Source organism: Phascolarctos cinereus, unplaced genomic scaffold (assembly GCF_003287225.1).
Source record: "Phascolarctos cinereus isolate Bilbo 61053 unplaced genomic scaffold, phaCin_HiC Scaffold_9;HRSCAF=440, whole genome shotgun sequence".
In the NCBI taxonomy this organism is placed as follows: domain Eukaryota; kingdom Metazoa; phylum Chordata; class Mammalia; order Diprotodontia; family Phascolarctidae; genus Phascolarctos; species Phascolarctos cinereus.
The window spans coordinates 76,284,540-77,437,972 of record NW_027556402.1 but is presented as its reverse complement, the minus strand read 5'-3'; the positions used below and the strand labels follow the sequence as shown (position 1 = coordinate 77,437,972).

The following is a 1,153,433-nucleotide window of genomic DNA, read 5'->3' as shown; positions in this document are numbered from 1 at the left end:
AACACAGGGTCTACAATTCTTCACTAAAATGCATCTGGTAGACTCTCATTCAATAAGAAGTCCCTCTTTTAATTGGCTTCTCTGCTGGACATCCTCCATGGTCATAGCAAAACTTTTGGCACCTTAATTCACCTGTATTCAGTCCTTACTGTCATCAGTCTTCAAACAAACTTGTCTTTCTTATTTCATCTTTCAAAGAGTCTTCGATGATTTTTATATGAATTATTGATATCATATTGGAAGACATTCCTCATGGAAGCAATTTGCTCAATGAATTAAATGACCTTTTTTGTATCCAGCATAGAATAAGCACGGAGATTTTGAATTCTTGACAGCTTTCAGAACACAATGTGACTACAGATATGCTCTGCTATGGAGTATTATTTCATTTGTGAAAGTCTTTTCACAATTTCTCCAAGAATACTCTTTTTATCAAGCTATTGTCCTATACCTCTCTTCCATTTCTCAGCTAAACTTCTAACAAAAGCTATTTACACTCACTGTCTCTACTTCTCTCATTCATTTGTCAACCTTTTGCAATCCAGCTTCTGATGTTATCACTTGACTGAAGCTACTGTCTCTGAAGTTAGCAATGATTTCCTAACGATCAAACCTGATAGCCTTTGTTCAATCCTTCTTGACCTTTCTACAGCCTTTCACACTGTTGACCACCCTCCTCATGGACATGCTTTACTTTCTGGGTGTTCCTAGCACTACTTTCCTCTTTCTTTGTTCTTCTCATCCTCTCTTACCACTCCTGGTAAGTCAGCCTTTGCTGACTCTTCACCTGTAGAGTACTCTCTACCTTAAGCATACCCTGGACCATCATCTCTATTCCCTCTCATTTGGTGATCTCATTAGCTCCCATAGGTTTAATATCATTACTATGAAGATGACTCTCCAAATTATATCTCTAGCCCTGCTCTCTCTTCTGAGTGCCAATCTCACATCAACAAGCATTTACTAGACATTTTTTTAATAGATGTCCGATAGATTTCACAAACTCAACATACTCAAAACAGAAATCATTATCTTTCCCCACAAACCCAATCCTCTTCCATACTTAGTCTGTTTCTGTTAAATACATTGCCCAGTCATTCATATTTGTAACCTTAGGATCATCCACGACTCTTTACTGTTTCTCACCCCATATATCTAATCAGTTGCCAGAATTTATGGTTTCTATTTCTGCAGCATCTTTCTCGTCCAGCCCCTTATATTTAACTATATGCCTCAACTCCAGTTCAGGCACTTGTCATCTTTCACTTGGACCATTGAAATGGTTTCCTCATGGCCTTACTGATTCAAGTCTCTCCCAAATTCCATCCATTCTTCATGCAGAGCCAAAGTTATTTTCCCAAAAGGCAAGTCTGACTATTTTACTCCCCTATTCAGTTAACTCTACTGGTTCCCTACTACCTATAGTTAATATAAGCCCCTCTGAACAGCATTTAAAGTCCTTAACAACTCAATCTCAGCCTGTCTTTTCAACATTTCAAACATTGCTTTCTTTCTTGCACTCTATGGCCCAGCCAATCTGGCTTTCTTACAATCCCAAATAAATGACACTTCACTTCCCACTTTCATGTTTTTGTAAAGGCTGCTGCCATTCCTGGAATGCACTTCCTTTTCACCTGTACCTTTTAGAACCTCTAATTTTCTTCAAGACTCAGCTCAAGTATCACCTTCTACATCGAGACTTTTCTGACTGCCTCAGCTTTGCATATATTCTATATATGTGTACCTTCTGATAGGATGTAAGTCCCTTAAAGGGAGAGAATGATTTGATCTCCTTCCTGTTCTGGGGAATCTCAAAAGTTTTCTCCAGCTCTACAATTTGAAAGTATTGATTCTGTTGCTTTCAGCTTTCCTTACAATCCAACTCTCACAACCACATGTTGCTATTGGAAAAACATAGCTTTGACTCTAGCGACATTTATTGGCAAGATGATGTCTCTGCTTTTTAGTGTACTGTTCAGATTTGCTACAACTTTCCTTCCAAGGAGCAAGAAACTTGTACTTTCAAGAGTGCAGTTGCTAATTGCAGTAATCTTTGAGCCCAAGAATATAAAATCTGACAGTGCTTCAGTTCTTCTACCTCTGTTTGCCAGAAGTGATTGGACCACTTACCAAGATCTTTTTTTTTTTGATGTTAAGTTTCAAGACAGCTTTGACACTCTCCTCTTTCATCCTCATCAAGAGGCTTCTTAATCTTTCACTTTCTGCCATGAGAATGATATCATCTACATATCTGAGATTGTTGATATTTCTCCCAGCAACCTTAATTCTGGCTTTTGATTCATCCAGCCCAGCATTTCATAAGATGTACTGTGCACATATGTTAAATAAATAAGCTCACAATATGCAACTGTGTCAAATTCCTTTTCCAATATTAAACCAATCAGTTGTTCCATGTTTGGTTCTAACTATTGCTTCTTGGCCCACACACAGGCTCCTTAGGAAACAAATAACATTGTCTCATACTACCATCTTTTTCAAGACCTGACACCTTCCATTGTATTCTGCACAATGAAAGGCTTTTGTGTAGTCAATGAAGCAGAAGCAGATGTTTTATTTTTTCCTGAGACTCCTTTATTTCTCTATAAGCCAGCTAATGTTGCCAATATGGTCTCTAGTTCCTCTGCCTCTGACCAGCTTGCTCTTCTGGTAATTTTTGGTTCACTTATTGCTGTAGCCTAGCTTGCAGAATCTTAAGCATAACCTTTCTGGAACATGAAATGAGTACAACTGTTTAGTAACTTGAACATTCCTGGCATTGCCCTTCTTTAGGGTTGGGACACAAACTAATCTTTTCTAATATTGTAGTCACTGTTGAGTTTTCTTAATTTGCAGCATTTTAACAACATCATCTTTTAAGATTTTAAATAACTCAGCCAGGATTCCATCACCTCCACTAACCATCTTGTTAGCAATGGTTCCTAAGGCCCACTTGACTTCACTCTCCAGGATATCTGGTTCTAAATCAGCAACTACACCATCGTAATTATTAATGATGTTAAGACCTTTCTTACATACTCCTTTTTGTGTTCTTACACCTCTTTTTAATCTTTTCTGCTTCTGTTAAATCCCTACCACTTTTGTCTTTTATCATGTACATTTTTCTGTGAAATGTTTCCTTGAAATCTCTAATTTTCTTGAAGAGATCTCTTGTCTTTCCTATTCTATTGTTTTCTTCTATTTCTTTGCATTGATCATTTAAGAAAACCTTCTTCTCTCTCCTTGCTGTTCTCTGGAATTCTGAATTCAATTGGATATGTTTCCATTTCTCCTTTACCATTCACTTTTCTTCTTTCTTCAACTATTGTAAAGCCTGATCAGATAGCCATTTTGCTTTCTTGCTCCTCTTTTTCAATGGTACTTGCCACAGTGGGAAAAAATTGTGAAGAGAAAAATCATACTAACAGGAAGCAACTTTCCTAGAAACAGCCTTTAAAGAGGTCTGGTCAGTCAGACTGAAGAGAAATCCAAAAATTAATTTAATGTTACATACATAGCCAAAATGGACCTTCCCTGGAAATTTTCAAATTTCTTAACATTTTATGTTTTTCCTATACCAGGTTTAACTACACTGACATATCCCCTCAAACTCTTTCTAAGACCCTGGGAACCTAGAACCAAATTTTAAACAAGCTTACCCCAGAAAACAAACTTCAATTTTAGTCATTCTGGTCCAGTTCTTCTGAGTGGGATTTGGAGAATTCAGAATTTCCTTACACAGGTAAACTCTTTACTTAAAAATACTTTTATACCTTTTATATCCAGATATTAATAGATATGAGGGGCAAAAATAAAAATTTAGAGCCACTCTGTCAAAATGACATACTTGAAACAGTCACAATTAACTTTCAAGCAACCTTCTTCCTTCTGAGGGATTTAAATAGCCCCTTCAGCCAAAAACAGCTCTGGGTATAGATGGTCCAGGCTCTTCATCATTTAGAGCCCCCACTTTTTGGTCCAGTTTTTGTTTGAGCAGCAAGTCTCTAATTAGGTGTTTACCCTAACACCTTAGCTAATACCCTTATCTGGAACTGCCTTCTGCTAGTTCCCACAAAACCCAGGGAGAAATGCCTCTATGTCTGGTTCTTTCCTTCTTGTACCAATAAAAAGTTTGGTAGAGGAAGGAAAAAGGAGGAAGCCAGGGGAGGAGAGAAGGGAAGACTTATGAAAATGAGGCAGGGTTTCCTTTTACTCTGAGTTTTGATATAAACCCTGTACATTTTCCCCCATCTAGTATCAATATTTGGTGCCACCAGCATGGCAAATAGCACCTGCATTTATCCTCAAATCCCTCCCCTATTTCAACAAATAGTCTTCATTCTCTAACTTCCCCACCCCATGCCTTGAAGGCTTAAAATAATCTCCATCTAGATTGTCTTATTTATTGAACCTGTATTTAAAAAAAATAATTAAAGAAACAAAACACTTTTTTAACCATTTAAAGTTTAACCTTTACATAAAGTAGCATAGTAAAGTTTGACTTTAGCCCCTAAAGATCAAAAAGAGCAGCCCCTTTGTAACATAAGTTTGTAAATAAACTTACTAATTTTATAGATGATAATTTTATAGACCTAGAGAGAATAAATGGCTTGTCTGAAGTCAAGGGCAAGATTCAAGTCAATGACAGATAATTAAAACAATAAAGGATAAGGGAAAATAACTTTGAAGTACTCCACTGGAGACCTTTGGGCTACAATCAAGACAACCTATGATCTTAGATCTTTCTCACCACCACCACCCCATCCCTCCATCAAAATGAACTTGTTTTTGTGATTTAGTTCCTTGGTATTTTTTAAATGATTCCAACCCTTGTAGAGATACAGCCTGGCAAATGCCCCCAGAGCCAAAGCTACTGAAAACCCAGGAAAGAACACTACCCACCAAATTCCTTGTTGCTGTCCAATGGTTCAACATCAGAAACTGAAATAATTTTATCAGTGAAAATTCCATTAAACAAAAGGTATTACCATCTGCTTTGCTGCTGTATCCTAAGGAATATGAAATCTTTCCATCTCATGTTTTTTTTTTTCCATTAGAATGTAAGTTCCTTCACAGCATGGATTTCCTTACTTTTCTATTTGTATCCCTAGCACTTAGCCCAGGACCTAACACATAGTGAGCACTTAATAAATTTTAATTGATTCATTATTTAATTCAAATTTCAATTAATGATAATAATTTCATGTGTTAACCACCTCTACCTAATTCATGCTTATTAAAGAATTTTAACAAACTCTGTCCTCTCCAATTCTTGAATTACAAAGTTTTCCTGAAAAAATCTGTGAGTGTGGGGGAATTCTTAGTATTCCTGCTGTATTCATTCTCTTTAGAAAGAAGGAGAATATGGATGAGAGGCATTTGAAGGATATATAAATGTAGCCAATATAAGCATGAAGGATTGATGAAAATTGTTGTGTACTCTCTCACTGAACAATGAAAGCTTCAAGGTTACATTAATCATAATTTTATATTTCTTCTTATGTAGCTATATTTTAAAATAACCAAATAAAGCCAAAACCAATGGCTTTTCTGAATCCTGATGCCCCACAAAATTTCACAGCCATTGCGAATGTTAACCACTCCTTCCTTGAGAATATACTATTTCTCCCATGGCCTCAAATACACTACATTTTTCTGATTCTCCTCCTACCTCAGTAGTCCTTCCTTTCCTGTATCTATTTTCTATCCCCTTAATTTTGATGTTTCCTAAAGTACTGTCTTCCAAACTGTTCCTTATAGTTATCTATCCCTTGGCATTTCATTTCATTTTGCTACTTCAACAATTATCTCAACAGAGATAGCTACCCAAACTATATTCTATCTCCAACCACGACCTTTCCCTCAAGCTTTTAAACTCCTATTTCCAACTGTTTGCAGAACATTATAATCCCTATGTCTCACCCACACCTTGAACTCAATATGTCCAAAGTTGAAATTGTGATCCTTTACCAAACCTGCTCCTCTCCTTTTTGACCATTTTTTTTTTCTGTTAATGACCTGTATCACTATTTGTCCAGATCCTACTAGGAATTTTAGAGTGGCAGACATCCTCTGGTAATTTATAGAACAGAGATGTTTTCTTTTTTTCTTCATACCTTTTGTTATTCAGTGTCATTCTCTACTGTTCATTCTAATCTCCCAAATCTGATCTGTTGCCAAGTTCTATCAATTTTATTTTGTGACATCTTTTCTATAAGTTCCTTTCTCTCCTCTTTCGTTGCCACAGGCCCTCATCACTTCATCCAAGGAGTATTTGCAACACCCTGACAGTTAATCTTCCCATCACAAGTCTCTTCCCATTCAATCCATCCTCAACTCAGCTGTTAAAATGATCTTCCTAAAATTCAGGACTACCATGTCAACCCTCCCCCACACCCACCAAAAAAAACCCAAAACTCCATTACCTCCATATGACTTCCCAGATTAAATATAAAATATTTTTTTTATTTTCAAAGTTCTTTATAACCTGCCTCCCAACCTTCCCAGTCTTCCTTCGCCTTACTCTCCAGTCCCACCTCTCAACTCTCTACCTATTCTGCAATTCAGTGACACTGGATTTCTTACTATTCCCAACACAAGACTTCATCTCTCCACTTCAAGCATTTTAACTAACTATTTTACATACCTGGAATATTCAGCCTCCTCATCTCTGCCTCCTGGCTTCCATAGCTTCCTTCAAGCCTCACCTATTGTGCCAAAAGAAATAAGGGAAAAGTTGTTTTCAAAGAGACACAGAAAGACTTGTTCAAAATAGTACAAAATAAATTGAGCAAAATTCAAAAAACAATTTATACTATAACATCAAGTATTACAAAAACAAACAGTTTTGAAGACCTGCTTTAAATGATGAAGAATACAGTAAATAAAATCAGGAGAATGATTTATACAATAACAAATAACACCAAAAGACTTAAAACCTTTTTATCAAACCAGTGGCCTAATGATGAAGCATCTTTTCTACTTCCTAACAAAGAGCTGGTGATCTCAGAGCACAAAATTATATATACACACACACACACACACATACATATACATACACATATATATGTGTATGTATATGTATGTATGTTTATATACATATATATGTATATCTATATGTATATATATATTTTTTCCAACACAGACAGTGAGGGTATTTGTTTTGCTTGACAATACACATTCATTATAAGGATTATTTTCTTTTTTTCCCCTTTTTATCCCAAGGAGATGGAAAGTAGAGGGAGAAAACTGGATCTCTGCAAATTAAATTTAAAAAAAGGAAAATCCCTTTGAGAAAATGCCCCTCCCTGATGCAGATCCACACCCACAACTTGCAATCTGAAAGAATTTCCTGAGAACTGAGAAGTTATACTTTGGCCAAGGTCACACAGTCAATGTGTGTTAGAAATAGTACTTAACCCTAGATCTTCCTGCCATCTAGTCTGATTCCCTATTCCCTATATTATATTGCTTCTGAATAGAATATAAACTTAATACTTTTAAAATGGTTGAGCTCAACTAAGCACACTTTTTTGCATCTAAGTTTTGAGATTCTGAGTTTAAAACTTTACAAAGTAAAATAGAAAATATAAAATAACAAAAGATACAATTTTCACTGTTAACAGGAATTTGGGGTGGTACTGCATGTTTAGCTACAGAATGTCTCGAAGAACCAAGTAGACTACATGTTTTGTTTTTTTTTTGGGGGGTTTGTGTTTTGTTTTGCTTTTGTCAATGTAATCTGTAAGATCTACCCACCACTCAGTAAAATGATCAATAGAGGCTTCAAAGTACTATTCACCCTGCTGTGTAGAAAGATTTCATTGATCTTCAGACACTACATACTGAGCAAAAGTATCAATGAAATTCACATCCAATTCATGCAACTAACTTTCCAACATTGCATGTTGCTTAAGGGCAAAAACCCAGCATTGTCCCATTCTTACTTAAAAATGCCTCCACATACAAGCTAAAAGAATTAATTACACATATGTTTTGATAAAGGAAAAACAACAGCAAATTTCCCTAGTTCAAATCCTCCAATAATAAGAAAAAATTCTAAAGAAATGTCCAAAATTTACTTTTTTTCTTTTCTTTCAATTATATTAATTTATTGATTTATCAACAATCACTTCCATATGCTTTTGAGTTGAAAATTTTTCTCCCACTTCCTCCCCCCCCACCCTCCCCAAGGTGGCACACAATCTGATATAGGCTTTACATTTACATACCCATTAAACATATTTTCACATTAGTGAAGTTTTAAGTAAAAATTAAAACCAATAGGAGGAACCATCAGAAACATGAAACAAAACTCAACAGAAGGTAAAAATAAGTGAAAGTGATTCGACTTCCATAGTTCTTTCTTTCGATGTGGACAGCATTTTCCATCCTGAGGCCTCTGGAGATGTCTTAGATCCTTGTAATGCTGAGAATGGCTCAGTTTAACAATCTTAGTCATTGTATAACATGGCTGTTATTGTGTACAAAGTCCTCTTGGTTCTGCTCACTTCACTCAGCATCAGACCATATAAGTCTTCCCAGGTTTTTCTGAAGTCAGCCTGTTCATCGTTTCTTATAGCGCCATGGTATTCCATTACATTCATATACCACAACTTGCTCAGCCATTCCCCAATTGATGGGCATCCTCTCAATTTCCAATTCTTTGCCATCACAAAAAGAGCTGCTATGAATATTTTCGTACATGTGGGTCCTTTTCCCATTTGTTTGATCTCTTTGGGATATAGCCCTAGAAGTACTATTGCTGGATCAATGGGTAGGCACATTTTTGTAGCCCTTAGGTATAGTTCCAAATTGTTCTCCAAAATGGTTGGATCATTTCACAACTCCACCAACAATGTATTAGTGTTCCAATTTTCCCACATCCTCTCCAACATTTATCATTTTCCTGTTTTGTCATGTTGGCCAATCTGATAGGTGTGATGTGGTACCTCAGAGTTGTTTTGATTTGCATTTCTCTAATCAATAACAATTTAGAGCATTTTTTCATATGACTATCATTTGGGGAATGGCTTATGTTCTTACAAATTTGTCTTAATTCTCTATACATTTTAGAAATGAAGCCTTTATCAGAGAGACTGGTTGTAAAAATTCTTTCCCAATTTTCTACCTTCCTTCTAATCTTAGTTGCATTGGCTTTGTTTGTGCAAAAACTTTTCAATTTAATGTAATCAAAATGATCCATTTTGCTTTTCATAATGTTCTCTATCTCCTGTTTGGTCATGAATTCTTCTGTTCTCCATAGATCTGATAAGTAAACTCTTCCTTGTTCTCCCAGTTTACTTATGGTATCAGCCTTTATATCTAAGTCATGAACCCATTTTGACTTTATTTTGGTATATGGTGTGAGATTTGGGTCTATGCCTAGTTTCTGCCATACTCTTTTCCAGTTTTCCCAGCAGTTTTTTCAAAGATGGGTTCTTATCCCAGAAGCTGGGTCTTTGGGTTTATCAAATAAATAGATTACTATACATTGACTACTGTGTCTTGCATATTTAACCTATTCCACTGATCCACCTCCCTATTTCTTAGCCAGTACCAAGCAGTTTTGATGATTGCTGCTTTATAATACAATTTAAGATCTGGAATTGCTAGGCCACCTTCCCCTGCATTTCTTTTCATTAGTTCCTTTGATATTCTGGACCTTTTGTTTTTCCAAATGAATCTTGTTATTATTTTTTCTAACTCTATAAAATAATTTCTTGGTAGTTTGATTGGTATGGCACTGAATAAGTAAATTAGCTTAGGTAGGAATGTCATTTTTATTATATTAGCTGGCCTACCCATGAGCAACTGATGTTTTTCCAATTATTTAGATCTGATTTATTTGTGTGAAAAGTGTTTTGTAATTGTGTTCATAGAGTTCCTGAGTTTGTCTCGGGAGGTAAACTCCTAAATGTTTTATAACATCTAAAGGAATTTTAAATGGATTTCTCTTCCTATCTCTTGCTGTTTGTTTTATAGCCTGCAACTTTGCTGAAGTTGTTGATTATTTCAAGTAGTTTTTTACTTGATTCTCTAGGATTCTCTAAGTATATCAACATGTCATCTGCAAAGAGTGATAGCTTTGTTTCTTCTTTGCCTATTCTAATGCCTTCAATTTCTTTTTCTTCTCTTATTGCTAAAGCTAAGTTTCCAGTACAATATTGAATAACAGTGGTGATAATGGACATCCTTGTTTCACCCCGATCTTATTGGAAATGCTTCTAGCCTGTCCCCATTACATATCATGCTTGCTGAAGGTTTCAGATAAATGCTATGTATTATTTTAAGGAAGACTCCATTTATACCTATACTTTCTAGTGTTTTTAATAGGAATGGGTGTTGTATTTTATCAAAAGCTTTTTCTGCATCTATTGAGATGATCATGTTTTCTGTTGGTTTTGTGTTGATATGCTCAATATGCTGATAGTTTTCCTAATATTAAACCAACCCTGCATTCCTGGTATAAATCCTACCTGGTCATAGTGTATTATTCTTGTGATAAGTTGCTGCAATCTATTTGCTAGTATTTTGTTTAAAATTTTTGCATCTATATTCATTAGAGAAATTGGTCTATAATTTTCTTTCTCTATTTTGACTCTTCCTGGTTTAGGTATCAACACCATATTTGTATCATAAAAAGAATTTGGTAAGACTCCTTCTTCACCTATTTTCCCAAATAGTCTATATGGTATTGGAATTAATTGTTCTTTAAATGTTTGATAGAATTCGCATGTAAATCCATCTGGCCCTGGAGATTTTTTCCTAGGGAGTTCATCAATGGCTTGTTCAATTTCTTTTTCTGAGATGGGGTTATTTAAGTATTTTACTTCCTCTTCAGTTAATCTGGGCAATTTATATTTTTGTAAATATGTATCCATTTCACTAAGATTGTCAAATTTGTTGGCATATAGTTGGGCAAAATAATTCCTAATTATTGTTTTAATTTCCTCTTCCTTGGTGGTAGCTTCACCCTTTTCATTCTTGATACTAGTAATTTGGTTTTCTTCTTTCTTTTTTTAATTAAATTAACCAAAGGTTTATCTATTTTATTGTTTTTTCATAAAACCAGCTCTTAGTTTTATTTATTAGTTCAATAGTTTTCTTAATTTCAATTTTATTAATTTTTCCTTTGGTTTTCAATATTTCTAATTTAGTGTTTAGTTTATGATTTTTTTGTTCTTTTTCTAGTTTTTTTAGTTGTATGCCCAATTCATTAATCTCCTCTTTTTCTATTTTATTTATGTAAGCATTTAGAGATATAAAACTTCCCCTAAGAACTGCTTTCGCTGCATCCCATAGGTTTTGGTATGTTGTCTCATTATTGTCATTCTCTTGAATGAAATTATTGATTGTTTCTATGATTTGTTGTTTGACCCAATCATTTTTTAGGATTAGATTATTTAGTTTCCAATTATTTTTTAGTCTATCTTTCCATGGCCCTTTATTACATATAATTTTTATTGCATCATGATCTGAAAAGGATGCATTTAATATTTCTGCCTTTCTGCATTGGATTGTGAGGTTTTTATGCCCTAGTACATGGTCAATTTTTGTGTATGTGCCATGTACTGATGAGAAAAAAGTATATTCCTTTCTATCCCCATTCAGTTTTCTCCAGAGGTCTATCATACCTAACTTTTCTAATGTTCTATTCACCTCCTTAACTTCTTTCTTGTTTATTTTGTGGTTAGAGTTATCTAGTGCCAAGAGGGGGAGGTTCAGGTCCCCCACTAGTATATTTTGCTGTCTATTTCTTCCTGTAACTCCCTGAACTTCTCCTGTAAGAATTTGGATGCTATACCATTTGGTGCATATATGTTTAGTGATGATATTATTTCATTGTTTATGGTGCCTTTTAGCAGGATGTAGTTTCCTTCCTTATCTCTTTTGATTAGGTCTATTTTTGCTTTTGCTTTGTCTGAGGTCAGGATTGCTACCCCTGCTTTTTTCACTTCAGCTGGTGCCTAGTAAATTCTGCTCCAGCCTTTTACCTTTATCCTGTATGTGTCACTCTTTTTCAAATGTGTTTCCTGTAAACAACATATTGTAGGATTATGGTTTTTAATCCATTCTGCAATCTGTTTCCTTTTTATGGGAGAGTTCATCCCATTCACATTCATGGTTATGATTACTATCTGTGTCTTTTTCTCCATCCTTTCCCCCCATTTATGCTTTTCTTCCTCCTTTTTCCTTTCCCCCCTGACTTTAGCCACTTTTGAAATCAGGACAACATGTATTTTCTGAAAATGCAAGTTCCTAGAAGAGAGGAGACCACATATGAAATCCAGTCCTTTTTCAAATTCTTCCTACATATAAATTATGACTAGGTGACTAGGTGTATAATCCAAAGAAAATTAGCAAACAAAATGATTATAATATGAAAGTTATTCAAAATAAGGTGGGAAGTTATCATAACTTCAGAATACATTAAAAGAGATTTCAAATTAAGCAACACATCTTTTAATTTAATAACTTGAGACATCTCTTCCATTTCCTAACACAATTCTAAAGTGTTGAAAAACTGTCAAGAAAAACTTCTGTCATCATAATATGTAAGTATCCAAAGCCAAAAGTAGATTTGCTTATATGAGCTACTTTAGAATGCTCACAGGCACCATGACACTATATATCAATGAAAAGAGGGAAGGAAAACCAAACATATCTTAGAATTGAGAATAAAAAGGAATCTCAAAGATCACCTAGTCCAAGCCTGTCATTTTGCTGTACAAAAGAAGAAAAGAAAATCCAAAAAGTTGAACTGACTTGCCCAAGAGAACAAAGATGGTAAAGAATATTTTCAGGCATATGCTCCTGCAAATTCAACTAAAAAAAAACATTTATTAAGCACCTACTATGTGTATAATATTGTGTTTATAATTGAGATGGATGATGATGATGATGATGGTGATGATGATGATGGTAACTCACATTGATATACCACTTTCAGATTTACAAAGTACTTTCCACATGAGACTCTAAGAGGCAGCTTGTTAAAAGTTCTATTCTGGTAGTCAGACAGACTAGAATTCAAATCCCATCTCTGACACCTACTAACTGGGTGACCATAGAACAGTTATTTGTCCTCTCTCAACCCCCATCTCCATATCTGTAAAGTAAAAGATAAAAATATCTGCATTATCTATATAAATTGTGAGGTTCAAATGAGATAATATATGTAAAGTACTTGGTAAACTTAAAACTTCTTTACCTGTCATCATGAGCATTATTCAGTAAGTTGACTGAGGTCATAGTGACATCAGTAACATCTTCTTTTGTCCCTGTCACATAGGCTGGCTACTTGTTTTTTTCATCTCCTCCCCATCCTGCCTCAAAAAAAAGTCATGGAACTATCTTGGAGACTTACATAGTTTTGGGTCACCTAAGTACAAAAGCCAAATCCACAAGGAGTCAGGAATTCCTCAAGCTTCTAATTGGCAAACTTCCATGGCAAATTTAGAGGAAGGGAAACTGCAGGCAGGTTAATCATTGTTACAATTTTGCAGTGTCTCCTTTCCCTGATATTGTCATGGGAACCTCATTTTCTTAAATAAATCTTTTTTTGTTAAATGTTAGATCATCTGACCTCACTTTGTTCCATTCCCAAACCTAAACCACTAGATAAGCCTGAATCAGATTTGAACGTATGACTTCTGATTACAAGTCTCTTATTCTTTCCACTACACCATGCTGCAAAGAAAGCACTATAGAAATGTGAGAAAAGTGAACTGTTATTATTTGTAGCTTTATTGCATTTCTCACTCCTAGAGGGAAGAGGGAATTATTCCCAGCCATGTTTCTGCTACTGAAGCAGCAGCCCTAGAGGGTCCTTGGGGAAGTGGTTTGTGAGGGACAGGAACAAATAATGCTTCAGGAAATGTACATGTCTATATTCACTCCCTCTGGCAACACTACTTGGGATACATACAAATATAGGTATATTTCAGGACTTCCTATAAACGCTGAACTAGATTAGTATCCTTCTAGAGCTTGTTAAATCTCTCCAAGGAAGAAAATTCAAGTATTCTTTGCTGGGCACTTAGGACAAGATCTTGGCTTTAAGGTAATTTGTCCCTAGTTGTATTTCAGTTATAATTCTAACTAGCATCAATTGTTTTTTTTGTTTCTCCAGCTTTTCTATGCTATTACCATTGAATAGATTTTTCTTTTATCTGTGGGGAGAAAAAGCTGGTGCTCCCCTTCTTATAATTTCAGTCAAATACACAAGGGTTTAAATTAAAGAAAAGACTTATGCAAAATATAAACTTTTTCTTAAAGCTCTAAGAAATCTGAAAGTTAAACCCAAATGGTTTCAAAACAAAAGTGATTTTTTTTTCTTTTCAAAAGTTAAAGAGAAAGTAGTTGAATTTCAGACATCTGGATAAGCCATACTGATGAGGTCTAGAGGTTTAGGTGTGCTGGAACCCCAAGATCGTGACACAGGCCCTGCTTGAATGAATTCAACCCAAATCTTCTAGCCAGAGTAAAAGTTTATTAAAGATAAACCATACAGGCCAGACTCTTAAGGATTCTAAACATTAGTAACGCCTGTAGGGACAAGTGGGCATGAGAGAGTCTCAGCCTTTTGGGCATAAGAGAGCCTCAGTCTTTGAATGGGGGCCAAGGTGGATGTTATATACACTAAAGTAACTTTGGGTGGCCAGAGGGGGGGCTGGGGAAAGGGTTAGGTGAGAATTCTGATTGGAAGGTCTGAGAGATTGAATAGATAATGGGAATAGATAATGAAAGGAACTGGAAGGAAGAAGTTTGAAAAGACCGAAAGGTGGGGCTAGGGCTTTCAAAGGGATATAAGGAGAGTCAATAAAGAACCTAAAAGTTTTAGGTTTTCTGTGGCTTGTAGACAAATGGGAGCCAAATTCTTTTTGTCAAAAGGGGCAAAGGTCTCAGCTTCTGAAACTGAATAATGGGCCCATACCCCATCACTAATTAGTAGGTTGTTGAGTTGTGTCTGACTGTGTGACCCCATTTGGAGTTTTCTTGGCAAAGATACTAGAATGGTTTGCCTTTTCCTTTTCCAGCTCATTTTACAGTTGAAGAAATTGAGGCAAACAGGGGTAAGTGATTTTCCCAGAGTCACACAGCTGCTAAGTGTCTAAGGTCAGATTTGAACTCAGGAAGACAAATCTTCCTGACTTCACTCTCAGCACTCTATCCACTGTGCCACCTACATACTCTGTAATATGAGTTTAAATGCTAGTACCAATGCCAGGTTTCAAACTGACCCCTTCTTCCACTTTTCTAGACTGGGACACCCAGGCCCAATACTCAGAGCTAAAGGATAAGTGGAGTTGACATACTCTGATGTGGCTTGGAGACCTAAAGAATTCTTAAATGTGCCACTAAAATGAAAGTAATCAAACTTAGAATATATTTGGGGGAGATAAGAAGGTTAAGTATTATATGGGTATGGCCCTAACCTCAGCATCTTCTTAGTTCAGGTTGAAGTTGTGACAAAATAAGTCACTTCAAGTCACTGAACATTTAACAAAAAAGGAGGTTTTCTTTGCCCTAACATTATGTATATATCACTCATGTCGATCTGGAAACTTATCTGATGAGCACATCATCACAGTAGGGCAACTCATGTGGCCTCAGGAACTCCAAAGTCTGAGAAGCCCTGAGTACACTTGTCTGGGTTCCTTTATGCCCCTAGACCAGGAAACTGTCAGGTTTCTTGGAGAGAGGAAGTTGTGCGAGGGAAGACCAGGAAGTTGGTACTATCCCAAGGAGTCAAGGAAATAAGTTTTAAGCATTCTCACCATGTATATTCAATTAGGTGCCAAGTATTATACATCCTACCTCAACCACACCTGTTGTCAAAGTGTTGTTCAGGGACCCCTGAGACTTGAGAACCCCTAAGACCCTTTCAAATGAATCTGCAAATTCAAAGCTATTTTCACAATAACACTAAGATGTTTTTATTTCTAAGACATTGCATTTCAGTAACTATAGCCCACAGAAACAAAGGCTCATAACAGGGTTCCTCAATAATTTTTAAGAGTATAAAAAGATCCCAAACCAAAAAGGTTGACAACTCCTGTTCTGTAACATCTGTCACATATGTCTCCTTTCTATTCTCTGAACCACCACCCTAGTTGAGGCATTTATCACCTTTCTTCTGGGCTATCATAATAGCCTCTTAAATTGTTTCTGACCTCAAATTTCTTTCTTTTCCAATCCATATTCTATGAAGCAACTAAAGTGATTTTTTTAAAAGCACAGATCTTAACTTGTCACTCTCTACCCAATAAAAATGGGTAGATCTCTATTACCTTTAGAAGTCAATTTAAAATCCTTCACTGGCATATAAATTTTTCTACAAACTCATTCTAACCTACCTTTCCAGGCTTATTACACACTTCTCCATTCCTATAATCTGTGATCCAACAAGAACTTGGCCAAAGTCGGTCATGATTCATTTAGTTTTATGTTTTTGTTGTTATTGTTTTCTTTCCATTTGCATTGTTTTGAGGGGGGTTTGTTTCATTTTATTTGTTTTGTTGAAACTGAGTTTCCCTGTCTCTCAGGCATTGAATGCAGCTGCCAATGATAGGACCAGCCTTATTATTGACTGGCTTATGAAAGCTTTAACCTGCTCCATTTCCAGTATTGGCCACTTCATTCTTCCATTGGGCAGTCTGGTGACCCTCCTCCCCATTGCTGCAAGATCACCATATTGGTGACAGATTTACTACAGAAACCTTAGACTTAGCCCACTGCAGCTCAAAATTTTGAAATTCAAGGGATCTACCAGCTTCTACCTTCCCAGTAACAAAAATTACAGATGTATGTCACCATGCCCATCCCATTTACATTGCTATAGTCATTTTATACATTGTGTTCCAAGTTCCTCATATCATTTTGCATCACTTTGTGATTCCCATGCTTCATTGCATTCTTCATAGGTATTATGTCTTATGGCATAGCACTGTGTCATAACATTCATGTACTAAAATTTGTTCAGCCAAAATTGATGGGCTGATTTTCTTAAAAGAAAAAGAGTTTGCTCCACTGATTTTGGGTTTGCCTAGGCTTCTAATCATTTGTATAGAGGACTACTAGTGAGGAAATTCCCTTAACTAATGCAGGTCAACACCTGTTATGCAACGTACAGTCTAGCAGAGTTGCCTAGGGGCATAGGAAGTTAAATGACTTGGTCATGGTGACAAAACTAGTAAGACTTGAACTCAAATCTTCTTAATTTCTATACCAGTTCTCTCTCCACCATTCCACATTTCCTTTCCATTCCACACTAAATCAGGCAGTGCTATAGACACTATGTGTTTGAATATCCAGTCTCAGACACTCACTAGCTTTGTGACCCTGGGTAAGTCACTTACCCTCTCTGCCTCAGTTTCCTCATTTGTAAAATAAGAATAATGATAAGATCTACTCTACAGGGTTGCTGTGAAGATTAAATGAGATAATATTTATAAAGTGATTTGCAAATACTAAAGCACTTTATAAATGCTGGCTATTATTATTATTACCATTATTAGTTCAACACCAAATTTGACAAAGTCTGAAAAATGCTCACTTCTGTTTGATTAATAATATTCAATTTATGTACTCAATATAGTCTTTGAAGGAAATATAGGCAGGATGCTGATACTGGAGTCAGTAGTGAGCTGGGTTAAAATTCTGCCCCTAATCCTTATTTGTTCTATTACTGTGGCCAAATTATTTCACCACTCAGTCTTAAAATTTGGCCAGGGTGACAAAGCTATGAATCCAAATCTTCTAAACCAACTCTCTCTCCACCATTCCATATTTTCTTACATTTTACACTAGATCATAGAAATTCTGTAGACATATGTTTGGATTTATCCAGCCTGTTTTCTCATCTGTAAAATGGGAGTAATAATACTTGCAGTATTTATCTCATACAGTTGTTGTGAATATCAAATTAGATAATACATAAGGAGCTGGAAACCTTAAAATACTGTGTAAATGTTAATTATAATTATTGTTATTATTATTATTATTTTGTGAAGCTGTTCTATTACCTTTCATGCATTTCCATCAGAACTAGACCTTTGTAACAGTCACAGTTATTGGCAACAGGGTTCAAGCCATGATGCTGTGTTAGGCTAAATGTAACTATATTTCCCTAAGCAATTAAGTTATTGACTACTAACCAGTCTGATAAACCAGGGTTAAACTATAGAAATAGTGTAGCTTAATTCCATTAAGGTATTTTTAAAAGCTTCTCATGGTAGAATACTGTGTTAAGCATTTAAACCATTGCAATCTCCCATCAGTTGCTGGAATTTATTTCCCCATTATTCCCTACATGTACTCAAAGATCCAGGCAAACTGACTTCCTGGATGTTCCAGGAACAAAACAATCCATCTCCTATCTTTGCCCATGGAAATGCTTTGATTCATCCTAGCATGCTCTCTTTTTTCTTTACTTTTTTTTCTTTTTTCTTTTTTCTTTCTTTTTTTTTTTTTTTTGGCAGTTGGGGTTAAGTGACTTGCCCAGGGTCACACAGCTAGTAAGTGGCAAATGTTTGGTCTGAGGCCAGATTTGAATTCAGGTCCTTCTGACTTCAGAGCTGTTGCTTTATTCCACTGCACCACCTAGCCGCCTCCATGCTTTCTTTTTTCAACACCACTTCTTGGTACCCCCTCTGGCAATTAAAACGTTGTCCTCCTTTCCCCAGTTTCTAATTTCATACTCCTCAAAAAGTTTCTTTTTTACATATATTTTATGTACTTATTTGTGTATGAGTTGTTTTGCTCAAGTAGAATTTTTAGCAGGGGCTTTTTGTTTGGATTTTGTATACCCAACACCTATCACAGTATCTGACACGTTGTGTGTAGACATCTCATGAACTGCTTGTTGTTGAATGAACTGAATATCTTTTGTGCATATGACATCCTTGAAATCCTAACTAACCCTCAAAACTGAGCTCAGATGCCACCTCCTCCATGAAGCCTTCCATGATTCCCCATCAGAAATTTTCTCTTTGTCTTCACATAGCACTTTGTCTATACCTCTCATATATTCACTATGTCTTATTTTGCATTATACTGTTCTGTATGTGATTCATCTCTACTAATAGATTATTAGTAGCCTTGACAATCACGATGTTTTCCTAGTGCTTAATACTGTGTCTTGTATATAGTAATTATTTAACACATTTGTTGAGAAATTTGGACTGAATGATAGTTCAATTAGGTGGGCTTGGAACTTGGCTGAAGCCAAACTACAGGAATGTACCTAGTGGCATGTGACAGGGCCCCATCTTCAGTTCTGTTCATTTCACAATTTTACCAATGATTTGCATGAAGATAGGGAAGAAATGAGATTTTCAGATGACACAGACTGCATGGGTAATATGTTGAGATATTGTTAAAAATTTTGACATACTACAATGATGTACTGAATTAAGCAAGATGAAATCTAAGAGGATAAATGTAAAGTCCTGTATTTTGGATTTAAAAATAAATTTAACTTCACAAGTACAAAATTGGGGAACCTGGCCTAATCAAAAATATACTTGCCATTTACAGTATAATGGAAGAATGAAAAAATTGATGTGATCTTAGCCTATATTAGTAGAAACAGCATCCATAACAGCAGAGGTAAGTCAACTATAATTGTCAGACAAAACTAGCTAAAGTATTATGTTCAGTTCTGTGCACACATTACAGGAAAGACATTGACAATTTAGAATGCATCCAGAAATTGATGGCCAGCATGCTGAGGGCACTTCAAATTATATCACATAAGAATCAGTTGAAAGAATTGTAGAACCTGGTCGATAGAAATCTGAGATGGGGAATGACCACAGTCTTTCAAATCTTTAAAGGCTGTCACCTGGAAGAAACATAAGACGTTCTATCTGGTGCAGAGGGCAGAACTCATATTGACAGACAGAAGTTATAGGGGAAAAGATTTTGACTCAATGTAAGAATGAATTTCTTAATAATTACAGCTATCCAAAGCAAAAAAAAAAAAAAGAAAAGACACTTGCTGGAGATAGTGATTTCTTTGTACAGAGGGTTTTCTGTTCTGGTATGGAATTGGAAAAGATGACCTCAGAACAAGATGTCATTTTCAGCTCTAAGATTCTGGATTCCAATGTTGGAAATAAGTACAAAGATAAATTGTACTAATGTTTGCTCTGATAAGGCTAATTGTTGAACATTTTCTTTTTGGCAGCACTAAGAGCTCCTATTAAAAACATTTTTTTTAAACAGTACTGAAAGTAAAAGTGACAACAGGCTAATCATTGCTAGATGCTCCCGGTTGATCTGCATTTTTACTCTTTAAAAGTTTTATTAAAGATTTTTCTTCTCATATTAAATTATTTTCCCAACACTCAACACCCCAATGGAACCCTCCCTTGTAATATTTTTTTAAAAAAGCAGCAAAATCAATTGAGTAACCATATCTGATAGCTCATACCAATTTCTGTCTCTATTCTGTCTCTAAATACAGCATTGCAGTATTTTTCTACCTAGTCTGAGGTAGGATGGAAAATCTCCTCATCTTGGAATGTTGAAGTAGGTACATTGATTATCACCACACATTTCTGGTGGTATATGTACAGGAACCACTAAGTCCCCGGTAATCACAAATCAGAATCCTGGGTAAAGAAATATCTGTTGGAGTCACCAGTTTAAGATCCACAAGGATTTTATTCACTAGTCAAGACATCTCAAACTCTGCCTTCTCCAGGAGGCCTTTTCCTAGTGCCTTCCCATCTGAGATTACCTTCCATTTACTCTGTATATATGTAGTTATTTATATGTTTTCTGCCCCCACACCTCATTAAAATATAAGCTTTTTGAAAACATTGACTAGTTGGCAACTTTTTGGTATTCCCAGCCCATAGCACAGTGACACATAGTAAGGGTTTAATAAATGCTTGTTGACTATGTAACATTGTATTTGAACCTAAGCACTACATCTAGCTAGTACAGCCTCTGTAGAAGACACAAATTCTTTGGATGTTTTTTTCCAAATAATTTCACTCTGCCAATATAGAAAAAGCAATGTTCTTTAGGCAACTGGGCAGCACAGTGGTTAGAACACTGGGCCAGGAGTCAGGAAAGACTGATTTCAAATATGGATTCAGACCTCTACTAACCATGTGAACCTGGGCAAGTCACTTAACTGCTGTCTGCCTCAGTTTCTTCAATTGTAAAATGGAATAAAAACAGTACCTACCTTTTAAGTTTTTGGAAAGATCATATGAGAAAATATCTGTATAGGGCTTGAAGCATAGTCGGCACTAGAGAAACATACATCCCAGAGTCAAACATAACTGTTCAAGGCAACATCTGATTGGAAGAAAGGAAATTTTCTACATTTCCAAAAGAGCCAATAATGATAGGATCTCTGGCTTGGAAGGCATCTCAGACATTATCTAATCCAATCTTCACCTTCACCTATTTCAACACCCTCAAAAAATGACCATCCAGGGGCAGCTAGGTGGTGCAGTTGAAAGAGCACCAGCCCTGAAGTCAGAAGGACCTGAGTTCAAATCGGGCCTCAGACCAAACACTTGACACTTACTAGCTGTGTGACTCTGGGCAAGTTGCTTAACCCCAATTGCCTAAAAAGTAAAATAAAATAATAATAAAAAAAATAAAAAATAAAAAATAAAAAATAAATGACCATCCAGCCTCTGCTTGAAGACCTCCAGTAATGGAGAATTCACTCCCTCATGAGATGGCCTTTGGAAAGTTCTAAATTTTAGGAAGGTTTTTCTGTTTTCAAGTCACTGGTACTAAGCAAGAACACTGATTATGTGCAGCAAATACTACACTCGTAGATCAAGTGGAATTACCTCTTTAACTCGAATTACTGTAGCTCACTTCTCAAAAGAGAAACTTCAAAGGATTTTGCCCTTAAAACTCTAAACAAAGTGAAGTATTGTGGCATGGGTCTGAAATCTATTCTACCAGAGAGGTTGAGGCTGATGAGTCTCTTGTACTCTGGAGTTCTAAGCTGCAGTAGGACAAGCTGATTGACTGTGTGCTCTAAATCCAGCAACAATATGGTGAATCTCTGAGAGGAGGAGGGCACCAGGCTGCCCAAAGATAGGGGAATCAGGCCAGACTAGAAACTGAGTAGGCCAAAACTCCTGCACTGGTCAGTAGTGGAACCAGGCCAATGAGTAGCTGCTTCACTTTCAAATCTGGGAGAAATAGGGAAACCTGGTCTCAAAAACAACAACACCCTTAGATAGGCCTAGTCTGTTTCCCTCCCTCTCTCTGTATATGTATGAAAGGCACTCATGTATGTCAAGGGGAGAAGGGATGTGGAGAAAGGAGGCAGAAGGGAAGCACCTGTTGATAAAAGCATAAGATCACAGACTTAAACCTGGATGGGAACTTTGAGGTTGCCTAGCCCATTTTCCTCACTATATAGCTGTTGGGTTAATATATTTTAAAAAATAACAAAACACAGTTGAGACAATTCATTCTTCCTTCTCATTAGTTCTACATTTCAGAAGGTCATTAGTGGTTTCTTACCTGCCCCTCCCAAAGAGTTTCCCAGTGCTCAAATTATTCAAGTCACCCTCATTTACTCAGGACATTGAAGACTATACCTCTATCTCAGTCCTAATATCTTGTAGTCATTATGAGCTCTCCTTTTGGTGTCAGGGTAAGAATTTTTGAAAGAGAGGAAGCATCCAGCTCCCAATTACTTGCTGCCCTTTTTTGTCTAAATAAATGGCTGTCAGTAGGATTTTCTTTTCTAGTGACAAGTTAAAGCTTTCTGAGATAGACTGTCTCATTAGGCTGAGATATTTGAAGAAATTTATCTTTCCTTAATAACTAATTGGCAGCTCATCAGTTTGAAATATTATTATAGATATAGCAAAGAGAAGTTGACAATGGAAATTTTCTGTCTAGCTAATGATAATCAGTTTTCCTACATCAATAAGGACAATTCTGATTCTCTTGGGTTATGATACATTTTAGCAGTGGACAGAACAGATATCCTTTCATGCTCAGAAGCCTCATTTGAACATTTTGACTCCTTGTGATTTATCTTCTATTTAGCTAGGAACTATTTCAAGTAAATCTTACTTGAGGAAGCATCATCTATTCTAATGGAAGTAATTAGGACAATATCTCCAAATGAACAGAAAAATATTTGCCCCATTTCGGGGGCTTGGAAGAACCTCCTGATTGCTTGTTTAGAGAGAACACCAGAACACTGCTTAGTTGGTCATACCCCCCATTCAAAAAACAAACTGAACAGACTCTGAAGTAGATCAGTTATGAGCAGAGTCCCCATCAATCAACAGGCAATTTTAAAAAAAATTTTTTAGTTAATAAATATTTATTTTCTTCCCTTCCAACCCCCTTCTCAATTTAAAAGGAAGACAAAACCCTTATAACAAAAATACATCATCAAGCAAAATAAATTCTCACATTGTTCATGTCAAAAATGTATGTCTTATTTTGCATTGAATTCATCACCTCCTTGTTGGGAGGTGAGTAGTAACATTCTTCTTCATCATCAGTACTCTAGAATTATGGTTGCTAATTACTTAACAGCATTTATTAAACCTACTATGTACAAGTACTGTTATAGGCCTTGGGAATACAAAGACAAATGTGAAACAGTCTCTGCCCTCAGAGAGCTTACATTCTACTGGACAACCACATATATGAGTATTTATAGAATAATTATAAAGAGAATTAATACAAATAAATACAAAATAGTTAGGGAGGGAGGTTGGTGATTTGTCATTGAGGGAGTAGGAAAGATCCATGTAGAAGGCAGTGTTTGAACTCAAGGATTTTATGAGGTTGGGTTGAGTAAGAATGCATTCCAGGCATGGGGGATGGTTGGTGTCAAGGCTTTTAGTTCAAAGATAGGACATGGATAAGCTGGATTGCAGAGTATAGGAAGGGGTGTAATTTCTAATGAAGTTGGAAAGATAGTTTGGCAACAAATTGTGAAGAGGATTAAATGGCAAACAAAGAATTTATATTTGATCTTAGGGACAATGGGGAGCCATTGACTAGAATATAGTGAGAGACATGGTCCAATCTCTAGTTAAGGAAGATTACTGTCAATTGTATGATGGATAGATTAGAGTAGGTGAATTATGAAATGGGAGCAGACATGCCCAGTTCTTTGAGTACTCACCAGAAAAGACCACAATCGCAGTGAGAAACGGAGTTGCAATCACACTTTAATAATCACAGAGGGTGTGGGGACAAACCGCACAGGAAATACAAAGACAATCAGTGAAAGGGGCATAGAATCAGATGACAATGGGACAGGGGATATGATGGTGAAGGAAGGAAGGCAGCATGAAGAAAAGGATGGGGAGGGGAAGGCAGAGAGTATCTCTCATGCAAAATGAATTAAAATTAAGAGGGCCAGGCAGCATGGACCCAGTGGAGACAGAAGAGGGCTGGGGTTGAGAGCAGGAGTTTGAGGTCTCATTTTATAGGCTTTTGTGGGGGAGGGAAAGAGACTAACTCTTATCTGCTCCAGCTTGGGGTTGGTTCATTAATATATCAAAATCATCTTGAAGCTGCCAGTAGAACTTTAAAGTTAACTTTTCCATAATTTCAAAATTATCATCACAATTTGGTGATCTCATGGTCTTACTGCTGATGTTCATAACTTGTCTAAGATTCATATATAATTGGACCAAGAGGCCCTGACAGCAGGGTCTAAATGGCTTCCCTTGATTCGGTACCTATTACCAGGATGTGATTTTTGGTTAATGTGTGATGTACTTTGTATATTAGGCCTCTTTGGGACAGTTTATACATGACTTCCAGGTTCCCCTTTGCTGTCTTGTTTCATGATACTGCCACTTTATACTGGCTGCTTATAAACTTACTAACAAGAAGTGGAGGTGGGGGGCCATCAAGAGGACCAGAACAAGATACAATTTTAACATAAGAGGGAAAGGCAAGAGGCAGGGACCCCACTTAGGAGGTTATTGTAATAATATAGGTGAGAGGTAAAAGTGGGTATGGACTTAAGTGGTAGCTGTGTAAGTAGGGAGAAGGAGTTGAATTTGACAGATGTGAAGGTAGAAATGTGATTTGGCAATTAATCGGATAGGTGAGGCATGAGAGATTGAGGAGTTAAGGATAACACCAAAGCTACAAAATTACAAAAAAAGTTACAAAGTTATAAAATACTAGAAAGATGATGGTACGTCTGACAGAAATAGGACAGTTTGGAAGAGGTATGGGCTTTGGGGGATATATAATGAGGACAATTCTGAACATGCTGAGTTTGAGATGTCTTCAAGATATTCAGGTCTGAAATGCAATTGGCAGGTAGTGATGTGGGACTGGAGAGCAGAAGAAAAGCTAGAGTGCATTATGAGTATACTGGTAGCAATTTTACCACTCAGTTCAGAAATTTCTACCATACTGAAGGTACCTGGGGTTCCTTCCTCCATGGTGGTAGAGAATCTGCTTCTTCCTAACTGAAGGGATTTCCCTTTGAGACAGACAAAGCCTAGAAAATCACAAAAAGGAATGATATAGTTTATTCTAATAGCCAATACAAACAGGAGAAATATGATAAAGTATATGATAAGTTTTGGAAAATATCAATTAAAATCATTCTAAATGATTAATGGTTTTTTTACTATCAAATCTTTAGCATATTGATGTTATAGCCAGTCCAAGTTTTCACCATACAAACTAATTGAACATTTCACTTGGTTCAGTTAAATCTATTGCTTTCATGGAATTTCCCAATTTATAATCAGGCCTAGACTTAGCTATGTTCTTTTAAAATCACATCTACAATAAAAGAATTAACACAAACATTCAGTCAAAAGATTTCAACTTTGCACCTAATGCCTGCTTTGAAGAAATGTAGGACAGTACTCAGACTGAAAAATTACCATATTGCACATTGCAGTAAATATAGAACAGGTTTAATTACAAATTAAAGAACATAGAAGGGCCTCACATCTGAGCCTAGAGTCAAGAAACCTTTCCCCTTCAATCCAATTCCACCAACATTTATTAAGGACCTCTAAGCTATAGTCTGCTTACCACAGCCAAAACTATTCTTTGAAAAGTAACACTCAGTTGATCAGCTCACTGTTTTGTCCAAAGTGCCTGAGTTGACTGTGTTTTGGAATTATGTAGATATAACCTTAATCATACCTTTGGGCAGCCCTATATAGGTATAAAATATAGAGATAAAATCTTTAAGAACAGACTATGCATGCTTCAAGCATATCCTAGATGAGAAGGGAATAGATAGGCTTTTACAAATGATTTTTACAAACAAACATCTTAATGGTCACAATGGACCAGAAGTTGTTGAGAATATAAGAGCCTATGCCAATGAGTCTTCTAAAAAATTATTTGATTTATAAGGTCATAGAATCAGATCTTCCAAAATCCCTAAAAGTCAACTAGACCAAGTCCCTTATTTTGTAAACAAGGAAACTGAGTCCCAGAGAAAATAACTTAACTTAACACACATAGGGTACAATTCCTAACACAGAGTAAGTAGGTGCATAACAAATGTTTATTGACTGATTAAGTGACCTAAGTGTTCTGACCCTAAATCTCCACCCTTTCTACTATACTGTCCTGCCTCCCTATTTGAAGGGCTGTTATGTGGAAGAGAGATTAGGCTTGCTTTGCCCAGAGCACAGAAAGAATATCCATAGATATAATCCACAGAGAAATAGGTTTAGACTTAATGTAATGTAAAGAACAATTTCCTAACTTTGCATGAGGGGGCACCCTGATGAAATTAAGGGTCTGTCTTATGCCATTCAATTCAGTAAATATTTATTTAATGCCACCTAAATAAAAAGTGTTTTTCCAGGAGTCAGGAAGATTAAAATAATAGTCCCTGTCCTCAAGGAACTTAGATTCATTGACAACATATATAAATAAAGGACCTGGAAACAAGACCACTATCTCCCTTTGCACTACACAATTTATTCTATTACCTTTACACAAATGAACTCTGTTGGATTCTTCCCCCTCCCACCAGATCTACCCCTACCCTTTCAATTGACTACTCTCCCCATTCCAACTTTCATCTGTAAGTTCTGAAGATAACTGAAACTTTATTTTACTTTGTTCATGGTTAGCTAGTTGATATGTTGGCATGGATATCTTAGTTCTAGTACTTTAGGTAAATTGTATTTAGAGTCTTTTTGTGTAAGTGCACATAATCTTTGGAACATTCCTAATCATATCATATAATAACTAGACACATATTTAAGTGGGTAAGCATTTAAGTTATCTGTCTGAGGAGCAGGTAAGTTTCTCAAACACTCAGAGGAAATATGAAGGACATAAAAAGTAAAAGGTAGATACCAGAATGGGAAAGAATTGGATTCTCACCTAGGAACTATTCAAAAGCAATGAACTGCAGTGAGAAAAAAGCAGCTAGATTAAATTGACTGTCTTAACAAGAGCTAATCAATTGATTTGCTTGAACAGCATGGTACTGATAACAAGGTGAAACTCCAGAGGAAGTTTAACTAATAACACTGCTGACTTTTCTCAACTGGTTTAATGTTTCATTTCCTGTAATCATGTGTAATGTGAACCTTTGCAACACTGTCTATGTAAATAAGTATTATGTTATCTTGAAAATTATGAAAGGATATATCCACAAAATCAATGCAGTCATACGGAACTACTGATACATTAATAAAATTTTCTAAAAAGCTGAAATATATCCAAGATTGTTTGATGGATAGAGAACTGGACTTGGAGACAGGAAAACAGATTCAAATCCTGCTTCAGCCATTTATTAGTTTTATGATACTAGACTAGTAACCTAATTGCTCTGGATCTCAGTTTTCATGTCTATAAAATGAGATTGGACTCGATTACATTTGTGATTCTTTCCATTGCTAAACTTAGTATCCTATGCTTTCACTGAGGTTGGAGAATGAAAAATAATGAAGTCTCACTGGGGATTATTTTTGCAAATGGAAAATCTAATTTTTTTAATGTTTTATGAATACCACTTTATTTTTTCTTACTTAATATTTTTCCCAATTACACACAAAAAATATTTTAACACTTTTTCTCAAATGTTTAGTTCCAAATTCTCCCCATTCCTTCTTCTATTCCCTCCATTGAGAAGGCAAACAATTTGACATAGGTTATACATGTGTAGTCATGCAAAACACATTTCCATATAAGTCATTCTGTGAAAGTAAACTAAAAAAAAAAAGAAAACAAGAAAAAATTTTTAAGAAGTAAAGAAAAAGTATTTTTGATCTGCCTTCAGGTTCCATCAGTTCTTTCTCTGGAGATAGACAGCACCTTTCATCATAATTTGTACAGGATTGTCTTAGATCACTATGTTACTGAGAATAGTTAAGTTATTCACAGTTAATCATCATACAATATTGCTGTTACTTTGCACAATATTCTCCTGGGTCTGCTCATTTCACTTTGCATTAGTTCATGTAAGTTTCAATGTTTTTTTTTTTTTTCTGAGAGCATCCTGCTCATCATTTCTTAAAGCACAAAAGTATTCCATCACAATCCAACACAACAATGTGTTCAGCCATTCCCCAATTGATGGGCATCCCCTCAATTTCCAATCCTTTGCACCATTAAAAGAGTTACTATAAATATTTTTGTACAAATATGTCCTTTACCAATTTTTTTAGTCTCTTTGGAATACAGACCTAGCATAGTTCCAAATTACTCTCCAGAATGGTTGAATCGGTATACAACTTCACCAATAGTACATTAGTGTTTTAATTTTCCGACATCCCCTCCAACATTTGTCATTTTCTTTGTCTGTCATGCTAGCCAATCTGACAGGTGTGAGGCAGTAGTAGCTCAGAGTTGTTTTAATTTACATTTCTCGCTTCACTAGTGATTTAGAGCATTTTTTTTTCATATGACTATAGATAGCTTCGCTTACTTCGAAAATTGCCTGTTCATATCTTTTGGCCATTTGTCAGTTGAGGGATGGCTGTTGTTTCTATAAATTTGACTCCATTTTCTATACATTTGAGAAATGAAATCTTTATCAGAGAAACTCACTGCAAAAAATATTCTTTACAATAATGATTACCAACTATATTTCCTATTTCCCCCCTATTTATCCTACTCTCTCCATCCTTTTACACTGTCCATTCTCAAGTGTTTCACTTCTGATGTTTACCTCCTACAAATTGCCCTCACTTCTATCAGCTCCTCCTCCTTTTCCTATCACCTTCCCTTTCTACTTTCCTTTGTGGTAAGGTAGATTCCTACACCCAGCTGAATGTGGCTATTATTCTCTCTTTGAGCCAGTTCTGATCAGAGTAAGGTTTGAGTGCTCCTCTCCCTATTTCCTCCATTTTTCCATCCACTGTGAAGTCTTTTTTATGTCAGATGATTTATCCCATTCTACCTCTCCCTTTCCTCTTCCCTCAGTACATTCTTCTTTCTCATCCCTTAATTTTATTTTTTTTTAGATAATCATACCATTATATTTAACTCACACCTCTGCTTTCTGTCTATGTATATTCTTTCTAACAGCCTTAATAATAAGAAAGTTTTTAGGAGCTGTAAATATAATTTTCCTATGGAGGAATATAAATAGTTTAACCTTATTGAATCCCTTATGATTTCTCTTTCCTATTTACATTTTGATACTTCTCTTGCATCTTGTATTTGAAAATCAAAATTTTTATTCAGTTCTGGTCTTTTTATCAGGAATGCTTGAAAGTCCTCTATTTCATTGACTGTTCATTTTTCCCATGAAATTTCATACTCAGTTTTACTGGGTAAATTATTCTTGGCTGTAATCCTAGCTCTTCTGCTTTCTGGAATATCATATTACAAACCCTCTTATCCTTTAATGTAGAAGCTGCCAAGTCCCATGTAATCCTAACTGTGGCTCCACCATACTTGAATTGTTTCTTTCTGGCTGCTTGCAGTAATTTTTCCTTGATCTGGGATGTCTGGAATTTGGCTATAATATTCTTGAGAGTTTTCATTTGGGATCTCTTTCAGGAGGTGATCAGTGGATTCTTTCAGTTTCTATTTGATCCTCTGGTTGTAGAATATTAGGATAGTTTTTCTTGATAATTTCTTGATAGATGATGTCTAGGCTTCTTTTTTTGATCATGATATCAAATAGTCCAATGATTCTTAAATTATCTCTCCTAAATCTATTTTCCAGGTCAGTTGTTTTCCCAATGAGAAAGTTTACACTTCCTTCTATTTTTTTTATTCTTTAGATTTTGGTTGATTGTTTCTTGATAACTCATGAAGTCATTAGCTTCCACTTGTCCCATTCTAACTTTTAAGGAAATATTTTCTTCAGTGGACTTTTGTGTGTGTGTGTGTGTGTGTGTGTATTTTTCCATTTGGCCAAGTCTGCTTTTCAAGGTATTCTTCTCTTCAATGGATTTCTGCACCTCTTTACCATTTGGTCTAGTCCATTCCTTAAGGTGTTATTTTCTTTAGCATTTTTTGTGTCTGCTTTATGAAGTTATTGATTCTTTTTTCATTATTTTCTTGTACCACTCTCATTTCTCTTCCCAATTTTCCTTCTACTTCTCTTACATGATATTTAAAATCCTTTCTGAGCACTTCCATGGCCTGAGACCAATTTGTATTTTTCTTTGAGTCTTTGGATGCAGGACTTTTGACTTTGTTTTCTTCTGAGTGTGTTTTGATTGTCCTTGTCACCATAGTAACTTTCTATGCTCAGAAATTTTTCTGTTTTTTGCTCATTTTTCAGCCTATTTCTTGACTTTTAACTCTATGCTAAAGTGGGGCTTTGCTTCACAAGTGGAGGGGGCATTGTCCTAGGCTTTAGGTTTTTTTGTTTTTTGTTTCTTTGGTTGGTTGTTTTTTTGTTTGTTTATTTGTTGTGCAGCTATTTTAAGAGTCAATTCTGGGGATTGGTAAGTTTTTGGCTCTTCCAAGGCAATATGATCTAGGAGAAGTGTGTTTCCAACTCTCCTGTATTATGTACTGGTTTGTGAGTGACCACAGGCACTCTTTTCAACCTTGGAACTGTGACCACAGTCCCTGCTCCCCTGTGGACCACAAGCTCTGCTGGGCTACTGCTCCTCCTACACTGGGGCTAAGATGCAGGACTGCTACCCTGATCTAAGTTAGGCAATACAACAGAGGCCTGCCTCTGGTACCAGCAAAGAGACCCTTTTAATTCTCCTTCTAATCTGTTGCCTGATGTCCTTACTGTCTGTGGACTGAGAGGTCTGGAAACTGCCACTGCTGCCACTGATTCAGTTACCCTAAGGCCTGCTTCTTGTTTGCTGGGGCTTCATCTGTGCTGGCAAGGCCTTTGCTGTATTACCCTCCTTTCTTTCCCTGGTACAACAAACCTTTCCTGCAAAACTTCTAAGTGGTCTTGGTCTGGAAATTTTTTCACTCTTTCTTTTTGTGGGTTATGCTGCTATAGTATTTGTTTAGAGTCATTATTTAGAGGTATTTGGAAGAGTTTGAGAAAGAAAGATGAGTCCTTGCCTTTACACCACCATCTTGGCTCCTCTTCTTACAAATCTAAAAATTTGAATAACTGATATGGTCCTCACATTTTCTAACACATCAGATAAAACTTTGAAAGCTCCCATTGATGTGAGGCAGAGAAGAGAATACGTCTAACAGCAGTGTATTTATTTACTTTCACATGCTACTTCCCACTGGCTAGTCTTTCATTTTGTGACAATCTCTAAGTCTTCATTTCTACATTTCTTTTAGTCCCAAAGGCCAATATATATATACACTAAGTCATCTGGAGTGTGTTTTGCTCCAATTACATACCTCTCTACAGTTTCACTATGTTTCAAAGGCAAAATACACGTAGAAAATTAGAGTATACCTGGTAGTTTCCTTTCATTTTTCACCATAACAACTCAGTAAGGTCTGAAGTTATATGACTCTCTGACCACTTAAAAAATGAAAAGCTTTTTAGATATATTGCTTGGTATTTTGCAGATAGAAAATATAAGGTGTTCTCTATGAATTCAAGCTAATATTTTCTTCCTTTGACTTGAGTGGAAACAGGAAATGGTTTTTTTTTCTATACAGAGCAAAAAAATATATTTTTTGGTGGGGAGAAGGGAGGAGAATAAACTGTTAATGTACCTGTTTAAATTCTGTGTTTTGTTATATATAGGCTATATCATGATGTTTAAATGAAAAAAAGGTGATCCCTTCCTTTAATAATATTCCCTTAGCCAGGAAAACAATATTCATGATGGCTACAGCTATGTGAATGGAAAGAATGAAAACAACAAAAACAAACAAATAACCCACCACCAAAAAAAAAAAAACTTGAACAGTATTTAATTATAAAGACCAAATTTGGACTTGAGGAAGAGTTATGAAAAAGAATCTCCCTCTGTTCTTTTCAAAGGCTGAGGACAGTGAGTATGGTACACTGAATATAATATTGTACTTGTCTGATATGTTGATTAGCTTTACTTCAATGTCTGACCAAGCTCTAAGTGCTCCACATTGCCTGCTTCAGCTGTCTTCATATCTTCATGTCTGTTAGAACAAATTGTTCTTATCACCCCATTCTACCACAGTAAATCTTCACATGCTTGGAGTAGATACCTCTTACCTTACTGATGGGTTTGATATCTGTGGTGAGATAAATGAAAAGTCTAGGAGATAGTTTCTTGGTAATTAATAATCAATTTGTTAGTTATGACTAACAAATAATCAATAAATTGATATCAGTGGTTTCTCTTGTTACCGAAGTCCCCTCATATAGGCCACTTGAAGGTTTAAATACCTTTGGAAAAGGAGTTGTCCCTAATGGGTGGAAATCACTTCTGATTGGTTAATAATTAATGAAATAATGAATATTATAATGAGAGGTTGGCTTATTTGAAAAAAGGGCTGGGGAATATGACTCTGATCATGTAACTCTGGGACAAAGAGACTTCTTAATCCAGACCATTCCTGCCTTGGGCAACCTATTCAACTATTTATTCTCTACCCCAGTCCTACCTGAGTAAAACAAAATGGGGTGGAATTCACCTAAATTAGATGAACTGGATGGGATGAAGTCTTTGGGCAAGGTCAGAAATATTCTTGAGAGACTGGTATTTCAATGAGGGGAAGTGGGTCCCATATATAATACTGGCTATTAATATAATATGAAAAAAAATCATTTTTTCAGTGGATTACTCTCAACCTGGTTTAGCCAGTGTGCTGAGATAGCTTTACTGGGATGTGGCGCTGCTTATTCCCAGTTGTCTGGACTTATGTCTTGCCTTTTGCCTTCAACAACTCTGGAAAAATAAGTGAGTCTAACTTTGCACAATGCTGCCTCACTGAAATCCAATTCATGGCAAGTCAAAATGTCACCTGTTTTGGTCCTCTTCTAACAGTAAGAACAAACAACAACAACAACAACAGTTTTGCCAAACAGTTACTTTTTTTCCTCTTTCTTTTTTATACTTTATTATCTGAATAGGGAGTGGAGAAGGAGATATTAGGAAAAGTAGGTGATGGAGGGGGGAAAAAAACAAGATATCAATAACAGAAAAGAAAAAACATAATGAAATCTACCTTCAATATTAAATCAAGGGAGGTTTCTGTGCTCCATATTTTCTGAATGTTAAAATGGACAGCAATTTCTTGATAAACTGCAATTATGGTTTCATAGCTCCATAGAAAATGTTACTCCTTTGATTCTCTCCTGACTGTGGAATGAGTTTCCATGAAGAATGGCAGAAGGATTCATTATGCACTTCTACTACAGAAAAGGAATGGCTAACCTGTTGGGAGTTCGTTTTTCTTTTTCCTATTTAAATGTGCTTGCGTAAGGTTATTTTTTTTTCAAGAAGCAACTACAGGGCATTGAAATAAAAGTAATAACTGGGACTTATTCTTTAAAATCCCTGAGTTTTTAATTATTTGTCCTAAAAGTAACATGAAAAGATTAATAATTATTGGGTATGGGGGAAGGAAGGAACCAGCTAAGTTATCATCAATGTAGATTAATTGCTGTGGAATCTATTAGCTTCTCTCTTGTACAGTTTTTATACTTAGGTAGGGGTCAGAATGATGTTTATATTGTGGCTGTTTTTTTATTTGGATTTTAAAATATGAAAAACTTTGAAAGTCACTTAGAATTTTTTTATATTGAAATGTCAAGTAAATCTTACCAAAATCTCTGCAAATGGAATATGTTCATTTAGTTCTTTTATGTTAAAAAGCAGAAATTTGCAGCCATTAGATACTAATGCATCATAAAATAATGCATAAGAAAATTGAGATATCTGCTGAGTTTCAGACAATTTTTCAGAAACAAAACAGGAATTCCATATGGGAAAGTTAATTCTTGCACTTTTTTTCGGTCATAGATAGGTCCGTCATTCTTTAATACCAGACTTCACATTAATTACTATCCCTTTATTTAAAGGAGCTAAAATAGCATTCAAGTTTTTTTTTTCATGACATGCACTGAAACCACAATTTATTGAAAATATATGCCCGTGCTTCCTAAGTTTTAATAGTCTGTCAAAATGTACTGCTTGATAATTACTAGTTGAAATTATTTACAAATAGAGATATATGGTTGGACTTTTTTTTTGTATACAGATTACTAAATCCTATTTTCAGTATGATTGCAAGTTAGGTACTTTGTAGCAATGCAAAACATTAAAGTTTCTGGTTCATTGCTTTAAAGAATTAATGTTATGATTCACTTTATATGATATTTATATGCTCTAAAATATGTTGTACCTTTAAATGAACAAAGAATCAATTCAAACAAAACAAAACAAAAAAAGAATTTACTATATGTGTGAGAAAAAAGAGGGAATATAAATGTGAAAAGAGCATTATCATTGGATTCAGGATTTTATAATTGAGAAGGTGGAATAAGACAAATATAACTATAATGAAATAATAAATGTTATCATTGATGGGACAGAGCCAAGATGGTGGAGATAAGCTAGAAAATTACCAGATAACTCTCCCAAGTTTCAAATCAAGCCCCTAAATGGATTCTAGAGTCACCGAATCCACAAAAAGATGGAGTAAAACAATGTTCCAGCTTGAGATAACTTAGAAGGACTTCAGGAAAGGTATTTTTGGAGGGGGTTTTGGTGAGGCAATTGGGGTTAATTGACTTGCCCAGGGTCACACAGCTAATAAGTGTCAAGTGTCTGAGGCCAGATTTGAACTCAAGTCCTCCTGACTACAAGGCTGGAACTCTATCCACTGTGCTACCTAGGTGCCCCAAGAAAAGGTTTTTTTCACATGAGTAAAAGAAGAACACAGCCCAGAGTAGGTGCTATCCAGGCAAGTCAGCAGGAAGCTCTTAGCCACAGCACAAATCAGCAATCAAAGCCCTTAGTCCTGGCTCAACAGGCCAACAGTGAGGCCTCCAGCCTCAGCACAGAAGGCAAATTGTGAGCCCAGGAACCCCAGCAAAACAGGCACAACAAGGCAAGGCCACCCCCAGCACACTGGGCAAGTTGCAAGTACCTGAGTACCTGGCATGCAAAACCAGTGACCAAGACCTTAGCCCCCAGCATAAGAAGTTTGGGATAGTGTCTTCTGTGTCTCAGGAGCACAGTTCAACTTTAAAAGTCATGAAATAAGATGAAAAATGAATAATAAATGGAAGAGATCCTTGATGATAGAAAGCTACTATGGTGATTGGGAAAATCAAAATACAAACTCAGAAGACAACAATGTCAAAATGCCCACATGTGAAGCCTTGAGGAGGAATATGAATTGGTCAAAAACCCAAAAAGACCTCTTTATAAGAGCTCAAAAAGGGGGGCAGCTAGATGGCACAGTGGATGCAGCACTGGCCCTGGATTCAGGAGGACCTGAGTTCAAATCTGGCCTTAGACACTTACTAGCTGTGTGACCCTGGGCAAGCCACTTAACCCCATTTCCTACCCAAAAAAAAGAAGATATGTAAGAGCTCAAAAAGGATCTTAAAAATGAAGTAACAGAGGTAGAAGAAGAATTGGGAAAAGAAATGAGAGTTATGAAGGAGAATTATGCAAAACATAGTCAACAACTTGGAAAAGAAAGCAAAAAAAATTGAATAAAGAAAAAAACGCTTTAAAAATAGAATTCGCACAGTGGGGAAAAAATCCACTGAAGAAAACAACTCCTTTAAAAGCAGAATTGGTTAAATGAAAAAGGAGGTACAAAAGCTAACTGAAGAAAATAATTCCTTAAAAATTAGAATTGGACAAGTGGAAGTTAATGACTGTATCAGACATTAAGAATCAGTCAAGGGGCAGCTAGGTACAGTGGGTATAGCACTGGCCCTAGAGAAGAATCAGTTAACCAAAAAGAATAAAAAAATAGAAAAAAATGCAAAATTCCTCATTGGAATAACAACTGGCCTGGAAAATAGATGAATAAGAGATAATTTAAAAATTATTCATTTACCTGAAAAACATGATAAATAAAGAGCTGGACAGCACCTTTCAGGAAATTATTGAGGAAAACTGCCCCACGGTAATAGAATCAAAGGGTAAAATCATCATTGAAAGAATCTACTGAGCACTGTTGAGAGAGATCCCAAAATGAAAACTTCAAGGAATACTGCAGCAAAATTCCAGAATTATCAGGTCAAGGAAAAAATACTACAAGCAGGCAGAAAGAAAAAATTTAAATATCATGTAGCAAAAATTAGGATTACTCAGGACTTTTTCTATGTTAAAGGATTTGAGAGGGACAGAGCCAAGATGGCGGAATAAAAGCAGTGACTTGCTTGAGCTCTCCCCTAAACCCTTCCAAATACCTGTAAAAAATGGCTCTAAACAAATTCTAAAGCAGAAGAACCCACAAAAAGACAGAGTGAAACAATTTTCCATCCCAAGACAACCTGGATGGTTGATCAGAAAGGTATATCACGACAGGCTGGGAGAGGAACACAGTTCAGCATGGGAGCGCAGGCCTCAGCGAACCTGGAGCAGGCCTCAGATAACTGAATCATGGACAGCTGTGGTGGTTTCCTGACTTATTAATCCATGATGGCCTAGAAGGTCAGTAGGAAAAGTCTGAGTCTATAGAGAGAGAGGAGCTTGGGGTCCCAAACCCAGTCCCCAAGGGTGGCCCATGAGTGGTGACTGACTCCAGAGCTTTGGACCCACAGAGTGAGAGGGAATTGGGAAACAGGATCAAATGGCTGATGAGAGGGGGATTGCAGAGATCTCTCTGCTGGTGCAGGATTCTCTTGCTTTGCCTGTGCTTGTATCTCGGTAACAGTTCTGGGTGGCAGTCCTGGGGCAAGGAGGAGGGCTGGTGTGGTGGAGCTTGTAGTGGCTATGGAGAAAGAATACTCCTCACAGTTCCAAAACAGAAAAGAGTATTTTTGGTCACTCATAGACCAGAGCACAGGCCAGGAAAGGAGCAAACACCTCAACCTTGATCATAGCAACTTGGAAGAACTGAAAATTTACAGGTCCCTAGAAGTATCTCTGAAAACAGCTGCACAAAATCCTCAAAGCTTGGGACAGTACATTCTCCACACTGGAAGCAGACCCCTACCTTAACACAGAGATTATAACTCAAGTAATTGGCTGAGACCATGAGCAAGCAGTACAAAAAGAGTCAGACTATAGAATCTTACTTTGGTGACAAAGGAGATCAAAACATACAACCAGAAGAAGACAACAAAGTCAAAGCTCCTACATCCAAAGCCTCAAAGAAAAATATGAATTGGTCACAGGCCAGGGAAGAGCTCAAAAAGGATTTTGAGAGGCAAGTAAGAGAAGTAGAGGAAAAACTGAGAGTGATGTAAGAAAATCATGAAAAATAAGTCAACAGCTTGCTAAAGGAGACCCAAAAAAATAGTGAAGAAAATAGCACCTTAAAAAATAGCCTAGGGGCAGCTAGGGGGTGAAGTGGATAGAGCACTGGCCCTGAAGTCAGCAGTACCTGAGTTCAAATCCAGCCTCAGACCAGACACTTAACACTTACTAGCTGTGTGACGCTGGGTAAGTCATTTCACCCCAATTGCCAAAAAAAAAATAGCCTAACCCAAATGGCAAAAGAGGTCCAAAAAGGCAATGGGGAGAAGAATGCCCTAAAAAAACAAAATTGGCCAAGTGGAAAAGGAAGTCCAAAAGATTGCTGAAGAAAATACTTCCTTAAAAATTAGAATAGAGCAATTGGAAGCTAGTGGCTTTATGAGAAATCAAGATACTGTAAAACAAATCCAAAAGAATGAAAAATTAGAAAACAACATGAAATATCTCATTGGAAAAACAACTGACTTGGAAAATAGATCCAGGGGAGAGAATTTAAAAATTATTGGACTTTCTGAAAGCCATGATCAAAAAAAGAATCTAGACATCATTTTTCAAGAAATTATCAAGGAAAACTGCCCTGATATTTTAGAGCCAGAGGGCAAAATAGGAAAGGAAAGAAACTACTCATCACCTCCTGAAAGAGATCCCCAAAGGAAAATCCCTAGGAGTATTGTAGCCAAACTCTAGAGTTCCTAGGTCAAGGAGAAAATATTGCAAAGAGTCAGAAAGAAACAATTCAAGTATTGTGGAAACACAATCAAAGATAACAAGATTTAGCAGCTTCTACATTAAGGGACCACAGGGAATGGAATATAATATTCCAAAGAGCAAAGGATAGGATTACAACGAAGAATCACCTACCCAGCAAAACTGAGCATAATCCTTCAGAGGAAAAAATGGTCATTCAGTGAAATAGAGGATTTTCAAGCATTCTTGATGAAAAGACCAGAGCTGAATAGAAAATTTGACTTTCAGATGCAAGACTCAAGAGAAACATGAAGAGGTAAACAGGAAAGGGAACTCATAAAAGACATATTAAGGTTGAACTGTTTATATTCCTGCATGGAAAGATGATATTTGTAACTCATGAGACCTTTGTCAGTATTAGGGTAGTTGGAGGGGAAAAAAATTACATGTATGTATGGATAGATAGATAGATAGATAGATAGATAGATAGATAGATAGAGGTCACAGGGTGAGTTGAAGATGAAGAGATGGCATCTGGAGAATAAAATTAAGGGGTGAGAGAGGATTATACAGGTAGAAAAAGAAAGGGAGAGGTAGAATGGGGTAAATTATCTCACATAAAACAGACAAGAAAAAGCTTTTACACTGGAGAGGAAATGGGGGAAGGTGAGAGGGAATGAGTGAATCTTATTCTCATCAGATTTAAAAGAGAGAATAATATACACACTCAATTGGGTATGGAAATCTATCTTACCCTAGGGGCAAGAGGACAAGAGAGCAGGAAGATGATAGTGGGGAAAGCAGATTTGGGGAGGGGGTAATCAGATGCAAATACTTTGTGAGGAGGGATGGGGTCAAAAGAGAGACAGAATAAATGGGGGCAGGATAGGATGAAGGGAAATATACTTAGTTTTTCACAACATGACTACCATGGAAGTGTTTTCCATAACTACACATGTATAACCTGTATTGAGTTGCTTGCCTTCTCAATGAGAGTGGGTGGGGAGGGAGGAAGGGAGAAAATTTGGAACTCAAAATTTTAAAAACAAAAGTTAAAAAAAATTGTTTTCACATGCAACTGGGAAATAATAAATACAGGAAATGGGGTATAGAAATCTGTCCTGCCCTACAGGAAAATTGAAGGGGAATGGGGGGAGAGATAGAAGGGAGGGCAGATTAGGAGAAGGGGTACTCAGAATGAATGCCATCTTGGGGTGGGGGGAGGGACAAGATGGGGAGAAAATTTGGAACTCAAAATCTTGAAAACTAAAAATAAATAATTTTTTTTAAAAAAGAAGGATCTGAGGGCTTAGAATGTGATCTTATGGAAGGCAAAGGAGCTTTCAATTACAACCTAAAATCAACTGTCCAGCAACATTGAGCAAAAACTTTCAAGGGGAAATATTGGACATTCAATGAAATAGTGAACTTTCAAATGTTCCTGATGAAAAGACCAGAGCTAAACAGAAAATTGCATCTTCAAATAGAAGGTTGAGAAGCATAAAAAGGTAAACAGAAAATAAAAGGAAAAAAATCATTTTATCCAATAAGATTTAAACTGCTTTTCCTACATGGGAAGATGATACTTGTAAATCTGTATCTCTATTAGGGTAGTTAAAAGGACTATGCATAGAAAGACAGTATGGGTATAAATTGAATTTGATATGATGATACAAAAAACTAAGGGGTTAAAAGGATTGTTTAAGAGAAGAGGAAAGGGAGAGGCAGAGTAGGGTAAATTACATAATATGAAGAGGCACAAAAGACTAATTACAGGAGAGGGAAAGAATGGAGGGAGTGAACATTGTCTGAACCTTACTTTCATCAGATTTGGCTCAAAGAGGAACCAGCATGTACACTCAGTTGGATATAGAAATTTGTCTTGCCTTATAGGGAAGTAGAAGGGGAAAGGGGAAAGAAAAGGAAGGGCTGATAGGTGGGGAGAGTGGATTAAAAATCAGAATCCTACAATATGGTGCTTACAAGAAACATATTGGATTCAGAGAGATACAAAACATAAAGATAAAAGCTGGAGCAGAATATATTATGCTTCAGTTAAAGTAAAAAAAAATCAGAGGTACCAATACTGATCTCAGACAAATCAAAGGCAAAACCAGATCTAATTAAAAGAGATAAGGAAGGAAACCACATCTTGCTTAAAGGTACCATAGACAATGAAGTCATATGAATGCTAAACACATATGAACCAAATGGTATAGCATCCAAATTCTTATAAAAGAAGTTAACTGAGTTACAGGAAGAAATATATAGCAAAACTACACTACTGGGGGACCTCAACTTCCCCCTTTAAGAACTAGATAAATCTAACCACAAACAAGAAAGAAATTAAGGAGGTGAATAGAATTTTAGAAAAGTAAAACCTTGACAGACTGCTGGAGAAAACAATGGGAACAGAAAGGAATATACCTTTTTTCTCAGTGGTACATGGCACCAACACAAAAATTGGCCATGTTTAAACCCTCATGCTTAAAACCCTATTAATCAGATATAGAAAGGCAGAAGTACTAAACCCAACCTTTTCAAATCATGATGCAATAAAAATTATATGTAATAAAGAGGCATGAAAAGATAGACTAGGCTCAGATTTTTATAATCTAACCAAATGCTCAGATTCCTAAAATCTATCCACTGCTCAGATTCTTATAATCTAGCCGCTGCTTAGATTCTTATAATCTAGACAATAACTCACCAATGTTCAGACTCCTTAAGAGTCTCCCCAATACAATGGATGTTCTAATAAACCTTGTCTTTGGCTGAAAGAAGGATTTCAGCCCAATTGTCTCAGCAAAAAAAAAAAAAGGGCCCAATTAAATATAAATTAGAAGTTCTGAAAATCAAAGGAGAGATTAATAAAATTGAAAGTAAGAAAACTATTGAACTAATAAACAAAAATAAGAGCTGGTTTTAGGGGGGGAAAGAGTAACAGATAAACCCCTGGTTAATTTGATTAAAAAGGAGAAAAAAGAAAACCAAATTACTAGTATCAAAAATGAAAAGAGTGAATTCACCACCAATGAAGAGGAAATTAAAGCAATAATTATGAGCTATTTTGACTAGCTGTATGCCAATAAATCTGACAATCTAAGTGAAAAGGATGAATATTTACAAAAACACAAATTGCCCAGATTAACAGAGGAGGAAATAAAAATAGTTAAGAAACCCAATTTTAGAAAGAGAAATCGAACAAGTCTTCAATGAACTCCCTAAGAAAAAATCTCCAGAGCCAAGTGAATTCTACTAAATGCTATATACTATATAAACTATTTGAAAAACAGGTGAAGAAGGATTCCTACCAAATTCCTTTGATGACACAAATGCATTTAATATACTTAATACTGATACTCAAACCAGAAAGAGCCAAAACAGAAAAAGAAAATTATAAGCTAAGTTCCCTCATAAATATTGATGCCAAAACAAATTAAATAAAATATTAGCAAAGAGATTTCAGCAATTTATCACTAGCATAATGTACATAATGACCAGGTGGGATTTATTCCAGGAATGCAGGGCTGGTTCAATATAAGGAAAACTGTCAGTGTATTATATCAATATGTCAATGTATATCAATATCAATATATCAATAACAAAACTAACAGAAATCATATATTAACTCAACAGGTGCAGAATTTTTTTTTGACAAATTATAGCACCCATTCCTATTAAAAATACTAGAAAATATAGAAATAAATGGAGTTTTCCATAAAATGAAGGATCTGGATCCAAGAAAGGAAAAACTCGACTTTCCTACATGGCCAAATCTTTGGCCTAAGGCAATAATCCCAGTAACTGGCCTTATATTGTGGCTACACCTAAACTCCCAATTCTCTGTTACCCTTAACCTAGCCTAGCCTACCATTGTCTTACCTCTGTATGGCTCCTAGCTACTTCCCACCCTTAATCCTAGCTGGGCTCCATTCTCCTTTGGCCACATGGGTCCCTGGCATTCTATAACTTCACTGTCTCCACAAACTACTTGGCCAGTCCTAGATCCTTCCCATAATCTTCTGTATGTAAGGTCCATCTTGTCTCCATTAAGGTGCTCAGATTCTTATAATCTAGCCAATAGCTCAAAGATGCTCAGATTCCTTAAGAGTCTGGCTAATATGATGGATGTTTTAATAAATCTTGTCTTTGGCTGAAAGAAGGTTTGAGTCAAATTCTTTTAGGTAGCACCCATATGTTCTGATTTTGGGGTCCCAACACCCCTAAACCCCTAAATCTCAACAGTACTATATACTATATAAACTATTTGAAAACCAGATGAAGAAGAATTCCCGCCAAATTGCTTTTATGACACAAAAATGGTGCTGATACCTAAACCAGGAAAACTATCAGCATAATTGATTATATCAATAACAAAACTAACAGAAATCATATTATTATCTCGACAGATGCTGAAAATTTTTTGACAAATTACAGCTTCCATTTCCTATTAAAAATACTAGAAAGAATAGAAATAAATGTTTTCCATAAAATGATAAGCAGTTATCTATCTAAAAGCATCAGCAAGCATTTTATATAATTTTATTAGATAAGCTGGAAACACTCCCAATAAGATCATGGGTGAAACAAGAATACCCATTATCACCAATCTTATTCAAAATTGTACTAGAAATGTTAGCTTTAGCAATAAGAGAAGAATAAGCAATTAAAGAATTACAATAGGCAATGAGGAAACAAAACTACCACTCTTTGCAGATGATATGAATGTATGCTTAGAGATTTGTAGTCAATCAATTAAAAAATTGCATGAAACAATTAATAACTTTAGTAAAGCTGCAGGATATAAAATGAACCCAAGTAAATTATCAGCATTTCTATATGTAACTAACAAAACCTAGCATCAAGAGATAGAGAAATTCTACTTAAATAACTGTAGGCAATATAAAATATTTGGGAATCTACCTGCCAAGAAAAGCCCAAGAACCATGTGAACACAATTACAAAATACTTTTTGCATAAATGAAGTCATATATAAATTGGAAAAATGTCAGTTGCTTATGGTTAGACCAAGCTGATACAATAAAAATGACAATTCTACCTAAATTACTTTACTTTACTTATTCAATGCTATATCAATCAAACTACCAAAAGAGTATGTTATAGAGGTAGAAAAATAACGACAAAATTCATCTGGAAGAACAAAAGGTCAAGAATATAAGGGGAATTGGGGCAGGTAGGTGGTACAGTGAATAAAGCACCGGCCCTGAAGTCAGGAGGACCTTAGACACATAACACTTACTAGCTGTGTGACCCTGGGCAAGTCACTTAAACCCAATTGCCTCACCAAAAACAAACAAACAAATAAACAAAAAAGAGAGTAGAGAAGTTTGTTGAAAGAAAAAACAAAACAAAACAAAATGAAAAAGAATATAAAGGGAATTAATGAAAAAATGCAAAGAAAGATGGTCTAGTCAGGTATTATAAAGTGGCAATCATCAAACTATTTGGTACTGCCTAAAAAACAGAATGGTGAATCAGTGGAATAGACTATGTATGCAAGACACAGTAGTCAATGACTATAGTAATCTACTGTTTGAGAAACCTGAAGCTTCTGGGATAATAACTCACTATTTCACAAAAAATGCCAGGAAAACTGGAAAATAAGTTTCCAGTTTTAGAAACTGATTTAGACATAAGAGGTGATACCCTAAGCAAATTAGGAGAGCAAGGAATAGTATACCTGTCAGAAGTATGGAGAAGATAAGAATTTATGATCAAACAAGAGATAGAGAACATTTCAAAATACAAAATGGATAATTTTGATTACATAAATTAAAACTTTTTGCAGAAACAAAACAATTCTAACCAAGATTAGAAGGAATGCAGAAAGCTGGGAAACAATATTTATAGCCAGTATTTCTGATAAAGGTCTCATTTCTAAAATATGTATAGAATTGAGTCAAATTTGTAATAATACAAACTATTCCCCAGCTGATAAATGGTCAAAGGATATGAATAGGCAGTTTTCAGAGGAACAAATTAAAGCTATGCATAATCAGATGAAAAAAATGCTCTATTGATTAGAGATATGCAAACTAAAGCAACTCTGAGGTACTACATCACACCTATCAAATTGGCTAATATGACAGAAAGGGAAAATGATAAATGTTGAAGAAGATGTGGGAAAATTGGAACGCTAATGCATTATTGGTGGAGTTGTGAACTGATTCAACCATTCTGGAGAGCAATTTGGACTATGCCCAAAGGACTATAAAACTGTGCATACCTTTTGACCCAGCAATGGCACTTCTAGGGCAGTATTCCAAAGAGATCATAAAAACAGGAATAGGACCCACATGTAGAAAAGTATTTATAGCAGCTCCTTTTTGTGGTGGCAAAGAATTGGCAATTGAGAGGGCACCTATCAATTGGGGAATGGCTGAACAACTTGTGGTATATAAATGTAATGGAATACTATAGTACTATAAGAAATGATGAGTAGATGTATTTCAGAAAAACCAGGAAAGACTTACATGAGTTGGTGCTGAGTGAAGTAACTGGAACAGGACAACATTGTACAAAGCAACAGCAACATTGTGTGATGATTAAGTATGATAGACTTAGATCTTCTCAGCAATACAATGGTCAAAGACAGTTCTGAAAGACTTTTGATGGAAAATGCTAACCATATCCAGACAAAGAACTATGGAGTCTGAATGCAGATCGAAGAACATTATTTTCATCTTTTTGTTGTTGTTTTTTGTTTGTTTTCTTTCAATTTAAAACGGAAAACATGGCTAAGGGGGTTGGTGAAGGAGAGGTGGTAGTCAAAGAAGACTTGTAGGAGTAATTAGCATCTGAACTAGACCTTATAGGAAGGTTAAGATTTAAGCTGGAGTTGGGGGTGGAGTTAGAGCTGTAGGAGAGAGGTCTTTCCAGGTGTAAGACACTTCTTAAGAATGTAAGGAGAGGGGCAGCTAGGTGGGGCAGTGGATAGAGCATTGGCCCTCAAGTCCGGAGAACCTGAGTTCAAATGCAACCTCAGACCAAACATGTGACACTTACTAGCTGTGTGATCCTGGGCAAGTCACTTAACCCCCATTGCCTTTAAAAAAAAGTGTGAGAATAGGATAAGACTTGGGAATAATAAGTAGTTCTATTTGGCTCAAAAAATAGAACAGATGAAGAGAAATAATAAGACTTTAGACTTCAGTAAATTTGCAGGTTTTTAGAGGCAAGTAAGGAAACAATAAAATGTGTGGTATGACCTTATCAGATGTGATTGGTTCATTCCAAACCTGTAAAGTATCTAAGGCTTTGAGTAACTAACTTGCATATGAAAAGGTCAGCAGGGAAAATGAGCTGGTTCCCAGGGCGTAAACTGCAGGGTTACTTTTTTCCCTAGCCAGTCATTTACATAGATTTAGGGAAAGGAATAAGATGAGAATGAGCCTTTATAAAGCTCCTACTATGTGCCAAGCATTGTGCCAAACACTTTATGAGTATCTTATCTGAAAATAAAGAATATTACAACTTTTAAAAAGTGGGCAGCCATGAACCCCAGAACTATTTGACTATTACTGAACAAATAGCCATTGCCTAGTATGGAATTATGGTTTTCATATTAATCAATATGATATGTGCAATGAATATTAATAGATTAGACTTTTCTGAATTGCCTTGTCTAGCTTGTGAGTCAGAAGGTCACAATGCAGCTCAAAACGATTAATCAGATTTTGACAAGGCTCATCATCACTGCCCGGGTACCTGAAGTGAAGCAAATCAAAGATTGTAAAACCTGTTCCCATCACAGATCTCTGGTCCTGTGACCCACCAAATAACAACCCCCAAAGACGTGAATAGTGTTGTTCCCACTGATTAAGGACACCTGTACTTTAGCATTGTAGGATTTGTGGGCTGGTGGTGGGAAACCACTCTGGCTTTGGGTATGATTGTTTGTAATCCACTTTTCCCCCTCCTTTCCCATTGTGATTTATGTATATAAGCTCTGTCTTCACCTCAACAACATGGAATTCTGACCAGGAGAATTCTCAAACTGCAAATTTGTCCCTCATAATGAAACTAATTAATTGGACATCTATCTGTTACTGACACTTTGTCTCTGGCCTGCTGTTTTGTCATTCTCTGGTTAGAGACCGGTTCAGTAAAATTGACACTAACTATGGTCCAGCTTGCAGAGAGGAAGACGTTGGAAATGTATTGGATGGTATCCATAGCTTAGTCTGAAGTTTCTCATTAAGGAGTCTAGTACTGAACAAGAAACGTTTGTCAAAAGAAAGGAGAGGTTATCCCTCTCTTCTCCCACCTCCTGCTTGAGAAGTGACAAAATATAGAGGTAAGGCTGTGAGTGAATAGAACTAGAGAAGCTTCTACCAATTCTAGCCCTTCTACTTGAATGGGATGTCCCAGTGAAGACTTCTCAGTGTAATTAAGGTAATGAGTTCAGAAGGTAGTGTGAGAAATGAACTCTCAGAAGCTAAGGTTCCTCAAAGTGTCAAATAATTCTTGATTGCTACTTTCAAAATCCTCCCCTGCTCAGACCCTGTTTTTAAGCACTTAACAGAAAGAATAAGCCCTGCCCCACCCCCAACTTGAGCTGTTTGTCCTTGGCTTCTGGCCTCTTTCCTCCTCTTTGAATTTCAAGCCTGGAATATAAGCCCCACCTCCCAGTTAGAATGTAAGCCCACCCCCAGTTAAGGGGGTAAGGGATAGTGGTGGGTGGAGACTTGTTTGCATGGTGGGCGGAGATTTGCTTTTATAAGGTGGCCCCTGTTAGGCAGTCTCTCTCTCTCTCTCCAAGTGTCGAAGGAGCAGACAGCCATCTCTTGAGATTGTAATAAAGGTAACCTTTGCTTTCCACCTTGAGAAATCTCTGAGTTTAATTTGGATTGGGGTTGCTGTCCCACACATACTCTTTCTGAAAAAGCACAATAGTCCTTCAGCCAAGTGTTTCAGCTAAGCCAGAAGCACACCTAGGAGCAAATCCCTTGCATGAGCTGTGCCTTGTGAGGAAAAAACCCAGTCTGGCAACAGACCAACCTATCCAGCAGAATGCCCAGCAATGAACTTCATAAGAACTCTACAAAGAGAGAAAGGACATCAATGCACTACACTTCAAAAGCTGTGAGTTGCCTTGGCCATACGTATTCCTTACATATGTGCTTCACTACAATTATGCATGGTTTGTGCCCACTCTCCCCCTCAAAATGCCAGTGTGTGTTTGTGGGAGACTGTATTCCAGGTTTTGAGGGGGTATGTTTTACCACAACTATGGAACTTGAGTAAATTTCTTTGATAAGAGTTAACTGAGACTATTGATTTATTCTCAATGTAAAGCACATTGGAGGGGGTCTCAGGATCTTTCATGGAGTTACCCTTAGACCTCAAGGTAGCAGTCACCTCTGGGACTCAACCTTAGAGTTCAGGTACAAGTTTGATCAAGTAGTTCCACAGGACATATCCCATTAGGAAACAGTCTAGAGACAGTGGATAAGTTGAAGAGCTTATGTTTGGCCCTGTTGGACCAATGGAGCTACTTTAAAGTTCTTGAACAAAGGAGTAACATGGTCAGGACTATATATTAGGAATATTACTCTGACAATCATGAAAAAATGAATTAGAGAGGGGAAAAACTCAAAGAAAGGGGAACCAATTAGAAATTTCTCATAATTGAAAAGTGAAAGATATGTGTGTGTATGTGTGTGTATATATATGTGTGTATGTGTATATATATATATATATATATATATATTCAAATTTAACATAAATTAACCTGAAATTCACACTCAGGAAAAGTAAAGGTTAGAAACATGATATGATAGAAACCCATATTCCAACTACACATTAAGATCTCATCAGAGCAGCTTAGTGGCACAGCAAATAGAGGGCTGGCCCTGAAGTCAGGAGGAACTGAACTCAAATACACCTTTAGACATTTGACACATCTCTTATACCCTATCTGTGTGACCTATGTTATTGTTGCCTAGCCAGAGTGGAGAGAGAGAGAGAGAGAGAGAGAGAGATCTCATCATCCAGTTCTCCAAATATCATGAATTTTTCATGCATAGCACCTCTAAAAGATCATGTACTCAGCTGTAAAAAAAAAATTGTAGTGTGAATCAATGGAAACAATCTACAGAAATGGAATTGTATTGAAGTTGTTTAAAGAACATTAATCTAAATCGTCACAGATATTTAGGGAAGTTCCAGGTTTAGAGAGAATCAGCTGGTGATTGGATAAATAAAAAAAATTATTCTATCAGGTGATGAGAACATCTACACAGTGAGGGGTCACTTAAATATATTACCCTAACTAATTACCCTAAGTAGTAGCAAGAAGCCAGGCTTCTCAGCATCAAAACAAATACAGAATTGTTGGTTATAGTAGATGCTAAGGGCAGGTTTCTAATGAGAACGAGAAGTTCTGGTGAAGGATGGACCAAACTTTTTAATATCAGGTGATTTTTTTTTATTGTAGAAAATCATGTAACAGAATCCTCAATGAATGAAGATGATTTGGTTTCTTTAAAGCTTGCTACAAATTGTCATTCCCATTTTCTCTGTAGCCAGAGAAACTTCTACTGCCCAGCTGCCTAACCAGGCAATACCAAGATCTTGAATTGTTGTTGATATGTGTTAGAGGTAACTATAAAACCCTCTAGAAATGATACTCTGAGGAAAGAAATAGCAAACCACTGTCTTTGCCAAAAAAACTCCAAATAGGGTCACAAAGATTCAGAAACAACTGAAATGACTAAATGACAACAACAAAGAAATGCTATTCACAGGTTTAACTTCAGGTGCAACTATGATGTCTCATGTTAAATACTTCAGAGAGAAAGAGGAGCAAAAGAAGAAATTCCATTTCATTTGTCTATCAAAACATTTATGGCAAAATGACATTGGATGAAGAGAAGATTCTGACAAGATGGCACAGTAGGTCAAAAAATTCCAAGTTCTCCAGATTTCCCTCACAAACAAGACAAAATAGTGCCTCAGGGCAAACATAGAGTTGTTTAAAAAAAAACACCAAGAGTTGGGACAGAATAGTGGTAATTCTGGGACAATTAGAGACAATTGGAAGAAAATCCCCATGACCAAGGTTTGGTCCTTGTGAAGTGTAAACACTTTCAGGTTAGTTCCCCTGAAAGAGCAAGTGGTGAGCCCTGGAGATAGATGGGTTGGAAGGTAGCCTTGGCCCTAGCCACAGGAATTTTCATCTCACAGACAGTGTGGGGGGAGTCAAGCATCTAAGGAAGGGAAGATTGAGGGAACCTCTGCTGATAAGAGATGCCAAGCCCAGCTGTGCTGCTGAGAATCAGCCCTGAGCTACGAAAGAACCAGTCCATACCTGGTGTGTGCAGAAACAGTGAGGTAGGGGTACTGCTGGCTGTGGGCACTAATAGGAGGCTGGAGGCCTTGGTTTCAGTTCCAGGCCAGAGAGCAGGACTGAAGGAGGATCTGAGGCCAGAGGCACCATCCCCCATACTCGAGGACTAGAAGTGATTGCAATAATAAGCTGCTACAAATAAAAAAAAAAATGAGCAGTCACAAGTGAAAGAACCCAAGCATAGAAAGTTACCATTGGAATAGAGAAGATGGCAATTCATCTTCAAAAGAAGACACTGAAGCAAAGAAATCCTATTCTACCTCAAAGAGTAATGTCAAATGACTACCTGCCCAAAAAGAATTCATAGAAAAATTATAAAGAGATTTTAAAAATCAAATTTAAATAAAAGCAATCCAAGAAAAACAAGATTATGAAAGGAAAGTCAACCAAATGGAAAAGGAAATCCAGAATTGTAAGGAAGAAAATGATCCTTGAAAATTAGAATTGAGCAAAGGAAATTCAGTGAAGTTATAAGAAATCAATACCTTTTAAAAGTAAGAAAAAAATAGAAGAGAATGTGAAACAACTCATAAGAAAAACAACTGATCTGGAAAACAGATCAAGAAGAGAAAACATAAGATAATCAGACTACCTGAAAGCTATGATCAAAAAAAGAGTTTGTATACAATAAAACAAGAAATATTTTTTCAATTGTCCTGAAGTGTTAGAATAAGAGCAGAAAGTAGAAATAAAAAAAAAAACAATCACCACCTGGATGAGATCCTATGAGGAAAACCCACAGTAATAACATAGCAAAATTCTGAAACCCCCAGCTCAAAGATAAAATATTGTGAGCAGCAACCAAAAAAAAAATTCAAATACAATAGAGCCACAATTAGAATCACAGAATACCTAAGAGTGGTGACATTAAAAGACCACAGGTCTTGTAACACTATATTGTCAAAGAGCAAAAGAACTGAGATTTTGACCAAAAATATCATACCCAGCAAAATTAAACATAATCTTGTGGGGGGGGAGGGGAGGAATGGACATTCAATGAATTGCCAGACTTTCAGGATTTTCTTTCAAAAAAACCTGAACTTAATAGAAAATTTGACAGACAACATCCAAGAGGAATATAAAGTACACATCAAACACCAATTACAATGAACTAAATAAGGACAGACTGTTTACTTTTTATATGAGGAAATATAAAACCTATGTCTAATATTGCTATTAGTAAGTGAGTAGTTTGAAAGAAAGATTAGGGTAGACCTGAGTTTGATATGATTCCAAAAAGTAAAACAATTTAGGGAAAGGTTTTTTCCTAAAATGATAAATAGCTTCTACAAATCAGGTGAGAGAGGAAGAACTGACACAGAAGAATTAGATGGGGGAGGAAGGCTGGTAGTTCTGGAACTCTACTCTTATCGAAATGAATTAAAGAGGGGAGAGTACACACACACACACACACACACACACACACATGTGCGCACACACACATACACACATATGTCTGTGTGTGTGTATGTGTGTGTGTGTATAGGTATAAAAGTCTTCTAAACTCAGAAAGAAATAAAAAAGTTAAGGAGATGAAGAACAAGAGAATAAGGAGGGATTTTTAAAGGGAATCCTATTCACGTCAGATCTGGTTTAAAGAAAGAACAATACATACATTTAGAAGGGAATAAAAGTCTTCTACATTTATAAAGAAATAAGAGTGTGAGGGAATCAGATAAGGAGGAGAGGGTGTAGAAGGGTGTCTAGATTAATGGGAATGGGAAAAAGAAGAAATAACATTTGGAAGGGTATAAAAGTCTTCTAAATTCAGATAGAAACAAGAGAGTAAGGGGAAAGGGTGGGGTTGGAGGCTAAAGGAGGAAATATTTGGGGGTCGGTGGTAGGTTAAGTAATAAGAGGGCAAGGCAGTGGGTAAAAGTAAAGTAGAAGGGTCAGGCGGGGTAGAATATAAGACAGTCACACAAACATAAAATACAGATGAGAAGTAGAATTTATTAGAGACAAAAAAGCAGCAGTAGTAATCATGATCTCAGGCGAAGTTAAAGCTAAAATAGATTCAATCAAAAGGAAAAAATAGAGAAACTACGCTACATGTCAGCCGTATTAATAATATTTTAGACTAAAATAACTAGAGAGTATAAGGTTGTAATATTGCTGTGGTGTAGACAATGATGAGTTAATGCAATATGGAAAGACTTGGACTTATGAAGGAAGATGTTATTTATCCTCAGAAAAACAGAGGACAGACAAGTATAGTATAGTCTTACATAGATGCATATTAATATATATGATTATAGTTATCTAAGTATAAGTATGTGTATGTAAGTGTATGTATGTATGTATGTGTATATGTATGATACACACATACCTATGTGTGTATATGTATATATACATATGTGTGTGGGTACATATATACCCATGCTGCCCATACCTTCTTGGGGTAGTTGGAAGAGGAAGGGGAAAAAAAAGAACAAAGTAAAAAATGAACATCAGAGAACAAAATAAAACTCACAAGGAAGAAAAGAAAATATAATAAAAGATAGACAGCTCTCAATGCAATGTATAGTATTTATTATATAGACTTTCTTTTTTCTTTCAGCCAAAAACAAGGTTTATTAAAGATCCACCGTACTGGCCAGACTCTTAGGAGCCTGAACATTAGTGAGCTATTGGCTAGATTATAAGAAATCTGAGCACCTTAATGGAGACAAGATGGACCTTATATACAGAAAAACTGTGGGAGGGATCTAGGAGTGGCCAAGTAGTTTGCAGGGACTGTGAGGTAATAGAATGCCAGGGACCTGGACCACTGGCCAAGGGAGAATGGAGCCAAGCTAGGATTAAGAGTGGGAAATGCTCAGGGGCCATTGGGAGGTAAGACAATGGAGGGGTAAGCTAGGTTAAGGGTAACAGAGAATTGGGAGATTGATTGGGTATAGGCACATTAAAAGTCTAGTTGATGGGATTATGGTCTCAGGCAAAAGCCAGAGATTTGGTAATGTGGGAAAGTACAGGATTTTTCTTTTTGTGGGTCTAGATCCTAACCCCATCTTACAACCTTCAAAGAAATGGTACCCAAATTCTTTTGGAGTAAGGGGCAAAGGTCTTGGCTCTGAAATTGCTTCCTGCTGGCAAGGGGAATAGAGCTGCCCCTGCCTTGAGGGGGTCCTATATAGGCTTTCTTGAAATGGAAATTTATTGTTGTATATTTTGAATCCTCTCTTAATTCTGCTGTGCATATGCAATGTTATTTTTTCTTTTCTTATTTTTTATTTAGGTTTATAATGTTTCTTTTACTTATGTATTAAAATCTAAAATAAATCAATAAAAAAGACATTGGATGACAAATTTTACTGGCTTTTGAAATAGTCAAAATTATTTGCCTATTATTTGTCTAACTGGTAGCATCAAAAGAAAAAGTATTATTTCTTTTTTTTACTAATTTAATTGCAAGACATCAGAAAGATAAAGGATCTCCATAGTTGCAAAGGTACATAGTCACTGTTATATAAGCATTACCTGTTCAGCTAGCAAATTAAAGGATGTTTGGATGAGTACAAGGTCATAGGTACAATGTCTGATTGGCCCATTAGCTCTTCTGTGGTTCATGGCTACACCTCTAATCCTCTCAAAGTCATACCCCAGGACAGGATGGAAAATGATAATAGACTGTTGCTGAATCATGGAAAAAGCACAATTTTTTTTGCATGAGTTAGTGAATTGAGACAGAAAGCCAAAAATATATTCTTCAACTCAAAATTAATTTGAGGCTTAAAATATATGTTGTCTGTGTCTACAATGATTATGAATGTTATAAAATTAACCAATGAAACATTTTCTCACCATATATTAAGTATTCCCTAAGAGGAAGTGAAATATTTTTAGATGTTTCATTAATTCTTTCAAGCAATTGAGGAAGAGCCCATTGAGTTTAGAGATATAATAATGTAATATATTTTACCTTAATACTCAAAATAAAATATAGCTTCCCATCAAAATTGTTTCTACATGGAATGATTTAATGAGAAACCAAATAACCAAACTAATATTTTTGGATAAACACTGTTCATTAATCAATCAAATTATCTGTATACTGACCCATCTATCATTGGGAAAGTCACAGGATTTATTGTATTTAGAGCTGGGAGGAAATATAGAGCTTACCTTATCCATTCTCCTTCTTTTATGTCTTAGAAAACAAGTAGTAACTCCATACCCAGTGTTCTTTCCACTATATGAGAACATACTACCTTGTTAGTTATTCCTGTAGCATACTATTTCAAGGTTGGAAGGGACAACTTTGACCATCAAGTTCAACCCACAACTAAAGAAGAATTCGTCCTACAACATGGCTGAAAAGTGAACACTCAGTTTTGGCTTAAAGATCTTCAAATAATGGAAAATCAATTTTCTCTTAATGTTCTACTTGCCTTTAATAGCTCTAATTGTTTGGATGGTTTTCTTTACATCTAGCCTAAACTTCCCTCTTTTCAACCTTACCACTTCTTCCTGGTTCTGTCCCTGGTACCATGCAGAACAATTCTAATCTCTTCCTCATGGCAGCCCTTCAAACACTAGAATACTGTTATTTGCCCCCACCTCCAAACCATCTATTCTTCAAGGCACCCCCAATTCCTTAGTCTGAATGGCAAAACCCAAGCCTTTCCCTAACTCTGGACACTCTTCAGCTTTTCAATATCTTGAAAGCAATGGTCCAGATGTTATCTAGCTAGAGCAGAGAAGAGTAGGACTATAATCTTCTTATTCCCATTAGCTGTTCTTCCCTTAATGCATCCCAGTACCCCCTTAGTTTTTTTCACTAAATTTAGATTGCATTGCACTAAAACTATATCTTTTTTGGAAAGCCATGCCTTTTTCCTAGCTTATAGTTGTGAAGAAGATTTTGATAACACAAGAACAAGACTTTATTTATCCTTATTAAGTTATATCTGTGTTTCTATATGTGTAAACCTGTCTGCTCCTAGGCAGGCATTTCATCTTGGCATTGTGTAGGCAAAACATCTGTTTGATTAACTTTTTTTTCCCACTTCTTAGTGGGCGATTTGACATGATAAGCATACAATAGCAGAGCCTATATTGAACAACTAGCTTTGTTGATTTGGCTAGAAGAGAGATAGAGACAGAACTATTAAACATTTAATCCAGCTATATGTATAAGTAAAACAAGCCTGACGTGTGTGTATTTCAATTTTCTTCCAAATTCTATCATTTATGATGAATCTAATGTCTTCAAATCAATCAGTAAAACATTTTGAAGCCCATGCTTTATGGCAGGCACAGTGCTAGATGTTAGAGATACAAGAAAAAATAGAAACAATCCCTGCCCTCAAACTCATATTCTGTCACAGTAAAGATCAATCCTTGTCTTCTAATGGTCATTTGAGGTAGTATAAGGAAGTAGAATTTTAGACAGAGACTAGACTTGGAAATTAGACATTTGGAATTCTTGTAATGCATAGGGAGAGGATAAGTGATAATTTTATATAGCTTCTGATCAAATTGTCTATGACTTTGACTTAAATTCTCAAACTTCACTCTAGAGGAAGAAAGATTTTAGTGATAGCTGACAAGGCCAGACTCATTTTTTGTTAATTTTCTTTCATATTAATTAGGAAATATTCCTTGGTTCCTCATCAACGTTTTGTGTTGTGCTGGGTTTTTTTTCAGAGCATCACTCAAACAGCTTCTGGGCAGGTAATACACCAAGGATTATTATACATGTTATAGACAAGACCACAAAGGTCTCTCTAGGAGAATAAAAACACACAGAGAAATGAGCCAATGGACTAATTCTTCAGACATTTAAGAAAAATGGAAGCAAAGGATCATTGGTGCTGGTGTTTGGTGGATGTGTCATTGATACTGTTCATCAATGAAAGACCTAAATGAATTCATGATGAATTAGTAAATAATAATAGATCATGTTAATATACTACAAATAGGTAAATAATAATAATAATAACTAGCATTCACATAGTGCTTTATAGTTTGCAGAGAGCTTTACAAATATTATCTCATTTGATCCTCACAACAACCCTAGAAGATAGGTGCTGTTATTATCCTCATTTTATAGATGAAGAAATTGAGGCAAATAGAGGGTCACACAGCTAGTAAGTGGCTAAGGTCATATTTGAAATCAGGGCTTTTGACTACAAGTCCAACATTTGGCTTTGTCAAGACTTTGGGGAAATAAGCATCCTGATATGTCCTTGGTGGAACTTTTGGGAGAGTTACCATCATAACAACAATAATCGTTCTCATTTATATAACTCTTTAAGGATTGCAAAACACTTTAAATGTTATTTCATTTAATTCTCACAAGTAAGCCTCTGTGATAGATGTTGTTATCCACATTTTATAGATAAACTTAAGCTAAAATCAACCAATAAATATTTAAACTCCTGCTATGTTCCAGGTACTTCACTAAATCCTGGGGATACAAAAAGAGACAAAATATGGTAACTGCCCTCAAGAAATTTGCAATCTAATAGAGGAAATAACAAGCAAATACATATGTATAAGCAAGTTATGTACAGGATAAAAAGGAAATAATTAACAGAGAGAAGGCACTGGTATTGAGGAGTTGGAGGAGACTTCCTTTAGAAAGTGGAAGAGATTAGGTGACTTGGTCAAGATCATACAGCAAAGAAGTGTTTGAGACAGATTTGGAATTGAGCTTTTCCTGACTCCAATGCCAGTGATCTATTTTACATGCCACGTCATGTACCTTAAGGGGGTTGTTATATCATTGTGTGGGTACTCCTTCTGCAAAAATATTAACTTGTCTCATTTTTAATAGAGAAAAAACTGGAAACATCCAATGATTAGTGTTGGCTGAAAAAAAAATAAAGATAGAGACTGGGATTTCATTTCTGAAGAAAACTCTTGGATGGAGAAACTCCCTCTTATCAATACAGGTCACAGTTTATCTGCAGCTTATAGGCTTTGAGATTTGAGGAGAGTACTGATAGGTAAAGTAATTTGCTCATCATCTGTCAAAAGCAGGACTTGGACCCAGATATTTCTGCCTTCAAGAGTGGCTCTCTAACCACTACACTGTGTTAATTTCATTGACCACTATTGCTCTGTAAAAATGACAAATATGAGGAATACAAAGAGATAGAATAACATATGGCATAGGAAAATTAGAAGTGGAATTGTACATTAATTACCCCCAAATGAATGTCACAAAGGCAACAAAACTTAAGAGTAGATCAGTGAATTTGAAAGAGGATACAAAGCAAATAAATTGTCATGATCCTAAATTTTTATATTACAGTTTTACCCTAAACAAAATATAAATAGGGCTGTAATATAAGGAAAAATGAATTTAGATTCAAATGAGACAGTTTCGAATACTAATGGTATAATAGAATGAGCAACCTGGGTTAGAGTAAGATCTAAGTTTGAATCCGACTCTGTAACTTACTAAGGTATATAGTCTCAGATAAGTCCTTAATCTCTTTGAGCCTCAGTCTCCTAATCTATAGTGAGGAAGTTGGAATAGAAAATTTCTAAGATACCTCAATCCTATCATTAAAAGTAGCTCATGTTTTGAGGTTTTTTAGCTCAGATCTGATTTTGTCTCTTTTTTACTAGATAAATTCCAATGGCCCCCTACTACCTTTAGGATCAAATCTAAATTGCATTTGGCTTTAACCCTTCAGAGCCAGGCACTAATCTACCTTTCCAAACTTTTTTTTTATTTTAATTTTTGTTTTAATTAAATTTTTTCATCAATCAGCAAAAATACACTCCTTTTTCTTCCTATCCCTTTAGCAAAATTAAGAAAAACAAATGCCATGTTAGAAACCTATGTAGTCAAGAAAAACAACCCCTGCCCTACCCCCAAATATGTGTGGCTCTTTTGTGCTTAAATTCTTTCTGTCTAGCTGCCTAGTAATTTTTTTTCTTTGACCTGGAAACTCTGGATTCAGGCTATATTCCTGAGCATTTCATTTTGGGGTTTCTTTCAGGAGGTAACTGGTGAATATTTTATATTTCCACTTTTGTCTCTGGTTCTAAGAAATCTAGGAAATTTTATGATTTCTTGAAATATGACATCTCAGCTCTTTTTGGTCATAGCTTTCAGATAATCTAATGATCCTTAAATTTCCTCTCCTCAATCTATTTTCCAGGTTAGTTTTTTCTAATATGTGATACCTTAAGTTTTCTTCTTTTCTTTTGTCTTTTGACTTTGTTTTAATATTCCTTTAATATCAACTCATAAAGTCATTAGTTTCTATTTGGTCCACTCTAATTTGCAAGGGGTTTGTTGTTGTGCCTGTTATTCCAAGCTGTTAATTACTTTTCCAGTCCAGGTCTCATTTTTTTCCTCTAGAAATCTCTTTTAATTTGCTTTTAAAAAGTAATTTTTTGCTTTTCATCTCTTCCAGAATTTCCAATTGAATTTGGGCTCAAGCTATCTTTTTCTTTGAAGCTATGCTTGTGGATGTTTTTGAGTCATCCTCCCCTTCCAAGCTTGTGTCTCAAGGATCGCTGCCAGTGTAATAGCTTTTTTATGGTGGGCTTCTTTTTGTTTGCTCATTCTTTCAGCCAACTTCCTGACTCTGGACTTTATACTACAGCCAGGTTCTGAAACTTTAAGGAGTTAATGTCTGAGTTGGTCCTACTATTTTCTTGGAGTCTTAAGTATTCTGTTTTACTAAGATCTCTGGGATGACTCAGGGTGGGGACCTGCAAGTTTCCAGAGCTCCCAAAGTGGTCTAATGAAGAACAAAAAATGATTAATGCCCATAATCTCAACTCTTCAGTTTCCTCACCTGGGTTTGAGTCTGAGCAACAAACCTGTGGGGTTACCTCATGTTTAGTAGAATGTTGTTGAACTCATCCACTATCAACCAGTTGGAAAGCTTTGCTGCTTCAGAGTGATAGAAGTGCCTTCTCTTTGGCCAGGGATTCCTGCCTTGCTTATTCCTCTACAGATTTCAGAATGGACTAGAAGACAGAACTGAACCCTTGCTCTCTTCCTGGGGTCAGAACCACACAGCAGCTACTTGCTTTCTGAACCTTGCTGAGGACATTGCAAGGGTCATAGAGCCCACAACCTCCTCTCAGCCTAGAATGCCACTCCTAGACACAGGTCTTCTCCTCTGCTTGATCGCAGATCTATGACTTGGAACTGGGTGGTAAGCAACGAAGCTGCTAGGTTGGCACATGTTCCTTCAGTCTGCCTAAGTTTAGGCCTCTTTGCTAGGTCAGGGATCTCTTCTTGCCTTGGTGCACTGACTGAAACACTCCATGTGTGGCTACTCCTAATAAGACCCCATCTCTATTGTCTATAAAACTTTGTCTCCCTATGCTTCCCTGAGATGGAAAAGTAATTCACTGTGAGAGGAAACTTGTATTTCTTCTTGCTACTCTGACGTCTTGGTTCCACTTCCAACCTTATTATATATTAAGGCCCTTTCTGAACTCTGTGGCATATACAAATATGTCATCTTACTGTTCCTCACTCTCAACAATCCATCTCCTATCACATGCCTTTGCACTAGCTGACCCTCATTACTGGAAGTTACTCCCTTTCACTTCCTCCTTGTTTCTATCAAAACTCAGGTCAAGTGCTACTTTACACATGTGACCTTTAGAGATCCCTGCTACCTAGTGCCCACCTCACAAAAATTACCTGGATTTATTTTGTATATGCAGGTAGGTGATGGAGTAGATAAAGTGCCAGCCCTGGAGTAAGGAGAACCTGAGTTCAAATCCAGCATCAGACACTTACTAACTGTGTGACCCTGGGCAAGTCAACTCTGTGTGCCTCAGTTTCCTTATCTGTAAAATCAGTTAGAGAAGAGAATGGCAAACCACTTCAAAATCTTTGACAAGAAAACCCCAAAAAGGTTCATGATGAGTTGGATATGACTGAAAATGACTAAACAACAAATTTTAGATATACTTAGCATATATGTATATACCTGTTGACTTCCTGAGTAAAGTTAAAGCTCCTACAGAACACATCTTTGTATTCCTTGGGCTTAGCACAGTGCACTAGTTGACATATTGGACAAAGTCCTGGGAGTCAGGAAGTCCTGCAGCCAGGAAGAACTGAGTTCACATTTTACCTCAGACACTTATAGTTTTATGACCCTGGGCAAGTTGCTTAACCTCTATTTGCCTCAGTGTCCTTATCTGTAAAATTATAATGACAGCACCTATCTCCTAGAGTTATTGTGAGAATCAAATAATATAATTGTAAAGCTCTTAGAACAATGCCTTGGACACAGTAGGCATTATATTATATTATGTTATATATTATATTAATATATAATATATTAATACATAATATACATTATATATTATAATATTATGTAATATATTATATTATAATTATTATAATATTATAATAATTATAATGATTATTATTTTTATGTGTATAATAAATAGAGATTGACAGATTGGGTGATAATTACTCCTCTTTGAATTTTTTAAAAAATTTCATTCGTTGTTCAGTTGTTTAAGTTATTCTAACTCTTCTTGACCTCATTTGGGGTTTAATCAGCAAAGATACTAGAGTGGTGTGCCTTTTCCTTCTCTAGCTAATTTTATAGATCAGGAAAGTGAAGAAAACAGGGTCAAGTGACTTGCCCAAGATCACACAGCTAGGAAGTATCTGAGGCCAGATTTGAATTTAGGAAGATGAGTCTTCCTGACTCCAGAGTTAACACCCTATCCACTACGCCACCTAGCAGGGGTTATTAAATTTATACAAAATATAATCGTATTGAATATCTATTTCCAAGACTTAAAGAAGGCTGAAATTCAACTTGTCAATTATAAACACACTTTAGAAATGAATACTTGAACACCACCCTTAGGCTAAGATCAAGATTTTGCTCACTACACAGCTTGCCAACTCATTTCGTTTCTCTGGGCAACTTCTCATTATGCTTTGATTCTTCCTGAACAAATGGAATGCAAAACCCAGTGTACTGATTGTATCAACCTGAAAATGTTGTGAAAACATATTTCCCTGCAAATGAATGGAAGCCTTTTCCTATTAAAATCTGTGCAAATTTGCAACATTATTAAATACCTTTCCAGAGGTATATGGAAAATTCCCCTAAGAAATATTACTAAATCTTACATGATAAAATATTGTTTCTCAAGCATATATATATATACACACATATGTATGCTATGATTATACATACATATATATATATATGATCATAAAATATTACCATATCTAATCAAAATCTGAATACTTGGTCTAATCTAATTTAGATATGTAGGGTGTTTGGGGTGTGTTTTTTTTTCTTTTTACAAAAAACATAAAGCTTTCATTTTATCTGCTTTTGAAAATGAGAACAGGAAACAGAAATGTATTCATACCAAATGTATGCATGCTGAAAATATATAATTCAATTCATCTTATGGCTCAGGGAAGAAAGAAGTAAAGGGTTATAAAGACAGAAGATGGGAGACTTAGAGGAATCCTAAGAAAAACAAAAAGAGAACTAGATATATGCAGAGGGGGAAAGAGATGGAAGTATATCAAGGGTATATATATATATATATATATATATATATATATATATATGTATGTATGTATATATATATGTATGTATGTATATATATGTGTGTATATATATGTATGTATGTGTGTGTATATATGTATATGTATATAAACATATATATATGTATACATATGAAAAGCAATAAGCAGAGGAAGAGAGAAAAAGAGAGGCAGATTCACTAAATCCTACTTAATGTAATAATATATCCTATCCTTCTATTTCCTTGGACATTCTCCAAAAATGAATTAATCCCTATTTGTAATTCTCATTTATAAAGTGCTTTAGACTTTACAGCCACGGGCTCTAACTTAGAGTCCACAGAAACCTTGATTTAAGGTATCTATGAACTTAGGTGGAAAAAATATGCATTTACTTTTAGTAAATGAATTTAGTATTTCCTTTATTTATATATAAACAGTATTCTGAAGAGGGATTCCTAGGTTTGATTGGACTTAAGAAGAGGTCTGTGTACAAAAAAAAAATTAAGAATTCCTGCTTCCCAGGATGACCCAAGTGTTATTATGCTTATTTATTGATGAAGAAAAAAGAGGCTTAGAAAATCTGACTTAATTGTGATAAATATCATACAGGGAAGTTGTATAGTAATGATGCTACCCACCTATGAATGGACTTGATGTTTCTATGTAAAAAAGAGCTCATGGGGATTAAATTTGTCATTTATAATCAGCATCCAAACACTGTGGAGCATGAAGATTTTTAATCTTAACAATGAAAATACATTCAAATCTCTAATGTCAATGCAAACTGGATAGAAAACAAGTCAATTTAACAAACATTTAAGTACTTACTCTAGGTTCAAAGAAAATCACCTATGTTTGCCTTCAAGAATCTTACACCCTAATGGGAAGAGTGAGGAGAGTTATAGCATATATACAAAGAAGTATAGTACAAGAAAATTAAGGAGGGAACAACACTAAAACAAAACAAAACAAAACAAAAAACAACAACAACTTCATAGAGGAAGTGGCACCTAATCTGAATCCTGAAGAATGAAATGGACTCTGAGAGGCAGAGGTGAGGAGGAAGTGCATTCCAGGCATGGGGGTGGGGGAGGTAGAGGAGGATGGCTTCTACTAATGAACGGAGGTGTAGATAGTCATCTGATTTGGATATAAAGGAAGAGTTTCTGAATATATAGTAGAGCCAGTAGTAGAAGGCCTTATATCAGGCTAAGAAGTTTGTGTTTTATCTTATAGGCCATCAAAAGTCACTAGAGATTTTTGTTTAGTAAAATGATCACATTGGACTTTAGGAAAATTATTTTGAGGAAAGTGGATTGGAGAAGGGAGCCTGAAAGCAGAGAGACCAGGCCTGTGCAACATATGACTTGCCAAAGGATTTTGGCAGGTCTCCCTACTGCTCACTTTCTCCTGTTTATCACGTGACCCGAAGCAACCAACCATTCTGCTAGAAATGCTAACTGTGAATAAAGAAATGATAATTAAAGGAATAAAAACAAGCAGAGAGGTAATGAAACTATCACCTTTTGTAGTTTTATGATAGTATACTTAGAGAACCCTAGACAATCAACTAAAAAAAAACAGTTGAAACAAGCAACTTTAGCGAAGTTACAGGATATAAAAGAAATTCACATAAACCATCAGCATTTCTTTATACTACCAGCAAAACCCAACAAGAGATAGAAGGAGAAATTCCATTTAAAATAACTGCAGAAAATATAAAATACTTGGGAGTCTACCTGCCAAAACAAACTCAGGAATTATATGAACACAGTTACAAAATACTTTTCACAAAAATAAAGACAGATCAAAACCATTTGAGAAATATTAATTGCTGGTGGGTAGGCTGAGCCAATATAATAAAAATGGCAATTCTGCTTAAGTTAATGTACTTATCCTGTTCCATACCAATCACACTACCAATAAATTATTTTATGAAACTAAAAACAATTGTAACAAAATTTATCTGGAAGAACAAAAGATTTAGAATATCAAGAAATTAATGAAAAGAAATGCAAAAGAATGTGGCTTAGGTGCAGCAGATCTTAAATTGTGTTACAAAGCAGTGATCATCAAAACTACTTGGTAGTGGGTAAGAAATAGAGTTGCGGATCAGTGGAATAGGTTGCATATGTAAGACGCAGTAGGCAATGACTATAGTAATCTACTATTTGATAAATCCAAAAACCCCAGCTTCTGGAATAAGAACTCACTATTTCACAAAATCTGCTGGGAAAACTGGAAAATAGTATGACAGAAACTAGGCGTAGAACAACATCTTACACCCTATACCAAGATAAAGTCAAAATGGGTACATGATTCAGATATAAAGACTGATACTATAAGCAAATTAGGAGAACAAGGAATAGTTTACCTATCAGATCTATGGGGAATAGAAGCATTTACAACCAAAGAAGAGCTAGAGTACATTATGAAACGTAAAATGGATGACTGTGATTACATTAAATTTAAAAAGTTTTGCAGAAAGAAAACCAATGAACTAAGCTTGAAGGGAAGCAGAAAGCTGGGAAATAATTTTTACAGCCAGTGTCTCTGATAAAAGCCTCATTTCTGAAATCGACAAAGTGAAAATTTATGCGTGTAAGAAACTTATAAATTAATGTTGGTTCTACAAATTATTGTATGTATATTACTTTCTAGAACTACACATTGATCTTTCTTAGGTGTTCCCTTTCTCTCAGTTCTTTCTTGTAGATCTAAAATATAATCCATACTGTACCCTGTCTACCTGGGCTTCGCTGACCAGAACTTTGTTCACTGTGAAGTTGAGAAGATGGAACCAGATGTGCCCTCTTCTGGGAACTAATTTTTTTCATCTCTTGCTGGAGTGGAAGTGAATCCAAGGACAAAAATGTAGTTACAGTTATAGGTGGGGTTATTGAGCAGCCTCTAGGATAGTGCTTGGCATTGGGTTTCTGGGGATTATTTTTGGAAGTCAAAGAGAATGAGGAACAGTGGTTGTGATGAAAATCTATATAAAGCATGAATTTTGCTGATCTTAGGGAATGGTTAAGAAAGCTGTTACAATGAATAGGTGCTCAAGAGTGACCTAATGAGGGAGGGGAAGAGAGAGTCAGTGTAGACAAGCGAGCCTTTACCTCAGAACATTAAATAATGTCCTAAAATAGAGAAAAGTGGTATGAGAAAGGAAATGCTTCCCTTAACAGTAGTGTTGTTCATAGTTCCACCCATTCCCATCACCAAACCATAGAAGTGCTTATATCTGAGTAGAAAGAAGGAAATCTGGTAGTCAGAACCTTTAAATCCAAGCTTCTGTTGTATCTGGGCAGACTTCAGAAAAGAATGGAAAATAGATGGAATGATCAAGTTAGTCCCAAGAACTATATAAGTCTCTGAGAAAAAGGCAGATGGTGGTGCCACCTCCCTTAAAAAGAAACAGAAAGATATTGAACAAAGGAAACACAACAAGTCAGTGGAGGGGCTCTTAACCTTATTTATCCTAAAAAAGAATACAGATGGAGAACAGAATTGTATGCCATTAGCTATGCACATTTATTTAAAATAAAACATCAGGGTATTATGTACAGAAACTTAGCCTTGTGGCTTGGAAGACTTTGGTTCAAGTCCACCCTCTGACAGACAATGGCAAGTCACTTATCCCTCAATGTTTTGTGAACACCTTCCTCTTTATGCCTAATTAACATGTAGCACAGTAAAGATTGGGCATAAAATTAAAAGTGTCAGATTGATTGTGTTTCATTTAATTATGACACTAAGCTGCTTTCCCATGCCTTCTTTACATGATTTGCTGCTGATGGTCATCCACTCACAACTTACAGCAAAGGGAACATGGATTCACTTCCTTATCACTTAATTCCTGGATGGCTGAAGTAATTTCCACATGGACTAATTTTGTTGAATAATGAATACATACCATTACATTACACATATGTGTGTATGTGTATTTTATTTGTAGAATTAACAAATTTGAGAGTCAGAAGGGACCTCCATTGCCATCAAGTCCAACCCAAAGAGCAAAAGAATCCCTATTAAAACATATCTGAGAAAGATCATCCAGCCTCTGTTTGAGAAGCTACCAACCACCTCCTAGAACAGCATTTTATATTTTAAATTGCTCTAACCATTAGGAAACTTTTCCCCCTTTGCAACTTCCATCCATTGTTTCTGATATTGTCCTCTAGGATAACATAAGTCTCATCCCTACTCCACATGATCGTCATTTAGATATTTTATGACAGCTATTGACACCTTTTCTTCCTCTTTGAGGTAGGAATGATTGATATTATTGCAACAGAACACTGGTGGAGTTCTATGTCCTACACAATTGCTAGATTATTATCCCTATTTTACTGATGAAGAGACTGAAGATCAGAAAGGTTAAATGAGTTTTCCAAGTTCACAAAGCTACTATTCTAGGCAATATTTGAATCCAGGTCTTTCTGATGTCAAATCCAACAATTTGACCACTATGACATCTTGAGAGTGGGAAGTTGAGAAACAGCATCAGATTAAATGGACAGAGATGTCAGAAGAAAGTTGAGTTTGCCTCTTTTCCCAGAAGTTCTTACTCTGTCCTTGGTTGGTAATGGTTGGTACTGTGAGAAATCCCTATGCCCAGGAGTAGGCATCTTCTCTTTTCCAGGCTGAATATGCCCAGTTGCTTTAACTGATCCTTATATGACATGGACTCAAGGCTCTTTACCATCTGGTTGCCTTCCTCTGCATATTCTCCAGCTTATCAAAGTTAGTAGAAGGAGAGTTGAAGTTATGTGATCACAAACCTGAAAGAAATGTATTTGTCCTTTTCTTTTTTAATTAACTTTTTTTGATGGTCAATTATTCTATAGATGAGCATCTTTATTTATGTAATGCAATGCAATTTCTATTTGACATTTATTTACCTGGCATATTCATGCAGAAGCTCTCAAGCACATAATCTAACAAATATCTAACAAATGGCATTGCCTGATTAAAGCAAGAAGATTGAATCTGAATTATAGTTGAAGGAAATCTGTGTGTACATAAATAAATTATTATTTCAATACCTCGTGATCCATGATTTCATCAAGATGGAGGCTCCTTTGGTGCAAATCACAACCCATCAATGCCTTATAATCCTGTGAGAGATTCTTGTCCTTATTGTTCCACAAATATTCTATGGCAAATCCATCTGATCACTGAAGGCTAAATTTCTTCTAAATCTTTTTCACGTTTTTAACTACCAATGGAGGACTGTAGCTGTCCATCTGTGAACTGTTCCATGCCCTTCAGTTTTGTCTACCATGAAACAAATGGAAATATCACCTTACTTTCATATCTACAAAGTAAAATATGAGAAATGACTGGTTAATTAAACCTATTTATTTTTTCACTCTGCAATGCCAATAACTAATACAGGCATTTTCTTTCAACTCTGGGGAAAGGGGAGAGAAGAGAACATGGTAATATGATTGGTTGGCAAATTCTTAAATGTAACTTGTATCAGATAGATTGCATATGGGTCTCTGTTTACTTATGGAAGGTAACATGAAGTGATTATAGTGCTAGACTTGGAATAAGAAAAAAAAACATATTTCAGTACTAACTCTGACATGCACCAGCAGTGTGACCCTGTTCAAGTTACTTAGCATCCTCTGACTTCAATTCCCTTATCTGTTCAATGAAAGAACTGGACTAAAGGTAAGGTCCCTGACAATTCTAAATCTGAGATCCAATGGGCCTCAGTTTCCTTATCTGTAAAATGGAAGGATTAGACTTGATCCCTAAGTCTCCTTTGAAGTCTAAATCTATTATCCTATGATAATATATAATTATGATAACAATACATATAGCTATGATAACTATGATAGTACCTATTTATATAATACTTTATAATTTCCAATGTGCTTCACATATTTTTTTCATTTGATGATCAAAAAATCCTGTGAACTGGGTTAGTACATCTTTTTGTTTTTGTTTTTTTGGCTAGGCAATGGGGTTAAGTGACTTGCCCAGAGTCACACAGCTAGTAACTGTTATGTATCTGAGGCTGGATTTGAACTCAGGTCCTCCTGAATCCAGGGCCAGTGCTCTAACCACTGTGCCACCTAGCTGCCCCAAAGAATGTTTGGGTTTTTTTTTTTGCTTTTTGGTGAGGCAATTGGGGTTAAGTGACTTGCCCAGGGTCACACAGCTAGTAAGTGTTAAGTGTCTGAGGCTGGATTTGAACTCAGGTACTTCTGACTCCAAGGCCAGAGCTCTATTCACCGAGCCACCTTGCTGCCCCTGGGTTAGTACATCTTTATCCACATTTTATAGAGGAAACTTCAGCTCAGAAAGAATTGTTAATTAATATTTTATTTTTTCCAATTATATGTAAAGACAATTTTTAAAATTTGAGGATTTTATTTGTATTTATTTTATTTTTAATTTATGGGATAAAATTAAAATTAAAAAAAATAATAATAATTAACAAGTAAATAATTTAAAAAGGTGATTGCACGTGAAACTAAAAATCTATTCTGTACAACTTGCTATTCCTTTAAATATATAATAAAGTTATGTCAATTCCTTTTTTCTTTTTTTCTTTTCTCCTCCACTCCTCCCCCAGAAATTAGACCATTAGACACAAATGTGTGTGTATGTAAAATCATTCTATAAACATGTCTATTTATCAGTTCTTTCTCTGAAACCAGATAACATCTTTCTTCATATATCCTTTTTAGTTAATTTGGGTATTTATAATAGTTCAAAGTTATTCTTAAAACAATATTGCTGTTACCATATACCATGTTCTCTTGGTGCTGCTCATTTTGCTCTTCATTATTTTGTGCAAGTTAATCCATGTTTTTCTAAGATCACTGAGTTCATTATTTCTTATGTTACAATAGCATTCATCTTGATTATGTAACAACTTGTTCAGTCATTTCCCAATTGATAGGCATCCCTTCAGTTTTTTGTTCTTTGCCACCACCTGGACAGCTGTTACAAATAATTCAGAAGATATAAGTTCTTTTCCTTTGTCCATAATAACTTTGAAAATAGACCTAATAGTGATATTTGTTTTAACATTTAAGCATTTTAATATTTAACATTTCTTTTTAAAATTTTTAGTGCCAAATTCTTTACCTCTCTCTTTCCCCTTTCCCCCCTTCCTAAGAAAGCAAGCAAATGATACAGATTATGCACATGTAGTCATGCAAAAAAATAGTACTCATAGTCCACCATGTTGCAAAAGAAAACACAGCCCAAAAACAAAACAAGAAAAACAGAGTAAAAAAAAAAAAAGGAGTATACTTCAATCTGCATTCATACTCCATTAGTTCTTTCTTTGGAGATGCATAGCATTTTTCATCATATTCCTTCAGAATTGGCTTGGATCATTGTATTTCTGAGAATAGCTAAGTTACTCATAGTTCATCATACAGTATTGCTGTTATTGTGTATACTCTCCTGGTTTCACTAGTTCCATTTTGCATCGGTTCATTTAATTCTTTTCAGTTTTTTCTGAAAACCTTATGTTTATCGTTTCTTATAACACAACAGCATTCTATCACAATCATATACCACAGCTTGTTCAGCCATTCCCCAATTGATGGGCATCCCCTCAATTTCCCATTCTTTGCCACCACAAAAAGAGTTGCTCTAAAATGCTCAGAAAGTTTAAGTGACTTGCCTAAGGTCTCACAATAAGTGGCAGAACCAGGACTTCAACATAGATTCTCTGACTCCTAATGTAATGTTCTTTCTACTCTATTGTATACCTCCCTGATTGCATTTAAGATGAGAAATTACACAAAAATAATTGCGCAATTAAAATTCTCTAATTTTATTCTCTAAGTTATTTTATTCTTTGAGCAAATTTAATATGAAAACAAAATATCTATGCAAGAAGGAAATTATCATGTCAAACTCAACATACCACACTTAAATTATGGTTTCTCCCTTAAACATGTTCTTCCTTGAAATTTCATTATTTCCGTCAATGAGACAATCATCATTCACCCAGTCCCCCATGTTGGAAAGCTTCCCTCTTCCGACCTCTTAAGCATGAGTTACTGAGTCCAATTCATTCTCTCTCCATGACTCTCACACCTATCCCCATCTCTCAGTTCTCAGTATCATCTGCCAAGCACCTGACCTAATCACCAGCTAACAAGACTATTATTATAACTTCCTAACAGTCTGACTTGCTTCTTCTCTCCCTCTCTTCCTTCTTTTGATCAATCCTTCTTGTGACTGCCACGTATGATCTTTACCTGTTCAAATATTACCTCCAGAGTGAAGTTCAGATTCTTTGGCCTGGAATTCATGGCCCTCTAAAATCTGACCCCTAAAATCACCTACTTATCTTTTCAGTCTTATCTCTCGTTGTTCCTCTACATATACCCTAAGCCTCAACTAAACTAGACTACCATAGCTAGGGAGCTGGATGACACAATATAGAGAACACTGGTCCTAGAGTTAGGAAGACCTAAGTTCAAATCAGTCCTCAGACACTTACTAGCTGTGTGACTCCTGGGAAAGTCATTTAACCTCTATCTGCCTTAGTTTCCTCAGTTGTAAAATGGCAGTGATAACAATAGTACCTACCTCCCAGGGTTGTTCTGAGGATCATGAGATAATATTTGTAGAGTACTTAGTATAACATCTGTTTAATAAATGTTTGTTCTCACCTTTCTCCTCCCTCCTTAGGTCTAATTTCTAAACCTTTACTCACATGAGATAGCCCTAACATGACCTATGAATCTGAATCAGTCATTCCTATTTATCTTACAAAGAACAATTACTAAGAGGCCCCTTTATCGTAAGTATGACAACCCACCTTGATAGAAATGGTCCCTAAAGTGATTCTTCAACTGACTTAGTTTCATATTCCTCTGGGTTTGAGATAAATTTATTCATAATTACAATTCAAGTTTAGAAATATTCCTAGGTAATATCTAAGTAATGAACCGTGAAGCAGTATATGGATGCTAGTTATTGATATTAAAGCAAAATTGCTTCTATCTCCTCCAGACTGACAAGGTCCTATGCAGTAGAGCTTTTGATGAGGCTTTTTTTCTCCCTTCTTACATAGATTCAGTGTTTGTGTGAGTTTCTTGCTCCAGGGAGAATTAGCCATCTTGACCATTACTGGTAGCAATGGAAAAGAGTGATTCTAGCACCATGTGTGTCGTGTGAAATATTAGGACTCTTCATCATTTTCAATAGGATCATAAAGAGCTTTCCATGTAAGTGGGCAATAATAAAGATGGGAATAAAAAAGAAAAAGAAAGAAGGTGAGCAAAAACCATCAGTGAAACCTTTTAAACACTGAAGAAAACAAAAAGATGTTTAGAAGGGGACATAAAACAGGGCTATTTTGTTACTGTCACATTAAATCTAATGTACACTTTAAAAATACATAAATAAGTTATCTGATCAATAGACAATCCTCTTTTTTTTTGTTTTTTGTATGTTGAAATGTGTTTATTGATGATTAAGTTCAATTTTGTTTAAAAACTGAAAACAAAGAAAAGCCACTCATGAGTACTGAGCTCCTGCAGCTGTGCAATATTTGCTGCACGCTCAATCAGTAAGTGGTGATTACATGCCAAGAACTCTGCTGTACTAAATACTGTACAAAATTGTATTAAATATGTGATACTTACTTCTTAGGACTTTATGATGTCATTGTAGGGACTAAAGTTGAGATGAATGAGGTGTGGAGAGAGGCAGACAGACAACATAACCTAATCAAAACAACTTATGGAATTGCCTACTGCTTTTATTTTTTTCCTTTTGCTGGGTATACTTATGAGAGGACTAAGGGCAACAAATTTAGGGTTAAGTGCTTGAGTGGTGATAAAGAGGAAGTATGGAAGGAGAGAGAATAGGAAAATGCAAGAGATGGGAGAAGAGTCACTGCAAAAACAATCGGACAGCTTTGCTGGCACTATGTAGCTCAGCTGAGATCTTCTCCCCTTTATTCTAATTAATAAGAAACAAATCAAGTGGGAGAGTTAGAAGGATTGATTGGGATAATGTTGGGGGCTATATCTGCCCTCCCTGTGTCACCTCAGAATCAGGAGAGAAAAAATTTTAAAAAACTGTCATCAGAATCTTCAACAGCATTTATTAATTAGGAAAGCAGTCTGGACCTATTATTTTGATTCTGTAGAAATCTTTCTACCAATGCAGATCAGCAACTCATTTGTACAGTAACAGTAATTTTAGAGCATTTCCTGGGGCACTGTGAAACAAATTGACTTGCATATGGCCTCTTAGTCAATATGTGTCAGAGATAGGTCTTGGATCCAGGTCTTCCCGATTCTAAAGCAGGATCCCTCCGTGCTCAATGCCACAGTGATTTTTACTTATGTTTTATTTCACTTCTCATGCAGTCCTGCAGACTTTCACAAACAATATGAAAATAATACCTGCAACGGTATGCAATGGATAGAGCATTGGTCCTAGAGTCAGAAAGACCTAACTTGACCCTGAGCAAGTCACTTAACTGCTACCTAACTCAATTTTCACACCTGTAAAATAGAGATAATAGTAGCATTTACCTCCTACAATTGTGATGAAGACACAATGTGATAATATTGCAAATCTTAAACCACTATATAAATGCTAGTTATTATTACTTTAAATATTCAAATGGATCTTTGATCTCACTAATTAAGTAGGTTTCCCTTCTAAAAATGCAGATTGCAACCCATTCTTGCCTGCTAATCTTGTGTAATTGTTGTCCTTTTTATGCCTTCTCATGAATTGGGGAGAGGCAACACACATATAGCCTATTGATCATATCTCTCTCTTCCTCTCTCCCTGCGTTTGTTCCCCTTTCCCCAAGCAAAACTGATCCACTGTGCCCTGTCATTGAGTTATTCAAAAGCAGAAAAATATTGAGCAATTTTCCTCAACTAGTATGTATGACTACTAACACAATATTAATGACAGACACTGCTACCTGTTCAGCTTTTGTTTATTTGATTTCATATGTGCCTTGGGAAATTCACTTTTCTGACTACTGTAAGACAAGGCGTTAACTGAGCTTAGAAATCTAAAGTCAATTGGGATTCACTTCAGATAGTTGTATTAGGTGTAAAGCACATTGAAGCCATAAAATACAAAGAGAACTTGGACTAAGTAATCCCTGAGCCCTGGGCAAGCCCTTAAAATGGATTTCTTTCTGGGCCAGACACAAATGAACAGACTTTCTGCCAGCCACTCTGACTAAAAAATAAAATCACACACACACACACACACACACACACACACACACACACACACACACACACTTCCCCAAAGATTGTCCCACTTCTATGAAAAGCATGTCACCAACAACTAATATTGTAGTTCATGGCTTCAACTAGCTTTGTGAGTGTGAGGAATTTTATACACTAAGAATGCAGAGGAGGGTTATGCAGGGTATATTCATGACCTCTTCCTAATGCTCTGAAATGAAATATCAGGAGAGTTTAAATGTCTTTGCTGAAGTACAATAATTTAAATGATTGGCATTTCCATGAAGCTTCCAAAGAGTAAAACTACATGTATTTGAATGATATCTTAATCTCTTTTGATTACTAAAATAGTGTTGGGGATAATAAATATATACAACATAATCCTGTTCTCTAATATGATTTCTAGTGTAGTTGGCAACCCCCCACCTCCTTTTTTTTCCTTTAGAAAAGAAATCTGATGATGCAAACTGCAGAATTTGATATAACTTTAGGAGAAGGCAGACTCTGACTGAAAGGATACAGAATAAGATGGCAGAGATGATTTGGGGCTTATAAAACTCTGGGGCAGGAGGTAGAAATGGAGATGAGCTACATGTGAAAGGGATCTAAGAACAGCAAAAAAAGAAATCCAGGTGAAAAGCATAAGGGTTAATCACACAGTTTGACTTGACGGGTAGAAGGACTGCTTTGTTAATCCAGAAAACTGGGGTTCACCCTACACTTCTGACATGGCTGTCAGTGTGACATTGGGTAAGTCACTTAACCTCTCTTGTCCCAAATAATTCCCTAAGATTTCAAATTACTGAGAAATTTCATTGTTGGAGAGATCGGTGATGCAAGTTCATATGACTAGTTCCCTATGCAAATGAAATGACAAGTCCAGACTACCTTCCCCCTCTCAACCCAAAAGAAAAATCAAAGCAAGAACTGGGAAAGCAACTTACAGAACTGCAAATAGAAACTAGTTCACAGATTTCTGAGCATGGTCTGTCAATGAAAGTAGTTTGTGCCAGAATTCTGGGGTGGTTCCTAGAGAATAAATCAAAATTGACCTATTTTTCCTGCATTAAAAGCCAGGACTTTGGCAGCCTGGAAAGTGAAGCATAGGAGCTATACTTTTGCATTTAAGTATATAAGAAGTGTGTAACTGTGCTGTCCGTATGATTGCAAATTGCCTTTCTACATAGAGTTTATATGCCAATCAATTGCTCTGCGTGTGTGTTTGTGTGTGTGTGTAAAATGTTGCATCATCTAGTAAAATGTAAATTCCTGAAGGGCAGGGGCTATTTCCTTCACTTACAGTACCTGACAGATTATAAGTCCTTCATAAATATTCTCTCTGATTTCTGAACCCATGGAAAGGTAGATCTCTCATTCTAAATAGCAAGCTGGATGTGTGATTATTTGAATGGTCCACTACAGATGAGCAGCACTGAAGAGGAGTAAAAGGGTAAACCACAATACTAAAACCATAATAAGAGAAAAATACCCCTTTGTTGCACTGGAGACAGCTTGGTCCTGAAAGAACATCAGATTTAGAATCATAGGATCAAGAATCAAATTCTTATTCTTACACTAGCTCTGTGATTTTGGGCAAGTCTTTCAAATATCCATGCCTTAGGTTACTCACTTGTATAAAATAAGAGGACTGGGCTAGATGATGTTTGAGGTCCCTTCCCCAAAGGTATAAGTTCTGATACCACTTGGTTGTGTAGAAACATCCATCAGTCAAGATGCAGAATTACCAAAGAGAACCTGCTAATTATCTATCTTCATGTGTCCTTGGCAGGTGCTACATAATAAGTTGATCAGCTTAGGGCCAACAACAAATACATTTGCTTTTTTTCCCTCAATTTGGATATGTTATAATGAGAATATGGATATAGCTAACCATAATCTGGAACTTTGTAAAACTTTTCATTCTCAAGATCTACTGGGGCAACCAAGTGCTGCAGTACATAGAGCACTGCCTTGGAATCAGGAGGACCTGAGTTCAAATTTGGCCTCAGACACTTATCAGCTGTATGACCCTAGGCACATATGCCTTGAGGAAAATCTCTTTGGCAACATGTTGTAGCATGGATTGTTGATGTGGTTAGCCAACTAGGAGTCTATTTGAATAAACTGGAGAAGTGGTGATGAAGGCCCAAACTAAATTGGTTACTGTTGGGGTAATGCAAAGGGGCTGGATGCAAGAGATGTGAAAGTAGAAATGGCAATATTTGGCAACTGATTGGGCATGTGGGGTAAAAGAGAGTGAGGATTCAAGGTTAATGCCAAGGTTATAAACCTGAAAGATTGGAAGGATGATGACACCTTAGAAAGAATTAGGAAATTTTAGAAGAGAGATGGTTTGGGCAGAAAATATTAATATGTTCAGTTTGGGCCATGTTGAATTTGAGACATGTTTAACATTTAATTTAAAGTGTCAAGTAGGTAACAGAATATAGAACTGAAGCTCAGGGGAAAGATTGGGGCTGAATATGTGCATATACATACACATGCACAGATGTGTGTGTGTGTATGTCATATATATTTGTGTGTGTAATCTGAATAGAGATGATAGTTGTAATTATAGGGGTTGATGAAGTTTCTGAGAGAGATTGCATAGAGGAAGAATAGAAGAAGGCCTGGTACAGAGATACCCTCATGGGGCACAATTTGAATGAAAAATCAACATAACAGACAGAAAAGAAATGATCAGACAAGTAGGAGAAGAGTCAAGCAAGAGTAGTGTAATGAAAAATGTAAGAGGAAAGAGTATAAATGGGAAGGTAGCCACCAGTATTAAATACAGAAGATAGGTTAAGACATATGAGGACTGAAAAAAACACCATCAGATGTGTGGTGAGGGCTGGGTTGTGAAGGGCCTTGATTGCCAAACAGAGCACTTTGTTTCAATTTTGGAGTCAATAGGAAGACCTTGGAATTTACTGAGCTTGGAGGGAGAGTGACATGATCAGGACTGCATTTTAGGAAAATCACTTTACTAGCCACAAAGAAAATGACTATCATAGTAACCCAGTTGTGAGGTAATAAAGGCCTGCACTAGAGTGGTGGCAGTATCAGAAGAGAAAAGGGGGCATATCTGAGAAATGTTGCAAAGGTGAAACTGATGGATTCTTGTCAACAGCTTAGATATGGAAGGCGAGAGATAGTGAGTATTCCAGGATGACTCCTAAGTTTTGAGACTGAGGGACTTGGTGTTACCTTTTACAGTAATAGGGAAGTAAGAGATGGTAAGGGTTTTGGGGAATAGAATGAGTTCTCTTTTGACATATTGAGTTTAATATGCATACCGAACCAATTCAAGATGTCTGAAAGGCAATTGGAGATGTGAGAAAGGAAATCAGTAAAGAGATTGGGGCAGGAAAGGTAGACTTGAAAATCATCAGCATGAAGATAGTAATTAAATTCATGGGAGATGATATCACCAAGTGAAGTAGTATAGAGGGAGAAGAAAAGAAAGTCCAAGGCAGAACCCTGATGGACGCCTAAAATTAAAAGTCATGATTTGGAGGATGATCCAGCAAAGGAAAAAGAGAAGATGCTGTCAGATTGTTAGAAGGACAACCAGCAGGATGGTATCTTGGAAACCTAGAGAGAAAAGAGTATCAAGGAGGAGAGAGTATCCTCTAATAAGGCATGTCTCTCTAATATGACACATCTCTATCTAGAAAAAGCTAGATATCTGAAAACAACTGGAGGAAATACTATTTGTAGAGGCTGTAGTACCTGTAAATTATTTTTATACTTAGAGAAAGATCTGTATGGATTCTGCAGATTATAATCTTTCCATGTGCAGTCACCAGGTGGCACTGTCTGGTAGAATTTGGCTGAAAAACAAACATCAAAAGTAAGACGAAACTACTTGTACTTTGGGTCTTACCCAGCCCTAGCCATGTCTATTTTACCAATGTGTATTTCCTACTTCACAGTCACCACTCTAAAGCCAGAGAAGATAAAGTAGTGAGGGAGGGAGAGGAAAGTGTAAAGGGGAGAGGAGGAGAAGGAATGATACACAAGTGACCTGAAAACCCCAGCCTTAGCTCAGACAGCAAAAATAGCACTCTAACTCCATTTATTTAGCCTGGGACAATAAGAAATAATCCCATAGCCAATTGAGTTTGGGTTCTGTTTTTTTCAACGAGTTTATAAAAACAATCATAAACTAAAATTATTCAGATTCTCTCTACTTTGCTCATATCCCTCAGGAAAAACACTAATGTGTTGGACTGAGACTCAGTCTCTATCCTTTATATATATTTAGATAGATAGACAGATTTGCAACTATTCACTGGCTTCTTCCATTCCAATTCCTGCATATACAATTAAAGATTTTTTGGGTTAAAAGCATTTAAAATAAATCAGATTCTATTAAAAGTGAATACCTTTTTAAAGGTACCGTTTAAAGAATTAAACAACTTTAAGGAACAGAAAATGCTGGATTATACATCTATCATCTTGGGCATAAAAGGCATGGAGAAAAAAAAATCTTTTCACTTAGATTCCTAGTCAAGGGTATTTCCAGACACCCCCTACATAGTTCTTAGTTGTCTTATTTAATATTTTGGACAAAGGTGTCAAATGCTCCAAGGCTTCTTTCTGCCACAGCTCTTCTCTCCACATCACTACTACCACTTGTTTCTGCCACTGAATGCTGTTTCCACTCTAGTTCAAAACAATTGCTCCCTCAATCCTTCCCTTCCAAAGCAGAGGAATGATAGTGTCTTCTACAACTACATTTTGCACAAGTTTACACAACCATGCTGTGGAGCCTGAGCCTGGTTATACTTATCTTTTTATCCATTGTTCTCATAAATTCTTCACAGAAAACATGCCCAACTTGCTTAATTCCTTCCCTTTACTATTTCCTTATCTTGGAATATCAATGTAAAGATCAAATTATAGAACAATTTTTTGTCATTCTTTTTTTAAGGCTAGCCAGTTGGCTTCCCCATTTGATCATTATCTTCAATAACGTATTTTTTCAATGTCTTTTCATTAGTAAACTGGTGCTTCCTGTTTATATTCCTCATGCATCTTTCCTTCACCCTTTGGGCTATTTGTAACTGAAATACTCCTGATTCCATTCCATAGTTTATAGCTACATATCATCAGGAAAATGGTTGGTTTTAAAGTGATGCAGCAATGAGCAGTTGAGAATTTATTACTGGGATATCTGGAATTCTTAATAAAAATGCCAGGGAGCCTAGTAAATTCTAGGCAGCATATAAAATAGAAAATTCCCCTAATCCTCAAATGTCTTTAGAATGTATTCATTGATGAGGTACTCAGAGGCCCTCTTCTTGCTTTCTTTATCCCTTTCCAGAAGCAAAATTGATTATTAGGTAATGAAGATACCTAGCTTTTGAATAGAATTGTGACTTCAGTTCAGTCTTTGTTGGCCTATCAGTCATTTCCTGTGTACAGTCCATGGTAGGGTCTCTAAGGGAATAACAAGCAGCATATAAACACTTTCTTTCCCCCACCACATCACCTAATTCCTTATACCTCTCTCACTCTTCCCTTTCTCATCTTCTTGACGTCAAATAGGTGACCCAAAAATCTATGCACTCTTATTTCTTTATAAAAGTAGTCCTTCAACCAACAAATATAAGGAACTCTTAAATGAGGAGATCCCCTCCTACTAATGCATGTTGGCACCTTCTCTGTAATTTATAGTCACAGAGAACTGCCTAAACAACAGAGATTGAGTGACTTGCCCAGGGTCACACAATCAGTATATGTCAGAGGCAGGAATTAGACAAGTTTTTCTAGCTGGCCCTTTATCTACTTACTATACTACATCTTTAACAAATAAATAACGGTATTTTGGGGGAGAGATCCCTACAAACAAGGGAAATTGGGAAAGACTTCATGTAGAAGACACCACTTAAGCCAAGTTTTGAAGCCAACAAAGGATTCATTTTTCAGAGGTAAGCAGCAAGGAGAGAGTCCATTCTAGGCATGATGTCATTGTCTGTAAAAATATACAAGGGGAAAGAAGGAACATAGAAAACAAACTTGTAGAACCTTGGTTTTCAAATTCCAGACATAAACTCTTGCTTCGCAGGACCAGAACTCATGCAGACATTCTTGAGTATACTAAAAAGTCCTGATACTTTTGGGGAGGACAAACATTAAGGATTAGGGTGGGATAAGATCTGACCAATACAACTGTTACTCTCCAAGATATTTTCAGATAGTCTTCATGAAAAGCAGAAGATTAGGGGCAATTTAGAATTGAATTCAGTGTCAACACACACTGAAAGATATTTGTTAATGACATAAATTTAAAATAATGTATACTTGTAATAATAAGAATATAGCCCCTACTTATTGCTTTATTGTCCAGTTGTTTCTTCAAAGTTATCAATTATCTTAGTTGCTAAATCTCATGGCCTTTTATAAATATTCTTCATTCTTGACCTTTCTGCAGCTTTTGATATTGTTGATCATTCTCTTCTCCTTGATAATATCTTCTCTCTACATGTTTAAGATACTATTCTCCTGGTTGTACTCTTACCTATCTTACCATTCTTACTCAGTCTCCTTTGCTGAATATTCATTTACCATCACAACTGCTAACCATGGATGTCCTGTAGGACTCCGTCATGGGCCTCTTCTCTTCTCTCTTCACATTATTTCGCTTGGATTCAATTATCATCTCTGTGCTGATGATTCTAAAATCTACTTATGTAGCCCTAACCTCTCTACTGACCTCTAGTCACACATCTCCACTTGTCTATTGGATATCTCAAACTGGGTATCCCATAGACATTTTAAACTCATGTCCAAAATTGAAATTATTATCTCTATCCCTCAATCTCAAATTATAATTACATAAATAGGAGGAAAACCAAGACAGTTTTAGGACACAGAGTACAAGAGAGGAAAGAATATAAAAGAAATGGTAATCAATAGAGATACATGCTATGGAGCAACCAAGTAAGATAAGGACTAAAAAGGTAGTTGGATTTTTAATTTAGTGTAGATTACTATTTGTAGAAGCTTTTCAATGAAAGGAGTAAAGCATGTAAATGCTCAAGTGGGCATCAAAATTGAGAATTTTTAAAGCAGAAAGACTGGAGAACATTCGTGGGTTTAGTAGGGAAAGGCACTGGAGAGGGAACAAGTAAAAGTATGAGACAAAGGAAAAGGTAGCTATGGTATCAGATTGGTGGGATGTAGCTGATGATTGAAATATGGATATGTAATTATGAGTCATTCAAAAGAAATAGAATGAACACATTTTAGAAAAAAGTATGTAATATATTTATTAATCAACAAAATATATGTATTAAGCAGAATATATGCATATATAATATTTCATATTAATAATTTATTACTTATGTGAGAAAATATAAGAACCAATATGGGAAGACATGGTGACCATTTGTGTGATGATGAATGGAAAGAGAAACAGAAATGATATCCATGTGGGAGTATACTACACACTGAATCTAAGAGGAAATAGATGAGAATTTCAGGAAACAGATGGCATAGAGGCATAGTATAGTATTTAGGGGGACTTCAATTATCCAGACATATGCTAGAGCTCTTTCTCTGCCAAAAACATTTATAGTAGTGATTAAATTTCTTGGCTTGACTTAATGATTTCATCCTTCAAGAAGTGTTGGAAGAAATTAGGAAGATAGCTATTATGAATGTAATTCTCACTAACTTGGAGAAAGTAATTGCTAAAATAGAAATAATAAGAACCTTGGGGAAAACTCATCACTCTATCTTAGAATTAAGGGAAAGGAAAAGAGGGCTTGATATCATGTTATGTACCACACATTCTAGAGTAGAATAGATTTCAAAGAATTTCTGGAACATTGGTAGAATCCACCCAAATAAGCTATCTACAGTAAGACAGTACATTTCCTAGAGGAAAGATGCAAATCAGTGTGAAACTAAAAAGACAAAAATAAGAAAACAAAATAGAATGTAATTAAAACAACTCCATCCTGATCTATTTAAATAAGCTGCTAATGGGAGGAAATTGGAAATGCATGAAAAAAGTAACATCGACATAAAATATAACAATATGCTATGGAAATTTAATCAGTATACATTGATTGCAGTAATGAGACCCAGAGATTACAGACAGTGTGTCATCTAACATATACTAAATCTTATGCAGACACACAGGAGTCACAGCAGATAGAACACTAACAGACTTAGAGTCACAAAGACTTGAACTCAAATTAGGTCTCAGACACTTACTAGCTATGTGACCCTGGGAAAATCATTTAATCTCTCTCTGCTTTAGTTTCCTCATCTCTAAAATTAGGATAATAATAGGTCATACCTACCAGGGTTATTGTGAGGAAAAAATAAGATAATTTTTAGAGCACATTACAAACCTTCAAATGCTATATTCTTTTTTGTTCATTAACTTATTTTGATTTATCAACAATCACTTCCATAGGCTTTTGAGTTTAAAATTTTTCTCCCCCTTTATCAACACCAACCTCCCCAAGATGGCACAAGTGTGATATGTGCTATACATATAAATTCCTATTAAACATATTTTCACATTAGTAATGTTGTAAGTAAGAATTAGAACCAATAGGAGGAACTACCAGAAAGAGGAAATAAAACTCAACAGAAGAAAAAAAATAACAAATAGTATGCTTCGATTTGCATTCAAACTCCCTAGTTCTTTCTTTAGATGTGGATAGCATTTTCCATCACGAGGCCTTTGGAGATGTCTTAAATCCTTGTATTGCTGGGAAGGGTTAAGTTTATCAATATTAGTCATCACATAATGTAGCTGTTATAGTGTGCAATGTTCTTTTGGTTCTGCTCACTTCACTCAGCATCAGACCATACAAGTCTTTCCAAGTTTTTCTGAAGTCAGTTTGTTCATAATTTCTTACTGCACAATAGTATTCCATTACATTCATATACTACAACTGGTTCAGCCATTCACCAATTAATGGATATCCCCTCAATTTCCAATTCTTTGAACGCCACAAAAAGAGGTGCTATAAATATTTTTGTACATGTGGGTCTTTGTCCCCTTTTTGTGATCTCTTTGGGATATGGCCCTAGAAGTGCATATTGCTGGGTCAAAGGGTATGCATATTTTTATAGCCCTTTGGGCATAGTTCCAAATTGCTCTCCAAAATGGTTGGATCATTTCACAACTCCACCAACAATGCATTAGTGTTCCAATTTTCTCACATCTTCTCCAACATTTATCATTTTCTTGTTTTGTCATGTTGGCCAATCTGATAGGTGTGATGTGGTAGCTCAGAGTTGTTTTGATTTGTATTTCTCTAATCAATAGTGTGATTTAGAGCATTTTTTTCATATGACTATAGATGGCTTTAATTTCTTCATCTGAGAATTTTGACCATTTATCAATTAGGGACTGACTTTTTTCTTACAAATTTGACTTAATTCTCTATATATTTTAGAAATGAGGCCTTATCAGAGAGACTGGTTGTAAAATTCTTTCCCAATTTTTTACCTTCCTTCTAATCTTAGTTGCATTGGCTTTCTTTGTGCAAAAACTTTTCAATTTAATGTAATCAAAGTTATTGATTTTGCTTTTCATAATGTTCTCTATCTCCTCTTTGGTCATGAATTCTTCTGTTCTCCATAAATCTGATAGGTAAACTATTCCTTGCTCTCCCAGTTTGCTTACGATATCAGCCTTTATATCTAAATCATGAACCCATTTTGACTTTATTTTGGTGTATGGTGTGGGATTTTGATCTATGCCTAGTTTCTGCCATATTCTTTTCCAGTTTTCCCAGCAGTTTTTCTTTCAAAGAATGGGTTGTTATCCCAGAAGCTGGGGTCTTTGGGTTTATTAAATAAGAGATTACTATAGTCATTGACTACTGTGTCTTGCATATTTAACCTATTCCACTGATCCACCACTCTATTTCTTAGCAAGTACCAAGCAGTTTTGATGACTGCTGCTTTATAATACAATTTAAGATCTGGAATTGCTAGGCTACCTTTCCCTACATTTCTTTTAATTATTTCCCTTGATATTCTTGACCTTTTGTTCTTCCAAATGAATCTTGTTATTATTTTTTTCAAACTCTATAAAATTATTTTTTGGTAGTTCTATTGGTATGGCACTGAATAAGTAAATTAGCTTAGGTAGAACTGTCATTTTCATTATATTAGCTCGGCCTACCCATGAGCAACTGATGTTTTTCCAGTTATTTAGATCTGACTTTATTTGTATGAAAAGTTTCCAATTGTGTTCATATAGTACCTGGGTTTGTTTCAGGAGATAGACTTCTAAATATTTTATAATGTGTACAGTAACTTTAAATGGAATTTCTCTTGCTGTTGGGCTTTGTTGGTAATATATAGAAATACCAATCATTTGTGTGGGTTTATTTTATAGCCTGCAACTTTGCCAAAGTTGTTTATTATTTCAAATAGTTTTTTACTTGATTCTCTAGGATTCTGTAAGTATATCATCATGTCATGTACAAAGAGTGATAGCTTTGTTTCTTCTTGGCCTATTCTAATACCTTCAATTTCTTTTTCTTCTCTTATTGCTAAAGCTAACATTTCCAGTATGATATTGAACAACAGTGGACATCCTTGTTTCACCTCCAATCTTATTGGAAATGCTTCAGGGCAGCTAGGTGGTGCAGTGGATAGAACACCGGCTCTGGCATCAGGAGTATCTGAGTTCTAATCCAGCCTCAGACACATAGCACTTACTAGCTGTGTGACCCTGGGCAAGTCACTTAACCCCATTTCCTAGCCCAAAAAAGAAAAAAAAAAGTAGAAATGCTTCTAGCTTGTCCCTATTACATATGATGCTTGCTGAAGGTTTTAGGTAGATATTATTTATTATTTTGAGGAAGACTCCATTTATTCCTATGCTCTCTAGTGTTTAATAGGAATGGGTGTTGTATTTTGTCACAAAGCTTTTTCTGCATCTATTGAGATGATCATGTGGTTTCTGTTAGTTTTGTTGTTGATGTGATCAATTATGCTTATAATTTTTCTAATATTGAACCAGCCCTGCATTCCTGGTATAAATCCTACCTGGTCATAGTGTATTATCCTCATGATAAGTTGCTGTAATCTATTTGCTAATATTTTATTTAAAACTTTTTGCATCTATATTCATTAGAAAAATTTGTCTATAATTTCCTTTCTCTGTTTTGACTCTTCCTGGTTTAGGTATCAGCACCATATTTGTATCATAAAAAGAATTTGGGAAGACTCCTTCTTCACCTATTTTCCCAAATAGTCTATATAGTATTGGAATTAATTGTTCTTTAAGTGTTTGATAGAATTGGCATGTAAATCCATCTTGCCCTGGATGTTTTCCTAGGGAGTTCAATAATGGCTTGTTCAATGTCTTTTTCTGAGATGGGGTTATTTAAGTATTTTATTTTCTCTTCTGTAAATCTGGGCAATTTATAGTTTTGTAAATATGTATCCATTTCATTAAGATTGTCAAATTTATTGGCATACAGTTGGGCAAAACAGTTCCTAATTATTATTTTAATTTCCTCTTCCTTGGTGTTCCCCATTCACCTCCTTAAACTCTTTCTTGTTTATTTTGTGGTTAGATTTATCTAGTTCAGAGAGGGGGAGGTTGAGGTCCCCCACTAATATAGTTTTGCTGTCTATTTCTTCCTATAACTCCCTGAACTTCTCCTCTAAGAATGTGGATGCTTTACCATTTGGTGCATATATGTTTAGTAATGATATTACTTCATTGTCTATGGTGCCTTTTAGCAGGATGTAGTTTCCTTCCTTATCTCTTTTGATAAGATCTATTTTTGCTTTTACTTTGTCAGATCAGGATTGCTACCCCTGCTTTTCTTTTTACTTCAGCTGAAGCATAATATATTCTGCTCTAGCCTTTTACCTTTACCCTGTGTGTGTCACTCTTTTTCAGATGTGTTTCCTGTGAACAACACATTGTAGGATTATGGTTTTTAATCCATTCTGCTATCTGCTTCTGTTTTATGGGAGAGTTCTCCCATTCACATTCACAGTTAAGATTACTATCTGTGTCTTTCTCTCCATCCTTCCCCTCCCCTGTTTATGCTTTTCTTTCTCCTTTTCTCTCCTCACTAGTGTTTTGCTTTTGACCACCACCTCCCTCAGTCCCTCCTCCATTCTATTAACCCCTTCCCTTTTCTTCCCCTTTACCATTACTGCTTCTTCCCTACCTTCTATCTCCCCTCCCTTTTCTTTCCCCTTTTCCCTCCTACTGCCTATAGGGCAAGTTAGATTTCTATACCTAACTGATTATGTTATTCCCTTCTTGAGCCAAATCTGATGACAGTAAGGTTGAAACAATGCTCATCTCCCTTCCTTCTTTCCCTCTGCTGTAATTGGTTTTTGTGTCTTTTCCTGGAATGTAACTTACCCTTATCTGCCTCCTCCTTTCTTGGAACATTTTCTTAGATCTGATTAATCCACTTACTTGGATCCATTTATCCCACTTGATTAGATTTTTTTTTATCATTAGACCAAAGTCAACTTATATCCACCCCCTTTATGTATACTTCTTTAACATGGTGTAATAACAGTATAGTTCTCAAGAGAGGCACGTGTCATCTTCCCTTGTAGGGATGTAAACAGTTTGCCCTTATTAACAACATATTGCATCTTTCTAACCCTTTTACCTTTTTATGTCTCTCTTGAGTCTTGTACTTGAAGGTCAAATTTTCTGTTGAGCTCTGTTCTTTTTATCAGAAAGGTTTGAAAGTTCCCTTTTTCGTTGAATATCCATCTCCTCCCCTGAAAGACTGTGCTCATTTTTGTTGGGTAGTTGATTCTTGGTTGTAATCCAAGCTCATTTGCCTTATGGGATATCATGTTCAATGCCCTAAGGTCTCTTAATGTAGAAGCTACAAGGTCCTGTGTAATCCTGACTGTAGTTCCATGATATTTAAATTGTTCCTTTCTGGCTGCTTGCAGTATTTTCTCTTTGACCTGACAATTTTGGAATTTGGCTACTATGTTCCTTGGCGTTTTCAATTTGGGATCTGTATCAGGAAGTGTTTGTTGGATTCTTTCTATGGCTATTTTACCCTCTTCTTCTAGGAACTCAGGACAGTTTTCCTTTATGATTTCCTGAAAGATACTGTCTAGGCTTTTTTTTTCATCGTGATTTTCAGGTAGACCAATAATTTTTAAATTGTCTCTCCTGGATTGATTTTCCAGGTCAGTTATTTTGCCAATGAGGTATTTTACATTTTCATTTATGTTTTCATTTTTTTGTTTCTGTTTGACTGATTCTTGCTCTCTCATAGAGTCATTAGCTTCCATTTGCCTGAGTCTAATTTTTAACAAATTGTTTTCTTTAAAGTTTTTTTTAATATCCTTTTTTTGCAGTCTTCACTTGTGCCAAAAATTCCTTCAAAAATTTTATTCTTCTCTTCAGTCACGAAAGATCTCAATTACTGAGTTTCCCAGTCTCAGAACGAAGATGACCTTGGTTCCAATTCTGCTTCCCATAAATAAGGGTTTGTTGTCTGGGGCGACTTAACTTCTCCATGCACAGAGGTAGCTTTCTGAGACTAGTAACTGCAGAGAAGTTGTAGGTCTGCATTAATAAAGGGAGTTCCCTCTCCAAGTTCCCCCCACCCAGTCAATTACATATTTGTAAACAACAATAAGACCACAAGAAAAACCCAGTATATACATTTTACCACAAGAATATGCTGAGTAACTTCTAATAACAGCTCCAAATACAGTTTGCATGGGAGAGAGGAGGCATTGGTGGTTTGTTTGTTTTTTGTTTGTTTTTTTTTAATATAGTATGTGGTTGCTATGAGACTGCTTGCTGGAGATAAAGCAGATTACAGATTCTGTTCATAGCAGCAGAAAATCACATCTTTGTTATTTATATGACTGTTCTTAAGGAGGCTAAAGATGGAAAACACGTTTTAAAATACAGTAGAAGGTGTTTTATGTTTATCTCATTCTAAAGGGATCATTCTAAAGAAAACTATTGAAATATATTCTAAAAAGAAATGCAGTATGAAAGGATAAAGCCAATAAAATGATATTAGTTTAGAATATCTTTAGTTTAATGAGCTTTTTTTTAAAAAACCTGTGGTGAAATTGTGTATTGAGAACAATCTCCCTGAGGATTTTCTCAGGCCTTTAAGATTAAAAAGAGGTAGATAATTGTAATAGAGTTTGTTGTTTCTTACTTTTTACTCCTGACTTTACCAAAAACATTTATTGGGGGGGTTGACTTTTTTTAAATAATTATTGAATGCAGCATGCTCATCATGCTATTTCTTATATAAATAAATAAACTGGTGTCCTTGAATCTCCTTTGCATTTCCAATGCTTATATGAGAATATCTCATAATGACTCGAGCGTCCTATTCAGCATGTTTTCCATTACATCAAGGGAATAACAGTGACTTGTTCTCACAGTAAACTCCTAGAGAAATCACAAAGGGAGGAGAGCCAGCAAAATTTAGAATGTTGCTGCTATACTTCCAGATGACTTTCAATTTACCATTTTTGTCCAATCATCAAACTGAAGAGCTGTGCATTTTAGGTGGAGGGATGGCCAACAACACAACAATGGAGGAATGGCTGAATAAGTTGTGGTAAATGAATGTGATGGAATACTATTATGCTGTAAGAAATGAGGAAATGGATGATTTCAAAGATACATGGAAAGACTGATGTGAACTGATACAGAGTGAAACAAGCAGAATCGGAAGAATAATTTATAATATAAAATCAATATTATAAAAACAAATAATTTTGAAGACTGTTATAAACTGACAAAGAAGGCAATGAGTGGATTAAGAACAATAAAATGTTATACAATAACAACAACACTGTTAGAACAAAGAATTTTGAAAGCTATAAGAATTACGAGCAATACAATAACCATTCATTATTCTAGAGGATTGGCAGTGAAATATATTATTTCCTTCCTAAGAGGAAGGTGATGGGTTTGGGATATGGAATCACACACACACACACACACACACACACACACATCTGTAATTTCTGTAATTTGAGAATTTTTTTTTTCTTGAATACACATATTTGTTACAAGTAACTTGTCTTTTCCTCTTGTTTTTCTGTATGGTGAAGAGTAAAAAGGAAAGAAAATAGATCCTGTAGATTAATTTTTTTAGAGGTTGGGTATGCTCCAGATGCAGGACAGCTAGGTTGCACAGTGGATAGAGCACTAGACCCAGAATTAAAAAGACCAGAAGGACCAGAATTCAAATATAACCTCAGGCATTTACTAGCTTTGTGATCCTGGACAAGTCACCTAACCCCAGCCTAAAACTGAATAAGGTAATGGCAAACCACTCTAGCATCTTTACAAAGAAAAACCATGGATATTCGGTCCACAGAGTCACAGAGTCAGACAGGACTGAATAATAGCAACAGTGCTACAGATGCAATATGTTGCATGCACTTCAGATAAGATCCTTGTACTGTTAGTTTTGGTTGTTTTATTGTGTTACAGGAGATCTCTTAGATTGGGGTTATCTGTAAATGTTTGTAACATAAAAATCAAATACACAAGAAAAAAAAAGTTGAAGAGTAGATTTAGGAGTCATGAGTTCAAATTCTACCACAATGAGAAAGTCACTGAGCCTTCCTGACTGTACTTTCTCATCTGTTGAAGGACTAATACTAACTTAGCTCAGGTTAGATATCCAGGCAACTCACAAGTCAACAACTTAACAAAACAGGCTTATTTGCTCTTATACAATAGAAATATCCAACAAGGATACAGTGGTTCTTAGCTTTTCTGGATTCATACCCTCCCCACCTTTCCCAGTTTCTATATGGAAATGTTCTGGTCATTAGAGCAGGTTATGGTGAAAGACATGATGACTCACACTCTTGCTCTTGAGAAATCCACTAAGTCTAAAAGGCCTTGACTCCATGTAGCTGGGTCATTTTACTCTCTTAGATGAACATTTCATCAAAGAAGGCAGGGCCAATCAGTTCCTAGAGGTAACTTCCTCTTTTTTTTCAGGTTAAGCCTACATAAGAGTTATAGGTAGGAAGAAAGGAGCTACCTTCTTTCAGGGAAACACTGCTCCTATCATATCTATAAAACAGGAACATGCTACCTACTTTATAAGGTTGTGAGGAAATAATTTTGTAAGCCAGAAACTTCCATGTAAATGTATTACTGTTATACCTGAAAAAAAAAGACAACGACTCAGGAAATTGGCATCAAACATTTATTAAGCACTTCTCATCAAAGCAAAGGCCCATTTTTCAATACTAACATTTTATCAACATTTAACCAACAAAGAACTATAAAGAATAGGAGTAAAGAATTTAATCAAGGAATTGTATGATAGTAAGGGAAAATAGACTGGCAAGAGGGAAGGGAGGTAGATAGTTTGTGCTCCAAGATGTTAGGAAAGAATGAGGAAGCCCCCAGTCACCCTCCCCCCAGCATATTTGGAGGATATCCAGTGATGAAATTTTGATAGGGTCATGGATAAGCATCTCATATCATGGTCAGGCATTGATAGGTTATGTGTGATATGTATTGTGAGAGGGAACTCCTGAATCAGTGAGATTCCATTTGGGTACATAAGAGCAATGTCTAAGACACTGTGCTAGGCATTAAGGTTAAGAAAGACAAAATGTAAACAATCCCTGGTCAAAGCAGCTTACATTTTACCAGGGCAAGGATTCTTAACCTGAGATCTGGGAACATGTTCATTGGTTTGTTTAATATGTTGATAACAGTCTTTCAATATAATTAGTTTTCTTTGTGATCCTATGTATTGCGTGCATTTAAAAATATCCCTCTAAGAGAGGCTTAAAGACTTCACCAGACTTCCCAAGGGCTCAGTCTCTCTCTCTCTCTCTCTCTCTCTCTCTCTCTCTCTCTCTCTCTCTCTCTCTCTCTCTCACACACACACACACACACACACACACACACACACACAAGATTTAAGAACCACTGTACTAGAGTGTTACAATGTGTACACCAATGAATAAAAATAAAATAATTTGAGAAAGGATACAGTAGCAATGACTGGGAGGATCATCAGGGAAGGCTTCTCAGAGGAGGTGGAATTGTGGCAGAGAACCCTAAAAGAAACTATGGAATCTGACTGGTGGAACAGAATGAGCAAGCAAATCATAGGCTGTGAATATTCCTGAAGGTGGAAGATGAAATGTTGAATTTGGAGAACTACTAGTGGTCCAGTTTGGCAGGAAATAAATGAAAGATTATAAATTTATATGATTGCCTGATTTACAAATAAAATTTATGAAAATCTCAGGGGATAAAGAAGGAAGACACATGTGAATGCAAGAAGTCTGGAGATGAACTATTAAGTTGAGGAAACAAGTTATGGTCCAGTTTCACTGGAAGATAGTACTTGAAGAGGAATTATATAAAACAAGGAAGGGTGGGTTGGACTGAGGTTGTAAACGGCTTTAAATGTCACGCTCGAGGGCTTATATCTTTTTTGCCTGTGAAGGAGTCCAGGGATGGCAGTTGAGAAGAGTTATTCCAGATACTAATTTAAACTGGACACAGTTGTAGGGAGCTATTCATTCCTTTTCTGATGAAGTAAAACTGCAAACCTGTATTTACCTTCCTTGCCTGATGTGAAAATAGCATTTCTCCCTCATTTAATAGATTTTTCTTGACAAGAAAGGAAAAGTCGGTAGGGTCAAGATTGTGAAGGTCCTTAAATGCCAGGCTTAATAATTTGGATATTCTTCTCTTCATGTGAAGGGGTCCAGGGATGGAGGTCACAAGGAGTTATTCCAGATGTCAAGTCAAGCTGGATACAATTACGGATATCTATTTATCCCTTTATAGATGAAATAAATGGAAAATCTTTATTTACCTTCCTTTCCTACGTGAAAACATTTTCCCCCATTCAATAGCTTTTTCTTGACTTTCTGAACATCTCATCTTGGGGGTAGGGAATGTCATAAAAAAAATTTATGAAATAACCTCTAAATAAAGCATTTCAAAAATGCATGCAATGGGATTGTTAAGTAAATGTCTGTTTGGAATTTCACAAGATAAGCAGTATAGGAATATTGTCCTTACTGCTGTTACTCACTTGCAGACAATGGAAGAAACATTCACAAAGATGAAGTGAGTCTTAGGTGAGTCATAATGCAGAAATAGCGAAGCTGAAAGAATAGCCAAGGCCATACTGTGTTGTCATATAACTTAAGCCAATGCAAAGCCAACATAACACAAAGCCCTTTTGACTCCTCTGCCAACCAGAAGACTCTTCATCAACCCATAGTACCACTCTCTCTGCAACACACATGCAGAAGTAGTATCAACAAGTTCTGGTATGTTGGTTTAGAATCAGGTAGTGAATATTACATATGTTCTGTATAACACACAAAAGCACTCAAGAATGCTTTAAAGTCTGGGCATTCATTACTAGTCCCCAAGTACACATCAAAAAGTTGGAGCCCATCTTCACAGCATTGTGAGGCTCAAATGTGTTAATGTACATGTTACAAAGGGTTGGATTAGAGTACTTCTCATGGAGCTGGACACATATGCTTTGGTCTAGAGAAGGCTTTGTATGCTCTAGCTCCTTGCTAAAGGGCATGTTCAGTTGAATGCTCCTGACTGATCTTGTAGTGCCTGTGATGGGACAGCTTTTCCTGACTCAGTCACTAATCACCTTTGGAACAACATTCCTATAACAGGAACCAAGGGACCAACCAGGAGCCTATTTACCTGTGTCCTTTAGGAAAGAGTCAGAACACATCTCCTCATGGCTCTAAATTCCATGGGAATTTCTCTAATGCAACATTCCCTCACCTGCTATACTGTGCTATAACTATAGCACCTTGCAAATTTTAAAGCATTATATAAATTCATTGTTATTATTACTATTACATAATTTTGGACCTCCTTGTTTCCCATGTTTTAGTTTTATCTCACAAAATTATAAGTTCCTAGAGGACAAGAAACATTTTTAAGCAATTCATGTTACTCAATCACTTAAAGGTATACAAAATATTTTCTTCACAATAATCCAATGAGGTAAGTAGTTTGAGTATTAATATCACCATTTTGTAGATGAGGAAACAAAGGCATAGTCCCTTGCCCAGGGTTTCATAATAGTAAGTGTCAAAGTGGGGTCTTTTTTTTGTGTAGATGGGTGTCTTTGGCCTTAAACCTTGGTATCTCTCTACCCCTCAGAAAGTCCCACTCATCGTAGATTTGAAAAAAAAAACACAGTACTTTCTGGTTAGCTGATTTCTAGCTAAAAACTTTTCAAATTATTTTTTAAGTCAGCTTACTTTTAATTCAGTCCAAAAGGTCCTCTCCAGATTGTTTCTTCCTATTAATGGAGAAAAGCAGATGTAAGTTGAAACAGTAGGAGACTTTTCTAGAACTAAAACAAAGATTGTAACTTAGAATTCTGACCCTTGTACAATTATCTGTTGCACATAAGGATAAAAACACACTCTTTCAATACATCTGCAATACCTTTTTATCACATTTAACACACTGCAGGAAGCACAAATAATTAGTTTTAAGAATGCCTGCATTCCACTATATGCAAATAGGAAACAGACTTCTTTTTTGTTAGTTGGCAAAAAAGGGCTTTATCTTCTCCAACAGACACATTTTATACCCATGTAAACCACTCAAAATCATACATTTTGCCTATTTTGGATTGTTTTTAAATGTTGGATGAAGAAATAGATCACTGGATGTAATAAAAGATAAGGGATTTTCAAGATATCAACATTCCTCACTGCCTATAGGATTTTTATTTCTCAGAACCTGCAGAGAGGAAAACAGAAGCTATAGAGATGAGAACTTGGTAAGGAAGGCAGTTCAGACTTTGGACTGCTGAGAACAAAGCTACCAGATGAAAAAAGAAGAAAGGCTATCATCTTCAAAGGATTTTTGAAAGCAAAAGTTCTTTCTCAGTCTCAATATTTGCTCATTTGGTCATTGCTAAAACAATATGGCCACTGTCATTACATTAATTATACTATTTCATGTTCTCAGAGTCACTATTGCTGCTGACATTCATTATTACAATTATAAGCTAATTAGCCTGATTCCCTCCATTAAAGAGAGAGAAAATTCAGTGGACAGATAGAGTGCATGAATGGAGTCAAGCTGGGGTGGAAATAGTATCTAGGTCTCCTGTGTGAGGGCAGGAGCACAGCATGGCTACCAAAGGCTTTCTTCATACATCCCACAAGCTATGCGATTGGTGCATGTACAAATATTTCCTAAAGTCTTATATGTGCTAGACCCTCTGCACAGCACTGGAGAAAGGGAGATGAAAAATGATAGTCCATGCCCCAAAGGAGCTTATATAAGAAATGCACAAAAAAATATGGTGCAAAGTGATGACGGCAAAAAACAGTTTTGGGGAAAGTATTATAACACAGACAAGGAGAACAGGTTGGGACACATGATTTCATATTTTTTATTCTTTACTTTTAGCTTTAAAGCACTTTTAAATTTTATAGTTTATTCTGAACTCAACAAAGAAAACAACCATTTCTATTCATAAAGTAGAAGAGAAAGAAGAGATATGCATATGAAACTGTGAAACTCTATTATGTATAACTTGCTTTCTTTTTAAAGTATGTAATAAATTCTACATACAACTTTCAAAACCTTCCCACTTCTGTTTCCATCTGGTCTTCCCTCAATTCTTTTTGTTACATATTTTTAAAAATGGTTCAAAGACCCTCTTTTTTTTTTTTTAACTTTTTTTGGCAACACTGTTTCTAGTCCCCCTAATCTAACCAACCTCCCCTCTTCCAAATTGAGGAAGGAAGGAAGGAAGGAAGGAAGGAAGGAAGGAAGGAAGGAAGGAAGGAAGGAAGGAAGGAAGGAAGGGACGGAGGGAGGGAGGGAAAGGAAGAAGAAGGAAGGAAGGAAGGAAGGAAGGAAGGAAGGAAGGAAGGAAGGAAGGAAGGAAGGAAGGAAGGAAGGAAGGAAGGAAGAAAGAAAGAAAGAGAAAGGGAAAGAAACTCTTTCTTTTGGTTACACTACCCTAGCCCATTCTTTGTCTTGCACCACCAACTGGAAGGGGAGAAAAGCCCTTGTGACAAATTTATATAGTTAAGCAAAACAAATTCCCATATTTGTAATGTCAGAAAATATATGTCTCATACTGTAACTGGAGTCCATCATCACTCTCTCAAGAAGTGGGTAGCATGCTTCATCACTGATTCTTTGGAATTGTAGTTGGTCATTACATTGATAAGACTTCTTAAGTCTTGTTGTCTATAAAATATTCTTGCTGTACAAATTGTTCTCCTAATTTCATACTACATCAGTTCAAACAAATCTCCAGAGGTTTCTCTGAAACTGCCCTTTTCATCATTTCTTATAGTACAAAAAATTTTCAATACAATTGAATAGCATAATTCTTCCAGTGTTTTCCCAGTTGATAGACACCCTCCTAACCAGTTCTTTGCTTACAACAAAAAGAATAAACATGAATATTTTTGCACACATGGATCTTTGTTTTCTTTCTTTGATCTCATTGTGACATAAATTTACATTTCTTCATCAAAGTGAATGCAAAATTTAGTGACTTTTTGAACATAGATCAAAATTGCTTTCCAGTACGGCTAGACAAAGCCATAGATCCATCAAGAGTAATGTTAGTGTATTTTCCTCCCTTCTTTTCTAACAATTGTTATTTTCCTTTCTTGTTGTATTTTCCTATCTAATGGCATTTTCATAGAGTACTCAAAGTGGATATGTAAGAAGATGAAAAGCAGGTTTGACTGATATAACTCCAGTCCCCAGGATACAAGGCTCAACCAACCCAGAAACCAGCCATTGCCCCCCACACTTCCTAACCACTTGTTCACTGGCATGGTTAAGCTCTAGTTAAATCTCCATCTCTTACTTAGCCTTTATTAAGCAGTTCAGAAAATACTCTGATTTCTCTGGCTTAGATAACCTCTCCCCCGCCATTGCCTTGCCCCATAGGTGATAGGCAGTCTTCTATTAATGTCATATCAACTCTTTGCTTAAAATTCCATGTAACTACAGGGCTATGCTGGAACCAGCTCAAACTGGGTCATGAGAGCTACTTAACAGGCATCTATGCCTCAGAAATCAACAAATATATATATAGATATATATAATTCAGAACTTTCATTTTATTGATTAACTACACTTAAGAAAGTGAGGGAAATTTTTTTAATGATACAGAATAAACTTAAAAGGGAGTGTGTATATATATATATATGTATGTATATATATATATATGTATATATATATATATATATATATATATATATATGTCCACACATATACATGTATATATATGTATGTATGTGCATATCTATCTGTGTGTGTGTGTGTGTGTGTGTGTGTATATATATATATATAGATAGATAGATAGATATAGATATAGATATAGATATATATATATATAGATGCATGTATGCATATATTTGAGAGCTAGTTGTTAAACATTTACCAGTGCACTGCTGTATTTAAATTTGAGGCTGAGTGACTTGGACCTTTGGATAAATGGATGCTATTTGTGGCATGTCCTTGTTATTAATCTGCTTGTGGAGCTAGGGTAGATACGTAGAGGGAGAGGGGTTCCCTTGCAATGCTGTTTTCCATTGTCATATATGTCCCTCTCACTGGGCACCATACCTGTGTGGCAGTATTACTCTTTGGGAACAGTTCTCTCCCCTTTTTTTTCTGTAGGAAACAATGAGCCAAAGATAGAAACTCAGGATTATATTATCAGGGCTCAATTCTCAAAAGCCAGGAGTCTTGGGTGCATCTAGGCCATGGTTAGGAATGTATCTAGTAGTAAATTAGAAAAAAAGTATTTCACCTTGACCATTTCTATATGAAATCTCCACAGTCTGGTGCCATCCTCCATTTCTGGCCTCATCTCATGTTACTCCTCTATATGCACTAACCAAAGTGGACCCTTTGTCCTGCAATACACTCTGTACCTTACTGACTCTCTGCCTTTCCTCACACCATTCCCTGCATGGAATGGCATTTCTCCCATTAATTCCAACTCATCCCTTAAAGCCCAATTCAAATACCACCCTAACTTCTAGGCTTTGTCTGATCTCTACCCCATCCCCTGCATAAAAACTTTACCCTTTAAAACTCATCTATGATTTTATTTGGAAGCATTTTGATATACTTATATTTTGTATCATAGTTATTTATGTTTATCTTTTCCTACTAGAACATAAGTGATATAGGGACTAATAGTAAACCATGAAAAACCATGAAAACATCTTGACCATGTGTATATGAAACTTTCACAGTCTGGAGCCTAGTATATCTATACTGTGCCTCACAGTGTATTAGGCAAATGAATGAATAAACAAATACTTCAGTGATTTCTTCATCCATTTGAAAAATCACTTTGTTACCAAATTACCTTGAATTATTGGTAGAGATAATTCACTCTTTTTGATGGTAATGTTGTTCTGGATCTGTGATTTCATGGATTTGGTGAACTCCTGGTAAAGAAAATAATGTCATTGATCCAAATCCAGACCCTGGATTGTAAATTAGTTTTAGAGCTCTGTCTGAGGCAATGAAGGGTTAAGTGACTCAGCCAAGAACAATCAGAGGTAGGACTTAAATCCAGTGCATCTTGCTTCCAAGCCTCACTTCATTTACCAAGACCCACTTACTCTCTATTCATCTATGTTGATTAGAAATCCATATTTTTTTTGTCTCCATAATTATCCCCAAGTAGCAATTTGTCTTCAGATTATATTAATGGCACACTTGAATACATATCTATAACCAAGGTGGATTGCCAGGGGACTTTCACTAAGATATTGACAATTACAGTTTGATGATATGCCCTAGCAGTGACTAAGCTTAACACAATATATCATTAGCAAAAAATTATTTGTTTAGAAAGGAAGCAGTGAAATAGAACATTATTCCTCCTCCTTTGCTGGTGGCAGCACCCAATGTGACCTCCTCCCCAGCCTAACTCACCCTCTTCTGTGTCCCATGCCTTCCCTGGAAACAGTTTTGTGAAGTCCTGACATCTCTTCTTTCCTACTCTAAGTGGATTTGTCTTTAAAAGTTAATTTGTAGGTACCTTTTCTTTCATTTATCTCAGGAACAAATATTGATTATTAAGAATCTGTTTATCTTATATTATATTTCTAAAGGAACTCAGAGAAAGGTGTGATATAAATATGAAATTAAAGATTAAATAAATTTTTTAGAAAAAATGCAATGGGTACCTTTTTAAAGCATGCATAGTTATAATAATAATATAACGATAACATGTATATAACACTTATTATATGCCAAGCACTGTGCTAAGTGCTTTAAAATTATCTTTCCCTTTAATAGTATTTTCCCAATTATATGTCAAGACAATTTTTATCATTCATTTTTACAAGATTTTGATTCCAAATTTTTCTCTCTCCCTTCCTCCTCTCTCCTCTTCCAAAAATGATGCTCAATTTGATATAGGTTAAATATGTGCTATCATGTAAAACATAGTTCCATATTAGTCACAGTTGGGAAAGAAGAAACAGATCAAAAGGGAAAAAACCATGAAAAAGAAAAAAGTCTGTTTCAATCTGCATTCAGGGTCCATCAGCTCTTTATCTGGATGTGGCTAGCATTTTCCTTTGTGAGTCCTTTGTACTTGTCTTGGATCATTGTGCTGCTGGGAAGAGCTGCATCATTCATAGTTGATCATCATGCAGTGTTGCAGATAGTATGTACAATGTTTTCTTGGTCCTACTTATTTCACTTCACATCAGTTTGTACAAGTTTTCCTACCTTTTACTGAAATCTGCCTGTTCATCATTTCTTGTTGCACAATAATATTCCATTACATTCATATACCATAGCTTGTTCAGCCATTCCCCAATTGATATTTTACCACCATGAAAAGGGATGCTATAAATATTTTTGCACATGTAGGTCCTTTTCCCTTTTTATGATCTCTTTGGGTTATAGACCTAGTAGTGGTATTGCTGGATCAAAGGATATGCACAATTTGGTTGTCCTCTTGGGCGTAGTTGCAAATTGCTCTCCAGAATGGTCAGATCAGTTCACAACTCCACCAACAATGCATTATTAACCCCATTTTCTCACAACTCTCCAATATTTATCATTTTCCTTTTTTGTCATATTAGTTAACCTGATAGATGTGGGGTGGTACCTCAGAGTTATTTTAATTTGCATTTCTCTACTCAAAAGTAACCTAGAGTACTTCTTTATATGTCTATAGATAGCTTTGATTTCTTCACCTGAAGACTGCCTGTTCATATCCTTTGATCATTTATCAATTGAGGAATAGTTGTGCTTTGTAATTATCATTTCATTTGATCCTCACAAAAACCCTGGGATTGTTATTATCTTATGCTACTGTTAGAGATGAGGAAACTGAGTTAAAAGAGTTCAAATGACTTGCCAGGGTCACACAGCTAATATGGTCTGAGACCTAATTTGAACTCAGAACTTTCTAACTTCAGGCCCAGAGCTCTATCCATTGAACCACCTACCTGCCTTTAAAACTATTTTATCAGCTACGAGAGTATTCAGTTAGGCTAGTAGAGCGTTAACAATATTTTATTGTCTGCTATTCACTTACTTGATCCTCCTCTGATAATTGGTTAAATCAAAGCCCTAATTATCAAAATGGCTACAACAAATAGATCTAGAGTAGAAGGGGCCTCAGAGACCATTAAGTCTAAACTCTTCATTTATAGAGTAAGAAACTGAGGCTCACAGGGGTGCGGTGGTTTTCCAAGGTCATAAAGTTTCAAAGGCAGGATTTGAAGCCTGACCTGTCACCAGCATTTCTTCCATTGTACTGTGATACATGTGGTATGTGAGGTGTTCAGAGAAGACTAGTACCTCTGGTATGTGGGCCTAAGTATACCTAACTGGTCCTGAGACCATGCTTCACATTCCATCCAGTTGTCTAGTAAACCACCGAGAGTTGTTAGTATTTAGCGATGACTTGCAGAGCCCTTTTTAGGGCTACTCATTAACCTTTGGTGTCCACCTTCCCCCAACTCTCACTTGTGGATCCAAGAAGTTGCAACATGCCCAGGGGACACAACCTGGTAAAAGTCTTCTTAGCAGATGGATTAAAATAGTTTGAGAGTGGAGCTTGGTCAGACATTGAAGAGATCATCCACTACACGTGGGGCCATTACCAGTTGTCTTCACTTTTGTCTTGGTACAAGACTTCAATGACTCTGGAAGCGAAAGTGAGCCTGACACTTTGACATTTCTGTCTCACTTTAATCCAACTTATGTGCAAGTCAGGACTTCAACCTGTGATGTCATTGGTCCTCTTTGAAAATTAAGGATGGCAACAACATCAACAACAGCCATAATAAGTAACAAACACCAAGTATAGGATTACTTATGTTGATTATCATCACAGGAGTCCTATGACAAATGTCTGTCTCTTTCTCTACCACAGAAATGTCAATGGAGATCAGAAGTATTACTGGGCGGGGGGGGGGGCAACTAGGTGCGCAGTGGATAGAGCACCCACCCTGGATTCAGGAGAACCTGACTTCAAATCTGCCCTCAGACACATAACACTTACTAGCTGTGTGACCCTGGGCAAGTCACTTAACCCCATTGCCTAACCAAAAACAAAAAACAAAAAAATTTTAAAATTTAAAATTACTGAGGGAGTACTCCTACTATCTGCATATGTGAAAGAAAGGTATGAGATTAGTTCTAAGTGAACATTTGTGTCTCCAGTAACTCCTCCCTTCTGACTGCTCAATTTCCCATGAGTCATATCTTTGTAATCTATCTTGTTTAAAGTCTTCAGCAACAACTTCAGAAATTTCTAGAATAATCTTTCAAATATAGGCTATGTCTTCATATATAAACTAATGTCAAAACACCTATCAAATCAAACTGTCCAGCCAGTTTCTAGCAAGTTACAAAGGGGTAACTAGCTGGCTGTTTTCAAAAGGAACAAGTGGTCTGACTATATTCAGCTAACTTGAATTTCTATAAACCTATTTATGTTTGTGTGTGTACATGTGTGTGTGTGTGTGTGCGCGCGCACGCCCATATTCAGATCTACAAGTAAATAAGAAAGGGGACGCTATAAAAAATGAGAAGATGTGCCCTAGCATTCTTGCTGAAGACTCTAAGGGAGAATGATAATCAGAGAGGAAAATGATATTTGTGCTATTTTGCAGTAGCTGCTGTTGAAATTTAGGCAAAAATGTCATTCTCTGTCTCTTTTCATTATGCCTTGGGAGAAAAATTTATCTATAATGGAGATTCTCTTTTTCTCCCCTCATTAGACTAGCAACAGATTTCATTTTCTCCATGGTGACCACGAGAGTGTGACCATGCTGTTAGTCACTGCTGCTCATTATACTTAGATCTGATAGGAATATGGGTAATTTCAGCCTTGCTGCTGGCCGATTGTAAATGTTCTTGTTATATCACTGTGTCTACTCTGAGTTTGCAGGAGTCAAGATGTACTGTACCTGTTTTGGCTTTTGGTAGGAAGCAGACTTTTTATATCTACTGAAATGAGAATACAGCTCATTAATAAATAGGTTTGGATACACAATGGGTCAAGTAATACTCTCCCTAACATCTTCCCCACTCCAAGACACATGCAAACCAAAGAAATCCACCCATGCATAAACACATCAGTACATACATAAGAACCAATACAGCAACTATACTCTCACTTAGTCATTAGCTCTTTCCCCAGCACCAGTTCTGTTTTCATAAAGGGTTACATGTCTGGATGGTAGTAAATATTTCATTTGGGTGATGACTTGTCTGTACAATAACCATTTGTTTCCTCATGTTTCCAAGTTCTTTTTATTTTGCTTCTGCAAAATGGCCTGGAAAAAAAGGAAGCTTTGAAGACCTTGAGAGTTCATAGCATCTCTTAGCATTATGCGTCAGATTCTCCCAGGGTACTTGCCGTACTGAGAAAGCTAATGTGCCTCCCCAAACACCTGAGTTTCTCCCAAGGTCACTCAGGGGAAATTCGGGCCTCCCAAAATCAGAGTCCTTAGGTTGGTATTAAATCCTCTAATGAAATGCTAGGACGTTTTGAACACTGGCAGTGCCCTTGCCTGAATAAGTTGCCCGTGAGTGAATTTCTGATGATATTCAGCTTCAAGATATGACTTCATGCATTCCCTCCTCTGAACTTAATGTCCCTTATCCAACTGGGGCACAAACAGCATAAAGCACCAGGGATATATCAGCAGGAAGAATGGTCTGAAGAGCCCATTATGTTACAGGGGTAGGAAGAACAGAAGAAGTGAGGCAAGGCAAAGAAAGAAGTTGAGTACCTGTTATAGTCAGAGGAGGGAAAAGCTTTGGAAACTCACATGGCCAGAATGAATTTGGTCACTCTCTTCTTTAATAACTTCATTTCTTCAAGTAAGCCTTCCTAAAGAAAGCCATGTTACCAAGCATTTTCCACAAACAATTTTTTTTATATCCTTTGAAGCCCCAAGTTTGGGTTTTTTAATAGTGACCTACCTGTAAGATTGCCTTCAGTCAGGAAAGAGTGCTATTCCTGGGCTTTGCTGGGAAGATGAATGATGTTTTGGCATTTCTTTTCTGTTCAGAGATAATGCAATGAGCTGTTGGGGCTGGAGGCTCATGAAAATCAATGCAAGGATGTAAACTACTTCATGTAGAAATATGTGAGTGCATCTGCTTTCTCCAAAAATCTAGTTCAGTCTATTGGCTTCTCCATCACTCATATGTTGCTTAAACTAATTTTTGCCTAATTAATTCATGCCTCAACTCATTTGTCAGCCCTAGTACCTTGTGCTATGTCTCAAAGGCAGACTCACTTCATTTATGTGAATGATTAAGGTTACCAACCCACAGAGCTGAATTCTCTCTGACAGCATTTGGCTGATCTCATGGTCCTTGGCCATAGGACCAATGTTGTTTCAAAAGCTGGTTCATCCATTGCAAAGGACAGGGAGCAGAAGCAGTTGCCCCATTAGGTTTTTTTCCTCTTTCTAGGTTTAATGCCCAGCAGCAGCCCATCTACAGCACCAGGTTGCCTTTCCTAAGGATCCATTCTTGCTAAATCTTATTTAGGATTTTAAGTTTGTAAAATTATTTCATAGTGAAATACTTCATTAAAAATTTCCTTCTGTCTTCCCCTCCTCTACTGACCTTTATAATATTCAGAATTCAAGCTAGTACTTCTACTTCATTTGTTTTCATGGGTACCAATAAAAGAGGCTGACTTGGCTGTCCCATAACATTTGAGGTTGGGGCAATATATTACTTTATAATCAAAGCATTGTTCTTTTTAATTAATTAATTAATTTTTAGTTTTCAACATTCACTTCCATAAGGTTTTGAGTTTCAAATTTTCTCCTCCTCTCTCCTCTCCTCCCTCCCCAAGATGGCATGCAATCTGATATAGACTCTACACATACATTTCTATCTATAGCCTTAAACATATTTCCATATTAATAATGTTGTAAAGAAGAATTAGAATCAATAGGAGGAACCATGAGAAAGAAGAAACAAAACAAAACAGAAGAAAAAAAACAGCAAATAGTACCCTTTGATCTGCATTCAGACTCCATAATTCTTTCTCTGGATGTGAATAGTATTTTCCATCACACGAGTTTTTGGAGATGTCTTAGATTCTTGCATTGCTGAGAAGAGCTAAGTCTATCAAAGTTAGTCATCACACAATGTGGCTGTTATTGTGTATAATGTTCTCCTGGTTCTGCTCACTTCACCCAGTACCAGTCCATACAAGTCTTCCAGGTTTTTCTGAGTCACTTCTTATATTATCACTTCTTATAGCACAATAGTATTCCATTACATTCATATAGCACAACTTGTTCAGCCATTCCCCAGTTGATGGGCATCCTCTCAATATCCAATTCTTTGCCACCACAGAAAGAGCTGTTACAAATATTTTTCTACATGTGGGTCCTTTACCCATTTGTAAGATCTCTTTGGGATACAGCTCTAGAAGTGGTATTGCTGGGTCAAAGGGTATGTACATTTTTATAGCCCTTTGGGCTTAGTTCCAAATTGTTCTTCAAATGGTTAGATCCATTCACAACCCCACCAACAATGCATTAGTGTTCCAATTTTCCCACATCTTCTCCAACATTTATCATTTTCCTGTTTTGTCATGTCAGCCAATCTGATAGGTGTGATGTGGTATCTCAAAGTTGTTTTGATTTGCATTTCTCTAATCAATAGTGATTTTTTTATATAATGATAGACAGCTTTAATTTCTTCATCTGAAAACTGCCTGTTCATATCCTTTGTCCATTTATCAATTGAGGAATGATTTATGTTCTTATAAAGGTGACTTAGTTCTCTATACAGTTTAGAAATGAGGCCTTTATCAGAGACACTGGTTGTAAAAATTCTTTCCCAGCTTTCTGATTCCTTCCTAATCTCAGTTGCATTGTCAAAGTCATATTCTTGAGAGACACTATTGCTTCGCATGTTGAGAAGATTCTTACAATTAGGCATATCTGAATTGAAGTGCTGGTATTTTCTACCTATTTAACCCTGGGTAAATCATTCAACCTCTCAATACCTTGTATCCTCCTTTGTAAAATGGATATATTTATACTACTTCTTATTTTATTTACAGAAGGGTTGTAAAGAAAGTACTTTGTAACCCTTAGAATACAGTATAAATATGATCTAACACAATCAGGGAGACCTGGGACCATTCAGTGAGATAAGAGGAGGGAGAGAGGAACTCCCAAAACAGAAGAAATATAATGTTGAATATATAGCTTTATGGAAAAGATATTAGAAAAAGTAGTAATAATAGTAATAATAATAATAATAATAATATTTGTATAGTGCTTTAAGGTTTGCAGAGTGCTTTACAAATACTATCTATAGTGTAAAGACTCCTTTATTTCTGTAGAGTTAGAAATAATGGGCTTCAAAGTCAATCAAATGACATAAATCAGAATGATTCGGTGACATGAGGAGCAGAGACGCTGGAGCACTCATGACTAAATTGCACCTCGGGGATATAGCACAGCTCACATACCAAAGTGGAAAACTCCCCAAAGATTCCTGTGTAATAAGGCAGGTTCAGTGAACTGGAGAATGTCACCAGGGATTGCAGGAGACTTAGAGCAAAGAGATTTTTTTCCAGTTGAAATCTCTTAATTAAAGGGGGGGAAAAGAACATGGAAGAAAAAGCTTTTTTTTATTTTAAGGATGAGTGAAGAATATAAGTACAGTACTGAAGGGCAAAGTTCTGTCTTGAACTCTCACTAAATCAAAATCAGTTTTGTATTTGGCTTATCAAACTTATTTACTTTTGTGTCTCACAATTTGAGCAAAAACACAAACGACAAAGTAGAACAAGGAAACGTATTTCACTGGGTTAGCCATAAAAAATATTTTGTTATCATGTCCAAGCTCACAGGACCCAAAAAAACCCGAATGGATCTAGATTTCCTAGGTGACATATTAGGCTTATAGTCACCCACACAACATAGCAATCATGGCCTCTGGTATAAGAGGAACCAGTTTTTGAGAAGCCCAATCTTGTTATCTACTCTACAAAGAAGTATATGTTTCCTCCTTCTGGTCAAGGATTCATTAAGTGGTGCTTGGGGCCAAGCACCACTTAACGGTTATTTTGGGGGCCCTGTTGGCTGTCTGACCTGCACAACTTACCAGGAGGTAGGGGCCAAAACTAAAATAGGCTGAACTTCTTTGGGCTGCTCATAGGTTAGAATAGAGACAGACTGAGAATGGTTGGTTACTGTGGGTCATGTGACAGCCACTCAAAATCCTTTGGCGACTGCAAATCACGGAGGGCATATGTTGTGCAGGGCTGGTTCAGAGTGAATGTAAATAGTAATTGTTTCTCTTTTGGTCAGAAACCCTGAGGGTGTTCCCCTCGCAGTTTGATTTTTTTTTTCCTTTTGGGTAAAGGGGGCTATCCCTTGACTCACTCCTTAAACTGCCCTAATCACTGAATGAGTGTTGCCTCAGTCAGAATGAGAACTCTGAAAGACTTCAGCTCAAAAAGGCCAAGGTCTCCCACTACATCTGTGCCATCTCCAGTTGTCCTGATCTATATCTGGATGGCTCTGGAGGAGAAAGTGAGGGTGGTGACTTTGCATAGCCTTCCCTTACTTAAATCTGATTCACTTGCAAGTCATGACATCATCTTCCTGATGCCATGATCATCTTCGAGAATGAAAGACAAACCACATACATACATACACACACACACAACACACACACACACACACACACACACACACAGACACACACAAGGATTCATGCATAGCGCAGGAAAAGAGACCATCATTAACCTGATCACCATGGTAACTTCCCTCCTATAGATGGTCCTAAGAAGGTGTCATCCTTACTTGCCTAGCAAGTTCAGACCTATTATTAACAAACAGCTCAAGGAACACACAAAAAATGAGCAATCTCCCCAAATTAACAATTTTCTTCCACTTTCAATTTGTGTTCTTGTTCCTTTGTAATTATATACATGAGCTAAGCAATCATACTAATTATAGTCATCATCATGTGTTAAATTAAAAAAAAAGATGCAGATGCCATTTCTTCAAAAACACATGATTTTTGAAACATAAGGAAGGGAGTATTTTGTTTGAACTCAGTTACTTCTGGAATGGCTGTGATCAGTCATCATAAAACTATTTCAAAGAATAATAATAATAATAGAGAGCATTTATATATAATTTTAAGATCCACAAAATATTTCACATGTTATCTCATTTGATTTCACAACAATCCTTTGAGGTAGTGCTATTATTAACTCCATTTTACAAATGAAAGTGCCCTCTTCCAAGCAAAAACATATACATACATACACATACATACATATATACATATACATACATATATATGCATACATATATGTATATATACATACATATACTCATATGTACACACATATATGTATTGTGTATATATGTATATGTGTGTAGAATATATGCATGTCTACATAGATATATACACAGAAAGACATACATATGCACAAACATGAAGATAGGTAGATGAGAGAGAGAGAGAGAGAGAGAGAGAGAGAGAGAGAGCCTTCATTTTTCTTTCCTAGTTTTGGGACTTTCCTTTTCCCCTAATTCAGTGAATCTATGAGCAAACCAAAATGGAGGCCTCAGAAAAAGAAAATGGCCTACAGACTCCTCTCATTCTGCTCTACCTATATTATGTTTTGGAAGGAGGCAGTTATTCTAAATGAATAAAGGATCCCAAACTGTCTACCTACCAGCCTATCTTGGTAGAGGGTTCTTCTTTACATTAATGAAATCATAGGTCCAGTTCCTATACTTATGTTCCTTTTCTTACCTAGCATTTTAAAAGTAATAGGTAACTGTTTTAGATGAATGTTCATCAATTAACATCTGTGGTTTATAGCTAGTATTTACATATGGCTCTAAGTTTTGTCAGGTTCTTTACAAATATAATCTCATTTTAATCTCATAACAGCACTGAGAGGTATGTGCTATTTTTATCCTCATTTTACAGATGAAATAACCAAGGCACGAAGAGGTTAAGTGACTTGCCCAGGGTCACATAGTTAATAAGCTTTTGAGGCTGGATTTGAAGATTTGAACTCAGGTCTTGACTCCAACTCCATTACATCACCAGGCTGCCTGTTACCTTATCACTTAGTAATACAAATCCTAAAACTAAAGTGCGTTGATCTTAACCTAATGTATCTAGCTTTTGATTTCAGCTGCCAAAGAAATCACTGCAGTCGTTGTCAGAAATGCTAAATACAGACTCCTTCAGTGATAGACTCCATTGTCCTTCAGAAAAATGGGATTTCCTAACTGTGTCTGTTTAATAGGAGAGACTACTGCTCAGGCTGTTGTAGCTGTCTCTGAAGGAAAGGTAATCATCTTCAGCATAGCAGAACTCAGAGGTTTCAAAAGCTTGCTCACTACTTGCTTCACTTCCGTGTCAGCCACAATATTCACCTTTTCTATTCTGGGTTGTCTTGGCAGGAGCTATGTTTCACAAATATATTCAATTAGCTTTCTTTTTTGAAAAATAAATTTTAATGCTATGTTTTTTCATTTTTTCCATTACCAATATTTCCCCTAGTATGCCCCTATTCCCTTCCCAGAGAGTCATCTCATTTAGCAGATTATATATTTAAAGAAAAAGAAGAGAAAAAAATTAGGAAAAATTGGTCAATACATTAAAAAGTCTAAAAATGTGTGTAATGGACCACATTGGTAGACATCTCGCTCCTATGGAGTGGAGTGTCTTCTCGCATTTATTCTCTGGAGTCATGCTTCTTCTTTGAAATTTTGCAACATTCACTTTATATTGTTCTGTAGTGGTTCTTCCTGTTTACATTGTTGTAGTCATTGTGTATATTGATTTCTTGTATCTGTTTGTATCACTTTGCATCAGATCTTTCCATTTTTCTCTATATTCATCACAATTAATTTTCATTGTTTTTAATAATGATGCCAGATCAAAGTTCTCAGTTAAATGTCTTTGAGCAAAGAATTTGAGGTTTGAAGTGAATATATAATATCATGAGATCTTTACTAGAATGATCCACTAATAAAACACAGAAATATCATAGACATACTGTAATCAGATTTCAACAAGGCCAAGCCTCTCATGACATCCTGGTAGAAGAAATGAAGAGACAGTGGCTGATGTGGTTGGATACAGAACTGGCTGAACAAATGTACTTAAACCAACAGATCCATTTCAACCTAGAATAACGTTTCTAATATCATGCCAAATTTTACTCTTCATCACTGTTCTGTTCAACATTTTTACCAGTTATTTGAACAAAAATCTAAATGACATTTTAATTCAAATAAAAACTGGGAAAGATAGTATGTTAGGTGACTGGATCAACATTCAGAAATATTTGAGCAGTCTGGAACAATTAGTTAAGAGAATGAAACATATGATTAGTAGCTCAAAGCCTGAGGGGTTTGCAGCCAACCACTGTGAGCCAAGTGAGGGGACAACAATTTCCTTGCCTCCCTGTCTGCTTAGCTTTTGTTCTAGCTCAAATTGGCATGCTAACGGGGCAGCTAGGTGGCGCAATGGATAGAGCGCTGGCCTTGAAATCAGGAGGACCTGCGTTCAAATCCGGCCTCAGACCAAACACTTGACACTCACTAGCTGTGTGACCCTGGGCAAGTCACTTAACCCCAACTGCCTGAAAACAAAAGCAAAAAAAAAAAATTGGCATGCTAAGCCAGAAAGGGTCTTGGAAGTTTCTAACCCTAAGTTAGATTGCTGAGCGGACAAAAAATTTCAATTCAGCCCCAGAAATACAGAGTTCAGAAGACAGACAGTCTTAGCCTAGAGACACTCTACTTTGCAGTTGGCTTTTAGCTAGGTATGACAATTTGGAGTCTTAGATGTCAGTCAATATACATTTATTAAGTGTCTAGTACGTCCCAACCACTGTGCTAAGTGCTGAGAATACAAAGAAACACAAATGTAGTCCCTGATCTCAAAAAGCTCACAGTCTAATGGAGGAAATAACATGTAAACAACTCTGCACAAGCTCTACATAGCATAATTTGGAAATAATCAACAGAAAAAAGGCACGTAAATTAAGAACTGGAAAAAAAAGTTTCCTGTAGAAGGTGGGATTTTATTTGAGACTCAAAGGAATCCAGGGAAGCGAAAAGGTGGAGATGAGGAAGAAAATTCCATCCATGGTGAATGAAGTTATTAATGATTATGTGTTCCTACATACCTATTCTCTAAGCTTATTTATTCTTCTCACTGATGAAGTCTATATTTATGAGGAAGTGTGCCCCAAGTTTACAGGAAAGTGTTCTAGTGCTACTTTTCTTACTATGCCACTTTGGTGAATGTTTTTTGTTTTGTACAAAATACTCTGAATGACAAATAACTACATGTTACTAACATGTAGTAAGTAACCATGCAGGGGCTTGTAAGTTATGGGTTTGACTAGATGTGTATCACAAAGTACTGAACCTGGGATATCTTTTCTCAAGGCTCCATATGCGAGGTTGGCTGCCCCATGTGTGCTACATGAGATAAGTATAATGTCAGTAATGCACTTGAGTTCAAAGTACTGATATAGAACTCAGGCCAAAAAGCTAGCCACGAGAAAAACTTTGAATATTTTTTAGTTAACAACAAATTAAATATAAATCAATAGCTTGACATGACTGAAAATTTTTGTTAGTATTGGTAATATAAAGAATGCTTTAGTATTACCAAAAATAAATTAATATTTTAAACCATAAAATATTATACTACTAACAATAATGTGTCTACAAAAGAGGAGATGATAATCTTGTGCCCACTGGACATTGAGATGGTGTGACCACATCTAAAATATGTTTTCATTCTGAGACCCATGTTTAGGAGAGACATTGACAAACTGGAATATGTACAGAAGTCATAACCAAGAAAATGAGGGGACGTGAAATAATATGATACATGATGATCTGTTAAAGAAACAGAAGATATTTATCCTGGAGAAGAGACTTGGAGTTATATGATAGATGTTTTCAATTAATTCAACAGTTGTGTGGAGGAGATAGTTTAGACATTTTTTTCTGAGTGGCTCCAGAGATCATAAAGGCCAATAAATAGAATTTACAAATATTTTTAGCTTAATATAGGATAGTAAAGTTATGATTTAGAGCTGAAAGCAGTCTTAAGAGGTCAACTCCTTCACTTCACAAATGTGGAAACAAAAGCTCAGAGTGATTGAATAATGGCTTGTCTTATGTCATACCAAAGAAGTTCTAACAAACAGAGTTACCTCAAAATGGAATGGGCTCTTTGGTAAGATAGGGAGATCCTTGTTACTAGCATTGTTCAAGCAATGCCTAACCAGACAATAATCACTTGACAATGTCATAGAGAGATTCATATCAGGCATGGTATAAGCTAAATACCCTTTCAATTCTGGAAGAGTGTGATTCTATAATTCACATTAGCTATTCTTCATAAAGAAATTCTCTTATTCTAGTCAAGCCCTATTTTAGACTTTTTCTAACATCTTCAAGTTTCTAGTCTTTGCTCATCTCTCCCTGAATCTCTCCAAAAAAAAGACAACATAGGTCTGTGGCTACTTCTTACATGGATTAATCATTTACTGTCCCTGAATCTTGGTTTTCTCATCTGTAAAATGAAAGAGTTAAATTGCATGACCTCTGAGGTCCCTCCCAGCTTTTGGTCTATGGTCCTATGACTACCTACATAGCTAGGAGTGATATCCAAGGCACTATTGAATTGAGAAGAGGATTATTTTCATTAGAGAAAAAGCAACTGTTTCTCACTGAAAAATATAACTTTGCTTTTAGATTTATTGCCTAGAACCAACATATCACATTCAGAACACATCCTCACCTTAGATCAGAATAAAAGAAATGAAAGAATTGTAGTAAATAAAAGTGCAAATGGATCTTCAGCTCTTTAGCAGTCAGATGTTTGTTGATAGGATGATGTTCAGTGATCCAAAAAGCACTTTGCTAGAAGCTAATCCCCAGTGTCACACTAGTCAGTCCTCATCCTACTAAGCGGCAGTTCTTTGGGGAAATTATGTCAGGAGGGAGGACAGAAAGAGAGTTGTGTATGAAGCTGTGAGCCAGAATCCTCTTTTTTAAGGTGAGGCTGATGAGGATTCTCACCCTGTACCTCTTCTTTGGGGATTGGGGTAGGGTGAGAGAAGTGAAAGAAGAGAATATTTCTATGGCTGTTACAGACACCAGGCAGCTGTCAGCTGGTTATTGAGTAATTCAGGAAGACAGACACAGCTAAAAGTGCTGACAACAATAATCTTTCCTTCACTTCCTCACTACCATCATGCACTGTCACTGAGTCAAAGGGATGGAATTATCCCTCTCCATTTCCACATTTTTCTCAAACTGCCCTTTTGATTTATTTTCAAATCAATTCAACAGGCATTTATCAAGCACACTTCATTTAAGTTACTGAATGAGGAATTCATTTACCCTTTTGGTAATGGATTCCCCTCCTCTTGCCATTCAAGTTTACCTTTTTTGTTCATTTTGACACAATTTTACCTGGATAAAAATGTTGGCACAAGTATAGCTTTTCCTTGACCCTGGCATGGGGAATGTGGATTAGACTTGTTCTCTTTGGCTGCAGAGAGCAGAACCAGAATTGGGTGGAAGCTACCAAGAAGCAAATTTAGACTTGATATAAAGAAAAGCATTCTAACAACTAGCACCATCCAAAAGTAGAATGGGATTCCTGGAGAGGTAGTGAGTTCCGCCTCACTGGAGGTCTCCAAGCAAAGGATGATTCAACCCCTTGTTGGATTTATTTTTAATTTGTTGTTAACTAAAAAACATTCAAAGTTTTTCATGTGGCTAGCTTTTTTGCCTGAGTTTTATGTCAGTACTTTCAACTCAAGTGTAATACTGACATTATACTTATCTCAAGTAGCACACATGGGGCAGCCACCCTGGAATATGGAGCCTTGAGAAAAGGTTTGATCATTTTCAAGCATGGCTTGGATAAGATGATCTATGTGGTCTCTTCCAACTACGATATTATGTGATTCTGATTCAATATAGGGGGTAAGGGTGGAGAAAGAATCAAGAATATCTTCAAGGTTGCAATCCTGGGTGACTGAAGGATGGTGGCACCCTCAAAAACAAAGGAATGTTTGTAGGAAGTTGGATTTCGAGGGAAGATAATAAGTTCAGTTTTGGATGTTTGAGCTTGAAATGTCTGTGGGACATCCAGTTAAAGATGTTCAACACTTTGGTAATTCTAGAGCTACTTTGGGATAAAGGCTGAAGCTACATAGGGGCTCCCTGTCAGGGACTATCCCTCAAATCACTTTCTCTGTTATTTGTATTGCTATGACACAGAACTATCTCTGTGAAACCCCATTCTAAAGCTTAAATATAACTCCTGCATAGGTGTTCACTAGTCTGAGTTCTGCTGGCTATTCCCACATCCTTTTTACCTTCCTATATCTGAAATGAGTTGCTGTTAACATGACCCTGACTTTTCAGAGTTGTGCTCTACAGAAGCAGATATATGGGCTGGAATTCCATGTCCCTAACGTTTTTATCATCATAGGATCAATAAGTCAATAAGTAATACTTAATAACAAAAAGACAAATGCATAATAATAAATAGCATTTCCTGAGTGGTTGCAATCCCCCTGGTCTTCTTGACCTGAAGGTGCCCTAGGCATAGGATTAGTAGGATAGTAGTAGCCAAATTAGTGATTGTCTATAAAGATAATCTCTATTCTACTCTACAAAAAAATTCAGAAAACATGAATTACTCAAAATAGCCCATAAAAATCAGTACAGTTCTCCCTCTTCGAATGAATCCCAACTTTCTCCAGTGTCCTAAAATATTCCCTAACACCTTCCTTTAATTTAGACTACCATTGTAGAAAAAAAAATTTAACTTGACACTGCTAAAGAAACCTCAGACATTCCCATGAGCCTGTCTTTTACCCCAAATAGTGATATAAGCATCCTTTCATGTGGTAAATAAAATGAAATTATTTCTGTAGAGTGCTTTGTAAATATTAAAATGCTGCATAAGTGCTATCTATTATCATTGCTACACTGAGCTTTGGGCTTCCCTGAACAAAGAAACACCCTTGGAGAAGGCAGTCATACACCACCACCTCCCTCACACTCCCAGGAATCTGTGCAATCATATAGCCTTCAGGTACTTCCTTAAGGGTTTGGACTCCCTGGATTCTCAAGACTTTTACATCTGCCCTGTGTTGGCACCACCACTCCGACCTCTTTTTTTTTCCCTTCCCTTCCCCATCCCTAAGCTCTTTAGCTCCCTTTTATGTGTTATTTTTTTCCATTGGAATCTGAGCATCCTGACAGTAGGGACTGCCTATCCTTTCATTTGTCTTTGTAGTCCCAGTCACTTCCTCCCCATCCTTTCACTCTCTGCAGTTTGGGGAAGAGTGTTCCTTACGGTCATAACTAAGTTGAAACAGAAACAGATCAATATAACCTCTTCAACAATTTGTTTTAAAAAAAAACTTAATCTAGAAACCTTAATCTACACTTATCTGTAAAAGTATTCACTTTGATAATTTAGATATATGCTCAGTTGTGCATTGCAACTTTTCATTGCAACTGCTTGCAACTTTTATACATGTAAAGACAGAAATTACTAGATCAAAATAATGTTCCTAAGTATATCAATGGTATTCCAAAAACCTAGAATCAGTAAAGCAAAACACCAAAGCTTAAATTTTTGCCAGTGTATTCAATCTAGACACAAAACTTAGCTTATCGGTTATAGGAGAAAGAAACAGAAAGGAAATAGAATACTTAATTTCAGTTAAAAGAATGAAAAGGTTACTAGTGACAGTTGGGACAAGGAAGAAAAAATGTCTCTGGGTAATCCAACAATAAGCCACACCTGAGGAGCTGTCCAACAGGAGAACCCACAAAAGACTCCAGCCAATTGGATCAGGGGGAATGGAAATGAAGTCTTGAAGTCAGAAATAATTAAGTGTGCAAGAGCATGAAGAAACTGAGGCAAGAACAGACAGAGTAACCAGAAGCGAATTTGAACAAAGTGGCTGCCGAATGTCTAAGTGGGAAGGATGCAATGAAGCATGTATTTGCTTAGAGCTTTCCCCTGAGACAGATGAAGAGAAAAATGCCTCCAGCAACACATGCCTGAGGGGACAAAGGAGAGCAGTTACAGGAAGTCCCTGAAATATGTGGGTCAGATAAACTCATCCTCACCAATTTGATTTAAAGTTTTAAAATGAGTCATCAGCAACGCTGAAAAGAATCTATTCCCACAACTTGGGATTTTGGCAAAAAAGCAAGTACATTATTCTTAGTAATATAGCAATGCCTAAGAAAAATGAAATATGATTGGATCAACCAATTCAGAAAAACATCAACTGTCAGATCCAAATGCTGTTGAGTTATAGTTAGCATCTTACGTTCCCATCAAACAATGTCACACACTCCATGGGGATACAGTCATGGTTTCAATGAGGATTTTTGGCATGGAAGAAGCTATTTGATAATCATTTATTAGCTACCATTATTTTACTTGTCCGGGATTTGCATGTTATTCTTTAAAAGTCAAAGAGGAGGAAATAGAATACAGAAGCAAAAAAAAATCTTCAAAAAATCTGCTTAGAAAATATTGTCAACCACATAGAACACAAATCTCTTGTCTCAGCCAAAGTTATACAGCAAATTAGTATGCCTGACAACAATCATCAGCCTTAACTTTAAGAAAAATAGGCAGGTCCCAAGGGACACAAAGAGTCTTTCTAGATCAAAAGTAACCCACCCTGAACTAGGCTTGCCTGAGTGCAGGAAATTCCCTCACACAACTTTTTGGATTATGGCTCCTGTTAAATTGTAAGTATATGTGTTCCTCCAGGAGATGATAAACTCCTCAAGGGCAAGGACTGTTTCAGATTTTCTTTTGTCCATTTTTCTTCACTCACAGTGCCACCACCCTAGTTCAGGTCCCTATAACCTTCCACTTGGACTACTGCAATAACCTCCCATCAATGAGATCAGTGGATACATTGAAGTATGTGTAGTTCATGAATAGCTTCAATGATTAAGTTGGATGTTCACTCAATTCAGTTGAACATGACTCAATTACCTGATAAGTTCCAAGCCCCACCAGTTTGCTTGAAACCTTCCTCTAAGTTTTTTAACATCCTTCGGTAGTGGGACATTAATCTTCTTCCTTTTCCTCTAACCCTCTTCCATGCAAGTTAGGTTAGTTTTTCTTTTTCTTCTTTTTTTCTTTTAATAATATTTACTTTATTTTTTTTCTCATCATATTTTGAGGTCTCGACTGTCTTTCTCCCTTGCTCACAACCCCATACTAGAGAAGGTCAACATTGGGCACAGATATTATGTAAAACCATACAATACATACTTCTTTCTCTGGAGGTGGATAGCATCTTCCTTCATAAGTGCTTTGTAGTTGATGTGAAAATTCATATTAGTCAGAATTCCTTAGTTATGGTTTTTCTTTAAAAGGTATGGAAACCATCCTTCAGACTTGATTAGCTCATCAGACTAATGGCTCAAGCTACTGACATCACTTCCTGGTGTCTGGAATACAGAACAACCATGAAGAACTTCAGGTGGGCTCTGATATTTAGCTAACAGTCTATGATGGGCAACTCAGGCAGTGAAGCTTTGCTTAGCCAACTCAACTAGGGGAATCCTCCATATCCTTGATGAATACCCTTTTTTGTGGCTAAATAAATGACCTTTTGTTAAATGTTGGTTGACCTATGAGTGCCTCATTTCACTCCAAGATCAATCATAAACTACCAGTCAGTCAAATAGCACTTGCTAAGCACCACTATGTACAAAGCACTGTGATAAGCCCTTGAGGATACTAAGGCAAAAACAAAACATGGAAACATTTCCTGCTCTCAAGGAGCTCACACTGTAATGGGGGAGAGAATTCACAAACAGCAGTGTACAAAAAGAAAAAAAGACAAATAAAGGATAAAATGAGAGTAGTCTCAGAGGAAAAACACTAAGATTAAGGAGGACTGGGAAGGGCTTCTTGCGGAAGATGGAACTGTACCTGGGCATTAAAAGAAGTCAAGGAATCCAGAAGGAAGAGATGAAGAGGGAAAGTATTGTAGACCAGGGCAGCTCTGATGTGAGAGATGAAGTGTTGTGTCTAATTGCAAGGAGGCAAGTGTTACTAGATTGAAGAGTCTGTGGAAAAGAGTAAGGTGTGAAGGCTAAGTTATGGAAGACATTGAAAACTAAACAAAGGATGTTATATTTGATGCTGGAAGTGATAAGGAGTCACTGAAGTTTATTGAACTGGTGAGGAGTGCTGGTGTAACATGGTCAGACCTATGCTTTAGGAAGATCACTTTGGCAGCTGAGTGAAGGATGGATTGGAGTGGGGGAAGATTTGAAACACAAAGATCAATTAATAGGCTCTTGTAATAGTCCAGACATGAGGCAATAAGGGCCTATATTTATGTCTTCCTAATGTTTTTTTTTCATCTCCAAGTCAAATATACCTAGCTCCTTAAAGTCATCTTTGTATGGAATTGATTTTTTATTCCATCTTCATCCTGATCCTATAAATGAGCTCCTCTAATTGTAAACAAGATGACTAGGTTCACACTTTATTTCAATAATTGGGTTCTGCTGTTATTCATCAAAAGAAAACTTAAATGATAACCAACCATATGAACTTTCAGGTATTTTTAAAAAATCAAAGCAGATTGGTGTCATAAAAATAAAGTTCACTAATAGTTGCAATTAAGCTGTCAAATTTTGAATTTAAAGGAATCTGATCTTGCATAGCAACCAACTGTATATATTGTGGATTATTTTAAAACACGTACCTGTTCACCCCCTACCCTGCTCCTTCCTTGACAAGATTATAAGGGCTCAGGGAGTTCTTAGGAAGAAGAAATTGAAAGCAGCAAACTGAAACCACTGGGTAGCAACTTAATCTCTAACAGAAAAATGGCCAAAAATATAAGAAACTAGGTTGTGTCTCTAATGTTGCATATATATATGTGTGTGTGTGTGTGTGTGTGTGTGTGTGTGTGTGTATACTCACACATAGATGTGCATATATGTGTATTATCACCATCACCATTATTATTATAAAAGGGAATGTTGCTCTGTTCTGTAATTTTTTTTTTTGGCTAGGCAATGGGGTTAAGTGACTTGCCCAGGGTCACACAGCTAGTAAGTGTTATGTGCCTGAGGCCAGTTTGAACCAAGGTCCTCCTGAATGCAGGGCGGGTACTCTATCTACTGCACCACCTAGCTGACCCTGTAATTTTTCTTTAATGAATATATTCTTCATAGGGCACAAATGTAGAAGGTGTGACCAAGAGCCTGGTCAAGGTTAACAAGCTTAAAGAACTTTCTGGCACTAAGGACCCCACTGACAAGCCTTTTGAAGTTTCATTCTGGCATTGATAACATCTCCTTGGTGGGGTGTGACCCCACACTAATGATAACTAATTAAGTCTTTGACTGATAGAGTCACTGCTCTGAGCCACATCCTTGGAGTTGGCATTTAAAGAGGAACTCAAGCACAGGAGAGGAAGGGGGAGACACAGTCTGTGACTGTACAGAGAAGCTAAAACGGCCCTATGGTCCCAGCAAGAGACCATATGGCTCCAGCAGAGGAGGAGCCATGGAGAAGTGGGTAGAAGCAGCAGTAGTACTATTGAGGAGTTACTGAACAAGCAGAATTCTAAGAAAAAGATCCCTGGGGGAAAAAAGGGGGAGAAATCCTGGAAAATTCCTTTATGAAGCCATAGGGGAACAAAGAAAGAGTCCCTACATGACACCAAGTTCTTGCAAGAAGCCATGGACTCCTAGGAACAAGCAAGAACTTGGAGTACATGGTTTTCTGGAGATGCCATGTGAGGTCAAAAGAGCACCCTTCTAATGAGCAACCAGAGTCTACATGCCTCTGTCTCCTTGTTTCCTCCCTGTGTCATTAATTCACATTCTCTCTCATGTCTTTCTCTCACCATCTCTTCTCTACATCTTTTCATTCTTTCATTCTATCTGTGAAAGATGATCTCTCAGAAGTGAAGCCTTCTCAAAGAGTCAATAGTTCTTGTATTGTTTTCAAAACCTTCCCCGCTCAGACCCTGTTTTTGAACAAGTGGCAGAAAGAATAGCCCTACCCCCAACCTGAACTTCTTGCCCTTGCAAACTTCCCACCTTTTCTGTCACTGGGCAAACTTGTTTAACTACCTTTGTTCTAGATTTCCATGAATAGATATTGTGCCCCTTGAAAGCCCAGCCAATGGGATAAGAGGAAGGGGATTAGGGAGGAGGACCTCGAGTTAGGGTATAAATAAAGCTTGCTTTCTGTAACTAATTCATGCTCTTTTGGCCTTCTCACAAGGTGAGGAGGGGCTGTGGTACCCTTTCTCATGAGAAAGCAATAAACTCCTTTCTGCTTTCAAGGTATCTAAGTCTTTGTTTTTATTTTGAATAAGTGGCCTTTGTCCCATACACTTCCATACTCCAGAGCTGCATTTATTCCTCTTTTCATAGGCCATCTCCAGGAAGTGGCGCAGGTAAGTGACTAGCCATGACTTATTCATACTCAATATGTTATCCATAAGCCAAAGAAAACTACCAGGTATTCATTGCCAAAGAGTTTATCAATGCCAGATCAAAATCTCAACTGTACTTTCAACTGTAAAGCTCATACTACCGCTATTTTTAATGTCGGAACAGAGGTCTGCTAATTTAACCCCCATGATGTCAGGCTCTTCCTGCTCAACCCTTTACACAATTATATAAAATAATACATTATTTTGTAATGATAATTTGACCTTTCATAAATTTGACTTTTTTTTTTCCTTCCTGAGAGACAGCTGGAACATAAAGAACCAGCCTCAGAGTTAAGAAGACAGAGGCTGGATTCTTACCCTGCTTGACCCTGGAGAAGTCATTTAACCTTTCAGTGCCCTCAGGCAACTCTGCAGTAGTAGTCATTGCTGGTGGTGTTGTTTATCCTTAGACCTCTAAAGGGTGAGGTCTTGATTGGCAAATGAATTGGATTTAAGAGAGGCAGGGCTATGCAGATGTCAGCCTCACTCTCTCCTCCACAGTCATCAGAGTCCAGTGGCCAGACTTAGGGCAGTACTACTGGTCATGGCCCAAGATGGAGGGGGAGACCTTGGCCTTCTTAAGCTAAGGTCTTTCCTAGGTCTCAGTTTGTCTGAGGCTACACTCATTCAGTGATTAAAGGTTGGATAAGAATGGAGGCAAAAGATGGTCTAGCATACCTTCTGAAATGAATCAGTCTAGGAGGGTAAAACCCTCAGTTTCTGGCCAGAACAGACACAATTTCTATTTACATTCATTCTGAGCCATCAAAACTCAAACAATGAACAGGTAAGTCTTAGGCTGGGACCTATTATTGCCTGTTCTCTTAGGCTAAGGAGAAGGTGCTTCTCAGTACTAAAGAGGTCTCCTGACACCCTCTGAAATTCTTTTCTCACTAGGTCTAAATTTCCTGTATTCTCTTTCTACTGCTTCTAAATACTTCTTCCTAATTATGTCAACAAGAGGCAGTCTGGGATAAAGAATTGAGTATTGGTCTGAGAGTCAAAAAGACAGAATAACCTCTGATACACACTAGCTATATAACCATGGGCAAATGTATTACCCTTTCTGTGCCATAATGAATTCTAAATCACAGACAAGCTGTCATTCTGCACTAGTGGATTGAGTTTCCATACCAGGAGTTCCTTAAGCTGATGAAAATCATAGATCTAGAGCAGATCTTTTGCTCTGCAAACACTATGAACAACAGAATTACAAGAAAAATTTTTTAAAAAAAGCACAGCAACCAAGTTATAGGCAACAAAATAAATTATTCTGGAGGGAGGAGGAGAAAAAAAAGTAAAAGGTATCTATGGGGTGATAATTATTTAATATCAATTGAGCCCCAATGAGGGCCAAAAACTTGAATTAATCTTTTCTTCTCAGTGTACGAGAATGCCCCTTCCTGTGTCAACAGCTAAAGCTGATCAAGATCGTTCTTATGCTTATGACCACTAAGGCACCTTTAACCCAGACTCTACCTGGATGATGGTAAAGGAAACACAGATATCTTGGATCTGACATTTGCGTATCTTATTTAAATTTCCTTTCTCATGCTCTGGTTAAACATAATGGAGACCATAAAACTGAGTAACACAGACATCCTGAGTCAGGGTTTAAATGTCCTCCAAAAATTGCTTGATTCAGTCAGAGTTAAAGCTCTGCCTACGTGTAACATGTTACATGCTACCACCTTAAGGGAGTAAAACCATATGAATTTACTTATCACCTATCTTGTTGTCTCTTTAACCAACTTTCAGGTCGACAGGAGTTAACAACAACAACAGCAACAAAATAGGAATTGAAGGATCATTAAGAAATTTCTTTCTTAAAGTACACAGGAGATAAGGGTGGAAAAAAATCAGAAGCGATCATGGAGGCACTATGGATTAAACCTCCCAACACTCCACTTGCAGGCAAGTTGATATTTGTTGTGAGACTACATTGCAGCATGGGAGAGTGAATAAAAAGAGGAGGAGGGAGGAAGAAGACAAAGGGGAATGTATGATATATCCTAATCAAGAAAATAATAATCACCCCCCCAAAAAAATGCTATCACTATTTTCCACTGTCTAATATATTTTACTTTATCCCTGATATGTTTATCCTATTTCAAACACCTGTAGGGGTTTTGTGAGTTTTCCCTCTTTGAGAAATAGGTGAAAGAATGAGGAATTTTTAACCTGAAAAGGAAGATAATTAAAAGGCACAAGATAGCTGCCTTCAAACATGAGAGGAGATGTCTGCCTTCAGAGGGTTTAGACATTTGTCCTGTTTGACCACACGGGCCAGCAGCAAGCCCAATGAGTAGAAGCTGCAAAAAGACCAATTTAGGCTCAATGTCAGGAAAAGCTTCCTAACATTTAGAGCAATCTAAAAGTTGAAAAGGCTATCTCAGGAAGTAATGATTTCTCCTTCAATGTTGGGGTGGGAGGTGAAAGCAAGAGACTTTGGGGAGAATATGAATGGCCATTTGTTAATGATGTTAGATAGGGGGTTCTTTTTCAGATATGGCTGGGCTAGATGGTTTGAAGCTAGTTTCCTTACAACCCTGAGATTCTGGAAGCATCTGACTATAAGAATGTTTCCCCCCCAAAGATAAGCCTATACATCACCTCCATTTTTAGCAGAACACTAAAAATTATGTCCTTGTAACACATTTTTCTAACAATAACTGATCTGAATTAAATGGTTGCCTTCCCTGATATGTGCTGTATCACTCACCTTCATGAATTGTGTTATTACTACCTAAAAGTATTTCTGTTGTTTATTTGACATCATTCCATTGCCTTCAGATTGCCGAGGACCCATTGTCCTTCATTTAATAGATATAGTTTGTTTGAATGGAGGAAACCATTTATTTTACTTTCTCTCCCCAGTGGAAATGAAGTTTAGTTTAAAATTTAAAAACAAATGACAAAGAAGATGTATTTAAATAAATTACTAGCTTTCCATTCCAATTTAATGTCTTTTTTTCTCAACAACAGATTTTTAAAAAATCTACTTCATCAACTTCACCACCATACATATAATAACGCAACATCTATGCACACTAAAATAATTGAATTAATTGCTGACCGATAGGATGTTAAATTTCTTAGCCTACCATGTATTTGAGTATTTCAATATGTATTTACCATTATTGTTGCACATTTGCCACCATTATTACAAATATAATTGCTCTGGTCTTGAAGTAATACACTGTTATCATATTAGTGGGGTTCCATTCTAAACACAATCTTTGGGAAATGTTTAATTCGCTGTGCAGGTTCTCTAAATGCCCTTTGTAGCTCCATAATTTTATCATTATTTTTAGTCCAATAGGGGATAAGATAGAACTCTAAATAAATTTCATCATGATATTATCTAACAGGGCATTATGTTTCCTATGCAACGTCTAATGTACTTATTATGTACCCTCATACTCAGTGACATAGTTATGTGATAAAAACAAAGCACTAATAATTTTTTTCACTTAAGTTGAAGTCTTATAGCTCGATTTGGAGTCAGAAGACCTTAGTTAAAATTCTGGTTCTCTCACTTACTACATGTTTAACTTTAGGCAAGTTTCTTATGCTCTCTAGGCCTGAGTTTCCTTCTCTAAAATGAGGGAGTAGGACTTGATGATCTATAATTTTTACCTAACTTTAAGGTTACACGTATTTGATTCTGTAAGATACATGGATAGAAAGACTCATGAATGCACTTGTTCATATAAATATGCATAGAAAAAGAGTTGATAGGCAGATATATCAAATGGAGACAACAGTTAAAAAAATCTTTGCTGGAGAATATTGAAGATGCACAGAATCAGAAAATCCCAGCATCTGAGATGGAAGGAACCCTCATTCTGAATCTGAAAAGGAATCTTTTCTATAATTGTCAAGTGATTGATTGCATGTCTTAAACTTACAATTTTCTATAACAGGAAACTCACTATATCCTAAGACAACCCTTTCTCCTTTGGGACAGCTCTAACTATTAGGATATTTTTATCACCCTTCATTGCACCTACTTCTGACTTTTGTGCACCATAAAGAGCAAATTTAATCCCTCTTCCATATGACAATCCTTCAAATACCTGATAACATCTGTCAGGATCCCATACCCCTGAGAGTTCTCTTATTTAGAGGAAATAGCCCCAATTTCTACTACTAGTCCTTTTAAGGCCTGTTGTCCAGTCTTTACACTGTCCTGATCACTGTCCTCTGCACTTCAATTTGTCACTTTCCTTAATAAAATATGGTACCTCAAAATTAGAATCTAAAAGGCTGTCCTCCTTTGAGGAATAGAGAAGCAAACTATGTCATGTGACTGTAATGGAATATTAAGTGCCATAAGAAATTATGAAATGAACAGTTTCAGAGGCAATGGGGAAGACTTTTATGAAATGATGTAAAATGAAATGAGCAGAAAGCTAGGGGAACAATTTATATGACAACAACTTTATATAAAAAAAATAGCTCTCAAAGATTTTAGACATCAAGGGTAAACTGTGACTCCAGAAGATGGACAATAGAACTTGACATTTACTTCCTACCAGAGAGATTAAGAACTTGAAATGCAGAGAGAGAGAGAGAGAGAGAGAGAGAGAGAGAGAGAGAGATTTTCAGGCATGCTCAGTGTGGAAATTTGTTTTGCTACACTATTCATGTTTATGATGATGGTTTAATTTTTTTTGGGGGGGCTCAGTGTGTGGGGGAGGTAATAGGAGGAAAGTCCATTAATGCATGTAAAATAAATGAATGCATTTGTTCAAAAAAAAAACACCCAAAATGTGGCACCTACAAGTGAGCACTAGGGGCAGCTAGGTGGCACAGTGGATTCAGGAGGACCTGAGTTCAAATCTGGTCTCAGACACATAACACTTACTAGCTGTGTGACCCTGGGCAAGTCAGTTAACCCCCCCTGCCCAAAAAGAAAAAGAAGAAGAAGAAGAAGAAGAAGTGAGCACTGTACTTCAAAAGTGATCTGACCAGGGCAAAATATAGATCACCACCATTGTTTAGACTTTATTCAACCACGTATCACTCTGCCTTTTTGGCTGTCAGGTCACACTGTTTGCTTATATTGAGTTTGCAGACCACTGAAAACCACAAACTTTTATTGTTTTTAAAAAAAGAAAAATTATTGATATATTTTATTTTGACATTACAGATATGTATCAATAAGCACCAGAACTAATTCCTTGATATACTCCTGAGAAAGTAGTTTCAGCAGAGACTATTAACAGAAAAGAAGGTTTTGTCCTTTAACTTTGACAGTATGGTACTAGCATTGGCCGTTGTATCTGACTTGTTTTGTTATCTCTTCATGCTGGGTGTTCATCTGCATTATTTTTGCCACTATGTACGCTGTCTACCCATGTTTCTCTTAATTTTTCACAATATGTCATCAGTTTGGGAAGTACTCTTGAATGGGAATCCCTCTAGCATTATAGAGGAGCGAGGTGTCACAACAGACTTTGCCTGTAGTCTCACAAGGGCAATTTTGAAGGCTCAAGATTATAGTAATTCTGACTTTGGAAGTGTAGTTACAAAACACGAATGACTCATGATCATGTCTCTAATCAAAGAAAACTCTCCAACAATGGGAATGATCACTCCATGTTGTATGGCTCCCAGAGTGCCTCAAGCCATTAAACAACAACAACAACAAAAAAAGTCACAAGTAATCAGAACACAGAAACCTTCAGATGTTTGTTAAGGGAAAAAAAAAACAATGATTAGATCAGTCAGATTCAGTCTTTAACAGAGTAAAAGACCATGCACAGAAATGGATTCCAGATATATGTATCAAAAGTAAGATAGGACAAGGAAAGAAAGACTGCCAGTTCCTACATATTCCCTACAATGTATCTCTCATAGTAGTCAGCATCACAGATGCTTTCTCTTCCTTATTGGAAAACCTTGAGTAAATCATGAAACAATTCACTTTCATATTCTTACTCAATTATGTCCCCACCATGCTTCCACCTGTAAGCAGCAGTAACAGATAACATCTTGCTCTCCACCAATTCAAGAATCCCTGGAAAATGAGCATCTCTAACATACATCACAGATGGAATTTCTGTATTAAAAAAGGAAGTCTTGGAAGCTATCTTTGGAGCTGTTTTGCCATGATTCTAATCTGAACTCAGATTTGGAGGACAGAAATATCCTACTCCCATCTCCATCCCTGCTGAGATGTCACATGACCACTGAGGATATCATTTTGTTGGGCATATAAGGCTTGTGTGTGAGCCCTTCTTGGTTTGAGATACTGAGTTGCCCAAAAATTATTTATTTAGATGTAATCTTTGATGCCAAGTAGAGATATACACACAGATTTCTAAGCCGCCGAGACTAATTTCTAATTTGGTTAGGGGAACAATTGCTGTCCTGTGGAACAAAAGTGTCAAACATAAGGCCTGCAGGCCACATGTGACCTGAAAAATTCCCAAGTGTGTCCCAAAATCAGATTAAATGAAATTGGGAAATATTTAACAAAGTAAATAAAATCACAATAAAACATAGATGGCATTACCATGTAAAAGTAAGTCAGTATTCAGCTTGCAGGGATTTCCATCTAGGGATTAGTAGCACGTATTTCTGTTTACTTTTGCTCCACTGTTATGGCAGTAATGTAAAATAGTCAAACTATTCTACATTAATGGCCCTGTATCACCTCATTTAAAGAAAAAAGCCCCTTTCCTGTTGTGCTGGTGAGAAACAGAACTATTAATTAGACCTCAGGGCCTGTTCTTTCATAATTTGTTGGCTACCTTTGATGCTCCTGGGTGGGAAAAATATGTTCATTCATCGCCTTCTCTCCAACATTTGTTGCACAGGTATCTTAAATGAAGTTAGCAGCAATTCCTTCAATGGACTGGGCTGAAGATTTCCTTGTTTAATTCTTGGTAAAATTCAAACTCCTCTGCTTTAGCATTCAGAACTCTTTGGAACATAAAGACAAGCTACCTCTTCAACTATCTCCCATGCCATCCTAGACAGCCCTTTGGGCTTAAGGGCCCCTGGGGCCACAAGCAATATTCTAGTTCATATTATTTATCTGTGCAGTCTGCTGACAAAACCACAAAGCCCTTCAGAGGCCTATATGTTGTTATTTCTGAGATTCTACATTTACAAGGTATGTCTGGCCTACCAGACAGTCCATTTCCAATCCATGCCTTTGCCCAGGCTGTCCGCCATATTCAGAATGTGCTTCCTTCTCACCTTCACCTGTTGGAATCCTTATCTTCCTTCAAGCCATATGTGGTCCAGGTGGCACTTTTTACACAAAGTCATTCTTCATATTCTAGTTGTTAGTGCTTTCTGCCTTATGAAATTATTTTATATTATTTTGCATCTACTTTGTTTTTATTTATTTTTGTAATTTTATGCTCACCAAATAGAAGTTTCTTGAATGTAGGGACTATCTTGTTTTGTCATTGTATTGCTAGAACCTACCACAAAGTAAATGATAATAAATATTTGTTAAATTGAACTGAACTTTTTATCTCCTCTCTAGCTTAGTACTCTGCCTACATTCTAGGCTTAATTGGATTGAGCTGAAAATAGTTACAGATGCAAAACCTTATAAATTCACTGTACATTAGCAGGTTTGAATAAAATTAAGATGGAGTTGTTATAATTCATCTTAACTCTATAACATACATTAAACTGATACCACTTGGAGGGAGTTAAATGCCTCATTTTAGTTGAATTTTGCATTGGCAATCTGGGAGAATCAGAGAGAGAAAAGGCCAATTCTAAGTGAATATTAAAGACATAATAAAGCTATAGATTGAGAACAAGATACCAGATGATACTTTTTTGATAAGCAGAAGTAAGCAGAATCTTGCTATCCTGATGTGGGCATATGGTGGAGAATCAGACATTACAGCTGGAGGTTCACTGAAGCAGGTCTATTTTCTTTTTTCTTTTTTCTTTTGCATGGAATAATTTCTAGCATCTTAGAGTTTCATTTGTGATTTGATCAGCATAAATAAGTACAGCTCTCCTTTCTAAAAGTTCATAATTGATGCTGAATAAACAAGTGATTGAAGGATTTTTATTTTTTATCAGGTAGAAGATCAGAAAATAACACTATACAGTTGATAGATTTAAGGTATATGAGAGTCATAGACAATGCTGACCAACTCTTCTCCATCTCTTTTGAGGATAGAATAAGAGACCATGCACTTCTGAAGAGGCCATGCTGTCTGAAAAGTGTTTCTGACAATAGTAACACTAGAATATATTAAGAAGCAAAACACTGATATTTTACTAACCAATGTATCAGCAAGCATTTAAGTGCTTTCTATATAGTTAGCAGAGGCCAAGCACTCAAGGAGCTCACATTCTAATTGGGAGAGACAGCACACAAACAACTATGCCTGTACAAATATAGACAGACAGACAGACAGACAGATAGATAGATAGATAGATCTATATAGAGAGATCTCTCTCTTTCTGTCTGTATCTTTCTGTGTCTCTGTGTCTGTCTCTCTCTGTCTGTCTCTCTCGTAAATAGGAAGTAGCACCAGCACTGGGCCAGGGGAGTGGGGAGAGCAGCAAAGAGGAGGTAAATAGAGAAGGCTTCTTGTAGAAAGTGATATTTAATCTGACACTTGAAGGAAGTCATGGAAGCCAGGGGGTGGAGGTGAGGAAGGAAGCATTCCAGGCATGGGGAAGGGGGAGCTCCAAGGACCAGCCAATGAAAAGAAAAGGAGTCAGAAGATGGACTCTCGCCTATGAGGAAAAGCCCAAGAAGGCTGGTGTTAAGGAATCATAGAGAAGACAGAGGGAAGTAAAAGTGTAGGAATCCTGGAAAGGTAGGAAGGAGTCAGGTGGTGAAGGACTTTAAAAGCCAAATAGAAGATTTTATATCCTGGATGTAATAGGGAACCACATGAGTTTTCAAGTAAACTATCTCTTCAGGCTAGAATGATGGAGATGTAATTCATTTGACAGGAGGGAATAAATTGTTCTATGCATAGGATTTACCATGGCATAGCGTAGTTGAAGAACATTGGATTTGCAGCCAAGAGACCTGAATTTGAATCCCAACCTCCAACATTTATTGCATGAACTTAAGGAAGTTGTTTAGCCTATGTCACAGGGAAGATATTGTACATAATTTAAAGTTGTATAAATATAGTTATTTTAAAACCTTAACATATTGAATTTTTTTTAGAATATGATAATTTATGTCTTTGGATTAAAAAGAATCAATGAAACAAAACCAACTACACATTGACCTGGTTGGATATCATATGCAGCTTTTCATATCTGGAGTCTTTTACATCTCCAGCATAAGGACAGAAGTAAATTTCCTCATCTCTCCTGCGGGTCAAAGACTAGTTTTTCTACTCAAATAGCATGTAGTTTTCAATTTATTGTGTTTATCATTTATATTGTTGTAATCTGTGCATATTATTTTCTTGGTTCTGCATAATTCACTCTGTATCAGTTCATACAAGTCTTCCCATATTTCTCTGAATTCTTCATATGTGTTATAGCTTGGACAATAATATTGCATTACACAGTTTGTTTAGCCAATGGACACCCAATTTGTTTTCAGTTTTTGGCTACCATAAAAGGAAAACACTGATATGAATACTATGGCATATATGTAATCGGATAGAAAGGCTCAGCTCTTTAGCTATGCCTAGAAGCAGCAGAACTCTACTGGCTACTTTGACTCCTGTATGCCTGAAGGAAATGTGAGGAGGAAAGGAGAGAGGACAGAAACTAGCCCAGTTGGAATAGACAGCATGGGAGTAGAGAGGGTCACAGAACAGAACAAAGAGAACAGAGAGGAAGGATTGTAGCTGCTAGAATTCCTTCCATGCACAAATTCCAGGGAATCTTCTTTTTTTAACCAGGAGCTTGAGAGAGTAAAAGCATCCCTTATCCCAACCTCCATTATGATCCCCAGACATTCTTGGTTTGGGAGCACTTTGCAAGTAAGCACTATATTCTTTTTTTGTATGTGTGGCCACAGTATCCAGCAGAGTGCCTCAGCACAGTAGGTATTTAATAAATGCTTATTGATTTATTGTTTGGTCTGGGTGCTTTTCTTATCTAAGTAGAAAATCCAGGACAGGGCAGGAGCAATTTATATATTTCTTTGCACTTAATTTCATCAATCAATCATGTAATATTTATTAAGCTCCTACTAGGTACCAAGCACTAGATTAAACATTTAGGATACAAAAAGAGGTTTAAAAAAAACAGTCTTTGCTGTGTTAAAACTACTCAATGCTTAAGTGAGTGAACTTGTGAAAACATGAGGAAGTATCTTGAAAATGAAATATTTCGCGGAGTGAAACCTGTATGTCAAAAATAGAGATATCAGATTTAAAAATAAAAAATAGTTCATGAATGAGATTAGAACCTACCCAGAAACAGATTAACAAAAACTTCCTAAGAACCAAATACTATTCGTATCATTCATGTTGTGGAGAAGCTGTCTAGCCAGGTTCAGGCCTGTGCACCCTCTATGACCAGAGGAGATGCTGTAGCCACTAAGGTGTCTATCCTCCACGTCTAGTCCATGGCCAAAGGAGTAACTAAGCAGGTCTGGGTTGATAGCTTATGTAGAGAATCTAATTAACATTTTGTTTGATGATTAACACAGCAACATATAGTGTCCTTGTATGTTTAAGGAAAGTAACATTGAGACCCAACAGGTCAAAGATTTTTTTTCTCAGTTAATAGTTTCTTATACTATCCATAGAGGCTTTGTTCATGCAAAAAGTATTTTAATTTCACATAATTAGAATTACCTATTTTCTCTTTTGTGATCTCCTCTATTCTGGCTTGATGAAGAACTCCCCCATTTGTTTTTCATCTGTTTTTGAAGAGGACCAATGACATCACGGGGTAAATTGGATTTAAGTGAGGCAGAGTTGGGCAAAGTAATCAGTCTTGGTCTTTCTTCCAGAGCCATCAAAGTCCAGCGTCAAGACAAAGTCAAGATGACTTGTGATGGCCGAGGATGTTGTGGATGACCTTAGCATCTTTGGTGTATGACCAAGCTCTAAGCATTCCACAGTGCCTGCTTCAGCTACTTTCATGGCCTTTGGAACAAAATGTTCTCATCCAATTATTCCACCGTAGGGAAGTCTTTGTGTGCTTGGGGTAGACGTTCCCCTAACTCATCAATATATTTGAGGTCTGATGGTTGCCCTCAACCTAGTTTAACCCATCTGCTCAGATAGTTTTACTGGCCACTGCTCATGCTGCAGCTTCTTGGAGTCATACCTGGTGACTGGTTGGACAATAAAGTGGATGATTAGGTGTGAAAAGGTTTTGGCAAGCCTTCGCAGCAGAGGTGCTAGTTAAGATAGCCTTAAAACCCCATACACCCCAATGTCCCCAGTTATGGTTCTGAAAGGTGCTTCAATTGAATTTTTCTCCAAATTTTTAAAATTCTTCATTTTAAAAATTCACATGACTTTTTTTTACAAGATAACTTTATTATATATTTAAAAGGAACAGCAAGTTGTACAGTTTCATGTTGCAGTTTCATGTGCATCATCTTTTTCATAATACTGTGCTATGAAAACACTTGTGGAGCTATCTAGGGGGTGGAGCCAAGATGGCAGAGTGAAAGCAGCAACTTGCTTGAGCTCTCCCCCAAACCCTCCAAATACCTATAAAAATGGCTCTAAGCAAATTCTAAGGCAGCAGAACCCACAAAAGACAGAGTGAAACAAATTTCCAGCCCAAGACAACCTGGATGATTGATCAGAAAAGTATATCGCACCGGGCTGAGACCGCAGCGTGGGCTCGCAGGCCGCAGCAAACCTGGAGCAGGCCTCAGAGGACTGAATCGCAGCCAGCTGTGGCTGTTTCCAGACTCCTAAATCCATGAATGCCAAAGACAATTTAGAAGGTCAGTGGGAAAAGTCTCTTTCTGCAGTGCCGAGAGAGGAAGGCAGGGTCTCAGCTCCAGTTCCCCCAGAACACAGCCCTGGGGTGGGCAGCTGCTTCCCGAGCTTCTGGCCCACAGACTGAGGGGGAATCCAGTGGCTGATCAGAGGGGGATTGCAGGGACCTCTCTGCTGGTGCTGAGGCAGGAATCTCTTGCTTTTCCCATGCTTAGATCTAGGGCACAGTTCAGACAGGGGTCCTGGAGTGAGGAGGAATGCTGGTATGGTGGAGCTTGTAGTACCTGTGGACAGGAAACCTTCTTCACAGTTCCAGGACAGAAAGCAGTGCTTATGGTCACTAATAGACCACAGCACAGGCCCAGAAAGGAGTAAACACCTCGCCCCTCATCATACTACCTTGCAAGAACTGAAAATTTACAGGTTCCTACAAGTATCTCCAAAAACAGCTATATAAACCCCCAAAGCTTGGGACAGTACCTTCTCCACATTGGAAGCAGACTCTTACCTTAACAAAGAGTTTAAAACTCAAGTAATTGGCCAGGACCATGAGCAAGCAGCGCAAAAGAAATCAGATTATATTATCTTACTTTGGTGAAAAAGATCAAAATATACAACCAGAAGAAGACAACAAAGTCAGACCTCCTACATCCAAATCCTCCAAGAAAAATATGAATCAGTCCAGGCCTTGGAAGAGCTCAAAAGGGATTTTGAGAAGCAAGTAAGGAAGTAGAGGAAAAACTGGGAAGAGAAATGAAAGTGATGCAAGAAAATCATGAAAAACAAGTCAACAGCTTGCTAAAAGACACCCAAAAAAAAATACTGAAGAAAATAACACCTTAAAATATGGCATAACCCAAATGGCAAAAGAAGTCCAAAAAGCCAATGAGGAGAAAATGCCCTAAAAGGAAAAATTGGCCAAATGGAAAAGGAAGTCCAAAAGATTACTGAAGAAAATACTTCCTTAAAAATTAGAATAGAGCAATTGGAGCTAGTGACTTTATGAGAAATCAAGACGCTGTAAAACAAATCCAAAAGAATGAAAAAATAGAAAAGAATGTGAAATATCTCACTGGAAAAAAAACTGACCTGGAAAATAGATCCAGGAGAGAGAATTTAAAAATTATTGGACTGCCCGAAAGCCATAATCAAAAAAAGAGCCTAGACATCATCTTTCAAGAAATTGTCAAGGAAAACTGCCCTGATATTTTGAACCAGATATTTGAACCAGAGGTCAAAATAGAAATTGAAAGAATCTGCTGATCTCCTCCTGAAAGAGATCCCCAAAGGAAAACTCCTAAAAGTATTGTAGCCAAATTCCAGAGTTCCCAGGTCAAGGAGAAAATATTACAAGCTGCCAGAAAGAAACAATTCAAGTATTGTGGAAACACAATCAGGATAACACAAGATTTAGCAGCTTCTACATTAAAGGACCGCAGGGCATGGAATATAATATTCTGGAGGGCAAAGGAGATAGGATTACAACCAAGAATCACCTACCCAGCAAAACTGAGTATAATCCTTCAGGGGAAAAAATGGTCATTCAGTGAAATAGAGGACTTTCAAGCATTCTTGATGAAAAGACCAGAGCTGAATACAAAATTTGACTTTCAAATACAAGACTCAAGTGGAACATGAAGAGGTAAACAGGAAAGAGAAATCATAAGAGACTTATTAAGGTTGAACTGTTTACATTCCTGCATGGAAAGATGATATTTATAACTCATGAGACCTTTGTCAGTATTAGGGTAGTTGGAGGAAAAAAATTATATGTATGTATAGGTAGATAGATAGATACATAGGTAGATAGATAGAGGGCACAGGGTAAGTTGAAGATGAAGGGGTGATATCTGGAGAATAAAATTAAGGGATGAGAGAGGATTATACTCAGAGAAGAAGAAAGGGAGAGGTAGAATGGGGTAAATTATCTCACAAAAAAAACAGAAAAGAAAATTCTCTTACAGTAGAGGGGAAATAGGGAAGGTGAGAGGGAATGAGTGAATCTTATTCTCATAGGATTTGGCTTAAGGAGGGAATAACATACACATTCAATTGGGTAAGGAAATCTGTCTTACCCTGCAGGAAAATAGGGGGAGAAGGGGACAAGAGAGCAGGGGGATGATAGAGAGGAGGGCAGATTGGGAAAGGGGGTAATCAGAAGCAAATACTTCTGAGGAGGGACAGGGTCAAAAGAAAGAATAGAATAAATGGGAGGGCAGGGTAGGATTAAGGGAAATAGAGTTAGTTTTTCACAACATGTCTACTATGGAAGTGTTTTGCTTAACTGTACATGTATAACCTATATTGAGTTGCTTGCCTTTTCAATGAGGGTGGTTGGGGAGGGAGGAACGGAGAAGAACTGAAACCTAAAGTTTTAAAAATATGTGTTTAAAAAAATGTTTTCACATGCTACTGGGAAATAAGAAATACAGGAAATGGGGTACTGAAGTCTGTCCTGCCCTACAGGAAAATAGAAGGGGAAGGGGATAAGAGAAGGGGGGAAGAGATAGAAGAGAGGCCAGACTAGGGGAAGGGATATTCAGAATGCACATCATCTTGGGGTGGGGGGAGGGGTGAGATAGGGTGAAGATTTGGAACTCAAAATTTTGTGGAAGTAAATATTGAAAACTGAAAATAAATAAATCTACATTAAAAGAGAAAGAAAAAAATAAATTTATATTAAAAAAAAGAAATCAGATCATCCCAAAAAAGAAAAAAAGAAAACATTTGTTTTATTTCACAAATTGAAAATAAAATAAATTTTAAAAATACTTTCCCTCTCTTAATTATTTCCAATTTGTCCCATATATAGCTTGCTTTATGTGTTTGTTTGCATATTGTCTTCCCCATTAGATTATAAACTCCCTCAGAGCAAGCACTGTCTTTTGCTTCATTGTATCTCCAAGTCTTAGCAGAGCACCTGTCACATGCTAGGCACTTAATAAATATTTCTTGAATTAAATTGAAGGTGAAATGTACTAGACTAGGGGTTGACAAACTACAGTACAAGGGCAAAATGTGGAAGGTTTGCTTTTGTACAATCCTTGAGCCAAGATTTTTTTTCACATTTTAAAATAAACTTTTATTGTATTTAAAAAAGAAGAAAAAAAACAGCATTCTTAGCCAGTAGGTAGTACAAAAACCCACTTTCCTTACTTATGTCCTTCAGGCTTTTTTTTTTTATTTTAAAAAGTTTAACTGGAATCCAGACCTGAGTTTGCTAGCAGCTGAGTCATATGCAGAGCTGGGAATTACACAAGCCGCCAGAAGCAAAGAAATGACTCATCCAGAAGAAGAGCCACTGTCTTTGGTGAGCAGGATGGGGTTGAAAGTGTCACAATAACTGCTTTATTTTGAGCCTCCTTCCCTAGAGACTGAGGCAGTGGAGGAGGGGAAGTGCCCATGATTTGGGAGGATTGTTATTGTTCTTGTTGGACTTCTATTCTTACTTGAGCTAGCTTCTCAGTAAATATTCTTAATTTTTTGGGTGGCAAGGTAATAGGGTTAAATGACTTTCTTAGGGTCACACGGGTATTAAGTGTCAAGTGTCTGAGGCTAGATTTGAACTCAGGTCTTCTTGAATCCAGGGCTGGTGCTGTGTGTACTGCACCATCTAGCTGCCCCCATAGCCTTTTTGTTTGTTTGTTCTGTTTTACTTTTTGTTTTTTGGCAAGGCAGTTGGGATTAAGTGACTAAGTGACTTTCCCAAGGTCACACAGCCAGTAAGTATCAAGTGCCTGAGGCCGAATTTGGACTCAGGTCCTCCTGACTCCAAAGCCTGTGTTCTATCCACTGGGTCACCTAGCTGCCCCTCCTCAGTAAATATTCTTAACTAATGTTAACTGCTTATTGGCCCATAGGTTCCCAAAGTGGGAACTACCTGCCACTTGGGGGGGGGCACTGGAATGATCCAGGGAGGGCAGTAGTAGCTTCAGGTGCAATTGGGGTGCATTAAATAAAAATAAGGGGGCAGTGGAAGCATGAGGAAAGAAGAGAAGAAAATTTTTAAAAACTATTCCTACATGTTTCATTTGTTGTGTTACAGTTAAAGTCATAATGATTACATTATTTTGTGTGTGTGTGTGCTTGAGAAGTACATCTTTCATTATTATCATTATTTATTATTTATTTTTTAGTTTTCAAAATTCACTCCCACAAGATTTTGAGTTCCAGATTTTCTTCCATCTCACCCCTCCCCCCACCCTAAAATGATGTGTATTCTGAATGCCCCTTCCCCTAATCTGTCTACCCTTCTGTCACCTCCCCCTTCTCTTATCCCCTTCCCTTCTATTTTCCTATAGGGCAGGATAGATTTCTATACCCCGTTGCCTGTATTTATTATTTCCAATTGCATGTGAAAACAATTTTTAATATTTGTTTTTAAAACTTTGGATTCCAAATTTTCTCCCTTTCTCCCTCTCCACCCACCCTCATTGAGAAGGCAAGCAACTTGATATAGGTTACATATTTGTAGTCATGCAAAACACTTCCATAGTGATCATGTTGTGAAAAACTAACTGTATTTCCCTTCATCCTATCTGGCCCTGAGTTTATCCTATTCTTTCTTTTGACCCTGTCACTCCTCAGAAGTGTTTGCTTCTGATTACCCCCTCCCCTAATTCTGTCCTCCCCTCTATCATCCCCCCTTATCTTCTTCTTCCCTATTTTCCTGTAGGGTAAGGTAGATTTCCATAACCAATTGTGTATGTTGTTCCCTCCTTAAGCTAAATCAGATGAGAATAAGATTCACTCATTCCTTCTCACCTTCCCCTGTTTCCCCTCCACTATAAAAGCTTTTTCTTGTTTTTATGTGAGTTAATTTACCTATTCTCTCTCCCTTTCTCCTTCTCCCAGTATAATCCTCTCTCACTCTTTAATTTTATTCTCCAGATATCACCCCTCCATCTTCAACTCACCCTGTGCCCTTGATCTATCTATCTATCTATCCATACATATAATTTTTTTTCCCCTCCAACTACCCTAATCCTGACAAAGGTCTCATGAGTTACAAATATCATTTTTCCATGCAGGAATGTAAACATTTCAACTTTAATAAGTACCTTATGATTACTCTTTCCTGTTTACCTTGTCATCCTTCTCTTGAGTCTTGTATTTGAAAGTCAAGTTTTCTATTCAGCTCTGGTCTTTTCCTCAAGAATGCTTGAAAGTCATCTATTTCACTGAATAACCACTTTCCCCCCTGAAGATTATACTCAGTTTTGCCAGGGAGGTGATTCTTGGCTGTAATCCTATCTCCTTTGCCCCCCCAGAATATCATATTCCAAGCCCTCTGGTCCCTTAATGCAGAAGCTGCTAAATCTTGTGTTATCCTGATTATGTTTCTACAATACTTGAATTGTTTCCTTCTGGCTGCTTGTAATATTTTCTCCTTGACCTGGGAACTCTGGAATTTGGCTATAAAATTCTTAGGGGTTTTCTCATGGAGATCTCTTTCAGGAGGAGATTGGTGGATTCTTTCAATTTATATTTTTCCCTATGGTTCTAGAATATCAGGGCAGTTTTCCTTGATAATTTCTTAAAAAGATGATGTCCAGGCTCTTTTTTTTTTCTTTATTGTGGCTTTCAGACAGCCCAATAATTTTTAAATTCTCTCTCTTGGATCTATTTTCCAGGTCAGTTATTTTTCCAATAAGATATTTTACATGTCTTCAATTTTTTCATTCTTTTCATTTTGTTTTATAATATCTTGATTTCTCATGAAGTCACTAGCTTCCATTTGCATTATTCTAATTTTTAAGGAAGTCTTTTCTTCAGTGAACTTTTGTACTTCCTTTTCCATTTCACCAATCCTGCTTTTGAAGGCATTCTTTTTCTCATTGGCTTTTGGACCTCTTTTGTTATTTGGGTTAGGCTATTTTTTAAGGTGTTATTTTCTTCAGCATTTTTGGGGTCTCCTTTAGCAAGCTATTGTCTTCCCAGTTTTTCCTCTGCTTCTCTTACTTGCTTCTCAAAATCCCTTTGGAGCTCTTCCATGGCCTAGGACCGATTCATATTTTTCTTGGAGGGTTTGGATGTAGGCACTTTGACTTTGTTGTCTTCTTTTTGTATGTTTTGATCTTTGTCACCAAAAAAAAGATTATATGGTCTTACATATTTGTGCTGTTTGCTCGTGTTGCCAGCCAGTTACTTGAGTTTTAAACTCTTTGTTAAGGTAAAGGTCTGCTTCCAGTATGGAGAATGTATTGTCCCAAGTGTTGGAGGTTTTGTGTAGCTGTTTTCAGAGATACTTCTAGGGACCTGTAAGTTTTCAGTTCTCTCAAGGTGCTACAATCAAGGGTGAGGTGTATACTCCTTTTCTGCTAAACTCTGGTCTATGAGTGACTACAAGCCTATTTTCTGCCTTGGAACTGTGAGGAGGATTCCCTTTTCACCACCTAGAAGCTCCACCATGCCAGCACTCCTCCCTGCCCAGTTATCACCACCCAGAACTGTGACGCAGATCCAAGCACAGGAAAAGCAAGAGATTCCTGCTGCAGCACCAGCAAAGAGATCCCTGAAATCCCCTTCTGATCAGCTGATCCATTCCCCTCAGTCTGTGGACTGAGAGCTCTAGAAGCAGCTGCCATCCCAGGGCTGTGCCAAGACTAGGGCGGGGCCGGAGCTTCTCTTTCACCCGGATCACAGACCTTTCTTACTGACCTACTAAGTTGTTTTTGGCATTTCTGGGTTGAGAAGTCAGGAAACTGCCCCAGTTCCCCTTGACTTAGTCTCTGAGGCCTGCTCCAGCTTCACTGAGGCCCCATCTTTGCCTGCCTGACCCATGCTGAACTGTGCTTCTCTTCCAGCCCAGCACAATAGACCTTTCTAATCAACCATCCAGATTGTCTTCGGCTGGAAATGTGGGTTCTGCTGCTCTAGAATTTGTTTAAAGCCATTTTTTTACAGGTATTTCGAGGTGTTTGGGGGAGAGCTCAAGCAAGTCACTGCTTTTACTCCACCATCTTGGCTCTGCCCCCTCATATGACTTTTGTTTTTATGTCATGCATCCATTTGAAACATTGCTGTGCATGGTGTAAAATGATAATCAAATCCTACTTTCTGACAAATTGCTTTCTACTTTTGCCAGCAGACCTTGCTGAAAAGAGAGTCCTTCTTCAAAAAGTATGTATTTTCTTGGGTTTCTCAAACACTGGACTACTGAGTCTGATTATTTCTTATTCTTACTTCTCTAGTCTATTTAGCTAATCAATTTTTAAAATGTTTTCATCAGTGCCAAATAGATTTTATAAATACTTTCAAAAAATTGATATGATGCTTTCTGTGTATTGGATAGATCTATCATGGAGGATTCATACAAAGAAAGGATCAAAGGTTACCTGGGATGAGAAGGCATAGATATATTGTAGTTTGCATTACTGGACAATTAGGTAATGTGGAGGATGTAGTACCAGGCATGAAGTAGGAAGACTTATCTTCCTGGGTTCAAATCTGGTCTCAGACACTTGCCAGTTGTATGACCCTGGGTAAGTTACTTAACTCTGTTTGCCTCGATTTCCTTATCTGTGAATTGAGCTAAAGAAGGAAATTGCAAGCTACTCTAATATCTTTGCCAAGAAAACTCTAAATGGGGTCAACAAGAGTTTGACAGGACTGGAAAAAGATTGAAATTTTAAAAATTAGTGGAGGAAATAGCCATGACAGTGAAATCATGGCTTCATCACTGCAAATATGAATAGAAATATGACTATTGCTGCAATTGTACAGGAAAACTTGTAGGTTTTTAAGCCTAACTTTTTGATAGTAGGTTTCTATTCTCTAGGGAAGGCTTCTCTTGCTTGGTATCCTGTCTTGTCCCTGTCTGAAGTCTTCCTTACTGGAAAGTTCCATTAGAGTGGTAACAATATGCCCAGGAAAAAACGATGCATCTGAAAGCAGAAGGTCTGAATGTGAATCCCAATTCTGTTGTTTTGCTGCCTGAATAACCTCAGACCAGTCCTTTAACTTTTCTAGGTCTCAGTTTCCTCAGCTATAAAATGAGGGTTTTGGACTAGCTCACTTTTAAGACCCCTTCTGTGTTTAAGGCTATATCCTATAATCTCCCATGTAAACTCAGTAATTGGAACTCCTCTACCTGACAGTGGTACAAAGACAACTGGATAAGCCTAAACTTGGCCCCCAAGATTCTCTATAAAATACACGGCTCCCTTAAAAATTGTTGAGTCACAGCTCAGGTGTCTTGCACTAAAGAACTAGCAGAGTAACAAAGGTCTTGGCATGACCTGGATGTCTGGACAAGGGGTCTCTTACCTGCCCTTTCTTCTTTTGGGGGGTGGGGGGTGATGAGTAGGCAATCAGGATTAGGTGACTTGTCTGGGGTCACATAGCTAGGAAATATCTGAGGTCAGATTTGAACTCAGGTCCTCCTGATTCCAGGGCTGCACCACCTAGTCACTCTATTGACTATCCTTTCTTCCTCCCCTCAAGCCTGAATTTTATAATACCCAAGGCCTGGAATCTGTATATCATGATAGATATGTCTGCAGATGTGGTTGTATCCTATTTCTCCTATTGACTGTGACCCTAAATATAGCCTTAGACTATTTTTTTTTACCACTAGTCACCAAGCTTCATCTACCCATTTATTTAAAGTTACATTCATTTCCTTTGGTGAGGTAAAATGTACCTATGTTTAAAAAAAATGTCTATTACCTTTATCATTTTTGTTTGGATTATGGCTCATGAAGAAGCATGAATAGAGAGATCTAGTATCTTGTCCATCTCTCTCCAAGTAGGTCTTAGATTTCTACTTGGAGGGGAACAAGAGAAGGGCCCATGAATCTGTTTTCTTGTGAGAAATTGGGGTCCTAGACTAAAATTGTCTCTGTCTCTCTAAATAATGCGACTCTAGGAGAATGATTTTCTTCTTAGGTTTAAGCTATTTCCTTGGTCTTTATCCCTCAAAAGAGGAAAGGATTTGCCAAGTTTACATACACCAGCTTGGTTCCATCCCAACAAATTCTAGTTAAAGAAATGACTATCACAGATAGCTAGTCAGTTGACCATTTATCAAAACAGATAGCAAACAGAAATCAGAAAAGTTACACAGATTAAGTAAATAAGGTCTCCTACTGGGAGCAAGCTATCTCTGCTCAACCAAGAGAAAGAAACCTTGATGTCATCTGAGAAGAAATTAACCAATGTCTCTAGGGAGGTAATCTGAAAATTGAGGATGATGGTGAGCGATTGTCTTTCCTATACATGTATGCCTTCAAATGTTTTCTCTCTTAATTCTCAGTCATTCCAGAAGAGAGTCTTGAACTGTGTTTCCTCAGTTCTCTCACTCAAGAAGCTCTCTCCTCTTCAAAGTTCTCACACCAACTCCACTCTTCACATAGGCATGTGACAGTGAGTCCACCACATTCCACCAATGAGAAAAGTCTTATTCAAATGCTCCAGGTTTGCTTGAAACCAGGATTACATTAATCTTTTACATTTCCTTTTCTTTCTTTCTTTCTTTCTTTCTTTCTTTCTTTCTTTCTTTCTTTCTTTCTTTCTTTCTTTCTTTCTTTTCTTTCTTTTTTTGGCTACGCTCTATGAAAATTCATCTCTTATGCCTCATTATAGAATGGAGATGACACCCCGGGTTCTCAAAGCCAATACCAGTAGATCATGATAAATGACTATTAGCTGCAACCAGGAAGACTTTGATTAAGAACCCAGAACTGAATTTTGTGTCTTCCAAGGATGAGCCTAGTTTGGGTCACAGAGACTTAGCAAAATATGACCCATTGGTGATGAATATTTTTGAACACATCACATAAGGAAGGACTTAAGATGTATGAGCATTTAAGAGGTAATCTGGTGGGGTTAATATTGGCAGTAATTTTAGCTCTATGAAATATTGAAATAATAATGTATCATGCCATAGTCTCTAAAGTTTATTACTTTTCTAGGCACTTTCCTATATGTAAGATACCCCGTCTCTCAGGTCCTGGAATTTTCTCTGGCTGTCCCTCATGCGAGAATGCTTTCCCTCCTGTACTCCAGCTACTCACCTTTCTGGTTTCCTTTAAGTCCAACTAAATCCCACCTTTTACAGGAAGCTTTCCTCAAAACCTCTGAATTCTAGTGCCTTCCCTCTGTTAATTATCTCCTGTTTATCCTATTTATAGCTTGCTTTCTATGTATTTGTTTCCATGCTATCCTTAAGCTCTTTAAGGACAAGGACTATTTTTGCCCCTTTTTATCCCCAGGGCTTAACACAGTGCCTAGTACATAATAGGTGCTTAATAAATGTTCATTATTGATTGGTTGAAAATAGGACAGGTACAACAAGACAGATTTTTTTTCTTGTTCTCTTCATTACTCTGTGGACCATATATCTAAAAGAAAGGATGAGATCATTTAGTTAGTTTGAAGCTCTATGGGCAAAATATGGTTTCCTAGCAACTGGAACTGCCTGAAAGCTTTCTTCCTTTGTTTCAAGATTCTTCCCTGTCTGCTAATATTTTAACTCCTCATGTAGGCTCTTCTGCATCTGTCTTCCCAGCAGAAATCTGTTTAGAAAAATCAGGTACAAGTCAGGATGGCTGAAATTTTTATGACCTAGTTATTATATCTACATAGTGCACTAAGATAAGAAGGGTAAAAGTAAATGAAGAATTCACACTGAAAAAGAAAATCATAAGCAATTAAATGATAATTTTTTTTCCTTGTTAAGCTCCAAAGTATGAAGTATATTGGAATAGTCCAAATGGCTACTCTTTGGATGCAGAGGCTGTTTTTATACATAGATATGTCTTAGGGAATTGTCCTTTTAGTGCCACTAATGGAAAGAAATAGAGTCAATTAAGCAGTCAGGCACCACAAATGTAATAGAAATAGGTAATCTTGAAATCTAGGAGAAGCATAGGGATGAGATGCTATTAAATAAATTATTAAAAGACAGTAGTAGAAAGAAGTGGTAATTAACTCCTGATATATGTGTAACACACACATTCCCACCTAGTTAAAGTGGATAGTTTTTCTTAAGAGAAAGCCCTGTACTATATGTTATGTGGCAAGGCAGAAGATGACTCCTGATTGGCTGAGAGAATGCTGAGTACTTCTTTGGAAGAGGGTTTGGAGGAGCACAGTTTTGAGAGGCAAGATGTAGCCTTTTGAACAGCAGACTGGAGAGATCCCCTTGGAGAAGCAGACATGCAGAGGAGACAATGACCCTCCAGCATTTCACTTAACTTCCAGTGCCTACAACTCTAAAGACAGTTGACAATAGACTTCCCTTTTTAAAATCTTTATCTCTCTACTTGATTAAGCTGGAGTGTTTTATCCAATCACTAGCCAAAGAGCTCCTTTACTATTGTGTTCTTTGGATAATTCTAACTTGTATAACTTTACCAACTCCTGTTTGTTATTTTGCTTGGATAAATTAGTTTATATGATACTATTTATGATAATTTCTTGTGTATCCTGCATTTCATGGGAGGGAACTCATCTGGTGATATTAAGCTATTACCCTATCTTTGACAGTGACCTGGGAATGGGACATTGATACTGTGGGGAAAAAATATTTCATTATTGATCATTTATTAATATTGTTTGAACCTAGCTTTATGTGGCTAGAAATTGTCTAACCCAAAACTGTAGAAGTCAGGTTGACCTCAGAGGCACTCCTGTGAAGCAGGGCATGCTTGAATCCCACTCAGGTCTTGAATTCACCCAGTACTTATGTTTTGGATCACTAAATTTGAATGTTTATGCTTACTGATAAAATCTCAATGGCCCTTATCTGGAAACTGTCCCCTCTACAATCTTGCTTAACTGCTTAAACTTGTAGTTCCTTCAGGTATTATTGTCTGAACCCTATATAATGTAAACCTTTCAGAGACTGTAGAGGAAACCACACCTCCTTTCTCACTCTCTCCTTACCAAACAACCTTAAAAACATTTTTTTTCTGAAGTTATTCAGGGATTTGTTCTCACAACCAACAATTCTAGGGCCCAAAGCACATTCTTTAGACTATAAGTTTTGTGGGTAAGGTGGAGAGATATAACTCTAACCCCAAACTCTTCTTGGATATAGGCAAGCACCCAACCAAGCTCCTCCCCCTAATTTATCACATAAAATGGTTTCCTTTGGAGATGGGTGGGCCAGACTCCAGATCAGAAATTGATTGATAGATACTACATATGAGCCAAGTCATATCTTTATATTTGGACATCACCAATCTTACACATTCCTTATAGAGGGTGCAAGATGTTTATATCTTCAGGCTTCTCCAAGGGTGGGATGCAAGGGATGTAATACCTGCCTATTGCTCATAGACCACATTGTACCATGGAAGCCCAGAGTACTTAGCCCAAACAGAAATAATTCAGCAGACGCATATAGAAGGAAGATAGCAGAAATCAGCAGACAGCCAGTTAAGAGAACCAGAGGATAAATGAAGGCCCTGATTACTAATCTGCTATCTTTGACTACCTTGGGAAGCTTCCTTAGGTAAAAGTAACTGTACAGGAATCTGGAGTACCAACTCATTGACATTGGGAATACAAAATCTGACAGAAGCCTCTCTGAAGAGCCATCATTGAACCTCCTCTTCCCCCTCCCATCCTGCTTTTCCAGCCTTGGCCTGAAGATCAGCTTGCCCAAGGTTCTAGCAGTTGACCTAGTAATACACTATCTTTCCCAACACACGCACGCACATGCGCACGCACACACACACACACACACACACATACACACACACACCTCAATCTGTACTGAGTTTATCAGCTTTCTTTCTGAAGGTGGGTAGCATGTTTCATCATGAGACTTCTGGAATTGTGGTTGGTCATTGTGTTAATCAGAGTACCTAAGTCTTTCAAAGTTGTTTATTGTTCTTGTACAAATTTTTCTCCTGGTTCTGCTCACTTCACTCAGCATCAGTTCATACAAGTCTTCCTAGGTTTATCTGAAAACATCCCCTTCAACATTTCATACACCTAGCAGTGAATATGTAATTATTCTAAAGTAAAATAGTCATTTCAGTTCTCAAAATAGGATAAATGGATTGAACTAGAGAAAAGGCATCGAAGTGTGAGTGCAGAAAGGACTTAGAGTAGGGATATGCTAAGAACATGCAAGTCCACAGTTATACATCCAGGAAATGTTGCCCTGGTTTATTGTGATCGGCTTGCTGAAAAGAACAGAAGTTCTGCCCACTCAAATCTCCTTAGCCTTGTGGCTTTCCCAGGTAACCCCAGACACAGGTTTGCTGCCTACTCTGTCTTCACTTTCTGTGACCATTCTCTCCTCTTTCAGTGTTTTCTCCTCTTTTCTTATCAGTTACCGAGAGTTTCTTAGGTGTTGCTCCTTTCCTAGAGAAAAAGATATGATGAATTAATTTACACTAAGATAACTTACATTGGCTCTTTGGTTTCCTTCTCTTTCCCCTTCGAAGAGTCTGTAGGGACAATAATGTTTATGGAAAAGGTAAGAATGATGAAATTTGAAGTACTGGGGCATTTGGGTATGGGAGATAGTTTGGGTCAGGGGCGCCTCCCTAGAAAACCCTTGCATCACACTTTGCTAACAACTTTAACTATCCATAATTCTAGCCTGGAATTATGAAAAGTTTCCGGCTTACTCCAAGAAGTACTTTCCAATCATTAAGATATTTTCAGACTAATATTGGTTGAAGGCCTGTTGAAGAAGCATGAAATTCTTGATTTAAGAATAACTCAAGTAAAGTCCAATACTTAATGAAACTGTGTACTCCAAGGAGCACAGGTGGCAGTTTATTTTATGAGACAACATTGAAATGCAGGAAAATATGATAGTTATTAAGCAAGTTTTTTTTTTCACTTCTCCAACAATCCTAAGTAATTTCACATCATAGGCATGTTTTTGACTTAGACAAAACTAATACCTTATATAACCACTAAACCAATCTTTGACAAAAGCTTTCAAGCTGGTAACTTCTCCAAATATGTGTATTAGTCAGAATATAGGTTAAACTGCTAAACAAAGAAAAATGAAGTAAAGCCAAGTTATTAACTCTTCCCATGCATGTTTCACTGTGCCATACTTCCACAATAAAATTTAAACCATCTCTTCTAAGGAAACTATCCATCTTATGGCTGTAACCAAATATATTATATTGATTTAAATATAGACCATACATTTCCCACTCCCCCCAAAAAACTGAACTTACATAAAACCTGAGTGCAGCTGATAATCAATGTTTTTTGTTTCTTTGTTTGACCAACATGCTAATTACCAAAACAATTTTTAAATGCCTTTATGAGAGTCTCCATGTCATGGGGAGTATTTTCCAATGCTACATTTAATCTGTCTAAAACTTGGATTTCCCCTATGTCAACTAGTTATTATTAGCTAGGAAAACTTAATGGGCAGCCTAGCTTCCCAGACCAGCAGCCCTCTGAGTCTATTAGCTGGCCTTAATTAGCCCTTAGGCTCTGGAATCTGTCATGGCCCCATGCAGGAAACATAATAAGAGCCATCTGCCGGTTTCCTGGTCAGCATCCTATCAGTTTGACTAATGGGTAGCCTTATCTGAGTATCTCCATTTCTTGACTTGGGTGCCTCTCTGTCTCTTTGTCTCTGTCTCTGTGTCTCTCTATCTCTCTCTGTCCCTTCCTCCATTCTTCCTTTCCTTCCTCCCTTTTTTCTCTCCTTGCCCCCCTCTTGTTTCTTCCTTTCCCTCCCTTCCCCCCACCCCATCTTTTTTCTCCCTCTCTTCTTCCCCCCCATTTCAAATTATGTCATGCTTACTTATCTTTGTCAATATTTTAAAATACAAATTTTTTGAATGCGAGGACTTTGTCTTTGTCTCCTTCAGTGCCTGATGCAGGTGCCACATCCATAGTATCTATGGCAATGCATGCATACTGTTAAACTGAATTGAATCTCCTAGCTTTCTCTCTAATTCACTTTATCCAGCATTCAGAATATGCTACTCCATCTGCCTCCAGGAACATGCTGGGTTCTGTTCTGCAGCCAATTTAATTCAACAAGCATTTATGAGGTGAACAGGGCAATAATCTTCTCTTTCTAATCTCTTAGATAATTTAGATTTTTTTTTCTCTCTTCTTACTTCTCTCCTCTTTCCACCCCCACAACACATCCTCTTGTGCTGTTCCCTCTGCAATTTCCTTCGTAGGAATTAGGACTGTGATGGGCTATAGAATAGAAGGCAGAAAACTCCTGGGAAAACAGAAATATTTTGGAATTATTCAGGAACTTGGGAAAACGAGGAACTTCTGGGCATGGCCTCTGCCTTCTGCTCCTCAGATAACTTTTAAATTAGAGTTTGTTTCTCTTAAATAAAAACAGAAACTATTGCCCCAGGCAAGTAGGCTAGAGCTCTGGTGAGAACTGAAACTTATGTTTAAAGATTTTTTAAAAAGAAGCTCTTTTTTTAGTGCTGCTTTAGGCCTCTATGTCTAAGGCAACCAATTACCTCAGTTCCCTACTACTGGCCCTATTCTCTGTCTACATGTGCTTTAGGGAGGAAGTAGACTCCAGACACTTCTGGCCTCACCTGTCTTGTATTCTATTTCTTCAGGAACAACAAATGAAAAATACAAGAGCCAAGAACCATGTATACCTTATTTAGTACCTTCCCCCCCCCGCAATAGAATACTCATTACTCTTTCCTTTTCCTTTCTCCAATTCTACATTACATTTGTACTGTACCTGGCATATTTTAGGAAGAAATTTGGTTCCAGAACTATAAACATTTGGAATCTACTTCTGTTTATCTCATCTCCAATCTCTTATTCTATTCCAAATTCATCTTTTCCTTCTGAAATATCAACTGATCAGCCTCCTGTCCACAGTTGATAGCCAATTTTTAAAGCCCCATGTGTCTCTCATAAAATTTCTGTTACACCAATGCATGAGTAATTAGGTTCATCTTCATTTCATACTTAAGTACCAGAGAAGGCTGCTAGCCAAGTACTTGATCCATTGATAAGGTCCAAATGTTAGCAGTCCTACATTTAACAGGCACTACACATCCTATTCAACAACAGAAGACTCTCTGAGGAGACAAGTCCTCTATGGCTCTGCTTACCTCTGTTCCCTTACTTGGATTCTTTTGTGTATAGTAGTACTTGCCTATTTAGTCTAGAGGTGTGGTGTGTATGGATTTGAGTCAATAGTGTGCTATAGTGGAAAGGACTCTGGCTTGAGTATCAAAGGACCTGAGTTTAAATCTCACCTCTGACACCATATTGTGATCTTGAGCAAGACATCTAAACTTCCTCAAGTGAGTTTTTCAGGTAGCAGGGTGAAAAATGAATTAGGGAGAATTCTTTCTTTGTAGTGTCTGCATTACTTGGAAACTCATGATGTGATAGCACCAAGCACTGGTTACTGTCTTGAATGAGAAAAGATGTGGTTGGATCCTCTGATCTTTTGGCACTTAACCACCATTTTTGCTCTCATCCCTTCAAACTTCTTGCCCCCTTGTAATGAGAAATAAACTTCATCTGGTTGAGTGAGGAAGCTAAAATTGCCACCCTGAAGGGAGTTTTTTCTTTATTGCATAAAATATAATTTATTAAAATCATACCAAAGCATTGACTAATTCATGGTTTCTATCTTTGTAAAATAGTACTGAATTGAAGTTTTAAAGAAATAGAAATGTCTAAGCATAATTTAAGTAGCTTTTTCTATTAACTTTCATCTGTCAACTCTGTTGTGCTTGGATCAAGTGCTTGGAAATAAGATTGTGGGTAATATCACTGGAATAGGATTAAAGGATCATAGATATAGAGTTACAAGGGATCTTGGAAACTGGTTGGCTGACCCTTTCCCCATTTTGCAAAAGAAGGAAAACTGAGGCCCAGAGAGGTTAAATGACTTGCTTAATATCATACAGTAAATATCACATGGTTGTTGTCCTTTGTTCTGAAAAGGCACAAAATGATATCATTATGCTAGTCAAGTTTCAATGTTTCCGACTGTGGTTCATCAGACCAATATGAGCTCAGAATGTTCTACCACAGGTAGGGCACAAATAGTCCTTATTAACATTTGAAGTGGATTCTCTAAATTTGTGCTTCTTGCACTTCTTCTGAGCTGTTTCAATTCTGCTTTGCTCATAGAGCACAGTACCTTCTCTGATGTGGGCACATCAGCTGAGCAGTCCTGTGCCAGCATCTCTCATGTCACACAATCAGTTCCAAAGTTCTTAAGAGAGACCTTGAGAGTGTTCTTATATCGCCTTTTCTGACCACCATGTGAGGACTTGCCCTGTGTGAGTCCTCCATAAAAGTTTTTTTTTTGGGGGGGCAAGCATATGTTTTGCATTTGAACAACATGACCAACCATTGGAATTGAGCTCTCTGAAGCAGAGTTTGAATGCTTGGTAGTTTAGTTCAAGAAAGAATCTTAGTGTCTGGTACCTTATCCTGCCAGGTGATCTTCAGAATCTTCCTAAGACAATTCAAATGGAAGTGATTCAGTTTCCTGGTATGATGCTGGTATACTGTCCAGGTTTCACAGGCATACAGCTATGAGGTCAGCACAACAGTTCTGTAGACCTTCAGTTTGGTAGTCAGCCTAATATCTCTTCTCTCCTATACTTTTCTTCAGAGCCTCCCAAACACTGAGCTAGCTCTGATAATGCATGCATCAATATCATTATTAATATACATCCCTGGAAAGTATACTAACCATGTAAGTGAACTTATCCACAGCATTCAAAACTCTCCATTTGCTGTAACCAATGGTTCCATGTATGGATGGTGTGGTTATGGCTGATGGAGTACCTGTGTTTTCTTAGTGTTAATTGTTACTCCAAAATTAGCACAAACAGCAGAGAATCAATCCATATTTTGTTGTGTCTCACCTTCAGAGGCTGCATTGATTGCACAAACAGAAAAACATGCATTAACACTCCCTCCACTTTGTTCTTTACTTGTAGCCTTTTCAAGTTGAAGAATTTACCATCAGGGAGGTAGCTGATCTTGATGCTGTATTCATCCTCATCGAAAGCATTTGATAACATGGCTAAAAACATCATGCTAAAAGGCATGTGAGCAAGCACACAACCTTGTTCCACTCCATTGGTAACTGGGAAAGCACAAGAGTAATTGTCCATTACTGAGAATCCGGGAAAGCATGCCATCAGGAAATTTATTACAACACTTATGAAATTCTCTGGGCAACCAAATTTTGGCATAATTTTCCATAAGCCTTCACAATTGAAAATATCACAGGCCTTGGTCAGATCTACAACTCTTGTGTACAGACTGCTGTTCTGCTTCTGGCATTTCTTCTGGAATTGTCAAGCTACAAACACCGTATCGACCATTCCTCAGTCCTTTCTGAAGACACATTGGCTCTCAGGTAGATGACTATCTTCCAGGTAAAGGATCAGCCCATTAAAGAGGACTCTGGCAAGAATCTTGCCGGCAATGACTAAGACAGCAAACCCCTGAGATAGTCACAGGACAATCTATTTCCTTTACCTTTAAAGAGATGGATAATAGGGGCATCCTTGAACTCCTAGGGGATAACTTTCTCTTGCCATATAATCTAGAAAATTTCAGTCAGCTTTTGTACGAGCAATGGACCCCCTAGTTTCAGTCTCAGCTGGAATAGCATCAGCACTATGTGCTTTGCCACATGAAAAGAACCTGATGGCATTCAAGACCTCTTCATCAGTTGGAACTTCTGCTAGGGAGGGATTGACTTCAACCTGAGGTAAAAGGTCAAAGACCTCAGCATTGATTGATGATGGTCTGTTGAGAACATTATGGAAGTGTTCAGCCCATCTCTCTAGGATCATTTCCTTATCAATAATCAATGTGGTTCCATCATCACTGAGTAATTGAGAAGCACCTTTGGTCTTTGGCCCATAAATAGCCTTTGGGGCATGATAAAAGTGCTTTTGATTTTTACTATCAGCATAAAACTGAATTTCACCTGCATTATTACTGAGCCAAGAATCCTGCATCTCTCTGAGTTTTGCATGTATTTTACTTTTGATGGAGTGAAACGCTGCCTCCTTAGAGATGGATGAACTATCCTGCTGGTAAACCCTGTGCAGTTCTTGTTTTTCATTTAGCAGCTTCTGAATTTCCCCATCATTTTCATCAAACCAGTTTTGATATTTGTAAGTGTTCTGACCCAGATGAGCAAATGCATTGCTATACATCAATTCTCTGAAAGCTACTCACTCCTTTTCTGCTTCACTGCTGCCAACTGTGTGTTGGCTCAATTTTCCCTCCAAGTTAGCAAAAACCTGTTCCCACTCAGAGAAGAAGTCTAATCAGCTGACATTAATTCATCTGGTACTCATTTTCCCTTGGGAATGCTGTTTTTGTTGAATGCAAATATTGAGCTTAGAGAGGATAAGTCTATGATCAGTCCAGCACTCTGTGCTACATGTTGCCTTTGTCACTCTCACATCCTGTGTGTCTCTTCTCCTTATAATCACATAGTCTATTAAATGCCAGTGTTTGCTGTGAGGGTGCATATTGTGTTTAGGTAAATGGAAGGCAGTATTGGTGATGAGAAGGTCATGAAAAGCACAAGTTTTCAGTAGTGAGTGACCACTGCTATTGCTGTTTCCAACTCCATTCTTCCTAGAACTCCCTTCCAAGTCTGGTAGTCTGAGCCTCCTCTAGCATTAAAGTCACCCAGAATTCAAAGCTTGTCCTCTTTTGGCACATTGATGATGAGGGTCTCATCAGGGTTCATCATGGTGGGAGCATAGGCACTGATGATGGTCTTGTGACCTTTTCCTGCAAGTGGCAATTGCCTTGTTGCGAGCCTGTCATTCACTCCTCTTGTTAGGTGTACAAGTTTGTTAACTAGATTAGTTTTGATTGTAAAACCTACACCAGCTTCACAATGCTCCCACTCACTGGGGCCACTCCAGAAAAACATGTATCCAGCTCCAACTTCAGTAAGCTGGCCTTCATTTGCTAGCCTTATTTGATTCAGGGCTGCTATTTGGATGTGATACCTACTGAGTTCTCTTCCAAAAAGAGCTGTTCATCTTTCAGGTCTACTGGATTTTGTGTTGTGTATAAGTGTGCTCACATTCCATATGCTGACGGTGAGTGGAATCATCTTCATAGATGTTTTTGTACATTTTTTTGTGTTTCAACCACAGAGTGGGATTCCCCACCTAATGCAGTAATCAGGCCAGGGTTGGGTAAGCAGACAATTTTTAGGGCACCTTTTCCAGCCCCTTCCTCACACCAGGAAATGAGCAGAACGATCCTTAAATGGCTGCTCAGATACCCAGGGGGCTGCTGAATTCCATTGCTGCTTCCAGTGAGAAAAATGACCCTATGGCCTGGGACACCTGTGTGCAGGATTGTGACTATAGCTCCCATTGTGTCAGCACCTGCTGCTTACTCACTTGCCTGTCTCCACAGGACTTTGAGATAGGTAAGATGTTAAAATGCTATGGGTGATGTCTTTTCATTCATGTGGAAATTGAATTAGAGTAAGGCAGAGTTGCATAGTGTGGTTGGCCTCACTTTTTCCTCTACAATCCTCACAGTCTGGTGCTAAGACAACTAGTGATGGCTCAAGATACAGTGGATGACCTTGGCATCTTCAAAATCTCCTAAGCTCTAAATGTTCTAGGATGCCTCATTCATGGCCATTGGAACAAATTGTTCTCATTGGCCCATTCTGCCAGCGGAAGTCTTCACATGCTTGGGGTAGACAACCTCTTAACTCACCAATGGGTTTGAGACACCTCATTTACCCTCCACCTGGTTTAGCCCGTCTGCCAAAATGGTTTACCAGGGTGTGATCACTGGACATGCTACAGTTTCTTGGAGCCACAGGTGCAAGTTAGGTGGAACAGGTGGACACCAAAGGTGGAAAGCAGCCCTGAAAAGGGCTTGACAGCCCTCATACCAGAGGTCTTCCCTGAGTATACCCTACACTCCAAATATCACATAGTAAATATCAGATATTCTGAACTCAGATCTTCTGACTCCAGAACCAGCATTCTTCTACCTGTACTTCCCCAGGAGAAAGAAATATTCACGTTACCAGATGTCAGGATTGGATTGAAGAACTATGAATCCAAGTAGTCAGGGCAGGGTTTAGAGAAGCTAAAATAAGGAATTAATTAAGAATTAATCAAGAGGGCATTTATTTCATAATAGTCCATGGAGATCTAAAAGAATAAATAAATCTCAGAAGGCAAGCACAAACAAAAAGTCAGAAACAAAAGTAGTCAGGTAAAACACTAAAGAAGATGCGGGTCTAAGAGACCAGGAATCAATAAGAAGTCAAGCATTAAGCACAATTAACCATCAGCTGAGGGTGCACTGCTGATATTGAGGTAAAGGCTGGCAGACCTAGGAGCTCCTTGTCTGATTGCAGGAAGAGTCTGACACTGGCTGAGGGAAGACTGAGAGGGATGTAGATCAAGTAAGTTCTAAAAAAAATCACTGCTTTCCCAGTAAGATTCCCTTACTGAGTCTAAATAAAAACTCACCTGTTAAGTCCTGGATGTCAGTGTAGTGTGATTAAAAAAGCACCATGTAGAGTGTCAGGAGGCCTAGGTACATGTCCCAGAGGTGGCATTCACTTAGTATGACACAATTCAACTGCTTCAACTTCATTTTACTTATATTATACACACACATAGACAGGCATACACATACCTATATACACATAACACATTTACTTGTAGTACATATATAAGCTCAAGGGTTGACTCTCCCAACCCTGATAACACCTGCCTTAGTTCCTTGAGTTTGGCTACAACCCCACCAACCTTACAGTTTTGGATGGTAGACAGGAAGGGATGAATTATTTTTCTAATATGAGGGTCAAGCCCCATTCTAGCATGTTCCCTTCACTATCAATAGCCAGTGATTATTGCCTCAATATAATTTGGCAATGCTAGTTAGTATCACTCAATTATCATTAAACTAATTGATAACTCCTTGATATCATTGATTAGCAATTAACATCAGTTTTTACAAAGACAACTTTATTGAAAAGATATATCAACAACAAAAGTACAAACACAATCCCACCTCAATTTAAGAAAAAGGGTAGGGGAACATGCTACCTCATGTGAGTTGGCAGCAGGCAGAGCACACCATGCATGTTCAAAGGACTGGGACACTATTGGCCAGTTCTCTGTTAGATGTAAAGCAAAGAGAGTTTCACTAGATGGCCACAAAAACCCCTTCCAGTTCTAAAGGTGTAATTCTATGGTCAGAAATCTGATTACATTTGTTTAGGTCCTTCTTTAGTGCTCAAGAGAAGATCTATTTTAAAAAAATCCCTAAAGACAGTTCAAGTCAAATTGTTTAGGAGTCAGTATACAGAGTACTTAAAAGCAGAGATCTGATTGTCCCACAAACTAAGTCCAGGGACCATGAATCTAATCTCTGTCATGGGTATTGGCAGATAAGCAGTTCTGAAGCTGAAATGGTAGGACATATAACTGCACAGACGCCTTCTTGGATACACCCGTGGTCTAGCTCTTAAGCAGTGCAGGATCTACAACCCCTGCGAAACAGAAACATCACACAGGCTTATGAAAGACTGTTCTCCCTTGAAGGAGAGCACATGTACAACACCCAGGGAAAACACGACGAGAGAACCCCATAGCTAGGATACCCTAAGGTTTAGGTGTAATTGGCAAGGTAGTCCCCTATTCTCTCAGGCCACACTTCAGTTCATCTAAGAGTTATGTTGGGGGGAAGCTAGGTGGCGCAGTGGATGCAGCACCAGCCCTGAGGTCAGGAGGACTTGGGTTCAAATCTGGCCTCAGACACATAACACTCCCTAGTTGTGTGGCTCTGGACAGGTTACTTAACCCCAATTGCCTCACCAAAAAAAAAGAGTCATGTTGTTCCATTCATGATAAATCAACATTATAGAGAGTGCTGGGGGGCCAGAAAGACCAAATAGAAGCTAGGTGGCAACATGGTTAAAGCATTGGACCTGGAATATCAAAATTCAAATCTAGCCTCAGACACATCTAGCTGTGTGACCCCTGGGCAAGTCACTATTTACCTCAGTTTCTTCAACTATAAAATTGGGATAATAATAACATCTACCTTATAGGGTTGTTGTAAGGATCAGATGAGATATTTGTGAAGTGCTTAGCCCAATGCCTGGCACCCTTCTCCCTTTCCCTTTTGCTCTCCTACTGTATGTACAGAGGCCCTGATATTACCTTCCTATGCACACATATAAGTGAGCTCCTCCACTCCCATGCTCATTGCTAACTAACGTAGCTTTTATTTGCTGTGGAATAGCAGAAGAATGACTTCTTTGATCCTCAGTTTTATCATCTATAAAATGGAGAAAAGACTTATTTGGAGGCAGTGTGACATAGTGGATACAGTTTACTTGGAGCCTAAAAGACCTGGGTTCAAATCCTGCCTCTGATAAGCACTAGGACTATGACACCGGACGAGTGACAACATCTCAGTAATACATACAGGCAGCTCTCAGTTACAGCAAGTAGTGATTCCATACTGAGAGGACCAGACACTTAGAAAATCACAAGTCTGGGACAAAACCTACCTCCACCTGAAACCTAGCTGCATCATGAGATTGCCAGGAGGAAAGCACCTTGTAAAATATAATGGAAAGGGGAGCTTATTTTCAAAAGCGGGAAATGGCTTTCTGCTGCCATTGATTCATTCTGTTACACACTGAAGTGGGGCAATTATGAAGACAAAGTGAGTGAGTCTGCAACAGTGTGAGTTCCCTATGCCCATCTTTTTTTCTTCAATCAGCAAAAGGTTATTCTGGCAAACATTTCTAGTAAGTTATTCCTCTCTGAGGGGAGTTTTTCACTGTAAATGCAGGCAGGTGAGGTGGGTTATAGGAAAGATTTTTTTGCTTTGGACAAGCCATATCAAGACTAAAATTTCTGAAGATTATTGTTACAGATTGCACTCCCTCTTGGAATTGCTAAGACTTTTAAAGACCCATAGGCACATGGGTCTAATGACTCTTTCTTTCGTCTTTAAAAGCTGCCAAGTGGCATCTCCACAATTGGAGAGTTATAGAATCACAGAATCTCAGTGCTAGAGAGGATTTCAAGGACTCCATATCGAACAACCTTAAAATAAACAATAATCCCCTTTATAGCACACCTAGCAAATGGTCATCCATTCTTTGTCTGAAGCCTTCTACTAAGGGTGAACCCACTATTTCCCACAGCAGCTCATTCTACTTTTGGTGAGGCATCTAGGTGGCAAAGTGGATAGAGTCCTAGCCATGAAGTCAGGATGGTTTGAACTCAAATCCTGCTTGTCTCTTACTTATCTGTGTGATCCTAAGCCAGTTATTTAAACTAACTCAGCCACAGTTTCCTTTTCTGTAAAATAGGGACAATAATAATAATACCTCCCTTATAGAGTTGTTATGAGATGCAAATAAGATATATATGCATATGTGCAAGGGCTTTGCTAACTTTAATGTACCACATAAATGTTAGCTATTCTACTTGTTAGGGAGTTTTCCTTATATAAAATCTCAATATGCTCCTTTGCAACTTCCAACCAGTTCTCCCAGGTTTGTCCACTGGTGGTAAATCAAATGTTTCTTCCACGTAACAGCCTTTATCGTATTTTAAAATAGCCGTCTTATTCCATTAAGTCTTTTTTCTCTCCAGGATAAGCATCATTTCCACTTTCTTCAACTGTTCTTCATATGACAACTCAACTATCATGGTTGCCCTTCTTGGGATATTCTCAAGCTTATATACTAAACACACTACTAAATAGTGAGGATATAAATACAAAACCAAAATGATCGTTGTCCTCAAGATGGTACATCCTAATAGAAGAAGAGAAATGAATAATTGGGAGTTAATAAAACTTAAACATTTTCACATGAATAAAATCAATTCAGTCAAAAGAAGATGAAAAGAAACAGATTAGGAGAAAATCTTTGCATTAAACATTTCTCATAAAAGCTGGAGATCAAAAAAATACAGGAAGTTGATACATAGCAATGTAACTAACAAACATTTCCGAAGAGATTTATTTCTTTCCTAATATATGTTGCCCAGAATTCACCAACATTTTATATGCGATCTGACCTGAGAATTCTAGAATGGGATGTTCACCTCCCTGATCCTGGACACTGAGTTTCTCCTCAAGTAGTATAAAATAGCAACAAAAAGTAGCATTAAATTGTACTTTTTTGGCTATTATATCATGTGATTGCTTCATTTAAGCTTTTTCAGTTCACTAAAACTCCAAAGTATTTTTTTCAAACTGCTCTTCTTCCCAATATTGTACTTGTAAAGCCGCTTATTTTTTCAACCCTAGATCAAGAATGCTTATGCTCTGAAATTTATACTTACCTGATTTGGTCCAATATTCTAGCCTGTCATGATCTTGGGATATCCTGACTCTGCAATCCAATATGTTGGTGATCCTTCTCAGCTTCCTGTCATCAGCACACAAGTCATCAGTGGCAGCTGTGTGCAAGGATGTAGATGTTAGCTGGCTGCTTGTGATGGATGATGTGATGTCAAAACCTTTTCTCCTATCCTAGGGAATCATGTGATTTCAGAACCTTTTAGAAAGAAAAACACATTTGGCGATGAAAAGTGTGGCAATTTTAACCTTAAAATGCTTGTTTTGACCAAAACAACATCCCCTTGGACCATTGCACATGTATGAAAGAAGTGGTTATACCTTTTCCCCTTCAATTCTACACAATAACTTGTGTTCTTCAAAGCATCAGTGTTAAGCCATCTCAATTTGATTGCTTTTTCATACCATAGAATTATATAGGACTGAAAAATCCATTATTTTTCATAATACTGTTAGCAAGGAGTTCATTTTAGAGTTTCTTTCTCCAGCATAGGAAATAAAAATGAGTGTCTGCTGAAGATTGACATCCCCAGTGGCTTCCATTGTGGAATGAAAATGCAATGTCGATATCTTGGCTTATTAAATTGTTTTAACAAGTACTGCATGTCATTGTGTTTTGCCTTTAGATCCTCACTAGCAATTCCCATTAAAATCCCAAGAACATTCTGGGAGTTTGAGGTAAATTTCTGAGGGCAAAATTTAACCTATTTTACTAAAAATGAAAATGTTATTACGCTTTTTGAACTAAAGTTCTTTGACTTTTTTCTTAATATATACCTTGTCTCTTTTGATAGAACTTTTCTAAAGAAGGTATTTTTTTTTTAAATCACAGTTATGCAACACAGCCATAAATTAAAGAAGTGATTGATGGTGATTGCTGGGCTGAATTGGTTGGCATTTCTACTCAATTGATATTCTATTTCTGGAATATTTGATTCAAAAAACTTCACAGTGATAGGGAAATAATGATCCTAAAATGTAAACTCAGATGATTAGAAAACAAAAACCAACTATTGTCATTTGTCATTTTGTAGCATATCAAGGAAACATCCTAGAGCAATGAACTGATCTTTTTCAAAGCAAACCGTGTTTGTTTAGTGGCAAATAACATGTTTGATTGCTAGATGCCACTGTCCAAACTCCAGCAGTTAGAAGAAACTAATGATTCTTTCAACCTCTGATTGTACAATACTTAATATAGGCAGTCCATGTGATGGCCCATAGTAAAAGAAAGTATTTCAATTACTTTCAGTTAGGAACCCAAAGCTTACATCCATAAAAAAATTTTTTTTTTCCGGACAGCATGAAGTAGTACAATAAAAATTTAAACCAAGAATGAAGATAATCAGTTGTTAATATGTACAAGAATAAAAAAAAATTCAAACTAGGACAAATGAATAAAGACTGCCAAGGTCTAGTCTCAGTGTTTTAATTATTTTCTCGCCTTTTTATTCCATTTTGTTTTGTTTTTTATGGTGGGAAATGTATAAACTATAGTCAGATACATATTTTCTGAGCTTGTCTCTAATAGTGAGGAAAAGAGTAAAAAGTGTAGGTGACTAAGGTAGATAAAGTCACTCCAAATTTTGAAGACCAAATATCATCACCAGTCTATAATTTTTTTGGTAATACTTGCTAGACTGTTTCTAACACATATTTTAAAATGTGGAGATGATGATACAATCCGGCCTTATTCTTGGTTAAATGTCAGTTCTGTTTTCCCTTCTGAAGGGATGTGATCATTTGTGATCATTTGTGATTTCAAGACTTACTGAGAAACAAAAGAAATATGCCATGTGCCCCGTTCACTCCTGACATTTGATGTCTCCCTAAATATTGCAAATGTAATTTATACAAAGATTTCCTCTAAGTTGGTGAGTATGAATATTACATTACCTAGAGATGTTCATTTTTCTTAAAAATGGAATAATGACAGAACAAAAGAAACCACCAAATAAAAATGTCATTGGTAATCAATAATAGTTTATAAAAGATTGAATATGAGATGAAATCATTCACTAAATAGACAATGACCTAGCAGATGCATTGAAAAGAATTTTAACTCACCAGAAATTTTACCAGCCCACAGAGTTCCTAACTCCCCTCCCACATTTACCAGTGTCATAAAAGGTGGCATATAATGGAAACAAGCTTGGAGGAAGGAAAGTACTAATGATGTTGAAATTGTCTTCATTTTGCATTTGCTCAGCTTTAAGGTTATTCTAAATGAACCCAAGCAATGGATCTTTGAACTTTGGTCTGCAAAATAACTATTCCTTGGATCATTGTTAATTTCCATAGCTAAGAAAACTTTGGCTGTGTAGGAACCTATTCAAATAACTTAATATAAATAAAATAATATTTCTGTGGATTTTCCACACACAAAAAATCAGATATAGAAAATGCAAAAATTCAGATATATAAAATGCAAATTTTCCACAAAAGATAAATTTCTTCCTCCAATCAGTTTTTAAGGAATCATGAAATGATTATTGATTGTGAACTAGTCTTCAAAAAATAAGAAAGTAGAGATACTTCAGGGAAAAAAAAGATAAAAGTAGTGTCAGAGAATAAAGTACAGTGATCTCTGAGGTTTAGGAATAAATACAAATGTAATAAGATAATACAGAACTTAAAAACAGGTAAGACAATCGGTATAAGGCCTGGGTAACATAATGGAAAGTGTGTTAAACTTTGAATCAGAATGACCTGATCAAATATGACCTTAGACACTTATTAAGTTGTGTAACCCTGGGCAAGTCCCTTAACCTCTGTTTACCTTAGTTTCGATAAATGGAAATGGTGTGCAATAAATGGGAGTAATAGCACCTATCTCCCAGGGCTGTTGTGAGAGCCAAATATGACATGCATACTACTTTATGTACAGTTATGTAAGTATTAGCCATCTTTACTAAGTATTTACCTCCATATTACATTTCCTATTTATTGCAGAAGTATATGTCCTCTCAGCCTCTCTTCCTAATTCTGCCTTTGTCTCCTTTGATTCTCTCTACCCCAGAACTATCAAACCAGTGTAGCTAAGGAAATTCTGGGGCCTCATCTTGGATGACTCTACGAAGGTGCATGGAGGTTTGTGCCTGAATGAAATTTAGAGAATATCAAGCCAACCCTCTCAATTTCTAGAGGGAGATAGTGGGACCCAAAGTAGTCAGGAACCATACCCAAGGAGATAGCTAGAAAGTACGTGAGCCTAGATTTGACTTCCAGGTTTTCAGACTCAAAATCTGATGCTTTTTCTTCTACATGCTATATAGTGGTTTGTGCAAGTCAGGGTGCCTGACCTAGACTGAACTAAAATTATCAGTGGGGTAGCTTTGATTTCAGTGGAGTTGGTTTTAAGCTAAACCAGATAATGTTAGTCAAATATCCTGACATCATCATTGACTTACTAGGACAGTTTAAGAGCTTGAGAGTACAACCTAAACAATCTGTAATTGGTAACCACCAGGCACATTCAAACTACTTTTCTAGTTGTTTACACATTTCATATACATATATACATGTATGTGTCTGTATGTGTGTATATTTATACATATATATACATACACACACACACACACGTTATTATACATAGGCACAGCCAGAGTATACCAAACTGACCTTCTTTCATTTCTCTTTCACAAAACTCTGCACAGCCAGAGTATACCAAACTGACCTTCTTTCATTTCTCTTTCACAAAACTCTATCTGCTGCCTCCATACCTTGATATAGGCTGGTCTACATTCCTGGAATGCACTCCCTCCTTGTTTCCTCTTCTTAGAATCCCTAGTTTCCATCAAAGTTCAACTCTAGCTCCAGCTCCTACCTGAGTCCTTTCCTGATGACCCTATCATCTCATGCCTCCCACTCCATTACCTTGTATGTATTTAAATGTGTGTATGCCCCCCTCAATTAAAAAAGTCCTTGAAAGCAAGGCCTCTTTTTGTCTTTGTATTCCTACTGCACATATTGCTACACATGTGTGCGTGCGTACACTTCCGTATTCTTTTGCATATATGTATATCTGTACATGCATATGTGTATGTTTTATTTTTTAAACTTTATTTTATTTTATAATTAGTGTGTGTTTAGTAGGAAGTTAGACCCTTAGAGAAGCTGAATTTTTAATAACACAAGAAGACAAAATAATAAATCTTACATTTTGCTACTGTTGGGTAATTACTCACTGTCTTCTTTCACCTCTCTCCAACAACTCTTAGAGACGTAAATACTTTACTTTGTACTCAATTAACCAAACAGACATGAGTAATTACAGCAAAACATCTCTCTGGCCTTATTTCAATGTTTTCAGGAAGTACATTTTAATAACCCACTACACAGAAAAGTCAACCAAGCATGAATTAAAGAATGAAAGTTGAAAAGAGGAGAAGCAAGAAACTAAACTGTTTGACAGAACTGGATGAATGACCTTACAAAAATTACCACAAAAACTGGGAAAAAATAGAAACAGAAGAGCATTGATTTCAGAAACTACGTCTGGTTGCACTTCATTACCGTCATAGTTGTTTCATTCTACTAACCCTACCCCAGTGACCTAGGCTATCAATTCTCAAACCATTCTCTAACCTTTAGTAACAAATCTCTTGCTCTGTCATGAACCTATTTCTCATATCACAGACTTGCCTTGGAATTCAACTATATAATTTTAAAGGAACAGTAGCACCACAACCATTTAATGAACTTTCCAGCATTCTCCCAGGTTGTCTGCCCGAGGTTAGGAGCAGTCAGAAAAGCTCAGGGGTTGACTCTCTAACCTAACCCTGTTGCCTAGTACAGCTCAAGCAGGGAGACAAGCACAGATTGGCCAGGCTGACACAGTAGGCAAGGGGGTGGTGGGATATTACCTGTCTCCAAACTGACTATTTCTCATACTCTATCCCATAGCCCATACAATTATAATCCCTAAGGTCAAACTACCAAGTCCATATGGATATTTAGCACTGAGAAGACAGAGGTGAGGTACAATAGCTGAGGTATTTAAAGAACTCTTATATGGAAGATGGCAAAATTTCAGAACTAAATGGCATTTTAGAGATCTAATTCATGAAACATACCCAAGGAGTAATCATACTTTTGTTATTGTTGTTGGCTTGAATGCCATTTCATTCTCCAGCTCATTTTACAGATGAGGAAACTGAGGCAAAAAAAGGTTAAGTGGTGCCCAGAATTACGCAGCTAGTAAATGTCTAAGGTCAGATTTGAACTCAGGTCTTCCTGATTCCAGGCCTGGTGCTGTATCCGCAGTACCACCTAGCTGTCTTCAAGAAGACAGCCAGTAAATTGAAAAAGAAGACCAATATACAAGAAAATGCGTGCAAACATAAACAAATCTAATATTAGGTAAGTGTAAATGACAAAAATGCCTAGGCTAGCCATCCTCATCTTCATTTCTCTCCAGGTTGCATTCCTGACTCTTTAGACTTTTTCTAACTATCCTCTAGAAACCTTCTCACTCTAAAAGTTTACTCCAACTGAAAGTACCCTCTGCTTCTGTAACTCCTTCTTCTGATTTGTCTGTTTCTTCCAAAACCTCCATTTTAAGGAATACTGAGGCTGAACTCCTGCCTCTCTGGACTTTCTCTACCACCGTACCCCAGATGGGTATCTCCCTCCTACTTGCAGTTTCCCTGTAGATATTTTCTTCCTCCATTAAAATGTAAGTTCCTTGAAGGCAGGGGCAATCTTTTCTGTCAAAAGTCAATAATAGCCAATAAACATTTATTAAGCACCTAATACATGCCAGGAATTATGCTAAGCATTGGAGACACAAATAAGAAAAAAGGCAGTCTCTGCCCTTATGGAGCTTACAATCTAATGGAGGAAGACACACAGAAGGAAACTGTAAAGTGGGTGTGATAGTCAATGAGTCAAAATCAAGAAGAGTAGCTAATGGCAAATGAAGAGTTAGTTGTGAAATTCTGAGCCTTCTATAAAGGGAACCTTTGGGAAGAGTTTATTGTTCCACCCTGCAGCCTTGTAATCAAAAGGCAGAGGCAAGTGAGAGTGCCCAGAGGAGGTATTGAGTATCAAAGATGAACTAATCTCCGTGATGTTGAGATTTCAGGTGATGAGCTTATCTTGGGGATATCAAGCAGAGCAGCTGATGGTGGAAATGGGGATATGAGAAATGGACATTTCTATTAGTATTCCCAACACTTGGCATAGTGTCTGATACAGTAAGAGCTTAATAAATGCTTCTTGAATTAACTCGCTTACTATTGATGCTGCTTGCTGCAGAGTTTGTTGTCTCCTCCATTAGAATGTAAGTTCATTGCTAGTAGGGAATTTTTCATTCTCTATACTTGTGCTTAATAAATACTTGATGCAGTTTTCAAAGGGAAAATCCAAAACATTAACAACCGTATGAAAAAATGCTCCAAATAACTAATTAATAGAGAAATACAATTGAAGTATCTCTGAGGTTGACCTCATACCCATCAGATTAGCAAAGATGCCAACAAAGAAAAACGAAATTGTTGTATGAGTCACAGGAAAACAGGCATAATGATACATTGTTGGTGAAGCTGTGAATTTTTCCACCTATTCTGGAAAGAATTATGCCCCTCAAAAGTCACTTAATTAAGCATACACTTAGATGCAGTGATGACACTTCTGGGCTTCTGCCCCTAAGGAAGAAAAATGATTTATATGTACAAAATTGTTTCTAGAAGCTCTTTTTGTAGTAGCAAAAAAAAAACAACAACTAGAAACTTACTGTGGACATTTATTTACTGTGGAATTTGAATACATATGTGCATATGTATATATTATGATACTCACCCATAGACATCATAAACTCAACATGTCATTATCTTATCACCCAAACCCTGCTCTGTTTCAAACTTCTCTAGTAGTGCTGCAGGTACCAACATCCTCCTAGTCACTTAAGCTGATAATCTATCTATCTATCTATCTATCTATCTATCTATCTATCTATCTATCTATATGTCATCCTTTACTCACAACTCTGATACCCCATATCCAAAGTCTTATTGTTTCTATCTTTGTAATATCTCTTGTGTATACCCCTTCTCTCCTCTGACATTGCTACCATCATGGTGCAGGTCCTCATCACCTCATGCCTGGAATATTACATGATTAGTTTCCCTGCTTTAAGTCTTTCCTCACTTCAATCCATCTTCCCCTAAACTGTCAGACTGATCTTCCTAAAGTACAGGAAACACATGTCAACTCCCTTTTCCAAAGCTATTTACAGATAAATAGAGGGGGGAAATCTTAATTTGAAAAAAAAACCACAATATTAGAGATAAGGGAGGAAAATATAAAGCAAACTCTCATATTTTTAAATGTGAATGGATTAAACCATGCAGTAAAACAAAAAAGTGACAGGTTGGATAAGAAAATAAAACCATACAATATGTTACTTACAAGAATCACACTGAAAAATAAATATACACACAGAATAAAAAGTGAGAAGGAAATATCTCAAGTGAATCCAAAAAAGCAGAATTTATACTCACATTATCAGACAATGCAAAAATAGTGCTTCAAAACAAAAAAGGAGGAGGGAGACAAAGAAACTACATTATGCTGAAAAGAACTGGAAACAACAAGCCAATATTAATATTAATGTTATATACTGCAAATGTCTTGGCATCTAAATTCGAAAAGGAAAAATTAACTACAAGAAGACATAAACAATCAGATAATAGTGACAGGAGATTTCTATGTCCCACTCTCAGCTTTGGTTAAATCTAACAGAAAAATAAACAAAAGAAAAAAAAGGAGAGAACTGAACAAATTGCTGCAAAAATAGAGCTAAAGGACTGATGGCATCTTCTATGAGACTGCAAAAGAATATTTGTATTCCTCAGCACCACATAGAACTTTTACAAAAATTAAACATATAATTAGTGCTCAGAAATATTACAAACAAATGTAAAAAGGCAGAAAGAGTGAACACATACTTCATGTACCAAAACACGATAAAAATAGTATTAAGTTAAAGAACCACAAACAAAAGACACAGACCCAAATAGACACTTAATGAAATATTATAGAATGAGTAGGTCAAAGAGCAAATCATAGAAATAATTTAAAATTTTATTTGCGAGAACTAAAATGGTGAAACAACCTAACAGAATTTCTCGGATACAGCTAAAGTAGAACTCTCGTGAAAAATCATATTACCACAAACATCAACAAAATAGAAAATTGACAAACTGAATATCCATTTTAAAAATTAGAAATATGACAAATATACAAACCTAAAATAAGAGCAAAAGAGGAAATATTGAAAATTACAGTAGAAATAAATTGAAAACCAAAACAAACTGTGGAAATGATCATCAAAACTAAAAACCAGTTCTTTGAGAAGACTAGAATTAAGAGGAATTGAAAAAGATGTCCTGTAAAAGATGGGATTTTAGTTGGAACTTAAAGCAAACTAGGGAAGCCAGTAGGTAGAGATAAGGAGGGATAATATTCTAAGGAATAGGCGAAAACCAGAAAATTTCCAGGAGCCAAGAGATATGTAGTGTCTTATTAGTATTGGAACAGCCATGAGGCTAGTGTTATTGGCTAGAAGAGCACATGACATGGAGTAAGATATAAGAAGACTGGAAATGTAGGTGGGGTATTGGTTATGAAGGGCTTTGAATGCCAAACAATATTTTGTATTTGATCCTAGAGGCAACAGACAGCAAGTAGATTTTATTGGGTGGGGAGAGGTGACATGATAGGACCTGAAGGAAAGGAAGGAAAATTACTTCAGTGGTTGAATAGAAGATATATTGGGGTAAGAAGAGATTTGAGGCAGACAGACCTACCAGCAGGCTATTGCAATAGTCCAGGTATGAAGTGATGAAGGCCTACACCAAGGTGGTGGCAAGGTCAGAGGAAAGAAGGAGGAATTTGAGAGATGTTGCAAAGTTGAAATTGACAAACCTTGGCAGCAAACTGGATATGGGGAGAGGGAGGCAGAGACAGAGAGGAGTCAATGATAACACCTAGGTTCCATCCTAGGAGACTGGGAGAATGATGTTTTCCTTTACAGTAATAGGGAAATTAGGATGCAAGGAGGTTAAGTTTAAGGGGAAAGATGAGTTCCATTTTGGACATGTTGAGTTTAAGACGTCAATGGACATCTAGTTTGAGATTTCTGAAAGGCTGTTGAAAATATGAGATTGGTGGTCAGCAAAGAGGTTGGGACTGTAGATAGATAGATTTGAGAATGATCAGCATAGAAATAGTAATTAAATCAATGCTGGCTGGTGATATCACCAAGTGAAGTAGTATAGAGGGAAAAGAGAAGAGGGCTGAGTACAGAGCCCTTTGGGATACGTATGATTCTAGGGTAAGATCTAGATGAGGATTCAACAAAGGAGACTAAGAAGAAGTGGTATAATAATAAGAATTGGGAGAGTATGTCCTGAAAATGTAGAGAGAAGAGAGTGTCAAAGAGGGTGATCAATAGTGTCAAAGGCCTGAGGTGAAAGAGAATGAAGATTGAGCAAAGGCCATTGGATTTGACAATTAAGAAATAATCTATAACTTTGGAGAGAGCAGTTTCAATGAAATGATGATGTAGGAAGCCACATTATAAAGGTTTAAGAAGAGAATGAGAGTAGATGAAGTAGAGGGTCCTACTGTAGATGACCTTTTCAAGTTAAGCCACACAGGGCAGAAGAGATACGGAATCATAGTGAGGATGGGAGAGTCAAGGGAGGGTTTTTAAGACAGGGGAGACATTGACATATTTGTGGGCAGGCAGTAAGCAGACAATAAACAGAGAAAGATTGAAGGTAAATAAGAGAGTGGAAATGCAGAGGGTGTGGTCTGTTGGAGGAAACAGGAAGCAATGGGATCACTTGCACAGGTAGAGGGGTAAGCCTTGGTAAAACATAATGTCACCTCTTCACATGAGACAGGAGTGAAGGGAGAAGTAATGTCAGATGGCATGTGAGTAATATGAAATGAGGTAGAGGGGAGAAGAGGAAGCTTATGGTGAATGGCCTTAGGATTTTTTGTATAAAAAATATGAAGCAAGCTCATTGGATAAATGGGTAGGGGAGCCATTGGAGGTTTGAGAAGGGATGAAAAGTTTGGAAAAGCCTCTGGAGACTGGGGTAGTGATCAATCAAATTAGCCATCTTTGTGTATGGCTGAGGTGAGGTGGAAGAATAGTCTTGGGAAATGAGTAGGTTGAGAAACTGAGTAGTTACGGTGTTTGAGGGAGAGTTAATATGTATGTTGGCATCCTCAAGTGTGAGGGCATGATCTGGGAAGGAGAGAAAAATTGCAAGCCATGTGTTAAACTCATTGAAGAAGGAAAGAAAGTGATCTGGAGGTCTGTAGGCAACAACTACCAGGATTTTGATTGGGTGGTAGATATGAATTGTATGAACCTCAAAGAAGGAAAGGTTACTGAGTGATGGAGGTAAGGGAAGAATCTGGAAGTGACAATAAGGAGCAAGGAATGTTTTGACTCCCTCATCTCCACCAATTTGTTGAGGAGAGTACAGGTACAGCTGGTACTGGAAAGGGTGGCAAGGTAAGCTGTGTCATCAACAGGGAGCAATTTTCAAGCATAATTTTAGATTGTTATAAAAACTAGCAACTAGTAATAATATCCTATACAGGAAAAAGTCAATATTATATAGGTTCTTCTTAACATTCTACCAGCCAAATCATGTCCTCCAGATACATAAACAAAAAAGAACTTAATTACATCATTATATTTTCCCCTGAAGCCACTCCTTTTTTCATACTTCTTCATTTCTGTTGAAATCACCATGATTTTTCCAATATCCCAAGTTCATAACTTCGATGTTATCCTTAACCCTCATACTCTAGGCCACCACATACCCATTTGGGGGCCAAATCTTGCCATTTCTACCTCAATGACATTTCTCCTATCCAACTTCTTCTCTTTATTTATACAGCCACCACTTTAGTTCAGGTCTTCATCACCTCTCAGACTATCATAATGGCTCCCTATTTTGCTTTCCAGACTCATCTCTTCCCATCTCAAACCACATAGCTACCAAAATTATTTTCCTTAACCACAGATTTGACTGCATCACTCCTCTGTTTGGTTTTTAAAGGCCTTCATAACCTGTCCCCAACCAGTCTTTTAAGACCATTATATATTTTTTCTAATCCTAACTTAACAGACACCAAGAAAGGGACCTTTCCAACTACATAGTAGAGTATAAAAAGAGGATTCTACCCAGAAATATTAAACTCCATAATGTACACAATCCACATTCTACCTTACTGCCCCTCCAGCACTCTGTTGTCCAACCAAGCAGGCATTCTCCCCGTTCCTCATAAATGGTCCTCCTTTTCTTATCTCCATACTTTTGCACTGGTTGTACTTCATGCCTGAAGATGCTCCTTCTTCACCACCATTTCACAGAATCACTTTCTTCAAGATGAAGCTCAAGGAATGTCTTTAGTATAAAGCTTTCTCTGATCTCACAATTTATCCTGGGCATATTTATTCAGTATACATTTACATACACACATATTGTTTTCCCCAAGAAAACATAAGTTCCTTTGGAGTAGGTATTATTTCATATTTTATTTCCCCAGTGCCAGGCTATTAATTTTTTTTTATTAATAGATTGACACTAGTACTTCTTCTAATATCTACACACCCACAAAAAGTACATTATAAAAGGGTTCCACTAAGCTTGTTCTGAAGAAAAACTTTATTTTTATATATTAGAGCTGGAGTGGGGAACCTGTGGCCCCAGGCCACATGTGGCCCTCTAGGTCCTCAAGTGCAGCCCTTTCACTGAATATAAACTTCACAGAACAAATCCCCTTAATAAAAGGATTTGTTTTGTAAACTTTGGACTCAGTCAAAAGGTTGCACCCAAAGACCTATAAGGCCACATGTGGCCTTGAGGCCACAGGTTCCCCACCCCCATGACAGTAAAATAAGTTCTGTTGACACATGAAGAGGTACGTTAGAAGTCAGAAGGAAGTCAATATTGAATCCATAGGGTTGCTAATTCTATGAACAGAATGAAGGATCCAACAGATATCACAGGTTTTAACATGAGGATGAATTTTAGTATTTATTCTTACCTCAAATTATAGCTATTACAAAGAGTAAGCTCTACGAAATCAGCTTTCTTGCAACTCATTTCAATCCTCCATTCACACATAGAATAACCTGTAAATTCAATAGCAGTGATACCCATGGAAAGAAGAGAAGTAAGATAATAATATTGAAGTTACTTTTGTCTAATTCCTTAGAAAAAGAGAATTTAAATGCCTGAGCATCTATAAAGCTGATAATGTTGGTGCAAGAAAGACAGAAAAGAAAGATCCATTATAATTTCACACATCCACTTAGTAAAGACATTATAAATGTTCAGCAATTGATTCACGTGATCATTGTTGCCCAGAATCCTGAAGTTGTCCAATGAGACCAGGAATATATAAGATGCTGAAAATAAAAACTGAACTTAACCAATGCCACACCACGGAAGCCATATATTGATCTAACATTCAATGTATGTAGGCTAAATATAGTGCATAATCTATTAATTCTATTTGCACATGGGCCCCAAATTATGCCATTCATTTATTTTCCTAGCTTGCAGAGGGTTAAGAAAAATTGCCTTTGGTCTTGTATGGCCAGTAAATTCTCATTGACTTGTAAAGCAACTTAGTACTGCTTGGTTCCATAACTTGTGTGTATTGTTAATAATTGTTGTTTGGATAGACCAATGCTATGACAGTAGATAAACTAGCCCCAAATTAAGACAAACTAATTTTTCTCCACCACAACTCCTTCTCAAAGTGAAATAAATTCACAAACACCTCTCTCCACCAATTCAGATTATTACCTCTTCAATTTATAGTCTTAGAGAGTTGCCTAGGACACTGAGGGATTAAGGGACATGCTTAGAGTCATATAACTCTCCAAAAGTGTCTTCCTGATTCTGAAACCAACTTTCTATCTATTCTCAAAGTCTACAAAACCATGACAACCTCTTGCCTCATACATCATAGATGGTAATGTTTGCGGCAGGAAAAAGTTTAAATAATCACCCACATCACATGATTTAGCATTAAAATATAAAAATAGCCACTCTCAGTTTAATAGATTTTCCATTTAGAGTAATCTTTAGTCTGAGAGTGGCTCCAAGGGACATCCTAGGGAAGAGTTGCTTGACTTCTATATTTTCACTTATAAATATCAAGCAGTATTAGTGACTTAATTAAACATGTATTGCCCCAGACTAATTTTCTTTTATGCATAGATATGTTCGCTTCACTCCTCTTCCCACTTAATACTTCTGTCTCCTACCTCTCACATGTTTGTACTATGAATTCGTGTTACACTTGTTTGTATTTGTGTCTTATTCCCCTATTAAACTGTAAGTTCTGTGAGAACAAAAAATATGTCTTATCTAAATTATCCTGATGCCTAGAACATTGCTATGTACACAAAAGGAACTTAATGAGTATTTATTTAACCTATTTATATATGTAGCCTATGTCACATATTGGTATAAGTAATTCATAGGTTTGTTACCTACTATGTAGACCAATACAGCATTTTCATTTATCTCCTTGCATGTTTCAAGAGAAATAGAATAATTTTTGTATTCTGGGATTTGGCAAAGATGTCCATTTTCATTTTAACTATTATATTTTAATGATTTTATAGAGTATGATCATATTTCTTCTCAGCATTGCTATTTCCAGAGATCTTTTTCTGAACTTTTTTCATTCTATTCTTTATTTCTTGACATACAAATGCTGCACATATAGCATTCCAGGCACATTAATTTTTTTTTTTTATTTTTTGGCTAGTCAATGAGGTTAAGTGACTTGCCCAGGGTCACACAGCTAGTAAGTGTTATGTGTCTGAGGCCGGATTTGAACTCAGGTCCTCCTGAATCCAGGGCTGGTGCTCTATTCACTGCACCACCTAGCTGCCTCCAGGCACATTAAAATTAAGGTAATATAGCAGTTCAGACCATCTCTATTTCATGCCTCAGGATACCCTCACTCCTGGGCATTTATCCTAACAATTCCTGGAGCTGCTTCTTTCTTGTGCTTATATCCCATGTTCAATCCAGAGAAAATCTCCACCCATAGGGAGATGGTGTGTTACATAATGTCTATACACTCTTCTCATTAATGCTTTATGCCCTGACTTTTTTGTGATATGAATACAAAAGCATGCCTTCAATTCAGAGACCATGTTGAAAAATTCTGTAATATTGTTTTATTATTCAAACATTCTACAATGCTTTACCTGGACCTGGATTACTTTATAAAGTTGAATGATTAAAGTATTGTTACTTCTGTGGACTCATACTGCTGGAAACTATATAAAACATGTATATTCATCCTACTCATAGATCACCATGACTTGAAGAGCAGAACTCGGGCTGTGTCTGGGTCAGAGAAGACTCGCCGATTGCAAAGGACTCCAGATTGAGTAATAACAGTTCATATGCTATAAACAAGGTCACTGTGATAGGTGTTAGGAGAAAAATACAAAATTAAAAACTGTTCCTACCCTCAAAGAGTTTATATTTAACTGGGTGACATAAACTTTACACAGAAAAGTGAATGCAAGAAAATTTGAGGAAGAAAGACCACTCATAATTAGATCAATGTTTAATGGATTCCTTTTACAGTCTGGTAAAGCCTATGGACCCCTCCCAGAATCATGTTTTTAAATGCATAAAATAAAAATAAAATGTATAGGACTGCAAAAACTCCAATTATATTAAATAGAGTTATCAAAAATTTTTAAGAAACAAGTTCGTGAACCTCATTTTAAGAACTTCTGCTGCTAGAGTCATCAGGAAACTGACATCAGGCTCTTCATATTCTCCCTCACTGTAGTCATGGCAGATCAGTCTAAGGATTGAGTAGATTCAACTAATGAGGTAAGAAAGATGTACAAATCAGAGGCCAAGCTATCCATTACATTTTTCTATTGTTTTTCTATTGTTAAAGGAATGGGAAGGTAATAAGCATTTATTGAGAACCTATGCGCCAGGCACAGTACTAAGCACTTTGCAAATATTATCTCATTTGATCCTTACAACAGCCCTAAGAGATAGGTGCTAATTGTTAGTTGATAAACAGGAAGTATATCAGCTTTTAACTTCAACTGGTTACAGTTGTTTCCCCACCCCAGGCTCATTCAGGAATGAGACTAAGATCATGACACTGAGTGAAATCTCCCAGTGGTAAGAAACAGCTCTCAACTATGTTGTTCTTCTATGGGTCATAGAAGTGAGGATATAAGAAGAAAGATGACGTGAGATTTTGGTACCTTAAGGACTATTCGGTAGAGCCTGATGAAATGGAAAACAAGGATTGTTCATTGTGGAGCTAAAACAGTTCAAGGCAGCAATCATGTCCAAAGGAGAGGCCAGGTCAAAACCAAGAAGAAACTAACTCTTAGGCCTAAGGGAGTCAGTGGGAACTGAATCCTGAGGTTCAGTCGTAAAGGGCTGGGTACCAAGTGAGCAGCAATCACTCAGGCAACAAGTATTTATTTAGTGTCCACTATGTGACAGGCACCGTGCTGAGCTCTGGGGGAAACAAAGAAAGGGGGGAGGTGGAAACTGTCCCTGTTCTCTTAGAAGTCACAGTCTAAAGGACTGCTTATCTGATTTAAAAAAAAAAAAAAAGAAAAGAATTCCAGGGTTTGGTAGTCATCCTACAACTGAAGCAGACTAGTTTACAAAAATGAGTGCACGATCAAGCCTTGTCCTCCAGCTTCCCTGCATTTACTTTCCACTGGAGAAATGCTACCACACTCCTTAGCTTCCATAGCAGTCCTATGCAGTGCCAGAAAATGTAATAGCTCTGAGGCCACCATCCTCTCAGCTTTGCTTATTTCCCCAAACAATGCATTACATCACACTTTTCCTCACTGAAGCTAATCACCTTTTTTTGACTAAGAATATAGCTTTGCAAGATCTTCCTGGAGTTCATTTCCATCAATGTGGCATTTCACTGTCAGAAAAAAGCTTAGCTCATCTGCAACCTGGGGGAGTTTACTTCTCTGATGTCTCTTTCAGATCATTAATAAAAATGTTAAATAAATCCCAGTGTTGATCCCTGGGGGACCTCACAGTAATACTTCCTCAGTCAGAAAAAAATATTTGTTGATCCAAATCCTTCATTTCTTTTAATTCAATGCCCAATTTGTGATTTAAAAAAAAACTCTCTAATGATTTTTTTCTACCACTTTGGTGCAGAATACTATCAAAGACTTTTTGGAAAACTGAATGAATTCTGTCTTTTAGACTGTGCCTATTCACCCTCATAAAATTCTTACATACACTAGTAATATGCTTCCTCTGTTGGCTAACAGTCCTACTTTTGAGCTGACCTGATTTTTTGTGGGTGTAGAGGTGACTCCTGGATTCTCAAAGATTATGCTAGTAGCTCTAACATATCCAACTAATTCAATTCAAATAAATTCATTACTTCTTTTAGGCCTCTATTATGTTCAAGGAGGCACTGTGCTAGGCTCCTACAGATAAAGAAAAAATTGAAATAACCTCTGCCTTTAAGAGGCGTGCATTCTTTCTTATGATTCACCTTAATGCTTGGGCCTTCCTTTATGTTAATTAAATCCAACTTTTCCTGTCTTTCTTTTGTGTGTACATAGTTGTTTTCATGTTGTCTTCCCCATTAGACTGTGAATTCCTTGCCAATAGGAACTGTCATTTGCCTTTCTTTGTATACTCATCACTTAGCAAAGATAGGTCACAAATCCATTAATGAGATATTGGAGTGTCTACATCAACCAAGTGAAGACTGCCCCCTCTGTAATGATTGAAAGAGAACAATTTACTTCAATGGCCACGAAGGTGGCTAAAGCAGGTGCCATGGAGCTCTTAACGCTTGGTCAGATATTGAAACTGCCCAAGCTCATCCGCTGCATCCCAGGCCATCACTAGTGATCCTGACTTTCGTCTCACCACTGGGCTTTCATGATTCTGGAAGAGAAAGTGAGGCTGACAACTTTGGGCAAGTCTGGCTCACTTAAATTCAATTCACACACTGTGGTGTCATTGGTACTCTTTGAAAATGAAGAATAAACAATGACTTAGCAAAGTGCCTGACACATGAGAAACACTTAATAAGTTCTTGTTGATTGACCGGATGGATATGGCATTGACACAAATGAGTATAATTCTAAGTAAACTGAAAAGAGGGATAAAAATAACCACTAAGAGAGGGAGGGGTCGACAAATATTTATCAATAATTTAGCACTTAAAGGAATATTAAAGGAGTATTGAGATTCTGAAATATGTGGATAAAAGAAAGAACATTGTCACCAATGGGGCCAGTTTGTGTAAAAGTGGGGTGGGGTCACATTGTTGTCGTCTGGCTCGAACATAAATTGTGTGAAAGAGAATAATTTGAATGAAGGATAGGAAAGGAGAGAATAACCACTTATAACAGTCATTAAATGTCAGGGCAAAATAACATATTTTATCTTATAGGCAGCAGGAAGCCTGTGGAGTTTTTTGAGCAAGGAAATTACATAAACAAATGCTATATAGAAAGATTATTTTTGGCAATCATGTAGTGGCAGGTGGCACAATGAATAGAGTACCAGGCCTGGAGCCAGGAAAACTCTTCTGAAGTTAAATCTGGCCTCAGACACATGCTAGCTGTATGACCCTGGTCAAGTTACTTACTCCTGTTTGCCTCAGTTTCTTTATCTGTAAAATGAGCTAGAGAAGGAAATGGCAAACCACTCCAGGATCTTTGTCAAGAAAAGCCCAAATATTACACCCAGTGCTTTAATAAGGGCCTCATTTATAAAATATATAGAGAATTAGGTCAAATTTATAAGAATACAAATCATTCCCCAATTGATAAATGATCAAAGGATATGAACAAGCAGTTCTCAGATGAAGAAATTGAAGCTATCTATAGTCATGTGGAAAAATGCTCTAAATCACTACTGATTAGAGAAATGCAAATCAAAACAACTCTGAGGTACCACATCACACCTATTAGATTGGCTAACATGACAAAACAGGAAAATGATAAATGTTGGAGAAGATATGGGAAAATTGGAACATAAATGCATTGTTGGTGGAGTTGTGAAATGATCCAACCATTTTGAAGAGCAATTTGGAACCATACCCTAAGGGCTATAAAAATATGCATATCCTTTGACTCATCAATAGCACTTCTAGGGCTGTGTCCCAAAGAGATCAAACAAGTGGGAAAAGGACCCACATGTACAAAAATATACATTGCAGCTCTTTTTGTGGTGGCAAAGAATTGGACATTGAAAGGATGCCCATCAATTAGACAATGGCTGAACAAGGTGTGATATATGAATGTAATGGAATACTATTGTGGTATAAGAAATGATGAGCAGGCAGACTTCACAAAAACCTGGAAAGACTTGTATGGACTGATGCTGAGTGAAGTGAGCAGAACCTGAATATTGTGAACAGTAACATCCACATTGTGCGATGACTAATATTGATAGACTTAACTCTTCTCAGGTATGGAAGGATCTAAGACATCTCCAAAGGCCTCATAATGGAAAATGCTTTCCACATCCAAAGAAAGAACTTTGGAGTTTGAATGCACATTGAAGCATATTATTTGCTATTTTTTTTCTGTTGTGTTTTGTTTCCTCTTTCTGGTGGTTCCTCCTATTGGTTCTACTTCATCTTTAAAACATGACTAATGTGAAAATATGTTTAATAGGAATGTGTATGTATAGCCTACATCAGACTGTGCACAGTCTTGGGGAGAGGGGTGTGGAGGGAGGGGGAGAAAAATTTAAAACTCAAAAGCCTATGGAAGTGATTGTTGACAAATCAAAATGAATTAAAAAGTTTAAAAAAGGAAAGAAAAGCCCAAATGGAGTCACAAAGAATCAGATGTGATTGACATGACTGAACAACAATAAGAGAAAGACGAAAGTCATAATCTGTTACAACAATTCAAGTGAAGAGAGACTGAAATAACGTAATGAAGTGTGAGTAAACAGAAAGGGACAAATGAAAGAAATATAGTGATGGCAAACTCAACAAAAATCAACTGACTGGAGATATAATAGGGTGAGCAAAGAATCAAGAATGACTCCTTATTACAAATCTGGGTGGCCACAGGGCTACAGTACCTCCTATAGAACTTCAGAAATTTAGGGGAAGATAAGGATTTCCATTTTGGATATCATAACTCACCTTTCTACACTGATGAAAAGTGGTCAAAGTACTTTCTTTACAACTCTGAGAGAAAGGCAGTGAAATAGTATTATCCTCATTTTACAGATGAGGAAAATGAGGATCTGAGTGGTTAAATTGCTACCTCTAGGATACAGTACAAACTTTTTTGTTTGACATTTAAAACACGTCATAATTTAGCTCTATTTTTTTCTTTCCAAGCTTACCAACTTATGCTAGAGACACTGAAGGAATATAGACAAATAGTCACACTGTATTCATTTAACTATAAGATTTGCAGAATGATATACAAACCATGTAGACACACTCATATAGGGAGGAATATAAGCAAATATGCTTATCTACTACTAGACTTCCATAGTTGTCTTGCCCAGAAAAATGAAGATGTATAAATAATTGCTCCCAGAAAATGAGAGCTGTCAAAAGATATCCCTGCTGGACCACAGATTCTAGTCACTGAGCAGTTTTGTGCTGAGCTGGACAAAGAGGTCCAAGAGCCTCTAACAAATTCAACAATCTTGGGTAGGTTAGATAAGTTTAAACAAAGGAGCCTGTAGAATTTCTTTGAGGTCAGTCATTATATTCATGTACATTCATCAGTTATTCCTGCTGCATCTACCCACATTTCCCCCATTCCCACCAAAAAAAGAAAGCCTTATGTAACTGACCTGCATAAGAGATTAAGTGACGTTTTTCATAGCTAATAAGTGGCTAGCCCAGAGAGTCCTGATTCCAAGATCAGTGCTAATATACATATATCCTTTAGAGCAAGTTCCTCAAAAATCTCTACACAGTACATGAAATTCTAGCTACTCAACCATGTAGATAGCTTTGTAAATTCTCACACCATTCAAAACTTTTCTATCTTATTGGGCCCAGTCAGTTTCAATTTGCTATTATTGGCTATTATGGTCTGCTATAAGATATATGCATGAGATTCATACTGAATTACTTTCATTGCAGTCAGGAGGATGTGCATGGGCAATTATGTTACTAAAAAAGTTTCAGTTGCCTTCCAGGTGAAAGAATATCTTCATATTGAAAGAGCCAAAGGCAAGTCAATTCTCCCTAATTTCTCTCCAGCAACATAACCTAGCTTTGCCTAGAATACATAATATCCTTGTCAAATGCAATATATAAAACCCAAGCACTCTTTTCAAAGGCTTTCTGACATTGAAAATTTACAACTAAGGATGGAAGGAGAGGAAAGAGGGGCTGGAAGGGAAACTGAAAAAGTCAATAGTCTGTGTCAGTCATACTACCCCATGCTTGTTCAAAGAGTGGTACACTGAAACCATCTCTATTAGCTTATTATCATGACAACTTGTCTCTCCATTTTCATGTCATAACTGGAAAGGAGAGAAGAGTATTCCCTTTCATGTTTCTTCTAAGTTATAAGTTGGATTTCTATGGGATCAATGGTTAGGACATTTTATTTGGTTAATTCTAAAAGGCATATACAGTGTGGAGAAAAAGCAGGCCAAAACCTTAAATTAAAATTAGAATTGTGAATTACTATGATTTGGGGCAGAACTAATCTAATAGATACCGACTGAAACTCCAATCCTGTTTTTGGTTGCTTCATAATAGATGAATAAATTATTATAGTTTTCAATTCATTCACTAATCAAACTATTATTCTGGGAGTGGGGATAGGGAGTCATATTACATACACACACACACATACACACACATATATACATATATATTTATATTCACCAAGTATATATATGTATATTCTTATATTCAACAAGTATATATTTTTTCTTATATTCACCAAGGAGAAGATGAGAAGATATCCTCAAGGTGTGATTCTACTTTAAATCCAGAATATTTACTCTCCAGTTCTATCAAATGCTGCTCTAAATCTATCTCCATGTACTATGCATTAATTCTGCCTGATTTGTTCTTATATTGATGAAAGAAATGCATGGTTTCTTTTGTAAGCATTGAAGAAAGATGAAGGATTTTTGTGTGGATCATTTTTTAAGCAAGTCTCTTTGCTGCTTTTGCCTGAATTTTCAGTTTCACAATCATCGTGAAGTTTCCAAATACATACTGTCTACAGCAGATCTAAGGATCCATTTCTTAAGCCACCTTATTTTTTGTATTAACTTCACATTAATTTGTTCTGTTAATTTGTTAATTAATTTGTATTAATGAATACTAAAGTGGGTTTAATACACTGAGTTATGCAGAACTATGTAGGAAGTTATATTAATTTTGGCCACTATAAATTATATACCATGAAGTAGTATATGGAGATAAGTAATAATAAGGATGCTTTGATGGATACGTGATTTATTAATGTGGTTACTCCTTCCATCAATGCAGATAGCAACACACTCATTCTCCCATCTTCTTATTATAAATGACAATAAATTATCCAAAGAGGGGAGCCACTGAGCACTTTGGAGACCTTCCTTTCATTCTTCTAATATCTTAGTTATACAAGTAAATATCCCTTCAATCATTATCTCTCATTCTTACTACATAGGCAATTTCAAATCCTTGTCGGGTCTTACATGGCCTCAATAAAGATTTTATTGCACTGATGAGTCTTATATCTACCTATCCCACCCCAAACTATCTGCTGATCTCCAATCTCACATGTCCAACTGCCTTTCAGTCATCTCAAACTGGATGTCCAATAGAAATCTTAAATTCAACATGTCCAAAATGGACTCATTATCTTTTCCCCCCAAACTCTCTTCCCCCAGCCTCAGCTTCCCTTTTACTATAGAGGGCAACACCATCCAACACCATCCTCCCAGGCTCTCAGACTCACAACTTAAAGGTTATTCTGGATTCTTTACTATCTCTTACCAACTATATCCAATCTGTTGCCATGACCTGTCAATCTCACCTTTACAACATCTCTCTACTATACCTCCTACTCTCCTCTGACACTGCCAGCAGACTAAATACAAGCCCTCATCACCTTGCCTGGATAATTATAATAGCTTGCTGATGGGTCTACCTGCCTCAAGTCTCTTCTTAACTCCAATCCATCATCCATTCAGACACTGAAGCCATTTTCCAAATGTACAGATCGATTCATGTCACTCCCTACTCAATAAATCCCACTGACAGAAATTGAAACTATCTATAGTCACATGAAAAAATGTTCTAAATCACTATTGATTAGAGAAATATAAATTAAAACAACTCTGAGGTACCACATCACACCCATCAGATTGGCTAACATGACAAAACAGGAAAATGATAAATGTTGGAGAACATGTGAGAAAATTGGAACACTAACGTATTGTTGGTGGAGTTATGAAATGATCCAACCATTTTGGAGAGCAATTTGGAACTATGCCCATTGAGCTATAAAAATGTGCATACCCTTTGACTCAGCAATAGCACTTCTAGGGCTACATTCCAAAGAGATCATAAAAATGGAAAATGCATACAAAAATATTTGTAACGGCTCTTTCTGTGGTGGCAAACAATTGGACATTGAAGGGATGCCCATCAATTGGGGAATGGCTGAACAAGTCTGAGATATGAATGTAAAGGAATACTATTGTGGTATAAGAAATGATGAGAAAGCGGACTTCACAAAAACCTGGAAGACTTGTATGGACTGATGCTGAGTGAAGTGAGTGGAACCAGGAGAACAGTGTACACAGTAATAGCCACATTGTTCAATGACTGACTTTGATAGACTTAGCTCTTAGCAATGTAACGATCTAAGATGTTTGCAAAAATCTCATGATGGAAAATCCTATCCACATTCAAAGAAAGAACTGTGGAGTCTGAATGCAGATTGAAACACACTATTTGCTCTTTTTTTCTTCTTTTTTGTTTTGTTTCTTCTTTCTTATGGTTCTTCCTATTGGTTTAAATATTCTATATTTAATATAACATCCTATTATTGATTATTAATATATTAATTAAATATACTATTCTTTAAAACATGACGAATGTGAAAATATGTTTAATAAGAATGTATATGGGAGGCAGCTAAATGACACAGTGGATAAAGCTCCAGCCTTGGGGTTAGGAGGACCTGAACTTAAATCTGACCTCAGACACCTGACACTTACTCGCTTGTGTGACCCTTGGCAAGTCACTTAATGCCAATTGCCTCACAAAAAAAAAAAAGAATGTATATGTAAAGCCTATATCAGATTACACATATTGTCTTAGGGAGGAAGGTGGGGAGAGAGAGGAGAAAAATCTAAAACTCAAAATTTTATGGAAGTGAATGTCAAAAACTAAAATTAATTTTTAAAAATGCATAACAATAAAAAATAAACCCCACTGGCTCCTGTTGCCTCCAGGATCAAATACAAAATCATCTGCCTTTGAAAATCCTTCATAACCTAAGCCCTCTCCTACCTTTCCAGTTTTCTTATTTTATTCCCTAACACATACTCTTTGATCTAGTGACACTGGCCTCCTAGCTATTTGATGAACAAGACACTATATCTCTAAGTTCAGGGCATTGTTTCTGCATTACCCATGCCTGGAATGCTCTCCCTTCTCCACTCCATTTATTGACCTGGCTTCCTTTAAGTCCTAAATAAAATCTCATCTTTTACCGGAAGCCTTCTCCAACCCTTCTTAATTTTAGAGCCTCTCCTGTTAATTATTTCCTTTTCATCCTGTATATAGTCTATTTTGTATATATTTGTTGTATGTTTTCTCCCCCATTAGAGTGTAAGCTACTTGGGAGCAGACTGTCTTCTGCCTCTTATTATATTCCTAGTATTTAATACAGAGCCTGGAATATAGTAGGTGACTAATAAATATTAATTGATTGATTCTCAAAAACAAGCCAAGAATCTCACTATTTCCTTTTGGAATATTTATTATTTTCATTTTTCTGAGAAAATTGTATTCCATAGCAAAACATTGATGAAATGAATTTTTGCAGCATTAGTTGAAAATTAGTAGCATTTCATTTAGCTTTATTTACTCTTTATATTTAATTATAGGCACAGAATATTGTCTAGTGGTTGTCTTGTCTAAGATACACATATCGATGGGACTGCTTTAATAGTCTAACTGCAGGACCTCTGGGCAATATGCCTTTTCATCATTTTATTTTACCAATATGGATGGTTAAACTCATCTCTTATTGTTGTGAATATGTTGGAGGAGACTTTGTAATCATCACAGATTCAATCAAAATAATATAGTATTTTCTCTGGAAAAACAGTATTTGAAGAACATCACCATTAACAGGAAACTATTTTGTTTGAATCTTATGCAGGAATCTTCTATGACACAGTGACACATACCTATAGTAAACATATTTCCCCATGATTGAGGCCTTACTTGACAATAATGCTCAGTAGATTGTTGAACAAATTCATCAGTGTATTTGAGTCTGTCATGGATTTGAGTATGTGATTCTGAAGTACATGAGAGATATCTTATTTGTAGTGACTTTAAATTTTCAGGACTATGTGTTGCTCTATTATGTCAAATATTTCTGGAATTTAATGAACACTAAAATATTTGATCCCAAAGATATACTGTGTCCAAAAGCCAACTTATTCCATTCTAAGGCATATGCATGTCATATAATTCAAGGCAAATATACATAATAATAACATGTATAATAATAATAATAGTTAGCATCTGGATAGAACTTTAAGATTCGAAAAGCATCTTACATATATACACTTTATCCTAATGAGAACCCTAAGGGGTTATAATCTCCACTTTACACATAAGAAAACTGAGGCAAACAGAGGTTAAATGACTTGGTTCAGTGTCACATAACTGATAAATGTCTGAGGCAGGATTTTAACCCATATCTTCCTGACTTCAGGATCAGTGGTTTTGTGTATATAGCATTTCACTTTATTCTCACAACATCTTATGGAGGTATTTAAAATAAGTTGTTCCTATTTAAGAAATAATAAAACTAAGTCCAAGAAAAGTAAATGTCTTGCCAAGGCTATACAGATATACATAAGAAGGAGGTAAACCTTGGTCTTCTAACCTCTAATTTGTGTTTTTTACCTTCTATCATGTTATGTCTTCCAAAAAAAGTTACAAAATTACTCACGAAACTTCTAAAATGCTTAATTTACTTATAAGGAATAACTTTAACCACTGAAGAATACAGGTTCATTATTATTTTTTTAATTTTCCTTAGTTCCCCAATGCCCAATACTAAGCTCAAAGTCTTTTACCTGGCGTCTAAGGCCATCCACAATCTTGTGCTGCTCTACCTACTTTTCTGGATTCTTTTCATATTAATTCCTTCATTAATCCCTTATGCCCTACAATCCTAATTAAACCAGGCTACTCTCTGCTTCTTTGCAACAAATACATCCTATGTTTTCCCACATCATTTGTTGTTCAGGCATTCAGTCGTGTTACACACTTTGTGAACAAGTGGTCCCTGAAGTTTTCTTGACAAAGATGCTGGAGTGATTTGCCATTTCCTTCCCCAGTTTTAGGCAGGGGTTACAAAGGACAAAATCCTTATCCAGGATTACAAAGTTAGTAAGAGCCTGAGATTGGATTTGAACTCTGGTCTTTCGGACTTCAGGTCCAGTGCTCTATCCAGTGTATCACCTAACTACCCCTAAAAGTCCTTTTCACCTTTTCCTCAGTTTCCTAAACTCTTGCCTAACCATTATGTACGTTCTAGGTCTACTGTTTATTTTAATTCAACATAATAAAGACTTAATAAGTGCCTGCCCTACCAGGCACTGTGCTAGGTGCTGAGTTCCCAAAGGCAAAAATGAAAACATCCATGCCCTCAAGGAGCTCACGTTCTATGTTGGCACCTTACTATTTCAAGGTAGTTCTATTGTTACATAGCTATTTTATTATTTACTTAGAAGAAACTCAATGTAGCCAAACCCAAATAATCTAAAGCCAGTTAACCTACCTAGACCAATTTTTCCTTTACACCAAAACTTTTCCTTTGAAGGAAATAATATTCATATCTAATCATAAATTAACAAATTAATCCTTAATAATATGTATTGCAAACTCTTTAATTCTCATTTATTTAGAATTATTATACTCAAGAATTAACCCTCCCAAATTCCTATTGAACATTAATTTAAAGCCTTTCCAAATTATCATTTTAAAAACAATATTGAAATATTTGTCATTGTCTTCACATTGTCCTCGCCTTTTAAAATAGTTCTGTAGTATTTCATTATGTTGCCATGCCTATCAATTTTACTTGTATCTGCACTTCTCCAGTATTAGGAGAAAAGCTATAAATCACATTATATTCTATCACTTTTTTTTTACTTCAGTGTCATTTCTTGTCTCTCTCCTTACCCTTTAGGAAAAGATGAAAAAATGAGCTCTTAGAATTTTAGGTAAAATTTCTAAGGGGAAAAATAAGATGTTAGATAATTACTATAATACTTGTTCTTGGGTCTCCCTAAATTCTCATTCTCCCAATCATTGTCAAGATGGTAAAGCAGCAGCAGTGGGACATTTAAGATAGCCAGTGTGCCAAGTTCTTCTAATAGTCACAGGATCCTAGGATCTACTGGGGAAAGAATGGACCCTCAACTTTATCTACTACACTGACCTCATTTTTATAGATAGCTTGCTGAAGAATTGAACTAAGGCCTACTGCTAATTAATTAATCTACAAGGTCAATTTAGTTGTAGTAGTTTGTGCACATTTTTCATAAATGTGGACAGCCTTAGAACAAGAACAATAGAAAGACTGTGTTGTATATTGTATCTATCTAGTACAATGTAAGCCCCTTGAGGGCAGACACTGGTTTTCATTTTGTTTCTATGTACCCAGAGCCTACCACATGACAGTTGCTGAATATATGCTTGTTAAATCAGAATGGATCATGATTAAGCATATTGTTCTTCTACCTGTGCAAGCATTAATAGCTTTCCTGTTTATTAATTAGATAGTTTTAATGAAGAGATATTATATTATTGGACTCAGTGTCCACTAGTATATTTTTTTATGAATCCAGATTTCTTCCATGCCAAGATCAGGTTTCAACCTAGGACTTCTGTGGAAGAACAAAGGGTTATTTCCTACAAAGTGATACTGTCTGAAATTTGTTCTACTCACAAAGACAGCTGAAATCAAGTTTTTACAAAAATCATAATGCTCTTGCTGATGACAGAGAGAAAGATGTCAAAGGAATATGATCTTCTGAGAAGTACCATGGGAAAATCACCCTTATAACTGGAGCTTTTTCTTTATTGGATGAACAACCAGACAAAATCAGCTACCTTGTCATTTGTTTTCCATATTGTTGTCCACATAATTTACTATTTAAGGCAAACCTCTAAGATTATCCAATTCATTCAAAATATCAAAGACTGAATTTATGATTGCTTTTTAGACTATTTTCCTTCATTTATGCCCACTTCATCAGTAGGGTAATGCTACAGGGAAACATAACTTTTCCATAACTTTTGAGAGACAACTTGGTCTTGTCCAAGATACACATATTTTAGAAAGTGAACTGGTCTTGAAGATGTAGGTTCAAAATAGGACCACAACACTCCTCAAGAATCTTCAGTGATTTCCTATTGCCTTGGAACTCAGCCTGGTATTTATAATCCTTAAAAATCTAGCACTAGTCTACTTTTGTGGATTGATTTCAAGTTATCTCTTTCCACACATTGTTCCAGGCAAAGAAGTTTACTTGTTCTATCCCAAATGCCTGAGATTTTTTCCTTCCTTTTCTTTACCTTATAGAATCCTAAACTTCCTTCAAGGCTCAACTTAAGTGCTTCCTCCAACATGAAGCCTTTTGTGATCCCCTAAATATGCTGTCCTACAATGCATCATCATTATCATCATTATCATCATCATCACCTAAAAGAAATGGATAAGACTAAAAGCCTTTTTCCAATAAATAAATAGTCAAAGGATGTGAATAAACAATTCTCAAGGGAAGAATTACAAATTATTCCTAAACACATGAAACATAACTTTAAATTACTAATGCCAAAGAAATGTAAATTAAAACAACTCTGATGTTTCCCTTTACACTAACCAAAATTACAAAAGATGGCAGTATTGGAGGAGTGAAAAAAAGGACAGGCACAGTAATACACTGTTGATAGAGTTGTAAATTGGTCCATTCTGTAAAGTGTATTCGGAATTATTCTAAAGAAGTAACTAAAATAATTCATACCCTTTGATCTGGAGATTTTATTGGTAGGAAAACACCGTAAAAAAATTACTGTGATTCATATTGACTAATTTGAATATAATTTGTTCAGTGAGGAGTGCACTGAGACAAATAAATCATGCTTTTCTTTGGGGGTGGGGCTAGGCAATGGGATTAAGTGACTTGCCCAGGGTCACATAGTTTGTGTCAAGTGTCTGAGGCCAAATTTGAACACATGTCCTCCTGATTCCAGGGCTGGTGCTCTATCCACTGTGCCACCTCGCTGTCCCATTCTGATGGTTGTAATTGGCACGGAATATATTTCAGAGGATAAACTATTAAGATCTTTAAATGACATTAATGGAATTGCTAAATTACTTGTAAATTTTTGCTTTTATATCCAAATACCATTTCATCAACTTCACAGATGTAAATTTTTTTGGGGGGGTTAGTAATATATTTTCTTACTGTCTTATTCCTATGTCTCTTTTCATTCCCAGAAGTGACAAACTATCACAGGGACATTTTCCTTTATATCCAGAAATCTTATTTAATCATCTAGCTTTGTAAAAAAATAAACACAAAACAATTAGTTATTATAAATGTCCTTTCTGCCAAGAAATGTAACATCAGCCAGCAAAAAAATGTGTATACATACATACATACATACATACATACATACATGTGTATATATTTGGAAAAAGAAGTCACAGGTTAGAATGGATTTCTTCTATAATTAACAATATTTTTAGTCCTAAGGAATTTTTAGGTTTATGGTGGTAAAAGACAACTGTCTTAAATATTTAGTAATTACATATGTATTTGCTAATTTGCTTGTAATCAGTACATATATAGTTTAGCTGTCGGATACATTAGGGGAACAATTAAGAGTAGGATTAGCATCTCTTAGCATCACAAATAAAAATTCTGGATTGGTACACACAATATATATTGTTCAAGAACTTCTGCAAAGTACAGTATGTAATCTTGATGGAGAAGTTTGAATGGTGTTTTGATGTACAAATAAAATCATAAGAGGGAATGACCCTAGTTAATGTCCTTGATGACTGTAAAACCCATGAGGGTGGTGATTTTATCTTGTCTAAACTTTGCATCTCCACCAGCATCTAATAGAGTGTTCTGAACAAAGTTAAATGATTAAGAAATGTTTGTTGAACGAATAGCATCCAGACATGTTTTCTTTGAAATCAAGTAAAAAACCATTCAAACCATCTCTAGAGTATATAAAAAGAAGTTAGCACAATGCAGATGTTTCTCATTAGTGTAAACAATCTATTTTTACAAAATACCCAAAGGAATAATCTGACATTACTAATTTTATATACCTAAAATGGGCTGGCAGGCCCATTTAGAAGATATAAAAATAAAAACAAGAGCTCACTTGATTACATTGAAAGGTTGGACTTATTCTTTTAATGACTAATCTCCAGTAATGGAAAAAACACATTTTCTTCCTACATAGCTTAATATTACCTAACTGCATTAGTGGTAAATCATTTATATGCTGCTTTATGATTTGCGTTCTGTCTCAGTCAAAATTGCCTATTTCCATTTCTACTTCTTCTAACCTCATTGTTTGGAAGTTGTAGAGTTATAGAAGTATATGCCAGTTATGCACTTGGAAATGTAGTTCCTTTTCACTCCTTTTAATGAATTGGGGGACTGAATAATATTAACAATTTCAAGATATCCTATTGCATTTTCAATGTGCAATTGAAGCATGACATTGGATGTTTTATTCCTTTTGTTATGGAACACATAAAGGGGGAAAATGTTGTCCTGACATAACTACCTCTCTTTCATATTTTATCATGACCATAAATTCAAAGTGTTTAGTCTCTTAAAATAATATGCAACATTCTCCTGGTGAGTAATGTACAGAGTAATTTCAAAAATCTTTATGTTCTGTATGTGAGGCCAGAAATTCCAAATAAAGTTTCAGTACTAGAAGGTTTACATCAACCCATAAACTATTTAGAATACATCAATTTTTTAATTTCCCTAAATTTCAAGCTCTGAAACATGTGGGAAGAAATAATTGGATGAAAGGTTTTTAATCTCCATTTCCTTAGGCTGAAGTAATTTATCTTCATCTTCAAGTTTAGAAATTGGCCAATAAGCCTTCAAAATGAGACAGTTGCTCAGTATTCATATTTCATGCAAAAGATTTTATATTTAAATAATGACTTTCATGTACATAGAATGCCACTGAAAGATTAGAATAATATTTCTATTAGTAAAGCCAACTTATCGTGCTGAATTATGCAGCATAGAATGGTATAGGATGTGACTGTCAAATGACAAAATGAGTTTTGACATAGCTCCAGCAAGGAGATGGATAGGTCTCATTGATGCTTATTTATACTTAATTACTACTTTAACATAAAAATCTCCACTGTGGCATATTTTACATTTATTTGATGAAAGGCTTTAAATAAAAAGAGAAAAGACCTAACTACCTTGGAGCATTTGCAGGTAATAACTTTTGGAGATACTGTGCTCTTATCTGAAAGTCCCTCTATATCCAGTTGCTTGTATTTAAATGCCCTGCAATTATTTTTGCATGCTACATTATCACAAATTTTTTCCATACCGGCATTTTTGTAAGAGAATGAATGTTAAAATTTTTCACTTACATAGACAAATTTATTTTGCTGAGGGTTCTTTTTTTTTTTTAGCAACTTTGTGTGACTGGACAATTTATTTAATTCCATGCACCTATAATACTCAGTCAAATAAATATAATATTTAGCATAGAAGACTAACGTGAGACATAGTATGGTCATTATATTATCATGTTAATGGCTTTCAAGAATTAGTTATTTCATAATTACATGTAACTCGTAACATCTTTTGCTAGAGTTATTCCAACATGAATATCTTACAAGGTAAACAATAAATAACATGAATCTTTGGACAACATTCTTAAGAGAAAGTTTTACTTTCCAAAAGTGGACTTTCTTTCTCTGTAATGATTCTGGGAATTCACTTTGGAAAAGAATGCTCATGGAAAGATGAACAGGAAAAATAGATAAGAATGCTACTTTTTCTGTAAATAAATTGCACACAAGCCATTATATACTCCGTCTATTGTTCCATATGCTAGGAAGCTTCTGCCTATTAAATGTCCTTAGTAAATGTTGTTTTCTATAATTTTATCTCATTTTTTGCTAAAAGTAAGTAATTGAAAGGTTTGTGAACAGCTCTTTCTGTGCTTCTTTTTCCATTGTGACATCCTCTTAAGTAGTCATGAACTACTGGGCATAAGAAATGACTAATCAAAAACCTGGGAGATAGAAGGGTAAAGGAGGAGAGAATGTGCTCATTCTCAGCCACATAATAAACCTGACTATACAGGGTGTCCCAAAAGTCTTAGTTCAGTTTTAAGCTCATTAAAGGTTAAAACTGAACTAAGACTTTTGGAAAACCATGTAAATCCACATTCCATCTATAAAGCAGTCTGTTCTTTGTGGGGTAAAAAGAGATCATCTCAGTACAGCAGTAAATTGTAATGAATCTTATGTCTTAGAAATGTACTTTCTGACTTGCGGGAAAAAAAACTGTTCTCTGAAGCAATGTCTACATAAGGAGAGTATGGAGTCTAAATAACACTAGCTAAAAACTATGCGGAAATGGGATTATTGCACTTGCAGAGCCATTGTACAGCTTTCCTGCTTGATACAGGAGACCTCATATTCAACAAGCCACATACCCATGACACATGCACAGTTATTGCTCCTTCCTATCAAACTTCAGAAGCCCCAGATGTCTAAGCTCTTGCCATTTACCTTCCCTTATGATAGCATTGGAACGCATTAGCATAGTCCTACACACGTTTAGGCCAAATTCTAGGAGGATAGTTCCTCTGTTGTCCTGGTAACCAAGGCCAGGCAGGATGAATATAGTAGAGAATCATGAAAAAAATAAAAGTTGTCACTGCTGTAGAATAAGCTGTTCTGGATCAGAAAGCAAAAAGAGTTACTGCCGTTTCTGACTTTGGGGACTTCAAACCTTCTCAGGACAGGTACTTTTACATACACCCCTACCCTTAGTTCCTATATCTCCTCCTCCTTGCTTTTCAGCTCCCTTCCCAATGTAGTCTCCTAAACCCCAGCCACATTAGAATGTAAGCCCCTTGAGGGCAGGGACTGTCTTTTTTTTGTATTCAATCCCCAGAGTTTAGCTCAGCATCGGCCTTGGGGTAAGTGCTCAATACATGCTTCCTTCCTTGCTTTACATTGACTCTTGGAATCTCTTGCTGAATTTAAGGCTATTCTCAAGTGTTACCTTGTTTTCTATGTGCATGAATTTGTGTGTGTGTGTGTGTGTGTGTGTATTGTCTTCATTCTTTGTAACTTCTTTCTTTCAACACAGGTCTGCTTTCATTTTTTGTCTTTGTGCAGCACTTAGCACAAGCCCTAGCGTACAGTAGGCACTTAAATTCTTGTACAACTGAAGAAAACGAAGAAAGGTTCTAATAAATCAAACTGCAAGCATTACCTAAATACCTGTTATGTTCCAGGCACTGTGCTAAGCACTGGAAATACAAAGACACACATGAAACAGTCCTTTCTTCAAGGAGGTTGCATTCTATCAGGGGAGATACATGAACTCATGTGCACACACGTTTGTATGTGCATGCTTGTGTATAAAACATATAAATTAAATACTAGAGCTTTTAGCAGAGAGAGGCACTAAAACTAGGAGGCTAAGAAAAGTGAAGTTGGAAGAGAAGCAGATTTGGAGAGAATGGTAATGAGTTCTATCTGAGGCACAATGAAATTGAGAAGCCTTTGGGATATCCATCTTGAAGTACACAATAGGCAGTACAAAATCACGTACAAAGAGTGGTATTATAGCGCTGTGTCAGTCAACTGGACTAAAATTGGGCCCCGCAAGGCAAGCAAGCTAGCATAACAGCTTCTCAATGGACAAAGTAGATACTCAAATGGTGTTTCTGAATGAGGGAACTGTTGTTCCCCCTTCATTTTGAAGAGGATTAATGACATCACAAGATGATAGCTTGACTTAATGTATGGACTAGATTTAAGTGAGGCAGACTTACACAGAGTTGTCAGCTTCAGTCTCTCTGTCTTTTTTTATGAATTAATTTATTTTTAGTTTTCAACATTCACTTTTATAAGATTTTGAGTTCCAAATTTTTCCCCTCTCTTCCCTCCCCCCCTCGCTAATATGGCACACAGTCTAATATAGGCTATACGTACATGTACAACGATATTAAGCATATTTCCACATTAGTGGAAGAAGAATCAAAACAAAAGGGAAGAACCACAAGAAAAAAAAGAGAGAGAGAGAAAATAGTATGCTTGCATCTGCATTTAGACTCCATGGTTCTTTTTCTGGATGTGAATAGCATTTTCCATTGTGATTCTTTTGGAATTGTCTTAGATCATTGCATTGCTGAGAAGAGCAAAGTCCAGAAAAGCTGGTCATCCCACAATGTTGCTGTTACTTTGTACAATATTTTTGTGGTTCTGCTCACTTCATTCAGCATCAGTTCATATAAGTCTTTCCAGGTTTTTCTGAAATCTGCCTGCTCATCATTTCTTTATGAAACGATATATTCTATTACATTCATATAACACAACCATTACCCAATTGATGGGCATGCCCTCAATTTCTAATTCTTGACCACCACAAAAAGAGTGGTTATTTGTACATGTGGGTCCTCTTCCCTTTTTGAAGATCTCTTTGGGATACAGACCTAGTAGTGGTATTGCTGGATCAAAGGGTATACACAGTTTTATAGCCCTTTGGGCATAGTCCCAAATTGCACTCCAAAATGGTTGGATCATGTCACAACTCTGCCAACAATGCATTAGTATTCAGTTGTCCCACATCTTCTTCAACATCTATCATTTTCCTGTTTTTTTCATGTTAGCCAATCTGATAGGTGTAATGTGGTACCTCAGAGCTGTTTCCATTTGCATTTCTCTAATCAAAAGTGATTTAGAACATTTTTCATGACTGTAGATAGTTTTAATTTCTTCATCTGAAAACTGCCTGTTCATATCCTTCAATTATTCATCAACTGGGGAATGACTTGTACTCTTATAAATTTGACTCAGTTCTCTATATATTTTAGAAATGAGTCCTTTTTCAGAGATATTGGCTATAAAAATTGTTTCCTATCTTTCTGCTTCCCTTCTAATCTTGGTTGCATTGGCTTTATTTGTGAAAAAATTTTTTAATTTAACATAATCAAAATTATCCATTTTGTATTTCATAATGTTCTCTGTCTCTTGTTTGGTCATAAAATCTTCTATTCTCCATAGATCTGACAGGTAAACTATTCTTTGCTCTCCTAATTTGCTTATAGTATCACTCTTTTTGTCTAAATTGTGTGCTCATTTTCCCTTATCTTGATATACAGTATAAGATGTTGGCCTATGCTTATTTTCTGCCACACTATTTTCCAGTTTTCCCAGTGGTTTTTGTCAGTCTCTCTTTCAAAGTCATCAAAGTCCAGTGGCAAGACAAAAGTGGAAAGGATTTGCAATAATCTGGGATGCAATAGATGACTTTGGCATCTTCCATGTCTGACCAAGCTCTATGAATGCCTGATGGCTGTTGGAACAAATTGTTCTAATCCACCCATTCCATCAGGGGAAGTCTTCACATGCTTGGGATAAATATCACCAATGGCTTTGTGGCCCACTGGTTACACTCAACCTGGTTTAACCTGCTACAGCTTCTTACAGCCATAGATGAAAGTTCAGTGAAAGGTAGACACCAAAGGTGAATGAGCAGCCCTGAAAAGGGCTCAACAAAGCCCTCACACCAGAGGTGCCAGTCCACGCTGAATATCCCATGTTACAGTGGTCCTAAAGGTAATCAACTTTCTCTGGAGTCTCAAAGTCAAATGGGAGGAAGTATTGCCCCCCTCACTCTCCGTGTCCTAGGGCAGAGATTAGAGAAGTCTTCAGGGCACCCAACAAGTTACCTGTGCCCCTCAGGTGTGATTTCTTCTGAATTTTCTGGCCCTTCTCTTACTCTTCACCTAATGAATCCCATGAGTAAGGGCAGGGGTATCACAAGGAAGGTCGGGCCCAATGACAGTACTGATCCCAGCAGTATAATTAACCAAGTTTGTATGAACTTGACCAGAAATATTAGATGCTGATACCACTGAAGAAATCAGAACCACAAAATTATAGAGCAAGAGAGTTGGAAACTAGAAGAGTGGAGATGAAGTACACAGTAGTGAACTACGAGTCAGGCAGGACTTATTTGGGCAGGTCAGATATTTGGGTAATCATAGCTAGCATTTATATGGCACTTAAAATTTTGCAAAATACTACATAAATATCTCATTTTATCCTCAAAACAACCCTGAGAGTTGGATGATATTATTGCACCCATTTTACAAATGAAGAAAACTGAGGCAAGCAGAGGTTAATTGATTTACCGAAGGTCACATAGTAAGTGTCTGAGATTCCTTGTCCAGTGCTCCATGAGCTAATACAGGAAGGTTTAACCAACCCAAGTCTAGATTTCACCATGGTAAAAACAAAAAGGGATTTTGGCATGTAGACATTATTAGATGACAAATTTCTTTCAATTCAGTATATATCTGTTTATTTTGACTGCAGAAAATGGAGGAATTAGAAAACATATAATATGTTCTAACGTGTAATATTATCTTTTCATTGACAGAGAGATATAATTTTCCATTTTGTGCACATATGTAAGTTAATTCAGATTTTGGCATGCATTTTTAACAAGAGTTGGCTAAATTTAGGTCGAGAGTAAATAAACCTCAGCTGATTTGGAGAGAGGAAGAAAGCAGAGATCTGGCATATATAGCTGAAGCAGAATCTTCCCAATGTAATGTGCTGACTGAAGGGCATGAAAGAACCTTAACTGAAAACCAAATTAGTTCCAGAAATAATGAATGAAATCAAGAGATTTTCAGAGTATGGTTATATGAGCACTAAAACAAAAGTCACACGCATTTCTGCCTTCTCTGCTATGAGAAGTAATGCTCCAAAATTTCATAGCACATGACAAGTCAAAGTGTTCCAGAAAATCTAGACTTAATTAAGTAGAATTTGACAGATAAATAAACTGTGAAGTAGAAAGCGTCATTAGTGTCTCACACAGCCTAAAAAGTTATAGTGTGGCTCCACATGAATTCTCTGCCAAAAACACTTTGCTGCTTAGCCCTTTGGTGAAATACTTTAGATATTACCATGTATGCTAGCATTACAAAAATGTAGACCAAACTCAGAGACCTCTGTATTACTTAAACAAAGAGGCCTTGTTCACAAATTTAGGTGGGGGAAGGGGGAGGAAAGCAAATTGGGAAAAGCAATAGGTTTCTTCTACTTCAAAATAACAAACAAATGAGTATCTAATTCTAAAATATGGTGCTTTAATCAAGTAATAACTATTTTGATTCAAATAATGAAAGGAACTAATAATACTCATATACCAGTAACACCCACTCCACAGGCTACAAAGTTATGGAACAAAAAATATAAATTTAACACAATATGGGCATTTTGTTATCAGAGCTATTTTGGTTAAAATAATTTTTAATCCAAAATGTGAATTTGGCTTGAGGATTTTAAAAAATACATTTATGAATTAAGAGCTTTAAAATAATCCTTTTTTTGGAGGTTATCCTATGCTTGAAAACTGACTGATGAAACCTCAACTCTGCAGGCCCCTGAATACTGGAATCTTGGGCTCTCAAGGGAATTATGATTATATTCAGACATTTGTGAGAGATAGAAACATACATAGACCACTAAAAGTGGTATTATCTAGGCCTCAAGTAGGGAATCTTGAATAAAGAATATCAAAGACTTTAATTCATATGTAGATGGGATGGATTAATTTCTGACATCTCTTCCAACTTTGATATTCTATGATATTTTTACATGGATGAAACAATATGCCAACCTTCAAAAACATGAAAATTAGAACAAATTTTAATATAAAGGGACAACAGAAGGGAACAGATTTATTCTATTTCTGATAATGTCATAATGGTAGGAGAGTACATTTAAATATTAAATCATTCAGAAGGAAAGGACTAGATCCAAATTTCATTATTTTTGTAAATGAAATACTTTCTGTACAAGAATTAAAAGACTGAGCTCAAACAACATGTATCACCCTTATTTAATGGTTGCCCTGAAAGGGTGCTACTAATTATGTTAAATATGTTAAATATACTAATATACTAAATAATATAATATAAGCTATTTATTAGGCACAACAAATTCTATTGTTAGTGAAAGAAGCTCCAGGATCCCTTTGAACTTCTATAGGCTCAGGGATTGACTGCTTTCTTTGCAAAAAGAAAAGGGAAACATCTCAGTAATAGTTCTCATGCATATACTATATGCTACAGCTTGGGAAAAATCAGTCAGTCAGGCAGCAAACATTTATGAAGTGCCTACCATGTTCCAGGCACAGTGCTAAGCACTGGAGATATAAAGAAGGGCAAAAGATAGTTCTGCTTTTACAGAGCTCACAGTCTAATGGGAGACACAACATGCAAACACCTTCATATGAACAAACTATGTATTAGATAAATTAGAAATAATCTCAGAAGGAAAACACTAGAATTAAGAGGAACGAAACCAAGGAAGTGTTCCCGTAGAAGGTGAGATTTTAGCTGGGATTTAAAGGATGTCAGGGAAGCCACAATACAGAGACAGTGAGGGAGATCATTGCAGGTATGGAGGGACAGCCAATTGAAATGCCTAGAGACAGGAGATGGAGGTTCTTATTAGGTGAACAGCAAAGAGGCCAGTGTCACTGGATATCAGAGTAGGGGCTACAGGAAAAGTTTAATAAAACTGAGAAGTTAGGGCAGCAGGTAATCAAGTGTGATAAGAGCTAAACAGAAGATTTTTATATTTGATTCTAAGCTTATAGGGAGCCACTAAAGTTTACTAGGTAGGAGAGTAACTTGGTCAGATTTGTGCTTTAGCAAGATCATTTTGTCAGCTGAGTAGAGGATAGACTGGAATGGCAAGAGAATTGAGGCAAGGAGAACAACCAATAGGCTATTGAGGCAATGAGGTCCTGCACCAAGATGGTGGTAGTGTCAGTATAAAGGGGATATATTTGAGAAATGCTATGAAGGTGACATCAGTAGGACTTGGCAACAGATTGGCTATGGAAGGTGATGGAGAGAGAGAGAGAAAGAGACAATAATGACCCTTACATTTTGAATCTGGGTGAATGGGAGGATGGTGGTATCCTCAGTAGCAACAGGAAATTTAGAAAGAGAGCAGGATTTGGAGGAACAGATAATGAGTTCAATTCTGAATTTAAAAGTTGAGATTAAGATGCCTACAGGACATCCAGTTTAAGATAGACATCTTGGAGATGCGACTGAAGGTGAGCACCCAGGTTAGGTCTAGAGTAGATTTGAGGATCATCAGCATAAACATGATAATTAATACCATGGGAGCTGATAAGAACTCTGAGTGAATAGTATAGAAGGAGAACAGAAGAGTCCTGAGGTACACCCATAATTAATGGACATGACCTGGATGAAGATCCAGCAAAGAAGACTTAGAAGGAGTGCTCAGATAGGTAGGAGAAGAACCAGGAGAAAGCACTGCCATAAAAATGGATAGAGAAGGGAGTATCAAGAGAAGAGGATGATCAACAGTCTTCAAAGAACTGAGAAAAGGCCCCTTGATTTGGCAATTAAGAGATTGTCGGTAACGTTGGAGAGAAGTTTCAATTGAACGATACAGTCAGAAGCCAGAATGCAGAGATTTAAGGAGAGAGTAAGAGGAAAGGAAGGAAAATGGCTTTGATAACTTTGTGGAGGATAAAGTGGAAAGGGGAGAGAGACTTGAAACAAGGAGACAAAATAGGAATCTATGCAACCATCCAAGAGGCCTCTGGGACAAGGTATCTGCTGTACTCACAAGCTGATGGGGGAGGGAGAGAGCAAGGTGGGGAAGAGGTGTTTATGAAGGAAATGGGTGAAATTTTCCCAATGAAATCTGTTTAGTTTCTACTATAGGTTCCCAGGTAGTAGTTTGGTTTTAGCCAGCCTGAGGAGCCAACTCCCACCACTGTTCAGAAAGGTAAGGTTGAAAGTTTATACAGAGAGAGAGGAGGCAGAGCAAAAGATTGTAAGGGGAGAGATACCTGGGAGGATGGGAAAAGGATATGTGTGGTTGTGTTGGAGGTAAACTACACTACCAGATACTGAAAAGAAGGTGAGATATGACCTATCTTCCCACCTTCTGATTGGCTGATCACACTTCCCTTGGGATTAGGCTACAGCCCTCACTGTGGGGAAAGGGGAAGAGGAGGTGGAGATGTGGGGACATGGTGCAAGACTTCAGCCTTACGGAAGAATGCTACTGCTCAGTTCATTTTCCCGTGGGAATTTAATAACTTAGCTTTCCAACTTATACATCAAGAGCAGTGAGATGGCACAGTAGATAGAGCATCGGCCCTGAAGTCAGGAGAACCTGAGTTCAAAACCAGCCTTAGACCAAATACCTGACACTTACTAGCTGTGTGACCCTGGGCAAGTCACTTAACCCCAATTGCCTAACACACACACACACACACACACACACACACACACACACACACAACACACACAGTTTATACATCAGCCTCTCATTGGTTGGGATTCCTTCAAGGCCTGATCAGCTCTGCATGAACTGACGAATTCAGTTTGTGAACATTTACAACTGAGAACCAGACGCAGTACTCATAGTGATCCCACCAAGATATAGAATCTTGTAGGACCCTGCCTGAGCAGTTAGTAGGCATACCTCTCTGTCTCTTTCACTTTGTCTCTCTGTCTCTGTCCATCTCTCTTAACTGCAACATTAACAAAGTACAAAATGATAAAGTCAAGGAAAAGGTTCTCCCCCTGCATCCCACCCCACCCTGCCCACCCTACATCTTTAGTAATATTCATTGTTAAAGTTTAATCAAGTCAAAAGCAGTGTGGTACAGAGGAAAGCTTGAAGTCAGTGGACCTAGGTTCATGTTCTGACCATACCATACACTTCCTGTATGAGTTTTGGTAAGTAAATCATTTAATACATTTGTACTTTTGGTCCGTAAATCATTTAATTTCTTTTTTAAAAAATTTCCTCTCCTCTCCTCTCCTTTCCTTTCTTTTCTTTTCTTTTCCTTTTCTTTTAAGACAGGATCTGCCTGTGTCCCTTAGACTGAACATGCGTGGTCTACCCCTGGAACCTAACTCACTACTAAGGAGCTTTATTTATTTCTGAATTAGACCAATTTACTGTTCTCCAGCTAGGATCCAGTGCTGGGGAGGCACTCACTACATTGCTACCATACTTGATGAAGACACATGATTCATTGGCTTAGCCCAGTACAGCTAAGTACTACTGAACTCAAGAAGTCTGCTGGCCTTAGCCTTACTGGCAGCTAGGACCACAAGCATGCACATGTCCCCTCCACCCAAGAAAAAGGACTAGTTCTCAAAGATTGTGAATACAGCAAAATGCTTTTAAAAATCTAAATTACATGGAACATGAAGGTTTTTCATGACTCAAAAGGCTCTTCAGGATATTGAAGGTTCACTTCAAGGACATCAATATCAGTGTACTGAAGATGTGTATAAAATACCAGTTAATGGTTTACATTATTTGTTTCATGATTATTGTTATGCTATTAGAGGCTCTACTTGGATATCAAAAATGCTTCAAGACCTTCTTACAAATAGATAAATTCAACTAACAAACGTTTGTACTAATAAGAAAGTTAAGACTTCATGAGGATTATGAAAGCTGAATAATGATAATTCACAGCATCCAAAAACTTATCTTTTCTAATGACATACAATGAGCAACAAGGTAAGATGGGGAGCCAGATTTAGATGATAATAAATACTAATCATATAATTGATGGTTCAGAGACTCTGAGAATTATTTCCTCCCCCAAAATAAAGAGCCTTTATACGTCTTTATTTGCTCTCTGTAGCCTTAGAGAATTATAAAATTCATGTTTTATCCAAAGTCTTTTGGATTCATCATTATTTAAAAGATGTCTGTGCTTGTACTCATTTGTATACCTATTTCAGAACAGGCTTTACTTAACTTGCAGTGTAAAATACGTGCTTCAGTCAACAAACTAATTCTGTAATTGTTTAGCGTCTGGATTTAATTTGCTTCTATCCTGGCCAGAGATGGTAGGACTTCTAAAAGGGAACTGGGTCAGCACTATAGAAAAAGTTAGCACAGAGCCCCTAGAAGCTGAGCTCTGTTGTTTTTGCCAATTTGGATATGGGGGATGGTGCCCAGTGAGGGGGGAAAAAGGATCTTGATCATCAATACTCACAATTCTGCATTTATTGTAGAATTCTTTGGAATTCTATTGCTTTCTGGAAGTTACTCAGAGATAGGTGAGTCTTGGATGCACTTAGGAAGTGGTACATTGTTGGCTCCCTCAAGATTTCTCTGATGTGAGTGTTTCTCCTGGCCTGCCCACCAGTTTCAGGTTCATAGTATTTAGAAGTGGGATCTCAGTGGCCATCATTGTGACCAATACTGAAAAAGAATCTCAACTCTCTCTCTCTCTCTCTCTCTCTCTCTCTCTCTCTCTCTCTCTCTCTCTCTCTCTCTCTCTCTCTCTCTCTCTCTCTCTCTCTCTCTCTTCATATATATATATATAATATATATATGCATATATGTGTGTGTATATATACACACATATATGTATATTTATACACACATATATATGCATATGTACACATACACACAGATATACAAGTATGTATTATCTATATAATATATATTATATACAAGTATATTATGTATACAAGTTCACTACATATATACTTGTGTATGTATATATATATATGTATTATACACACACACACACATGATCATCTAGTCTCTACTTACCTAAATGTCGTAAGAAGAGCAAATCTACCACCTTTCTAGGCAGCTACTTTCACCTTTAGACAGCTGTAACTGTTAGTACAGTTTTCCCCCTTGGCATCAGGATGAAATTGGCATCTTTGTAACCTCTACTTATTTTTCCTGGTTTAACATCCTGGGGTAAAACAGAATAAATCTAATCTTCCTCTGTATGACAGTCCTTTAAGTATTTGTACACTGTTATTACATATGTCCCCCTCAAGTCTTCTCTACTCCAGACTAAACAAAACTAATTCCTTTAACCTATCTCTCATGGACTCATGGTTCTTCACCATTCCGATTGTTTGCTTTTGGATGGTTTCCTGCTTATCAGCGTTGTTAAACTTCAGTGCCCAGAACTGAACACAATGCTCCAGATGAGTGCACAGATATTGTTATCATGTTCTTATTCTTGGAAGTTGTGTCTTAGCTAATATAGCCCCAAATGGCATTAGCTTTGCTAATGACCATAACACAATGTACTCCCCTAAAACATCTAGATCTATTTTCAAACTACTTTCTGATCATGCCTCTACCATTTTGTAACTGTGAGTATGTTTTATACTCAAATGTATGTAATTTGCATTTATCCCTTTTGAATTTCATCCTGCTGGATGTAGTTAAATGCTTTAGCTTGTCAGCGATCATAAACTGCATAGGCTATCCCTCTTAATTCAATGTCAACCACAAATGTGATGAGCATGCCCTCAACGCCTGTATTCAAGACATTGATAAAAATGTCAAACAAAACACGGCCAAGTTTAGTTGCCTGGGATACTGTACTAGAGACTTGCCACATTGAAATTGAACCATTAATAACTAGACATCTGACCAGTTCTAAATCCAACTAATTATATTATTGTCTAGCAGAGAAATAATAAACATGCAGCCTGTGGACTACATGCAACTTGCCACACTCTGGAGAGTGGTCTGACCTTGATTAAAATGTTATTGGGAAATATTTTAAAAAATAATTTTACAATAAACAAGGAAGTAAACAATTTATTTAACAACTAAACATAGATAATGTTACTTTGAAAACTAAGTCAATATGTGGCTCACAGGGAAACACGTAGATTAGTGGCTCTCTTTTCTTTTTTAATTTGATATCACAGGTCTAGCCTAAATCTCTGTATTTTCTCTATAAAAATAATTTAAAATTCTTTATCAAGGCAGGTAAACTGTACCTACTTCATTACCCTCAACCAGTACCTTATTAACCCCTTCAAAAATCCAAAGAAAACCAGGGAGCCAAGTATGTGTATGTATTTCTGCTTCTCCTGGATATGTGCATGTTATAGCTATATTTGGTACTTATTCATTGGCTTCCGGTTAGTTTTGTTATGAAGCGAATCTGTGATAAATCCTTCTCGAAACAGGTGGGGGTACATCTATGACAGGACACCTTTCTGAACCCAATGATGCTAAGTCTGGAGAAGTTAGTTTTAGAGCTTTCTAAGCAAATTTTTCATTTTAATTCAACAGAACTATAGTGAAAATCTTTTTTTTTAAGTAGAGTTTCCTTTTCTCTAGTTCAGAGTGAAATTGAGTGGAATTTGAGGTGTCTACCTATGCCTAAATGTTCAGTAATATAACACCCTGGCCTATTCATGCCAACAGACCCAGGTGGATGAATGGATAGAGCAGGCAAAGACTTAAGTATTTTCCCTCTATATGCTTCCTCTTTTAAAAATCCTAACCAGAAGGAACTCCTGTAGGTTAAAATATATAAAGACCCCTATTAAAATGAAAGATTCATCTGGGAGAGATAACAATAATAAGGCATTAATTAGGCAAAAATCTTTGTTTGAATTAGTTTATTAGTAAGCTAGATCACCACCTATCAAGGCCCCTAGGGAAATGGTGAGCAGGACAGGAAATGTTCAAATGTTAAGCAATTATTTCCAAAGGGCTGACTGAGGGATTGTACAGTGGCATGTCCTGGGTAGACAGAGCATCATGAAGGCACCCAAGTGACAAAATGGATGGATATTGGAAACAAATTTCATCTACAATAATTTTTCCTTAGGACCAGTCTTATATGATAGTAGAATCAAGTATGAAGGATATCTGCTGTAGTAGCTGCTAAGTTTGGCTCCTGGCACTGTTATCCCAGTGAGGTTGCTCCTTTGATGGCTAATAGATCTTCAGAAATATCTGTAGGGAATAGTTTTAATGGGGCTGGCAATTGCGATCTTGGGACACATTATGCATGTCGTTAATATTAATATACAGTTCTATGTAGCCCCAAAGCCCCATGCTAAGAATAACAAGAGTTTAAAAAGTCAAAAGGACCCTAAGCCATAGTTCTACACAACACAATCATTTGTATATTAATAATGATAAAATCACTTATATAATAATTTCATACAGTGCTTAAAGGTTAGCACAATGTTTTACATACATTATCCCAACTGGTACCAACAATTACCTAATGAAGTATCATAGGTATCATTATCTCCATTTTACCGATGAGAAAATTGAAATTGAAAAAGATTAAAGGACTTTCCAATCATTTAAGTTAAATTATAGTTGCCACATTCTAACCCAGGTTTCTCTTGATTTCAAGACTCTTTCCACTATACTCAGCTCTGTCCCAGGTTCTAAGTGTATTTGCTGTACAAAAATATGCCTTCTAAAATGCTTATCTTGAAACAGAAGGGAGAGCATGAACTCTCCATGCTGAGCTGGGCCACTGGGAAGAGAGCCAAGATTCTATAAAGGTGAGGATAATTGCTTCCTTAGGATAATTTAAAGGACACCAAAAATTGTTTCTCTCAGAAAATATCTTCTCCTTTCAGTTTAAAATTCTTTACATTGTCAAACTACCTGTAATTCAATCCATTAGAAATTCATTTAGATTAATGTACAATCCTTTTTTAATGCAAAATTTCCTAGTAGGGTTAAAGGAAGTGATCAATCATTCATATTTTATTATGAATTAAATTAATATCCTTCTTCCAGTTTCCTTGAGTAAATGATGGTTTTATGAAGGGATTGCAGGATACCTGATGCAATACAGTGACCTAGCTAGGGTGTTCTTGTGGGGGGCTGAGTATTCAGAAGGCATCATAAAGGGTGAGATTCCTTGAGAGTTGAGATTTAAGGAGCTCCAAACAGAATAAGGGCAGAAAGGCAAATGAGAATGTAAAACAACAACAACAACTTTACCTGCTTCCTGATTTTGTCTAAGGACAGCCTTGGAATGTAGTGGATTCCACTATAGCGTAGGTCTTAAAAGATAAATTGGATGAACACTCATCAGCAGGGTTATAAAGGGGGTTCTTGGTCATTCATGAATTGTCCTAGTTGACATGTGAGATTTCTTCAAGCCCTGTGATCACATGTTTCTGTTTGGGCATCATGATTGAGAGTGATGTCATGACTGATATGAGAGCAGCATAATGAGAGAAAAATTCCGTGAGAGATGTAGCAGGGTAGGAAGGGGGAAAAGGAATTTTTTTTTTATGAATGCTCTTAGAAAGCAAACATGTACAGTCAGGGGTGGGGAACCTGCAGCCTTGGGGCCTAAAGTGGCCTTCTAGGTTTTTGGGTGTGGCTTTTTGACTGAGTCCAAGTTTTACAGAATAAGTCTTTTGATTAATGGGATTTGTTCCATGAGTTTAGATAGATAGCCAGGGCCTGGAGTCAGGGAGACCTGAGTTTCCAGCCTCAGACACTTACTAGGTGCATAACCTGTTTACCTCAGTTTCTTCATCTATAAAATGAGCTAAAGAAGGGAAATGGCAAACCAGTCCAGTATCTTTGCCAAGAAAACTCCAAACGGGGTCACAAAGAGTCAGACAAAGCTGAAACGATTGAACAACAACAAATAAATTATGTACTCAGTCAAGAAATAGGATTCCAGAAAATAGCAAACTTCTTGTGCAGACTGAGACATTTGAAGCCCAATGCTGAAAGACATTAGAGTCAGGAAATCCATGCTTAAGCCTCTCCTCCAGCACTTCAGTATGATTCATCAAGTACTGATTTATAAAGCTCCTACTAAGCACTTTCTTAAGTCCAGAATATACAAAGCCGAAAATTAAAGACTTCTACTCATGAAAGAGTTAACATTCTCTTGAGAATTTGGGGGCCCAGGGTCACATAGCATAAATGTCTGAATTCAGATTTTCTTCACTCCATCCAGGTCCACTGCAGAATTCACTGCAGCACTCAGCTGACTCCCAGTTCTTCACCTAGTCATTTATGTTCTTGGGTTTGATCCAATACCATACTGCTGTTTGCTCATTATGTCTGTTTCTTACTTTCTCGGTTTGCTCCCCTGATCAATTTTCCTCATTGTTTGTTTGTTTGTTTAACCTAATACAAAATAATTTTGGTGACTATTTTAAACAGGTTACCCTCCAAGTTTCCCATATTACTTTAAGATTAAGTTGTAGAATAATTGCCAAACTACATTTGTATAGGCATTTTTCTTATGAGATGTTCCGCATAAGAAAAGTATAGAGGTAGACCAAAAAAAAAAAAAAAGAGTGGGGACTGGTGTGGAGAACCAGTTTGCAATGATTCTCATTTCATTTCTGTTTATTAACGTATTTCTTCATTTTTTACTGATCTGGTTAGATAATAGTTTATCTCTATTATTAATCTTTTAACAATTATGTTTTTGTTTTATTACCTCTAGTTATTTTACTTTCAATGTTCTCTATTTCTTTAATTTTTGTTGTCCTATGGTAATTGTTTTAATTTTTAAAGTATTTTAAATTGAATGCTCAGTTAATTGACTTTTCCATTTTATATTTTGTTTATATATTTTCAAATATATAAATTTTCCTGGGGACTCTTTTAGTCATATCCCATGTATTTTGGTATATTGTCTCATTTTTACTATCCTTATCTTTAACATAATTATTTCTATGACTCATTCTTTAACAAACTCATTGTTAAAGATATATTGTCTATATAGGTGGATTATTTTCTTTACTAATTATTATTTTTACACCTATAAAACATGCATTTATTATTTCTATCTTTTCACTTTTATTTATGATTCCTTCATAACCTAGAATACTCATTATATTCCCCTCAAAAACTCAACCCTCTTCTCTATTTCTGTCAAAGGTATTATTTTACCATCCTTCTGTCACTCGGGCTTACAGCTTAGGGTTATCTTCAATTCCTCTCTCTCCCTCATCCCGCATATCCAATCAACTGAAAAATCTTGTCAAGAACAAATCTACTTCAGCAACATGTCTCATATCCATGCCCTTCTCTTTAATTATGTGTTCATTCCACAACCTGGTTAGGACCTCATCACCTGTCCCCAAGGCCATTGCAATAGTCTCCTAATCAGTCTTCTTACTGTAAGTCTCTTCTCAGTCCAAGATATCCACAACATAACTGCTAAAGTAATTGTCCTAAAGCATGAGTCTGACCATATCCTTTTCCTACTGAGTAAACTCCAGAACATCCTTATGACCTTTAACATCAATTATAAACTCCTCTTTTAAAGCCCTTTCCCACCTTGTGCATAGCTACCATTTCAATTTTGTTACATATGATTCCCTTTCTTTCACTTGATAGTCTAGCTGCCCTTCTTACTGTTTCTCAGCAACACTCTTTTATTTTTGTTTTTGGAACCTAAGAGTCTAACCTAACCTAAGATGAACGCGTACTTCACAAATGCTTATTTGTTAACCAATTAGAATATGATAATTTATAAAGGAAACATGAGTTATAGAGAGATAAATGTATTCTTTATAATTCTAATTTTACCATGGGTCAATCAAATCTTGTTTTTTCCAACAAATGGCTCTTTGCTTTACAGTTCTATATTTTTCTTCTCGTTTGTCCTTCTTCTCTGAGAGAAGAATATTAAACATTCTTACTATCATTGTATTACTGTCAAAGTAATTTTGAAAATTCTACCTATAAGGTAGTTTCCCCATTTGTCTCTCTTACCATCCAATTTTCATTTTTCCCTTATCTGAAATCACAATTACAACCTCAGTTTTTTAAAGACAGCTGATGCATAATAAACTTAGTTCCATCCCCCCCCATTTTTCACTCTGTATGAAAGAATGTATGTATGTGTATTAAACATATTGTAATGTTCTGAGTAAGTATTTGCAAAGACTATTACAAATAACTATTTACTCTCAATATCTTTCTCAGAAGATAAAGGGAGAAAGAAATTCATTAAACTCAATAAGATCATTCAAATTAAATCAACATATACTTTGATGCTCATATTCTGCAAAGAAGAACGCGATATGAAACAAGCCTCATACCTAGATAGCTTAAGTTCTTTCTTTGAGAAAAGACTCTCTGGGCTCTGGAAATTGCAAGTACCAAATATATCAAAAAAGTGAAGCTGATTATATTTGAATGGGTAAGAAATAGCATTACTGATGATGCCGTCGTGATCAGAATTAATGCGTAGCTAGGAAAATCAAATTGAAAAAATATGGCATGCAATTAAAGTAATTTGATCCTAAAACATCCTTTAAAATTATTGATAATGAAAAATGGGGCATGGGTGGAAAGGTTACAATTATTTCATAAAGAATTTTAGCTGATATAAATCAATAATCATAATGAAACAAAAAAATGGACTTAAAATGTTCCTTATTCAGCCAACACTTATAACTTACTTGCCAAGAGGAGAGAGGTGATAGTCAAAGGCAACACTGTTTTAGAACATAAACCCATTTATAGAATTTTATGGCAAAGGATGACAGAAGGTTATAAGCAATGTAGCCTTTTAATACAAAGAAAAGCAGTGGAGAATAAAACCATTTTAATGAAAGCTTATTGAGACATCCAACTAAATAAAGTCAACTAGAGGACTTTTAATGATATAAATGGAAAGAGCATCAACAAAGAGAAGAAAAAATGGAAATGATATGATTCTTGATAACGTTAATGATACAGCCAAAGAGCCCCTTCTACATTAAACTTTTGTTGATCCTCCCAATTGCCAGTGCCTTCCTTCAGTAACTACATTGTAATTTTTGGTACAGATTCTATAGAATATGCATAGGTGTATGTGTGTGCTGCATGTATCTATGTATACATACATGTCAGGCTCATGACTACTCACACACATGTTACACATGCAATACATATACACATGCATAGACAGAAACACAGCCACACATGTTGGTTCCTCTCTGTTAAAACGTAAGCTCCTTGAGGGCATGGGCCATTTCACATTTGTCTTTGTATCCCCAGGACTTATCACATGCCTGGAACACATTAGGTACTTAGTAAATGTTTATTCATTGATTTCAATCTTTTCATCAAAGATAGCAGAGACATCATGCTCGCCCCTTTTTTTTTAACATTATAGTCCAAATTTCAGTAAAATAAAAATGGCACTAAAAATATAAAGACAGAAAAATTAGCTCAATTTGATCAAATACACAGAAAATCTATGCTGGAAGCAATGCCATTTTTAGGTAGCTGAGAGATTATTTCACGAGGAGTCTGGGGTAGGAACTTGATGAATACTGAAAAAGGTGACTAAGATAGCAAAAACTAGGAATCCATGAAACTATTTATCAGCTCTTTAAAGTTCTAGTAATAATAATAATAATATATTCATATATCAACATCCTATATGAGGATTTTAGCACGAAACATCTTACAGCAGACATTTTTAACATTTCCTCATTGACTGAAAGATAACAGAAAATACAGGATGTCACAGTGTTTACTGTTGGTTGACTACAAAATGATTTTTGATTCATAAGAATGAAATGTTCTTTAAAGGCTCTCTTCAAAAAAGTGACTCCCATGCAGGCATCATGATTATATAAAATGCCTTGAAAGATATAACAGAAAACCTTGTTAGATGACTCCTTTGATCATTAATGTCAGGTGGGTTATAAAGAAAGGGAGATGTATATTCACCACTGTCAGGGGACCTAGTGTTTATCAGGCACCTACTGTATGATAGGCACTGTGCTAAATGCTTTACTAATATTATCTCATTTGATCCAGCAATAGCCCTTGGAGACAGGTACTATTATTATCCCCATTTTACAGCTGAGGAAACTGAGGCAGACAAAGGTTTAAATGACTTATCCAAGGTGCTACAACTACTGTGTCTGAGGCTGGATTTGAACTCAGATCTTCTGGAATCTAGGCTCAGCACTCTATCCCCTGTTCCACCTGGCTGTCAGAGGAGATCCACTGCAGGTTCCAAGTAGAAGAGGGATTCCCCATCAATAGTAAAGTCCTAGATATACTTTTGTTTGTGGATGACATCAAGCTACTTGCATTAAGTTCTGAAAGCCTGCAGAGTCTCCTAGAAGAGATTAATAACCATTTAAATGATTTAGAGGTAATAACATTTATGTAGCACTTATATAACCAGCCACTGTGCTAAGGACTTCATAATTACTATCTCGTTCAGCCTTCACAATAGCCCTAGAAGGTAGGTTCTCTTAATATCTCTATTTTATGGATGAGGAAACTGAGGCAAACAGAAGTTAAGTGATGTATCTAGGGTCAATTATAATAGCAATTAGTGTCTGGGGCCAATTTTGAACTCACACCTTCCTGAATACTCCCTATAGTTTTTCCACAATATGTGGCACTTGAACTTTCTAGCTTCTATTCTGATCATGAAATTTGTGTAACAGTTATAAGTAACAATCCTAGAACCTGAAGCAAATACCACATTCAGTAAAGAAGATCTCAGACTTCAGACACAGGATCCCACAGGCCTTGGGATAAGGAAAGAAAGTGAAGTAACTGGCCAGGGCAGATATAGGAAGAAGTACATGGTAGTTTCTTATTGTAAGTAATTTTTCTGGCAAGTAGTTGTTCATACTTGCTGAAGGAGTACAAATGCTGTCAATACCCTCTATATTTCAGCACCCTAGGACAAAACTCTGGTAACTAGTTATATTCATCAAATTGTAACATGTATAGAATAGAGTAATTGTTCTAAATGCACGAGATCTTTTAAATTTCAAATGAGGTACAATCTGCTACAGAAAATATACTTGTGTTAAATTGTGTTTATGATAATCATTGAAAAATTGCAAAAATCAATGGGACAGATGTTTAAGGTATGAAAATGAAAGAAGGAAAGAACTCACAAGGGTAAAAGAACATTTACTTTTGTTATAACTGTATTCAGCAAAACAGTATTTATGATTTACATTTCACTGTGCCTGAGGTTGGTTCATGGACTTTGAAGATCCAACAACAGGGAAACAGTGACACCTTGTGGCTATAAACCTTTTAGATTTTGAAGTTTTCAATAATAGGTGGTGATGTTCTTAAAGTTGTTGATCCCATTAAAAATAGTATTAATAATCCTCATGTTCCATCACAGCATGAAGTGACCCTAAATTCTAGAAAGTTATGCGAGAAGGGTGGAAATATTCCAAAGTTTCAGTTTTAATAGAGGATGTTTTCAGGTCAAAATACACCCCAGAGCACTGGACCTCCGTTATTTGATTGCTTTGTATGCTGGCCACATAGTATTTGCTTTAAGACATAAAACATGTTAGAACACTAGAGAAACTCTCCTTTTACCCATCAAAAGGGCATTCTCTCTCTCTAATTCCATGGAGTGGCATATTGTCTCATTATCACTTGCCGCCCTCTTTCCCCTTCAAGTCCATACTTCCACTGTGTCTAGGGCATATAGGGGCTCCTCCTGAGTACCCCTATTCTCTTCTGGATCATGTGTTCATCCCCTTAACTTCTCATGGGCATCTGGGTGGAATTTAAATTCCCTAAGGTGTGGTCTCTGGAAATATTTAGAAAATGGAAAGGAAAGAACTGGAAACATCTGGAGAAATGATAAGAAATCAATCAATCAATAAATATTTATTACGTGCCTACTTTGTGCCAAGCATTGTGCTAAAAGCTGGGGATATAAAAAGAGGCAAAAGACAGTTCCTGTCCTCAAGGAAGATAGCAGCTATGGCTAGAAAGAGAAATAGCTCTAAAGCTATAACTGTGATCCATGGGACACATCTCACCTCCACCCCTTTTTGCATAGTGCACAGTTCAAGGACACATTTTAAAATATGAACAGAAAAAGTTAGAAACATGTATTTGATAATTTTAGTGTTCTAGAAAATAAACAGGCACCTAATAACTAGTCTGTGTAAGGGCTTTGTAGAAAAAAAAATGCAAATGTTCTATTCTGGTAAATCCTATGAAATACAAGAAAAATACCTTCGGTTGTCTTATGCTATCTCATATTCTCAAGATAAAAATTAACTTTATTTTAAGTCATTTTAACTCTAAACCAAAGATAATCCATTTAGGACCACGGTAGACTTATGTAATTAAACATAAAAAGGTGACATCAAGTCAAATAGTGAGTTTATCATAGAGCCAAAGGGCAGTTTTAGAAACAAATGCCAAACTACAGAGTCTAAAGGTTCAGCACTTTATTGCAAATCCTGGTATAACAGAATGCAGAGTTTAGGATTCTTAAGTAATTGGATTAAATGCCTTAAAGCAGCTTGAAAAAAAACAGTAAAGCTTTTTCAGAATTTCCACAGCAAAGGAGATCTTTGTAATGCTTGTATTGCTTTAGGACAGAAAATTTACATCAATTTCTTTGTAACCTCTTGAAACAGTGACAATAGATCTTCATGGTAATTGGGAACAAGAGAAACACTTCAGAAAGTCAGTAGAGATAAAGTTGCTAAAGAAACCACTAGGGTTTGAAAGACCTTGAGCTATTGAGAGGGGGAGGAAAATCTAGAGGAAGGGGGAGTCCTTTTTTTTTCTTTCAAATGCTAAGGCCTCCTTGTTTTGTTGTTCACTGGTATCCTGTTCTTCATGATTCTATTTGGGGTTTTCTTGGCAAAGATACTGGAGTGGTTTGACATTTCCTTCTCCAGCTTCTTTTACAGGTGAGGAACTGAGGCAAACAGTGTTAAGTGTCCAGGGTGGCATAGCTAGTAAGAGTCTGAGGTCAAATTTGAACTCAGGACTTCCTGACTCCAGGCTTGGATCTCTATCAATTGTGCCACCTGGCTTACCTTCTTACTAGGAAGCATCCAGTTAATTCATTGATTTCTAGTTTTCAATATTCACTTCCACAAGATTTTGAGTTCCAAATTTTTCCCCATTTCATCCCTCCCTCACCCCAAGATGGTGTGCATTCTGAATAATGCTTCCTCTAATCTGCTTCTCCTTCTATGTCCCCCTTCTTTCTCTTATCCCCTTCCCCTTCTAATTTATGAAGTGTTTTTTTTGTTTTGGTTTGGTTTTTTTGGGGGGGTGAGGCAATTGGGGTTAAGGGACTTACCCAGAGTCACACAGCTAGTGAGTATTATGTGTCTGAGGCTGGATTTGAACTCAGCTCCTCCTTACTCCAGGGCTAGTGCTCTAGCCACTGCTCCACCTAGCTGCCCCTACTAGGAGGTATCCTAGTAAGAGATAGTTAAGTCAATCTTCAGTTGTACTGCTTAGGCAAAATATTAGAGTCTTTTTTGTTGTTCTGTACTGAATATTTTTTGTTTTGGTTTTTTATTATTTTTCAAATAAAAGTTTTTATTCTTTTAATTAATCTGTTCCTCCTATTGGTCAAATAACCTAAACTCTGAGGGCCTCAGTTTGTTCATCTGTAAACTAAAGGCACTAGATCAGATAATGTCTAAGATCCACATGAATTCAATCAGGCTGTTTTAAGAGGAAATAGTGTCTGAGATGAGAGAAATGATCATCCCACTATCTTATTTTTTAATCAGACCACATTTGAGGCATTACATTTTGTTTGAGACACCATGATTAAAGAATGACATTAACAAGTTGTTAGCATCTAGAAGAGTGGTATCAAACTCAAATAGAAACAGTTCCCTGCAGTCTACATATTCACTTAGAAAACCACAAATTAACATTATCTATATCATACCATTTGTTTATTTAATTTGTTGAACTCCTCTGATGTAGAAGATAGTGTCTAGGAGCCTATGTGCAAACCATCTGAGGGAAGTGGGTAAATTCGGGGAAAAGGGAGATTTAAAGGGGAAATAATAATTGTCTTTAAATATCTGAAGGGTTTAGTGGGATTAGAATTATTCTGCTTGGTCCCAGAAAGCAGACTTAGAAACAGTCTATAGAAGTCATGGAAAAGTAGGTTTCAGTCTGATGGGGGGGGGGGGACAAAACAAAATAAACAAACAAAAAACCTTCATAATGATTAGGGTTGTCCAATGGAAAAATTAGCTATTCAGAAGATTCTGAGTTTGGCCAATATCTTCAGCTGTCTTCAAGCAAACAATGGTTGAACACTTGTCTAGGTATTATAGACAAAATCGCTGTTAAAACGTTTGCTGTAATAGATGATCAAGGTTCCTTCCAACACTGAAATCCTGTTTACTACTCTATTTCTCGTCTCTCCATTTCATGATTTATGTGACTTGCCCAAGGTCATGAAGGAAGTAAATGGCAAAACTGGAAGCAAACCCAAATCTCTTAAGGCAAGTCTAGTGGTCTGCCTATTATGCCTTTAATCAAGGACAAACTATACTACAAGTTAATGGAAAAAAATTCTGGCCTTTTAGTGATGATGTTCTGCTATTAATGGCTAATGGTATTAAAATAGAAGAAAATGTGATCTTTCACAGCTATAACTAGGGGAAGAATTTTTAACTCCCCAAATAAAGGGCATAGATGATCACAAAATAAAATGTAAAATTATGCTAAATGAAACTAAAAAGCTTTTGCATGAACAACATCAATGAAGCCAGGATAAGAAAGGGAACTATTACATGATGAGAAAACAATCCTTGCATTAAATATATGTAATAAGGCCTGCTATTCAAGCTATATAAGCAAGTAACAGAAATATACGACCAAGAGCCATTGTCCAATGGATAATCAGTCAAAGGACATGAACAAAAAGTTCTTAAAAGAAAAGCAAACTATTAACAACTGCGCGAAAGAATGTTCCAAGTCTAATAATAAGAGAAATGAAAATCAAAACAATCCTGAAGTTTCGCTTCATACCCTGAAAGTTGGCAAAGATGGGAATAGTCAGTGTTAGAAGAGTTGTGGAAAGATATGTATGCTGATGAATTATTGGTGAAACTGTGAATCAGTACAGGCATTTTGCAAAGTAATTTGAAATTAAGCAAATAAAGTTACTAACGTGTCCATTGGGGTAACTAGGTGGCTCGGTGGATAGAGTGTCAGGCCTGAATTCAGGAAGATTCATCTTCCTGAGCTCAAATCTGACCTCAGTCACTTTCTAGTTGTGTCACCCTAGGCAGGTAATTTAACCCTGTTTGCCTCAGTTCCACATCTGTAAAATTTGCAGGAAAAGAAAATGGCAAATCACTTGAGGATCTTTGCCAAGACAACACCAATGGGGTCATGAGAAGTTGGACATGACTGAAACAACTTAACAATGACAACAAAATGCCTATATCCTCTGACCTAGAGATTCCACTGCTAGCCACATGGCAATGAGGTCATTGATAAGAAGCCTCCATATACACCAAGGTATTTATAGCAATACTTTTGGTGGTAGCGAAAGAATTAGAAATAAGTACATGCTTATTGAAACAAAGAATATGAATGTTGATTGGGAAATAGGTTATTATTGCCCTGAAAGAAATGACAAATATGAAGAATTCAGAGATGTATGGAAAGACACATATGAACTGATGTATAATGAAGTAAGCAGGATCAGGCAACCAATGTGTATAATTATTAAAACAATGTAAATGAAAAGAACAAAAAAAGAAAAGCTAAAAGCTACATACTTAAAATGACCAAGCTCTTGATCCTAGAGAAAATTTGAGAAAATACACCTTCCTCCCTTTCAGAGGTGAGGAAATCTGAAATATTGCACATGACTGTATAGGCAATTAGTTGGCACAGTGGGTAGAGGATAACAGAAGGGGAAAAACATTTAGTAGGTTCCTAATATGTGGCAGACAAGCTTTATAAATATTTTTTTTCCTTTGATAGAGTGTTAGACTTGGAGTCAGGAAGAACTGAGTGCAAGTTCTGCCTCAGACCTTTGTAGCTATTTGACCTTAAGCAAATCACTTCACCTCTCTGAGACTCAGCTTCCTCATCTGTAAAATGAGGATAGTAATAACTCAGACCTCACAGGTTTGTTAGGATTAAATGTGATAATATATGTAAAGTACCTTACAAACTTTCAAGATAAATATGTGTGTGTGTATATGTGTGTGTGTGTGTGTGTGTCTGTGTGTGTGTGTGTGTGTGTGTGTAGTATACACACACATGCTAGCTGCTGCTGTAGCTGCTATGGCTACCGCTACTGACACAATCAATGTGTTGGTTACTTTTGCTGAACTGTTTTTTTTCTTTTTCAATCTTTATTACACATGATAGCTCACTAGGCAGGTAAGGGGAAAGGATTTATTTGGAAATGAATGTGGTATAAAACAAAACATCAATAAAATGAAATCTGAAAAATTATTAATGATCAAATTTAAGGAGCTGTCTTGGGGTACAATCTTTTCAGGTGCTCTAAGATCTACCATGAATGTAACTACAAGTACCCAATAGATGCTGCCTGGTATTATCAAGTAATAAAAAGATATTATTTAAAAATTATTTTATCAAAGGTAAACTTTAGAATACACAGTTTATGCAAATATACCACTACTGACTGACCTCTGAGATAAGGGACAGTGTCTTATCTAAGTTTTGAAACTCCTGGAACCTAGCCTAGTAATCAGCTTAAAAACAAACAAACAACAAGAAAAAAATCGTCTGATATAGTGGGAAAATCCCTAATGAAGGTCAAAAGATTTGGGTTTGACTTGTAACTGGAACTTACTGGATATGTTACTATGAACAAATTACTGAACTTTTTTGAGCCTCAGTTTCTACATCTGTGAGTGGAGATAATCATGCTATTTACCTCTCAGGGTTATAAAGTGGATCAAATAAATTATATGGCAGGGTATAAAACCTTATATACAAGCAAGCTGTTAGAGGTGATTAATTTACACCTCTCCCTGCACTTTTGACAAGTCTCAGATCATTAAAATGAGAACAGATCTTGAGGATTATCTACCTTTCATTTAATAAGTGGTGGAAGAAGAAGAAGAAGAAAATGCTGCTGCTGATGATGATGATAATGAAGGAAGGAGGAGGAAGAGGAAGAGAAAGAAGAGGAGGAGAAGAAGAAAATGAGGATGATGATGAGAATGATTATAATGATGAAGGAAGAAGAAGCCTAGAGAAGTATGGTTATTTGTTCTAAGACACAGAGTGGCAAAACTTGATCTCCTTCTCTGGTCTCCTCACCCCTACTCCAATTTTCTTTCCATTTGAACCAGCTACAGGCATTTGCAAGGAAGCTGGCCAAATTTAGGAGTATATCATTTTTGGTCAAACAAAAAGCAGCTAATTGGTTCAAGTAGCGATAAAACTTTCAACTTTTATCACCATAGAACAATGATTAAATAAAACAAATTGATCAACATTAGACAAAGCATATGAAACTATCAAACATCTCTCTCAAGTCTGAGTAAAGTTTAAGGCCAGAATTCAACATCAGTGAATATATTGTTGAATCATGGTCCTGTTTACGCCAAACCCAGGTTGGTTGCCTGGAACCCTGGTTTCCTAGAGCCTACTCCATAGTATTGTACTCTGTTCTTCTTTCCAAACACGTTAGATTTCAATCTCATTGTGTAGCAATATCCCATGAAGAAGTGTTTCTCTGAATATTATAGTTTTAAAGTATGTGTGCTAGTCCAATTCAGGTTCTCCAGGAACAAATCCCAATTGTTCATTCTCTTGCCAACTAACCATAAGGTTTCTGAATCTTATGTGTGTGTATGTATATATATATACACTATATGTGTATGTATGTGTATGCATGTATATATGTGTGTATACATGTATATGTGTATATATACATATGTGTGTGTGTGTGTGTGTGTGTGTATTATCACACATATGAACTATATTCTTCTGCCTCACCATCATCAGTTTGTCGTGAGATGTGACCTAGGAAAACAGTCATGCCCCACTTGCAGAGTAGTTTGTGACCCAGATGTTTTATGATTTATTCTCAAGAGGACAAAGGAAACTGGAACCCTTTATAATGTGGCTGACTTCTCCCCAGCAACAATGAGAGCCTTGCCTAAATTTAAATCTGCCCAGTAACTGGAGGCTCTACCTGTTGACAAGAAAACCTTGCTATTTTCTGTGTACATGACTAATTCCTATGGTTTGTGCCCATATCCCTGAATGTTGCAAGTTCCCTGTTTTAAAGTACCCAACACACCCGCTTCTCCTTTCTTGCCTCCCCTTATACACCTGCTTCCTTTTTCCTGATATCCTTCCATGCGGTTAACTGCCCATGGAGGAACAGACCCCCACTCCTAGCTGAATGCCCCAAACTGGTGTATAAAAGTAAGTTCCTGTCTTATCTCAAACTTCTAGGGCTCCTAAGGACTAGCCCGCCACTTTTGCATCAATAAAGCCCCTTCGACTAGGAGAACTTCTGCCTCCTGAATTCTTTCCAGACAACCTGACTCCAAATATCATCTACCGCCTCACTTTACAAACACACTAATTTAGGGTAAGTAAATTCTATTCACCTTTGAATATATGGAACATAAGTAAGCTGGATAAGAATGAATATGAAAGTTAGTAAAATGTCTTTGGTATTCAGGAGCTGCACTTAATTAACTCATGAGCTGAATTTGTCTTTATGTCTCCAATTATTCCTCTATGTTGAAGGGACCCTAGCCTGACCAGCCATCAGTATGCCATTCCACACTTAAAAATAATTTGAAATTGTGACTTTATTACTCCTGCATTTAGGTTAAACTTCCTAGCTCCAGGGATTTGATCTTGGTCTATCAGCCATCCATCCTTGGCCTAGTTTCCCATGCCTTCAGCTCCAGATGTACTCCTTTCCAACTGAACCAAGTTCTAACCCATCTTTTCAAAAACCCATCCAATTACAAGATATTCTTCATACTTTATCTCTGGTATTTTGAAGCCAATTCATTATGTGTCATGATTTTCTTTAATAATAGGGCTGCTTGGTTTAATTGTTCTGGAATTTATGTTATTGAAACAGTTACAAATTAAAGACAAGTGGATTTTGGTGCATTATCCTTCACCAAGTTCATCTGGAGCCTCATTTACAATGCTTCCCTTGGGTAATCACCAGCTGGCATCCTTCCACTGTCAAAAGTACAATATTGTCTATCCATCTATCTAAACCCTGTCAAAGAATAGTGGTTTGGCTTTACTCTTCCTTTGCTTATTTCAAGTAATCTCATTTTCACATTAGCTGTTTATTTACTCCTTTCCCTTGAATTATTTGTTAATATATACAGCAATGCCATTAGATCAGAACGAAATTAGCATGTCCTCTTCCATGACATTTTCATCTGGTTGTTAGCTTACATTTATTTATGGAAACCATGACTCATGCATAACTATATATATTTGACGGTTTTCATCTTATTAAGAAGGAGTAAGAAAAGTCCATTAGTTTCCAAAAAAACCCTGTAATTAGATTGTGTTACATCCCTGCTTATTACAAACTGACAAGCTTATATTCTCCTGGTATCAAAGGTGCTGGTAGAAATAATTAATGCCATATACACCAAAAAATAATGAGAAAGGTGAAGGGAGAATCCCAGACCAGATTCAAGACTGTAATTATAAAATTTTATTAAGACTGTGCCTTTTCACAGAGACCCTTAAGGTTGATTACTCTGATATTTATGTGCAGGTTCTTAATTAAGGTTTGTTTGTTTGTTTTTGCTCTGATGATGATGTTTAAGGCAAAATTCTACAAATAGATATCACACATAGACTATATGGAAGTTATTGTGGAAAGTACTACAAGGATAGAACAAAAATCAATTCCTGGTCTTTAGAAGCTTGCATTTGTTAGTAAAGAAAAGAGAAAACCGGCTCAAGGTCAAAGCCACGGCCAAGCCTAATGCAGAAGATGTAGCTCCTCGACAGGGGCAGGGGGGTAACCAAGATGGCAGAGTAAAAGCAGTGACTTTCTTGAGCTCTCCACCAAGCCCCTCCAAATACCTTAAAAAATGGCTCTAAACAAATTCTAGAGCAACAGAACTAACAAAAAGACAGTGAAACAAATTTCTAGCCCAAAACAACCTGCACGGGTGATTGGGAAAATCCAGGCTGGGAGAGGCAGGCAAAGAAGCAAACCAGGAGCAGGCCTCAGGGGACTGAATCAAGGGGAGCTGTGTTGGTTTCCAGACTTCTCAACCCACAAACACCAAAGACAACTTAGAAGGTCAGTAGGAAAGGTCTTTGATCCCAGTGAGAGAGAAGCTCAGTCCCAGCCCCAATCCTAGCGCAGCCCTGGGCGGCATCTGCTTCCAGAGCTGTTGGCCCACAGACTGTGGGAGAATCCAGTGGCTGATCAGAAGGGGATTGCATGAATCTCTTTGCTGGTGCTGAGGCAGGATTCTATTTCTTTGCCCGTGTTTGCATTTGAGTCACAGTCCTGGGTGGTGGTTCTGGGGTGAGGAGGAACACTGGCATGGTATAGCTTGTAGTGGCTATGAAAAGAGAATCCTTCTTACAGTTTCAAGGCAGAAAAGAGTGCTTGTGGTCACTCTTAGACCAGAACACAGGTCAGGAAATGAGTAAACACCTCACCTTTGATCATACCACGTTAGAAGAACTGAAAATTTATAAATCCCTAGAAATATCTCTGAAAACAGCTGCACAAAACCCGCACAGCTTGAAACAGTACATTCCCCACACTGGAAGCAGACCCCTACTTTAACAAAGAGTTTAATAGTCAAGTAATTGGCTGGGAATATAAGTAAATAGTGCAAAAAAAAGTCAGACCATAGAATCTTACTTTAGTAACACAAAAAATCAAAACATACAACCAAAAGAAGACAACAAAGCCAAAGCTGCTACATCCAAAGCATCCAAGAAAAATATGAATCAGTCCCAGGCCATGGAAGAGCTCAAAAAGAATTTTGAGAAGCACCTCCCAATTTGAGATTAAACTTAGCCCATTATTTCTATTTTAGTCAAGTTGTTACTTCAGCAAACACCTGTTGAATATATACATGTGCCAGGAACCGTGCTAGATGCTATTGATACAAAGATAAAAGTGAAATTGCCTCCTTTTTGCCAAGCTCTTTCTGCTTCCTTGAGGCTTGGGTGCAATATCCTACAGTCTTTATTACAAGTGTGTTACAAGGGTTATACATGGGGGAGGGGCAACGACACCAAGTCAGACTAAAGTCAAGGAGGTATACAGTTATTCATAAGAAGCTAAATGTGTCAGGAATATAGCAATTTGCTTCTCATTGCAAACAACAAAGGTGTCACTTAATAATTAGGATACCAAGGATGGCCAAGCAGGCCAGCTACTAACATTGGAGAGTTGTAAGGCACCAATTACAGTCTAAGAGGACTGCAGGAATTTAGTATACTTCTTAGATTCCCAGATCCTAAACAGTTGTCTTGTTTAATGGACGTTATTATTTTTATGTTTGTTTTTGAAAATGACTTCTGCTGAAAAAGGAAAAACCAAAACACCCTCCCATCCTACACACCCCCACACACCCACTCTCACTGATGCAATGTGACAGTAGCATTTACAACCTGAAATGGGAAAGAGGCAATGGAATATTTGGAATAGTGGTAAAGAAATTGAATAGTACTACTTTTCCTAGAACCTTAGAGTTCTCTTTATGTTTTTTTTTATGGTTAAGTTATTTTTTAAAATAAGTTTTTTATTGATAGCTTTTGTTTGTATACACCAACAGTGTTTCCCTCTGCCAAAGCTGTCCCATATAATAGTATTTTATAAGGACAAAAAAGAGAGGGAAAAAAAATAAGTATAATGTATCAATAAAACCAAAAAGTCTAAAAATATGTGCAATTTGCAACATTTGAGAACCTCCTGCCTTTTTTTAGTATTTTATAAGGACAAAAAAGAGAGGGAAAAAAATAAGTATAATATATCAATAAAACCAAAAAGTCTAAAAATATGTGCAATTTGCAACATTTGAGAATCTCCCACCTTTTCTTTACTGATGAGCGAGATGGGATTATTTTCCCATATCAGTTCTTTCAAGCCATGTTTGCTCTTTATACTTTTGCCACCTACATTCACTTTTGGTTGGATATGTTGTTATTTTCATTTGCATTGTTATAAACATTGTATTTATTATTTCTTAGCTCTGCTTACTTCACTTTCTATTAGTTCAGGGAGATCTGGTTTTGCTTTGATTTCACTTTGCTCACATTTGATATTTTGTGAGTTTGATTATCTACTCTCTGTTAAATCAGATTGGCTAAAGGTTTATCAATTTTGTTAATCTTTTAAAAGAATTACTTTTGTTATATTTATCATTTCTATATTTTTGTTTCTATTTTATTTTTTCCTCTGATTTTTAAAATCTGCTTCTGTGCTTCTGTATGTTTGTTTATTCATTGCTTTCTAAATTTTAGTGCATGTTCAGTTTATTAATCTACATTTTTCTATTTTGTGCATGCATAGTTGTAGGGATATGATTTATCCCTTGAACACTGCTTTAGTTACATCCTAGAAATTTTGTTTGCTTTTTTTTGGTGAGGAAATCTGGGTTAAATGACTGAGTCACAGCTAGTAAGTGTTTTCTGAAGCCAGATTTGAACTCAGGTCCTCCTGACTCCAAGGCTGGAGTTCTATCCACCATGCCACCTAGCTACCCCTTTATCCTAGAAATTTTGATAGGTTGTTCAGTGTATGTTTTATCATTATCATTTCTTTCACATAATTATTGACTCACATGATTTATGACATTATTGTTAAGTCTTCATTTGGTTCTGTGTCTTTTGCTTGCTGTCCCTGAACTGATGGTTATTGCTTTTAATTGCAATGTGGTCTATAAAATATGTATTTACTATTTCTGTCACTTTACACTTTATTTATTTATAATAACTCATGGCCTAATTCATGGTCAGTTTTTTGGAAAGTTTCAGATGTTGTTGAGAAATACATGTATTCTTTGGCAGCCTTGTTTAGAAGATGTCATAAATCTTTTAACTCTAGTTTCTCCAACATTTGGTTCAATTCTTCGGTTTCACTTGTATCTTTCTCTTGATATATCTCAAACTGAGAGGAGGAAATTGAAATCTCTTATCACTAATGTGTTATTTCCTGTGTCTTTTTTATAGCTCAGTTAGTTTCCTTTACAAATTTCTTTTTATTTTGTTGGATTACTTAACCCATTCACATTTAAAGTTATAGTTTAGTTTTCTCCATTTGTCTCTAATAGTAGTCCCTTGCCCTCTTTCTACTGTGAACTCAGTACTATGGCCTTCTTGTCATTTTAGCTTAATCTATTTTAAGATGGCCCTTTCCCAGCTCTTTTCCCCTCATCCTTAACTGCCTTAACTTAACATTCTTTTCCTGATTTTGGAGTTTGCTTATTAATTGATTTTTCTTACTTGCTTTCATCAAGTTATTGAATTCTTCCTGTTGTTTTTTTCTCTATCATTTAAGTAGTGATGTAAAACTCCCCTTCTCCTACACTTCAACTTGTTCACTACTTTAATTTTTTTGATTTTCTGCTTCTTTTTCTAAAAAAAGTTACTTTTTTCATTCCCTTCATTTTCTTCCTTTTCTGCCTATTCTTGAGTTTTATTGTTTGATTCATGACTTTCGTATTTGAAGATGGACTCAATATAATATTATATGTGTATATATACATGTATGTACATAAATATATATGTATATAATTTAGTCCTTTTAATTCTTTGTTTCTCATGAAACTAAAACTTTTGAGATATCTCAATTTCATTTATTTCCTTGTAGATATTGTCCTGTTCCCCCTTTTTTTCTGTTTTATCTTACTCTTAAAATGCCAGTCTGTACAGATTGTAGAGAAGATATTGCCTCATGATGAGAATCTTCCTATGTCTCTGATTGTGCCATTCATTATTGGTCTTTTTCCTCCTTTTGTCACTTTTTTTTCCCTTATTTGCTTCAAAGTTTCTTCCTTGGATCCATGCCCTCCCACTCTTCTGCGTGTTAATTGCTCCTCCAGAGCTCTGGTTAAACTTCCCTAGAAGAGGAGAAATTATCTCTTTTAGCACAAATTCCTGAAGATAATACTAAATACTAAGTCTAAATTCCCCATCTCCCCTTATAGAATATTTCTTCTCCCATTAGTGATACCCCTCTCACCATGGAAACAAGCTATCCCCTGTCCTGAGCTTTTTCAGTCTCTGTCTTTGCCTCTTTGTCCATTCTCATGTAGGCTCTCTTCTTCCTGAGAGACTCCAGGGGATATTTTCCATTCATTGTTAGCCTTTGCCTTGAGTAGGCTACATCACATATTCTCCTCTTTTCTTTTTCATCCCCTCCCTTTTATGTGCCATCCAATTCTGTAATTTAATCCTACAAAAAAGTCACCTGTAGGGGAAGTATTGTGAGGTTTTGTTCTTCATGTTTCAGTCCTATTTCTCCACTTTCCTCCTCTACTATAGAAGTTATTTCTTGAGTGTCTCTTTTATGTGAGAAGAATTCCCCCATTCTACCTTTCCCTTCCTCTTTCTCCCAGTGCATCTATCTTTCTCACCCATTCTTTTTTTTATCATCCCAACATAATCTACTCATACTGATGCCCTCTGTCTATGAAGATTCTTTCTAACTACCCTAATAATGATAAAGTTCTTAGAAGTCACATGTATCACATATAGGAATGTAAACAGTTTAACTTTAAGCCTATTATGACTTCTCTTTCATGATTATTTTATATGATTCTCATGATTCTTGTGTTTGAATGTCAGATTTTCTTTTCATCTTTGGTCTTTTCATCAAGAATGCTTGAAAGTCCCTTTTCATTAAATGTCTTTTCTTTGCCCTGGAGGATATAATACTTAAGGATATAGTAATTGCTCAGTTTTTAAGAGTAGATTTTTCTTGGATGTAATCCTAGTTCCTTTATCCTCCAGAATATTATTTTCCAAGCCTTCCCATCCTTTAACATGGAAGCTTCTAAATCTTGTTTAATACTGACTATGCTTCTACAATATTTGAATTGTTTTTTTTCTGGATACTTGCAATATTTTCTCCTTAACATTGGTAGCTCTGGAACTCAACTATAATATTCCTGGAGATTTTCTTTTTGAGATCTCTTTCAGGAGGTGATTGATGGATTCTTTCAATTTCTGTTTTATCCTCTGGATCTAAGATATTGGGGGAGTTTTCCTTGATAATTTCTTGAAATATGATTTCTAGGCTCTTTTTATGATCACATCTTTCAGGTAGTCCAACAATTTTTAAGTTCTCTCTTCTGGATCTATTTTCCAGGTCACTTGTTTTTCCAATGAGATATTTCCAATTTTCTTCTTTTTTTTTCATTCATTTGACTTTGTTGTATTGGTCTTCATATCTCATGGAGTCATTAGCTTTCAGTTGCCCAATTCTGACTTTTAAGGAATTATTTTTCCCATTGAGCTTTTATAACTCTTTTTCCATTTGGCCTAGTCTGCTTTTTAGGGAGTTCTTTTCTTCAGTGAATTTTTGTGCTTGTTTTACTATCAGACCAATTCAGTTTTTAAGATTTCATTTTCTTCATTGTTTTGTGTGTGTGTGTGTGTGTGTGTGTGTGTGTGTGTGCCTTTTTTACCAAGCACTTCATAATTTTCTTACATCATTCATTTCTTTTGCCATTTTTTGCTTTCCTCTCAACTCTTCTTTAAGTTTTTCAGGAATTCTCCTTAGTTTTGAGTGCAATTAGCATTTTTCTTTGAGGCATTGCTTGTAGATCTTTTCACATTGTTGTCTTCTTCTGAGTTAATGTCTTGGTCTTCCCTGCCACTGTCGTAGTGTTGTATGGTGAAAGTATTTTTTTTTATTCTTTGCTTATTTTTTAACCTATTTCTTGACTTTGAACTTAATGTTAAGTTAGATTTTGCTCACCTGGGTTTGGGGAGGTGCTGTCTCAAGCTTTAGGCTTTTTCATGCTGCTGCTTTCAGAACTAGTTTGGGGAGTCGGCAAGTTTTCTAGTGCTGACAAGACAGTGTGATCTGAAGAGAGGTATGGTCACTGCTATCCTAGCCTGTACTCTGGTTTTTACCCAGGAAGGTCCCTTGTTCCTGTGTAGCTGCAAGCGCTCATACTTCTCTCAGCCCTGGAACTCTGACCTGATCCCCTGCTTTCTTGCAGCAGCAAGTGATAGTGCTCCTTTCTGCCCTGAGTCTGCAAGCAGGGCTTTGCTGTCTTGTGACTGACCACAAGTACACCTCTCCATCCCAGAAGTGCCACCCAGAACTGCATATGGGTAATAGAGTTGCCAGTTAGGACTAGCTGCTCCCAGTGTTCCTAAAGGGTCCCGTATAATCTCTTTCTGAGCCCCTTACCCTCACTGGGCTGAGAACTCCTGAAACTGTTTCTGCCATTGCTTCTGCCTCCAAAACCTGCCACTGGTGCTGTGTGGCGCAGTGCTTCAGGCCATCCCCCAACCCAGTGTCACAGACCTCTGCTGTCAATCTCCTAAGTTGTCTTAGACTGAAAAAAATGTGTCATCTAAAGCTTTTTGTTGGCTACACCACTCCAAAAAGTGATTTGGGGCATTATTTTAAAGTTCTTTGGAGGGGAATGTTGAGAGAATTGAGCTGGAAAACTGCTTCTCCTTGCCATCTTGGCTCCACCCTTCCCTTTGATTCTTTATATTATATATCAGTGTAGCATTTGATCATTTTATTATTGATCACTTTTGCTGTGTGACTGGACCATTTCCTTTTCCACTCATACCTGGATTCAGGTATTGAGGATTCAGCCAATTAATTCAACAAAAATAAAAAATATAAATAACATATGTGAGACAACTGTGAACACGTAAGCACAATATCTCAGCGAATTGTCACTGTTGGTAGTCTGTGGCAGCCTACTCATAGCTACCTTCTACCTTTCTGATGCCTTTGGGATAATTTTAGATACTTCTAAAATTATGGTGTTCCATGAATCATTTTCATATATTATTACAAAACATTTTTAAAGAGATGAACTCTTTTAGAAGCAAATAGCAGAGAGAATAAGGATTGAAAAATAAACAACTTAGGTTAAAGTAGTGCTTGGAGGCTCTATCTACATAGTAGTAGTACCTCCAAAGCCCAGAAGGGAATAACTATCTCAAATAGCAGCCACAGCTACAAATGAATAGACATTCTTCATATGTATGGGAAGTGTGGCAATGACTGGAGACCATCCAGTTGTCTTTGAATTCACATTTTTTCCTTGTAGCAAAACAATAACAACATCTATAAAATGTAGACTATATTCAGTAGGACAAAGAGGTGCCACTGATAAGGAATGAGCTAAATGCTGCAGAATGAGTTGTTTTGAGTTTTGAATTCCACTAGATGTCAGCTTGTTACAATTTTTTGAAGTGGGTATATGATGTTCATGCTTCATTGTTTTGCTCTGCGGCAGACTTCTGTTCAGCCATTTTCTACACCACAGTAGATGCAGCAAGAAGCCTCATGATATTTGCTGAGATTTTTAGAAATGCAAGCATTTACATAGTCCATTGCTCATTGCTTTCCAACCACGTATTTTGTGATCTCTTTACTCTAGCCCATATCTTATTACACTGAGCTGCAGAGTAGATATAAAAGTAGTCATTTATATTTTAAAATGATTTTTACAAAATATATTGCCATAGTTTCTGAATTCTGTTATAGGAGGAATTGGAATGAAAAAGATGACAAAAATCAAAGTAAGTATTAAAGGCAGACACATATCTTGTAGAAACCAACCTAGGGGAAATGTAAAAACAAAACCAAACAAACAAAGAAACTTTCCAGAAAACCTTATGGGTCACTGAGGTCCCTTCCAAATTACTTAGATTCTGTTACTACAGAAGGAAGAACTCACTTTTTCTAACAGTGACAACAGCCAGAAACTCCTTCCTTTTACCACTTTGTCTACCTCTCTGTCATTGCCAAAGGCCTGTTGAAAGTCTTCATTCTATTGCCTTATAAAAAGAGCTAATATTCAGTCTCCAGATGAAAGGTAAGTGCCAAAGGAGAAAGGTACTTTGAAAGTAAAAGAACATTCATGATTAACCTGCCCAGTGATTGATTTCCTTCTATAAACTACATTTATACTTCATGTCATTAATGAGGTAGTGGTATTGCGCATTCATTTCAGTCATATCTGACTCTTTGTGACACCATTTTGGGTTTTCCTGACAAAGATAGCAGAGGGGTTTTCCATTTCTTCTCCAGCTCAATTTACAGGTGAAGAAACTGAGGTAAACAGGGTTAAGTGACATTCCCAGGGTCACACAGCTAGTAGTGTCTGAGGCTGGCTTTGAACTTAGGAACATGAGTCTTCCTGATTCTACGGCTAGCATTCTATCCTCTGTACCGCCTGGCTGCCCCATTAAGGTGGTACTTGCTCCTTTTCCCATTTTTTAAAGTTGTGTCCCTTCTTTCACTGGGAAAGTGGGGATACAGGCAGATAAGTTTAAAATAAAACTTTGAATTTTAAACTCTACTTAAAGTTCAAGATACTGTGCTCTCAGTACCTGAAATTTATATAGAAATTTTATTTTGAGTAAATGAAAACACTTTTAAAAACATTGCAATTCCTTTTCTTCCATCTTGATAGAATGAATTTTTATAGAGGAGGAAAAAAATGAAATCACTAAATTATTTATTTAAGGCAATAGAATAAAGCCAGTCTGTTTTAAGTCTTTCTTTTTAAATTTTATCAATTTATATTAAATAAATACTAAAACTTAATTACACAATGAGAAGAAAAAGAAACATAAATTTAAATCCTGAAATTTAAATACAAAATAAGAAAAGAAACAAAAGCATTACCATGTGTTAGCAGAATGTAATAGAGGATTCAAAATATACTGTAAGAAATTTCTATTTCAAGAAAGCTTATATAATAAATACTACACATTGTGTTCAGAGCTGTCCATCTTTTCTTTGTTTCCATGTTAAGTTTTCCTCTGTTCTCTGCTGTGCATTTTTTACTTTGTTCTTTCCCCCCCTTCCCCCCCCAGAAGGCTACAATTAAGCCTGGTACATATATACATACATATATATTTATATACATATACATACACACACATACATATATACACATATACATAATATATACTGCATACATATACATATATACATATATACACAAACATATACATACACATACACTTACATAAGCATACCTAGATATATATAATCATGCTCATATATAGACATATACATTCATATGCATCTATGTAAAACCATACTATACTTGCTTGTTCTGTTTCTATGAAGGTGTATAGCATCTTCATAAGTCCAAATCTTTCCATATTTTTCTTAGTCCGCCAATTCATCATTTCCTACACCACAGCAACATTCTGACCTTATACTGTCTAGTTATTTTAAATGGTCTAAAACAGTAGTGATTAATATGGCTGACATATGGTGTAGTCTCCCTATTTTTCTTTTTTGATTAAATCTATTTTAGCTTTAACTTTGTCTGGGATCATGATTACTACCCCCTGCTTTTTTTTCCCTAATAAATTCTACTCCTTACCTTTATTTTATGTTTCTGTGTGTCTCTTACTTCCTATCCCTCCTGACTCCTTCACTTCTACCCATTACCTTGCCCTTCTCTTACTTAACCTACCCCCCAAAGATCCCTCTATCCCTACCTTTTCCCCTTACCCTCTTGTTTTTATCTGAATTCAGAAGACTTGTATAGCCTTCTATATATATATATATATATATATATATATATATGTTATTCCCTCTTTATCCCATTCTGCTTAATCTAAACACCCTTCTTATCCTATTACCTCACCTTATCCTATTCCCTCCTCTCCCCACTCCCTATCCCCTTAGCTTTTTATTTCTTTTTTAACATAGAAGACTTTTATACCTTTCTAGACATAAATGTATTGTTCCCTCTTTAACCCATTCCTGATGAGAGTAGGGTTCCAGAACTACTAGCCCTCTTCTCCCATCTAATTCCTCTCTGTCAATTCTTCCTCTCTCATCTCATTTATATAAGATTATTACTCTTTTTACCTTTTCCTAAATGGTTTTACTTTTTAAAATCACATCATATTCAGGTCTACCTCAATCTTTCTTTCAAACAACACATTTAGTAAAAATAATCTTAGACATACATTTCACATTTCTCATATAAAAAATAAAGTTTGTCCTTATTGAGTCCCTTGTAATTAGTCTTTGATGTATACCTTATATTTCTATTGAATCTTGTGTGTTAAATTTTCTGTTAAGTTCATGTTTTTTAAAAAAAAAATCCTGAAGGTCTGACAATTCATTGAATATCCATCTTTTTTCTAATTCAGGATTATGCTTAACTTTGCTGGGTATGATATTTTTGGCCACGACCCCAATTCTTTTGCTCTTTGATGTATAGTCTTCCAAGACCTGTGGTCTTTCAGTGTCATCACTGCTAGATCTTGTGTGATTCATATTGTGGCTCTGCCATACTTAATTTTTTTTTTCCTTGTTACTTATAACATATTGTCCTTGAGCTGGGGGTTTCAGAATTTGACTATGATGTTCCTGTAGGTTTTCCTCATAGGATCTCTGTTTAGGTGGCTATCAGTAGATTTTTTTTCTGTTTCTACTTTCCCCTCTTGTTCTAATGCTTCAGGACAATTTTTCTTTAATTTTTTTTATATTATTATATCAGGATTCTTTTTTATCTTTAGTATTCAGGTAGTGTGATTATTCTTATGTTTTAACTTCTGGATCTATTCTCCAGATCAGTTGTTTTTCTTATAAGATGTTTCACATTCCCTTCTATTTTTTTGTTCTTCATATTCTATTTTATTATTTCTTGGTTTCTCATAATTTCACTGGTTTCCCCTTGCTTAGTTCTCATTTTCTTCTTTAAGATTCTATATCTCCTTTTCCCATTGTTTGACTTTCTTTTCCTAATCTTCTTGTTTTTCTTAGATTGTTCTTATTTTTTTTTTAATTCCTCAATCTCTTTCATTTAATTTTTGAAGTCCTTTTAAAGTTCTTCTGTGAATTCTTTTGTGACCATCTGGCATTACTTTTTGGGGGTAGGAGAGGCATTTTTTGCTTCAGTTTTTTCCTCTGAATACAAACCCCAGTCTTCTCTATTGTCATAGTAACTTTCAATGGTTTAGTTATTTCTTCTTTGTCTTCTCATTTTTTTTTTATTGATAGCAGCTTATTATTGTACTCATTTCTAGTTTTGGGGTATGAGGGATGGTGCCTCTGGCCTCAGATCTTCCTTCAGTTCCCCTTTCTGGCTTGGAACTGAAACCAAGAACTCCACCCTCCAATAAGTACTCACAGCCAGTGGTGTCCCTGCCCTACTGCTTCTGCACTCACCGAGCATGTGCTGGTTGCTTCCTTTTTGCCCAGGGAGGCATCTTACCAGCACAACTAGACCTGGCCACCCTTTATCAGCAGAGATTCTCTCAATCTTCCCCTGCTCAAATGCCTGACTCCCCACACTGTTAAGGAGATGAAAATTTCTGTGTCTGGAGCTGAGGCTACCTCCTAACACAGCTAGCTCCAGGGTTCCACTTGCTGTTTCAAGGGAACTAGTCTGGAAGTGTTTACACTTCACAGGGACCAAACCTCAGTCCTGGGATTTTTCTTTGGATCTCCTCCAATTGTCCTAGGAGGACCATTGTTCTGCCCCAATTCTTTTTAATTTTTACCACTTTATGTTCTCCCTGAGGCACTGTTTTGACTTGTTTGTGGGGAAAATCTGGAAAGCTTGGAATTTTCTGACCTACTTCACCATCTTCCCAGAATCCTCTACCTGTTTTAATTCTTGTGTAATCTATGTGTCTCCCCCAAAGATTATCATTGAATTCTGTTGAACAGAGCTGGAGAAAGTAATGAAACTGTTGTGTCTGTGTTCAGTACAAATTAATTTTATGTAATTTCAACTAGGCCTTCACTACAATAAGTCACTCCTTTTACACCACTGTGATTGATTCCCTTTTTCGCTATAACAGATATTCTAAACCTTTTCATCCCTCTTCAAGCCTCACACAAACCTTCCTCCATGCTGTTGGCTGAGAACCTTGCCTCATTGAGACTATTTACTTTCCTTTCTCTTCTCCTTTTCATCTCACATCAGAATTCTTCTCTACTATCACCTCCCTTGTCTTACATGAAGAGGTGGCCCTTTTTATTTTCTGTCTCTTATTTTGGACTATTCTCCATCAATACATCTGAAACCTATTTTCTTCCATGTTTCTCTAATTTCTCTCTTTGATACTCTTTCTCTAGGTTTTTGTGGAACTACTATCTCCTGGATCTCTTCCTACGTTTCTGACCACTCTTTGGTATCCTTTGCTGAATTTTCATCCAGGTTATGCCTACTAATGGTGTGTGTGTGTGTGTGTGTGTGTATGTGTGTGTGTGTGTCCTTGACCTTCTTCTCTTCTCCCTCTATGCTATTTCACTTAATGATCTCATTATCTACCATGTATTCAATCATCATCTCTATGCTTGATGATTTTCAGATCTATTTGCCATCCCTAACCTTTCTGTTGACCTGTAGGCTCACATCTGCAACTGTATATTGGAACGCTCACACTGGATGTCATGTAGACAATTTAATTTCAATGTGCTACTACTGAACTCACTATTTTTCCTCCCAAATCTTCCCCTCTTCCTCACTTATTACTGTTGAGGGTTCCATCATCTTTTCAGCCAACCAGGCTCATCCTAGATGTCACCCTTTACTCCTCACTTTCTCTCAGTTACCATATCACATCTGTTGCCAAGATCTATTGATGTTATTTATATAATATCTCTTTCTCTCTAGAAGCAGCTAAGTGGAACAGTGGATGGAATGCTAGACTGAGAGCCAGGAAGACCTGAATTCAAATCTAGCCTTAGACTACTGTGTGACCTTGGCAAGTCACATAACCTCTATCTGCCTCAATTTACTTAACTCTAAAATGAGGATAATAAAAGCACCTACCTGGTAGGGTTGTTATGAAGATCAAATGAGATAATATTTGTAAGGTGCTTAGCACAGTGTCTGGTACAAAGTAGGCTTTTAATAAATACTTGTTTCCTTCCTTCCTCAGACACAGCCACCACCCTGATAGAAGTCTTTAAGACTTCATGCCAGTACATTTTCAGTAACCTGCATGTTGATCTCCTTGCCCCAAGTCTCCTACAACTCCAGTCCATCCTTCACTTAACTGTCAAAATGATCTTCCTAAATTATAGGTCCGACCATGTCACTCACACCCTCACCCCCACTCCCGAAATTAGTAAATTTATCTGGCTCCCTATCACTTTTAGAACAAAATATAAAATCATGTTTGGCATTCAAAGTCCTTCAAAACCTTGATTTCTCCTTCTTTACCAGGATTATGCCTTATATGCTGTCATGTACTATACCTATACAATTCCTTAACACTAGTCTCCTTGCTGTTCTTTGAACAAGACTATGAGCATTTTCAATGGCTGACTTGGATGCCTGTTAGACATTTCCTCTCTCCTCATTTCTCCCTCTGGATTTTCTGACTTCTTTTAATCCCAGCTAAAATCCTACCTTCTGGAAGAAAATTCCTTGATCTCCCCTAATGCTGGTGCCTTCTGTCTGTTGATTATTTCAAATTTATCCAGTATATAGTTGTTTTATGCTGTATTTCCCCATTACACTCTGAATTTTTTAAGAGTAGGGACTCTTTCTTGCTTTTCTTCCTATTCCCAGTTCTTAGCATAGTATGTGGAGCTTAGTAGGCATTTAATAAATGCTTACCAACTAATTACCCCACTTGGGGATTTCATCAGCCTACAAATGTTGAGTTCTGTCTATCTGGATCAGTCAATCAGTAAACATTTATTAAGGGCAAGCCTACTGTTGCCAGGCTGTGTGCTAAGGAGTAAGGATACAAAAAAAGGCAAAAGATAGTCCATGCCCTAAAGAAGCTTAAGGGGGGACAACATGCAACAAATATATACAGAGCAATATGTATACAGGATAAATAATAAGTAAGTAAGAGATGAAAGGCACTAGAAATGATGGGTAGGGAAAGCTTTCTGTAGGAGGTATCTAAATATTTCCATTTTAACCTTATCTTGGTATACAATGTGAGATGTTGCCCTGTTTCTTCTAAAGTACTTTCCAATTTTCCCAGCAATTTTTGTCAGCTTTGAGTTCTTACCCTAAAAACGTGGCTCTTCGGGTTTATCTGACACTAGATTACTGTGGTCATTTACTGTGGTGTATTGTGTACCTAATGTATTCCACTGACACATCGCTCTATTTCTTAGCCAAGATCAGACTGTTTAGATGATTACCACTTTGTAATATGGTTGGAAATCTGGAACTGCTAGGCTTCCTTTCTTCCTTCACATTCCTCCCCCCCCCATATATTCCCTTAATATTCTTGACTTTTTATTCTTTCAGATGAATTTCGTTACTATTTTTTCTAGTCCTATAAAATAATTCTTTGGTAGTTTCATTGGTATGGCACTGATAAGTAAATAAGTAAATTAGCTTAAGGAGAATCATCATTTTTATTATATTAGTTTAGCCTACCTATGAACAATTAACATTTCTCCAATTGTTTAGATCTATATTTGTGTGAAAAGTGTTTTATAGTTGTGTTCATATAATCCTTTGGTTTGTCTTGGCAGATAGACTCTCAAGTATTTTATATTGTCTGCAGTTATTTTAAATGGAATTTCTCTTTCTATGTCTTCTTGCCGGGTTTTGTTGGTAGTATATAGAAATGCTGATGATTTATTTGAGTTAATTTTATACCTTGCAACTTTACTGAAGTTAATTGCTTCCACCAGTTTTGTTGTTGATTCCCTAGGGAATATATCACCTGCAAAGAGTTTTGTTTTGTTTCCTTATTGCCTATTTTTATTCCTTCAATTTATTTTTCTTGTCTTATTGCTATAACTAGCATTTTTAGCACAATATTGAAAAATAGTGGTGACAATGGACATCCTTGCTTCACTCCTGATCTTACTGGGAAGACTTCAAGTTTATCCGTACTACAGATAAAGCTTGTTCTTGGTTTTAGACATATACTACTTATCATTCTAAGAAAGGCTCCATTGGTTCTTATGCCTTCTGTAAGGTATTTTTTTTAATAGGATGGGTGTTGTATTTTGTCAAAGGCTTTTTCTGCATCTGTTAATATAATCATTTGTTGTTTTTGTTATTGATATAGTCAGTTATGCTGATAGCTCTCCTAATATTGAACCAGTTGTTCATTGCTAGCAGAAATCTCACCAACTCAGTATATTATCTTTGTGATATATTGCTGTAATATTTTTATTTTAAAATTTTGCATTAATATTCATTGAGGAAATTAGTCTATAGTTTTTTTCTCTGTTTTTACTCTCCCTGGTTCATATATCAAAACTATATTTGTGTTATAAAAAGAACTTGATAAGATTCCTTCTCTACCTATTTTTCAAATAGTTTATTTAGCATTGAGATTAATTGTTTCTTTAATGTTTAATAAAATTCACTTGTAAATCTATCTGATCGTGAGGATTTTTTTTTTAGGAAATTCATTGATGGCTTGCTTAATTTCTTTTTCTAAATACAGTTATTTAAGTTTCCTCTTCTGTTAACCTGGGCAGTTTATATTTTGTAAATATTCATCTGTTTCACTTAGATTGTCAGTTTTACTGGCATATAGTTGGACAAAATAACTCCTAAAATTGCTTTAATTTCCTCTTCATTAGTGGCATATTCAGTCTTTTCATTTTTGATACTGATAATTTGGTCACTGGAGTTTATTGAGTAGAAGAGTGACATGGTCAGAACTGTGCTTTAGGAAAAACACTTTGGTGTCTGGATAAAGGATGGATTGGAGTATGAAAATCATTGAGGCAGGCCAGCCCACCAGCAGGCCATTGCAATTTGTCATTATTGCTTTCAATTACTCAGTCATGTCTAACTCTTCATGATCCCATGGACGCCAGGTCTTCTCTGGTGTCTCACAAAGTCTGTCCAAGCTCATGCTTGTTGCTTCCATGACACTGTATAGCTACCTTATCTTCTCTTCCCCTCTTCTCCTTTTGTCTTTGATCCTTCCCAACTTCAGGGTCTTTTCCATCGAGTCTTCTCAATATGTGGCCAAACAAAGTATTTAAGCTTGAGCTTTATTATTTGATCTTCAAATGAATCCTGAATTAATTTCTTAAAGTATTGACTGATTTGATCTTCTTGCTGTCCAAAGGACTCTCAAAAGTCTTCTCCAGAACCACAATTTAAAAGAATTGATTTTGTGGTGCTTAGCTTTTCTTATAATCCAACTCTCCAATCCAGCTGTACATTGGTACTGGAAAAATCATATCTTTGACTATACAGATCTTTGTTGGCAAGGTGATGTCTCTGCTTTTTAATATGCTGTCCAAATTTGCCATAGCTTTCCTCCCAAGGAGCAAGCATCTTTCAATTTCATGGCTGCAGTCATGGTCTATAGTGATCTTTGATCCCCAAAATATAAAATCTGACTCTTCTTCCATTTCTTCTCCCTCTGTTTGCCAGGAAGTGATGGGACCAGTTGACATTGTGACAATTAAAAAGATTTGAGAGACATAGTTTCTAGGTAATTTTTTTATTTTATTTTATTTTTTTTACAATTCAAAAAGATTTATTGTAATATTCAGATAATGTAGAGTGAGGTATCCAGATGCTATCTCTTCATTTCTGCAGAAGTACCAATGTGGCATACATTATTAAGGAAATGGGGGTATTTATCAATTATCAACAAGAAGCAATCCTTTGCCCTAAAGAGTAGCACTTTACTATTTTTTTATTCTTTATATTTTTCTCATCAGTAAGGTCAAGGGACTTAAGTTCTTTTCCTTGGTCTGCAGCATATAGTTCTAGGAGATTATCAAAGTTTGTGGTTAATACCAAGTCTCCATTCTCCATCAGGTGGAGGACTGACTGAAGCAATTGTTTTCCTGAATCTTCCATCTTTGACTCCAAGTCATCAGATACTTTATATAAACAGTCCTTGAAAAATGTAGAATGGACATGGCTGGTACGAGGAGACAGTTTCTGGGTGAGATCATGGGCAATATGGATGAGGTTCTTGTCTTCATGGAGACACTTCTGAAACTTTTCACTCTCTTCATCTTCAAGGAGATCAAAATCAATGGTAGCATCTAGCAGGGTCTAAATTCATCCCTTCCATGATTTCAGAGCTGGAACTTGAGGTGCAACTGCAGCACTGACGCCTATTCCAATCACAAGCACAAGTTCCTGGGGTTTCTTGGACATTAAACTTGGGAGCAGCTGTCTGGGTTTTTTGGTGGGGGGCCCTCCATCACTGAAGAATCCAAAAATATTGTCTATATCAGGCTGGCTCCCTGTAGAAGCCATTCCGTTTCTTTTCTTGAATGGGTGTCTTTCTTTGCTCTCTTAGGTTTCCTCTTTCTTCACCGAGTTGCCTCAGTCTGCCCATCAGCCAGCTGCCACAGCTGTTCTCCAGCTGCTGCTACTGGCCCAAACAGCTGCACTGAGCGCTGGGCAGTCCCACCACTTGTTTATTTTATTGATAAAGCCAGCAAGTTATTTAAAAAAGGATGGTCAGTTAGCTGTTGCTCTTAGATCAAAGACCATCATGGCTGGGCTTAGTTTATATACTTGTGTTCTCAGACCACAGCCTTGGGTTCAGTGTCAACCCAAGCTTGAGTAAAACACAATTGGCTTCCCCATCCTAGATTAAAATTCCTTGCAAGGTTGGGTGGGGTCTGACCAAGATTAGGAGAAGCAGTGCAATCTCATTATAAGTAATGTCCTTCAAGAAAACTGAACTTTTAAAAATGAGCAATTCAGAAAAAAAGAGATCTCTGAATCTCCCCAAGATATTTGTTATTAATAATCATTTCTCTCACCATGATCTTAGTTCTTTTTGTTTGTTTATTTTTTTGTTTTTGATGGTAATCTTCAAAACAGCTCTGACTGTAGGCCAGACTTAAAGTGATGAAAGCCTGTACCAGAGTTGTAGCAGTGTCAGAGGACAGAAGGGGACATATGCAAGTGATGTTGCAGGAGTGAAATCAACAATCCTTGGCAAGAGTTTGGATATGGGGGATGAGAGAGAGTGAGGAATCCAGGATGACTCCTAGGTTGTGAGCCTGTAGGTCTAGGGGGAGAGTTTAGTGAGAAGGATAATGAATTTGGTTTTGGACATGTTTAGTTTAAGGTATCTGCTGGACCTCCAGATGCTTCTGACATCTATTCCTCTAACCCTACTGCCCCCTCAGCAGTTTCTCATCACTAACTACCTATTGGACATCTTGAACTTAGATATTGCATAAAGGTCTCAAAGTCAACATATCTAAAACCAAAATCACAATCTTTCCTCTCAACCCCTCCCATCTTCTCTATTTCTGTATTATTGTTGAGAGCATTAACATCTTCCTGATATTTCAGGCTTGTACTCTTGGTACCATCCTGAACTCCTCACTTGCCCTCATGTTACATATCCAGTATGTTGCCAAGTCTTGTTGTCTCTACCTTCACAACATGTCCTGTATACATTTCCTTTTACTTATTTACACAGAACCCCCCACCAACCTGCTGGCCCTTGTGCCTCATGTCTGGATTGTTACAATTTCCACTGAGTTGAAGCTTTCTAACTTAACTCTCTCATCCAGCTTCCATTCAGCTGTGAAAGTGATTGTCCTAAAGAATGATTCTGATCCCCTCTTCAGCAGATTCCACTGACTCCTATGGGAGAAGTGGACAAAATTACCTTCATGGATGAACCCCACAGACTGACTTCAGCAAGTTTCTTGATGTTGATAGCTTCCAGTGAGCCTCCTTGCTTCTATTGCCTTATCAAATTCCATGGTTTTGCACCATGGATTTCCCCAATGTATTAGTGTAATATATACACCTTTCCCTCCTTAGAAAGAGTCCTTCATCATATGGACTGTATCTTGTTCTGTATTATCCATTTTGCTATAAATGACCCCTCAGTGAACTACAAGATCAGCTACTGTAGCCAATGTACTTCATTATCTTTTTCTTTAACCTTTTATTGGTACAAATAGACTGACCTGATGAAAATGAAAGATGCTAGAGTCCTGGAAAAGTTCTCCTCCCTGTCTGGCCTGATGGACAGATTTCTTTGATTTAGTTAGATCAGCTATACTCAGATGATCTAACCCTTATCTGTCTTCTGTAACTAAAGATGCATGATTTTCTTTAACAATTATATTGCTGTCTAAAACACAGATGTGGAACTTCTTATGCCAGGCTCATTGTAGATGCTGCCCAGTTCAGGGTCCACCCTGGCTGGTCAGAATAACTGGCTTCTTGATTCCCCTTTAATTGATTCCTTGCTGCTTTATCTGAGTTCAATGTCAGGAACCCAATTTGGTTAGTACTGACCCCTTTGGGTCCCCCAAAATTCCACTCTACTCCCATGCAAAGGCATAGATGAGTTTTCATCTCCTTCCTTTTGAAGTGTGCCATAGAAACTCACTCATACTTATTCTTCCTGGGACAAAAAAATTATAAGAGAAACCCCTCAGTATTCACTTTATCAAATTTTACTTTTGATCAATTAATATTTTATGAATATATATGTGTGAGTGGTCATTAGTAAGGCATTATACAGTTTAGAAAGAGAAAAGAAATTGACCCAGCACATGTATACCTACACATCATCTTGCTATTGCTGTTGCTTGGGCTGCTGCCAGGGATTCATCTGTCATTCAGAGAAGGGAACAGATGGACTGAGAAAATTTCTATGTTCAGACAGCATTGAGGAAGTATGCAGAGAACAATCTCAGCTACCATTTAGTTCTCAAATATGCTTTCTGTTTATATTTGTGAATTTATTAAAATTTCTGGTTTCATTGTTGGAACCAAAAATGAACTATTCTAGATGAGGCCTTTATCATTTCTTCTCAGTGGTTATTCCATGGCAAACAATTCCTACAGGTTAACAAAATTTGCACAGCCATTTATAAATGGTTTCTATTTTCCATTCCTTACTTTAGTTAGACTGGTTTGTTTTTTTGTTTTGGTTTTTTTTTTGGGGGGTGGGGTTTTTTTTGCCTTCTTTTGGAGAGCTCAATTATTTTCAGCAAACACCTTTTTTTTTGAATTTTTAAACAACTGGGGTTAAGTGACTTGCCCAGGGTCATACAGCTAGTAAGTGTCAAGTGTTTGGTCTGATGCCAAATTTGAACTCAGGTCCTCCTGACTTCAGGGCCAGTGCTCTAGCCACAGCACCACCTAGCTGCCCCCTTCAGCAAATATCTTTGTGTGATGTTTGTGAAAGCCCATATTTTCATTGTTACAGAGAAGACAAGAAATAATTTGAATCAAATTCTCTTAGAATCAACCAAATTTGCTTTTACTAGGCTTCCTGATATCAGGAAAGCATTTTGTGTTCTCCTCTGGTTGTTCATTAAACAAATATTTATTGTGGTTCTTATGCTAAGTGTTAAATTATTTGCAAAACACACAATTGCTTGGTGGATGGTAACAAAGGAGATTAATGACTTCTGTAGTGTTGTGATATATAGCTTAGTGGTGTTGAAGTTGGACTCAATGGCCTCCTTCAGTCCCTTCTGAGACTCTATCACTCTCTAACTGAAGTGTGGGTTTCTATGTATATTTATATGAATAAAAGATATACAAAGAATAAGTGTTGGTAATAGAGATATAAAAGTAAAACAACCCCTAATCTCAAGGAGCTCACATTTTAATGGGGGATACAAACCATATAGAAAGTTTAATTTTAAGACCAATGGATCAGTCCTATGATCCTTAGGGATCAGCAGCAAAGCAGATGACAGTTCATCTTTAATATTTCTGTTGATAAAATCATATCAGTTGACTACACATGTATAACCTATATCAGATTGTTTGCCTTCTTAATAAGGTAGGGTGGGGAGGAAGGAAGGGAGAGAATTTGAAACTCAAAGTTTTAAAAACAAATGTTAAAAATTGTTTTTACATGTAATTAGGGAAAATTGAACTACTAAATCCATAAAAAATAAACAAAATCATATCAGTTTCTGATGTTGAGTCATTTTACAGGGCCAAGGACTTTGGTGGCAAGAAATTGTGTGTGTGTGTGTGTGTGTGTGTTTTCAGTATGCTTGTAGCATCTGTAGAAGCAGTCCCTAGGATACATCTCCATGTGGGTTGTTAACTAGAGTGATGACTAGAACATTTGGCTGGAAGCAAGACTGGTACTTGAAGGGATGTTCTGAAAATTCACTGACATGTTTCAAGTTTTTTGCATGCTGAAGTGGAATTGACAGAATAGTCAAGAGATGTATTATTTTGATTCATATATCATGGTATGATTTCTTCTAGTAGATCAACCTTAAAAATAAAACATTGTCAACATTCACACTCACATAGCCCAAAATGTCATATGTATAATGAATATAATTATGTGACAATCAAGTTGAATCAATAAACAAAGGATTATTGAAGAAATCCCCTGAGTGACTAAAATGAAACTGACAAACTTCAATGCAAAGGTTAAAAATAAACAAAAAAAGGAAGCCAGAAATCTGTGCACTAAAATGTATGAATACATGCACATATAAATATACACATACATCAGTGTGCAGAAAGAAAAAAAGCTTCTACTATTTTTAGTGTTGACTTTAAAAATATATGTTTTTTTTAAGAAAAATCCCCCTCAAGACAAAGGAATAATCTACTTCCCATCTACAAGAGGAGGGAACTCCTGGATTTAACTTAGTATTAAAGAAAAAGCTTCTCCTTTCTCTTCTCATCTAAACTAAAGAGCATCAGGTGTAAGGTGAGAGCAAGTGTGTAGGTGCACGAGCTTGAGTATCATGATTAATGTAAACAGCAAAGCAGCTCTATCCCATGGGAATGGGATATGACCCTGGGCCGTCTCTGGCACTGTACCTTTTTTATTCTGTTTCTATATGATATGTGGCCCGGCCTAAGGGTTCTGCAGAGATCCACTATTGTCCTGCAGCCATCCAGGATGGGCCTGATTAGTAAACTCCCTCCAATAATGGGCCACCCCTCTTTTTTTTATATCTCACTCAGTATTCTCTCAGATGTGGGATTATCCCTCCAGATAGTCTGCCACTTTCCATCAAGTAAGGCTGATATCAGAGTGAGTCTTCGGGAGTTGTGGTGAAAGAAGAGGCCTACAGAAAGAGAACCAAGGTAAGTATTTGATTTGAACCCCAGATTAGGATAGACCTAGAATAATTCCTATGCCTTCAGCAACAAAAATTAGCAAACAAAAAGTAAAGGACTTTGATGATACCAGAGATGATCAAAGCACAAATGTGGAAGAGAATAATTCAAATACACCTATAAGCAAAAACTTAAAGAAAAAAAAACCTGAACACAAGAACAAGAACAAGTAAAATTTTTCAAAGAAATGATTCATGAATTTTTTAAAAAATTGTTATAAAAAATGAGAGAAGTGGGGGAATGGGGAAAAGGATCAACAACTTAACAGAAGAAGCACAAAGCCTTACTCTAGCAACAAACTCTCTAATAATCAGATGAACCAAATGGAAATTAATGACTCCACAAGACAAAAATAATCCTTAAAATAAAGTCAAAAGAATGAAAAAATAAAGGAAAATATAAAATGTCACATCTCAGAAACTAATGACCTAGAAAAAAGATCTAGAAGAGAAAACTTGGCAATTATATTACTAAATCCATGACCATAATTTTAAAATTTGGATATTATATTTCTTTTATACATATTTAATATTTCATTTTTCCCAATTGCATGTAAAAACTATTTTATAATTTTCTTTTTAAAATTTTTGATTTCCAAATTCTCTCCCTACTTCCTTGCCCTCCCCACCTCATTGAGAAGACAAGCAGTTTTATACAGGTTATACAAGTGCAGTGATGCAAAACATACTCCCATATTAGTCATGTTGTAAAAGAAAACGGACCAAATAAAATGTTAAAAAAAAATGTTTCAATCTGCATTCAGACTCCATCCTTTCTCTGAAGACAGGTGGCATTTTTCATCATAAGTCCTTCAGAATTGTCTTGGATCATTGTATTGCTGAGAATAGCTAAGTCATTCATAGTTGGTCATCATACAATAGTGTTGTTACTATGTGCTCTGTGCTGGTTCTACTAATTTCATTTTGCATCAATTCATGTAAGTCTTTCCAAGTTTTTCTGAGAACATCCTCCTTGTCATTTCTTAGAGTACAATAATATTCCATCACATTCATATACAATAACTTGTTCAACCATTCCCCACTTGATGGACATCCCCTCAATTTCTAATTGCCATCACTAAAAGAGCTGCTATAAATCTTATTTTATATATATATATATATATATAGATATATATATATATATCTATATATATATATATATATATATCTCCTTTTCCTTTTTTTTTTAATCTCTTTAGGATACAGAGGTACTATTAGTATTGCTGGGTAAAAGGGGATTCATGGTTTTATAGCCCTTTGGGCATAGTCCAAATAGGTCTCCAGAATGGTTGAATTAGTTCACAACTCCACCAACAGCACATTAGTGTCCCAATTTTCCCACATCCCCTCAAACATTTGCCATTTTCATTTTCTGTCATATTGGTCAATCTCATAGGTGTGGGGTGGTGGTACCTCAGAATCGTTTTAATACTTTTTCTCTAATCAATAGTGATTTAGAGCATTTTTTCATATGACTCTAAATAGCTTTGATTACTTCATCTGAAAACTTCCTTTGACCATTCATCAATTGGGGTATGGCCCTTATTTTTATTAATTTGATTCAGTTCTCTATATATTTGAGAAATGAGACATTTATCAGAAAAATTGCTATGAAACTTTTTTTTTCACAATTAAGGTTACTAACTGTGTATTTAATTCCACATAATTTTCCCTCTGTTTATCCTACACCTTCTCTCCCACTCTCCTCTTTTTCTTTTTACCCTGTCTATCCTCAAAATGATTTGATTCTGACTACCACCTCCTTTCTTGGATATCATATGTCAAGATATCATTAAAAAATTACCTAGGCATATTAGAACATGAGGACAGTGTGTTATTAGAAAAAGTCTAACAAACACTTCCTGAAAGGAACCTCAAAGGAAAAATTCCCAGGAATGTTACTGTGAAGATCCAGAGCTTCTGGACAAAAGAGGTGTGTGTGTGTGTGCGTGTGTATGCACATGTGTGTATTCCAAGGACACAGAAAAAAAAAATTCAAATACCAAGGAACTGCAATTAGGATCACACAAGATTTAGTAACTATCACTTAAAAAAAAGGAAAGAATGTGGAATGAGATGTGCCAAAAAGCAAAAGTCTGAGATCTACAACCAGGAATAATTTGCCCATAAAAATTAGTATAATACTACAGGGGGAAAATGTATTTTAATGGAATAAAGTTTTTTTAGTTTCTGTTAGGGAAAAAAAACTGAGCTTAAAAAATTTGAACTATAAATATAGAATTCAAGAGAAAAATTAAAAGATAACTACAAGTGAACAGTTAAAGAGGATTACAAAAGGGTAAACTGTTTACACTTCATTAGAGCATATTAAAAAGTTACTTTTAGAATTCTACTCTCCAAAGTGGTCATAGTGGTAGTCACTGAGACAGAAGACTGACTGTTTTGGTATGTTTTGAAAAGCCTATTAAAAAAAAGAAATGAAAAGGAGGAGAAAATACTTTAAGTAAAAATGAGAGGGGGAAATGGGGAACTTTTTAAGACTCATAAGTTGTATCAGTAGAACTATATTCAGATATAGAAGAAGTGAAGGAACTGAGCATTACTTGAAATTGACTTTCGAATAAACTGGTCAAAAATGCTACATAAAGAGTTTGTGTAGAAATGCATTCAACTCATCAAGGAAACAGATAGTAACAGGAGAGGGTAAAGGATAATCTGACAGTTGATTCAGGAAGACAGTCTTAAGCAAAACAAACCTTAAGCATGCAGAGAGAATAGTGAAAATGTTAAATTTTTTAAAAAGGTAAAACAAAATAAACAAGGATAGAGGAGTATAAATAGGAAAAAGAAAATAGGAGTGAATAAGCATTTAACTATCATAACTGTCAATGTGAATAAGTTGAACTTACGCATAAAATGGAAGGTTAACAAAATAAATTAGAAAGCAAAATCCAACAATATATTGTTTACAACAAACATACTTGAAACATAAAGGACTCACATAGAATTAAAATGAAAAGTTGGATCAAAATCTATTATGCCTCAGCTAAATACAAAAAAGTAAAGGTAGTAATTAGTATTTCAGGCAAGGTGATACCCAAAAGCAGACTTAATTAAAATAGATAAATTGGGAAACTACATTTTGCTGAAATGTACTGATCCAATACTTTATATGTGTGTGTATAAATACACACAGACCCACACATATACACATACCCAGTGGCATAATTTGAAATACTTAAAAGAATAATAAAATTAATTACAAGGACAAATAGATAATACAATTTTAATAATGGAGGCCCCTTAGTGACCCCTATCTAAACCTAACCCAAACATAAACAAGAAAGAAGTTAAGAACGTAAATAGGATATTTTTTATTGAACAGATATTAAATAAGTATTTCTTCAGCTTTGCATGGCACCTTTACAAAAGTTGATTGTCTTTTAACACATAAAAACCTCACACAGATGCAGAAAAGTAGAATTGTTATACACATACTTTATTGATCAGAGTGCAATGAAATTATATTAAATAAAGGGCCTCTAGGGAGAAAAGTGCTAAAAATCAATTGGAAACTAAATAACTTAATCCTAAAGGATTGTTGGATCAAAAACAAATCATGGAAATGATAGTTTCATTAAAGATAATAAAAGAGTGAAATAATATACAAAAATTTGGGAATGTAGCCAAAGAAATCCTTAGAAAAATTTTTATATATGTAAACACTTTTTTTGACCAAGAAAGAAGGAAAGAAAGAAAGAAAGAAAGAAAGAAAGAAAGAAAGAAAGAAAGAAAGAACAGATCAGCGAATTTGGAACTTTAAGCAAATATGCTTTAAAAAAAAAAAAGATACCCCATTTAAAAACCAACATAGAAATCCCAGAAATTGAAGAAGAAATTGGCAAAATTTAAAAATGAATAAAAGTAGAAGCTTCTAACTAAAAATAAAACTAGAAATAACAACATACATAAGCCATTACTTAATTTGACTAAAAAGAAAAGGATACCAAATTACTAGTAACAAAAATGGAGAGAATTTCAACAAATGAAGAAGAAATAAAAATATTATTACAAGGAACTATTTTGTCCAACTATATTAACCGAACAATAATTTGAATGAAATAAAGGAGAACTTATAAAAATATAAATTCCCCAATTAGCAGAACAAGAAATAGAGAATTTAAGTGACCTGATTTCACAAGAAACAATTGAACAAACTATAAATGAACTTCCAAAGGGGGAAAAATCACAAGAGCAAATGGATTCACAAGTGAATTCTATTGGACCTTCAAAGAAAATTAATTCCAATATCGTAAATTATTTGCAAAAATAGTAAAAGATACAATCATACTAAATCCTTCTGTGACACAGATATTGTCTTGATACATAAGCAAGCCAAGGAAGACCAAAACAGAAATGAAACTATAGAGCAATACACTTAACCAACATAGATGCAAAAATTTTAAGAAAAATATAAGCAGAAAAGCTAAAACAGCACATCACAAATATTATACACTATGACCAGATCGGATTAATGCTAAGAATGTAAAGTTGCTTTAATCCTCATAAAAATATAAATTTAATCCTATTTATAACAAAATGAACAAGAATCATGATTATATAAATAGATGTAAAGAAGCTTTTGAAAAATATATGCATTTTTGTTTAAAACTCTAGAAAAATATGGGAATAAATGGACTTTTTCTCTTAAATGACAAGAAGTACACATTCAAAACCAGGAGCTACATTATTTTTTATAGAGATAAAGTAGAATACTTAAAAATAAATTCAGAGGTGAAACAAGGATTTCTCTTATCGATTGTGTTTGACATAGTACTAGAAATGTTGGCTACAAGAACAAGTCAAGAAAAGTAAATTGATGGAATAACCATAAGTAAAGAAGAAACAAAATTATTATTTTTTGCATATGAAATGATTGTATTCTTTAGAAACTTTAAAGAGTTATCTAAAAAATCACTAAAAATTTACTTAAGCAAGCTTTCACAAAATAAAATAAATCAACACAAATCATGTGTATTTCTATATAATACCAACAAAACCCAAAGGAAGAGATAAAATGAAAAATGTTATTTTAAATAACTATAGAATGTCTACAATTGTTGGGGTTCTAGATAGCAATATAGACCCAATATATAAATAAAACTATAAAAGTTGTTTACAGAAATAGACCTAAGTAATTTCAAAATATTAATTGCTTTTTGGTAGGACAAACCAATATAATAAAAATGATCCTGATACCTAAATAAATTTACTTAATGCCACACTAATTAAACTACCAAAGGATTATTTTATAGATTTAGAAAAAAATAAAATGCATCTGGCTGGAAAAAATGTCAAGAATCTCGAGGGAAATAACGAAAAGAAATGGGGAATGAAGAAGGCATAGCAGTGCCAGATCTTGAACTGTACTACAAAACAGTAATTATTAAAACAATTTGGTACTAGTTACAAAAATAAAATGATCAGGGAAATATGTTAGGTACATAACACACAGGTACAAATATATTTAATACTATAGTATTTGAGAAACACAAAGACCCCAGCTACTGGGATAAGAACCACTATTTGACAAAACCTGCTAGGAACATTGAGAACAGTATGGAAGCAATTAGATTTAGACCAGTGCCTCACACATTATACCAAGATAAGCTGCAAAGGGATACATGACTTAGATATAAAATGTCTTATCATAAATACATTAGAGGAACAAGGGAAAAAAATCTTCTTATCAAAGTACACATGAGAGTTCATTACTAAATGTGTGACAGATCCATACAGCATAAAAATAGACAATTCTATTTACATAAAATTAAGAAGTTTTTGCAATACAAATCCAATAAAGCTAAAATGAAGAGGGAAATACCTGGGAAGAAATCTTTGCAGCTTGTTTCTCTGATAAATTTCTCATTCCCGATATATAAGCAATTGATTTAAATACATGAGTATTAGAGCCCTTTCCCAGTTGATAAATTACCTTAGTTGATGAACAGGCAGTTCTCAAGGGAAGAAAACATAAGCTTATCTATAATCATTTTTTAAAAATGTTCGAAATCACTTCTAATTATATATGTAAATTAAAACAATTACGAAATTACAGCTCACTCCCCAAAATGATAGAAGGGTCCTGGAAAAACATAGGCAAGCACATTGATTGTGTTGTTGGCGGACCTCTGAATAATGGATACAACCATTCTGTACAGCAATTTGGAATTATACCCAAAACATTACTAAATAGCATATGTTCTTTGACCCAGATATACTACTGCTAGGTTTAACACAGAAATGATCAAAAACAGAGGAAAAGATTATATATGTTCAAATACTTATTTTAGTTTTTTCTGTGTGTGTGGTGGCAAAGAACTGTAAAATCAAGGGATGCTGTCAGTGGGGGAATGTCTAAATAAGTTGAGTTTTATGAGTTGATAGAGTACTATTGTGCTAAAAGAAAAAAGTATGTAGATGATTTCAAAAAGCCATGGAAATACTTATATGAACCATTAAAGAACAATGTAAGCAAAACCAGAAGTTTTGCTTCTGATATAGCAGTAGAAACCAGTGTTATAAAAATGAATAATTTTGAGGACTTTAATAAACTGATGATAAATGAAATATCAGAACCATTAGAATAATAATTGTTATTATGCTATTAGAACAATAACACTGTAAAAATACAACTGTGGAAGCTGTAAGACCTGCAATCAATGCAACAACCATGCATTATTCAAGAGGATGGATGATAAGGCATTTTATCTATGACAGAGAAGTGATGGATTTGGGGTGCAGAATGAGACATAAGTATTTTTTGTATATACTCAATGAGGGAATTTGTTTTGCTTGGACATGCATATTTGTTACAAGAAATTTGTTTTTCATCATTTTTTTCAATTTAAGACAAAGGGAAATGGAATTTCTGTTATTTTTTAAAAGAAATGTGGAAGGTGCTACAGATATGAGATGTGTGTACTTTCAGGTATAATTGTATTGTTAATTGGTTTACTTTGTTACAAGAGACTTCTCATGAAGTTGGAGTAGCCTATAAATTTTTGTAATGTAAGAAAAATCAATAGTTTCCTTATAAAGATTGTTGTGGGTGGACCTGAGAAACTAATTATTACCCAAAACAATGTTTTTAGGAGCAAAGCCTATCTGTATTCTAAACAAAAGAATGACAAATGGACATTAAGAATAAAATCCTTTTTAGGGGGGGGCAGGCAATCGAGTTCAGTGACTTGCCCAGGGTCACATAGCTAATGTCAAATGTCTAAGGGCAGATTTGAACTCAAGTCCTGCTGACTACAGGGCCAGTGCTAACAACCCATTTTGAATTTGGAGATATGATATATACAAAAGGAGACATGAGTGAAAGGCTGCTGATGCTACATTACAGATAAGGTCAGATACTATTGTAGACTGAAGCCTTAAGGGAAGTGTTCATGTATGGGGCAGGACTCATGCAGTGATTTGAAAAATGGATAGAATTCAGAAAAGTGCAGAAGAGGAAAGAAAGCATACCATGTTTTACATATTGCCGGAGAAAAGGGAAAGAGGAAGGAAAACACAGGTTATGTTAAGGAGCAATGAGTAGCTGACTGGAATGTCACTACTCATATACATTAGAGGTAATTTGCATAATACTTTGGAGGCCTTGAAGGCAAGTCTAAGGAATTTAGAATTCTTTTGTAAGAATTTGTAAGGATTAGAGAAGCCTTAGAGATTCTTGAAGGGAAAATCATGTTGGCAATGGTGTGCAAAATGGATTAGAAAAGTCAGAAATCAAAGGCAAGGATATCATGGTTTTCCAACAGTCTGACATTTGCACTAGGAGAATGCAAATGTTCATAACAACTTGATCACATGAGCACATATCTGATGAGGTAAGATTACAGGAGAACAGAGGAGCTATTCTCTGGTGTAATGCAGAGAATAAGAATATGCACGTAAATCTGGCCATCAGTTGGGAATCAGGTTTGTGCTCTCGAGCTCCTTGAAAAAGCTGTCTATACATTGCTTCTACTTCTCTTCTGTGTCTTCTGCAATTGGGCTTCCTACCTTATCACTTTAAAACTGACGTCTCCAGAGTTACCCAATGATTTCTTAATTTCCAAATACAACGACCTTTTCTCTATCCTCATCGTCTTAGCCAGTGGTTTCAAACTCAAATAGAAATGGGGATACTAATGTGTACATGAGAATCCCTGCAGGCCACATGTTGACTTAGTTTTAACATGTATTATTAATGTTTTGTTGAATTTACTTATTTTGTTAAATATTTCCCAATAATATTTTGTTTTCAGCCACATTTAGGAGTGTTTTGGGCCACATATTCAACAATCCTGCTTTTGACCACTTTTCAACATATATATAACTGTATTAACTGCCTTCTCCTCCTGGATACTTTCTCCTCTCTGGGTTTTCAAGACATTGCTCTGCCTGTCTGATTGATCTTCCATCAGCCTTTGATTATTATTACTGATATGGTCATTAATTGGTTGTAATACAAAGCTGTGTTCTGGGCCCTCTTCCATTTTCTCTCCACATTTCACCTCATTTAGTGACCTTATCGGATCCTCTATGTTTAAGTACACATCTCTATTCAGATGTCTTCTAGATTTTTGTAACCAGCCCGAATGTCTGAGCTCTAGTCTTGCATCACTGACTATTTGGCATTCCCATTTAAAGATTTCATAACATCTTAAATTCATCCTGTCTAAAACAGAACTCATCATCTCCCACTCCCCCAACTTATCCTGCTTCTCAACTTTCTTGTTTCTGTTTAGGGTATCACCATCCTTTAAGCTATCCAGGTTTGCAATGTCATTCTTATCTCCTCACTCTTACTCCATATAGTCAATTGTCTTGTTTCTAACTCCAAATCATTTCCTATATCTGTTCCCTCTCCTTGTCCACACAGCTACAGCCCTGGTTCAGACCTTCATTACTCCTTGCCTGGATTATTGAAGCAAACTTCTAATTAATTTCCCAGCCTTTAGTCACCTTACTTCAAACAATTCTCCCCACAGCTGCCAAACTGACTTTCCTAAAGTGCAATTCTAACCATATTCCTTTCTACTTAATCTACTTGATTCCCTGTTTCTTCTAAGATCAGCTACAAACTCTTCTGGCACTTAAAGCTTTTCACAGCCTGGCACCATTTAGCTTTCTAGTCTTCTGATGTTTATTATTCTGTTCCATATACTCTGGGGTACAACCATAATGATCTACTTGCGTTTCTTCCCATGTGACTCTCATACTGACTGTCCCACGGATCTGTAATACATTGCATCCCCATTTTAGAATCCTTGATTTCTTTTCAGACTTAACCCAAGGGCCACCTTTTCCACAAGACCTTTCCCTGCTGTGACAGTTGCTATTGTCTTTTCTCCAAGGTTGTTTCCTATGTGTTTTTATGTATTTGTGAAGGTACATTAAATTCCTTGAGGGTAGAGATCATTTCACTTTTGTTTTGTGTTACCATTGCCTAGCACAGTATGTGAAATGTAATATATGCTTAATAAATGCTTGCTTGATTATGAATTTTAAAATGTCTATAGAACATTTTGTGGACATGTCAGGTGACTGACTTAGGAATAAGAATAGTTCTGTGAAGTGTATAGTTGATTTTAAAGCACAAATGAAAAAGGGAAAATGGAATACAGGTATGAAAAAAGATGAGATTTCTTCTAGGCCATATGACAATGAATAAAGCTACTGGAAAAAAAAAACTGTAGTTAGAAGCTATTTTTTGAAATAGACTCACCTTAGTTGGGGGCTTAAGAGATGAAGTAGAAGAAATGCCTTAAGATAGGGATCACTAGCATTTTCAGGAAGTTCTTGCCAGGTTAGAATGTTGGGTAGAATCTTTAAAAATAAAGCTTAATAGAAAGCGTTTTAGTATATTACTCTTTAAAAGCTACTTCACAGGTACAAGATGTAGGAGGATTGAAAAGACAGAAGGTAATAAAGATCTCGAGATTTTAGTGGGCTGTAAATGCAACTAGTCAGCTGTATGATGTGGTAGCCAAAGAAGTTAATGTAATCTTAGCTACATTTAGAGAAGAATAATGTTTGAGAATGAAGGTGTAAGATATCTGTCCCAGTATATTTTGCCCTGGTTAACCAACATCTAGAGTATTGTGTTCAGTTTTGAGCATCACATTTTGGGAAAGCTACAAATAATAACATCTGAGGGAGAGCAACCAGGGTGGGGAATCTCCTCAACATCCTGTCCTTAGAGGATCAATTAAAGGATCTGGGGGATGTTTAGCCTGGAGGAAAGAAGACTGGGGGAATCACAACTGTTGTCTTCAAGTATTTTAAAATCTAGGAACCAATAAGTTCAGGTTGCAAAGTAGTATATTTGGGCTCAGCCTAAGGGAAAACATTACTAACAATTAGAGCTACCCCAAAATAGAATGAGGTGTCTGTCTTGAGAGAGTGTGTGTTCTTCATTTGGGAGTGGTGGGTGATAGATAAGCACTGGTTGGGGTGACTGCAGAAGAACTCTTGGTCAAGTATTAGGTGTGCTAAATGACTTCTGTAGTCCCTCCAAAACTGAGATTCTGTAGGTTGGAAAATATCAAGGGTTTAGAATATGTAATTACACTGTATAATGAAACCAAGTGATTATGGTGTACTTAATTGCTCAGTTTTATCTAGTCATAATTTTTTTCACATTAATGTTGTGGCTTTTAAGTTTGAATTGAATGCAAAATGTATTCCAGAATCTCTCCACTATGTGCAAGGCTAGTGATTAAGAAGGCAATCACACACTTGCACATTACAATTCCTTATGAGACACAAAAATAGCAACAACTCTTCAGGCCAATAGGTGAGTGGGGAAGTAAAGACCTATCACCACTTACACGGCTCTTTTCCTAGGGTGAGTCTTTTTTTCCCTTTCACCTTATGCTATTCCTGTGGCCAACTTCCTGCTGTTTCCCTTCTGCTGCAGCTACTCCCCAGTTGCAACACTGGCACTTAGTTTACTTCATGACTGATCATAAGATTATTCAGTAAGAAAAGACCAGTACTGATGGAATCCTAATAAAGCTACCCCCAGCCTCAATATTCTAGCTTCCTTATGAGCCCCATTGAACAGTAGGCATGTCCTGATGTAATCACACAGTCTGGTTTTAACCACACTCCAGGCCCCCAGACTCAATAGAGCCACTGCCCCTAGCTAGCCACTGCCTCCAGATCCAGTTCACATATTTGACCAGGTGTTTTCTTGTACTCAACCACACGCACATCACCCATATAGCCCAAGATAGGAGAACAATACCTAACTATCCATCTTGACCAGACAAGACCACAATAGTTAACCAATCAGAAGGTAGCACGACCAAGGGGTCTGACCATCAAACCACAGAAGGGACCCCTCCCCTATTCCTTAATCCTTTAACAAATCTCTCCTGCTTTTTAATGTTCATAATTTCTATTATGTAACTATATCTTTACTCTATAAAAATCTATCTTGCTTTCTCTGAAGTTGCTGGTTCCTCTTCGAATCTAACCTGCTTCTGAGGAGCATCAGTCTTCAATAAGTGTCTGTACTTAGATTAGAGGCTGTCTGACTCTGAATTCTTTGAGATGGTGCTGCCACAACACACCATGAAAACGCAACAGTTTTGGGGTCCCTGGGTGGGCCAAGTCTCTGACTCTGACCCCCACTCCACGTGGAGCAGAGTCTCTTTGAGACAGTGCCTCCACAACACACCATGAAACCACAACAGTACTGAATACGAATTTTTCATTCATGGCCCAGTGTTCTATGCAATACATTTACATTGCGTCATTAATTCTATGAACCATCCAGCCTTATACAACTTTTTAACACTGAACTTTTATAACGTAATATGATCTCTTCTGCCAAACATTATGTTACCCTGGGGCTTTTCCACCATTTAAAAAGCAATACAGACAGACATATATCAAGGTAAAGAGTAAAAATTCTATTCCCAAATAATCAGGCAGGCAATATGTTTCTGTTGGCTATTTCTTTTGGAGTCAAGTGACATTGTTGGCAGATGTTGCTAACTACAGAAAATTAGTATAGGTCCCTAAATGTGCTCAAAGGGACAATAATAGATGTGATAACACAACATGGTAAATAGGTTAACAAAGCCATTTCATCCAGCCAAATTTAATTAGCTCCACAGAATTACATAAACCAATCACCATCCTTATCCACATAGAACTATGAATCAGAAACTTTAGACATATACTTCAGTGCATACACATTCCTTGTAAATATGCACTCTTCATTTCCCATTCAATTCTGTGAGGATTCTCTTTCATGTTAAGTCCAAATGTACTCTTCCTTGCTTTTCCATTCAAGAATATTTCATATTATGCCCTTCTTTTCTGTTCTCTTTAGCTGCATTATCTTTCTTTATTTCTGCTACTTATATCATGTAGTTCTCTGGCCCCTGCTAATGTCCCTGCTGTGAAAGATAGAAGGGTGTGTGTGGATGTGAGATAGTATAGTCGTTGGGAACCCCCTGGATTGGAACTCTGGGGAAACACAAGATCACCTCTGGGGGTGGAATGGGAGTGAGAGTGTTTGGCCCGAACTTTTATCTTCTATGTCCTTTTGTTACTTTCACAGCTCAGTGGAGGCCTGTAAGTTTTCCATGTTTCTAATGTGATGTAATTCAGGGACAGGTCTACACTATGGTTATTCTGCATGCTGGTTTTCACTCAGGTAGGGCCCCTGCTCCCTAGTGTCTGTAGCTGCTCCTCTCTCCTCCTTGCAACTGTAACCAAGAACTAGATAATGGATGACATGTGTCAGATGGCAAGTGCTAATATTAGGGCCCCTTGAATCCTTTTCTGACCACAGTATCCTTACTGTCCCTAGATATTGAACTTTTCTCTGCTCCTAATGTTACCACTACCACTCATGTTGCCACTACTCCTGGTACCACTACTGTCCGTAATCCTGTTGAGTGTACTTCTGGCCAACTTTCACCCCAGTATTTGCAGACTGCTCTTTCTGTCTTCCTGAGGTTTTCTGACCTGGAAAAAAATGACTCACTGTGGCTTTTAGTTGGCTTTTTGGCTCAGAATTTGGTTTCGCCCACTTTTAGGGTTTGTTTTGTTTTGTTTTGTAGTGGGGGACATTGGGATAGCTTGGCAAAATAATGGTTTCCTTCCATCATCTAGACTCCATCCTGGCAGTGCCCTTCTTCTTGGACTCTGCTGGATCTCCACCATAGTGAGAAACATCTGGTTTTTATGATCAGAGGGTCTTTAAATACAGTTATCTATGTTTTTATGTCTTTTAAGGAATTTTAATGATTTGATATCGATATCTATATATTACACCTTCTTGTATGTAAGAGAACACTAACTTTATTCTATCAAATCAAATATTCTCAATCAATAATGAGCATAAAAGCATAATGGAATATATTCTCTTTCATCTTCATCTTTCATTCACTTGTGTGATGGTAAAGATGCATTACCCCCAAACCCACATTCCTCTACTGGCTCAAACTACCTGCTCTTTCTTCCTCATATTTGTATATCCCATCTCCTATCGCTGTGCTTAGAATGCATTCCCTCCTCACCTCAGCTTCAGGGAACCATTCAAGTCAGTTCAAGCATCACTTTGTACATGAAAGTTTTCCTGATTCCTTTTCCCCTAAATGTCCCCTTCTCTCCTAACCCCCTTCTATTTTTGGTACCTGTTCTGTCCATATTTATATATTTGTCTGCCCCTTCCTCATCCCTCTCCCCCACAGAATGTAACCTCTGTGACATTAAGGATTGTTGGATTCTTTCTATTTGCTTGTCTAGGACCTAGCACAGTGCCTGCTACTGAATAGATTTTTAATCAGTGTTTGTTGACTGCTAGATTCGTTTAATCATTCTGTAATTGCTGTGTAATAGTGAGACCCTCAGATGTAGCAGAATGGGCCAACTGCCATTCCAGGAACAGGCTATTTATCCTGGATATGAGATAAATACCATTGACTCTATTGCTATATGTGGTGAATGCAGTGAACACAGATATGTTTAGCACTATAAAGGACTTTGGGGCAATGGTGGGGAGAGATTAGATAAGGAAACTCCCTCTTCCAAGCCAGGTCTGGGTCTGCTCTGGAACTTTTAATGTTAGAGCAGGGAGAGGTTCTTTAACCCTGGGCAGTGTTTTGTCTCAGTGTAATTGGTTCTCTTGTGACGTTATGCATTTACTTTATGTAGGATTAACCAGACTACCAAAGACCAGACTTCCAAAAGAGTCAGTGTAACCACTACTTAGCACAGTGCCTGGCACATAGTAGGTGCTTAATAAATGCTAGTTGATTGAGTATCACAAAAAAGGTTAAGAATGCATGCCTTAGTTGCTTAGGGTATTAAGTGTTTGTGACTTGCCCACGGTAATATAGCTAGTATGTATTAGAGGCAGGACTTGAACCCAACTGTTTTTTTTTCTATGTGAAAATAGCTTTCACTTTGGAGATAATCTGATCTCATTCTTTCCTTTACAGAATGACATCAGGTCCTTGAAGAATACTCCTCTGAAGCACAAGCACTAGCTGATTCTTTTAACCTGGAAAGGTGTCCAATAGTCACTCAGTGACATACTGCGTCTGTTGTCCAAGGAAAAGCCTAGTTAAGTCCGTAGGCTGGCCAGTAGGTAAATACTTATTTTGGTCATGGTGATGCTTATGATTTTTACAATATTAGTTTTAAAATCTCGAAGCAGATTAGGACTCCTTCAGGGTTAGGAGGACTGAAGGGGAGAAGGAAGTGTCTCCACCCACTTTTCAGGAGGCAGTGAAGGCTAGCTTGGAGCAGGGACATATAGGGGAGAAAGAATGTGCCTGAGAGGAGAGTTTCTGGATCCCCAGTTCATATGTTCAGTCTTTAATAGGCAGTATTGTAACTTCTCAACTACATGGCATCTATGGAATGAGGATTCTTCATGTGTCTGAGTGATGGAAGTTAATGCCATTGTATATGACATTGCAATAAGATTTGATATGGTAAGATCACAAAAGTTAGCATTCCAAAAACCTTCATCAAATTCTTCTGGATCCTTTGGGATGTATCCAAGTCTAGGTTTAAATACATTCAGTTTCCTGGATGGAGGAGGGGGCATTTTCTGATTTGGAATCCAACTTTCTAGTGAGAAGAAAGGAGAATTTCTTGGGGACAGTGCCAGCTTAAGATGTTTCTTCTCTAACATGTGCGCATTTGAGAAAGACCCTTAGATCTGGCTTCTTTTGAATTATTCATTGGTCTTCTCTCCTGGTAATCTTATCCTTTTTTTTTGTAGCTACTACTCTCTATGGTATTTGATTTGGCAGATGTATACTCACTCTTCCTCTTTCTTCTATCTTTTCATTTCACAGTCCTCTTCATCTTAGCATGAGACCTCAGACATGTGTAACTTTACCAGTCTTCATTAGGTGGACTCTATTCCTGGCCATGAGCCCATTATTCCTATTTTAAGCTTTGGTCCAAAAATTCAAATCCAGTTCAAGGAATTCCCTTCTTTATAACCTGGTCACTTCCCAATTTAGTCTTTCTCTTTAAAGCTTTTCTATCTTCAAATAATCAATAGCAGTTATAAAAATACCACTGTGGACCCTCTTAAATTCTTTAATTTCTTTTCCAGTATTTCATAATCTTATACTAGTGCTACATATTTTTTGTCCCCACCTTAATTACTAGGAGTGAATAGTAGAAGTCAGGTTTAGGTTGTTTCTCCATAGAAATGCAGAATTATTTGGTCACCACTATAGGTGACATTTCAACAAGATTTTATGTCATGAAACATAAAAAAACAAAGAGTAGAATGTCCAAAGACAACAAGTTCTTCTGAAGATTTTGGGATGTATCTAAGCTTGGGATTAAATACAAAGGAATTTTATTATAGAGGAAAAAAATATTCATCCAGATACTTACAACCTCATAATTGTTCCCAAATTCCTTTACAGAAAGTTTAGTTCCAAAAGACATATCTGAAAGAAAAAAATCTTCCCAAACAGAACATTGCAAATTTCCTAAAAGGTAAAAATATTCTTACTTCTTTAAGAGAATTAACCTTGAATATCAATCATTAAACAATTTTTCAGCCAAACAGTGATTTTACAGAGAGGCTTAGAACAACTGTCTTTCTCTGTAATTTTTTTTGTAACATTTAGTGTCCATATTTTCTTTTCTTTTATGAACAAGCTGGTGAAATGGCACATTGCTTAAATTAGCATCTGCACAGATATCTACGAAAATTCTTACAATATAAAGCAGACTTTCATCACTTTAATGTGTTTTGTTTGGTAAATGTTTTGTGGGTCCTCTTTGTTAGATAGTCATGTTTCAGCATTAAGGCCAAAGTATCTAAAAGAAGTCATAGGTTGTAGGACTAGAAAGAACTTTGAGAGTCTATAGGATTTAGAACTGGAAGGGACTTTGACAGCATCTGGTGAAATCCCCTCACGGAGAATAAAGCCCATAAAAATTAAGGATTTGTAGAAGGTTATACAGGGATTAAATAACAGAAGGATTTTAATCCAGCTTCTCTGGTTGTAAATCCAGTGTTTGGCATCCTTAACCTCTTCACCTATCTTAACACAAGATTAGAAGTCATAAGACATGGGTCCTAGCTTTGGTTGTGGCAATAACTCATTCTGTGAACCTAAGTAAATTATCCGTCTTCTATGAGTTTCCCTTTCCTCATTTTATCAGTTGAGGAGTGCTTGGAGTAGATGATCCATGAGTCCCCTTTGAACTCTTTGATTCTCTGATGAATTCTACTTTTCTGTTATGTTTAACTCTCACAGGTGAGAATCTGTCCTGTTTTTAAAGGGCTTTAAGAAACAAGATTCCAATCTCCATTAAAAATACATTCAGTATGTGACAATATAACCAGCTCAACCCACCATTTGAGTTAAATACTTTTAAGTTACCATAGTTTATTAGGTTTCGGGGACACACTGGGAGAGAACACGTGTGATCTGTGTGCTTAGTTTTTAGATCATCTAGGCCACTCTTTTTTATACATCACATAAATCATTCCAAATAGACTCATTTTCAATAGCTTATTATACTTGACAGAAATTAAATTAATCAGTACAGCTGCTTAACCTCTGTTGTTCATAACATCAATAGTATCTGTCTGAAATTCAGTAACAACTCAAGTTCTTGGGTAAAATCTGATCATGCAAGGTCAAGTCAGAAAAAATATTCATTAATACATCAGAAGATCTGTGATCTCATTATTATAGTCACTCCTACTGATAGAGATCTTAGTATATATTTTTATAAGATGCTGTGAGAAAAAAATTATCACCTTATTGCTAACCATTTAGTGATGGATTATGAATTTTGGGTAGGGTGGTACTCAGATGACAGACTTAAAGTCAAGAAAGGCCTGTATCTGAGTCTCTTCAGTATGGTAGGACCTCAAGAATCTAACGTAATTTTATTTCACAGTGAGTCACATAAGTAAGGCTTGAGTGAAAGTCTTCATCAGTAACTCTGGAAATAGAAACTTTTCTAAAGGCATCCAGAAGAGCAAAACATAGTTGAATCCAGTATTTGCAAGTAGTATGTATACACACAACATATTGGTGTGCCTATCATTCCACCACCCCTCCAACACTGAGTATTGCCATTTTTGCCAGTTTCCCAATTTGTAGGGTATTAGATGAAACTTTTTCTTATTATTAGTGTTTTGAAGCATTCTTTCATGTGGTTGTGAATATTTTGAAATTCTTTTGATCTGGGTTTTTTTTTATTCCTTTGACCACTTACCTACTGGGGGTATGGCTACTACGCTAATAAAAACTGTTATCAAAGGAATTTGATACAAAGATTTTTTTCACACTCAACCATTTCACTTTTTGTTCATTAATTTTGTCTGTACAGAAGCCTTTCAGTTTTAAGTAAGCAAAATTATCTATTTTTTCTTTTGTAATTACCTCTACCTTTCATTTGGTTAAGAATACATTTCTCCATATTTGTGAGAGGTATATCATCTGCTTTTCTTCTGATTTTTTTATTGTGTGATCTTTAGTACTAAAGTAATAAATCCATTTAGAATGTAATGTGGAATATGGTGTAAGAAGTTGGTCTAAGCCTATTTTCTGCCAGATTGCTCTCTAGTTTCCCTAGCAGTTTTTATCAAATAGTGTTTCCCCCCTCAGTAGTTTGTTTTCCACTTTATCATAGACTGGATTGTTGAGTTTTACTGTTCTGAATTTTTCTTGTCTAGTCCTTTCCATTGATCTGTCTTTATTCTTTAACCAATACCAGATAGTTTTAATGACTGCTGGTTTACAAAATAGTTTGAGGTCTGTAAGTGTTCTTTCCTTTTCACCCCTACTTTTTTTCATCATTTTCTTTCTTATTCTAGATCTTCTGTTTTTTCAAATTTTGTTATCATTTTATCAAATTTTATAAAGTATCTCTTTGGTAATTTGATTAGCATAGCATTAAAAATGCACATTAGTTTTTGTAGTATTGTCATTTTTATTGCATTGGCTCAGTCTAGCCTTGAGCACTGAATATTTCTCCAGCTAGTTAAGTTGTACTTTTTTTTCCAACAAGGAGCGCTTTGTAACTGAGTCTGCAAAAGTCTTATGTGCTTTGCTAAGTCTATCCCCAGATATTTTATGTATCTTTTAGTTATTTGGAATGGAATTTCCCTTCCCATAATAGCTTCTTATGATTTGTTGTTATTAGATAGAAATACATTTTACTTTTGAGGATTTATTTGTAGCCTATTAACTATTAACTGTTTCAATTTCCATCTCTGCTAATTACCTTATATTTTCCAAGTAAACCATTAGATCAGCAAATAGGAACAGCTTTATCTCCACTTTATTGATCTTTATGCCTTTAATTTCATTCTCTTGTCTTACTGCTGTTGCCAGCATTTCTAGAACTATATCAAATAATACTGAGGAGATTGAGCATCCTTGCTTTACTGCAATTTTTATTGGAAAAGGTTGTAGTGTATCTCCATTGCATTTGATATTTTCCTTTGCTTTTAGATAAATGCTTTTTTTATGATATTATAAAAAGGTCTCTCTATGCCTATAATTGGAAGGGTTTTTAGCATAAAAGAGTATTGCATTTGGTCAAAGACTTTTTCTGCATCAATTGAGATGATCATGTAGTTCTGAATGTTCTGATTTTTAATATGATTAATTATGTTGATTGTTTTCCTAATGTTGAACCAACCTTGCATCCCTGGTATAAATCCCACTTGGTCATAATGAATGATTTCTTAGATAAATCACTGTAGTCCACTTGACAAGATTTTGTTTAAAACTTTTGAGTCAATGTTCATTAATAGTATTGGCCTGTAGTTTTCTTTCCCTGGTTTGTCTTTGCCTGGTTTAGGTTTTAGGACTAGACTATATTGTCTCATAAAGGATTCTGGTAGCATGCTTTCTTTTTCAGCTTTTGAAAATAATTTGTGAGTATGAGTGGTAACTGTTCTTTAAAAGTTTGATAGAATTCTCTGAATCCATCAGGACCATAGGGGTTTTTTGTTTAGTAGCTCCTTTATAGCCAGATCCATTTCCTTTTCTAAGATGTGGTCTTCTATCTCCTCTTTTACATTTATTTTAGGCTTGTTTAATGCATATCCAGTTCATTCATTTTCCTTTTTTTCATATTTTGTTAAATGGAAGGATATGTTGATATGTTTTCCCTTGAGGAATCGTCCCAGAAACTTGTATGTTATTTCATCATTAGCATTTTCTTTTATATAGTAATCAGTTGTTTCTATGATTTGTTCTTTGACCCACACATTATTTAGGATCTCATTTTTAAGTCTCTAACTCGGTCTGTATTTTTTGTTTGTGGTCCCTGAGCCAATGCTTATATTTATTGTACTATAGTCTTTGAAGGATTTTTACATTTGTTTGCTATATCTCTGTGCACATGTAAAAGTTCTGTGGGGTACAGAGAAACATATTGTTTTTTGCTTTCCCAATTAGAAGATGCCATAAGTCTTTTAACTCTAATTTCTCCAGAAATTTGTTCATTTCCATATTTTCCCTTTTGTTTGTCTTTTTGTTAGATTTATCCAAAACTGATAGAGAAATATTGAAATTTCCTGTCACTACTGTATTACTGTCTATGTCTTTTTGAAGCTTAGGTGTTTCCTTTATGGATTTGGATGCCAAGGTATTTGGAACATATAAATTTATTACTGGTATTGGGTTATTTTTTTGGTTCCTTTCAGCATAATATAGTTTCTTTGTTTATCCCTTTTTGTTTTTTGAATATTTGTTTTTGCATAGTCACGTGGCAAGATTGCAAGTCCTTATTTTTTGCATTCATTTGATATGTATGAGTTTTGTTTTTTCTTCTTCATACCAGTTTTATTTTGTGTGTCTTTGTTTTTTAAATGTGTTTCTTGTAAGCAATGAATTGTAGGGTTTTGTTTTCTTATCCAATCTGCTACTTTTTTTCAATTGTATCATTCAATCCATTCACATTTAAATTTATGAGAGTTAGGTTTATGTTTTCTTCTTTCTGTCTCTAATATTGGAGTTTTTTCATGTTATAATTTTTTCTACTGTAACACAGTACTGTGTTTCTTCATTTACTTTATTTTAATCTTTTTTTTAAAAGGTGGCTACTGTTTCCACAGGCTTTTTTTAGCCTCACTCCTGATTCCTTCTTTTCATCTGTTACCCCTTTCCCTTAGAGATGGCTTATTAGCTCCTTTTCCTCTCCTGATTTTATCTAGTTGTATAATTCTTTCCCCTCCTCTTTTCCCCCTTCTCAGTCACATTCCACCTTTTACTCCTCCCCTTCAACTAATCCTATTCATTAATTTAAAAAATTTCATTCTTGTGCCCCTTTCCAAAAAAGGATTTTTCTCATTCACTTCATTATATATCCTCCTTTTCTGTCTTCTCTACACTCTCAATCTCTGATTCGTGACCATATAATTATCTGGTTTCCCTTTTTTCTCTGTATTCTTGATGCAATCATATGCAAAAAATAAATAAATAAATAGAAATATTCCCAAGTAAATAGCCTCTTCCCTCTAGGTACTTTCTGACACTGCCTTGTATGTCTAGCACCAGGGATTCCCTTTTTCCATTGTATCTCACTCCTAGAACAATGTTAATTATTGCAGGGGTCAGAGAGGACACTGCTCCATGGTAGGACCACTCCTGGTTACATTCTTTCCCCATCTGTCTCAAAATTTTCTGCTTGGGTCCATCTCTTCCACTCGACAAGGTGCCAGGTTCCAATTCCTTTTCTCCTGATGTTGGATGAGTAGACCCCAAGGACTAAATTCCGCAGTCCACCACAGTTCAAGTTATCCATCTCCCTTCACAGACCATCTCTCTTTACCCATAAGAACATTCATTGATGGAACCCCATCCCATTACCAAAAAGAGTCCTTCTTTTGTCTCTACTTCCCTTTCAATCCTTGTTTCTCCTCCTCACCCAATCCTTTGTAGACTCTTCTCTTTGTGAGACAGCAGGGTTCACCATGATTTCATTGCTAGCCCTCAATTTGACCTGGGCACATCATCCCACATTCTTCTTTTTCTTGCTTCTGTCCTACCCACTTTTTCATGTATTCTCTAGTGTAATGTAGTCCCACTGATTTGCCTGTAGACAGGTGTCTCCAGGTTCTGTTCCTAATGCCCCCCACATACCTTTTGACTGTTACCTCTACTAGACTTCCATCTTAACCTGTTTCCTCATGTAAGTCAGTAAGAAGTTTCTTGCTTTCAACTGTCACCATCATTGTTGCTATTGCTGGACTTGCCTGCAGCTTTTATTCATTACTCTTGCACTTTTATTGTTTGGAGTGTTTGAAAAGCAGATGATCTCTTTGGTTCTGGTTTTCTTTCTTAAAATGTTTCAAATGCCTCATTGTTATTGAATATCTGTCTTTTTTCACATATGGTTAAGTGTAAATTTGCAAATTACCCTGGGCTACATCCTAAACCTCATTGCTCTCCAGAACACATTATTTCATTCCCTCCTATGTTTTCTGGTGGGTGCAGAATAGTCTTGCATTTTTCAAATTTTCTTTTCTTTGTATTTGAAGATCTTTCTCCTAATCACTTAAAAAAACCTGTTGTTTTTTAAATGGACTGTTACACTTTCTACTTCACATTACTCTGGAACTGCTTATTGTGGTTCTGTGTTCTCCTCAAGTATCACAGGCTTCTCTGTCTCATCCAGTGTTAGATAATTTTGCTTTGTTTTGTAGTATGCATAGATAATTGAATTTACTGTTTCTAGAGGTCATATCTCCTGTTAATGTTTTGTCTGCTTATGTTCCAGGTCTTTGAATTTTCTCTTTCCAGAGATCTTTTGTAATTTCATTCTTTTTTCTTCCCTGATTTTCCCGTTCACTCTCTGACTCTCTCCTCTCTGATAATGTTTCCTTGGGGGCTGGGTCCCAAAGCATCACAGCCTCCTCTCCATTATGGGACAGTTCATAATTCACTGGGCTAGTTCTCTGGCTCAAGTGACTTTTGGGTGGTCAGAACTGGCCTCATCTGGATTCTGTGCTCTTTCTATCAGGCTTACTAGAGTTTTCTTACCCCATTCTTACCTTCCCCTGCCAGTGTCCTGTCCCTTCTGTGTTGATGTCATGAAGTTGTTTTTCCTTGCACCTGTACTTTCAGTGCTATGGAATTGCAGCCCCAGCAACCTTTTGCTCTTAAAAGGCTACCAGACAGACTTCTACAGCCTGCAGTCTCCACAGGACTGAAAAGAGGGAGGAGAACTGCAGTGAGGGAGTGGGGAGCCTATGTCCTGTTCTTGGATCTCCCAGTGCAGTCTTGCTTTGGTAGCATGGAATGTAGGTGAAGGGTGCTCAGGGACCTCAGGGTCAGTGAATTTATGAGTTGTTAGAGAGTTTTTTGTCTTCTTTTGGATTCCAGGTGTCCTAGACCTTAGAGAACAGCTAACGTTGTTTTATCTTTGGCCTACAATTTTTTTCAGGGGGGCAGGGAGAGTTTAGAGGGAGAACTTTGAGAAGTGGTAAGAATCAGAGAAAATGTTTCAGTTCCTCATCTTGCTCACATGACCAGTGATATCTTAAAAGCCAAGTATGATAGCTTTTTTTCTTAGTTTTCATCCATCTTGACCTCTGTGCTACATTTTGGTAGTTGACCACCATCTTCTCCTGGACACTCTGTGGGTTTCTGTGACACTGTTCTCTCCTGATTCTCCTCCTGCCTGACTTTTTTCAGTTTCCTTTGCTGACTTCTTATCCATGTTACTGGAGGTATTCCTGACTGTGCCCTTCTCTCTTCTCACTCTCCACTGTTTCCCTTGATGTCCTCATCAGATCCAATGGGTTTAATTATTTCTGTGCAGATGACTCACTGATCTATATGCATTATCATCAAAGTCCTAGTTCAGTTTCAAACTTTTGTAGACTTTTCTGACACCCAATATATCCAGGCCCAGTGTCTCACTTCACATGCCATCCCACATCACCAACTACCTATCAAACTTCCAAACTTGATGGCCTGGCAACAGTTCAAACCTTGTCTAAAAAAGAACTTTTTATCTTTGTCCCCAAACCTACTTCTCTTCCAAACTTTTTTGTTGACAGCATCACCATATCTTCAGTGTCTTAAGATTCATAACCTCGACATCATCCTGGACTCCTCACTCTCCCTCAACATAGCTGCCAGTTCTTGCTGTTTCTATGTCTACAACACCTATCACATCCAATTTCTTTTCACAGAGCCACCACTTTAATTCAAGCCTTCATCTCCTCTTGCCAAGATTATTGCAATAGCCTCCTAATTGTTCTCCATACCTCAAGACTGTAGCCACGTCAAGTCTATCCATATAGCTGCTAAAGTGATTGTTCTTAAGTACAGCTCTGATTATGTCACCCCAGTGGCTTCTTATTTCCTTGGGGATCCAATATTGGTTTTCTGTTTAGCTTTTATAGCCTTTAGCTACTTATTACCAACTTAACTTTCTCGTTCATTATACATAGCTCTGTGAACAAAACAAGTCTTCTCATTTCTGTGCCTTTGCATGTGGCTGCCCCTCACACCTGGAAGGCCCTCCCTTTTGACCTCTCTTCTAAGACGTGGCTCAAATACCACCTTCAAGATGAAGATTTCCCTGATGCTAATGATTTTTATTGTCCTCCTCTCTCTATTTTGTATTTATTACCCTTATGGACATTTCATTTACACATGTATTTATACTTGTCTTTCCATTAGAATATAAGCCTCTTAAGAATGGAGTTTCATTTTTTGTATCCCCAGATAAATATGTGTTGATTGATTGTACAGAACGAATGAAAAATTTATGAAGCACTTTTTAAGTGCTTCACACTTGAAGCTTTACATACCTAAAAGCTGTTATTAATACAATTAATATTCATGAGTTTGAATTTAAATTAAATATATATTTCAATTTTGTTATATTTCACTACATATTTTTAACTTCTTGATTTTATTGCCATTTCCTTTCCTACTTTATCGAATGCCAATTATAAGCTTACCTTTCAGTGTCCCAGTAAAAGACTATAAGTTAGAGATGAGATGCCTGTCTGCATGAGAAGGGAAGTTTCCATAACAATCAAATCAGAAATCCAGACTGGTAAAAAAAAGAAAACTAAAAGCATTGTCATGTATAATCAGAGACTTCTTATATGAGAAAATTCTCCAAGTTTGAGTTAGGCATTTTGGAAATCCGAATGATTATTTTAAAAGAAGCTACATATTGTAAATAAGTGTCTTATTACATGATAGCATCCCTTATCATTATTAATATCCCTTTATCAAGAATATAAAACAGGGAATTGCTTTTACTCTAGAAGAATTGGACCCTTCATATTTGTGAATAGGAGACTGGAAAGGATTTACATTCAATAATCACATTTTAAAACAACAAACTAGAACCATCTTTAACATACAATAAATTAGAGAAATTTCCCCTGATCTGCCATAGACATCAAATGCTACAGGAGAAGGAATAAGAAGGTATTAGAATTTGAGGCCAAAGAAAACCAGTCCTTTCAAATATATATCATAATAACCAATAGGTAAGATGCCTCACCTCCCCATTATCAATTTCAGGCAGGGCTGCCTAGCATTTACATACCTTCTATCTACCAATCCTTTCCTCCTTGTTTCTTCTGCTATTCAAGGCTTTCCTAGTGATCATAAAAAGATTATCCTTATACTGTATAAAATTTCAAAAGAGAAATAGATCCATACAGTATTATTTATCCAATCATTCCAAAGCCTTATGGAAATAAGATAGTAGATATAACTGTGTTTCTTATAAGAACACAAAAGACCAAGGGCACTGACAAAAATCTGACAAAATATCTAACCCCCTCTCTCTTAAAGGATCTGTGGATCAGAATATTAGTTTCTTTGTTACAAAGGAGGGTTCAATGGGGGGGATGTTTCAGGGAATTACTGGACAGTGATATTAAGAAATGGCAAACATTTATAATTATTTTTTTTAAATTAGTTTCACCTAATAGCCCGTAGCTTCTCTTTGGTATACATTTCTGTGAGTATGTATTATGTATTATTCCATGACACATATCATATTACTTTCATTAATAATTCAATATTTTGATAATATTCAATATTATTCAATTTCAGTAATTTCAATAAACATAACTTTTAAAATATTACTCCAATAACACTATTCTTTTTCTCATTTTTCTGAATTTATTTGATTCATACTGCTTACTTGCACTTCTCATTTTTATTCTAATAGACCATATTTTTCTATTTCTTTTCCTTCCATTGGTTCCTTCCTATTTAGACTTTGGAAGCCAAAATGCAAAGAGGAGAAATAGATTATTATTCATAGGCAGCATCTGTTCAATTCAGTTTGTAAGCATAATGTATTTTTTTAAAATAGAACAAGCAGGACAGACCTCAAAAAGCTAAGTAAGCAACTTCTATTAGCAGAAAAAGAATGAAAACAATCTACATGGAGCTTATCAAAAACCATTGATAAACACATTTACATCTGGGCCAATAGCACCTCAGACAAACTCACTTCCTACTGCAGTTTGCAATTATCTAGAAATATTGCTAGACTATTAATTAGATTTCATATAAATTGTCCTATAAGCATATTTCAAAGAAATCAAGATAAGCAACATTATTGTTATCTTGAACTAATTACATCAATATAGTTTTAAAACATGCAGCTTGACATTGGTCTAAAAGGATATAAGCTTATAAGATTGCTGAGGCTCTTGTATTGAATAAAAATCTCTCCATTTACACATTTCATCTACGTGAAAATATGCACATTCTAACTGTACAAGAAGACTCACCAAGATATATACTTCAAAAATGTCTGGTGGGCTAGAAAATTCAACCAATACATTTGGGCAACAGTCACATTCCCCTTTTCTCTGTCCTAGGACCTTGTCCATAAAATGTTCTGTGATAATTGCTAAAGAAACAAACAGTGGAGCTACTTTTACTATAATCAGATATTAGAGAAGAGATATCCAGAGAATCAGATGTTGTTATATGACCATGAGGGTATAATATTGGAGGAATAGAGTCAATTATAACCTTAGGCTTAAACTTATAAAAAGTATTTGAATGATTTAGAGAAAATTTTTTATTTTGTTTTGAAGAGCTGATTGATGATATTATTTCAGAATTCATAAAAGCCCTCTAAAGTGATTAAAGCTACTTGTATAATTTGATGGATCCATGATGAGGGTGGGTGCTAAGTGCCATTTTTTCATGGCTTCTCATTCTATGTGATTTTTATCTGTGGTTGTCCCATTAATCTTCCCTCACTGATAGAAGTCTTGTGTTTGGAGTCTTCCTTTTATCCTTTAAATGTCCTGGATAAGTCACTGTACCATGCAGGCTGTCCATCATTTGTCTCAAACTCACTAGTTGATGCAGTAGTTACTATGGTCTTTTAAAAGAACTTGCCGCAAATACCTGCTCTTGATTTTCCTGAACATCTAGTTCTTTGGCATCTTTGTCTTAAATAGCAATTATGTTAAAATTCAACAGTGAGAAAATTGTAAAAAAAAATCATAATAAAAAAAAATTCAACCCTGTCTTCAAATTGTTGAATATTGTTGATTTTTTGCATAGTTAAGGCACATTGATAGAGACATGTATATGTGTGTCTATGGAATGCATACACATAGCCATATTTCTCTTCTACATATCTCTTCCTGGCATAGGGAGTTCATAGGGATGGAGTGGGAGCACGCTGGAATTGGAGTTATAAGCCCTGAGTTCTGATTCTATCTTGGCTACATAGTAACTGTGTGATGTGTGTCAAGTCACTTTACTTGTTTGCATTTTCTTCATCTGTGAAGAGTGAGTTGAACTAAAAGTTCCAAGGTTCTTTATAACAGTACATTTTATATTTTATTACTTCTGCCTTCAGTCATGTGAAACTCTCAGTATACTACTGAGTCACATAAAAGAAGCTGAGGAAAAACACGAATCCTTATTGCTTATAAAAATTGAGTTTTCCAGGAGACTGGCTGATTATTTTGAAAGTTCCAGATAATTTGTTATGCCTTCCCAAGAAAAGGTGAGCAGTATTTGAGGAAAAGGAAGAATTCCTTCTGAATTAAATTGTATGGTGCTAAATAAAAGCAGGAAGAATTAAACAAGAGGAAAATATAGCAAATAGAATAATTTTGCTTTTCTGATCCAAATGACCTAACATATTACATGATCCCTTCTATTTTTTGGCCTTGTTTGTGCTACAGATCCATTTACAGACTTAGCAGTGAGTTTCAGAGTATCAGGACAATCCTGCAGGGGTAAGGGCCAAGTGGAGATTGGGTTCAAAAATTACACACTTGGAAAAGAGCAAAAAAAAAAAAACCCAGCAAGGACTAACAAATAAATACACAAAGTACACAAGTGTGTTTATTACATTTCGCAAGCACTTTGTTCTACATTTCAAAAACGCCACCATCAAGCTGTTGGCACATTTATGTACAAAACAGATTAATTGTAATGCCTGCTACAAAGCATTCTTTGTGAAAATACAAACTAATACCAGAGAAAAGCCAAAAGCATCAACATCATTACATGAGTTTAAAAGACAGTTTTAAAAATTATCACAAACTGTTTAAGACACAGAACTGAAACACTACAACAGAGAATCAGAAGGAGGTTCATAATACTTCTTTTTGCTGTTGAAGAACTGTAATACTGCACATATCAGAAAACTGTTGATCCGGTAAGATAGCCTAAGTGTAAAAAAAAAAAATCACCCCAAACCCAAATCCAAAACCAACCCCAAATCAATCATCTAATACTACGAAATGCAGGACCATGCCACAGATAACTAGAGTAATACCCCCCACCCCCACCTACTACGAGATTTTAAAGTTCACTGGTGATACATGGTTAGTTATTGTACAAAGATGTTTAGTCATGAACCTTTATTAGAAATGCACTTATACTGAGAGAGAATTTCACAATGGTTCAAGAAGTGCACAAAACTATCTAGGATTTTTTGACACTGACAAAAATGTCTTGCCAGGCTACATCAATTTAAAAGACACTTTACAGCATTCTTGTAGCATTAGAAAGAGGCAAAATAAAAACGAAAACGAACACCAAATTTGGTCCAGTAATACTGAGTGCTTATTTTTCTTTTTTCCAATCTTGATGACAGGTACTTCTTTGAAATGAATATGACTGACCTTTCAGTTGAAATTGGTTTACTTGAACTAAAACTCCAATTCTAGTATATGTTTCCAAACAGTAAGTTCCATAGCGGCTTCTGACCTCACTTTAAGCATACTACAGGTAAATTGATAGATTTCAGAAAACTGCAAGCAAAGCTATTACGTTTATGGAAGCCTTTACAATATTTCATACACAGTTTTAAGTAACGTTCACGGAGGTGCAATCCATTAAAATTTTTAAAGCAGGTAAAAATACTTCTGAGGGGTAAAAGTGCTGTATATTTCTGATATATTATTTTTATAATTGTAGTTATGTAGTAATGTAGTAAATCCTAACATTAACACATTAATCACACTTCATTCAGCCTAGCCATCGGTCAGATCACAAAAATTATTTAATTTGGCAGCAAGCTATTTCCATTAACAATTGTCTATATACTCTATCTTTAAAAGGTAATCATGGTGTCACATCCTTGAAAAAGGCAAGTAGCCATGCATTAGCATCACTGTCTACATGCTCACAACAGAAACAAGAAAAATCACCAATAAAACTTTGAGAGAAATACCCTTTAAATACATCAAGAATAATACAATGTTAACAAAGATAAGAAGCACTTTTTTTACCTACTGTTATAAATTTAGAAATTGCACCTTTAGTTGTTGAAAACATTACCGAGGGCCTGCAGTCAAGATGGTGATTGGTCCATCTGGCAAGAGCTTCAGATTTCAAGGAAAGTCATCATTGTGTCATCTCTGTAATATTGTACGTATTGTACAACAATGGTCCCTTTGAAGTATACCTGTAGTTACTGAAATCAAAACTAAAAAGTATAAAAAAGCTATTTTTTTTTCTTTTCAAAAACATAGGAAACAATGCAAAAGGTGTTATGCATAACACATACAAAATGATTTAAAAAATCAAACAAATCTTCATATTTGACAATATTAGTATATTTGATCTGACAGAACTAATTAGTTGGAGAGGATTCAGGAAAGGCTAGATAGGAGCTTTGTAGGAGAGAATACAATCACACAAAATTAACTAATTAGGAAAAGAAGTGCTTAACAAGAAAGACTCGGATGATTCACCAGTCACCCCACCTATCTTATTTTTGAGAAGCACTTTTGTTTTGCTTAGAAATGGTTTGGATGGCCTTTAGTTAAACAAGAAAGCATTCAAACGTTAGAAAGGAGGGAGATGGTGGTTTTCTTATGTGTAGGCATTGAGTCGTTCTTTAGAACGGGTAGAGTGAATATCATGGAGCTCTTGCTCCTCCTTTGATTTGATGTCCTCATACTTTTGCATTCGGCAGGCATCTTTCACATAGGCCCAATTGGCAGACAGAACCATAAGGTAGTGAACCTATTAAGGAAAAAAGTTGTGTGTTACCAAAAAATGAAAAAAACAAAATGTCCAAAATATTGGCTAAAAGAAAATCCAGGCAGGTAATCATGACACAGTTTAAAGAGCCCTGATGCTGGATTCAGAGGACCTGACCAAATTCTAATTTTCAGGCCCATTGCCTTTATGAATTTAGACAATTCACTTAACTTCTATGGGCCTCAGTTTCCTCATCTACATAATGATGGAGCTATATCTCTTCTCTTTAATTCTGCCTCTGGAATTTACTGCCTATGTGTTACTTAGGACAGATCACAGAAATCAGTTTCCTTATCTCTGAAAAGCAGATTTCACTAGGAGTACCATTTGGAGCTGAAAAAACAACCCAAGTTTCTAGTATGAGCAATGCAATCGATGCCTACTTATTGTTACCCTAACTCTCACTAGGTAATATGTAAATTAGCATAGCTTCAAAGACACAGGGTCTGAAAGGCACGGCAACTCTGAAATGGAAAATATGATCCTAAAACCAGTAGTGCTTTTCAACAGATGACATGAGGATGTTCATTGCTACCAGATGTACTGCCATTGGGAAATGTGGTTAGAACTAATGAATATTTTTTTTGAACAGTTTGGTGTGCTTGTTGGTTTTAACTACTCTGAAGTATAAATGGGAAAGAGAAAAGTGATTTTAAATAAAAAAAATCTACACTACTTTCCATAAAGTGGAGATGACAATTTTTATCCTGGAAAAGGGAAAGAGTAAAAATTACTTTATGCTATTGAAAAGGTAAGCTAGCTAATATTTAAATAATACAAATTTTAATAGGATAAGATATTAAACCAAGGCAAAAGATGAAAACCACTCACTTCACTTTTTGTTTATTGATTTTTCTTACCCACACTTGTGACATTTGCATTGAAATTATTCAAGAAACTGACAGACTTTGAGTGGCACTGATCTGATGAAGGGTTATCTTATAGATTCTTAAGAATGCCAAGAGTCAGGAAGACTCATCTTCCTGAGTTCAAATCTGGCCTGCAGAGGATAGAGTGCGAGGCCTGGAGTCAGGAAGACCTGAGTTTAAATCTAGATTTAGATACTTACTGGTTGTGTGACCCTGGGCAAGTCACTTAGCCTTAGTTTCCTCACCTATAAAATGAACTGGAGAAGGAAATGATAAATCACTCCAGCATTTTTGCCAAGAAAAGCCCAAAAGGAGGTCACAAAGAGTCAGACACAACTGAAACTACCAAATAATATTGTATGATTTTTCTGAAGTGACTTAGTGTTAGAATTTTCTAATTTTAGCAGTGACTAGAAGTAGGTTATAAACCTTGTACGCATTTTTATGTTCTTCGTTGTGGAACATCCCTTTGTTTACTGGCATGATGCAGATACAATGCAAGTTCTTAAGTCTTACTAGGGTGCTTTCCTTCCATATTCTTTTCATTCTCTGCTTTCCCAACTTAATTAGGATGCAGTTTCTAAACATCTTAAATTATTTTAAAGTATTCACCTGGTTTCTCATTCCCATTTTTTTAGCTCTGCCTTCTCTTTAACAAATCTACTTAAGCCACTTTAAAAGAAGGCTTTCTCTTGCCGATTTGTGTGCATGCCCCTACTACACAGAATACTGAACAGAAGAACATGCACACGCATGTGACCTTGCATGCTCTGCAGTCATTGTTATATGTATTTTCTAAAGTAGCAGAAAGCTACCACATTGCTATAAATTCATTTTCTTTTCAAGAGCTTGATGAAGTAGAAAAAAAATGTAGGTTTGATACAGACTAAACTTTTCCACTTTGCATCTGCTGCTCCAGGGAATAAGATGCCCTTCTCAGGATAAATTCATCACTTAACTCGACCTCCTTCAGTCTCCTCTCCCCTGTGATTGGAGAGCTGGAAGGTGGATTACCAAACTCCTCCCAATACTTTCCTTTATAGAGGGCAGAAACTGGACTCCTCACTTTGCAGTTGTTGCTCTGTCCCCTGGTACCTCCCACCCCCACCCCACCCCATAGCCTTCCCCTTGCTTTTGTGTATTGTCTCCTTTCATTAGACCATAAGCTTCTTGAGGGTAAGAACTATTTATCTTTTTATGAATTGTAACCCCAGTGCTTAGCACAGTGCCTGGCACATAGTATGCACTTAATAAATGTTTATTGGATTAGACTGGATTAGAAAAGAGAAACTGTGTGGGGAGAAACAGATCTAGAAAACTCAAGAAACCTAGATTATATCTTGATCCTGCCAATGAGAGACACAGTACTTGAACATCGAACTTTCTTTCTTTTCTCTCCCTTACATTCTTAAACAGCTTCCAAATTCTCATCTCATCCCTTTCACCACCATACTCTTAGGAAGTGCTGAAATTTGTCACCTTAACCTCCACACCCACTCACTTTTCAACTGCTTTTAATCTAATACTACTGCTCTCTCATTATGATTATTCACCAAATGTCTTTTTTCTCAACTTTGATCCTTCTTGATTTCTTTACAATCTAAGATGCTTGGCCACCCATTACTTCTATGTACTTCCTTCTCCACTGGTTTAATGGTCTTTCATGGCTCTACTACCACCTAGTTGAACTTGCACTTACAGTTGATCTGTTGGCTTCTCATTCATCTCTTGGCCTCTAAGTGTGGCTCCCCTGGGGCCCACTTTTCTCCATCTCAACTGCTTCCATGGAGTCTATTATCATCTTTCTGGCAATGATTCCTCAATTTTTGTATCTAGCCCTAAACTAACTTCCAAGTTCCAGTCCTGCCCAAATATCAATTGGAAGATAACTTTACTTGGATGTCCCAGGCATATCTCAAAAGCTACATTTTGAAAAAAATGGGGGCAGCTAGGTGGCACAGTGGATAAAGCACTGGCCCTGGAGTCAGGAGGACCTGAGTTCAAATCCAGCCTCAGACATATAACACTCCCTAGCTGTGTGACTCTGGGCAAGTCACTTAACCCTAATTACCTCATCTTCCCCCCAAAAAAAGGAAAGCTGAAAAAAATGAACTCATCCTCACTCTCTCCAGATCCTATAGCCACAGAAATATACTGCTTCTCTAGCCTATTTTGTTTCATTTGAGGGTACCACTATATGGCCACAACCTCATTTCAGGTACTCATCTTCCCTTTCATGGATTCTTGTAATAGCCTTTGAATTTATCTCCCTGTTTCTATTTTCTCCCTTACCCATTTCATCTTTCACACACCTGACCAAGTAATCTTTCTAAGGTGCAGAAAAATCTGACCATGTCACTCCTGCACTTAAAAATCTTAAGTGGCTTCTTATTATCAACAGGATAACATACAAAGTCTTGTCTTGGCAGTTAAGGTCTTCCACAATCTAGCTTAGAAACTTATCTTCTTTTAAGTTTAGAGGCCATTTCTTCTATGAAGCCTTCCCGAATCCTCCCAATTTTTAATGCTCCCTCTCTTCTAAGATTACCCTGTACTTATTTCCCTGTTCACATGTTATAGTCTACAAATAGAATATGATTTCTTTAAGAATAATTATTATGCCATTTTTGTCTTTGTCTCAATGCCTAGCAAAGTATTTTGCAGTGGCATGGCTTTGCAGAAATGAATTATTTCTACTAGAAGTCATAATGCAACTATTATATAAAACTACTTACAGATTTTGTGAGATTTTTTCAATTAAAAAAAAAAGGCTTACAAAGGATGGTTTCAGAGGAATCTTGGAAAGATTTGATTTAACTAGTGCAGAAGACCAAGAGAACCATTTACACAATAACAACAACACTGTAAAACAAGCCACTTTGAATGACTTTGGAACTTGATATAGTGACCAGACATGATTCAATATACTACCCACCCCATGACAGAGAGGTAATGGACTCAATACAGATTGAGATATATGTATTTTTGGACAAAGTCATGTGATAAACTTGTTTTTCTTGACTGCCTATTTTTTGCAAGGCTTTTGTTTTGTTTTGTTTTGTTTACATTTTTCATTTGAGTGAAGAAGAGGTGGAAGGGAAAGAAGGTGGATACTTGTTAACTAAAAAATATTAATTAAAAAACTTACACTTCATTGCTTATCCTGAAAATGTCTCTTTCCATGAAGAATCGTATTTCAGTAAGTATGCATTTCAATTTTAGTCTAGATACTGACAATTTTGGGAGTTGTCATCATTACAAAAAAAAAAAAAAGGATTTCTCTGGCCTTCATTCACCAAAGGAAAATGACCATATTTATGAATAAACTGAATTAGGAACTGAAATACAGTTCAAAGCATGAAGAGTCAATCAAGAGGAAGAAGGGCTTACCATAGCAATGACTGCTGCTCCTGCTCCAGCAAGGGCCACAATAAACAAGTGGAATGTCATGTTCAGCTGTAGAGAGATCCAAAGAAACTCGAAATAAAGAGTGGTAACAACAGAATTAGGAGCACTCAACAGAGTTGACAACTTTGCTCATCAAGAATTTCACTTAGTACTGTGACTAGACAAATGACCTAATGAGCCATCTGTATCATTTATTCTACTCTGAAGAGCTACTATCAATTCTGGATGCTTTAAATCCCTATAATTGTTTAACATTAGTCTAATAGCATTATAAAGATTAGGATAAGGGAACTAATGATAATTACAATTATCATCATAATGACTTAATGACTACAATGTCTTTTAATGGTGATTTTATAGGCTTCCTTTTACTCTTCTGTAGTCCTGGGTTTCTGCAAATTCCAAAATAAATAGGGGAGGGGTAGGTAGAGGTATTGTTTTCCATATCAGAAAAGTTGTTTTTTCTTTCATCTAAAATATCAATCTCAGCTATAAAAATATATGCTATATTTTTATGCCTTTTTAAAAAAAACTCTTTTCACTGTGTTTCAGGACATATACTTGAAAAATTGAACAAAAAAATCATGCATACCCAAGTTTGAAAAACTTTTTAACCCTCAGCAACACAGTAATAGAAGTCCAAAAGAATGAAGAGGAATCACACAACTCACCTCCTGATAAAAAGGTAATGAACTTAAAATGCAGAAAGAGACATACATTTTTGACTAATGTGGGAGACTTTTTTTGGCCATACTCAGGGAAGGGAGGATATAATTAATGCAAGGTTTTTAAAGAGCAACCAACACAATGAATGTTAAAGACCTAACAAAACCTTCAGCATATAGCCTGTCTTTTTATTTTTAATCTCTCCACACACTCACCTCAGTAGATTCACACATCCTCAGGAAATTTTCAGACATGGTACAGATCTTCTTCTCCTCTCCAACTGTCACAATCCCTACAACACATGAAAGATGTGAGAAATACAGTATGAAAATGCTAGTAGCAACAGAAGTGGGAAAGACAGCATTAGGAAATAGCCTAACCAGTGACCCTAATTTTACAGGTGCAGTTTTACTTTCGCCCGGTATGTTATTTAGGCTATCAGAGTATACATTTTCATCATAGTGGATAACAGTTTTAAATGGAAGATGCAGGATCATTGGGTCCTCAAGCAGTGTTTTCAGAAATTCACCTTGGATTTACTGAATCTAGCCATCAGAGTATTCATATATTGGAAAATAACTTGCAGCCAGTACGAGAACTTCGTTTATTAACATGATAAGGCATTTATCATAACAGTTTCTGTCCCTGTGCTGCAGAGGTCAGGATTTAGATTTGCTTGTCTGGTACAAAGCTTCTGCCAGGTGTATAGTGTGTGGCCTCGAGGGGCACTTAACCAGCATGTTGATAAGGAAAGCCGCTGCTGCCTGGAAGGGCAACAAGATGCTTGTTCTTCATTCAGCTTTGCTAGTGGCTCCTCTTTAACTCCTATCAGAAGCCTGATGAAAGGAACATTATTGAATAGGCAAAGGTAGCAGTGACTTCTTTTAACAAAGGCCACTAGTCTTAAACAGTTCTAAAAATCCACATATAAGCATCAGCAGAGAACCTTAACCTTTGGTCAAAATACTAGTGATATTAGTTATCATTCAACTCAACTCAACCAGAATTCATGAGTCTTCTACTGTGTGCCTGGAAGGCACACAAGCTAGGCTTGCACATCCTTTTAATAGTTACCATTTAATTTTTTACATGTTTAGATTCTTTTTAGAACTTTCTAGCAGCTATTCTGCCTTGATACCTGGAACCTCTCTCTTTTATCTCTACCCCTGGCTCCCTTAAATTCCTTCAAGTCTGAGTGCTACCTTCACAAGAAATCCTTTCCAGTCCTTCTTACTGCTCATACCTCTGCTAGGAGAAGATCTCCAATCTATTCTGTATATCTTGTTTGTACGTAGTTATCTCCATGTTGTCTCCCCTATTAGAGTGTGACCTTGTTGAGAAAAGAGAGTGTCTTTTGCTGGCTTTTGCTTTTCTTTGTAATCCGGGTGCTTAGCATAGTGTCTGTCTGTCACGTAAGTGTTAACCAATGCTTGTTGGTTTTACTTAAAGAGTTACCTGTATTGTTTGCCCTTTATGGAACAGCTCTGTCAGACTGGTGTGTAGCAGTATAGCTTACGTTTGGGGAATTAACACTCAATTTCCATATTGGATGGGAAAACAACAATAAACGTAAGTACCACAAATAATCCAAAACAATACAGAATGTAAAATCAACTCACCCGGTGAAGTAAATAATAAAATTGCTAATGTTACATAATTGCACAATGTTATGTTTGAGCCCAACCTTTTCCTTGCAAAGACTCTTCTTCTTAATGTCAGTGTTCTTTAAGGTAGCTAAGATAGCATAATGGATACAGCACCAGGCCTGAAGTCAAGAAGACCAGAAGTCAGATCCATCTTCAGACACGCCCTCGTTGTGTGACTGACCCTGGACAAGTCATTTAACCTCCGTCTGTCTCAGTTTCCTCAAATATAAAATGGTGATGATAATAGAACCTACTTCACAGGGCTGTTGTAGGGATCAAATGAGATTTTGTTTAAAGCACTCAGTACAAGGCTTTTAATTCTTACATTATTGAAGTAAGTCAGAAAGAAAGTAAGTAATAGTTTAGGAATTGAAATCCAGTTCTGCTTGTGACTTCAGGACTTTTCCTACTACACTATGCTGCATGTATGCACTAGAAGTTGTAGCACTGGAGACTCAGGTTTTAGACCCAACTAAGCTATGTGACATTGGGCAAGTCATTTCATCTATCTAGGCCTCAAATTCTTTGTCACTTCTCTCAATATATTTCTGTATTCCTTCAGAAAGTAAATAAAGAGATTAACAATATTTAAAATATTATAGAATATAATTTAGGGACTAAAATGTAGAAAGCAAACAAAATCTTGCTATTTATTTGTTGCAAAAAAGCTGTCTTTCTCTCCCTCTTCCTCCCTCCCTCTCTGTCTTCCTCTCCCTCTCTCTCCTTCCCTTCCCCTTTCTCACTGAATAGTTCCTTCTGGAACCCTTTTCTAGGAAGGTTATGTAGGCCAGCCATGTCTCATTTCTCTGTAGGTTGAATTCTGGATTTCAGCTCTTGCTGAATTTCCCCTTCCCCCCATACATTAATTTATGGATTGTGTTTCCCTACTAAAATGTAAGTCCCTTGAGAACAGGGACTCTTTCTATTTATAATAGTATTTCCAGTGGTCAGCACAGTGTGTGGCACATAACAAGATCTTAATAAATGATGGATCAACTGACTTTTGACTCAGGAGAATAAAACAACAGCTCTCTGCTAACCAGGAAACTCCTATATTAAGATTGTACGGTATTTCTTGATAAATGGAACCACAAAGATAAGCTACTCATTAAACTTCTAACAATTATTAAATATCACATAAAAGAGATATGTCAGTTTGCAAAAAATATTCACTACTATCATAGAGGAAACTTGATGTAAGGTGCAGATAGAGGAGAAGATCCAGATAGTTCTAGTTTGTGAATGATTTTTTTGGTCTTCTTACATCAAACCTTAGAACGTTACAGGGACCATTCAATGAGAGCCATGATTAATTGAATGAAATTACTTTTAGCAGTTCATACAGGGAAAGCCAAATGAATAAAACAATCTACTTGAAAGGTGTAAGAAGGTCACTGTGTATAATTGCGAAAGGCACAGAAGACAGATGATGACTTGGTCCCAGAATTGAATAGGAGGAAAAATAAGCTGGATTGCATTTTGGGAATTGTGTGGTACTTTTCATGATTCCAAACTGCAATTTGGTACAGATACTTTTTTTTTTATTTTTACACAGATGTTTTCCTAATGATGATGTAAGATTCAAGATTTTGGATTTTTTTAAGAATCAAAGTTGGAATCATCTTGTCTGACCCCTCATTTTATAGACAACAGAATAAAGAGCCAAAGTAGTTAAGGACTTTGCTCAGCGTAAAATATTTTAGTGGTAGGATTGGAATTAAAAGCCAGTTATTCCTTCTGTATTCACTACACTGCAGTAATTATTAAAGTATTTAAAATAAAACCATTCATCTACTTTTGGACTCCTTCAAGTACTTCAAGTGACCTGTGCTCTGAGAGTCAGCTTGGCATTTAAGGTACACTGGAAAGATTATTAACTTGAGGTCAAGAGACCTGGGTTCAAATCCTGCCTCTGCCACATACTAACTGAATGCTTATAGGTACACTTCCCAAACTTTCAGAACCTCAGTATCTTTATCTACAATATGAACACAGTAACTTTCATACCACCTTTCTCATAGGGTTGTGGTGAACACAGAACTTGGAAACCTTCAAGCGCTACATGAATGTGAGGTGTTAGGCATTTTTTCTACTGACACAGATCACAGTCATGTTTATGTCAATGATTTTATGAATTTATGCAGCTATCTGGTAAGAGGCCTTTCTGAACTCAGGTAGGCTTATTTTCTCCTGACAGACTTTCATTTGGTTTGACAGAACCATTGGCATTCCAATGACATTACCTTCAAGAACCTAACATCACTGTGGCATGATGGACCATTGGAGGTGGATTTTAGTTGGAGGAAGTAATTTTTTAGGATATTTAGGCTATTGTTGCATGTACATTTTCTACTTTTAAAGGGTGGAAGAGTGAAAAGGCAGACAGAGAATAGGAGTGAAAAAGAAGCATAGGAATGGAAAGACTTAAAACCTGTACCTCAGACTCTCAGCTCAGTAATGTGTTACCATGGGATTGGAATCTACCACTTCTCTTTTTTTGGTGTTTTTTATTGTTTGTTTTTTCTTTATTTATTTGAAAATTTTCCCCAGTTAAATATAAAATAATTTTTAACATTCGTTTTTAAAACTCTAAGTTCCACTCCCTTCCCCCTTCCCACCCTCATTAAGAAAACAAGCAGTTTGATATGAATTATACATGTGTAGTCATGCAAAATATATTCATAATAGTCAAGTTGTGAAAGAAAATATAGACAAAAACAAACTCAAGAAAAATAAAGAAAGTTTAAAAAAAGTATGCTGCAATCTATATTCAGATACCATCAATTCTTTCTCTGGGGATTTGTAGCATTTTTCATAACTCCTTCAGAGTTGTCTTAGATTGTTACATTACTGAGAATAGCTAAGTCATTCACAGGTGATCATCTCACAAAAATGCTTTTACTTTGTACATAGCACATTTCACTTTGCATCAGCACGTGCAAGTCTTTCCAGGTTTTTCTGAGAGCGTCCCACTCATCATTTCTTATAGTACAATAGTATTCCATCATAATCACATACCATAACTTTTTCAACCATTCCAAAAGGGTATGTATGCATGTTGTTATAGCCCTTTGAGCATAGTTCCAAATTGCTGTATAGAATGGTTGAATTAGTTCACAATTCTACCAATAATGCATTCATTAATGTCTCATTTTTCCCACATCCCCTCCAACATTTGTCATTTACCTTTTCTGTCCTATTAGTCAATCTAATAGGTATGAGGTAATACCTTAGGATTGTTTTAATTTGTGTTTCTCCAAACAACAGTGAGTTAGAGCATGTATTTTCATGTGGTTATAGATAGCTTTGATTACTTCACCTGAAAACTATCATATCTTTTAATCATTTATCAATTGGGGAATGGCTCTTATTTTTATAAATTTCACTCAGTTCTCTATATTTTAGAAAAATGAGACCTTTGTCAGAGAAACTTGCTTCAAATTTTTTTTTTCACAGTTACTATTGCTAACTGTATTTCTCTCCATCCTATCCCTCCCATTTATTCTATTTTCACTCTCCTTTCACCCTGCCCCTCCTCAAAAATGTTTTGCTTCTGACTACTCCCTCCCGCCATGTCCCCTCCCTTTGTCACATCCCCGCCTTTCACTTATTCCCTTCCTTTCCTACTTTCCTGTACGGTAAGATGGATTTCTATACCCAGTTGAGCATGTGCGTAATTGCCTCTTTGAGCCAATTTTGGTGAGAATAGGGTTCACTCACTCCCTTGACCTGCCTTCTTCCCCACCATTGTAAAAGCTTTTTCTTGCTTCTTTTAAGTGAAATAACTTACTCCATTCTACTTCTCCCTTTCTCTTCCTCCCAGTACATTACTCTCACCCTTAATTTATTTTTTTAGATATCATCCCTTCATATTCAACTCAAACCTGTACCCTCTTTCTATATATACTCCATCTAATTACCTAATAGTGAGAAAAGACTTATAAGTTACAAATATCATCTTCCTATATAGGAATGTAAACCTTATTAAGTTTCTTATGAATTCCCTTTCCTATTTACCTTTTTATGCTTCTCTTGAGTCTTATATTTGAAAGTCAAATTTTCTATTCAGCTGTGGTCTTTTCATCAATAATGCTTGAAAGTCCTCTACCTCATGGAATATCCATTTTTTCCCCTGAAGGATTATTCTCAGTTTTTCTAGGTAGGTGATTCTTGGTTGTAATCCTAGTTCCTTTGTCCTCTGGATTGTTGTCTTCTTCTGAGTGTGTGTTTTGATCTTCCTTGGCACCATAGTAACATTCCATAGTCAGAGTTGGTTTTGTTCCCCATTGTTTGCTCATTTTCTCAGCCTATTACTAGACTTTTAACTTTTTGTTAAAGTAGGCTTCCATGGGGAAGGGCATACTGTCCCATGCTTCAGGGTTTTATGCATCTGTTTTGAGAAATACTTCTGGGACCTATAATTTTTCAGTTCTTCCAAGATGGTATCATCTAACAAGGATTGTTTACTACTCTCCTGGTCTGTACTCTGGTCTCACTCTTTTCTGCCCTAGGACAGTGAGGACAGTCCCCACTCCACTGCTGCTGAAAGCTCCACTATGTTAGCACTCCTCCTTGCCCTGGGACTGTCACTCAGGTCTGTAACCCGGATCCAAGTATGGGAAAGCAACAGATTCCTGCCTCAGTGCTAGCAAAAAGACCCCTGTAATCACCTTCTGATCAGTTGTTTAAACCCTACTGTCTATGAGCAGAAAGCTCCAGAAGCAGCTGCTGCTGCTGTCACTGCCGATTCAGTCACTCCTAAGGCCTGCTCCTGGTTTCCTGGGGCTAGGGCTGTGCTAGCACAACATGTGCTAGACTGCACTCCCCTCTCATGCAGATGAGACAGACCTACTGACCTTCTAAATTATTTTTGGCATCTGTGGGCTGAGAGTTCTGGAAACCGCCACTGCTACCAATGATTCAGTTGCCCCAAGGCCTGCTCTGGGTTTGTTGGGGCCCTCTGCACCAGCACAGCCAGTGGTCCTCTGTCACCCTGGTGCAACAGACCTTTCATGCCGACCTTCCAAGTTGTCTGGGCCGGGAATTTGTTTCAACCCATCTTTTTGTAGGTGCTGTTGCTCTAGAATTTGTTTAGAATCATTTTTAATGGTATGTGGATGGTTTTGGGGGAGAGGTCAGCCTCTACTCCACCATCTTGGCTCCACCCCTATTGCTTCTTTTAAGGCTCAGCTCAGGTGCCACCACCTACAAGAACTAATCTCCCTAGTTGGTAACACTCTCTTACTCCTCATATTTTATTGTGGCATTCCATCCAACCCCAAATATAAGCTCTTTGAGGTCAAAGAATTTTTTTGTATTTGTATTCCCAGCAGCTAGCACAGCGCCCCACACCTAGTAAGTATCTGGCAAATTCTTGGTGAATGTATGGAAATTGACCCAAGTTTTGTGATATAAGGCCCAAACTACTTCTAGCCAATTTTTTGGGGGAGCCAATTGGGGTTAAGTGACTTGCCCAGGGTCATATAGCTAGTAAATGTCAAGTGTTTGTTCTGAGGCCAGATTTGAACTCGGGTCCTCCTGACTTCAGGGCCGGTACTCTATCCACTACAACACCTAGCTGCCCCTAACTTCTAGCCAATCTTGAGTTCAGTTCTTCCGTTAGTTTTTTTTAAATTCCTCCAATATTTATTAGTTGCCTACTGTGTGTGGAATCAGCACCAATACTCCAAAGGGGGGAAAAAAAAAGATGGCCCATCCAACCTATGTAGACTGAGGAAACCATCACTGTGTCACTCATTTTCATCTTTTAGCTTATTAACATTTTAAGAAAAAGAAAATACAATTTTTTAATGTCTGTCACACTGGCAATACTGTTAAGAGTTGCTATAATACAAGATCAAAATGTGGGGATTTCCATACTTTGTGAACTCTGGAGTAGAGCTTGTTATTTTGATCAACCTGGTCAGAAACAAAGCAGTTTTAGTAAACAGTGTTGCCTGGGTAATGCTTCATAAAAGCACATGAATGCAATTCATCCTTTAACAGAAGCCATGTTCTGCTTAGAGATACAAGGAAACTCAGTGGATTATGTGTCAAGGGAAACATTTAAAATTTACATATAATTACAACAGACTGTAAAGACATAGACTTGTTTATTGTTAATCCTTGGCTCATTTTTTGTAGCTTTTTTAAAAATACTTTTTTAAATAGAAAAATTCTGGAAGTCTTAAGTATGACTTAGCATCAAATCTAGCTTCAGATTGAAGGAGAAATAGAACAATTCTATACTTCTAGAGTAAAACAGTAAATTTAGGTCAATTCAATGATTGGGAAATTGCATCATCTAATAAGTTTCTTGATTTCTCCATGTAACACATGTTTAGGAGACTTCCTAAGTTATTCCCTGTTGTGTACCATTTTTTATAGAGGATTGTCTCTAAAGGAGAGAGGCTCCTACAGAAGGTGCCAATTAATTGCTCTTTTTGAGCATCTAGTCATAAGGGGTAATGCAGATGCTTGGCTAACTCTTCCAAATGGGCACTGTATTTACAGCCAATGTTGACCATTATTTTTGACCTTAGTAATAATACGATGACCAAGTGCTGAAAGGTGCTGTTCTCTAATAAGCAGGAAGAGAACCATGTTCACAACCACACCTTGAAGTCTCTATAGGTAATTTGAGTATTTTGAACCATATTGTCTTTTGGACACAGAATTATTTAGTAAATGTTACAGAAGTGAACTCAGGTGAACATTTTCATGCTAAAATGATCAGCACAAGTAGCCTCAACAATTTAACCAAGTTCACTGTTTGGGTAGAGCTAATTAGAAAGTATATTACCTGTTATTAAACTCCAAGTAAATGGGTATTATATTTCAACTTCTATTGCACCACTCAAGTACTACAGCTTAGTGCTTGTAATACCATTACGCTTTACTTAAACTAGGCTATTCAATTTTTACTTTTTCATGTATACTGGAGTTTTTCCACGTGGCAATACAATGCACACTGTCAAGTTACTCATTTACCATGATAATAAAAAATCATTTGCATTTTTAAAACACAGAAATAATTTTTGGCTAATTTTGTGGCTGTGGTTACTAATTCCTTTATAGGTCAGGCAAAATTCAAGTTAGTCATTATAGAAAATTTTCACAAATTAAGATGATTCCTAAATAATATTTTTCCAACTTGTGATTAGAAGCCATTATCAAGACTGAAAAATCTTAGTCTAGTAAATATTTTGTAAGAGAGGTTATCTCTGAAGGTTATTACCTTCCAATAGAATTGAAATGCATTTCATCTTAGGTCTAAAGCATATAATCTGTAAAAACATCCCAAAGAATGTGTGTATTATATAGATAGATAAATTCTATAAGGTTGACATGAAGTTCTGTCACTAAAAGAAGATTTATTATCTGAACCTTCTTTGGCATTTGTGTCACCTTCCCATCAGGCACTAGGGTGTCTGGCCTCAAGAAGATATGGGTCCAGTTCCTTCAGATATTATTTAGTTTCTTATTGCCACACAAGAACACTCACTTGAACTGGTTTGAAATAGGTAGCACATCTTGGATCCTTGGCTATAGGTAAGAAATCTTCTTCTGCTGCTGCTTCACATTTCTGTGGTCCACTGCCTTGCATACTGTTCTGCTCATATTGAGGAGACAGAGATGACTGTTGACCTGAGGGGGCTTCAGGACTATTTGTAACACCATTAACATCTGCAGTGAATATTTCAAATTTGACATCTTCTAGACCTGAAATTGATAGCTTTGCATCCAAAATATTGAGAGTTGTTTCAGTATGTTGGATCCAAAGAGAAAGATCTAACAGCTTCTCTTCACAAACTGTAGAAAGCAAGTTGAGGAACTACACTGTATGTACCACAAACTGGTTTAGAAATGCAACAGCCCTTTTCTGTTGAATTGCTCGTACCTTAGTCAGGCTATGCCTGACCCCATCCGAGGCAGCCTCTCCTCGTCCATTGCTCCAGAGAGTGGACCCATACCCTCTGCTTTCCCAGTCTGGACCCTGGGAATGGCTCCTGACTGGCCCTCTCAACCTTGCTCCACTACTTTTAAAGTGGATGTGACAAAATGTCAATGGCACACTTAATGAATTTATCTGAGCAGCAGCAAAGTACTAATACTTCATGAGTGCTATTCTTTAATGACTACATAGAACATTTTCTGGCAATAGTTTTGACCGTTGCCAGTCAATAGGAATCTACCATTTTACTTACCAAACTGACGAAGGTCCAAGCAAAGATTTGTTCCTTCCATTAACGTGGTGTTTCGGCAGATGGTCCACATGTTGAAGTACATGTAAACAGGCAGAGAGGTAAAAGCTGTGACTCCAAGCCAGGCCAACATGAAAACATATGTCAGCATAATGAACTGCAACACAAGATACACAAAGGAAGCATGAATCCTAGAGCACAGCTCACTTATGAGAGCCAACTCCAAATGTTCCAGCTCTGTTATTCTAAAGAACACATTTTCTCCAACATGGACTATTTGAACCAAGCATAAGATGCTGCCAGAAGGCAGATGTAATAGAGGTCACAGGTATAAACCTCTGGAACATTTGTGCTGTCATGGATTCTGATATTTGGGGAATGAGTAAACCCTCCCTGGTGCCTCATTTTAACTATGCCCCATTAACTTCTTATTTTGATAAATGCTACCATCCATTTTCTATCATTTAGATTATGTTCACTCGATATTAGATATTATATTCAAGGTCCTGAAAACACAGAGTAAAGGCATAAAGAAAAAACTCAATAAATAAAAATTTTTGTCATTAAATTATGAGAAAAGTGAGCTGATTTATTATATAACTAACATTTTACAGTGTTTTAAAGTGGGCAAAGTACTTTAATGCCTTATTTCATTTGCCCTCAAGAAAATCCTGTGAAATACACACTGTTGAGATGATTGTCCCCATCATGTATAGAAAATCTCATCTGAAGAATAAAATACTCAATCCTTAAGACTTAAATGGAATGTATATTCCTAAACCCATAATGGGTCACAAGAAATTTTTTACGAGTACCCATGCACTGAATGGAACCTATTTGCAAGTTTGGAATGGGACTGACAGAAATCAGTCAATAAACAGTTATTAATAATGCCTTCTGTGTTTCAGGCACTGAGGTATAAAGTATATGTGTGTATACATATATGTATGTACACACAAAAATATATTTATCTGTATGTGTGTATATGTACTGCTATAATACATGGATTTGTGTATATTTACCCACATGCGTTTGTGTGTGCACATTTATATGTATATCTATAAATCTATATCTATCTACATATCTATACATATGGACTATCTCCAACTATCTGTCTATCTATGCCAGTGATTTGCGTGTAGGGAACTTGCCGAAAGATAATGTGACAATGTCCAATACCTCATTTTACAGATGAGGAAAATGAATTGCAGACAAATTAAGAGACTTGCCTAAAGTCACACATTTAAACCTAGAGCTTCTGGTTACTTATCAGAGCAGCTAGGTGGTGCAGTGCAGAGGGTTCTGGCATGGAGTCTGGAACACTTATCTTCCCAAGTTCAAATCTAGCATCAGATACTTATTAACTGTGTGACCGTTAACCCTGTTTGCCTCAGTTCCTCATCTGTAAAATGAGCTGGAGAAGGACATGGCAAATCACTCTAGTATCTTTGCCAAGAAAACCCTAAATGGGGCCATGAAGGGTCAGACATGACTGAAACAACTGAACAACAACTTCTGATTCAAAATCCAGCACTATTTCTGATCTACGAATAAGTTCCACGGAAATACATATATGGTTCAAAAGTATGTTTTGTGTTTCTTCCTACATCTAGTTTTTAGGGAACCTGATGTTTTTCCCCCTGCAGACAGCAAAACCAGCATTTGAAATGAGACCTAAGAAATTTGGATATACATGAGTGATTTTCATAAAATTTGGATCATCCACTTCTCTCAGCAGGTGATATTGGTTGCCTGGTGAGTTATTCATCATAACATGAGTCTAGAGATTACAAGTATTTTTCCATTAAAAATCCATCTTTTGGGTGTTAAGACTTATACAAATGAATTTTTAAATCGTAATTGTTAATTTGAAATTACAAGAAATCATGACCCTTCAAGTATAACCTTGTACATCAAAACTGGGAATGGCTCTTAGTGAGAAGACACTTTTCTACTCCTAGATAGAAAAAAAATTAGAAGTCATTGGGGAGCTATTCTGCAAATGGATTTTAACCATATGGGGAAGAATATTTCCTTAGTCTGTTTTTAGTGGCTTCAAAAATGCTGCCTTTCAATCATAAGTAGTTTAAAGATGGCACTGCAGAATAGTTATGAAGAAAATGGCAGTGAAAGTGGTAAAAGATAGAATACTAATGATAAAATGAAACAGTTGTTTGAACTGAAAGGAATTTACAAAATCTTATCACAGTTAAAATGGTCATCTTTTGTAATTACTTTTCAGAATATGCCTGTATCTTTTTTTCCTTGCTAGGCTTTTGGGAATGTTCTCTCTAATCTAGAGATGGCCTGTGACTAGAAGGGATCTCAGGTATTCTCTGACCCAAACATCCTTGTCTTGTAGATGAGAAAACTGAAAAGGAGGTGAGGGGAGAACTTAAGGTAGTTTTATTATCATGACAACAGATTGTCAAATTGTTAATATTGTGTGTGTTTATTTATAAAAGCCAGGATCTAAAAAAAACCCCAAACTATTTTTCTATTAATGATACAACTTTTAAACTACCAACAATGACTTCATATTTAAAAAGTGTAAAATAATATGCCAGAGTTTTCACAGCACCTTGCTTTAAGATACTATATTTTGTTATTTACTAGGTCATTATGATAAGTAATAAGGTTTTCTAATCTGCTGCTTCATTGTAACATGCTACCTTTGTTATAAGTTCAATTTTTAAGCTTATAATTTTTGAAGAAGCTATAAAATTTTGCATAACGTAAGTATAATTTAGGGTGAATTGGATTCCAGATCTTAAATGGATTTGTTTTCTCCTACATTTAGAATCTAGGATTGTAGACTTTTAAGGCTAGCAGTGACTGTATTTCAAACCCCTAATTTCACAAATGAGTAAATTGAAAACTGTTTTTTCTGATCAAGGTAATGTGATTTGTCAAAGATCATACAGGGAACTGCTACGAGGCCCTCAACTAAAATTGAAGCGTTCTGTCACTATAGTCAATTTCTCTTATATATGTATATATGTGTACACTGGTATATAGTGCATAGAATTATATGTCCTTACGACTACAGAAGCTGATGTTTTTGTATAGTCATGTCGGGTACGCCTGTATATGAATAAACAGTGTGATGGAAAGTGCAGGTGTCTATGGGTTATGCTGGGGTTAAGCAAAGCAGAGAAGTGCTCCCATTCTTTAGATGTATAGAGTATAGATGTCCTTCATTGAACTTCCAATGAGCTAGAGCCTCTGTTCTCCCTCATACTGATTATTCTTCATTCTTATTCTTAGTTCTTGCTGAGTTTAGGAAATAGGTGGGGTAGAGATAAGAAAAATCAGAATGGATTTACAGGAGTAAATGGAAGAGAATGATCCCAGTTCTCACTTTAAGTCCTTATATGCACATCAACACAGTCTATTATATGTATACTTTCCCTTGTACAATTGCTATTATGAAGCTAATGTCTTTGCATAGGCCTTCCACATACTAAAATACCCAAATTCTAATGGCTTAGAAGTCCATTTCTCTTAACCAAAGTATGAGAGATGCAGATATAATTGCTAATCAATGAGCTTCTGATGTATATCTTATAGCAATATGAATAGGCTTCAAAATGTGAAACATTTTTTAAAAATGTGAAACATTTTCCCCAGAATATGTATAATCTTTCCATAAATAGCTGGCAATTTCTAAGCGATTTTGTGGTATACCTTAATGTAGTTGAACAAACCATATGCCTATATTTCTGAAGCCTACAAAATAGTATGAAAAATATGCCAGGTTAAGTTGCCAATACTATCAATAATATGGTTTCCTATATTTTTAGAAATAGCACTTATAAAATCTCTCTGATTCACATTAACTTTTTTTTTATCATTTTTCATAGTTGTAAAAATCCTTAGAGAGTATATTGTATTTGCCAAAAATAATCTGTTTTTGAGAAATATCTCTCTTTTAATATTTTCATTATTTTTACCTCTCAATAACTATATACTGATATGCTTAAGAGATTTAACTTTAATGACAGCATTTAAACTGTTTTCTTGGCTCTAACACCTAATGAGAGGAATACTACACATGGTCTGACATATACCTCAGACTTTAGAATTGTAATTATTAGAGTCCAGACAGAAAGCCTAGGTTAGCTCAGCAGTGATGTGGAAGATGCATAAGAATGAAGTTTTAGTTCCAGAGCCACTATTGATTCTAAAGAATAAGAAAAGGGATGGTGTATTAACTGATGTGGCTTACTATTGAGCTCACTGGCCACTCCTTGCTCAGTTTCTTTATTTGTAAAAAGGGGATAATGATAATAATAGTACCTACTTGCAATGGTTATTGAGAATAAATTGAGTTAATATGTATAAATCACTTTGTAATCCTTAATTTTCCAATGTAAATTTTAGGATTTTTATTTTGGCCATAGTTTTCAAGGAGTCTGATGCTTAAGTTATATCTCCTTGACCTATTTCCTCCGTCAGTTCTTTTATTAAATGATCTTTTGATTTTTATATAATATGTGTTTTTTGTTGTTCAGTCATTCAGTCATGTCTGACTCCTCCTGACAGCATTTGCAGTTTTCTTGGCAAAGGTACTACAGTGGTTTGCCATTTTCTTTTCTAGTTGGTTTTGCAGATAAGGAAAGTGAAGCAAATAGGGTTAAGTCACACAGCTAGTAAGTATCTGAAGTCACATTTGAACTCAGGGAGTTGAGTCTTCCTGACTTCAGGCCAATTGCTTGATCTACTGTGCCAACCTATCTGTCCCTGTTACAGTATTTACTGTTGTCTAATGTATCCATTAAATTCTCTTGCTCTATTCTACTTTTCAGGGAGTACTTGGATAAGTACTTACTTGGATATGGTTTTACAAACCTTTTGTCCTTCTAATTCCATCCTCCAGTGCTTTTATTTAACTAATAATTTCATTTTTATCCCTTACGTTTTTTTTCCCCTCAGGTATTCTTGTATTCTTGGTTGCCAAGTAACTTTCCCCTTTAAGGCTCAGCCATGGCTGTTGAGTTACTCTCTCCTTCTAGGTTTATCTCTTGGGTGTCTTAACTCATAATTTTTCTTGTTTCATAAAATACTTCTTCTTAGTGGTAAAAGAAACATATAGATACTCTAGAAATATTAGGCAACAATGGACTATTTTAAGTATGTGTTCTACCTGATTACAGATTGAAGAACCCTTGTATGTGACAAATTCTAGCAGAATGAGATTGCAGGCAGTGAGGTACTGTTCAGGCCCTAGTCATCTCATATACTACTACTAACAAGTTACTTTGTTTCAACTTGATTTAGCTTATATTTCTTTGGGTGAAGTATCCCCTACTTAGAGAAAAAAATCTGTCTTTTATATAAAATTATCCTGAAATCATATTGGGTCTAGCACCTGCTATATGTTTTTGGACCAAATGTGATTTTATCTGGGTGAAATCAGGAGCTTCTGGTGAGAACCATACTCTGTCAATACAGAGCAACAGCTCTGCCATTTATAGTCTTAGAGAGCTGCCTGGATATTTAGTGATAAATGTGGGTCACACAGCCAGTGTGCCAGAGGCAAGACATAAACCAGGTCTATAGGACTCCATGGCCATCTTGTTATCAAATAGGTTATGCTGCTTCTCTCTCTTGGCACCTATCAGACACCTGATCGATACTTTAACATTTAAAATCAAAACATATTTGTTAATTGCCCTGCTATGTGTCAGGCATCATATGCCATTGCTAGTCACTGGAGATATAAAGACAAAAATGGAAGCAATTCATGCCCTCAACTAGCTGACATTGGTGCAGAAAAAATATACAAAAATCAGACACGAAAAACTAATTCTAACAGATGTGGTAACAAGTGACAGGGAAGACTAGTGCTCTAGTTCTGCCTTGGCTACTAACTACTTATGTGAATTTGATCAAGTCATGCCCCACTCCTGCCCATAGTTTCTCCATCAGTAAAATGAGGAGATTGGACCACAGGGTTTCTTAAGGTCTCTTCCAGTTCCCAAATCCTATAATTCTACAACTTTGAATAACTCATTTTGGCACAGAACTATGAGATTTAATGGGAATCATAGTTTAAAGAGATGCCACTTTTCAGTATAAGATCAAGTTAAAACCTCCTGCTTTGCATCTTCCACCCTTAGCACCTGTGTCCTCCCTCTACCCCTGTGCAAAATGAAGAAAACTCCTCTTCTACATGGTGCCTACATGTAGAAGACAGGTATATGTCAAATACATAAAGAACTATGTAATCCATACCTCTTCTTCAGGCTTAATGTCCCCATTCCTTCAACTGATTCTAGGTCCTTCTCTATCCTAGCCCCCCTCATATTACTCTTTAACAGTTTCTCAAGGGTCTTTGTTTATGTGCCCAGAATCAAACCCAGAACTCCAGAAGTGTTCTGATTGGGCCAGAGTATAGCAGGACCATCTTCTCCCCAGTCTTAAGACATTGTGGCTCTCACACTGTCAGTGTATTCTCATTCTCTCTCTTCTCTCTCTCTCTCTCTCCTCTCTCTCTCTCTCTCTCTCTCTCTCTCTCTCTCTCTCTCTGTCCCTTTCTCTCTCTCCCTCTCTCTCTCACCAGCGTATACTTCACCTGTCTCTCTCTTGTCTCTCCTTCTTGATGATTGATCACCTCCTTTTCTGTTCATCCATATCTTTTTGTTTGTTTATTTTGTTTTGTTTTTAATTTGGTTAGGCAATGGGGTTAAGTGACTTGCCCAGGGTCACACAGCTAGTCAGTGCTACGTGTCTGAGGTCATATTTGAACTCAGGTCCTCCTGAATCCAGGGTCAGTGCTCTATCCACTGCGCCACCTAGTTGCCCCCATCCATGTCTTTTTACGTTATTTAGTATTTCCATCTTTGATGAAATGTGTGTGTGCATACACACATATATTTTTATGTATGTCTGTATGTGTGTGTGTATATCCTTGCCCCCAACTAACAAATGATTATTTCATTATGCCTCAAGTCCAACTTAAAGGCCCAAGCACTTACAAAATAAAATGGATATCAGAATACTGCAATAAGAGACTCTACAGCTTCTTGAAATACTAAAGAGCCCAGGTCAGTAATCAGTAAACAACTTGTAGCATCTCTTCATTCCTGAATCATTTGCTTTTTCCATGAAAAGGGGTTTTCAAATCTATTATGTTTTGAAAATGCTGCTCCTGGAGAATGAGATTCATCATTCAGCTGACTGAGATTCAGAGTGTGTTGGGATAGGATTTTGGAGTGTCTTGTTCCTCGACAAGTCCAAGAAAGGGATGACTTGTGAAATTTGAGTGGTGCCTCTTTGAGTGGCCCCACGTCTTCCTTCCTCTGAATGCTATGCTGCTCAAGTTAATTAACAGAGCAGAATAACATATGACAAGGTGTGGATTTGAGAAAAAAAATTTTAGCCATTTGTATTATGCCAAGATGAGTTTGTTAGGTCAAGGAGGTTACAAAAGCCTTTTCTATGAGAGCTTGATGCTGGGAACAATTAAGTTTGTGACCACGAATGCCAGCTTATATTACTTAAACAGTGTGAAAAAGCCCACACTCAGACTTCATATTGGCTAAGTATTTTATCCCATTAACACGCAGTGTTTACTGCACACAATTTTTTTTCTCTTGGAAAGGGTTGAGGAAACAGGGAGTGGGGAATTCCTAGTGGGAAGTGCATCCACCAATGTAGATCAGCAACTCTTCTATAACCTCTAGTCTTAGAATGCTGCTTAAGGAAACTGGGAAGGGAAGAATCTTGCTCATATCACACAGAGTGTATGTGTCACAGGCAGAACATAAACCTAAGAGACTTTCAGAAGCAGAGCCAAGATAGTGGAATAGAAGAAGCTCTCCCAATATTCCCCTTCAAACAACTTTAAAATAATATCTCAAATCAAATTCTGGAGTGGCAGAGCCAACAAAAGGTTTGGGTGAGACATTCTTTTAGCCCAAGAAAACTTAGAAGGTTGGAAGGACATAGCAGGAGTAGGAGCTGTCCTGGAGCTTCTAGGCTACGTGGATGAAACTGCAATGGTGGGAACAGAAGCAGCACTTTTAGGAGCTCTCAAGCCAGAAACTGTAAGAGGACCTGGCAACTAATTAGAAGGAGATCAGAGGAGACTTCTGTGCTAGCAATGGATGCAGGACTGGACAATATTTGGCAGCTCCATTAGCTATAGCCACTTCTGGGTCACAATTTAAGGGCAGAAAGGAGCACATGTGTGTGTGTATGCCATATATTTATTTATACATATGTAATAACTATACATATTTTTTTAAATGTCTTGGCTCATGTATGGTGGCGATAGCAATCTGATCTGAGAAGTGGCCCATTCTTCTCCAAGAGACGCTATGATTTTTGCCTTTGTAGGTAGCAGGGAGAGAGTTTACTTCCAAGAGGGGGTGGTTGGCTAGTTTTGTATCCATCCATCAGCTTTTTGGAGGACATTCTTCTGAGGAGGACAGAGGGGAAGTGAGAGGCAAACTTCTGAATGACTGCCAAAGACCTTTACATTCTGATGAAGGAAGACAACACGCGAGATGAGATGGGAGGGGAAAAAGGGCTTAGCAGATGTAAGGACTTGGCTGAAGATATCTTAGAAGTCCTATTCAGGCCTGGAATGAGCAAAACAAAGGCAAAGCTGGCCCAATGAGAGGAGCCCTTTTGCCCAAGAGGGAGCAGGGTCCCTGAGGAATACTATCAGTCACAACGGGTCTGCGCAAGGGCACAAACCAGGAGAGCAGCGACTGCACCTCCCCCCAGATTACAGCAAACTTGGAAGTGTTGGGAACTTCCCAAGTTCCAGAAATAGCTCTGAAAACAGCGGCGTGAAAAAGGCCGAATCTTAGGACAGAATGATTCCCACTCCACTCTTGGAACAGAGCTGAACTTTGACATGAAGTTCGAAATCAAGAAATACACATTAAAAGCGAGCAAACAGCAACAAGAAAAAGAACCTGACCGTGAAAAGCTACCTTAGTGAGAGGGAGGATCAAGCCAGAAACTCAGAAGACAATGATGTCAAAATAGCTACACGCAAAGGCCCAAAGGGAAAGAGTGAGTTGTTTAGAAGCCCAACAAAAATTCCTAGAAAAGCTAAAAATTGGATTTCAAAATTAAACAAGAGTGGCAGAGGAAAAATTAGGAAAATAAATGACATCAATGCCAGATGATTTTGAAAAGACAGTTAACAACTTGGTAAGAGAGGCACAAAGCTATACTGAAGAAAATAGCACTTTAAAAACAGAATTGACAAGATGGAAAAAAGTACAAAAACTCAATAATAAAAGTGACTCCTTTAAAAGCAAAATTGGTCAAATGGAAAAGGAGGCACAAAAGCTAACTAAAGAAAAAAATTCCTTAAAAATTAGAATTGCACAGCCGGAAGCTAATGACTCCATGAAACATCAAGAAACATTAAAACAAAGTTAAAAATAAAAAAAAAGAAAAGACAATGTGAAACATCTCATTGTAAAAACAACTGATCCGGAAAACAGATCAAAGAGAAACGCTTGAAGAATTATTGGACTACCTGAAGGACATGATCAAAGAAAAAGCCTAGACATCATATTTTAAGAAATTATCAAGAAAAACCGCACCAATATCCTAGAACCAGAAGGCAAAATAGAAATTGAAAGAATCCACTAATCTCTCAGCCTCAGTTTCCTCATCTGTAAAATAAGGATAATAATAGCATCTACTTCTCATTGAGGTTGTGAGAAACAACTGAGAAAATATTTATAAAGCACCTTGAAGACCTCATAGAACTATGTAAATGCTAGCTGTTGTTATTGTTATCATCATCATCATTATTCCTTCAGAGAAAACTCCCTGTTTTGGAAAGACCACTGAGACAACTAGAAAGCAGCTTGACAGAAATTATGTTTGGAGCACCACATATCATATATCACAATGAACTCAAAATTCAACCTGAATATTAAATAGTCACGTGATAAAAAAGAAGAGTGCAAAGTAAAATCTAATATTCAGTTGTGACTAGGAGGAAAATTATCATAAGAATGATAAACTATTAAAAATATACAAAAGCATGCCAAATTGCTGATTGTAAAAATCTCAACAACTCAGATTTCACTTCATGTTCAGCATATTGGCAAAGATGATAAGAGGTAAAAATGGTTATTATTGGAGGGACTAACAAGAAGACAGATGTACTAACGCACAGTGGGTAGACCTGTGAATTGGTCTAACCAGTCTGCTAGAATATCTGGAACTATACTAAAAACATGACTAAAATCCCCGTCCCTTTCATGAAGAGCTCCTACTGCTAGGCTTATATACCCTAAGAAGATTAAGAAGTCAGAGAGGCCCATGTAGATGTATATGTGTGTAGACATATTATGTATATGTATATTTCAGCATTTTTGTGATAGCTAACAACTGAAAACAAAATCAATACCAAAGATGATCAGAAGATGATTAAAAATTGTGGTAAGTAAATGCAAGAAAATATTATTGTATGAAGCAATGGATATGAAAATTTAAAGGATCATGGGAAGAGCTGAATGAACTGATGGAAAGTGAACTAAGCAAAGCCAAGAAAACGTTAATATAAAGACTGTAACAATATAAATATAAAGAACAATAACCAAATATTACAGTGTACACTGTAATTATAATGACCAGGGTTGGCCCTAGAGACAAGTTTTGAAAATTTACCTTCCTCTCCTTATTTGAAGAAGATGTGCCCTACAGGTGAGAAATTTTATATATGATGTTAGACATGACCTATGTATTGATGGGTCTTGCTAAACTGTTCCACCACCACCGATTCCTTTTTATTTTAAATCATCGTTACAAGAGATGTCTCAGTGGGTCAGAAAGAGGAGTAGAGGGCTTGGAAACAAAGTCATACAAACCAAATATATCAATAAAATACAATTTTGGAATAAGAAGGTTATGTAAATGTTTATTTAAAGTTCAGTAAAGTCAGGGACACTTTAATACATTTGTGCGCAACAGATTATACAACTATACTATGCTGAGTTCAGGTTAAATAAAGACGAAATCAAATAGGTTCTTCCCTTAAGGAGTAGTAGTTTATGTGAGAGATTTTTTTTTTGATATAATTTTTTTTATTTTTAGTTTTCAACATTTACTTCCACAAGATTTTGAGTTTCAAATTTTCACCCCATCTCACCCCTCCTGCAACTCCAACAGGGCACGCATTCTGAATACCCCTTTGCCTAGCATGTCCTCTCTTCCCCCCCCTTCTCTCATCCCCTTTCCCTTCTATTTTCCTGTAGGCCAGGATAGACTTCTGTAGCCCATTTCCTGTATTTCTTATTTCCCAGTTGCATGTGAAAACTTTTTTTCAAACATGTGTTTTAAAACTTTGGGTTCCAAATTTTCTCCCTTCCTCCTCCCCCCCCACCCTCATTGAAAAGGCAAGCAACTCAATATAGGTTATACATGTTTAGTTATGCAAAACACTTCCATACTAGACATGTTGTGAAAAACTAACTCTATTTCACTTAATCCTATCCTGCCCCTCCATTTATTCTATTCTTTCTTTTGACCCTGTCCCTCCTCAGAAGTATTTGCTTCTGATTACCCCCTTTCCCAATCTGCCCTCCTCTCTATCATCCCCCTGCTCTCTTGTCCCCTTCTGCCCTTATTTTCCTGTAGGGTAAGACAGATTTCCATACCCAATTGAATGTGCCTGTTATTCCCTCCTTAAGCCAAATCCTATGAGAATAAGATTCATTCATTCCTTCTCACCTTCCCCCATTTCTCCTCCACTGTAAAAGCCATTTCTTTTCTGTTTTTTTTGAGATAATTTACCATGTTCTACCTCTTTCTTTCTTCTTCTCCTAGTATAATCTTCTCTCATCCTTTAATTTTATTCTCCAGTTATGACCCCTTAATCTTCAACTCACCCTGTGCCCTCTACCTACCTACCTACCTACCTATCTATCTATCTATCTACATACGTACATATAATTTTTCCCCCTCCAACTACCCTAATACTGACAAAGGTCTCATGAGTTATAAATACCGTCTTTCCATGCAGGAATGTGAACAGTTCAACCTTCATAAGTCTCTTTCCTCTTTACCTCTTCATGTTCCACTTGAGTCTTGTATTTGAGAGTCAAATGTTCTATTCAGTTCTGGTCTTTTCATCAAGAATGCCTGAAAGTCCTCTATTTCACTGAATGACCATTTTTTCCCCTGAAGGATTATACTCAGTTTTGCTGGGTAGGTGATTCTTGGTTGTAATCCTATGTCCTTTGCCCTCTGGAATATTATATTCTATGCCCTGCGGTCCTTTAATGTAGAAGTTGCTAAATCTTATGTTATCCTGATTGTGTTTCCACAATACTTGAATTGTTTCTTTCTGGCAGCTTGTAATATTTTCCCCTTCACCTGGGAAGTCTGGAATTTGGCTACAATATTCCTAGGAGTTTTCCTTTGGGGATCTTTGGGGTCTCCTTTAGCAAGCTGTTGACTTGTTTTTCATGATTTTCTTGCATCACTCTCATTTCTCTTCCCAGTTTTTCCTCTACTTCTCTTACTTGCTTCTCAAAATCCCATTTGAGCTCTTCCAAGGCCTGGGACTGATTCATATTTTTCTTGGAGGCTTTGGTTGTAGGTGCTTTGACTTTGTTGTCTTCTTCTGGTTGTATATTTTGATCTTCTTTGTCATCAAAGTAAGATAATATAGTCTGACTCTTTTTGTGCTGCTTGCTTATGATCCCAGCCAATTACTTGAGTTTTAAACTCTTTGTTAAGGTAAGAGTCTGCTTCCAATGTGGAGAATGTACTGTCCCAAGCTTCGGGGGTTTATACAGTTGTTTTCAGAGATACTTGTAGGGACCTGTAAATTTTCAGTTCTTGCAAGGTGGTATGATAAGGGGAGAGGTGTTTACTACTTTCCTGGCCTGTGCTCTGGTCTATTATTGACCACAAGCACCCCTTAATGTCCTGGAACTGTGAAAAAGGTTTCCTCTGCACTGCCACTACAAGCCCTACCACACCAGAACTCCTCCTTGCTCCAGGACCGCCACCCAGAACTGTGACCTAGATCCAAGCACAGGCAAAGCAAGAGATTCCTGCCTCAGCACTGGCAAATAGATCCCTGAAATCCCCCTCTTATCAGCCACTAGATTCCCTCACAGTCTATGGGCCGGAAGCTCAGGGTGCAGCCACCGCCCTGGGCTCTGCGCGCTGTGCTCTGCGCCTGGAGCTGGCTCTCACCTAGCTCCTCTCTCAGCACCACAGAAACAGACTTTTCCCACTAACTTTCTAAGTTGTCTTTGGTGTTTGTGGGTTCAGAGTTCTGGAAGCCACCACAGCTGCCCGAGATTCAGTCCTCTGAGGTCTGCTTCAGGTTCACTGCGGCCTGCGCGCCCATGCCTAACTCAGCTCCTCTCCCTGCCCAGAGAGATATACCTTTCTGGTCAACCATCCAGGTTGTCTTAGGCTGGAAATTTGCTTCACTCTGTCTTTTTGTGGGTTCTGTTGCTTTAGAATTTGTTTAGAACCATTTTTTATAGGTATTTGGAGGGGTTTGGGGGAGAGTTCGAGCAAGTCACTGCTGTCACTCCGCCATCTTGGCTGTACCCCCATGTGAGAGATTTTGAAAACAATAAATTCAAGGAACTCTGTATTTTATAAGTACATTGATGACCTGAATGAAAGAATAATTTTCTATATCATAGGTTCTATAAAGGTGAAATTTTAGACGCAGAAGAAAATTAAATTAGGCATGTCCAATTCAACAACAAGGGTCAGGACAAAGTACATGTAAAGCAGAATTTCCTACTGCTTTGAACTCCTTGCTTTCCTTCCTGTAAGTGGGCTACATAAATGCATATTATAGAGAGAGTCTATAGCCAATAGGAAGTTAGGAATCAGAATGCTAAACAGCCTATGTGAGAAGGTCCTGGGTCTTGGCCTTTTCCCTCAGAAATGCCCTCAGGCTGCCTGCCATCCTTACTTCCATATGGTATTTCCAAAACTGCAACCATAATTGTCCATCCTAAACATATACCTCTTCCTAAATTCCTTCTACCTTTTGGATGGATCTATCATCCACATCCTACTTGTAGAAGTTCAAAATGTGAGTCATCTTTGATTCTTCCCATTTCCTTCATACTTATATCTAATCAGGAGAAAGGAATTCCAATTCAGTAAGTGCCTCCTACGTGCTAGGCACTGCATTACAATCATTATCTCATTTGTTCCTCACAGCAACTCTGTGAGGCAGTATTTAACATTTGTGGAAACTGAGGCAGGCAGCAATTAACTGGGTTATCCAGGGTCACAGATCTAGTAATTGTCTGAGGGAAGATTAGTTGTCAGTTTTCCCTTTGAAATATCATTCACATCCATCCTTTCCTTTTCAGTCCCTTAGTTAATTCCACCTTTTATTTTCTCTTGCACAGACTGTGGCAGAAGCCTCTCTGCCTTCAGCCTCCCCCTTCTCCTATCCAGCCTTTGTGTTTCTGCCAAGGTAATCTTAGTAATTATTTTAGACATGAAGCCACCAAACAAAAAGCATCAGAAAAATACACCATACATTCACTATAACAGCCAGAAAAGCAGAGAAAAGTGGTGTGCAGAATGTGGGCCAAGTCTGTAAATGAAAGAAAATGCCAAGCCTAAAAGAGAAGCAAAGAAAGGCGTCGAGTTGCCCAAGATCACAAATCAGCAAATGCAAAGCAGAAAAGCATTAAGACTGTTCAACACACCACTAAACACAGTGGCTTAAGCAGAGTGCACAAAATAATCCATCCAATAAGGCACTGAGAAATCCTCAAGAATTATGATTTTTAAAAAAAAATATAAACACAAGATTGGCAAGACCTATGAATTAGCTTGAAGAAATAGATGAAAAATTTGAAAAATGTTTGTATGAATGTTCAAAAATATGAAGTGGTAAGAGCTGAGATAAATGGACTATGGCTCCCCAAAGTACTATAAAGGCAGAAAATAACACTACTGTCACTATGAAATGGGTGCCAAAGTTCAACTCTGGCAGTCCAAGATGACTCCCATGGCATTAAGTAAAAGAGGTGGCACATAGCATAGCACTTTGTTTTCAGTAATGAATTCCAACATTGTCCCAGTGCAGTTGTTTGTGAAATAATGTGGACAAGAGAAATGAAAATTTGCTTCTTCAGACCTAGAGGTGGGTTTTCATTCCAGCAGGATAAAGTACTCTTCAAAATGTGATGGGGGACATTAAAAGCCTATTTTTATTGAGATGTCAGCAGTTTGAGACCATCTACTCTTTATAGGAGGCAGGTAGAAAACCAATGAGGAGTCTGTTAAAATATGAATGGATAAGGAAATATGTACAAAAGCAAAAATAATTAGTGCCCTCTACAAATTAATTTTTAAATCTAATTCTGGTAAGTCAAAGTCTCTCTTCTCCAGGCCTTATCTCCTGTCTTTGCACACTCTCCATACCCTTGGCAATGTCATCAGTCCCCATGATCTGCAGTTCTTATCAGTATGGTGATAAATACTAACTACATATACATCTGCAGCCCTGACTTCTCCTGAGCTACAGTCCCAAATTCTTACCAGCTGGACACTTCTATCCAGATATCCTGACCTATCTCTCAAAAATCAACACGCATAATATTTAAGTCATCATCTCTCCTCCTCTTGATTTTGCATCTTTATTTATCCCAATCCCCCCAGCTTCAGACTTCAGAGTTATTATTGACTCTTCACTCTCATTCACTATATCCAATCAGTTGACAATTCTTGTCCATTTTCTCCATTTCCTACCCATGTACCTACCTCATCTAGCCACTATGCTATTTCAGGGCAACACTTTGTCTATCTTGTAGTAGTATAACAGCTTCCTAAATGATCTTCATACTTCTATCATCCTTTTTTTCAGTACATACTGTCAAAAGAATTTTACTCTACCAGTCTCTAACCTGGGAATGCCCAGAGGCAAAACAGGGCAGTCAAAGATGGACATGCCGTGGGCGGACCCAAGATGGCAGAATAAAAGCAATGACTTGCTTGAGGTCTCCCCCAAACCCCTCCAAATATTCATAAAAAATGGCTCTAAACAAATTCTGAAGCATCAGAACCCACAAAAAGACAGAGGGAAACAAATTTCCAGCCCAAGACAACCTGGATGATTGATCAGAAAGGTGTATCGTGCCGGGCTGGGAGCGCAGCACAGCATGGCATGGGCGCGCAGGCTGCAGTGAACCTGGAGCAGGCCTCAGAGGACTGAATCTTGGGCAGCTGTGGAGGTTTCCAGACTCCTCAATCCACCAATGCCAAAGACAACTTAGAAGGTCAGTGGGAAAAGTCTGTTTCTGCAGTGCTGAGAGAGGAAGGCAGGGTCTCAGCTCCAGTTCCATCAGAACACAGACTTGGGGTGGGCAGCTGCTTACCAAGCTTAGGGCCCACAGACTGAGGGGGAATCCAGTGGCTGATCAAAGAGGGACTGTAGGGAAAACTTTGCTAGTGCTGAGACAGGAATCTCTTGTTTTGTCCGTGATTGGATATGGGTCACAGTTCTGGGTGGCAGTGCTGGGGTGAGGAGGAGCGCTATCAAGGTGGAGCTTGTAGTAGCTGTGGACAGGAACCCCTCCTCACAGTTACAGAACAGAAAAGAATACTTATGGCCACAGTCCAGGAAAGGAGTAAACATCTCGCCCCTTATCATATCACCTTGGAAGAACTGAAAATTTATAGGTTCCTACAAGTATCTCTGAAAACAGCTGTACAAACCCCGAAGCTTGGGACAGTACATTCTCCACATTGGAAGCAGACTCTTACCTTAACAAAGAGTTTAAAACTCAAGTAATTGGCTGGGATCATGAACAAGCAGCACCAAAGAGTCAGACTATATTATCTTACTTTGGTGACAAAGAAGATCAAAATATACAACCAGAAGAAGACAACAAAGTCAAAGCTCCTACATCCAAAGCCTCCAAGAAAAATATGAATCAGTCCCAGGCCTTGGAAGAGCTCAAAAGGGATTTTGAGAAGCAAGTAAGGGAAGTAGAGGAAAAACTGGGAAGAGAAATGAGAGTGATGCAAGAAAATCATGAAAAACAAGTCAACAGCTTGCTAAAGGAGACCCAAAAAAATACTGAAGAAAATAACACCTTAAAAAATAGCCTAACCCAAATGGCAAAAGAGGTCCAAAAAGCCAATGAGGAGAAAAATGCCCTAAAAAGAAAATTGGCCAAATGGAAAAGGAAGTCCAAAAGACTACTGAAGAAAATACTTCCTTAAAAATTAGAATAGAGCAATTGGAAGATAGTGACTTTATGAGAAATCAAGACACTGTAAAACAAATCCAAAAGAATGAAAAATTAGAAAACAATGTGAAATATCTCATTGGAAAAACAACTGACCTGGAAAATAGATCCAGGAGAGAGAATTTAAAAATTATTGGACTATCTGAAAGCCATGATCAAAAAAAGAGCCTAGACATCATCTTTCAAGAAATTATCAAGGAAAAACTGCCCTGATATATTAGAACCAGAGGGCAAAATAGAAATTGAAAGAATCCACAGATCTCCTCCTGAAAGAGATCCCCAAAGGAAAACTCCTAGGAATATTGTAGCCAAATTCCAGAGTTCCCAGGTCAAGGAGAAAATATTACAAGCTGCCAGAAGAAACAATTCAAGTACTGTGGAAACACAATCAGGATAACACAAGATTTAGCAGCTTCTACATTAAAGGACCGCAGGCATGGAATATAATATTCCAGAGGGCAAAGGAGATAGGATTACAACCAAGAATCACCTACCCAGCAAAACTGAGTATAATCCTTCAGGGGAAAAAATGGTCATTCAGTGAAATAGAGGACTTTCAAGCATTCTTGATGAAAAGACCAGAGCTGAAATAGAAAATTTGACTTTCAAATACAGGACTCAAGTGGAACATGAAGAGGTAAACAGGAAAGAGAAATCATAAAGACTTATTAAGATTGAACTGTTTACATTCCTGCATGGAAAGATGATATTTATAACTCATGAGACCTTTGTCAGTATTAGGGTAGTTGGAGGAAAAAAATTATATGTATGTATATATAGATAGATAGATAGATAGAGGGCACAGGGTGAGTTGAAGATTAAGGGGTCATATCTGGAGAATAAAATTAAGGGAGAGAGGATTATTGGAAGAAGAAAGGGAGAGGTAGAATGGGGTAAATTATCTCACACAAAAAAAAACAGAAAAGAAAAGCTCTTACAGTGGAGGGGAAACAGGGGAAGGTGAGAGGGAATGAGTGAATCTTATTCTCATAGGATTTGGCTTAAGGAGGGAATAACATACACATTCAATTGGGTATGGAAATCTGTCTTACCCTACAGGAAAATAGGGGGAGAAGGGGACAAGAGAGCAGGGGGATGATAGAGAGGAGGGCAGATTGGGAAAGGGGTAATCAGAAGTAAATACTTCTGAGGAGGGACAGTCAAAAGAAAGAATAGAATAAATGGAGGGCAGGATAGGATTAAGGGAAATAGAGTTAGTTTTTCACAACATGTCTACTAGGAAGTGTTTTGCATAACTGCACATGTACAACCTATATTGAGTTGCTTGCCTTTTCAATGAGGGTGGTGGGAGGAGGGAAGAAAGAAAATGTGAAAACCTAAAGTTTTAAAAACATATGTTTAAAAAAAATGTTTTCATATGCTACTGGGAAGTAAGAAATACAGGAAATGGGGTACAGAAGTCTATCCTACCCTATAGGAAAATAGAAGGGGAAGGGGATAAGAGAAGGGGGGGGGAAGAGAGGACAGACTAGGGGAAGGTATATTCAGAATGCATGCCATCTTGGGGTGGGGGGAGGGGTGAGATAGGGTGAAACTTTGGAACTCAAAAACTTGTGGAAGTGAATGTTGAAAACTAAAAATAAATAAATTTAAATTAAAACAACAACAACAAAAAATAAGCCAAAGATGAACATGCCAACAATCAAGCAGCATTTTAATTAATTAATTTCAGAGTGAGGAATGTAGTTGGCAAACTTGAAGTTCTACTGAGAAGAGCTCCTCATGCTGAAATAAAGACAAACTTTTTATACATAAATCACAAGTGGAGGTAGTGGGGGAAAGTGGATTACAACACAGTCACTTCTAGGTCTTGAGCCACTTCCCACTGCCAACCCTTGAGTACAGAACAATACATGTGACCTCGAGTCCTGTGGGAACATGTTCTAAGTTGATTGTCTCACAGCAGGGTACACTACCTGGTTCAGTTCACTTAGCTGTTATAAGGAACAGGGATTGTGAGCAAGTCAAACAAGGTGATGGATAACTCTCAGGTCCCTAGGAAATAGGGGGCAGTGGACATCTGTTGCTGTTCAAAGCAATACATTTTTCCAGAGGATAAGATTATACAAGAGCGCAAAGAATTATTGTTATGCCAAGCTCAGGGCACTGCCTGCTTGCTGGACCTTAGCTCCGGGAAGCAGAGTGTCTAAACATATTTTGACAATCATGTATATCAAGCCAAAGTAATTTTCCTAATGCATGCATTTGATCACATCTTTCTTTTGCTCAGAATCCTTCAGTTATTCTGCACTTCTTAAAAAATATATATATATAAACGCCTCATTCCAGCATTAAAGAACCTCTAGTACCTGAGTCCTCAGACTTATATCATAATATGCCTCTTCATACACTTCATCATCCAACTAAATCAGACAATTTTCTTTTCTTCAATCTTAGCCTGTGGCGTAGTGAATGGACAGTTTTCCTTGAAGATAGGAAGACCTGTATTCAAGTCCTATCTCTAACACATAATGGTTATGTCATCCTGGTCAAGTCATCTAACTTTCCAGTGCTCCAGACAACTCTCTGAGACTATAAAATGCAGAAAAGGTGCTAACCTGCATTGGTGAAGGAAGTTTCCTCAGTTGAGAGTTCCCTATACCATTGAAATTACAAGTCTATCTACTACTCCATCCTATTCTCTCTTAGTTTACCTATGCTATAAATAAAAGCTCTGCCTCTTTCAAGCCCACCTCAAGTATCACCATTTCTTTTAAACCTTCCTGTATCCTCCTAGGTATAAATGATCCCTTTTCCTTAAATACCCCAGACCACATTGTATGATGACCTCTCCTGTGTATTTAATCATTTTCTAATGTTTTCTTTTAGTTATTCATTTTCATCTCTCCACTAGATTGTAAGCTCATTCATAGGTGAGATTGGTTTTATATTTTTATTCCCAGTGTTCTACACACAGTAGGGTCTTAATACATATTTGTTGATTGTAATCGAAAGTATCTTATTTAATGTCATGAATCCTAGGAACCTATTCACATTCCATTTTCTGGAAGGTTTACCAAATCCTATTTTCTAAAACTTTGCTATACTTTGAAATCCTTAGGAAAAAAAGACCATAATGCTTAATCTTGAGTGTTTTATTATTATTCTATGAGCACTAATATACTTTGAAGAAGGATGCTGCATCACAAGCTTTTTCATTCACATACCTTTGGAATGAGACCTGGAATTGAAATCCAAGACATGCATTCAGACTCTCCTTTGACTTTTTATTAAATATTTGTACTTAATCAAGTCACAACCCCAAGGGCTTCAATTTCCTCATGAGTAAAATGAAGCTAGATGACTTCCAGGATGACTTCTCTTACACTTTGAATATCATATAATTGTTTGGTCTTAGTACACTGCCAATTGATTGTGTGTTAATCTTGAAAAAGCTCAATCATTTTTGGAAAGAAAGGGAAGATGACTATTGGAAAGAGATTACTTATCACAATCCATTTTTATTACCAGGAATACTTTTCCTTTTCCTCTGTTAAATTAAGTGCCAATAGATCTTAAAAACATTCTCCTCTTTGTAAAAAAAAGCCAAGGAAATGGAAAGGAAAAAGGAATATTAAGTACAGGTACTTGTGCTTGGTATATACCAGAACTCAGGAGGGAAAAAATACTTTTCCTGAGAAGCAGTTATATTAAGAGTTTGCAAGTTCTTACAATGGTATAAAAGGTAAATAGTCTCCACTTATATTTATTTCTCAGAACATTAGATGCCTCAAAGCAGCCACCCCAGCTGCTGAAAGTGAGTATAAGTATAGGAGGAAAGCAACATTATTTTTGTTCAGTGAAACATTTATTTAGGTAAAATGCTCCAAACCTACCATTACTAGATATTTGGGGTTTCTTGGAATGTTTTGGTTTGGTTTTTTTTCTCGTCAAAATGAAGCTTAAATGAATAATAGAAGTAAGTGCATAGGAATTACAGCTAAGATTGATGACCATTTCACTGAAATACAAAATCAGTCCTAGCTTGAATGAAAAATATAAGTATGTGCATAGGAATTATAGCTAAGACTGCTGACAGTTTCATTGAAATATAAAATCAGTGCTAACTTTTAAATACTATCATTATTTGTGATACTATCAGCAGACAGTTTACCACCACCTTCCAAGTACAAGATTCTGTGACTGTTTGTGAAATGTTTTCATAGAACCAGTATTTCATATACCTTTGAATTAGTAAAGCTAAACATTTAGTTGTCAGGTACCATACTTTCAAAGTTGTATTTTGATGGACTCATGATTCTCTTGATCCAAGTACTCTCACTGTTGCTTTTCAAATACAATTCACTTGCAAGTTAAGACATCACCCTCATGATGTCGTTGGTCTGAGAATGAAGAATGAACAATGATCTTTTTTTCTTTTTTTTGAAATATTTAATATTTTATTTTTCCCATTACATATACAAATAATTTTGACGTTCCTTTTTTTTTTCAAATTTTGAGTTCTAGGTTCTCTCCCTCCCTTCTTTCCCCTCCACTTAGAAGGCAAGAATTTTGACATATATTTTACATGTATAGTCATGTAAAACATGTAAGTCATTCTGTGAAAGAAAACAGACAAACACAAAAAAATAAAGAAAAAGTATCTTTGATCTGCATTCAGGCTCTCCCAGTTCTTTCTCTGGAGATGGACAGCATAAGTCCTACATAAGTCCTACAGAATTGTCTTAGGTCATTGTATTGCTCAGAATGGCTAAGTTATTCATAGTAGATCATCATACGATATTGCTGTTACTATGTACAAGGTTCTTCTCATTTTGCTCATTTTACTTTGTGTCACTTCATGTAAGTCTTTCCATATTTTTCTGAGAGCATCCTGCTCATCTTTACTTAAAGCACAGCAGTATTCCATCACAACTTGTTCAGCCATTCTCCAATTGATGGACAACCCCTCAATTTCTAGTTCTTTGACACCACTGAAAGAGCTGCTATAAATATTTTTGTACATACAGATCCTTTTCCTTTGTGGTTTTTTTTTTTTGTTGGGATATAGACCTAGTAGTAGCATTGCTTGGTGAAAGCACATGCATAGTTTTATAGCCCTTTGGGCATAGTTCTAAATTGCTCTCCAGAATAGTTGAATCAATATACAACTTCACCAACAGTACATTAGAGTTTTAATTTTCCTACATCCTCTCCAACATTTGTCATTTTTCTCTTCTGTCATCTTAGCCATTGTTTTAATTTACATTTCTCTCATCAATAGTGATTTAGTGTTTTTTTCCCTATAACTATAGACAGCTTTGATTACTTCGTCTGAAAACTGCCTTTTGATCATTTATCTTTTAATCATTTATCAATTGAGGAATGGCTCTTATTTCTCTAAATTTGACTCAGTTTTCTATATGTATGAGAAATGAAGTCTTTATCATAGAAACTCACTGTAATTTTTTTTAACAGTAATGATTACCAACTATATATTTCCCTCCACCCTATTTTCCCCCATTTATCCTATTCTCTTTCTCCTTTTGTTCCGTTCATTCTCAAAAGTGTTTTGTTTCTGACTTTTTCCTCCCCCAAAGTACCATCCCTTCTATCTGCTCACAAAATTCCCATTCTCTTATTCCCTGTCCTTCCTACTTTCCTGTATGGTAAAATAGATTTCTACACCTAACTGAGTGGGTACATTATTCTGTCTTAGAGCCAATTCTGATGACAGTAAGGTTTGTGTGCTCCCCTCTCCACTTCCCCCATTTTTCCCTCCACTGTAAAATCTCTTTCAGACCTCTTTTATGTCAGATAATTTATCCCGTCCTACCTCTCTCTTTCCCCTTTCCCAGTGCATTCTTCTAAACATCCCTTAATTTAGATAATCATACCATCACATTCAACTCAACAACTTTGGTTTCTTTCTATGTATGCTCCTAATTGCCCTAAGAATGAGAAAGTTTTAGGAGTTATAATTTGCCCATGTAAGAATATAAACAGTTTAACCTTATCAAATACCTTATGATTTCTCTTTCCTGTTTACCTTTTTTATGCTTCTTTTGCATCTTGTATTTGAAAATCAAATTTTCTATTCAGGTCTTTTCATCAGAAATTCTTGAAAGTTCTCTACTTCATTGAATATCCATTTTTCCAAGGAAAGATTGTACTCAGTTTTGCTGCATAGGTGATTTTTGGTTGTAATCCTATTCTTTTGCCCTCCAGAATATCATACTCCAAAACCTCTGATCCTTTAATGTAAAAGCTGCTGAATCTTGTGTTATCCTGATTGTGGCTCCACAATATTTGATTTGTTTCTTTTTGGCTGCTTGCAGAATTTTTTCCTTATTCGGGAAGGTCTGGAATTTTATTTTGGGATGTCTTTCAGGAGATGATCAGTGGATTCTTTCCATTTCTATTTTACCCTCTGGTTCTAGAATATCAGTGCAGTTTTCCTTGATTTTTTAATTTCTTCAAAGATTATATCTAGGCTTTTAAAAATAATTTATTTTAAACTTAAATACTAAAATTTAAATACACAATAAGAAAAGAAAAAGAAACATTACAAACTTAAACATTAAAACCTAAATACACAATAAGAAAATAAAATGAAAAATATTATAAACTTAAATACAAAATAAGAAAAGAAAAAAGGATTGCCATGTGTGCAGCAGAATGTAACAGAGGATTCAAAATATACAGCAATAAATTTCCATTTCAAGAAGTCCTATATAACAAATACTACACATTGTGTTCAGAGCTGTCCATCTTTTCTTTGTTTCCTTGTGAGTTTTCTTTTATTCTCTCCTGTGAAACTTTTTATTTCTTCTCCCTGCCTTCCTCCCCCCATCTCCTCCAAGAAGGCTCTTTTTTTTTTTATCATGACTTTCAGGTAGTCCAATAATTATTAAATTATCCCTTCTGGATCTATTTTCAAGGTCAGTTGTTTTTCTAGTAAAATATTTCATTTTTTTCCCTACCTTTTCATTCTTTTTATTTTATTTGACTGTTTCTTGATGCCTCATGATGTCTTTAGCTTCCACTTGAGCAATTCTAACTTTTAAGGAATTATTTTCTTTAGTAAACTTTTGTACTTCCTTTTCCATTTGGCCAATTCTGCTTTTCAAGGTATTCTTTTCTTTACTGGATTTTTGTGCCTCTAGGCCATCTGGCCTAGTCTATTTTTTAAGGTGTTATTATCTTCAGTATTTTTTTTTTTGTGCTTCCTTTACCAAGCTGATAGATCTTTTTTCATGATTTCCTTACATCACTCTCATTTCTCTTCCCAATTTTTCCTCTACCTCTCTTACTTAATTTTTAAAATCCTTTTTGCACTTTTCCATGGCCTGAGACAATTCATATTTTTATTTGAGGCTCTGGATGCAGGAATTTTGACTTTGCTGTCTTCTTCTAAGTATGTGTTTTGTTCTTCTTATCACCATTGTAACTTTCGATGGTCAGATTTTTTTTTTCTATTTGCCCATTTTCCAGCCTGTTTCTTGACTTTTAACTCTATGCTAAAGTAGAGCTCTGCTTCCTACGTGGAGAGGGCACTGACCCAAGCTTCAGGTTTTTTATGCATCTCTGTTCAGAGGTAATTCTGGGGACCTGTAAGTTTTTGGCTCTTCCAAGGTGGTATGATCTAGAGAAAGAGGTATGTTTACTACTCTCCTGTACTGTGCAAAGGTTTGTAAATGACCACAAGTACTCTTTTCAACCCTGGAACTGTTACCAGGGTCCCTATACCCCTGCAGCCACAAGCTCTGCTGTACTAGTGCTCCTCCTGGCACTGGGACTAAGACCTAAGATGATGACCCAGACCCAAGTATAGGCTATGCAATAGAGTCTGGCCTCTGGTACCAGCAATGGGACCCCTGTAAATCTCTTTCTGACTCATTGTCTGATCCCCTTAATGTCTATGGGCTGAGAAGTCTGGAAACTGCCACTGCTGCCACTGATTCAGTCACCCTGTGGCCTGCTCTTGGTTTGTTTGGGGCTGGTCTGCACTGGCATTGCCTCACCCTGGTTCAACAGACCTTTCCTGCTAATCTTCTAAGTTGTCTTGGGATGGAAAATTGTTTCACTCCATCTTTTTGTGTTCAGCCACTCTAGAGTTTGTTTAGAGTCATTACTTAAAGGTATTTGGAAGAGTTTTGGGGAGAGCTCAGGAGAATCTTTGCTTTACTCCACCTTCTTGGCTCTACCTTTAACAACAACAATCTTAGGTGAATCAGGTGAATCTTCTCTATGACTTTCCATAAATCCTTCCTAAAAGATTAACCCATCATACAGGAGGCTTTCCTCCAGGTGTTAAAATATTTGTTATTAATGTTGTATTCAGACTATCCACTTGTAATCTCTCACCATCTTTGACCTTGATAGCCCATGAATCTTGCCATACTGAAAAAAAAATTAAATTTGAAGAAATAACTAGACATTACTATTAGGGGGAGGAGTTTTTTTAAGCTTAAAGCAACAGGCTCAAATCCTTCAGTGAATACAAAAAGGGTAAGAAGTCAAGGAAATGACAGATGGCTGAGAATTATGTCATCTTAGATAACTAATTTCAGAGTTAAAAAAGAAACATGCATATTTGAATTTTACATGGAATTTAAGATGTCCAATCCAATTCCTCATATTTCTATAAAAATAAATAGATATTTCCAGTATTCTCATTTTAATTGCCTCAGTGAGACACAAGTAGGCTAAATTTAGAGAAAGGTCTGGCACAAAGAGAATATTCACCAATCATTTGACTCTGAGAATCATAAATGTATGAGTTGGAGGCTGTTTTCTGAGTTTGTTCATTATAAAAAGAAGTGAAATAGCTACAGCCTTAAAACAGAGGGGGGAAATGTCAAACACTTCCTACTTAAAAAATGTAGGCTTAGCTTTTGACTGTCTTAGAAGGTACTATAGGGACAGAAAAGTACTTCATATAAAAGGGCCCATTTGCCATTTAAGACATGTCTGTACTGATTTACCTTTCAACTACAACAACAAAATCCATATCCAGGTTAGGACAGACAATTATATACAGCCTAAAGTCAGTAAACAAGACTCAGGGTAAAACAGTACCAAAAGTGCTGAAAAAAATGAGGAAACTCATTTTTCATTATATTCTTCTAAATTCCTTCCCTACAGAAGAACCAGATTATGTTAACATGAAAGAAAGCATAAACAACAGAAGAGCCACATAACATGAAACGTTCTGTAGACAGTAAGAAAAGCAAATAGGATTTAAGTATTCAAAAATCAAGTATGACTTTAAAAGACCTGAGAAAATACATCTTCCCTGTAAATAAGAATACAAATTAGAAATGAAATGTTCAAATACCTTTAAATATGGAAAAATTCTTAAAAATTCTGAAAGTGTTCTTCTACATAATATATATGGTATGTAGTATGATATAATGAAAATGTCATATTTGGAGCTACAGGACCTGGATTCAAATTCCATATCTTTCATTTACTACTCTCTGACCATGGGCAAATTATTTTTACTTCTCTAGGACTCAATTTCTTCATCTTTAAAACAAAATTATCTGGGTCTGGATGACCTCTAAAATTCCTTCTACCTCAAAATAATATGATCCTATATCACATTTTCATAATGGAACATTTCTATTAGTTTAGTATTTCAAATTTTTCTAATGCCTTTCAAAGTTAAGTATTCTGGGCAGTAATATTCAACATAGGAGAGTCTTCTGTCATGCCTATATGGCCAAATAGTGCTTTACTCTAGCACTGTGGTATATTAGAAAAAGTCAAGAAAGACCTGGATTTGAATCCTAATTCTGATACCCACTATGTGACCACACAAAGTCACTTCGCCTTTTTTACATCAATTTCCTCACCCATAGAACTTATATAATCTTTATAATATTTACCTTACCAGATGTTGGCAAATTTTCAAGGACTACATAAACCTTAGCTATTATTACGGATAGCAAAAACAGATTCTTCAACTGTCCTCCCCAAAATAGAATGTTCATTCCCTTGATACTTCTGTTCATGATGCTTCTCCAGCCTGGAATACTACACACTCACCCACCACCCCCACATACCTCCTTTTTGCCTATGCAAATCCTACACTGACTACAAGAGATTATGCTGGGGAGGAGCGATAGCAAGAGAAAAACAAAACAGACCCTGCCAGCAGCCAGTCTGCATTCTCCTGAGAAGTTTGAGACTGTACCTAGATAAATGGAAGACTGAGAGTGAAGGAGCCTAGGGAGAGTCAGAGATAATGCTCTTAATAAATTTGAGGAGGGAGTAAAGATTATCAACTAAAGAAATCAGGAAAGGCACCTGAACTGAGCCTTGATGCAGCCTCTGGGAGCAATTAACCTTTTGAACAGCCATATCACTTTGTGAATCATTTTAAGCCAACAGTCATTTTAATTCTCTTAGTCTTTCTCATATGAAGTACAGTTAAGCCAAATCTTGCAATCCCATATTTGTACAATTGACTTTTTTAGCCTAAACACAGGTTTTAGACATCCTTATGAAATTTCTTCCTACAAATTTTGGCCATGTTCCAACCTATATAAGTTTTTTTTTTAAGTCCTGATTCTATCATCTTTACATAATAGCTCTCATTCCCTACTGTGTCAAGTAATTTGGATAAATTTCACAAGTGTGCCTCATCCAAGTTATTGATAAAAAATTGTGACCACTATTGGGCCAATGCTGCACTGGTTTGTAGCATGCCACTGCAGAAATTCCTCAAGGTTAAAACATTCTTTTATCAATAATCTTCTATCTGTTCAACTAACAGTGAATTTTCCTAAGTGTTTCATCAGCTAGCTGACACCTCCATTTTGTCAGTGAGGATAAAGGAAAGATTTTTGTCAAATGTATTGCTGAAATTTTATATGCACACACACATACATACACATGTGTAATATGTAATGACATCTTCCAATTTAGCAAACCTAATACAAAGGATTTTAATGAACTCCTACTGTATCTTAGTGGTTGCCAGATTCTTTTCAAAGTAGAAAGTTTGTTTAATGATCAGTTCTAGAACTTACTGAGGATTCATATCAAATCCATTTGCTTATAACTTCCAGACTCTACCTCTTAAAATATTACAACAGTAGAAATATGGTCCAGTTTTCAATAACTAAAAATATTTGCTCTTGCAGTGTAGATTGTTCTCAATTTAATGGTAGAGATGCTTAAAGATTTAGTCATTTTGCTGAGATTTTTGTCCAGCTCTAAAACTGCTCTAACTTTTATGGCTTCATATTCTAGGTAATTATTTTACCTTTTTTAGGGGTGATCCTTTTTCATACCAGTTGAAAATCATAATTTCTTCCCAAAAATATTCTCAAGTAAGACCTGTAGCTAGTTAAATTATGCTTCAATTGAAGGAATAAATTAGTAGTAGCACAAAAAACTAAAGCCTGAAAATACCCAGGCTTTGTTTAGTCTCACGTCAAAGTGAACTTTTCATAAAGATTCAACCCACTCATCTTCTGGGATGTGTGGTTTCTAGTTAGAACACATTAGCATCCAATAACAGACAAATGGAAATGACCAATACATTAGCAGGCTCTACTAATTCTGTTCTCAATCTAATAGTTGTTTGGTGATGTTGTTTTAACTGATGACTTATTCTTTTCGTCATGGAGCAAGAAGGGAGGTTGTTAACCTATAATAAAGCTATTGTTGAGTCTGGTAAGCTGCCTGCTATTATTCAGTTACAGAATGATAGTAAAGTATTCTCATTCTGGTAAAACTGAATATCAGACACAAAATGGTGTCACAGGACTCATCCATTCTCTAAGTTTGTAGGAATACCCTTCTTAGGGAGATTTTGATTTGTGACTTGATTCATGGGTGTAGAATTCTATTAAATTAATTTTTATTAAACAAGGGACACTTGAATTTATCTTATTTATTCAAAAAGTTATATAGGTAAGAGAAATGACAGTTGCTTAAGGGCTGAGGAAAATTCTCCTCCTCCCTCCCACCCTGCACTTTGCAAGTAAATATAATAATCTTTAATTAAATTTGATATCAATATCGGAATATATTTATAAAACTTCCTCTAAAGGCACATTCTGGTGTCTCATTGGGTTATGGAGGGGCATCTGGTTTCTCCAAGCCTTTGAATGCCAAGTGCAAGCTCTGGACATTCCAACTAAGATTCCAAGGTTTTGGAAATGCAGGCCCAGCCACAGATTCTGTGTGTGTGTGTGTGTGTGTGTGTGTGTGTGTGTGTGTGTGTGTGTGTGTGTGTGTGTGTGAAGACCAGACTAATCAAACACAGGTAAGTCTCTTAGTAGAAGGTTAGTCTGAAAGCCAAGGGCATTTCTGAGCAGAGCAAATCATGATTGGGATGTATCCATGTAGAGGGAACACCCATACAAAGGACATCAAAGCTGTCTAGTTGTTCTGTGTGACCCCAGAGGGCAGAAGAAGAAGAGATGGGCAGAAGCTATAGAATGTTAAGTTTGAGGCTGAGAGTCTGGAGAGTCTTTGTAACAATTAGAGCCACCCAGAAGTGGAAGAGATTGCCTCATGACTAAGTTTGCCCTCACTAGGGATCTCCAAGAGGAAGTTGGGTGACTACATGATGCAGAATCATTGAGTATAATTTTGTTCAGGTGCAGGTTGGATTAGATGACCTCTGAGGTCCCTCCCACATTGGAGGCCTTGGAATTTTGTGATCCCCAAAGTAGTGAAGCAGTTTTGTTAAAATGCAGGAGCTCAGATGTTTTAAAGTACTGGAGTAGAGGCAGCCTGCCATATTAGAGAAAAGTGCTAGGTTCAAATTCTGCTGCAGAAAAGAATTTCTTAGTTTTGTGATCCTGGACAAGTTACTGACCTTCTCTGAGCCTCCATTTCTCCATCTGTAAAATGGAGATAACAATAGCATTTACTTCTCAGGGTTTCCATGATTATCAAACGAGATGGTTCTCAAACTTTAAAGTGCTTTATAAATGTTAGATATTATTTTACTCTTGGAACAAGCTGCATATACTCAAATGTATGCCATATTGCTAGTAATTTGTTTGGTATAAGGAGACATGCCAACTTTTAGATCAGGGGTAGCGGAAAGGCTTAAGGTCATTTCATCCAGTTCTTTCATTTTGCTGCTGAAGGAAAAATAAAATGATTTGCAAGAGCAGGCAGGGTGAGCCAGACCCACCAACCCTAGACTTTGTATTCATTTTAATTTATTCTCTTTATATTTATTCTGTACTTGGATTTAACTCTTTTCCAGTGTAAGTTTCTGGAGAGTAAGAATTGTTGCATTCTTTGGATCTCGGTCCTCAGCACCTAGCACAATGCTTGGTAGAGTCAATGCTTAATACTGCTTGATTTATTGCGCACAGCAAGACAACATCAGGGATGAGCTAAGTTCTTCTGAATTGTATCCCAGGGCTCTAGCTGCCTCTATGGGTTAGAAAACCATAGAACAGGTATGTATATTATCTTCTACCTTCTTTTCTCATAAGTGTTTTAGCATTGTGAAAGAATAAGAAGCCATTAACAAAGATTGACCCACAGATGTCTCTATCTAGGATGATCTGATATCTAGAAATAATGAATATTACATGCCACACATACACACCTATATACATATATATATATATATATATATATATATGTATATATATATGTATATATATATACACATACATACATACATACATACATATATATACACACATACATACATACATATATATATACATATATATATATATATGTATATATATACACACACACACACACACACACGAGAATATTTTTCTTAGTAGTTGATTATTTTATAATAACTAGGGTTCTAGGATGTAGTAGAGCACAAAAACAACTCAATTTTCAAAGCCTAAGAGAATGCTGTTGGTGAATTGATACTGGCCATAAAACCATTCTGAGAGCTTATCTAAAGGATTTGGATGATATGATCTCTAAGTTTCCTTTTAATTGTAACCATCTCTGAATATATGAACCTGAGTTAGAGAGATACAAGACGGAACAGAGGATTCTTCAGGTTGCTGCTTTATGTCTCTAGCTTAAAAATCTTACTGTGGTAGGTTTCCATTTTCTGTGGATTTTCCCAGGTTCTCAATGTAATACTATAAAATTAATATAGGCGATTGGTCACCTATTACAATACAGATCTGAAAAGAATGAGCTCTATACTTAATCTCTTTTCCTGATTTCTGTAACGAATCCAACATTACGGCTGCAGAGCTCAATTCTGACACTAGGAATTTGGATTTAGCTACAAGAAGCAAATACATAAGCTCATACATTTGAAAATGGAAGGTGCCTTAGTGATTATCTAATCTAACCCCCTTATTTTGTAGTTAAGGAAACTGAGGCCCAGAACAATGGATTAACTTGGCCAAGGTCACACTGGTAATAGGAGTAAGTACTAGGTTTTAAACTTAGGTCCTCTGGCTTCATATTCAGCTTTCCAGTATACTATACTGCTGCACGGAGAGCTTTGGGGAACTGATGATAATAAGGCCACTGACTTGTATCCTGTACCATACGCTTAGATCAGTCTTCTATTTCCTGTTCAGCAAACTCGATACTCTTTTTTTTTTCTACATTCTACTAAGGTGCTGGGAATGAATTATGTGTCTAAGACCTATTTATAGTGTTGCTTTTTATCTCAATATCTGTGCCTACTTGATCTCACTTAGAATATGAGTATCCTGGGCACAGATCAAGCTGAAATCTGTGAGCCTAGGTTCTGAAAACCAGGACTCCATACAGTGCTGCCTGACATAACCCAAGGCATGGGCTTGCTGCTGTGTCTCTAGATGAGTGTGTAATTGGATTAATTGGACTGTGTGAAGAAAAACAAAGATATATATGGTATATGAATTTTTTTAAAGAATATATTTTGCCAGGATATTCTAAACTCAAAAACTGTTAATTCCCTTAGACTGAGAAAATAAACATTATCTTAGTGATGCCTTCACTGAGGAAACATATTTCCAAGTTACCATAAGATACTTAGCAGCTATTACTTAAAATGGAAAAGGGCCTTGTTATTCTACCTTCAGTCCTCGGCATTGAATGATAAGAAAATTCATGTTTGTAGGAGAAAGCAGAGGCTATAACATAGACAGTGTATTCCTAAAATCTTCATTTCAGAGAGAAATGAGATGTGTACCTTTGGTATTAAAAAATAAGATGGTCAGTGACTATATAGATTGTAGATCAAATAGAAAGTGATTCAGATACTTTGTGGTTCAATCTTGAGTCCACCATAAGTATAACATCTTTGTGAATTCCAGTTATCACAGAATCAAAGAACTGTGGAATGCTAGGAAGCCAAAAGGGACTTTAGATAGAGAGCTATCTAGTAAAATGCCCTCATTTTATACATAAGGAAATTGATGCTCAGAGAAGATGTGACTTGCCCAAGGTCATTCACTTTTCTCCAGTTCAATAATACAAATGAGTAAGTTTAAGGAAAAACTTGGAAATTGCCTTTAAAGGATGATGGATTCAGAGACACTGGTTATGGTTTTTTTTGAGACCCTAATAATTGTCACAAATCCCAAATCAGAAGTATTGCCAAGAAGAGTATTAGAAACAAACAAAAAGTATTGTCATCTCTCCTTGTGTAAGACCATGTATACTTACACCTACAATGACCACACAGTCAACACCCTCAGAATCGTAGCTAGGGCTTTGCCCCAAGCTCCTCCAATTCAGAGGACACAAGCACTCCACCAGCTAAGTAGAAGGTAAAGGAAGTGGAAGTTTCAGGTGTGGACCCAGATTTGTATGGCATTTTCTTCATCAGGGACTCCCTCATAAAATTTCCTCAGATAATAGGGAAAGAGGAGTCTGACTTTAGGGTCTATGTGGGGACAACAGAATGCAACTTTGCTCTACCCCGTGAGTAAATCCCTTAACACCACCTAATCTCTGCTCCGGAGCTTCTTACAGCTGCTCTTTCCAGGACTATCCTCTCCCCTGAACTTCCTCCAAAAGCTAACCCAGCCAGAGTAAGTAACCTTAGGGCTACTTTTCCTCTGGCACTAAGTGGGGAGGAAACTTTTGTGAGGCTTACGGAAGACTGTATGTTATAAATTGGACTAAACGACTTCAGAAATACCTTCTAGATATCCCCCCCAAGCTGATATAGTGACTAACTCTCCCACCTGCTCAACTGAATTTTTCTTAATTATTATTTTTGTTTTTCCAAAATGAACTATAGAGTGAATTTGAGGGTAAACAGTACAAAACTGTTTTCCCTAGATAGCAAAATTGCTAACTATAATTCTAACCACATCTCACTACAGACATGAATGCTTCAGGAAATAATCAAGATAAAATAACTGCAAGCATAGAACAGATCCAGATAATGAAAGATTAAGATTAGAGGAAGGGAGGGGAACAGAGAAGGGCACGGAATAAGTATTTACTGAATATCTACTATGTGCCAGGCACTGAGATACATGCTTTTTAAAATACCTCATTTGGTCCTCACAACAACCCTGAGAGATAGGTGCTACTATTATCCCCATTTTACAGTTGAAGAAACTGAGGCAGGTTAAATGTCCAGAGTCATACAACTAGTATCTGAGGTCAATTTTGAATTCAGGTCATCCTGACTGCAGGCTCAATGTTCTATCCACTGTACCAGCAACTGCCCCTTATTTAGGAGTTTTCAGTATGGAAAGATCAAAAAAGGGATATAATCGTTATCTAAAGACAATAAGTATCTGACACTTTAAGGTAATATATTTGGAGAAAAAAATGATTTAAGGTCAGTTCACTGGTATTTCAATCATGGCATTCCTCCTTCCTTTCTCCCTTCTCCACACCAGCCTCCTGCATCCCACAGTCAATGACTACCCTAACCTAGGAAAACCCTGCATAACTCAGCAACTCTAGTTTTAAACATCAGATTTTGAAGCTGAACTCTTGGCATTGTCCAAGGAGAGTATTCCCAGGATATTCTGATCCCTTAGGCTAAAGAAGGAAGAGAAAATTTAAAAGCCCAGAAGTAAAGATTGTAGAGGAAGAAGAGAGTCTAGAAGAGTAGCACTGATTACTATTATTTAATATTATACAGGAGGAAATAGATAGCCAGCAAGAAAGAACAGGGAAGAAGAGACCAAATTAGAAAGACTCCTTGGATTTTTTCTTCACAAAATGCCTGACCTTAGTTGCAGAGAGGATGATAGAGCCCAGAAGTGAGCAGAAAGAAAAAAAGAGTTGATGAAGAATGTCTGTTTTCCATTCTATAACATGCAATTAGACAATCTATAGAACTTTCCCATCGGCACATACATGCATATATCTTTCAAGTGAACAATAATTTGGGTACAGAATTAAAAAGAAGGAAGGTACAAGATCTCCTATAGAAAATTACAAAGCTCATTTACTGATACAAACATTTTCCTGACACAAAGGACCTACTTTTAAAAACCAATATTCTACCAGTATTATTGTATCGTTATATGTAATTAGGCACTACTGCTTCTGAAATTTTAATAAAAATATCAGTCAATGGAAAAACAAAGTAAAGGATATCAGATATGATCAAAAAGGAATATGTGACAGTTATGTGGCAAGAGTGGAGGATAACTGACTTGTCTTCTTTTCCTCTTATCTCTTTGATATGTCAACAGAAAGTAAAAAAATGTCCCTAGTACAATGAGTGGATCTCCTATAGAAAATTTGTGGAAAGACAGGGCTAAATGTTTTTCAGGATGAGCAGTCAATGGCATAGGCAGGTTGTGATCCATATTACTGGAAGGTACATCAATGTTTCTGAGAATAGGGATGCGTTGGGATATATGAGTATTGAGTACATTTGTAACACCCATGGCATCTCACAAAATTGAACCGGGTTGTTTTCACTTTTACGTCAGAATCCTTACCAAAACCTCAGTCTCAGGCCTCAACTTGTATTTTTCATTTACTTCCACTAATCAGCCACAGAGGACAATTCCAAACAAAGATATTTCATAACACACTAATGCAAATAATTTCATGGCATTTCCCCATCCCCATAAACTTTGAGTTCATCCTCTAACAAATACACATAACCTACATAAGTGGTTAGAGTAGATAAACATTGGGATCACAAAGAAGGCATTCTGTCATCAGGAACACATGTGACAGACACCTGGGTAAAGGAGCAAGTCAAGTATTCTGGTGATATCTTTGCACAGTTCTCCATTAGAACTGTTCCCTCAAGGACATCATCCTCTTTTCACCACATTCTATTCACATATAGAAGAGGAAGTATTCAGGTGGTGGGAGACAGGACAAAAGGACTTCCTTGGAGAATATATGTTTTAAGAAATTAGGAAGAACCTTATAACAGACCAAAAAGGAATGGTAAAAGAAGTAAGAGGGAAACCAGGAAAACATGTTATTGCTGAATAGAAGAGGAAAAAAAAATCCATAAAGAAGAAGTTGTTACTATTGCCAAAAGGTAGAAAGAGGGCAAGAAAAGTAAGGATGGACCAAAAACACGCAAAAAAGGGGAGGTGGGGCATTAAATTTGACAATAAGGCAGTTATTTAACTCCATTTAAGAAAGCAGTTTTCCTAGAGTATGGTAATCAAAGCCACATTCTAAGAGTTAAAGATAAAATTCATTAAGAAAGTTAAGAGAGTAGATAACAGCAGGGAGAATGTAATGCATGGAGAATAGAATAAAATAGTACAAAAATAATGAACATTTCAAGGTAAGAAGGATTAACTAGGAATAGAAGCAAAGGAATGGGCTGGTAGTGACAGCAGGGAACAAAAAATACCAACCCCTCCTCTTTGTTCTGGTGGTGTCAAAAAGAGAATGATTCCCCTATGAAGAGAGTGGCCAGGGATGCAATCATCTTTTTTAAGCCAGGTTTTAAAGCAATAAAGTAAATGGAATAATCTTTGACCAGCTTCAGGAGGTAGAGGAGTTTTCTCAGAAGAGAGCAAGGGTCCAAAATGCAGAAGGGAATGAGCTAGGAAAAGAGCAAATCTGTCTGCAGTGGGCTTGTGTAAGAAGAAACCTGATCTCAATAGGGATGAAGATTTAAGAGAAGGCAACTTGAGTACATGTCTTCTATTTAACATGAATGAGACTACCTCCCTAGAATTGAGGGACAAATATGACAGGAAATAAACTGAATTGGCATGTAAGGAAGAGCTGGGGTTCAGCAGATTTAACTTAGAAAATGGAGAAAAAATGTTTATAGGTATTGAAATTCTAATATTGCCCCCTAAACTTCCCTTTCCTCTCATTACTAACTTGTACAAACTGCTTCATTGATAGAAACCCACAGACAAACTAAATTGCTTAAATAACCATCTTCTGATTTTAAATTCCTCTAGCTTTCTACATTTTCATGTCTGGTTTCCTTCCCTAAATGTCCTGCAGTTTTGCTTCCTGAATAGGATGAAGGTAAGATAAATAAAAGACTTGCCAAATAAATACCTGAAAATGTTTACTTTTCATTGCAGGTGTCCACATTATGTTCCTATTTAGGATGCTATTAGGAAGTAATGTTAGTAGGACTTGGCAGTATAGTTGAATACCACTAGAATTATGGTGCTAAGGAACAAAGATAACCTAAGTTAAAGGGATTTCAGGTACTTTGTACTCTTTACTTCAATACTAAAGCAGATCCATAATTTCATCAATGTGGGTACTCCCTCTTCCAACCAAGAACCCATCCTTTCACGTCTTAGAAGTCTTTATGAGAATTCAATATTTGGTGGTCAGTTGCTGAGCATTCCAGTGCCTGGACCTCTCAGAATCATAGCTAGGTCCTAGAATAACTGATATACGGTCAACCTCTAGCTTCATATTCAGAGCCTTTCTGGCTTGTTAAGACCCGTCATAGCCCTCAAGAACATAGAGTGACTGCAATAAGGCTTCAGAGTAGGACTTTAGCAGAATGTCCCAAGTTTATAACAATATAAACCAGTGTTTCATAACTCCTGGATCTGTCTTAGGGCTTTTCTCTTTAACCTATCATCCTTAGGGATTTCAACATTCATTGTATGCAAGAACACACTTTGACCCAAAATATAACTGAGAAGAGATTTTATAAGAGGATTTTACTATATTTGAAAATATAGAATGTCAAAAGTTTCATCAGCTTTTTGGGAATGGAAATACTATGTTCATTTTACTCAAACTGACCCAGATTTAGACCTTTCATACATCTGCCTTAAATGCTACAAAGGGAAACTTCTTGAATATATTTTTAAATATTCAGAGAATTTCAAAAATGTATTACCTACTCTTTTAGCAAAATATCCTTAGGGTAAGAATATGGATGTCCTACTTTCTTATGCCAAGCACAATTTGCCCAAACCCTAACATCAGTTGAAATATTGTCTCTTCTCCTATAAAGAACAATAAAAAATGAAAATTTATTTGGTTTTCTCCTTGATTTTGAAAAAAAAACTAATAGGGATTTTACTTCTTTAGTCGTCAAACAACTTACTTCCTAAGTAAGAATGGAAAGAGTGATGATAACGATCTGACTGATTTTTTTTTTCCTAACCAGGTTTAAGGTGTTACAGAAACAATTTGCCAGGAGGAATTTTAAGAAACAGGCAGCTAAAAGCTTTTAAATTTAAAATTGTAGTGGCCATAGCAAATTAAGAAATATTTACTTAGTATCTACTAAGTACCATATGTGCTGCATGTATACAAAAAAAAAAAAACTGGATACTGCTACCACTACTGATTCTGGGAGATTGTAACAAAAGTGTTATTATACATAAGGAGAAAACTGAATGGAAATAAATCTAATCTGAACTTTTTGGTGACATTGGGAACGTGGACAGTCCTTGGAGATCACTAACAGGAGAATAAAAGCAAATCAAAACCCGTCATGCCACATAATATAAGATAAAACTAAAGTAGTCTCTGAAACTCCCTGGGAGATTGCAACAAAATTGTTATTATACATAAGGATTTCAGGATCTATCTCTTAAAACTAGTTTAGAATTACAGATCTCTTTGCAAAACAAAATATCCCATGAAACACAACACTGCTTGTCATCAAACGTTTAAGATAACTTTAATCCTAATCTTTAATTCATCCCTCTCATATTCAGTTTCCAAAGGCACTGTCTTTTAGGGACAAGGGGTTGAACTTGAGAACAAAGCCACAGACTGAATTTAGGGAAGATAAATTGGGGGGAAAATAAGGAAATTCCTTTTTTTTGCCTTTTTTTTGATGAGGCAGTTGGGGTTAAGTGACTTGCCCAGGCTCATACAGCAAGTAAGTCACAAATCTTAAGTTAACCATCTCCAGATCCAGATTCACTTCAAACTTCTGTGACAGGTTTCATTAGAAAGAGTAAGAACAGGCTAAATAATACTAATCTTAAGAGGCCTCAAAGAGAAGTTATTTGCCAAGGCCAGATAAGTAAAACATTAAGTAAAATAAACTAGTATAGTAAACTGGTAAGAAATAAATTAATACGGTAAATTAGAGATTAGTACTATAGAGAAAGGAAAGAGGATATGCCTTCCAGGTTGCTAAGGAAAGGAAAGGAAGATGGATATTTGATTAAGAGGTTAAGGCTGTTACAATCTTTAAGAAAATGCTTAAATTTGTGTATCAACACTCATAAAAATTTCAGAAACAAGGCTGCAAATCTCAGCAAGTATAGAGAACAATGCAAATTTTTCAGTGAAACATTGTACGTGCAGGGTTTCTATTTCTGCCATAGTCAAGTAACTGTTATCATTTATGACTGCAGGAGAGAGCTTGTGCTAGGAAGGATGCCAAGGATTCTACAGAGTAGAGCTGAGAAGGAAAAGTATTTCTAGGCATGGAGGCATCATCTACATAGAGATGATAAGTAACTCATTGGATGAGAGAAGTGGGGAGGAGAGGGAGAGGAAGGGGAAGGAAAAAGGGGAAAAGATAGGGAGAGGAAAAAAAAAGGAGAGGAGGAAAAGAGAGGGAGGAGAGAGAGAAAGAGGAATAGACAAAATAAGGGCCCAAGACAGATCCCTAGTGCATACCCATGCAAAGTGGAGCGGTGGGGAGGACATGGATGATGATACAGCAAAGAAGCATAAGAAAGATCAAACAGGTAAGAAAATAAGAAAACAGAGAGAACAGTTTCATGAAAACCTAAGGAAGAGAGAGAATACCTAGAAGGAAAGAGTATTCAATAGTGTCAAAAACCACAGAAAAAGAGATAAGGGTGAAGACTAAGACTATTATATTTAGAAGTATGGAGATCGTTAGTATCTGTGGACAGAAGAGTTTCTGTTGAGTGATAGAATGGAAAGTCTAATTATGATTACAAAGGGTGGAGTGGTAAGTGAAAAGTGAGAAAGTACAAGAAAAAGTGGAGATGACTTGTTCTAGGAGTTTGGAAGTGAAAGAAAGGAGGTAGATTAAAGGAATTGTTTGATTAAGTAAAGGGAAGGGATTTTTAAGGATAAAAGGAGATTTGGACATGCTTATAGGCAATAGACAAGAAGCTAGTAGATAAAAAGAAACTGAAAATTTTAAAGAGGGGATAACTGAAGGGGCAGATTCATGGACAGAACTGGATCAAGGGCACATTTAGTAGGGTTGGCCTTGGTAAAGAAAGACTATTTCATTCTTTGAGACCGAAGCCACCAAGGAGAGATTAAGTAATGATGCTGAGTTGACAGATAGATGTCCCCTTTTCTCAGTAAAGTGGGAGTCAAAATCTGTTGCTGAAAAGGTAAGGTAGAATATAATACAGGTAGCTTAAAGAGAGAAGAAAAAATTCTGAGTAAATATTGGGACTAAATCAGGATAGAGCAAAATGATTACCTTGTACCAAGGAGGACCAAGATGAGATCAGCTAACACAAATTTGTAGCAGACCCAGTCAGCACAGTGAGAGTGGAGAAGGCAGGCAGTGGGATTATGGGGTTTGAAAAAGCAGATGTATGGTGACAGTTCTATCAGTTCTATCAACAGGCAAAGGATTCAGGGATACAAAACACTGTAAGGTTGACCTGATTAACCACAACATCGAGATTTTGAAGGGAAGAAAGTGAGGTCAGAACAGATCCAATGTGAGAGCAGAGAGGGGTAGAGTGATTTGGAAGCTACAGTGAAGACTGTGATGAGGTTCAGGGCAAGATGTAAAGACAGGGGGTTAAAATCAATGAGCAGAATTTCAGATTTGTAGTTTTAGAGGTAGGACACTTGTGCACGTTGATAATAGCAAAGGGCTGATCATCCTTGAGTGACTGAGGTGGACTGAAGGTCCAGCTGATAGAGTGGAGAGGTTGATGAATTTGGAGAGTGGTGTGTTTGGAGTGGTCAACTTATATACTGAAATTCTCAAGTATAAAGGCAGGCTTTGGAACATAGAGGAAGAATGTGAGCCTGCTATTGTACTTATGGAAAAAGATAAAGATTGACCTATATATAACTTCAGCATATGATTGCAAGAAAGATTTCCCAAAGATGATAAATTTGGATGAAATGAACCACTGAAAAGGAGAGATTTTGAAGGGATTCATAAATGGGAGGGGCAGTGAGTAAAAAGGAAGAGACCAACCCTTATTCCTGGTTGGGTGTGGTGAGGAGGGGGGAAGCCTGGAAGAGCTTGTGGTGCTAGAGACGGTCTGCGTAGTAAAGCTGGGTTTTCCATGACTTCAAGGAAATGGGAACAATATATGAGAGTTCTAATATGAAGAGCAGTTTGTTAACAATGTGATAGAAACTGAAGAAGTAAGGCTGGGGTAGACGGGGATATGAGGGAAGAGGGAGAGAGGTAGTAGGTAGAGACTTTGTTTTTTGCTTAGACAACCTTCAATTCCATGACTTGAAAAGGAAAAGGGGGTTTTTGTTAGCCATTCGTTACCCAGAAGATGGTTATAAAATAAAACATAAAACAAAAAGTAGGTCTGCCCCAAGTCCCAGCTCCAGTATACTCACTGGATTACCACTCCACTGGTAGAGTGGGGAAGGAATTGAATGGCTGGTTCTAGATGGTGAGAGGTCTAGTATTTGGGCCATTGATAGTTATGGGGAGGTAGCTCCAACTTATCTCTCTAGCCAAGATCTTCTCTCCAATGATGACTGGATTATCACAGTAACCCATCCTATCCTCACTCCTCTCACATAGGAGAGGAAGGACAAAAAAATTATTTTAATACTTATGTAAACACATTTAAACACCTGTGAATTTTTGAAAGGAACTACTTAAGAGTTCATGCAATTACATACCCAAGCGCTCACACATCTGCCACAAGTGGTGATTTTGAAATCTCCATAGAGATCTTTGATGGCACCAGTCGTAAAAAATCCTTCCACCATCAGCAAAATTCCATACACAAAGAAGGCAGCTGCTACACCGTAGATCACATACTTGAAAATGTCAATCCTGTGTGGGAAAAAGCCAGTTATTTATCTAATAACTTCATTGAAAAAGTTAAAAATTCAAAACTAACACTCTGAGGATTCATTATAATAAAAATCAATGTGATGCTTATGTTCTGGAATGGAAGATAGAAACAGGTCTAGATCATTTCAGCTAATATTACTGCATCTAGCTTGGTGTGAAACTTCCATTTTTTAATAAGAAATGTAAGCTATATATGAGAATGGGGACTTGTACTATCCTAGCAAAGGGCCATTTTTAGCCTAATTGGCTCCAAAATGGAATAAAGAATCATTACATTGCATAATACCTACGCATGTTGCAGAAGGACATTTCGTTAATGGAATACTATTTTATATGTAAATTGTTGTAGGTTAGAATAATTTGTGTCAAATTTTGAATGGTTAATTGTATTTGTAATATTTTCTGTTTTCATTTTATGCACAAATATAAATATATATGTATATATGTATATGTATATATGTATATATATATACATATACACACACACCCCATAACAGATCTAGTGAAACAGTGCTAAATGTTCATAGATATAGTTTTGATAATAAATGTAAATTAAATGCTACTTCATGAATATCCTATTCGTTCTTTCCTACTTTAGCACTAACCAACATTTAGTCTTTAGATTTCTATTGACATACATCTACATACATCATAGATCCAGAGCTAGAAGGGACCTCAGAAACCATCACATCAGTCAACTCATTTTATAGGTGAAAAAACTGAGGCCCAGGGATGTTGTGACTTGTCCAGTGTCACACAGAGAGCATCAGAGGTCATGTACTTTTTTCATAATACAATTCACCATCTAGCTTGATTTTTTTTTTTTATCAATGGCCATTCAGTTCTTTGAAATGGAAGATTTTTTCCCCAGGCTCCATTTCCAAAACCCTATATGGGTTCTTACACAGTTCCAAAATTAAACTGTACTATAAAATAACTATTTGAATCCATCTAATGGTCTCCAATGGTTCAGTCTACAAAGTTATCATTCTTTCTCTCTGTCTGTATTGGCATACAAATATATATGCATAAATACACATGTGCTGTATATCTGAATATACATATTATGTAAACCACATATACATACATTTAAATACACATGCAGTAGGAATGAAACATTGCATACACATATCATATGTGCAGTACTGCTTTCTTTAAATATGTGATCAATCTTTATTCCATTTAACAATGAAATAGTTTAAGATTAATTATGTTAAAATGGGTAAATGTGTCACAGGGCAGAGTCAGAGCCTGAACGACATCATCATCAAGGAAGGGGTCAGGTTGACTAGCATCACCAAATCAGAGTCAGGTGTCAAAAATGCCCAGCCAGGGGAAGGCAAAGAAATGCTCCTGCTGAGGTGATCTGGCAAGATTCAATCATACAGGAAAATAGGAGCCAAAACCATAAACTGTAACAGTATGTCAAGAATCACAGAAGCCCAAGGGTTAAGACAGCTAAACAAAGAATAGATTCAACAACAGATTGACAGTCCTGGCTAGGTCTCATTCTTAAATGAGAAACACTGATCAAAGGTTGAGTCTCACGTGCCAACACGAATAGAATTATATATATTGACATAAACATAAAGACTAAAAAGCAGCTACTGTCTGTCTACAACAGGGAAGACAAATAGTAAATCTATGAATTAGAGTTCTTTTTGTACTTACAATGTCAAAGCTTATCTTTTAAATGTGACATTTCTCCATTAAGTATAAGTTTCCATTCCTTGTTATTTATTTTAAAGCTGTGGTATATTCACTGTTAAGAACTATATGATTTGACCTGTGGCTAAATTACACTCAATTAGCACACATTTAGTGTTGATTACACCTCCCTTTAGTAATGTTAAATATTTTTACATGCTGATTGCTGTTACTTTGCACTTTTATTTTCAGTATATTCATAGGTTTAAAAAAAATACTAATAGAATGAAGGTTCTTGCAGAGACCAGCATAATATATCACATCATTTCACTGCACATCTAATAAATAAGTAGCTTTTACAACATTATATATTTGTAATGTTCCCTATTTAATTGCAAAGTATATAACTACACAGATTCCTTTAAAGTAATTAGATAGGCAAGATTTTTTTTAAACTCAGCTGGAGATGGTTTTGAATCCCAAGGGTAGTGCTAATTCTTCTACTTGCTATGTAAACTTTTACAAATTTTATTTTAAAAAAATAGGAATACTTAGACTATCTACTTCATAAAGCTGTTCTGAACAAAGAACTTTGTAAATCAAATGTGAGCCACATTCCATCCCCTTTCTACCTCTATGAGCAATCTTATTTGGTCCCTTAGAACTACATATTTCAATCCAGGTTCTCCAACCTACCACTAAAAAATAGGCCCTTGACTTAAATTGAGAACTATTTAGAGTTGAAGCCGCCAGAGTTGATAGTAGTAATTGGGAAGTGGGTATAAAAGCCTATTGTATGAGTTCATGATTTAGATTAAAGGCTGATACTATAAGTAAAGTGGGAGAGCAAGGAATAGTTTACCTATCAGATCTATGGAGAACAGAAGAATTCATGACCAAGCAGGAGATAGAGAAAATTATGAAAAGCAAAATAGATAACTTTGATTACATTAAATTGAAAAGTTTTTGCACAAACAAAGCCAATGCAACTAAGATTAGAAGGAAGGTAGAAAATTGGGAAAGAATTTTTACAACCAGTCTCTCTGATAAGGGCCTTATTTCTAAAAGATATAGAGAATTAAGTCAAATCTATAAAATACAAGTCATTTCCCAATTGATAAATGGTCAAAGACATGAACAGGCAGTTCTCAGATGAAGAAATTAAAGCCGTCTATAGTCATATGAAAAAATGCTCTAAATCACTATTGATTAGAGAAATGCAAATCAAAACAACACTGACATACCACATCACATCTATCAGATTGGCCAACATGACAAAACAGGAAAATGATAAATGTTGGAGAAGATGGGGGAAAATTGGAACACTGATGCATTGTTGGTAGAGTTGTGAAATGATCCCATCATTTTGGAGAGCAATTTGGAACTATGCCCAAAGGCTATAAAAATGTGCATACCCTTTCACCCAGCAATAGCACTTCTAGGGCTATATCCCAAAGAGATCATACAAATGGGAAAAGGACCCACATGTACAAAAATATTCATAGCAGCTCTTTTTGTGGTGGCAAAGAATTGGAAATTGAGAGGATGCCCATCAACTGGGGAATGGCTGAGCAAGTTGTGGTATATGAATGTAATGGAATACTATTGTGCTATAAGAAATGAAGAATTAGCTGACTTCAGAAAAACCTGGAAAGACGTGTATGGTCTGATGCTGAGTGAAGTGAGCAGAGCCAAGAGAACGCTGTACATAATAACAGCCACGTTGTGTGATGACTAATATTGATAAACTTAACCCTTCCCAGCAATACAAGGATCTAAGACATCTCCAAAGGCCTCATGATAGAAAACATTATCCACATCCAAAGAAAGAATTATGGAAGTTAAATTGCTATTTTTTTCCTCTTCTGTTGAGTTTTGTTTCCTCTTTCTGGTGGTTCCTCCTATTGGTTCTAATTTTTACTTACAACATCACTAATGTGAAAATATGTTTAATAGGAATGTACATGTATAGCCTATATCAGATTGTGCACTGCCTTAGGAAGGGTGGTGGGGAGGAAGTGGGAGAAAAATTTTAAACTCAAAAGCATATGGAAGTGATTGTTGATAAATCAAAATAAATTAATAAAAAAAATTTTTAAAGAGCCTATTTTAGGCCTTAGAGAAACAGGGACAGGTACTAGCCAGAACTTAATGCCATATATATAAAATAAAAGTCAGACATCATTACTGTAATAAAATATTTTCATCCTCCCAATATGAAGATAATATAACAGAAAAAACATGTCTGTATCTATGTATTATCAGGGGAAATGACATTAAAGAAGCATTCCTATCTGCTTTGCCTCTCCACCCTAAGGACAAGGAGACCTTTCCATCTAACTTGCAACTGAAACCTTCCATGGGATATTTCCTTCTTTAGACTATCAGCAATTGGGGGCAGTTAGGTGGTGCAGTGGATGGAGCACCGGTCCTGAAATCAAGAGCATCTGATTTCAAATTTGGCCTCAGATCAAACACTTGACACTTACTAGTTGTGTGACCCTGGGCAAGTCACTTAACCCCAATTGCCAAAAAAAAAAAAAAGAATGTGAGCTCTTTGAAAGCAGGAGTTTCTTACTTTTCTGTTTATATCCTTAGCGCGTAGAACAGTGTTTTGCACATACTAAGTACTCAGTAAATACTTTATTCATTCATAGATATATACATTATATATATATATATATATATAATATATGTATAGATATACTTACATATATCTATGTGTGTGTGTATATATATATATGTATATGTGTACATATATATATATATGGTATGAGGTTGTGGCAAATAGAGTGCATTTTTTAGCATGAACAATGTTAACAGGAATTTTTTTCTATGAATCTCAACAATTAATACAGTTTGTAAAGTCCTTCATTTCCAGGTTTTAGAATGTCTAAGAACATTGGTCCAAATACAGTAAGCCTATTTAAGTTATTTTTACATGCCTTTTTCTCTGTATTCAAATTGGCCACAAATTTCTCTTACACTTCCAACCTAATTTTCAAAATGCTTCATTTCCACTGACAAGGTTATTTTTTATTTCTCATAATTAATTATTCTGTATTTAATAGTTTCATAAATTAGAAGGATGATTTCATGTATCATACAGAGAGATGATGTGAAACTAGCTCTAATAAGGGTATTTTATTTTTATTTTTGGCAGAGGCCACCAGTACCTTGAAGCTTAAACATGCTGTGTTCTTGGCAGAGCAAAAAAGATTGTGATGACAACAGGCATGCGAATTTCACTTGGAAGAAGAACTTGGTACATGACCTAGAATCTCCTTTTCACATAAATTGCAGCCATTCTGCCCCATCACACATTTTTTGGTTGGGGGTGTGACAAGAGGAAGAAAATAGAGAAGAAATCTAAGTTTACATTTCTCATTCACCAAAAAACCAGCCCAGGGTCAGAACTGGGGACTATCAGCTAATCCACCATGACAGTGCTTGGGCTGTATGTCACATTGGCTTTATTCTGTATGTATTCCAAGTTAGCAAACAGTTATCTATGCTCAGAACTTTGCTAGGCATTGGACGACATATAAAGTTTAAAGAAAATGCAGTCCTAGCTTTCATGGAGTTGATAATCTATTAGGGTTTTATGACATGAACACAGAAAAATATATGTCAAAATCAACATAGTAATGTTTGAGGATGGCAAGGCCATATTAACTTCAGGAGTAGAGAGAGGAATAAAGAAAGGCTTCATGGAAGAGGTGACACAATGATCAGAGATTTTTGAATGGAAGCAATCTTAGTGGGCACCTAGGAGCTTAACTGACCTTTAGGGGTGGATGACAGGTTATAGGATGAATAGGAATTCAACAGGCAGAAGAAGGGAAGAAGGAAATAACTGGAATGGGCATACTGTTTGTAAAGGCATGAAAGAAGCATAGGCAGAGGTAAAGAACCTGTGGCCTTGAGGCCACATATGGCCTTCTAGGTCCTTGGGTACAGCCTTTTGACTGAGCCCAGGTTTTACAGAGCAAATCCTTTTATTAAGGGATTTGTTCTGAGAAGTCTGGATCATCAAAGGGCCACACTTGAGGTCCTAGAGTACCACATGTGGCCTCCAGGACACAGGATCTCCACCCCTGGTAGAGGGCACATTCAAAAAGCAAAGAATAGTTGAGTTTGGCTATAGTTTTGAGTATAAGGAAGGGAGAAGACATGAGGCTAAACCTGGAAAGAGAAACTAACAGCAGACCATAGAAAGCAATAGGGGTTGCCAAAGATTTCTGAGCAGAGGAGAAATCAAAACACTCCTAATAAAGTATTCATGCAGGGATAGCAAGTAAATGTCTGAAGTCAAGCCACTATGAAATGTAAACTAAGTAATCTTGGCCTCTCCCTGAATAAATGTACAGCACTTATGACCCTCCTCTCTGGTCCCACCCTGAACAAAGCACGTGCTTCTTTGGATATGTTCAGAATACGTTAGAAATCAGCATCAGTCAAGGTGGTAAACTATCTGAGTTGGTCACATAAGAGCACAACACTCATTCAGCATTCATTCAAGAAGGGTTGCTTGGATGCTTTACGATAGATAGACAAACTGTAGTGGCGAGGAAACACAGATATAAAATAAAGCCTCTTTTAAGGAGGGTGATTTGATCTGGACCCAAATAACTGTAATAAACAATAGAACATGGTAGTACAAAAGAAAAGCACAAAATTATGTGAGATATCTTTCTTTTTCCTTCCTGGCTAAATGTGAGGAGAAGATAAGAACTGCTCTAAATCTCTGGTGGGAAGAGTAGCCTATTTTCCTAGCCCCAGTCAATAGGCTATCATGAATACACAACCCTCCTCCTGCATCTACCCTTATTGTGTCTATTCTTTCCTATGTCAGTTAAGGGAGTACTAACGGTAGAATGGACTAGGCTTTGATCTAGTGAGCTTTGAAAGACCAGGAGGACACCACAAACTGCAGTCCATGCCAGAATTTGCAAAACTAGATCGACATAATAGCTTTAAGGTTGTCAAACTGTTTGACAGATTTCATCTAAGCCTTTCAACAATCTGTAAGCTAAGTAACATAAATATTCTATACCCATTTTATAAGTGAGAATAGTGATGATCAGTGAGGTTAAGTGTCATGGCTAGCAAACATTAGAAGTGGGATTCAGAAACATCCATTCTGATTCCAAGATCAACATTCTATAGTATCCTCTGTACCATACCTGCCCTATCCTGAGGGTAGTAAGAGTCCCATGTTTAAAGCTCAGAAGAAAAGTTAGGAATAGAAACATAGATCTGGGTTGCATTTACACAGCTGCAAGTTGAATTTGCAAATGAAATAGCAAAGGAAGAGAAAGCAAAAGATCCTTCATAGATGACGAAATAGCAGGGAGTTCCAAACCCCTTTCCAACAAAACCAGAAGAGATAGCCTAGTACCCTGGAACAGTAAGGGTAGTGGATGATGGTGACGATATAAGTCTTCCCTGGCAGAACAGGCTGGTTTTAAAGAATTTTCTGTCTAATAAGGGTTAGGGAGTAGATGCTAAATTCACCATATCTTACAAAGTCAAAGGATCAGTGTTTTCAATTATCTGATTTTGTGACTCCCAGGACTAGGCTAAGGTATGATTACAAGAAAGGACCCCACCCCAACTCCCCTATAGGAGCTATGTGACTGTCTTTTGCAAATGGTCCTGTTTTTCTCTCACTCACGTCCTCCATAAGACTGGGGTGTAATTGGAGGGGGTGGGAGGTGGGGGAGCATAGAGAATATATTATATGAAGCTTTGAAGAGTTACTTTTGGCTTTTCAAGTATGGACTGAGGGAAAGAGGCAGAAATGGTTGAAGAAGACGGGGAAAAACCTAGACTCTTTTAGGGATACATCTGTATTAAAATATTAATAAAACACTTGATAACCTAAAAAGATGAGACTACATGTTGGGAAAGAAGAGGAAAGAAACTGCTTTTGTCTAATGTACTGGAGAAATTGTTCAGTGGCTTATTTTGACTGTAAAAACTTAAATTCTTCTATCCTTTATTTGCCAAGGGCAATGAGACAGCAAGTCAGTCATGCCAGTTAACATGTCTGAGTTGTTTAAACTAGCAAAGCTGATTTACCATGTCAAACACTTAGGGCAATGTGGTAGAATGACAATAAACTTTATTGTGCAGCAATTTACATAACATTCGTAAGTGAAAAATGTGTTGTTCTAACTAAGAAGAAAGCCAGCTTGAAACAAAATGTGAAAAGTCATAAAAGAGATAATTCAAATGTCAAAAGAAGGAAAGAAAAATGTTGTATTTTGTTGTTCAATTGTAAAAGAAAAATTCCTCTAAGAAATGAGCGTTCTCTGCTCCTTGCAGCCAGGGCTAGTACTGGGCAAGCTGGGTGTAGCTGCCAAAAACAGAGGCATTTATCACCTCAGGTAAGTCGAAGAGGTTGTTAAACTACATGATCCAATGTTCCTTCAAGCTCTGCAATTAACGGTACTAAGAATCTGCCCTTATACACACACACACACACACACACACACACACACACACACACATAGATACACGGCAGAATTTCTAGGCTTCCACATTGGTCTTTGCTTTTTCTTGGAAAGTTCTGTGTTTTTACTGAGTTTTGAATGTTTAGTGGCTGCCTTACAGGCTCTAACCATACCCTTCTTAGTGTCAACAGGAGCATTTTGTGGGACTACTCCTTAGCACATGTTGTTTGTCCATTTCAGTCATGTTCTACTCTGTATGACCCTATTTGGGGTTTTCTTGGCAGATACTAGAGTGCTTTGCCATTTCCTTCTCCAGCTCATTTTACAGATAAGGAAACTGAGGCAAACAGGACTAAGTGATTTGTCCAGGGTCACATAGCTAGTAAGTGCCTGAGGCCAGATTTGAACCCAGAAAGATGAGTCTTCTGACTCCAGCCCCAGCACTCTCTCCACTATGCTCCCTAACTGCCTAGCATACACACCTTCTAATACTTGCCATAATTTTTTAACGAAACAAGGGACAATTGCATAAACACATCCACATCAAACACACACACACAAAACACACATACACAACAGACACAAACACCTACACATTTATCATAAAAATTCTTAAGAAAAAAAGTTTACTAAAGTATGTCACTCAATCAATCAACAAGCATTTATTAAGGCCTTTGTCAGGTGCCAAGCAGCATAAGTAAGTTTACTGTAAATGAATAGTTTTGTGAATAGTTACCAAAAGTCTGTCCCTCCCTGGCCTTCCTTGGCTTGATTTGTGCTTCCCCCTATTCCAGGCACTATGTTCTCATAAGGCATCATCTACAGAGACTATATAGATTTTTATGGGGGTAGGGGGATGTTTGGGGACAGGGGTATGCTGAAGCTATTTTGTTAAATTTTCCATGTGAGCATTTACACCTCAAAGGTGGGAAATGCTACAAAGCAGAGCTTGACTTATTGTTTTGCTGACTGACTAGTTAAGAAAATGATGGGGGAAATGGTAATAATGCAGATTAAACTTACAAGTGTGTCCTGCAGTGCTTCTCTGCTTCCTTAATGTTAAAATATTTACCAGTGCTTGGGGGGAAAGGGGGAGGGGTTATGGAAATCAATCACATAACTAGGTCCCAGACGGGGAGAAAGAAGAGAGGTAAATTCCAACTGAGGAGGAGGGAGAAATGGTCAAGGTAACATCTGGGTGGTGGTAGAGGAAAGGGAGAAGGATAAAGGAGACAGAGCATTCAGGGCAAAGCTAGGATGATGGGTGTTTGGGGGTATGGCTACATGGATGTATTGGGAGAGAAGCAGCTCCAAGAAATGAAATGTCCTCCTCAGTTTACATATTTGCTAGTCATTCATCTGTTCAACAAGTCTTTATTTGAGGCAAGTTGCTTGGGTGCTGCTGGGAAAGCAGTCCAGTTCCCCAGAAGGACAATAAGATATGTACACAAATAACAATGGCATTTATTGGGATGTAATAATTCACAAAGAAAGGTGTGAACCAAGTGTTATGAGGGAGTAGGGGAGGAAGATCACTTTTTGCCAGGGAGGAGGAGGCTGCATTGACACTGAAACATAGAAAATGGTTGAATTCTAATATTTTATGAACAGAAGAGAATAGCCACATGATGCTTCTTCTATCCTAAAGTTTGTTTCATTAAAAAAAGTGTGCATGTATATACATCTATATAAACGGATCTACATATACACAATGAGGTTTTATCAGTGTTTAGAAGTACAAACATTTCTACTTCTTTCAACTAACGAAGTAAATTTATCTTTCCCATTTCAAACTGCTTTGGGAGCTGTCATGAATGAATGTCATGTAAAACCAGCCTACATGGCATTCTGTTCATTTTTCCTGAGGATAAATGTGAGCAACAATAATTAGAAGCCTTGCTGAGGACCATGCTAAGCTGGTGGCAAAGTTGTTGTTTGAATTCTGCTAAACTCCTTGAAGGGAATCAAATTTTTAAAAATAATAGATGATGTCATTGTAAGTGGTAATAACCACAACCATGAAGGCTGCAGAGTGATATTGTTTGGCAGTTTCTCATCTTATATTTCAAGCCTGGCATTTGAGCTCATAGCTGTGGCCGTTAAGATGTCAGTCAGTCACCAGCCAATGAGCACCAATTTTACATAGAACTTCTAATATCCTTATACAAGACATACTATGAGAATTAAAAGTGGCAAGTGTGGGCCCTCATCAACTTTTGCTTGGACTACTCGTCACCTCCTGAAGATTCTCTCTGCTCCCAGTTCTTCCTTCTCTAATCCATTCCCACAATCTATTCTCCGTGATTAGAATGATTACTCTCCTCATGCACCATCTCAGAATTCTTGTCTTTCCTGAAGCCTCAGCTCAGATGACGAGAGAGAGAGAGAGAGAGAGAGAGAGAGAGAGAGAGAGAGAGAGAGAGAGAGAGAGAGAGAGAGAGAGAGAAAGACAGAGAGAGAGAGAGAGAGAGAGACAGAGAGAGAGAGAGAGAGTGAGACAGAGAGAGAGTGTGAGAGAGAGAGAGAGACAGAGACAGAGAGAGAGAGAGAGAGAGAAGAGAGAGAGAGAGAGATTAGATAGATAGACTGACATAGATAGATAGACAGACAGACAGACACACTTAGATGGAGAGACAGACAGACCAATATATATTTCCATGGTTAGTTCAAAAGCAAAGAGGAAATTAAAAATAGACTTCTGCTTATCACTAGCTCAACTCATTATTAACTAGCAGGGAAGTGGATTTTCCAGCCCTGATATGTACAAAAGCTTCTGCATTCTTAAAAAGCCCCAGTGCCTTTCCCCATCCTAAGTACTTAAAAATGATGATAATAACAATTATAATATAGCAAATTGGAGCATTTAGCAAAGATCCTTTATGATGCTTAGGCCTACCCAAGAGGAATCTCACTATTCTAAAAATGATTTTTATCTAATTATCATATGTGGCCTTCAGTGAAGTACTACTTGGACATAGCACCTCTTTATAGTGTACAAGTGACCATAGTTGTTCATTGCCTGCTGTCCAATGACCAGCTTGGCCAATCTGGGAGAGTTCTTCACCATATAGACTTCAGGTTAAGAGGTTGTTAGGCCTCAGCCACTTTTACGTGACATCTACTAATTGTGCATGGGTACAGAAATCACAGATTGATGTATAATACAGGTGTATTTACTTCAAATTGTTAATTATGATTAAACAGAACCTTATGTCTACTGCTGCCTACAGCATTAGCAGATTAGCAACTGATATTAAATATATATGTATACATATATGTGTGTGTGTGTGTATATATATATATATACATATATATATATACATATATATATATACATATATACGTATATATATACATATATACATATATATACGTATATATATATATATACGTATATATATATACGTATATATATATATATACGTATACATATATATATACGTATATATATATGTGTATATATATATATATGTATATATGTATACACTAGAGACCAGAGTCAGAAGGGGGGTTAGAGTGCAGCAAACCTAACTCCTACTGGATGCTCAAAAGTTAGGTCATTCTAGTGAGGGAAGTATAGTTCTGCAAGTGCCATGAATTCACTGATTATTATTCTTTGATCTCATTCTACCAATCTTCCTGTTAATGACCTGTCATTTTTCCCTTTTCTTGACTTGGATCAGGCCCCCTGTTGCCTGGTGACTAGTCTCACTTTCTCCCATAAGGGACGCTTTATGGTTGTGTTTTGGCTTGGTCTGATGGAATGAGAAGACTCTTAGAATCTTTCTGATTCTCCCTCTCCACAATAGGTTCTTCACTCCTGTCCCAAGGACCTCTCATGGAGGAAAATACAGGTCCCTATCCAGCAGGCTCCACCTCCACGGTCAGAGGTGAAGGTCATAATAATCCCTACGGTTTTTATCTTCTAAATGATGATGGGCTTTAGAAGATTTTTGCCTGAACATTTTACAGATGAGGAAACTGAAGCGCAGGAGAAACTAAATGATTGGCTCACAGTCATCACACCTAAACAAGCAGGCAACTACAAAAGTTGGAACTTGCATTCAAACAGATCCTTTGACTATCCCACTGTGGCTATCTCATTTTCAGGTACATTTTTTTAATCGACTTTCTTTCTCACAGTTAACAAAATACTAAAAGATAGTTCTCTGAGAATGAAACGAATGGTCATAACTTTAGATGAGCTGGACTACCTTTTGTTTTACTAGTTTTAAAATTACCTCTTTCTCTTGGGGATACTTGGCAAACCAAATTGTTTAAAGTATTGGTAGCAAGAATCATAGAATCCTGAGTTCATAGATTTACCCCTAGAAGGGACCTTTGGTATTTTATATTAGTGTGTGTGTGTGTGTGTGTGTGTGTGTGTGTGTGTGTGTGTGTGTGTATGTGTGTGCATTTAAATAAATCTTGGGAGCAGGTAAAGAAATATAAGACATTTTTCTATTGTGTCTCTATTTCTGCTTTCCAACATTTGAGTGGGGATGGTGGCAAAAGTGACATTTTATGCTATTCTAAAACATTTTTATTCTCTGGAGAGACTTTCCCCCCCTGATAGTAGTTTATATGCTTTCAATCTGAGCTATGATTTTTCTTTTTCTTAATCCTGCTAGCTCCCCTGAGATTATGTGATCATGATTATGCAAACCATGGTCAGTATCTCTGCATAAATCCCTGATCATTTTGTATACATTGTCACTGCGGAAAACAAAATAAAATTTTTTAAAAATCAAAACAACTCAGCAAGATATCTATACTGTAAAAAAAAGGGGGGGGATGATACAACAATCACTCTCTGCTCTTTTCACCTATTTCAGATATGGCCAGACTCTTACTTCAGATATGGTACTTAAATTAGGAAGAGAGAAGTAAGCACTAGGTGGCTCCTTGCTGAGACTTAGTTTTCTCATCTGTAAAATGTGGATAATGATACTTATAATAGCAATTACATATATACATATATCTTTTTTCAGTTGCAAAACGGTTTCATAGATTATGACATTTGAATTCCTTACAACAACCCCATGAGGCAGATGTGCTATTATTATTCCCATTTTACAGCTGAGAAAAGTGAGGTTGAGAGAGATCAAGGGACTTGTTCAGGATCACACAATGCATGCCTGAGGTAGGATTAAAATTCAGACGTTCCTGACTTTTAAGTCCAACACTTAGCAACTTCACTATTTCACCAGGTTCAGTCTAAGAGAGGCAAGATGACACAGGGATAGATTTGCAGTGAGCAAAATTAGTTTCAAACATGTGGTCAAGTCATGTAACTTCTCTAAGTCTCAGTTTCCTCACCCATAGCAGACTTCAGACTCAGAAAACTAGGATTTAAATCTCTGCTTTGCCTCTTATTGCCTATGTAATCTTGGCCAAACGTCTTCACCACTCTGGGCTTTATCTGTCAAATGAGAGGCTTAGACCAACTGAGCTTTTACCTTCATTTCCAGTTCTAAATAACAAAAGAACTGGGGGCAGCTAGGTGGCGCAGTGGATAGAGCACTGGCCCTGGATTCAGGAGGACCTGAGTTCAAATCCGACACATAACACTTACTAGCTGTGTGACCTTGGGCAAGTCATTTAACCCCATGGCCTAGCCAAAAAAAAGAAAGAAAGGAAAAAAAAAATAAAAGAATTACTGAAGACTGTATAAAAAGAAATATTCTACAAATGCCAACTAAAAATTAAATTTTCTTTATCTGTTATGACTTCTTACTAAAGACATATCCAGATACGTCTTAGGGCATATGCATAAAAACAAACAAGATTTAAATGAAAATCTACTGGCAAACTGAAAATTCCACCCAGAGAAGGCAACCGATGGGTTCTCTTGGAAAGGAAATGTCAAAGCAAGTAGATCTTATTGACAGTAAAGCATATATACCTCTGTGTGTGTGTGTGTGTGTGTGTGTGTGTGTGTGTGTGTGACATACATATGTTAAAAGGTCACTTTTAATTAGCCAAAAAGTTGATGATGGTTCTTTGAAAATTCTTAGTCTTTTTTTCCCTGACATTCACATCTAAATAAAGTCATTCTTAGGATACTAGAAATTAGGGCAATTACCCAAGGCAAGTTGCTTTGGGGAGGATGGATCCTTGTGGTTAGGATCTGATCAGTAAGGGAGGGGGAGTATAGGCAGCTGTTTAAGGAGAAGGAAGCTTGGAAAGTGGTTTGGAATCTAGTTTTAAAAAAGGCTGAAAGCTTTAAAATGCACATACATGCATGCTCATTCATGATCTCTCTCTCCTCCCACCCCGTGTGTGTGTGTGTGTGTGTGTGTGTGTGTGTGTGCAGGTGTGTGTGTGTGTCCATCCATCCCTAGCATATTGCCTGCAACGTAGCAGGCACTTAATGAGTGATTAGTGGATTGATTGATATTGTATAATATGTGCGTGTGTGTGTATGCATGTATATATGCATATATGTATAAACATATACATACACATATTTATTTATGTTTGGACAGTGCTGTGTTGGGCATAGTGGGCAGATCTGGAAGATTCATCCTCCTGAGTTTAATTGTGGCTCAGGCACTTATGGTATGATACTGGGGAAGTCATTTAACCCTGTTTGTCTTAGTTTCCTCATCTGTAAAATGAGCTGGAAAAGGAAATGACAAACCACTTCAGTATCTTTGCCAACAAAACCCAAAATGGAATCACAAAGAGTCAGACATGACTGAAAAATGAACAACAACAAAACGTTCATATTTACAAATAAGCTTAAGCCATTCCCCTCCACTCTGATCAGTCACCATTTTACCATAAATGAAAGACTGTGCGTGCGTGCGCACACACACACACACACACACACACATATCTCTATTTGCATTCATATATACTTCTCAGGTTCCCATTTAATCCATCTCCACATTTAGGTCCAAATACAGACTACAAGTTCCTATTCACTTCATGTTAAGAAATCTAGTTTGGGCTTCTCAGATGACTTCTTAATATTAAAGAACTTTGGCTGGTAAAGAACTGCCACATAATGGTTAATTTGCCCCTTTTTCCTCACAAAATTGAAGTGAAGAACACAAATGAAAGAGAATAACCCACATTTCTATAATACTTTAGTTTAGAAAATTCTTTCCTTATAATTGTTATTCCCATTTTGCAGATAGTGAAACTCAACCTTTGAAAGACATAGTGATTTGTCCTGGGTCACATATGTAATTAGGGGCAAAACTGACCAAAATAAAGGCTGACATTTATATATCATTTTCTTCAGAGCAGAGTTAGGCAGGTAGTATATTTTACAACAAAGCAAACTAGGACTTGAAGAGGTTTGGTGAGCTTCATAAAGTATTTCATAACTAGACCCAAATTCCAGTCTCTTGACTCATTGTCTAGACCTTTTTCTACCTGATTAAAGAGAATTGTTGAGGGGGTTGGCAGATAAGCTAAAGTGGCCAGATACTGATATTATACTTTGATTTATGGCTGAAAATATCATTTGAAAACTAGGCTGATTTTAGGAGTTAATATGATTATTTGGTACTCAGCAGGGAGAAGACTGAGGTTTTTGGTTGGTCCATTACCTTTAGTAGTCTAGACTTGACTCTACAAGACTAGGGACAGGGCAAAGGCTAGGATTTAAGAAGAGATTTTTCTGGCAAGAGGTCTCCTTAAACTGCTGCTGCTAATAGATTTTCTAAGATGTTTGTTCCTTGCAAGATTCTAGTCAGTTCTGGAATTTTTTCTTTTCCTTTCTTTTTGCCTTTAAGAAAAGTGAGATTTTTCTCCCCTAGGACTCTTCACATGTTTCCATCAGAAATATCGGCATCAAAAAAAAAATGTGATAAGAAATAATTATTTGGTTGTTGGCATAAAATTTCCCTTAAGTTTTAGAGCCACTTCCAAATGACAATCTTTGTCCCAAAAGCCTTATAAAGTTTTCGCATATGTTGCTGCTTCACTCCAGGGCCGAGGAGCATTTTTTATTTCATATTATGTAACTTGCCTGTTAAAGATGGTGTTGACTTGAAACTTCGCTATTTTCTCTCTCTTGCTGGCTTTTAAGACACATCCTATGCTACTCCTTAAACTTTCAAAGAAGTAAAACAGTTGCTAAGCAATGAAAATATTTTTTAGAGAATAAATTTTCCAAGCAAAGTAATTTAATAAATGTTATTTATCTCACTTAAGGCTATACATAATATATTTACCTAAAACTTCAAGCACAGAACACTACTTCTGATTTTCTTAAATGGGACTTTTACTAAAAATATGCAATCATGTTCAAAATGTCACTTAATTAAATGTTACTTAATACAGGTCCTTCCAATTTCCTCCATTATCTATATAAATATTAATGGGGAAAAATAAGACATTTTCTTTCCTTCTTTTGTTTCCTTTCATTGCCATTACTTCATGAAATATGGCAGTGAGATTGGGTTATCTAAGGCCAGTGCAACATAGGTTTTGGTGAATCCTACACAAGGAAGAAATACTCTGGGTACCAAGCAAAAAACAACTAGGCCCCTAAGATCACAGATGCTTATCACTAGAAGCTTGGCCATCAGGGATGACTTCTGGGGGCCTCATCAACTCATGAAGACTATTTACTAAGGCATGAAGTGAATGACGTGAGTGGATGGAACAGCCACAAATGAAATCATAGATATCTGAATTACTGAATTATTATGATAAGCTTCTCAGGAGTCTGATTCATTGTTGATAACAAAGAAAAAATGAACTAAAGCTTCAAAAAAGGCTGTTGCTCAGGAAATTATCATAGACAAAAAAAAGTTTTTTAAGCAGATGAATGTATTGACATTAACATTAACATATTCCTTCCACTGAAAAAGCTTTTTCACAAAATTTTAAATCAGATGTGAAAAAATGACTAAATAAGCTAGATGCCCCTGTATGGAAGGTTCTGATCACATTCTAGTGAATAAAATATGTCAACAGTACAAATAAATGGCTTTTCTGAAATAGAGAAGGGGGCACAAGAACTAGAATCAGTCAGGGAAAACACTGCATGTCATAGAAAAGTCACTGGAGGGGGGATGGTTAGCCACTGAAAGAAAAGAAGGATATATAAAACTAAACAGTCCATCTTTCTTTTCAATTAAGAGTCCATAATAAATATTCATAAAGATCATTTTAACAATCCCGAAAAGTTCTCAAAAAAGGTTAGATTTTATCTAACTGATCTCTGGCAATTTAGAATCCTAGAACGTTGAGTGTCAGCTATCACATCAGAATTTTAGATATTATTACCTTATAATAAAGATAAGGAAATTGAGGTCCAGACACATGAAATCATATGACTAACAAAAGGAAATGCTGGAGAGAAGCATTTATTTTCTTCTAAAATGTATAGAGGGTATTCCCAAATTAAAAGGAAGAGTTAGAGTGAAAGAAAATTAAGGAGGAAATGAAGTATAGGTAGATTAAAATAAATGACATTGAAGAATGAAACAGGGCGGTATGCATGAAAGACTAATAGATTTGGATTCAGAGGGCCTGGATTAAAATTCCAGTACTCAGCTTAGGACAAATGTGACCATAAGACACTAAATCTCTCTGAATTGGTGTCCTCATCTGCAAAATGATTTCTACAGATAGGCTCTAAAACCTCTGAGCCTATGAGTAGATTTTTTTAAATTCCTGACAGTCAGTTTTAACAAAGAATGTATAAACTGGATAACCACTTTCTGAATAATTGAGAATCCTCTAAATATAATTACACATAAATGCAAGGAACAAAGGAAAACTATTAGGGCTTTCTTCAGGAAATAAGTCAGATAAATTAATTAGGCCAGAAGTGATAGGCTTACTCAAAAACTTGTAAGGATGAAGTCTTACAAATCTTGCCATGGCCTTAAGAATTTTATGAGCATATGTGTATACACACACACACACATGTTTATGTGTATATACACATATATGTATATGTGAGTATGTGTGTATAATATGTTTTATATATCTATATATTATGTGTATATATACTTATACACATATATATGTACTTTTGAGAAACATCTTTTTGGTAGGAATTGAAGCAGGCATTGGTTTAATTATTTTATAGACAACAATAGGAACAAAGGTATATAAAGACTAGGAGTTGCTATAAGGTATAGATTCATAAAACTCCAGTATGGGAACAGGCATCTGTGGCTTCACCAGAGCAAACAGGAGCTAAAAGTCAATATGTAAATGGACTGATCTAAAGTACAAGAGGTGGAAAACGCCAGAGGGGATACTGTCCAGAAGGCTCTTCATCTGCAAATATCACCTGGATAGTGCTGAATTACAGAACATTTGACTAAGACGCTTTTGACACTGAAGAGAATATAAAAGAAGTTGAGTATCAACTAGCTTCATATATAAGCATGTTTGTATAACCTGTATGCCCAAGCCCATTGGTATGGGATTCTCTCCTCACTGGTAGGGATAAATGCCCTGCCCTGCATGAGGGGTGGGTCAGAGTTGGCAAAACTAACAAAGAACTTAAATCTCTTGAAGCTCCATGTCTCTTCAGGTGCCTTCTAGCTTTAAGTGCTACAGGAGTTTCAGTCTCTTCTGGCTTTCAGCTTTGAGAGAGAAGATGGAGGAGTCCAACCCCACTTCAGGTTGCTGAAAGAAAAGACTATGGGAAGACAAGAGAGGAGTCAGCAATCTCCATCATGGCCCTACTCCCAGTCTACTACTCTAGAGACCTCAGGGAGTTTCCCCTTGGGTAAAATGTAGAAACTGTAGAAATCTTTCTTGACAAAGTTGAGTTACCTTACTCCCAAAGGGAGAGCTCCTTTATTCTGTATTGTTTGCTACATTTTCTCAAATGTATCAGAAGCTAGACTGAACCTGAGAATTGCATCTTCTAGACTAATAATATTTAAGAGAGCAGACAGATATAAGTCTAGCCTGGTATCTCCTTTCTCTGAGAAGAGCAGAATGGCCATCTCTGGCCTCAACTTCCTGCTTTCCCTCCTGCCAGGAATTAAAGTCTTTATTAGAGAAGAGTAGGGAGAGAAGAGGCTAGAGGTATCTATTCTACCCCTACTCAAACCATACAGTACCCTGAGACTACATGTGAAAGACAGCCTAATCATATTTGTTTCTTTCTTTTGTCCAGATCTATGATTTCATTGTCATATGGATCTCCAACTTGGGAACTCCCTTCACTAATGCAGACCAGAAACCTATATGTAATGTTCATTTTTAGAAAACTGCCTTACAATGTAAAGCATACACTTAGGATAAATTGATCTCTTCCTCTTTTTTGTTCTCCATACCTTACTTGGCTCCTCAAGAGTGGTGGGGTATTCAAATGGATAATATTAGTGGCTTAATTAAATGAGTGACATTTTAATATTTGATACTTCAAGAATCATAGGGGCTAGCATTGAAACAGACCTCAGAGATCATCTAGTCATTATAAAGAAACTAAGGCCAAAAGAGTTTGAGCATTTGCCCAAATGCAGATAGCTAGGATATGACAAAGCCAGGATTCAAACCAGTTCTTCTGACTTTAAATTCAATGCTCTCCTGTAACGGGATTCATTATTTCACCAGCGTGACTGTTTCTTCCACAAATGAATGCAGAGTGCAGTTCCTATATACCTTAGGACATTAGCTCAATAAGTTATTACTATTACCCACCTTCCAAACCACTCATATTCAGCAGCCAGATGTCTGTAATGCATCTCTTTGAATTTAGCTGTGCATTGGGCATTTTATGTAGTTTAAAAAAAATAAATTATTTTATGCATGTCTTCTTCTAGGATAGTTATAAGGAAGAGCTTTCTAAGACTCGTTGGGGTGAGGAGGGAAATGAGACATGAATGTTTACAGTAAAGGGCAGTCATGTAACAGAGGGATTCGTTGGGTAGAACTAGGAAAAATGGAGGATACCTAAAACAAGATCAATTAAAACTTATAAGCAAAAAACCTTCCTAACAAGTAGAACTGCCCAAAAGTAGAATGGTCTATCTCAGGACTCAGTAATTTACCCTTTAAATTTATGTCTTCAAATGAATATTGAATAAATGCTGATTGAGGACATTGTAGAAAGTACAACATGATGAGACATAGATTGTACTAGATGGCTTCTGAGGGCTATTTTAATTCTGAGATTCTATGATTCTCTAATACGCTAGGAGTTTCTATTTTTATCACATATCATCATCACAGATGACACTTTACAATCCTTTAAGGTTAAAGCCTACATATATACACATGTGTATATATATGAGCAAAAAATCTGATTTTAAATCCTTCCTCAGACACTTACCAGTCATGTGAGCCCAGGCAAGTTGCTTAACCCCTTTGTGCCTCAGTTTCCTTATTTTAAAATTGGGATAATAATAATAAATACATCATTGGGTTGTTGATGGAACAAGTTAATACAATGTAAAGTAATCTGGAAAACCTTAAAGTCTTATAGAAATACTAGCTGTTGTTGGTAAAATTGAAGGCAAACAGAAAGGGGGACGGCAGAGGATGAGATAGATATATAGTGTCATGGAAATAATGAACATGAACTTGGACCGAATTTGAGAAATAGTGGAGGATAGTAGGGCCTGGCGTGCTCTGGTCCATGGGGTCACTAAAAGTTGGACCCAATTGAATAACAGATTATTATTGTTATCATTATTGTTGTTATTTTTATCATTATCACATTTGGTCCTCAGAACAGTCCTGTAGAGCAGGTACTACAGATATTATTATTTCCAGAGGTGTGAAGATAAATGAGATATTTGTAAAGCACTTAATATGGTACCTAGTAATTAACAGATGCTTAATACATGTTTGTTCCTTTCCTCTTTTCTATTTGACAAATGAAGAAAGTGAGGCTACAAAGATTACATGACTCTCTCAGGATCCCACAAATGGTTGTGTTGGGTTTAGGATTTGAACCCAAACCACTCAGCTGACTCCTGTTTATTAAAATGTGAATATATTCCATCCCTCTGAGGTATCTGAAAGTCTCTTTTAATTTGGATGCTCCCAGGCATCCCATTTCAGATATCTGCTGCCTAACATAAATTATGGAGATGTTAGCTGTTGGTTTTGCAGTCTAATGTTCAGATATTTTTGTAAGTAAAAAAAGATGCAAGGCAGAGTAGACTAGGATCAATTAGTCAACCAACTAGCTTTTATTAAGCACCAAATATATGACAGACACTGTGCTAGGCAGAGAGAAGACAAAATAAAAATTTCCTGCCTTCAAGGAGCTCATGCTGTATTGTCAAGAGACAACATAAGCACATAAAAGTATAATTAAAAAGAGAGAATACATGCAAAATAAATTAAAGATGATTGGGAGGGGTGCCCAGCAGTGGGAGGGATTAGGAAAGGCTCCTATGGAGTGTGGTGATTCATCTGAGCTGTGAGGAATATAGAGATTTGTATGAGATAGAGGAGAGAAGGGAGTTCCTTCTAGGCATGAGGGAAAGCCTGCTAAGAGGCACAGGGACAGAACATGGAAAGTCTTTATGTGATGAAAATCAGGATGGCCAGTTTCACTGCTCTGAGGAGTGAAAAGAAGCAAGGTATCATGAGGCAGGAAAAGTGGGGATGCTGACATACAATTCTTAATTAAAAAAGAGCAGGAGAAGTTACTAAATTTCGTGAAAAATGGGTGGGAGGAAGAGGCATTGGGATTTTAAAGACAAAATTCTTCAGAGCAGTTGAAACTTCTAGAGAAATATTTCTATTTCTTTTTCTATTACAGTAAATTGGATGGTATGACAGATGTCAAAAGTTATCCTGACCCCCAAGACATTAAAATCACTCTTTAAAAAATAGTCCATCCATTTTCAAATAAATGGTTCTGCTGAAGGCTGGTGGCCCTGAAAACAGCTCATCTTCCCCAAATGACCTGGAGCTGAAGAAGGCAACAAGAAAAAAACATTTAAATTTCACTTTGAAGTATGAGTGATGATCTAATGTTGCTGATCACAGGTCTAAATAGGTTGGCTTCCTTCATACTCGCACAACTTATTATGTATATGTATATGTTTTTTCACTGTTAAGTCATTTCATCTGATTCTTTGTCACTCCATTTAGGGTTTTCTTGGCAAAGATACTGGAGTGGTTTGCCATTTCCTTCTCATTTTACAGATGAGGAAACTGAGGCAAGCATGGTTAAGTGACTTCCCAAGGGTCATATAGTAAGGACCTCATTAAGATGAGAAATTTAGCATACAAATAAGGCTCTGCATCACATTTCAGTACAATCTAATTCCTCAATATTATGGCCTCTTCACTCTCCACAAAGAAAACCAAGTTGAATTAGCATTGAAGAATGAACATCTTTCTTTGCTAAAGCAAAATATCCAGAACCAGAAATTCAGAATAAACTGTAAAATAATCCATGTGGACTTACTTATGTCTGACTGAGTACATAGCTGAGTGTTTCTAACTTGACCCAGATTTCAAGTTCAATTCCAAGCTTTTCCATACTCTATTCCTTGGAGAGCTCCTTGAGGAAAAACATACAGTAACTTCTGTAACTAGGTATGAGCACTGCTCTGACTCTCTTGCTTTCTTGTGACTGCCTCAGGTTCTGGTTGGTTTTACCACATATTGTTGAGAAGGTTGTTTGAGTATTTGATCCTGCAATAGATGTGCTAGCTTTCCATGGCTCTGTGACCACAGGATACATCTCTAATTGTTCATATTGATCAATCCATTCTCTAAACTAAATATTGGGCTTGCTTTCTTCACCAAAGTATTTAACATTTTGCAATATAACGCAATCACAGAATTTGAGAGTTGGAAAGGACTCTCAGGGGTCGTTTAGTTCAACCCACGTTTCTACTTGCTTCTCTCCCTACAACACAGCGCACCCATTGATCAAATGAGATGATATATGTAAAGCACTTTGCCAGCCTTAAAGCAATATGTGTGTAGGTGTATGTAGGTATGTTTATACATATATGTGGGGCAGCTAGATAACACAGTGGATAGAGTGCCAGGCTTGGAGTCAGGAAGACCTGATTTTAAATCCAAACCCAGACACTTACTCGTTGTCTGACCCTGGGCAAGGCACTTAACCCCATCTGTCTCAGTTTCCTCATCTGTAAAAATAAGTTGGAGAAGGAAATGGCAGACCACTCCAGTATGTTTGGCATCAAAATCCTAAATTGAGTCAAAAAGAATCAGATACAACTGAAATGACTGAACAGTGAAAATACATATATGTGTATATACTTTATATGCATACATATATATCCTTAACTCTTCTGTTCCTTGCCCCCCCACAAATAGCCAAACTGTTGTCAAGAACTGTTGATTTCTCATCACACACACACACACACACACACACACACACACACACACACACACACACACCCCTCTCCTCCCCTAACACTGTGATCACCCTGGTCCATGTCCTCATCATCTCAAGTTTGGGCTTTCGCAGTACCCTGCGGGTTGTCCTCCATTCCACAAGTCTTTTTCCCACTTCAGTCCCATCAGCAGCCAAGTAACCTTTGTAAAGAACAGGCATAAATCCTTTTCCCCAAATACACACACTCAGAAAACTCCAGGGTCTCCCTTTTACCTCCAGGAAGAAATATAAAGTCTTCTGTTTGGGTTCAAAGTCCTTCAACTGTTTCCCTCCTTTTTTCCAGTCTTCTTATACCAATCCCACATACATACTCTGTGATCCAGGAATACAGGCTTCTTTGCTGTTCGTTGAACAAGATACTACTTCTCTCAATTCCGGGCATTTTACCTAACATTCTCTCCTACCTGAATTCTCTCTTTCCTCAATTCCCCCTTCCCTGGCTTCCTTCAAGTCCAATCTAAAATCCTACCTTCTACAGGACACCTTTCCTGTTTTTGAGTCAATCAGTTGTGGCCAACTCTTCATCACTCCATTTGGAGTTTTCTTGGCAAAGATACTGGTTTGCCATTTCCTTCTCCAGGTCATTTTAAAGATGAGGATACTAAGGCTTAAGGTTAAGTGACTTGCCCAGGGTCACTCAGCTAGGAACTGTTTGATCCTGGATTTGAACTCAGGTCCTCCTGACTGCAGGGCCAGCACTCTATCTTCTGAGCCACCTACCTGCCCCAATCCATTCCTGATCACTCTTAGCCCTAATGACCTCCTTCTCTTGATTATTTCCAATTTATCTTGTAAATATTTTGCTTATACATAATTTATATGTTGCCTCCCCATTAGACAGGGAGCTTCTTGAACACCAGCGATTATCTTTTGCCTTATTTCATGTTCCTAGCACTTAGCATACTAATTGCCACATAATAGGTGTATAATAAATGTTTACTGAGTGACTGATGCATATGTGTGCCTGTATATATATGTATGCACACATACACATATTCTTGGTGTAAGAACTCAGTAGAAGAATCATATTACCTCAAATTTGGAATCGATCTGAGAGGTCATACAACCCGATCCTCTGCTCAACGAATATATCTTTTAAAAAAGTCACGATTGTTGAAAGTAGCTCCTCCACAAAGGCTTGGCAAGAAGCAATGAGCCCAAGGTAAAGAATGTGGAGGAATCAAGAGGAATTTCTTACTAAAAAAATAGTAATTCAAAGAGCCAGGTACCACTGATAATGAGCATTTCCATGTCTTTAAGAATTGTAAAAACAGACCTATAGAAATATCCCACCTCGAGGTGCATACTCTAAATAAATAATATTATCTCCTACTGTACTAAGAAGATTCTGGACATTCAAAAAAGAGAATCTACCCTCCTGGGACCCTAAAAATATTACCATAGCTTCCTTTACCCACCCTTGCTTTTTTCCCTTCTAAGAAGAGGTGTCCTTAATTTTCATTTCCAAATATCAAAGCAACCCCAGGGATTACCTAGTCTAGTATATATAGGAATTCTCATATTGAACCTGAATTTCATGAATAGCAAAACTTTTTAACTACTCACTGTCTATGCAGGGAATTACTTTCCTAGAATAAAATTTAAGTATTTTCCAATGATGATTTAAATAAGGAAAATGTAGTATTTATCAAGTCAAAAATAAAATTTTCTTTGTTTTTTTAAAGTATTTTATTCTATGTACTTTTCTTCCTTTTAACATGACATGACAGGACATGACATTTCTAACCGAAATGTCAAGGAAAAATCACCCCACAAGGAAGTTTCAGAAAGTAAAACTGTATTTAAAATCTGTCTTATTTCTTGTCCACTTATAGGAATCACACGTGAGTGATTTTTACTTATTAGCCAAGAGCAAATATATGAAGTCCCTTGTATTCTCTACCCAACTTGGACCACAAAAGAACACTCTGAGTTAGGTTTTATAAATACTATAATGTCTATTTTGCAGATGAAGAAATTCTCACAGTGATTTATTAGTTTGTTCATGGTCACACAGCTAGTCATATACTGTACAAGTCTTCCACTAAGGTATACATGTGAATTATTATTTAGTCATACCTTTCCTAAATCTCAAACTTCACTTTAATGCATTTAAAAAATTTTTCAGTTTCTAAACAGACTGAAGACGACTGACAGATTGTATTCACCTTTCATAAATTGGACAAAAGATAGTCAAATATGCTGGAGCACTTTAATATCTATGATGCACAATGGAGGGTGATGAAAAGAAATGAGTCAGTGTGGGGTAAAGAAAAGAATATCAGATAGAATCCTTTGAATGATGCCAGCTTCTTTGTGACACTGGGCAATTAATTTCACTTCTTGGGACTTGGGTTTTCCTCATTTGTACCTAGAGAACTTCAAAGGTCCTTTTGGTCTAAAAATTACTATGATTCTTCAGTGAAAATCCACAAGGAGGAAAAGGCATTGGCAATTCACTATCCTTCTGTTTATCCTTGTATTCACAAAGTTGACTGACTCCTTTGCCTCAATTAAGTTATTTGGAGAAGGAGAAGGAAGGTAAAGAGGAGGAAATATTTATATAGTGCTATAAGTTTGGAAAATGCTTAAGATATATAATTTCATTGATTTTTCACAAATATCCCATGAGGTAGGTACTGTAACTATGCCTATTTTCTAGATGAGGAAACTGATGTTGAGAGAGGTTAAGACATTTGCTCATGGTCACACAGATACGTGTTGGAGCAGAATGAGACCCTCAGTCTCCCTGATTCTAAGTCTGGAATTTTTTCTACTATACTAACATAAACACTCATAAAGTAGAGAGCTCCATGATACACTATCCCAAAAGTCTTACTATAGTTTTCCTCCACCCACTTATTAAGCCCCATTTCCTCTAAGAAAATGTTCCTTTAGTAATCTCCCTCTCCTCTGAATTCCAGTAGCAGCAAGAATTTGTAGAAGGAATTCTTAAACTGGGATTTGCAAAATTGACTTTTCCCCCATCTTTTTAGAAAATATTTTGATTACCGTATTTCAATATAACTGATTTCTTTTGTAATCATGCATTTATTTTATGCTTTTAAAAATGTTATTCAGAAAAGGGATCCATTGTTTTCATCAGATTGCCAAAGGGTAACACTAAAAACTCCTATTATCAAGGATGCATGGATGGGCACAAGCAAGAATCACACAGGATAAGAAGGCCTAGACGGGTGTGATCTGTATCTCTACTATGAGGGCCCATATCACACACTGGCAAATATATCAAAGAGTTCTGGAACCTCATAGGATCAGCCTGCATTATTGATGGGGTCATAGCCCAGGGGCTCTAAGAGTCTTCAAGACCCTCAAAGTTAATTCCTCTCCTTTTATTTATTTATTTTTTAGATTTTATTTTTAATTTATGGAATGAAACAGGCATTTCCATAACCCAACACAATAAAAATGATGGTTGTACATGAAACCACAAATCTACTATGCACAACTTGCTATTTCTTTCAGATATATAACAAAATTATCACATAAATTTTTTCTTCCTTCTTCCTCCTTCCCTGCCCTAGAGATGGCTACCATGAGACACAAATAAGTATATAAATATTAAAATTATTCTATACATACTTCTATTTATGAGGTATTTTTTTCCTCTGGATGCAGATAGCATCTTTCTTCATATGTTCTTTACAGTTAATTTGGGTATTTATAATAGACAAAATAACTTATTCATTCAAAGTCATTCTTAAAACAATATTACTATTACTATATATGAGACAGAATCCCATTGCCAATTAGTCACTTAGGTATTATTTTAAAGACCCTGGGTGAGGGGGTCTGAAAGAATTGGGAAGTTCCAAAATATGCATAAACAACTCATGATTATTTTATTACCATTATCTATCATAATCAACATTATTATCCTCATCATCATATTTTGCAATTGTATAGTACTTTCCAAAGTGCTTTGAAATCAAGGTAACAAGCATATATTATGTTCCAGACATTGTGCTAAAGGCTAGGAATATTCATCATTTATTTATATAAAATTTTTTTAAAAATATACTATGTGCCAAGCGCTGTGCTAAGCAGGGAGTGATATAAATATAACAATCATAATTAGTAATAACAATAATAGCTAACATTTATATAGTATCTTAAGACTCACAAAATGCTTTACAAATATATCATTTTATTCTCCCAACTACCCTGGGAGGCTGGCATTATTAACACTCTCATTTTACAGATGAAGAAACTGAGGCTGATAAATTTAAGTCACTTTCCCAGGGTCACCAGAAATATAAACAGAAAGGCAGTTCCTGTCCTCAAGTTGCTTATAATCTAATGAAGAGAGAGACAGGCATAAAAGGAAGCTGAAATGAGGAAGACGCACCTGCTTGAGGGGCATGGTAGATAGAGATGGTCAGAGACAGAAGAAGAACCAGGAAAGAAAAGAAGAATGGCTGTTCTGGGCCCTCCTTTAAATATAAAGGTTCTAAGAGGAACTTAGCAATGGGAAAGGAAAAGGAGGCCACACGTATTACTGAAGTTATACTGACTCAGTGACCCATTGTTCAAGTGCTGCTTATAAATCAGTGTTGGGGGAGGCTCTGCTGGGAAAGGTGTCACCCAGTCTGCAGCTTTTGTAATACCTGTTACTTGGGATGTACTCATACCAGTGATGTTTATACCCATACATGTTAAACACCACCTATAGGTAATTGGGGAGGTACTGAGATGAATTGGCCCATCCCTTTTTACTGACATGGACCTATCCGAATTGTCTTTATTTCATTACAAAAGTTATCAATAAAAGCTGTCTCCATCTTGATACCCTTTCTAATGTCCAGTGATTAGCCTGTCAATGTGTTGCTACTTTGACATATATTTAATCAACTTCTTCTAATTCTCTTTGTCCAGAGTTTTGCCTCATTAATCAGGGCAAAAGCCTGGACAAAAATTTTCCTTTTAACAGTATATTATATCATTCATTGCCCTAAGCAACATTTACACTTGTAAAAGGGAGGGCACAGAACAAAAAAAAAATTGTAACATTTTTCTCTTGTATAAGGGAGAGAGAACACAGAGGGAAAAAGAAAGCATAGGAAGGGAAAAAGAGAAGCAAAGCAAAAAGGGGAGGGAAGGAAAGTGGAAAAAAGGAAGAATGACTGAAGGGTGATACTCAGCATTTTTTAAAATAATTAAACTTTTATTGAGTATTTGCTAAGCAAAGCCTAGGTATTGAAATGCAGCTATTAAAACTTATGAAAGCATTCACTTGAGGGAGATGTGAACATTTTAATGAATAATTGAAACTATTAAAACATCCATTTCCCAATTAGAATGAATACTACCATTATGGAAGTTTTTACATTTATGTTTCTAAACTATTATTTTACCAAATCACTGAATGTCCCTGGAAATAAGCTTCAAAGGCAGAATATAATATTGAGTTAAAAAGTGGCGCATATTTTCAAGAGAAATAGAGAAAATTGCACCAGCCAGACTCCATTGAGAATGGCCCAATCTGTCCACTTACAGATGGCAATTTGATCAGTTTTCAGTCAGTGTTTTCCCCTTCAAGATTTCATCCAGTGGAATCAATGCTTAATAGCAGGGCTCTTAGGACCACAAATGATGTGTGTGTGTGTGTGTGTGTGTGTGTGTGTGTGTGTGTGTGTGCGTGCGTGTGTGTGCATATAAAAGCTTCGCTTAGAGTGCAAGAATATTTAGTTCTGGATTCAACAACACCTTTGGTATTTCCATTGGCTTCTCATCTTTACATTTGTGGCTTTTGTTCGAGGTTTGCACTAAGGAGGAACTATAACAAGCAAACTTAAAAACCAGGAGCATTGATTTGAGAGCAGTAGGCATCAATAAGTACCCAGAGACTAATAAAATAAGTTGGAGACTAATAAAATGATGGATTTTTCTTGCTGTGATGACAAAAAAGTCTTAGCTGTGTAGTCAAGCTGGAAACATTATTCTAAATACTACAGCCTCAAATGACAGTTATGACCACACGTACAGAGCTCTGAGAAATGCTCGATTGAACACATTAACCTGCTGTCATACTTCACTGGCAGCAAGATCATTCAAAGTAGCCTCACTTCTTTAACTGACCTAAAGATAAGTACCTCCTTGACTCACCTGGTTACAATCACTAAATGCTCCAGCTAACTGACTAAAGGAGTGGTTGTTGTTTTTTAAATCGTGCTTCATAATCATCCCCATAAGGCCAAATCTTGAAAAGTAGATTGTTAGGAATCATAACCTCCCTAGTATTCATAAGCAATCACAAAAACTCGCTTTCATCAAGGAGTTTATGTATGAAAGGAGATAAGACGCTCCAATAACTCTGCCCTTAACTTCTTGCTCTTAGGAGGCTTTATTCCAAAGAGTGCTGAATTCTTTCCAAAAAGTACTTCTTTTTGCCATCCTACAATCAAAGTGGCATAGGGAAGCATGGGAAATCACTCCTGCTTTACATATAAAAGGATATACCTTTGCAGGCTTCTAATACATTCTTATGTTCTACAGTCTAACCGAACTGACCTTCTCACTGCTCCTCACATATGACTTTCCATCTCCCATCCCTGTACCTTTGCATAAGCACATTCTCCATGCCTGGAATATACTCCCTCCTCATGTCTGCCTGTTGGAATCCGTGGTTTCCTTCAAATCTCAACTCATGTGCCTTTTTCTGATCCTCCCAGTTACTATGACTACCATTCTCCCCACCACCAAATTACATTGGATAAATTTGGTATATGCTTGTTTACATACATATTGTCATTATTTTGACTGAGATGGTAACTTCAGAGTCTAACATGGACCATTAGGTTTGTAGTTATGGTCCAGTGCCTAATCTTGGCTTGGCTCTACTGCTGAGTTGCTGTGTGACTAGATAAATCCCTTAAGTATTGTGTGCCTAAGTTTTTAGTGGCTGTTTAAGGTACTGGAGAGAACACTAGACTTGGGAGTCAGAAGTCTAATTAAAGAATTAAAATTACTTTGAGAACAACAGATGTTTCATTTTTGTCTCTGTATCCTCAGGACCTGACCCAGCACCCAGCATATAGTAGGGGCTTAATAGGTAAATGTTGGTTGATTGGTTGAAAATGGTCACGATTATTCCAGAAGAACATAAACTCCATGTAGGCAGAGACCCTCTTCTGTCTTTGTATCCCTAGTATGCTGCCTTGGACACAGTACAAAATTAGTAAATGCTTATTGTATTAAATTCATTCACTATAACTCACATTTATATTACATATTTGCAGAATTTCAGAGACCAAATAGTCCAAGCCATACCTGAGGCATAGTTCCTCTTGACAACATCCCCCATAAAGGGTCACCCATCCTTTGCTGAAATACAGTGATGGGGCATTCATCCAGAAGGAGTCCATTCCATTTCGGGGTACCCCTGTTAGAAAGTTTTTCCTCATACTGAGCCAAACTGCCTTTCTGGATTTTGTGCTTTAATGTTTTAAAAGTCCTTTCCTCATAACTATCCTGTGCTATAGGTAATGTAGTTATTATTATCCCCATTTTACAGATGAGGAATTAGTCAGAGAGTTTAAGTGACTTGCCCACCATGAAGCTGCTAGTGAGTGACAGAGCTAAGACTCCCATAAGGACTTCTGGCTTCTAAATCCTGTGCCATTAAAAACTTAGGCAGAGATCAGGGATTTATCCAGAGTAACACAGCAACTCGGCAATAGAACCATGAAAGGATTAAACAATAAACCATGACTACCAACCTAATGTTCTACCATGAGACCCTCAAGTTCCCACCCCAATCAAAAGATTAAAAAGCCCTAAGACGTGAGCTGAGAAGACAACCAGCTTTGGGGTGAAGTGGGAACTTTGGATACAACTTGGCAAGGGAGTCAAAACATAAGTTAATCTGGGCTATGGTTCTTAGAAAACTTGATTCTCACTGATTGATGATAAAAGACAACCATTTCCTTGGGAATTAGATACACAAATACAGTACTTTCCTCTGATAATTTGATAACAATCAGTTGATTCAGCTTTAAACATAGATTTGTTATACACATCAAATTCTTCATACACTCACACATAGAGTAAACAAGTGAGTAAAAAAACCAACAATAATAATAACAACAAAGTGACTTACATAGTAAAGACATCGATGGTATCCCCAGCAGATCTTCCCATCTCAAAATAGGTTTGCAGAATGTTAACAGTTCCCGAGAGGGCTTCATGGCCACAGCCACAGAAGAGAGCAACGCCAGCGTACAGCAAGATGGTAGCAATCAAGGAGGCATAGGGAATACCCCCCAAGCACTTAATGCAGCACTCAAAACACCCTACAGAGAACCAAAAGAAGGAATTAGTCCTCTAATTTAAAAATCAAATTGTGAGCAGCTTCTCACTAGACAGGAAATGTGATATTCGAATTCCTAAGTATGATCTAGTAGATTCTGGAAACCAGGCCTTTGAGGGCTGTGAAAACAGGGTAAATGTCAGGTTCTTCACTTATCAGGTTCTTCACCATAAGAGCAGAGCTAACCATTGTAGAGAAGAGATGCTTGTTCAATTCCTGTGCCATGACTCATATTGAGAGATGAGATAACCATTACAAAAGGGACGAAAATAACAAGAAATGAAATATACACACACATATAAGTTATATCATTCTGGAAATTGTCTTGTAACCTCAGAGCTTGGGTTCCATGTCTTGGGCACAATAAATAGTTAATTTAACTCTTTGGTGAATTGAATTGAGATTAATTCCATCTTCTTCTCCCAGTGACGGCAACCTGCTATGTCATGTTTCTTTAAATGCCCTTCCACACTTCTTCCTTCAATCCAAACCCTATACACTCCTCAAGGCCAAGGTGTGGAGCCAATTTCTCCAAGAAGTCTTCTCTGAGTTCCACAGCCCTAAGTCAACAATGTAGCTTTTATCTCAGCATTTCCAGAATCCTCATGGTCTAGATAACAGGTTCCCAATGTTTTTGGTCCCTAGACCCACTGGTTTTCAGTAAACCTTTTCATAGTCCCTATTCTATATTAACAGAAATACATTTCATGAACAGAACCAGGAGAAATGTTGTATACAGTAACAGACACGTTGCGAGATGACTAATATTGATAGACTTAACCCTTCTCAGCAGTACAAGGATCTAAGACAGCTCCAAAGGCCTCATGATGGAAAATGCTATCCATATCCAAAGAAAGAACTGTGGAGTTTGAATGCAGATGGAAGCACACTATTTGCTATTTTTTTTTCTTGTGTTGTGTTTTGTTTCCTCTTTCTGGTGGTTCCTCCTATTGGTTCTAATTCTTACCTACAACATCACTAATGTGAAAATATGTTCAACAGGAATATATATGTATAGCCTATATCAGATTGTGTGCCATCTTGGGGAGGGAGGGGGGGAAGGGGGAGAGAAAAATTTAAAACTCAAAAGCTTATGGAAGTGATTGTTGATAATTCAAAATAAATTAATTAAAAATTAAAAAAGAAATAAATTTCAGTATTTATCATGCATCTGCACATAAGAAATAAAATAGAGATATTAATTTCAATATAATAGTATAGTTATTTGCCAAATATTACTTTGTACCCCCTTGACAAGTTTCTCATACCTCCTGGAGGTATATTTACCCCATAATGAAGCCCCTGTTCTAGATGATACTGTTTCAAAGTTGTTTTGTGTAGTTAAACTTCACCTGTTTACCTAAGTTATAGACAAATTTAGCGCAGTGACCAAATCTATTTCTTTCTGCATCCTTTAGAATGAGACCACAGTGCTGGGTATATGGCAGGTGCTTAATAAATATTAATGACATTAGCTCTTGAAACTGAATGTACTACCAGAGAAATGGAATGTATCATTAGAGTTCTATTTATTTTTAAATGGATGTTCAAAGAAAGTATTCAAATGGATCTTAGATCTTTTCAATTTAGATGTTCTTTCCACTGATGTAGGTTCCAGTTCATCCATACCTGCCTATCATATGTGACTCTTGACCATGTTCTCTAAAAATTTACCACAAAGGGTCCCCCCAACATGCTGGAGGTCTTCCTCATTTTCTCTGGAAATTTTGAGCATACTAGTAGGGCACTCTTTCTCTCTCTTATCCTTCCCCCTTTTTCTACATAAGTACTGCACCTTTCCTTCCTACAATCAATACTACCTGAACAAATTAAAAAAGAATTGTGATTTTAAATTTCATACTCTAGCTTGAATATCTTTCTATCAAATATATTTTTGTCTCTAAAAAGCACCACTGAATCATTCAAAAAGCTGAATTCATAGCAAAATTACTTCCTCCAAAATACCTCCAACATGTAAAATGCTAGCTGTGGAAAGGCTAGATAGTTGCTCATCAATTCCCATCATCTCACTTTATAGGGACAGAGTAATGAAGAGATTTTCCAAGGCCACACAGACAGTAAAGGTCACATTTAGCACTTCAAAGCAAGCCTTCTGGCTCCCAAACCAGTCTTTTCATTCTTCATGCTGCCTCCCTTTTGTCACGTTTGACATTATTCCTAGATAGGTACTTGTGAGCAGCAGTGAGGTGCCTCTAATTATTGCCTAGATTCTCAAATCTATAGCCCAAAGAGTGAAACAATAGCTCTAATTAAGGATATTTTGTGATATAGAAAATTTAGAAAAACACAAGCAAAATTTGCATATCAGGTGAAACTCAGGCTTATTTCAGTGGGTGAGTGGAAAATTTCTATTTGGCATATGACCTCCAGATTAAGTTGGAGCTGCTACTAAGAGCTACAAAGAGCTACTAAGTTCCTTAGTACCATTTCATTTAAGATCCATGATTTTTCTAGCATAGATACCCCAACTCTGATCACGACTCCTCCAAGTTATAGATTGTATATGAAAAGCTTTTCAAAATTTTTATTTAGTGGAAGGTCTTTCAAGTTGCTCTGGCAAAAAGAAAAATGGCAAACTGACTTTGTTAAATTTAGCCAGGTTCATTCTTGGACAATTAACATACAGTCAGCCAATTGCCATTCCCATACTCCATTGCTGCCTTTTGAGTCTAGAATATTTCCAATAAAAATTTTGACACACACAATTCTTTGTTCCCAACTAAATATAGAAAAGGAATGAAAGTTAAAACATACTCATTTCAAATTTCTTTCTAGTCTTTTGGTGTGTTGGACTAGATCATAATCATCCCAAGTCTCCTCTTTGATTGAAAAGGGTGTTAACAGCACTCCCATCTGGGAAGGCTCCCCTCATTTCTGTAATATTCCTGACAGGAGGACACAGAATTGTTGGCAGGCAGAGGAGCTGTCTGCTATCCAAAACTAAAGATCCCCATTTGTAGAAGACTAGCATCACCATAGCAACACATCCATCCTTAAGCTTAGACCAGACCAGGAACCCCTTAGGGGCCAGACTTCAAGAGCTATGCATATCCTCAGCTTTACCACCTTGGTTCAAGAGATAAAGATTTATCAAGGGATAGAATAATTACAAATGTGAGAAAGCACAATCTGAGAAGTAGCAGGATAATCTGTTTTTAAATGGAACTTGCCTTAAAGGTTTAACCATAAGAACTTTAAATATTGGTGTTCAAGGGAATCATCTAGGAAACTGAATAGAAAAAAGGTGGACTATATTCAGGAATTTTTCAAATAAGAATGTGAATTTGACAAGTACTGGCTTTCAATATTACTTTTAAATGTGAAAATTTCACCCTTATTTCTAGATCATAAAGACAAACCTTAGAGTTTTAAAATCAAAATATTTGTGGGTTCTCATTTAACAAGAAATGTAATGCTCCAGAGGTTTTGTAACTATAGGAAAATATTTCTGAAACATGAAAATGTATTAATCAAGTATTTACTGAAAACATTCTATGTTCAAAGGACCTTTAGAGACTCAAACACAGGGGCTGTTCATCTTCTTGTTTGTCTGTTTTGCAGGAATTCCATTGCCAGTCTGTTGAAGCCTACGTACCCTTCTCAGAATAATATTTTTAAATTCATAAAATACAATGTGTAAGGTTATGAACTAATTATACTAAAATATAAGTATCTATTTAAATATTTTTAAAACTAGCCCACTGATCCAAGATTAAAAATAACTGTTAAAATAATCACTAACTCAAACATATAAACATCATATAAATGAAATAATCATAATGGAGATAGTATCTAATCAAAATTAGTTATGGACTTGATTTGATTTTCTCAAAAAAAAATATTCTATTTCTAAAATTTTGAAAAATGTTCCAAAAAATTTAGAAAGTATCTTAGATAAACCCCAATACTCCTATTTTATCCTAGAGTAATCTGAACAATACGGAGCACAATGACATTGTAGTGGTGATCAGCAAAATAAACATCCCAAAAGCCACATCTTCTCTGAATTACAGAATAGTTTTCACAATTCCCTACTTAAATTATTTTAGGTTCACAATCAGAAAAAAGGAAGGAGGAAAAACTTTATTTCATGAAAAGAAGACAGCAGAGAGACTGAAAGTCCTTATTCAAATTGTCTTTCCAGGGAGCTGAACTATTATATAAAAGCCATGGGAGTTATGAATAATTGCTAATGCTAAATGTTATCTCTATACACATATATATTTCTATAGGTCTATCAATCTATCTGTGGACACACCCACTTAACACTAGTATAAATAAACTAAAAGAAGATTTCAAAATCTATTGACCAAAATGTATGACTCATACTTAAAATGCAAAATTATTAAATAGAACCCTGAAATCAATAGACACCTATATCTCATTTTCATATTTCAATAAAGTAGGTGGACTATGTAATAAACAATAGGATCACTATCCCCTTCAGCAAACACAGCCTATGAAATGAAAGAGTAAATTATAACACTAGTCTAACAGGTTTTGTCCAGGGGTAAAAGAGCGGAGGAACAAAGGGAACAAAGGAATTTAATTATTTAGACTTTCAAATGATTTTGAAAGATTTTACCATTCTCTTCCAAAAGCTATTTAAAAATTTAAGTCTTCATAGGGGAATAGAGAGAGGAGAGGTGGAGATTTTGTTGTTGTTGTTTAAACAGGGAACTGTTTTAATAACTGGTTATAACAAAAAGCCACTGTTCTGGATACAGAAATGAAAACAGGAAATTCCTAGCTTAATGAATCAGTTCTAGGATTGATAATGCAGTTGGGTATAGGTCTAGGCATCCAAGTAGAGTGTTATATGCAGGGAGTGCAATGAGAGACACTGTGTCAAGTTAATTTTTAAATTATACATTTCATTTCAATGCAAGATAAGGAAGTCTCTCTCCATGGTATCCAGTTTTGTTTTAATTTTGTGGTACGCTACAGTGAAGGCTCAAAATCTCCAGTAGGCAGTAACACACAAGGGGAGCAACTTCCAGACTTTCCCTAAGGTATCTGGATGCCTTGTTTTATATTACTATATTACATTAAATTTTGTTATAATATATTACATAATTTATTATTAATATAATACATTCCTATATTATTAAATTATAAAATATTATATATTTTTTAACTTTTAAAAAAATTATATAAAAGGGATTCTCTATGTAATAAAATTCCCAAGTTGATGGGAACACAAATTGATTAACAAATACTTATGGATCGTCTACTTAGCTTGAGTGGCAGCTGAGTTTAAGTGTAGGCAAGTATAATGTATTAATATTTAAAATAATCCAAACTATATGAATAGAATGATGAACACTAAGTGAAAAACAAGGACCCAGGAAAGTGATCTAGAAATTATTGTCCATTGTTCCCTTGAGACATTGGCCCACTGCAACATGGGAGTTATGGTAGCCAACAAAATGCCTTCCTTATAAAGGGTTCCTGAAACAAATATGAAACCATTATCCTATTCCTCTATAAAACCATATCTGTAACATGTCATTCTGATTATTGACAACCTCAAGACATATTTTCAGTAGTGTCTGCATGGATGACACTTTCGGTGAGATCTATTAGTAGTCTATAAAGTAATCTTGTTACGTACATAAAGAAACACAACATCAAGTCACATGTTTTGACGCCATTCCTTCTCTTGGAACAATGACAACCAAGAGTTCTTTAAAATGTCAGTTATAAGGGCAGCTAAGTGGTGCAGTGGATAGAGCACTGAACTTGGAGTCAAGAGGACCTAAGTTCAAATCTGACCTCAGACACATAAAACTCACTAGCTGTGTGACTCTAGGCAAGTCACTTTACCTCAATTGCCTCACCAAAAAAAAAATGCCATTTATGTAGCATGAACAGTCTATGCATCTATTGATTATCTGCTGTTATATCGATGTTTCCATATAACAAGGTTTACTGTTGGTCATTAATAATGCATGTTTGCATGCTTGAGGAAAATGTTAGCTCAAGTTCTGCCTGATATTTACAAGATGTGTGACCCTTGGAAAGTCATTTCTTGGCCTCTTGGACTCAAGTCACCTCTACTTTGGCAAGTTAACCTCTTTCCACATCAGATTCCTCATTTATAAAATGAAGCTAGTATTAGCATCTATCTCACAGTGATATAAAATGCTTTTGCAAACCTCAAAGTGCTACATGTTAACTATTATTATTTTGTGTATTTATTTGTATACAAGTTTTATTCCGCTCTAGACGAAGACTATGAACTCCTTAAGTTCCCTACATAAGTGTCTTGTTCATCTTTATATCCCCTTCAGCATCTGTCATCTTTTGTGTTTAATTAAGAATAGAATTAAATCGGCCACGTGTTACATCACAAAGCAAAATGGTAGATAAGATTATTTGCAAAACATTATGAAATTTCAATAAAACTGTGCAAAACTTATTTCTTCAAACACTTATTTGAGTGAAAGAAATTATTCTATATGGATATTATATTTGAACATATAAACAACTAGCTAAGCCCTTTGAGATCTTTCTGCTTTCTACCCCCCAAGGAATGTTTGATGGCACTGAAAAAAAAAAGGAAACATTTTTTAAATTGACGTGCAAGCTTACATGCCATTTTCTGCACGCCAAAAAATACCTTCTATCTTAACTGTCTGGACCTGTGATCTTACTGGTGTAAGGAGCTTGGGTGAGAAAACCTTTTTTTTTTTTAATCAGAGCAGAATGTTTTCCAACTTGGAGAATTTCATGAGGGGCCTGAGAAGTTAAGTGATTTGTACCAGGTTACACAGCCAGTATGAATCAGAAACCTTAACTCAGGTCTTATTGACTCCAAGACCAGTCCTCTATATACCATGCCACATTGCTTCTTGGCATTTACTTAGACATATATATACACATATAACATCTAAAATAATATCTAATATATACAGATAGATTATATCTATACATTATATACTATACTGACATAGATACATATATATTAATACATACACATATGTATATATGAATATGTAAGTATATTTTAATTATATGTAATATATTATAAATTCATATGATTTTGCTTATAATTTCTTATAATTCAGATAATATAAATAAGAACTTAAATATTTTGATCAGTTTTCATTCTTTCAACTCTTTTAGAAAAAAACTTTACTCAACAACAAATACAATCAACAAATACAACAAAAAACATATGTTTTAGTATATCATGATCTGTTTTATTAAAACCATAAATAGAAAATAAACAAATCCGAAACATGTCCTTGTGGAATTTAGTGAGGTATAGTTACAACACTGCAATTTTACTGACCAATATTTGAACTCCCAGTGCAATAGAACATTCATGTACAAATCATATTTCCCTTAAAAATGCAATTTAGACTAAGAGAGGGTTTTACAAACTCCCATTTACCCCTTTTAACAGCTATAGATCATATCTTGCATTTGAAATGCAATCAAGGAATGGAAAGTTATATTTAGATAAAGTGTTTGCAGATTTTAAAACTTATATTCTAAAGAACTTATATCCTAATATTCTATATTTTAATAATAACTGCAGATTTTAAGGTTGTATAGTAACATTGAAATCATAATTAGAACTAGAAAAGAACAGCTTTTGTTTAAGAAAAGTCTATTTAAAAACAAAGCATATAAAATATATATATATATATATATGAAAATATTTTGATTCAACCCATGCCAATTCACTATAGAATCTACAAGGATCTTCATTTTCCACAAAGCTGACTGTCCTACAAGACAAACTGGCATTTATAGGTAAATTCTGTCTTCAGTTTCAATGTGCAAACACAAATGATGGGTAGAAAAGCAAGTGTGATTTAATGATCACAACAAAAATCCTGATGACAATTATTGAAAATTGTGGAAAAATGGATAATTCAAAGCAACATTGTGAAATATCACATTGGCAAAAATGAACATGGTCAAAATTAATTCATTCACTGCCTACATGGAAACTCCATTTCAAAAGAAAAGAGGAAAGAAGACAGGCAAGCTTATATTTATTCTTCCAGTATTCACACTGTGCCTTTCTGACCAGACAGGAAAACACAACACACACACACACACACACACACACACACACACGTATATATGTCTATATGTCTATGTATATAGTATGTATATGTATATATATATACACATAAAACAATCCCTTTGTTACAAATAGTGACAAGGGTTGGGGGAGGAAGAAAGGTGAGGGGCTGGAAACCCCTTCGGTAGTATTAGAGCCTGATTGGCTTTGAGTTTTGACTAATGTTGATGTAGGCACCCTTGGAACCTGGAAGGCACTTTAAAATCGAAGCATTTCAAAGGAAACAGGGGTTTCCTTTAAGCATTTATTTAACTTATAACCAAAGCCTTTAACACATAAGCAACAGAATTCTTTCTCTGTTTTTCTACAAACCCTAGCCATGCTGTGCAGACAGCAAAAGGCTAGTCTGCCTCTTCCTTGGCCAACTTACTGGGTCAGCTCCCCAAAGAGCAGAACTGCCATGGGAGTTCAAAGTGGTTCTTGGATCCTTGTTTACTGGGAAGGGGAAATGTGGGTCTCATTGAATCAAAACATTGGTTTGCTCCTTAACTGCTTGTAGGTACCAGAGCCCTTAATTATTCATCGACTGGTGTCTAGCTATTCACTGTGATGCTGTCATATCCATGCCTGTGAAATGAAGATCCAGCTGCTTTTAAAAACAGCCGCCTTCATTAAAACTAATCTTTTTCAATACCAGCATCCCTCAGCTCTCTGATATGGTTCTTCCCAGTGGGGGAGAAGCAAAAGAAAAAAAGAGGTTGTTAACATGGTTGTGTTGGAATATTTCTTCTGGTTTATTTGTGGTAGTCTGTCACACCACAGGGACAGTTCAGTCTAGGACTGGGTATACACTATACTGATGCCATCACATTCTTATCCTCCAATGTATTTGAAAACACAAATCTCACTATTGGTTTTCATTTTCTGTCTATAAGTCAAATACCTTAATATATAAGGCATTTGTTTCATTACACTATTCATTACACTACTCCATTACACTCTAGTCTTTGCAGGTTTGATTAAGAGATTAATGCAACAAGAAATATATGTGTGTGTGTGTGTGTGTATATATATATATATATATACATATATATATATATATATGTATGTATGTGTGTGTGTATACACACACACACACACATATACACACACAGGTCAAAGACTAGAGGAAAAAGTGGCAGAACTATCTCATATTTCTATCCGTGTCTAGAAACATCTCTACACATATACAAATGAAAGGCTGGATGACTCCATGAGCAGAAAGCTGGCTTCTAAGTCATGCCTTTGATATATTATGGCTTGGGGACCTTAGAGGTATAGACCAAAGTAAATAAAAAGACATAGAGGCAATCTCTATAGAGATTGCATATGGGTGGCCCAGGACTCCCTTCCCATCTGAAATGTTTGATTCTAGTGAGATGTGAGAGGCACAAAACGGTCAGCCCTAGACTTACGTTTTATGAGGTAGGTAGGCCAGGTTTGGTTATCATGACAACTGCTGCCTTAGCTCCTTAGTATTTGCATTTCCTTTAGATCAATATGATGTAATTCCCCTGGCAGCCAACTCTCAAAGGCCTTGCTTAATATCTAAATGCTGTTAGCTGGGATGAAAACATTGAAGACTGTGTTTTGTAGACGCACAGAAAAGTCATTGTTGTTTCACGAATCTCTCAGAGGAGCAATATCAAAAGCTTTGTACATGTGGGAGAATTACTTTTAGCCAACACATCTGACAAAGAGAATGATGACTTCTCTGTTCCACCTTTCATTTTCAAGATCAACTACTACTATATTTGAGACTTAGACATCTAAGTGGAGAACAAGAGCTTTGCAAATGTTTTAAATTAACAGTAGAGGCAAGTTCAATGTTTTCTGTAACATAAAGAAAACAGTCTTCCCCACCATTTTTTTAAAGTTCCTCAAATATGATTAATCTCCTGGTGCAAAAGTGCTAGGATACCATACATTCACAAACAAATTGCCAAGAAGTAGCAGACTGTTTTTCTGTTAGCAGTAAATTCAAGCCTGGCTTGGAAAATATGTGCCGTGTAAGAGGGCATGCTGTTGGCAGTGAGAGTGGGAATAATAATATGTTTAATTAGTGTCTTGTGGTTTCAAAAATACCTTCCCACCAAGCACTCATTGAGGTAACTAAGTATAAGTATTTATTTTAGAGATGAGGGAACTTAAGTTGTGAGAGTTGTAGTAACATACCAAGGACCACATAGGGAGTATATGTTACCTGAGTAGTTTGAACACAGGCTGTCCCACTCTAAGAGCATTGCTGTTACCACTATAACATTCTGCGAGGTTAGGTCTGTGGCACCCCTCTTTGGGACGTAGCATAGCATAGACTTGGAGTCAAGAAGATCTGGGTTCATATCACAGCACTTACTACCTCTTTAAGGCTCAGTGACCTTCTCTATAAAGTAGAGATAATACTTGCTTTTACCTCCCAGGCCTAATGTTTCCATTCCCTAAGTAAGAATTGTTGGTTATGTATAAAACCAGAAGGGTTCCTGTGAACCCTCAAAATTATAGTTCCTTATTTCTGTAAAAGAATTCTAGCTATATTATATTCTAAATTGCCTGCATTATCTAAACTACCTACCACCACAGAATGCAAAGCAAATGAAAATAAAATAGTAAGTAGTCCATGGAAACATAACAGAAATTGCCATTGCTTTTTAGAAGCTGAAGCCTTCAAAAACACCAAGATCTGACTTTCTAAGAAAAGCATGCAAGATGGTGATCCATGAGATGATTTCCAATAGAAAACAAACTGATAGAAACCTAGGCAAATGGCAGAGCAACAAGTTGTATAAGAGACCTAGAGGAAATCACAAAGAGAATCACAGGTCATAAACTTTCATGGTCATATAGTCCAATGCCTACCATTTTACAGTTGATGAGATTTCATGCAAGGAAAGGGTAAATCATTTGCCTAAGATCCCACTAGTAGTACCTAGCAGAGCCAGTATTCAAAACTTAGATCTCATGGCTCCAAATCTGGTGAATTTTCCATTACATACTATTACATTTCCCCACAACTCCAAAGTCTTTGCAAGTTTGAGCCAAAGGGTAAAATTCCATTGTTCTTCTCTCTCCTATCTCAACTCCCTCCTCACCATTTCAAATCCATCCCAAGGACATCTTTTGGCTTTTATTCTAAAACCACTGGAATTGGAATCAGACAAACTAGATTTGAGTCTCTGACACTTAAATGCTCTGAGCTTCAGGGTATTCATCTGTAAAATGGGTATGATATTTAACTTCCTGCCTTACAGGATTGTTGTCAGGAAAGTACTGTGCAAACTACAAAACTCTATAAAACTGTAGTTTGCAAACTAGTGTTTAAAAAAAAAAGTATTCTCTTTGACGTGTAGGGGAAAACATCTGTAATTCCAAGTCTTCCGTCTCACTTATTTGTGGTTCCCATTTGTATAAAATAAACTTTAATTTGTAGAAAACTCTTTCCTCACAACAATCCTTTGAGATAGGTAGTACATATGGTATTTGTGGGCTTAGAGAAGGAGCTTTTCTGGAGTTGGTAGGCTCAAATGGGCAACTCTCCTCTCTTTTTCTCTAAACCAGATGTCTATTTTATGCATCCTTTAGAGTAGCACCATAATAAATTTAACCTCTACTTGGCAATAAAAATAATTAAGACTTCTGGGCACCAAGATTATGCCTTAGATGGCTCCATACTTTTGAGTAAGGGTCTAAGTAGAAACCAAGACAGACTCCAGAACATGTTGATAATGTTGACAGATACCAATTAAGTCATCAGACATAAAATACACAGGGATATTCCAAACAATTTTAACTCAGGGCAATTGCTTCCACTTTTTCTAAGTTATAAACTATGTTTAGTCACTAAAATGTAATCTGGACATCTTGAACCAGTACAAAGTTGTTCTAACAATTCTCTGAAATGAGCAGTCCTATGTTTATTGTATGTGAGTCGAGCTATTCATTAAGAACCAGGTGTTGACTCTATTGGAACATGTTTTACAATTGTGTAGTCCGAGATATGAGACGAATATATGAGTACTCTATATTTCACATCTGTGTAAGACCTTGAAGTTTACAAAGTGTTTTCTTCATAATAGCCCTGGGAAGCAGGAACTGAATGTTTGATGAGAACACTGAGTCTCAGAGAACTGAAGTACTTTTCCCTAGCTCATAAGGCTCATAAATTGGACGCTAGTTAATGTTCAACAGTTGGACAGCATTCACTATTAGCCTGAATGGGTATCTAATGTTCAACATAAATCACAGAAACAAGAAAGACTATTGCTAAAAATGGAAGTTAAATTGCCTGGTCTCAACCTTCTTGTTTCACAGATGAAATAAATAAAGCCTTGAACTTGTGATCAATGACTTATAGATATTTTCCACACACTTTGTTAATCATTGAACCAAGATGAGAACTCATGGCTCTTAACTCTCAAACTACCACTGCTAGCTAGTTCTCCAACTTTTTCACCTATTGAAAATGTCTATTTGCAGAATTATTGAATTTTTATTTTTGTGCCTATCTTTCATCATTGACTTGAAACTTCAGGAGGGGATTCTCTTAGGTTTTCTCCATTTACATTAAATATTTAATTTGGTCCCAAACAAGGTTAAAATTGTACATTAGATTGACATATACAACATCCTATGTACAGTATCTGGTGCAGTGTTAATTCCCCATGGAGAAAATGGGGCTAGATTACCCCACTGAATCAATCTCCTTTCCCTAACATAAGCATTTTTAGAGCCACACCCAGGCCACAAGATCACTTATTTTTCCATCAAGTTTATACTTTAGTGTACAATTTTCTCAAGACATCAGAAAGAATTGATGAAAATGTTGTAGATATGGTTATTTCTAGATTTTATCATTTTTAAATACAATTTCACACTATTCCTTAGAGAAGACAGAAAGATATGGATTAGATGGTAACTGACAATCAAATGGATTCAGATTTAAATGGAGGTATAGATTCAAGGAGGAGTATTTTTAAAGAATCAATTTCATTGTGGTAAGAAGTCTGCGGTATTGTATTCTAAGCATCTATGCTTGGAACCATTCTGTTTAGCAACTTCATCAATGATTTGGATAAGGCATCGATGTATGTTCATCAAATGTACAGAACACAAAGAATAGTTAACACAGTGGATAACAAAAGTGAGGAGGCAAAAGGATCTTGACAGCCTAGGAGAGTAGTGTTCAACTCAGATAGAAACAGATGCCTGCCAGGCACACATTGACTTAGAAAACACAAATTAACATTATCTATGACTTGCCCATAGTCACATAGCTAGTAAGTGTTGTATGTCTGGGGCCAGATTTGAACTCAGGTCCTCCTGACTCCAGGACCAGTGTTCTATCCACTGTGCCACCTAGCTGTCCCCCCAATTATATTTTAATCTAGTTTCAGTGCACTCAGAAGTTTTACCAGGAAGCAGGTTTGATGTCTCTGGGTTAGAGTACTAGGCTGAATCTAACAAGATGAAATTCAATAGGAAGAAATGTTCAAATCTAGTACTTGAGTTCAAAAAAATCAGTGTTACAAGTATAGCATGGGAGACACATGGCTAGACATAAGTTATTCTAAAAAAAGATTGGGGGAGTTAGAGGACTGCAATCTCAATATAAGTCAGTTTACCTACCACATCAGGAAAATGTGGAGGGTAGGGGGAAAGAGTGGAAAAGAAAGAGGGAGGAAGAGAGGAGGAGAGAGAGAAAGCGAGAGAGGAGGAGAGATGGAGAGGGAGAAGGAGAGAAAGACAGAGACGGAGAGAGAGATCTTGGTCTGCATTAAAGTGGCAGAACTTCCTTGAATAGAGAAGTGAGAATCCTACCTTATTCTGCCTTTAATAAGCCCCATCTGAACTACTATATTCAGTTCTGGATATCATGGTTTAAGGTCACTGATAAGCTGAAGACTGTCGAGGAGTGCCACCAGGATGGAGAAAGGCCTTGAGTGCATGGTATATGAAGATCGTTTGAGGGAACTGGGCATGTTTAACTCAGAGATGAGGCATATGATAATTCCCTTCAAGTATTTGAATGCCTGTATTGTAGAGAGGGGATTAGATAGATTTATTATGTTGAGTCTCAGAAATCAGAACCAGAATAAGTGAGTAGAGGTGACTAAGAGAGAAACTGAGGCATACTTTCAGGGAAATGTTCCTAACATTTTGAACCCTCTAAAAGCATAATGAGATGATGTGTTCTCCTAAGGGTCTTCCAGAAAAGGCTAGATGGTCCTTTGTTATAGTAGGAATTCTTTTCATGTATGGGTTGGACTAGCAAGCCACTTGTGCTTCTTCCAACTCTCAAAATCTGTGACTGAGTTAAATAAAGTCATTTTAAAAGATACCTGATCTATAATAAGTTCAATAAATATTAATGAAGTATCTGTGCTAAATCTGATGAGTAGCAACTATAGAAAAGATACTTTTTTATAACCTACAAGAAAGCTCAAAATAGACTGTCAAAGGCTTCCTGTTGACAAGGCTAACATTATCAGCCTAGTGCCCAAAGAATATGGGTGTTCATTTCTACTGGCCTAAATAGCAGTTGAAAGGGGCCTGAACTAGTAAATCATTAGATCTGAGTTTATATACCAGCTCTGTCATGTAGCTATGTGACCTCAGGCAGGGCATTTTTACCTCTGAGACTCAGACTTTCAACATTTGTAAATCGGTGATGAACTGTCCATCTCACAAAATTATTCCTGGAGAATGTTTGTAACCTTTGGAGAACTACGTAAACGTGAACTACTACTATGATCATCTTTACCCCTTTTAAATTCCCTAGATTTAGCAGGAACAGATTCCTTCAAGTTTTATTAAATTCCTACTCTAACGGTTTATCATAGCATGGAGGTATCGGTGGGTTCTCAAAAATCATACTGACCCAGGAAGCACTGCGGCCAGTGTCCCTGCCAAGCTAGAAATACTTTGAATCTAAACTTTAAAAATGTGTTTACATAAGTCTTTTGTCCAAGGGTGGCCTAGCTAGATTCCAAAGGCTCATCATCTTAGTCACCAGATGAAGAATTTTTTGACCAAAGTAATTCACAAAGACCGTTTTGTTATTGTTCAGTCATTTTAGTCGTGTCCAACTCTTTGTGACCTGTTGGGGGTTTTCTTGGCAAAGATACTAGAGTGGTTTGCCATTTCCTTCTCCAACTCTTTTTATATATGAGGAACCTCAGGCAAACTGGGTTAAGTGAGTTGCCCAGGGTCACACAGCTAGTATCTGAGGCCGGATTTGAATTCAGGTTTTCCTGACTCCAGGCCCAGCACTGTATCTACTGCGCCACCTTGCTGCCCAAAGACCATTTACTAAGGAAAAAACAGATTACATTCTGTACCAGTGGAGGAACTGTCCACAGCAAAGACATCACAAATCTTTTGAAAGACTAAAGAGCTCATATTTATCCAAATATTCAGAATTATGTTTAATCCTACTCACAATGAGTACATATGATTCAATTCTGGCAGATGCCCCATTTTAAAAGACTCAAAGATCTCAGCCTAAATGGCTATTCACCTGCCCTTCCAATAAAGGGGCACAATGGCTCTGATCGTAACTGTACACGGTCTAAAACAGCTCTTGCAAAATAAAAAGGCTATACTCCAAGACCAGATCTGAAGATTAGGGGATATGATCCATATGCACATATGTCTTCTACCAATTACCCCAGCTCCTAAGCCTGGTAAACAGAACAGTTTTATAAACAGAAATGAGCTCAAGATTTGCAGATTACTGGGTCTCAGCCTGTGGGACCCTTCCATGCAAAGCTAAAATGCCTTTCTTTGTGTGCATATTAATAACTATAATCTTTTTTGTGTGGTATGTATGTAACAGAAAAAAAAATATTAACCATTATCCAGGCCCATTAAGTTGTGCACATTAATAGCTCATTAAATGAAATGCAAAACAAAAGTCATTAAGGGTGCATGTATTCTGGAAATCTTTTCTAAAAGCTCAGGGGGAGCAGTTTCCTTTGTCAAAGTCCCCAAAGTAATAGGCTCTCTTGGGCATAAGAGGATCAGAGGTCTCTTTCCTCTTTACTATAATCTCTAATTTAGCTACCACATGCTGCCATATCATGGTGATGAATCAAATATTTAGAGCTTCACCTGCAACTGTGTTGGGAATATTGCCAAACTGATGAGTCTCCTCCCTCTGCTACAATCTATTACTTCTGCATCCCCGGTCATACCTCTTTGAGTAAGTACAACCAGGTTACACACAGATACACCATTTTGGTAACCCCATGACAAATATGGCAGTCCATTCAATTCAATATTTAAATCATTTGCTATCAACCCAACACACACTGGGTGTTGTTTTGTTGTTTTGTTTTTCTCCATGCAGACCTGTTTTCATTAATAGAAAAAAGTTCTAATGAGGAAACTCCCTCAGCCAATGCAGACTGGCACCTGCTCTGCAGCTTAATATCTTAGATAGTGGCATGGAGTACTGAAAGATTCGCCGAGGGTTATTACCAGAATGTGTTAGATGTGCCCTCTCTGGGGATACAAAGATGAAAATTAACCCCGTCTCAATGCTTATCTACTAGGGAAGATAAGATATATCTCTTTCTCCATCAATATTAATAAATACCCAAATATATGTGTGTATGTGTGTGTATATATACACACACACACACACACACACATACACACACAATAAGACTAAAGCTAGAAATTGATCAAATGTATATAAGAAGTCAATCAGAAAAGCTTAAGAAATTCAAAGATGGAGGAAATTCAAAGATGGAGGAATCACCTCAAGTTGAGGTGGATTGGGAATGGCTTCGCAAATCAGCTAACATCTGAGATAATCTTTGAAGCAAGCTAAGGATTTCTTTTTTCTTTCTTTGCTTTTAGGCAATTGGGGTTAAGTGACTTGCCCAGGGTCACACAGCTAGTAAGTGTCAAGTGTTTGGTCTGAGGCCGGATTTGAACTCAGGTCCTCCTGACATCGGGGCTGGTACTCTATCCACTGCGCCACCTAGCAGCCCCTCAGGAAGTTAAGGATTTCAAACAGGTAGAGATGAGAAGTGGATACATTACGTGCATGTGGGTAATCTTTTGCACAGGCATAATGGAAGAGTAACAGTTCTGGTGACATGAAAAGGAACAACAGGAAATAAATCTGGAAAGGGAGCTAAAGCTTGATCATGTAGAGCTTTAAATATCAAACTGAGAAACTGCAATTGGGAGCCACTGAAGATTTTTGAGCAGGAGAATGTCACTGTTATATTAGAACTTCTGTTAGATTACTTTGACAACTGTATGATGATTGAGTTGCAGAGGAGCCTAGGGACAAAAGAAATAGAAATAGACTTTTAAATAGGCAAAAAATCCTCTTGTGCTCATTTAAAATGTGTATTTTTATAATTTTCAGAGCATAAGAATTATCTCCTTTCATAACACTAAGCTAGACTGTGATTATTGTATGATATTGGTTGCATGACTTCCTTTTAGAATGGTACCAAATGGAAAGCTACTTGTACTAAAAAAAATATGGCCAAACACATGTGCAAAAGAAACATCTTTACTTTCACATTTCACATCATCCTGTTTTAATAAAAGAAGAAACATCACTTCATCTCCTTCTATAAGAATCCATCTGCAACTGGAAACCTGGTTTCAACATGGTTATGCTAATGATATAAAAGTCACCCAGGACCATCAAGGGGATTAAAAATAAACACCAAGACCCTGGACTTCTTGCTGGCCTCTACCCCTATCCATCCTGCCTCTAGCTCCTTGGCCTCCCTGAAGCATGCACTGTTTTGTTCTTCATCTCAGGCTTTGACTCAAACACAATAAAGACCAATATTTTAATTTTTTAAATATTGAAAAATTGGTCAGTTTAAATAACCTTAGACACACAGAGTGACAAAGTTAGCAGGGATCTTAGAAAGCATCCAATCTAACCCTATTACTTTACAAATGATAAAACTATGGGAGAGAAAGGTGAAGAGATTTGCCCAAGATCACACTTGGGACAGTGTCAGGACTTGAACCCATGACCCTTTTTCCAACTACGCTAAAGGGTAGCCCTTTTGTCTTTCATTTTGGGAAAGCACATGCTTATTCTCTAAATTGTTCTTATCCATGCTGTCTGTCAGAGTATAAGCTCTATGAGGACCAGGACAAATATAGCCTAATTATGGAGTATAGGGTAAAATAATTGAGCCTTATAGATGATTAACGCACAAAGAATGAGACTGGAAAAGAACCTGTTTCACTTCTGGCTATTTTTAAAGCTGATTTTGGTTAGAGATTTCCATTCTTTTTTTATATGTAATAGTCAGCAGGAATTCTGCACAGAGAGGACCACGCTACTCTGAGAATCTACCTGAAGGCTTTCAATGGTATTATTCATTCCTTGAAGATGGTGACTATGCCTTAATCATCTTTATATTCCTCAACACCTGGAGCAAAGAGTCTTGATTACATCAGCTTATTGAATTCAATTATTCACATATTTCCTGTGCAGAGCTACCATGACAGCATAGTGAATAGAGGGCCAGACTTGGAATTAGGAAAACCAAAGTTCAAAACCCATCTCTGACCCTTAGGAGTTATGTGACCCCAGGTAAGTCACTGACTCTCTGGGTGCCCCAAACAATTCCTGAGATTTATCTACTAAATCATAGCTAGGCTGGAATTCCCTTTGATAGAAGAAGTTTTCAACACAGAGGATTCAGTTCATATACTTACATTCTATGCTTGGCCTTGCAGAGTTATAATAATAGCTCATTTTTCTATAGTACTTTCCTCACAACAACTTTATTACATATGTATTGTACTGAATGATTGTTCCCATTTTAAAGCTGAAAAAAATAGGGATTAGAGAGGTTAAATCATCCACTGCAAATCACAGACCTGGCATTCAGGTCTCTTGACACCCAAGTCTAGTCTTCTTTTCACTACATGATGCTGCCTCTAAAAAGAAACTGCCCATAAGGAGCTTACAATCTAGTAGCTATTAGCAATGAAAAATGTCAAATGTATATTTTTAGCAAGGAATGGCCATCCACAAGAGGAAAATTTCTCCCTATGAAAATTTTGGATCAGGAGATTGTAGAAAGATGACAGTAGACAGCTCGTTTCATTTCCATTTTTATCAAGAAGTGCCAAGAAAGACAGCTCTTAGTGGAAGTGAGTGGGACAAAGCAGTGTCGTGAAATCAAAGAGATAAGACAGTACTCAGAAGGAGCTAGGCAGTATGATAACAGTGGCAAGAAGAATGAATTAAGAGTCAAGAGTGACCTTTGTTTGAGTCCTGCCTGTTACACTTACTAGCGATGTGACTATGGACAATTCCCCCCGAGAGTTAGAGATATAAATACAGAGAGAAATATATTGATATATCTATCTCTATCTATTTATCTATCTTGTATATACATAGCTGTTTGCATGTTGTATCTCTCATGAGAATGTAAGCTTCTTGAAGGAAGGAATTGTTTGCCTTTCCTTTGCATCCCCAGCACTTAACACAGTTCCCGTCACATAGTTAACCCCTCATCAGCCATGCTTCTGTCTCCTAATTATACTTGAGCTGCCTTCTCCCTCCGACCCTATGTCCCCCTTCTCCCATTGGTTACTTCCTTCTGGAGCATCCCAGGGAGGGCCTAGACCAGCCATGTAGCTCCCTTTTATAATCTGTTTCTCCTTATTAGAATGAAAGCTTTTTGAAGGCAGAAACAGAAAGCTGTTTGTATTTGTAATGCCAGCACTTATCATAGTGCCTGGAATATAGCATATGCTTAATAAATGTTTGACTCGACTGAATTTGAGTAACTCAGGCACTTATATGTATGTGATGTTGGCCAAGTCATTTCACTCACCTATGTGGGCCTCGGTTTTCTCATGTATTAAATGGGGATAACAATAACTGTTGTCCAAAAGGGTTATCAAGAGGGTCAAAATAAACACTGTATATAAAGCACTTTATAAGCCTTAAAATGCTATATAATGTTGACTATAATAATTATTGTTATATACAGAAAAACACAAAAACCTTTGTTACAAAGAATGTAGTAGGCCTTAATTCTACAAACATATTATTTTGTAATTAAAAATGAAAACAACCTAATATCACCAAATAGGAAAGCATTCATAGTAAAGAAGGAAAATTATTTACTTCGAGAAAATTGTAATTTCTTGGTCATTTGCTTTCTGTGCTTTGTTATTTGCCATTGAACTTGGGGCTGAGGGCTTAGCTGAAAGCTTTCCAAAAATTCTCTAATCAAATTTGAAAGAGCATAAAGAAGAATGAAAAATATAGCCCTAAGACAATTAACAATGAAAAGAAAAACTAGCATTTATATCACCTTCTTCTAACCAGAGCACCAAGTTATCGATCCCTACTTAATTTGCTGAGCATATCCATGCACTAGGCAGGAATTCCTATACTGCTTCTCCTTGATAGGAAAATTCATGATGTGTTCAAAGTTGGACCTGGGAAAAAAGAAGGGAGATCTAGGATAAAGTACATTGTGGAAGGGCAGGGGCAAAGTGGGTACTTTTTAGTATTTCTTTCATATAAATGCATATTTTATGTAATAAAATTCTACTCTATAATGCTTTATGTAGTTATTTTGTGATGTGAAGTCATATGAGTAATCGCTATCTTGCAAGGTTGAGTCAGTGAGTCATAGTGAAAGCTTCAAGCCCGCAGTGGCTAGGTACTACAGGAAGAGTTATTAAGACATGCACTATGAAGAGGGCTTGGGAAGGGGGTATCCAGAAGGAAGATTTTAAAATCTTGATGAGAACATAGAGATGTTTTGTTACCACTTAGCATATGTTAATTTAGAAAATAAAGATTAGACTATATCTAAATATTAATTTTAAATTACACATTTAGGATTTTCCAGAGCTTAGCTCTCTATGTACACAATCCCAGTGTTCTACTGTGCTTTAAAACAAGGTATGAAAATGGAGAAGAGATTGTGCTGTGATTATATTTTTTGCTTTCCCTACAACACTAGCTTTATTGCAATTTAAATGAAACACATTGTAATCTGAAAGGTAATAAAAAACAAACTATAGATATGCTGGAGCATCTGAAAATAGGTAAATCTGTCAGCTGTCATGTCATAAATTCTGCTGACCTACATCAGCCTCCTAAATGAAATTTTGTGCCATTTGTCATCTTTAAAATCCTAATAAAATGGATGCTCCCCAGTTTACTAACATATATTATGCTCAAATTGCCTAATTCACTTTATCAGCATGAAGAGCATAATTCAACACGATTAACAAAATGGATAACAGGGCAAGACGCTATAAAATTTTTCCTAGTTTATCAACTGCACTGATTTTATTTCTACCCATCTAGAGAAACAGTAGATATTTATGTGTGTGGTAGAGCTCCGTGATATGCTCATAATCTGACATTCCTCAATATAGGAGAAAGCTACTTAAAAGATCTAACACTCTCATCACCTGACTGGCTTCCTCTCTCTCCAAATAAGCTTCTCCTATAGGCCAAACTGGAAAATATTATTTATAATTTGTATACATTAAATGATATATGGAAAAGCAAAGTAAAAAAATGGAGTGCTAGAAAATCTGAGGTCAAATACAGCCACCTAGCCATGCCACCTAAATAAATTTGGCCTGTTCTGTTATGTTACATTATGTGATAAATTATCATTGGTCTAAAACAAGGAAAATCAATGAGTATGTGCTTTGTTGTGACTAGTTTTAAACCCAAAGTCAGGTAAATCCTTGATGGTAGTATAAAGAGACTGTTACATCAGTTTACAGTATTCCGCTGGTCTACCAACCAAGTAACTGTCAAAAAAAAAAAGTAAATGAGGTTAGCCTGGTATAAATTATTCATACTGAACCCAGGATGGTACACATTTTCTATGTGCTCATAAACTATCTTAGAATTTGGCCAGGAACAGTACAGATATCATGCTTACTGTTCAACAGTGTAAAGTATCCTCTTTCTGAAAGTTATTTGGACTATCTCTAGTCTTGCAATGCCTATCCTATTTTCCATTGTTTTTATAGATTACCAATATGGTTTAGCACTCACATCTCCTAATTATTTTAACACCTAAAAATGTAGTTCAAGTCAGCCAAGTGACAAACTCTTATTAAAGGGAGCTCAGTGCTCTATTACTATCTTCCCTCTTATCTTGGCCTTCAAATACCTATTACTATTTTTTGTTTTATCCTTTCCAGTAGGCAGATGAATGTCTCTGTTATAATGATGAATGATAACTCTGAATCTTACCCATAAGTTAGTTGCTTGAAATCAGGAAGAGATACATATACTCAAGCGTTGCAAAACTGGAAACAACATTGGATCTCATGGAAACAATTGGGAGAAATAGAGGCAACATGCTATCAAGACTATTAATTCACCAATCATGAAAGAAATCCATCCCAAGGAATGAAGAGCTAAAGATCTTTTTCTAATTTTATATAATTTTATTAATTTCTGTTAGAGACATGAACCTACTTGTGGGGGATGGAGGGAAGATAGCCTTTCCAAATATTTGGTATATTAAGGGCTTTTACCTTGGATTTGTGAAAAGGGGAGAGCATATGGCAAACACTGAAATTCCTTAGATATGTCATTTAACAAGTTAACAGGCAGCTATAGAAGGAAAACAATTTTATGAGTAAAGCTCAGTTTTCTAGGGATGTGTCTAAGAAGTGATTGACTCCTACTCCAAAGGTCTTATATGATGACTCATCTTGGTACAGGTGTGACCTTAACTTCTCAGAAGCTATGCCAGCAGATAAGCCATAGCAGATGCTACCAATCTGGAAAGGTTTCAAATACGGGCCCATGGAAAGATTGTACTTCTTCCTTTGGGAAACCAGTGTTCTTAGCAGAGGATTAGTCTTCAGGTAAATAGAAACAAACAAAACAAAAACAAAAACAAACAAACAAACAAAAAACTTTGGAAAATGCAGCAACCCATGCTAAGGCATGGAGGGATTCAGATCCCTGTTAGTCCTGGAACTAGTGAAGCTAAGTTCATTGACTAGGAAGGCACTAAGATAATTAACATGTAACTTATTACCCAATGTACATATCAATATATTCAGAGTGGCCTCCTTATTATACCACAGATACATCATATTTATTCCTATCACCATATTTTTGTTCATAGTTTTCCCTGTTTGGCTTCCCATGAGTCTATGCACTCTAATTCCACCATCATTCAAAAGCCAACCCAAATTCTACCTCCTCCATAACACTTTCTCTGATTACTCCAGTCAGAAGTAATCATAGAGACATTGCTATCACTGAATTGCTTGCCAGTTGTCCCTGAGAAATCATATGGAAAGAGAGAGGGGCCATAGAAGTGGAGATGGGCAAATGTCACCTTTATTTTATTTTTATTTTTTGGAAAGGTGGAAAAATGATAGAGATTTCAGACCATAGCACGGTGAACCTGGCATAATTCTAAAATGTATTATTAAAACGATGGTTTCAGAACATTTTGAAAGGGAAATGATGATCACTAAGAGGTCATATGGGTGCATCAGGAGAATGATTAAAATATGTTATACTAGTGTTTTAGGAAGGCATATGAAATTACCTGGTGGGCAAGATGGAAAAATGAATGCCGAGTAACAGTACAAGTCAGTAACTTCAGAACTGGATGAATGCCAAGCCCCAAGGACCAGCAATCAGCATTGACCAGGAAGGATCTTTCTACTGGAGTTCCACAGGGTCTTTGGCTCTCTTCATTTCAATTGAACAATTACTTGGATGAAAGCATAGTTGGAAGGCTTATCAAGTTTGGAAATGAATAGTTAACTTATTCTAATATAGAATTAAGATTAAAGTAGATCCCCAAAGGATAGAACAATGAACTGAATGTAATGATATGAAATTTAATAAAATCTAGAAATCTAAGTATCAACTTTATATTTTCACTGTTCCTCTGAAAAGAACAAGGACCAAGTGTGGTAGTACATGTCTGTAATCCCAGCTACCAGAAAACCTAGTCTGAAGCTCTCTTGAGCTCAGAAATTCTGAGCAGTAGTGAGCAGAATAGGAGATTTTAAGAAATATAGTAATTTAACAGTAAGGTGGTTTTTTATACTTTATGAACATAATACTTTATGAACATAAGGGTAAAGATATTTTTTAAAAATAAATAAGCAAATAAGTAAAGTTTTTAAATGTTTTATTGAGGCTATTAGTCATTTCTAGAAATATCACCCCTTCCACCAAATGAGCCCTTCCTTGATAGAAAGAAAAATAGTTAAATAAAATCTACCAAGTAGATTGACCATACCTGTCAATATCTGCAACATTCCACAGCTGCAGTCTCTTACCCTTCTATAGCAAGAAGGAAAATATTGGTATTTTTTGGAAAAAAAAGAAGAAAATATCCAAGAAAATTACTAAAAATGGCTAAAAAAGATGGAAAATTGGTTTTTAAGTTCATCATCAAGCTCAGTGAAGGGCAAAGTCATAGTAAAAAATGTGAAGAAACATTGAGGGCCAAAGAAATTTCTCAAGATTAAGACATTGAGAGATGACCTGCCATAGAATTCTGTACCCCTATGAAGGGGTAGGCTATTTATTGATAAAACCCAAAAAGGGAGCGAGCAAAGTTAGATTTCTATTTTTTTCTCATTTCTTAAAAACGTCTAATAATTTGAAAAGAGGAAATGAATTCATGCATTATTTAAAATCATAAGCTAAATCATATCCATTGGGTGTGAAATGTCATTGATAGAATTCACATGTAGGGAAGCATAATATTTAACTTTAAAATTTTAATATTCTGATAGACCCAGTTTATTCTGTTTATAACAATTTACTCACCATTAATAGGTAAACCAGCAGGGATGGAATAAGACTTTATATAAGAGTTTTAAAGCTAAACTTATAAGCTTCCCTAAAGTCAAAATCTGTTCCTAGAAGCTATATTGCATTTAGAGTACTAAACTGTTAAACATCTTAAAGGACTAAACTGTATTTTGTTGTAAGAAAATCTTGCCCTTACAAAGGCCTAACAGAACCTATGAAGCCAGCCAACAAATAGAACATATAATAAATCCTTGAATTTTCTGTTACCATGAATGTATTGAATATAAAAGGTACAATGATTTTGTTGAATGAATTAACAGGTGGTGTAGAAAAGGTTGTAATAGCCTAAAATCTCATCATCCCCTCGCCAACCTAGTGATGAACTTCTTTGGCTGGACTAGACCTCTTATGAAAGCATATCATTTTGGTACTGGGCATACATCTAAACACTACCATCTTTGTAGGTCTTGACAAAGCTGGTAGTCCACTGGTATAGTTTCAAAAACCAAAGGGAAATGAATAGTGATAATGAAACTCCAGAATAAGACTTTAAGGGAGGCTAGGGATACATCATAGGTGAAAGTGCTGGCTTCACAGGCCCAACAAATTCATAACCATACGTCAAAGAGAGACAATAGAAATTTGCGAGCAGTGGTATGTGCCACATACAGCATTCACTTTTGAAATAACAGTCTTGTAACAGAATTGGGCAAGGAGAGAGAGAGTGGGGGGCAGTGATTTCAGAAGACAGAGGAAGAAGAATCAAAGGACTAGCAAATGAAAATAAATAAAACCCCCAAAGTAACAGATAGTGAAGTTCAAGTGGAATAAATAGAAATATATAGAAGAATACATATATTTATATTTAAATGATAGGAAATGACAAACTGTTTGCATGTGCTGTAGTCTAGCTCCTATTTGGAATGCTTTGAGCAAAACAAGGTAACATTTTGGGTTCTTTCCAAGCTTGGGTTCCAAAGATAATAAAAAAGGATTTAGTATGTGTGTGACAGCTTGGGATAAATACAGCAAACTCGTCCATCTATTGTTTAATTTGTCCTGCAAAACACAGCTGGCTTTTTATTGAGCACCAAGGACATTCAGAAAAGATGTTCCAAGAAACAAGTAAAACAAATGAATTGAAGAGTCAGCTGAGACTACAGCCAAGTAATTCTGAGCCTCTTGTAGGGCTAATATAAGATACAGCACCTGTGACCTCATAACCCAAAGACGAGAAGGCCATGAAATCTAGGTGGCCTATCGGGCTGAAGCTATCCATGGATAGCTAGACCATTAACATGTGCTTATTAGTCTAAACCACTGAAACACATGGAAAGCACACACTATTTTTAGGAGCATCTCTTGTACTGACCATCTGTCCTTTTATCAATAATAAGCTTTACCTTATACTATCTTTACATTTCCCAGGGAGATTATGGCCATATACCAGGTGTTGACTACCTTTACATAATCATCGTCGGGATTTTGGTAAAGCTTTTTCACACTGCTCTAAGAAATGCTGTTTTATCAGAACAAGTGTTCTGGTGACTTTCAATTCAATTCCACACAGTTATTGAATACCTACTATGTGCAGAGATCTATACTAGGGAAAGCTCTGCTTAGAAAAAAGTGTACAACGGCTTATGTGTGGTAATAATTTGATTGTAGGATCTAAAAAGGGTTGCTAAAAGTTGGTGAAATGCCTTCAATATAAAACATAAACTCTTGGAGGGCAGGGGCTATGGTTTTTAAGTGACAAATGAAAGAGCTTCACACGTGTGCATGTGAGAAAACCTCCGTTTTCCTCAACTCATTAAGAATTTACTGTGTGTCTATAATGGGACCTTGCCCTCAAGAAACTTAGCCTTCTTGGGAAGACAGCAGAGAGATTTTTCTCTAAATGTTTCAAGTGTTAACTAGTATATAATCAAACAGTAGGTTGTATGATACAATGGTAGAGTCTAGCACAGTGCCTTGCACAGAGCAAGTATTTAATAAGTGTTGAATGAATGAATGTAAAGTAGGACCTTAAATATCTTGGAGAAGCCTTCCTGTGACAGCATGGATCTTAAGGATCTTAAAAAAATTAAAAGAATTGGCACAACTAGAAGACATTCTGGGAAGAAGGATATGAACATTATATTGCAAGCTTCTTGAAGGCAGGTACTGTCTTTTACCTGTTTTTGTATCCCCAGAGCTGAGCACAGCACCTGGGTGTATGGTAGGAGCTTAATACATGTTTCCTTCCTTCCTTCCTCCCTCCTAAGTGGTTAGATAGGACTTCAATCTAGGTCTTTCCAGCTCTAGTTTAGAACTGCAAAGGACTTTAGTGGTTATGTAATGCAAACCTCTCATTATACAGAAAAGGAAAATGAGGCCCAGGGATAACCTGCCAAGGGTCAAGCAGATAATAAGCAATAAGTAATCAAACTGGAAGTTTAGCTACTCCAAATCCCATGCTTCATCTCTTGAGGTATCAAACTCATGCTCCAGCTGTTTACCACCAAACCAGATTAAAATGTAATCAGGAAATGTTTAAAAAATACAAATACAATACATCATAGATAATTGTTAATTCGTGGTTTTTTAAGTCAATATGTTACCTGCAGGGATATTTCTATTTGAGTTTGACTACACTGCTCCTTGAACAGGGGAAGGAAATGGCAAACTACTTCAATATCTTTGCCAAGAACGCCCTAAATGGGGTTGTGAAGAGTTGGGCATCACTAAAATGCCTCAACAGCAATAGTAATAACAACAACAACAACAAAACCACTTCTCCTTACTGATGTGCCCCTCTTGGCTTTCTTTCACAGATATATTATGAAAGTGAATAATAAACACCTAACATTTGCACAACACTCTTATTTTTACAAAGCGCTATCTAATCTTAACTCCTTGGCATAAAGTGGGGAGTGGGGAGGGAGGGAGATAAATAATTTTTTTTTAATAAATAAGGACATAAAGCCCCAGAAACATTATGACTAAGGGCACATGGCTTGCTAGTCAATAGTAGAACTGGGACCAGGACCCCAGATCTCTTGCCCTCCCCCCACCCCATGCCTTTTTCACTCATGAATTAGATGGTGCTGGTAGGAAAATTAAGATTCTTGGGTAAAGGTGTTACTAAAATAGAATCCCCAATTATAAAAGTAAAGGAGCTACAAAATGAGATTTTTAAATAATTCATCCAGCTAACAAAATGAGTTCTGTTTTCCTTTATCTTATTCATCATATGTATTGCAATTTATATATAAATTATGTTAGCATATTTATTATATCATAATATGTAATGATATAAATATAATTATAAATATATTATGTATATTATATATGTGCACACATACATACAGAAGTGTTTCCATTGTTTCCTACACAAAACAAATACTCTCCCTAAGCCATCACCTTGATATCTACAAAATGTCTCTGTGAGTCAATGAAAACCACAGTGCTCAAGTTATTAACACAGTGTCTGACATATGTAATAGGTACTTGATACAAGGGGTCCTAAAAGTCTTTAAGCTATTAAGGCTATTAAAGCTTCTTTGTTTGCTGAACTGATCAATGAGTGAAGAATGCAAAAGGTTTCAAACTAAGAATGTGTATTAATTTTGTCAGGAAGCAAAACTCAAAGAACTTCAATATCTCCCTAATATGGAACTGGATTGGGGTCAGGGGACCTGGTTTTGAATTCTGTCCCTGCCACCTCCTAATCATGTGGCCTTGGGCAAGATTCTTTACCTGTCTGGGCCCATTTCCTCATTTATAAAATGAGGGGGTTGATGACCGCTTGGTGTATTTGAACTCTAAATATATGATCTTTTGTGTCTAGCACTAAATTTCAATATTTCTCGACCACAAGAAAAGTTCCTTCCATTTTTCAATGTATCTTAAAGTTTTTCCTTCTTTAGCATGTAAGTTATTTCTAGAGCATATTCTCTATAGTGACCTCTAATGTACAACTGTTCAAAACCTATAATCAATGTAAAATAGGAGGAGGGGGAGGGAGAGTTCATAAATTGTATTTGCTGAATACCCACTGCATGAATAGCATTAGACTATGGTAGAAATAGGATTTATATAAAGCAAGTAAAAATTATGGCACTGTCTTTATGTGAATCACAGTTATAATCAGGAGAAAAGACATAACCAAAACCACACATTAAAGTGGGAAAATCAGTTATGGTTACATATCAATACACCCTTAAGTGCTGTGTAACCAGGGAAGCCAGAGGAGAACTGGTCATTCTAATTGTTATTATTAAATAGTTCTCTAGAAGTCCTTAAGATGGAGAAATGAGCCAAACCATTCAATTGTAATGAATGCATACATGGCCACATTTTAAGTTTTTTGCCAATAGAATAAAAATTACAAGCTTAGCATTTAAAATTTTCCTCTAGAGTTGTACCATAATGGCTCATTGCAGTGTGGAATTTATCTTGAATGTTGCCAATAGATTATAAACTCTGGCAAGCTCTACTGATCTTTAATGTCTTCAAGTGTCAAGTTGCCCATAGTATCAAGACCAACCTACCTAGATTCATAGAAATTCAAAACATAAACAGAAGATATGGCCTCCAGATGATAATTCATTTATTCACTTGTAGGGGAAAGGGAAAGAGATACAACTCAAAGACCATATACTAAGATGTGGAAGTGTCAGGGATCTATCCTGCATGGAAGGGGAATGCCAACCACACTAATCCAATCATATACTTAATTATTAATTATTATACTTAATTATTTAAATACAATCTATTGTAAGTGGAGTCTTATTATTATACTTAACTGTATATTGTAATTGTAAGTGGAGTCCAGCAATCTAAAAATTCATGGGGGATATCATCTTTTTTTCATTTTAAGCTGAGAGAAAAAATTTGGTGAATTATAGCCATAAATCATAAATAAATTATAGCCATAAATTACAGCCATAAATCATAAATTTAAAATTTATAAATAGGATTGGAACATGGAAGGAATTTTCATGTTTTATATTGCTTTAAACTTCTGTAGGGAATGGTGATAAGTAGCCATTATGATTTTCTCTTCATTCCCAATTTTCAGTGCCAACTGCTTGTTTGAATAGGTCAGGGTTGGAGTTATTTTTATTGCTTTCATTGCCTTCTCATCTTTTCACCTTTCTCTGGTTTGGAGACAATTTTGGCCTTTGCCATAAGTAGTTGACAGTAAAACAGAATACATGTGGTTGATTGAAAAAGGGCTCCTGTTTAAGTGAAATACTGTTATAATAATGAGTTTGTTTTAAAAGTAGAGGCAATATATCCTGAACTCATAGGTCCACCAATTCCCTCTTTTGATGCTTTAGGGAGATTATATTAGATCAAAGGTTAGCAGTATAATCATAACCACTCTGAGCCCCCAGTTAGAAAAATTCCTAACATTTAGACAGAGGTTTGGTTCTCTGACATAAATTTACATTTATGTCAATTTCTAATTAACCTCTGGCCTCTTTGTAGTTGAGGCAAAAGGTTAATTAGGGGTTACTAGAAACATTTGGGTAAAGAAGCAGCAGAGTAAGTCACAGTATCTGTCAATAGGCACTGCGAGTAGAAGGTTTTTACAAAGCAAACCTTTTCTTCCTACTTCAGAGGTTGAAGTAGGTAAAACAGGTGGTCAACCCTAGCCTTCTGCCTTGAGATGCTAATGGGAAAAATGTCTTTCCTCAGTATCTTTTTCTCTACCACAGCTCAGTCCAATTACCTCTTTCCTTTTTCATTAGCTTGCCCCAGGGCTGCTGGTAATTTCCATTTCAACCAGAGATGCCCCTACTCTCTCTGGTTCCAGACACTAGAAATCTCTCATGTCAAACATTCTAATAACTTCTGTTCTGAACTTGGCTTTCTACTTTAGAGGAGATGCCCAAGGGGTGACCAAGTTTCTCCATACAATCTGAACATTCTTCCTGTCAAGAGTACCCTAGGCTATCTAAAGACTTTTTATACCTAATCTACAATGTTTGATTGTTTGAGGCTTGCTCTCATCTGATAAATGTATCAGGATATGGCATCTTATTACTTAAAGTAGGGAGTAGAGCGATCAGTGGACTACCACCACCCCATACTAACACAGGTATCCAGTAACTTCCTGACTGCTAGGAGTAGTCAATTTCACCTTTTTATTATGATCTTGTTTATTCATGTTTAATGCACAGTTCAGTAATGGTTTGGTACCATAATTCCTGAATTTCAGCTCTGTTCCTTACCACATGCAAGACCTACTTTGCCTCTCTAAGTCTCATTTTCCTCATATGTAAAAATAAAGTATTTGGATGAGATGACCATTCTATGATTCTATCATCTCCTATCCATGCACCTTCCAGCTCTCTTCTAGAGGACAGAATTCATGATACATGGGCTAGAGGAAGCCCTTGACCATATTCATTTCTTAGCTTCAAACACTATTCTCTGAAAGCTTTTTCATGATCCTTCCCTATGGCCAGGTTTGCATTCAAGTAACAGTATATATCAATGCTAATTTATCTTGACAAGTTCTTAATGAAATTTGTCCATCTTTTCATCCTCAGTAATAGATGCTGGCATCAGTATTTTCATGGTAGTCTTTGCTTTTGCTCATCATGAGTACTGGAAGACTGGATAAGAGAATTGCCCTACGAAATGATGTTTCTTTTTGCTTTAGGGAGCATGATGAACCCTACTGGAATAATTCCTTTATTTGCCTCTCTAAGGAGAACCTATAAGCCAGTCTTCATTTGGCTGAAACCTCATTATGTCTTCTGGATTTATTGATAGCAAGGATGTTTGTATTGTGACAGTTCAGTTCCCTATGGAGCATATTGATTCAATGACCATTGGACATACACTGGACACTTAAGAGTACCAATATTTGATATTTATGAAACAAAACCCTGTGATATTCTATAGATAATACTATAATATATATATAGTATATAATATATACTATAATACTATAGTGAACATCCTTTTTCACCACTGAGAAATCCTCATTACAGAAGCAAAGATCACAGTACAGTACTGGGGAAAATCTTATATTTTTCTTTGTTTTATGGGTTTTCATGGCCAAATAATGTATTACCAAGCAGTCAACTTATTGTTAAGGGGTCTCTCCTTTTATAATAAGCCTGGTCCTTGGACAGTAGACAGTTAAGGTCATACCTGAAGTCTATCTACCTTGCTTAAATCTTCTAGAGGTCAAGCTCTTCCAGAAAAACTCTAGGAGAGATCTTAGAGGCATCTCCACACTGTGAGAAGGCCTTGGAGAAGGATTATTGCAAAGGATTATATTGTTTACACATGCAAATTGGATGTTCATCAATATATGTGCCGTTAACTTAATAATAATAATAAAATTAATTAATGGGTTTGGTTTAGGAAACATATATACAATTCATTTTTTAAAATAACACATGCATCTAATAGATACACAGCATCCCCCTACCAAAGAAACAAAGATAAATATGATATGTAACCTATCTTTATAAATACTACATAGCTAAGGATGCCTCTCTCCACCAACAGACTACAATTTTTCTACAAGTTAGTAAATGGTCCTCAAAAATTTCTGTGGTTAAAAAAAAAAGAAAAGAAAGATCATGTACTTTTCTGCAACAAAGTATCTTAGAGAGAGCTACATAAGGTCACCAAGAGGATAAACGACTTTCCCATCGTGACAGATTAAATATGAGTCAGAAGCGGGGCTTGAAACCAGGTCTTCCTGACCTCATAGACCACCTCTATCCACCAGGGCTACTCTGCCTCTCACAAGGAATAAAAATATAAACCTATATTAAGGGACTAATTTAAGATTATATAATTAATTATGGGAAAAATATTTTGGAAAACATAATTTCTACAACATTACAGAGGCCTGGTCTTGTTTGTCACCAAATTTGCATTATGCCATACAGAAAGAACTAAAAATGAAATGGTAATCCACTGAAATATAGTTAAATTTATGAAGTCAAAACTTTTCATCAAGTTACTTCTCTAAAATTTATTTTAGCCAATGGATGTAGTGACATTTATTTTACAGTAATGTTACAGCTAGAAACAATATATTTTAAAATCATAGCTTTTCTATATTTGAGTAGAAAATGAAACCATCATAAATATGTAAACTATACTACTCCTATAATATAACACATATTACTTTTATTGGGGTAGAATCATGATTCTCATGGGACCTACAGTCCTGAAAAAAAAAACTACTACTAATAGTTTCCCAACAAAAACTATTCCAACTATAAAATAAACCTATTATCAGGTAGATTTATCTTTGTACAGAAAGCCCATATTGTTATCCTAAATCAAGTTGATAGTAGCTGATGAATAACTATAATAAAACTGGAATAATTGAATACTTTTAATAGTGTAAATATATGTGTATGTATATGCATCTAAATAGCACGCATAATTCTCCTACTGAGGGTTTTTTTTCTCTTAGTTCCTTTAGTAATATAACATCAATAAAAAAAAATTTTCAAGGTCTTTTTCTTTCTATTTTATGATCTGGTTTGCTGAAGGAAATATTGAGCAACTTGTTATTTGTAGGAGTTTTCTGGGTCCTTTCTGAGTCCTAAAGCATAAGCAAATTAATTATAAAGTACAGTGAGAGATAAGCTTTAGCCAACAATTAAAATCAAATTGTAAACTAAATAATAAAGTCCAGTTGAAGCTAATGCTGACTAGTGTATTTAATGATGTAATGATGATGTAGAGGCTAATGCTATGGGGACCAACATACTTTCCTTTTCACATCAATGGACTCTGCCAATGAATTAAGGCCCATTCTTCACTGCCATTTTTCCCCAAGAAACTTGCTTCCTGGTCAACCAGGGGATAAGCACAATTCATACAAATTGGCCACTCTGGTCACAATGCTTCTCGCAAAAGGCTGTGGTGGTTCTCACTCAGGCTGAGCTGGAAAGACCTCTGTCATCTTCCTCTACCTGTTTAACCTGACTTTTGGACACTCAGCCACAGGAAATTATCTATTAGGACAGAGATTCTTAAATAGGTGCTTATTATTTTTTAATCTTCTGATACTGCATTTCAATACAAGCAATTTTCATTGTAATCCAGTGTATGCTATTTTATTAATTTAAAAACATTATTTTGAGCAGGGGTCCATAATATTCATGACACACAAATAAAGGATAAGAATCCTTGGACTAGAGCCTGACAGAGGTGAATAAAGTAGAAAAGGCACTGGATCAGGGGTCTGGAGGACTTGAGTTCTATTTCCTATAAGCATGACCTTGGACAAGTCATTTGACCTCTATAGAATGTTATTTCCATACTATGAAATGAGGAGTTTGGACTAAATAGTCTCTAAGGTCACCACTAGCTCTAATTCTGTGATCTAGATATAAATTAGCATCAGTTTTTATGTATGTATAGTGTCTTGGAAGGACTGTGTGTGTGTGACCCGGATTTTTCAGGCCTGGGCCAACATTTTGCTAACAGTTAACGGCAAGAGTGACAGCTTTAAATACAAAGGAAAGATATTTTTAGAATCATTATGTCTTCAAGAGAAGAGAAAGATGTGAGGCAATTGCTATTATTATCCTGTTTACAGTTGAGAAAACTGAGGCAAACAGATAAGTGATTTGCTGAGAGTCACGTAGCTAGTAAGTATCCGAGCTTGGATTTGAACTCAGGTTTTCCTGACTCCAGCCCAGACTCCACCTCCTATGCCACCTAGTTGCCTAGAGTGAACAGAAAGGCATTCATTGCCATCCGAATAAAAGACAGCACACTATTTTAAAGCAATTCTCTCAAATGATATACCAGTTTAAGAAAAGTCAGAAAATGCTAAGCATAATCACCCTTCACAACTACGACTGATGTGACCCTACTGTTAAGATTACCAAGAATAGTCACGAATCATCTTTCTTCCTCATTCCCTAGTAACTAATTTCATTTTCTGATCTCAGCTTTCACTATTTTGTTTAAAGCAGGGTTATGAAATCCATGAGTGGTTCAGTCACTATTCCACTCATTTTAAGCACCACTGCTTAAGGGTTTTCTTTAATAGATGCCCAGGTCAACAAAAAGAGCATGTACCTTGACTGTTTTGTACCAGCTCTCCTAGGTTTTATTAAATTGCTGTATGGAGAAGTTTGTATTTTATAATAGAAATGGCATCTGTGAAAATGTTTGACAGCCCAAGCTTACAGATGGTGCAAAAAAGACATTTATTTCACCACAGTTCTTCCTATCTTCTCTTAAGAAAACATTAGCTGGGAATTAAAATCACCACAAATAAACCTTGGAAGTTGTTTACGTTGGGGAAAGTTATGATGACCCTTCAGAGGCAGGCAAAGCAATGAGTTTATTCTTATGCTTATCTAAGGCCCAATATTAAAGCTTGGACTTGGATGAAAGCATGGCTTATACTTAGTGGGGCTCTTTGTCTCCCCAGAGCCAGTTTCACCTTTCTGAAATCTATCCAGAGTATCATATGATAGTTATCTTCCTAAGGCACAGTGATAACTGTATCGGTACTCCTCTGCTCAAAAATCTTCAATGACTTCCCATTGAATATGGCATTAGTAACCTAACATTCAAAGATTCTCTTCTCAATTCCAAACTACCTCTTCTGATTTATCCTACATTATTCTTTTAAACATACCCTATGCTTCAGCCAAATTTTATCATTCTCTTTCCAAAATCCATCTTCCGTCTAGGTGTGGTTGCCCTTGCCTACATTCCCTGCTATGAGGGAAGGCGAGTTGGTGAATCTCTTGAGCTCAGGAGTTCCGAACTGCAATGGCCTGAACTATGAGGGTATCTGCCCAAAGTCTGGCATTAGTAGAGTAAGCCCCTGGGAGAGCATCCAGCAGGCTGCCTGAAGAAGGTGGTGGACGAGCCCATATCAGAAATGGAGCAGGTCAAAACCTCTGCTCTGATCAAAAGTGAGACTGGCAAAAGGGAGTGGCAACTATACTTCCAGACTGTGGAAGAGAGGGAGACAGTCTCAAAGCAAACAAACAAACAAACCAAAACAAAACAAACACATCTTATGAATTACTACCTCTGCTAATCCCTCCACCACTATTGTCATTTCCCCAGATCCAGTCAAATCCTATCTATCTGGTCTGGGTCAAATGCCACCCTCTTCCTGAAGTCTACTTCTTAACTAGAACTACATTTTGTTCTTCCCTACACACTTGTATTCTGTCTTATATTATGGTCATTTGTGTGCAAAACCAAGCAGTAGATAGAAAATTTATTGGGTTCACCATGGCTTGAAACTATCCTAGTGCAGGACACTGCTAAAAGAAGCAAAACAAAAAACAAAACGAAACAAAAAAGAAAACCACCACCACCAACAACAACAACCAATAGGGCATTAAACAAGATTCCATTTGTTTTTCCTTCTAACTGAAACTTACACAATAAGTGTGGGGTGAAGACTTTGGAGTGGGGAATAGTAGAACGAAAGCAGAAGAAATCCATACTTAAAGACGGAATAAGAACCTTCAGATGAGACTATTGGCAGCCTTTTAGAGATTTTTTTTTCTTTTTTATACATTTGCAGGAGCCTGTGAATTAGGGATAGATATAAGGATTGGTCTTGGGGATTTCATTGGTATGGGAAACTCCTGCCAGAGCAGGCCAGCACTTTCTTTGAAACCCATAGGCTCAGAGTCTCGCCCAGGATATTGAGAGATTAATTAGCTTGCCTAGTGTTATTCAGCCAGTGTCAGAGTTTAGGACTTGAATTCAGGTCTTTCTGGCTCTAAGGTTCACTGTCTAACCACTTGTCTACATTGCCTCTGGATTCCCAGGGAAAACTCAAGGGAACATGTGACAGCTTTGGGAAGTGTCTGTTGTCTTCTACAATTCTGAAATTACCTGCCTCAACTTGTAATGTGTGGTGCTGTCCCTCAAGAGGGATAGTCGAAGGTTGGGAGAAAAGAATTAAAACCATTCCATGTTAAGGAGGAGATGAAGGAACTGGGGATATTTAGCTTATAGGAGAGATCTTGGTTAAAGGGGGAGGCAGGGTATGACAGCTGTCTTCAAATATTTAGAAGGCTATCATGTGGGGGGAAAAAAGATTAGATTTAATTTACTTGGCCAGAGAGGGAAGAACCAGGATCATTGTGTGGGTGTTACAGAGAGGCAAATGCCAGTTTCATGTAAAAACAGTCTATGAGTCAGACAAAGTAGGTAGTGTTGGGAAAGTAGCTTCCAACACTTGAAAATGAATTTGAAAAAGGACATAGTCTAAAACCAATGGCAATATGGCATAGCAGGTAGGGTATTGAACTTAGGGTCGGGAAGTTATGGATTCATATCCCACTTCAGATACATAATGGGTATGTCACTGCCTAAGTAACTGAATTACTCTGTACGTCCATTTCCTCATCTATAAATGTGGGGATTGGACCTAATAACCTCCAAGGTCCTTTCTAGCTCTAAATCTATGATTCTATGATTATGAGAAATCCATTACCCTCATAGAGCTGTCTCAGTTCTTAGAGGAAGGGCTTACTATTCATCAGCTCTGTGTTGACAGAACATTTGATCAATGAGTGTGATCTTTCAAATGCAGCCACTCCCTCCAACACTGTAGATTACTAGTGGTCCATGGCTTCTCATCCCATGTGACTCCTGTTCATGTCTTTATTCCATTAAGAACCTACCTAGCCAATCTGGTGTGGTAGGACCATCTTTAAGTCTTTAAGTAGACAAATATTGCTATCTTTTCATAGGTATCAAATTTTAAAATGGAAATGGGTACACTTAGGGAGTCATGGACTGAGGCTTTGCCAGAATCCCCTGTGCCCTCTTGACTTCTCTAAGAATCACAAGTTTAAATAAGCATCTGTTTTTTTTACAAACCCTACCTTATGAAATGAATCACACCTAGACATGTTTCACAAGATGAATAGTAGCATACTGTTTTTAATGAACAATAGCTAAAAAGATCCCCAATGTCCCTTTTTAATCCATTCCATCCCTCACTGCCAGAGCATATTCTTCCTTTAGCAATTTCAGTCCATTCTCTCCTGGAAGGGAGGTTGCAGAACAGTTAATCACTTTCCTTTGTATTATAAGTCTTCATTCGCTTGAGGACCATTATTAGAATTTTTTTTTCCATATAAGATAAACATTCTTCATTCCTTTATGTTTTCCTTACTGCTTTAAGTTTTCAATCCTTTAATCGGTATTAGTGCTCATATACAGAAAACAGATGGTCATACCTATATCCATACAGGGTGTTCTAAAAATATTAGTGCAGTCTTGAGCTTTAATAGAACTTTTAAAACTTAAATAAGTTTTTAGTTAGCTCAAAACTGCACTAAGACTTTGGGGCACCCCAAATATACAGAAGGCACTATATGCATGCATGTGTGTATATACATACACAAACATAGGTGTATATGTAGGCATATGCATAGACATAAATTAGGTAGTTGTATACACACATACAATGCACAAATACACACACATGTACATACATGTACAAACTTATATTTATATGTTTGTGCATACATGTCTATAACTGTGTACATATAGATACGAATGTATCTACATATGCATATGTGTGAATATGCTTACATAAGAATATATTCACCATACTTATGCAAGCATATGTCTGTATATATATATATATATATATACATATATATATATATATATATATATATATATATATATACGTATGTATATAATAAGTAAAATAACTTATTCTTCCGAGCTCTCTCACTTAAGCCTCTGAATCTCAGACTATACCAAGGACTCAATAATTTTTAGAAACTTTTTGGTTTAAAAAAAAAGGATGCCTTTAAGGTAGGAAAAATATCTGTGCCTTTTCCGGAATTATACTGAATTTGATGTACCTTGCTTACTCCTGTCATCTAGCCTGACCTTACCACATTTAATATTAGCATATAGCATTTAAATATCCTAGAATTTTAGAGTATGCAAACTAATGGAAGAATAGAACAATATGAACAAATTGGGCTTTGCAAATTATGTGAATTCAATACATCCATATTGAGTTCTTTAAATATGTCCGTTTCAGGTACCTACTGAGGACATATAGACATGTACATTCAAGACATACTGGAATAGTAACTAGATTGCTCAGAACATCATGAAATATTCTCAATGACTCACTTCTGTATCCAGATGGGAAAAAAAATAATGCAGATTTGTATAATTTTTTGAAAAAAGGAAAAGCAACCTAAGTAAAGTGAATTATTATGAAAAGATTGTGGAAAAAAAAGTACTTCTCAGGGATTATTTTTTTAACTGGAAATATATGGCATGGCATAGTTCTGCATTCTTTTTTAAGCACAGTAGCCTTGATGATATTGAGGGAAATTAAAGTTATGAACACATTGTACCTAAAGATGAATGCAAACACACTCATACACACACACACACACACACACACACACACACACCCCTACACATAAATACTCATGAAACAAAGAAAAAAAATATGCAGCTAGGTAATACAATAGATAGAGTAAAGGCAGGATTTTGCCACAAGAAGAATTGAATTCAAATTCTACTTCAAACACTATCTTTGTGACCCTGGGCAAGTCACTTAATCTCTCTGTGGCTCAGTTTCCTCATCTGCAAAATGTGGATAATAATAGTACCTACTTCATAGGGTTGTTGTGAAGATCAAGTGAGTTAACATATGGAAAACACTTCGCAAAACTTAAAACGCTATAAAAAATACTTGCTATTATTGTATGATAAAGCTATTGTTTTTCATCAGTCTGAGAGATAATACTGCTTATCCTTATTATGAAGTATAGAATGGAATAGAGCTATATAAATATACAAATATATATATAAATATAGGGAGCTGATATACCTGATTTTTTCTACTGAATCAGACCTTGGTAGTGTGACACAATTTGATTTGAATTATTCTTAATTTGCCAAATGTCAGGCAAGCAACAAAAATGGTAAAATGATGATTATAATTTTTTCCAAAGTCAATAATTGGGGATTCTTCGTGCCTACTTTATAGGGCTTTTGAAAACAAAAATCATTGTAAAGAGGAAAACATCACATAAAGGTGAGTTGTAGTTGCTGAACCACTGATTTGTGCCATTAAGCACAGATGAACAAGAATGAGTTTTTGAGAATCTCAATTAAATTTATGCCTGAAAATATAATTTAAGAGAATTTCATCATAGGCAACCTTAAGCACAGAATCCAGTGGCATTCAGCTGAATGTGACTTAGGGGTCTGCTTGCTCTACCACTGACCATTGTCAGTCACAGTTGACATGTGTCTTTTTTTTTTCATCCTCCCTCTCCACCCACTAACTTTTGGCCAAGACTTCAAGATTATAACCACAGACTTTTCTAGGACAATATGGGTTTGCTTTGTAGGTGTCTAGGAGAAGCGAAGGATGCAGAGGGAAATGGAGTTCTGGCTGACCCAGGATCATTCAACCCACAAATGAATTCTGGGACCACATGATACAGAAAGCTGTCCTTACATCTTACTACATACCATTCTTCTTCCCCAATCTGTCCCACAAGAAACCTTACTTTGTTCTTAAACATACTTAATAGAAATGAGCATTGTATTTTTTTACAAAAAAAAATTCTCTCAGATTTTGGGAAAGTGATCACCACAAATGCTGTCAAAATCCAATATACAACAGAACTTGTGGAAGTGGTTATATTTTTTTTCAAAGAAAGTGTAGAGTATTTGATGTCAATTTGAAGTAAGAATTAAGGAAAACTACCTCTGCAAATTAACAAGGTATTGAAGAGTAATTTTTGTGTGTGCTTTCATCAGTTCTCTTGAGGACCTGGGTATTCATATGGGAAGGTTTTAGTGTGAATCAAATTTTCCTTTTGCAAATATCTTTATATCAAAGACTACTTTCAAGTCTCAAAAACTATTATTCTAAACTGTACAGTCTTCTGGTACCTGAAATGTTTTATTTTTAAAGTTGTCAACAACTTTTTCCCCTTTTTTGCCAATCAAATATTCTAGTTCTCGAGCTTCAGTCTTCTCATTCTGTTTCATAAGATAAGATAACAAAGCAACGTAAAAACACAAAAGACTATTGCAATGATCAATCCACATGCCCCAACTCTCTAGCTGCAAAAATAGACAAATTCCAAGAAAGGGCTTCTTGACACTATACTGTTCATATGCTAACCATGATTCCAAGCTAATGAATGTGTTGATTTATTTCCTTTCAGTGTTGCTAAGGGAAGGTTTTCAGGGTGTCAGCAGAACACTTGGAAAAGCGTTACAAGCCAAAAGCGCTGCCCATCGAATAAAGCAAACTGGCAGCCATTCTGTATTTTAATCATATGCTTGTCCGGTAACTCATTTTCTTCAAAAGATAAATTTGTCAATGCCAACCTGATACTTGAGATAATTTCATTTTTGCAATCTGTGTTTCCCTATCCTTGGTTTTACTCTTAAACACCTTTATGCCTCTGGCTATAAGCAATTCCATGATTCTTGGGTCATAATATTAAGCACGACGCTTCTCTATTTTTAAAGTGTGGCTGATTTTAGAAAATGTGTTAGTGAGCATTGGAACACTGGTTTATCCACCGGCAGCTAACATGCTGACAATTCAAGGCAATAATGAGGATAAGCATGATTATATTAAAATTCATGCAGAGACCACAAACAAAGAATAACTTCCCTTTTCACAGTATTTTTATAATGACAGACCGAAGACATTTTTTAAACAAACCTGATCATCCAAGGAATGCCGTCATATCCCACTTGTCCTGAATTTGATCTTTTTAAAACAAACAACAAAAGGCATTAAACCCTATCTCTAAAATGAGATGTCAGAAAAATTTTAAATGAATTAACATGTCGACAATTTGACTAAAACAAAACAAACCCATGAATCTGAATCTCAAACATACTCGAGTTCTACCCTCCCCACACACCATCTGCTAGTTTTAGAAATACAAAGTTACAGGTGGAGCGGGTATCAGTTTTGCTTTTAAATATATTCTTTAATTTAAAAAAAATGTTTGCAGCTCATTCCTGAAGGCTTATAGCCTAACCTTAGAGTGAGCAAACATTAGCTGTCAAAATACACCATAATTTGTGGAAGTGGTCATATCTTTTTCAAAGAAAGTGATGAGTATCTGATGTCAATTTAAAGCAAGAATTAAAGAAAATTACCTTTGTAAGCTAACACAGTTTTGAGTAGTCATGTTTTTGTATGCCTTCATTAGGACGTTTGAAGGCTCAGGTATTCAGATGAGAATCTTTGAATAAAATTTTAGTTCAGATATCTGTTTATCTTATTTCCTCCAGGCTTTTATTTTGTAAACTAAATGCCAATAAAGTATAAATTTAGTCATTTCTGATCAACAATTTTTGCCAAAGAGAAATCAATCAAGAAATATTTATTAAGTGTATATTCTGTGCCAGGCACTAGAGCAATAGACAAAGAAAAAGCAAAAACAGACCCTGACCTCAAGAAGCTTACATACTAATGACTATATTTGTTTTGACTGCATATCACCAGCAATAAATAAGGATAATGATAAATAAGGATAATGATAATCAACATCCCAAGTGGTGTACATATATATAACATTTTATAAAATGAGTATTAAGGTCCCAATATCAAGTCTAATAAGTCAACCTGGAGGGTCAAAAATGATCAAGAAAAGTAATACTTAACGTAGCAGAAGACAAATAATAAAAAGCATAAGGTGTGGAGGTATGAATCTTAAGATGTTCTATTCCTAGAAAACTCAAGCTCTCTAACTACAGAATGATAGGATATCTCCATCAAACTTCACATTTCTGATCAAAAAAAACCACAGTATCAATGCTCATTTCTCAGTAGCAGGCAGCAGACTGTGGAAACGGGCAAATATCTACAAATAAAATATGAAGGGTGGAGAGGACCTAGAAGGAAATGCAGGGGAAGCAGGGGCAGAAAAAGCAGAAGGTAAAGAAGGAGGAGGAGGAAAAAGAGGAAGAAGAGAGGAGAAAGGGAGGAGGAGGAAAATGAGGAAAAGGAAGAAGGAAAATATGCTCTGTTCATTTTAGTCCAAATGGTAGGGTTTATAGGAAAGAAATGACCATATAAGATTAAGGCCCTACTTAACCTGGGGAGGGGGGCAAATTGGAGGGGGGAAGGATGTGCAGTATCCTAGAAATCACTAAGGCCAGTTAAGATTTGACACTTCTTTGCAGTTTTTTAAGAGTTCCAGGACACAAGGATTTTTCCAAAGTTAGATTTGGAGCCCTCTAAGTTTAGTGTCCAGGCAGTTAATACAGCTTGCTACAATATCTTCCCAGAAACTATCAAAACACATCTCATTTTAAAATGAATTCTATTTTCTTATATGAATATTATTGTGGGAAGTTTCTGACCATTTATTCAGACATGAAAAAATATGCATTCAACACAAAGATGCAACAGTAAAACTCTATACTTCTAGATTAAAATTGTGTACTATGAGCTATGAAGTATACATATACTGCACACATTTCTTATACAGAAAGCTATGTAGAACAATATGAAATTTCTTTAGAACAGTGACTATTTTTTTTGCTTTTCTTTGTATCCCTGTGGCCAAGCACAGTGCCTGACATATAGTAAGCTCTTAATAATTTTTATTCTCATATAGCACATAATTTTTACATATATAGCCTATAAAATATGTCTATTAATAGACTAGCTACAAAAAACAGCAATAATTTAACATGTCTGTTTGCCTCATATTTTAGAATCAAGTACTCAGGAATGAATCAAACGGCCCTGGTGTTTGGTTTGTTTTTTTTTTATTTTGTCAAAAGTATAAAAAAGAGGGGAAAAAACCTCATCTATACAAAAATAGTTAAAACTGCTTTATTTTAAATGGTAACAGATTGGAAGCAATAGGTATGCCCAACAATTGGAAAATAGCTCATGAAATACATAAAAATATTGGAATACTAGGACACCATGAAAAATGGCAAATGTAAAGATGATGACAAAATATGGAAAGAATTGTATGAGACAAGGAGGAATCAATACAAGCAGAATGAAAGAACGTATTTTTCTATAATTAAGTAAAAAGAAATCACTCGAAAGAGTTTGTCCTAACTATCCTCACAAGAAAAATCAAGTAGAAGAATGCCTATTGTCCTAGTAATAGTCATAATGATGATGATATTAATAGATCTGTCCAAGGAAAACTGAAGTAAAGGCTTCAATATTTCTCCCAGTAGAAAATAAGATGCATTCAAAGACAGTCTGCTGAGATTAGACCACCCTTCAAAAATACCACTAAAGAGGTTCTATCTACTTTTCACCAGTGATGGCACCAGTAACACTTCTTCCAATGAAAAGCATTTCTGAAGGAGTTAAATAGACGTTCCTCCCCTTTATCATTTTTTAAACAGTGTTCACTCTCAGATCAAATACGGGGCACCAGAAAACAATTAACATGGAGCTTGGAGGACATTCTACATTTCATCAGAAAGCACAGAAATAATTACCAGGTTGTTACTGAACCAGATTTTATTAAAAAGAAGCTTTTTAAAATCTCTCCTGGGGGCAATGAGGTGGCACAATGGATAGAGCCCTGGCCCTGGAGTCAGGAGGACCTGAGTTCAAATCCAGCCTCAGACCCATAATACTTCCTAGCTATGTGACTCTGAGCAAGTCACTTAACCTCAACTGCCTCACTTTAAAAAAAAAAATATCTCCCAATTACTCATGAAAGTACAGGACAGTAACCTGACTTCATAGGACCTGGTGACTTGTATTCTCTTCTGTATTGGGATAGATGACGGGATAAAGAGGAGTGAGAATTGAGAAATGGATATGACTTAGGCTAAACATGGAAATGTGCAGACCAACTAATTTTATTGATATAGATAGATAGATAGATAGATATAGATATAGATATAGATATAGATATAGATATAGATATAGATATAGATATAGATATAGATATAGATATAGATATAGATAGATAGATAGATAGATATATTTGCCTTGAAGCTCAAATTTCAAAGGAAGCTTGGATTCAGGCATTTGCAAAGATCTAATAAATCAAATTCAAGAATTTTAAAGAGCTTTTTCAGTGTGTGTTTTGATTGGCCCTTTAACTATTCAGCATGTTGATCTTTTAACTACTTGATTTATCTTCAGGGAAATCCATGGTCACTCAAGAGATCAGTCTGATTATCCTCACAATTAAAAAAAAAAAGGTAAAAGAGGTCATATGCCCAAATGACCTACAGTTGGGTAGACAGTCCATTGAATTAAGCCATCAGTGAATATCTAATATATTCCTTAAACTACTACCTCATATTTCCCAGACACAAGCTTTTCACTTCCAAAATGGTGGCATATTTCAATCAAAATGAATGTTTCAAACAAAAAGTAATCTCAATGATCAGTTGTCATTAGAAAAAAAAAAGACGTATGCAGAAATAGAAATAAATCTACAAATGAAATGTAGGACTTTAAGACAGCATTACTGTCCATCAAAAAGACAAAAAAAAATCCTTTCATGTTAGGCCATGTGGTAGTTTAATTTGGAGGAAAGAAATGACAGATATGAAAGCTTATCCCAGCCCTGTCACATATTATTTTGTGGCCTTGAGAAAATCAGTTCACCTCCTCATGTCTTCGTTTTCTCATCTACCAAATCAAAGTATTTGATTAGATGACCTGTTAGGCCCTTTCCAGTTCCAAAGATTAATATCTTTATCAATTTAATATCCCATGATTCTATGGGCCTGGTTATATACTGTCTCGAGTCCAGAAACTAGCTAGATTCAGAGGCTCATCACCAGAAAGTTGGCCTCCAGATGATGAATTTATTTCTGCACAACTTTTCACAATCTACTAAATTGTTAAGGAGTGGCAATCTGCATCAGAGGAATGAGCACACACACCTATAAAATAATCCATTCTAAAAAAAATGACATGAAGAATGTATGAAAACTAATTTATCAGACAATGGCATCATATTTTAAGTTGACATCCTAGAAAGACACTGAGTTTTGCAAACTCTAACACAGAATACAATCAAATAATAACTAATCTGGTCAGAGGGATATCTTATCTTTGATGGGTTTTTTGATCATTTCTTTGATTATTATGGCTTAGAAAGTTTGAAATAGTAAAATTCAAAAGAGTCAGTTGTGCTCTATATGCTAACACACTTACAAAAATGTCTGAAGGCAAAAAAGGAGGGCATAAATAGCATTTTTAAAAATTAATTTACTTGTATTACCCACTGGCTTCTATCAAAATCCATCTATCTATCAGTCCTACTTCTTAATTTTTTTTCCTTTCATCAATTGGACTAAAATATATTTCTTAAATTTGTTTTTAGAGTAGTAAACTTCTAAGTAGTTCATACTGAGATTGTTCAAAATCAAGTCTTGCTACATTTCAGTCAGAAATAGTATTTTTAAAATTCAGAGAAAATGCTATTCAATCTTTAAAAGTACATTTCTTACTCATCGCTCTCAAAAACTGTCAAAATATAAAGGTCTTCCAAAAATAAGGTGAAAGGGGAATGTATAAAGGCACTATGGAAACTGAATTCAACTCATTTTTTACAGTCTGTTTAAAGGTTGCCAATAAACATATTCCATAAAAGAACTGGCAAATAGGCGCTTAATGGTTTCTGGGATATCTATCTGAGTCTTCAGCAACCAGTAACTCAATGAATTATCCTGATTGAGCTTACCATAATGTAAAAATATCAACTCACCATGGAAGAATTTTTTTCTCTCCAAACTCAACCTACTATAGAGACTTGTTAAAAAAAAAAAAAGTAAAGCATTGTTACTTCTCCTGGGGAAATGAATAAGAAGAAAAAGAGAGTGAGTGTGTGTGTGTGTGTGTGTGTGTGTATGCAAACATGCACGTGTGTGTGTGTGTGTGTGTAGGGTATATGATGTGCATTTGTGTTTATGTATTTATGTATCTATCATATTTACATATGCATATTATTCTTCTTTATGTGTTTTATTATTTACATCTTGTTATTTACATGTTTCTATTATATTTACATACATGTTGCTTACATATATTTGTTATTCTTCTAAATCCATGACATGATTAATATTTTATATATTTGAAAACGGAATTAGTATTACCTACTATTTTTGAGTTTTGAATTCAGTGATCATATTTGTAATTGTGCATGCTATATCTGCACTAGAGAGGAAAAGCTGCATATTAGGTAAAGCGTTAGCCTGGAGACCAGGGAAGAGGCAGATTTGAGTCCCTCTTCTTACTTACTCTCACTTATTACTTACAACCCACTGGAATAAGAGCTATCTCTAGGATGGCAAAAAACAAAACTTACACCGTCCTTTATTGCAGGAGCTTGTAAAGTGTTTATGGCAAACAAGACTTTTAACCTTTGAGGGCTTTAGGTAACTCTTTAGGATAGGGGTTCTTAACCTGAGGTCCTTGAAATCTTGTCTTTTAATATTTTGATAGCTGTATTTCAACATACAGTAACTGGTTTCCTTTGTAATCATAGGCATTTTATTGTATATATTTAAAAACATTATTCTGAGAAGAGGTCCATAGGCTTCACCAGACTGCCAAAGGGGTCCAGGACACAAAAAGAGGTGAAGAACCCCTGCTTGGAGCCAATCACTTGCAGAAAAGGTGTCAACCTGCATAGGCAAAGGGAGCTTCCCATATCAAGAAAATCACGAGTTAGTCCCTAGTCCTACATGTAGATTCTATATTCTGCATGTGATAGAAAGATATACTAATCACACCCTTAGGGAAAAGTTCATGATTGCTCCCAGCCCAGGGAACTGCCAGGATTTCAAAGCACTTTTGTAGGTTTATCCAAAAGGAATTTGATACGATTTTGAATGATTTCAGAGGAGCTATTACCTCACTGCTTAGAAAAATGTGTAACTGTTCTTTATCAGCCACTTTCTCCATATGCCCTTCCATCTACTCAAAATCACTGCGATCCCAGGAATCCCATATTTCAGTACTTCTGAGGACCTGTGATCTCACAAGACCAGTCCATATAAGATTTAGATCTGGACAAAGACTTAGACATCAGCAGTGTAAGTCTTCCCTCTACTGATCAACAAATGTATACTAAGCATCCACTACGTCCAGGTACTGTAAAAGGTGTTGAGATACAAAGACCAAAATGAAACGATTCCTATTCCCAGAAAGCTTACATTCTGTTGCAGACTATAATCCTTCTACACCACAATAAATAGGGTCCTCTGAAATTAGGGCTGCTGAGAAACCAGCATTCTCTGTGTGCAGTAAGGCTGATACATGAGTGATTGATCTGCAATCTGCTGCAGGGCCCTTCACTGAAGCTTTTTCAAGCTTGGTAGGATCTTCCAAAGCTTGCATTATGCTAGCATAGCCTTTCAGTTACTTCTGCCATGGTGAGCCATTGGAATAAAAGATCATCTATAGGATGGCAAAAAATAAAACTGACACCTTTCTTTATTGCAGGAGCTTGCGAAGTGTTTGTGAGGAAGGACCTGATCGAATTGCTGATTTCTCTCTCTGCTTTATTTTGTTTTTATTTATTTTATTATTTATTATATTTTTGTTTTATTCCATGTTCAATAATTATATTCTATAAATCTGTTCTTCAGTCCAGGTTCAAATAGACATTGTAGAAAAAAACAGGGGCATTTTCATAGCTAACTAAAATGAAAAATAGTGATTTAAATACTTTTTAAAAGAATCCTCCTAGAAACTTAGGACAGGATTAATCTTCTGGATGCTGGAGAGCCATCTTCTATAATCCTGTCCATGTTTTAGGTTTCTTTTCTAGATGTGATTTCATTAAATTTCTTGGTACTTAATATTGTTATAGTTTACTTTCACTCTCTCTTCCCCTTCTCTTTCCTTTTCTTATTTACTTAGCTGTTTTATGTGCCAAATCTTTACCTTTAACTAAAGTAATAAAACTGGAAAGAAATCAATGCCAAATTAAATTCAAGATCAAATAAACCAGGTCTTAAACTTAAATATACTTATACTTAAAACAAATCTTAAAGATAATGTAGGTCTATCTATTGCCTCTAATAATTTCAATACAGAGTGCCAAAGAAACCATTGATTTGCCTTTGGACATAGATGTATGATGTCCCCAATTTCAAATGAGTTATGTTCCAAATGTTCATTTGGGAATTCATTGTTTTGAAATCAGGAGCACAGTTTTTCAGAAAAATAGTATGATACGTGGTGGCTAGGTTCCCAGACTAATTCATTGCAAGCCTATTTAGCTCACATTATAGATGAAATACTATCAATTTATAAAAAAGAAAATAGCAAGGCAAACAACAAATCTATTTCACTACTAGTTGAATAGACAAGTATACTGGTTGACTTTAAAATTTACATTGAACACTGGTGCTCGAAAAGTGAATGTAAAGAGAGGATGATGGAGAAGGCAACCTATTTTGCAGATCACTGGCACTTTCAAAGGCTGTAGAGTTGATGGTAATGATTCTTTTTCATGTCCTAGCTTGCTTTTCTGTAGGCACATGTGCTTCCATTAAGATAATACAATCACAGGCTCCTAAATTCAGAAAACTCCCCTAGTTCTCACCTTTAGTTCAGCTAAAGCATTTCCATAATATGTTTGGCAGAAGATTAAGATTTTGGAACTCCACCAGAAACAAGGCACTACTACTTTTCAAAATATAGAGTTCAAATTGTCTTAGAGGTCTCCCTCAACTTAAGCCAGAAATCTACATCCTTACAACTTCCCCAATTTGGTCCTGGATGCACCAAACAAATTTTTGTGCAACAATCTTTCAGATGTTTAGAAATTGCTCTCATATTTCTACCCTCCCCTAAGATTTATCATCCTTAGACTAAATTCTAATGTTTCTATGGCATGCCATACTTTTCAATATCCTCAACACCTCCTGGATACATTCTAGTTAGTTCTTGTCTCTTTGAAGACATGGTACCCAATCATGAAACAATGGAAAAAGAGATCACTGGATACAGTAACAGCAATATTGTTAGAAGAATAACTGTGAACAACTAAGCTATTCTGAGTATTATAAATATTCAAATTAATGACAAAGGACCTATGGAGGAAAATGCTATACACCTCCAGAGAAAGAGCTAATAAATAGAATTATGCATAGAATGCTTTTACACACACACACGTGTGCGTGTGCATACATATGTGTGTGTGTGTGTGTGTGCATGCGTTTGTGTGTATCAGATGGGGAAGGAGGAAGGGAGATAGTTTGAAATTTAAAATGTAACAAAAATAAATTAAATTAATTTTTAGAAAAGACATGGCACCCAGGAGGAACTCAATAATCAATTTGTGATCTAATCCGCATAGAATATTATGGCACTTGTTCTTTCCTTGATATGGATGCTATTTTTAATTGCATTCCTCTTTTTAGTAAGAATTGCACAGCATTGGAAATGTTGGACTTGTCCACTAAAACATTCAGGTTGTCTCCATGCTGAGTTCTGTTAAGTTACAACTCCTCCAATGTATACTTGCACAACTGATATTTTTAGTCCAAGTGCAAAACTTTATTCAGTAGAATAAAAGCTCCTTGGGGGCTTTTTTAATTTCTTAATGTAGACAGCAATGTGTACAGCCTTGCACATAATAGCAGGTGCTTAATAAAGGTAGAATGGAATTGAATCTCTATTAAATTTCATCTTGTTACTTTGGAGGTCATCATTCAAAGCCTTTGAGAATTTATTGAAGGCTGTTTCTGTTATCCAGTATAGCAGATGTATATCTGTATCATCTCTTAGCTTTGTGCCATCTACTAATTTGACAAGAATGTCTGATTGTTTGGTTAAAATATTGAACAGGTTAGTCAAGAACAGAGCCCCAATCACATGTCACCAACAAACTTCCTGCATGTTGACAGCAACCCATTAATCAGCTTTGGGGGAATATGGTTATTCATCTATTCTTGAATCTGTCTAACTATACTGAACACTTATGTTCCACCTCTTATCTACTGCACTGCCCATAACTTAGATAATTATACTTTGGGTAATATCTTTTTCTCACATGTTCACAAATGCACATCCTTTTTAATTACATCTTTCCTTTACTGCTATCTTTCAACTAATCATTTCATAAAGTATCTTTCCCATCCAATTCTGAGCCCCCAAAAATTATGCTAATTGTGACTAACTTCAGAGTTCCAAAGGAGTCCAGGAGATATCCAGTTAGACATCTCAACTAAATTCAGCTTTTAAAATGGGATTATCAATCCCAAACAAAGAAAATGCTATAGACCTAGTGAATCTTGATTTCAGCAACCTGCTATCTCAAAGTTACTTGGGATATCCATAAATATGGACAGAATATAATGAGGGAGGAAAAATACCTGGTTAGACAGTTTTCCTTTTTCCTCCACTAGGTAGCGCACTTAGACCAAAACAGTTTGATGGGCAGAAATGAGCATCTTCGAGTGTGCAGTGATTCAATTCAGCACATATTTATGAAATACTTGCTATTTCTAAATTGTTATGTTAGGGTGAGGGGAGATAAGAAATATAAATAAGCCTGATGCCTACTCTCATAGAGCTTACAACCTAGTAAAACTTGTCTTTATACATATGAGACATTTGAAAATAAGAATGTTTATAACTAATGGAACATCTGTTCTACATTTTCTCCCAGTGTTTGGTTCCAAGACTTTCTTTCCCTGAAATATAATGTTCCTTCTCTCTTAGATATGCTGTTTCCCCCCAACAGTCTTAATGTCATAAATGTTTAAAAATAATAATTAGGAGAGGATTGGTGATTGGGCCTATGATTTCATTGATAGAGGGGAACCTCTCAGATGAAGAAACTCCCTCTACCTAAGGGCAGGTCAATACCTTTGCTTCAACCTGTGAATCTTTGAAAGGAATGTTTACCCTGGAGTCTACAAACTTTAAAAAAAAATGATAGCTAGTATTTATATAGCACTTTATGGTCTGCAAAGCATTCTACATGTTCTTTCATTTGATTTTTTGATAACTTTATTTTCAATGTAATTGGCTTCCATTGCAATCCTTTCTTTTCATTCATTTTAAGACAATTGGAGAAAGGGCCCATGGGCTTCACACATGTACATACACATGAGCACACACATTAAGAACCCCTGTCTTAGATACTTGCCTAGACCACTAAGAAGTTAAGTGACTTGCCCCAGGTCGCACAGCTAGGCTATCCATACGTCCAATAGCTACGCCATAGGCGGGTCTCCATAGCTTCAAGGCCATCTGTCTATTCAGTATAACACTTCCTTACAATAGTTCATTATTTACATAATGCTTTATAGCTTACAAAGCAGCTTCCTCACAAAAACCCTGTGACATGGGTAGCCCCAATATTTCCAACTGAAGAAGAGGATCAGAAAAGTAAAGTGTTAGAGCTAATATTACACTGATGTAGCTGGGTAGTAGAATGGTTAGAGCATTCACCCTGGAGGCAGGAACACTCAAGTTCAAACTTGCCTTAGGCACAAACACAGCAATGACCCTAAGCTAGTTACTTAAACGCTATCAGCCTCAGTTTCTTTATTTGTAAAATAGGACTATTAATAATAGCACCTACAGGGGCAGCTAGATGGCGCAGTGGATACAGCACCTGCCCTGACATCAGAAGGACCTGAGTTCAAATTCGGCATCAGATCAAACACTTGACAAGTACTAGTTGTGTGACCTTGGGCAAGTCACTTAACCCTGACTGCCTCACCAAAAAAAAAAAAAAGCACCTACTTCATAAGGTTGTGGTAAAGACCAAATGAGATATCAGTAAAGTGCTTTGCAAACCTTAAAGCCCCATGGTTATCATCATCATTTTTTTTCCATCATTATCATGATCATCATCACCACATTGCTAGTGACTTCTCAACAGTTAAACAATCTATCCAAAGCTTTTGATATAATTTATGTACTGAAAGATAACTCTTAAATTAAATTAAGTTTATAGCGTCTCTATTCTTTTCTCAAAGTGTAATGCAGAACATTATTTTGCCATTTAGGTAGTAGGGCCCTTTAAGCCATGGAAAGCAAAAGTTGGTGCTTAATCTTGCCCCAGACCTCTTTCCTCCTAAATCTAAACAATAGTGACATGTACTCTTGCATAGCTCAGCATAGCCCATACCTCCAATGCAAATGGATAAGAAAGCTTGCAATATAATTGCTTTAGATAATTACATTTATACCAGAGACCAGGACACCTGGTCTGGTTTGTGTGATCTCTGACCCGTAATGATGGGGTGCTCGGGTGCTTGTGCTTGTACTTGTGCCCCAATTTCTCCCTAGTCTCAGAAACACTGTCTCTGACAACCACTCTCCAGCCCAAGGACACTGTGCCTAGCAGTTATTCATGCATGGGCCTCAGCATGACCCTTATCTCTCTCCCTGGTACAGCTACACAGAGCTGGGCTGCTCAGCCCCAGCCCTCAGATCATGTCTCTGGAAGCCTCCCAATTCCTCAGTAAGTTCCTGTGTTGTGAGAAAGCTTTCCCTTGTCGCAGAGCATTCTCTCATCAAGACAGAGGGAGAGGGGTGTCCTTGACCAGCCCAAGGACTCTTCCTCCTGCCAGACTCCAAAGATCCATCCCCCTCCCTGTCCGGTATACTCCTTGTACTTTCCCATCCATAGCCTCCAAAGACACCTGCACCTCATCAGTGTTCCTGGCATTTCTTTCCCATGCTCTTTTCCATATAAACCCTAGCTCGACCCCTGATCGTGGCTGCTTGATTTGGATGTGCATACCCCTTGCAGCCGCGCACTAATAAAATCCACATCTTAAATTATGTCTGGGTCTCACTCGCTGATTTCTTGGCACAACAAAAGGTGCTAAAGTAAAGCCCTTTTGGAAAGCAATTTATTGATCTTATTCAATATTCTTGGAAATTTCAGGGCCATTAGATATGGAACTTCATTCAACAAAAGTTTCAAGGGGAAACCAATTTTTTTCCACCATAGCCCAGACCCTTCCTATCAACAGGATTCCATTTAATTGACTTGGACAATAGCTGCTGTCACTACATACAAGAGTGGCACACTCAGCAGGAAGTGTAGTCATCAGGAAAGGGATTTGAGAGTAGCAGTTCCCTGAAAAGAGGAAATCATCTCCAATCGCCCTCCTCGGTTTTTGTCTGGATCATACCATGAAAAGGCAAATCCCAACTGCCACCATGTTCTTTTGTCTGATCTCACCTTCACAGGCTACAAAGAAATAGAAGAATAAGAAACCTTTTCTTAATGGCTTGATCAGGTCCCAATCAAGAGAATTGCTAGCAAAATACATGGTGAATCCCGACTTCAGCAAGCTATTTAACAAAGTTGCTCTTAATATTCACATAGACAGGAATATAGTAAGGCAGAAATATTAAGTCAGACACACTATACTTCAATCCTCAAAAGATCCATGGTTCCATATAGAACAGTAGGCCCTCTGTGGACACAGATCATAGATAGCCCCAAATAGACTGAATGGTTACAGTGGGGGGAAAAAATCATTGCTTAGTAGCTAACCTTGTGATGATAATAAGACTCTCCATATTTAGCTAGGATGGTTATCACATGTACCAGAACTATAAACTGTTATTTGAAACCTTTCCATCTTGGTAGAACCAGATAGAACTTGTGTTCCACCTCTGTCACCCACGAGACCCCATGGTCACTTCAAGTTCACTATGACATCACAAGAGAATTTTATTAAAGGACAATCTCTTAGCTATTTTTAAAATGTTTGCAGGAAATGTCAATCTTTTCATGTGATCCACAAGGAATTCTTGTACTAAATCTATTGCATTGGCACATTCTCAGAGTATTGCCTTTTAGCAAGTCATGATTTGGCTTTATTGGCAATGCTATAGAAGAGGCTGCATGGAATACTAAGAGAATAGAGTACAGGACTGGGAGTCAGGAAGTCTTGGGTTAAAATCTCTCCTCTGACACTTATTAGATGTATGACTCTGGGTCAATTACTTAACCTCTCCAAGTCTTAATTTCCTCATGTATAGAATACAGTGGTTCAACTAGATGACCTCTGAGGTCCCTTCCAGCTTTAAACCTATGATCCCATAATTCTTTTTATTTTGTTTTACTTTTTATTTTATTTTATTTTATTTTATTTATTTTTAGCTTTCAACATTCGCTTCCACACAATTTCGAGTTCTAAATTTTCTCCCTGTCTCAGTTCTCCCTCCCCCAAAACGGTGTGCAATCCAATATAAGTTCTACATATACATTCATATTAAGCATATTTTCCCATTAGTCATGACGTAAAGAACAATTATAACTAATGGGAGGAACCATGAGAACAAAACAATAAAACAAAACAACAAAGGAAAAGGAGAGCAAATAGTATGCTTCCATCTCCATTCAGACTCCATAGTTCTTTCTCTGGGTCCCATAATTCTTTTTAGAAACTCTCTTTTCTACTCCTAGAAATTCAAACCTTCTAGTAATAGAGTAGTGGCAGTATAAAAATTGTACAACAGCCAGACACACTCTCTAATTTCAAGATTTTACTTTTATAATCTAAGGCCTACTGCAGATTTAACTTGGTCTCTGGAGAGCAGCTTCTTGGATGTTTATATGTATTTAGCATATAATTTGAATATCTTGGTGATCAAGCATTGCTAGTCTTTCAACTTTCACAAATAAACCATAAGCTGTGCCTATAAGACATCAAGAGAGCCAGCTAAGAAGTGGAGGGGGGGGGGAGCAATGAATCAATCTGGTTGTTTGGTCTGACATATAAATTATTCAAGCAATATTTTCCTACTGAATAAACTAGATTGTATCAAGTAACATAGTACTAAATAATACCTCTGGGCTATGAATTCTACAAAGAGACAAATGAATATCCCTCCTCCCAAAACAGACAAGAAGGCATTTCTATGTTCCCATTTCTAATACCACAGAAATATAAATTCTAAGATACAATATAAGATAAAAGAAAAAAACAAACCAACCCCACGTTAGTGGTCATAAGAAAAAGAAATGGAGTAACGTATTCTGGATTGTCTTAGAAGAAGAGCAATTCATTCATCATTTTTATAGCATGAAATGTTATTTAATATTGTGTCTACTTGACCACAGTTCATTTAATCTACTCTGTACAATGGGGGAAATTGATTAAATCTACTTAATGCACAGATATTCAACCCTGCACATTTGGAAGATTACTCTAGCAGTTGTATGAGGAATAGATTGGGGGAAAGGTTTGCAGGGAGACCAGTTAGGAGCATCTTCTAACAGTACAGATGTGATATAACTAAGGTTTAGACCAGAAAGGTTGGACGAGGGAGTAGAAATGAGGTGATAGATACAACAGCATTGCAAAGGTAGAAACCAGGGCAGTTCTGGCTCCAGGGTTAAGGCACCACAAAATGTAATCAGCCGGATAATGGTGTGGCAGGTGAGTGACTTTGAATATCAGGACATAGGGGCAGAGATGCTGAGACACTGGGAGGCCAGTGCCAAGGGATGCAGCATAGGATAAACCAGAGAATACTCCTGGAGTTTGGCTGCTAACGGGAGGAAGTGCGTCATCTGAAATAATTCCTAGGACTTAATTTTGATTTTGTCCTCACTGCTGCACTGCCATCTTTTTAGTCTTCCCTAATCTAACTGACTATCATTCCTAAATCATCTGTCCCCAACTTTTCTCTAATTTCCAATGCTTCTGCCAAATCAAGGCAGGTACGTGGAACAGTGGATAGAGTCATGGAATGGAACTTGGGGTCAAGAAGACACTTACGTACTAGTTGTGTGACCCTGGGCAAGTCACTTAAACTCTGCCTTAATTTCCTCAACTATAAAATGGGGATAATAATAGGACCTAATTCACAGGGTTACAATGAGGATCAAATGAGGAAATATTTGTAAAGCATTTAGCACAGTTCCTGGCACATAGGAGGCACTTAACAAATGCTCATTTCCTTTCCCTTCCTCTTCCTGCAAACTCTGTCAGGGAAATAATGTGGGGCCATCCATCATAAGCTCCCATATCTCCTCTATTCCATACCTCAAATCTCCTCTACATCATCACCCATCTCTTCTCCTTTGCTGAAGCCTTTAGGAAAGAAGTGATCCTTCTCTTGGGCAAGGTGAATTTCTCTACTTGGAGCCTTGTTCTTGCCCCTTTGATCTCCTCCCCAAGCTTGTCCCATGAATCACTGATTCTCGTTCTCATGTCTACTGGCTCCTTTACAGTAATCTATAGACAATCCAAAGTCTCCTCCATCCTCAAAAACTCCTCTCTTTATTTATCTCCTCAAGATTTTAACCTCTATTTCTTTTCCCTCTCAATACTAAGCTCCTCAAAAGAGTCCTCTGTTTTCAAGGCTCTGCTGTCTTTCTATACTTCACTAACTTCTCAACGTTTAACAATCATTGTTGACTTCATTACTCACGGGTAACTAATAATCTCTTACCTGCTAAATCCAAAGACCTTTACACAATCCTCATCTTTCTTGGCCAGTCGATGACCACGCCCTCTTTGTTGATCTCCTCCTTTGCCTTTCATTACCCTTCATTCTCATAGTACTCAGACACTTAGGGCCAGCTTTGTGCATGCCTAGAATCAACACAATTCTCAATGCCTTGAGAAGCTGGAGATGTTCTCATTTTAGAGAAAGCAGGCCACTGTTAATAGTGACATCAGCTAAACATGTTTTTACATTGTAGAGCTATTAAAATATACATAATTAAAAGAGAAAATATAGATGTTTTAACCTAGGGAACTAGCAAAAAAAAATATGTAAGTTAAATGGTGTGAAAAAATAAATGACTCATAAATTAGAATTTTTTAAATGGGAAATCTGATGAGCAGGTAAGTATGCTGATACCTGAATCAATGAAAACTTAAAAATTTGTTTTTACTCACAAAATGTCTCACTCACTCATTCATGGGGGTAGGGATACCCTCCATTAACAAATGTCATAACTCTTCCATGCCTTAGTCAATAGTCTTCATGAGTTGTGCTACAAAATCTGTCCCTTGATCATTAGTCTGCTCAGACTTCTGCCAACAAACATTTCTGAACTTAGCTAGGCTGGTCCTCTGATGGCAGATAAGACTACATTCCTGGGCCTATATTCAAAGGCTTTCCAGTTTGATAGAACCTGTCAGAGCTGGTGGTCCACTATGACCTTTGAGGATGCAGAATACAACTCTGATATTGGAGGTACTAGATGAAAACTTTAGTGAAGGATAATTATTGAACACACACACACACACACACACACACACACATGCTTGCTCACATGCACACACACAGATGTCCCTTTTTTTAACTCTTAATGCTTTTCAGAAGAGCTAACCTTTGTATCTCAGAAAAATGCATCAATAACTAAATAACATCTTATATGTTTTTTATATGATGGAAGGATAAGATCAAATTGAAAACGTGAGTGTTCATTTTTAATAAAACCATATTGACCTGAATATCAACACTATTGAGGGTACTACATAAACATGATATGTGGTAACTAGTAACTATCAGGACAAATTATGCTTTGAACCGTGCAGAGTTTCAGATTGGTGATGCGATCATTCCAGTGAAAGGAAAATCAGCTTATCTTAATGCAGCTGCTTTTTCTTCTCTGCAATTTCATGGAAGCCACATAATCAAAATCTCCTTAATTCATAATTCATAATCAATGGAATTGGGTACAAAATGTCCCTTATGGCCTCAAAAGGCAATAGTCTATCATCAAGCCTGACATAAAACAAAAAATTCACAATTATAGAGTTCACAGGGAATGACAAACACTTTTGAGTCGAGATCCCAAGGCCCAAAGGATGGTGGTACAAAAGGCTTTTTTGTTTCATGAGACAACTATAATGCACTTGAGAGTTATTACAGTGTTTATAAAATACTAGGCATTTAATGCTTATCGGTTAAGTGATTCCCATATATTGAAAAGTTTGATTTGACAGGGAACTATCAATAAACTTGCATATAAAAATGGTTATAACAAATGTTTGCTAAAGTGAATTAGTTTACCATTCGGAAATTAATCTGGGGACCTCACTCACCACATTGGAAAGATTGGAAAGATCACTGTACTCAGAGCCAAAAGAATTCCAGATCTTAGCTCTGTCACTTACTACCCACATGACCTTATCAAGTCTCTGAACCTTGGCTTCCTGATATATAAATAAAAGGCTAGACTAAGTGATCTCTACAGCATGTTCCAGCTCTAAATGTACAAGCCTATAGTCTTCATTTTTTGATGTATACTCGTTGTTGTTGTTGTTCAGTCATTTCAGTTGTATCTGATTCCTTGTGATCCCATTTGGGGTTTTAATTGGCAAAGATACCGGGGTGGTTTGTCATTTGCTTCTCCAACTCATTTTACACAGGAGGAAACTGAGGTAAATAATGTTAAATGACTTGCCCAGGATCAAACAGCTAGTCTGAGGTCAGATTTAAACTCACGAAGATGAGTCTTCCTGACTCAAGGCCAGGCACTCTTATCCATTCCACCACTTAGCTGCCTGGCGTTTCCTATAAGCAACATTTATTGGGAATGTAAGGGTATGTTGGGAATGTATGTACAGGTAGGTGGCACAGTGGACAGAATGCCAGCCCTCAAGTAATGAACACTTATCTTCCTGAGTTCACATCTGGTCTCAGACACCTATTAGCTGTGTGACCCTGGGCAATTCACTTAAGTCTGTTTCAGTTTCTCATCTGAAATGAGCTGTAGAAGGAAATGATGAACCATTCCAATATCTTCACCAAGAAATTCCTAATAAGGGTCACAGACATGACTGAAAACAACCAAAGAATAACAACAAAGGTACATGCCACTGCTTTTCCTGGAATATACCAGTAAATGATATAAGGGTAATTACAATATCTTAATGAACTGCCTATTTCATCCGACTTGCTAGACCTCCAGTCTATCCTCCAGTAAGAGGCACAACACTAATCAACATAGTAGCATATTGATGTAGTGGATAGAGGGTCAGCTTTGGAGTCAGGAGGCCTGGGGTCAAGTCTTGTCTATGACAGACATTGGCTATATGATCACAGTAAGCCCTTTAACCTATAAGTGACGACAAAAAATAGAGAGTTGGCATCTGAGTTCAAAATACTGACTTTGACACATCCTGGCTATGGAATCAGAGATTAGCAAGATACAACCCTTCAGGGCTTCAGGCAACCCTGACACACTCTATAGTTGTTGATCTGCAGGGGTAGAAGCATTTCCTCACTAGCCACTCTTTAGACCAGCAAAGTCTGGTCGACAGATTTTGCTAGTTCCTTAAACTGACCTAGAGAACAGAAGTTAAAGGGACACATCAAGTCAGATGCTCATCTTTATAAAAAGGATAAAAAGAAGTAAGCTATGGAAAACCCAGTCTTGGGAGGTAATTTAAGCCTCAAGAACAAACTAACCAATTCAGAATTTCAAGAAAAAGAAAACAGAGAAAATTAATTCAAATCCATCAAAATCCATCTTAGGGAATTGCAGTATGGCACCATCTCCTTGGGGTCTACAGAGGAAACTATATTATATAACAAGGTCCTTCTGGTCCTTTTTTTAATTATACCTCTTTCACAACATCCATGTTGATGAGCCCAGGTTATACCAAATTGTATAATGTAGTAGGTCTTGTTATGGCAAGACTATAACCAGGGTTTCTAATGTCCAAAAAATGTCTTGGCCACCCCTTGGTGGCCATCATTCTACATCAGGTCTCTTCCCATTCAGTTAGAAGATCATGATAACATGGAAAGCACCAGAGTGGGGCAAACAGAAGAGCCCATGTAATATGAGGACTGGTGAAAGAAAATGAGGATATTTAGCCTGGAGTGGGGAATACTCAGGGGGACATACAGTATTTAAAGGGATCTCAGGTGGGAGAGGGATCAAATTTGTCTCGCTTAGAACCAGGAGCAACTCACAGAAGTTGCAAAAAACACCAAATTTGCTTTGTTGTTAGAAAAAAAAATCTTGTCAAAGCTCCCTCAGAATGAAATTAATTGTCTTAAAGGTCTGTGATGGCCCCTCATTTGGAGTTCTGCAAGCAAAGGCTAGATAACTACTTCTCAAGTATGTTGTTGAGAGAGTTATTTTTTACATGGCTTGGAATGGAGGGCTTCCTCACCTGAAATTCTGCATGTGATTCCCAAGGTATGAGATACAAAGTCTATCTAATATCCCAGACTGAAAGCTTCCTAGTTTGACAGGCCCTGTCAGAGTATAAGCTCCACTAGTCAAATCAACAAGCATTTTACTAAGTACCCCTACTTTCAACTGGTTCACAGTCTAATAGGACAAGCAACATGCAAATGGAAATGTACAAACAAGATAGGTACAAGACAAACTGGAAATAATCTTAGAGGGAAGACTCTAACTTTAAAAGGAACTGGGAAAGGCTTCTTGTAGAAGGTGGGATTTTAGCTGAGGTGTGTGTGTGTGTGTGTGTGTGTGTGTGTGTGTGTGTGTGTGTGTGTGTGTGTGTGAGAGAGAGAGAGAGAGAGAGAGAGAGGAGAGAGAGAGAGAGAGAGAGAGTGGGAGAGAGAGAGAGAGAGAGACAGACAGACAGACAGACAGACAAGACAGACAGACAGACAGACAGAGAGGAATTTTCCACTGCTATAGCCATCACCTCCAAATCCTTATGAGGCACCAAAATAGACCTTGAGCAGAAAGTCTTATAAGTCTCACAGTGGGCTTAAGCAGGCTAGATGTAGAGACCAAGAGGAATCTGAATGTGCGAAGTGGAATAAAAAAATATTGCTATAGACATGTCAAATGAAAAGGAAGTGGTTTTGGTGAGTTAGCCACACTGGGAATAAACAGCTGAACAACCTACAAAATATATGTACATGTAACAATGATTAACATTAAGAAGAAACAATTCAGAGCATTGAGTAGATCCTCAGTGAGAATTTATGGAACACCATGAACAAGAATAACAAAGAACAGAAAGGCACAGAGGAGGTTGATTTATAAAAGTAGAGAGAGTACTTTGACAAAATTTCATAGAATGGTACTTGCAGGCAGAGTCATTTAAAAAATATCTATAGGAAAGTAATAAGAGAAAGTCTGGCACAGTGACTAGAAAGGAAGTCTCAACCTTAGGAAGAGGTGAGTTGAAGTAAGTACTCTTTCTTAACACAAATTATCTGTTTCATCATAGGCAAGTCAACAAACTTTTTCAGTGACTCAGTCAACTCCACAAGACTAAATTGTAGAGCTGTTACTGATCTGCATTGGTAGAGGGATGCTCCTCATCCAGAAAAATTACAGCAAGAAGTCAAAGGTTCAGACCACACACACACACACACACACACACACACACACACACACACGAAAGGAAAGTAGAAAAGTGGCCTGGATATTTCTTAAGGAAACATGATTAGTGGAAAAAGAAAAAAAAACATTTAAAATTCACCAAAATGGTAGAAAGGCAATAGGAAGTTATCTGAACAAAGAATTGTATGTGCAGGAAACATAAATACAAGTGGGAAAGTTATAAAGAGTTTGAACTAGTTTCAAACTAGCTAGTTTGAACCTCTGGGGTAAAAACAAAGGGTACAAAGAAAGAACCAAGTCTACCTGGAAAAAAGTGCTGGCAAGGCTGAAAAAAAACAGATCAATAACTGCAATCTGAAACAAAATAGGGGGGAATGTGATGTCTTGTTATTTTGTTCCATTGGGAGAAAAACTTAATTTAATTCTATATTGTCTTTAATTTCTTTGCAAAATGAGTAATTAGAAATGATAATGAAAAAAAAAGAATGTTACATTTTGGGAACCAAGATGGAGTAGGCATCCCTTGAAAAATGAATAGCTAAATACCTAGATGGATTCAAATTTGTGGACCTTATCCACATCAGTCCTAGCTAGGCATGCAATTTTTTTTCCTGGAAGCTTTAATAATTATTATCTATCTGATCATATGTAAGTGTGCTGTTATATACAGTGGAGAACTACAATGGATGATCCTTTAAAGCTCCTTTCAAAGACATGTTTTCTAATATGACGCATAAAATACTGTGAATTAAGCTTAATCTTACATATAAGGGATGAGCATTTCTATTAAGGGAATGAAAATATTTAAATATCAGACTTCTATAAATCAATATTGGTAAAATATTAACAAGATTTAAAATCCACAGTCCATCTCTTTATAAGTATAATGATAATACAGAATTAAGTTCTATCATGTTTGGTGAAACTGCCAATATCTAGATGTGTGAGATTTATTTAAAAGGTGTTTAAAAGCTGCAAGTAAAAGGTATCTGTTGATCCAAAATCATTCAAATACCATAAAAAGCACCTGGAGATGGCCTGCCAGGGCCTAAAATCCATCTAAAAATGTTTAGGGATGCTAAAAACCCATTTAGAAAAGTGCTTTAGTTGAGAATTGCAATAACCAAGAGTGTTTTTATTGTGATTCTCTGCTTTAGAGTGTTGCAAATATCCTTGCCCATCTTGGTAAATAGAAGATGGCTAATACTCCCTGCCGGGCTCCAACAGGACTCAGCAGGGGCTGAAAAATCTTCAGCAAGCCCAGCCAGGTTATTTAGTTACTGCTTCCATGATGCGGGCTGCTTCATGGTTGGTGGTTTTTTGTTGTTGTTGTTGTTTTTAATAACACATCGGACTCTCCATCTGAGCCATTTTGACTCCAGCTAGATGGTCGGGCTCTTTCACAAAGAGCAAACCGAGCTCTCAGAGCTCCCTTTTTGTCTTTATGCGCAAGGGAACATTGTGAGGTAATGTCCACTTGATTCCCATGTAAGAAACATATTGGTCCAACAATGCGGGAAAGGGTTGTGTGAAAAGGAGACAGTAGCAATGCTTGTTCATTGAAAAAAAGTAAAATGAAATGAAAGTTACATAAAAAAAATCAGACTGAAATAGTGAAGTACCTTAAACAAAAGGAATTTTTTTTCTGCAAAGCTGTGCATCGAAACACTGAGAGCTTAGAAGGCCTTCTGAATCAATAAAAACATATCAAATAGTATTCACTGTGTTTTTGGCATAGTTTATTCTATTTTAAATTGAATAATATGGTGTATATGATCAGCAAAATATTAAGTTGAAGAATTAGCTGTTGTTCAGTCATGTCCACTCTTTGTGGCCTTCTTTGGAGTTTTGGCAAATATACTGCATACAATAGCTTGCCATTTCTTTCTCCAGCTCATTACTAAGGCAAACAGAGTTAAGTGACTTGCCTAAGAGTCACACAACTAGGTGCCTGAGGCAAGATTTGAACTCAGAAAGATAAATCTTCCTGACCTCACCTCTCCACCTATCTGTGCTGAAGAATTCATCAGTTATTTAGGAGAAAGAGAAGTCTTCTGAAGCTGCTAGAATCCTTGCAATTTTATGAGGGAAGGTACTAGAAATGATCTTGATGCAGATTAATCTCAGACACTGAGGAGGGTTAAAAATAGCCTGCTGGAATGGCTTTAATTTCAAGGGTAGTTTTGTGTGTGCACAGCGCCCAATACTATGCTCTAGTATTGCAAGAAGGTAATCAATTATTCTCCTTGATGGAGAGACTAAATCCATTGAGATTAAGTCAAAATCAACTAATTTCAATATGTATTAGTAATGGTAAGATGAGCTGCCCCACTCTGGAGTTTCACTAGCTAAGTGATTATAGAGTACTTAAATAATTTTGCCTACAGGCCTTTCAGCAATGTTCAGTTCAAGAAACATGTGTTGAGAGTGTTCAGTGTGCTCCAATAGGCTCAATGAGGGATAAGGAATATAAATGTAATTCCTGACTTCAAAGACCTTGCACAATTTAGTTGGGGAATCAAAATAAGGAAATATTTCTAAGAGAAAATATAGAACAATTGTATCAAAAACAAGCTTGCTCAAATAGTAAATAGTAGCTTAGAGTTCGAGCGTATGGAGACATCACAACAATCTGGGGTAGTCTGGAATATTAGCAAAGAAACAATGGCACTTAGCTGGGTCTTGAAGGATGGTCAGGACTTAGATCAGGAAGGAAGAGGAAAGAAGACAATCCAAGCAGAAGAAATATCAAGAATAAAGACCCAGGAGTGGGAATGGAACATAGTATGTTAATGAGGCAATGAATCCAGCCTTGCACAGTGTTACAAGAGGGATTAGAATGCTGAAGGATTTGAATAGTTGTAGGGGAAGAGAAGAGAGGATCAGTTACAAAGGATGAAGAAACAAAACTTAATAGGTCCAACTTCAGTGCTTGAGTAGAGAAAATACATGGCACAGTAGATAAAGTGTTGGACTTACAGTCAGGAAGACCTGACTTTGAATCCTACTTCAGACACTAGCTTTGTAAAACTGGACAAGTTGCTTTATCTATTTCAGCCTCAGTTTCTTCACCTGTAAATTAAGAATGATAATGGCACCTGCCTTAAAGGGTTGTGAACATAACATGAAGAGAACATGTAAAGGGCTTTGCTAACCGTAAAGAACTATATAAATGCTAGTTATTGTTTTTATTACTACTATTAATGCTCTTGCTGAAGATACTTAAGTCATAGAGTGACATAATTAAAGTTACGTTTCAAGAAAACTAATCTGAAGGTGTTCTGTAACATGGCTTATTTCAGTAAAATGTAAGCATTTTGAAGACAAGAACTTTTAAGAAATATCTTTCTTATTTGTATTTGCAGTACTTAATACATAGTAGGTACTTAATAAAGGTCTGTTGAACACAGAGCTAAGAAACCTACAGCCTACATTAATCACACCAAGATCACAGGCAAGATATGATGTGGACCATTGTCAAGTCGTGACAATGCTTACATAAAGGAGCCAGGTCTGGAGCTGCTTCAAAGTACTAAATGATAGAACTTGGAAACTAATTTGATATTGGGATTGAAGAAAAGCAAGGAAACAAAAAAAGACTGTAGGGTGATGTGTTTTGAAGCAAAGAGAACAGGGATTTGGTTGACATAATTTATGAAGTTGGGAAAGGGGGCAGTTTCAGCTATGTTGAAATAAAGTTAATTTGGAACATTGAATTAAAATTTTATCATAGACATTTGGAAATATTTGACTGGAATTAATGTAAGAGGTCAGGAACACAGATATTGATTTGGGACTCATGGTAGAGCACTTCAAATCAAAAGTGAAATGGGAGACAATGCAAAGGACTGCATTTGGGAGAACAACGACAGCTATTAATGTCTGAAAGAGGAAATAAATCCAGCCAAGGAAACAGAGGCAACAGTCACAGAAATGGCAGCAACAGATAACCATTGCCTTGGACCTGCCAGGAAGCTCAGAGGTCATGTGGTTCAACCTCTTCATTTTACAAATGAGTAAAATGAGGCCCACAGAGATAGGTTATTTATCCAATGTCACATAAATAGGAAGTAACAGAATTCAGGTCCTCTGACCCCAAAGCTAGAGCTCTTTTCACTGAACCACTCATTCTAACACTATGTCACATAGGTTAAAGGAAAAGGAAATTTCAAGGAGTGTGTTCAAAGACACTCAATGCTTCTGAGAGGTCAAGGAGAATGACAAATAAGAAATAGCTATAAAATTTGGCAGAGGGCTCATGAAGTTAAAGGCTAAGAGAAGTATTAAAATCAGAATAAATTGCATCCCTTAAATATCACATCCTTTGGGGGGGGAAGTTCAAGTGTAATTTTTCATGAGAAAATAGGGGTGCATCTTGTTGACAATGAATGTTTCAAAAAAGATTTTGGACTCTATTGCTATCAAAAGACAAAGTCCTCTTTAACCAGCTGGAATGCATGAGTGAATTTTTTTTAAAAGATCTATAATTGAAAAAGAAGGCATATGGCTAAGGTAGAAATACAAAAGAGAAGTCAAAAGTTATATTTGTATGGCAGATGGGCAGGTAATTTTTTCCTCTCTCAAGTTCTCTTTCCTTCTCTGAGAGGTCCATTTCTACTTCATCTCTCAAATCTTAAAATCTAGAGCTAAAAGAGACCTTAGGATCATTTAGTCTGACATTTTACAACCTTTTCAAATGAGGAAACCAAGACCCAGAGTCATTAGGTCAAATGGTTACAAGCAGGTTCTACTTGACCTGAATAAAACTTGAATAGACTAAAAGGAGAGGTCAAGACCCTTCTATTTAAAAAGTAGACAAAAGAAGCTAAGAAATGCAATGAGATGAAATAAAGTATCTAATTTTCACTACAGAAAGGAAACAATTTCACTATGAGATTTCATTAGGTGGTGTAATGATGACTGACATCTATTTTTTTACAAAGAGCTTTTACATAGAATATCTCATTTGATCCCTTAAGCACTCCATACTCCAGCCAAAGGATGTGACCTCAGAGGCATCTGTCCAACCCCTTCTTCTTACAGATAAGGAAGTTGAAGGTCTTCCTGACTCTGAAGCCCATTTCTTTCTGCCATGCCATGATGCCAATCAACCATTTTTTACCTGACAAAAATTAAGTCTTCCTCATATCAAATGAATAGATCACTGCATTTGTGAAAGAAATTAACAGCAGAAATAGAACAACAATAATTATCTTAGTAAAAATCAATAACTAAAAAGTATGTAGTTCTTTGAGGTTTGGCAAACCATTTTTCTCATTACACCTCTTTGAAATAGGCATTATCCTTATTTTATAGCTGGGGAAATTTGAAGCTATGGGTGGTTAAGCGAAGGGGTAACATTGTGTTGGGAGTAGTGTATGCTGGACCTGGAGTCAGAGGAAAATAATTTGAATCCTGGTATATTATTTGTGTTACACTGGACAGCTCACCTATGCTCTCTAACAAAAATTACTCATGGACAAAATAGCCATTAAGGTGCCCTCCAGTTTTCCATTTAAATTTATAATATTATGGTCTGCTTATGGTCACAAATCTAATGGGTGTAAAAGCTTGAGCCAGGATTCAAGTCCAGGTCATCTGGATACAAGCCCAGTACTCTCCACCATGCCAAGTAGACCCCAGAAAGCTACACGGCATAGGATTTTATCACTTGTTAATAGCAACAAAATGAAAGCGTTTTCTCCTAATCCTCAACCAAGCACTTGAAAACATTCCCTAACAGATGTGTTTCTTAATATTTAGATCACTCATATAAAGATGCACAAAGCATTCTTGTAGGTGTGTTTTTATATGGATATGGCAGCTAATGTTATTTACATCACTGCAACAGCCTTCTAGATTCAAGAAACTGAGGGTCCTATAAAAGTAGAGAAAGGAATGGAGAGCACAAAATGAGCATCCTCACAATTAGCCAGAAATATACTTCTCAACTGACATCTAGAGATGCTTTTTTTTTTTAATGCTTCCTACCTAGAAGATAACACAGCATGCAAGGAGGCAGTTGCCAGGTTAAGTATGGCTCTTATTAAGGTACCAGGAAAAAACAGGGAAGCCCACAGATGAATTGCAAATGCAAAATAAATACTGCTAGAAATTTCCCATGAATTATCTACTAGCTTCCATTTAATTTCCTGATTTATTATAAATCCATCCCATAGTTTTCTCTTTCTCTGAAATAATAGAGCCTTCTTAAAACCTTTATTGACCTCTGAGTGCTGAAAGGATGAATCCTGTGAAAGAATGGTTTCTGTCTCTGGATTTTTGAGCTGAACAATTTTAAAGGTTTTTCCATAAAAAGATACAATGTTTTAAATAATCGCTATTTTAACAGCTAAACTCTATATCATCCAAACTTTGATTTTTCAGATAACCATCTTCATTTATGACTACCAAAAGTAATTTGCTTTTTCATTAATGGCTTGTCAAATTCTATAGCAGATGCCATGTGGCTTGATTAAATTCAGTTTATCCAGGCTATAAAATGCAGTGATGTAGAATAATCCATAACTGCTTAATTGTCTGCTCCCTACTTAGTAATGTGTAAATTGTCTACCGAATGTGTCCATCTGATCAAATCCTCAAAAGTCAATTCATAAAATGTAATAATTTTAGAAGCATAGAATCTGCATTGGGAAAATAGATATGGTTTCTTTCACCTTCCACCCTAGCAAGGGACATTATTAATTCTTCTGAATTTACCATATAGGCAAAAATAATATATTCTTTTCTCCAATTCTGATTTCTGAAATACAATTTCACTCTATGATCAATGTTATATCCAGCGTATGCATGAGCCTGTCTGCTTACATCACCTTCCCCTTGCTACATATATGTGTGTGTGTGTATATGTACATACGTACATGTCTACACATACATAAGACTTGCCATTATAGGAATATGATCTATATTCAGAATAGCCTTAATCTGGACTGACATAGTTTATGTGTAACCCAAATACCAAAGCTAATTAGTATGGAACTCTCTTTTCATTGGTGGAGATCACTCTCCCATACCTGTGTGACATGCTGAGTTGGATAGAGCAGGAGAGAGCAAGAGAGAGAAGAGATCCATGCTCTTGAGTCTCTGGCAGCTCTTCAGTCCATTTGAAGGCTTCTGGACTTTAACCTCTCTTCAGGGCCATGATTATTGTTTAATTCTACAAAGGGTGTATTGGAGAATGAGAACAGAGAAAAATCCAATGTACTTGGCAATTCAGAGATCACTGATGACTTAGGAGGAAGTAGCATCAATATTGTTGGCTAGATAAAAATGTGCCTTGACAATTTAGAGAATGGACAGATCATTTCCAGCTAAAAGTATTTGAGAAGACTTCAAGGAGAAAATAACATCTGAGTTGATCCTTAAAGGATGACAGGATTTCAACAGGCAGCCAAAAGGGGAAGGGAAGGAATGAAAGCAAGCAGATTTGGAACAGTTGTCCTCCAAAACACAATATAAAGTTTTAGATTCCTAAAATTTCCTTAGAGTACAGAACATTAAGCACAGCCTCATTTTTTTCAAACCTACATTGCCTTGGAAGGAAATCATATCCTATTTCCACGGTTCAATTATGGTTGAGTTGTGAAAGTCCAAAACAATGAAAAAATTTCCAGTAAATCTTAGGAAGTGTCAACTTGCTTTGACTTAATAATGTTAAAAAACAAAAACAAAAACAAAAATTCAATCCTGGGGGAAAACACATTGTTCTATAGAGATAAAAAACTATTTCCTATAACCTGTATCTTAAGGGTTTCAGTGGAATTTGTATGAATCTAGCACTCCTGTCTTTAAACTGAAAATGTAGTATATGTCATTTAAGAGCATATTATTTTGTAGGTTCTAGGATTTCCACTTTGACATAACATTAGAAAGTGGTGGCTATAAGAGCATTAAGATGAAGAAACAGTGATTGCATCAAGCATGCTGACTGCCTTACTTTTTATAGCTGTAAGTAAAATGAAAGGGTTACCAAGGTAACCATTTCTGAAGATCATTTTGTCAAAATTTGGTAGGAAAACAGTGCTCAGTAGAAGCCTCAGGCTAGGAGAAGAATATCTGATACATGCAAATCTAAAATATGCTATTTCAATTAAAGCAATCTCAATTTACACTAATCAGCAGTGTTGGCCACTACACTCAACCAAAAATTTCCTTTATTGAAATGCAGTTTCTCTTGATCTTATTAATATGCCAGTAAAATGAGTAGTTTTATCTTGCTCTGATTTCCATTAAGATTGAAGCATTTTATATTCATGTATGTTCTCACATGTTTGATTCAACTAGAGTTTTAATTCACTCTTCATCACAGTTTTTAGTCCTGAAATCTCCTTTTTCTTCTTAGCCCATAAAAATAGACCTTGGCTTGCCATTATTCTATTCCCTTTAGCGCCATCCCTCTTTCAAGCCTCTACTCACAATAACTCATGGGATTCAGGATGGTTTTGAAGGTCAATACTTTCAAGTTTCATAATGCATGAAAAACTGTCACCAATTGGTATTTGGTGAACTTCAGTCTATTAAACACTTCAAATCAATTTTCCCATATTCACTGTTTTATCTTTGTCCACATAGCCAAACCAGTGGATTATCCTATCTTTTGGTCTCCCAACTGGCCCTCTGAGGTCACCCTCTTTGTCTTAAGGTCTATTGATTCTGTACCATCCCTACTAACAGTAACATGCTTATTGTCTTTTTGGTCTTTTTTTTTAGATTTTTCCAATGTCTGAGTTTCCACCTGATTTCTTTGAATAAAATCAACATGATCTTCTCTAAATAATCAACAAACTACTTTTCCTGAAGATTTCTGTGATTTCTTTTTCTTTATTTTATAAAAATTAGACAATTTATGGAAAAAATCAAGAGCTGCAGATGGAACAGCTTTTGGAAAGCTCAGATTCAAAAGCTCCCCCCTTTTATTTTGGCAGATGAAAACTGCACATGTTGTGTGGAGGTGACTCTCCGGTGGGGGACAGGAAGATGATTTCTCTATAAATGAGCACCATTTGTAACCTAGCCAAAAGAAATGTGCACGCACCATGCACTGAGTACATGTGCCAAAACTGGAAATACCTAACAGTACAGTCCAACAATGGAAACAATGACAAAAACCCTTTTACAAATTCACTGTCAAGGCCTTTAAGCCAGAAATTAAACATGCCTCAAAAAATATATACTCCCATGGGAAATATAGTTCATACTTCAACATTTGTCTTTAAAAAGAAACTGATTCTCTTTAAAACCAGTGTGCACATATACTAGGCAGTGCCAAATTAAATATGCCCTACTGTATTCAGTCTGAATGATGCCCAGCTACGATACACTCCTACTCAATAATATAACATAAAATTCAAAAGGAAGGCATACATTTCCTATAACACAGTATGTTATGTAATGTATTAATGTATTATTCTCTTTTTATCATTTCACATATTTTATGTACATTTCATGCTACAAAGGTCAAAAAAGGAAATTCCCAATTCATTCAATTAAAGAGGTTCCCTCAAAACCACCCGAGGCTCCTGGAGCTCAGAATTCTAATACTAATTGAGAGTGGTCTGTTTGCTGAAAGTCTTTCATACCCCTGGACATTCTGTTCAGCAGCAATGATGTCCCTTGCCATTTCACAAGGATAATACAAAATTAGATCTAACCAATTTATCAGTGGACTAGACTGAACTCAGCCTTACAATTGGATTTAAAAAACCACAACCAAATTGAGAAAGTCAGGAAATCTGATGATGTTGTACATGTCCAGAGTATCTGCACTACTTTTATGTCCTGGTTTTGAATTGCTTTTTGATTATCCTTTGCCCATATTTCAGTGTGATGGGCTTTGTGGCATAATGTCCTCTCTTTGTTGCTATCCTGAATTCCCTTAACAGTTTTCTCATGCCTGCTGGTGGCCCTTGTTACATTATGTTTTCTACGAGCTGTTTTTGTGCTGCAGAAAATCTCACTGACCAGATTGTTAGCTCCTTGAGGGCAGAAACCATTCTTTGTTTATTTTTCTAACTCTCACATTATTGAATGCATAGTAAGAAATTTAATAAATGCTAACAAATGTATGAATATATGAATGGTAACACTGAATGGGCCTGGCTCTTGGCAAAATAAGGCAGGGAACTGTATGCAGAAAAAAAAATCTTTCCTAATTCAAGACTGGTTTTATAGCTACATGGCACAATAGATAGAGTACCAGACCTGGAATCAGGAAGGTCTGAGTTCAAATTTGGCCTCAGACACTTACTAGCTATGTGACTCTGGGCAAGTCACTTAACTTCTTTCTCACTCTGTTTCCTCCTCTGGAAAAGGAGCTAGAGAAGGAAATGGTAAACTATTCCACATCTTTGCCAAGAAAAACCCAAATGGGGTCATGAAGAGTCACACATGACTGAAACAACTGAAAAACAACAGTGTAGTATATAGAGCATTTGGCCTGCAGTCACAAAGACTTGTGTTCAAATCCAGCCTCTGACACTTAGTAGATGTGTGACTCTGGGCAAGTTACTTCATTTCTTTCTGATTCCATTTCTTCGTCTGGAAAATGGAGATGATAACGCCACCCACCTAACAGGTTGAGATAATGTTTATAAAGTACTTTGAAACTTTAAAGTGTTAGCTATCATTTTCATCATCATTATTTTAATATTCTTATGTTATTATCACATAGCTCCTGTTAGGAAGGAAATGGCTTATTGATGGTGTGTTGCTAGCAAGGAACTTCCTCTTTCCCTCCTAAAAGAGAACATAGGAGAGTTCCCCTTGATTTCAATAGCCCTGGCTCCCTATTCAGAACCATCCATTTGGCCGGAGGGATTATCCAAGTAATCTACAGGAGAATGCAAGATAGCAAGACTGAAATCAAGCACAACAGAAGCTCCACGGGGGAAGAAGCAAGGTCAAAAGTATTTTATCTAAACTTACTTGTGCCCCAAATAGATTATCTTTTTTATATTACTTCCAAGGAACAAAGAAGTCACTTTCCCCCTTTTTTTTTTCACATTAGTCCTAAGGACTAAACTGGTGTTTAGTTAGATTAAGCAAACATTTAATAATCTATTATGTGAAAGGCACTGGGCTGGGCACTGATGATGTAAGGATAAGAAAATATTTTGGTAAAGATGTAAGACATGTATATACTCACAATTATAGGATCCTTGAATTACAGACCCAGAGATGGAAAGGACATTGATGATTAAAGGCATGAGAAAGGTAAAAAAGATTGCCCTGAATGTATAAGTGACTTTCTGAAATGAAGAATATGATAGAAATCAAAGAGACGCTTACATTTGATTTCTATCATATTCTTTAACAAACAATAGCACAGAGAGCAGCTAGGTGGCACAATGGATAGAGCAGCGTCCCTTAAGTCAGGACAACCTGAGTTCAAATATGGCCTCAGGCCAAACACTTGACAATTACTAGCTGTGTGATCCTGGGGAAGTCACTTAACCCCAATTTCCTAAAACAAACATACAAACAAACAATAGCACACTGGGATGTGATATTATCCCTACTTTTCCTTAATTTTGTCTTTATCATATGCCGTGGAATATTAAATTTAACCAATAAGACTTCATTGTCTTTGTACCACTTCTGAGTGCTGGAGATATAAGAGCAAAAAACAAAAACAAAATCCCTATCACAAGGAGCCTATATTCCAAAAGGGGAGAAAATAAATATACAAATAAATATACATATGAGTACATCCAGGATAAATACAAAGAGAATAAATACAAATAAACATACAGTGATTAAATTAAGATTTTGGAGGAGGGAGGAGACTAGCACCTGAGGGAACTGGAAAAGACTTTATGCAAAAGATGATCCTTGACGGAAGAAATGGAGAAAAGGAAGGAGCACATCCCAGGCAAGGGGATAGCCGGTTGAAAGGTATGGTCACTGAAGATGGAGTGTCACGTGTGAGGACCTGAAAGAGCGTCGGTTTGATTGGGTCACAGAATGTAGAAGTGTGAATAATATGTAATGAAACTAAAAAAAACAGTTGAGCAAAGATTGTGAAGAACTTTAGAAACTAAAAACATTGTAGCTTTTGTTTTATTCTAGAGATATTCAAGAGGGAGTCACTGTAATTGAGGAGGGGAACAACAGGGTCGGATCTACTCTAAAGGACAATCACTTTGGCAGCAGGGTGCAGAACGGACTGGAGTGGGGAAAATGTGAGGCAGAGGGACCAGTTGGGAGGTTGTTGCAATAATCTATTCTAGGCAATAAGCCTGAGCTAGGATAGTAACTGTGTGAGGAGAAAGAAGAGCTCAAAGGTGAGATGTTTTGATGACAGAAATATTAAGATTCAGTAACTAATTAGATATGTGTAGTTAGGAAGACTGAGGAGTCAGATAATGTTGGATAATGCCTTAATTAAGAACCTGGGAGAGTATAAGGATGGTGGCTTCAGTAAGGAAGGTAGAAGAGGGGAGGGCTCATAAGAGAAAGAATTACTCATATTTTTCTAAAAGTGGTTATACCAACTGTCACATTTTTTTTATATTCTCCCATCTAAGGTACCTTAAGAATTGAGCTCTAAAATCCTCAGAATTGCATAGACTTATATATGCAGATTTTAACCTAGAAGAAATATCCCATTACAGGAATTTGGTTAACAGGGTTTCCACTGGAAAAACTGCTGGAATATTGGCAAATAGAACAGGTTCCTGAGAGAGGATGGGTCTGAGTGGAATGGGAATTACAGCAATTTCAGACTAAAGATAACTCTGGGCTAAAAGTTGATTTTAACAGAAATAGAATGTGTTCAACCTAGCTGCCAAGTTAAATTATTATAGATTTAACTAGGTTGAGACGAGTGTTGGGGGCTTAACTGGCACTCTAGACGTGCCAGTCAAAATCCTGTCAAGAAGTACTTTATATGATTCCTACATGGTATATATGATTTACATAACCGACATAGGAACCAAACACCAATAATGACTAGCTCAGAAGTAAGGTGGAAGAAAATGAGGCCATGGACAATGAGGGGTGAAATGGTTCAGTCACATAGTGAGAGAATGACATAATAAACAGAAAATAAGACATACACCACTTAATGATGGGGTCAATTTTTCATTTTGTCTTTGCATAATTCAATGTCTAGCATAGTGCCTTAAGCATAGATTGGAATAGAAAGGTACCAGACCTGTGATTTCCATTGATACAGGAAGCTACCAATTGAAGAAACTCTCTCTACTATTATAGGTCAGAAGCTTCTCTTCAACTTACATCAATCAACCAACATTTATTAAGCATTTACTGTGTGCCAGGCACTGTGTATTAGAGAGTTCCTTGAGAAATGCAGTGACTTGCCTAAGGTCATGTAGCTACTATGTGTCAAAAGCAAACCTTCTACCAAGGTCTCCATGGCTTCATGACCAGCTCTTTTCTCTATACTGCACTGCCTTGTTGAATATGCAATGTTCATATTTTGTACTTATAGATTCACATATGTGTGTGTATGTATATATACAGAATTGTTGTTGTTGTCATTTTTAGTCATGTCCAAGTCTTCGTGACCCCATTTGGGGTTTTCTTGGCAAAAATACTGAAGTGATTTGCCATTTCCTACTCCAGCTCATTTTACAGATGAGGAAAGTGAGGCAAACAGGGTTAAGTGGCTTGCCCAGGATCACACAGCTGGTAAGTGTCTGAAGCCAGATTTAAACTCATGAAGTTGGATCTTCCTGACTCTAGCCCTAGTGTTCTATCTGGTGTGCTACCTAACTGTCCCTCACATACATATGTATGTATGTATGTGTGTGTGTGTGCACGCACGTGTATGTATGTGTGTGTGTGTGTGCGTGTATACAGAGAGAGAGAATTCATTCATAAGATAAATTAATATTTGGTTGCACAGTTTACTAAAAAGTATTATTTTGTATGTGTTTACTGTTCTTTATTCTTTGAAGGGCACTTATAAATTTCACTTTTCATGTTATATTAGTGCTCAAATAAAACACACTCTTTGATAAAAGCCTATTCCTTAAGGATCCATGAGTTCTTCAATGCGGATACTCCTCTACTCATAGCGTTTTGTGGACTTGCAACATCTAAACCTGGTTGCCAACTTCTTCATAATGCCTAATCACCCTTAGCTGTAATGTAGGTCTCAGAGGTACACAAATTCTTTGCTAGACTCATGCGCCAAACCTTCAAGAACCCAGAATTTCTTCTGACAGGCTAAGGCATCAACAAAAGACTGAAAGTGAGGAGTTTCTAATTCAAAAGTAAAAAAATAAAAATAACATTTTGCTACTTCATTCCAAGAATGGTCATCTTTATATATATATATATACATATATATATATATACATATATATATATATATATGTATATATATATACATATATATATATATACATATATATATATATATATATGTGTATGTGTGTGTGTGTATGTGCATATGTGTGTGTATATATAAACATTACAAAAGTTCAAGGTACTGTAGATTGTCTTAAAAGTCACTTTTGCCATGTTAGTCAACTGAGTAAACATTATCAATGACTAAAAAGTTAACAGATTGAGCTTACTGTAACTTCTATTTTCAACTTCTATTTTATTTATTAGGTCACTGGCCTTAATAGAAGATGCTGGTATAACCTAATGGAGGATTCTGAATTAGGCCTGGTGTAAACATGGCCCCTAAGCTGTTAGTGCCTTCCCGACTAGGGATACCTTGTAGTTACTCTCTCTCACCCTGTGCAATGTAAGTTCCTTGAGATCAGGGAATGCTCTTGCTTTTCTTTGTATACAGGAAGCTTATTATCATATCAAGAACATAACAAGTGATTAATAAAGGCTTACTGATTGCTTAATTTAAAACACTGGAAAATGCCTTTAAATAGTAAGCTATTAGTCTGAAATCAGGTAAGGCAGAAATAATCCACAATTTAAACTAGAACTCTCTTTCCTCTCTTTGCAAATGGTTCTGAACCTCTCGGGAGAAGTGGGTGGGATGGGATGGGAATCACTGCTATTAAAGGGTATGGTATTTCACAGAGACTATTAGAAACCATGAATGGTGAATCCATCATAGATGTCAAAAGTATCCTGCAATAAACTGATGTTCAAATCATTTTCAAATTGTCTACATACTCAGATAAGATGGTTTGTATGAATTTTTATATTGTTTCTAGGGTATAGCCAGGCTAAAGCATAAGTATTTTTACGTTACACATATTGTGCTGCGTACGGAGAGGCAGCACGGCACAGTACTGGAATAGGCCTAGAATCCATGAAGACCTGGGTCTGGTTTTTTCCTTTGACACCTCCTGGCTGTTTGCCCCCGGACAAATCAATTAACCTCCCAGTTGCTCTAGACACCTCTCTAAGACTATAAGTTGCAAAAAGAAGTGCCAGAATGCATTGGTAATGAGAGTGTACTCATATGGGAGTTACCAATGCCAAAAAAGTCCCTATCCCTATCCCTACATGTGAGTATTCAAAACTTAAGACTAGATATTTGAAGAAAAGGATATAAATTATTTCATGGTTTTTACCTTAATTTTTAAAATCAGAGATATAAGCATCTATAGACAATGACAAATGAAGATGTGAGAATAGGAATGCACAGAAGCATTTCTAAATCATTGGGGCATTTAATTATATTTTTTCTTTTGATAATTAAGGGTTTATATTTCATTTCAACAAAATTTGATAATTGTTGATTTTATACAGAGTGCTATCCCAGGAACCAGGGAAGATACAAAGTTTAAATAAGAGAGGCAGCCTGGCCAGAGCCTTAAAACCAGGAAAACCTGGGTTCAAATAGTGGGGAAATTACTTAAGCTTCACTTTCTTCATTTGTACGAGGAGGTTAGACAAGATGGCCTCTAAAATCTCTTCTGATATAAATCTACCACCCTCTGATAAAACAGGATTTCTGTCTTTGTGGAGTTTATAATCCAAGAGGAGTAACCTGAGTAAACATTTGGTTATATAATTAACAGGTGAATAATTATTATGCATTGGGTTGTGTGTGTTTGTCTTTTGTTCTCGAAGAGGACCAGGACATCAGGAAGATGAGGACATGACTTGCAATTGACTGATTTGAGGGAGGGAGGGCTGTGCAAGGTCACCAGCCTCACTTTCTCCTCCAGAGTCATCTGAGTCCAGTGACCAGATTATTCATCAGGACAATAGAGATGGCCCAGGATGCAATGGGAGACCCTGGCCCTTTTAAGGTAAGGTCTTTTCAGGTTTCACTTTGAGTAGAATAATACCTATTCAATGAATAGGCCTCTTTAAGAAGTGAGTCAAGGGATGGCTCCTTTAATCCAAAAAAATAACCAAAAAAAAAATCAAACTGGGATGGGAAGACCCTCAAGGTTGCTGGCCAAAAGAGAAAGAAGTTACTATTTACATTCCCCCAGAGCCAGAAGGGCCCAAAATATAACCATTAAGTGGTGCTTGGACAGGGACCTATTGTTGTCCATGAGGTCCAGAGTAAATTGGTTTTAAGGGTTGGTCCTTGAGAAAGAAATGTACCCAGGAAGGAGGAGAGGGAGAAGGAGAGGACCAGGGTGCAGAATCATTTATTTTATGCGCATCCTTTCTCATCCCATATCACCATATGTACAATACTGGACCAGCAGTCTTGATCCTGGTTTGGGCAGCTTCATTTACTGACTTCAAAATACCCTCAAGTTACAGCCATTATTACACACTGTCAAATGATGGGATCAACGTAAACCATTATCTCTTAAGCAGAAATAAAAGTCACACCTAAAAGCTTGATGAATAACTTGTGTTTCTAGCTGTAAAATCATCACTAGAATCATTCTCAGATATTTGTGTCAAATATGGGAAATGGAAAAACATTTCTTTAAATTATCAAGTTGCATGTTAGATCAAAGAGTAAGGATCGGCATTAATTTTTGAGAAAATATCTTTAACCAACATACAAAAAACTGAGAGGAAGGGGAAATCTTAATCCTCAAGGAAACATTGATGTACTGTGGAAATGCTCTCATCATTGTGGACTGAAATGCTACTAACATGATACAACATGGAATGAATTTTGTGGGCAAAGTAAGTGGGATTTTTTGAAGTCATGAGAGAATAACTGAAACCATAATTATTGTGTAGGAAACTTGATGTGGAGAGAAACTCTGATTGGCTATCACTCGTTATTGTTAGCCTAGACTACTGTAGATGTAGAAGCAGCCTTCAGTTTCCATAGCAACCTGGCTACAGCTGGAGAGGTTGCTGTAGTTATCAGCTGACAAAAGGGCTTCAGCATACAAAAACCCAAAGAACAGTGGTTTCATCTTAAAGAGACATGTGTTACATTTTGAATGTGCTAAAAATATATTAGACGTCTTTATTAATCCCTTAAAGATAATGAGTTCCAAAGGCTCTTTCTTTGGATGTGGTAGAAAATTCAATTAATTATTTTTAATACACATGTCACATTTATAAGGACAAGGGAAAAACCTTCCTTCATTATGTGGGGAATCTAATGAAAGAATGAATAATTAAGTGAGCCGAGATCCATTGTCTGGGCTAAAAATCCCAATAACTTGACAATATTCACTAGCAATCACTGCAAAAGAAGCTTGTGATGACACTGATGTTCTTATAACCAAAGGAATTCTTTACTTCCACACAGATAATACCCTTGTTAGAGACAACAGACGATCCAAGGAACATTTGGAAAATGTGTCATGGTTTAAAAAAATATGCTTGTATTTTTTTTCTTCTATGGCTAAAGGATCATAGATCCGATTTAGATCTGGAAGAAGAGAGTTAGAGTGATCTACTCCAAACTGCTCTTTTTATATATGAGGAATCAAGGATCTGAAAAGTGAAGTCACTTGCCCATGGTCACACAGGTGGTAAAGGGTTCTCCCATCATAAACCAGTGCATCTCTTCCCCATACTGCAGTTAGTTGACAACAACATGGCCACTCTGTTACATCTTGTTTTGTCTTTGTGGGCAAGAGAAGGGAAAGGTTATAATAAATAGCATCAGAAGAGACATTCATGACAATCTAGTCCAGCTCCCTCATATTATACATAAGCACTCTGGCCCAGAGAGACTCTGTTGAGGTAACATTTTTATTGGAGTAGCACATAGCAGACTTGGAATCCAAAAACTGCTAATGGACTCCAAATCTGATATCTTTCCCCTGAAGCAGTACAGTATGATGGGCAGAGACTGTAGATGTTGAAACCTTCAGTCTAGTCCTGGCTTGGCTATACCAAGTCACTGAACTTCTCTACTCCTCAGATTCCTCATTGGAAAAATCCTTATTTTACAAATGAAGAACTGGCTTTGACCTTGGAATCGGTTGTCTCTGAGGTACCTTCCAACTCTAACTTTCTCTGAACCTCTTTGCAGTTTCTTGCCATTGAACCTAATCCTTCTAATATGTCATTTATACACACACATACACACACACACACACACACACACACACACACACACACACATACACATACACAATTACCAATGGGAAGGGAAAGTAGAGGCCTCACCCTCTCCCACAAGTTTTTCTCAGAATAAATTTTTTCACTTTTTTTGAAAACCAAGTAGGAAAAAAAAAGGAAAATATCTTCAAGTTTTTGAGGTCTTAAGTTTTTTTTCACATTTTTCACAATTGGATAGAACACTGGGCCTGGAGTTAGGAAGAGCTGAGTTGAAATCTAGCCTCAGACACTTATTAACTGTGCAACTCAGAGCAAATCACTTAACCTCTTTCTGACTCAGTTTCTTCGATTCTAAAATGGGGATAATAAAAGCATCTACCTCCCTCGGCTTTTGTGAAGATCACATGAGATAATATTTGCAAAGTGCTTACCATAGTTCCTAGTACATAGTAGGCACTATTTAATGCTAGTTATTATTATTACTCAGAGTAGCTACATGGTGTAGTGGCTAGAGTTCCGGGCCTGGAATCAGGAAGAATTGAGTTCAAATTTGTCTTCAGACACTTACTAGCTGGGTTATTCACTTAACCCAGTTTGCCTCAGTTTCCTCATCTGTAAAATGAGCTAGAGAAGGAAATGGCAAACCTCTCCAATATCTTTACCAAGAAAACTGCAAAAAGGGGTCACAAAGACTTGGACGTGACTGAAAAACAAAGAATAATTATTACTATTTCAACTGAGATCCTAAGGCTTATAAACTATGAATTTCTTTTGGCAAAGTAAGCCTTCTGTGTGGTTCTTAGGCAGAAAATTTTGGACAATCCATCTATTCAACTAAGAAGAGTAAACTGAAGGGATTTAAATCATGAGTAAATGTCATAACTATTCTAATCCCATTAAGGGACTTCTAAATATAAGGGTAAAAACCCTATAATAGATTGGCAGTCAATGCAGGGAGAATATCTTCAGGGAAATAGAAAATAAAAACGATGGGAATTACACTACTACTTATATGAGCAAAAGAAAATTTTACACCAAGATTATGAATTGCTAATAAGGTTTCTAAAGGGAAAATGCCTTGGGGACCATCAGAGAAGTACTAATAAGGGCAATGTTATTTTTCAAATCAGTTAAAGTTCTTAACATTGAATGGTTCTAAATCATAAAAGCATATGTTTAAAACTCCACATTTGAAAAAAAACATTATTTATGTTAACTCACAAGATTTTTTTAAAAATCACCATTATTATTTGTTATGCTCATTAAGAAAAATTATGCAAGAGGGAAGAAAAGGGAAGCTAATAACACCAACTGGCTTAGTACATGACAGAAGATTATTTTTTCAATATTTTAAGTATTTACATTTTCAGCCCTGTCCTTATTCCTTCCCTCGATGTAGTTCAGGACCCTTAGCAGGCTTATTTTGTGGATTTCTACAGCTGAAAATATCATCACCCATTTACCAACACAATGATTATGGGTATCTTCAGACTTAGCTTGGCTGGGCTGGAATGACATACACAGTCTGTCACTGGGACATCCCAATTCTTTCCAATTTAGATCATCAGAGCATCAAAGGTTTAGAGCTAGAAGGGACCTTAGATACCATGTAATCCGACTCTTCAAAACTGAGGACCAAGGAGGTTAAATGATTTGCCCAAGGTCACACAGGGAGTAAGTGGTAGAGCTTCCATTCAAATTTGGGTCCTCTGACTATAGATTTAACATGCACCATCTCCTCTTTCTCCCCCATAAGGAAACCTTTTAAAAAATGTACTCTAAAACTCCAATAAATAAACAAGGGGGTCATAGATTTACAGCTAAGGAGGACCATAGCGATCATCTCATCCATTTACATTTTACAAATGAGGAAACTGAGGCCCAGGAAAGTGACCCAGACTATAAGCATCATAGGTGGTATTGGAACTTGGGTTCTCCGACTGCAAAGTCAGTGCCCTTTCCACTGTACCACACCTCCTGGCAGGATCTGCTAGCATTTTTTCTCCCACCAAAGTACTATCCAGAATCTAAACGCACCTCCAAAAAGTGATAATAAGAGTTTAGTGGAAGGACATGACAACATGTGCACTAAAAACAACAACAACAACAACACAGGGTTCAGACTTTCAGAGCAGGCTTCCGCCTGTCTTGACACATTAGGCATCCCTACCAGCTTCGAATGCTGATATTCTGTCAAACTGAGGAGAGTTCACCCCTATGTCAGTTTTCCTGCCAAGACTGAGTGCTCCGATTTCCTAGGTGGTTTTGTTTGACAGGTAGGGATCATGTACAATCATAGTGAAAACACTATGCTCACTCTCCTCCATCAGGTTTCTAATGGAGAGAAGGCTTATAAAAAACACCCTGGGAGGGTCTTTGTGTCATGTCTAAATGACTTCTGAGCCCCTGCAATATTTCAGTAGAGTTGGGAATCATTTCTCAATCCAAGTAAAGCTGGAGCACTCACATCTATAGTGGGCCCTGGACAATATGTAGCAATTAGAGCACAGAAGAATGAAGTTTTGCTTTCCCTGCCCCCAGATTCACCTTTAATTAACAAAGGAAAGCTGTCTTTTCCAGCAGTGAGTAACCAAAAGTATTTGTAGGATTGCATTAACAGGCCTATTTATTTCTTAACATAGGAATCATTCTTGGGCTATTGGAATTATTTTTTAATTAGAATTGGCGATAAACTAAAATATGGCAAAAATTTTTATGGAGGTATTCCAAAGGAACAAGCTGTGTAGGTCTATTTCCATTATTTATTTTTAAAATGAGGCACTAGGAGACCCTCATTTTATGTTTTTCACTGATATGAGGAATTATGATATCTAAAATTGAAAGGGACTTCAGAAGCCACAGAGGCCAACTTGGCCCTGAGGATGAATCTCCTTCTACAGCATCCCTTGCAAGGGTCACCCATCTGCCCTCCACTTAGTGTCTAACTGAGTGTTAGAGGCTTGGAGTCACTCCAGTCTCCTCAGAACTAAAATGGTAGAAGTTTAGGTAAAGAGAGAGATAAAGTGGTAGTTTCCCAAGCATAGGTTCCATCAAGGTAGATCATGGAAACAGTAGGCTGAGGGGAGATTCCCCGCTCCAGGAACTTGAAAAGACCAGTCATCAACTGTGGACAGCACTCTCTCACCCATAGCTATCCTTACGGAATGGTGGGAGTGAATACTTTCAGTATTAGACAGTATTTAAATTTAGACTGTCAATTCCTTGGGGGCAGCTAGGTATCCCAGTGGATAGAGGTCTGGGCCTGGAGTGAGGAAGGTACATCTTCCTGAGTTCAAATCTGGCCTCAAACACTTACTAGCTGTGTGATCCTGGGCAAGTCACTTAACCCTGCTTATCTCAGTCTCCTTAACTGGAAAATGTACTGGAGAAGGAAATGGCAAACCACTCCAGTATTTTTGCCAAGAAAACCCCAATAGGGTCACAAAGAGTCAGACATGACTTAAAACAACTGAACAATAACAATATACGGATTGGTTTTGCTTTTACTTTTATCTCCAGTTCTTAACCCACTGCCTGGCACCTCCTAAGTGCTTAATAAAAACTTTTTCAGTGACTAAAGACAGCAGAGTATAGTGAAAAGTAGGCTGGATTTGGAGTAAGGGAACCTGGGTACAAATGGTGATTCTTCCACTTACTAGTCATGTGACCTTGGGTAAGTCATTTTAACCTCTAGAGGTCCCAGTGATCTGTAACATGAGTGGGCTGGACTAGATGGCCTCTAAGATCTTTTCTAGGTCTTGACTTGTGGTTCCATGATGAATTAGTGAAGGCTCCAGGGAGGAGATGGCCCCTTGAGCATAGTCTTCTAATTTTTTTTTAAATAGGGGTAAGGAAAGTGTGTGGTAAAGTTGATTAACCATTACAAAACATATTTCCAGGTTTCATACAGTCACTTTGAATCTCTGATAGATATATGTAACTACTATTCTAGTTACTCAATTCAATTCAATAAAAACTGATTATACACACACACATACATATATACACATATATAAATATATATACATATATACATATACATGTATATGTGTGTGTATGTATATGTATATGTGTATGTATATATGTGTGTGTATGTATATGTGTATGTGTATATATATATGTGTGTGTATGTATATGTGTATGTGTGTGTGTGTATATATATATATATATATATATATATATATATATACACACACACACACACATACACTAATATGCAAGGTATTGTGCCGGGCACTAGGGTTACAAAGATGGTGGTAAGAGGCAAGACAGTCCCTACCCTCGAGACCCTTAGAGTTTGCTAGAAGGACAAGACTTGAACACAAGTATAACACAGGTAGAATGTGATTAAGCAAACAGGGAGATCACTGGCATGTAAGATGTGTGAAAGAATTCCAGTTGAGGGAATCATGAAATTTGAGAGCTGGGATGGATCTCAGTGGCCATCTAGTTCCAACCCACACACCAAAGAAATTCTTATTATAATATACCTGATGAGTGATTGCTGGAGCCTCTATTTGAAGGCATTCAAGGAGCTCACTAACTTGTGAGATAACCTATGGCACTTTTGGATAGCTCTAATTTTTAGGAAGATTTTCCTAATAACAGATTAAACTGGTGTCTTTGTAATTTCCAAACATTGTTCTGTGATCAAACTTAAATCTAATCTCTCTACCACATGAGAGTCCTTCAAATATGATGACCCTGATTCTTCCCACCCTCCCCTCATTTCAAACCCCCCCACCTCCACTCCCCCAGCAACCCACCACATAAATCTTGTTTTTTTCTGAGGAGGTTGTATGGAAGAGCTGGTTTGAAGGAAAAGGATTTTAACATGCCAAGAGGTGTGAGGAATCATTCTAGGCATGAAGAGTAAAATGCTCTAATGTGCGGCATTAGGAGATGTCAGAACAAGATTGGCAATGATTTAGTTAAGCAGGATGGTAGAATGTGTGAAGGGTGAATAGCAACAGATAAAAATGAAAAAACAGGTTCAAGTCAGACTGAAAGAACTATTCTGGGCAAAAGAATTTTTTATTAGGCAATGGGAAGCTACTGAAAGTTTCTGAGGGGTGATATGATCAGGCTTCATTTGCAGAAATGTTGCTTTAATGTTACTTTCCAATCTGAAGATTGTTTAGAAATGAAGGGAGGGTAGAAATTAAAGAAACCAAACTATAGTATCACCATCTCAAAGAGCAAGAGGAAAGTTACATAGTCTAGTAAGAGAAATTGAGACTACTTGACCTTCTCCAACAAAGAGCTATATAGCTTGTGCATTTTCTGAAAGGACTATTTAAAACAGAGCAAGTCATTCTTCCCTGAAACTTCACTCTTCTCTATAAGAAATTTGGAAAAGATAGCCACTAAGGTCCCTTTTAGTGGTAAACTTTGTTTTTCTATGAAAAAAATAAAAATGAAAACTCAATATTTGGTCCCAGGAAAAAATAAAATAAAATAAAACAAGACAGAAATCTATTATTTACTTTAAATGTCAAGTCATAATGGATGGTGGGAAAATCTTGATAAGGACTTTGAGATACAAAAGGATTTTATCTTATGCTGTGTGTTGAAATTTATTGAACTGGATTTGAGTTGTTAATAAGCAAGTTTCATTGTGATGATATACAATGTTAAATTTTTAATAAAACAATTTAAAAAGAAAGTTACATATTGAAACAAGGTTCATAGCAACGAAAATACTTCAAAATCCTTGTCTTGTATGTTTTTCTTCCTCCTAGAATCAACACACTGAGGCAATGAGAAGTATTAGCTATCTTCACAGTATAGCCCAGGGGAATAAAACCAAGGGCAGAAAAGGCAAGAAATTAATATCGTTTCAGTAGATCGAATGAACTAAACATCTTGAGGTAAATATATAAACACCCAAAGCAGTAACCATATAATATTAAAGGGATTCTTCAAAGGGTAAAAAGCCAAATACATAACACATTTAACATGGTAAAGTATGACCGCAAAACAACATAAGAACTTTTTGAAAAAGACAAAAGAGATTTATTTATAAAAATTCTATCAGCCTGCAGTAACTTTCCTTACACAAAATGGAGATTTGAGATGACCCAGAAAACAGTCCTGACTGTCCTCTTCTGCAATAACTTACTCCCTGTGTTCAGTCCATTTATATGTAAATTTTATGGAAAAGTCAAGTAATGTGTTCCTTTCTCATGTAAAAGGAAATTTATCATGTAACTTGGCTCCCAAACAGTGACTTAGCCAACCTTGATTAGAGGGGGAGGTCCAGATGGGGTAAAAAAAAACCCTCTGACTTTGAAAGAGTGAGCTGTGCTGATTCATGAAGGCAAAATTGAAAACCATGCCAGAAAAGTCAGGTGTAGACAGAGTCTCTTAGCATCTGTAACTTATTCAATCATTGACCTTGGATTCATGACAAGGGCCAGCATTTCATAAGAAGGAACTGTTTTGAAATAATTTATTCTGTGTTACTTGAAACAATGTTTTGCTTACCTCCAAGACATGAATTTCATCTTGTCATCTTTTTTCCTTCAATAAATCTTTATATTCACCAATGAAAAATTCTATTCAATTTCCAAAATGTCATTTTATTGAAATTTACACAACATTTTTGCCTCATAACTTTGGACCAGGTTACATTTTTTTTTCTTAGTCATATAGATTCCCTGCATTTAGAGTCTTTCTGAAATAGCTTAAGTCTTCTGGACAAAGAGGCTAGGATAGAGGTCTTAACAACGAGCTTCTTCCCTGTATATTTTCCCCATAATCCATAAGTATTATGTATTTCTTTAATGCTGCTTCTCATGTTAAGGAAATGGCATTAAATAATTGTTTCAATTGGTTGGGTGACTTTATTATCATTTTCAATAACATTATTTATGTAATTTTCTCCTTTGCAAAGTTTTTGCATAAATTTCAACAACTGTAACCTAGAAAGATGAAAAGATTTTTTTCTCAATGCGTGGAATTGTAGCTTAAACAAATTAGGTAATTGCTGTGGCTTCCCTTTGGGAAATGTACAAGTGTCTGGATCATCAGCATGGAATGCCTGTGAAATGGAAGACACCAGAAAAACTGTCTCTTCCTCATACAAACTACTGAAGACTGCTCCCTTAATGATGAGAGAATATTTTGTCTAGGGTAGAATCCACTTAAAAACTTCTCTTCTAGGGGCTAGAAGCTAATCAGCTGTTAGAAGCTTATGACTTCCTGTTTTTGTTTCTAAAACTACTTTCTAAAGAGTCTGTACGCAACAGCTTATTAAGTGTTTCCAGATACTATAAACAAATCAGAAAGGCAGAGATTTCCTTGTTTATAAAAAGCATGTCCATGTACCAACCAACATTCAGGAATATATCTGGTCCAGGGGTTTTGTGTTTGTTGAACTAAATGGATTTGAAAATACCAGTCTATATATAACTTAAAACAAAGCCTAGATTACATTAATATGAACATTTGTCTAAGATTTTTTTTAAAGTCCTAAGCTTCTAAAAGTTTAACAGAAAAATTCATCCAAGATTTTTTAAAAATCTATGCTCAAAAACATTTACCCCAAATCTATCATCATAAAAGCATGATCACATATGTTTTTCCCTTTTCAGAAAAGAATATGGTACAGGAAGATTTAGATGACAAGTATTCAAATCTACAGATTTTCCAGTGACTTTTAAGAGGATCTGAACCCAGATTCCAAATGGAGTATAATAATATTAAAACTTATTTGATTAAACTATCTACTCTTCAAAATAACATTATTTTGGGAAGCTGCATGGTTTGGGACAAAGAAGACTAGCTCTGGTCATTATGTTTCCTTCCAAAGGCTTTACGCCTCAATAAAACCTGCCCAGAAAAAGGTAACACTGTTTTGACAATTAAATCCATTTCATTACCTATCCATCTTTGCAAACGCATTTCTTACTGTACCTTAACAGCAGGATGATGAAAGGAACCTAAACAATCAGCAGTAGTGCTTTACACTTGAGGCAGGGGGACAATTCCCAAAAGCCTAGTGAGTTCCAAGCAAAACAAGAAAAAAAAAGAAATACCATCTAGATAAGCAGAAGGAAGAGAGACCCATTGCTGGATGACAGAGCTGCTTCAAGGCAACAAAGACAGAAAGCTAAGTACCACAACCTAATAGCTGGTGTTTCAATTTTCTCCCCAGTTTTTTTTTCCCCAAACACTAGTCAGGAAAGGGAGGAAGCTGAGATAGTTGAAAAAGTAGATGCTGAATAGATGCTTGTGGAATAACTGATCTGAAGTCAGAGGATGGAAATTTGAGTCCTAACTCTGCCAAATACTCATTACGTGACTTTGGGCAAGTCACTTCTCGGAAGGCCTCAGGTGGCTTATTTGTAAAATGGAGGAGTCAGACAAGATTATCTCTAAGGTCCCTTGTAGCTATCTGTGAGTGTGTGATTACAGGGCTGCACGAAGCAACAAGGTATTAAAAACAAGAAGTATATAATAACAATAACAACATACAGGGAATTCAAGAAGGACCCAGTCGGGCTCAAATGAAAGGGCTCACCCAGAAATACTGAATGCTATCACCAAGGTCGAGAAACCCTGAATGTGTCCACAAAAAAAAAAAATTAAAATAGGAAAAAAAAAAGCCCAATTCCAGCAGAATATGAGCAAAAGCATAACACTATTATATTTCTTTTACCCATCTTGTGCTATTTAAACCAATATTTTCTCTCTTTATTCCTGATTGTGGTAAAATACTAACCATTCAGTTTCATTTTCTTTCCTTTCCAGAATTTATTTCTACTTATATCTTGATTATGACTAAAAGATGAACATAGTTGGTCATATAATGAGATCAAGGGAAAATAGATTGGACAGTCCATGCGCTGCATTAAAACACATAAAATCTAGCTCTTAACATGGGGTTCATGAACCTTTTTAAAAAAACTATTTTGATAACTATATTAATATATTTAGTCCCTTTATAATATTATATTTTATTTTATGAATTTAAACACATTCTGAGGATTCCATAGACTTCACTAGATGGCTAAAAAGGTCACACACAAAAACGTCAAGGACCCTGGCATAGAAAGAGATTCCCATATTACCTGAGTCACTATGGAAGGGCATGAACAAGTCATGGGTGGGTTGCAACCCGCTAGAATCTTCCCCTCTATGATCATTGTCCATCTACTTTATAATGTATTCCATTTGTGCCTAGTTATTAACATGTAACCTATTATAAATGTAGGCTCCTTGGGGATAGGGACTCTTTTTTGCCCTACTTTGTATCCCTAGGATTTAGCACAGTGCTTGGCACACAGTAAGTGCTGAATAAGCTAGGTTCTGATTAATGCAAATAATGAGTTCCTCAGAAGCGATTGCATCCATTCTAATTCTATCTCAAGTTTTAGTTATGTAAAATATAATCACTGGTTCCAGCCCAATAGAAATATTCAGTATGAATTCTAATAATGAGACTACTCAGGGGATTCCTTATTCAGCCTCACTGAGATCTAGCCATAAAGCCTTACTGATTGTCTCCTGGAGGGAGTGACCACATTGGTGAGATCACAGATCCATTGAAGCATAGAAGTTTCCTTGGATCACTCCTTCCTCTTCCGCCAATTTCTTGCCAGGCCTGTACTTGGCCATCTTCCTCCAACATCTGAGCCATAGTTCTCACCTAGAAAAACTCACCCTGTGGATCCCTTCCCAACTATGAGTCCATCTTTGTTAAAAACCTTCTCCAGTCAAGTCTTCTCCATGTCTTCACGGATGGGCCCCTTCACTACTACAGTGCCCTAATCTTTATTGCTATCAATGCCCAGCTCCTTATGGCTATGTATATGTTTCTCTGTCTATGTCACTTGTGTTCATATGTAATTCTGCTTTTCCCCCTCAACCATAAGCTACTTTGATGTCAGTCTCCCATTTTCCTGAGAACATGAGACTAGTGGTGCTTTGCACACAATTAATGCTCAGTAACTGATATGAGCTAGATTGTAAATTCATGGATTTAGAGCTAGAAATGATATTCCAGATTGTCTAGTCCAATCTCCTTTTTATAAATGGATATATATATACACACACACACACACACACACACACACACACACACACACACACACACACATATATATTTTATAAATGGGGAAACTGAGACACAAAGAGATAAATTACTTGGTAGATTAAGTTAAATGAAAGACATAGAGCTTGATGCTAGGCCTTCTGAATCCAAGTCTTGTTCTCCTTCCACTATACCAGGCTGAGAACATTTTTTAAAAATTACTTCTTACCTTCAAGTTTAGGTTATAAAATTGCACCCAGTTCTAGGTTTATCAAGATAAGAATATAAAGATGCTTTAAGGTAGTGTTATAAAATTATAGGATTAAAAATAAAACCCATGATGAGAGGAACCAAGAAGACTAAGGCCAGAAAACAGTAATTTAATAATAGTGATTAAGTACCTAATAATAGGCTCCTATACATAGGATGGTGACCAAGTGCTTGGAATATCTGTTGTGGACATGAAGAAAGAATGCAGAAATAAAATTGCAGCGATGTGAAGTAGAATTCCTTGAAAAATCAACAGATTGCAACAATAAAGTTTCCAGAATCTCCTTAAAGGAACACATTTACCATAAATTGTGTCCATAGCTATGTAGAACTATCCAGTACTAAGGAACGTACGAATAGTTTGAAATGTCATTTGTTTCATATCATAGTCACTTCCCAATATCCCTCCTCACTTATAACAAAGGAAAACATTTTTAAAAGAATCACTGAATTCGAGAGTTGGCAAGGAATCCAGCAGCCACCTAATCCAATCCCCACATAGATGTCATTCACACTATAATACATGTAACATGTGGTTGCTTGGCCTCTTCACAAAGACTTCCAAGGGACCAACTCAAAAGCCTCCATAACACAGCATGGCTAAAGCATCTCTTTCTCTACTTTAACTTCCTCAGAACGGGCCTCTTGCAATCACATGCTAAATTCTGAGTGTGTGTGTGCACCTAGACAATACTTGGTATTAATCATTTCAATTCACACTTTAGTTAATTTAGCATTTCGAGTTTTGGAGCATCATTAAAATTATTTAACTCTGGATTTTTCCTAAATGGTTTTGATAATAGTTTCAATTCACCAGATTGCTTCCCAAGACCCTCCTTTGGGCACAGTTCGCTACTATTAGGATGGATCCAAAAGAAATCTGCAACCTGGTCTTTGTAACCTATTGACAAAGGCCTTACAACATGATGACAAAGATATGAACACGTGAAAATAAGATACAAAATTCAGTGCATTCAACCATACATTTTAAAGCATGCTAAGATTTTCTTATATTTTAAATATCATGGATTGGAAGATACAGCAGAGGGCTACTGAAGAAAATACTGTTAATAATAGCTCTTTAAGATTTGCAAAGCACATAAACACATGCAAGCACAAACACACAGAGTGTTCCAAAATATTAGTGTTATTTTAAGCTATTAAAGCTTAATAGCTTAAAACTAAGAATAATAAACAGCTTAAAACTACACTAAGGCTTTTGGGATACTTGTCCCAAATATATATATTTTATATACAATATAAAGAGAGAGATAGGTATATAGATAATCCTATTTACAACAATGCAATGATGTAATATAGGTATTATCCTCATTCTACTGATCAGGGAACAAAGTCAGAAAAGTTAAGTAACTTGCTTATGATTACACAGCTAGAAGGGAAAAATTCAAACCCAATTTGCTCCTGGCTTAAGAGCTAGCATTTTTTTTCACTGTCCCACACTACAATCAGAAGTATAGCTCATAGAGACAGCCTGGTGGTACAGTGGACAGAGCTCTGGCCTTGGTGTCAGGAGGACCTGAGTTCAAATCTGTCCTCAGACACTTGACACTTACTAGCTGTGTGACCCTGGGCAAGTCACTTAACCTTGATTGCCTCACCAAAAAGAAAAAAAAAGAGTATAGCTCATTAAATAAGAAAAGCTCATCACCAATAGCCTGGCTTAGTAGCAAAGTGTTAGACCAAGGTAAAACTTATACATATAGACTTAAAATACTAGTGCAAATCAAGATATGTAAACTTAAAAAGTATATTATGAAAGTGTATTCCTCTGAGTAAGGATGATAATTTAAAAGCAGAAACCAGTGATCCATCATGGAAAGAAAAACACCAAAGTCTCCACATTTTAAATGATTAAAGGGGCAATGCAAAGATGCATGTTAAGAATAAACAGGCTGCAACCCCTAAAAGGAAAAGACCATGTCTTTGGGATTTGGACCCCAAAAAAGAAAATCCCTGGACCTTTCTCAAATCCCTGAGGTTTGCCTGGGGCTGTAATCCATTCCAGTGGCCTTTCATTGTGGCTATGCCAAATCTCTCAATTCTATTCTGTTACCTCCCAATTGCATCTGGCCACATCCCATCCTTAATCCTATCTATACTCCATTCTAGATTCCTTAAGAGTCTGCCCAATATGAGGGATGTCCTAATAAACTTTGTCTTTGGCTGGGAAAAAAAAAATAGTAGGCTGCAGCATACCTTCAGCAATGACTTATCCATGATGATTAAAAGGCATATATGACTGCAAAAGTAGAGAGGCTAATCATGCCAGGTTGTAGACTACCGGCCTTAGAGTCTGGAAGAAATAAATTCAAATCTTCCTGTAGAGCCTTACTATTTGTGTGAAGTTAACAAATCACTTAACCACTCTGTGCCTCAGTTTTCCCATTTGCAAAATAGGGATAATAATAGCTTCCTTCTAACAAGGTTGTCTTGAGGATCAAATGAGATAACACATGTAAAGAGCTTTTTAAAACTTTAAGTACTATATAAATGCTAGCTATATCTATTACTATTATTACAGAAAGAATGAGATATTATAATAGAAAGCTTGAGAGTTACACACATGAAATATTTAAAGAACCAGTCCAGCATCTTAGGTAAATCCTCTGTTGGATTTATTGAAAGATATAAAGGAGAACCCACACAGAATGCAAGAGCTTTGATGGCAAATTCACTAGTGGAAGGAGTTCTCACACCAATGAGATCACAAATTCATTTGAATATCATAATATCTGAATCTGTACAACAAAGTATTGCCCATGCACATATTAACATGATACAAGACAATGATAGACATGACTATCAAGGTAACCTTGTTCAACAATCTGTTCAAAGTATTGCCCATGCACATATTAACATGATACAAGACAATGATAGACATGACTATCAAGGTAACCTTGTTCAACAATCTGTTCAAAGTATTGCCCATGCACATATTAACATGATACAAGACAATGATAGACATGACTATCAAGGTAACCTTGTTCAACAATCTGTTCAGTATTGACAAGTGAAGCATTAAACAAGAAAATATAGGATCAACTTAATTGTTCTCTAGTAACCCTGATGTTCAAACAAAAATACTTCTTATTGATGGCTCCCATTCACAGATGATGTGTTAACTGCATGGAGACTGGAGCACTAAAAATCTTTTTGTTCCTAATAGAAACATATAATGGTATGCCTAACCATCTTTATAAGAAAAACAAAATGGATGAAAAAAATAAAAACTAAGGTACACAGATTAATGTTGGTTTAATCTGTCAAGTACAGTGGAATGAGTTTAGAGTACTCATCTTGCAATCACTGAACTAGTGAATCCTGGCAAATCAACTTACTATCTATGTGACTTTGGCAAGACACTAACCTCTTGAGGTCTCAGTTTCATGTAAAATAAAGATGTTCTATTAGATGGCTTCAAAAGGATCTTTCAGCTCTAACTTTATTATAGTATTATGTTCCTTTAATGTGTTAAGAGGTGATGCTAACAGCAGGTATACATACACAACTTAAATGAGCCCTAAAAACAATGAGTTAGGTTGGGGATTAAATAGGACCACATTTGAAAAAAATCATTCCGTGCTTTTTATGATTCTAAATGTTACATTTCTGTAAACCCCAATCTCTTTAACATAAATTTTCTTGGTAATGCCAAGTCTCTTCAAACTATGAATTTGGATGAATCAAAATTATATTAATTTCAAAAGCCAATGGAAGGATATGTGATCGATCTAAGTAGGATGTAAAATGATGACTTACTTACAAAAGGTATCCTTAAAGACACTGTCTTGAACACGTGTGACTGAAAAGGAAGGAGGCTGGCCATGTAACCAGTCAACAAGCATTAATTAAGCACTTACTGTGCCAAGCGCCATGCTAAGCATTAATACAAAGAAAGAAAAAAATTGTAGAGCAGTGAGAAAAAAGAAGCAATAGATAGATAGTTTGGTGGGAAAGAGAGAAAGGGTAAGAAAGAGAATTTGTGATAAGATATATAATCATAAATCACAAAGAATTAATTGGTACAGAGAAATTGTTGCTATCTGTATTAGTGGAGGGACTACCCAACACCCACAAAATAAAAAATCCAATGAAATAAATTTATAAGCATCCAAAATGATGGAAATGACTCAAAGGGGGAAAACAACACAATAAAACTCCATATACTGAAGAGGGGAAATAAGAAATACAAAAATGAAGCCATATTAATTATTTCATGCTTTGGTCTATTATAGACATTTCATTACTCACAAATTTAAAAACATAAGCTTTTAAAAGTTATCTTTTTACTCACTGTAATTTTAATTATGTCTATGTAATTATGTCTACGTAGACATAACTTCTTGTCTAATGGAGTAAAGGTGTAGGGCAAGGTCCATTCAAAACCAAAAGCAGTTCTAACCTTGTCACTCGCTGGGGGTACGGCTGTAGGGGGCGCCAAAAGAGGGGAAGTGATCACTGTTTCCCTGTCTCTGCTGCAGAGCTGGAGTTCAATGAGGAGAGAGGAGGCAGGAACCTCTTCATCCTTAAAGTCAGATCTAGTCTTGATTAAAGTACTTATTAGATGCGTAATTATCCCTAATTTTTTCTCATTAAGAAACATCAAGTTTTATTTGCATGAGGCCTAGCAGCTAAGAACAAGGTGTTAACAAGATAATTAAGCACCTTGAAGCTTGTTTGACAATTTTTTTGGGTGATCTTCTTCTATATATTGCTTTCATGTAAACAGTAAGGTCTCCTTTTTTCCAGATAGTTTTTAAGTTTTGATTTAGCAAAAATTAAAAAAAATGACAAAACATCAATGTATGTATATCCCACATTATTATTTCTTAGTTCAAAATTTATGATGAAGATGATCACCTTAAGACCACCAAAATATTTTTCTTCTTCTGAGTTTGACACAAATGACTGATTTCTCACCAATAATCTTTTTTTTCTAAACCATATTCAAACAAGAATTATTTGTTGACTATCCATTATGTGTGGTACACTGTACTGGGAATTAAGATGAATAAGATCTAGTACCTTTCCTTAAGAAGCTTACAGTCTAAGAAAGGAGATGTCTTTTTTTTTTAAGATAAGTCTTATAATCATATAACTATAAAACTAAGAATGTAGTAAGAACATGAACAAGTGACCTCTGATCTTGCATCTACAGCTGCCTATTGAACACATCACGAACCTGTTTGGATTCTACCACAGAGACTGCCCACCACTCTGATAGTTTCAAAGACCCAGGTTTTTCCAGCTCTGCAGCCAATGAAGAGACTGTTCTCACCTATCTATCTGGTAGGGCAATGTGAAATGTCTTCCTTCAGAAAGCAGATCCTGGGTATCTCCCATGTGGGTGCCTGCACATTAGGTGATCTGGGCATGCACAAAGCCAAACCTGATTACAGATAAAATCCTATGTTCTTCACAACTTGGGCCCTTTTCTTTTCTTCTCAAACTTTACTAATGTCTTCCATTTATCCTGTAATCCAATGACACTGGCCCAGTGGCCTCCCTTTTTTTACTCTCACAAAACACTCTGTCTCTCAATTTCAGACATTTTCATGGGCTGTCAATCATGCTTAGACTTCTCTCCCTTCTCATCTCTGCCTCCTGGCTTCCCTGGCTTCCTTTAGGTCCCAGCTAAAATCGTACCTTCTACAAAAAGCCTTTCCAGATCTCACTTAATGCTAGATTATCTCCAGTTTATCCTGTTTCTATCTTGTTTATACATAGTTGTTTGCATGCTGTCTTCCCCCTTTAGACTGTGAGCTTCTCGAGAGCAAAGACTGGTTTTTTTTTTGTTTTTGCCTTTTTTTGTAACACCAGCACTTAGCACTGTACTTGACACATAGCAGACACTTAATGAACGCGTGTTGACTTGACTTTTAGAGCTCATAGGATAAAATGATCACTCAACAGGATCACAGATTTGTTGTAATTGTCTCCTAGATGGTCTCCATACTTCCAGACTCTCTCCTTTCCCATTCATTCTCTTCACAGCTGTCAAGTCTGACCCTATCACTCCCCTTCTCAAAAACCTTCAGCACCATTCCATTGCCTTTAGGGTAATGTAAAAATTCTTTCGATAATGTAAGATCCTCCATAATCTGGTTCCATTTTGTTTTCCCATTCCTACTATACACTATTCCTTTTCCCTATCCTGACGTTTCAGCCAACACTTGGGACTCTCTCTTCCCCAATCTCAAGCTTACTCTCTCCTGCATATCTGCTGAGGACATAACATCATACTTAGAATGCTTGCCCTTTACATCTCCACTTAATGAAATCTCCATCTTCTCTCAAGTTGGGATGTCATCTCCTCTTTAAGCATTCCCCCAGTGCTCTTCCCACCAGATGAGAATGAGCTATCCCTTTTCAAAAATTTAATACAATTTCTCTGGGATTGCCATTGTCCTTATAATCTACCCTATATCATATTTATTTGTCTTTATATCGCTCTTATCCTCTACTAGATTCTAAGTGCCTCAAAAGCAAGATATTCTTTGTATTTGTAACCTCAGTGCCCGATATATTGTAGGTGCTTAATAAATGTTTGTTGATTAATTGATACTGGAAGAGATGGAAAGCAAAATATACACATCAGCAGCAAATACATCTCTGCATCATTTGGAAATGATAAGGATGCCCCAGTAATGAAGCAATGAACTCTAGGCACCGAAGAACAGAGGATCCTTTGTTTATAAAAAAAAATAATAATAATAAGTGGACTATTTGATTCTTTTATTTTTGGTTAACATTGTGCAGCTGGCAACAAACATGTGGAAAGATCATCCATGCATAAGAACTTTCTGCCATTGGCTTACATGTCTGAAATAATTCTTTTTTGCTTTAAAAGTTCAAAGAAATTGGAACTAAAAAATAATTTTTTTAAAAAAAGGTAAAAGAAAAAGCTAAAAGAATTTTTTTTTAATCCACTGAGCTGGCCTAATGATCTCTTGGTGGCACACACACGCAGACAGCTATTCCCCAAATGCTGAAATTGTTCACTTCAAGACCAGCAAGACTTTCTCTGATATTGCCAGCTGAAAGCATTCTGTTTCTCCTTCTTTTAAACTCTCAAAGTCCTTTATTATCTAGCCAGAAATGCTGAAAGAGTCCTCTCCAAAGTCATCAGTGCCCAACCAGTTCCCAGATCCAAAGATTTTTGTTCCCCTTCCTAGTCTTTGATGGAACACTTGCCACTGTCCACCTCTCCCCTTCTTCTCCATGCCCTCTCTTCTTTTGGCTTTCCTAACACCAGGAAGGCTCTCCTCCTTCTTCTCTTGTCTGTTTTCCCTATCTCCTAGGCTAGCTCTCCTTTCTGCCCTATAAATTGATGATCTCTGAGGTCCTACCCCTAGTCCCTTTCTTTTACTCAGATATTTTAGACACCCCCACTGTTTCAACTATCACCTCTGCAAAAATGGTGATCTACCAGACATCATTTTCTCCTAATTTCTGTCCAGGTCCACACTTCATCTACCTATTGTGTATTTCTACCTGGAACCTCAAATTCAACACTGTCAAAAAGGGTGGAAAGATCACTGTTATTTGGAATGGCCAGACTTGGATTCATATTTTGGCTCTTCTATTTACTACATTAAAAGGCTCCTGGCATTTTAATTTCCTTATTTGTAAAATGGGGCATTGGTCTAGAATGGATGAATACTTACATCTATCCCAGGTCCAAATCCTAAGCCTTATAAAAATTCATCTTTCCCTCAAAAGCAGATTTTCTCATCTTTGTAACTTTGGAAATGATATCTACTCCCCAAGTCATCCAGACTCAAAATTTCAATCATCTTTGACTCTGACTTATCCAATCAGTTTTTCAACCTCGACAATTCTTCCCCTGTAATGTTTCTAACTTGGTGACTTCTAAAGTCCCTTCTAAGCTCTATATCCTATTATCTTACCTTTCTATTACCACTGTCACCGCACTACTTTGGGCCTCCTTCCCTTGACCATTTCAACTCCCATCCACTGACTTCCAGCCACCAATCTGTTCCTATAACAATTACCACATACTTTGCAGTCCAGTTAATACTCCCCAAATACTGATTTAATTACAGTCTTCTCTTGCTCAAAACATTCAGTAATTCCCCTGCTCTCCATATGAAGACCACCCCCAAGGCTACACATAATCTGGCCCAAAGTACTGTCACAAATCCATCTCCCATGAATTCCCTCTAAATAGTCTTCTTTCCAGTCAAGTTAGATATCTGGTTATTCTCTAAACCTGCTCTATCACCTTACAGTAAGTTCTCCAAACTGACTTTTTGTTTGTTTGTTTTTGCTCTTTGGAGGACTTCCCTCCTCACACCCAGATCCCCACCTTTTAAAAAACCTTACCCCTCTGTCAATTCCAAGTTCAAATGCAACCTCTAATTGGAAGTCTTTCCTAATTATTCTAACTAGAAGTAGCCTCACCATCTTTGATTCCTATAACATTTTATTTGTATAACAGGATCAAATAGTCTTGCTTTGGTATATCATACTCTGCACTAAGAGAAGTCACACCCCACCCCTCTTGTACTTTCTGGTGGTATTTATCACATACTACTTTGTATTCTGCTTGCTTTTGCCCATCTCTTATTCCCTCTACTAGGTAGTAATTTCTTTAAGAGTACCAATCATATCCTATACTTAAAATTTAAAAAAAAAAACCTACCACGGTAATTAACTCATAATAGTAAATGAATGAAATATATTATACCAGACACCCTTGTACCCTCCCTGAAAAGGCTTGGCACCTGATTCTTACCACAGGGAGAAGCCAGGTAATATCAATGATGTATTCCAGGCTAGTATTAGCCACAACAGTAATGCAGCACTGGCACCTTTATTAGCTCTCTCCTTAAAGAGAATCCTAGGATAAGCATTCATAAAACAAAGCTGAAAAATCAAAAGCCTGTAACATTTTTATATATTCACAATTTAAAAAAAAAACCTTGTAATCTGGCAAGTCTAGAAGGAGAACTGAATTTCTTAGATAAAGATAGCAATAGCCAGGAAAGATAAGGGAAACGTGAAATGCCATTAATACAAAGGTTATTGTCCAAGCTGACAACTTAGACAAATCAATGAAATATAGACAGAAGGCTTTCATTTTTGTCACATGTGTCCCAAAGCACTATCATAAGGTGGTCTGGGATCTTTGGAAACAATGAGCTAATGGGAAAATCAGTGCACCTCATCCTTCAGATCATTCTTAATATCTTTAAATAGTTCAGATAAGTAGCAGCAGTAGTAGTAGTAGTAGTTGTTGTAGTTGTTGTTGTAATAGTAGTAGTAGTAGTAGTAGTAGTAGTAGTAGTGGTAGTAGTTGTTGTAATAGTAGTAGTAGTAGTAGTAGTAGTAGTAGTAGTGGTAGTAGTACTAAAACACTTTCTCATATCTCATTGATTGAGATTGCTCATTTACTCCAGTATTATCTGGTATATTCTAATACATGTAACTTTTATGATTTCTTTTCACTATTGACTTTGGATAAAAAGGTTTATTCACTATTCACTGTGTAATAATATTTAAGTAACTGGTATTTGGTATGAAGGAAATCAAGCTTTCTGAGACAGCTTTGAATACTCCTCCATTAGGATAGACTCAGGAGGGTAGCTTGAACTTAAAAATAATTTCTTCAAGACAAAAACTATTTAAGGGAAGCTGAAAGATAGAATTCATGACAGGTACCCCCTCTCTGAGGAGAGAAGAGTGGCATACCTCATGGCCCCAATCTCCTACTTCCTCCTTAGAAGAAATCAAAGTTTGCCCTGAAGAAAGGTAGGCAGAGGATTCTAGAAATACCTATACATGGGGCAGTTAGGTGGCACAGTAGATAGAGCACCGGCCCTGGAGTCAGGAGTACCTGAGTTCAAATCTGGCCTCAGACACATAACACTTACTAGCTGTATGACCCTGGGCAAGTCACTTGACCCTATTGCCTGGCCCCCCAAAAAAAAGAAGGAAAAAAGTATAAAAAGAAAAAAAAGAGAAAAAGAAATACCTATTCATGCTTCTTTTAGAGCTGCAGCTAGACAGAACCATGTAGACACACATAACTTATGAGTACAACACACACAAAGTTAAATATAGAGTAAACAGAAGGTTACATTACAGGTGATGCCACTAGCAACTAAGGGAACCCTGAAATACCTCTGAAAAACCCTTACTAAACTCACCTTCAAACTACATGAATTCAGAAAACCACATTATTGGTCTAGGATTAGGAGGCAAAGAATTGAAAAGACATGGTTAAGCAAATGGAAAAAATAAATACCTGCTCCTGATTTTCTTCATTAGCATTTCTTGTTCTGAACAATCTGAGATCATTAAAGGATTTTCTCTGTTTGCCCTAAAGAGAATGGTTTGTTGAATAAATACCTTAAAATAGGCACTCACATTTGTGTTCTTGTGATCAAGTAAGTTGAATAAAAACCAAATGCACCTGGAAAAATAGTATTTCTAATATGCATTTAAGAAGTGTATTGAGATCATTTCACAAAAATAATGAGTAAACAAACATGACTTCATGAACATTCCTCATTTGAAAGTATTCCATTTAATTTGTTTGAACTTTTATTTACATTAAAAGATGAGCAACCTTGAGTTTAGTGTAATAGTTTCCATAAATGGTCATAATTCCTAATTTCTACACTATTGTGATACAACCTATTGCGGAAACATCATCACATAATACTGTTCTTCTCTCTTGCCCTCAAGCTCATCTTTGGTCAAAAGGTCCCCTGGAAACTTAGAGGGTCATAGATTTAAAATTAGAAGTAACCTAAGAGAGTCTAACCCTTTCATTTTACAGATAAGGAAACAGGTTGAAAGAAGTTAAGTGATTTAGTGACTTGACCAGGACCACACTCAGACCTTCCTGACTCCAGGTCCATAACTTTATCCACTACCCCATCCTATCTCTTTTCCCCTTAAAAATAAAAGTTCATGGGGCAGCTACGTGGCACAGTGGATAGAGCAGGAATCAGGAGGACTCAGAGTTCAAATCCAGCCTCAGACACATAACACTTACTAGCTGTGTGACCCTGGGCAAGTCACTTAACCCCATTGCCTAACCCCCCCCAAAAAAATTTTCATCTAGGCCAGTACACATCTTTATTTGGTTTTATTTTTGGTTAAAGGGATGGGACAGGAAGAAAAGAAAGCCTCACTGGACAGACAGAAAAGAATGATAGATTTAAAGCTTAAGAGTAAGGGCTTAAATTAATTTAAATGGTTCATATTTAATTTCAGTGTCTTTCTACTTATTAACTAGATCATGAAATGTGCAAAACATAGAAAGTCTTCATTTCTTCTGACCTCATTATGCCACTATAAGAGCAGATAAAGGGTCTAAGAATTTATAGCTCTGGGAATACTGGTTCAAACATGCCAGGCTGTCTTAGCTTCACACAACAAAGTAGATTGGAGAACTAGATAGCATCTGGGAAATCTGGGGTTTGTAGATGGTCAAATTGGCCAGTTCAGAATGAAAACTAGAATTGAATTAAACCAATAAGCAATCTATAGAAACAAACTGCTACATAAAAACTTCAAAATGATTAATCTTAAATTAGATATTTTAATAAATTTCCATGCGATGAATAAAAAACATTTTGACGTAATTCATTAGAGATAAAAGCAAGATAAGAGCATCAAGGTGGTACAGTGGATAGAGTACCAAGCCTGGCATCAAGAAGACTTTTCTTTCTGAGTTCAAATCTGGCCTCAGACACTTACTAGCTATATGACTCTGGGCAAGTCACTTAATCCTGTTTGCCTCAGTTTCCTCATCTGGAAAATGAGCTAGAGAAGGAAATAGCAAATCACTCTAATATCTTTGCAAAGAAAACCGCTAATAGGGGTCACAAAGTGTTGGACACAACTGCAATGACCAAACAACAAAAGCAGCAGATGGAAAACAGTCTGATTTTATAAACTTTTTGACTGAAAATGCTTTTTTATCACAATAGCAAATTGACAGAATTGATAACTCCTCTTCTCCAGGCTATTCTTTAAAATAAGATTATGGAAAGTCATACAAGTATCACTTGATGATGAAAAAGGTTTCATTATATTCTTTACCATGGTGGCATGCACCTCTGATCAACTTTTATAAGACATACCTAGGAATCTTCTGCCATTCAATTCTCTTCATCAATCCTGAGAGTATTTCCGGAGGTGGAAGGAGAGGAGGGAAGCTATTTCATAGCTAGGAATATAGGATCATGGAACTTAGAGCTAGAAAGGACCTTGGAGATCTAGTCCAACGCTTTCATTTTATGGTTAAGGAAACTGAGACCAGGGCAGGAGAGATGATTTGCCTAAGGTCAGATAGTAAGTTTCAAAGCCAACATTTGAACTAGATTAATCTTCTGATTCTAATCTAGTCTTTTCTATCACACTTTGGGATTGGGAACAGAAGTGCATAAAGGTGAGTTTTTCATTTATCATAACCTCACCCACTTTGAATAAAGTAAAGCAACTTCCCCATCATTTTCTCTTTATAACACCCCATCACATTATCTCTCTTCTTACTGTCTTTATCTCCTATCTAATAGTAAATGTAGGTCCATCTCCCATTTCAGTCTTCTTCCCTTTGCTCCCTCTCTCCATTTCTCAGGATTCTTGTCCTCTTCATCAGTGCCAACTATCATTTCAAAATCTTTATGTCCAGCCTAACCTGTTCTTTCAAGCTCCAGTTTATGTTTCCAGCTACCTGTTGGGACATTTCCATTGTGATTTCCCAATAATGACTAAAGTTAACATGTCTAAAAACAGCCTTTTTATATTATGTTCAAGACAAATCCAGCTTTCTGGCTTCCTTATTTTTGTCATTTGCATTCATCATTCTGCCAGTTACTTAGATTCAAAACTCCTGAGTCATTGGATTTTCCCCTTAATTCTCCCAATTTACTCAGTCACCAAATTTTAATGACTTTTCTTCATTAATGGTTTCACGTCCATCCCTTTTCTTCTCAATTCTCACAATCAATTGTTTTGATTACTTCATTGCTACCTCCTACAATAGTCTCTTAACTTTTTCTAATTCTAGTTTCTCTGATTCTAGTTTCCCTTTCTTCTATTTCATCATGTGCATAAGCATTGACTTAATCTTCCTGTGAAATCTTTATCTAGTTAATTTCTTTTATTCTTCAAGACCTGCAAGATAAAGTCAAAATTCCCTAGCCTAGCATGTGAGGACTCCCTCAGTGAGCCTCAACCTGTATGTATACGTATAATATATGTATGTATGTGTTATATGTACACACATGCATATATATACAAGATATGTGTACTTTTGTATAAAATACATACTATATATAAAATACATATTCATTTTATATATACTAAATATATTTATTTTATATACATTTGTTTATTTTTTACTGTTATCTTCCATGAACCCAACAGGTCTCATTCACAAATAGATCTACTTATATCCAAACATCCCTTGAACATTGTCCTCTTTGTTCTCAAGCTTGTGTTATTCCACCTACCATGAATGCCCCTTTCTCTTTATCTGTGATTAATGCATTTGAAATTAGAGCACTTATGTTCAAATTCTGGTTTTGCTAGCAGTCCCTGTAAGATGGTGGCTAAATCACTTTTCTTAACCTCATTTTTCTTCATCTGTAAAATGGAGATAATAATACTTACATTAAAAGAGTACTACTACGAGGGCCAAGTGCTTGATAAACTCTAAAGCACTCTATAAATATGAGCAATTAGTAATAACTGAATTCTACTCATTCTTTAAAACTCAGCTCAAGTCCTATATTTTCAGCAAGAAGCCTTCCCCAACCTTCACGGTACACCTAAATATGCCTCTTTCTTTTTTTTAACTCTTATAGCATTAATCCCCTGTAGTACCTTTTTTTTGGGGGGGGAAGGCATTTAACATACACCACTTTTCATTTTTCTCATTATTCATTTATGTCTATGCTCTGCCTATCTAGAGCTTAAGCTCCCTGAGGGCAGGATTGAAGCTTCATTACTTTGTGCTCCTCACACTATTTTGCTCAGTGCCTTCTACATAAGAAATACAAAAACAAACAAAAAACCACTTTCAATTAAATTTACTAAAAACCCTAATGCCAGCCTCTCTAATCAATCTTTGAAAGTTCATATGTAAATCACACACTTTCCATATAGAAACAGCCCTAAAGGGAAGTTTTATTGATTCCTTCACAGGTCTAGTAAAATGCTAAGCTATGTTTCTGGGCTCTGGAAGTTTAATCAAGCAAGAGCGGGAATGTCTGATGTAAGATCATGGCCATGATACAGAATCTGAGCAAGGCCAGCTACTCTCTGTCCAATCTTAGGCACATACGACTGCTCAGTTTTCAGCTTCCTTTTTCCAAAAAAACAGAATCACACATTGGAGCATCTCTACAGATTCCGTCCAGCATTATTTATTCCCCAGGAATCTCTATGGGGACAAACCTTTTTAGAATTAATTGTGTCTAACTTGTCAAAAAGTTAGGCATGCATGTAGGCATGCCAGTTTCCAATGACATGTCTCAGAATGAAATTAGTCACTGTTTTATGATTCTGAAAAAAAATGCTCTTGATTTCATACGTCTGAGCATTCTAACCTTAGCAAGAGAACCTGAAACAGTGACCCCAAATGGTGTGTGGTGCTCATAGTAAATGGGAAAAACTGGGTCAGATGTGGACAATAGAAAAACTTAATACAAGGAAGGAAGGACTTGTTAAGTGCCTACTCTGTGCCATGCACTATGCTAAATGCTTTAAAAATATTATCTCATTTGATCCTCACAACAACCCTAGAGATAGATGATATTATTATTCCTACTTTACAGTTGAGGAAATTGAGGCAGACAGAGATCAAATAATATGGCCAGGGTTATATAGCTAATAATGTGAATAATTTTATTCTCTGGTGTTTCTGAAATATTAATAGACACTAGGGGATATGTTAAATTAGAATATCAAAATGAACAGAGACTACATCTATATCATCATCATCATCATAATCATAACAAGCAGCATTTACATAGTGCTTTAAGGACCACAAAGTATATATGTTATTCCATTTGATCCTCATAAGCACCTTTGTTCTTAGTTGCAATTTATTCTCTCCATTTTAAAGATAAGTAACTGAAGCAAAGAAAAGTTAAGTGACTTGCCCCAGGGCACACAGCTAATAAGTGTCAGAGGTAGAACTCAGGTCTTCCTGACTCCAATACTCTAAGCACCACATTAATAGGTTTTAGAGCTGAGACAGACTTTAGAGGTTATTAATCTAATCCCCTCAGTCTGTCAATTAGAAAACCAAGTCCCACAGAGTTGAAGGGTCTTAGCCAAGGTCAGAGCTGTGATAGGAATTTACTTGGTAGGGGCAATGACATGAAGAATTCCAGTGATACTTATTCTACTTCTGGACAGCTCCAATTGTTTGAAAGATTTTCCTCTGCCCAATTCCTCTACAATTTCCTCCCACTGCCCTCTAGCATCAAACTAAATAAGTCAGTCTCTTCCATGTGACATCCCTTCCAATAACTGAAAATTTTTAGCCTATCACTGTCACCTCCAGAAAGGCTTCTCTTTTCAAGGCTAAACAACTCCAGTGCCTTCAGTGAATCCTCTTTTGGCATTGTTTTCATGCACTCTATCGCAGCAAGTTACAATTCAAGGCACCATCAGGAATCCTCAAATCCTAAATGGCTTCATAGGTGAAGAAAGTGAGTTGAGATTTGCCTAATGCTATACATTGCTATTCAAAGAAGAGAACAAAAACAATAATCCTAGTGAAATAAACACTATTCAGGGACAGAAAAGTCAAAATGAACAGTAGAAAGAGTGCTAGACATGGAGTCCAGAAGATCTGAGTTTGAATCCTGCTTCAGATACTTATTAGTTCTGTGACCCTGGGAAATTCTTTTAATCCATCTCAAACTTAGTTTCTTAATCAGGAAAATAGAGATAATACCATTTACCTCAAAGGGTTGTTGCAAGGCTCAAATGAAATATAAAGCACTTTGAAAACATATAAACTACTATGTAAAAGTCAACTCTTGTTATTGTTTTCATATCCATCATTCTTAAAAGAAACAAAGGCAAGGAAGGGTTCATTAGTCCCAAGGTCAGAAAGCAAAGCTGGAAGTGTGATTAGCAATGCCCATTCTTCCATTAGAATGCCAAGATAATGCTTCTTCCTTAAAAATTAGAAAGAAGTAGATTGGACATACTTTGAAAAGTAGCATCTTATACATCGTGATCTGGGGGAAAGTTCCCCATGGTGTACCCCAAAATCAACATATCATCTTCACTTCAGGACTCTTCTTTGAGTTACTAGACAAAGGAGAATTTTTTTGGGGGTATAATTTGATGTCAAAACAATAAATGTCTGGTTTTTTGACCTATAGAATGAAAAGTAGGAAATTATTAATCTATAGACAAAGGTCTAAATCTGTAATAAAACTAACTCTTGGGAATAATAATGATCTTGTCCAATCAACTAAGACATCTGCCAAATGACCAGAATATCACTAGTGCCCAGCATTTACTTGTCTCTCAGGGAGAATGCTGGCTCCCCCGCCCTCTATCTTTGTGGAACACCCATTCCCAGTCATGGCCTCCATCTAGTGCATCCTGGTTAAACCTACGGCATCACAAAAAGATAACTAATTCTATTAATTTAGAATGACCTTGGCTTTCGGACAAAGCTTCAGAATCCATGACTTTTATGGGACCATCTTGCTGTGTGGCAACTCTGTTGAGAGATTCAATAAAACACTACCACCACTTGACATTGCTAAAATGCTTCAGAGTTGACAGAGCATTCTTTATGCATCATCCCATTTCATCCAACTTAGACAGTCAGAAAACATAACCTGTAAACTACTAAACATAAATCAAAACCTCCTATTTCACGTTCAAGGATCAACTAAAAGGAGAATACCCTTTCCAGGGGGAGAGAGGAAAAAACAAACAACTTTAGAAGTCAGTCTTTAAATCAAGATATCTAAGCAGAAACGTTCAGATGTTGCATAATGTGTTAATTTAAATTAATTGCTATAAAGTTAATGTTGTTTCCTTCCTACCTTTCATCTTTTCCTTTTACTATGGGTCCCTAGGTTACCTTCTTGTCCTTGTTTGCCTCCTCCCAGTTATTCACTTACCCCCCCAATATCTCTCTTTCTCTCTCTCTCTCTCCCTCCCTCCCCCACTCCTCCAGTTTATCTTCAATCTCCCCCCTTCCTCCTCCCACTCTGTCCCCAGGCTTCTTTTGTTCTTTTGAAGATGTTCATTAACATGTGTTATGCATTAATGGGGGAAGGGAGGGCAAAAGGCAGGGAAGTCAAGGGAACAGACAATGTAACTAGAAATGGAGATGTCTAAATTGATGTGATAGAAAAAACTAACAGTGGCAAGAAAGGAGGACAGTTTTTTTCCCCCTTATGGTCACACAGTCAAGGGTAAAGAAGAGAAATATATATTCAAGGAATTTCTTGACTTTGGTGAGGTCATCTCATTCTTATTTAATTGAAAACAAAGTCGAAGGACAGGACAAAAATAATAGAGGTGATAAAGTCTCCTTTTGACTTTATCTCCCATTTGGCACTTATCACCCATTGCCTTGTAGTGTAAGTCCATTTTTTCCCTTGCAAACACTGTGTCAGTCTACATTTATTAAGCACTTACTGGGTGCCAGGCACTGGGTTAAGTGCTAGGCATACAAAGAAAGGAAAACAGTGAGACACTAGTAATTGTAAACAAATAAAACACCTCCCCTTCCTAAACATTTTAGAAGAAGAAAACAGGCAAATCAAAAGGGAGATAGAAGCCAGGATGCCCAAAGACTGGAGAAGCATGTTGCTGCAAGCCTACTAAGCACATTCAATGCCAAATTTGACATTAGTCTAATCAAGCACAAGTTGCAATTTTCTTTTAGTCTTACTCCTCTGATAGCCATCTGAAAATATTATGACTTCCCCAAGTCACTTTATGAGATCTGAGGGGAAGAGAATAAGGGAAGAGGAGAAGGGGCAGGGGGAAGAGGAAGGGAAAAGAGAGAGAGAGAATAGAAAGAACAGAGAGAAGAGGAGGAAAGAAGAGAGGAGAGGAAAAGAGAAAAGGTAGGAAAGAAAAGGAAGGAAGGTATAGGGGGAAATGAGGAAAGGAAAGGGGTTAGGAGAAGGAAAAGACAGGATGAAGGGTAAGAAAGAAAAGGAAGGAGGATGAAGAGGAAAGGAACAGAAAAAGGAGGAAGGAAAAAAGATGAAGGGAAGAAGGAAAGAGGAGGAAAGCAATTACTTCTAAGAGAAATTTTTCTAGCATTTTCACAGCAAATAAATGTAATCAACATGCCCAAGAGATCAGGGTTTTCTTCTCTTTCCAACAAAACCTTGAGAGCAGCAGCCTTTCATTTAGCATTTTTCCAATATAATAGGATCATTCCACCAATCCGACTGCAAACACTGTTTTACTAAAGTGTGAAGATCTCCTGATACAAACAATGCAAATTACAAGCACAGTCTCATTATCCAATTAATATACTACTTATCAGTTTATCTAAACTTTCCACCACCAATACAGTGTATATCTTTTGAATTATATCATTATGCAACTTCCTTCATGTCCACATTTTTCCTCAAATGTCCATAAGACACATGTGAACCAAGATGTGAGCTATCCAAAGTTCACAATCTCTTTCCCTCTAGGAAAAGGCAACTGTGAATCATATAGTTGCTGAAAAATCAGGACTTGATTGAATATAAGCATCACTTTTTAAAAATACTGCCTACAAGAACTAAAAGCTGACCAGTAGGAAATCTTGTAGTTACACCTATAACAGCTTCCTCATCTGCAAAACAGAGGAAATAATAGCACCTACTTCTTAGGGTTGTTTTGAGGATATAATGAGATAAAATGTGTATAGCTCTTTGCTAATATTAAAGACTATGTAAATAGTAGTAGTAATAGTAATAGTAGTAGTAGTAGTAGTAGTAGTAGTAGCAGTAGTAGTAGTAGCAGTAGTAGTAGTAGTGATGAGGATGGGATCTGAACACCTAAAAGTAAAGACCATGTGTCTTTAGGATCTGGACTTTGGGAAAAGTATTTGGACTTTCTCATGTGGCCCAAGTCCTAGGTGTTCTTCTGAGCCTCATCTCAGTATAATCCTTCCTACTGGCCTTGCATTGTGGTTTTGACCCTCCCCCAATGTCCAATTCTCTGTTACCTCTGTTACCAGTCTAGCCCTCATTGTCTGCACCTGGCCCCACCCTAGACCACTACTCCTTGATTCTATCTAGATTCCTTTGGAGTGGTCCAGGTCCCTGGCATTAGCCTCAGGCACCTACCCCTTCCAGGTCATTCTCTGTTACCTCCTAGTCACCCAAGCTATTGGTCACTCCTTGATCACATCAAAATTTTCCTATAGTCTTTCTGGTATAAAAGGTTCATCTTGCCTCCTTTAAGTGGCTCAGATTCCTTAAGAGTCTAGCTCACTTCTATTGGTGATATAATAAACCTTGTGGCTGCTTAGATTCTTAAAATCTGGACAATAGGGTGTATTCTTAAAATCTTGCCTACCTCAATTGGTGTTTTAATAAATCTTTTCTCTGACTGAAAAAAGACTTGAGTCAAATTCATTCAAGGCAGGACCCGAATCTTCTGCTCTTGAACACACTGCAACATTGGTGGTAGTAGTAGTAGTAGTAGTAGTAGTAGTAGTAGTAGTAGTAGTAGTAGTAGTAACAGTAGTAGTATTTGTCAATGTGCTTTGACCATAACCACCTTCCACACCCTATCAACAACAGAGGACCAAGAATGTTTTCCTGATAAACACTCGAGTGTAGTAGTTTCAAATAATGTGATAGGTTTATTTTGTCTTGCATTGTTTTAGCAAAGAGAAGAATCTCTTCATAAAATTAAAAGAGTCAACTGTATACTGATTTTGTTAAGACAAACAGAAAATAAATAGAGAAGCACATCCAAAGTACTACCAATCTGGGCTCAGTGCATAAGCAAAGATAAATGTAATTGGATACTTCTATAGAGCCTTCATCTCCTTTTGGCAGTTTTTTTTTCTCCAATGGTAGAAGTAGTGCCTTCTGTTCCTATATAATTCTTGTCTCTTGGGTTGGTTTCCATGGCTAAAAATTCATCACCCTTGTGGATAAATTTCTGTTGATGAGCTTCTCTACATCTAGGTAGCCTGGTGCTTGGAGAATAGACAAAGTCTCTTTGCCAGGACCCTACTCAAAGACGTTACATTTGTAAGACCAGCCAGAGCCTACACTTTACTGATATCACCTCTAATGATCATTTCCATGTCATGATGAAACATCAGAGTAAGACATGTGGAGTTAAAGATACTGATTCCCACTCCCATCCCCAGCATAAGGAAAAAAACAGAATAGGTACATTTTATTTTTCACATTTTATTGCCCACCTCATGTGGTGAGCTGCCTTTTAATACAACAAAGAAAGACATATCAGGTTCAATAAAACCAAGCAATATGACAATCCAATCTGATGACATTCAATACTCCATACCCAGAGTCATTCATTTCTTCCAGAAAGGGAAGAAGGTGCCATTTTCTCAACTGTTTTCTACAGTGGAGTTCTTGATCACTCTAATAACATAGGGATTAGTTTCAAGGTTTTTGTTGTTTTTTTCTTGGCAATTACTTACTTGCCATCAATTTCCCCATGCCTCACTGAATCCTTTACGCTTGTTGTTTTTTACAGGGCAGTAATATTCCATCACATTCTTGTAGCAGAACTTGTTTAGCTATTACCCAATCAATGGGCATTTATTTCTTTCCAGTTCTTTGTTGCTACAAAAAGTGCTGCTACAGACTTTTGCATGTACATGGGATATTTCTGACTATGGCCTCCTTGAGGCTCTATCTCATAATAGTAAAATTTCTCGATAAAATAATATGGACAATTTAATCATATTTTGACAAGATTTCAAGAATAAATTCATTTGTTTCTAATATTTTTAATTGTTGCTAGAGTATAGTTGAAACATTAAGGGAAATGAATGTAACATTTTGTGCATTGCATTGGGAATGAGCCAACACATTTATTAAGCACTTATTACAACCCGGATATAAAGAAATGTGTTCCCTCATTTGAAATATCTGGGCAAAAATGTTATCAACATTTCATATACATACATATATATTTTTCATTTTAAAAATGTTTATTGATGCTTTTTCTTAACAATATTACATTAGTATAGTTCACTTCCCAGACCTTCTCCAATCTTGACTATTTTGCCAATTTGACAGATGTGAGATGGCTCTTTAGAATAGCTTTAATTGATATTTTCCTCAAGGGTATTAGACTGGTATTAGCTCTAGATTAATAATCTTATCATTAGTGAATGATATGGAACATTTTTTCATATTGTTATCCATAGATTATTTCATGGTTTGTCTCAAAGAGGTAATAAAATTGGGCCAGGAAAAGGAAAAGCAGACTATTCTAGATTGCCTCTAAGAAATAGAAAAACTCCATTAAGGGCCCCAAGTTTCCAATGAAAGCAAAGGCCCATCTTTTTGATACCAAGACTCTTCCAATGCTTCTATGTTCCAGAAAGAAATTAAATGCTATAGGCTATGAAGAATAAAAAATTAGTATCACCCAGAGGGCGGGGGAAAGGCTTATGGTGGGTGTGAACAGGCAGTAACACATAACCAAGAAGGAACTCTGAAGAGCAGGAACAAAAGATGTCATCAAGGAAGTGTAAGATAAGAAGATGGGCTGAAGAATGACAGATTGACAGACACACTAATGGAAAGTTCACAATGTTAAGAGAAAAAGAGGAAAGCCTCTGGCACAACTAAGGGCCCCCTTCAGCAAACTTATGGAAGAATATAGTCAAGAGCCACACAGGATTGCCAGACATGAATAGACTGAGTCAACAGCTTTGGAGGAAATTTCTGAATTGACAGATCACAGATCCACTTGAGTATCAGCTGTTGATAGTTTGCATTTCATTTTCTAGAAACTGTTTTTTTCTATCTTTTGCCCACCTGTCTATTCAGGAACAGCTTCTTCCCCATATATCTAACAAAAGTTCAATTCTTATTAAACTTTGTGGATAGAGTGAGCACCAAATACCAGCATACTAGATGACATCCCTGAAGCTTGAGAAAAGTAATTTTAAGATGAATAAAAGAAAGCACAATGCTGTCACATAAAAGAAGTAACTTCCATAAATGTGTATTTAACTCATCACCATGAGAAGTAGAACAGACTGAACATATACTTAACTTCCTGGAAGATCAGGCTATCAAGATGGAAAGCTAGCAAGGTTTGGGGCATCTCCTCAACTCTTGATATTGGTAAGCCCTTCCAAACCACATTCCTTATGACCTCTGTGAGAGATAGAATTACAGCTTTCAGTGGACCATAGTTCTAATCCAATCAGTTCCTATGCTTATCTTTACCCAATCACTGCCTTTAGAGCTAGTAATTTAGTATAAAGATATGCATAGGCAGAATATTAGCAGAGAAACCTTTTGTTTCTCTTTCTACAACAATTCCTTCTCTCTAGTATTTCTGGAGTCCCCCGGATTTGGCTGTTGAACTACTGTCTGTGCAAAAGCACAAAATCACATGCCAACATGTCTGCATGTACCATCTGCATATGTCACTTACCATTTGCTTCACAAAATGGCTCAGGAAGGGAAACATCTAAATAAAAATAAAGATTTATAGCAATTGAAGTCACATTCTTTAATAACTTTTGCATTCCTATCTCAGGATACCCAATTATTGATTTTTATTGTTTCTATCATCAACATCTAACATAAAAACCATTATCTCATGGGGAACATACTGGGATGTACATGTTTCAGTTGGGTAGATTTTCTTGTTTACTACATTTGATTAACTGATTAGAAACACATTAAAAACATATGAGAAGAAGAACACAGAATGCAATTCTAGGAAATACCTGCAAATTCTGCCATTAGCAATAGAAATTTTCTATTCACTCTTCTTGTTAGCAGCCTTTAGAACTACAGGTTTCCTATCCCTCTGTGCACATGTTTAATCAACCACTATGGTTGTCATGCCAACCAGTAAAGAGAATTCTGAGATTATATTGGGCATTTCAATGCAGTGACCCAATTACTGTCTGTCAACATATTCACTGGGACAATAGAGAGTGTAACACATTACTGAGATTTAATCCAAGGGACACAGCTACAGAGATGTTTGAAGTGAAATCTTAGTTAATTTTAAATGGCCAGAATGGTTTAGTTTTATACAAAATATTTTTTAATTTTTCCATCCTGTTGTTGAATTAAAAACATCAATACTATAAATCCAATATTGTATTGGATTTTCTTAATCCTATATTTTTATTTAATTTCTCAATTAATACAAATGCAAATGAATTAGAATATGAAATAATGGTATGGATGCAAATATTCCTGAAAGCTATGAAGAATTCCATTGTTAAATGGAAATATATTCAGGAAAGGGGTAAATAGTACAGTTGTAAAGATCACAGGTGAAAACAGGATGTCATAAAACTTCACAATAGGAGACACAGGAGGAAATAATAGTACAACCAAACTATGACATAAATTCAAATTTGCTCCTGCCCAAAATCACTCTCCATCCCGGTCCCTGAAAAAAAAAAATTCCTAAATGTCATTGATAGATTGGATTTGGGTAACAAAACTGTTCTTTAGTCAAATCTTTCAGAAACAAAACAGAATGTTTTACATCATGAATATTTTCTCTTACCTGTTTATTCAGTCTTTACATTTTTCACAGATGAAATTGCCAACAATTCCAAAGATATTTGATCTTTCAATAATAATTTCATGCATTTAATCTTACAAAGTTAACAAAGGCAAACATTTCTACATCTAAGTGGCAAAGAGAATCTAAGGTAAACAATGGCATGTAATTTGTAAACACAAATAATATGCTTTATATGCCATAACATAATTATATTTGCTATGAGCAATCCCATCTTCCAGGACCAAAATTACAGCTAGATAGATATCTATAAAAGACAAAAATTATAGCTATATCTCTATATACCTGGGTATGGAACTGCTGAATCATAATATCATCAACCTACTGCTGAAAAGTACTTTAAAAATGGACCCCTTAGTCCAATGCCTCCATTTTACCTATGAGTAAACTGATGAACAGGGAAGTAAATAAGCTCTCTAGCACAATGGGAAGAACTTTTATGGTGGACATATGAGAAAACAAGACAAAATTTGTCATTTCAGTTCAATTCAACAAACGTTTTGTTAAGCAGCATTGCACTAGGTGTTTAAGTAAAAGTCAAGAAAGAAAATAGTCCCTGCTCTCAATGAACTTACTTCAAGAAACTCATAGGGATAAACAACAGATATACACTGAAGTAAATACCTTTTACTATTGTAGGGTACTAAATGATGAGTTGTGGAGGAGTTGTGAATTAGTAGAAGTACCAAAAATAAGGATGTCAAGAAGAGTAACACACGAGACTGATATCTTCATGGATATGCCAAGAATAGCCTCACCTCTTTAGGCTGGGTCACAATTCATATTTCAGAATTCAGTATGCATTATTTTTCCTTCTTTAACTTGAATATTAATTAATTTTAATTCAAACCCTTATTTGAGGATTAGAAAAGAGATGTATGTTAAAGGATAAATTTGCTATGTAATCCAACGTTTCAAGTTTCTTCATGTTGGGGTAAAATACCCCAACTTTCATTTTAAACTGTACATTTTTACTTTCATAACTAGACCCATCTGGTAGTTGAAGTCATTTTATAAATATACTAAGGTCATTACCATTAATGTTCATTCAGTTATGTTTTACATGCTTTATAAGGAACTATATGCTGTATATACCATACACTATATATTATATACTATATATTTGGGACTACAGTATCATAAAAGGGTTGTGTAATTCCCTCTCTACACTGCCTTTACAAATGTCCATCTCTCTGTATCTCAAAAATGTCTGCTACTTGACACTATTCCTTTTCCTTCCTTTTTCTCACTATCTACCCCTTGCCTCCATTTCCTTAATATCTCTTACCTCCTAACATCTTTGCCTACAGTATGACTTCTTCACTTCCCAATCACACTACTAGAATTCTTGCAGGTTTAATGACTGCCAAATTGAACAGCCTTCACTGTTTTCTTCTTCTCTTTCATTTTTGTGATGTATTTGGCACCAGCTATAGCTCATTGTCAAGCTTTTCTACTCCCTTAGTAGCCGCAAAGTATTCCTTTATCTTCCACCTTTCTTCTTTCATTCCTAAATTGTGGATGCTTCCCAAGGTTTAGGAACCACCTCTACACTTATTGTTATGCACCTGTACCTCTGACCCTCTCCATGTTTCTTGTTCCAGATCTCCAACCGTCTGCCTATATGACATCTTTCTTTAAAGGTTCTCTTATAAATTTTCCTTGTCTAAAACTCAACTCATCACCTTAAGAAGATAGCATCATTTAGTGGAAAGGCTTTTAGTTTTGGATCAAGTTTGGATTCCAGTTCTATCATTTACTACTTGTATAATCCTGCACAGATTACAGGACCTCTCTGGACTTGTTTCTGAATGGATCCTGAGTAAACTTTGTAAACCTTTGCCTATGACCTTGTAAACCTTTCCCCTTTCAATCAAAACCCTCTAAACCTTGTATTTCCATTAATAACTTCCCTCTGTCCTCCAGATCACCAAGGCTCAGAGCCATAGATATCTCCCCCCAGTTACATCTCTTATATTTATTCAATCAAATGGTTTCATTTCTTCCACTGAAATGTCTCCCGCCTTTAGCCTTCCATTCCCACTGTATCACCTCATTCTAGCATTCATCACACTGGTGCCTGAACTAAAAATCAGTTAAGTCAACAAATACCAAATTGTGCCATTACCACAGCTGGTAGGCACCATGGATGGGTGAGAACACTGGGCTGGGAGGGAGGATACCTAGCTTCTGTAGTCTCAGTTCTACTATGATGGTTGCATCAGTTATGTGACCACTGGCACGTCAAAAGAGGGCAAGGCATAGACCAGGTAGCCAGCCCCCTATCTATAGCATGACATGTTTGGGGGCTCAATGAGGAATATATTTTAATTTTTCCCCAAACTGTCTTTATTATAAACATGAAAAACATTAACATTAATTTTTCTATATACCAAGAATAAATAAGAGAGAATTATATACAAAACCAGGAATCTCTATTACATAACAACACTGCCAGCTTATTCTTACTCTCATCTGAAATCCTGTCAACTTTCTATATGTTTTTAACATTTCATTAATATGCTGTTCTTTAATTTTTTTTTTCTGTAAAGCATGCTTGACTTTTTATTAACAATAGAAATTATCTTCTCCATAGTACCTGAGTATGTGTTTTGTCATAAGTTAAACTGCATGCATTATATAGAAACTCAGCACCTCTGGTGAGTAGTAACCCACAGGGCCATGGCTTTCTATCAGTGAGGGAGGAGTTTTCCACCCTGACCTAGGCCATGGTTTTCCATCAGTGAGGGAGGAGTGACCTAGGTCACACAACTGCAGCCTTTCTAGGAGCTAGAAGAAGCTTACTATGTCTCAGTGGGTAAGGTCTAAGTTTTGCATTAGAAAGATCTTTAAGAGTTATTTATTGAAGAATCCAGAGCAAGTAGACCCTAAATAGAGATGCTGTAGGTGCTTCCTAAGGAAACAAGATCGAGATACCTTTGTAGGTGCTTTCTAAGTGAACATGATTGAGACACATTCTGCCAAAAATACCTAAGAGATCAATGCTACCTCAGAGGAGCAACATATCAATGTCCATTACCATGAATTGAAACCTAAGTACTTTGCATACTAGACAACTTAACATGGTCATCTAGCATATAACCCCTGGATGGATTGTTTTTTAGGATTATGAATGTCATCAATTAAAAAGAGAACCAGGGATATCCTGAAAAATCTGGATATCTGGTTCAACAAGTTAGAGGACTGCTGCCAGAGAGCCTGGGGAGAAGGTACAAAAGGCAAACTTTGCTGACATATTTTTTTTTTGCCAAGAATTAGCCCAGGATCTTTCCAACTAAGACTCAAAACTATAAATGGAAAGTATAGGGCAGATTTTTTTAATAACCTCCAAATCACTTTTTAAAATCTGTTCATTCAATAGAAACAAATGTGCATCAGACAATAAAGCCAATTTTGAGAATGTGATCATTAGGGTTCCAGGAAGGAAATGCTGATGGGAGCCTGTTTTGTGTTTGGCATCTAAGGAAAAATACACCTTGAAACAATATAACCCACAATGCTAGCCATGCACTGATCCCTGACAGGTTACTTTTGACATTTATAGCTGAAAATTTCTGCCCAATCAAGATGTGCACTATGAAAATACAGCATGATGTTTGTGATGATGCAAAGGAATTTGGCAGATCTTTGGAATGTAGGGAACCAATAACACTGCTGTTTCAGGGAGTTCTTGTGGCTAGGTGTGATGTGAAGGGTGAACCAAGTCAATCAGCAAGCATTAGCTAAACAGCAATATGCTAGGATCTGGGCTAAGTGCTAGAAATAAGGAGAAAAGTGAAAACAATCCTTGTTCTGAAAGGACTGCTATCCAAAGGAGGCAATGTCATAAACAAGTATACAAAAGCACAATATATATTGGACAGGCTGGAGTTAACCTTAGAGAGAAGACATGAACAATAAGGAGATTGGGGAAAGGTTTCCTGCAGAAGATGGGAATTTAAAGAAGGAACATGATAGCCCAGGTCTCCTTGTGATAGTGTCTGGTTTACTATCTGCTGAAGTTAATAGTGAACCATGGTGAAAGCTGCATCTATAGAAGCACAGTTGTTCTGGGGACTAATGGAAAAAGGTCAGAAGAATGCGTCATACAGTACATATTAATGAAGTACTTCAGGTGCATCCATTCAGCTGCTAATCACTAAGTGGGATTCAAAGGAAATGTAAGTGAGGCAGCTAGGTGGTGCAGTGGATAGAGCACTGGTCCCGAAGTCAGGAGGACCTGAGTTCAAAGCCAGCCTCAGACCAAACACTTGACACTTACTAGCTGTGTGACCCTGGGCAAGTTACTTAACCCCAATTGCCTAAAAGGAAAAAAAAAAGAAAAAAAACCAAAGGAAACGTAAGACAGTGTTCGCTGCTCTGCAAGAGCTTATAGTCTAGGAATACAGCGTAGACTCAAATGAACCAACTATGTAATACTATAATATGAACAGCCACCAACTTAGGCATGGGTTGTGGATGAAAATAGTCAGTCAGTAAGCATTTACAAAGTGCCACTCTGTGTCAGCACTATACTATAAGCAGTGGGGCTAAAAAGAAAGGCAAAAAAAAGAAACAGCCCCTGATAGCAGGAGCTCACAGTCTACTGGGAGAGACAACATGCAAATGACTTTATGTGAACAAGATACATACAGGATAAATTAGAGATATTCAAAAGAAGGAAGGCACTGATATTAAGGGGATCAGGAAAGGCTTTTTGAAACAGTGGAATTTTAGCTAGGACTTGAAAGAAGTCAAGAAGAGATGATGTTGAGGTAAAAGAAAATTCCAGACATGGGTGGGGCAGGCTTTGAAAATGTCCGAGTCAGAAGATGAAGCATCTTGAGTAAGGAACCAGTGTCACTGGATCTTAGAATATGTGGAGGGGAATAAAGTATAAGAAGGCAGGAAACAGTCAGATTATGAAGGGCTCTGAGTGCTAAGTGGAGGGTTTTATATTTGATCCTGAATGTCATAGAGAGCCACTGGAGCTTACTGAATGGGATTGGAGTGGCATGGTCAAACTTTCTTTGGGTGGATTTGTGGAACGTGGAAATGTTTTTCTTCAAAGGAACAGTGTTATATGTGGTAATCAGATTCTAATCTAGTCTATAAGGAATCTTACATGCATAGAACATACAGCGTATAACAATATTAATTGAGCTATCAAACTTAACATAATAATGCTTCTTTTTGGGTTGCTAGAAACTTTTTCTCCCCCCCCCCAACTAAACCAGTGAGATCAAGGCTTCCTTCTCCCCTTAATTTCCCCTACTGGGCAACTGAAGCAGGCACTCTCCTGATGTCAAGTCACAAGAGCTGGCCCCTGTGGTTTAGAGCATAGGTTCCCACACGACACATAGTAGACTGAAATAGGGAGGATGGGGATTGAATAGAACTGTGAAGACTTAAGTCTTAGAAAATCCTAGATACAGAGATGGAAAAGATCTTATAGAACATCTATTCCAATCCTCTCTTTCTACAGGTAAAGAAACTGAGGCACAGAGGTCATGAGATGCCCCTGGCCACCTCACAGGTGGTACATGGCATAGTCAGGATTTCAACAACTCATTCCATCAGCAAGTATTTATCAAGTACTTAGTGGGTGTCAGTCAACTTTGCTAGGTTCTATAGCCACAAGCACAAGGAATGAAATAATCCATATCATGACCTTATTATATTCATGTTTGGGAAATTTCATTATTTTGCAAGATCCAATTAGCATTGTTACTCATAAATCATTGGTATCCTCTTTCCCTCTGCTTTGGAAAGTGGAGCCCCAAACTCCTCCATTTAAGGAGGGGAACAAGACGGACATCAACACAAACATCCTATCTTATACGCAACTGCGCTTACATTGGACTTCTTAGGCTTCTCCGCCATCTCTTGGCCTGGCATATATGTTTAGTGACACCTGGCCTGCCAGTCTCAAAGATTCCACAAGACAAGGAAGAATCTCCACAGCCATGTCACCCGAAGCTATGATTAAGTAAAATAGCCACACACTTCTTAGCAGCAATGAGAAAAAGAAAATAGGAGAGACCTTGGATTAACCACACTATAATTTAACCAAGCTGCAAACTCATAAGATCTTTCCTGTATACTTCTGCAGGACTGAGTAACTATAAAATTACTTACAATGTTTTGGTTTGGGCCTTCTTTTTGTAGGGAAAAGTAGAATTATGGATCAGAGAAAGTGCTAATCCTGGAATCCAAAAACCTAAGCTGAAACACCAGCACCAAAATTTACTGACTGAGTGGCCAGGGGAAATTCACTTAAGTTCTTCCTACAAGCCTTGGTTTCCTTATCTATAAAACAGGAATAATGATGATAATAACCTTACTGATTTTGCATGGTTCTAGTGAAGAAAATTTATCATAAACTGTAAAGCAATATCAAAAGATAAGTTAGTATTTTATTTTCATCAACAGATCTCAGAAATGCTTGTCATTATCCTGCTATAGTTCTTTGAGTCATATATATATATTATGTAGATACATGTATCTACTGTACAAGCAAATAAAAATTTCTTTTCAAAATTGAAAGTATTAAGAAAGATCCATTCCTGTAACTTTATTTAAAGTATCTTAGGACAATCCTAGTATCACATAGGATGATGGGGAAGATATGTACTTCTTTCTCTTCTCATATGGTTTTGTTTTATTAGGGTTATAACATATAGGATCATAGATCAGGAGTTAGTTGGGAACTTAGAAGCTATCTAGTCTATTCTATGCATAATACAAATAAAGATTATTATTATCACTGATGAGCACTGATAAATTATAATTCTGCTTTTCTTCTCAAATAATTCCTTCTTTCTTCCACTTAATTCAACCTAAATGCATTCTTCTGCAAGGCAAAGAAGATGTATCTGTTTTGTACACTAAGGATTTTTCTTTGCGGTCTTACGTCCTCTGGAACATACCTATGAATTATCTAGGTAAGAATAATAGGGAAATTTAACAATAACATCCTTATACACAACAAACATAAGTGTGTATTTATGTATTGTATATATGTGTATATATATACATGTTTTATATATACATATAAATATATATATATATATATATAGTGTGTGTGTGTGTGTGTGTAGATAGATAGATAGATAGATAGATAGATAGATAGATAGATAGATAGAGAATCCAATTGTTGCCAGCTCACTCCCAGTGGCAATCCATATTTAAAACTGTGAAAGACTGGTGGAAATCCTTAGCAGACACTAGTTCTATACAAAGGATGTCAGGGTTGCAAAGATCTGCTCTGTAATGATTAAAATTGACAATCTTTTCAACCTTTTTTACACTTTATCTGCTGGTGATTTCTTGGTGACTGGATAAAATCCATTCACATCTTTTAGTCTTTGTGACAGTGAATCATAATTATCTCTGGACCCTTGCACTAACGACCTCAGCCAAAAAGATAACACTGTTCCGGCAGATGGTTCTTATTGTTCCCATCTCACACAGGGAATAATTGGCAGCCTCCAGGATAGTATGTGTCAATCAATCCTGAAAACCAGCCCTTGAAGCTGAGCTCAAAGGAATAGTGAATTAGGCCAGTAGGGCATATGTGTTTAAGACCCACAGACTGAACAAGTGGAAATTTATATTTCTGGGGATGCTTCCAAGTTAACCTCACTTGTCATCTTAGAAATAGAAGTGCAAACCTCTAAAGAGATACTATAATTAACTGAGAAGTCAGAGTTCATAACCAGACTCCTTTAAAATGAAAGATACCATGATCACTTCCAATAGAATGGAAACTCCTTAAAGGTAAGGTCTGTTTTGTTCTTGTCTTTGAATCTCCAGTGCCTAGCACCATGATTTGCACATTGTAGATGCTTAATGAATGCTTGAATGAATAAATAGAAATAAGACTAGACCTTGTACCAGAAGACCTAGCCTCAATTAGTAGCAGATGAGTTCCAACATCTGTAAAATGGGAATGGCTGAAATGAAAGTGCACTGTAATTGATAATTGCAATATAAGTATGAGCTAACATAGTCATATACCATACCTCTCTACTCTTCTTCCTTTAGAGGAGCTAATTAATTAGCTCCTCAATTAATTAATAATCACCATACTCATTTAATTTTCTCATTTCCTAGTGGCTATATAAAGGGGATGAATTTTAAAGCCTGGGTTCAAAAAACTTTCTAGTAATAGGTATTTATTTTAATAAGAATGACCTGTGATTCTCCACTATTAGGGTATGTATGGTCCAAGGAGTGAGTAGCAAAGAGACACACGGCTTACCAGACTTTAGTACAAGAGTTCTTAATTTGAGGTCTGTGAATAAAGTTCAAGGGAGTCCAACTTGGAAGGAAAACAAAATTACAGTTTTATTTTCACTAAGCTACAGCCAAAATTTATCATTTCTTCCAATTATGATTTTTTTAAACCACCATTATTCTAAAAAGGGTTCATAGGTTTTACCATACTGTCAAAGGGGTCTATCACACACAAATAATGTTAAGTAGTCCTGCTGTAGTTCAACCCTCTTATTTTACAGATGGGTAAAGACAGGCCAGAAGAGATAAAGTCATTTACCTAAGGTCACACAGCTATCAAGTGGCCACACTGGCTCTCACACTCATGTACATCTGATTCTAAATGCATTTCTTCTCTTTTCACAACACCACCCTGCCTTGATTTTACAGGGGCACAATGAAACACAATGAAGGATATGTCAGTGATTTAAAAATTAGGACACTAGTTGACTATCTGGGTAGAGCTGATGAAATGGCAAGACATAAGTCTAAGTTCCCTAGGTGATACAATGTACAGTAGGCATAGAAAGTACTCATTTGAGATTCTGAGGAGAAAAGTCCATGAAAGGCTAAAATATATAATCAGCCAACATTTCCCAAAATGAAAATATCTGGCTCAGTGTTAAGATTCCTAAAATTGTCTAAGAGATAACTTACTCCTAATTTCGCTATAGCACCTTCAATATTAATTAAAGACATGAATCGACCCTTTCTTGTGTGCAAAGCATGGTGTTGCCACTAAATCCCTTCCCCCAATCAAAAAACAAAAATAAAAATAGGATTATACATGTATATGAAAAGGAGTTACAGTGCTATGCCTCATTTTTAATCCAACTAAAATCCATGCTGTGCAGGGTTCATCCCATTTCCATGAGTGAGATGCTGAGATAACAGAATTTATGCCAGCAAAAGTTTTGGATGTCTCTTGACAGAAGGAATCTATTATCGCTGAAGCATTCACTTTCCTTTTTCATGCAGTGTTTGTGTGTGTGTGTCTGTGTGTGTGTGTGTGTGTCTGTGTGTGTGTTTAAATACATAAACCCTCACAGAAAGAGCAAGGAGGTCACCAATAATTCAGTTTAATGACTGGGACCTGTCTGTTGCTGAACTGGTGTGTTAATTCATTGTCCCTCAAGGACCGCAAAAATCCCCATAAAATTATTCTGGTGCCCATAAAGTATAACAAAGCTCATGCTAGACCAGCAATCCAAGGCTCAGTTAGATAATGAGAGCTAATCTAGTCACTTTGGCTTGGTGATAGTTTTAGGGCTGTCACTCTTAAAAAAAAAACCAGACCTTTCTGCTATCTAAGATGGACCCAGTGAGTCATTGGGTTCGCATAAACTAGGCTTCTGTGAGCGTGAGCAAGCTCCCAAAGTGTTGAACTGATCCAAACTCAAGAGTGGGAAAAATTCCCCTCAAATATATGTAGCTATGCTGAACAATGACACTTCAAAAGGCCTTGGAAATTGGGCAGATTCCACCCATCAGTCGTCTCTTTTAATACCTCAAGCATCAGTTTTATCATCATCTTGAGTACCTCCTCCGTTGAAGAAAGTCAAAAGCTGAAAATTGGGCAGATTCCACCCATCAATCGTCTCCTTTAATACCTCAAGCATCAGTTTTATCATCATCTTGAGTACCTCCTCCGTTGAAGAAAGTCAAAAGCTCTTCACAACCTTCCTTGTGGAGTCTCTATACTTACTGAGATCAGCCCTTGAATGACAGAAACCCAGGTTCTTTTGAGCTTGATAGCATCTGCCAGAGTTTGTACTACAGTCCCAAAGCCTTTCGGATGCTGAGAATTGTTGTTTTGAAGTCTAGGTCTATGGTTTAATTGGCGTAGAAGGCACCCAATGTAAAAACTCCCTCTCTGTAATGCCAAATAGCAACTAATCTATAACTCATCCCTAATCCATCCAGGTTTAACAAGGTAAAACTGTAAGATTAAGTGACTTGCCTATGGTCATAGAGCAAGCAAATGTCAGAGACAGGATACAAACTCAATTTATCTGAGCTAGCAAGATATAATGGATAGAGTCAGGAAGACCTAAGTCATAAAATGAAACATGAACTGAAGATAATTGGGAAAATGTTACCTAATTGTTCTTTACTTACACAATCACATAACACATCTCATTTTATGGCCAAACAGATGATTTTTCTGTTTTCAATATAGAAATACTAACTGCATTACCAGCTCTAATTTGCATGCAAAATAAACATAATAAATAGGATAAGGGCTGGATCTGTAATATATTTCACTGATATATAAAATTCCCAGGTAAAGAAACTCCCTCTACCAATCTCTGTAATTTATTGTCAGAGAATTGCTTAAAGCATTGAGAAGTTAGGTGACTTAAATAAGGTCACATAGCCAGTAGGTGTCAGAGGCAGGACATTAAATATTATAGCCCAGTAATCCAGACACAGTTCCAAGAGATAGTTTTCAAATTAAGTTTCCAATATCCAATAAGTTACATCTCCTCTTTTTGAGAAATAGACATGTCATTATAAAAAATGAAGGCCTACTCAGAGCACATATGTCACAGGATGGATGGTGATTTAAGACCAGATTAAGTATTAAACACCAGAAACCCACTCCATCCAACTACCAGTGTCTTTTGATATGTCCTCAATATTTAATTATCAGGTAAAATAAGGGGAGGGATCTGGACAGAACCATTAAAACATAGGTGACTCCAAAGATCTCATAAACATTAGCTTGTTTGTGAGTATTTCAATATCACTATCATATATTAACATATATGAATATTTCCCTATATGTGAATATTTATGTATATAAATATACATATATAAATATAAAAAATACTCTTTCATAATCTTCTCAAGTGTTTAAATCAGTGTTTTTCTGCCATCACTAAACACTACTGTTCAGAAGGGAAGCTGCCTTGTATATAAGGTGTTCTCATCAATTATGATGAACAATAGTTTCTAAAAATGACTTTAGTCATTCAAGCAGAAGCTATGTCCACAATAGTTCTGCAATATACTACATCTATGATATGTCAGACTTTATTCAGAAAAAGCCACATAATTGTGGTATTGTAAGAAAGAGCCGCATCTGGGCTAAATTCTGTTCCCTTCTCAGCTAATGATTTTCTTCTAATCTTGTCTTGTCTTCTTAGGTAAATAGTAATTTTTGAGTCACATGATTCAAAGTCCCAGGTCTCTGTAGAAATAGATTTTGTGGCAACATTAACTATGAACTACTAACCTTTTTTAAATATGCTCTTGTCCAAAGAAATTAAACTCCAAATAAAATGAGTTGCCTTCAAAATTCAACTCACATAACACTTTCTGCATGCCTGCTTGATCCCCCAGATGCTAGTGCCCTCGCTCCCCCACAATCACCTTGTATGTGTGCGTGTGTGTGTGTGTGTGTGTGTGTGTGTGTGTGTGTACTTATTTAAGTATATATTGTCTTCTCTAAGAATACTTAAGCTCCTTGAGGAAAGGAAAAATTTGATTCTTCTCTTTGTATGCCCAGCACCAAGAACAGTGCCTGGAACTTAGTAGGCACTTAATACACACTTGCTGGTTGATTTTGATATTTTTGAGCATGGTCCAGGACAAAGGAATGAAAGAGGCCAAAAACAAGTAGATTACATAGAAGTATAAATACTTTCTTCAGAAAAAACAATTGGTAGGCAGTTGATTTATGGCAAGCACTAAATAACACCATATAGAATGAAAGAGATTATATTTTTACAGACAAGGAAAAAAGTGTTATTAATGTGAAAGATTGCCTTGCATCGATTTTTTGTGCACACTCAGACCATCAACTTATCAGTACTAAGATCAAAATGAAGTAGAAAGAATAAAGACACAGTCTTTGCCATTAATGACAAGCTTTGATGTACAATTGAAATAATTTAACTTTGAACTACTCAGACATCTTAAAATTTTCAAAATGGGAAATGGACAGCAGAAATGACATTGACACTGACTATAGTAACTTTATCCAAAAGTTTAATCAATGTAAATCAATTACCACAACAAGGAAAACAGATAATACCTTAGTTGCCTAACATCTCACTTATTTGACAAAGAAAGATGTTACCGATAAAATGTTGTATTAGATTATAAACAGAAGCAAAAGAAAATTAGTAAAGATCTGCCATTATCATTATAATAAGTTCTTCTCTATAAAGAACAGTGGGACCACAACACTTGGATATAATATCACAGACTTATAGAGAAGCCAGAAATGGCACTAATGGGAATAAAGATAGAAAATAGTCAGATTAGACCAAGTGTATGTAGAGCTTTGTGCTAGAGGGGACACCAGTGTGAGGACATAGAGTAACTGATTTACAAGGAAGATGCAAAATTTCTGAGAAATTTTCAAATCTTATTGATATTGAGAAAAGACAACTGAGAGATCAATAACTACTGACATGTGTTTACCCTTTAAACCTTATAAAAATCTTCATGAGTCATCTATAGTCAAATTGAAGGTATTACTAGGAAACAATCAGATTTTTACAATCAGTGTTCAACAATGGACCACATTTTTATCACTCCACAATTAACTGGGTAGCAAATATAAGATCCCATTGTGTTTATTATTTGTTGGTTAAGAAAAGGCATTTGATTGGGTAAAATGAAATACTGCCTTCCAGACTTTTACTATTTTTTTTAAAAAGAAGCTGTGTTCCACCCATATATCAAAATCATTCTAGAATCCTTCAAAGATAATAATAATAGGAATAACCCCTAAAAATAAACATCAGGTAAGGCATAAAATAGGAAGATGTATGCTCACCAAAAGTATTCACCCCTGAATGATGATGATGATGATGATGATGATAATTAACATTTATATAGAGCTATAGACTTTACTATGTGCTGGCCCTTAGGTGAAAGAGATTCAGCACAAACTCCTGTTCAAAGAGGGATTCCCTATGGGTGGTGCAGTTTTCTAGACTGCTATTTAGAGATGACTTTGTGCTGATTGCAAAGGTCTGAGGATACTACAGAACCTTCTGGAAGAGCTCTGTAATCACACAAAGAAGTATGGTCTATCCACTTATTTACACAAGAAAAACAAAGTAGATAAAGAATATCTAATGCTCAGATTCCAATGTGCATTCTGGATGGACTTTCTATAAGCTTGTCCATCAGTATATATATATATCTGTGTGTGTGTGTATGTATATGTATATATGTATGTATCTATGTGCATATGTATACGTATACGTATACATATCATGGAATACAGATACCTCCAAAGAACTACCAATGAATACCCCACAGACAGCAATAGAGGGAACATGGTAGGTATGAGTAGGCTGCAACATGTAACTAACAAGGAATTCTGGAGAATAATAGTAAAAGATAAGGAATTGTGTGATCAGAAGATAAGATTTCCGAGTCAGATGTGAAGAAATGGGGATGGTAGATGCTTAGGCAAAGTACTCCTGTGGTACCTTACAATGTCAGAAGTAAGTAAAGAGGTCCTCCAGCCCAGAGGCAGGCCCTCATGTTGGTGACTAATGGAAGGACATGCTTAGCAATACACAGAATTGGCAGAAATGAACGGACAGCCATCAGTGCTGTTGGAAGGAACTTCCCAGCCCAGGAGATCACAGACCCATTTGATCATCTGAGTATGTAAATCCTCCTTTTCAATCAGCCTATTTTTGAAACCACCACATATAATCTGTTTAATCTGCAACCTGACTTAGTTTACCTATAGATTTTGTTTGATGAAGTTTGTTTCCTCAGGGGATATATGAGATGATTAATCTGTTTAACTAAATTTGTTCAACTTTTATGACATTGAAAAAAGGATTATGGTTCTATCTTTTCAACTTTTATGGACTAAGAAGATTGCAATATGTAAATGAATTATTTCTCTGTCATTCTGACATAATTTTAACTCTAAGAGAGGGCTTGTAAAACTCCTAATAGGAGTTTAGATTTTCTCAGAGGCCTGAACTTATGTTTGATTATAATAATAAAACCTAGGTTTTTAACCTCTATAATTTCTGCATTGTTAAATATACATTTGACAGCAGTTACCTACAATATGAACTCAGAAAGGAGGTATTTCTTCCATAACAGCAAGTCTCCTAAACTGTCAACTGAGCAACAGAGTTCAAGTCATTTCACTTATTTACCACAATCATAATGGTAAAAACATATCCACTGTCCAATAAATCGGGTGGGAGGAGAGGGCGATAAGGTAGGGGGAAAAGATATTGATTCCAAGATTGCTGCTACTAAACCATTCCATTCAACTTGGGTGAAGGAGTAAGAGAAAACACTGCAAAGCAGAAGCTTACTGAAAGTAATTATTGCAGGCCGAAAATGAAGTCATAGGCTGCACTGACCCCTGGACAGCTTAGTTTACCCATCCTCTTTTTACAGAATTCTTCCCACTAAGTTCTTAGAGCAAGTGAATATTAAATGCTTATTTTCCTTTATATCTCCAGCAAGAATGCTATACTATGCTGGAAAACAAACTGAGTATAAGACATAGTCCATGCCCTCAAGGAGCTTATGGATTAGACAGAGGCAAATAGGCTATAAAGGTGTCCCAAAAGTCTTAGTGCAGCATTATTGCTATTAAAGCTTGAACCTACAGTAAGATTTATAGGGACCCTGTACACACCATAAAAAGATAAATATCAAAGAAATGTTAGCTAAACAACAAATGAGGGATATAGAAGTATTATGGTTGTTATCATCATCATCATCATCACCCCAACACCACCACTATTGTTTAGTATATTAGTCCTAAGATTCAGAAGACAATCAACAGAGGATCAACAGGTATAAGGTAAGCAGTGTTCTTTGTCCAAGGTCACCTAGGTTAGAAGGTGCTAAAATAGAATAAAAACAACTGAGGTCAGCACCTAGTTAGCAAGAATAATCAATTGAAAGGCAACTGCCTCACCTCTAACTTCTGGCTTTCTTCATAACAACAGCCACCTGATACCTTAAGAAAAATTATTTAAAATATTTTCATTTACAATTATTATATTCAAGAACAATAGCAGAAAGTTTATAGTGAAAACTCTCCACCCATAGGTGCTTCTGTCTATAAAAGGTTGATTTTTTTAGAACATGTTTTATGCTTTTATTCCCAGATACATCTAGAGTAGCTTGCCTACAATGTCAAAATTGGTAGTTACCATCTCTGGAAATATGTTTGAACACTCACTCTCTTCATCTTGTATTATGAATTGTTTCTTTGTCTGTTATCCTTTAAGAAGAAAACAATTTTCAACCACTTTAAAAGCAACATTACACATGTGGCCAACACTTGATTGTCTGTTAGGTTAACAAGAGAATACCAATCCAAAGGTCAATGGAATAGCATACCAACTTCATCACAAGTCAATGGCTGAACATGGTACGATGTCTTAACACTAGAAGGATACCTTACACTTCTGAAGATATAAAATGAAAGTCATAATTCTAATGCTTTTGAAATGGAAGAAATATCTATATAATGCACTCAAGTGATAAGAATTAATGCTGTGTCACCATTCACAAACAGAGCTGATGAATGAATAAAGTAATCCAGACAGTTATTTATCTCTCAGAATGACTTTGTCAAGTCTGCTCCATGCTGGATAAATCCATGATTGGCAAATTATTGCCTTCACTGATGTGGAAAATAAGACAAAGGAGAAAGGGCCAGATCTTTAATGAAAATCAGCTGGCCAGGGGAGTCACAAATGAATTCAAATTTGAAAATTCAAATATGTAGGAGGTGCCTGCTGTGTCCAGAACATTGTGCTAAGCACTGAGAAAGATAAAAGGTAAGATGTAGTCTTCATTCTCCTGTAGCTTAATGCAGTTGTCTCAACAGTCCCCTTGTCTGTTTGAGATCACAATGGATCACAGACTTTTAAAAAGAAATCTCATTTTACCAAGACATTTTAGAATGCAGAATATGAATATGGTATTTCAATACTGATCCAGACTGAATCAAAACTTCTGTCCATTATAGATGTTTCCACCCAAAGACTGAACACGTTTCAAAAATGCATTTGTTGTATTGATGCTTTTTGCAAATCTTGGAGAAACATTAAAATGTTAAAGAATGGCTAGATTCCTGATTTAGAGGAAAAAAATAAAGATTGCTGAAACAATGAGTTACTGATTAGCATTTTGGGTTTTTTGTTTGTTTGTTTGTTTTTTCTTTTAGTGTTTAAGAAGGCACATTTGAGAAAACAAATCAAACTTTACTAAACATGACCTGTATTCAACAGGCAAGTCCATATTTTTCAAAATATATCTTGATTTTATAGGTTTAAAATTGGCTAAATTCCAATTTCAACATTTTCTTAAAATGTCAACCAGTTGCTTAGATACTGTTGAAGTTTTAGATACACACATACATACAAAAATGCATTTTAGACCATATCCAAAAGGAGTCTTCCTATTCCTGTTTATATTTAGTCATTTGTTCTTGAATATAATCATTTTAAATAACTATATTTTAAATAATTTTCCATAGTCTTTCCACAATCCTACTGACAACTGTTTGACTCTCAGTATTAACAGCTTGGTCAGATTTCTATCCACTCCTACCCCATCCCACACTCCCACTCCATGAGGGAAAAGGGGGGGGGGAGGAGAAACAACTATGGAATGATTACTTCAAGTATCACTGATGAAAAAAAGAAAGCAAATAATTATCTTCTTTTAGAGGCAGCTGGTGACACAGTAGAGTACTGGGCCTGAAGTCAGGAAGATATGAATTCAAATCCAGCCTCAGACATCTCTTAGATGTATGACCCTGGGCAAGTCACTTCTCATCTGTTTGTCCCAGTTCTCTCAACTAGAAAATTAATAACAGAACCTACTTCTCAGGATTGCTGTGAAGATCAAATGAGATAATATTTGTAAAGAGCTTTGCATAGTGACTGGCATGGGGTAGATGCTTAAGAAATTCTAACTTTCTGGAGCAGCTAGGTGGTACACTGGATAGAGCACCAGCATTGGAGTCAGGAGGACCTGAGTTAAATCTGGCCTCAGACACTTGATACCTATTAGTTGTGTGACCTTGGCCAAGCCACTTAACCCCAATTGCCTCACCAAAAAAGAAATGCTTATTTTCTTCCTTCCTTCTCCAAATGGAAAAAGGAATTTGCTTTTTCTCCTTTCACTGTATGCAATTATCAACTGATCTTTTCTTTATAAGTAACTTTTTGCCTTGAGGCAAAAGCATAAAGCACTGATGAATCACAGTGTGTATGTGTGTGTGTGTTATCATAATGAAAATATACCTTACTAGGTTTAAGTCTTAGATTTACATAATATAAACTTTATTGAACTCTGGAAGTACAAGTGGAAATTAATTTTCAAATACTGACTTCCTTCCTGTAATCCACATTGTAGCACAATGATATATTACAGACTCTGTAGTTGTTCTTTTCCATCATCTACATGTGTGATTTATACTTTAATCCCCAAGAGTGTTTTGTGGCAATAGTTTAATTAGGTTTGTCCCAGTTTATAATAATTGACCTTATAAAGCACTTTACAACTTACAAATTGATGTCTTATCCTATCAGATTTAAAGGACATGCACACTTAATAAATAACCCATTACACTTATACCAAGTCAGCACAAAAGAAGCAATGACAGATTGTTCATTTGTGTTACAAATATCTGAAATGATTTTTTTAGCATTCCTGAAATTGTCACATGCAGGGAATTTTCCTTTTTTAACATGTTTTTGCTTCTACACAATAATCACAATCACACAGGCTTATAATTTAAAATTTTATAAGCCAATCAGACCTAAAATCTTTGAGAAAACCATCATTACCAACAAAAGCAAACTAAGTCAGATGAATGTATAATCATAACCAAAAATCTAACCTTTTTGAGTTTAAAAATGCAAACGCTACCTGACTAGATTTTATTCATGGGATAGCAACATATGTAATTATGATGCTCCATTGTAACCAGACTTCCTGGAAGTATGTCACTGAGCAGCTGAAACATAGTATCCCATTCTCTTTTTTCTCTTGATGTCCACAACCTTTCTCGCCAGGAAATGGGTAAATGATTCATGGTCAATATGAAGTTAGCTAGCAAACTCCTAAGAGGCTACTTTTTCTTAGGGAGTCTTCCTTAACCTTCAACCCAGGAGCTCTATTAAGAGGAAGATAATAGGGAAAACTGAGCTTTAAAAAGATACTAACTTCTGATGCTCCATCATTTATGAAACATACAAAACTTATATCTGGTCTCTTCTGGAGAAAAAAATTAATAAATAGAAAGTCAGATTAACACTGTGACTATGTGAACTTTCACTAGAGGCAAAAATGATTTTCTACTAAAAGGAAAGTATTGGGAAAGTTACCTTTCAAAAATTAATCAAAAAAAAATCCAACACCAATCACCAAACATTTATTAAGCGCCAACTATATTCCAGACATATGTTAAGTTCTGATGACACAAAGAGAAAAACCAAATAGTGTGGGCTTGCTTTCCAGTGGGAATTGTGGGGTAAGAAGGAGTAGGGAGAACAACGTGAATGGAGAAGTAGATTAGACCCAAACTGTGAAGGGCTTTAAATGCTAGAGAAAATAGGATTTTATCCAAGAGATAGTTGGGGGCCAGTGAAGGTTCTTGAGCACAGGAGTAGCATAGTTATGCCTCTGCTTTAGGAACACCATTGTCTTTACAAATGAATTGATTCCTGTTTTCAGAATATATTCTGTTCTACCTGTTCTACTAACTTCTGTTCTACCTAACCACAATAGATATGTGACTAAGTTATTTTGAAAAACAAAAATATGTTTTGGTGAAAAATACAGAACCATAATATATGACAGATATAGAAAAAAACTCATTTTGCATATTTGCATTTCAAGGAAGGGCAGATAAGTTTTTATTATAGTGTGTATGTGTCCAGCCACTGCCAGTGTTATAAGAAAAACCAACTATAAAATCAGTTGTTAAATTCTAATACCTAATTTAATACTCATCAAAGCATAATTGTTCATTGATCAAGCAGTGTACCTCTCCCAAAAAGAAACAATGCCATTTTTAAAAGGAAGCAATGTTTACCCTTTTGTTATTGCTGAAAGAAAATGCAAGGCATGAATCTTGCCAAAAATTCAAATACAATAAAGACTGACAGTGGAGACCCCAGACAAGAACACATGATTAGAAGTCAGTAAAAAGTTTTACCTGACTTCATTCTTCATGGCACCTGAGTATAGGAAATATTGGATAGGTGTCAATGCATGGCTAATATAAAAATAAGTAATAAGAAGAGCGGAGAATCTATTTCTCCCCTTTATAACTATCCAGATTTCTAAGCAGTAAAAGTTCCCCATCAGCTTTCCCTGGGAAGATCAAAATGTTTTATGGACTTCATCTTAATTACTCAACTTCATTGGACCACATAAACTGAAGGGATCATTATTTCCTCTCTGATGGATGAGGACACTAGTTTCCATTGAGGTTAAGTGACTTGCACTCAGTGTCGTTGGTGTGGAATTTCCTCTCTTTCCTAGGGCTTGATTCACTAAAAACAATGTTAGCAAAAGTAGGAACCTCAAAAGGCCAATACCTGCCCCATCCCAAGTTTAGAAAACATACAGTACCTGAGAGCCTAGAAACAACCTCCTTACCTTCCACTCCACTTTCATTCTCCTAGAATTTGTCCAGTGGCACCTAGATGCAAACTTTTAATTGGCTAATCATTTTGGCCTAGGACAAAAGCCTAACTTCCTCCTTAAAATCCTAGAGAAAAAAGCCTAGCCCAATCCTCCCCCCTTTATTTTTTCTCATTGGAGAAAGGGATGGGAGTTTATTTCAGATCAGGATATTTAAGACAATATTCACAACATGAATAGTGACCATTGTGGGAAAACATGAATTGCTTTTTTTTTTTTATAAGAGGAGCTAATCCACAGCTGGCCTACCTGTTATTATGGATGCTTTCCAATTGGATTTCCCAAGATAAGCCAAGTAGCCTGAATTTATGTTTGTCAGTATTACAAGCAGGGTTAGGACTAAAGATTTCATCAATTACAGGCTGGATGGGATCTTGGAGATAATCTAGTGACTAGATTCTAGTCCAATCCCCTCATTTCACAGATGAGAAAACTGAGGGTCAAGGAGATAGCCATACAGATGGTAGATGGCAAAACCAGGATTCAAACTAAAGTCTTCAGAATTTAAGATCTGTGTTCTTTCAATCATATCATGATTTTGTGTTTAATTGTGTGGATTTGATTCAAATGGAAGTGATTATTTGCATAGAAGCTGCATGAATTATTTATTTGTTTATTTGTTTATTTTTGCTTTTAGGCAATTGGGGTTAAGTGACTTGCCCAGGGTCACACAGCTAGTAAGTGTCAAGTGTTTGGTCTGAGACTGGATTTGAACTTAGGTCCTCCTGACTTCAGGACCAGTGCTCTATCCACTGCACCACCTAGCTGCCCCAAAGCTACATGAATTTTTCCCAATACCTTACCTTCCTCCAAAAAAAAAAAATTAACCATACCCTTCTTCTTTCTACAGACTAATATAGTACCAGTGAACACCATCTATTTTGGAGGCCCTCTGAAATGTTTGATCAAGTTCTAAACCAGAGTATAGTGAATACTTTTTCTCAGTTATTGCTCTTTCAGTGAGATATTTAAGAAAGCTTAGATTAACTTTGGTTAATGAAGAGCCTATTAACATGTTTTCAAAAGAAAGGATTTGAAGTGGTACAGAAACAAGAGCAAAGGATAGGGAAACAAGTTCAAATCCAGATTCTGCCATTTACTCCCTGTGGACAAGTCATTCCACATCTCTGGGTCACAGTTTCCTTATTGTGATGTTTAACTAGTTTGAGAGACATAGTTTCTGGGTAATTAATCATTTTATTAATAATGCTAGCATATTATTAATAAAATGGTCAATGACATTCTCGAATTCCAAACACCTCTCATGCAACCCACTTAATGCTCATATGCCCTTGGAAGTGTGATTGTTCCTAACTCTGATTGGTTAACAAGTAATGAGATAATGAATATTATAATGAGAAGTAGACCTATTCTAATGAGGAGCTAGGGGGAATGTCCCTTTGATCAAGTAAGTCATTTACTTTTAAATCACCCCCAGATTGGGGGAAATCTAGACAAAGGATCTATATCCTCCACCTAAGCCTGAATAGAATACAATGGGCTGGAATTTCTCCTTGATTTAAATCCCTAGTAAGGTTAGGTGGGATAGCAATCCCCAGATTGGGGAGAATGTTAATTCTATCTGCTGCTATTATTAGTCCTGTGCTTCAGAGGCTGAGTCTTGAAATGAGGACTTTAGAAAGAGGGGGAAACTCTGCATCTCCCCAAATCATTGGTTATTAATAATCATTTCTCTCATCTAGAAAATGAGGGGAGAGATGGACTAGGGGACACCTAAGGTTTCTTGCTGCTCTAAATATATGAGCCTGAGTACTCTAAATTCAGTAAGACAATTACTCCTATATCCCCTCTAGCTAAGGAGTTCAGGTGTAACTACAGTACTTTAGAAGGACATTAACAAGAAAGGACAACAGGAAATGGAGGGGACTTGAAATTATGCCATGTAAAATTAATCTGAAGGACCTAGAGTCATTTACCCTAGATAAAAGATGACCTGTGGCACAGATGGTAACTTCCTTCAAATATTTGAAGGGCTGTCCTGTAGGACAGTGATTCAATTTATTCTACTTGGCCCCAGAGGGCAAAACAAATATCTATGACTGCAAAAAGGCAGAGTTTAGTTCAATCAATTGAAGTATAACCTTAGAAAATAATCAATCTGTCCAAAAGAAAAATGGTCTACCTTGGCTGCTAGCGAGTAGAAGCTAGAGATTCACAAGTGGATGCCCACTTGTCAGAGATTCTGCAGAAGGAATGTTTGTTCAGGTATAGGTTGGATTGGTGACCTCTGAAGTCCCTCTCAATTCTGCTATTCTACAATTTTATAAAGATAATTGCATTTTGTTGAGTATTTTGGAATTCTGAGATGAATAGGATTCCAGATTTTTAAAAAAGCTTAAAAACAGGTGCTATGAAAATACCAAATGACAAGCCCATAAAAAGTCCTTTTTCAAGCTCAGAAACTATAGCAACTAGAATATAGAAAGTTCTGAGTTACAGCTTGCTCAATTTTTTTTTAGAAAATTTACCTCATCTTTCCCCACTGACAGGTGTCTCACAACTACACGGGATCAAAATAGGAAACCAAATTAATTTATTAAACTCATAGAGAACATTCCACATTAAGTAAGTTTAAATGCTGGTCAAAAAAAAAAAAGCATAGCAGTCAAAGTTCAGCACAGGTTTCTGTGAGTCTAACAGATTCCCAGACTTTTATCTATGTTAGACCTAACTCCTTACTGCTGAGATCCCAATGAAGAGATCAACTGTGACAGCATTTATTCAGGTGAAATTTGTCCACTTGGAACTAGACTTACATTCTCAGCTCCCTCTACATAAGTTACCAAGCTGGAAATGCAGAATAATTACCAGAGGCCATATTTGCACTAAGATATTAGCCAAGAAGTGAAAGGTTCCTAATCTCATTAACACTTCACCTTTAGTTATAGTTGGGGGAATTCCCCATTCCTCCTCTAGGCCACTCACTCCAGCTCTCCCTTCCCACAGAAGCTACACTAGGTAGATGATGGCTAGATTTGCCTATATAGTGAAACCACATTCATCGACTCCTTCTGGGTCTTTCTATTACTCCAATTCCTCAAGAAGATAGGCTACCTTAATATGGCTCCAGTAAAGGTTGGGGGTGGGGGAGGTTGGGGGTGGCAGCAAGCATCTTAGATTGTAGTAATTGGTAAATATTTTGAAATATTGTAAATGTACATATTGAATAATTTGGTGTTGATAAGCAATACATGAACAATTCTTTATGGGCAATGACTGGTCATCTAATCAGATAACTTGGCATTCCACAGATTAAACTAAACCTCTGCAGTTTCCTGTCCTAGATGGTAAAATTTTTCAGACAACAATTGTAAAAGCACCTAGTTATTGCTTAGAGGCATTTCAGAAATAAACAGAAAGAAGATAAGCTGCATAATAATGAGCTCTGGACCGATAAAGTATATGGAAGTTTCACTTAAGCCTGAAAATGAAGGAACCTAAATTCAAGTTCTTAGGGAATCTAAATGATGTAATTAGAATGAGACAATAAAATGCTTTTAAAAGATCTAACTAGCTTTGGGGGTGGGCAGTGGCGGGGGCGCAGAGACACAAGAAATACATCGTTAGCTACTTATGATACACTCTCATCCATGAAATCTTATTGAATTCCTCCATCAGTATTTACTTTGTCTTTTGTATCTCAGTAAAACTTTGATATATTTTTAACAAATTTAGCTTATGTTATATACCATACTGACTTCTGTTTATATCCCATCCTAATTGATTCTAAACTACACAAGAGTAGAACCCATATCTTGTCTTCAAGAATGTAAGCTCCCTGAGAACAGGGAATTTCATAAACTCCAGGGCTGAGACAGAGCCTAGCACATAGTAGTCACTTAAATAAATGTTTGTGGAATTAGCTAAATTTAATTTCTCCCCCCAGCGTCTAGCACCCCAGTGCTTCATACACAAAAGGCATTTAGTAAATGTTTGTCGACTTGAAGTGAACAGCCATGAAACCTGCAGCAGTGATCCTAAGGTGATCACTATCATGTGTCATCCCTAGGTGAAAATAACCTTCCTTCTTTATTAATTATCAACTTCATATATTGAAAAAATGCAATAAAAAAAGCTTCTCGGGATTCTAGAGAAAAACCTGAAATAACAAACACGTTTGAAATTACTTGTTTTAAGGATGAGGGCTGGAACTACTGGCTTCTATCATGGCTGCTATCACATTCTACAGCTGCAAATACATGGTGAGATGAGCAGAAGAAATACCTTTTTTAATGCTCCTTGAGATTTTTAGGAATTTAAAAAGAGGGGAAAAGCAGCATAAATTAGGATGCATGAAAAGAGGTCCAAAGGAAAGAGAATTGTAGAGATTCTCACAACCAAATCCAAAGAATGTGACAGAATGACAAGCTAAGGGGGCAAAAATCTGCACCTGTGTAGAGATCTCATCACTGTAGCCACTGCTTCCATCATCATCATCATCATCATCATTATCATCAACATATCATTTATACAATTTGAGGTTTACAAAACACTTTTTAATTACCTCTTTTGAATTTCTCACTTTAAAGCAGCACACCTATCTAAAAGTAAGGTGCTCTCGTTATCTTTCTGGTGTCCTGGACCCCTTTGACAGTCTGGTGAAACCTATAGATTCCTTCTCAGAATAATATTTTTAAATGTATATAACATACTACATAGGATTGCAAGAAAACCACTTATTTGGAAATATAGTTATCAAATTATGACCCCCAAAAAGGTCAAAGACCCTAGGTTAAGAAACCTTCTTCTATGTCTTTTTACTTAAGCTCCTTAGAAATCTATAAAGATTTTACCAGTTTTTCAGAAGTCCCTTCTAAGCTGAAAAAATCATCAGGTTTCTTACTGTCACCCACAGCTCCCTCATATGTATATCTGATATCTAAATTCCAGTAGCCCTCTTTAACAATCAGCTCATACAGAGACTTAGACATAGGTAGGTGAGAAGAAACACACAGGAGAAGAAAGCTGAGAACAAATCATTTTTCTTTTAAAAAAAATCCATAAATCTTGCCATTGTAATTGAACATACTTTTCAATCAAAGCAAACATCTTTTTTTTTTCAGGGTTAGCATGTGTTTTGCCACTTGTTTGTAATGGCAACTGTGCTTTAAAAGGGGAAAAAAAGAAGATCCTAACACATCTCCAACTGAAAAAATCACACACGTTTTCCGCATACCCTGGACAATGACAATGATTAATTACATCATCTGTCTTGTTTATTGGTCCTTCCAAATACTTACTCAGTTTTGCATAGCATACACTGTATTACCAACCTGTTCCTTCTTTTTACTTGGTACTTGTTGGTAACATTTTCATAATTTTAAAATAAGAAAACTAATATTCTTAGAGCAAACTGACTGTCCAAACACCACCAGCAATAAGATTAATCTCTTTAGCTCAGCTATCACATTCCCAATCTCTAAGGCAGACACCTCATTTTGAAAAATGCATATACCACTACTAACATAAAATCAAAATTTCTGATTCATGTTTAAAAGACTAGAACCCCACAGGTGTTTCCAGTTGGGGCTTTTTTAAACTATCTGCTCTGATTTGTACATTTAAAGCCCATTAATGTAGGTTATGTGGTAAAGGTATCGGAATCTTTTAGTGAAAAATGTAATGGGGCCATATCATGTCATATAATGTTCTTTACCGTGCTGCTGTTAGGGGAGGGAAGTGCCAATGAAGCTGTCCATGACTAAAACGTGGAGTAGAGTGCATCCATCATTATAATGTATATACAAATCTGAGATAGGCTTGATACCAGTGTTTTCTGACTGACCTGTCTATTTGGTACAGCTAAAATCAATTCAAGAGAAGAAAGCCCAGAAAAATGAAATGTGTAGGTAATAATGAGAGGGCATGCATGCCACGGACTTGCAGCAAGCAAAGAGATTGATGCTAAGTTACCTGCTGCACCACCTCCAATCTGATAACAACCTAGAATGGGGGAGGGGGAGAGAAGGATTTACATGCAATTTAAATCCATTTTAATTACTAATCCTTAATTCCTTTTTCACTGCTGCCTTTCAACCCTGATTCTTCAAAGTGTCACCTGGGTTATTTAGTTCAAGGCATTTTCTAAATCATTACATAAGACTGAATCCTGGCAGGAAGGAAAGGCAGCAGCGTAGGTGAAAGCTAGCGTTCCTTCCAGTCAAACCACTTGACACATAAAAAGATCTTATAGTGGGTTATTTAAAATGAAACCTGGGTATTATGTCAACATAAATATGACTTAGTAAACATGACTTAAGAAAAGAAGAGAAAGAAGCATGTCAATAGTTGGGTCTCCCTTTTATAAAAGTTCAATTTGTTGGGCTTTGCAGAGAAAAGCACAGATATCACTGGGGAAATTTACAACCCTTCCTTCAATGGATGCCAAAGCCAGCCAGCTTCCACAGACAGAGAAGGGGGAAAAGAAAAGAAAAAAGAAGACAGACAGAGAGAGAGAGAGAGAGAGAGAGAGAGAGAGAGAGAGAGAGAGAGAGAGAGAGAGAGAGAGAGAGAGAAAAGACAACACACACACACATACACACACCCAACATCAATAACAATACCCAAAATACACTATAAGTCTTTGTTCCATAGGACACCCTTTTCAAAGGTGAAAATAATGGTTACGTTGTCAAAGTTCTAGCTGGAACTAGCAACAAATATTGAGAGAGGGGCTCTATCCTAGGTCACACCAGGCTCCCTTGACCCAGCTCGACAAGCGTGAAAACATGAAATAAATGAAGGTTAACAAAGACTTCCAAAAGAGCAGCTAGTGCTCGTTAAATGCTGATCAGAATTCTCCCTAAGCAAGGATTCTGTGCCTTTGCATGCCTCTTATCCTCAATATTCACAAATAACCATGACATTTGTGCCAGGCATTAATAGAAGTGGCCAGAGACCAAAATCCAGAAAGAAAATTTGCCTTCAGAGAGATAATCGTTAGTGCTACTGGCATTCCCTAAAAGCAAGCAAGGAAACTGCAAAATAACCGCGTATTTGCAAATAAACTGCTACCTTTCTGTGTCTGTCCTTCTTCCATATTCTCTTCCATGATTGCCTTTCTTCACTATACGGTGGTGCAGAGAATTTAATCAGAAGCTTCAATTAGATGTTGGGAGAAACTGTGGCTGTGCGCCGTTCGTTCCTCCTCTTTTCCTGGGAAGCTCCAAAAAGCAGTGGGCAAGGCAAGTCCTCAGAGCTTAGTTGAAGCTCCCTCACTCCCCTTGTTTGCTGGGAGACAGGCTGTCAAGTGTAATTTCATTCAAATTACTCTTCCGTGAAGATTATCAATTTTTCTCTCAAAGCTGCCCCATTGTGCAGCACTGTAAGCAGGTATTCAAACAAATAGCCGAGGAATTTGGGGGTGTGTTGTGGGGGGGGGAGGGAATTTGGTGTCAGTCTTAGTAGCTGGAGGCTCTGGGATTCATAAGCCTCGCTTTGCATATAAAATGGGGAAAAGAAATCGAGGTTTGTATTGAAATCTGGGCTTTAAATTGGAGCCAGGCTGCACGGAGAACAGATGGAGGGGTGTCCTAACGTGAAGAAGACCACCAACCCACAATTCCCCCTATTTGCTACCAAAATGGGAAAGCCCAGATGCCTGTGGGTTTTTTATGCTGCAGTAGCTGGTTCTCACTCAGATACGTTACAGAAATGCTTTTTCATTTTCCTCTTCTCTAAGTATCTACTTAATTTGATTTAAAAGCTCTTGGAAAGGATGCAGTTACACTTATCTGAGGTCTGATCTTAAAAGGCTGTTATTGAAAGGGTATTTGTAAGCTCACACCTTTGCAGATTTAAAAATAGGCAGGGGTAAGATGTTTGAAGGAGATGAACATATATCTTTAAGCCTCAAAGGGACAGCGTTTAAAACAATTATTTCACCGCAGTGGCACGGGATTCCTCAATGTAAGGGGATAGGGAAACACTGAAAACAAATCTGTTGATGTCTTTTGGATTTCAGACTAGGTCACTGGAATTACTTATTTCAAAAAAGGAGTCTCTGGGAATGATTTTTGTTGTTAAGGTGGTGGGGAAAAGGCAAGAAGCTGGAGAAATTCTGGCTAAGGCATAGGAGGGACAGCCACTTGTTCTGGGAATTCTGCAGTCTGATTTAGAATGCAAATCACAATGCTGCAGTCTGGCAATAAATTAGCATTTTTGTACCTTGGACTGCTCAGAGGCAAAAGTTCCAATACTTTCCAAATGGTGCAGTAGGAAAATAAACAGTATTGCTTTTGATTATCTTGAGTCTTTCAGGACAGCAACAGGAAAGAATCTACAACACACACACACACACACACACACACACACACACACACACACACACACACACACACACACCCCAGGGCAAAAGCATCACAATACCATATGTGAAATATGTTCTTCTGGTTAAAATTGCCGTAAACGATATACTTCCAGAAAGATGCTTCCAGTATCCACTAATCTATGTTGCAGTATGTATGTACATGCCTTACTTCAAAAGGAGCCAGTCTACATGCTTCCCCCACCTTAAAAAAAAAACAACAACCCAGTTTAGAAACAAGTGGATGACATCATTTCTCTCACCAAACAGTGGCTCAGCCAGTATACTTGTGTATTCACCTGTTTTCTCTTCTGCTTTTTAAATTTAACAGACTGATAACCCAAAAACCCCAACACACACACACAGACACACACACACACACACACATACACACACACACACACACACACACACACACACCCCCCAAACTAAGAAACACATCTAAATTGGATCTGAGTTCTGGTTCAAAGGCTTGTGAGGAAGGCTAAGTTCATTCAGGCCACAGATTTCTAAAGGGCTGTAAGTGCCCACTCATGGAGGGGGGAGGTAGACTTTTTTCAGGGAGTATAAGTTACCATATTATCAATTGTTTCTTCTTTGATTTTCCATTCCTTACTGCCACCATCTTCATCTATATCCACTTTAACTTTGCCTGGACTAATAATACAAGAGCCCTCAAGAGAGTTCTCTGCTTTTAGTGCAAGGGATCTTAATCTTTTCTGTGTCATGGACCCCTTTGGATAGTCTGGTGAAGTGTATGGACCCCTTCTCAGAATAATGTTGCTATATGTATAACAAAAAAAAATAGAGGCTTACAAAGGAAATCAATTACATTCAATTTTTAAGAATTTCATGGACCCAGGCTCTGAATCACTGATCTAGCCTCTCCATGTTCCTCCCCAAACCATCCCTTTAGACAACTAACAAACAAATCTTCCTGATGTGCAGATTTGATTATTGAATGTAAGAGTTTTTTTACTACTCAAAAACTCTCATAGCTCCTTGTTGCCTACTGCATGTAACAAATTCAAACTCCACAGCCACCTGTCAAGGGCACTCCACAATCTGGTTCCAGCCTGTCTATCCAGGTCTAATTCATTCATTATTTTCCACATAACAATTACAGTCTGTCACAAAATGAACCAACACACCCCCCACTTACCTATCTTTATGACTTTTCCTCTTTCTTTTAAATTTGCTTTTTTATTATGAATTTAGCTGACCTGCAGTGGTACAGGAGGTTCAGTCCCTAACTTGACCTGTCAATGGACTTCAACATTAACAAACATGAACATTCAAATGTACAAAACAGGGGAGAAGAAAGAGGGAGGAGAGAGACAGAGAGATGGAGAGAGAGAGAGATGGAGTGAGAGAGAGAGAACCATATTTGAGATTGAATTATTATTATATTTGTTTTTAAGAGAATATAAAATTTAACATAAAATTAACAAAACTGGCCTGCTTGCCTATGTTCTCTTCTTAACATCTTTCTGTTCTCTACATTCTTTGAATTTTTAAAATTTACTCTTTCCTTTTTTTCTTTGCATCACTATTGCTACCTATTAAACCACACACATATCCATTTTACCCACCCCCATGAGATCCCACCCTTGTAACAAATAAATTCAAGCAAAATTTTTCAACATATTTGCAACATCTGAAAATGTGTCATTGTGTGCCTCTAGCCCAGCACATCTTCCATGAAGTAGGACACTTGTTCAGACTTCTGAAGGAATTGATCAAAATCCTTGAGTCTTTCAAAAGTTGTGTTCATTTACATTGTTGTAGTCACTGTATGGATTATTCTTCTGGTCCTGCTTGCTTGACTTTTCATCATTTCATAAAAGTCTTCCCAGTTTTCTCTGAATTTAGATTATTTTTCATTTCTTATGGTTAAATATTCCAGTACATTTGAAAACCACGTTTTTTTCAACCATTCCCCAATTCATACCCTTTTTGTTTATAGTTCTTTAGTACAACAAAAATGTTGCTATCAATATTTCCCCTCTATCTTGGACCCTTTTGGGGTATGTGACTACTAGTAGTAACTCTTCAGTTCTATGACTTTGGAGATATAATCCTAAAGTGCTTTTGAAAATGCTACGACAGGGGCAGCTAGGTGGCACAGCAGATAGAGCACCAGCCCTGGATTCAGGAGGACCTGAGTTCAAATCTGGCCTCAGACACATAACACTTACTAGCTACGTGACCCTGGGCAAGTCACTTAACCCCATCGCATAGCCAAAAGAAAAGAAAGAAAATGGTATGACAAATTCACAGCTCCATCAATAGTGTAACAAGGTACCTGTCCTCCCAAAGCCTCTCCAACAATATCCATTTTCCTTTTTCATCATTGCTCCTAATCAGAGGCATGTAAAGTGAAATCTCAGACTAGTTTTCATTTTCATTTTTTTTCTTACTGATTTGAAATATTTTTTGTATGGTTAGTGAAGTCCTACATATCCTCTTTTAAAGATTTCCTACTTCTTTGACCATTTACTTACTAAGAAATGACTCTTGTATTTTACATTTGTTTCACATCTCTTGGATATCAGACCTTTTAGCAGAGAAATTTGTTGCAAAGATTTTTCCTCCAGGTAACTGTTTCCCTTTTAATTTTGACTTCATTGATTCTGCTTGTCAAAAACTTTTCAATTTATGTAATAAAAGTTATTTTGTTTTTTATGATCCTTTCTAACCTTTGTTTGGGGGTCAAGAGCTCTCCTCATATTCATGATTGGGAAAAAGTATCTCCTTACCTATTTTGGCCATGCATCAATTTGGAACATTCATGGTATATAGTAAAGATGTCAGTCTAACCCTAATTTCAGAGAAAATGTTGTCCAATTTTTCCCAACAGTGTTTGTCAAATAAATAAGTAACCCTTACCCTTATTGGCATTCTTGGGTTTTATCAAAGATTACCTTACTATGTGCTTACCAGTCCTCTTTGCCTAATCTACTCTACTCATACAACTTATCTATGTTTTTTAAACAGCAGACTATTGCTTTGTAGGATAATTTAAGATCTGGTCCTGCTAGGTCCTATTTTTTTCATTCTCATGCTGAGGTCTCAAACAGATATTGTAAATCAAAATGGCTTCAGGCCACCTCGAGGTTCTTGGGGCACTGTATGCCTGGGTACCTGTGTCCCATCTCCCTTTGATGGATTCCCTAGTGCAAACAAATATCAGAGGTCACATTAGTTTCAGGACCCATGAGCCCCAGACCAGAAACTCTATGGTTTTCTAGCCATTGTCTTATACAGTTCTTGACTAGATAGAAGAACTTACTTGGGATTTTCCTTTGATTTTATTGATCACTGCTACATCCGCCACCCTTTTTCATCTTTACTGTGGATTGTTCTTAATGGAGCTGGGCTCAGCTGTGATCTTTGATTTTACCATCTTTGCTGAAAATCCTTTGCACTTATGATTTTCCTTATTCCTGGAATGGCTTCCACCTACGTCTCTGCCTTCTGATAGTTGACTGTGATATAAACTATAAACTCATTGGAGACAGAGACCTGGCCTAATTTAGCATTGTGTCAATCTTCACCTTGGCACCTACCACAGTGCCTTATACCTAAAATGAGGTTACTGGATTCTTGTTGAATTAAAATGAACAAAAAGATGAGGAACTTAGTCGCACTAAGCAAGATGCATATGGAGTGAATCTATTTGTAGAAGGAGAATCTAGAGATTTTCTAAGAAAAACTGACAGTGGTTGCAAAGGGGCAGAATTAAGAACCACATGCAGAACTTTTAAATATTCAGAGACCTCAAGTCCCCTCTATGTTAACTAATGCCAAATGGTTGTGGTAGGAATCTTTCAAATACACACACACACACACACACACACACACACACACACGCTCGCGTGCTCTCTCTCTCTCTCACACACACACACACACTCACACACACTTTCTCTAGCTCCCAATAAAGGATAATTCCCAAAGGTATTTCCAAACAATTACCAATCTGCAATTCTGCCAGGTTCCTATTTCTAAAGGGACTGCTTTAAGAACATTTCTTCTTTTAAATTCAACTTGAATTATACCACAAATACAGGGCAGGCCTACTAAAGTAAAAACAAAACTAAACCTGGATCTGGAGTCTTAAGTGCTGAATTTTAATTCTAGCTTTGCCACTTTACTCAATGGACTCAAATGACTTCTGGTTACCCCTGGGATCACATAAACACCCAACCCCATTGCGCCTTTGTGACCTTATTACAAATTACTCTCTCTTATACGCTTTACAATCCATGTAATATCATATTATAATTATAACTACAATAAATAATAATAGCATTTAGTAGTTATATATTTCTTTAAGGTTTTCAAAGTGTTTTACATATATTTTATCATTTGGTTCTTACAACAATCCTATAAAGGAGATTTCATTACACCCATTTTATAGATGAGGAAACAGGCTGATACAGTGATTTGTCCAGGATTTCCCAGCTAGTAAATGTTTAAGGCAGGATTCAAACTCAGGTCTCCCTGACTCTAAGTCCAACACTCTACTGCACCACCAAAATGGCCTCCATATTGTTCCTCATAAACATCAAGACATCTACGGCCTCTGTGGATTTTCACTATTTCACTATTACGTCCCTGTCTGGACCACACTTCTTCATCGCATAACTCTCAGAACCTCTGGTTTTTCACCTTCTACATAAAACTTCTCCTGGCCGCTCAACTGCTAGTGCCTTTACTCAGTGGCAGACTAGAACCAACTTCCACTGGCTGCCAAGAACTGATAGTTGCATTTTCAGGGTGAGGATTCCAAGGTGTACCTTGGAAATTGGTGAACCGCACAAATCAGGACTTGGCTTCTTGCTTTGTTGATTGTCTACCCTTAAAGTGCGGGAGAAAATGGTTCATAGTGAAATTTAACTTTAATTGCATGTATGCATGCACACACATACACATACATACAATCAGGGATAAATGGAGGAGGATGAGGGAGGAAAGAGAGCATGTATATATAAATGTATATATGTACACGCATACATATGTATTTCTATTTTTATGTATGTGTATATGTATGCATGTATGGTTTTGTGCGTGTGTAGTTTCTCCTTGAGAATATAAGCTCCTTGAAGTCAAGAAGTGTGCTAATTTTGTCTTTGTATTCCTAATATCTACCACAGTGTCTGGCATATAATCAGGACTGAAGAAATACTTGATGATTGATTAATCATGTGACCTTGAGGAAGTCACTTGATTTGTTTGGTTCAATTTCCCCATCTGTAAAATGAAGAGGTAGGACTAAATGTCCTTTAAGAATTCTTCTAGCTTCACATGTATGATCCTACTTGTAAACATATATATTTGGGGTGCTTTCTTTGATAGTTGATTCAAGAAAATCGGGTTCATATTTTGATTGATGCAAAGAAGCCTTGACCTAAAACACAATAAACTGTAGCAACCAGATAGAAACTCATTCACTTACCAAAAGTATGACATGAAAATACTTTCAAAAATAAATAAGGAACTGCTTCCAAGATAGGACTAAAACTGTATCTACAACCCTAATGGTTATAAATAGCTATCTAAATCACTAACCTATTATCAATGAAATAAATCATCAGTGCAATCCTCACTCTAACCTTATGAACTTACACCTCAAGAAACAGTGGGTGGTAGGTTTATTGCCTTTCAATGCATGAAAAACATTTATTTAGGGCATTGCATTTAGCTAAAACAACAACTACTCAGGTTGTGCTATATGAATAAGAGGGAATATTATTGTGTTGCAAGATATGATAACTATGAGAAATTCAGAAGCAAATGAGAATGTTTATTTGAATTGATTTGGAACAAAGTAAGCAGAAACCAGAAGAGCAATACATACTGGGACTATTGTCATACAGATGAAAAGAACGTTAAAAGGCAGCCAGTCAAATTAATTACAAGGATTAGGTATAGGTAGCATATGATAAAACATCTCCTTCATCTTGCTAGAGGACTACAAATACTGCATGGTGCGTAGTCAGTTACAGTCTTTTTGTAAATCAGTTTTGCTTAATTGTAAGTTTTCCTTTTATAAGGGAGACTTCAGTGCAAACAAGGGTGGTATACTGGGACATGTCTTTGTGGTAAATAACAGCATCTATATATCCATTTACATATGTGTGTATACATAAATCTATACAGATATGTATTTATGTATATTCATAGGAATATATATGCGTGTTCATACATGTGTATACACATATACATGCAATTAAATGGCAACTAATCTACTAAGACAATTCTAGGAATATAGATGGACTTTGATCATCTCCCAACCTAATAGCCTCAGTTTCTTGAGCTATAAAATGGGGATAATACTATCCCTATCCTACAGAGTCATTGTGATACAAATCACATAATGTATATAAAGTACTTTGCACATCTTTCTTTGCTGTCTAAACATGAGTTATCAACCAATATGGTCAGCCTGGTGATAATCAGAGTTCAAACTTATATAAAATTGCATTCTTTATAAAGTGCTTCCTTCACAAAAACCTTGTGAAATTGAGAATATAAATGTTATTCCCATTTTAGAAATGAGAAAACTGATGGCCACCAAGGTTTAGTGACTTACCTATGATCACATGGCTAATAAGTAAAGATGGCAGGAGCTCAGCTCTCTCTCTGTTCTAGCCCAGTGTCCTTTGTCTACTTTACTACCTGACTCCAATACAATAAAATATGGATTCAACCAGGGGAATGCTTCTACATGTTTAACAACCAATTTTCCAGAAAAAAAAAAAGTATGCAAGACACACTTTTAAGTTTAATCTGCATTAGAGATATTTCCCCTTCACTTTTTTAAGTCTAGCGAATCAACAAAATAACAAATGAAGCCTTGATTTGTAACATTTGCCAATTTTCAAGATAAAAATGTTCATAATGAAAATTTACCAAGTGGTCCTCTAGCTGGTTCAATCACATTCCCAAACACTCCTGGATTTAGTTTAACTAAGGAAGAACTAAGCAGAAGTCACTTCATTTAAATGTCACTTGAATTTCTAAAGCTAAGTTCACTTAGGTTAAAAATACACAATTTGTCAAAAAAAAATTCTTTCCTTCAAAATTATTTTAAAAGAAATATCTGTGTTCTTTGTAGGCCAAACTACAGTTTTCCTGCTTTGTCAGAGTTGGCCTAACACCTCCATGAGGTCTTTTTTTCTCTATCATTCTTAATTAGTCTCCATCGAGAATAACTAACAGTACCAATCTTGCACAGTTCCAACCTATGATTATAATTTAGCGAAACTTCCGTTTTTTGAGAACTTGGACATCTCTACAAATGTCAACATGGCAAAATCTAATCAACTTCTTCATGCAACCTTCAAGGGTCTGACCATCTAGTTTGAGCAACATTTCCAAAGATAGCAGCAACAAAAATAAAATGAAAAGGTACTAACATTTCTTCTGCGTGTCCTACAAGAGGCTGGCATGAAGATACATCTCCCTCAAACAGAGAAATATTATCAACTAGAGTTGTTGATCAGTCATGGCAGACTCCATTTTGGGGTTTTCTTGGCAAAGATACTGGAGTGGTTTGCCATTTCCTTCTCTAGTTCATTATACAGATGAGAAACTGAGGCAAACAGAGTTCAGTGATCTGCCCAGGCTAAGTCAGAGGCTGCATTTGAACTCAGATCTTCCTGACTCCAGGCCTGACACTCTATCCACCAAGCCATCTAGCTGGCCCTAATCTACTATAGTGCACATAACTAAAGAAGGTGGTCACAGTAAATACTAGTGGCTATTATATAGTGCTGGGAACTAATCATGCTACACAACTATTATCATTCGGTCTCCATGAGCAGTTAGAGGGAAGGGATAATCTTGGAATTTGCCCTTTTTTCATGATAAATACAACAGAAATGTGGTGGTCTTCAGGGATTCTACAACAATGAAAAACAAAGAGTAACGATTTATTTATATTATCTAGGAACTTTGACTGGCCACCCCAAGTAGAAATGGAGAATTATAAATTAACAGAGTTAAAATGAACCTCAGAGGTTAACTAGTAGAACCCATACCTGAGCAGGAATGCCTTTCATAACATCTCTGTCAAGTAAACACCTAGGTTGAGTTCCAGTCCACTTAATGGGCATATCCCTGAAATGGATTTGGGTGAATAAAGACTGTAATAACTTGAATCTAGGGTTTTGTTGGCCAATGAAATTCATCCCTTCTCCTCTAGGACAATACTACCATCACTGCTTTCAAAGCAGCCTGAGTTCCAGATGGTTGGGAAAAGGGGGAACCACATTAGTCAGCTGCTCAATCAATAAGCATTTATTAAGTGTCTGCTGTTTGCCAGGCACCAGTGCCAGTCTCTGAGGTATTGTGCTAAGCTGTGTTCCTCTCAGAACAATCTAATCTCCAGATATTTGGGCTAGATGCTAAATGTCTGTAACTTCATTGCTGAATAGCTCAAAATGTTGCCTAACTATTCTTTTATTGGATGGAGGACCAGCTAAAAAGTGATAGATTTTGTTTTGACAAGTCCTCCCAAACATACCATAACAACATCCCCACAAAATACATTCTTTTACAGCAATTAAGCAAAGCCATCTAATAGCATGACTGCAATTCCTCAATACTTAGCACAATACCTGGCATGTAGTAGGCACTTAATAAATGCTTACTACCTGATTCACAAGTCTCTGTCCTTCAAATTTGATAGGATAATCCCAACATTGTCTTTGTATCTGAGCTAAGTATAGTAGGCTCTCTGTGTTTACTTTAGTTATATCATGATGCATATGGTTCCTTTGGATGACATCTACTCAAACAAGTCTTCCCATGTAAGGGATATGGGAATAGTGTAAATGAGTCAAGGCAAAAATCTGAGGGGGGGGGGGAACCGATGAGAGATGGAGAGAAATTTCACCAGGTTACTCAGGGTTATAGGGGGCACCTGCACTGAATGATGAGAGAGATTTCAACTGAGAGAAATAGCCCCAATGAAAAAGAAAGAGTCTATTTCAGATATGAGAGGGGTTCATAGACAAGAGAAAGAAGGATGAGAAAGGGATAGAGAGGAATCCTGATTGGCTAAAATGTAAGTTCATAAAGGGTAATAGGTTGATAGGTGGTTGAAAAGGTGGGTTACAGCTGGATTATGGAAGGTATTGAGCATCAGGATTTTATACAGTATAGATGGTCATTCTGAATGTAATATGTCCTCCCCACCCCTTCCCCCAATTTTAGATGATTTCAAGAAAAGCCCCCAGTGTATTGGGTGAATCCTTCATAGAATATTTCTTAGAAAACATGGATAGGAATCACCCAGGATGAAAAGGCATGAAAGAGTTGTCATCTGCATCATTGATTGGATTACTCATACCAACCAAAGAAATCATAAGCTGAAGTATCCAAAGAAAACACAGGAAAATAACAATGGGGTAGTAAGGAGTTACCAGCCCAACAACTCCTGAGGCATCATGGGTTGCCCTATAATAAGCTATGATTTTTATAGTACACTCTAATGTTCAAAATTAATGAGAGGCTGCTCAACTCTGAAATGTGCTATAGAGCAGATGGTCAGAAGAAAAAAAAAATCTACCCATACTAGGATTCAGTAAGACACAGCTATTTTATGGGTACCTCTTTTCTGAACTTGTCAGATGATTTTATTCCTTACGTTTAGGACAGGTAGGGCTTCTCGTTAATCCAGGGGTAGGGTACCTGCAGCCTCAAGGCCACATGTGGTTTTCCAGGTCCTTGGGTGTGGCCTTTGGCAGTAAGTCCAAGTTTTACAGAACAAATCCTTTTATCAAGAGGATATAAAGTTCTATAAAGTTTGGATTCAGTCAGAGGGCCACATATGCACACCCCCCCCTGCCCCCCAGGATAGTCAATCTTTATTCCAACTCAATAATTCAAGGAGTCAATAACCATTTATTAAGCACCTACTTTCATAAGCACTGCATTAGGTGCCAATACAAAGTGGTTTACATTCTGCTAGAAGGGCAAAGCATATTCACAGATAAGTACACACAGGATCTCTACAAAATAAACTGATAGGTAGTGGGAAAAGTAGGGAGTGAGACATTAACAACTAGGGTAATCAGGAAAGGCCTCTTGAAAGCAATGCACTTGACCTGCGTCTTGTAGGGAGGGAGAGAGACCCCAAGAGGAAAGCAAAGATGGAAAGCATTTTAGGCAGGGGGCACAGCCTGGGCAAAGGCCTAGAACCCAGAGATGGAATATCATATACAGGGTATAGCCAAAAAAAAGTCCATTTTGCTAAAACATAAAATACCAGAGTTAGTGAAACAATAAACATTATTGAGAGTTTATTATATGCCAGGCATCATGCTAAGCACTGGAGACTCTTTTTAAAAGGTAAAAGCATTCCCTGTAATCAAGGAGTTTACATTATAACACAGAGAAACAATGTGTAAATAATTAGGTAAATACAGGTACGTGCATAGTAGATGGAAAGCAGTCTCCAAGAGGAAGGCACTAGTAGCTGCGGAGACTGAGAATGGCTTCCTATAGAAAACAGGATTGGGAATCTCAGAAGTGAAGGTGAGAAGGGTGGGCAAAGCATTCCAGGTATGGGAAGCTGCCAGTACAAAATTATGGCATCAGGCCATGGGGCAAGGAGCCTAAGTCCACAGCAATGTGCAGGAAGCATCAAGTAGACCAAACTGGGTCAGTGAAATTGGTATGTAGAGGGGAGTCCTGTGTAAGAAGACTGCAAAGGTAGGAAGGAGCCAGCTTATGAAGCGCTTGAAATGCCAAATGGGAGAAATTATATTTGCTTCCGGAATACCTGGAGCTCATCTAGCGGGGGGTGACATAATCAGATGCTTTCTTTAGAAAACTTAGCTAAAGAACTTTGCTAAAACTTAGCTAAGTGGAGGATGGATTGGAGTGGGGAGAGATCTGAGGTAGGGAGGCCAGTTAGAACACCACTGCAATAGTCTAAACTAGAGGTGATGAGGGCCTGAACTATGTTGTGGTCATGAATGGAAAGAAGAATACATCTATTAGAGTTTTGTAAAGGTATATTTGGCCATGGAATATGTGGGGTTAATATTCATAAGTAGTTGAGGGTGACCCTTTGTTTACAAGACTGGAAGATTAAGAGGAAGGCTAGGACTTTGAAAGATAAAGGGAAGGTGCAAAGAAGGGATGAGTTTTTTGAGGGGTAGGGGAGGAAGGTGACAAGTTCTGTTTTGCATATGTTCATTTCGGGATACCTAAGGGACATCCTGTTTGAGATGTTCAAATAGGCAATTGGAGATACATGGTATTAACTTAAACCCCAGACTCATCAGCATAAGGATAATAATTGAACCCTTGGGAGCTGATTGAGTCAACAAGTGAGAGTATACAATGAAAAGGGAAGAAGGCCCAACAGAGTCTAGGGGAACACGAAAAGTAAGTGGGCATGAGGGGCAGCTAGGTGGCACAGTGGATAGAGCACCAGTCCTGGATTCAGGAGGACCCGAGTTCAAATCCGCCTCGACCAAACACTTGACACTTACTAGCTGTGTGACCCTCGGCAAGACATTTAACCCCACTGCCTAGCCAAAAAAAAAAGTAAGTGGACATGACTGATGAAGATCCATCAAAGAAAACTGAGAAATAGTAGCCTGACAGAAGAATCAAGAGAGAATAGTGTTACAAAAATCTAGACATTAGGGGGTGTCCAAAAGAAGAAGGTACTCAGTCGCGTCAAGTGTTGCAGAGAGGCTAAGAAGGTTGAAATATGAGAAAAGGGCATGAAATTTGGCAATTAGGAAATCAATGGTAACTGAGGAAAGAAGATTTAGTTAAATAATGAGATTGGAAGCTAAACTATAGAGGAATTAGAAGAGAATGAAAAGAAAGAGGCAATAAGTGTAGATGGAGTAAGGGAAAACAATATGCAATCCACTTGGATAGATAGACTGGAGCCAGAATGTGTTTCAATACCAATAAGAGGAGATTGTATTTTCTCCTAGAGGCAAGCTTTTTGAACAGAAAAGTGACATGGTAAGAACTGTGTTTTAGGAATATCAGTTTGGTAACTGTGTGGAGATGGACTGAAGAGAGGGAAGACAGGAAAACCAATTTGGAAGCCACTGCAAAAGTCCAAGTGAATGGTGATGAAGGCCTGGTCTAGCAAGGTTGTGGTTGAAGTCAAGAGAAAGGGACAGTTATGGGAGATGTTGAGGAAATGGAATTGATGAGACCCGGCAAATATGACTGGCCATAAGAGATGAAGGAGAAAAGAATGAAAGATATGGGCCAGAATAATGGTGGTATAAAAACAAGGAAATTAGGAAGAAGGTTTAGAGGAAATGTAGTTAAGTTATGTTTGGGACATATTGGAGATACATTGTATGGTAGCAAATTGTGCTGCATTCATTACTTCTATTTACTTCAGTAAGTATTTATTGAGAAACTAATGTGTGCAAAGCACAGTAAGATGGGCTGGAGGACACAGAATTGATGACAATCCCCATCCTCAAGGTGCTTACTCTTTGGTGGGGAATATTCAATATACACAAACACCTCACTCAGTATCTCTTTATCCTTTCTAGTCAGGTCTCATTTTCCAGCTTTAATGTGATACTCTTCTTGTTTGCTCTGTTCCCTGAGGCCCAAAGAAGAAACATAATATTGATGACTGTCACAGAGTGGCAAGCCCTTATATATCAACTTGAGTTTTTTCCTTCATTCAAAAAACCATATATTAAGTTCCTGTTCTGTTCCCAGCCCTACAGGCGAGGAGAGGGGAAGAAAGGGAAGAGTTTAATGAAGAAATGATTGAAGAAAAAGGATAAAAAAAAAAGAGGAAAAAAATGACCCATCCCTAACAAGGACAATTGAATACAAGGTGAATATAAATGAAGATGACAGGACCTTAGAATTATGGAATTTTCAATCTGGAAGGCATTTATATAGCAATAAAGAAACAAATGTAAAATAATGTAATACAAGAATCAGTAGACCTGGACTCCAATCCCAGCTCTGGCATTAACATGTTGTGTGACCTTGGGTAAGGCACTAAATATCTCAGAGTTTTGGCCCTCATCTATAAAATAAGAAAGCTAGATTAGCTATTACTAAGGTGCCCTTCAGCTTTTATAATCTATGAATATATAAATGCAAGTGCTATAGGAATTCAAAGTGAAAGAAAAGACCACTGTGAGAGTATTCTATAGAAGGGCAATGTAGTATGGAGAAGCAGTGCTATATAGTATGTTAAAAGGAATGTTGAATTTAGGTTCAAATCCTGAGTCTGGCTATACGGAGCTAGGAAAGTCATTTCTCCAGGACAGCTGGAGAGTGCAGTGGATACAGAGTCAGGCCTGGAGCCAGGAAGACCTGAGTTCAAATCTAACAGTTGGCTGTGTGACCCTGGGCAAGTCATTTAACCTCTGCCTGATTTCCTCCTTTATAAAAGAGGGATGATGATATCACTTACCTCCCAGGTTATTGTAAGGCTCAAAGGAGATAATAATTGTAAGGTGTTTAGAAATAGCAAATGTTTGCTCTTACCTTATCATCATCATTCCTCCTCTTCCTCTAAGCCTCAGTTTCCTCATCTGCTAAATGGGGATAATAATGCTTGCACTAAGATGTTGTAGACAGAGGGAAGTGGATTCAATTCCTGCCCCACAAATACTGACTATGCAAGTAAGTTACTCAGGTTCTCAGCGATCCAGGGATTTGAAATTGGATCACAAATTTTAGTGTGCTTGTTGATCTGCATTGGTAGAGGCGATTCCTTCCTCACTGGCCGGCTCCTAACACGAAAGAAACCCTAAGTCAGGTCTAGATCTACTCACTACTCCTCAAAATTTAATAAGATAAGAAAGTTGACATTACCTACTTTATGTAATTGTTCAGAAATGCTTTAAAACATTCTATAAATGTAAGTTATTCTATCTACATGAGGAGGTCAGAAGGGAGAGAAATAATGACGAAGCATAATTACGGGGTGTCTATTTCTTTTTTTAATGTTATTATGAAAAAAGCTTTTTTTTTTTAATATACAAACCCTACTGAAGTCGTTTTGAAAGGTCTCCTGAAGCTTGTTGGGAACTACAGTTGGCATTTATGTATCATTTTATGGTTACAGAGCATTTCCCCATGCCTTCTGGAATCTGATTTTCACAATCCTGACTCTGTGAAATAGGCAGATGTGGGATTGTTCCCATTGAATAGGAAAAAATAATTGAAGCTCAGGAGAAAATAAGCAACTTGCTGAAGGATACACAAACACTGGGTGGCAAATGCTAGTGCCCAGCATTTAGCACATACTTACTAAATGTTTATTGATTGACTATTGATTTGTTCACTCATTCATTTTGGTTCCAAATCCACATCCTCTACAATATGCAATGTTGCCTCTAAAAGTAAAAACTTGGCTTTATCCTCCAGCCAGCCCTACCTTTTCATTAGGGTCTTACTACCTCTGTCACAGATATAACTTAAAGAACAGGGAAGGGTCTGGAGTGTGTTGTCAAGGATGAAGGTGTTGCTCTCTGTGACAGAGCCTTTTCCTAATCCTTCAGGGTTATCTGTGCCTAAGACGTCAGGCAGTCTGCAGCACAAACTGATATAGCAGACTTTGGTAATAACACACAGAACGGGAACACAGACAAGCAGTAAACATGACTTCAAATGTCTTGAAGGGAAAGCTGGAAAATGAATCAAATGTAGGGGCTAATAGGGCCTAAACCGTAAATGGAGGATGAGCATGACCCATACTGATTACTGAAATTATGATTATTAATAATAATATTATTAAAAAGAAGGCCTCAAGATTGAACCTCTTCCAATTGTCCAACCCATGGAATAGAACTTAGGTGGCCCAAGGAACACAGGGCTTACCAACAAGGAAAATCATCTGAGTAATCATACCTTTCAAGGTAAGTTTTGTACATGACAAGTCTTGGCACCTAGGTGACATAGTGGATAGACTCCTAGACTTGAAGTCAGAAAGGTCAATTCCTACCTCAGATACTCAATAACTGTGTGCAAGTCACTTAACCTTAACTGAGCCTCAGTTTCCTCATCTATAAAATGGTGATAATAGCACCTACCTTAAAAGGTTGTCATGTGGATCAGCTATTATTATGATAATCAGTGGGTCTTATAATAAATTCATGAACTCTTTAGTGAAGGCTTCTTTTCTCTCTCCCTTCTGTCAAAGTAATCATCTCTGAATTCATAGTATAAAGGATCATTTTAAGAACAGCAGCCAGATTGTCTGGAGTCTCCCTAATTTTATCTACTGTTTGCTGGCAGACTCAGAGGGAGAGAGAATAGAATCTTCTTAGGTCAGTTCATTGTAGCTGCATTACAATCAAACTTCTACCTCTTATGGCAATATCTTGAGAGGGTTTGGGCATCTTTTTCTACAATATGGATCTTCATCTTTTAAAATATTTTTTTCAAAATGTTAATCATTGATAATATTCATATTTTAATATCTGACAGGTTTAAAATTACTTGCACATAGAATTATTCAGGATTGTATGATACACCTCAAGACAAGGTAACACAGCAGTGGGACTCTCCATGTTTCAAAGTCTTTTTGTGAAGCTAAATTTTCAGTCTTCTGTTGCATTAATGTCATTTGTGTGGGGATAAAATTAAACCTTAGCTACAGATTTGAACCATTTTGTTCAGTGCCCCCCAATTGAATTTTCACTAAATTATAGCTTCAACTGAGTCCTCACTTGAGGAGGAGGAACAGGAAGAAGAGGAAGAGGAGGAGGAGGAAGAGGAGAAACAGAAAAAGCAACAGCAGAAGAAAAAGCAGCAGCAAATATTTTATCCATGCCAAAGCAAAGGTTAGGCCAACTTTTAAAATCTGCAGTGTTGGGTGAAATTCGGAGCCTTGGTCATTACTTCAGGTGAGCAGAAAAGGAAGCATTCATTTAAAAAAAGCTAATTATGATACATACAGGTTTTTTTTTTGAGGAAATAAATCCATAAAGGAAAACAGAACTTTTCAGCTATGCAGAGACAGTTTTGGGCTCTTTTCCTTTATATAGATCAGAAGTCAGATCCCAAGACTCTTCACATAGGTAAAATTCTTAAGTATTTTAACTTTCCAGAGATAGGTATCCTAAAACCACCCTTCCCATTTCTAAAAACCATAAAAAAAAAAAGAGTTTGGATTATGAGTCAGAAGACTTAGGTTTAAAGCCTGATTCTGCTTCTTACTACTCATGGGATCATGGGTGAGTCATAGCTTCTCTGGGCCTCAGTTTTCCCATTTGTGAAATGTGAAAGTTGAACTAGATGACTTCTAAGGGCTTTTCCTGCTTTAAATACTATTAGCCTCTGACAAGCTGTGTTCTCTCCCTACCATCACTACCTAATTCCTCTAAGTCAGCTGGAGGCACAGTTCATAGAGTGCAAGACCTGGAGTCAGGAAGACCTAAGTTCAAATACAACCTCATATGTTTACTAGCTGTGGTACCCTGGGCAAGTCATTTAATTTCTGTTTGCCTCAGTTCCTTCAACTGTAAAATAGGGATAATGTATATGGGTGTATAGAGAGAGAGTTGTGGTATATGGAGATGTCTAGATAGACATACATATCTATCTATCCAAAACACATCTATCTCCCAGGGTTTTTGTAAGGATCAAAAAAGATAATAATTGTCAAAAGCTCTTAGAAATAGTAGGTGCTATATAAATGCTTACTCCTTTCCCTACCCATCACTCATAAACAGCTATGAACATATGCCTCTAAAGTAATGAGACTAATCATCACAATGTGGGCTTTCAGAGCTTGGATACAATTTAGAACCAATGTAATCAATATACATATGAAAAAAACTTAAGCTCACAGAGTTTCAAAGATCTCATCCTACTGAGTCCCAGGCCAAAGCTGTAAGACAGCCTACATTTCCCTAACATCAGCTCTTACTTGAAAATACAGAAATTTCTGTCTCAAAAGGAGACCAAAATTTCAGAGATCATTAAACAATTATCTTTTCCCTCAAGATGCCATTGTTTTTCCATGATAGGCATTGAGTTCAAAATAAAGTGCATTTGTTGATAACTGACCTCTTGGAGATATCTTACATCATAACATGTATACATAATATAGTATGTATAATTAGACATCATAGTATGCATAAATATACTGTGCTAGCTTCTCCCCAAACATTTGTTAATCCTTGTATATAATCCACTTTGAACAAAGTCACTTACATTTTTAAGCCACTAGAATAGATGAGATCAATATATTAGTAGGACATCAGTTCTGTCAATGATAACAGCTACAGCTAGAAAGAGTCCATGGAATCATGTTTAGTGCTGGAAGAGACCAAAGACACCATCCAGGTTGATTCTATTTTTCAGATGAGGAAACTGATATTCAAAGAGCCAGCATGCTTCCTCAATTAATGTTGATTCCATCAATTTTCTACTTGTTTCGAGGGAATAGCTTATACATGGCCCTTTTCTTTTCTTAAACAAGTTGTTCAGTTCACTCCTGGGTTTTTTTGTTTGTTTGTTTTGTTTTGCTTTACTGCCTCCCCACTCTATAATGAAACACAGATCTCTGTGCCCTGGACTAGACTGGGCATAAAACTAAGTCCCAAATTGGGCTTAGCATAGTTAGACTTGGAATATTTCACCTTCAATAGCTGCAGTCATGGAAAGACAGCATATACAAGTAAAATATTTGCTTTACTGATAACTTGCCCTCAAAGTTTGTTTTCTTGTCATGAATAAGTATTTATTAAACATTTGACATGTGCCAGGCACTGTGCTAAGCACTAGGGTTACAAAGAAACATAAAAGCAGACCCTGTGTTAAAGAAGTTCACAATCTAATTGGGGAGACGATATGCACAAAATTAGGTACAAAGATATATACAGGATAAATTGGAAATAACGTAATCATGAGGAGTCTGAAATGGAAGGTTTCTTGTAGAAGGTGGGAATTTAAGGAAGCCTGGGAAGCTCTGAGGTAGAAATAAAAAAATGAGAAAATTACAGGCATGGAGGATAGCCAATGAAAATGCTTGTGGTTGAGAGATACTGTGTGTTGTGCAAGGAACAGCCAGTGTCACTGGATCATAAAGTACATGGAGGGGAATAAGGTATAAGAAGACTAGAAAGACAGAAATGGGTCAGGTTATAAGGGGCTTTAAAAGCCAAGCAGAGGATTTTCTATCCAATCCTGAATATAATGAGGAATCACTGGAGTTTATTAAATGGAGGTGTGTGTGAGATGGTCGGACTTAAACTTAATAAAGATCACTTCAATAGCTGAATGGAAGATGGACCAAAATGGAGAAATACTGGAGGCAAGGAGATCAACCAGAAGGTCATTGCAATAATCCAAGTAAGAGGTGATGAGGCTTTGCACTAGTGGTGATAGTGTCAAAGGAGAGAAGAGGATGAGTACAAGAGAGGGCAGAAGTAAGAACAACGGGTAGAAGTTGAACAAAAGCAAATGTCTAGTATTGGAAGGAAACAAGCATTTATTAAGCCCCTACTTTGTGCCAGGCACTGTGCTAGAAATGTTTCATTTGATGTGCTTTAGAGGGAATTCTTGTCCAGATACAGGTTGGAGGAAATTATCTCTGAGGTCCTTTCCAATTTAAGATTCTGTGATCAATGTTGAAAGAATACATGTAAATGAGTACAAATACTGACTAATTTCATGCATTGTATAAATGTTATGACTTCGTTTTGCCCTTATTCAATGTTCTTAAATTAAAGCTAAATCATAGTGGAATGGAATATTCAGTTTTAAATACCATCTTAGACATTAATGTTATATTCTAGATTCTGCTTAGTCTCTAACAAAAATGTATTTTGTGTAGTAAGAATAGCTTACATGTATGGAGTTTTAGCTTTTATAAAATACTTTACATATGTTATCCTTGTATCAGAAGTTTTCAAATGACCTGAAAGACCCAGGTAGATTTGGGGAAATTTCTCTCTTTTTTCAGAGTCATTATCCCATCTAGATAATATGTTGTCTTCAACACATTTAATAAGCTCCTGCTGTGTATTAGGCATTGTGCTACATGCTGGGGGGTGAGGAGGAAGATAAAAAAATTTGCTGAACTAAAGAAACTTACATTCTTTCAGAAGAAAGAACATGTACACAGAAAAGTGGGTACACAATAGATACAAAGATCCTTTTTTGGGAAGAGTACTCCAGTTGGTGGGATCAGGATAAGCCTCCAGTAGGAGTTAGCAACTGAGGTGAAGACAATATCAGAACTTTACTATCTGACGCAATCCAAAGTGTTGTCACCAACTCCCCTTACAAACACATGGTTCACTAGGTTCAAAAGAACATCCAAAGATATACAAGTCAAAGAAGGCAAATAGCGTATTTAATGTACACAGGAAAGAGCGTTGCTCACTTATGAGCATACTCCACAAAGAGCTATGTAGCTCAAGTCACTTGAATAGAAAGACTATTGAATGTGGAGTCAAAGGACCTGGATTCAAATATTGGCTTATTTACTCACTACATGTTTCGTCTTAGACATAACACAAAAACCTCTCTGAGCCTTAACTTCCTCAATTGTAAAAAGAAGATTTTGCACTAACTAACCTTGAAAATCCCTTCCATCTCAATATCTATGATGCTGAGCCATGAGTAGCTTCCCAGTTGGTGTTGCTTCTGCTGTAGATACACAGTAGTATCAGGAGAGCACATTTCTCTGGGGTTGCTCTTCATCAGTATTCTAGTCCACAATTCATCTGCCTGTCTGTGCTTTCTTCGTCAATCTGCCTGCAGTTCTCAGCAAGTCCCAGCAGATGGTGAGATCATCACTCCCCATCACTACCTCTTGTCACAATTCTTCAGCTGTCTTGCACAGTATCACTCAGCCTACACTTCTTCAGCAGATGGTGTCAGTTCTGTTCTTTCATTTGGCATGGAATCCCAACCTCCATGTTATTCCACCTGAAATTCTGCTCAGATCCCAGTAGATGGCGTTGATATCTCCTTTTCCCACGGGATCAGATTGGTTGTTTTCCCCTTATATCAAGCCCCAATCTTCCATTCATTCTCCTACCTCTGCCATTGGAAGTCAAACAGAATTGTTCTAATCCCTTTTCAATGTTTCTTCAAATACTTGAAGACAACTATAATGTCTCCTCTGTTCAAGAGTTTTCTCTAGAGAAAAACACTTAAGATTCTTCAGCTGATTCTCATTTGAAGTTATTTCAAGGTTGTGTGCCCTCAGCTGAATGCTGTCTACCTTATCCACAGCCTTCCTTATTTAATGGGGTTCTGGTAGATACAGACAGTGCCTGGAATGGTGCCTCTCTATATGGAAAAGCCAAAAAGCTTATTTCTGAAGAATTTTGATAATATGTGAGGGAAGCTCTTTGAATAGACAAACTGTGGAACATGTGAAGACATTCTGATTCTGATTGGCTATCCACATATTGTAGAGGAGACTCTTTGATTGGCCACAGAAGCATTGACAATGACCTGACAGATTCAGCTACCACATCTGCCTCATTTGCAATCCAGGGGAACTCAGTGAGTCCTCTACTCATGGTGCTGGGTGAAGGAAGCAAAGTCTCCAACATGGGGAGTTCTGAAAGGTTCAGAGAGAAAACAAAGCATACAAAACCAGGAATTGGAGTCAAGACTGAAAGTTGTCTTTTAGCCCCTCTTCGATGCCCTGAGGAGCAAGGGGCAATGTTCAGGAAAACCTTCAGGTTCTTCACCAAGCAGAAGCTGAAGTTATATGCAACCTTTAACTAGGTGGGACCAATGCCATGTAGGAACTGGGCTGAGTTGCGCCTGCTGTACCACTCCTTCCAGACTGAGGTGGTATAGGAGAAAGTTTACCTCAGAGGTTTTGAAGAAAAGTTTGTATGTTTATTCTGCCTATCTTTGTAATAAACACAGTTTTGTAAAACCTAATTGATGTTAAGTGGTTAAATAGAGTGAGGTACTAGTCACTACCTCTCCTCCCTAACAATGGGGGAATGACAATTGGTCAGAGCCTTAGCCAATGCCCTAGAAAAGATATACCTCTAAACCCCTCAGGATACTAGAGAACCCTGAGGAGATGTAGCCTGCCTGGCCCTGAAAGAGTGAGGGCAGAGCCTCCACGCTGCACTGCAGTGTGGTACTCAGAAAATAATCCAAATGTGGGCTAACCAAGGCACCAGACTACAGGTAGCCTATCACTGCTTTTCTCTGGGGCATCATGCCTCATTTGAGGCAGCCATAGATCTTATTAAGGTTTTTTGGCTGCCATTTCATACTATTGATGTGACTTGAGATTAAATTCCATTTATTCTCTATCTATTTTCAACATGCCACCATCTAGATGTGCTTTTCCATTTCATACTTGTTAAGATGGTGTTTGGAACTTTATATACATACTCTTATTTACTGTACCACTATGACAGGAAATAGGCAAGCCTGGACCTGTGATCCCAATGTAAATGGAACTCCCAAGTGAGGAAACTTTCTCTACAAATGTAGGTCTGCATATTGTCTGCAATTTACAGTCAAAGAGACTTTGCCTAGAGCACTGAGAGGTTAAGAGACTTACCCAGCCAGCGTGTGTTAGAGGAATACAGATCTCCCAGACTCCAAGAGCAGAACTCCCTCCCCTAAACTCCACTGCCTCTCAGTCAAGAACTGACTATTTACAGTTAAACTGAAGGCTACTTTCACAGTAAAGTTTATAGTGGTTTAAGTAAACAAAAATCGCATAAACTTTGTGTACAAAAGCAAAATAATTTTACTTATTTCTTGGTGCCCAAACTTCCTTATAATGAGAGCAGCATATTGGTTTTCCTTTTTCAAAGAAGTTTTAGAGATGCAATCTGTTTTTACAGGGTATTCGTTTCAGAATATACACCTCACACTCTCACCTACCTAATGAGCTTTCCATTTTTTTGTTTCATTTTTAAGTACATGTTTTTTAAAAATTTCAGCAAAACCAATCATATTTCTAGTCACCTACCTCTCCAATAAGAGGAGGGAGATGAATCTTCTGGTCTTCTCTGCAGGTCCAGGCTTGCTCATTATCATTACATAATATCACAAACTTTCATTTTATTGTTCTTTTTTGGACTTATTGTTGTCACTGTTCATGGACTTTTTTTCCATATGAGCAATGGAGACAGTGTGGTAGCATGGAGAAGACACTAGGCTAAACAACAAGGGATAGTCATTACGTCCTTGGGTACACCACTGAATAATGTTAGGAGCGACTTAATCAGGCATTAGACAGACACTAGACACTTGATTAATTGATGTGGGAAAGCTCTCTTCAGGTTCTTTCTTTCACTAATCAGTTGTGCGACCCTGCAGTCCCAGCTTCAGGTTCTTCATTCTTCATCCAATAAGAAAATTGGACTAATCTTCAAGAGCCTTTCCAGTCCTAACAAGCTATGAAATGAAATATATTGGAAAGAATCTAGATTCTTTGATTGGTCGATGTCTGAGCTATAAGTAGATATTATGACACCGGGGCAAATACCAAGAAATATGTCTGGGTCAAGCAGTGTGAAAGGCTAGGATAAAGACTGGACCTGTTCAATATATTATTTTTTAGAGAACTCCCTCTAATAATACAGGTTAAGATCTTCTCTGAAATTTATAGTTTTAGAATGACTAGAGAATGAGAGAGGAAGTAATTTTCCATGGGTCACTCATCCCATATTAGCCAGAGTTAGAAACTAAACCTTGATTCCTAGGCCAGTTTTCTATAAACTCTGCCACATTGTTTTAAATCAACTTTTTCAAAGACAAATTCAGCTGAGTGGTAGTAAGGATGAAGGAAGATCTCAGAGGTAACAGAGGTCCCTGGCCACTTAATGGCCACTGCTGAAGAAACTGCCACTGAGGGGAAAAGGGAAAAATGGCCTCTCCTGGGTTTAAGTTCTTTAGGTTGGGGGAAAGGAAGAGGAAGAATAAAGCCATCTTGTAGCTCCCTATTTTAACTATTCTTCCTAAGGATGGATCAAGCTTAATTGTCTCTACATGCTGAAAGAATACAAATGTCAGAATCTTCTAAATTTTGGTGCTCAGGTTATCCCATATTAGTTATGGTCCTGGACTATTAAAAAAAATTTTAAAAAATTAAACAAGGAAAAATGTGAATCTTCTTAGGTGATAAATGAATGTATACCTTTACATTTTCAAAATGTGGTATTACTTTAGGGAATTTACTCTTATATCATTCAGAAATAACAAATAATCATGAAATAGAAAAGGTCCTGGTCCTTGAGTCTTAGGGCTTAAGTTAACATGTTTATTGTCAGACATCAAAATATAATCGTTTTATTCAAATAATGTGTGGAGTGTCTGTATGATGGGGCATATTTTACCTTCTTCTAAAATATATTAATGTTTAGAGGGAGCCTGGATATTGGACTTGATTGACAGGGGAACTAATCTGTTTTTAGCAGTTCTTGCTTCAATCCAGTATACATACATGTATCTTTAACTTGCCTTAGCAACTTTGATCCCAGAGCAGAAATAGCTCATGGCTATTATTTGGTGTAGTGGGCACCATGCTTCATAAAGCTACCTAATCAAGACCATATTGAAATTTTCAAGTGCTTGTCAACTTTGAATGCAATGACTGTTATCCAGGGCTTCAAAGGTAGCATACTGTTATGTTACTAGATTCTTAAATTCTATAGACCAGCACTTCTTAAACTGCGGTTTGCGACCCCCCAAATTTGGCAACAGCAAAAGGTTTCTGAACAAGCAATGATGAAAAATTAATTAAAAATCAAATATGTAATGAATCTGAGGTGTGTCTGGCAGCACTCGTCCATGCTGCATCACAAAACTTCACTGCAGCCTTGGTTCTAAACACACGACATGCACACTTTAGGAATTAGGGGATTAGGGAAGTATGGATTTGTCTGGTTCCTCAAATATATGTGATGGTATACTAGCTTGCTTTGGTGATTCAACTTAATGTTTTCTCTTTCTCTGCAGAGTACATTTATTATTGAAAAACCAATCTAGCTAAGGTGGAACCAATATGGTGGAGAAAAGGAAGTAGCTTGCTGAGCTCTTTCCAAAACCCCTCTGAACACCTGTAAACAATGCCATAAAATAACTCCTGAAGTGGCAGAACCCACAAAAGGACGTTGTGAAATAATTTTCTAGCCAAAGACAGCTTAGAAGGTTGATAGGGAAGGTCTGTCACACCTGAGTGAGAGGGAGCACAGGCCAGCGCAGGCCACACCCTACCACACCAGAAGTAGGCCTTGGGAGTAAGTGAATCAGCAGTGGTAGTAGCAGCAGCAGCAGCTCCTCCTCCCAGAGTTCTCAGCTGACAGACAGGTAAGGGGGTGGAACCACTGATTAGAAAGATTACAAGGATCTTTTTGCTGGCACTAGGGGCAGGAATCTGTTGCTTTGCTCATACTCAGATCTGGGTTGCAATTCTGGGTGTCAGTGCAGGGTGGAGGAAGAGCACTAGCAAACCGGAGCTTTCAGTCGCAGTGGAGCAGGGACCCTTGTCACAGTTCCAAGAGAAAAGAATGCTTGTGATCACTCATAGGCCAGAAGACCACCTCTCCTTAGATCATACCACGTTGGAAGAACTGATAACTTGCAGGTCCATAGGAGTATCTCTGAAAACAGCTGCACAAAACCCCTGAAGCTTGGGACAGTGTACCCTCCATCATGGAAACAGAGTTGAACAGAGAGTTGAAAGTCAATAAATAGACTTGAAAAATGAGCAAAAACAGAAAAAATTCTGACTATAGAAAGTTACTATGGTGACAATGAAGATGAAAACACACTCAGAAGAAGATAACAAGTCAAAGCTGCAAAATCCAAAGCCTCTAAGAAAAATATGTATTGGTCTCAGGCCATGGGAAAGCTTAAAAAGGATTTTGAAAGTCAGGTAAGAGAGAGGAAAAATTGGGATGAGAAATGAGATGATACAAGAAAAACATGAAAAACAAGTCAGCAGCTTGATAAAGGAGACACACACACACTCAAATACCGAAGAAAACAACACCTTATAAAATAGAATAAACCAAATGGTAAAAGAGGTACAAAAAGCCAATGAGGAAAAGAATACCTTGAAAGCAGAATTGGCAGAATGGAAAAAGAGGCACAAAAATTCAATGAAGAAAATAATTAATTAAAAATTAGAATTGAGCAAATGGAAGCTAATGACTCCACGAGACATCAAGAAACAATAGAACAAAAAAAAAGCATGAAAAAATTGAAGACAATGTGAAATATGGCATTGGAAAAACAACTGACCTAGAACAGATTCTGGAGAGATAATTTAAAAATTATTGGACTACCCAAAAGCCATGATAAATAAAAAAGAGCCTAGACATCATCTTTCAAGAAATTATCAAGGAAAATTGCCCTGATATTCTAGAACCAGAGGTAGGAATTGAAAGAATTCACCAACCACCTCCTGAAAGAAATCCCAAAATGAAAACTGCCAGGAATATTATAGCCAAATTCCAGAGCTCCCAGGTCAAGGAGAGGAATATTGCAAGCTGCCAGAAAGAAACAATTCAAGTATTGTGGAGCCACAGTCAGGATAACACAAGATTTAGCAGCTTCTACATTAAAGGATTGGAGGGTTTGGAATATGATATTCCAGAGGGCAAAGGAGCTAAGATTGCAATAAAGAATCACTTACCCAGCAAAACTGAGTATAATCCTTCACGGAAAAAAAATTGAATGAAATTGAATTGAATTGAATTGAATTGAATGAATGAAATGAAACTGAAAATTGAATTTCTTTGAAACTGAAAAATTCAATGAAATAGCGGACTTTCAAGCATTCTTGATGAAAAGACCAGAACTGAATAGAAATCTGACTTTCAAATACAAGGCTCAAGAGAAGCATAAAAAGATTAACAGGAAAGGGGAAATCATAAGGGACTTAATAAAGTTAAACTGTTTAAATTCCTACATGGGAAAATGATACTTATAATTCATTAAAACTTTCTCATTATTAAGGCAAGTGGGTATATATAGACAGAGGACACAGGAATGAGTTGAATATGAAGGGATGATATTTTTCAAAAATGAAATTGAGACACGAAAAAGAGGAATGTACTGGGAAAAAGGGAAGAGGAAGGTTAGAATGGGGTAAACTATCTCACATAAAAGAGGGAAGAAAAAGCTTTTGCAATGGAGGGGAAGATGGGAGAAATGGGAAGATGGAGTGAGTGAACCTTACTCTCATCAGAATTGGCTCAAAGAGGGAATAACACACTCAATTGGGTATAGAAATTTATCTAATCTTACAGGAGTAATAGAAGAGAGGGAAGATTGGGGGAGGGGGTAGTCAGAAGCAAAACACTTTTGAGGAGGGACAGGGTGAAAGGAGAGAGAGAATAGAATAAATGGGGTGGGGGAAATAGGATGGAGGGAATTACATTTAGCAATCATAACTGTGAAAAAAATTGAACCAAGTTTCTCTGATAAAGGCCTCATTTCTCAAATATATAGAGAACTGAGTCAAATTTATAAAAATAGAAGCCATTTCCCAATTGATAAATTATCAAGATGTGAACAGTTTTCACTTGAAGTAATCAAAGCTATCTATGACCATATGAGAAGGTGCTCTAAATCCTGATTGACTGTAGAAATGCAAATTGAAACAATTCTGAGGTACTACCTCATACCTATTCGATTGACTAATAGGATAGAAAAGGAGAATGACAAATGCTGGAGGGGATGTGGGAAAAATCAGATATTAATGCACTGTTGATTAGAGTCATGAACTGATTCAACCATTCTTTAGAGCAATTTGGAAGTATGCCCAAAAGGCTATAAAACCGTACATACCCTTTGACCTAGAAGTACCACTACTAGGTCTTTATCTAAAAAGAAATGAAAAAAACAACAACAAAAGGGAAAAGAACCTATATGTACAGAAATATTTATAGCAGCTCTTCTCTGGTGGCAAGGAGTTGGGAATAGAGAGGATGCCCATCAATTGGGGAATAGCTGAACAAATTGTGTTATATGATTGTGATGGAATATTATTGTGCTGTAAGAAATGATGAGCAGGATGCTCTCAGAAAAACCTGAAAAGACTTGCATGAGCTTATGCAAAGTAAAATATACTGTGTACACAGTAACAGTAATATTATGAGGTGATCAACTGTGAATAACTTAGCTATTCTCAGCAATACAATAATCTAAGACAACTCTGAAGGTCTTATGATGAAAAATGCTATCTATCCTCAGACAAAGAACCAATGGTGTCCAAATATAGATTGAAGCATACTTTTTTATACTTTCCTTATTTTTCTTGTTTTTTTTTCTTTTTTGGTGTTTTCTTTTACAACACAAGTACAGAAATATATTCTGCATGACTACACATGTATAACCTTAAAAAATCTAGAAGTCGATTTGTGGATTTTAGTTTTATTCACTAGGACAATTCTCTAATCTAAGAGGGTCTAATTAGAGTTGGTAAAATGAAGTTTATTTAATTACTTTTAGAATGGTACAGTTTGGGCATTCACATTTCTACAGCCAAATCTGTTTATGATCTAGGGTATACCTTGCTCCATTTTGAGTTTTTGAAAATCACTAAATCAAACTCTGTGCATATGTACGGATGTGTGTGTGTGTGTGTGTGTGTGTGTGTGTGTGTGTGTGTGTGTGTGTGTGTTTGATTTCACTGGTGTCACTAAAATTCCCAAGAGGACACCTCCTCTGCCAATGCAGATCAGCAGCTATAAAGCAATTTAATCCCAGAGCACAGGTTCTTAGCCTCGAGTACACTATTTTTTTAAATTGATAATTTATTTCAATGTTATTGATTCCCTACTTATTTTATGAATTTAAAAACATTATTCTATGAAGTGGGCCATAGGCTTCACCAGACTACCAAAGCCTCCTCAGATACACACAACAGAGTTAAGAACCCCTATCTTGGAGGACTTTTTGGGGGGTGGGTAAGGGGAGAGAACACATTCAGAACTTGAGTGAATTGTCCAAGATCTCACAGCCAGATTATGTCAGAGGCAGGGCTCGATCCTTCTCTACCCACCTCATTATTCTGCCTTTGTAATAATGAATACATACTAGAAGAGGGATGACTTGGGAGAGCAACCTTGCCTGAATGTTCCTATTTGTGAAGCAGAGGCAGAAAAACAACTGAGAGTAGATGCACAGGGTGGTTTCATTTGTCATTTTTAATTACCCTGGGGATATAATTGTTACATTTTCACCAGGAACATTTATACCTCAGGTTACAGCAAACACTGCAAATTCATGCTTGCTTTATTGTGTTGTTGATTTCCTAGACTTAAGAAAGCAACAGCAAAAGAGCTAATAATGCAGATTAAACTTAAAAGTGTATCCTACCTAATTTCCCCCCCACCCCGAGCCAGTTGTGAAACATTTCAGCACACCCCTGCAAGTTGCACTCCAGCATTGATGACACACTCAAATAGGAACAGGCCACTAAATGGAACATAGGGATCCCTGTGGGCCACATATTGATGTAGAAAAGCATATCTTACCATTATCTAAGTGTTATTCTATTTTTATTTATTTTGCAAAGTATCTTACAATTGCATTTTAATCTGGTTAGGGCCACACTAGAGAGTGTTGTGGGCCCTTTGCCAGTGTGTTTGAAACCTGTGAACTACGCTAACCTCACAGCACTGTCAAGAGGATCAGGTAAGTTACCAAATACACCACATTCATCTTTGTTTAACGGAAAGAGGGGAGCCTGGCATGAGAAGCAAGACTCAATGCTGGCTCTAGCACTAACGAACTGTATGACCTTGGGCAAGTCACTTTAGAGGCTCAATTTAATAATTCTATAAACTGAAGTGATTAGATTTGATCTCGAAGGTCCCTTCTAGCATTGGATATCTATGATGAATAAGAAATCACAATTTCAATTTCTGGATTCGTTTTAAAACTTTTCTTCTGCATTCACTTGTTGCTATCATTCAGTCATTTCAGTCATGTCTGGCTATTCATGACATCATTTGGGGTTTTCTTGGCAAAGATATTAGAGTGGTTTGTCATTTCCTTCTCTAACTTATTTTACAGATGAGGAAACTGAAGCAAACAGGGTTAAGTGACTTGCCCAGGGTCACTCAGCTAGTGTCTGAGGTCTGATTTGAATTCAGGTCTCCCTGACTCCAGGCCCAAGGCTCTATCCACTATGCCACCTAGCTCCCCCTAGCTGTGTTCAGTACTTGACTGCAACCTGGATTTCACTTGCAATCATAAGCCTTGATTTTCCATTGTGTATCTGACACTATATATTTAGATTTATTAGAATTACATCCATACCACAAATTCTATGATCTGTTGAATTCCAGTGTTTAGTTCTGTTGCTTTAAATTAAACATTTATTTCAAGAACTTAATCTCCTCTCTAACGCCACACTTGAATAGGATGTGGATAATGTCGACTTAACATTATGAGTCAGTGGAGGTATACCTGCATATTAATGAGAACGGGAAAATCACAAGGAGTGGAAATGCCATTCAATAATGGCCTTTCAGCTGAAATGTGTAGTCGAAAGCTCAATTTCACTAATTGTAGTTGAAGAGAATGTTTGGGGAAAACTGAAGTAGGCAACATTAACTCAAGCAGGAATTCACCCATGGCTAATGCACTTTTTTTTTTTTGCTATGATGATTAATTTGCAATTGAATGATTTAAGTAAGTCCCTAATTTAGGGGAACTACAGCATTCCTTGTATTTGCAATAGACAAAAAATAAATGTTCTCCTCAGAAATCCTAAAACTATATCAGAATCAGTTGATTTATTAATGAGGTTTTTAATTTTAGTAAACATTAGGGAGAGCTGAGATTCTCCCAGCTTCTCAGTGCCCCAGGAAACTCTTTAAGACTTAAAAGCTTCTCAACAGTTGCTAATCTTCATTGATTGAGGGGTTCCTCTGCAGGAGTTCCCTATGCCAGTGAAATCAGAAGTCTGACCACCAAGAAAAATCAATAGAGGAAATATCAGCCACTTATAAAGTAAGTAGATTTATAATATACTCAGTACTTCAAAGCCCCATGACTACATGATTAGATCAGGAAAACAGTTCATGAATCTTCCCCCACCCCTATGCTCCACTGCTATCCCTAGGTCCCCGGAGCCTTGCTGAATGACCTTTAAGAGCTGTGAGTTGTTGTCTCTGAAAAAAATAATCATTTGTCTGGTATGAATATCTATGTTTATGCATTATACTAGGCTGGTTCCCAGGCCTTGAACATACAATTCATTGCCAAGACCACATGCCGAGGCCTATCTTCAGAAGATTGATAGAAGCTCAAATCTCCTGCCTTCGAGAATCCAGAATCACTTTCATGCCACAATGAGGTACTAAGGTTGGACTTTTACATTCGTTATCCATATAGCCTTCTGTCTTTATAGCATGCAGATAAATGAAATCTACTTACATAATTAATAATAATAATATTAGGTACCATTGAAGTAATGCTTTAAGGTTTGAAAAGCACTTTACATTTATCTCATTTATCTCACAACCCCAGGAGATAGGTGCTATTATTATTATTCCTGTTTTACAAATGAGAAAACTGAAGCAGGTAGAGGTTAGGTGACTCATCCAGGATCAGCCAGCTAGCAAGTGTCTAGTTCAGGTCTTTCTGCCTTAGGAACAGCACTCTATTGATCCAGATGTAAGCTACAGACCACATGCCTAACATGAGATCTTCCATGAAAGGAAAATACATATAGGTATAGACTAAAAAGAAACAATCATTGTAAGTCATGCTCCCCATTTATACAAGAGAAATTTGAGAACTGTGTCCTATATCAGATTAATATACAGTAATAGTTTATATTGTGTGCATATATTATTTATCAAACGTGTTATTTCCTTGGTTTTACATATAAAATTGTCCTTGGTATAGTGGGAAAAGCATTGCTTATGGAGTCAGAGGTTTTGCTTGTGTGTTTGTTTTTCAAACCCATCTCTAATTCTATCTGTGTGACCTTGGGCCCCTAAGCCTCAGTTTCTTCATTCACAAAACTCGGGCTAAACAGATTCTGAGGTCATGTTCACTTTCATAGAATTTTATATCAGGAATCTGAAGAGATCTTAGAAAGTCCAACTACTTCATTTTACAAATGAGACAATTGACCTCTGGAGTTGCTAGGTTTCTTGCCCAAGGTCAAACAAGAAACAAGAGCAACAGATAGGATGACTCTGGGGCTAGTGATCTCTGTACTGGACATGCTACCTTCTTTCTGCACTCACTTCTTTCTGTTAGTTTCCTAATACCTCACTTCAAATTCCTTATTTGACTCCCTTCTCTTTCTCATTAAGAAAAGAAGAGAGAAAGAAAGAAACTGAGAGGGAAAGAAAGTAAGATAGAATTATTCAATCAGATTCAATTTCTCAAACACTTATTAGGTACTTACTATGTGCCCTTTGTTTACAGAGCCAAAGTCTGCCTTCAAGAAACTCGCATTCTATTGCAGGACACCTTGGGTATATAGGTAAGTAACTCCAAGGAAATCTGAGTAGGGATCAAACTAACAACTGAGGGGATAAGGAAACTGAGTACCAAAGCAAGATAAAGAACCAGAGAAGTAGAATTGAGGAGGGGGTGCATTCTAGGCAAGGAGGATCCACTGTGCAAATGCACCAAGGTGGAAGGTAGAAGTAAAAGTCCAGCAATTTGCTATCCATTCACAAATCCCAGTGTATCCCCATCGTTGAGCCCATTGAGCTCACCTATCTAATCAATTTTGTTATTTTCTTAAGTTTTTATCAAATGTTCTTATTTTTTATGAGTATAAAGTAACAAGGAATTCTGTCAGCCCGTTTATTAACAACTATTAATTGAAGCTAAGGGTTTTATCAAAACATGAGTGTAATTAAAAAAAGATGCCCTTTCTTTAATTACCAGAGATCTCTGTAGAGCTGTCCTCTGCATGGATTAATTCACAGGAGATCAGGAAGCAACAGAGCAGTAAATGAACCTTACAAATATCTAGGCTACATAATGAACCAGTAAGAAGCTCAGAACCGTATTTTAAGAAAAACGCAGATGAATGATCAGTTAAAATTAAGTACAACTTTGACTGGGTGGCCTTTATTATAACTTGAATCCTTTAGCCCTTTTTTTATAAAAATATATAGAACTTCAAAATATTATTCTCACAGTTCTCTTTACTTTTTAAAATGGACTTCAAGAAAAATAACAAGGCATCCAAGATGGAAAATTTAAAGGAAGTGATAGTTTACCTCTCCTTAACCACTATGCTATCAAACTCAAATAGAAATAGATTCCTTTGGGCTGCATATTAACTTAGAAAATCATAATTACTTTGCTTTGTATTTTTATTTATTTTGTTAAATATTTCCTAATTCCATTTTAATCTGATTGAGCAGCACTCTGGAATTTTGCAGCAGGTGGCTTCTTTTGCAACTCAACCCTGACCACCACAGGATTCAATCCTCTTATTGAGCAGTTGCTCTGATCTGGAACCCTGGAGCATGGAACACATCTAACTTAACCACTAGGACAAAGTGAAAAGCTTCATCACAGAGCTCCAAAGCTTTTCATCAAAGCCACAGATTGGAGATGGAGAAGGAATCAAGGGGACATTAATGTGGTTATAAAATAAAAGGGCTTCAACACAATCCAATTTCAAGAAGCATTCTGTGATTCAATCATAGAATAAAGAAAAAGCAACCGCTCTCTCCACTCCGCCTTCACTTAGGAAAGGGCCTCAAAGACCAATCCTTGGAGGAAGGGGCAAACTTGATGTTAAGGTGAAGAAAAGAGCTCCCAGTCAAATTAAGGGGCCCCAACTTAGTATAATCTTTTGAGGCAGGGAAAGATCAGGCAATTCAATGACCCACAGGGTGGAAGAAAGGGCCTTAATTTGTTCTGATCCTCAGAGGAAAGAAATCTAGAACTCAACCCCCAAGATAACAGCAAAGGCTTCCAGGAAGAAGGATGTAGTAGGGTTGCCTTGATAAAAGTGCCCCACGGAGGGGTTAAGAGCTTCAACACTATGAGTAAACAAACAAACACCTATTATGATGCCAGAGATGCCTAAAATACAAATCTATAAAAGAATAATCCCAAAACATCTACAAGCAAAGCCTTAAAGCAAAACATAGCTCATCTACTAGATCAAATAGAATTTCTAGAAGAAATGATAGATGTTTTTAAGAGTTAAAATAATATTTTAAATGAAAATAAAGAAACAGAGAAAAGCATTGGAAAAGAAATAAAAGCTAGGAGAAAAGACTTGGAAAGAGAATTAAAACAGGAAATTTTAAAAAAACCCTATACCCAAGTAACAAATGCTCTAAAAATTAGAATGGTCTAAATAAAAGTTAATGACTCTACGAGTCAAGAAATATTGAAACAAAGTTAAATTTTTTAAAAAGAAGAAAATGTCATCCCTTATTTTTTTTAACTGACTTGGAAAACAGATCAAAATGAGAAACAAAGTACTACTTGAAATCTATAACCACAAAAGATCCTGGATGCCATTATTCAAGAAATCATGAAAGGAAATTGTTCAGACAGAACATATTAGAACAAGCAGGCAGCATAAAAAAAGAATTCCTCAGTCACTACCTAAAAGAAACCCTAAAATAAAAACTCCCAGTATTGCCAAAATCCAGAACTTTTAGAACAAAGAAAAAATACTTAAAGAAGTCAGAAAGTAAAAATTCAACCACATTCAGGATCACACAAAATTTATCAGCTCCTACAATAAAGAAACAGAAAGCATGAAATATGATATTCGACACAGCAAAAAATATAGGCTTACAACTGAGAATAACTTACCCAGAAAAAAGTGAGTATAATCATACAAGGTAAAAATAGATCTTCCATGAAACAAAGGACTTTCAAGCATTCCTAACAAAAAGACAGGCACTGAATGGGGACTTTGAAATACAAATACAGGTGTCAAAAGAAACATGAAGAGTTAAATACAAGTGAACAATCAGAAGGGACTTTATAAGGATAAACTGTTTGTATTCTAATGGAGGGAGGGTAATACAAGGATCCTTTCAGAACCTTAATGTCATCAGAGGTCATAGAGAGAGCCAAATGAGATAGAGGAGCTGGAAGTGTTTTTATGTTTTGATGATGATGATTATGATGATGAAAAAAGACAGAAGGTGGGAAGAGAGACCCCTGGGGAAAAAAGGAGGAAGAATGGGAAAATTTATTATTTCACATAATTGGGGCTCAAAAGGAGTGGGCTGTCACTTGAATTTTACCTTTATCTGAACCAGTAAAAAAAAAAAAGACAACACCTACACAAATAAACACACACATAGTTTGGTGTAGAAATACACTCAACTCAGTAGGATAGAAGAGGGACTAGGAAGAGGGGAAGCAGAGAATAATATTGAGGAAAGTTATAGAGAATGATTAGTTATAAGCAAAACAAATCTAAGGTTTGGAGAAGGAATTATTAAACAAGAGTTAGAAGGAAAGAAAGAAAAGGTAATACCTTATAATAAAGAGAAGGCAGGGAAGAGAGAGGGGAAAGGAATTGGGGGATGCAACCAAAGCAGTCCTTACAGGAAAATTTATATCTCTAACCATTTTCACAAAAAGTGAAGAAAAGAAAGAATAGACCAATGAATTGAGAATGCAACTAAAAAGAAAGATCTAGAAAACCAACAGATTAAAACCTAATTTAAACAACAAAATATAAATCCTAAGAATCAAGGAAAAGATTTTAAAAAACTGAAAAAAAAATATTTTACTTAATAAATGAAACAGATTTTGTAAAAAAAATAAATAAAATAGAGTATTTGAAAAGAAAAGAAAAACTAAATTAGTATCAAAAAGGGGAAATAAAATTAAAGGCTTTGCAAATAATTTTTTACAACAGATCATATACTTATAGCCATATGATTTTCTAAAAGGCATGATGAAGACAAATTCTTTCTTCATGATTTGTTGATTATAAGATTCACTAGACTTTGGAGAAAAATTCAGCACTAGACTCCCCTGCAAAGTCTCTCTTATTCATATATTAACATCATACAATATGTTTCTGATAAAGATAACCAGTGCCATCAACTGTCCAACCATGCTCCAACAACTAATTCTAAGTGAGGCATAAAATGGAAAGGTAATGCTTGCCAAAAATTGTTTTTCCATCATAAAAAATACCCTGTGCAGACTCCAAATGGAAGTGGGAATCCCTATAGGCAATGAAGTTTACCAGTGACCTACAGGTCACACAATAGTGTACTGATTGACTCAAATACCAGTGTACTACATTGCCTTCTCAACATAGTCCAAGATATTCAAAAGAAATGTACAGGAAAAATCAAATAGACAATGAAGGCCTATTTTCTATATATGATGAATGCATTTGGATAGGCAGCCCATTGAATTACCTCATTGGCACATACAGTTTGGGCCAGCACTAAAGAGAATTAATAAGTCTGAGTCAAAAGTAAAAAGGAGGATGAAAATATTCAGAATCAACATTTACAAATCATGGAATGCATTCAGGGATCCCAAGCATGTGTGTATGCGTGTGTGTGTGTGTGTGTGTGTGTGTGTGTGTGTGTGCACTTGAGCATGTACACACCCCAAGATTTTAAACACAATTGTCCTTCCCATGATTCAACATAGAAGACCACACTTTGAAGAATGATGACCCAAAAGGTTATGGTGAACTCTTTAGCACATATAGGCTGCAACATATTAACAATAATAACAGATACAGAAGATGCTAAAATAATACAACAAAAATAAGTTATGTTTTTGGTCATATAATCAGAATAAGTTATGGCAGATCAATAGCCTGATTTGCTTCTCTAATATCCACATTTTTTTTTAAACCCAGAGGAAGTTCTCTATCATGTTGAGTTATCTTTTTGGAGAATTTATAGGAGGATAATAACAAGCAAGTCATAGGATGTGAAGGAATTGATAGCTTGGGGTCTACACCAATGGAGGAAATACCTACATCAATGAGCTCAATGATTCATTGAAGTATATTTATTTTACTTCAAATGTTAATATAAGTATCAAGCTACTTCTTTTATTCCTTAATTATAGTATTTCTATGTAACATCTCTTTACTATTTCTATCTAATATCATTTTTAACATGTATTATATGTTAGGTATCAACCCACATATATTCATGTTCCCAATGGAAATGCTAATGAATTTTGAATATCTGAAATATAACTATGCTTTCATTTGGAAGGCAGCATGGTGTGGTAGAAAGACCACAGGAACATGAGTCAATAGTGAGAAACAGGTTTCATTGCTTCTTATGTTTATGATCTCTAACCTTAGTCAGGTTACAATTATGAATTGTACAGTACTGTGATTACGTATATGTGTGTGTGTGTATGTATGTACGAGTATATATACATGTGTTTATATATGTATGTGTATATACTTATGTGAAAATATTACTGAAAAGTTAAATGACTGTTGTTTATTTGCATATACTAATGCATATGCAAATAAACAGAACAATACTCACTTTTTACTTCTAGCCATATATATATACATACACATACAAACACACCCAAACATATATACATGCTGGGGTGTGAGTGTGTGTGTGAAACAATTGTTCTACTCTGCTTTTTTATGAGCCCCAGAAGGACTCTTCCCTTAAAGTAATTAGGGCAGTGATCTGCCCAGTACAAGGGACCTTTATCTGATTCACCTTGACAGGATTAAATTAATGAATGCTGAGACTAAAAGAAGTAAAAAATCTCTTTAGTTCAGTTAACGAAAATATCTCTTAGGGAGGTTACATAATTCAGAGAGTGATTAACTTGGAGCCAAGGAAGTCCTGAGCACAAATCCTGTTTCAGACACTACCTATGAGACCCTGACTAAGTCATTACCCCCTCTTAACCTCAGTTTCCTCTTATGTAAAATGGGGATAATAATAGCACATGTGTAAATCACCTTAAACACGAATCTTAGAACACTATGTAAATGCCAGATATTGTTGTATTATTAATTATTATTATAAAATACCTTCCCTTTGACCAGTTGGGAAGGAGGACCTTTGCTGAAAATTGTTGTTGTTGTTTATCCTGTATTCTCAAAGAGGAGCAATAAGTATTAAGGGGAAGGGGAAAGGGAATTGAATGATTTTAGGAAAATTATTTTCCAAGCCTGGGACACAAGTTAAGTGACTATTGTTCTGTTTAATGAAAAAAATATTAACTGACCTGTTGCCAGAACTCTGGGTTCATGCTCAAACTTGACTGTGAAATATTCCTTGTTCAAGAATCCTGTAAGTTAGGAGCTCAAAGAGATTTTTGTAGAGATGTGTGGGAGGGGACTCAGCTAGTTTGGACACTTACTCTCTGACTAGACCAATGTTTGGCTTAGAATAATGGCAAATTAATAAAATTGTTTCTGGCAATCTTATGCTTACAATGCAAAATACATTATTTTTTTTCTTTGATACCTATCTCAGCCATTTCATGAGGCTACCTCATGATAAGAATTAAATGAAATAACGTATGCAAAACAGCTTTTTAAATCATAGAGCATTATATGAATGTAATGAATTATTTACTGTGTCTCAAGGAGAGTAGAGCTTATCTCCCTTCCCTCAGTTGTGTGGGAAGCAGCCCCAAGTACTCTGAATAACATTATTTGGCCCCAGAGGAAGTCACGTGGTCCAGACTGATAACTAAAGAGCAAACTAAGGCTTATCTAATTCACAGGGCACTGATACAAGTAGGAGGCTCCCTCACTCAGATTTCAGGGGAAGGTGACTGTTGAGTCATCCTGACTCCCTCTCATATTGGGGACCAAGGTCCATTTTGAATATGTGAAAAGCAGTGTGTTCTTGATTTTTTTGGCACACTTCCATGAGGCTATACATTAGCAGAAGAGTAAGGCAAGGGAAAAATCCATTAAAAAGTCCTTTATTAAGCATTTCATTAGCTGTTAGATGTACCACTAGCTTAAAGTGGTGAAAGAGGACCTGATGGAGAACTGAAGGCAGAACAATTCCGCAGAGCAGCCACAATAGGAAATGGTAATTGGGAGTCATACTGTCAGAGTACCTTGTATCATGCAAATGACCAGATTGCAATGGGATGTTCTATCAAAATGTAGCAACCAAGAAAAATTAACATGTACTGATGAGTCACGCTAGAAGCAGTACTTGCTGAGACTTCCTACAGCATAATGGTAAGTTAATAAGTAATGAAATCTATAGGCCTCTGGAGAGAGTTGCTCTATGTGTATCTTATTTGATTTATTTTTACTCTGTTGATTATAAGTTGTTGATAGATAAATCTATTGACAATAAACGGAAATGACAAGAGATCTCTTCAGAAAAATTAGAGATATCAAGGGAATGTTAACATTCAAAAACGGGTATAATAAAAGACAAAAATGGTAGAGACTTAATAGAAGTAAAAGGGATAAAGAAGAGGTGGCAAGAACATACAGAAAAACTATACAGGAAAGATCTTAACATCATTGATAAACACAATGGTATGGTTACTGATCTAGAGCCAGACATCCTGGAGAATGAAGTCAAGTGGGCCTTAGGAAGCATTTCTAATCATAAGGCTAGTGGAGGTGATGAAATTCCAGCTGAGCTATTTTAAATCTTAAAAAAAAAAAATCCTGCACTTAATATGCCAGCAATTTTGGAAAATTCAGCAGTGGCCACTGCACTGGAAAAGATCATTTTTATGTTCTAATCCTAAAGAAGGTCAATGTCAAAAATGTTCAAATTACCAAACAGTTGCACTTGTTTCACATGCCAGCAAGCTAGATTCTGCAAGCTAGGCTTCAATAATATGTGAACCAAGAATTACTAGAAGAACAGCCTAGTTGGTGAGGAGGCAGAAGAACTACAGAAACCAACATTTTCTTAACTATAGAGAAAGTAACGGAGTTCTAGAAAAACATCTGCTTCTGGTTCTTTGATTACGCTAAAGCCTTTGACTGTGTGGATCACAATAAAATGTGGCAAGTCCTCAGAGATGGGAATATTAGATCATCCTACTTGTCTCCTAAGGAACTTATACGTAAGCCAAGAAGCAACAGTTAGAACCAAACATGGAACAACTTATTAGTTTAAGATTGGGAAAGGAGTATGACAGGCTATATATTGTCACCTTATTTAACTTATATGCAGAGGATGTCATATGAAATGCCAGGCTTGATGAATCAAAAGCCAGAAATAAGGTTGCTGGGAGAAATATCAATAATCTTAGATATGCAGATGATACCACTATGATGGCAGAAAGTGAAGAAAAATTAAGTGTCTTGATGAGGGTGACAGAGGAGTGTGTAAAAATTGGTTTGAAACAACATTAAGAAAAAAAAACCACCTAAGATCTTGGCAACTGGTCTCATCACTTCCTGGCAAATAAAGGGAGAAATGGAATCAGTGTGAGATTTTACATTCTTGGGCTAAAGATCACTGCAGAGAGTGATTGTAGGCATGAAATTAAAAGACACTTGCTTCTTGAAAGGAAAGCTATGGCAAAGCTGGACAGCATACTAAAAAGCAGAGACATCACCTTGCCAGCAAGGGTCCATGTAGTAAAAGCTATCGTTTTTCCAGGAGCAATGTGTGGCTGTGAGAATTGGACTATAAGGAAAGCTGAGCACTACAGAATCAATGCTTTCAAAATGTGGCACTGGAGAAGAATGGTGATCAAATCAGTCAGTACTTAAACTAATTCAGACTATTCTCTGGAAGGTCAAATACTGAGGCTGAAGTTTAAATACTCTGGCCACATAATGAGAAGATGGGACTCATTGGAAAAGACCCTAATATTGGGAAAGACCTAAGGTAAAGGGAAAAGGGGAAGACAATAGATGAGATAGATAAATAGCATCATGGAAGCACTGAACAAGAGCTTGGACAGACTTAGGGAAACAGGGGAAGATAGAAGGGCCTGGTATGAACAAGAGCTTGGACAGACTTAGGGAAACAGGGAAAGATAGAAGGGCCTGGTGTGATATGTTCCATTGGCTCATGAGGAGTCAGACATGACTGAACAAGAACAATAAAATGTATTGATTCTCCCCCAGATGTTGAGAACCTTTTACCTACTGAGAAGAGTTGGTAACAGCTTCCTGGGCCTTATAAGATAGTGAAGTTACCAGATTATCTAGATAGGGCAATGAGTTAGAGAAGTGAAAACATCTTCCATTATGTAACCAAGCTCTTCATGTCATGTGGGATCCTCTGACACCAAGGTTATCTTTGTATGTCTAAAGTATTTACCTAACTTAAACAGAGGCCTGCGGGTCACTATTTCTATGGCTTGAGCAATAATAAATATAATTTGAAGTCAAGACTTAAAGAAAGGTTGTATTTCATAAAAAAAATATTTTATCCTTTAGTTTTTTAATGCTATATGATAAGCAGTTCATAGTTTATGCTTCGATCAACTAACTTTCTCATCCTTTCTTATTTTTTTAAGTGAAATTTCCCATGACAGAGACTTTGAGGGCCAGCTTAGGTAGCACCATGTCTTATTTCAAGCCTTACAAGTAAGGGAAAAAGCATGGTAAGCAAATGCGGGCAAAAGAATTCTAACAAGCCTAAGTTAGCTCTACCACTATTTTATTTGGTTTTCTTCCTACTTTGTTGGGCATAGTCATTCATACGATGGTATTCAGTACTCAGCACTCCTGCCCAAGGGTACAGTTAGCTCTCAAATTCACCTGTGAAGTCTGTGTGTCCCTTAACTTCCCTGAATAGATTGTAATTCTTGCTTTTGTAGTAGAGTTATACTCTAATCTTGTATAATTTGAAATTCTGGACACTGTCTTTCAGATGGAAGGTGGAAGAGAGCATCAAGCTTCTCTCACCTTTGTATCAGTCCCTAGACCAGTAGAAAGCCAAGGGTCCCAAAGTTTACTCTAACAAGACTAAGGAATTGTAGGCCCCTTGTCCGGGGACAAGTCCTTAGTTTCAAGCTCAAACCAAGCACCCAAAACAAGCAGGAACGGGAGTTTAAACTCAGGCTTACACCACATGGGTTTGGCACAGAACAACTCTCTCTCTCTTTTTTTTTTTTTGCAAGGAAAACAGGTAAAATGTGATCCTCAATCTGTCATGAGCACGGCATGTATGCTTTCAGATGAACTGGGAAAAAGAGAATGAGATTCTCCAAGAATGAATGCATCTTCTTAATCTAAGGCATCTGTTGAAAGATGCTATGACATCCTATTTCCTAACCTGTCTTCACCCCTTCAGTTTCCTTTCAGGTGGGGGTAAAGTGGCTCTGAGAAGCAATAGAAAGAAATGCCCAGAGAGAGTAGGGCAGTCCAGGGGGAAGGACAGAACAGTCATATTCAAGCATCATCTGCAGTAGCTCTGATTGCTCCTTCAGGCCTTGTCTTATCCCCTTGGAAATAGTCCCTTGTTCTGGAAGAGAAACCTGTCCTGTTGAGCTTGTCACCCATCTTTGCCCAACGATAAGCCTGATGAAAAACACTGGCTAGACTACCTCAGGTTAAGATACAAGGAAACTTTTAGGCTCAATCCTGAATTTGGAGAGGAATAATTTCTCCCCACAAATTTTGAATGAAAGAAAGAATTCAACCTTCATTCTTATGGCGTTAAGTACTAAGAAAAAAAAATAAAAGGGAGTAACTCAAAATAATTAAGGAGACAAAAAAACTAGCTAAATGCTGTTGAGTTCAAATTACCAATCCTAAATAAAATACATCTGAGAATACTCAAATAACATGCAAATTTTACTGATGAGCCATTGGTTTGCAGCTTGTAGAAAATCTTGGAAAGGGGAAAGGTATAGCAGTACTAGAAAGGGAAAAATGTTGCCCTAATTTTCAAAAACAGAACAGAGTGAAATACAATTTAAGGATGTCAGTGAAGTTGACCTCAATTTCTGGCAAAATTCACACTTTCAAAGAGATGGTTAGTGAATAACTAGAAAAGGATCACAGAGTCAGCATGTCTTCATCAAGGGTGGATAATCCAGGCTAAGTACATTTCTATTTTCGGGACAGAATTGCTAGACTGGTTTGATCAGTAGAATGCTGTCATCATATGGTTTACTAGCTTAATAAATATTTAACAAAGCTTCTGATGTTGTCCTTATGGACAAGATTGAAAAGTGATATTATAGTGAGGTAGATTAATAGATGATTAAATAACTAGGCCCAAAGGACAATCATTAATGACTGTAAACTTGGAGGGAATTCTCCAATGGAATGTGCCAAGGACTCATCTGTGTTTGGCCCTGGGCCATCTACTGTTTTTATCAATAGCTTGGTTGAAAGTATAGATGGATAACTGCTTATTAAATTTGCAAATGACACAAAGAAGGGAAAAACAGCGAACCTTTGTAAGGCAAAATGAAGATTAAAAACCAAAAATACTATGACCAATGTTTTAACTCATCAAAGTCTAATAGATGAAATTTAACTGCAATTTACTAAAAATAAGTATAAAATTTTACACAGGTTCAAAAAATTAATGCCACCAATGCAAGATTTGGAATGTGGGGAGACATGGCTGGAAAGTAATTCATCTGGAAAACATCTGCAGTACAGTGGATAAAGCTCTGGCCTTGGAGTCAGGAGGACCTGAGTTCAAATCTAGCCTCAGACACTCTACACTAACTAGCTGTGTGACCCTGGGCAAGTCACTTAACCCCAACTGCCTATAAATAAATACATGAATGAATGAATGAATGAATGAATGGATAGATAAATAGATAAATGAATGAATGAATAAAAATAAAAATAAAAATAAAAACATCGGGGGTTCAGAGTGGACAAAGTAGATATCTTGAGGCATTGGAAGAGGTACAGCATAGGAAAGGCATTAGATTTTTGTTGCTCAACCACGAAACGGCAACTACGAGTAAAAGTTGCGAAGAGGCAGATTTCAGTTTGATGCAAGGAAAAACTGTCTAATGACAAAAGTCAAACAAAGCTTTGGAGGATGTGGTTTCCCCTAAACTAGAAGGCTGGATGACAAATTGTTGGAACTATTATAGAAGAGAGTCTCAGTCAGGTATGAATTCTAAACTGAATGGCTTCTGAGGTGTCTTCCAACTTTAAGACTGTGACTTTGTAATTGTTAAAATCATAGTGCTTTAAGGTTTGCAAACTTTTCATATGAATTTTATGTCTCCTTTTACCCTCACAGCAAAGGTTGAGAAAAGGTATTATCTTCTTCATCTACAAAACTGATGGTGAAAATAAGTTTCATAGAAGTTAGGTGACTTGCCCACAGTAATCATACAGGTAATTAGTTAAAAAGATAACACTTGAACCCAGGTCTTTTCATTTCAAATTATTAGCTTTTTCCACCTCGAATAAACTTATTCAGCAGCACTAACAGACAATTCAAGGAAATACATTTGGCAGACCACTAGGACACCATTTAAACATTTTATATATGTGAGTGGTCTGGTATATGCCATATGAAGAATATGCCTGCCTTACACTAACAAGAGTTTAGAAAAGCAATATATAAGGGGAATCTAGAAGGTGTGCTTTCTTCTTTCTTTGCCTGTACATGTACACACACACACACACACACACACACACACACATACACACACACACACACACACACACACTTTCAATACACTAACATAAATCCAGAAAATTTTCAGATTCATATTTATAGATTTTTGTCTAGTTTTAAAAGTCTAGTCTCTCTCTAGCTTAGGATTTAGTGTTGCCGCTCTACCATACACACCTCCTAAGTGAGTGTGGAAAAGAATTGCTATAGCCCCTGCAGCTGAAGACTATCAGAGATTTCAGGGATGAGATTAACTCCTGGAAATGTAGCTTAAAAGCCCTCAGACACTACCAGCTAATCAACTACTTGCCTTAAGTTTTATGATATTGCTCGGAGACCTTTATCTTCATAGAGTCTCAAAGTAGCTGCCCAAGAGATCTTCCTAAATGCAAGTCTGGCCATGCACACACCCCCTCCCAATTCAACAAATCTAATCACATATAAAATCCTTTGTTTGGCTTCTAAGGTCCTTTATAAGCTAATCCTGTACTATATGCTTAGACTTTATTCCTCCCTACTATCCAAGAAATACTGGCTTCCTATATTTTCTCCCACATGCCACTCCATTTCCCAACCCAGTGACTTTTCACTGTCTATTCTTTATGCCTGGAACGCTCCCCACCCCCACCACCCTTTTACTTCTATCTCTTAGTTTTCTTAGTTTCTTTCAAGAATCAGCTCAAATTTTACCTTCTGCAAGAGGCCCTTCCTGGTCCCTCATGCCCTCTCTCTCTATTACCTTCCCCTAAATGGGACATTACTTCCTATTTTCATTGGATGAAGCTATAAGACCATGGAGTCAAGCAAAAGTCTTTAGCAGAACAACAAATAACTGGTAGAATAGGTATCCTTCCTCAGTGCAAGATACATATTTTCCGTTCTTTAGGTCTCTTAAGCATTTAGTATGGTACCCTGCAGGCAGTTAATAATTAGTGCAGTTTTGTTGAATGTACTCAGACTGAAATTACTAAAAATCCCAAGTGTAAAAAAAAATACTAGTCTTCCCTCAACTGTGCTCTACTGTTCCTTTTTTTTAAAAAAAAATGCAAGTTGAACTGTACATAAGCTTACTTTGACAAGTCTTTAAAGCATTTCTCTAAGTCCCTAAGGTCCCCTGTCCACCTATGTATATTTTCAGAAATCTACTGCCAAATTAAACAAGTGCTTTAAAATGTAGTTCCTGTTTCTACCTACTTATCCACTTCCCTATCACTCCATTGTATTGGGGGAAAAGCCTTCTGGCCTCTAGCAATTTTTAAGTGAATTACTACTATAGTTCCTCTTCGTTGGTAGTTTTCAGTCTACCTCCTTCAGAACTGTCAAATGTGGTTGCTATCCTAGGTGATAGATTCACCCATACTCATAACATTGCTAACTTTTTTCACTATTTGTTCAAGAACAATCATTAATATACTTGATAATATTTTGTATTAATGCCAAAGAGAACAGATATAAACAATGTCTTCTAGAACAGGAATTTTCATTTATCATGAACCCCCTTTGGTAGTCTGTTGAAGCTTATATGGACCCCTTCTCAGGATGTTTTTTAAATGTACAAAACAAAATGCATAAAATTAGAAAGGAACCCAACTACATTTAAATACAGATGCTGAAATATTTTTTTAAAATACAAGTTCATGGACCTCAGGTTCAAAACCCCTGTTCTAGAATATGAACTGAAAATGATCTGATTGAGCCATTCCTACCTCTTCCTATCCTACCTATACCAATTAAATTATAACTTCTTTATACCTCCCTGTTCCTGTAGTCTGCCCTTTCCTATGTCAAGCATTCTCAGTTAAACTTATCTGTATAGTATTTAGAGTTGTACAGAGTAAATCTAGTGAATAAATAAAACTCAAGGATATTAGCCTATTATCAAGGAACGTGCTTATTTATATTACTTTGATGACTTGAACTTATCTTAAAAGCACATCATTAATTTTTTTCTAATGCTGCTGGCAATAAGCTGTTTTAAAGTCAGACTTTGATAAGCTGTTTTAAAGTCTGATTGTGATATATCAGTTACACAAAGACAGATGTCTACCATGAACAACATAATTTAAACCATGTGTATGAAGGACTTCAAATATATTCAAATTACTGAATAGAAATGAAAAATAGTATAATGCCATATTTAGATGATGTCTACGTTGGCAAACTGAAGTGGGAAATTACAGCAATTAGCCAGAAAGCATTCAAAAAATAAACCATCAAATTCATTGGCCTCCATCAGTTGGACATGCTAGATGATTGCAGTATTTTGGCCTGAATCAGCTATTGAATTACTTCAATTCTCCATGTGACTTTGTTGATATAAACCTAACCTTACCACCGATTTCTGAAAAAATATTCTAAATACTTGTTGATTTATTGAGTAACTCAGACACCCATAGAGGAACACCAAGATTGGAAATCAGATTTTCCTTAACCAAACTCTCAAACTCATGAATTCAAAAAACAGATGTTTGGCTAGATCTTTAATTCAGTAACACACACAGAGATACACATTTAAAATTAACAGTGTATAAATTCTGAATTCTTTGCTGTCCTTTACTCACCTTTTTCTTTTTCTTTTTTTAAAATTTATTTTATTTTCAATTCACAGAACAAAATAAGTATTTCCATAACACACATAATTTCATCCCTTTTTAAAACTAGGAAGAGAGAAATAAAATGTTTATCACAAATTATCAGCTATCAGTCATGACCTAAATATTCTAATCAATATTTTTTATCAATATTTAACAGTAGAGATATAAATATTTAGATAAATATCCTCCATTTTTTATAAGAAAAAATAATTTGCAACTGATAGACATAACAAGCTTTTAATTTAAAGACTTTACAGGCTTCTGCCTAAATCTGGAAATTACATTTAAGGATGTCAAAGAACATAATTAGACTAAAGCATTAACTAGCATTTTCATTTTGGTTATTGTTATTATCTAGCTTCAAATATAATGAGTATTTCAGTGTAAGACTGGGGGAGCCGGGGAGGTCCAGGTATGTGATTTCATTGACTTAGGACCTCCTAGTAAGGAAATTCCCGTAATCAATGCAAATCCCCAACTGTCCTGTAACTTACAGCCTTAAAGAACTGACTAATGCTTTGGAAATTTAGGTGGCTTGTTCAGGATCACACTGCTTGTATGTGTCAGAGGTAAGGGCTAAGTCCAAGTCTTTCTAACTACAAGGCCAATTCTCTACCCAACATAAAATACTTGCTCTCAAATATTTCTGCATACAAATTAAAGGGAGTCTGAAATTCTATTACTTTTGGTTTAAGTCAACAAACACAAATTAAGCATCTACTATATGTGCAAACCATTATAGTAGGCATTACATCATACAATCATAAGTCATCGTAAGTAGCCCATCATAAAATCATTATAAGGCTTGTTAACCACTTGCTGGGTATGTTTTAGATATTGTGGTTCAACTATAGGTTGAAATGGATTTTCGGATAGGTCCATTCCAACTTAGATTTGGTTGCATCTGTAACATCATTACACCCAATGTTACAAAAAATGACTAACATTCATATTTGTAAAATGCCTATCTACCCAATGTTGAACTTATAAATCAAAAGTACCTTTATCCTATAGTAAGTAAATAATGAATATGTCTCTAGAAAAAGTCTTCCATGAAAACAAAATGTTCTATGTAAAAAACAGTGTGATACAGTGGATAGAGAGCTGGCTATGGCATTGGAATAACTTGAGATCAAATCCCTTTCTGACACATATTGTCAGTATTACCCAAAGGAAGTTATGTCACTTCCCAGCGCCCAAGGAAACTCTTTACAACTATATACTGCAGAATAGTTGCTGATTTGTCTACATGGACAGGAGATTTCACACTGGCAGTTGCCCAACACCAAAAATCCAGGCTATACAAAAACAAAAACAACAACAACACAATCTTTCAATAAGTGGCTGATTTAAAAGACACTATTCTCTCACAGGGGAAAATTTCATATGCTTCTCAGATTTGCTTTTCTGAAATTATAGTCATAGTTACTATCTCCCAACCATCTTAACCTGTTATCACCTCATCCCTATGTCTTTCGTTATCACTTTGTTCTGCGGTCATCTCTTCTACACTGGGCAAAATAAAGTTTTTCAACAAGAAGGAAATCTTGCCCTCAACATGTTATGTGAACTTGCTTCTACTTGCTGTTGTTGGCACAGTCATTGGAATAATGGAGGGGAGGGGGATGTAACAAGATGAAAAATTGATGGACCCTATAGTGACATACCCACCACAGCTTACCCCATCACAGTATTAGGCCCTTACTTGTCAAAATTTAGCCTTTCCACCTGACATGGTAATGTGGAAAAGAAACAATGTTATAGAGAATTCGTAAGTATAGGGACTAAGGTGTGATAGACTTGACTTTTTCTATATTTCATATTGAACAAAAACATGCATTTTTCCATTAAATTTCTTGATGATAGCTCTTTTCCAATAATTCAAAAAAATTCCAATTTTTCAATACCTTACATGTATATTAACTCAGTTATTCAGAGAATGCTCCATGGCACCCATATCCCTTTTCCCCTCTGACTGGTTATTGCCATACATAAAAGAAGGGAATAAATGAATTTCTAAATGAAGAATGGGGAGGGAGGAGGGGAAACAAGCCATTCTGCTTTCCGTTCTCAGACATGACTACAGGATAGCTTTCTTCCCCCCTACTGCCCTTATCTTGTTCCTACTCATTCTTTTTCCAAGAGTGTGCTCACTACTAATGTGGCTATGTTTCACTTTGGATTCCTGCCCTAGATTAGGTAGTGACAAATGAGTGACTGAGCTCTAGTCCTCAGGCCATTTCTTCCCTGCACAAATAACTTTCATTAAAATTTCTACCAGAAGGGCAGCTAGGTGGCACAGTTGACAGACCACTGGCTGTGCAGTCAGGAGTACCCGAGTTCAAATCCGAACTCAGACACATAACACTCACTGGGCAAGTCACTTAACCCCAATTGCCTCACCCCAAAACAAAAAATTCTAGCAGAATTATAAGCTATCCCTTATAATCTCCCATTTCTGCCCTGTGAAAGTGTCTGATTACTGGTCACTTGAACACCAAATCCAAAGAGTCCCCCCTTAATATATAAGCTAGCTTGAAGCATCCAGCCTTCCACCTAACTAATTAAATTATACACAGATATTGCATGTTATCTTCTCAGGTTACCATAACCACCTTTTCTTTGCTCTTGGCCAATCTAAATGCCAATTGGGAATATAAAAAGGGAGGTTTAGGGCAACAGAGTGCTACCTTATAATTATGCTGAAACACACAGCATGAGAAGACACAGCTGAAAAGCAGGACACTGGTGATTTTTTTTTTCTAAAAATAGGGAGTCTTGCTACTAGATACGGGCCTATTATTATGCATGGGCCTGAAACACTGGTGCAATCTCAAAGAATCTTACAAGAAAACATATTCCCGCTATTATTATATCAAGAAATTTATATATAAATAAAATAAAAGTGGGGGGAGAAGAGTACTGATTTCCCCCTAATTTCCATCAAGCACATTAATGATATGAGGGAGGAGGGAAGGCGTCTTTCTCTTCCCAGTTCCTTACTAGTGTTATTTAACATTGATTTTTAAAATAGCACAATAATGGAACGTTACTTCAGCTTAGTTAAAAAAGAGAAGCCAAGCTATTTTCCACACATTTTTCCTTAGGTGTTTTTTTTTTTAGTGCATTGATAAATACATGGTTTTAGTTTATCCAAAGTTATCCAAAAGCACTCCAATAGGGCATCTCAATTAGGTAATGACTTCCTCTTTATTAAAGAAAATGAGAGTTTACATTGCGAAATGTTTTATGGTTTTCCAGTTACCATGATTTTTTTAAGTCAGAAACTAATATCCTACATCAATGGATAGATGCTGTAACTGATGACAAAAGGTGGGTTTAGGTCATGTGGAACATTACCCCAAAGTACTCCATTATGAGAGGTGACAGTTGGTTGGAAAGTCTCTATTTTAGCAGATGGAGCATGAAAACCCCATGGGAAAGACCATAGGACTGTTAACAATTGCCATTTTAGAAGCTGGTAGAATGAGAACATATGTTTGGCTCTAAAAGTTTGCTTTGCATTAAAAATTAGATGGAAAAAAGGAGAAAAGACAGAATATGTGAAGTCAAATGTTTACGAATGAATTAAATAGCTTCAGAAATCATAGCCTTAAAAACAATAAAAGTTATAGTGTCCAATTTTAATTAAGCACAAATTAGCCCTTTCAACTTCTAAAGTGGAACACTCTTATGTTTTAACCTAACCGAACTCCCAATGAAGATCCTTAATAAAGTCATAAAGCAAGCCTACACTATAGTAATAATTTATATTTAAGATTTAATGAATTTGATTTTCATAGAGCATTAATTATCCTTGGGGACCTGCTGAGGTTTACTTGAAGACAATGGCAGTTCTTTTAGATCACAAAGGCATCCTATAGTTTGCCCATTTTAGAATCTTAAAGCCAGTATTCAGTTTGACTACCTTGCCCAACAGACGTGTACTACATTATTGTCCTTGTCATTCTTTAGTAAGAAAATTTAGTGGTGTCCAAATGCTAACATTAATTTTCCATCATTAGATGAGTTTATAGGCTTCCCTCCTTGGATTTTGAACAGCCCAATTTTTGACTGATGGGTCTCAGAATCAAGATAAGTAAAAATCAGACCTACACAAATCTATATAACATACACTCAATGTTCACATTACAAAGTTTGTGGCTGAGACAAAACAGAACACACAACTTGCTTTGTAATACTTGATGAGAAGAAAAATGTAAACCCTTACATCTTGCCAAATCTAAGTAATCTTGATTCTAGGTGATAGTTCGTGGAGATTTATTAAGTCAACAACATATGAGAAGAGTAGACTGTGGAAAGGATAAGGAGGTCCTATTCTCTCAAATTTATGACTCAATTCCTTAGTAAAAAAAGTAAAAATAAAATTTAAAGGAGGAAAGACTATATTATAAAAATAGCCCAAACATTTTGAGGACTCATTCTCAGGAAATCTCTCTTTCTGTAACTGTGTGCTTGCAAACCTTTGGGTCAATCTCCAAATCTTTGAGAAAAAGTTCTAGAGAAAGAAGGAAAATATCATGTTTGTAAGTAACTTTTTTCAATAGGGATATATGGTATCATGAACATTTTTTTCACTCAGGTTAAGTGGAACCAAATTGAGAGGTTTCAATAGAAGCTGAAAATAATTGGCAGCCCTTACCGTCTATTTTCTCAAAGGCCATATTGCCTTTAGCTTTAAGTCACATTTAAAAGCAGTTCAGTTTTCCTTCAGGGCTACATCAGGTGGGATAGTATATGCCAAGATAAATGTTCTGATTGAAAGAATAGCCAGGCTTAAAAAGTGTTTTAGTATAAAACTCCAAACACAACAAAACTTTTTTAAAAAAAAACTGTGCTATGATTTTGTTATTATAATATTAAAAGGATTTCATTATACCTTCTATTACCTTTAAAATAAGTACCAAATATTATGAACATTTGAAAAATTTGTAAACTGTCCTAATAGGTGCTTTGCACTGTTAAGACTAAAAATAATGCTGCTTAATTCCATGCAGGTTAAATATATTCTATTGAAAGCAAAAATCCAATTGCTAATGAAGGAAACAGTATCATTTTCTTAAATGTGTTCTCAACAGCTCAGTCCACAAATTCTGGATCACATTCAAATGGGTTTATTATCTCATCAATTTGAACTTCATTCCCACAATGAAAATTGAAACTCATTCCTGTCTACTATCTGATGCAACAATTGTTCATGATAAGTTCACCAAAGGCAGAACCATCCGATGTGTTCAAGGCTTGCTTCCTTTCTCTTGATATCATAAGGATACCAATGAAGCTATCTGGTTAATCTATTTATCTTTTTCCCTGACCATGGATCAGCACATCCTTCTATCATACATTTCCCTAATCATATGTTTTACTTCTATTCTTTGAGGTTTATCATTCGCTATATGTTGAAGCCTGCTCACACCCACTATATGCCTCTCTTTGGCCCTCTTTATGATATTCATTTGCTGTTCTTCAGAGACTGCTGTATTTTCTGTCCTGTAGTCATACAACATCAGAATAGGATATTGGTATTAAAAAGATGTGCCTTTGTTTCTGGGCCCATTTGGGGTCATTAAAGCAATTTGCATGTCTTATAGGTAATTTAGCCTGCTATCCTCCCATTTAATTTTGGATCTAACTCATTACCCTAATTTGCACTGTCAAATAGATGATTAGGTAGATAGACAAATGCATAACCACACAATTTCTATAGGTTATCCACCCAATTACATGTGACGATCCTGGCAATCAACGTTCCTAATCTGACTGGTCTGTCCTAGGTGGGAGGTCAAGGCAAAGACTTGAATGGTTAAGTATCTCTTCCAGAGACCTCTTCTGTAATGTTTTGGCATTTGGTGTAATCATCAAGATGTCATCTGCAATCAGAAGCATCTGGAGGACTTCAACATCCAACAAAGAATCCCTCTAATACAATAGTAATTATCACTAAAATATTCCCCTTATTGTACTGGTCATCTGATGTTTATGATCAGAGAACAGTTGGATCAAGGTTATCTATCATATCTTCAAAGGAGAATGATTCTGATGCATGGATGATAGAAATCTTCTTAGGATCGTTAAGATGCTGAGGGGCTACTGCTGGCAAATCAGAGAGAAAGCAGGAGCTCACATAGGGTATAGCCACAGGAGGATTGTAGGAGAAGTGTAGGCAAAGCAAACCACCTGTTATCTTCCTGTTTTAATTCATTATTCTTGCTAACTAGGAGTTAAGCTCCCTTATTTCTCCTGCTGGAAAAACTTTGTATTCTAGAGCTGAGTTCAAGGCTATCTGTTCTAATGACATTTGTACATAATGGCTTATGTTCTCATTCCTTTAGCTCAGTCATTCAAGAGGAAAGAATGACCCTGTTTGCTAATAGACAGAGAAAACCAGACCTGTCCATCAGTTGTAGTACAAAAGTACTCAATCTGAAGTCAGAATACATGGACTCCAATCCTAGCTCTGCCACATACTATCTTCATGACTGTGGCACTTTTTCTACCTGTGCTTCAGTTTCCTCATCTGTAAAATGGAGTAATTTAGACTAATGATCCAAGGTTACTTTCAGCTACAGATTTATGATCCTAAATCTGACTAGATGACAGAACACAATTGCAGCCTTATCTTATTTTAGAGAAGCAAAGATTACTCATAGAACATGACAATCTAATATTCAGCCAATCAGCTGTAACATAACAGAGCTATTTAGGTTTTATAATAATATAATATATAATTATAATAATGTTAGAATATATAGTAATTTTTTAAAGTTTGTTCACAACAATGCTATATTTTTTTAATCAATCTTTTTCCCATAAGGAAACTGAAGCTCAGAGACATAACAATAACGGATACACATTGGACACACAGTTAATAAATGTCAGCGCTGGGGCTTAAATTTAGGTCTTCTCACTCCATTTCCAGTACTTTTCCAGTATACTACCCTGCAAATGTCTTCAGTTTCTGACTCCATTATTCATTCCTCATGTATTGGAGACTGCATCTCCTTTAGAAATCTAAGGGTCACCTAGATCCTCAGGAAATCTACCTAATTGGTTACTGTTGGTCCAGTCTTTGGTATATTTGAGAATATCTGAACCAGTTTAACTAAGTTCTCTCCATCAATAATACAATTCCATGTAAAATCTACCTATTTAGAGGAAAAGGAATTGATGGTAATTTATAGTTTTTTTCCCTTTAATCTGGGTATTTGAAGCTTGAATTCTCTTCCCCTTTATGTTTCCTTAAAATATGACTTGTGAGTGTTGTGAATGTATGTGTGTGTGTGTATGTGGATAGAAGCTAAGAATTATTAAACAATATTCACACCTAGAAATATCAAAAAATGCAAAGACTTTCTGCCACTAATTCCCTAGGTTTTTAAGAAATTTGGTATAAATTCCAACAAGGAGAACATTAAACAAAAAGGGATAATAACATAAAGACTGCCATTCTATAATGCATAAAGATGCCTGCCCAAAACCAACTTAAAATTATAGGGAACCTATAAAAAGCAAAGCCCAGCAGATAAACCTACTTGAAAATCTTATTTCCATGACAACAGAAGCACAGCATTAAAGGGCCAGTCGAGCGCTGCAGAGCTTCCTGAACAACACACGCCAAAAGACTCATCCTAAATTCCCAAAGAAAGGAATTACCTTTCACGAGCTTTCCAAATTCCAATTCCAGACAGCCAAAAGAAAGCTTATAAGAACTGGCATTTCAGGAAGGCTTGTAGATGTGAACAGTGTCCTCTCTGGGAACAGAAAAACCAAACCAAACACCAAAACGATAAACAAGTAATAAAGCTGTAGAGTGGGGTTTTGTGCACAAACCAGCTTTTTGCTTCTGTCATCCAATTTATTTTAAAATAACAATACAATGCTTATTATATACTAATATATGTGGGTAAAATATCTATAAAACATCTATATTAATACATAGATACATAGATACATGTATTTAAGAAGGAAAGGGGGGAAATATCAATAAAGCATTGCCAGCTGGAAAAAACAAACAAACAAATAAACACTGCACCAGACCAGGCATATACATTACAGGATTGAAGCTATGTTGTTAGGACTTGGGAAGGGCTCTCTCACATCATGTACTTAAGCACACACACACACACACACACACACACACACACACACACACACACACACTCAAAGTAAATCTAAGAGGACCATGTCCTTTATAATCCTGCAACATAAAAAGGCATGAAAAATTCTGGCAAAGCTTAACTTAGCCTCTGAGGCAGTAGTGCCAAACTCATATAGAAAAGGAGGCCACTAATCCATACGTAAGGATTCTGCATATTGACTTAGTTTTAAAACAGAATGTTATCTATGGTTTATTGTATTTTTATTGATTTTGTTCAACATTTCACATTTACATTTTAATCTGGTAGCACTAGAGAAGGACAGGCCATCTGTTTGACACCCCTGATCGAAGAAAGGACCAGCACTTGGTGCTGACAGACTTTGAGAGGCAGCTTGGTTTGTCTGTTAACCATAAAGATACCTTGGTAGTCAATGTTCATCTATACAAATAAATTTCAATTATGGTATGAGGAAAGTGGAGCAGAAATGCAAAAATCCTTTGGAGTTGGCTTCTTAATTAGTGACTAATATGTCTCTTTGAATAAAGGTGTGAATTCACAATGCTTTGAGCAAAATAACGAGATTGCTCAGTTCGGTGGTGCCATTTATCCTTGCAAATATATTCCCTAGTCAACTATTTCTAAATACTAACATTAACTAGAGACCCTACTGGAGATTAAAATTAACCAGAATTCACACTTTAGTGAAGATAAAACTACTTCCATGACCAGTTATATAATCCCCTTAGGCTTTAACCCAAGAAGTCTCAACCTGGCTCAATTTTAGTGGTTTCTTTTTTAATACTATGCTTTTAATTTTATGCATTTAAAAAAAAAACATTATCTTGAGGAATCCATAGGCTTCTCCAGACTGCCAAAGGGGTTCATGACAGATAAAAATAATTAAGAGCCTCTACTTAATGTAAGCTAAATTTCAAATCTAAAAGTTACTACAAAGGAATCAATTCTCCTGACTCTGAAGAGAAATAACAATAGCTAGCATTTATGTAATGCTTTAAGATTTACAAAGAACTTATATTATCTCGTGTGATCCTCAAAACAGTCATGTGATATAGGCACTATTATTATCATCCCCATTTTACAGATAAAGACGTTAAGATCTGCAGCAGTTAAACCAGTTACTCAGGATGACATAGCTTCTAAGTGTCTGACGAAGGATTTGAACTTAGGTTTTCCTGATCCCAATTCCAGCTCTCTATCTCCTATGCCGCCAATGTTCCTACACATTGGGAAGAGCTGTGTGCAACAAATTAGGCAAAGATTTTCTGTTATTTACCACAATCCAAGAATACAGCAACAAGAATAACAATGATAGCAACAATAAACACTAGAGAGAAGCCAGACTTTTGTTGTCCAGAAGAAGGAAAACCAGGAATTGATATCAAAAAAGTAGTAATAAAGGCAAGAAATGATTTTAAAACAGCAACTTTGGATTCTCCTATGTGAACTGTCTCTGTCTTAACATTATTTTTAAATGCTCATTGGTGCTGTTTTGTCTTTAAAACCAAACTCACTTCTCCATAACTTCCTTCTCTCCCTATGGAAAACTCTAGTAGTACAACTTGGAAATTAGTTGAAACCAGTGACTTTGTCTGACAGCATGTGCAACATTCCATACTTCTAATCTACCACCTATTTGGGGGGTTTTGGTTTTTTTTTTTTTAGGCAATTGGGGTTAAGTGATTTGCCCAGGGTCACACAGCTAGTAAGTGTCATGTCAAGTGTTTGGTCTGAGGTCAGATTTGAATTCAGGTCTTCCTGACTTCAGGACCAATGCTCTATCCACTGCACCACCTAGCTGCCCCAATCTACCACCTATTTACCAAGAGGAGAAGAACTGAGTTTACATCCTCTTGCCCTCTGGGACCAAGATCAATCATTGTATTTAATCTGATTTCTGACATCTTCTTTGCTTTCATTTACATTATCATAATCATTGATATTTTGCATTTTAGCATTATGTTGACATGGAAAGCCTGTGGAATCTTCATTTAGATGTGTTTCATTTTATATCACTATTGACCTCTCCAACAGAGGTCAACTCCTCTCCTCAAAAGACTCTATGTTCAATTAGCAAGGGTTGTTGAACTCCCTGATAGGTCCTAAGGATCCCCCTATTATAATGGAGATTTGGACTCTAACAGAACCAGACATCCAAATCAACATCACTGGGAAAGTTTCAATTTTCCATCATTTTATATGGAATCTTTGAATATATCTTTTTTTCTTGGATTCTCTTCCAATATAAATCTTACAAAACAAAATGGTCCCTTATTTCTATATCTTCTTGCCAAACTGGTAACCCATTTGTGAACATATTGAAATTTGTTCCTGTTCTTGATGTCCAGGACCTAATGATATTTCATATGTAGTCCTTTCAATATAAGGTACAGTGAGGATATTACCTCCTATGTCCTAAATCCTAAACTCTTGTTGACGTGGGGCGGGGGGGAGTAATTGGGGTTAAGTGACTTGCCCAAGGTCATATAGCTAGTAAATGTCTCAGACCAGATTTGAACTCAGGTCCTTCTTACTCCAGGGCTGGTGCTCTATCCACTTCCCTACCTAGCTGTCCCAAGCTTATATATACATATATACATATACATATACATACACACACACATATATATATACACACATATATACACATACACACATATACACATATACATATATATACATATATATGCGTGTGTGTGTATATGTAAGTATTTTTTTAACATGATTTAAGCTTCTCCCCAAGTTCTGCTTCTTCTAAAGCTAGGTTCTATTCATCACCTTGGATTTCCTAGATCATTATCAATAAAACAAAAAACTCATCTCTGAAATCTCTTCCAGCTCTAGGTCAATGATCTGCAATGTAGCTACTGTACCATTCTGCCTCTATGCAGTAGACATTCAATAAAGGAGTTGAATAAGTGAATGAGTGAGCGACCCTTGTGACTTGCATGTTTATATCACAAGTAGCTATACTGCTATATTGCTCATGAAATATTTTGAGAATGAATCTGAATATAACACCTTATTAATCACCTCAAAACAACAGCATAGGATATGAATAAACATACTAGTTCATGTTAGGCTCCATTTGAAATTGTGAGTATCTGGGGGCATAAATTCATTTTTTATGCTTTATTTCAATGTACACCATGCGATATGGAGATAAGCTTTTTCCACTCATACCTCCTAAAGTATGTGGCTTTGAGTAATATGTAAAGATGTGAAAAACCAATCAAGTCTTTGAATTAAATATATCATATGACTATAGCAACTTGTTTATCAGTACACAAGAAATTAGTTAATATCACCACATTTTTACATTTGGAAAAGCAGAGATCAAGAAGCAGAAGAAATAAAGAAAGAATCAGATTTTCTAGTTTTATTTTAGGAGTTCTGCCAATTAATGATTGCTTTTCAATCTATTGATTAAGGAATTAACAGAGTACAGACTATAAATGCAAAAAGTCATTAGTTGCATTTTAGACTTTAAAAATACCTACCAGCTACTCAGTGAATACCCTCATAGACTCACAAAGTAGAAAGCAATCTTAAAGCTTATCTTTTCTAACCTCTACTACATGCTACAACTTCCTTGATAGAGAACTGTCCAGATTCTGCCTTAAAATTCTTAGGGATTGGGAATTTGCTATCTACTGTCTTAAAAAGCTTCTCATTCAATTTTTGGATAGTTATAATTGTTAGGAATTTTTCTTTCAGTGAACCAAAATTTGCTTCCCTGAAAATCCAATTTATTTGGTCTTAGTTCAACTCTGTGACTCTACATATATGGCACACTTCCAAATAATGGCCCTTCATTACCTGAAGAAAGTTATGGGGTTCCCCCTTCACCACATCCTGAGTGTTTTATTTTCTAAACTAAATATTCCCAAGTCCTTCATTCTTCTGGTTGAAGGACCACCCACTTTGTCCTCCTTAAAATGCATTCTAGTTTTTCATCAATGAGCTTAAAATGTGGTACCAAGAACTGAACACAATTCTCCAAGTGTGATCTGACATTAGGGAAACCATCACCTTTCCTGTTCTAAATGTTAAATTCAATTTATTTTATTATTTCCTCTATTTGGATAGGACAGTTCCACCTTAGCAGACCATCTTTGTGACAGAGCTGAAAAAAAATTAACCATTTGTTGGCTGGCCTTCTGACAACCAACCATCTATATATTTAACAAGGTTGGTCTTCAAAACTAACCAAAATATAGACTCATTCTTCTTGTTACTTCATACACATCTTTCTTTTTTGTATCTTTTTAGTATTTTTAAACAATCTTCAGCTCATTTGGGCCTAGGCTTTTTGACCCTTTTCATGGTTCCATAGCAGTCTTTTGTGTTCATATGTGTGGTTGTCCCATTTCCCCATTGATTTTTGAACATATTCTTTTAAAATTTGAACTCACTGAAGAGATCCTTGTGTAGACATAGGTGTCATTAGCTGCCTGCCCTTCACCTTCCATTCAGGATAATTTTAAACTTACTCCAATGTCTTAACAAAAGAACAAATCTCACTTAGCCATTCATTCATTCAACAATATTTATGAAGTACCTAGGATGTGCTAGACACTATGCTAGGCACTAGGGATACAAAGGCAGAAATGCAACTGCTCCTGCTCCAAGGAACTTAAATTCTATTAGCCATTTAGTAACATGATCCCATGACCTGTTTTCCATGATTATGACAACTAGAATTAATTCATGAAGGCTCTTTATTCCTAACCACTTCTATATACTCCTATACTGTGTGATTACAGCCTTACAAAAAGATAATCAAGATATTGCCATAAAAATCTACATAAGTGAGGGATGACACTGTATGTTTCTTCCACAAACACAAAGAAAACACAGTTTCTGCCATGAAGGAGCTTATAGTCTAGTTGCAGAGTTACAACACATACAGAAATAACTATGATATAAAACAGAAGCTGCTAAACACACAAGAGAGGTGCAAACCATTATGAGGGATCTACAAAGGAGACATTATTGAAAGGAACATGGAGAAGGTAGTGTCTTCACCATGAAAGTACTTGAACATGTATGGGGGGAAAACAACTATATAATTATAGTTATAAAAATAGCAGGACAGTGTAGAAAGTAAGAAGATATTATGTAGACTGGACAAAGCAGTAGGCATGAAGTCAAAAAGATTTGGGTTCAAGTATCACTTCAGATATTTACTATGTGACTCTGGGAAAGTCACTTGACTTTCCAATCTTCAGTTTCCTCATCTGTAAAATGAAGAATGTGGTAGGAATATTTCTTGCCCCATAAACTAAGCTAGCCTTTCTTGGAGTCTTAGTCCATGGAACTTTAAGACTGCCTATCTCTGTCTCTCTATGTCTATATGTCTGTCTCCATCTCTCTCTCCCTCTCTCTTGTATCTGTTTCTAGCCACTGTGCCTCCAGCCCCCAGCTCCATTCCCATTGCCGGCTGGCATAAAGCCTATAGCTCAGTTTCCTGAATAGTTGTCAAACCACCAAGGCTATAATCTAGTGACTCTGAAGAGCCTAGTAAGGAAAAAAAAGTGTTATCTCGAGCATTTGCAGCACTATATAATTTTTAGTGACAGCTTGTTTTGCTGCTGTCTGGCCTTCCTGATGTCAGAAATAACTACCCCTAATGAGATGACCTTTCCAACATGAGCAAATTCCCATTAGCCTCTAAGGACCTTCTACTTTAAAATTTGTATCTTTAGCAATGCATCAAACATAAGAATTATTATGTCACAGAATTTCTAACCTACTCGTTGCCATTTGGTTTTAAGCAAGTCCTAAAACCAGTCAATTCTACACAGTCCAGATTTTTTTCCCAGTCCAACAATTTAGAACAAAAGTCTTAGTGCTTGCCAACAAATACCTATTAAGCAGCTACTGAGTTCATGAAAGCTGCTAATGGACAATTAAAAAATTCTCTGACCTCAAGGAGCTACCACTCTATAGTGGTGGGTTTGGGAACTCCTCTCATGTGTATATGGATTATGAAAATACCCAAGCAGTGCAGTCCAAATTATCAGGGATGCTCCAAAACAACTGTTACCTCCACAAGTACAAAGATAAAGATATCTGGTAAGTCACTACGAGAGGTAAGCTATGAAAATCTGTTTTAAGAAGTTCAGTTAGACCAAACACTAGACATTGACTAGCTGTGTGACCCTGGGCAAGTCACTTAACCCCAATTACCTAAAAATACAAAAAAAAAAGTTCAGTGAAGTCAGATGACTCAGGAACCCCCTTTAGTACTATGTAGCTGGTTTCTTTACATTCTATATGTGATGGTGATTTTTCTGAGTTTAGCCCAGATGGGTTTGTCCCAGAAAGGTGTGTCCTCTGTGTGTATGTATACATGTGTATGTATTATGTATGTGTGTTTGTGTGTGCTTCCCTAGAATGGTGGAAAACCCTCATAGAATGCTTTGTTGGTCTGTGTTTGAGTATGGATAGGAACCAGGAACAAAGGATGAAGCCTGAAGGAATCAGATTGCTTAAGGTATACCGACTATGGATGAATTATGTCCTCAGATTAAACTACCTAGTTAAGCCAATGTCTAAAAAGTGGCACCACTTCCAAGGATGTAAAGCAGGATATGAGAAGCGTGTATCCCTTTCCCAATTTACAAGGCTTTAAAGTACAAAGTTCTACCTCAAATCTGTAAAAAAAAAATTCATTCCTATGATGTTGAATTGAAAAATTAAATTAAATCAACTATAGTGTTGTGCTTGATTTTTAAGCTATTACTCTATGACTAAATCTAATAGATGGTGAGGATTATTATAGTATTGGGCTATACAAAGTATAGTAGTTTTTGTTCATTTTATTCCTAATAAATTATTTCATCTTTAAAATCATCCAACTTCAAAAGTAATAGATATGAAGAATTAGTTGTTTTGAACAAAATATCTCCTTGAGGTATATAGTTCAGTCTCTGGACTCCTGTCCTTTCAATTCAATTAAACAAATGTTTATTTGGTGCTCTACTATGTGTAAGTCATTGTACTGGGTGCCAGGGACAAAAAGACAGAACTCCTGTTTCTAAAGAGCTTACATTCTGCTCAGAGATTCAATGGATAAATAAATGCAAAGTAATTTAAGAGGAACAGAGCACTACTCAGGTGGAGGAGGGAAGATTTGGGGAAGGCTTTCTCTGTAGGAGCTATCCTCCATGATGTGTCATCTGCAGATTTGAATAGTATGACTTCTATATCTTCATCAAGGATAGAAATGTTGATCAAATAGAATTTTGGGGGCACCACTAAACGAAGTCACACTTCAGGGGATCTTGAGTGAAGATAAAGATGCTAACAGGAAACAAATAGGGAGTGTGTTCCAGGCTCTGGAGGTCAGTTAGTGAAGCACCAAGATGGAAAGCGGAATGCCAAGTTTGGGGAATACTCAGTAGAGATTGGCATGAAAGAAAACAGAAAATAGAGAAGATTATCATCTTAGATCCAGAGGCCATTTACTCCCTGTGTCCCTCATTTTACAATGAAGACACCAAGACCTGGAAATATTAAATGACATTGTTACCTAAAATGATACAACCAGTAAGCACAGAAGAGAGAATCTGAGCCCAGGATCCTTTGCTCCAGAATCACTATTCTTTCTCCTGGACCATAAGATAGAACTTGGAAATATTATCTCCCTCACACTGCATAGGTTATGAAAACATTCACAAGTGAAGCCACTCACCTTTATCATAGTTCACACTGTATCTTAATTCTATGATTTTCACCTTACTTAAGTTCTGAAATTATTTGGATTTCATTTTCCTCACCCCACCTACAAAAGAAGTTTTACCTGCAAAACCCAAAAACATATTTTAGATTACTATTTTTAAAAACCTGAAGTCCTAAAATATGACTTCCTAATCCCAACTGGACAATTCTGCCCAGTTTCCTTTCTCCCTAGTGACTATTTGCCTTGCCTGCATAATTTGTAAGGAAGTTCCATGTTCTTGTCCTCCAGGAAATGTGAAAGAAGAAATTCTGTTGTTGTTGTTCAATTGTGTCCAACTCTTTGTGACCCTATTTGGGGTTTTCTTAGTAAAGATACTAGAGTGGTTTGCATTTTCTTCTCAAACTAATTTCACAGGGAAGGAAACTGAGGGAAACACTTAAGTGACTTGCCCAGGGTCACACAGCTAGTAAGTGTCTAAGGCCAAATTTGAACTCAGGAAGATGAGTCCCCTGATTCCAAGACCAGTGCTCTACCCACTGTGCCACCTTGCTGCCCCATAAAAGAATAAAAAGCCTCAGAGCTCAATGAAAACACAGCATTTATAAGAAAATAAACAAAATCCGTACTTACACTTTAGCTCCTTCCCAAAAGTAGCTGAGACAGTTATTTAGTTATTTCTTAAATAAATTTACCCAGAAACTTCATTCACAGTCAGATTCTGAGAGGATCATAGAATGTTTGATATGGAAGGTACCTTAAAAGTAACAGTGAATCACATTCAGATAGTCTTACACAGCTTTACAACATGCTTTTCTCATAAGTACACTATGAAGTGGATAGTGCAGGTATAATTATTCTCACTTTACAAGTAGGGAATTGAGACTCTGAGACATCATAGAATCATAGATTTAAAACTGGAAGTGACTATAGAGGCCATCAATGCCAAACCTCTCATTTCATAGACAAGGAAAATGAGAGTCAGAAAGGTTAAAGGACTTGCTTAGAGTCACACAAGTAAGTGCTTGAGGCAGGCTTTAAACCTAGATCCTCCTGGACCCAGACCTAGCACTCTAGCCACATTATTCTGCCTCCAAGATGAAGTTATTTGTTCCAGATCACACAGCTAGTTTGAGAGCCAGGATTCAAATTCAAGTATTCTGACTCAGGTTAGTGGTTGTCCCCCCACCCACCCTAGAACTGATAGAGCATTGATCTTAGATTCAAGTTAACCTAGGCTCAAATCCCATTGTAGATACTTCCTTAGCTGTGTCTCTGGGAAAATCACAATCTCTCTGTCATCTCATCTATAAAATAGGAGGATTGAACACAATGACCTCTCAGGTCCCATCCAGTTTCTAATCCATAATCCTTACATCAGACTGTGCCCATAAATTCCAGGTATTGAACCTCTACATGTGGCACAATCCACTCAGTCTTCTCTCTTGTTTCTCTTTCTCCACCTAACCCCTCAGTCTTTTAATATTTGTAATATAAAGGAAGATGTCCAATCCTCCTAATTTCATAAAAGAATGAAATACATGATGACCTCTAAGCCACTGCTTCCATCTTTGATGACTGATGTAAATTCTCAGTTATTTCTCCTGATGCCCACATACTAGCTGTTGTTCTTATTTCGTCATTTAGTCATGTGCAATTCTGCAAGACCCCATGGGCCATATAATACTGTCCGTGGGCTTTTCTTGGCCAAGATATTTAAGCACTTTGTCATCTCCTTTCCAGTGGATCACTTTTGGTTAGAACTCTCCACTACGACCTCTCCGCCTTGGGTAAGTAATCCTATATGGTATGTCTCATAGTTTCATTGAGCTATATGAACCCTCCACCACAACAAAACACTGACCCAGGAGGAGCACATACTATCTAATGAAGGGCATTTCTCGCTAAATTGAAAGGAATCTTTTGCTAAAACCTTGGAGCCAAACACATCGGATTTGCTGAACACGAGAAGTTTTCTTTTTAACCTTTCTTGCCTGGTCCCAACTAAAATGAATCTAAGAAATGAGTCAATAAGAAAGTTTAAAAAAATTAAAAAGTGATTAACAGGATTTTTCGGATCCTGGCACTAAGAGTGAAAGCAAATAAGATATCCACCCTTGTGAAATAGCAGACACAATAGAGCAAAGAAAATAAATCAGGAAATCCTTTTTTGCTCTTGACAAAGAACTGGTAATATTATAAGTGTAGTATTATTGTCATTTTCCATTATAAGATAGAGCCTGAGGAATTTTTTTTAATTGAAAAGGACAATACTTTAGGGAAAAGAGTTCTGCCAACTCTGGAAACTTACCTTTCAGGGGTTTCATTTTTTATGTAATACTTACCTACCTACTATTGTACTATGGTATTATTTTAGTAATGTGACTCCAGTGGAAAAATAAAGGACTTAAGCACCACAAATGGGCTAGATCACATAGCTGGTTGTTTTTTTAATCTGCAAAAGGCTGCAGATTTAGATATCATTGTCATTACATGTTCATAAACATTTTGCTATGTTGCTAGAATGCATTAATTTGAAATGCTATTGTTCAGTCATTTCAGTTATGTCTGACTCTTCATGACCCCATTTGGGGTTTTCTTGGCAAAGATTCTGGAGTAGTTTGTCATTTCCTTCTCGAGCTCATTTTACAGATGAGAAAACTGAGGCAAACAGGGTTAAGTGACTTTTACAGCATCACATATCTAGTAAGTATCTGAGGTTATATTTGAACTTAGGAAGATGAGTCTTCCTGACTCCAGGCTCAGCATTCTATGCACTGTGCACCTACCTGCCCCAATTTGTATTATAAACACTCAATTTCCCGTGAAGCATGCACACATTTCACAGAATCATAGTATTTGAGATCTCCAAGGGACCCAAATATGTGATCCGATCCCAATAGAATGTAAGTTCCTGAAGGACAGAGACTGTTTCATTTTTGAATTTTATCTTCAGCACCTAGGCCAATACCTGGCACAGAGGAGGAATTTAATAAATGCTTATTAAATCAGTAAATCTGTATCTGAGGCAGACATCTTTTCTGCAGCATCTCCAACAAGGGGTCATTCAACTTCTACTTTAACTGATAAGTAATTCACTATATCCCAAGTCAATTCATTCCATGTTGGGACAGCAATATTTGTTAAGAGTGACTTTGATTTGGTTTATTTCCCTCTTGTCTGGATATAGAGGCAAAACCAAAAATCACAGTTTGTGATTTCTACTCAATAGTCTTAGTCCTTCTGTCTCCTAGGGTCAAGCAAAGTATATTTGATTAATTTTCCATGTAACAGCCTCAAGAGGGAACCCCTAGGTCCTCCTGTAAAAACTAAACAGATGAAGGAGCAGCTCAGCAAGACAAATTTGGTCACACAGGACACGGGTCATTAAGACGCAGGGTGCAGGACTTTGCACCAGATTACAGCTAAAGAGTATACCTGAGGTACTGTATAAGAGCTGTAACTAGGTCAGGGCAAATGGCACCTTATTCCAAGGCCCAGGCCTCAAAAATGGTTCCTTCCCCAAAAAGACAGTGTGCCCTTGTCTCCACCTAGGGCTCCTCCAGAAGTGTGTAGGATAACCATTCCAAGCCTTGTTCCCCATGCCCTGGGTGGTTTTTCCCAATCTCCTAGAGGGCGGAGGTCTGACTCTCTGGCAAAGGCTTCTTTTTCTCCTGGCACAACTATATCTACAGCAACCACTTCACCCCCTCCAACCCCCATTTGCCTGAAGTGCAATTATAGCTAATGACTCGTGCCTGGTATAAATTCAACTATTCCTCAGGGACCATATATAATATTATGTTTTGTTCATTACATGTCTTTAAGCCAATATAATTTCCCTTATTGTTTTCAATAAAACTTTTTTATTTGGTACATGCTGCTCAGAGTGCCTAGAAGCAGGAAAGTTAGTATTAGTCTATTGGACTACCCGGTCAAGTAGTTTTTCCCAGTATTTTTAGGATGAAGCATGTGGCCATATGCCCAAGGATGCTGTTTTAGGAGAAATGTTTTCCCCTTTTGACTAATGGCCACATCATCAATTTAGAAGGACCTTAAAGTACCAATCCACTCACTATTTCCTCAGAGATGGGGAAACTGAGGCCCAGACAGGTTACACGACCTCACAACCAAGATCACACAGGCACCAAGCACCAGGGGTAGGGTTTGAACCCAAGCCCTCTAACACCAGATCTAGTACTACGTCATATTGCTTCTCCACTGGTGATGGTGGACGTTCTACTAAGTTTACCAATTCACTCACTATCCCCATAACTTTCTAACTCAAAGCACCCCTCCATGATTGTTGCTTAGCGCAATGTTGTTTCATCCTATTAGAATATAAGCTTATACGAATAGATGTAGAGTGAAGTGAGGATAGCCAAAAAAGGCAATTATACTATAACATCAACATTGTAAAAATGAACAATTCTGAAAGACTTAAGAACTATGGTCAGCGAGTTCTATAATTTCTATCTTCATCACATCTCTCAAAGATCTCTTCGTTCCTCTGACACTAATTGCCACTACCCTGGTGTCAGCCCTCATCACTTTACCCCGGGACTATTACAATAGCCTTTTGGTTTGTCTTTTGGCTTTCCCCACTCTAGTCCATCTTCAACCCAGAGTCCAAATCAATGTTCTTAAATTCCAAGTCTGATCGGCGCCCCTCTATTCAACTGGACTTTGATGACTCCAGAAGAAAGGGTGAGGCTTATGACTTGTGTAACTCTGCCTCACTTAAATCTAATGCATGTGCAAGTCAAAACATTACCAGTGATATCACTGGTCCTTTTTTAAAATGAAGGATGAACCACAATGACAAAGTAGTTAGTGAATCCAGGATTAAATGTGAAATCCTCAATCCTTGGGCTTTTTCTCATTATTAGGGTAGTTGGAGGGAATATAGATATATAGAAACAGAGGCCACAGGGTAAGCTGAATATGAAGGGATGATATTTAAAAAATAAAATTAAAGGGTGAGAGAGGAATGTACTGGGAGAAGGAGACAGGAGAGGTAGAATGGGGTAAATTATCTCATACAAAGGAGGCAAGAAAAAGTTTTTACAGTGGAGGTGAGAGGGAATGAGTGAACCTTAGTCTTGTCAGAATTGGCTTAAGAAGGGAATAACATACATACGCCATTGGGTTTGGAAATCTATCTTACCCTACAGGAAAGTAGGGGGAAGGGGATTAAAGAGGGGGAGTGATAGAAGGGAGGGCAGATTGGGGGAGAGGGTAATCAGAAGCAAATACTTTTGAGGAGGGACAGGGTGAAAGGAGAAAACAGAATAAATGGGGGGGCAGGATAGGTTGGAGGGAAATATACTTAGTCTTTCAAAACATAACTATTATGGAAGTGCATGACTACACATGTATAACCTATATTGAATTGCTTACCTTCTCAAAGAGGGTAGGTGAGGATGGAGGAAGGGAGAGAATTTAGAATTCAAAGTTTTAAAAATAAATGTTAAAAATTATTTTTACATGTAACTGAGAAATAAGATACACAGGCAATGGGATATAGAAATCTATCTAACCTTACAGGAAAATAGAAAGGGAAGGGGATAACAGAAAGGGGGAGGTGGTAAAAGGGAGGGCAGATTGGGAGAAGGGGTAATCAGAAGCAAAATACTTTTCAGGAGGGACAGGGTGAAAGGAGAGAGAATAGAATAAACAGAGGTAGGGGGAATAGGATGGAGGGAAATACAGTTAGCAATAGTTACTATCAAAAAGAATTTGAAGCACGTTTCTCTGATAAAGGCCTCATTTCTCTAACATAAAAAGGACAGTGTCAAATTTATAAAAGTAAGAGCCATTCCCCAATTGATAAATGATCAAAAGATACAATCAGCTTTCAGATGAATTAATTAAAGCTATCTACAGCCATGTGAAAAAAATATTCTGACTCACTATTGATCGGAAAAATGCAGGTTGAAACAATTCTGAAGTACTACTTCATAACTATTAGATAAGATAACAGGACAGAAAAGGTAAATGACAAGTGTTGGAGGGGATGTGGGAAAAGTGGGACATTAATATGCTGTCGTCAGAGCTGTGAACTGATTAAACCATTCTGTAGAAGAGCCATGCATGCCCTTTGACATAGCGCCACTACTGGGTCTGTACACAAAAAGAGACAACAACAAAAAGAAAAAAAAGGAAAGAGACCTATATGTACAAAATCATTTATAGCAGCCATTTTCTGGAGGTAAAGAATTAGAAATTGAGGGGATGAACATCAATTGAGGAAGGCCTGAATAAGTGGTAGCATATAATTACGATGAAATACTACTGTACTATAAGAAACGATGACAAGGATGATCTCAGAAAGACCTGGATAGACTTATATGGGTTGATGCAAAGCGAAATGTACTGAGTGCAAAGTAACAGCAATATTTTAAGATGATCCGTTGTGAATGACTTGGCTATTCTCAGCAATGTAGTGATCCATGACAACTCTGAAGGACTTTGAATGAAAAGTGGTCCCTCCCCAGAGAAAGAACTTATGGTGTCTGAATACAAATTGAAGCAAATTTTTTTTAAATTTCTTTGCTTTCCTTGAGTTTTTTTTGTCTGTGTTTTCTTTCATGACAACCATTATGGATACGTTCTGCATGACTGCACATGTATAACATATATGGAACTGCTTGCCTTCTCAATGAAGGAGTGTAGGGAAGGAGAGAGGGAGAGAATTTAGAACTCAAAGTTTTAAAAACAAATGTTAAAGAAATTATTTTTACATGTAACTGGGGAAAAATTAAATACTAATTAAATAAAATACTTGTTGCTTGACTATGTTTACAAGAGTTTGTTTCTCTCTTCTCCTCCCTCCATCTTTCCAGTGAGTTGAAGAGAGAAAAAATAAATGCATGAAAATTGAAATATATATACATATATATATATATATATATATATATATATATATATATTAAAGAATCTAAGATATTTAAAGACTGGGAAGGTCTTCTCTCTTTAATTTATATCCCCAGCATTTAGCATAGTGCTCAACAAATTCTTTTAACTCATTCATTCATACCAGGACAAGTACTAGAAGAAACCTAGGAGGGAGATCCTTCTGCTTATGAAATGTTTTGAGGGAGTATCATATCAATAGGAGTGGGATATTCCTGAAATGTTTTCCTATATGTGCCACTTATTAAGTTGGGCATTCAAAATGTCAGTATATGTCTCCCCTCCCCAGTGAATGAAAGATGTGAACAAGAGTCACAGGAATGGGTTTCAATTCATATCAAGGGAGGAAAAGCCAACATCAATGAAATAACAGATCCAATTCAATAGCCATGAGGCCATATTGAGCCCACATCCCACAACTGAAGAGCTTGGAGATACAAAATGGAAACAGTTGAGGCCAGAATTCACTCAAAACTTTGGAAACTGTGAATGTAAACAAAGGGGTCTCCATTTATTGTTTCTATATGCTTGGGTTTTTTAGATAGCATACTCAAATTTTAATATGTCCCTTATTTTGCCTTGAAGTGTATAAAGCACAGTCTACTTTGCAGTAATGACAAATTAAATAATGCCAATGCATAGTTTTCTAAAATGTCCATGTTTTATATAAAACAAAGTATACAATCTTCATTTTATAAGAAGGGTTTCAGAGCTTATAAATTCTGTGCTTATGCTGTGAAAACATAGCTATGAAGATATCTGCTTTAAAAAAATAATCCTGGAACTGTAAAATTAAAATATGTGACAAAAGGCACCATAATAATAAAAGCTTATTAAATTTTACATTGAGACATATATATATATATATATATATATATATATATATACATGCATATATATATATGACCAAAATCCACCTGAAAATTGAAACATGGATATGTATGTGTATTTCTCTAGGTTCTGAAAATAGGAAAAATAAATTCAATGAAATTTTTTTTGTTTAAAAAAATATCTGCCACATACAAAAAAAAAATCCTTTCTCTATTCAAGTACTGAATCCCCTGTGGGATGATAAATAGTTCCCAGAGGAAAGACTGCAAATTTGACCCAATGCTACATAAATGCTAATTTTATATATTGAATAGGATGAAGTTTATTGGTAAAATGTTTAAATAGCATATTTAGGCAGGGGAAAATATAAAATGCAAAAATATAAAAAGAATGACAAATTGGAGATTAATTCAATCAAGAGTCTGAGCTTGGCCTAAGAGCATGTATTATAACATATGTTGCTACTATAAATATAACCAAAGTGGATTAAATTAACAGAAGAAAGAACACCTAGGGACAGTGATAAACCTACCCACAAAGCCACCATTTACTTCTTTAAAAAAACCCTAGGAAAAAAGGGTTTTCCCTTCCTTCCTTTCCATTAAAACAAAAACAAAGCACCTGTAGCTGATGACAAGTGGAATACTGATTTAAAACTTTTTGTATATACATAGATAGATATACACATATATCCCTATATATACATAAGCAGTACTCAAGTATCAACTCTGTAAATGTTTTGCTTAATTATATTTACCCCATTCTCTCATTTATTTCATATATCTTAAGAGGATGCCCACAGCATGAGGAGACTATAAACCTAGATTCCTTCCCCAAATCCATGAATGCAAGGAAAACACAGCAATATTTTTTCCCAATTCACTAAGAAAAAGCTTACATTTGATCCAAGATTTTCCAGATGGTATCTGAGAGGATGCAGTTAAGGCTCTGGGTGGTCTCCACAGCAATTTTCAGAATACCCAAATTACATAGACAAGCGGCCACCCTCAGAAGACCCTATAGTGGCAAAAATCATGAGATTTTTTTGTGGGGCCACCCACATCTTCTAGGACAGAGCAAGTATTTAAGTAGATTCATCTCTGTACTGCCTTCAGTCCTGTTGGACTCTGGTCAGATTGACCCAACCTTCATGCCAGTTACAGTGCACTGTATAAGAGAAGGGGAAAGAGGGCATGAGCTGAGTCTCCAATAAGAATATAATGGTGTAGCTAGGGAAGTCTGAGGTTTACCTCCCCTGTCTTCCTTAGCGTTATTCCCTAATGTAACCATTGAAGTTGAAAATATGGAGAAGGCAATCAGTCAGAAACCTGAATGAAACTGTGAAGTCCTGAGTCACATCCAATATCACTTAGGAAAAAGGATACATGGTATATCCAAGAGTCCTATGGATTCGGCCTCTGAGCCAATGTTGAATTGAATCCCCATACAATACTGGCGTCTAAACTCAGTAGCTACACCACTAATATGGTGTAGCTACTGAGGAATAACTATATCAGGGATTCCATTCCTGGGATTCCCTGCCAAGTCAGAGACTCTATGATTTTATGATCTAATACTATTTTCCCCACTGTTCACACATCTATGTAAACTAAAAATGGAATGAGAAATGGGAAATCTCCTTTTTAGCATTTAACAAAATAACTTTTATGTGACCAGTCAGGGTTCTTAACGTGTAGTTGTTAAACTTAAAAAATATATATGCATGCATGTATGTGTGTGTGTGTGTGTGTATATATATATATATATATATATATATATATATATATATATATGTTTGGATAATTATTTCAATCTAGTTGATTTTTTTTGTAGTTTTGTGCTATTTTATGCATTTAAAAGCATTTTTCTGAGAAGAGCTACATAGGCTTCAATACACTGCAAAATTGGTCCATGATACACCCCCCCAAAAAAAAAAATTTAAAAACCTCTGGACTAGATCTTTACTTCTGATTGCTTTCAAGAGTTTTAGCAAAGAGACAAAACCTATGTGCTGAAATTTAGCTAAGGTCCTGCAGAATCTGTTTCTAAACTATTTTCCCAGATGAAGTTCACATACTTGCCTTAGCTCACTCTACAATTTGCATTCAATGGACTAGCTGTTTCTTGGTATCCGATCTCTTTTACCTCAGGGAAATAATTCAGACCTATCACTGAGCCTAAAATGCATTCCTTGCTCACCTTTACCTGTTAGATGCCCTTCCACCCCACTCTGCTCAGTTTAGGTATTGTTTTCTATGAAATCATCCTTGATTGTCCCTACCTAAAATGGACAATTCCCTCTTCCAACTTTCTCCAGAGTTTTGGTTCTTTTGCTTTTTTTATACCCTACTTTGTAGCATAGTATCTATATATGCTATATCCTTTCTTCTCCAGGGCAGGGCCTATAATTTTTCCACCTTTGTATTTCCAGTGCCTTAAACGTAGTAGGTTCTTAATAAAAGTCTGTTCAATGGGAAAATGAATGCTAAATATCCTAGCGTATACTTCTCAAGAAAGGTTATGAATTTGTCTTGAAGCTTCTGATATCATGTAGCATAGTTCTGGCCTGCAGACCCAGTCTTAAAGAAATGCACTGAGGCAGAGGCCATTTGTCAGCTAGCAAAAGTATATTAAGACCAACTGAAAATTTAACCCTCCAAACCAAATCTGATTTGTATTATCTTGACCTACTATTGTTCAATGACATCAGGTATATCATTCATAAATTCAATAAATATTTTTGAGCCCCTGAATCTGTGACACTTAACTTTGGGCCAGTGTGATTTCTTTTTTTTTAATTCAAGAAATATTTTTTTGTGGCCCTGAAGCTTTTTTTTTTTAACATGTCTGCAAAGTTGAGATAAACAACCATCTGTCTGGAAGAGTTGAGGTGTAATATTGGCTGAACACAGGGGGTTAGACTGTGACCATCTGTCAAACTCATTTCCAGGCCTCTGATTCCCTGTGTCATTTTTTACTCTCCTCTAATGTACAAAATGTTCTATGGAATATCAAGAGAACAGGGTTCCCACCCTCAAGGAACTGGAGATTCTACTTTACCATATGCAAACAGGGAGGTAAATACCTTAGGCAGCTGCTCAGAAATTTTCATTTATTAGTGCTGAGGCAACCACAGATGAAAGACTCCTTAGGAAGGCTCTGCACTGTTCCATTTTTGAGACTAGACTCAGACCTGAATTGCTTATTGGTAAAAGACTATTATTTGTAGAAACTACTCAGAGTGGTTTCCATTTTTCAATTGTGCAACATTTTCTAAAATAAGGAGAAACCAAAGGATGAAGCAATCTTGCTCAATTTTAATATATTAAAAAAAATTATGTGGGACATTTAAAAATTTGCTTTACTTGACTGAAAGGGCTCCTTTGCCCAGGAAAATGGGAAAAATAAACCTCTCATCAGTTGTGCAAATAAGATTGGAATATAGCAAAAAGTTAATTTGCTGCTGTGGATGAAATTACCTCTATTTGCTATCATATAAACCATACCAGTTCTGGCCTTCTTTATCTTTGATATTTAATGGACTTTTTTTTTCCTGTGAAGAGTCCCTATTGCTATAGCTATAGCTAATCCATTCAGTAGCAAGGCTGAAGAAATTACTTGCTTCTTAGAAGACACTCAGAATGGAAAAAAAAATAGGGCAAGATTAGTTTAACTGCTGCCTTGATAGTTTGCTGCAAAATGGCCTCTGCATGCTGCAGGCTAGTGAGAGAAATACAACCCAGTATTCCAATGGACAACATTGATTTTTTGATCCTTACCCATTTGTTCTTATACAGCGTATGATTTGGATGGGTTGGGCAGCTAGGAGGCTCAGTGGACAGAGCACTGGCCCTGGAGTCAGGAGAACCTGAATTCAAGTCCAATCTCAGACCAGACACTTGACACTTACTACCTGTGTGACTCTGGGCAAGTCACTTAACCCCAATTGCCTAGCAAAAAAAAAAAAAAGCTGGATGGGTTTCAGAAAACTGCCAAGCAAGTGTCTATGCAGATTAGCCAATTGGCAAAGGGTCGAGAGAGAACAAACTAGAATCACCAACACTTAGGAATGGAAGGGACCTTAGAAGTCCCCTTGTCTAACTCCTACATAGGAATTCCCTGTATAAAATCTCTGACATATGGTCATCCAGACTCCAAAGGCCGCCCCCCTGCTCCAGAAAATTATGGATTCTCTCACCCAGCATCACTCAAATGCCCCACTGCCCATCTCCCACTCAAACTCCTGAATGAATAGTCCAACTCCAATTAAAGCAGAGAATCATGTGGTATTGTGCCCACTCACACATAGGCTTTGAAACCTTTCAAAAACTGTCTGACCCATACTCACTTGACACAGAAACCTACTACGTGTAAAAAAAAAATACATGAAGTGAGAAAGGTTACAAAATCATGCATGTATGGTTGGGCTGCAACATGGAGACCTTTAAATTTTCTTGTCAAGATTTTTCTGGGTAGTCAAGAAATGACTAGAAAGGTCAACAACAGCATGTGAAAGCAGCATCGCATCCTAGACCAAACCAAATCTTACACAGTATTCTGTTTTAGCAAATATTTAAAAGCAAACTAAAATTAAGTGTCTGTAGATTTGTCTGTAGTTATATGTAGCATAAGCCAAAAGTGACTTTTGTTATATGCAATTATGTAAATTACACAATACTGAATGATTCCCCTCCCCTACCATGTGTTAGATCACATTTCCTAAAATTCAATTCCTCCCAAAGAGAAGTGTTTTGTTTTGTTTTTTTTTTCTTTGAAGACTCCTCTCTTTCAAATCTACACAAAATCAATAAAAGTTGTGGTCCCAGGCACTTGCTCACAGGGTACTACAGAACCCTAAGATGGACCCAACTTCTAATATCAGTCTGATCTTTTGCTTCCTTACATCAGTCACCACAAAGCCAGATACATTTTTTTAAATTGTCTAACACCAGAGAGGCAAGGTGTTATAGTGGATGGAGAACCAGGAAGATTTGAGTCCTAAACCTACCAATAATTTATCCTGGCAGCATGCCTGTGGGCAAATTACCTCATCTTTTGATGTCCCAGACAACTTTCTAGAAGAATGAATATTTCATAACACTTGCCAATCTCTATGCTCTTCAACTACTTACAGACTACTTAGCATATTTCTTATTTGTATATATTCCACTCACCAAAATGTTGCCCAATAGATACAATGGAAAGAAATCATGATGGGAGAGAGCTGGGGACTAGACCTTTGATTTCACTGGTATACGAAACTGCTAGATAAGGAAATTCCCCTCTACCAAAATAGACTAGCACTTTGAAATTTTTTTTCTTAGAATTGTGAAAAATGAATTTTTTTCCTGTTAACACAATTTTATTCTACTCTTTTAGGAATTTTTGGGAAATGGTACAGGATTAAGGCTTCTTTTGACGAAGCTACTTGCTCAATACTAAATCTACAGAAGGGATGAAAAATGGAGATTTTGCATTATTATTGGTTCCAATACTAATGTTTCTGATTGTGGCCAGGAAGGTACCTTGGGTTATTAAAGTCTCTAAGAAGAGATCACAAACTCCTCTCTACCAATCTTGAAAGGTTTTGATTACTTTCCTAGAGACAAAAAGTACTAGTATGGCTAACTAGTGAGAGGTTCACTATCAGCATATTAGCAAATAGCTGGTGAATTCTTTAGCCATGGAATAAATAAAAATACAAAATGGCCTTCCACTTTGTGGGAGTGCATTGACAGAACAGCAAAAAAGTGAGCAGAGAGCTACATGTCACGGACTTTAGCTCATCTGTAAATATTAGCAGAACTATTGGTATGTTAAACATAAAAACTTTGTCCAACGACAAATGAGTCGATATATTAATAGAGGAGCTGAATCAGAGCAATATTAATATTCCCTCTAAGAAGGGCAACTGGAAAAATATAAGGAAGTTGCAGTTAAAATGAAATATGTTTCACAGGTTTTCCTTGGAGAGAAAAATGAAGGAATTGGTAAAGTTAGTTTTAAAGTGTATTGTAACAGCAAATCAACAACAATAATAATGATAATAATAATTATATCAGAACACTTATCCATCTCACTCTGAATAGCACATGATAAGCAGTAAAAAATGATAATTATGATTAGTGAAGCCAATAAGCCAAACTTCTACTGCAAAGGGAGGTATAGAAATTCTTTAAAGGACTTAAGACCCTCTACATCAAATCAACATAAACTTAAATATTTAGGAATTTCAACATAAAGGTAGGCAAAGGGGACAACAGTGAAAGTTGTTTTAAAAAATATGACAGGATTAAGAATTGAAAGAATATAAATCCTTGAAAATGATAGACTATATCTACATACCACAAATACACTGGAAGTACTAGGAATAGCAGGAATTGAATATCACAAAAAAAAATTGGCTATACTTTAGCAGGAAATTATTGACTACTACTTATTACTGATAGTCATTTCTGAATCAGCTACAGATGTGCAGGCAAACCATCAAATTAATAAAGCAAGGATCAAAATCAATGCCAAAATAGAATAAATAGAAGGAGATGCCAAACCATAGTGGGCACTTAATAAATATTTGTTGATTGATTGAAAATTGTTCCAACCCAATACATTTAAACAAGTTATTGATTCTAGGAGAAATTGGACACAGTTGAAGAAACTATGAAGAGAGACTGCCCCATTTCCTTTAGAAGTTTAATCAATGTAAGGCCTTTGACACAGTGGGGAATGCCTAAAGAGCCTAGAAACCACTTCATCCACAAATTCATTGTCAATAAGAGCTATATGGCAGCAAAGGCCTATGTCAGTTTGTGAAATCTTATAGTGGAGAGTGGGGAAGATAGTGAATAATAATGTCTCATAAAATTGCAAGAAGTGAAGAAAAAGAAAATTTTATAAAAATTTCACATGAGAACAAATTAAGTATCATTTATCAACATTATTTGCTACTGGTTAAAAAAAAAAAGAAGCAAAGTTGAATAGTCTAATTAAACAAGACCCAAAAGTATCAAACATAAAATGCAGCATTTGATTAAAAAAACATCAGCTACTAAAGTTAATAACATGTGTCTTCAACAAAAACTTCTGGGAAAACAGGAGACCTGTCTGACAGAAATTAGGCTTAGGCAATCATCTCATACTATCTATAACAACAAGCTCCAAATGGTTATGTGACTTAAAAATAAAAGTCACATCATTAGATATTTTTCTCAACTGTGACTATGAGATGAATTCTTAACAAAACAAGAGATAGAGGTGAACAATTTTAAATATATAAAATTAAAAACTTTTTCTTTGCAAATACTACTAGAATTAAAAGAAAAACAATAAATCAGAAATAACTATCTTTGATATAGATCTAAAATGCAAGATACAGAGATAGCATTGATATATTTCTTTAACACTTGCAAAGTTTTATAAATATTATCTCACTTGACCCTCATCATGACCCATTGTCATTATACAAATGAAAAATTTCAGACAGACAGGTTAAGCAACTTGCCTAGGGTCACACAACTAGTAAAGTCTGAGGCTGGAATGAAACTCAGGTTTTCCTAGCAACAAATCCCTTTCCTCATTCAGTCAAGGGACAGTGGTCAAAGGACATAAATAAATTAGGTATCAAAAGAAGAAATTTCTTCTATCAACAACCAAAAAAAAGAATGCTTCAGATCACTAATAAGAGAAATGTAAGTTAAAACAACCGATATTTCAGCACACACACGTAAGACTAGCAAAGATGATGAAAGATGAAAATGATGAAATGTTTGAGGGCATGTAGGAGGACAGGCACACTAATGCACTCTAGGTGGAGCTGTGAATTAGTTCAACCACTCAATAATAATTTCAAATTATACCACCAAATTCACTAAATTGTATATACTCTCCGATGTAGCAATACCACTACTAGAAAAATAGAGAAAGGACATATATGTACAAAAATATCCATAGCAGCATTTTGTGTGTGTATGGCATCAAAGAGCTGGAAAAGCTCTTTGACAAAGTGAATATCCACTAATTAGGAAATAGCTATAGAAATTGTAGCATATGAATATAATTGGATGCTATCACATAAGAAATGACAAATTAAAGATATCAAAAAAATGGTGGGAGAGTTGTATGAACTGATATGAAGCAAAATAACAGTAAAAAACCAACTTATGCAATGACTAATGTAATGATGTCAAGGAAAATGACTTTGAAAGACTTCAGTAGTCATCTGTCCAATGACCAGTCATGACTTAAGAAGACTGATGATAAAACCTACCTCCCATATCTTAGCAGAAAGGGGATGGATGATAGATGACAAATGAGACATACATTTTCCAACATAGTTCATGTGTTAGATTTCTCTTTGCTGTAATTATCTGTTACAGGAAAAATGAATTAGTAGAAAATGACAAAACAAAACAAAAGGATGAAAGTAAAAATAAACTATAAACAGGGTATCCCAAAAGTTTTAGTCTAGCAAAGATTAGCCTTACTGGTTATTGCACCAAAGGTTAAAATGGCACTAAGAATTTTGACAGACTTCATGTAACAAAAGATCATCATTTCATATGCAATCCATACTTTTGTTGTTCTTTGTGTGTTTGAATGTGAATTTAAGTTCATTATTTAAAAATTGAATCAACTATACTGCATAAGCATAAGCTATTATTGGTACTAAAAAGTATTCAAATGAAAGATTTAATATCAAGGTTCAAGATTGGAGGACTGGGGATAAAAGAAGAATTATTATTATGGTATTACCAGTACCCAGGGCAAGACAAATATATAGATATCTGGGTGACCTTACACATGTCAATGTCAGTTTTAAAGTATTCTTTTTCTCTTTTTCTTTTTTAAATATACTTTTCTGGTTCCATGTGTGACCAAATAAAAGGCAACTGGAAGACCACTCATCTGCAAAAAAGAACCATAAGGTTTCTTGGTCTACAAGCCATGTGGATTGTTAACTGACATTCCAAAGCAGGGTTATTTCAAGGACTTTTGCTTGAATTTCCTTTTTAAATCAAACTAAAATGAAATTATTTTAGGTTGGCATTTTAAGTACAGGAAGCAATACGGACAATTTGAAGCTCATCTGACTATTTATGAAGGAATCAAAGCTATCATGTGGGAACTCCCTTAAAAAGAGGGCCATCTCTTTCTGCAAATATCACACACAATACATTCCTTCAGGCCAGTAATTTCCCACTGAAACCAATTAGAGAGGCAGTGGAAAAGTAGGCTTCACTTTTTAATCTTAGGTTTTGGTTCACAGTTCAGTGCTGATGCTTTGCCCCAAAGGACAATAATGAAGAAGAAAGGTTTAAAGATATTTCTGTTTTTACTTCTCTTGCTCTAGGTTCATTTGCATTATCGAAAGCATAATCCATAGTGCTTTGCCAATAGGTGGAGAATTCTCTGTGTTGATCAATAAATGATACATTATTACATAAACACAACACAAATTATTTTGTGTTTTTGTTTTGTTAAACAATTTTGAAAGTCAATATTTATGTCTAATGCTATACTGTCATTACTCTGTAGGTTTGGAATTGCAAGGCCAGCCCTCCAGAACTGATTTAACTTTCCTTAAATGTGACACCTACCATCCAGGTGACATCTAGACAATGGCTTCATGGTCTAAACACTTGGGCTTCTTAAAGATTTGATTAAGAACATCAATCTGCACCCTTTAATCTTCTATTATGATTTTTTCTATCAAAAATAAAATTCTTAAGCAAATGTGTATGCAAGTGAATATTGACCAGCAGACTAGGAAAGCAGATAGCAAGTTCAGAACTTATGTTTTCTAATTAGCTTAATGCTCTTTAGAAAGTCTCTTAATCTGTACCACAATGAGTATGCCTATAATATTAGAGGGTTGGACTAAATGAGTTTTCACACCCTTACCAGTTCTAAAATTCTATCTGCAAAATATCCTCTAGCCACACTAATTTATTCAATGATACACAATTCAGAGCAAGATTTGAAAGAATAGCAAATGCTAAGTACAATTGGATGTTTTTCCACATGAATCTTTCTTCAATCCAAATCACTTCTTAATTATCATATCCAAACAGAGCAAAAGTTTCCATCTTATCCTCATTGTTTTAAGTTAAAAGCTTATTCAGCTTCAAGGAAGCTTTGAGTCAAAGGCCCTTGTAGCTGGCTAGTTTGGCCTTTTGTTTTGCTTATAGAAAGACCTGATTACTTCTAAATTAATAATAAAAAACTTGCTGAACTGCCTTCTTAATACTAAAAATTATTCTTTAATGATTATCATGCTTTATGACAAAAGCAAAGAGGGAAAGAAATCACATTCTATGTGATGCTGTTAATCCACCTTAAATGTTACATACACTCCTCACTCCCTCTGCTTCCTGTGAACGTGTGTTTTTCTGAATAGCTGTAAGCCTTCCCCTCTCTCTTTGTTTTTATCTTTTACCATTTTATAGCCTAGTCATCGACAGCCCTCAAATGGATCACACTCCTTTTTTACAGCACATTTAAGAACATTTAAACCTAGAACATGTTTTTGGAAATTTTTTAAATGATCCATTCGCATGTTTTTGCCTGCCTCTAAGATTATATATCCCTCCTGAGATGTAAAGCTATTTGCCTGTTAGCTCATCTAGCTCTTGGCTTGATTTTACTTGGTCAGGGTCTAAAACTATGAAATGGTAACCACCATCAATGTAGCCTTACAGTTAATTATCCCCTATGTATGACAACTTCCATTTAGGAAGGAATCTCATCTATGTGCTCTCTCTTTTTCTCTGCTCAGTTTTCCCTTCAATATGCTTGTTTATATATGTGTGGTATCTGCCCAGTAGAATGTAAGCACCTTGAAGAGACAGATTGATTAGTTTTACCTTTGTAGAACCTAGAATGTAGCAGGCCTTAATTTTATTGTTGTTGTTGAATTGTTGAAAGGTAAATGGTTAATCAACTAATTAATGTTACAAAGGGCAGTGGTAATTACTAGGATCACTTATTCAGTAGCCTATATAACCCAAGTAAAAAGCAGATAACAGATTTTATCAGTAAGATACATTTCAGAATTCATTGACTGCCTCTTCCTCATCCTCTGGAAGTCTCTTTTCTTCCAGTTATCTCTCCTCTCATTTCCTCTTGTTTATTCCAGTCTCTTTACAGTGATTTCTTTCCCTTATTTTCCTTCCACAAACATTTTGGTATGTTTTTTTAAAATTTCATGGAGTGTAGAAAGACATGGACTATAACATATGTAACTGTCATCCGAGGAACAGCCTAAGTCCAGAGAGGTCAATCAGCAAGGTTGTATTTTTTTAGGCCACAACAATTCATGAAAACTGAACTATGACCAGAGGGGGTTTGATCTACATCACTAAACAAAATAGCCATACTGATAAGATCACAGATCCACTGGAGCATCAGAGCAAGTCGAATCAAGTCAACAGAGTTTATCGTGCATGTGTTAAACACCAAGCACTGGGATGCTCTTCGGCTTGGGGCAAAGAGAGCTTAATCCCAAACCCATCAGCTTTCTTATACAAAAAAGGAAGTTGGCTCTCAGATCCCTTTTAATTCTAGTCAGCTGGGTGGTTTTGAATGACTCGATTTTATCTCTCTGGGCCTCGGTCTCCTCATCGATTTAATGAAGGAGCAGGACGCATTGCTCTCCGAGATCCCTTCCTCAGCTAAAATTCTGTGATCCAGAAAAAAAGAAAAAAGAAAACGGAGCTACATGAGATAAAAATAGAGCAGAGAAAAACAGTGATGCACATAGCAAACAGTGTTCTTTTAAAGGCTAGCAGATATAAATGTCAACGACGGTGGGTGTCTCCAACAATTTCATTTCACCCTTGCATGGATAACCAAAGTAAATTATAGCAGTCAACAAAGCATTTTATCAAGTGCCTTCTATTATGTACCAGGCATCGGTGTTAAGCACCGGGCAATACAAAGAAAACTTGGGGGGCGGAGGTCAGTCGCTGCTGTGACTCCCAGTCTAAGGAAAGAATATGCAAACAATCATGTGCGAACAAGACTATACAGGACAAATTGGAGATAATCAAAAGCAGTAAGAGTTAAGAGGACTTAGCTGAAATTTGAACCGATGTTCCAAACGGCTCACAACACATCCATATTTGGAATTATAATCATAGATATAGAAGGAACACCAGAGGCCCACTAGTCCAACGCCCTCATTTTATAGCTGAGGAAACAGAATACAAGTGTTCTAAGTGACTTGCTCAAGATCTTTAACCTTCGGGGTTTATTGTTGTCTTCTCATGAAACGCAAACACCTAACTTATCTTTCAAAACACATATCAGTTCCATTTTTATACTGTAGTCCAAATCTTAACTCTTTTTCCTTTTTGATCAATGAACTTTTTCATGTATCTGATTTTCCACCTGCTGGAGACCCACAGTTTCCTATTTTCTGTTTCAGTTATGAAGCATCTCCATTCCTCCTATTTTTGACAACGGGGTGGGTATGATGTAGTATCATCCACTCCCAACAAGGAGAGGATTAGGCAATGTCCTTAGCTGCAGGATCCCTCATTATGTCCTAGTTAACAGATAACACTTTCTGTCTTTTTGAATGGAGCTAAAAGGGATGAGGGCAGGAGAACCAGCTTCTCTTCTACCCACTTTCCTATCTAGCTCCTTCCTGTCAGTATAGGAAAGCTCCCCAGCAAGTCAATGACTGAGGGGATAGCTTACCCTATATGGCAGAATGATCTTGATTCAATACTGCAAATCCCCAAGGAGAGAGATGGAGCTCTGTTTACTTATTGGGAATCAGACTCCCTTCCAAATTGATTTATTTCTGCAGAAAGACCTCTCAACACAGACATGGATTATATTCAATACAGCTGGGTCTCTATGAAGGATAGAACTGAGAAGGGTCCTTTGATCAGACCTAGCTTGCCCAGGTTACAGGAGTTCTTGATCCGGGGTCCATGAACTTGTTTTTTTTAAATATTTTGATAACTATTTTAATATAATTGGTTTCCTTTGCAATCTATGTTCATTTAAAAACATTATTTTGAGAAAGAGTCTGTAGGCTTCATCAGACTGACAAAGAGCTCTATGGCACAAAAAAGGCTAAGAACTGTTGGCCTAGAAATGACAGCCAGGGCCCCTGGAGTTTGAGTCCTTGACCTCCCTTCTGTCGCTCTTCTAAAAGACAAAGAGTATATTGCCACTCTATTTACTTCTGCTCTCTTGCCTTGCCCCTGGGAAAGGCCCAAAAGCCTGACAATTTTAATACCTTTGTTTCCTTACTTGAGTGCTGTGAAGGGAGCAAGACACTGGAGGTTCTGCTCACACCTTTCTTCCCTCTCCATCTGGTGGCCTATGAAAACTCTAGGCCTCCTTCCTGGCTTTGCTTGCTGACCTGTAATGGAGCCAAGTAGCAGAAGGCTGGATTTGCCCTCTTTCACAACCACTCCTTCTCCCTATGCTAAAGAGTTGAGATGTCTGCTTTGAGTCCTGGCAGGCTACAGAAAAGGTTCTCCAGGGCCATCCTCTTCTGAGGAATAATTGTATGCCTTCTTTGTTTGGCACTGTTGTTAAGAATTGTATTTTTATTCAACAGAACTCATTATCAATAGATTTATATGTTGTTTAGCTAAGGATTCCTCTACCAGTCCACGAACTATGTTCTCAGTAATTCAATTTATATTAGATCAGCATGTTCCTCATTGAGCTAAGAATTTCCCTACAGCCTACATTCTGGTGAATGTCATTAAATATTTCTCTCTCTAGAGCAAAACTGTAGTATCGCTTTAAGATTTTAGCTTCACTGGCTTGCTAAAACAAAAGCCAGAAGGGCTCAGGGGTCCTGATACCCTGATATATTTAGGGGTTTGGCAGATACAACAGCTGGAAATAGAAGAAAACTCCTCCCACCACCAAAGAGCTCAAAACACTTCCATATTTACTATCTCTGCATCCTCTGTGATGTATTGATGGAGGGAAATACTTTCAGTCTTCCAAACCACGCATCAGTTCCATTCCTATCTTCTTCAACAACATCCTAACACTTTCACATTTTGATCCATGAACTGCTTCATATATCAAATTTCTACCTGCATCTTCAAACAATCGTGCACCCAAACTTTCCTATTCCCTATCTCACTGCTCTTGCCAACATGATATAACAAAAGATGATAATAAAAGCTAATATTTTAAGGTTTTCAAAGGGCTTCAGTCAGTCAATAAGCACTCATAAAATGCCTAGTATGTGTCAGGATCTATGCTAAGCACTGGGGATACAAAGAAAGATAAACACGATACCTGCTCTCAAAGAGCTTCACATATGGTAACTTGTTTGATCCTCACAGCAACCTAGTTGTGTTATTCCAGTTTTACAAAGGGGGACCCCAAGGCTAAGAAAGGTTAAGCCACTTTTCTAGGGTCACACAGCTAATGAGTGGCAGAGGCATGACTCAAATCTGAGTCTTCTTGACTTCAAGTGTAGCACCCTATCCATTCTACCACCAGCTTATCCCATTTCTCCATGTGGAATCTCACCATGGAATGTTCCTACTTCTCTGCTTTCTTTTTACATTTGACCCTGGGCCATCATATATTTCTCTCTCTCAAAACCTCCCATTTACCTGTACCAATACTTCAAGCCTTGAACAAGTAACATTGTATCATGTTCTCTGACAACCCATATTCTTAAAAAAGTCTCCATACCTCATTCACCGTGTTTTCTATTCTTCCAACTTTGTTCACCTATGTTTCCCTCAGGAGATGGGCACAGTGTCTCTTCAAGCTAGGCTTTGTGCTGTCAAAGTGACACAGGCCAGATACTGAGCCTTCCCCTCCTTCAGCCTGGTAGCATCATGTTGTTACAAAACAACCCACCTCCCTCCCGCACAACCCCTCATGTCATCCTTCACCTTCCATTCTTTTTTTCATATCATTACTTACAGGTCGTCATGCTGTTCCTCCTCTTGTTTGTCCTTCCTTTTTTTTTTCCTCTCAAGGCCTCTAAATGAGGGGGTCTCAAATGCTCATTTCTCTTTGCTTGTCCCCAAATACTTATCCAGAGCCTCAGACTTTACCCTTTAGAAATTTGATTTAACAGAGTGCTTCCTCCAAGAATCTTTCCTTCTCCAGTCTTGGGTGCACTGAGTATTACTGATAGAAATACTTTTCCCTCTTCTTAGTGTCTCACGATTCTTCTCAGTGGGGTGTGTGTGTGTGTGTGTGTGTGTGTGTGTGTGTGTATTTATCCTACTAGTGTTACAAATCCCTCCTTTATTGTTCTTCTCCCCCTTCTAGTAGCACCATTTCCGTCCCTTTAATTTTCATTTTACTCTTGTTTCTCTTAGGACAGCACCTCATTCACACAGTCACCTGTCTATTGACTTTATCTATTTAATATCTTATCTGACTCATAGCATAGTGTTGTGATGTCTCTTAAACATGGTGCCTCTTTTTCCAATGGACGTTTCATATGTAACATCTTTGTCTCTGGTTTGTGTAAAATCATTACTGCAAAGCTCAACTAGTGGGTTTTCAATTTTCCCCTCCCCACCCTTCTTTCCAAACACTTCCCAAATAAGCCACAGGTTGTCTCACTGTTAAGCTTTAATTAACATTCTTTCATCCCTGATGCCTGCATCATTAACAATAATCCCCAAGGATTTTGTAATTGAAGTTCCTCCAATCTAGTTCCTATTGGAGGTCTTATTGACTTTTCCTTTGCAAAAGCTATTAACTATGAAAGATCCTTCAGTTCTACTTTACTTCTTCTCAAAGAAGCTCTGAACCAGCATTGATTTACCTAATCTAACCTTCCTTTTCTCCCTGCTTAAGAGAATTAATAGGTGCACAAATCAGTAACAGCAACCACTCTTCCCTTCCATGCTCTTTCAAAGGTTTTATACTTTTCCCTCTTCGTGAGTTGCTCTAGTCCCAGCTCTTTCACACCTTTCCTTCTCCCACATATTCCAAGAGTGTGAGACTGGTACTCACCAAGGTGCTGACTATTAGTAGATAACAGTTCAGCTTTCTGCACTTTTTCGGGGTCCTGCTCTCTGCCCCGCTGCTGTTTCTCCATGTCCAGGCTGCTCTTGAGTTCCTCCATCACCTTACTCCATTCCATAACTTCACCCCCTCCTCTTTCTCCTCTTTTTCCCAATCACTCTCTGTAATTTCTGGAAGAGAACCTTTAGCTCACAGCTCTCACTTCTACACAACAGCCATTTTGACATTTACCCAGGAGTCCTCACAACACCCCTGAGCCATAAGTCAAGGCCAGTATTCTTCTCATTTAAGAGAAGGAATGCCAAGGCACTGAAAGGTTAAGGTCACAGATTCTCAGCAGTGGGAAAAGGATTCCAGCTCTTTCCACTGTAAAGACTGTCTTTGCTATTAAGAGCACCATACATTTCCTTCTGGATTTGTGTTATCACAGTGAATTTTAATTAATATCCTTGTACTTAATACAAACTGTTTTGGCTCCCTAGGGTAAAGACTCTACCATGCTATTTAGGGGAATAAAGGGGTTAATGTAGAAACAATACTATAATTTATGTGACAAGTAAAAGGTGCAAAGGAGTTAACAACTGAAGCAGTGAATTAACATGCAGACAGATGGTATAACCTTCCTGTGAAAATAAGATTCTAAAATTTACAATTCTGTGAAACAGGAATGTGATCAGCATCCTGCCCTCCAACAAATCTTATGAGGGCTGTGATGGATTTCATTTTTTCTCTCTCTCTAGTTTTTGGAAAATGTTTTATAACCAACCTGCATAGAGAAAGACAACTGATGATAAATGTCAGTGTTCGTTCATTTGACAGTGATATGACTTTTTTTTTTGATGGCAGAGGTATTTTTTAAGAAGGAGTAGGAGAATATAAGGCAGTGTTTTTATTTTTTGGTGGGGGTTGCTGGGGTATTTGATTTATAACATATATCTAACGAGTTTCACTTCTTATGATTAAGGCAGGTAAATAATGGTGGGTTAGAAACAATCCTGTATCAAAGAGATTATTTACTTAGCATGACTTCAAGGCACAAACTAAAGCATGACATCACCATTTTCATGATAGAATTCTATTCTCCAATTGGATATGTGCTCAATAAGCCTCCACCAATCAGAAAGACCTTTAACTAACAGAGAGAGGAGAGAATGCAAAGCCACCAACGTACAATATTTTGCTCTCAGATATGCTTAAATTGATATCATGGACTATGTCATTATTTCTGCCATACCTGAGGGCCAGTTAACACGGAGGTTTCTTAAAAGCTACTTAATTATTTTCTTTTTAATAAGCTATAATGATTACCCCAAGACATCGATTTAAAAAGATCTCACAAAATAGGCTCAGCACAGTGCTTTATACATAGCAGGTACTTAATAGACATCTGTGGGGTTGAATTGTATTTTTTAAAATGAATTATAAGTCACTTGAGTGATATGTAGAAGATATGAAGGATCACCTCTTATTTTTTCCACTGGATATAATACAATCCCACAAATACTGTTTTCCAAATAGAATTTTAATGTCTGTTAAAATGTTGATATCCTTACAGAATTGATTTCCTTAGAATAGATTACTACATTCTAAAAAAAAAAATAAATGGAAGGAGAAGGAGATGAAATGTCTTGAAGGCAATACGGTACAGTGGAAACACTTAAAGTAGGGACTAACCTAAGTTCAAATCCTGCCCCCAACATTTAGCAGTTATGTGACCATGGACCAAACTGATTAATGTCTACAAACCTTAATCTCTTGATCTATAATATAAGGACAATATACCTTATAAGACCATTGTGGGAATCAAATTAAATATGTAAAAAGGTTTTTATTGAATAAATACCAGCTATTATAATTTTTTTCTATTTTGCTATACAGCAGAATATATAAGAATCATACCAGAAATTTTCTGTCATCCAAAAATAAGTCCTACTTAACAGCCCCTCATCAGGTTATTAATTATTTCATAATTAATCAGTATTAGCTCAGTTTTTTCCTACCAACTCATTGCTAAATACGTGTTACATGCTAGGTGTTCCATTGACGTAAGAATGAATGAAAATATAGAATAGAATGTAGAATATACATAAATATAGAATAACAGAATGTTGGAGATAGAAGGAATCTTAGAGGTAATCTAGTCTATCATTTGATGAATGCAGAAGTTATAAGTGAGAAATCATAAATTTCTCATTTGATAGAAGAGGACTCAAAGGTACAATGCCTGCCCTCTAGGAATTTCCAATCCAGGAGTAGGAGAAAAAAAAAACAAGTATGTAAATGACTCTACCACATGTCAACACGTGATAAGTGCTATAATAGGAGAACAAAAAAATGCTATGGGAGTTTATTTTCAGCGAGGAATCACTGTCAAGTTGCAGAGTGCCCTGGATCACCCTTTCAAAAGGAAAATAAGAGGAATAGAGCTCAGCTGCTCTCTATTAAGACACACTGTACTACTCAGAATCTGACCTTTTACCCTTGCTTGCAGCACATGGGTTTACAAAGCTTGGCTAATCACTGCCAAGCTGCAGTCTGACCTACTCACACCACTAGTTTCACTCTCTTCCAAACTGTCAAGGCAAAAACCCCCTTTAGCCCCTAATCTCACTCCTGCTGTCTATTGGCCTTCTCACTGCAAGAACTTTCACTCTGGATTCCCTTGCTACTCACTCCCTAATCTTTCAGGAATGAATACCTAGAAGAGCCCTCACAGCAGCTACCACTTTTTCCACAGAGTCACTTTCACGGGATCCAGACTGCCTTCCAAAATACCCCAAGGGCTTACACCAGTCAAGAGGCTATTTCTTAAAATGCTCTGCAGAATTTTTTTATGTGTCTATTGATAGCTTGGATTTCTTCCCTCCAAAACTGTTCATATCCATGCAGAATTTCAATCTTCCCCTTGGATTGTCCCTCCGCCCCCTGCCATCCTGCTATGATGGCAGCAGAATAAGAAGAAAAACCTGGGTCTTTCTTGCCTCCTCAGTTCTGCAGCATCCTAACACAAAGAATACTTAGTTTAGGTGGTATCATTTTAGCTGATCTTTGAAGGATAGAAAGAATTAAGAGTTAGGGGGGAAGAACACTCCAAGTAGAGTGATTCAGAGTGATGGGTACTGTGGAAGATAGAGCATGCCAACATTAACCCTGGCAGCTTCTGCCTACACAAAAGCAGTAATGGTAAAGCCTTTCAGTGGATTATTTTAACATCTAAGCCACAAAGTAAATACCAGCATAACGAGGGGAAGCGTGGTATAGTAGACAGAGTGCCAGATTTGGAATTAGAGGACCTGGGTTCAAATCCTACCTTTGATACTAGCTGTATGAGATTTTGCAAATCATTTCACTTTTCTGGCATTCAGTTTCTTTACAATTGGTCTTGATTAACTGAGATAATAATTGTAAAGTATTTAGCATGGTGTCTGGCACATAGAAAGTACTATATAAATGTTAGTTATGATTATGATTATTATTAATTTCTCTCTCCAAGTTATTCTTACCAGTACTTCTAAAACCCCAGTTCTGATTACTTCCTCTACCTTACAAATCCACAATTACACCTCCCTTTTTTCTCCTGAATAAAGTCCTAATTTTTAAAGAGTCTGACAAGGCAACTAGGTGGCACAGTGGTTAAAGTGTTGGACCTGGAGTCAGGAAGACCTGGGTTCAAATTCTGCTGCAGAAATTTGTGTGTCCCTGGGACAAGTTATTTAACCTCTGTCTGTTTCAGTTTCATCATCTATAAAAAGTATTTACATTCCAATATTGTTGTGAGGATCTAATGAGATAATATATTTAAGGCACTATATAAACGTAAGCTATGATGATGAAGCATGGGAACCCATGCTATAGAGAGTACTGCTTTAGTTTCCTAACATCTCATTCTTTCTCATTATTTCTGCAGTTAATGAATTTCAGGATCAACATCTTTCCTTCTGAGATCATTTATCATTATTTAGGGGCCAGGCTTGTGATTTCCTCAGTGTAGAGAACTTCCAAAGACGAAACTCCCTCTAGCAATGCAGACATGCAACTTATAGACACAGAGAGTAGCCTGGGGCGTTGAGAGGGTAAGTGATTTGTCCAGGGTCAAACATCCAGTAAATGTCAAAAATGGGACTTGAACTCAGGTCTCCATTACCACAAAGCCAGCTCTTTATCCAGCTCCCAACATGGAGTCAGCATGACCCTCCTCCTAGCTCTTCAGTCTTCTTATACTTTAACTCCCTCTGCTCCTCCCCCCTCCCCCACACACCCACTTGGATCCAATGATACTGGCCTCCTTCTTGTTTCTCAAACAAATCCCTCCATCTCTAGACTCTGGGGACTCACTGGCTACCCCGATTCCTGCAGTGCTCTTCCTCCCCTTCTCCATTTCCCGGCTTCCTTGACTTTCTTCAAGTTCCAGCTAAAATCCCACCTTCTGCCAGAAGTTTGTTATGATCTCCCCCTCAATGCTAGTTCCTTCCCTCAGAGATTATTTCCAATTCATCCTGTCTTTAATTTGTTTATGTGTAATTATTCACCTATTGTCTCCTCCATCAGGGCAACAGAAATTTTTATCTTTTTTTGTTTGTTTGTTTTTGGTACTTCCAGTACTTAGCACAGTGCCTGGCACACAGTGGGTGTTTAATAAATGCTTTTTGACTAATAATAATAGCTCATACATATAGTCCTTCCTTTCATGTTTGTAAAGAGCTTTACATATATTATCCCATCTGGGCTTCACATCCTCTCTGTGAGGTAGGTGCTATTATCACATGCATTTTCCAGATGAAGAAACTCATCAATCTCCATTTCTTACTCTGCTATTCTCCAAAGAACTTTGAAGACATCAAGGAGAGCGATTGAATCTCTTCTCTGCTAAGTCCCATCATTCCTCTTCATCAATTCTTGCTTTTTTTTTTCATTAAGACTTTCCATCTATGACTTTTTCACTGCAAATCAGGCAAAAAGAGGAAATGGGAATGGGCTGGTACATCATACTAGCAGTCAAAGCATCTAACAAAAATGGAAAACATCTAGGAAGCTTCAAAAAGCATAGAAAAGCCATGTTCACATCATTTAAATTAAATATCATTTACATCCTTAATCAGAGGAGACATGCTCTGCTTAACCACCTTCTTTCAGTTTTCTATTTTAACCTTTTTTTTTGCAAAAAAAAATTATTCATATGATTTTGAATGCTATCTTTTCAGCACCATGGCAACCGCATGCTCCTAGTCAATTCTGCTATGTAATTTGAGAGATTTAACATTTCCACCTAAGAAGACACACAACTAAATAGAGCTGAATAGTTATGTTCAAATGCAAAAGTGAGAAAATGGAGGCAAGAAATGTCAATAACAGCAGTGGGAGCTGTAGTGATCCTGATCAGAAATTTAAGTTATGCTTTTACTCCTGCTCTAAATAATCCCATACTACATTCATTTTTCAGGCTTCATACTTTATGCTTCTCCAGATACACAGAGTCAATGTGTATTTCTCTACTCTTGCAATTCATCACATGCACATTTCCATGACTATTTTTAATGCCTCTATAATAATTGTGTTGTTGCTTTCCTTGAGATTTTGATGCTATGACTTATTAATAGCCCTCTCTCTGGTATCCAACGAGCCCACAAGAAAGTGTTCTTGTCAAATGGCACTGTTCTAGAAAGCAATTAGATATATATAAGTCGAGTGATAGAATCATCGATTTAGAGTTGGAAGGGACCTTAGAGGTCATCATTTTACAGATGAGGAAATTGAGGTATGGCTGGTTACGGGATTTGCCCAGGGTTATATAGGCAATATATGTCAAAAACAAGATGCCACCACATATTCTTCAATTCAGTGACACTGGGTTCCTGGTTATTCAAGACACTTTATCTCTCTGCTCCAGCCATTTTCTCTGGCTGTCCCCCTTGCCTGGAATGTCCTTCCCCCTCAACTCCACATACTGACTTCTCTGGCTTCCTTTAGGTCCCAACTAAAATCTCATCTTTTACAGGAAGCCTTTCCCAACCTCTCTTAATTCTAGTACCTTCTCTCTATTAATTATTTCCTATTTATGCAGTTTGTTTGTATGTATGATTACATGTTGTCTTCCCCACTAGATTGTGGCTCTTTGAGGGCAGGGACCATCTTTTGCCTCTTTTTGTAACCCTAGGGCTTAGCATAGTGCCTGGTGCATAGTAGACACTCAGGGTCCAGCTGTCTACCCTCACTCTGTACTATGATGTCTCATGACTACAAGTAGCTTTTAATTATGAGTAAAGGTTTGGGAAGCTGGAGTTCTTTCGATATAAGGTTTGTGTGAAACACGATTTTCTCTTTACCAAACAGTTGTCCATATTACTCAGTTAAAAAGTAATGCTTATATCTATGAGAATGCAATCAGGAAAAAAATGTTATTTGATATATGTCATATATTATCTCCTATGAAATAGGGATGAGATTTTATTGGTTGATGAACAAACTTACTCTATCAATGTAAGGTACCACCTTTTCTAAAACCTTATACACTTAGAGAAGTTCTGGGAACCCTAAGGGTTCCCAGTTAATACGTGTCAGAGGCAGGACTTGAACCCAGATTTTTCTGGCTTTGAGGCCAGTTCTTGTTCAATTATACCACATGTGTTTAAGAATCAACACACTGGGAAAGAAATTTGTATTCCTTCATTATGGGGGTGGGGAGATATTTTTAAAAACAGGACTACATCCAAGAAATAATAAGAAGGAAGGAAGGAAAGAAGGAAGGAAGGAAAGAAGGAAGGAAGGAAAGAAGGAAGGAAGGAAGGAAGGAAGGAAGGAAGGAAGGAAGGAAGGAAGGAAGGAAGGAAGGAAGGAAGGAAGGAAGGAAGGAAGGAAAGGGAGGGAAGGGAAGGGAAGAGAAGAAATGGATGGAGATATTTAAGTACCTACTATGTTCCAGGAACTCTGCTAAGCACTTTACAAATATTATCTCATTTGATAAGAAGAGAGATTAATCCTATGATTTCTGCAGTACAAGGAATTACCAAGTGAGGAAGCTTCCTTTACCAAAGCAGGTCAGTACCTTCTCCACAATTTTTAGACTGAGTTGCCAAGAGCAATGGGAGATTAAAGGCCTTTCCTAGAGTCACCAGATTATATGTGAGAAATTAGACTTGACCTCCACATCTTCCTGGTTCTGAGGCTGGTTCCTCAGTCACTAAACCACATTACTTGTTTTGTGCTAACAAAGTAATCATTGGCAATTATTAGTACTAATTTTGTATCAATAAAGTTAGAAAATTCTATTCATTATTTGGAACTTCCCACTTAATACTGTACATGACTCAGCTCTATAGTCATTATTATGCCTTGCATTGATGGTGGCAAGAAGCTGTATCATTAATAATGATGATTATTTGCTGAGTTTTTCATTCAACACCATTCATTTCAATTACCCCTATCTCTTAGTTTTCACAATATTTAAAGATTTAGTAACACCTTATAATTTAATACACCAGTGAGGATGAAAATTAATTTACACTTCTGGAGTGTTAATAATTCTGTTGGTAAAGAAGCACAAGAGGGTAGACATCACTATTAGTGATGATAATGATGAGAACAATAATAAATACCTTGAATTTGCAGAATGCTTTATTTCAACTCAAATCAACAAAGTATTGATGCCAACTGGGTGTGTGTATCTGGATGGTTCAATTTTTTCATGTTATCACATTTATTCTCACAGTTTTATTATAAAATGCATTTACATATTCAAATTGTGCACCAGATTTTCAGGCTATAACTTCCAAAAAAGACTTAGAACAAATATTAAATATTTACAATTCTTCCCTCACCCACCAAAGCCAACAATGTCTCCTCAGACATTGCATTAAACTTCCTATAAACTTAGTGCTTTGTTAAACTTTTTCATTGTTTTCCCTTCGCCTGTCTTCCCTTCCTCTTTCCTGCCACTGGATGCGTTTTGTTAGCATACATGCACAGTAGAAAGAGGACTAGATTTGAAATCAGAAGACAGGAGTTCTGAATATCTTGTTTGAACAGAGGCAAATCATTTCATCTCTGAAAGTATAAGTTTTCTTATCTGTACAATATGGGGGCAGTCTATCAGTGATTCTTAACTTTTTTTTTCTTGTGGATCCTTCTGGCAGTCCAATGAAGCCTATGAGACCTTTCTCAGAAAAATGTTTTTAAATGAATAAAATAAAATACATATAATTACAAAGGAAATCAAAGGTTAGTGAAAAGGATATGGTTTTTCTACCATCCAAGTTCACAGATCTCCTGAAATCTGTCCATGGACATCTTGATCTTAGATGACGTATTTCATCTAATTCTAAAATCTAGGGCCTTTCTGGGCTATTCTTTTCCTGATTCTTTTATATTTTTATGAGCTTTTACAGTACATGGCAGGTGCTTAATACATGCCAGTTAGATAGTCTAAATCCATCTTTTTTAAATTCATTTCCCTCCCCTCCCCAACCCCAGTCAGAAATAGAAATTCCTCCCCTAACACTTTGATTTTTCAAACAAAAGTAGTGACCAGTAATACTTATTTCAGAGTAGCTGGAGTCAGCCTTGGAGTCAGGAAGACCCAGATTCAAATTCTGCCTCAGACATGTTGGTTATGCAACAATGAGCAAGTCAGTTAATCTCTCAGTGACCCAGGTAACTCTCTAGGATTACTAATTAAAGAGGAGTTGCTAATCTTCCTTAATAGAGGGAGTAGGAAGTTTCTGCTCCCAGATTTCTCTACGCTGATGAAATCACAAGTCTGGGCCATAAAAAAGTGTCACTCATCATTTTCTTGATGCTTTAATATTGATACAGGCATTACTTTTCAACTGAAAAATACAGACAGCTGTTTGTCAAGAGAAAACCCCAAGCTTCACAAATAGCTTACAGAGAGAAAAAACCCTTTAAAAATCCTTTGCTCATATATTGAGATGTTATTTGCCAATGCTCAGTTGTCATGTATTTAATATGATTCTAAATACTTTCTCAAACAGTATTGTGCTGGGTTCTGGGGATAGAAATACAAAGAATTAAATAATAGTTTTCTCGAAGGGGATTGTGTTGTATCTGGATAGACAACATATACATATATAAGTATATATTGAACAAATGAATACAACAGATGAAGATAACATGTAGATATTTAAGTATGTATGCCAAATCAGTAAAAAATAGTTAAATATAAGATAGGGAGAGCAGCAGACAAAGGCTTCATGTAAAAGCCACATTTTGAGGGAAGAGAGGGCCTTGATGAGGAAAAGGTGAAGGAGGAGTACATTTTACACAATGGAGATAGCCAGGGCAAATGCATGGAGATGAGAGATAGACTGCTGTAGAGAAGGCCAGTTTGGCTGGATGAAAAGGTAGGTTGGGGCCAAGTTGTGCAGGGCCTTAAGACCCTAACAAGGTAGTTTATATTTCATTGTGAAACCAACAGGAAGCCAATGGAACTGATTAAATAGGAGGTCACATGGAAAGATCTGCACTTAAGGAATATGATTTTGGCAGCTGGATCCGTAGAGTAGCAGTTCTAAAGTAATGATTTATAATTATTGGCAATTAATATTTTATCATTTACTTGATTAAACTAGAAAACAACTTATTGTTTAGTCTTTTGTATTTAACGCTGCTCAGGACCCACATCCATATTTGGGGTGCTTCATGGTGCAAGGGTGGTGATCTTGGGGTATCAAAGACAATGCTAGGAAAACACAATCATAGGCTACTCTTGTGAAATTAAAAAGATTTTGAACATGAGACTGTTGATGTACTGTATGACTCTCATCCAAGGACTAGCCTACCCAAGTTCCGAGTGGCTCATGCTCCATGTGGCTGAAAGGCAATGACATTTTCAACCAACTTTCTGAGACCATCAATTAAGTCATACTCATCCAAAGGTCTAAAAGCTAACAAGTGGCAATAAAATCACAGAGCTCTGAAGTAATCAAGTCAACATAAGCTGTCTTTGATATTTCTTTGAATAGTTGCTTTGTTTTTTTGGTTTTAGTTTTGGTTTGGGGGGGGATTTTTTTGTTTGTTGTTTATTTTTTGTTTGTTTGTTTTGTCCTTCTTGGGTCTTTGGCATTTATTTCCCACTATGATTCCTTTTCCACCATACCCTTTGCTTTTTTCCATTATGGAAAATCCATTCTCTCCAGAGAAGCAACACCTTCCTATGAGTATTTCAACACAAGCAAACAGAATTTGAAGAATGAGCCCCAATTTTGGTCATATTCTACTTTCTTAAAGTTGAAACAAAAGAAAAACCTTTAAGATAAATATGTTAGTCGTATATAACACTTATGTCACTTGGGCAGATATAAATGTGACCCTGGGTAAGTCACTTCATTAACTCTGTCTACCTCAGTTTCCTCATTGGTCAAATAAGGATAATAATAACAACTACCTCTCAGGGTTGCTGTGAAGATAAAATGAGATGATATTTGTAAGGTACTTTGGAAACCTTAGAGTGCCATATAAATGCTAGCTATTACTACTATGACTATGACTAGTACTACTACTATAAAAACTGCTTTCTAACTAATTAGCTTGGTTAGCTCCAAGCTAAAGGTTAGCTCTAAATCACAAGGCCTTCAGATACATGGGTGGAAACCACACATAATAAATGTATAGAATAAATTCCTATGTAGTTTACTTGTAGAAATTAAAATAACATTCAGATGATGAGTCAGATTTTCCTATAATTCCAAGAAAATATAGGAAAATCGCTACATTAATCTTTACAAAACCCCTGTGAACTAATTAGTACTAGCTAGCATGCATATAGTACTTTTAAGTTTGCAAAATATTTTACAAATATCGTCTCATTTTTTTCCTCACAAGAACGTTGGAAAGTAGGTGGAATTATAATCCTCATTTTACAGATGAAGAAACTGAGGCAAACAGAGGTTAAGTGATTTACCAGGATTGCACAGGTAGGAAGTATCTGAAGCTGGAACTGAACTCATGTCTTCCTGACTTTAGTGCTCTGTTGTGCCACCAACTACCTCTACTATGAGGCACAGTAGAGAAAGCTATTTCTTACTGCTCAAAATATATAGTTCTGAGTTGATACAAAAAATAAAACGGTGAAATGGTTTCTGTTAATAAGACTTCCAGCATAAAACTTTGCCTGAAGGGAAACAGAGGCTGCCAATTACCTTCCTCCCCTGTCCGGAAAAAAGCAATCTCTAAAGTAAGTCCAGTATAGGGAGATAAAAAACAGGTAAGGGAGTGGAGAGAGGGGGGAGGAAAAGAGAAAAGACTGTTGGGGAGAACAACAAAGTGTGCACAGGTGAGTTCATTTATCTGGCTCCTGCCAAATTTCTCTTTGGTGGACAGGAGAACCACAGGAGCAAGAAAAGAGAATGTGCCAACTCTAGATTTAAGTAAACACTTTCAATTTAGACTTGGGTGAGTGGAAGAATAGGGGTGAAGACAAGCCTGTAACTTCCAATCAATGAGAACAATTCATTTAGATGAAAGTAAGTACCTAATTAAATGAATGAAAAGTGAGGTTAAGATTCCTCCTGATGTAGCTGGCACTGAACCACACAATTGGGAGCCAAGGAGCTATGCTGAGCAAAAGGCTTGAAAGGGTCTTCCAACCAAGAGAAATACATTGAGTTGTAAGTTACCTTTGCGTTTCTAGGAGAAATCAAGGAGATTGTTAGACAGTATGTTAGAATTTTCTCATGCTTTAAGAGGAACTGTTGCTGGGTCCGCAAGGGGCATTGGACATGTGTCCCCTCTCATTTCTTGTATCTCAGTATGCAAGTTGGACTTGTGGACATGGCTCAGTCCTGAAGGATCTGCATAATGAGAAGGGTTAGGCTCCCTGGTCTCACCATCTTGGTTCACTCCTTTACCCCACCACCCCACCATGGGATGCTGAGAAATACTCTACTTAGGGCTCATGTCTGGGGCTCTTTCGAGAAGTTTAAAAAATAAAAAAGAAATTATTCACTGTACAATATGAATCTGTATGGGGCAAGTAGTTTATTCCCACACACAAAAGGAGATGCTCAACAGAAAAAGAAATCTCACAAGTATACACGATTTAGTAACAGGTATAATTATAACTTGGGGAAGACTACAGTTATCATCACAACATTTCATCTTTTGTGGAATTGGTCGTTAGGCATACTGCCTTTCACCTCAGCTTCGCACTGTAGGTCCAATCCAAATATGGCAACAACTGTTTGTGCTGTTGCCATAATCTGTTGCTCCTCTTACTGGACTTAAGACCTCCATAGCTCCCAAACTCACAAGATCCTAAGCTTTTCCACTTCAAGAACCATGTTCAGTCACCTTCTCAGGAAAGAAAGAATCAAGCGAAAAATGCAGCCAGGGACCCAGAAACAAATTGACCTAGTTGAGTCCTTACTAGTTGGTGTCAGGGGTGGGGAATAAGTGTTGCCCATTCTCCCATCCCCCTTCATGGGTTTCTAGAAATAGAGTATATACTACCTGCTGTATAGAAGAGTCATGGTTGAGAGAGAGATGAGGGTGGTGGCTCCCTTTAGTACCTCCCCTGAGTCATCGGCATGTTAGGAACGGAAGCCAGTAAGGGGATTCTTTGTCTTCTCCTAGCATAAGCATCCTAGGGATGAGTCACACCCAACTGCAAGTAGGCTTCAAACTTCCCACTTGCTCCACTGAAAATGGGACTGGCAATTCTGGGCATGGCCAGCGTTAAATAATCATAGATCTCTGCATCCAGGAAATTGCTGTGGTATTCAATTCTTTATATTTATTGACTGGTTTATGGTACAAACTTTTCTTTTGCTAGTAAGGTATCAAATTCCCTTACAAATGTTATAGTCCTTAATTCCCCCATCAGCTGGCCTTCTCAGTGAAAAAGGAACTTGCTGCCAGTCTTTACTAAAAGAGAAGATATTTCTATGGCAATTCAAACAGTGAGGAGAATCAGCAGATCTTAGAGTTGGAAAGATCTCAGAAGTCATCTAGTCCAACCTATACCTGAAGTACAATTCCCTGTGTAATTTCCATAACAAATAATCACCCAGCATTCAGGAGAGGATGGTAGGACATTTTCCCTTTTATCAAGCCCAAATCTGTAGGTTTGTAACTTCTACCCATTGTCCCCTGTTGGACCAAACAGATAAATCTAATTCCTCTTTTATATAACAGGTCTTCAAAGACTCTAACATGTATATCTTGCCCCCTACCTTGCCAAGCTCTTCTTTTGTCTGAGCTAAGCATCCTCAATTCTTTCGAACAGTTCTCAGATGGCATGTTTTCCAGGTATTTGATCCTTATAGAGTATTCCAGAAAGTCAGATCTTTAAGATCTTATAAGATCTCTTAAAGATACCTTAAAAGGGTCTTAAAGAGACCATTACTACTTGAAAGGTTAAAGGACTTACCACACCTCCAAATAAATATTTGAGAGATAACCTGATTTGCCTAGTGTCCTACAACTAGTAAGTATCAGAACTGGAACTGGAACTCAGGTCTTTTTACCCCAAGAGCCGCATTCTTTGTCCACCACTACCACAGTGCTAAATTAAGCACTATTTCCCATGTAGACCCTAAGGATTGTATTATAGTAAAGACCAGAATAATTTCATAGAATCATTTTATTATTCTAACTAGCTTATTATAAATGTAATAACAGTAACTTAAAAATAGACATACAAAACAAGGAACATAAATCTTAACTCAAACCCCCTAGTCTTTGACAAGAAAGACCCAAATGTAATAACCAATAAGCAAAGACAATAATTTCCCCTCAATCTCCTCTGGAGACTTCCCAAAGTTTTACCTTTTTTGATTTCTGTTATCATCTATGAAAGATATAATATTTGTAATCTACAAGTCTAAATCACCAATAATTGTCTAAAAAGATTGATGGTAACACTTTATGACTCATGGGTGAGGGGGAAAATAGCAGACTGCTTTATATTCAGTAACAGAATTCAACAAACGTAAAAAAGAATATTTCCACGTCCCTAATTTTTACAGGGAAACCAAGACAGAGAATGACTGACTGTATGCTCTTGCCAAGTTTGGAAAGTGAAATTTGAGTTATAGTTCAGGAATCCCTAGTTCTAAGTTAAAATGAAAACATAGCACTTCAGATCATAATTCTGGAATGGATCTCAGATGACAACCCCCACCCCCCACCCCCACCTTCGGCACTTTGCAAATCAGGAATAGAGACCCAGACACTTTTAAGTAACTCATTCAAAGTCACCCAGGAAGCATCACAGGAAGATTTTGAACTCAGACTTTTCTGACTCAAGAACCCATGCTCTTCTGTACTTTACCAGACTGCCTTCCCTTATTCTTTTTAATTAGAAGTACAGTTAATAGTATGGAGACACCTTGAAAAACATCATTACATCCCTCTTTGGGGAAATGATCATCAGTTAGTTCTAAGCCTACCCATTCAGTGTCTCCTTTTTACTTTCTCTGATTCTCTTTCCAGTGTCTGCCAAAGAGGGTCATCTCTATGAGTACCTGGTGACAATGCAATGAATGCCTGAATCTCTGACCAATAGAATAAAACGTGGTCTGTCATCCTTCCACAGACAGAAACCTAGAAGTGAACAGGAACAAATATTAATTTGTTGGGTAACTAGGATACCACTAGGGCATAAATGAATCTCAGGGAGAATACCAGAGAGAGAAAGGAAATTCCTCACTCCCTGCTCTCATGTAGCACACTTTCCCCAGAGGATAGACTTTCTGTTGGGATGACCCTTTTGCTACATGCAAGATGACTGGGGCTTTATAGCAAACAATGAGCCCAAAGTATCCCACTACATGAGTGTCAAATACAGTGTTTATCACCAATATAAAATATCTACCATATAACTCTTCTATAAGAGGCAGTGTGTTAGAGTGGGTAGAGAGCTGGCTTCAGAGCCAAGAAGAACTGGATTCAAGTTCTGTCAATGACTCACACTGGCTGTGTGACCTTGGGCAAGTCATTTAATCTCTTATTTTCCCTAAGATGAGAAATTTCAAAGAAGGTGGCAGCCTGCGTTTGTTTGAGGGACTTTCCTCATCTGGAAGTTTCTTATATGAATAAAATCACAGATCCATGATTTATTCCTAGAGATCAGTTTTTAACTTTTTTTTTTTTTGCCTTGGACCCTTTGAGCAGTCTGGTGAAACTTATAGACCCTTTCTCAGAATAATAAATGAATAATTTTTTTTTTAAATCATAGAATTACCAAGACAACCAGTTATCTTGAAATACAGTTGTTCACAGAAAAGTTCACATACCCCAGGTTAATAATGCCTGCTATACATCCTATATAAAATATAAAAGCAGGGTGATATGATAGAGTAGGAAAAAAACATGAGTTCAGATCCCACAACTGATATTCAATAGCAGTGTGACCATGGGCAAGTGATTCAAATTCTCTTCATCTATGAAATAGAAATGACGATACCTACACCTCCTTCTCTGGACAGGGCTTTTGTGAGGCTCAAGTGAGTTAATGGGTGATAAATGTTTTATAGACCTTGAACGCATTACATAAATGTCAGCTATTATAATTAAAATGTAATATAGCCTCTGCTGTTTAGGAGGTCTGAGGAGGGAGGATAGGGAGAAGACAGAGTCACTGTGAATTCTGATTCCCTAGGGACATTTGTTAATATGGATATTAGCCTTATCCTTGGAATGGGTCAGTACACCCTGAAGACTGACTCCCTTGCTCCATATATACTCTCTTCAGCAGGTTGGGGCAGCTTCTCAAATGGGTGGCCATGCAGCTACTATCAGGGTCCTAGACGTTGTGGGTCTTTATTCCCACTAACACTATAGCTCATCAGTCACTACTAGTGTATTTTCTTAGAAGCAGACATGTCCCCAGGCAAATAAATCCTCAAGAGTAACTCTGGTATACAAGCATACATACGGAAAGGAAATTGAAAATAAGTATAGATTTCCATTAGCCCAAGTAGACCTTTTGGAGGTCTCACTCACATATTTAGAAACTTCAAATTATTGCTGATGGTGATCAAGTTTTGTTTGTTGCTTGTTTTAGCTGTTTTTCAATCCTGTCCCCTTTTGGAGTTTTCTTGGCAAAGATACTGGAGTAAATTGCCATTTCCTTCTCCAGTTCATTTTGCAGGTGAGACAACTGAGACAAACACGGTTAAGTGACTTGCCCAGGGTCACAGAGGTAGTAAATTCCTGAGGCTGGATTTGAACTTGTCTTCCTGACTCTGCTGTGCCACCTAGCTCCCCCCATGCCACAGTATTCTAGGAAAAAAGAACTCAGGGAGCTGCCCACAAAGCTCAAAGTCTAAAGATTACAGCTGGCTTTAAAAAGAACCTCGGTTCATAGAAATGAAATATTTTCCATGGTTTTTTCCCTTACTTCCCTCTCCTCCATGGTGATATTACAAGAGGCTATAGCCTTTCTGGGGCCAGAAATACTATTATCTTTGGTGAGCCAATAGGATAAAACCAGCAGGAGAAATGTAGTATCTGGTACGGCAAATGATTGTGAACTTTGCCAGGCTAGAGTTGATGGGATCAGTGCAGGGGGTCTGAGGCTGAACAACAGAAATGCTGCTTGCTGTTTTCTAGAGACAGTCTATGATTGCTTTTAGCTGCTCCTGGTGGGGCTTTTTCTTTCTACAGATCAGTGGCCCTTGTATACTTTTGGAATCACACCCTTTTCAAGGGCTTCTTGGACTCTGCAGGTATCTCATTGACAAAACTTTTCCTAGATTTCTATAGTCAATGGCACAGTTCTTCTCAGCATTGGGACAAGGCCTCTAGAATACTCACTGGAACAACTGGAAAGGTATAATCCCTTTTCATTTATATTCTGTATATATATTTGAATGAATGGATAGTTACGATTTTGTATTAGAGCTAAGAATGCCCATGCAAAGAAATTATTTGGGTAAATTGACATATGTGGCTTAAAATTTAGCTTTAAACATTTCCCAAGTGACAGATTGACAGAGAGACAGATTGACAGAGACAGATACAGAGTTAGAGTCAGAGAGAGAAAAGACAGGGGTGGGAGAGAGAGAGAGAGACAGAGAGAGACAGAGAGAGAGAGAGAGAAAGAAGAGAAGAGAAGAAAAGAGAAGAGAAGAGAAGAGAAGAGAAGAGAAGAGAAGAGAAGAGAAGAGAAGAGAAGAGAAGAGAAGAGAAGAGAAGAGAAGAGAAGAGAAGAGAAGAGAAAAAGAGAAAGAAAGAGGGAGAGAGTGATTATTTCTGCAGTAGTATAATCTGCCATGATTATGCTATTACTAACTGTTAAAAGGTCTTATGGTTTCTGTGATGAGTTCTACTGGAAAACCTGTGAAACAACCCCGTTTAACACTAGTAGAAAATTCAGAAACCCATGGAAGGGCATGAGCAGCCTCAATAACACACTTTTGAAACTAAAAGTCTAACAATTTGTTCAAAATCAGATTTCTTTTGAAAACTTCCCAGTGAGAGAGCTAAGATGTAGTTGATGAAAATAAGGGAGCAGCTGCTTTCCTAGAGTTTAAGAGGCACCAGAAGAAGTAAGAATAAGCCTATATTTATAAGAGGCTAACACACAAGCTTACTTCATTGATTATGTAAGAGTATGAAAATACAGGAGTAAGAGAAAGATGTCCAAAGCATTGAGAGGTGAGGCCACTTGTATGGAGCACTTATAGAAAACCATGGACAACAATCACTCATACATTGAGAAAATGGGACCTGATCCAAAGGGAGTAATTGATCATATAGGTGAGAACAGGGATCCGTCAAATCCTTGAAGGATAAAATAAAGTGAAGTAATGAAAGTTAGCTATACTTCACCAAGTTTTGAATGTTTCTTGTTTGGAATAGCAGAGTTGATCAGCCATGAGGTCAATTTAGTTATAATGACTTTTTTTCTATTGCATTCCAGTGCATAACACCCTAAGGGAACTGGAACACTAAATTAAGTTTTCAGTGGAGTAGCATATAAAGAGTAAAAAGTTAGATCGATCAATCTGAGAAAACAGAGGATAATATTTTCAAAAATGACAGTCTTTGTTTTACAACATCAGCTATGACACCATCATGCCAAAAATTGGCTTTGTCAAGCTTTTTTTTCTTCAGTTCTGATTTCTATTTTAACTGGTCAGTAAGTTTCTTTAAGAAGAAATAGATTAATCATTCAAAATCCTATTTATTTTTCCTTCTCTTTAGACCAAATTCTTATTGATATTAAAATTTTTTTTAGTTTTTTTTTATTTTTTGGCTTTTAGGCAATTAGGGTTAAGTGACTTGCCCAGGGTCACACAGCTAGTAAGTGTCAAGTGTTTGGTCTGAGGTCAGATTTGAACTCAGGTCCAAATGACTTCAGGGCCGGTACTCTATCCACTGCGCCACCTAGCTGCCCCGATTTTAACAAATTTTAAATGAAAGATATAGTGCCCCTGACTGTATTACACTAATTTGATGATAAAATCTAGGATAAAAACACATTATATGATGTTAATTTGATGTCCTGATGCTCTTTGAATATGTAAAAATGTTTCATAATTTTTTATAAAAGAAAAAATATCAATAAGATCTAACTTTCAAAATTACCCAAGTTCATGGGAAGAACATTATTTCTGAAGGTTATTTTTGCTATCACAATGCTTACAGTCATATCATACCCTGAAGTACATCTTCAAACTCTCATACCTATGGCTGTAGAGCCCATCCCCTCTCATTATAGGAGTGTTCCCTTTTCCCAGTAATAAGCATTAGTTCCCTAAAAGGCAACAAAAGCTATCTCTGGAACTATTTTGGCTAGTGCCTCCCTTGGTTTCATCTAAGGGCATAAAAATCCCACCCACATGGACTCAGGTCTCTTTTAACTTGGTGGTTTTTGAAGAACACTTGAGTTAACTTCCCTGCTGATCAGACATGTCTCTACTGGGAAAAGGGGTATGCCCAGAGAAGCTAAAAGTCTGGCATATAGTAGGAGACTGATAAATGTTTACTATTACTGATGATTCCATCCTCGCTGCATATCCTTGCTCTGCTAGGGCAAAGTAAACATCCTTTTGTAAACTGTTCAATGACTTGCAAGTGACTTGTTTCATCCCTACACTCAACTTGGACTAAAGAGAAGACTGGAATCGAGCCCACTCCAACCTCTCCCCTAGCACATTGAAAGTGGGACCACTTTGTGTCAGCATCTATTCAAGGCCATACCTCATAAGAACTCACCTATATTTCTCTTACTAGACCAACCATAAAGCATAGCAATTCAAAACAAAACATATTTAATTAAACCAGATAAATAGCAAGTAAATTCTTCCCATACACAGAGAGATATACTCTCCCATAGATTCCCACACCATAAGTGGAAAAAGGCACATATATATATCAATCAATCAGTCAATATTTATTAAGTACCTGGTATGTGCCAGGCACTGTGCTAAGTGCTGGGAATACAAAAAGAGGCAAAAGGAAGTCCCTACTTTCAAGCAGCTTACAATCTATCAGAAGAGACAGCATGTAAACAAATGTATACAAAGCAAGCTATATACAAGATAAATTGAAAGTAATTAACAGAGGGATGGCACTGGAATTAAGAGGGGTTGGACAAGGCTTCCTGTAAAAGGTGGGATTTTAGCTAGGACTTTAAGTAGTATGGAGAGAAATTAGTTTACATATCCTGGACAACTAAGATTTCTAGCCCCAGCTGGAACTGCCTCCCAAAGCTGCTAAGGACGGCTTCTTTAGCTGAATTGCTGATGTCTTTGGCTTGACTACCTTCTCCACTGAGCTTTGCTGCAGTTACCTGCGGGCTTTTCCACTCTACTGCCATCTAATGGTTGTTTGCTGCATTGCAGCTACTTCATAGTTTTTTTTTTCCCCAAGGGTGCCTCCATGAATGAACACTTCCTTAGCTCGGCCTGTTATCTGAATTAGAAAATTCCCCGTAACTGCCCATCAAACCCCTGGAAACTAGCACTGGGCCATTCAAAGTATGTGGACTTTTAATTCACTTTCATGCAGATTTCTCCAATTATCTTCTAATTAGGAATATAACATATGCTATCTCTAGAACTTTGCAAATAACAGATTTGATCCAAAATGTGCTGAAGTCAAATTCTATACTCATTCCAGAAAGGATAGCAAAAGGTTTGATATTTTGGGGAGGAAATCAACCCTCCCCTCTTCTTTTCCTCCTCCTTCCAATTCTTTCCTGGATTGCTGTCTTCTGTGAAGCAGAGTGCCAAGAAGAAATAGCCCTGGTTTAGCGGCAAGAACTCTAGGAGTGGGGTCAGAAGACCTAGGTTTGACTCCCAATTCAGTTATCTACAGTCTGTATGAACAAGTCAATGACCTTTTCTAGAGCTCAGTTTCTTCATCTGTAAAAACGATGGGTTTGAACAGTGATGTCTAGGATCCTTTTTTACCGATAAATCCTGAGTAGTAATTAATTCTACACTGTCCTCCTCTCTTCAATCCCTATCCCCTTTATGATTTCACTAATTAAACCCTCCAAAGTTTGAATTCCCAATTTGAATCATTCCCACCATTCACCACTTTTGTTCCTATGCATGTATTGCTGAACAAAGGTGGAGAAAATTGCTGAACCATTCCAAATGGGTCCGCTACAAATTTGTGTTACACAACCTCAACTGGGCCCTCTCTGTGGCTAGGCAACCTTCTGTACCTCTGTCATTAACTCACTATCACACTCTCCGCAGTCGCTCTTTCAAATCTTTTCATCCCTGCTCAAGCCTCCCATACCTCCTCCTCCCCAACCCTCTAAGCTAAAGGCTTTGCTTCATATTTTATAGAAAAAATTGAGGCTGTTCCTCATGAGCTCCCTCTTCTCCCCTCTTTCTCATCTCATATGATTCATATGCCTTCCCCGACTATATCCTCCTTCACCCCTGTCTCACACAGAGACAACCATACTCCTTACCAATGCTACCTCTTCTACCTGCTCATGTGATCCCAGTCCAACCCATCTCCTCCAAAAGATTTCCCTCTCTGTCATCCTCACTCTATCCCTTATTTTCAATCTCTTCCTGTTCACTGGTTCCTTCTCTACTGCCTACCAACATGCTCATGTTTCCCTGATCATAAATAAAAAAATAAATAAAAAATCTCTTATCTCTTCTGACTACCATCCCATTTCCCTTCTATCCTTTGTAGTAAAAATCCTTGAAAAGGCCATCTATAATAAGTGCCTCCGCTTTCCGATCTCTCACTCTATTCTTAACCCCCTATTATCTGGCTTTCTGACCTTATCATTCCACTGAAACTGCTCTCTCCAAAGTTACTAATGATCTCTAAGTTGCTAAATCCAGTGGTCTCTTCTCAGTCTTCATTCTCCTTGACCTCTCTGCAGCCTTTAACATTGTTGATCACTCCCTCTTCCTTGATATCTCTTCTCTCTAGGTTTTTGGGATGCCATACTCCCCTAGATCCCCTCTTACCTATGTGACAACTTCTCATCTTCCTTTGCAGGATCCTTATTCAGATCACTCCCTCTAATCATAGGTGTCCCTCTACATTCTGTCCCGTGTCCTTTGCTTTTCTCCCTCCCTACTACCTTCACTTACTGATCTCCTCAGCTCTCATGGATTTCGTTACTTCCTCCATGCTAATGATTCCTAAATCTTCCTTTCCTGCCTCAATCTCTCTTCTCATCTCCAATCTCACATCTCCAACTGCCTTTCACAGATCTCAAACTGGATGTCCAGTGGACATTTTAAACTAAACATACCCATATCTTTTCTCCTACACTCACCCAGGGTAACACCATCCTCTCTATCCCATAGGCTCACAAGGAGTCATCCTTGACTACTGATTATCCCTCACCTCCCTCCCCCATAGCCAAGTTGGTACCAAGGACTGTTGATTTTACCTTTGCAACATCTCCCAAACATACTCCACTCTCTTCTCTGATACTACCACCCCTCTTCTGCAGGCCCTTATCACTTCAGGCCTGGATTATTGCAATAACCTGCTGGTGGGTCCACTTGCCTCAAGTATCTCCTCCCTCCAATCCATCCTCCATTTAGCCACCAAAGCAATTCTCTTAAAGTGCAGGTCTGACTGTGTCACCTCCTATTCAATAAATGACAGTGATTCCCTGTGGCCTCCAGGACCAAATATAAATGTTCTATTTGGCATTCAAAGCCCTTCATAACCTAGACCCCTCCTCCTGCTTTTTCTGTCTCCTACCTTTCTCCCTGCCACATATTCTTTGACCCAGTGACACTGACCTCCTTTTCCATGAACAAAATATTCCATCTCTCATCTCTGCTGGTTGTCTTGAATGCCTGGAATGTTCTCTCTCTCCTCTGTTCTGACTATTGACCTCCTTGGCTTTCTTTAAGTTCCAACTAAAATCCCACCTTCTGCAGTAAGCCTTCCCCAGCACCTTGTAATTCCATTGATTTCCCTCTGTTAATTATTTCCTATTTAATCCTGTATACAGCTTGTTTGTGTATACTTGTTTGCATGTTGTCTCCTCCGTAGATGCTGAGCTCCTGGAGGGTAGAAATTGTCTTTTGCCCAGGCGCATAGTAGGCACTTAATAAAAGTTTATTGATTAATTGATTAAACATTTAGAGAAGTGGTCTCCTCCAGAAACTTATAGAAAAACTCATTCAGAAAGGAATTTTCAGTATATAATGGATGCAGAACTGAACTCATATTTTGCACAAAATTTATCAAGCACCACTAAATTTCCCTGATGAGTATATACTTTTTGTATAATGAAATATCAGGTCGGCAATTATTTCTTGAGTTTCAAAATGCTGATAGTTTCATAGGCATAAAATTGTTTTTATCCATGAAGTATTTCAGAGAGAGACAAGCTCCTTACTTATTTCTGCTCTTCTTACCCAGAATTCCCACTGTGTTGCCTGTTTCAAATTTCCCTATGGAGATTCTGTTGTATGAGTTACCTGCATGTCTTAGCATAATAAGTGAAGTCAGACAAATTTCAGAACTGCAGCATCAGGTCTTCTTCGCTAATAGTCACTGTAATTGAAAAAATGGTGGCACTTCGATTAGAAAGAATTGTTTTTCTTTGGCTACAGGAAGTGATGACTGTATATTTTACTAGAACTAGAGAGTAATGCACTGCTGCTTCATCACCTCATGAGTCCAACTGATTATAATTAGGATGGGCAGAATTAATGATTTCAAGCTAGAATTATGCCAATTATTATTTTTTTAATCAGACCTGTTATTTCAGTGTGTAGGAAGCTCCTTGTTTAAGACTACTTCTGCCAGTGTAGATCAACACCTTCTGTAAGGTCCAAAACTGTCCTATATACAATAAAAGGAACTGAAGCAGAACACCAAGCCAATAGTACTTTATTAAATGGACCAGCCCTCGCTAATGAAGTGGACCTCATTTCTTCCTCATGATCTGAGATGTCCCCTGTCTCCAGAGCCTTAGTGTTATAGCGCTTGATATAGTGCCAGAAAAGGCAAAGTAAAATACAGTCTCACTAGTTGATAGACCTATATCTTGACCTTCAAGAAGCTCATGCCTACAGTCAATGACTAGTAGAGGATGTCCAAATATGGCCAGAGCTGATGACCATTCACTGGCCCCATGTTGGGCAGTAGAGGGCTATAAGTAGCTCCAATAATGCAAAGATAAGGTGACCTGTTGGTTAAGTGCTCATAGGACCTCCTGGCCAAATGCCATGGACCCACTACCCCAACTAAGGGACAATAAGGGTGAAGGAACAGTCAAAAATAGCTAGGGGATTTTCCACATCATTGAGTCACCACTACCACATTGGGCTTGCTCATTTATTCATCAGGCAAAAAAAGAATGGCAGTCCTCTAGTTAGCTTCCTGTGGTTAAGCAAGTGCTAGATTGACTAACTGTATATTCACAAACAAGTACAACCGTGTAATCATTGCCCCTGTAGAATCAAACTCAACTGAATAATACTACTTGAAATAAACTAGGGATCTAAATAAAATAGGGGTCTAAATTAATCATTTCCCACACCTCTACAATTTAGTGTCTCAGAGCACTGAGAAGTTAAGTGATTTTCTTAGAGTCTCATAACATACAATCATATGTGTCAGAGGCAGGGCTTGGTAGCACACTGGATAGAACTCTAGACCTCGAGTCAGGAAGACAAAAGTTGAAATCTGGCCTCGGTTTCTTACTAGCTCTGTGACTCTGTGTAAATCACTTAACTGCTGTCTGCCTCAGTTTCTACATTTGTAAAATGGAGATAATAATAGCACCAACCAACCAGGGCTGTTGTGAGGATAAAATGAGCTAATGTTTATAAAGCACTTTGAAAACCTTAAAGTGTTATATAAATGCTAGGTATTATTATTGTTGTTATTCCTAGCTTTGAAGTTAGCTCTCTATTCACTATGCCACACTCTATTCCTCACCTACGTACCTCCTATTACCTTCTTTTTTTAAATTCACCAATATGTATCTGAATCTGTATATGAAAGTCTCAGCCACTACCTCCGACCTGTCACAGGTTCAATGCTTTGACCAGGGAGTCTGCAATACAATAATGCCCCTTTATAAAAACTAGTAGCTTCAGCATGGAACAGTAAAGCTATGAGAGATCTCAGAGTTCATCTAGTTCAATCTCCTCATCTGACAGCTGAGGAAGCTCAGGTGTATAGAAGTCAGCTGACTTCTTCAAAGTTATACACAACGGCAATGGGAAGATCAAGTCGTACATTTAGTTCTCTTCACTCCCAGACCTACATTTTCCCACCACACCAAGCTTCCCACTCCACAGTCCTGATATCCCTAGCAGGGAAGCCAGTGCTTGTCTGAAAGGCTTAGCTTTCTCCATTCTTATTAGAGGAAGGAAACAAAATTATTTCGTTTATACATCAGGTTTTGTTGCCATTATTGCCAGGACAGAAGACAAAGATAGGGTTACCTCCAGTGGCCATCTACAGAGTGATTTTCAAATCTGCTCTTCACTCGGGGACTCAAAGCTCTCCTCCAAAGGTATATTTTACATTTCTTTTGTATTGCCTACTATTCTTTTGTCAATTCCCTTTGCTCTATCCTTTGCTCTATCTATCCTCTTTTATCCACTTACCCTATTCCTTTCTCTATATTTTTTCTTGGTGTCACCCTGTGTCTTTTAATTCACATCTGCCAAAATGCCCTTTCTATCACTCAAACTTCACCTCAATACCTCCATTTTGCACAAGCTTTCCTTGATTAATCGGAAATTGTGAACCTATACAGGAGACCATCCCTTGTCAGACTGGCAAAGATGCCTTCTCAGAATAATGTTTAAAATGTATAAAACAAAATGTGTAGGATTACAAAGGAATTAAGCATTTATTAAATGCCAGAGGCACTATGCTAAACACTGGGGATACAAAGAAAGGCATATGTCTGTGTGTGTGTGTGTGTGTGTGTGTGTGTGTGTGTGTCTATATAGATATCTATATATGTTTATATGGATATCTATATCTATCTGTCTATGAATTACTTCCTGCCTTCAATGAGCTTATATTCTAACAGGGGAGACAACATAACAACTATGTACATGCAAGATACATACAGAATAAATTGAAGGAAATCTCAGATGGCACCAGCAGTGGGAAGGACCAGGAAAGGCCTTTTGAAGAAGGTGAATTTGAGCAGAATCTTGAAGGAAACCAGGGAAGATTAAATATACTTTTATGATTTCCAAAATTGTGCCTACTTGGGCTAACCCAATCTCAACTATGGAAGAGTATTGAGACACTTACAAACAGCGTTGTGTAGTGGGTAAGGCACTGGATATGGAAACAGGAAAGCTTGGGTTTGAATCTTGCCTCAGACACTTACCAGCTATATAACCCTGGGCAAGTCACTTAATCTTTCTCTTAGTTTCTTCATCTGCAAAATGGGGATAATAACAATAGCACTGACCTCATAGGGTTGTTGTAAGAATCAAATGAGATAACTGCATGTAAAGTATTTTGTAAACCTTAAAGCCCTATGTAGCTATTATCATGGGATTTTACAGTAAGCTATTATAGCCATAAGCAAGACTATACAGATCTTTCCCCTTATATGGTAATGAATGATTCCTCCTCTCTCTTTCTGGAATTAGAAAAGATTAGGGTGGAATCATGCATGGGGAACTGAAGAAGGTGGTTCCTGGTCTCTCCCCAGTAACTCCAACAAACAATTTATAATTAGAGCAAGATACAAGCAAGAGAGACTTTATGAATACCATATTATGTGAGTCCTGAAACAGACAAAAATGTAATTTGAGCATGGTTTGATTCCTGAAAGCAAACAAGGACAATGTTCTCCATTTTCTGGCAGAGTAAATACTGTATCTCTGCCAGTGTCTTTAATAGTATCATTCACTGGCTCAGATCGCGGCACCTTAGATGTAGGAGGGGCCCTAGAGTTCCCTAGTCCAGGGCATACTTTGGCTGGAATCCATCCCACAACACCCTCAATGACTTAGCATTCATCTTTCCCTTGACCACCTCCCATGATGGGGAACAATAATCTTATCAAACAACATATATACACGTATATATATAAGTTGGTTGATAAGATTTTTAAATCTTTAAAACACTATATGTAATATATATATACACACACATATGTATATGTATGTATATATATATACATATATTATACATATATATAAATATATATACATATATATGTGTGTGTATATATATATGTGTATGTGTATATATATATATATATATATACATATATATATATATATATATGTGTGTGTGTGTGTGTGTGTATGTATATATAAAAATACAGTGTTTTAAAGTTTCCAAAGCAGAGGACAGATTTGAACCCCTGTCTTTCTGTAAACAGAAAGTATTATGCAACCTATGGAAGATCCAGGGGTAACCCCATGTAAATTTAAAGAGACATTACCACAGCACAATTCCTCAAATACTTTGGTGAAACTATTTTCATCTTGCCGAGAGCAGCAAAGACTCAATACTCAAATGTTAATTAAATATTTGAGCCCATCAATATTAATATTCACTTGGATAAAAATGATGGCTGTGTTTGGATGCAAAAAGTTCAAAACCTGCCTCAGATATCTGCTGGCTGTAAGACCTTGGGCAAGTCATTTAACTTTTAAGGACTTCAGTTTCCTCCTCTGGAAAATGGCAGGATTGACCTGATGGGTTCTAAGGTTATTTTAAGCTTTACTTCTATTCTGGGTGCCTATTTTATTTTATTGTTTTGGGGTTTTTTTTGCTTTTTGGTGAAGCAATTGGGGTTAAGTAACTTGCCCAGGGTCACACAGCTAGTTAAGTTTCAAATGTCTGAGGCCAGATTTGAACTCAGGTCCTACTGACTCCAGGGCTGGAGCTCTATGCACTGAGCCATCTAGCCGCCCATCTGTGTGCCTATTTTAACCCAACTGTGCTCCCATCCTAAACAATTCTTGCCCATGTCCTCCATATAATTTGCCATAGGGAATCAATCCAGGCAAAATGCAGATTGCCCTCCTTGCTTTCTCAATACCAGAAGCATAAAAGTGGGTCAGTCCAGTGGTTATCCTAATTCTTTCCATGTGACCAACTGATCTTTTTCTGATGATGAATTTTTAATGGCATTTTAAGCTTTGGTCTTTTCTTGTTTGTTTTGTGTTGCAACCTGCTCACACCTTGGCTACTACACAACAAAATCCTCCACAAAGTCCTACTCTAATACATTGTGGTAGTATGGAGGTGAACCTGGGTTCTCCAAAGTCATGTCAGCTGAGAGCAAGCCTTTGCAGGTTCTCTGATGCTGAAATGGCTTTGAATATGGCTCAGAAAACATAGTCCTGCTTGCCAAGGACCAGTCTATCTAAGTCTAGAAAAGTTCATTACTATTAATTAGGCTGGTGTCTTAGTGACGAATACTATGAAACAGAACAGAAACAAAATAAACAACAACCTCACCCCAAGGCCCACAAAATGGCCATTCTGTCACATGACAGAAGGGTGGAAAAGAGCTTGAAAATGCTAAGAATCACACCAGGGACTTAACTGGATTAAAAAGCTGATTCTAAAATTAATGCTTTGGTCAAAGGCTCTGTGTGTCTCTGTGTCTCTATGCATTTACATAGTTTTCTGGCATATAAATAACCATAGAGAAATTCTCTTGGTAAACCCTCTTCAGGAGGAAACAGATGAGCTGAAAATGTTGGTGTGTTAAGTTTCAAGCTTTGTAAAGTGGGAATAAATGTCTCAATGAAATGAAAAGAAGCTGTTCTCCATTATTAGAGTTTTCCTATGAGGTCACTTTATATTGCCTAGTGTGCGCTTTTACATCAAAGGTCTTTGTAGTTTTCAAAGGCCAGGAAGTGGCCATGTTTTCCTTCAAAGTAGATCATTTCCACTATCTTGTCAGGGAGAGAATAGGGATAAGGGAGTAAGCTGTTTGCTTTATTCAACATATCAGCTATTTTAAAAAATAAACACATACAAAGATCTCCTCAATCAGAAATCTTTAGAGTTGTAACAAACACAAACTGTTACCTTAGGGGACCCAAGAGAAATTTTCTGAGTCTTAATAAATAATAAATAATAAATAAATAAATCATATAGGCCTTTAGTATTTCAGGCAACTTTAAGTAATGAAGTTAGAAAAAAATTATTTACGAAATAAAATTGAGGATCTAATTCAAAATGTCTGCATCAAACAAAAAAAGACACATTTCTCAAACTTAGAAAAACAAAAGTGATTTAATTTTCAAATAAAATTTAAAATATACTGCTCTTAAAAAATACATATGAAACTAACTTTCTTTTTAAGGCAATGAAGGACATATACCTAGGATGGCAAAATAGGAACACATACCAATCTTGTTCAAGAAGTTCCTCTTTACTGAGTCTAGGACAAGCTTAGCCAAATGTTTTGCTCATTCTGTCCCCTAACCCTAGAATGCCTTCTCTCCCTCATCATCTCCCCTTATTGAAATTCTTTACATCCTTCAAAGCCCAGCTCAGATGTCACCTCCTCCAGGAAGCCAAGAGTGATCCTTCATTCCTCAACTCTCATAGTATCATATTTATTTTACTTTGTTCTATGGTTTTCTTCATACATACCATTTCCCCTCCTAAATTATAAATTCTTTGAGGAGGAACTATATGTCATTTAGCTTTTTCTTTTCCCCAGTTCCTAGGGTACAATGTTCATACCTAGATACCTCAAAAGGATCTGAAATCTCACCAATATAGGCATTCAGTCCATTGGTACAGATCCCAACTGATCCAGCCCTTCTCATCCTGTGTAATTCTTTTCTTTTTTTTTTTTTTAAGGCAGTTGGGGTTAAGTGACTTGCCCAAGGTCACACAGCTAGTAAGTATCAAGTGTCTGAGGCTGGATTTGAACTCAGATCCTCCTGACTCCAAGGCCAGAGCTTTATCCACTGCACCACCTAGCTGCCCCCATCCTGTGTAATTCCTGTGCAGCTTCTCCCATGGAGCCTCCATGGAGTACCTGCTCAACATCTCAGGGGTCTTTCTCTAGGTCTTTTTCTAGGCATGTTGTGAGGATCAAATGAGATAATGCATGCAAAGTTATTTTACAAACCTTAAAATGTTTTATAAATTCCAGTTACTGTTGTTATCCAACAGTCACCAGGCGTCTGGTCTAGTGATATCTTCAGTTTCTGAGCCTTCTTCTGCACCCCTGGTGAGCTAAAACAATGTTTCTGTAGCAATACAGAATCTGCTGACAAATGTTTAACAATCAGGCTGTCTGGGGGGAAAATGATGCACACATACTTTTAAGTTTGATCTGCATCATTAACAATTTTTTTAATTAGACAATACACAAAATAAATTAAACCCTGACTTGTATCTATTGTGGATTTCTGAAGTATAAATGCTTCAACTGAAAATTTAACTACTGGGGGTGGCAGGGTCAGAGTTGGCCCTAGTACTCCCTGTCTTTTTGGTTTTGTGAGGACCAGTGCAGCACTGGGCATAAGAAGCCTTAATTTATTTTATATAATGGGCCCATCTCCTTTTCAGGTCATACATTTCCTCAGTATTGCCCCTTACTTTACTGGGCTTACATGCCCCTCCTTACTACTATTCTTCAAGGCACAGACAATTTCAATTCTTCAGAGACTGGGATAGTCAAAGATCTACCTCCCATGTAGTACACAGGGAGAACTTCCGTCTTTAAAAAGATGGGCCTTTGTATAGAAGATGTTCATAGGAATTACTTAATACTTGTTTGTGGAATGAATGAAGATTCAGTCTTCAGACTAATGTAGTCTGAGGAATGAAGTATACAGTTATGAGGTAATGTAGTAATGAGGAATGATGTACCTTTGTATATTCAAAAAGTGGCCACTAAAACCATTTAGTAGCTAGCAGTCACTCTGAACAGCAGCTAGGTTGCACAGTGGTTACAGCACTGGACTCGGAATCAGGTAGACTCATCTTCATGAACTCGAATCCAGCCTCAGACACTTACTAGCAGCATGACTGTGGGTAAGTCACTTAACCCTGTTTGCTTCAGTTTCCTCTTCTGGAAAATGAGCTGGAGAAGGAAATAGCAAACCACTGCAGTATCCTTGCCAAGAACACCTCAAAAATGGGGTCATGAAGAGTTGGACACAACTGAAATGTCTGAACAATAAAGTCACTCTGAGATAGATGGCATTGTATCTGGTTCTAACTGAGTCACATTTGGGGAATAGGGACCCACCCCAATCACCTTTGAGAACTAGAAATACAGAGTCTACTTTAAGGAGAGAATCACATAACTTGGAAGGGAACTTATAATCTAACTTGGAATTCAGTCTGTGCATGAAAAAGAAAATTCCTTTAAACCCTCTGAAGTCAGCGGCCATTCAGCGTCCCCTTGAAGACACTGAAGTAGTTCTAATCCTTACAGCTCCAATCATTAGTCAGTGTGTCCTTACAACAAGCTGAATTCCAATTCTCTGAATTTTCACTCTAATTCTGCCTCTGGGAGCCAAGTAGAACAAGTTTTATATCATAGATCTAGGGTTGGAAACAATCTCAGAGGCTGTCTAGCAGAAGGCAAATCCCAACTCTGCTACTAATTTCGTGTATGACCTTGGGCAAGTCATTTTATCTATTTGGAATTCAATTTCCTCATCTAAAAAATAAGAGGGATTGGACTAGGAGAACTCTAATATCTCTTGCATATGGTAACCCTTTTAATGCACAGACAGGCATCATGGTTGCCCAATGACTTCTCCATGCTAAAATAGGGATGTTCATGTTGAACAACTTCCAAATAGCCCTCATTGGCATAGTCTTCACCATTCAGTCACCCTTCTCTGGACATACTATAGTATAGCTTGTTCATGTCCTTTCTAACACGTGATGTCAAGAATGGAGCACAATACTCTAGATGTGGTCAGACCAGAACAAGAGTCCGGATAGCGCAGTAAACAACAACCTCATTCTGTGGACAACTTGGGTAATGTGCTATAAGAGAACATTGGAGAGGGCAGTGAGGCATAATGGATAGCAGGTGGCTGTGGAGTCAGGAAGACCTGGGTCTGAACCCTATGTCTGATATGTTTTATCTCTGTAACCTTAGGCTTGTTATTTAAGCTGGCACAGGCTCCCAACAACTGTAAGATTTGAGGGCAGGGGGGGAGAAAAGATACTAAAGTTACTAACACCAATTAAATGACAGGTCTACACCTCCAGCTTCTCCCCCCCCCCACCCAAAACAACAACAAAAAGCAAAACAAACAAACAAAAAATGGACCAGCAAGCTACATGGAAGAAAAAGCTTTTACATCTCTACTTTACAAACATAGTTTTTGGCTTCCCCCCACCCCACCCCTTTCACTCTTAAGCAGGGAGCCAGCAGCTGTCAAAAATTTGCTGAAACTGCTCCTGTTAAGAAGCACTTAGAAAATAACCAAGAAAATTGGCTTACTCATCTCAAAACCTATATGAGAACTAAGTCAGGCATTTCCACATTGGTCTTCAAAAACTATTCTCCAAATTGTTTTGATTGCATACCCATATCAGTGACAAATTTTTTGAGTATGTATCTCCCCATGTGTGTATATTTGCTTATTCATAAATTACATATATGACAATAGTAATAATAATAGCAAGCATTTATATTATGCTTTAAGGTTTGCAAAATTCTTTCCAAATCTTCTCATTTTATCCTCATAACAACCCCTGGAAGATAAGTGCTATTATTATCCCCATTATACAGATAAGGAAACTGAGAAAGATAGAGGTTATCTGACTTGCCCAGGGTCACAAGACTAGTAAGTATCTGAAGCCGCATTAGAACTCAGGTCTTCCTGACTCCAGGCACAACACTCTATCCACTAAGACAACAATTTTCCTCTCTCTCTCTCTCTCTCTCTCTCCCTCTTGCTCTCTCTCTCACTCTCTTCCTCTCTCTCTATCTCTGTTCCTCTCTGTCTCTCTCTGATATACACATGTGTGTATATATACATACATGTACTACTACTACTATCCTAAAATTATGAACAATATAAAACTTGAATTAAAATGAAAAATTTTAGAAGAGGTGAACAATGAAATAATATTTTATTCCAGAGTCAACAGAAAACCACTGGAGTTGATTGGGTAGTGGAAGGACATGGTCAGCCTGTGCTTTAGGAAATATCTCTTTGGAAGCTCTATGGAAAATAGAGGAGAAAGGGGAAAGGTTGGAGCCAAGCAGACTAATCAGAAGTCTACTGTAATAGTCCAGGCAAGAAATGATGAGTGCCTGGACTACCTTGGGGGCTGTGTGGAGAAAGGGACTGTTGCAAGAGATGGTGTGGCTAGGGTAATGCCATGATTTGAATAGATATAAGGAGTGGGAGAGAATGAGCAGTGGAGCAGAACCATGTCACCCCTCTACTTAATAAATTCCAATAGCTCCCTAACACCTCCAGTATCAAATACCAAATTCCTTGGTGTCCAAAGCCCTTCATAACCTGTGAGCCTCCCCCACCAAACCCACCCCCACACATACCTTTCCAGTTTTCTTATGCCTTGTACTAACTACCACCACCTCCAGGAACTTGGAGACCCAGTGACACTGTCCTCCTTACTGTTCCTCAAAAAGACACTTGGTCTCCTGACTCAGGCATCTTTACTGGCTGTCCCCCAGACTCTTAATGTTCTCCCTCTTCAGCCCCATTTCCTGCCTTCCCTGACTTCCTTCAAGTCTGGCTAAAATCTCACCTTCTCTAGGAAGCCTTTCCCACTCCCCCTTAATTCTACTGCCTTCCTTCTGTTGATAATTTCCAATCTATCCAGGGGAAAAAAGCGGGGGGAGGGAGGGAAGCATTTATATAACCCCTGCTATTTGCCAACCACTCTACTACATGCATTTTGCAAATATTTTCTTATTTGATCCTCACAACAACCTGTGAGGTAGATGCTATTATTATTCGCATTTTGCATTCCTCAGTTGAGCAATTGAGACAGAGGGTAAGTGACTTGCCCAGGATCACATACTAATTAGTATCTGAGATTTGAACTCAAGTCTTCCTAACTCCAGGGCCAGCGCTCTATCCACTGTGTTATCTAGCTGCCTCATATTAGCATAGTGCCTGGCACTGTGAGCTCCTTGAGGGTAGAGACTATGCTTTTGCCTTTCCTTGTATCCCCAACCCTTAACCCAGGGATTTACATACAGTAAATTATTAATAAATGCGTACTGATTTTCTTACTAATGCCATGTTTTTTTTTCATTTATTCATTCATTCCACAGAATCACTAGTATTGGGAACATGTCTAGCATGAGGCTTCTATTAGGTAGTGGAAAAAGTGATGAAAACTATCTTTACATCCTCCAGGGGAGAAAGAGAATTCTTGTTATGTTTTTCTCAGAAAAACAGCTGGCGCAGGCTTTGATGTCAGGGTACCTTTAACTTGCCACTCTCCCTTCCCCCACTTTTCCCATCCTAGGACTCAAACCAGTTGATAAGTAGGAAGAATAAGACTTCATCTGTGACCCTCTGGGTAATGAAAACTGTGGAACAGTTTCAATAACGGTATACATTTTCCAGACCTATTAAGTCATCTTCACCATTGTGCTTAACAGCATCAATCTCAAAGCCTGAATCAATGGCCACAGCTGGATGCAGCAGGCAACACTGAAATTCAGGCAAAACTGTGCCCCTGTGTTGTTGATGACAAGCTAAGCTAGGGTGGGTGAGGGGAAGAAAGACTGCTCTCACTGATTGCTGATTGGGTAATGCCACCACCGATTCAATGACAGGATCTGAGGGTCTGTTTGCCGACTGTTAGCAAAGAGCTGGACAGGGAAGATTCATCTCCATTTGGTTGATGGCAGTTAAGCCAGTTCAGACCAAAGGATCTTACCTTATCTATCAGTCAAGTAGGTGGCAGCCTATCTTAGAAGAGATTTTTCACATCCAAATCTGCTTCCTCTTCTCCCATTATTTTTACAGCTGGTAACCATGGAGCTATCCTTGACTAAGCTGTCCTCCTCCTAACACAGCTCCTGTGTCTGCATGTCTGTGTACCAACGCCTCCACAATAAAGCCTGTTCTCAGCTCTCTGGAAAACTGGATTTTTGCCTTCCTTCCTTGCTTGTCACCTTCAACACCCTCAACAGGGATTTCTCTAAACCTTTAGGTCTCTGGACTTCAACCCAATTTGAATACTACTTATTTTGAAACATACAAACCAAAAGAAGGGAAAGAAACAAGCATTTATTAGGCAACTGCTATGTGCCAGGCACCATGCTTGGCACTTTACAAACATCTCATTTGTTCCAAAAAAAAAAGTCTGAGAGGTAGGTGCTATTAGTACCCCATTTTACAGTTGAGGAAACTGAGGCAAACAGAAGTAAAGTGACTTGCCCATAAAACAGTACATAAAACAGATATGAATTCAGGTTTCCCTGACTCCAGGTCCAGGGCTCTGCACCATCTAGCTGTCTCTAGGCAATTATTGAAAGAGAAAATTCAACACAGTTTCACTAAGGATCTCTTCCTGCTTCAGAATCTCTTCCATTAGTTTTACAATTGCCTTGGGAGTGAGCATAAGCTAAGGAAAAAAGAGCTATTAAGAATAAGAGGAGTATCATAGTGCTCTTGACTTAGAATCAGGAAGGCTTAAGCTCATTTCTCATCTGTGACCTTTAATAGGTAGTGTGACCATGGACAAGGCACTCTGCCCCTTCATTTTCTTATCTGTAGAATGGGTGAGCTAACACCTTTGGTACCTACTCACAACGTTGTTGTGAGGCCCAAGGGAAGGAATGGATAAAAAGCAGTTTGTGAAATTTTTTAAAGCACTGTGTAAATGTCAGTGATTATTAAATATGGAAAACATAAAGCATTTGGAAGATCTCAGCTACTGAGAGGAAGAAAGTGATGATCACAGATCTAGAAGTGGCAGGCCTTCAAAGGACATCTAATCTAATCTCCTTCTTTTTTATGGCAGAGGAAACAAAGTCATTTAACAAAGGTTAAGTGACTAGGTCCAATGTATGATTGTGGATTTATTTTCAATGTGATTAACTTTATCAGGGAATCCTAAGGGAAAAAATAGATACAGTGAACTTTAAACTATTTTTTTTCCTATTATGTTTTTATTTTTGTGTTGAGGCTAAATTAGGGGATTCTACCTCTAAAATAATAATGGGGATCAATGGGAAAATATGATAATGCCAAGTCCACATATTTTCTTTAAACATAGCAAACATTAAGTATTTCATTTTATATGGTTTTGAGTCCTTTTAAATAGGAAGATCCTTTTTTTTTTAAGCCAAAATATTTTGTAAGCTATGGTAAATTGTAGCAGTTTTCAAAATGTGGTCCAGAACAGACCTTTTCAGGTGTCTATAAGGTCAAAATTATTTTCATAATCATCCTAACACATTTTAACTTCTAAGATGGTAAATATCAATAAATAAAACATAAAAGTTCTTTGGAGGGCCCTTCATCATTTTTAGTAATATGAAATGATCCTGAGATCAAAAAGGTTGAAGAACCACCAGCATAACAGACAGGACACTGTATTTCAGAGTCAGAAAGACTTGGGTTCAACTCCTGGCTCAGACATTTCTAACTATGTGTCCTTGGGCAGATCACTTAACTTTTCTGCCACAGTTTCTTCATCTGTAGGGAAGAGGAAGGGGGAAAGGATTTATTAAGCACCTACTAGATGTCAGACACTCTACTCTATAAATATTAGCTTGTTTGAACTTCATCTATAAAGTAAAAATGTAGGGCTTCAGGGCCTTCTGGCTCATTAGTCAACATTTTCTACTGTATTACTGTTCAGTCCATTTTACTGTTAATATTCTATTAGTTAAAAAAATACCTAATGCAAGAAGCTACCAGGAATGCAGTAAAGCTTTTCCATGACTTTGTATTTCGTCAATTGAAACAGGATTTATATCTATTTGAAAAATAGTAATTTTTTGCATATCTTGTATCTAAAGATAAACATACTGCCATTATGTAATACATAATCCATAAATAGCACATTTTGTAGGAGCTAAATAAAGCTCAAAATGACAAACCTTGGTGTGCATGTGAATTCATTCAAGTCTAACTTTCCAGCATCGCCTTTAGCCATGGCCCACAAGTTAGAACCACTGATCTAATGTATAAAAGCAAAAAATAGCTTCTTCAAAGAGATAAGCTTTTGCACCTTGGTCAATTTGGTCTCCAGTGGAAACAAAATGTCAGAGTTCTCTAAGTAAATGGACTGGTTCCTGGTTTCTGAGTCACAGGCTGGTACCTGATGAGAAGGCTCCTGAACTAAATCCTTCCTTTCAATGAAAATCTGGAACTTGAGAAGTCAGTGTCATTCTGCCTTGAACAGAGTAAGGAGAAAGATAATGTGTTAACAATGAGGTAATAATTTGGTTCCACCACTTCTTCTTAAAGGACTTGTTCCAAGTACACTTTTTAAAAAATGACAGTTGCCTCTTACAGCTATCAATCCCAATTGCCCCTGGGGAATGGACAAGTTGCATAACCAGCAAAAAACAGTAATGGATTTGGACTCAGAGGATCTGGGTTCAAATTGTGACTGGACTTATTGCTTTGGTGATGCTGGACTTCAACTATAATTTCCTCAGCTATTAAATGAGGTAGCTGGATGAGATAACCGTAAAGGTTTCTACTGTTTCTAAATCTATATTCCTGTTGGGATCTTAGCATCTATACACGTTCAGAAGAGGTTTGTTGTTAAATACCAGGAACTATCTGAATGAATCCACATGTTCTCAGGTCCTTTGAAGGTAGGAGCTCTTCACTTTTTTTGGGTCATAGACACATTTAGTAGTCTGAGGAAGTCTCTGGCCCCTTTCTCAAAAATATTGGTTTTAAATGCATAGTACTGAACATGGGGCAGATACGTGGCACAGCGGCTAGAGTGCTAGACTTAGAGCCAGAAAGACATGAGTTCAAATCTAGCCTCAGACATTTACTAGCTGTGTAACCCTAGGCAAGTCACTTAATCCCGTCTTTCTCATCCATAAAATGAGCTAGAAAAGGAAATGGCAAACCACTCCAGTGTCTGCCAAGAAAACCTCAAATGGGCTCATGGAGAATTAGACAGGACTGAAACAACTGAATAACAATAACACAGAATATAAGAAATTACAAAGGAAAAAAAAATATAGTTATCCAAAAAAAATTTTTTTGAGTTCATGGAGCCAGGGTTAAGGACCCCTCCCCTCTAGGGTAGTTTGCCTAAGTCTTCATTAGATTAACTTTCTAGGATCTGTCCTGGATGAACCTGTCATGGAATGAGGAGTATTCCCAGCTTCCTCCCAATTTGTCTCTGCCTCCCCTGAGTCAGACTTGTTTGTGGAAGTGGGGGAGGGTTGAAGAGTCTGATTCCTTTGCAACAGGCACACACCCAGTTGGAGTTTGGGGGAGAAATGGAAGCTGAACAAAGAAGAGAAGAAAGCTGGGCAGAGGAAAGCATACCCACAGGTAGGGGAATGTTGCCTCTTCAGCCAGACATGGTTACTGTATTGATTAGTTCTGGGGAGAGAGAGAGGGAGAGTGCAGAGAAATAGAAAGAGATGAAGGAAAGGGGTAGGAGAGGAAGATGGAGAGAGAGGGGAAGAAAGAGTAGAGACATGGAGGACACAGCAGAATTCCCTTTCTGAGCTTCCTGAACTAAAGAGCTTTCTCTTTTCTTCAGCCAATGCCTCTCCCTACAAGCAACTCTCTCTTTTTGCACTGTTATGCCCTATTTCTTTTCTATCTTTCCTTCTACTTTTCTACCTGGCCTTTCACAGGCCAGCTAGCATCTTATCTCCTCCTTCTCCAAATTCTTCTCCTTAATCCCCATTGATTCATGAAATTTTAGAATTTAAAAGAATCTTAATCCAATCTCTCAGGAAATTGAGGCCTAGAAATAGGAAATGGCAAGCTCTCTTTTCTCCTAACTTTAGACATACAAAATCAGAATTGCATTACAATGTCCTTTGTTCTGAAGGTCTATTCGGGTTTTTCCTTCTTCCAACCCGAAGACTCCTTGGAGGGAGAAATCAGAACCAAGGAACTGAAGAAAGGTCAAGTGAACAAAGTCCACCAGGTGAACTTTGTTTGATTAGCTTAATTATAATACATTTTGTTGTTTAGTCTTCTCCATGACCCCTTAGGGGTTTTCTTGGCAAAGTTACTGGAATGGTTTCCCATTTCCTTCTCCAGCTCATTTTAAAGATGAGGAAACTGAGACAAACAGGTTAGTGGACTTACTCAGGGTAACACAGCTAGTAAACCTCTGAGGCTGCATTTGAACTCAGGTCTTCCTGAAGTCAAGCTAAGCCCTCTATCCACTGCCACACTAGCTTCCTCTAAGTATAATACATAAGCATATCCATAGGAATCACTGCTCCATTAAATGGATACCATTTCTTTTTTCAATTTTTGGCTTGTGTCCTGGTAGCAGTAACTCTACAAAAAAAGAATGGGGAAAAAATTGACTGTCTTCCACATCCCTCACAGTTTACAGCTGCAATATCATAAAGGAACTTTTTGGATGAGCCTATTCCTTCAGGATACCGTATCCTGTGGAGGGAAGCATAAATATAATTTTATCTGCTGTCATTTTGATTTCCCCTTCTTCATATGGGACTTCCCAGACTTCAGGCACATATATCAACTAGAATATCTAGGGAGGAAAAGATGAGGGTAGACCCCAAACAAAAAGCTCAAAGTTATTAAGGATTCCCTAGGCAAGGTAATGCAGTAATAATATTTTGCTTACAGGGTACTCAATATGAAATTACCTGTCATATCCCAGAGTTGCTGGGAGCTCATATTAACATATATAACAAATAACAAAGAAATGGAATTTCAAGGAAGCTTTAGCTTCTGTTAGCAACACTTGCTATTTTCCCTTTCGAATCCCTACCCCTAATGCTTTATTGGACACTTCATCTTTTAAAAATTTATTTGGGTCATGAATTCGAGGTAGTGTGGATGAATGGGATGTCCCAGTGAAGCCTTCTCAGTGTAATTAAGGTAATGAGTTCAGAAGGTAGTGTGAGAAATGAACTCTCAGAAGTGAAGGCTCCTCAAAGGGTCAAATAATTCTTGATTACGACTTTCAAAATCCTCCCTCAGACCCTGTTTTTAAGCACTTAACAGAAAGAATAAGCCCTGCCTCACCCCCAACCTGAGCCTGTTTGCCCTTGGCGTCTGGCCTCTTTCCTTGTCTTTGAATTTCCAGCCTAGACTGTAAGCCCCACCTCCCAGTTAAGGGGATAGGAAGAAACTTTCGAGCTCAGCATGTAAGCCCCACCTCCCAGTTAGAATGTAAGCCCACCCCCAGTTAAAGGGTAAGGGATAGTGGTGGGTGGAGACTTGTTTGCTAGTGGGTGGAGATTTTGTGGTGGGCAGAGAATTGCTTTTATAAAGCAGCCCCTGTTACTCAGGTCTTCCTCCCTCTCCCCCCCATGTACCGGAGGACCAGACAGAACATCTCGGGAGATTATAATAAAGGTAACCTTTGCTTTCCACCTTGAGAAGTCTCTGAGTTTAATTTGGGTTGGGGTCGCTGTCCCACACATGGAGCAGTGGATAGCACAAGGAATCTGGAAGTCAGAAAGACTAGGGTTTCATATCCTGAACTAGTTTGTATCAATAAATACTATACATATATGTATGTATGTGTATGCATGCATGTATATACATATATGCACATATAAGGTTGAGGTTTTATTTGTTTTCTTTATAATAATAATAGGTAGCATTTATACAGTGCTTTATGATTCAAAAAATGCTTTACAATTATCCTCATGAAATGCTTGCAACAACCTGGGAGATAGGTGCTATTATTACGCCCATTTTTGAGATGAGGAAACTGAGGCAAACAGAGGTTGCCTTCCCCAGGCCACATAGAGAACAGATTTGAACTCAGGTCTTCCTGACTCCAGGAATGGCACTCTATCCATTGCACAATCTAGTTACCTTTTTTTTTTTGAAAGCTCTCTTGTCAAACAGTGTCTGTCTTGTCTCTCATCCCAGCATCAAATTATACCAAATCCAATGGCCAACAACAGCAAAAATAACTTTTTCTAATGATCTGCTGAGTACCGATATCAAGCAAGGTACTAATGGGGAGATATGCATGGAAACATTTTCAGTATCATAAATGTTCTGTGTAAGGTCATCCTAGAAAAAGGAGTTCCCATTTATAGTGAGGAGTTCTAATTGTTCTAGTTCTCATATAATACTGACTGCATCAAGGGTGGGATACCACAAAGTTATTTATATAAATTATACATACATATGTCATAAAGGAACACCTCTTATTATTGAAATAATCCCATCAGTCTGTAAGATCTCAGCAGCCTTGCTCATCTACCTCATTGCTACCTTACTCTGCCCTCTTGATGAGGATGGGATCTAGACCCCAGAAAGGAGAACCCCTGGACCTTCCCACATGGCCAAATCTCTGGCATTCCCCTGAGGCTATAATCCCATCAACTGGCCTTTCATTGTGGCTACACCCAATCTCCCCTCCATTGTTTTACCTCCCTAAGGCCCCTGGCCATTTCCCACACTTAAACCTAGCTAGGCTCCATAGTCCAGGTCCCAGGAGTTTTGTTAACCCCAGTTTACTGGCCACTCCCATCCAGATCTCCTTGGGCCCCTCTTCCAGTCACCCCAAACTACTCGGCCCCTCCTAGATTCCTCCCACAGGTTTTCTGTATATAAGGTCCATCTTGTCTCCATTAAGATGCTCATATTCCTAAAATCTAGCCATTGCTCTGATTCTTATAATCTAACCACAGCTCAGATTTTCACAATCTAGGCAATAGCCCATAAATGCTCCCATTCCTTAAGAGTCTGTCTAATATGGCGAATGTTCTAATAAACCTTGTCTTTGGCCGAAAGAGGGCTTGGGTCGAATTCTTTCGGGCAGGACCTATGTGTTGTTGTGATTTTGGGGTTCCAGAACCCCTGAACCCCTAAACCTCATCACTCTGATTGAAGGTGAGGCCATGAACTCCAACCCTCCATTTAAGAGGATATCTCCTCATTTCTCACTCTGGATTTCTCTGACTGATTTGTCTTCCATGCCTGATGCATCCAGTACCATTCCCTACCCCCTCCCACCTGCTGCTTTTTAGCTTCCTTTTGTGTGTTGTGCTCTCTCACTAGAGTGTAAATCCCTTCTGGATCAGGACAAACTTTCTTTTTTCATAGTGGTATCCCTAGTACATAGCTAGCAACAACACATAATAGAGCAACACAGTGCCTGAAGCATAGTCTGTGCTTAACAAAGGTTTCCAGATTTGACTTAGTGCTTAGCGAAATCCACTGCAATGGGAAAGACAGCCATTAGATCATTCACATGGGGGAAAAATGAATGAAAACTATCTCTCATCCATATTATCACACACAGCTAGGCATGCAGCCACTGAATTAATCAGTTCACCAACATAGATGTCCTTGAGGCTGTGTAGCAATAAATCATAGAACACAACCATCTCAAGGGAAACAGGTTAATATTAACATTATCACAGGGGAACTGGAAATAGGTAAAATGGGCATGTTATCAATGGTGATCTGGATTTGAGAAACAGCATAAAAAGTATCAAAGACATATTTGAGAAGAAGAGGTTGGCCAGTCTTATACTGTGAATGATTGTGAAGAAATGAATAGATAGCATGGGGGAGGGTTACATTCATATTGACAAGACAGTCAAATTCTAGGCCACATGTGGCCTTCTAGGTCATTGGGTGAAACATTTTGACCAAGCCCAAGTTTTACAAAACAAATCCTTTTATTAAAGGGGATTTGTTCCTTGAAGTTTGGATTCAATCAGAGGACTGCATGTAGCCTCCAGGCTACAGGTTCCCCATCTCTGTGGGTTTCCTATTACATTGATGATCAAATATTCAATCCTTTGTGCATGTACATACTCTATGATCCAAATATACATACCTACTTATTGTTCCTCGCATATGACACTCCATCTCCCACCTGTGTGCCTTTGCCTTGCCTATCTCATGCCTGGAATGTTCTCTGTCCTCCCCTCTCAGAATGTCTGGCTTCCTTCAAGCCTCAGCTCGAATACCATCTTCTGCAAGAGAACTTCCCCAAGTTTATCTTGTAGGTCTCTATTTATATTAATAATATCTCTAGATCAGAATGCAAGCCCCTTGAGGGAAGGGATTGTCTTTGCCTTTCTTTGCATCCTCAGAATTTAGCATTGTGTCTGGCAAATAGTAAGAAAATAGTTGACTGACTGAAGATATTAAACAAAGAAGAGGAAGGCTTCCAACACTAGGTAGAAACTCTGGAGGGTTAATGGGAAAACATGAATGAGAACAGTAGCATAGGATTACAAAAGTGATGGAGGGCTTGGGCTCTGAATCAGTAGGAGATGCAGCTCACTAAATCAAAGAGCCATCAGAGTATTAAAACACTTTTTCCAAAAAATCTAAACAACAAATAGACTCTGCTCTTCACCACCACATTCTCCTCAAAATTGTGCCATAAAATGGACCATTGGCCTAAAGGGAAAAGATCACAATTGGGCTTAGTATCACTGACAAATCATAAATATGATCAGTTAGATAGGTAAAAATAGAGAGATGGCCATTATTCATTTCTATAATCACTTTCAATAGCAAAGTGATACCCTGAGATCATAAACATTAATTGAACCTTAATATATTAGTAAAGTGTACAAAAAAGAAAACAACTCTTCATTGTTACATATGCTACTGAATGCCACTAGAAGTCACAATAACCCACAACTGTGCTGACTATATACACAACAAATTTAGGCTGTCTAATCTCAGCTAAGTCCTTAATGCCACGTGGCAATCTTTTTTATTACTCCCTGATTGACTCTAGTGTACTCCCATGGTGGACGTTCCAAACCTTTTCTCTTTCCTCGATAGCCCCTCATTTTTCTCTCTCAGCAGAATACCTTTTCTACTGTCTTACTAAGAAAATTAAGACCATCTGTCTTGAACTCCCTCTTTGGGAGCTCTTAACTTTTTCTGTATCGGTTGACAGTCTGGGGATGCCTAGAGATGCCTACTCAGAATAAGGTTTTTAAATGAATAAGTTAAATACATAGGTTTACAAAGGAAACTATATTGAAATAGTTATCAAAATATTTTTTATTAAGAATGCTTGCTTATATCATCCCTTATTTTTTCCTTTTTTTTTTCCTGTCTAGGAGGAAAGGATAGCTCTTTGTCTTTCTAAGGCAACCATGAAGGGTGTGCTGGTAAATATTTAACAACTGGGTCTCCAAAAATACATACCGATACAGTTTAATTTGCATTAGCAACATTTTCTCTATCACTTTGTTAAGTCTAAACCATCAACAAAACAATAAATCGACCCCTTATTTGTAGCATTGGCTAATTTCAGAGGTGTGAATGCTCACACTGGAAATTTAACCATCGGACTCCATTTCACAGCCTCCAATGTACTCTTGACTCCATCCCCTTCTGTCTCCTCCAGGACTTTAACCCTTCAATCCCCCTCTCTTTCTCTTACCTTCAATATCTCCTTATCTATTGGCCTTTTTCCTGATGCCTGCAAACACGTTTGGACTTCGCCCCCTCCCCCTCTCTGGTTCTTAATAAAATTGTCACTTAATCATTGCATCTCCTAGAGCTATCATTCAATATCTCCCCTCCTTTTTACAACCAAATTCCTTAAAAATTAACTATACTCATTTACTCCACTTCTTCACCTCCTGCTCACATTTTAAACCCTTTCAATATGACTTCTGACCCCAAAATTCAATTTCAAGTGTGCCAATGACCTCAATTGTAAAATCCAAATGATCTCCTCATCTCATCCTTCTTGACCTCTTTGCAACTTTTGACTGAAGCTATTAAGCATCCCTTTTGGGGCATCCTTTCTCCTTCCTTGGCTTCCATGGCCCTGATCTCTCCTGGTTTTCTCTATTTTTTTGTCATTCCAAGCATCATCGGGGTCTAAGCCTCACAAAGAGTAGTCTAGGGATGGTGTATTTAACAGTGAATGAAGGGGCAGTAATGTTCCTTTGCTTTGATGAAAGTGGTAGCACAGGAGGAGTGGGGAGGCAATATTTATGGATGAATTCTATTACTATAGGCCTCAAGTCATTATAAAAAAAAAACTCTCCAGCTGGTAGAGAAAAGAGCACTGGATTTAGACATGAAGGACTCAGGTTCAACTCTCAGCTATTGTGCTTCTACTTGTCTGACCTGGGAAAAGTCATGACTTCCATAAAATGAGGTCTGCACCAAAAGTCCTTAACTTTTCTTGTGTCATGGACCTCTTTGGCAGGCTGATGAAGCCTATAGATTTCTTCTCAGAATAATATTTTAAATGCACAAAATGCATAGGATTACAAAGGAAATAAAATCTTTCCCAGGGGTAAGAACCCATGGACTAGATGATCTAGACTGGAGATCTGAGACCTAGACTAGACTTTGAGATCTAAGGTGTATTTTGGCTCTAAAATATATGTAATGATCCATCTCCCTTCTTGCTCTATCCTTGAGTCACTACCCAGTATTAGCTTTTTCTCAATCCTTATCCAGCTTGACCTCTGTGCAGCCTTTGACACTCTTGATTATTCTCTTCTCCTTGATACTCTCTTCTCTCTAGCTTTTCATCATACTGATCTCTACCCTGGTTCTCCTCTAACCTATCTAACCAATCTTCAGTCTCCATTGTAGGATATTCATCTAGGTCATACATGCTAATCACAGCTGTCCCCCAAGGCTCTGTCTTGGGCTCTCTTTTCTTCTTCCTCTATGCCATTTCAATTGTTAATGGATTCAATTATCAATCTACACAAATGACTCTCAGATCTATTTAGCTGGCCCTAACTTCTCTCTTCTGACCTTCATTTTCCAATTACCAACTGGACATCTCAAACTGGATGTCTTATAGATGTCTTTAATTCAACATATCTAAAATTAAACTCACTATCTATCCCCCCAAACCATCCCTTCTTCCTAATTTCCCTACTACTACACCTCAGATTAGGTGTCATCCTAGACTCCTCCCCATCTCTCACACTTCATATGCATTCAGCTACCAAGGTTTGTCATTTCTACCTTCCCAACATCTCTTATATATGCCCTAATCTTTCCACCAATGATGATATTACCCTGTTCAGGCCGTAATAACCTCACACATGGACTATTGTATTGTAATAGAGTGCTGGTTTGCCTCCCTCCATCAAGTCCCTCTCTACATCAGGCCCCCCTCAGCTGCCAAACTAATCATCCTAAAAACGGTGAGTCCAACCATGTCATTCCCCTATTCAATAAACTCCATTGCCTCCAAGATCACATAAAATCCTATGGCTTCTAAAGTCCTTCATAACCTGGTTCCTTTCTACATTTCTAGTCATTTTATACCCTTCTTTCTCTCTCTTTCTCTGTGACACAGAACTCTGGCCTCCTTGCTATTCTTGTCACTAGACACTTCACCTCCAACCTCTTAGCATTTTCACAGGCCCTCCCTCTCTCCTGCCTGGAACTCTCTGCCTCCTCTCATTCACCTCCCAGCTTCCCTAGCTTCCTTCTAGTCTCAGCTAAAATCCCATCTTCAGAAAAAAAAAAAAGCCTTTCCCAGCACAGTTTAATAGTGCCTTCCCTCTGAGATTTATCCAGTTTATCCTCTCTGTATCATGTTTATACATAGTTCTTTGCATATTTTCTCCCCCATTAGATTTTGAACCCCTTGAGAGACTGTTTTCATCTTTCTTTGTATCACCAGTGCACAGTACGTGGCACATAATAGCCTCTTAATAAATGACTGCTGACTTGACTTGTTGACTAGCAGTATGGGACCCTTTTGAAGATCTCTTTTAGAGATGCGATAAATTCATGTTTCATTGGATTCAGAACTGTAAGAGCTCCTATAGATTATAGACCATAGTACAATCCCCCCATTTTATACATGAGGAAGCTGAGGCCTAGCATGTTCAAGTAGATTTGTTCAAGGTCCCAAAAAAGTCAGGTTAAAACCCGAGTATTCTTATTCCAAATGTATGGTGTTTGGCAACAGGAAATTAAGTAACTGTGTTTCTTAAACATTAAATGAACAGAGCAACTGAAAGGTGTAAAAGTGGGCCCTGGCTATACATCAAAAATAAGAAAGTAAGATACCTTTTAATGGAAATTAGTGAAAATACAATGCAAACTAACAAGGCTCAATGTCTGTCCACACACATTATCCTAGTAAAGGAAGAAGCAATTAAAATCTTCTAGAAAAAAATATTGATTTTTATTCATTGCCCTAGATAACAAATATAAAAAAGGAAATTTATAAAAATCAAAACATAACCCCACATTTAAGGATAGGGCTGTTAAAGAGATCTGTTATGTAGGAGGAGTAGGTGGGTAAGAGGAGGGAAAAAAAAACATTTTGAAAGAAGAAAAAAATAGGCAGCAAAGAATATCAAATACCATAGAGAATTTCAACACAAAGAACATAAAAGCTTCCTAAGCAGGATACTATAGAGAGAAAAGGTAAAGCACTGCTTGCCTTGTAAATATCAAGGGGGTATCTGAAATATATGCAAATTCTGTACTGAAATCTTGAACAATTAGATTCTGTTTTCACTAAGGAAATGGAAATGTAAACCTAAAGTAATCTGATGGACATTTAAATAGTACAGAAATGATTATCTCAGGCTTGAACATTAGGTAAAAGTCTCTCTTATCTTCTACTTGAGCAGCAGATTAAAATACCATATTGCTCCTAATATACTCCCCACAGTTTTCACAATCTGACTTACAGAAAACCAAATGGGCCCTTAATATAATCAGTGTGATTTTTAAGCAAAACTGTGGAAGCAGCCCTGGTGTGTGACAGAATGAGCAATTACAATACAATACTTACTTTACAGGCTTGTTCTGAAGGTCAAAGGAAATGTTGTCTAAGTACTTTGAAGCCTTAAAGTGATTTCATCTGTGGTTATTGTTACATATCTATATAGCTTCTGTTTTCAAAGGGATTTCATTTTAAGGACAAGGCTACTGCAGATAGATACCTAATAGGTACTGGCTAAATAGGAATGAGTGAATGAATGAATGAATGAATCAATCAATCAATCAATCAATCAAAAAGCATTTATTAAACATGTATTATGAGCCAAACCAGTACTGTGCTCAGTGCTGGGAATACAAATATAACAAAAGAAACAGGCCTACCTCAAAAAACTTACATTCTATTAAGCAAGTTTGAATGGCAGAAAGGGGGTTTTGTCCTGGAGAGATACAGGGAAGATGAATTATTCATTCAACTGACACACTTTTTCCTTGAACAATTTGATTTGATAACTGTACCCACAATAAGAGGTGGTCAAGGTAGTCTGGGTACAAAGGCTGGCTGGGATATGAAGCAGAAGCACATTTTAGAGATGGGGGCTAACTAGGTGGAGTAGAATAGTTTATATTCACTGAGTCACATTAAGAAGGCTGGGTCCCAAGATGGGAGTTCCAAATATTCTGAAGATGAGTGGTATAACTCAAGAAAAGAAGTAATGTCTTTGAGTGAATTATCTTTGTTTTTTTACCAACATATTGGCATTAAAAGCATTAAAGGAAATAATAGTTGAAGGTTAACAATATTAATGAACATAAAGGGCAGGATTTAAACACCCTGTATGTCCACTAATAATATTAACATCTTACCTTTATATAATGCTTACAAAGAAGCAGCTCATGTAAGAGCCAAGAATATCTGGCTTCCAGCCTTACCTCTGACACATGTTAGCTGTGAGAACACTGGAAAATCCCTTCACCTCTTGGTGCTCTTGGCCATAGGTATCAAACCCAAACAGAAATGGGGCCATTAACCTTACATACCTTACACTAGGAGCCACACATTGACCTAGTTTTAAAATGTAATATTATCTATGTTTTGTTGCATTTTATTTATTTTGTTATATATTTCCCTATTACATTTTCATCTGGTTTGGGCCCTACTTGGGAGTGTTGTGAGCCATATGGCCCATATATTTGACATCTCTGCTCCAGGCAATTCTCAAAGACTTAAAAGTCACAGAGGAAAATGCTAACCTAAGATGGTAAGGGGAAATTCATCACCAGAGAGTTTCCTATATGAATGAAATCACAGGCCCAGTGCCTGTCCCTGTTTTATCCCTGTTTGTCATACTCCTCAGATGAGCAAAGTCTATTATGACTTGTCAGATCCACTTCATTTTACAATTATAATAATAGTAGCACATTAAGGTTTTCAAAGGGCTTCACATATATTAACTCATCTGACCCTCATAACAACCGTGGGACTTAGGTGCCATAATTATCCCTATTGATAAATGAGGTAACTAAGGCTGAGATAAATTGGGAGATTTGCCGAAGGTCACACAGCTAGTGTCTGTCAGGACTAGAACTCAGAACTTTCTGATTCCATGTAAAGTATTCTGTCCACTAAGTATGTTTTTGAGAAGGCTTATCTCATTTGAATTTATCTAAATCAAATCACTTCTCAAATAAATGAGGAGAAAGGAAGGTCATTGTCATCCTCTGATACAGTGCCTCATCAATCCCTAATTTCTCTTTTGTATGAATTCATATTTTTATGTATTATGTTTGTTTAAATCAAGGCTTAACTGTGAAAGTAACAGTTAATATTTCCTTTCTTTCAACAGTTTTTTTAAGGGGATATACTCTGTCATTTCTGTTCACCAACCTGATATCTTAAACAGAAGTGAATGCCAGTCATTTAGAATCCTAACTTCTCTGTGTATTGATTCCTCAAAGCTTCTATTTTTCCGTTTATAACACTGAACAAGAGAGCTAAGCGGGTCTCTAGTTCATCTCTATATCCCCAGGAAGAAACTCACCTAAATCGTCTTGGAAAGATGGGCTTTCATCCCATTCTTAAATATTCCCAGAAGGGGAAAAAACTCCACTACTTTCTGAAAATTACCAACATAAATTGTACCTCCAGCCATTTGGGTGACTGTCTCCCTTATTCTGTCTTTAGATCAATCAGTCAATAAGTCTGCTATGTGCCAGTTACTGGATTAAGTATTGGGGATTCAAACAAAGGCAAAAAGATTGAGCTCACAGTCTAATGGGAGAGGTGACATGCAAACAACTGTGTACAAACAAGCTATATACAGATTAAATTGGAGTTAATCTCCAAGGGAAAATATTAGGAGAATGGGAAAAGATTCTTGCAAAAGGTGAGATTTTAGGCAAAACTTGAAAGAATCCAAGAAGCAGAGATGAGGAAGAGGTATATTCCAAGCATAGGGAACAGCCAGTGAGAATGGTTAGGAGGTGGAGTATCTTGTTTGAGGAACAAGGACACTGGTATCACTGGATTGTAGAGTACCTTAGTGGTAGAGGGAAAAGTTTTGAAAAGCTTTGAACAAGAGCCAAAGGATTTTATATTTGATCCTGGAGGTGATAGGGAGCCACTGGAGTTTACTAAATAGGTGTGAAAAGGTGGTACAAGGAATCCCAGGAAGTTCCTGTGACAGTGGTTCTAAACCTTAAAAGAGGTTCTTTTGAGGTTCAAGGCTACCATTGGCAGCCTGGTAAAGGCTATGTATCTCTCCTTAGAGATACATTTTGGAAGGAATCCAACTTCCTCCTTTTAAAAACTGAAGAAAAGGAGGGCCAGAAAGTCCAGCATTCTCACTCATGAGAATTGGTAGTTGACATGGGCTCCACATACTGTATGGCACACACATATGTGTGCACATGTATACATATGTTACATATGTGAATGTTTGTATATGTCTGTGTATGTTTTATATGTGAATATACACAAATTCATACAAATATACACAGCTGCTATTGCCTCCCCACAAAAATTATCCTGTATTCATTTTATAATATACTTATATGAACATATCAATGGTCAATAAAGATTTATTAAGCATCTCTGTGCCAGGTACTGTGCTACGCACTGGGGAAACAAAGAGGCAAAAAGGTAACTGCTCTCAAGGGACTTTCAGTCTAATGGGGGAAACAACAGGAAAACAAAAATATACAACAAACAAGCTATGTACAAGACAAATAGGAAATCGTTATCAGAGGGAAGGCACTGGAATTAAGGGGGGTTGAGAAAGCTTCCAGTACAAGATGGGGTTTTACTTGGGACTTAAAGGAAACCAGGGAAGCCAGTAAGTGGAGATAAGGAGAGAGAGCATTCCAGGAATGGAAGACAGTCAAAGAATATGCCCCCTCTGATAGAATGTAAGTTCATTGAAAGGAGAGATTGCTACATATTGTCACATAGTAGGTGCTTAATTAATAGACTTCTAGATTGAACTGTTGTTTGAAATTGGAGTATAGAGGGCCAAACTAATGGGTGAAGAAGATTGTATTTTTTTTTTAAAGCAGGGGGATGACAAGATCTTTCATCACTGTCAAAGTAATTAATCGTGACTACCTGACCTACTCTGGTCTCTTTGATCAGACTCTGGTAGACCAGAAGTATTCAGATTTTGGCCCTGGAAGCTGACTCTGGCACTTGCCGTCGCTGACCACAGCATTAACATTTTTGATAAGCAAGCCGACTTCTGACTCTGATCTCAGGTTTTCTTAACTGCTGGCTCTCTTTGGCTGATCAGATCAGCCCATCTTTAAATCTCACTTCCCTGTTCTCTGGTGGTGCCTCCCTCTTAATGTCTCCAAACACGAGATGAACTTGGCCTTCTCCCCCTGCATGATGCTATTATCCTGCTTTTATAGGCTTGGTGTAAACCAGAATTCCCTCCCTGGCATCAAGCTAATGAAGGGGTTAATCAGGGGATCCTTAACTCTCCTGACCAGGTAGAGCCTGGGAAAGAATGCTGGACTTTCTGGCCCTCCTTTTCCTCAGTTTTTAAAAGAAGGAAGTTGGATTCCTTCCAAAAACAAAATTATGGGTCTGAATCTAACTGCTTCAGCAGCCTAAAATCTGCTGCCCCAAACCTTTCCTTGGCTCACAGGGAACTTGTATTATTACCCAACTAGACTTTAGGCAAATGGACTGAGTGACTAAAATAGGTGCAAAGCACCAATGGGTAATGGAAGAAACAGTAGAGATGTAAACTCAGAACATTTGAAAAGATAGTATCAGTGACTATGGACTAGCTGGTGAACATTTAGGTAGACTTTAGATTTTGTTTTCTTATCTGCAAATCTAAAAATAACATTTCACAGGATCATGATTTAGAACTGGAAGGAATATTAGAGGTCATCTAGTCCAAACCCATCATTTTTCAGGTGAGAAAACTGAGGCCCAGAGAGATTAAATCACTCCAGCAAGGTCACACAGATAGCAGATGAGCCAGGATTTGAACCCAGGTTCTCTAATTCCAAATCCAATGAGTGCTGTTTCCACTGTTTCCACAACACTTCCCTGTTAGTCAATTAACCAAGCATGGGGCCATAATGTATTAGGTACCACAGCAGGCTGTTCTAATACAGAGACAAAAATAAGATCTGTCCTTAAAATCGAAGTTGGGATTATATGCAAAAAAGATCCAAGATAATTCCCAATAGAACCTTCACTAGAGAGCAGAATTAATTAAATAGGAAGAATGTCCTTAGTTACAGAGCTCCAGAAAGGCTGAATCAGGTGAAATAAAGGCCAAAGGTTTTTCCCTAAAAGAAAGTATGACAAGTCTATCATCATCAAACCAAACTGTTCAAGATCTGGGCAAAATCTTGACGTCAAGAGTTCAATGACTGGTGATGTGTGGACTGCAAAATTATTCAGTGGTGAACTTTCTGGATTTCAGCCATAATTCTTCTACTCAAGTTATCATTTTAAAAAATATGACTTAACACTGAGAGCAGCTTTTAAAACGTAATCTTCATACTAGGTGCAAATCCCAAGCTCAGTGGTAGCCATATGTGCCAAGTTGCAAGTTTCCTTAAAAGAAATCAGAACGACTGGAGATTAAGACATTCTTTGAATAAATATACAACTTTAAAATCTGTCACTGCTTTCCATAAGTGTTATGTGAGGCTCTGCTGGGTGACTGAGTTGACAGAGAAAGAAGGAGCAGCTGCAGAGCTAGAAAACAGATACAAAGACAGAACAAGTAAAGGGAACCAGTAAAGAAAAGGGTAAAATGGACAAAAGACGAGAGCATAATATTTGAGGTAGAAGCAGCAGGTTTAAAAAAAAACATTATTAAAGATGGTCTCTTTATAGTCTCCAAAGCAATGACTATTTGGGAATATAGAAAGACACTAAATGTAATGTAAGCTCCTTGAAGGTAACTACTATTTCTTTTTCTTTTCTTTTTCTTTTTCTTTTTTTTTTTTTTGAGGCAATCAGGGTTAAGTGACTTGCCCATGAACACAGCTAGTGTCTGAGGTCAAATTTGAACTCAGGTCCTCCTAACTCCAGGGCTGGTTCTCTATCCACTACGCCACCTAGCTGCTTCCATAAGAACTATTTTGTTTTAGTCTGTACCTCCCAGCACTCAGCACTGTCTGGCGCATAATAAGGACTTAATAAATGCTGGTTTATTTTTTATTTAATGGACACAAAATCTCAGAATTAGAGGGGAACCTTCTAGGTTCAATCTATACCTGAGGAAGATGGTGGAGTAAGAAGTCACTCTCACCCTCCCTTATTGACCTCTGAAAGCCCAGAAAATATTGCCCCAGGAAAAACTCTGGAACAGCTGAACCAGCAGAAAGATGGGGTGCAGCAATCTTATAGCCCAGGAAGCTTGAGAGATTAACGGGAAAGGCCCCTCTTGCTCTGGGGAAGGGGGAGCAGTAGAGACTAGGAGGCATGCCAGTAAGCCAGTAGAAAGCCCCACCTCAGCATACCAGGGAGAGATCCTGAACCCTAGAGTGGTGGAGCAGGCAAGCACCAACATCAGGACCCCTGAGTGCTTCAGTACAGGCAGGAAAACCTGCAGACACCACCCCATTCCACAGCATTCTTCAGCAGCCAAATCTCCCAAAGCCTCAGCAAAGCTCCAGGAAGCACAACTTTAAGAGGTAAAGCTCCAGGCTGAGAGACATCCTGTGGCAGCAAAACATCTCTGTGCAAGGCCTGGGTGAGAAGGAGCCAAAGAAAGGAGCACCAGGCCTGGGTGAGCAATCGTCCTCCAGGGGCCAGACTCTGCTTACCCCTAGAGCTCCCGTGTTGCTGATTCCAGCCCAACACCAAGTAAGCTGCCAGAACCCTACAGCCTCCAACTGCCAGCACCTGAGGCCCCAGCACACAAAGCCAGTGACCAGGTCCCAGGCTCCCAGCACAAGAAGCTTGGGTCAGTGTCCCCTGACCCCCAGCAGCAGAGCTCATTTTTTTTAAGTCAGGAAATAAGCAAATACCATGAGCAAAAAGAAACAGACAATGACCATAGATTCCTATTATGGGGACAGGGAAGATCAAGGTAATCTACACCTGAGGAGGCATTCCCTCTACAAGATTGTTGACAAGCTGTTTGAAGACTTCTAGTGATGGGGAACTCATTGATTTTTAAGGTATTCTCTTTTTTTGGCTACTGGGAAAGGTTATTCCTTTTCTATACAGTTTTAATTGTTAGAATGTTTTTCCTGAATTTTCCTAACATTGAGCTGAGTTCTTATGTACTATTCCCATGAATTCAAAAATAAATAAATATTTATTAAGGGACTATTTTGTTCAGCGCCTTGTATCATGCACTGAGTATGCAAATTTTAAAAATGACCATTTCTGCCCTAAAGAAACTTCTAATCTACTCATTCCTCCTATTTCTGTCTTCTGAGACCAAGTAAATTAAGTTATATCTCTTCCACATGATGACCTTTCAATGATATGAAGTATAATTAGCTGTTCCCACTCCTACCCCGCAATTCTTCAAACTCTTTCAACAGATGTTCATCTTGCATACTTTCCAGTCTCCTTACCATTTTAGTCACCTGCCTTTGTAACCCTGTCAATGGAACCCCAAACTGTGTCATAATGCTCTAAATGTGGACTGACCCAGGAAGAGTATTATCAGCTTCCTCCTTTGGAAAACTATCCATCTATTAAGACATAAGCCTTAATAGGTCACATTAGTATTTTTGTCTGCCACGTCTAGGGCAGGTAGGTGGTACAGTGGAGAGAGTGCCAGGCCCAGAGTCAGGAAGATGCATTTTCCTGAGTTCAAATTGGCCTGAGACACTTACTAGCAAGTCACTTAACCCTGTTTTCCTCAGTTTCCTCATCTGTAAAATGAGCTGGAAAAGGAACTGGCAAACCACTCCAACATTTCTGCCAAGAAAACCCTAAATGGGGTCACAGAGAGTCAGATACAACTGAAATGACTCAACAGTTGACAACAGTTACTATTGACTCATACTGAGTCTAATAACCACCACCTGACCCCACCACCCAGCCAGGTATTTTCCATATAAACTGTTGTCTAACCATGCTTCCCCTATCTTACAGTTATTCAGATAACTCATTTTTTTAAATCTAACAATAAAATCTAATATTTTTCCTTATTAAAATTCACTTTATCTGATTTGGTCCTTTTTTCTAGCATTGGATAGAGTACTTGGCTTGGAATCAGGAAGACCTAAGTTCAAATTTCACCTCGGATACTTACTAGCTGAGTGACTTTCAGTTTTTTCAAATATAAAGCAGGGCCAGTAATAGCACCTACCTCACAGGGTTGTTGAGAGGATCCAGTGAAATAATATTTGTAAAGTACTTAGTACCAGTGATTGGCACATAGTAGGTGCTTAATTAATACTCATTCCTTACTTTTTTTCCCCTTCCCCCTATTAAGTGCTTTTTGGTTCCCAAATCTTTATTCCAATTAGTATGCTATTCTTCCCAGATTCAAATCATTCTTTAATTTCCTAAGCAAGCTAGGTGTGCCTTCATCTAAATTATTGATAAAAATCTTGAACAGTATTAGTACAAGTACAATAGAGACTAGAGGTTGTGCTTCTAGGCTGACTTCAAACAACCAGATCCAGTCATTCAACCAGGTCTGACTTTTCCTTGCTAAAGTTCCACATGGCTCCATATCTCTTCATCATGTCCACGTGGACATTACAAGACTTTGTAAAATGTCCTTTTAAAATTCAAATATATTCCCCTGATCAGCCATCCATCCTGGTAGCATTGTCAAAAGCTTAGGTGGCCTGGCATGACAAGATGAATCCATATTGACTCAGTGATCACCACTTCTCTACACACACAACATCTCAACATTCATCATTCATTCTAGAATTTTGCAAGGTAGCCAAGTTGTACGGGTATGGCTTCCAGCAGGGGAGACAAAATGAATACTCATAAAATAGTCAGTGAACAACAGGAGACAATACATAATTAAGTGCTGACTCACGTGGTTCAAATGTTATGGGCATTCAGAGACAAAGGAGGCGAATAAAAGGGAGTGGGAGAGGGGGAAGGAGGAATACTCAGTAGAGGCTTCATAAGGAAGACCAAACAGATAGCTCACGTAGAGATGTATCTCTAGTGCCATGTTGTTGTTCAGTTGTTTCAGTCGTGTCCAACTCTTTGTAACCACATTTGAGGTTTTCTTGGCAAGGATACTGAAATGATTTACCATTTCCTTCTCCAGCTCATAGATGAGGAAACTGAGCCAAACAGGGTGAAGTGACTTGCCCAGGGTCGCAAAGCTAGTAAGTGTCTAAGGTCAAATTTGAACTCACAACCTGATTAGTTCCAGCACTCTATCCACTGCCCCACCTAGCTGTCCCTAGTGTCAAGCACCTGCTAAATATTTATCGGATTACAATGAATTGAGATGAGACTTAAATACTAAGGGAGAATGATAAAAAGGAAGATAAGGAAGGGCATTCCATTGGAGGAACCTGCATGAATAAAGGCTGGGAGGATAGAATTGAGATAATGAGACTGTGGGTGTGTTTATATTGAGGACTAAAGGGAAATAAATTCATGTAGATAAAATGGATTTATGTTACAAAGATTCTAGAAATCTAGGGAGATTTTTAAGAAATAGGGAACCGGTAAATGTTTTCAAGCAGCATAGTATCACTATGATTCTAGCTTAGTACTCAATCAGCCCACTTCTGTTACAGATGCAAAATCTGAAGCTTAATAAACTAGAACTAAAATTGGTTCATAGGCATACAAATGGCCAGAGATAAACAGGACAAGGTATTTTTAACAAGTGATTATTCGCATGAGATACGTGTTGGGAGGTGACCAATAGAGTCTGGGGAAACATACATGTGTACCAGCAATTTCTAAGCAATTTTTCCTTTAAGAAAGATGCCAAAACCCAGCTCATTAATTCTAAATAGTGGGTAGTAGAATGCTGTGTTTGTTCTGTTCCTAAGGGGGGCCATCAGAAATCCGTCGAAGACTATCTCCTCAAATTATTTTCCTCTTTCTTTTGTGAACTGGTTATTGTTACATGGAAACATGGTCTAACCACAACTCCCACTCAATCTTCTATGGCTAGAGTAGAGAGTGCATCAAAGGCTCTTCAAGCTGCAGAGCTAAATCTGCTAAACAGTTTCGCTCATTTCAATAGGAGCTTCTGCTGTCTTTGTACACTTGAATCAACATTTTTTTTGTTTTAAATGGAATTGGTGACTGCTAATAGTAGCAGCATTGGCAAAATAATTCTGCTGGAGGGGGTGGGGCCAGCAACGAAATTAAAGAGAGTTATAACAACAACAACAACAACAAAAAAGCAGCAACAATGAGTGACATGGATTATTAGCACTTTAAGGCTTTCAAAGAACATTTTTCTCAGCTGGTCCTTGCGATGACCCTGTGGTTATGGGTACTTGCAGCATCATTATAGCCATAATCTTAGCTCACATTCTCATCTCTAACCTGGAACTACTGCATTGGACCCCTTACTTCATCTCTTTCCTCTTCAGTTTATTTTCCACAAAGCTGCCTCAGGGATTTTCTTAAAACGCAGACCTAACCATGTCACTCACCTACTCAAAAAACTCTACTTATTTATATATTTATTATATATTATATTATATAATATAATTATATACAATATATAATGTAAGATATTATATTGCATTATATATTATATATTACATTATATATATTTATATACCCTCTTTACTTTTCCATCTCCTATTCCTGTTACATACTCTCTCCTCCATAGAATCTCTCTCACCTTTCAACACAGTTCAGATGCCACCTTCTATATATCTTTCCTTACCCTCTCCCCAACTACTGCCTTCCCTACCTCTCTAAATGTCTTCATTGGCACATGTTTGTTCCATATACCTTTATTTGTCCATGTTGTCTCTCCTAATAGAATGTAAGCTTCTTTAGAGTAGGGACTGTTTCATTCTTTCTCTTTCTATGCCCAGTGCCTAGCAGGTACTCTCAAATACTCAAATCATTCATTTGAGCAATGCAGATTGCAACCCACCCATGCCTTTCCGTCTCATGTGACTCTTGTACTTGACTTCCTATAAATCTGCCATATGGAGTCCACCCAAAGTGCTATACATCTTCACTTCATCTCAACACTCTAAGGGTTCCATTGGAAGACTCTGGCTGTCTTCCTATCATCCTTTGTAACTACCATGTCACTAGCATACAAATGTCAGCTGCAAACATGAGAACCTGGAGCATGTCACCTTCCATGGGAAATCCCTTCTCTACTTGGAAACTGTACTGGATCTCCTCTATCATGGTGGCAAATTCCTTTGGTAAGCATACATCTCTCTGTTTTATGCTTAGCTTGATATTTATTACCAGAGGCTTTTTGAATAGGATTATTGAAGGGCAGCGGGGCAGCACAATGGCTAGAGAAGTGAGCCTGGAAACACAAAGACTTGAGTTCAAATCTGGTCTCAGACACTTACCAGCTGTAAGATCTTGGGCAAGTCACATAACTTCAGTTTGCCTCAGTTCCTTCATCTGTAAAATGGGGATGGTGATAACATGTACCTCACAGAGTTGTTATGAGGATCAAATGAGATAATCATTTGTAAAGCACTTAACACAGTACCTGGCACATATTAAAAGTGCCACATAAAGGCTAGTTATTATTATTAATGCTATTATTTTTTAGTAATTATAACTTATTTTAATTTTTCAATTAATAAGCATTTATTTTCTCTTCCCCCATCCCCACCTTGGGGGAAAAAAAAGAAACAAATCCTTGTAACTAATTAATTTTGTTCAGTTGTTTCAGTCTTCTCTGACTGTGACCCTATTTAGGGTTTTTCTTAGCAAAGATAGAGGAATGGTTTGTCATTTCCTTCTCCAGTTCATTTTACAGATGAGGAATTGAGGCAAAGAGGCTTAAGTGACTTGACCAGGGCTGCATAGCTAGTAAGTGTCTGAGGCCAGATTGAACTCTGAAAGATGAGCCCTCCTGATTACAGGCTCACTGTACCAATCAGCTGTCCCTAACAAATATCCATAGCTAAGCAAAACAAATTCCTGCATTGACCATGTCCAGAAATGTGCGTCTTAATGGTGCAGTGGATAGAGCATCAGCCCTGGAGTCAGGGGGACCTGAGTTCAAATCCGGTCTCAGACCAGACATTTGACACTTACTAGCTGTGTGACCCCAGGCAAGTCACTTAACCCCAATTGCCTCACACCCCCCAAAAAAATCAAACAAAAAAAACGTGCTTCTTCTTGAGTCCATTACTACTCTGTCAGGATATCAATGAACATGTCATTCCCACTTCTAGCCTATTCTTCACAGTCATCATCTGGGGAAGAAACTCCTGCATAGGAAAGGTTAGAAATCCCCATCACCTGCCAACCAACTGTCACACACAGAGCTGGCAAGTTAGCCTAGATGAAAATTCAGGGCACCCTTAGGGAGAGACAGGAATCAGCTTGTGTCAGGCAAGTTAAACCAATACCACCACCACGATTTCCATATCCTCTCAGACCTTGATGGGGACAGCCCAGGACCCAGGACCCAAGAGCCTAAGGAACAGCAATGCCTCCAGCCTAGTGCCCTCAGATGTCATCCTGGGAAGCAATCCCAGTGCAGATGCAGCCTGGCAACTGTTCCTGCAGGAGCTAGAGCCACAGCTACTAAACACCTAGAAAAGAAAGTTCTTACCACCAAAGTCCTTGGCATTGTCGGATGCTTCAGTATCAGAAACTGATCAGATTTTATCAATGGGAATGGCATTAAAGAAAGGGCATTACCAGCTTCTTTGCGGATGTGCCGCAAAGATGATGGGACTTTTCCATCTGACTTACAGGTGAAACTTTCCATATGCGAATCTCCCTCATTAGAATGTGAACTCTGGGAGAGCAGGGGCTATTTTATTTCTCCATTTGAATGCATAGCGCTTAGCAGTGTTTTCCACATACAGTAAATGCTTCATTCACTCATGCATTCATATAGGTAGCATTATCATCACTTTGTTGGAATTGTGGCTCAACATTGCTTAAGTCTTTCATAGTTATTTGTTTTTTACTATGTTGTTACTATTATATAAATCCTTCATTGGTTTTGCTCACTTCACTCTGTGTCAATTCATCCAATTCTTTCCAGGTTTTCCTAATATTATTTTTTCATCATTTTTTATGCACAATAGTATTCCACTACATTCATATACCATCATTTGTTCAGCTATTCCTCAAATGATGGGCATCCCCTGAGTTTCCAGCTTTCTGTTGCTACAGAAGAAGCTGCTATAAATATTTATGTTGCTCCTTTTCTTCTCTCTTTGAGCTCTCTGGGGTACAGGCCTCATAGTGGCATTGGTGTCTCAAAGAGGATGCACACTTTAGTGACTTTTGAGATATAATTGCTATTTACTTTCCAGAATGGCTGGACCAATTCACAGTTCCACCAACAGTGCATTGATTTGCTTTTTCCTCCCTTCAATCCCCCTTTATTAATACATCTTCCAAAGGAATTCTGAATGATCTTAATACATGGATGGGAAGTACTTTTCTGTAAAAGAGCTTGTAAGACATGATTTTGATTTACTAATCAAATGGTTTTCCCCACAATCAACAAACAATAAGTATAAGGAATCTTCCTTCTCTGCATATTTCAGTTACTTGTTAGTAAAGATATGGTCCGTTGTTTAACTAGTAAAATCCCATTTATTCACTACTAATGGCCTCATTGAAGATATCCTCAATTTGTGTATAGATGACTCTCCTAAAAATTCAGTATAGATGGTAGGAGTAGGTATATAGAGTTATTGATGCTGTCATCTTTAATACTATTAGTATTAAGTATACAAGATATTTTTTCATACCTTTGGAATCTTCCCTTCCTTCAGATACCTTGTATCAAGGGCCTTTGATATCCCTACAGTTGTATTGTCTCCAATATGGCGTGCTATAGAGAGTGCTAGGTGGCATAGTGAAAGAGTGCTCAGTTTGGAGTCATGAAGATCTGAGTTCAAATCTAGCCTTAGACACTGACTACTATGTGACTCTGGGTAAGTCACTTAAACTGTCTGCATCAGTTTTCTCATCTGCAAAATAGGGATAATGATAGCCCTTATCTTCCAGGGTTATTGTGAGAATCAAATGAGATAATAATTGTAAAGCACCTAGCACAGTGCCTTGTACCTGGTAGGTATTATGTGCAAATGTTACCTATTATTATTATCATGGATCTCATCTCTGTAAAATCCAGCTGTCTTTCTTTTCTTTGTGGCACCTCTAATTTTTTTTTTGGTTTTATTTTTGACTTGCCTACGGTCACACAGCTAATAAGTGTCAAGTGTTTGGTCTGAGGCTGGATTTGAACTCAGGTCCTCCTGACTTCAGAGCCAGTGTGCTATCCACTGTGCCACCTACCTGCCCCGCACCTCTAATTTCTTAATGAACACAACAGGAACTGTGATATTCTGATCCAAATGTGGTGGTTCTACTATTTGTGATGGAGAAAACAGTTTGTTGAAATAGTTTTTGCAAACCTTTTCCATTTTATTTTCTTTTGGCAGTCCTCTTACCATTTTCATCCTTGAATTCACTTAGAGTGATTTTTGTTTAGTTGGATATCTTGCCAAGCTTTCTTTAAACTGGTTTTCCCTTCCACTGCCTGTCTCTGATCATAACTGTCTACCATCTTTCTTAAGAGTTTACATAGTTAAAAAGCATTTTTACATGGAATTGGAAAAAAATATTTTTTGAAAAAAGTGCTGGTTAAACTCCAATAAAAACAAGAGTTTACAGAAATAGAAGGCACTGAATAAATGCTTTTTTATTTAATTGACCAATTATTATTTCCATTTTACAGATAAGAAAACTGAAACTCAAGGTTAAGTGACTTGCCCAAAGTCATATAGGAAGTATTAGAGAAGGGATTGGAACCTGTCTCTCCAGACTCCAAGTCCACTATTCTTCTTTATACTACACTATAGTAAAAATAATTTGGAGAAAATCTTTGCCAATTCTATAATAAATTTATTCTTCCCCCTCACCCCCATTACAGTAAGGGTCTAAGATAGATCAGGATCATCCTAGGGTATGCCTGAGTATTTAAGAAATCCTAGAAACCTCAGTGCTAAGAAGAATGCATCTTATTTTGAACACAGATAATGCACTAACCACTAGAGAGTTCAGAAAGGGTCCTAAAGAAGGTGGCAACTGAGTTGAGTCTTAAAGGCAGCTAAAATTTCTGAAAGGCAGAGATAATGGATTGAATTCCATCCCTTCCCTACTTCTTCAGGGCAGCCCATGCCTGAGGTTGTGGGACTAGGGAAAACCAAAGTTAAGGGGACCCTCACAAATAATTTTTAAATCAGTAGGGGCAGCTAGGTGGTGCAGTGAATAGAACTCTGGCCTTGGAGTCAGGAGAACCTGAGTTCAAATCCAGTCTCACTAGGTGTGTGACCCTGGGCAAGTCACTTAACACCGATTGCCTCACCAAAAAAAAAAAAAAAAAAGCAATAAATAAATAAATAAATCTGTATTTCCCTAGTCTAAAATTCCGATGCCACAAAAGTCTTACTCATAATCATAGAGTGGAATTAATGCTGGGTTCAAAGGCTATGCCTGTTTGAAGAGCCTCTGCTCATTAATATTAATCAAGGTCTTAAATAGTCATAAACTTGCCAAAGGTATTTGATACTATCTTGGAATGTTTGGTGCAGAGTCCAAATAGAAGAGACATTGCCTATGTACACAGAGGATCTCACTATATACAATCCTTTTTGCAGATAAAATTGTGCTTTTAAAAGGTACTACACCCTGGAACATTGCAGAGCTTCCAAAATGAAATCCATAATTACTCAAGGGTTTGGCTTAACTAGCCATATGGGGGAAGGGGGAGAAAAAGACAGCTTTTTAACTCCAGCATTCTTCCAATGAATCATTATCTTGGCAAATCATGAAATATAGCAGTCTCCAAGGAATCAAGATTGTAGGCTACCCAAACGACAACACAGAGAGTCATGATGGATGCATATCAATTGTAATGATGAATTACCCATGCAAAGGACAAAATGTCATCATCCAAGAGATACATGAGAAGAAAAGGAGATGGGACAGTCATGAAGGAATAAGGAAGGATAATAGATGGACAGCCCTAGTGGTATATTCATAAACAAATAAAGTTGGGATAGCTATGTGCCTTTGGATAAGTCACTTGGGCTCTATGGGTCTTAGTTTCTTTATCTCTAAATGTAGGGTTTTAAGACTAGATGATGCCTAACATCTCTTCTAGCTCTAACTCCCATGACCTATGACAGTCTTCACACCACAGGGTCTTAGAAGGGCAGATTTAGAAAGGAGTTCTGAGGTCCTTTAGTCCAACCCTTGTCCAAATCCTATATCATCCCATTCTATAGGGTTGCTAATACTTGACCTTCTGCCCCCTTCTTGGATACTTCTAGAGAGCTATTCAAGTGAGCATACCATGGAGCTATGGATGATTTTGAAGGAGAATACCTTGTCCAGTTAAAACGGACTTCTTGCTTTTCCTCATTTATGACATTCTCTTTCTTATTTCTGTGACTATATGCAGGCTGGAATCATTCTTTCCTCACTTTCATCTTTTAGAATCCCCACTTACCTTCAAAACTCATTTTAAGTGCCAGTTCCTACATAAGGCCTTTCCTAATTCTTCTACCTGTTGTCTCCTCCAACCCCTCCAATTACCTTGTAGATTCTGGGTGTCCCAAAAGTTTTAGTGCAGTCCTAAGCATTAAAAACTGAAAAGCTTTAGGGACATCCTGTACTTATGTGCACATTATCTCCACCATTAGAATGTAAACTCTTGGAGGCAGGAACTATTTGATCATTGTCTTTGACAACTAACACAATTACTGACGCCTAGTCAGACATCAAGTCTGACTTACTCATTTTATATAAGAGGAAACTGAGGCTCAAGAGATACGACTGGCTCACAGTCATATAGCTAGTATCAAGGTGAGATCTGAACTCACATCTTCCTAATTCTAAGACCAGAACTCTTTTCATTATGCCATAAATGCTTTTTGATTAATTTTCAATCTTGCCTCAACAACCCTGATCAATGGAAGAATAAGAATTAACAAATGAATAGGAATTAAAACAAAGTTGTAAGTTTAATTTTGAAAAAAAATCATTAAAACTACATATAGAAAGATCCCCAGCTTGTTCACATTTATAGAAAGTCATTCATAGAAATTACAGAAGTACAGCTTAGCCCTCTTGTCAACTATGGGACCAGTCTGGTGGTCTCAAAAAAAGCCAACTGCATTGTGGTCAGTCAGATCTCAGGTTCAGTAAAATAGCCAACACATTAACAACAGTCCTTGCCAGAAGAGGAGATTAATAGATGATGAATGGGCACTGGTCTCAGTCAAGGAGATAATTGGGTCAACAAACACAAAGAAGTCGGAGAAAATCAGAAAGTCAACAGTATCACCACAAAGTTCAAACCCAGGAACTCAATGATAAAAAACAATAAGTACAGAGAAGAGGCAGAAAAATATAGCCTCAGTTTGTACATTAGAAGGTCTAAAGCCAAGGATTGGAGATGAGAGCATTTCAAGAATAGTAGATAGAAGATTTAAAAAAATACAGCCAGTCCAGAGTCCTCTGAGATTTGCTTTGTGTAAAAGATCAGCCTGAGGCAGCCTCCCTCTACAGCAGGTGTCTCCCTAATTCACCCCCCTTTTCCCATCTCTAACTCAGCTGAAGACAATACAGCTTGAGGCTTGATAATAGCATTCAGAACACAGAGCTTATCTTTAGGTTTGAAAAATGTTCTTCTTAATACATACATGCATTAAATATAGAAAAAAACATAAAATAACTTTTTTTGGAGTTAGCTAACTAAAGCTTATCTAAAAATTATTCTGTGATTCTGTAAAAGCCAGGGACTAGACAATAAAGAAACAATTTTGAAAATGGATGAGGGAGCTGAATTTGATATTAGGCTATACAATCTTGAGATTAAATAGGAGAAAAAACAATTCTGCAAATCATCCAAGATCTTCTGGTGCATATTCCATTCAGACTATACTGAATCTACAAAAAATTCGTAATGAATTTCAAAGAGGCCTTTCAGAAGAATATTTGTAATATAATATACATTATATGCATGGCAAACTCTTTTCCAGTCCCCTCCAAGTAAATGCTCTTTTTAAGTGCAGATTATAGGCCTGGTTGTTTAATTACCTGTGGAAACATTCTCTAACCTGCTTAACAGCAAGAGGTACCTTAAGCAGCAAGGAAATGCTGAGACATGCAAGATCAGGACTTCATTTTCTGGTTCCTATGATAAGCAGGAAAACATCTTTCTGAAATTCAGTTTTCAGCCTAAATGAACCAAAATATGTTTTACATTTAGTGTTGTGTCAAGGTCTTGGAGCCTTCTCAGCTTCTGGCTGGCTGTAGAGAAATTTTGATGTTCAGGAACAAAGTTACTGAAATACATATGAAGTGTGTAAACACCCTACTAAGCTTTGCAGTTGTAACCTGCAGATTATAGCTGTCCTCGCTCAAAAGTTGCAGGCCCACACAAAGTAGGAACTCCCAATACTGGTAAGAAAATAATAACAATGTAAAATGCCACCATTATTATTAACATTATGATATATTTAACAATATTACTATAATTCTGCTATAATTAATAATATTACTATAATATTGTTGTAATACTATAATTAATATCACTATAATACTGTTATAACAATAATCAGCATTTATAGTTTGCAAAGCACTTCAAACATATGAACTAATGTGATCCTCAGAAAAATCTTGGGGATATGTGTTATTATTATCCTCACTTTACAGATAAGGAAACTGAGGCTCCAAGAGGTTAAGTGACTCGCATAGGGTCATACAACTCTTGCCTGATTTTATTCAGTTTCCAGATCCCACTTCCAACACTCTTTCTGATGCACTACCTAATTATCCAAGGAATGGATAGAATGATGGAGCCTGTGTAGAACCTGGTACCTCACAGAACTATACCTCCTCAAGTTTACAGTGGCCAGCCTACCCCCTGCACTTGTGTTATGAAGAAGCTCTCATAGGGATAAAATTTGCTCCCAAGGGATAAAGAACTAGGCTTCTGTGTTCTTAGGAGAGGGGAGATCCTTTTAGGGGTCTGTCTGTGGTTGAGGCCTTATATGTGTCCATAACTGGCAGGAATAGATTGAGGAGCTGGTCAGGTGCCTGGCGGTGCCATTGCTGAAAACTGACTTCAAAAAGTCTGATTAGTCCCATAATGAAGAGTGGGGTTCCAAAACCTCACTTTCCTCTAACAGCTAAGGGGGTGATTATAAGGAAGAGAAAGTTCAATATATTCAATATATTCAAATTCTAATACCTAATCTAACATCTTCCATTGAAGATTAGCGAAATCTACATGGGTGCCCAGGCACCAATTGCTGTCTATTCATCAGAATTTATAACTGAATACAGAAAGTAAGAGGATGAGAAGTTTAGGAATCTGTATCTACCGCAGTCAGTTCCCAAATAGAGGGGATAAGTGTCGTATGTAATTCAAAATAGTGGATGACTGTTAAATATCTAGACAAGAAGCAGCTCAGTAGATAAGAGTGTTGGGCCTGGAGACAGAAAGACCTCAGTTCAAATCAAGTCTATGTATGATCCTGGGCAAGTCACTTAACTTCTGCTTGCCTTAATCCACTGGAGAAGGAAATGGAAAACCACTCCATTAGTTAGTTGTCCTTTGTAGTCCGAGGATCAAAATGACATCATTATGTTGGGGTCAAGGGTACAGTGTGTCCAACTGTGGCTGATCAGACCAATACCACTATTAATAGCAATGTTTTAGCATCCCACAGCACTGATATTTTCCTCTTCTCCATATTCATAGGCAGTCACCGATCTCTATCATTAACATTCTAGCCCACTTCAGCCTTAGGTGAAAACCATTTTCCCCTGTTACTGATCCCCCTCTCTCCCCCCATTTCTATCCAGCTCAGCTGTACCTCTCTCTAGCTTTCTCCTCCTTCTTGGAGAATTATAGATTAATTCTACTAGATTGTAGGTCTGAAAAGGACCTTAAGGACCGTCTAGTTTGGGGGTTCTTAACCAGGCATCCATGGAAGTGTCTCTAGATCAATTTCAGGGAGTCTGAGAATTTGGATGGGAGAAGAAAAACAAACAACAACAACAACAAAGAACCCACCAGATTTTTATTTTCAACTAAATAAACCTTTGGTTTCCTTTGCAATCCTATGTATTTTATTGCATTGAAAAATCATTCCAAGGAGTCCATTGGCTTTCCCAGACTGCCAAAGGGATCCATGCAACAAAACAAGGTTAAAAGTCCTGAACCATCTCTGAGGTTCAATTTTCAATTTTCTCATCTATAAAATGAGGGGTTTGGATTATATTATCTCAAAAGTGTGTACTCCAAAACTTTATGGATTTTTTTTTCCAAAGGTAGCACAGTGGATAGAGTGATAGACTTGGGATTTAGGAAGACTTAGTTTATTTACTAGCTGTGTGATCCAAGACACATTACATAACTTCTCTCTGCCTCAGTTTCCTCATCTGCAAAATGAGAATAACATCACTTATCTCGCAGGATTGTGAGGAGGTAACATACAAAACACTTTACAAACTTTAAAAAGCTATATAAATGTTAGTTATTGTTTTTGAACTATCATTATTATCATCATTAAAGACATTATCCTGAAATACATAATGTGGTGGTAGCTCCATTCTGGTGATAAATTTGTTTATTGAAAAAGAGAATCTCCTCCCTCTGTTCTTAGTTCTTGGTTCATTGATGTCTTCCTGGGTATGGCATGCTGTGTTAGATGTTATTATTAATCTATAATCTGATAACCCTGAGCTAAAGACTCTCCCTGATCCACTAAAAGAAAACAAACAAAATCTTCTTTCTCCAGAAGCACTTGGGCCAAATGAGGAGTGTAGTTGGGGAAGAGGGAATTATTTCAGAAAGCAGATGTTGCCTCCCATGGTGCAGTGAGAGTTAAAGTCGAGGCAGTTGGGATGTGGTACGGGGATCAGCTGGGGACTGTGGGTGTCCTAAGACAGGTTCAGCCATGCAAACCACCTGCTCTCTTGTTCTGTTTCATTATCGGCCACACAGGCAAAGGAAGCAGAGCAGAAATAAAGCATGTTGGGCAGTAAGCCATCATATTTTAATCTCTTTCCTTTGTAGGAGCATGTCTCTACTAAAGACTTTCTCTCAAAGGCTTACATGAATAGAGCACAAGCTGTGGCTAGTCTTATCAAGCCAGGAAGGCCACCTCCCATATCCACTAGCAGATTTTATTTTTGCCTTGGTATCCCAAGGCAAAATGTGCCTTGCACATAGTAAGTGCTCAATAAATGTTGGTTGAATTTAATTGAATATCTGTCATCCAAAGGCCAACCTAGCTAAGTTTGGAGAGGGTGCTCGTCAGATCAGGATTTTTTTTTTAACCTATAGCTATTAGAAGTCATCTACTAAGGCATGAGAGGGATGCAATCTGTAATGGAATGTAGAAAGTGTGAACCTATGAAATCATTAATTCATTTATGTGTAACCTATTGCATTTCACTCTTTTTCAGTTAACAAACATTAATTTTCTCTCCTTCCCACCACCCCCATTGGCAAAAGGAAAGAAAAACAAAATCATTGTAACAAATATTCCCAATCAAACAAAACAAATTCCCATATTGGCCATGTCCGAAAATAGCTGTCATTTCTGCATTTTAAGTCCATTACCTTTCTGTGCAGATATGAGTAGCATGTTTCATCATCTGCCCTCTGGAATGCCGGTTGGTTATTGCATTGATCAAAATTCTGAAGTCTTTCGAGGTTATTTGTCTTTGCAATGTTGTTATTGTATCAATTATTCTGGTTCTGCTCACTTTACTCTGAATTAGTACAAATCTCTCCAGGTATCTCTGGAATTCTACCTTTCATTTCTTATGGCACAATAATATTCCATTACATTCATACACTATAATTTGTTCAGATATTCCCAATGCATGGGCACTACCTTTGTTTCTTTCTTTTGATTTTTTAAAAAAATTTATGGAATAAAATAAGCATTTCCATAACAAGTATAATTTTTTAAAAAAGATGATTGTACATGAACCTGCAAATCTGTTTTGTGCAACTTGCTATTCCTTTAAATACATAATAACATTATCATGTAAATTTCTTTTCTTTTCCTTTTTTTCCTCCCCTCTCCTTCCTCCACCACTCTAGCCACTATAAAGAAATACTACAAATATTTCTTGTATATGCATTCTCTTTGGGATATAGGCCTAGCAGTTGTAGCACTGGGTCAAAGAATATGCACAATTTGGTGAAATCACTAAATTTTGAAGTAAATATGAAAGTGGTCCAAACACTCGAGTTTGTCCAAGAACCTACATTTTAGTGAAATCTGACGGCCTGAGGGCAGACGAGGATGTGGGAGAGGTGGGGGGAGAGCAGCATTGCTTTTGTACATGTGCTTGATTTGAATAGAGGAACTGGCCCTAGCCAAACCAGCCTGCTTACTATTCTCCAAACATGAAATTCCACCTCCCACCTGTGTCCATGTGCACAGTCTCACCCCCTTAATTCATTCTTTCCACGTTTCTGCCTCTTAGAACTGATAGCTCCTTTTGAGGTCCATCTCAAATGTCTCCACCTTCTTTCAAGTGACCTTTTCTAATTCTCCCCAGTACTAATTCCCACCTCCTGTAAATCACTTTTTTAAATTTTGTTTGTATAATGTGTTTTACTTGTCTTTCAACACATATTCCCTCTCACACCCAGTTAAAGTCCTTGAGACTAGGAACTGTATCATTTTTGTATTTGTATTCTTAACACATGACACAATATCCGATACATAGTAAGTACTTATGGATAGCTATAATCATTCCACATTTCTAGAATGAATACTTGCCAAATAGTACTTTCAACTACTTCTTAATTCTCCAGCTCTAGAGCACTTGAGTGGGATGGACCAGGATAACCTCTCGGGTTCCTTCCAGATTTTATGACATATTAATAATAACTGAAAATTGTATAATGCTTTAAATTCTACCAAAAGCTTATAATCACACACACACACACACACACACACATATAAAATCTCATTAGGACTTCACAAAAAACCTAGAAAATAGATACTATAGATATTACTACTCTTGTTTTATAGATGAGAAAATTAAGATTCTGGGCATTAACTTACACAGGGTATCCCAAAAGTCTTAGTGCAGTACTAAGCTTAATGCTACATTAAGCCTTTTGGGATACCCTGTATTTACATAGTGCTTTAAAGTTTTTTAAAGCCCTTTATATACATTATCTTATTTGAACTTCTCAGTAACCACATTATATAGTTACTATAGATTGTCTCCTTTTTTACAGGTAAGAATGTTGAGTCTCAGAGAAGTTAGCTGACTTTCCCACGGTCACACAGCTAGTAAGTGCTGGAGGAAGAATTTAAATGAGGGCCTCTCCAGGCTTGAGGTCCAGTGCTATATTCTATACCACATGTATTTCTTTCTCACAGCTATCAACTCACGGTAATGGACTGATTACATAGATACTGTAATTGTGAGTCACAAATGGGATAAATTAAGATTCTCAAAATTCCCTAGTCCCTGATTATATCAGCAAGGCTAAAATCTTAGTGCCCTCTCCTTCTACTAACCAAGAAGCCCAGAACCACCCACAGAGAACAAATGATTACATAATGTTCTTCTTTGACCTTAATGCTACAGCAAGCTTCTTAGAGTACCAATTAGTTTCCTTTTGTCATAACTTTTAATAAACAAAAGAATGTCCTTAAATTTTCCTGAGATCACAGATCTAAAAGTAAAAATCTCATAGAGAAACCTCATTATTAATCAAGAAGCACTTAGTAAGTTCCTATGTGCCAGATATACATCTAATAGTGCTTCATACATACAAGATACTTTAGAAATGTCTCTTAAACGTGTGAATGAATTAAAAGTGGTCTGTGAAATCATAAACCATGGGTTATAATGGATAGGGTTTGTCAACCATCTTAAATACATTCTTCCTGATGTAATGCTTAGTACAATTGCTGAGAGATGTGCCTCTCTATTTATAGCAAATGAGACAAAAGATAAGTCTCATTAAAAATGCCCTAGAAAAATGACGCTGCATAGTCTTTGTAATAAGAACCAAATATTCAGAGAATAAATAGAGACATGAGTTCAAATAAATTCAAAGAGTCAGTATAATTTTTTTAAGCTGAATTCTGGCCATACTGACCCTCCCTTATTTTTTCCCTACTTTAGAAGGGGAATGGACTGCTGTGCTGGTATCATTTATTCCACTTAAATAGAATAATGACAGCTAGTATTTGTATGGCACTTTACAAATATTAATTCATTTTATCCTCATAACCCTGGGGAAAAGATTATTATGCCCATTTTACTGATCAGCAAACTGAGGCAGACAGAAGGAAGAGTGACTTGCACAGTGAGGAAGTGTCTGCGGTCACATTTGAACTCAGGTCTTCCTGACTGCAGGCACAGCATTCCATCTTTTCATTGCACCACCACCTGGCAGACCAATGTATACCAGGAACTCCAAGGTCAATAAATCACAGGAGCTAACTCCAAGGAGCTTATTCAAACAGGAATAATAAAGTCCAACTTTTGGTATGCAAAGCTCTCTATGATTCTATTTCCTTTTCCAGACTTATTTTGCATATTGCTCCTTATCATGCTATCTGTGGGCTAGCCCCAAAGGCCCATGTGCTCATGCCTCTGTGCCTTTTCTCAGGCTCTCTCCCACACCTGGAATGCACTCCCTTTTCCCTCTATTGTCAACCACCGAACAGTCCCGCCACTGGGATTATACTCAGTCTCTCCAGCTTGATAGGATTTACCAGAACTTGTGCTCCATTGGCTTAGCTCTGGAGAGAACAGGCTGGTCTCTACCCACTATCAGGCACTGGAAGAAGACTTGACTAGATCCATCACTCAAACAGCAAGCCTTTATTGAGTGCTGAGTATGTGTCAAGCCCGGTGCTAGGTTACACACATAACTGAGAGTATGGATAGGAACATGAATTCAAACAAATCCAAATTAAAAAGTATAAGAAATGTTCTATCCCCGTCCTCTTTATTCTTTCCCTGTGGAAACAAAGGTGAAAATCAAACAGTCCCTTTCTTCAAGGATCATATAGTCTATCAGGAAGACATATGCACATAAAAGTTATATCTGAAGCATATATACGCATATATTATATATGTACATATAATCTATGCATATATATTACATGTGTGTATTATATACAAAGTAATAACAAGATAACTTGGGGCAGGGGAGATATGATTACCTGACGGAATCAGGAATGGTGGGAGGTGGCGCTTACACTGACCTCTGAAGGGAGAATATTCTGCCCATGAGGAGGTATATAGCCTGTGCATAGAGACAGAAAAGATGGAATGTCCCATGTCAGGAAAAGCAAGCAGGCCATTTTGACTGGATCACAGAGTACATGACATGCATTCATGTGTAATAAGCCTGGAAAGAAAGGATGGAGTATTTTTGTGAAGGGCTTTAAATGCCAAACAGAAAAATTGCTGTTGTTATTTTAAAATCCAAGAGGCGATAAGCCAATGAAGCTTGTTATAAACATCACCTCATGTCTGGACTATTGCAATAGCTTGCTACTGGGTCTGTTTACCTCAAGTCTCTCCCCATTCCAATTCATTCACGATCCATACACTAAAGTGATTTTCCTAAAGTGCAGGTTAGATCATACCAGCCATTTACTCAGTAATCTCAAGTGGTTCCCTGCTACCTCCAGGATCAAATACAAAATGCTCTTTCTTGGCATTCAGAGCCCTTCATAACTTAGCTACTTCCTATCTTTCCAGTCTTCTTAAACCTTATTCTCCAACATGTAGTCTTCAATCCAGTGTCACTGGACTTCTGGCTGTTCCATGAACAACACACTTGATTTCTTGCCTCTGGGTATTTTCTCTAGCTGCCCTCCATATCTGGAATCCATATCTCCTCTGCTCCAGCTACTGGTCTCCCTGTGTTCCTTTTAAGTTCCAACTAAAACCCCATCTTTTACTGTAAACACTAATCTCTTTTAATCCTGGTGCCTTCCTTCTGTTAATTATTTCCTATTTATCCCGTATATAGCTTGTTTTGTATATATTTATTTACACATTGTCTCTGCTGTTAGATTGTAAGCTCCTTGAGGGCAGGGACTGTCTTCACCTCTTTTTTTAATTCCAGGTGCTTAGCACAGTGCCTGGCACACAGCAGATACTTAATAAATTTTTATTGATTGAGTTAAACAAGAAGGGTGACATGGAGAGTTAAGTGCTTTAGGATTATTGCTTTAGCAACAGTCTAGAAGAACGATGGGGTGGGGAGTTAAAAGACTTGAAACTGGAAGATGAATTAATAAACCATTGCACTTAGTAGAGGAAAGAAGTAATGAAACATTGAACATAGGTGGTGGCCCTGTGATTGGAGACAAGGGGACATAAAGATACTATACCATGTACAAAGGTATAAGGTCCTATTGCTCTGAGAGAGGTGAAAATAATTTGCTAGCAGAGTTCAAGGGGGATAATTTTTGTGGGAAATAATATGAAAAAGAAAAAAAGGGAAAAATATACATCATCTCTTCCTGTTGTATACATATGTACTCTTTCTGTATGTCTGTCTGTCTCTCACACAAATACACACACACACACACAAACACACACACACATATATATATGCATGCATTGTGGCACTGTGTATGGATGGATGCATGGATATGAAGCGTGGGTTTCTCTAGGAAACTCAACTCCAGTCCTATTTCATTTCAACCTCAGTATCCTCCGGATCTCTCTGTGCCCTCATGCATGCTTCCGTGCTTGCATTCATGGGATGGAGTTTTATGTGATACACACTTCACCTCTCACTGTACTTTGACATTGGCACAGCCTCCATAGATGTGGGCTGACACTGTTAGGAAACACAGTAGCAATATTAAGCTTTCTTCCATTGTATGGCAATCTTCTGGGTTCAGAGACACATACTGTAAGAATACAGGCTTCTTATTCCCACCCTTTCTTGAGAACCATTTCAGCAGTTCTAAAATTTAAAATTAAAAAAAAAACCCTCTACAGCTTAGTTTCATACTAAGGATGAATTGCTTGCAAATGTGATTATTTTAAAGAGAATTAAAGTATTTGTGCCCATTTAATGGTAATAACAACAAAAAAGTTGCAGGCAAGGTACAGATGGGCTTTGGTAAAGGAGATTTCTCTCTAAGAGCCTCAAACTATATGAAACAAGAGGTTCAGATTACCAAAAAACACCTTGTTTAACTAGATTAGAGTGTGCTTTAATTGCATGCCATATCTTCTCATTTTTCTTCTATTTTGGTACTGACTTTGATCTATGCTCTAAAAAGTCTCATAACTGTTCTTTAAACAACTTTTTAAGACTATAAATAAGAAAGGTAATGACTTGCATTGGTAGATGGAGTATCCTCAACCAGGAGTTCCCAAGAGCAATGAAATCACAGGTCTAGTGCCTATTCCTATCTAACAAGACGTGGTTTGACAGCACATAGATGATTCATATATGGCACACACCTGTAACTATATTTTCTGTCAATTGAGACATAGTCCATCTCATTTTTTGTAATGTTACCCATTGCTTATTAGGTGTATGGTATTCCAATGTTCTTCTTGAAGAAAGTTATTATGACATAAAGGTATGAAGTTTCTTTGTAGTCTAGAAGCCTTTGACTCCCATCATCTCTTAATCCCAGGCTCAATTTCCAACATATTTTTTACTATCCTTCTCTTTACCCACATTTGTATTAAAATCACTGCATGTTAATGTTTATCATGGCCTAATTTAGAGAGCCTTCAAGAATTCTTCAAGGACTTTCTCTTCTCTCTCATTCTCTGTAAAAGATGTTGGCATATAAGATGCAATTATCTCCACAGGAAGTTTTTTTTTCAAATGCACATCATGAACACTGCTGTACAAGATGAACAAGTATCTAATGAAATTATGTTACAATTATGTTACTTATTTTCCTTGAACGCATGATAAAAACTAGCCTGCTTGATTTGCCTCTGCATAAAAAACCTCTGTCATCACTCTATTAATGAGACCTTTTTTTCTTCTAGTTTCACTTATAAGAATATTAATATTAATAATGATTCAGTTCCTATAGTATTAAGTTGACATGTTGGTCACTAGACAAGGTGACCACATTAGAGCACAAACATTTAAGTTACTACTTATACATGGTCTAAAAGACATTGACTCTAAGCATTCTATCTTCTTGTGCCACTCTAACACACTGACCACAGAGAACAAGGAATGGGGGTGGGGCGAGGGGGTGAAGAGACTTGAAACAGGGAGACTGATTAAGAAGCTATTGCACTTAGTAGAGGACAGAAGACAAATACAAGATGAATCAGACAATTTAAAATATCATTCAGTAATACACTCTCTCATTTTACTTTTTCCATAACTGATTAGGAGCTTTACATTTACGATACAACTGTAAATCAAATTTCCAATAAGATGAAGCTCTGGTCATCTATCTGGGTTGCCCTGCTGGCATAATTTCTATAAAATTTAAAGGGAGAAATAGTCTATTGCTTAATGCAAGCATCTGGACAATGAGCGTTCTGATGTATTTTATTTAGTAGGCTAACAGTAAGTGCCTTATATTGTATTTGTATATTATTAATATATGTCAAAGAGAGGAGCATAAGTCATAAGTGATACTTAACTAAAAATCAGTTGTTACATTTTAATTGTGTGAGAATTTGGTCACAAGCTTCTTGCAAGATAGATAACATGAGATGTTTAATTTTCTCAGATTTTTTCTTCCTTCCCTTTCCTTTCCTTCCTTTCCCCTCCCCTACATTTTTCTTTTTTTTTAACATAAATTTATTTATTTTTGGTGTTCAACATTCACTTCCACAAGTTTTTGAGTTCCAAATTTCTCACCCCTCCCCCCACCCCAAGATGGCATGCATTCTGAATACCCCTTCCCCTAGTTTGCCTTCTCTTCTATGTCTCCCCCCCTCCCTTCTCTCATCCCCTTCTCCTTCTATTTTCCTGTAGAGCAGGATAGACTTCTGTACCCCATTTCCTGTGTTTCTTATTTCCCAGTTGCTTGTGAAAACATTTTTTTAAAATGTGTTTTTAAAACTTTGAGTTCAAATTTTCTCCTTCCTCCCTCCCCACCCACCCTCATTGAAAAGGCAAGCAACTCAATATAGGTTGTACATGTGCAGTTATGCAAAACACTTCCATAGTAGACATGTGAAAAACTAACTCTATTTCCCTTAATCCTAACCTGCCCTCCCATTTATTCTATTCTTTCTTTTGACCCTGTCCCTCCTCAGAAGTATTTGCTTCTGATTACCCTCTTTCCCAATCTGCCCTCCTCTCTATCATCCCCCTGCTCTCTTGTCCCTTCTCCCCTATTTTCCTGTAGGGTAAGACAGATTTCCATACCCAATTGAATGTGTATGTTATTCTCTCCTTAAGCCAAATCCTATGAGAATAAGATTCCTCATTCCCTCTCACCTTCCCCTGTTTCCCCTCCACTGTGAGAGCTTTTCTTTTCTGTTTTTTTTGTGAGATAATTTACCCATTCTACCTCTCCCTTTCTTCTCCAGTATCATCCTCTCTCATCCCTTAATTTTATTCTCCAGATATGACCCCTTAATCTTCAACTCACCCTGTGCCCTCTATCTATCTATCTATATATACATACATACATATAATTTTTTTCCTTCAACTACCCTAATACTGACAAAGTCTCATGAGTTACAAATATCATCTTTCCATGCAGGAATGTAAACAGTTCAATCTTAATAAGTCTCTTATGATTTCTCTTTCCTGTTTACCTCTTCATGTTCCACTGAGTCCTGTATTTGAAAGTCAAATTTTCTATTCAGCTCTGGTCTTTTCATCAGGAATGCTTGAAAGTTCTCTGTTTCACTGAATGACAATTTTTTCCCCTGAAGGATTATATTCAGTTTTGCTGGGTAGGTGATTCTTGGTTGTAATCTTATCTCCTTTGCCCTCCGGAATATTATATTCCATGCCCTGCAGGCCCTTAATGTAGAAGCTGCTAAATCTTGTGTTATCCTGATTGTGTTTCCACAGTACTTGAATTGTTTCCTTCTGGCAGCTTTTAATATTTTCTCCTTGACCTGGGAACTCTGGAATTTGGCTACAATATTCCTAGGAGTTTTCCTTTGGCAGTCTCTTTCAGGAGGAGATCTGTGGATTCTTTCAATTTCTATTTTGCCCTCTGGTTCTAAATATCAGGGCAGTTTTCCTTGATAATTTCTTGAAAGATGATGTCTAGGCTCTTTTTTGGATCATGGCTTTCAGATAGTCCAATAATTTTTAAATTCTCTCTCCTGGATCTATTTTCCAGGTCAGTTGTTTTTCCAATGAGATATTTCACATTGTTTTCTAATTTTTCATTCTTTTGGATATGTTTTACAGTGTCTTGATTTCTCATAAAGTCACTAGCTTCCAATTGCTCTATTCTAATTTTTAAGGAAATATTTTCTTCAGTAATCTTTTGGACTTCCTTTTCCATTTGGCCAATTTTTCTTTTTAGGGCATTTTCTCCTCATTGGCTTTTTGGACCTCTTTTGCCATTTGGGTTAGGCTATTTTTTAAGGTGTTATTTTCTTCAGTATTTTTTTGGGTCTCCTTTAGCAAGCTGTTGACTTGTTTTTCATGATTTTCTTGCATCACTCTCATTTCTCTTCCCAGTTTTTCCTCTACTTCCCTTACTTGCTTCTCAAAATCCCTTTTGAGCTCTTCCAAGGCCTGGGACTGATTCATATTTTTCTTGGAGGCTTTGGATGTAGGAGCTTTGACTTTGTTGTCTTCTTCTGGTTGTATATTTTGATCTTCTTTTTCACCAAAGTAAGATAATATAGTCTGACTCTTTTTGCGCTGCTTGCTCATGATCCCGGCCAATTACTTGAGTTTTAAACTCTTTGTTAAGGTAAGAGTCTGCTTCCAATGTGGAGAGTGTACTGTCCCAAGCTTCAGGGGTTTGTAGCTGTTTTCAGAGATACTTGTAGGGACCTGTAAATTTTCAGTTCTTCCAAGGTGGTATGATAAGGGGGAGGTGTTTACTCCTTTCCTGGCCTGTGACCACAAGTATCCTTTCTGTCCTGTAACTGTGAGGAGGGGTTCCTCTCTACAGCCACTACAAGCTCCACCACGCCAGCGCTCCTCCTCACCCCAGCACCTCCGTCCAGAACTGTGACCCAGATCCAAACACGGGCAAAGCAAGAGATTCCTGCCTCAGCACTGGCAAAGAGATCCCTGCAATCCCTCTCTGATCAGCCACTTGATTCCCCCTCAGTCTGTGGGCCAGAAGCTCGGGAAGCAGCTGCCCCCCCCACCCCCAGGGCCACGCTCTTGGGGAATGGAGCTGAAACCCCGCCTTCCTCTCTGAGCACCGACAGAAACAGATTTTTCCCACTGACCTTCTAAATTGTCTTTGGCATTTGTGGATTGAGGAGTCTGGAAACCTCCACAGCGGCCCACGATTCAGTCCTCTGTGGCCTGCTCTAAGTTCGCTGTGGCCTGTGTGCCCAGCCCAGCGCGATACACCTTTCTAATCAATCATCCTGGTTGTCTTGGGCTGGAAATTTGTTTCACTCTGTCTTTTTGTGGGTTCTACTGCTTCAGAATTTGTTTAGAGCCATTTTTTATGAGTATTTAGAGGGGTTTGGGGGAGAGCTCAAGCAAGTCACTGCTTTCACTCCACCATCTTGGCTCTGCCCCCCTCCCCTTCCCTACTTTTAAGACTAGGTCTCCCCCTTTTGTCTAGACTGGAAATCAGAGGCTACTCATAGGCCCGATCCCATTGTTGGCCAATGTAGGATCTTTGACTTACTGTATTACAAAGCTGAGATAACCTTAATTCCAAGGCAACTCAGATGATGCCACACTTAACTAACAGCATATTGGCATAGACCATTGCAGCTCAGCATTCCTGAGCTCAAGAGATCTTCCAGGTTCAGCCTCCCAGCTAGCTAGGAATACAAACTTGTACCACCATACCTGGTCTCAGATGTTTTTAAATGTCTGTGGTCTCTTGTAGTTAAGCCAAAAGAAAATTCCAGCAATACAAGACGACATCAGGATTCCTAGCATTCTAAAAGAATGTCACTTGAAAATTAATAGGCAGATTATAGAAATTCAATAATGTAATTCATTTTTAATGTCTGACATAATATTTAAGATATGCAGTACATTAATTAGCAGTTCTAGAAATCCAAGTGTGAAAGTGAAGAGTTTCTACCAAATGTGAGAAAGTCTTACTGCTTTTCACAGAATCCAACATGGAGAACTATAATAAGAAAGGTACAACATATGTTAGTATGGGGACAGAGGGAGACCACCTTCATTTCATAGCCAAAAAAGTGAAGTGTCTTTCATTTCAAAGAACTACTGAATCTCAAAGCTGAAAGGAATTTCAAGTCCATCTCATACTTGAAAACAAATTCCCTCTACAATACACATGACAAATATTGGTCCAGATTTTACTTGAAGACCTCCATTGAGGAATAACTCACTACCTCTTTTAAGACAACCCATTCTAATTTTAGACATCACTAATTTTAATAAGTTTTTTCCCCCTTATATCAAATCTAAGTGTACTTCTCTGAAGTTTCTAATCATTGTCCTATTCAGGTCTTCTGGAGCCAAGCATAAAAATTCGCGTTCCTTCTCTAAAACTTTTGACTGGCATCAGCCTTCAAATACTTGAAGACAGCTTTCATATTCTTTCCCCTCTCTCTCTTCCCGATCTTCTCTAATTTGTAAACATTCCTATTTCCTTCAACTTAGCCTCATATTTAGCATGATTCTCAAGGCCCTTCACCTTCTTTTGCATATTGTCCAGTCTATCAAGGTTCTTCTCAAATACGGTACCCAGACATAAATACGATACAGCATATATGATCTGACCAAGGTGGAGTATAACAACAACAACAATATATGCTGGCATTCATGTAGCACTTTAAGGTTAACAACGTGCTTTACCTATGTTATTTATTTGTTCCTCATAATCATCCTAAAACAACCTCTCTATCACTTCCCTAATCCTGGATACTCTATCTCCCTTTATGTAGCCTAAGATTGAATTAGTTTCTTTGACCACCATATTTGACTTATGTTGATCTTGCAGTCAGTCTACTAAAACCCTCAGATCTTTTTTCAGATGAACTGCTGCTATCCATGGGTCATGAAGTATGCTCTGCTACATTATTGTCCGCATTATCATATTTGGTAATTGATCCCTTAGAGCTGTTTAAATGGGGAAAAGATGGTAAAAAAAACCAACCTAATATTCCCTTATGTAGCCCCTACCAATATAGGAATGTTCCCCAAATGTGTTATGGGATTGAAAGGTTAGATTTTCATTGTAAAATGGGGTAGGTTCCTTTTGATTCAGTACTGTTTGGTCCCTAAAGAATCATGCGGTCTCCACTGTGGTAGACTTAATGGCACTCACTTAATAGGGGTCAGATGCCTCTCATTCCATATTGACTCCTTACAGTGGCCAGGCTCCCGGTATACATAGTCATTGTCTCACTCTTGAAGATGGGGGTAAAGCCTTGGTTTTTAATAGATAGATAGAGGACTAGAAGTACGTGAGACTAATTTGACCAGTAGTTTGGGCTTTCCAATCAAGTGGTTGTGTGACTTTGGCCAAGACACTTCCCTTTTCTGCAACTCAATACCCTTAACTTATATTATGTGGGATATGGCCTAGAAGATCTTGAAGATCCAGTCAAGGCTGCTAGAGAGTTGGATATTAACCTCATCAGCTCTACTGCCTCCAGGTTGGTGAAAAGGACATATGTATGAGCCATACATAGGACAGGAGCTATATATATTCTTCATTTTCCCCATGTTGAACAAAGGAGGGGGGCCTTTTCATATTCTCCTTTATCTTCTTCTTTTGCTGAGGTTGAGCAGAGATGTAAACACTTGGTCATGTTCTCATGCTCTCCCTTTTTCATTTACTCTCCTCTTTTTCCGCCTTTTCTCTCCCTCCTAGAAACTGGAAGGTCCATATGTCCAAGCAAGATCTGGTAACATTTATTGTTAAACCAATCTCCTTCTATTTCCAGGAATAATGGTGGGTCTTATATTTTTAAGATTACTCTAGAAGATTCTATTTTGAATCTATAGGAATCATTTTAAATATGCAGGGTATGCCAAAAGTCTTAATGCTTTAAGTTGGGATAGCATAAAGCTACACTAAAACTTTGGAGACACTCTCTATTTGAATGTTCATTACTGAGTAAGCAAGTCTCCTAATACTTTTAGTTCATCTTATATTAAATCTGTAGGTTCATTCATGATCTGATAATTTCTCATATAATCTCAGTACTAATAGTTTCCATTAAATCTCTACCATAAATAAAATTATATAATTATTTCTTTAGGCTAAGCCTTACCTCCAAGCTCTGAGTGTCCAAGGAGTCCTAGCCTAAAACCTATTTGTGGCAAAACATACTTGTAAACCATTCTCCCATCTTGTACTTATAAATTGTATTTCTGAACCCAAGTGTAGAACTCTACATTTATCATTATTAAATCTCATTTCAATAGCTTCAACACAATGTTCCAGAGTTAAGATCTTTCTGGATCCTAACTATGTTTTACCATATGTTAGTTACCCCTCCCAGGTGTGTCTGTCTTGAAAACTCTAAGTGAGAAAAAGAGTAGACACTATAAATATGTAAATATGATTCCCCTTTTGAGTCCAATATCAAAGTATATGCTAAAAAAAATCCCAATTTTGAGGACTATATTAGACATGCTGAGAATTTAAAAATTTTTTTAATCTTCTTCACGTTCTATTTCTACACCTCATAGGTTCATGATATTGTTTGAATCCAAGACCAAATATGTCTTTCTCAAAATAACTATGATGATGAAACTGATTTAAGTGATTTTCTAGATTTTTTGTAGATAATAATGTAGAATTAAACAATGTTCCACTTGCTGAAACTATACAATAGGATAAAAAAAAAAGTCACCACTATGGCATTCTGTTAGACAAAACTGAAAAAGTTTTCAATTTAATGAATAATTTTTAAACTAGGGAGAAACAGGTTAACAATAGATCACATATCTGATATAATGATGCTAAATTTATTGGAAGAAGAGTCAGTCAATTAAAATTCAACTTTATTTATAAAATCATTATTGAATTTTAATCATAGATTGGCTAAGGTCACAAGAGTTAAGCAAAAGTTAAGGAAACCATTCTGTGAGAATCAATTGGCTAAATGGAATTCATAATTAAGGGTAATGTCTGTATTATTGCTATCATTATCATCATTATTATTATCTTCAAATTGTGGGCTAGAATCCTTTATTTCAATAAAAGTTTCAATAAATAAAAATAACTATGATGATATTTCTAGGCTGATAAATTGAAAGTCCAAAAGTAATTTCCATTTTTACCAGATCTGCATGGTTTTATTCAATTAGTAAAAGTGAAAATTATTTATTCTGGGAACCCAGGCTGTATGACCAATAAGCCACTTACTCACTACTGTAAAATGTTAAACATGCATAGACTAGGGTAATCTGGCATATACAGAAATCAGCATTCATTCAGGTTCCTTCTATTTTCACCATGAAATCTTATAAACAAAATTAATGTGGAAGTACCAAAGAGCCGTAAGAGAACATGGGAGCTAGAATGGAAGATTTCATTGTATTAAAGCCCACAATGGGAACTTGTCAAGACAACTTTGGATCCCAACTCCATCATTTCTTCTCACAGTGTGTCCATCAGAAGGGGTAGATGGTGGTGAGATGAAGAAAGAATATAAATCTGTCATAAATTTGTAAATGTGTTGCTCTGATTCAATGTCAAAATAAATTCAATCTACTAACTGATTCAAAATATAAAGATAGCATAGCAAAGTGGAAGGAATACTGATTTTAGAGTCAGGAGAGAACTGGATTTCAAATCTGACCTTTCATCATTAGTAAATCTGTGACCATGGCCAAGTCATTTAACCCTTTGATGTCTCAAATTTCTCAGTAAAGAAAATGGGGATGATATAAGTACATTCCTTATAGGGTAATTGCAAGGATCCAGGGAATTAATTTTTGTAATATGCTTTTCTGACCTTAAAGCACCATTTAAATGTCAGTTATTATTATTGCTGTTGTTATTGTTATTATAGCATCATCAGACTTCAAGAGATAGTGGAGGAGAAAAGAGCCTGGTGTGCTGTGGTTCAAGGGGTCATGAAGAGTCAGATATGACTGAACAACAAAGACATCACTGAAAACACGATTCTTTCTTCCTGAAGAAAAGAAAAATCTACATCTTGCTTTATTCTATATTTCCATATAAGCTTCAAGTCCTTTAACTTCAACTAAAACTTTGCTTTATATCGTTAATTTGAAACTTCAGTGCTTTTGAGGAATTTCAACACAATACCAAGGATAAGCAGAGAAAAAACTACGGTGAGCATACTCTTCTCAATAAATGTCTACTTATATAAATTTCAGAAATGTCTAATCATACACTAAAATTGATATTATTCAAGTACATATGGCAACATTTTGTTCTTGATTTTTAAGAAGTATGGAATTTGTTTGAACTCAGCCACTTCAATGAAAATAAAGTGCAGAAAGAAGATTAGCTTTCTGCAAATGCTTTTGGCAACCCTTTCATGTGGCAGTAGGGCAATAAAAAGTCCATCCAGTTTAATTTGTTTTCATCCCATGGATAACTGAAAGCATTATTTATGCTTTTAGGCATGGTGGCACATCTTATAATCATTAAACTCTATCACGCCACATACATTAGTAGGCCATAAAAGACAAACCCCTTCTTGACATTACTTCCTAAAGCAACCTAATTCTGCTTATTAGCCTACTCAAGAAAAGGTATGAGGCCTTAATCAGTCAATCACCCAAACAATAAGAATTTATTGATTGTTTTCTCTATGCCAAATACTGTGTGATATGCATGCCCTCCCCTCTTCCCCAATAATAAAAAAAGGCATAGTTCTCTCAAGGCACTTCTAACTTGGTTGTAAAGACATTTAATTCAACTAGACACTTATTAAACTCCTAATATATGCCAGTTCTGCCCTCAAGGAACTTATATTCTATTAGAAGGAAGCAATTAAGAGTACAAGAGAGTAGATAATTAAGTGTTAAAATGTGCGGTATAGAAAGATTATAAGAGCCTGTCTCTAGACCTGCATCTCCTCCTATTGCTGCTCATAGCAAACATGACACTCCGTTCCAACTAGCTGCAAGATTCCTTGTCATATTAACTTTACCCTCCTGATTTCCAGACCTTTGGCTCACTTCTAATCATGGATAGAACAGGTTCCCTCACTCTGACTAAGCTTCCTGCTTCCAAAATTTTTATGCTCTGACCATAGGCTCCCAGCCAATAACTTTTGAATGCTTGTCTCTGACCCTTGGAAATCATAAACACTTTACTTACCTGGACCTTTTTCCAGTCTTTTCCTAGACCTAGCCCATTTCTTAACTAACTTCAGTCAACAAGCATTTTTGAACCACTTACTATGTTCCAGGCACTGTGCTAATGATGAGAATAAATAGGCAAAAAATAGTCCCTGACTCAACAGACCTTCTATTCTAATTCTATTTAAACAGAGAAAAAACTAGGTCCCTGGTCTGCACTGAGTACATGAAAGGTAATCTCAGAGGAGCAGGCACTAGCAGCTGGGAGGGACTGGGAAAGATCTGCAGAAGGTGAGATCTGAACTGAGACTTAAAGGAAGCCAGAGGAGCCAGGAGGCTAAGGGGAGGAGAAGGAATACTTCAGGCATGGGGGAAGCCCACTGCAAAGACACAGAGAATAAAGATGGAGTGTCACATCTGAGGAACAGTAAGTAGTCTGGGGAAACTGAATTTTAAGGGGAGGAGGGGAGTAGAGTGTAAGAAGACTGGAAAAGGGAAGATGGAGCCTGACCCTGTTATCTTATTTTTATAATTTTATAAAAATTATGAACTTACCAAATATTAACAAAAATGAATCTTCAACATACAAGGAACAGAAAAGAGAACTGTTAATTAAAACAAATTTTAGTAATATAATTTTAAGTGAATATTAATTTGAACATGGTAGGAACAAAACTTTCATGCTTTCCAGTCTCCCCTTGTGAACTAGTTTTGCTTTGTTTTGGATGTTAAAAAAAAATGCTTCATTGCTCTTTGACGTTTTGCTTTCTTTTTTTTTTTTGGTAGTACATTTTTTACATTACTATCACTACCTATCAACTCCTCCCCACCCCCCAAACAGAACCCCCACACACCACTTTAGTCAAATAAGACAAATGGCTACGTCCTGAAATGTATTTCTCATTGTGTTAACTCCAATCATTCTCAGTCTTCTAAAGTCCTAGTTGACAACTGGACTATCAGCCTTTCAAAGTTGTTTTCTTTTACATTATTGTAACTATTATGTAAATTGTTCTTCTGGTCTACTCACTTAATTCTGTATCAGTTTACATAGGTTATCTGTTGTCTGTGTTCTTAGTGTAACAAGATTAACATAGAGTATGGCCCACAAAGGAGGTAAGATTTGAAATCAGCCTTGAAATATGAGTAGTGTGGGACTGACAAAAAATAGGAAGGACATTTCAGATTGTGTTGATGTGGGAATGTACATGGCTGGAGGCACTGCAGAAATAACATAGGGCTGAATTGCTTGGACTAGAGGGGTCATGTTAGGAAGTGATGAGCAAAATTCTTCACATAGGTGTAGCACCTTACCCCCAAAGATACTACCTCCACCCCAACTGGTTTTTCAGCTTGGGTTCAGGAGGAGGGTTCAGGTTTCATTGTGTGGCGGCTAGGTGGTACCATAGTACGCAGAGTGCTGGGCCTAGCATCGAGAAGACCAGAGCTCAACTCCAACCTCAGTTACTAGCTGTGTGACCCCAGACAGTCCCTTAACTTCTGCCTTAGTTTCCTTAGCTGTAAAATAGGGATAATAACAGCATCTACCTCACAGTGTTGTTGTGAGGATTAAGTGATACGATATATATAAAGCAGCCCAAATTAGATCTAAGAACTTCTTCACAAATCAAAAAAGGATTAAAAAAATTTTAAAACTTTTTATACTTCCTTTAAGATCTTAACAAGTCATTAGGGGCAGCTGGGTGGTACAGTGGATGAAGCACCAGTACTAGACTCAGGAGGACCTGAGTTCAAATGAGGCTCAGACATTTAACACTTACTGGGTATCATTTGTCTCACATGTCCTTAACCTTCTTTGACTTCATCGACCAAGGAGGGGAAAATTAATTTATTAAATTTTCTAGTCACTCCTACATCCCCAACTCCTCCATGAGGAAATTTAAAACACTCAGGAAGGCCTTCCCTGCCTGACGATATTTCACTGTGTGAAACTCAACCACGGATATGTTCATTTTAAATCTGGCAATGTAAATCCCTTTGAATCAGTAAAAGACTTATTAGTTATTCACATTCTAAGGATTATATTATTGTTAATCCCATCTCTGACACATAAAGGAAACTTCTAGACAAGTCACTTAATACTCTTTAAACCTATATATTGCGGAGAAGGTGCCAAACTGCTTTAGTGGATGGAATTTCTTCCTCCAGGAATTCTCTGTACCATATGTCCAGCCCCTTTGCTCTTTCCTTCTAGAAGCTAGCTGAAATCCCTAACTGGTATTAAAAGGATAGGAATTTGATAAAGGAGGTAAAATTTTGGAGCAGGCAGTATTTAAGGGGATGGCATTCCTTGGAGTGCCCTGGACAATTAGATAGTAGCATGTAGCCACTGGGGTCCAGGAGTTTGGAGACAGAGAGGAAGGTCCAAAGGTGAAGACAGGGCAATGAGATGTCAGAGGTAAATTTCACTTACTTCAAAATTTTACCTTGGGACTGTACTGTCCCTTCCACGAGGTTGAGTACAACTGTCATTTAAATCTTTGGAGGCTGAATACATACATTTCTCTCCTCTTTTTTCTTCTCTCCTCCTGCCTGGAGGCTTCAGTGGACTGGATTTGTGACAAATACATGGCAGGTATTTTTTTTCCCCCTGAGTCAATTGGGGTTAAGTGGTCACACAGCTAGTAAGTGTTAAGTGTCTGAGGCTGGATTTGAACACAGGTCCTCCTGACTCCAGAGCTGGTGCTCTATCCACTGCATCCTACCTAACTGCCCCATGAGATACATGCTCCCTCAAGGGAAGAGGGGCACAACTTGGCACTAGGTTTGGCAGCAGATAGGTTAGATTAGAGACAGACTGATGATGGTTGGTTGCCATGGGTCACGTGACAAACAGGAGAGTGTGCAGTGGCAACCCTACATTTTTCGCTGACTGCCTAAATTCTTTGGGGCACTGCAAGCTGTCGGTGGGCCATATGTTGCGCAGGCCTGCTCAAGAGGAACCCTTGGCATATATTTGAAGGCTGCATTGATAAGAATATAATGCCAAGAACAAAGGAGGTTCTAATTCTTTATAACTGTTCCCTGATCAGGTTGGGATACTGTTTTCCATGATTTTGGAACTTTCTGAAGGGAAGTTGTCCAGTTGGAACTCACTTGAAGAAGAGAATACAGTATGATGAGGAGACTCAAACCCTTCAAATATGAGGATTGTTTAAAGGAACTGAGACCTACTAGTCTGGAAAAGAGAAAGCATAGAAAAGACATGATTGTTTTTGTTTATTTCAGTGCTAAAGTAGAGAGAATTTTGAGTAGAGAATTCCCAGTTAAGAAATTCCCTCTATCAATACAGATCATTGCTTTGGAAAGGCAAAATTTATTTATCTTAATAACCTATTTCGAAATGGTTATAGTGAAGAGAAAAAAAATGCCTCAATTCAGTTGACTGGAACCACATAGTTCAAAGGCTAAAATCAAATCAGAGGGATCATTTGGATCATCATGGTACTTAATCTCCATCCCAGGCAGAATGGAAAAAATACTACACAGAAGAGTGGGAGGTGAAAGGGGTCAGGAGACCAGAATTCAGTAGTAAGGTGGCACAGACCTGAGAAACTGTGTAAGGAGCACTGGCTTTGGAAATGGGAGGACTTCAGTTCAAATCTCACCCCTCACTTCCTTTCTGTGTGAGCTTGACTAAGGCCATCTAGGCTTCCGTTTCCTCATTTATAAAATGAAAGAATCAGATTAGATGCCCTCTCAAGTCCCTTACAGATTTAGGTCAATCACCTTAAGTGATAACTCTACCTTTTACTAGTTGTAAGACATCAAGTGCAGTTTCCTGATCTGTAAAATAAGAGGGACTAAATGGTCTGTGATATGACTGCTTGTTTCTTGCTTTCTTGAGCTAAAATCCTAATTCAGTACATCCTATAGAACCAGCCTCAAAATGCTTTTAAACCTTATTGTTTTCAAGAACAATTTCTCTTCAAATCAATTTTTGCTTTTAATTCATCTATAGAAAATAATTCATTAAGCACTTAATTCATTAAGCCAAACACTGCTGAGTGCTGGGGATATAAATTCAATGAATGAAACAAGTCCTACTTGAAAGGAATTTGTATTAATGGTAGAAACAAGTGTATATATACAGCACATCCCAAAAATCTTAGTGCAGTTTTAAGCTTTAGTAACTTGAAAAGTATAAATGTTACAAACTTACAAAAAACATCATTTAAAAGTTTAATTATTTGAATTTGTTTTGTCTTTGGTTTGTGAATTCTAAATGATACATTTTTCATTTTTACTTTAACACAACAGAGTATCCTGTCATTATATATTGCATGTATGAGTTGCTTTATGACATTTCCTCGGACTGGTGAAGCTGTAGAGGAGGTCCTTTTGCTTGGCCAGCTCAGTCAGCTGACTTTTTCTTGTGGGGTCACTTCGAAACTGTCGTGTATGCATTAAAACTTCCTTTTTTCGGATGATTTGGGATTACAAATGCAGTCCTTTACAATACTGAATAGCAGCTGATGAAAATGTTTATAAAGTTTGAAAACTGATTCAAGTGATGCATGACACAAGACAGTGATTATGTTGACTTTTAACCAAAAACAAAATTTTTTTAATTAAATAATTAATCTTTCAGATGTTATTCTTTTGTAAGCTTGTAGCATTTATACTTATAAAGTTACTAAAGCTTAAAACCTCACTAAGACTTTTGGGACAAACCGTGTGTGTGTGTGTGTGTGTGTGTGTGTGTGTGTGTGTGTGTGTGTGTGTGCACGTGCACACGTGTGTGTTCAAATAAACATTTATTAAGCTGTTAAGCACCCACTATGAGCTAGGCACTGTGCTAAGTACTAGAGATACAAAAAGAAACAGATTGTCCCTGCCTTCAAGGAGCTAACAATCTAATGAGGGAGACAAGAAAACAAATATGCGCCAACAAGCTAATGTACGAGATAAATAGCAAATAACAGAGAGGAGGCACTAAAACTGAAAGGGGGTGAGAAAGGTTTTTTTCTAGATGAAAGGATTTTAGTTGAGACTTAAAGTGAGGGAGGTCAGTAAGTGAAATAGAGTAGGGAGAGCGTTCCAAGCCAAGACAGCTAGAGGAAACATTTAGAGCACATAGATATAGATATATTGTTGTTTGCCGTTGTTCAGTCATTTCAGTTGTGTCTGACTTTTAGTGATTCCATTTGGAATTTTCTTGGCAAAGATACTAGAGGAGTTTGCCATTTCCTTCTCCAGCTCATTTTATAGATGAGAAAACTGAGGTAAAGAGTATTAAGAGACTTGCTAATGTGTCTGAGGCCAGTTTCGAACATAGGAAGGTAAGTCTTTCTGACTCCAGGCCTAGCACTTTGTCCACTGCGCCACCTAGCTATCCCAGACACAGAGATACAGATATATACCAAGTAACAATTTAAGATTTTTAAGATGGCAAAATGAATGAGCCTGTATGAACATTAGGTCTTAAACTGGAGTGAGAAAGGAAATGTGAAACTGTTATTTCATCAGTAACACCAAAAATCCATTCAGCTTCCAACAATAACTTAACTATGTTTCAGAGAGAACCGTTCTCCCGTCGCTCAGGTTTGTGACTTCAGAGTAATCCTTGCCATCTGAACTTCCCTCATCCTTACACCCAAGTTTTGTCTCCATCCCTGTCTCTGCAACATCTCTCGTGCAGCCTCTGCCCTAATCCAAGCCATCATTTCCTCTTGCCTGGCCTATTGAAGTAAAGGTCCCTTTGTTTAAAATCTTGGTCCTCTCAGAATGAATCCTTCACACACTGGCCAATCAGTCAATGAACATTTATTAAGCACCTACTATGTGCCAACCACTGGGCTAGGCACAAATTGATATGCTCACACCTAATGTGTTACCATGACACTCATAGCTTAAAAAAAAAAGCTTCAGTGCTTCTCTCTTTTCTCTAGAATAAAAATAAAAATACTTTTTACATTTAAAGTCTTCACAATAGGATTCCCTACCGACTTTTCTAGACTAATTCCACACTACATGGCCCAAAACACTCAGTGCTCTTGTCAACCTGGCCCCAGGGTTGTTCCTGATACACAACGTTCCATTTCTTAGCTTTCTATTGTTGCACCCATTGGCTTTGCCCCATGCCTAGAGTGCCTTCCTTCCTCACCTCTGCCTCTTAAAATCTTTAGCTCCCTCAAAGATTCAGTTCAAAGTGTCACCTCCTACAAGAAAGGTTTCTTATTCCCTTTGGTTGTTAGTGAACCTTCGTATCACTCTCCCCACCCCCATTAGTTTGCATTAAAAATTTTATACACACACACACACACACACACACACACACATACATATACATTATATACATGTGTATGTATATATATAAATATATCCTGAATTTATTTATTTATATAGATCATAGACCTTAGAGGCAATCAAATCCAACCCTTTCATTTTATAGGTGAAGAATTCAGATCCAGAGAAATTAAGTGACTCATGCAGTTAATAAGGATCTCAGGCAGAATTCAAACTGGGGTCCTCCTTCATGCCTAGCACTCTATATACTGCTCATATCCTCACCCCTCCACTCCAAAAGTTCTTTAGGTGCAGGAACAGTTTTGCTTTTTGTCTTTGTAGCCCTAACACCTAGAACAGTGCCTGGAACATAGAAGGATCTTAATGAATGCTTTAAAATTTGAGTCAAATTAAATGATAGATGAGCCTTTAGGAAGTAAAGAAACCCTTTTAGGTAATATTAGTAAATTGCCTCCTTCGAGGTGAGCGGTGACAGCTGGCATCTTGCACACAGAAGACACACACACACTGACTCTCAGTCAAATAAATGAATGAACTTAGATTCTGTTTCTCCTTTCCACACCGTAACTTGATGATTTTTATTTTCTATAAGTAAAAGAAAGAATAAGCATAGAATTATTCATACAATGGGCTTGAACACACAGATAACTGGGGGCTGGTTTGTTTTTAGAAGCCCTGTGTGTGTACAAACGTTCCCCAGCATGGAATCTGTATGGGAGCCCAACCCACGGCTCTCACACATTCTGATCAGATTTAGAATCCACAGGGAATTCTGGGGCAGGGACAAGCATGTCGGAACAAACATACCTAACACCCTCGATCACTGCTCTGCCGGAGAAAAAGTTGCATGCTAAAAACATGGCAAGCTTGAAGACCTCATTTCTACAGTTAAATTTACGTGGTTTTGGAATTGTGAAAGGCTTAACATCCTATATTCCTCTTGCAGGAAATAATGTATCCAAATGGAGGAAACATTGCTCTATTCACCTAGTATGTTGTAGTTGTGTCCAACTCTTCATGACCCCATTTGGGGTTTTCTTGGCAAGGATACTAGAGTGGTTTGCCATTTCCCTCTCTAGCTCATTTTATAGATGAAGAAACTGAGGCAAATAGGGTTAAGTGACTTGCCCAGGGTCACACAGCTAGTAAGTGTCTGAGGTCAGACTAGAACTCACACAGATGAATCTTTCTGACTCTAAGCCTGGCACTCTATCCACTGCGCTATCTAGCTGGCCGCTCAATTGGCATAGATACATTTAATAGTTATGCTTTGGCTGCTGAACTATATTTGCCCCATGCCAGCATAAGATACAAAATGCAAATTTAATGGTGTCTTTACCAGTTAAAGACAGGCAGATTTTCTCAAACCGAATGGCAATTATATAATTCACTCATTTTAAAGCTATAATGGTTAACATAAACTCCATCACATTTGTCTATTAATTACTACATCAGTACAGCAGATGGAAATGTTCAGTAAAAATTTCACTGGAGGGAGTATGTAAAAACCTAGTAAGGAAAGGGGAAAATATCCCACAAATGAAGGATCTATTGACTTTAAATAGAAACTACAAGGAAAAATTGGTTTATCACATGTCACTGGTCAGACAGCATCTGGAAGATGGTGTTCATCGCTGAGTGCCATATTTTAGGAAGCTGAAGAATGTCAAGAAGAGGTTGATGAGGACAGTGAAGGGCTTAAAATCCATGTGATATAAGGGTCAGTTAAAGGGACGAGGGGTGTTTAATGTGGAAAAGAGAAGACTCAAGGCAAAAATGGTATAATAGGCTTCAAGTGCTTAAAGGCTATAATTTGGAAAAGGGACAAAATGAGTGTTCTGTTTGGCTTCAAAAAGAAAAAGTCAGAGCGATGGTTAGAAATTGCAAAAAGGCAAACATAGGTGCTCCTCCTTTCTCTAGTAGGGATATTATTTGTGGGGTTACTTCCCACTAAGGGTGGGATAAGCCACTATGGGAGGCAGCAACTAGAGGTTTTAATTCAGAGGCCAGATGACCATTTGTCAGGTATATTATAGCACAGATTCTTTCTGAGAAACAGGTTAAAATGAGATGACTCCTCCTACCCCATCCAAATCTGAAATTATATCATTCTGTAAAGGACATTGTCATGGGAATTATAAGGTTTGGTTTTGTGCTTAAAGAGCTCACAGATTCATTTTGAGTTTAGATATGTTAGTCATATCAACTGGGCAAACCCATGCAGTTTGACAGGCACATATGTCATCCCACAAGCAAAAGCAGTATAACTGGGCCAAATTCCAAATCAGGTAGATGATTTTAAGAATTGGTGTATGCATCCAAAATGAATTCCACAATATTTAACAAAATTTAAGAAATGTCAAACTAGTTTAGCCTCATGATGTTGTCCTTTCCAATCTATCATGTTGATAATACTCTGGATGGCCCTGAGCAGATCTCTTTAACTTCCCTTGTATTCATTTTTCCATCTGCTAAACTGCAGACTTACATTAATGGAGTAACATTAAGATGGGAGAAGTTCTGAAAGCATTATGTTCCTGAAAAATACACATCTTTCCATGACAACATATATAAATGTTATTTCGACATATTACAGAGATGGCATTGTAATAATTAATTTGTGATACCACTTGACATACAAATCCAATAGAACTTCTGGCAGTAGTAAAACCTTTACTGCTAGAGGACATGGTGGGAATGGAGAGCATTGTTGTGTTTTTACGGGAAAAAAAATCTCTTGGGTTGTTGTCAAAGCTATTTTCTAAGTAAAAAATGCAAATGGAGCACATTTTAATTAAGAATATTGTTACTCTCAGCTAATTAGCAACAAAATGGTTTATATGTAATTATAGTCTAATGTCTCTACGATTGGGGATAATTGACATGTGTAAGAAAACAATTGTTCAGCTCAAGAAAAAAACGATAGAAATCAATATGATAACATATAGTATAGTTTAAAAATTTGTGACATGAGGGGGAAAGAGTGAAAAAGGGTAGTGTAGTGAAGGGAGAGGGAGCGGGGAACATTGGATCCAAGAGTCTGGAAACCTAGGGTTTTCATCCTAGGTCTGCCTCTTACTAGCTTTGTGACCATGAGCAAGTCACTCACTCTTCTTAGGCCTCTATGGGCTCATCTATAAAATGAGAAGAAACGTGCCTGCTCTAATGTTTAATGGCTCACATGTTTCAATTCAATGCACTATTCATTTACTGAATCCCTACTGTGTGCAAAACATTGTGCTTAGTGCAGCAATTATAAACAGATGGATTTTTAAAATAAGACATATAATGCAGACTTTAAAGGGATATATAAATGTTAGCTGTGGAGGTTTTATAAATTATTATGAATGCCTAAATGTGGCTTATTGGTTGAATATGTAGTTCAAGGCAAACTAATGATTTGTTCTTAAATGATAGATGGAACCATCACAGTAATTTATTCATATGTTTATAAGAAAGGCTTGTTACCTGATATCTCATAGATATTAATAAATGTTACCTCATATCATGTTAATATATCATTTATGATACGTACTATCATTGTTTAAAAATTCCCATACCATAGATTTTTAACATCAAAACATGTTACAGCACAATCCTCATTTTAATAAAATGAAAGATTAAATAGGGTGAGCAAATGTATTACTTCAGGATGGGTGGTAATAAAGTGCCAAAGAACAAGCTGCAAGCTGTTGGTGACTTAAGATACTCAAAGAATTAATTTTATGCTGGCATATACTGTAATTAGAAATGGCTCTGTGCATCATGATTAAACCAGTAACTATGGTAACCAAAGCAAGAAAGCATGAGTGCTAAATAAGATGGCCTGAATAAGCCAATGATATGCTTTTATTAATCTGTTTATTTTTAAAATCTTTGTCATAAAGGATTTAACTATAAAATGCATTTCAATTACTACTTTTTGATCCTTGTCATTCATTTGAAATTTAATAAATCCCACCATTTAAAAAAAGAAGATAGATTTTCATTTTTATTGCAAATTAAAGTCATAGTATTTGGAGCTAAAAGGGTTTTCAGAGATCATTTTATCCAGCCTCCTTGTTTTACAGATAAGGAAACTGAGATCTAGAAAGCTTAGATGACTAGTCCATGATCAAACTATGCTGTTATCTAATAGCTCTCATTTATATAGTGATTAAAAGCTTTGCAAATCATGTTATACAAATTAAGTCAGTTGATGGAAATTTTACAAATGGGAAGGTATTTCCCCGAAGTCAGTGCCTGGGGTGGGACCCTGTTAGGCAGGTACTAATATCACTCCCATTTTAGTTACAAAACTGAGGCTCAGAGAATTTAAGTAACTTCCTCAGAGTCACTCAGGTATGATATGTATTCAATATAGGATTTGAACTCAGTTTCTTTTGTCTTGAAATCTACAATCTATCCATGCTGCCTCTCAGGTAGCAAAAAGTCAAACTAGGATTTTAATCTAGATCCTCTGATTCCAAATCCAACGGTCTTCCTACTATACAAACCCTTCAAAATTTAAGGGGGATACCACTCCACCAATCTATGCAGCCCTCTTGTATCCAGATAAAATGGCAGCTTTACTACTTCAAACACGGATTTTAAATCACACAAAAGCATTTGTGGCTTTATTGTCATGCATTTACACAAATGTCACTTGTCTCACTTGTCTCTTCATCATAACAGACAAAAGTTAGAAATTAGGAGACACATCTGAACAGAAAAAAAAAGGAAAACCAATTGGTCTTTCCAGATGATCAATTTCCATGCCTATTGTAACAACACAGAACTGCACTAATAAAAAGAAGCTTACATTGATATCATTCTTCTGGGATAAATAAAGGTAAAAACCATGAAGTAAGCATCCATATTTAGTTCTTAATGGTTAAGTCTCGTTTGGAATAACTGTTGCCTTTATGCCCTCTAAACTAAGCAAAATAGGGATAATAATTGTAATAGATGACATTTATATAGTTTCTAAAGTTTGCAAAGTAATTTATAGCCATTATTTCATTTGAATTTCTCAATAATCTCATCAAGTAGGTTTTACAGATTTTATTATCCTTATCCTACTTTTTACAAATGAGGAAACTGAGAATAAAAAAAAAGTAAGTGATTTCCCTACAGTCACATAGTAAGTATGAGAGAGAGGATTTGAACCAAAGCCTTTCTGATTCCAAGTAGTAGTACTCTATCAGGCCACAGTGTCTTATTGTAGTGGGCCCAAAATTGAGCATCAAAAAATGATTAAAGGTTAGGGAAGCAAGTCATTTGAAAAAAACAAAAAAAAAACTTAAGTCATTTCATTCATTCGGGTTACAAAAGAGAAGACTGTGGGCTTTCCAACAGTGCTTAAATACATGGATGGGCTATGTTGTAGGTGACTGAACAACAGGTATTTGTTTTTCAGTGAGATCAGGACATCAGGAAGTAAACAGGCTTGAGTTACCAAAAAAGAAATCTAAATTAGATATTAAGAAAAATTTTCTGACTCCACAGTTTGTGAGACACTGAAAACTGTAGCAAGGATAGTTGTCAAGTCTTCATTTCAGAAGTAATAAGGAAGGGTGCTGAGTTTTGGATTTTCAGACAGCCCAAGTTCTACAGCCCTTGAAGCCTTCCTCATCCTCTGAGCTTCTGCTCTTTGCAAGCTAAGAATCTCTCTGGGCTGCCTAGCATAACTGGAGAAAGCCACAAAACTGTGAATATTAAAGCTCTCTAAATTCTGCTAGGCTCTCACAAGCATGGGAAATCCTTTCATTCATATCTTATCTGCTCTTTATCAAATTCCCTACAGTAGCTACTGCAAATCTATTCAACTATTTTCAAACACCTTACTCCTCATGGCCAATAAATAATCTTCTCCTCTTTATTCTTTTTTTTAAAAAAATCTTCCATTTTACAAAATACATAAAACTATCCAACAGTTCTTCAGTGTCTCTCCTACATGATAATTTTTCTAATCTCCCAATTGTTAGTTCTATCCTCATCCCAAAATTACTTTGAAAGTATTTTGTATTTGCTTAGGTAACCCCAGTCCCAAAGCTTATTGAGATGAGACTCCCTTCTTACTGATAGAGATCACCAATGTGAGGGGTGAGGCAGTGTTGGTTAGTGCTAGAGACCTTTAGTCTTCTCTGAGGTCTCTGCAAGCTTCAAATCACATCAGGCCCTGTAGTCATGCTTCTGGTTTCCAGCATCAAGAAGGAAGATAGAAGAAGGAAAGACTCTGGGAGAAGCCAACACGGAAGGAGTTTGCATTCTCCATCATGTCCTTCTGCCTAGTCTGCTACACTTTGGGAACCTTCCCTTTGGGTGAGACTCTCTCTCAGTTGAGTTGAGTTACCTTGCTCCCAATGGAAGAGCTCCAACACTCTGTATTGCCTAGTATATATTCTCCTATGTCTACCTTCTCTGATTTCTGTTTTGCTACTAATTTGAATAAATAGATTTTCTTTGATAATTACTATGTGTGTTCTTTATGGAACTAGTATGTGGTAGGAAAGGGATCAAGCCTTAGATATAAAGTTTGCAGTCCTCCTTCCCCCAATAATGAAACAACAATCGGAAGTTAGATTGAACCTGAAACTCAACTCCCCCAGACTGATAAACTTAAGGGAACAGATAGATATAATTCTAGCCCAGTATCCCATCTCTTTGAGGACAGTGGAATGGCCTCGGGACTCAACTTCCTGTTTCTTCTCTTGGCAGGAAGGGTAAGGGAAGAAGAGGGTAGAGATGTTTATTCTAACTCCCTTCCCACCACACAATGATACCACCATGCTACAGGTGGGGAGTGGGGGGACTGACCTTGCAACATGTGGGGCCTGCCTGCATTTATCTTTGTACATATTATTTCCCTCCAATCGGATGTAAGCTACTCTAGGGCAAGGACTGTTCAGTGTTTGTCTTTTTATTCCCAGCACCTGGCACTTAATAGAAGCATTTTGAATTGTATTGAATTGAATTGACAAAACTTCCCCATAAAGTGTGACAGATTGACAGAATGGATTACAAAATGTAATCCAGCAATTGGCTGCATATATGAAACACATGCTTCAGGTGAAAACAAGATAAGCAGAAGTCCATAGCATTACAGACTTAGAGTGTAAGCTCTTTGAGGACAGGGACTGTTCCATTTTTTTTCCTTTTCATCCATAGTACCTAGCATTGCAAAAAAGAGGAACTTAACTGAATATATCATCTGGTTTAATGCCATCATGTTACAGATAAGAAAATGGAAGTGCAAAGAGATAAGTGACAGTGACTTACCCATGATCACACAGGTAACAATGGCAAAGTCTGGTTGCAAACCCAAATGCTCTGATTTCAAATCTAGCGCCCCTTCTTCTGCACAATTCTGAATCAAATGGTTTCAGGTAACACAACTATAAAAATAAATACTGTCAAGGAAGACAAATAGGTAAACTATACCTCAAGGTACCATAGGTATTTAAAACAATATTAATATTAAATGTATACACCAAATAGCACAGAAAAAGTTAAATAAAATTCAAAAAAACTTGAGAAGATAACTATAGACAACTTGATAAATATGATAAGCATGAAGAAAATTACCAATCTGAACATAACGCTGGAAAAAGCTTTCTTTGATAAATCTATGGCTACTGTCCTCTGAGTGTCCCATAGGCTCAACATGTCTAAAACTTAAATATGTCCAAAATAGCAGTTGCCGTCTTTTCCCCAAAACCTACCCTTCTTCTACATCCCCATTTCTATTAAGCACACATCACACTTTGAGAAATGGACCTTAAATGATGACATCCAAATTAATGAGTTGCTCAAAGAAATCACAGAAACAAATGAAGAATTCTTATGCCCAAAAGGAAAGTTGAGGCCTCATAGGGACAGATGTATGTATGTTATTAGACTAGGGACCAGACCTAGCTGTTGCTCAGGGTCTAAGCTTATATAAGCCATGAGGTGGCACGTGGATCTTATTCTATCAGCTCGCTTCAAATTAGGCATACACAGAAAATACCTAAAATACCCAGCATCTCTCTAGCCTTTCTTTCCTAGTACTCTGAGTTCAATGTTTCTCTCAAGAGTATGGGTCTTCCCCAGAATTCATAAATCCCTTTCAGTTCATGCCCCACCAACTTGGATAGCTCAGCTTTACTTCCCTCCTTGGGGTCCTCAAAGGATTAACTCAACTGGCAAATGGGCTAAAATAGTCACTAAAATGAAAGTGAAGTTTAATGGTGAATTCCTAAGTGATTGAACACCTGCCCCTGATAAAGATGAATTTTCAACTCTTACTGCCATCTCTGCTTCAGGCTTCTTTGCTTTTTAAGGTGAAAGGAGACAGATGTATCTAAGGGACTTGGTAAAGAAGCACCTTTAAGAATATCCAATCTCCCAGCCATGGGGGAAAAGGAAAATGTTCTCACCTTGCTTTAACCAACCTCTCTTCTCTCATGGAAATTTCAGTCAACTCCTAACCAACTGCCAGGATAATCTGTCACTCAGATCAGAGCCCCAGGAAACTGTCAGATATTTGAGCAGGGAAGTCTAGGCATGCCCAATTGCACTATCTCCCCTGGGGCCCACAGAAGCCAGTGTTCTTTTTTAATTCTCATCCCAATGTGGGGTTGACTTTACTGGAAGCCTGAGAGGAGTCAAACACTCAGCACTTCCATGGGTTGGCCCCAAGTTCTCCTCTGCCAGGCAGCCCATATGTTCAGATGCTTGCATCTTCTTCCCACTGTCACAGCTGAACCCCGGAAATGCCAGTCAGCAAAAAAAGAGTAAATGTCAGAAAGTCTGAGAATGAATTCCACAAAGTACTGTATGTGCCTTTTGAAAAGTCTTGTGGAGTCATGTGATTAAGTGTGACCCTGGCGGCTATCTAGTATGGTACCACCTCCTGCCCACTGACTTTTCAGTTCCACATTTCTATCTTTGGGTGCCTAAACTTCCAGGAAAAATGAAAGAGAAAAAGGGCAGCCCCTGGATAAGAGAAAGTTGTCTGAACAAGGACTACACAATGAATAATTATATTAGGGAATGATGGTAGTAAAATAGAGATAGATAAAATGGATCAGTGATATCATTGGTATAATGAGTAAACTACCAATGTAGGTCTACATCTTCTCTGCATGTACAGAAATGCCTAGAACACCAAGAGATTAAGTGATTTGTCCAGAGTCACATAGCCAGTATGGCTCAGAGATGGGACTTGAAACTGTATCTTGCTGGCTTCAAACATAGCTTTCTGTCCACTATCGCACACTGCCTCTTATAAGATAGTGAGATAATATATCAAAATATATGGGATGAAATTAAAGCATTCCTTAGAATAAAACATATCAATGAAACATATTAACAGAAGAGAAAAAGAGAGGAATAATGAAGTGCAATTTAAAAGCTAGAAAATTAACAAATTAATTACACTAAAACAAACACAAAATAAGACATTTTGAAAATAAAAAACAATAAAGCTGAAAAGCAAAATGTTACCTGAATTGTTTGGGGAAAGGGGTTTTAAAAAGATAAATCATTAATTGCATTAAAAGAGAAAGGAAGGGAAATCAAATGGCCAAAATGCATGTGAGAATGATGACATGACAATGAATAGAGGAGAAAAGATAATTATTAGAAGTTAACATATTGGGGCAGCTAGGTGGCACAGTAGATAGAGCACCGGCCCTGGAGTCAGGAGTACCTAAATTCAATCCGGTCTCAGACCAGACACTTGACACTTACTAGCTGTGTGACCCTGGGCAAAGTCACTTAACCCCAATTGCCTTAAGAAAAAAAAAAAGTTAAAATACCCAATTATATGATAATGGAAAGGAAATATATAGGTCTCTACAAAAACACAAAACACCTAACTTGATAAAATATGAGAGATATAAAACCTTTTGGTCTCAGAAAAGAAAGTTAAGGTTATCAATGAACTCCAAAAGCAAAACCAAAAACTCCAAACCAGGTAAATTTTTGCAAAACAAAATAAACATAAGGGAAAAAATTCATAAGGAAAAAATTCTTGTATCCAATATCTCTGATAAAGACTTAAAGTCTTTCTCCAATAGATAAATTATTAAAAGATAAAAAGTTTTCAAAAGAAATGTGATCCAACAACAATAATAAAGGTCTACAGGAAGGCTTTCCCGACTCTAATTACAGTGCCTTCCCTCTGATAACTTTTCTATTTCTATTTCTATCTATTTCTACATATAGCATGTATATACATATTTATTTGCTTTATTTCTCCCTGATTAGATTATTAGCTCCTTGAAGGCTGTCTTTAGCCTCTTTTTATATCCACAGCCTCTAGTAAAGTACCTGGTGTTTAATAAACATTTATTTATTAATGACTGAATTCTTATAACATAAAAAATCTGGAGAAAAAGTATATACCTAACAAATGGGGGTGAATAAACAAATTGTGATATAAGAATTAATGGATTATCACTGCATAATAAGGATCATAGAACATGAAGAATTCAAAGAAATGTAGGAAGACTTATACAAACTAACAATAGCTACTTAGCATTTATATAACACTGTAAGATTTGCAAAGCCCTTTACAAATATTATTTCATTTTATCCTTATGAAAACTCTGAGAGGTAGATGCAAATATTAGCCCATTTCACAGAGAAGGAAACTGAGGCACATAGAAGGTGAGTGACTTGCCCAGGGTGTTATACAGGTAGTAAAGTACGTAAGGTTGGTTTTGAACCTAGGTCTTCCTGACTGCAGATACAGTGCACCACATAGCAGACCCAAAAGAATAATACATACAATGTAAATGAATCACCATTAAAGGGCGAGAAAATTCAAATCAAATGCAATGGACATTGTTGCTTACAAATTGTTAAAATTAAAGCATCCAATCTTTTTGTTAACAAAAAGTAATCCATAAAATGGAAAGTTACATGGGCTAACACTGGTATTCATTATAGTAAGTGGTTAAGTTATAATATATACTATTATTACTTAATAATTAATTGTCAATATCAATTACTTGGAAAGAAAGCTGCTTTGGGGGGAAAAAAGAAAGGTGCATTGGATGGAAAGTGTTATTAGCTTGTGACTTAATTCAAAATAAATAGTTTCATTTTTTTATTGCACTAATAGTAGCATGATGGATAGAATTTGTATGAAAGACATTTCCTTTTCCCTTCTAATTCCTAAAGTGTGGAAGAATCACACTCGACCCTACCCTTTGAAACAATCTCTAAGAAGGAGCTTTGTAGAAAGGACCAAAGGCCTTATTCCAACAAACTACTTAGCTTTCTGAGATGGAAGCAAAAGAAGCTTTGAATTCAACACTGAGGGTCAAATAAAGAAGAATGTTTAAATCATAAGTCTTTAATTATTTCAGTGTCCTGGCATCTGCTCAATGCAGCATCAGATGCACATCTGGACTACCGACTTCCACACCACGAACATTTTAAACACCAGCCATCTGAAGCTCTAATAGTAAATCAGCCAACACTATTTGGGGCTGGGAGGGATCTTAGATATCATCAAATTCAATCATTCTTTTTTTTTCTAGATGAGGAAAGAGACTGAGATAGGTAAAGTGAATTTCCCATGGGTATACAGGTATCAAATAGCAGAACCAGAATTTGAAACCTCATCCTCTGACTCCAAATTCAGTGCTCTTCATAAGACATGCTGCTTTTCTCTGCAAAAAGAAAAAAAAATTCCCTAATTTTCCAACACGTTAGATCATTGTACAATTAACTAAATACTATGAGTTAATCTGCCAGTGACAGGGTAATCTATTATTTGTCGACAATCTTTTTGTTCCATTTGGGATCAGCAATAATTTATTATACCATCTTGCTGTCATATTTCCATTTACCACTAGAGGGAAAACTTTTACTGAAATAAGACAACATTCAAAAGTGGCATTTTATTTTCAAAACCCCTTAGGTTATGAGGATGGTAAGCTAATATAAATGTTTCAATATGTTCATCTGTTACTTTAAAAATTAAAAGAAAAATAGGAAAGACAGAATTTTTTTAATGAAACATATACCAACATCTTACCTGAATACATTAACATGTTATTGTCTTAATTACATTTCCAAATACTATATACATTGCAAAGAAGTTCTGGTCTGTCATCTTATTTGATTCTCACAACAGTTCTGTAAAGTAGCTAAGGCAGACACTCTTTCACCTATTTTTAGATGATGAAACAGAAGAATGGAATAGTCAGAAGACACCCCACTTTGCAAGGTGAGTTAGCAGCAGAACTGAAATTTTGCTTCAGGTTTCCTAACTCATAGTCTAGAGTTCTTTGCATTTAAAACACACTGCTTCCCTATTTTTTTCCTTTCAAGAGAAAAACAATAACATATAATAATTTCATTTTCATTCAAAGCATAAGAACATATGTGAAAAGTGGTAGAGGAGGGCTAAAAGCCCAGGTCTCCTGCCTCTTAGTGTTTTTTCCCCCACTATACCATAAAAAGTTATGACATGCTGCTTTTCATATCCTATATGACCTATCATAAATATATTCAGCTTACAAGTGCACTAAGATATTTGGGATACTCTGTGTATGTATGTATATACACATATATGCACACATACATATATACATATGTATGTATGTGTGCATATATATTTAAAATTATTAAAGAAACAAAATTACTTAGCTCCTCGTGAGACTAGATTGGCCATCTCCATTGAAAGTCAAAGGGAAAAAAATGTCATAAAATATCCTTCCCTGAATGTACTGCCACCTACCTGATAAAATGACAGCAGCTAACCTTTACATAGTCCTTTAAGGTTTGCCCAGGGTTTTACATATATTATCTTATTCAATATAGCCTAAGATGCACATTCATGAAACAATAAAGTTCTTGAGGTCAGGTTTATCTTTTGTATTTCCCTCAATGTCTAAAATAGTTCTGTGGCCATAGCAGGCACTTAAACATGTTTATTCAATGAATGAATCATTGTTTGTGGTTGTATGAAATATGGGAAAGACAGATGGTAGGCGAAGGTGACCAAGGATAATGGTGTTCTTAACATGGGCTTTATGGAGAGCTTTCTGGAGGTCTGTGAACTTGGATGGAGAAAATTACATCTATATTTTCACTAACTTGTAACTGAAATTTAACATTTCCTTTAACTATTTAAAATCATTTTGAGAAGAGGTCAAAAGGATCCATGTCAAAGGGGAAAAAGGTTAAGAATCTTTGCATTCCCTGTGCTACCTAGTTTATGCCCTGATCCAGGGGTGAGGAACCTGGGGCATTGAGGCCTTCTAGATCCCTAAGTATGGCCTTTGGACAGAATCAAAATTTTAACATTTTAATTTTAAATCCAAATTTTAACATTTTAAATTTTGGATTCAGTCAAAGTTAAGGAAGGATCTGGCCCCAAGGCTGTAGGCTCCCCACCTCTGCTTATCCTTTTGACCTCTGTACCTTTGCTGATGCTAATGCTTTTGCCTCAACCTTATCTCCCCTAGCCTCACTCCCATGGTTGAATTCCTAAGCTACTTTGAAAGCTCTTAAATCCTGCCTCTGACACTAACTAGTTGTGTAATAACAGCCAAAGCAGCCTGCCTCTGAGAGCCTGAATTTTCTCTTCTGTAAAATGAGGATTATGGTGTGTCTCCATGTCACTGTCCCGGGATGAGGTTCAAATGAAATAATATTTGCAAAGTGTTTATAAATTTTAAAATGTCAGTTATTGTCATTATTGTGTCTCTTCCTCCATAAGACTTCTTCCATTCGCTCAGTCATATCTATGTCTTATCCAACCTCACAAAGCATTTTGCTTATACCTCTCTTATGTGCTTATCTGGTATTATTTTGAGTTAATGATTTGTGACATATTTTCCTACTGGACAGTTTAAAAATTCAAAGAATAGGAAAATCACAACAGACATAAACACATACACTGCACATAAAATATCTCATTTGAAGATAGGCACTTAATGGTATATGCCTCCTTGCAGAGGGAGGAAGGTTAGGTACACTTATCTTTAGTGGGCATGGGTCCTTAAAACCTCATTTCCAGAGTAGGGCTACTAAGGAGTCAAGAGAGTATTTGGGGGGGGGGGAGGTGAGGCAGTTGGGGTTAAGTGACTTGCCCAGATCACACAGCTAGTGAGTATTTTGTGTCTGAGGCCAGACTTGAACTCAGGTCCTCCTGACTCCAAGAGGGCTGGTGCTCTATCCTCTGCACCACTTAGCTGCCCCCCAAGAGAGTATGCTTGATCAGAAAGGAAATGTGGTGGAGGATCCGAAGAGAGACCTCTCCCTTTTGTGTTCTGGAGGCTTTACAATAGTGGTTTCTTGAGTCTCAAATTAAATATTGGCTTCATGAATGGATTTCATTTGTATTTCATCTTTAAAATGCCCTGACATCATTCAGTAAATCCCTGAAGATTCCATTGGGAAGGAAAAGTTCACCATAAAACTAAAGTATTATGTGACCTCTGTGACATAGGCTTTCAAACGTAATACCGTTATTTGTTAACCTTCTGCTCTACTCCTCCTGAAGAAAAATAAGTGGTAGTCATATTTAAAAACTGAAACTCTTAGCATTTTACTTTTTTGCCTTTTAAATTTAATCTAATCCACTGGGACAAATAATCTAAATATATATATGATCAGTAATACACGATCTTCTGAAAATGGAGTTCCAAAGATTCCACAGAATCAAAGCTTGGAAGGATGATAGAGGTTTATATAATGCTTTTTCTAGATATCTGATTTATGCATAGTATGAATAATGGCCCAAACTCACCAGGGGACCTTTGTAGTAATATTTACCATCACATTTGAAAATGCTGCATTAAATGATTGACTTGGTTCTTCTCAGCAATACAGTGATCCAAGACAATTCCAAAAGACTCATAATGGAAAATGCTATCCACATCCAGAGAAAGAACTGATGGAATCTAAATGCAGATCAAAGCATACTATTTTCACTTTGCTTTTTTATTTTTTTCCTTTTGTTCTATTTCTTCTTTCACAATATGACTAATGTGGAAATATATTTTACACAATTGCACCTGTATAACCTATAACAGATTACTTGCTGTCTTGGGGAGGAAGAAGACGAACAAGGGAGAAAAACTTGGAGCTCAAAATCTTCCAAAAAATGAATGTTGAAAATTGCCTTTAAATGTAATTGGAAAAAAATAAAATACTATTAAAAGTTTTAAAAAGAAAATGATGCAGTTAATAATATTTTTCCTCTCTCAACTCCATAGTTAGGATGATGATAATGCCTTCCTTTTCTAGATTGAGTAATGGGGCAACATTTCCAAATTATTTATTCACGGAAGCCAATCCCTTCATTTTACAGGACTGGAAAGGGTAAGTGACTTGCTCTTGGTCACACAGCTAGCAAATCATAGGGATATGACTGAAACCTAGGTCTTCGGATTCCTTCAGGGCTCTTTGCCCAATACTTGCTGTGTTTAGTAATGTGGGTTTCATATCTTATACTAACATATTCACCAGTTATATTTGGCAAGCATTTTGTGTTATGAAAATAACATATTTTCTACCTTATCTGAAAGTGAAATGATTTATGATCATGCATTCTGCGTTGTGCCTAGTACTGTATACCTTTTCTTATCAGAAGAGATAGCAGTCATTGATATTTCTTAGAACACATCAGTTGCAAAGATAGCTAGGATGTGGGCTTGCTGTTTGTTGCCGACATATGCAGAACATTTCAATATGCTAGAGTTTTGGACAACAGAGTAAAATTCATCTTTGTAAAGTTGGATTAACTGGCCACACAGTATCTGGCTCATTCTTCACATTTAATAAATTCCATAAATGGGTGGTCCTGCAAAAATGTAATTTAAAATTATCTTCATTGGGTTGTTTAGATGATATTACAAAAACCAATTGGACAAACATCTGTAGCTATACGAAAGTACTTGATAGGCTCAAGAAGTTCTACCAATGAATTCTAAATACCTTTGGGAGAACATAAGAAAAAGTTCCTAGGAAAATGACCATGTATGTGTGACAATAAATTAAAAATGAATTTGCAAAGAAGGATATCTGCCTATAAACACCTCAAAGATGCGCTAACGTCAATATTAATTTTTAAAAAGACTTGCTATTTCATAGCACATAACAACAGAATCAGACTAAATGAACTCATTTGCACAGTCAACTTCTCCATTTTGATAAAAATACTTTCAAAGAATGTTGCCCCATACACATACCCAAGCTCCCTCCATCACTTCATGCCATGGTTAAAATGAAGTCCATGCAATCTTATTTATTCTTCTTGGCACATAGGAAATAACTGGTAAAAATAATTAAGGAAAAGAAAAGCTAAGCTTAAAAAATAAGAGGAATTATATGTGTTGTTTGTAAGGTTCCACTGAAGTGAGTACCTGGGAACCACCTAAGTGGCAGAAAATGTGACACTATGTATTCAGCCCTAGAAGATTAGCTTTAGCATTCAATAAAATAGCAAGCTTGAAACCCCCAGGATCAGGGAAATCCACAAGATTTAAATAAAGGAATTTCAAAAAGTCTTATGGCTTCATAACACTTTAATCCTTTCTATTTTTAACATAAAATCATTCCAAGAAAAAAAAATCTCAGGAAAGCTGTTGGTCATAACTTCACTTTCGGCAATAAACTGTAGAACCTAGAACAGGCTGGTACAATTAACAAACTTAGCAGCTTCTGTTGACCAACTTTATTAGATTAATGATATTAGTTGCAAGAGGTATAATTTGCCCCAAAAAAGAGTACCATAAGAGAATACTAGCATGTTTTATTTAATTTTAAACAAATTTTAGTGCAAAATATTATTTCTTCAGCTTAAAAGAAATAGATTTTTATACTATTATTTTGAAAATGTGACTTGTCTTTAGATTGGAAAGAATTTAATTCCTTTATAATACTCTGGGCTTCTGAAGTGATTGACATCAACAGTATGGTAATTATTACAAAAAATGACTTAATCATAAAAATCAATGTGCTAATTTCTGAACTGCTGAAAGTTTACCTAAAATATCTATTCATATCTGAAATTATATCACTAAGGAAATTACCATTGTAACTCGATTTTTTTCCTTTGCCATTAAAAGGAAAAGTATTCCTTCATTGATAGCCCAGAAAAATTGGAGAAATCTGTTAGTGTTCTATTGCAATAAAGGCTGAGACTGTTCCAAAGCTGTGATAGGACTGGAATGTTACACTCTGGGTTTCACTGATGTGACCAACATTTCTTAAAACAGGTGCTCAGTATAGAGCCCTGGGCTAGGATACAACATTTAGATAAGGTACTGCACCTGTTCATGATAAAGTTTATAGTAAGATACAAGCACCACTGCCAATGTTGGGCATCACTAAGTGTATTACAGAGCTGCAAATGGGTTGTTCTGTAAAGTCCTTACAGATCATTGTGTTCAACTCTTATTTTACAGATGAAGAAACTGAGGCCCATATAGGTCAAATTACTTGTACAAGTACACATAAGATGCAAGTAGCAATGATGAGATTTAAACCTAGGCCCAGTAACTCCAAACTCAATGTTTTCCCCACTGCCTCCTGAGATTGTTTATAGGAAGAAGAGAAGAAGTTGGTGGAGAGAGAAATGGAAAATGCATGAGAGAGAAGAAATGATCGCTGAAAAAAATCATCCTGGAAAAAACTACAATTAATACTATTAAATTCTATGTCTAATGCTATATGATTTAAAAAATGAGGTAGGGGAAAGGGGAAGGAATGAATCCTTTAGAATTTCCTTCACCTTCAACCCAGTATACAAACCCCAGCATGGAATAAAATAATATTCTCAAGTGTTATATTAATAACTCCTTTCATCATAAGCAGATTCTCATCTAAAGTAAGGACTTTTCCTGTGGATTTCAGCAAGGAAGGATATGATTGAAAAGGTCACCCATTGTGAATTTTTTGCTGACTATAGTTACGATTCAACATGAGGATGAGACAAAAATTCATGCCAATATCAATGACTCCAGAAATTAGAATTTGCTATATATCACGAGGTTCACCATGATTCTTCATTTTATCTGGGGGAAGCAAATGCTGCCCCCAAACCAGGTTTCTGAGGTATAATACAACTCTATCCCATATATGGCATTATACATATCTTTTTTTTTCTTAATAGTATTTTTTTTCCAATTACATGTAAAGTTTTCAGCATTTGATTTTATAAGATTTTGACTTCCAAATGTTTTCTCCCATCTTCCTTCCCCTTCTTCTCCTTCCTCTTCTCCCTCCCCAAGAATGTAAGCAATCTGACATACGTTATACATGTACAATCATATTAAACATATTTCCACATTAGCCATGTTGTGAAAGAAGAATCAGAACAAAAGGAAAAAACAATAGAATGAAAAAACAAAAATAAAAAGAGAAAATAGTATGCTTCAATCTGCATTCAGACTCTATAGTTCTTTCTCTGGATGTGGATAGTATTTTCCATCATGAGTCTTTTGGAATTGTCTTAGATCATTGTATGGTTGAGAAGAGCCAAGTCTATGAAAGCTGATCATCACACAATGTTGCTGTTATTGTATACAATATTCTCCTGATTCTGCTCACTTCACCCAGCAACAGTTTATGTAAGTCTTTCTAGGTTTTTCTGAAATCTGCCTACTAATCATTTCTTATAGCACATCAGTATTCCATTACATTCATACACCACAACTTGTTCAGCTATTCCCCAATTGATGGGCATCCCCTCAATTTCCAATTCTTGGCCATCACAACAAGAGCTGTTATAAATATTTTTCTACATGTGGGTGCTTTTCCCTTTTTTATAATCTCTTCGGGATACAGACCTACTAGTGGTATTGCTGGATCAAAGGATATGCAAAATTTTATAGCTCTTTGGGCTCTGTCCACATCTTTAGTAAAACTTAAAAATTAAAATTTTTGAAAGGGAAGGGGACAAAGTTTAGAACAAGGGAATGAAATGCAGATGGTAGAATCTCAGGCCAGTAGGAAAGTTTGTGAGGGTTTTGGAACTGAGAGGGATGTCTTTATTCGCTGAGTCCCTAATATGTTTGAAGTATTGTATAAAGACCTAAAGTATAATAGTGGAAGAACAACTTGACTAGGTCAGCAAGGAAGTCAACAGGTATTTATTAAGTCCCTACTATGTGCCAGCTCAGCAGTGTGAAAAATGATTTCTCTTAGTAATCTGTGTCTTAGAGACTCAGTGTTCCGAGCCCCCCTTCTGCTCCAAAGTTCTTCAGAAAGACATTACTGATAACGAGATTGCAGGGAATCTTTTTATCCTGGTCAAACTCCAACCCAGGCCTGAATTGATTTTATCCTACTCAGGCTTAGGTGGAGATTGATTGCTTCTGCCTAGATAACCCAAAGACTGAGGGGTGGTATTTCTCACTTACTCAAAACCTCATTTTAATATAGTCCACCTCCCGGTATGTCGACCAATCAGAGCTGATTGGCATTCCTTGGGAACACCTACTCTTCAAAGGGCATATAACCCTATACCCCCAAATCCCAAACTGAGCTAGTTCTGAACTGGCCCCCTTGGAGGGGGGCCCAGTTTTGGGCTAAAGTCCCATGCAATTCATGTCAAGTCAGCTTGAGAGGAATTAAACCATGGACACATGCACCTTAACTTTGTTTGTCCCTTTCTTAGAATGGACTCTAATTTATTGGGGTTTGACAGCAGCTACATGGCACAGTAAATGGAGCAGAGGCCCTAGGTTCAGGAAGATTCATCTACCTGAGTTCAAATCCAGCCTCAGACACCTACTAGCTGTATGACCCTGGGCAAGTCACTTAATCCTGTTAGCCTCAATTTCCTCATCTATAAAATGAGCTGGAAAAGGAAATGGTAAATCACTCCAGGATCTTTGCCAAGAAAACCCCAAATGAAATCATGAAGAGTGGGACACTACTGAAATGGCTCAACAACAAAAAATATGCCAGCTCAGCCACTAACTAGCAAAATGACTTTGAGTGAATTATTGCATGCCTTTGAGTCTCTGTTCTTCATCTGTAAAAGGAGAAAAGAGACAGATGATCTGAGTTCATAGCCTGACTGGGGCTTACCTCTCTTTTTACCTCAGGCAAGTTACAATTTCTTTGGGCCTCAACTTCCTCATCTGTAAAATAAGAAATGTTGGACCAGCAGCCACTGAGCTCCCCTCAGCTCTGGGTCCTCTTTTCTAGCTGATAACTAGGTCCCTTCCAACTCAGACAATCTGTGATTGTCAGTATCCATCAAGTCACAGTACATGAGCAACTCATCAAGGCAATCCTTTTTGTAGTCCAGTGAAAAGAGAAAACAAATTGATGGAAAAACTACCTCCTCGAGTGATGAGAAGTCTCCTACGGTGAAAGCAGTGGGCATTTTCAAAGCCTACAATTCTATTCTCTTGTTTAGGAGGTCAACAGGTAGCCAAACACCAATCTGAGCCAGGCTGTCTTCAGATCCTAGAGTTCCCAGAATTCTACCTCATTTGCAGCTGAAAAGGCTATAAATACATTGTGTTGGAACCAGCTCTCAGTCATGACAATTTTCCACAAAGAAGTATTCTAAGCGAATGATCATTTTGTGCAATAGATGGGGGAAAATGGTTTGGGAAATAGCTTTTTCAAAAACCTAAATTATATCCATTTTAAGATGTGAAGCACAAAGGTTTGAGAGAAACCCACAATAGGCACAGCCAATTGCCTGCACCCACATATTTGGAAGGAATTTCACCCCTGTTTTCTTTCCCTGTTACTATTCTCTCATTTTTTAGCTCTTTGCTGCCTCCAAAGTTGTCACACCACCGCTGCCTATATTTGATGCTGGCTGACAACTGCCAGTTTACATTGAGGTGCAAGATCTACTCTCATCAGGAATTGAGAACACAGTCTTCGGGTACAAATCCAGCTGTTACTCAAACTGTTTTCTTCATTCATTATAAATAGAAAAAGCTACCAAAAGCTGGATGAGTTTATTCAATTACCTTTCTTCACACACAATCCTACTACCCTTATTAATGACTTCTTATCCAGTGCCATTCATGTCTATCAACACAAAAGTGGATCCTGTCAATTCACTAGAGGCCTTTCCCTAGGTCTGGTAACATTTTGTAGGTACCAGTACAGTACTCCACTTTCTCCAAGAGGTCATTTATGTTCCAGCAGAAGAAAAAATGGGTGATTATTCCAAAGATCCAATGATGAAATATGCTACCTACCTACCTACCTTCTGTCAGGATCCAAGAGCACCCCTGTCTTTTTACTATTAGAAGATGCCCTGTTGTCCAAAGCTAAGGTCCACAAGCAAGCTGTGCCCTGAGCTTGGCATAACAACCATCCTTTGCACTCACCCTATGGATGAACACTGCTGCAGCTACATCACAGAACTGATGGTCCCTGAGCTCAGGCAAGCACCAATAGGTCCAGGCATGAAGCCCTGCTATGAATGGACTTTTTGTCACTAGAAAACTTTGCCTCACTGTTGCTGTTGTGTCTCACTTTTGTTGCTACACTACACTATTTGAATCTTTGTCTAGCCACACATATATAAATCAAGGTTTAGCCCCACTGCCTTGGGTCTCCTACTAGAGGAGGCCCTGACACATGGGTCTAATTTCTCTCTCCCAGTAGAATAAACAAAGCTTTTTGCTTTTAACCTGTATGAGCTCTTCGGTGTTTTTGGCATTAGCAGTGGTTGCAAAATCTCTGTAACTCTTTAGTCATTTGTTACCAAAGTTGAAACTTCTGACAGAGAAAGGTGATAGCCTCAAGATTCAGAATGAGACATGGGCAACATGGGTAATTGCCATGTTTGACTGTGCATATTTGTTACAAGAGGTTTTGGATTGGTTTGGTTTTCTAATGGATAGTGGGAGAAAGAAAAAAAATAGATCTTTGTTCATTGAAAAAGTAAATAATTCTTAAAAATACAAAAAAGAGAAATACCTTACCCAACTCCTCCTGGATTTTTCCTAGAAAGGCAAGCCATAAGAACAATAACCTTTTTAGGGTGTGTTTGGATTGCATTAGGGGGCCTCTCTGAACATACGCCCCTGCAAACTCTGGGTCATTTGCTTATGTGCTCCCCCAAGTAAATCACTAAAATAAATGGAGGGATGGACAATTAAAATGGTATACCAACTTTTGAATGACTAGAATGCAGTTCAGCCACTAAAGTGATTTTCCTAAAACACAGGTTAAATCATGTCATTGGCCTACTTAATAAACTTCAGTGTCTCTCCATGGCTTCCAGGATCAAATGCAAAATACTCTGTTTGGCATCCAAAGCCTTTCACAACCCAGTCCCCTCCTACCTTTCCAGTGTTCTTACATCTTACTCCCCAACATATGCTGCTTAATCCAGCGACACTGACCTCCTGGCTGTTCCATGAACAAGACACTTCATCTCTCCACTCCTACTACTGACCTCCATAGCTTCCTGTAAGTCCTAACTAGAATTATATCTTTTGTTGAAAGCCTTCCCCAGTTCCTCCTAATTCTAGTTCCTTCCCTCTGCTAATTCTTTTCTATTTATGCCGTATATAGCTTGCTTTGTATATATTTGTTTGCCCGCTATCTCCCCCATTAGATTGTACGCTCCTTGAGGGCAGGGACTGCCTTTGCCTCCTTTTGTATCTCCAGTGCTTAGCACAGTGCCTGGCAAATAGTAGGCACTTAATAAATATTGATTGACGTTGAAATGCCAAAAAGCTACTTTTGCAAAGGAAAACTCATATTTATTTCTCTGTTTCCAAAGTGCTGGAAAAAAGAACATAAAATTGCTTATGCAGAGAGGCATTTGTCATTCATCCTAGCTGAAGAAGGAATCCATGTACCTTGCTTCTTCTAGCTCAGAGCTGTGGGTAATATTCCTAATGAGAAGAGCCTGGAATTGAGGATATTTAGCCTGAACAAGAGAAGACTTGGGGTGGCATGAGGGAGGAGAGGGGCATTTAAAGAGATTTAATTCAGAAGAGGGGTTCTATAATCTCTGACATCCTTCCAACTCTGAGATTCTGTGATTAGATTTGTTCTGCTTGAGCCCAGAGAGAAGAACTAAAAGCGGAGGATGGAAGTGAAGAGAGAAAGCTCTGCATTCCATGTAGGAAATAACTTCCTAATACTTAGAACTGTTCAGCTCTACCACAGGAGGTAGTGAGCTTCTCCAATACTGACAGTCTTCACCTTAGTCTGGATGACCCCATATCAAGTATATTATACAGGGGAGACTGATTTGGTCTAGGTGGCTTCTGGAATGCCTTCCAAATGAGATTCTGTGGTTCATTTTTTTACAGAGTGAAGTGACTTGCCCAGGGTCACACAGCTAGAAAGTGTCCAGTGTCTGAGGCTGGATTTCAACTCCGGTCCTCCTGACTCCTGACAAGGTCAGAGCTGTATACACTGTGCCACCTCGCTGCCCCCAATTCTGTGATTCTTAATAAAGACATTGTGAGAAATTAATATTTCTCCCTTGAATTTAACAACTAATTATTATATTACTACCAAGGCTTTTCTCCTTTTCTGCTTCCTCATCCAGAAGTCAACTAGTGTGGGAAATCTCTCTTAAAGATTTACTCAGGCCAAGGTATTAACAGACAATAAAAGAAATTCTAAGTTTGGGCTAATGGGTGAATTCCTGCTCACTGTGTTTCTTCAGACAGGTCTGGGAAAATGTGGGTCCTCTCTTTTCTCTTAACAGGTAATATGGAAATTGATGTCTCTATTAACCAAGTTTTGGGGGACACAGGTCACAAGACTCTCATTTTAATTTAGCTCCCTATTGAGTTATCCAATCAGAGTTGATTGCCACCCCTCAGGAACACCTACTCTTTGAACTGTGGGTCCTCCACTGCTATGATTGTCTTTGGTCTGGGAGAGAGAACCAAGTGACCATCCTTTTATTAATAATGTGCTAGCCTTATTAATATAATGATTAAATTATCCAGAAACTATGTCTGTCAGAATTTTTTTAATTATCACAACATGAAGGAATCCATTCCTTGGAGAACCTCAATGTGATTGGCTCATCAAAAAGTAAAAGTGGAAGGACAGCCATAAGAAGAGAAAGTCTGGATTTGTTGACTGAGGATAACAACAGAGAATCTTTGAGAGAGCTAAGCCCTTCCTAGAAGAGAAAGCTAATAGAAAGGCCCTCCTACATAGCAGGTCAATAACTGGACTTCTACCAGCAGAAAGCAATGATATAAAATTATTAGAGAACTATAACTAAGTATAACAGGACCCAGGTCACTAAGAGAAAACATTGAGATGAAGTTGCTACATCAGATTAGGGCAGTTGGTAATAACTAAACTAGCCAAATCAATACAGCTAGGATACAACACACTGCCAAATAGGATTTTTCATTCATTAAGGGTATCTGATAAAAACAGGACACAAAGATTTATAAGGAATAGACACAAATGTATGATCGAGAACATTCCCCAACTAATGAGTGACCAAAGGACACAAACAAAAGTTTTCAAAATAAGAACTATAAACTATCCATGAGCATATAAAAATTCTCCAAATCACTACTAATAAAAGAAATATAAATTAGCACAACCTTGAGATTTCAACTATAGCTATCAGATTGTCAAAGATGATAAAAGAAAGAGTCAGCATCGGAGGAATTGTGGAAAGACGGGCTCACTCATACACTGTTGGTGGAACTGTGAATTGGTCCAATGATTCTAGAAAGCAATTTGGAATTTTTTGAGAAAAATTAGCATTCTAATCATATCTATTGACCCTGAGACTCTGCTGCTGGGCATATACACTAAAAAGGCAAAAACAGAAAGAAAGCCTTTATGTATACCAAAATATTAAGCACTGTTCTAGTTTTTTAGTGTTGGAAATTCAAGCCAATTAGAGTCTAATACCCTGAAGAATAGGATTTTTTTTAATGCTGTCTCTGACAGACAAAAAGTTACATTTTTTTAAAAAGTGTCAAAATACTACTTCACTTTTTGAGAAAAAGGAAATACCAAAGTGAAAAACATCATATGAAAAATCTACTGAAGGTATTTACTGTTGAATCGCGTGATTTGTGCAAATTATAACTTAAAGAAACCTTTTCATACATGTGGCAAAAGGATTGCAGGTTATTTACCTAGAGATGTTGTCAAGTTTAAGAGCAGAAAATTTAGCAATTGAAAAAGAAAAGTGAAAACGTAATTTTGTCTCCCCAGAACATCCTTTTGTTATCTTTCTCCCCAACCAAGTATAACAAGTTATTATTTAAATTTTTTTTTCTTTCCTGTGTTTTGTATAGATCCAAACCAGCAAGTAACACATTGGAGTTGCTTTGGCCTTACGTATTAATCATTTACCTAAGTACATGGTAACTTACTGCCCGTCTTCGAGAAAAGTTAAGAAAAAGTGTTTTGTATGGAAGAGATTCTATTAATTGATATCATTTTACCTGCTTAGTTGATTAATTCAGGACTAATGGGATCTTAGAGATCATTCAATTCAACCTCCATAAGTGGAAACTGAGGTCTAGGGAGATGAAATGAAGTACCCAGGCTCACAAAGTCAGTGCTGAAATTTGAACCTGGTCCTCTGACTCTAATGTCCCTTCTGTAATGCTGTGATGCCTTATGTGTTTCCACCAAACTGTACTTTATTATTTATATATACCAAAGACTACTGTGAATTACCATAGAGATATATCTAAAGTTAGGTCACAAAAATCAATAGCAATGATATATGATGGAAGAAATGTGACTAGACAACTATTAATGTCGGAAAAACTCTGGGGATTTTAATGAGATATGTCATTAATGTCACATGACAGTCAAAAACAAATAAAAAATTAATGTGATTTTAGGCTGCATCCATAGAATATAGTATACACTGCTCTTGTCAGACTTCATCTATTAGTTCTACATTCAGTTCTGGGCACCACAAGTTTGGAAGGGTAATGACAATACCCTTGGCATTGGAAGAAGTTCAGAGAAAAGCAATCAGTATGATGAAGGTACTCCAAATCATACCACAGAGGAATGGGATGAAATAACTAAGAAACAGACCAGCTAGTGAACTCTAAGCATCTTTAGTGTGGTTATACAAAAGAAAAATTAGATTTATTCTGCTTGATGCCATAAAACAAAACAGAAGCACTGGATAGAAGCTGCAGAGAGGGCTATAAGTTGTCATGTACTTGGTTAGATAACACATTAGGAGGAACTCCTAATGCAACTGTTATTTCATGTTTGGGGTGTGTGTGTGTTGTGGGATGGATCCAGTTTGACACAGGCAGCCAGGATCCATGGCCCATAAACATTAAAACTGAGCTTGTACCATGCTGACGCATCATTATGTAACCAAAGTGTAAACTTATAAACTTGGCCTGTAAACACCAACACTACTCTTGCTCCATGCTGACACTATCACTATATAACCACAGATAATGTAAACTTATGAGCTTATTGTTGGCCACGCTGCCTTCGTGTGTTTCTCTATATATCAAAGGAGCACTGGTCAATTGGTGCAGATTCTCCTATTCCTTGTCTCAGCCAGCCTCCCCCCACCCCCAATAAAGTGGTATTAGGAACTCCTTATCTACATATCCACTGTCTTCCTTCTTTCTGGAAGAATCCAGTGTGAACACTACCTGGAGCTGAGCTCCTGTGTTACATTATAAAATTCAGGAAAGAAAAAAAAAATTAAATCATAAGTAGTTATACAGCTATTGGGGGAAAAAGATAACAAAGAAAGTTCTGTAACATAATGATCAAATTGTCATGATTTTTTTTTCAGCTGACAAATTTGTGTGATAAAACTTGACAATAACCACAAGTAAACAACTTGCAATCATTTTGCCACAAATATGAAAAGGTTTCCTTATTGGTTTCAATATAAGGGAAAAAACTCTTTAGGGAAGGAAACAAGCATTTATTAGGCAGTTATTATGTGTCAGGCACTGTGCTAAGCACTTTACGAATATCATCTCACTATTATCTCACTCAGAACAATCCTGGAAGGTAGATGTTACTATTGTTCCCATTTTACAGTTGAGGAAAATGAAGCATGTTAGCTTTAAAACTGCCTCGATTGACTCTGCCTCCTTCCGGACTTCTCTCTCTCTTCTCTTTTGTGCATTTTAGAAATGCTACAATTACCCTCTTATTTTTCCTTTAACATTCACAAATGCTTTATTTGTTTAAATTTCAATCGATAAATGGTGGTCTTTCTTTAGTCTAAATTCTATAGTGTATAAACCTTTTTTTTTCTTTTTTATTTTGTTTATATGGAACTAATCGTGTTTGATGATTTTAGTCAGTTACAACAATTGAAAATAAAAAAAAAATTTAATTAAAAAAAAAATTTTAATTATGGAATGGCCTACATCTGTAGGTAGTGACCATTTGTCAGGACATCATAAAGATGTCTAGGTATATGTTGGATTAAATGGCCTCTGAGATTCCTGGCAACTATAAGACCCTTTGTTTTATTATTTCCTTAACATTCACTCCTTTGTTTAAACTTGTTATGAGATACTGATACACAAAGTTTACCTTTTTTCTAAATCCTTCCTTTCCACCCTCCACCCTAGTCTCCCCACCCCCATCCAGACTAAGGCCCTAAAGGTATATCTGTTCCTTATTCATTTACATATCACTGAAGTAGATAGCACCTGGGTGGTACTCAAGAAAGAGGTATTGACTCAACTTCAGAGCTAAGGGGTAGCAGGATGCATGCATGGGCAGAAATATGAAAGCATTTATTCTGCACCAATGAAAAATTTAAAAATATCACAGTTTTCTGGTGAAACTATTTCTCCTATTGTGTATGCTGTCAGCAATTCTTTCCTAAGAGTTCTAGAGGGGGAGGAAGTTGCAATGCCCCAGAATAAAAATAAAAATTGTCATAATATATTTAGCAAATAATAATGCAAACCATCAGCAGAAGGTGGTGGGAAAGTGATAAAGAGACAATAAATCCACTGACTGGATATTTATGAGAATTTATATGTAACTAAGAAAGAGTCAATAGACGGCATATATAGAATTGAAACCTTGGGCTAAATATACACAGGCTTAAAAAAAAGTTCATCAACAGCTTGTTCTATGGCAGAGGTCACAGGACCCCTTTATAGGTGTTAGAAAAATCTGAAATAAAAATCTACTACAGAAGTGAGTGAAGGAAAGCCTTTATTACACTTCTCATGAGAAGCGGGCACACCGCACTCTAGTAGCCCACGCGCACTGGTACAGTGGTAGACTCAACTTTCATATGGTTAGTAAGATCCATACTCCTCCCATTTGAGCCTGGGATTGGAACAGCTTATTTGAGCTACACTCTTCTTGAACCGCCCATCCCATGTTCCTCCATGATCCTTTTTGTCATGTTAGCTCCTCCCGATTCATTCGTCTCATGTTCAAAAACAGTGACTATCTCCACCCTGCAGTATGTCAGTTAATATTCAATAAGCTTATTAAGCAAATGTAGTAGAGAAAAGTCTTTGCCCTGTCCTTGACAGGTTGCAACTGGTTTAGCCTCCAGGGGGTTAAGTGACTTGCCCGGGATCACACAGCTAGTAAGTGTCAAGTGTTTAGTCTGAGGCCAGATTTGAACTCAGGTCCTCCTGACTTCAAGGCTGGTGCTATATCCATTGCGCCACCTAGCTGTCCCTCCAGGGCTCTTTCTTAAGAAACTACTTGTTTGCAGAGTGTATAGGGCACCTTCTGATTTGTTGAGGGACTATCTACAAGATCTTGGAAGTTCTCAGAATTCCCTTGTTCTGTTGTGGAAGCCTAACTTCTAATCCTTTCCCACATAGGTGAGAGAACTGAGGCTGAGAAAAGTCAAATCATTTGCCCAGAATCTCACACTTATAAGTGTCTGAGACTGGATTTGAACTCAGGTTCTTGACTCCAGGTACAACTTCACTGCACCATCTTAATTAGAATCTATGCCAATTACAATTTTGATCAAGTAGTATCAGCTTCAAAAATGGTCAGTAAATCTATTAATTTTAAAATCTTATGTTAAGTTGATTTGCCACCTCATTGAACTGAAAGCAACCTATCAAAAATCTGCAGTTTCCCTGCATGAGCATAGAACTTGGCAGAGAAAAAGCCACATTTCCTCTTCATATTGTACCATGTACTTTAGAAAAGCTTAATCCTTATTTGTTATAGAATCACAAAATCCCAAGGTTGGAAGAGGATCTTAGATATCTGGGTCAAATCATAGCCTACTTAAAGCATGACTTTCCTCTCAGGCATTCTCATACATCATTATCTAGCTTCTGCTTAAAGACCTTCAGTGAGAGGGAATTCAATAGCTTCACACCCGGCTCTCCATTTTATTCTACACCTCTAATTGCTATAATGATTTTGTTTTATGCTGAGCTTCCACCTTTTAATTCTGTCTTTCCAGGACTGCTCCTTCTTCCATACAATAGCCTTTCAAATAGTTGAAGAAAGCTACCTGGTTCTCCTATATCTTCTCCAGGTTGGATAGCCTTCATTTCTTCCATTCTCATACTTAGAGGCCTAGTAGTCTAGTAGGAATCACACCAGAGTTGGAGTTGGAAGAACTCACTTCCCCAGCCCCAAGACCTTGCTTGGACTAGGCATCCAAGCCTCAGTCTTCTTATCTCCCCTCCCCCCCTTTATCCTGCTGGGATGTTGTAAAGCAAAGGCCTTTGTCGAGCTATAAACTGTAAGCTATTCTTTTTAAGGCACTTTTTTTTCCTCCAGAAAAACTGTAGCTTTGGCCCTTGTACACTTTGATGTCATGAAACCATATTTTTGGCTACACCCAAGTCTTGAATGCTACCATTCATCTTTAAAGTGCTTTAGGACTTGTAGCCATTCAATAGAATTCAATTCAGCAGTCTTTGGGACCTCATTATCCATTCCCAGTGCAATCACAGGGATTGTGCTGAATTGGGTTACAGATCTCTAAACCACAGTATTAGCAGTGAAGTGTTTAATTCTCTGGCACCCATGGGGAAATTCAAAGCAACATTTACTCTGAGCCTCAAGATTCCTTTTCAGTGAGACCAAAAAGCAACCATGACCTTGAACTGTGCTCTGAATGTAAAAGGTGCTTGGAAGTAATCTGATTGAGAAGAAAAAGATCTCAAAGATCCGGCTCTGTGAAGAATACCTTACCTACCCGCCTTAAGTATATATTTCAAATCCATTAAACTTGGGCTTGGATTTTATCTTCGAGGGAACTATTGTTTATTGTAGTGTTATGTGCAGGGCCATGGAGCTTGGTTCTTGTTAAGTGAAGACACCTCTTGGTTAGAAAAGTTTTCACCTTTTCAAACTGAGTATTAACTAGCTTCTCCTGCTCAAAAAGGGGTGTGCATTGTTCTGAAACCCCACAGATGCTCAGGGTTCCTCTTGATTATCCACCTCTGTATTTGCTTACCATACTGGAGTCTTATAACTCACCTGACCCTTGTTCCCCAAGTGGCAGCATTCAAGCAAGTTCCCAGCTCCCCATTGGCTGAGAGGTCAATGGCCCTATTTCTGGATTGGTTTCCTATGATTGCTGGTTAGCCCCCTCCACCTGAGCTCCTTGAAAAAAAAAAAGACAAAACTCCTCCTCTTCTAGCTGGAACAGATTCTAGCTCTGACTTAAGGGAGAGAATTTTGTGGCCCTCCCATTACTCCTAGGGGCTGGGAGTGTGCTTTTACCTACCTGATGTCTTCCAGTGTGCCTGAATCTGATTCTAGTGCCCATGTAGCTGAGAAGCCAAGAAGCCAAAGTGTACTGGCACCTGTGTGTAATATTGTGCTTGCCAGTCCTAACAGAGATTCGGCTACCTCTGCTTCACTGAAGGGAGAATGCCCTCAAGTGCAGCCAATGGATGACACTACTGAGGAGAACCTGACAAATTTTCAGCAGGCAAGTAAAGGTGTAGTAGAGGGCAGAGAACCCTCCCTTTCCCAGGTGACAGCTATTTCTGATGCTGTATTAAGCTTAGCCTCCAGTGCCAAAAATGTAGCCAGTAGCTGTGATCAGTCTGTAGATGTGACCCAAATGGCCGTCCAGAGTGGGTTGGATATGAATAAATCAATGTTTGCCATCGATACTGAAACATTCTTGAATGTCAGCTTTGACCAGATGACCCTAGAAAGTACAGATAAAGTGTCGAAGCAATCTGAAGAAGGGGATGATGATCACCTGCCTATGACAGAAGATGAGCTGGCTGAAATTGCTCTCTCACCAGAGCAACTGGAAATACCATTGCTCCAGCAACAAAGAAAAAGACAGCATTACTTTGTGCGTCTGGGATCCCTGCCTGCCAACCTCCACCAGCAGGCAATTCAGTACACTCTGGATAAACTGAAGCAGATCAAGCAGAGTGCCCTCGAGACGCACCTACAGCTTTCTCAGATCCTCAGCATAATTGACAATGTTAAACAGGGTGATGCTCCGTTGGGTGAGAATCAAAAGGAACTAGACCAAATATGGTACCAAATAGTACCTGGAAATAGGGACCTAGATGCTGAGCAGATTGAGTCCCGTACCCTCAACCTGTTTACGGACGTCCTCCAGCAGCTTTCGGACATCTTCTCACTGCTCTCATCTAACATACGAGGCTTTAATGATGAAATTGAGAGAAAGGTAAAACGGAGTCTCCGCTGTGTTGGAGAACTCAAGGCCACCCTTGTTAGGTTACATTCCTTTCAGGACCTTTTTTGCAGCTTCATGACCCAGGTCCACGAGGAGAGCAAGAACATCCTAGAATTCCTAGATGGAATACATGACTGTCTGGCCGAGGACAGACCCCTCACTTGGATCATGGGACCCTTTGTTCCATCCAGCCACAGTTTCCAAAAGGCTGAGAAAGCATCAGAGAAGATAAAGGAAGACTAGAATTGTCCAGGTTAGCATATAATAGAGCTTTACATATCTTAATCTTATTTGGTCCTTGCCACAACCCAAGGAGGTAGATACTATTGTTATCCCCCTCTTCCTTACAGAAAGGAAACTAAAGCTGAGAAGTTGCTCTGGGTCAGTAAGCACCTGAAGATAGTTTTGGGGCATCCTCACAACACCCCAGTGAGGATAATAGTATTATTATCCCTCTCTTACAGATGAGGAAACTTAGGTGGGGAGGTGAAGTGATTAAAGAAGTTGCATCTAGTGACTAAGGCATAGCTTAGACTTACAGCTTCCTTACTCCAAGTCTGGAACTTGATACTACTGACCTAGCTGCATGCCCTTACTAACACTTTCCTCCAACCTGGCATTTTATGTAAGACATTTACTAGAAAGCTATTTTTTTTTTATCTTTAAAGTCTGTCTCTAGACTAATTTGTTTTTACTTTCTCTCCTAGGTTTCCAGAAACCAGGTGCCCAGAATTCCTTTTTTGTTGTTGTTTTTCCTATTGCCCTGAGACCCAGGAGAGACAAGCATCCCAATAACTGAGCTACCTCTAGTGAACTGGAATGTTGGGGATGACAACCAAAACTGTCTCCCTAACCTAATAGGATAGCAATCGGGTTCTGCTACACTGAGCCTGGTGGGAAGAGCCTAAACTATCAGTATAATCCACCCAGGATGTTAGTAATAGGGAAGATGTCCAATATCCTTGACTTTACCTTTTGTTTATTTGGATTTCTCCTCAGTGGAACAAGATAACTTGTTTTCTCTGTCAAATTTTAACTGCAGCTTAAAAATCATAAAAAACAATACTACAATATGAAATATTCTTACCTACTTTGCCATTAAAATTGGATTTTTATTCTGGGGGGAGGGACCTGATCCCGGCTGCTTAAGTTCCCTGTTCTTCTCCTCCACCCCTCCTCCCAGTACCCACAAGGTCCCTAGCCCTCCAACTTACTGGCCCCCCACTGATAATGGGGGGAAAAATTGTCCTGGAGATGAACATAAGAACTCTCCCCCTTTCCAGAACACTTGCAGTATTCACAAAGGAATCCAGGTTAGTGGGTCATTACTTGGAGTTGAATTGGGAGCACCTGCAGAGGAGATGAATGGATCCGGAATACAGTTTGACTGGGTCTCCACCCTGTCCTTGGGCTGATAAATTGGTCTGGTTATCTACTTTCCAAAAAGCATAGGGAAGACAGATGTTACTAAAGACACTACACTTTAAAAAGAAACCCACTAGTACCACTAAGCACTCAAGGTTGGTGAGCCTGAAGAATCCAAGGGCTCATTTTCTTGTCTGAATGGAGGAATTGGGCCTTGATTCCTGTGAAACTCCCACTTCACTCAGGATAGTATTAAGCCTACAGTGAGAGCCAGTTTTTGAAGAACTGACTCAGTTGTTCCCAATTTGGAAATCATACAGCCAGCTTTACATGTTAGCTGTCATGCTTTCAGCCATTCCTACATATTGTGAGTTAATGGTCACTGTCACTAGGCTGAGAATGCCGGGGGGTTGGCTGCAGGTGCTGCTGAGATTCTTAGAAAAGCACTGAGAGAAATGACAATACATGCTTCAGCTGTAAGGTGGGAGATTGGTGGTGTTGGGGAGGTAGTGGAGGTGGTAAGTTGGTGAGCCAGAGACTATGGCGGATCAACCTAATCTTTTTTTTCTCTTATTATGAACTTGGGCATTACTTTTAAGCTTTCCCTTCCACCCATCCCACATCTATGATGACCCTTGATCTCCCTGGCTATGTTTAAAGATTTTTCATATTTCCTGGTCCATCTAACACATGCAACTTTGGCAGCTCTCACGTTTAGTAGAAGCTGGAGACCAAGATCAAAGGAACCACTACGACCTAATGCTTCAGGATTCCAATGGAATTGACCAGTGAAACTGGGTATCAAAAGTGGTAGCAAGTAGAGAGCTGCATCAAAGACTATACTTGGAAATGATAATGTCTCCTGTTTAGGTAGCACTTTATCATCAGGCAGTTAGGTGATGCAGTAGAGAGTACTGGACTTGGAGTCGGGAAAACCTAGGTTCAAATCTGACCTCAGACACTAGCTGTGTGATCTTGGGTAAGTCATTTAACTTCAGTTTGTCTCGTTTCTTCAACTATAAAATGGGGATTATAGTAATAGTACCTTCCAGGATTGTTTTGAGGATCAATTTGATAATATTTGTAAAGTGCTTAACATGGTGCCTGGCTCTATGTAAATGCTAGTTAGTATTATTATCATCATCATCATCATCATCATTATTTACAGGCACTTAAATCTTATAGCAGTGAGGTAGGTTGCATAATAGATCAAGGATCCTGGTTTACTTCAGAGTGGGTACCTTTTCTCCTCGAGATAGATTGAACCCTCTCCCTGCTTTAGTATCTAGTCTTCGTGAGTTGCTTGTGGCCAAATATTTATCACTTGTGGACCAGCCTTAGGGTGATGAGTCTGTCCTAACTTAACTAGAATGGTCTTTTGATGACACTTTGCCACAAGATGCTTGAATTCCTCCTAGGACCTTCCAGACCTTGTCCTCCACTGGTCTTTACAAACCGGGTGTCACCTGCACCCTACAATAAGTCACTGAAATAGATCTTGAGTGCAAAAAATATGTTAATACAAGAAGGACATGGAAATTCACTAGTGTGGGAACTCCCTCCACTGATGCAGATTGCAACCCATCTCTAACTTAGTCTTAGAAGGTTGCCTGAGACTCAGAGGTAAAGCAATTTATCCAGGGTCACATAGCTAGGAAGCATTGAAGGCAAGATTCAAATGGATCTTCCAGACTTCAAGTCAAGAATTCCATCCATTATGCCATATACCCTCCCATTATCCCACAAAATATCAAGAATTATACTATTACTATATTATTATTGCATGCATTTTCAACATTAGTATTTTATTAGTGAAAGACAGTATTGCATAATGGATAGAGTTGGCTTCAGAGTCAGACTAGATAAGGTCCTTGGATGGCTTATAGTAAGAGCTTAATTAAATGTATTGTTGATAATAATAGTAGTTAGCGTCTATATAGTGCTTTAAGGTTTCAAAGGGCTTAGCCTATGTTCTCATTTGATCTTCACAACAACCCTATGAGGTAGATGCTATTATTAACCCCATTTTACAGTTGAGGAAACTGAGACAGATAGTAGGTAAGTGACTTGCCCAGGGTCTTACAACTACCAAGTATTTGAGGCAGGATTTGAACTTCAGTTTTGAGTGTTTTTTGAGTTTTAACCTGAGTTCTGAGAGTTTTAACCTCTCAGTAGAGGGAATGTTCTCACTAGCAGTCCCTTACATCAAAGAAATAATAGGTTTAAACCCTTCTCCCTATCCACTTAACTTCTAGCCCTGCACCCCCGGTCCCTATACTCGAAAAAAAAAAAGAAATTGACCTTTGTTATGAAAGAAGACTGGGAATCAGTCATTCAATCTGAGCAGAGCTGAGTTGCCATAGATGCCATAAATGGATTATCAATTTTCAAAAAATGTAAACGTAATAGAAACCTACCTAAACCAGGTTTCCCTCTTACCCTTTCTTCCACAATTGAGAGGGAACTTCAGGTTCAGACTGGTACCTGTCTGACCTATCCTTGGCCTCATTGCCTGGATTGCTCTCTGTATTCCACTCCCAACTGTGAATGTTCTATCCTAAGCTGCTTCTACATTCCCTCATTCTCTGGCAAGGCCAATTCACCTCTATGCAGATGATTCCCATAGCTACATATCAAGCTTCGATTCCTCCTGTCAAACTAGATGCTCCTAGAGGAGGGGGTGGGGAGCCTGCAGCCTCTAGGCTACATGTGACCTTCTAGCTCCTTCTCAGCCTTTTGACTGAGTCCCAGTTTTACAGAACAAATCCTTTTATTAAGGGGAATTGTTCTGTGAAGTTTGGATTCAGTCAAAGGGCCGCACTAGAGAACTTAGAAGGCCACAGATTCCCCACTTCTGCTCTAGAGTCACGTAAAGTCACCCACACATGTGGATTCCCAACCACAGAATCATCATTGTCTCCTCACTCTGCCTTATCACACATAAAATAAGACTTTCCAGTTCATTGTTCCTTCCTCCACCACCATTTTTTCCATCTGTTCCTTCTTTCTATTCACATGATTGCCTCGCTAGGTCTTCATCACCTCTTGCCTGACCACACAGCCTCCTAATCAGTCTCCCTACCTCAAGTCTCTCAGCTCAGCTCACCTTCCACACAGTTACCAACATGATTTTTGTACTGCCAAAGTGATTTTTCCAAAGTACAAATCTAACCATGCCACTCCCCTGCTTGAGAAATTTCAGTGGTTCCCTACTACCTCTAGTGACTAGACTCAAATCAAAAGTCCTCTGACATTTTAAAGCCTATCACCCCTGGCTCCAACCTACTTTTCCAGTTTTGTTATACTTTACTGCTCTGAATCCACTCTATGGCCCAGCCAGTACAACCTTCTTACTGGCCCTCATGTGGGACACTCCATCTTGCAATCTCTCCCCTGCCTTTTCAAAGGCTATCCTTCTTCCCTGGAATGCTCTACCCCAGCACGTTTTGTGCATGGGTGAATTCCTAAGGAAGTGAGAAACTAGTTTCATCCATATCTCAACTCAAACATCACCTTCTACGTGAGGCCTTTCACTGATACTCCCAATCGCTAGCATCAAATCTTAAAAATCACCTTGTATTTTATACACACATGTATATATGATGCTTGCTTCAAAATAAAAATAGTTAGCATTTGTATAGCACTTTCAGATTTGCAAAAAAGCTTTACAAATATTTCATTTGGTCCTCACAATGATTCTGTACTGCTATTATGTCCATTTTACAGATGAGAAAATTGAGGCTGACAGTGGTTAAGTGACTCATCCCAGGGTCACAGAACTAATAAGTATCTAAGGCTGTATTTGGATTCAGGTGTTCCTGACTCCAGATTTAACACTCTATCCATTGCACCATCTAGCTATCTCTATTATTAGCAGAAAGTATCCACATTGCCTGGCACCCAGAAGGTCCTTATTAAGTGCTTGCTTATTGATTGGATCTGTAAATATGAACCTCAGTTTTCATTATATAGTCCAGTAAATGATAGGCAGTCTATATACCTCATTGAGTTATTTTATAAACTGGAAAGCATTCTGATTCATGAATGCAAGCTATTGCTATTACTAACATTCCCATTATCATCATGATTAGAAATTGATCCAAATCTATACTATTCTTCCTGTGACATGGGTTGGGTGTCACTTTTTAAAATAAATCCTCAGCATCAGCTTATTTAGCATTTGTCTCATTCTTGTATATCAGGTGTATAATGGGGGAAATCCATTTGTTTGAGTTTTCCAGGGAATTTGGAATCTAGAGAACTGGGTGTTTGCTAAAGAATGAAGTTATTACTTCATGTGAGGAGGGGGGAAATTATGAAACATCACCCACATACCAAAAATGTATAAAATCATTTTATAAATACAAATACAATTTTCCATACATCCCAGAGTCTAAGCAGAAAGGCATAGTTATTTATGAAATCTGTACTAGCCCAAACAAGCTGACAAAATGCATGCAAACAATCTTCATCTCCTAGATTACCAGTTGTGGATATAATTTTGTTTATGATATATCTGGTGCACACAAATCCTTTTATCATATCTCTGAGGAAGAAGGAATTATTATTTATCTTGTAATATGTGGGTATTTCCTTTTAAAAATACGAGGTTCACATTCTTTTATACATAGATTATTGGACTTATATTTTAAAAAAGCATTTTGATTCAAATCCTGCCTCTTGATATTAGCTAGGTGACTATGGATGAGCCTCAGTTTCCTCATTTATGTTGTTGTTCAGTCATTTTTCAGTCATGTCCAATTCTTTGTGATCCCATTTGGAGTTTGCTTGGCAAAAGTACTGACAAGGTTTGCCATTTCCTTCTCCAACTCATTTTAGAGATGAAGAAACTGAGGTGAACAGGGTTAAGTGACTTGCCCAGAGTCAAACAGCTAGAAAGTGTCTGAGGCCACATTTGAACTCATGAAAATGACTTCAGGCCTGACTTCAGGCCCAGTACTCTATCCACTTACCCATGTAGCTGCACCTTCCTAGTGTATAAAGTTGACTTAATAATACCTATGGCATCTACTTAGAACTGTTGTGAAGCTCAAGTGAGATATGTAAAGTGCATCACAATCCTTAAAGCCTTATATTAATGTTTATTGTATTATTATTATTATAAGTGATCTCATAGAACCATGGAGTTGAAAAAGACGTTAGAATCATCTAGTCTGACCCTTGGATGTTACAGATGTAAAAAGTGGAATCCAATGAGGTCAGATGACTTGCCCAGGATCATTACTGACTTGAAACAAGTATTTTTGGCCAGCAAGAAATAGAAGTAAATGAACTCTGTGCTGGTTAGCTGTTAACCACAAAACAAACGGCCCCATTATGCTGCTGCTTTGAGGCCAGGTCAGTACAGGTCTTCACATCTTCCTGTGCCCTGAAATGCAAACATAGTGAAATACTCCATTGTGTACTTTCTCACCCTTTTTTTCCCCACAACCATCAAAGAAAAGATTTCCCTGCAGAAAGAACTGGCAAATTCTGTGGAAATAAAATCACTTTTTTGGCCAGTGTGTTTTGCCACTTTTTAGTAAACAAGATTGTTTTTCACTGAGAAAAAAAAACCTATAAAAAAAATTCTGTGTCAGGGCTGGATTAAGGAAAAAAACCCCACCAAACTTGAGCTTTCCAACAGCAAAGGAAACTGAAGGTTGAAGGTTGCTCTGTGGTTGCTGTGACACAGAGGCTGCCTTCCAGCCAAATACTGTACAGTGTTCAAAGTCACAATGAGAACTTGGAAAGAGAAGGAGGCTGGAGGTGGGGAGGGGATAAGGCAGGGGACAAAAGGCTTTGAAAGGGACCATGGTAAATGAAGAAACAGTAAAAGACCACGAAGTAATAGAAACCATTTAGACTGTAGGGCAGGGATTATTTTTCTCTTCATTTATCCAGCAGTTATGGACTATGTACACTAATAATAATACCTTCATGTGGGTGTTATTATTTTTAATTGAATAAACTTGGTGAACTTAGTAAAACTTACACCTGCACTAAGATTTTTGGGATATCCAGCAGAGTGCCATCAGGTTTTAAAAAGCTCTTCTCTTACAACATACAAGGAAAGAGTAAAATAAGTTTTTGTGAAGCAGCTGCTCCCTGCTAGGTACAGTACTAAGCGCTTTACAAATATTATCTTATTTGATCCCCACGTGAGGTAGGTACTGTTATTATCCCCATTGTACATTTGAGGTAACTGAAACAGACAAAAATGAAGTGACTTTGCCCAGGATAAAAACAACTCATAAATGTTTGAGATCAAATTTGAACTCGGATCTTCCTGACTCCAGGCCCATGCTTTACCTACTGTGTCCCCTAACTGCCTCGGTATGAGAGAATAGAAGCATTATTATTCCCATTTTATAGATCATACTATCAAAGAGATGACAGGACCATAGCTGTAGAACTAGAAGGAACCACAGAGGCCATGTAGTTGGATTCCTTCATTTTACAGATGAGGAAACTGAGGCCCAGGAAAAATGACTCGCCCAAGGTCACACAGATAGTAAAAAGTAATGACAGAGCACCTGTATTCAAACTGGGCCTTCTGATTCTAAATTCAGTGTTTTTATACTATTCAGCATCAGAAGAAATCACATGAAGGGGGACAGGATACTTAACACAGTGGCCAAAAAAAAAAAAAAAGAAAGGAAAATGATGAGTCCTGTCCTCAAAGCCCCCCCAAAATATTCCAAGGCCAACCAAGAAACAGGAACCGTACCAGCTGAAAAACCAGACTGCATTTGTTTTTTCTTTTTTTTTTTCTACCCCTTTATTGAAGTTAGCCAAGACTTTCTCAACACCAACAGTCGTATCACCTGATATGGCTTGAAGCGATGGACACTGGGGGCAGTAAGCCAAGTGCTGGGGGGAGGGGGCATATCCTGCCATTGATCAGCAGGCAGACCTCCCTCCTCAGGGAGGCTGTGAAAGTGACACAGCACAAAGGCCTCAGTGAGGGAAAAAGAGGATGCTGATCTCAGCAGGGGGACAGAGCCCCAGGGGAGCCGGCATCCTCCGAGCATCAATCACAACCTCAGGGTTTTCCTCCATGTGCTGTGTCTAGCAGGAGACTAGAGGTAGGTGGGGGCGGGGAGGGGCACCACCAATTAATGTGTTTTATGGTAACATGAGTGATTCTAAATCCCCTATGATGTCTCATGGATAACCCACCAGAGGCCCCCTGCTTTTCTTCCCCAAGCCCAAACAGTGAAGATCTATACTGGGGTTGCTCAGGGCACAGCCAAGTTCATTCTATGGACCCCATCACCTGCTGAATTCATGATCCCAACCCAAGTTCCCTCTAGCAGCAGCAGTGCAAATTGCTTTTTTCCAACAATGGACACATTCAAACTTGACCCAACCAAATAAAATAATAAGAAACAGGAGCATTTTTTTAGAGGCATGAGACAGAAAGAAGGTTGGATTTGAAACTGTGAAGCTCTGAGTTCAAATTTTGCCTCTGATACTAACCATGCAATCCCAGCAAGTTTCCTAACCTCTCTATTCCTGAAGCAACTCTCCAAAGCAAGGGTTCTTAAACTGGGATTTATAGACCAAAAGGTCTGATCAGATTTCAGGGGGTACACAAATATATGTATGAGAAAAAAAAATCTTTATTTTCTCTAACCTCTGACTGAAATTTGGTATTTCCTTTTATTATTTTAGGATGGTATTTCAAGAAAGTATCCATAGGCTTCACCAGAATGCCAAAGGAATCCATGACGCATGCAAAAATTAAGAAGCCAAGTCTAAAGCTATGTCATTTGTAGCCAGGGGAGTGTGTGGGAAGGAAGTCCCCTCCCGAGTGCATTACAGGTCCTTCATATATTAATCCCAAAATAGTCAAAGATATTTTTCTAACTTTAATTGCTCAGAATGTTTTAAAAAAAAACTCTGCCCTAAAGACCAGTTTAAGTGATTTTTCTCTCTATTTTATTTTTTTTTACTAATCTGGATCTATGATTTCATCATTGTAGGGAGTTCTCTATGTGTAAATTTCCTCTACTGGTAATGATGCCCAACTCTTTGACACTAAAAGACACTAAAAGAAAAAAATAATTTACCCATAGGCTGCATAGCTAATATGTCTAAGAGACAGGATCTGAACCCAGCTCTTCCTGGCTTGAAAGTTCCAGGCTGACTCTATTCACATAAGTGTTTGAATATAGCACGGGGTAAGTGTATTGAACAGGGTTTTTTGTTTGTTTTGGTTTTTGAAATGGTACTACTGAACCCTCCATGGGACAAATACCTACAGTGTTTACTGGGCCTATTTTAAGAAAGAGTATGGCCAAGTAAGGGCAGATAGGTGGCACAGTAAATAGATCGCCAGGCTTGCAGTCAGGAAGGCTCATTTTACTGAGTTCAAATCCGGTCTCGGATACTTACTATCTATATAACACTGGGCAAGTCACTTAACGCTGTAAGCCTGTTTCCTCAGACAACTTTAGTGAAGTTTCAGGATATAAAATATATAAAATAAACCCACATAAATTATCAGCACTTCTATATATTACTAATAAAGCCCAACAGCAAAAGATAGAAGGAGAAATTCTGTTTAAAGTTACTATGGACATTATAAAATATTTAGGAGTCCACCTGCTGAAACAAATATAGGAACTTTATGAATACAATTACAAAACACTTTTCACACAAATAAAGTCAGATCTAAATAACCGGAAAAACATCAGTTGCTCATGAGGAGACCGAGCCAATATAATAAAAATGACAATTCTAACTAAGTTAATTTACTTATTCAGTGCCATACCAAACCACCAAAAAATTATTTTATAGAGCTAAGAAAACAGTAAGAAGATTTATCTGGAAGAACAAAAGGTCCAGAATATCAAGGGAACTAATGAAAAGAAATGCAGGGGGAAGGTGGCTTAGCCATACCAGATCTTAAATTGTATCCATAAAGCAGCAATCATCAAAACTGCTTGGTACTGGCTAAGAAACAGAGTGGTGGATCAGTGGAATAGGTTGGGCACACAAGACATAGTAGTCAGTGACTATAGTAATCTACTGTTTGATAAACCCAAAGACCCCAGCTTCTGGAATAAGAACTCACTATTTGACAAAAACTGCTGGGAAAACTGGAAAAGAGTTTGGCAGAAACTAGGCAAAGACCAAAATCTTACACCCTATACCAAAATAAAGTAAAAATGGGTACATGATTTAAAAATGAAGGCTGATACTATAAGCAAACTGGGAGAGCAAGGAATAGATTATTTGTCAGATTTATGGAGAACAGAATAATTTATGACCAAACAAGAGATACAGAACATTATGAAAAGCAAAATGGATAACTTTGTTTACATTAAATTGAAAAGTTTTGCACAAACAAAGCCAATGCAACCAAGATTAGGAGGGAAGCAGAAACCAGTCTCTCTGATAAGGGCCTCATTTATAAAATATATAGAGAACTAAGTCAAATTTATAAGAATATAAGTCATTCCCCAATAAATGAATGGTCAAAGACCACGAACAGGCAGTTTTCAGATGAAGAAATCAAAGCTATCTATAGTCACATGAAAAAATGCTCTAAATCACTATTGATTAGAGAAATCCAAATCAAAACAACTCTGAGGTACCATATCACACCTATCAGGTTGGCTAACGTGACAAAACAGGAAAATGATAATTGTTGGAGAAGATGTGGGAAAATTGGAACACTAATGCATTGTTGGTAGAGTTGTAAAATGATACAACCATTTTAGAGAGCAATTTGGAACTATGCTCAAAGGGCTATAAAAATGTGCATACCCTTTGACCCAGCAATAGCTTTTCTAGGGCTGTATTCCAAAGAGATCATACAAATGGGAAAAGGACCCGCATGTACAAAAATATTAATAGCAGCTCTTTCTGTGGTGGCCAAGAATTGGAAATTGAGGGGATGCCCATCAATTGGGGAATGGCTGAACAAGTTGTGGTATATGAATATAATGGATACTATTGTGCTGTAAGAAATGATAAGCAGCAGACTTCAAAAAAACCTGGAAAGACTTGTATGGACTGAAGCTGAGTGAAATGAGCAGAACCAGGAGAACATTTTACACAGTAACAGCCATGTTATGTGATGACTAACTTTGACAGACTTAGCTCTTCTCAGCAACGCAAGGATCTAAAACATCTCCAAAAGTCTCATGATGGAAAATGTTGGCCACATCCCAAGAAAGAACTATGGAGTTTGAATGCAGATGGAAGCATTCTATTTGCTCTTTTTTTTTCCTGTTTTGTTTTGTTTCTTTTTTTCTTGTGGTTCCTCCTATTGATTCTAAGTCTTCTTTTACAACATGACTAATCTGAAAATGTGTTTAATAGGGATGTATATGTAGAGCCTATATAATATCGCATGCAGTCTTGAGGAAGGAGGTGGGGAAGGAGTGGGAGAAAATTTAAAACTCAAAAGCTTATGGAAGTGAATGTTGAAAACTAAAAATAAATTAATATAAAAAGCCTTAGTTTCCTCATCTGCAAATAAGCTGCAGAAGTCAATGGCAAACCACTCCAGTATCTTTGCCAAGAAAACCCCAAATCAGGTCATGAAGAGTCAGACATGACTGAAAATGACAACAAAATGGCCAAGTAGGTGTTTGCTACACTTCAAACATTGGGCTGAAGTGTGATCAATACCTTTTCACAGGTTCATGAATCAGGAGTTCAAAGGGACCCAGGAGGCCATCTAATCTAACTCTCTCATTTTACAGATGAGCAAACTCAGGCCCAGACAGTTTCAATTACTTACCCAAAGTTATTCACAGAAACAGGATTTAAACCCAGGTCCTCTTAATCTGAATGAGGCAATATTCCTTCCCGTGTATTAAAATCTTTCAGTCAGACTGTAGGTGTTGGGTCATTTCAGTTGTGTCTGACTCTTCGTGATCCTATTTAGTGGTTTTCTTGGCAAAGATACTAGGGTGGTTTTCCATTTCCTACTCCAGCTCATTTGATAGATGAGGAAACGGAGACAAACAGAGTTAAATGACTTGCCCAGGGTCCCACAGCAAGTAAGTGTCTGAGGTTTGATTTGAACTCAGGAAGAGGAGTCTTCCTAGCTCCTGGCCTGGTGCTATATCCACTGCACCACCTAGCTGCCCTTCACAGTACAAAGTTAATTGAACAAATTTCATTATCCTCAGCTCATAAAAAGGCCCCTGACTAGGCTATTAAAAAAAGAAGCAGTAGGTACTAATTTTTTTTAACCAAATTCAGCTGCTACTATGATTACTCCCTGGAATTCTGGTTTTAAAGGATTACTGTGCTGGCAAGACAGTTACAAATAAAACTAATTTCAAGTGCATACAAATATAAATATTCACATCTGTGCTGCTTCAAAACTGGATTATGTACACCAGAAAACATAATAATTTGAGTCTTATTTTAAGTCTTGTCAATATTTTTTTAAAGAAGCTCATAAGTGGATGATCACAGAGACCTTGAATCTACAAATGGGGAAACTGGCCCTAATTACAAACAATTCCACTCTTGTCCTGCTTAGATGTTGGCAATGTCCCCTTTTCATTTACTCTGAGAGAACAAAGTTGACAATTGAATCCTAGCTTTATACACTTTACTGCTAATAGCATATTCCTCCAGATGCTGCTATAACTTAAAAAGTAATTTAGATCCATATTTAAATTTTCTAAGAAACGTAGCAACTTCCCGGTTTAGTCCATATAATCCTTGGATTGTGTTAACTACTAAGCTGGTAGCTGCAAAAATGAGACACTTTCAGTACAACAGGCTTCTTCAGTATCCTCTTTGCTTCCCTAAAAGGAAGACACTTGCATATTTTCTTACAAGCTCTATTCCTTAGCTGTATTAGTAGTCAGCTGTTACCAGAATCCAGTTCACTGAACTCTGACACTGGGATTTTATTTCCCTCATTCCCATCCCACCCCCAACTCCCATACAAAAGAAAGATGAAAACAATAGCATTCTATAAAATGAATGCTATTATTTTAAGCTGTAAAATCAAAGTGGAATTAAATTTATTAGCTCATTAAATGAGAATTTATCAAGGGCTTGCTATATGCCAGGCACTATAGGATATCTGCCAGGTTAGGGATAAGAAGGGAAAAAACAAAAACAGCCCTGCCATCAAACAGTTTACTTTCTACTTAGAAAGTTTTTCTTAAAATTTTAGAACATTTTCCAGGGAAGTTATAAATTTAAGCATAAAAATCAATTTAACTGAGGAAAAGCAGAATTGTGAAAGTTGCTAACAAAACAGGATGGAGTGGATAGGACAATGATAACAAATGAAAGAGAAAACATAGAACCACTCCATTCCTATTAGGCTCTTATGAGATAGTGTAGGGAAGCATCTCTGGTCAGTCAACTTTCTGAGACTCTGCCATGTCACACAAAGGAAATGTTCAAGAGCCCAGGTGTCCCAATAGCATGGTTTTATGCTATTGGGGCTTAACTGAACTAAGACTTTTGGGATATCCCATGTAACTGTTTCACTGACATCTAATGGAAACCATAGCTTCCTTTCTCTGTCATTTTGGTAGGCCTATTTGCCAATAGTTCTTAGAATCACAGAACAAGAGCAGGAATGGAAGGTCATAACCAGGGGAAGGAAATAAGCATTTATATAGTGCCTACTATGTGTCAGGCACTTTGCTAAGTAACTTACAAATATCTCATTTGATCCTCCCAACAATCCTGTGAGTTAGGTACTGTTATCTTCATTTGGAAGTTGAGGAAACTGAGGTGAACAGAGGTTAATTGACTTGTCCAGGGTCACACAGCTAAGTGTCTGAGGCTAGATTTGAACTCAGGTCTTCCTGACCCCAGGCCCACTTTACCACCTAGCTGTTCTACCAGCAAAAGACTGTCTCAACAAGAATGGACTATTCCCATTGCAGTGGCTTCCCTTTCATGTTGTGACTCTAGTGGCAGAATCCCCAAACCTGTTAGAACCAACTACCATATCATTGTCCATCTTTAAAAGGCTAGCATCTAAACACTTAGCCACAAAGTTTTACAACAGATCAGGTATGGGTGCCTTGTTCAGTAGGAAATGTCTTATCCCACCAAGGCAATGTGGAGAGTATTAGTGACATATGCTAACAATTAAGGAAATGGTTGGGGCTGAAGGGTGGTTTATCTCTCCTAGAGAAACAAAGATAGGTCAGAATTAGGATCTAAGCCAACACAAACCAAAGTCATATCCAGCATCTGCTTTTCCCTGGAGTGCCCAAATCCAAGGGGTTGAGATGAATGGGAAACAAGGGAGGTCATTAACAGATCAGGAGGAAGGAAACAGAAAGTATTGGCACACACTTACTGTTTAGTTAACTCAACCTATCTTCCCAGAGAATGGCTGCCATACACATTCCTTGCTCTTGCACTGGGGGTGTGTGTGTGTGTGTGTGTGTGTGTGTGTGTGTGTGGGTGGGTGGGTGGGTGTGCGCGCGCATGTAGGGGGGAGGGGGATGCAGAGAGAAGGGTCATGAGCCAGATACACCTTACCTCTTCCTGATTCAGCTTTGCCAGTAAGATTACAGGCTAGAACAGAGAAATCAAGAGGGACAGCCCTGGAATGTGCAGTTTCTTTGACAGAGGAAGTAAGCTCAGGTTGGGAGAGCTATTACAAATTTAAGACCAAGTTTCTGGATGCTTGGGGGCGTCTTCATTTCAAACAAGATGGTAGCTACAGCCATTCTGGGACTCTTGATAGAGAAGAAACTTACTTCTAGCCTATGTCAACAAATTCCATGAACTTATATTAATCTTGAGGTGGTAACAAGTGGTTTAGGGTATGATTTTGTAATAAGTCTTCAAAAAAATTTTAAACTAATTTATTAATTTTATTAATATATTTTATTAATTTTCTCCCCCTTCCTCCCCACCACCCTCTCCAAGACTGTGCACAGTCTGATATGGGCTACACATATACATTCCTATTAAACATATTTTCGGATTAGTGATGTTGTAGGTAGGAATTAGAACCCATAGGAGGAACCACCAGAAAGAGGAATAAAAACTCAACAGAAGAAAAAAAAATATCAAATAGAATGCTTCGATCTGCGTTCAGACTCCATAGCGCTTTCTTTGGATGTGGATAGCATTTTCCATCACAAGACATCTGTCTTAGATCCTTGTATTGCTGGGAAGAGTTAGGTTTATCAATATTAGTCATCGCACAAAGTGGCTGTTATGGTGTACAATGTTCTCTTGATTCTGCTCACTTCACTCAGCATCAGACCATACCAGTCTTTTCATGTTTTTCTGAAGTTGGCCTGTTCATCATTTCTTATAGCACAATAGAATTCCATTACATTCATATGCCATAACTTGTTCAGCCATTCTCCAATTGATGGGCATCCTCTCAATTTCCAATTCTTTGCCACCACAAAAAGAGCTGCTATAAATATTTTTGTACATGTGGGTCCTTTCCCATTTGTATGATCTCTTTGGGATGCAGACCTAGAAGCGCTATTGCTGGCTCAAAGGGTATGCACATTTTTATAGCCCTTTGACCATAGTTCCAAATTGCTCTCCAAAATGGTTGAATCATTTCACAACTCCACCAACAATGCATTAGTGTTCCAATTTTCCCACATCTTCTCCATCATTTATCATTTTCTTGTTTTGTCATCTTGGCCAATCTGATAGGTGTGATGTGGTACCTCAGAGTTGTTTTGATTTGCATTTCTCTAATTAATAGTGATTTACAGCATTTTTTCATATGACAATAGACAGCTTTAATTTCTTCATCTGAGAACTGCTTGTTCATATCCTTTGACCATTCATCAGTTCGGGAATGACTTGTCTTCTTATGAATTTGATTTAATTCTCTATATATTTTAGAAATGAGGCTCTTAGAGAGACTGGTTGTAAAAATTCTTTCCCAATTTTCTACCTTTCTTCTAATCTTAGTTGCATTGACTTTGTTTGTGCAAAAACTTTTTTCAATTTAATGTAATCAAAGCTATCCATTTTGCTTTTCCTAATGTTCTCTATCTCCTGTTTGGGCATGAATTCTTCTGTTCTCCATAAATCTGATAGGTAAACTATTCCTTGATCTCCCAGTTTGCTTACATTATCAGCCTTTATATCTAAATCATGAACCCATTTTGACTTTATTTTGGTATATGGTGTGAGATTTTCATCAAAGCCTAGTTTCTGCCATACTCTTTTCCAGTTTTCCCAGTGGTTTTTGTCAAAGAGTGGGTTCTTATCCCAGAAGCTGGGGTCTTTGGGTTTATCAAATAATAGATTACTATAGTCATTGACTACTGTGTCTTGCATACTTAACCTATTCCACTGATCCATCACTCTATTTCTTAGCCAGTACCAAGCAGTTTTGATGATTGCTGCTTTATAATACAATTTAAGATCTGGAATGGCTAGGCCACCTTCCCCTGCATTTCTTTTCATTAGTTCCCTTGATATTCTGGACCTTTTGTTCTTCCAAATGAATCTTGTTATTATTTTTTCTAACTCTATAAAATAAGTTTTGGTAGTTTGATTGGTATGGCACTGAGTAAGTGAATTAGCTTAGGTAGAATTGTCATTTTTATTATATTAGCTAGGCCTACCAAGCTAATATAATAAAATATAAAATAGAGCAACTGATGTTTTTCCAATTATTTAGATCCGACCTTATTTGTGTGAAAGGTGTTTTGTAATTGTGTTCATATAGTTCCTGGGTTTGTTTGTAGTAAGTCTTAAAGTCCATTTAGCAATACAGCCTCTACCCAGAAATTTGTCAGTCTGAGTTGATATGACCCAGTACCTGATAGATAACCAGGGGCACAGGAAGAGGGCTCCAGATCAAAAAGAAATGTGACAAGTCAAGATCAACTACCAGAAAACAATCTAAAATGAGTTGTTTAAAATTATCCAGAACAAGCTTGGTCCCAAAAAAAGATGTGAAAAGACATCTTCTCCCACTCCTTTGCAGAGGTAGAGGTGGTCCATGACTGTGGAACATGTAAATAATATAATATAATATAATATAATATAATATAATATAATATAATAATATAATATAATATAATATAATAATATAATATAATATAATATAATATAATATAATATAATATAATAATACAATACAATATATTACATATATAATAATATAATTATAATATATAATGCCATTTTTTTTCAGTGTTTTGATTGATTTTGCTGATTTTTTTTTGCTAAAGAGGATGCTAGCAGCCAGAGATCCTCTGCCTCTCAGATTATGACCATTCTAGGCTGAACAGGACTGGTAGTTACAATGTGACAGTCCCATTTTCAGGGCGTGCTCGTTCAGGATGGAACTAATAAGAGGGCTGAGGCCTCCAGAATATGACAAAGACCTCTCTATGACTATATTTGAGGGGCAGTTTACCAGGGACAAGGGTATTGTGTAGAAGGTAGAATGTAAGCTCTGTGAGGTCAAGGAATGTTTTGATTTTATACCTATTTCCCCTGGTGCTTGATACACAGTAAATGCTTTATGGACTTATTCATTGATGGGCACAGGACCTCAAGATGTTATATTGATCAGAGTTTAGCAGTGAGTCAAGGCAGGCATTCTACTGGGAGAGGCCTGTCATGGAGTGAGTGACTTATACCTAAAAAGGGATCTCCCTTCCATCAGGGTTTCTTAACCTTTATGGGGGTCATGGGCCCCTTTCTGTTGAAGCCTATGAATCCTTTGCCTGGGATTACAAAGGGAGATAATAATATTCAAATAGTTATCAAAATAGTTATCATCCTCAGGTTAAGAAGCCTTACCTTAGAGGAAATTTATATGGTAAGAAAAGTTAAAGGTGGTTAGCACAGACTTCAAAGGACATTACTGGGACTTCCTCAGGAATCCCAGCCCTGACTGTAGTTAATGTTATTTGAGAGGCAGCATGGTATAGCGGAAAGAATGCTAGATTTGCCATCAAGAATACTTTTGATCAAATCCTATCACAAATATACTTCCTGATTATGTAACCTTAAATAATTCAACCAAACTCTCAGTCTTAGCTTCCTCATCTATAAAATGGAGATAATAATAGCATTTATCTCACAAAGTTGTTATAAGAATCAAATAAGATCATATATGTAAAGCTCTATGTAAGTATTAGCTTAAACTCTTATTATTCCCCTCTCCTTAAACCCAGCTCTTAGGAGACAGACTTCATTCCCTCTCAAATAACAGCTGATATTTCAAAGGTTAGTCTAAAGAGGTTAGTCTATCATGAGTTCTTCTAAATTGGAAAGCCAAATTAAAGAAAGAGGTTGTCCTTTGTGCAGGAAATTTTGTTTCCAAATTCTAGGAAAATCCCCAGTATTAAGCTTCTGCACTGGCTTCTATATTAAAATAAATTTAAGACAAGAGAGGGGAAAAAGAAAGAAAAAGAAAGGAAGGAAGGAAGGAAGGAAGGAAGGAAGGAAGGAAGGAAGGAAGGAAGGAAGGAAGGAAGGAAGGAAGGAAGGAAGGAAGGAAGGAAGGAAGGAAAGGAGGAGGAAGGAAGGAAGGAAGAAAAAGAGAAAAAGTTAAGGAGCCACAAGGAAGGAAGGAAGGAAGGAGGAAGGAAGGAAGGAAGAAAAAGAGAAAAAGTTAAGGAGCCACAATTTTAGATCTATGGTCCTATGATCCTTGAAGATGGGTAAGATTTTGCTCTTGCCATCGTATACCTGACATCTAGCACAGTGGTTGGCACATAGGAGGCACTTAATAAAGGCTTGCCCAATTGCTTTGCTGGACAAGATGAAGAGATGTGAGTTGGAGGCTGATATTAACAGGAGGATTTGGAACTTATTGAATGACCATACCCAAATGATGATATGAGTTTCTAGTGGAATATCATAGTATTCTGTCCCCTGACCTTATTCTTATCAAACTTCTGGGAGGGATAGTTTTGCATGCTGGATGACAGGCTAGAATGATAGATTTTGCTTTTGTTCAGTCACATCCAACTGTTCACGACCCCATTTTGCAGTTTTCTTGGCAAAGATAATGGAGCAGTTTACCATTTCCTTCTCCATCTCATTTTACAGATGAGGAACTGAGGCAAACAGGGTTAACTGACTTGCCCAGGGTCCCACAACTAGTAAGTGTCTGAGGTCAGATTTGAATTTAGGAAGATGTGTCTTCCTGACTCCAGGCTCGGCACTCTATCCACTTTGCCACCCAGCTGCCTGAACAAATTATTAGGTAAAATGAATAAGGCTAACAGAAAAGCTGTTTCAAAACATCTAAGCGTAGATTGGAGGAATAGGGCCTAGGAATCTCCCTGATCACATGAATAGAACATTGGGTGCCACAGGACCACAAACTCAATTTGAGTTTACGAGGTGACAAGGCAACCAAAAAAACGAAGACACTAGGAGGCTACATTCATAAAAATAATGGAGGGGAGTTTGTTGAGCAGAGGAGTGACATGGTCAGGCTTCGGCCTTGGACAAATCTTTTTAGCAGCCAGGTGGAGAATGGATAGGAGTGGGACAGCTCTGATAGTGATGATTGAAATGAAGTGAGGTCCTCTATGCAAAGCACATTGCATAGATCAGTTGCCACCCGAAACTCCTTGGAGTACCCCCAAATCAAATCAAAATGTAACTGGGAAATGCTTAACAAAATAAAGAAAAATACAGTACAACATAATGTTAATTTGTGGTTTTCTAAGTTAAATAGGGGCCCTTCAGGCATCCATTTCTATTACAGTTTGACAATGCTGGTTATCTCAAATCAGTCTAACAAAACTTAATGAGAAACATAATTATGGATGACGAAACTGAGATTCAAAGATAGTAAATGTTTTACCCCAGATAACAGACCTATTAAGTGGCTCTGATAGAACCCATATCTATACTGTCTACCTCCCAGTCATAGACACTCTAACCACTGATTCCCTTCTCCCTATAGGAGATTTAAATTTATTTATTTATTCTTTCATTCACTTACTTATTTTTTGTTTATGTATTTACTACTTTTACTATAGATGGCTTTGAAAGAGAATGGAGGAACAAAATGAATGAGAAAAAATGGAAAATTGTCTTGTTCTAACAAGTGCAGGCAGGCCTGAATTTGCCTAAAGAGAAAAACCAAGTTGGGGGTAAAGGTGGAATGAGGGTAAAGAAGGGAATTGATTGGCAATCTACTCTAAAGTCGTGGAAGTGGGGTATAGAAAGCTAGTCAGAAAACTGAAAGGATGAGTGCCATCATATTTAAAAGTTACTATTATAAGACATCTCTTGGAAGACATCAGTCAGCTTTCTGCATGGATGGGGCAGAGCCCTTTACAAAGGGAGTAATTAAATGTTTTAATTCCTAGAACAAGCTCCTTGTGATGGTTTTTCTCAGAGCGCTGCAGAGTCCACAGTATGTGACTCAGCAGAGGAAGAGACAAGGGAGACCAAGAAGGGAGGACATGAAAGTCCTACAGGCCCTGGAACCAGGAGGACCTGAGATCAAATCCAGCCTCAGACACTTGATACTGACTAGCTGTGTGACCCTGGGCAAGTCACTTAACCCCATTGCCTAGCCAAACAAAAAAAAAGTGGATGCTAGAATATTAAATTAAATAAATATTAAAAATCATTCTTGATTATGGATCTTTTAAATATAGTTCATGGTTCTGGGTACCATTACCTCTTAGATCAAATACAAACTCCTCTCTTAGGCATATAAACCCATTACTGTCTTGTTCTAACCTACTTTTACAATTTTATTATCTCCTTTATGCATTCTGTGGTCCAGCCAAACTGGCCTCCTTTCTGTTCCTCTTCTACAGCACCCCTTCTCCCATCTCCCTGCCTTTGCATAGGTAATACGTATGCCTGGAACACGCTTCCTCCTCATTTTTGATCCTTAAAACTTTATGTGCCTAGTTCATAGCTAAAGAAATTAGTTTCTTTCAAAGCTCAGTCCAAATGCAACTTTCTACATGGGACCTTGCTTTCCTAAGTCTCCCTAGCTGCTAGTGTCCTTTCCCCCAAAATCCCCTTTTTTTCTTTTGTACATTTGCATGTGTATATATGTATGTGTATATATATATATATATATATATATATATATATATACACACACACACACACATATATGTAAGTACATGTAAAAGAAGCTAATATGTGTGTATGTATACACCCACAAGCTGTCTCCTTTGATAAAATATAAGCTTTTTGAGGGCACAGAATGTTTCATTTTTCTCTTCTTATCTCCAGTACCAAGTACAGGCCCAGGATGTTTGAGGAATGATGAGGTTTTTGTGAGTGGAGGGAATACTCACACCTACAAAATGATAGCTAATTGAGATATATTATCACTATTATTAGAAGCCTGAAAGAAAGGGGGAAACTAAAAGTGATCTACTAGCAAAAAAAAAAACAACAACCAAAAACCAAGGGAATATAACTACCCATTTGCAACAACAAAAAAAATTAATACAGAATTTGAGGTGGGAAAAGACTGGAGAGGCAGCAGAAGCATCATCCTATATATAAAGCAGCATGAAATCATTAATTGTAAGGCCAACATCTCTGTGCATTTCAAAAGGTAAGAGGACATTGCTTTTTTTCACAGCCCTCTAAAATCTAGTATTTGTGCTAATAACCCAGAATCATAAGGAAAGGTTAAGTTCTTTGCATTCTAATAAGGCTGGGAAATGCATAATTTGATAGAAAGATTGCTATAAAAATAGAAAAAATCAGTATTTATTCTGATTGTTTTCAGAGGCTGGAACCAGAAATAGTGGGTAGAAGTTGAAAAGAGGCAGATTTATGAATGTAAGGGGAAACTTCCTAGCAATTATAGCTGCCTAAAAATGAAGTGGACTTTTCTGATAAGTAGTGAGCTCCCCATCACTGCAGGACTACAAGCAGAAATCATTGAAGATACTGCTGGGGTGCTTGGGTGCTTGTACTTGGAACCCAATTTCTCCCTAGCCTCAGAAACACTATTCCTGACAGTTTCTCCCCAGCCCAAGGACACTGTGCCTAGCAATTACTCATGAGTGGGCCCCAGCAATACCCTTATCTCTCTCCTTGGTACAGTTACAAACAGCATCTGAAGGAATTATTAGTTTGAACTGGCTTTGCACTGGGTCATAAAGACATTCTTACCCACTACTATACCATACTACCACCCTACCTCATTATCTACATCCTGGACTCCTCATTAACTGTATTCTAGACGTAAGACATATGTATACTCCCTACATCTATCTTGTCAAACAAGATATTGATTGGTGGCAGACGGAACAACTCTCAGTTACCCTAAACTCTAGTTAACTTAGTGACATAGCAGGCCTAAAACCACACCTCCATGTGGCCCCCCTTGTGGGCTTTTCCCAGTGAACGCTGGGTAAAATTCTTGTGCATGTTCTTTTAAGAACTGACCACTCCTTAACCACCCCCTAATCCCACCCTGAATCCCCTAGTTAGCATATTTGGCACATGTTTTGTTGTATTTTATCCTATATAAACTTTAACTGTATCTTTCTAAGATTGCAGGATCCTTTAAGAATCCTTGCCCGCTGAAAAGCATAACAATAAAACTTTGCCACCTCGAATTAAAGAATGCTTGAGTCTGTGAATTCATTCCAGACAACCCATCATGTAATTCAGTCTTTGAGGGGTCACAACCTCTCAACCTTTCATACTGCAACAATACTGAAAAAGCAATTTCCTGTCTAGGAACAGGTTGGAAGAGATGACCTTTGGAGTCCTTTCCTAATCTCAAATTCCAAAGTTTCAGTTATCTGGAAAAGTGATGAATGTGGAATATTTTATATTTATTAATTATGCTAAATAAATGAGGAATGAAAGTTCTATGCACAAACTTAAGTATTGGAAAGAATTTGGCTCATAACTCAGGAACTGTTTCTCTACTTTAATATTGTGAATGTGATTTTAACCTGTGAAAAAAATCACTAAAATAATGTTTTGTGCTTTGAATATGGGATTAATAGTCAAATCAAATTACTGCACTCTAAAAAAGCCTGAATAATTTACCACAAAAAGGAACTGCTTCATTACAAAATGATTGGAATTATAAGAGAACACACCAAAATACAACATAAAATCTAACTGTAACTCATTGAGACCAATTTTTGTGTGTGGGTAATAGAAATTAATTTCATAAAGACATTCAGATTATTGACAACCTCAAATATTATTTTAAGATCTACAGAGATTGCTCCTGGCAACTGAGACAAAACTTTTTGATAGACATAGCCAACCAAGAAGAAATCAATATTGCTATATTGCATCTCTTTCATCAATCAGAACATTCCCAGAAATGTTTAAGCACTTCCAAATTCTAAGTAACTTAGTTCCACAGTCACAGATTGACAGTACATGTTAAAATGGGATCAACAAGACCCAAGTAATTATCATCAATAAGCCTCTTGGATTGGAGGTAGCATGGTGGAATAGAGAGAGCATGCCGTACAGTCAGGAGGACCCAGGTTGATATGGAAAGCCTCCTACTTTCTTGGTTTACCCAGACTACTCTCAGAACTTGGACCCCAATTTCTCCCTAGCCTCAGAAACACTATTCCTGACAGTTTCTCCCCAGCCCAAGGACACTGTGCCTAGCAATTACTCATGAGTGGGCCCCAGCAATATCCTTATCTCTCTCCTCGGTACAGTTACAAACAGCATCTGAAGGAATTATTAGTTTGAACTAGCTTTGCACTGGGTCATAAAGACATTCTTACCCACTACTATACCATACTACCACCCTACCTCATTATCTACATCCTGGACTCCTCATTAACTGTATTCTAGACTTAAGACATATGTATACTCCCTACATCTATCTTGTCAAACAAGATATTGATTGGTGGCAGACAGAACAACTCTCAGTTACCCTGAGAGTTTCAGAAAAAATGCTAATCTGCACTGATAGAAAATGTTTCCACAGTGACGAAATCAACTGCCTGGGCCAAAACAAACCTTGTATGTAATCTCTAGGTTAAATGGCAAACAATTTTTCAGCAAGCTCTAAGATTGAGGAAAATCTTATCAAATCTATTGGCCTTCAGCTTTTCTTTCTGCTTGTTCATTAGTTAACCCTACTCATCATCTTCCACACCATGACCTCCAATCCCTTAACTTCTCAATTCTCTCCCTGCACTAGCCACTCTGTCCTCTTTTCCCCATCTTGATCCCTTGGTGAATCAATTCAACTCTACACAATCCTTTTCTCTTGAGTTTCCAGGCCCCTCATCATTTTGCCAAATGTGCCCTGCCAAGTCTCAGCCCTAGATCAATCCCACCAGCCACCTTCCCTCCCATATATGTGCTGCTGAATAAAGGTGGAGAAAATCACACATTCTTACTGGGTCCACTACAAACATATGTTATACAACCTGAACCGGGCCCTCTCTGCTGCTAGACAACCCTACTAAATCTTACTTATTAAACTCACCATTCCACCCTTTACAATAACTCTTCCAAACCTTATCATTCTTCTTCAAACTTCCCATGGCTCTCCTCCCTCCACCCTCTCAGCAGAGAACCTTGCCTCATATTTTAGGAAAAGAATTGAGACCATCCCTCATGGACTCCTTTTTCTCCCCTCTTCCTCATTTCATATCACTCATATGCCTTCTGCCACTATATCCTCCTTTACCCCTGTCCCACATAATGAGATAGTCTTACTCCTTACCAAGACTAACCCCACTACCTGCTCAAGTTAACCCATCCCATCCCATCTCCTCCAGTGGATTTCCTCTTCTATCACTTATTTTTAATATCTCTTTTTGTCTACTGCCTCATTCCCTACTTCCTACGAACATGACCATGTCCTCAAGAAACCCTTATTTGATCCTTCCATACCTGCTAACTATTATCTGATATCACTTCTGCCCTTTGTGGCTAAACTCTTTAAAAAACTTGTCTACCACAGGTGCCTTGACTGATTTTCTTCTTTTAACCTCATTCCACCAAAATTATTCTCTCCAAAGTTATCAATGGCCTCTTCATTGCCAACTCCAACATCCTTTTCTCAATCCTCATTCTCCTCAACCTCTCTACAGCCTTTGTCACTGTTCATCACCCCTCCTTCTTGATACTCTCTTCTCTTTAGGTTTTCATGACACCACTCTCCCCTGACTCTCCTTTTACTTATCTGTCCACTCCTCAATTTCCTTTGCTAGATCCTCATCCTGATCATGTACTTGAACTCTATTTCACAGGGTTCTGTCCTTCCCCCCACATGTGCGTGTACACACACACACACACACACACACACACACACACACACACACACATATATATATATATATACATACACACACACACATAATCACTTGATGATCACATCAGTTCTAAATTACCATCTCTCTGCTGACCTCCTTAATCTCCAACTTTCAGACATCTTGAACTGGATGACTGGTAGAAATCTTAAACTCAACATGTCCAAAGCTCATTATCTTTCCCCTTTAGCCCTTTCCCCCTCCTACCTTCACTATTACTGTACAGCCCAACACCATTCTTGCAGTCCTTCAGGCTTACAACCTAGGTGTCATCTGAGACTCCTCACTATCTTTGACCCCTCATCTTTTACCAATGTCTGTCTATTTTACCTTTGTGTCATTCCCTTCTCTCCTCTGAGACCACCCTGGTGTAGATCCTCATCACCTTATGTGTGGATTATTGCAATAGCCTGCTAGAGGGTCTGCTTGCCTCAAGCAACCCCACTCCATGCTCTATTCAGCCACCCAAGTGATTTTTCTAAAGAGTGGGTCTCACTATGTCACCTCCCCATCCCCTACTCTATTGAGCAACTCCAGTGGCTCTCTATCACCTCCAAGATCAAATACAAAATGCTCTGTTTGATGTTTAAAACCCCTCATAACCTTGCCAATCTTCTTATACTTTACTTTCCACCACTGGTCCAATGACATTGACCTCCTGGTTCTTCCATGAGCAAGACACTCTATCTCTCAACTCTGGGCATTTTCCCTGGCTGTCTCCCATGCCTGGAAGGCTCTCTTTTCATCTCTGAGTACTGACTTCCTTGGCTTCCTTGAACTCCCAAATAAAATCCCATCTTCCATAGGAATTCTTCCCTAACTTCTCTTAATTCTAGTACCTTCCCTGTCTTATTTCCTATTTATCCTGTACATAACTTTTTTGCATGTATTTGTTTGCCTGCTGTCTCCCTCATTAGATTGTGAGCTCCTTGAGGACAGGGACTGAATTTTGCCTCTTTTTTTTTTTATCTCCAATGCTTAGCGAAGTACCTGGTATATAGCAGGCACTTAATATATGTTTATTGACTGACTACTCACTAAAACCCTAAATAAGCTTGTTTCAGGAGGCCAGCAACCACTGACCACTGCCAATGCTCTACTTTGTGCAACAAGTGTGAAAAATCACAGCTGCAGCTCCATTAGACATTATAATTAAAACAATCAAGTGATATATTAGTCTGACTAGTCCTCTAAAATGTTTTTTGCTCCAATGTTGAAGCTCCAGTCTTTGCTTCATTCTTTATAACTTATTCTATAATAATAATATTGATAATGCCATATAACATATAAAATATTATAATATATCATATGATTATTATAATGGTCTTTATAATTTATTTTAAAGATTATCTTTAGCCTCCTCAGGCTATAAATTTTGTAAGGCCTTTGGCCAAAATCAATAGCATGATGAAATCATTCTCAGGAATCTACCCAAAACCTAATCACATAGATACGATGTTTCATTATTTATATTTTCCAGATAAGGTGACCAAGGCCCAGAATGGTAGAGAGAACCATCCCTTGGTCAAAATAATTACTATGTTGATAATAGTAGTCCCCTAATGGCAGTTCTATTCAGTAAGGCACACTGCTTCTCATTATGGTTTCTGATAGAGCTTCAACTTTTGACTAAAGACCTTCTCTCTTTGTCTCTAGCAACTATATAATAATTTATATGCATATTCTCTAAGGCAGACCTTATATTATTATGCATGCTCCTAAGCTACCTTCCAACTAATTGAGACTATCTTAGTAGACAACTGGAATGTATAAACATGCCATCTGATTACTTAGCCCAAGCTTTTTCAGTTTACATTGACCTTTCTTTGAATTTCCAAAGCTAGTTTAGATGGCAAATTCCAGGAGAGAAAACCAAACTAAGACAGGTAAGGTCTACAATTAATATGGAGAGAAAAAGTGAAAAATAATTTGGAGTATAGGTTTATATATTTGGAGCTGGGAGGGGCCTTTGATGCTACTGAGTCCAATGAGCTCATTTTACAGATGAGGAAACTGAGGCAGGCACTTTAAAATACAAATTGATTCATAAAAAATGTTCACTAAGTCAAAGATCAGTGTGATAATCAGAACATATAATTGTATTCAGAATAGACTATGTAGTTGCTACAACCTCAATAAACCAACCAACAAACAAAAAGCCCCGTCATAAGTCTCACATTTCACACATGTGGTTCAGACCATGGAACCTACCCATATATTCTGCACACACAGTGTAGCCTTTAGTTGGAGATATGCTTTGGGGAAAAACAGATGTCCCTAGTAGTAAGGAATTCAAAATGTTACCATATGTCACAGACACCCCAGCAAATTAGTCATATGAAATAACAGGATGTTAAACTGAAAAGGACCTTAGAAATCACCTCGTACAACTCCCTCATTTTAGAAATAAGGAAACTGAGGCCCAGAGAGGTGATGGGCTTTGTCCAAGGACACACAGTAGTCAGCAGTAGAGAAGCAAAACCAGAAGTCAGGTGTCCTGACTGCCAATGAAACCAGTGAGGATTCGTTTAAAGAACTGATACAAAATGGAAGTGAGAGTTAATAACTTTTCCCTTCCCCTCTATAGACTCTGCATGTTATATTAAATCCCATATTCAGTGTCACACGAAACTTACCAGTCCAGTCTATCAGGCCTCAAATCATTGAAAAATTCAGTATGAAATATTTTTCATAATAGGATAATTAAAATGATTTAATTATTACTAGACCTAATGCACCAAAAACATGAAATAAATCTAGCCTTCGTTTAAAATAGAAATATTCAAAAGTGTACTGCGTTTTTTGGAGTGGGATCTAATATTTATCCATTTCTGGCAACATTCACTTTTAAAAGCATTTAGTCATTGAGATAAAATGAGTGAATTGTCAAGAGAAACATTTGGTCTTGGGGTATCAGCTGATTCAGTCAGGTCAATAATAAATTGATCTCAGATCAAGTGATGAAAACAATTTTTTTGTTAGACTTCTAGAAATAGATTAGCTCTTCCAAGCTTCATGACTAGATGCTAAATACTTGGGAGGGCTTGGTATGATCCCTTAACAGAATAAGATAATAATTGATTTTCAAGAGTTGAATATCACATAGACAGCTCCCTCCCAGACCACAATTCACTCTGAGGCATTTGCTCTGATCCAAGGCTCAGACTATGACACTTGGCCTTTAAAAATCTTTATTTGCTTATTACTCTGTGTAATGAATTACAACAAAAAATAAAAATGAAAAACATTACAAAATATCTGTCCATTAGATAATCTGCTAGATTTAAAGCAGGTAACATCATGGAATCAATGGACCAGAGAACAAGTTCCAATTCTACCACATCTGTATCACTCTGAGCATTTTGAGCCTTGGTTTCTGCATAAAATAAGAGAGGGTTGAACTAGATGACTTCTAAAAAGCCTCCAAACTCTTTCTACGACTCTCATCCAATGGTCTTGTGGGATTTCGCCTATTATGAATACTGTTAGATAAGATACTTTAGAAGACGGCAGAGGAGATGCAGAAGAAGGCAAGGGTGAGCCCAGAAAGAAAGGGCTGAAAGTTATATCCTTTGCTGATACTGGAAAAGAGTTATTTCTTATTCCTGTGTATCTCTAATCATTTTAAAATAGAACTGAATCTTTAAAACTTGTTCTTAATATGTTTTGACATCACAGGCACATTGCTTTAAACTCCCAATGGTTCTTAACCTTTTTTGTGTTATGGATAGTCTACTGATACCTGTGAATCTCTTCTCAGAACAATGTTTTTAAATTAATTAAAATAAAATGCATAGGATTACAAAGCAAACCAATTATATTGGAATAGTTATCAAAATAAAATTTTTAAAATAAGTTCATGAACCCCAGGTTAAAAGCACTTGCTTTACGGAATTAGTATATTTCAGGAGAAAAAAGCATGGCATATAATTTAATTTCAATGAATTGCACCCCATTTTAAGTGCCTAAAATGATATTTTTATTATTTAAAAGATCATATGCAAATTGTGCAATTTGAATAGAAAGGAATACTGCACTGTAACAACTGATGAAAGGAAAGAATTCAAAGAAACCTGGGATGATTCCTGTGAATTGATACAGTGAAAGGAGCAGAACCAGGACAGCAATTTGTGTGGTTATAGTACCAACATTGTAAAGAAGAACGTAAAAACAGGGCTTATGATTTCACTGATATGACAAACCTGGGTGAAGAGACTCATATCAGTATAAGTCAGTGCTTTCTCTACAACTTGTCTTAGAAAACAGCCTAGAGCACTAAGAGATTAAATGATTTGCCCAAATCATACAGACAGTATGTGTCACATTCTATTAGGAAGAGACAATACTTATAGAAATTTTCAACTACAAATCAGATGTAGGCAGGGACTGCCATTTTTGCCTTATTTTTTTTTATCCCCAGCACTTGGTATAGAGCCTGGCATATAATAGGTGCTCAATAAATGTTTATTGATTGACTGATTGGGCTCTATTCCACATGAATTGTTTCTCTAGGTGGTGATCACTAATGCCCCCACACTCCATTTTCAGTTAAGAAAACTGAAGCTCTGAAAGATGGAATCATTTGTCCAAGGTCATACAACTAGATCATGCTAGATAAGCTCAATCCAAGGCCCCTGACCCTAAGACCAGTGTTCTTTCTGCTACATGATGTTGCTTCTCCTAACAGGGTTAAGTAGACTTTTATGGTAGAGCCAATCATAACTAGAGATATAGATAAAAGAAATTCACTGAACAATTCTCTAGTTTGACAGATGAGCCAGGACTGAGTTTTGTGTCTGCTGGAAAAGTTAAAAACTTTAGATGAATCCAAAGTTTTGTGCAGTTTTGATTGCAATCAAAGGATGTGACTTTTTAAAAAATCCGAATGGTGCCTTACGGTGAAAATTCCAGGCAGTATAATTCTGTTTCCAAATGATAATATAAGTAGGGAGAGATGCCAAAGTCATTTGTGGTCAGGGGAAAGAGAAAGACCCTCTCCATTCTGTAATGTGTAGAGTCAGCAATAGAACCTAATACAATAGCGGACTCATTCCAAAGAAACTAGTGAAATTGGACAGACATCCTCTGGTGAAGATAGTGATGACTAAATGGAAAATCAGTTCATAAGTCATGCTTTGACTTTAGCATTTCAAGTAATGCTTTGAGTAAGCAACTGTTGGCATTATATCTAATTGTCATACTCATCAGATGGTTAACGGTTGAGTTTAGGGATTCAATAACTTAAGCAATGGTATACAGCAACTTGGCAGTTGGCCATCTTCAAATCAAAAGACTGTGTACAATAATGCATTAGTACCAGAAAGAATTCTTAATTACAAAAAGCTGGGGGTAAGGAGGAGGGGATAGCTTGGATGGATAGCTTCCAGGCCATTCTTTCACAAAAGAATAGTCAGATATATCATGTTCTTATCCAATAGAAGAAACCATGCCTTTGACTAAAGTCTATAAACTTTATAGACTAACCTTTCCCCCAAATATCACCTTTTCTTCTATTTGTTGCTGTTGTCATTGAGTCATTTTTCAGTTGTGTCTGACTCTTTGTGACCCCATTTAGGGTTTTCTTGGCAAAAATCCGGGAATGGTTTGCCATTTCTTTCTCCAGCTCATTTTCCAGATGAGGAAACCAAGACAAACAGGGTTAAATGACTTACACAGGCTCACACAGCTAGTAAGTATCTGAGGCTGGATTTGAACTCAAGAAGATGAGTCTTCCTGATCCCAAGCCAACTGCTCTGTCTGCTTTAACCATACCTGCCCGTTACCTACTCAGAATCTGAAGGTAATCTATTGAAAACCTGGAACACAGTAGGACATGCATACCTCTAGAACTACAACTGTCATGTATTTTCTTCTAAAGGTACATTAAGAAATACCGACATAAAATTTGGCAGGCACTTAAACACTCTGGTTTAAGTGCAGTCCACATCAAGTTCCAAAGAGGCTGGGGCCATATTGAGCTATCATGGATTGCAGCCATAATGGAAATGGGAAAAAAGAAAATACATGGAAATAAAATAGTGAGATACGATTTTAATGTTTTTAACTCAACAAATGCTTTTTCTATTATTTTTTTCTTTGCAAATGCACTAATTATTGAAGGAAAATATAGACTTTTTTTACTTCCCATTATGTCACTGGTAATGTCAAGCATCTTCTCCCCTAGTTGCACATTGAAAGTTCTTATCTTGCTAAAGGTAACACCCCTTCCAGTCTACACTAATGGTCCTCTTCTCTCTTTCAGCTCACTTTCCCTGGTTGAGAGTAAGTTAAAACATGTCAACAAGCATTTATCAAGTACTCGCCATGTGCCAGGCATTGTACTAAACAAAAGCAGAAGAGCAAAACAAGTTCCTAAAGTATTGACAACTATCTAGAATAGGCAAGTTTTGGAAATTAACTTCAAATCTGGTAAGAACCCCAACATAAAAGTCTCTGGAAGGAAGAAGGCACAACTTGGGTAGCAAATAACAATAAACATAGCTGAGAAGAGTTAAAAAAAAAAAAAGACTGCCTACTGTTCTGTGATTGGTCAGTTTACCATGGGGAAAGAAAGGTGTACTCTGATTGGCTAGCAATATCTATCAGTTCTTCCTTTGCATAAGAAAACCAGGAATGGGAGATGGGAGTAATGGAAGAGAAAAATAAGAAAAGAAACGGAAACTGATGTGGACAGAAACAAGCCAAACTTTGAGAACAATATGCACAGTGACTACAATGCAAATGAAAAGATATTATAAAATGTCAAAGATGCTGCTTACTTGTTTTCTTTTTCATCATAAGGAAGGTTTCCAGCTGGAGAAGGAGCAATAGGAGATGGTACATTTTGGAAAGATTTCCAAAAAAAGGAAACAACACCAAACAAAACCCTTCACTATCCAGAAGCACAGAAAGAGACTTCCAGAGTAGTGGACACCCGATCAAAAGTGGAAAGATGAATTCAAGTTGTCAAAAAGGCAAAACAGAAGACCTTTGCTCTTCACTTTCCTACATCCAACAAGACTTTGGCTATAAAATGCTAATATTGTTTTAACCAGCCAAAAAACTTAATCAAGCACTAAAACATTTAGGCTTGTTAAAGGGATGCCTGATTCAGTCCAGCATCCCTGTTGGCTCAGGTTGGGACAAAATGAGACACTCATAGGTCATTGAACAGTTAACAAGAGCAGGTTTACTTAGCCCTAACATACCAAGCATGTGCAACAAGAATAAATTAGCACTTTGCTCCTATAGACTGAGTAGGACAGGGTGTAGTGATTCGTGTGGTCTACCATCACCTATCCTACCCATGTAGGCAAGACTTTTTTATGCCCCTGTTTGACTAAGCTGCCAGGAAGCTACCAGACCTAAGGGAGGCATAGCTTGGGCACTACCCCGCTCTTAGGCCAATCACATCCCTGCTTTGTTGCCTTTTAGGAAAATCTAACCAAACCCAGGTGTTGGGGCTTGGAGGCAAGAAACTCAGGTAGATATTGGTCCTATCACAGAGCTTGTTGAGTCTAGAGCAGGGGTGGGGAACCCGTGGCCCAGATAGACACAGGTGGCCTCAAGGCCACAGGCTCCCCACCCCTGCTCTAGAGTTTACTGAAATGCTATAAACTCACCAAAGTGTCTAATATTTTTATTTGGAAACTTATTAAAGATTATTATTTTCATTTTACAGTGAAATCATCAAATTTCTCTTAAATATGTTGACACGTAGAGTTTTCACAGATTCAGGGCTGGTAGCGGTCTTCTAGTCCATTTTCAAGCAAGAAAAGTTAGGCTCAAAGAAAAGGATGGATGGCATAGTGAATAGAGTGTGGGACTTGGGAGTCAGGAGAACCTCAGTTAAAATCTAACCTCAGACATTTACTAGCTGTATGACCCTGTATAACCTCTCTTTTAGCCTCTATTTCATCACCTGTATATGAGGATGCAAAAGCACCTGCCTCACAGGGTTACTGAATCAAATTACATGATAAATGTGAAGCACTTTGTAAAACTTAAATTACCGTACAGATGTTGTTGTTGTCATCATTTGCTCATCCACAACCATACAGGTAGTTAAGTTGTGAAATCAATTTTTCAGTTCTTCTAATGTTCTTTCAAATGAACCATGCTGTTCATAATCCCACTACTGTGCCTTTTTATCCTGTGTGATTCTTGTCCATATCCTCTCAGGACAGCGTATCTACCCAGCAAATCTGGAAAGCAATTTGGAACTATGCCCTAAAATCTATTAAACCAGGCCTGCACTTTGGCCCAGCAATACCACTGCTATATCTACATACCAAAGAGATTTTAAAAAGAAGGAAAGGATCCATATGGACACCAATATTTATAGCAGCTATTTTGTGTATATATGTGTGTGTGTGTGTGTGTGTGTGTGTGTGTGTGTGTGTGTGTGTGTGTGGTGGCGAAGGATTGGAGACAAAGAGTTTGCCCATCAAATAGGGAATTGTTGAACAAGTCAGTGTACATGAATGCGATGGAATACTATTATACTATGAGAAATGATGAAAGGGATGATTTTCAGAGAACCATGGGAAGACTTATATGAACTGATGTAAAGTAAAGTGAGCAGAATTAGAACAATTTACAGAATGACAACATTATAAAGACAAACAACTTTGGAAGACTTAGGATCCTTAGGAACTCTGACCAACCACAATTCTAGAGAATTCATGATAAAATGTGCTATGTACCTAGGAATAAAAAGATGGTGGACTCAGAATGCCAATGCAGGAATTTCTTTCGCTTGACTATACATGTTTGTGACAGTGTTTTATTTTTCTTGCTTTCTTAATAGTGGGCACAGAGAGAGAGAGAGAGAGAGAGAGGGAAGGAGGGTGATGGACAAAGGGAAGTCACATTCTTATTGATTGAAAAAATGTTAATTAAAAAAGAACATATCTACTTTGTTTTTTAATTCAGTAGTATTTTTGAACCTTTACTTTTTTTTGTATAGGTTCAATTTATTCTAATACGAAACATTCTAATACTACTTTCTATCCAAAGGATTGCCTTCCTTTGGAAAGTCAGTAAGCAACCTATGAGCCTGGAGTTACCTAATAAACAGATTTATAATTCAATTAAAATTTTGAAATTTAAATACCTATCCCTGGTGACATATAAAGCATAATTATATGTTACAATTTTTATACAAGAGAGACTAGATAGAAGGGAAATGGTAATTTGAGATATCTCTTTCCCTGACAAATTTGAGGATGGTATAGAATGAAAGGGGGTAGTTAGATGGCACAGTAGATAGGATTCCCCACCTCAAATCAGGAAATGTTGGTTGGTCAACCTGCAAATCACGGTGATGATATCTTCCTGAGTTCAAATCTGCTCTAAGACACTTACTAGCTATGTGACCTTGGACAAATCACTTAACTCTGTTTGCCTTAGTTTCCCCTCTTATAAAATGTGTTAAAGAAGGAAATGGCAAACCACTCCAGCATCTTTTCCAAGAAAATTCCAAATGGAGCCATGAAGAGTTAGATATGACTGAAATGGCTGAACAACAACAAACCAGCATACAGTGGAAAAATAAAATTCTGATGATGTTACACTTTATTGAAGTAGTTTTTAAAAAGCAACAGACATCAGCATGGATTGCTTAATGATGCTGCCAAAACATTTGTGGTACTTAATAATTAATATACCCTAGGCTCTTAATTATCTTTCTTCAATGTGTTTTCCTAGTTCGTACTTAAATAAAGCATAGCTAAGAGTCTGAAAGATTTATTTTCAAATTAGTTGGTAGAACACTTATTGCGAAATATATCAGACCACTTTATTAGCAATTGCATAGAAATGAAATGGACCCAATCACTCAAAGCATAGGAAACTATATACTTAGACACCAACAGCATTAATTTTCAACATATGGTTTCTGACCTCAGAAGCCATTATATAAAACAGAGTTTGAAAGTCGACAGCAATTATTCCTTTGGTCTATTCAGAATTTTTAATTGATTAATTTTTTCCATGATCTTTCCTATATATTTTCAATGGTATTTTTTTTGGTAGTTTTAATATGCCCAGATAGGAATGGAGGCAAGGGGAACACCATTGTGCATTGTATAGCTCTTCCAAATGCAGGTTAATTTGTAAAAAATAGAAATCACAAAGCTGAAAGGGACCTTAAATATCTTACAGTCTAGTCCTGTTATTTAACCTGAGGAAAATGAGCCACTAAGTGATTTGCTCAAGCTCACAACACAGGTAGTAAGTAGCCAAGACAAAACCCAAACCAATAGCTCTTAATTTCCCATCTAGTAATTTTTTTCCATATATTGGGGACCCCCAATAGTTTGTAACTACTTTTTTGTTTGTTTGCTTGCTTGTTTGTTTGCTTGTTTGCTTTTTAGCTAGGCAAAGGGGTTAAGTGACTTGCCCAGGGTCACACAGCTAGAAAGTGTTATGTGTCTGAGGCCGAGTTTGAACTCATGTCCTCCTGAATCCAGGGCTGGTGCTCTATCCACTGCGCCATCTAGCTGCCCCATCTAGCTGCCCCATAACAATGACAAAAAAATGCTGTGGCCCCAGCACAATAGCAGTTGCACTACAAGTATCTGTTGATTCAATAAATATGACAATTTGATAAATTATGACCAAAAAAAAAAACGACTTTGAATTTAATAATTCATTTCTCACCTTGCTGCACTACTTTGGGGCTTCTCTGATTTTCCCACCATGACTCAGGAAGCTCATTACGGAGAAAACCTCACGATCTTATGAAATCCCATCAGCCTTGGAACTCTACTTCACGGCCACCTCTTGGTCCCTCTGATTAGAGAGCAGGGCCATAAACTCTAAAACCTCCAGTAAGGGAGGGAGCTCAGCTCAAAACGTCTCCTAATTTCTTACCTGGCCACACTTCTCTGCCATGCTCCTCCCCCAGCTCTTCTTAGCTCTTTCCCCCTCAGCCTTTTCAGCTCCTCCCCTATTAGCCTGTAAGCTTCTTGAAAGCAAGGACTATCTTTTTTCATATATGTACCGCTAGTGCCTGGCAAATGTTGTTGGACTACTGTCCATGGGGTTTTCTTGGCAAAAATACTGGAGTAGTTTGCCATTTTCTTCTCCAGTGTATCCCCATTTTACAGAAGAGAAACAGAGGCTAACAAGGGTTAAATGACTTGCCTAAGGTCACACAGCTTGTAAGTGTCTGAGGCTCCATTTGAACTCAGAGCTTCCTAACTCCAGGCCCACCACATCATCTAGCTACACATATGCTGCCTGACACTTAATGAATTTATTGACTGACTGACAGTGACACTTTTGAATGAATCTGTATTGTGTTCAGAACAGCAGCTACACACATTGGAAAAAATGTTAATACATACATGTGCAAAATATTTGTTTAGCCTATACAAGGTATTTTGACCTATCTATAGATTTGCTTATGGAGCCACACAGATCTGAATTTCCTCTATAACATACCCAAGAAGGATCATCTAGCCCATTCCACTTTTGCAGATAAACTGGGGGTTTGGCAAATGCCCAGACTACCTAAAATGGTGTTACTTATGTGAAAGATATATGTGTCTGCTTCTGAGAAATAGGTCCCCAACATTTTCCACATGCCATCTGAATTGATCTGGGAACACACCAAACCATCATTTTCCATAGATACTTCGTTATTAGACAGTTATTCTTTACATCAAGCCACAATTTTCTTTTCAACTTCCACCCACCCAATACTCCTAATTTTGAATCATCCCCCCATTCCCCTCCCCCAAGGCTAAGGAGAACACTTCTTATCTGTCTTTCACACGCTAGCCCTAAGATAGCTATCATGTTTTCACTAAATCTTCTGATCTGTAGAATAATGGTTCCTTCAACCAGTTCTCATATAGCCTGATCTTCTGTGGATCTTGAAGACCCCTTGCAATAACTCCAGGGCTTTCCAGAGATGAATAGTTAACAGGTTGTGAGCACATGGGACACCACACCATGCTGATTCTGACATTTAAGATATTTTACTTAGCTGATCAAACAGCTTTCATAAAATAAGAATTTTCTTTTCATTATCGTTCTAATTAATAACATAACTGAACACTGAAAGTAAATCCTTGAAGATTAAAAAATGGACCAGGCGATAAATAAGCAAATAAATAAGAAACAAGTGGGTACTGTTCAATTTTTGTCTTTTTATTCCTGGCACCTACTATATAGTTCCTTGTACACTTAACAGTTTAAATGTTTGTTATCACCTACACATCAGGCCATCCTCACTGTCCCCCTCCCATCAAAACTCCTACTCTGATTCTGAGACCCTGAGCTCTGATAGAGGAGCTTTTGCCTTTTCTTTTCCAAAACCAGGCCACCACATCACCTCCTGGGCGTTTCCATACCATGCCACAAGTATCATGCACCGGCTACCGTCATTCTCTCCCCACTCTCCTAGAACCAATTAGAATATGAAATCCTTGAGGGCAGTCACTGCCCTACTTTCTTACATCTGTACTCCCAGATCTTAGCACAGTGCCTGGCACAAAAAAAGCACTTAACAAGTTTTTCTTTTCATTCTGTCATTCATTGATTCATCCATTCATTCAGCCAAATTGAAATAGATCTACTAATACTAAAAAGATGAGCTTAAAACCTTCAATTCTTCCCTCCTTTTAGCCTCTATCTCTATTACTCCATTAAGTTCTGTCAATCAAGGTAACAAGACAAGGCAACAATCATTTACTAAATGCTTACTATGTTCCAGGGACTAGACTGTGCACTGGAGATACAAATACAAGCAAACAGATAGTACCTGTCCCCAGGGAGCTTATATTCTAATGGGGGGAAAACAACAAACAAGAGCATGGAGTGTGAGGTGGCATGGAAGGTACCCATGGGAGGAGGGGGAGACAATGTCATAGTCTGAAGAGTTAAAAGCAAATCCAGGAGGGGAATGAAGGATGGTTGTCTTTTGGGCCCCTCTACGAAATGGAGGCCCCAGGAAGAGCTCACCAATGGGAAAAGGGGGTCAGGAATAGCACAGGGATTTTCCTGAATAAGAAGACCCAGGTGCAGAGAAAAGTCTCAGAGTGAAAAGGCAGCTAAAGTGAAAAGGTATTTATATTTATCTTTTCATATTTATCTTTTCCTCTCCATTTTCACTGCCACTGGATTCAGTTCACCCCATTATTGCCCTATTTCTGGACTATTTCTATAAAATACTAATTTCTCTACCTGTGTCCAATATCTCCCACATCAGTCATCCTGCTTAGCACAGTTGCCACACTAATCCAGCTAAAATACCTTTATCTCATCACTTACCTGCTCAAGAATATTCTATTTGTGTTTGATATCATCCAAACTCTACAGTCTGGCTCCACTTATCTCCATTCCTCCATAAATCTGCCCCTATTTATGGATCTCTATCTGGGCCAGCCTCACACTGACCTCAACACACACCATGCTCATCCCCACCTTTCTTCATATCATCCCCCATCCTTTCTCCCTTTCCAAATCCAATCAATCTTTTAAGTGCAGTTTAAGATTCACTTTCTATCTACTTACTTCCTCCAAAACACTTTCCCTGATAACATTCAACTTTCCCATTCTAATCACTCATAGCAACTACTATCTATATACATATACTTTGGCACTTCAGAACATTTAATTTCTGTCTTGTCTATATATACACGTATTTTTAGTACTTAATTATATTCAACTTAATACTTCATTCCCTTCCTGGATTTTCTTTTAACTCTCCAGACTATTTTCAGTGGCATCCAACTATTTGTGACCCTATTTGGGGTTTTCTTGGCAAAGATACTGGAGTGGTTTGCCATTTCCTTCTCCAGCTCATTTTACAGATGAAGAACTGGAGCAAAAGTGACTTGCCCAGGGTCACAGAGCTAATAAGTATCTAAGATAAGATTTGAACTCAGATGAGTCTCCCTGAGACCCCTGGCCCTACCACCCCAAATAACTGCCTGTCCCATAAATGTTGTTGTTCATTTTTCAGTCTTTTTGACTCTTTGTGATCCCATTTAGAGTTTTCTCAGCAGAGATACTGGAATTGTTTGGCATTTCCTTCTCCAACTCATTTTACAGGTGAGGAAACTGAGTCAAACAGGGATCAGTGACTTGCCCAGGGTAACACAGCTAGTACCTATCTGAGGCTGGATTTGAACTCAGTTCTTCCTGACTCCAGACCAGGCACTCTACCCAATGCACCACCTAGCTTCCTGCTACCCCATAATTATTTTGTATTTAATTTTTATACATTTTGTGTTTACTTGTCTGTATACATGTCATTTCCCCACCCTTCCCCTAGAAGACTATAAGCTCCTTGAAGGCAAAGACTCTTTCATTTTTTACTTTATACCCCCAGGTTCTAGCACAAGGCACAGCACATAGTAGGCATTTAATGTTTTCAAATTTAATTCAAATCAATTGAATAGCATTGTAAACTCCTTAAGGGTAAGAACTATGTCTCATAATTATCCTGTGTTGCCACAAGGCAGAACAAGATATAAGTAATATAGTGGATGCTTAATAAACATTTGCTGGGTTGGACTGAGAGTAAAATGAAGAAAACAAGTATCCTTTTGTTACTATTCTACTCTACATTCATAATAGATCCAGGCATATACATCTCTCAGCGAGACTGACTTAATAATTTGGCAATGAAGTACTGCTGAAATTCATTTAGGTACCTCTCTTAAATAGTTTAAAAACAAAACACTCAGTTCTTAGTTGAATTTAGAATCACCATACCTCTGTGTTTATTTAACTCATGACACATTAGTCACATTATCTAAAGGGACGTCCATTAGGTTAATTGTGGGTAAGTGAATAAAACTCATTGATAGGACTAATGAGCACTACTTTGAATGCTCCCTAATTCAGTTAGATCTAAGGAACCAATTATCCAAGATCTGTGCACTTAGTCTGACAAACACTTGGGTGGATTCTTTTTTTCCTCCTTACATAGAGTTTTCTCTCTGTTTAAATTTGTCTTTCCATTTGTAATTAACAAATACACAGTTTATTTCTTTTCAGAAGATGAATGGCCTTGTAAAAATTTCCTTGGAGGTATGTTTCACTATGTAAGTATACCTATAGGTTTGTTGGATTGGATTGGACCTGGTGACAGACCTACTGGTCTTCCCATAGACAAGTTAGTTGCTGATCATGTGAAGGGGCACAGTGAGTGGATAAAGGCCTTGAGGAGTCCTCACCATGGCTAGAAACAAGCTTATAAATCACAGCTCTGATCATGCCACACACACACACACACACACACACACACACCCCATACTTAATAAACTCCAGTGGTTCCCTGTTACACTCCAGGATCAAATATTAAATCCTCCATTAGGCATTTAAAGCCCTTCATACCTTAATTCCACCCTCTCCTCACTTTTATGTTCTTCTCTTACATCTTATTAGCCCTCCCATTTCACCCCCTACCAAGCACTCTGCTATCCAGTGCCAAGGGCCTCTTTGGTGTTCCAAGAACAAGATACTCCATTTCTACCCTGTGTAGGCATTTTCTGTGGCTGCCTCCCATGTCTGGAATGCTCTCCCTCCCCACCTACACCTCCTGGCTTCCATGGATCCCTTCAGGGTCCAACTGCAATCCCACCTTCTTTAGGAAACCTGTCCCAACCCTTCTTCATTTTAGCCCTTGTCCTCGGTTTATCATTTCCTGCATTTATAATTTATGTAATTTATCTTGTATTTAGCTGTTTTGCTTGTTGTTTCCCCCTCCCCTTACAGTGTGAACTCCCCTAGGGCAAAGATTATGCTTTTTTCTCTTTTTGTATTTGTAGCACTAAAGCACCATGCCTAGTAGTAGTAAGTGCTTAATAAATGCTTACTACCTGACTAATTGAAAGATACATCTTTAGTGGCCACTGCCCACTATTTTTACTTGGTTTTTTCTTTAAATAAATTGTACTGATTCCTTTTGTTTTCACATCACTGTTTTTGTCATTCTCTTCTCCAGAAGCATATTCTTCCTTTTAGCAAAGAAAACTAAGCAAAAACAGCTGATCCAGTGATGTCATCTGATAACATGCAGCACTTTACACTGATAACCTCCATCCTTTTACTGAGAGGATGGAGGTACGTTTCATTATCTATTCTCTTGAACCACTATGGGCTCTTCATTTGCTCAGAGTTCAACTTGCTTTTGGTGATCTTTTCGTTTACATTGTACTCACTGTGAATATTATTCTCCTGGTTCTGCTTATTTTATTCTGCATCAGTTCCTTGCATTTCTCTGAATTACTTTTATTCATCACTTATTCATCCTTTTCTTGCTCATCTTGAGAAGTAATATGGTTTAACATATAGAGAGAATTGCTTAAAGCCTAGCAAGACTCGAGTTCAAGTGTCACCGCTGACACATACTACTTGTATGACCCTACACAAAATAATCTCTCAGTGCCCTAAGCAAACCTCCAAGAGCATAAATTGCAAAGAACGTGCCAACCTGCACTGATAGATAGAATCTTATCATTCATACATTAATGAGATCACAGATCCAGCCTCTATCCCATCATTTCATAATGCACAACATACCACAACTTGTCTAGTCATTCACCAACCAAATGATGAAATCTTCTACTTTTAAAGGGACTTTAGAGGCCACTGAGTCCAACCTCTCTCATTTTACAGATGAAGAAACTGAGGCACAGAGAGTAAGTGACTTTCACAGAGTCACAATGCTAAAAACGCTGAGTCAGGAGTTAAACACAAGATTCTTTGAGTCCAAGCTCAGTACTCTACCTAATATGACAAAAAAAAATGATGCTACGGGTATTTTTGTACATATTGGAGGTTTGTTTTGGTCCTTGACCTTTTTGAAGCACATGCCTGGCAGTGGGATTGCTGGGTCAATGGTTATGAACAATTTTCTTATATAATTTCAAATCATCCAAAATGGTTGAATCACTCCAAGGCTCCACCAATATTGGCATTACCCTTATTTATTTTAATTTAATACTAAGTTAAAAGCTTTACCCTTATCCTAATAATAAAGGGATTATACTAATATAACAATGAAATTATGCATACTTATCTCCAGAAATAATATGTACCAACAATGTTCTGTCAATATTTCTCTTCTGAATATTTGATGCGTTGTTAAGTTTTTTTTTCCTCTTCAAGAGCCAGCATCTCCAAACCACCAGACCCAGGGACATAAGCCAACGTACTAGACTATATTCTACCAGATAGCAATAATGTCTTTACCCAAGCCCAGAAATGACACGAACAGACTAAATGGTAGACAGCTTACCAGTAGTCATGTTGTCTATTAGCAAATAGCAAAGTTGAAATAACAGGACTAAGTCTTGTAAATGAACTAGCTACTGTGCAGTCTACCAACCTAACTTTGGAAAGCTACCTGGGGAAAGTCAGGAAACTTGCAAGAGAGGATCATGAAAATAGAAATTCTTTTAATCTAACAAAAATTCATCTTAGTGCAAATTTTTTCTTCCATCTTTTCACTACAGTTAGTAATATCTTATCTTAGTGATAATGCGCATAATAGGTGGAACCTTAATTACCTTGAAGTATCAGTACTGATTGTCTAATACCCTGAAATTAAGTTAATTGAATGTAAAGTGTATTGAGGGCTTAATTTCCCTACTTGAATTCAACAGCAATAAATATTTCAAATTCTCTCAGTTCCAGGAGGTAGAATATTTACCCATTGTTTGTTCATGCTTCCTTTTTATTGGATCTTTTCGCCCAGTCTTGTAATTTCACTGGTACAGAGAACTCCTCATGAGGAAGCTCCCTTCACCAATGCCAATCTGCAGTGCTTCTGAAACTCACAAACAGTTGTCTGAGACATTGAAAGGTTAAATGACTTACCCAGGGCCACAAAATGAGTATGTGTCAGTTTCACCGTCTATTATAACACTGCCTTAATTACATCTACACAGGTAAACTAAAGTGTCCATTTAATGCAATTAAGTGTGTGTGTGTGTGTGTGTGTGTTTTCAGACATAGATTCACCAGGTCAGCTCCATCTTTCATCTTCAAATTTTAGTTACCTACTTGTTTCAGAGTCAGTTCTATAGGGAGTCCCTCTGCCTGCCAGAAGTCAGCCAGCAACTGAAAGGGAAGTCCTGCCCTCTCCCAGAAGAATGTTCAGGAGGAAGGAAGGAAGGAAGACAAAAACTAATGCTGAGGAGTGAGTCAGCCAGTACAGAAGTAAACATTATCTAGCTGAAAAGGGAAAGATAAAGTAGAGATAATAGGAAGGAATCCTAAGAGGAGTTGCCAGATATCTGAGGTTGCAAATTAGAAGGACTGAGAACAGGTATCTGCTGTTTTGGGGGGGAAAAATCTAGAGAAGGGAAAAGTTGGATGCCTGGATCTTGGCAAAATGGTGAGGTAGACCTGTGCTCTCCTCTCTCTATGCCATCCATCTACCCTTTTCTCCTAGACTCCTCCTCCCTATGTATCCAACATATAATATAATCCAATAAACATGTATTAATCAACAAGCACTTATCAGCCATCCACACTATATTCAAGGAAGTGTTATGCGTTAGGGGCACAAAGACAAAAAAAAAAGGAATAGCCCCCTCCTCTCCATGAGCTTATATTAGGAAGTTTTTTTTGTTTTGTCTTTTTGAGTAAGGCAAATGGGGTTAAGTGACTTGCCCGGAGTCACACAGCTAGTAAGTTTTTATGTGTCTAAGGCTGGATTTGAACTCAAGTCCTCCTGACTCCAGAGCCAGTGCTCTATCCACTGCACCACCTAGCTGTCCCCTATGAACTTATCTTAAATAAGCATTAAGGGCAAGGCATCCTCCTACATGCTAGAGATATAAAAACAAACCAGAAAGACCATGCTCTTAGAGATTTTACTTCCCCCTGGGCCCTGCACTAAGTCAACCCTATACAATCAGCATTCACTCAACTTTCCCTTGGTCTCACCCCTCCCCCTCCAAGTTCTTGGCCCACCTATGGCCCTGCTCCCTTCAGTCCTTTCCTGTACTGACTAAACTAGAATATGATCACCATGGCAATAAAATTCCATCTCCTCCATGCATTCTACTTTGTTGATAAGGCAGTTACATCACTTGATGGCAAACTCCTTTTATTTTTCAATGTCCAGAAACCAGGTTATATCAAAATACTGAACCTTTGCCCAGAAACTAACTTAAGACCTTTATGACAAGGACCTACTGTGCACTGTAATTGGGAACATAAATGTTAGCTATCAATATTATTATTATTAATCATTACGTAGAATGGATAGAGTCCTGGACTCTAGAATCAGGAAGGGTTGGGTTCAAATGCTGCCTGAGAAGTAGACTAGCAAAGTCATGAGTCTAGAGCTAGAGTGGACATTTGCAATCTGTTTGATCTGGGGCAAGTCACTTAATTACTCCCCTCCTCAGTTTTCTCTTCTGTAAAATGGAGAGAACAGTAACTGCTTCACAGGATTGTTGTGAGGTTCAAATGAGATACTGCACCAAAGCACTTTGCAAACCTTAAAATGACAACAAAAATCAGCTGTTACTTTTTCGTCATTATTGTTGACTCTCAGTTATCTCAACATTTCAAATTCCTGTCCAGATCCCAGTGACAGGGAGGTAAGAGGAGAATATTCTTTGACATACGGACAGTAGCACTAAAAAAATCATATCAATCCAAGTTTTTGGATTCTTAAAGGCTATAGTGCCTTCTTTCTGAGATTATTTTTTATTCTGTCTGTATCCTATTTATTCATAGCTATTTGCATATTGTCTTCCCCCATTAGACTGACTTTCTTGAAAAAAAGTGACAGTTTTTGCTTTTCTTCCTATCCCTAGCACTTTGTATGGCACCTAGCACATAGCAGGTGCTCAATAAATACTTGTTGACTTGACTACAGATGTCTAAATCAGAGGGGCAAAAAATTTGTTATATTCCCTAGTTTGTCTATTTAGATAGGTTCCTTAAATCAATGTTTCACATTCTTCTATTAGAAAAGCATAAAAATATCCAGTATTGAACCACTCTTCCTCTATCCTCCATCATACAGAAAAGTAAGTCTCTATTTACTGTAATCTGAATAATGTTTAAGTCCAACTACAAAAATCTATAACTTTTGTTAGCTTTCCATTTTATGCAAATTTTCAGATCACAGAATCTCAACGTTAGATGGACCTCAGTGGCCATATAGTCAAATGACATCTGTAAAAGAACATCTATTTCCCCATGAAACAACATCTGTACAAATACTTGGGCAGCCTCTGCTTGAGGAAGGAACCTACAGATGTAATGCATTGGTTTTAAGGCCAAATGAGAGAACCTTAAGGAAGCAGAAGCTATTGGGAGCATAATAAATCTTGCAAAACCAGTAAAGTGACATTTTCAAGGACAAGACAGGTAATACATATAAGCATTGGCTTATCTGAGACTAAACAGAAAGAATAAAGGTAGAGGGAAGATGGCTTTTTTCAGTGGGATACATAGAAAGGAGCTCAGAAGCATTTATGTTGAGGTACCTTCAGAATTGTCTGATTTTCTAATTCTCTTTGGCATTATTTCTGTTAGTAAAATATACTCAAATTTGTCGTTAAATGCTTTGGAGCTTGCCTTTTCTTTGACAGTCCTTCTGAAATTTCAGTAATGCAGTTTCACCATGTTGAGCCTTATTTCCATATGTCCTTAGTATCTAAAACTAAGCTTGACCTCAAAATCAAATTGCTTGAAACAAAAGAAGAGAATTAACATGCTTTACAGTGCCCTAAAAAAAAATCAGCTAAGATGCTGCTGCCAAGCTAATTCTGTGCTTAGAGTTAAACTCATTTCATTTAGCTTCGTTTTCCTTTTCAAACCCTTCCCCTTCCCCCAATTGGCTAAAATAGAGCTTTGTACAACAGAAAAAGGGGGTCAAATGTAAATAAGAACTGCCTCTAACATATCAGTTAAAGCCAGCAAATTGTTAACTTACTTTAAAAAAAAAGGTTTAGGGTGTTTTTTTTTAATTGACTATTATGCTAAGGAATGCAATGGATTAATTTACACCTGTTCTGCCATTAAACAAGCAAAATTCGTAGGGGAAAGTAATCAAGTGTAAATAACATTTGAGGGGGGAAAAAAGAAGCAAAAATTTGAATTAGATTACCACAAAATATTTCATTTGCTTTGACTGGTAGATATTTAAACCTATAATAATAAACCTGTCGAGGGGGTTGAACTCGATCCCTTGCAACTCTAAACTGATGATCCATTGATCTATCAGAAGGTAGTAGTATATCGGGGCTATATAAAGGAGCTCTGGAGCAGTAGTGTCCTAGAAAGAGGTGAAGTTCAGAAGACTTAGACTATAATTTAGAGTTATCAGGTGTTCTCTTTATTTACCATGTGTTTTTACTACCTTTTCCAGTCTGGAGATCATAGGGTGACATTTAGAATTGGGAGGATTATTTAACCATACCCCTTATTTTACACAAGAGGAACTGAAGCCCACAGAGCTTTGTAAAGATTGGACTTTGCTCGATGTCACACAATTATTAAGTGACAGGGCCAGCAATTGAACTCGGGTCCTCTGACTCAAATCAGTCCTTGATATTTTTACTGAACTATCATCTCCTACTCTCCTTGCTAATGGAGACAGATCAGCAAAGTAGCTGCTGAGGAGACCCAATTTCTCCATTAAAATTACCCTGATCCATCTCAATCAACAGGCCTGTCTCCTAGTTTTCTTCTTGCCACACCCTACTTACCCTCTCAAAAAAAAAACTTAAAAAAAAACCTTTTTGTTGAATTTGGCAAGTTTCACAGCCCTTAACTCATTCTGGGGTTTAGCCTTCCTGGCGTTGGTCTCAAGATTTCCACGCCGTGCTTTTATATTCTTCCTTGGCTCCATGCCCCAACTTTCACCTAAGACGCCCTTCATCTATTTCACAGTTTTGTAAGGGCCTCCTGTATAATATGCATGATTACTCTTTTAATCCCAATATTCAATTAACTCTAACACCCTCATTTCTCCACCAGGCAACAGAGGCAAAGAATTTGCTCCACTTGTGCTTCAGAGACAAGGCAAACAGGACTGGACAGCCATGTTGGCCCCAGTAATGCTGACTTCCTTTAAAAGATCAATTTCATTTGTAACACCGCCAGTTTAAGATGGCTTCCTGCTTACTGACATTGATTGTCCATGAAAGGTTTTTGTGCTCCCTGTACGGCTCTCTTAATGCAATCAACTCAGCTTTTCCCCGTTTGCTTGTAGCACTGTCCTTTCTCTTGTTGGAAATCTTTCTAAAGGTAACAAAGCACCATCTCTTTTTTTTTTTGCTGACTTTTAAAGCTTTTTAAAGGTCTTTTGAAAGAAAGAGAAGCCAAGTGAGAAAGCGTTTTTATGGTATTATAGCACTTAAAGGGGGGGGGAACGTATTTACTGGCTTCTAATTCCAGCTGTTATAAATCTAGGCCCATTCATTCAGCTGTCTTATCGGATTGCCTTGACTCAAATTCACACCCCATCTTATTCCTCACAACTTACTGGGTGGCTTTAAGCAAGTCACTTAACATCTCAGCCTACTTCAATCATCTGTAAAATGGAACTAATATTGGCATCTAACTTACAAAGTTGTTGTGATGACCAGACAACTTAACATATGTAAAATACTCTGCAAACTATTAAGCATTATATAAACGGTAGCTATTTTTATTATTATTCCTGCTGTATCTCTACCCATTCTATTACTGCTGCCTCTGCTCCATGGCTATGCCTGCATTTTATCCCTTTACTCTTACAGTATCTATTGGCTAGCATGCTCCCACTCCTTTGAGGGTTGGGGGTTGGGGGGTAGGTGTGGAGAGACCTTCAATTGGTCCTAACTTCACTGATAATGCTTTATAATTGGGACAAGAAAATTCTGTGTCACAGACAAAAGAACAAAAAACCAGGACACACAGTGAAGACACCTTGAGACATCCAGTAAAGGTCAGAAATGTATACGGATCAGTCATGCTGGCCTCAGTTGTTAATTTTATTTCCCTTCTTCCAATACCTCAGTATAATAGGGCCAACTGCCATTTGTCCTAGGGTCTATAAGAAGCACAGCAGCTAAGTGGCACAGTGGATAGAGTGCTGGCCTTGGAGTCAGGAAGATTCATTTTCCTGAGTTCAAATCCAGCATCAAATACTTACTATGTAACCTTGGGCAAGTCACTTAACCCTGTTTGCCTCAGTTGCCTCATCTGTAAAATGAACTGGAAAAGGAAATGGCAAACCACTTCAGTATTTTCGAAAACTCCAAATTGGGTCAAGGAAGAGTTGGACACAACTGAAAACAATTGAACAACTGCAGAAGTAGCTAAACAATGTTTGTTAAATGCATAAAGATGAACAAAAAGTAACAATAATGGTGCAATATTATGTATCATTTTAAACTTTTCAAAGTGTTTTATATATTGGGGTTGGTCCTATTATCATCTCCTTTTTACAAATGAGGAAACTGAGCCTGAGAGAGGGAGGTTAAGTGGCTTGTTCAGGGTCACACAGCTAGTAAGAATCTAAGGCAAGATTCAGACTCACTATGCCACCTAACTTCATAACATTTATCCTCACCCATTGGTATTTCGAGATTGTTACCCCAGTAGGGACATTTAGAAGTCTCCACCACCTGCTTCCAGTTACTTGAAAAAAAAAAGCCATTCCAGACAATTTAGGAGCAGCATTGGACATCTTCAGACTGCTACTTGGGACCTTCTTGTGTGAAGTCAGTAGAAGGGTTAGATAAAGAGAAGAGTCTTTCCAGGATCTTCCAACATTCCTGAGGTCTTTTTCACTGGTAATCATCAACAGGTTAGCTAACCTTGGAATAACAACCAAAGAAAACTACTGCTGATTGGTGCTGAATGACAGCTGTCAGTCAATGGCCCTGATGTGTTCCATTACTATTTCTGGGGCCCCATTAATACAAAATTCCGGCATAGTGCCCTGATCCTCAATCCTGTGATGGATTTGCACGGTCCTTTTAGTGGTACAAGTTAAATGAGGACATTCTGTTGTGTTTATGCTGATGAACCTACAAAGACCCAATTCTAGCAGTATTCACAATTACAGTTCCTATACACTGCACTCAATTAACAAATATTTTTGGTTTGCTTCTCAGAGACCTTTTCCTTGGACTCCTATGACTAACAAGAGTGAATCCTGCCAAAATTTACAAGATGTGTGTCCCACTGCAGCAGAGGAAAAGCCTCCAACAAGTCTGTTGTGTTTAAAGGACTGTTTGTTTCTTAGATATGGTGTAGTGATAATGGTGTTGGACAAGGAGCCAGAAGACCTGTATTCAAGTCTCAGCTCTTGGACATGAAACCTGGCTGTTGTAAACTCCGGAAATTCTGGACGGATTAAGCCAAATACTTTTTCCTATGCTGTTCCCTCCTTTTCCCGCCCCGCCCCCCCCCACTTTCTCCTGGACACCACCTCCTTCCTCTCAGGTTCAAATAGCTATTTTGTCCTTTTCTTTTGCACCTGTCGGTTCAGGCAATAAATCTAGCGCTCAAACGGTGAGAGGGCTACATCCCCAGCAGTGCCCAAAGCAAGACATGGGGCACAGCTCCTCCCAACATTTGAAATTTCCAAAGTTTGGGAAAATTGACCCTCTAGCTCCTACCGTAAACCTTCGGATCCAAGACGCTCCTGTTAGACTGGGGCCAGAAATGCCCTCCGCCCCACCCCGCACAACAGCTTCAAACATACAAGTTGACTTCCCATAAACTGTAAGTTTGATGGAGTTTCCATCAGCATTCTCCTCTACATTAGTTGGGCTATAAAAGTCCTTTCTGGCCAGGTGAAAGGGGGAACTGGATCCCAGTTCTCTTTCTGATCCGGGGGATCTTCTGGATCTCGCGTGCTGGCCGTTACCTAGTCACCATCAACGAGCCGATCCTCCAGGTGTATCCTCCCACCCACCCCTCCACGCACCCCTGAGCCCTCTGTGCATTGCTCCATCCAACGGGGACCCCTTTATTATCTGGCTGCTCTGGCCTCCTGTGAACGAGGCCGACAGTCTTTAGGAAGGAGGGGCGTTGGCGCCTCCGGACCACCCTAACCCTGCCTCTCCACCCTGTACCCATGCTTCCCCGTCGCAGGGTAGGACCCAGAGGGAAGCAACGAGTGGGCGGCGGCCAAGCTGGACTCGGCCAAGAAGGAGGCTCTGCTTTCTCTCCCCCGGCCCCAGGTTCCCCCAATTCCCAACGCTAGCGATTGCACTAACGACGCTGTGCTCCGGGGACAATGAGCCCCGGAGGCCCCCACTCACCCATCGCTCGAAGTCTTTCTGCCTTTCCTTCCTTGGGCTCTGAAGCATGTGATTGTCAGGCTGCGGTGGCAGACTGAAGTTTTTGGAGCGGCCAGCTGCTCTCTCCTCCCCAGGAACACAAGCTCTCGGGTTTGCTACTGACCCTCACACCCCTCTCCCCTCCCAGTGGAGATTTCCCTCTGGCGTCAGTCAACTCAAGGCGGGCACACAAAACCCCTCCTCCTTTTTCACCTGCCTTGCCTCACTAGAGGAACCCCCGCCCCGTAATTCCTCTCTCCTCCCCTGTGCAGTCCCCCCAGACCCCACCCCCAACTTCTCCCCTATGTCAGTCCTTCTAAGGTCCAGACCCGCTGCACTCATCTGCTTATTCTCACACACATTCCTTCTCTCATTCACCACTAAATCACTGTGACCAAGTATAACAAAGTTTCCACACAGCTGTGGATGAGATATCAGGAGAAGATAAAAGGATCAACTGGTCTGAGTGCTGTCGTTTCAGAACTGTGACATTTGGGAAATTGTACGCATTTGGGAACATTGATGCTTCAGTTTGAAGCCCTTCCCGGGTTCAAACCATAACGACAAAAGAATCCCCACTATGACATACAGAGTTGACTCTCGAGTCAGAGAACCTGATTTCCAATCTCTGCTACCCAGATGACCCTGGACAAATCATTGGGCCTCAATTTCCTCATCGGTAAAATGAGGGGACTGGACTCCATTGCCTCTGAGAACCCTTCCAGTTCTAGATCTGTAACCCCATACAGGTTAAGTGGTCATCCAGCCTTTGGGTAGATGGGTGAAAATGAACTGCCTCTGGAGCAGTCATTCCACATTTAATGTGCCCTATAACTATTTTTATTCATTATAAATAACAATTAGTAAAAACGTCCTGGTGATGGCTTGTCCTGGAGTGCTCTGAACTTGTGATTGATAGAGTAACCCAACTTTTGGAGCTCTGTCCAAAGATATGGACTTGAAGCAAGGGAAAACACGTGGGGCTGGCTTCTTTCTGGTGGACAGTCCTGTTTCTCAGATTCCCTAATCTCTGAGAAAGTTACATCTGGTTTTCTTGTTAAGTCATAGGGAAGGCTGTAATTCATAGGAATACTCCCCTCAACTGGCATATTATTATTTAGGATGAAAATTGCCAATCGTCACCCATGCTGACTTGCATGTTGACTACATTGCACTACCTATGCATGGTTACGAAGCTAAAATTTTGAAAGGCATTAAAAATAATTGAAGGAAAAAAGACAAGTCCAGGACTTGTGGCGTAGAAGAAGAAAGTGCCCAGTGGACATTAGGAATGAAGACATCTACTTTCCAGCTCTGGCTCTCCTATATGTCATTCATGGAATGTAGTACATGTTACCTAACCTGTGTGTTTGTGTGTCTTCTTTCATGAAGGGAGAAGGCTGGATTGGATAATTTCTAAGGTCTGTTATAGCTCTAATATTATATCATCTTGAGGACTGATGCCCTAGTTCTGCTGCTAACTGACACTGGAAGTTATTTTTCTAAGTCCACCAGAGTTCATTATGCTTTCATTGTATTCAAGGGCTACGCCAATGAGTAATTGGCGAATACAGTATTAGACATGGGCACTGCACAAGAAGAGCATTTCTTGTAATAGAAAGAGAAGTAGAAGTGCACATGAAAATATACAAAGTTCCATCATATGTACATATTTAAAGGAACATGGTGCTTGCTGAACAGCATGACAATGAAAAGAACAAACACTCTGGAGTCAGAGGATTTAGGTTCGAATCCTACTTTAATGCATATGAGGAAGTGACCATGTCACTTAAAAAATTTATTTTGTTTTCAACTCCAAATTATCTCCTTCCCACCTACCTTATTGAGAAAGCAAGATGAAATGAAATCTGTTAAAAAACCACATATAGTCAGGCAAAATGAATTGTTGCATTAGTCATGTCCAAAAAAAAAAAAAACAAGCCTCAATCTGATTCTATCTGAGTCTTCTGTATCTGGAAGTAGGTAGGACATTTCATCATAAGTCTTCTGGAATTGTTGGTCATTACACTGATTAGAGTTCGTAAGTCTTTCAAAGTTACCTGTCCTTACAGTATTGTTATTGTATAAATTGTTCTTCTGTTTCTACTCACTTCATTATGCATCAGTTCATACAAGTCTTCCCAGGTTCCTCTGAAACCATCCCCTTCATCATTTCTTACAGTGTAGTATTATTCCATCACATTCATATATCACAACTTGTTCAGCCATTCCCTAATTGAAACACATCTTCTCAGTTTCCAATTCTTTGCCACCACAAAAAAAAGAGCTGCTAAAAAGGATGTACATGTACATCCTTTTCCTATTTCTTTGATATCTTTAGGGCATAGAACTGTAATAGTATCACTGGACCAAAGAGAATGCACAGTTCAATAAATTTGGGGGCATAGTTCCAAATTGCTTTTCAGAATGTCTAGACTAGTACACAGTTTCATCACCAGCATATTAATGTACCTGTTTTTCCACAGCCACTCCAGGATTTCTCATCTTTATTTTTTGTCCTTCATTAAAGGTTACAAAATCATAAAGGGCTATATAAATGCTAACTGTAATTAGATGAGGCAATGTAGATTGAAGTATTCTTCAAACCTTAAAGTGCTATATGAATGTATAATGTGTGAAGTGATTCCTCAGAATTGTTTTAATTTTCCCTTCTCTAATTATTGCTGATTTAGAGCATTTTTACATGGCTTTATATGGATTTTATACATCTTCTAAAATAACTGCCTATCCATATTCTTAGACTATTAGTTTGGGAATGGTTCTTATTCTAATAAATTAAATCACTTTCCTATATATCTTAGAAATTAGACCTTTATCAGAGAAACTCTCTGCAAAGATGTTTTTCCCAATTTCCTAGTTCTCTTCTAATTTTAGCTGCATTGGCTTTGTTTGTGTAAAACCTTTTTAATTTCATGTAATCAGAAATGTCCATTTTATCTCCTGCAAACTTCTCTCTGTCTTGTTTGGTCATGAACTCATCTCTATCCATAGATCTGATAGGTATTTTTCCTCATGCTCCTCTAATTTACTTATGATTTCACCTATATGTCTAAATCATGTACCTATTTGGAGCTTAGTATACCCAGTGGTGTAAGATGTTGGTCTACACCTAGTTTCTGCCAGACTACTGTCCACTTTTCCCAACAATTTTATTGAATAGTGAATTCTTGCCTCAATAGCTAGGTTTATCAAACACTAGGCTACTGTGATCTCTTGTTTGTGCATATTGCTTCACCAAATCACTTAACTTCCCATCGGCCTCACTTTCTCCTCATCTATAAAATGAGGAAGTAGGCATAACCTCTGAGTGATGGCCTCTGAGGTCCCTTCCATCTCTAAAACTGTGATCTGTTTTGGTGTCAGGAGGGACCTGGGTTTTAATTTTGCTGCTTGTGTTTACTACCCATATGACCACGGGCAAATCATCTAATCTTCCTGACTCTCAATTTTTTCATCTGTACATTTGTTATAAAAACACCTACAATCCCTATCCCATGGGGTTGTTGTAAGGATCAAATGAGTTAACCTATGTTGTTGTTTTTGTTCATCTTTCATTTTTAAAGAGGACCAATGACATCACAGGGAGGGGGGGAATGTCTTGATTCATGCATGAATTGGATTTAAGCAAAGCAGAGTTACAGAAAGTTGTCAGCCTCATTCTCTCTTCCAGAGACATCGAAGTCCAGTGGCAACAGAAAAGTCAGGACACCTGGCAATGGTCAGGGATCACTGGATTATCTTGGTGTCTTCAATGCCTGACCAAGCTCTAAGTGCTCCACAGTGCCTATTTCAGCTGCTTTCATGACCATTGGAATAAATTGTTCTCATTTGCCCATTCTTCACATGCTTGTTGTAGACCAAGGTCTAATAATCTAATTAGTCTAGGTCTAATTAGTGACAGGGCCATGACCATTATATATATATGACCACATATATATATATATATATATATATATATATATATATATATATATATATATATATATATATATATAAAATGTATGAGGTAGTAAGATATAGTGAAAAAGAGGATAGGATTTACAACCAGAAGACCCAGGTTTTAATCTCAGCTTCACTCTTCACCTGCTATCTTCAGGTCCCTTTGGCAAGTCACAACCTCTTTGGGCTTCATTTTTACAGAATATGTAAAGTCCTTTGCCAACTGTAAAGACTGCAAAACCTTAAAAGGGCTATATAAATGCTAACTGTTATAATTATTAAATGAGGTAATGCATATTTAAGTACTCTGCAAACCCTTAAAGTGCTATATGAGTCTATAACATATAATAGTAACAGTATAGAAATCATATTTAAAGAAGCATTCATTACATAATGGAAAAGTATACTTAAGGAAAGTTTGCTTTAAAAAAATCTGTCACACAGATTTAAAAAGGAATATACTACTGAGGGGAAGAGAGATGAAATGACTCCAAGCTTTATGTAAAATAGCACAAGGTGGCAACAAACCATTTAAAAATGTATACTTAAAAGAAAATAACTTTCTGATAAAAATAATTCAGTATTCTATTATAACCTCATTTTTCATGGAAACTATGAATGCTGAACATTTCAATGAACCTTTCAGAAACCTATCACAGTATGAGAGATTAAGGTGTCATTCAGTTGGTCAACAAGCATTTATCAAATGTTTACTATATGCTAAGCTCTGTGCTAAGTGCTAGTGATACAAATGCAAGCAAAAAGAAAAAGTCACAGCCCTCAAAGAGATTACACTCCAATGGATGAAGACAACAGGAGCTGAAAAAAGAGGAGGGAGGGGGCGCCCTTGAGAAGGATGTCTGAAGAGTCAGAAGCAGAGCTGATGGGAGGAGAATGAAGGGTAGATGCCCTGGGCCCTATAATGTATGGGGTCACAGAGGCAGAAGGATGCTGCAGAGTGAGAAGGCAACAGGGGACTGAGGAAACTTCCAGGATAAGAAGGCAGCTATGGATTGATAGTGAAGTCAAGAGAGTCAGAAGGAGAGTAGGGTGAGAAATTTATATCGTGATATTAGCAAGACAGTCAGCTCATCAAAATTTTGACAAAGATGATCAATAAACTATCTAGAGACCAAATGATAAGAACTTTTGACCTCCTTGTCTGTTCTCCAAAATTGAAATTTATTTCCTATCAGGCTACCTTAAATAATATACTTTGTTATTGTTATTCACTTGTGTCCAACTCTTTGGGACTCCATAGACCATACTGTTTAGGGGATTTTCTTGGCAAAGATACTGCAGTGGTTTGCCATTCCTTCTGTAATGGATTAAGGGAAAAAGATGTTGAGTGACTTGCCCCTAGTAAGTGTCTGAGGTCGCATTTGAACTCAGGTCTTCTTGACTCCAAGCCCAGCACTTTACCCACTGAGCCATTTAAGATAACAGAAATTTGAAAAAAAATAAACTATTGCTAGTTATTCATGTACGACTTTCCATTATGGTGTAGATAGGCTTGTGAATTATAACATGCTTGCAGAGAGTGGTCAGTATGAATATCAAGTATAACCCTTATTTATAGATGTGAGATAAACACAGAGAAGTGATTTCACTTAGGAATGACCTTGGATATGCAATGTAATATTGTCATCCACTAACCAAAATCTCATTATCTATGGGTTGGTTAGAAGCAAGAGCAAAGTTTATGCCTGCCAAATGGTATGAAGAGCATAGAGGGAATATCAAATGTTTGTGTAAGCACTAAGCTTGTGATAGGAAACTTAGATTTTTGAATACTCTAAAAAAGGGAGAAAGGAGTAAGAAAAGAAAAAAAGAAAAGAATGTTTTTTGTAAAGGAGTATTGGAAATGAAACTTGAGGGACGAGAGAGAGACGAGAGAGAGAATAAAAATAAATTCAAGTAATAATGTCAAAAAAGATAAACAAGGAAATTATTATATTTAAAGGCACCATAGACAATGAAAGAATAACATCATTAAATATATATGCACAAAATGATGTAACATCTAAATTCTTAAAAGAAAACCTAGGTCAAACGCAGGAAAACATTAATAGTGACATAATAATAGTGGGAGATTGTAATATTTCTCTCTCAGAGTTATATAAATCCAACAGAAAGATAAAGAAGATATAGAACTGTGTAAATTATTGGAAATACTTAAATTTATTGACATAAATGGGAATATTAAGTGATATATAGTTTTCTAAGTGCTCCCAAGGTATCTTTATACAAATTGATCATGTGCTAAAGCATAAAGAAAAATGTAAAAAGGCAGAAATAATAAACACATTTTTAATAGACCATAAGATAGCAAAAAGAGAGGCAATGGATAGTGGATAAAGAATTAGCCTTGGAACAAAGGAGAACTTATGTCTAGGTCCTATGTATAATATATACAGACTGTATACAGGCAAATCCTTATCTCAATGCTCTAGGGCATTGGTGTCAAATTCAAATAGGAACAGAGGTTTCATATTGACTTAGAAAACCACCAATTAAAATTATCTATGTTACATTGTATTTTTATTTCTTTTGTAAAAACATTTTAAATTACATGTTGATCTAATTCAGGCCACACTTCTCCCTTTCCCTTTGCAGCATGGGGCAGAGCTTTTGACACCTATACTCTAAGCAATTTTCCAAGATCAAATATTTCAGAGAAGGTACCAACTGTTAGACGGAGTTCCCTATGCCAGTTAAATCACAGGTCTGCCCTTATCCTTAACAATAAAATAATGAGCAATAAAGGAAATATAAACCAAAGACACATTCCTAAACAGAAACTAATTAATTGCAACCTAAATGATGAGTGGGACAAGTAGAAAATTATAGAAACAATAGTAAGTATATTGTGGCAGTGAAAACAGTAGGACACTATACTGTAATGTGTCATATTTAAAACAATTATCAAATGAACATTTGCATCTCTGAAAATATGTAATAGCAAAATAGGAAAAGTGAGGATCAATGAACTCTGAGTGCAAGTAATTAAACTAGAATATAAATTAATAATTTAAAAATTAACATAGAGAAAATCTTGAAAGAGAAAAGAGAAACATGCTGAGGTGGGGGAGGGGAGGATCTTCAAAATATTGCAACAAAAATCAAGATTTGGATTTAAAATTTTTTTTTTAAATTAGCTGACATGACCAAGGGGGAAAAAAATAGAAAACTACCAAAATTTAAAAAAAAATGACAAAGGTAAATTCACATCAGAGGAAATAAACAAAATTGTGAGAAGCTATAATTCAGTTATATTCAAAGAAAATTATTCAAAGCAAGGGACTAAATATGAACAAAAAAATAAAATTTAAAATCCTTTGTAATCTGGATCCTGCCTCCATCACTGAACTGAAACAGCCTTCTCTGAAGATTCCTCTGACTACTAAAGCCTTCTCTTCTGAGAATGTTTTCTATCTACTCTGTACCTAGTTTTGAGGGCAGGAATTGTCTTTTTGCCTTTCTTCGTATCTCTAGTGCTTAGCAAAATGTCTGGCCCATAGTAGATGCTTAAACAATATGTAATTGTTAATTTGAATTCATTTGGAAAATTCCCAAATTATCCAAACAAACAAAAAAATCTTAACCTGGACTCACAAAAAAGAAACAAAGAACTATAAGCCAATTGCCAAAGGGAGAAGGGGAAAAACCTACATGAGATGAATTTATAAGTGAATTCTATCAGGTATTTAAAGAATAGTTAAAACTTCTGACACAAATATTATTCTCAAAATTGAGAAAAAAAAAAGAACTCTACCAAACTCCATTTAAAAGATTAAAATGGTCCTAGTACCAAAACCAGGGAAGCAAAAGATTTTTAAAAAGAGGATAGAGAGATAGATGATAGATAGATAGATAGACCGCCAATGAATATTCATGTAAAAATTGTAAATATAATCGGTATAAAAAGTCTGCAGCAATATGTCCAGAAAATTCACTATAATCAAGTTGGATTCATATAAGGGAAGCAAAGATAAGTCAACATCAAGAAAACAATTAGCATAATAATCATGTGAACAAAGTCAGTATGACTCATTGGGGAAAAAAAGTGCTATTTCTATAGTTGGAAAATACGGTCCAGATCTCATCTCTAATACTATATGGGTGACCCTGAATAAGTCAATTAACCACCTAAGGCCTCGGTTTCCTTATCTGTAAATGAAAGATTTGGATTATACGGCCTCTTAGTTTCCTTGCCAAACCTATGATCTTGCAATTATAGAATGGTTCTAAAAACAAACAAACAACCTGTGGCATGAGAATGTATTTCAATATTATTGTGCAAGAAGAAATTACATCTACGAGGAATTTAGAGAAATATAATAAGATATGCAGAACTATTGAAGAATAAAATAAACAGCATAAAATGAATAATTGAGTAAATGATTCCAATGTCATAACTGAAAAGATCACTAAGGAAAGAGAAATAGGAGCAAATGAAAAACCAGTGGACAATCCAAAGAACAGACTCATCTCCCTCTTTGGGGCAGAAAGGTGGGGAACAGCTGGTATTGTCAAATGAGGAGATGATATGGTATTTTTTTATTATTTTTATTTGTTACAACAGAGAGTTCAATCTGGAGCATAGTTAGGGGAGTTTTCCCAGAAATAACAGTGACATGAAAACAAAAAGCAATTTAAAAACTTTTTTTGAAGTCTTGATTTTCTTCCTTAGTATCTATTTTCAGTGAAGGTACATCATGGCTACCCTGGCCAATCACCAGAGGAGCTATTTGCTGATGGGTCAGATAAATGAGAATAAAAATCCATAGACTTTATAATTTTCTGCAGCTCAATATCAAAATTTTGTCCTGATATGAAATCTGAGGTAAAACATGCCTTGAAGTAGATTTCCAATTACTACTTTTAAAAAAAATTCACTAATTGATTGAAGAAAAAGAAAGTATAAGATGTCCCAAAAATCTTAGTGTGGTTTAAAGCTTTACCAGCTTGAGCTATTATAGCAATTAGTTTGATTCTTAGGATACTCTATACAATGTCATGGGGGGGAGAAAATCACTGTACTGGGAATCTGAAAACCTGCTTTCAAATCCTAGCTCTGCTAAGCCATGTAATCTATTTCCTGCGTGACCTTTGGGAAACCATTTAATCTCTCTGTTTCTCAGTTTCCTGCTCTGTAAAATTAGATGATTGGACTAGATAGTCTTTAAGGTTCCTTGGATCTCAAAATCCTATCATCTTATGAATGAGGTCTTATCAACGAATGTTTTTAAAACTCTAGGGTTACCTGCTGTCAGAGTATTTATTTGGTTGTTATTATTCAGTCATTTCAGTCTTGTCAACTCTTCATGACTCCATTTGGGGTTTTCCTGGCAAAGATACTGGGGTGGTTTGACATTTCCTTCTCCAACTCATTTTACAGATGAGGAAACTGAGGCAAAGAGGGTTATGTGACTTGCCTAGGGTCACACAGCTAGTAAACATCTGATGCTAGATTTTAAGATGAGTCTTCCTGATTTTAGGGTGAGTGTTCTATATGCTGTGCTACGTAGCTGCCCATTTACTTGGTTACCCTGCCTGAATTCAGATTTCTTCATGACCTTGGAAGTTTGCGGTAAAAGAAAGTCAACGAGGCAGTCAACCAACTTTTATCAAGTGATTACTATGTACCAAGCACTGGGCTAAGTCCTGGGGATACAAATAAAGGCAAAAACACTGCCCTGCCCTAAAGGAGCTCATATTCTAATGGTAGAGACAATGCCCTTTTTTCAAAAAGAAATTATATATACACAAGATATATACAGTATAAAGAGAAGATAAGCTCAGAGGAAAGACAGGGGGAAAAAACAGAAAGTCCTCGAACAGAAGGTGGGACGTGATCTGAGTCTTGAAGAAATCCAGGAGGCAGAAGTGAGAAAAGAGAACATTTAAGCATGAGACAATTAGTGGAAAGCACAGAAGAGAGATGGAGTGTACTGTAGGAGAAACAGCAAGAAGACAGGTGTTACTGGATCATGAGAACAGAAATAGCAAGCAAAACAAGTTCCTTCTATATTTCCTCTCCTCCAACAGAGTTTGATCTGGTCCTGCATGAGAAAACCTTTGTAGTAGTAGGCTGGTAAATGTTTAACAATGGGCTCTCCAAAAAAAATGCACAGGACACATTTTTAAGTCTCATCTGCATTATTAACATTTTCCCGTGATTTTCTTCAATGTAGACAATCAAAAGAACAATAAACCAAGCCCTGATTTTTGGTATTTTCCTATTTATTTATTTATTTTGGCTAGGCAATGGGGTTAAGTGACTTGCCCAGGGTCACACAGCTAGTAAGTGTTATGTGTCTGAGGTCAGATTTGAAGTCAGGTCATCCTGAATCCAGGGCCAGTACTCTATCCACTGCGCCACCTAGCTGCCCCAGTATTTTCCTATTTTTGAGGTGTAAATGCTCATATTGTAAATTCAACAATTCATGACTAATTATAGAAATATGTTTTGCATGACTGTACATATATAACTTTTTATCAATTCACTTGCCTTCTCAATGAAGGGGGAGAGGAGAGAGAAAGGGAGAGAATTTGGAACTCAAAATTTAAAAAATGAATGTTAAAAATTGTTTTTACATGTGACTGGGGAAAAATAAAATATTAAATGTTTAAAAAAGAAAAATTAACAATTAGCTCTTACAAGCCAATCCAAGTTAGCTTCAACAGACTCCTGAACCTTGGTCGGAATTGTTTATTGCTAACATCACAGGCCCTGTGTATCTGTAAGTCTTCTTTGATCTGAGACTACAATATAGCCTTATTTCCATACAAATATATATCACATTTACCACTCAAATGGCCATATTTTTTAAAAAGCAACAAATCAAATCCATAAACATCCACTGAATATGCCATGTATATAAGGCCTTAGGTAAGTATGCGAAACAAAATGCCTCAATCACTCAACCAGTCAATACATTGAGAGCATTTGGGCTCTCCTGTCGTGTGCTGTGGAGGGCAGAAGAGAGTTATAAGACACGGTCCCGGCCATCAAGGACATTATAATTTAGCTATAGAGGCAAGACTAATACCATGGCACACCTGAAAAAAATTAAATGCTAAACAATATGGCGATAAATCTTAGCGTAGTAGAGGTCCAGAGAAGGGAAAACCAGGGTGAGCTGGAGAGTTATGGAAGTCTTCATGGAAAAAATTTGAAGTATGAGACAGTTTTAAATTTTTATTTAATTTAAATCTTTATCTTATTCTTTCCACTTACATTCTTGCAGCCACTGAATAATGTTGTTTTATTGGTTCTTTTTCATTTACTTTGTATTAGTCCATGTGTTTCTCTGGAAGGCTTTTTCATTACTTTTTCTTTTTAAAATTTTTTTTTTCAATTCACCATCATTTATTTTCTCCCCCTGTCACCTTGCATTCACACTGCAAAAAAAAAAGAAAAACAAAGCCTTTGTAATAAATATGCATTGTCTGACCTTTTTAGTCTCATACTTTCCTCACCTCTACATACATTATGATCCAGTGATACTGCTTCCTTGCTATGCTTTGCACAAGGAGACTGCTCCTGACTCTGGCCATTTTCGCTGGTTCTTCCCCACATCTAGAACTCTCTCCCTCCTCCTCTCTGCCTCCTTGGCTCCCTAGCTTCCTTTAAATCTTCTCTAAAATCCTACCATCAGTAAGAAGCCTTTCTCGATCCTCCTAAACGCTAGTGTCTTTCCTCTGAGGTTACTTCTATTTTAACCAGTATGCAACTTGTTTGTTCCAGTTGGTTTGTATGTCATCTCCCCCATTAGATTGTGAGCTCCTCAAGGAGAACTATTTTTGCCTTCTTTGTATCCCCATCCCTTTGCACAGTGCCTGGCACACGGCAGCTACTCAATAAACTCTTGTTGACTTCACTTGGCCATGTCCAAAAATGGGTCTCATTCCCACAACCACATCTTGCAGGACAGATTACAGGCTGAGACGAGAACGGCATCCACCAAGGACGGGAATCAGGAATGTTCAATGTAAAGCTGAAACTAGGGACCAGTGATATCCTTCCCTGAGGAGGGAAATGTAGAGTTGTGAAAACATTTGTGATGATAGTGGTAGCCAGGAGCCAGTGGGGTTGTTGGCCTATGCTTGCTTGTTAGAGAGGATAGAGACAGGGACTGGCCAGAGGGCAGACTGACAGACCCCAGACAAGGGGAGATAACTCCACTTTGCAGGAGAAAAACCACTGTGGTTTCCTCCCAGAGGTTAGTGATTTGAGATCCAGAGTGTTCTGGAAAAGAAGCAAAGGGACGGGGACTCTTTCCCATTCAGTTGTGTAAAGCTGAGTGATGAAATTAAGGGCTAGGGCTCTCTGTTAGCTATAAGGATGACCTTTCCCCTCTATCATATGCCATCTGAGAGCCCATGCCAATTAACACCTTACAAGGATGTGCTGTAGCCAGCTCAAAAGAGCTGATAGCTAACTTTTCAGTGTGAGCAGCTATACTTCAGAAAACTGGCAAATGCTACAAATCAAGGTTTGATTTATTGTTTCGTTCATTGTCTAGACTTAAGAAAGTGATGGAAAAAATGTCAATCGTGCACATTCAATCTAAAAGTGTTCTGTGGTAGCCCCTTTTCCTCCAGAGCTAGTCGTTAAACATTCCCCAGGGTACCTCTGTAACAAACATCCAGCATGCTCGTTCCTGGAGTGTCCTAGAGCAGTAGGGCAAGGGGATGTGTTACATTGATATCTATTATTGCTCAAAGTCTTTCTTATGATAAAAGTGCTAAAGAATGTAATGTTAAAGCAGAATGCAGAGAAAGCATATGTACCTACATGCCTGCTAAAAATATTAGTATTTAAACATGGATTTCTACAGGCAAGGAAAAAACCCTTTAACATTGAATGATTTTGTCCTTCACATCCTCCAATGGGTCAATTACAAACCATACAAACCAGTGGGTCCATCTGTGTGAAACAGAACTACAGAGGTCTGGGTTTTGGGGGGTTTTTTTGTTTGGAGTTTTTTTTTTGGCTCTTAAAAACATCAGCACACTGGAATAAATACAGCAGTCAGACCAAAACATGTATATGCCAAACAATACACAGAAAACTCTGCCACAGGCATTGTATTATATTAATTAAGCTAAAGACTAGCATATTCATAAGAGATGTGTAGTTATATGTTCCATAATCAGAAATGAGTCTCAGTGGAGTGGGAAGAGGGTCCCTTGTTTCTCCCTAAGGTACAATAGCTCCTCTGGAGACATATAACTACAGGACCCAGATTTCCAATGGGGGAAAACAGTTCTCCAATATCTGCCATTCTTGGAACAATTTCAGCCAGCTGTGCTTTGCAGGAAGGAGTGTCCTTTGGGTTTGACATCTTTCTGCTACCAAGGAGCTTGTAGCCTTCTCAGCTGGATAATGTTAACAAAGTCAACAGTTGAGTGAATAGAACTTTTAATATTTTATTAATTTTATTGAATTCCATGTGAAGTTTTTATAGTAAGCCCAAAATGGTTCTTCTCTACTCCTTCCATATCTCTCTCTCCACAAAAGTCCCTAAGTGGGATTCATAAGTGGAGTGCAGTGGAAAATGGTAATCTGGCTCCATGAGTTCTCCAAAATAGATGCTAAAAAGACTGAGTGAATAATTTGAGTGAAATGTGTGTTGTCCCTTTTCATTCTGCTGCTGCTCTTTTCAACTATTGTCTTTTGCCTCTATGTGGTTTAGAATCTATTCCATAGGTTCCAATCTTGTTTGGAGACTTCAATGAATTAAATCTCTCCTTCACTGTTCTGTTGGCTGGATGTACTGGCTCCATCCCCATATCTCCTTCCTAGGGGATTCGGAAAGCAGCCTTCAATAATTTAAATAATCCAGGCCAATTACCCTGGGGGAAGGCAGAGATAATTTGGGAAAGAATTAGATGCTTCTCCTGAGACTCAGAAAGAATTGTTGACACAAACAAGAGATAGACCAGACCGGTAAGCGAATAACTGTTGGACTAGCATGAGACCCACAAGGGGAGAGTATTCTTATTCCTGTAAATCAAGGAATGAATTTTTTAAAAAAAAATATTTATTAAGTGTTTACTATGTGTCAGGCACTATGTCAAACACTGGGGCCAGTCAGTACAAAAAGTAAGACAATCCTTGTCTTCAAGGAGCTTACATACATAGGAAAGTGGTGAATCTGGAGTCCCTAGATGAGACTATCTCTTAGTAATCAGGAATGCAGAGCCCTGAAATACAAAGTTGGAGGATGGAATGTAGCAGCATGGCAGTAAGACTGCTGAAATGTGGACTCTGAAGCCCAGCAACCATTATGTAAAGAAGCTTTAAGAATAATGGAGGCAGAGATCGAGCCAAAATGGTGCAACAGGAGAAAGCCTAATGGTGAACTTTTTCCCTACCACCCCTCCAAAAACCCTCCAAATAGATCTGGAAAATGTAAAATACCAAATCTTAATGGGGAAATCCAAGGAAAAGTCAAAGTGAGTCATTTTTTTCTGGTCCAGGTCAGCATAGAAAGAGAAGTCTGTAGACATCAGGATAGAGTTTGGCCACAAGCTCACAGGATGGAGCGCTCTGGGACAAGGATAGGCTATGAACCAGGGAAAGAAAACCTATACCAAGACCCTTCCTCCCCCTTCCCCAGCCCTCAATCAAGCTACCAGCATTGAGAGAGGTGCTAATTGGCAACTTTGTTGTTCACTAGATGGTTCCAGGTCTTAGACCCAGGGCCCTGCATCCAAGGATAGCATTCAGCAAGCAGCGAATGTAGACACAAGCATCAACAGCATAGCTCAGATCCCAAAATAAGAGAGAGGTAGCATTCCAGCTTCTTAGTCCAATCTAAAGCCTGAAGAATGATAACCAGAGCAGGGATCCCAAACAAAAGGAAGCCAGTTCTTCCTTTACTTTAAACTAGCAAATCATCCCAGCTTCCCAGCTGGATGAAAGAGTCTGAGTTCATTCTCATTGCACTATTGCTCAGATCCAAATTCAGGTCAGTAACTGCCCCTCAGAGTAGAGGGGCAGTAATCAAATTTTGCTCTGGATCAGACTACTGGATCAGAGCACCAAAAGCTTGCAGGTCCCTCTGAGATACTGCAATAATACAACACTCAATACCCCCCAAAAGCAACAATAGGACCAGTTCAGATCTTCCCTCCTGAAGTGTAGTGGAGCCCAACCCTAACATCGGTTCCAGTCAGGAAGTAGACTGGAGGAATGAGCAAACCAAAAAAGAACACTACCATATAAAGCTCTTACGGTGACAAAGACACTCAAGATACAAGCCCGAAAGAAGAGAACGACTCCAATCCACCTACAAGCAATGCCTTAGATAAAAACACAGGTTGGGCACAAATTCAACTAAAACAACTTGAAGAGATGAAACAAGAGTTAAAAATAAGAGTGAAATGAAATGCAGATATGTGAGTAAAAAATTGGAAAAGAAATTAGAGTTGTGGAAGAAAGAACTGGAAAGGGAAATAACAACTTGGTACAGGAAGTACAAAATCTTGGCCAAGCAACAAATTCTCTGAAAATTAGGATGGACCACAAAGAAGCCAATAACTTCATGATACAGCAAGAAATATTAAAAGAATGAAATAAATAGAAGAGAATATAAAGTATTCCATGGTAAAAAAAAAACTGACCTGGAAAACAGATTGAGAAGAAATAAATTAAGAATCAATTGATTACCTGAATGCCATGACCAAAAAGACAGCCTAGACATCATATTTCAAGAATTCTTAAAATAAAATTGTCCAGATCTCCTAGAATCAGAGGGCAAAGTGAAAACAGAAAGAATCCACTGGTCACCTCCTGAAAGAAACCCAAAAATAAAAGTTCCCAAGAACATCATAGTTAAAATCTAGAGATTCTAGTTCAAGGAAAAAATACTCCTAGCAGAAACAAAGCTAAAAAGAAAGAATTCAAGTACCAAAGGGCCCACAATCAGAATCTTACACACTACTTGGCACCAACCACTATAAAGGAGTGGAGAACTTGGATTATCTTCCTGGAGGCAAAGGTTATAAGCTTAAAACCAGAAATAACTTATCTTGCAAAACTGAGTAAAATCATACTGGGGAAAAAATGGATCTTTAATGAAATAGAGGACTTGCAAGCATTCCTGATGAAAAGCCTAGAGCTGCTTAGAAACTTTGAAGTTCAAGCACAGGAGTTCAGAGAAAGATAAAAAGATAAACATTTACAAATCAACAAGCATATGGATCCAACTATGATAAATGTACATTCAAATATGGTGACACACATGTCCTCTCTGCACCCTATCATCATCAGGGTTCAGAGAGGAAGTCTAATACAAGACCTAGGAGTGGTTTTATTATATCTTGATGATCTTAAGAGAAAAATGGAAACAGGGGAAGAGGAATACATTAAGGGGAGAAAAGCGGAGGGAAAGAAAGATTAGGTAAAACTTATTTCACATAATTAGGATGCAAAAATAGAATCTGTACAAAGAGGAAGGGTTTGGGGGGAGCAGCTGACACTTGAAATTCACTCTAATCTCAACTGGTCAAAGGGTGGGAAAATATACACATGTACACAGAGTTGGGTACAGAAATATGTTTCACTGAACAAGTAAATAGGAGAGAAAGGGGAGAAGTGGGCAGGAGAATTAGAGGAAGGGTAGATTAAGGGAGGAATTAGTCCTAAGCAAAATGAATTCTAAGGACATACAAAAATATTTAGGGCTCTTTTTCAAGTGGCAAAAAATAAGAATCTGAGTTAATGCCTATAAATTTGGGAATAGCTGAACAAATGATGGTATATAAATTGTGTTGCAAAAAAAAAATGATGATGGGCAGGGTTTCAGAGAAACCTGAGAAGATTAGTGTAAACTGATACAGAATGAAGTACACATTCAACTGTCCTCCACTGGACTTCATCATGCTCCCCAGAAATTTTTCATCCTGCAAGGTTCCATCTACCCTGAAATTCACATCTCCTCAGTACCTGCTCCCTTTGGAGGCCCTTCCTTCCTTAGTTTAGAGCAGGTAGAGGGTAGACAGTGGAGAGCTCCTTCCAGATCCTCCATTTAAGGAGCATGCACAGGGCAGTCATCTCTTTGTTTACCATCTAGCTCCCTTCCTCTGGTCTTCATCATGCCCCTATGACAGGTACCCTGCCCAACAATTCCACTCCAACCTTTTTAGCTTTTTTTAATGTGTTATCTTCCTACATTAGATTGTTAGCTCCTTAAGAACAGGGACTGTCTTTTTTTGGTTTCTCTAGCATTTAGCACAGTGCCTCGCATGTAGTAGGTGCTTAATAAATAACTGACTAAAGTATACAGAATGAGGAAGACTTGTTATATAATGACAGCCATAACATAAAGACAAACAACTTTGAAAGAATTATGAGGGGACTTCTGGGAGCCAAGGTGGTAGAGGAAGGAGTAAGTTGCTCTCACCCTCCCTTACTGACCTCCGAAAACCCAGAAAATATCACCCCGGAAAATCTTTGGAACAGATAAGCCAGCAGAAATGTGGGGTGCAGCTGTCTTATAGCACAGGAAGCTTGAGGGAGTAACATGAAAGGCCCCTCTTGCTCTGGAGGAAGAGGAGTAGTACAGGATGGGAGGTGTTCCAGCAAGCCAATGGCAAGCCCCATCTCAGCAAACCAGGGGGAGATCCTCAGTCCCAGGGTGGTAAAGCAGGCAAGCACCAACACCAGGACCCATCCCCATCCCCACACCCCAGTGCCTCAGCACAGGGAGGAGAGCCAGTAAACTCCAGCTTGGAAAACTACCACGTGTGCTAGTATTCTCCAGCAGCCAAATCTAGTGCTTTAACACAACTCCAGGCTGGCAGACATCCATTTTGCCAAACATTCAAGTGCTTTAAAGAACCCAAAGTGAGCAGGTGTCCTCCAGGAGTGAGAATCCCTACCCCCCACACTGAGAGCTCCAGTGCTGCTGAGCCCAGCTCAGTACCAGGTAAGCTGCCAGCACCTGAGGCCCCAGCACACAAAACCAGTGTCTCAGGCTTCCAGCACAAGAAGCTTGGGTCAGTGGCAGCTAGGTGGTGCAGTGGATAGAGCACCAGCCCTGAAGTCAAGAGGTCCTGAGTTCAAATCTGGCCTCAGACCAAACACTTGACACTTACTAGCTGTGTGATCCTGGGCAAGTCACTTAACCCTAATTGCCTAAGAATAAGAAAAAATTTTTTAAAAAAGAAGCTTGGGTCAGTGCCCCCTGTGATCCAGCAGGAGACCTCAACTTTAAAAGCCAGGAAATAGGGAAACACCGTGAGCAGAAAGCAGAAACAGACAATGACTATAGATTCTTATTATGCAGACAGGGAAGATCAAGGTATAAATTCAGAAGAGGCCAACATTGTCAACATATCCACATCTGACACCTCAAAGAGGAGTATGAACTGGTCTCAAGTATAAAAAGCCTTCTCAGAAGAGCTCAATGGGGCAGCTACATGGCACAGTGGATAGAGCATTGGCCTTGGAGTCAGGAGGGCCTGAATTCAAATCCAGTCTCAGACACTTGACACTTACTAGCTGTGTGTAAACCCATTGCCTAGCCAAAGAAGAAGAAGAAGAAGAAGAAGAGCTCAAGATGGATTTTAAAAGTCAAATAAGAAAGGTAGAAGAAAAATTAGGAAAGGAAATGAAAGGTATGCTTGAGAGAATCGTTAGGTTGGAAAAGGAAGGACAAAAATTGACTGTAGAAAACAAGTCCTTAAAAATGCAATAGGCCAAATAGAAAAAAGTGCATTGAAAAAAAACAATTCCTTAAAAAATACAATTGGCCAAATAGGGAAAAAGTACACTGAAGAGATCAACTCTTTAAAAAGTAGAATTGGCCAAATGGAAAAGGAGGCACAAAATCTAATAGAAGGAAACAATTTGTTAAAAATTAGAATTGGGCACATGGAAGGTAATGACTCTATGAGAGAGTGTGAATCAGTCAAACAGAAACAAAAGAATGAAAAAATAGAAGAAAATGTCAAATACCTCATTGGTAAAACAACTGACCTGGAAAATAGATCCAGGAGAGACAATTTAAAAATTATTGGTCCACCTGAAAACCATGATGAAAAAAACAACTGCATCTTTCAGGAAATCATCAAGGAAAATTGCTCTGAGGTCCTAAAACCAGAAGGTAAAATAGTCATCAAAAGAATTCACCAATCACCTCCTGAAAGAGATGCCAAATTGAAAATGTCAAGGAATATTGTAGTCAAATTCCAAAATTACTAGGTCAAAGAGAAAATACTATGAGCAGCCAGAAAGAAATATTTAAATAATACAGAACCACAATCAGGATTACATAGGACCTTGCAACTTCTATATTAAAAGATCAGAGGGTGTGGAATATGATATTCCATGAGGCAAAGGAGCTTGGATTACAACCAAGGATCAACTACCCAACAAAAATGAGCATGATCTTTCAGAGGAGGAGTTGGACATTCAGCTGAAATAGGGGACTTCTAAACCTTCCTGATGAAAAGACCAGAGCTCAACAGAAAATCTGATCTTCAAATACAAAACTCAAGAGAGGCACAAAAAGGTAAACAGTAAAGAAAAAAAACAATGTTATTAATAAGGGCAACCTGTTTATATCCCCACAAGGGAAGATGACACTTGAAACTCTTTTTTAAGTATAATTTATTTATTTTTAGTTTTCAACATTCATTTCTATAAGACTTTGAGTTCCAAATTTTTCTTCCCATCTCACTCCTCCCCTCACCCCAAGATGGCATGCATTCTGAATGCCCCTTCCTCTAATCTGTACTTCCTTCTATCTACTTCCCTCTTGTCTTACTCCCTTCCCCTTCTATTTTCCTGTAGGGCAGGATAGATTTCTATACTCCATTGCCTATATATCGTATTTCTGAGTTGCATATGAAAACAATTTTTAGCATTTGTTTTTAAAACTTTGAGTTCCAAATTTTCTCCCTTCCTCTCTCCCCACCTACCCTCAATGAGAAGGCAAGCAGCTTGATACAGGTTATACGTGTGTAGTCATGCAAAACACTTCCATAGTAGCCATGTCATGAAAAACTAACTATATTTCCCTTCATCCTATCCTTTTATTCTATTCTCTCTTTTGACCCTGTCCCTCCTCAGAAGTGTTTGCTTCTGATTACCCCCTCCCCCAATCTGCCTTTCCCTCTATCATCCCCCTGCTCTCTTATCCCCTTGCCCCCTATTTTCTTGTAGGGTAAGATAGATTTCAAGACCCAGTTGAGTGTGTAAATTATTCCCTCATTAAGCCAAATCCAATGAGAATAAGATTCACTAATATCCTCTTACCTTCTTCCATGTCCTCTCCACTATAAAAGCCTTTTCTTCTCTGTTCTATGTGAGATAATTTACCCCATTCTACCTCTTCCTTTCTCCTTCTCCCAGTATAATCCTCTCTCATCCCTTAATTTTATTCTCCAGATATCACCCCTTCATTTTCCACTCACCCTGTGCCACAATACTTGAATTGTTTCTTTCTGGATGCTTGCAGTATTTTCTCCTTGACCAGGGAACTCAGGAATTTGGCTACAATATTCCTAGGAGTTTTCCCTTGGGGATCTCTTTTAGGAAGTGATGGGTGGATTCTTTCAATTTCTATTTTACCTTCTCATTCTAAAATCTCAGGGCAGTTTTCCTTGATAATTTCTTGAAAGATGATGTCTAGGCTCTTTTTTTGATCATGGCTTTCAGATAGTCCAATAATTTTTAAATGATCTCTCCTGGGTCTATTTTTCAGGTCAGTTATTTTTTCCAATGAGATATTTCACATTGTCTTCTATTTTTTCATTCTTTTGGTTTTGTTTTACAATATTTTGATTTCTCATGAAGTCACTAGCTTTCATTTACTCCATTCTAATTTTTAAGGAAGTATTTTCTTCAGTGAGCTTTTGTACTTCCTTTTCCATTTGGCCAATTCTGCTTTGGAAGACCTTCTTCTCATTGGCTTTTTGTATCTCTTTTGCCATTTGGGTTAGGCTATTTTTTAAGGTGTTATGTTCTACAGTATCTTTTTGAGGGGAGGGGAGTCTCCTTTAGCAAGCTGTTGACTTGTTTTTCATGATTTTCTTCCATCACTCTCATTTCTCTTCCCAGTTTTTCCTCTACTTCTCTTACTTTTTTCTCAAAATCCTTTTTGAGCTCTTCCATGGCCTGGGACTGATTCATATTTTTCTTGGAGGCTTTGGATATAGGAGCTTTGACTTTGTTGTCTTCTTCTGGTTGTATGTTTTGATCTTCTTTGTCACCAAAGAAAAATTCTATGGTCTGACTTTTTTTGCACAGTTTGCTCATGTTCCCAGCCAATTACTTGAGTTTTAAACTCTTTGTTAAGGTAGGGGTCTGTTTCCAGTATGGAGAATGTACTGTCCCAAGCTTCAGGGGTTCTGTTTTCAGAGATACTTCTAGGGACCTGTAAATTTTCAGTTCTTCCAAGTTGGTATGATCAAGGGTGAGTTGTTTATTCCTTTCCTGGCCTGGGGTCTGGTCTATGAGTGACCACAAGCACTCTTTTCTGTTTTGGAACTGTGAGGAGGATTCTCTCTCCATTGTCACCACAAGCTACACCATGCCAGCAGTCTTCCTTGCCCCAAGACTGCCACCCAGAACAGTGACCCAGATCCAAGCATGGACAAAGCAAGATATTCCTGCCTCAGCGTGAGCAAAAAGATCTCTGCAGTCCCCCTCTGATTAGCCACTCAACCCCCCATCCATCTGTGGGCCTAGAGCTCTGGAAGCAGCTGCCATCCTGGGGCTACCCTGGGACTGGGGCTGGGACTAAGCTTCCCTCTCACCAGAGTTACAGACTTTCCTACTGATCTTCTAAGTTGTCTTTGGTGTTTGTGGGTTGAGAAGTCTGGAAACCACTACAGATGCCTGTGATTCAGTCCCCTGAGGTGTGTTCCAGGTTTGCTGAGGCCCAGTCTTTGCCTGCATTGCCCAAGCTGAACTGTACTCCTCTCTCAGACTGGTGCAATAGACCTTTCCAATCAACCATCCAGGTGGTCTTGGGCTGGAAATTTGTTTCACTCTGTCTTTTTGTGGGGCCCTAGAATTTGTTTAGAGCTATTTTTTACAGGTCTTTGGAGGCGTTTGGGGGAGAGCTCAAGCAAGTCACTGCTTTTACTCTGCCATCTTGGCTCTGTCTCCTCCTCGACACTTGCAACATTGAGAACTGTATCTTTACTACAACATTTTAAAGGGGCATACATAGACAGTGGGCATGGGTATAAGTCCACTTTGATGCAATGGTAAAAAATCTAATTAAATGGTCAAAAGGGATTCTACTAGGAGAAGAGAAAAGGAGGAGGCAGACAAACATAAATTACATCACACGAAAAGGCACAAAAACCTATTACAGTAGAGAGAAAGAAGAGAGGAAGAGGAGCACTGTTTGAACCTTAAACTCTCATCAGATTTGGCTCAAAGAGGGAATAACATAATCATTTAGGTATAGAAATCTAACTTACCCTGTAGGATTTAGGAGGGGAAAGGGAGAAGAAAAGGGAGTGTGGGTAAATAGAAGGGAGGGAAGAAGTAGTAAGAGTAAAAGAGAAGAAAAGAAAGAAAAGGCTGACAGAAGGGAGGGCAGACTGAGGGAGGTGGTGGTCAAAAACAAAACTCTAGTGAGAAGGGAAAAGGAGGAGAGAGAAAAGCATAAACAGGGGTCAGGGGAAAGAATAAAGAAAAAGACACAGATAGTAATCATAACTGTGAATGTGAATGGGATGAACTCTCCCACAAAATGGAAGCAGATAGAGTGGATTAAGAATCATAATCCTACAATATGTTGTTTAAAAACCTGGAAAACAAATTGATGCTGAGTGAAATTAGCAGAACCAGGAGAACATTGTACATAGTAACAGCCACATTGTGCAATGACTGACTTTGATAGACTTGGCTCTTCTCAGCAATGCAAGGATCTAAGACAACTTCAAAAGACTCACAATAGAAAAAGCTGTCTACATCCAGAGAAAGAACTATGGAGTCAGAATGCAGATGGAAGCATACTATTTACTCTCCTTTTCTTTTGTTGTCTTGTTTTGTTTCTTCTTTCTCACAGTTCTTCCCATTAGTTCTAATTCTTCTTTACATCATGACTAATGTGAAAATATGTTTAATATGAATGTATAAATAGAACCTATATCAGATTTCATGCTGTCTTGGGGAGGGAGATGAGAAGAAGAAGTAGAAAATTTAAAACTCAAAATCTTATGGAAGTGAATATTGAAAACTAAAAACAACAAATTAACTATAAAAAAAGAATTAGGAACTCTGATCACCATAACGGCCAATCAAAATACTAAAGAACTAAGGAAGAACCATTCTACCTACTTCCTGATAAAGAGGTAAAAGACTCAGTACAGAATGAGTTATTTATGTTTTTGAACATGGACAATGTAGAGATTTGTTTTGCTTAACTAAGCATATTTTTAGCAGGTGTTACATATTTTTTCCTCATATTCTCAGTTAGTGGAGTGGGGTGGTGGGAGGGTGAGAGGCAGATTTTTGCTGATTGAGAAACATATAATTTTAAAAAGAAGGATGGAGGCATCCACTGAACTGTGAACACAGGTAGAGTGATCACTTTTCTCTCACCTATTCCCATGAGGAATATCCCTAGCTACTTCAAAGCTGGTCCCATAGGAAGGGAAATCAGCATCAGTCCTGGAGGCTGAAGAGGATGACGGAACTGAGAAGGTAAAAATGGGAGCTAGCAACAAAACTAACCAAGAAACATTATAGGAAAGAAAGCTAAGGAAGACTGCAGGAAACATGAGGGCAGAGGACAGTGAATGGGACTGGTGAAGTCACTACAAGTTGGCAGTTAAAGATTTTGATGGATGACTGTGGATGGTGATGTCTTTTGTAATAGGAGCAAACACCACCAGAAAAAAAGCAAGACTACGCTAGCAGAGAGGTATGCAGAAGAGAGCAATGATGTGGAGCATTAAACACTAACCAAGTGAAATGAATCTAGTCAGTCACAGAGCCTGAAAGATTCTTTTGGAAAAGGTTTCTCAGTGGTATATGTCACTATTGTGGAATCAGGAGTCTAGGAATCTCTCCAGCTACCCTGGAGGACTAGGGGAATTTGCCTTCCTATGGGAAGCCTTGCTGACTCTAGATAAACTATTAGAAAAGCATAGAATAATAGAATATTAAAGTACTTTACCCCACAATGTTCTTTTTGTTTTTTCTTTTTGCTAGGCAATGGGGTTAAGTGACTTGCCCAGGGTCACACAGCTAGTAAGTGTCAAGTGTTTGGTCTGATGCCAGATTTGAACTCAGGACCTCTTGACTTCAGGGCTGGTGCTCTATCCACTGCACCACCTAGCTGCCCCCAAATCTATCTTTTCTTTTTGTTTGTTTTTTGTTTTAGGCAATTGGGGTTAAGTGACTTGCCCAGGGCCACACAGCTAGTTAAGTGTCTAGTGTTTGGTCTGAGTCTGGATTTGAACTTAAGTCCTCCTGACTTCAGGGCCGGTGCTCTATCCACTGTGCCACTTAGCTGCCCCGCCACAAAGTGCCAATAACAAATTGGTCACTATGCCCTGCTAAATATACTTTCATCAATATTTTCTACTTTTAACCAACTTTCTTTGGAATTTCCTCTTCTCCAAAGTTTAGCTTTTGTTCTTAGAGTGCTTGTTCATGGCACTATGGCTACTTATTTTTGAATGTCTCTTCTTTTGTGGCTACAAGTAATTTAAATGCTTTGGATAAGTCCCAAAAATACATAGTACTTTATCATTATTTTCTTTGGACTGAGTATTGTTCATAGACTGAGTCTTTTGAGGCTATGTACTTGTAAGACTGGTCACTATCTTGGATAGTTCCCATGTTCATATGTTGAAATTCCCAGATTATTTGGATGCAAAGAACCAAAAAAGGAAGAAGTTCTTCATGAAAAATAGCAAAATAGCAAAGGCTGTTTGTGTCAGGAGGGAGTCTAGGACACAAGGATTATGTAAAAATAACGGGGATTTCCAAAGAAAAATAAATAAATTCAGACTGTCTTCAGGGAGAAAAAAAAATCTTATGTTTGTTCTTTTGTTTAAATTTCTGAAAATTCACCTGAAAGAATGCCATGACTCTTTTCAGTGTATTTGTTAGTCTAATCTCCCATATGAGATTATATTTATGAAGTGATTGGTCTCTTGAATTGTTAGCATTCATCTTATAACCTAAATAAACTTCTTAAAATGGTGCTTTAATATAATGTGCATTCATTTTTTTTTAATTTCAGGGTTTTTTTTTTAACATATTTTCTCTTTGAGTACCTTTCCTTCCTTCCCTGTCCTCTCTTTCAACCAATCTGAGATGAAAATCCAGAAAGCTACAGGTTGTTCTTTTTTTTCCCCCTTTGCTTCAAAACATCAAACCTGAGAGCCAGCGGAAGATCCCTGAGGACCTAAGAATGTCAATCAGGAGAAAATCTCTCTTTGCCAGGGCAGAACTCAGATACTCCTCACCGAGCACCAATACGGAGAGTAAAAATCATGAAAGCAAGGCAGGCTGGGATGTGTGGCAATTTATGAGGGATTTCAAAATCATGGGCTGAAAAGCCATTTCAATATTCCTTACGAAAGTTTAGTGGAATGTTTTGGGTTAGGGCAGCATCTAATTTTTATCCATCTATTTGCAAATAGTCATATTTAAAATACATTGCCACTTTCAAGTTAAATCTCTTAGACTTTGGGCAGTTTAATTTTCTGCTGCTGCTCATTGGTTTTTCAATATCGTTAACAATTCATTGAATTTCTTATTGCTATTCGTTTAAATAAATGTAATTTTAAAAAAATCTATCCATCTATGTATATGACACAACCTGGTATAGTACTGAATTGGGTGTCAGAGGATATGGGTTCAAATCCTGGCCTTGTCATTTATTACCTGTGTTACTTTGAGCAATTGTTTAAGCCCTCAGGCTCTTCATCTCTAAAATGAGGAGTGGACTAGATGACCCCTAGGAAGCATTCCATCACTAAAGTCCAAACTATAGTTTGCTATAGTCTAAACTCACATGATAACAAATTTTCGATTTTTCCTCCATTATTGTTTGTGCTGAATTTGTAATTTGGGAATATTTACTAACATTTAAATAGCATTCAGAGTTATATGATGGTTGTTGGCTATATTTTACTTTGGGGCAGCTAGGTAGCACAGTGGATAGAGTGCTGGGTCTACAGTCAGAAAGACTCTCTTCCTGAGTTCAAATCTGGCCTCAGACTTTTACTAGCTTTGTGACCCTGGGAAAGTCACTTAATTCTGTTTGCCTCAGTTTCCTCATCTGGAAAATAAGCTGGAGAAAGAAATGGCAAACTACTCTAGTATCTTTGTCAAGAAAACCTTATGTAAAAAGAGTCAGACACAACTGAAACCTATTAATTATGCGCTCATTGATTTTACTATTACTAACTCAGTAATGACCCTGCATTATCCAACATATATTTAAATCCTAATTTGGGGCTTCAAAGTATGTCACTGACCTCTTTCGTTCCAACCTGCTTCGTTTTTATTACCTTCTATAGTTGCCTGCTCTCCCTCATTCACTCTGAACACATTGCTTGATTTTTGTCTCTTGAATTGTTGTCTTTTGAATTCTCTTTTCCCTGACATCTGTCACTTTTATTCTGGTGCTTTCCTCTGTTCCTAGAACACTCTTACAGACTGAATCTAATCCATCTGTCCCAATCTACCTTCCATCTACCAAGCCGCATGCTTCCCATAATTAAAGACCAGCCCTGTACACATTTTTTAATGTTTTGAAAGATTAATGATGACAGGAATATTAGTAGAGCATTTTTAAAGAGTTTAATTGGTCAAAAAAATCTTAAATCACCTAGTAGCCAACTGTCTGGCAAAGGGCTTCTGCAAATTTAGGGGGGCTGACCCACATATAAGAATAACAACAATAGCAATAAAATAAAAAAATAATAATAGCTAGTATACTCCATATAAGCTCTGAGGAGCAGATCTAAGTGTAATGCTACAAATCCCACTTAGGGTGCTACGGGTAACCCTGAGGAGTTGAGTGTGATTCTATTAATGCCATCATCTTGAGCCCCTACCAATGGGCTTCTCCCCAAAATTAGTAGTTGAGAATCATTTTAATGAGATAACTTTAAGGAATTTTTCAGAAAGGGGTATTTACTAAAGTGGTACAGTAAGAATATTTATACAAAACAACACCCCCCCAACCAAAGTCTATGATACCCTCTCCCACAAGGACGAACAGAGTCCAGCTAAAAGTGCCCTCAGGCTTGAAGACCTCACATTCAAAAGGGGACAAGATCAAGCAATATGTTCAGAGTGAATGGGGTAGAGCAGGCATCTATAGAAGGTAATAAAAATGAAGCAAGTTGGAATGAAAGAGGTCAGTGATATACTTTGAAGCCCAAAAAGCCCATCACAGTTCTTGGTGGATAGAAGTCCTTTTCTCCCATTTGTAAGGTGTTCAAGAAGTTTCCCTTAGAAATAAGGTAGGATTTGAGGGACTTGAGGGGTGATTTGTGTATTTGTTTGTTGGCTGGGCTCCTCATAGAGTTGCTTGGAAAACTAGAAAACAGTTTGGCAGAAATTAGGTATAGACCAACATCTCACACTATATACCAAGATAAGGTCAAAATGTGCACATGATTTGGACATAAAGGGTAATATCATAAGCAAATTAGGGGAACATGGAAAAATGTATAGGTCAGATCTATGGATAAGGGAAGAGTTTATAACCAAACAAGAGATAGAGAGCGTTACAGGAAGAAAATCAATATTTTTTATTACATTAAATTAAAAAGGGTTTTGCACAAACAAAACCAATATAGCCAAGATCAGAAATCTACATCCAATCTGTCCTTGACCCCCACAGCAGACACTTTGATTAGCTGGTTAAGAGCTTAGCAAAGTGCCTGGCGTATGCTTAATCAATGTTTATTTATTGATTAATCCAGATATACTGCCATTGGGAAGATGGCAAGTCCAACATCTTCCAGACCCTTTGAAGCTGGAAAAATCCTTCTCTAGACAAAGGAGAGGGATAGCAAAGAACCAGGTCAAAGCCTCTCCTTCCTTCCCATATGACTTTTCCAAAGGAGTTTGCTAGAATGTTCTCTCTCTTCAATCACCACTACCTAGAACTTTCTGATTCCAGATAACCCCATGCTTTTATACAGGAACCAGGGGGCATGATGAATTCCCTCAGCCAACTGCAACAGACTTCCTCTCTGGCATAATTTCACTTGATCCAATTAGAAAGAAAGCAGAAAACTGGGGGAAATTTTTTACCATGTTTCTCTGATAAAGGCCTCATTTCTCAAACACATAGAGAACTGAGTCAAATTTATAAGAGTCAGAGTCATTCTTCAATTGTTAAGTGGTCAAAGAATATGAATAGGTAGTTTTCAGAAGAAATCAAAACTATCTATAGTCATATGAAAAAATGCTCTATTGATTAGAGAAATGCAAATTAAAACAACTCTGAGGTACCACCTTATACCTAACAGATTGGCTAATATGACAGAAAAGGAAAATGGCACATGACAACATGTGGGAAAATTGGGACATTAATCCACTGCTGGTGGAGTTGTGAAAACTACCTTTGACCCAGCAATGCCACTTCTAAGTCTATATCCCAAAGAAATCAAAGAAAAAGGAAAACAACCTATACATACAAAAATATTTATAGCAACTCTCTTTTGTGGTGGCAAAGAACTGGAAATTGAAGGAATGCCCATCAATTGGAGAATGGCTAAACTAATGGTACATGATTGTGATAGAATACTATTGTGCTTCAAGAAATTACGAACAGAATTCTTTTAGAAAAACCTGGAAAGACTTTTCTAATGCAAAGTGAAGTGAGTAAAACCAGGAGAACATTGTACACAGTACAACAATATTGTATGATGATCAACTGTGAATGACTTAGCTATTCTCAGCAACATAACGATCAAAGATAATTCTGAAAGACTTATTCTTTCAAAATGCTATTCATATCCAGAGAAAGAACTGATGGAGTCTGAATGCAAATCAAAGCATACTTTAAAAAAAAACTTTATTTTTCTTTGGTCTTTTTTTTTTTTTTGGAGGGGCATCCTGTGTTTTCTTTCACGGCATGGCTAATATATTTTGAAATATATTTTGTATGACTGAATATGTATAATCTACATAAAATTGCTTGCCTTCTCAAGAAGAGGGAAGGGAAAGGAGGGAGACAATTTGGAACTCAATTTTTTTTTAAAAAATGAGTGTTAAAAGTTGTTTTTACACATAAATGGGAAAAATAGAATTTGTTTAAATTTAACAATAAAATAAAATTAATAGATAGTCAGAAGTGATCCATTTTTCACACCTTGACCACACACAATTTGACAAAAATACCTCTTTTTATGAACCATTCAGCAAGAAAGACTACCTTACAAGGTTTATGGTGGATATCCAGTTCATTTAAATCACTGAACATCATATCTCCTAGCTAAGCTCAAACTCCATCACAGAGCCCACAAACTCAATGGTAGCCCTTTACAAAACATGGCACTCTTGACCTATTAGAGACTCTTGGTCCAGCCCTGACCCAAGCAACATAAATCTGACATCTAATAATGTTTTTCATAAATATTTATCCTTTTTAAGATTTGAAGATAAAAAATATACTTACATACTTAAAGGAAACTAAAATATATTCTTATAAATGAATGACTAGAAAGGTAGATAGACTAGCCATGCATCAATATCTACTGAAAACAGAGGGATCACTTAAGTGCTGCGGTTATCCACAAGATATTAAAAGCTCTAAGGGAAGACCTCTAGTGCATTGGGTAGAATATTGAATTAGCTGAAGCACAAGTCAAGCTATGTTCAGGTTCAAATTAACAGGTTCTATAAGTAAAGACACTAGACAGGAAGTGACATTTATTGGAAGAATACTCAATAACAGATGTCGATCCATAACCTCTTTCCTAATAGAATGCAGCTGTGGTAGGCCCTGAATCAAGTAGCTCAATCAGCTGTTCCCAGGTTCCCAGTTTAGGGGAAATATGGCAGGACCTATATATACAAACAACTGAGAAGGCATGAATAACGATTGGGACCACTCTTCCCCATGAAGAAAATTCCTCAGTGCTTCTCTTCATGGAAAGAGATTTTTATAACCTGAGGGAGGACTGGATGAAAAATTCTGGCAAGAGCCCTTACGATATCTCCTTGGATACTCTTACACAAGTCTCCTAGGGACAGGAAAAACATGTGATAGGAGGGATGCAACATATCTATATTGCTGTGAGAGAGACAGAGTAGTTAAGTGAAGCTAATTCCTAAAAAGAAGCATAGACAGAGAAGCAAAACTTAAGAGCCCAAGTACGTGCTTATAGTTTAGGGAGATAACGGAATTAGTCCCAAAACATAAAGGCTGTTCTCCACAATCCTCCAAAGGATTTTTCTGGAAGAACGAAGACAAGAATTATACAGGATGAGAACGTATGGATGGGTTGCTGCGTATGCTGGGGGAGAGATCACCCAACTATAGCTAGGTAGCTGGATAGTATAGTAGGTAGAGCTCTAGACCTGGCAGCAAGACCTGAGTTCAGATCTATCCTCAGAAACTCATTAGCTGTGTGACCCTGGGTAATAGTTAACAGTCAATAAACTTTTACTAAGTGCTTACTATGTGCCAGGCAAGACTTGAATCCATGTTTCTTACTCTAAGGCTGCCTTTGCCTCAGTTTCTTAAACTGTAAAATAGGGATAATAACAGCACCTACTTATCTGGGTTGTTGTGAGGATGAAATAAAATAATATTTGTAAAGTATCTGGCACATAAGATATACTTAATAAATACAGGTTTTCTTCCTTCCTTATATAAAGTCATGGAAGCCTAAAAGTTTTAAATCATGTAAACATAGGTAATTAGCATTTAACTTATATGTATAGTATCATTTTAGTGGTATTCTCTTTTTCTAGAAAAAGTGTAGAGATTTGACAATGTACTTTATTTCCTTTTTCAGTTGTCCTCACCTGGGGCTATTTTACTTGCCTATGCACATGAAGGCATTACCAGTTTGCTAGTGGAAACTTCCGGTCTCTTCCAGTTCTAAATCTATGATCTTATAATGATCCCAGGGGCCAGAAGAATCCTTTACAAGGCTAATTTTTCAAGTTAAGTCCTGCTGGGGCAGCTAGGTGGCACAGCGGATAGAGCACCAGCCCTGAAGTTAAGAGGACCTGAGTTCAAATCGGTCTCAGACCAAACACTTGATACTTAACTAGCTGTGTGACCCTGGGCAAATCATTTAACCCCAATTGCCTAAGTAAATAAATAAATACATAAAGTCCTACTGTGTGCTAGGAAATGTCATATGTTATATGATTACTGATTTTAGAGCTAGAGGGGAATTCAAAGTTCACTTAGCCAACATCCTCATTTTACAAATGAGAAAACAGTCCCAAAGATGTAAATTTAATAATCCAAGGTCACAGAGGTGTAAGTGGCAGAGTTAGGATTTGAACCCATATTCTCTGACTCCAGATTTATATTCTACCCAACACTTGTGTGAATTTCACTTTTTTTTAAAAGCCGTCTTGTGTAAAGCTGAAGTTTTGGGGCTCAGAAATGAGTCAAATAGTAAAAAACAACAAAAACCCCCCAACAACAACTAGGAACCAGTAGCTACATTTAAAGAAAAGTCTATAATATCTCTTCTCAGATTAGCATAAAAGCAGGTGGGTCAGCAGATAGAGTGCTGCGCCTGGAGTCAAAAACACCTGAGTTCAAATCCAGCCTCAGACTGAATAACAACAACATTCACAGGAGTAAATTGTCAAAATGTGACAAATTACTTTGGATCATTTTGATAATGGTTAATCTTTATTAAAAAAAAAAGTTGCTTTTCAGATTTGATATTTTTCTTTTACCCCTCTACTGACTTTCACACAGCTAATTACTTTAGTTATGTTATCTATACACACACACACACACACACACACACATACACATATACACACAAGATTTTATATGTATATATATACATATATATATATATATATATATATATATATATATACATATACATGTCTAGATATAGACATAGATATGAAAGGTAGCTTAGTGTAGAGGATAGAAAGGCAGCCTTAGAGTAAGGAATATGCACTCAAGTCTTGCTCTGACACATGCTTAGCACAGTGCCTAGCACGGAGTAAACACTTAGTAAATGTTTGTTAACCATTAACTATCGATATACATATATAGATATATCTACATGCATATACTGATATATAATTATTGATATACTACATGTGACTCTAAACACTTTAAGTCACTAAATTTCTCAGGGCCCAGACAACTAAGACTATTAAAAGCAAAACAGTTTCCAATCTGTACTGGCAGAGGAAATTTCCTTAGAATTTCCCTAGACCAACTCTGTTTTGTTTGTTCATTTGTTTTTTGTTTTTTGGGTTTTTTTGCTAGGCAATGGGATGAAATGACTTGCCCAGAGTCACTCTGAGGGTGCATTTGAACTCAGGTCCTCCTGAATCCAGTGCTCTATCCACTGTGCCACCTAGCTGCCCCCCCAACTCTGGCTTGAGAACCCTAGATTCACAAAGTGTAGTGCAAAGACTCTTGATGGTCATGAGACTCTTTTGGGGTGGAAGACAACTATTTTCATAATAATACTAGGACATTTTAATTTCAAACATGGTGAATATTGATAGACGTAATCCACATAAACCTGAAACCTGCTATCACAGGCCCCAAAAGCACAAAACAACATATTATACACTAAATTCTAATCATATATGCCCAGATATTCTCCAGTAACACTTCTATAATATCACTGTACAAACCAGTTACAGCAAGAAAGATTTTTATTAAATCATAGATACTCCTTAAGAATTTTGTTCATAAAGGAAGAAATGTAGAAAATATGAGTTAGCCTCTTTTCTGTAAAATTGCCTCAGGTTATGATCTTTGAAATCTCTTATTCTAAAAATATACCACTTTGTATTACCCACTAGATATAAGTAATAAATTTAAGATAATTTTTTTTCCAAATTCATTTTGAAATTTACCCAAGTATAAATAGCTTTTTTTTTAAACTTTAGGCTAGTTTTTTTAAAAAATGTCTTCTTTACCTTTTATTTTTGAAATGTTATTGATATCCTCTATTTTTATTAGCATCGTTTCTGATTCCTTACTCTCTTGCCTTAATCAATAAACCATTTCTGTGACAAAAATTAAAAAAGAAAGAGAAAGAAAAGCTGTTGAAAAAACTAAGCAACACATCATCTTAGTATGGTGGTATAATAATATTCCAATCCAAAATATCCTACCTCTGCCAGGAAGAAAATAAAGTTATTTATTAATTCAATTATTCCATTCCTTTTCTGAAGAAAGATTTGATCATTATGCACGATCACACAGCATTGCTTAATTTTTGGTTCTCTTTATTTACATTGTTGTGATAATCATGTCTACTGTTTTCCTGGTTCTGTTTACTCCACTTCTCCATCAATTCATGTTTTCTTATGCTTCTCTATATTTACTGCCTTCATCATTTTACAGCATAGTAATATTCCATTACATTCATGTACTACAATTTGTTTAATCATTCCTTGATTAATAGACATCTTTGTTCATAGTTCTTTGCTTTGGGGAAAAAAGAAGGTGTTTCTATAATTTTTTTTTATAGAGAGACTTTTTTTTCTTTTACTATCTGGGGGTGAATGCTTAACAGTGGGATCTCCAGATCAAAGGAAAAAGACATTTTAGTTACTTTGTTTAATATAATTTCAAATTGGCTCATACCCCCAGGAGCCTCATCATACAGCAAGATTAGTTTAACTTTGGTCCTTATACCTCAGCAGTACTCTTGATATTCTCTGCCTCCCTAAGTGGAAGGTGGATCAAGAGCTCCTCCAAGAGCCTCCATTTAAAGAGGGTGCCTAGGCCTCCTACCTGGCTACCCTCCTTTGGACTTCTCCATCCTGGGTACTCTACTCCCCAATTTTCAGCTTCCTCTTGTGTATTATCTTCCCTCAGTAAGATTGTAAAGCTTCTTGAGGGCAGGAGCTATCTTTCTTTTTTGTATTTGTTTGCCAGCACTTATCTCAGATCCTGGAACAGAGTAGGTGCTTAAGAAATGTTTATTAACTGAATTGAAGAATGGTTGGACCAATTCATAGCTCCACCAATAGTCTTTTAACACGTCTGTTTTTCTGCAACCCTGCCTACATTGAGTATTTTTATATTTTGCTTCTTTGACAATTTCTGGGTGCAAGGTCAAAGGATCATAAGAGCTAGAAGAGGCTTCAGAAGTCACCTAGTCCAAGCATCTTCTGTTACAGATGAGGAAACCAAAGCTCAGGTGTAGGGTCACTTGCCCAAATTCATAGTTCGATAAGGGGCAGAGACAAATTTTGAACCTAGGTCTTCTGATTGCAGAAGACTTTTCCCACTGTATCACAAATGCCTCTCCTTACCTCTTTCATTACTCATTTTCAGTAATTTGGAGCAAATTTTCTTATGGTTCTAATAGTTTCTAATTTTTCTTTTGAGAACTATTTGTTCAAATGTTTTGCTTATCCTAAAACCAATCCCATTAGTCTTATCTATTTGTGTTACTTCCCTATATACCTTGGATGTGAGATCATTATCAAAGAGATTTGGTGGTGAGATTTCTCCACACATACACCCCAATCAACAACTTCCCTTTTCATACTAATTTCATTGTTTTGTTTATGCCAAAGCTCTGGCTAATCTTTTGTCTAAACTATCTTTTCCTTTTGTGTAACACAAGTGTGGTGATAGAGGTGAGATCTAGAGACAAAGTGGGTTATAAACAACCAGATGATGTCACAAAATATAAATCCATGTTTCATTCCTCTTACCGGGTTGTGTCAAACACCTCACTTCTCTCTGGGCTGTACTCACTTTACTCTAACTTCCCCTCAAACTAGCATGTCTATGCTCCTGATTTAAACCATCACCACACAATTATGTTTGACCTTTATCAGGGTCCTAGGGATAACCCAGTTGAGGAGAAATATACTCTCTATATTCACCATACTGGCTCTAGAGCCCTAATTCCAATGTATTTTCTTTTCTTTTCTTTCTTTCTTTTTTTTTTTGGCTAAACAATGGGGTTAAGTGACTTGCCCAGGGTCACACAGCTAGTGAGTGTTATGTGTCTGAGGGAGGATTTCAATTCAGGTCCTCCTGACTCCAAGGCCAGAGATCTATCCACTGTCCCACCTAGCTGCCCCTCCAATGTATTTTCTACACACACAACTATCCAGCACAATGAATCTACAAACATTTACACAATGAGCCATTCACAATGATACTTTTGCATCTTAAACATAAACATTTGACAATAAGTCAAAATAAATAATATTACAGATAGCAACATATTAAAAAGCAAATATGTAAATAACAAAATGTCACAATATACACATACCCAGATCACACTCTCCCACCAATGCCCTCAGTAGTTATGTTGAAGATTGGGCACACAGGTACAGGAACCAGGAAAGAAAGTATATGAGGGAGTAAAACAGGGTAAAACTGTAAAACTCTGGACTATAGGTTTCAATGCAATTGGTCCATTCATGAAAGGATTGTTTAGCAGGGAGCAACAAACCCTAGTGAAAAACTTCACCTTTTTCCAACACCATGGGGTGCTGAAGGGCACTATCACTGGAAGATACTGGCCAATGAAGTCACTTCTCTCTTGGATCAATCAGGAGTCAGTCAGTTAAAGCCTCTGGTCAATTGAGTGTTTCTGACTGCCATAGCTCCAGATGAGCAACCTTTTTTAGCTCCTCCCTGCCCCCAAAATATCCCCTTCAATTTTTCTCAGGTTCCTGTATCAGGTTCTTATATCCAGTTCCTGGGGCTTAAATGAGAAACTCCTGACTCTCAGTGACTCACTCAGCTTTCACTTTAAAAAGTCACAACTCCCCAAATTTCCCCTAAAAATGAAAAATAACTTTTAAAATCATACCCCAGTATTTAAATATTTCTGAGTTCCCTCTTTCTCTTTTTTTTTTCTAGCTTGATCCTCTTTTATCATAAAACATAGATATGCAAATTAGCAAAAATAGCCATCCTACTTTGCAGTACTTAAGTCTTCAACAAGGTCTTTGGTGCCCTTGAAACTTTTTTCCACTCATTTTGCCCTAGTTTTTAATAAAGTAAAGATAATTCTCTGCCTCTTTATAACATTAAACATTTCTGACAAAAGCAAGGCTTCACTCGATATGGTTGACAGAGATCCTAGTCTTCACATCTCCACCAATCAATAAATATTTATTAAGAGCCTACCACGTGCTAAGCATTTGCTTTCAAATCTGTTTTCATCTCATCTGAATGCTGTTTCTTCATACTCACGTATTAGCAGTATATATTAGAATAAAGTTTTTCTATTCCTCTTTGGCATCAAAACATCCATCTATAACAGCAGTGTGTCTTATATCCTTTGACAATTAATATATCTATTTCTTTATACAAAAACACCTTTTCTGTTTCTCTCATCATGAAACACTTCCATTTAACTTAAAGGGATAGGATACTTTAATCTGGTCAAGGACTTTCCTCCTAGCTTTAACTATAAAAGTACCTTATTTTAGTACTCTTCTAATTTTTTTCATTGTGTGATGAAATGTCCAGCTCACATATCCATTTTCAGCTCATTGTGTTATATAAAGTGTGAGATGTTGGTCTAAACCTGATTTCTGCCAAATTGCTTTACATTTTCCCCAGAAGTTCTTGCTCTAATGGGAAATTTGGAGCCTGTCCAGATCACCCAACACTTTGCTTCTAGAAGACATGCTGTAGGGGTAACCTCCTTTGAATTGGCTGTGAAGACTGATCAGGCCTGCTATTTTGTAACCAGCACCAAATAGTTTGAGTTATTACGACTTTACAATATAGTCTGAGGTCTAGAAGTTCTGTTTTTGCTTAAATACTTTTAGGGTACACAATTTACATTTTTTGTTAAACCTTTTAAAAAAAAGCTTAACATTTGAAAAAAGATTTCCTAACATTAGACTGGAGTTCAGGCTCCCCAGAGTCAAATCTTGACTATGAAACTTAATCGCTTCATAATGTTATGTAAATAACTTAGCCTGTCTGTACCATAATAATGATAATAATAGGTAACATTTATATGGCACTTACTATGTTCCGGGCACTGGCTAAGAACTTTACAATTATCTCATTTGATCCTCCCAACAACCTTGGCAGGTAGTTGTTATTATCATCCCCATCTGTAAGATGGGGAAACTGAGGCAAACAGAGGTTAAGTGACTTGCCCAGGGTCACTCAGATAGTAAGTGTCTAAGGTCAGATTTGAACTCAGGTCTTCCTGACCCTAGACCCCAAACTTTCTTCACTGTGCCATCAACTGGCAAGTTTACTGACCTGATCTACGAGGAGGCTGAATCTTCCAAAGCCTCTTCTAGGTCAAAATTCTGTAAGTGTGTAGGCCAAGAGAAATATATACATAGCAAATATATTCCTTCTGTAATTCTATGCAGTGGTACTTGGGCTTTTAGTAAATTATAAGACAGAAATTAAGTAATGAAAATGAGATTTAAATGAGAGTAAAGTTCTAACTACAGACTGCATCACTTTTACAAACAGTCTGTGTCCTGTAAGCCTTGACTACTAAATAAAAACACTATTTGTTGTCCAACTTGTGGAATAAGTCCTTATAATCATACTATATACTGCCTCATGGTAAAGAATTTCTCCATCATTTAAACGTCTGAAAAGTTGCTAAAGATATAACATATTTTTACTATGCAATAACATATTTTTACTATGATATCAGAAAAAGTGATATTTAGATCTCACTCCTTTTCTCACAGGCATAAAATATTGTTTACAAAAATGCAACTGTAGGCTTCAATCTAAACTACTATAAACAAAAATCTTGCAATAATCCAATCTGTAGAAAAAAATGGTTCTAGTGAACACTTTTTTCTCCACATTTTCAAACCAGAAATTGTACCCTGCAATTTTTCCTTCAATGTAGAGTTGAATCACATCTAATTTTTATAAGTAGACATATTTCAATTGGCAATGTAATTTAAGTGACAAAGATATTTGTTACTAGGCTCTGTGTTGAATGGTTAACCTCAGTCCAGCCAGCTGAGGCAATATGGTGTACATTTGAACTATTCAGGTGCGTTTGTCTAGTTTGGCTCTCAAAGAACAGAGTCTTACCTATTTCTAATCTAACTGCAGCATTTATTGATAACATACAAATGAATGTTTGCTCATGTAAAAGAATCCATGGAAGCAGGGTTGTCTCTCACCACCATCCTAGGGCGCTGGTCTTGGTTTGATTGGAGGTGGGGAGGATGAAGGAATATGCATAACTGGGACCCAGGAAATTAATTCTAAGCAGACTATAGCCTAGTTAGGAGTGACTTGTGTGTGTTAGGGCTGTGAAGACAAACGAGGCTAGAGGCTTTTACAAATGTAATCAGAAGCCATGGCTTTGAATCTGCTAACCAAGAAAAGGTCAGATAATGATAGACAGGAGTGGATGGAATTCCATTGCAAATAGAAGCTACCCTCATGGATTGGTCAGTCATCCTAGGTGTTTTTGTTTACCTGTCCAGTTGCTCTCCCTCTGGGCAAAAGGTCTCAATCGAACCAGCCTGCATCAACAGAAGACTGAAGAAATGAAAACCAAAGATAGATAGATGTCATTGCAAATGATAGCCCAATAGTGGAGCAATCTCTTTGCAAGAATTTCTAAGGGATGCAGAGGACCCACCTTGCAATTTATGAAAAGCATGAGGTCGACCACAACTTCATGGGAAAAATTCTTCCTCACTTTCCATTCTTGATCTTCTAAAAACTCAAATAAAGGTACTTCTTGTCTGACTTCTTACAGCCACTCAGCCCACGTGAATTAAAATCCCAAATAAGGTAAAACATCAAAAATCTGTATTTGCAAAAGGCTACGTTAAATAGACATGTGAGGTCAGAGACTCATCCTCCCTAACAAAATCAACCCAATTCTACATGGGTGAATAGAGAATTAGTTGGCTAAAAGAGTCCACAGAAATCAACTAGTTCACATTCTGTCATTTTACTTGTATAGAATCTGGCGGGGAAGAGTAAAGTCCCTCACCCAATTCACACATGAAATGGGAAGCAAAGTACTTGTCTCCTGATTCTTTCTACTCTAGTTGTGCTTCCCCTGAACCACACTGGATTGAATAACATCTCAGGTCCTTCACTGCTCTAAGACTGTGAGGGAGCTAGATGGTGCAGTGGATAGAATGCTGTGTCTAGAGTCAGGAAGATGTAAGATCAAATCCAGCCCAAGGAACCTAGTACCTATGCAAGTAATTTAATTGCTGCCTCAGTTTCTTCATTTGTAAAATGCGAATAGTGCCTACATTACAAGTTTGTTGTGAAAAAAGAATTTGTGAAGCATTTTGCAAATCTTAAAGTGCTATATAAATACTAGGCATCATCATCATGTGGTCCTGAATGCCAGACTTATCAGAAAGACCTAGTTCAAATAGCAATTTTGATATTTATTAGCTATGTGACCATAAGCACATCATTAAATTTCTTTTTTAAAACATTTGTCAATTTATTTATTTTTAGATTTCGACAGTCACTTTCACAGGATTTTAAGTTCCAAATTTTCTCCCCATCTTGCCCCTCCCCCCAGCCCAAGACTTCATGCATTCTGAATACCCCTTCCTCTAATCTGTACTCCCTTCTATCACCTCCCCTTTTCTTATTCTCTTCCCCTTCTATTTTCCTGTAGGGCAGGATAGATTTCTATACCCTATTGCCTATATATCTTTTTTCCCAGATGCATGTGGAAACAATTTTTAACATTTGTTTTTAAAACTTTGGGTTCCTAATTTTCTCCCTTCCTCTCTCCCCAGTCTTTGTGTGGCCCACCCTGAACTGCACTTCTCTGCCACCCCGGTTCAATAGGCCTTTGCAATCACCATCTAGATTATCTTGGGCTGGAAATATTTCACTCTGTCTTTTTGCAGGTTCTGCTGCTCTAGAATTTGTTTAGAGCCATTTTTTACAGGTATTTTGAAGAGTTTGGGGAAAAGCTCAAGCAAGTCACTACTTTTACTCCACCATCTTGGCTCTGCCCCACTAAATTTCTCTAAGCTTCAGTTTCATGATCTATAAAATGGGGATGGTCAGCTAGGTGGCACTGTGAATAAAATGCCAGACCTTCAGTCAGGAAGGCTCATCTTCCTGATTTCAAATTGGCCTCAGACACCTAACTAGCTATGTGACCCTGGGCAAGTCACTTAACCCTACTTGCTTCAGTTTTCTCATCAGTAGATTGGTAGTTGCCCTTCGGCCTCAAAGAGAACCAAAATGACATCACTGTGTTTGGGTCAAGGCACAGTGTGTTTAACTGTGGCTAATCAGACCAGTACAAGCTCAGAAGGCTCTACCTCAGGTCAGGTTCAAGTAGTCCATAGGAACATTTGGAGTGAAGATGACTCTAAATTTGTGCATGTCATGTTTTTTGTTTGTTTTTGTTTTAGTTTTTTTGAGCTACTGCAATTCTGCTTTGCTCATAAAGCACAGCATCTTTTTTTGATGTGGGCATGCCATGCTGAGCAGTCTTGTGCCAGTGTTTTCCAAGTCTCAGAAATGATTCCAAAATTCTTCAGAGAGAACTTGAGAGTGTTTTTGTATTGCTTCTTCTGACCTCCACGTGAGCACTTGCCTTATGTGAGTTTTCCATAAAATACTCTTTTAGGCAAATCTATTTTTGGCATTTGAACAATACAGCTAACCCATCATAGTTGTACTCTCTGCAGTACAGCTTGACATTTCTGCTCAAAAAAGACCTCAGTGTCCAGTACCTTATTTTGCCAGGTGATTTTCAGAGTCTTCCTAAGGAAATTCAAAAGGAAGTAATTCAGTTTCATGGCATGGAGCTGGTATACTGTCCAGGTTTCACAGGCATACAACTATGAGACAGCCAAATACCTCTTCTCTCGCACACTGTCCTTTAGAACCTCCCAAATACTGAGCTAGCTCTGGCAATGCATGCAATAACCTAATCATCTATGTGGATATTTCTGGAAAATATATGGCCAACGTAAGTGAACTTACCCACAGTATTTAAAATTTCTCTATTTGCTGTAACCGATGGGTCCACGTGAGGGATGGTGTGGTGCTGGCTGGTGGAGAATCACTGTTTTTTTGAAATTCATTGTCAGGCCGTAACTAGCATCTGTTTCTGCCACCTTCATAGCCCATTGGAACAAATTGTTCACATCTGCCTATTCCACCAAGGACGTCTTCACATGCTTGGAGTAGAAATCCCCCTAACTCACCAATGGGTTTGCGGTGCCTTGGTTCCTTTCAACCTAGTTTAGCCTGTCTGTTGAAAAGCTTTACCAGAGTGTGGCTGCTGTGTAAGCTACAGCTTCTTGGTGGCAGGTGGACACCAAAGGTGGATAAGCAGCCCTGAAAAGGGCTCAGCAAGCCCTCTCACCAGAGGTGCCAGTCTTCCCTGAACACCCTTAGAACCCACCTCATCTGTAAAATGAACTGGAGAAGGAAATGGCAAATCAATCCAGTATCTTTGCCAAGAAAACCCCAACATGGGGTCAAGAAGAGTCAGGCATGATTGAAAAATGACTCAATAACAACAACACTAACAATAAGGATGATAATAGTAACTATTCCATAAAGTTTTGGGGAGGATCAAATCATATAATCTATGTATGCCAACTTCAAAGATGTATATAAATATCCATTATTATTAACAAAGCATAAAGACTGGCTGCCAAAACCTGGACAGACACTCATTACTTTGCCCTGGCATTCTGGAAAACTCAGACAGCGTTTAGGTTGATGTAGAACCCAGCTACTCATCATTTTTATTTTTATTGTATTTCATTGATCTCTAAGTGCCATGGGGCATCATTTCAAAGTCTGGAGATGAGGCATTTCATCACAGATGGAGGTGTTCTGTTTATCTCTTCCTTGCAGCACAGTGAACAATTGCATTGATTGAATAACTGTTCATCTATGAAAATAGCACTTGCACAAAAGACTGTATTTATGGTGCTGCTAATCAATTGTAAATACTTAAGCGTGAGATCACAGTTTCATGAGCCATAACCCTAGAAATTGGACATTTTCATTCTTTGCAAGTATTCATTTTTAAATGTCTTATTGATTTTTAAATGTCCTAGATAGTTGGATGGTTCAATTAAATGGAAACTTCTCTTTTGTAGTCCTTAAATAAGGCAAGTTCCTTGAAAAACTGAGGTCTAAGAAAATTATTTTTTAAGGCAGCGAGGTGGCATAGTGGATAGGGTGTGGGGCCTAGACTCAGGAAGAACTGAGTTCGATTAACGCCTTAGACACTAGCTGTGTGATCCTGGACAAGTCACTTAACTTCTTTCTGCCTCAGTTTCCTCACCTATAAAATGGGGATAATGAAAAGATCTTTCTCTAAGGGTTGTTGTGGGAGTCAAATGAGATAATAATTGTAAAGCATTTAGCACAGTGCCTGGCACATAGTAAGCATGATGTAAATGTTGTTGTTGTTTTGTCACGTCCGACTCTTCATGTTCCCATTTGGGGTTTTCTTGGCAAAGATACTGCAGTAGTTTGCCATTTCTTTCTCCAGCTCATTTTAGAATGAGGAAACTGAGGCAAACAGGGTTAAGTGACTTGCCCAGGGTCATACAGCTAATAAGTGTCTGAAGCCAGATTTTTAACTCAGGAAGAGGAAGGAATCTTCCCAGCTCCAGCCCCAGAATTCTATCCACTGTGCTACCTAGCTGCCCAGGGTCCCTCAAAACTTTGGCCCATTAGGAAAACCCTAGAGGTGTATCTATTCAGTCTAGCCCTGGAGAGAAGTAGGTACATGTTAGGGATTTCTTGGGGGAATATTGAGAGGAGAAAGGGAGTTTAATAAGACAGTACTTCAATGAACAAAGTAGGGGAAAGTAATCATTTACATCTTAACCAAACTAAGATTTGTCCTGGTGAGCAAGAAGTTTAATATTTCATTGCTGAGTCATCCAATCCCAATTTGCATTAGAGTGGAACAATGTGGTTTTAATATTGTTGCCCTATGTCAAAGCAAAATAAGAAAAGTTGATTAAAAAAAAAACTAAGTTAAGGTTTAAATAGCCTGAAATGTTCTCATGAATTTCTGTAACTCTGTTAGTCTAAAACCTAACCCAGTTGCAAAAATATAATGGAGATATTAAAAGCTCAAAGGTCATGTTTATAATAGCACATTACAAATACATAATGAGAATTCCAGAAAATTTAATTGTATTGATTAAGCATTCTTATAGGAGAGAAAGAGTTAGGAAGAAAAGGAGATAGAGACATATAATGGAAGTTCCTTATTCTTAGCAACAAATTATTCATACAGACCATTCCCAAAACGTAGTGACAATTATTTCTGCCAATTCAGTTCTGGATCTTCCTATTCTGACACATCTTCTCTTCCTCATTGTCATCTATGTGATTACTCTTTAAAGGACTGATAGCAAAAGAGTCAACCAAAAAGACAGTGAAGTGAGGCTGCTGAGGTAGTAGTCAGATCACTGGCCTCATATGTTCAAATCCTCCTTCAGACATTCACCAGCTGTATGACTCTGGGCAAGACATTGAATCTTCCCAGGCCTCACTTCCCTTATCAGTGAAAGGAAGGGATTAGATTCAGTGGCCTCTGATGTACCTCTCTAAAGCCATGCTCCCATCATGCCGGCCCTAACTAGGTCATGGGACACTCTCATGAGACTTCGGCTATAGAGACCTGTAAGTGGAGAAGAGCTGAGTGGGTGGAGAGGAGCTCACTCCTGAGGCTTCTTATTTAAACTCATTAAACTTACTTAAACTAATCTTGTCCATTGGGTTCTAAGCTCTGTTGTTTTTACTTTGCAGGGCTGTTAGTACAGCCTTAAAACTTTGCTTTACACAGGACAAGACTCCTGCAACCTCATCCTAGTTGGGGCTCTGGTGACACTGAAGTTAATGTTGTACCGATTAGAATTAATTGAAATTTACTCTCTTCCCTTCTTCCTAACAATAGGAGTTTTGAGTCCAAGATGCCTGAATGATGCCATGTTGAAGCATCTTAGTTCATGTCTACTCCAATTTAAATTAGATTCCAAAAGCAAAGGACTGCCCAATAATGGACAAGCCTCTTTCCACCAGGTACAGTGGATTAGAGTGCCAGGCCAGGAGTCAAGAAAACCTGAGTTCAAATACAGCCTCAGATACTGGCTAGCTGTGTGACCTTGGGCGAGTCACTTCATCCTGTTTGCCTCAATTTCCTCATCTGTAAAATGAGCTAGAGAAGGAAATGGCAAATCACTCTAGAAGAGTCAGACACAACTGATTGGATTGAACAACTCTCTCCACCCACCCCTTACCCAATCAATATTTTGAACAGTCACATTATTTTTCTAACATCCTTTTACAAGTAAGAAGCAGGCTTAAATTGTGATAGAAGGCCACGTACAAGAACATTCAAAATTAACCTGATGACATTGTAAAGAGAGGCTGAGGTGCATAATTTGATTGTAGTGTACTACTCTCTGCTACCTTCAGGCTGTACTGCGGATAAAATGTCTTTAAGTGTGGAAAGATTAAACTTTGGGGCCTTTAGCGAGATCCCAGCACACAAAAAAGAAAGCAGTAACTGCTTTTGAGGAAATCCCACCCCATTCCTAGATTCTAGAATTACTTGCACCTACCCCTACCCTGTGCCAATATCATTGCACATTTACTGGCTTAAGACTATGAAATATTAAGCAAGAACAGATGGAATATGAAGAAAATCAGTAATTTTTTTAAATAAGCTAAGCTATTTTGAGATAGGTTTGGAAAAGATGTCATAAGAAAACAATGAGGATAAAAAATTTAATAGAATCAAATGGAAAAAGCAATTATTTAGGACATATTTAATCTTCTTCATTTGGTGCCTAACTGTGATTTCATCAATTTAGAAAACTCCCAGGAAGGAAAATCCTTCTTTTAATTCCAACTGGCAGCTGTTCTGTGACCTATTGTGTTAGAGAGCTACTTGGGCCAGTGACAGGTGAAATGATTTGCCCAGAAAAAGACAATATGTGTTAAAAGCACAATGTAGACGCACATCTTCTTGGCTTTAAGGTTGGCTTTCTACTACTCCATGATGCCTCAGATTATTAAAACAAAAGCATTTTGTAATTTACCAATTTAGGAAAGTGTAGTGTAATGGAAAGTACCCAGAATCAGAAAGAGTGAGACCTGGGCTTGAGTCCCAGCTCTGCTACTAATTAGCTGTGCATCCTCAGGCAAATTAATAATAATATAATGATAGTTAACATTCGTATAGAGTTTTAAGATTTGCATTTCATTTGAGCCTCATTACAATAATGTAAGGTTGGCAATACCTATATCACTATGCTCGTTTTACAGATAAAAAGCCCCCTGAAATTCAGGATTATCAATGGAGAGTTTGGAGAGACCTAAGCAGCCTTCCAGTTCAACCCCGAATTTATTGATAAAGAGTTGAGCTCAAGATAGGTTCTGATTTGCCCGAGTTCTAAACTTGACCAAGCTCACACAGGTACCAAGAAGTAAAGCCAACATTTGAGAATGAGGTCCTTCAACTCAGGTTTAACACTCCTCTCAATTTGCCACAAATCTCTCTCTTTCTCACACACACGTTTAATCCTGCAGTGGACCAAGGTTTTCCTCGACTCCAAATCCAACGCTCTGCTCCATGCTGGCTTTCTCATGTGTCAGAAAGTGAAATTGGTGTAAGTAATATCTAAGGTTCTAAAAAGCTTTGACATCCTATGCTTTGTGCAAAGTGGTCTTCAAAGTGATATATTTTCAGGCACAAGTGCAGAATTCTTGGGATGGGTTCCTTTTAGAGGTGGTTTTGACAAAATAGCAATTGATAGTCAATAGACATTATTTTAAAATAAATTATGTAATATTATATAACTATGCTTTGTTGCTAAAAACCTATCACACATATGCTTTAGGTTGGTGTTTCTATGTTTTTTTTTAAAAACATTGTATTTAAATTGAGGGACGCGGGAAGCAGCAAATAACTAGAAGACAGAAGTGACATCCCTAAATCTATATGAACTAAATTTGTATGAATTTTGCTCCCCAATGGAGGAGGGGAATAAACATTTCTATAGTACCTACTATGTGTCAGGTGCCATGCTAAGTGTTTTACAATATTTTCTCATTTGATCCTCACAACAAGCCTGCCAGGTGGTGCTATTATGATCCCAATTCTACAGTTGAGGAAACTGAAATAGATAGAGTTGCCCAGGGTCACAACAGTTTTTAAGTGTCTGAGGCTGGATTTGAACTCATATCTTCCTGACACTAGGCTCAATGGTCTATTCACCATACCACCTAGCTGCCTCATGGAGAGTTTGCTCATAGATTTTTTTAGACATGGAGGGAAAGATTATACAAATTCAGTAAACCATATATGCTTTTGACAAAGATATACAGATATAGATCTAAATAAATGAAAAAAAGAGACTTGAACATGAAGAGTCACTTCTAATAAATGTTGCTAAAAAGCCTGACCCCTTAATGAGCTACTTCAGCAGAAAATCACTTCTCATTGCTATTTATTGTTCAAATTGTCTTGGTAAGAACTTTTCGGATCTGTTCACTCCACAAAAGTGCACTTCTGGAATTGCAAGGTAGTTTGAGATGTGTCTACAGCAGTGGAGCAGATGCAATCTTTCATCATGGGGGGTTTGAAAGATGTAAGAGAAATGTAGAAAAAAATCTCACCAAGTCAACAAATATTTATTAAGTACCCTGTAAGTACAGATCCCTTTGTTTAGTACAAGGTGAAATACAATGTTTAAGACATAGTATTCAGTCACTAACAAATAATCCACAGGAAATGTATAAGAGAGGTTGTGAAAAAACTTCTTTGTGATGTGTGAAGGAGAAGTAGAAGGAGGGAAGGAATCAGATAAGGCTTCCTGAAAGTGATCCTGACGATGAGTATCCTTATGACTATAATTTGAGTTAGGATTTAAAGGACTGGCAAGGATTCTGTGTTCCTTGATCACAGAGGAATTGGTTGATACCATCAGTAGAAGTGGTCCAAGGTCCTATGAATCAATAAGTGCTATTAATGATATCAAAGCACCAAACAATAGACTATATAGAGAAATAATGTGTAAGATCTTATAGGATATGGTATGACAATAGACCACATACCATATAAGAATATTTTATTTTAAGCTAATAAAAATCAGCTGAGGAGTCCAGAGCATTCCACAGTAGCTCTTCTTATTCTTGAAGAATGCAGGCACTCTGGATACACAAATTAAATGATAGAGCTCTTTCCCTCAAGGATTTTCCAGTCCTTGGGATTGAAGAGGAGGGAGACCAGTACATATATAATTACAACGCAAATAAAAATTTGTTGAATAAGTGAAAATACAAGAAAGTGGCACAAGAAATTTGGGAAAGGAGAACTATTTCCCTGGATTGGGGGGGGTGAGGGAAAGCTTTCTGAAGGAGGGAGCATCTGAATTGGACCTTAAAAGCTATAAGTGCTTCAAGTCCATGGAGTAAACACTTGATAAATTAGATAGCATTTGATAAATGCTTTTTGATTGGTTGATAGTTCAATAGAAAAAAAGCCTTAAAAGGAAAAAAAATCAGGTAGCAACAGCTAACATGACTTGCGGTTATATAGTTAGTAAATATTAGAGGCAAGATTCAAACCTAGGAGTCCCAGCTCCAAATTCATAACACTTGGCTGCCTGTCTTACTGGCAGGTTAGGGTAATATTGGGTTGGCTAGGATAGAGCACTGGTCTGGGAACCTGGAAGATTCATCTTCTTGAGTTCAAATCTGGCCACAGACATTTACTAGCTATATGACCCTGGGCAAGTCACTTAACCCTATTTACCTTAGCTTTCTCATGTGTAAAATAAGCTGGAGAAAGAAATGACAAACCACTCCAGTATCTTTACCAAGAAAATTCCCAAATGGGATCATGAAGAGTTGGGCATGACTGAACAACAACAGGGTTAATATTATTTCTATTTATAGGCTTACTGAATGTGTTTTATTTTCTGCTACTCTTGCCAGCTCCATCCTCCTGCAACTGCATTTCTTAAGTTGGAGAAGTTTCATTACATCTCTGCAATAGGCAACTCTCATAACCATGGTAACGGTTCCCTGTATTTCTTAGCTAAGCATCAATTTCCTTGTTCCTGTTGCCCAATTTCTTTCAACTTCTGTACCTCTAGTTATGCTCTTCCCTGCTATATCTATACAGAAACTAGTTGTTTCCTGGATCCTTCCCAAGGTGAGTTATAGAGAAGGAACATGATACAGTGGGAAAAGGTACAGTGTTTGGAGTCAGAGGAACTTTAGTTGAGCCAGAGGTCCCAGTTCTGCCATTCACTACCTGGATGATCTTAGGCAACTCAGGTAACCTCCTTATCTGTAAAATGAGAGGGAGTAGATTAATGGTCTCTGAGTTACCTTCTAGGTCTTCCTCTAAGAAATTATGGTCAGGAGGAGCATAGAGGATAGTTAAGAATTCTGTCCATCGAGAGCAATAGTTCTTGGTATTTTTTTGTGGGTGTCATAGACCCCTTCAGCAGCAGATGGTGGCACAGTGAATAGAGCACTGGGCTTGGAATCAGGAAGACTCCTCTTCTTAAGTTCAAATCTGCTCTTAGACACTTACTAGCTATGTGACTCTGGGACAGTCACTTAACCCTATTTACCTCAGTTTGCTCATCTGCAAAATGATCTGGAAAAGAAAATGGAAAACTACTCTAGTATCTTTGCAAAGAAACCCCCAAATGAAGTCATGAAGAATTGGACAAAACTGGAAAATGACTAAACAACAACAAAAAGCCCATTGAGCCATCTCAGAATAATATTTTCAAATGCATAGGATTACAAAAGAAACCAATTATACTGAAATAGAGTTATCAAAATATTTTGGAAAAAACAAGTTGACAGACTGCTTGAAATCTGCCCACAGACCCTTTAGGAGGAGGTCCATGGACCCAAGATTAAGACCTCTTGGATTTAGAGTTACCAAAAAAGTGATGAGGCTCATTGGTAGTGATTAGACTGCAGGCTAATTAGAGGTGGTACAGAGCATGTACTGTCTAGAAGGGTGCTAATTAAGATTTTGGCACCTATTAAATGTAACTTTTTAGTTGAAATTCAACATGGTAGAGTTGAAACAATACTAGATTTAGCTTCAGAGGACAGGTTTCAAAGATGGCCTTGGGTACTTACTTTCTTTGTTATCTTGGCCCCGTTGCAATCTCTCTGGGCTTCAGTTTCTTCATCTATAAAATGGTGGGGATCAGAGGGAGAGATAGTAATAGATGATGTCTAAGGTCCCTTCCAGTTCAGGATCCTAAGGGGACCTACCTACTACCACTATAATTCTACTTTGGGGAGATTAGGGAAACAGAAATTTACACTATTTGATAGCAACCTACTGCTATAATACCTGGTGGTTGAATGCCTCTGCAAACATAGTCTGTCAGGCAATAAACATTTATTAAGTGCCTACTATGTGCCAGACCTTGTACTAAGAGATACTCCAGAGACTTCAGGAAAGACATTATTTTCCCCATTACCATATACTTTTACAGAAAGCTTAGCTCCTGACTAGCTAGAAGCCAACCCTAAATTAATATTTCCTTTAAAATTTCAATGGGTCCATCTACATGGGTATCTCTTCCACTGGTGTAGATTAGAGGTGTCATATACATGACCCATAGCCCACAACACTCCTGAATGCAGATTAAAATGTAGCTCCTACCTGGTCTGAATGTGTTTATGTATTAATAAAAATAAACATATAAATATGTGTGGTTTTCTAAGTTAACATGCAGCTGCTGGGATCCTTGCCTAAGGTTTAATGGCCTCATTTCTATTTGAGTTTGATACCACTGGTGTAGGTCACTACCAACCCATGTTTTCTCATTCTTTTTGATGTCTTTCCATAAATCCTCCACAGATGACCTATCCAATGTTCTAGAAGTCTTCCTCTTACGTTTTTAGTATTTTTTGGAACCAGTGCAACACTGAGTACACTCGATGATCTGATTGTGCCAATCATCTCTAGTAAGGTGCTGCATCTCTCTTAAATTCACTGTGTTTTCATTGACTTTTGGTACCCTGCAATTGATAATATCATCAGTGACTTCAACAACAAGTACTTTAGAACCTTTGTATGAGATTATATTATTTTCCACAGTACAGAATTCTGTACAAAGAGAATTGGTTTTGGGTTCTAATAGAGCAACAACTAGGAATTTCAGCACCTAGGAAAAATTCGCTTGGTAGTAAAGGAGGTAGTCTTGGGTCTGAACATTTTCACTCATGATCAAGGTAAACTGGAGGGCAGTGGGAATTCAAATTAAAGAGGCTAAGGAAATGCATGGTCAGGATTTTCCAAGAGAAGGGTTGAGGGTAGAGAATAATCTTTGAGCCAGGTACTGAAAATCTGAGAAGTGAGAATGACTTAGAAGTCCGAAGACAGCAGGAACAAGGATCTGGACAGGCTGGAAAGTTGAGAAGTAATTGGTCATTCATGATCATAGAGAATAAGTCCTCTTGGCTCTGTGGGAGGAAAAGCCATTCTTGGAGAGGGTACCAAGAGATATGTTGTCCCTGGGAGAAAGCAGGGATCACTAAGCATCAAAAAAATGGAAGGAGTGTAAAAGGAAGAGGACGAGAACAGATAGTAGTTTGTGAACAATAGAATAGGGTTCCAAGTAAAGATAGTGGTAAGGGAGAGCAAAGGAGGTTAGGGACGGGGGGACCAGGGCTGTGCTTGATAAGAATTAGATGTGGGGAAAGGTGGTAAGGGGAAGGAGTTTTCATGAAGGCAGAAGGCAGTGTTGAATCACAAGAATTAGAAGAGCAGAAGATGCAGTAAATGGAGATAATTCAGCTCTAAGGGTATAATTAGAATGGTGTTTCCTCCCTAGGAAGCTGGTGTCTCCTAAGATCTTGACTCTGAGGTAGTTGGAGCACTTTCACTTCATGGTAATAGGAGATGATGGAGGATTGAATTCCTCTGTACAGAGGCTGGTGCTAGGAAGAATAAGGGAGAGGTACAAGACAGTCCAGGCTCTCAAGGAGTTTACTTATTCTGGCAAGTGAGGGATTCCTAATGCCCAGCTGATCTTATACTGAAACCTAGGGTCCCACATGGCATGTGTCCCCTAGTCAGGAAGGACTGGTGCAGGCTGTCCAGTGATGGTTTCAACCATGGGACATGGGAAAGGGGGTACAGCCTCCCTGAGCTAGATAAGGGAGTAGTCCTTTCAGGTAGCTAGTAATTCCTTGGGAGGAAGAAATATCTTCCTCCTCCAATGTCAAAATCTGGGAAAAATCCTCAGTGGATCCATGCTAATTCCAGTTCTGGTCCTACCCAAGGGGATTTAGTACCAGAAGGGCTTCACTTTACCCAATCACAAGAGATGGGTCCTGAGCATGGTGCTAGAACATTTTCTGAGTGCTTTCTAAAGAGGTTTGAAACCAGAGGAGGAAACTCATAGAAAGGTGAAATTCACCTTCTTTTCTGCTATTAAAAGAAACATAAATTTAAAAGGAAATGCACATGGAAATCCTTTTTATATTTAATATAATTCTAGGCTATTTCCACCAGAGGTCAGCCTAACCACAGGAATGAATCCAATGCGGCCAGCTAGTGAAAGTGTTTTACAAAGCTAGAACTTGGGGGATAAATTATGACTTGAAACTGTATCTTTTATTTTTTCTCTTTCTTTTATCTTCCCAATAATTTTAGTGAATAATGAGATTTTCCTGAATTTCATTAACTGTATTCTAGCAGTCAGCTGTATCTCCAAATATTGCATATGACACTTGCCTTTATCGTTAATTCCCCTGAAGGGAAGAAAAACCATTAAATGCCCATCCTCAGCAGAATCTGATAATGCCTGATTTTGCTTCTATTTAGCAATGAATTTTTTGGTTTTATTTCCTTAAAATATTCTATATTCGTTGGGGTGGGGAGGGGAAGTGGGAAGATCATAAATTTAGAGCCACATGGGGCCTTAAAGACCATCTAGTATGATCCACTCATTTTACAGACAAGGAAACTGAGGCCAGGAGAGAGATTACATGACTTGCCCAAGGCCATGCAGGTAGTGACGGAGGCAAGATTTGAACCCAGCTCTTCTATCTTCCAAACCAGTGCTCCTTTCTGTGTACCAGACTGCTTTTCATTTGTTAATGAAGGATTTTGATAAATTTGTTTGACTACAGTTACAGATCTAGATTCATAAAACTATAGGATTTTTGAGCTACATAGGGAATAATGTAACCAAACTCTATCATTTGGAAGAAAAGACCATAGAGACCAGAGGGGGTGCAACATAATAGATACTTAATATTTGTTAAGGTGTCTTACTTAAGGCCACATAAGCCTTTAGTGGCAGAGTGAGACTAGGATTCTGGTCTCCCAATTTCTAGTTAAGGTGTCTTTTCAAGTATTGTCATTAAAAGAGAAATAGTTAGCATCTAATGCTATTCTGAAACATGGTGCTAGCTTAGAGACATTGTTTATACTCTGCCAAAGTTCATGTGTTCAAAATATCTGACATTAGCCCTCAGGGGTTCCTAATCTTGGGCCAGTGCACTTCAAAAAATAGTTTTATAAGTACTTCAATATAAATTGATTCCTTTTGTAATCCTATGTATTTTATGCATTTAAAAACATTCTGAGATGGGAGCTGTAGGCTTCCTCAGCTTGCCAAATGGGTCCTTGAAACAAAAACAATTAAGAATTATTGCTCCAAGGAGATGCTAATAATGAAAGCATGTTTTTATGGGACTCGGTGCCTTCCCATAAAGTGTAAGAATTAGGGCTAGAAGGAACTTTGGGGGTCAACTAGCCCGGCCCTCTCATCTTACGAATAACTCCTGTCCAGAAGGTTTAAGTGACTTACCCAAGGTAACACAGACAAGTGTTGGAGTTGGCATTTGAACCCGGATCCTCTTGCTCCAAATTCAGAGTTCTTTCCACAATACCAGATTACCTCTAGTGGAATATTGCATTCAATCTTCACAACATCTTTTTATTTATATTCCCAGCACCTGGAAGGTAGGGGGTGCTTACTAGCAGTGTATTGATTGATGGATGAATGACAATAACCTTGTGAGGACAATTGTGAAAGTATTATTGTTAGGATTAGTTGAGGACTTTTTAGACTGGGGGGCAGGGGAAAGGGTTAGGATGTATAGATTCTCAATCTTTTATTGGTATAGGTGGTGGTGAGGGACAAAGATCTCCAACTTGAAGTAAGTCAAGCATATGTTGCAGAAATAATCCCCACGGCCCAGAGAGACCATTCATTTGGAGTTTCCTTGGAACTGTTTGCCTTGACCTCCAGGGCCAGACCCTGGCCTGTCCCCATCAGCTACACAGGGTTCCTGACACTCCCTCCTCTCATCTCCAGCACTGTGGGTGGGTGGGTAAGGGGGCCAGGTGAAATGGACATGGTATGATAACAGCAGCAGAACAAGAAGTTCTCAACCTGCACCATAGGATTTTCAGACTTGCAAGGAGGTGGCATGCAGCATCAGGGCAGATGGAAGACACCATCAGAGAAAAGCAGTATGTTAAAAGTGAAGCCAGAATATTGTTCCAAAAAAACACAAATCTTATGGATTCAGAACTAATTAAACAATGTATAGATGAATGCACAGCATTAGATCCCATGTGCAAGGACAACTCATCTACCTCCAATGGCCTTCAGTCTCCTACTAAGTCGTGGACTTCAAATCAAGGAGAAACTAAGGAAATTTTCCAAACCATTATACCTCAAGTCTCACAATGAAGTTTCTTAATACAAGAAATAAGTTCTGTGTATGAACTGTGAATTAGGCAGGGCCTTAGCACAAACTAGATGATGAATCTTTTCTCCTTGACTTAAGTCCAGTCAGAAAAAGGAAGGACAAAGAATATAGAGTCTTCGCTATAATTTCTCTTCATCAATCAAAATTTTGGGTCCTTAATCTCATAACATAATTTATGTCCTTGAATTTATCAGTACCGGTGTATTGCTACTAGACAGAAATATGCTAACTCCCAAAGATCGTTCCTAATCATGATATTAGAAACATCTTAGGTGAAAGTCTGAACATAGCAAGAATTGAGTTTAAATTTAAATATTAAAAATTAAAATTTTTTGTGGAAATAGTGTAGCTGTATATACAGAGGACGCTGCAGAGTAGAGACATGGCAGTACCTGTTAGCAGCTTCTCTTGGAAGTTCTTAAAATTACTATGACAATCAGTACTACCCTCAGACTTGTAAATCTCTGTGGGCTTTATTTTGTTTTGTGTTTAAGTTATGGACATATTTAAAATAAGACCTTTTATGTTTTAGTTCTATTAATGTCCTTTTTTTGTTCTCTTCACTCAAAGATATACTTTTCATTACTCTACAAGTAGTGTAGTTTCTCCTTTACTGCACTAGTAGAGTTCATCATATATCCTCTAGTCCCATCATCCCTTTGACTGCTAGTGGAAGATATAGTATCTCAGGGAAATTTTGGGGAGGAAGGAAATATCCCAAATGTTCAGGAACTGGTGTAGTGCATTTAATTCTGTCCACTAAATGCATACACTATACAAACAAATTCTAAAACATGTGACTTACAATTCTGGCCTCAAACCCTCGCTGCAAACTCATACTATAATAGGTAAAAGTAATCACTATTTCTAATTGACAACAAAATTAGAATCTCATTAGCAGAAGAACATGCTGCATAAATTACAAGGCTAGGCTGATTTTAAATGATGTACAAACAGGAAAAGGAAAATGTAGATCAAAAGGAGAAAGGACTGGTCCTTTATGATAAGCGCAGGGAAAACCCCACTGAGAGTCACTGGACAGCAGTGTTTTCTTTTGTGTTCAAAGATGATGAAAATCTTCAACAAAAAAAGGTTCATAAAAACAAACTGTTTGCCTTCAACAAAGATGTGGATACTGCTTTAGGAGAGGAGACTGGGAGAAGCCATTATCATGGTGGTACCTGGTATAGGACAGAGGACAGTAGTAGCAGAGCCTTCATTTCAGTGCTTTCTAATCACAACCAATTCTCCGTGACTCCATTTGTGGTTTTCTTGGCAGACGCACTGGAGTGGTTTGCCATTTCCTTCTCCAGCTCGTTTGACAGTTTGACAGAACTGAGGCAAACAAGGTTGAGTGATCTGCCTAAGGTCACACAGCTAGTAAGTGTCTCAGGCCAGACTTGAACTCAGGAAGGAGAGTCTTCCTGCCCTCAGGCCCAGGGCTCTATTCACTGCACCACCTACGGCCTGCTGCCCAAAAGAAAATGGGGTTGGGTGATATTCCTGCTGTGACTGAGCTACTACCAGAGAAAGAGATTCATCTGCTGCATGAATAAAGTTTTCCATCACCCTTCCAACAGCATAATTGGCAATTACCATGCCCTCCTCCATACCAGAGCTTGAGTCTTGCAGTAGATTATTTCTCACGTTATTTGTTCTGAGATAAGACCTAATTCCTGGAGTGTGTATTCAGAGATTGCCCATTTATTTGCTAGCTATTTTAGTTCTGATTAAATGTTTTACTTTTAAAATGCCCGTTCCTTGTCTGGCCTACAGAGTTTAGACTCCCTTCAAGATTCCAAGTCTTTAAGCCTCTGAGAGGCTAGCACTTGCAAGAGGGGTTAGGTTATTCTGCTTGACTCCAAAGGACAGAAAAGGTGCAAGTCATAAAGAGGGAAATTTCACCTTAATGTCGGGTAAAATTTCCAAACCATTAGAGCTGTCTAAAAAATGGAATTAGCTGCCTTGAGAGGTGGTGTGATTTCCATTCCTCAGAGGTCTTCAGGCAGAGGTGGGACAACCACTTGTCAGTTATATTATATCTGAGATACGTAACATTCCAGTATTAAACACAATTCAAGAAGCATTCAGTAATATTTTTGCAATAAGAAAAAAATTACTTTTAACGTGAATATATTTTATTAAATTAATCACAATGCCAACCAGAAAGATCTCATCTTTCATTCCCCAACATTCTGTAAAATTGAAAATACTGACTTTGGAATAGAGAGGGAGATAAATAGACCATAATGCTCTTATAATTGCTTGAGAACTAGTGAATCATTAGTCTCTAACCTGCACCAATGTGCTATTTTAAGCTGTTTCAAATGCTAATTCAAGCCTCCAATTCCTGGAGCTTATCTCTTACCCAATCAAAACACTTGTGTAAGCTTTTTAAAGTCTACAAATTAATTCCTTTGAAAATACACATGAATGCCAAGTAACAGTTTGCTGTAAGCTTTTCGCCCTATAGAAATCACTTGATTTCTCTATAATGGTATCTTGTATATTTTTGTTTATTAAGGAAACTTGTTAAAATGCACATCCCATGAGTAAAATTAGGATTCAGTTATGAGATGGTCTGTTTGCTGAATGATGAGCTAAGATCAGTTACAGGCACTATGATTTACAATAAGAAAGATGAAAATCCTCATTGCGTTCAGCTTTTTGAGAACTTTCCATTTGACAAAGTGTCAAATATAAACCCACAACTAAGAGCTATTTCCCTGCAGTCTTATGTCTATTACCTTCTCTATTTATACTTACATTACATTTGATGTAAATGTATCATCATTTATTTAAGATGGAAACTGTCACTCCTAAATTGGCATATGTTCATTAGTCTTTTCATTATGAAGGCCTGTATGGTTGTTGACTCCTCAGGAGAAAGTATGGCTTGGGCATCAGGAGGACCTGAGTTCAAATCCTGCTTCAGACACTCCCTAGCTGTGTGACCCTGGGCAAGTCACTTAACCTCTATCTTCTTCATTTCACAGATGAGGATAATAATAGTACTTACCTGCTGTAGGTATAAAATGAGATGATATTTATAAAGCACTTTTGCAAACCTTAAAACACTATATGAAGTCTAGCGATGATGAGGACAAGGAAGTTGCACTACCTCTAGAACTGACCAGCTGTGTGAACTGGGGCAAGTTTAACCTCCCTGGCCTCATTTTCCTCATCTGAATGAGGAAATTCAATATGAACCATTGAGTCAGATGGCCTCTGAGCTCCCTTCCAACTCTAGAGCTATGATCCCATAGAATTAAAAATTTTTAAAAATACAATTACAACCTGTGCTACCCCATTCTATTAATGGCCACTGAACATGTTATTTCTTTTAGGTAGACAACTTGCTTTAAGGATTTTGTTTTTCTTTTCTTTTTAATGGAAAGGGGAGATGAGAAGGAAAGAGAGCCTATTAAAATATATGTTAATGTTAAATTGTAATTTAATGTTAATTGAAATTTATTTTTATTTTTATTATTTTAATTTACTATTAAAAAAAGAAAAGAAGAGATAAAACAATAGGTAGATCATCTCCTTTAGTTAATTAATTATGAACTTTCAGACTCGCTTCAGCCATTAAATCTTGTTCTTCTTTGGAATATTTACAATTGTATCAGCCTGATTCTTTCTCCCCTGCCTCCTGGTGAGGAGAAGTCAGTAGGTAGGAGAGACTTTCAGCATGAAGCCACATAAAAACTCATAGACATCCTGACACAATTTTACCATTGGAGGGAAAACATCTCTCAGCTCTTCATTTTGGGGATAATGGAATGCAGTAATTTTTTGCTCTTGAATCCCTTGGCCTTTGCTGAGCTGAAGGCAATTGTGATCTCTGGACCCTATTTCATCCTCCTAGCTCTGTAGCATAATGAGTTCCCTTTCTCTGCAGTCAAAATATACTTTCCTGCCAGCTTAGCAAGAGAGAAAAATGTGAGCAAGATACAGCTGTACCAATGAAACACACCATTTGGATTCAACAATAAGAAAAGATTAACATGAAATAGGGTGTTTCCAAAAGAAAAACAAGCATATTTAAAAAAAAAAAACTAATGGCTGAACCAGATTTATGGTTTGAAGCTTCATCTAGGTTACACTTTTATAAATAATGTTTAAAGCTTAACCTTCCTAGACTCCAGAAGACACAACTAAGAAGATTAAAGGAAGAGAAAGATGAAAGGACTAATAGTATTGAAAGGAAGAGAATGCTAAGGTGAGGTGAAGAGATTTAAATAGTAAATATTATTAAGGATGAAGTGGATTTACCCACCTTGATATGATCGTCTTATAGAAGTGACCTAGAGGAAAAACCAGCAAGCGCATATAAGAGAGTAACTGGGTGCCAATTAATTTTATATCTGAATTGTGTTTTTTTTCCTATACTTCATTCTATTTGCAAGATTTTACCTAAGCCTAATATCTTCTTTGGTTTTCTTTACTTTTGAATTATTAGTTTTGCAACTTGTGTTCTGGGCCTGGATAGCAAAAGGTTATCTAATATTTGAGGTCAAAAGTTCTGGTGGCAACATATGAGGAACCACAGAGCATTTTGACCTTCTCATCCTCCTGCATATACTTTCTTTCCTGAGTTTTCATGACACTGTTTTCTTTCTTGGTCCTGTTTGTGAATGTCCTATTGCTTCTTCTCAGTCTTCTTTGCCGAATCATTGTTCATATTTTATTCCCCAACATACCATAAGGATTTGTCCTGGGCCCTCTTGTTTTCCCTTCTACACCTTCTCTGATGGTGAACTTAGCAACAACTACTGGTTTAGTGATCACCTGTATACAGATAACTCCTAGATCTAAATATTCATAATCTCCTGAGTTCTTGTTGTATATCATCAACTGCTTTTCTCCAATCAAATGGATATATATATGTATATATATACATACATATGTATATATATACATATATATGTGTGTGTATATATATGTGTGTGTGTGTGTATGTGTATATATATATATATATATATATATATATATATATATATATATATATATATATATATATATATATATAAATGTATATATTCTTTAGGCATCTTCATCACAACATGTCCAAAGAGAGATGGTTGTCTTTTACCCCTAAGCACATCCCTCCTTTACATTTCTTTGTTTCTGCCAAGTGCACCACCATTCTTCCAGTTACCCAGATTCACAACCTAGAAGTCATTTCTCAACTCTTCTCTCTTGCTCACCCACATATCCAACCAGTTACCAAGTCTTGTCAATGATGACTCCTCAAAATAGCTTGGATATACCCCCTCTCTCTCCACCTACACAGCCACCACTGTAGTTCAGGCACTCATCACCTCTCATCTGAACTACTACAACAGCTTCCTAATTGGTTTCCCATTTTTCATTCTCTTCTCTCTCCATCTCCTTCCCCTGCATTATTGTGAGAAAAAAAATCTTCTGGAAGCACAAGTCTAACCATGTCACTCCCCTCTTCAAAAACTTTAAGTAACTTCATTACTTCTAGGTTAAAATATAAATTCTTCTGTGCAGCCTTTAAAACCATTCACAGCCTGCTCTCAGTCTACCTTTGCAGTATTTTTTCATGAAGCTTACTTTCATATATTCCACTTTCTGCTGGACTGGCCTCCCTATTGTTCCCAGAAGTTGGCATTTTATCTTCCACCTCTATGTGATTGTATAGGCTGTCCCTGAAACTTAGAAAGTATTGTATCCTCACCTTTGCCTCTTAGAATCTCTGGTATCCTTCAAGGCTCAACTTATATATCAACTCCTATGGCAAGCTTCCCCCCCTCCAGTTTTCTGATTCCTAGTCATTTTTTCTCAAATAATCATGCATTTACTTAGTTGTTTGCAAGATTTGTCTTTGTAATCCAATTTAACTTCCTTGATGATAAGGGTAACTTTTTTTTTTTAAAAAACTTTGTACTCTGAGGGTCTAATACCATGTCTCAATATAGTAGGTATTTAATAAAAACTTGTTGGCTTGAATTAGAATAGATTGGCTTCAAATTTAGGATGGCCAAATATATTGTTTCATATAAATTATTTATAAATTGAAGAAATTAAAGTAAAAGAAAATATAAAAAGATCGAAATTTTACATAAAAACTGAGGGGATCTTTATAAATAGTCACAGGAGAATAATGAGTGCACCTAGTTTGCTACCTACTGCCCATTTGACCATACTTCAACTTGTTAAGAAAGAATGTATATCTGAATTCATGAAACTGATACTATGTTATAAATTATCTTGATTAATTTCTCCTCTTGAATATTAATTGTAAAGACTGGTAATGTGTTGATTCTTTTTCTAGGTTTACTGTTTTTTTATCATTTTTTTAACTTATCGGCTATGTGACATTCAACAACTCATTTAACTCTCAGTTTCAGAAAAATATGGAAAACTTCACATTAATCACAAAAATGAATACTGTTAACTGGGAAGAGGACCTTTTATCAAACAAGAAACATAAGATTTCGCATCAATTTTTTTTTCTACTTACGAGCTAGTAAAAACTGACATGATCGGTACCCAAACTCCAGCATGCGTTTATTCTAGGGGTGGGGAACCCACAGCGTGGAGGCCACAGGTCCTCCACCCCCGGTTCATGCTATGACTCACCTGACTTTGTTACAAAGAGTCGTCGTTGCCCAGACCTTCAGTAGGCACTTAACAAATACTTCTTGACTGCCTGACTAGCCAATGTCAGTGCTTCCCATGCTCAAGAACTCAGGTAACATAAGCACAGTATGAACACAAGAGTGTTCCAGGGAGACATACAAGACAGAAGAAAACAAACACATAAATAGAGGGAAAGCCATCTAGGATTGCCCAATTCCCCAAGCCTCATGGTTCTGGCATACTAGTTCTCTCAGAAACTGTAATATAAGAGTCAACCTAAACTTCAGCCTAAAGATAGGCTCTCTTTGCTTTTATGTGCTGCCAATAGGCAACCTCAGAGTTGGAAGTAAGTGGGTATCCTTATTTTTTCTTATTTTATTTTAAATTTCAAACTTAAGCACCAAAGAAAAAAGAATATATACAAAAAAGCACATTTTATATGAAACCACAAATCTCCATTTCACACGATTTGATTAACTTGGAAAAGGTATATAATAAATTCTATACATCACTCTTACAACTATACCATTGATCTGTTCTTCCTTTTTTTTATTTAATATTTCCCTCAATTACACATAAAAACAATTTTTAGCATTCATTTTTTTAAAATTTTGAATTCTAAATTCTCTTTCTCCTTTCCTCCTTCCTCTACCCCCTTACTGAGAAAGCAAGCAATTTGATATAGGTTATACATATGTATTCATGCAAAACATATTTCCATATTAGCCATGTTGTGAAAGAAAACATAGACCAAAAAAAAACCCTCAAGAAAAATAAAGTTGGGGTTTTTTTTTAAAGTACATTTCAATCTACATTTAGACTATCAGTTCTTTCTCTAGTTATGGATACGATTTTTCATCATAAATCCTTTGGACTTGTCTTGGATCATAGTATAGTGAAAATAACTAAGTTGTTCACAATTGATCACCATAAAATATCGATGTCACTGTGTATAATGTTCTCCTGATTCTGCTCATTTGGCTTTATATCAGTTCATGTAAGTCTTTCCAGGTTTTTGTGAACCATACTCAAAAAGGTTCTATTGTGACCATGAAGAAAAGTTTCAAAATTCTGGTAAGAGAAGTAGGAAAAGGCAATATTTGGAAAGTTAAGTCTATATATGGCATTCTCTTGGTTCTGTTCATTCCGCTGTTCATTATTTTGTGCAAGTGTATCCATGTTTCTCTAAGATCATTAAGCTCATCATTTCTTATACCAAAGTAGTATTCTATAACAATCACATACCACAACTTATCTGCTTCAGATCCTGCCCCCCTCCTAACCACACACAAAGACCCAGTGATGCAACTGAAATAGCAAGTCCCTGCTGGAGCATAGTAACTTAGAAAACCACAAACTAATATTATCTTTATTTTATTAAATAATTCCCAAATTTTATTCTGATTGTGGCTGCACTTGGGATGCTTGTAGGTGGTATATGGTAGTATGTTTGACACCTCTGGCATACACAATGAAATGTGAGTTTTTAATACAGTTATATTTCAAAGCAGAAGAAATATAAAATCTCTACAGATGTTATGAGTTTCCACTCCTCTCAGTTTCGTAATGAAAATATAATGGGGGTTGGGTGAATTTGGCAAGTAAAAAGATCATAGCTTAGCTTCTATAAGGGATCTAATACAGGACCTCAGGGGCCTCTGAATTTAACACTAATTTTGTAGATAAGAAGTGACTTTCCCAGAATCAAAAAGATCCTTTCCCAGATCTCAAATCTCTCTCACTTAAATCCAGTTCACTTGCATGTCATGGCATCACTTCTCTGAAGCATGGTCCTCTTCAAGAGCAAAGGACAAACAGCAAGTGACTGAAGTAGAATTTTAACCCAAGTCTCCTGGCTCCGAATCTGAGGTATTTTGTACTATGCCATGCTGCTACCTGGTCCTAAATGATGCATCTAACCTCAAGGGAAAATACATACACAATCCAGTGGGTCAGAATAGCATCTCTTCCCGTCTACTTCCAAAATCTCAAAGTCTAGCCTATGTCAGTTCATATTTCACAAATTAACAGACATTTTTGGCCAGATGGGTTTGTACTAGGAGTAGGAAAACGGGGAAAATTCTGGTGAGACTTTATCTCATAACTAATATCACAAAACATTGCCAAAGTAGCTTTGAAGGTGTATTATGAAGACCAGGCAGCGACTTCTGGATTTCAAGTACTCTAGGATTCTTTATTGCTTTATTGAAATAGAGGAAACATGACAAATTCCCTTTAATCAGGTGATACTAATGGATGAACTGATTAAAAATAGCTGTTTTCCATTCCTCCCTTTCTCACTGCAGTCTTGTCGTCAGGTGTCAAAGTCCTCTGAGATTTTTGCAGCTTATTGCTTCATGGGAGACTCCCTTTCATAGCAACAACATCTTAACTTTGTTTACTTAACAAAATGATATTAAGTATTTTCTCTCAAGCTAGCCATCTGCAATTTCCCCCCTGGCCTTGTTGAAGCATAAGCACAGTCACAAAAGTTTATGATAAATGTTCATTGACTGTTCTTTCTATGAATTTGATCATTTTGATTTTTCAATCTATGCTTTAAGCACATGTGTGTAGCCATTTTTTCCTCAGGTATGATTTTTAATATTGATTATTAGGACTAAAAAGGTATGCTTGAGATGGAAATGTTCTGTAAATAAGTTGTTATTAAAGAGGGATAAGGCTAGAAAGTAAGTAGAAAAATCAATATATTGGGATGCCCTGACCTAATAAAATATAGTAATGAGAGGAAACATGGTATAGGGGATAGAGAACCAACCTCAAAGTCAAGAAGACCTGAGTTCAAGTCTTGTCTCTGGCACCTGACTTCACTTCTCAGTACCTCCAGGCAGCTCCCTAAGAATATGAATTACAGAACATTTGCTGATCCACATTAATGAGGGAGTGTCTTAATTTGGAATTCCCTATATACAGGCACAGACTCTCCACCTCCCACAAAATTTAATTAATTTAGTATGTTTCAAAAGATAATGATTTCGTGGCATGGTCATTCCCTCTGATGATGTAGGTAGAACACAATCCCTTCAAACCTTATTAGATGGTCTTCATGAGTTGTTAAAAGAATAAAAACAATAACAATGGCAACAACTTCAGCGAATGGCTAATCTGTTGGTGATGAGACTTTCCGCATTTAGCTTGGTTGGCCCTTGGACAATACTGGACCCATATGGGTGGCCCTTTCTAGCTTGACAGAACCAGCCAGAGCTTGTGTGACAATCTGACAAACATTTATTAAGCAGTTAAGTGCTGAGAGCACTAGCTGGGCCAAGTCCTAAGTGAAATACCAAGTTTAGATATACATGATCTTCAAGAGTTTAGTCTGGATATATTTATTTTCCATATGTTTAAGAATGTGTAACTTCAAAGGACCCATGATGAAAAACACTATCCAGCTTCAGAGAGAACTGATGAACTCTGAGTGCAGACTGAAGCACACTGTTTTCACTTTCTTTATTCAACCCCTGATAGAATGCAAGCATCTTGAGTGTAGGCATTGTTTTGTTGCTTTGTCTTTATATCCCCTGTACCTTGTACAGTTTCTGGCACATAGTATATGCTTTAAAAGTCTCACTGACCAATTGATTTTCCCCTTCCATCCTGGAGGGTGGGGTATTACAACACACCCCTGGAGAGAGAAACTTGACTGTTGTCATGGCAACTGAAAGGTTCACCCAAGTATAACCTCACAGCACAGCCACAGAATGGATGCTTCATAGCAAAATCAATCCCTTTGGGATTGCATCTGGCACAACTCCTCAACAGTACTTTATGGCTAGGGACAAGGATGGACAAACTTGCTCCAGTTGTGCATTTGAGTTGTGAGGGACTGGCTAGAAGAGAATATGCTTCACATATAAATGCAGGGTTGTATTGCCTCTGTGGCCTAATCAGAATACTTTCTCTCTCCAAAAGCTCCAAGGGAGAGGATTTCACTTATTTATCTTCACAATATCCAGATGAGGCATTTAAGGACAAATATTATTCTCATATTTAAGTTTTATCTCAGTCAAATGAAGTAAATAAGCAGACAGATGGACATACACCTGCACACATATATTAGACATGGCCATTGGGAAAATTTGTTTTGTTTGATTATATGAGTTTGTACCAGGGGATTTGCTGCTGTTGCTGTTCTTGCTATTTTAATTGGTGTTGGGGGAGAGCTGAAAGGTAGATTTCTATTGATTGAAAAATTAATAAAACATACCCAAACATTTATTAAGCACTTACTATGTACCTAGCACTGTGTTAAATGTTAGGGAAACAAATGCGAGCAAAAAGGAAGACAGTTCTGCCCTCAAGGTGTTTACAATCTAATATAGAAGATATATAAAAGGTGGTAAGGAGAAGATACCCAATGACAAAGTCCAAAGAAAGTAGAATGACTGGTCTGAGCCCCTCCTCAGAATGGAAGTATTGGAGAGAACTCCTAAAATGGGAGAGAGGGACTTTGGGGTCAGAGAGAGAAGGCAGTTGAAGTATGACATGGAAGGTCAGGGCCCCTCCTCTTCAAAGATCAAGGTACCTATGTCTGAATAATTTTGAAAAGTTAAGGACTTTCCAAGATCAAAAGGAAAACGAGTGGTGCCCTCGCACCTGGGTTTCCTGTTCCCCATGATAACGCGATTTTTAATAAATGGAGTACACGATCTGAATAGGCCAGTGTCAATACAGTAATGATTGGGTATCTAAAAACATTCTTTAAAAAAAAATTACATTATGGAGAAGTAGCATCATATTGTGGGAGAACACTGGACCCAAGAGTCAGAAGACCTGGGTTCTATTCCTACCTCTATCTTTGTACCTGTGTGACCTACGATAATCCACTTCATCTTTTGGGGCCTCAGTTTCCTTATCTGCAAAATGAGAAAGGCGGGCTGGATAACAATTCCCTCTAAGGGACCTTAAAAATTGTCAACCCTTTCATCTGACAAATAAAGAAATTGGGGTCAGCTAGGTGGCGCAGTGGATACAGCACCGGCCCTGAAGTCAGGAGGACCTGAATTCAAATCCGACCTCAGACCAAACACTTGACACTTACTAGCTGTGTGACCCTGGGCAAGTCACTTAACCCCAATTGCCTAAAATAAATGAAGAAATAAAAATAAAGAAATTGAGGTCTAATCAAGTAGTCATTCAACAAGCATTCATTAAGCACCTACTACGTGCCAGGCATTGTGCTAGGTGCTTTGAGATACTTCGCCTTCAAGAAGTTCACCATCTGGAAAGAGAGACAACACATACGCAGGTGAGTATATGCAAAATTAATGTGAGCTAAGGGTTTTTGCTGGGGGGAAGGAGGAAAAAGAAAGCCAGCTCTAAGCTTCATGTAGGCGTTACTGATGTGAAACAAGAAATTCTAAGTGGTGGAAATGCATCCCAAGCATGAGAGTAGGGCAGCGAAAAGGGACAAAGACTATATTGGCTATACCGTAGAGTGTAGGAAATGGGATGAGGTAAGTTTGGAAAGGCTGGTTGTAACCATGTTGGGAAGGTCTTTAAAAGCAAAACAGAGGAGTTCATATTTGACCCAAAAGGCAAAAGGGAATTATTAGAGTTTATTAAATAGGGACATAATATGACCTACACTTTAGGAAAATCACTTTGGAACATCTGTGGAGAATGGATTAGAAAGGGAAGAGATTGGAGGTGAAAGGCAAAGTGGAGATGAGAGACCAAGATCACACAGGTAGAGCCTAGATTCACACTCCGGTTCTGTGATTTCATCAGCCCTCATCCACTGCATCACCTAGCTCTTAGTATATGACAAGGTTGTAGGAGAAAGAGAACAGAACCACGATATATTTATATTTAATGTAAGTGTATGGATTACATTATTTGGAGAGCAAAGTGAAAAAAGCAGCCAAAGACTCTACTTAATAAATAATAGGGGATATTTACATAACATAAGTACATATATATTATCTTTATGTATATTTATGTAATTTACAACTCTGTGAGTTGGACACTACTGGCAATATTATCAAAATTTTACAAATAATGAAACTGAGACTTAGAGGCGTTATGTGATTGTCTTGTGGTCACGCAGCTAGTGTCAGATGTAATATATGAATCCAGGTATTCCTGACTCTAAGACCTATTTGGCAGCTAGATGGCATACGGAATAAGGTGCCGAGCCTGGAGTCAGGCTTTGAACTTGGCTGAGTTCAAATCTTGCCTCAAACATTTCCTTCCCTAAGATACATAACCCTGGGCAATCCACTTAACCACTGTCTAGTTCAGTTTCCTCAATGATAAAATGAAGATAATGTTAGTACTCACCCCTCAGGGGTATTGTGAGGATCAAATGAAATAATATTTGTAAGGCACTTAGTACAGTCCCTACCACATAGTAGGTGTTTAAAAAATGTTTCTTTTACTTTCTCAAATAAAAAAAAAACCCAATCCATAACCTCTCTAAATCTCACCAGATGATGCATACCTCTTTTGAATAAATAATTTTTTATATGTAATTTTAGGGACCATTACATATGTGGTTCAGATCATATGCCCTTGCTTTCGTAAAATCTAATATCTAGAGATTTTAAGAGAAAGTGACAAACACAACATAACTCAAATCCCTAAGCCCTCCTCTAATGCCTTTTCATGCTATGTTGATTTGCATCTGAATAAATGACCAGTTCAATTTGCCTCTGGCTGTCTTAACAATTAATTGGGATCATCTCATAATTAATTCAGCTGTGACTTATCCAAATAGATAGAGTACATTGTTAAGTGAACAGTATCCAGGCAGTGTTAAACTGTAACATCTATTTGATTTGAATATACAGACACCGGCTTTCTATATGGAGTAATATGCCAACTACCCTTAAATCTTACAGAATTATTATCATTCCAGAGGTGAACATAGTCCCTAGGGTTCTTCTCATCTGATTCCTTCATTGTACAGATGAAGAAATTGAGGCCCAGAAAGGTTGTGATATGTCAAAGGCTATATGGTAACAGAGCCAGTACTAAAACTCAGTCTTCTGACATCCAAGGACAATGACCTTTCAAATAATAAAATTCTCTTAATAACCCACTGACCCATAGTCATTCTTTGCTATGAGTTTCTAATATTATTTCTGAAGTCTTTTTTAGGGAATAACCTCTAAAAAGAAAAGTCCAATTTTGATGTCTCACAGAAGCTCAGAGTTGGAAGGGAACTCAGGGGGAGGGGTAATTATCCAAAGAGATGACTGCTAAATTTTCAATTGCTAAATTATCAAACCTCAGAAATGGGCAAACACTATAAATCAGAGATCGATTAATTGTTTTGTTGAGTGGCTACACTTAAGAAAGTGATGGATAAAATGTTAATCATTAGGGGCCCAGGGGGATAGAGCACCAGCCCTGAAGACTCAGGAGGACCTGAATTCAAATCCAGCCTCAGACACATAACACTCACTAGCTGTGTGACTCTGCACAAGTCATTTAACCCCACTTGCCTCACCAAAAAAAAAAAAAAAATAATAATAAAGATTAAACTTAAAAATGTGTCATGTTCATACATATACATTTTTTTTGAGAGCTGGTTGTTAAACATTTACTAGCAAATTGCTTTGAATCAGAAGCCATCTAGTCCAACTCGCACATGAACAACTACCCTACTCCCAATGCATACAAGTGTTCCTTACAACCTTTGCTTGAAGACCTCCAGGGAGGGGCATGAGAAGTTAAATGACTTGTTGGGAGTCTTACAGACAGTAATGTCAGAGGTCTTCCTAACTCCAAGGCTGGCTCTCTCTCCAATATATCCTCCCTCTTCCCGGTGCACATAACAATTTCAAATAAAACAAATCAATAGAAAAATATAAAGGAAAAATTAGATGTATAAATTGAATGGGCAACTTCTAGAGACCGCAGTCAAGTTTACTGAAGCCGAATTTTGGTCTTGATTTCCAAACATAACATTTTTCCAGAGTAAATACTATACTTCACAGGAAAGTGAAGTAGTTGTTTTCCACAAATTGTTCCAACACAACTTTAAGGGAGAAAAAAGCATCTGTTCTAGAATAACTAAAGCCAACTTTATAAGAAGGCAGAAACATGAAAGAAGTAAAAAGCTTTCCTTATGAAATAGTAGCAGATGATGGGCATTTTCAGACCTCTTAGCTTCCACAAGTCCAGGTCACACCACTGGTTGCATGATGAATCTAGCTGTGGAGGCCCCTTCCCATTACAATCATAATTGTAACATGGTCTGAATCACCCCTCTACCCCTCATCTTTGTCCGTATGTCACATAAGATAGGAGACACTTATTTTGTTCAGCCACAAAATAAATGATCAAATTCAATAGCTCAGTGTTTGATGAACCCAAAGATGCAAATTGCTTAATGAAAGAATTTCTATTTTGACAAGATGTTTTGGGGGAAATAGGTTACATCAGCATCTTTAAACCGTCTAGCAAAATAACTTAGAAAGGGATGTCACCTAAGTATAAAAGGTCACATCATTTTTTTAATGTCATAAAATGGAGGGGCAGCTAGGTGGTGCAGTGGATAGAGCACCAGCCCCGGAGTCAGGAGGACCTGAGTTCAAATGTGACCTCAGATACTTACTAGCTGTGTTACCCTGGGCAAGTCACTTAACTCCAATTGCTTTTTTTAAAAAAAATATAATGTAGGAAAATGGATAATTATGGCAAAGTAGAGAATCTTCACCAAAGGGTAAAGAAGAATGCAAAAGATAAAATAAGTGATTGTGATTTCATGAAATTGAAAAACTTTTGCTTGAATAAAATCAAATCACCTAAGGAAAAAAAAGGCAATTGTTGACTGATTAAAAAAAAATTATCAACAACTCTCATAAATGTCTAATCTCTAAGATATGTGTTTTATTACATACAAATATAAAACCTATGTAAGATGATTTTATTTTATTGTATAATACTTATGTTGTAATATATAAACATGATATACCATTTTATAATTTGTGAATTTATTATTGTGTACAACTATATAAAACCAAGAGAAATTCCTAAATAGATAAAAAGTGAAAGGATATGAGGAAATCTCAAAAGAAAAATTACAAGTGATTAACAAATAATTCTCAAAAAATTATAAACTGTTAACAACAAAAAACATTATGTCATATAATGTTTCAGCCCTCCCTCTGACTCTATCCTGATGAACAGACAGAGCACCAAAACTGAAAAAAAACTCAACTTTCTCAAGTGTTCAAAGGATAAAAATCTTGAATCTCAATCACTAATTATAAGAGAACGACAGATGAAAGGGATTCTGAAATTTTACTTCACCTCACAGCCAGCAAATTGACAAAGATGACAAAAAGTGGAAATAGTGTTTGAGAGTCTGAAACAAGACCAGGATGCTGAGGGAATTATGCACTGGTCCAAATATTCTGGAAAGCAATTTGGAATTATGGGGTTTTTTTTAGATTTCCTAAGATTTCTGTGCCTTTTGTCTTAGAGATCCCACTATTAAATAAATAATTTAAAGAGGCCAAAGATAGAAATAAAGGTCCCACAGGTAATAATATCTTTATTGCAGTATTTTCTTTTGTTTTGGTTTGGTTTTTTATAGTAGAAAGGAATTAGAAACAAAGTGGGTATCTTTCAGTTGAGAAATGCTCAAAGTGTGGTACATTGATGTAATGAAATATTCTTATACCACAAAAAACATAAATTTGAAGATTTCAGGAAACACAAGAAGAATTAGTTGAACTGATGCTGAATGAAATAAAGAAAATCAGGAAAACAATGCATACCATTAACTATAACAATGGAAAGACAAATAAAATGAAATTAAACCTTAGGTAATTACATGGGCCAAGGTTAGCCCTGGAGAAGAAATTTTTTTAAAAAATGCATCTACCTTCTTTTGTTGAAGACATGGAATACTATGATTGTTAGGTGCTATATATGCTGTCAGACAGTCAGGTGGTTTCAGTGAACTGTTTTCAGTTTGTCGTCTTTCCATACCTGGGAACACTTTACATGATTATCTCATTGAATACTCAGAACTACCCTGGGATATAGGTGCTATTATTATCCCCAATTTGTAGATGAAGAAACTGAGGCAGATAGAAGTTAAGTGACTCCCCAGAGTTAAACAGCTAAGAGGCTAGATTTTACCTCATATCTTTGTGTCTAAGTACAGATAGAAGCATTTTTTTTACTTATTTTTTCTTGACATGTTTTTTTTTTTTTTTTGGTCTATGTTTCCATGACTAACATGGAAATGTTTTACATGACTACACATGTATAACCTGTATTGAATTGCTTCCTTTTCCAATACAAGGTGGGAGGAAGGGAGAAAGGAAGAGAATTTGGAACTCAAAGTTTTAAAAACAAATGTAACTGGGGAAAAATAAAATACTAAATAATTTTTTTTAAAAGAATGCATTTCCTACCCCCCACACAAATAAATGAATGAATGAATGAATGAATGAATAAATGAAATGAAATTTTAAAAAAAGAAATTAGATCATCACATCAAAGGCAGGGTGCTCAGATCCCAGAGTTAGGAATTAGATTGCATAATTTTGTAGGGTTCAAATTTTATTAATGATTAATTATGTCCAAATCTCCTGTGCTAATAGAAATGGGAATCAGCAGGATATAATGGGAAAAGCATTGAACTAAACATCAGAGATCAGTTTCATTACAAATTAATTGGATTATCATGAACAAATCACCCATTAGCCTTAGTTTCTGTCTTAGGGTTGGGCAGGGTAGTGTATGTCTATTGCCCATGTTGCTGAAGAGACTGAGGTTAAGGAATCTCTTGAGCTCAGGAGATCTAAGCTGCAGTAGGGCTAAAGGAAATTGATTGTTCACCCTTAGTCTAGCACCAGTATGCTGAGTCCCTAGGAAGTAGCTACCAAGTTACATGAAGTGATGAGACTCACCCAAGATTGGGAAAAAAAAGAGTAGCTTTAAGTTTTTGTGCTGATTGGTGATGGGCAGGCCAATACAATTTCCACCTGGGTGACATAAGGAGAGATATACATATGCATGTATGGGTGTGTGTGTGTGTGTATATTATATATACGCACATATATATAATATATAATATATTATATATATATATATTTATATATATATATTTATATATATATATATAAAAACATATACATGTATATTTTTTTGGTTGTGGTTCATTTGTTCAGTCATCTCTGACTTTTTGTGAACCCATGGACCATAGCATGCGAGGCCTTTCTACCCTCCATTATCTCCTGAAGTCTGCCCAAGCTCATGTTCATTACTTCAATGACAGTATTTATCTATCTCATCCTCCGATGTCCTTTCTCCTTTTGTCATCAATCTTTCCCAACATCCTAGTCTTTTCCAATGAGTCACCTCTTCTCTTGTGAACAAAGTATTTAAGCTTCAGCTTCAGTATTTGTCCTTCCAATGAATGGTCCTGAATTAATTTCTTTAAGTATTGACTGATCTGATCTCCTTTCTGTCCAAGGAACTCTCAAAAGTCTTCTCCAGCACCACAATCTGAAAAAGTTGATTCTGTGGCGCTCAGATTTCCTTATAGTCCAGCTCTCACAGCCACACATTACTACTGGAAGAACCATAGCTTTGATATGTGGACCTTTGTCAGTAAGATGATATCTCTGGCTTTTAGTATGCTTTCCAGATTTGCTGTAGCTTTCCTTCCAAGGAGCAAGTGTCTTTTAATTTCATGGCTGCAGTCACCATCTGCAGTGATCTTTGAGCCCAAGAATATAAAATCTGACACTAATTTCATTTCTTCTTCCTCTATTTGCCAGGAAGTGATGGGACTAATTGCCATGCTCTTAGTGTTCTTTTTTTTCTTACTGTTAAGCTTCAAGACAGCTATTTGTGCTCTCCTCTTAATTCTTTATTTTCTGCCATCACAACGGCATCATCTGCATATCAGATTGTTGATATTCCTCCCAGCAACCTTTGATTCCAGCACTGGATTTGTCCAGCCAGGCATTTCACTTGATAGGTACTCTATATATAAGTTCAGTAAATATGGGGCAGTGTAAGTTTTGCTTATTCCTTTCCTAATCTTAAACCAATCAGCTTGTCTTCATTTGGTTCTAACTGTTGCTTTTCGACCTGTGTACAGGCTCCATACGAGACAAGTAAGATGATCCAGTAGTCCCATCACTTGAGGACTTGCCACACTACCCAGTCGAAGGCTTTAGAGTAGTCAATGAAGCAGAAGTAGAAATTTTCCTGGAAGTCCTTTGCTTTCTCCATAATCCAGCAAATTGTTGGCAATTTGGTCTCTCTTCCTCTTAAAAAACCAGCCGGCACTTCTGACAATTCTTGGTTCACATATTGCTGAAGTCTGGCTTGCAGAATATTAAGCATAACCTTGCTGATGTGTGAAGTGAGAGCAATTGTTTGGTGATTTGAACATTCCTGCTATTTCCTTTCTTTAGGATTGGAACATAAACTGACCTTTTCCAATCCAGTGGTCACTATTAAGTTTTCCAAATTTGCTGGTGTATTAAGTGCAGTATCATCTTTGAAGATTGATTCAGCTAGAATTCCACCAACTCTACTAGTTTTATTGCTAGCAATGCTTTCTAAGGCCCACTTGACTTTATTCTCTAGGATGTCTGACTCTAGATCAGTAACCATATTATCGTGGTTAAAGGTAATGTTGACACCTTTCTTGTACAGTTCTTTTCTGTATTCTTGCCACCTCTTCTTAACCTCTTCTACTTCTTTTAATTCTCTATCATTTTTGACTTTTATCATGTCCATTTTTTGCATGAAACCTTCCCTTGATATCTCTCTTAAAGAGATCTCTTGTCCTTCCCATTTTATTGTTTTCTTCTACTTCTTTGCAAGTCTTATTTAAGAAAACCTTCTTATCTCTCTTTGCTATTCTTTGTAATTCTTTATTCAATTGGGTATATCTTACTTTTTCTCCTTTCCCTTTCCTTTTTTCCTCAGCTATTTGTAAAGCCTCATCAGACAGCCATTTTGCTTTCTTGCTCTTCTTTTTCTTTGGGATGTTTTTTGTTGCCACCTCTTGTACACTACTGTGAACCTCTGTCTGTAGTTCTTCAAGCACTCTATTTACCAGATCTACTCTCTCAAATCTATCTATCACTTCCACTTTAAATTCATAAGGAATGTTGTTAGATCATATCTGTATGGTCTGAAAGTTTTCCCTACTTTCTTCAACTTAAATCCGAAGTTTTCAATGGGAAAGTCGTGAGCTGAGCCACAGTCAGCTTTTTGTTTTATCTGTCGGTCTTGTTTTATCTGTTGGTCTTGTTTTATCTGTCTGTATAGGGTTTCTCCACCTTTGTCTGCAAAGTATATAATCAGTCTGACTTCTATATCGACCATCTGGTGATATACATGTGTAGAGTCATCTTTTGGGGTATTGAGAAAGAGTGTTTGCTATGACCAGGCTGTGATGTTGAATGGTTTACCCTGGATTCAAATTCTGTCACTTTTGAGATCATATCCTGCTTTTCTCACCCTTTTATTGACTATGAGAGCTACTCCATTTCTTCTAAGGGGTTCTTGTCCACAGTGGTATATGTAATGATCAGCTGAATTAAATTCACCATCCCTTTAGGTTCACTGACACCCAATATGTTGATGTTTAATCTTTTCATCTACTGTTTGACCACATGCAATATTGATTCCTATGCAGTATTGATCTTTACAGCATCACACTTTTATCACAAGACACAATCCACAACTGTGCTTCCTTTAAGGCATTGGCCCAGCTGCTTCATTCTTTCTAGAAGTACTTATAGTTGTCCTCCTGTCTTCCCCAGTAACATGTTGGATACCTTCCAACTTGAGGGACTCATCTTCGGTGTCAAATTTTTTTTATCATTTTAATACTTTTCATGGGGTTTTCTTGGCAAACGGTGGTTTGCCATTTCCTTCTCTGGTGGATCACCTTTTATAAAAACTTTCCACTATGATCTGTCCAGTTTGGGTATATCCTGCAGGGTATAGCTTATAGTCTTATTGAGCATTGCAAGCCCCTCCACAATGACAAGGCAGTGATCCAGGAGGAGATATTCATATATACATGCATGTGCATGTGCACATGCATATGTGTGTGTATATACAGAATGAGAGAGAGAGAGAGAGAGAGAGAGAGAGAGAGGAAGAGGGAGAGAGAAGAAGACAGACAGACAGACAGACATATGGACAGAGACAGAGAGAGATAGACAAAGAGAGAGTAAAATCATGGATTAAGTCCTAGATCTGAAGTTAGGAGACAAGGGTTCAAATTCTACCTCCAACTCTTACTAGATAACCACGGATGGACAAGTTTCTCTACCTCTCTGATTCTCAGTTTCCTTATTTGTTAAATAAGGATCATAATACCTCTAGTACTGCCATGAGGTTCAAATAAAAAAGAGCTTCCATGAGGTTCAAATAATATAATGTAGGCAGCAAAATTTAATGTGCTATAGAAATGTTAGCTATTATTGTATTGAGATATCTTAGTAATTAAGGCCTACAAGTCTTTTCTATCTTATTCAGATAAATACTTTCATCTTCCATCTCACTTTATCAGACTATTGACTGAATTTCTTTTTATTTCAGGCAAAGGAAAGTATATCATTTTCCCCTGAACTATCATGAAAATTGTCCTTATCTTTTAAGCTTCAGAGAGCTGATCTTTGTAGCTTTGTCACATAATGGTGCTGGCTAATTTTTTCAATTGTTTAAAAATAATGGGAATCTTGATACTTGCAATCTATCTCAAATGAATCTTTTGGAATATGTTTACATGGCATTTAAAATGCCATGATTATTAGCATAGAGGAAGGCATAAAACAAGAAAGAGCACACTCATAAAATGGTTAACCAATGTTAGGAAGATGTCCTGAAAGGAATGCAAATAGAAAAGAAATTTTCTATAGGTGTTGAAGTCATCTAGATGCTTCTATTGATAGATGGCATTGATTGTATCAAGGTTCACAGTTCTACAAGACCATCTTAGCAACTGTCATAGCAAAAACTAGCAAATAGTATGATGGGCAGTCCATTGTGTCTTATATTTTATTAAGTCCATGTTTTATTAAGCCCAACCATGAGGGGCTATCCTATCCAGAAGGGCACAGATTTCCTATGTCAGCCCTTGCTTTCTATCAGTAGGTTCACTGTGACAAGGTCACCCATAGTAGGTGCAACTGTGGACAAACTAAAGTCCCATCCTGGGTATCTGGCTTATGCCTTAAAGGAGGGGATCATAAAAGGCTCCTTGTTGGGTTAGAGTGAACAAACCCAGTTCTTTGTATATTCACCTGAAAAGATCACACTGGCAGCAAGTAGGGAATAATGGATCAATCATACTTTAATAAGGCACAGAGAGAACAGTCAGATGGCATGGGAGAATGAGGTGGGAGAGGAAGGCAGACATATATAAGAAAGAGATTCATATGGGGAAGAAAGAGACAGAAGGGCACATAGAGTCACTTACACATCAGAGTTGGGAGCCCTTGAACAGCATGGATGAGTAGCAGTCAGAGCAGTGTTTGAGACATAGGGCTTTGGAGTTCAATTCTTATAGGGTTCTAGTAGGGGAATGGCCTACATTTTATCTACAACCTTATGGGTACCATGCCCTGACATGTGGGTGCTCTGTTCATAGGAATATAATTTTTAATTACTTGTGTTTTATATGATGTTTTAGAGTTTGGGGGTTAGATTTTTTAAGTTATTTATTTATTTTTGTTTTCAAAAAGCTGAGACAATTTACCTTTTGTCCCATGAAGTTTTCATTTATGATTTCTTAAAATACAGTTCTGGAAAAAGACTTTAAATAAAAAGCACATTGTGATTCAAATGGAACTACTTGACTATGCTTTTAAATCCATATTATGCTGGCTTTCATTGAATGGCCAATAATAGCCCCAGTCCAAGCCTTTGTTGCTCATTGTTTAGGTTTTGATGGCTAAGAATGAGTGTAAATAGCAATTATTTTTTGTTCTGGCCAGAAATTCTGAGGGTTTTTCCCTTTCTCATTGATACTTTTGTGATGGCAAACTAGACCATCTTTTCCCTCAATTCTTACCTAGACCTCAGTTATTGAATGGGCATTGATTCAGACAAACTAAGACCTGGAAAAGACCTTAATTTAGAAAGGCCAAGGTCACCCAATGCATCCTGCGCCATTCTTCTTGACTTTTATCTTGTCTTGGATCACTCAGGAAGAATGAATGAGGCTGACCACTTTGCATAGCACTGCCTCACTTGCATCCAATTCAAGCACAAATCAAGACATCACCGTCATGATGTCATTAGCCCTCTTTGAGAATGAAGGATGAACATCAGGTGTGACACTGCTTACTTGCATGAGGGAATTTGTTGGTGGACCTTTGGGAAAAGGACTTGGAGAGAGGCAGTCTTGAGACGTGTGCATGAATTTTTGAATGACTACTGGTAGATCTCAGAGCTATAGACATGTAGGGGAGGCTGCAATACTCTACTCAACAGGTCTTTTGACTTCCAGCACTTGCAACCTTAGAGACTGCTAAGAGTAGATGCCCCTAAGTGAGATTGTTCCCTCTCTTTTGGCTGAACTGAGTTGTTTCATCTCACTCTTTATTATTTTTCCCAATTTATTTATTTTTAGTTTTCAACATTCACTTCCACAAGATTTTGAGTTCCAAATGTTTTACCCATCTCTCCCCCCCTTCCCCAATCTGCCCATCCTTCTCTTATACCCTTCTCCTTCTATTTTCCTGGAGGGTAAGATAGATTTCTATACCCCATTGCCTATTTATCTTATTTCCCAGTTGCATGTAAAACAATTTTTAAAAATTTTGAGTTACAAATTCTCTCCCTTCCTCCCTCCCCCACCCACCCTCATTGAGAAGGCAAGCAATTCGATATAGGTTATACATGTGCAGTCACACAAAACGCTTCCCTAATAGTCATGTTGTGAAAGACTAACTATATTTTCCTCCATCTTATTGTGCCCCCAGTTTACTCCATTTTCTCCTTTGACCCTGTGTTTGCTCAAAAGTGTTTGCTCTTGCTTCCCCCCACCCCTAGTTTGCCCTCCCTTCTATCACCTCTCCCTCTCTTATCCCCTTCCTCCCAACTGTAGGGCAAGATAGATTTCCTTGCCCAATTGAGTGTGTATGTTATTCTCTCCTTCAGCCAAATGAGAGTAAAGTTCATTCATTCCCTCTCATCTCCCCCACTTCTCCTCCGCTGAAAAAGCTTTTTCTTGACTCTTTAACATGAGAAATTTTACCTCATTCTACCTCTCCCTTTCTCCTTCTCCCAATACTTTCTTCTCTCACCCTTTAATTTTATTTATTAGATATCATTCCTCCACCCTCTGTGTATATATATATATATTCCCTCCAACTACCCTAATAATGAGAAAGGTCTCATGAGTTACAAATATCATCTTTCCATGTAGGAATGTAAACAGTTCAACTTTAATAAGTTCCTTATGATTTCTCTTTCCTGTTTGTCTTCTCATGCTTCTCTTGATCCTTGTAGTTGAAAGTCAATTTTTCTAGTTAGCTCTGGCTTCTCAAGAATGCATTGAATTCCTCTATCTCGTTGAGTGACAATTTTTTCCCCTCATAGATTATACTCAGCTTTGCTGGGTAGGTGATGCTTGATTTTAATCCTAGCTCCTTTGACCTCTGGAATATCATATTCCAAGCCCTCTGATCCCCATAATGTAGAAGCTGCTAAATCTTGTGTTATCCTGATTGTGTTTCCACAATACTTGAATTATTTCTTTCTGGCTGCTTGCAATATTTTCTCCTTGACCTGGGAACTCTGGAATATTCCTGAGAGTTTTCCTTTTGGGATCTCTTTCAGGAGGTGATTGGTAGATTCTTTCAATTTCTATTTTACCATCTGGTTTGAGAATATCAGGGCAGTTTTCCTTGATAATTTCTTGAAAGATGATGTTTTCCAGGTGAGTTGGTTTTCCAATGAGATACTTCACGTTGTCTTCTATTTTTTTCATTCTTTTGGTTTTGTTTTATAATTTCTTGATTTCTCATAGAGTCACTAGCTTCCCATTTGCTTCCTTCTAATTTTTAAGGAAGAATTTTCTTCAGTGAGCTTTTGGACCTCCGTTCCATTCGGCCAATTCTGCTTTTTAAAGCATTCTTCTCCGTATTGGCTTTTTGGACCTTTTTTTGCCACTTGGTCTAGTCTATTTTTTAAGGCATTATTTTCTTCAGTATTTTTGGGGGGGTCTCCTTTAGCAAGCTGTTGACTTGTTTTTCATGATTTTCTTGTATCACTCTCATTTCTCTTCCCAGTTTTTCCTCTACTTCTCTTACATGTTTTTCAAAATCCTTTCTGAGCTCTTCCATGGCCTGAGACCAATTCATATTTTTCTTGGAGGCTTTGGATGTAGGAGTTTTGACTTTGTTATCTTCTTCTGAGTGTGTGTTTTGATTTTCCTTGTCATCAAAGTAAGATTCTGTAGTCTGAGTTTTTTCTGCTGTTTGCTCATTTTCCCAGCCAATTATTTGATTTTTTAACACTTTGTTAAGGTAGGGGCCTGTTTCCAGAGTGGAGGGTGTACTGTCCTAAACTCCAGGGGCTTTGTGCAGCTGTTTTCTGAGATACTTCTAGGAAACTATAATTTTTCAGTTCTTTCAAGGTGGTATGATCTAAGGAGAAGTGTCTGGTCTGTGAGCAACCACAAGCACTCTTTTCTGTCCTATAACTGTAAGGAGGGTTTTCTCTCCACTTGTGCCAGCACTCCTCCTTATCCCAGGACTGCCACCCAGGACTGTGACCCAGATCCAAGTGTAGACAAAGCAACTACCTCAGTGTCAGCAAAGAGATCCTTGTAATCTCCTTTTGATTATTTGTTCAATCCCCTTCCTGTCTGTGGGCTGAGAGCTCTGGAAACAGATTGCTGCCTATGCCACTGTTGCAGCTGATGCAGTTTAGGAGTTCAGGGGTGCTGGGACCCCAATATCACAGCATGTGGGCCCTGCCTAAAAGAATGTGACCCAAGCCTTCTTTCAGCCAAAGACAAGGTTTATTAGAACATATTGGGCAGACTCTTAAGGAGTCTGAACATGAGTAAGCAGTTGCTAGATTATAAGAATCTAAGCAGTGGCTACATTTAAAGAATCTGAGCAGTGGCTAGCTTTTAAGAATCCCAGCATCTTAATGGAGACAAGATAGACCTTATATACAGAAAGCCTGTGGGAGGGATCTAGGAGTGGCCAAGTAATAGAATTACCAAGAGTGAGAAATGGCCTGGGGCCATAGAGAGGCAAGACAATGGAGGGGAGATTGGGTGTAGCCACAAAGAAAGGCCAGTTGATGGGATTATAGCCTCAGGAGAAGGTCAGAGATTTGGCCAAGTGGGAAAGTTCAGGGTTTTTCCTTTCTGGTTCCCAGATCCCAACCCCATCAGAACCAGAACAACTTATTCAATAACAACAGTGTTGTAAAGACAAATAACATTGAAAGACTCAAGAATTCTGATGAATGCAATGACCAACCAGGATTCCCAGACTGATGATAAAGCTGCTTGCTATCTACCTCTTGACAGAGGGGTGTTGGACTCGGGGTGCAAAATAAGTCATATTTTTGGGGAGGCATGGCACATGCAGGAATTTATTTTGCTTGGCCATACATATTTCTTGGAAGGATCTCGCTTTTCTTTTCTTTTTTCCCCCAAGGTGTAGGAAAGATGGGAGAGAGAGAAAAAGAATGTTTTTAATTTAAAAAAATTAAATTTTATAAAAAGCTTGCCTGTTCCCTTCTTGTTCTTTCCAACAAGTATATCTAATACATGCAGAGATTATTCTCACTAAAGTTTTACAGAGATAGGAAAGTAAATCTACAAGTTACAAATTTCTTTAATATGTACCAATTATGATTTATATCCATTCTTTTAAAATTTCTTTCAATCTCAAAAAATTAATCCTCCTTAAGTGCCTTTAAAATTGTTTTGCCTCCAGCATTGATTTATTTTCTATGTTTTTGGTCATTTTTAACCACCCTTCCCAACTTCCTCTTCCTAGATGTCATTGCTACTTCACAAGATACCTTAGTACTGATAGAATTCAAATATGATGTTTCTACTATCATTACTGAGGAGAACCTAGGCATGTTTTGGTTTGTGTGTTGTCTTCAGCTAAAAGTACTCTGAAAATGATCTGGCTTAGTGAGATCTCATGCCAAGCTCTTTAGTGGATTCATTTTTCTCTGAACTGCTTTATGAGACAACATTTGTTGTAATCTTCCATATTCACCCTTTGTTATATTTTATAAAAGAGTTTGTATGCTAAATTGGTGTTACCCTTAACTTTCATTTTCCTCTGTTTGGTGAGGAAATTGTTTTCTGATGGAAGTTTGTGGCCATTTTTTACCTCTTTAATGTTCAATTTGTTCTTCATTGATTAAATATCTACAATAATTGGTGATAGAATTATACTCTCTCTTCTCTCTCTCTCCCTCTCTCCCTCCCTCCTTCCCATCCCCCACCCCCACTTAGGTAGGTTGACCTGGAGCTCTTATAGTAATATGCTTTAAAAAATTTTTTTTAATCACATCTGGCCTTGGAATTTATTTTGACCTTTAATCTAACCAATCAATCTTCTGACTGCAAAAGGTTCTGAAATGACTGCTAAATCTGGGATGTTATTGTCTGTCAAGATATAATGAATTTCATTTTTAAAAAATGCTTCTCCCTGTGCTTATCACATTCAGTTCATTAACTCTTCTTTAAGGGAAATACTTTTGATTTGCAAGTGTGCAGCAGCTAAGGAATCTACAAATCTATAGGCCTTTGGATTCTTTTATTTATTGATCCTGAAACATATTTTTCCACCATAGAGTTTGTTGTCTTCTCTGCCCACCTATGCATTAATGTTATTGAGAAGCAAGATGGTTTGGAGGATCTTGCTAAGTTCTTCAGAAAATTTCTGTGACTGGTATATGTTTGGTGTTTTTTAAGAGTGGGTAGAGAATGTTGCTTTAAAGCAGTCAAATTTAAATGAATGATTAGTTCATTAATTAAAAGATGCATGGACATTTAGTAGATAGAAACCTAGACATGGAGTCAGGAGACCTGGGTTCAAAACCCACCTCAGATATTTATTCGTTGTGTGATCATAATTAAGTCACTTAACATCTGAACCTCAGTTTCCTCATCAGTAAAATGGAGACAATACTTGTACTACCCACCTCACCAAGTTGTTGGAAGGACAGCATTTTGCATAAATTAAAGTACTATATAAATTTAAGTCATTGGTATCACAAGTTCAGTTACTGCAGTTGGTAAAGGTAATTGACTTTTTTTTTTACGCCTTTGGCCTGTTCATACGTTTTAGGAATTTAGAATGTGACTATCCTTGTCTAACTTCTTATACTGGCAGATCCTACCCACCCACCCAACCCATAAGGCCATGGGCAATGCTATTTTAATGATTTCAAGATTCAAAATTAGGAGGTATCAAATGTTTTAACCTTCTCAAATCCACAATGAAAATGCCAGCTTTCAACCATGGTGAAAGTATGTTAACTGTTGCAATCCTATCTGAACCAATGAAGATAACATAATGCTAGCCATAGACATCTCCTAAGGAGTTTCTTGAGTATTTAAGGGTGTAGCTGAGTGTTGTTATCTTGCCAAGATTCACAGTCCCAGCAGAGGCAAAATTTTCTACTGAATCTGTTATGGAAGAAAGGGGCTTTCTACATATGAGCAGAAATGTATATGTATTTGTATGTGTGTATATCTACATATACATATATACACACACGTGTACATATACATATATATTTACACATACACACATACATATAATACAAATATGACTAATGATCTTTTAATTGTAAAATTAGAGAAAAGGGAATGGGAAGGGAATACCCATTTATAATATAGTGCCTATTATGTGCCAGGAACTGTATAGATTTTTGTGTTTTTTGTAGATATTATCTCATTTCATCCTCACAATAATCCTCTGAGGTTATCTTCATTTTACAGGTGAGGAAACTAAGGCAGACAGAGGTTAAGTGACTTGCCCAGGGTCATACACTTAGTTTCTGAGACTGGACTTAAACTCAGGCTTCCTGACTCCAGCCCTGGCCCTCTATCTACCATACTAGTTATAATAATTTTCCAAACTTCATACTTCTTAACCTCTCTGCAGCATTTGGCATTACTATCCACTCTCTCTTCCTGAATATTATCTCTCTTTGGATTTTTTGTGACACTTTTCTCCTTTGGTTCTTCTACTATCTGTATGATGACTTTATTTCAGTTTCCTTTGTAGAATCATCATCCATATTCTGCCTTCTAACTATGGTTGTACCCCCAAGGCTCTTCCCTGAGCTCTTTTTTTTTATTTCATTTTGGTGATCTCATCAGTTCTCATGTTCAATTATTTCTGTATAGATGAATCTCATATCTTTCTTTCCTTTCCTAGTCTTTTCCCCAAGCTCTTTTCTGTCCAACTGCCTATTGAAAAATACTAACTACATGACCCATAGGCACCTCAAACTAAACATGTTGAAAAATAATTCATTATCTTTGGCCCTATATTCACCACTCTTCCAAAGTTCCCTATTTCTGTTCAGAGTATCACATTTTTTCCAGTCACCCAGGTTCATACACCCTTACCATCTCCCAAGCAATTGCCAAGTCTTGTGAATTCTCCAAAGCATCTCTCATGTTTGTTTGTCTGTTTTTCTCCAATCATTGATACTACCACCCTATTTAAGGTGCCTCTTACCCAGATTATTGCAATAGCCTCCTACTAGGTCTTTCTGCCTTGAGTGTCTTCTCTTTCTAATCCATCATCCACACTGCTGTCTAATATTCCTAAAGCACAGGTCTGCCTCTTGCTTAAGAAGTTCTACAACAATACAATGTTTTTGACTCTCAAAGCCCTCCACAATATGGCTGCCACCCTTTTCAGATTTATTACACATTATTTCCCTTCATGTACTTTATGATCCAGTCAAACTGGTTGATTTCTTGTCTCTCACATATGACATTTCATCTTCTGTCTTCCTGCCTTTGCACAATTAGCCCCTCTACCCTGTTACCTTCCTAGTTTCCTTCAAAGCTAACCTGAAACATAACCTTCTGTAGGTCTTACCCTTCCTGATTCCCCAGCTGTTTGTGGCACTCCCTCCCCAAATACCTTGTATTTATTTTGTATATGTAGCCCAGCCTACCAATCCCAGAATGAACAAAAATGGATATCTTGGAACAGAGTCTGGGAAGGAAAAATGAGAGATTGAGATGGGAAAAGAGGGGAGGGAAGAAGAGCAAAAGGAAGGGATGCAGAGGGAAGGAGAGAGAAAAAGGACAAGAAGGGAAGCAAAAGAAGGTGAAGAAGAACCAGTCAACCAAACAGCATTTGTTAAGACCCTCCCGGGTGCCAGGTACTGTGCTAAGCACATATAGAAAGGAAGATAAGAGACAGTGCTGCTTTCAAGGAGCTCAAGGGCAATGATACTCAGGGAAAGGGAAAAGGGAATGAAGGAGATGGAAGGAGAAGAGGGAGACAGGAAACAAGAGGGAAAGAGAAAGAGAAAAAGAAGGAAAAAGGAGAGGAGAAAGAGAAGTTTCGAGGGAGAAAGGACAGAAGAGGGAAAAGGAGGGGAGAATAAGAAGAGGGAGTCCGAAAGAGGGAAAGGGTAGAAGAGAGGTAAGGGAGAAGGGCAAAAAAGACAGAACGAAGGAAAAAAGATGGAAGGGGGAGAAAAGGAAAGGACAGGGTTAGGGAATGAAAGGTGAGATAGGTGGGGGAAAGAGGGAAAGGGGAAAAGGAGAGAAGGAAGAAGAGGGGGAAAGACAGAAGAGGGAAGAGGAGAGACAGGGCGGAACCCAGAGCAGGGAGGGCATGGTCTCTCTCTCTAGTTCCAGCCGCACCTTGCTTTGCTCCTCCCTCCTCGCCCGCCCCGCCCCCTGCTCCGCCTCCTGTCCGCTCTGAGCCAGCACAGGTTTCCGGGGCCAGAAGCTCCCAGGCCTACTCCCCGTTGCCAGGTAACCACCACTCTCCCATAGGGTCCCCGAGGATCCCTGGTTGTCCCCGCCTCTCCCTAGGGGCGGAAGAATCCAATCAGAGGCCGGCGTTTGTGTCACGTGGTCTCTCTCTGGCCGGCCCCCTCCCTCTCTTAAGGTCCTCTTCCCTTCCTCTCCAGCCACGCCCATCCTCTCCCAGATCCCCGCCCAGGGGGGCAGTTCACGGCCCTGGAGGGTGGAGGGGCCGGGCGGGGCCGGGCGGGGCCATGCTGTCCCTCAGTCTCCGCTCCTGGCTTTCAGCACCTGCCGCTGTCCGGCGCCGGCGCTTCCAGCAGGTAGGGAAGCTGAATTGTTCCTGTCCAGGTGGTCCAGGAGAGTGCTTGGGAGTGGGGCAGGGCGGGGTCAAGACAGGAAGGCTGGGGAGGGCATCACCTGGGTATGGACACTTGCTGTACCGGAGGTGTGCAGGTGGCACGTGAGCTGCTAGGAGAGGAGCGAGGTGGAGGGGATGGCATTGGACAAAACTTCCCTCTGGCTTTTTTTTGTTGTTGTTGGGGAGGAAGGGACACATCTGTCTGCGTCTCTTTCTTGCTCTGAAGCTCTCGAGTCCTGACTGACAGATTAGTAGGGGCCTTGCCCCAAGACAGCCTCAGTCACTCTGGTACCACATCTAGAAACCCTCAACAGGAAGGTTTTAGGATTAAGACTGCAGTTTGATGTGTCTTGATTAAGGGTGAGAGAGACCAACTTATTCTGTCCTTCCTCAGCTCTGAGCCAGCTTCTGTTCTGTGTCCTTCAGGGCATTTTGCACCCTCTGGGAGCTTAGGGCATAGTTTATCTTAGCTGCTATACGGGTAGCACAAACTGAGATTGCGACTATATAAGAAACAACGATTGTTGACTGAACAAGTCTACGAGCATTTAAGTGCTTACTATTTGCCAGGCACTGTGTTAAGCAGATTGGAATACAAAAAAAGGCAAAAAAAACCCCCAACAACAAAAAATAAAAATAAAAAACAATCTGCTCCCTCAAGGAGTACACAATCTAATGGGTGAAGACAACATGCAAATAGCTATGTTCAAAAAAGATGCATACAGGCGATATAGGTAAAAAATAGGAAATAAATACGAGAATGCACGAGAATTAAGAGCGCTAAGGCTTCATGTAGAATACGGGATTTTAGCTGAGATTTGAAGAAAGCCAGGGAAGCCTGGAGGCAGAATTTAGTAGTGTTCCAGGCAAGGGAGACGGCCAGTGAAAATGCATAGAATCATGGGATGAGTGTTTTGTTAGAGGAACAGCAGGGAGGGCAGCGTCACTGGATGGAAGAATAGGTGGAGAGGATTGCTGGAAAGGTAGGAAAGGTTATGAAGGGCTTTCCAAGACAAACACGATTTACATGGAGGTGATAGAAACCACCGGAGTATTGAATGTGGGAGGAAGGAGAGTGACATAACCAGACTTGTGATTTAGGAGGATTAAGAAACACAATTGTTTTATTAAGGTTTTTAGATTTTCACTACAGCCTATATTTTAAAATGTTGTAGTAGCTGATTTCTTGTAGCCTAGAGTGTCATCTTTAAATAAATATATATAAATAAATACTACTGGCTATTTTTACATAGGAAAGTCTCTTTGAAGTTAGTAGAAGGAAGCACTGGGGTAATGAAAATGCCCACCATTCATGAGATGACATTGAAGTGCATACGAACATTTAGCAGTTAACATAGACGTGTAATTAATACAATATATAAAAATCATGTTGAATATACTTTAAAGAAATCATGAAAACATCTTTTTGTTTTTCGGTATTATTTAGCAGATGCTTTGTGACAGAAGTATTTAGTTAAAAAAAAAGTCTTAACAGTCCCCATTTTCTTCCCCATCTTTGAACCACATCAAATAAACATTTTTTGAATAAAATTTTATAAATGTGTTATCCTTTCCCAGGAAAATAAATTTGCTTTCAGCCTTACATAGGTGTAACTATTCAGATAACTCCCAGATCTATATATCCAGCCTCTCCCTGTCTTTTTCCTGAACTTCATTCCCACATCAGAGGGTGCCTATTGGATATTTCAAACTGATGTACCACAGACATCTGAAACTCAAAATGTCTAACACTGAACTTATTATCTTTCCCCCTAAACCCTCCCCTCTTCCAAACTTCCTTATTTCTGTCAGAGGCATTGGCATCCTTCTAGTGTCTCAGGTTCGTAATCTCATCATTATCCTAGACTGTATTCTCCTTTACCTTCATCAGTTGCCAAAAGTTCCTACCTTTACATCTCTTTCATTAGACCCCTCTTCTTTCCACTCACACAAATACCAAATCTCCTCTCCCCTAGCTTATTATTTTTTTTTGGTGGGGCAAGCGGAGTTAAGTGACTTGCCCAGGGTCACACAGCTAGTGTCAAAAGTCTGAGGTCAGATTTGAACTCAGGTCCCCTGACTCCAAGGCCAGAGTTTTATCCACTTCACCTGCTAGCTGCCCCTTCCCTAGATTATTGCAGTAGTCTCCTTATTGGTCTTCCTCCTTCAAGCTCTGACCCGTGTCAGTCATTTTCATATACTTCTGATAAAATAGTTTTCCTTAAGCGTTGATCTGGCCATGTCATTCCCATATTCAATCAACTCCAGGGGCCTCTTGTTGATTGCCCTATATAACCGGGACTCAGTTGATTTTCCCAAGCTCATTGGACATTATTCCTTTTCCACAATCTGTTATATATCCAAATTGACCTCTGTTCCTCACACTCTTCACTCCCTCTCCAATTGAAACACTTTTATACTGGCACTTCTTATCTTTTGATTATACATCTTCCCTCTTTCTGCTTCAGAGAGTTCCTCCCATTCTTTAAGATGAAGCTCAGATACCATTTCCGCCCTGCTGCTAGTGCCTTCCCTCCTTTACTTTCTTGTAATTGAATGGTAGGGCAGCTAAGTGGTTCAGTGGATAAAGCACTGGGCTTGGAATTAGGAAACCTCATCTTCATGAGTTCTTCATGAGTTCAAATCTATTCTTAGACATTTAATAGCTGTGTGCCCTTGAGCAAATCCCTTAACCCTATTTGCCTCACTTCTCATCTGGAAAAGAAAATGGCAAAACCCACTCTATCTTTGCCAAGAAAACCCCAAAATGGGGTCATGAAGAGTTGGGCATGACTGAACAACAACAAAACTGCTTTGTGTGTGTGTGTGTGTGGAGAGAGAGAGAGAGAGAGAGAGGAGAGAGAGAGAGAGAGAGAGAGAGAGAGAGAGAGAGAGACAGAGACAGAAAGAGAGACAGAGAGATTGCTTTATATATACTTATCTCCTCCATTAAGGGAAAGCTAGGTGTCTCAGTGGATAGAGATCTGGGCCTGAAGTCAGGAAGATCTGAGTTCAAATCTGGCCTCAGACACTTACTGGCTGTGTGACCCTGGGCAAGTGTGTTTATCTTAATCCACGGAGGATGGACAGTATAGTCCAGAGAGCCATGAAGAGGGACACAATTGAATGAGGGATTAAGAATAACAACAACAATCTCCTCCATTATAATGTTAGTTTGTTGAAAGTAGGGATGATTTCATCGTTTAAACTCGTATTTCCAGTGCTTAGATCATAGCAGGCACTTAATAAATGCTTATTGATTTTATTAAAGGATGGTTTTCTTTATCAGCCATTAAAGAAAGGGGATTGTTGGATAAGAGAATTTAAGTTACCAACAAGGGGAACAGGCAGGCAAGGGAAATAGCTCCAGTTCTTTTGCTGTTGAGTAATACTCACGCACCTCTCCAGCACCACTTAGCTAACTGCCCAGTCCAGTGCCTAGCATATTTTTTCCACTGCTAGACCTGTGATTTCTTTGGTGTGGTGACCTCTTAGTGAGGAGCTTCCTCTCTCAATGAAGATTGGCACAAAACAGCTACTTAATAAATGGGTATTGGATTAAATTGAAGCAAAAGTTACAAAATGAAGAAACAGTGTGAATCATTTTCTTGTGTACATATAATAGCTGACATGTATGTTCCACTTTAAGTTTTTCAAAGTGCTTGGCAAATATCTCATTTGACCCTCCCACCCCACCTCTGTGGCAGATCTTTGATATAGGCATTACAGGTATTATTGGCATCATAATTTTATAGATGAAAAAACTCAGGGTCACATAGCTAATAAATGTCAGATGCAGGATTTGGATCCATGTCCCTCATGACTCCAAGTCCAATGCTCTTTACTTTGACCTAAGATTTAATGACTATAGCAAAAATAAGTTTACAAAGACATATATCTAGGCTGCAACAGGCATATGAGTTTATACTTAAACAGATCAATCTTTTTATTCCTATCTTTTTTTTTTGAGACTTGTTCTCCCTATCTTGCCCAGTCTGGATAGTAGACATACAATCCAATAAACGTGTATTAAGTACCTACTATGTGCCAGGAACTGTGCTAAGCATTGGGGATATGATTAATAAAAAGAAAAATAACCCCTACCTTCAAAGAGCTCATAATCTAAAGTAGGAGACACACAAAAGGAGGCAGAAAAACAACTGGGAAGCATGGGACACTAGAGGGTACCTGGTATGGGGATACTTTGTGGCATTAGGGCATCTCTTTTGGTGGAGCTGACACCAGGTTGCCAGCAGATGAAAAGTGGAGTGAGCTGAAAACCCAGTTTTCATCCTCTATAAAGGAAGGCATTGAGAGAAGCTTGGTACTCCACCTTTTAGCCCTCCAGTCAGACGGGAGAGAAGGCTGAGGGAGGTGGTGTCCATCAAGGTTCAAGTTAGCAGCTTGATGATGAGTTTAGAAGTGATGAGCAAAGCCTGGGAAGGGCATCTTGTTCTATAGAACTGGAACCAGGCAGGGTAGCAGATGTAAAGTAGGGATGTGTGATTTCCAACCCTGGCCAGTTTGCTTCTCCTTAGGCAGCCTGGTGGGCCTTGGTGGCTCATTACATCTGTACTAGACTTATAATCCACTTAGCCTACTGCAGCTCAAAACTCCTGAGCTCAAGTGATCCACCTACCTCAGCTTCCCCAACTACTAGAAACTACTGGTATAAGCACACCATTCAGGGTTCTTTATTCCTATTTTGCCTTTGAATCCAGATGATAAGGTGTTTAAAATTTTTCTCAACACACCCCTCCAGAAAAGAGTTGTTCACCAGATCATGTGAGATTCTACTCCCACTTGACATATAAATCATCAGAATAATGATAGCATACATGTCTAAGCTGGGGATCTGGATCAAAGGACATGTTGGGTTTCCTTCCAGATACAAGTTATGTGAGTACATTCAACAAGTAAATAATGAATTAAATTTTTATTTCATATCAGTATATGTATGAAAATTATTTGCCAGTCTTATTGGCTTGTTTAGAAATTGCTGTTCAGAAGAAGTAATTTTAGGTTATTGCTTCAAGAGTTTGTGAGAAGTACTATTTTAATTTGAAACATATTGGAGATTAAATACCTGTTGTAAAATGCTTGCTTAGAGTGAAAATAACAAGTATTTGTGAGCATCCAAAATTATAGTGCATTATAATGGCCAGTTGAGTTTAGTTATTTGCGTTGGCCTTTTTACCTTCTACAATTTTAAATACTTACAGAGAAATACCTTATGGATGCTGTGGATACATCTAGAGCAAATATTTAATTTATATTCATTACATTGATGTTAATACTTTAAATTCTTTATTCACATTTGTTTTTAAACAAAACCTGTAACCTTAGCCTCAACTTGGTATAGTGGAAGTGAAATTGGACTGGGAAACAGGACACCTGGGATCAGATTAAAGTTTTGTCATTTTAAAACTGTATAACCTTAAGCATGTTACCTCACTTTCTTCCTCTGTAAAATGAGGAAGGTGGGCCTAAATGATTTCTGAGTTTCCTTCCAATTCTAATATACTATGCTTCAATTATTTACCCAATATCTCTGCATAATAACAAAGCTAAAAATACACTTGAATTTGAAACATTTTACAAAATTACTCTTTACCATCACACAGACCACGATAACGTTCATTGATTTTTACAAGACGAGCAGATACCTCCTATATTAAAGTACTTGAATCTCCTGCCTACATCTTTGAATTAGATTGAAATCCAACACACGAAGGCATAGCAACAATGGATCAAAATAAGCTTTGTTATTTTATGTTCTGAGAAGCTTGACCTCAAATTGATGGATTTTTTTTCAGGCCTCAACAATTCTCAAAGACTATTTTCTGGATCAGGGAAAACAGGCAAGATGCCCTGCTAAAGAGGGTATTCATGTAGATGAAATCATAGATTCATGAAGTATTAACATATACTAAGAGGAATCTAACATCCTTGCTCAATAGTTTCTGTTTAGTCCACAAAGCATTTAGTGATTCTAATATTGTTACTATTTCTTCAGGACTTAAAAGAGCAATGGTTTCATCTACATATGAGTACCACTATAAGTTAAAATTCTTCCTTTTTAAATTTGCACCTTTTCTGAACTTAGGTGGACTTGTCCTTATGGCAGGCATAGTTGGTCATGAAACCTGTACTCAAAAACATTCCAGCTCAGATTTGTCAAGACTTTTGTTCTTCTAGCATAGTATCACCAGCAAGAGGAGGCTTTTGAGTAGAATTTTATTAGAGGATATAAAATACAACCTTAACCTGCCTTCAAATATGCTGTTGGTCTTTGTCTTTTTGTAGTTAAAAAATTATTATCATTCTATGTTTTTACATTAGTTTACTCTGGCATATACTCCTTTAGATTCCTCATACCTTCATGTCATGGATCTTAATGTGTCTTTAGGAAAAGAGAATTCATAAGGAATATTTTTAACAGGTGCTGATCAATGATTCAGAATATTAAAAATTGGGAATTTCTTGCTTACTAATCCTCATTCATTCTTCCTTTGTATTTTTACAGAAATAGGCTATTTTGACTAGCCTTTTCTGATTATTCAGTGTACAATAAAGTAGTAAAAACTGGTGGCTTTAAAAAATTAGACTGGTGATTTATATATAGTTCCTACCAGTTCTAAGATCCTCATGCAATATTATGTTTTAGCATGGAATATTTCAGCTGTAACACCTTCATGAAAATTACAAAGATATTGAAAAGCCTAGAACAATATTCTAGGAAGCTTTGCAAGTATGCCACTGATTAGAAACATTTGCATTTTGTAACATGATTTGTGCTGTGCTAAGTCAAAGATTCATCTTTAGCTATCTATGAAAGTATTCATTAGAGATTTGTGAAGAAAAAGAAAAGATTACTTAGGAAAGAGGGTTGAGCTATGAGTAACTATTTTCTAATAGTAAGGGATACTTTATATGGTTTTAAATAGTTTGCAGTTGAATAAAATATCACCAAAATGTGCTATTTTTATCCTATTGTTGATTCAGTTTTAAAAGTTCTTGATTATTTAGAATGGATTTAAAGGCATGAGCAGTAAAGCTCAAGACATTTTCCTTTGAAAAGATGCTGAAGCTACAACAATTGTTTGTATCCTCCATGCCATGCTTTCTGCAACCTAAATTAAAGAATTAGTGGATAATTAATGGAAAAGATGCCATAACATAGTGAATTATGTATTTGTTTTAGGGGTTTTGTGTTTTTTTTTCTCTTTTCAAATGGGGTGAAATTGTTAATTATAAATTATAAAATGACTCTTAAAAATCTAAAAGAAAATTAGAGCAGTGGTGGATTAGTAAATAGACACCTGGATTCAAGTCTCACATCTTACACATACTAGCTGTGTGACTCTGGAAAAGTCACTTAACCTCTTAGTGCTTCAGGCTACTCTAAAAGTTGCAGAGCAGGATTTGATCTTCACTGGTAGAGAAAGGTTTCTTATAGGGAGTTCCTTACATTATTGAAATCACAAGTCAGGTCCAAAAAAAGAAGAAAGTTTGCTTCTATTCTAAAACATTTTTCCTCCACAAAACTCCTACTATGCCATTTCATCATGGTGTAGTTGTGATCTTGTGCTCTCTAAGGACTGTCAACAAAACAAGAGGCCTGAGAAATCCTTACAAGTTAGAGAGGCTTCCGATAAGGGCCCAATGACAAACTAAAGTGAGCCTCCGCTGTAAGGGCAGAAAGGCTGCTGCCATCTTGGTTAGCTGCAGGATGATGAATTTTTCAGCCTCAGCCACTATCAAAGATTATCTGTTAAGATATAAAAAGGTTTGTGGTCAGCATCAGTGGAGAATACCCATAAGAATTAAATCACTAGATCCTGGAAATATATGCATTGTATGTGTATGTGTGTATATATGTATATGGGTATGTATAAACACATATACATATGTGTGTGTATGAAACTGTGATGCAAAATCTGAGAAGCAATATATTTCAGTAGGCTAAGTGATAACCAGAAACCCTAGGGACATATACTATATCATAATGGCATAAGATTGCACGACAGCATAAATAACATATAATAAACTTATATAGTAATGTTTATTAAGGACAGAATGACTTCTGTCCCTCAACAATAAAATGTAATAGTGATGGTACTTCTAATGATCATATGTAGGGGGAAAAGCTGATATAATTAAAGTATAGGCAGAAAATTACATAATCAATGAAAACCATTTATATTACACTTAATAATTTCACAATTTTGACATTTAGATTTGAACAAGCCTGGTAGGAGTAAATTATAGTAACAACTGTTCATGAGACAGTTTTGCTTACTTAGGTTTTAGGGATGTTTCACTTTTCTTTAAAGTTGTCTAAGCAACTTCTAATATCACAGTTGAATGAAAGGCAGATGGGGAATTATGAATAATTACAAAAGACATTGTCAAATTGGAAAATAGAAATGAAAACAATTTGAGAAACAAAAGACAGCAGCAGAAACTTGATGTGTTACAGAAGAATGATTATCATCCAAGTTAAATAAGAAAGACTAAAATCGACCTTCATAACTGAGAACCTGGTTAATAAGGACTACTTTAAACTTCAGAGATGATTATCTTCGTGTGTATCCACCATCCACAGATATAGTTCTTCCTCCTTTTATGTTTTAGGGCGCTGCTTCATGAGCTGCTATGACCGAAAAAATTGCTTGCTTGGTTTACCAATCTTTGATAAAGTGTTTCTCCAACCACAACTAGACTGAACCTTCCATAACATATACCAAGTCCCCTGTGGGGTACACATTCATTCCTATCTTGGTAGGATTGCTCCAAATTTTGTGTTCCATGAGCTTATCCTTCAATAACCAAGTTTGCCTCAACATTCATGATTAATTATCAGAGGAAGATGTTAATAGATAGAGTAAGGCCTGGCAAATGTTTACTGGGTCTGTTTTAAGATAAATTGACTGCTTTAAGACAAATTGCTATGCATGAATCATTTGTTAAAGGAGACAACTGCATAAGATATCATATTCTTAAAACATCATTAATCTGTTCAAGAGACTTGAAAGAGCTAGTGTGATAAAGTTTAGAATAATAGACACAGAGCTGGAAGAGACCATAGGTACTATCAAATCCAAACCTATCATTTTAGAATATCTAAAACTAAGGCACAGAGCACGTAAAGGATCTGTCCAAGGCCTCATGACTAATTTAACAGCAGAGGCAAGATCAGACCTAAGTCTGATGTAGCCCAATACCTTTCCCAGAATAATTTGTTTCCATGCCAAACAATTGTAGTATAAGCCACAAACAACTTTTATGTCTTTTGTTGCATTCTGTCATGGGAAAAATCCATAAGTTTGTACAATTATAGTTTAAATAACTGAGATGGTATTAAAATAGTGACTGACGTTACCATGTAGACTGGGTGGCCTCACCATATGGGAAGCTTTGAAGCTGAGTATGATAGCCCATTTGCTTAGAGATATTGGATATAACTGGTTTTTTATTCATCTGTTCCATAAATTATATTGTATGTTGAATTTCTTCAGAGTATAGGTAAAGCTTTGATCTGAATTTAAAGTGCTCTGTGTTTTGAGACACAGTTACCTTAGAAATTTATCTCAGTGCTCTCCTTAAGGCAATGAAGATCATTGACAACATCAACATTGTTCCCAGAATTGAATGTAAGACCATAATAGGATTATAGGAGGTTTTCAGTTGTCAGAACTTGCTGTCACATCAGGAATTCACAACTTGAGGTCTATGAACTAATTTTTAAAAAATATTTTGCTAATAGTATTTCAATATAATTGCTTTCCTTTATAGTTCTATGTGTTTTATTTCATGCATTTAAAAACATTATTCTCTAAAGAGGGCCATAGGCTTTCCAAGACTGCCATAGAGATTCATAACGCAAAAAAGATTAAGAACCCCTGTTTTAGGGCACAGATTAATGTGGCAAAGTTGTGAAGAAAGTGAATGCATTACCTTTTAGCCCTACTGCATCCCATTTCTTGTTTTTCCCAATAGGTATCTGTCTACTCAAGGTATCCTATTGCCTTGAACCTGCCCTAAGCCATAGGCCTCAAGCAGGACCTCTGGGCTTTTCATTTACATGCACCTTCCACCTTCCTAAACTTCTCTCCTGTGCTTGCTTCAAAAGTACTTAGCTAAACCAATAAATTAGACTCCACTAATGGGATAATGACTGTATCTAAATAACTATATCAGTAGGCATTTGCTAATAATTCACCATTTTTGTTGTTTAATCTGTTAATGAATTTAATGGTAAGAATGACAAGGTTGATAGAGGCATTAGTGTTTTAGGAGTAGTTTTCTACCATTTTCAAATCATGCCTTGTAGGTAGCCCCCTATTTGGTCTGTGGATCCTTGAGTAATAATATTATTCTATTTCAAAAAAAAATCAGGGTTCATTTCAGGATTCCTATTCCAGTGCTAAAGGTGGGTCTCCTTTGAGAGACTATTTAGGTTTGGTGTGTTTTATTTTCTCTGAATATATATATATAATTTAGAGGCTTCTGACTTAACTCATTATGTCTCTTCTTCCTTCCCTCCCTCCCTTGCAGTTGTACCTTCTTCCCTTTTTCTCCCGGCAGCTTACTTAAAGTCATAGCATTTTCCCTCCTAAAACTACTTTGTCTATGTAGAACATACATACTTGTCTATGTCTGTGTTGTTACCCCTGATACACTAAACTCTTTGAAGGCAAGAACTATTTCTTTTTGTCTATGTCCCCAGCACCTAGCACAGTGACTAGCACATAGTAGGTATTTAATATAAATGCTTGCTGAATGAATGAATCATAAGAATCATTTGAATATTGCCTCAAGCTGAGGAATAATTTTGCTGACAAAAAGAAGAGTACCCAATATATGTTGCCTTTAAAAATAATACCAGGCACATTGTAAAGAGGAAGGGAATAGCATTTATACAGTGTCTTTCATGTACCATGGACTGTGTGCTAAGTGTTTTATATATATTATCTCATTTGATCTATTAGATTTAATATTTTCTAAATAAATTACATTGATTTTAGCTTAAAAGTTCCTATTAACTGACACAGTGATTGAAGAGCTTATATTATATTGAGATATAAATTACTTAGTTTGACCAAACACTGATACTCTAAAGTGAATCAAATACAGCTGAAAGAGCCAATTTATAAACCAAATAGACCACACCTATTTTATTACCATTGAATGGTCTGCTCTAGGTCTCTTATGGCATACGTGGCTAAGGTGTGATTTAGGCTAAAATGAATGAAGACTACTGTCATAATGGGATAAGAATACTGCATTTAGTATCTAACAGGGACCTCCGTTTGCTATTGTGGCAGCAAATTCAATTTGTTACATATAACTGAACTCGTGTATGCTTTGTGCTATATTTATTCTTGTGATTAGCAATTGGAAGTGAGAATTAAGGCGGTTTTACATCAATTTTGGATGGCATAAATGCCCTTTGGCAAAGGGCAAATCTCAATTCAAGAAGTATTTAGTAAGGATCCACTATGTACAAGGCACTATAGATACAGTGCTAGAAACACAGAAGCAAAAATAATAAATGGAACCTTTTCATAACTCATAAAAGACCAAACTTGTTAGCAGGTCAATTCTTCAAAAGTTATTACAAACAGCAATGTAGCTAGATAATGGGTGTATACCAAGGAAGTAGTAGATACTGGTATATTTATACAATTGTGTGCATGCCACTCATGGGGAACGATGCCAGAAATGGGAAATAAGCAAACTTTACTGAGATCAGAAGCAGGGGGGAAAGGCAGAGGTTAAAAGCATTCGCCTTGTGGTACACAGTCCTGGGAACTGGAGAGAAGGAAGAGTGTGATTGGGACAAAACAGCTGCTCAAATAACATAAGAAGGACACATGTCACTGTTAGCATATAAGCAAAAGGTGAAGAGATACTTATGTCTTAGTGAAATATAGTAATCGTCTCTGTGATTGGAAGAGACTGACAGTGTCCACAGGTATTTTGGAATATACCTGATTCTATGGTTTTGCAGAATTAGCAATGATAAAGAGTACTTTTTAGCTTAGTTTTGTTTTTCAAGATGAAACAAGCAAAACAATAACAGAACCTCTTAATTTTCTCTGGAAAGAAAACACTTGTTTTGTTAATATTTTCAGATCAGGCTATGATATAGAATATTATAGCAAACTTCTCTTTTATTTGGCAGTTAAGGTAAATGTAGGTGTAAGTTTAAAATGATTCCACTATATTGTCTTCAAGTACCTTACATTTTCCTAGAGGATGCAACATGTTAACAAGTAAGCGAAGACAAGATAAATTGAGGAGGAAAAGAGAACAACTAGAGGTTTCTTTGAGATAAGGAATGTAGAAAATACTTGAAAAGAATTCAAATGTAGTATAATAAATTGTAACGTATGGCCTAGAACTTCAGTCCTGCACCTCAGACTGGCTTTAGTCTTAGGAGCTTTCCACAGATCATTCCTTGGGATCACTCAGGGTTTTCCATGGTAATATCAGAATATGGCTCGTGTCTGAGTCTAGGACTAATGAGGGACAAAGTCTAGGTTAGCTCTTCCCATACTGTGGCTCTCTGTCTTTGCTTCTTGACTTCTGCTTGGTCCAGGAATTTGAGTAGTTTCAGAAATTCCTGCTCTTTTCTTCATTTGGCTTAGTCTAGGAATTTCTCCTCCAGATAGTTCTCCAACAATTCCTTCACAGCTCTGTCAACTGTCTCATCACCACATTTGAAATCTCTGGACTTGAGAAATTTTCTGGGGGGACCATGGGAATAATCAGGTTTTCCTAAGAACCCAAATCTACTCTCAATAAGTCCTGTCTTCTGTATACATTTATCGCCTCTGGTCTTTGTTTTTGTTTTGTCTTTTTCTCTCAACCTTTATCTAAAAGATATGCTCACATCTCCCCTATCCTCAAAAAAGAAATGTATCCCCTTAAGCCACCTCAACTACATCCCACCTCAAGCCACACTGTCCTTTCTCTACCCCCTTTTCCTTTACTGCTATATTTCTTGAAAGGATAGTCTTCAGCTCCAGTCACGTTGTCACCATACACTATCTTTCAGCCCCTTGTCATCTAATTTCAACCCTCACTACCTTTCAGAAACTTTCTTCGCAAAGGCCACAGGTTAACTCTCAATTGTCAAATTCCACAGTCTTTTCTTAGTCCTCTTTTCCTTGATCTCTCTGCACAGCTAGTGAATGAAAGATTTAGGACTAAAACCAAATCTCAAACCCAATCTTTTTTTAAAAAAATATTTATTTATTTACTTTTAGTTTTTAACAGTCACCTTTACAAGATTTTGAGTTTTAAATTTTTCCCCTTCCTTCCCTTTTCCTCTCCCCAAGACAGTGTGCACTCTGATATAAGCCATACATGTACAATCATATTAAACTTATTTCCACATTAGTCATATTGTAAAGAAGAATTAGAAGCAAAGGGAAAACCCACAAGAAAGAAAAAAAACCCAAAAAAAACAAAAAAAAGGAAAAATAGTATACTTCAATCTTCATTCAGACTCCATAGATTTGTTTGTTTGTTTGTTATTTGTGGCTTTTTTTTTCTGGATGTAGATAGCATTTTCCATCATGAGTCTTTTGGAGTTGTCCTAGATCATTGCATTGCTAAGAAGAGCTAAGTCTACTAAAGTCAGTCATTGAACAGTGTGGCTGTTTCTGTGTATAATGTTCCCCTGGTTCTGCTCACTTCACTCAGAATCAGTTCATGCAAGTCTTTCCAGGTTTTTCTGAAGTCCACCTGCTCAGCATTTCTTATGGAACAATAGTATCCCTTTATGTTCATATATCACAATTTGTTCAGCTATTCCCCAGTTGATGAGCATCCCCTCAATTTCTAATTCTGGGCCACCACAAAAGAGCTTCTATGAATATTTTTGTATATGTGTGTCCTTTTCCTATTTGTATGATCTCTTTGGGATACAGACCTAGAAGTGACATTGCTGGGTCAAAAGGGTATGCACAGTTTTATAGCCCTTTGGGTATAGGTCCAAATTGCTCTCCAGAATGGTTGGATCAATTCACAACTCCACTAACAATTCATTAGTATTCCAATTTTCCCACATCTTTTCCAATATTTATCATTTTCCTGTTTTGTCATGTTAGCCAATCTGATAGGTGTGATGTGGTACCTCAGAGTTGTTTTAATTTGCATTTCTCTAATCAATAGTGCCTTTTTTTCATATGACTATAGATAGCATTAATTTCTTTGACCAAAACCTTTGGTAAATTGAACCCCATTCTTGAACAAACATTTTTTTTCACATGACTATAGATAGCTTTAATTTCTTTATCTGGAAACTGCCTGTTCATATCCTTTGACCATTTATCAGTTGGGGAATGACTTGTATTCTTATAGATTTTACTCAGTTCTCTATATATTTTGGAAATGAGGCCTTTTTTTTTTTGGCAAGGCAATCGTGGTTAAATGACTTGCCCAGGGTCACACAGCCAGTAAGTGTTATGTGTCTGAGGCTGGATTTGAACTCATGTCCTCCTGACTCTAGGGCTGATGCTCCATCCACTTCGCCACCTAGCTGCCCCTGGAAATGACGCCTTTATCAAAGACACTGGTTGTAAAAATTCTTTCTCAGTTTTCTGCTTTATTTGGATGCATTGGCTTTATTTGTGTAAAACCTTTTAAATTTAATGTAATCAAAATTATCCATTTTGCATTTCATAATGATATTTATCTTTTGTTTGATTATAAATTCTTCTGTCAACGCAATCTTGAATATTAAGAAGAACAAAAACAGAAACAAAAAAAACCCACGAAAAAGCCACAAAAAACAAAGTCTCACCACTACTCTATGCAGTGACGTAAATGTACTCAGAGAAATCAAACCAGGCTCCCAGAGAAAGGAATGGTATCTCCAAATCCGTCTAAATGGCTAAATTCATTCAATAGAGTGACTGACTCAGAGTGATTTTAAACTCCCTTCTTAGTGCGAATTGGTAAAAAAAAAAATGGCAAGTCCTGGACGTATCCCAGAATGAGGGTTGGGGTACTACAAGTGGTTGTGGCTAGTGAACGTGGAACATCAGCAAATTGTTCGGCATTCTAGGAAATTCTCAAAATCCTAGCACATAGAGCTTAATATTCTGGAGCAGGCCTATGACTTCATCCGAGTGGGGAGCCACATTTGAACTGTAGCAGCTCATTTCCTGATGTACTACTACTACATGAAGAAAATGATAGCAGTAAAAAATAGGGTTAGAAAGAATGAGGTCAAGACGAAGTATGCAAAGAAGAGAACCTGAAAGAACTGGGGAATAAGTCTTCAAGCTGTCCAGTCAGAGGAAATAACAAGTAATTGTAGAAAACAATAGGGATAATTTCTGCCATCCCCCACCCTCATGACAATCAAGAAGGTCAGTAATGGCCAATATGTTCGCTTTCTCTCAGCTATAAGATTCTTTATGAGAATGATGAAAATGTAGGAGGAGAAGAGTCAGCCATTCAGGAAAGATTTTCTATAGCAGATTATATCTTAAGCTAGGTAGAGTTAGGTAGAATAGCATAGAGAGTGCTGGGCCTGTTCGGTTCAAATTTGACCTCAGGCACATGCTAGCCATATGACCCTAGGCAAGTCACTTTGTTTTCCTCAGTTTCTTCATCTGTAAAATAGGGATAACAATAGTACCTTTCACCCAGGGTTGCTATGAGGACCTGTGAACCATATAAAAAAGGTTTGGTCCAAAGAAACAAATAGAATCAGTTTCCACCTTAACCAAAGTCTTGTTCAAAACAAACCAAATGGGGTCCTCCTCCTAACCAAAGGTTTGTTCAAGAACAAACAGAATGGGGTTCAATTTACAAAGGTTTGATCAAAGAACAAACAGAATCAGGTCGTACATGTGCTATCATGTGCTTATTTATTTTCATTAAGCCAGAAAATCATGCGTTCATGGGAGGTCAGACTAATTCTGAGCTCCCTGAAGGAACCATTTGTAGGAACATTGATATCCTTAAAGTCAAGTCAGTAAACTTCCCCTTCTCCTTCCTCTCTCAGGATGCCTGTAGGATGCCTGTGTCAGCCAAAATTACAGTTCCCACATGTTTAACTGTACTATAAGAAAGGAATTTCTTAATAAGATAGTTTTGTAAAACAGGAAGATGATAAGAGAGATGTCAAAGTGTCAATTGAAATTATAGTTCCAGGATATCTATGTTTCTTCTATCATTAACATAACGTAACGTAAAGTAACGTAACAGTGCTCGACAGGAAAGAGGGTGCTGCTACTCAAGATAGTGGCTAACAAAAGAGAGGGATGGAACTTAAGAGAAGTCTTCTGTGGCCATGTCCTTGGCAAAAGAAAGTTCCCAGTCAGCAAAGTCCAGCAGGAAAGCTTGGGTTCACTCAAAGAGCAGAGCACAGCATATCTGTTATGCCAAAACATCATGGTAGGTTTAACTCAGAGTGGGCCAAAAATGTATTTCTCCTGATTGGCCAACCCAGATTTTAGGCCTTTCTCAGGTGGGGAGGAGGGGACTCAAGCTGGTTGATAGATCAAATAAGATTAATTGTAAAGTGTTAGCACAGTGCTTAACACATTGTAAGGGCTACATAAATGGTGGCTATTGTAATTCTTCTTATTGTTCATAATCACATAATTGACTGGCAGATATAGAGCTCCCACTGAAGTTATTTTTTTTAAGAGACCATAGGCAAGTTTTTTAATCAATAGAGCTATAAAGGCTATTTGGCAACAAAATGTTGTACAAGATTCTTCGATAGATACAAACACAGGGATAACTTTTTTCTGTGTTCTTAGTATCAACATCAAATGAGGTATAAAACAAAGAGATGTATGCTCTGTAGAGGTGTTGCCATTATCATGGAGTCTTCCTTATATGGAGTGCAGATAGAAAAGGTGTTCCCTTTGGAAAATGAAGTCCTCTAGCTGTTCCTTCTTACAGATAACATGGATTGACTACATCAAGCCACAGAATAATATAAGGCTCCTTAAAGAGATGTACCCATCACCACTTAAAGGAGATAATTCTAAAAATGCACATAGTGGGGCAGCTAGGTGGTACACTGGATAGAGCTCCATCCTTGAAGTCAGGAGGACCTGAGTTCAAATGGTCTCAAACACACAACACTTACTAGCTGTGTGACCCTGGGCAAGTCACTTAACCCCAATTGCCTAGCAAAAAGCAAAAAAAAAAAAGGCACATAGGAAAAACAAAACAGAAGAAGAAGGTCTGTTGCCTAGGCTATGACATGTATGTTGTTGAACCGAGTTAGTCCAACTATTGAGATACATCTAGAACACAGTAACAATAAGAAAAAGGGCTGGACTGATTTTGATAAACTGCATGGTACTTTCAACCATCCCAAGCTGTTTTCTGAAACAAAGCCTCATCTTTTTAATGCCAGCATTCATCTAGTAATGCAGTATGACTATGTCTTGAAATACTGAGGTCTCCAAATAATCAACATTAGGTGACCATAAGTAACCCTTAGGGCAATGGAAAAAAGCATGGGTGTGAGTAAGTGACAGTATATTATCAAGAACAACTTGTGTGGAAGAAGTATCATAAAAGATATTTTCTAGAACAGAATAATTAATTGTAAAAGGAGGTGAATTGGTGATGTAGTAAGGATGAGAGGAGAGAGAAGATTCTGAATGCTGTACTGATGCTCATGAAATTTAAAAAAGACTAGAGAGAATTCAATACAGAATTAATGGCAGGCTATGAACAAGAATCCCAAAAAACCAAGAAGTCCTGGATGGGTTAAAATCTACACCACTAGAGCAAATACCACACTGATGAGATCTTAGATTCATTGGAATACTGAAATATGTTGTCTTCTACCACAAAAGGGGACAGCTGTTTGCTCCCTGAGATCTCTGGTTCCTACTCAACCAAATTAGGAAGGAAATTTGACAACATGGTTACAACAGAAGTTCAATTTGCTGATTGCTTAGGACTCTTAACACTCCCACTAGTACTTTGTTTCATTTGCTAATTAGTGCGCCTGATAACTAGTAGAATGCCCTTGTGCCAGTAATTCATCTACCTTCACTACAGACACATGGAATTTTGCTGGGTTGTGTGTGTGTGTGTGTGTGTGTGTGTGTGTGTGTGTGTGTGTGTATGTGTGTGTGTGTTTGTGTCCCCAGCACCTAGCACATGTCCGGAACTCAGTATGTGCTTAACAGAATGCTAGCTTACATGATTGATTTGATTTTCTCCATGCCATTTGATGTGTGATTATTGTAATTTCCTTCTCTCTTTCACTTTAATGTGTATTTTTACAAAGTCATTTTTTTTTACTATTTGTGGTTTTACCTTTGTTTTTAATGTATGAACTAAAATCCTTCACTGTTTGTTGAATGTGAGACCTAGAACCTAAAGAAGAATTTTAAAAATGTGTATTTGTGTCAGAAGGTTTAAGTCACCTCTATGTAAATGTCAGTTACAGCTTCCTTCACAAACTCTGGCAAATGGTTCATGAAAGGATCTTTATCGTTAGTTAAGGAAAGCATTATGGACCAAGTAGACTTGAAATTAATATTCATTATGTTTCTTCTTTGATTGGTAAGATAACTGAACATTTAATAAATATATTTGAATTAAAATCACTTATCTTTCCCCCTTAAAAAAGATAACTTAAAGCAAAATAGCTCACAACTGCCACAAATATTTTAGGTTTGAGAAATTGTTATAACTTTTTAAATCAGATGCATTTTTATAACTTCAAAACCTGAGGAAGTTCAAGGCATGCACCTTCAGCTCAAATGAACCATCACTAGATGGCGATCTTTTTTTTTTTTTAGATAGTAGGTCCACAGTACACCTCACGGGAGGCATGCATAGCCTTTTAAATTCTGATCATTAACCTTTTGCAAAGTCAGTATTAATTTTTAGAAAAATTTGCAACTTTGTGATCAAGATAAAAGCTATTTTAGTCAAGATCACAATCAAATTTTGTTGGAAAAATCATCTTTTAAAGCAACATAACAAAGCAAACAGAAGTCTATGGGTGGCCACATACTTCTCTTTATATTGCTCCCATTTCCTCTGTGTTAATAGTTTATAAGGAGACACTGGCATTGTTTACACTTTTCTTTGAAGTCTCCTAACTAGCAACTCTGCTAGCCTCTTACTCATGCTTGTTACCTTAGTTTGAAGTTCTAAGCAGATTTTCAGCTGAAGATATTTTTAAGACTAATTGTTTAACAAACACTGACCATTAGGGTTGAACACATAGCTTTAGTAGCTCATGCTACCATAGCTTCTTAGTCTTAGCTCTGAGATATTTTAAAAGTTCAAGAGACATAGTTTCCGGGTAATTCAATCATTTTATTAATAAAGCTAACATGCTATTCATAAAAAAAGGTCAATGGCACTCTGGAAGGCCAAAGACCCCTCATAGTGGTGGGCTTACAGTTTATATGCTCTTGGGGGAGTGCGGATGATCCTCAGGGTAGCAATCAATTCTGATTGGCTAACAGTTACTGAGAAAATGAATATTACAATGAGAAGTGGGCTTACTCCAATAAGGGGCTGAGAGAGTGACATCCGGTCACTCTTGAACAAAAAGACTATCTCTACACAGAGACCACCCCCAGCCTTGGGCAATCTAGACAAAGAATCTATATCCCCCACCCAAGCCTGAGTAGAAGACAATAGACTGGGAGTTTATCATAGATTAGAAATCTGATCTAGTTGGGTGGAGTAAGCAATACTCAGAATGAGGAGAATGTTAATCTTATCTTCAATTAGCCCTGTCCTAGAGAGATTGGCAAGGAAGTAGGACAGGGGGAAAAAAAGCTTGGATTAGCCCAATTTTAATAATTGGCTATTGATACAATCAGTTCTTTCTTAAAGGGAAAGAAAGTGGTTTTTCTCCACCTTTCTCTGTTACAGAAATGCTTTCTGTGCAGTCAGTGAGAATAGAAACCAGAAATATAGAGGCACCTTATTCAATTAGTATTTATTTTTCTGCTCACTTTTCTTCCCTTCCTATCTGGTGCATAAATTAAATAAATCTAGGTTATTTTCCAGACAATAGGATTAGTTTGTAGGGAGACTGAGAGGTTTTCATGCGTGTAAATACAATTAAAAATGAGGGACTTTGGGGGAGAGTTGTAGAAAGATATGCATAATAAAGGCTGGAAGAAGGACTTTACTAATTTCACCTAACTTAATTTGCATGATAATCAAACATGATTTTTGGATTAAAACACCGCTTCAGTCCTGCCTCCACACAGCATTTTTTAATTTGCTTTTTTTTTGTTTTTTTTTTTCTCCCCAGGTGACAGAACAGAAATGGGTTTTATAGGCTCATGATCTGGGTGGGGAGTGTGTGGGACAGCGACCCCAACCCAAATTAAACTCAGAGAGTTCTCAAAGTGGAAAGCAAACATTACCTTTATTACAATCTGGGGAGATGGAAATACACAGGGAAAGAGAGAGAGAGAGAGAGAGAGAGAGAGAGAGAGAGAGAGAGAGAGAGAGAGAGAGAGAGAGAGAGAGAGAGAGACAGACAGACAGACAGAGAGAGAGAGACAGAGAGAGACAGACAGACAGACAGAGAGAGAGAGAGGATTTTGAAAGTAGTAATCAAGAATTATTTGACCCTTTGAGGAACCTTCACTTCTGAGAGTTCATTTCTCACGCTACCTTCTGAACTCATTACCTTAATTACACTGAGAAGTCTTCACTGGGACATCCCATTCAGGAGGAAAGAAATCCTAAAGAGAAGGTGTTAGACAGAGTTTTTCTCCAGTTTTGGGTTTTTTTTTTTTTTTTTTCAGGGCCTGAGCACTTCTCCCATCCCTCATGGAGTCATTCTCAGCTTCTTGTAGCACTTAGCACGCCCTTAGCACCCTAGAATAGGGAAGAAAAAGAGTCACCCCCACATAAAACATAGCTATCCAAATAAGATGTATTAAAAATAGACTTTACATAAAAAAAAATTAGTCTTTATAGACAGCTGGGGACTTCAGGAAGCCTCATGGCTTCCGAGGTCTGGGCCTTGAGGTGAGCTATTAGCTGTCTAAGTGAGCTGCATGTTAATTCGACTAATTGGGTGCAGTAATTTTGCATGTATTTAGGAGCTTCAAGGGGAAAGTAAGTGGTGTAGCAGAGTGTCAGGCCTAGAGACAGGAGACAGGGATTCAAATCCCCTCCTTTAAACATTGCCTGCGTGATGCTGGGCAAATCTACTCAGTTTCCTCATCTGTAAAATGAGCTGGAGAAGGAAATGGCAAACCACTCCAGCAGCTTTGCAGAGAAAACCCCAAATTGGGTCATGAAGAGTTGGACATGACTGAAATTGATGGGGGCAGGGCCCAAGACAAGATTTTTTCTTTTGCCCCAAAGGGAATCTGGCTCCCACTTGTGTACAGACCCCAGCTCTTATCTCCCCTTGAAAGCCCTAGCTTACCTTTAGATCTTATTAAGATGCACCTTCAACCCTTGCCCTGAATAGAATCTGGCTGCTGTTGGTCTACAGGACTAAACCTTCAAATTTTGTAATCGACTCCCCTATCTCCCTTTGAAAGCCTTAGCCTTACCTTTCAGTCTTATTCAGATCTGGCTCCCTTTTGTCTATAGGCCCAAGAAAGGCCTTCCTTATTGACTCCCCTTTATCTCCTTTTGAAAGTCCTAGCCCCACCTTGATTTTGTGCAGATGCCTTTCAAACTTCTGCCTTCCTGTTCCTCCATTATCTATTCCCATTGTCCATTCAATCTCTCAGACCTCCCCAATTAGAATTGTTACCTAGACCCTTTTCCCAACCCCCTTCTCTGGCCACCCAAAGTTACTTCAGTATTTAAGATCCACCTTGGCTTCATTCAGGGGCTAAGAATCTCAGGCCCATAAGGCTGAGAACCTCTCATGCCAGCTTGTCCTTACGGGTGTCACCTGGCCTATATGTTTTACCACTAATAAACTTTTCCTCTGGCTAAAGAAGATTTGAGTTGAATTCTTTCAACCAGGGCCCGGTACCGTGATCTTGGAGTCCCAGCACCCCAAAACCCCTAGACCTCTTCAAAATGACTAAACAAGAACAACAACAGCAAAGGATATTCAGGATTTTCCCTTGGTTGAGTAGGTATGGAGATAAAGATTAGCTCCTGAATTTGTGAAGTCTCCTTGGAGCAGAGAAAAAGATTTTTGTTGAAAAGAATAGAATGAGATTGTCAATATCCCAAATGTGCTAAGGATCATGGGAGCTTGAAGTGCCAGTGGTTGACTGTGTGCAAGAGAGAGTTAGGGAGAGTGCATGTGGGTGCTTAGCATCTCTGCTGGATTTTTGTGAACCTTAACTTGAGAGACCATGTAAAAATTAAATTAGTGATAGGGTATATAGAGGCTCACACACTCTGCCAGTGCATCAGACAGGAAGAGACTGTGAGAACTCTGGCTTCTAGTGCCTGCTCCACAGCAACATCAGTTGAAAAACAATAATAAAAGAACAGTTCAGATCTGCATATCTGAACGACACCTTTCTAAGCCCCCACTAGTCACCATATGGGGAAAGAAAGTGCCTAAGGGATGCAATGCAATCTGGACTTTGGGATTTGAGTGATATCAGTCACCAAAATGACCATCAGTAAATATGAGACAATTTGTAACAGTAGGGGCCTGTTTCTAAGCATGGAGGTCCTGAGTTTTGCAGGTGAAGATAACTAGGCTTCTTTGTGGAATTAGAGAGAAAAGACAATTTCTTATATTTATGTTAAAATTGCATTTAATAGCAATAGCTAACATTTATATAGTGTCAGTCACTGTTCTAAGTACTTAACAATTATCTCATTTGAGATTTAACAACAATCCTGGGAGATAGGTGCTATTATTACTCCCATTTTACAGAAGAAGAAACTGAGGCAAACAAGATCAAGTGACTTGCCCAGGGTCACACAGCTAGTGAGTGTCTGAGGTCAGATCTGAACTCAAGTCTTCCTGACTCCAAGCCAGGTGCTGTATCCACTGAGCCACTTAGCTACTCCTCTGTTCACAGATGCACAATGCAATGAAATATATATATATATATATATATATATATATATATATATATATATATATATATATATATATATATATATATATATATAAACATACAAAGAGATTTGGAGGGGGAGCACTAATACCTGGGTTTGTGGAAAAGTCAAGAGAAAGTATTTGAAATGTTACTTTTTGGGGAAGACAGGTGGTTTTTGTTGTTTTTTTTTTCAATGCACCAGCTATTTACCAGGAAATTAGCACATTTAATGATGCAACTGGGAATAGAAAACTGGGCAATATCAGTAAAATGAAACTAATTTAATTCTAAATCTGCTAGTTTCTTCAAGGTATTAGGTTCCATGGAACATGGTTCTTTAAACTTTCTGAGGTAGTCCATGAAGAACTCTATTGTTAGTATCATTGATAATGGCAACCACAAGTTAGTTAACTAGCTACCTTTTCTGTGCAAATTTTACTTATCCACTCTACAAAGAGGGTAGATGGAAAGAGCAGAGTGACATACTTGATCATCCTGTAGACCTTTGGAGAATATTCTCCCTAAACTTTACTCTAGCCTCTGGACTATTTTATGGATGGAGGATGGAACCTAATTTTTCACTTCCTCCTATAATAGAATTTCAAATTGCTTATCTGGAACTTTACATTATTTAAAAAACTGAGTAAAAGGTACTGGTGTTTGGCAGGCAGGGGACTAGGCTTGTATAGACAGCAAGCTATACAGCCTGTAGATGTTCAGGATGATGATGTAGTTTTAAGGTTTTATGGTGGTTAAAGATTAAGGACAGGGCAGGGGGGGACACAGGTTAAAGATTAAGGACGTGATAAGGAGGACAAAGGGGGGGCACACAGGGTAAGAGAGATAAGGGAGACAAAAGCCATTCTTTTGGTGCAAGTTAAGGAGAAGTTTTATATTTTCAGCTACTTTGCAGAAGCTAACCTGTATCTGATTATCGTGAAATAATTGTCAGTTGTAGTACTTTTTATTTTGTACTTATTTAAATGTAGGCTTCCATTTTCTCATCTATTATTCCTTTGATTGGATGTTTATATTCAAATTTAAACCACTTTTGATGAAATATCATCATCTTCTACCACTGAGTCTCATTTTGCAAAGCTTAGACAGACTTTGTTTTGTAAAGCTTTTAGAGGGGACACATTGTCCTTGAGTCTGGTGCTGAATTTCCTTGATGCTGAATTTACAATTGTCTTAACTTAAAGTAGGAACGTTCTAAGGCTTGGATGAATTATGTCTTATCCTGGTTTGAGCAAGATGATTGGTATGAAGGACAAGAAAGAGTAAGACATGTTTATGTTGCATTTATGTTTTTCTGTGGTCATTATTTCTTTGCATATGGCTGTTTTCTCTGTGCCATTGATAGGAATATTTTTGCACAGAAGCATTCTAAGAGTGAAAAAAAGGTAGTTTTATTTGTTAGCAGAGAATAATAATGAAGTAATTTATAGTATGAAACTTATAATATATTTATGTTTAGGCTAGAGAGACTTTTTTCAGCCTTGAGATTTGTAGGTGAAATTTTAGTGCTTGTTTTTTGTTTTATTTAAACTTACATTAAGATTTCAAATACAAAAAAAAATTAAAAAGTTATAGATTGAGAATAACATGTACTGGGATGCAGAATAATTGTATGGTACTTAGAATGTATACATTTTCCCAAGTAGAGCTTCAAATTGTACTTAATTTGTATAATATCTTATGATACCCTAATTACATGTTGAATAGAATTTGAATTACATATAGAGTAATTGCCATGGTAACCTTTAAATGGTATTTTAAAAATAGGCTATTTTAGCTATTTTGGCCTATTATTGGCCTATAGGGATACGAATGGTACTCTACGGGTTGAGAAGAATATTAAGGGTTTCTTTTCCAGTACTTTGTGAGGCCCCTCCTGATGTGGGGCTCATTCTGTAGCTCATCCTGTAATTTGAGAGCATCCTAAAGTCCTTCTCCCCTTATCTTGAAATACCATAAAACTTCTCCTTAACCTGTACCAAAAGAATGGCTTCTGTCTCCCTTATGTCTCTTACTCTGTGTGCCCCCCTCTTTGTCCTCCTTATCAAGTCCTTAATCTTTAACCTGTGTCCCCCCCTGCCTTGTCCTTAATCTTTAACCACCATAAAACCCTAAAACTACATCATCATCCTGAACATCTACAGGCTGTATAGCTTGCTGTCTATATAAGCCTAGTCCCCTGCCTGCCAAATACCAGTACCTTTTACTCAGCCAAATTGCTACAGTCAAGGTCCCTGTACTTTCACATGAATAAAGCTCCCAATGGCTAAAGAGAACATCTGAAGTGAATTCTTTCACACCTGAACTGCTATCTTGAATCTGACCTCTGCATTATCACCATAATAATTAAAGAAAATTCTATTTTAAACACATCTTTTAAAGGTATATTCTATAAAGATAAATGTATGATTGTTTTCTTTTAAAATTTTTGCTTTTTAGTAACAACATTCTTAGTCATTAGATAAAAGTGTTTTTGTCCTTTTCTGGATTAACAATCAAGAAACCAGAAAACATTCAGCTGTGTCAGATTTTTACTCAGTTTTTTTTTTTTACAATTCATGATAGTACAGAATAATATGATTTTTTCCCCTCCTTATTCTACCAAGTCTCCTATCTTACCATTCTCTCTATATCTGCTACCTGAGCTTCCCACCATTTTAAACTTTTTGGTTTTCTGTTTGCCCTTCTCTTCAATGACTGGCACCATTTAGTCATCACTTCCAGTTGTAAAACAAGCAGGTAGGGCAGAGTTTAGACTAGCAAGAGGCTAAATTTGAGAACCACTAAGTAAGTGCAGGGCAGACCTAACAGCCTTTCAAAAAAGGGATGGGCCCAGCAGCAGTGAAATTTTGGCAGCAGTTGAAGTGTCTTATAATTAAATGATTTTAATTTAATTATATAATTTATATATAATATACACATATAATATAATATATATAATTATAATTATATAATTTAAAACATTTCAGGTTTTGTATTTCACAGCACTATTTTAGTGACTCTCAGAAATGTGTCAACAGTTGTTAGGAACCAAACATGTTGCAAACAAACACTATCTGAAATAAATTTCAAATAGAAAACGTAGCAACAAGTGTATCCCAATTCACTAACACATGGAAATAATCCTTATCTCTAATTCAGGAAAAATAAAATTAAAAGAGAGATTCCCAGATTATACCTGGAAATATTATTTTGACATTAAAATGACCAGATTGTCTTTATGTTTTGGCAGCTTTGTGTGATAATAGAATTCTTGAACAGTGCTTTATGTTGAAAATACATGTCTTGAGTCAGAATGGTAGAATTTGACTTGAAACAGTCAAAACCTTCATGCATGAATTTTAATTTCCACAGACATTGCATCTAACTGTTAAGCCACGAAAACTCTGCTTATTGTTTTCCAGGTTTTTACATATATTTTGTATATTTGAGTTTATTATGTCAGCAGAAGTGCTATGTTCTTGAGTGATTATCCTTAATTTTTCTTCACAGTGACATAGGAATTGCAGTAAATTGGCTGAATTATTTAGCTAAAAAATCCATCTGGAAAATTTATATCTGTAAGTCCATCATAAATCTAAAATAGATCTTTGATGCACTGAAATTCTTCAGAACACTTTAAATTAATGTTCATAATTTCCTATTTTTCAAACTTGATTTTAACTTTTTAAGAATTACTTTCAGCAAGTTTTACCTAAGATTTCATATCATCACATTGCAAAATATCTGAAAGGCAAGTTAATATATCTGTATGCAATAACATTTTACATAGATACATTTTATCCTGCATTGGACTGAATGCCTTTCATTCATAAACTAGATGGTATGGTCAAACTGGATCACCAGCAAAAAATGCTTTTCTTCCATGTCAAATATAACCATGACACAATAGCAAATATATAAAATTCACATCATTGAGAAAGAGAGCAAGAGTTTAGGTAAAAAAAAAAAAAGAAAAGAAAATGGCATCTCTTAAAGGGATGCAGTTGCCAAGCTGCTGACACTGCCAATTTCTGTGTGTCCTGACAATGTTCAGGCTCTTCTCCTGCAGTAAATCTGCATTATTCAGTGAACAGTCAAGATTTAGTTCCTTCCTCTTGAGTGAAGTGAGTTGTAGCTGCTGTAACAAGAAATTGTATTTTTTGGACTAGAAAGCTTTGGATTGGTCATGGAAATACTTGGGTGGTATTGAAAAAATGGTACCTATTCCAAGGTAGGGCTAATGTAGGCATGTGCAATATTTATCCTCTGTGTGTGTGTATGTATGTGTATAGTATAATATGTAGTCCAGTAGTCTAGCTGTGTATGGCTACGCAAATACATGGATGCATATATAAGCCAATTGTTGGATTTTTATGTTTAATATTAATATCTTTCTGGTAAATTTAAATTAAATTTAATGTTGATTTCTATTTTTTGGGAATCAAGGATAATATGTTTGAGCAAATACAAAGATGATAAAATCTTTGTCATTTTTTTCATCTCCTTGGAAACTAGACATCATTTAATAACAGCTGCCCAATTACTATGTATAGTTGTAGTATTTTAGAGAAAAAGTATCCATGATTTCCCAAGTCCTGTAAATTATTTATATGTATCATTTAGATTCAAAATGCAAATAATTGGTAATATCTTATTAGAGGATCAAATTACTCCTGAATTGTTTTGATACTGGATCTGACTACCGATTTTGTCAGTAGGCTGCCATTTTCTTCAGTCTGCTTCATAGTTTTCATTCCTGGCTTGACCAAGTTATTTAACTGCCAGCTTGATTATTTTAAAGAATTTAAGTTATGAGATATAAGACCAACCTAAAAGATTTAGGGACAGGTATTCCCAGTTGTGTAACAATATAGTGTTTTATAAATATATCATGAACACTAAATAAATTATAGGATCAAATAAATGTTAACAAATTATAATAACACAGAGTTTACTAGGTAAAATCATAACTATACACACATGAATATAAATGTTGAAGTAGTATACATACTTTAATTAAGGCTGAATTTTAAACTGCCAAAGCTATTTGTAAATGAAAATGGTCAAAGTAACATTTTATTTTACAAATTATAGACAGTCTGCAATTTACAGTTTGCATTGCAAATATTCATATTACATTTGTTGATTGGAACTTAAAACATATAGAGTTAATCTTATGAAACATGGCTAGGAGGTTAGCTTACAAAAGCTTACTTAACACACAAATGATAATTATAGTTTTATATGATAAATTACATTATAAATATATTATAGATTTATGTACCTATATGTCATAGATGTATAAATCATAAATTATGGAATTTTTCATTGTTAGGGATCTCAGATATCTAGTTTGACCCCTACATTTATATGAGGGAACTGAATCTCAGACTGGCTAATTGACCTCCCTGAGGTCGTACAGGTAGCAAGTATTAGAGTTAGAATTCGAACCCACATATTCTGATTCCAAGTCCCGTGGCTCATGTCACTTCCTCTAATGTCTTGTGTCACTATCTCTGCTGACACACTTTATATTTGTAATGAAATATAGTAGAAAACAACACCCTTGTAGTAATTTATGTTTAAATACTGAAGGATCTTAAGGGGTAGTAGAGATTAACTGAAGTGGTTCAGGTCTAAAATCACTTCAAAATTTTGGCTTTCTTCCTATCTCAAAAAGTGAAGAGGAGAGAGGGAGGGAGAAGGAGAGAGATGGGGGGGAGAGAGAGAGAGACAGAGACAGAGAGAAGGAGGGAGAGAGAGAGAGAGAGAGAGAGAGAGAGAGAGAGAGAGAGAGAGAGAGAGAGAGAGAGAGAGAGAGAGAGAGAGAGAGAGAGAGAGATTCCTGAATTAACTAGGCAAGATTTAAAAAAGGCAAGCAGAGGATGAAAGATTTTAGTAGATGTTGAAGGGTCTCCTGAACTTGTCTTTTTGCGTTGCTATATTTCCAGAAACACCGGACCAAAAGTATGCAAGAGGCCCTGAACATACCTGTCAAGGATGAAGCACCCCCACCCCCTCTGACATAATTTGTTATTTGCACCCCAAGCCTGACTCCCTTTGTGTCGTTGGGAGTCAAGACATGTATCAGTCAGTCTGCACCAGATTGAGAAACGGCTTGTGCAGCTGAGACCCTTGTAGATAAGCAGACCATCATATCTTCATGGTGTAGTAGTTCCCAAGGGAAAAGTGGCTTTTGCCCTCACCTTGCTCCTCCCCTTTAGGAGAGGTTTGGTCCTTTCTCCACCCGTACTGCTCCTTTCCTCCTCCCATACCACTCCCATTTAGGAGGAGTTTTGTTTCCTCCTTCCTTTGTTGTACTCTCATAAATTAGGCAAGTTACTCTTTATATTGTGAACTCTTTGCACTTGCATAGGGTTCCACATGCCGCTGTATTTCTCTTGTAATAAACCCAGTTTTTCACATATGTTTTATGAAGTTGTGGTTTCCTGTTGACATAGAGGATGTGAGCACATGTGTTAATGAAGAGTTTGTCTAAAGTGAAATTAAGTGAGCTGCTTTCCAGCAGCCTTCTCACCCTGATGAGGTCTCTACCCTGAGGTCTGTTCTGCTAATTGGTGAGTCTCTAGGCTCCACCTCCATTTCATGAGGGGACCTAGCCATGCTCATCTCATTCCCAACTCTCCTTCCTTTCCCCTGCTCTTGATTTCTAGCTCCTTTTTATTTGCTGATTCTCCCATTAGAACATAAGCTCTTTGAGGGGAAGGACTAGCTTGTTAGATTTTATTTGTATCCTCAGCATTTAGTACAGTGCCTTGCACATAGTAAACGTTTAATAAATGCTTTCAATCTCTCTCTCTCCCCCCTCCCCCTTTACCACCATCATCATCATCGTGGTTGACAGTGACCACAACACCCTGACCTTAAAAGTAAAAAAAAGGAAGTGCTAAGGAAGGGATTTGGGGTCAGCTCACAGAAGAGTTTAATTAAAAGTGGGGGTGGAAAAGTAGACAAGAATACTAAGTTTGTTAGAGGTGGTAAAATGAGGGGAATATATCATGAAAGGCACTGTGTCATGTCAGTATTTCTCTATGGATTAGTTACAGGTAACATATTTACCCAGCTAGTAATTTTTATTTATACCCTTAAAAAAAAGTTGGAATCATCTTTCCAATAAACCTTCCTTTATTGAATCATCCTTATTAAAAGAAATATGTAAACAAAATTCAATGACCATTTCTAACAGTATAAGCAACATTTCACTTCTGTAGTATTTCTCTCTACCAGTAGGAAGGAGATTGTTCCTCCTGGAAGCCATGGGAAGGTCACGTAACCTCTTGGGTCTCAGTTTCTTCATATGAAAAATGTAGAGGTTAGGCTAGAAAATCTACAAGTCCCTTAAAGCTTTAAATCCTATATTTGTATTATCCTATAATACTGGTCATTAATCAAATATATAACGTAATTCAAATGTGCTGCATCTCATAATTACCTATTTTTTTGTCTTATTCTCATTTTGTTCAATGGGGTTCAAATAGTAATGGTAGTGGGACAAGTCACTATCTTTCTGCTATTCTTTTATTTCTTACAGTCTATAGACTATTGCACAGATAAAAATAACTGCTTTTTTGTAGTTGAATAAAAAATGTTAGCATTTAAACCCATCTTCTGTAAAATCACTGAAAGCATCTTTGGTACAGCCTCAGTCACACACAGTTAGGACAACAAGGATGATGATATACACCTCATCCTGTTTCCACAGGATGTATCTCCTCTGTTAGGTCTCTATATTTTGAAAGCTTTATGGAAAGATCTGTTGAAAATGTTGTTAAGTTTCTGTGGGTCAATGTTATGTCTGTGCAATTGTAGGCTGTTCTCAGTTCAGTCTGTGATAATTGTCACTTTTTAGTAGGGCTTATTGGTTGAGTTCCTTAGGATATTTTGTGGTCTATTTGTAGTATGGAAAGTTGTCATTTGCTAATCTATAAAAGATTGCAAGCTCCTGATGTGTAATTCTAGGCACCAGATTGTGTCTTGCCAGGTATTCACTAAGCACTAAATTTCTGCATCCTGTGGTGATGTATTGCATAGTTTGTTTCTTTTCCTTACATGAGCTACATTGACAAATGAAGCTTAAGTTCCTTATAACCCTTCTGTAATTTCTGGTGGCTATTATAATTTATTTTTATTATTCTTTGATGGAGATCAGACAGAATTGGTTCTGGAACAAATTGCTATCTTGATATCATTTCTTCATATTCAGTAGTCCACAGACTGTTGCACAGGTGGATAAAAAAGTATTAGGATTTAGACTTGCTGTCAGTAGGCTCATTGAAACTATCCTCAGTAACTCCAATAGAAAACAAGGCAACAGAAATGATGTGTATGTCTCTCATTCTGTTCCCACATAATTTTGATCTTTTCAGCCAGCTCTCTATAATTTGAAAACTTTTCATTCCATGTAGCTTGGAGATTATGGGTATTTGTTATGGCAATATCTATTTACAAACATTGTTAAAATTTTAAAAATCAATATTATGTCCCAGATGATTGTGGGTTACAGCTCTCTGTGATAATGGTCTAGTTCCAGCTGCAGACAAAACAGGACTGATAGACACCTCATTCTGTTCCTGCATGTTAGTAAGCTTTTGCTGTATACTATACTCTTAGCTACCAGATCATGTCTGCCTAGGTATTGAGTAGGTGTTACATTTTTATAACCTGAAGTAATCAAGTTGTACATCCTTCACTGTTTATTTGCATGATCCACATTGAATAGGAAGTCCAGGCTTATAAGGACAAACATTTTGTAATTTTGGGTGGCAAGTACTTATTTCTGAATTGTCATTATAAACCCAATCTGTTTCCACAAACATCTATCTGCATTATTCAGCCATGTATTTGAAGCTTCTTTGGTAATATTTGTTGGCTGAGTTCAGGCAGATATTGACCATGAGTGGCCTTTTAATTCTTCTCTTGAACTGTAATAGTTTCATTAACATTATTCATTAACATCTAGAGGTAAATTACTTTTTGGTGACATTCAATAGATCTAATGATGTTGTACCTGTTATCACCCTTTACTATTGTTCAATGAAGTGATGCCCACTTCTTTCAAAAGCATTTACTATAGCTTTTTACATCATCAACATTGTCATCGTCACCATCACCATCATAATCATCATTATTTTGTTGTTCTTCTTTCTTTCCTTCTTCTCTCTGTCCTTCTACTGTTCCTCCTTCATATAGACTCACCGAAAGCTTCTTAAGGACAACTTAAAATAGTAGAAACTATGATGAAGATGATACATTACTCATCCTATTCCCTCATGACTTTGATTTTTTCCCCCTGAGTCTCTACATTTTGAAAGGTTTTGTTCCACACAGTTTGAAGATTGTGAATATTTAACTTGGTAACATCTATTTAAAACATTATTATGCTTTTGTAGATAAATATTTTATCTATGTAATTATAGACAATAGTCTGGTCTTTGTTGTTTTTCTTGTTGTTCCACAAACCCCTTTCAGCAATAACACAATTTTTTTTAATACTGTGTAGATGTTAATTACTTTAAATTTGTTTTGCCTGTTGAACATTGATTTCAGGATGTCAGTGAGTCACTTAAACGTTCAACCACAGGGTAATTTAATACGTAACTCATGGTATTCTTTTAGATTTATTAATTTAGTGTTTAAAATGACTACCATGATAACTTTTGCCCCAAAAGATCCAAATGAAAATGTATATTATTTAATTATAACCATAAAATATAAAGTTTCATCCTACCTATAATTATGACAACTAAATATAAAATTATGAACAAGTAATCCAGCAATGCCACACATGATTACTATTATCTGCAAGACTTCCTACTAAATCCTTTGGTTTTATAATTTTTCAATATAAATAACATTGTTTATATTATATTATAAATTAGAGGGTGTTTAACAAATATAATAATTATGTATAAACTTAATTTCAATGTCAAACTTTTTTATTTGAATAAAAGTTCGTAATATTTGGGTCAACACCAAGCAGTCTTAAATCTGGTTCCAAGTTGAGAATAAACTGAAAATGCCTGCTCAGAAAAATATATGGTGGGAAATGGTAGGAGAATTTTACAAGCTCATTTGTTTAGAGATGAAAATTCTTTTTAAAAATATTTTAGCCACCTAACCAATTGACAAAAATGAATAGGTAATGACAGCAAAAAATATTTACTTTTCTACTGGCTAGTGAAAGGCATTGTAAATGATAAAATATCCTTAGAGTTCAAGTGCATATAGTACTTCATTTTTAACAATGTTTATATGTAAACTAACCTTTGTAAGGAAGGAATATCTTCTGACATATGACTTTCTTCCGGCTTACTTGCTATATTCTTATAGAAGTTCTACTGAACAACTGACCAGCATTGCCAACCAGTTCGTTTGAAAGTCTGCCAGTTAGAAGTTAGTAACCTAATCAGAGGATAAGTTTAAAATAGAAAACAGGATGAATATTGTAAAGAGAGCCAAATAAATTTGTTTCTTCAGAATATTTGTGATGGTCTGTTAGTGTTCCAAAATAGCTTGTATCGTGTGTGCTGTAGGATCATGGTTTTCAAATGACCTGACATCTGTGCTGCAAGAAAGCAAACATCCATCATATCTTGATCACTTTCTTAGCCAGCTGAGGAGGTACAATTACTGAATAACAGGGGTAAATAAGAGAGCTACTTTGGCGCAGTGTACAGAACACAAATGAGGGTATGGGCATGCATCCGACCATTCATTGGGAATTGGTTTACACAAAACAATAGAATTCTTCTACTTGTGTGGAAATGATTTGCTATCAGGTTGAGAAACTGCAAGGATTCATTTCAGTTAGTCAGAAGTAGTTAGAGTTTGGTACAATCATTGCACAGACACCAAAATCATTGCACATATAATCATGACAGTTTTGAATCTCTGCAGAAACAAAGCTAAAACGCTTCAAATATATACTTGTTGCCTCAGAGGAAAAATATACTCATAACATATTTGGGCATTTATTCAGTGCTTAAGGTACCACTAAATAATGTTTAGCATGAATCCCTTGGACTGCTGTCACGAACCCCAAGGGGCTTGCAAATCATTAAATGGGAACCACTAGCTATAGTAATGCTCTGGAACCAGTAGAGATTTTTAGTTGAGCTTTTCAGTATACTTTGAGATCTATATTTGTCATATGAGGACTTATGATCTGATAATCAAAGAAATGTATTATGATTCTAATGTATAATTCTAGCCACCAGGTCTTATCTTGCTAGGTGATCATTACATAATAAGTTTTTGAAGCCTTCAGTGATATGCTTGCATAATCTACATTGATCACTAAAGCCAGCTCTTTAAAGATAACCATTTTTAATTTCTTGTGGCAATGACCTGGTCTTGAATTGCCATCAAAATAATCCTCTGTGTCCATAAACAAATCAACATTATCTAGCCAGTTTTTGACCCTCTTTGTCAACATAATGCTGATATTCATGTAGGGCCTTTTAATTTCACTCCTTCCAGAGGTAAGCCACTTTGAGTTACATTTAATAACTCCATCTACATGCATCTTTAATTTCCATTTATTATTGCTTGGTCAAATGATATCTGCTTGTTCTAAAAGTATATGTTTAGGTTTTGTGAACTTTTTTATGTGTTCTGAAAATATCATTTAATCTTCCTCCTTTTTGGAGAGGAAGTCTTTCTCTTTCTGCTTTAAAGTCATGGGCCATGTGTTTTGTTTTGTTTTGTTTTTAAATTAATGTGAAGTCCAATGGGCATTTTAATATCATTGGAGAAAATTTCCATGAGGATGAAGGAGCTGCTTAATGTGTTTTTCAGTGGAGCCTTATAGATTGATGGGATTCATGTGTATCAAGTGATCATTAAGATGTTTTAGTTTTGCTCCCTATATAATTTGGAAGCCATAATTTTATTTAGGAGAGATAATAATGGATTTAAAATTAGAATCATAGTGGGCTGAAATATACTCCCTGAAAATGCTTCATTTTGTATAAACTATTATTGAAATTATTGAGTTGTGACATTTTAAACACAGAAGAGTTTTTCATATGGATATCAATGACTATAATTTATTATTATTATTATATTAAATCTATCAAATCTGTTATCATGGCATAGAGGTAACAACCTTCCTCATAGGCTGTGCCAGTGAAGTGAAAATTCTGTCATATTGGAAAGGCTTTGAAATTATGTCTGCTTTTTGCTTTTGATGAGGTAATTGAGAGTCTTATCACCAGCAGGCTAGCCACTTAAAGATGAATGTTTTGGCCACAGCAACCCATGAAACAAATAAAAATATAAAATGTCTCTCAATTCTGTGTATCTCATTCTACTTTAGCAGTGACAATGTCAGCAAGGTAAAAAGTGGAGTAAGGAAGCCAAGAATCACATGGATTTTAGAATGATTATAAGCATTACCGTAGATGTTGGTATGCTAATGTGACATTCTTGTCTACTGACCAATTTGTCAGTATATTGCTGAAGGAAGTGGCATTTTCATTACACATAAGAAGAGAAAGGGAGAAAATGTTGCTTAATGAAAGGATGGTTCATAGATTCTCCTTAAAAGATAAAGAAGTTTGTCAGAGCTGATTTATTTTGCATTCAAAAGCAATACAAAATGTCATATGATGGAACACTTGGTCTATTTGCTGGGCAGTGTTCGTAACAAAATAATTTAATAATAACATAATAAATAATATAACAAACATTTGCAAAAAGATCACCATGACTACAATTCCAACTGATACGAAGGATGAGGAAATGAAAACCTCAATAAGGCCCTTTAAAAGACCCTGATAATATCTATACACTTTAATACATGGTTACTTCAATGCAAAAGTGGACATGTGAAGGAAACGGGAAAAAAAGTTTAAGAAATGGTTTATGAGTAAAAGTGAATGAAGCTAAATGCTTATACAGAAACCTCCCACTTATATATCATAAATACTTTTTTTGAGATCAGAATGAGGAGGTTCTAGACATGATGAGCACTAAGTAACAATGCTAAATTATCCTATTTTAGTCTGCAGGAAGTGACTTACTACTGATGAAGTAAATTTTAAAACATTTAAATATTAATAAAAACAGTTATTTTGAAACAAATATTTTGAAACCAACTTATTAGAATAGATCAATCAATACCAAATTAAGAGAAGGAAGAAAAATAAGAAGTTACAATGTGCAGTTGAGGAAATTCCAACCAGACCTATTTGAAAAAAAAAACCTGTGGCCATGGAATGGGAAATGGATAAAATAATGGATATCAAACACCAACTATCACCATTTGCTATTACCAGTTCATGTAAAATGAATTCCATAGTAAGGAAACTAAAAGAACCTAGAAACCACATTAGCCAGCAAACATTGGAGCTCTTTGCCAAATTGAGCTATATAGTAACCAAAGGCAATGCTGGTTTAGACTACAACTCATATCCAGAATCTTCCAGAAGTAGATAGTAGAATTTTATAAGCAACATCACCTCATAAAAGAGTGAGAAGTAGTGGAGAGAAAAACTAGTTTATAGAAAGCTTAGCAAGAGACTCAACTAATCCAGATCATCCCAGGAGCCCTGAAGGATAGAACTAATAAAGACAACAAAAAAAGATGAAAAAGTATTTTTTAGTCTGTCAAGATTAAACACTTTCCCCCCATTACTGACAATGACAGCACATTTGAGACTCTAGCATAATAGTGCTTAGCCCCATGACAAAGTATGTCATTAAGGAAAGCAAAGATGGGAAAAGCAGCTATACTAAAGTTACAGTGGAGGTCTGTACAATGATGTACATGATTTTCAGGGCAGGGGAGGAATGAACCACATTATTACTTCCTGCCCCAAGAAAAAGAATGTAACTACCTATCCATATTCCTACATTCTAATGTTTTCAAGGTCTTTATGTGAATAATAGACACGCTGAGGGCACATTGCATGAAGGTAGCAGTCGGACTTTATCCAAAAGATAATACCTTTATATATTTATTTAGATCACCTAAAGGGAAATGGAAAGGTGTATGATAGGAGTGAGGAAGCTGAAACCTTTATCAATGAATATTTGTGTGGCAGAAATGGAGTAAATGATGTCAATTATCACCTTTCTGAAGATGATTCCCAGATTTATTTACCTATTTGACCTCCAATCTCATATCAGCTATCTATTCCAGTAATATCTTGAACTGGGTTTTTTAAAAACATGTCAAATCATGACAAAAAAACCCCAAAACATGTCAAATCAAAACTCAGTTCATCCTCCCCCAAAGTCCCAATTTCCCTCTTCTCAACATCCCTATTACTGCTGAGGTTACTACCCCATCCTTCTAGTCACTCAGACTAGCAACTTTCATGTCATCCTCAATTGCTTACTCACACTCACTCCATATATCTAATCTGTTGCCAAGTCTTATTATTTCTACCTTCACAAAATTCGTTGTTTTGTACATATCCTTTTCACTCACAAAGCTGACATCCTACTTCAGGCCTTCATTACCTCATACCTGAACTATTACAATAGCCTTCTGGTTGGTCTCCCCAAGCTTTTTTTCCACTCTAGTCCATCTTTTACTCAGTTATCAAAATAATCTTCCTAAGCACAATTCTGACCATCTCACTCCCATTACAAGTCAATAGATTCTAATGCCCCTTTTACCTACAGGATCAAATATAAATCCATTTGTTTTTTAAAAGTCTTTATAACCTGGCCTTTCCAACTTTTCCAGTCTTTTTACACTTCACTCTTCTCCAGGTACTATAAGATCCAGTTGACACTGCCTTCTTTGCACATGGCACTACATCTTTGACTCCATACTTTTTCACTGTCTTTCCCCTATGCCCTGAATACTTTCCCTTTTTGCCTCTGACTCTTGGCTTCCCTGTTTTTTTCAAGACTTAACTCATATCCCACCTTTTGCAAGAGGCTTTTCCCAGTCTCCTCTTCCCATCCTGCTCCCCCACCCCCAGCAACTATTAGTACCTTCCCTCTTAGATTACCCATTCATATTGATTATATGTGTGTATGTATTTATTTATACATATATTTCTGTCTATTATGCATATGTGTGTATACACTAAATCACAGGGTGGATCTTAATTTTTTTTGGTTTTTACTTTTGAGAAACGCAACTTGGCTCGGTGGTTAGAGTAGCCTCAGAGTTAGGAAGAATAGGAAGACATGGTTGTTCAAGCCCCACCTCTGACACATGTTGGCTGTGTGAACCTGAACAACTCGCTTAACCTCTCAGTGCCCCAAGCAGCTCTTTATAATATAATCTGCATTGGTAGAAGGGGTTCTCTTAAGTAGAATTCCCTATACCAATATAATCATAGATCCGGTCCACAAAAAATAGTGTACACTGGGATATTGTGATAAATATTTAATGAAAATCAGTATTAAGCACTTTATAAATATAGGCCCTATTCTCCAATTATTCTGAAGAATGAGATATTCAACTATATGAGACAATGATCAGAAAAGTCCTCCTAAATTACAAAGTAATTCAAATTTGCAAAAGATGAAAATATAACTATCTTTAAGTGAGAAATTTTATCTGATTCAGTATTATAAAGTGTAAAAATAGAATTAAGTAGGCAATTCTCACATTGTCCCAAAGGAATAGATTGTATAGTCATTGGGGAAAATGTGAAAGTAGATTTTACTAGGGCTTTATGTATGTTAATAACCTCTCTGGCCACTTTGGCACAATTGAGTTGAATTCAGAAGACTTTCAAAGTGCAAGATGATTGAAATTCTGTGCTTTATCATTGAATGATAAAATGATTTATTGAACAATGGAAATTACTCTGGTATTTCTTCACACTTTTCTTTCTTCTAGTCAAAGATGCCCAAAAGTCAAGCAAGTGGGCCTGTTGGCTGCTGGGTGTCAGCCTTGGAACAAAGATGTCTGTGCAGCTAGTGGAGACAGATTTGCTTACTGTGCTACTCTAGCAATCTATATTTATCAGGTAAAATTAATACTTATTAATAATCTAATACTTCATGGAAGTTGTAATGTTATAGGTTTATATTTAATTCTTATAAAATTAATTTTTAATTGGGAATTATAGAAATATTCTTATGGCATCCTCCTTTAGGGATTTAAATATATATATATATATATATATATGTGCTGTATTTTATAGTATCTGTACATTTTATATACTTATTTTAAATAATGTTTTAGTAGATTGGTTAAAATTTTAATGATTTATTATATGTAAGTATTGCATTATTTATAATATTATATGTATTTATAATCTGAGAGAGAGCTTTTTTATATGTACAAAGGGAACAAATACATATTCCATTTCACTGATTTACTTTTACAGTTATTGTTGTTGTCCAATCATTTCAGTCATGTCTAACTCTGCATGACTCCATTTGGGGTTTTCTTGGCAAAGATACTAGAGTGGTTTGCCATTTCCTTCTCCAGCTCATTTTACAGAAGAGGAACTGAGGCAAACAGAGTTAAGTGATTTGCCCCCGGTCACACAGTTAGTAAGTGTGTGGGGCTAGATTTGAACTCAGGCCTTCCTGACTCCAAGCCGGCTGCTCCATCCACTGTGCCACTTAGCTGTCCATGCTACAATTAGTAGAGAGCAATTTTCTCATGATTTTCAAGCTGTTGTCTGTGGCCTGTGTTTCAAGCAGCATTTAGTATAAGAAAATTTCCACACAACGAAAGAATTCTGATAGATTTGTTGAGCTCAGTATACTGTGAGGGGAATTGACCTACCTGATGATTGTAAAAACAATGAATAAAAGCCAAATGTTGAATACAAACACTCAAGTATATATTTCAGTTTCAGACTCAAAAAATCTAGTTCCATTATTCTTAGTACTCTTTAGCTCTTAGTAGATAGTCACTGCTGAACTTAACTAGGGTGGTCCCCAGACAATCGATGTATGTAGTTTGTCAATGAGACATTCTTTAGAGTATTTTACAGAGTTTGCTCTCCACTGGCATAGACTTTGGGAATCCAGAGGCAATGTCATGCTACACTGAAATCATAGATTTATGAGGTATTAGAAGTTATTATGTAGCCAGAACCTGTACTGAAGAGTTTTTAACTTAAAAGCTTAACTAGTTTAATTTTCTAATTGTTCATAATTTATTATTGCTTTCCAGTGAATGTCATTGCAAATATTTTTACCAGATTAATTAGTAATCATTTTAGAAGCATTAGAATATCATACATACTGATTCAAAACCTAGTGAAAAGATTTAAATATATTCTATGATTGGCAATTTAAAACATGTAGATTTCATTTAAGTAGATCATCTAGAAAGTTTAATATATTATATGTTATAATATATTTATAGGTAATTTTAAAAAAATCTGTGAGAAAATTTTGGGTGCCATAAAATATCAAAACAAACTCAATTAGTGAACTCAAGGATTTAATATATACATGAAAGTAGAAGTTAAATTTAACCACAGAGCCCTGCCCTAAAGCCTTATTAAGATAAAATGTATGCTAATGGAAAATTTGTGTTGTAAAAATCAATGTGAAAGATAAATAAATCAAACTGACAGATCCATTAACTTAAAATATAATAATTTATGTGGATGCTCTTTGAAAGCCATGAAGTACTATAAACATACAAGATATTATTATTCATTTCAGCTTAAATGTTCACTCAAGGGTTTGGTCTGTCACTAAAAATTAATTACACATGCTAAAATTTTTTCTTTAAATAATTAGCAAGTTTCCCCACTGATACATTTATTAATTGGATCTATTTCAGTGTAATGAGCTTGTGGTGAGGAACCTCCCCTTACCAACGCAGATCAACAACTGTTTTGTAGTGTTACAGTGTTAGAGAATTGCTGGAAGTCCTGAGTGGTTAAGTGACCTCCTCCGAGTCACTGCGCCAGTGTGAGTCAGAAACAGGTTAACTAATATATACATATATGAGTGTGTTTACACACACATATAATTTACATTAGGTCTTAAATGTAGTACTTCCTGACTCCAAGGCCAGGTCTCTATCAACAAAGCTATCTCCCTCTCTTATCGTTACCTATAAGCCTTAATCACATTTATGAATTATACAATAAAATTACGTAAGAAAAAAATACATTCTTTCATTTAGCTTCAAAATGAAGAATAGGAAACATTTAGAAAACAGCAAGAAAAAGATACCAGGGTATTAAAAAGGTGGTTTTTTTCAGTCAACTTAATAACCAAATCAAGTGAATAGTTGGCAATTCAATCCTTTTGTGCTGAAATGATGAAAGTAGTTAAAAAAAATAATTGTACCCCAGGTAGTTCTGTTGTATAGGAGAGCTCTAGAATTACATAATTTGTGAAAATATTAAGTATCTACAAAGGTGTAATGGTCTGCCTGGGGAGGTGGTAGGCTCACTCCTTATTTGGTATTTGAATGACTATGTCATGTATGTTGTAAAAATAATTCTTTTTTAGATATGGGTGGGACTCCATAGCCTTTGAGGTTCTTTCCACCTCTGAGATTCTATGATTATGGGAAGCTAAATATATTTTGCTCAAATAAATGATATAAATATCTTCCATTTTTTTGTATCTAAATATTGATTGATTGCTATCTAAGGATTAACTTGAGAGTCAGCCAAGACTTGAAATATTCGAGTCTAAGATAGACTATATCGTAAAAATACAGTCATTGTCCTTATAAAGAAAAGGAAGTTTTCATATGTTCAGAATCTTTGCAAGTATGTTTAAAAGTTAAAATGAAAATTTTGAAATCTCTAATTCTTAATTAGTCTCAGTTCTTTTACAGCAAATCTCAAGATTAGTTTCTTTGTATATTCAAATCTCTGGTTTTTATCAAACTTTCTAATGAACAGTGTATAAATTTAAATGACATATTAATGTATTTGTTTTGTGTGTATCCTTTCTTTTAGCTGGATCATCAGTACAATGAATTCAAATTGCATGCCATTATGTCTGAACATAAAAAGACAATCACTGCAATTTCTTGGTGTCCCCACAACCCTGACATCTTTGTAAGTGGCAGTGCAGACCACTTAGTGATAATTTGGAATGTGGCTGAACAAAAAGTTGTTGCAAAACTTGACAATACAAAAGGTATTTTCACAATAGGAGTTTACTTATTGAATGAATATTATTTTTCCTTTGACAAATACCAATGAACTTTAAGCTTTAAAGGAGAATGACATATAATTTTGTGGAAATCTGTATAAGCACTTACTTCTTTCATATCACATTGAATTTATGTTATATAATAATTATCTTATTTTCTTCCTAACATGAGGACGGTTAAAGCACACAAAGTATTCTTGTTCATGTGAAAGGGCAAGAATTGCTTTTCTTTCTCCCAGGTTCAGACATTCTACTGCCTCAATATTTAGCATTGAAAGTGGTGGAGTCAAGAATTCCTCAGCATGAGCTAATTCTAAAGTGAAGCTGAAAATCCTGGGCTACGAACTTTCAAATGCTCCTCAGGCTTTCTTGCTTTCCTGTTCAAGCTAGGTCAAAAGAGTCTAGAATGTATTTTTTCTTTCTGTGGTGCCATTAAAAATACTTAACTAGATGGCAAATAAATGAGAACTATTAGAAAGTATTATGACCATTTAAAACCAACAAGATAAAAGCAAAAATTACTTATTTTTTCTAATCATAACTTTTATCTTACCTGAAGACATTATGGGATGGAGTTGACTTTGGGCTCCTGAAGGTTATCTACCATATGCAAAAATTGTAGTGTCTGCTACCCAGATGTCGAAATAGTAAGACCAAAAATTCTGCCAGTCAGGATTCCCTAGCTTATGCCTATTCGTAGTAAGTCAGCAGGCATTTTTTTCTTTTTTTTTTTCCAGCTGGGCAGTAGGGTTAAATGACTTGCCCAAAGTCACACAACTAGTAAGCGTTATGTGTCTGAAGCCAGATTTGAACTCAGGTCCTCCTGAATCCAGGGCCAGTGGTCTATCCACTGCACCAGTTGGTTGCCCCTCAACAGGCATTTGTTAAGGGCTTATTATGTACCTGGCCCTATCTATAATAACCAGTTCACAGTGGTGCTAGGAGGAAGGAACCCCAGTGACCATCAAGTTGAACCCAAACTTGAACATGAATTTTCTCTATACCTGAGAAATAGTCTTTGCTTGAAGAACCTGAGTGAGGAAGAACCCTCAACTTTTTAGGGCAGTCTATTTCCAGTTCTGGATAACTATAAGAATATACATTTTTCTAGTGTATGGTTACAAGTCATAGAGTGCCATGAGCTCTAAATAACTAAGGGTAAAAGTAGCCCAAAAAGCTATAGCAAAATACATGGTATAAACAGGCCATGACCTATTACCAATGAGGTGCTAATAATAAGAAGCAAAGTAATGGTGTCTTCAGAGAGATGTATGACCAGATCTTGCCATGTAGCAAGACTAAGAAATAACAGCCTGTTCTATTAGTATCTGTGCGAAGTCAAGAGAATTAGAAGATGACTCCCAGCATGTCTGGCATACTCCCTCTGTGTAGAATGTATGGGGAGACATGGATAAGAGTAACACAGGATAAGAAGGTGAGGGTAGTTTGAGATCTACATTGTTGTAGGTGATGCTGATCTTGATGAGATCATAGAACTATTGTAGTATTTAAGTATCAAAACATTGTTTGGAAAATTTTCCTAAATTTCCTACTCTGAAGCTTCAATTCATTGCTTCTGTTTCTGCCCTCTGGGGCCAAGCAGAAAAAGGATGTTCCCTTTTCTATATGTTTCACCTTCAGATATTGGAAACTAGCTATCTCAGGGGGGCAGAATCAAGGTGTCAGAGGAGAAGCAGGAACTCCCCTGCACTCTCCCAAATTCCCCTCCAAACAACTTTAAAATAATGCCTGAAATCATATTTTGGATCTGCAGAACCAACAAAAGGTAAGGAGAAACTATTTCCCAGCCCAAGACAATGAGGTAGGTGAAAAAGAGCTGTTTTACCAGGGTGATGGTTGGTCTGGAGCACAAGTGCAGGCCCTACTTTGGCGCCAGCCGCAGACCTTAGAAGAGGCTTCATGGCAGCAGCAGCTTCGGGAGGTCTCAGCCTACAGACAGTAAAGGGATCTAACAACTGGTCAGAAAGACATAATAGGGGACCCTTTGCTGGTGCTGGGTTCAGGACCCTGTTGCATAGCCCATATGCAGTTCTGATCACAGTCCCAGGGCAAAGAGGGTCACTAATGCTTACAACTGCAGGGAGACAGGGAACCTGGTCACAGTTCCATGGTAGAGAAAAAAGTATTTGTCACTAAGAAGGGAGCAGGGCCCCTATTTTCGGTTGTAAGGCAGAAAGGAGCACTAGCATTCCAGAAGAGCAGGGGACCTGGTCACAGTTCCAGGAACAAAATGAGCAATACTACATATGACCAGGGGAATGCATGAGCCCTCATCATAGTTCCAGGGTGGAGAAGGGTGCTTGTGGTGTAGGGATCCTCATCTCAATTTCAAGGCAGAAATGAGCACTAGTGATTGTGTTTGCAGGAGAGTGGGGACCCTGGTCACCATTCAAGGGCCAAGAGGAGTTCTAGCAAATGTAGCTACAGGGGAACAAGGTCCCTTCCTGGGTAAAGACTAGAGAGCACAGGCAAGGAGGGTAGTGACTACACTTCTTAGATCATAATACCTTGAAAGAACCAAAAACCTAAAGACCTCCCAGAACTAGCTCTGAAAATAGCAGCATGAAAAACCAGAAAACATAAAGTTAAAAGTCAAGAAATTGGTTAGAATGAGCAAAATCTCCCCCAAAACAAAAAAAGAACCTAACCATAAAATTACTGTGGTGACAGGGAAGATCAAGACAGAAATTCAAAAGAAGATATCACATGATCTAAAAACAAACAAATAAATAAATAAATGTGATTTGGACACAAGCCCAAGAAGAGTTCCTGGAAGGGCACAAAAAGAATTGGGAAAAGAAATGAGAGAGATGCAATAAAATTATGAAAAGAGTGTTAACAACTTGGTAAAAGAGGCACAAAAAATACTGGGAAAAAAAATACCTTAATAAACAGAATTGGCCAAATGGTAAAAAAGGGCACAAAAATCCACTGAAGAGAAAACTCCTTAAAAAGCAGAATTGGTCAAATGGAAAAAAAAGTACAAAAATTCACTGACGAAAAGAACTTAAAAATAGAATTGGCTAAATGGGAAAAAAAAAGATACAAAAGCTCATTGAAGAAAAGAATTCCTTAAAAATTAGAATTGGAGAAATGAAAGGTAATGACTCCATGAGACACCAAGAAACAATAAAACAAAACCGAGAGAATGAAAAATAGAAAAAATATGAAATATCTCATTCAAAAAAACCCACTGACCTGGAAAATAGATTGAGAGATAATTATTAAAAATATTTTATTTTTGGGGGCGGAGCCAAGATGGCAGAGTGAAAGCAGTGACTTGCTTGAGCTCTCCCCCAAACCCCTCCAAATACTCATAAAAAATGGCTCTAAACAAATTCTGAAGCAGCAGAACCCACAAAAAGACAGAGGGAAACAAATTTCCAGCCCAAGACAACCTGGATGATAGATCACAAAGGGTATCGCGCCGGGCTGGGAGCTCAGCACAGCGCAGCGTGGACACGCAAGCTGCAGCAAACCTGGAGCAGGCCTCAGAGGACTGAATCGCGGGCAGCTGTGGAGGTTTCCACACTCCTCAATCCACAAATGCCAAAGACAACTTAGAAGGTCAGTGGGAAAAGTCTGTTTCTGTCGGTGCTCAGAGAGGAAAGCGGGGGTTTCAACTCCATTCCCCAAGAGTGTGGCCCTGGGGGGGGCAGCTGCTTCCCGAGCTTCCAGCCCACAGACTGAGGGGGAATCCAGTGGCTGATCAGAGAGGGACTGCAGGGATCTCTTTGCTAGTGCTGAGGCAGGAATCTCTTGCTTTGCCCGTGTGTGGATCTGGATCACAGTTCTGGGCGGCAGTGCTGGAGTGAGGAGGAGCGCTGGCGTGGTAGAGCTTGTAGTGGCTGTGGAGAGGAACCCCTCCTCACAGTTAAAGGACAGAAAGGAATACTTGTGGTCACAGGCCAGGAAAGGAGTAAACACCTCACCCCTTGGAAGAACTGAAAATTTACAGGTCCCTACAAGTATCTCTGAAAACAGCTACACAAACCCCTGAAGCTTAGGACAATATACTCTCCACACTGGAAGCAGACTCTTACCTTAACAAGGAGTTTAAAACTCAAGTAATTGGCCGGGGTCATGAGCAAGCAGTGCAAAAAGAGTCAGACTGTATTATCTTACTTTCATGAAAAAGAAGATCAAAATATGCAACCAGAAGAAGACAACAAAATCAAAGCTCCTACATCCAAAGCCTCCAAGAAAAATATGAATCAGTCCCAGGCCTTGGAAGAGCTCAAAAGGGATTTTGAGAAGCAAGTAAGGGAAGTAGAGGAAAAACTGGGAAGAGAAATGAGAGTGATGCAAGAAAATCATGAAAAACAAGTCAACAGCTTGCTAAAGGAGACCCAAAAAAATACTGAAGAAAATAACACCTTAAAAAACAGCCTAACCCAAATGGCAAAAGAAGTCCAAAAAGCCAATAAGGAGAAAAATGCCCTAAAAAGAAAAATTGGCCAAATGGAAAAGGAAGTCCAAAAGATTACTGAAGAAAATACTTCTTTTAAAAATTAGAATACAGCAATTGGAAGCTAGTGACTTTATGAGAAATCAAGACACTGTAAAACAAATCCAAAAGAATGAAAAATTAGAAAACAATGTGAAATATCTCATTGGAAAAACAACTGACCTGGAAAATAGATCCAGGAGAGAGAATTTAAAAATTATTGGACTATCTGAAAGCCATGATCAAAGGCCATCATCTTTCAAGAAATTATCAAGGAAAACTGCCCTGATATTTTAGAACCAGAGGGCAAAATAGAAATTGAAAGAATCCACAGATCTCCTCCTGAAAGAGATCCCCAAAGGAAAACTCCTAGGAATATTGTAGCCAAATTCCAGAGTTCCCAGGTCAAGGAGAAAATATTAGAAGCTGCCAGAAGGAAACAATTAAGTAGTGTGGAAACACAATCAGGATAACACAAGATTTAGCAGCTTCTACATTAAAGGACCACAGGGCATGGAATATAATATTCCAGAGGGCAAAGGAGATAGGATTACAACCAAGAATCACCTACCCAGCAAAACTGAGTATAATCCTTCAGGGGTAAAAATGGTCATTCAGTGAAATAGAGGACTTTCAAGCATTCCTGATAAAAGACCAGAGCTAAACAGAAAATTTGACTTTCAAATACAGGACTCCAATGGAACATGAAGAGGTAAACAGGAAAGAGAAATCATAAGAGACTTATTAAGATTGAACTGTTTACATTCCTGCATGGAAAGATGATATTTGTAACTCATGAGAACTTTGTCAGTATTAGGGTAGTTGAAGGAAAAAATTGTATGTATGTATATATAGATAGATAGATAGATAGAGGGCACAGGGTGAGTTGAAGATTAAGGGGTCATATCTGGAGAATAAAATTAAGGGATGAGAGAAGATGATACTGGGAGAAGAAAGGGAGAGGTAGAATGGGGTAAAGTATCTCACACACAAAAAACAGAAAAGAAAAGTCTCTCACAGTGGAGGGGAAACAGGGGAAGGTGAGAGGGAATGAGGGAATCTTATTCTCATAGGATTTGGCTTAAGGAGAGAATAACACACACATTCAATTGGGTATGGAAATCTGTCTTACCCTACAGGAAAATAGGGGGAGAAGGGGACAAGAGAGCAGGGGGGTGATAGAGAGGAGGGCAGATTGGGAAAGAGGGTAATCAGAAGCAAATACTTCTGAGGAGGGACAGGGTCAAAAGAAAGAATAGAATAAATGGGAGGGCAGGATAGGATTAAGGGAAATAGAGTTTTTCACAACATGTTTACTAAGGAGGTGTTTTGCATAACTGCACATGTACAACCTATATTGAGTTGCTTGCCCTTTTAATGAGGGTGGGTGGGGAGGGAGGAAGGGAGAAAATTTGGAACTCAAAGTTTTAAAAACACATGTTTAAAAAAAAATGTTTTCACAAGCAACTGGGAAATAAGAAATACAGGAAATGGGGTACAGAAGTCTATCCTGCTCTACAGGAAAACAGAAAGGGAAGGGGATAAGAGAAGGGAAGGGGGAGAGATAGAAGAGAAGGCAGAACAGGGGAAGGGGTATTCAGAGTGCATGCCATCTTGGGATGGGGGAGGGGTGAGAAATTTGGAACTCAAAAACTTGTGGAAGTGAATATTGAAAACTAAAAATAAATAAATTTATGTTTAAAAAAAGAAAAAAGAAAAAAATATTTTATTTTTTCCATTTACCGCAATTGTTTAAAAACAATTTTTAACATTCATTTTTTAAAATTTTGACTTCCAAATTCTCTCCCTTCTTCCCTTTTCCCCTACTTTAGAAGGCAGGCAATTTGAAATAGGTTATACATGTAGAGTCCTGCAAAACATATTTCCGTATTAGTCATGCTGTAAAATAAAACACAGACCCCCCCCGAAAAAAACAAGAAAAATAAAGTAAAAAAAAAAAGGTTGCTTCGATCCATATTCAGACTCCATCATTTATTTATATGGAGGTGGATAGCATTTTTCATCATAAGGCCTTTAGTATTGTCTTGGATTGTTGAATTGCCGAGAATAACTAAGTTACTCACTACTGATGATTGTACATTATTTCTATTACAGTGTACACTCTTCTCCTGGTTTTGCTCACTTCACTTTGTATCACTTCATCTAAGTCATTCCAGGTTTTTCTGAAAGTATCCTTTTTGTCACATCCTATAGCAAAATAGTGTTCCATCACAGTCATATATCATAACTTTTTCAGCCATTCTCCAATTGATGGGCATCCCCTTAATGTCCAATTCTTTGCTACCACAAAAAAGAGTTACTATAAATATTTTTGTACATATAGGTCCTTTTCCTTTTTAAAAAAATCTCTTTGGGATACAGACCTAGTTGTGGTATGGCTGGGCCAAAGGGTATTCATGGTTTTATAGTCCTTTGGGTATTACTATGGAGAGAGAATTTAAAAATTATTAGACTACTGAAAGTGATGATCAAAAAAGAGCCTAGATATTATATTTGCAGAAGTTATCAAAGAAATACTAGCAAGAACATTACAGCAATATGTGACAAAGATCATAGACTAAGAACAAGTAGAATTTATAACAGGAGTGCAGGGCTGTTTCAATATTAGGAAAACTATCTCCATAGCAATTGACTATATGGTCAATATGACCATATCATAATTGACCATAAAAAATAACAAAAACAACAAAAACCATATGTTTATCTCAATAGATGCAGAAAAAGCTTTTGACAAAATACAACACTTATTCCTGTAAAAACACTAGAAAGCATAGAAATAAATGGAGCTTTTCTTAAAATGATAGGTAGTATCTATCTAAAACCATCAGCTAGCATTATCTGCAATGGGGACATACTAGAAGCCTTCTCAATAAGATCAGAGGTGAATCAAGCATGCCCATTATCACCTCTATTATGCATGTCCTTTGACCTTGCAATACCATTACCAGGTCTATATCCCAAAGGGATCAAAGAAAAATGTTTATAGCAGGTTTTTTGTGGTGTTGGAAATTGAAGGGATGACTATCAATTTTGGAGATGGCTAAACAGGTTGTGGAATATGATTGTGATGGAATACTACTGTGCTGTACGAAATGATGAGTAGGATGGTTTTAGAAAAACCTGGGAAGACTTACATGAACTTATTCAAAGTGAAGTGAGCAGAACCAGGAGAAGAGTGTATACATTAACAGCAATATTGTATGATCATTAGCTGTGAATGACTTAGATATTTTCAGCAACATAATGGACTGAAGACAATTCCAAAGGACTTATGTTGAAAAATGCTATCCACCTCCAGTGGAAGAACTGATGGAGTGTGAATGCAGATTAAAGCATACTTTTTAAACTTCCTTTATTTTTATTAGTATTTTTTTTGGGGGGGTCCTTCATTTTCTTTTGCAACATGGGCTAATATGAAGATGCTTTGCATGACTGCACATGTATAGTCTATATCAAATTGCTTGCCTTCTAAAAGAGGAAGAGGAGAGGGAGGAAAAGAATTTGGCACTCAAAATTTTGAAAAAAAACAGTAAAAATTTTTTACATGTAATTGAGAAAAAAAATTAATTAAATGTTAAAAAAAAGATAGTGGTCTTGTCCTTTTTGTGGTTTCTGTTCTCTGTACTGAAAATCTCAGTTCTATCAAGTGAACCTAGTATAGCATTTTAATAATAATAATAATAACATAGCACTTTCCTTCTTATATATGCTCTTTAGCTTATCAAGGTCCTTTCTAAAATTTGGCTTTTAGAACCAAATCCAAAACTCAAAATGTTGTCTAAGGAAGAATACCATGAAAATAAAAGCCTCTTAACTCTGTATACTGACATTGTAATGCAACCTATGACCACCTTAGCCTTTTTGGTGAAACATCACATTGTTGACTCATAACTGAATTTGCATTGGACTAAAACCAACACATCATTTTTAGGTACATTCTTCCATCTTGCAATTATGAAGTTGCCTAAGTATAAATATTTGTATCTATCATTATTAAATTTATCCCTGTATTCTGGCCTGGTAAGATCTTTTTTGTATCCTATTATATGTTAACTATTCTTTACCGTAATCTGCAGATTTAATCAGCATACATATATTATTTTATCCAAGCCATTGCTGAAATTATTAAATGGTACAAGGCCAAGGACATGCACCTGGGACACTTCCCTAGAAACTCCTCATCAATATCAAACTATTAATGATTATTCTTGGAGTTGTCATTCATCCAGTTCCTGAAAATCCACCAAACTGCACACTGTCTAGCATATTTGTCTCCATTTCTTCCACAATAATAGTATTGAATCCTTGGTAAATGCTTTTGGACAATCTCAATTAACTACAGCTATAAGGTTTCTCTGATTTACTAGTATAGTAATCCTGTCAAAAATAACTTAGTTTATACAAAGTACCTTATAAATCTTAAGGCACTACACAGATATTAGCTCATTCATAAATCACACTCCTGTGATCTTGTTTCTTTCAAGAATAGTCCTCCTGTTTGCCTTCTTGCCTTGAGCATCTTGCTCAGACTACAAGTCTCATTCCTCTTTTGATCTTTCCATTTTCTTGTCTTACCATATTTTGTATATTATTATTTTGTTAAATGGCCTGCAATATCTTAATATTATAATTTGGCATGCTTAGTAGCCAGGACAGATTTGGGGCCTAGTGAGGCACATACAGATCAGGATAGCAAGTCCCAAGGGTGGAGGTTCTAGAAAAGAAAGAGTTAAAATCTCCAAGGCATAGTGACTAGCCTAGAAGGCAAAGAAAGCAGTTGTTTAGAACTCAGACTCAAATAGAAATGGATCCATGTAGCTACATATTGCCACAAAATTAACATTACCTATGTGTTATTATATTTTTATTTATTTTGCTAAACATTTCTCAATTACATTTTAATTTGGTTGGGCACTCTAGAGTTTTGCCACCAAGCATGCTGCTGAAGCCTTGAGTTTGATACCTCTGGTTTAAAAAATGGAAAGTAGGGAGTAAAGTGAAGCATGTCTGGAGCCTGCCTGCAATAGTGGGCCAGGTGAGGCACAGACCAATCAGGACATCAAGGCCACAGTCCTGGAATTCTGGAGATGAAAGGGAAACTATCTCTTCCTCCAAGAAATGATGGGGGAAGACACAGAGAAATTTTGAAATTTGGAGGAGGGGAATTGCAATAGTTCCCATCAAATGGGTTTGAATTTCACAGTAAAGTAGGAGGATGGGTAATCTGTTATGAAAATGAAGAATGGAAACAATCAGAGGCTTGGGGGAAAGAGGAAATTATTGTCATGTAGAACATGCCAGGCATGAGCTGAATAAAAGGATTGCCAAGCAGTGAGGGCTAGTCTGCCCAGCATGAATTTATAATGAATGAAATTGAAGAGGGTCAAGCGGAGAATGGGGAATTTTAGAATGGTGGTGAGAATAGCCCTGGAATAGCTAACTTTGGGGTCCTTGTTAGAAGGGAGGCAAAATGAGGCCAGAATAGATGTGTATTGGGATAATAGAGAAGAGTTCATAGCATCATAAATTTAGAACTGGAAGGAACGTTTGAGGCCATCGTATTCTAATCCTCTCATTTTCAAGAGGAGAAGACTGAAGCACAAGAGGGTATGTGACTTGTGCAAGGACAGCAGAAGAAAGGAAAGGACAAAAGGTTGTAGGCAAAAGGAGGGAATTTTAAATGGTCTGGATCTCAGAGGTGGTATAGTAAAATTCTGAGTGATGGTGAGGTTGAAGATCTGGCTGTTAACTTGGCTGAAGAAGAGTAGATACAGAGATCATAGAATCTATGGGGGTGTACTCTCTATATATGCTCATCCCCTACCTTTATGAAACCAAAATTTGAATATTCTATATTTCTAATCTCTAAATTTGATTTACTTTTTGGCTAATCAGATTATAAGCTTCAACTATTAAAACTTAAAGATTGTTGGGACACACTGTATTCTGTGTAGAAAAGTTAAGTTTCATGAAGGATTAAGCACAAATAATATTGCATTGTACGTTTACTTACTTGGACTGTTTATCTTTTATCCCAGTCTCTTTTTAAAATTTGTTCCAGGAATTCCTACTTGCGTTAGCTGGTGCTGGAATGCTGGAGATACTGTGGCATTTGTTTCCCACAGAGGCCCACTGAATATTTGGACGACTTCAGGACCAGATATAGGTGTGACTGTACACAAAGAGGCCCACGGCTTCTTGTCTGATATTTGTCTCTTTAGATGGCATCCACAAAAGAAAGGAAAAGTTGTATTTGGACATACTGATGGAACTCTCTCAATTTTTCAGCCAGGTAAGCATTTAGATATTTAAATAATCTAAGAACTATGCATTTTGGAGCTTCTAGTATCTAATCAGTATGACAGACCGGTAGAGTAGTCTTCTTTCCTGGCCTCTTTTTAAGTTTTTTCTGCTAAGCATGATATTCTCTTACTTCTCTCTTGATGATTCTATGTCATTGGAGATGATGCTACATAAAGTATCTCATAACAACTTTTCTTTATCATAAAGAATAGATTTGGTGGCAGCTAGGTGGCACAGTGACTCCAAGCACTGGCCTGGAGTCAGCAGGGCCTGAGTTCAAATCCAGCCTCAGATCAAACACTTGACACTTACTAGCTGTGTGACCCTGGGCAAGTCACTTAATCCCAATTGCCTAAAAAAAAAAAAAGAAATAAAAAAACCAAATAGACTTTTCTGATATTAAAACCCAACTTGAACTTTAGTCTTCTCTTGTTCTGTTTAGTCCCCCTTGTTTTTTCTCCTTATATTTCTGGCTATATGGTTATAACCTTAAGCTTGGGCATTCTAACATGGATATGAGACATTGTATGAGAAAGAACTGAGAGATCTTGCCCCTCCTTGCCCACGGGTCTTCATCCTATCCCTATTTTGTTTCATATCTGTTCCAGTGTGTGTCACCAGACCTTACTCATGCAATTTAGAGTCCATAAATCTGCCAGCAGAAGCAACAGCATGACATTTACTGTCCTTCCTAGGAATGTTCCTGGTTACATAGCACTTTGTGCCATCCCGTGTTATGCAAAAGAGACCCTGGGACTTGTGACTGAGATAACGTCACAATGAAAAGCAGAAATCTTGCTACCTCTTAAACTACCAGTTCATTCATTCACTTAACAAATATTAATTAGTGCCTGCCATGTATGAGGCACTGTGGAGGATACAAGGTTGAATAAGATCCCAACTCAACAAATGATATCCAGAAGAGAAGCTAATAAATTTCATTTACTACTACACAAAGTATGTACATTCAGTATTCTGCCAAAAAAGATGATTTACTGTTCAGATTTATTCCTCTTCTTTGAATATCATTATTGGTATAGTTATAAGAGTATTGAACTTAGAATGAGAAGACTTAGCTTCGAATCTTGGTTCTGACACTTGCTATTTGACTGTGAGCAAATTATTTCACATTTCTGTTTCTCAGTTTCTTCATGTGGCTGGATGAGTAAGAGAAAGAAAGAAAGAGAAAAAGAAAAAAAATGAGTGCTTACTATATATATATATATATATATACTGTGCTAGCAATACAAATACAAAATTAATTCAGTGCTTGACCTCATGGAGTTTGAATTCTAAAAGCGGGAGGAAAAATGACAGGGCTGATTTGATTAAGATTCAAGAACTGGAAAGTAGAAGTGGGGTAGGGGAAAGACAGAAGGTCCATGCCTGCTGAGGGAGAAGTCTGGAAAATGAAGTATTTCTGCAGCCTGGAGCCAGAGGTGGTAGGCAACTAAGGCCACCACCAATCAAGTTATCAGGACCCCAAATATTTGTAATAATATTTATATTTTATGCATAAGTTTGTTGTGAATGAAGTGTTAAATATATAACTATTAACTTAATTGACTCCCATTTACAGATCCATTTGATAGTATATGTTGATCCATAGCTATCTTCAATTAAGCCTTAGATTTAAAAAAACAAAAAATAAACACACAACAGTAGAGTAATAGGGTGGTAGTCTAGCTTAGCAGCTCCTGGATTTCTGGGACCCTGAAGGTATACCCTTAACCTTTCTTGTACCTGTATTCTTAAACCATGAATGCACTACAGGTGCACTGAAACCATAGCTTCACATGCTCTAGATCACTGATTTCTGGCTACATCCTAAGAAGCAAGTTGTGTACCATAGTACAGGAGAAAGTATCACTTTAAAAATTGAGCATAGAAGCCTACAAATGAGGGAATAGGGAAATCATCTTTTCTTGTTCTTTATGAAAAGATGCAAAAAGCACACGAACCTCAGGCTTCTTATTTCCCCTGTGACCAGGGGAAAATAAGGGTAAACAATCTGCTCATAAGTTCTTCAGGAAACCTGCTAGCAAGAGTGACAGGATTATAGTTCTCACTTCCAGCAAGTATGGAAAGCAAGGAAGACTGCAGTAACTGTCGTAGAATTGTGTAGTGTTTGTATTTCTGCTACCAGAAATGACTTTTATCTGCATTTAGAGTGCAGATATGGTAATCATTCTAGAAGAGAAGATAAGTGGGATTTGGGGAATGCCTTCAAAGAGAATGAGTGTTTACCTTAAGGAAAAAATAAAAAGAGGATTTTATGAAAATAAGAAAAAAGTTCAGAAGAAAGAGGGGAATACTGGCTTGTATATGTGGTTGGAGGGTGGAAGAATGGGACATGGAGGAGAAAGGAAAAAGAAATTCTGAATACTTGAAGCTAAGTAACAGACAGCTATCAGATGCTTCCTAAAAAGGAAGAGATGGACCCACTGAGGAGCAGGCTATTTCTTGTTCACCAAGGAATTATGATGTGGCTCTATGGATTTTTGAGCAATAACTTAGTGGGGAGTGAGAGAAAGAAGGGAGAGTAATACTATTGCTAATTCATTGTTGAGGGTACTAAGGCATCCATTTGTCATCCCCATAATATTAGAATGGCCTGCTACATTTCTAAGGCATATATATCCAGGACTTGATAGAGAACCTCCCAAGACCTGTCAACCTTGCTAACTACGACCCCACTTCTTGTTGATTCACATTGCTAAAGAAATCTCAGGAAAGAAAGTGAAGATGTTAGGGGGAAAGATGTTTTTGTTTTGTGTTTTGTTTGTTTTTCATTGTTGCTGTTGATTAAATGCAAGAACTTCAGAAAAAATGCATATTTGGAAAATGAGCACCTGGTTTAGAAGATGACATCTGAGAATAGGGCTTGGATTTTCCTGGACCACAATTTAAAATATAGGAAAAACAGGCTTCTGATGAGGAATGGATTGAATCTAACAGGGTTATTAAGAATGCATTTGCCTAAAGAAGGTACTTTAAACTAAAAAGGAAAATAGGGGGACAAAACTGCCTCTGCGTATCCACCAAATGAGAATAGACAGTAGCTACAACAGAGGAAGAATAGCAGTAGAGATTCCTCGGCCATTCCGGGAATTCATAGTAGGAAAAATCCAAGAAAGGAGCCAGCGATGAAAGCCCTGGCCTTGTGACTACCCAGTAATATTCAGAATATGAATAACAAGAGAGGTGAACTAGAGATCCTTACATCAAGAGGCAAATTTAGACGCTTTAGTATAATTGAAACTTAGTAGGATTAAACCGTTAACTAGACTATGGCTCTGGGGTTAGGGTATAACTCATTCAAAAGGAACAGGATAGGTAACAAGGTGTGCAGGTGTTTGTGGCAGTCTAATATTGAGTGTATATTATATATTAAGAAGATGTACTCATGTAAGGAAACCTAGGAACTATGGCAGAAGGAGGCACATAGTAGACAGCTTTTGGGTAAGGACCAATGGCGGCAAAAACAGAACTGTTGAACAGCACCAGATCTCCCACTCTCCTACAAAACAGTAATCATCTAAACAGTTTGGTACTAGATAAGAAATAGAGTGGTTGACCAGTGGAATAGATTAAGTATACAATGTACAGAAAAATGAGCCCAGTAACCTAGTGTCTGAGAAACTCAAAGATCCCAGCTACTGGGGCAAGAACTCATTCTTTGACAAAAAACTTCTGGGAAAACTGCAAAATAGTCTGGCACAAACTAGGCACAGACCAACATCTCACACTATGTACTAAAAAATGGGTACGAGTTAGACATAAAGGGTGATATCAGGAGTAAACTAGAGGAGCATGTGAAAAAGTTATTTGTCAGATTTATTGATAGAAGAAAAGTTAATGACAAATCACAGGAGGTAAAGGACAAATTATTCATGGAATTTGTCATCCTTTTTATCATTATGCTTGTGGGTTCTTTTTCCTTTTCCTTTATGCAAGAATATTCAGCAGAGCCTCTTTTAAAAGTTTTATTGATATGTTTTATTTTTACATTACAAACGTTTATAGATTGCTCCCACTCCATGGGAGTTCTCGTGTAGTAAGGTAAAACAGTTCAGTGAAACTAATAATTCATTGATCTCATCTGAAAGCGTATGCAGTATTCTATATCTATAGCACCTCCCTCTATTTTTTAAAGTCAACTGAAACTTCTTTTCTCTCCTACATGCCTCCTAATCTCATTGAAAAAAAAAAAGAAAAACACAATTCTCATAGCAAAATATACACAGTCAAGCAAAACACATTTCCTCAGTGGCTACATAAAAGTATATACGTCTCATTCTGCATCCTAAACCAATCACCTCTCTGTCACAGATAGCGTGTTTCATCCTCAGTCCTCTGGAATCGCGAATAGCCATTGTATTGCTCATACAAATTTCAAAGTGGTTTGCTTTTTACAGTGTTGTTGTTATATAAATTATTTTAAGATACAATGGCTTTTTGGAAAATACAAAGCTACTTACCAGTTGTTAACAGGATTTCATATTAATCTAGGTAATTATTTTTCTTTGTTATCTCTTCTACCTATAAACTGCAGAGTGGAGACAGTCCTACTTTTTCCACCCTTACAGTAACATGGAGAAAAGACTCTCAATGAGTCCATAAAATGCTTGCCAAACCCAACAGGCATATTCACAATCCAAATGTATTTACAGCAAGAAATTCTTACATCCCTTTGTATAACCATTGCTTCTGTAAATACATTCATCTTCATGATTCTGAACACAAATGACTCATGCAGTACAGAGAACAGTAATCTGAGGCACTATAGATTGTGAATGGTTGGTTTTGTTAATAAATAGTTTCCTCTTTTGAAAAAAAAATTAGGTTCTAAGAATCAGAAACATGTTCTGAGACCTGAATCTCTTGAAGGGACGGATGAAGAGGATCCTGTCACAGATCTGGAATGGGACCCACTGTCTACTGACTATCTCCTCGTGGCAAATTTGCATAATGGCATTCGCCTTGTAGATTCTGAGTCACTCTCTTGTATCACAACATTTAATTTTCCCACTGCAGTAGTATCAGTCCAGTGCTTAGCCTGGGTTCCTACTGCCCCTGGAATGTTTGTAACTGGAGGTAAGTGACATTGAGGAGTTTCTTATTGGAGTCTCTGCATTCTAAAAAAAAAAATCTATTTCAGCCTTTGTTCTGATTAATTCTGCACAAGTCTTAAAACATTCTAAATTCTGTGCTCCTGAGATCTTCCTGAGGTAATATATAAATCTGAAAAGGAAATAGAAAGTAATCTTTAGCAGTCTGAATTTTTATATCATGATATTTAGACAAAAGTGAGATTAGAACCATTTAAGTTTCCTGCATTCCATTTGAATTTCATCCTCATAGCAAGGTGAAATGAGGACCATACATGTTTCTGGTGTCCATTTCCAGGATACATGTAATTTTAGAAGTCTGTATGTGTGTGACTTTGCCAGATTAGTTTGGTTAAAATTAGGTACTGATAGAATGACTGTGGAAGGAGGCCATTAAGTAGATAAGGGTTGCAGGGATGGGGACTTTGTTGGTTTTATTAATAAATTGCTCAGCCATGATCTAGGCCTGAGAATAGGCCCAGGTGGGATGATGAAGGTAGGTTAATACTCAGAGGCTTTTTTTTTTAGTTTGAGAAAATGTGAGAAAGTTTTTGTCCCTCTGGCATAGCCTTTAAGAATCTCAGGTCACTTGTATGCCATGATAGGGCATCAGAATAGCCCTTTGGTAAAGACTTGTTAATATTATAAAATATTATGCTACCTTCATATGTATTTAAAGAAGATGTCATGTATTTTGAATTGTTTTAAGAAAGTATGCTACTTCCTTCAAACTCTCTTTACCAAGTCATCCTTATGACCAATATTAGGCATCTTTAAGGCAGCCATAAATGTGGAACAGGTTTGTTATGAGTGGGGATTCTGAGCTTGAACCTCTAACCTTGGCTTCATTAGTGTTATACCCAACATTTTCTGATATTTAACTTAATACATTGAAGAAAATATGCATAATCCCTTTGTGAAGCGTGCTTAGTGTCTGATATAGCATGTCATACAAATATGACTTTGTCTTTTATGTATTTTATTATTTTTTAAATTTTGCTTTTAGTTAGTTTATAGGTTTTTTTTTTAAATCCTTCTTTATTGGTTTTCTGCTCTTCTGCATTTCACATGGCTAGCATGAGGAGAAATGTCTGTGTGTGGGGAAGAGAATTTCCTCAGCCAAAGATGGTAGAGCACAAGAACTTGGACGAGAAGAGAGGGCCACTTTGGCAGTCAGAAAGAAGGTTTGGAGGAACAAGAGTCAGAGGAAGGTGGAGATCAAATGTTTTCATTCCTTGTCTATCTGCCAAGTGCACTAGGCCTACAAGACTACATCTCATCCATCTCTGTAGATTAGAAAAAGAAATAGGAAAGGAGGGACTTCTCTATGTCTAGTACTTACTTCTGAGTAAGATTGTCAAGCAAGTATGTAATAGGTGGGGAAATGGTCAGATCAAAGTGATTTAAACAGTCGATTAGAAAAAATATTTAGTTAACGGGACTACAAACAGTAAGTAACTAGTAAGAAATTTGTAGAGTGATTGAAAAGGCGTTTTGAGCTATAGAGTAATACAAAAAAAGCCAAAACAATGGAAATACTATATGTGAAAGCTTTAGCTTACTTTAAAAGTATGCGTATGATTAATGAATGAAAAACGTTTAATAATAATAATAACAATAGGTAGCATTTAGGTAATGCTCACCATGTGCCAGAAGCTGTGCCCAGTGTTTTACAAATATGATGTCGCTGGATCCTCCTAACAGCCCTAGGGTGAAGGTGCTGTTATAATCTCCATTTTGCAGATGAGGAAACTGAGACATGTTAAGTGTCATGTTCAGAGTCACACAGATAGTATCTGAGGTCAGATCTGAACTCAGGTCTTCCTGAACTGACTGACACGCTATCCACTGCACCACATAGCCACTCCAGTATTTACAAAGCACTTATTAGATGCTAAGCCCTGTGTCAGACCTGGAGATACAAATACAAAATTAAAGATAACTCCTATCTTCAAGGATATTATATTATCGTGGAGTGAAACAATACACACAGGGGAACAGTGGATAGGCGGGGGCACTAAGATGCAGAAAGTTACAGAGACAGTGAGTGGAGCCATAAGGGAGTAATCTGACACTGGAGCAGATGCAGACTTGACTTTGATCATGATGCAGAACTAGAAAATATTGAGGTACTCAGACAAAATTTCCAGAGATGAAAGGGCTGAAACCTCTAGAGTATTGTTTGGTCTGGATGAGAAGATGGCCAGGTCTACCTGAAGTAGAAGGCCTGCTGAGAAACCTGGAGCCCCCAGGGCAAAACTAGAGATTGAAAGGGTCTCACACCTCCAAGGGAATGGTCTCTAGGGGATGGTAGTTAGGACAGTGAAGACAGCTGGCAAGGCTGTGGAGCAGATGGCCAGGAAGTAGGGAATGAATTTATAAACACATCACACACACACACAAACACACACACGCACGTGTATATGTGTGTGTACATGTGTACATGTACATATATATGTGTGTATATATATGTATATATGTATGTACAAATTATACATGTATGACAAATTACACATATATGTGTGTAATTTGTCATACATGTGTAATTTGTTATATATGTAAAATGAGCTATGGTAATGTGAATATATTATTGTACTACATTGTAAGAGTCATGTCCGCAAAATACACTAAAACCCCTCTGTTGTAGCTTCAAAATTATGTAATTATATTTTATATGTGGGTAATGCAATTTCAAAACTGGGCTTTACTGAAGGGAATTTTTGTGTTCCTTATTAGATTCCCAAGTTGGGGTACTAAGAGTTTGGAATGTTTCAAGGTCAACACCTCTTGAGAATTTTAAATTGAAGAACACAGGATTTCATGTTTTACATGTACTTAATTCTCCCCCAAAGGAAAAATGTGAGTAAAAATACATTATTTAATATGAAAGTTTCTTGTTGATACCAAATATAATAGTTGTTAATAAGTTATCACAGGCTTATGAAATATCTTAGGTTGGACTGAGTGACAAATAAAAAGCCTTGGGATTCAGACATATTGGAGCAATGACTACAAAGCTTGATTCAGATTTTGGTCCTGGCTCCACCATTTACCCCTCCCCCTCATGTAAATTTGGGCAAATTACTTATTCTCTCTGGGCTTAATTACCTTAATCTCATATCCCCAGCACTTGATAAATGCTTATTGATTGATCTTCAAAATGAAGGGGTTAAGAGAGCAGTTTGATGATCTTTCTATGGTCCTCAATTCAACATTAGACAATTCTAAGGTACCTGAGAAAAGACAAAGCAGAATTAAAGTAGTAAGGAAGACTTTTTTATAGTGTTTTTATATGGCTCAGAAGAAGAAAGAAGCTGGAAAGTAGGTGATGTTATCCTTATAACATATAATGAATGGGTATAAAGACATTCTCTTTTCCATCTTCATGTTTTTTCACAGACTGTCCCCCATTCCTGAAATACACTCCTTCTTCACTTCTGCCTTTTAGAATGCCTAATTTCCCTCATAACTCAGATCAGATACCACGTTCTTCTAAGGACTTTCTTAATCCTTCTCCACTGTGCAAAGAAAAGGCATTAAGCTTAAGGATGACTGGGAAAGGCTTCTGGAAGAAGCTGGGGCTTTAATTGAGATTTGAAGGAAGTCAGGAATGCCAGGAGGTAGAATTGAGGAGGAAGAGTGTTCCATTCCTGGGATACAGCCAGTGAAAACACTTAGAGACAGGAGATGGAATTTCACGTGTGAGAAACAGCCAAGAGGCCAGAGTCACTGGATAGAAGAGTATATGGAGTGGAGTAAGGTGTAAGAAGACTGGAAAGCTAGGAAGGGACCAGGTTATGAAGAACTTTAAAATCCAAACAAGCTTTCATATTTGATCCTGGCTGTATGAGGGAATCACTGGAGTTGACTGAATATGATAAAGTGATAGAGTCAGATCAGCTTGACGGCTGAGTGGAAGATAGAGGAAAGTAGAGAGACTTGAAACAAGGAGGCAAACCACTATGCTATTGTAATCATCCAGGCATGAGGTGATGAAGGCCTGCACCAGGCCTTCTGACATTATTGGAGGAGAAAAGAGGACATTTACCAGTTTGAGATGTCTATTAGGCAGTTGGTAATGTGAGACTGGAGGTCAGGATAGAGATGAAATCTAGACAAGTAGATCTGAGGGTCATCTGCATTGAAATGATAATTGAAATGATGAGAGCTGATGAGATCACTTATTGTAATAGTATGAGAGAAGAGAGAAGAGGGCATGCAGGACAGGGTGAATAACCCTTGTCATGTGCATTGCACAGCTATAATTTTAGAATATGGGTTGAACTGGATAGCCGCTGACATCACTTAAATTTCTGAAATTCTTTGATTCTGTGCTTGTAGTATCAACTTCAATGGGCTGTTATTAGAGTCAAAGGAGAGAATATATATATAATGTGCTTTTAGAAACCATAAAGTATTGTGCTAAGTGCTAAGCATACAAAGGCAAAAATGAAAGGCCTTCCTAATCCAATTCTGGCATTCTAGCCATCATGTGGCAGCCAGAACTTGAATCTGGATTTCTTAACTCCTATAAGCTCTAGTACTTTTGCTACAAAGCCTCAAAAGAATGAATGTCGTTAGGGCCTAAAATAAATTATCTGGTAAATTAACATCTCCTTGTGTGCAACCTGATGATCATATGTACACCATATTCTCTCTGAGGTGAAAAGTTACAGAGGCCTTCTTGAAATAGGTGGATTATTCCATGAAAAGCTGTTCTACTCCCCCCATTCACATTCTAGTCACATCCCAATATCAGCCATATTGCAAATATGTATTTGAAGCTTAGGACCCATTTTAAAACCTTAGATCTGCGTGCATCATGGCACCTTTCTGACTGTTAAAAAAAAACCAAAAGAAAGGTATTAAATATTTTCAGGATATTATATACATAGATTTAAAAATATTATACATAAAATATATTGGATATATAAAACATAATAGAGAAAGAGAGAAAATTAGGAGGGAAAAATTTATTGTTCAGAAGTTTTAACATTTGTTCAGAAAACTATATCTCTGTAGAGGTGACAAGATGATGATAAGTTAACTTTGCAAAGGATAGTAGGATTTAGAGATGGAAGAACCTTTAAAGACCAGTGAGGAAGCAAGCTGATTCCAGTTCTTAAAATGTGCTTTTCTTTATGGAAACACTCTTAAACAAAGGGGTTAGTTGAAGAAATGACATCCAGGTCATGAATATGATGAAGATGCATTTTAAACAGTATAGAGGGTAACTGTTAGTACAGTAGGGAAGGCAATTCACTTGAACCACAGGAGCTTTTCACTGATGATTTCATGCCTGAGGGTCAACAGATTCTGCAAGAAGGTAGTACTACCTATGCTACAAGGGTGAGGTTTAGGAGTCTGAAATTAACATTGGAGGTCAAATAGCATGGGGCATTGCAAAATGCATTAGACTGGGAGTCAAGAGACTTGAGTTCATTTCACAGTTCTGCCCATAGCTGGCATTAGACCTGATCAATTCATGTCTCTTCCTTTTTTTTTTTTTACAATCAACAAAAAGCCTGGGCCTCATTTACTTCATCTGTAAAGGGGTGAACCAGACTATGTACATGATACCTTCCACCTCTTAAATTCTATGATTTTAAAATATCTGAAGCCCTCTTTATAACAGGTATTAGGGAAGGTTATAATATTGTAGCATTATTCAGAGAAAAGTTTTATATTAAACATTATATACATGATTTTTTTAGGTGTTTTTTTTTAAGTCAGGCCCCTGGAATAGGATGAACTATGCTTCTCCAGTGAAATTTTAATTAAATGTTTCTTTCTCTGTAACTATATGTACTTCTTTTTTGTATATATATATATATATATATATATATATATATATATACACAATATATATGTGTGTATAAGCAGGGGACTAGAGTTTTGTCTGTGTATAATATACACGTTTTCCTCATATAGCATCTCTATTCCTTTATTTGTACAGCAAATTTAGTCAGAATATCTTGGTTTCATTAGCAAGATTCAGATTATAAAGGAAAATAAACAATTGAATATATTTATTTTAAATGATGTATTGAGACTTAGTTCTAGTATATGAGAAGTCTAGTTATTAGTCTTAGCACAGTGTCTGGTACATAGCAGATGCTTAATAAATGTTTATTGACTGCTGGACCAATACTTTCATGTAATTTACACTTTTTTTTGTTTAAATTAAACACTTTCAGCACATTCTCCAACCAAAAATCATTATACATCCTCAACTAGTGAAGCTGTTCCTCCTCCAACTCTGACACAGAATCAAGCTTTTTCTCTTCCTCCGGGCCATGCAGTCTGCTGTTTCATGGATGGTGGAGTTGGGCTTTATGATATGGGAGCCAAGAAATGGGATTTTCTTAGAGATTTGGTATGTCTACTATCATATTCCAAAATACATGACTTTCTAGCCTTTTATATTATGCAATCTTATACAGTGGATAGAAGGCAAGACTTGGAGTCAGGAAAACCTAGGTTCAAGTCTAGGCTCTCATAGTATGACCATGGACCAATCACTTAATTTCTCAGTGCCCCAGGCAACTAAGACTGTAAGAGAAGAGTTGCCAATCAATATTGGTAAAGGGAATTTCTGTAGTAGGGGTTCTATTCTACTAATGAAATCAGAGGCCTGGACCAAAATCCCCACCATCAATAGTAACAAAGGTGATGGTGCTGAATTTAATTTAATTTAATTTAATTGTTAAAAATCACAGGTAAGCTTCCCCCCACCCCTTGCTTTATACTGCTGCTTCTCCCCTTGTGCCAAGCAGAAGGGTCTTTGGACAGGGAGTATGAGAGAGGAAATAACATTAAGTGGCTATAACAGAGAGGAACTGGTTCAAGCAGGACTCTTGAACCCAAAGTACAGTTCCTGCCTTGGACTATCCACCAAATCACTGTGATTAGCAAGGTGTGGCCAGCTAAGTTTGCACAAGATAGACAGGATGGAAAACATCTCCTCCCATCAATCCTTTCCATAGTTGTCTTGAGTTCTTAGGCAGTTTCCTGTGCTGGGAGTCCTGGATCAGAGTTCTTCCAGTTTCCACCATTTTAAAAAAGGAGGGGATACTCTTTTACGTGCTTTTCCAGGAAGAGCAAACACGTGCAAGTTGCACAAACTTCCTAGGTTTAGTTTAGTCCTATGATGTACAGTAGTTGACCTATAGCTTCTCAGTAGATATTGTTTTGTAATGCATTGTTTTCTTATTATTCTGCATATCTCTTTACCTTTCAATTCTATGGTTAGTAAACACTGCATTATGCAGGTCAGTAAATTCAAGCACATCTCTCTGCAGTCAGTTAGCACCATTATTATGACAAGGTCACATGACTAGTCAACAAGGAAGTGAAGTTTCCCCACTGAGTGAAGACTCAAAGCTAGGAATTAACTAGGAAGACCCACACCCTACTCAGTAGGCAGATTGCACTGGGAGTGGGGTGTGCATTGAGAGAGAGACAGAGATAGAGAACAGTGGATCTGAGAGAGAGGCCTTTGATTTACTTAGAACCACTGAAAGCAGGGCTATTATTCAGTGTTCCTTTAAGCACAGTAACCATTGATAGCTATCACTGAAAAGCCACATACTGCTAGCCCCTGTTCTCCCTCTCTCTACAGGGTGCCTCACTGTCAAGGTGTGTGTGGGTTATAAACCATGAAGCTTCTCTTATTCCTCCAGCCTAAAGTCCCTGTTTCTGTACCTTTTAAAGGGAAAAGACAAACATGAAGTGAGGGGACATGTTTCCTTTCAAAGTTAGAAGCAGTCCTTTGACCATGACTTGCTACAGCTTGCTCTCAAATGACTAAAAAGCTTCAGGAACAGTAGAGATATATAGAGATAGAAATAGCTATATAACATATGCATATATTAAACTATACCAGAATATTAACGTGCTTTGTATGTGTACAAAATATATGTTTTCATATGTATTGGCCATGTGTATTGTTGCCATATGTATATTGCATATGTATTGGTGTGAAAATGATCTAATTTCTCTGTAACTCAGCAGCAAAGCTCAGAGTAAACCAAACACTCAGACTTTTACTGGGGAGGCAGCAGTGTGGAAATAATTGAATCAAATTATTTGAGTTCTAGCTTTGGATATGTCATTGACTAGATTTACTCAACCACTCTTGGCTGAAGTTAACTTATCTGAAAATGAATTGGACTACATCATTTCTATGGTCTCTTGTAAGAGTAAAAATTCTATGATTCTAATCATCACTATGGAGGATGCTCTTAATAGACTGAATCTTGCAAAGAATATTATATCCTACATTTTCCCTTCCTATTTCAAAGCCTGCTTTGCTTGTATTAGGCTCTTCAAGTCCTTATGAAACATCTTGTTGTATACACCTCATCCTCAAAGAACCATTTGTAATAAGGGAGTTTAAGAGTTGATGAAAAAGGTACATTTTAAAGATGTTGATTGATTGATACTGCCTAAGTGGAGCATTTTAGTTATAAGATGAATGCCCTAGAAGTCTGTTTATCATATAGCTAGCTTTTCTTTTTATAAAAATAACTTTTATATCATTTTTTTACATTGCCTAAATTTCTTGCAGTATTCCTCTCCTCTCCTCTCCCAGAGAGTTATCTCATAGAACAAAGAATATTTTTTAAAGAAAAAGCTAATTGTGAAGATAGTTTATAAATTTTCTTCATTATTTCATTTTCAAAGAATTCCAATTAATAAGCATTACATATGCATATACTATGTCCAAAACAACATGTTAAACACTGGGGATGAAATGAGGAAAAACAATACATGCTGCAATTTAAGGAGCTTATGTTTAGTGGGAGGGAGTCAAATGTATACAAACAACTACGATAGAAATTAGAAAGTTATTGAACACATAGGAGAGGCCAAATAGAGTGACAAGAGAAATTTAACAAAAGTAGGGACCATTTCTAGCTATGTGGATTAGTGAAGGTGACATGGAGGAGTTAACAACTGTTTGGGAACTTAAAAAGAAGGGTTTCAACTGGTGGGAACAGGTGGAAAGTCTATTTCAGTCTTACAGAAGAAGTCTGAAAGAGACAGTAGAATGTTTAGCAGAGTACAAAATGTGCCTAGATGAGTACTATAAATAAAGCTTAAGAGAAGGCTAGAGGCAGATAATAAGAATCTTGAATTAACTGTCAAAAAAAATGTATGTTTTATTTGGTAAGCAATAGGGAGCTACAAAATGTTTTTTGAGCAAGGGAGAAACATTCAAACCTGTTCATTAGGAAATCTACTTTAGCAATAGGATTGAAGGATGGATTGAAAAGGTGGGAGTCTGGAAACAGACCAGTTAGTACAACCCAATCAAGAGTTAATGAGAGCTGCACTAGAAATGGTCTAGAAAATGAATACTTAAGGAACACACTGAAGAAACAAGGTGTTCTAAGGAAGAGACTGGGCCAGGCCAGTCAAATCACAACCACTACCTCAATCTCCACCTCCTGTCAGACATGGTAAAAACAGCACAAGGACCCTAGGAGTGGCAATGCCCCCAAGACCATCAACTCTGCTTCCAGCCTAGCCCCCAGAAGCTGTAATCTAAGGGAGCAACCCTTGGGGATGAGTGCTTGCCATTCTGCCACCACCACCAATACCAATTGCAATAGGTGGTTAAGCCCAAAAGCTCAAACAGTACTAGTGCTCCCTAGACCACTAGCCTTGCCTCCAGCTTGGTCCCTACAACCATAGCTCAGTGGAGTAACCCTTGTGGATGCTCAGCCCAGCTTACCACCTCTGAATGTGCTACAAGCCTTGCCCCTTCAGCAGCAACTGCTCCTAAAGACCAGGAGAGCAAAGTTCTTACCAAAGCCCTTCATACAGCCAAAAGGTAAGACATCAGAAAGGAGAGATAGTTGATCAAGAAAAATGACATTATGAAAATGCTTAATGGGAATGTATACATAGAGCCTATATCAGATTGAATGCCTTTTTGGGGAGGGAGGGAGGGAGGGAGGGAGGGGGAGAAAATTTAACACTCAAAGCTTATGGAAGTGATTGTTGATAACTAAAAATAAATTAATTAGCTAAAATTTTAAAAGAGATAAATAACATTAAAGAAGTTGTACTACTGTCTGCTTTGCCATTGTACCCTAAGAAATATTGGCCTTTCCATCTAACTCACAGATGAAACCTACTCTATGTGTTGTTTCCTTCTTTGGAAGATGATCTCCTTCAGAGCAGGAACTGTCTGCTTTTCTATTTGAATCCTAATACTTAGCACAACAGAAAGCACTTAAATGCACTTTCATTCATAACAAAGTGTATAACTGGCAGAAAAATAATGAAATTATGGCTTATATTGAAGAATTATGAATAAATTTATATTTGAATATAACTAAACCTCTCATTAGCGGAGTGTAGACCTTCCCTTTAAGGAAACTCCATCTACCAGTATAGATTAGCCACTCTTCTGTAACATAAAGTCTAAGACAGTTGCATGGGGCACTTAGTGAGTTGCATGAGGCACTGAGGCACGAGGTCACATATCCAGTATTGTGTCAGAGGTAAGACTTGGGCCTAGGTTTTTCTGGATTCCTAATCCCAATTCTCTATGCCCTACTTTATGCAGTTTCTCTTTGCTGGCTGGCTGGCTGGCTGGATATAACATTATATTTTGTCATTCACCTGTTCCTATTCCAGGAAAAGATACTTTCTTGGTATTAGTTTCCAACTCAGTCCTCCCCTTCTCAAGATGGCGAAGTTCACTTGCCTATTCTTTAAGGAAATTTTATGACTTTATACCTTCCCTTTCACATTACTTCTGATCAGAGTCCCCATTTTTTTCATATTTTTGGGATATACTTTTCATCTTCCAGGTAAATATTTGCTTTTCCACCATATAGCAGCTCCTGTCTCCTGTCTAATAGTCAGATCAGCCATAAACTGAAACGTGGTCCAGTGTATCTGGTGTTCAAATGAAGTGCCCTATGAGCTGCCTTTCCTGATTCCTTCAGGTGCTAGTGCCCCTTTTCCTCAAATTACTTTGTATTCTTTTTTTTAAAATATATTTTCTATGTATCTGTATGCATACATGTGGTTTCCCTCAGTTAGTAAGTGCCTTGAGAAGAAGTACTTCATTTTGTACATGAAGCCCCAGAACCTAGCACAATACCAGGAATGTACTGTTTGTTGATTGGTTGATTGAAACCATAAACATCTATGATAAAAAAAATTAATATGAAAACTACAATTGCTTTGATGAAAAAGAACACTTGAAGATAGATGTGAAACAAAGAAATATCACAGAATTATAAATCATTATATAGAAGGGACCTCAGTCTAAGCACTCCATTTTACAGGTGCGGAAACTAAGGTACAGACAAGTTTTGGTGATTCAACAAAGGTCAAAAAGCCCAGGAATAGAATCCAGTCCAGTGTTCTTGCTACTATGCTATACTTTCAGGAAGAAAACAAACAAACAAACAAAAAACAAACAAACAAAAAAATCCACGGGCTTCTGAAATCTGTTTTATGGATCTACTCCAATTTTCAAATGGAATTTAGTTTTATTGACCTTCATATTTTACATAAATTTAAATCTTAATTACTTTAAGGGTTTGAATTTTACCAAATTATACTGATACAAATCATTAGTAGTGGTTTTCTCAATAGACTTCTTGGAGCAAATCTTTATTTGACCTTTCCTCACTCTCTCTTGCTGTTCTACCACCTTTTCCCCTTTGAGGTCTTCCTCCTCATTAAAAATAGTAATTCAGCCGGTTTCATAGAATGTAACTCCAGAGACATATTCTTCTGTAGAAGGAAAATAATTGTTAGTAGGTTTACAAATGAATACAAACCAGGAATATGATAAGTCTTAGCTCAACAGAAGGGCAGAGCACTAGGTCATTCTATTCTTATCTTCCTCCTTCCCTCTGTAAAGAATTTCCCAGTTAACAGAGATTCATGTCACCCTCGTGTCTTTAAGAAAAGCCCTGGAAGTCTGAAATGAGAAAATGAGCATCTAGAAAAAGGTAGTCTCAGAGATTCTTTCTGGTTATTATCTATATGCCAGCCTGGAAAGAGTCATGTTATCTTCTTCTAATCCTTGTATATTAAACATCTCATTAAGTTGATGTACACCATTAAAGATTTGTATGGTGTATCTCTCTCCAAGGATGGCATCAGAGACAAAGTACAAAAGTAACATAAAAACTAGATCACATTTAAGTATTTCCTAGAAGAAACATTGGAACTTCATATTGATAGAGACCTCATATAGTTCTTATATGAAATTATTGAAGCGCTATTACCACTGCTACAACATAAGTCAAACAATTATCCTATATTTGTGTGATGTCCATATATACTTTTATAACATTACTTGCTTTATTAAAATTAAGGATACATAAGAATCCAATAAAAAAAAGAGTTACAGTAGTACAGATATTCTCTAGCAGATTTCAATCTTGATAATTCTTTTTGGTAGGAACAGTAATAATAGCTACCATTTATTTAGTGCTCTAAGTTTTAAGGCTCTAAAGTATTTTATCTAATTTGATCTTCACAACAACTCTGTGAGGAAGATGCTATTGTTATTCCCATTTTACAGAGAAGGAAGTTGAAGCTGAGAAAGGTCAAGTCACTTGCCCAGGATTACACAGCTAGTAAGTGCCTTAAACAGGATTTGAACCCAGAGCTTCCTGATTCTAGGAAAAGCATTCTCTCTACTGCACCACTTATTTGCTTAGGAATAAGAGGAATTAACTGAATGCAGATGTGGTTGTTGCTATTTGATTTAAAGAGTAAAAATGGAATTACAGTAGCCAAAATAGCATGAAAATATATACTTTTTATCTCTAGCAATAAAGATGGTAGATAAATGATCATACCTTTATTATTGAACAATCTCAAGCTCTTTTAGCATCTATAGAAAGTATATTTTTCCTTTAAGACATTTTGTTTCGTTTATGTTTTTGCTCTTTAATCTATTGAAAGGTTACTGTATTGAAAGGAATTCAATAATAAATATCTACACCAATTGGAAAATGGTATTATTGCAAGTATGTATAGTTGGAAATTTAACCAACATTTGTATGGTTTTGAGGGACTTCTGTTCAATGAAATCTAGAATTGTGCAATATGTGAAATTATGTGCATTAGTTCAGTGGTAAGCTATTAATTCTTCCAATATCATATTTTTTTTTGTTTATGTACTTATTTGATCATAATCTTGCTAGAAGACTCCAGTAAGGATGTTTGCTTACTCTCATGATCAAAGTTGGCTTGGAAATTATGTAAGATAGTAACATTTTTTATGAATGTTCTTGCCTTACATATTGCATGTTTTATTTTTTTGTTTGCCTTGTAGGGGCACGTGGAAACTATCTTTGACTGCAAATTTAAACCTGATAATCCTAATCTTTTAGCAACAGCTTCATTTGATGGAACTGTAAAAGTCTGGGATGTAAATACACTGACAGCAGTCTACACCTCTCCTGGGAATGAAGGGGTTATTTATTCTGTTTCTTGGGCTCCAGGTAAGGATTGTTTTATTGGAATTTTAATAAACTATGTAGATTTTGTTCCAACTATTTTGCTATTTGAATTATTTTCTTTCTATTAAAGTCACTTGGGCTTGTCGGAAACTATTCTCAAAAAAATACTGTTAGCCCAATACTCATCTAGTTATTTTAATAGCATGTAAACAGAGGATCCATTTCTGAGTCTCTGACAAATCATATGTCCAAAAAGAAGAGTCACCATTGATCAGGAGGAGCTTTTGTGTGGCTCTCTTATGTGACCTTATGTGGTTCCTCAGTTTTATAAATGTGTTCCTGAAAAGGCATGTGAAAATCAATTATGTAAATAAACTAATTCAAAATATAGGATGGAGCCTTTTAAAGAATACAATGATCAATGTTTCAATAAAGTATTTTTTTGTAAAAACAAAAATTTTAAATCTGGATTGTCATGTATTAAGTTCTGCTGTAAATTTACATTATGTATAGAGAGAATGTGTAGTAATGGAGAGAGCACTGGACTTGGAGTCTAGAAGACCTGAGTTCAAATCCTTCCTCACACACTTACTATCTGTGTGACCCTGAGCAAGTTATTTAACATCTCTGTGCCTTAGTTTCCTTACCTTTAAAGTGAGGGAGTTGGGCTTAATCTCCTTGAAGTCCTATTTAGCTCTAAATCTATGTTCCTTTGATCTTTTATTCTATACTTAAGGAAAGGAGAATTGTTAGGGTATCTAAATAATTCTATTTGTTATTGTTTGTTATGTAGATTCACTTTCTTTGGCAGAAGATAGTGAGATTTATAAAGTAATCAATAAGTATTTATTAAATCCCAACTCAGCCCAGAGATGCAAAGAATGGCAAACACAGACCTTGCCTTCCAGAGTGGTCATGGATCAGGCATCAGATGCCCATATAATTTCCCCTTCCCATTTAAAAGTGGGAATATCATTGAGGGAAGGGGGGGAAAAGGAAGATTGAGAAAATATGGTGGCCTTTCCTTATGTAATATGGTCTACAATGGAAGAGAATACAGCATTCAATAATAATAATAATAAAAATAAAAATAATACTTTGTGCTTTCAGAACACTCTGCTGACAATAACCCTGTGAAGTAGGTAGTGGAAGAATTTTTATTCTCATTTTCCAGATGAAAAAATTCAAACTCACAGAGAGGTGAAGAGCCCCTAAGAAGGATGCTAAGCTCTTTTGACCTCTAAAATTCCTTTGTTTCATATGGAACAATCCGAAGAAACCTGTCCTCATTTTGACACCCTTAGTTCAGAGACAGAAATTGCTTCCTCCTATGCCTCTTTCATCCCAAAACATGTTGAATCACCTTCCAAATAAAAATAGAAACATCATGGTCATAGTACAAAATGACTTTCTACTGATTCTTAAATTCCAAGTAGAGAATTCTTCGATTCTTAGAAAAAGTTCATGCTTGTGACCACTCTGTTACTCTATCCTAACTTAGAGTATCAAAGAGATTAGTATAGCCTACGTTAGGATCCCACACAAATTCCTGAGGTGTTCTATATTTTTGGCACAGATTTATGTTTAAAATGCTAAAAAGCATTGGAATGAAAAGTCTTTCCTTAAAAAGATCAAAAGCATTTCTCTATAGCCAATAATTTTTTTTTTTGGTACACACATGTAAAGGCATTACTGTACAATAGGAAATGATCAATATAATGAATACACACAACATAGATAAACTTGCATGATCTGATACAGGGTAAAATAAGCAGAGACAGGAAGTCAATATATACCATGAATATAAGAATATAAATAAGTGGAATGGACAATAACCGCAAAACAACGAAAAATGAATTCTTCAAAATTAAAAGAAACAAGCATGGTCCCCCAAAATTAGTAGGTGAAGATACTTCCCTCTGTCTCTTTGTAGAGGTTGGGGATCAATTAGTATGCAACTTTGCATAGAATATTAGGTTTTCTTCAGTAATGACTGGCTTTGCTATTTTTCTTTAAAATAATTATTTTATATATGGTATGATTCTCTTATGGGTTGAGGTAGGGTACAGGAGATCATTTGAGGGCTGTACAAACAAAAGATATTGATAAATATTTATAAAATAAATGTTAGATAATTGATAAACACTGGACACATAAGCTATCGTGTTACGAGGAGAAAATTCCAGGGTACGTCTTCATGAACCCCAAACTTCTATTTAGAAAGGGTAGGAATCTGAACTCCTTGGATGGAATGATCCTGGGAGCTATCTTTCTAAAAGAAGAAAAAGGATTCCCGAGGCAGGACCCACTTTGACAGTTACCTTATGTAAATAAAATTTTTAACAAACACTGGGAGCTTTTCCATTAAGACCAGGGATGAAGCAAATAATAGTAGTAGTGTTTGTGCTATTATCTAATAATATGCTAGAAATACTGGCTATAGCAATAATATAAGAAAAAAATAAGAGAATAAGCAGGGGAGGTGATGAGTTACTTTCAGAACTACATAGAAGCAACAAAAAAAATTGAGAAAATAGCTTCATTAAAGGAGAATATAAAATAAAACCACCCAAATCATCAGCATTTCTGTATATAAACAAAAGAAACTTGGAGGAAGAGAAATTCAGTTCTAAATAACAACTGTGTGTGTGTGTGTGTGTGTGTATAAATAAATATAAGCTTTTTTTTTCCTTCAGAAAGAAAGGAAGACCAAATTACTTGCAAAGAGTTCAGTGCTCGTAGCTAGGCTACACCCAAATAGTAAAATAAAAATATTACCCAAATTATTCTATAGATTTAGTATTAAACCAGATAAATTGCTAAGGAGATACTTTATAAAATTGAACAAAATAATAACAAAATTGATATGGAATAAAAGATGGAGGGATAGAGGAGTAGAATATGTTTGATAACTGAGTCTTAGGAGCAAATACAGCTGCTTAATTTTTGATTATGTAAAAAATCACAAAGCCCTGGGGAGAAGCTCTCAATGTGAAAAATACTGGGAGAACTAGAGGTCAGTTTGGCAGAAAGTAAGTTTAAATCAGCATCTTACACATATGCATAATAATAACTTTCAATGGATAAATGATATAAATATTTAAAATCACACCATAAAAATTAGAGGATGAAGGAAAGATATCTTTTGCAGAGATAAGTCAAAGATTCATTACCAGAATGAGATAGAAAAAAATTTTAAAAGATAAAATTAGGCAATATCAATTACAGAAAATTTTAAAAAGACTTTTGTGCATATAAAATCAGTACAGCACAGACTAGAAGACACAGACTGGGAAAACATGGTTTCACTAAATATAGATAAAATCTCTTCATGCACTGTACTAAGTCCTTGAGATACAAAAAAATAAAAAGGCATTGGCCCTGCCAACAAGTACCCTGCAGTCTAATGTTGGACCCAGCATGTAAATAATTAGGTACATACAAAATACGGACAGAGTAGAAGGTCATCTGAACAGGGGTGTCGTTAGCTACTGCAGGGACCAGGAAAAGTTGGCAGAAGGTGGGCTTTTTGTTGAACCTTGAAGGAAGCCAGGGAAACTAAGAGGGAGAGGTGAAGAGGAAGAGTATCTAGAGAGAATTAACATAAATCTACACGATCCAAACAAACTAATGAATCAGCAAACATTTATTAAGTGCTTACTATGTGCCAGGCACCACAGGGAAAACAAAGAGAAAAGTACAATAGTCCTTGCCCTCAAAGGGAAACAATCTGTAGGTATTCAATATTTTCCCAATAGACAAATGGTCAAGAGAGATAACGTTTTCAAAAGAAATGAAAACTATCAACAAACATTTGAAAAAATGTTCAAAATCCTTAAGCCTGGTGATTGCAAGTTAAAACAGCTCTGAATGATCACCTCACACAATCAAATTAGCAAAAGAGATAAAAGAGAGGAAAATGTAGCATTGAAGGAATTGTGAAAAGAGAGAACCACTCATTTGCTGCTGGTGGAGCTATGAATTAATTGAACCATTCTAAAAAACCATTTGGCATTTGCAAGAAAAGTTACTAACTTGTTCATACCCTTTGACCCAGAGATCTCATTTCTAAATATGTGCCTAGGAGAGTAATGACAGCAATTAAAGACTCAAATATTAAAAGCAGTATTATTTCTGAGAAAATAAGAAATCTCAAAATATGCCCAATGACTGGAGGATGGCTGAATAAATTGTGATGTTTGCACATAATATAATATCACTGCACTATAAGGAATAATTAATTCAGAGAAAAATAGGAAGATTTGAATGAAATGATGCAGAGAGCAGAAAGCAGAAGCAATAACATACATAATGACTACAACAATCTAAATAATAATGCTAAAAGGAGATTCAATTCAGGTCAGTTACAATGAACAGTGTTGGTACCATATTAGGAAAGTTGAAGGACACATCAACCCATGTTATCAGTCAGTAAACTACAAAAGTGGAAAGTGATTACATTATCATAATTATACTTCTAGGCAGTTTTACTTAACTCTGTTAGGGAAATGTACTTTGTTAAAACAAAATATACTTTAATTTAGTTTTAACACAAAATACTTCAATAAAAAGAAAAAAGCCAAGGTCTTAGTGCTTCAGTGACTAAAGAAAATGCCTGCTGTCTTGCTAGAAGCAGAAACAAGCACCATGTTTATAAGGCTCTGAAACATATACATGTGATATTATTTCCTAAGGTGATTTAAATTGTATTGCTGGAGCAACTTCTCGAAATGGTGGTTTTATTTGGGATGTTGAAAGAGGCAAAATGATAACACGATTCAATGAGGTAAGATTTATTTGTTGTTATTTAATTTTTTTTAAATTGGTGGTGACTACAAAAAAATTAAAAGAAAAATGTGTCTTTACTCATCTTGCATATGCTATATATTTGGGTAGATAAGAAACAGAGAAGATATATTTCCTCTAAACTATCCAAGCATTATAGAAAATTAGATAATAGTATTAGTTTACAGAAATGAATTCTGAAAATTTCAGGTTTCTCTTAAGTCTTTAAGTCTCCTAAAACTTCATATGGTACTTAGCATCCACTCACAAAAATAGCCATATAAGACAAGGTATAGTGGAAGGAACCTTTATCTGGGAGTCAGGAGACAGTCCTGGGTGTATCATTAACTCACTGGGTGACCATGAACAATCATTCAGTATCCTCACTCCTTAGTTTCCTTATTTGCAAAATGGAAGAGTTGCATACAATTAGTTGTGTGATCCTAGGCAAGTCATTTATTCTGTCTGGATCTCTCACTTTCTTTTTTTAAAAAATATAATGAAGAAATTGGATTTGATGATTTCTTCTAATGACCCTTCTAGTCTGATAGTCTGTGATTCTGTGATTGGATAATCATTAATGAGCCTTCCACTTCTAAAACCTGATGAGTTTATGATACAGAAGAGGGAAGGGAACATGCATTCAATTAAGCAACAGGCACTTTAATTAATTATGTGCCAGACACTGTGTTAAATGCTTTACAAATATTATCTCATTTGATCTTCACAACCAGCATGTAAGGAAGATACTAAGTCATGAATATTTTCCTCTTCCTCTTTGTAAAGTCACAGATTCTATATTAGCTTTTGCTTGTAGTTAAATGACCATCCCATCGTCCATTTCAATATGTATTTTAATATTTTAAAGAGATATTTATAAGGGAATGATAACATGTATATACAAACAAAGCACACATCCCATGAAGAACTGGACATAGAGGAATAAATGTGATGAAAGAGGTTCTTTTTGTCCTACTTTTGTACTGTGATATGATGTAAATAATTTTATTTCTATAAAAATTAGCATTGAAGATGACATTGTGGGTTTATTCAGTAATTTGTATTGGGAGGGGCTTAAGCCAGTTTTGCACAGCACAAAGTAGAGAATTAAGAAGAGCCAGTGAATTGGAACTGTATTTATAGATCACTTAGATAACCCAGGCTGAAATGTTCACTATCATTTAATCGCGCAAATTTAATCTCAGCATATTATCATTGAAGTGCCTTCATTTGAAAGTTTTTAAATAAAATCAAATATAGAAATGACGGCTGAATACTATTTTTGAAATAAATAACTGCTAGATGTAATCCCAAATAGTGAGGAGGTTGAGGATGAGAAATCTCATGATCTCAGGAGTTCTGAGCTGCACTGGGCAATGCACAGTTTTGCATCAGTATGATAAGCTGCTGGGAGCTGGGGGCCAATGAGACTGCTTAAGGAAAGGCAAACCAGCTGAGACCGGAAATAGAGCTCTCATGATTTTTAGAACAGGATCAGGTTTGTAGGTAAGCTTTGCACTTCTGGCTTCCACGAAATCAGGAGACCCGGTCATAAAAAAGGAAAGAGAGAGAAGGAGAAAAAAAGGGAGGAAGGAAGGAAGGAAGGAATAATTACAGTAGATTGTGCTTAATAAATGCTTGTTGAATTGAACTGTTTTGTGAATAAAGATATCTTTTCAACTTTTCCACATGTGTCTTAACACTGATTAGGGATAGGGACTGGAACTTTGACTTCCTCAGTGTTGGGAACTTTCAGATGCTGAAATTCGCACTACCACTGCAGCTCATCCCCTTCTCTGCTGTTTATACTCTTAGAGCGTCTCTTGTGGCGCTAAGCACTTGGGCAGCTAGTATGTGTCAGAAGTAGGTCTTGAACTCTAGTCTTCCTAGCTCCAACGCCAGCTCTTTATCCATCATGCCACACTGCTGCCTCTGATGCTCATCACCATTTTCTTCTGTAGGTTTGGCATTTTTTTAATTGGATCATATGATTCCATTGGTGTTTAGGACTCCTTGCAAGGAAACTCCCTCTATCAAAGCATGTCAGCTTTTTTTATTTTGCAACTGATGTTCTTAGAGAGTTGTCTGGAAGACTTAAGAGGTGAAGTATTTTGCTCACAGTCACACATCCAGTATTATAAGAGGTGAGACTTAAGCCCAGGTCTTCTCAACTCTGAGACTGATTCTCTATACCATGCTGCCTCTCCAAACAAACCAATTAATCTAAACAAAATAAAGAATTATATTGTTCACTGTATCTTGGAAGGATATCTTCAGTTTTCCATTATTACTAAGAATGCCTTGACTCTATAGTTCAGCCACATTTGAATACTAACTAGCTGCTTACCAATTCCATCCTTCTGACTCTGTGTTTGTCCAGACTGCCCCTTCATTCCTCTTACACACATCCCTTCCCATCTCTGCCTGTTGAAACCTATCTTTTCCTTCAAGTGCCAGCTCAGGGATTACCTCTTCTATGATGCCTCTCCCAGTCTCTTCAGCTGAAAGTGACCTCTTCCTCTTTAAGTATTTTTTTCAGTACTTTTCAATTCCAGAAACAGTTAGAAGGAATGAAATAAGTGATTAATGTAGAGTTCTTAGTAGGAAAAAGTACCCCCAGAGGAGTAAATAAATAAGAGAAAAAAGGGGTGAATTATTTTTTATTGATAGGTATTTTGCATTTTTTGAAGCATGGAAAGAATGGAATATTCTGCATTGCCTGGAGTCATAAAGATTCCAAAAGAATAGCAACATGCAGTGCTGATGGATTCTGGTGAGTACTGTGTTTAAAAATGCCTCTCTTTATGATATAGAGATTTGATCATACTAATAGCACAATATTAGAGTAGGTAGTGAGAACAACAGACCAAGTATATTCTAGTCACTTAATCTTGAGCCTGTTTCTTCATATATAAAATGAGGGGGTTGAGTGAAATTACATCAAAGGTAAAATCTTTTGTAAAAGAGTCTCTGCTAGGAATCATCACTAAAAATGTAGTAGTAGTTTCTAATAATATATGGATACGTGTGTATATATCCGTATATCCATATATATGTATATGTGTGTGTATTTGGTGATGATGTAAAATTATGAGTTTCTTTCTACATATGCAAAGTGAATCTTATATGTAAATAATGGTGGATACTAGATTGGTAAGGGAACATTGGTGGGTCTATATTGAAAAACAAAAATAAAAACCAAATATAGAATTTATCTCAAATAAACTTTAGGATTCTTTAGAAGGTTTTCATGATACTTCTAAGAGATATATTATCTCCATTTCACACAAGAAGTAATAACACCAGAATTAATAGAATACAGTTTATAAAACTGCCCTCATTTACTTAGTCATCATTACCCTATGGCTGTGTTTTGTGTAAGGTCAACAATCCTATCTATGAAGGAGCAGATTAATGCAAATAAGTGTGGATGCTGCTTTCAATGGTAGCACCTGACTGCCTTGCCACTATCGCTGTTTGGGCCAGTACATTCTTTATGAACCCTGTCTAGTCTGCTTTATCAAAAAGAAGTTTCCAGCTCAAAACAAAACAAAAACTATAAGGGGGAAATTGCTTTAAGCCCTTGTCCACAAGCAAACATTATCTTTTGGCATCCTTAGCATTAGTACTAACAAGTTTAGCTGAGATGCTTTAAAACAGTTCAGCTTCTGTATATATTTGTAATCCTAGTTATATTTCTCCAACCAAATATGAAACTTTTTGATATATTTACCTCACAGGTTGTAAGGAACAAATATGAGATAATATTTGTAAGATGTTTTATAATCCTTAAAATGCCCTAAATGCCACCTATTACTGTTCTCTTTCTATTTGAGGAGGAGGAGGAGGAGGAAGAGGAGGAGAAGGCATAAAGGGGAACATAGCCATTGAACATTAGTTATAGAACAATATTCAGAGATTCTTACCAAGAAGTTCACAAACTTTTTAAAAAATTAACAAAATATTTTGAGATTTGTTCTGCCTAGCTCACAAGGGCTCTTAATTAACAGTGCCTACCGTAATCAGTTTGTCCTTCTCTAGGCAGCCTAGTAGCTCTTATCTCCCTGAGGCTTACCATATTGGAGCTAGACTCAGCTAAAAACTCCTCAGCCCAAGCAATATACTCATTTCCTCCTCTTTGGTTCTTTAACAAATAACGTATTTAGTAAGTAAAAGTGTGGTTCACGAACCGACATCAAAGAGGACTTGAGGACTTAGAGGGCCAAGCTAGGAGTCTGAATTGATGGTGATCTGGAAAACACTTCAGTGTCATAAAATATTCATTAAAATGAAATACTCTGAGTTTAAAGGACTTATAGTAATTGAACTGAGTTAAAAAAATTTTATGGGTTAGTTTTTCCCAAGAGTCTGGACTGACCAAAGGAAAGTACGAAAAGCATTGTAGATCAAGCAAACAACAAACCAAGAGAAATGGTCCCTAGGACTTGCCTTCTTTTTCTTTTTCTACAGAGTAGAATAGCTTTTGTGTTGGGGGGAAGGAAAGGTCTGTTTTGTTGTTAACAAAGCATGAAAGGTCTTTGATCGGGGTTGGAGGGAGCCAAAACTTTGTAGCTATGCCCATAGGTATGTTTTAATTGTAACCAATTGTTTTGTTTTATTAACAAATTAAGCAATTTTGTAGATACAGTTGTTATTCTGGGCAAAACTTACTCTGCTAAGTTTTAAAACAGCAAATGTCACATTTATATAAATGCTTATATTTAACACATATATAAAAGCCTATGAAAAGCTGTCATGGCATAATGGATACAATATTGGACTCAGTGTCAGAAAGATGTGGGTTGAAGTCCTGTCTCCAACATATGCTGATTGGGTGATTCTGGGTCCAGGCAACCCTTTAGAGAGAATGTAAGTGTAGCTTTCCATTGGTAGAGGAAGTTTTTTACTGGGAGTTCCTTATTCTAATGAATTCATGGTCCTGGCCCTAAATAAATAAATGCCAACATAAGACTATATTATATTTTCAAACTTCCTTAATTTAAATGATATCTATCCCCAAGGAGAAATGGTAGGAAGTGAACTTGCTAAAGTGACATATACTAACTTTAACTTGTCACAATTATTATTATACAATACAAATAAGCACATAGTTATTATTATTATCATTTATTATTTTAGAGCACCATTAAATGTTCCTGGTGCTTTGAAGACAAAGTATCTGCCCTGAGGAGCTTAGACTTTAATTATATAAATCTCACTTTGACCCCTGGATTAATATGTTCCAAATGTTACTTTTTTCCCTATTACAATATTGTCATTAATTTCAGTATCATTCGAACAATTGATGGTAAAGTTCTCCACAAATACAAACATCCGGCTGCAGTTTTTGGTTGTGATTGGAGCCAAAATAACAAGTAAGTGCAATATGCTTTTATGAACTGAGCAGTGACTTTTGAGATATTTTATGTGCCCCAGTCATCAAACTCAATGGCTATAACAGTTTTTAAAAATTAAAAAAACACCTCTAAAGGCAATAGTCATCATTCTTTAAATCAGATGTTGCCCTTAGAAGCAAGTGAGTGAGATCCTTGAAAAGAGGCAGTATATAATGACTTGTAGTGTTCTATAAGAGAGCTCCCTGAAGAAATCTATGAAGGGAAAAGGAGGTAGAATAGTCACCTTGCCAGCTAGTGGGATAATAGATGGCCTGAGTGTTTGCCCTGATACCCAGGCAGTGTTCTGAGACCTAGAGAAAGGCCTCCAGCATGTTGGCCCTCTGTGGAAGATGCTGAGGAAAATGTGGACAAGGAACACATAAAGTGGGTTTGTGATCTTCACTGGGGGAAGGAAGGCCCATGATGTTCAGACCACAGTCTTAGTGTCAGCTTCTCTGTGCCGAGACAGGAGAGCAGGGCTCTAGCTCTTCCTTTGCCACACACTCCCTGAGCCTCAGTGTCCTCATCTGCAGCATGGGGATAAGAAGTCCTGCCCCATCTATCTAATAAGGTAGTCTCTGTATGATAATAATAATGCATTTTAAAGAATTTTATAGTTGTCAAAGCTCTTTCAAATACATTACTTTATTCGATCTTCGCAGTAATATAGGAAGTAAATTCATAATAAAGCTAGGAGTAGATTGATTTCTACTGAATCCAGGTCCAGATTCCCCCCAGATGACTGTAAGATAATGTGTGTAAAAGTGCTTTGAAAATTATGATGCTTCCATATGATATAAATAATGAAAAAGCATTGTTATTATTTTAAAATCATGCTTTCTTGCTGATTAAGAAAGACAAAACAACTTTCAAGTCCTCTGCAAGTCAGTGTAGGGTTCACTTCAGTGACTGAAGCTCAGTTCAACAAAAGGTAGTAAAGCCCTTTTATTTCTGGTCCTATGAACATTATCCTGTCCCTTCCCACATTTATGCAGGAACCTGTGCATTGCACAAGTTTGTTTCTTCTACGTTTATGAACCACCCTATCACAAGTAGGGACTGTATTGCTGCTGCAATATATGCTGTAATCTGAGGGCCCTTAAAATGGAAGAACATAGGTGGAGGTTCTCTTTTCCTGCTGAAAGGGTATCCTTGTTTGAGAACTTGGCAAGAACCAACCAAAAATGACCAACACAGGGTCCAGTTGTGAGCAAATGGTAGTTACTTCTGAGGAAACTACAGGAGATACAGAACTATACTAGGAATACTCAGTTCAGATATAGTCGTTGAGCTCAGTGTACTTATGAACTATTCATACCACGTTTAGCATTTTTCTTCATATTTTCATAGGAAACATCTCATGGTTCTTCATAGGACTTATGGGAGATAGAAACACTGAAAATATGTTAAAACTGATAATTCACTTTACTGTGGAATGAATTCTGGGTCAAATCATGTGTGTCTTGGGCTTTACATATAGTAGGTACTTAATAAATGCTGATTAAATTGAACTAAATGTACATGGTGATTATATATTATTACTTTTTTTAGTATAATATGGAATAACCTATAACATATATGATAGTCATATTCCTGAGTATCAAGATAAAGCTAGTGTTAAACTATCTTATTATTAATACCTTATTGTTTTATATTTGGAGACTAAGTGTAATCACTTAATAGTGGTTAACTAACTGGTCAAAAGGCAGCTAAGTGGTGCAGTGGATAGACCACCAGCCCTGAAGTCAGGAGGACCTGAGTTCAAATCTGGCCTCAGACCAAATACTTGACACTTACTAGCTGTGTGACCCTAGACAAGTCACTTAACCCCAATTGCCTAAAAGCAAAAACAAAACAATAACTGAGTGGTCAAACTTCTTGTTTTGGAGTTGCTGAATCAGGCAGTGGCAGGGATGAACGTGTGATAGGCTTTAAGCCTATCTCCTTGGTTTTCTTCCAAATCGTTAAATGTTAATAACTTAAATACATCAGAAGGGCCTGGGAAAAAACCTTAGAGCCCCAGTATAATGCTGATGGTAGAGGCAGAGGAGAAAAAAGTCTTTGCCTCTGAGAAGAGTTCCTTTGCTTCTCCTTTCCTGGGCCTTGCCTCACCCAGGCTTCTTCCAGTTGACCTAGTTCCCAAGATTTCTCTCAAACCACATAAGTTTCTTATAGGGTTATGGGATCTTGCTCATCATGGCAGAGGTGCCCCTGGATGCAGTCTTCCCCATATGTTTTATACAATTTCACACTTGTCTGAGCTCTGCCCTAGCCTGGGCCCTTGGGAAGACTTCTTTGCTGTGGGTAACAAGTAAACAGCTGAGCAGAATAATCTGAGCCATGGCTCATGGGGAGAGAGAGATGGAGTGGAGGGACCTTTGGAGTTCAGGAAGCTACAGGACATCAAAGCAGGTGAATAACCTGCTAAGGCAGCCCAAGACCTGTTCCTTCTTGCCTCCTCCCCTCTGACTTCCTGAGTGGCTTACCACCCTGTTTAGGTCCTATACCTTTGTTCATTTATACCTGGAAAATCCTGCCCTTATTCCATTAGAGGCAAATAGATGATACAGTGGATAGAGTGTTGGATAAAGTAGGGAAGGGTTGAGTTAAATCTAGCCTCAGACATTTACTAGCTATGTGACCCTGGGCAAGTAACTTAAATCTGTCTGCCTCAGTTTCCTCATCTGTAAAATGGGGATAATAATATCCTACCTATACTTCCAGGGTTGCAAGTATAAAAATGAATTAATCTATAAATGCCAGCTAGCACTCTCTCTCTCTTTTCCTTTCTTACTCTCTCTCTCCTACCACACACACACATACTCATATACATACATACATATGTATGCATGTGTATATGTGTGTTTGTGTGTGTGTGTGTGTGTGTGTATGTATATGTATATTTTACATTTCTACCTGGTAAAAACCATGACAGGTCCTCAAGGCCTAGTCCAAATTCCCATTCTTCATAAAGATTTTTCTGACTCTACTTGTCAAATGTGAAACTTTTCTTATACTTCACATAGTATTCTACTCTCATCAGAGCGCTGTAATAAGTGGCATTTTGTTGTAGTGAGAGGCACAATGTTATAGTGGAAAGAATGTTGGTCTGTAGAGTCAAGAGTGATCTTAGTTTGAATCCTGCCTCCCACACTTACAGCTGTGTGACTATGGAGAAATCATGGAGCTCTCGGAGCCTCAGTATTCTCTAACATCTGAAGAACTTTCCTAAAAAGGTAGTGAGTCAAACGAGATAATATATAAAAAACTCTTTGCAAACCTTAAAGAACTATATAAAGTGTCAACTTTATTAACATGTTTGATTTTAGAATATAATTATTTGTGTATGACATTACTCTACTACAGTATGAATTCCATGAGAGAGAAGGATCTACTTTATTTAATCTTTGTATGCTCTTCAGCGTCCACACACTAGCCATAAATGATTGTTTGGATAGGATCGAGTTTCATTAAAATTAAAAGACAAAACAATGAAACTGCCTGAAGGGTTGCCATTTCATAAAGCAAGATAACAGCTACCTGTATGAAGCTTAATAAAGGGAAATTTTAAGGACAAAGAAGGAGCAGTGAATCTGCTCTAATCAAACCAGGCCAAGAAACTGCCAGAAACTGGTATCTCAGAGCAACTGAGTCCATATCTCTCTTAAAATATACTGATGTGAAAAAGGAATTGGGGTAATCTTTTAAGGCTTTTCTGAATTTTGGTGAATTTAGGGAAGGAGTTAGAATTACTAGTGCCTACTTGGCTTAGTTCTAAGTTGATGTATGATAATACTCATTTAGTTTATAAGTTCTTGATAAATTGACAAATAAATAAAATATTTGATACATAGTTTTGTTTGAACTGATACCACCAATCTCCTCTTTCACTTTGTTCTCTTTAAATCTTCAAATCATTCTCTCCAAATAATGCAGGAAAATCATAGCAAGAAGTAAGTATTTATATAGTACCACCTATATGCTATGTAGTATGCTAAGTGATTTTTACACATATTATCTCATTTGAGCCTCATAACATACCTGAGAGGTAGATTTTGTTATCCCTATTTTACAGTCTAGAAAACTGAGGAAAACAGAGGTTAAGTGACTTACCCAGGGTCATACAGGTAACAAGGGTCTAAGTCTGGATTTGAACTCAGGTCTTTTGGACTATAGGCCCAGTGCTCAATCCACTGTGCCACCAGCTGCCTCTCTGTAGCACATCCTACAAATTGGTCCATAATAAAAGAAAACTATTAAATCATGTATTTAGTTCTAAAAGCCTTTCTCAATGACAGCTGATCCAAAATGACGACATGGAACCAATTGTACAATGCCATTAATATTCATTATATATCTGCATTCAACAACCAACATTTATTGAGCACCTCCTGTGTAGAAACCATTGTGCTTGGTGCTGGGAGGGATTAAGAAGATGAAAAAAAAAACCAGTTCAGTCCTCATGACACTTGGACCTAGTAGAGGATAGAAGACATTACAAAAATGACTAGAATACCAAATAAGCATAAGGCACAAGAGAAATATTCATAAGTTACTTTGAGAATTACAGTGAATGAGAGACAGTTCGTGACTGTGGAAATGGGGAAGACATAATGGAGCAGAGTATCTTTAACGATATCTAGAAGGATTACTCCAACTCCAAAACATTGAGTTTAGGGTTGGGAAGGGAAAGGAGAGGGTATCCCAACCTTAGGAAAGGTGTGTTCAAAGACCAAGAAACAAGGAAAGGCTGTTTGTGCTCATGGAATGGTGAATAGTCTAGTTTTCATGGAGTGTAGGCTGTGTAAAGGAGAATGCAATGAGGTAAAACTATAAGGATTAGGCCAAATGGAGCGGGGCTTACAGGCTAATGAATTTGGACTTTATTTTATAAATAATGAGAGCCATTGAAAATTTTTGAAGAATGAAATGGCGTAATCATAAGATCTTAAAAAGTAATTGTTAGTGGAGTAAGTGAATGAAGTCTTAAAGGTAGTGTTACAAACATTATTAAGAAATTATTAAAGGTTGAACTCAAAGGTTTGATATCTCTACAGTCACTGTAGCACTTTTATATACATTGTCTGCCTTTCAATGATTTCTTATGTTCTTTTTTTTTGCATGTATGTATAAATATAGAAAATGCATATCCAGACATGCAAATGTGTGTGTGTGTGTATGTATATATATATATATGTATATATATTCAATCAGTCAATATATTCTAGGAACCATGTTAGTGCCTAGCACATTTCATTATATAAAGAAGGTATTGATTTGCTGAATGAACACAAAAGGAATCTGCTTATATTAGAAACTCACCAGTTTGTAAATGGGCAAAGGGTCAGATTCAAGTCAATAAATGTATTGATGCATTGGGGTCATAAAACACACAAATGTTATGATCTATAGGCAGAAACCTGCTTGCTTTGCAGGTAGCATTTCCTATCTGCAAATGGCCAAAAAGATTAAGTTTAGAAATAAAATGGAGCTGGCATACTTTGAAAGTAGGTTTGTAGTGAGACAAATGCAAATATTTCTCACATATAAAATAGAATCACAACTGGACAGTCTGGGGGAAAGTATGTATAAATGGAAGCACAGTCTCTAGTGGGACAGGTAAAATTTTGCATATGGGCTATCATGTAAAGATATATAGATATATGATATGTTTTTATTTGTTAAGTTGGTTTTTAGTCCAAGTTTTTCATAGGAACCAAAACCAAACTACCTTCATATTTAGGAATTAGAGCTGCTCTCTATTTTTGAGTTGGTATTAACACCAACAGAAGCTCCCAATTCTGATGCTTGTGTTGATAATATTGCAGAGACATGATAGCTACTGGCTGTGAAGACAAAAATGTACGCGTTTATTACTTAGCCACCAGCTCTGATCAACCACTGAAGGTGTTTACTGGACATACTGCAAAGGTATTTAATGTAAGATGGTCTCCTCTAAGGGAAGGAATACTTTGCAGTGGTTCTGATGATGGGTATGTATTTATTCTTGTATTCTAAATGCTTGATTCTTGTTCTAAGTGTCCCTGCCTAAATTCTAATGCTGAGGATCTAAATTTGATGAAGTACTAAAATCAGATACATTGATTTCACCACAATATAGGTTTAGAAAAGCCAAGTTTCTAATTAGTTAAGAAATCTCTCAATAATATCTAACTGCGTGCAACCACAGAATAGTATTTAATGGGCAGCATGGGAAAATACTGCATTTGGAATCATGCAATTTGTGTTCAAATTTTGCCTGGCCACTTATTAATTGTATTGAGAAGTCCTTTTACCTTTCTATGCCTCAGTTTCCTCATATTTATAATGAAAGGACTATGAGAAAGAGAAGCTAGGAGTGAGCCCCAATCACCTACCCCACCACCAAGAATCCATTGCTATGGCCAAGCGAAAGGCTAAGTAAGTCCTAAGGTCAATAAAATCCAATGTTAAGGTAAACTGCAGAAGAGGTTGGCATGGTTATTTGTTAACCCTCTTCCAGTGCCAGAACCGAAGCCAAAAAAGACCCTGGTAAAGAAAGGTCAGGAGTTATCCAAAAGGGGGATAAAAAAGAAAGAAAGGTTGATGCTAAAGAAGCAAACAGTCCTGAAGAAAATGGAGTTCAAAAAACAAACCAGATCCAGAAAACTGAAGGTGCTGATGATGTCAAGTATATTGTGTGAATTATTAATAACTATGTGCTTCTAGGATCTGTAGAGTTTGAAATAATAAGGGGTTTTTTTAATCGCAAATTTTAAAAATTAAGCAATGCTGGTAGTACACTGAATGGCCTGTTGGAAGAATGGGACAGATGTCACTGATCAACTTAGTTGGATTTAAGGGAAAACATCTTACTAAGGAAGGTAGCTTAATATTGAAAGAGATTAGTGGGAGAATATGAAATATTCTCTTAACATTCTTAAAAATAAGACAGATACTGAACTGTCTATGATGGCTTTGATATTTTACAAATGGAAAGCATGGAGATTAACATAGGTTATTTCCTAATGACTAAATCTGTCAGGAAATCCCTACTTTATAATTTCCTACGGTTCTGCTCCAGACATCCTATCCTATACTTTGACTTGTTGCTCAATAGTTCAGTCATGTCCAACTCTTTGTGACCCTATATAGGGTTTACTTGGAAAAGATACTGGAGTGGCTTGCCATTTCCTTTTCCACTAGATTAAGGCAAACAGAGGTTAAGTGATTTGCCCAGGGTCACACTGCTAATAAGTGTCTGAGGTTAAATTTGAACTCAGGTCTTCCTGACTGCAGGCCCAGCACTCTGTCCACTGAGCCATTGGCTGCTGCTATACATTGACTAGTTTGATTAAAAAAAAAAATTAGGACCCAGCCCATCCAGCTATAAAATTCTTTAAAGCAATCTAATTAATTTACTTAACTCAGAACAAGTATTTAATAATCAAGTATATTCCTGTTTAGAGGCTTTGAAATTTGTTTGGCATATTACCCAATTTAATAATAGTTATAATTATAATCATGACATTTTATAAGGTAGTAATTTCTTATATCACCCCTGATGGGAAATTTGTGTGGGTGGAGAGTGAGTGAGTCTCTGGGTTTCCTAGTTTCCTAGGTTTAACTATCACACATTATGGCCCCCAACCAACCGGTACTTTAAGGACAAAGACATCTGTTCCTATTGTTCTTTCAAAAACACTGAGTAACTGCATCACATATTTAAATCTGGAAGAGACCTTAGAAGTCTTCTAGTCCTTCACCCCCACCCTATCTCCATCTGTTTACAATAGTTGTATTTGAAAGGAATAAGTGAATGAATGAAGTATTTTTAATTATTTATTATGTGCAAAGCACTGGGGATAGAACCAGATGATTGAGACATGGGCATATTTGATAAATAAAATCTACAATCTAATGTATTTAAATTTAATGTATTTTTAATCAGAGGATTAATTTTTATAGTGATAGTTAAAATTTTGTTTAATACTAGTTCTACATTGACCAATGTAACTGTATTATTTGTGCACATGCAAAAAGATTTAGAAATAAATAAAGAATATAGTATTTTTGTCCATAAGCATGATTTACTGTTTCCTTAATATAAAACCCCACATTTTGTAGTTATTAATTTCTATTGTAGAAATTATCAGGTATTTTATTTTATTTGTGTTTTATTATTGTTATTTTTAAATTATCCAATTAGCATTTTAGAAGAAAATCAAACTTGCCACATTTCCTCTTTGGCTATAATTAACATGAACATTAACTATTTTTTAAAAATTACTTCTTTGTATAAATACTATGCCACCAAACTTCTGGTATGCTTCTAAAAATTATAAAACAAAACTATAAAAACTACATTGCCTAAATTATTTGCCATGAGAAGCAAATTCCCAACAATTTTAAAAACACTTAATAATATTTCAGTTATTATGTTAAAATAGGCTATTAACTCAAAAGTCATATATGTCTAACTGTGTTATTCTAGCCTAGTTAAATTTCATTTTCATGTGCTGTGAAATAGGAAGTTATTTTAATGCATTCTAGAAACATAAAAATGAGTACTAAGTGATAATGTTATACTTTTAGAACAATTTAATCTTTTAGCTAAATTATAATTTGTTATGTCTATCCTATTTTCAGTACTGTTCGAATATGGGATTACACACAAGATGCTTGTATAAATACACTTACTGGACATACTGCACCTGTGAGGGGATTAATGTGGAACACTGAAATCCCTTATCTACTAATATCAGGCAGCTGGGATAGCACTATCCGGGTGTGGGATACTCGAGAAGGAACCTGCTTGGATACGGTACATGACCATGGTGCAGATGTGTATGGTAACTACTGGTCTTTGCCTTTAAAATTCTCTCTTTTATTAACAGCTATTGCATTTTATTAATATCCATTTATTTGATTAACTAATTAATAATATTTGACTAAAATATTGAAATATCTTATATTAGGAACAGGAAGCCAGATCATTAACCACACTCAAACTGATGGCCTTAAATTCTTGCTGGCAGAATTCAGTTGGTATATTGGGGTTGCAATAATAGTTGCTTTGAGAAGGCTAATCCATGACGCTTTGGTATTTGATTTGGCATTTGATTGAAGTAAGGGAGAGAAGAAGGGGTAAGCATCCTTCAATTTCTCCAAATTTAGAAATGGTTGCTCTTTAATTACATATTCATCTCACAGCTAGTAACTTGCTTTCAACCATTGCCTAATGCAATCATGTATTTTTGTTGACATTTAATAAATCATGTTAACTATCTGATTGACACCTTTTTATCTATAGTGTTAAGATTCACTTCCCTTAAAAATAGCTTTATGGTTTTAAAAATCATGTCCTACATTTCTTTTTTACATAAAACCCTTTATTTCCCCAGAAGTATTTGACTTTTAAAAGCAGAGAAGAAATGTTGAGATTCTTTCAATGAATTCATTTGTACATGGGCCTTATAGAACAACAGTCCTTGAAGAATTTTTGGTACTGCTGTATGTGTTTATAGCTCTGAAGTAATCAAGAGCTCAGCTAGAGAAAAGTGGGAGGAGGGAATAATTATTCTGATTGCAGCCATCGTGAAGGCCTTGTGTAAGCTATGTACAGCAACTACCTTCCTAGTTGAATAATTCTCTTTAGCACCTTCCTGGACCACCAGAAAATGTACATTGCTATCAGAGTGCTAATATGGACATAAGCCTAAACTACAACATTTCACTGTGCAAATCTCCCTAATCTGCAATACGCACCCCCAACAACCAAGGATACTTTTGCAAAAACTGGACAAAAAATTTCTACTGTGCCAAGAGTAAAGTACTGACTTTAGTCCACAAATACAAGCACCCCTTTAATCTTATGAGAATATAGACATTAGACAATTCTGTGCAACATGTAGGAAAAAATGTATTTAGGCCATATTTCTGAGATCAGTCCTCATAGGATCTTTATATCAAGTTTAATTTTATAGATATTTTGTTAAATTTATACATAAAATATAACTTATGTTGAAATATTTTTAATTTAGGTTAAATAACTTTAAATCTTTCCATTTAGGACTGACATGCCATCCAAGTCGCCCCTTTACTATGGCATCTTGTTCTCGGGATTCCACAGTGAGACTCTGGTCATTAATATCTTTTATCACTCCTCTACAAATAAACATCCTGGCAGACAGATCTTGGGAAGAAATCATTGGGACCACTGGTACTGAACACAAGCAAATTTTAATTTTCTCAGCTTATATTTTACAAGGAACTGTTTTTTTCACTTGCTGAATTTCTTCTCCAGATCGTGCTATGGAATCAGGTGTGCCACCTCTCTTGTGTGGTAAAGTATCAAGAGAGATTAAGCAAGAAGCAGAAAAACTGACAACTAATCTGCAAGTGAGGAAACTAAGATGGTTTTCAGAATGTTTATCCGTGAGTATTGTACAACTTCGGTATGGACTTTTACTACAGTGAGTCACAATGGGCTTTTTTCTTTTCTATTTTATTTTTTTAATTGCAGTATGGAATAATGGAATGGGCTCTGGACTGAGAACCAGAAGACCCCATTTTGAATTTGTGAACAAATCATATTAAGTTCTTTGAGTATCAGTTTCTTTATGAGTCATAGAAATCATACTACTTGCATTATGTACTTACTTCATAGGAGTCCTGTGGGGAAATGCTTTGTAAACTTTATAGGACCATATACATGAGAATTATGATTATGATGGTGGTGTTTTTAAAAGCCCTTAAATTCACTATTGTATCTCTGATATTTCCATTTTAATCTTTAGCCTCCAGGAGGCAGCAAAAATTTATGGGACCTAGTTGCAGTAATACAAGGACAAGATGATAGCTTACTTCCCCAGGACTACTCCAAAGGAATTATGCATATGAAACATCTGGTTAGATTTAAAACTGTAAGTAAAGCAAAAAAAAAGAAGCCTGCCACTCTTCATGACATTGGCTGGAGTTGGGGGAAACTCTCTTCACAGGTGGTCCTGAAAAACAAAAAGGTGCTAAAGTTTGTTCATGTTATCTTGAACCATTCTTCGGACTCAGAACCATGCTATAAGCACCACAGTACTTATAGTTAATATTCACTTGTCTTTTGTTCAACACTTCATATATTTCTGTATCTGTGAGGCAGTGAGCAATTTTCTGGGACTGAAAGAGGTCCTAACACATTTAGCTGTACCTGAGTAGCAATTTCCTCTATAATGTTCCCAACAAGTAGTTACTCAGCTTCTCTTAAAGACTTTCAGTGATGGGAAACTCACTATTTCTCTAAGTAGACTATTGTTATTTTTGGACAATTCTGTTAGGAAGTCTTCCCTATAACATCTCTTGTTTGAGACACTATGCTTCTCCTAATGCAGCCTAAGATTGCATTAGTTATTTTGGCTATCATGTTGTATTGCTGATTACCTGAAAAAATATAGTGAAAGCAAGAAATTAAACAAGTAAAGTACAGACTAATTCATCCTTGCAAATACATTTTCATGAAGTACTAAGCCTTTGAATGATACAAGAAACCTCCTTGAACTCCTTTATTCTCACAACTTCATTAAACAATTGCAAGGTTGCTGCACTAAACCCACATTCTTGTATTAAAATCCTTATCAGCGGTTTGGGTCCTTTTGGACATATTGGAAAGCAGAAACTTACTCATTGTGGTTCGCCCATACCTGGCCACAAGAACTTGACCACACATCTCTGGATACATCTGATTCTGAACCCAAAAGACATTGTGTATGTTACAATGAATAACTGTCATTAGCTGAAATAGTTATTTAGAGCATGAAGTCAATAAGCAAGGTTTATTAGATGTCTTTTATTAGATGTTTATTAGATGCTTAGTATCTCAAAGAGAAAAAAAAGGTCTAAAGAATCCTTAAACTGGTGATCTATCTCATAAGTACAGTCACAACAAAGACCAGATGAGAGAATTGTTGACTCACTACAAACTTCTTTGGATGAATAACTCAAAATATATTGGCTATTTAGAATGGGTCAATCATTTTTGCATTTGAAGGACAAAGTATTTTTCATCTTTTGATCCCAGATGTATAATTTAGTCACTAGCACACCCTACTGGCTTTTGTAACTGCAGTTATATTCTGTACCTGGGTATTAAAAATGTAATCTTCCCTTTGCCCCCAGAAAGTCTTCATTCTGCTTTGTATTAACTGTTGAGATGGTGTCAGTAACAGTTTTAGCTCATGGATATTTTTTAATAGACTTCATGATTCCAATATTAGAACTTATTTTGTTTTCTGTCCATGTTGTGCTTTTATTATTTTCTATTTGTAATCACAGGATTCATTAAATAATTTTCTTTTCCAGTCCAAAGCACAAGAACTAACGACGGTAAAGATGTCCAAGTTTGGAGGTGGTATTGGTGCGCCTAGCAAGGAGGAACGATTGAAGGAAGCTGCAGAGATACACTTGAGACTAGGACACATTCAAAGATACTGTGAGCTTATGGTTGAACTTGGAGAGGTAAGATGCCTTAAAGCAAATAAAATCATAACTGAAAACTTCATAAATTACGTTTACTAAACATGTGCAATAATTTTTAGATTAAATATTTTATGAAAACCACACTCATACACACTCGCACCCAAAGAGTAATACCAGTTTGGGAGAAGACTTCCAAGTCTACTTAAATACTCTTGTTGGAGCTCTTTGTCCTCCAAAATGGCCTGCTTCTACCACTTCATTCCTAACACTGGAATACTGTTGCTGACATTGATTATTGGAAGTATGAACTAAAACTAAGAGCTAAACTTCACAACAACCAAATGAGGCATCTCCACAGAAAAGTTAATACCTTTTTAACTGATGATAAAAGGGCCTAGGAAATTCAAATATCATAACCCTAATGTCACAGAGCAAGTTTAAAAACCTTTTGTGAAAATGTCATTCTCACAGTTTATCATTATAATAAATGTTTTTTATTGAAGGCTCCAAAGTACTCTACTATACATTTATACACCCTCACACACACATACATGCACACACACGCACACAGACACATACGAATATGTAAGTCAAATTTTTTGATTCATTTTATCTGTGTCATAATCTCAAAGCTGAACAATGGTTTCTTATTTATTTTAAATCAATACAGTGAAAATCTTTGAGGGAACACTAAAGTTAGAAAAGTGCACAGTTTAGGAGTAATTGTAACAAATCACTCCAATAAAGAATCAACTTTGGTGTTTGAAAGTATCTCAGCAATTAAGTCCCATGTACCTAGGTCATTTATTAGGACCACTTTTTAATACAAAATTAATTCAAAGTCAAGAAAGAAACAAAAAAATCATTCTTGATAGAAAAATATTTTACCCAGATGTAATTTATCTGATTTTAGAATGACAATTATTTTATATGGCTACCTCACCCAACCATCTACCTAAGGATCCAATTTTTCTGCTTACAATTGGGTAAAGTATACCATGAGATCCAAAGGCTTCACGATTCTCAGTATTTTTGTCCTTAGTCCTTTTAAATTTGGTACTAATAATTGTGCACAGTCCCATGCTTAGCATTCTTTTCTTTGCTGTGAATTTCATAGATAATAAAAGGGAAATCCTTCTCACTTAATAGATAGCAAACATATCCTTAGGGAAGGCTTCAAAACTTTGTAATGCAAAAGGAAAATATATCCTAGTGCATCATATTCTTCATCTTTCTTCCACATTACCCTTACTATTGGGGAGATTAATATCTTTCAAAAATAATTTATATAGATAATATAATTTTCACCCCATTATGAAATTATTTATTTTAGTCAACAATCAACTTTAATTACAAATCTCAATACTAGAAACAAAGCATTGTATTATTTAGTAAAAGCAAGTCCTGATAGAGTAAGTAAGGATTGTAGGAATGATTTATTGCTTGCTCTACAGAGAAAAAGATTATGGCATAATCCCAAAAGAGACAGAGGAATGTATGAATAAATAAGTGGCATTTCAGCCCAAATACATAAGTTAAAATTATGGTGATTTAGAAAGGGTTTTTTCCTTCTAAAAGATATACTTCTAACTTTGTTTTCTGTCAGTGAATAGCTAAAGTCTACGTAGCTCTCTAAGGCTTGCAAGGCACTTTACAAACATGATCTCCTTCTCACAACAACTCTCTGGGGAGTAGGTGCTCTACTATCTTCATTTTAAAGGTGAAGAAACTTAGGCAGACAGAGATTAAGTTACTTGTCCAGGTCACATGGCAAGTATGAGTCTGAGGCTGGATTTGTACTGACGTCTTTCTTACTTCTATATTAATATTTGTTTGCATCAATGTTAATAGGTTACCCTCTTTTTTAAAGAAAAAGTACTTTTGTACAGATAACATGAAAGAGGTGAATAAAAATGATCTTTGTTGAAATCACTGATGCTTTGGAAATCTCATATGGAAATCTCCATTGCTTTGGAAAGTGAAAAATTATTTAAGGGTGAAATGTGACTGCAGTCAACATAGCTATGGTGTATTTTTCTATTCTAGTGGGACAAAGCACTATCAGTTGCACCAGGGGTCTCAATGAAATATTGGAAGAAGTTAATGCAGAGGTAAGACAAAACATATGGAGAAACCATGATGTTTATGTAACTGTTGACCACAGAACGAAGGACTGAGAAGCTTGTGATTTCTGTTTTTCTGGGTAGTTAGACAACAGCTATGACTGGATGATCACTTCTTTTCTCTCCTATCTTCAAGAACATTATATCTATGTATTACACACCCAATATTTGAAATCCAGAGGTACCATTCTTTGGTGGAGTTTAGGATAAAAGCTACTTTTCTTATTTGTTCTGGAGAGAAATAGTTCCATCCCAAACTTGCAGGGTAATTTTTTTTAAGATGTTAATCTTCCCAATAGTAAGGGAAACAGTTAACTTAATCTTAGTCATTTTATCTTCCCCTCCCCACCATATGTTTACTACACCAAAGACAGTCACAGATAATAAGCAAACATATTTATCAAAGGAAACAAGTAAGATAGTAATTGGGGAAGCCATATAAATTAGTTTAGGTGATAGAATATATAAGAGTTAGGGGGCTAGGCAACTTGAAAACAAGATGAAATTTTAGCTTAACTAGGGAGAGAAATGTTTCATCTAAGGAGTCCATTCTTAGCAGTCTTTATGGATGTAGGCACTGGGAATCAAGGAATATGCTAGGGTTCCAGCTTTTTCTCACATGTCTGTGGCTCCAACGATTTCCTTCCTTGGCTTCTCTATTCCTATCAGCCAATCAGCAGTCATGTCACTTTCCACATACACAGAATCAAAGGGCCATCCCTCAGGGAACTACTAAGTCTGCCAAGAGGTAGGACTACATTCATATACTAAGAAAGAAGCAAAATTACTAACTAAAAATGGTGGTTTTTAAAATTTCCTTCCAGCTTTGATTACTATGATTATTCTAGTTCTACTACTTCTATTTTGTATAGCAAATGACTTACCCTCACTAGGCTTCAAGTTCTTCATCTATAAAAGGAGGGAATCCCACTAGCTAGAAGGTATCTTAAAGACCATTTAGTCCAACTCCTTCATTTTATATATGAAGAAACTTAGATTCATAGAGATTAAGTGACTTACCCAGGGTCATACAGCTATTGTCAGTAATGGAATTTGAATCCAGTTCTTCCTGACTGCAAGTCTATTATTCTATTTACTATTCCAGAAAATTACAAAGTACAGATTTGAACCTAGTTCCCTTGACTCCAAATGTAGCCCTAATTCACTGCCACATCTTCCAGGAAGCCTCTCATGACACTCCCAATTGCAACAATTTTTTCCACTTTAGGTGCTCATTATGATATTGTGAATGATAGCTACTTGTATTTATATCTTATTCTCCACTCTAGTTAGCTTGTATTCCTAAGCTAAACTTTATACTTTTCCCAAGCCCAGTGTAATACCTTACCCACCGACCTAATGAATGCTGATTTGATGGGACTCCTGAGGGAAGGGGCTTCCAGGCCCAGCATTCTGCTTCTTTTTGCTGTTGTCTGGTTCTTGGCCTTTTCATCAGCCCTTAGCAGATTCTCCAGTAGCTGTGAAAAAGCGAAAGAGGAAGCAAAACTTAATTTGGTTGCAGTGTTAAAAAGTTTATTGATGGTAATGAGGCTATGGTTTTATGGTGTGTTTTTGTGTCATCTGGGAGTATAAATTGGGCATCTTCTCTTTCCCCATTATTATGAATGAATAAATAAATAAATTGAGTGTATTGACCTTTCCTCACAATGTTAAAGGGTTCACTCAAAAGCCAGATTTCTCCATAGATAAGTACAGTTTTTAAAAGTTATTTGAGAACTGTCTGTTTGACCACTTATCAGTTGGGAAATGGCTCTTTTTGTCATAAATCTGAATCAATTCCTTATATAATTTGGAAATGAGATCTTAATCAGAGAAAAATGCTGCATAAGTTTTTTTTCCCCTTCTGAATTAACTATTTCCCTTTAAATTCTATCTGTATTGTTTTTGTTGGTGCAAAACTTTTTTAAATTTTATGTAATCAAAATTATGTGTTTTATCTTCTGCGATCCTTTCTATTCCTTGTTTGGTCATGAATTCTTCCCCATTCATGGATCCAAAAGTTACTTTCCTCCTTGTTCTTCTGATTAGTTTATTATGTGATCTTTTATAGCTGGATCAGGAACTAAAAAAGCTAAGGTAGCAATCATACTCTCAGATAAGGCAATAGCAAAAGCAGACTAGATTAAGAGAGAAAAAAGGAAAACTACATTTTGCTCAAAAGTTACCAGAGGTGATGGATTAATATCAATACTTGACATATATCCACTGATTGGTGTAACATATAAATTAAAAAAAACTAAATGAGCTATAGAGTGAAATAGTAACAACTGTAATAGTGACTTACCTCAGTGTAACTCCTTTTTTAGCTAGACAAATTTAATTGAAAATAAATAAGAAAGAAATTAAAGGTCTGAATAGAATTTTAGAAAATTTAGATAGCTCTCTGCCTATCTGGATAGGAACGCAAAGGAGTATACATGTTTTTTATCTGCACATGGCATCTTTATAGAAATTGACTATGTATTAGGCCACAAAAACTCTACAAACAAATGCAGAAAAGCAGAAATATTAAATAAATCTTACTGGCCACAATGCAATGAAATTATATTCAACATAAGGCCATTGAAGAAAGGATTAAAAATTAACTGGAGAATAAATAACTTACGAATTGGTGGGTTGGAGAACAAATCATAGAGATGACACATCATTTCATTAAAGTAAGAACAGTAATGAGACAGCATATCAAAATTTTGGGGATACAGCCAAAATGTATATCATGAAACATTTTCATCATCAAGAAAGAGAAAGAACAGATTGACAAATTGCTCATGCAACTTAAAAAACTAGAAAATCAACATATTTTAGAAATCGATCAAAAACAAAAAAAGAAAAGAAACCCTGAAAACCAAAGAAAAGATTAATAAAGCTTAAAGTTCAAAAAATGGAATTAATAAAAGTAGGAACCTTTTAAAAATGATAAAATAGATAAATCATTAGCTAAGTTGATTTTTTAAAGATAAGTAGAGTTTTAAGGAGAAATCAGAGGATAAAACTTCAGGACATAAGTTGAACTTTTCAATTCACAAATGTGGTTATATAATTATAAATAATTAACATTCTCAAAACTGGAGAGGATCTACAGCTGATTCTGCTCAAGCCATTCCCAGAGCTCTTTCCTGGAGCCAGCTCAGGAAGTTGAACCTTATCTCTGAGGTTTAAATTCTATGAAACGCTATGTCCAAATAATCCAAATATCCAAACTCTGACGCTATTAATATAGTTTCACTAATTGGATTACAAAGTTTAGTGGATGTATATTGGTATGACCACTAATTAAAAGTTGGTACAAAGGACTCTTGGGCAGTTAGTTAGTAGGACCTCATTGATCAACCACTTATCCCAGTGGAATTGAAGAAGTGAGAAAAAAAAAAAAGGGGACCACACTTACTGACAATGAAGTTTCCCATTCCATGAAGTTAAGTCCTGAGAATTACCCCAGGAATCATCACTCACTCAGTTTCATTTCGAAAATACCTATTCTATAAACCCTCAAAAAAATTATCTCAGGTATTCCTTTCTCCTATCTCTTTCTTTCATGCATAGAGAGTAATAGAATATATTTACGCAATAAAAGGATTTCCATTTAACCAAAAGATACTGCCTTCCCCTTTAAGATGACCTTATGCTACTTACTAGCTGTGTGACCCTAGGCAAGTCACTTAACCCCAATTGCCTAAAAGCAAAAAAAAAAAAGATGACCTTATGCTAGAATCCAGTGTCCTAACAAGATTTTTAAGAAAGAGAGTAATAGATCTACTCAGAGAGACCTGTTAACTCTGTTTCACCCTCATTTAGTGAACTGTAGTTATGCCTCTAGAGCACAAGTAAGAAGTAAATTTTTCTACCATAGGTCATTGATCTGCAGGCCTCTTCCAAATAAAAAAATAAAAATAAACAAATAAAGATCAGACACAAAATCTTTAGTCTTCAGTTGCCATGGCAATGAAAATATACTACCTACTCTACTATTACCATACTTGTCAATAACAGTGATGAAGGCTCCGAGAAACAGAGGCTCTTATTTACGTTTCAATGTTGCTGCCACAGGCTTCTGTTTTTAGAGGTACAATCCCTAAGACTATAATGTCTCAAGTTCTTCAGCCCTTAGCTACTGTTAAAGACCTTAACTTGAAAAGGCCAAGGTCCCCCCACTACATCCTGGGCCATCTTCCAGTTGTCCTGATCTCTATCTGGCCACTGGACCCAGATGGCTCTGGAGAAGAAAGTGAGGCTGGTGACTCTGCACAGCCCTCCCTCACTTAAATCCAATTCACTTGCATTTCATGGTATCACCTCCCTGATGTCATAGCCCTCTTTGAGAACAAAGGACAAACAATAACAAGAATAAACAACAACACAACTGGAGAACTCACTTGTCTCCAAGTGACCTGGCAGGACAGTTTAGTGGAGGACAATTTAACTTTTTCTTTCATCAGCAAGAAGCATGTAAAGTATTAGGCATAACTACAGGGGAAATGAGCTATCATTTTGAGCTTTGCATTCCATTTGCTAAATGGCATTTATGCTAGTCTCCAACAATATTACTATGCTATGGGTCAATTAGCAAGTACTTATTAAGGACTCACTGTGTGCCAAGCATTGTGATAAGTGCTGAGGACACAAAGAAAGGCACAAACTGTTCCTGCCATCAAAGAGCATGGTAGAGAAGACAACCTGAATACCTGACAACAGAATACAGAAGAGTATATCATAATATATCTAAAGTGAACTCAGCTAGGTGAGAGCTAGGCTTGGAGTCAGGAAGACTCATCTTACTGAGTTCAAATCTGGCCTAACACTAGCTATGTGACCCTGGGCAAGTCACTTAACCCTGTTTGCCTCAGTTTCTTCATCAGTAAAATGAGCTTAAGAAGGAAATGGTGCGGGGTGGCTAGGTGGCACAGTGGATAGAGCTCTGGCCTTGGAGTCAGGAGGACCTGAGTTCAAATCCTGTCTCAGACACATGACACTTACGAGCTGGGCAATTTACTTAACCTCAATTGCCTCACCAAAAAGCAAAAAACTAAATTAAAAAAAGAAGGAAATGGCAAACCACTCCATTATCTCTACCAAGAAAACCCCAAACAGGGTCAGGAGAGTCAAACATGACTGAAACAACTGTACAATAACGACAAGAAAGAAGACTACCAGCCAGGAAGATCAGGGAGTCTTCAGAACTGTCCAGATAGATACCTATTTTGATCATCGCCTAAGAGAAATATTGTTGCATAATCACAAAACCAAGTTATCATAATTTAACATTCATTCATACAGTAGACATATACTGGCTTTATCCTTTATGTGAAGCACCATGCTGATTTATAGTGGATGCAGGATGCTGGAGAATTATTTAATTTGACCTTGCACTTCCTTAGGGAACTTTCTAATAATATAAATTGTTGAAGAGCAGTTACTAAACTATATTGTTAAAAGGATTCCATTCTGAGAGTTCCCTACAGAATAAATGGAATCACAAATGTAGTCTCCTTCTCCTGCTCCCACCCCCAAATCTTTCTCAGGATTCTGCAGTGCTTCAGAATAATAAAAAAAAAAAATAAAAAGTATTATCATAAAGTAATATAGGTATAGGTGGTATAAGGGATTGAACCAATTCTATGCTGAGCCAGTAACCAATTCTGACAGTTTCTCTCCCCTCTCTCATCAATCTTCTACCACTATCATCTCTCTATCATCTATCCATCATTTCTTCTATTCCTCTATCATCTATCTCCCTGACACATTGTTTATCTGTAATTTGCTTCATCATAAAAGGAGAACTTCATAGGTCTATCATGTCTCTCAGAGCTACAATTACTCTTGCAACTTTTCCCTCCCTTTTGCCACTTCTTTCCACCCCTCATGTCTTTTCTGGGTTGCCTCACCACTTGCTATTTTCCTTCTCTCCTCTTACTTTTCTTACACTATTACTTACACCATTCCCTTGAATTTGGTTCTCATTTTCTCTGCTTTTGGTGTTCCAAGATTCTGTTTCTTTAAGTTTTTAGCTCACCAACCAATCCCAACACTCCCTTGAACTTCAGATTTTCTAAGTCATCACACTGAACAATCATAGTGCTTTACTGATGCTTCACTAAATCTGTTTAAAGTTTCTTTTTCTTTTGTCTTCTCTGCACTATTGGCTTTCCCTGATTTCCATTGTTAAACACTTACCAGTTTTACATGGAGAACTTACTAATGGTGAAAACAAGACAATCAAAAAATAAATGGCATAGAAACACCAACAACAGAAAGAGGAACAAATGACTAACCACAACTTTAAAGAAATTTGCAGCTATAGAATATCATATTTTTTTTATTACCCAAAGGACATTGATTACTGAAACCATGCTTCTTGCTTTGATGATGTAGGACTTCATGATGGGGATAAAAGAGAAGAAGCTTCCAGAATGAAGTTTTCCTCTAAATTCCTGTTTTTATTACCAGATTTCTTGGAGGCCAATGAATTATCCAGTTTCATAGCTAAATGGAATATTTTAGAACTTTCCTTCTCAGATGCCCTTTGATCTATTCTATTTGTGTTTTATGCGTACCTAGGTATTTACATGTTTCCCCATTAGAATGTATACTCCCTGCCTTTTGCCTTTCTGTGTAGCCCCCATGCTTAGCCTAGTACCTGGCACACAGTAAGCACTTAGTAAATGCTTGTTGGCTGGCTGGCTGAAAAGGTGAGGACATTAGATTTCCAGCAACTTCAAGAATCAGAGCTTCAAGAAATCAAAGAACTGGCCATCGCATCTAATGAGTCAGTTATACAGTTTTCATTTTGCGGCCTTGAGAAAGATAGGAAATTGCTCTCACTGATGTCTTCACCGCCAAGTTGGGTAATAGGTTAAACAAAGCTCAGGAAGCTCCTGTGGGCTTGCAGGCATATCTTAGTTCACCCGTGACTCTTTCCTCTAAAGAGGGAGTATGTTCTAATGTAAGAACACGGGAAAATCTCGGTTCTAATAGTTACCTGCATAATCACAGGCACCTGCTTTCTCTGAGCCTCAGTTTCTTCCTCTATAAAAAAGGGATGATAATACCAACAAGACTTATGAGTAAGTACCACATGACATCATGTATACAAAATGTTTTGGAAACCTATAGGCTTTATATTAATTTATTGTTAAAGTTTTATAATTAGAATCTTTGTTGTTGTTGTTTTTTAATTAGGAGAGCAGAGCAATTAATCCTGGAAGTAAATGATGATGTTATCCCATATTGCATAGCTACTGGGGATGTGAAAAGGCTAGTTAATTTTTTTACTTCAAGAGGTCAACTTAAAGAAGCCCTCCTTGTTGCACAGGTATGACAAAGGACTAATATAACTCTCAAACACCAGGACAGAATCATTATTTTAGGAAGTAGGAAGCTGTATTAAAAAAAAATTACAAGTGTGTTTGTATACAACATATAGATGTTATATATGTGTGTACATGACACATACACACACACATATATATAATACACCCATACAGAGTTTTAAAATAAAAATTTTTACATAATCATTTGCTTAAAACTGCTTCTGTTGGTAACATGTAAGCTTAGTAACATTTTATTACCATTAACTTTTGAAAGATAACTTCTCTCATCATTTTTGAGAAGCATCATGGCGTGTGGAGAGACAGGCAGTCATAGAATCAGGATGACCCCGGTTCAAGTCCAGCCTCTTAGACCTACAATATGAGTTAAATGATTTTGAGGAAGGCACTTAGACTGTCAGTGGCTCAAAGCACCTTCAAGGCTATATAGAGATGTTACTGATGAGTTGTGGATCTGTGCAGAGCATATATTTCCTATGCCAATGACATCACAGATCTAGATCAAAAAAACCACATACCTCCTAATAGAATATGTTTCAAACAAGTAGTTATGTACTAAAGTATATATTTTATATTATTTAATTCTAAAGTTAAGTCTTCTGAAATTGTCAGACTGAAAACAGTTTTACCAATGTTAATTTAATTTCTAGGCTGCCTGTGAGGGAAATATACAGACTCCACAAGTGTCTATACATAATGGATCTTCATATTCTGATGGAAACAACATGGATGATTACAATGAGTGAGTGATAAACATATATAGTATATGTGTATATATGTGTATATATATACATATATACATATATATGTATATATACATATATACATATATATGTATATATACATATATATGTGTGTGTATATATGTATATATGTATATATACATATATATATATATATATATATATATATATACATATATATATATATATATATATATATATGTAGTTGTTGTTGCCATTTTTATTTCTTGGTTCTGGTCTTCACTGTCTTGATCACATAGAGAAAGGGGATGACTTATACAACCCATTATAATTTTCTCTTCCATCTAGGCCTTTTGCAAAAATCTATAAAGGAGAAATGCTGGCAGAAGTGAAGCAGTCTGTATGCATCTCTATGCTGCTGTTAGGAAAGCTAAAGATATTGAGGAAAGAGAGAAGTGGGGAACTTGGAGAATATACAAAGAACATGAGATTAATAAGGAGGTGATTGTATTTTTAAAAATTGGGATGCTGTCATTTCACTGTAAAAATGGAAGAAATTTTAGTTACAAAATAGGAATGCAAATAGGGTTTTCCAACTTACTAATGTCCTCTCTCATCCAATAGTCCTGCTGTATTCCTTGTATTCTCCATTACCATCATCACTGCCACCTTCACTGACACCAATCATGGGATAATAGACCTAGAGTGTGAAGACACCTCCCATCTAAGCCTTTCATTTTACATATAAGGAAACTGAGAATCAGGGAGATTGTTATTTGCTAAAGCAATAATTTAGATGTAGGGATGTGCCAGACTGATCTTCTCAGGAATGTATATTGAAATTTTCAGTGGAACCATTTATATCTTGGAAATCTGCAATGCTATTATAAATTAGGATTTGATTTATTGTTTTGTTGTTTTGTCTAGGCTTAAGAAGGTGATGGAAAAATGTTAAAAACAGAGATTTAACTTAAAATACATGGTTTTCGAGAGCCATTGAATAGCCCACCACTGAGACATGAACATCCATCACTTTCTCTGTTTATGGTCTTTCTTCTCTAAGTGTTATGGATCTTGAGTTGGAGAGGAACTTAGAATCTCACTTTGTAGATGAGAAAACCATGCCCTAGGAAATGATCCCTTGCCCAAGGTCACCCAGGGAGTACTTTCTGCCTATCCATTCTAACCAGTTTGGTACTTTATGGCTATAATTACCTGGATTTCTTGGGAGAGTCCTGATTTCAAATATTCTGACCCAGTCACAAATCCATCATATGTTAGGGCTTCATAAAATTTAAATAAACATCATATTTGGGAACATGGTACAATCTGCTAAGCGAACTGCTCCTGTGGAGCCTTGTCATTTTCAAGGAAACGTGGTTTTTTATGACTTTCTTAGATGATGGCCTGGTGGTTCCCAAACGTTTTATAGTTGAAAAACAAGACTTTTTTAAAAAAACAAAACAAAACAGCAGAGCCTTTGTTGTACAATCTTTTAAGAATAAATGTGTCTGTTATGAATATATGTTATAAATATGAATCAAATGACATACACTTGATTAAAAAAAAGAAAGAAAAGACTTTTTGATGAACACTTCTTTGGCTCACTTAAAAAAAAGAACAAATACCAAGAAAGGGACTTCCCTTTCATCTCTTTCATGCTGCCTGCTCAGTCAAGGTGTGCTGAATCTAACATGAAAAGGAGCATTTACCTCTAGGACTTGTGCGAGATGATTCCTGGACAAAATCTTTCCACAGAGCCAAGGAGAATGTTAGGGAGGTTAGGGATGACTCAGAAAGGGTTCTGAGGACCAGAACTCTTGGCTCTGGGCTTACAGAACTGGGTTCAATCTTGGGCATGGTCCCCCAAATCATATTGCTTTATTTGTGGGGTTTTTTCCCAACTCTGAATGGCCTCTAGGAAATCTCAAAAAAATAACTCATGCCCACATCTCTATATTATGTGGGGAAATGGCTCATAGGTCCCATATAAACACTCAGGTTAACAATTTAAATCTAATACAAGATGGTCTTTATTCTGTCCCACAGAAAATGGAAAAACAAAATTAAGCATTTACAGAGGCTCATAAATAGTCAATAGGATGCCTCTTCCCCTTTTATTGTCTCATCTACCTTCCCCTGAGGGCTGAAGAAGAGCTCTAGAATCATTGCCTGGCCCAGTAGTTTGGACTCCACTTGGAAGGGAAATGAATTCGGGGTTGTTATGGAGGCAACTCCTTCATGTTGTACTACCTCAGAGACACACTCAGCTGTTGAGTTTTCTAGCATTACCCTTCAGGCTTGGAATTCCCCAAAAAGGAAATGAACTGGAAATTGCTTGCAAGGCAACTCTGAGACTAACACTGCCCAGGAAATGGCCTCTTTCTTGTTAGAAGGCTGGGTTTTAAGATCACACTGATCAAGAAATTGGCATTCTCCAAGAAATCCACCCTCCCCCCCACCTGTCTAGGAGGTTAGGGGTCAGGAACATGGAGTCCAGGAGCTCTCAAATTAGAGCCAAATGTATACACACATGCCACAACCATGTGCTTCTATCCCAAGGCAGTCTTTTGCTGCTCCCTGGCAAAATGCTTTGAGCTAAGGTTCATTCTTAGCTCTCTGTTCGAAAGAAGGCTCCCGTTTTTACTAGCCTAGTACAAAGGGGTAGTTCAAACCCAGGATAATGGAGCCAATCAATTAGTCTTAACATCTTCTCCCTTAGGGTGTCATTTGGCAAGGGTCCACTCTCTCTAGAGATCAGTCTGATCAAGGTCCCAAAACAAAGGTTTCCCACCTTTCCTAAACTCACCAACGTGACTGAGGAAGTTCTTTGATTTACTCCCTACAGGGAGAGAGTAAATTTCATCCCTAATTCAGTATGGAAATGACCCCAGACACCAATTAACCAAGGAGTAAGCAATTTAGAACTTTTCATCCCAACTAGGTCCTTTGTGTTTTTTTTTAATGAGTCTGTCAGATGTGGGAGTAATGTAAATTTAAATAAAGATAGTCATCATATTTAAATTCATAGCATACTTTTTTCTGTAGTAGGTGTAGAGGTCATGGTAGGCATCCATGGTGCCTTGATTTTCTCATTATTGGTATTTCCTCCACTGGTGTATATCCAAGATTCCAATCCCTTGGCATTTTTTGTGGGGGAGACTGGGTCTATTTCCTGCAGGCTACAATTGAAACAACCATTCCATTCATCCTAATACTGATTGGCACAGACTTCCTTCAGCAGCCTGGTTGAGGGAGTGGAGGGGTGTCACCATATTGGTGCTAGATTTAGTGTAGACACCTGATCAGTGTTAGCTTTAACTATAGCTTGGAACTCAAGAGATCAACCACTTTCTGCCTCCCCACCACCCAAACCCAGGCTCATCTACTATTCCTAGTGTATTAAAATAGGATGGTAGACTAGCAGAGGTGTCAAACATAAAGAACTCTGGTGGGGCTACACATTGGCTTAGAAAACCACCATTTAACATTATCTATGTTGAATTCTATCTTTATTTATTTTGTTAGATGTTTCCCAATTACACTGTCATCTGGTTAGAGAGTCATGCTGGCTACATGGGGCCTGCAGAGCATGAGTTTGAGAGCTCTGGTGTAGAGAGTGCTGTTGAAAAGCACTCAAAGGATCTGGATTTGAATCCTAACTCTCCTATTTTACTGCCTGTGGGACCTTGAAAAAGTGACCTAACCTCTTAAGGCCAAAATTCCTTTATCTGTAAAATGAGGCATTACACTAGATGGTCTCTAATTCCCCCCCCCCTTTTCCATTTGTGGTCCTGTGATCCAATCCTGTTCTCGCCAGGATTTATGGCAAAAGGACATTGGCAGAAACTGAAAATATCGATATGAATCTAAGAAAACTTTCCTTCCAGATCCATCCCTCAGTTATTTTAAAGGACTCCATAGGAACTGTTATATTTTACAAACCCAAAAATCAAGAATCTTCAATGGCTCCCTATGGCCTTTAAGATAAAATACAAAATTCTCACTTTGGTGTTAAAGGCCCCTCATGATCTGGCTTCAATCTGTCTTTCTACATTGATCTCATCTTGTTGCCCTTCATGTGTTTGACATCCTGGCCACACTAGACTACTTGCTATTCACTGTACTCAGCAATGTTTTGGTAAATGTTTAATAACTGGCTCTCTGGGGGGAAATGTATGCACACACTTTTAAGTTTAATCTGCATTATTAACATTTTCTTTATCACTTTCTTAAGTATAGCCAATCAACAAAACAACAAAGAAGCCCTGATGGGTAGTTTGCTAATTTCCCCCGTGCTGTATGAGCTGGCTCCAACACACCCCTGCCTGTGTATAGTGTTCTATCTCCCTTCCCCCTGTCTTTACAGAGCTATTCCCCAGGTTCAGCAGGCTTTCCTTGCTCACCCCTGTCTCTTAGAACCCCCAGCCTTCAAAGCACCACTCAGATTTTGCCTCCTACAGGAGCCCTTCCCTCATCTCCCCAGTTAGTAAAGTTCTTCTTCCACCCAAAATCATTTTGTACATACTTTCTTCTGTATACTTATCCATATCTGTGTTGTTTTCTCCTAAGACTATGTTAGGTCCTTGAGGTCTGAAACTGTTATGTTTTTGCCTTTGTATCCCTAGAACTTTATATGCCTGGCATCATATCATTCAGTTGTTTTCAGTCATGTCCAACTCTTTGTGATCCCATTAGGGATACTAGAGTGGTTTGCCATTTCCTTCTCCAACTCATTTTACAGATGAGGAAATGGGGGCAAAGAGGATGAAGTGACTTGCCCAGGGTCACTCAGCTAGTAAGTGTCTTAGGCCAGATTTGAACTCAGGAAGAGGAGCCTTCCTGACTCCAGGCCCATTTTACTTCACCAGCTAGCTGCCCCTTCCTGGCACCACAGTAGAGATTAAATGCTTGTTAAATGCAATTAAATTGATATCAGGGCTATTCCAGAAATTCTAGGACCCCTATCAGTTAGGAATGGAAAAGGGCTAAAAAGTGTAGTATAGGGGGCAGCTAGGTGGCGCAGTGAATACAGCACCAGCCCTGAAGTCAGGAGGACCTGAATTCAAATCTGGCCTCACACCAAACACTTGACCCTGGGCAAGTCACTTAACCCCAATTGCCTAAAAAAAAATATTACAAAAAACAGCATAGTATATGGGAAGAAATAAGGCTTGGCAAACAGGGATCATGTTTTATTGCTTCTATTTGTATCACAAGCACTTCACATAATAAGTGCTTAATATATGCTTGTTGATTTGTTGACTTATTTAATTATTGCCTATTCCTCAATGTTTAGCATAGTGTTCTGTGCATAGAAAACATACAATACTTGATGAATGAAGAACAAGACTTGAGCTTAGATGGTTTGCAAAGTAATTTTATATCCTTGCCAATCACAGGGTATTGTAGATGCCATGCGGCAGGAAGCCCTGCTTCTCTGGCTTTCCAGCAGCCCAGGGCTTTACCTCAGCATAGGCTCCCAAAATGGGGGAGTGGGGAGAATTTTTGCACCTGGGGTGAACATCACAAACCTGAGCAGCACTGAACACAAGTTTAGTTGGGAAGGCATAGAGAAACAGACTCCAGGACAAGCATGTGTTCAGGATGCTGGCCATCCTTATGAAAAGAAGACCAGTAAGCAGCTTACTATTTAAAGTACCTTAACACCTAGTTATCAGCCAAAATTAGTTGTTTCTTCCTCGCTACATATGTGTGTGTGTGTGTGTGTGTGTGTGTGTGTGTTAAAGCCTGATTACTGGATTCCGAGTGATAATTTTTAGAGAAAACATACAGATATTTTGGGGAGGGCCCTGAAAGAAAACTTGAAAACAACTTCCCCAAACCCTCTGAACATGTTAAAGTTAGAATCTAGTCCAATTTCTTGATTTTTACAAAGGAGGAAACTGAGGCCCCAGAAAATGAGAAGTTACTTATTCAAGATTATAGAAGGTTCACAAAACCCTTATTGAAATTGAGGTTGAATTGAGATAATCATATGAAGCCCAGGTTTCATAGACTGAGATTGTTAGAACTAGAAGTGACCTTGTCTAGCTCCTTTATTTTACAGAGAAGTAAATAAAGACCTAGAGTTTGTTTTAGGGCAGCACCTAGAACCTAGCTCTCCCAAGTCTCAGGCCATCACTCTTCCTGCCAAGTTGTTGAAATTTGGCTTTCCTTAAAGGCAGAAGGGCACGAGCCCTTCAGAGCAGGGGGCCCCTGCTTTCCTGACTAGAGACAAGCAGCAAAGCATAGAGTGGACCCCTCAGTCCTTCCAGAAACAGCCTGGCCTTCTGCTCTGCACAACCTCCATCCTTCTTTTTCCTTCAAAAAGATTAGGGAGCTTAGGAGGTAAAGGTTTAAAGATAAGGGAAGTCCCAGGGAGGAATAGGAAAGTCAGAGGCAGGAAATCACTGCTCCCTATCTACCCTGTCTGTAGAAATAGTTCTAGGATCCTTGAAATCCTCCACCCTGCCCTTCACAGGGTAGCCCTGGTCAATAAAATGAAGCAATCTCCAAGACAATTAAGATGCTCCCTCAGCAGAAAATTACTCTTGCTATCCCTTTGGTTACCAGCTCTACCTCTGCCCTACCACTAGCCTCCCTTCCCCACTTCTTTTGGAGGAAGGAATAAGAACTCTTATTAGTGGCCCTTAAGATTTCTGCACCCTAGGACAAATTCTTTGACCCATGCCCCATCCTGGTTACTGCTCTGCCTACAGGACCCTATGTAGTCATCTGCCGACTCATACTGCGTACATTTTGGTACAGAGGAAGGATCACTGAACCTGGACTCAGGAAGCTAATTTTGAATTTGTCCTCTGACACTCACTCCTGTGGAGGGATCTCAAACAAGTCCCTTCACCTGCCTAAGCTTCAGTTGCTTTATCTAGGTTATGCGGAAAGTCTTTTGTCTACCTTAAAGTGCTATATAAGTATTGCTTATTTTTAGCTACCCAAAGGCTATTTTTAATAACCTGTGATGATAATGGAAGACGGTTTATTTCTGTGCCTGTGTTAAAGTATTTCTAGAGAGTTAAATCTTTTATTTTTTCAACAGACTCTTGCAGAGGGTCAGTAAAGAGCTGGCAGAATGGTATTTCCAAGACGGTCGAGCAGTGCTGGCAGCATGTTGCTATCTTGCTGTAGATAATATTGAGGTACAACATTTGTGCATTTCTGTAAATGAATTAAAAGCCAATGCCTCTTTTTTATATCATAAAATATAATGGTACTCAGGAAATACGTTTGAAATTTCTTTTATATGCAAGGGAACTATTTAGTACATTATACTTCAAGTTCACTTTTAATAAGTACTGCTTGATTCATTGGTGAGAATACGGACTATATCAAATAAAGTTCTTATTTCTATTACAATTTTTCTTAATATTTAAGCAATTAATGTCAGATTACCTTTTGAGCTATTTGAGCTGGTATCAAACATTTTTTATAAACTATTCCTAAAAAGCTAACAATAAGGCTAATATTGAGAGGGACTATTATTAATTACAAAAATAACAGTACTAGTGGTACTTTAGAGTAATTTGCCTCTGACACTAAAACCTTCTGTGGTTACGCAACTTTCTCAGTTTCCTTTTTTCAATCTGTTCCTTTAAAGGATGTAGCTAATCTTGCTTAGTTCTTAAGGATCAGATGACCCCATGGTTTTTAAGACTGACATTCTTGTGAATGTAATTTGTACATTTGGAGGGAGTGGGGTGGGCTGAAGAATGGTTAATTTAGTCAGCATCTATGGTACTGAAGATAATATTTTCTTACTGAGCCAGCTTGCCATGGCACACCTGATTCGTGGAAATGAACTTGAGTTGGCTGTCAGTGCAGGCACCGTCTTAGGAGAGAAGGCAGCACCAGCAACCCATTACGCCTTAGAATTACTAGCAAGAAAGTGTATGACAATTGAAACATGGTAAGGATTTCTAAACCTCAAGGATTTTCATCAGAATATGTCAAGTATTTCTTTAAAAAAACAAAAACAATTGTTAGGTGCTTTGGATAATAATTATGCAGGAAGGATCTATGCTCTCTTCTTCACAAAGAAAGATTATGGGAAAGAAGTGACCATAAATGAGAATGAAGTAATAATAAGATGATCAGGATGGGGTATGATATTAAAATAATGAGAACTTCTTTGTTTATATAACAAAATCATATATGCAAGTTGCTCCATTCTCTAGTAGCAGCAATTCCAAGCCTTATTTGATGTATTAAACATTGAACATTACACACCACCAAATGGATGCTTTTTTTTCTCCTGTCCCATGTTGGTAACTGAGGGCAATGGGGGATCTTTAGCTTAGCTCCTCAAATCCCAGAAGATACTCCAGGAGACCCCAGGGTTACATTTTAGGCCTTCAAATACAATCAGAGGAGCAAAATGTGCAAAAGCAACTGCCCTTGGCCTGAGCCATTTTTCAGTCTAGGAATAGGGGGAAGGAGATCATTTTGAGACTCTGCTCCTCCTCAATTATTTGCCATTCTTTGGAGTTGGTAGAGATATTTATCTGACCAGGACCCTTCCCCACATATACACTTGATGAAAAGAATAATACAAATATTCCATCCTTTTAGGCATACCCCTAGATCAAGAGCAGCACCCTATCTTGAATCAGGTCTCCTGGATTTATTCTACTTTAAGCTGACACCTTTCAGAGGACCAGCAGGATGTGGGGTCATCCCACAGCCAATCTTTATTAACACCCATCTGAGAACAGTCACTTAATGCTAGTTGTCCTTTAAGACTACCCAGTCCTTCTAGTATGATTGAGCATTAGAATGGTCAATGGCCATAGCTTACCCCAAGCACAGAAACAAACCAATTTCCAGATTATTCCTTTAGGTGGCAGTTACTCCAAATTAAAGATAAACAACTCCTGAAAAAAAAAAAAAGAAAAATAGGGTCAGTTTCAAAAACTGGTATGAAGTGATGTTTAAAAAAATGAAAGATTTGTGAAGCTAAGCCAAATGTTTTATTATATTCACCTGACTGAACTCTTCCTTTTCATAGTTGTAGCTTTAACCTATACTTATCCCTCAAATTCTGCCTCTACATTTCTCATATTGTATCCTTCCCTTTACTCATATGGGTACCACCCAACTTAAAAGGTCCTCATCTCTTCTTACCTGGCCTGTTCCAGTAACCTACTTGCCCCTTGTGTTTCCCCTTTACAATATATACTACATGTAGCTACGAAAGGACAGGGCTGCTTGTGCTAGGCCCCTAATCAGGAAACTCCAATATTACCTCTATGATCTAAAACAAATTTCTTTGGCTTTTAGAGCCATTTGGAACCTTGCCCCAACTACCTTTTTTTTTTTATTGTTGAGGTAATCAGGGTTACGTGACTTGGCCAGGGTCACACAGCTAGTAAAATTGTCTGAGGCCAGATTTGAATCAGGTCCCTTCTGACTCCAAGTCTGGTGCTCTATCCACAGCACCACCTAACTGTTCCTCTCCCAACCCCTACCTTTTTAGCTTTATTATATATTACTCTACTCTTAACCTCTGTCTCTTAGAATTTTTCTTTCAAAGCTTTCAAAGCTCATCTCAAACCCTACCTTGTACATGAACCCTTTATTGACCCATTCAGGTGCTAATAACGCCTTTCCCATAAAATGATTTGTTAATATTTTGTGTAGTATGTAAACTTTGTTTCCCCTGATACAATGGATGCCTATTGAGGGCAACAACGGTTTTATTTTTGTCTTTGTATTCTTAGTGCCTGGAACATAGTACGTACTTAATAAATGCTCATGGATTAATTTATTGAGTCTCAAAAATCCCTTCCAATTTTCCAGTTGTATTTTATGTCACACTAACATACATATATTCTGAGGAAAGTTGAAAATATAAACATTTATTTAGAGTCAGAATAATTTCCAATGAGCAACTATAGTCTTTGTAGCTGCTGAAAGAGCCTAAATGATGAAAATATGCCTTTAGATTAGCCTTCATATGACAGAGAATATAAGTTTAATCATTGCTAATAAACCAAGAGTAATTTGGATTGTTTCCATTCATGGTTTAAAATGAAAATTTTGATTCCTCTGGATATTCATTGTTCAACATCTCCTTTTTAGCTTTCCATTTCTTGGATACAGGTATCCTATAGTTTTATAAGTCTGCGTTTTAAATAATACATTGAAAAGTACATAGTTTTTCATTATTCAATGTTCTTGAATTATTATTTTTCTTAATATACCAAACCAATTACATTATTCATAGTAATATAAGGTATAACTGCAAAATAGTGAGGTAGACTCCAATGTTATACATGAAAATGAATCTTATTACTTTATAGCCACACCTCACCTAATAAATTACCTCTAATTAACTATAATAAAAAAATTATTCAGTGTGTTCTGAGAATAAAAACTAAGAGTTTTAATTCTTTGTATAATCTTTAACAGATCAGTAATAACTTACCATTGACATATCTAATTAAGTCTTATAAACCCCATCTTAAGAAATAAATAAAAGTAAATTTCATTGTACCAGTGGCTTTAGAAGCTTGGGGAGGAGGAAGCAGAGGAAGAGGGGATCTGCAGATTTTCCCTTTTAACTCTAGACCATACAGACCACAAAAAGGTTAAAAACAGGTTTCAAATAAGATTCTTAACAATACCCTTAAATGAGTTTAGCCAAACTTATTTCATTAATAAGTTCTTAGTTTCACAAATAAGTGGAATTTCTCTTTCATTAGATTCATATGTTGCCCATAAACTACTGTTTTCATAAATTATTATTAATGATTATAGTAGCAATAGAGGTGAATCCCAACAAGCTGTGTGGGGAAAACTGAGCCCCTGCAGGTCATACCCCACTGGAAAGGCTTCAAGTATGGGCTGAACAACAGGTGGTTTGCCTGGCATCTGAGGAACAGCATCCCCCCTCGTGTGAGAGGCTCATCCCCACACTAGCTACAAGGTAGTGACTTTGTCAATAAGGGCAGTTCTGAGTGTGTTAGTAGAGCCAAAACTCTGGCAGATTCTATTGATCTGGAGCTGAAAAGCTTCAGCTAAGGAAGGGTCTGAACCATCCAAGGACCAGCTTAGCTACTGGCTATAAATGTAGAATGGCTCATTACCAAAAGTTTGTCCCCAGGGGGGATTATTTGTTTTTCCCCATTAACTCAAGAAGAACCCTACTAAGGTATGGATAGAGTTATAATCTGCATCTGTAGAAAGAGTGCCCACACTGGTAATCACAGATCTAATTGTTTGAAATTTCAAAATAAGTAATGATAATATTTAATAGTTTAGAATGGGGATTCTTAGCCTGGGGTCTGTGGATTTCAGGGGTTCTGTAAATTTAAAAAAATTGATAAACTTATTTCAATTTAATTTGTTTCCTTAGCAATCCTAAGTATTTTATTTAATTCATTTAAAAATATGATTTTGAGAAGGATTAGTCATAGACTTTACCTGCTGCCAAAGAAGGCTATGACAAACAAAAAAGGTTAAGAATCTCTGGTTTGAAATATGTAAGATTTTGTTGTTATAGATACAAAGTTTTACAAACATAAAATTATTTATAATTTAGCATTATTTTGTTATTAATAATAATTTCACACACCATAACACGGAACAGTCTTCAAACTGCCTCCCTCATAGAACATTTACTAGGACTAAATCAAATATTATTCAGATAGCTTTGAGTTCGCTTTTCTTTTCTTCATTTTCTATTATCTCTGCTTATAAAATAATAAGCCAAAGACAGGAAGAAGGAAGAGCAGGAAAAGCAAAGAACCTGAAAAGTAGAAATAATAATGATGAATTTTGTACTGCTTTGTATAACTGGCAGTTAATTATGCATATTTCTCAAACTGTTATATACTTTCTGTAATAGCCCAAAACTAACACATTGTGATGTGAAAGGAGGCTGCATTTAAAGAGTCTGTTTAAAACTGTAAAGCTCTCAGTCTAGTTTTGTATTTTAATCTACTAATGAATTTATGAATCTAATTTTGTGGGCCACTAAATGAATTTTTAAAAAGTGAAATCCATCAGTTGCATCCCTTTATTTTTTGTTGCCTTGTTGATTCCCTGAAGGTTTACTAAGAAGTACCAAAAGACTGAAAGCAGTAAAATTTAAATAGTCATGTATTTTAATTAGTTTAGCATGCTAGCTATTCCCACTTTTCCAATTTTGTATGCAAAATAAAAGTGGCCATGATTTGACTTTAAGGAAGGTTGGTTAATCAATTGAATGCAAGAAGAGGGCCTGGAACTACTTGATTTGGTTAGAGACTCCAACTCCCTAAATATAGTTCATTGTAAATACACACACAATCATATCCATAGTAACTCAAATGTTATCTTGCAATTGAGAATCATAAAATGTATATGAGTAGCAAGATGAATTTTCCCTCATACCACTTTAATGTCAATGATTTACATTTAGATGAGGAGCTCTAAGATTCAATGAAAAATTACTATTTTATATGTAAATAGATAATGCAAGGGAGAAATATTAAAAGTGTTACGATTTTGAAATTTTACAAACATTATATTTAGATTTTCCTAAATAACTTTCCCCATTGTCATTTGAATAGGGATTTGGCAACAGATCTTCTCTTGAGGATTCCTAATAATGAGCTTCACCTAGTAAAACTTTGTGCTATCTACCCAGGACGCAATGAAGAGATAAATGAGCTACATGAGAAGGTACACTGTGTTGTTGTGGTGTTGTTCCGATCTCTCTGTGACCCCCTTTGGTGCTTTCTTGGCAAAGATACTGGAGTGATTTGCCAATTCCTTCTCCAGATTATTTTACAGAGTAGGAACTGAGACAAACAGCGTTAAGTTACTTGCATGGGGTCACACAGCTAGTAAGTGTCTGAGGCCAGATGTGGACTCAGGTTCTTCTGACTCCTGGTCTGGAACTCTATTTACTGCAGCACCACCTCACTGCCCTATGAGAAGGTACACCAATGAGAGTAAGTATTCTTAATGGACACAGGCTGCTATGTCTTAATTTCCCTTTGAGGTTAAGAAACTATAACATATAACATTACATAATAAACTATAACATATAACATATATAACATAAATCAATGCTTCTAACCTGATTATAATATTTTTCTCTTAATTATATTGACAATTAGAAGTAGAAAAAAGAGGTTATTTGATATAATGGATAGACAGCTGGCTTCAGGACAGGAAGAGGTTTTAAGTTCTGCCTAACACCCACTGGCTGTCTCGGGCTGAGTCTCTTAACCTCTCAGTGTCCCCCAGCCTACTCTCTAAGCCAATTAATTACAGAGTAGTTGCCTATTTGTATTGGTAAAAGGAGTCTCACTGGGATTTCCCTATACCATTGAAATTATACATCCATATAGATATATCTTAAGTCCTTTAAACGAATAAGCCTTGATGTAGACTTGGCAGCTGGGTTCACACTTATTCTATATAGGAAGATCTGACATGGGGCTAAAACCTGCCTCCTTCCTGGTCCTAGGGCTATTCTCAGTTGCCCAGAATAAGTCTAATAAGACCCCTTTCTACATCACCTCAGTACTTTCAGTGGATGCATATTCTTCTCAATGTAGGTGCTCACTACAGCTGTGCAGACTGGAATCCATCCAAACTTCTCCTATGAAGTTCTTATTCATGTCCCTCCCTGAAATCCTCAAACATACCAAGCTTTTCTCTAGGTCTCTGAACAGTACCTGTGTACCAGCCTTGTAGATGGGCTATCCATAGGCTGTCATTACCTCTCACTCTCAACACATAACTGAAGACCTGTCTTGTAGTACATCTCTCATAGACCACTTCTTGGGTGCATGTTGTCATAGATAATATGTTTACAAAATATTTACGTCCACCAGGTGTGTCTTCATTGCCCTTTGAGGAAACTGATCTTTAAAAGCTTGTGGTGGTTCATATTTTACCACAATGTGTTAATGTTTTTAAAATGGGTTTTTGTTTTAGGGAGAAATTTGGGGTCATTGAGAGCACTGTGGAATTTCCCAAATACAGTCTAACAATTTTACCTATTCAATTCTGGATCCAGATCATTGACCATCTGCATTGTCTGTCTGGGATATATGTATTGAGGGCTCAGCTGTATGAGCTGCTCATGTAGCTATATTTTATACAGTATCAACCAATGGTATCAAATTCAAATAGGAATGGATCCCTGTGGAGATATTGGCTTAGACAACTATAAATTAACATTACCTGTGTTGTAATGTATTTTTATTTATTTTGTTGAACATTTCCCAATTACAGTTTGATTTAGTTCAGGCCATACTTGGAGCAGCAGGTTTGCCACATCTGGTCTGGACAACAGACATTTTTCCTCCTTTTTTTTCCAGTTGGATCACTTCTGTGCCATCATAATCTGTTAGAATGGGCCTTTTGTGAAGGCTTCTAGAGTATCTTTAAAATTTGAAGTCATCCATGTAGCAGAAGGAATACTGCATTTGGAAGCAGAGAAATAGTGTTCAGTTTCTAGCTCTACTACTTATCTATGACCTTGGGCAAGTCATTTAACTTATTTGGGTCTTAGTTTCCTCAGTTGTGAAATGAAAGGGTTAGACTACATTACATTTAGATTCAGCATTCAATCTATGATCCTCTGCTTCTTCCAGCTCTAGTCCTATCATCCTGTGTCTACCCTAAGTCCTCTTTTTCTTGGAGCTACATTCCCTATTTCTTGGTCCCTAAAATGATTTTAAGTCCTTTTTTCATTTTTATCTCCTCTCAGATACCTCTTGCCATCTTGGTCCCTTTTTGGCTTCCCAGTGTCTTTCCTGAAATATTCATCCAGACCTAAATACAATGTTCCAGTTGTGATCTAACTACTACATAGTGCAGTGGAATAATTTGTACCTTTTTTCTGGATACCAACTTATGCTAATGTCCCTAAAAACGTTAGGCTTTTTAGCTGAGTCATATTGAGCTTATAGTCCATTAAAATAATCAGATCTTGTTCACATGAACCATATGGCCTCGGCAAATCTTCCCCATCTTGTGATTTCACTTCAAGAAACTCCTGGTAAGGAAACCTCCTATATACCTATGTAGATTGGCAACTGTTCTTTAAATTTTAAAAAGAATTGCTTCTTGCAGTGATGCAGTTGCTTTTTAAAACCAGCATAGGATACTCAAATATATCCAAACTTCATTCTGTGGGATGTCTTTGGATATCTTATCAAGTATACATTGATAGCTGGAATAGCAGCAAAAACCTAGCAAAATGAAATTTAATAGATTAATATGAAGTTCTATATCGGGAACCATAGGTAGATAACAGTTGATATGAAACAGATATAGGGGAGTTAGTGTGAAATGGCAATAATATATGGAAGTATAATCCTTTGTCTTGGTAAGACCATATCTGGAGTGTTGTGTCCAGTGCTAACTTTCCATACCAGGCAAGACATTGATAAGTTGTGGTATGACTAAAGAAGAGTGATTAGGATAGTGAGAGAATTGATATTCATGTTGTAAAAGAAAGGATAAAAGGAACTGGTGATATTTAACTTGGAGAAGATAAAGCTATGAGTGATGTTATCACTATACTAAAATATCTAATATGTGGATGAAGGTTTCGGATTATTATTATTATTGCTTAGACTCAATAGATAATTAGGACCAATGAATAGAAGTCACAGAGTGACATATTTTGGCTAGATATAAGGAAACAAATTCTAACAAATTAGTCCAAGAGTAGAGTAGGTGACCTCAGAAAGTGCTAAGATCTTATTTATTGACTGTTGAAGATGCAATGCATGATTATTTTAGGGGAATGTTATAAAAGCGGTGACTCTGGGATGATTTGGATTGTTTGATCACTGAGGACCTTTCTGATCTGAGATTCCATGATTCTAGTTGCCTCTCCCAGCTTTGTGTCAATCTTGAATTTGATAAACACATTACTTAGAGACAGAAGTATCCAAATTAATCCCAATTATAGTTTAAAATGTTGAACAGAAAAGGGCTAAATGCTGGTTCGCATAACTGACATCAGAATCACAAAATTTCATAGTTTGAAGGCTCATTGAGATCATTTTGTCTAATCTATACCTGAATAATAATCCCATTTACAGTATCTCTAACAAATAGGAAAATTCAGATTCTGCTTGACTGTATCCAGTGATGAGGAACCCATTACCTCTGAAAGAAGCTGAAAGCACTTTCACACAATTCTTTTTGTTAGATAGTTTGCCCTTGCATGAAGTCACAATTTACCTCTCTGCAACAAAATCCCACTTACTCCTGCTTCTTCCCTCTGGAGCCAAGCAAAGTAAATCTAATTCCTCTCTCATGTAACAGCTCTGCAAATCTTGGGAAACAGCTATTTCATTCCTTCAAGTCTCCTTTTCTTCAGGATAGACATTCCCAATTCCTTCTACCAATCCTCGTATGACAGGCTCCATTTGTCTTGCTAGTCTGATCTAGATTCACTCCAGTTGATAAATATCCATTCCAAAATGTCACGTTCAGAACTAATTTCAGTCCTCCAGATATGTTCTGATCCAGGAAGACTACAACAGGATGATTTCAGTCTTCCTCTCATCCTTGACACTGTTCCAATTTTGAAGCCTAAAGTTGCATTATCTGTTTATCTTGGGATCACATTATCTTGTAACCTATTCTTGACATTGCTACAATATTTTAAAATACCCAGATCTTTTTTATAGAAGCCATGCCTTCCCAAACAGTACTAGTGAAGTTTTTTTTTAACCTAAGTTTAGAATTTTATATTTCTCTCAATTTTATTAATTCCATTTTATTAGATTCTGGCCATCAACTTGTTGATCCCAATTCTGTCATCCAGTTATGCTTCCTATTTTCAAATGTAATCATCTTTGCCTTTATTCACATGATTAACAAAATTATTGAACTGTTCAAATAAATAATAAAAATATTGAATGATACAGTGCTAAAGACAGACCCATGGGTTATCACACTAGAGATCACCCTCCAAGTTGACATTAATTATTGACAGTTCCAAATCTACCTGACTCGACTGACACATCTAGCTTCTATTTCTCTATCCTTTTGATTCATTTCAAAAAGTATTTATATAGGCATTTACCAGGCAGTTATGAGATAAGGGACTAGCACTCAGGAAAGAATTGAAGACTGAATTTATAGATGTGGGAATTACCTATAAAGACATGGTTGCTAATAAGATTGGGAAAAAGTAAAGAAAGAACAGGGCCCAAAGCAGATGCTTGTTGATTAATTGATTCACAAAATGAGTGGGGACATGGATGACACTTCTAGAGAAAAAACTAAGATTGATCAGAAAGGAAGAAAACCAACACAGCACAGTGTCTGGTAAACCCAGAAAGGATACAGTATCTGGGATAGTCAACAGAGTCAAACGTTGTGGAGAGATGAAGAAGTATGAGAACTGAGAAAAGTCCATTCGGCTTAAAGATTTCGTTATTAAGAAGTGAACAGTCTCCATGAAAGCCAGATCTCAAAGAGGTAGAGAAATGAACTGGAGATAAGAAAGTTGAAACGATGACCATAAACCACTTTTTCTAGGGTTATCACTCTGACAGTAAGAAAAGATGGCAAATGATAGCTTGAAAGAATGGCAGGGTGATAGGACCAAGTGAAGGCAATTATCAAAGAAAATAATGTGAAACTTTACCTCTCTTTCACCAAATGTAACTGTGCAGATTAACAGTAATAAATCCATGTAAATCTCTCTACAATTGCAATTTCAGATGGAAAAATATTTAAGAAACAAAAAAGCATTTATTGTACTTCCCTAAATTATCTTTATGTATGTATGTATGTATTTAGAATGATTATTTCTTCTTTTAACAATTGTTTTCTAGTGTCATCTACCCACAATAGAAGAATGTACAGGATTAGCAGAGACTGCCCTTGCAGATGGAAATGTATTTGAAACCATAAAGTATTACTTGTTAAGTAAAGAACCTGAAAAAGCCCTTCCTATTGGTATTCACTTCATCAAACGTGAGTTTTTGCGTGGCATATTCATATGCAATCTACTCATTTGTTTGACCTCTTCACTCATTTTTGCAGTCAGTCTTAAAATTAAACTGGCTCATGTATTGAAGGACTAAAAGAAATCAGTGGTTCTAAAAATTTAAAAAGAAAATCCAACAGAAGACTTGGACTGAATTTAATGAGCCATTTTTCTTTTCCTTTTAGTTTGGCCTGCTTGGGACTTGGTGTCTCAGAGGGAACTCTGAGTGAACATGCCATAAGAAGATGTTCATGATTTCTTACTTTAAGTGACCTAGGGAACAGCTGAAGTAGAAGAAATGGATTTACAGAGAGAAGGGCAATGTTTTTATATGTAGTTTATACAAATTTTGAGGATCAAATATTGACAGGTACTTTTTTTTTAATTGCAAGATTGCTTATATTTTCTCTCTCTTTTTTTAATATCAGAACAAATGAGCCATTCAGACTGGAATTTGGATACAATCTACCCAGTTCTTGATCTTCTGAGTTATGTACGCACTGAAAGATTAATCCTGCATAAATGTAGTGAGTGAGTACACCTTTCTTCCAGATGCTGAAATTGAACTTCCTGTCTTATTTAAAGATAATTCTTGTTATCTTTTGTCTTAAACCATTGTCAGTTTGAGATTTAGTTCCTTTCTTGGAACAGGTGAATGAGCATTTGGTTCATTAAATTTGTCCTGGAGAGTGGAGATGGAAGGGACAGAAGGATGAGAGTAATAGAGAACTTATTAAAATTACAGTGGAATCAATTTAGAGCAAAATAATATAGTTTAGAGCAGAAATATCCAACTCAAGGCCCACAGGCCACAAGTGCCTGCACCAGAGTAAAGTATAATTGGGAAATATTGATCAAATGAAATAAAAATACAACAAAGATAATGTTAACTTATGGTTTTCTAGGTCAATATACAGCAGCAGGAATTCATTTTTACTTCAGTTTGACACCACTAGTGTAGAGGGACCCCACATAATAACAGGGAAGCATATACCTACACATGGCTCAAGCAGAGCCAGCACCAAACCTTTGGCCAGAGTTGGGAATTGGTGGCATAGGCTTCCAGGTGTTGGGGAGCTCCTTGAAAGCAGAGACTGTTTTCAGCATTCCTTTTTAACCTCAGCACTTAGCACAGTGCCTGGCACCCAGGAAGTGTTTGATGAATGCCTGGTGACTTGTGACTGTGTAGACAACCACTGGGGCCAATCCTATTTTATCTTCCTTATAGAAAGGGTCACTGTGGCTTTAGGAAGCTTAAGTTGAGTCAGGAAATATGGGCAGGGAAGCCTCCCTGCAGGTTTCTACCCTGTACCATAAGAGCAGTGGAGTTCAATGACATTTCTGGGAATTCCCACAAAGTACCAAGGAATCTCTAACTTGTCCCTACTGTGAGAAGGAAAAGTGGGATGATGAAAAGCAAGTGGGTAGGGAGAGTTTCCATTTAAGATGTTAACTGTTTTGAATTTGAAAACATTTATGGAATAATTATCATTCTGCTACTTATCTGTATATGTATGGGTAGGTAATTTTATAAGCTAAAAATCTTCAGCAATTCAAATTGCAGCTTTCATTGAAATTTTAATAATCACACTTAGTAATAAATATTTCTTTGGATATATGTAGATACTAATATACGGACTAAGCATTCAAATAATATTCTATTCCATGTGTTCTCTTTTAGAGTCCGAAATGAGCTGTTGATATTATATGGTTACATTGGTGCTTTGTTAGCAATCAGAAGACAATATCAGAGCATTGTGCCAGCCCTTTATGAGTACACAAGGTACTTGCTATTGTGAAAGAGCAATTTGTTTTAGAAAATAGGGACTTGAAATCATTCTTTTCCCTCATTTCTTTATCTAAAATCAATATATAGAACAAAAATTACTCAGTGGGGAGAACAGGAGAAATACTATCCCAGGCCTACTGTGCTAAATGGACTGTCCTTGAAAATGATTAATTATGGGTAGACCAGAGAGTGCCCAGGAATACCAGTATTCTTATTAATTCTATTGGATGGGGAGGACATACAGAAGTAACTGCATCCTGGTATAGACCAAATGCACATATGGAGTATTTAAGGAGGCGTGCTGCTCATCTTCATGCTTTGGTGTCCATCTCTCACTTGTGGCTCCAAAAAGCTATAGCATGTGCAGCAGCCACACCCTGGTAAAAAAAAAATCTTGGCAGATGGGCTAAACCAAGTTGAGGGTAACCAAGGCCTCAACCCTATCAGTGACTTAGGGGGATATCCATCCAAAGCATGTGAAGACTTTCCCCAGTGGAATGGGCAGATGAGAATAATTTGTTTCAATGGCCATGAAGGCAGCTGAAGAAGGCACTGTGGAGGGCTCAGAGCTTGGTCAGACATTGAAGATGCCAAAGTTATCTACTGCATACCAGGTCATCACCAGTTATCTTGACTTTTGTCCTGCCACTGGACTTCAATAACTGGAAGACAGTGTGAGGCTAAAGACTTTATGCAACTCTTGTCTCACTTAAATCTAATTCATGCACAAGCCAAGACGTCATCCCATGATGTCATTGGTCCTCTTTGAAAACAAAGGACGAACAACAACACTATATAATCATAAGGTAGAAGGGATGAAGCTGGTCTCCCTCTTTCTCCCCAGCTCTTGTTTGTGTAAAAATCACATTCTTTGAGGATGCATTAGAAAGTGACTGTTAATCATGCTGAAATACCTTAGCTTGAACAGATAATGAAACATGATCAGTCATACAATGTTAACATTCAAAGGACAGGCAAAAATAAAAACATGACTGGGAAATTACATCTATTAAAATTAATTCAAAAGTTAGCTGTTCTTGTCAAGGCAAAATTGAAGTTAAATTTCTTGGCTATGTTACTCAGGGTTAAAGCTAGTAATGGAGAAAACAACTTAGTATGTTATACAACTAATTTGTTACAGTGATATAAACATACATGGGCTTAGGGTTCATATTTTACCTTTCTTCTCTGTCAAGCTATCACTACATTCCAGGAAGAATGAGAGCAAACTAAGAGGATAATCACACAGATTTACCTTTTTCAAACATCATTTGAAAGCCTTAGGTTCCTTTTTCCTTTTATTCGCAAATAGGTTTACTTGTTGAGTTTCTGATGCCTGGTTTCATGGAAAACATGCTGAAAACTGTTCTTTTAGACATTATGTTTGAATAAAACTTTATTCATAAGATTATAGATATAAAGTTGAAAGGCATCTTAGAGTTCATCTCATCCACCCTCCCTCATTCTACAAATAAAGGCTCAGGAAGGATAAGGTGGTGTAGTGAGCATCAGAGCAAGAAGATAACCTTTGGTTCTTGAAGGTTATGCCAATGGAGAACAAAATGTGGCAAGCTCTACAAAGATGGAAAGGTTTCCAGTAGGGGCCCAGTGATAGACTGTATGTTTGTCTTCCTAGGACCAGTCTAGCTGACTTTCGAGAGCAGCATCACCAGAAGGATGGCTACAAGGTGATATATTTTTGACCACAGCAGCTCAGTTGCTTACAAAGTCAGAGAGGTTGCAATCTGCATCAGTAGAGGGACTTTTTACACTGATGAAATCACAGATCCTTGATGCACTGAATTAAGAAACTATATGATAGTAGTTGTTTATGCAAGGTCTTAGAATCAATTAATCAACCCCTGACCACTGTCTTACTCACTTCCAAAGTAGGCCATGTCGTTTTTGTTTGTGTAACTTTTTACATTTCACACTGTCATAAAAGTGGGGATCGAGATTGATTCATGCCAGCATTTATACTGCTTCCTATCAATTGACTTTATTTTCTTTTATTACTCTTCTAACCTTTAGATTCCTACACTTTTTTGAAACAATACTGTCTTAATCATTATCAGTGAATTCTCTCACATAATATTTGCAATTTTATGCTCATTTTAGTTCCCTATATTGGTATATATTAAGGGTGTATCCACATGTTGAGAATTTTCTGGGAAGTAATAGAAAAGGTAGCATCAGTCTGACAAAGTAAGGGAGAGATCATAGAATGAGAAGTACGTTGTTCAAGTGGCAGGAGTACTCGTTGGAGATGGCAGACAGAAGAGAAGGTGGGAGAAGTAGAGGAAGGCAGAGCAACATGGTCACCAACAAAGCTGATTTGATTTTAGGCTAGCTATGAGTAGAAGCTACAGAGATGTAGGTGTGGGTCCAGTGTAAGGAAAAATGCCTTAACAATTAGATCTGCCCTGGGGAAATGACTGGACTGCCTTGAGAGGCATTTAAATGAAGCCTGGAAAACTTTTTGTCATGAATGTTGTAGAGGAGATTCCTGTGCAGTTATAGGTTGGACTAGATGGTCTTTGGAATCCCTTCCAACTATGAATCTACATGTTTATAATATTTAATCCAGGCCTTCTTCTCATCTTACCCTACATTTGACTTAAATGTACTTGCTTTACTTTTCACTCTTCACCCTTTTATTCATATTAATATCTTATTAAATGTTTGTTGGTGTAGTATATGTTTTCTCTCACTTAAAATATAATTTTTGTTTTCTTAGTTCTCAATCTTTCCCCTACGATACCTCATTTTGACAATCAATTTTATTTATCTAACATTTGCCAGATTTCACATAAATGGAGTAGATTAAGCACTATGAACGAGAAAAATCAACCTATTTTCAGATTTTTAGAACTGGAAAGGAACCCAGACACCATCTAGTCCAGCCCCCTAAATTTTCAGATAAGTGAAATAAGGCCCAGAAAAATGATTTTCTCAAGGTCAGGCATAGTTACATTTTTATTTTCAGATTTATCTCACTTTGAACTTTTAAGATGAAAAAGTATTAGTTTACAAGCAGCTATACTTCAAAGGAAATTGTTAACATATAAGCAGAAAAGATTAATATAAACCATACTTAATATAAAGTTTCTTCTACTTAGAAGAAGAGTCTCCCAAAATGGTGATTGCACTTGTCATTTCAATGAAAAATAATTAATATCAATAGCAGTAATAACCATGGAGACTCTGAAAAATAATATTTGACATAAAGTCAAAAGATCTACATAATTATCTGTCTCTTCTATTACCTGTCTTTGTTACCATGGACAGATCACTTAGCATCTCAGGGCTTCAGTTTCCCTATCACTGAAATGATGGGGTTGAACTTGATAGCTAAGGTTCCTTCTTGCTCTGAAATGCAATTTTTCATCTATGTGAGTCTAACATTTTCGAACTTTTACTGATGCTTTTGTTTTTTTACATCACAGTAATTTCCCAACATGCCTCCCTGCCCCACCCCCCAAAAGGGTAAATAGAACCTTTCCTTGTAACAAAGCAAAGCCAAATAGTATGGCTTCTTCTGACAGCCTATGCAGCATCCTATGCCTGTCGTCCCCTCTCCTGAAAGAAGGGAAATATTTCTCATCTTCTAGTCTCCAGAACTAAAATTAGTCATTACTATTCATCTGAGTCCAGCTGCCTTTCACTACTTGTATATATGCTATTGCAGTCAGTGTATACAGTGCTCCCCTAGTTCTGTTACTGTTCTCATCTGTGATTCTAAATTGATACTTGTTTCATATTTCAATTGACCATATAGTCTTGTTTTACACATTTCATTACTTATTCCACGAGCAATAAAAACAGAAGAAAACTTTGTCTTCTGCTTGCTTCTTATTCCATTTGGAAGCACCTCAGCCCATCTTTATTTACCTTCTTCTCTATAGGTTAAGGTTAAATAAGGTTAAACACTACCTAACAGTATTTTTATTAGTAGTGACTGTTATGTTCATTTAGCACTTGCTATATTTTTGTTCTGAATCAATCTGAATAACATGTTATTTTAAATTGCATTTGCTATTTTGGAACATTAATCTTTTACTTTCAAATATTAACTGGGAGGCAGTATACATAGTATGAACTGTGCTGGTAAATGTTTAATAACAGGTTCTCCAAAAACAAGGCATACACCTGACATACTTTTAATTTTAATCTGCAGTATTAACACTTTTTCTCTGTCACTTCCTTAAGTCTAGACAATCAACAAAACAATAAATCAAGCTTTGATTTGTAGCATTTGCTGATTTCCGAGTTATTGTCACCTTATGAAATGATGATCCAGGCTAGGAACTCAACAATCAGGGGAGAGGACCATAGGATGGAGGCATTTCCAGGGCCAATTTTCTCAACAAAGTAAAAAGTAAACTCTTTTAGGGGGAGATGTGGAAGGTTTGACGAGGAAAGAGCAGGTTTGGAATAGCCTCTGTAAAGAGTATGATAATAAGCAAGAAATAAAATGACTCCTTTTCTACAGGTAGGGCCCATTTGAAGTTGGATAACCTAATTTGTGATGTATCCAGACAGCTGAGTTGTAAGTGTGAGATTCCAGCTGCATCCAGCAGTGTATAAGCAGAAGTGGAGGAGGCAGATGGTGGAAGTAATCCAGGGTAGAGTCTTGGCAAGAGTTCGGGGCAAGGGCTTCAAGAGCAGAGGACCCTGTGGAGCTGCAATGGCTGTTAGGTTGAGATTGGAGACGAAGGAAAATGAAGTCTGAACAAGGGTGATGACCTCAGAAATTATTGAGGGGGTGGAGGAATTCAAAGTCTCAGTTACTGTGAAGAATAGGGTTAGGAAGGTGAGACATTCCTTTGTCTGGCTGATGTGGAGTGAGTTAAAGTGCTATTAGGACGTATCACCTTCATAATCATGGACAAAACACCCAACCTCAGGGACCCTCAATTTCCTCTTTTGTAAAATGACAATCCTAATAACTCCTAGGGAGTAGTTCTGAAGATCAAATAAGTATGTAAAGCATTTTGAAAACCTTCAAGTGATATGGAAACATCAGTTATTTTCTTCTATTTCAGCCAGCTTTTAAAACGGAGGGATGTGTCAGTACCTTTGAAAATTGAACAACTTTCTGAAGAACTGGATGCCTGGAGAGCTTGCCTACATTCAGCCAACAAGTGAGTATGATGTAGAAAATGAAATGCAGAAAGGAAAATTGAACTTTATTGTCATAAAGTAAAATCATTAATAAAGTACTGAATAGCTGTCATTATTTGTTGGCAGAGTGAATGAATCTTGATTTGCATAAAAATATTCTGAATTACATTAACCAAAACTAACCTTCCATTGTCTTATTATAGGCCTTACTTTTTCTATTAGTCAGTATAAAATAGATAATCTTCCTCATTTATGTGTGTTAGAATAGCTGATTTTTCAGGTCCCTTACATCATTAACATTTTATGATTCCATAGCCATTAAAAACTAACATGTATTGACATAGATCAACAGAACCTCCATATACCCCTCCTTCTGACTCCCAAAGAATGATTTATGCAAGTCTGCTGAAGAAAATGAAAGAAGAACCACTCAGAGGAATCACTGGACCAGACTCTGTCACTGGATCAAATCTTCCAAGTCACTCAGATGTTCATATCTCTTGTCTGACAGGATTAAAGATCCAGGTACATCCTTAAATTATGCGAGTGTTAAAATAAGTTTATCTAGTCTAAAAAATAATTTCTTAAACATATGATTATGTCAAAATTGATGTATCCTAGTAAAATGTTGTGGGACCCAGCAGAGATCTGTTTTGCAGCAATCTCCAGTGGTTGGTTTAAATGTCTTTTTTTCCTCTAACATGCAATGCCAATGATTCAGTATATTATAGAAACATTCTCAATAATATGTGCAGTCAGTGTATGTATGTGGAGGTATTTTAAAGCTTGTTCTCAGAGAATTTATCATTATAATATGGGAGAGCAAACCAAATGATAAAGAAGATGAAGTGCATACAAAAAAAATATATGGAAAATATAATTGAGTTGATAGTCTTCCCTTACGAGCCCACAAATAGCAATCTACTAAAAACAGTTGACATTTATGATATATATGTTCTTATTGGAATAATAGATTCCCCTAAGAATATCAAGCATGAATATTTTTAGTAATCTAAAATGGAAGGAATCACTATGGGGGGGGGGTTGAGGAATGACCAATGAAATGACACCAGTGTCTAAAAGAATATCCAGGGGGAAGCTAGGTGGTGTAGTGGATAGAGCACTGGCCCTGGATTCAGGAGGATCTGACTTCAAATCCTGCCTCAGACACATAACACTTACTAGTTGTGTGACCCTGGGCAAGTCACTTAACCCCACTGCCTAACCAAAAACCAAAAAGAACCAAGAAAACATAAAAAAACAAAAACAAAAGGGACAATAAAAGAGTATTCATCACTGGTGAGACCACACACTGAAACTTACCTCCTATATCTCAAGTACCTCTGGTGGAGCTCAGAGCATACATAAGTCATAGCAGTATAACTATTTTACTTTAAATTTGTCTTCATTACACATGTATCTGACCATTCCCAGTCCCTAGGCATCTATCCTATGGTATTCAATGCCTTGTCCCCCAAGTGTTAAGGAATTTGCAGTGAAGACCAAAAAACTTTCAAGACCCAAGAAATGATTCCCTAAGGATAAACTGTATGGCCAATGGTGAAAGTATTTTAGATAGGAAGGAGGGCCTTCACACTTCTTTAATTTAACCACATTGGCCACAACCAACTTCACTTTATTAATAAGTGGGCTCTGACTACAGGGAAAACCAACTTTACTAACATATCAATTAAGTTTTCATAAGGCATTGATATTTGTTAACCTTACCACTATAGGATTTGGTAATAAATAAACCTATCTATATATTTGCCATCTCCTAGTCAAAACAGCTGAAAATTCAAAGAATGACTATGGACTCATAGTCAGGGTTAGAACTAGATAAATTTGTAAAATGGGTCCTCTCTCTTCAATACTACTTAACTCCCTGCTTCTCTAACCTTTCTCCCCCTTCTCATTAGCCTAGGATTTCAATTCTTCCCTCTCATTTTAGTCAGCCATAATAACATCTTCTATTGAACCTGCTCTCAGAAAAGGATCTAATAAACACACGTGCCTTAAAGTATAAATAGTTGATAAGGCTTAATGTGTTACCACTCCCATGGCCATTTGCATTTTCATATAAGATTAAAACCAAGCCAAAGGAATTAATGTGTAATTATGAAAATTCAGGCATTCGTAAGAGAATAGAAGTATTTTGGTGGTCAGTAGAGCCTTCAGAGCACTCCTGAAATAAGAGGACAAAGAAGGCTCTACCTGGCAGTAATTATGCTAATTCCTCAATGTGATATGAGAGGAAGCTGCACAGGCTGGGCTCTAAAATGACAGGTCTAGCCCAGAGAATAATTTCTAAAGTCTTACAAGAATATCTCATGCTTCTATATGTCTGAACTTAATGTAAACTGATAGCATTTGGTTTCTCTCCAGTATCCAAAATATTCAATTATATGAAATTAATTCAGTTCCCTTCTTTCGGTATGATAAAATGCTGGGCCTGGAATCAGGAAGACTCAACTCAGAGTCAAATGAGCTCAAATCTGGCCTCAAATACTTGCTAGCTGTGTGACTCTGGGCAAGTCACTTAACCCTGTTTGCTGAGTTGGAGAAGGAAATGGCAAACCACTCCAGTCTCTTTATCAAGAAAATCCTAAATGGGGTCACGAAAAGTTTGACATGACTGAAACAACTGAACAAAATGAATCTAATCTAATCTATCTATCCTGTTTTAATCAGAGTAGTATGTGTATGTATATATATATGTATATATATGTATATTATATATATATATACATATATATATATTCTATCACTCTCTTTATATGAGGGCTATGAGTATAAACATATTCTAATATGGATAATCTTAGCATGGTTGTAAAACATTCTTGTGTTTTCATTTTTCCCAGTGAACAGGTGAAATTTTGAATTTCAATACATGCCTATCACATATATACAACATCACTAGGCATATTTACTTTCTTTTTAAACCAGATAACTATACTACATCTTCAAAATAAAATTGATTGTTTTCTCAGTGATATCACTAGTATTTATGTAAGGGATTTGGATTGTAAAAATGAAAACTAATTTCCATTTTGTCTGTTGTAGACTAAGACATAATCTAAGACATTATGTACATGTTTGTAGTCACTAGTGATAATCAATATTTCTCCATGTATTTGTATTTTCATTTCCTTTGATATTTATATGAATTTTACAATGATTATTTTCTAGAAGTTTAAAACAAATTTCTTATTTATAAACTTCCTTTCTTATTTCTCTCATTATTTTTTTATCATAGGGTCCTGTCTTTTTCCTTGAAGATGGAAAATCAGCAATTTCACTGAATGATGCTTTGATGTGGGCAAAGGTGAACCCATTCTCTCCCTTAGGGACAGGAATACGACTTAATCCATTCTAAAAGAATTATTTTTCTCCATACTAAATTACTTGGAAGCATGAGGAGAAGGATCCTGCAGGTTAATATTACCTTAACCTCAGCTGTTGAAGGACAGAAAGATAGCATTTGATTTTATTCTGAATGACAAATGTATTTGAATTGTGGAATTTTTACAATTACGTGAAGGAAAATGAAAAATGATGAAAATGAAACATTTAAGTGTTTTAAAGGAAAATCATCACATTATTTAATGACAGCCATGTTGCGGGGGGAAGTTAATATTCTTTTTATCAGGCAGTTAAAATATTTAAGTTATAAAAGACTATGTTATCTGCAAAGTATGAAAATCCTTTGCACACTAAGAAAAATACCAAAATGCCAAGTAGTTAAAACCTTGACATTTATAATGTTTCAAAAACAGAAAAAGGCAAGATAAGCATTATGCCCTGACATGCTACAGACTTTAAACTAAATGACTACCTACAGTTTTTGGTTTGTAAAATGTATAATTACTCCTTTTTATCTTTAGTTCATGTTTAGTAAAACATTTCTCTTAGAAATTTGATAAATGTAAATAAATGTGTGCATAGTTCAATCAACTTCTTTTTCAAGGTTACATGAAAAGTTCATTTACCTAATCACATACATTCAAGTTATGTTTCCATATTGACCAAAAAAACCTGACCAAATTATAAAATTCAGTTAGATATCTGGGAATTTATAGAATCAATGACTCAGCTCCTCATTTTTCACCTAGATAATTTGAAATTAGGTAGACATGGCCTAATTGTTTAATATTATTTTAATTAGCATTTAAAATGAATATAACAAATCTGTCCGTAATGGTCAGTTGATCGTAACTAACAATTTTGAGGTACTACAAAGTGTGCTCATGAAAATAATTTGGAAGAAATTCTTATAAGGAAAACACACATTTATTCAAAACAATTGGAATACACTATGTAAATTTAACTCTTGTCCCTTTTTAACTATTTGTTTGAAAAAACAAGGCAGTACTCTAAGGGCAATATTTTAATTAGATTTTTTTCCTGGTTGGCTACAGATAAATTTTTAAAATTAATACAGGCAGGACAGATACTCAGGCTTTGATACTCAGGCAATTATTTGGAAGTAATAACATAGAGGTTGTGTGTATTTATACATTGCAAATATAGACTCTAGCTAGAATATTTTTATACTGCTTCCAGAGTCCCTTTATGCTGTTCTTGAACAGCCTAATGGCACAGAGAACAAATGCCTATTCTATATCTATTCTTATTGACTATTTCCACTACCTCAAAAAGGAGGTTTAATTTTACTATTCTTAGTGATGTATAAACATATACATATATACTTTTTAACCTACTAAAGTTTAAAGTTTTCTTCAGCTATTGTTTACCATGTGGAGAAAAGATTGATAGCTTTGTAAACATTAGAAGTCTTATGCCTAGGAAAATAAAGCTAAGGTTCAACTGTCATTCTTAAATTTTTAAGCCAATGACAACAAAGTTTATCCTCAATTACTGCCTAAAACGTTAAACCTTTCAAATATATGATTAACAGGTACAGTCATTACCTTCCTACTATTTTTTTTATTAATACAGAAAAAACAACTTGTAGTGCTATATTACGGATAAATTATAAATACTTCAATATTACTCTTGTTTAACAAAAAATTCAAATTATGGATAAATTATACAATCCTTTGAACATAGGAAACATAGTCATAAATTGTATTTATTGGAGAAAAAAGTTAAACCTGAAAGGATCAATTCAACTGCCACTGAGTTATTTTTAAAATCTTTTATAATATTCTAAACATGAATATTAAGTAATATAAATTACAATTACAAATAATTCTAAGAATCATAAATATGCCACTTAACTGAGTCAATTTGTGGACATAATGTCTTAGTATAGAAGACAATGCAAATTTAATTCCTCTTTAAAATCAATTCATTAAATTTTTTATTATCCAATTTTGAGTATTAAAAACCCAAATAATTAAAAGGACATTTTACATGTTAGCATTGTTATGTAATAGACAATGTGAACAAGACAATGTTGTTGGCTTTGGTAGGTTTCTACATTAATAATTCTACTGTAACATGTACAAAAACATGAAAATATATTGCTATAACAGGCACTGTGTTAATTTTGGCATTTGCAGTTATAATAATTTTTTTTAATGTTAAGTCTACTGTCATTCATAATTAATGGAATGTAGTGTCTCCATCTTGAATTAAAAAGAAATACTTTCCAATCATAAAAGAGGTTTTGCAGGATAGTAGTGACTACTTCTTTTTTCTTCATAACAAAATGTTTGCCCTTTCTTGACCTCATGTTGCCATAGTATTCTAAATTCAGCATAAACATAACGGCATAAATCCTTTGAAAACCAATTTAGCACTTTTGTTTAGAAAGCCATCATGACAGATCCTATCTTCCTAGAGTCTTTAAATTTAAAAAAATGCTTGTTTTGATTGAACTGAATTCTCTGAAATGAATATACTTAGATGTAGAAATAATTGATATGTAGTCAAATAACCCTCCCCTAACCTGGAAGTCAAATAAAGGGTATCCCAAAAGTCAAAGACTAAGTCTAAGACTTTGGGGACATCCTGTGTAACAGTTACATACAAAACCTTAAAGCTTCTGAATGCTGGACACCTTACCCTAAGTTACCAAAACAAGGAAATTCTCCTAAAGTTCTCTCAAGTGACTGAAATTCTAATACTTATGAAATAATTTGCTTCATCCAAATCCCTGAGCATTCTGAAGTAGGTTCTTTGAGTCTTTCCAAAGCAAGAGCATATCCCTCTCCTTTAGAACTTTGCCTATCCTGAGCTACACAATAAAGCTGTTAAATGTCTATTCAGGGTAATTAATACTCTACCTCTTCTACCTTCCTTTCCAGATATAGTTTATACTACTTTCCCTTCATCATCTGTGAATAGCTAATAATAATAAGTTAACATTTACATAGCACTTTAAGGTTTGCAAAATGCTTTACAAATATTTTCTCATTGGATCCTCACAATAACCTTGAGAGGTAGATACTAATATCCCCATTTTTATAGATGAGAAAACTGGGGCAAACAGTTTGGGAAGGCATTTATCCTTTTCCAGGGACTATATCCAAGTAAGGCACCTCAATTGTACTTGAGTTTATTCCCATTCTGAATGAGAGATACACAATTACCTGAGATGGTCAAGGGTGTATGTATTAAGAATGCCACCCCTGTCCTCTCATCCCAGGTGAAGCTATACTTTAAGCACATTCCTAGAAATGATTGTTGTCCTAGCCCTTATTTCTCTTAATTACTGGTTTCTTGGTCATTGACACTGAAGTGCATATTATGATTATAAATTTTTATGAGGAAATCTAAGAACCTGAATGGAGGAACACATTTAAAGTATGTGAGTGAGGATCAAAAGAAGTAAAAAAAGAAGTGATACTGTTATTGGATTATACTAACAACAACACCTATGGTGAATAATTAGATGAGGAGGTGGAGATGTAGATCACAACATTAAAGCATCGCATAGTACAGATGAGGGACTGCAACCTTCCATATCTCTCTTCTCTTTTCTCTCTCAGGTAGATCAGAAAAAGTTCAGATTTTGGCAAAGCATTTGACAAAGTCTCTCATGATATGCTTGGAGATGTATGGGCTGATCGATAGTACAGTTAGGTGAATTTGCAGCTAGTTGAGTAATTGGAACCAAAAAGTAGTCATTAATGAGTAAATTTCAACTTGAACTGGGCATCTTGAGTAGATTATGTGAGGCACTGTCCCTGGTCCTGTAATGTCCAACATTTTTATCAATGACTTGGATAAATGCATAGGTGAAACTTGTTTCAACATATAGATGACATGGAGGAATAGTCAGATGTTAGTCCCAATGATGACAGAGTTTCTAGACTTTAAAATATTTCAACAGGCCAGAATTATGGGTCAAGCCAAATAATATTAAGCTTAACAAGGATAAATTTATGTAAAGTCTACATTTATGTTTAAAAATGAAATTCAAAATACAAAATGAAGGAAGTATAGCTAGACAACTATTCCTATGGAAAAGATGTAGGTATTTTAGTGAACCATAACATCAATATGAATTGGAAATGTGAATTACAAAGCTTTCCTATACTAAATCAAGAGATCACAGAGTCCAGAACAAGGGAAATAATAGTTCTATTACAGTATGCTCTGGGCAACCATATATGCAGTACTTTTTTTTTTCAATTCTCAGTACCACATTTCAGTAAAGATATTGACAAGATGGAGTGTGTTCAGAAGAGAGGAACCAGGATGACGGGAGCATTGGAAAAAGATACCATATGAGATTCCATTTAAGGAATTTATGTAGCTTGAAGGGGAGACTATATAAAGGGAACACATCACAGCTACCTCTAAGTTTCTGAAGGGGGGATACTGAGAAGAGGAGTTAGACTCCTTGGCTCCATAAGGTAGAGCAAGGAGTAAAAGGTTGAAGTTTCTATAAAGAGGCATATTTAGGTTTGATACAAAGAAGAACTTCCTAATGATTAGAATTACCTAAAAGTGAAATGTGCTACCTCACAAGGAAGTATGTGTTCCTGGAGGACTATTTGGGACATTGCAGAAAGAATGCTTGGTCAGGTTTGGGTTGGATTAGTTGGCGTCACAGATGTTTTCCTGTGCTGATATTCTGTGAATCTAGAATAATTAATATGAATATACTCACTGTGCCTACTCAAAGTTAATAACTTATATTGATATAGTGTAACCACATGTTCCCATTTTAAGAAAATATCAACCTGAGGCTCATTGAATCATAGACTTAAGAACTAGGAGAGACCTTATAGATTGTCAAGTCCACAAAACAAATAATTGTTAGAGCCAAGAATCAAACCTAGGTTCCTTGACAATGAGTCTAGTTCTCTTTCCACTACATATCCTATTAAAGTTCAAGAGAGAGAAAGAGATAGACACACCCACACACAGAGATAGAGATAGATCTCATTGTTTTATTAAGTCATGGTATATTATATTACAATGACGTTTAAAAATCATATTTTATTCCTTTGGTACCAGTGGCAGGATGTTACATTTTTAAGAGATATGACCTTTAGGGGGTACAGAGCGAAGATGGCAGAGTAAAAACAGGGACTCAGCTGAGTTCTCCCAAATCCCCTCCAAACAACTTTAAAATAATGCCTCAAATCAAATTCTGGAGTGGCAAAACCAATGCAAGGTAGGGATGAAATAATTTTCCAGCTCAGGACAACTTGGGAGTTTGGCAGGAAAGGTCTGTCTCAGTGAGGTAGTGATTGGACTTGGAGCCCACAGCAGACCACATGCCAGGACACCAGCATCAGGTCATTGAGGCAGTTCATCAGTAGCAATGGCAGCAATGGCAGCAGCATCTTCAGGGGCTGTCAACCCATAGAGGGTAAAGGGGTCAGACAACTGGTCAGGAGATTATGAAGGACCTTCTACTAACCCTGATTATAGGTCTCTGTCACAATGACCATGCTCAGTTTCAGGTCACAGTCCCAGAGCTAAGAGAAGCACTTGTGGCGGCAGGGGTGCAGGGGCCCTGGTCACAGTTTCAAAACAGAGAAGAGTGCTTCTGGTTGCTCACAGACCAGAGTACAGGCCAGAAGAGCAATAACTATACCTCTTCTTACATCATATGTCCTTGGAAGAACCAAAAACCTACAGATCCCTAGCTAGCTCTGAAAACAGCAGCAAAAAAGGCCTGAAACTTGGGACAATGCCTCCTGTACCCCAAGAGCAGAAGCCAACTTTAACATAAAGCTATAAATCAAGAAATAGGCTGGAAAAATGAGCAAAAGAAATGAAAAAAAAAAAGAACTTGACCACAGAAAGTTACTATGGTGAAAGGGAAAATCAAGACACAAATCCAGAAGACAACCAAGTCAAAACAAAAACTATATGCAAGGCTTCAAAGAAAAATGTAAATTGGTCACAGTCCTTCCCCCAAAAAAAATTCTTGGAAGAGATGAAAAAGGATTTTAAAATTCAAATAAGAGCGGTAGAAGGAAAATTAGAGAAAGAAATGGGAATGATGAAGAAAATCATGAAAAGAGAGTCAACACTGTGGTAAAGGAGGCATAAAAAATACTGAAGAAAATAACTTAAAAAACAAAATTGGACAAATTGAAAAGGAGGTACATAAACTTTCTGAAGAAAATAATCCCTTAAAAATTAGAATCAGACAAGTGGAAATTAAATTAGAAGAAAATGTGAAATATCTCTTTGGAAAAACAAATGCCCTGAAAATAGATGAAAGAGAGATAAGAATTATTGGACTACTTGAAAAAAGATTTTAAAAAGAACCTAGACATTACATTTCAAGAAATCATCAAGGAAAACTGCTGTGATAGCCTACAACTAAAGGGCAAAATAGAAATTGAAAGAATCTACTAATCACCTCCTCAAAGAGATCCCAAGATGAAAACTCCCAGGAATATTATAGACAAATTCCAGAGCTCCCAGGCCAAGGAGAAAATATTGCAAGCAGCCAGAAAGAAACGATTCAAATATCATGGAGCCACAGTCAGGATAACACAAGATTTAGCAACTTCTACATTAAAGAATAGGAGAGCTTGGAATGTGATATTCTAGGGGGCAAAGGAGTGAGGACTACAACCAAAGATCACCTACCCAGCAAAACTGAATATAATCCTTCAAGGGAGAAATGGTGACTTTCAAATACAAGACTTGAGAGAAGCACAAAAAGGTAAAACATGAAAGAGAAATCATAAAAGATTCAATAAGATTAAAATATTTACATTCCTATATGGGAAGATAATACTTATAACTCCAAAGAACTTTCTCATTATTAGGACAGTTAGGAATATGCACAGACAGAGAGTATGAGTGTGAATTGACTACGTATGAGGTGATGACTTTTTTAAAAATAAATTAAGAGAAGAAAAAGAGAGATGCACTAGAAGGGGGAAAAGGAGAGGTAGAAAGGGGTAAATTATCTCACATAAAAGAGGTGCAAAAGGAAGTTTTTACAGTAGAAGGGAAGATGGGGGGTGGTTAATACCTGAATCTTACTTTTATTGGAATTGGCTCAAAGAGTGAATAACATACACACTCAGTTGGGTAGAGAAATCTATCTTACCCAACATGGAAGTAGGAGGGGAAAAGGATAACAGAAGAAGGGGATGATAACAGGGTTGGCAAATTGGGATAGGTGGGAGTAAGAAGCAAAACATATTTTTGAGGAGGGACAGGGGAAAAGGGAAGAGAGAAGGATAAACTGTGGAAAATGGGATGGAGGGAAATATACAGTAATCCAAATTGTTGATTGTGAATGGGATAAACTCAACCATAAAATAAAAGGGCGTACCAGAGTGGAATAAAATCCAGAATCCTACAATATATTGTTTACAAGAAACACACTTGAAACAGGGAGACATACACAGAGTAAAAATAAAGGTCTGGAGAAGAATCTGTTATGTTTTAGCTGAAGTTAGAGAAAAAAAAAGCAGGGATAGTAATCATGACCTAGACAAAGCAAAAGTAAAAACAGACCTAATTAAAAGAGAAAAACAAGAAAACAACATTTTGCTAAAAGGTACCACAGTCAATGAAGTAATATCAATACTAAATACATATGCACCAAATGGTATAGCATCCAAATTCTTAAATGAAAAGTTAAATGAGTTACAGGAGGAAATAATAAAACCATACTAGTGAGAGACCTCAACTTTGTCCTCTCAGAACTTGATAAATCTAACCATAAAATAAACAAGGAAGAAGATAAGGAGATGAATAGAATTTCTAGAAAAGGTAGATATGATGATAGAGCTCTGGAGAATAGGGAATAGAAAGGAGTATGCCCTTTTCTCAGTGATACATGACATTTACCCAAAAAATGATCATGTATTAGGGCATTAAAACCTCACCATCAAATGCAGAAAAGCAGAAATATTAAATGCATCTTTTTCATATCATAATGGAATAAAAAATTACATTTAGTTAAGGGCCATGGAAACAGATTAAAAACTAATAGGAAACTAAATAATCTAATCCGAAAGAATGAGTAGGTCAAAGAACAAATCACAGAAACAATCAACAATTTCATTAGAGAGTGACAAAAAGGAGACAACATACCAAAATTTAAGGGATACAGCCAAATCATCACTTGGGAGAAATTTATATCTCTAAACATTTACATCAATAAAAGAAAGAACAGAACAATGAATTGGGCAGGGAAATAAAAAAAAAAACTAGAAAAAGAACAAATTTAAAACCCCCAATTAAACACCAAATTGGAAATCCTGAAAATCAAAGAAGAGATCAATGAAAGAAAACCATTTAACTAATAAATAAAAGTAGAAGCTGATTCTATGGGAAAAATAGATTAAACCACTGGTTAATTTGATTTTAAAAAAAGAAAAAGGAAAATCAAATTATCAGATCAAAAATAAAAAGGGTGAATTCACCACCAATGAAGGAGAAATTAAAGAAATTATTAGGAGCTCTTTTGCTCAATTGTATACCAACAAATCTGACAGTCTAAGGAAATGGATTAATATATATGAAAATTAAAATTACCCAGATTAACAAAAGAGGAAATAGAATGTTTAAATAACCTTATCTTAGAAAAAGAAATTGAACAAACCATCAATGAGCTCCCTAAGAAAAATTCTCCAGAACCATATGGATTCACAAATGATTTCCACCAAACATTTAAAGAACAATTAATACCAATGCTATATAAACTATTTGGAAAAATAGGCAAAGAAGGAGTCTGACCAAATTCCTTTTATGATACAAATATGGTGACAATACTTAAACCAGGAAGACGACAAACAGAGAAATAAAACTATAGACAAATTTCTCTAATGAATATTGATGCAAAAAAATTTAAATACTAACAAAGAGATTACAGCAACATATCAGAAAAATCATACACTATGACCAGGTGGGATTCATACCAGGAATGCAAGGCTAATTCAATTTTAGGAAAACTATCAGCATAAATGACCATATCAGTAACAAAAACAACAAAAATCATGTGATTATCTCAACAGATGCAAAAAAAAAAAAGGTTTGACGAAATATAATACTCATTCCCATTAAAAACACTGGTTGAAAGCATAGGAATAAATGGAGTTTTCCTTTAAATGTTAAGTTGTATCAATCTAAAACTATCAGCAAACATTATCTATAACAGGGATAAGCTATAAGCCTTCCAAATAACATCAGGGGTGAAACAAGGATGCCCATTATCACCACTATTATTCAATGTTGTACTAAAAATGCTAGATGGCGCAGCGGATAAAGCTCTGGCCTTGGAGTCAGGAGGACCTGAGTTCAAATCCGGCCCCAGATACTTGACACTCATTACCTTTGTGATCGTGGGCAAGTCACTTAACCCTAATTGCCTCACCAAAAAAAAAAATAATAATAATAATTATAACAAAATAAAATAATGTACAGCAATAAGTGAAGAAAAAGTAATTGAAGGAATTAGAACAGGCAATGAGGAAATAAAACTATCACTCTGCAGATAATATGATGGTATAGTTAGAGAATCCTAAAGAATCAACTAAAAAACTAGATGAAATAATTAACAACTTCAGCAAAGTTGCAGCATGGAAAATAAACCCACATAAGTCATCAGTATTTCTATATATTACCAACAAAATCCATCAGAAAGAGACAGAACAAGAAATTCCATTTAAAATAACTAGACAATATAAAATACTTGGGAGTCTACCTGCCAAGACAAACCCAAGAACTATATGAGCACAGATACAAAACACTGTTCACACAAATAAAATCAGATCTAGACAACTAGAGAAGTACTAATTCCTCATAGGTAGGCTGAGCCAATATAATAAAATGACAATTTATTTTTCAGTGCTGTATCAAACTACTAAAAATTATTTTATAGAGCTAGAAAAAAATAATAAAATGTATCTGGAATAACACAATGTCAAGAATATCAAAAGAGTCATTGAAAAGAATGTGAAGGAAGGTGGCCTACCAGTACCAGCTCTCAAACTGTATTACAAATGTTAGGTGGTGCAGTGGATAGAGCACTGTCCCTGGATTCAGGAGGACCTGAGTTCAAATCCAGCCTCAGACACATAACACTTACTAGCTATGTGACCTGGGCAAGTCACTTAACCCCATTGCCTAGCCAAAAAAAAAAAAAATGATAACTGGTGGGAAGTCAGCATTGGGAAAAGCTGAGAGGACAATTTTAGCCTCAGTCTAAGATGGGATCCTCCTGGCTCAGTTTCCTCATTATATTCCTTTGAAAAGGAATGTTACCCACCTGGCTATTCCCGAGTCTAGATATGAGGTGGATTTGATACTGCATGGTTGGAAAACTGAATTATCTGAAACCAAACAGCGCTAAGGATGTTTTATCTTGTCACATCTGTGCTCTGCAGTCTTTTCTGTCAGATTTGTGTCTTCCAGACTACAGGCATTCACCTACAATTGGTAGCAAACAGCAGGTATCAGCCAATGTCCCCCCATCATTCCCTGGATGCAGCCTGTGCTGGGGGTCCAGTCAACCTCCTCTTTGTGACCCCCTCGAGGCAGGGGCAGCTCTATGCCCCTTGCCAGCAGGAAGCAGTTTCAGAAGCCAAGACCTTCACTCCTTACCCCAAAAGAATTTGGGTCCCATTTGTTTGAGGGGGGAATGATGAGGATGGGATCTAGACCCCAAAAAGGAAAAACTCTGGACTTTCCCCACAAGGCCAAATCTCTGGCATTCACCTGAGGCTATAATCCCATCAACTGGCCTTTCATTGTGGCTACACCCTTAACCTAGCCTAGCCCTCCGTAGTTTTACCATCCTATGGTCCCAGGCCACTTCCCACCCTTAATCCTATCTAAACTCCATTCTCCCTTGACCATTTGGTCCAGGTTCCCTGGAGTTCTATGACCTCTTAGACTACTTGGCTACTCCTAGATCCCTCCCCTCGTCTTTCTGAATATAAGGTCCATTTTTGTCTCCATTCAGAGGCTCAGATTCTTATAATCTAGCCAATAGCTCACTAATGTTTAGACTCCTTAAGAGTCTGCCCAATATGAGGAATGTTCTAATAAACCTTGTCTTTGGCTGAAAACAAAAACAAAAACAAAAAACGATGAGCAGGAAATTTTCAGAAAAACCTGGAAAGACGTATATGAAACGATGCAAAGAGAAGTGAGCAGAACCAGAACACTGTACACAGTAACAGTAACATTGTATGATCAACTTTGAATGACTTAGCTATTCTCAGAAATACAATGAACAAAGAAAATTCTGAAGGATTTATGACAAAATATGCTCTGCCTCCAGAGAAAGAAGTTGATTGAGGGAGTCCAAATGTAGGTCAAAGGATACTTTTTTACTTTTTCTTTTTTGTGGTGGGGAGAAGAGGGGTGAGATTTTGGTCTGTGTTTTCTTTCTCCATGCTTTTTTTTTTCTCTTTTTCATGGCTAATATGGAAATGTTTAGCATGACTGCAAATTGTTGCCTTCTCAGGGAGCAGTTAGGGGAAGGAGGGAAGGAGAGTATTTGGAACTCAAAATTTTTTAAAATTAATTTTAAAATTGTTTTTACATGTAATTGGGGAAAAAAGATATTTTTTTAAAAGAAAATTTTGTCCAGGCCCCGATTGCATCATGGAATCATGGAAGAGTTTTCATCTAGGACAGCTGCTTACTCATTTGAAGTTGAAGGGGTGAATAACAGTTGACCTCAGATCTTGAAACCCTTACATAGAACTACATATGATCTGAAAAGCTTTGTAGAGTCTGGAATTCCTTCCAAGATAGGCACTTTTCTTCATCTTTTCTTTTTTGCTTTTGAGTTGAGGAAATTCATTATGAACATCAAGATAGGCAGTTGATGAGTAGTAAGCAGGCAATAATCTCTGTTAAACTTTGTGAAATATCATTCATTGAATGTGCGTAGTTTTGCATTTTGGGATACTATTGTAATTTTCACCTATAAAGATGGAACTATAAAAAAAATCACTCTCTAGTATTCTTAAGACAACAATTAATAACGTGAATGTTTCACTCTCAATTATTCATGACAATGGAGGACAGGGATGGGGACAAACTCAAATACCCAGCCAATCTAAATTAATTTCATTTTAGTCAATAAAAACAGGAGAAATATGGACGTTAGCCTGCAAACACCATTTATTTTGCACATTGCTTCAGCATATCTGTCTGGCTGATCAGGTTCTCTTTGGTGGGGTATCTATTTCTCCCAACTTGACAGATTCTAATTCAAGTCTCTTTTCCAGATTTTTGGGATGTTCAACATTGACTCCAAATGCCTCTTTCTCTGCTTGTTTCACTTGAATTTCTTTAACCTGGTTTCCATTGCTGTCATTCTCTGGGAAATTTAAAAAACAAAACAAACATAACCCAAAGGTCAGATATCTACCACAAAATCTTTACTAATAGTTAATGAATGTCTAAATATAAAATAATCATTCACTTTTCTATTGTACTCCAAGGCTTGCAAAGTGATTACTTCACAATAATCCTATGGGATTAGGTAGTATATTATCATCCCCTTTTCATTTGAAAAAAGGCTCAGAATGTTGATGTGACTTTGGTCATAATCTTAAAACTAGTAAATGTTGGAGCCAGGATTCCCCAGGTCTCCTGACAGCAAGTGAAGTTGTTTTTTTTTTCATTTACACCAAAATTAGTTGCAGATACTATTTGTCAAAACATTTGACAACTATCCAATTCAGGTAAATTATATGGACACAAATAATACTGCCAGAAAAAACCTAAAAGCATTGCTTTTAAAAATGCAAGAAATGTTCTGGGCACAAAAATGAAGACCTTAGAGTCCCAAGTAGTATTTTCAACATTTCTGTTGATCAAAGTCAATTGATTCAGAAGAGAGAAGCAGAATTTTTGGAAGTAAATAGCTGGTTTAAAAACATGTCTGGAGAGGTGAAGCCAGGATGCTGGATGATAGGAAATAATGAAGCGAAAGTTTCTCCACAAACTCTTCCTCACAGATCTAGAATATGTACCAGACTGAATCCTGATGGGAAAATCCAGAAAAAGAGTCACAGTGAGTCTTTTTTTTTTTATGGCTAGGCAATGAGGTAAAGTGACTTGCCCAGGGTCACACAGCTAGTGTTATGTGTCTGAGGCCAGATTTGAACTCAGGTCCTCCTGAATCCAAGGATGGTGCTCTATCCACTGTGCCACCAAGCTGCCCCTACAGTATCTTTTGTTCAGCCCCAACTCAATACAGGGAAACAAGGAGGTTTGTGGACAGTGGGAACATGCTGTAAATAGAGGACTGCCACCCAAAGAGAGGCCATGCACCAGGGCAAAAGGAGGTACCAGACCCATACCAATATCCAGGACAGGGACAGGTACCAACTGGCAGCTTTGTCACTAACTACCCAGTACCAGGTTGCATATACAAGGAGTGAGAAGAGGACCGGTGCACAGCAGTAGCATTCCCAGGTAGAGAGAGACCCTGGAAATGTACTGAGAAAATGGGACGTTCAGAAGCCATCAGCAACAGCAGTAGTTTTGTGGTTCAGATCTCAGATGCAAAGCTGGGTCTTACTTCCAATGTCTAGCCCAGTGTGCAGAGGGAACACCAGGGCAGGAATCACAAACCAAAAGGGAGCTTACATTTTTGCTTCTCTGAACCAATAGAGCTTTCTACTGGCTGAAAGGGATAGAGTCCAACAGCATTCTATTCTTGCTCAAACCCAAACCCGCGAGGAACTTGCCAAGTTCAGACCAGGGTGGACAGCAATAAGATTCTGTCCTGGATCACGACATTTTGGGAATACTGAAAGCTTGTAGGTCCCCAGCCTGTTTCTGATATCCTGGAATAACACAATACTTAAGAAAGCAACAACAGGATCAGTCTAGATCTTTCCTCCTGAAGTGCTGCAGCACCCAGCCCTAAGATCAAGGGTGAAGTCAGGAAACAAGCTGAAAGAATGGACAAACAAAACAAAGAAACCCACTATAATGAGATATTAGGGGTCAGGGATGTTCAAAACACAAAAAGAATGACTCCAAAACACCTACAAACATTGTCTTAGAGAAAACCAGAGTTTGGGAACAAACTGAACTAAAATTCCTGGGAGAGGTGAAGCAAGAGGTTTTTGTTTTTGTTTTTAAATGTTAAAAATGTTTTTTAATGAAATGAGAATATTTGAGGGAAATAGAAATGAAATGAGAGCTATGAAAGAAAAAAAGAAGAGAATTAACAGCTTGGCATAAGAAGTACAAAACTTTGACCAAGCAACAAACTTGGAAAATTCAAAGAATTCCATAAAGCCAATGACTCTGTGAGGCAATAAGAAATATTAAAGTCCAAAAGCTGAAAGAAAATAGAAAAAAAGATAAAGTATCTCATAGCAAAAACAAATGACTTGAAAAACAGATTAAAAAGAAAACATTTAAGAATTGCTGGACTATTGAATATCATTATCAACAACAATAACAAAGAACCTAAACATTAAAGTGCAGCTAGGTGGCACAGGGAATAAAGTGCCCAGGCTTAGAGTCAGGAAGACTTGAGTTCAAATCTGGCTTCATACACTTACTAGCTGTGTGATCCTGGGCAAGTCACTTCACCCTGTTTGCCTCTGTTTCTTCATCTAGAAAATAAGCTAAAGAAGGAAATGGCAAACTACTCCCATATCTTTGCCAAGAAAACTCTAAATGGGGTCACAGAGTCAGACATGACTGAAATGACTGAACAACAATTGTAATTCAAGAAATCTTAAAACTGCCTGGGTATCTTAGAACCAGAGAGCAAGTTAGAAATAGAAAGAATTCATTGGTCACTTTCTAAATGGTCACCTCCTAAACTGGTCACCACAAAACCATTGGTTATTCCCAAAATTAAAATTCCAGAAACATCAAAGCTGAAATCTAGAGCTTTGGGGTTAAAGAAAAAAAGAAAAAAACAATCAGCCAGGAAGAAAGAATTCAAGTACCAAAGGAGCCACAATCAGGATGATTTAGTAGCCACCACTATACAGAAGAAGAGAACCTAGAAATATTGGGAAATTGATGCAATATTTCCAGAAACAATATGGACATGGGCTTACAGGCAACAATAATATACCCAGAAAAACTGAATATAATGCTACAGGACAAAAATGGATCTGCTGCCTGCCTCCTGACAGAAGGGATGGACTTATTGAAGTGAAGCACATACTGAGGCAACCTAGATATTGCAAAGGATATTCCTCACATTCATGTGGTTAAACCTCTGCTGTTTAACATTTTAATCAATAACTTGGACAAAGGCTGTGATTTATCAGATTTGCAGATGACATAAAGCTTGAAGGGGTAGCTAACACAATGAACAACAGAATCAGGATTCAGAAAATATCATGATAAGCTAAAAAAAATGGGCTAAAACAAATAAGATGAAGTTTAATAGGGATAAATGTAAAAATCCACTTCACAAGTGCCAGAGGAAGAATACACAGCTAATGAAAAAAGTTCTGAAGATTTTAGTGTAACACAAGCTCCATATGAGTCAACGGTTTTGATGGAGTGCTTTGGTGCTTGTGTTTGGGTGCTTTACTTGTGCCCCAATTTCTCCCTAGTCTCAGAAACACTGTCTCTGACAACCATTCCCCAGCCCAAGGACACTGTGCCTAGCAGTTATTCATGCGTGGGCCTCAGCACGACCCTTATCTCTCTCCCTGGTACAGCTACACAGAGCTGGGCTGCTCAGGCCCCAGCCCTCAGATCATGTCTCTGCAAGCCTCCCAGTTCCTTAGTAGTTCCTGTCTTGTGAGAAAGCTTTCCCTTGTTGCAGAACATTCTCTCATCAAGACAGAGGGAGAGGGGTGCCTTGCCCAGCCCAAGGAGTTTTGTCCTTGGCCAGCCTAAGGACTCTTCCTCCTGCCAGACTCCAAAGATCCATACCTCTGTCATCTCCCTCCCTGTCCGGTATACTCCCTGTATTTTCCCATCCATAGCCCTCAAAGACACCTGCACCTTTAGATTACCTCATCAACGTTCCTGGCATTTCTTTCCCATGCTCTCTTCCATATAAACCCTAGCTGTATTCTCAGTCTCTCACGGGATCCTTTAAGAATCCTTGCCCGCTGAAAAGCATAACAATAAATCTTTGCCACCTTGAATTAAAGAATGCTTGAGTCTGTGAATTCATTCCAGACGACCTGTCCTGTACTCCGGTCTTTGAGGGGTCACAAACTCTCAACCTCTTACACCGTAACAGTTTGATATGGCAGTCAAAAAAAGAACACAGTCTTAGATGCACTAATAGAGGCATAGTATCCAGGAATAAGAAGATGAGAGTCTCATTGTACTCTGTCTTGATCAGATCACATCTGGAGTACTATGTTTGGTTCTGAAGGTGCCTCATTTTTAAAAGGATGTTGGTAACCTGGAGAGTATCCACAGGAGAACAACAGAGAAGATGGAGGGCCATTTCATGCTGTCTGCAGATCTACTGAAGGATGTAAGGATATTCAGCCTCTAGTACAGATGATGTGAAGGCAAGGTGAGATAGCTGTTTTCAAGTATTTGAATGGCTGTGTCATGGAATAGTGATTAGGCTTGGTTTTGAAGGGCAGAAATAGAAACAGTAAGTTAAGATTGAAAAGCAATAAATCTAACCTTGGTGTAAGAAAAAACTTCTTAACTAGAAAAATCTAGAAATGGAAAGTATTGTCTTGAGAAAGTAGATTCTTTCTCACTGAAGATAACCAGGGACAGACTGGCTGAGGTATGTGCATCAATCTGGATACTTGTATCCCTTCCACCTCTGAGACTCTGGGATTCTAAGTGTGTAGGTTAATTATGTTTGATTAATCATAGCCTGGCCAAAACCCTTTGCCTTTTAGAGAATGTTCATATTATACTTTAATCTTAAGGGCAGAAAAGCTGGATGTTAAGTCCTAGGCTGTATCTAAAAATCAGTCATCTCCTATTTTGATGCACCTGCTTGCTACTTAGAATAGGCTCAGCTATTTTTAGGTACTTCTCCAAAAAGCAACAGTGCCACAAGTGTGTACATCTTAAGACTTAGCAAATGTGGATGAATTGGTTTGGCGAATCTGTATGACAATGCTCCATAATGTGCCTGTAGGCTCCAAAGAAGCTGCTCAGACCCTAAAGGTCATGATTCAGCTCCATTTTAAGGTGCCTACGGCAAATGAGAAATCTGTATTGTCATGCTTTATTATTTTCCTACTCTCTCAGAATTAGGCAAGCAACCAAAAGCACTTATGAAAAAAAAAAGATTAACATAGAACATAACAAAAAAATTGAAAGTGAAATCAAAAGTAACGGCTCTATGATGTATTCTGGACTCCTTGTTAAATTTTTACAGGCTTACTAGCTTAGTTATAAGGTTGGTAAGCCTGATTTTTTTTTTCATACGTGCCAAGCAAAACTAAATAATCATAGGTGCCAAAGGAAGGCAGAAATTCCTAAAACACTATGATATCTGGGCCTCCAAGTTACCTTTAAGCTGAAATGAATTATTAGAGAGTCCACTCTATTCATTTGTCCCAAATAGAAAAGATTTAATATTGTCAACCAAACCAAACAAATTTAAAAACATCTTTGGTGGCCTACAACATGTGCAATGACCTTTCTCCATCATTACCAAAGCCACCCCACCACCACTACCACCACTTTCACCTGCTTCTGTCAATTAGATTAAAAAAAAATGTGTCTCATAAGGAGGACTGAAGGATAAAAAGACAATAATAATATTTCTGCTCTGAACAATTCTGACCTTACTTTTGCACTCCATCCCCACCTAATGCTGACCACATATTCCTAGTCTACCACTTTGGATTTTGGGTAGGAGAAAACTAACAAAAGAGGAGAGGAAAATCAAGCAGGTGGTATGGATGAAGTACATGGAGAAGGAAAAAAAAAAAAGGAACTACCAGAAACAGTTAATGCTCAGAAAGAGACAAGCAGTATTTAGCTGCCTGTTACAAAGAAGGTTCTTACTCCACCATTTAAAACATTGGTTTGAAGGAATCATACCTATGAGTGTCTCCAGAAATACATGTATTCTGGGAAGTTCTTTCCCACTCCCACTCCTTCCGCCCCACAAAAAAAGGAAAAGAAATAAGAGGGTTATAACTTCTACCCCTCCCTTTTCCTCCTTCAGATCCAGGCATCTACCAGAGGGAAGAGAAAGGGGGAAGAGAAACCCCAGTTCCCACACATCTCACAACCTCTCCTGCTACTCCCCCTAAACCCCCTACAGATTGTTCCCAGCTGAGTCACTAGTCTCTTCAACATCCTCAGTTCTTATCTCCACTCCTTACTTCAGGAACACCTCAAGCCACACAATATCACTGAAGCCCTGTCTCAGTCCTTCATCCAGGCCACCCCATTTACTCAATAGCCTTTGCCCCAGGTCACAGGAGCCACCACCAGTGGCTTGGAATTTGGATAATTCCCACCTTTGGTAGTAGGCTAGAGGGAGTTTCATTGGGACCCAGGAGACTGTGTGGTTAGAACATAAGTCCAGAAGATAAATCAATTAGTAATAGGTTTATCTAGATCAGAGTTGTCAAACATGCTGCCTGAGTGGCACTGCAGACCAAAATTCTTGAGAGCAGTCAGAACCAAATCAAAATGCAACTGGGAAATATTTAACAAAATAAAGATACTATGTAGATAACATTAATACGTGGTTTTCTAAGTCAATATGTGACCCAACAGGATCCTTATGTACCTTCTATTTGACACCTAGGTCAAAACTTAGATTATATGAGGTATTTTATCAGACAACATCCCAATCCTACCTTTTAAATGTTATATGACAGCTTAATAATCAAATTTGCTATACATTTTTGAGAAAAAATCTAGACTTGTATAATATTATGTTAACATATTTTTAAATAAATTGAATGAACCAAGAAAAGGTAAAATTAAAAAGTGATTATTTTATCAGAAAAGTAAAATAAAAGTTTACCTAGTACAGGAACAACACATTTTTCCTTTAACAAGACATATTTTGATAGCTCACTACTCCTTTCAGCACCATGAAGAGTAAGTTCTCCCAATGTTGGTTTGACATCATACCACTCTATACAAATGACAAAAACAGATTTTTAAGTATGTCAAAATAAACATCCATGACCTACAACAAATGAGTTATTAAACTTGTCATTATTATCTTATCATTACTACCAGACATGTAGATATTAGTTAAGGATTTCTACCCACCTCATCCCACCCCCACCAAATTTCACAGAATCTACCTTCATTTATAATGTGTTAAAGAGTTCTGTGCCTAATTGTGCTAGCAATTGAGAATAGCTTAGTAGTTCCCACAACCCTTACTCTATATTACATAAATAAATGTCATACTAAAACAAGCTAGCAAATGAAAAGGAAAACAAAATTTATATCTTGCACTACCAGCCACATTTGAAACTGTTATGAATACATTTTCCATATTCCCATTTGATTCTACAGAAATCTTGATAGCATAAGAATAGTGAACCAATCAATCAACAAGCATTTATTAACTACCTACTATATACACCATGCCAGGCTCTCTAGGGATTCAAAGATGAAACTGAAACAATCCCTGTCCTCAAGAAGCTTGCCTTCTAATGGAGATATTTACATTCTAAATAATAATTTTCATGGAAATACAAACGAAATACTCAAGACAACACAAAGTTCTTATTACTAGTCTCCTTCCATTTCTAGTGTGCCTAAAGAATCTTCCTTTTCTTCCCTCTCTTTGAAGCATATTTTAGCTGGCCTTTCATTAGAAACCTGAAAAGGGGTGTGGAAGTCTGCCACTCAACAAATATAGTCTTCCACATCCAAATGCAGGCCTTCCCAACAAAATTTTTAATTCCCCCTAACTATAATAATTATCACAATAACTGCCTTGGCAAATGGCCAGAGATTTTTAGTAGAACGCACCTAGGAATAGGAATGTAAGGCTAGAGACAACAGAACAACCTCTAGGAATGAATTGTGGTTTTTAGGTTCTACCTAAATAATAGTTCCATGGCTAAAAGGAAGGTGACTGTAGGGGGGGGAAAGGGCTAAGGAGACACATGATAGTTTCCTTCAAATACTTAAAGGATGTTCATACTGTAGGTAGAGTAGGCATTCATTTGTTCATTCATGCATCCATTCCACAAAGCAACCTACACTGTTCAACCTCACTTCATACTGCTATACTCACATATTTTATGTTCCAACCAAACTACATGAATCTCTCTTTCTCATTTTCCCCTCTATTATCTCCAATACCTTTGCTCATACAAACTACCATGGAATGTAACTTCCTCTCCCATTTGTTGATGTGCCTTCCTTTCTTCCCGGCCAATTTAAGATACCAGTCTCTGTACTCCTCCCTCTCCCTCCCCCAACATATACACATGTACCAGATAAAAATCATTTCTCTCCTTCTTCAAATTTCTCATCATTCTTTATTTAGACCTTTCCTTAGCACTTCCCTCATTCCTCCCTCATATCTCAGTAGCTATTTGTATGGTTGTCTTTCTCCCATTAGATTATACATTTCTCAACAGTAGCAGTATATTGTACAGTTATCCCTTCCATATGTCAAGGGTTAGGGGTGCAGCACCCCTGTGATCTGGAAAATCCACATAAAATTTTGTGGCCCTCCCATCATGCCAAAGAAGAAGTCTGATTTTTTTCTTTTTCTCTTATGGGGTGTTTACAGTACCTTGTTATAAAATTTGGGTTGATATTATGCAATATTATATGTATATATATTTTATGCATTCCTGAATTTCTAAACTTTTTCTGTATCATCTGCTGGCCTTTCCATGTCATCTCCAGCTTCTGCAAAATTCCCCCAAAATTCTCATTTAATTTCTTATGCAACCTGTGATATATTGAAACCACAATGGGGAAAGTCACAATGTGGAAGGGACAACTGTAGTTCTCTTTCACAGTACCTAACATATTACTTTCTACACAACAGACACTTAAGTGTTCGTTGAATTGAAAAAAAGTGTCTACTATGCACGGGACATTATGATAGGTAAAGATACAAAATAAAAAAGACATAGTCTCTGCCCTCAAGGAACTTTTTCCCCCTCCAAATTAAGAACTAGAATCAATGGGCATAATTTCATAAGATCACAGGATTTTAGAACTGGAAAAGATCTTACATTTTACAGATAAGGAGACTGAGGCTGCAAGAAAGTTATTTGCCCAAGATCACACTGGTTAGTAAGTGGGAAATCTAGGATTCAAACAGTTAACTACTCAACTGAGAAAGAACTTTTTTACAGCTATAGTTGTTCAATAATGTGAAAGAGTGCCTACAGAAAGATCATCCTGCCTATCATTAGAGATCTTTAAGTAGACACTGGGCAGCAGTCTATTAAGAGATTTTGTAAAAAGGTTTCTTTCATAAAGTGAGAAGTTGAACTAGGTGAACTCTAAAGTCCTTCCAACTCTCAGATTCTATGGCCTTGAGTTTAGTTTAGGGTCAAGTGTACCAAGACACCCCTCGAGGGTGGCATGAAGCTACTGCCTTCCTAAGGTTTTTAACTGTTTTTCAGCTTTATAACTCTTGATTTTATGACTGGCTCATTACGACATGGTTCTAATACATTAGCTGGTTCTTAATGTTAGTTCACTTAACAACACCATGTATTGACAAGAATGTGGTGTGTGAGGTACAGAAAGAATGCCACTTTAGCTTGATCACAGTACAGGAGAGGGAACAATGTCTAAAGAAACTGGTAAGATAGGTTAAGGCCAGGCTGTGTAGGGAGGTCAACAGAAGAATTTATAATTCATCCTAGAAGCAACAGGCAAGTCATATGGTCATATCTGTACTTCAGGAAAATTACTTTGGCAACAGTGAGTAGAATGGATTAAAGTAGTCAGAGACTTGAGGTAGGAAGAGATTGCTGAAATAATGTAAATAAGTGCTCATAAGAGCCTGAATTAAGGTGATAACTGTATGAGCAGAAAGAAGGGACTGGATCAGAGAGAAGTTGTGAAGGTAGAAATGAATGGCAAGGTATGGAAAGTTATGGAATATATGGGGTGAGGAAAAATGAAGAATTCAGGATCATTCCCAGGTTGTGAAGCTGGAGACCAAAAGGATGTTGATGCTTTTGACAGAAACAGAGATGTTTGAAAGAGGGAGGGTTGGGGGGGGGGGCGTGAAATAATGAGTTTAGTTTTGGAGACATCAGGTTTTACATGTCTGTAGGAGATCCAGTTTAAAATTTCTGATAGATAATTGGTGATGAGACTGAAGCTCAGGGAAAAGATTTGAGCTGGATATATGGGAGTCATCTGCATGAAAATATTAGTTAGATTAATGGGAGCTGATCACAAAGTATAAAGAGAAAAGAGGAGAGAACATTCACACTTAACGGGGTAATGATATCGATGTTATGCCAGCAAAGGAAACTGAGAAAGAATAGAATTGATTATAATACATACATATGTGTGTGTAATATATATGTATATATATTTAACATCTCAAAGAGCTTCAGCATAGCACAGTGGATAAAAAGCTGGCCTCTAAGCCATGAAGACCTAAGAATGAATACTGGCTCTAATACACATTAGCTGTGTGACTCAGGGCAAGTCACTTAACCCACTAATCCTCTAAGTACCTCTCAGGTACTTCTTTACTTCTGATTCACAGCATTTCTATCTTCCTTCAAGGCTCACATCAAATGTCTCTTTCTATCTTTCCTGCTTTTTCCATGTGTTAGAGCTTTCCCCATCTTGAAATTGTTTTTGAACTATTTTGCATATATAGTAATTGAAAAGGCTGCCTGATAGAATGAAGAGAGAGCTGACTTCTGAGTCCAGACAATCAGGGTCCAAGTACATATCCTGGATCTGTGACCCTGCACAAAATCCACTCAATCTCTTAGACCCAAAGCTACAGCTGATCTGTACTAGCAAAAGAACTATCCTTAATAGGAATTTCCTACACAAATGAAATCTCATGTCTGGACTAAAATAAACAAAACCTTAGTATTTACTAAGTAAGTACACAGTGCATATCCCTAATAAAAAATAAACTTCTTGTGGGAAGGGACTGCTGTGTTTTTATCATTGTATCCTTTGTACCTAGCTCAATGTTTAAACATTATTTTTTGGACCAAGTATTTTCATCGGCATAGGGAACTCCTTGTTCCCTAGGGACCTGTAGTAGGCTGTTAATAAATGTTTGTTAAATTAAATTGAAAAGTATGGAGGAGAGATTGCTTAGTAATGGTAGGAGTTGGTGTGAGACAAGTGGCAATAGGGAGCAATGAGTCTCATTTTCAATCTTGGACCAGTATATTATAATATTATAAGCTCTTTCAATAATGTTTGTTCTCTCTCTCTCTCTCTCTCTCTCTCTCTCTCTCTCTCTCTCTCTCTCTCATTTTCAATCTTTCTTTGTCCAATAGTTCCTTCACTGCTTCTTTTAAACATCTCCAAATCTCCCCAAATTTAAAAATTTTTTCATTTGGATTCCAGTCAAAATGACTGCTAGAATGGCAGGAAAACTGCCCTACTCCCACATAACTACTCCAGCAAAACTCTGAAGTTTACAGGAGACCAAATAATGACAAAGAAATCCCATAAGAAACCACAATAATGGACTTCATTAACCCCAGAACTAAACAAGGGGTCAGTCAGGAGCCCAAATATAATAGAAAATGGGGCTGCCAGTAAAGCCTGGGCCAGGGCAGGTCCACATGCAACTAAAACCAGACTAGGAACATATAGTCTGCACTGTATCCAAATGCAACCATAGTGGAGGGCTAAGCGAAGAAAGTCCCCATGTATGGACTTTGGAAGTCCTGGAGAGCTTCACTGGGCAGTCACCAAAACCAATGTTCAGCATAATAATGCTCAGGTCTGGGAGCCCTGAGATCCCTAGCATTTTGTCAGGAGATGCAAGACAGGATGCAAGAATTGACCTCTGACCTCCAAGATCCAGGGGGACCAAGCCCTGGAAGGTGGAGATTAGAAAAGAAACACAGAGAACCAAAGATAGGATTAAGCAGACACAACCATACCAACCAAAAGTATAGCAGGAGGCACAGCCTAGCCCTGGCAAAACGGCCAAATTCAGAAACAAGCAGGGGAGATGTTTTAGGAAATAACTACTATAAAAAATTACTGCAAATTTAAAGAATTGTACTCCCTCTCCCCCAAATAAGAGAAAGTAACTCCATAACAACAAGCATAAACTGAAAGAAAAAACTGGACCTTCAACAAGGACTAGATGAATACTTAGAAGAAATTAGGTAAGAGCTAAAAAATGAAGTAAAATCTTTTAAAGAACGAACTAGTTGAAGACTATATAGTTTCAAAAAGAAACTGGTAAACCTTACCCAACTAAGGGAGGTCCTGAAAACTAGAAGAGGCCAATTGGAAACCAATGACTCCATGAGTAAGGGGAAAATGTTACAACAAAATCAAATGATTATTAAAAAAAACAGAAGAAAATGTAAGATACCTGCTATCAAAAAAAAAAAAGGTCAAAGAGAGATCATTTAAGCATCACCATACTCTCTAAATATTATGATTTTAAAAGTCTAGTCTCTATATTTCAAGAAATCATAAATGAAAATTGATCAGATTTATCAGAATCAGAATCAATGTGAAGAATTTACCAAAAAACTCCTAAAAGAAGCCCTCAAAAGAAAACATCACAAGAATGCCATAGAGAAAATCCAGAGTTCCCACATTAAAAAAGCAAAAAAAAAAAAACCTTCTGAAAGAATCCAGAAAGGAGCAGTTCAAGTACCAAGAGACCACAGTCTGGATCAGCCATTCAACTAGCATTTATTAAGCACCTACTATGTATGAGGATCAGTCTCTGATCTCAAGGAGCTCACAGTCTAATGGAGAAGACATTTAAACAACTATGTGCAAATAAGACACAGACAGGATAAATTGGAGGTAGTCTCAGAAAGAAGGCACTATGCTTAGGAAGACTAGAAAAGTCCTATTGCAGGAGGGACTTTACCTGAGACTTGAAGGAATTCGGAGAAACTAGGAGGTAGAGATGAGAATATTCGAGGCAAAGGAGAGAGCCAGTGAAAATGTTCAGAGTCAGGTGAAGTCTTGTGTGTGATGAAGAACAAGGAAGTAATAAGGATCCACTGGAGTTTATTGAATGGGGGAGGTAGGAAAGATGCTATGATCAGGTATGCATTTTATAAAGATCACTTTGACAGCTAAGTGGAGGATGGATTGAGTGGAGAGAGACTTGATGCAGGGACACCAAACCTAAAGGCATGAAGTCATAAGGACATTAACCAGGGTGGTCGAAATGTGAAAGGAAAGAAGGGGACCTGTGTCAGAAACATTACCAAGGTAGAAATGACAAGATTTAACATCTGACTGGGGATAAGAGAGAGGAGTAAAGGATGGCACCTTGGTTGCAAACCCGGATGACTAGGAGGATGGTGCTATCCTTGACAACAATAGGGAAGTTGGGAAGAGGGGAGGGTTTGGGGGAAAATATTTTATTTTTTCCAATTACATGTAAAACAATTTTTAATATTCATTTTTAAAATTCTGAGTTACAAATGCTCCCCCTTCCTGCCTCCTTTCCCCTCTCCTCTGACCAAGAAGACAAGCAATTCGATACAGACTATACATGTGCAGTCATGCAAAATATATTTCCATATCAGTCATATTGTGAAAGAAAGCAGACAAAAAAATTGAAAAAAAAAAAGTAAAATACAGTGTGCTTCGATCTGCAGGCTCTGTTAGTTCTTTCCCTGGAGGTGGATTGCATTTTTCATCATAAGTCCTTCAGAACTGTGTTGGATCTTTGTATTGCTGAGAATTGCTAATCCCTACAATATAGCTGTTATTGTGTACAATGTTCTCCTGATTTTGCTCACTTCTGTTTGTATCAGTTCATGCAAGTCTTCTCGGGTTTTTCTGAAAATATCTTGCTCATCATTTCTTATTGCACAATAGTATTCCATCACAATCATATACCACAACTTGTTCAGCCATTTCCCAGTTGATGGGCATCCCCTCATTTTCCAGTTCTCTGATACCACAAAAGAGCTGCTATAAATGTTTTTATACATACAGGCCCTTTTCCTTTTGTTTTTAATCTTTTGGGGATATAGACCTAGTAGTGGTATTGCTGGGTCAAAGGGTACGCATAGTTTTTTAGCCCTTTGGATACAGTTCCAAATTGCTCTCCAGAATGGTTGGATCAGTTTACAACTCCACTAACAATGTGCACTAGTGTCCCAATTTTCCCACATCCCCTCTAATATTTGTCATTTTCCTTTTCTGTCATATTAGCCAGTCTGCTAGGTATGAAGTGGTACCTCAGAGTTGCTTAAACTTGCATTTCTCTAATTGATAGTGATTTAGAGGATTTTTTTTACGACTATAGATAGCTTTGATTTCTTCATCTGAAAACTGCCTCTTCATATGTTTGGGGAGAAATATAATGAGTTCAGCTTGGGATATGATGAGTTTAAAATGTCTACTAGATATCTAGTTCTAGTGGTCTAATTGGCATTTGGAGATCTGAACCTGGAGTTTGGGAAAGGGGTTAGGGCTAGACACCTGCAGAAAGATGATAATTGAAACTATGGGAGCTAATGATATCAACAATTAAAACACTATATGGAAAGAAAAGGACACAGGACAGCGCCTTCAAGAACCCCCAATGTTAGCAGGCAATAGATGAAGATCGAGAAAAGGAGAGGAGTGTTCGGACAGGTAGGAGAACCTGAAAAGAGTAGTCTCATGAAAATGTAGAGAGAAAAGAGTACCAAGGAGAAGAAGATCATAGTGCCAAAAGCTGCAAAGAAGTCAAAGAAGGATGAGGACTAAGAATAGGTTATTATATTTGGCAACTTAAAGATCATTAGTAATTTTGGAAAGAGTAGTTTCAGTTGAATGATGAGGTCAAAAGCCAGACTATAAAGAGCTACGATGAAAGTCAGAGGAAAAGAAGTAGAAATACGTATTGTAGAAAGCCTTCTCAAGGGAGTAACCACAAAAGAGAAGAGAAAAAAGGATGAGAGTTAGCAGGAATGGATGGATCAACAAATGGATAGATGAATTTTGAGCATGGGAGAGACATAAGCATAGAGAGAGATATAGGCAGTATAGAAGCAGTCAGCAGACAGGGAGTAACAGAAGAGTAGGGAGAATGGGAATGATAATGGGGGCAATCTGATGGAGATGATGAGATGGAATGAAATCACTTTTGCATGTAGAAGAGTTTGTGCTGGCAAGGAGAAAAGCCACCTCTTCATGTATGACAGGAGTAAAAGAAGAGATAGTTGCAGAAGGTATTTGAGTGATATGAACTGAGGAACAGGGGAATTTGGAGTTGCAAAGCAGAGGGAGAAGTAGAATGACAACAGATTATGATTAGATAAAGAAACTTCATGAATATGGATATGGAACACTTGTGGATGATATCTAGATCAAAGGCATGAAAATGACTGTGTATAGCTGTGGTAGGGTGGAAAAGTAGGTCATGGAAAGTTAGAAAGTTGATGAAATTGGAAGGTTAGGGTATTTGAGAGGAATCAACATGTATGCTGGAGTTCCTTAGTATGAGGGCTGGAGTTGTGGAGGAGAAAAAGACACTGAACTCATTGAAAAGGGAAGGAAAATGACCACCAGTGAAGATGAAATTAAAGCAATTACTAGCAGTTATTTTGCCCAATTATATGCCAATAAAAATGATAACTGAAGTGAAACAGATGAATATTTACAAAAAATATAAATTAACAGATTAACAGAAGAGGAAACAGAATACTTATAACCCTATATTAGAAAAAGAAATTGAACAAGCCATCAATGAGCTCCCTAAGAAAAAAATCCCTAGAACCAGATGGATTTACAGATGAATTCTGCCAAATATTTAGAGAATAATTAATCCCAATTCTATATAAATTATGTGAAAAAAGTTAAAGGAGTCCTACCAAATTCCTTTTATGACACAAATATAGTTTTGATACTAAACCAGGAGTATTAAAAAATGGAGAAAGAAAACTATAGGCCCTAATGAATATCAATAAAAAAATTTTTTAAAATATTATTAAGGAGATTATAACATTATATCACAAAGATCATACACTATGACCAGGTAGGATTTATACCAGGAATGTAGGGCTGGTTCAATATTAAGAAAACTATAAGCAAAATTGACCACATGAATAACAGAATTCATCTGGAAAAACAAAAGATCAAGAATATCAAGGAAATCAATTTTTAAACCAGATTTTGAACTATATTACAAAGTGGTAATCATGAAAACAATCTGGTACTGGTTAAGAAATAGAGAAGTGTATCAGTAGAATAGATTAGGTACACAATACGCAGTAGTAAATGAACCCACACCTCACATCATATACCAAGATAAGATCAAAATGGATAAATGATTAAAACATAAAGGGTGATATCATGAGTAAATTAGGGTAGCATGGAAAAATGTACCTGTTAGATCCATGGATAAGGAAAGGTTTATGACCAAACAAGAGACAGAGAGGATCATGGAAAGTAAAATGGATGATTTTGATTACATGAAATTAAAAAGCTTTTGCACAAACAAAACAAATGCAATCAAAATTAGAAGGAAAGTACAAAACAGGGGCAGGGCAGGGATTTACAACAAATTTCTCTGATAAAGGCCTCATTTCTCAAATATATAAGAAACTAAACCAAATTTATAAAAATACAAGGTATTCCCCAACAGATAAATAGTCAATGATATGAACAGGAAGTTTCCAGAAAAAAGAAATCAAAGCTATGAAAAAAGTCATATAAAAATGCTCTAAATCACTCTTGAATAGAGAAAAATGAATTAAAACAACTCTGAGATAAACCACCTCACACCTATCAGACTAAACAATATGATAGAAAAAGAAAATGACAAATGCTGGTGGGGATGTGGAAAAATTGGGACACCAACGCATTACTGATAGAGTTATGAACTAGTCCAACCATTCCAGAGAACAACTTGGAATTACATCCAAAGGGCTATTAAACTGTGCATGCCCATGCCCTTTGACCCAGTGATACTTTTACTAGCTCTGTATCCCAAAGAAAAGTGAAAAGGGACTGTTTGTGCAAAAATATTTATAGCAGTTCTTTTTGTGGTGGCAAAGAATTTGAAATTGAGAGGGGAAGCCCATCAGTTGTGGAGTGGCTGAATAAGCTGTGGTATATGATTGTGATGAAATACTATTGTGCTGTAAGAAATGATGAGCAGGATCATTTCAGAAAAACCTGGGAAGACTTACACGAACTGATGCAAAGGGAAGTGAACAGAACCAGGGGAACATTGTACACAGTAACAGCAATATTGTAGGGATGATCAACTGTTCTGATGAAGACTGATTCAAGACAATTACAAAGGACTTATGATGAAAAATACTATCTACCTCTAGAAAGAGAACTGATGACTGAGTGCAGATTGAAGCACACTTTTTTTCACTTTCTTTGTTTTTCTTGGTATGTGTATGTGTGTGTTTTCTTTTGCGACACGGCTAATATGGAAATATATTTTGCATGACTTCACATGTCGATGTCTAATTGCTTGCCTTTTCAAGATGTGGGGGAGAGGCAGGAGGGAGAGAATTTGGAACTCAGACACTGGACATTAGCTGTGTGACCCCGGGCAAGTCACTTAACCCTGATCGCCTCGGAGGGAAAAAAGACAAGAGAATATCCTGAGGGTCTCTACACAACAGAATTTTTACTGGGTGATGAATATGGATTCAATGAGTCTCAAAGGAAGAGAGGTTACTTAGTGATAGTGGAATAAGAAGAAGCTAGAAGTGACAAGGGGAAACAAGGAGTGATTCAATAACTCCCCTACTTCCATCAGTGAGCTGAGGGATATGAGTAAAAATACAACCAGTGCTAGAAAGAGTAGCCAGGGAAGTTTTGTCATTAAGAGGAAAACAAGTCTCAGTAAGTGCTAGAAGACAGAACAAGAAAGGAAGGGGTCTAGGACGAAATCCAGTTTGTAACCTATGGAGCAAGCATTCCAGAGAACACAGTGAAAGAGTTGGGTAACTTTACAATGGGCAATTGGAGTAGGGTTGATTTAAAGGGGATGGCAATAAGGGATCAGTCAGTGGGAAATGAAGAATGAGATTTGAACAATGTCAACCAGGGGTTCAGTAAGAATGGGGTGGATATGACAGAGTTGAAGCATGGTTGTCATTAATGAATGAGTACAAGTAGGTGATCACTGTCCACATAGCTTTGGTATTATATAGAGCTGTCCCAGAGCACTAGGCTGTGGGCTGAAAGGCGCATGGCTGGAAAGTTCAGTGGGTGTTGGGGATATAAGCCCAGGTGGTGACAAGAGTGTGATGAAAGAATTCTGGAAAGGTAATCATGGGGTTTTACTATCACATAAAATGTGGAAGCTTCTAGTAAAGAGGAGAGGAGATCTTGGAATACAATATTCCAAAAAGCAAAAGATTCAGACTAACAATCAAGAATGACTTACCTTGAAAAACCAGTCCTACAGAGAAACAAATAGATCTTTAATGAAAGAGAACTTTTAAAAGTTTATGACAGAAAGATCAGAGTTCAGTAGGAACTCTGAAATACAAACCCAAAAGTCCAGAAAGACCTAGAAAAATAAAGTTTAGGGGCAACTGGAAGAATCTACATGATGATGTACCACTAACAGTCCAATGAGGGAGAAAAAACAAATATGCCTTCAAACCTTAAAGTCGCCAAAGTATACTTCAGGAGCTAAATAAGAACAGCAATCTTGCAGATATACTAGTTCTTTTTAGAGGGTTTTTAGGAGGGAAAAGGAAGAGAAATTAAAGGCATGTACTGGTATAAAAAGGAGAGAAAGGAGGTTCGAACTTAGTATTTCTCATAAATAAAGTGCAAGAGATGAATATACAAATAAGGAGGAATGGTCATTAGATGAACCTCACTCTTATCTGAAATAAAGGATTGAACACACACACACACACACAGACATACACACACAGAGTCTGCTGTAGAAATACATGAAATAAAAAGAAAAAAACAGAGATAGGGAAGGAAGGTTAAAAGAGAAAATAATACTAGGGAGGGAACAGCAGCAAGCAAAATATACCTACTGATCTTGAAGGTGGGAATAAAAAGGGGAAAAAGAAAAAAAACCAACTAGAATCTAAGGGAGTGTCTTAACTTACCTCTTAGACAATTGGGGAATGGCCAAACAAATTGTACCATAATGGAATATTATTTTGCCATAAGAAATTATGAATGAGATTATTTTAGAGACTCTTTGATAGTATGAACTTTGGAGTAAAGTAATCGAAACGGAGGAACAATTTATACAAGGACAGCAACATGAAAAGTAAAATGATTTTGAAAGACTTAAATGACCAATGACATTTCCAGAGAACACATGGTGAAACATATTTACCTACCTTCTGATAGAGAGAGAGAGATGATGGGCACAAGTTACAGAAAGAGACAAACATTTTTGGACACAATTACTGTGTAAATTCATTTTGCTTGACTAAGCTTATTTGCTACATTTTTCTTCCTTTTCTTTTTTCCCTCAGTTAATGGGGTAGGCTTTTTTTGAGGGTGGAGGGGAATTAGCAATACTGATGCCAAAAAAACCCAAAACAAAACCACAGAGTGATTAAAACAGTTTTAAATGCATGCAACAGAAGTTCAGAGGGAAGGGACAAGTAGGATAGTTTTGAAAGTAATGTGTAGAATTTGACCTTTTTTTTGGGCTAGGTAATAGGGTTAAGTGATTTGCCCAAGGTCACACAGCTGGTAAGTGTCAAATGTTTGAGGTCAGATTTAAACTCAGGTTCTTCTGACTCCAGGACCGGTGCTCCATCTACTGCACCACCTAGCTGCCTCCTTGACATTTTTTTAAAAGAAGCAAATGATATGAAGATTCATAGTTTCATAGAGAATCCTCTTTTTTTTAATGTCCTGCCCAATATATGGAAATGTCATGGGGGGGGTGTTTAAATTCATAAGAAAAAAAAATAATAAAAAAACCCCTTCACTTGATACCACCATCCCCTCAAGCCGTCATCCTATATCCCTCTTTCACAAACTCCTAGAAAGAGCAATCTACTTCCTCCCTCTGCTTTCTCATCTTCCCATTCATTCCTAAACCTCTTACAATCCAACTTTTATTTCCCTACTAATGGGCTCAAACTATTCTAAAGTCCCCAATGACCTCTTTATTGCTAAGGCCAATGGGCTTTTAGTCCTCATCCTTTCTGGCCACTCTGTTATATATGATACTGTTGACCATTCCCTTTCTAGATATTCTTCTTTCATCCTTGGTTTCTCTAGATACTGCTCTGTCATGGCTCTATTCTTATACATCTGACCAGCCTTTCTCAGTCTCCTTCGTAAGATCATCATCTATATCCTGTCCCCAATGCATGGAAGTATTCTAGGGCTCTGTCCTAGGTCCTTTTATGTTCTTTCTCTATGCTTTAGTACTCAGTGGGGTAATTATCTCTCATAAAAGAGGAACAAAAGAACTTTTAGAGTGAAGGGGAAGATGTAGGGGTAGCAGGAAATGCTTGACCCTTACTCTCATCAGAATTGGCTGGAAGAATGAATAACATTCACACTCAACTAAGTACAGAAATCTATCTTACCTGACAGGGAAGTAGAAGGAGAAGAGGATAAGAGGAGTGGGGATTATAACAGGAATGGCAGATTCGGGGAGGCGGTGGTCAGAAGCAAAACACTTTTGAGGAGGGACAGCATGAAAGGAGAAAGAGAGAAAAGGATAAATGAGGGGGGGATTGGTTGGAGGGAAACACAGTTTGTAATCATAACTGTAAGTGTGAATAGAATGAACTTATTCATAAAACAGAAGTGGATAACAGAGTGGATTAAAAACCAGATCCTACAAAATGCTGTTTACAAGAAACACACCTGAAACAGGAGAGGGAGAGAATAAAGATAAGGGGATAGAGAAGAATATATTATGCTTCAGCTGAAGTAAAAAAAAAAAGCAGAGATAGAAATCATGATCTCAGACAAAGCAAAAGCAAAAATAGAGCTAATTAAGAGATAAGCAAGGAAACTACATCTTGCTAAAAGGTACCATAATCAATGAAGTAACATCAATACTAAACATATATGCACCCAAATGGTACAGCATTAATATTTCTAAAGGAGAAGTTAAATGAATTACAGGAGGAAACAGATAGTAAAAACTATAGTGGGGGGCCTCAATTTTGCCCCCTCAGAATCATATAAATCTAACCTCCACCCCAAAAAAAGAAAGAAGTTAAGGAGATGAATAGAATTTTAGAAAAGTTAGATATGACAGACCTCTGAAGAAAACTGAATGGAAATAGAATGTACTTTTTTCTCAGTAGTACATGGCACCTACCCAAAAACTGATTATGTTTTAGGGACATTAAAACCTCACAATTAAATAAAGAAGAGCAGAAATACTGAATGCATCTTTTTCAGGTCATAATGCAATAAATATAATATTTAATAAAGGACAATGCCTCATTTCTCAAATATATAGAGAACTGATTCAAATTTCTAAGAATACAAGTCATTCCCTAATTGATAAATGGTCAAAGGATATGAAAAGGCAGTTTTCAGACAAAGAAATCAAAGTTATCTACATACGAAAAAATGCTCTAAATAACTATTAACTAGAGAAATGACAATTAAAACAGCTCAGAGGTACTACCTCACACCTGTCAGATTCACTAATATAACAGAGAAGTAAAATGATAAATGTTGGAGAGAACTGGGAAAATTGAGATACTAATGCACTGCTGGGAGAGTTGCGAACTGATCCAACCACTCTGGAGAGCAATTTGGAACTATGCCCAAAGGGCAATCAAGCCATTCATACTCTTTGATTGAGCAATACCACTACTAGGTCTGTATCTCAAAGAGATTAAAAAAAAAAAAGGAAAAGGACATATTAGTACAAAAATCTTTATAGCATCTCTTTTTTTGATGGCAAAGAATTGGAAATTGAAGGGATACTGGGGAATGGCTGAACAAGTTGTGGCATATGAATGTAATGGAATACTATTGTGCGATACGGAATAATGAGGGGGCGGGTTTTAGAAAAATCTGGGAAGATTTACATAAACTGATGCAAAGTGAAGTGAGCAAAACCAGGAGAACACTGTACAAAGTAATAGCAACATTGTACAATGATCAACTATGAATGACTTAGCTATTCTCAGCAATACAAAGATCTAAGACAATTCAAAAGGATTCATGATGAAAAATGTTCACGAACAGAGGAATCTGTGACCAAGCAGAGGTTAGGGAGCATTGTGAAATGCAGAATGGATGATTTTTTATTGCATTGAATTGAGGGGTTTTTGCACAAGCAGAGTCAGTACAGCTGACATTGGGAGGGAGGCAGAAGGCTGAGAAGGAATTTTTGCAGCCAGTGTCTTTGATAGGGGCCTCATTTCTAAAATACAAGGAGAACCAAGTCAAATTTATGGGACTGCAAGTCATTCCCCAATTGATGAATGGTTGGGGGATGTAAACAGGCAGTTTTTAGATGGGGAAGCTAAGGCTGTCTGTGGTCACGTGAAAAAATGCTCTGAATCACTGTTGACTGGAGACATGCAGATCCGGGAAGCTCTGGGGTACCACATCACACCTTCTGGATTGGCTTGACAACAGGAGGAGAGTTGGAGCACTGGTGCATTGTTGGTGGAGTTGTGGACTGGTCTGGCCATTTTGGAGAGTGGTTTGGAACTGTGCCCAAGGGCTGTAGAGATATGCATGTCCTTTGGCACAACAATGCCACTTCTGGGGCTGTAGCCCAAGGGGATCATGGAGATGGGAGGGGGACCCACATGTACAAGGGTATTTATAGCAGCCCTTTCTGTGGTGGCAGAGAATTGGAATTTGAGGAGATGCCCATCAGTTGGGGAATGGCTGAACAGGTTGTGGTGTATGAATGTAGTGGAATGCTGTAGTGCTATAAGAAATGATGAGCAGGCAGACTTCAGAAAATCCTAGAAAGACTTGTATGGACTGATGCTGAGTGAATGGAGCAGAGCCAGAAGAACGTCGTACACCGTAGCAGCTACACTGGTAAGAAGACTAACTTTGACAGACGTAGCTCTTCTCAGCAATGCAAGGATCTAAGACATTTCCAAAAGTCTCATGATGAGGGATGCTGTCCACAACCAGGGAGGGAACTGTGGATTTGGGTGCAGATCGAAGTATACTTTTGCTTTTTTTTCTTTTGTTTTGTTTTGTTTCTTCTTTCTTGTGGTTCCTCCTATTGGTTCTCGTTCTTCTTTGCAGCATGACTGGTATGAAAATACATTTAATGGGAATGTGTATATGGAGCCTGCATCAGATTGCATGCTGTCTTGGGGAGGGAGGTTGGAAGGGAGAGAGAAAGGGTTTAGAGTTCGGGGCTTTATGGAGATGGTTGTTGAGAGCTAGAAGTAAATTAATTAATTGGAAAAAAGAAAAAAGAAAAACGTTGTCCACATCCAGAGAAAGAACTAGTGGAGTCTGAATGCAGATTGAAGCATACTATTTTTACTTTATTTTTTCATAGTGTTTTTTTTTCTGTTCTGGTCAATTTCTTCTTTTGCAACTTGACTAATATAGAAATATGTTTAACATGATTGTACATGTAAAACCTATATCAAATTGCTTACTGTCTTAAGAAGGGGAGAGGTGAGGGAAGGAGAGAGAAAATTTGAAACTCAATGTTTTTTAAATGAATGTTACAATTTGTCTTTACATGTAATTAGAAAAAATAATATACTATTTTAAAAAAGGAGCTATGGAAACATAGATCAAAAGTTAATTGGAAACTAAATAATCTAATCCTAAAGAATGATTGGTCCAAAAAACAAATCAGAGAAACAATCAATAATTTCATTAAACAGCATAACAATGAGACAACATACTAAAATTTATGGGACACATCCAAAGCAGTTAATTAGGGAAAATTTTACATCTCTAAATGCTTATATTGATAAAATAGAGAAAAACCAGAACAATTATTTGGAAATGCAACTAAAAATATAACTAGAAAGAGAATAAATTAAAAATTCCCAACTAAACATCAAATTGGAAATCCTGAAAATCAAAAATAAAATTGAAAGTAAGAAAACCATTTAACTAATAAATAAAACTAGGGGCTGATTTTATGGGAAAACCAATAAAATAGATAAAATATTGGTTAATTTTTATTTTTTAAAAAGAAGAAAACCAAAAATGTTAGTATAAAAATGAAAAGGGAGAATTCACCACCAATGAAGAATAAATAAAAGCAATTATTAGGAATTATTTTGCCCAATTATATGCTAGTAGAAATATAAATTGCATAGTAATAGAAGAGGAAATAGAATATTTGAATAGCCCTATCTTAGAAAAAGAAATTGAACAAGCCATCCATGAGCTCCCTAAGAAACAACTCCAGAACCAGATGGATCAACAAGTGAATTCTACTAGAGAGAGAAAAATTAATCTCAACACTATATAAACTATATGAAAAAATAGGTAAAGAAGGATTCCTACCAAATTCCTTTTATGACATAAATATAGTTTTGATACCTAAACCATGGAGGGTAAAAAAAAAATGGAGAAAGAAAACTAAAGACCAATTTCCCTAATGAATATTAATACAAAAATAATTTTAAATCCTAGCAAGGAGATTATAACAATATATCACAAAGATCATATACTTAGACCAAGTGGGATTTATAGCAGGCATGCAGGGTGGGTTCAATATTAAGTAGCTATAAGAATAATTGACCATATCAATAACAAAACCAACAAAAATCATATGATTGTATCAACAGATGCAGAAAAAACTTCTAACAAAATACAACACTTATTCCCATTTAAACTCTAGAAAGTATAGGAATAAATGGAGCTTTAAAAAAATAAGTAGTATGTTTCTAAAACCAATAACAGGGATAGGCTAGAAGCCTTCCCAATAAAATCATAGGTGAAGCAAGTATGCCCATTATTACCACTATTGTTCAATAGTGTACTACAAATGCTAACTATAGCAATAAGAGAAGAAAAAAAGAAATTGAAGGAATTAAAATAAGCAATGGGGAATTAAACTATCAAAACAATTACAAAGCAATTTTTACATAAAGTCCAATAAAATAAAGTTCCAATAAAACTGGAAAAATACTGATTACTCATAGGTAGGCCAAGTCAATATAATAAAAATTAAAATTCTACCAAATTTAATAAATTTATACTGCCAAAAAATATCTTACAGAGTTAGAAAAAGTAATAACAAAATTCATCTGGATTCATCAAGAATATAAAGGGAATTAATGGGGAAAAAAAGTGGAACAAGGTGGCCTAGCTGTATCAGATCTCAAACTGTATTATAAAGTGATAACTGTCAAAACAATCTGGTACTGACTAAGAAATAGAGTTGGGCCAGTGGAATAGATTATGTATACAATACACAGTAGGAAACCACCATTGTAATCTTGTGTTTGATAAATGCAAAGATCCAGACTTTGGGGATAAGAATTCAATATATGACAATAACTGCTAGGAAAACTGGAAAGCAGTCTGGCAGAAAACCAATACCTCACCAAGATAAGGTCAAAATGGGTACATGATTTAGACATAAAGGGTGATACCATAAGCAAATTAGGGGAGCATGGAATAATTTACTTGTTAGATCTATCAAGAATGGAAGAATTTATTACCAAATAAGAGACAGAAAGCATTATGAGATGTAAAATGGGATAATTTTGATTACATTTAATTAAAAAGATTTTTCACAAACAAAACAATGCAACCAAGATTAGAAGGAAAGCAGAAAATTTTGAATAAAATTTTACAATTTTCTCTGACAAAGGCCTCATCTCTCAAACATATATAGAATTGAGTCAAATATATAATAAGGTGAGCCATTCCTCAATTGATAAATGATCAATGATATGAACAAGTAGTTTTCAGATGAAGTAATCAAAGCTATTTACAGTCAGATTAAAAAAAAAAGCTTGAAAGTACTACTGATTAGAGAAATGCAAATTAAAACAACTCTGAGGTACCACCTCACACCTATCAAATTGGCTAATATAGCAGAAAAGGAAAATGACATGTTAGAAAGGATGTGGGAAAATTGGGACACTAATGCACTGTTGGGAGGGGTTGTGAACTAGTCCAACCATTCTGGAGAGCAATTTGGAACTCTGCCCAAGGGTGATAAAACCTTTTAACCCAGCAATACTACTACTAGGTATACTAGGTATGCAGTTGTCAAGGAAGACTAGTATTTCTGGTGTGAGGGATGCTGAGGTTTTTTTAGGGCTATTTTCCCTCTTTGTTATCCACTGACCACCCAACTTTCACCTGCAGCATACTCAGCAGCCACACCCCTGTAAACCATTTCAGCAGATGGCCTAAACCAGGTTAAGGGTAAGGGACAGGCCTCAGACCCATTAGTGAGTTAATAGGGTGTGGTCCCAAAGCATGTAAAGACTTCCCCTAATGGAATGGGCAGATGTGAACAATTTGTTCCAATGGGCTATGAAGGCAGTGGAAACATGTGCTGTGGAGATCTTAGAGCTTGGTTAAACACTGAAGATGCCAACGTCATCCATTGCAGTTAGTCATCTTGACTTCTGTCTTGCCACTGGGACTGTAATGACTCTGGAAGAAGTGAGGCCAATGACTTCGCACAATACTGCCTCACTTGGATCCAGTTTATGTGTGAGTCAAAAGATCTCACCCATGCCATTTTACCAGTTTTCCTTACTTCAAAATCCTGTGTGATGAATGAGTGTGGATACACTGGGAGCTATAGTAACAACCCTGTAGACAGGTAGCCCAGGCTACGTGTTGTCTTCTCACTGGACTGAAATAGCAGTGGGCTTTGGCAACTCCCAGGTGACTGAGCACACTGGACCACATTGCTCACCCTCCTGGTATGAGGAAGGGGCTGGAAAAGGTGCCCTAAAAATTGTCTGTTTCACCAAACCTAACTCTGGCCTGCTTACCACAGAAGGTGGTGATCCTATCCTGCAGTCTAAACACCAAAAAATGTACAAAAACTTTTGTGAAGATAATTCCACTCACCATTGGTACATGAAAGGTGCACATACTTATGGACAACAAGAAATCTGATAGTCCTGAAAGATGAATAGCTCTTCTTGTGAAAGAACTCAGCAGCCCTGAGTAAAAAACAACGCTGGCAAATGAAGGCCAGCTTGCCAAAATCAGAGTTGGATGCACGTTTTTCTGGAATGGCTGCAATGACAGGGAGTGTCATAAAGCTGGCATAGGTTTTGCATCAAAACTAATCTAGTTAGCAAGCTTGCATGCCTCCCAAAGGAATGAATGACAAGCTTATGACTATGCAACTGCCACTTGCAAGAAAGCGCTACACTACCATCATCAGTGCGTTATGCTCCTGCATGATGAACCCTGGTGACCCTCACCATTAATGCGCTAAAAGAGGGCAAGCTTGTAATTCTGGGTGACTTTAATGCCAGAATAGGCACAGACTATCAGACATAACAGGGAGTTCTTGGGAGGAACAGAGTGGGAAACAGCAACAACTGTCACTTATTATTGAAGACTTGTGTGTCTTATGACCTTCTCATCACCAACACTATCTCCCATTTACCTAAATGCAATAAAACTCTGTGGATGTGCACTTAATGATAGACTGCGTCATTGTAAAAGGAAGAGACAGACAGGGCATGAGAGTAACGAAGGCATGTGTGGTGCAGAGTGCTGGACTGATCACAGACTTATCCTTTCCAAGCTAAACATTCACAATCAAAAAAAAGCAGCAGCCCCAAGGTAAGACAGCTACCAGAAAACTTAATGTCAACAGATCAGAGTGCTTCTCTGAGTGTGCACAGTTTATTGTTAACTTCGCAGGAAAGCTGAGCCAACACATTTGCCAACAGTGGAGCAAAAAGGAGGAGACAGCTTTCAGAGACTTGGTGTACAGCACTGTATTTACTCATCTAGGCCAGAACACTCCCAAACATCAGGATTCGTTTGACAAAATGATAGGGAAATTCAGAACTTGCTAAACAAAAAAGAACTCCACAAGGTTTATCAGCAGGATAGTTTATTCACCTCAAGAAGGCAGTGTGTAACTCCATCAAAACTAAAGACAAGTAGCTCAGAAAGATGCAGAATTCTTGGCTCAGTAAGAAGGCCTATGAAATTCAGTTTTGTGCTTATAATAACAATCCAAAGTGCTTTTATGATGACCCAAAGGCTATTTATGGGCCAAAGACCTATGATGCATCTCAACTCCTCAGTGATAATGGAGCCATACTGATTAATGATAAGGACATGATCCTGGAGAGAGGGGCTGAACACTTCCATAGTGTTTTCAATGAACCATCATCAATCAATGTTGAAGCCAGTGACTGTATATCTCAGGTTGAAATCAATCCCTCTCTAGTCGAACTCCCAATTGAAAAAAAGGTTTTGAATGCCGTTAGGCTCCTCTTGTGTGGCAAAGTGCCTGGTGTTGATTTATTCCAGCTGAGATTTACAAGGTATGGGGTCTACTGCTCATACAAGGACTGACTGAATTCCTCTAGTTTATATGGCAAGAGAAGATTATCCCCTAGGAGTTCAAAGATGCCTCCATTGTCCATCTCTACAAAAGAAAAGGAAATATTGTCTTGTGACAATTGCAGGGGGGTCTCTCTCTCTTAGTCACTGCTGGCAAGATTCTGGCCAGAGTCCTCCTTAATCAGCTGATCCTTCACATGGAAGATGATCATCTACCCGAAAGCCAATGTGGCTTCAGAAAGGGCCGAGGAGTCAATACAGTATTTGTTGCCTGAAACTGTAGGAGAAATGCAGAATAGAAGTTGGTACACATTTTTCAATCCATCCAAGTCTTTGATAATATCAGTTGTGAGGACCTGTGGAAGATCATGGCAAAATTTGATTGCTCAGAAAGTTCATCAGTATTGTATATCAGTTTTTTGATGGCATGCTTGCACAGATTCTGGATAATGGACAATACTCTCATGCTTTCCTAGTCACCAACTGAGTAAGGCAATGCTATATGCTTGCTCTCATGCTTTTTAGCATAATGTTTTCAGGTAATATTGTCAAACACCTTCAACGTGGATGAAAACGGCACCAAGGTTACTGATGGTAAATTATTTAACTTATAAAGGCTACAAGCCAAGACCACAGTAGACAGAGAATGGGTGTGTGACTTTTGTTTGCAGATGATTGTGCACTCTATGCAGCCTCTGAGGCTGAGATGCAACAGAATATGGATCGATTCTCTGCTGCTTGTGCTAATTTTGGCCTGACGATTAACACCAAGAAAACAGAAGTTTTTCACCAGCTAGCACCACATCACCCATTTGTGGAATTACTGCTTATAGCAAATGGAGAAATTGTGAATGCTGTGGATAAGTTCACTTACCTTGGCAGTAATTCCAGGGATGTACACATAGATGATGAGGCTAATGCATGCATTGTCAGAGTTAGCTCAGTGTTTGGGAGGCTCCAAAGGAAAGTGTAGGAGGAAGGTCTATAGAGCCATTGTGCACACATCATTGCTGAATGCCTGTGAAACCTAGATAATATATTACTGCCATAACAGGAAACTGAATTTCTTCCATTTGAATTATCTTAGGAAGATTCTGAAAATCACCTGGCTGGATAAGTTACCAGACAACTGAAGGCCTTTCTCAAGTTGAACTGCCAAGCATTCAAACTCAACTGCAGAGAATTCAACTCTGCTGAGCTGGACAGGTTGTTCAAATGCCAAACATACATTTGCATAAAAGACTATTTTACAGGGCACTGTAAAATAGTCTTTTACACAAGGCAAGCACTCACATGGAAGTCAGAAGAAGAGATACAAGGGCACTCTCAAGGTCCCTCTGGAGAACTTTGGAATGGATTATGAGACACTATAGACACTAGCACAGGATCACCCAGCATGACATGCCTGCATCAAAGAAGGCATTTTGCTTTATGTGCAAAGCAGACTTGTAAATGTGCAAAAGCAAATGTAGTAAGCAAATGCAAATTTAGAGTCATCTCCACCCCAAATATCGACTATTTGCATGTAACCTGTGGTAGACCTTTCTGAGCTCATATTGGTCTGATCAGCCACAGTTGGACATACTGTCCCTTAATCCCAACATAATGATGTCATTTTGGTCCTCTTCTAGAATGTAGGACAACAACCAATCCCAAAGAGATAAAAAAAGGAAAAGAATCTATCTGCACAAATATATTTACAGCACCTCTTTTTATGGTGGCAAAGAATTGGAAATTGAGGAGATGCCCATCAATAGGGAATGGCTGAACAAGTTGAGGTTTATGATTGTGATGGAATACTATTGTACTATAAGAAATGATGAGCAGGATGCTTTCAAAAAACCTGGAAAGCCTAACTTGAACCAATGCAAAGTAAAGTGAAAACAACCAGGAGAACATTGTACACATTAATAGCACTACTGTATAATGATCAATTGTAAATGATTTAGCTGTTCCCAGCAATACAAAGATCCAGGACAACTCCAAAGATGTTACAATAAAAAATACCTCCAGACAAAGGACCAATGGAGTCCAAATGCAGATTGAAGCACACTGGTTTTTTTTTTTACTCCCTGTATTTTTCTTTTTTTTGTCTGTGTTTTCTTTCACAACATGATTAATATGAAAATGTTTTGTATGACTGCACATGTATAACCTGTATCAAATTGCTTGTCTTTTGAATGACAGGAGAGGGGAAGGGAGTGAGGGAAAGAATTTGGAACACAAAATTGTAAAAGATGAAGGTTCAAAATTTTTTTTATATGTAATTGGAAAAAAGTAAAATATTAAAATTTAAAAAAAGAGCTCAAAATGTTTCACAAATTTTCAAGCTGATTATATTCCTCAAAAAAGAGGACATTGTTCTAAAGTTGCACTGAAAATTATGATGGGAGCATTTCTATGTCAATACTGAACTTTCGCAGCAGTGAACAACTTGGAATTATTAAAAGAATTACCTGGAGCTAGAATACTGAAAACCATACTGTATAGTCGGAGGAATAATGTATGATAAATTTGAGGATAAAAGACCTGTCACCCATATTTGATAACTGTGTTTCAGGAAAAATATACATATGTATATTTAAGCACAAAGTTAACATTACGAAAATTTTGTTAACAAATAGGAAAAGGTTCATTAAAATGTTGGAGAGCCAAAGAAGTAAAAAAGAGAAAACCGAAGCAAGTCCTAGAGATGGAGGGATTACCAAAGAAAAACTTCATTTCCTTCTGCTTAGTACAAGTCCAGACCATATCTCCTCTTTTAGGAGGCCAAGTAGGAAACGGTTCCCTTTTTCATGGATATAGGGGCCAAAAAGGAGAAAGAACAAATATTTTTTATAGAAAACTTACTTGGATGGAGTTTCCTACTGAGTTTTCTGTGTAACATTTGTAAGAGACACAAAAAGTCAATTTTAAGCTGATGGTTGAGCATATTGGGATTGCTCAGTAATTCAGATAACCTAATGTTACTCTTGATAAACTTCGAAGCTGTTGTTTTGGGCACCAGTGGCAAATTGATCTGGTAGTTACAATCTGTGAAGTTCACATAGTCGTCTTGGATATTTTTAATTCTGGAAATAAACAAAATAAAAAACCTGCTATTGACATAAAACCTTGGAAATAAAAATTACATAAATATTAGAAGGTTTGTTTTAAAGCTGAAATGTCTAAATAATAACTCACTCTCGTTTTGTCAATAACGTGTAGACATCTTGTATCAATATTTCTGGTACTCCAGGTTTACAATGAAGTGTCCCATGAATTAATTCTTTGGCTATTTTCAAATGCTTTTTTGAAAAAAACTTTAACAATTAAAAAAAAACTTTAGTTGAGTCAATTAGATATTTTAACAGTAGAGTTCTATATTACATTCTCATTTTTCTATTAATTTACTTAGATTTCTCCTACATTTATATCTTTCAATAAAGTAAACATAATTAGTTAAATGAAATAAAACATGTGCATAGTAATAAAAATAATAGCTAACATTTATATGGTGCTTACTATGTACCAGGCACTATGCTAAGCACTTTACAATTATTATCACATTTGGTCTTCAAAACAACTCTGGGAGGTAGATGCTATCGTTATCCCCATTTTACAGATGAGGAAACAGGCAAAGAGGAGTTAAGTAACTTGGCCAGGGTCACAGTCTGAGGCGGATTTTGACCTCAGGTCTTTCTGATTTCAGATCCAGCACTCTATCTACTGCACCACTTAGCTATTCCTATATGTCACAGCAATGCATGGTTAGAGTAAAATAAGTATCCAAGTTAGTAAACTGTTATAATATATATAAATATAGTATTAACTCTATATCAGAGGTTCTTAGTTAGGGTCTGTGAACTTTAAAAACTTTTTTTGTAATTGCATTTCAATGTAATTGGTTTCCTTTGTAATCTTATGCATTTAACATTTTTCTTAGAAAGGGTCCATAGACTTCACCAGACTGCCAAAGACACTGATGATATAAAAATGGTTAAGAACCCTGGTTCTATAATCTTTGGTCTGTAGCATATATACCTGGGGGCTTGTCTAAAAAGCTACTGTTTCTTGTCAGCATTATTAACTTCCATACTTAACTCATAACATTGATAATACAAGCATCCCCACATATTCTTTCTACAAATGTAGATTTCAGGCCAGCAGGATTTAGAAATGAGTTTTCAGATTTTCTGGATTTTACAGTAATTCAAATGCCAGGAATTGCTTTTTCAACCCAAAACTCAACTGCTTTTTTCTATTCAAGGGAAGATGGATCAGATAGCATATTCAGAGAAAGAAACAACAGCACTGCTGGGTATAATTTGTTGCACTAGTCTGAGGGGCAATGCTGTCCAGTTTGTACACAGAAGTAGACAAGAAAGCTGTCCAGCTTTTACTGAGTTTCATCTTTCCAGTTTATTTTTGTTTGAAGTGTTGTGAATAGTATATTGTATCAGTTAAATTCAAATTTAAATAAAAATGAGTCAGGAAGCTAAATATAATTTTTAAATTATTTGTTAGATTATTCTTACTATTCACCTCTCTATTAGCTCAAGTAACTGAGTTGATTCCATTCATGTTCTAAATCAGAATACAAAGTCCCCAAAATCTTAACTTTAATAAACTGAAAACATTTTAAAATCACAAAGAATTTCTGCAGAAAAGAGAGTCCTTAGTTAGCTTACTTATTTAAAGCACTCTTTTGAAGAGAGCTTGCATTTAATTTTCATTCTCCAGCTCAGTTTGGTTCTGTTCAAGGTTTCATTGTCTTACAACGCTATTTGGCAGATGCTTTCTACTGATTCCAAAAGGGAACTAGTTACATGGATGGCTCATGGCAATCCATCATCATAGGTGGAAAAAAAATCAAAACATATGCTCTCCTGGCAATTTGTCAAAGTATCATTTTCCAATATGGAAGCCAGCCACTGAGGAAATTCAGGGTCAAATAGGGAATGCACAATTTAAGACATTTGTTTAAAGATCATGAATTGGGGGTATGTGCTATTTTCTTAAAATTATACGATTGATAACTCACCTTTTCCAGCTGTGCCCAATTAGCCAATTTGGATTTTATGGAATTTCCATTCTCAAAAGTTACCAGTTTAAGATCCAGTGGATAATAGATACTGAATATTTCTGCAAGCAGGAAGCCGTTTGAAAAGTCCCTGACCAGTAACAAGGAGATTAAACAGAATGCTGTATTTTAGTCTGCAATTATATTATTATATTAACATCGATTTGGACTATAAACTCTAAGAGAGATGGGACCCTGCCATATAAATTTTACATGTTCCCCAGGGACTAGCACAATGCTTTACAGACAGAAGGCACCTAACAAATGCTGGCTGATTTAAACTGAATTGAATTGCATAACTCAAATATTGAGCATGTACCAGAATTAACAACAGTGAAGATTTAGAAACCCTGAAGTGAGAAATTCTTCAAAATGCTTTGGTTTTGAGGCAGTTTGGTACACTTAGAAAGAACAGTGAACTAGGAGTTCTAGATTCAAAATCCAATTCTACCTCTTCATAGCTTTGTGACCTTGAGGAAATCATTTAACAATTATGAGGCTCAATTTCCTTATTATAAAAATAGGAGTTGGACAAGATGATCTATAAGTATGAATCTATGAATATTTTTTGGAACTAAATCCTATAAACTTAGGATATAAGAGAGACTGTATAATTATGCTATATTATCTCCATATTATTTTGATGTGTCATTATCTCTAAATGCATGTTGGTTAATATTTGTCACTTGGAAATAAAAGTGATTTTCAATATTCTTGAATAGCTTAATACTTTCAGAGCATCAGGTGCTGGGAAAGAACTTGGAGATATGACAACAGAGAGCTGAGAAAGTATAGTTAGCTCTGAATTATAATTTAAAAATTATCTCCATTTTCATTTATCCCAAGGTAATGATCCCAAGGTAATCTTGCTTTCATATTTGTTGATAGCACTTAGAATACTAGAGGTATGCCAGTATCTGAGACTGACAGAATGTAAAATGGTTATAGGTTTGATGATTCATACATATACAATGGAATAGAATACAAATACATTTAGTAGGCCCTCAACATAATATTGGGGCATGTAGGTGGTGAAGTGGATAGAGTGCTGGGCCTGGAGTCAGGAAGACCCGAGTTCAAATCTGTACTCAGACATTGTAACTCTGGACAAATCACTTAACCCTGTTTGCTTCAGTTTCCTCATCAGAAAAATGAGCTGGACAAGAAAATGCAAATCACTCTAGCTTTTTGGCAAGAAAACCCTAAATGGGGTCGCAAAGAATTGGATGTGACTGAAACAACTGAACAACAATATAATATTCAATTCACAGCAATCCAACAAATATTTATTAAGAATTAGCTGTTTGTTGTTTTTTATATGACTTATCAAGAATTAAGCTTTGGGATGATACAAAGTTCTTCTATTTAGATATGATCCCAGGCTTTTGGGAGATTCAGTTTTCTGGGGGATAAACTCCATGGTATTTATATCTTAAAGGGATAAGTCTCAAATAAGGATTACTATAACACCATATTACTTTGATAAGTGTATTTGACATCCAAACATATTGCACTTTTGTTTTCAGGAAGGGGGGGGAAGGTAAAATACTATACAAAGCAGAATGGTGCCAGATCAAAAGGAGCCAAAGAAGGACCTAAAAAAACCCCCAATATTGGTCACTAAGAGCCTTGAGTTTTGTTGCTGGAAAAAGGTAGCTTCAAAAGAAGAAACAGTTCAACAGTGGAATGTGTGGGATGTTTTGTTCCCAACTCCCATTTCTTCATGTGTTACTCAATAGTGGAAAAGGGGAAAGGGAGCTGGCGACCCCAAACCTTTAAGCTTCTTTCAGGAAGGGATTCCAATGGGTTAAGAAAGTGTCACTACACTCAAGAATGGGAAGAGGGCTTGGGGTGAAGCTGGCAACAAGAAGAAACCTGAAGAAACTCCAGGAATAATACACAACTGCAATATTTATGTAGCTGCTCTAAGGTTAATGAAGCATTTTGCACATACAGTATTCTGTCGGTGGATGCTCACAAACACCTAGTCAGGTAGGCTATTATTGTCCCCATTTTACAGATGACAAATCTAGAGTTGAGAGAGACATAACTAGTAAATAAATATCTCGAGGCATCATTAGAATTCAGGTCTTACACCCAAAGACTAGAAGGCCAACAACTTTACTATACTATGCAGCTCCTCACCGAGAAGCCCATTAAGTATAGGAAATAAGAGCAATGGAATTGGAGACAGATGGATCCTCGGATTGGTCGTTTTACAATTGTGCCTCAGTTTCCCCAAAATGTAAACAAGCTCTTTGACAAGGGCTGTTTCGTTTTTGTCTTTGTATCTCCGTGGCCTAGACCGTGGCCGGAGCTTAATAAACGCTTATTGATGAGTTAATCTGTAAGAATAAAGGGTTCTCCCACCTCTTGATATCTTTCCTTTACAGAGAGTAGCTGAGAACCCAGGGAAGAGAACACGTGGGGAGAAGCCGTTCTAGCCTTTGACCCCGAGCGCACTCCAGCTACCAGGGTCCAGTCTAACGCGGGGACGGGTAACCGGGGGAGGCAGAAAGAGGTCGGGAGAGCGCAGGCGCGCGGGGCGGGGCATTCAGGGGGTTGCAGACAGGGGGTGGGGCAGAGAGCGCTGGCACTATGGGTAGGTTTGTAGGCGCGAAGGCGGGTGGGGTCGGTCGGTTCCTGGTAGCTCAGGCAACGCATCAGAAAGGGAAGGGAGGCTAAACGGCCGGGACTGCGCAGGCGCAGGGCATGGGGGGGTGTCTATGAGGGGGGCGGGGTGGCCGAGGGAGATGTTGGATGTTGGGGCAGGAGCCGGTTGGTGCAGCGCAGGCCTGGAGGCGGAGCGGCTGGAGAGGCGTGCCAGAGACTAATGAGGGCGGTGCCGCGCAGGCGCGGCGCATCCCGGGGTGGCTTGCCGAGTCCACTCACCTGTTGATGTTCTTGGGGTAAAAAGTGAGGTCCATGCTTTGAAGCCAGCGCAACACGGCCCGGGGCAAGTGAGACTTCTTCGGGGGACACCAATACGGCTGAATTGGCTTACGCCGCTTCGGGGACGCAGGTGTAGAGACAGTTGACTGCAGTGTCAATGGCAGCCTGCTCGTCGGCTGCTTTGTCGCGGCCATGGTCCCGTGATACCTCTCCTTGGTAACGGCTTTTCCTGCTACTGGGCGGGGCGGAGCAGGGAGAGAGGAGGGAAGAGAGGGGGGAGGGGTGGGAGAGGAGGGAGGAGGGAGGAGGGGCATCGGGCATCAGCGCGTGCCCTCGCCCCCTAGCGGCGCAGGCGGCTTCTCTTTCGGGCACACACTGACCTGAAGGGGGCGTGATTCTTAGAAATACCTCGAGACGCCCCGAGTCTTGGGAACCCCGCGCCACCTGGGAGCAAAAGGACCACGCTGGATGGCTAGTGGAAAGAGCACTGATTTTTGGGTTGGAGAAGGAGGTTGACGTTCTTGGGATGTACACTGTCTTAGAGCAGTCACTGAGCCTCTTGAGCTATGTTTCCTCACCTGTAAACTAAATGGGTTGGCCTGGTCGGCCTCCAAGTTCCCTACCAAATCCTGATCTAGAACCCTGAAGTCATCCCTTACACTTTTAATGCGATGCACCAGATGAGTTCTCCAACCCTAATGGGAAATTACCAGTTCCCTCTTTTGTGTGTGTGCCTGTCCTGGCTGGACATTTGTCAAACTCACAGAACTCTTTCAGAGACCAAATAGTCATGTAACCTGTACTTTATTTGGCATGCCTTCTCCAGAAACCTTGAATGGGATGTTCAGGAGCACTAGCACCTCTGGTGTGAGGGCTGGTGGAGCGCTTTTCAGGGCTGTTCATCCACCTTTGGTGTCTGCCTGATTCGCCCAAATCTCACCTGTGGCTCCAAGAACCTATAGCAGTAAACTGGGGAGGCAGCGAACCCAGGAGATGTCAGTGAGAAGGGAGAGAGCTCCATGCTGGGGGGACTAGTGAAAATGCCAAGAGGTGGTAGATGGAGTGTCTTGTGCCATGGATGAAGAAGTGCAATTGGGGGGGGGGGAATAAGGTGTAAAAAAAAATGTTAGAAAGAGGTCAGGTTTATGAAGGCATTAAAAGCCAAATAGAGAGTTTTATATTTGGGCCTGAAGGTAATAGGAATTCAGTGAGGTTTATTGAATGGGATGGGGAGGAATTCTGTGTTGAGAGAAGAAGGGGGTGGAGAAGTGGTGACATGGTGAGATTGGTGCTTTAGGAAGATCAGTTTGACAGCTAAATAGAGGATAGATTGAAGTGGGGGAGAGACCTGAAGCAGGAAGACCAATCAAAAGGCCATTGTAATAATCTAATCGTGAAATAATGAAAGCTTAAACCAGTGTGGTAACAGTATCGTGGGAAAGAAAGGGCCTTATGCTAGAGATGGAATAAAGGTGGAAAGACCTGACAACCGATGGGGGGGAGGGGTTGAAAGAGAATGAAAAGCTGAGGATAACGTGTAGATTGTAAGCCTGGGTGACTGTAAGTCTAGTGGTATCCTCGGCATTAAGAGGGAAGTTAGGAGGAGGCAAGGATTATTTCAGGGGAGGGATAATGAGTTCAGTTTTCGACATAATGAATTTAAGAAATAAATATAAGCACATATGTATATACACATATGTGTGTGCACATGCATGTGCACACACACACACACACACACACTTTGGGGACTCCCACAGTTAACTAGTTTTTGTGAGATAACTAGTAACTTTGGAGAGAGCAATTTTGATTGAATGAGGAGGTCAGAAACCAAGGGAGTGGTATTGCTGTGTCAAAAGCCATACATAGTTTAATACCTTCAGGGGCATGGTTCCAAATAGTTTTCAGAATGGCTGTGCCAATTCACAGCTTCACTAACAATGTGTATGTAGGCTCTTTTCAGGAAAAAAAGACAACCTTAATCTTTTATTAGGGGGTTTTCTAGGGGTGGGTGGGTAGAGTTCAACCGAAATTTTTTATAGAATAAGTGATATAATATACATTCTCCTGCCCTGAATTTCAACTTTTTAAAGATTTCCTTGGTTTATTTTCTCCCTTAACTACTAATCTCTCCAATGCTGCTCCTTTGCAGTATTCGTTTTCTCCCTCTCCCAGCAATAACAGATCACAATTCAAAAGAAGTCTCTCCTCTCTTCTTAGTGTTTGTCTCAGCAACAAGTCTAAATAGACAGCTTCATATATGGTCTCTGTTTCTTCTTCCTCTCAGTAGCAGGAGGCAGTTGAAGGTCTTCCAGATTCTCATTAGCTAACCAATTTACTCAGCAACATGAACAAAAATGAAGTTAGAGTCTCTTTTACACAGTTACAAAATCTGTCTTATAATGTCTTAGATTCAAATCTCTCTGTGAATGACCCAATGTTAGCTTATGGTTTGTACCAGTTTTTCATCTTCATCAGGTAAATTATATCATAGAACAATTCTAGTATTCATAGTTCCTCAGTTGTACACTTAAAAGTCTTTCACTTTTTCCTATGCAAATAACTGAAGCATACTATGTTTTCCATTCACTCCAGTTGCTCACTTTACAATGAGCAACTGCTGCTTCAGAACTCTGAATCAGACAAGTAAACTGTCAAGGTAAACTTGAGTAAAAAATTCCTTTTCTCAGAAGCAGACTTTAGTCCCAAATATGTGAACTAATTTCTTTACAAGATTACTCTCATGTTAAGATACCAGGCAGAAGTAGTTTTATTTTTACCATTATATCTCCAAAGCCTAGAACAATGAATGAATGAATGAATAAATGAAACAATTGATTAAGCACTATGTGAAAAGCACTATATACAAATAGAAAGTAAGGCAGTCTCTAATTCTCAAGGAGCTCACATTTTGAAGGTTTCAGTTCCAAATCAAACGGAAAAGTCCCATGGTCCTTAGGATGCTATGGCAAAGCAGATGACAGTGCCTCTTATTTAATATTATTTCAACTGATAAAAGTCATATCAGTTTCTGGTGCTGAACCATTTGACGGTGCCAAGGACGTTGATAACAAAAGCTTTCTTTTCTTCTTAGATCTTCAGCAGATAACGACTGTAGTACCAGGGGGAGCAGTCAGTAGCCTGCCTCTCCACAAAGGTTGCAAGCATTATTCTTCCCAAAGTCTTGGGTTCAGAATCCTGGGTTGCCTGAGGGGAAATGTCGGTTAAGATGGTGGCAGTGGTTTGCCTTTCCTGGAACATGCTGCTTCCTTTCTCTTCCTCATAGTACTTTACTGCTTCAGCTAGGTTGCTTGCCTTCCTTGGGGTACCAGGGGATTGGTCAGCAATTAGTGTGGCTGGCTGACCCTTTTTCCACAGGAGCTGCTTACTTTGGATGATGGCTGTGAGGACCAAGCTGTTTGCAGGACCATATTCTGGGGAAGAGGGATATATTGACTTAGAAATCCAAAAATTAACATTATCTATATTGTATTTTTATTTATTTTGTCAGACAATTCCCATTATGTTTTAATCTGGTTCAGGCCCCACTTGGGAGCTTTGGAAGCTAAGCTCAGAGGCCTGTAGTGCTAGGGTTTGACACCTTTGTGGAGAGTATGGCCACTTCCCGAGCTCCTGTGACAGTCAGCATTTGTTAATAGTGATGAGGAATTGGGGCAACTGGGTGGCACAGTGGATAGAGCACTGGCCCTGAAGACAACAGTACCTGAGTTCAAATCCAGCCTTACACCAAACACTTGAGACTTAGTAGCTATGTGACCCTGGGCAAGTCGCTTAACCCCAATTGCCTAAAAAAAAAATAGTGATGAGGAATGTGAAATCACAATGATTTCTTCCCTCAAGGATGGCTGCAGGGGCTAGGCTAGAAGCAGGTCTGGTGACATGAGGATGCTGCTATTCCCAAGGCTCTTGGGTTTAAGTTCCTGGGCTATCTCTGTCAAGGACTTAGAGGAGATGGCAGTCCTTGTGATGGTGGTGGTTTGACTTGCCTGGCACATGCACATTCCTCAGGGTGCCTTGCTGCTTCAATGATTGGCACATAATAGTCATTTAATCAGTGATGATTGTTGACTGATTGATACTTTTGTTCTAAGTTTTTGTCTTTCAAGAGCAACTCTTTAGTACTTAAATATTATTTGGTTTATTTGACTTTTTTATTTCTTGTATGCTGAATAAATATCTAAAAATAAAAAATTTTAATCTTAAGTTTGAGCTTTTTGATTTAACATTTCACTTTGTATTTTAAATTGATATCCAGCAAAGCTAGATGAAGTTTTCCTATGATGTGAATAAATTGGAAAAGTATTAAAAAATTAACTTTAAAGAAATAAAGCAAAACTAGTTATAAGGGAGTTTGGGGTAATGGAAAATCCTGCAGAGCTACTAATAATTTGCTTTTCCAAACAGAATTTAGAGAACTTACTTCTACTGCTCATAGCAGAATCAGTGGAAAGTTCTAGGTCACCCTACTCCTTGTGACTTCCTAGGTGACCTAGGAAGCATGGCTAAGGTTCAGTAGGTCATTTTTTTCCAGTCATGTCTGACTCTTCGTGACCCCATTAGGGTTTTCTTGGCAGATACTAAAATGGTTCGCCATTTCCTTCTCCATCTCATTTTACAGATGAGGAACTGAGGCAAAGTGAGTTGAGTGATTTACCTAGAGTCACACTGATTTTTATCTCTAGGAGCACTCACAGCAGGTGATTCATAATTTGCTGAACTAATTGTCCTTTGAAAACCTTAGCAATAATGTTTCATTAAAGTAAAAAGATTGACCCATACTGAAAAGGACACACTGGCAAAATCTTTAAATTGCATTTGTTTCCCTGTTATTCTTCTGCAAAACTGTTATTAGGTTTGTTTGTTTGTTTTTCCGGGGGGGGGGGGATGTTATATTTAAACAAACAAGAAAAAGGTAAATAAAAAGGGAATGATTTGTGTGATTTTCTTCATAGGATGTTCTGTGTGTCATAAATATTTTTTATTACTTTCTTTCTCTTCGTCCTTGTTGTCAGTACTTGATTTAAGTAAGCTAAGGAAATAACTTATTTTATTTGTGTTAATAATTGTGACATTACATAAAAAACCAGTTTTATTTATTTATGTTATTATTTGTGTCCTCTTTATAGACAGAAAAATTACCTTGTCAAATTACCTTTCTCAGGACTATGCCGATATTATTTTAGGTTTATATGTAAAATATACATAAAGCAAAAAAGCATCCTGAAAGCATAACATAATTATAATTTAAAATATGCTGGATTTCAACTATTTCTGAAATAGTACTTTTTCTAGAAAGACAATTTGGCATCATTTTGCAGCCTCTGAAAATATGGAATTCAGTGGTAATTTGGAGATTTCTGAAGATTATCTGAATGGGCCCTGTGCCATCAGCAAAGAACAGTATATGCATGCATCTCTTTGTTTTAATGAATATTGACATATAAGACACTAATTTGCAGGGTTTTCATCTTAAAAACTACTGTATTTAAAGCAGCTCTGAAAAGTCCAATTTTTAAAACTGGATTTTGTGCTTTCTCTGTGGTTTTTTAGAGTGATAATTTAAGGTACTAAAAGTTGGTCCCATGAGCAGCTTCAGTTTCAATAGCAGAGAAGACAAGAGTTGCATTTGCACCTACCCCACCATCCTGCCTGACCACAGGAAGGATGGAGGCCAAGGTACAGACTCATTGAACAGTTAGCAACTATCCCTGGTGGATGACTGTAGCAGAGCCACCCTATCCATGGAGGTAGAGATGGAAGCACCGCTTGAAAATTTTCTCATATTATTTAAATAATGTAAAACATTTATTAAGGGTTTAACATGTGCCAGACATAAGGAGAGAGCACATAAAAGGGAGCTGGAAAGGGGAGGGAGGAGGCAGCATGGTGTGCTGGCAAGATAAGGTTTGAAATTTCCACTATCAGAATCCAGTGTCCTGTGTCCCAGGGGCAAAGTCCGAAGTTAGGGGTGGGGAAAGGAAATGGGAATGATGGCTGAAATGGAGACAATGTATTGTCCAGATAGCCAGGAAGTCCATCTTCCCAAATGTACACCAACTGGAGCAGCTAAACTGGGTTGCCTGAGGTTATTTCTCAAGCTACAAGACACATATTTCAAGGACCTGTAACTGGGTATGTGGATACTCTGCCCATCAAGCTGATAACAATACTTTTCTGCCTTAGTAGACCTTTCAGAGTTGCAATGACATAAACATTCATCATTATGACTAACCTATACTGTGTACTAGGTTAGGCTTGGTCTTTGGACAAGAGAAATCAGTGTCACCAGGGCTATATTTAAAGCGTTCTCGTTCTGTTATGATGCAGCCGAAATTAGACCCATTGACATAAGCTTCAGGAACATGAGGCATCACAGTGGGACTTTAGGAGTGAGTTTATAAACAAATTTATCTAACCTAACTTATGCTGTAATGCTTCACTGGACCTGTGATTATCTTCACCATTCACTCATATTGGTACTTCCTGCAACAGTATTTATGTATGTGGAGGTCTATTCATATCTTCCCATCCTGTATCATTCTTGTCTTTGTCCTCATAAATTCTCTAAAGGAGATCAGCTCAACTATTTAAACATAAATTACTTTAAAAAATGAGAAGCCCAAGTATGGTACCATACCTCTCTCTCACTCTCTAGGCTAACTAGCTCTATCACCCATTGTGTACTTATGTAGTCTCATGTACAGTTCCCAGAAGTATTACCATGATGCTAAAAGTCTCTGTCTCTGTCTCTCTCTCTGTCTCTCTCTGTCTCTCTCCCCCCTCCTTCTCTCTCTCCCTCCCTCCCTCCTCCTCCCGTCTCCCTCTCTCTTTCCCTCCCCCCCCCTCTGTGTCTTTCTCTCTCTGTCTCTCTCCCTCTCCTCACTCCCCTCACCTCAGGGTAACCTTGGTGTGGGGAGCCTCCTTAATCTCTTCACCCAAAATCAGTCACCATGACTCTATTAACTTTTAAATATAAAACATTACTTAAGGCAAAAGAAATAGTAATCACAACATTTTTCTCATTACAATACAGAAGTTGAAATAACTTTTACTCAGTAGAAGACAAAAGTAAGACTATCATAGTCTACCCATAAACCTGAGTTATACTCTCCTAACAATGCACATAGTGTCTGTACACACTTAAAAACCTAGCAAGGAGGGCCGTGAGTGGGGAAACCCATGTACCTGGGCAATTTACAATTCTGGACTGCAGGTGTTGATGCCCTTTGTCCCTTCAGAAATCATCTGTGCCTCAGAAAACTGTTTCTCTGCTACTTGCTCTATTTCTGGCCTTACCGTTCTTGTTTGGGTAAAGCCACCCCTATTCTTGAGCCAGTGAAGCAGTGACAGCTCTTTTAGCTTACAGGGATCTGAGAAAGTGTCAGGCTATTGTAATGACAAGCAGTTCTCTTAAGCCAAATAACTATCAAGTTCCTCTGATCTGTAAATAGAAGAGGATTTGGCTTTGTCTAATCAGTTCCCTGCCTCTTCTCCCAGCAAAGAACCAATCTCAGTTAAAAAAAAAATGCAGTGTCTGTTTACCATGGTTTCTCCTTCTCAAACCAGAGAGGGCAGTAGAGGGTGACACAGGCATCCCCAAGAGGGTTCCCACCTCTCACCCGGTAGATGATGCCAGAAAACTATAAGCTTAAACAGTTCTGCACACAGCAGTAGGATTCAGCTCTCGATGCACTTTCAGCAGCTGCTCCCCGCAGTGTACAAAGAAATGCCTCTCTTTTGATCATCAAATTCCCAGCAAAGCAACTGAAGAATCTTCTCTACTCTCAGTCGAAAGCCGCCTGTCCCTGCCTTTTTGTGGCTTCTGCTATGCACGATTTACCCTCTTGCTTCTTACGCTTAACTTTTTCTGTAGTGTCTTCCTGTTGACTTCGTGACTACCTGTAATTCCTCTTAGTGAACAGTGAGTCATCTGTACCTTATGAGGTAAAACTCAAAGCCATATTTCTATAAGACATAAAACCAGCAGTCCTTTGATAAGTTTTCCACACTCCTTACACACTTACTTGATTCACATTTTTGTCATTTGTAACCTTTAAAACTCTAAAAATATTCATGTGTAAATGTACTGATAGACTACAGTGCCCTATAGCTAGCATTCATCATCATCATCATCAGTACTTACATAGTGCTTTAAGGTTTACGGAATGCTTTACAAATACAATCTCATTTTATCACAGCAATCCTGAGAGGTAGGAACATGCCCTCATTCGTTGTTCTGCCTTCAAATAATTCCTCTCATTTCATCTGAAGAGCAGTTCTCTAAATAGCCCTCTAAACAGTCTCTGTCCTTCCTTAAAATTCTGTGTGAGACACTATTCTTTATAAGTTGCTTTTTGTCAGTTTTCCTGCTTTGCTGGGAAGTTGCTGAATGGAAGAGAGGCATCACTTTGCATTTTGGTGGGAACAGGTGCTGGAATAACATTACACAAATGTTCTTTTTCTGTTCCTTTACATCATCAAACAGTCCACCGGCAAAAAGGTCAGTGCCTTATAAATACATTCAGATACCAGAAGCAACTTATTAAAATAACAAAAAGAATTCAATTTCTTTTATTCATTTTATATTAACATAAGTATTTGTCCTATAATCATTTTCTAAAAAGTGAAAAATTACAAAGTTTCGTGTTTCTTTTAATTCAGCAAACATGAAGCAGCTACTGTGTGAGAAGTCCTAGACTGCATATGGTGAGAGAGGAGCAGGATATAGTCAAAGCCCAAAAGGAGCTTAAAACAAAATGAGGGGGATACCACATATTTGCATGATATGAAAAAGGTCAAACATGATCAGAACAAAGAAGAGATCCAAACAGAGTGCTCTAGGAAAGTTAGAAGGGAAAGAAGACATATATTTGGGAGTTAGAAGTGGGCAGAGAATCAGAAAAGGCTTCACAGGTCAAACATGATCAGAGCAAAGAAGAGATCCAAACAAAGTGCTCTAGGAAAGTTAGAAGGAAAAGAAGACATATATTTGGGAGTCAGAAGTGGGCAGAGAATCAGAAAAAGCTTCACTGAGTGGGAAGATGAGAAGGATTTTAGGAGGCACGAATGTGAGTGGAGTATACTCCAGAAAATTCATACTTGAAGGCAAGTCAACATAAAAAATTGTCCTGTGATAGATTTGGTTGTGACTCTCAGCCTACACCCATTTCAAATAAATGTTTATATTTTAGTGCAAACTCAAACTGCTTAGAAGAGGGATGATTCTTTACTGTGCTACTGAAGCTGAAGAACAGATTTGTGGGTAGGTCGTCATAGATTAATGATCACTGTTGTAGGTGCTGCTCTAAGGCCGGCACCTTCTTATGTCAGGATAGACAATGAGATGAAATGAGGCACTAGCAAGTCAATTAACATTTTACAAAGGAGATTTGCCATAGGACTTTCCCCTAAAACACCAAGAATGTGCACTTAGATTCTCTGGATGCAGCCAACTTTTTTTTTTCTTGGAGAGGCAATTGGGGTTACGTGACTTACCCAAGGTCACACAGCTGGTAAGTGTGGAGTGTCAGGCCAGATTTCAGGCAGGGTCTGTGCTCTGTCCACTGAGCCACCTAGCTGCCTCCACTCTTTTTTCTATCTAGAAATGTGTCTGGTCATCAAGTCATCAGGGTATAATGACTCATGGTCTCAATGCCCACCTAGTCTGAGAGGCCTTGACTACATGAAACTGGGAACCTTTATGCCCCGAGACCAATAAGCTGTGTCATGGAAACTGGAGTCAGTCAAATTGGGGGGAGGAGGAGCTATGTCAGGCAAGCTGCATCATTTACCCATCATTTACCACCCCTTGGTAGCAAGGTCCTAATGATCTTTTATGGGACCTTGTACCATTTTAATGACTAAACAGTCCTCCTGTCATGGGAGGGAAAAGGGGGAAAGGGAAAACAGAAAGACAAAAACGTGGAGAACAAAACCCAGAAATCCTAAACTTTGCTTTCCCCTTCGGAAAGACTAATCTCAAAGTCTCACAGTCTGGTCCATGTAGTGAGTGATGCCACATCTCTGCAGTTTACAGTGGGTTCCACAATGTAAAATGGTGATGATGAATACCAACAACATCAAGCCCACTGCGTAGATGATGACACCAACAATGTCATCACACATTTCTTCTGATGTGAGACGTTCGATGATGAACAGGAGCAGCTTCAGGAATATCAGGGTTTCTGTGTGCTCTTCTGCACAGTCAATAAATTTTCATTCTGCATGAGGGTCAACTGTAGTAAAGTGGCTACGAGGTCTTAAGCCTTTTGCATGTAACCTATCCTGGGATCTAAGTGGATACTGAGGCTCTCCCTGGACTGCCACTCAGCATTACTTGCCCCACCTGTCAAAATCACCCCCTCCCTGAGAGGTGCATCTGCGGACATCTTCTGAGGTATTAGACACCTGACATAGTTGTATGCATAATGCATCTTGTTCATCAGTGGAGAAGAAATTCTTGGACTGAGAAGGGAGAGTACCATTTTGCCAGTTGAGGATAGGTTGAGGAGCACTTGGTTTAGGAATAGCTGCCTTGTTCTTAGTGAGAGGGATAACATGGTCCTATTCTCAGCACAGGGGAAGGGAATAAGCATTTATATAGCACTTGCTATGTGCCAGGCACTGTGCCAAGTCTTTTACCTCATTTAGGTGCTGATATCCCAATTTTACAGTTGAGTAAATTGAGGCAAACAGGCTTAAGTGATTTGCCCTTGGTCACACAGCTTGTGTTTGAGGCCAGATTTGAATGTAGGCATTTTTGATTACGAGCCCAGCTCTCTTCACTGAGCCATCTAGCTCAGGTGATATTACCACCCAAATGTTCAAATTACTACTAGACTCACTCCTCAACCTCTGCTATTCTTATAACAGTTTATTTAGCATATGTCTTTGATGGGTATTGACATGTCTGACAAACAACTCCACGCAGTAGGTGGCATTAGCAAAATTCCTCCATTGGTCCCGACCTATAACTGGGAAACATTTAATTGTCTAGTCCTGTGCTCTTTAAGTCCCAGTCTGTTTGGTCAGACCCATGACCACTGCCCAAGAACTACTATAGACAAATATCTATAATTAATGATTTAGAGCCTTATGTCTCAAGCCCCTATTCTCATTTCCCTGTCATGCAGCCTGGAGATCAGCCAAATATCAGTACCCATAATCCCTAGGGATTAATAATAGTTAATAATCCCATAATCTTGTCACCATATTTAGTGGCTGCTGAAATCCAATTGTATATGCCTTTTATAGTGGATGGAACCATCAGTTATCCAGACAAAATGGTGTTCCTCAGGAGCTAGGTCGTTAAAGGTGGGAGTTCACTGTAGCCATGGAGGCAGGGTTCCTGGGTCTGGCCTCAAGGCCTCCGTCTCTGGTATAGTTATTAACTGTTTGTGAAGACCACTAACACCAGATGGACCTAAGGAAGCATGACTTCTAATGTGTCCACTTAGCAATAGAAGCTTTCTGTCTTGCTAGGAGGACCAGCTTCATGCATTACCCAACAAACAACTCTGGTAAGAAGGGGAATGTCCGACCCTGTGTTATCTGTCAAATAGCAACAGAGGCCTGGTAAAGGCAGACAACTGCCTTTCAAATGCAATATAACAAGTGGCTTTTCTGGGGAGCTTTGGAGGTCCAGACACCCAGCTATGGCTTAGTCTGTCCATTCCTTGGTATTTGCCAAAGGCTCCACTGAGCCTGGGCTTTATGAATAGAGACCACCAGAAACATGGACTTTACAGAGACATAAGGGCCCTAGGGGAAACACTGGGAAATGTTAGCCCTTTTACATCTTATATTCTCTTCCAGGCCCCACTCTAAAAACAGCTTGCGAATGACTTGGTAAAAGGGCAACATCAAAATATCCAGGTGGGGAATATGGGTTTTCCAAAACCTAAAGTCCAGTAAATCTATGGGCTTCCTTTTAGAGGTGATGAATGAACATTTTGAGAGACACAGTTTCTGGATAATTAATCAATTTATTAATTATGACTAGCAAATAATAAATTGAGGTCAGTGGTTTCTCTCATAACCAAAGACAAACTTTAGAGGCCATTTGAATGGTTAAATACCTTTGGAAAAAGGTTTGTCCCTGACAGTGGAAATCAACTGATTGGTTAATAATTAATGAATGAATTAATATTATAATGAGAGGTGGGTTTATTCTAATGAGGAGGACCACTCTGGATCATATTACTCACTTGTGGACAAAGAGACTCATCACCCAGACCATAGCCCTTGGGGTGGGGGGGGGGAAAGACAGGGGAGAGTAATCTAGTCAAACCTCCACCTAGAGCACTTATGTGGTTGAACAATGGGCCAGAGTTGCCTAGATTAGATTCTGTTTACCCTTTAATCTCCCAGTTGGGTGGGTTCCCATCCAGGAATGTTAACCCAGTCTCATCATCAGTCCTAGCCTTCAGAGGTTGCCTTGTCTTTAAAGGAGGAAATAGGAAGGGGAAAAAATCTGTATCCCCCATATTAGTAATTGGTTATTAATAATCATTTCTCTCATAGATAGTGGGGAAGCAAGTGTCAGTAGCTTATTCTGGACTATGCCTGGAATCTTCTGAGTTTTCCCTGCCCACTGTATTTCCTAAAATTTGGCTAAGTGGGATAGATACTAGATTTTCTTAGGATTAAATTTTTACCACATGTTCTACATATGGGCCACCATCTGATCTGGGGTTCCTGCCAAGGTGGCCTCATCTGGCCTGGCCAACATAATATTTCATGAATGTAGTAGTGTACACTAATGTCCTTGGGAAGGGAGGCCTCTTTCAGGTCTTTGCTCACTATAATATGGCTGTATGAAAGAGAATTCAGGTAGACCTTGGGAAGGATGGTGAGGATATTTGGACTCCTTCCCTAGTGAAAACAAATTGTCCTGATTAGCTTTAGCCAACAAGGATAGAGGAAAAGCATTGGCAAGGTTGCTCGCCCCATATGACTCACCCTGGGCCTGGGATGCCTGTTCTACAACATTGAGAGTAGAGCTAGGCATGATGGTTATGTTCTGTTCCATGTAAGTCCACTGTAAGCTGCCAGATACCATCTGCCTTGCTTACAGGTAATGCAGGGTTGTTTGCAAGGGGATCTGGTATAATGAAGTATTTCAGCTTCATTCATCTCCATCACTAGAGAGGAAATATCTTTCACTCCCCTGGGGACCTGATATGGTATGGTGTTTACTACGTGGGATGATTCAGGTAACTCTTAAGGGTTTCCATCAGGCCTACTCACAGTAACATGCCAAGAAGTTGCTGAAAGGGCCCACACAAATATGTATCCCATAGTATCCCTGCCCTTTGTAGCTTCCCCTTAATGATCCTGGGGCAGGGGCATTGGGGGACATCTCAAGTTTGGGTGGGGCTGAAGGATACTTCCCAAAACCCAAAGATTCCATTTCCCACCTTGTAGGTTGGGGGACTCTGTGACTCCTCCCCACCATTCCCACAAGGTGAGTTTGTACGGACAGCAGTACTTGCCCAAGCCACAATTGCCCCCACCTCCTGCTCAAATTTCACCAGTTGATCAGCTCAAACCTGTATGGTTGTGTGGTGGGGGAAGCCTATAGCTAAACTCCGAAGCCATTCTGATAGGGCTCCACTTAGAAGTGGCTATCTAATTGCCCCAGGGACAAATTGGAATAGGGTCTGGCAGGCCTTGGGAAGGCCAAATGAATCTAATCTATTAAATCCATTTCCTTTGAGAACTTCCCACCACCCCTTGCAGATATCCCTTAGCTGCTTCCTGGGTTTCAACACCACAATTATCAAAATTCCCCCAGGAAACTCTTCAGCATGGAGAATTCTTTACCTTTGGGACTCACACCTCATTACTACCCTTGGCCCTTTGATGGGAGGATGGTATGAAAAACGACTCCAAAAGTCTCATTTTATAGAGGGCTCAGAATTTACAGCAAACTTTTCATTTCCCACTGCATGCTCTGATTGGTTTCAACTACACCATCACCACGTTCTGCCACCCATTGGCAGCACCCCCCACTTCATCTTCCCTTATGAGATTGTAAGCTCTTTGAGGGCAAGGGCTGTCTTTTTCTTATTTGTGTCTCTAGCCCTTCGCACTGTGTCTGCCACATAGTAGGCACTTAATAAATGTTTATTGTATTGCATCTCTGAGCCGGCTGCAAGAGGAATTCATCTTTTCAAGGCCAGGTGAGACTAACTTCACATCTCAACCACTTAAAAAGGGACAAAGCACGTATCCCTTCTAGAGGCCCCAACAAATTTAGCTGGCTCTGGAAAAGCAGATCCTCAGAGAATTTCCCCAGGCCGTAGAAGTCCAGAGCAGGATTTTTTAGCACTCTATTAGACCTGGTTTTGGCAAAGGGAGAGTCAGGCTGCTAGATGTTGCAATGGATAGAATGATGGGCCTAGAGTTAGAAAGACCTGAATTCAAGTACAGCCTCTGAATCTGTGACCCTGGACAAGTCATTTAACCTCAGTCTCCTCATCTGTAAAATAGCAAAGAAAGAAATGGCAAGCCACTCCATTATCTTTGCCAGGAAAACCCCAGATGGAGTCATGAAGAGTCAGACATGACTGAAACAACTGAACAACAATAAGACAACAGCTATTAGACCACACCCTTAGGAGCCATTGCTCTGAGGACTCATCAAGTTTCTCTTAGAACTTCCAGCTTTTTCGAGGAGAGCGTCCAACCACAACTTGCCCCCTCAGGGCAGAAAGTCAAGACCCTCTTAAGAGTAGGAATAGGATCTCAGTGACCAACAACCGGGGAGCTCCTCATTCTCTGACCCAAGTCTGCTCTCCTCTGGTCACAGGGCTCCTATCTTGGGCAGGAACTGGAACTTCTAGGTCAGAGACTATAAATTGGGACCCTTCCTCATCTGCATTAGAAGAGATCCCTTCTCTTGTGTAGCTACCAGCTCCACTAGCTGCCCCCTTAGCTCTCTTTTTTTGTTTTGGTTTATTTTATTTTATTTTATTTTAAGTTATGGAATAAAACAAACATTTCCAAATACAGTATAATTAAAAAATATGATTGCATATGAAACTGCAAGTCTATTATGTACCACTTGCTATTCCTTTTAAATATACAATAAAGTGATCATATACATTTCTTTTTTTCTTTCCTCCTTGCCCCTCCCAAAATGGCTACCATTAGATACACACACACACACACGTATATGTAATGTCATTCTATACATACTTCTATTTATCAGTTCTTTCTCTGTATGTAGATAGCATCCTCCTTCATATGATCTTTGTAGTTAATTTGGGTATTTATAATAGTCAAAATTACTTAATCACTCAAAGTTGTTCTTAAAACACTTGCTGTTACTGTGTACAATGTTCTCTTGGTTCTGCTTATTTTGCTCTTCATTATTTCATGCAAATCTGTCCATGTTTTTCCAAGAGCTTTGAGCTCATCATTTCTTATAGCACAGTAATATTTCATCACAATCATATACAACAACTTGTTCAGCCATTCCCCAAATGATGGGCATCCCTGCAATTTCCAGTTCTTTGCTTGCCATCACAAAAAGAGCTGCTATAAATATTTTAGAACATATTGGTTCTTTCCTTTTTCCCTAATCATCTCTGGAAATAGACCTAGTAGTGGTATTGATGTGTCAAAAGGTAAGGGCAGTTTAATAACTCTTTAGGCATAATTACAGATCATTCTCCGTAATGGTTGGATCAGTTCACAATTCTATCAACAATGAATTAGTGTCTCTGAATCATTGCATGTTCCCTGAAAGCCAAGAGTTGTCTCTGGCTGCTAAATGCACTGGCCCAATTTACTTTCAGACTGACTGCATTGGCAGTCTAATTTATGCAGCACAGTCACTAACAACCGTGGAATGCTAGCCTTGGCATTTTCTTTACCCTCCCAGGCAGCCACCTCCAGCACCCATGGAATAAATCCATCTGTCTGAGCTGTTGCCCATCCCACAGAGGAGACTCCCCACAAACAACCAGGACAGGAGGCCAGGCAGTATTCTGCCTCCTGATCAGACCACTTTCCTTCTCCATATTTACAGGGTTATTCTATCAATTTAACTTCAATGTAAGCGATGGTGCATCTTATCTCATCCCTACTTGCCAAAACTTTGTTCCACGTAGGGTTTGTTCAAAGTCAGATAAATAACTTTCTCCGGTACTTTTGAAATAATTTTGGCAAAGAGATCCATATTTTAATAAGTAATTTAATAAGTAATCTTTTATAACTAAAAGATTAGAATTTAATAATGTTTAGAAATAATAGTACCATATTCAATTATCACTAAAAATATTTCCCGTAAAGTATAGAAACAAATTCTTACCACAAATAATCTTAACAATGGAAAGGAAATCAATAATGAGCTCAACACAGTATCAGAAAGTAGGATGATATTATTTGCCAAAGGGTTGGCTTCTGCTCCTTGGTTAGGTAGGTATTCCAAGAACAACTACTAGGGCAGAGAGGAGTAGAGAATGTATGAAAAGGGAGTGAAATAAGGCTGGTGAAGTCATTTGGAACCAGACTGGGGAGGGTCTGAAATGCCAGGCTACTGAGTTTATTCTACCCTATGAGTAATAAGCCACTGAAGATTTCTTAGCAGGTGAGTGACATGGTCAGATCTATGCATTAGGTAAATTAATGTTGGCACCTGTGTAAAAAATGAATTGAAGAAGAGGGAAACTGGAGGCTAGAGGAACAGTTAGGAAGGAAGCTATTAGTTAGGTGGTGATGAGGGCCAGAATAATGATGCTGACAGCGTGTGAGAAGAGAAGGTATTTTCCGACTAGAGAGTAATACTCAAAATAAGGCAAAAAATACATGCTGAAACTTAAAATGTCATTCTAGAAACTGCATTTCTTTGATCCATAGGAAAAAGGGAACAGCTAGGTGGCACAGTAGAGAAAATGCTGGGCCCACAGTCAGGAAGACTCCTCTTTCTGAGTTCAGATCTGGCCTCAGACATTTCCTAGCAGTGTGACCCTGGGCAAGTCACTTAACCTCGTTTGCCTCACTTTCCTCATCTGTAAAATGAGCTGAATGAAATGGCAAACCACTCCATCATCTTTGTCAAGAATACTTCAAATGGGGTCATGAAGAATTGGACATGACTGAAAAATGACTGAACAACAGGAGAAATAGGAAACATGTGCCATGTATTACCTCATCTTTTATATTCCATCTTTGGTTTCATTGCTTATTTGAAAATAAATGTGGATAGGATTCTCATTAAAAAAATGAAACTTGTGCTGTGTATTAACTCATCTTTTAAATCCATCTTTGGTTTTACTGCTTATTTGAAAATGAACTTGGATAGGATTCTCATTAAAAAATTAATTCAATCATCACATCTAGTTTTATATGAGACTACTTCCATATTAACATAGATTTAGAGCTGGAAGGGACCAGAGAATTCAACTCACTTTATAAATAAGGAAAAATGAGGCCTTGAAGATGCCTGGACTTGGGCCCAGAGGTTTACCTTCCAGCTCTCCTACTACTACCTATGTATTTTTCTCATTGGCAAAAGGAGGGCATTCGACTAGATGGCCTTTGAGATCATTTTCAGTTCTCTGACCCTCTGATTTGCCCGGGTCACACAAATAATGAATTCATAGCCAGGACATGAACTCAGGTCCTCTGAAACCAGATCCAGGGGTTTTGTCCCAGAGCTCTGCTGCCTTAGGACTAATAATGCTTTGCCCATCTAGATGAAACAGATTCACAGTGCCTTGAAAACAGCAAATTTTCAATAAATATTTGTTGATTGAATGAAATGAATTTGATGAAGGAACAAGCCTTTATAATAGGGGTATTTCCAGGTCACTATCCATTTAGCATTTAATGTACAACAAAGATGCTTTAATTTTTTAATACAAGATTACCTATAGTTGGAAAATCTACATAATGATAAATATCCTTAATAAAGTTTGAAATATTTTAAAAAATATTTTGTGTTATTGTTTTGGACCTATCCATAGGTTATGTACACGGTAATTTGAGCCTTTCAGGAATATAAGTAAGACCACAGAAGACCCCCCGAAAAAAATTAAAAGAAAAAAGTCCTCTGAACTAACAAAATCTATCACAAAATCTACACTAGAATTTATTACAAACTTTACTTTTAGGAGAAGCACCTTCAAGCTCTGACTCAGAGTCTATTTCCTTTAATTGACACATAATTCTAACTCTTTATTTACCAAGCCCAAAATAGATTAGAAGGCTCAGTGGCAGCTGCAAGAATTAATCATTGACACACTGATAGTAAGAGAAAAAAATAATAAAAAGTAGACAAGAGAATGCAGAGAGTAAGTAGCTTGTAGCCGTTTCATACTGGGGCAAACATCCCTCCATGCCTCAAGAACTCAGGGGGGTAATCATTATGTATTACTTGATATTCAAAATAATGACCTGGAATCATCAAAGAGTTTAACTGTATTTCGTATATTCAATTACATTATGAACATCAGTAAGTCATTTAGTTGCTCTGAGTCTCAGTTTCTTCATCTTTATTTTATACTTATATGAGTATTACTTTGAATATTAATATAATAAATAATAATATTTACATTACCTGCCACGTAGGGTTATTAGGAAAGCACTTTATAAACTATTGTTATTATTGAGTCATTTTCAGTCAAGTGCACTTCTTCATGACCCCATTTGGGGTTTTCTTGGCAAAGATAATGGAATGGTTTGCCATTTCCTTCTCCAGCTCATTTTACAGATGAAGAAAGTGAGGCAATCAAAGTTAAGTGACTTGCCCAGGGTCATAGAACTAGTAAGTGTCTCAGGCCACATTTGGACTCATGAATATGAGCCTTCCTGATTTCAAACTCAGTGGTCTATCCACTACACCACCTAGCTGCTGCTTTGTAAACTCTGGAGTTATACAAATTAACCAATCAACTCACAAGCATCAATTAGGCACCTACTATGTGCCAGGAACTGTGGTAGGCATCAGGCATACAAAGACAAAAACAAAACAATCCCTGACATCAAGATGCTTAATGGATGGATTTATTACCATATATAACAATTACCATTACTGTTACCAACTTTATATATATACACACACACACACACATATATACATATATATATGTAAAATAACCAACTTAATAAAGATAATGATAAAAGGATCATATATAGAGCAGGAAGGGACACCAGAGGCCACTGAGTCCAATTCCCCCTTATTTTACAGATGAGGAAATTAAGGCTGAGGGCTTAAGCAATTTATTTGCCCAGGGTCACCCAACCAGTCAGGCAGGACTTGAATTCATCTTCCTGATGTTGTTCCTTGCACACGGATCCTGAGTGTGTACACTATTCCCTCTGTGATGATGTGTAGACTTGTGTCCCCAAGATTTGGGGAAATTTTTCTATTGCAACTTTTCTCACACGCCTTCACTTTGAATCAACCATATCACTAGTAAGAACAAACACACTGGCAGGGATGAGTGAACTGTGATTTCTGGTGGGTAGAAATTCACTGAGCTTTGAACCTAGGGTAAATTTCTGGAGAACACTGCTGCAAAGGATGGGTGATACCACACCTGTAACCTAAGTTCTTACTATTCAAAAGCTTGACAACTAAAGGTCTTGAAAATTACCATTTATGGGATAAAGAGTTCTTGGTAGTCATTGGTTTGGTCATTGGGTGGTAGTAGGTACACAACAGGTCTAGTTAGAGACATGGTGTGAAATATTGAGTGTCTTTGTGACTTACTTAGCTTTCCCAAACTAAGTTGCTAATCATTTGGTAGTTCACAAAATAACTGATAGTATTTCTCAGGTGTTTGCTAGCTAGAAAAATATGAAATATCTATTCACTTAGAGCTGACCAACGTCTTTACCACTAGTTCAACCTCTGAAGCACTGTAGTTAACTAAAAACCAAACAAAAACCTTATGATTTCATTAAAACACACACCACATCAATAATACAAAATTTTGAAAAAAATCAGAGTTTATTAAGAATATTTTACATTTCACTCAAATATACTTACAACTCAAGGGATGAATACAGTCATATTTACCCTTGCAGGCACCACTGGTATAGAAGTAACCCCCATATTCATAACACTCCCCTCTCTCCCACCCCCATCCCATCCATTCATTATTGTCTATACATAGAGCAAACACTATCTTTTATTGTAAACAACAACAAAACACCATTAATGAGGTTTGGATACAGTGTTACAGATTTTGATACTGCTTTAGCTTATATTAGTACTCTACTGGTACTTCTTTTTAAAACTATGTAATTTTTCAGCAGATTCTTATAAAAGGTGTATCTTGCATTTTATTCAGTGCTGGACTGGCCTATCCCCTGGAGACTGAGGAGTGTACATTATAGCTTCTTAATCAATTTCACCAAGTGTCAGTCCTACCTGCTTGGCTTACCGCATCTACTTCACAATTCCTGAAATCTGCTCCTGGGCTCTTAAAGTGATATATGTAAACGGTGTGGAGAAATCTCTAATACAGTAATCTGTCCCTCAGAAGGAGGAGGTGTGACAGGTGAGTGACAGGCATGGAGATCCTAGCAGGTAGTTCTACTGGTCAGGATAGTATTTCAGGCCAGTTCACCTTGGATAGTTTTATTTCTTTAACAAGCCCCATTTAGGCTCTTCGTGGCTTTCTAAGTGTTTAGTATCCTTTGTAGATTCTTTAGAGTGAAAACTATCTTATCTTTCCTTTTCAACATGTTTCTTAGAATGAAAAAGTAAAAAACAAAAAAAAATTCAATACAGGGAATTTCCTTTAATACAGTACAGCTCAGATTCAAGATCTTTCCCTGCTATTCTTTCCAAAGCATCACTCACAGCCTACAGTCATACAAAAGAACAAACAAACTGCAATAAATAGATTTGGTAGATAAAACTAAGCCACTAACCAGACATCTGAAGAAATACAGATCACAATTTACAGTGTAATGTAGTTTGAACAGTTATAAGAGTTTGCATTTCGGTTTGTTTAAAGATTAGATTATATGAAAGATAAAGGATTATTTTTTACATCAACAAAGGTATTCTCTGGACTAGCTAATAAAATCTAAACAAATGGTGCCTCAATACATAAAATACCTTTAAAGAATAGTTAGCATCAACCAAAATAATTCAACATTAATTAACAGATATTAAGCTATAGCTATCTACACATCGCTGAGGGCTCTCACACCCTATTTTACCTTATCCCCAGGACATCTGGATAGGACACATACAGCATTCTAGAGAACAAACATCAACATCGCTTTTTGAGTCATCAAGGGTGAGTTTACTGCTTTATTGGTATTGTAGGAAGTCTTTAAGGAGCGTTGGAAGCTGGAGTTGGGGAACAAGGTGTAGCCTTGCTCTTCCTATACAGTTGCGGATACACAGCCGGCAAAGTTGACACAGAGAGCTCGGGGTGGCTATAAATAAAGTACAGGAGGGTTTTGTCAATCAAGGCCTATGTAGATTTTCTGTGCTTCAGCATTTTATCAAACCCTTCAACAAAATATCACACAACAGATGATATGCTCTACGGTACATTTTATTGATAAGAGTTCAGATCCCTGGATAAAAATTGCCTCTCGAAGCTGAAATAAAAGTAGTGGTTTACACTCCTAATTTTCTGGCTTCTGAAGTACAAGATAAGGATTTAATTTTGCTCTTAGAAGTGAGGCTAGTATATATAAGCCAAAAAAAGGACTGTGAATGGACCCAAGGGGAAATTTAACCAAAAATAGTACTTTTCCAAACTGGGGAGAAGCATGTGATTTGAAATGAAATTTACTGCAACATCTATACGTAGGCCTGAGAAGGGGGAACATGTGTTGTTACATTAAAAAATAGCACGAGTAACCACCATTTTGTGAAGCTGAGTTTTAGCTGCTTGTAAGTCACCTGATTTTGAAGAAGTCACAAGAAGGAATGCCACAAAACCACCCCTTTCCCTCTCACCTCCGTGTCCCTTGATCCTCTCTACCAATAAGAAACCAGGTGTCTCAATCCCTATAATCCTATCTTTCATACCCTCCAAATTGTATATTAACTGTGTAGAAATCAATGGTCATTGGCCTTGTCTACCAAGAGCCTTGGTCCTGGTTTGTTTCTGAAAATGCATGTGTTGCTAAATAAATCATTATCTGGATGTAACTATTTGGTTTCTTTATTCCACTATAACAGCATAAACACGTATAAATTTTTACACATGGATGAAAACGTTTCCTCCTTGTGTTTAGACTGAGTTGATGAGATTTCAGGCTTTGAGAATGAAGGTGGGACCTATCTTTCCACCCCCCTTTTTTTCCTTTGGTCTTGGTGTACTCAGCACCTAGCACAGAGATGAGCACGTCTGGGGGTTGTAGGGGAGAAGGAAGGACCTGGACCTGTGATTTTACTGGTATGGGGAACTTCTATCTGTAAACTCTTTCAGTAATACAAACTAGCCAAACTTACATGCAACTTAATTCATTCATAATTTACATTCTTAAAGAATTACCTGGAAAACTGAGAGCACTTGAGGCAGCTCTTGACACCAGGTCTTCCTAACTCCTAGGTCAGCTCTATGGTTATTACTTTTGGCCTCTCATTTTGCACATAGTAGACACTTAATAAAACCTTGTTGAATTAAAGCAGTACAAGTTTCCAGAAACTACTAAGCAAAGACTGAAACAGAACTACATATTATCCTTTTCCAAAACTGAACTAGGGTCAGCTGGGTGGTACAGTCAATAGAGCACCAGGCCTGGAGTCAATACAGACCTGAGTTCAAATCCAGCCTCAGACACTTGCTACTTGTGAGACCCTGGGCAAGTCACTTAACTCACTTATCTCAGTTTGCTCATCTACAAAATGGGGATAATAATAGAACCTACCTCCCAGGGTGGTTGTGAGGCTCAAATGAAATAATAATTGTAAAGTATTTAGCACAATGCCTGGCACATAGTAAGCACTATTATTATTATTAAATGGAAAGAATATGACAAAATAATGCAAAGGAAAAAAATCAGCACTAGAAGTACAGTATCCACATTGATTATAAGTATTTTTTAAAAGATACATGAGAGAAAGTATAAATATAGAGATTAGAATGGAATTTAGCATGAGTTCACAGGGTTGCATATTTAGAGCTAGAAGAGCTTTAGAGATCAGCTACTCTACCCCCATTAGACTGTTATCAGCCTTTAAGAGCAATTTCACACACACACACACACACACACACACACACACACACACACACACACACACACACACACCCCCGAAGGTAAATTGTGTGTGTGTGTCTCTGTGTGTGTGTGTGTGTGTGTGTGTGTGTGTGTCTGTGTCTGTGTCTGTGTATTACCAGTGCTTAACACAACACCTGGCCGATAGTAGACGGTTAATAATTGTAGAGTGACTAATTAACCCCTAATTTTACAGATGAAGAAAGTGGATCCCAGAGGCAAAGAGATTTGCCCAAGGTCACATAGGTAGTTGGCTTTATTGATATGTTAGTAATAAAAGCAAAGAATATCAAAATCTTTGTTGAGTTAAAGAATGAGAAAATCAACAAGGCATCATTATAGACAGTTTGAATCAAGCTGTTTGTCTATTTTCTCAGAAAAATAACTTACATATTTCCTAGATATTATGTTCTTTAGAAAATAATATACAGACTTCTAAAGTTCTTATATTTATGACAGAAAACAGTATTTATATTTCAACAGGAACGTTTTTATTCACTACTACACTTAATATTTAAAATAAAACCTAAGCCATACTTTATCCTCTTCGTCAAAATTACTTCCTTTCTTTCTCTAGCTTATGTCACAACCTATTAAGTCAATTTACATTTTAATGGCATTTAATTATATATGTGTGCATTTATTTATTTATTTTTAAAGTACATGGCATAGTTGAAAGAGCTCTCTACTGTGGGGTAGGAGGTGGGGGTAGGCAGGACATCTACACTGGAGCCCTGGTTCTACTTCTGTGTGACCTTGGGACTTAGTCTCTTTGGGTCTCAATTTTCTTATCTGCAAAATGAATAGGGGTGGACAATACAATGGGACCTCCAAGGTCACTTCCAGTTCTAAATTTCTTGGGATCTGTGTGTTACTTTTGTGAATCATATAATTAATCCCAGCAGTGAGAGGATTAAGAGAGATGGAGTGTCCTCAAAATGAATTCCATGTTGGATTTATGAGGAATTAAAAGAATCACATATCCTAAGATCTAAGAGTTAGAAGGCACTCCAAAGGCAATCTGACCCAGCTCATCTCACTAAAAATCCCCCCCACTAATGACTTTAGCAAGTGGTCATCTACTCTTTGTCTGGAGACCTTAAATGAGGACAAACCCATAATCTATTTTGCTTTGGGGTTACTCCAATTATTAGAAGTTGGACATATAGCCCACAACTACCTCTCTGAAACTTCTGCCCTTCGGAAGCAAGAGAAACAAATTAATCCCTCATTTATATGACAGCCCTTCAAATACTTAGAAGATAGTTTTCATGGCTCCCTTAAGTCTCTTCTTCTATAAGCCAAACAACCAATTTTATCCATCAGCAGCATGATCACAAGGCTTTTCATTATCCTAGTTTAACCTGTTCTGAATGTTTTCCAGATTATCAGGGTCCTCTCTCCTAAAATGTGGTGCCCAGAGCTGAACACAGATATGCCAAATACAGTTAGGATCATTTAAAGAAGACATGAGGTCCCTTAACTGACTGTCTATATTCAACAGCAAACAATAATGAAACGATGACAATATATCCTATATTTATTAGGCCAGTCTCAATTTCAAGAAAAGAATATTAACTTTTACAAAAGTTTTGCAAAAGAAATCTTTCTGTTGAATCATATGTCCCAATTTTTTATTTGGAAAATATGATCACTGAATATAGAAGATGACAACAATACAATCTACATTTCCACAGGGGACAGAACCTGAGGAAATCAGTTAGAAAGATTCAGGTTAAAAATAAGCCAGATTTCCTAAGCAATGATTGTAAAGAAAGGCTGTGACATGTATTTCCTTGAAAATCCTTAGGGGCTGCTAGGTGGTACAGTGGATAGAGCACTGGCCCTGGAGTCAGGAGGATCTGAGTTCAACACTGGCCTCATATACATAATACTCATTAGCTGTGTGACTTTGGGAAAGTCACTTAACCCCAATTTCCTCACCCCCCCCCAAAAAAAAGAAAATCCTTAGAAAACTATAGACTTTTCTTATCTGTCTGTGAAGGTTTTGGTGAAATTTTTCTGTATCCAGATAAGCCAAACTAGATGACCCCTCACAAAGTATCTTTGAGTAGAGCTAACCTGTGTGATGACTCTATGAGAACTGAAAGGTGTTGAATGAAATGGTCCAAGGGTCATGAGTCTCTGATCCAATATCTGAATCCAAGGCCTGTCAATATCACCTTCAGAATATCTCTTGAAAACTACTCCTTGCCTCTTCGGACACTGCCACCATACTGATGCAGGACTTCATCCCCTTACCCCTGGACTATTGCAATATCTTGCTGGTGAATCTCCCTACATCAAATCTCTTCCTAATCTAATTCATTTCCAAGAATACAGATTTGATCCCTATTGCCTCCAACATCAAATACAAGATATTCTGTTTGGCATTCACAGCCCTTCATAACCCAGCCCTCTACCTTGCCATTCTTTTTTACGCCTCACTCCCACTACATGTACTTCTATCCAGTGACACTGGTCTCCTGTCTTTTCCATGAACAAGATACTTCACGGCTCAGGGCATTTTCTCAGGTTGTCCCTCATGTCTCCCACCTCATCTCCACCTCCTGGCTTCCCTGGCTTCCTTTGAGTCCCAAACAAAATCCCATCTTCTACAGGGAGCATTTCCCAACCTCTCTTAATTCCAGTACCTTGCCTCTGTTAATTATTTCCTATTTATCTTGTATATATCTTGTTTGTATGTATTTGTTTGCATGTCATTTCCTTCATTAGATTATAAGCTCCCTGAGGACAGGAAATGTCTTTTGCCTCTTTTTGTATTCCCATCACTTAGCACAGTGGCTGATAGTAACTGCTTAACAAATGTTTATTAATTGACTGATTGATTGACGGTTGTAGCAAAGGAACTTTTCATGTTTTGGTGTAAGTAATAAAATTCTTTCTCAGTATAATCTCTGTTCAACTTCTCCACTGGAACAGAACCTTAGTATTATGTTTTTCTATGAATTTGAAAACTGCAAAATACATCACATTAAATCAACTCTCTTGCTTGATGAAATTCACACACACACAAATGAATAAACCATGGACTTTAAGATTCCAAACATTGTGCTAAGTATACATATAAAAGCCCCCCTTACCTTCCTGCTGCAGCAACATCCTCTCTACCAAGCTGCTGGGAGTAGCTACATCCACAGGCCGCTGGAGCTCTGTATTTTTAGCATTGATGTCAGCCCCAAATTCAAGCAGAGCACCCACAATCTCTAAGCTGGACTGCTGAGCAGCAGCATGTAATGGAGTGTCCCAGTACTTGCCTTTTTGAACATCAGCACCTACAAATGGAAATAGAAGGATGGAGAAAAGGCTATTAAAATCCTAGAAGTACTTAACTTTTTTGCAACTTGTAACTACTCCTAGGTCTATTTATGCAGATAATTCTCTGTGGAAATTATGAATGGTTCACATAATTTTACCAGATCAGGATTAAATGACCTTAGCAGTCTTCTATAAAATGTCCCTCTTATTTCCTCTTCTACTAAGAATTAATCAGTAAACAAACATTTATCAAACATATATGTGCCAGGCACTGTACTAAGCCCTGGAGACACACACACAAAAAAATCAACACCAAAAACCAATCTCTACTCTCAAGAAGCTTACTGGGGAGCCTACAGGAATATGTATGCATGTGCATATATGCATGCATACACATATATACACATAACATACCTATACGTACACGTATACACATACACACACACACACACACATTGATGTGCATACCCACACACACATCTCTTTGTTCAGTTTCTCTACTGGAATAGCACAATAGCATTATATTTTTATATTAATTTAAAAACTCAAATATATTGCATCAAATCAACTTCTTACTTGAAGGAATTAATATACATATACATACATATATGTATACATATACATACATGCAGGTATGAACATATAAAATGTATACTGACTAGATGGACAGTTGCCTTGGAATAAAAGGAACTAGTAACTTGGAGACTTGGAAAAGGCTTCCTTAAGGAGATGGTACAGTAACTGAATCTTGAAAGAAGTCAGGGACTCTAAGAAGCAGAGGTTAGCAGGAAGAGCACTGCAGGCACGAGAGACAGCTAAATAGAGAAATTTCTATTTGATCCTAGGGATAACAGAGAGCAACTGGAGTTTATTAAATAGGGAGGGTGAAATCACTTTGACACCTGTGTGGAGGGTGGATTGGAGAGGAGAGTTCACTTAGAAGACTTTTGCCATTAGCCCAGGCAATAGGTGACAAAAACTTGAACTAGGGTGGTGACTGTTTGAGCGGAGAGGAGGGAGATATATGTTCTAAAGAAAGAATCACAAGATTTGGCAACAGACTGGATATGTGAGGTGAGTGAGAATGAGAAGTTAAGGATGACATCAGGATAGAAAACCTGGATGAATGGGAGGATGGTGGTACTCTCAACAAGGAAGTTCTGAATTGGGGTGGGGTTTGTAGAGAAAGATAATGAATTTTATTTTAGGCATCTTGCATTAGAGATGCCTAGGACATTCAGTTTGAAATGGCCAATAGGGAGTTTGTGAGGCAACTGGAGGCTCAGGAGAATAGGGTTGGATGAACAGATCTGGAAATCTGCATAAAGATCATAACTGAACTCATGAGAGCCGATGAGCTCACCTATAACATAGTTTAATACAGAGGTTCTTAATCTGGAGTCCATGGATAGATTTCAAGAGATCTGCGAACTTGGATGGGGAAAAAAAATTTCTTCATTTTCAGAAACCTCTAACTAAAATTTCACATTTCTGCTAATTATCAATGTAGGCAATAAAACCTTCTGAGAGTCCATAGGTTTCACTAGGCTGTCAAAAGGACTCATGATCTCCCCCTGCCAAAAATAAAAAGGTTAAGAACCCCAGATATGGAGGAAAAAGATAAGAAGGTCCAGGACAGATCCTAGACTTTAATTTAGAAAGGCCAAGGTCATCCACCGCATCTAGGGCCATTGCCAGACATTTTGCCTTTTGTCTTGCCGCTGGACTTTGATGAGTCTGGAAGCAGCAATCCATGGACAAGTCAAAACATCCCCCTCCTGATGTCACCAGTTCTCTTTGAGAATGAAAGACCAACATTAACAAAGTACACAATTAATGGACATTACATGGATGAAGATCTAGCAAAAGAAATTGAGAAGGAACATTTAGACATGTCGGAAGAGAACCAAGAAACAGAAGAGTCACAATATACCCAGAGGAAAGAGCATGCAGGTGAAGGTGGTTCATAATATCAGGTACTGCACAGAGGGCAAGCAGAACGAGAAGAAGAAGCCCTTAGATCTGGCACTTAAGAAATCACATTGGTAAACTTTGGAAACAGCATCTTCTGTTGAATGATGGTGTTGGAAGCCATACTGCAGAAGCGGAAGCATCATGTGCAGACAATGTTTTGGAGGAATTTGGCTGAGAGAGGGAGAAGAAACATGGGACAGTAGCCTTCTGGGATACAGGTTTGAGTGAAGAATTTGTAAGGATAGAGGAGACTTGGGCATAGAACTGTACTAAACTGGGGAGCCCTGGAGTGAAAAAGTCTTAATGATTTTCATGTCTCCCTAGCACAATGCTCTGAAGAAAGTAGGTGCTGAATTAATGTTTGCTTGTTGATCTGCTTTGAATCAACTTTCCCTACTCTTCATTTACAGTACAGATAATTTTTTTTCTTGGAAAACTCACAAAGAATGAGAAAGTCTTTTCTATTACTGTATTACTGTCTTGCTTAAGCTGATAAAGCATAGATTTTAAAAAATACTTTAATATGCTCAGCATCCTATGTGGAAAAACTATGTATATACAATATGTGTGTGTGTATATATATACACATACATATGTGTGTGTGTGTGTGTGTGTGTGTGTGTGTGTGTGTGTGTGTGTATGACTACCTTGAAAATAAAGCATACAGAAAAGCCAAGTGACAAAAACCTTTGAGGCAGACTTGAGGTTTTCAATTCTCTTAGACGTGGGTGAAGGGTTACAACAGCACACCAACAAAGGGAGTAACCAATGAATGAGATCAGAGCTCTACCAAAGTGTTTCAGGGATAATGATACCCTGAAAATGCTTAGGAAGGTGGAATCCAAAATGAGATGTCCCTCAAATTTTGGGCCACAGGTTGAATCATAAATCCTATCCTAGCTGGAAACCAGGAGGTCTTTATTCTATGTATCACCTTTGTGTCTTTGGGTAACTAACTTTGCTTCTCTAGATTTTTTTCCCCCTTTGATCCGCAAAATGCAGATGCTAGCAGTTCCTGCCCCATTCTGCTTCATGCGGTTGTCCTAAATATCTAATTAGGTAGTGTATATGAAATTACTTTGAAATTTAATGTGCCGCAGGCAAGCAGGACAGCTTTGAAAGGTACATGTTAAATTTACTGTAGACTTAAAAGGAAAGGCAAGCTGTATGTAATAGAAATTTGCAGTTTTACCTCTTGTTCTGTTCCATGTTGCATATGGAAATGGTCATCTTATTTGGTGTCTATTAAGTTCAGAACAGACAAAAAAGGGGGAAAAAGGCAAGAGAAAAGTGTTTGGGGCGGAGAGGAAGACAATAATTTTTGTTTCATTTTCTGGGGATCTTTCTGGTAGTTTTAAGTCTCAGGTAAATCTACGGCACTATTTGCAAAAGGGGCCTGATACTCACTGGCCAATGGGAGTGTGTAAAGACTTAATCGATATTTCAAAAGTAGAGATGGGGAAAAAATTTTAATGCAAGACAAATACACATATTCATTATTACTTTATAATTTCACAGTCTATTGTATAATATTTGGGATTATTTTAATTTTCATACTGAATTCATCATGAATGAATTAATTTTTTATTATGTTAAAGTATAACCACATAATTGTTCCCTACATCATTTTTCAGCTTATGAAATGGCTCCCCAAAATAACCTTGGGTATTTTTTAAAAAGAAGTTCCTGAATACCTAAATAAAAGTGCTTTGTATATACATTTTGCTTTTCAAATTTTATTTATTTACAATTTCTCTAAGAGGCTGTATTTCCGCAACACACACACACACACACACACACACACACACACACACACACACGTATGTACTCATTTATTTATTTTTAAATGAAATGCAGTTTGCACAGTGAATCAAGGCCCAGGGTTGAAGTCAGCAAGATCTGGGTTCAAGTCCCGTACTGAAACATATTGGATATGTGACCGAAGGAAATCATTTAACACCCTCCTCCACCCACTCCCCAAACCCCCTAAGACTGTATAAATAAAAGCTAAATTGTAGATGTGCATTGATGGAGAAAGTGTCTTCACTAGTATCTCCTTATACGAAACTACCTCACTGCTTTTTGTTGTACAAATTCCTATTTCCTTTCAGAAGTAATTTAATAAGCTAAAATTTATCTAATTCCTCGTTATTACATACTTAAATGATGAAAATTAAATATATATGCATACTAACACTTTAAATATACATATAGAGAGAGGATATGAAATACATGGCATCCAATACAATCTGTCTTTTGTTGTGAACAGCAAAACTATTTTGTTCTTGCTCCATGTTATCTATAAACATTAGTATATCCACATAACAACTGTAGCTAGGCTTCAAGTGTTTAGGACAATTATAGCAGTGGAGTATTAAAAAAGTCATTAACTGCCATTTTTGGGATAATTCACACTATGGATTCCATGAATAAAAATATTTCCCATTTGTCCGCTATCTTAAAGGTACAAATGTAATAATAATAATGATGATGATGATGATGATGATGCTAGGTAGCTAATTGGCATATTGCTGGGCCTGGAAATAAGGAGACCTGAGTTCAAATCCCAAATCTAGCCTTAGACACTATCTGTTTGTCCCTTGGCAAGGCACTTCACCCTGTTTGCCTCAGTTTTCTCATCTATAAAATGAACTAGAGAAAGAAATGGCAAACTACTCCAGTATCTTTACCAAGAAAACCCCAAATGGCATCATGAAGAGTTGGACAGGACTTAAAATGACTAAACAACAACAACAAATAATAATAATAATAATAATAATAATAATAATAATAATAATAATAAAATAACATTAACTAGACACTGTGCTAAGTGCTTTATAAATATTTTATTTGATCCTCACAATAATCCTGGGAGGAAGTTGCTATTATTATCCCCATTTTACAGCTGAGGAACTGAGACAGAGGGAGGTTAAGTGACTTGCCCAAGGTCCCAAAGCTAGTAGGTGTCTGAGGCTGGATTTGAATACAGGCCTTCCTGATTCCAGGCCCGCTGAGTAATAGGAGGTAACCGAGTTGTGATGGTCAGGAAAGATTTTTCAGAGATTGAGAGGCTAGAGCTAGGTTTTAGAGGAAAGGAGAGGGCATTCCAAATAAGAGAAGCAGTATGTGCAAGACAGCTGAGGTGGGAACCAGGCAAGGTCTATTTAGGAGAGTGTGAACCCATCAGTTTGGCTGGAGTGGAGGATCTGTAGAAGGCAATAGTGGGAGAGAAGGTTATTTAAGCAATGGGTAATCCCCAAAGTGCTTATATTTGGCTTTGGTGGGATGTAATCCAAGACAAAGACAGCTTTGGCTGCGTTACACTCAAATTTAAGCAACTTTACTTTGCTACTTTTCCCAAGCAGCCATGACCAAGGGTTAGAGGGCTATGTCCAAAATCAGTACTTAACTGCTGATTCCATTTTGCATAGATCAAAAGAAGGATTATGTTTTCTTGATATGAGACCCAATGAGAATGACAATCTGGCAGGACAGCTGAATACTAACATACACAGTAAGAATGCTTTTACTAAAAAGTTTCTTTCAAAGTAAGGTGTTAGGTGGTACACAGAGTGCTGGGCCTGTAGTCAGAAATTTGAGTTCAAATTTGACCTCAGACACTTATTAGCTGGAGGACCCTGGGCAAGTCACTTAACCCCTGCCTGCATTAAACTGAAGAAGGAAATGGCAAATGACTCCAGTACATTTGCCAAGAAAATGCCATGGACAACTGGTCCACAGGGTCAGGACACAACGGAACAACAAAAAGAAATACCCCAAACAATGGATATTTGGCTAAATTGCTGGCTGTCAAAATGCAAAGTAAATAATGAAAAGCACCTTAATGATATATAGATATCTTAGATACACACGCTTATTTTAGACACATAGATACACACATGTGTGTAATACATCTATACATGTATAGATAGATAGATAGATATCTTTATATATATACATTGAAAAACAATTTACCTGCATAAAGAAGTTTTTGGATGCAATGGTATTGCTGTGCCACACAAGCCACATACAGAGGAGTTCCCAGGTGAGGAATGTCTTGGTCAACATCTATGCCCCAGGATATGAGAGCTTCTAGACATTCACAGTGGCCTGCCAATATAAAATATGGAAGAGTTTACTCTTCTTCTGAAGAATGTACCTTCAATGCCCTCCTGGAGCCAAAAAAAATGCACTGCAGTCTTTGAACTGGTCTTACTTTCTTCCCATTGTACTACATACACCTGGGATACTAATGGCATACCTCTGCTGGCTGCCTCGTGCATTGGTGAGGGAAGGCATGATTCTAGCTGAGCTTTGGCACCGTACTCCAACAGAAGCTCCACACAACTGGCACTTCCTCGGGAGCATGCATTGAATAATGGGGTCACACCATCGATTGTAGTTGCATTCACCTACAACAAATCAGAGAAAGCTGACAATAGCACTAACAGAATAAAATATGATAAAAAATTGTAAAAAAAAAAGTTCACATAGCCCTTTTAGAAGAATGAATTCCTTTTTAGAAACTTCAGAGAAGTAGAAGGCGTCAATTTTCCAATGACAAAACGTTTGATTGGAATAGAGGCCATTTAAAATTCCTATTGTTTTCTTTTTTGTCATGCAGACCCAAGAAAAAGGGATTGGGGATAGCAGCAATGATTCCAGTAGGGCATAACACACTGAAGATTCCTTTGACCTCCAATGTTTCTTCTTTTTGTGGGTTTAAACATCAAAAAATGTATATTACAGATAAAAATGTAAAGTCAAATTTTATGGTTAATTTTTGCAATAACCTAGGGTTGATGGACAGAACAACAGGAATGCAGACATTTCTGAGTCAAAAGAGGAAGGACCTGGTTAAGGTCTGTGAAATTAGATGACAGCTTAAAATGTGGATCAAAAAAATGATCAGTGCTAGATTGGAAGCTAAATTGAGGAAGGAGGAACTCATGTATACAGAAGGAAGTCTGGGAATCCAACTCAATCCAATCTCTACTGATTGAGGGCCACCTATGTGCAAGGTATTGTGCTGAGTGCAACAGGGATAGGAAAATGAGTAAGACTTGGCTCCTGCCTTCAAGGAGGTTATAATCTAGTAAAGCATTTCAGAAGTACACACATATCTAAAATGCAAGGCAGAATATGGTCAGCTTTGCTGAGAAGAGATTTTTTTTCTTTTGACCGGTTCTGTGACTTTCACTGGAGTACAGTACTTTCATTGAGGAAATTCCTTCTACCAATGCAGATTAGAACCAGCTCGATCAATCAATCAATCAAATAAACCATTATTAAGTGCCTATTATATGCCAGGCAATGTGCTAAGTGCCGGGGATTCAAAAAGAGGCAAAAGACAGTCCCTGCCCTCCAAAAGCTTAAACTCTCCAATTTGTTATTTTAGAGAGTTGTCTGTGGGTGACGAGAGCTTAGGCTACTTCTCCAGGTTCATAAAGGGATGTCCAGTTATACAAGGGAAACGTTCCTGGGGAGAGGGGAAGTTGGAGGAGGAAGAAGTCATATCAGGTTGGGAGCCTCAGTGAATATTTCATGGAGGGAATAATAAAAATAATGATAACAACAACAGCAGCAGTTAACATTTATATAGTGCCCACTATTTGCCCGGCACTGTGTTAATTTATAATTATTATCTCATTTGATCGTCACGACAACCCTGGGAGGTAAGTGCTATTATTATCCCCATTTGCAGATGAGGAAACTGAGGCAGAGGTTAAGTGACCTGCTCAAGGTCACCTAACTAATAAGTTCCCGAGGCTGAATTTGAACTTAGTTCTTCTTAACTTTAGGCCCAGCACTCTATCCGCTGCACCACTGGCATTGGAGGGTAAATAATAAGTAGGCTTTTGAGAGGTAGAGAAGTGAGATTAAGGTAGTCTAGGGAGAAAAAATACTACAAGGAAAAGAAAAACTACAGAAAAAAAGGCACAGGATGCAGCCAGCAGTCTAGCTGGGCTAGAAAAGAGGGCATGCATAGAGGAGTTGCTGGTGAAAGTAGGTGAAGGGTTAGAACTTGGAGAGCCTTGAATGCCAACCTAAGGAATTTTCACTCAGCTCATGAGGCAAATGGGAGCACTGATTTTAAGCAAAAAAGTGCCATGATCAGAACCAAACATTAAGAGAAATCTAGTAGTAGTCACACAAAATGACTAACAATGGAGGAGCTTCAGGATGTTTTCAAAAAAGGCACTTACGTTGGCTCCAGCTTCGAGAAGAGTCCTGGCACATGCGACGTGATCTCCCAGGCAGGCGTCGTGCAGGGGAGTGACGTGGTCAATTGTCACCGTATTTACATTATATCCCTAAATGTGATAACAAATAATTTTCAAAGATGAGATAGAAACAATTTAGGCAAAGCCACTTATTAAACATGGCAGTGGAGAGGAACAATGTGATAGAGAACTTGAGACTTCTAAGGTTTCAGTGCAGCAGAGATTATTTTATCTGGGAGGGAAAAGAATGCTTGATGAGACATGCCCCTTAAGATGAGATAATGCACATAGTAGGTGCTATAGAAATGCTTATGCCCCCACCAGACTGAGCTGTCTATTGTGATAGCACTTTTCAAACTAAGACTTGACATGGCATTAAATTCAAGTATGAGGCTGACACTTTGAGCAAAAAAATACCATCTCTGATGGGCTCTTTATGCCCCTTATTTTTTTAACTGTCTCCAACAGAATGTGATGCTGCTCTGAAGCATCCTCTAAGGATCTGCTGAAAAGCAGAAATGTTTAATTCTTTAGAAGTAGGGTGCCTGAGAAAGAGAGCACTTCCATGCCCTTCAGCAGTAAATGTATATTATATTGTCTTTAAACGACATACAAGATAATTTTAATAAAATCTGACATTTTCCAAAATGTTGTGTTTGGTGGTCTTTGAGATTCTATACTTGTTTTCTTTCTTTTTTTCCCCTAGGGGGTGGGGAGAGAGTGTTTCTTAGTAGTTGTTTCTTAGTTTCGTGGAGGCTATAAGATATAATAATGGTGCTCCAGGCAATCCTGGATGGGAGAAAACCTCATATGTGCTGTCCGTTCTTTTTTCAATTGCAATAAAAGCAAACTAACTGAAGCATTCTTTAGCTCTAGCAATCAGCAAACTTTATTCGGAATAACTGTAGACTTTGGTGACTTGCTTTGATGAAACTCCTGCTCTTAGACTGCCCAAAGCAACTATCAAAACCTGTTCTAGGTTTACTTTAGGAAGTATCACATAACTGATACACAATGATAGGACCTATAATTGAAAGTGGAAGGGACTCATAGCATTATTGAATTAGAGCAAGAAAGGACTTTCAACCTGATCTGCTCCAAAACCCTTATATTTTACAGATGAGGAAACTGAAGCCCAGAGACAGAAGTGACTTGCTTAAAGTCACATAGCTAGCTAGTAGTCACTCACTCCTGACAACCCTCTTTCTACTACTGTAGGGCAGCTAGATGACAAAGTTGATAGAGCACCAGGCCTCGAGTCAGGAGGACTTCTCTTTCTGAATTCAGATCTGACCTCAAGACACTTACTATCTGTGTGACCTTGGGCAAGTCACTTAATCTTGTTTGCCTTAGTTTCCTCATCTGTAACATGATCTGGAGGAGGAGTATCTTTGCCAAGAAAACCTCAGTCTGAAATAACTGAACAACACTACTGTACACAATTATTTTTTCAGAATTTCACCAAAGATCCCAGACAGGGCCTACTGATAAGGGGGATTTAATTTTTCAAAACTAGTCTGAAAAAATGAACAAACAAACAAATCTGCAGACAGAACTTAATGTTAAATGAGAACAGAGAAAAGCCTTTATCAGGTAGATACTTGGCTATCATAAGAAAAATATCCTAACATTGTCAGATTCCAAATGCCCTTCTGGCTGTTTTGTAACTCTCTCTACCTTCTTTTAATCTAACCTATCACTACCATCTTCCAGCCTATCTCCTGTAGCATAAAACACTATAGTAGGATCAGTCATTCTCAGAATGGAAAAGAAGAGATTCAAAATGGTGGAAGAAACTGAGCTAGAAGGAACCTTACTGTCCCCTTCATTTTATATATCAAAAAAGTGAGTCCCAAAGGCTAAGTGATTTGCCCAGAGTCAGACAGGTAGTAAGGAGGAGACCTAAGATTTGAACCTCAGTCTTCTGATGCTATCTAAAGTTTGGGTTTTTTTTTTCATTGCATTGCACTGTCTCTTTCTCATTGGCGTACAGCAGTCTGGATTTAGGATTCCTCACTCTCCCATCAAACATTTCAGGGTTTACTAGTAGGCAAGTGTGGGGAATGGTTCCAAAATTGCCAAATACTATAATAGCAGGTTTCACTAGATACCTAAACACATGCTAAAGAATATCTTAAGCTGGCTCTCCTCTTCAAAGAACTATGTGCCTCTTTCTAAGGGATTATGCTTCTGAAACTACTGACCTTTCATGGGTTCCTTTGTCTAGTCAAGTATTATATGTAGCAAAATCTCTATGAAGTTTTTCCATGTTTAGAAGTGGTAAGGACCTTAGGAATCACCTAGGCTAACTCCATCATTTTATGGGCGGATAAAGAGCTGATGATGCTGAAGCTAATGGTTCATTTAATTCGTTTCTAAGTCAGGACTAGAAAGAACCCAGGTCTACTATTCTACTTAGCCTCCTCAGTGATAGACAGACATTACCAAGCAGCAGGATGGCAAAGTGAGAGGAGTACTGAACTTGAAAGTTGACAACCTGGAATCTGACATTTGTTAGCCCTGTGACTGGGGCCACACCAGGTTCTCTAAACCTCAGAACTGTCATCTATTAAACGGCGATAATAATGTATGCAACTAACCTACCTCACCAGGTTGATGTGAGGAAAATGTTTGTAAAGCTTAGAGCATCAGGTAAATTAGTTATTGCTATTAACAATAACAGCTAACATCTGTAGAGCATTTTGAGGTTTGCAGAGCATTTGACATCCAATAGCCCATTTGATCCATATTACTGGCTCCATAACCCGCTGGTAAGCATTATGTCTTTCATGGCATAATCACTTTAATGTATTCCTGAAGATAATATTACATTAAAAGTCTGTCTGATCAGACTTCTATTAGATTTGTGCCATCCCTTTACCACCATCCTTCCAGGCATGAAAATTACCTCAGTATCATCCTCAACAATTCAGTCTCTATCACCTCATCCCACCCCACCCTCAATATCCAATCTTTTGCCAAGGTCTGTCAGTTATAGAGCCAAAACTCTCTTGCATGTGAACCCTGTAGGCCCACTTCTCTGACTATCTCACTGTCTCCACCCTGGGGAGGGACTTTATCACTTCATGCCTGGAGTATTGCAATCAGCAGGCTGGTTCTCCCTGTCACATGTCTCTCCCCACTCCAATCCGGCCTCCATTCAATTGCCAAAGTAATTTTCCTAAATGCAGGTCTGACCATGTCACCCCACCTTTACAATAAATTCCAGTGGCTTCTTATCAACTTCCGCGATCAAATATAAAATACTGTGTTGGCGTTCAGAACCCTTCATCACCTATCCCTCCTCCCTCTTCCCTTCATCCTTCCAGGCTCTTACACTTTACATCACCTCCCCTCCTCTTCCACCCCACTTCCTCCGTGTACTCTTTGATCTTGTGACACTGGCCTCTTTGCTATTCTTCTAACAAGACCATCTCCTGACCATGGGCATTTTCTTTGGCTGTCTCCCACTGATGGAATGCTATCCCTTTTCATCTCTGTGTCCTGACCTTCCTGGCTTCCTTCTGGTCCCATCTAAAACTCCCCCTTCTACAGGAAGCCTTTCCTGTTCCCTCCTTAATTCTGGGTGCCTTCCCTTTGTTGATTATTCCCAATTTATTCAGTTTATAGCTTGCTTGTACATAGCTGTTGCATGCTGTCTCCACAATTTATCTGTAAACTCCTGGAGACCAAGGACTGTCTTTTACCTTTTTTTTTTTTAAATCCCCAGAGCTCAAACAGTGCCTAACACATAGTAGGCACTTAACAAATATTTACTAACTGATTGAAGCACAGTATATGTATGCTCATACCTACACCATGGCTGAAGCAGATGCATATGTCTAGACTAAAAGTTCCTAGAAAACAGGGGCTGAAGAAGTTAAACTACTTATTGAGAAGAGAATGTGGAGGTCTCAGAAGACTACATGTCAAGTCTACAAAGTGACATGACAGTGTGACTGTAAGCTTTAGCCACTATAAGCACAGCAGCCAAAATGAAAAAAAAAAAAGAAATGAAAAAATAATCATGTTACATTTTGGTTTGCTACAGCAAGAAGACCTGAATTTGAATCCTACCTCTGACAATTACTAAGCTGTGTGATCCTGAACAAATCACTTAACCACTCTCAGCCTCAGAGGATCAAATAACATGAAATATGAAGTGCTTTGCTAATCTTAAAGTGTTCTGGAAAGGCCAGCTAGTGTTACTGCTGCTGTTGGTGGTTGCTCAGAATGAATCTGGAGAATTATGTTAAGAGTTCTAAGTGTTATATTTTAATAAATACATTCAATGATGAATTGTAACATTCCAACAGAGACTGGGTTAGGATGGCAAAGGGACTCAATATCATGTTTTAGCAGGATTGATTGAAAGAATGAAGAATATTCAGCCTAAAGAAAAAAAAGAATTGGAAGAGGGAGAGAGTGACTTGTTTTTAAATATATAGAAGGGCTACCGTATGGGGTCATGGATCAGACTTGTTCCCAGAAAGCACAACTCAGGCCAGTGGATGGAAGTTACGGCAGCAGATTTTAGCTCAACAGAATAAAAAACTTCCTGATAATTAGAGCTGTCTAAAACCTGTTGAAGAATACCAGAGTTCATCGTTTCAAGAGTTCCTCATTTAAGCAGAAACTGGATGAGCCCTTATGAAGAGGTTTCCTGTTCAGAGAGGGGTTAGACTAGATCAATCAATCAACATTTATTAAGCATCTACAAAGTGCCAGGCACTAACAGGCAAAAGTCAGACCCTGCCCTCAAGTAGCTTACAATCTAATGGAAGAGCTACAGCCCCTTCAGACCATCAGAGGCCATGATTCTGAATGTTCTGCAGCCTAGCACATTGAGAATACTCAACAAGGTATCTCCACATAGGAATATAGGGATTTGTTTTAAGGATTCATGTCATCTCTTACCTGAGATAGTAAAGTCTTCAAAGCAAGAAGACGACCTTGACTTGCTGCTTCATGGAGAGGTGATCGATCTGCCCAAGAACCTACCAGAAAAACACCCACAAACAAAAATCCTTGAGTAAAATTAATCCCTGTTACTCCTGCATTATCCCCAATGAAGGAAAGATTTAGGGGGCAACAAAGTGCCCAAAACATCTTTGCTAGTTGTGTGTATACATACATACATATGTGTGTGTGTGTGTGTGTGTGTGTATGTGTAATAAGAAGGATCTGCCAGGACCAGACCTCTTTGGTTAGGCTTGCTTACTCTAGGGAGAAGTCTTAGAACCACAGTTACATCACCTGAACATTCACCAGAGCATACTGATTTTGCTGAAGAATTTCTTGGTTAAGAATTAGTGATTTACATGGGAGAAGAGCACTTCCCTACAACATTTGGTACTGGTTAAAAAATAGAAAAGCAAGTCAATAGAACAGAATAGATGAAGAAAAGTCAGAAACAATGAAACTCAATAACCCAGTGTTCAATAAACCTTAAAATATAGATTACCTAGGGGAAAAAAGTCACTATTTGATAACAACTGCTGGGAAAACTTGAAATCAGTCTGGTAGAAATTAGCTATTAGAGCAACATCTTACTACATATCTTGCAATAAATTCAAAATGGATATATGACCAGAATATTAAAGATCATATCATAAAAATGAGAAGCAGACAATATATTTTTCACAGTTGTGGGTAAAGGGCAAATTTTTAACCAAACAAGGGACTGAGGCAATTGCAAAATGTAAAACAATTTGAATTACATGAAATTGAAATGCTTCTTTTGCAAGAACAGAATTAATGCAAGTAGAACAAGAAGGGAAGTCAAATGGGGGCGGGGATCTTTGTATTAAATACCTCTGAAAGGATCTGGTATCCAAGATATATAAACAACTAATAGAAATACATTAAGACCAAAAACCATTCACCAACAGATAAGTGGTCAAAGGAAAAGAATAATTATTTCTTAAAACAGAATTGCAAATTATTAACAAGCCAATGAAAGAATAATCCAAAGCATTAATGATAAAAGAAATGCAAATTAAACCAATCCCCTAAATTTCACTTTATACACAGCAAGTTGGCGGATGACAAAATATGATAACAATCAATGTTGGAAGGGCTGCAGAAAGACAGGCATACCACTCCTTTGTTCATTGATCCAACCAATCTGGGTGGCAAACAATAACCATGCAAGAGAAAGGACATACTCTCGGGCCTAAAGACTCCACTGCTACATGCGTGCCCCAAAAAGGTCAATGACAAAAACAACGGCCCCAAATACACTAAACGCTTAGAGATGCACTTTTGTGGTAGCAAAGAACTGGAAACAAATTAGATGCCCACAGTAGCTGGACACGGACAAGAGCTGCACAAGCTGAAGAAGCTATGTCACGCGTTACCTACAGCGATGGAAAGGACCCGTATTAATGAGATGATTAATACACTGAAATAATAAAACAGAGCATCTATGTCTGATAGCATCACCATTTCATAGTGTGATGTTGCTTCACTTTCTCCTTTTGGCTCCATAAAAAGCATGCACTTTTATGGAATTTCTGACTGGTTTACATCTCATTTAAGCAGAACATCCCTGGCTTTTGAGGCACCACAGACCAAAAAAAAAAAAAAACACAGTTCATAAGGGAATCATACATTTATAGCCGGAAGGGACCTCAAAGTCAATCTAGCCCAATCTCTTCATTTTATAGCTAAACTTGAGCTATGAAGAAGTCACGTGACTTTCGTAGGGTTACACAGCTGCAGTAGCAGCCTGTCTCTGAGAAAATTGCCTTGTGAGACCCCTCTATAACCCCTAAAAAGCTTGACACAGGCTTCTGTGCAAAGGTGTTAATTGGTATGTGGCCTTCATAAAGCACGATTACAAGAGGAAGTGAAATTTTCTCTTTTCTTCAGCATTAAATCTTTAGAACAGGATTCTTAACCTGAGGTCCTGCAGACCTATGGCAAGATTTCAGATGGCCCGTGAATTTGGGTGGAAAAAAAAATCTTTATTTTCACTAATTTAGCATTTCCTTCAATTATTTAAAAATATTATCCTGATAAGGGGTTCATAGGCCCCTTTTTACAGATTGTGAAAAAGGATTCATAACATAAAAAGGTGTCAAGAACCCCTGCTTTCAAAGGTTTCCTCCTAACAGACTCATCTTAAGTAAGCTCTCCAATCTATTGTGGATTTTTTTTTAACCATATCATGACATTTTAACATTAACAAACCACATTCTAGATTGGGAAAATGCATGGCCAAGGGAACAATGGAATCTAGTGTGTCTCCAGAGCTGAATTTTTCCATACAGAAAGTGACATTTTATGGCTTGACTTTTAACCAACTGCTTCCCACCACTTCCTTCTTATTAGCAGTTGCTTCATCTCAGTAACAACTGTTTAAGCAGCAGCAGCAGCTGTAGGGTAGAGCTTGGGTAAAACTAAGCTGACACCTATTTGAGGGAAGATTTTTATTTTTATCCTTAAAAGGTCATTGCACACAGGGTAATAACAGGAAGGATGCCAGCAGCTGGTTCCCTTCCTAACTGGGGCCCCAGCTAAGACTGGCTGACCCTGCTGTTACTACTGCTTGAGTAACAGCACATTCTGGCAATGCTTGCCCACTTGAATTATCTCCAAGAGTGCTATTACAATTTATGGCATTAATGGTGGGGAGGAGGGGAATGCATGCTTCACAGTCCTTTTCCAGAAGAAAACTGGGACCTTCTGGGCACCAACAGGCCCTGTGACATTTGTGATGTGGACTCTGGCAATGGTGTATTTGAAGCAATGTCTCTTGGGTTTCTCTTTCTTTTCAAAATACCAGATCAGAAACACCGGGCTGAGTGATCTTCTTGAGGTTCCCCCTCCTCTTCTACAAAAAGTCAGTCTTGTATAAAGCAATGAATTTGGGAGTCTGGAAAACCTGGTTTCAAATGCCGTGTGAGATACTTTACGGCTGTGCGACCCTGAACAGAGTCATTTAAATTCTATAGGACTCAGTTTCCATATCTGTAAAATGAAGGGGGTTAACTGTGATGACCTCTAAAGCAACTCTAAAGGTATGATCATGTAGAAGTTAATTATTGTTCTTTAACTTAAAGAAATTAAAACAACTTTCAAAAATCCCCCAATTCTGGTGTGGATCACCTCCATCAAAACTCCTTAGACTTCTGTGGACTAAAGAGCAATTTTCATAGTCATGGCAAAGTCTGATGGCAAAATGTATTGCAGTCTGTTTCCTATCTTTCTGCACAGTCCTACAGACTCAGTACATGGCTTCTCTCACCTTCTACAGTCTTGAGTTTTTCTTTAAAAAAATAAAGTTTTATTTTCCCACATGATTCTAAAAGTTTTCCACCACGTGACACTGCACAAACGAATGTGGCTATAAGCACTTTGGGCCTTAAAATAAATTGATGAAGACAGAAATGCTGCTCCAAGGAGTCTGGAGTTATAGAAAATCCCTGGGATAAAGAATGACTCAAGGAAATTTCAAAGCAAAATAGAGGAAATTAAACTTATTTTTATAACAAAAATTCACATTAAATAACTATTTTTATACTTATATAATTTGATAGTTAGGGACGACTAGGTGGCACAGCGGATACAATGTGGAGCTTGGAGTCACAAAGCCTCATCCTCCTGAATTCAAAACCAGCCTCAGACAGGCAGTAACTGTGTGACCCTGGGCAAGCCACTTGACCCTGTTTGCCTCAGTTTCTTCATCTGTAAAATGAACTGGAAAAGGAAATGGCAAACCACTCCAGTATCTTAGACAAGAAAACCCCCAAACAGGGTGACAAAGAGTCATAGAGAACTGAAACAGCTGAACAACTACTTTCGTATTCTAAACATGAAAATGTCACTGGTCAGGCATATAATAAGTGCCTAACAAATGCCTGTTGATGGACTGATAGGGGAAGGGCAGGTAGACTAGTGGGAGACAAGAGAGACAGGAGGTAGCACATGCCAGATGGGTGAAACCACAACTCCCCACTGGACTGTGGTGATGACAGCTCATGTCCTCAAAACCCCAAAAGGCAGTACCTCTCAGGCCCCCACAGCCATCACTGAAGGGAACCACCCTGGAGGCATTCTGACTTGGCAACTGCCTCTGCAGCTCCTACAGCCCTCCTCCCCTCTCTTTAGTTCTCAGTAAACCACATCTATGGAAAACCTGGAAAAGAAAGTTGTTGCCACCAAAATGCTTGGGGCTGTCAAACAGTTCAACATCAGATGGTTTTATCAGTGCAAAGGACATTAAGGAAGATGCATTCGACATGGGCCTTGTTTTTTCACCCTAAGGGCTGTGGGGTCTTTCCATCCGACTTGAAGCTGAAACCTCCCATATGTGGTGGCTCCCTCCATTAGAATGTGAGCTCCTTGAGAGCAGGGACTGTCACTCTGACTTTTCTTTGTATTCCCAGCACTTAGTAGAGAGCTTCACACATTATAAAGACTGGACAAATGCTTTTTCATTCCTTCATTCCCAAGAAACATCTACTCACATCATGCAGAAAAGTGGGATTTTCATGGAATATAGTTTGGAAGATGCCAGTGGAAAGGAAGGACTCTGAGGTCTTAGAGGTATAAATCTGTTTCCTAGGTGATAGGGGCTTATCTCTCAATTCAAAAAAGCAGGGGATTTATTTTATCTTTTCTTCTTTGTACTACTCCCTACCTTAGACAGTTGTCCCAACAAAAAAGCTCTATATAAAACAAAGGTGATCTGTGAGTTGCTGTTCTTTGGAATACTACTAAGCAGCCTGGATGAATAGTCAATTTGTTTACTCAGTTATTTTCTACATATGGCCAAAATAAAAACCGAGGGGTAGGCAGTCCAGTAATTGTAGTGAATTCCTGTGGGTTTCTCTTGGCAACATTTCTTATTTCACTTCCTCTTAAGTAAAACTCTATATTTCAAATAGTAATTTTCTGGAGAGGCAGTAATCATCCGTTTTGTGCCGGGACAGGGATTGAGATTTATACGGGAAACCAGAAACATGGAGAATATTGGCCCTTAAGACACCTAGGGTTGTGCTGCCACTGACTTACACAGGCTTAGGATAACTGCTGATTGTTAACTTTTGAGTGTGAGCATTTATACCTCAGAAATCAGCAAATGCAACAAATCAGGGCTTGATCTATATCATTCTGTTAATTATCCCAACTTAAGAAAGTGATGGAGAAAATGCTAATAGTGCAAATGAAAATTAAAAGTGTGTTGTTTGTACCAACATATCACTCATGGGTGAGTGTGTGTGTGCATGTGTGTGTATGTGTGTGTGTGTGTGTGTGTGTGTGTGTGTGTGTGTGTGTGTGTAACTCACAGGGGTGAAATCATAAATCGTTTCAAGTATTCAAATAATCACTTAAATTATCTTCCTTACAGGGTTGTGGTGAGGATAATGCAGATAAAAACTTTTTTGGTAGTTTACCCCTAAAGGCACATTCTAGCTACGTGAGTTATTTATTTAACTCACAGGCCGTTGATGCAGTAGATAGATGGATGGGCCTGGAGTCTGGAAGACCAGAGTTCAAAATTGACATCAGACACTTACTAGCTCTGTGTGTCCTTGGGCAAGTCATTTAACCTGTTTACCTCAGCTTCCTCCTCTGTAAAATGAACTACAGAAAGGAAATGGCAAACTACTCCAGTATCTCTGCCAAGAAAACCCCAAACGGGGTCACCAAGAATTCAACAGGACTAATACAACTAAATGACATTTAAGTGGCAGGTTAAGTTCTTAATTAATCAGTCATTAAGCATTTATCAAGCATCAACTATGTGTAGTGGAGGACATTTCTGCACATCCATGAAATCACACTTAAAAAAAAATTCTTTTAAGTAGCTGCTTTTGTCATCATTATTATTTTAGATACATTTTTAACAAATGGGAGAAAGCAAAAAAAGTTCTTCATTAACCATTAATTAGCTAAGGAAAGGAATGAGAAATTACCTTGTTGCAGTCCTCTGGTTAATCAAGGGTTACTCTTACTAGTTTTTGTGGGTACAATGCTTTCTTTTTAGTGTAAAACACCCCTATCAGGTAGCAACTGTTTTGTACATCAATAAATATTTCCTGATTGATGGGATTGTTTTAGACCCACATACTAAAAAGAGAAATTATAATCTCAATATTAAAAAATAATTTTAAAAAATAACCATTGTGATATAAGTTCTATTTTGAGAACTACCATGGTTAATTTTCAGTCTCCATAGAAAGATGGTTTTTGAAAAATAAAGGAATTTGGTAAATAATATGAAAATGATTCATAAGCACCTGGCTCTTGTGTATGCGATTTGATTGCAATGGGAAAATTTCAAATGGCACATTAATTATCTTTTTTGAGGGTGTTTTTTTACTTAAGAAAAAATTAAAGCACAGAAAGTGGCACATCAATTTTCATCAAAAAATAAAGCCTGTTTACAGTGAAAATTATATGAAATTGCAGAATAATATATTGATGTTAAATCTCTGGAAATTTGTTTGCATGACATTTGAGCACTGAAAAAAAAGAGTTGTTATCTTGCCTAGGGCCACACAACTACTGTGTGTGCAAGGATCTCAAAGGCTGAGCTCGCTGGTCAGTTCATTACTCTAAACTGCCTCTAGTGAATCACTGCAAACCACCAAGTCCGATCACCAAATAGTCATTAAGTGCTTGCTATGTAAAAGACACTGTGCTTAATAAGTAATAACTTAAATAATTAATTCTAAAGTATTCCTCTTAATGAAAAATGCATATTGTAATTACGGCATTTGTTAGAGCAGGTGTTTTTCTTCCATTGTCAAGACTGAATCAATTTAATTATCTCTAAACTAGGGCTAAAGGATAGATAGTGTACAGCATCATTCTATACCATTCATATAATTTGCTCTTCCATTGACTCTACCCAGTGTGACAGCTCATCGGCTATAGCCCAGGAAAAAATGATAAAGGAGAAGTACTTGGAGAAGGGGTGATTTCCCGAAATATTCCTTCAGGGACTATTATAAAGACTTGAAAATGACAGTAGGTCTAGTCATGATATTTGTAGGGAAGAGGCTCCTGACATTCATCTCAGCCAGGCCTCATCTCTTGTTTCTTTTGTCAGTCAAAAAAGACTGGGTTTGACTGCTCCACAGTATCAGTGTGGTCTGCAGGGACAAGATAAGAAACTGAAAAGGGGGAAGAGAGGGACTTACAGAACAATTATTAAAGGGAGCACAAGAAAGTATTTGAATTCACGCCCAAATTTTTTCACATGGTGTCTGCGTCTCACAACTTGATTGGGATTCTGTCTCTCCCCAAACTCAGGGTACCTCTAAGGGTCCATGATCCTATGTCTGGTATTATATCTGCGAACACTGCTTTCCATTGTCAGGGATGGATGGAGAACTGGATAGAGCAATGATAACAACAACAACAAAATACTGAATTTGATGGGCAAAAGAGCGCATTTCCATAAACCTGAAGCAACATCTTGTAAGGCCTTCTTCTAGACAATGGGCTCACTTACCGGGGAGAGTACTGTGAGCCCCTAGGGGCTAAGTCAAACTGATTCCAGGTTGCAAAGCCCATAATTCTGTTGTTCTGAGGTGGTACTCTAAATACTCTAGAGGCAGCTATGTGGGGCAGTGGATAGATGACAGGATGAAGGGCCTTAAGTCAGGAAGACCTGAATTCAAATCAGACATCAGACATTTACTAGCTGTGTGATCCTGGGCAAATCACTTAACCTCTATATGCCTCAGTTTTTTCAACTGTAAAATAGGGATTTCAGCTGTAAAATAGCAGGATTATGTGAGGATCAAATGAGATAATACATGCTTATTCTCCTCTTCTCTCCTACTACTTCCCTATATTCTCAGAGATAGATGATACATTCGCAGGGACACAGGTGGGTTGGTGAAAGTGGGAAGGGGAGGGATCTTAAAGATATAAATAACAAAACAGCACTTACTGACCACCCAAAGTATTTTCAGCACTCAGATAAATGAAATTAATTACACAAAGTCTGCAAGTGATTTTTGAATCTATTTAGGCTAATGATTGGCAGCTGCTACTCTGAATGTTATTTAGCACCAGCGAAGACAAAGCCAAATATATCTAATAGATGAATAAATGATAGCGTATCTATTATACGTATTTATACACACACACTAAATCACTGAAAGAAAAAAAAAACCTTGACTTTTTCTATTTGTTTCCAGCTCTCCTTGCTACATTCTAAATATTACTTCCCTCGTATGTACTTCCCTGTCGTCCATCAGAAAAAAAAAATGCCTGTCACTACCATGTGAGAATCAAATGATGTTACACCCCATTCCAAGTTCTATTTTGTACCTTGGCCCTCCCTTCCCCCTCCAAGAATATCCAAACATAGCAGCTAGCAGGTTCTGTTCAACCTTGTGCAACACCAAGTCTGTAATTACTTTCAGTTCTAATAGGCTTCGTGCTGTAAGCTTGCACCGGTTTGTCCAAGACCATACATCAGATGCACTATAAACCTGTAAAATAATCAAACGGTTTCAAAATTCCATTTTCCCTTGACTAGGTAAAGCTTACTGGATTCTGTTCCCTAAACCTAATATCAAAGATTACAAAGGAGCAGTCTCCCCCATACCTCCTCCTCCCCCAACTTATCTTGATAACAGGAAACTTTAAATTTTATCCATTTAGGATAAATGACTCAAAATGGAGTAATTTTAACAAATTACGGCAGTTTTCAAAATGCTAATCGAGCCCCTACTGTTCTGGTCTCTCTTGATACTACATAGGAGGTAATTCTGACTATATTTAGAAACAACACTGGTTCCAGGCCATCTGGTATATAATTTACGGGAACAGCACTCTGTACTGTTCTGTAAACATTACCTTTCTAGAATAAAAACATCCACATGAATAGAAATTTTTTTTTTACCAGGGTCCAGGCCGTACCTAAATCTCCATCTCCCCACGGCACTTCAAGCCAGCTACTATTTAGGTACAGCCGACTCATATCACTCTATGAAAATAAAAATCCCAAGTCCTTTGGCAGCCAGGTTCTGTCATCCTGTTAAGGAGACAGGCTCTCAATGTAATATGACCTTTCACCTCGTAAACTGTTGGTTGGAAAGAAAAACAACCCTCTGAATGAATACACTACATTTGAAAACATACTGACCATCCTCTTTTTTTCTTATTTATAAATTTCACCTGATCATTAATAGTTTTACAGAGTAATTCTACATCCACAGCCACTGTAAAAATGAGATTCTCTCTTTATAAACTGTTAGACTGTATTCACAACTTAGTTCCTCCCACAGAAGCAAAATGGAGAAAAATGTGGGGGTTCAACCCTGAGAGGTCAAACATTTTTTATGCAGACCGGAATCTATCACAAGCACTTGGGCTCTAGCTTTCCCACAGGAGAAGGGCTAATACTTGTCTCACCAAGGGCTTTAGAGGGATTTGTGTCTCCAGGGTAGATGATCACTTATCAGGTATGTACATAGCAGCTGGATGGTAGAGTTGAGAGTGTACTGTAATTAGAGTCATGAAGACCTGAGTTCAAATCCTCCCTCACATACTTACTAGCGATATGACCCTGAGCAAGTCAATTAACCTTTCATAGCCTCAATTTGTATTTATGCACGTATATGTGTGTGTATATACATACATATACACACAGAAGTACTATAAATACCAAACCTTAACATACTACATAAAAGTTAGCTGTTATTATGTTGTGGTAAGGATTCCTTCCTGTGTCTGAGTTGAACTTGATAGGCACTGAGGTCCTTTCTAACTCTAGAATTTTGGGATTCTGGGATATGGTTGAAAAATGCCTTTCCAAACCAAGATTTCAATCATCATCACATTCCCACAAAGCTGTAACATTTCTCAGTCTGAATTAGCTTGCCCTTGGGTGACAGGCTGGCCCCTTCTTGGTGCAGATTACTGGCTTCTTTCTATGGATAGGCACGACACAGACCCTCTTGTGAATGCAGGTCAGGTAAGCGTATGGAAGGATCATTGTGAATCTATCATAACCAACTAGAAAAGTAAATCGAAAAGCTTATGTCTTACAGGTCACATGATATGCCCTACAAGACAGCAGTATATGTGTGCATATACATATACATACACACACACACACACACACACACACACACATATATATATATACACGTGTGTGTATGTATGTGTATGCATACATGTGAACATACATATGCACATACAGTACGGCACCTTACCATATACCATCTATCTGTGGAAAGAGCACTAACCCTAGGGTCAGAGGACTTGGGCTCAAATCCTGCCTCTGATAGCTACTACCTATGTGGCCTTGGGTAACTCACTTAATTGCCCTCATCTGTAAAATGAGGGACAAGGCAGCCTTGGAGGTCTCTTCCAGCTCTAAAGCTATCACACTATGATCCTCTATCAAAGTCTGACTTCAGTTAGCATTGTGGCCAGGAGGTGACCACATAACAGCACAGTTTGAACTCTGGCAAGTACTGTTCCTTTGAACAGACTTTGATGATTGATGGGCCCAGGGATGGGCAGTATATCTACTGCCTGAAGGCCAGCCTAGATTATTTCTCAGAGGCTCATCACTATAAAGTTCATTACTGGCTTATGAATTTTTTTTGACACCACAGCTCGTCATCCTGACCAATTGCCACCAAGCAGCACATGAGGCACAAGAGCTCTGGGAGAGGCAGCAATCTCCAGAACACTGGTCTTGCCTCCAGCCCAGTCATCATTTGGGGGAGCAGATGGGCCAGCCACCTCCCCCAACTGCCACAAGCCGGCCCAGCTGAAGCAGTGGGGTACCCTGAGGGAGAGATGGGAGCCAGCAAGTACCAGGCAATTCCATCGCTTTGACCCTGATGAAGACCCCCAGGACCCTGAGCCCAAGAGCTTTGGGAATAGCGATGCTTCCAGCTCAATGCCCCCAGTCATCATCCTGAGAAGTACCCCTGCAGAGGAAAAGCCCGGCAACTGCTCCTTCTGGGTTTACAGCCATAACTACTGAAGATCCAGTAAAGAAAGTTCTTAACACCAAAGACCCAGCCATGGCAAATGGTTCAGCATCAGGAACTTGAGATCACTTGATCAGTGGAAATGACACTGATGATGGGGCATCAACCTTTGCTGTGTCACTGCAACCTAATCAGTTCATTCAGCAGTTTGTGCTGCCATTCATATACAAAGATGCTACAGCTGCCTTACCATTGGAAAGTTTTGTGCGTGATGTTATTTTCAAAAAGACCAGGGGCAGAATATCAATTTGTGGAACTCTACCAAGGAACGGACTGAGTCACAGACTGGGTAAATAATCTGTTCAAAGTCACACCACCGGAAAGCCTCAGAAGCAGGATCTGAACCTAGGTCTTACTGACTCCAAACTGAAAATTCTTTCCACTATGCCATGTTGCTGCTAAAAAAATCATACTGATCAGCACAAATCCATCACCTCTGCTGGAAATAAGTACCTGCAGTCCATCAACTGGCCAATTATCAAAAGAGGCTGAAGCATGATTGTTTATCATGTATACAGCAGGATCACAGAATAATTTTAGATAGTTGTTTTTTTCAATTCACTACAAACCTCAAACTTACCCAGTTTCAAAACCTAGATCTCATTTTTACCTAAGGTAGACCTAGGAGTTTAATTATGTTGGCAACTCTCCCTGACTATCTCCAAGTCCCAAAAACCTTAGGGAAAAATTATATTTAATATCTGCTCTTATTCTATCTTCCTAAAATTCAGTTTGCTTCATATGTTCAACCTGAATCTGCCTTGGAGGAGAAGGGAGTGGTGAGAATTGAGCTGGCATCCTTAAGGAACTGGGGGTATTGAGCCAGGCTAAGATGTACCTCTCCCCACTACTGCTGCTGTTGAAATAAGCATATACCTGCTTCCTCCAGGCTATTTTCAGAGTGATACTGGTTCAAATATGAATCCATGGATTTTAGGGGGAGCTGGAAATGCCGTTGGTATTTGTATAGATTTGAAAGGAGATCTGACTTATTATAATCAATGCCTTGTTTCTCTGACCCTCTATTTACCACTCTAAACCTTACTTATCTAACTAGCTAAAGGTATTGCCCCTGAAGGGAACAAACTGCATGTAATAGTTTGCTCTGTTTCATTTGAAAGAAGAAAATCAAATAAAGTAAGAAACTGTGACTTCCCACAGAGATATTCAAGACAAAGGGAGCAGTATCTACAAAGACCCTCACCAGAAAACAGCGTGAAATCTGAGAGAAATAGGCAAACTGTAAATACTCCATTATGGAGAGCTGAAATACACAGCTAAGTCCAACTGTCATTTTAACCAAAATATCAGATTCATCCCTCCACAAACCTTTGATTATCTAAAGAAAATTGGCTTTTAATTGCTTACAGAGATACATTTCTTCTTCTTTTGTTTTACCTAATCTTTGGTAGAGTTGAGTTTGGACAGGAGAAATTATTATTTCTACATTCAGTGGTTCTCAAAGTGTGGTCTGTGGACACCCCAGGGGTCTCAAACATCCTCTTGGAGGGACTGGAAGTTCAAAACTATTTTCCAAATAATACAAAGACATTTTATGACTACCAAAATACTCCTCCCTTTTCCAATTAGATATCTCTGAGGCCAAATTTTCTTCATAAATTTCAACCCAAAAATATCACAACAGATTGAACAGACATGAGAATCCAGCTACATTTTATTAAGCCAGACATTAAAGAGATTTGCAAAAATATATTTTAAAATGCCACTCTTCTCACTAAAGTTTTTTTAATATAACTTCTTTTCATTTTTAAAAAGTTATATGAAATGGATTTATTTTTAAATAAATAAATTTTTAAAATATCAGTTTTAATTTCTAATAAGGTAAAGAGAGATAACTTGCTTAAACAAAAGCTTTTAGGGTCCTCAATAATTTTAAGGGTGCAAAGGGGTCCTCTAACCAAAAAGTCTGGGAACCTCTGTTATAGATTAATGCTCAAATCTTTATCTCTAGCCCCAGCTGCAAGTTGGCCAAGTTCACCTGTGTGTTCAGCTGGCCCCCCAAATTCAAAATATCCAAATAGAACTGATCCTCATTATCTTTCTCAACAAATTTGCTCTTCCTTCTGCCTTCCCTAGGAAGGTACAACCATTCGTTACCCGAGGCTCCACCCAGGTTCAAAAATGAGGAATCATAAATAGTAAAATGTTCACATATACATGGCAAGTTCTCATTTTCAAGGTATTGTCATTCATTATTAGACTTTTACAGTCATTATCCTCACTAAAAGCCCTAGGATGGGTTCTTAGCCTTTTTTTCATGTGCCATGGATGCCTTTGTCAGCTTAACAAAGTCTATGGACTCCTAATTAGAATAATGTTTTTAAATAACTGAAGGAAATGCTAAGTTTCCATTAGAGAGTAGTGAAAGTGAAGACCTAATCTTTTCCCCCACTCAACTTCACAGACCTCCAGGTTAAGTAATAATCCTTACTTTCCAAGGGCAGAGGAAATCCATGTATTGTTATCCCATTTTACAGATGAGAAGAAACAGTTTTAGAGAAGTTCTGCAATTTGCTCAAGATCATGGAGCAAGCAAGTGGCAGAAATAGGGTTAGGGGCCACGTCTTCTCATCCTGCTGGCAGTGGTCTTTCCATTAAGCCATACTATCCTCTCGCAATTGTCACTGTCCAAGTCCAGACCTTTATTATCTCATGCCTGGTATAGTTCAATCTCTTTCTGATCTCCCTGTGTTCAGCCACTTTCCTACTTCCCTTGCAATCCGTGCCAAAATGGTAATGGTATAAAATACCACCAGATCAGCTTTCATTCTGATTGTTACTTCTAATCCCAGTTCCCCACTGCCAAAAATATAAAGTCCAAGTCCCCTTACCGTAAAATTCAACTTCTACCAAGTTCTACCACAATTTGAATGCCACTCATTCTCTCTATGCAGCCTATTGCCCAAATTAAATGAGTTTTTATTGTTACACACACACCCACACCCACACCCCCCCACACACACACCCACACACCCACACCTGTACTTCCCACACCTTTGTTCATGCTGGTTCCTCTTCCTGGAATGCCTCCTTTACTTGTTAAATCCAAACATTCTTCAAGAACTTGCTCAAATGATCCCTCCTCTTTGAAGCCTTTCCTGAATTTCTCAGAACTCTCATAGGCAGCTAGGGGGCCAAGTTCACAGAGCACTATCAGGAAGTCAGGCAAAGACCTGGGTTCAAATCCAACGTCAAACACTTCCTAGTTGTATGACCCCAAGCAAATCACTTAACCTTTATTTGTTTCAGTTTCCTCAATGATAAATGGGGATTTAATAACCCCCTACTTCAGCGGGTTCTTATGAAGATCAAATGAGATATCTGTAGCACAGTAAATGCTTGCTCTTTTCCTCTTCCCCCCAATATCTCCTTTTTTGGGTAACACAATTAATATCTATCTTTGAAGAATTCCTATTTTTTAAAAAATATCTCCCACCTCCTGGTACAGTGCTCTGAATTGCTCATTAACTATTTGTCGAATGAATGTAGAAAAAAAAAGTGGATCAGCTCCTAAAAAATGGATAGATAACTGTATTTTGCAGAGATTTAATAGCTGTCTACAATTTGATGTCATGTATATATTGAAATTTTCAAAATGATAATGGCGCTTTTATCAGTCTTTTCCAACAAATGAATATCTGGTGTCAGTGACATTATTTTACTATTACTTTAGTTATTTGATTATTAACAATAATAAAAAACTCTTTCGAAATCAAGAAAGTAATAGTTCTCCAAAAATTTTGGAGCCATGATTTTCAGTATGCCTTTTGTCCATTTGCCCAGAAGAAAGGCTGAACAAACATATATATATATATATATATATACACACACACATACATACATACATGCATGCTATGTATATATGATGTGCATGTATGTATATATATGTATATGTATATATGTATGTATATGTACACACATATATAATCTTTCCTTTATACTAACTCTATTTGTAACTTAACAAGACCTCCCCCCAAAAAAAATCTAACTCATCTCTTTCTTCACTCACTTAATTTTTTATTTTTCTACCCCATGGAAAATTACATAAGCTATTCCTGTGATTTGCTTGTGTCTATCAACTATTGAGCTGAATGATTACATTTTTTCCTCTTGCTTTTTTTGAACTTTAAATGGCTTCCCTTATGTTAGTTTACTTGATTTCTTCCTTCTGTAATCATTAAAGTAAGAGGTGAGGAAATGGAAAAGAAAAAAAAAACCCAGAACTGCCATTATCAGAAACTTATTACCAGAAGGCTGCCCATTGAGTGATGCATTGAAGGAGGACCTTCACACATCAATTAAATCAGGGCATCTTTAAAAACCTGAATGAAGTGAGCTAGTCTTTCCCAGCCAATACTATAAAGGCATACTTTGTGCCTAGCCAAAACATGATGTTATTCAGAGAAGAGGGCCTAGGCTCAAGCCCTGCCCCTCATATATACTAATAGTGTGATCCTGGGCAAGTCATTTAACTTTTGTTAGCATCTGTAGTAAACAGCATTCTGAGACTAGAATTTGAGAGAAATTAATGATGTGTATGAGTGCAGGGAGTTTATATACCCGGAATTCCCTAAGCAAATCATGTGTCCACAACCCCCAGAGGTAAATAATACTTCATGTTCCTTAAAAACATGGCTGATCTGTAGTCCCTTATAATAATCTTAAATATAAACTGTTGTGTGGTATTTCAAATCTTTGTGTAATTATTGTTGAATTCGAATAGTTTACCATTTCCCATTTAGGTCTTTTTCAAACATTTCACTGTTTTCTCCTGAAATAGATAACACTCCATAATGGTCTTTGTTTTTTGAAAATATCAATCTTATTTCCCTAATTTGTTCAGCAGCCTTTATTCATCTCATATAATTATTTTTTCTTTCTGTTTAGAACTTCCCGTCTGTATAATGAGGGAAAGTAATTGCAGAAATATTTATGACTTAGATTATGCTCTTCCTCCCTGGATCCAAATGACATTGACCCCCTTCGGGCGGTCCATTTTGTTTTGCTTGCAAACCTACTGGGCCCTGATGAAGGAAGGAAGAAGACTTTGCTCTCCTTGCCCCCGGGTTCAGGCTCACCCAGAAACAGCAAGGTGAACAGCCGGAATGTATAGACTTTGCCTCTGCAATCAATAATATGCACCCCCACAGAGAGGAGGGTCAGTCAGCTGATGCATCTTCCGGTTAGGAGTGCAAAACATGCAAAACAAAATAAAACCGAACCATCCTTGCCCCCCTGGCCGGAGCCTACGTTTATGTTTCCGAGACCGCATTGTGGGAAAGCATCCCGAGCATAAGGGATTTCTGCAAAATCGAGAGGACGTGGTCGGGGCCCCAGGAGATGGTGAAAGAGCTGCTCTACTAACCTTGACTGGTCAGAAGACCCCAGCTAGCCTTTCGCTTGGAAGGGCAGTGCTCCCCGCTCTCTAGCCTTCTCTTGGGGAGCACCTGCTGAGCGCCGCTCCCGCACGCCGGGGGCTGGACGCCTGCAGACATTCCGGGGCTCCAGGTCCTTCCAGCTGCGCTCGGGGCGCATCGGGGTGCGGGGCCGCTCGGCGCAAGGAGCCCGGGCCGCGGGATATCGAGGGACTGTGTTCCCCCTCCCCTCCCAGTATGTTGGTTGCACAAAAGAGCCTGTGTGCTTACACCACGCAAAGGCCACGGCACAGAACGCGGTCCAGGACCACTTCGGGGCGGGCTAGTGGGTGCGGGACGGGGGATGGGCAGCAAGCATTGCACCAGCATCGGCTATTTTTAAAAGCAGGGACTCAGCTGAGTCTCGGCGGGAGAAGGGTTGAACCACTGACAAGAGGTGTATTTTCTTGGAGGAAAAAGGCGGGGGGGAGTTGAGGGAAGGAGGAAGGAAGAGGCACGTAGGGGAAAGAGAGCCGGCTCCCAAGTCAGGAAGAACGGGGGTCAAATCCTGCCTATGATGTTCATTAGCCAAGGGCAACTGTGGGCAAGCCGTTCACCTTTCTTAGTGTCCAAGGCGCTATGCGAACCTTTTAAGGCACATACCCTTCTCAGTGCCATCAATATGATGTGTCCCGGGCAAGAGACTGTGGCATCCAGGTGCTGTGTGACCCTGGCCAGGTCATTTACTCTGTGACCCAGGGCAAACTGCTCACCTTTCTCAGTGTCCCAGGTGCCGTCTGACCCTTTAAAATACTCCCTCAGTGCCGTCTAGGTGTTGTGTGACCCCGGGTATGCCATTTACTCTCAGTGATCCAGGTGCTGTGACCTGGGGACTTGGGCAAGTTACCCTTTCCATGCCACATAGATTGTATGTGTGACCCCAGGCAAATAATAACTTTGCAGTGTCTCCAGGGGCAACCCTCAGAAGAGTCACAGAACTGCATAGATAAAGGTTTCCTCTACTTCAGTGAAATCACAGTTCTGGATAAAAAATAATGGGAGTGGAAGGCAGGAAAAAATATTGGATGGCTTGGGGCCCAAAAATCTCAGCCCAGAAGAGAAAGAAACTATTTTAACTGTCCTTCATCATGCTCACCAAATAAACCACTATATGGATGAGGTCAGCTGGCCAGCTCTAGTGGTCAACCAGTAAGAAACTTATTTTAGAATTGGTTCCAATCCAAATTCACAGCCTTCTTACTGATGTTTTAGTGGGTCACGGTGGTCTAGTTCCTATGCCAGAGATAAAAATTGCAGAATGGACATGTCTTTCAATTATGTGTCATGTATGTGGAGTGGTTATTTTGGGAGGTCATTTCAACACCTTGAAGAAGACTGCAGTCAATTTGGGTCCAGCTAGGCCTCACACTTTTAAAAAGCCAGGAAAAATTTTTAATAGGAACAGGGGAAACCTCTGAGACATGTGACCGCTACTTGCTGGTATGTAAAGCTTGAACCAGATATGTGGTCTCTGAGTCAAGAGCTGTGACTGATCCTGGACATTACACCCTGGATTAACTGGGCTGGTGATCTTATTACAATAGTGACTTATTTGGGATGTGTTTTGATGGAAAAAGGATATAGGAGAGGGGGAGGGCTTGGAAGAGCTTTGATGTATTCTGCTGTCTATTATTATTAATAATACTCTGAGGGCTTTACCCACCCTCTGGTGGTGTATGCTGATCAAAACAAGGTGTTGGGATTGATCCTTTTTGGTACTAAGCTGGAGAAATAACATAACCTTTAGGGAGTTCTCCTTTACTTTTTTTTTTTTTTTAGGCAGGGGTGGATCAGGACCTGTGATTCCATAAGTATGAGGAAATCCTAGTGTGGAAACTTCTGCTGATGCAGAGTGGCAACTAATAAACAGTTTTAGACAGTTTCCTGGGAAGGCTGAGAGGCTAAGTGATTTGTCTAGGGTCACACAGCTAGAAAGTGAGGGGCAAGACTTGAATTCCGTCTTTACTCCAAGACTAACTTTGAGTCCGTTTCATATAGGATAATAGATTTAAAGCTGCAAAGCAATTTTAAAATCATCAGGTTCTCAAACCCCTGCATCTTACAGATGAGGAAACTGAGGCTGAGGGAAGTTAAGCAATTTAACCTGGATCACATAACTACTTTGTGTCTAAGGCAAGATTTGAACTCAAGTCTTCCTAATTGCAAATCCAACATTCTATTATGACACATAGAGCATACTTTTCTCAGAAATTACATAGTAAATATTTTCCATTAATTCAAATCAATTCCATTAGATTCATTAATTTAATTTGACAGAAATTTATTTTATTCCAGTGTTAAGGTTTATTTCACTATTTCATAAAAAAAAAAAATTGCCCAGCGAACACTACAGGTGAAAGTTCTTCATCTTGAATTGACAAAGATAGGTCCCTGGACCAGAGTTGTCAAACTCTAATAAAAACCCGGGCCACTGACTTAGAAACCACATATTAACATTATTCATGTTTTATTGTATTTTTATTTATTATGTTAAATATTTTCCAATCACATTTTAATCTGGTTCAGGTTGTACTGGGCAGAGTTGTGGCTTCATGTTTGATGCCTTTGCTCTGCAGTATACATGTGCTAGCAGTTATCTCAGATAAAAGATACTGCCTCCTACATTGCTATGCAACAGCCTGATTTACTGTTTCTCTCTGGGCAGGGCCAGTTTTATCTAAGGCAGCCCAAGTGGTTGACTCAGATTTTGTTAATCCCAGTTAGGGGATTAACTCCACACAGAGTGATATGGAATATAAAAGGGCAATGCTAGAGGAAGCAGTTGTTTTAGGCGTGTAACTTTAGATGGAAGGCATGGTCTATTGGGAGGTGTAATTTTTGCCAGGATGCCACTGTTCGAGTCTCTTCACCTCTCCTTTTCTAGGCCTCTCCCCTCTTCCCTGTCTAGCTCTTAAAAGTTGCTGGCACCCCAGGGATCTCTCAGTCTATTTATTCAGCCTCTTTTTTAGTCTTGGAGAAAACTACATTTCCCAGCAGGCCATGCAGCTCATTGTGGCTTCAAGTAGAAAGCCACAGCTTAGGCTAAGGAGCATCTACATTTGCCCTTTCCATTGATTATAATTTCCACAGTCAGAGCTGCTAGTTCAAATCCACAGGTGGGAGCAAGGTATGTATCTAGAAAAATGATATATTAAATGTTATTTAGTCTTTTAAAATTTTTATAATGAAGACAACTTGGAATTTTATGATTCTTTTGCTTCATTTTTATTGAAAAATCCAGACATCTTCCTTACTACTAATGTTGGAGCCAATTCTTGTTCCCTGGATAATTCCTGCCAATAATTTTGGCACTTGGGGTCTTGAAAAAATTCTGGTGAGGCAATCTCTTACTTTTTTTGGCTAAATAGTAAACAAATGTACATTGGAAACAGGCATATTCCTTTAGGGGTACCTCTCCATCCCCTAAGATGTAGGGACTGCTTTGACAGTATATCTAGCATAATCATATACATACATAAATATATATGCTAAGAAGCAGAATATATGTCAGAATTCTTTCAGAGGCTAAATAAAACTACAGACAAGCAAGCCTTTCAGAAAGCCAATCACAAAGTTCTGTACAGAAAGTTATTTTAAAAACAGTTAACCCTCTAACAGGGAAGAGATCAAAGGGTAGAAACGAACAGTTCCTAAAAGAATTGCAAACTGTAAACAACCATATGAAAGATTGCTCCAAATCATTAATAATAAGAGAAATGCAAATCAAAACAACTTTGTGGTTTCCCCAAGCACCCAACAAATTGGCAAATATGAAAACAGATGGGAATAGTCATTGTTGGAGAGGACTGGCATGCTGACGTGCTGTTTGGTAGACCTGTGAATTGGTCCAGCCATTCTGGAAAGCACTTAGAATTGTAAAAATAAAGTGACTTAAATGTCCATACTCTTTGTCGCAGAAATCCAATTGTTACGCATAGATTGTAAAGAAGTCAAACAAAAAAGAAAGGTTCTAGATACACCAAATTGTTTGTATTAGCAAAGAACTGGAAACAAAGCATACGCCCATTAATTGCGGTGAAACAAATGGTGATAAATGAATGCAATGGAACACTGCCTTGTGGTGAGAAACAGTGACTATAGTGAATTCGGATAAGCACGGGAAGTCACACAAAGTGAAGAAAGTGGTGCCAGAAAAACAATATACCTAATGATTACAATATAAACTGAAAGAACAATGAAAAAAATGAAACTCGGCATTGTGTAATTTATAACGATCAAGCTTGGCCCTGAAGGAGATAGGAGAAAACTTCCTTCTTCCCTTCTTTACAGAAGTGAAGTATGCTATGAGTATGTTACTTTGCATCAACAGACAGACTTTTAGTAGTTGTGCTATAGAACTGGCTTGTTGTTGGGGATTTTTTTTTTCCTTTATCTTGTTTTGGTTCTATTTTTTTTTTTACAAAGATTACTCTTTGGAGAAGGCAAGCTTACATTTAGAAATTTTAGAGATGTAAAAACAAAAGATACCAATAAATCAATTATACATTCAGTCATTTTTCAGTCTTGTCTGACTCTTCGTGACCCTGTTTGGGGTTTTCTTGGCAAAGATACTGGAGTAGTTTGCCATTTTCTTCTCCAGCTCATTTTACAAATGAGGCAAACAGAATAAAGTGGCCTGCCCAGGGTCACACAGCTAGTAACTATCTGAGGCCATATTTGAACTCGGGAAGAGGAGTCTTGCTAACTCCAGGCCTGGTGCTCAATCCATGACATCACCAGACAGATGAAGGGAAATTGACCATACAAAGTCACTGTGAAATTTGGGGAAATAAGAAGCTGGTTAAACAAGAAGTAGAGACATTTATATGTGTCCAGTGGAAAAGCAGAACTGATAACAGGCCTGAAGGACTGGTGTTGAGGCCAGTCTTGGTTATTACTTTTCATAAATGTGTTAGAAGAGTGTTTGAGTGGTGAGATATCGAAGTGTGCAGATGTCACTAAGCTGTATCGGGTAATGATTTGTCAAGTTGATAGGGATAAATTGCAGGACAACCACCTGAGCTTCTTTCTACAAGTGGGTAGAAAAGTGGCAGATCAACTTTAGTGGAGACAAATGCAAGATAATGCATTCATGAGAAGATAACCCAAATTAGAGTTTATAAACTGCGGTATTATGACTCAGGAAAATTATGATTTGAGAATCTGGGCAAATTGAAAACATCAGACTAATAATGTGCTTTTCTGGCTAAAAATGATAGGAACTAGACCAGTGATTTCATTGGTACAGAAGACTCTAGTGAGGAGTTTCCTGTGCCTATGCAGGTCAGCACATTCCTGGCAATTTGTAGACTAGAAAAATGCCTAGAGACCAGAGAGGTAAAGTTACCTGTCTAGGGTCACACAGTGGGTATATGTTGCAACCTAGGTATTCCTGGTTCCAAGCCACCTCTATCCAATACTGCAGTCCAGACTGCCTCTGTCTGGACAAAAAGGCTGGGTATCATTAGCAAAGTTCATGAAATCAATAAGATCATTGTTCTAGAACCTCAAAGACATCTGGTCCAACCTCCTCATTTTACAGATGAGGAAACTGAGGCCCAGGGATGGTGAGTGATTGTGGTAAGATTTGTCATATTGGCTAATAAAGTCTGTCCAGTCATCTGTCCAGAAATTCTATTAAAAGCTCCAAGGTTTGGGGCAGTCACATTATAGCAAATGCTTTGCTTCATTTTTCAAAATAATTTTATATGACTTTCAGGAAAACAAAGCTTTGCTTCTTTAGAAATTATATCATCTTGCAGGGGTTGCTTGGGAAGCCTGTTCATGATGAAATTAAGGATTACAGGCTTAGATGGAAGAAGCCTTCGAGACCATCTCATCCAAACATTTGGTTTTTATAGATGTGGAAACTGAGGCTGAAGGAGGTAGAAAGGCTTGCTCATAGCTGCATAGATCTTATATACACATGACTCTTTATAAAAGGAAATATTTCTTTAGTAGTTAAATCCATATATTGTTAACGTGTTTTATTTGTAAATAAAACAGAATTAGAGAAAGACATGATTTAAATTTCAAAATTGTGAGAGATTCCTATTTTACCTGATGATTCCAAACTTTCATTCTGGTGTGGTAGTATGTGGGAGAAGCCATTATTCAGTTGTTTGCAAGGCTGTTTTCTTTTGGGGCTTAGAAAATAAGCACATACATTTAAGAGTTAAGGGGTCTCTTTGAGGTGCTCTATTCTTCTATCTTTCTTTCTCTGGCCCGGTCAAACATGGCTACCTGAATCAGTTGGCTTGATAATGGTGATGGTAGAGGGTAGGTTAGGTCTAGGGTCGGATTTGACTCTGCACAAGGCACCTCAAATGGGGAAAGCAGAAAGTAATTATTATCCAACAATTAACCCTTGCCTCAAAGTCATTTACGTCTTATATAAAGGTTGCCTAGAAACCTACAGTGACATTTCATGGTCCATGACATAGCTCTTATTTATCCTTGATTTTGTATTTCATGAAGGGTCACCAATATCTGGTAAGTGGCAAGTACAGATAATATGATGATAGTTATTTTAATTATATACTTAGATGATAGCCATATTGAAATAGGGTAATAGGACCATAGATATAAAATCTGGAAGAGACCTCAAAGGTCTTTCAGTCCAACCCCCTCCTTTTACAGATAAGGAAAGTGAGGCCTAGAGAGTTAGATGACTTGTCCAAGGTCACACAGGAAGTAAGTAGGAGACCTCAGGTTCTCTGATTCTAGTGTCAAGCCTTATTCCACTGCACTGCTCTGTAAAAGGTTAACTTATTAGTATGCATTCAGGAGCTATAAGTAAGAACCAATATTATAAAACTGATTCATAACATCTGTAGGTGATTTTAAACTTTATTAACACAAGTAAGTAGATGTGAAAGAAATGAAATCTAAAAGGAAATTTATTCAAGTTTAAGACAACAGTTACTATGCAAATTGTACCCATTTATTCTTATTTTGAATTCTGTTACCAAAAAAAAAGAAGCTATTGCAGATGAGAAATCTGTGTCCCACCCATGGTGAGCAAAATAGATGGCCGTGCCAGCTGTCAGAAAAAAAAAATCTGATTTGCCTTTAAATGCCAGATGGTTTCTTCTATACATAAAAAGGTATTAAAGTCTAAAAAGTTAAAAGTGTATAATGACACAAGGACTTTATGAAGACAGACTATATCCCTGTAAGATAGAAGAGTTGAAAATCTTGTTTTTATATTTCTCAAACAATGCTGAACAAAATATTTGATAATATAAATTATATGGAAATCTTAATTTTGAAATATTCCTTCTTAAAGATTTCTTGATTAATGAACTCTCTGTACCTTGGGACTTAACTTACCATATTTAAAACTGGAAGAGATCCTAGAGATCATTAAGTCAGTCACCCCTCATTTTATAGTTTGGGAACTAAGAACCATAGAGGCTTTGATTTACTCGAAGGTCACAGAGGTCGTAAGTAGAAGAGCTGGGGTTCAAACCAAAGTCTTCTGGCTTTAAATCCACTTCTGAGGGTTCCCATAAGTTTATGAGGTTATATTTCTTAGCTGTGAAATTTCATCCTGAACATGCTGCCCAAGTAGCCCTTGAAAATTTTGAGACAAAGACCTGGCAAAATTCCATGAGACCAATCCAGAAGTTGCTGTTGCAAAGGTTAGGTAATAGCTCCTGACTACGTGGCAATTTTTGTAAAGCTCCCTCTCCTCCTCAAAACTTCTTAGTATCATCAGTCAATTAACCAGAATTTATTAAACATTTATTATGTGGAAGGCTTTGGGAATACAAATACAAAAATGAGATAGTTCCTCCCTTCAAGGAGCTTATTATATTCTACTAGATTCTCTCCTCTTTCCTTAGTGTCTCTGAGGAAGTCTCATAACTTTGGCCTGATCTTTTTAACTTGTGAGGATACTTAATCCCATAAGACTCCTGCCTTCTCTAGAACTGTGTTCCAGCCAGTCTTACCTCTACCTCCACCTTCCCTTCAATCTCTGTCTTTCCAATGACTCTTTCCTACCTGAATACAAACATTCAGGTCTTCCCCTGATCCTTGTATTCCATCCAGTTACCATACCATCCTCTTCCTGTTCCCCAGACTTCTTGAGGTGCCTCTACCTGATGCTGCCTCCACTTTCTCATCCCCCACCCTCTCCTCAACATCTTGTAGTGTAGATTCCACCACTAGCAGTGCTCTGAAATTTCTCTCTCAAATGTCACCAATGACTTCATAACTGCCCAATCCAATGGCCTTTATTCTGTCCTCATATATTTTCCCTCTCTACATCTTTTGACACTCTTGAACATTTGCTGTCCTCTTTACACTTCCTAGACATCACATTCTCTCCTGTTTGCTACCTCTAACTGCTCCTTTCTGTCTCCTTCAATAGCTCCTTATGTTCTTACTGAATATCTATGGAGGTTATTATCCAAAATTTAGCCCTTGGTCCTCCTGTTCTCTCCCTATGCTCTTTCCTCCAGCAATTTCATTCACTCCCAGTGCAACTATTACCTCTACAAAAATGACTACCAAACCATTATTTTTTAACCCTGACCAATCCCTTTACATGGACTGTCCCGAATTCCTGGAATGCACTCCCTCTTCACATCTACCTCTTGGAATCTCATTTCCTTCAAGACTCAGCTCAACAGCTACCTTCTACAAGAGGTCTTTCCTTATTCCATACCTTTCCCCCCCCAAAAAAAAAGTAATCTTGTATTCATTTTATACAAACATTCATGTCGTCTCCCCTGATGGAATGTAAACTCCTTGCGGACATGAGAATTCTCTATACCGATTAAATCCCAGATGTAGTTCCTGCCATTTACCCAGGCTCCCATGTTCAAAACTGTCATCTTGATTACTGTCTCCTGCAGATTCTAAACCTTTCTTGCAACTGTCCTAATGTGTCTACTTTCACTACTACCCCCTACACTCCCACCTCTAGTAAAAGTCATAGTTACTATCTGACTGAATGATTTCAATATGGTCCTGGAAGATCTTTCTGCTTCTACTTTCTATTTTCCCCAAATCACCCTTCATACCACTGCAGCATGATCTTTTTATGCAGACCTTACTATGTCCCTACTTTTCTCAGAACTCATGAATAGCTTGCTATTTATTGCCTTCTGAATAAAGTTCACACTAGTCTGTCCCACACTCTGGTGCTACACTTTCTTTTCAGCCTTTTCTATTATTGTTCCTTTCCACATAAGCTAAAGTCATCCCAACTAAATTACTCCTTGTTTTTCAGTCCGTGATTTGTCATAGATGTTCTTCCATCAATGCTGATCATGCTGAACATAACCTCTCCACTTCCTAACAGCTGGGTATAAGATGGCATGGTCAAAAGACATCATTAGCTGTTGAGCCAGCCTTCTACTCATGAACTTTCCCACCAAAGCCATATTTTCTAAACTTGTGGGCTATAGGAACGGCAGCAGAGCACAAGAAAGATCAGCAATCATCTTGCTTACTGCAGTTCTGGGGAGTTATCTTCCTGAATATTTTGTAGCTAAGGGAAAATAAATCCCTGTCCCCTCTTCCCCAGAAGTTTTGTATTGTGTTTGTCAGCACCATTAATCTTGAAGTATGCCAATTACAAAAATGGACAAAGCAAGAAATTCAGAATATCCATGTCCCTACAAAGAAAGTTTTAGAAAATTTTAATTGGATTAGCCCTTGAGATCTCCCTGTACATAATAAATAAGTGAATTCGTAGAATCAAAAAGGATTTCCCAAACCTTTTCCCTTTTCCCAACTCTCTTGATGGCACTGCCATTTTCCCAGTCATCCAAGTTGGAATTTTTGATTCTTCTCTTATTCTCACCTGCTACATTCTATCAGCTGTCAAACCCATCTCTACAATGACTTTAACATCTAACTGCCTCCTTCTCTCTACTCTCATCACCACCACCCTAGTTTTCACTTGAATTATTGTAATAACCTCATAAACTATTCTCTCCTTGGTTTTCCAGCCCTTCTTTACACACTCAGCTGCCACAGTAATCATATCTCATGCACTGTGTCCCTTCCCTTCTCAAATACCTTTACTTGTTTCTTCGGATCAAGTGCATGTGCTTAGACTTCTACATTCTATTTAAAGTCTTCTACAATCTAACTCTAACCTACATCTCTAACATTATTTCACTAAAGTACTGCTCATGGACTCTGTGCTCCAATCAAATGGGACTCATTGCTGTTCTTCCATTTCGTTGTTCTCTTCATAGCCTTCATGCAGACTGGCCCCTTACCTACCTTGACAATGTTGTCTTATGGCTTTCCTCTTCCTAGGCTATTTCCCTTGATGGTTCTCTGAGTCAGCAGCACCTCCCACAGATGGAAGGAAATCCTTGCTGCCTCACACTAGACTACTCCCAATTAACTAAGGCTTCTGGTTAATCGAGATGTTAGTACAGACCTTTTCACATGTGTAGAGGATGTGTTTACATGTGATCCTGCAGGTCTCAGGGAGCTAGTGGAGTTTATTGAATGGAGAGAGAAAGGGCGGGAAGGGTCAATATGATCAGCCTCACCATCTTCCTACTGAAGAAGTTCTGTCTGCTGAGTCCTCCAGGAATAGAGTTTATCCTCTGTGTTTAACTCTTCTTTTTCTTTGAATTAGAGACCATTCTATATGAGCAATGTTTAGTACCAGATACTTCTGTCAGGGTTAAGTCTTTATTCTACAGAAGGAGCCTGCACTACTGAATAGCTATTATTGAGGGATTTTTTTTAACCAGAAATAAGATTTTTTTTCCTGTGCCATATATGTGCTCACAAAATAATTTTAAAAATCTCCCATTTTTCCTTCCAATCAACCAATCAATTGGCATTTGTTAGGTGCCTACTATATACCAGGGACTATGCTAGGCTCTGGGGCTACAATAGTGAAGTCAAGCAATTCTTACCCTCAAAGAGCTTACAGTGTGTGTATGTGTGTGTATGTGTGTGAGTGTGTGTGTGTGTGTGTGTGTGTGTGTGTGTGTGTGTGTGCCCTCCTCATGTATTGGGGGTGGGGTTGAGGAGGAATCACCCAAGATGTAATGTTATGTAGTAGAAAGTGCATTCTAGGAATCTAGAGGTGGTATTCCATCTATGCCATGAATTACCTTTGTCAAGTTTACTTTTTAATGGGACTCTGTTCTTTCTTCAACTGTAAAATAAAATGACAAGGGTCACATTGCTTGAGGGATTATTAACCTGGGGTCCATGAGCTTGCTTTTCAAAAAATGTCTTGATAGCTGTATTTCGGTGTGATTGGTTTCCTTTGCAATCCTAGGTATTTTATTTTATTCACTTAAAAACATTATTCTTTAAAGGGATTCACAGGCTTCATTCACCAGATTGTCAAAGGCATCCACCACACAAAAATGGTTAATAACCAACCCTGAATTAGGTGATCTCTAAGTAGTATCTTACAACTCTTTCTTAGGGGGAAAAAAAAAAAATATATATATATATATATACACATACACATATATACACATACACATACACACACACACACACACACACACACACACAAACATTTATCTTTCCTTTTCACTGTCCCCTCTCCATTTGAAAAAGAAAAAGAAAATAATCCCTTGCAGCAACTACGTGCAAAAAAAAGTCTTGCAAAAACAAGTTCCCACATTGGCCATGTCCAAAAATCTCATTCTGGATTCATATTCAGTCCTCTAGATGCCTGGTTTATGATTTCATTAATCAGAATTCTAAGGTCTTTCAAAATTTGTTTATGTATATTATATAAAATGGTAATATAACATTATATAAACACATCATATATTATATAATATGTGAGTATATTATATATTACATACATATATTAAATATTACATAAATATATTCTACATAAATAAAATAGAAATCTATGATGTTGTTGTCATTGTGTAAATTGTTTTCTTAGTTCTGCTCACCCTGAATCAGATCATAGAGTCTGTGATGCGCTTTCTCACCAATATTTATGGAATCTAGGGGAAAGTGGGCTCAAGGTTAGAGAATGAATATATTAAAAGGGTTACTTACAGCTTCTGGTTGAAGGAAATTTTTTTTCTAAATTTCTCCTTAAGAAAGGACGCTTTCTATTGTTTTGTTTTGTTTTCTAAGACTGCCTTTCCTAAGACTGTCTAGTTGGTCATTGGTGCTGATGCACATGCTGCCACTATCACCTCGGTTCCTCGGATTACACTAGGACACTGATAAAACTGTCCCTACTGGGGAGCCTCTGAATATCACAAGACCAAGGCAAGGAGGAGGAGAGAAATACTCTCCTATTCTTTTCCCCAAGCCATTCTCTCCCAGAGCTTGGCTGGAACCATACTCTCCTGCATTGGCCAGAAAATGGATTCTCTGTGTTCCCAACTAGCTTGCTATCTTGTAGAAAACTCATGGAGGGTATGGCCAACTTCACTTGTTGCTTCACTGAATCCAAAGGTCATCCCTCCTTCAAAACTGATCAAGGATTTTTTTCATACCTAGTTAAAATGCTTTTAATATATGAATTGATTGATTTAAAAAAGACCCTCTGTCCTTCTTCCTGCATACATTGTACTTTTGGTTGATTGATTCAATAGAGAAGTTGGGTCCTCTGTAATAATTATAGCAGAGGTACAGAATATCTGTCTTATAATTAGATCATAGGATTTAGAGCTAGAAGGGAGCTTAAAAGTCATCGTACATTTTAAAGTGTGGAAATTCAGTTGTTTTTCAGTCATGTCCCACTCCTTGTGATTCCATTTGGGATTTTCTTGGCAAAGATACTGAAGTGGTTTGCCATTTCCTTCTTCAGCTTGTTTTCCAGATAAGGAAACTGAGGCAAACAGGGTTAAGTAACTTGCCCGCAACTAGTAAATATCTGAGGCTGGATATGAACTCAGGAAGGGTAGTCTTCCTGATTCCAGGCTTGGTTCTCCATCCCCTGAACTACCTAGCTGCCCCAAAAGTGTGGAAAATGAGACCCTAAGTGGCTAAGTGACTACACAGTGTAGTAAGTGGAAGAATTAGAATATTTAAAATGAAATTAGATGGCCTGGACTTTTTAATATCCAATTTTACAATTCTTTCAATCAGAATATAGCTAGTTTTGATGAGAATAATTGCTATAATAATCATGAAAATAACATTATGTAAAGAAAGGAAATAAAGTAAGGCCACTTTGTATTATTAACATATAAATAAGTATTAGTAAGTAATAAGGCCAGAGGTAGAGAAGGAAATTAGAAATACAGAGATAGTCTAAGTAATTAACATTTGGCTAGTACCTGTGGCACCTCTTTCTCTCTCTTCCAATTCCTTTTTCTCTCTTGCCCTTGTCACACACATAACCCATCTATCTCTACTAAATACTCAGCATGACAATTAAAAGAAGGTCACAGATTCATACCTAGGATAAAGGCATTGTGTGTTCTTTCCAAAGACAACAGCTGCTAGGAAAAAATTCAGCTCCCGCTATGAATGAGGACTTAATGTGGTAATAATCTTCCATAGAAGACAGCCCCTCCCTAGGGCCCCAGACACAAATAGTTTTATCACCACTGTCTATGGGCTTGGATGGTAGGCGGCAGATGATGAGATTGTTTTGAATGTTGACATTTTTCTTGGAGGATTGGGCAAAATGATCATTGAAGCTTGGTCCTACTATAATGAAAATATTGACAGGAACTCATTGTGAGAGCAAAAATCATAGGAAGTTAGAGGCTACTTGAAGCTTGAACTTTGTCCATAAGAGCATTAATAGGCTTCATTAGCAAACCCACTGGTTTTCCTACAAATTTCCGACTTGGCACAATCTGACAGTTTCTAGGGAGTATTTCACTACACAGAAGATCTAAACCACAATACTACTGCTCTCTGAGTCATTTCCTCAGTTACCACCTAGAGTTCATTCTTTCCCCTTTATAGAATTGTGGAATCTCAAAGTTGAAAGGGAGTACTAGGTCATTTAATCCAGCCCATACTGCAGAAGGAATAACCTTTACAATATCCTAATGTCCAGTGATAGAAAACTTCCTGTTTCTTGACACAGTCTACTGCATGCTTAGACAATTTCAGTTGTTATAATGCTAGTAATACATATTCATATATGTAAAAGTAGAGGGCTCCCCACTTGAAAGTGAGATGAGATGATCAATGGAGTAAGCTTTGTTAGTTAAGAATTCTTCTTGGCTGAATTAATCATAATTGAGTGTGAACAGGGCCTTGAATGAATAAAAGCTGTTGGTAAAAAATAAAGTCATGCCTTGAGAAATTTGTAAATAAAGAAGCTATGTCAGAATCAGGTAGACATTCCAAAGATCTGGAAATGGAGAGGAAGGAGCAAAGTCATTCAGAATTGAGCCAAGAACCAGCAGCCCAGAGCAAAAAGGCAAAGAGCAGACAAAACCAAAATGTAGCAGAGATATTAAAGAAGGCCATCATCTCTCCAAGCATCTGAGAGCAGAAGATCTGTGCTAATGCCAAGGGTGTGCCTACCTGTTTAAGGACTGAGGAAAGTCCTAAGAAGAGGTCTTCTGTTCCCTCAACTTTCCCTCCTGGTTCCTGTTGATCAACAGGCACTATAATATAAATCTGCAATTTTATTACTCAAACATTTCTAGTACCTGAATTTTGTTTCATTTGAAAAGAGGTCAGAACTTAATTAGAGTTGGATATACATGCAAAAATTTAGGTGAACCTCTGCCTGAACATTAAGAATTTTCCTAAGTAGAGGCTAAAAGCGTTGTAATCGAGCTCATAAATTTTTATCTAAAATAAACTTCCTAAAGCCACAAAGAAAGGAACCAAATGGACTTTAGGGGTCATAATATGCCCCTCAGATTAAAAATGGGCTAATTATTCTCACTACAAAGCACTTTCCCAAAACATCTTTGTGAGATGGATAGTTCAAGCAATTATATTCATAACTTTGTAGATGAGAAAACTGAGGCAAGAGAAGTTAAGTGACTTGTCCATGGTAAAATAGATAGTAAATGGTCTGGTCGAGTCCCATCTGGATACAAAGCCATGATTTAAGCACAAGTCTCTTGACTATAAGTCCATTGTTCTTTTCATTAAATCACACTGCCTGTTAGAGAGTTTTTACTTTCACAAAACCCAAATCTTCCTCTTTACAAAATCCTTTACAATTCCTGTTTCATCCCCTTGGATGGAACCAGTTAAATCCCTTTTCTCCACTTCAAAAACTTGAAAACTGGTATCATATCTCCCCTGTTTTCTCTTGCACAGGATAAATATACTCTTTCTCCAGCCTGATCGCCAGCCTTCTTACCATCCTTGATCACCATCTTCTAGATGTTCTTCAGCTTGTCAGTGTCCTTCCTACAGTGTAATTCCCAGGACTAAACATAGATGAGCCTTGACAAAAATAGAGTGCAGTGGAACTATCATTCCCTTGTTCCGGATTTTGTACCTCTCAGTGCAGTCTAAGATTACATATGCCTTTTTTGACCACCATGTCACAATTGACACTTATTGAGCTTATTTATACCTCCATCCAAATGATAGAATGCTGGATTTGTAGTCAAGAAGACTTGGGTTTAAATCCTGCCTCAGACATTTATTAACCATGTGACCTCGGGCAAATCACTAATCATTGTCTAGATCTCAGTTTCCTCATATGTAAAATGAAAGAGTTTTATTCAATAACCTCTGAAGTCTCTACTAGCTATAAATCTATGATTTCATGTTAAACAACATGGGTCCAAGGACTGGTCCTTGGGGCACTCTGTGACGGACCTCTCTCCAAATTGATATTGATGAATTAATGCTTGCCCTTTAGGTCTGGCCATTCAACCTGTTATGAATCCACCTAACCTTGCTATCAAGTAGCCCACATCTTTACCAAACACGTATATTCTAAGTGTGTTGTAATCAGAGTAGAGTACAGTGAGATTCTAATTTGCCTTCTCCCACCTTTTTTGGATGATATGTTTTTTTAGTGTGGTCTATGATTGCATTCACTTTTTTTGTTGTTGTTATGTTGCACTGTTTATTCAAAATGAATTTGTGGTTCACTAAAATTGCCAGCTTGTTTTCTCCCTCTTATATTTCTACAGTCATCTTTTATTAGATTTGGCCCATTTAATTTGTCAAGATGCTTCTTTCAAATTAGTGTCATATGAAAATTTGATGAGTATTCATATCCTTCACTCAAGTTATTGGTTAAAATGTGGAACACAATGGGGCCAGTAGCATACCCCATGGCATTCTGATAGAACTATCCTACAAAGTTATCATCAATTCAATTATCCTCCCCCCACTCCTCCCGCTTTATATCTGGTCTTTCAACCAGTTCCACATGCATCTCTCAAATATTCCAGAGGTTTAGTGAATTCATTGATTCCAGAGTTCTGTCCAATGATGCCCATGTCAAGCTATTTATGCCTGCACATCCTGTGTGTGACTTTTGTCTACATCCCATCATACAGTTCCTTGATAATATCTTGTATTCCTTTTCCTTGGGTGTTCCTCATTGGTTATGTGTTGCAGCTTACTCACATCACTGGGTACCTCTCCATTATCTGCTGTGTGTTATTCATTTGAATTTTTGCAGGCAGTTGTGTTCCATGCCTCCCTACTGTATAGCACCGTTAGTAAGAATGTTAAAATTGAAAACACAGGCCTTTGCTTTCATGGGAAGTTTATAGTCAGTAAAGGAGTTTTTCAGTATCCTGAAAGCAGTCCAGCCCACTTTGCTCCACTTACTCAATTCTGATCCCTCAACTCATTGTCTAACTGTACTGTCTGTCCTAGATAAACATACCATTGGACAAAACATACCATTGGGCAAACTCTCTAGGATTTCCATTCAAATGCATATTGAATGTAACTACTGCAATTATACTTTTTTTCACTTGTATCTTTCCATCTTATCCACAAGAATATTATGATGCACTTATAAGATGCCTTGTCTATGGTAGTCTCTATTTTATCAGTCTAATAACCCAGACAAAAAAGTAAATGAAACTAATCTGGAATGACTTGTTCTTAATGAACTCATGCTGACTCTTAGTGATTTTATTACTTAATACTTTACCCTTTTAATAATGTATTTTAAGACTTTGTCAGGGGAGTAGGATAGGATGAAGGGGAATATAGTTAATTTTTCACAACATGGCTATTATGGAAGTGTTTTTCATGACTACACATGTATAACCTGTATCAAGTTGCTTGCTTTCTAAATAAGGGTGGGTGGGGAGAGAGGGGAGGGAGAGAATTTGGAACTGAAAGTTTTAAAAACAAATGTTAAAAATGGTTTTTTACATGCGGCTGGGAAACAAGATATACAGGCAATGGGGTATAGAAATCTATCCTGCCCTACAGGAAAATATAAGGGGAAGGGGATGAGAGAAGGGGGTGGTAGTGATAGAATGGAGGGCAGATCATGGGAAGGGGTATTCAGAATGCATGCTGTCTTGGGGTAGGGAAAAGGGAGAGATGGGGAGAAAATCTGGAACTCAAAATCTTGTGAAAGTGAATGTTGAAAACTAAAAATAAATTAATTAATTTAAAAAATAAAAAAAGACTTTGTCAGAAATTAAAGTCAAGCTTCCTCTCCGATTGTTTGAAGAAATCATCTTTTTCTCCCTTTTTAAAAACTGTGACAAAATTTGACCTTCTCTAGTCCTGTAGCACCTCTCCTACTCTCTGGAAAAAGAGCAAGTTTTGGTCTACTTTTTTGTTTGTTTGTTTTAGTTCTTCCTTGGCCATTTTGGGCTTATATTGTATTTTCCTTGGTAGAATGGATAAAAATAGACTGGGAATTTTATTGGCATAGAACCCTTTGATAATGTTAGCACCTTCTCTGCAATTACAGTCTTAGAGAATTACCCAGAACACTGAGAGATTAAGTGACTTTCCTAGGGAGATGAAAGTAATTGCGTCAGAGGTAAGACTTGCACCTGGATCTTCTTGGATCCAGGTCCAGATTATCTATCTACTAAACTATGCAGATTATGACATTTATTACAGATATAAAAGTGAGATAGCCCCTGCCCTCAAGGAATTTACAATTAATAATAAGTTGATAATTAGTGATAAGTCATAGAAATAGTGAGTAGTAGAATAAATGGGGGATTGTCGAGTGCTTTCTGGAAATAGTGGTAGCACTGATTTGATTAGCAGACTACTTAGCCCCAGGAAAGAAGTCCCAGAGCTGAGTGAATCAACTCCCTTTTCCTGTAGACCTCCTGTCTACTACAGGATGTCCAATACAGATGGCACTTTTCTATTTTGGGAACAGAAGAAGTGGTATTGCAACTAGAAAGATGCCTGGAGTGGATAGAGGAAATTGAAGCAAAATAGAAATATTTTATTCAGCTTCTTGGATTTGCTTTTTTGATTCACAGTTTCATTTGTTGATTTCAAGTAAAAATATTCCTAACTGGTAAGAAGGCTTCATCAATGAACAAATATTTTCTGAGCACATTCTGGGAGCCAAGCTCTGTTCTAAGCAATATGAGGCTTACAGAAAAGTATGTCAACCCTGTCCTTAAGTAATTTACGAGTTAGTTCAAATGTAAGACTGAAATTTGTTTTAAAAAATAGTAAAAACTCATTAATTCCCTGTTGGTGGACTTATTTGGTCCAGATGTTCTGGAAAATAATTTGGAATTGTACCCCAAAAGTCACTAAAAGTCTGCATACTCTCAATAGCATGACCATTAGATTTATTCTGCAAAGAAGCCAAAGACAAAAGGAAAGGGACAGTGTATACAAGAATATTTATAGCAGCATTTTTGTTGTTGCAAAGAATTGTAAACTAAGGAGATGCCCATAAATTGAGAAATGACTGAACAAATGATGGCATATGAATATAATGGAATATTACTAAGCCATAAGAAATGATGAAGGCAATAAATCCAGGGAAATTTAGGAAGATTTCTCTGAACTGTTGCAGGTTGAAGTGAACAGAACCAGAACAACTTATAAAATTCCTACAAAGGAAAACAACCAAGAAAGACAAGATCTATGAACAAAACACTGACAAATCATCTCTTCAGAAGACTGATGAATTATGCTTCTCACCTCTTGGCAGAGAGGTGATGAATGAGGTAAAAAATGGGGCATACATTTTCAGATACAGGCAATATGTAAATTTGTTTTGCTTGGTTACACTTTGTTTGGGGGTGGGAGTAGGAGGAGATATAGAGGTCACGTGAAGGTACTAATAAATAGTGATTCTCTCTCTCTCTCTCTCTCTCTCTCTCTCTCTCTCTCTCTCACACACACACACACACACACACACACACACAGAAATGAAAAAAAAAAAAGATCACCAACCAAACATTTAAAAATTAGGCAGAAGAAAGCAGAAGGAATTTTCAAAGTAGACATAGAAAAGCAGGTCAATTTTGCTACTACTGTGTTAAATTTAACATATAAAAACTCCACAATAGAACCATGTAGAATGGAAGTTCACAGTTTGATATACACTCGACTTTTTTCTGTTCTTTATGTACTGAAATATTCATTTTTGTTAAGTTCATAACTAATTTTTAACTGTGAAAACAAAAAGACAATATGCACTGGGATACATCAGGAAGAGTGAGGAATTTGGAGTCAGAGGACCTGAGCTTCAATATTGACTCTGTCACTTTCTACCTGACCAGGGACAAATCCCTTAACCTCTGTGGGCCTCGCTTTTCTTAATCTGGAAAGGGAAAGGATTAAACTAGATGGTTTCTGAGATCCCTTCCAGCTCTAAATTAATAATGTGATAAACACTAAAGTGTGTGGTAAAAACTATAGAGTTATAGGGGCTCAGAGGAAAGGGAGAATAATTTGAGCTCGAGTAGTCAGGGAAGGCTGGGGATGGGACTTGAGCTGAGCCTTGGAGGATGGGTTATGTGGATAACCAAGAGCTGAGTCAGGCCTTGAAAGGTAAATTTGAGAAGGAGCCTCAAATTACAATGGAAAGGCTGCCGAAATTTCAAAAGTATCCTAGTTCTTCTGTTCCTTCCTAGTCATGTATAAAGACTGGGCAAGTGATTTATTAAACTCCACCTTGCTTAAAGATAGGATGCCAAATCAATTAATTCATCCATATTCCTTTGACTAAGCCAAGAAAAGACATTTCAGCTAGACTGACTTCATGTATGCTTTCCGATCCCATGAGGAAACTTGCCCACAACTCAGGGATCATCAATAAATTATCAAGCAAGTCGAGAAGGGATGGATTTCCAGGAATTGGAACAAGTAGGTCTTGAAAGTGCACCCCCAAAGGGGCTGCTAGGTGGCACAGTGCATAGAGCACCAGCCCTGGAGTCAGGAGGACCTAAGCTCAAATTTGGCCTCAGACACATGGTGCTCACTAGCTGTGTGACCCCGGGCAAGTCACTTAACTCCTATTGTCTTGCAAAAAAAAAAAAGTGCACCCCTGAGGGAGAGGAGTAGGAGAGGATTAGGCTCCTGCTTTGGTCAGGTCTCCTCTTCTCCCTCCTCCCCTACTTTGGCCCACAGAAGCACACTGGGCATTTCAAAATGGTGGACTTCCTTTCTTTACATCAATGTTTTAACAGTCTCCACAGATTGGTTAGTAACAGTGTTTGTATCAGAAGCCAAAGTCAGATGGACAGATTCACCATACTTAAGAGAAACTTCTTGAGCATCCCACAAATTGGAGAGAAAGGACTTCCAAGAACCTTAAGTAGCTCCCTTGCCATATGTGTTCTCTAAGTCTGAGGCTCATTTTCCCCCCTGAACTCTGTATGTACTTGTGAAAATGTATGTCACAGACTTTTGGCAGAATATTTTATGTCAAATGTACCACCTTTAATATACTACCCTTGTAAATACCTCTTTCTAAAATCTGTTAAGGCTGTCTGACCCCAGTACAATGCAATGTAATAAAGTACAGTATAATTCAGCATAATATAACACAACACAACAAAACAATTCAATAAGCATTTATTAAATGCCTACTATGTGCCAGGCACGGTGCTAAGCACTGCGTATACAAATAAGAAAAAGACAGACAGTCCCTGCCCTCAAGGTCCTTCCAATCTAATGGGAGAGGACACCATGCAAAAGGAAGCAGAAAAGGGGAAGGGATAGAGAGAAGGTGACCATGATGATGGTGGGGTTGAAGCTAAGCAATGTGGCTGATGGAAATGAAGAGCTGGCTGAGCTTCTGGACCCTTCTTAAAGGGGGGTTCTGGGAGTTTTTTACTCTACCGTCTAGCTCTCTAATCAGAGGGACAGAGGTAACTGAGGGTACTGATGTGGTGTGAGTACCAAAACTGAAGCAATCTCCATGATTATGAGTCCCCTAGTGATGAGCTTTTCCTGGGGGGGCAAAGAGGGAATGATGATGGTAGAGTTAAAACTAAGCAGCACAGGTGATGGAAAATGGTGAAGAAATGATTCTCAACTGATGATCTTGGATGTTCACTGGGGGGGGGCTTGAGCCAATGGCAGTAGACAATGACCCCTAATCCTTCAAGAGTAGCCCTAAAATACTGAGGAAGACATGTAGTCATTTTGGGGATTTATCTCATTATTGGCAGTGGGAGTTAGGATGAGGACCCTCAGAACTCACAGGGACTATGTGGTGAGAAGTTTCTATTTAAGTCTAGGAACAATGGGAAGCTCCTAGATTTTACTGAGCAGAGGACAGACACAGCCACATCTGGGCTTAGTAAACTCGGTTTGGCAGTAGTGTGGAAGATGGATTAGAATGGAGAGAGAGCTGAGCCATTGAGACCAATTGTGAGGCTGTCACAATAATCTAGGTGAGAAGCGATGAGGTCCTGAACCAAGGTGATTACAAGTGTAGACAGAGAAAAAAGATGCTAGAAATACTGTGGAGGTAGAAATGGCAAAATTTGGCAATAGATTATATGTGGGAGGAGTTAAGGATAACAACTGTGACTTGTGAGACGAGTAGAATCAACATGCCTTCTAGAGAAATAGGGAAGTTTGAAAGAGGCAAGTTTTTGAGGGAAATGATAGGGAAGCTATGTGGTGCAGTAGATAAAATGCCAGTTCAAATCCAGCCTCAGACAGTTACTAGCTTGTGTGACCCTGGGCAAATCACATAACCCCATTTGCCTCAGTTTCCTCATCTATAAAATAAGCTAGAGAAGGAAATGGCAGACCACTCCAGGATCTTTGCCAAGAAAACTCCAAATGAGGTCACAATGAGCTGGACATTACTGAACAGCAAAGTTTTGGACATGTTGCGTTGGTCTTTAGCACATCCAGTTTTAGATGTTTGGTAGTTAATTGATAATGCAGGATTGAAGATCAAGGGAAAGACTGAGACTGTTGTATAGATCTAGAAGTCATTAGCCTGGAGATAGAGGACAGTTAAACAATTCCATGGGAGTTGATGAGGTCACAATGAGAAAGGGTGTATTGAGAGAAGAGTAAGGGGTCTAGGACAGAGCTTTGGGTAATACCCATAGTTAGGATGTGTAATAAGGATGATGCAGTCACCCAAGGAGATTAAGGAAAACGGGAGAGACAGTAGTATCATGAATACACAGTGAAGAGAGTGTCCAAGAGGCAAGGGTTGTCAACAGTATCACATGCAGCAGACACACCAAGAAGAACGTGGGCTGAAAAAGACCCTCATATTTGTCCATTAAGTTCATTCATAACTTTGGAGAAAACAGTTTTAGTTGAATGAGTAGTCAGACTACAGAAGTCAGACTACAAAGAATTAAAAAGTGAATGAAAGAGGAAGTGGAGGTAGTGAATAGAGACAGCTTCTAGGAGTTTGGCCTCAGTTCAGTCTTCTGTAAAATGGGAGTACTAATACAACAGCACTCCTAAACTAACCTCATAGAGTTTTTTTTAGAGATAATTGCTTTATAAAATTTTATAAAACATTGTTTAAATCTAAGTTATATGTGAGGAATACAAAGAGAGGGTATTTCAGATAAGAATATTATGTTAATTATTTTTCCACATATAGTATACATTAATATATTTTTCTTCTTAATAGAAATGGGAGGTAGGAATGAGGATGATATAATCACAAAACAGTGGAAAGGCCAGTCTCTGTTAAGCCAAGGGGACATGGGGAATGTTGGAGGGTAGGAGAATATAAGTTTGAATGTCAAAGTCAACAAGTAAAGTTAACAAATATTCATTAAGCACCAATTGAGTAGTAGGCACTGTGCTAAGTGGTGGGGGTGAAAAGTCAAACCAAGTTAAATAAAGGAGACACACAGAGGAGTTCAGATTTAATGTAGTAGCGTGGTGGCATTGAAGAATTTTTTTTAGTAGGGGAGTAATATTGAAAGTAGATTTTAAGGAAGCTATATCTTGGTAGGATGAGTTGCAGTGAGCGTGGATTAAAGTCAAGGAGGTCATTTAGGGAATTATTTGTATTAATTTAAGCCTTAAGTGAAATTCCATCTAATCAGTTTGGGTATTGATATAAGCAGATATCATTACTTTCAGGTGTTGATTCTGAGATTTGCACCACATGGGCCCTAAACTTTTCTGAGCAATCTTAGAAGAGATTTTTCTTGAGGACATCAACAAATTGAAAAATAACCTCTGAAGTTGATTCTATTATTCTATGATTTCAATGGGCTACAAAACTTTCAAAGTAGAGTATACAATTATGATTTTTCAATGCACTAAAGTTTATGACTTATCTATTAATTTTGAACTGGCTGAAGATTATATGGGATATTAAAGATAGCATTCACTTAAAGCAAGAAGCCATGAGATGAACTTATTGCAGGAGCCACTGAAGGTTTTTGAGTGAGTGAATAACATGATGAAAGTAGCCTTTAAGGAAGATAACTTTGTCAGGATGAATTGCAGTGAAGAGAGTTTAAAGTCAGGGTGACCAGCTAGGGAGGCATTTGCATTTATCTAAGCAATAAACAAAATTTCAGCTGATCTAAGTATTGGTATAATAATCACGTTATCACTAATTTCAAGAGTCAATTCTGAGATTTGCATTTCACTGGCACTAAACTTTTCTGAGCATCTTTGGAAGATGTTTTTCTTTTCTACTTTGAGGTGGCTGTTCTATTAAATAGGAAATTGTGGTGTATTCCTATTTCATATTTGCTACAAAAGCATTAAAATGATGTGTACAATGATGATTTTAAAATGTTTATTTATTTTTAGTTTTCAACATTCACTTCTATAAGGTTTTGAGTTCAAAATTTTCTCCCCATCCCTCCCCTCCCCTCACCCAAAGAAGGCATGCAATTTGATATAGGCTCCATCTATACATTCATATTAAACCTATTTTCACATTAGTCATGTTGTAAAGAAGAATTAAAACCATGAAAAAGAAGAAACAAAAAAAAGAGACAGAGAGAGCAAATAATATGCTTCAATCAGCATTCAGATTTCATAGTTCTTTTTTCTGGATGTGGATAGCATTTTCCATCATAAGTCTTTTGGAGTTGACCTAGATCCTTGCATTGCTAAGAAGAGATGAATCTATCAAATCAGTCATCACACAATGTGACTATTACTGTGTACCATGTTGTCCTGGGTCTGCTCAGTTCACTCAGCATCAGTTCATATAAGTCTTTCCAGGTTTTTCTAAAGTCCACCTGCTCTTTGTTTCTTTTAGTACAATAATATTCCATTACATTCATATACTAGAACTTGTTCAGCTATTTCCCAAATGATGGTAATCCCCTCAATTTCCAATTCTGTGCCAACACAAAAAGAGCCGCTATAAATATTTTTGTACAGGTGGATCTTTTTCCCATTTGTATAATCTCTTTGGATACATAGACCTAGAAGTGGTATTGCTGGGTCAAAGGGTATGCAGAGTTTTATAGCCCTTTTGGCATAGCTCCAAATTGCTCTCCAGAATGGTTGGATCAATTCACAACTCCACCAACAATGCATTAGTGTTCCAATTTTCCCACATCTTTTCCAGCATTTATCATTTTTCCTGTTTTATCATGTTAGCCAATCTGATAGGTGTGATGAAGTATCTCAGAGTTGTTTTGATTTGCATTTCTCTAATCAATTGTGTTTTAGAGCATTTTTTCATATGACTATAGATAGTTTTAATTTCTTCATCTGAAAAGTACCTGTTCATATCCTTTGACCATTTATCAATTGGGGAATGACTTTTATTCTTATAAATTTGACTCAGTTCTTTATATATTTTAGAAATAAGGCCTTTATCAGAGACACTGGTTATAAAAATTCTTTCCCAGTTTTCTGCTTCCTTTCTGATCTTGGTTGCATTGGCTTTGTTTATCCAAAAACTTTTTACAATTTAATGTAATCAAAATTATTCATTTTGCATTTCATAACATTCTCTGTCTCTTGTTTGATCATAAATTCTTCCATTTTCCATAAATCTGACAGGTAAACTATTCCTTGCTGTCCCAGTTTGCTTATATTATCAGCCTTTATATCTAAATTGTGGACCCATTTTGACTTTAACTTGGTATATAATATAAATGTTGGTCTATGCCTAGTTTCTGCCATACTATTTTCCAGTTTTCCCAGCAGTTTTTGTCAAGTAGTGAGTTCTTATCCCAGAAGCTGAGGTCTTTGCATTTATCAAACAGTAGATTACTGTAGTCACTGACTACTGTGTCTTGAGTACCTAACCTATTCCACTGACCTACCACTCTATTTCTTAGCCAGTATTAAGTAACTTTGATGATTGCTGCTTTATAGTACAATTTGAGATCTGGTATGGCTAGGCGACCTTCCCTAGCATTTCTTTTCATTAATTCCCTTGATATTGTGGACCTTTGCTTCTTCCAGATGAACTTTGTTATTATTTTTTCTAGCTCTATAAAATAGTTTTTGGCATTTTGATTGGTATGGCACTTAATAAGTAAATTAATTTAAGCAGGATTATCATTTTTATTATATTAGCTTTTGTAATTGTGTTTATATAGTTCCTGGGTTTGTCTGTGCAGGTAGACTCCCAAATATTTTATAATGTCTACAGTAACTTTAAATGGAATTTCTCTTTCTATCTCTTGCTGTTGGGCTTTGTTATTAATATGTAGATATGCTAATGATTTATGTGGGCTTATTTTATATCCTGCAACTTTGCTAAAGTTGTTTATTATTTCAAGTAGTTTCTTACTTGATTCTCTAGGATTCTTATTATCATATCATCTGCAAAGAATGATAGTTTTGTTTCTTTGCCTATTCTAATTCCTTCAATTTCTTTTTCTTCTCTTATTGCTAAAGCTAACATTTCTAGTACCATGTTGAATAACAGTGGTGATAATGGACATCCTTGTTTCACCCTCGATCTTAATTGGAAATTCTTCTAGCTTATCCCCATTACATATAATGCTTGGTGATGGTTTTAGGTAGATGCTACTTATCATTTAAAGGAAGATTCCATTTATTCCTATGGTCTCTAGTGTTTTTAATAGAAATGGATGTTGTATTTTGTCAAAAACTTTTTCTACATCTATTGAGATAATCATATGAATTCTGTTAGTTTTGTTGTTGATATGGTCAGTTATGCTGATAGTTTTCCTAATATTGAATCAGCCATGCATTCTTGGTATAAATCCTACCTGGTCATGATATATTATCCTCATGATAAGTTGCTCTAATTTCTTTGCTAATGTTTCATTTAAAATGTTTGCGTCTATATTCATTAGGGAAATTGATCTATAATTTTCTTTCTCCATTTTGGCTCTTCCCGGTTTAGGTATCAGTACTGATGATTTTTTAAAATGAACTAATTTACAACTTAACTAGTGGTTTTTAGCTGGTTGAAGATGATTTCTCACATTACAAATAACTAGTTTACCTAAAGCAAGAAGTCATAAGACGGGCACCCCAACTCTAAATCCTATAATCATATAATAAGATAGAGAAACAATCAGTCACTTTTGATTTACAAAAGGAGGAAGATCATTTCAAGTCCAGAGAATAGTGAAAAGCCTAATTAATGTGCCCTGTAAAGATTGGTTGAAGAAACTGGGGCTATTTAACCTGAAGAATAATTGAGGGTCACGGCAATGTAATGAGCTATTACACATATACATATGTGTGTGTGTATATATATGTATCCTGTAAATAAATGTGTGTGTGTATGTGTGTGTGTGTGTGTGTGTGTGTGTGTGTGCATGTATAAATGAATATACAAGCATACCTTAAAGATATTGCAGGTTTGGTTTCAGACTGCGATAAAGTGAATATCACAATAAAGCAAGTCACATGAATTTTTTGGTTTCTCAATGCATATAAAAGTTATGTTTACACTATACTGTCTAAAAATGTGTATACTTTAATTAAAAAAAATGTTATTGCTAAAAATGCTAACCATCATCTGAGCCTTCATTGAGTCATAATCTTTTTGCTGGTGGATGGTCTAGCCTTGATGTGGATGGCTGCTGACTGATCAAGGTAATAGTTTGTCGTGGTTGGGGTGTCTGTGGTAATTTCTTAAAAGAAAGCAATAATGAAGTCTGCCACATCTATTGAATCTTTCTTTCCCATGAACGCTTAAGAGGCCATTGGAGTGTTATTAAACATTTATCAATGAAGTTCTAAGTCTTATGTGGGCACAGGTCATGGTGCCCCAAAACAATTATAATAGTAAGATCAAAGAACATGGATAACAGATCACCCATAACAGATATAATAATAATGAAAAAGTTTGAAATATTCTAAGAATTACGAAAATGTGACACAGAAACACAATGTGAGTTTGTGGAAAAGGGGTGCTGATAGACTTGTCTGATATAGGGTTACCACAGAAATGAAAGCAGTTATCCACTAAAAAGATAACCAAGCTAGCATAGTAACAGACTTTTACTGTTCCCTCTGATGTTTCCTTAACCATGAAATTGGAACTAACAAAGATCTGCTCTCCTTATTCTGCCCAGAAGTCTGTATCAGCTCATACAACTCTTCCTAGGTTTTTCTGAATCCATTAGTTTTGTCTTCCTTATGGCCCAATAATATTCCATTACTTTCATATACCATAATTTGTTTAGCCATACCCCACTTGGTGGGTTGGGTACCCATTTTGTTTTTTTGTTCTTTGCTATAATAAAAAGTACTAAAGCACTGCTATCAATTAAAAAAATAGATATAGGGTTGCCACAAACTTTCCATGTGTAAAACAAAACAAAACAAAACAAAACAGAGTACCTGTGAAGTACAGTAAGCTGAAGTGCAATAAAATGAGGTGTGCCTGTACATAATTTAGGACATATACTTATATACATGTGTGTGTGTGTGTGTGTGTGTATGTGTGTGTGTGTGTATGTGTGTGTGTGTGTGTGTGTGTGTATAGAGCTTTCCTAATGTGAAACACACTGTTTCAGTGGAATCTCCCTTATTGGAGCTCTTCAAGTTCATGTTAAGATCACCTAGACAACCACTTATTAGAGATGTTATTGAGGGAATTCTTGTGTTCTGATATGGGTTAGACTAGAGAGATAGCCTCTGAGGCCCCTTCTACCACTGAGGGTCCATGAGTAGTATTGTTTAGGCAATAGTGTTTTTCTATCTTTTGTTGTTCTTTGTGAAAAATAAACGATTTTCAGTGTCATTCACTATCTATGAATGTTGTTGTTGTTGTTTAGTAGTTTTTCAGGCATGTCCAACTCTTCATGACCTCATTTGGAATTTTCTTGGCAATGATACCGGAATGCTTTGCCATTTCCTTCTCCAGCTCATTTTACAGATGAGAAAACTGAGGCAAACAGGATTAACTTGCCCAGGGTCACACAGCTAGCAGGCATCTGAGACTGGATTTAAACTCAGGAAGATGAGTCTTCTTGACTCCAGGCCTGGCACCTAGCTGCCCCCATGATTTAATTCTCAGAGTCCACGGCACTGTGCTCGGCATGGTGTGATAGGTACAGCCCATGAAGAACACTCAAGCCCTATGTTTAGGACCTAAAAACTTTTAGTTTTTCTACTTCATTTTGAACCTGAAACTAAAGTGTTTAATTCAAATCTTTACTCCAAAAAGGAGCACAAATTGGTAGGCCTAACTAAAAACAAAGGTCTACAGCACCAACAGAATCCATTTTAAATTGGGATCCCATCCTAATTGATTAACAGCTAAGCATTTGATTTTGCCTGGGGAGGGCAGGAGGAAGGAACATAGCAGAGAATGTATTTGTTATTTCTAGTCCAGATAGGACAGAAACAGAACCCCCAAGGACAAGAGAATAACACCCAAGGTAAGAAAGGTAAGAAAATAGGCAATGTTTATTTCATGGCATCAAGGACACAAAATTCCAGTCGTAGAAAATTTGAGGTCAGCCAAGCCTGGGTCTGTTTATAAGTGTGCCAAGTCATTTCTATATGAAATATCATAGGATCAGTTAGAACTGGAAGGAACCTTAGAGACCAGCTAGTACAACCTCCTCATTTTACAAATGCCAGGATACTGGGGCCCAGAAAAGGAAGAGGACTTGCCTGAGGTCAAATAGCTAGTAAGTAGAAGATGTTAAATCTTGTGGCATATTACCTACAGAAAGGCCTGTTAACTCTGCATAATCATATTATGGATGACCTTGGGAGATGGGGCATTCATATTGGAATAAATTGTGTGTCTGTAGTGGGAAAGATAGCATGTAGAGAGGGAAATAAGAAAAATGGAGAGTTGTAAGAGGAGGCAGAGAATAGAAAATTTAAGAATGGAAATAGAAGACTTGAGAAAGGATGAAGCTGGACAACAATATAGGAAAAGAAAGGAATGAGGGTAATGGAAAACTACATTTTTCCACCCACCCTCCTTACTGTTTTACATGTCATCTTGAAATCTGGCATGGGAAGAGAGGCCATAGAACTGGAAGGGACCTCTGAGATTATTGTATCTAATATCCTTATTATATATCAAGGCTCACAGAGATGACATGACTTCTCCAGGATCACACAGCTAGTAAGTGTTTGAGTTTGGAACTCAGTTAATCCTTACTTCAAGTCCCCTGCTGTATCCACTCTACTCTGCTGAGGGTTCCCCAGGTTTTTGTGACTGGGGAGAAAGGTAGATTTTCTCCAAGCTATTAGTACATAGCACCTTGACCTCGGCACCAACATGGAGCCTAGAGGTTGGAGGGAGTGAGTGAGGCCCTGCCCCTCTATGCTCTTGCCATTGATAGAAACATGAAACCTTTGGTTAGCCCAAATCAGTAAAAGGAACATAGAAAGGCTGTACCCTGGGAGAAAGTGCTCTCTATGTGGAAGTCACGTGATTCCAAGGAGCTCTTAATGTCTCCGAGACTGTTGGCAAGCTCAGTTCCAGAGTGGTACATCAACCTACATAGTGAGCAAAGTTGCTTTAGGAACAAACCAGGAATCTGTGCTCTCTTGATTTCCATTATCAGATGTTAAAAACCAAACATACGTCAGCCCTAATGTAATGGCCTTTCCTCAGTATGCATCCTCATTGACCTCTCTTTGATACTGTTGACCACTGGTGGTCTCCTATTTATTCTCTTCCTACTGTAATTTCATAACACCACACTTTTTAGGTTGTCCTCCTAACTCCTCTGACCATTTCTTCTCAGTCTCCTTTGCTTGATCATTGTGCATATCCTGCTCTTTAAACATGAGTGTTTAGGATTCTGTCCTGGTCTCTTTTCTCTTCTGTCTACAATCTGCCTTCATGAGATGTTCTCTTATCTCCGTGTTGATGACTCCCCAGAGCTTCATATCTAGCTCATCTTTTTCCTAATTTCCACTCCTGTATCACCAACTTCCAACTAGACATATACTATCTGAATGTCAGTCTTTTAGGTATCTCAAACTCAACATGTCCAAAACAGAACTCATTCTCCTTTCCCAAATCCTCATCCCTCTAACTAACTTCATATTTTCTTTTGAGGGTGTGACTATACAGGTTTCCAAGTTCGCACCCAAGGAGTCATCTTTGACACTTTACACTCCCTCACTCCCCAAATCCAAACAACTCCCAAGTCATGTCAGTCCTACTTCCACATCATCTGTCAAATCCATCCTCTTCTCTAGCCTCAGAGTATTTATCCTAAAGTACAGGCTCTCATTAGCTTTCATCTGGATTACAAACTTCTCCGACTGCATCTCTGTTCTTGAAGTCTCTCCCCTTTTTCCACTCTTTCCTCCACACTATTGTCAAAGTGATATTCCCAGAGTATAGAGAAGTATATCATGTCTCTACAAGAAGCTTCAGTGAGTGATTCCTTGTTGTTTCAGGGTAAAATACAAACTTTTTTGTTCGGCATTTAAAACTTTTCATTATCTGGGGGCTGCTGCTAGGTGGCACAGTAAATAGAGCACTGGCCCCGAAGTCAGGAGGACCTGAATTCAAATCTGGTCTCAGACCAGATACTTGATGCTTACTAGCCATGTGACCCTGGGCAAATCATTTAACCCCAATTGCCTTGCAAAAACAAACAAAAACTTTTCCTTATCTGGTTACAACCCATCTTTCTAGGCTCATTTCACATTACTTCCTCTCACATATTACTCTATATTCTAGTCACATTACCAACCTGAGGTTCCCCACCCCCCATACAGACATTTGATCTCTCTCTTTTCTGTCTTTACCCAATCTCTTGCCTCTTATTCCTAGAATGGTCTCCCCGCCCTTCCTACCTTAGAATTCTTACCTTCATTCAAATCTCACTTTAAGTGTGGTCTCCTACATGAAGCCTTTCCTGACCTACTCCCCATCTATTGAGCACCCCACTCCCCAAAGTTACTGTCTATTTGTTCATATACAATTTGTACTTACTGTCTTACTAATCTGTGTGTATGCTGTTTCCACTAAGTAGGAGGGGGGCCCCTTGAGGGTAAAAGCTTTCCTTTTTCCAGTAGTATCCAGCATGATATGGGGACACACAGTAGGCATTTAATGTTTCCTGAATAGACTTATTGTTGTTGAAACAACCTGATAGGTCAGAGGATGATAGAAGTACAGTGGGGAGAGACCTTAAAAGCCATCAAATTCAACTCCCTTATTTTACAGATGAGGAAAGTGAGGCACAGAGAATTTAAATGATTTTCCTGGGTTTACACAGCTTGTGAGCATCTAAGGAAGAATTTAAACCGAAGGCTGACTCTTAAGTCCATCATGTCACCTGGTTGATCAAGAGCTGTATCTATAAGTAACAGAGCTCTAACTAGTTTTTTTTGTTCCTTTGTTTTTTTGTCTGTCTGGGAAACATACCACACACCATATCCAGCGTAAGTGGTAGGAAGTCATCTCTCAATGAGGGCAGAGTGAAATACAGAATAGTGTGGGGAGACAGAGGCCCCTGGGAAGGATGCCATGTTGAGGATGGAAATATGTTGAGTCCACCATCTGGTAGCTTCCTGTACTAATTAGGTACTAAACTGTGTTGTTTCTATGAAGATACTTATCTTCAGGGTATCCAGTGCACCCTGAATTGTATGCTATCCATGCCCCTATATAAATTTGAGTCCCCTTGGGCAAAGGTCCTGTCTGCCCACCCAAGTTACAGCTCTGTATAAGTGTGCCTTATTTTAAGCAAATAACATATGTGTAAATTCAGATTCACAAATTAGGTTAATTAGGGACTAAAGATTTGCTTTTAAAAGGACATGTTTACACTCTTTACCAGAATGCTCTACTTACTATACACATTTTCTGTGGGTTTATAATCATCCTGGGGTTTTCTGAGTAGAGCTAGAAGCCCTCTATTCTTGATGCATCTGACTACAGAGCTTTGCAGGGTCATTTGTCTCTGGTAGTGCTGAAAGGCTACAAGACTGTTCACTTCCCCTGGGGCTGGCTTTGATGGGGGCACCCTTTCCTATTGCTCCTGAGTTTCTGGTTGCCTTTTTCTGCAGTTCTCAGATAGAAAAAGCCACTTAGTCAATTTCTCATTGGATTTCTGTATCATTTCAGTGTGGTGTGATTTTTAGGCTTTTGCTAGAGTAGGTTTTTTGGGAGCTGGACCTCCATCTTCCATTCATGCAGTCATTTTGGCCAGAAGTCCCAACATATGCTCTTTGATGAAGCCTGCTTATTCCTACTTTCTTGTTTTAGCTCATGTTGTTCCACCTGCCTGGATGATTTTCCCTACTTTTCTCTATCTCAATATTAGCATTCCTTAAGGACTATCTCAAACCCCATCCTCCCTATGAAAGCTGTCCTGACAACTCCAGTGAATATCTTCCCTTCCTGACTGCTACCAGCCCCCCCTTTTTGTTATCCTATATTAACATGTGATAATATTCAATTTAACACTTTATTGTGTACACTCCTAACAATGGTTCCTAATTGTTTCATGCCTAATTCTTTAATGCATGTAAAAATATCTTCCCCCAAAGTTTCAGGATATCAGGAACCATACCAGTTTCTTTTATATTCCCGAAGGGCTCAGTCCATTGCTAGGTACGTAGTGTTCTCCTTTAATATACCATCATCTGTGTCTTATCCCCTTAAGTGTGGATATACCCCAGGGCTTTATCCTGGGCCCTTTTCTCCTCTCTCTCTACATTCTCACTTCATGATCACATGGTTTAACAATAATTTCAATGAAGAGGACTCCCAGAACTCTATATCCTGTTCTAATCCCTCTCTATAACTCCAGCCCCATATCCCCCACTGCCTAGTTAAGTCTGATACCACATCTCCAATTACACATCCTAAAGGTATCTCAAACTCTTCATGTCCCAAACAGAATTCTCCTCTCTTTTCCTAACTTCCTTAATTCTAAGGACACCAACATCCTTTTGATAATCCAAGTTTGCAACTCTACAGTCTTTTTGGACTCTTCACTCTTCTTCACCCTTCATTTCCAGTCAGTTGTCACCCCCACACTATCTTTCACATCTGTCTCTTTTCTAACCAGACGTTAAAAGTTCAAGGTCTCATCCACTCCAGGACCATTGTAATAGTGTCCTCATTGGACTTTCTGCCTCCAATTTCTCCTGATCACTCAAGAAGCTCCTTTACTCAGCTTTAGAGAGTAAAAGAGTCTGACTCCCCCCAACTGTTCCATCCTCATAGAAAACTCACCTTAACACACTTTGTGGTTCAGCCAAACTGATCTTGCCTCTCCCTGTGCATAACACTCTGTTTCCTGTCTCCATGCCTTTCTTTGCACTGGTTGGCTTTTATGCCTGGAATGGAATACCTCTACAATTCTGCCTTGTAGAATTTCTAGCTTCCTTATTTATATAATTTCACTCAAGTGCTACCTTCTACAGGAAGCCTAACCTGATCCCAGCAGTTGGTAATTTCCTCTTTCCCAGAAAGTGATTGCTATCTATTTTGTATAGACTTTGAATTTACTTCTATATCCATATTTCATATTTACTTTTTTTTGGTTCATGTTGTTTGCTTTAATGAAAGGTAATTCTTTGAAGATCATCTGTTTCTCTTTTTGTCTTTGTATTCCTAGATTCTTGGAGAATTTCCTGGGGTCCTAAGAGATTAAATGAACTCCCAGGATCACCCAACCAATGTGCATCAGAATTACATTTGAACTCAGGTCTTCTTTACTACAAAGACAATTCTCTATCTACTGTATCTCTTTTCACCTCTCTTAAGATGGTGTTACAGAGTAGACTGATCTCCATTGGTGGAAGAAGTTCTTCATTAGACATGTCCTACACCAGTGACATTACAGATGTGATTGAAAACCAGACAAACAAATGAAAAAACAATTCCCAGTACCTACCCACAATGCCTGGCACATAATAGGCATTTGGTGAATGAATTGAATGAATATTTGCTGAATGACACTAAATTCTTCTTTTCTCTTGCACTCACTTTCTTCTCCCCTTCCTCATTCTCTCTTTCTCCTATCTCTTTTCTCTTTCCTTCCTCTTTTCTTCTTTTTCCTCCTCCCTTTTCTCCCATTTTATCTCTCTCCCTTCCTCCTCTCTGTCTCTGTCTTCTTGCCTGTTTGTCTCTTTCCCACATCTTTGTCTATCTGTGTTTCTCTGTGTGTGTGTCTCTGTCTTTTTCTGCCCCCTCTCTCTGTCTCTCTCTTCTCTCTCATTTTATTTCTCTTCCCATATAACACACACACACACACACACACACACACACACACACACACACACACACACACAGAGTGAACTTAATGAAGTTGAAAGAACCTGATCAATGTCATCAAAGAAAAGGGAAGAGGAAAAGGAAAAATTACCACGTTTAACAAATTACTATCAGCCAAAAGAGATAGTGAAATTGGAAGCAGGAAGACAACATCCAGTTCCCATGTGTGTTGCTGGATTGTTGTTGTTTTTTTTTTTAATGATTGGAAAGTAATTGATGCACAAGAAAGCTGAGAACATTTCCTGTGAAAATAGAGCCTGAAGGAACATTAGACAATTCTGTTGAAACGATTTTTAATATTAAATAGACATCATGTTTCATAAAGATTCACAAATATGGAGACAAATTCTATTTTTCTGGCACTAAAATTCTTTAGCAATAAAACTGGCCTAGTACTGTGGAAAGAGTGCTCACCCTGGAATCAGGGTATCTAGATTCAAATCCCATTTCTAATGCTTACTATCTATGTGACCCTGGACAAGTCTCTTAAGTTCACTAGGCTCAGTTTTGTCATCTGTAAAACAGGGGAGTCAGACTAGATTACATCTAAGTCCCTTTCCAATTCTAGATTTATGATATTATGATAGAAATGCCCAGATAGGAATTAGAAAGAAGACTTTAAGAGAGGGGAAAATTAAAAAAAAAAGAGGCAAAGAAAAAAAATAAGAAGAGGGAAAATAAAGGGATAGGAATAGGTGATAAATCAGGGTATGAAGAAACAGATCCAGGTACCAGGTTTAAGAGAGTAAATATGTATGTAGGGGGTGCATCTTCCATTCTGCAGTAAGGAGAGTGGTACTGATTCTCTCTCCTTCTCTCTTCACCCCCAAATCACCATTACTGCAAGTCACTTTGACATTCTCAGACCAAAACAACAGTTGTCAAGACATTTCTCAACTTGATCCTTCCTTCCCAGATTCCTTCCTTAATTTAAAAAGCTATGGCTGTCTCAGCCAACAAAGTGCTTCTGGAGCTGCTGGGGGGGAAAGTGTATAATTTTAAATAAATTAAATCTTTTCCCCATTTGGTTACACCGTTAGTTAGGGTATCAAGTGTAAAAGATTCATATTTCTATTGATGAATGACCATGCTTATCTAGTTACCTTCTCCTAAGTCCAGTAGATATGTTAAAAAAAAAAAGTCTAGCACTTCTTGGCATTTTTCTATCTTTAGATAATGAAAAGGGGCAAAGAGGAGGAGTCTCTATACACACTTGCTTTCTGAAGTAACTTTTCATTCTAGCAGCCCTGACAAGTCTTGCTAACAGAGCTAAGCTCACCCACAAATCAACACCTACCAGCTCTTCAGAAACAGCATGAACCAAGTGCTGCTTAGAAATAGAAAGACACTGAACGACATTGCTGCTGCTGTTGGCATCTGCTGCTATAAATTCAGATCCATGGAGCTGTTTTTAAAACTTGGCTGGGTTTTCATGATAGGGAAAAAATACTAAATCTGCTTTCCCTACATATGATATCCCCCTTCTCCTTCCTTCCCACCCCTCCCCCCCTTTTTTTTTTGCCCAGCCTAACCCCTGATTACTATTTTCTGAGGTGAACACCTATGGTTGTGGATTATCTCTTTTTTTTTTTAAGTTGAGATATCTTTATTGCATCACACTATAGTCAGAAAACAGACCTGACCAAAACTATGACAAAATTAATAGCAAAATTCTAAAAACCCTAGGTGGCACAGTTGATAAGAGTGCCAGGAATCAGGAAGACTCCTCTTCCTGAGTTCAAATCTGGCCTCAGACACTTCCTAGCTGTGTGACCCTGGGCAAGTCACTTAACAATGTTTACCTCAGTTTCCTCATCTGAAAAATGAGCTGGAGAAGGAAATGGCAAACCAGTCCAGCATCTTTGCCAAGAAAACTCCAAATGGGGCCACAAAGAGTTTGACACGACTGAACAACAAAAATCCAACAACCTTGAAAGACTTAAAAACTCTGATCAATGCAATAATAATCAGTCATGATTCCAAGGAGCCATGATAGCATAATGAAGCATAATACCCATCTCGGAACAGAGAGGTGATAGACTAAATATGCAGGAAAAAAAACACCCCACATTTTTATATGTGATCAATGTGGGAATTTGTTTTACCTGACTGTGCGTATTTGTTACAAGACTTTTTCCCCCTTTTCTTTTCCATTACTAAGGAGCGTGGGAAGGAGGAAAAAAAAAACTTGATAATTGAAAATATACATGTATTTTGTATTATATATATACTTATGTATACATATATATATGTATACTTACATATATATACACATACCAATAACAACCTTAACAGGTCTTTTTCAGGTTAGAAAATCTATCTTCAACATCATTTATGGATAATTCCTTAGAATTTCCTGGGGACAGTTACTGAGATAAATTAAGGCACAGTCCCTGCCCTTAAGGAATCTGCAACCTAGAGGAAGGAAAGATCACAGTAAACTGGGTCCATCATGAAAAAAATGGAACTTGATCTAGGTCTTGAAGAACAAATTGTTCTGGTGCTTAGCATAATGCCTCTACTAAGGCACATTGTAGGTGCTTAATAAACGCTAGTTGATTGGCTGATTGATTTAGATGAGTAGAGATCAGAGTGAAGGACATTCCAGATAGAGAGAAAACTGGAGCAAAAGAGGCAGGAATGTGTATCTTGTGTCTGGAGTTGGAAAGGCAGAGACAATGAACAGAACTACTTTGTTGGAGTGTTGAGTTTGTATCCTTAGAGTGAAATAAAAGCTTGAAAAGGGTAGGCTTTATTGTAGAACAAAAATTTGTGAAAGGCTTTATCGTGGGCCAGATTGTGGTAAGCCTTGAATGCCAAGATTTGGAGTAGAGACTCTATTGTGTAAATAACAGAGAAAGAGATTGTGGGTTTCTGAGTAGCCTATGGCATGCACAAAGCTTTACTTCAATAAGACTATCTGTCAATGCATGTGGGAGGGATTAGAAAAGGGAATGACTAAAGGCAGAAAGACCAGTGGGGAGATTAATTCTGAAGTGAGTTAATAAAGGATAGTATTGGCAACAGGACACAGTGATTATCAATTGGAATGAATATTTAGTAATAATAAGAGAGGTAGGAAGAATTGATGAGTAGCACTTGATTGTGGGTGTGAAAAAGAGAGAAGAGAGTCAAGGATAACAAGGTTTTGGGTTTGGATGACTGGAAATAATTATGCCATTGGTACAAATAGGAAAATGTGGAGATAAAACTGGTTTGGAAGAGAAAACTGATGAGCAGAGCCATAATCAGCATGTTTTATACCTCAGACAAGCTTTACAAAATGCAGCTGGGGCAAGGGATTCAAGAAGCTCCTTCAAATCAATTTTTAAAAAATAAATTCAGTTGGGCTGTATGTGTGCAAAGAGCAGACCCCCAAGGACGTACCAAGGCCACTGTTGTAATGGGGACAGGGCCACCTGGAGCTCAGCTGACAGCAGGAAGGGTGTAACATCTATTTAGCAACTTCTTCTTTTTCCTCCTCCTTCCTTCTCTTCCTTCTTCTCCATTGTTGCTATGCTTTTGGAATCAGTGATGTTAATATATATTTTTTTCATTTTGGGACCCTGAGGCAAAGATTCAATTACCTTGCCTTAGTCATGCCATTGGTGAGGAGTTTAGCTTTAGATATGCTGAGTCTGAGGAGATTATAGGACATTCAAGTAGACTTGTTCAGTCTAGCAAACACTGAAGAGATTCAGCTCAGGAGAGAGAGGTTGATATTGGAGGGATAGATTTGAAAACCATCAATCAATCCCATCAATAAACCACTTGCCAAGCATTTATTAAGCACTTACTACATGTTTGGCATTTATGTAAGAGGCAGTGTAGGGTGGTGGATAAAGAACTGGTCTCAGCAACAGGAAGACCTGGCTTTAAGTCTCTCCTCTAACACTCTAAATAAGCAATTCACTTAATCTCCCAGGGCCTCAGGTAACTCTCTAAGACTAAAAATTGCAGAGCAGGTACTGATTTGTATTGCTAGGGAGTTTTCTCAATAAATGTTTATTATACCAGCAAAATCATAGGTCTAGTTAAAAAAAAAGTGTTAGGCCCTGGGGAAACAAATAACAGTGTGATATTAAAAAAAAAGTGTGATAAAAGTGTCCCTGCCCTCAAGAAGCTTACATTCTAGAGACCATGAAAATAGATAGCATCTAGTTCTTTTTGCTGTCTGTATTCAGGCAATATGCTAGTTTTTTAAAGGGGAATTTAAGTTTGAATCACTTTTAGGACCTTAGATATAATTAAAGTAGGTGCCCCAAAGTGCTCTCTCTTCTTTTTTGTCCCAGTGATACCTGAAGTTCTTTTAATGAGGGAAAGTGCCATTTATTCTGCAATCAGAAATAAGTTGACAAGCATTTATTGAGTGCCCACTATGGGCCAAATTTGTGTGAAGGGCTGAGGACGCAAAGAATAGCAAAAACAGTCTCTCCCCTCAAGAATTATGGTTTAATGGAAGTAAAGCCAAAGACACGATGGTTCTAGGAGAGGATGATAAATTTACATTAAAAATTTAAAGTCCAATGATGACAGTTTCTTGAGCTCAGATTTTGATCAGGGTTAGGAGGGAAGAGAACAAGAGGGTACAGGGTTGCCTGAGAAGGAGGAAGAGAGGGAGCCAGAAGGGGAAGGTTGGAAGCACCAAGGGCAAATAACTACATGACGGTTTTGCCCAGTGGTGGTCTTGTCCATTGACTTTCTAAAGAATGCCCATGCTTCTTTCAGAGCCAGTTATCACTGGAACAGCACTACTCATGATAGAGGACAGGAATTTCTTGTCAAGGTGTCATTAGGAAGATACAAGAGAATATAGCTTTTTATATCTTTGTCCAGTGATTGTAGTCAGGATGGGGCACAACCCGGATATCAGTGCTCTGAAGGACAGGAAAGTGTGTCACACTCTACTTTGGTCCTTTCACCAGTTAGGAATAAAGTTGAAAGCTGCGTAGAATTCCTGGGTAGCTATCTAATTTTCCAACTGCCAGTCTCAAAAGCTAATGACAACTTTAACAACGTTAAGAATAGACTTTTGATTTGTAGAGGCTAGGGCTCCAGGAAATATTCCAGGAGAGAACAAATCAAGGGCTACTCATTATATAGGAAAGGAGGGGGAAGCAAGAGGTTTTTTCTTTATGATGGTAGAGAAATGAAGATTTTTTTTTCTCAAAGGTGAAATTCAGTGAAATAACAGATGGATTCTAAGGGAATCAATTTGGGAACTGTATAATCTTTTCCTCATGCTCTTTGTATCACATCTTGGTTCATATACTGATTGTAAAGAGCCTAGGAAATCATCAGAGGATAAACATTGTCATTTGCTCAGCTCCTGTCCCAGGATTTCCTCTGTCCCCTGAGAGGGTAGATACGATAGGAGATGGTATCTAATAAAATTAATGGTTTCACTTATTTCATACCAAAGTGCTACTGTGCTCATGAAAAGGACATCCAGAATGTCATCAGCAGCATCTACTGTGGTTATGAAAGAAAGGAATACATGCAGTGACATGCAATGACATCTCAGATTTCAGGAAATTTGGAATGTCCATTTCAGAAATGGTGGGGGAATGGTTTGGCTAGTTTTGAAAGTCAGGATGATAAACTTAATTCGAAATGGAATGAAGGTGCTAATCTTCCCCTAGGAAGATAGGAAACAGGGATTATACAAAAAACAATTCAGGCTGGTTAGCTGATTAAAAAGCTAAGAAGAAGGCATTGAAGATGGAAGATAATCGTTTTGTTTCTTTTAAGGGTCAGAGAAAGAGCGGATAGATAGAGTAGAAATGACTCCTTGTTAGCAATAAAACAAAGAAAAAGATTGTGGGGTTTGGGATTTGGTCACATTATTATGAATTAATATGAGATTAAAACCCTATGTTATTGTTTCCCTTGGACAGAAAGTATTACTTAGTACATAGAGAAATGGAAGCATAGCAGGAAAGAGTTAATGTGAAACTGGGAGGGATTATAGATCTAGAACTTGAAGGGACCTTTTAGTCCAAACCCTTTCGTTTTACAGATTAGGAAACTGAGGCTCAGGGAGGTTAAATGACTTACCCAACACCAAGGTCACACAATTATGAATATTAGAGGTGGGATTTGAACCCAGGTCTAACACTAGAGGCATTGAACCAAGTGACTTGAAACATGTTAATTAGGTAGGAACCAGATATTTATTAAGTATCTACTATATGCCATGCACTGGGCTTTACAAATATAAGCTCATTTGATCCTTCACAACAACCCTGGGAGGTATGTGCTATTATTATCCCCATTTTACAGAAGCAGAAACTGAAGCAGAGACTAAGTGACTTGCCCAGGATTACATTGCAACTAAGTGTCTGAGTCCACATCTGAATTCAGGTCTTCCTGACTCTACCCCTAATGCTCTATCTACTGTGCCCCGTAGCTGCCACCAATTAAGAGGATTTTGATCCTAAAAAATTAAGTTAACACTTTTCTACCTTGTGATTTCCAGGGTGTGAATAGGGGGGAAGACAGTTTATACATCAGTTAGTGTTTTTGATCTACCTGTAATTTAACTTCATAGAATCAAAGAACCTTAGAGGTCATTTAAGCCGCCCCCGCCCCCCAGCTTCAAAAAGAATCTGATTAAGCCATCTCAGAGAGATGAGAAACTGTTCTATTTTTAAGGACCTCCAGAGGTCTCTCTTGCAACCTATTTCAACCAGCAGACATTCTTCTTTGTTTCTTATCAGCCTTTCCTCACTGAAATTTAAGATACAAGGTGTGGCTCTCAAACTAATGTCCTAGTTTTACAAACCACACACATAAAATTAGTCTTATTACTTTAGAGGCAGGTTGCATAGCTAGATGAAAAATCCAGTCAGTTGTCAGCTTACATCCAAATATCTAGCTTTGAAAGACAAAAAAAAAAAAGCAAAGGACCAACAAAACTGGTTTCCTGGTGTCTGGTGTCATACAGATGAAGTATCCAAATAGGTGACTGATTTTCCCCCCCTTTTCATTTGAATAGTTAGCTGGTATGCCGCACAATGGACTTTTATGAAGTTTCTTTCCTCTAGTCCTCTCCTTCAGGGAAATGGCAAATATTTACCCACTAACCTTCGTGGAAGAGTAACCCACGTTAATGAAGAGGTTTGCCTCGGCAATAGAAAACCTCTTGATTTTTTCTATAACATCTACCAAAACCTGGGGCAACCAGGTGGCACAGTGTATAGAGTACTGGGCCTGGAGTCAGGAAGACCCAAGTTCAAATTTGGCCTTAGACACTAGCTGTGTGACCCTGACGAGTCACTTAGCCATGTTTGGCTCAGTTTCCTCATCTATAAAATGAGTTGGAGATGGAAATGGCAAACCACTCCATTATCTCTGCCAAGAAAACTCAAAAAAGGGGTCACAAAGAGTTGGACAGGACTAAAACGACTGAACGACAACAAGCCTGAACCTATTTTCTTAGCAACAAATTCATTCTCTCCTTTTCAGTGACAAATGCAGTATTATTGTCAACTTTATACATTGAATAACTTCACAACCCAAACTTTACTTAGATTCTCCCTCTTGCATTCGACTTTCCACACAAATGTTCTTGATATAACCTACATTTGAAAATAGACTGCTACCCAATGACGGAAGTTAGTATAATAGATGCTAAGAATAACATCCTCTTAACTTGAGTCATTGTGACAGACACATACACACACACACACACACACACACACACACACACACGCACACACCCTACTGTGCTAGATTCTATGTGAATGCCAGTTTTAAATCTGAACTTCTTCTGACTTATAGTTGTTTGGGGTTTTCAAATAATTATGCTTCTCAAACCAGATACTAGTTTAACAGACTGTGACCTAACTGTAGAAAATGCCACATAAACCCTTTGACCGGACAGACTAATTGTACTGATGGCATATACATACATGATTTCATGATACCCATTCGACTTGATGATTGGTACTGCTGATGTCACATGTGGTCAAAGAGTTCAACTTTCTTTTCAAGAATATGAGGGCCCTTTTCCACCCAGACATAAAGTCTGATTATTTACATTATCACATAACCCTGTCCTCTATTTTACACAAATTGAAGCAATAGCAAATCACCATTAAAAAATAAAAAAGCACCTGCCATGAATTCTGGAAGCTGGAGCTACTTTCACTTTCTTTGGTAGTTTTATGTTTTGGTATAGTCTTACAGGAAAATGTGCCAGTTACTTTGTATATGCCTCAGTGTCAGTTGAATTAACTTGAGTTAGAATATGATTACAGGAAAAATCCGAGATCCACTATCTAGGTTCAAATGGTTTGAATATTTCTGCCAGTATTAAACTCTTATGGTTAGGCAAGAGAAATGATTAGAGTCTCTTGGTGTTAAATGGAAAATAATATAATTTGTTGTTTTATCACCTCCACTAAATCTATCTTGGCATAAATTCACTGACTTTCCTAGCAGGAACATTTATTAGAGGGTTAACATAACAAGCTAAATCTTTCCTTCATGAAACAATCCAGCAGTGAGCTCACAAACATTTTCGTCCATAATCAGAAGTTTGGCCTTGAAGCCAGCCCACAAAGGAAACATGTGAAGAGCAAAGGAGCCCCAGGAGTGAAGCTGGAGTCAAAGCCTGCGTGCTATGAATCAGAGAGCACTATCAGAGCCTTACCTTGCCCTTGGGTCACTCCATAGAACTCGGCTGCTATCCTCGCGGCCTCCTTGCGATTTCCTTTCACGATGTAGAAGTGACTGAGGATGGCAAGGCTGATTTTCACAAAGAGTTTGAAGCAGAAAAGTGAAAGGATTGTGAAGTAGACATTGGACAGCTGCTGAGCAAAAGGACGGCTTTCCTCTTCCACAGACATGGCTGCTGGAGATTGTGTGTTAGGACTGAGATCCAACTCTCAAATGTGCCTGGCTCTGGGCACACACGGCCCCCGAGCAGCTGATCCTGAGGGAAGAAGATATCAGGTGGTCATGATGCTACAGCTCAAAATATTTATACTGTCCATAAAAGTTCACTGGGCCCTCCTATTGGCCTAACAGCACTCCACAGATGCCAACTTATCACATGCCTTATTTCTAGAACTCTTGGCTTTTCAGCCTCAATTTAAAAAATCAATTCCAGCCCTCTATAAATTTGTATGTTGTTTAACTTTTGTTATTCCATGTACAAACATAGTGGGAAGAGCACTGATCTTGGAGTCAGGACACCTATATTCTAGTCACACACTAGATGGATGAATTTGGATGTCACTTTCCTGCTTAGGCCTTACTTTCCTGAGCTGTAAAATGAAGGGGATAAACTAGATGCCCTCTAAGGCCCTGACCGGTTCTAACTCTGTATAAAAATCCATGAATATTTTTGAGAACATTTTGTATAGGGTCTTTACTTATTAATAATAATAATACCAATTTTACCACATTAAAACTAAATGACATACTTTTTTCTTTTCCAAGAGAATTACTTGAGGTTAGAGCTTTTCCTGAGACTAGGTTCATAGGATCATAGGTTTAAATCTAGAAGGGTCTTAAGTACTTTAGGCCAAAGGTTCTGTGGATAGGAGTCCCTGAACTTAAATGGGAAAAACAAATTACATCTTTTTTTCACTAACTGAAATACAGCCTTTCCTTCAAGTATGAATTAAAAACAAACAAATATTATCTGAGGTGTCCATAGGTTTCACCAGATGGACAAAGGGGCACATGATATCAAAAATGACTGAGAAATTTTACTCTAATCTAACACCTTCACTTAAAAAATGAGGGCTGTGAGGCTTATAAAAAAAGTGACTTACCCAAGGTGACCAAGATAGGAAATGCCAGAGTCAGGGTGGGAACATAGGTCTTTGACTATCGCTCTTTCTATTTAAGTCAAGCCTCTATGGAGAATCAAATGAAATACCTTTGGACTAGATCATCAACCACCAATAGTCCGTATGACTTGGGTGACCAGAATGACTCTTCATCAGTCTGACTCTTGGTATTTGACAGAGATAACAGGTTTGGCCTACAAATATACAAATTTGGATGCCCTACAAATACTGTTGACACTGTTCCAGGAGAACGAAGAACTTAGTAATGGAACGTTTATTAATAAAATCAAAAGTGTTTTGTTTGGATTTTCCAAAAAGAAAAATTCGACCAGAAAAAGAGACATGTTTTAAGCCTAAAGTGTGTGGCACTACTCTTATGGATTTGTTTTATAAATGAAATGGAAGTGGCTTCCTAATGGGTACTATTTATAGTTAAAAAGAGTAATAGAGTAAAATATTGAGTAAAATAATGTTAAATGATAGCTCCTGTTATTAAAGCTAAAAAAATAATATGTGCCAGAATGCAGGCTGACATATTACTCATGTGGAATTCCTGGCATAATGTGATGGGGTTTGGGCCATTCCTCTCTTCCTCTTAGATTCTTTAAAGCAGTAGATTCCCAAAGCAGCAGTCAGGAACAGAGAGGATCTGAGACTTAATGTTATAGCTTTGAAATTTGTATCCGGGGGCAAAAAGTATCTTATAGAATGATAGAATAGGATTAAGTTAATCTGAGGATGACTTTGCTTCCAGCCTTGCATTTGTATTACAGAAAAGAGTTAGAAATTTCATAACTAAGACTTAAAGTTAGCAAACAAAATGCCTCCTCTTTTTCCAAGGCTGCAACTTATTTTCAGGGAGCAAGTTTGGGTAATAAGGTCAATGTTGCAAAAAATAATAATGACGATGAGAAAACATTTGTATGGTTCTTTAAGGTTTACAAAGAATGGTCCTTACAATAACCAACCCTGTATGGTAGATAGTTATCAGTGTTGTTATCTTGATTGTATAGATGAGGAGGCATAGTGGTGAAGTGATTTACCCGTAGATAAGGAGAATGGCATTATTACCATCTTTGGTGCCACTATGAGAGAGAAAATTAGAACCGATGGATCATTAGTCTGAAAAGGGTGACATTATTTATGTTGTTTTGAGGATGAAGACAGAGGATGGAAGTTAGAACCTTTCTTGATCTGGGGTTCTTAACCTGGGTCCTGTGAACTTGTTTTTAAAAAAAAAACTATTTCAATGTAATTGATTTCCTTTGTGATCCTATATTTTTTTATTTCATGTACTTAAAGACTTTATTGTGAGGAGGGGTTCAGAGTGCCAAAGGAGTCACCTCTTCTGCTTAGAGCTAGAGGAGGCATACATAGGGGATGTAATGATTAGCTCCAATTAGCTTCTTGATGGGCACGATGATATTTGATTCCAAATTTCCAGAAAGCTCAGAGTGCTCTGAGTCATTATGCTAACCACTGATGTGCACGTAGAAATAATCCTTTCCTTAGTCATATTCCTAGTGCCTAAGGTTTCAACCCTTCCGCTTTACCAGTAAATGCTATCAAAAATAATCATTTCCACACTAGTTAGTCAGGAGTTTAGATTCTTCCATATTAGAAACATTTATTTTTCCAAGGCTGTTGTCATTTTTATGGTAAGTTAAAAACTTAGTCGATTTATTGGTCAAGAAATTTTATTTTCCAGGAGTTCAGCTTCATGCTATAGGAGATTCCCCTTGAGTATTTTCCTGGATTCCCATCTCCCTCCCCTTTCTCAGTATATCCTCCCTCCCTGTATACTTCTCATCCCCTCCAGTTTTGTGAATCATCAAATACAAACTAAAGATTCCTGGAGTTATCCATAGTAACAGTTCATATTTAGTTGCCTTTTCAGCTTGTGGAGTATGTTACATTCAACAAACCCTATAAGCATAAATATATTAATTATTACTGATAAGGAAACTGAGGCTCAAAGAGGGTCAGTGATTTATAGGAGGTCATAAACCTAGTAGGAATCAAAGCTTTGATGTACATTTCATGTTACCTATTTATATAGAGGAAGCAGGGTAAAGTGAAACAAGTGTGAACATGGAGGCAGAAGAGACTTGGGTTCAAATTCTACCTTTAATATTTAGCTGTGTGGCCACAGATGAGTTGTGTACTTTCACTGTACTTCACTTAGCTGCTTCAACTATAAAATGAGTACAATATATCAGAGAGAAGTATAAGAGACCTCAGAAGTCAGATACTCCAACCCCCTGATTTTGCAGATGAGGAAACTGAGGCATAGCAGGGATAATTGACTTGTTCAAGGTCACAAAGGTAATAAATGTCAGAGAAAAGATATATAATGTCTGTAGTATCAATTAGTTCAATTTACTCCCTAGGTTGTTTTCCTGCCTGGGAGAAACTTTTTGTCTTGAGTCATGAATCCCTTGCCAGGATCACAATTTCAGAAGGGGCCCCAGCCATGATTATTTCACTCAAAGTTGGACTTACTCTTCAAATGGTTTCTCAACCACTTTGTGGGGGCCTTGTCCCCTACTTTCCAGTTTCCCTTTCTGTGCTGTCTTCCCCCATTAAAATGTGAACTCCATGAAGGCAAGGACTGTCTTGTTTGCTCATATTTGTAACCCCAGTGCTTAGTGTTTAATAAATATTCACTTGTTCTGACTGTCTATTGTCTATCTAATCTATCATCTATCTCTATCATCTATCTATTGTCAGTCTCCATCTATACATCTCCCTCTATTATCTGCCTCTTTCTATTCTATTTATCTCTTTCTATTCATCTTTCATCTATCTCCCTCTCTGTATTCATCTTTCATCTATCTATCATCTATCTAATCTATCATCTATCTCTATACATCTATCTGTATCATCTATCTCTATCTGTCTATCCTATCTATTCATCTTTCATCCAACCATCTATCCATCCATCCATCTATATCTATCTAATCTATCATCTATCTCTGTCTATACATCTATCTGTATCATCTGTCTCTATCTGTTGATTCCATCTATCTCTTTCTATTCATTTTTCATCTATCTCCCTCTATCCATCTTTCATCTATGTATCTATCTCTCTATCTATCTGCCTATCTTTCTTTCTTTTCCATCTGTGTATAGTACCTACTACACAGTATGCTTGTGAGGGTAGAATGAGCAGTGTATATTAGTGCTTTGTTAACCTTGAAGCAATTATCTAAATGTCAGGTGGTGTTGTTACCATGATATCCCCCTCATAGAGGGTAGTGGGAGCTATTATTGACTAGGCAAATAAAAATCCTGTTAAGAACCTTTCCTATTCCCAGTGCCATTCTTCTTAGCTTCAGTTAATCAAATACAAAGTATTCGTTTATTGAGTACTTAAAATGTACATTGCAGATGGTGCTCTGGGGAAGACAAAATGCATATGACTTGGTCTCCATTCTTTAGAAGTTTACTGTCTGGTTGAAGAGACAACATTTATATCTAAAAACTAATTAGAGAATAGTACAACCCAGTATTGACCATCTGGTAATGTTTATGTGTTGCCTTTTGGGTTGTTGAAAAGGAGTGTTTAGTATGACCAGTGAATTATCTTGACAAAATTCTATTAGTCTCTGCCCTGCTTCATTTGGTACTCCAAGGCCAAACTTGCATGTCATTCTAATTATCCTTTGATTTCCTGATTTAACATTCCAATCCCCTATGCTGAATGTGACTTTTTTTTGGTGTTATTTAAGATGTAGATCTTCACAGAACTGATCAACTTTAGACTCTTTGGCATCAATAGTTGGAATAGAGACTTGTATTACAGTGATGTTGAACAGTTTGCCCTGGATTCAAACAGATATTCTGTAATTTTTGAGATTATACTCCAGTGTTGTGACTTTACACATGAATATCACCAGACGTCAATATTGAAGTCAGATTTATTATGTACTTTGTAGCCAAAGGTGGAGAAACTTTATATGATTAATTAAAACAAGATCTGGAGCTGCCTATGGCTCAGATCAAGAGCTTTTTATGGCAAAATTCAGACTTAAATTGAAGAAAGTAGGGAAAGTCATTAAACCATGTAAGTATGACCTAAATAACATCTTCATAAATAGAGGTGATGAATGGATTTAAGGAATTAGATCTGGTAGATAGACGCCTGAACAACTATGGACAGAGGTTTGCAATATTGCACAGGAGGCAACTACAAAAAACATTCCGAAGAAAAAGAAGAGCAAGAATGCAAAATGACTGTCTGCTGAGGCTTTACAAGTAACTGAGGAAAGGAAAGGGAAAGGAAGAAGAGAAAGAGAAAGATATACATACCCAACTGAATGCACAATTCCAGAAAGTTAAGAAGGTTTTCTTAAATGAGTGATGCAAAGAAATAGAAGGAAATAATATAGTGAGAAAGATGAGAGATCTCTGCAAGAAAATTAGAGATATCAAGGGAAGATTTCATGCAAAAATGGGCATGATAAAAGACCAAAACAGTAGGTATTTAACAGAAGTAGAAGAAATTAAGAAGAGGTGGCAAAAATATACAGAAGAATTACATAAGAAAGATCTTAAGATCACCATTAACCACAATGGTGTGGTTACTGAACTAGAGCCAGACATCCTGGAGAATGAGGTCAAGTGGGCCTTATGAAGTTTGGCTAACAATTGCTAGTGGAGGTGACAGAATCTCAGCTGAGCTATTTAAAATCCTAAAAGTTGATGCTGTTAAGGTGCTACACTCAGCATGCCAGAAAACTTGGAGAACTCAACAGTGGCCACTGGATTGGAAAAGATCGGTTTATATCCCAACCCACTGTGTGACCCTGGCAAGTCACTGTGTGACCCTGGACAAGTCACTTAACCCCAATTGCCTAAAAAAAAAAGAAGAAGAAGAAGGGCAATGCCAAAGAATGTAATACCAAACAGTTGCACTCATTGCACATACCAGCAAAGTTATGCTTAAGATTCTGTAAGCTAGGCTTCAGCAATATGTGAACTGAAAATTACCAGAATGGGCTGATTTTTGAAGAAGCAGAGGAACTAGAGACCAAATTGCCAACATTCACTGGAGTATAGATAAAGCAAGAAAGTTACAGAAAAACACCTACTTCTGTTTCTTTGACCACACTAAAGCCTTTGTGTGGAACACAGCAAAATTCAGCAAGTCCTCAAAGAGATGGGAGTACCAGATCATTTATTTGTCTCCTGAGGAACCTGTATACTGACAAGAAGCAACAGTTAGAACCAAACATGGAACAACTGATTGGTTTAAGATTGGAAAAGGAGTACGACAAGCCTGTATGTGCTCTCCTTATCTATTTAACTTACATGCAGAATACATCATGCAAAATGCCAGGCTGGATGAATCAAAAGCCAGAGTTAAGGTTGATGGGAGAATTATTAACATCCTCATATATGCAGATAATACCACTTTGATGGCAGAAAATGAAGATTTAAGAAGCCTTTTGATAGAGGTAAAAGAGGAGAATATAAAAGCTGGTTTGAAGTTTAACAACAACAACAACAACAAAAAACTAAGATCTTGGCAGCTAATCCTATCACTGCCTCATAAATAGAAGAAGAAGAAATGGAAGCAGTGCCAGATTTTATATTCTTGGGCTCAAAGATTGCTGCAGGTGGTGACTATAGCCATGAAATTAAGAGACACTTACTCCTTGGAAGGAAAGCTATGACAAATCTGGACAGCACACTCAAAAGCAGAGACATTACCTTGCCAATAATGGCTCATATAGTCAAAGCTGTGGTTTTTACAGTAGTAAGATACGGCTGTGAGAGTTGGACTATAAAGGAAATTGAGTGCCACGAATCAACATTTTCACATCGTGGTGCTGGAGAAGACTTTTGAAAATCCCTTGGAAAGCAAGGGGATCAAATCAGTCAATACTTAAAGAAATTGATTCAGACTATTCACAGGAAGGTCAAATATTGAAGCTAAGGCTTACTCTGACCACACAATGAGAAGATGGGGACTCATTGGGAAAGGTTGAAGGCAGAAGGAAAAGGGGAAGACAGAGGATGAAATGGATAGATTAGATTGCTGAGACTTCGGGAGATAGTGAAGGAGAGAAGGGCCTGGCATGCTATGGTTCATCGGATCACAAAATGTCAGACATGATTGAACAGCAACAGCAAGAACAGCAATAAGCCATATACAGCTAAGACATTCATGGAGTGCCACAGACCCTGAATGCTGTAGAAGTCAGAAAAGCAGGAGACCATAGGCGCATAAATCTAGAGCAGGAAGGGACTTTAGAGGTAACAGGCCCAGAAAGGTTAGTCATTTGGCTCAGGACCACACAATTAGTGGGCATCTGAGGTGGGATTCAGATCCAAGTCTTTCTGACTTCAAGACCAACTCTCTATTCACTTCACCACACAGTTTGTTGTAATCAAGAAAGACTGTGGAGGAGGTAGTTATATGTGTGCTGATTAAAAATTTCAGAGGGTAGGGTGAGGGGCATAGTGAGATGATAGATGAAACAGAGAAGGAATGACTAGAGAGGAAGGATAGTACCTTGTGATCTAGAGAAGGCTTTAATAGCCTTTACAGAACATAAAAACAGTGTCGGATGCTTCAGAAAGGCTGAGGAGGATGAGGACTGAGAAAGAGTCACTCAATGTGGGCAGCAGGAGGTCATTAATACCCTTTAAGAGAATGGTTTCAATAGAGTGGAAGAGATGGAAATCATTCTCTGGGGGGTTAAGTGTTGGGATGAATGTGATTCCCCCAAAAAAACTTCCTTCATTCCACACAAACCCACCCTTATGCGTCCTGGTGTTTGGCATACACAATTTCCTTATTTAAAAACATGGGCCAATACTTCTTGTATCAGAAATAAAGAAGAACTTTGGTAACTTGCTTAAAAATAAAATAAAGTGGTACATACAGTGGAAAGAGTACTAGCTCTGGAGTCAGAGTCCTGGCTTCCAATTATTCCTCAGTCACTTTCTGAGCCTCATTTGTAAAATGGGGGAGGTGGTGGGTGAGGAGAAACAGAGACAGAAGATTTTTAATGTTCCTCTCAGCTCTAAATCAAGAACATCAGGATTCAAACATCTATAATTGATGGTACAATATTTTAATGATGGGAGTCACTGAGGTTATAACCAGGAAAATATTCCCCTAGGCCCTGACTCCATGGCTTGGCTTAGCTAGGAAAGCTCTGAGCTTGAGCTTTGCCCCTAGGGTTCTGCATGAAAGACATCTGAGGCAATGGGTAAACTTCCCCACCTAAGTGTTTGGGGAATCTGTTCATTTCAATGACTTCATACTTTGTATATGCCACACTTTTGGGGTTTGCCAAATAAATGTGGATGTTGAAGAGGATAGAAATTCTCTAATTTTCCCTTTTCTCAACCTTCAGGGAACTGACCCAGACTCTGGAAGACTAGACGTTGACAAGGAAGGAATATAAATGCTTACATTTATATAGCACCTACTATGTGCCAGGCACTGTGTTGAGCACTTACAAATATTATTTCCTTTGATTCCCATAACAATCCTAGGAAATAGGTGTCATTATTATCTTCATTTTACAGTTGAGGAAACTGAGGCAGAGAGTGGTTAAATAACATGCCCAGGGTCAGACACTTAGTAAAAGTCTGAGGTAGGATTCAAACTCAGGTCTTCCTGACTCCAGGCCTAGGACTCTGTCCACTGCTCTGCCTAATTGCCTCACTGACAACCCAGTCCCTGTCCTTATAAGGGAGGGAACTGAACTGGAGTCCTGGAATAAGGTGAGGAGTAGGGGGATACTACACAATAATAATAATAATAGCATTTAACATTTATTTAACATTTACTATGAGCACTTTGTAATTTTTATCTCATTTGATCCTCCCAACAGCCCTGGGAGTTAGGAACCTCCTGGTGCCACCGAGGGAAACACACAGGGAATTCAGGAGTCCCTGCCCTCTCCCTTGTTCTTTCCTGGGTCACTTCTCCCAGAGGGGTTGGCCTGGGAAATGCCCAGCTGGAAGGACTGTGTACAAAGCATCTTGGCCGCCTCTCAAAGCAGGGAAGTATATGAATTACGCACACATTTGGAGTGTTGAGCTGTCTCTCTGTTGCTGACATACAACAGACTAATGGACTAAATAGCACAAAGTTTCTAGGAGAGAAATCTCAGTTTTCCCTTGGGAAAGCGAGTCAGTGGAGGTTCCTTTCCTATTCACTTCTAGAGAATGGCCATTCTATTTTTTTTTTAATAAGGAGCTATCTTTATTATATGCCAATTAATCCAACACTCTAAGTGAAATGCATGAACATTTACAAAAAAAGAGATAAATTACTCATGATTTTTTATTTATTTAGTATTTTATTTCCCCCTATACATGTAAAAACAAATTTTAACGTTTGCTTTAAAAACTTCGAATTCCAAATTCTCTCCAATCCTCCCTCCCCACCCCACCTCATTGAGAAGACAAGTCTAATATAGGTTATACATGTGTAGTAGTGCAAAACATTTCCGTAATAGTCATGTTGTGAAAGAAAACATAGACCAAAAAAAAAACCTCTCAAGAAACATGAAGAAAGTTTAAAAAAAGTGTGCCTCAATCTGTATTCAGACATCACCAGTTCTTTCTCTGGGGAAGGATAGCATTTTTCATCTTAGGTCCTTCAGAGTTATCTTGGATCATTGTATTACTGAGAATAGCTAAATCATTCACAGCTGATCATGTTACAATATGGCTGTTTGTACACAGTACATTTCACTTTGCATCAGCTCGTGTAAGTCTTTCCATGTTTTTCTGAGAGCATCCTGCTCATCATTTCTTATAGCACAATAGTATTTCATCATAATTACATACTACAATTTGTTCAGCCATTCACCAATTAATGAGCATCCCCTCAATTTCCAATTCTTTGCCATCAGAAAAGAGCTGATATAAATATTTTTTGTGCATATAAGTCATTTTCCTTTTTGTTTTTTTTTTAATCTCTTTTAAGTTACAGACCTACTAGTGGTATTGCTAGATTAAAGGGTATGCATGGTTTTATAGCCCTTTGGCCATAGTTTCAAATTGCTCTGCAGAATGGTTGAATCAGTTCACATCTCCACCAATAGTGAATTAATGCTCATTTTTCCCACATCCCCTCCAATATTTGTCATTTTCCTTTTCTGTCCTATTAACCAATCTAATAAGTATGAGGTAGTACCTTTGAATCGTTTTAATTTGCATTTGCCCAATCAATAGTGAATTGAAGCATTTTTTCATAGGACTATAGATAGCTTTGATTACTTCATTTGAAAATAGTTCATACCTTTTGATCATTTATCAATTGGGGAATGGCTCTCATTTTTTAATAAATTTGAATTTGTTCTCTATATGTTTAAGAAATGAGTCCTTTATCTTGCTTCAAAAAATTTTTTTTCCAGTTACTATTGCTAACTGCATTTCCCTCCATCCTATTCCCCCCCTTTAATTCTATTCTCTCTCTCCTTTCATCCTGCCCCTCTTTCAAAACTGTTTTGCTTCTGACTACCTCTCCCCCAATCTGCCCTCCCTTCTATTACACCCCCCTCCCTTCTCTTATCCCCTTCCCCTCCTACCTTCCTGTAGGGTAAGATAGATTTATATACCCAATTGAAAGTATATGTTATTCCCTCTTTGAGCCAATTCTGATGAGAGTAAGGTTCACTCACTCCTCCTCACCTCCCCCCTCTTCCCCTCCACATTAAAAGCTTTTTCTTGCTTCTTTTATATGACATATTCTACCCCATTCTACCTCTCCCTTTCCCTTTCTCCCAGTACATTCCTTTCTCACCCCCTCAATTTTACTTTTTAGGTATTCAACTCACACCTCTGCCCTCTGTCTATATACACTCCTTCCATCTGCTCTAATAATGAGAAAGGTCTTAAGAGTTACAAGTATCATATTCCCATGTAGGAATGTAAATAGTTTAACCTTAGGAAGTCCCTTATGACTTCCCTTTCCTGTTTACCTTTTTATGCTTCTCTTGAGTCTTGTGTTTGAAAGACAAATTTTCTATTCAACTCTGGTCTTTTCATCAAGAATGCTTGAAAATCCTCTATTTCAACAAATATCCATTTTTCTCCTCAAGAATTATACTCAGTTTTTCTGGGCAGGTGATTCTTGGTTGTAATCCTAGCTCATTTGCCCTCTGGAATATCATATTCCAAGCCCTATGATCCTTTAAAGTAGAAGCTGCTACATCTTGTGTTATCCTGACTGTGGCTCTACTGAACTTGAATTAATTTTTTCTGGTTGTTTGTAATATTTGCTGCTTGACCTGGGAGCTCAAGAATTTGGCTATAATTTACTGGGAGTTTTCATTTTGGGATCTCTTTCAGGAGGTGATCAGCGGATTCTTTTAATTTCTATTTTGCCCTCTGGTTCTAGAATATCAGGGCAGTTTTCCTTGATAATTTCTTGAAAGATGATGTCTAGGCCCTTTTTTGATAATGGCTTTCAGGTACTATAATAATTTAAAAATCATCTCTCCTGGATCTATTTTCCAGGTTAATTGTTTGTCCAATAAGATATTTCGTATTGTCTTCTATTTTTTCATTCTTTTGGTTTTGTTTTATTGTTTCTTGAATTCTCATAAAGTCATCAGCTTCCATTTGCTCAATTCTAATTTTTAAGGAATTATTTTCTTCAGTAGCTTTTGAACCTCCTTTTCCATTTGGTCAGTTCTACTTTTTAGGGATTTTTTTCTTCAATGAATTTTTGTGCCTTTTCTTCCATTTGGCCAGTTCTGTTTTTTAAGGCATTCTTCTCCTCATTGGCTTTTTCTACTTTTTTAACCATTTGGCCTAGTCTGTTTTTTAAGGTGTTATTTTCTTTAGTATTTTTTTGTGTCTGCTTTGCCAAGCTGTTGACTTGTTTTTCATGATTTTTTTGCATCACTCTCATTTCTTTCCCAATTTTTCCTCTACCACTCTTACTTGATTTTCAAAATCGTTTTTGAGTTCTTCCATGATAAGACCAATTCATATTTTTCTTGGACACTTTGACTTTATTATCTTCCTCTGAGTGTGTGTTTTGATCTTCCTTGTCACCATAGTAACTTCCTATGGTCAGAATTTTTTTTGTTGTTTGCTAATTTTCCCAGCCTATTACCTGATTTTTAACTATTTGTTAAAGTAGGGTTCTGCTTTCAGGGTGGAGGGCACACTGTCCCAAGCTTCAATGGCTTTGTGCAGCTGTTTTAAGAAATACTTCTAGGGACCTGTAAGTTTTCAGTTTTTCCAAGGTAGTATCATCTAAGGCAGAGGTTCCCAAACTTGTTTGGCCTTTCTCTCCCTTTTCAAAAGAAAATACTCAGTGTCCCCCTGGAAATCTACTTTCTTTAACCTTTTAATGGTTTTTTTTGAAACTTGCTTCATTTAAAAAATATAAAATATTTTGAAATGACGCATCTTAAATTTAATAATTTATTGTAAATTTGTATTTTTTCCCCTACATTGAAATTTTGATGACACAATATTGCATCATATAACTGTATAGTATGGCAGTGTAAACAAGTCATCACATGCACATATTCCTGCTTCCCAACAATGCGTGACATGCTTGCCCACCAACACTTGCTTATTAAAACCTGTCAGCGGACTTGACTTCTGATCTGTTATAACTTACATTTTGGGTGTTTATTTGGAAAATAATGAATTACTATGACTTTATCTCTGTTACACAACAGATGAAACGTGCATGAATGGCTTTTCAAAATGTTCTTATCTTCTTTTCTTTCCTTATGTTTCCCCTGCCCCCTTATTTTTATGCAAGGCCCCCCAAGTTCACCTGAGGCTACTGCCACCCCTCTGGATCATTCCAGCATCCCTCATGGAGTGGTATTGCCCACTTTGGGAACCTATGACTAAGGAGAAGTGTTTATTACTCTCCTGGCCTGTGCTCTGGTCTGTGAGTGACCACAAGTACTCTTTTCTGCCCTGGAACTGTGAGGAGGATTCCTACTCCAATGTGGCCAACATGCTCTGGTGTGCTAGTGCTCCTCCTCACCATGGGACTGTCATCCAGGTTTTTGACCCAGATCCAAGTATGGGCAAAGCCACAGAGTCCTGCCTTGGTGCTAGCAAAGAACCCCACTGTCTCCTGACCAGTTGTTCAACCCCGTTACAGTCTGTGGGCTGAGAGCTCTGGAAGCAGCCACTGCTGCTGCTGATTCAGTGTCTCTCAAGGCCTGCTCCTGGTTCGCTATGGTCAAGGCTCTGCTGGTGCGGCCTTCACTGGACTGTGCTCCATTTTCACCCAGGTGTGACAGACCTTACCTGCTAACCTTCTAAGTTGTCTTTGGCATCTGTGGTCTAGGGGTCTGGAAATCACTACTGCTGTCACTGATTCAGTTGACCTGAGGCCTGCTCCTGCTTTGCTCAGGCTGTGGCTGTGCTAGAGTGGCCTGCACTGGACTGCGTTTTTCTCTCACTCTGGTGCAACAGACCTTTCCTGACGACCTTCCAATTTGTCTTGGGCTGGAAAATTCTTTCACTCTGTCTTTTTGTGGGTTCTTCTGCTCTTGAATTTAGAGTCATAATTTAAAGGTATCTGGAGGAGTTCGAGTGAGAGCTTAGGTGAGTCCTTGCCTTTACTTTACCATCTTTGCTCCACCTCAAGAATGACCATTCCTTTACCGAGAGGGGAAAACAGAATTCCTTGAAGGTTAAGCACCTACTAATTATAAAAGTTTTGCCTAGAGAATCGTGCCTAGAGATGATTCTTCCTATTTCTTTGGTTATTTTCCCCCAGTACCTTGGAATATGGAAGCCCAATCCCTTCTTTAATAATCCCCTTGGCCTTTTTATTGTCTTTTGCATTCTTCAACTTCATTCTAAGCTTCCATCCTCAGTTACTTACCTTGCTTACATCTACACTGTAGCCTTTTTATAATCTGTTGATGAGTCCCCTGTGCATCCACATGGGTCTCTTTGAATAGTTGCTATTTTTCTTCCTCACTGAAATCATTTGTTTGTGTTGCTTTGAATTAAGTAAAGTAATGGACAAAGACTGTCTTCTGTTTTATTTAAACTTTCCATTTCCCACATCAGCAGAGAACCCTGCACAAAGCAGATATTTAACATTTTTTTTGAATCTTATTGAAATGTAGCATGTCAGAAATGCCAGTTTCTAGAGATTTCTTTGGCGCAGTGTTGGATACCTCTGTTTTTATAATATGCAGAGAAAATACAAAGTGTTTTCAGTAGAGATTTGAATTTTCATCTGCTCATTGTTTGACGAAAGATATAAAGACTTCATCTAACTTTCCTACTCCTGATGCGATTCCACACAACAAAAATAGATGGGTACATTTTCAAGCAGTTAGTTAGTATTAGGATGCTCATACAGTGCTAAGTACCCTCTGGGTGTTTAGCAAATGTTTGTTATGGATGATTGGCCAGCTACACATCTGATGCACACTAAGAAGCTTCATTTGCACATAAATCTCTGAGGTTCCATTGAGGTTGATAATAATTCAGAGGAAAAAAAGAGAGTGTGGTGCAGTATAGGGGAAACAGCCCTTAATATATGGAGTAAAGACCTGAGTAATAACTTTGATTCCACCACTAAGTGACCATAGGGCAAAAATCAGAGCTCTGGTTTCCTAATCTTTAAATTGGGGAAGATGATCTTCCTTGTCTATATCAGAAGATTGCTGGGAGGGTCAAATATGAAAGCATTTGGCAAACTGTAAAGCGCCATACGGGAAGCTAGGTTGTGCAGTAGACAGAGTGGATAGTGGCTTGGAATTGAGAAGACTTGAGTTCAAATCCTGACCCAGACACTCACTAGCTATGTGACCCTGGACAAGTCATTTTACCCTGTCTGCCTCAGTTTCCTCATCCATAAAATGAGCTAAGGAAGAAAATAGCAAACCACTCTAGTATCTTTGCCAAGAAAATCCCAGTGAGGTCACAAAGAGTTGGACACTACTGAACCAGTTGAACAACAACAGTAACAGTATTCTCCCACAAATACTCATCTTATCATTAGATTGTAAGCTCTTTGAAACCAGGAACTGTCTTTTGCCTCCTTTTTTATCCTCGATGCTCAACACAGTGTCTGGCACACAGTAGGTACTTAATAAATGTTTATCGGTTGATTGCTGACATCATCAGTGAGAACTGCGGACAATCATAGGGGAACACATGGAAAGGAATATGTGGGAGACACATGTGTCCACAGTGAGCAGAAGGATACACACAGGGAGGATGCATATGAAAGGATCACGTGTGGCCAGGGCACTTGTAAGGACGGGCATCTCCGCAGGGCTGCTAAAAGTGATATTATTCTGCTGCTCTGGACAGTCTCACTTCCCCACTACACTTCTGCTGGACGCGTGGTCTCCACTGTATATTACTCTGTTGGATCATTGCTCTACTGTCTGCTGCTTGGCTGGACGCTGCTCCAACTAAACACGAGTCCTGTGGTCTGTGTTGGGGATTGCCGGGCGCGGCCCCTCTGGGCGCATGGTCACAGAGCTTGTCTCTATTTCTAGCTTCTGCCTTCAGCTGAATCCTTTGGCTGTATAAAAGTCTCCCTCCTTCGTCATGACAAGAGTGGGCTTTACCACGCTCTTTTAGTTCAAAAGCCAGATTTAAAATTTCTTTTGAAAACAAGGGTTTTTTAGAAAACAGCCATCCTTATGCCTTTTATATTAGGGGGGAAAGGATAAGGAGAAACTCTTTCACTTTTTTTCTTTTCCTTTTAGGGTGGCCTGCCTGTTCCTTTCCAAAGTCTTGACTATAAAGTGATTAAATCCCTCCCCCAAAACACACTCATCCAGATGTGTCTTTCTAGCTAATCAATGCTGGTTTAATCTTTTCTTTGGACTATATTTGTTGGTCTCTAGGTGTTAGACCTGGTGATTATTTATGTAAGGCTATTCACTCAAAATCTACCAAACAGTTCTAACTCCAAGCTACTTACACAATCTCTTTTGTAATAAGAGGAGGCGGGAAAGGCACTTAGACAAAATCTAAGCCCAGGAAAGAAGTTCAATCATTTTTATTACCTGCCTAGCCACATTCCTGGCCATTCATAAATATATCCAGTCAGCTGAAGCCTAAAAAGGTTTTAAACTCATCTTTTCAGAAATACGTGGCTTCTCCCATGAAAAATTTCTTGGAAGAACAGAGAAACCTTTCTTTAATGTTAACTATTTGACGTCTTTACATTTTCCTGTCTGGTTATAGACACGTTGAAATTTCACTCAACTCAATGTCAACTTAATGCCTATAACTATAGGAACGTATACTAAGAACTATGTACTTTTAGTTACATTACCTGAAAAAAATCAATAACTAAATCCAGTTTTGTCTCCATGCAGTAGATGTTAACAAACTGGAATTTTCTATCCAAAGACTTCAATATCGGTGTGGTTCTATTTCTGGAACTTAAAAGGCCTTCACAGAACAATTAGATGAGTGAGTCAATGCTATTGAAGACAATGGCACATTTAAGAAAAAGTTATGTGGCTTACCCGAAACCACCTAGAGGAGTAAAGAACCTCAAGAATTGTAATATTAAATATTTCTAGTTAAATAGTTTTGGTTTGACTTGTGCAACCTGTGCCAGGACCCCTCACAAAGGCTTTTGAGTTCATATAGACATCTTAGGAACCTGACCCCATGAGGCCCGGATTTTTTTTCTCTGGCTCTTTGCCTGTACCAGGAGTACTCTAGGAAATTGTCTAACTATATTTGCAATATACCTGCCTATATCATGTCTAGGTTGACCCAAATGTAAGCATTAGGGTCTCCAATTATTGCATTATTCTTATATTTCATCCTACAGAAAATTCACAAGATAACAAAAGAATTATAAGTCGTTACGGCTCAGGAAACACATGAAACACAAAAATAGCCCATTAGATTCCTCCACTTCCCCAACCCCAAGTTAAATACACTTAGGGATTGATGAACAAACAATCATATTTCTATTCCACTGTTTCAGACCACCTCACAGCAGCATCAGGGAGGGGGCAAGGTTGTCATGACCTGGCGCCTCCTAAGTCCTCCAACCTCAAGGGGATTAAAGGTGATCATCTTTCTTCCTCAAGAAACACATTCTTGTGGAAATCTTCTCTTTTATAGTTATCTGGTGCCTGAATTCTTTGGAGTTCTCAAACTTGGGGTTACCCAGAAGCCCAGGAAATCTTTGTTCTCTAGCTAAAAGGTAGATTCGAGGAACATGTTACCTAGGGATCTATTTTAAAATCCCCATCACTTTTTATGCGGGAGTTGGGAGTTCACAAGCGTTATCCATCAGAGAGGGTGCACACATCTGCCTTTACCATATGCTTTTGCTGCAAATTGCTTCTGTGCATTTGAGAGGAGGGGAGAAGAGAGAAATCCCCTCCCCATCCCTGGCTACTTGCCAACAGAAGATACAAGGGAAAGAAGAAGAGAAAAGCACCCACCAGCTTGCTTTATATAGTCCATGAGGGAGGTCTATTTTCCTCCAAAAGAGGATATCTCCCTGCAACCATTGACACTCATGTTGGAAGCAGCTACCTAGTCTCTAGGGACCAGTCAGAGGCATTCCCTGTGTCCATTCAGTACGGCTTCCACGAGGATGTGCTCTTCAGATGTCTCCAAACAGAGAGCCACACACTATTTACTATAATACACTATACCATATATTATAATATATGTTACATTATAATATATAGTATGGTATATAATATACTATACTATATACCACAATATCTTCAGTTTGGTTGAGGGAATTCATCCCTTTTAGCAGGGGTTCCTATTTCCCCTTATAATTGTTAAAGCATGGTAATAAGGGGCCAGTAGTAACAACAATTAGAGAGACAGGGTAGTTGAACTATAGGAGCAGGAAGATAGAAACTATGCTAACAGAAAGATAGAAACTATGCTAACAGCCCTAATGAGGGCACAACCCTCTGTCCCACTTTGAGGCATTCTCAGATATTTGGTATTTCAGTTCATTGGGATCATCACAGTGCATCATCTACTTTGGATGAGAGCTAAGGGTCTTCTGCAGAGCACCTTAATGCTCAATTATGGACAGCTAATGATGTCATTACTCTCAGAAGTGATATAGTTTGAGCAGGAGTCTAGCACCACTGGGCATTTTTGGTCTTGGCTAGCTTGGGACTCTCATCCAAGGCTAAGTGAAACAAGGTGATTGAACATATAGGCTTTTGTACTGTTTCTGGGAGCATGAAAAGCCAGCAAGAGCCAGTCTTGAAACAGTCAGCCTTTAAATATTACAGGACAATCCGATGGCTATCTCTAAAGAGAACATGCCCTTGTATGTTACAACCCAACCAGAGCATAAAGTTTAACCAATCAAAGCACAGAGTCATAGCCAAGAGGTTACCAAATTCTGACAAGTCACTGCAGAGGTAGATCCATAGCTCCTGTTTTAGGGTAGGACGTGGCTTCTCTACAGCAGATGTAGAGGAAAATAACTGATAATATTAACAAGAAGAAGAAGAAGAATGATAATAGCTAGCATTTATATACTACTTTGTTTGCAAAGCCCTTTACATATGTTATTTTATTTGATTCATACAACTTTCCTCTGAGATAGGTGACATCCCCATTTTATGAATGAGAAAATTGAGGTTGAGAGAGCTTAAATGACTTGCCCAGGGTTACTCACCTACTAAATGTCTGAGGCCAAATTTCAGTTCAGGTCTTCCTGACTTGAGTTCCAGAATTCTACCTACCTCACCACCTGGTAATTCCAAGAATACCACATTGGGTAAAGGATATTAAATAAGACACAAGAATAATTCTGAGAATTGGCAGGACATCTGGCCATGAGTATGTCAAATCAGAAAACAGGTTGTCTGTTGAAAGACAGTAGCATAGAACTCTGTTGCCTATGTTAGCTAAGTCTTTGGGGCCATAAAGCCCAAAAACACTATGTAAAAGCAAGTCAAGCCCAGGCCCCTCAGTGAGTGTTTAGCTGGGCCCTTTCTACAGTAGTGACAGAAGTGTTTTAGAAGGAGGGTAAATTAGCCACGTGAGACCTTTTTGTGGCAGAACAGTGAAGGTCTGAGGATGCAGTATGCATGAATGACTTTCCCTTTATGTCTGTGTTTGTGTTGTATTCCCCTGTGATGTTTGTATACTTGCTGGAAATTTTGTGCATCTGACTGTATTATGAGCTTGCCTGAGGTCTCAGCAGAAAAAAAATAACAAAGGGTTTGGTGGAGAATGTGTCTCTGGCACAGTTACTTAGAGCTGAGTCCTTGACATCACTTTATCAGCCCTTCTGTATTCTTGGGTCCCTAAAATGGTGCTAATGAGAACAATGCTTTCATTTAGTTCAGTTAGCCTCATGGCAAGAAAAAAATAGATGTCTGCATCCATAACACCTGTCAACTATGTCATCAACCTATGCTCTTGACTACAGAGAAAGCAGGAAAATTTGAGAATTCATGTGGCTTTAATAACAACCTATCTTAAATCTTGATGCTTAAAATGTTAAGGCCATTGCCTCATTTTTGTCTATAAATAATAGCATATAGATCACAGTTTCAAGCTGGAGGAGATTTTAGATCATCTGCTCCAAGTCCTTCATTTTATAAAGGAGGAAACTCAGACCCAAGAGAGACCAAGTGACTTGCCAAGACCATATAAATGCAAAGGATCAAATCCTGAGATTTGAGCTCACATCTTCTGATTCTAAACCTTGTCCTCTTTCTATTACATTCTCTGCCTTTCTCCTCCACCTCCCACCCCTTTATCCCCAACCTGGACCTACTCAGCAAAAATTCAAGTGAATATATTTTATTGGTTGTTCAGTCATTTTTCAGTCATGTCCAACTCTTCATGGCTCCATTTGGGGTTTTCCTGGCAAAGATAGTAGAGTGGTTTGCCATTTCCTTCTCCAGATGAGGAACTGAGAGAAACAGGGTTAAGTGACTTGCCCAAGGTCACACAGGTAAGTGTCTGAGGTCAGATTTGAACTCAGGAAGTGGAACTTTCCTGATTTCCAGCCCCATACTCTATCCACTGCACCATCTAGCTGCCTCAAATATATTTCATAACTGGATACAAAAATAAAATTCTCTAGAATTTTAAATGAGAGATTATGTAAAGTCCTCTGAAAACCTTAGAGTCCTATATAAAAAGCAGCCAGGTGGTCCTTTGGATAGAGGGCAGGATGAGAAGTCTGGAGGAACTGAGTTCAAATTCTGCTTCAGACACTTACTAGCTATGTGATCCTAGGCAAATCACTTTAAAAAAACTCTGCCTCAGTTTCCCCATTTGGAAAATGAGGATACTAAAAGCACCTGTCTCCCAAGGTTGTGGGGATGAGTTAATATTTGTAAAGCACTCTATAAATGCCAACTGTTATTGTTAAAAGTAAGGTTTTTTTTAATTTTTATTATCCCATCACCCAAAAAGCATTCTACCAATCACAGATGAAGGTATAGAATCAAATGACCAGCTAACAGGAATGGAGAAAAAGATTCAGAGGGCCCTGCCATCTGATTGTTTTTTCTTTTGCCCCTTGAGAAATGAATAATGCTTGGAGTACATTATACGCTGATGACTCCTAGATATGGCAGCCTAGTTCATAAGATTGGAATCTGTGAATGATCCTGTTTAGAATTCTAAGATTATGGTTTCCTTGACAACCATAGGCACTGTTCCATGGTTTTGTCTTTCTACACCTACTTTTAACTACTATTATGGGTTTGAGAATGTACAAATTTATACCTCTAAAAATATTTAGTTCTATAGATTTCAAAGTCTGTTGCTATTCATGTAATATGGTAAGAATTGTTATTTATTATTGTTGTTATTATTACTGTTATTGTATGCTGCTTCTTTCCCAGAGAATTAAACAGTAAATTGAAATTTCTCTTTGAGGGTATCCCCCAACTTCCTAGTGCCCATGACCTGAAGGAAGAATGATAGAAAGAATGATAGACATTGTATAGTCTATTACCTTGGGACTGGCCATGAAGTAACTGCCTTGGGCCTCAGTTTCCTCATCTGTAAAATGAAAGGGTTTGACTTGATGTTCTCTAAGGCCACTTCCAGTTCTTGACCTTATGATTCTACACTGTGGCTGCATGTATCTCATGACATATAACATATCTCTATAAGGGGGAATAGAAAGGTGCCTTTCAGATAGATCAGGTTTGCAGAAATTCATTCATCATACATACTCATGAAAGGGGAAAAATTTAGGAGGGAACAGGAATTTTTTTTCTACGTCCATGGAATTCTTGCTTCTTTTTTGGTTGCTATAGAACTGATAAGAGCTTGTTAAAAAATACAAATAAAGCTAAGCTGATCTTTCTGTGTTGAATACTTCATTCATACTTTGTAAGTTTCATTAAAGCAGGGATATCTTTGAGTTTTGGGGGTATTTGATATATTTTGTTCCAGGGACAGTTAGATACCAAGGAAGACAGAAAAATGAATAAGATACAGTACCCGCCTTCAAGGAGCTTATAATTTAGTGTATGGAGGGAATAATAAATATGTATATGTTATATTATATCATATATGTATATATTATATTCATTTATTAGCATGTAGTACTTTACATATATTATTAACTCATTTGATCCTCACAACAACCCAGTGAAGTAGATGCTATTACCATCTTCAGTTTCAAATGAAGAAACCAAGACAGACTGAATTACTTGCCCCTGATCAAACTGCTTGTAAATTTCTGAGGAAGGATTTGAACCCATGCCTTCCTGACTCTAAGTTTAGTATTCTGTTCATTAAACCACACCAGCTTTCAGGGTTGTGTGACTCTGGGCAAGTCACTTAACCTCTCTCAGCCTCAGTGAAATGGGGATAACCATACTGCCTACCTCACAGTGCTGTTGTCAAGGATCGAGTGAGATAACGTGTTAAATGTTTTGTAAATCTTAGATAACTACGTAAATGCTAGATGTGACTTCTTCTACTAATAGAATTAAACAAATAATTATGATAGAAAGTAAAATGTCCAACAGGCATAAAAAAATGAATTCAAAAGGGAGAACCTACTTCTGACTGCCATGGCTCAGGAAAGCTCTTGTTTCACTTTAAAATAATTTATTTGTGGTTATAGAATATTAAACCTACAATATAAAGTCATTCAAAGCCAATCACTGAAGGCTAAGGCCACATCCTAGGGGGACAACAGACTCCCTCTGCCGTTCAAAAATATATCCCCAATATTGCAATTTAAATCCATAATAGTTCTGAGGCCTAAATCCAGAAGAATCAAATAAGGATTTACCTTCTTGATAGCAATAATTTGCCCCCATTTGTTCTTTTTAATCCTAACTTCTTAAGTATTTTCTCCCAGCAACAAACATACTGAAACATCTGATGTGCATTGCCAGACTGGAAGATGAAGCACTAAAGCATTAGCAGAACAAGGAAGATGACCATACCCAGCATCTTAGGTTCCCAGAAATAGACGAAATCTTACCCTATGGTGATTGTAGCTCAGTATGGTAGGGAGCAACATTCTGGGCCAGTGGACAGGTGGCCCCTCCTTCCAACTTCATATCTCTGCATTTGATATGGCAAGAGAAGTGGCAGCAAGACCTGACTTTGATTTTCCTTTCCTCTGATCCCCGGCCAGACGTTAGTCTCTGGCCCTGGGACAGGTGCAGATGAGAGAGGGCTTGAATGGAGATAATCAGCCTCAGTGCCACTTTTAAGGCCTGTAGTATACTTTTGACTGTGACCTAACAGTGGGTATTATGCACATCTTGGGCTCAAATAAACCTATTGGCCTAAGCTTGATACTTCAGGGGTGCTTGCCACTTGGTTTATGGGCTTTTTAATGCAAAATGTCTCAATAATGAGAGGATTTTTTTTAGTTTTCAGGATTTCAGTTTTCTTCAATCTTTTTCCCCCCTCCTCCACTTGACAGATGAAATCCGCATATAGGCTCTGCTGGCCTAGGGAAAATGTATCATGTCATTCAGCCAAAATGTCATTTCCAAACTCCATTTAAACCATCTACACAGCACATGACAAAGCAAAAATGGATACACTTGTCTTCCTGCCCGGTCTAGCTCATCAATATTCCCATTGGGTGCCTCCCTATGTACTCTGCTACTGATTTATCAACAACAATATCCACAATGAATTTAGTAAGTTTAGTTATTCTGAGGTATGGAGATTTCTCTTTAAAGGGCTGTATGTCACAAATGGCAGAAGGGCAGGAGTCTAGTTACTTTGCATTTATTAGGTACTTTCTAAGGAACTCAGGGCACCATCTAAATCTTATGCAATGGGCAGCAATCCCCATAAATCCCCTGTGAGGTAGGAAGTGCATTTTGAATAAATCACAATTAATTAATTAATTAACTGATTAATTAATTAACTTTGCTTCAATTTTAGAACAGTACATCAAGGGGTCAATGATGCTTACTTTAAACTATTTTCCCTACATATGGGATACAGAGCACAGGGACACAGTAGTATTTTATGCATGAAATAAAGAATAATAAAAGTAAACATTTTATAGAACAATGTATAGAAAACCTTGAGTACCAAGTTGAACAATATCAGATATTGTTAACTTTTGGATTCATGGTTCTTATGTTTTTAGTGTGACTAGCTCAACTGACACTTTTTAACATGGAAAGGCCAAAAACACCAAACAAAAAAACATGGGAAGAGACATATAGGCCATTTAGTTAATGGATTTTAAATAATCTTGTAGGTTGTGTATGATACATCAATAAAATGTCACCTTCACCATTTCTGTGATAGACAATCCCAAAAGTTTTCTTCATTCTTTAGAAACCAGTGTTCTAATCTCTAAGGTAAATAATGATGATAAAATTTACCAGTCATTTCTCTGCTGGGAGCCAATAATAAAAGATACCTTGATTCTTTGATAAATTTTGGGTCATAATGGTGTGGGTAATTCTTCCAGTGATGTAGAGCGGAAACCTGTTCATGCCTAAGTGTTCTGAGTAAACCTTGCCCATTTCCTATATAAACAGGCCACAAGGGGTCCACGATTGCATGATTGCATGATTGCATGATTGCATGATTGCTGGGGGCCTTGTTCTACACCCTTTCAGTATTATGAGGATAAGGAACACACAGGCTAGCAATAGATGATCTTCACCCCTGCCAAGTGGTAAACTTTATGTTTTATTCCAGTTGTACGTTTACTTGTTGACATCTTTTATGCCACATCTCCTGCATTCAGTTAATATAGTTTAATTAATTCTTTATTTATGATGTCTTGCAGCCTTCTCACTCCTATCATCAATTAAACAAGAAATATTTATTAAGCCTCTGCTATGTGCTAGTCACTATGTTAGGCACTGGAGAAACAAAGAAAAAAATGAAACAGTCCTTGCCTTCAAGGAACTTATGTTCTATAATGGGAGAAAACAAATACCAACAAAAAGTATATATAAATGTATACAAACACACACACATATACATATATATACATACATATATATATATATGCACATGCATACATACACACACAAATAACTTTAAGAGGGAAGGCAGTAGCAATAGGGAGAGGGATGATCATCCTTAAGGAAAAGTCTTATGTAGATGGTGCACTTTAGTTGAACTTTGAAGGAAACTAGTTATTCTAAAAGGCAGAAGTGAACAAAAAAGTGAATTCCAGAATTGAGGGATAGGTTGTATAAAATCATGGAGATGGGATATAGGATGTTACATGTGAAGTACAGTAACAAGACCATACCCTAGACTGGGTGAAGGAGAATAATACATAATAAGTCTGGAAAGAATAGCTTCAATCCAGGTTATAAAGAACTTAAATGCCAAATAAGGCAGCTTGTATTTGATTTTAGACATAAAGCTACTAGAGTTTATTAATTGGGTTTCCTGAATCAAGTCTCTCTCTCTTCTCCAATACATTCTTAATCCATCTAATTCTTCCCATCTTTGTTTTCATTAGTGTAATTTTCACTTTCTTATCCACTGCTATGGTCTGAGTCTAAATGTGGAGGTTCTGCTATCATTAATAATTTTAAAAGTTTATCATAAGGATCTCTATACAGCTGTATTTCCGATTATTAACCTCTGTCTACTTTCCTCTTTGGCTTACCTTTGCTTAGGATGACTTTGCTTAAGTAGAAGTCTTGCAGATTTTTCTGTAATTTTTTTTTTGGTCCACTACTACTGTTTTATGAGTCTTTACTGATCATAATTTTCTACTGTCCTCTGTAAGACTTGGCAAATAAATTTACATATTAAAGTGATATTGCCTTTGGCTGCCATACCTCTCTGTTTGTCAAAGAGATCAAGTATTTGCTGAATGACATATTTTCTAGGCTCTTTTGGTCTCCTTGTTATGTCTATTGACTTACATTGGTTAAACTTCCTTAGCAAATGCTGATACTCTGTATTTATCTCTGTTCTGTTATCAAATTTCCATTTTGCTAACATCAACAAGCTCAGGTTGTAATTAATTTAAGGTAAATTTTTCTAGTTTTGTATTGATTTTGACCTTTGTTCTAACAAGTCAGTACTATGATTATATATACATACATACATGTATATGTATATGTATATGTATATGGATATGTATATGTATATGTATATGTATATGTATATGTATATGTATATGTATATGTATATGTATATGTATATGTATATGTATACGTATATGTATATGTATATGTATATGTATATGTATGTGTATATGTATATGTATGTGTATATGTATATGTATGTGTATATGTATGTGTATGTGTATATGTGTGTATGTGTATATGTATGTGTATATGTATATATGTATATATGTATATATGTGTATGTAGATAGATAGATAGATAGATATAGATAGATAGATAGATAGATACACACATATATTATTTGAGAATGACTCCCATATTAGTTAACAGCCAGTTTGGGGTATGTTGAAATTGAACAGATTGCCTTTTTTGTTTATTCGGTATTCATCATGTCATTACTCCCTGATTACTTTTCAAAGAAAGTATCTGATATAATACCTATTCCTGTTAAAAACACTAGCAAGCATAATAATAAATGGATATTTCATTAATTGATAAATAGTATTTATCTAAAACCAAGAGTTAGTGATATATGTAAACTGGAGGCCTTTCCAATAAAATCAGGGATAAATTACCGAAATTATGTGACATCATTCTATAAATGCTAGGTATAGTAATAAGACAAGAAAAAGAAACAGAAGGATATGCATAGGTTAAGATAAAACAATTATGTATCTTGATGAAAAGACATTTTACTTAGAGTACTCTAGAGAGTCAATTAAAATGATTGAGACAATAACCAACAGAGTTTCAGGATATAAAAAAGTGAAATAAATCACCAGCATTTCTGTGTGCTTCCAACAAAACTCAGCAGGAAGAGAGAAAAAGGAAATTCCATTTAAAATGACTACAGGATGTGTAAGCTACTTGGGAGTCTACCTGCCAATAAACACACAAAAACTATATGTATACAACTACAAAGCATTTGTTAGACAAATAAAGACATACTTAAATAATTAGAAAAATATTAATTACTCATGAGTAGGCTGAACCAATATAACAAAAATGACTATCTAAATTAGTTAATTCAGTGCTATACCAATCAAATTGCCGAGGCATTACTTTATAGAACTTCAAAAAAAAAATAACAAATTACTATGGAAGCACAAAAGGTCAAGCATGTTAAGGGAAATAATGAAAAAGTAGAAAGGAAAGAGATCTTTAGTATAAGATCTCAAATTATCTACCAAACAATAATCATCAATAACAATTTGGTACTGGTTAAAAAATAGAGAGGTCTAAGCATGGAATAGATTAGGTACAGCACAATATATAAAAGCAAATGAGCATAGTAGTCTAGTATTGGATAAACCCAAAGATCTAAATTATTACGGTAAAAATTCACTGTTTGACAAAAATTGCCGGGAAAACTAGAAAGCAGTTTTACAGAAACTAGATATAGAGTAATATGTCCCATAATGTATAAGATAAGTTTCAAATGGGTATACCTAATATCCATCAAATTGGCAAAACTGCCAAAAAAAGGAAAATTTTTAAAAAATGCTAGGGAGGCTGTGGGAAAACAGGTGTATTAACACACTGTTGGAGCTGTGATTAGTCTAATCATTCTGGAAAGTAATTTGGAATTATGTCCCCAAAGTTATTAAACTTATACATACCCTTTGATCAAGTCATACCAATATATGCCCAAAGAGATTAAAGAAAGAGGAATAAGACACATGTTGTGATGGTAAATACCTGAATTCTGAAAGGGTTGCTCATCAGTTGGGGGTATAATGGCTAAATCATATGAATGTGATGGAATTCTACTGCACAGGGAAAAATAATAAAGGGGACTGTTTAAGAAACTTGGGAAGACTTGAACTGATGAAAAATAAAATGAGAAGAACTAAGAGAATGATGTGATGACATTGTAAAGCCAATTTTGAAAGACTTAAGAATTCTGATCAACACAATAACTAACCATGATTCATACACACACAAACATATACATACACAAACACACACACACACACACACACACACACACACACACACACACACACACACACACACATATATATAGCATATCTGTATACACACATATGATGGCCAACGCAGGAAATTACTTTGTTTGACCATGCATATTTGTGAAAAGGATTGTGTTTTTCTTTGCATTGTTGTCGTTGTTCAGTCATTTTTGATTCTTCACAACTCCTTTTGGGGTTTTCTTGGCAAAGATACTAGAGAGGCCATTTCCTTCTCCAGCTCATTTTACAGATGAGAAAATGGGGAAGGGTAATTTTAGAGAGAGGGAAGGTAGATTTTAATTAATTGAAAAATGAAACTTAATTTTAAAAAAGCAAAGAAAATATTTCTTATATTTGGGTATGAGGGTTCTGTTTAGTTTACAAACCTTTGGCCTCTGCTTTTTACTTTTGAACTAAAATTTGTATTTTCCAACATCTTCCCCAGTGTTCATTTTTGTATTGAAGTCACCTACTATTAAAATACACATAGATAGTGAAAAATATAGGTGATGTAAAAACAAATCAATAGAAATTTATTTTTGAAAATTACATGTTGATTTAATTTGGAGGGTTGTATTGAGTTTTTCATAAAATCTTTCTTCTTTACCTAGCAATAGATATTGGCATATGTGCTGCATAAATTATTTTTGTAGCGATCTTTTTTTGCAAATATTTATCATATTTCTATAGGAGATAACCAAATGTTCCATGAAATGGTATGTCTTGTTACTTTTGGTTAACCAACAAAAACAATTCCACCAACTCCTTTATTTCCTTCTCTAAGGAAAAACTGTGAACGATTCTTTCATTGAGCTTCAGCTACTTAAATAGTAGTAGATGGAGGGACACCCAAAAATACATTATAAACTTCAATAGATTCATGATCTCATCAATGTAGGCAGTTCCTTTACTGGTGCAGATCATCATCGTCCATCCATGTGTAATAATGGAATATTGTCCAATGAGGGCCCAGGCCTTAAAGCATATGCAATAGGCCTGCCTGATTCCAATCCACATGAAGGCTTGGTGAGAATGCTTCTGAATATGAAGAATGGAGAGGCCTTCCCTCTCCCACTTCAGAGCTTACAAATATATCTTACGATTGTGTCACCTTCAGTATATTGATGAAAAAAGTCTTTTAACTGATTGCTAAGCTGGAAATGAGCATGTATACAAAAAATTTTGAGCAGGAGCTCTCTCACTCTCTTCCTCATCACTAGCAAGGCAAGAATTTCTGTGAGCTTCCAGGTTGGGGAGCTTATCCCCCACTTGGATGGCCTGGGTCTTGGATTTCCTGATTGTAAATGACTGAGTACCTGGACATGCAAGGGACCAGGTTTCAAAGTTTGTAAGCTTTGAATGGTCAAGGGAGCCATCTGAGGTATTGCTGCTGAAGTGAGCAGCAAAAGCTCCTGCTATCTCAACAGCTGTATTCAGTGAGGATCCATCCCTTAGGAACAATCTGCTTGACCAAGACAAGCAAGGAGCCAGTCCAGCTGGACAAGGGCATGAATTGTCTACTGGCTATACTACATCCAGAAGTGGACTTGGTAGGGACTATACAAAGGGAGAAATCAACTCCCAGGTGCAGGAAAGTAACTTTCTCCAGGTTGAGAGGTGGGGAATGTTTGCGTTAATCATTACTCCATTCTCTTCATTTAATGAGTGGGTATGCAGAGGGGAGAATGAGCCTTCCATTTTGTGCGCGCGCGTGTGTGTGTGTGTGTGTGTGTGTGTGTGTGTGTGTGTGTGTGTGTGTGTGTGTATTGTTCTTTGGTCTTTGTTATATCTTCTCAATAAATATCTCTTTGTTAAAGCTAATTGATGTTAATTGGTTAAATGGTATTGGAGAGGTATTGGATACGGTCTGTGAGCAATAGCATTACCCTAGAACCCTGAGGGGAAAAGCAGTTAAGAGGCCTGACTTGTTAATCCTAGAGTGAATTAGAAGAGTGAACCCAGAGCCTACGTAAGTTGTGTGTTTTCTCCTCCTGCGTGATTTTTGTTTATGCCCCCTATAAGTTCTCTATAAAAGATCTGCCCAACATGTTAGATGCCTTCCTCTAGGCTTTTTAGCATTTTGAAGGCAAAAGTACAACTTTGGGTGGTCCGTCTATCATCCTTCAATCTTCCTATATGCCTGGTCCACCTTCTTTTTCAATCATATATTTCCAGTTGATATCCCTTACACTCCTTGTTCAAAGAGCACCACTGGGGATGTGTTGCAGATCATTTGAACTGCCGTTCATCTTTCCATGTCTTTTGATTCACCTGTGGTTTAAATTCTTCAGAGGCTGTGGTATTTCATGCTTCACAACAATGCAGTATCAATGGGAATCAGTGGTGTTAAAAAGATAGGTTTTTGTTTTGGGGAATAGCTTGGGATTGTTGAAAGGTGCTTGATGAATTCTCAAACGCAATCTAGCTTGTTCCTTAATTCCGATTCAATCCCAGGTCCATCTCATCTTCTCTATGCAGTGCCTAGCCAAAGTATATTCACTCTTAAGAGATGGTGGGGCCCTCTAGGTGCTCTTGGATAATAGAGTAACAGTTAGAAGGGACCATAGAGGCCATCTCGTCCAATGCCCTTATTTTACAGATAAGGAATCCAAGAATCACTTTTCCCACAAATGAAGTGACTTGCTCAATGTCATATGAGTAGCGATTAGCAGAGCCAAGATTTGAACCCTACCGAGTGGGTGTGCAGAAGGGGAAATGGGCTTCTGACTTCACATCCGGGGTTCTTTCCACTACATCAAATTTCCCTTAACACTGGCATTGGAATGATTACATTGAGTCCCAGAATACTATCATGCCACTCAATAGCGATTATCCTACCAATCAGTACTAGGAAAAACAAATGGATGAAAAATGGCCATTCCTTAGTCCATAATGTATAAGTGAGATGAATTGCCCATTGAGAAATAATTATGACAGAGAAAAGTGAAATGATTCAGAAGATGTGAGGAAATACTTATGATGGGATGGCCCGGGTATAATACCAGTATTCCAACTAAGTTTATGATGAATGTAAGACTATTTCCTCATAGGGCTGCCTGTTTATTTTTTAATATACCAGAACTAAAACTTCTGCCTTGTAGTAGGAGATCAAAATATAGAATCAAATATAAATGTAATATTTTAAGAAACAAATACAAATGTAATCAAGACATTGCAAGAACACTGGATTTTGAGTTAAAGGCTGTGGATTCAAATCCTGACTCTGCTACTTGCTATTTTTGTGACTTTGGGCAAGTCACTTAGGTCTGTTTCCTCATCAGCAAAATGAAGAAGTGGGTTGGACTGGATGAACTCTAAAGTCCCTTCCAGCTTGGAATCTGTGGTCCTATGTCACACTCCCAGTCAGCCTCCTCAATGAATATCAATCCCTCTTTTGTCATTTCAGTTGTATCCGACTCTTCATGACCCCATTTGGGGTGTTTTTGAAAAAGATACTGGAGTTGTTTGCCATTTCTTTCTCTAGCTCATTTTACAGATGAGGAAACTGAGGTAAACAGAATTAAGTGATTTGCCCTGGGTCACACAGCTAGTAAGTGTCTAAGGCTAGATTTTAACTCTGGTGTTCCTGACTGTAGGCCTAGCGTTCTATCCACTTCACCGCCTAGCTGTGCCTACCAATCCCTTTAGGGTTTGCTATT

The 1,153,433-nt window shown here is 37.2% G+C and overlaps 4 protein-coding genes, 1 long non-coding RNA gene and 3 pseudogenes across 13 annotated transcripts; 3 read left to right on the top strand and 5 right to left on the bottom strand.

The window, feature by feature from the left end:
• The first annotated feature begins 75,619 nt into the window (after positions 1–75,619).
• On the top strand, positions 75,620–119,513 carry LOC144455239 (uncharacterized). Its single transcript, XR_013483957.1, has 3 exons — positions 75,620–75,679; positions 114,511–114,617; positions 119,364–119,513. It is a non-coding gene; the product is annotated as an uncharacterized LOC144455239 (long non-coding RNA).
• A 112,193-nt stretch (positions 119,514–231,706) lies between these two features.
• On the bottom strand, positions 231,707–232,330 carry LOC110216033 (protein FAM118B pseudogene; annotated as a pseudogene).
• Positions 232,331–264,993: 32,663 nt separating this feature from the next.
• On the bottom strand, positions 264,994–756,848 carry GPM6A (glycoprotein M6A). 2 transcript variants are annotated; one of them, XM_020997866.2, is made up of 7 exons: positions 756,665–756,848; positions 355,075–355,267; positions 323,345–323,501; positions 281,967–282,120; positions 272,329–272,405; positions 271,430–271,495; positions 264,994–267,152 (listed from the first exon to the last, which is right to left on the bottom strand). In XM_020997866.2, exons 1-7 carry the CDS (start codon positions 756,666–756,668, stop codon positions 267,000–267,002), a joined length of 804 nt encoding a protein of 267 aa, XP_020853525.1. In that variant the 5' UTR covers positions 756,669–756,848; the 3' UTR covers positions 264,994–266,999. The 2 variants fall into 2 exon arrangements, with proteins under 2 accessions (XP_020853525.1, XP_020853524.1); XM_020997865.2 differs by lacking the exon at positions 756,665–756,848 and adding an exon at positions 496,887–497,304.
• On the bottom strand, positions 281,075–281,847 carry LOC110216003 (WASH complex subunit 3 pseudogene; annotated as a pseudogene).
• Positions 756,849–810,167: 53,319 nt separating the features above from the next.
• On the top strand, positions 810,168–810,513 carry LOC110215972 (LYR motif-containing protein 1 pseudogene; annotated as a pseudogene).
• Positions 810,514–880,308: 69,795 nt separating this feature from the next.
• WDR17 (WD repeat domain 17) lies at positions 880,309–976,237 on the top strand. Of its 6 annotated transcripts, none has more exons than XM_020997883.2 (28): positions 880,309–880,434; positions 883,357–883,540; positions 894,106–894,336; positions 899,193–899,444; positions 902,195–902,317; positions 905,656–905,834; positions 912,780–912,948; positions 917,601–917,692; positions 920,382–920,464; positions 922,980–923,066; positions 928,916–929,080; positions 931,716–931,918; positions 933,139–933,288; positions 933,373–933,503; positions 933,866–933,991; positions 935,418–935,573; positions 937,581–937,645; positions 944,855–944,987; positions 945,654–945,745; positions 952,768–952,867; positions 953,495–953,634; positions 958,280–958,391; positions 963,530–963,671; positions 964,113–964,215; positions 965,366–965,467; positions 970,519–970,617; positions 970,942–971,122; positions 973,854–976,237. In XM_020997883.2, the coding sequence occupies exons 2-28, from the start codon at positions 883,396–883,398 to the stop codon at positions 973,971–973,973; spliced, it is 3,681 nt and encodes a 1,226-aa protein (XP_020853542.2). In that variant the 5' UTR covers positions 880,309–880,434; positions 883,357–883,395; the 3' UTR covers positions 973,974–976,237. The 6 variants fall into 6 exon arrangements, 4 of the variants coding, with proteins under 4 accessions (XP_020853542.2, XP_078004502.1, XP_078004503.1 ...); XR_013483996.1 differs by lacking the exon at positions 973,854–976,237 and adding an exon at positions 967,110–967,161 and having other exon boundaries at positions 880,350–880,434; positions 970,984–971,072; XR_013483995.1 differs by lacking the exon at positions 973,854–976,237 and adding an exon at positions 967,110–967,161 and having other exon boundaries at positions 880,350–880,434; positions 970,942–971,032.
• Positions 976,238–986,112: 9,875 nt separating this feature from the next.
• Positions 986,113–1,022,730, bottom strand: SPATA4 (spermatogenesis associated 4). Its single transcript, XM_020997831.2, has 6 exons — positions 1,022,430–1,022,730; positions 1,019,499–1,019,628; positions 1,017,659–1,017,777; positions 1,017,326–1,017,546; positions 992,925–993,038; positions 986,113–986,333 (listed from the first exon to the last, which is right to left on the bottom strand). Exons 1-6 carry the CDS (start codon positions 1,022,621–1,022,623, stop codon positions 986,173–986,175), a joined length of 939 nt encoding a protein of 312 aa, XP_020853490.1. The 5' UTR covers positions 1,022,624–1,022,730; the 3' UTR covers positions 986,113–986,172.
• Positions 1,022,731–1,042,384: 19,654 nt separating this feature from the next.
• ASB5 (ankyrin repeat and SOCS box containing 5) lies at positions 1,042,385–1,144,923 on the bottom strand. Of its 3 annotated transcripts, XM_020997877.2 has the most exons (8): positions 1,144,708–1,144,923; positions 1,122,146–1,122,427; positions 1,062,047–1,062,126; positions 1,057,112–1,057,219; positions 1,055,167–1,055,317; positions 1,054,881–1,055,015; positions 1,048,757–1,048,948; positions 1,042,385–1,043,855 (listed from the first exon to the last, which is right to left on the bottom strand). In XM_020997877.2, exons 2-8 carry the CDS (start codon positions 1,122,339–1,122,341, stop codon positions 1,043,728–1,043,730), a joined length of 990 nt encoding a protein of 329 aa, XP_020853536.1. In that variant the 5' UTR covers positions 1,122,342–1,122,427; positions 1,144,708–1,144,923; the 3' UTR covers positions 1,042,385–1,043,727. The 3 variants fall into 3 exon arrangements, with proteins under 3 accessions (XP_020853536.1, XP_020853535.1, XP_020853537.1); XM_020997876.1 differs by lacking the exons at positions 1,122,146–1,122,427; positions 1,144,708–1,144,923 and adding an exon at positions 1,078,496–1,078,889; XM_020997878.1 differs by lacking the exons at positions 1,122,146–1,122,427; positions 1,144,708–1,144,923 and adding an exon at positions 1,071,020–1,071,095.
• Positions 1,144,924–1,153,433: the final 8,510 nt, after the last annotated feature.

Bases quoted from the DNA above. Each gene is read 5' to 3' on its own strand.
- ASB5 (XM_020997876.1), bottom strand. From the start codon at position 1,078,874: ATGCTGGTGCAATGCTTGCTGCCCATCCCCCGTCCCGCACCCACTAGC. The intron at 1,055,016-1,055,166 runs GTATGCCATTAG...TTATATTGGCAG, and splicing joins GCACGAGGCAGCCAGCAGAG to GCCACTGTGAATGTCTAGAA. The intron at 1,048,949-1,054,880 runs GTAAATTGTTTT...TTCCATTTGTAG, and splicing joins CCAAAAACTTCTTTATGCAG to GTGCTGATGTTCAAAAAGGC.
- WDR17 (XM_020997883.2), top strand. From the start codon at position 883,396: ATGTCTGAACATAAAAAGACAATCACTGCAATTTCTTGGTGTCCCCAC. The intron at 912,949-917,600 runs GTAAGGATTGTT...TTATTTCCTAAG, and splicing joins TTCTGTTTCTTGGGCTCCAG to GTGATTTAAATTGTATTGCT. The intron at 937,646-944,854 runs GTAAGACAAAAC...TTTTTTAATTAG, and splicing joins TGGAAGAAGTTAATGCAGAG to GAGAGCAGAGCAATTAATCC.
- SPATA4 (XM_020997831.2), bottom strand. From the start codon at position 1,022,623: ATGGCCGCGACAAAGCAGCCGACGAGCAGGCTGCCATTGACACTGCAG. The intron at 1,019,629-1,022,429 runs GTGAGTGGACTC...GTTACTGGTCAG, and splicing joins TACCCCAAGAACATCAACAG to GGACTTTTCAAACGGCTTCC. The intron at 993,039-1,017,325 runs GTAAGTTTTCTA...TCATTTGTATAG, and splicing joins CAGTAGGAAACTCCATCCAA to AGTGGTATGATGTCAAACCA.
- GPM6A (XM_020997865.2), bottom strand. From the start codon at position 496,923: ATGGAAGAGAATATGGAAGAAGGACAGACACAGAAAG. The intron at 323,502-355,074 runs GTAAGTCACTTT...TTTCCCACACAG, and splicing joins ACCATCGATGTCTTTACTAT to GATTGACATTTTCAAGTATG. The intron at 267,153-271,429 runs GTAAGCCCTTCT...TTTCCTTAATAG, and splicing joins GAGCAGCAGTCATTGCTATG to GTTCACTACCTTATGGTTCT.